We start from the raw sequence: 1,153,433 nt of genomic DNA, 5'->3' as shown, positions 1-1,153,433 counted from the left end.
AAGAATAAAATATTTAAAATATACTGTTCCATCTTATGAAGGGGTCTACTTAGGTTGACTGTTTATTGCTAAAATTGTAGAAACATGGAGTAAGGCTGAAAATTTCTATCTTTTACAAGATAGTTAGGCTGATATATATGTAGGTAGATAGGTAGAGAGAAACTATTGTTTCAGTTTCTGTAGCAGACTTTTGCATCATTTAAAGACATGTACTTAAACTGTGCATTCATTCCAAGACTGCTTAATATTTATTGGTTGAGAATAATAGGATGCATACAATATGAAAGAATCAAAAGGGATGCCCTCAAAATTTTTTTCAAAATGTTTAATATTGAATGTCTTGGTGATATAATGATAACTCACTCTTCCCATGGAGTTTAGAGTCCCAGTCTGTATGGTGCATAGGATATGTTTAACTGAAAGTTTAAATAAGCATTTAGGCAAATTGTCCTCAATAATTATCAAGATGTATTGAGTTTATGCTACTTTCAAGCATGTTTTGTTCCTCTGAACACTATAGTATACTAATCCAAGGTAGATATAAATTGATACTGAAAAATAAGATAGCATATAATTAATTTTTATATTTATAATAATCTAGTAATTTTGCAGCTTTTCCTCCATATTGCTTAATATTTATCACTATGGTAACAAACAAATTCATAAGCTGCTTGATAAAAGATGATAAATAATTTACTATTTATCATATTTTAAAATATTAAAGTGCTTAATATTTTTGAAATTCTATATATTATATTATTACAATTATTATTACTATTAAGCATTTGTATTTATATGAGCACCTCCAGTACTTAATCAAATCTATTTCTTATAATTCTCCAAAATACTGTTTGCCTCTTAGTTATATTACTAGAGCCCAATGCATGAATCCATGCACCAGTGTGATCCCTCGACTGGCCTGTGAGATCAGGCCAAAACTGGCTCTCCAACATCCCCCAAGAAGTCCAGGATTGTGAGAGGGTGCAGGCCAGGCCAAGGAACCCCACTGGTGCATGATCTGGGCTGGGGAGGGACGCGGGAGGTTGGCCAGCCAGCGAGGGCTCCTGGGTTTGTATAGCTCCTCTAGCTCAGTCCCCATTAGCCAGAACCCAGCAGCAAGCTAATCTACCAGTCAGAGTTTCTGACCCCTGGTGGTCAGTGCATGTCATAGTGAGTAGTTGAGTGGCCTTAGCATATCATTAGCATATTATGCTTTGATTGGTTGAATAGCTAACCAGACCACTGGACACTTAGCATATTAGGCTTTTATTGTATAGGATATTTTCATCTAAACCAGATTATTCTTTAGAAGTTAGTTGAACTTCTGAGAAGTTGAAAAAAGAGTGAAACAAGTTTTCTTATTAAACCATCCAATAAATTTATAGACACATTCTAATATGCAAATATCAAAGCAAAGCTGAGGAGTCCAAAAGAATATTGAGGAGTCACATACACTCCTTAAAAGCCTTGTTCTTGAGTGTACAGGTATCTTTAAGTCATATTCAACTAGCAAGAGTGTTGCATGGCCACATACAATTGCAAGGGAGGCTGGGAAACAGGTACTGTTGGCTCCTTTGACCAACAGAAGAGCTTATAGTATCCTTTCACAGAAGAGCACTCATCCTCCTCTTCAAGATAGACAATCCAAAATCAAACTCCAGGATCTCACATTGATGCAGTTTGATCTACTAAGTTCACAAGTGGCTCCTCATGTTCTAGTGACTAAAGCCAAGTTATCCTCTGCCTTTAAACACATATCCATGCACACCAGGCCTGTATATAGGATATATAATTTTTCTTACATTCCATCAAAGGCTATCAAATACTCATTTGACATGAAGAATGCAGGGAGTTGTTTAGTTGTTTGCATTGCATAACACTCAGGGGTTACAAAGTACTTATTTTTGCTATTATCTGACAAAACATCAAAATAATTTTGTTAATGAATTTCCTCTTATTTTAGACTTCTATAATTTTACCAGAGGCCTAATGCACAAAATTCATGCAACAATAGGCCTTCTTTCCCCCAGCTGCCAGCACCAGCTTTCCTCCAGCCACCAACAGGCACCTGGGACCAGGGCTTTCCTCACAGCCCTGGCTTCATCCAGAAGGTCATCTGGAAGGACAACCAAAAGAATGTCCAGTCAAGTTAGCATATTAAGTTTTTATTATAATTTTATAATTAACAACAAATAGCCATTGCTTTTTCTAATGGCCTCAAGCACTGCAATTTATACATAGGTACACTCACATGCATCCTTTTGAAAAATAACTATATTTAATCAGATTAAGCAAAATAATCATTTTCTGTGTCTATGCTCAGTGGCTAAAAGCTGTTATAGTTTTAAAATGCTAAAAGCAAGGGTGAAGCACTTAAAATAGTAAGGCTGTGTGTTCAAAAGCTTGATTATGTGGTGTGTACATTTTTTTTATAGTCCTCAGCGTCTTTTACTTTATCTTAATGTTGTTTTTTGTATGTTTTTGTTAATGCTCACCTGAGAATATTTTTTCATTGATTTTTAGAGACAGTGGAAGGGAGGAGAGAGACAAAGAAAAACATCCATGTGAGAGAGACACATTGATTGGGTGCCTCCTACAGGAGCCAGACCAGACCACGGCCTGGATCGAGACTTCAACATAGGTACGTGCCCTTTGATCAGAATAGATCCTGGGACCCTTCAGTCCACAGGCTGATGTTCTATTCACTGAGCCAAACTAGACATAACCACTTTATAATTATGTGATTAAAATAACAAAATAATTATTATAATCTAATTTTATATCTCATCAAATTTCCCTATGATATTTTTGTATTTTTCCCTCTTAGAAGGAAACTGTTACTTTTACAAAGAATATAAAATAAATATTACAATAACCTCACACATTTTCTAATAGAAATAAATTTAAGAAGGATTACTGCTTTAATAGATCCTTCTGTTCACAAAGTATTTATTTCAACTCCTAAGAAAGGAAAAATAGTTTCTTTTAAAAGAGGCTCTGCATATCTTTTCTGTCGCCCACCTTTCAAGAACCCCAGAAAAAGGAAAAGTCCTATCCAGACTAGGCATTGTTGAAATTCTGACTGAGACCCCCCATTCTATCACAGTGTAATAGAAAAGTGAGTCCTACCTCCCAACACAATGTCAAAACCAACATCTGCTAGGAACTTTGCATATCACTTATGTAGAGTCAAATTTTCTAATAAAATTGAGTCTTTGGTGCTCAATTATTGTTATCACTAAAATAAACCTGAATTAAAGACTCAATAGCTGCAGCAATCTTGAGAAAGAACAATGCTGGAGGGATCACAATACCAGATATCAAGCTATACTACAAAGCCACTATTCTCAAAACTGCCTGGTACTGGCACAAAAACAGACATATATAAAATGGAATAGAAGAGAGAACCCAGAAATTGACACAAGCCAGTATGCTCAATTAATATGTGACAAAGGAGGCATGAACATACAATGGAGTCAAAACAGTCACTTCAACATATGGTGTTGGGAAAATTGGACAGATACTTGCAAAAACTTGAAACTAGACCACCAATTTACACCATACACAAACATAAACCCAAAATGGATAAAGGACTTAAATGTAATATGGGAAACCATAAAAGTCTTAGAAGAAGCCATCGGAAGCAAAATAGCAGACACATGTAGCAATATCTTTACTGATACAGCTCCTAGGCAATGGAAACTAAAGAGAAAATAAACAAAAGGGGCTACATCAAAATAAAAAGTTTTTGCACAGCAAAAGAAACCTTCAACAAAACAAGAAAACCCACTGCATGGGAGAACATATTTGCCAATGTTATCTCCGATAAGGGTTTAATCTCCAATATTTACAGGGAACTCATACAACTTAACAAAAAGAAGATAAATAATCTAATAAAACAAAACAAAACAAAACAAAAAGAAAACGGGCAAAGGACCTAAATAGACACTTTTCAAAAGAGGACATTCAGAAAGCCAAGCGACATATGAAAACATGCTCAAAGTCTCTAATCATCCAAGATATGCAAAGCAAAACAACAGTGAGGTACCATCTCATACCTGTCAGAATGGCTATCATCAACAAATCAACAAACAAGTGCTGGAGAAGATGCAGAGAAAAAGGAACCCTTATGCCCTGCTGATGGGAATGCAGACTGGTGCCGCCACTGTGAAAAAATAGTTTGAAGTTTCCTCAAAAAACTAAAAATAGAACTCCCATTTGACCCTATAATATCACTTCTAGGAATATATCCCAAGAAAACAGAAACATCAACCAGAAAGAATATATGCACCCCTATATTCATAGCAGCACAATTTACAATAGCTAAGATTTGGAAACAGCTTAAGTGCCCATCAGAAGATGAGTGGATTAAAAAACTGTGGTACATCTACACAAATACTATGCTGCCATAAAAAAGAAGGAATTCTTACCATTTGCAACAGCATGATTGGAACTGGAAAGCATTATGCTAAGTGAAATAATCCAGTCAGTGACAGATAAATACCTCATGATCTCACTCATTTATGGAATACAAAGAACATTATAAACTGTTGAACAAAATAGATAGAGGCAAAGAAGCATCAAACAGACTGTCAAACTATAAGGGAAAGGTAGGGGACGGTTGTGGAGTGGGGGTAAGAGATCAACCTAAGGACTTGTATGCATGTATATAAGCACAACCAATAGACTTGACTCAAGACACTGAGGGTGAGGGAAGTGTTGTGGTGAGGGTACCAGGTGTTAGGGGTAGCTGGAAGGAGGTCAATGGGGGAAAAAAGGAGACATATGTACTACTATTTATAATACCTTAAACAATAAATTAAAAATAAATAAATAAATAAATAAATAAATAAATAAATAAATAAAATCAACCTGAACCAAACAAAACATAAAAAATCATCATGTATTTTCCCCTGCCTTTAAATACCTCCTCCACCCATATTTTGAGGTAGTTCCTTTCATGTTTAATCATTGTATTAAATTCATCTTCACTGGATAAAGAAGATATATATAGAAATAGATAGAAGTAATAGAACATAATTTAAGCATAAAAGAAAGAATTAAAGCCTGCTATTTATGATGACTTGAATGAAATTTGGGGGCATTATACTAAGTGAAATAAGTAAGACAGATAAAGACATACTGTATGATCTAACTCATATGTGGAATCAAAAAAAGTCATCTCAGAGAAATAAAAGTAGAGTGCAATGGTTACCAGGAATTGAGGGATCAGAGAAATGGAGAGATATTGGGATAATGGTATAAATTTTCAGTTAACTATCATATTAACAAATTTGGGGATCTAATATGCAGCATGGTGTATAGCTAATGGCACTGTGTTATACTAGTACTAGTGGACTGGTACACAAAATTCATGCATGGAGGGGGGTGTCTCTCAGCCCAGCCTGAACCTTGTCCAATCTGGGACCCTTGGGGATGTCCGACACTGGGACCACTCGGAGATGTCTGACACTCGATCCCTGTGGGATTGAGCCTAAACTGGCAGTTGAAAGTAGAGGTTGTCCCTAAACCAGCAGTTGGACATCCCTCTCACAATCTGGGACTGCTATATTCTAACTGCTTACCTGCCTGCCTGATAACCCTAACCACTTTGCCTTCTGGCCTGGTCACTTCCAACTGCCCCCCTTGCCGGCCTGGTAGCCCTTTATTGCCCCCACATAGGCCTGGTCACCCCTAAATGCCCCTCCTGCTGGCCTGATAACCCCTCACTGCCACCCCACACTGACCTGATTGCCCCATGCAGCCTGCTGTTCAGTCATTTAGTCATCCCTCACTAACACCCCTGCTGGCCTGGTCACCCCACGCAGTTTGGTCATTACTGTGAGGGCATCCTGACCAATTTGCATATTACCCTTTTATTAGTATAGACTAGAGGCCCAATACATTAAAATTGTGCACACTAGTGTGTGTGTCCCTCAGGCAGCCTGCACCCTCTCCAATATGGGACCCCTCAAGGGATGTCAGCCTGCACCCTCTCCATTATGGGACCCCTCAAGGAATGTCCAACTGCCCAGAGGCCGAGAAGGATCAGGCCTAAACTGGAAGTCAGACATCCCTCTCACAATCCAGAACTGCTGGCTCCCAACTGTTTGCCTGCCTGTCTTTCTGATTTCCCCTAACCACTTCTGCCTCCCAGCTTGATCACCCCTAACCACTCCCTTGCTAGCCTGATTGATGCCTAACTGCTCCCCTGCCAGTCTGATCACCCCTAACTGCCCTCTCCTATAGGACTGGTCATCCTGAACTGCCTTCCCCTGCAGGCCTGGTCTCCCCCAACTGCCCTCCCCTGCAAGCTTGATTGCCCCCAACTGCCCTCACCCAGTGGCCTGATCACCCACAACTTCCCTCCCTTGTAGGCCTGGTCCCTCACAACTGCTCTCCCCTGCTGGTCATCTTGTGGTGGCCATCTTGTGTCCACATGGGAGCAGCATCTTTGACCACATAGGGGCAGCCAAATTGTGTGTTGGAGTGATGGTCAATTTGCATATTACTCTTTCATTAGATAGGATAGAGGCCTGGTGCATGGGTGGGTTCCAATTGGTTTGCCCTGAAGGGTGTCCTGAATCAGGGTAAGGGTTCCCTTGGGGCCTGGGGTGGCCTGGGCTAGGGGCTTGTGGTGGTTTGCAGGCGGCCACGCCCCTAGCGACCCAAGTGGAGGCCCTGGTATCTGGGATTTATTTATCTTCTATAATTGAAACTTTGTAGCCTTGAGCAAAGCCAAGCCTCCAGCTTGCTCTGTGGCCACAGCAATTTTTGTTGGGATTTATTTATCTTCTATAATCAAAACTTTGTAGACTTAAGCAGAAGCCAAGGCAGGCCAGGGCTGCAGGAGCTTGGCTTCCTCCATTGCCAGGAACATCTCAAGCCTCCTGTTCTCTCCAGCTCTGTGGCTGCCACCATTTTGTTGGGATTTATTTATGTTCTAAAATTGAAACTTTGTAGCCTTGAGCAGAGGCCTGAGCCCACCAGGGAGTGCAGAAAGCTTGGCTTCCTCCATTGTTGGGAAAACCCAAGCCTCCTGCTGGCTCCATGGCTGAAGCCACCTTGGTTGGGTTCATTTGCATACTCTCTCCTGATTGGCTGGTAGGCGTGGCTTGTGGGTGAGGCAGAGTGATGGTTAATTTGCATATTACTCTTTTATTAGATAGGATTATTGTATTATTTTCCATACAAGCAACTGTAACCTACTTTTGCCCATCCCTACATATGCAAAATATCTCACATTTCTCCTTTTACTTTGAGCTGGTTTTAACCCTGAGTTACTTTTAAAATAATTGATTCCTTATACGATTATTTTGCATCATTAATGTCTCTCATGAATACTTTAAAAGAATTATTTAGCTCTTTGGCAATTTTAATGCCCTTGACTTTATAAGTTACCCTTGTCATTCCTCAGTAGGCCCATTTCTTTTCTTGTAAAGAGAATTATAATATTCTGTTCAGATAATGACCTTAAGTTTTAACTTTTAATAAAAAAGAAGTTAATTTTTAGAATAGAATTAATTTAATGATCACAAAGCCTCAAGAATTTATGAAGAAGTTTTCCTTGTTTTTATTTAATGGTCTGATTATTGAGAATATGTTTGGAGATATCTTTAATGAATATTTCAATTGATTTTTAATTGTTAATTTATTAAGTAAAATAAAATTTAAATATTATTGTCCTTATTCTAAAGTTCATAAATCTAAAATAATTATAGAATAAATGATTGATCATGTTTTGACTCTTTAAAAAAATATAGACTTATCTGAAAGAGAAAAATTTGTTATGAATTCTGATAATTTCTTAGTTACAATATCCTGTCTTTAACATGTGAGTAATGATTATGATAAATAACTAATTTATTTTATAGACTTAATATAATTTCATTGGTAGTATAGTAATTAATTACATAATATAGTTAGAGAATTTTCAGAACTAAAGGTACATTGAAAGTTAAAGATTTAATTCTTTATAATCAAGGAAGCCACAGAGAGTTTTTGAGTTATAATAAGGTCATAATTCTATGGAAAATGAGTCCAAGTATTTAACATCTGTCCTATGAAATAGTCATTATTAAATTAAAGTTCTAAGATATCATACTGTTGAGACATGAATTTGGATTTGATTGCTTTGAGCCTAATATGTTGAATCAAGTCGTTCGGACAGTGAATATGCCTGCTTGATTCCAGTTTGTGCATTTCAATGTGGTTATGATACTGTCAGTTGAATATATAATATTTTAGTAACATGGGAGAAAAAAAACACCAGTATTCATTTCCTATGATCCATTTGATCATTTGTAACAAATGATAAAAAATCTACGGCTTAAAAACAAAGCAAAACAAAACAAAACAAAACAAAACAAAACAAAACAAAACAAAATAAAACAGAGATGTATTCTGGCACAATTCAGGAGGCTGGGAATTTGAAATGAAGGGGTTGGGTGTGGCCCACTTCCTAAGCAGGCTCCAGGCAGGGATCCTTGCTTACATCATCCCAGCTTCTGGTGATTGCTAACAACCTTGGCATTCCTTGGCTTGTAATTACTCCACTCCAATCTGCCTCTCACGTCCATCTTTCTGTTCTGTGTGAATGAGTCTTCACATAGCCTTCTTAAAAGGACATGTGTCACTGGGTTTGGAGTCCACTCCAGTCCTCTATGACCTCATTTTAACTTGACTATATCTGCAAAGGCCCTGTTTCCAAATAAGGTCAACTTCACAGGTTCTAGGGGTTAGGCTGCCAATGTACAATATCTTTTTGGGGGACACAATTCAACTCACACCATCTCTAAACTTTGTTCCTGTGCAAATTAACCAGCTAAGTAATTCAAACACTGTGATGTGGTCTAAAATGGAGTAATGCTGCCAAAACTGGTTTGACTCAGTGGTAGAGCGTCAGCCTGCGGTCTGAAAGGTCCCAGGTTCGATTCCGGTCAACCTTGGTTGCGGGCACAACCTCAGTGGGGGGTGTGCAAGAGGTAGCTGGTTGATGTTTCTCTCTCTTTGACATTTCTAACTCTCTATCCCTCTCCCTTCCTCTCTGTAAAAAATCAATAAAATATATATATATTTTTTTTTTAAATAAAAAATAAAAAGGGGTAATGCTTAGCTATAAAATAGAGGTTTTGGATAATATAAATGTGCAATGTCAATCCATCTTTAACACACACCTGTAATACCCCCTTCCTGGTTATGGGCCTTAAGTTATTCTGCCACCAGAGTTTGGGTACAGTTTTATAGATTTGGTATGTGACTGCAAATGTCCATTTATATTTACCTGTATTATCAAACTTCCTTTTGTAGATAATCTCAAATTAATCAGACCAATGTAAAGTTCTCTTATGCTGGCTGTCATCTCTTTAAAATCTTTGTTATTCTAAAAATCACTTTTACAGGACAATGGGGGATTGGGAGGGGGCAGAGGATGGGGTGGGAACCTGGTGGAAGGGGGAAGAAATGAGGAACCTTTGTAATAATATGAACAATAAAGATTGATTTAAAAAAAAATAAAAATAAATAAAAAATCACTTTTACATTTTGTGAATGACAAATGATTGCAGTTATTGCACATTATTGATATGCATAATCACTGTCATATTTATAATAGGATTCCTTTTCTCATAATATTTGTTGCGAAATTTGGGAGTGCTCATGAAAGCATGCACTCACTGTGGCTATTTGTATAACATTGAGATGTAAGTGGTCAAACTTCTGTCACTTGGAAAATATTCTTCTATGGACTGAAAGTAAGAAAAGTAGAAATTTAATAACAAGCATTTTATTTTTGAGAGAAAGGTCAATGAACTAAAATAGCTTACAGTGACTTAGGAAGAATATTAAAAATAGATGTCAGCCAAATTGTTTAAAAATTTACTGTATGATTTCTAATAATGTGGAAAGATTAAACTACATTCAGCTTTTTCTATTCCCATGTGTTAAATAAAATTATTATTTTAGAGAACTGGATATCTCTAAAAGATAATGTAAATAGTAATTCTCTTACTTACTTATTTTAATTAAACATTTTTAAACAACATGTACTATTAAATGAAAACGTTTATTAATTATATTTATAGTCTTAAAAATCAGGTTGTAATAAACAGTTTTTGTGTGTGGGTGTGTATGTTTGTGTTTCTTTATATTTTGACCAGAATTTTACATTTTATTACTATAAGCATCTAAATAAAATAAACATTTTTACTATCTATCATCTTTCTAACTTTTGCAGAATCTACCATACTATTTGACATATGCTAGGAACACAAAAAAAATCTATTTCATGTTTTTATTAAAAAACAAAACATAGATTTTCTAGTTGTGATTTATGACTAAAACTTTTCAAAGAAAATTGGTGACATTTAAAAAAATATTATAATAATATTTTGGAGTATGTGTTTTTCTTTATCCCCTCCCTATTGAATCTAAAGAAGGGGCTATGATTTAGATTTGTTATTCTAAAAATCACTTTTACAGGACAATGGGAGGTTGGGAGGGGGCAGAGGATGGGGTGGGAACCTGGTGGAAGGGGGAAGAAATGAGGAACCTTTGTAATGATATGAACAATAAAGATTGATTTAAAAAAAATAAAAAAATAAAAATAAATCACTTTTACATTTTGTGAATGACAAATGATTGCAGTTATTGCACATTATTGATATGAATAATTACTATATATCCCATTTACCGGTTTATAAGAATATTTTGTATATAACCTTTATAACCTCTAGACTAGTATTACTCAAACCATGTTCCTCAGAATATCTCCATTGAAATCATTTCGGGTACTAATTAAAATGCAGATTACCAGGCCACATCCAAGTCCTCTAAAATCAGAATCTAGGAGAAATGTCCCCAAAATTGCATTTTTATTAACCTCCACTGATGTGTTTTATGTACTATTTTTTAAAAAAAGAAAAAAAAGAAAAAAAGAAAAGAAATCTTCTAATATGTTCTGTGCGTGTGTGGGAAGACATTGTTTTAGAAGTTTCTAAATCATTGTTTTTTGAAAGTGAGGATAATGGAGGAAGTCAGAACTAATATATCTAACCCAACTAAAGACTAGTTCTTTGAAGGTAGGCAAACAGTTCAATATATGATTGTTTAATATATATACTGCTCTCCAGGCACAGTAGGTTCAGGTGAATTCACTATAATTCCTGTAATTTTCTATGGGGAAGCCTACTTTAAAGACAGACATTGTAGTGGCAGCTTCAACGAAACATGGTAAAATTCTGAGTCAGCCAGACTTAGATATCAAGGGATGGAAGGTTAATCTATTTATTACAGGAATCACACAGTGGTTAGGGAATGTGGGGAGCTTCTGTTACACAGTGTACAGAAGCCAGGACAGAAGACCTATGGTTCAGATCTAGGACTTAGCACTTCTCTGTCATTAGAAGCAAGGCATGGAATGCTGAGGTCCACAAACCTAATAGCGCTCCCAATTTTGTCATAACTGACTCAGAAATATTGGCAAGTGTGGTATTTGTTTATGTTCATTATGTCATTATAGATCTCCACATTTTAAGAGAAAGAGAGAGAGAGAGAGACTGGCACCATTCTTGAACTGAGGCACTAACCCTAATCGGTTTGGCTCAGTGGATAGAGAGTTGGCCTGTGGACTCAAGGGTCCCAGGTTCAATTCTGATCAAGGGCATGTACATTGGTTGCAGGCACATCCCCAGTAGGGGATGTGCAGGAGGCAGCTGATTGATGTTTCTCTCTCATCAGTGTTTCCAACTTTCTATCCCTCTCCCTTCCTCTCTGTAAAAATCAATAAAATATATTAAATTTTTAAAAAATATCCGAGGCACTATTCTCTGTAGCAAGCCTCCACTGTGAAACCTGAACTCTTCCTCAGAAATAGTAACTGAGATATTGAGCCCACCTACATGCTGAATTTCTGTTGTCCCTACACAGGTTAATGGGCAAACGTTTTTTGCTTTGTGTTTGAATTTTCCTGGTTTCACAAGTTTTTCATACATCTTCATTATAACATTTTTCAAACCAGGGCTTCAAACACAAAGTAGGAGACTTTTGTGCCTGTGATATAGAAATTGAGTAGAACGAGGCTGCCAGGTGTATTTGATCATTTGGATCTTATTTGAGTAAAAATAACAAGAGATGGGAGATTTAGGGCCAAAGATCTGCACATCAAAGACCTTGTTTATTCCCCGATTCTACATTATCTATGTCACCTCAGAGAACTCACTTCAACTTTTACTTTTTTTCACCTGAATTTTCTTATCTAAACAGGAATAAGTTACCTTACAGAGTTATTTGGCTTCATCATTTCTGTAACTATGGCCAAAATAGAATTTATATATTAGAATTTTATAAATGAAAAAACTGAAGAGGCACCATTCTTTATACAAAAGACACTCTACATTCAAATGCAGTGTATTATCGTCCATTACATCCTAGATTAAAAATATATAAAAAAAACTTTTGGAGCATTTGAAAATAAACTATTAGGTGATACAATTATATCAATGTTAATACAACTTGGTTGTGTGCAAGTTGATATAAAAAGGAGACTTTTTGAAAATGAAGATGGAGCTGCTACTCCAGAGGAATTGCCTTTGGACTGTGAACTGGGCAGGCATCTGAACTGGGCTGGAACTGGAACAGTGAGTGTTCTGACCACAAGTGCTAATGATGATTGACTATCTGAGAGTGGAGTCAGTTATGAATCATGTCTAGTCAAAGAGTAACAACTTTACAGCACCAATATAAATTCTTCTCATGAAAATATTCCTTTCCCTTTCTCAAAAAAGACCCTTGCTTTTCCCTCTAATCAGGGCACTATTTGGGTTTCTGCCTGAAACTGTGGTCACTGAAATGCAATTATTTAATCCATCTCATTTGGGCTTTTAAATTTAAGTTATATGTGTGGTGATGGTATTATGTTTATATAGGAGAATGTCCATGTTATTAATTTATTCATGATGTAATATTTAGGAATGAATAATAATGATGGTTGCATTATACTTTAAAGTGGTTTAGAAATATGTTTTTTCTATATATAGAGAGTATAGAATATATGTAGCTATTTATATTCTACATATATATGTATATATGCATGCTAAGAAATTAGGTAATGTTGCAAAAATTAATAGGTTAGTTTTATACACATATTTTTAATTTTTTTCTATAAATTATAATAATTTTATATAAAAATTGATGTGGGAGAAGGGAAACAATATATTTCTTTTTTTTTATTGATTTTGTACAGAGAGGAAGGGAAGAGAGATAGAGAGCTAGAAACATCGATGAGAGAGAGTCATCGATCAGCTGCCTCTTGTACATCCCCTACCGGGGATATGCCCGCAACCAAGGTACATGCCCTTGACCGGAATCGAACCCGGGACCTCTCAGTCCCCAAGCCGACGCTCTATCCATTGAGCCAAACCGGTTTCGGCCAAGGGAAACAATATATTTCTATGATTTAAAAGATGGATCTAGCTATAATCCTATATAATCAAAAGGTAATATGCTAAATGACCTTCATACCCTCACAAGATAGCTGCCCCCATCTCATCACAAGGTGGCCACTTCATATTGTCACAAGATGGCCACCCCAAGATGGCTAACCTCACATTGTCACAAGATAGCCAGTAGGGGAGGGCAGTTGGAGGCAATTGGGCTGGCAAGGGAGGGCAGTTAGGAGTCAATCAGGCCAGCAGGAAAGCGGTTAGGGGCAACCAGGCAGGCAGGGAGGCAAGTGATTAGGAGCCAGCAGTATCAGCTTGTGAGATCCCTGTGGGATAGGGCCTAAATTGGCAGTTGAACATCCTCCAATGGGTCCCAGATTGAAAAGGTTACAGGCCGGGCTGAGGGACACCCCCCACACACCTAGTATATGAATTTTGTGTATTGGGCCTCTAGTGTTACAATAAAATTTTAGGAGGCAAAGACTAAAAGAGGGAGGCTAATTAGCTAACTATATTAATAATTCTAATGAAATGAGCAAGTAGCCTGGACCAGAGGGTAGAAGTTAGGGTTGTGAGAAGTTGCAGATTTGTGTTTACATGGAAGATAAACATTAGGGGAAAATTAAATTAAAAACAAAATTTTCCCCCAATCCAGAAATTCTCTCCACAAAGGTAGTAGAGAAAATTCACTGTATTATTATTGAAGAAAACATTAAATTAGAATGTGGTGCACATCATAAGTAATCTGCTAAGAGACTGCAGACAAAAATAAAACTCACTCATTTATATAGGAAGGCCAATAAAACCCATTTTCACCCTTCTCAAGACAAACAATAACAGTCCTCTAGTAAGAGGACTTGACCACACTATTTGCCATATCTGGCTCATTCTAGATTTACCCAGTAACTGAGGTAACCATTGGTGTTAACTAAGCAGCTGTATCCTAAGGGAAACAACATACTTATGACTTTATGTCAGGAATCAGATTTGCAATTTGAAGCAAATTGTAACTGCATAGAAACCCTATTTCTTTAATATGATCTTTTCCCTCTTTTTTCTCTTTTGATTTAGACTGTCCTCTTCCAGCATCCTGATTTACCCACCTTCTTTTACCTTGCACATCCATTCCCTTAATCATTAAGCCTTCAGGAAAATTAAGGTCTGACCAGCTTCAAATAATCTTAAGAACAAAGCCTCAAGTCTGATGACGCCAGCAGAGACCACAACCTTGACAACCCTAACTTCCTTAGTCACCATAATAAATGATTTCCCCCTATATAATCCATCCCTGGAAGCCAATAGGGAGCCAGGTCTTGGAGCAGTAAGCCACCTGTATGAGGTCCACTTCTTAAAAGTAAAACCCTTACTTTTTTGCTGCAAGCTCCTGTTCCTGACTTACTGGGTTGTGATGCATGCAGGCCAATGGACCTCTTTAGTCCTGTAACTGTGTCACTGAAGTCAGTCAGGCTCCTACTCTCCTACAGGAATGTTTACATTTCAAAGAGATGGCTCCTGAGTCCTTAAGAAAGGTATTCCTGTGTCATAAAAATAAAAATAGAGCTAAATAATTTTCAGTGTATATATACATTTTCTGGAAAGTACTTAAAATTACAGCTTTTCTAAAGTAAAGATCTAAGAAAAGGGTGGGAAGCTCCTCCTCCCTTATTTTCAATAGGAAGGGTGAGACTGCTTCTTTTTTAGTTTTCATAGGTGTTTATAACAGCTGCAGCTATATATTTGCTGATATATAAGATATATGAAGTGAGAGAATGAAGGCAGTAACATTTTATGACTGAGCATCAGAAAGTAAAGATTTAATTACATGGAGAAAGCTTGAGGAGGAACAAGGCAGAGGAGGCAATATCAAGATTTGAGGTTTTGGTGTTTTATGTAGGAGATGGGTTTTGTACTTTCTAATTCTTATGCTAATCAGCCAGATAACCATACAAGATTGAAATTCAGAGCAGAGGTCTAGTTTGGAGCTATACTTTCTGGGGTCTTCACTGTATTGCCAGTATTTATGAAACTAGACAACAAATGGTTCCGGCTGCCTGTCACTACTTGAGCCACTTAAGCACAGATAGGGTTGAATCTTATACAAGCGTTTTATTTTCCAATATTGCCAGCAACTGGGGAGAGCACCAGGTAATCCACCAAAATCTCTAAATCAGCTGCTTATACTGGGTAGAAGACAAAGGTTAAACGATTAAAGATTACAGGCAATGAGGGCATCTTTGGGATTCCACTGTTTTGGCAACAAAGTTGCTAATCTTTCTATGATGATAGGCGGTACTCCAATAAGAGATTGGACCTCATTTCAAGATAACTCCCAGGTCTGGGGCCAGGTCAGAATGTGCTTTTTTTAATCATAAAGAAACAATCACATTTAACAGAGCCTGATTAATATTTCTTTTTGGAAAAAAAATATATTTTATTGATTTTTTTACAGAGAGGAAGAGAAAGGGATAGAGAGTTAGAAACATCAATGAGAGAGAATCATCAATCAGCTGCCTCCTGCACATCCCCCACCGGGGATGTGCCCGCAACCAGGGTACATGCCCTTAACCGGAATCGAACCTGGGACCCTTCAGTCCACAGACCGATGCTCCATCCACTGAGCCAAACCGGTTTCGGCTGATTAATATTTCTTATAACTATAGCTAGTCCCCACTGTTCTAGTTCTCCCTCCCACCTCTAATGTTTGTAGTCATAGGACTAAAGCCAACCAACCACTTTCTCTATATTCATTAAAGATTCAAAGAGAAGATATTCAAAGTCTAAACCCTGAAGTATAACAAAAGAAAATGATTGGGGAAATAAGGAGGAATCAATAAGAGGGTTGTGAAGAAGTAGTTCATGAAATAAAACAAAAACACATAAAAGTGTCTGTTCTGTATAGGAAATGAAGAAAATATTTTAGGGAGTAGATTGATTATCTGTGTCAAATACTGATGAGGTCAAGTCAGACAAAGACTTGGAAATAACCTTAGGATTTATCAAATATGGAAGATATTGGTGACATCCAAAACAAAAAATTCTATGGCGTTCTGAGGATGAAAGCCTAACTGATATAAATTGAAGAGAGGAGACACAAACATTCAAGACAGTGAAATAGGAACACAGATGTGGAATTGTAGTAGTTAAATGGAAAATATGTTCTTTGTAAGATGAAATGTATATCTAATAATGCTGATGAAAATGATCCAGTGAAGAGAAGATGCAACATACTTGAAAAAAAGGAATTGCTGAACAATGTCCTTGGCTAGTGAGAGGGCACAGTGGAGGATTTGGTCTTACATAAAGACAATACTAGTTCATCCATGGTAAAGAAGGAAAGGGTACAGAGGTTTATGTAGGAGCAAAACTTTTCATTTTTGTCTTCTGGGTTCATTGGCTAACCTAATAATTAAATCAACAAAAGACAGTTTAACAGATGAAAAACAAATTTAATTTTTTATATACAGAAGTCCCAGAGACTCAAGGTCAAATCCAATAATTGAGGCTTATAAGCCCCCCTTTCCTAAGAAATTAGATAGGGGTCTGTGGTTTCAAAAGTGTGGGGGTGACACTGTTGTAATTAGCTAGTTATTAATAACTAGAGGCTCAGTACATGAAATTTTCCCCTGGCAGGGCAGGGGGGAGTGGCTAGCAACCCTCAGCCCAGCCTGCATCCCCTTGGGGGATGTACAACTGCCAGTTTAGGTCCCTATCCTGCCTAAATGGGCAGTTGAACATCCCTCACACAATCCGGGACTGCTGGCTCCTATCCGCTGGCCTGCCTGCTTAATTGCCCCTAACCACTCTGCCTGCCTGCCTGATTGCCCCTAACCGCCTCTGCTTCTGCCCTGGCCACCACGGCTTTGTCCGGAAGGATGTGTAGAATGATATCTGGAAGGTTGTTTGGCTGTCCGGTATAATTAGCATATTATACATTTATTATTATAGATAGGAAAGAGGGGGAAGCCAGACATTATAGACATGTTATTTAGGCAGCTTCACCAGGAAGCTACAATTTTGCATTCCCCAGGGAACCACCTGCCCATTTCCTGCAGAACACTTGTGGGAGAGGTCATAAAAAGGGGAGATAGGTGTATGCATAGTGAAGTTGAGGTGATTAGGGAAAGCACTTGCCTGTCAGTCAAGCCTGGAACACCATGGATTGGCCAAAATGGGTAGAGTCAATCCAAGACCATGAAAGTTTGGGACTATATAATCCCCTGAACAAATACTTTGATCTCTTGTGGCTCTTGGTTCTCTTGCATTTGCCTGTATGGCTTGTGGCCATGTGGACCCGACACACATGGACTGATGGACTGCAGCTAGCCTGATGCTGCGTTGAACTATGTAGGCATGGAAAGGAAGCTCTGGCACTGACTCTGATTCTAGTCTTGCTGAAGCCCCAGCTATACTTCCTCCTGAGGAGGCGGGGTGAAGGAAGTGGGACCTTGGAAACTCATGGATTTCTTTCCATGCAAATAAAAGTCACTCATTCTCCTGTGTTAGTTTCAGAAAATCCAAAAGAAGTCCATTCCCACCAGCAGCAGATGGGAATGAGGAGCTCTCCCGTTGATTAACAGGGTGCAGGTAATTCACAGGAGGATGGGAAAAGCTGAGGTTTGATAATTAGACATTTGTCCTGCCATTCAGATAGGTCTTTCAGATAAAAAGTTATCACTGTAATATCTCTCTTTCTAGTACAGGCTTCTATCTAAATTCTGGTAGGTAGTTAAGGGAGAGGTAAAAGTCTTTTCTGAGTCTGCTGGGTCTTAATTGCCATCAGCTCAAATAATCCACATGCTAGAGGGGCACATTTTGGGATGGCATATTCTGTTCTCCTTCACTGGTAATTTGGTAGCCATGATGGTGGGAGTTTAGAATACTCCCTGTTGCTTATGCTTTATTCTCAGAATAGTTTGAGGATTGTCAGAATGGGGTGGGGAGGTATGAATAGTTTAAAAACAGAACAGAAAGTTGATAGTTGTTTGCCCTTGAATTAAAGTGAAAATAATCAGTATGGCTGTGTGTGTTTCTGTGTGTGTGTGTGTGTGTGTGTGTGTGTGTGTGTGTGTGTGTGTGTAGCTTAGGTAGTGTAGGTACAAACCATAGATTATGTTTTGCCAAGAGATTGTGGCAAAGTGAGAGCAAGTCAAGGGAATCAAGATGTGTGAGGGATATGTTATAGTAATTGACCATGGAATTTAAATTGGCTTAGGAAGGAAGTGAAAAGGTGATAAAATCAATGAGTTGTAGTTATTGATGACTATGCCATCAGAGGGTGAAAAATTTAATATAGCTAGAGACAATTGAGATCATTTCAGTAAAGAACTCTGCAGGATAAATCACATAACTAGTCCATGCAGCAGGCACATTGAGCTCTGTAGAGAATCAAGAAATTTTCAGGGTTGGAACAGCATACAGTTCAATTTTTCTAAATTAAAAAACAAACAAACACAAAATATAAATTATATTTATTACAGTTTAAAAGATTATCATTCATTGTTTATAATTGAATAATGCATTCTGTGTTCATTAACAGTTTAATATAATGGAGAAACTTGTGCCTGTCAATTAAGACTTAGTCATAACTATATTTTATTATTTAAAAAATATATGTAAATAATTCAGAAAGTTTTCATGATAATCTGATTTATATTATGTCTATCTTATTTTCTGAATCAATAGAAACAAAGTCCTTTAAACCTTATGACCAAAATTACATTCATGAATTTTAAAATCTGTCTGTAGGAAGGACTATTTGCCAAATTTGCTATAGTAACAATTCGTCAGTAATAGGAGTCTTTTTCTCAAGTTAAATAAAAATAGAATAAAAAATTCTTCTTTGAAACTAATATCTGGTGTGTCTAACAATGAAATATTGATAGAAGCGTATTTGAAGATTCATGCTATTTAGAATGAATGTTTGGGTTTGCAGATGTGAAGTCAAAGAGATAACTCAAAATAGTGGAGATAAGCTGGTTTAAAATTCTTCACAAATTATGGCATATTTCTACAAACATCAGGCAAAACATGTCTTAGGGTTATATTCTTGCTTAAAAATATGATAAGACTATGAACTAAAACTTACATGGGTTTTAACTTTGTCTTGAATATCAACCTTCTTTTTCTGAAGATAGAACTAATACCTAAATATGTCACTATCTTCTGTAGGCTAGGATTAATATACAGACCTGCAGAAATGTAATGAAACCATATTAAGAAACTAATCTGAAGTCTATAATTTTAAAAATAATCACAACAACACTTGAAATATGGTGTCAGACTGCTGAGTGACATCAGAGGGAGATAAAGAACTGGGTGCGGCCAGATAGAGAGACAAAGAAAGATTCGGAAAGCCAGGTTGGAAGATAACCCTCAAAACCATGAAGGAGACTACAGATGAACCTATCTAAGGGCTTTGCTCTCTGGAATAGGTTTTATTGAGTATAAAGCAGGAAGCGGTCATAATTGTAATGTTATTACCTCACTGTGTCTTTTAAACATAGATAAAATCTAAGATTAAAGTTACCCAGTTAAGAATGTGCTACACACTAGCATAGTGATCATAGGAACTGGTGTCTATTCATGACTTTAGATGATGATGGTTCCCAAATTTAAATCCACAAGCCAGACATTGTAATAAAATAAAATATACATGAGTATTCAGATAAATATCAGAAAATAATTTATAGGGAGTTATTTTTGTTAATTCTGTAATGGTAGAGTAATATATTTTTAAAGTGTCATAAGTAGGCTTACAAATGCCTTCTTGCTCTCTCTTCCTCTCTCTTCCTCTCCCTAACATCAATAAAAAATATTGCCCTAGCCAGTTTGGCTCAGTAGATAGAGCATTGGCCTGTGGACTGAAGGGTCCCAGGTTTGATTCTGGTCAAGGACAAGTACCTTGGTAACAGACTTCTCCCTGGCCCTAACTGTAGTCAGGATCTATGCAGAAGGCACCAAATAATGTGTTTCTCTCTGTCTTTCTCCCTCTCTTCCACTCTCTCTAAAAATCTATGGAAAATATCCTCAGGTAAGGATTAAAAATAAAGTATTCTCTTCAAAATTAATTCCTTTTCTCAGGGCAATATATGTAGTAAGTCAATGTACTAGAGTCCAGTAATAAAATTCTCAAATCTGGCACCTTAACTTCATAAAAAATACAGAACTGTATATATATTAACTAAGGAGCCTTTCTTAAACATAGAAGGAAATAAGGAATGTGCTACACACTAGCCAGACATTGCCTCTGAAATTGAGACAATTTACTTGACATTTCACTGGACTATCTAATTGGGATCACAAACTCAATGTTTCCAAAATAAACTGTGATTTCATCCAGCAGACATGCCATTCTTCCTCGCCTTTATATTTCAGCAATTGGTCCTGAGTGCTTGTTTTCTCTCTGTCCTTACTTTCCATAACCAACAATTAACCATGACTTCCTCTCACATTTATCTTTCACCGAAGTGTTTCCTCCTTACTACTTCCATGTGTTTAAATCTCTTCTTGGACTATTGCATAATTGTCTTAACTGATTCTTATTTTCTATCCCTCAAAATTTCAAATGTCTTAAAGCAGCCAATTTTTCAGACTTGACCATTTTTTCTATATATTTTTCTATCTTACTATCTTTTCTCTATTGCACTGTTTTTTAGCTATAATACCATAATTTCTTACACAGCTTTTGTTCAAACAAAAATGCTCCCAGAGTTTATTTTTCATTATAGCCTATTCTGGATTATTTAATTTAACAAAATCTTGAAACACACAGAATGCTTCTCAACTTCTCCCTGCTCCTGAGAGGCGATTGGGGCAGCAGCCTTTGCTCACACCTGCTGACAGTGCCCCAATTGCTCTACACTGTCAGTGGGTGCAAGCGGGGCTGGTGCTGTCAGTGAGTGGGAGAGTCAGTGGCTAGGGCAGGGCTTCCAGAAGACAGGGGTTGGGGGCACTGGCAGGAGGATGGGCTGAGACCTGCCCCTGTGCCCACTGCAGCCTCGTGGCCCACAGTTCCTTTCAAGATGCACAAATTCATGCACTGGGCCCCTCGTCTACATAGTAAGAGCTTAAGTGACTGTTTCGGCAGAATGACCAGAATGGCTGGTCTCTATGATGTGCACTGACCACCAGAGGGCAGATGCTCAACACAGGAGCATCCCTCTGTTGGTCAGGGTGCTCCCATAGTGGGAGCACTGCTCAGCCAGAAGCCAGGCTCAGGGCTGGCAAGCACAGCAGCAGTGGCAGGAGCCTCTCCCACCTCCGCAACAGCACTAAGGAGCAGTGAGCCAAGTAGTAAGGAGTAGCAAGCAGGCAGATGGTAAGGATCCCAGACTGCAAGGGGGCACAGGTTGAAGGTTCCCACACACACACCAGTGCAAGAATTTTGTGCACCAGGCCTCTAGTACAAATGTATTTATATATACTTTTTACATTTGAATAACTGGAGATTCCAATATATTTATAACTATTTTCTTGTTTTTCTTTAATATTTGTTTTCATTATATTTTACTAGTGTCCTGGAGCATGAAATTCATGCACATTAAAAGGGAATTAATTAAAGGAAATATTTTAATATTGCTATTTGCTCTTTCTCTATAATAGAAGTGTCAGAGATGAAAGAAAATTAGTAAAATGTATATAAAAATCTTCCTCCTGTCAGAGTCTGGGGTGCACTGTAAGACCCAGAGTCAAGTCCCTGCCCACCCACATGTGCCTCAAAATTGTGTGAGACCCAGACCCTGCCTCCCCTTCTCTCCCCCTCATTGGGTTAGAACCAGACCTGGCCAGTCCCACCCTTGTAAAGCCCTGCTAGACTTGGGGGGTGAGGGTGCAGCCTCAAGTCCCCTGGCCTGTTGCTGGGGTGTGGGGAGCAACCTGAGGTCCCCCATCAAGCCCTGCTGGACAGGGGGGCAGTTAGGGGGGGCACAGCCTCAAATCCCCCAGCCCAGAGCCAGGAGGGGTTTGCAGCTTCAGGTCCCCCATCAAGCACCACTGGGCAGGGGGTGTGACCTGAGGTCCCCCCGCCCAGCACTGAGGTGAGGAGGAGCACCTTAAGGTCCTCCATCAAACCCTGCTGGGTGGGGGATGCAGCCTGAGGTCCCCTGTCAAGCCCTGCTAGGTGTGGGGTGCAGCCTCAGGTCCCCTGGCCCAGTGCTGGGTTGGGGGGTGCTACCTGAGGTCCCCTGTCCTGGCACCAGAGCAGGGGTCATGGCCTGAGGGCCCCTGTTAAGCCCTTCCTGGTAGGGGGCACGGCCTAAGGTCCCCTGTCAAGCCCCATGGGGGTTACAGCCTCTGGTCCCTGCTGATTGCTCATTAAAGCTCATTATGGGAACTCTGCCTCGCTGTGGGCACAGCCATTTTGTGGTGGAGTGATGGTCAATTGTATATTTCCTCCTTATTATATAGGATTGTATGTTTTATTAGAATATCATAATGTATAAGCATCCATCTGATTCATTTAAAATATGTATTTTCATTCAGCTACTATAAAATGCACTTTGATAAATTGTTTTTAACATATAAATTATATTAAAATAATGGGCCAGCTGGTGTGGCTCTGTAGTTGAGTGTCGACCTATGAACCAGGAGGTCACAGTTCGAATTCTGTTCAGCACACATGCCTAGCTTGTGGGCTTAATCCCCAGTGGGGAATGTGCAGGAGACAGCCAATCAATGATTCTCTCTCATCATTGATGTTTCCATCTCTCTCCCTCCCTTCCTCTCTGAAATCAAGAACAATATTTTTGACACATGGTATAAGAACTATTTTACACTGCTTTTATTTTATGTTTAATTATACTAATGCTGTCTTAATAAAACTCTCTTTCTCATCATAGATTTACTTTTAGTTCTTCATGTAATCTTAGTATCAAAGTTTGAATTAATTGTTTGAAACATTAGTTTTTGGAAAATATAAATTATCAATTTTCTATTTAAATATTGTACCACACATATAAGATAAGTCAAATTTATGTTACACTCTAAACTTTTGAAGGGCAAGTTTACTATCAACATCTTAAAAAAAAATGTTTTTTGGTCACTTTACCAGAAGTTTACTTTTCTTGAAAATTTTATGAAATATTTAACAGGATATTAACTAAAACACACTTGTATCCATCTAGGAATGAATGGATAAAGATGATGTGAAAAATACATATATAAATATTATTCAGCCACAAGAAAAAAGCAAATCCTGCTATTTTAAACAATGTGAGTCAAACTAGACTGCATATGGTAAATGAAATAAATAAGATAAAGATAAATATTGTATGATGTTACTTATATGTGGACAGTAAGAAACAGAGACTAGAATGGTGATACCAGGAGCTGGAATCAGATGAGGGGAAATTGGGAAGATGCTAAGTCATAAACAAGGAAACAGGGAAAAAAAATGTTTTAGAGATTTAATGCACAGCATGATTATAAGAAATAATGTTGTGTTATATACTTTGAAATTGCCAAGAGAGTAGATCTTAAATGTTATCACCACACAATCCTATCTAATAAAGAGGTAATATGCAAATTGACCATCACTCCAACACACAAGATGCTCATCTCCATGTGGACACAAGATGGTCACCAGAAGATGGCCAGCAGGAGAGGGCAGTTTTGGGTGATCAGGCCAGCAGAGGAGGGCAGTTAGGGGCAACCAGGCCTGCATGGGATGGCAGTTAGAGGTGACTAGGACAGCAGGGGAGGGCAGTTAAGGGCAACCAGGAAGGCAGGGGAGGGCAGTTAGGGGCGATCGGGCCTTCAGAAGAGCAGTTAGGCATTGATCAGGCTGGCAGGGGAGTTGTTAGGTAGTGATCTGGAAGGCAGGCAGAAGCAGTCAGGTAGGCAGTCACACGAGCGATTGGGAGCCAGCAATCCTGGATTGTGAGAGGAATCTGGTGGGATCAGGCCTAAACAGGCAGTCGGATATCCCTCAATGGGTCTGAGATTGGAGAGTGTGCAGGCTGGGCTGAGGGACACTCACCTACTCCATGAATGAATTTTTTGCACCTGGCCTCTAGAGATATAATAATTATGTTACATGATAGAGATATTAGCTAAAGCTATAATGATAATCATATTGCAATATAGTATAAATGCTGGAAGCAAATTCTAGCAGGTCATAATTATTCAAGAAGTTCAGTAGAAGGCTGATGGACCTTGGGGCTTCAGCAGGGCTGAAAATCTGCATATTATTACCTGCTGCTGGACAGCTGTAGGCATTTCCCCTAACCTGATAATCTTATCCTGATTATCAAACCTTATCTTTGATATGTATATCTGCTTTCCTAAAAAGCCAATGTGTTTCCCTGAAAATAAAAAGCCAGGGGTCTGGAAATTTGGGGAGCTTTGTCACTAGAACTAAGTTTCTATCTGGCCTCCCCAAAATGCCTTCCAAATTATATTTCTTGTCTAGTCTTTATTCATTTATGTTGCAGCTGCTTCTCCAGATTCCTGAACTCTAGCTGCAGAAAGACTTTAGCATATAAATATATCAAGTAAACATGTTGTACACCTTAACCAGGGTTGGCGACTGTCCAGCCAGCAGGTTGTATAAGGCCCAAGAAATCATTTGGTCTGGACCTCCCAAGACAGTAAGGGTGAGTTAACTAAATGTTTGACCAAATATATATAGCAGGCTAATTTTTAAGTTAATAATTTTGTGTGGTCCATGAATGATGTTATAAATATCCAAGTGGCCCTTGGCAGAAAAAAGGTTCCTCAGCCCTGCAACTTATACAGTGTAACATGTAAATTAAAACAAACAAACAAACAAACAAACACCAAAAGACATGTTCCCAATTATTATTTCAATATTTTCTCCCAGTGATACTATTGCACCTATTTTAAACTACAGTCAAATTTAACTACAGAAAGATCTTTTCTCTTCCAGAGAATTTGAACAAAGTAGTCTTTAAAGTTCCAGAACTGTTGATATTTTTTCCACCAGCATATTGATAAGCCTCAAATATCTTTGTTGTCAGCTTGCAGACTATTCTGTAGTAGGTGATCAATGAATGTCAAAGATATGTTGAAAGGCTAAGAATTATTCCCTTTTTTTATATTACTTTTAAAAGTAGCCCCACCATCCCTAGATTTTACCCATATGAGAACAATGTCATAGAAAGATATAATGTATGTACTACACAATAGCAGTGGGAATATTTCCTCTCTGAACAGGAGATAGGCAATTTTACAGTAAATAAATCCCAACCTATGACAGCATTTCATTAGATTCACATCTAGAAGAGCCTTGATTCTCTTTAAAAATACAAATTTATTATATAGGAGTATCCTAAACAGAAAATAGCAAGTATTATGACATCTGTTCTATACTTGGAATGAGTCTTTTCTTCAGGCTGTAATTCCTCCAAGAATGGTAGACTCTGAGCTGAGACACAGATTCTTTTTCTCAGGTGCATTTTGGTGTTTCAAAAAAAGAGGAGGAGAAATTTAAATCACTCATCTGAAACTTCCAGGCCTGGGAGGTATTAAGCCTATAGCAAAGGTGTGAGCCACTTCTTTCAATCCCTATATTTATGTCATGTGCCGGTTGTGGCATAGGAGCCAGAAAACAGGGTCACTGAATATGTCTCCTTGTTTCTTTCTCTGTTCTAGGCTTTAAACAGTGACAAGTGAGGTAGGTCATGGACTCACTTAATTTATCCTCAGAAAAGTTATTTACAGGGAGATAAGTTGGAACCAGAGTGAATCGTCTCAGTGAACAATGTGGGACCCTGGTACAGGGATTTCAATACATCAGAAAAACATACAGATAGAGGGATTTAAAGACAGCAAACAACTACTGAAGTAAGAGTAAAATGAACTAATTTTAGACATACCAACTCTCAACAAGATTAACCACATTCATGGTTTCTGAATATGTTACTAGAAAATATGTAGCATAATAAGGGAGTAAATAAAGACAGAAAAAACATGGAATTTAAGAAATAGTGAATGTTGCCAAAAGTCTTGTGAATAAATGGCCAGAGTCCAGTGTATTATAGAATAATTAAAATGTTCTTGATTACCATTATCATTAATCAACACTATTAAAACACAATAGCAAACTTATTGTCCACTTATTATATTCAAGGCACTATTTTCTATATTTTAACTAATTTAAATAAACACACATTCTCATAAGGTAAATACTATTGAGGATAAGGAGCTTGCCCTAAGTGAGGGTGTCAGGCTACCAATCTAGGCAGCTTGATACCAGAACCCACACTCTTTCTGCTGTTGTTACATTCATAGTTTTATTTCTTACCAGTACTTATTATAAGAAAGGATAAAAATGGAAAACCACAGTATGGTAAAACTAAATAAAAATTATATCATATGCTTCTCTTTTTGTGAATTTGGACCTTTATACAATTTGTAATATAGCGTTCTACAAAAATATTAATAAAGACCGTGTCATGCAGTGTATCCATCATAGGTAAATCAAATTGCATATATCTGATCAAAGGATATTTTAATTGATGCAGAAAATCCTCTACTTAAAAGTTGACAGTATGATGAGTCTTCTTTTGCTTTGTTTTATACAACTTTTAAAATAATTAAGTACATGCTGAAACCGGTTTGGCTCAGTGGATGGAGTGTTGGCCTGCGGACTGAAAGGTCTCGGGTTTGATTCCGGTCAAGGGCATGTACCTTGGTTGCGGGCACATCCCCAGTGGGGGGTGTGCAAGAGGCAGCTGATTGATGATTCTCTCTCATTTATATTTTTAACTCTCTATCCCTCTCTCTTCCTCTCTGTGAAAAATCAATAAAAATATATTTTTTAAAAAATAATTAAGTACAGCATTTAAGAAAAATTTTAAAACATTAAAATAAATTATTACATACTAGAGGTCTGGTACACGAAATTCATGCATACGGGTCTCCTCAGCCAAGCCTACACCCTCTCTAATACGGGAGCCTTCAGGGGATGTCCGACTGCTGTTTTTTTCTTTGTGAGAAGGAACCCAGCAGTCGGATATTTTTCTCACAATTCAGGACTGTTGGCTATTAACTGCTTACCTGCCTGCCTTCCTAATCACCCCTAACTACCTCCCCCCCCCCCCCCCAGCCAGCCTGACCACTCCTAACTGCCTCTGCCTGCTGGCTTAATAACCCCTAACTGCCCCTCCTGCCTGCCTGGATGCCTTGTACTGGTCCCCCTGCCATCCTGATAACTCTCAATTGCCCTCCATGCTGGCCTGGTCACCTCCAATAGCACCCCTCTGCTGGCCTTGTCACCCCTAACTGCCCCCCTGCCAGCCTGGTCTCCACTTACTGCCTCCCATGCCAGCCTGGTTACCCCCAACTGTCCCTTCTGTTGGCCTGGTTGCCCCACGCATCCTGCTGGTCAGTCGTTTGGTCATCCCTCACTAATACTCCTGCTGGCCTTCTCACCCCATGCAGCCTGCTGTTTGGTCATCCATCCAGTTGTTTCTGTCGTGATGACCCTGGCTTTTTATATATTAGGATAAAGAACATAATAGAAAGGACTTTGAGATTTTCAATTTCACATTTCTACAAACTAAGGGTCATTTAAATTTTATAACAAAATGTAAATAATTGGAAATTTTATTTATCCTTTGTTTTTACACATACATACAGATAGGACAAAAGTAGGTTTATAGCTGTGAGTATGCAAAACACAGTGCAGAACCTACACTCTTATCTGCTATGTTCCAGATCCCCTACATCAATATCATCCAATAGGAGGCACATTTTTTAAATAATCAATCCAATAGGAGGCACATTTTTTTAAATAATCAAGAGTCACCTGGAGTAAATAAGTAAACCCCCCCCCCAAAAAAAAAAGAATATTAAACAAAATTAACTTATCTGAATCTAGGATTAAAACTGTCTTATAACTCTGGTTTGGCTAACTATAAAAAGGGCATCACATTAAAATATTTTGCTTATTCAACCACTCAAATAACTTATCCCTGGGAAAAAATATTTTTCTCATTGCAGACTCAAGTTTCCTATTCTATGCTTGTTTGCTAGTACTTGAAGCTTCAACATTATGTAGGTGTACATTATGAGTTGTTTTCTTATCATCCAACCACTAAATAAACATTGTTTGCATTGAAGAAGAGACCTACCTTATGATCTACATGATGATTAATTTATATAATTATAATAAAATGTCGTATTTATAATAAAACATGTGAGTTTTACTTGTGGTACTTTATCTTCTTTTTTTAATATATTTTATTGATTTTTACAGAGTGGAAGGGAGAGAGATAGAGAGTTAGAAATATCGATGAGAGAGAAACATCGATCAGCTGCCTCCTGCACACCGCCTACTAGGGATGTGCCCTCAACCAAGGTACATGCCTTTGACCAGAACCGAACCTGGGACCTTTCAGTCCACAGGCTTACACTCTATCCACTGAGCCAAACCGGTTTCAGCTATCTTCTTTTAAAAAACATTTTTATTTATTTTTAGAGAAAGAGGAAAGGAGAGGGAGATGGAAAAAGAAACATCAATGTGAGACCAGAACATAGATCTACTGCCTCCTCCACATCCCCTATCAGGGTTGGATCCTGCATCCTGGGTATGTGCTGGACCAGAAAACCAACCAGAAATCTTTTGTGCATGTGGTGTTTTCTATTAATTTAAAGTTATTATCATAAAGAAAATAGTTGAGCCCTGGCTGGCTTGGCTCAGTGGATAGAGCGTCGGCCTGCAAACTGAGGAGTCCCGGGTTTGGTACATGTCTGGGTTGGAGACTCAGTCCCCAGTGGGGGTGTGCAGGGGGCAGCCAATCAATGATTCTCTCTCATCATTGATCTTTCTATCTTTCTCTCCTTCTCCTTTCTCTGAAATCAATAAATAAATATCTTTAAAAAAAGAAAACATATTCTATATAATTTACTCATCACATAATTTATTTGGCAAGTAAATTAAATGGTTTATGCAAATCATTGAAATACAGCATTAATACTAATTAATAATAAGTAGCTAAAATTCAACTAAATATAAAAAATGACAGTACAAATATGTAAATCAATGAATTACAGTAGTCTTGATAAAAGGGCGGACACTCAATTGTTTTTATTTATTTATTTGTTTATTTTAGAGAAAGGAAGGGAGAGATTGATTTGTTGTTCCACTTATTTATGCATTCACTGTTCGATTCTATTTTTCCGAAGGTTTTGAACGTACTTTATTTTCCCAATCATGCCATATTTTAATGGGTACATAGTGCCTTCACTTGGCATCAATTATGAATTGGTTTTGAAGCAATTCTTTATTACGACAGCTGGGGTGATTCCTTTGGGGTGACTCTGCCAATAGCGGACAGGTTCCACTGTGTTCCAATATGTGCTGCTGTATATGTCCGTGTAGCAATGCAGGAAGTGGCTCACTAGCTAATACAACATCACCATGCGTGTTCCCTGATCTGGTACCAAACCAGCAACCTTGGTATATCAGGAAGATGCTCTAACCAACGAGCTGCCTGGCCAGAGACTAAAGGAAACAGGCATTATGAAGCTACCTTTAATCAATCAACAAGGTTTCAAAATATATCTGAGATTCAGCTATGTCTTACTACCTTTATTTCCAGCAACCTGGAATATTGCCCTAGTATCCTAACTTTGTCCCATTATTCACCATTCATTGGTAAAATCTATTTTCTAAATAGCACTGATAATGATCCTTAGAAACATGACTCAAATGTAACACTCTACTGTTCAATACCATTTCAGTGATATTATTATATCCCTCTGAGGAAAGACCAAATTCTTCATAATGGCCTATAAATACATATGTAATCTGGTTATCTTTCTTCTATTACTGTCACCTACTTCACTTCATTCTGTCCACACTATCCTCTGTGCTTTTCTTGAATAAGCCAAGCATATTCCTCCAAATATTTAAAAGCTCCACTGAAGCCACATTATCAGAGAAGCCTTTCTGAAGTACCATGTGTTATAACCGCCCACACTCCAAGATCTATGAGGGGAAGGGATATTCTGCTTTGTTTACATCCCTAGCTGCAAGACCCACAAGAGGGCTTGGGATGGAAGAGGCTCCCAGCTTGTACTATTTGTTGAATGAATGGAGAGGGATGACAGTTCCAGTTCAGTCTACATCATTGCATTAACAAGCTACTAGGGAGGAGAGGAGATTCTTCTAGATGGAATCTGGAACATGAGTGATTTGGGTAATCAACTCAAAACAGTGTGCACAGAGCAGGGGCCTTCCTCCCACTGGGGTAAACCACAGCCCTTTACTATTTCCAGAACAGAGTTAGAAATGTGACACACACACACATACACACTACACTGTGTCAATGATGTCAAATAAATGAGAGCCTTATGAGAAGCACAATTAATTTTGGCTTTAAATGAAGAAATGTTTTACTCTGTGACCAAATAGAGAGGATATTATAGAGTCTAGTAAAGCATAGCTTGTGAATCTAATTATAAGAAACACAGCAGTACTTTTTTATGATTGTGTTTACAGCAAGAATGCAATGTTCTCACTGATTTCAATTTTGAAAGTATTTGGTGAATTTTTAAAATAAATGTATTCCTTATAATTCATAGAAATTAAAAAAATTGATCATTGGCAGAAAGATATTAAAGAGAAAACCCAATGGCTAGTGACAATGAAATGAACTGAAGAAAAAACATGACTTTCAAAAATTGTAATTTAAAAATAAATCTTTTTTTATTATATCTCTACATTCCCTAAGTCAAATGCTACAATCAACCTATTGGATCATTATGAAAACTGGATTAAAACCCATCCATCTATTTTATTAGAATTCAGCAATATTTCTCAAGTCAAGCAAAATTTAATAATTCATTGCAGGACTTAATAAAGGAATAGAAGATTTATATATCTAATAAGAATTCATTCAGTTCCAGTTGTTTTATTGAATTTGTTTCCATATGTCTTATCACCTATTAGATATCATTGTTTCTCAAAACACAAAGAATAGAAATTGCTTCTAAAGTAATTTTATAGAAAATTTTTCTGATTTCTCAAGCATTCCATATGTCTGTCCCTTTAAAGTGTGGTGGACTCAAGGGTACCTTCAAAACAGAAAACACCTGGGGAAGGACTTCTTGGCTGCTGGACTTCAGGTCAATTTGTGATTTCAATGGTCTTTTCTTCATAACTCACACAGGGATTTCTCTAAAGAGTTTCAGAGAACGAAGAAAGAGTTAAAGATAAGCATTTTTCAAATGTACTTGAAATGCATTTCTGTAGTTAAAGTATAGAATTCAAGCCTTAGCTTATTTTCATTTTTAGTAGCAAAGAGGCTACTTTACTGATGAATATTTCATAGCATGTCAAATTCTGTTATAATCTTTCTTTTGTCAAGGAAAAGTAAGTGCAGTCCTCATTTAAAAGCTCTTTTGAGTCCTTTTTGTAGCTCATCAATTAAGAATTAAGACCAATTAAAAATAGTCTGTAAGGTTAACCCATTTGCTGGCAATTGGATGTGCCTACTTTGATTATAGGAATCTGAGGATTTGAATAAAGGGAATAGCTTTGTTTTATAAAGATCATATTAGATGACAGTGGTAATATGAATTTCTCCCAACGAGGTATTCTCTTCCTTGAAGACAAAAATAGAAGTTTTAGAAGTGATATAAGGCACAAAATAAATTAGAAGTCAGCACTGTCCTAGACTTTCGTAAGAAATATGGGTACATACTCCAGCACTTAAGAGCTTTGCTCAACAACTGAACATTTGTAGTTTATAAATAAAACAATTGGGTTACTCATACTTTATAAGGTATTGAGTATTTTATTCTATATGTTAATACTACATTCTATATAATAAAATTCTAATAGGCAAGTCGACTGAACAGAGGAATGAATGGCAAAATGAACAGCAGAACTAGAGATCGCTATGACGTGCAGTGACCACCAGGGGGAAGATACTCAATGCAGGAGCTTCCCCTGGTCAGGTTGAGCATCTGCCTCCTCCCACTCACCCCCCATTGAGAGGGAGGCAAAGGCAGTGGTGATCTGGGTGGTGGGGCCAGCCAGTAGACAGCACCAGGCTGCCAGTCAAGACGGGTGCCAGCTGGGGAGCCTTAATCACCCTGCCCACTGGTCACCCTGCAGATGGCCCTGATCATCAGCCAGGCCTACGAGCCCTACCCTATACATTGGGAACAGTCTCCTACATTTAAAAATTAAAACCTGGCAAGGCTACTCTAACACTGAAAAAACAGGATGATGCAGCAATGACATGCATGGACTCTGGCTTGCACATTTTGAGGTCAGCCCTGATTCTGACACTTATAACTGCAAATAAATATTTGCAATGAACTTCATTTTGATCCAGTTTTTCTACCCATAAGATGGGGAAAATGGTTCTATTGCCTCAGAAGAATGATGTTATGTTTTATAATCAGGCAAAAAAAAATATAGTTGCTCATATAACAGCAAGATGCCTTTCACCTATATGAAAAGTATGGTCACTGGTGCATATAGCATCGTAGATTGCAAGAGGGATATCCAAATACCAGTTTAGGACCAAGATTCTCTGAGGGCTCCTAGACTGTGAGAGGGCACAGGCCAGACTGAGTCCCCCTTCCCCCAAATGCACGAATTTCATGCACTGGGCCATAATAATATTAGAGGCCTAGTACATGAAATTCATGCACTCAGGGGGTGTCCCTCAGCCCAGCCTGTGCCCTCTCACAGTCCAGAAACCCTCAGGGGATGTCCAACTGATGGCATAGGCCTGGGCAGTGGGCCTATGCCACCAAGTTGAACATCCCTGGTGCTGCCAGAGAGGCGGGAGAAGCTTCTGCCACCACTGCTGCTCTCACCAGCCATGAGCCTGGCTTCTGGCTGAGCGGCTTTCCTTGTGTGGGAGCCCACTGACCACTAGGGGGCAGCTCTTGCATTGAGCGTCTGCCTCCTGGTGGTCAGTGTGCAGCATAGCAACCAGTCATTCTGCCATTTGGTTTATTTGCATATTAGCCTTTTATTATATAGGATCAAGATAACAAGATAAAAATCTAAGCAAATCTAAATACCAAGATTGCAAAAGAAAATTTAAAATAGACCACAAAATACTTTATTTCTTGATAATTAAGTTTCCTTTTAATGTATCTTATTTGGTTTAGACATATTTTTGCTTCAGCAAACCATTTTGGGGCTTCATTTTTCAATCTTTTAAAATACCAAGAACTTTCACCAAAAAGCTTTGTTTCCATTTGATACTGCCAATTGTTTCAAAATTGTAATTCACATGTTTTCCTACCGGTAATTAATCTCTAAAATATCATATTAAATGTACAGTATTATTAATATGAATGCTTTTTACATGTTATTAGCTCAAATTATTATAGGACAGTTGGTGCTTGTCAACATAAATATTTGCAATGAACTTCAATTTGACCCAGTGATCCCACTTCTAGGAATATGTCCTATCATCAACAAATCAACAAATGACAAGTGTTGGTGAGGAAGTGGAGAAAATGGAACCCTCGTGCACTGCTGGTGGGAGTGTAGACTGGTGCAACCACTGTGGAAAACAGTATGGAGTTTCCACAAAATAATTAAAAATGGAACTACCATTTGACCAAGTTATCCCACTGCCAGAAATATATCCTAAGAATTCAGAAACTCCAATCTCTCTTATTTTTGATGTTTCTATCTCCTTCTTCTTCTCCCTCCTCTCTCTGAAATAAACAAAACATTTTTTTAAAAAAAGTTAAATATCCCACCATAGTTACCCTGTTTCTTGAAATAATATCATATGTTATATATGACTTGCAGATTAATAACTGAAATGAACCAAAAATGAACAGTTGCTTAACAAACCTGGGATCTCAGGTACTTTTGGAGCATATATTTGTGTTTGGGGTTTTTTTTTGTATTTTTTTTTATTGATTTTTTACAGAGAGGAAGAGAGAGGGATAGAGAGTTAGAAACATTAATGAGAATCATTGATCAGCTGCCTTTTGCACACCCCTTACTGGGGATGTGCCCGCAACCAAGGTACATGCCCTTGACCAGAATTGAACCCAGGACATTTCAGTCCGCAGGCCGACGCTCTATCCACTGAGCCAAACCGGTTTCGGCTTGGAGCATATATTTGTAGAACTCTGCTATCCCATAACTATAAATAAATAAAATTACTAGGAGAAACATATTTCTTATGCTCAGTGCTATAACTTCTATGCTTAAATATTGATACAAATGTCCTTATATAGAATGTCACTTTAATTGACCTAAATCAATTATGTTATTAAAAGGCTCATCTGACAAATTAATAAGCAGCATGCATATTTATTTTTGACAAATATACTGTATTTGTTATCTGTGCAGATACAGACTTACAGGTTATCTGAAAAGCCAAGTAATATATATATTTTTTTATTGTTTAATGTGTTACAAATAGTAGAACATATGTCTCCATTTTCCCCTATTGACCTCCCCTGGACTCTTTCCCACCCAAGCCCCCTGCACATATCCTTAATCCTTCCAGAGTCTGTGTCCATTGGTTAGGTTTATATGCATGTATCCAAGTAATATGGTTGATCACTTACTCCCCACCCCAAAACCCTCCCCTGCCTTCCCACTGAAGTTTTTCATGAAGCAAATTATTTGGATTCCATGGCTGAATTTAGGGCTTTGATCAATTTTTCAGGAGAGTTCAAGATGGCAATAAGTAACACCTGAACTTGCTGCCTCACACAACCACTTCAGAACTACAACTAAAAGACATGATGGACATCATCCAGAACCACAGAAAGGTTGGATAAGAGGAAATTCTACAACTGGAAGTGAAGAGAAAAGCACATTGAGACTCAGAGGAGCTATGAAAGTAAAGTCCAAAGGTACAGAGGCATGTGCGCAGAGGGCTGGCAACTGAGGATGTGGCTGTCTTTTTCAATCCGGAGGGAGACACAAGCTCCTAACAGCTCTGAACTCCAGTTCCTGCTGAGACTCTAGGGTCCCAAACTCATATGGGGAGAAGCTGGACTGTCTGGCAGTGGGCAGAATTCAAGGGGCAGCTTTCACTCAGAGGTGCGTACAGTGATTACCACAGGATACTGAAACACAGGGGCCTCTTAGGCCAGGGCTGACAGGAAGCTATTGCTGTTTGCTCCACCCTGAGACTCCACCCCATTCAAGTTGTGCACAGAGGCTTCTGCATATGAATGGCCTGGTCCTTTGAAATTTAAGCTTACCTAACAAACTGCAGCTGAGTCAGAGAGACCAAGAACATCCAAAAGAAGACACAAGGTCCCACAGTAGCTTACATTGCTTTGCAGCTGGGCCTCATCTGGGCACCTCCAAAACCCAAACAAAGAAGAGGAATCTGAAAATATCTCCATAGCTCCTGCTGGATAGCTTCAAGCAGAGGCTAAATTAACATCTCCTTGGAGATCCAAGAGCCAGTGTACCCAGGGGTCAGAGTAGGACCATCTAGATTACAACTCCTCAGATCCATAAGGGGGCAGATTCAGTGAACACCAAAACCCCACTGAAGCAAATCTTGCCTCAAGGATGTCTCCAACACAGAAGTTCTCCCATCATAGACACAGCTGATCCTCACAGACAATTGGCCTGGAGGTCAATTCCTCCCAGTGATACCTGACGGAAAGAGACTGGACAAAAAGCATACACCTATGGATGGAGGACAGTGGGGGTGGGGGTGAGAGTCAGGTGGAGGGTAGCTATGTGGGGGGGAAAGGAGAAACAATTGTAATAATCTAAGCAATAAAGACTTATTAAATAAAAAAATAATAAATAAATAAATATGAACAACAAATACATATCTATCAACAAGTGAATCTAAAAAACGAGTAAAAAATCTGATGACAGGATAATCTGATGAATATAATAGAATCAGGGGCATAGAAAAGTAGTGGACTGACAATTCTTGGAAAGAAATGGGTGTGGGGGGTACGAGAAGAGATTGGCAAAAATCATACACCTATAAATGAGGACAGTGGAGGGTGAGTAAGGGCATGGGGTGGGGTGGGAACTGAGTGGAAAGGAGGTATGAGGGGGGGAGAGGAACAACTGTAATAAACTGAACAATAATTTTTTTAAAAAAATTTTCAGATTTTTTCAATGAATAAAAACTTCATCTATTAAAACAAAACCAAATCCCATATAAATCAATTTATCATCTTAAAATATTATCATAATGGTTGGCTTTCAAAGAACAAAGTAAATTTCATCTGGAAATTTATAATTTCCCTACTTATTTTGTTTAATTTTTAATTACAAGGAAGGAAGAACATTCTCTATTAGATAGATTTTATCATCACCCATTTTGAAAATACTGCACTAGAACTACCTCATGGTAGTAGGCTCAGAATTACATACTCACTCATCATATCCACTGCAACATTTATGTTTGATTGCATTTGCATGTTTGATAATATGATAACTATTACACATCTGTCATGGTTTGTAGTTCCCTGAAATGATAGATATGTGATGGTACTAAGAGATTTAATGGCCGAAACCGGTTTGGCTCAGTGGATAGAGCGTTGGCTTGGGGACTGAAGGGTCCCGGGTTTGATTCCAGTCAAGGGCATGTACCTTGGTTGCGGGCACATCCCCAGTAGGGGGTGTGCAAGAGGCAGCTGATCGATGACTCTCTCTCATTGATGTTTCTAACTCTCTATCCCTCTCTCTTCCTCTCTGTGAAAAATCAATAAAATATATTTTTTTTAAAAAAGAGAGAGATTTAATGGTTCTTCAAAGAATCATAATTTATATTTGCACATAAATTCAAAACTAGAGACAAGGAAAACAAAGTTTAAGAAACATAAACAGCAGTAAGCTAAAGAAAATAAACTTTGTGGAATAGTGTATATGCATGTACATGTGTGTATGGGTTTAAATATGAGGAATTCTTAAGCTTTTCGTATGTCAGACAAGTTGTGGTAGAGAGTTAGAAGACACAGAAAGGAAGAGTGGATAAGAAATTAGGCCCAAATATGACTTCCATACTTATTTAACTTCTAATTTTCCTAAGCTTTAGTTTCCTTGTCTTTAAATTGGAAATGGAAATTTTATCTTTCACTTATTATTCTTTTGAATATTAATTGAGATGCTGCATATAAACTGCTTAGCATAGTATGTACTCAAAAACTATTTCATGCATTTCTTTACTAGCATAGAGGTTAAGAACATAGATTCTGGATTCATACTACCTGGATCAAATTCCTGGTCCTCCATTGACTAAATTTATGACCTTTGGGCAAATTGTTTAAAATTTCTATTCCTCTTTGGAGAAGTGTCTAGACATATCCTTAGCCCATCTTTTTAATTGAATTGTTTATCTTTCTGCTGTTGAGTAGTATATGTTTTTTATGTATTTTGGAACTTAATCTCTTATCAAATGTATCATTGGCAAATATGTTCTCCCATACAAAGGGCTCTCTTTTCATTGTGTTGATGGTCTTTTTGGATGTGCAGAAGCTTTTTAGCTTGATGTCATCTCATTTGTTTATATTTTCCTGATTGTCCCTTGCCCCAAGAGACATATTGGCAAAAATATTGCTTTGAGAGATGTCTGATATTTTACTGCCTATGTTTTCATTTGGAATTCTTATGGTTTTGTGATTTACATGTAAGTCTTTTATCCATTTTTAGTTTATTCTTGTGTATGTCATAAGGTGGTGGTCTAGTTTCATTTTTTGGCATGTATCTGTCCAATTTTTTTCAACACTATTTATTGAAGAGGCTGTCTTTACTCCATTGTATGCTATTGCCTCCTTTGTCAAATATTAATTGACCATAAAGGTGTGGGTTGATTTCTGGGCTCGCTAATCTGTTCCATTGATCTATATGCTTGTTGTTATGCCAGTTTCAGGCTGTTTTGATTACAATTACCTTGAGTATAGTTTCAGAGCTCACAATTCTGCTCCAGACAGAAGTGTAATTTTTATTATATGTTTGTCAAAAATAAATAAACCTTATTTAGTAGAGTTCCTTGGTACACTTTAACAAATACACTAATTATATACTATCCCTCCTATCTATGAATAATACATTAACTTTTACAAAGGGGTTGTTCACAGCATAGCAAAGGAAAAATATTTCAAGAGCTATATGTTAAGTGAAAATCAGCAATAGCAATCATTCAACCAATAGCTCAATGTAAAATTAGGTATACTTTAAAATAATTATTTGTTATTATTATTTAGGCTGTACATTTAAGAGAACTTCATGGAGAAGTTGCAAAGAAAATATATTGTACCAAAATAACTGCTATGAATTTATGGGTACATGAGAGATTAAAATACACATATATACTACTTGCTTTCTAGATTTATTATTTTTAAGGCCTTTGGGGCACTCAGACTAATATTTGCAAGTGTTTTTAGATTTTCAATTTTAGAACTCAAGATTCAGTTCTACAATCAATTAGCAAACACAACTGAGTGTCAGAACATGCCTGGGATGCTAAAGGGGGCGGTGCTACGCTGGTGAATTGAATAGACTACAACTCTCTATACTTTACAGGCTAGGTGGTAAAGACAGGAGAGTAAACATATAATTTGATAAAAGTACATCAATTTTAAAAAGTAATTCTAAATTATAAAATTTCTGAGAATTGTGAGGCTTACTTTGTCTGGTAAATATTCTGAAGTTCTACCGTTTGTAGCAGGACCAGAAAAAAGGGAGCTATGGACTAGTAGTGTCCATTTGTATGTTAGATATTGAAGCCCCAGGCATAGATGAGATTGCCCAGTCAGAATGTTCAGAATGGGGAAAAAGCAGAGGCTAATAACAGAATCTTTGATTAGTACTAATATTGTATATTGGAGAGAAAGTGAGTGCAGCCTAAATTTCTTATAATGTAGAAAGAACAAGCAGATATATAAAGGAAACTGGGAATGGAATAATTAAGGAGCAGTGTCACATAATCTAATTAAAATAAAAACTGTTAAGAGGTAATTGTGTTTAACAAAAAGGGGATGAAAAAGAACCCTAACAACTCTGAACAGTGACATATAGGAAGGGAGGGTGCTAAAGCCAAACAGTAGTGGGTTGAGTTGATGAGATAGAGATGGCAAGAACAACTATTCTTTTCACAATGTGATAAAGATGTTGGGGGCAGCAGCAGTGGCGATATGAGAGGAAGAAGACAGAGAAGACAAAATCTTATTAGGTCACTTTACATTAACAAACTCTTTAAGAAATTTATTGTATTAATTCTTCTATGAAGAAACTACATCTCTGAAGATTAAATAAAGATTTCATTAATTCACTAGAAATCTCTCCATGCTGTGTCTGCCCTTTGATGTAGAATTTGCTTTATCATGACTCTATGGAATTTTACATAGATAGTTTAAAGACATCTATTTCTAAGAGCTCATATGGCTTTTCCAGAGAGAATTTTTATTTTTATTATCATCACTGCATCTTTGTCAAAAGACAAAGTAAGGAACATTTGAATGGTTCACTGCTACACATTCAAAAACATGTAAAACATATACTTCCCCTGACATCTATGAGTAATGTGTTATTTTTAATAGAGGAATTATTCCTAGTGCAGCAAGGGCATAGAATTTCAATTCTCCAAGCTACATACATATAAAGCAACTATCAGTAATATCAATCATTCATTCAATACCCAGTGGGAAATTAGATTCATTCAAAAAATCTATTATTTATATTGTAATTACAAGAAGTTTCCTTGCACCCAAATAATTGGATAGGCAAACATCAAAATGAGGGGAAAATGTTTAATCACAATAACAGTTACTTTTAGGAACATAAAACCAAAGAAGCATCTAATAAATAAAATCCTTTTATTTAGGGTAAGTTTTCTCATTCACAAACCCCAATAACACATTCTCAACAAAGTGCTATAATGTGGAAATTAGACTGTCAACTTTATAGTAAGAGATAGCTTTGAATTCTCCCCACAGTTTCACTATTAGTCATGGCTATTTTTATTGTTATGAATAACCATATTTTGTTTATTTGTGCATGGTATTGTGTGTAGCTGGTATTTGTCATTGTATCCCTTCACCTTTAGACTGAAATGCATTTTGATTTAGGTTAAAATTTTTTCAGATTAGTCCAGTCTACATATTCTTTCAAATTTTAGGATTAAAGTTTTCATATTTACATTTATTGCTGTTAAACTTGCTCATTAAAAACCCAGAGCTGTGTTTCTTCACTCAGCTAAGTCTCTCTCAGAGCTCTCCTTCCTGCCAAGATCAGCATTTTTTTTAAAGCTATTAGCTTGCAAAGCTAAAGCATTTGGGATTACTGAAAAATAAAAATAGGCTTGAATTTGTTCATATTCACCTGCTGTTCTTAAGATGAAAACACACAGGAAAGCAATTCAGAACTCCATAAGACTTTTTTTTTTATTTAAGGCAATTATTATATTTAATGAATGTATATCAGCCCAGTTTTGCAGAGAGAACTACTTTAGCTTTAGACAATCTTGTCCTGATAAGAATTTAAAATCTTTTTTTTTTAAATTGTTTTACTCACAAGTTATATATAAACTTAAGAATAAAGTAACAATATAACAATATTTCATCTCATTTTTCTCTGTCCTACAACTTTACAGAAGTTTTGATGGATGGTGTCTAGGAATATACTCATTTCAAGTTCTGTGAAACACATACCACTCCCCTCAGAGTAATATGTAGCATGATTAGGAGAACAAATGTACTTACCACTAGCCACCAACAATACTTAGTCACCTTTTACTAGAGTTATTCTCATTTATAATTGGATTTTATTTTTGAGTGGCCTCGGAAGTCCATGTAAAACATGAACTTTCTATTCAGCAAATTCTGAGCTCAAATCTGGGTTCTGTTTCTTAGGAGCTGGGTGGAACCAATCAAGAGACTCTGCTGAGATTCAATGTCTTCATCTGTCAGATGGACACAATATTAGGGATCTCACAAAACTACTAATAGATGAAGATCAGATAGGGGAGCTGAGTTGAGGAGAATCTGGCAGAGAGTAGATGCATAGTAGATGTTTCTTCTCTTCTTTTTCTCACCAATGTTTGAATATGCATTAAACAAATATTATTTTTATAAAAGTTCCATTGTCTCCACTATTTGTATCTTAATAGTAATTGTTTTTTTCAAACCTGTTAAATTCCGCAGAAAGTTTGGTCTGGAGGGCAGCTATTGAGGTACTGGAGCAGTGGCATTAGAGTGATTACAACAGAGAATTCATCAACTTGGCATTTCCCTCTAGGATTGTTTGTATGATGCTCCTTCTAAAACCCCTCTTTAACACACCATCTCCATGACTCCTAGGTTGCCACTCTTTCCAAGAGTAGCTCTGCCTAATGAGTGAAGTGAAAAATAAAAAATACATGATGACCTTTTTGTTATCTAAAAGTTTTATGCCACATATTTACAAATATGTCTTAAATTACTAGTCACCATTCATGGGACCAAATATTTCTTTGAGTTTATCTTTCTCCCATTATCCTGCCACATATCTGCAGAAGTGCTCAAAAACAAAACAAAACAGAAGACTGAAAAACTGTATTATTTTTTAAAGACTGTGATCTTAAACTCTTCCTAGTTCCTCTTTCTGTCTTTCTGTCCTCCCCTCTCCTCTTCCCTTGCACAAGTTTCTGTGCCTCTGTATGTGTGTGTCTGTCTCCCTTTAACATCTATAATTGACACAGAGGAACAGGATGCTAAAATGTTCATGGAATAGAAACTGATAAGATTATGTTGCTTGTTTTGAGCAAGAAAACATTATTGAGTGCCTTAAGTTTATTTTTGTAACTCTGAATATCATTTTCTACTTTCAGGGGTAAGAAACTCTGGAGGTGAATAACAACTTTTTTCCTCTTCTGTACAAAGCTGTAAACATTTCAAAAGTAAAATATAATACAAGAATATCAGAAATGATTTTCCCCTGAGTCTCTTTGTTTCTCAAAAAAATCACAACCCCAGTTATGTAAAATGTAAACAGACTAGAAAATATTATATCTTTACATTTTAATATTTTGATTAGGTTTTCCAATGTTATGCTGTATAAACCAGTGCTCTCAACAAAAATAACACAACAAAAAAAAAAAAACTAGCCTCTGAAATCTTTCTTCAAACAAAATCTTTAGAAAAGTCAATACATAAAAGACATTAACTTGAGTTTCTTTGATTGAAGGATGAAGTGAGTGGTAGAATTTCATCTCTCCCCCTCACCCCGTCACCACACTACCTGTCATATCATTTCATAATTTGAAGGGAGTCCCAAAATATCTGTGATTTTCTTAGTAAACTTCCTCTAAAGTTGAAAATATATCCATCTCCTTTCAAGAAAAAAAGAAATTTTTGTACTTATTTTCTTGCATGAAGTCCATGTAAACTATATACAAATTATATTAAAATACTATGCAGGGTATTCTCCCACAAGAACTGGAAATACACTGTCATTGGAAACCACACAGCTATATGTATATACCTGTAAGTAAAATATTTAACTGAAGCAATCAATGTCAAATAGTGAGAACTACCTCTTTCAGCCATTCAGGCTTGGGTACTTTTTATTTATCTTACTCCCTATAATATATTCAATTCTCAATCAATTTTGCATTCTATAAAAGTTAGTTCTTTCCACGTTTAAGTACTATTGTTCTTATTATCTCTTTCTGAAACCATCATATCAACTTATTGTTAATCTTCTTCCACAAATAATTTGTCACCCCTCTAAAGGCATAACTGTGAGTCAAAAAGTTTTTCTATTATTTTTATGGCCAACAGAATAAAATATGTAACAAATAATAATCTAATCCCAATCACCTCCTCTTATTATGTCTGCATAACTGCAATAAACTCTTCACTAACATTTGCATACATGAACACTGGACTTCATCCCTTAGGTTCTGACCTGTGATATCTTGACTGTTTATCTTTAATTTGGAATACTCTTTCATTTATCACCAACACCAAAATGCAACTCATTCTTTACAACCCAACTCACATTCAACTTCATGCTTCAAGCTTTTCCTCTATTCCAACAAAAACAAAGCTGTTTTCTACACTGTACTAGAAATATAGAATTTGTCAAATGATGTCATGTATTCACTATCTGCATATATGTCTTATCTCCCCACAGTAAGCTATAAACTACTCAAGCATAGAAACCATGTTTCATTTATCTTTTCTGTCCTTGTCCAGTACAATTCTTATTACGTAGTCATGGAATGCTTGTTGAGTTGAATTATTTAATGACATGGAAAGTCCAAACTACCACAGCACCTAGAATAGTTCTTCTCACCCATGTCAACTCTACTGAATTAAAGGTGACTTAGCTCTCTCACCATACTTTCGGGAATCTTTCTTGGTTCTACATCCTATCTTTCCCCTGAACTCACTCACTGAAATTGGCTTCACATCTTTTACTTTAGCTATGCCCCACCACTTCATACTTTCTTTGAACTTGTTTCTTTGTATTTGCCTTTTGTTTCCAAAATTGCCACCGGAGCTTTATTCTTCATTCAAAAGCTCTGTGGTTTTTATCTTTGCTATTCTTTCTTTCTCATCTCTACACACACACACACACACACACACACACACACACTCACACACACACACAGACACACACACCACGCACACAAAGATGAGAGAGAGAGAGAGAGAGAGAGAGAGAGAGAGAGAGAGAGAGAGAGAGAGAGAGGAGAGGGCTATAGGACCTAAAGGAATTGGAAGTTAAAGCTAGTACATTTTATTACCTTTGTTATTGTGATACTGTGAAGCAAAAACTCTCAGGTTTTCCTTCCTTTGTAGGGAAAATCTCAATTCTTTCCTAGTATGTATTTCTTTATCTTATGTATCATCCTTAAAACACTTGACTGCTGACACTTCTGGTCACCAACTGTGTTCCCCTGACCGCAATCAATAAGCAATTCTCAAACAGCTGGGTGTCCTACAATTTAATATCATTCTGATATTTTACCTGGAGATAATGTCAGGTCCCTCAGGTTAAGGCTTCAGTCCCATACACTAATACTGACTGCCCATTCACACACACACACACACACACACACACACACACCTTTCAGATACCAGTTCCAAGCCCATGTTATCACCTGTGCTTTGGACTAAGTGGCTATAAATCAGAGGTTCCCACAGCTCCTTCTTCAAGTATGATTAATTTATTAAGACTCAATGTCAAAGGGAAACAACTACTTATATTTACCAGTTTATTAAATGACTAAAGGCCTGATGCACAAAATTTATGCAAGAGTAGGCGTTCCGTGTACTACTAAATGTAATACTTTAAACAGAGAGAGAGAGAGAGAGAGAGAGAGAGAAAGAGAGAGAGAGAGAGAGAGAGAGAGAGAGAGAGAGAGAGAGAGAGAGAGAGTAGGCCTTCCTTCTCTCTGGAACACAGGAACCAAGGCTGGTTTCCATTCATCCCCAGCTTCGTAGGGAAGGACATCCGGAAGATGTCCAGCCTAATTAGTATATTATCCTCTTATTATTATAGATATGATAAGGATACAGGTGAACAACCAGATAAAGAAATGTATAGGGCAAGGTCTGGGAGTGACCTTCTTTTCTGAGTTTAGGACCTTCTTTTCTCATGAAGTTAGGGTGCTTCACCCTTCCAGCAACCCAGTGCTCTTGGTATTTTATGGAGGCCTTCTCATGTAGGCATGATCAATTATTAACTTCATTTCTAACCATTCTCCCCTCTCTGAATGATGGGTGAGGAAAGGCTGAAAATTCTAAGTTTCTAATCATGAATTGGTCTTTTTGGGAGCCAGTCTCCATTGAGGAGCCACCCAGGAGACCATTTGGAGTCACCTAATTAGAACTAAAGATCTTCTGAGTGCTCCTATCATTTAGGAATTTTGAGGTTTAGGAGCAATGTGTAAGGAACTGGGTCAAAGACCAAATATTAGAACAAGAGATGCTTCTAGTATTCTTATTTCTTAGGGAATGATGAGTTCTAGAAATTCTATGCCAGGAACTGGAGCAGAGACCAATATATATTATTTTCTACTATCTCATAGGCACTGACTAATCTATTTTCCTGGCTGGGTATTTTAGATGCAAAATGTAGTTTTCTCAATGGCTAGCAATAAGGTTTAGGGGGGAAAATGTAATAATTTCGAATTATACTTAAAAGTAGTAGTCAAAATATATACTGTTTTGTGGGTTTTTTTTTAATGTTTTTATCAATTTTAAAGAAAGAAGAAGTGAGAGGGATAGAGAGGTACAAACATCGACTGGCTGCCTCCTCCTGCATGCCCCCTACTGGGTATAGAGCCCCAAACCCAGGCATGTGCCCTGACTGGGAATCAAACCAGTGACCTCTTGGTTCACTGGTTGATACTCAACCACTGAGCCACACCAGCTGGACATTGTTTCATTTTCTAACAACATGCATTACTCATTTTTTCCAATTTTCCCATGTTCAAATTCTTATATATCTTGCCTCTGTGATCTTTAATATCCTTGCTTAATTAAAAACATACTTTACTTTCTTTCTTTTTACAAATGTAAATATTTTTTCCAAAAGGCATACCTAGTTTGAAAGGTGTAGGGGATGTCAACTGTGCCTAACTTGATAACTTGCATTCTTCATATTCTGGCTCATTACTAGAAAAAAAGAAAAAGAAATAGAGGAAGTTGTAGGGAAGTTATAAATCAACTGTGAAACAAAGAAATCAGCTAATTTAAGAGAAAACCCCCAAGATTATGTACAAAGTGAATTTCTGAACATTAGATGAAATAATCTTCTGAAGTAATTGTGATAATCTCCAAGCCAAAGAGAAATAATATTTTGCATTCATGACATTTTCATTATTTTTGCCTCTATTTCTAGAGTTGACCGGATTATTAGATGAATGTCTTTTACAAACATGGAAGAAGAAATGGCCATGCCATTTCCACTGAAATATATAAATGTCTAAAAGGCATGTTTAGTAGTAACTATATCTGATTAAATATTTATGTACTGCATATAAGTATTAGAATGTGCACTAAAGAGGCATAAAAACTGCAAAATTAATTCAGGGTAGTAATTTGTGAAGTCTGATGTAGGCAGGTAAAAGAAAAGACAGAGAAACCAAAAGATATAACTAGTGGAAGATGACTAAAAAGGTCAAGGGTTTGAAACAAATATTAATTAAGAAACATTCAAATAAGAAATGAAATAGAGGGAGAAGAAGGAAGGAGGAAAAGAGGGAGGGATGATAAGAGAAGGAAGGAGGGAGAGAGAAAGACAGATCAGTGCTTAATTATGATAAATTTGAAGCCATGTCCAAATCAGAGGGTAAGAAAAGTAGAATGGAGTGAAAAATCAAAGAAAAGACTAAAGCAAAGTCAGGAAGCCTTAAATCAAAGCAAAAATTCATTTTATAGAGGAAATGTGGAGGCTATGAAAAGAGAATCAAAGAACAAAGGTAGAATGGAAAAACAATATTCACTAGAAGATGAAAAAAAAATATAAATGACAAAATATTTCCACTTTTAGTAAGATGTTGGGAAATATGGATTAGCTGTGTAGCTCATCAAATTAAGTGGGGAATATAATTTCTGTTAGTCACTTTTTGACATTCAATAATATCTGATAAGGCAATGTTAAAAGCAACAGTTGAGATTTAGAACATTGAAAAAATAAAAAGAATATATGTATAACTTATGGTAGCTTTTAATACATACTAACAAGAGCAATAAAATGAAAACAATTCCATTAAGTAAGAGGAAGAAAAAAGTATCATGGAAGAACACGAAGTTGCTCAAACTTTGAAACTGAAGACTAAGACTAGAAATAAAAGTTTGGAAAATTTTTATTTTCAGGAAGTGTTTTGCACAGATAATATCTGTTATGAGATTTTTAATAAATAGCACCACAGAGAGGCAAAACAAAAACAATAATTCCTGAGAATATTAGACTTAGTATTCTAAAGAGAAGAATAAAAGACTAAACAAACAGCTGAAAGAATTAGAAAAGAATGTGACAGGACACAATCGCAGTGAGTACTGTTTGTGCAGCCCAAAGACTCGGGATGTACACGGCATGCATTATTTGTTAACAGCTGATTTACGTTGTTCCATCTCAATAACTCTGTGAGTGGCAGCAATCTGAAAATACCATTGCTTCGGGATATTTTAATAAGGCACAGGAGTGTAAAAAACACTGGGGTTTGCAATTATAACTTATTTGTCTCAGACACTTAGACTTGAGTTTAGGGTGGATGGCACAGTAAGCATAACAGAAAGAAAAACAAGAGGATGTAGCAAAGAAAATCATAATTAAGCACATATAGGCTTAGCAAGCAAGAAAGAAGATAATTGAGAATTTTGTATCCTAGCCACTAAGTAATGGCTAAAATCTTCCATTGAAATTCTGCCCTCACCCCTTTCTTTATTGCAAGCAAAGCCATTCATCAGTCCTTTCATGCTGGTTCAATTAAATCCTATAGTGCTCCAAGGCAGTATAGCATCAGCTCCGGTGAAGAATTTCAGTTCTGTAAACAGGCCTGTAAATATGCTAGTGTGGGTAAATTGGCCATCCGGGTGAGAGAGAGTAGCAGACAAAAATGTCTGATTACAGCTGGTTTTAGTGTACTAGAAAGCTGCTGAGCCGTTACTGTGAGCAAGAACAATGTTCTGCTCTCCTCTGCTTGTTTAGCAGTTTCTTTCTTTCCATATTAACTATCTCCAGGCAAATACTGTGTCTGATTAATATTTCTCTCTTGGATACTTTCACAATAACCCTGACATACATTTTTTTAGAACTAAAATTTAACTCACCCCTCAAACCCATTTTTTCACTGTATACCATTTTCTTCATATTTCGTCCTTGTAAGCCTTCCAGTTTTCAGGGTTGAAGGAATATGAACAACAAACAAATCTATTTGGTATTTTGGGGGTTAGTTTAAAAATGTATTTATTGTTGACAGTATTACAGATGCTCCCTGTACCCCTTCCACCCAGCCCCACCCCACCCCAGACCTTCCCCACAGTATTGTCTCTGCCCCTGGGCTATGCCTACATGCATATACATTCTTTAGTTAATCTCTTCCTGTGCTCTCCACCCTCCTCCCCTCTGAGATCTGCTAACCTTCAGATTAACTACAAAATAAAGGACTCTTACCTATCTTCATTTTGTACTTTTTCTGCTTTTATTCCCTTGGCCTATATAATAAAAGCCTAGTATGCAATTGTCCCTTCAACCTGGAGTTTGACCAGGAGTTCGACCAGGCTCAGGGCCAGTGGCCAATCACTTACCTGCCCCTCTTTCCAGCCGGCCCCTCCCCAAGCCAGCAGCAGTGGTAGGCAGCTAGGAGAACTGAGACCCTGGCCAGCAGGCAGCAGCTGCTAGGGACCCTACCTATCCATGAATTTCCTGCATTGGACCTCTAGTTTTCATAGAATACTTGAATAACCAAACTTATACTATAAAGGAAAAAGTATTATTTAAAGTTTTTAGCTAAAATATATTACAGGAAGTCACACTGACCTTGTGAGCAAACATCTTCTTAAAAAGAGTAATAATATTTTAGAGAAAAAAGAATAGAATATTTTATTCTATTCTATCAAAAGCTCTCTCCTCTAATATGCTAGTGATTTCAAAAAAGTATATCCCTGGCTAGTGTGGCTCAGTTGGTTGGTGAAGGCCTGAGCAGAGCAGGAATTAGGTGAAAGGAGCAACAGGGGGAAAATAGGAGGACATCTGTAATACTCTCAACAATATTTAAAAAAATAATAATAATTGCCAAAACCAGTTTGGCTCAGTGGATAGAGTATCAATCTGTGGACTGAAAGGTCCCAGGTTCGATTCTAGTCAAGGAAATGAACCTTGGTTGCGGGCACAACCCAGTAGGGGGTGTGCAGGAGGCAGATGGTCGATGTTTCTCATTGATGTTTCTAGCTCTCTATCTCTCTCCCTTCCACTCTGTAAAAAAATCAATAAATATATTTAAAAACAATAATAACAACAATAATAATTAATCTTATTGATTTTTTTATCAGAATCTTCTATGAGCACTCCGAAATGTATATATTTTACATATAAACGCTAGTAAACACATATAATTTGTAGAACTAACTGACGAAGTTACCTTATAATACTGTCACACCCGATAATGTGATTGTGAAGTGATGGGGCTTAAATTTGGCAGATTAGAAGTAAAGTCACAGCTTTGCCATTATTCCCTATAAAAATGGTAACTTAAAAATTATTAAAAGATAATTTAATAAGTAACAGTGTTCTTTCTAAACTTTGGATATTCACTAATCCCTTGACGCTCAGAAACTTCATTTGTAAAATTAGGAAAATAGTAATACGTAACTTATTGGGTTTTGAGAAGCAGAAGTAACATAGTGTAGCCAGGGAAATCAGTGGGTCCAATTTCTCTGACATTAGTGGGGGTGGAGTGGCTCTTGCAATATCTTTAGAAGATGGATTTTCTAAGACTTGCATTGGAGAGTAACTAGATTTCATTGGCCTGGAACTATATTCCTCTGGTTGCCAAGTCCCCTGCACCTTAACCCCGTCCTGAAACAGGTGCAGCTGGGGGTCCAGCAGAGCCAAAAGCAGGGCCAGTGTCCAACATGTCTGTTCCATGGTGGGGCTGCAGCTGATGGGACATCCAGCCCGATTTAGTACATCAGCCCAACAATGGAATAAATCCATGGTAAGTTAACGTGGCCGTGAACCACGTGGGCGAAGGCAGGGGCATGTGTTCCCTGCAACGGGAGTCAGGCACAAGCAGCAAGAGAAAGAGGGGGCCTACTTTGTTCAGGAGCTTAAATATCAAATCTTTCCCTGCTTGCAGTGGCCACTCCTATCCTGGCCACTGGCTTGTTCCCAGGTGTGACTGGCAGGTAAGCATCTTCCAGAGTCACCATAGCTCACAGGGCATGTGTCTGCTGTCCAGTCACCTTCCATCAGCCATCTGCAGGGAACAGACTTGCAGAATGTTAACTGCAGCTTTCTGACAAAGCTGTATAATAGCATGTGTGTATTGTCTACTCTTTCCTTTACTCCTTTCCTGTTAAATAATAATCATATTATTATAACTATCAATAATATGTGAAAAAAATCTTACTACAGTAATTGTGCTTAAAAAACACACTACTGGTACTACTAACAACAGTGATAAATCACATCTATACTTCCTGATTTTACCTTGTAATGTCTTTCATAGTGAATGATTTTTTTTTTATCACTTTGTGATGTTAGTGCCATCTCTTAAAACAATATACAGGTTTTAAGAAAATGAAAAATTCCAAATAAATGACCTGATAGTCAATAGCAGAGATTCAGAAACTATAGACCATAGGCCAAACCTGGTTTGCAGCCTGATTTTTTTAAATCAATTTTTATTCTGACACAGTTATAACCATGGTTTTTCCCACTACCTATGGCCGCTCTCCCAATGTAGCAATAGTGCCCAGCAGTTGCAACAAGTGTCTGTTGCCTTCTGATCTTACTCTCCCAGCCACCAGTTAATCGCTCTGGATGCATCATATCCAACCTCCAAAGGATCCCAGGGGCAGGTCCAACATTCGTTCCCTAATTGAGGAAACTGGCCAATAAACACATGGGTCTCATGCCTCAGTGTCAACTCCCACGGAAATCTCCGGGTGATAACTCAGATTGTATATCTAAGGGTATATTTTCTTCTTTTTTTGTTTTTAATTCAACCCCAGGAATCAAATAATACAATAAAGAATAAAATTAGTTCAGAGGGCTCAGCATTGTATTCCAGGGCCCTTGGTCTCACACAAACTGCAGAGCCCAGTTATCCTGAGATGAAAGAAAAGGAAAGAGAAGCTGAAAGGTTTCCCAGCTCAGTCACAGGGACATCTCATGGCCACATACTATGGACACGGCATTAACCTAGGGGTGGAAAGGACACAAAAGGAATAGAAGATGAAGCCATTTCGCTCAGGTTCAAACCAAGTTAATGAGGCAGCAGAAACACTGGGTGTAGTGGAAGAATAAGATGAAACGGTCTGGTAGACAGTGCCACAGACCTCGGAGGGATAGCACCTGAGCTCCGGACATGACAGGAGGAGAAGGGAAGTGGGGTGAGAGGAAGTGCATGGGAAGGCCTGAAAGTTGGAACAAGAGGGTGATATGCGGAAAGTGGGCTCCACCAGTGATGATGGGGGCAAGCCTGCGGGAGGTGGCCAAGTGCCCCCACCTCTGCTGACTTCTTTGACACAGGGGTTGAGACAATGCTAGTATCCCCAGGAGCAGGGGTGAGGTGCATCAGTACAGAGCCACAGTGACAGTCACCTTGCAAGGAACGTGTGAAGCTTGCCAAACTTGTTCCCCCAGAGCATGGCCAGAAAAATGGCTCCACAGATGGCAGTGGCTACTTCCTTTGAGCACTTACTAGGTGTACCAGTTAATAAAGCAGATTTTGTAATCAAAGAAAACACGATAATTTCAAGAAAAACATCAAAAGGGCTTTATTCAAAGTAATGTCCATTGCTAGCTACACATTTCCCCCATCTTTCAGGTAATTTGTGGATACCATCCCAATAGAACCTTTCTTGTTTTGAGGCAAACCATTCAGAGACACAATTTTCCACTTCGTATGTTTTGCAGTGCTTCTCAGAAAGTGTGTGTGCCACTGATTGGAATAAGTGGTAATCTGAAGGAGCAAGATGGGTAGGTTAATATTTCTCAGGCAAGATCTTTTAAAGTGTCTTTAACTGGTTTTGAAGTGTGTGATGTGTGTCATCATGAAGCTAAATTATTTTTCTATGTCTTCTGGAACATTCTGGTCATTTCATGATCAAAGCATGGTTCAAATTGATTATTTGTCGGTATTGATCAGTATTAATGGTTTTACCTGGTTTTAGGAGTTCATAATACACTACACTTTCCTGATCCCATAAAACAAAGCTTTGTCTTCTTTCTGAAGTGATTTGGCCTTGCAGTTGATGTTGATGATTGACCTCAATCAACCCATGATTTTGTGCATTTGGGATTCTCTAAATAAATCCACTTTTCATCGCCAGTCACAATTTGATTCCAAAAAAGACTTTCTTTCATGCCGTTGAAACAACATTTTACTGATGACTTTACAGTTTTCCATTTGTTCTTTGTTCAGTTTATATGGCACTCTTTTCCTTCCTTTAAAATATTTCCCATTGTTAGTAAATGATCAGAAATTGTATACTGAGCAAAGTTTAATCTTTCTGCAAGTTGTTTTTGACTTTGGCATATATCTTCATCTAATAATGCTTGTAATTGTTGGTCTTCAAACTGTTTCCATTGATCTGGATGTTCTTTGTCTTTCACATTGAAATCTTCACTTTTAAAGCGTTTAAACCAGCGTTCACAAGTATCTTGAGATGGAGCATGTTCATCATAAGCATTCTGAAGTATTCAGCAGCACTTTTCTTCAAAATAAAGTAATGAATTAAAAGTTCCTGCAAATGCTTTTTTGGCACAAATTCAACATTTTCAAGTGTAAAAATATCTATGATGTTAACACCTTCAGAAAATTTGACATGAAGTTTTGAAGCTTGTTAATACAACAAAATAGCATACATATCAAATTGCATATATAACAGCATATGTGTAACTCCATCTATTGGGGAAAAAAATCTGCATTATTAACCAGTACACCTAGTAACACCTAGACCAACATGTCCATTGTAGTCCCCAGAGACAACAAATGCCTTGAACCGGGTCTTCTGGCCAGCATGTGTCTGCTTTTCCATGGGCATAATCTTAAACCTCATCCTTGAAGGATGCCCCCAAGAAAAAGTCAATGATTTCAGATTTCTTGATGGGCAAGGAGAATAGAGAGATTTCCTCCAGGGACTCGATCTTCATGTCCTTGATCTAGCAGCCCAGCTTGATCAGGATCGACTCCTTGTCCTCAGCTCCTGCCACCACCCCGGATGCAACCTTGGCCCTCGATGCCACTGTCAAATCCTCCACTGAAACCACTGCGGCCTCCAATTCCAGGGCCCTCCCATCAGAGACATTTGATGTTTGCTCAGAAAAGAAGCTACCTTCTAATTGTTGAGGGCAACAATCCAAACTGGCTTTCACAGGCTAACATCAAGCTTTGGCAGCTGGGTTCCCTTCTGGAAGCTGTAGGAAATAATGCATCTTCTTGACTTTCAGATTCTATAGGCCTCGATATTTCTTCAAAGCCAGCAACAGCCAGTAGAATCTTTCTCATGGAAGACCCATCTCTCTGGTCCTACATCCCTCTTCCTCATTTATGGACAATGTAAGGATCCTGGATAATCCAGGATAAACTCCTAGTCTTAAATTCAAATATTAGTAATCTTATTCTATCTGCAACCTTATTCTATCATCCTTTTCCCATTTAACAAAAAACATATGTTATACTATATATTTAAAAACTTGCTAAGAGGGTAGATCTTATGTTAATTGTTCTTACCATAAAAATAATAATAAATAAAAGAGTGGAGGAAAATTTTTGGAAGTGATGGATATTTTATGGCATAGATTATGATGGTAGTTTCATGGGTGTATACTTATCTATGAATCCATCAAGTCAAATATATTAGTTATGTATGTCAAAAACTTATAATAAAATAAAAAATAATTAAGATATGATCCGCCTATTTTACTCTTAGGTATATACCCAAAGGAAATAAAAATGTGTGTTCACTCAATCACTTGTACACAACAATTCATTGCATTATTAAACATAACAGCCATAAATCAAAACAACTCAAATGTTCAACTAATAAATGATTAAACAAAATGTGGTGTATACTTACATAGAATAATACTCAATAATAAAAAATAAATTACATCCTGATATATACTACAGTATCCACAGACTTAGAGAACATTATGCTAAGTAAAAGAAACCAGACACAAAGACCATATGTTATATGATTTCTTTTATATGAAACATCCAAAATAGACACATCTATGTATGGAGAGAGAGAGAGAGAAAGAAAGTAGATCAGTGGCTATCCAGGGCTTGGGGGTGTGAGTGATTATTGATGAGTATGAACTGTAATTTTGGAGTGAGAGATGAAATGTAGACTTGATTGTGATAATGGTGGAATAACTCTGGGTATATTAAAACCACTGAATTGTACTTTGCAGAGAAATGTAGAGTATGTGAACTACATCTCAAGTTGCTCTTTAAAAATACAAAATTACAAATAAAATGTTTTTCTTATGAGATGAAAATTTAGAGACAAATTAATTATTAATATGTTGAATTGTATACAGTGAATTATCATTAAATACCATCTATTATTATATTATTATTCTATTTTCCAATAATATGAGTTCTTTAATTTTGTATTCAAATATATAAAATTGTCCAAGAGTAAGGAGAAAACAGTGATTTATGATATAATAATAGCTAAAATTTAGCATTGATTATTGTATGACCACTGTATGAAACACTTTGCAGAGATTATCCCATTTTAGCTCTGTCACCAATTCTACATAAAAAGGAACTAACACTTCAGGAACTTATGTAGCTATGAAGTAGTGGAGATGGGAAACAAATCTATGCTCTTGATCCTGGCATTATTCCTGCCTATGAAAATTCATCAGCTCTGTATATATGAGCTCAATTGCCATGTAGAAAAAAAATGAGTTTTGAATTATCAAACATAAGCAAAAACAGTTAAATTATAAGGAAATAAATTAGAAGAGGGACGCACTACTCAACCCTTTTCTGGACCCTGCCATAAATTTGAAGAAGTGGCCTATACTTGATTAACCAAAAGCCTACCCATGAAATTAAGTTAAAATACCTTCCTGTAAAAAAAAAGTGGTGCTTTCAAATAACGATAAACAAAAGCAATCTTGAAACAGAAGGCCTGCAAAGCAGAAGGGGACTATGCTACCATTTAAAACACAATAACACCTCAATATGCCTAGACGTACAAATACACATAACAATCAGACAATAATTGATCTCATGTCTGTTCTTGAAGCACACCATTTGTCAAGCAAAGAGGGACTCGGGAAACTTATTTGGCTCTGAGTTACTGAACCACTACAAGTCTTCATTTATGTAAAGAAACTTCAAGTCGGAATAGATCTATGAGAAAGGGAAATGCAATGAGGTTGGACATGCTGCACAGTGAATGGAACATTAACTGTAATAGAAAAAGACTAATATAAGTGTTCCAATGATTTGAAAGAAAACATAATAACAAAAAGGAAAAATTAATATTGCAATGTTTATCACACATAGTCATCTATTGTGCAAAATGTGACAATATTGATCACCCAAGTGAATGTGACAGAAAGACTGATGTCACTATAGAGAGAAAGTTACTATTTCAATGAAACCTGCTCATTGTCTACAACACAACATCCAGCTTTATGAGATTTGCTTTTATAGTGAAAGGGCTAGCTTGCTAGCTTAATGGGAAGGCTTAGGGAATAGAGAGGGTCCATGGGAGAGGAATGCATAGATAGGGACTTGAAGATGCCAGAGCGCTTATCTTACTTGGACAGAGGATAGAGAAATGCCTTAGGAGAGAGGGGTTCAGGCAGATGGAAATATTTCTGGCCTGAGAAATTAAAACAGCCATAAACCAAGGACAGGGGTGTCACTGGCCTGAGCAATTAAAGTGACCATAAATTCGATAGACAGTAGCCCTGACCTGAGCAGCTGGGAGAGCTATAAGACATCCCCAGGCCAGCACAACTGGGAAAAAGCCATAAGATAAATTAAAAAGGGGCTCTAACCTAAACAGATAAGATGACCAAATGAGGAAAAGTGCAGACATGGGGTTCCTGGGAGCTGATTACAGGGCTAAGGTCCCGTGGTAGAGAAGAAGGGTTTCCAGCCTATTTAATGCCTCAAGACAAAGAAAGCAGCGGTCATCCTTCCTAGGGGCCCCTCTGTCCATCCGGGAGGGACAAAGTCTTAGAATTAGAAACTTAGAGGACACCTTTCTTAGGTGGCTCCTCTGCCCCTCTGTGCCAAGGGGGACAGGGTTTTAGGCTTAGAATTTAGAATTAAGGTTTTAGAGGTAGTATTTGCTTGCAATAAAGTTTTTATACTTTTCACCTACCACCTTTTGTCCTTGGCTTTATTCTTTGAATCCATCTGAACAAGGACCTGGACAAGAAATCACCCTATCAATAAAATAATAGGAGCTATTTTACAAATCTATAATTTGTAGAAAAAGGCAGAAAATATTTTCCTCAGGGATACAACTTGTCAGGTAGTGGGTTCAATTGACTTCCTGCTAATATTGTGGAAGAAGTTAGTTTTGCCTCCATTTATACATTCATTTTAGTATTTCTAAACTATAAAGATGTCTGTTCTTTAGATTCTATTTATAAAATTTTCCTCCTAAAAAATTAAATAATATAGCTAACTTGCATTCATATGTATATCTGTATGGGAATCATAATTTTAACTTTTTTGAAAATAATCTCTTAACATTGATATCACAATTAAACATACAAAGCCATCTCTGGTATATCTAAATCTACTGTATTTCTTGCTGAAAAAATTCATCTACCTTCTCATTCTTTAAGCTGTGTGTGTGTGTGTGTGTGTGTGTGTGTGTGTGTGTGTTGTGGAAGGCAAAATGCATTAAGGAGATGATTTGATCCAGGCTAGTGCAATAGGGAGAGCATTCTTTTCTCTTTTTTTTTTTATTGACTTCAGGAAGAAAGAGAGAAGGAAAGAGAGAAACATCATTGATGTTTGATCGGCTGCCTCCTGCATGCCCCACACTGGGAATCAAGCAAGCAACCCAGGCACATGCCCTGATCTGGAAATGAACTATGACCTCCTGGTTCATAGATTGATGCCCAATCACTGAGCCATGCAGGGAGTACATTCTTTAATGAGAAATTGGGGGGGAAAGGAAAGGAACCTCGGGTTTTACAGAGGTTAGTAAACAATGGAATAATTGAGATTTTGTTTATATAAAGTAAGAGTAGGCGAGACTATGTAAGATAATGATTATAGATACAAACATGAATAAAAAATTTTGCAAAAACAGCCAAAACCGGTTTGGCTCAGTGGATAGAGTGTTGGTCTATGGACTGAAAGGTCCAGGGTTCGATTCCGGTCAAGGGCATGTACCAAGGCAGCTGATTGAAGTTTCTCTCTCATTGATATTTTTAACTCTCTATTCCTCTCTTCTTTCTCTCTGTGAAAAATCAATAGAATATATATATTTTTTTAATTTTTGCAAAAACAATGCAATCATTCTCATAAAAATTAGGTCCCTTTATAGAGCAGGAAGGACATTTGGTCTGTAAATGATAAACAGACTATTTCTAACATTGGCAGTGTGTATTTCTTAATCTGGTGATGTTTTCAGCTTGTCATTAGTCTTTAATTCTATATAAATTTTTATAACCCTCTATGTATAAGTCACAATTCACGAAAGTTAACCTCATTTTAATCTATTGTTATCACAGCTTGTTCTAGCACCATGTTTGGAATCATTAACTCAATGATCTGTAATGCTACTTTGTAATATATCAAGTATTAATATGAGTGAAAATAGATGCTAAATTAAACTTGTGAACTTGATAGTAGATTACTATTTGGTATATTTGAAGAACTACCCCACATCAATAGACATATGACAATTCTATAGGAAAATGATAAAAGGCAGAAACAGTAATTTCACAGAAGAAAAATAAATGCCCTACATAATTAAGATAATTGAAGTCTGATAAAATCCAACTTAGAGTCTTTAAAAAAAAGACTATTTTTTAAAGCAGTTTTAAGCTCATATCAATATTGAACAAAAAGCATAGAGATTTTCCATTTACCTCCTGCCTCCATCATTGTCAATATCTCCCACCAGAGTAGTATATTTGCTACAATTGATGAACCCACACTGACATAGTACAATAATCTAAAGTCCATAGTTTTACACTATGGTTCACTATTCATACTGTACATTCTGTGGATTTGGGCAAATGTATAGTAGCATATCCATTTAAATAATCCCATACAGAGTATTTTTACTGCCCTTAAAATCTTGTGCTTCATCTATTATTCCTTCTCACATCCTCCACCCCAATGCCAGGCAAATAATAATAATTTTACTGTCTCCATAGTTTTGCCTTTTTCATAATGTCATATAGCATGCAATATGTAGAATTTTAATTTTGGCTTCTTTTACTTAATAATATACATTAAAGTTTACTCCATATGTTTTCATGGCTTGATAGCCAATTTTCTTTCAGCACTGAATAAAATTCCAGTTTATTTATCTATTCACCTACATAAGAATATCTTAGTTGCTTCCAAGTTTTAGAAATCCTATATATAAAGAAGGAATATGCTAAGTGACCCTCACACTGTCACAAAGATTGCAGCACCCACAGTCAACAAGGAGGGAATATGCTAATTGATGCCAAGTCCTCAAAGATGGCAGTGCCCACAGTCACAAGATGGTGGCTCCCAGTCTCCTCATCCCCCCAGCTGCTCAGGGCTGCCTGAGACTCAGGTAACCAGGGATGGCTAAAGCTTACACCACCAGCAGTGATAGCAGCTAAGGTGTGATGGGGACATCACCTTCTCCTGATCATTGGTTGCCTCTTGCCCCTGAGTGCTCCTAGACTGTGAGAGGGGGCAGGCCGGGCTGAAGGACACCCCCTCCAGTGCATGAATTTTCATGTACCAGGCCTCTAGTTATCAATAAAGCTGCTATATCTGCCTGTGGATTTTTGTGTAGACATGTTTTTAATTCCTTTGAGTATACACCAAGGAGCATGATTGCTGGATCTTAGGTAAGAGTATGTTTAGTTTTGTAAAAAAAAAAAAACACCACACAAACTGGAGAGACCAAGATGGCAGCATAGGTTAACACCTAAACTGCAGCCTCACACAAAAATTTCAAAAAATACAACTAAAAGACAAGTCAGACATCATCCAGAACCACAGGAAAGCTGATTGACTGGAAATTCTACAACTATAAGGAAAGAAAAAACCACAAGGAAAATCAGAGGAGCTGTAAAATCCTGAGGTACGGGGACATGAGTGTGCGAGTGTGGAGAGGACAGAGCTGGAGAGGAGGGGGAAGCTGAGTGCCTGGATGGTATTCTCTAGCAGAAAAGAGATAAAAGCTCCAGACTGCGCTGAACCCCAGTTCTGACTGCACTGAACCTCAGTTCTGGACAAGACCCTGGAGACCCAGGCTCATTAAGAGAGAATCTGGGCTGTAAGGCAAAAACTCAGGGGAGTTTCAAAAGGCAGAGCTCTGGAGGTGCACATGTGAATGTGCGCAGAGGACGAAATGTTGACTGTGCTACTAGATTGCCCTAGTGGGATGGAGACAAAAGCTCCAGACTGTGCTGAACCCCAGTTCTGACTGAACTGAACCCTAGTTCCAGGCTAGAATCTGGGAATCCAGATTTATTGGGGGAGAGACTAGACTGTCTGGCAGCAAGCAAAACTTGAGGGTGCCTTTCTCTCAGAGGTGCTTGGAACAAGTACTGAGGGACACTGAGACCCAGGAACCTCATAGGACGGGGCTGACAGGAAGCCAAGGCTGTAGGCTCTACCCTAAAACTCCAGCCCCATCTAAGCTGAGCACAGAATTGCTCAATTTTGCAAGTCTAATCAAATAAGGCTGTCTCCCAGCATAGACACAGCTGATCCTCACAGCCAATTGACCTGGAGGTCAACTCCTCCCACTGATACCAACAACAATCAAGACTTAACTACAACAGCCTGTACACACAGTCCACAAAGGGATGCAAGAGTGTCCATCTCAGGTAACTGGGGAGGCCAAGCCACTGGCCCATGTAGGACAACTAGCACACAAAGCTACCCTACTAACTCAGGGAAGCATCAAAAATGCGAAGACAAAGAAACAGATCACAAATGGAAAAAAAAAAAAAATGAAGGAAAACAAACAACTGGAGATAGAGTTCAAAATCATAGTTATAAGGTCTTTCAAGAATTTCCTAGAAAAGGCTGATAAATTTAGTGAGAACCTTGAGGATATGAGAGAGACCCTTGAGGATGTGGAAAAGGACCAACTAGAAATTGAACTTACACTGACTGAAATAAAAAAATATTATACAGACACTCAACAGCAAACTAGAAGAATGCAAGAATCAAGTCAAATATTTAAAATACAAAGAAGCAAAAATCACTCAACTATAAAAGCTAAAAGAAAAAGTAATAAAAAATTTGAAGATAGTGTAAGAAGCCTCTGGGACAACTTTAAGCATACCAAGATCAGAATTATGAAGGTGCCAGAGAAGAGAGAGAGCAAGATACTGAAAACCTATTAGAAGAAATAATGACTGAAAACTTCCCCCACCTGGTGAAATAAATAGACTTACAAGTTCAGGAAGCACACAGAACCCTCCCCGCCCCAAAAAAAAAGAATTCAAAGAGGACCACACCAATACACATCATAATTAAAATGCCAAGAGCAAAAGACAAAGAGAGGACATTAAAAGCAGCAAGAGGAAAGCAGTTAGTTACCTACAAGGGAGCACCCATATGATTTCCAGGTGATTTCTCAACAGAAACGATGAAGGCCAGACAAGAGTGGCAAGTAATAGTCAAAGTAATGAATAGCCAGAACCTACAACCAAGATTACTCTACCCAGCCAAGCTATCATTCAGAATTGAAGGTCAGATAAAGAGCTTCACAGATAAGAAAAAGCTAAAGAAGTTCATCAACACCAAACCAGTATTATATGAAATGCTGAAAGGTATTCTTTAAGAAGATGAAAAAGAAGAAAAAGGTAAAGATAAAAATTATGAACAACAAATATATATCTAGCAACAAGTGAATCTAAAAATCAAGTGAATTAAAAATCTGATGTACAGAATAAACTGGTGAATATAATTGAATCAGGGGCATAGAAAGGGAGTGGACTGACAACTCTCAGGGGGAAAGAAGTATGGGGGGTGGTGCAGGAAGAGACTGGACAAAAATTGTACACCTATGGATGAGGACAGTGGAGGGGAGGTAAGAGAAGAGAATGGGATGGGAACCAGGTGGAGGAAAGCTATGGGGGGAAAAAAGAGGAACAATTGTAATCTAAACAATAAAGATTTATTAAATTTAAAAAATTAAAAATAAAAGAAGAGAGAGGAAAAGTGAGAAACAAAACAAAACACTATCTGTCTTTTAAAATAGCAGTACTGCCGAAATCATTTTGGCTCAGTGGTAGAGCGTCGGTCTGTGGACTGAAAGGTCCCAGATTTGATTCCGGTCCAGGGCATGTACATTGGTTGCGGGCACATCCCAGGTAGGGGTTGTGCAAGAGGCAGCTGGTCGATGTTTCTGTCTTATCGACACTTCTAGCTCTCTAGCTCTCTCCCTTCCTCTCTGTAAAATATCAATAAAATATATTAAAAATAAAAAATAGCAGAACCATTTTGAGTTTCCACCAGCAATAAATGAGAATTCCTGTTTCTCAGCATCCTTTTCAGCATTCATTGCGAATGTTCTGGATTTTGGCCATTCTAAAGACGTGTGCAGTGGTTTCTTGTTTGAATTTGCACATCCCTGATGACATATAATGTGAAAAATCTCTTTGTATTCTTATTTGATATTTTCTGTAACATTCATTCTTGAGTTAAAAAGAGAAGAAAATTCTACCTTGGAATAGAAAGGAACTTTCTATTGAGTTATATAGCAAATACAGAGCCAAAGGTAAATATTAAAATCAGCCCATAAAATCAAGAACTAAGATGCTTGCTCTATTGGGTTATAAGCCTTGACTCTCTTCTTCCCTCTTGGTTATAGCACCTCTCCATTTTCTGACTTAGGCAAAATACCACACAGCATTGGATATGGGGTCTGGCTTCCAGAGTAATCACCAGATAACATCAATCAGAAGTTCAGTCATTAAGGGATCTTGGTCAATAAAAAATGAAGGATAGATAAATTCTCTCTCTTCTGTAAAGGTTCTGATGTGCTGTTTCTTCTTCTCTGGAACAGCCCACATGCCAAGTTAATACACCTAACAAGCAATCATCTCTTTTCAGTCCGCAGACCGATGCTCTATCCACTGAGCCAAACCAGTTTCGGCTAGGTCCATACATTTATGGAAAATGATGGACTATTCAGTAAACTAGAAGGATAATTGGTGATTCATAATTTAAAAAATTAAAATTAGGTTCTTTTCATATCACACACAAAAGTTAATTCCAAATTGAATACTTTAAAAATAAAGGCAAACTTGAAAAACATTAGAAGAAAAGTAGTGAATGTTTACAACCAGGGACCAGAAAGATAATTCTTAAAGAAAACATAAGAGATAAAACTAATAGAGAAAATACTGGTAAATTCAAACCCACTGAACTTTATTTTAGTTCATCTAAAATACCATTAAGTGATTGAAAAGATAAACCACAGAAAAATAGGAGATAAAGGAAGCACATAACATAAAGGCCTTGTATTAAAAAAAAAAGTCTAAATCTGAAGACAAATTACAAATAGCCCTGTAGAACACTGCAAAGTAAATACTATGTTTTTCACAGAAGACATCTGAATGATTAATAAGCATTTGAAGAGATGTAAAAGCTCCTCAGAAAAAATGCAAATTAAAATTACAATTAGATATCATTTCAAAATTATAAAATTGTTTTGTCTGAAAGTTTAAAAGGTTAAGAAGTGATGGTGAATATTTGGAAATGGGAACTCTCAGACATTGCTAGTAGGTGTATACAATGAGGTATTTTTGCAAAAGGATTTAACATTATCTGGTAAAATTGAACCAGACTATTCCCTGCAATTTCCCTTAGAGAGATTCTCACATTGTGTATCAGAAAACCTGTGCAATGTGTGATATCCTCTAAAGCATCTGGACTAAGGCAAGGGCATCTTTTTACACAAACTTACATCCCATGATAATGAACCTCATTTTGATCATTTATACCAAATCTGGTTAGTTCATTAATCTCTATATTGATAAAAATCTATACTTTTTCCAGACCAGTGGGTCTTTTCTGAAGTATTTCTTGATAATACTGCTATCAGGAGCTGAAATCCTATGGCTAAATCCAATTCTCAGGACTTGTATCCTAATATCTGTTGACATCTTTCTTATACTGAGAATACTAAAAATCATTAGTGTTGGAATTCCCATAGCTTTTGTCCATCAAATATACCTAAAGCTTTCTTAAAATGTTATTAGTTATAATCACTGCTTACCAAGTGTTACTTGTCTTCATATGTTATGGTGTTTACTTTTCATATGGAATTGGAACCCCATTCCAATGATTACAATTACAGATTTCATTCTGTCTCAGTCTGCTGCATTCCACTATGTGCATCAAAATGTGCAGGTTTACCTAATAAATAGAGCATATTTAATCTACCAACACGTTGTCTTTAAGACGAAATACTATTTACCTTCCACATAGCTACTTCATATTTGCATGAACAATGCATTTGATTTTGGTTAATAACAGTGAGTCTAATTACATTATTCAAACTACATTTTGCTTTAACACTCCTCAAAGGCATAATTGTAATTAGTCAGGAGTAAGCTTAACCAGGTCTTCTATAAAACAATTCTAATTTCTTATTAGTATAGTAACTCTTGTTCTCTTTGCAAAATTCAAAACATAATGTTTGAGTTATTTTTTTAAGACAAAAGAGTTTATTTCAGAAGTGATTTTTTTCTTTCTCTTTTAATTGATTGGCATGTGATTAGATTGGATGTCATATGAAACTATTAACTTATTAGACTACTGAATTACTAACAATCTCAAATATGTGTGTAAGTGTACTTCTTGAGATTGTCAGTAAGTCAGAGAAAGAGAGAATGTTTACAAATCAGATTCTAGCATGAAAACTTATTGCAATTATGTGTGAACTAGTTCCTTTGGTGGGATTAAGTCCAAAGTGAAAAGCAATGCCTAGACTAGTATCCTTTATGATCTTATGATTGGAGTCTATTTTTTATGGCTTTATTCTTATATTTTAATATACTTCTTAAAATGATGGTGAATAAAAATGCTTGTTCTAATTTAGTCATAACTTTTCATGGTCCATTAATTCTAGCATAATACATACCAATATGCCTCTGTAACTTATAAGTAGGAAATAGTAAGTTATTTTGGTATATTTTATACTGCAATAAAATAATTACTTTTTAGTATTTCTTTTCTAATACATACAAATAAGTACATTAATATAATTAAAATTATATGTAATACTTTAAATAATATATTGACATGTTGTAAAAAATTAAAATATAGGCAAATTTTACAAGTTTTAGTAGTTACTTCACAAAAAAATTTATGTATCTTCATTAGAAAATGAGAGTTAATATACCAGGAAATAGTGATTACGATGGCTATTACACATTTTCACATCTGAATGCAAATATTTTGTAACTGTTCCGTTTACAAAGGAAAAATAGTATACAATGTATACTTTAGGAATTAATTTTAAAAATAGCATCAATATTTTGAAATTCTGCAATTAAAAGTGTGTAAGATATGGATTTTACTTTATAGCCAGAGTAATTATATTAGTAAGCATAGTTAATACACAGTGAACTCTCTTCAAGTTCTAATCACTTAATAATAAATTATTAAAAGCATCATTTATTCAGAATGGACTATGTCACAGAAACTCTGCTAAGTGCATGTTCTCATAATTGTCATAATAATGTTTTGAAGTTTAGAAAATTAATCCTCTGAAAGTTTCAATAAATTTTTCAAGGTTACAGGGAAAGTAGAAGGCAGAACCAGGATCCAAACAAAAATCTATATGTTCCAAAGCATTTGCATTTTCAATAGCTACAATAAACCAAATTTTAATTATCATTCCTATATCTGCTAGAGTTTGTTCAAGGAAGCAGAAATACCAAGAGTAATATGGAATAATAAGTGTATTACAGGAATTATATTTTGCAGAATAACTGAAACAGCTGGGAAAGAAGTTCTAAAGAGGATAATGGGTGATAAAATAAAACTTAATAAAGACACAAACAAGGGACCATGAAGAAGTCTAGTGAATGCTGTTGCCTCTCTCTTTGTGGTGGGTCTGAAGTCATTATGACTCAGGAAGACAGACAACTGAAAGAAAAAATTAAATGCAAAGTGAAGTATGAATAAACTTAATCCCACAAATGGAGCCCATGAGGACAAACTGAACCCCATGAGGACAATCTGAAATCCAGGTCTGTCAGTGCTTTAAACTCTCCCTATGAGACCAAACAAAAGCCTGGCCCATCAGCACAGCTGCATGTATTCCTGGTCTGGGTCTCAGAGAAAATAAACGGTGAGATCCGGCATGGGTTGATGAGCTGATGTTGGGTTGCTTCCATTCTTCAATGACGTGTGTCAGCAAATCAATTACATTCATGAAATGCAGTGATACCTGTACTCTGCACCAACTTTGTGAGTATAATAGTTGTTCCATTTCCGTCTTCCAAATCTCATGCAAATTTCCTTTGTGATCAATCACCCTATGAAAGAGAGAATTCTGGGAAACATTTTCAGCTTCTGTAAGATAATGGGCAATGCAATTAGAAAGACTGTAATATTTATGATGTCTATATATACATTAATATGATTCAAGGTAAAACATTCCATGTTTTTTCTTTTAATTTATTGTTGACAGTATTACAGATGCAGCCTTTTATCCCCTCCTTTGCACACTAACACCCAGCCCCTGCCTTCCCCATATCATTGTCTGTGTCCATGGGCTATGCATATACATATATGTCCTTTAGTTAATCTCTGTCTGTCCTCTCCACCCCTTCCCTTCTATTATTCTACTCCATACATCCACATCTCTGGACGTATTTTGTCAGCTTATTTTGTCCATTAGATTCCACATATAAGTGAGATCATGTGATATTTGTCTTTCTCTAGCTGGCTTATTTACTTTAGCATAATAATATTCAGGTCCATGCTGTCCCAATGAGTAAGAGCTCCTTCTTTAAAAGGTGCCTACACCAGATTAAAAAATATCATGACTTTCACTTAGTAAGTAAGAGTATGGAGTTTAAGTGACCCTCCACTAAAATATAACTAGATTCTGTTTATATTTATTACCTTCAATTACATTTCTAGGTTCACTGGAAAGTTAATATATCTCCAAGGATCTAAAAACAGAAGCAAAGAAGAGCAGGTTAAAATTGAAGCAGAGAGGCACATACAAAGCAGGTGTATTTCCTAGAGACGCACATCCATACATAATCCTTACAGAACTGAACTGTACAGCAAAGTCAGAAAGCCCAGCTTGAGAATTCCACATTCTTAATCCCTCATGACAAGAGAAATTGGTTCCAGGATGGTAGCATCCCAGGGACCAGGCCAAATCCACAATAAATCCGGCCTGGTGGAAAAACACCTAACAGGCATTGGTGTACCAGAGAATGATTTCAGCAAAATATAAACTAACAATAAAAAGACTTTTGAAAAGAAAAACAAAGAAAAGGAAAGCCACTATGAAATAGGAATAAAATAAAGTATAACAAATAAATAAATTCAGATATAATTATAAAAAGCATAAAGAATATGGAGAAAATTGGAATAAAGAAAAACAGCAATAAGTGTCTATTTTTTAAGAAAAAAATAAGTATATCTTCTGAAAATGAAAAATGCAATTGACAAGTTAAAGTCCCCTTGAATGGGCTAAACAAAAGGCTAAAGTCAGGGAAAGAAACAATAATGCACAGGAAAATACACATGCAGAAATATACAAATGCCCTGCAAGGAGACAAAGAGATGGAGACATGAAAAAAATGTTAAGAGATATGGGGGTACAATGAGATCTAACATATTTACTCTGAGTTCCAGAAAAAGAGAATAGTGGTATTATAAGAACATTAATATCTGCAGCAATAATAAATGAGAATTTTCCAGAGCTGATAAAAGAGAGGAGTCTCTAGAATCATAGCTATAGAAAGAAGAGGTTATAGCAACAAAGGGAAAGTAAAAGAAACAAACAAATGATCAAGAGTAGCCCTGGAACTGTGAGAACAGAGCACCTGGGGCCAAAGACACCTGTAACTAATGCTATTTAGGCTTGAAAACTCCAAGTGGCTGTGAGCTGGTGGTGGGAGGAGAGCCTCAGAGTTGGGCAGAAGGATGCTTGCTGCCTCCTGTTTGCTGATTCTTTCATGCACATGGCATGAAGGTTTAGAAAAAGGCATTACACTATCTAGAGTCTTATTTTCCTTTTTCACTCAACATTCTGAGACTTGCTTGTTTTTTGCTATGGCTCTAGTTTGTTAATTTTTCATATTTTATAGTGTCTCCATTATGGATATTCTCCAATAGAAACACTTACCTTGGTACTTCCCACTTTATAAAAATTAGTTTTGTTTTTCTTAATTCCTTGCTATTATAAACAGTGGTATAAAGATTCTTGCATATGTCTTATCATTCAGATGGTTGAGTATTTCTAGGGTAGTTCTCTAAAAGTGGTACGACTGGATTCAAGGACAAAGGCCTCTTCAAATTTATTATATAACTAGAGGCCTGGTGCACAAATGTGCGCATGGGTAGGGTTCCTCTGCCTGGCCAGTGATTGGGGCCAATCAAGTCCGTGGAAGGTTGGCCAGGAAGGAGGGGCTGTGGGAGGTTGGCAGGCCAGGGGGAGAGGCTATGGGAAGTTGGCCAGCTGGCCGGGGAAGGGACCACAGGAGGTTGGTCAGCTATAGGAGATTGGCTGTGGGAGCACATTGACCACCAGGGAGCAGCTTCTGTGTTGAGCTCCGTCCCCCTGGTGGTCAGTGCATGTCATCGCAACCAGTTGACCAGTCATTTGGTCATTCAGTCAGACTTTTATATAGAAAGATTTTAAACGATTTTCTGAAGATGTAGGGTTTGTATACCTTAAATACACTAATTTAGTGACTAAGTACTCATGATATTTGCCACAAAATGTCCTTAGGTATAGGTAAGAATCAAATTTTTAAAACCTCAACTTTGATTTTAGATAAAGTAGGTCCTATAATTATAACTTTCAATTATTTTATAATAACTTGAAAATGTAAAAATGGCACTTTTATGAATAATCCAGTGTTGTTTCAAAAAATGGCTTGCAATGAACATGGGTGTCAGTGATGGAAATTTAGAGTATGCTCATATCTAAGGTGCTCCTATGAGGTAGAGAAGTAGAGCAGCCACAGTTAAATGATAAAGACATTTTTTGGAGGAAGTATAGAAGTCTCTTTATGTTCAAAGAGGTTTTACTTTAGTCTGATGAAATTTCAATGTCTCAGTAATTCAGGCATTTACTGGTACCATTTGTGGAATTTTTCATCAAAATGCTTATAAAACTGGTTTGACAGGAGAAACATTGAAGTGAACATAAAATTTTTATTTTCCATGAAAAGTTACCCGCTGTGCCCCATTGAAGTTCCTGCTTGTTCAGTAGCACCCATAACTTTCAATTATTAAAATTGTCACTGAACCTATTCAAACCTTCTGTCTATTTCATTAGAATAGCCTAAACTAGTAGTTTCAGCTTCTTAGAGCAGAAAGAGGAAATTGTCTGTTCTTATTTCCCCTTTCCCTCCCTCATCCTTTGGTACGTGGACAACAGAATGTCAACATAAACAGCATTCTCTACATTAGACTTCTATTCACAGGACACAGGTTCCCTTTCAGTTGTTGCTGCTTTATTGATAGTGCTGCCTCCTGGTTCTTCATGTATCTGGTGTCCGAATGCTGACTCTTATGCAATTCTTTTTTTTTTTTTTGCAGTTTCTTTAGAGGGCACGAGTTCCTCTTTATTTAATCCCCTTGAGAGAAATCTAAGGTATGGCTCTTCCTTTCCCTGCCTTCACCTACTGCCACAGAGGAAGCCCCTCCTCCTTTACCTCACCCCCCACCCACACACACACACTCCACACACAGCCCTTTGCTGCTATTGTTGTCTCCCAGTAAGCAATGCTCTTGGGAAAGGGGGCATAGAATCAACAATATTGCTTAAACATAAAGCACCAGATGGCCCCACACTTTGGGAAATTTATTTTTTCCTTGCTATGCCAGAGACTGGGAATGAGGGTCATCCCCTGACACTCTCTCAGTCCTGCCATCACTTTCCAGTCCCCATAACTTGCATAGGTTTTGTTTTTGTTTTTGTTTTGTTGTTGTTGTTTTTTTGTTGTTGTTGTTTTTGTCCAATGACTCCTAACATTTAAGCAAAAGAAAATCACCATTTCCTAACATTCTAATTCAATGTCTCTCACTACCCATCCAGACCGCATAAGGAATCTTGCTCTCTTAAGAACTCTGCATTTGCCCAAAAGATGCTATCCTTCCCCACAACCTCTTGTCTTTCTATCAGTGATTAGTCAGCCTGAAACAGGGAGTTTCATGAATAGGATCCTTGAAGAGTTTAATAACATAATTCTCAAAATACAATAAATTCTACTACAGATATGGCCCTACTCTTTAAATACACTGAGTGGCCAGATTATAATCTCTGAACACATAATAATATGGCCACTCAGTGTACTTTTCTTGAGTACCTAACTTATTTGCTCTCAAAGATACTATAAATTGTGCACCTGATCAGTTTCCCCCTTTGCACTGGCTGATAGAAAGCTCACGGCAAATAGGTGGTTGATCGCCAGCAAAAGTATAGAATACTTTTGGAACCCATTTGAGATACAAATGCAAGCAAACAGGACTGGATAGGAGTCAGATTTGGCTCAGGTCAACCCTCATTTACCAATTGCATAGAACTTAAATTTCTTAGAAAACCAGGAGTTTAAAAGAATTAGGTAAAACACTTCTTGCTGAAGAGCCCTTTCTATATATTTATACTAGTGGCCCAGTGCATGAAATTCATGCATGGAGGGGTGTCTCAGCCTGGCCTGCACCCTCTCTAATCTGGGACCCCTTGGGGTATGCCATACTCCCCTTTTAGGCCCGATCCCTGGGATCAGGCCTAAACCAGCAGAACATCCCTTTCACAATCCAGGGCAGCTGGCTCCTAGCCACTTGCCTGTCTGCCTGCCTGATGCCCCTAACCTCTTTGCCGCCAACCTGATTGCCCCCTAACTGCTCCCCTGCCAGCCTGATCACCCCCAACTTCCCTCCCCTGCCAGCCTGATCACCCCCAACTATCCTCCCCTGTAGGCCTAGTCACCCCTAATTGCCCTCCCTTGAAGGCCTGGTCACCCCTCACTGCCCTCCCCTGCAGTCCTGATTGCACCCAACTGCCCTTCCTGTAGGCCTGGTCCCTCCCAACTGCTCTCCTCTGCAGGGCTGGTCCTCCCCCCCCCCCCCCGCCCCCAACTGCCCTCCCCTGCCTGCAAGGTCAACCTCAACTGGCCTCCCCTGCAAGTCTGGTTGCCCTCAACTGCCCTCCCCTGCTGGTCAGTTTGCCTTCAACTGCCCTCCCAACCTGCATCTTGTGGAGATGTCACTTGTGGGCGTCATGCATGTGGCACCACCTAGGCTTTTATTATATGATTCTTTATATAATTGCATTTATCAAATTGCAATTTGTCATTTTATAGTATAGTAAAATATTATAGCTTAAAACAGAACCTTTACTTAAAAATACACAAATAGAATCTATCTTATAGCAAGAGCCTGATTTAAATATCAAGTGAGATAGAAAATTTTAGGATTGACAGTCATTTTTTTTAAGTAAATGGAAACAATTTTAGAAGTATGTTTCTATACTGTTTAGTATTGCTTTCTTTGCTTTCATATACTGATTCTGAAAATAAGTGGTTTAAGAAAACTGAAGGCATTGTTTGCAGAATTGAAATTTGAAAGACTAGCCTAACTGAAAATTTAAATGTAGTAAAGACCCAGAATTTTATCTTATTTTTAAAAATATAACAAACAAACAAACAAAAACCACAGCCTGTGTGATCAGTATACTAAAGGGCAAACACCAACAAACTGCAAAATTTCTCTACAATCTTTTTAGAGCATAAACTATAGTCCAAAAGATTGGACTGTGGTGTCCAGTTTGTGAGACAATGTAAGGCTTGTCTGGGAAACTTTTTTCAGTGATACCTAATTGTCTCAAGGCTGATAATTGAAGGTGAGAGGTAATTCAAAAACAATGTGTAGAAATTATAAGGAAAACATAAGCAACAAGATTGAGAATAAATTTTTTAAGTTTCAAAGGCATTGTAGTTGAAATATCTCTAAAGCATATCCTAATTTTCATCCCTACCATTTGTTTCCTATAAACAATAAAGATTTTTTTTCTCTGAATATCTTGAATTTTCTCTAGCCAAGTTTTATTCAAGATCATAATAGCATAATTATGACTTCACTACCAACAACTTTCTAAATATTTCCCCAGACTCTCCCAAGTTAAAAGTTTGTATTAAAATTTCAATAGCTTTCTCTATAAATCACATGCAAATTGTCTCATTCTCACTTAAAAGGAAAATATCACTTGCCATTAAAACTTTCTGGTGTTAATATAAATATTATTTTTCTAGTCATCTGAATTCTAAAAATTGGATAAACTTTTAAAAAATATTAAAAAGACAGTGTTTTTTTTTCCCCAGTAAATTTTAATGATAAGCTGACGTCAGGCAGACCAGCATGGCCAGAGGGGGGGGGCTGTCCCAGTCCTCAGGAGTGCAGAGCGCGCCACTTGTCCAGCGGGCCGCGACTGGGGACGTACTTGACTCCACAGCCATCAGGGATGAGGCGCTTCCTGGCCACTTTGTCTTCAAATTCATCTGCGTTAAACTTGGTGAAGCCCCACTTCTTGGAGATGTGGATCTTCTGGCGGCCCGGGAACTTGAACTTGGCCCTGCGCAGGGCTTCCACCACGTGCTCCTTGTTGTGCGCCTTGGTGCGGATGGACATGATGACCTGGCCGATGTGCACGCGGGCCACCGTGCCCTGGGGCTTCCCGAAGGCGCCCCGCATGCCCGTCTGCAGCCGGTCGGCGCCGGCACAGGACAGCATCTTGTTGATGCGGATGACGTGGAAGGGGTGCAGCCGCACGCGGATGTGAAAGCCGTCCTTCCCGCAGCTTTTCACCATGTACTTGTTGGCGCAGATGCGCGCGGCCTCCAGGGCTTCGGAGGAGAGCTGCTCGTACTCATCGGACACCATGTGGCCGCAGAGCGGGAACTCGTCCACCTTCGCCTTCTTGCGCCCCAGGTCGAAGATGCGGATCTTGGCATCCGGGACCCCGCGGCAGAAGCGGGACTTGGGGTACGGCTTGTTCTTGCAGTACCGGTAGCAGCGAGCGGGTCGGCGGCCCATGGCGGATCCACAACCGTTGCAGCCCAGAGAGGCCCCGCCCCACGCATGCGACGTAGGCGGACGCCCATCTGCCCCACGGACCATAGAGTTCCTGGAGGACCGGAAGGCCCTTTTTTAGGTCTTCCCGCCATAATGGCGGCAGCGCCCCTTCCCGCTGGTGGCCGCGCCTGGAGCCCACCGCGAGGCGCTGAGGCCATGTCTTTCTTGCTGTCCACTCTGGGGTGTAGAACATTTGCCCTGGGCTTTGTCATAGTAGGAAAGACACATTTTCCTAGAGATTAAATAAGAAAGCTCTCTCCAGCTGGTCAATATTCTCTATCAAAGTAATATGTTTTCCAGAGCTCGTGTCTCCCATCAGCGTTTGTATAATCAATGGCCGTCTGAGCAGCTGTGTGGTCACCTGCCCTGGGGAAAGTGGTTTCTGGGCGTGCGCTCGCTCTCCGGTGAGGCTCGGGAAGAGCTGAGAGAGTGGGGGCAGGGACAGGGACAAGATGTATTTTACACATATTGCTTGATTGCTTTAGAGATCCAAAACTTTGGTTTTATGCTTTTGGCCATTTGGAATGGTTTTATTATAAAAAATGGCATCTACAAAATTGAAATACCAACTGCGTTTTTTAATTTAAGGCTATTTACATTTTTATGCTTTATTAATCTTATATCTTACTGAGGATGAGTTTAATAGTTTTTTTCCCCTCTGATATTAGATTTTATTAAAAAAATATAAGGATCAGAGTGTGGGGAAGGAGAAAAATAAAAGATAAAATGAATTTGTAAATGGTCTATAATTCTTACTTGGAGTTTTCGGGCTTTTTTGATTTCCTGCTGTTTCAGACATCTATGACATCATGGAACAAAATCTTTCCAATGTGAGTATATTCTTCCAATGCTTTCTCTTTAACAGGGAAACAAATAAGTTGTCACAAAGTAACTTCTGTTCCTGAATTGAGTGGGATTTTACAAAATAATCATTAAAGTAAAAATATTAAAACTCTCAGTGTAGAGGACTTTTCCACCTTACAAAAAAGTTGCTTACTTCTCCATCCTTCATTTCTGCCTTCCTATTTTCCTCAAATAGTTTCTGTTTACTATGTAATCTTGAGTATGAAGATAACACAGCATATAATGTTGTTCTCACTGAACTTACAAGTCTAGGAGGGGATTTAGATGATACGCCAATAATATTTCATCATACTACAAAATACAAAATGTGCCCAAGAGGAAAAGCAGAGTGAGCCCTGAGAGCCTGGGGTAAGGCCCTGATTTAGACTGAGGAATGAACAGAGAAAACTTTATTAGGAAAGAGCTGTTTACATTGTGCATGTGGTGCATGGGGCCTGGCATATGCAAAGACCCTGAGCAGGCAAGAACATGGACCATTGAAGGAACAAGAAGGCCAGTGTGACTGGGTGAGGGGGTGAATGGCATAGTGTGAGTCCACATTGTGTAGAGAAGGTGGCTTGAATATCACATGGGGCCCATTTACCAACTTAGGGATCCTGATCTTTATTCAACCACTGAAGAGTTTTACATAGGTTTTAGCCTCTCATAATGTATAATTGGGTCAATAAATTGGAAAGGGTAAAAAATGGATGCTTTGCAACACTAAAGAAAAGAGGATAATTTGAACATGCTTTTAATGTATTTTAGTGTATAACACATTTGCATATTTTTATACTACTGCATGCCTAGAATCTATTATAGTTCCGAAGGAGAGGGGTCTATGAGGTCAAAGGAAGATACTCAGCCAGAGTTCATGTGCCATCATGCACTCATCCCCACTTGTCTAGGCCATGCTTTCAAAAAGCCTAGAATCCTCTGACCAGCAGAGAATTGGTCAGAGAATTGGTTGTGTTTCTGCTTGCATAATCCTCTTTCCTTAATTCAAAAGGTGACTAATTATGGTTTGCCTGGGACTGTACCCATTTTGTACCTGGAAGTCCTGCATCCTCCCAAACCACACAGTCACAGGCAAAATGGGAAGGATAATCACCCTACCACACTTGTACATGGGGACCTTCATAGTTGCAGGATGGAGTCAGAGGGTGTGAAGAGAGAGAACCAGACTGGGATTCTTTATTTATACTCCTTTCCTTAGCTGTACAATTATTAGGAAGAACTCTGTGGAAAATGTATAAGCCACACCATTATATTTAAAAGATTTTAAAAAACCATTCCACTCAATCATTTTCAAAATGTTAAGTGTTCCTCTATATTCCAACTCCTGCCACCTACAGTGTGCATCATACTAAGCAAACCTTGCAAAAACTATAAAACTCATCAGCTTTGAAAAGTAGCCTGAAATATTGTCAAGAAGATGATACATAGAAAATAACTTTTTTTCTTATTTACTAAATTTATTACTTTGGTAAATGCAATAAAAGTGTAGCAAAGGGAGACACTAGTGTTCTATAAAATAGAGATGATTTAAAGAATGAGGGGTACACATATAAGTGAAGATAAGAAATAAGTTAAGAAAGGAGCATAACAGCTACATAAAATTTAAGATCTGTGAGAACAAGGACTATATTTGGGTCACTGTTTTGTCATCTGTTTTTGGTGAATTGTGTGCACCATAGCACAATAAATATTTGAATGAGTACTCAACATCACTGTTGGAAATTTTTAACAACCTGCTCTTGGGGAGCAGGATTGAGGAGCTCTGATATGTAGTGTTTGCTGACTTTTGTGGTGTAAATATCCCATCATCAATTTCAGCCACAGTTGAGCCAGTGTTAGCTGGTTCCAGCATGCTGTGCTTACCAAAGAAAAATAGATAAAAACAAACATGGCCAAAGTTACTAACACAAAACTTGGAATAATAAATTTGGGGATGCATAGGGAGAGATCTTTTTCTAGGAGCCTCAAAAACCAGACAGACAAACATGCTTCAACCTGAAATTTCAGCTTGGAATGTGAAGAAGTCTTTCCTCCAATGTTACTCTCTTCCAGTCCACAACCCCTGAATAACAGATCTGTACTGTCCTGCACTTATTGATTAGTTATGCATCTAGGCAGCTTTTAAGTACTTGGAATTAGCACTGGGCAATGTTAGAAATGCAATCAAATTCTCAGCATCCTCTATCTTCATGCAAAGACTGAAAAAGAACAGTTCTGTGTATCAGATCAATGCAGCACTGCCTTTCCTTTGATATCACATTTGAACCATTTCACAAAGAACTGAACCTGAATTTGTTTCAAAATAAATAAATAAACAACAACAATATGCTCTGGAGTCTAATATATTGACTGATGTGCACCCTGCATTTCCTCTCCTGCTGCTGAACTGTCTGCATTGTTGATCACTGAGTCATTATGCAGCCTTCCATTTCTTGTTGTTTGACAATATTACAGAGATTATGTTCCCACTTGGCTCTCAGTGATGTGTGATGCCTCTGCTTGATGAGGAACAGTCATTTTCATTAGTGTTTCTTAGTAACTTCACACTAGCAGCTGTAAACTCAATATTTTTGAAAGCCCAGATGAGCGACTTGACTATATTTTCCTAAAGTTGAGTAGTGAATGTAAGAGTCATGGCTATGATTGGCCTTTTCTTCAGCCAATGGTATGTATTGTCATTACTAATAGGTGGTCATGATGCTGTTGCTCACTCATCTTATTCACAATGGTCCACGTATCTATTTTGACAAATGAACATTTTCCAAATAGATGTAGTGTCAGATGATTTTGTTTAGTTCCAGGAGCCTAATTCATTTTTAACTGATATTTTATACATTTTGATTATTCTTTCTTTGAGAGTTTTTTTTTTCTTTTTAAATACATTTTATTGATTTTTCACAGAGAGGAAGGGAGAGGGACAGATAGTTAGAAACACTGATGAGAGAGAAACATCGACTCAGCTGCCTCCTGCACAATCCCCACTGGGGATGTGCCTACAACCCATGTACATGCCCTTGACCTTGACTGGAATCAAGAGTACCCCTGCCTGCTGCTTCCAGAGAGAGGAGCGGAAGAGACCGAGGGCTGGGGTCCATGTCCTTTTAAGGGGAGGATAGGGGACGGGGTTTAGGGCACTCAGCACATGCTTATTGGTGGTTTCATGTAAGGCCTATGATTTAGGGACCTAGGGACTTAGGAATCGCGGGCTTAGGGTATTTGGCAGGTGCTGATTGGTGGTTCAATGCTCAGGATTGTCTGGCAGCAGGTGGAGTTTACTTCTGTCCATCAACTGGAGGAAGGGAGGATCCATCAGAATAATTTAAGTCTTCCTGAGGTCCTAGCAAAGGATTTAGTAGTCACACTCTCCTGGCTTTTTGTCTCTTGACTATGTTTTCTTGAGATTGCCCTGGATTTGCTCTTTACTAGCAAGCTTTTTTCAGAATTTGAAAACTGTTTGCCATTTGGAAAATCTAAAATGAGAAAGTTTTCTTCCAAAATCCATGAATTTTGGCTCCTTTTGATCTAACCGTTAAATGCACCTCTCACAGACAGCAGACAGGCCCCTGAGTCAGAGTAAGAGGGCTGTCCCCAACCTCAATTCCTGTCTGCTCATATATATGAATTTAAATGAGAAAACTCTAGATGATTGCACTGTTGAAGCCAATTTTATTAAAGCATGCACCATTATTAAAGAAGCAAGCCCATCTGGCTTAAGAAGCACAGAAGGGCTCTTGGTTAATCTGAAGAGGGAGGAGGGTGGGGGACCAGGCATTATATACCCTCCTGTCTATAGGTTTCAAAATTCCTCTGCTGACTATTTTGGAACAGATTAATTCTCAAGCTCCCTTGTTACTTTGTTGTGGCTTTCCCAGAACTCATGAGAGGCACCTGGCAACTTTATCTTGCCAAGCCTTGAGCTGCTGGATTCTTAAGGAGTAAAACTGCTCTTTTCATCTCCTCCCCTCCCCATCTCCCTCCGTTTTTTGCATTCTCTCCTTAGGGAGGCTTTTAACCATTTGCTCTCAAGTGTCCTTGATTTGGGAAAGATAATGGCTCCTTATTTACAAGTAAGCTGCAAATTGCCCACACTGTTTGGTCTTGTTTTAACTTTCCTGCCTCAGTTTCCCTATTACTCTTGCCCTGGAATTTTCCTAGTTTTTCCTGTAACATAACCATTTGTTCATTAAATAATCTCTCTTCTCATTTTATTATAGGCAAATAGAAGAAACCAGGTGGTACTTTCAACACTTTGCCTGGAAATACTTTTATCTACATACTTAATTCATTAAGAACATGTTTATTTTCCATGTTACCACAGCCAACAATGCTGCTAAGCTTTTTGCCAGACATAACAATGTACTCCTTTCCTCTAACTACCAATATCATTTTTCTCACTTTGTACCCACCAAAAGCTTTATCAAGGTCCTATGCTGGCCTATGCTACCAAAGGGGCCACATGCTGACCTGACAAACTCAGGGGAGCCTGCATGGCAGTCTTGCAAACTCAGAGACCTAAAGTAACCACAAAGGATGATCTGAAATTAAACTTTAACTAAAAGCAGTTAAGGTGGGCCGTTACATCCTAGCCTGGTATCTTCACAGACAAGGTCAACCTTTACCTTAACTGAGCCTGTCTTTTGGCATCTATGATCACATACCCTTGTAGTGTCTGGGTAACTTGTAACTTCCCTGTTTCTGGACCCCCTGGGGCTTCAAGACAGATACCACAAATCCATTATCATGTTAACTGTTCCTGCACCCCACCCCATCCCTTTGCTTTCTCCCACCAATTGATTTCATGTAATCCACCCATGTCCCTCCTTTGACTAATGTATAAATACAAATGTAACCCGCCATTTCTCTGAGCATTATCTCAATTTGTTGAAGTTCTGCTTCTTGGAATATCTCCACAGTTTGGCTCAAATAAACTTACAAAAATTCTTTACAGGTTTCAATGTTGTTGTTTTTTATGTTAATATATAGGGTTCCACTAATAGTTTTAAGGCCCTTCCAGCATTTTTCCTGCACCAGTTCTCAAAGCCCATGACATATTTATAATTTGATTTTATAGCATCCCTTTCCTAGTATGTAAATCTGTCCCAATAAACTGTAAACTTTGTAACCCTAAAACTCAGTGGCATAAAACAATTCTTTACTATTTTTTATATTACTGAAATTTCTGAAAGGTGACCTGGCTTAGCTAGAAGGTCCTGGACTGGTTTTTTTTATTCTGTTGGCAGAGAACAACTTGAAGGCTTTTCACACATAGTTGTAGCTACTGCTGGCCATTGGCTATTCCCTTGGAACCTGTGGTCAGATTTCTACACTTTTCTCTCCGTGTGTCCTGGGCTACTGCACAGCATTGTTTCTTGATTCCAAGGAAACCATCAAGAAAGGGTTCAGGCAGATCTTTTCGTGACCTAGCCTCAGAAAGCATGTAGCACCACTGCCACCACAGTTGACTAGTTAAATTAGTCACCAAGTTGACTTCTAGAATAGTAGAACAAAGTCCCATTAAAAGTTACCTCTTCTTAAAAGCTAAATAAATACTTGCAAAAGTTGGCAAAATAAAACTTTTTAGAACTAGAAATTAACCTAATATTTGGTAGAACAAGGGTCTCAAGGTCTAGGCTATTGCTAAATGCTATTCTTATTAAATGTTAAAATGTAATACAATATTTTGCAGCTGAAAACAGGATGGATGGTTTGACAAGATCTTAACTAAAAGATGAAATAAAGGGGCCGGAGACCAGGATTAACACACAGGCTTTATTGGAGAGAAGACCACTGCCGGCTGCCTTCCAGAGGGGAAAGAGGAAGAGGGCCGGGGTGCAGGCACCTTTTAAGGGGAGGAAAGAGAAGGGACAGGGCTTAGGGCACTCAGCACAAGCTGATTGGTGGTTTCATGTAAGGCACATGATTAGGGACCTAGGGACTTAGGAATCAGGGGCTTAGGGTATTTGGCAGGTGCTGATTGGTGGTTCAGCGCTCAGGAATGTCTGGGCTGCAGGTGGAGTTTACATCATTCTCTGTCCATCTGTTGGGGGAAGAGAGGATCTATCATTAACCAGGTAAGTATAGCTAACTGCAAAAACAAACAAACAAACATGTAATTGACTAGTTATATAAGCAATGGCTACACCTCCCTTTGGGGAGACAGAGCTTTGAATATGAATCCCCTGTCTCATTTACTTGCTGTAAGTTGCAAGTAAGTAAAACTACCTTGCAACTGAGAAGGCTAACCCCTATTTTGTAAAACTACTGTTTGGAATTCTCTGCTGTTTTTCTTAGATGGCCTCTTATTCTAAAAAAAATAACTTTGCTTTCTAGCCTGCTTTAGCCTGTTTGAATAATGAAGAATATAAACTTAGCTGTCTGACCTTGTAGACCAGAGACTAGATATGCCCATAATCACAATGCCATGCCAGGAGTATTTCTTAATTAGATAGAACTGTGTTGTTTTCAAGGCCAGCAGGGAGATAACCAATAAGTACATATAAGGTGGCTCTTTAATAAAAAAGGCAAGTTCTGCTTGTAGTTCTGCTTAGAATTTGAATTCATTTTCTCTAATCTTACCAGTGAATAAAGTGTGATTCCAAACTCTCTGAGCATTGCTTGATTTATTCCGGTTCTCTGGAACACATCAACTTTGTCTCACTCTTAAACAGAGCACCCCAAGTGACAAACTCCTTCAATTCTCTAACACTAAGACCCTCAACAATGCAAGGAGCATTCATTCCAAAACAAAACAAAACAAAACAAAACAAAACAACCCTACATCTCTTTAAGAACAGTGAGCTTTGTGGTGGTTAAACTTGTTCTAGTTTCATTCCCTTTTCCCTAGATTCATGGCAGCTTTGAAAGCCAATAGCCTTGCAACCATGCCAACTGTGAAAACCAGAGGCCACACAACCCCTGGAGGGGTATAGTAGTGTAAGAGCTCTTTCAGAAGCTCCATCTCTAGAGAATTGTCACTTGTCTGATGTCTCCCTGGTAAAACCTCATTCCTGGTTGCTGTTATTTCACCTGACTCAGAGCTAGCTCAGTTGGAAAAGCTCTTTCATTAAGTAGTTTGTTGGAATCAATCAGTAATAATTGTTTAACATTGCAGCTGCCCTCAGTATAATTACCCATTGTGAAAAACAAGAGGCTGGCCAAAAACTTAAAAGAATGTCCTTGGGAATGAGCTGTCCACAGGGAACTTTGAAAAACTCTAACATAATCCTGGGGAGTCTAGAATACTCACATTTATAGGGCTATGCACATACCTGCAAATTCATAAGAAGTCCCTAATTTCTTCCCTTTGGCTGGGCTTGAGGCCCTGTGCGCAAAGAAAATAAAGCCAGAGGCAGTTGTAAACTATTAGAGCTTTGAAGGAAAGGTCAAATATACACATGGAGTCCCTCAGCCAAAAATGGAAAACATTGGTTCAAAGCAATAAAGAACATTTTGTTTTTGGTCTAATCATTAGGAAACCACTAGGCTAACTGAGCATTTTTAAATGGGCACACAATAGTAAATAAAGACTTGGTGTTTGTCCCTAGAATGCAATGTTGATTTAATTTTAGTACTACACATAATATTAATAGGACAAAATATTTAAAAAACACACACTTGATTGTCCTAATACTCAAAGAAGAAACATGACAAAATTGATAACAAAAACATTTAAAGAATCAAAAGGGGACTAACAGAATTATTACGGGTGTCCTATACTTAATAGTGCAAGAATAAATGATTTTTCCCTAATAAGAACAAGATAAGGATGTTACACTTCTACTCAACATTAACCAGAGTAATAGGCAAAAATAAAACAAAACAAAGGCATACATATCAGAAGGGAAACTATAAACTATCTTTACGTTTACATGTTAAAGCAACTATCTCATATGAAAACTGCTGTTTGAAATTTTAACCCTTCTAATTGGCTTCTGTAAATTCTTGCTTGCTAAGACTACTCCCACTTCAGCAAGTCATTAAACCTTCCCCAGACAAGGTTGTCAGTGCTGGCACCAGGCTAGGTCTCTGGTTGATGTCTCAAGGCCCCAGCACATACAGGCTCTTTAAGAATTTGCAAAAGGGGCTGGAAACACTCCATATTTGGGAGACAAAGAAGGTAAAATCATACAAATAGGGAAAATTCCTGCATGTTGGAGCCCAGAATTGAGAGACATTTACCTCTGGACCCACGTGTAATAATTGTAACTCTATCTCTCCAAGTATTGCTTTGTTCTTCTTCAGTTTTCTGTAATAATGTCACCTCTTATATAGAAAATCATAGGAATCTTCAATTGTGTTTCTTTACACAGGAAGGAACACTCCAAAAAGTATGTATGTATGTGTATATATATATATATATATATATATATATATATATATATATATATATATATATTACATTAGCATTAAACTTTCTATAGCATGAGAAAAAAATAAAATAGGAATACATTTAACAAAAGATTAAAGTTTTGTGGGCTGAATATTATAAAACATTGTTGAAATAAATTTAAAATATAAATAAACAGAAAGACACTCAAGTTCATAGACTAGAAGACTTATTAATATTGTCAAGATGGCAATAGTCCCCAAGTTTATCTAAACATCCAGTGTCATTGCTATGAAAATCATGACTACCTTTTTTTTCTAGAAAATGTTAAGATATTCTAAAATTAATGTAGAAAATGTTTTGGCCCGAGACCAGTTTGGCTCAATGGATAGAGCGTTGGCTTGGAAACTGAAGGGTTCCGGGTTCGATTCTGGTCAAGGGCATGTATCTTGGTTGCGGGCATATCCCCAGTAGGGGGTGTGCAAGAGGCAGCTGATCGATGACTCTCTCTCATTGATGTTTCTAACTCTCTATCTCTCTCCCTTTCTCTCTGTACAAAATCAATAAAAATATATTTAAAAAAAAGAAAAGAAAATGTTTTGGGTTGATTTTGAAACAGGAATTTAGGGATAAAATCGGACAGGTTTAGGAAATATTAGAAATTTTGGGAATTAAGGTCAAACTCCCGTTCAAGGGAACAGTTTGCATATTAGGCTTTTATTATATAGGAAGATATAATTTTTTGTTAATTCTCACTTGAAGATATTTTTCCATTGATTTTTAGAGAGAGTGGAAGGGAGGAATCAAGGAAGGGGGAAGAAAGAAAGAGAAAGAAACAATGATGCGAGAGAAACAAATCAATTGGTTGCCTCTTGCATGTGCCCTGGGGCCCTGGGATTGAACCTGTAGCTCACTTAAATTCTCTTGACTGGGGATTGAACCTCTAACCACTTAGCCACACTGGCCAGGGCTAGAAAATATAATTCTTGATGTACTAGATATCATAACATTTATATATTGTATAAATTATTTCCATCACTGATAAAATCAATTGACATAATTAAACTTATATGAAATAGTTTATTGGCTCCTTAGGATGAACAGCATAAATATTTAGAGTTAAAATCTATCTATAAGAACATAAATATTATGGCATATTAATTTTTGGTTGTCATCATTGATTCCAACTCATTTTTATTGTGTGATGCTTATAGTTTCATTCTCCTGGAAAATGGCATATAGCAAGAATCTCACTGTCTGGAACATCAGTATTCACAGTCTTTCCTAATTAGAACAGTGGCAGTGCCTCATTCCATCAGTGAATCAGGCACTTTCATGAGTATAGCTGCATGGATCCATCAGCCTTAAACTTGTTAAATCTTAACATTCTGATTGGCATTTCTTTCACTATTTCTTAAACAAGGTCTCCTCTTTTAATTACAGTTTAAACTAAGGTAAAACTTAGGTTGTGAGTTACATGCTTTTCAACTAATTTAGTTATCTGACAGGCAAAATACCTTTTAAATTTTTTTAAAGAGCAGAGGGCTAGTGTTTTAAATTAATACTGTAGATAATAGCATCACAGAGAAATTATTTTCATAACCCTCAATTTGCAAATACATTTTTATTTAATTAACTCTGTCAAATTAAAATCAGTAAGGTTTTTTTTTTTTGCATAAAATTAAAGTGATCCAGTCAGTTAATCAACAAAGATCTATTGAATGCCAAATGCTCAATTCTATTCTACTCTATGCCTCTATGCCAGATGTGTAGGAGAACATAATAAAAATAGACATGGGGAAATCTAATTAGGCATATGAGATGTGTGCTAACATGAAAAGATAACCCAAAACTCAAAACACACTATGATAATTACAATATAGCTAATATAATATAGCATGCACAATTAGAGATGTGAAATTGAATGAAAGTAATATTAGTTCCTTAAGTTTAGATGGTGAAAAATGTCTTGTGAAAGACTTCCTCATTCTAAATCCAAATGTAGTCCTCCTTTGCTTATTTGAAAACTGGCAGCCTGGTACACAAAATTTGTTCACTCGGGGGGGAGGGGGGGGGGTAGTATCCCTCAGCCTAACCTGCGCCCTCTTGCAATCCGGGAGCCCTTGGGCGATGTCTGACTGATGGTATAGGCCTGCAGTCAGACATCCTTAGCACTGCCGGGGAGGTGGGAGAGGCTCCTGACACTGCCACTGCACTCTCCAGCCATGAACACGGCTTCTGGCTGAGCAGCACTTCCCATGTGGGAGTGCACTGACCACCAGGGGGCAGCCTGGTGGTCAGTGTGCATCATAGAGACTGGTTGTTCTGCAGTTTGGTCTATTTGCATATTAGCCTTTTATTATATGGGTTGAAACTTCTGAGTGGTATTGGAGAGGAAGCTTGCTTCTTAATCTTCTGTATTTCGAGAGTGTCCCTTGGTGTTTTCTTTCCCTGCCCTTTCCAGTATTCAGCTATCTGCTGGTTTGGATGAGACCAACTTCTACAATAGAAGTGCTCAAAATTCTTGATATCAGTCACCAGGGAGGCACAAAAAATGAGATTTTCAGCATATGTAATGATGAACAATTGTTCAGTCACACACATGTATTCACTTTTATATATTTAGATTCTGAAACATCAGGTTAGAGACTAACAGGGCCGAGCTCTAATAGGGAGAAAAGTGAAAGTCAGCTTTCTTATAGTTTATTTGCTCTCAGAGAGCATGTACCTGTGTGTGTGTGTGTGTGTGTGTGTGTGTGTGTGTGTGTGTTTTATGAGTCTTTTCTATAGTTTCTGGAACTACTTTAGCTAGACAAATATTTCTTCTTTGACTGACATGAAGATATGCAGACCATGCTAATATATATGTATGCTTTTTATTTCAGCGAATCATCTCTGGATGGAGGATTGTAAACTGCTTCTGTTGTAGGCCGAGGGAACAACACCAGGTATTAGAACCATGGGGTCAGATTTGACCAGGGTTCAGCAACCTTGGTACTTGACCAGATCGTCCCACTTTTGGCGGGACAGTCCCTATTTCTAGCAACTTTTTCCACGTTCTGCGGAATTTTTTTAAAAATCCCGATTTTTGGAAAGATTGGAAAGATTCTTTCCAAAAAATCAGGACTTTTTAAAATGCCATGGGACTCAGGAAAAATTGTTAGAAATTGGGACTGTTCCGCCAAAAATGAGACAATCTGGTCACCTTATACTTTGGTTCTGGCCAGGAATGAATTCAGAGCCAAGACCCAAACTATAAGAAAACATTTATATGATAAATCACAGAAGAATAAATGGGCTTAGGAAACAGGTTACAGAGGTAAAGGATAGGCCCTTGGAGCTTGGGAGTGAGTTAGCTAATGGTAATGAGCCCAGGGGTAAGAAGGGGAAAGGAGAAGGGAAAGGAAAGAAAAAGGTGAGGGCATGCTCCAGGGAGGGAAGGTGTGCTGGGTCCCCTGTGCTAAGGGTTTTCAGGGTGGAGATTTTCGGAGAGAACTCAACAGAATAGTCAGCAGCTTTCCAGGGGTGTCCTTTCAGGGTTGTGGTCTCGCTGATTGACTGGCTGGCACCATGGCAGTGAGTCCTGATTCAATACAGCTGGTTCTGAAGTTAGTGTGGCTGGTTTTATTGTTCTTCTGGATCTGGAGCTGAAATACAACTGAGGCCTCTATGTTATCTTAATGGAGTAAAGGTCAGGGGGTCCAAACTGTTCAATCAGAGAGATGGTAAGAAAGTGAGGTTCCACCCTACAATTGTCCTTTGCTAGGCACCTGAGGCTTTCCACCCTGGTGACCTTCTGTACCTGGACCATTGTCCTTGCTCTGCTCATGTCTGTCTAAATGCCTACCACACTTCTATTTGTTTCCCTGGGTCCTGCCTAACATACTCATGCCTTCAAGAAATTTGATTTCATGCGCAACTGAAGTCTTTCTGAGGAGGAACTGATTAGATAAACATCACACCAAATTATTATTATTTTTGTGTCAAATTAGTGTGTTATTAACAACTCATGGTGATTTTAAATACGTATCATCTATAATAATAAAAGCCTAATATGTTAATTAGGCTGGACATCCTTCCGGACGACCTTCCTGATGAAGTCGCTGTGGCAGGGGCCAAGGCAGAGGTGGCTGCCATCATCACCAGCAGGGGCTGGGCCCTTGCATGAATTTTGTGCACTAGGCCTCTAGTTACTACTAAATATATTCTACCCTGTTTCACCGAAAATAAGACAGTGTCTTATATTAATTTTTGCTCCCAAAGATGCACTAGGTCTTATTTTCAGGGGATGTCTTATTTTTCCATGAAGAAGAATATGGTACACATTTATTGTTAAATGAAAATAAAGGAAATTTATTACCTGTCTACGGTACGGTAGTACGGTAGTTGTCAACACAAACCAGACAAACTGTGAATCCTACAGTATCAAGAATTTACTCATTTATTCAATGACAATCATGTCATCATCTTCTGGAACATCATCATAACAATCTAGTTTCTGAATTTCCTGGTGAATTTCTTGTGACTCCATTTCTTTCAGAATCAATGGACCAAATCTCTCAAGTTTAGCCTAAGGGGCGGGGGGCTTATTTTCAGGGGGATGCCTTATATTTCACTCAGAAGGAAACGTAAGTAGATCTTATTTTCGGAGGATGTCTTATTTTCGGGGAAACACGGGTATGTGCCCTAATTGGTTGTGGAAGGAGTGAGTCATGTTTAGTTTGAGACTAATAAGATTATTTAGGCTCATGTAACTCAGATTAATGGAAAGGGGAGTTGGGGAAGAAAAATAATTTTTCTCCTACCCTTCTAAGTTTTTCTAGCTGGTCTAATAATCAAGACTACATGAAACAGATTAATAGGAGGAAGTGATCAAATTATTACATCTCTACGTATGGGGGTTTTCCTAAGAATAAGACCCAAGGACAAATCTGGCAGGTAAGGCTTATATGCCAATTTGGGCTAAGCAAAAAGGGGGTGAGGTGTAGTTTTGCATTTCAAAGGACAGGAAGGAAATTCACTTGAAAATGGAAAAGCAAATGTTTGATGAATAAATGTTTGCTGGGTCATGTTTAACAATGGGACATGGAGAGGACTTTGGTCAAAGGGGGTTTCTCCCTATTACACTAGTTCATATTATAGTTATTTATAATGCTGTCTCCCTTCTGGGGGTAAGACCTCTATCCACATGATTTTAGGCAGTTAGGGGGAAGGTCAAAGGTTTCTCCTCAGTCTTTTGTTCCTTAAAAGTAATCAACTTAAAATAATTTAATCCCTAAAAAGCATATTTTGGGGTGGCAAACTCTGTTTCCCCTTGACTTTGTGCTGGGCAACTAAAACGTATATCAGTAGGATTAAAATCAAATCAAGAGAAAAATAACTTTTAGCTTTGCTAGTGGGATGAGTTTTACTAACTGGGAAGATTCAAATGGGCATTTGGGAAATAGGAGAGGATGTGCCCACAACCAAGGAAAATGCCCTTGACTGGAATTGAACCTGGGACTTTTCAGTCCGCAGGCCCACGCTCTATCCACTGAGCCAAACCGGTTTCAGCACATGTGCTCATTTTTTATAGTGTGTGTGGAGGGACACATTTGTGACAAAATTAAAATATTCTGGCCAGAATGTATTAATGAATACTGATTATTTTTATCCATGTAACTTTTTCTACTTGAAACACAATTTCTGACCTGTTTTAAAAAGGGATACAAATAATTTATTTAAGTCCTCCATACACAGGTTGACACTTGTATCAAATTAATGTCTTTTATTTAAATCAAGCTCACATAATCAAAACAAAATTTCAAGGAAAAAATATTCTTTCTTTTTTTTTTTTCCCTCCAATGGACACACTGGATAGCAGGAAGGACCTGGTGCTTCTGGAACACAGTAGGTGGGTGTTAAATCATCCTTATTAAAGGAAGGTAGAACAGCAGGTGAAGCAAAGTGTCTGAGAAAGCTTCATTTTTAGTTAGAATCAAGAGCAGGGGAAGGAAAGGACTCTGCAGGCCATTTAGACCTCACCAACAGGGAGAGTGAGACTTTTTCTCAGTGGTGATAGTTATCAGTTACAAGTACTTATCACCCTGGAGTGGACAGCATTTATTGCTATTTGGCTGTTTAAGAAGTCCATTTAAAAATGTAACTTATCTGAAAAGCCTTCAGATACTGAACTAAAAAGAAAATGGAGAAAAGTCACTCTCTGAGCTAAGTTATATAATTAATAGGTAGTGCATTCTGACTTTTGAATTTAGAACTTATTTTGTACAGAAAACCCGCTAGCTCACTAAGATGAATATAGATATACTAGAGGCCTGGTGCACAAATCGTTGCATGGGTGGTGTCTTTTGGCCTGGCTGCTGATCTGGGTTGGCTGCCAGGGGTGGGAGAGGGGCTGCATAAAGTTCAGATGGGGGTGATTAAGGTTGGCTAGCTGGTGGGTGGGGCCATGGAGGTTGACCACTGACCTGGGGGAAGGGCTGTGGGAGGTTGGCCTGCTGGAGGGAAGGGCCATGGGAGGTTGGCTGTGGGAGCACACTGACCACCAGAGGGCAGCACCTGCATTGAGAATCTGACCCCTGGTGGTCAGTGCATATCATAGAGACTGGTTGACTGGTCATTCAGTCAAAATAGTCACTTAAGCTTTTATATATCAATATATATATATATATATATATATATATATATATATATATATATATAGAGAGAGAGAGAGAGAGAGAGAGAGAGAGAGAGAGAGAGAGAGAGATGTATCTACTAGAGGCCCACTGATGAAATTTGAAATTTGAACACTCAGGGGCAGGTCCCTCAGCCTGGCCTGTGCCCTCTCACAGTCTGAGAGCCCTTAGAGTATGTCCAACTGATGACTTAGGCCTAATTCTCATGGGGAGCAGGTGAAGCCAGCAGTGGACATCCTTAGTGCTGCCAGAGTCAGGAGAGGCTCCCACCACCATCACTGCACTTGCCAGCCGTGAGCCCGGCTTCTAGCTGAACGGTGCTCTCCTTGTGGGAGTGCACTGACCACCAGGGGGCAACTCTGCATTGAGCGTCTGCCCCCTGGTGCTGGTGGTCAGTGCATGTCATAGCAACTGGTCGACCAGTCAACTGTCTGCCCCCGGTAGTTAGTGCACATCATGGCAAGCAGTTGTGCAGCCTTAGCATATCATTAGCATATCATGCTTGGATTGGTTGAACAGCCAACCAGTTGACAAGACACTTAGCATATTAGGCTTTTATTATATAGGACAGATAGATATTAAAACATATCCCCAGATAAATATAGTGTTACAATGTTTCTTCTCAATTTAGTGACTTCTTACCTAAAAATTGTAAAAATAAAAGAAACCAAAACAAAACAAATAAAACTGATTCTCTTTAAAAGCTACATCTTCATCAACCGAAGCACTCATATACATGCATATAAGTACAATCAATGGACACAAAACACTGGGGAGGGAGGGCATTTATGGGAGGGGGAGGCAATGGTATATGTACACAGATAATAATTTAATAAAAAAATTAAAAAATAAAATAAAATAAAAGCTATATCTTCATCTAAAGTGTATCCATATCTATACATAAATATACCTATATATTTACATATATATATATATATATATATATATATATATATATATATTTTTTTTTTTTTTAGGGGTACATTACCTTGCTAGATTGTAAAAGTTTTGAAATATGAATTAACTCAGATCAATGATTTAACCTAATTTCCTAGCTGCAGTATCTAACTCAGCTACAATAGGCAGAGACACAAGTAGAACCTCATCTATCTCTAATGGCACCTGATGGATTTCAGGGTTATCACATGTCACAAACAGTTTAATATAATCTATGACTTTTTAAATAAATAGCAATAAAATATTTTGACAGAAAATGTCTTTATTGTTAGGATATTCTTGATTCTGCAACTCAAATTAATAAAATAGTTTATGGGATGTGAAGGATAGTTATAAAAACATATTCTCAGCTAAACATAGGAGTTACAATGTTTCTCCTTAAATTAGAGGCTTTCTACCTAGAAATGCTAAGAAAGCAGATTCTCTCTTTTATTTTTTTAATATATTTTATTGATTTTTTTACAGAGAGGAAGGGAGAGGGATAGAGAGTTAGAAACATCGATGAGAGAGAAACATCAATCCGCTGCCTCCTGTACACCCCCTACTGGGGATGTGTCTGCAACCAAGGTACATGCCCTTGACGGGAATCGAACCTGGGACCCCACAGTCTGCAGGCTGACACTATCCACTGAGCCAAACTGGTTTTGGCAAATTCTCTTTAAAATAACTGAATGTTCTTAAAGCTAAGGAGTGTGTTAGAGTTAAAATTTTTTTTAAATGGATAACTTGTTTATAGACATCACAGTAAAATCACATCATTGCACTAGCAAATTAGACATGTTTCTGCATTCTGCATTGTGCTTATGAGTAAAATCTTAAAGCAAAATTTTGGTCAGTGACTAAGAAAACACCTTCTGCATTGAGTCTTAAATTTATGCAATTAAAAGGGGTGCTCTTGTTTAAAACCCATATGACTTATAGGTACCAGTGTGTTTTGGGGATCATACCTGAGGATGACATCTAAGCTTTATCAATAAAGCCAGCTTCAGCAACTTGGGGAAGCTGGGACAGTGTGAAGTAAAAGTTTTGAAGGCCCTTCTGGGTTCTGCAAGAGAGAACAACTGTCAAGATCATTAATGTTTGCCTTGGAAAAGTCCAGTTGGAGAAAGCATGGCAATACTTTTTCAAATTATAGAAGATATTGAGTGTCAGAACATTAAATCCCTTTAATTTTACAAGACTCCATCAATGAAGACACCTGTGGTTTTTTTGGTTTACACAGAAGGCAAACCTGACATCCTGATATATAACCATGGTAAAGGAATAAATGAGTGATTGGCCTTTCACTGTATGAACAGTACAGATTTAAATGAAAAATGCAGGCAAAGTTTAAAAAGACTGATGAAACACAGCAATGGAAAAGATATGGGGAAGCAGACACTTAATTTTTCTATTGATGGGAGTATAAAATAGAACAACATTTAGGATGAATAATGAAGACATATTAGTCAAAACTGATAATATGCAAACTGACTCCAATATTCTACTTCAAAAATCTTATTCCAAAGAAACAATAAACAAATTGGTGCAGTGTTAATTAAAATAGCGAATTTATGGAAAACTTAAATATCCTACATAGGAAATAAATAGTATAGTAATATCCTATATAATAATGAGCTAATATGCTAATTAGACTGGATGGAAGAATGACCTTCCAGAATGACCAGTGGGTGGGGGGAGTGGAGGAAAGGGAGGGGGCACAGGACTGTGAGGCAGCCAGAGCTGCGGCTGAGGTGGCAGCTGAGGCTGATGGGAGGGTGAGCTCCTGCACTGGGAATTTTGTGCACTGGGCATCTAGTCCTCTAATAAAGCTGTTATATGAATAAGGATATTAAAATTATGTTTAAAAAGGTAAAGCTTCACTGACATAAAAACTATACCATTAGATTATAAATTAGCAAAGTAGGAAAAATGTGGGTTAAGCTATAGATGTAGGGGATGCCTCTGCCCCACCGCCTCCCAGACACTCTCAGCTGATTTTTCCAAGAGACTGAGGGCTTTCTCTGGCCTCGGGAATACACACAGCAAGCCAAGGTGTTTGTTCACAGCTTTGAAGGGAACAGACAGCCAATATTGGGTGGGAAATTGTGAATAAATACTCACCCTTCTTCATTCATTGGGTGGCACAATTCCAAAACATGTTTGCTGCAGGTTTCCTGATGTTCCCAATGGGACCTAGCCTAGGTCTCCCAGAGAGATCACATCTATTCATTTCCCACACGGGTCTCTTTCTAGCTGCATGTCCCTTCTCCTCCATGGGTGCTCCTGGTTTCACCTCCCAAATAAAGTTATTTCCTCTTCTATTTTATTCAGGGTCTGTTTATAAGAGAATCCAACCTAAAGCAGTATTTTTGTATGTACTACATGGTGTGTGTGAGGGAAAGTGGGGGGGGGGGGGAAGCAATATAAACACACACAAAAGTATTAACAAGGCAGTGCTATTTGTAGTTTTCTGTTATTTGATGTGTTTTCGAGGACAGTGTGTTTCTTGTGGAAGGAAGATGTGTGGACCAGCACATCTGGGGAAAGATATTTCAGATGTGGAAAGGACAAGATTTGCAGTTCCACATGCTGCCTTCCTCCAATAGATTGCTCTCTCAGTTCTGGAACTCAGCAGGATACAGGCTGAATGTGAGTCCTTCAGGAGCCTGTAAAGTGAGGAACTGGAGCAAGCTAAAAGAAGAGAAAAGAAGTGGTTTTGTCAGAGAGAGAGAGAGAGAGAGAGAGAGAGAGAGAGAGAGAGAGAGAGAGAGAGAGAGAAGTCAGAGACATAGAAGTGTGGAACAATGGAACAGACTGTGGAATCTCAGAGGGAGGGAAGATGGAGGAGACTGGGTGGGTGAGTGGGAAGAGATCAACCAAAGAACTTGATGCATATGTGCATAATCCATGGACAAAGACAATAGGGTGGTGAAGGCTTGTGGGAAGGCAGAATATGGCTAGAAAGGGTCAATGGGGGGGAGGGAGAAGGTGAGATATGTAATACTTTTAACAATAAAGATTTAAAGTAAAATAGGAAAATGACATTGAAGAGAGAGAGAGAGAGGGGGGGGGGGAGGGAGAAAGCCTCCTGGCTTTTCCTATAGCATATCAATTTAGCTCACAGTAAGAATGATTTGCTGGGCAAAAACTAAAACCATTCCCTCTAAGAACAGGAACAAGACAGGGATGCCCACTCTTACCACTCCTTTTCAACATAGTGCTGGAAGTACTAGCCATTGCAATTAGACAAGAAGAAGAAATAAAAGATATCCAAATTGGAAAAGAAGAAGTAAAATTGTCCTTATTTGCAGATGACATGATATTGTTCATAAAGAACCCAAAAGACTCCATAAAAAAAACTAATAGACTTGATAAATGAATTTGGCAATGTAGCAGGATACAAAATTAACACCAAGAAATCTATGGCATTTCTATACACCAATAGTGAACTTACAAAAACAGAGGCTAAAAAATCAATCCCATTTATCATCACACCAAAAAAAAAAAACACACAAAAACTAAGATACCTAGAAATAAACTTAACTAAGGAGGTAAAAGACCTATATGTGGAAAACTACACGACACTGAAAAAAGAGATAGAGGAAGATGTAAACACATGGAAGAACATAGCATGTTCATGGATTGGTAGAATCAACATCATCAAAATGTCCATACTTCCCAAAGCAATTTATAAGTTCAATACACTCCCCATTAAAATACCAATGGCATGCTTCACAGACTTAGAAAGAACTCTTCAAAAATTCATCTGGAACAAAAAAAAAAAGACTCCGAATAGTCACAGCAATCCTGAGAAATAAGAGTAAAGTAGGAGGGATCTCAATACCACATTTTAAGCTGTATTACAAAGCCACTGCTCTCAAAACAGCCTGGTATTGTCACAAGAACAGACATATAGATCAATGGAATAGAATAGAGAATCCAGATATCCACTCAAACTTCTAAACTCAATTAATATTTGACAAAGGAGGTATGAACATACAATGGAATTAAGACAGTCTCTTCAATAAATGGTGTTGGGAACATTGGACAGACACTTACAAAAAAATGAAACTAGATCAGCAACTTACACCATACGCAAAAATAAACTCAAATGAATACAGGACTTAAACATAAGATGGGAGACCATGAAAATACTAGAGGCATCCACAGGTAGCAAAATCTCTGACATATGCCGAAAGAGCTTCTTCACTGATACTGCCCCTAGAGCAATGGAAGCTAAAGAGAAAATAAACAAATGGGACTACATCAAAATAAAAAGCTTTTTTTTATACAGCAAAAGTAACCATCAACAAAACAAGAAAGCCCACTGTATCAAAGAACATATTTGCAAATGTTATCTCCGATAAAGGCTTAATCTCCAACATCTACAGACAGCTTATACAACTAAATAAAAGGAAGATAAATGATCCAATTAAAAAATGGGCAATGGACCTAAACAGAATATTTTAAAAAATAGACAGTAGAGAATCCAAGATGGCTGCACAGGTAAACACCTAGCCGCAGCCTCACACAACAATTTCAATAAAATACAACTAAAATATAAAATGGACATTACCCAGAACTACAGGAAAGTCGACTGACTGGAAATTCTACAACGAGAAGCAAGGAAAAAAAACAGAAGAAAGAGCAGAGGAGCTGTAAAAGCCTAAAGTACGGAGACACGCGGCATAATATCACAAGGTTGCAGGTTCAACCCCCAGTCAGGGCACATACAAGAATCAACCAATGAACACACAAATAGTGTAATAACAAATCCATCTCTTTCTTCTTTATTTCTTTCTCTCTCCCTACTTCTCTCTCTCTAAACATCAATAAATACATTTTTTTAAAAATTAGACATCTGGCTCAAAATTTGATTTTCATTCATTAAACTAATTAACTAAAAGATAAATAAAAATAATAAATTTCAATTGTGTTAATAATGTCACGATTGGCCGAAACCGGTTTGGCTCAGTAGATAGAGCATCGGCCTGCAGACTGAAGGGTCCCGGGTTCGATTCCAGTCAAGGGCATGTACCTTGGTTGCGGGCACATCCCCAGTAGGGGGTGTGCAAGAGGCAGCTGATGGATGTTTCTCTCTCATCAATGTTTCTAGCTCTCTATCCCTCTTTCTTTCTCTCTGTAAAAACTCAATAAAATATATTTTTAAAAAGTAAACAAACAAAAAAAAAATGTCAAGATTGATGCCTGAACCACTTTGGCTCAGTGGATGGAGCTTGGGCCTGTAGACATGAACCGTCCTGGGTTTGATTCCAATCAAGGGCACATGCCCAGGTTGTGGGCACAATCCCCACTAGGGGCATGCAAGAGGCAGTTGATAATCATTCTCTCTCACCATTGATATTTCTCTCTCTCTCTCCCTCTTCCTTCCTCTCTGAAATCAATAAAGATATGTTTTTAAAAAGTAATATCATGGATTGCTAATTTTACCTTATAAAGCATCAATGTGCTTTTCATTAGATTTTATTCTAAATTGAACAAAAATCGAGCAGAATTTTTCATTAACTAAAATTGCACATAATCCTAATATTTATATTTTTCTACTGTAAACCTAGGAAACAGGTGGTGAGCCATACTTTCAAATGTATTAACCTGTATATCATAAACACATCAACTAGACGGGACTTGGACATTTTTGTAAAAAATATAGCAATACACATTTTGGTGTTTTGATTATGGAACAGAAAAATAAGATTAACTGCTGAATAAAATTTTGTTACCTTGTTATTGTGATAGTGAAACCAAAATGTGGGATGTTTGAGTCTGAGTTCATTGTCTTAGGAAATCAAAGTACACAGTTGCGGACAAAACACGATGAATGGAATCAAAGTTTATTGAGAAAAGCCAGTTCTGAAAAAGGTGCAGCTGAGGTTCAGGCCAGTGTCCAGAGCCTCCGTTCCATGTTGTAGAGGGGTGTAGTTCACAACCCAAGCTGATTAAAGTCCATCAGTCCATGTGTAGAGTCCCACATGGCCATAAGCCACGTGGGGGCAGGGATGTGCTCCCCTGCCACAGGAACTGTGTGTTGGAGAGAGAGCAGAGAAAGGAGAGAGATGAGTTCAGGCTTTTTTTATGCATGTGTGCTAGCTTTTGATTGGTCTTTTCAAAGAACTCTGCCTTTGCAACATCCTTGGGATAGGGTTATATGTCTTACTGCCATGTGATTGATTACCTGCAAGCTGCTTGTCTTAGCAACATTATATATTATAAAGCTCATGTCTCCCAGGTGCACTCATCTTTCCCTACCCAGGCGGGATGCCCTAGCAATTCCACTTTAGTTGGGTTTCCTGATTCTATTTCCTCCCCCCACGGTCCCACCCCTATCTATTAACTTCCTTTTCTAACTCCTCAATACCTGCACTATTCTATTTAGTCAAAGGAAATTGAAAATTGTATCTATATCACTACCGAATAATTCTATGGACAAAATTTTGTTTAAAAGGCACATGATGTTTTTGGAATGCTTTGTTTTGTGTAGATTTACGTTATTTGCTGAAGTTTCAAATCATAATCTCAAAGATTTAGTCTAAACTTGAGCACCAAACATACGCTGGCATTAGCAACAGACTCAAAAAAATCATTTTGTGTTTCAAGAAAGTAAAAATGTAAAAGAGTGTTCATGAATGGCTTTGGCCACAATAGAGACTAAGCAGCGTTTACTATTAAGAATAAATTATTACAGTGTAAACAGGATTTGATGTACCAGTTACCGGTTTATATTTGAAATGACGTATGATATTTCACCAATGGGATTGAAAGGCAAAAAGATTGAAGCAAATATATTATAACTAGGGACCCAGTGCAAGAATTTGTGCATCTTGAAAGGAACTGTGGGCCCGCACGAGGCTGCGGTAGGCGCAGGGGCGGGTCTCAGCCCATCCTTTGCACCCCATCCTCTGCCCCTCTGGCCTCGGCCTCTGGTCCCCTGTCTGCTGGCAGCTCCAGTCCTGCTGCCACTGTTCCCACACACTGATGGGACCTGGCCCTTCAGGAGCAGGGGAAGGTGGAGAAGCCCTCAGGGGTGATCAGGGCCAGCAGTCGCTGCTTGCACCCACTCATGGCGCCAAGTTATCAGGACTGGGGCCAGGCACTGGCAGCAGGTGCAAGCAGTGGCTGTTGGCACCAGTCTCCCCTCAGGAGCAGGGGGGAGTGGAAAAACCCTCAGGGGCCATTCGAATCAGCAGTGGTTGTGAGCGGGCAGGCTCCGGAAGCAGGTGTGAGGGCTGGGAGGGACCTCAAACTGTGGGAGCAAAGAATTTTCAGTAATCAGCAGAGGCTTGTCCTGATGACAGCACATGCTCCCTGGTGGTCAGTGCATATCATAGCAACCAGTTGTTCTGTTGTTTTGGTTAGGTCTATTTGCATATTAGTATTTTATTATATAGGATATATGCTAGAGGGTATTTCCTCTAAGGCATTTTGATACAAAGTTGTTTTTTAAGCTAATATTTGTTAAAAGTTTAAGTATTTCATTTTAACAGAACTCAAAACAAAAATGTTTAGAGCCAAATAAAAATATGCTATTGGGTCAGTTATTTTTCAGCATGTACAGATGGAAATCTTTTAAATATACACCTATAAAGCAGAAAGATAAAACATTAGCTTGGGGAAATATTAACTGCCAATGAAGTCTGTTTATTCAAGTATGTGTTGTAGGACAACTTGTAGAATAATTTGACAAGGTCTAGTTACCTATTTTGTGAATCAAGATATACATTAAATGAAAAGTTAAATACTAAATTAAAAATTTTTTTTGGTATAAAAATTTCTTTGGTACAAATAATTTTCAAGTCTAAGAAAACCGATTTTTTTCACATATCAATAATATATTAACATTATCTCTTTCCCATTTGACTGTTTCATTATGTCAACCAACATGACTCTCAATTTAATGTAGAAAGATAAAATATTTTAATAAATTCTTTGCTTCATAAATACACCTCTTATTATGAACATTTGCATATTTGACTACAATGGGGGAAAAATAACCACTTATTTTATTGTTTGTTTTTAATAGTGATAGTTGTTTTAATTGCTTACTATTTGTCAGATGTATTGCTAAGCATTTAATATACAATAACTCATGCAGTTCTCAAAATAACATTGTTAATAGATTAACTTATTATTCCTTTTTTAAATATATTTTATTGATTTTTTACAGAGAGGAACAGAGAGGGATAGAGAGTTATTAACATCGATGAGAGAGAATCATCAATCAGCTGCCTCTTGCACACCCTCTACTTGGGGATGTGCCTGCAACCAAGGCACATGCCCTTGACCGGAATCTAACCCGGGACCTTTCAGTCCGCAGGCCGATGCTCTATCCACTGAGCCAAACCGGTTTTGGCTATTGTTCCTTTTAATAGATGATATCATTGAGTCTCTGTGCTCATCCAAGTTCATATATCTTTTAGGTGGTAAATTTAGAATTTGAGTAGGTTTAATTAAGAGTCTGGGGTCAGATTATTTAGTGTAACTAAGTTTCCTATCACTTCTTTGTTAAAATCATGATACTTGCCTTATGTTTCTAACTTTTTGTAAGAATTTAACATTCAAAAATGAATTTTTATTACTAATACAATATGCAGGATTTTTCTATATCCTTTGGAATGATACAAAAACACTACTTAAAACCTATCCTTAATGTACATCTTGTACTCAGGCGTCCTTCTTAACTTTCTTAGATTAGGCGAGAGTATATTTTTTTAGAATAAGTTTCAGGTGTGTATGGGCAGTGAGCAGGTCCATTTTGTAAAGTGGTAAAATAACATCTGTGCTGCCATTGGACTAGCATCACGTCCTTGTTCTGCTACTTACTGACCACATGCCACTGAGAAAGTTAATTATCTGCTCTTTGCCTCTGATTCCTTATTTGTAAAATGAACAAACCAATAAATAATACTTTGTGGTGATAATCAATTCCTATACAATGTTTGGAATGGTGACTAGTAATTTTAGATAGTAAAACAAAACTAATTATAGGTGATAAAATAGATGAGGTGCTCCTATCTTTCCCCTCTGTCACTAGTTTCTAATCCTGTTTATTTCTCACTTTATTTCTTTTTATAAACCTTGGTGACTTAAAAAGAAGATATTTTACTTTTCATTGCATTAAATATGTTTCCTTGATAAAAAGGAAAAAAAAAGAAAAGGAAAAAGAACTTGGTACTTTGTAGCAAGTTTATTATATTTCTGTTCTTTTGGCTAATTGCATAAAGTATAAATTCAGTTACTCCCTAATCAATCACTACATGTATGTTGGTTTGGCTTTGCATACTGGTTTGTTAATAGCTCTAATGATGTTTGTGTCAGCGGTAGGAAGACATTTTTAGCACAATTTTCAATCTTCACTGATATTCTTGTGCAACATTCTCTTTTATCATTTTGTCATTTTCCTGCATACACTGAGGTATTCATAAAATCCATCAAATGTCAATTTCAGGATTTCATTTTTGTTACAAAGAGTAAGCTTTTAAATGTTTCATTTTCATCTTACAAATGATCACTTCTTCCCCTTTTATGAGAATCACTAGAGGCCCAGTGTACAAAATTAGTGGACTGGGGGATAGAGTGGGGTGGGGTGGGGTCACCACAGCCTAGCCTGTACCCTCTCACAGTCCGGGACCCCTTGCTCTTTACCGCCTGCCTGCTTGCTGCTCCCTAGTGCTTGGTTCGCTGCATCTTAGTGCTGTCACGGAGGTTCCTGCGACCTCCGCTGCACTCACAAGCTGTGAGCCCAGCTTCTGGCTGAGTGGAGCTCCCCCTGTGGTAGCGCCCTCACCACCAGGGGGCAGCTCCTACTTTGAGTGTCTGCCCCCAGCAGTCAGTTCATAGTGACCAGTCATTCTACGGTTTGGTCTATTTGCATATTAGGGTTTTATTATATAGGACTTCATTCTCTTTATAAAACAACTTACAAAATCCAAATTCATCCTAAATTCTTTCACTGAGGTAGACAATAAAAGTGTCTCTTAGTAACTCTATGTTGGTATTTGTACATTATACATATTTATACATTATTCCAATAAATTAAAAAAACATCAAATAAACTTTGAAACTTGTTGAAGGAAAAGTCTTTAAAAAGTTCTTAGAATCAAATTAAGAAAATATATCTCCAGATAATTTCTATTACATTCCTTCTTATCTGGCGTTATTATAAACATAACTTATTTAAAATTAATGCTTTGGGTAATTAATATAATTAAAGAAAAACATAAAATTATTTTATTCAGATCCATTTTCAATAAAGTATATTTGGGTAGTTTCAGATCAAGTATGTCTACATATTGGGACCAAAATTAGGCTGCCCTAATAATGGCATACTGGGTGTTTTTAATTAAAATCACCTGAGCAGCAGGAAGGGCTCTCTGGCTCTCTGTCCCCCTAAAAGCAGGAAATAAGTCTCTGTGATAATGACGTCCCCACTCCTGAAAGACAGAGAAACAACATTATCATAAGAGTTATATATTCTAGAGTAGAAAATCCTTTATAAACAAGCAGTGTAACCCATTTACTAATTTGCTGCCCAAGTACAAACTTTGTTTAGATTCCTCACTAAAAGAGGACCCAAATCTGCTTGGGATCCTTCCTAATGAGAACTAATGTAACCATCACTTAACATTTCAATTAAGTGATAAAAGGATGTGTATTCGGCTTTTCCTTAAGGCTTAGGCCAATCCTCTGTTTTCTTGGAGTGTATAAACAAACCCTCGTGTTTTCAATCTTTATTTTATTTTATTTTATTTTATTTTATTTTGTTTTGTTTTGTTTTATTTTATTTTATTTTATTTTATTTTATTTTATTTTATTTTATTTTATTTTATTTTACAGGTTAGAGAAGCCTGTTTCTGGGAAGAAAGGGCTGCATGGTGCCAGCTGTGAGGGTTCACAACTGTCCAAGTGTCTGGCTATAAATCCACAAATTCCTGTTTGAAGACAGATAGTGCCAAAAAGAGGGAGGAATATCAAGAAACAGAAGCAGTAGATTTACACTCCCTCCGTCCCTTCTCTTTCCCATGTTCCCTTTTCCCAGGAGTAGCTGCCTTTCATATCCCTCTCCCCTGCTCTCTTTGTTCTGCTTTCCTTCTCCATCCTTATAAAAGCTTCTACCTGCATTGAGATTATAAAATGGGTTTTTGAGGACAAAAAGTCCCTCCATGTTCTAGAGATGCCAGCACTCGAATAAACCTCTTTCCTTTTCACTAGTTCCTGTCTCATGAATTTGGCTTTTGATGTACAGGCAGTCAACCATGGGTTTGGTTACAACCCCTTTCTTTGTCCTGTCAGTCTCTCACAAATGTATTGTTTATTTGCCTAAAAAGTATAAAAAGATGCTTACTTCAATTACTTCTTTGAGCTTCATTTTATGCTCTGAGCATCATATTGAGATTCTCCTGTGTGCACATATTAGTTTTTTCTCCTGTTAATCTAGTCTTATGTCAATTTTATTATTTTATAGTTTTCCAGCCAGAAAAACTAAAGAAGGTTAGAATGGGAGAATTCTCTTCTGTGCCACAATTTGCATAAATACATTTATTATTCATTGTATGTCCCATTAAAATTGAATGTTTCAAAAGAATATGATTTTTCTCTATCAAGTCTAAGGACATATTTTTAGATAAGTAAAATTGACTGTTGAGGAAAAAAACATCAACACAAAGAAAATACATTATTGATCCTGTTCAAAACTACTCTCTGAAGCCTGTTAAGGAGGTTTAATAAGTTAGAGAGATAATAAGTCACAGGGAATTAATAAGATATTTACAGCCCATATATTTAGAGAAACCACAAATAATTTGTTAATAACATTTTTATTAAATATAGATTCATCTTTTTATTAAATGTTGGATTCATCTAATAACCTAATTTGATCTTAACATTTTGGGGCTTACAAAGCCTTTGAAAACTTGATAGCTATGGACTCTCCCCCAAAAGTGCACAGCTTGGAGTGGAAGCGATCCTGATAGAACCCGAGATGGATTTAAAGGTGATAGATTTGAGTTGCTTTCAGAGTAGACATAAAGAAGTCTAAAATGGACAACATTGAGAGAGTGAGTAGGAAGAGTAATTTAAATGGTTAATAGTATTGGGCTCTAGAGAAGGGGATTTGGTGAAAAGAGGGATTAATGTAACAATGTGCAGGGTCAAGGGACTTAGGTCCTCTAGAACAACTGGATGGGAATGATAAAACTGCAGATAGAGGAGATACAGTTGTATTTTGCTAGGAAAATTTTGTACATTGCTAGGAAAAAAACATACTAAAAATATGTAGTTTATTTTCACCATAAATTTGTGGTAATACCAGTATCCTCTGAAATTCTTTTATTTATCCTAAGTAAATTCCATCCCCTATTCTTTCCACCAGTTTTTCAAATTACATGCTATTTTCTTTAAACCTTGTAACCCACCCTTACCTTATTCACCCACTGGCATAAACTCTTATACTTCAGAGAAGACAGATTCTATCAGATTGGAAATATCAAATGGTCTAAATTCAAATTGCCACCAGAATGACTTCAAAAAAGGGAAAAAATACAACTATTTTCATATTCTAGGAGGTGGTGGCAATAAGAAAAAGGGAACTTCAGTCCTATAATTGAAAAAAATTGATATGTTTTAACAAAAAATATAAATTATTTAATAAAAAATATTCAGGTTGAATGCAATAGTAAGTTGGATATTTAGATTCCTCAGCCTTTGATTATCCAGGTTGTAGCTCAACAGATAAATTTTATTCAATACATAAATCAGATTACCATACCTCAAAGCTATAGATCAGAAGCTTGAAATTGTCAAGGGAGTAGAATACAAAAGATGCCTGAGGACACCCTGTTCCAATAGGCAAGAAGAAGATGAAAGGTGCTGATGGCCAGTATCTTAGTCTAATCCATAAGGAAATGGGATCATCATAGAAAAAAGATAATAATAGTTTGCACTCAACTTCCCTCCTGCCTAGTGGGGCACACTGCAGGGGATTCTTGCTTGACTATTGTTTAATCGCTTTTAGAGTTTAGAATTTTGTTTGACCTGTTAAAATTTTGACTGACAGCATAGTGGATATTTGTCATGTTTTTAGCTAGAAGGCATCTGCACACTTTTCTTGTTTTGATTAGGTAAGCATATAATTCATCATCAAAATTAAGAATTTTAAGAGAAAAAATGACCTATTAATAATTTTATCAGGTTAGGACATATCTAGACAAACTTTAATTTGCAGTAACTTTAATTTTAAGTGAAATTTTATGAAAAATAAATAATACAATATAAAACAGATTAGACTGGGATCACTTCTCTTTAGTTTTTATATCTTGGAGACACTTAAAAGGCTCAGAAGTCGACCTTTAATGAGATCTTTCATCCTTGTCCATTTTTCCTAATCCTCTAGGATTCAACTCTAGGTTTTTCAACTTTTTAACAACTTCTGGAAACACAAAGAATACATTCTGCTCCTTCATGGTGGAGTTTGACTTAAAAAGGGCCTATTTCCTTACTGCAAAACAACAGCAATCACCAAAGAGCTTCTTCATTTTTTCAAAGGCCTGGTTACACTCCTATTGGGTCGGCAGCTAAGTAATTGTGGGTTTCACACATATATGGCTTCAGTTGAATTTTTAGGTTTGCAGACGTAGTAAAATGTAAAACACATTTTGTTATTTGATAGTTGGCTATTCAGCTGTTAATCAGTAAAAAAAGTTTTTTGATCTGTTTTGTAGTTTTCGTTTGGCGTTCGTTGAAAAATGGAAAATCAAAAGGAACATTTTCATCATATTTTGCTTTTTTATTTCCGCAAAGGGAAAACGCATCGCAAGCTCATAAAAAGTTATGTGCTGTTTATGGTGACGAAGCCTTAAAAGAACGGCAGTGTCAAAATTGGTTTGCCAAATTTCGTTCTGGTGATTTTTCACTCAAAGATGAAAGACGCTCTGGTCGTCCAGTTGAAGTTGATGACGCCCTAATCAAAGCAATAATCAATTCGGACTGTCACAGTACAACACGTGAGATTGCAGAGAAGCTTCATGTATCACATACATGCATTGAAAATCACTTAAAACAACTTGGCTATGTTCAAAAACTCGATACATGGGTTCCTCACGAACTGAAAGAATCACAGTTAACGCAACGCATTAGCAGCTGCGATTTGCTAAAGAAACGTAATGAAAATGATCCATTTTTAAAACGACTGATAACTGGCGATGAAAAATGGGTTGTTTACAACAATATCAAGCGGAAAAGATCGTGGAGCAGGCCAGGTGAACCAACTCAAACAACATCAAAAGCTGATATTCATCAAAAGAAGGTTTTGTTATCAGTTTGGTGGGATTACAAAGGAATTGTCTACTTTGAACTCTTACCACCCAACCGAACGATCAATTCTGATGTCTACATTGAACAACTAATGAAATTAAACAATGCAGTTGAAGAAAAGCGGCCCGAATTGACAAATCGAAAAGGTGTTGTATTCCATCATGACTATGCAAGGCCACACACAACTTTGGTCACTCGGCAAAAATTAATGGAGCTTGGTTGGGATGTTTTGCCACATCCACCATATAGTCCTGACCTTGCACCATCTGATTACTTTTTGTTTCGATCTTTACAAAACTCCTTGAATGGTAAAAATTTCAATAATGATGATGATGTAAAATCGTACCTGATGCAGTTTTTTGCTAATAAAAACCAGAAGTTTTTTGAACGTGGGATTATGATGCTGCCTGAAAGATGGCAAAAGGTCATTGATCAAAATGGGCAATACATTACAGAATAAAGTTATTTAGTTCCATGAAAAAATTGTCTTTGATTTTCTTTTAAAAATCCGCAATTACTTACTTGCCGACCCAATAGAATAATAGTTAACCCATTTATTCCCCCTTTTGTATTCACTCTTTTTCTCTATCTGCTTAAGCCAGCAAGGGGGGAATGAATTTTTTTTTTTTTTTTTTCCCTGCAACAGAAACTATAGACAGTGCCTGGAAAGGCACATGGGCATTTCTTTAATTATGGTCAGTTGAACTCAGGACAATAGGCAGAGCCATGCTCTGGGAACATGCTTCCCCAATGAGACTGGACATGTTATCAGAATTGACTTCTTACCTTGTCCAGGTGTCAGGAGCAGGGTTTGATATGTAAATCCAGGTAAGCACCATGAATGCTAGGGCCTACTCAAGAATGCAAATAAGCTCCTTTGACCCTAAGTTTTGGTGTAACTTCCTGGTATTTGGAGGTATAAAATAAATGCGCTGCGTGGGCTCAGGGTCCTGTCCCTCCATCAGAGTGGCAGTGTCCTACTCGGCTCCCAGCTTTATAAATCTATCTCTGTGTCTTCTTTCCATTTTTTCTTTCTTTTATTTTCTCAATCTCTGGCCGCCTCCACTTAGAACCAGTTCGTTCATCTTTCTTTCCATGCTGGACACGGAAAAGGGAGATCCCTGCCATATCTGGCTCCCACAGCATCTGGCCCCTGCAGAAACAAAATGAAATATGTATGAAGTCCTCATTGTCATTTTATCTCATTTTTCATAAGTGCTTTCATTCATTGTGGCAGCTACTCTGGTTGCAACACATTCTGCCATTATTCTTCCTCATTGGAAACATTAATTCAATTTGGGTAGTTTTGTGACATGCAATCAGAGTCTCAGAAGATATGGTTATAGGCCTCTCATACCCTGAGGTCCTGGAGTGAATGATGAATGGTTAAACCAATCATAATGTCTTATTACTTTAGTCACTGATTTGTTTATGCATGAATATGTGTCACAATCCTTATGAATGATATGAGATAGAAATCCTGACTCTTAGAGATTTTCCTTGCTAGATAAAAGGGTCAGATGAGAAAAAAATGCCCAATACTCCATTGGATGATGTTTCTTCTGTGTGTGATGCCTGGAATTATAGGAATCATCAACATTAATAGAGTGAGACATAATTGGCATGCTGAATATGGTATAAAAGAAAGATGGAGCCAAAACTGGTTTGGCTAAGTAGATAGAGTGTCGGCCTGCTGACTGAGAGGTCCTGGGTTCGATTCCAGTCAAGGGCATGTACTTTGGTTGTGGGCACATCCCCAGTAGGGGGTGTGGAAGAGGCAGCTGATTGATGTTTCTCTCTCATCGATGTTTCTAACTCTCTATCTTTCTCTGTTCCTCTCTGTAAAAAATCAATAAAATATATTTTTTTTAAAAAAAAAGGAGAAAGAAAATCATCCCCTGAAACATTAAAAAAAAAAAAAAAAGAAAGAAAGAAAGAAAGAAAAAGAAAAAAAAGATGGAAATGCTGGTATTCATTGAATGAATGAACTCATCTGGAATGACCTTTCCTCTGAACTTCTTATAACAGAAAACAAAGGCCTGTTATTTACTACTAGAGACCCAGTGCACAAATTCATGCACCTTGAATGGAACTGTAGGCCACAAAACTATGGTGGGCACTGGGGCAGGTCTTGGCCCATCCTCTACAACTCTGCCTGGCCCCTCCCACCATGCCCTCCAGTCTCCTGTCTGCTGGCAGCTCCATTCCTGCCCTGCTGCTCCCATGTGCTGCTAGCACCAGCCCACTTGCGCCCACTGATGGCACAGAGCGTTTGGGGCCTGTGTGAGCAAAGGGTACAAGTGGCTGCTGCCTTAATTGCCCCTCTGGAGCAGGGGGAGGTGGAAAAACCCTCAAGGGCGATCAGGGCCAGCAGCTGTGGCTCGAACCCATAGTGCTGGGCACCAGCAGTGGGTGTGAACAGTACTGGGCGGAACCAGGACATGTGGGAGCAAAGAATTTTCAGTAAACACCAGAGACTCTGATGACAGTGACAGGTACCCCGCCTTAGTGTGACACCCCCAGCTCACCTGCTCTACCATCCTGCTGTGGCTGACACCCACTATGTTCCACACATGCCCCCTGGTGCTCAGTGCACATCATAGCAACCAGTTGTTTAGTTGTTTGGTCGTTCCACCATTTGGTCTATTTGCATATTAGCCTTTAATATATAGGACTAGAGACCTGGTGCACGAATTTGTGCATAGGTGGGGTCCTGGTGGGAGGGACTGTGGGAGGTTGGTTGTGGGAGCACACTGTCCACCAGAAGGCTGCTCCTTCATTGAGTGACCATTCGTTTGGTCAACTGGTCGTAATGGTTGCTTAGACTTTTACATATGTAGATAGTTTTACTTGGTCTTCATTTACAATAGAAAGAAACTTAAGTGACACATCCAACTTTCTTGTACATGTAGTTTTGAAAATACACTTGTTTACTTACAATAAATATAAAAATGTTATAAACATAATAAATATTAGAAGTAAACACCAAACCCAGTCAATGGAGGCAGATATTACTACATTAATCAATCATCTATGTACAAAGCAAAGTGTGCAGTTTCTCATTCTGCCTGCCAGGAAATCAAATTAGTTCTTTTCTTTGAAAATATTGGTTCTCCCCCACTCCAAAAGGAAAAAAAAGTATAAAGAAAGAAAGAAAGAAAGAAAGAAAGAAAGAAAGAAAGAAAGAAAGAGAAAAAAAATAATGGAAATATTGGTCCTACTTATCTAAGTGTTTAGTTTTTCAAGGAATTTGTGACAACATTGTTAGCTGCTTTCCATGACAATTTTTTTTCCTTTATACAAAAACTGTCCTATTTATTTACTTATTTAGGGGCTACAAGTTTTTATTATACATAAAATCTCAGGGCCTCCTTTCTCCCCCGCCCCCCCCCTTTTTTTTACACAACTCTTCTCCAAATAAGGATGTCATCTTAAAATCTTTCTAAGCAGTGATAAGTCGTCCTTCTATACAGACACCATTTTTATTATACATCTCAATTTTCATAAGCTAATGCCAGTGTCATATTCTGCTCAGCTGTCTGGTGAGTCACTTAATCACACAGGAGAGTAATATTCCATTCTCTTGTCAGAGCTATCACCTCCAACCCATTGCAAGTTAACACTTGATTGAGAGAGTAAATGTTTATAAGATTGCCAAACATTATAAAAAATCATACTTAGAGATAGTTTTAAATTTAACCCTTGGATTGAATTAAGAATAACATTCTTGCTGATGTAGTTATTGCTACAATTTTGGTGAGAATGTTATTTGATGAATTATAAAGTGTTCTTATTTTATAGAAATGTATGGAGAAAATGTCCTTTGAATCTTGGTATCAGGAATTCGCTGTGGTGAAGGAGGAGACTTTATTTCGTGCACACAGCTCACTTTGACATATATAGCTATAAAACAATACATTGTGTAACAGCTCAGTAGTGCTGCAGCTTAATTATGAAGCAGCATGGCAGTAAGGTGGCCCTGGGATCAGGAATGCTTATGCTTCTTTTAAACAAATGATTAAGTTTTAATCTGTAAGGTCTATAAGAAATTATGTGATTCTTTCTATTAGTCCACATCTAGCAAATGTCATTGGCTATGCAGTATATGTGTAATTAATCTCACTCTTTTTCTTCTATTTGTTTTTTGCTTTGCTATTGTTTTTATCACTTTTCTGCTGAAATTTCTTCACTTAGTAATTTATCATTCTTATACCTCCACCCCATAGCCATCAAATTGTTAAAATTTTTACATTGAAATCTCTGTTAAACTATTTCATTTCCAATAAAATCATCATCTTGTAACCAAAAATTAACATTTCAATTAGGTGATAAAAAGGCTATGCATTCTGTCTGTTTTAATGCCAAAGCCCATCTTCTGGTATTTTAAGAACATTAAAATAGATCCCTGTGTTATCTTTTCTTATATGGCTGTTGGGTTTTTTTTTTTGTTTTTGTTTGTTTGTTTGTTTGTTTGTTTTGTTTTGTTTTGCTTTTTTTTGCAGTTTACAAGAAGGCCTTTCGGGAGAAGAAGGGAATGCTTGCCTAGCACCAGCCTGGAAAAATCCACAGGTGTCCACAGTGAAATTACAGATTTCTGTTTGAAATTCTCCTGCCGAAACCTGTGCAGGCGAATTCTTCCTTGCTTCTTCCTAATTTCTGATAGAGGCCATTGATTCTTAAAATTCCTTGATTTTAGTTCCAGCACTTCAATCTCTGCCTCTGTCATCACATGACGGTGTCCCTTTATGACTCCACATGACATTTTCTTCTCTGTGTCTCTTTTTTTAATAAGGATATGCTGGGACCCAGAGCAGGCTGCCCCAGCATATTCCTCAATGGCATTCAGATTATTTCAAACTAAAATCACAGGAGGAGCAGCAGCAGTAGGAAGGACTCTCCTCTTCCCCCCAAAAGCAGGTAAAAATAAAATATCCATGTCAGGTGCCCTGCCTGCTCTGGATGGGTGGAGAGACAGCCTTATCACAAGACTTACAAAACCTAGAATTGGAAAAGCCTGTATAAACAAACTTTGTAGCGCTTTTATTTACCATCTAAGCTCAAATCTTGCTTAGATTCATTTCTAATGAGCACAACTTTCCTTGTCTTGTCCGCTTCTTACAAACATATTGTTTCTTTGTCTGAAAAGTATAAAAATTTCCCTTGTTCCCTTATTTCTTTTAGCCTTATTTTATTATCTGAGCATCATATTATGATTTTTCCCCCATGTCCTTTTATTCAATTGAGTTTTTTTCTTCTGTTAATCTAGTCTTGTTTCAAATTTATTATTTATAACTGGTCCAGCAAAAAGAACTGAAGAAGGATAGAGTGGGGAAATTCTCTAACACTCCCACAGACAGCAGTGATACTGGATGAGGGGCCCATCCTATCCAGCATGAACTCATTTTAGCTAACTACATCTGCAATGACTCTATTTCCAAGAAAAAAAAGTTAATATTCTGAGGTACAAGTGGTTAGGACTTTCGCGTATATTTCTGGATGGCACTATTCAACTTATAATAAGTAGAAAGCTGTTTCTCAAGTTCTGTTCCCTGATTGTTTATTTAGTAATAAAATTAGTATTTTACTACTATCATACTTATGTGCATGTTTCTCAATTTTTAAAAAAATTTGAATGAAGGAGTATAATAAGCCCATCAGCAAGAACCCCAAAACAAGGCCCCAGAAGTGTGTTTGGTGCTAATCACTTGAAAATTATCCCAGAAAACTGTGTATCTTTTTTCTCTAATTGGCCTGCAGTGTTAATTTTCAAATGCATCTTGTTTCTCCTTGATAACTACTCCTTCAGTTCCCCACTCATCTCCCTCAGCAGTATAGGGCATGTGACACACTATATTATTTATTGAAATACTTTCCCCATCTCTTTTCACAGAATTAAATCCCACCCTTTCCCACATGTTAGTTTAAGTATTTCTTCCACAACGAAGCCAGTAATCCATGAATTTGGTAAAGGAAACAAGTGTCTGTTGCCTTCTGAGCTTACTCTCCCAGTCACCAGTTAATCGCTCTGGATGCATCATATCCAACCTCCAAAGGATCCCAGGGGCAGGTCCAACATTCGTTCCCTAATTGAGGAAACTGGCCAATAAACACATGGGTCTCATGCCTCAGTGTCAACTCCCACGGAAATCTCCGGGTGATAACTCAGATTGTATATCTAAGGGTATATTTTCTTCTTCTTTTTGTTTTTAATTCAACCCCAGGAATCAAATAATACAATAAAGAATAAAATTAGTTCAGAGGGCTCAGCATTGTATTCCAGGGCCCTTGGTCTCACACAAACCGCAGAGCCCAGTTATCCTGAGATGAAAGAAAAGGAAAGAGAAGCTGAAAGGTTTCCCAGCTCAGTCACAGGGACATCTCATGGCCACATACTATGGACACGGCATTAACCTAGGGGTGGAAAGGACACAAAAGGAATAGAAGATGGAGCCGTTTCGCTCAGGTTCAAACCAAGTTAATGAGGCAGCAGAAACACTGGGCGCAGTGGAAGAATAAGATGAAACGGTCTAGTAGACAGTGCCACAGACCTCGGAGGAACAGCACCTGAGCTCCGGACATGACAGGAGGAGAAGGGAAGTGGGGTGAGAGGAAGTGCATGGGAAGGCCTGAAAGTTGGAACAAGAGGGTGATATGCGGAAAGTGGGCCCCACCAGGTGATGATGGGGGCAAGCCTGCGGGAGGTGGCCAAGTGCCCCCACCTCTGCTGAGGGGTGCATGCGTCTGTCCTGGGAGCTGCAGCTGATGGAGAGGGAGGCTATGGCTCTCTGTGGATGAATTGCCAATGAGAGCCTCCCTGCAGCCACAGTGCTCAGTGTTCTCAACTCGGCAGGAGCACAGGATCATGTACACAATGTCACTGAGTGAAAGCATCCTATTCCCAACTTATTCACTGACTTCTATTTCTGGTATCTATATCCCCAATGTGTCCACAACAACATTTGGAAAAAGAAAAATGATTTGTACATGATATGACTGCATCTTTAGAAAACCTAGTGATCACAAGCAGAGCACTTTTAACACCTAATGAACCAAATACTCTGATGAATAAAAATAGACCCAGAGACACAGACAAATGAACAGACTGTGGAACCTCAGAGGGAAGGTGTGGGAGGGAAGGTGGGGGAGGCTGGGAAGAGATCAACCAATGGCCTGTGTGCATATACACATCACCCCTTGACACGGACAACGGGGTGTTGGCTGAAAAAGGTTAATGGGGGGAAAGGGGCCTATGTAAAGCTTTCAACATCAAAGATTTAATAAAAAGAGTAAAAATTAAATAAAAAAGTGAAATAAAATAAAATAAAATAAGATAAAATAAAATAAAAGCCAAGAATAACTGCTCTGGTGGTGTGGCTCCATTGGTTGGAACTTCATCCTGTACATTGAAATGTTGCAGGTTTGAACCCGTGTGGGTGTGTGTGTGTGGGAGGCCACTGAGGAAGTGATGCCTGGAAGAGAGAGGCTCCTTGGACCTAAACACAGTCCAGGCCACACCCATGATCCCAGGCCAGTCCTCTGCTGAGTGAGACCAGACCTCCCAGTTTCCTGTCAAATCCCTGGTCTCTGAGCCATAAAGCCGCTTCCTCATGTTCCCCAGAATGCACTGCTCAGTAACCATCTATACTAATACTAATAAAAGGGTAATATGCAAATCAGACTGGGTGACCAGACATCTTCTGGACATCCAACTTCCTTCCAGACAAAGCCACAGTGGTGGGGGCCAAGACAGAGGTGGTTAGAGGTGATCAGGCAGGCTGGGGAGGGAAGTTGGGGGCCATCAGGCTAGCAGGGGAGCAGTTAGGTAGTGATCGAGCAGGCAGGCAAGCAGTTAGGAGCCTGTGGTCCTATATTGCAAGAGGGATGTCCAATTGCTACCTCCCTGGGGGTTGGGGCCTAAACTGGCAGTCAGATATTCCCCAAGGGGTCCCAGATTGGAGAGGATGCCGGCCAGGCTGAGGGAGCCCCCACTGCCCCATGCCTGAATTTTGTGCACTGGGCCTCTAGTCAGATTTAATTCCATGACTCTTGAAAAAGCACACCCAGAATGCCTGCTTAATTTTAACTTTTACTGGATATGTCTAAAGATATATATATTTTGTTATCTAATTCAATTGTCCATTGTTTAAAATAAAATATAAGAATATTAAGAAAAACCCTATTTTAATAGTTAATGGGAATCTATTTTATATTTTAGGTGTTTTTTTTTTTTTTTAAAGGAAAATTAGCTGCAATTTTATTTATTATGTTATATCAACATTATTTTTTTCTCAAATTTAAACTCTATAGAACAAAATAACTTTTATATCCATCTTTGATCTTAGTAGATACTAAATAGTTTATTAATTAAAGTGATGTCTAAAAACCAACAATGCACCATTTTCTGGTCATAGCTCTTCCAAAATCCCAACGGGGATATGTTTGGCCAGTTCAACCCCATTTTAGTGAGAACAAATAACATATTATCTAATATCTTTCTAGTTCACACTTAGAAAATCCTCTTAAATGTCTGGGAAAATAGCAGGGATGTGTTTTCAAATATTCTGTATTGACTCAGTGAATAAACTTTGGTAATGTTATCAATTGCTCAATTCAAAAGCCAGGTTTTGGAACTGAAGGGCATAAAGTGATCTTGAAACCTGAGATACCTATGATGTCTTAGGTGAAGCCAGAGAATCACTCTACTGGGATGGTAAAGACCAGAAGGTTCTCTAATAAAATGGAAATGGTTATAAAGGATCATCTGCCTGGCGGATGCAAGGAGGATATACTCACAAGTAAAGACACTCTTTCCCCCCAGAATTGACTTTTGAACTACTCAAGGAGCAGCCTGAAACAATTGCCACAGGGATAGTGTTTACGCAAAGCTCTCTACTAAACAATAAAGAGCTGCTTGGTTTACCATGGCAGTTCCAAGATGAATGGACACCCTTCTGTTTGGAAAGCTACTAATCTGGTTGTAGAAGGTAAAAACAGGTCAACTTAGTGCATTAAGTTGCATGCTGTCTCCTAGCAAGGATAAAAGAATTGAACATGGCAAAAGCTTCTATGTTTGAGTTTTTACTAACTCATGAACACTGGCCAATGTCTTGCCATATGGTCAGTCAGGAGGGTAATGAAAACTTGACCTATTAAAGGGAGCCAATGTGGGCCATAGACCTGTGGAAATCACTATGGAAAATTGAAGAGTGCATTAAAGCAGCGTGGGAAGTTAGTAAGAAACTGGGAAAATTCCCTGGCAAGTGGAATGAGGAAACTGAGATGAATGGCCAGAAGAGCTGAGCAATTGACAACTAGCCAATAAATCACAAGACCCTATTCTCCCTAACTGAAGATACCTCAAAACAGGTGGTTTACATCACCATAGTCAAGGAGATAATAAAACCAGTCAGATCCTGACTAATCCACGATAGTGGTAAAACTGATCAGAAAATGCTGCCGGACCCCATTATATCCTCATTTTAATATATCAGCCTACTAAACAACACACTCAGAAATCTAATGGATATTCTGTTGAGATCTTCCCCTGGGACCTTCCCTACAATTCCTACCTAGCTTAATCAAAGAATTCATATGCATAACTCGTGGGCATAGACAATAGAGGGGTAGGCCTGAGAGAGGGGCAGGTTCTAAGTGGAGGGGGTCAAGTGGGGACAAACGGGAACATATGTAATATTTTGAACAAAAAAGATAAAATAAAAAAATGCTTAAATGAAAACAGATAAAACCTCTAAGGATGAAGAATGCACAATGTATTCTTTGGACATGCCCATTCTCCTTCCCTTAGGAGTGTACTTTTACTTTCTTTATCCTAAGCTCTAAGGTTTCCAAGCAAACATGAAACCTTGTTTACAGCTGCCTTCATAGCTTCAAGATGATTTTCATTACTCCATAGGTACCTATATCGATATTTAATAATAATAATAATAATAATAACAATAATAATAATATCAAGCACTTTTTAAGTGTACACACTGTGCACGGTTCTCTATATTATCTCATTTAAACTTCACAGCAACAATTTTATCATTTGGTACTTGCAGATATTTACAGATTAATCCTTATGTGAAGTTACACAATAGTAAATGGAAGAACTGTTTTCTGAACTCAGGACCACTTAATACCAGAGCCTGAGTTCCAAACCCTGACCCTAGGTTACTGCTTCTCGCTAGACCCTGTGGCCTCCGTTTCTTAGAGTGGAATGTACTTTTGAGTCCTCACATTATTTTGGAAGTGACATAGAATAAACATTTATCCTTTCCAATTTAAAATATTCAGATAAAGAGCATTCAGTTGTTATCAACAAATTGATGTGTCACCACACTTTTTCCACCTGTTTTTCCTTGTTTGTTTTCTTGAAATTATTAAAATATTAGGGATAAAATTACCTGTTGAAAATGACATTTTTCTTCTGGTTGTAAAGGACACCATAGTTTAGGTTTTGTCATTAACACTGTTTTAAAATGCAATTCGGGCATGTTGACAGTTGGTTTTCACATGTTTTATAGAAATACTAGTGGCTTGTTCATGGATGCATGCACATTGAAATGAAATTAATTAGAATAAATATTTTAATATCACTATTTGCCCTTTATAATAGAAGTGTCAAAGATGAAAGAAAATTAGTAAAATGTAAATGAAAATAATATATAAGTTGATTAATAAACAATAACAACGTGATATAATAACAACAAAGACATGATATAAAAACATTGATAAAAACAGTGACTGATAAATTGATTAAACTTATTCTAATATCTCCCTGTATACCACATTAAAAGTAAAAATACTTTCAGAGTGCTTGACCAATTTCCCTTGGGGTGAAGTATTTACAATTTGAACTTGAACTTTAATGTTACACGCTCTTTGAACTAAAAAAACAACAACATATAACTATGTCCAAAAATGGGTTCAGGTAGGAATATTCTCACTGTCTAGAGTATGTTCTTGTGACTTATTAATAGTTATCACAAGTAATCATTGTAAAACTGTCTTTGAATTAATTTAAATGTGTCAGACAGGGACAAATATCGTACATGCGCAAGTCAACATTTATTTTTAAACTGCCAGTGTGCATTATGGTAGGTCGGTTGCATGGTCAGATGTCCGAATGGTCAGTCACATAGTCATATATATATGACTGAATCAAACTCTATAGGAAAAAGGAAATCCTATATAATAAAGAGCTAATATGCTAATGATCATCATTCCATCACATCATAATGACCAATCAGCAGGAGGCTGCCTGCATGGCAAGGGAACATGGGTGGGCAGATTGCATGCTCTGCGAGGCCCATGTGGGTGGGCTGGGACTTGACTGTGTCCTTCTGGAAAAAGCCACAGTGATGCCTGAGGCTCAGGCAATGAGGGCTGGGCCAAGGCACAAGCAAGCCATAGAGGCTGCGAGGGCCGAGGTTCAGGCAGCCATGTGGCTGACAGTGGCAGCAGCAGAGCCATAATGGGGATGTCACCTTCCCCTGATCATCAGGTCACCTCCCAGAGGGAGGCCAGAGGCAGCATCAGCAATAGGGGTGGTGCCTTCCCCTGATCTGCTGCAGGGAGCTGCATAAGCCTTTAGTAGGATATCCCCTGAGGGTTCCCATACTGTGAGAGGGGGCAGGCCAGGCTGAGGAACCCCTCAATTGCATGAATTTTCATGCACTAGGCCTCTAGTAATTGATAAAATTTATATTTCCCTCCTATTTAGTTTAAGTAAGTGTATTCTTTGTTTTGATAGGACTCATATAACAGTTGCACGTTAATTCTTCAAGAAATAGTAAAGTCATGAACTCTACTAGTATATTGGGAAAATGCATGTCAGCTTGGTGCATTCAACATAAGGATATTGAGATGATCTCATGATTTACAAAACGATAACAATTTGGTTGATTTCCTTATTGCCCATGTCATTTTATCATTTGTCAGATGAAGGATTATTTTATTACTAGAGACCTGCTGCATGAAAATTCATGCATTGGCCGGGGGTTGGGGGTGGGGGGAAAAGGGGGTTCCCTAAGCCTGGCCTGCCTCCTCTCTCAATCCAGGACCCCTCAGGGGATGTCCACCTGCCAGCTTAGGCCCACTCCCCAGAGGATCAGGTCTAGACTGGCAGTCAGACATCTCTATGACAGCCTGGGAACCCTTGATGGTGTAGGCCCTGCTCCCCATATTAGTGCTGCTGAGGAGGCGGGAGAGGCTCCTGCCACCACCACTGCTCTTGTGGTTTGTGGTTGAATGGAGCTCCCCCTGAGGGATTACACTGACCACCATTGAACATCTACCCTCTAGTGATCAGTGCATGTCATAGTGACTTGTCGTTCACATTCATTCAGCTGTTAGAGTCGATTTGCATATTACTTTTTTATTGAATAGGATTGTTTAGTCTTCAGAAAACAACTTGCTTCTTTTTGTAAAACAACCCATTTCCTTCAAAAATGGTATTTTCTTCACAATATTTACTTATATATAAGGATTATGACACAAATATTGATTTCCCAATAGTTGATTACTTTTATCATAACAAACTAAAACTTATTTTTTTTCAGAGATATCATGTACTGCTACTAACAATGGGGAAGACATTGTTAGAATAATAAGTTTCTGTCTGAAAAGTTATATTCTTGTGAACAAAGTGCACAATGGATGTTATATATCAGATGTTTTTATTTGTACAACTTTATTATGTATGTGCAATGAATTTTAGTCTTTCATATAATTTATGGACATTTAAACCCATCAAATTCATTCTTCATATGAGAAAAGATAGACTCTTACTATGTTTTATTAAGGTAACTTAATTACTAATGGCTGAATAGGAACCAAAAATCCTTATTCATCTAGCATTCTTTTTTAATGTTCTGCATTGTCTAAAAAAGTTACAGATTAAACTGAAAAATGTGTTTTCAAGTTAATACATTTTCAAGTAAATAAAAAAAAAATTGACATTGAGATTCCTAAGGAGGGCAGGACTAGAATTCTCCAGACATTTAATGTCATTGGTACTTTAGTTCTGCTTCTAAGTAGCTAAATTAAATTGTACAAATTTTTGTAGCTAGGTTGTTCCTCATTTTTCTCATTTGTGAAAATGTAAGAAGTTAAAGTAAACTCTATGGTGTCATCTAGGTCTAAAATGAATCTATTCTATGATTAACCAGCCATTCTCTTCATATTTCAGAATCTCTACTAAATTAAACTTTATATGCCTCACCTATCTCTCTCTTGTCCTCTACAATTTTTCTATCTCTACCTTAGATTTAGTCTTTTAAAGCTTTTGTTTAGATTATCTTTCTGACTTCACTAGAGGCCCGGTGCACAAAATTTGTGCATGGGTAGAATCCCTAGGGCTGGCCGGCGATCAGGGCTGATGTGTGGGGCGACTAGCAGGGCACCCACTGACACCCACCTTGGCCAGCCTGGCAATGCCCACTCACTGGCCCCACTGCCCCACCACTGTCAATCACCTCTGGCAATGGTGGTGGGGTGGATGACTGGTGGGATGATGAGGGAAGCTCTTGCTGGCACCGCCTTGGTTTGCCTGGGGCCTGCAGGCTGGAGGAAACTCCTGTGTTGAGCGTCTGCCCCCTAGCTGTCAGTGCAGGTCATAGCGACCAGTCGTTCTGTCATTTGGTCAATTTGCATATTAGGATTCTTACTATTCCAATTCATATTTTCTACCATCATTGGAAAGCAGATCTCTGTGATAATTATGAATTAGTAAAGTATTTTAAAAGGGGCAAAAGAGTTGGTTATAGAATTAAATTTTATACTTTCCTAAGTAAGGCCATCAAAAATTACTATCTATTATCCTCAATTAATAATTGATCATATTCAATTATCATCAAGATTTTTGTTGTTGTTGTTGTTGATTCCCTACACTCCACCTACCCCCACATTCCTGGAAAGGGTTTGGACAACTGAAAGTGTAGTCCTGTTGTCAATAATGAATAGTGAAAATTAAATTCTGCAACATTATTAAAGTTTAAAAATATTTGCTAGAGTGTTACTTTTTGGATTTTGACCTATAATACTTTAAAATGTTATTAAGAAAATTGTGCTAATAAAGCTCTTGAAAATGGCTCCTTTAAGAAAATCATATGCCAATTCAAACAATTACTACTTCATGCTGCTTAAAATTACCTGACTTCATCTGGAAAGTGATAAGTGATACTTGAATTAATGTAAAATTAAATTATAGAGCAAGAGTTGATTCCAACTTCTTTCCTAGTGTCTGAGTGTGTATGTATATGAACTGCATTTACTATATGCAAATTATATCAATGTTCTGGTATTCTGTGATCTTCTGATAAATGGAAATTTTACATGAAATTTTTGTTATAAGTTTACAAATAATTCTGTTCCTTTTCAGTATCAGGTTTGTAATTAATCATGAGTTGAAGAATTAACCTGAATATAAAATTAATATACTACCATTAATGCATATTTATTAATGTTGTTCATACATTTATAAGGAGCAATAAATAGTTGAGAGCAATCATTCTTAAATTAGTGTTTTAGTAACATTAATTCAAAGACATGACACAAGTATTCAATCCTATAGAATAAAAATATAATATGCAAATCGATTGAGTGGCAGAATGACTGGTAGCTATGATGCACGCTGACCACCAGGGGACAGACGCTCAACATAGAAGCTGCCCCCTGGTGGTCAGTGCACACCCATAGGGGGAGTGCTGCTCAGCCAGAAGCCAGGTTCATGGCTGGTGAGTGCAATGGCAGTGGCAGGAGTCTCTCCTGCCTCTGTGGCAGTGCTAAGGACCCCTCAGGGGGTCTAGAACTGCAAGAGGGCACAGGCCTGGCTGAGGGACGCCCCCCCCCCCTCACCCCCAATACACAAATGTCATGCAGTAGGCCTCTAGTTACATCCTATATAATAAAAGCCTAATATACTAAGGGTCCAGTTGTCTGGTAGGTGGTTCAACCAATCAAAGCATAAAATTCTAATGATATGCTAAGGCTACTCAACCACTAGCTATGATGTGCACTGACCACCAGGGGGCAGACACTCTGACTGGTAGGTTTGCTTACTGCTGAGTTCCTGCTGATTGGGACTGAGTGAGATGGAACAGGTATGCCCTGAAGCCCTCTTGTGGTTCCTCCCCATCTGGCCAAACTCCCATGTCCCTCCCTGGCCCCAATCATGCACCAGTAATGTACCCCTGGCCTGGCCTGCACCCTCTTGAAATCCTGCACCCCTCAGGAGATATTGGAGAGCTGGTTTTGGCCTGATCTCACAGGCCAGGCCGAGGGACTCCAACTGGTCCAAGAATCTAGGCCTCTAGTTTATAATTACACTGATATAAGACTGCATATGCAAATTACAATTCACTTTCTAAAAGACCTTTCTTAATAGTTCTACAGAGGCTAAGATTAAGAAACTAACCCTTTGAATAAGTTCACTGATATCTAGTACTTTACTGCTGATAATAGGATATATATGGATTATTAGCTAATTTATGCCCATTTACTCAGATGATAAATTAATAGCAAGATTCAATAGATATCTGAATTTAATATATTCAGTTATGCAAATAACTCATTTTTAATAGTGGAAAACCATCTCCATTAAAACTGAAGTTATTAATCAACTGAAGTTAATTTTAAAATACTCAGAACTATAAGTCAATATTCTTTCAAAAAAGATACTAAGGATAATATATTGATTTGTTATGAGAATTTTTTCACATGACTTAAAAACTTTAGACTGTTTCTCAGGGGAAACTAATGTTAAAATTTATTTTCTAATCACACTTAAATTTGTTATTATGCAAGATGAAATTCATTCCTACCCTAAATCTTAGTTTCACTTTATTAATAAGAAAAGATATTATGTGAAAACACTCTTTACACACGTAATTTTTTTCTGACATGTGTAGCTGGGCAAATTTTTTTTCATTTTTAAAAATTAAGGTATTATATGTGTACATATCTTACCAATGCCTCCCCCCAAGCCCACGCCCATATATCCCCATGCCCCAGTGTTTTGTGTCCATTGGTTATGTTTATATGCATGCATACAAATCCTTCAGTTGATCTCTTATCTCCCCAACCTCTCCCTAACCTTCCTGCTGTAATTTGACAGTCTGTTTGATGCTTTACTGCCTCTGTATCTTTTTGTTCATCAGTTTATAATGTTCTTTATTATCCACAAATGAGTGTGATCATGTGGTATTTTTCTTTCATTGACTGGCTTATTTCACTTAACATAATGTTCCCCAATTCCATCCAGGTTGCTGCAAATGGCAAGAATTTCTTCTTTTTTATGGGAAGGTAGTATTCCATTGTGTAGATGTACCAAACTTTTCTGATCCGGTCATTTGATGACAGGCACCTAGGCTGTTTCCAAATATTAACTATGGTGAATTGTACTGCTATGAACATAGGGGTGCATATATTGTTTCTGATTGGTGCTTCTAGTTTCCTAGGATATATTTCTAGGAGTGGGATTATTGGGTCAAATGGGAGTTTTAATTTTAGTTTTTTGAAAAAAACTCCATAGTGTTCTCCACAGTGGCTGCACTAGTCTGCATTCCCACCAGCAGTGCAGGAGGGTTCCTTTTTCTCTGCATCCTCACCAACACTTGTAATTTGTTGATTTGTTGATTTGTTGATGATAGCCAATCTGACTGGTGTGAGGTGGTATGGCATAGTCGTTTTGATTTTCATCTCTTGGATAATTAGTGACTTTGAGCATGTTTTTATGTATCTCTTGGCCTTTCTACTGTCTTCTTTTGAAAATATTCTATTTAGGTCCATTGCCCATTTTTTTTTTTTAAATCAACCTTTATTGTTCATATTATTACAAAGGTTCCTCATTTCTTCCCCCCTCCACCAGGTTCCCACCCCACCCTCCGCCCCCTCCCCACCCCCATTGTCCTCATCCATAGGTGCACAGTTTAGGTTCAGTCTCTTCCTTCCTCCCTTTCCCTGAGAACAGTCAGTCCACTCCCCTCCCATATCAGCGACTCTACTACAATGAACAGATATTATTTTTCATCAGGTTTTTCAATCTCCTTTTTCTATTTTTTTTTATTTTATTTAATAAACTTTTACACTTCTAAGAATAAATTTTAAAATCTAATAATTTTAAATCTTATTTTTTTTTCTGCCCTAGGAATTGAGAGCAAACTTGTTTACATGTAAACTTGCCCTTAGGCTATCAAAAGGTGTTGCCATTCAAGTGTAAATGGACACATTGTTTAAACATAAGTGCTGGTTGGAATTGGATTACCTGTTCTGGGTGGGAAGGGCTTGTCATTCCCTTTCTCCATTAAAATTAAGGTGTTAGCTTTAAAACCTCTTTTTGGCAAGAGACCTTAAACTTTCAGTACTTTAAATTTTTCAGATAGTAAATCAGTTACTTAGCATTTTCTCAAATCAATAATGCCTCCACATGCCCAAGGATACATTTCACACAAAAGACATTTCCAAATTGATCAACCAACCTCATCCAGGCCCCACACAAGGCACTCACAGATCAACACCCCAGCACTATAATAACTCAACACATCCAGATCTAAGCCTTCATCACTTGATTCAGCAGACCCTCAAGTTCCCCCAAAAGTTTCCAGCCATGTCTGAGAGGCAGCCTTGGGGCGGAGGCAGGCGAGGAGTGAGCTGTTCCGGGCCTGGCTTCTGTTGCTCTGGTCCGTTCCACAGCCAGCTGCTCCAGGTCTGGCCACTGCCGCTTCTGACCTGGCTGCTCCCAGCCTGGCAGCTGCTTCTCCGGGCCTGGCCACACCCGACCCAGGTGCTCTGGGCCTGGCTGCTCCTGACCTGGCTGCTCCGGTATTGGTTGGTGCTTCTCCGGGCCTGGCCACACCCGACCCAGGTGCTCTGGGCCTGGCTGCTCCTGACCTGGCTGCTCCGGTATTGGTTGGTGCTGCTCCAGGCCTGGCAGCTCCTGACCCAGCTGCTCTGGGCCTGGAAGCTCCTGGCCTGGATGCTCCGGGCTTGGCTGCTGCTGTTCTGCCATTGCCCATTTTTTAATGGGATCATTCATCTTCCTTTTATTTAGTTGTATAAGCTGTTTGTAGATGTTGGAGATTAAACCTTTATCAGTGATAACATTTGCAAATATGTTCTTCCATACAGAGGACTTTCTTGTTGTTTTGTTGATGGTTTCTTTTGCTGTAAAAAAGTTTTTTATTTTGATGTAGTCCCATTTGTTTATTTTCTCTTTAGCTTCCATTGCCCTAGGGGCAAGTATCAGTGAAGAAGTTCTTTAGGCATATGTCAGAGATTTTGCTGCCTGTGGATGCTTCTAGTATTTTTATGGTTTCCGGTCTGATGTTTAAGTCCTGTATTCATTTTAAGTTTATTTTTGTATATGGTGTAAGTTGCTGATCTAGTTTCATTTTTTTGTGTCTGTCCAATGTTCCCAACACCATTTATTGAAGAGACTGTCTTGACTTTATTGTATGTTCATACCTCCTTTGTCAAATATTAATTGAGTTTAGAAGTGTAGATCAATATCTGGATTCTCTATTCTATTCCATTGATCTATATGTCTGCTCTTGTGCCAGTACCAGGCTATTTTGAGAACAGTGGCTTTGTAATACAGCTTGAAATCTGGTATTGAGATCCCTCCTACTTTATTCTTCTTTCTCGGGATTTCTGTGGCTACTAGAGGTCTTTTTTTGTTCCAGATGAATTTTTGGAGAATTTTTTCTAGGTCTGTGAAGTATGCCATTGGTATTTTAATGAGGAGTGCATTGAACCTATAGATTGCTTTGGGAAGTATGGACATTTTGATGATGTTGATTCTACCAATCCATAGACATGGTATGTTCTTCCATCTGTTTACGTCTTCCTCTATCTCTTTTTTAAGTGTCATGTAGTTTTGTGTGTATAGGTCTTTTAACTCCTTAGTTAAGTTTATTCCTAGGTATCTTAGTTTTTTTGGTGCGATGGTAAATGGGATTGCTTTCTTAGTCTCTGTTTCTGTAAGTTTACTGTTGGTATATAGAAATGCCATAGGATTCTTGGTATTAATTTTGTATCCTGCTACATTGCCAAATTCCTTTATTAAGTCTATTAGTTTTTTATGCAGTCTTTGGTTTTTTTATGTACAATATCATGTTATCTGCAAATAAGGACAACTGTACTTTTTTTTTTTTTTTTTTTTTTTTTTTTCCAATTTGGATGCCTTTTATTTCTTCTTCTTGTCTAATTGCAATGGCTAGTACTTCCAGTATTATGTCAAACAGAAATCTTGTTCCTGTTCTTAGAGGAAATGATTTTAGTTTTTGCTCATTGAGTATGATGTTGCCTGTGGGTTTAACATATATAGCTTTTATTACATTGAGGTATGATCCTTGTACTTCCACCATATTGAGAGTTTTTATCAGGAAAGGGTGTTGGATTTTATAAAAAGCTTTTTCTGGATCAATTGATATGACTATATGATTTTTATCTTTCAATTTGTTTATGTGATGTATCACATTTGATTAACGGATATTGTACCATCCTTGCATTCCCGGAATAAATCCTACTTGGTCATGATGTATGATCTTTCTGATGTGCTGCTGGAGCCAATTTGCTAGAATTTTGTTGAGGAGTTTGGCATCTATGTTCCTGAGGGATATTGGCCTGTAATTCTCTTTCATTGAGTTGTCTTTATCTGGTTTTGGTATGCTGGCTTCATAAAAGGAGCTTGGAAGTGTTCCTTCCTCTTGAATTTTTTGGAATAGTCTGAGGAGGATAGGTTTTAGTTCTTCCTTGAATGTTTGGTAAAACTCTCCTGTAAACCCATCTGGCCCTGGGCTTTTGTTTGCTGGAAGCTTTTTGATGACTGCTTCAATTTCTTCCCAAGTTACTGGCCTATCGAGATTTTTAGATTCTTCTTTATTGAGTTTTGGAAGGTTATATTTTTTTAGGAATATGTCCATTTCCTCCAGGTTGTCCAGTTTGTTGGAGTAGAGTTGTTCATAGTATTTTGTCACAATCCTTTGTATTTAATCAGTGTCTGTTGTTATTTCACCTTTTTCATTTCTGATTTTGTTTATTTGGTTCCTCTCTCTTTGTTTCTTGGTTAGCCTGTCTTGAGGTTCATCAATGTTGCTTATCCTTTCAAAGAACCAGCTCTTGGTTTTGTTGATCTTCTGTATTGTTTCTTTGGTCCCTATGTCATTTATCTCTGCTCTGATCTTTACTATAATTTTTTTAAATTTTATTTTGCTTACACCTGGCTTTTCTTGATGCTCTCTTTCTAACTCTTTGAGTTGTAGGATTAGGTAATTTATTACCATTGTTTCTTGTTTTTTTGCAGTAGGCTTGTGGTGCTATGAACATCCCTCTCAAGACTGTTTTCACTGTGTCCTATATATTTTGTATTGTGTTTTCAATGTCATTTGTTGCCATGATGTTTTTTTATTTCTTCCTTGATCTCTCTAATAACCCAGTCATTATTTAATAACATGCTGTTTACTTTCCATGTGTTAAATTTTTTTGGATCGTTTTTATTGTAGTTGATTTCCAGTTTTATGCAACTGTTATCTGAGAAGATGCTTGATATGAATTCTATCTTTTTGAATTTGAAGAGACTCTGCCTATGTCCCAACATATGGTCTATCTTTGAAAATGACCCATGTGCACTTGAGAAGAATGTATATTCTGTGGTTTTGGGGTGAAATGTTATGAAGATGTCAATTAATTCCATCTGTTCTAGTGAGTCATTTAGGATTTATGTTTCTTTGCTGATTTTGTTTAGATGATTTGTCCAAAGGTGATGATAGTGGGGTATTAAAGTCTCCTACTATGATTGTATTGCTGTCAATCTCTCCCTTGATATCCTCCAGGAGCTTTTTAATGTATTTGGGTGCTCCTGAATTGGGTGCATATATGTTTACCAGAGTTATTTCTTCTTGTTGGATTGTTCCCTTTAGTATTATGAAGTGGCCTTTTTATCTCTTGTTATATCCTTCACTTTAAGATCTAATTTTCAAGTATTTGTACCCCAGGTTTTTTTAATTTCTATTCACCTGAAAAACCTTTTTCCATCCCTTCATCCTCAGTCTGTTGAAGTGGGTTTCTTGTAGGTAGCAGATATATGGGTCTTGTTTTCTTATTCAATTTGTTACCCTATGTGCATGGAGGGGTGGAATGTCCCTCAGCCCACACTGCACCTTCTCCAGAACTGCTGGCTCCCAACTTCTCACCTGCTTGCCTTCCTGATTGCCCGTAATCACTTCTGCCTGTCAGCCTGATTACCCCCTAACCACTCCCCTGCCAGCCTGTTTGATGCCTAAGTGTTCCCCTGCCAGCCTGATTGCACCTAACTGCCCTCCCCTGTAGGCCTGGTCCCCCCAACTGCTCTCCCCTGCATGCCTGGTTGCCCTCCAACTGCCCTTCCCTGCAGGCCTGGTCATTCCCAACTTCCCTCCTCTGCTGGCTTAGTCACCCCTAACTGCCCTCCCCTGCAGGCCTGATTGCCCCCAATTTCCCTCCCTTTGCAGGCCTGGTCCCTCCAAACTATCCTCCCATACTGGCCATCTTGTGGTGGCCATCTTGTGTCCACATCTGGGCAGCCATCTTGGACCACATGGGAGCAGCCATCTTGTGTGTGGAATGAAGGTCAATTTGGATATTACTCTTTTATTAGATAGGATAGAGGTTTGGTGCATGGGTGGGGGCCAGCTGGTTTGCCCTAAAGGGTGTCCTGGATTAGGGTGGAGTTCCTTGGAGTGTGGGGCAGCCTGGGTGAGGGAACCTTTGGTGGTTTGCAGGCCGGCCACAACCTGTGGCTTCCCAAGCAGAGGCCCTGGTATCTAGGATTTATTTATCTTTTATAATAGAAACTTTGTAACCTTGAGCGGAGGCCAGTGTGGCCAGGGCAGGGCAGGAAGCTTGGCTTCCTCCATCCCTGGGGGCAACCCAATGTGCAGCACCAATACACCTAAAGGTTTGGCAAGTCTGAGTGAGGCATGATGAAGGATGAAGAAAAGACAGACAAAGACAATAAGTTGGGTCTAGGTGGATCTTCTGTGCCTGGCTGAGGCCACAGAAGAGATCCAGACTGCAAGCTGATGGATTATTTTATAGTCAAGGGTAAACAAGGTAATTTACAGTGTTCTTATAAGTTTCACTTGTTTTAGCAACACTTGCTGCACCTCCCATAGCCCATGAGCTACCCAGGAAAGATCTTGGGAGCAGTCAGAAGATCAAGCTTAATTATACTTATAGAGCTGTGCCCTCCAAGCTGGGACTTGCTTACGACTTTGCCAGCAGATCAGTCCGAGGCTTAACACTATAACTGCTCCCTACTATCCAAACCTCCTGCTCTCTCAAGATCCATGGCTGCCCTCATTTTTATTGGGATTTATTTATTTTCTATAATTGAAACTCTGTAGCCTTGAGCAGAGGCCAGGGCTGGCCAGTGCAAGGTGGAATGCTTGGCTTTCTCCAGCACCAGGGACAACCCAAGCCTCCTGCTCTTTTTGTGGCTGTAGCCATCTTGGTTGGATTAATTTGCATACTCACTCCTGATTGGCTGGTGTTTGTGGCTTGTGGATGTAGTGGAGGTATGGTCAATTAGCACGTTTCTCTTTTATTAGTGTAGACTAGAGGCCTGGTGCATGAGATTTGTACACTCAGGGTGTGGGGGAGAGTCCCTCAGCCTGGCCTGTGTTCTCTTGCAGTCTGGGAGTTCCCAGGGGAATGTCTGACTGACATCCATAGCACTGCCATGAAGGCAGGAGTGCCTCCCACCACCACCACTGCGCTTGCCAGCTATGAGCCCGGCTGCTGGCTGAGTGGTGCTCCCCTTATGGGAATGCACTGACCACCAGAGGGCAGCTCCTGCTTTGAGCCTCTGCCCCTGTGGTCAGTGCACAGCATAGCAAATGTTCGTTCCATCAGTCAGTTGATTGGCATATTACCCTTTTATTACATAGGCTATACCGTAAATATTAAAACAAGTTTAATTTGGTTTGTTATGAAACAAAATACTAAATTTATAAAAGCCAATCACCAACAAAAAGTAAAACAAAAAGATAGATATATGAAACACTTCTAGTGAATGGGTCAATACAAATAATTTCTAGACTTGAGCAGGACAGTCTAATTGTTTCCTGGTTATCATATCACATCTGTTGTGTCTTTGTCTGTTTATACTGGTCGCTATGGAGTCACGTCTGTTTCTTTAGCTTGTTGAAGCTTGTTTCATAGGCAATTACTTGTAGATAAGCTTGTTTGGATGGGCCAAAATAGCCTTTATTTTAGGGCTAATTCATGCTTTCTCCTGAAGCATGATATTCTCAGGTTTTTACTGATCACCCCAAGTATTCAGTTGTCTCTCCTCTGGCTGGTGAAAATGTGAACAGCTTCTAGGTCTATGTAAGCACAGGTAACTATTTAGTTTATATTTTTCTAGCAATTGTTATTTTCTTAGTCTCATGGAGTTTTACCTTATTTATGTACATAGTAGTATTACATAAAAGACTGAAAAGGGACAACATGCAAATTTCTGAAGCCATTTCTCAGTATAGGTCCTTGTCTCTGAGACCCTGTCCCACCACTCCATTGCCTGAATCTCCCCACTACACCAGGGCTTCCAGGCTCTTTGCAGTCTACCTTCCTGTCAGAATAAGAAACTTCTTCTCAGAAGGAAGTTGGCATTTGTAAGGTTCACCTTATGAGTTTCCTTTTTGTCATGGATCACAGTTGTGTATTGACTGTTGACCAATATCTGAGAACTGTTTTTCACATGTTTTTCTACTTTTGCAGTTGTATACAGTAAATAAATAAATAAATAAATAAATAAATAAATAAAATAGCCCAATACCACTTGCTTATTAATAAATAAAAGCAGAGCACAATTTTACAACTTATTATAAAAAGTCTAAATTTTTGTCAGACTTATATTGGAGATTTGACATTTTTGTTATGAAAATGTTATCTTGCTTATTTTTTCCTTCTTAGAGCAAATCATCTGAATTGTGTCCAAAAGTAGATATTTATGTCAGCAAAAATGACACATTTTTACTTCAAAACAGAATTATTTTTTTCAAATACATAAGTGAGTATATAAAATCAGTTCTCTGAACCCCACATTGTACAAGATATGGACTGAGGCTTAAGACATTATAAGATTTAATTTTATCAATCTACATGTCAGTCATAAAATAAAATATCTAAGACATTCTAAATTGTCTGACTTCCAATAGAAAAGATGTTAAAGAGCATTCAGGGTGAATTGGAGCTGGATCACCACATCATAACATTGCAGAATAAGTTGACTTATTGGATGGTACACTTTCTATTTGACTTTAGGAAATGTTAGTGTTAGTGATACTAAGGTATTCTTCCTTGATGAAATTAGCAAACACTACCAGGTGTTTCTTATAAGAAGTGCCTGAATCACACCAACAGTACAGAAGTGGATACTTTTATACTTCTTTGCTATTATAGATTGGTATGGATTTACTTACTAAAGTAACAGTAATAAATTATTTCAGTGAGAAATTTAAAACCAGGTTAAATTTTGTTAAAAGTATATTTTATTGATTTTTCACAGAGAGGAATGGAGAGGAATAGAGAGAAACATCGATGAGAGAGAAACATCAACCAGCTACCCCCTGCACACCCCCCCACTGGGGATGTGCCCACAACCAATGTATATGCCCTTGACTGGAATCTAACCTGGGACCTTCCAGTCTGCAGACCGACCCTCTATCCACTGAGCCAAACTGGTGTCAGCATAAAACCAGGTTAAAATTTGGTTATTTTATTTTCTACTCCATAAACTGGTTAGAATTTAGAATTGAAATTTTATCACTTAACAATTTTTCTTTACTCTGATAATGACTATATTTTGATTCTACCAACTTAGAAAAAATATTATTAGACTGAATACCATATAGTCACAACTTATCACATTGCCTCTTCTTGCCACACTTTAAAGAGCTTAAACAGAAAAGAAATGCATGTCACACACACATTGTGGTGGCAGAGAACAGCTGGTTGTTCAACAATCCAGTATCCCTTTTCTTTTGAATACACATAGACCAAATTCCCCAGCTTACTTTTCAATTAGATGTGTCTAGATGATCTTTAAAAATTGGAGTGTGCGAGTAGGTAACATAAGTATTATTTTCAGGTTGGTCCACAATAATTTCCTTCAGGATTTTCCCTTCTCTTTTCCCCCAACCATATTTTGCTCACTGTAGAAAACTTCAATAATATCGATGGGGAAGCTTCATAATAGGAAAGGAGCACTGGTCACACCCCCATTCACTCACTGACCCTGTAGCTCTATGGAGAGTGGTTGGAAATAGTCAAGAGGTGCTGTATGTGGCTTTTATCTTCTATATCCAACAATATACTTCATGAAAGGGATGCCCTTAGGTAAAAAGGGACTGGTTTTCAGAAAGTAAAGATATTAGTAATACTTGAGAAGCAATGGGCCACATGCCATTGGATCCTAAGTAGCTAAGTACTAAAAATCCTATATAATAAAAGGTTAATATGCAATCAACCAAACTGTGAAATGACCAGTCGCTATGATATGCACTGACCACCAGGGGCAGACACTTAATGCAGGAGTTGCCCCCTGGTGGTCAGGGCGCTCCCATAGGGGGAATGCTCTTCAGCCATTCCCCCTATGGGAGGAATAAGCTCCAGTAAGACTTTTTAAATAAATAAATAAACAACAATAAGGCAAAGATCAGTTTAGGGGCATTTCCCACAAATACTGTTCCAGATGACTTCAAATTAATCTACTAAGTGGAGAGAGATGTTTAAGTAAGAAATTAAAGAAATAAAGCGGGAACAAACTGGATTACGTAAAGGCACAAACTGGATATGGTTACTGGCACATGGAAATACATTGCAGTAAATCACAAGTTAAACTAAATAGTTGAGGGAATTGTCATGTGCATACAATGACCTGCACACACTATCTTAGTCTCTTCAGGGTGCTTCAAGAAAATACCATAGATTGGGTAGCTTATAAACAATGGAATTTACTTTTCATTGTTCTGGAGGCTGGACGTCTGAGAGCAGGTGCCAGCACTTGGTTGGATAGAGGCCCTTTCTGAGTTGCAGACTTTTCTTGTTGCTTTGCAATATAGCAGAAGGGGTAAGGGAGGTCTGTGGAATCTCTTTATTCATGAGTAGTTTATCCTCATGACCTAAACACCTCCCAAAGCTCTATTTCCCAATATTATCTCATTGGGCATTAGGATTTTAACATATGAAGTTTAGGGGGACATAAACATTTAAACTGTAGCATTCTTCTCTTTCCCCCATCTCCCAATTCATATTCTTTTTATATGCAAAATACATTTATTTTATCCTAACAACCCCCAAAGGAGGGCAGTAAGGGGTGTCCAGGCTGGCAGAGGAGATTGGGAGAGACCAACCAGCAGCAGAGGGCAGTTGTGGGGGTACCAGGCCTGCAGGGGAGGACAGTTGGGGGGAGGGGGACCAGGCCTACAAGGGAGGGCAGTTGGGGAGGAATCAAGCCTACAGGGGAAGGGAATTTGGGGGGGGGGGGGCAGGCCTGCAGAGGAAGGCAGTTGGGGTGACTGGGCCAGCAAGGGAGGGCAGTTAGGGCAATCAGGCCAGCCGGGGAGCAGTTAGGCATCAATCACAGTGACAATGGTGTGGTTAGGGGGTAATCAGGCTGGCAGGCAGAAGTGGTTAGGGGCAATTAGGCAGAGGCAGGGGCGTGGTTGAGAGTCAGTAGTCCTGGATTGTGAGAGGGATGTCTGACTGCCCATTTAAATAGACAGTTGGACATTCCTCAAGGGGTCCCAGATTGGAGAGGGTATAGGCTGGGCTGAGGGACACTCCTCCCCACCCCCCATGTATGCATTTCATGCACCAGGCCTCTAGTGTAATTATAATCTATATTAAATATGGAGAGATGATTCTTCCAAAAACAAATTGCTTTCTAGCTGTGAATCTGTGAAATCAAACATGTTATGGGCATCTAAAACAAAATGATGGAATAGACATACGACAAAAAACAATACCATTTCCAAGGGAGAGAAATAAGAAATGACAAAGATCTAAAGCTCCAAAGCAGGTCCAAAATCTTAAGAACCATTGGGGTAGGGAGTCCCATCTTCCAGACACACTGGGGAAGTTATTTGTTACATTAGCACCCCCAATTCTTGGTACTAATTTTCTGTCTTAGCCCATGTGGGCTGCTATCACAAAATATCACAGACTGGGTAGCTTATAAACAATATACATTTATTTTTCACAGCTGGAAGTCTAAGATCAGGGTGAGGGCCCAAACTCACAAAATTGGAAAATGGTTAAACCCACATCTCTTTTAAAATGTCTTCCTTCCTTCCTTACTTCTTCCTTCCTTCCTTCCTTCCTTCCTTCCTTCCTTCCTTCCTTCCTTCCTTCCCTCCTTCCCTCCCTCCCTCCCTCCCTCCCTCCCTCTCTCCTTCCTTCCTTCCTTCCTTCCTTCCTTCCTTCCTTCCTTCCTTCCTTCCTTCCTTCTTCCTTCCTTCCTTCCTTCCTTCCTTCCTTCCTTCCTTCCTTCCTTCCCTCCCTCCCTCCCTCCCTCCCTCCCTCCCTCTCTCCTTCCTTCCTTCCTTCCTTCCTTCCTTCCTTCCTTCCTTCCTTCCTTCCTTCCTTCCTTCCTTCCTTCCTTCCTTTCTTCCCTTCTTCTTCTTCTTCTTCTTCTTCTTCTTCTTCTTCTTCTTCTCCTCCTCCTCCTCCTCCTCCTCCTCCTCCTCCTCCTCCTCCTCCTCCCTCCCTCTCTCCCTCCCTCCCTCCCTCCTTTCTTTTCTTTTCTTTTCTTTTCTCTCTTTCTTTCTTTTCTTTTCTCTCTTTCTTTCTTTCTTTCTTTCTTTCTTTCTTTCTTTCTTTCTTTCTTTCTTTCTTTCTTTCTTTCTTTCTTTCTTTCTTTCTTTCTTTCAGAGAAACATATTGTAGATACATTGTCTCCTGTACAAACCCCGATCCAAGCCTGTATATGTGCCCTCACCGGAAATCCAACCAGTGACCTTTCATTGCACTGGATAAGAATCAAACAGAGCCACACTGTCCAGGGAAACCCACATCTCTTTGACTATGAAACATTCAGTAATTTCAGGTATCTGATCATTGCAAACTAAAATGTGGGGAAGTGAGCATGCCAGGCCTTACAAACTCAAAGACTGAAGTAACCACATAGAATGAGCTGAACATAAAAATTCCTCACTAAAACAAGTCATGGCAGTAGTCACCTCCTAGGCCTCTAGCTTCCTTGGAAAAAGTTAGTTTTCACCTGAAATGAGCCTTTGTATTGCCTTTTTACTTCTAAAATAATATACCTTTAAAATGTCAGAGTAATCTCCTTTTCCAGCCCCCAAGTCACAACCGCTGGCAGCAAAGCAGAAACCACAGAACCCCTCATTATTACCTTGTTCCCCTAATACTACCTCTGTGCGCTGCCAATGTTAATTGTTAACGATCCTGTACCATTAAAGTAAAAGAAGCATGTGTCTGCCCATTTTACCTTTGCTCTAATCCCAGGGATTTCCCTTGCTTTCCTTTTTCCCGCCTCCCTAATCTATCACCAATGAATTTCATGTAACCCTCCTTAAGTCTCCTGTAATATGAATGTATAAAATAAACTCTATCTGCCATTCTCCAGAACATTTTTATCAATCTGTTGAGACTTTGCTTCTCAGGAATTATCATCAATTTAAGCTCAAATAAATTCACAAAAATTCTCTACATATTTGAACATTTCTTACATTGACAAAAGTATATACTATTTCTTACTTGTCTAAAATTTGCCTCACCTATTATTTATATGTGAGTCCATGGTAAATTGTATAAGTCCAGTCTTTAACATTACTGCACTGTAACATTTGGTATAAATATTTTCCATATGAGCATGAACTCTGATCATAATTCAAGACCTAAAAATATTTTAATAAGAATTGGGAATATGTTTTGACTTATAAAATACCAACACAATTTGTGTAATATATCCAGGTTGATGGAAACTTTGACAAGTTGTGAATTGTCCAGATAATTTCTTCATTTTCCTGTTTTGCTTAATATATGATGAAAGTTTGGAACTTATTGCTGAGTTAAAGCATAACCTGCCCAGTTGGCATGGCTCAATGTTTGAATATCAACCTATGAACCAGGAGGTCAAGGTTGGATTCCTGATCAGGGCATATGCACAGGTTGCAGACTTGATCCCCAGTGTGGAGCATGCAGGAGGCAGCTGATCAATGATTCTTTCTTATCATTGATATTTCTATCTCTCTCTCCGTCTCCCTTCTTCTCTGAAATAAATAAAAAATTTTTTTAAAGAACAAAAATATAGCCAGGCTTAATACAGATACATTGCTAATCGCTGGAAAATTTTTGCCTTTACTGTTAACATACTTTGAAATTGGTTCCATGAATTACTATAGAATCTTTCATGAATATTGTCTCAGGTTGTATTACATATGGTTAAATTACATATGGCAAAAATTCTAACAATAAATTAGAAAATAAAATCTTAACAGATTTTTTTTTTCATTGTAATCCAAGTGTAAATATGAGCAAATTAAAATGATTTTATAGACTTTGGCTCCTTAACAGACTTGGTGAATGAATTTCCCTTTGCCTTTCAGCTCCGTGTGGAAGGCTGTTAGATTGATTTCATACCCTTATGTCAGATTTGATAAATGGTGCACTGAATGAAACACTCAAGAACAAATGAGAAACTATTATTCCAGGAGCAATTTGATGAGCTTAGAGAACATCACATACCACTTTCTGTTTGTATCTTCAGAGAAGGTAATTAGTGAAACAGTTGCTGGAATTACAATAATTCTTTAGTGTAGTTATTTTTAAAATAAAGCCTTGGTGATTTTAGTTTCACTTTGAGTGTAATTATTTTTCAATTAACAGATCAGAATGATGAACCTACAGTTTCAACACTACTCATTATAGTTCTTACCACAAAATGAGAATATTACAATAAAATGGCCTTCTAAAAGAAGGAAAGAAAATGCCACCTAGGGGGCATGGAAATAATCCTTGATACTTTACAATCTTGGTTTCGAGTTAAATGTTACTTAAGCAGAAGTACATACACAAAGAATGTGTATACTCTGGAGGCCATCTTAATTCACATTATTTTATGAACCCACAAAAGGAATATCTGTTCTCTAAAAGTTTTACTTTAGAACAATAATCACTTTGGTGGATTTCAAGGCAGCTATTATTCCATTCTGTATTAGTTTCCTATTGTTATTGGAACAAAGTACCACAGATTTAAAGGCCTAAAACACATATTTATTATCCTATAGTTCTGGAGGTCAGAAATCTGAACTGAGCCATAGAGTGTGTTTCTTCTGGGAAGAAACCATTAACTTGCCTTCCCTAGTTTCTAGAGGCTGCAAGCATTTTTGTTTTCTGAGCCTGAATAAATCTGGCCTCTGCTTTTATTTTCAGACTGCCTTCTCTCTGTTGTTATTATACTGAGCCTGCCTTGATAATCAAAATAACCACCTATTTACAATATGCTTAACTTAATCACTTCTGAAAACTTCCTTTTGCAACACAAGATAACATTTCATAGTTTCCAGGTATCAGAACATAGACATCTTGGGTAATGTTTTACAGCTTACCACACATTTGTTTCCTGATCATTATAGAGCACCATTTAAAAAAAATACACTGATGTTTTAGGGAGTACAAAGTTGAAAGGAACCTGGACTTTATATTAAGAAGTTTATTGAATAGGAAAAAAGAATTTACATATTAATGAATATAACTATAAGTAGAGGGAAAATGTTATGCAAGTTCAAGAGAATTACCTTGCACTTGTCAAGTCACAGAGTACTTAGTTCTATGAATCACATTAAAGTACAGAGAGTAGCATATTCAGATAAAATAAATTATTATTATTATTAGATAAATCAAAATAAATTCAAATGGAGCAAAATTTTAAAAGCTGAGAATATTTAATTCATAAAAGGGGTTATATCTTTTGAAAGTTATGGTAAGTTTGCTCTGGAACCAATGCATGTAAATTATGGAAGTAATACTGTATCAATCTATTCAGGCTGCTATTACAAAGTACCACAGACTGAGAAGCTTATAAAAAACAAAAATTTATTATTCACAAAAATCAGAGTAGTATGCCAGAAAGGTCAGGTGCAGACTTTTGAGTTGCAGACTTTTCACTACATCCTCACATGGTGGAAGAGAAGGGGATTTTGTGGGTTTTCTTTTATAAGAACACTAGAGGCCCAGTACACAAAATTCATGTGTGTGTGTGGGGGGGGATGTCCCTCAGCCCAACCTGCACCCTCTCCAATCTGGAACCCCTCGAGGGATGTCTGATGGGGCCTAAATGGGCAGTCAGACATCCCTCTGACAATTCAGGACTGCTTGTTCCCAACTGCTCACCTGCCTGCCTTCCTGATTGCCCCTAACCGCTTCTGTCTGCCAGCCTGATCACCCCCTAACCACTCCCATGCCAGCCTGATTTATGTATAACTGCTACCCTGCCATCCTGTTTGCCCCCAACTTCCCTCCTCTGCCAGCCTGGTGCCCCCAACAGCCCTCCCTTGCAGGCCTGGTCCCTCCCAACTGCCCTCCACTGCTGGCCATCTTGTGGTGGCCATCTTGTGTCCACATGGGGGCAGGATCTTTGACCACATGGGGGCAGCCATCTTGTGTGTTGGAGTGATGGTCAATCTACATATTACTCTATTATTAGATAGGATAGAGACCTGGTGCACGGGTGGGGGCCAGCTGGTTTTCCCTGAAGAGTGTCCTAGATCAGGGTGGAGGAGTACCCGTGGGGTGTGGGGCGGCCTGGGCAAGGGGCCTGTAGTGGTTTGCAGGCCAGCCACACCCCCCAGCAAACTAAGCAGAGGCCCTGGTATCTGGGATTTGTTTACCTTCTATAATTGGAATTTTGTACCCTTGAGTGGAGGCCTTGGCTGGCCAGGATGTGTGGAAAGCTTGGCTTCCTCCATTGCCTGGGAAACCCAAGCCTCCCTCCTGCTCTCCGTGGCTGTAGCCATCTTGGTTGGGGTTAATTTGCATACTCTCTCTGATTGGCTGGCAGGCATGGCAGGTGGGTGTAGTGGAGTGATAGTTAATTTGCATATTACCCTCTTATTAGGTAGGATTAATACTCATGAGGGCTCCACCTTCATGACATACACACTCTCAAAGCCTCACCTCCTCTGCCATCACATTTGGTGTTATAATTTCAACATAGACTGTGGGAGGACACAGTCATGCAGATGATAGCACATACTTCAATTGAAAATAAGAAACTTACTTTCTAATGCCACCTAGAAGAGGAATATATTTCATCAAGGAGAAGAAAATTATTTTGAAATGAAATAGGACAAGTATTTGGTCTATTATTATAGAGCAGCTTCAGACATTAGAATTAGATGACTTTGAGTTTTATTTTTTAAAATCTCCAGATATGTGATTCAAGGAAATCTTAAAGGAAGTTACAATTGGGATTCATATGAACAGACAAGTAGGTTTAGACATCTTCAACTTAGGAGGTGACTGACTAAAAAGCACTAGCTAAAACAGAGCCAGATGGAGTTTGCTCTATAGATTTTCCTGTCAGAGCATTCAGCTTGAGTTGAAGGTGTGTTACTGTCTTCAGGCATGTCTGGGAATGTCTGAACAATCACTGAGCTAAGTTGGCTAAGTGTCTATTATTTATTCACCTGAGAGACCAAGAAAGCTGGAGAAAGAATAAAAATATGGATGTTCTGGAGTAACTAAAGCAATTTGAAAAACATATGAATTACTCCTTCAGCTACCCCTCTTAGATGTGTTTCACAATAATCTGAAGGGATGTAGTATTCCTGACAGATTGAGGTTTGAAGAGGAGAAATTTCCTTTTCCTATGTTCTATATTTTTGTGAGGTACATCAATTACTGTAACATTTTTGGTCTTCATCTTTCTCCTTATGCTGCTTAGCAGATGGGGGAGACCAGAATGAAAAGAGTAGAAAGAAGAATGGAGCTATTGTTGAGTTGTATGAGTAATTAAGAAAGAAAACCTAGTTTCTTTCTTTCATTCTCTTCTCTTTGCCATGTAGCTCTCTTAGAAATCTGACATTCAGCATTCTTCATCAAATAAAATGTTTCACAAAGACAAATTCCCATATAGGGAGACCCATTTTCTACTGACCCAGGCAGTCTCAGGCTAAATAATTCTTCCTAATTCTGGTTCAACACTGAGAAATTTCTCATTTCCATATATTAATATATAAAAGCCAATTTCTTCACTTCCAGCTTTATCAGAAATTGGAATGTATTTTGAGTTTCCATTGTTCCTTACTTTCATCTCCTCCCTTGCTACAGATTTTGAAAGCAAGGAAAAAGGAGCTATTTATTAGGCCCCTTCAAATACCAATAGTAATGAACTTAAAGAAACATTGAATTGTAGTAGTTTAATGCTCTGACCAAGTTGTATGGTGTTATAACATTGCTCAGATTATCTTTTTCATTTTGTTCTTATCTGAAAACCAAAGGATAGTACTTGTTGCTTCTCTTGATGTTATTTTGAAATTATTGACATTTTTAAAATATTCTTACACATTATAAAAATATACAGATTATTTTATCAAAAGTTAATCCAGTACATAACTTAAATATCTTCAACTGTAGAATGAATAAATAGCAGTGCAAATGAACAATCTATAGCTATATTCAAATAACCTAAATGGATCTCAGAAAGGAAATGTTAAGATATGGAAGCAAGACACTTAAAATAGATATAGTGTATTTCAATTTATAAAACACACACACACACAAAACAGGCATAACTAAACTATATTACCTAGAGCTGTAGACATAGATATTAAAGCTATAAAGTAAACCAAGGACATTATTACCCTAAAATTCTCAAAGTAACAATTCTAGGGGCAAATGAAGATATTGCACCTGGGGAGAGGGATGCATATGGTAGGCATTAGGATTCTGGCAGTGTTCCATTTCTTGATTTAGGTGGTAGGTGCATGAGGTATGCTTTCTTCTGATACTGTTGCCTCATAATCCAGACCCATGTATTATTTCTTCTCATCTTCACTTACCTTTTATTCTCCTTCAGTTCTACTAGCCAACTATTCAGCTATATCTGAATAAGGACCTCAAGGTCTGGGTGGTTCTTACTAAATGCTAATTCTGCTAAATGTTAAAAATGTAATACAGTATTTTACAGAGGCCATTATAGCCAGGTGATCCTTATATGAACCCAACCATCTTCAAAGAAGAAATCAACATGTAATTTACCAAATAGTGTATACAGGGGTGGGCAAAAGTAGGGTTAAAAGGAGTGGGGAGATGTAAGTTTACAGTTGTTAACATGGAAAAAGACATGCAGGTTATGATTGTTGCAATAGCTTTATTAACTCAAAAGAATGCTGCTCACGATTATAAATTTACTTTTGCCCATAGCTCTGTAATCAATGGCTAAGCCTTCTTAATGGGAGATAGAGTTTTAGATATGAGTCCCCTATCTCCTTTACTTGCTACAAGTAGATAAAACTACCTAACAGAAATAATGTCATATATATATATATATATATATATATATATATATATATATACATTTTATTGATTTTTCACAGAGAGGAAGGGAGAGATATAGAGAGATAGAAACGTCGATGAGAGAGAAACATCGACCAGCTGCCTCTTGCACACCCTTGACCGGAATCGAACCTGGGACCTTTCAGTCCGCAGATCAACGCTCTACCATTGAGCCAAACTGGTTTTGGCAATAATATCTTATTTTTTAATAAAACAACTCAAGTAGTTAACCCCTTGAGTTCAGTAGCACCCTATCTTAAATTACAATTTTCTCCTTCCTTTTATGAGAAAGATACATTTATAGCCACAGTTTCTCCTTTTTAATAATGAACTTTATTTCTTCCTTTGTAATAACTGTATAAATTGAGGAGAAGATAAATGACTTAATGCTTTTAGTTTTATTTATTTCCCTTTCCTTTATCCATTCTTTTCTTGCTATCATACTGCATGATTTTCTTTCAATTCTGACTTATTTATTCCAGGAATTTACTCCCAGAATCCCTGAGTACTATTTAAAATTAAATCTATATGTTTGTAGTAGAATAGCTTTTTAAGGATTTATATAGTTTATGAGCTAAAGATAAAATATGTTTATAATATATAAAACTAAAATCAGATTTTATATTGTATAAAAAGTAACAAATCAAAAGTCCCAGTAGATAGAAGACAGCTAAGAAAAACAAAAGTGATAATAAAATTATGCAATATTTTTTCTTTTTACATATAGTTTTATGGACATGTTAACATGTTATAGGTATCTGGTTACATGAATTTTTATTGTCATAATATTAAATCAGTTCTTATAACAGAGATAAATTATACTAATTTTTATGACTCATCTTTTGGATTTGAAAAAGGTTGTGAGAGGATTTTCCCAAAAGGTCTTCATTAGGTGAGAAATGCTGGAAAAGTTTCTAGAAGTTTGTAAGGTGTGTGTGCGTGCATGTGTGTGTGTGTGTGTGTGTGTGTGCATGCGCATACACATATGCATGATATAAAGAGTGAAAACAAAGGAAGGGATAGCCATCAAGATTTGCCTTCTTGCTCTAAGTGATTTGGCTCAGTGGATAGAGTGTCAGCCTGTGGAATCAAGGGTCCCAGATTCCATTCCAGTCAAGGGCATGTACCTTGGTTGCAGGCACATCTTCAGTAGGGGGTGCAAAGGAGGTGGCTGATTGATGTTTCTCTCTCATTGATGTTTCTAACTCTCTATCTCTCTCCCTTCCTCTCTATAAAAAATAATAAAATATATTTTAAAAAAAGATTTGTAGTCAAAACTTTTTTGGCTCAGTGGATAGAGCGTTGGTCTGTGGACTGTAAGGTCCCAGTTCCATTCTGGTCAAGGGCATGTACATTGGTGCAGGCACATCCCAGGTAAGGGGTGTGAAGGAGGAAGCTGGTCAATGATTCTCTCTCATCAATGTTTCTAGCTCTCTATCCCTCTCCCTCCCTCTCTGTAAAAAATCTATACATTTTTTTTAAAAAAAAATGAAATAAAAAAAATTTGTGAAAAAAAGTATGGTGGCAGAGTTGAGGATGCTGCATGGACATGTTTCCAGGAACCAATTGGTATTACAACAAAAACAGAGGAAAACTTCCTGAGTAATCAACATAAAAGTCATAGGATAGAACTCTGATACTCTAGGACTGAAAATGGAGACCACATAGAGAGTGGTAGGAGGGGCAGAGGCATGAAAGGTCTGGCCAGGACTCCACAGACATCAGTGGAAGTCCTGGAGATACACCTCAGCTGTTGGGGGTTTTCCATTGAGAACTCTTGGATCTAATTTCCAAGCTGGGCCTCTCAGCATAGAGCACCAAAACTGAGGAAGTTTCCCAAATAACATCTGGCTGTGAAAAGTAGTGGGGTACTGTCTGCCAGAAAGTAACAGCTGAAAATTCAATCACCCTCTTAAAGTAAGGTGACCAGTCGTCCAGCTTTTGGTGGGACAGTCCAGATTTTTAACAATTTGTCCTGCATCCCGCTGCGTTTTAAAAAATGACTTTTTTTTAAAAAAAGCAGGGAGATGCGGAACAAATTGTTAAAAATCGGGACTGTCCCGCCAAAAGTTGGACGTCTGGTCACCTTATTAAAGGGCCAATGCACAAAATTTCCCGTGGAGCCATCTACCTTGTGCTCCAGCAGAGGGAGGGTGAAGTGGACTGGAGCTGTGAGATCAGAAGCCAGGACTGGGGACTCAGGGAATAGAGCTCAGAAGGCAGACACCCCCACGTTCCTGGCCTGAGTCATTCTCTCACACAGTGGAGGACATCTTTCCCACATAGACATCTGCCATGCCCGGGGGGAAGACAGCTGACACACCCTATTGGAAAACACCTTGCCCAAAGACCACTTAAGAGATAAAAATAACAATTAGTCTCCAGGCATAAGTAACTGTTCTACCCTGTTGAAAAATCTCTCACCACACCTGAGAATAATTGCCTGGGGGACCCGTCAAATCAGAATTCTATCAGTCTGTAGGCAGAGGCAGTCTCTGGAGGCTTTGAGTCTATGCCTGATTTAATTACTCAGAAACAATCTTTAACACTGTCCTGCAGTAGAGATTGAGAGGTATGGAGGATCAGCCTTATAGTCACAAACCCAAATAGTCAGCCAAAATGAGGAAACAAAGAAATAATCCCAAAATAAAACAATTAGAGAATTCTCCAGAAGAAGAGATAAGCAAAGTAAAGCTAAAAAAATTTATCTGAAACAAAGTTCAGAGTAATGATGGTAAAAATGCTCAACAATATGAAAAAATATATAGTAACTATAAAAAAAGAACAGTCTGAGATAAAGAATGAGATAACATAAATAAAGAACACATTGGAAGGAATACACAACAGATTAGAGAAAGCTGAGGATTGAATCTGTGAGTTAGAAGACAGAGTTGAAAATATCACTCAATCAGAAAAGAAAAAAGAAAAAAAAATTAAAAAAACAGAGGAAAGCTTAAGGGAGCTGTGGGACAGCATGAAATGTATAAATATTAGAATAGCCAGTGTGCCAGAAGAAGCAGAAAGGGAGAAAGCATAGAGAAGGAGTCTGAAAAAAAAATAATGGCAGAAAACTTCCCTAACATGTTAAAGAAAAAAAATCACACAAGTCTAGGAGGCACAGAGAACCCCAAATAAGAAGAACCCAAACAGGTCATGCCCAGACACATCATAATTAAAATGCCAAAAGTTAAAGACAAAGAGAGAATCTTAAGTGCAATAAGAGAAAGAAAATTCTTACCCACAAATGAATTCCCATAAGGGGAACACCTAATTTCTCATCAGAAACGCTACACACCAGAAGTGAATGGCATGATGTACTCAAGGTAATGGAAAGCAAGAATCTGAGACTAAGATTACTATATCCAGCAAGGCTATCATTCAAAAGAGTCGAATAAAGATTTTCCTGGACAAAAAAAAAAGGCTAAAGGAGTATGCCACAACTAAGCCAGCATTACAAGAAATGCTAAAGGGATTGCTCTAATGAGAAGAGGAAACAGAGAAAGAAACAGAATTAAAATGGAAATAAAAAAGTACCTATCAATAAAAACCTTAAATATAAGTGAATTAAATGCTCCAATCAAAAGGTGTAGGGTAGTTGAATGGATAAAAAACAAGACCCAACTATATGTTGTCAACAAGAGACCCATCTCAAAATAAAAGACACACAGGATGAGAGTGAAAGGATGGAAAATATTTTTCCATGCAAATGGAAAATAAAATAAAAGCTAGAGTAGCAAAACTCATATCTGACAAAAAACACTTCAAAATTAAGGCTATCACAAGATACAGAAAAAAGGTCACTACATAACTCTAAAGGGATTGATCCAACAAGAGGTAAACATATATGCATTCAACATAGCAGCACTACATATAAAAAATGCTCTAGAGATCAACAGCCACAGAGAGATTGACAATGACACAGTCATAGTAGGGGACTTTAATGCCCCACTGACTTCAATGGATAGATCTTTTGGACAAAAACTTAACAAGGAAACAGTAATTCAGGATGCACAGTATCAGATGGACTTAATTGACATTTAAAGAACATTTCATTCCAACACAGTAGAATATACATTCTTCTCAAATGCACATGGATCACAAAGATGGACCACATGTTAGGACACAAAACAAGTCTCTACAAGTTCAAGAAGACTGAAATTGTATCAAGCATCTTCTTAGAGCACAGTGGAATGAAATTAGAAATCAACTACAGTAAAAACACCCCAAAACATTCAAATACATGAAGACTAAATATCAGGTTAATAAACAATAAATGGGTTACAAATGAGATCATGAAAGAAATAAAAGACTTCCTGGAAATAAATGAAAATGCACACACAACCCAAAATCTCTAAGACACAGCAAAAGCAGTCCTGAAAGGAGAGTTCATAGCACTAAAGGCCTACCTCAAAAAATAAGAAAAATCAGCAATAAACTATTTAACCCTACTACTTAAATAACTAGAAAGAGAACAACAAGAAAAGTCCAAAGTAAGCACAAAGAAGGAAATAATAAACATTAGAACAGAAATAAATAACGTAGAGACTAAAATAACACAAAAAAATTAATGAACCTAAGAGCTAGTTCTTTGAAGAGATAAACAAAATTGATAAACCTTTAGCCAGACTCATCAAAAAACAAAGAGAGAGGACCCAAATAAATAAAATCAGAAACTAAAATGGAGGAGTGACCACTGACAATCACAGAAATAGAAAGAATTCTAAGAAAATACTATGAACAATTGTATGCCGACAAGATAGACAATGTGAATGAAATGGTAAATTCCTAGGAAAATCCAATATCCCAAAACTGAATCAGAAAGAATTAAAAAACCTGAATAGGCCAATAACAACTGAGGAAATAGAAGCAGTACTCAAAAAACTCTCAGCAAACAAAAGCCCAATTTTAAATGGCTTTAAAGAAGAGTTTTATCAATCATTCAAAGAACACCTATACTCCTCAAACTATTTCAGAAAACCCAAGAAGAAGAAACATACCCAAACTCTATGAGGCCAGCATTACCCTAATTCCAAAACCAGATAAAGACACTACAAATAAAGAGAATTATAAGCCAAAAACCCTAATGAATATAGATTCTAAAGTCCTCAAGAAAAATTTAGCAAATCATACCCAGCAATATTTTAAAAAGATAATACACCTTGGTCACATGGGATTTAGTCCATGGATGCAAGGATGGTACAACATTCACAAAACAATAGACACAATGCATCACATAAATACATTAAAATACAAAAATCACATAATCATAATAATAGATGCAGCAATAGTTCTTGACAAATTCCAACACCCATTTTTTATAAAAACTCTCAGCAAAGTAAGAATAAAGGGAGCATATCTCAACATGATAAAGCCATATAAGACAAACCCATAGCCAAAATTATACTCAAGGGACAAAAACTAAAACCATTTCTGCTAAGAATAGGAACAAGACAGGAATTCCCACTTTCACCACTCCTCTTTGACGTAGTATTGGAAGTGCTAGCTATAACAATCAGACAACAAGAAGAAATAAAAGGCATCCAAATTGGAAAAGAAGTAAAACTCTCATCATTCACAGATGACATGATATTATACATAAAAAAACAAAAAACAAATGCTCCATCAACAAACTACTAGACTCAATAAACAAATTTGATAATGTAGTAGGATACAAAATAAACACCCAAAATTCTATGGCTTTTTTTTATACGCCAATAATGAACTCACAGAAAGAGAAACTAAAAAAAAATCCCATTTACTATTGCACACACACAAAAAAATTAAGGTACCTAGGGATAAACCCAACTAAAGAGGTAAAATATCTGTACTCAGAAAACTATAGGACGTTGAAAAAAGAAATAGAACAAGACAAATAAATGGAAGAACATGCTCTATTTTGAAGAAGTACCATGTTCATGGACTGGTAGAGTCAATATCATTAAAATGTCTAAACTATCCAAAGCAATCTATAGATTCAATGCAATCCCCATTAAGATACCAATTACTCCCTTGTTTACTTACTCTATAAAACTCTAGGCCCTTTCTTTTCATCTGAGTTTCCCTTTCTTTTTCTATGAATTTTCCTTCCTTTTTCTCAGGAACACTCCCTACTGCAAAAGCCTCAATAAAACACTCTTTTAATTATCTGGTGCATTTTATCTTTAATTTTATGAACTCTCTTTGTAATATATAGAATTTAGCATAGAACTGAAATTTCCTAATGTGCCAATGGTCTTGATCTGGCATCTAGAAGGGTTCAGGAATGTGGAGAAGGTGCTGTGCATAAATTAATCAAGAGTCCAGAGATGAAACAATTTTGGAAGGCAATATAGGGAATCAGAGAAGACTTAGCTAGAAGAAATAAGTTCCCCTTGTCTCAGGACTCCTTGTTTTTTATTAACACAACTAGAGGCCCGATGCATGAAGATTCATGCAAGTATGGGCCTTCCTTCCTCTGGCTGCTAACACTACTTTCGCTCCAGCCAGAATCGCCTTTTTGCCTTCCCATGCTGCCCAGAGGCCCGAAGTGGCTGGGGTAGTGCAGAACGCCTGTGTTGTCACCATCGTGATGGTTATGACACAAGTATCCTACCCCATCCCTCCCTCGGCTTCTTGGCACCTGTGTATGCAAATTAACCAGCCATATTTGTTGGGTTAATTTACATACTCACTCCTAATTGGCTGGTGGGTATTGTGAAGGTACAGCAATTTGCATATTACTCTTTTATTAGTGTAGATTTGTCCTAACACAAGGTGGAGATATATAATACACATCAAAGGGTAGGGTTAGGAACAGAATCCATTGTCATATTGGAGAATTACCTCTGGCTGTTCAGGTATTTGGCCAGGAGGAGGCAATAACTTATAGATTAAGATGCCCTCAAATGTCTGGCAACAAGCAATTATCCTTTTCAGGTTTGGGGACATGCCTTTAACCATTCCCAACAGACGATAGCATATGTGACTCAGCCTTTGTTGACTCCCCAACTTCCATCAACATTTCGATAAAACTCTTGAAATTATGATATGCTGGAATTGGCTTCTTGCATCAAGCATGGCTTTTCTCTTTATAGATAAACATGTGAAAATAGAAGCTATATCTGTCATTTTCTTTGCATTTTACTCTGTAGTTTCTCCAGGACCTCGTGTAGTGCACATCATCATCAGCAACTCTCACTTTTATTTAGTGTTCTGTTAGTTTTGTCTTTATCAACTCAACTAGAGGCCCGATCACAAAATTCATACATGGGTTGGGGGGATGGTGTCCCTCAGACCGACCTGTACCCTCTCCAATCTGGGACCCCTTGAAAGATATCCGACTGCCTATTGAGGCCCATAGGTATTGGGCCTAAACAGGCAGTCAGACATCCCTCTCACAATCTTGGACTGCTGGCTCCTAACCTCTTGCCTGCTTGCCTGCATCATTGCCCCCTAACTGATCCTCTGCTGGCCTGATTGAAGCCTAATTTTTCCCCTGCTGCCCTGATTGCCCCCAAATGCCCTGCACTGCAGGCCTGGTCACCCCAACTGCCCTCCCCTATTAGCCTGGTCACCCCCAACTGCCCTTCCCTGCAGGCCTGGTCACTCCCAATTGCCCTTTTCTGGCCTGGTCACCCTTAAATGCTCTCTCCTGCTGTTGTCGCCATGGTGTAATAAATTCTGTATTTCCTTTGCAGGGGGTGGGGAGGTCTCAGATGATTAGTGACTTTGAGCATGTTTTCATATGTCTCTTGGCCTTCTGTCTGTCCTCTTTCAAAAAGTGTCTACTTAGGTCTTTGCTCATTTTTTTTATTGGATTATCTTCTTTTTGTTACGTTGTATAATATGAATTCCATATAAATAGTGAAGATTAAACCCTTATTTGAGATAGCTTCGGCTAATATGTTCTCCCATGCAGTGGGCTTTCTTGTTGTTTTGTTGATGGTTTCTTTTGCTGTGCAGAAGCTTTTTATTTTGATGTAGTCCCATTTGTTTATTTTCTCCCTAGTTTCCATTGCTTTAGGGGCTGTATCAGTAAAGATATTGCTATTACATATGTCTGATGGTTGCCCCTAACTGCCCTCCCTTACAGCCCTGGCCCCCAATTGTCTTCCCCTGCAGGCCTGGTCATCCCCAATTGCCCTCCCCTGCTGGCCTGATTGCCCACAACTACCCTCCCCTGTTGGCCATCTTATGGTGACCTTCTTGTGGTGGCCATGTTGTGGTGGCCATATTGTGATGACATGGGATGGCCATCTTGTGGTGGCCATCTTGTAAGGACATGGGAGGGGGGCGGCCATCTTTTGACGACATCGTGCGATACCATCTATGCTTTTATTATATAGTATAAATATTCAAAACCACATCTGATATTGATACCAACATAATTGCCACTTTCTATCTGGGGAAAATGAGATATAATGGAGGCTAAGTAACTTCCACAAGGTCATCTAGGTAACAAGTAAAGAACACTAAGGTAACTCCTGCTTCTGATAATACTCACCAATATTATCTCACCATATATTTATATTGATTTAAAATATAAACAGGAAAATTCTAGAAAGGTGGTGGCATCAGTTACAATATGGATTTTGAACCTCAAGTCTCTACATTAAAATTAAACAAAGTGTATAGCATTTAGATAGCAGTAATAAAATCATAAATAAAATTATTCTATGTACACAATAATATAAAGAAACTGATTAGTTATGAGCTACTCTAATTCTGTCATAATGTGTGTCCTTGAAACTTAGTGTCTGTAGAATAAAGGAGGTACAAATATGATGAAGTTAGGTAAAATCTTGTATCCTTGAATTTGAATTGATAATATTAGTATGAATTCACAGATATTTATATCTCTATACAGATGTATTATTCATGCATACATTTTAATGTATAACTTAAAGGGCTAGAAACATGATCAACCCAATATTCCAAGCATCCAGATTGCATTCTGAAAATATAATTTCCTATAGGAGAAACAATGGTTCATTGGAACAATGCTAATATCTGATCTGGTGTAACAACTGCATAATAGGAGGTAAGAATTGTACAGGATTTAACAAATCAGATCTGAAGGAGGCAATGGAAATCACTATAGTCATGTTAGCATGACTCTGGAGCCAAACTGAGGAGGTTCTTACAAACCAAAAATGGGACAATTTACTCTTCAACTAGTATATAAGCTATAAATGGATTGATACCTGTCAAATATGTTTATAATCTTCAGTTTATATTGACATTACAAATCCTAATAAATGAACTATCCACCTTTCCTTATACAATAAATAAAAACATGACAAAATTAGAATATCAAAGTTCTCTAAGCCTCAGTAAATTAATGCATCCAGGTAATGAACATTAAATATTACTAACATTACAAAAAGAAATAAAAGAATCAGACATTATGTGATCAATGTTGGAAAAGCCTAACAGCTTAGAGTTTTGCCAAAGGGAATGAATATGAGTAGAATGAAAACTCTGATTCCAGCTTCCAACTTCCTAGACATGCAGAGAACTGTCATCCCTATCCCCATCATGGTCCCTTCCTTCTCAGAAATAACCACTATCTTAACTGTATGGCAATCCCTTCCTGCTTTTCTTAATAGTTCTACCATCAAAGTATGCATATTTAGACACTATAGTTCCATCTTTTCTATGTCTTTTTCAACTTTATATGTCTTTTATATTTCTCTTTATAGCCCCCCATCGATGTTTTTTTATCCATTTAATTTGACATGTTAAAAAGCCCAAGACATACATTTATTTGTTTGTTTGTTTGTTTGTTTATTTATTTTATATTTTTATTGATTTTTTTACAGAGAGGAAGAGAGAGCAATAGAGAACTGGAAACATCGATGAGAGAGAATCATCTATCAGCTGCCCCCTGCATACTCCCTACTGGGAATGTGCCTGCAACCAAGGTACATGCCCTTGAACGGAATCGAGCCTGGGACCCTTCAGTCCGCAGTATGACACTCTACCCACTGAGCCAAACCAGTTTAGGCAAGAGCCCAGGACATTAATCTATAAGTTTCTCAAAACTGAACTTTGTTGATGACACACTTATGGTGAAGCAGTGAATATTCATCAGTTCTCTGTATGTCTAGGAAGTTAGAAGCTGGAGTCAGAGTTTTCATTCTACTCTTTCTTTAAGGAAAGTAATTAAATCACTGCCAGACTGTTGTTCTGGTAAATAAAGCTTCCAAATAAATTTTTTTCTATATCAGGAAAAAAAAAAATACTCTTATTTTTTCTAGTCAATCAATTAATGAATCAATCACATTTAGTATTTAGTGCCTAGATGCTTCAAAAACAAATAAGTTATAAAACTACAGTTATTTCAGAAGGCTGTGGTAACTTGCTAGGTTTCTTATTTGTTTTAAGCCCACAATTTCAAACTGGGACTCACTTTATAAATGTGGTCCTTCAATGATAAATGCTGATGAAAACATTTTTTAAAAGTAAAAAAATAAAAAAAGAACCTATACATTTCACTTACTTAGTCATTCTCTCTTGGGGTTAAAATGTTTTTCAATGAGACATCCATACTATCACTTACTTAAAGAATTAGAAGACATGGGGCATCTGTTCTCACACAGCAACATTGGCTTTAGTGAGACACAGTCCACAGCACTCTGTATTGCCCCATTCCCACTCAATTACCAGTCTTATCTTTCAAACAATTTTAAGCATAACTCTTAACGTAACTCCTTGTAAAAGTGGATTCTTCACCCACAATTTTTTGAGCCAAGTAGGGTGCTATTAATTATTTGTACATGATTTGATAAACATTAATCTTTTGATCAATAGAATATTCAGACTATAATTACTTTCAAATATGTATCTGAATCCGTCTTTTTCCAAATAAATGGGCAGCGAAGAAAACAATCTGTAATATCACTGATGAATGATTCTGCTCACAGCCCAGTTAAAAAATAATTTCATTCAAATCTATAAAATTTCATAGTTAAAAAAACATTTTCCTGGGAGTATCAGTGGAGCAGTCATATGAGTAGGCAGATCTTTCTTGCATTTCCTCCCATGGCCAGATTGGAAATGAAACTAAATTGAGGAATATTTATCCAGAATTACCAACTGAGGCTGAGCTGACAAAACTTATATCAAAGAAGGACAGAAAACACCTGGAGATTGGTAGAAGGGTGAGGTCCTCAGTGGGCTGACCCAGCTGCCATGGGTGGCAGGCCCAGAGTGAGGAGGGAGCTCTCCTTTAAGGGAAGGCTATTCCTCAGAAGATCAAAGCCTGGAGCCTGGCTGGGCTGCACTGCCAGGAGCAACAGGCAGAACAGTAGGCCAGGTAACATTGAACTATGAAAGGCTGCAGGGATTATGGCTACCTGGGAGATGGGAGACAGTAAGAGGTAAAGACTTAGTTTTGTTTTTTAAAACTCAAGAGCACAGGGTTTTCATTTGCAGCTACTCATCTGAGGCTTTGGTGGAGGGAAAGTGGGGTGGCAAAGAAAGGCTGAGGTGGCAAACATTAGGGGGAGATGTGGGAAAGAGGCAGCTGGGAGACCTGCATTTTGTCATAACCCCCAAAACGGAAATGGCCATTTTTCCTGAGAGAAGCTAGAAGCTCCCAGAAACCACATCTCCAGAAAAAGGAAAAAACTATCCAGCCTGACCCACCCTCAGGAGCTCTGCTGCCACACTCTGCATTTCTACCTTTGCAGAGGAGACAGCAGCGGAGGTCAAGCTTATGGATTTGAACAGTTTCAGGGAGCATCAGTCACTGGCTTGGGAGTAGGGTTGCCTGCCCCACTAATCCGGGAGCCTGACCGGTGCTTCTTCCTCATGGGAGAGCTGATAGAAACTCCAGGTTTCCAGCTGATCCCACTGGACTACATGTGAGGATCTCTGCCCAACCAGGGGCAGGGAAATATTCTGGGTCACTCTCAGATAAGTAGCTCTGAGACAGAAGCACAGCCACACTTTCATGGAAATCTGAACAGCACCTCCTCCTCACAGAGGCCTGGAGGTCTATACTCCTGATCCTATTTAAAGCTGGCTGGCAGAGGAAGGCAGGAAAGGCAGATCCTGGGGAACCTGGGGGAGTTTTCTGACCCATCCCTGGGCTCCGTGCTGCTAACAAACCTTTCCCAGAGTCCCAGAGTGCAGACTGGCTACTTTCCTTCATAACCAAGTCCACAAACTATGGCTCACTTGAAGCTTCAAACAGGTTGCTGAGAGCCAAAGGAAGAGGGTTTCTGACAGTGGCTAGCACCTAAGTACCTCCTGGAAAGCTCAGAACTGGCAGACACCACTGAACCTCAGCCATCAGAGGAGCAGGACCCAAAGGGAGCTCCCAAGGGGCACTAAACTCTGCTAGATGAATACCACTTCATTTTTTTTTCCTTTTTGCCCTTTATCTTTTTAAAACATTTTCCTTCTTTATTGATTTGTTATTATTTTAGTCTCTATCTTTTTCATATATTGAACTTTCTTTTCCCTTTGCTTACTCTATTTTTTCTTTTCTTTTTTGCCTGCTTTCACAACTATTTTCCTTTTCTTTTTTAAAGTATGTTTTTTATTTTATTTTTAAAAATATTTTTATTGATTTTTTTAAGAGAGAGGAGGAAAAGAGAGGAATAGATAGAAACATTTATGAGAAATATAATTTATCTGCTATCTCCTGCATGCCCTTTGCTGGGGATCAAGTCTGAAACACAAGCACATGCCCTGACTGAGAATCAAACCAGTGACCTCTTGGTTTATGGGTTGATGCTCAACCACTGAGCCATACCAGGCAGGTGTAAAATGGCAAACATCAAAGACAAAAAAAGCATCTTAAAGGCTGCAAGAAAGACAGACTGAAAGTTATTTACATAGTAGCTTTCATTGGACTGTCAGTTGACTTTTCAATATAAAGACTTCAGGCCAGATAGAGTGGCATGACATATACAAAGTAATGAAAAGCAAGGGGCTAAATCCAAGATTGCTCTATCCAGTAAGGCTATCATTCAAAATGGAAGGTGAAATCATTATTTTCATAGACAAAAATAGACTAAAGCACTTTATCACCACTAAACCAGCACTGCAAGAAATACTAAAAAATTTTGTAAGAAGAAATAGAAAGAGGAACACAGGCATAAAGAATATAAATGGCAACAAATAAGTACCTATCAATAATAGCCTTAAATTTAAGTGGCTTAAGTGTTCTAATAAAAAGACTTAGGATAGATGAATGGATAAAAAACATGAAACAAAGAGACCCATTTCAGAACAAAAGACACTAATGTGATGACAGTAAATGGTTGGGAGGGGGGGAATTTTCCATGCAAATGGAAATTTAAAAAAAAGGGGGGGTTAATAATACTCATATCTGGCAAAATAGACTTCAAAATAAAAGTGATAATAAGAGATAATGAAAGTCACTTCATAATACTAAAGGAATTGATACAACAAGAGAATATAATCGTGGTAAACATATATATACAAAATACAGAAACACCAAAATATACTAAAAAAAAAAAATACAACACTTCTGGAAGACTAAGGGAAAGACCTACAACAATATAATCATAGTAGGGAGCTTAAACAACCTACTGACATCAACTTATACATCGTCCAGATGAAAAATCAATAAGAAAACAGCAACCCTAAATGACACACTAGATTAAATGGATTTAATTGACATTTACAGAACATTTTACCATAAGTCAAATGAACATATATTCTTTTCAAGTGCACATGAGAAATTCTCAAAGATAAACCATAGGTTAAAACAAAAAAATAATTCTCTGCAAATTCAAGAGATTGAAATCATACCAAATATCTTCTTGGATCACAATGGCTTGAAACTAAAATCAACTATAATAAAAATACCAAAAACTATTCAAACACATGGAGGCTAAATAACATGTTATTAAAAAAAAAAATGAATGGGATACTGATGAGATCAAGGAAAGAAATAAAAAAAACTTTCTGAAAATGCAAATATAAAAATTAAAGAAGGGTCAGTTTCTCCCAGTGATACCAACAATCAAGACTTAACTACAGCTGAAACTGGTTTGGCTCAGTGGTAGAGCATCGATCTGCGGACTGAGAGGTCCCAGGTTCGATTCCGGTCAAAGGCATGTACATTGGTTGCGGGCACATCGCCGGTGGGGGGTGTGCAGGAGGCAGCTGGTCGATGTTTTTTTCTCATCAACGTTTCTGGCTCTCTGTCCCTCTCTCCTCCTCTCTGTAAAAAATCAATAAAATATATTAATTAAAAAAAAATAAGACTTAACTATAATACAATAAGGCTGTACACACAGTCCACAAAGGGGTGCACCAAGAGTGTCCACCTCAGGTAACTGGGAGGCTGATCCACTGAATCATAAAGGACACCTTAGCACACAAAGCCACCCTAATAACTCAGAGAAGCTGTGAAAATGCCGAGACAAGGAAACAGATCACAAATGAAAGAAATGGAGGACAACAGGCGACTGGATATAAAGTTCAAAACCACGGTTATAAGGATTTTCAAGAATTTCCTAGAAAAGGCTGATAAAATAAATGATACCTATGAGGATATGAAAAGGGATCAACTAGAAATTAAGAATACATTGTCTGAAAATAAATATTATACAGAGTCCTAAAAACAGAATGGAAGATCTCAAGAATCAAGTCAAAGATTTGGAACATGAAGAGCCAGAAGACACCCCTCTGCAAAAACAAGAAGACAAGAGAATCCAGAAAGTTGAAGATAGTGTAAGAAACCTCTGGGACAACTTCAAGTGAATCAACATCAGAATTATGGGGGTCCCAGAAGAAGAGAGAGAGCAAGATACCGAAAACATATTTGAAGAAATAGTGACAGAAAACTTCCCCCACCTGGTGAAAAAATTAGACTTACAAGTCCAGGAAGTGCACAGAACCCCGAACAAAAGGAATCCAAAGAGGACCACACCAAGACACATCATAATTAAAATTCCCAGAGCAAAAGACAAAGAGAGAATAGCAGCAAGAAACAAGCAGGTAGTTACCTATAAAGGAGCACCCATATGATTGTCAGCTGATTTCTCAACAGAAACCATGCAGGCCAGATGGGAATGGCAAGAAATATTCAAGGTGATGAATAGCAAGAACCTATAGCCAAAAATACTCTACCCAGAAAAGCTATCACTCAGATTCGAAGGCCAGATAAAGAGCTTCACAAATAAAAAAAAGTTAAGAGAGTTCATCACTACCAAACCAGAATTATATGAATTGCTGAAGGGGATTCTTTAAGAAGAGGAAGAAAATAAAGATAAAAATTATGAACAACAAATATGTAACTATCATCAAGTGAATCTATCTTTGAGAATGTCCCATGTGCAGTTGAGAAGAATGTATATTCTGTGGCTTTGGGGTGGAGTGTTCTGAAGATGTCAATTCATTCCATCTGGTCTAGTGAGTCATTTTGGATTGATATTTCTTTGCTGATTTTTTGTTTAGATGATTTGTCGAAGGATGACAGTGGGGTATTAAAATCTCCTACTATGATTGTATTGCTATTAATCTCTCCCTTAATGTCCTCCAGCAGTTTTTTTTATGTATTTGGGTGCTCCTGTATTGGGTGCATATATATTTACCAGGGTTATTTCTTCTTGTTGGATTGTTCCCTTTAGTATTATGAAGTGGCCTTCATTATCTCTTGTTATGTCCTTCACTCTGAGATCTAATTTGTCAGATATAAGTATTGCTACCCCAGCTTTTTTTTCATTTCCATTTGCCTGGAAAACTTTTTTCCATCCCTTCACCCTCAGTCTGTGTGCATCTTTTTTTCTGAGGTGGGTTTCTTGTAGACAACAGATGTATGGGTCTTATTTTCTTATCCAATCTGTTACCCTATGTCTTTTGATTGGAGCATTTAATCCATTTACATTTAAGGTTATTATTGATAGGTACTCATTTGACGCCATTTTTATTCTATACCCGTGTTCCTTCCCTGAGCGACTCAGACGCTGCTTTTATCTGTTCTGGGACCGGAGTCAGAACAAGTCCGTCTGTTCGGTCACCATCTTGTCTCTCCCCTGTCAACAAGTGAATCTAAAAACCAAGGGAATTAAAAAAATCTGATGAACAATATTAATTGGTGAATATAATAGAATCATAGGTATTGAGGGAAGTGAACTGTTGATTCTTGGAGAAAAGGGGAGTGGGGGGTGCTGGAAGAGACTGAACAGAAACTGTGCACCTGTGGGTAAGGACAATGGTGGGTGGGGAAAGGGCAGAGGGTGGGGTGGGAACCTGGTGGAGGGGAGCAATGGAGGGGAAAAAATGAGGAACATTTGTAATAATATGAACAATAAAGATTTATTTTTAAAAAATTAAAGAAGTATGGGACACAGGAAAAACAGTCCTAAGAGGGAAGTTCATAGCACCACAAGACTATCTCAAGAAACAAGAAAAATTCCTAATAAACTATCTAACCCTAAAACTCAAAGAATTAGAAAGAGAACAATAATAATCCACCAGAGTAAGTAGAAGGAATTACTTAGTAATGAAGATCAGAGTGTAAATAAATGACAAAGAGTCTAAAAAGAAATAAAAAAGTTGAGTGAAACCTAGAGCTGGTTCTTTGAAAAGATAAACAAGATTGATGAACCTTTAGCCAGATGCATCAAGAAACAAAGACAGAGTACCCAAGTACATAGAATTGAAAGAGGTGACACCACAGAAATACAAAGGATTGTAAGAAAATACTCTGAAGAACTATATGCTAACAAATTGGACATTATGGATGAAATGGACAAGTTCCTAGAAAAATTCAATCTTCCCAAATTGAATCAGTAAGAAGCAGAAAATCTGAATAGGCCAATAACAACTGATGAAATTGAAGCAGAAATAATAATAAAAAAAATCCCAGAAAACAAAAATCCTAGCCAGGATGGTGTCACAGGAGAGATTCACCAAATATACAAAAAAGAACTAACACCTATCTTCCTCAAACTATTCAAAAAAATTCAAGTGGAAGGAACACTTCAAGCTTTTTTATGAAGCCAGTTTTATCCTTATTCCAAAACTAGATAAAGACACTACAAAGAAAGAGAACTACAAGCCAATATCCCTGATGAACACAGAAGCTAAAATCCTGAACAAAACATTAGCAAATAGGATCCAGCAATATATGAAAAAGATCATACACCATTACCAAGTGGTATTTATTCCAGGGATACAAAGCTTGTACCAATAATCATATATATATTTATATATAAATTTTAGCAACTCTTAAAACCACTCGACCACTCGGCTGGTTGCTATGACATGCACTGACCACCAGGAGTCAGACACTCAATGCAGAAGCTGCCCTCTGATGATCAGTACATGGCTGGTGAGCTCACTGACAGTGGCTGGAGCCTCTCCTGCCTCTGCAGCAGTGCTGCCCAGCTGGTGGCAAGTGCAGCAGTAACAGCACCTGCCCTGGCTCGGGCTCCTCCCAACCAACTGCTGCTTCGCACACTGCTACACCCCTTAGGTGATCTCAGGCTGCCAGTTTTGGCCTAATCCCTGCAGGCCTCACAAGTCTGACATCCCCCAAGTGGTCCCAGATTGTGGGGGTTGCAGGCCAAGCTGAGGGACCCCACTGATGCACAAATTTGTGCACCATGCCTCTAGTAAATCAATAAACATGATACATCGCATAAACGAATTGAAAGACAAAAGTTATGATTATATTAATAGATGTAGAAAAACCATTTGACAAAATCCAATACTCAATTTTGATAAAAATCTCAGCAAAGCAGAAATAAAGAGATCATACCTCAATATAATAAAGGCCATATGTAACAAACCTTTAGCCAACATCATGCTTAATAGGCAAAAACTAAAATCACTTTCCCTAAGAATAGGAACAAAACAGGGTTTTTCATTTTCACCACTTCTATTCAATGTAGTATTGAAAGTCCTCACTACAGAGACCAGAGGAGAAGAAAAAATAAAATGTATCCAAATTGGAAAGGAGTTTGTAAAACTGTCTTTACTTGCAGATGACATGATATTATTATAGAAAACCCTAAAGACTACACCAAAAACTTACTTAAGTAAATGAATTTAGCAATGTAGCAGAATACAATATTAATACAAACAATCCAATTTAAAAATGGCTAAAGAACCTAAAAATTAAGATACTTGGGAATAAACTTAACCAATGAGGTAAAAGACCTGCACTCTGAAAACTACAGAATGTTGAAAAGAGAAATAGAAGATATAATCAAGTGGAAGATTACACATGTCCATAGATTTCTATTTAAAATTTCTGTACTACCCAATGCAATCCATGGATTCAAAACAATCTCTAATAAGATACAAATGGCATATTTCATAGAAAAATACTCCAAAAATTAATTTTGAACAATATAAGACCTGAAATGGCCATACCAATCTTGAGGAAGAAGAACAAAGTTTGAAGAATCACAATACCCAGATATCAACTTATATTTAAAAGCCATAGTAATCAAACAGGTTGGTACTAGCATAAGAACAGGCATATAGACCAATGGAACAGAACAGAGACCCCAGAAATTGACTCAGGTCATTATGCTCAATTAACACTGGACAAAGGAGGCAAGAATATACAGCGGAGTCAAGTCAGTCTCTTCAATAAATGGTGTTGGGAAAATTGGATGTACATACAAAAAAATGAAACCAGACCACCAACTTATACCATACATAGAATAAACTCAAAATAGCTAAAAAAAAAAAAAAAAAAAAAATTAAGTGTAAGTTATGAAACACTAAAAATCCTAGAAGACAACATAGGCAACAAAATATAAGATATTTCACATGGCAGATACAACGCCTCGTTCAAGATAAACAAAGGAAAAAAGTAAACAAATGGGACTATATCAAAATAAAAAAAGCTTTTGCACAGCAAAGGAAACCAGCATCAAAATTAAAAGGGAACCCACTATATGGGAGAACATAATTGCCAATTTATACATCTGATAAAGGATTAATTTCCAAAACATACAGAGAACTCATACAACTTAACAAAAGGAAGACAAACAATCCAATTTAAAAATGGTCAAAGAACCTAAACAGATACCTCTCTAAAGGAAACATACAGATGGCCAAGAGACACATGAAAAAACATGTTCAAGGTCACTAATCATCATAGAGATGCAAATTAAAACTACAATGAGGTATAACCTCACACCTGCCAGAATGGCTATCATTAATAAATCTCAAACAACAAGTGCTGGCAAGGAAGTGGAGAAAAAGGAATCATACTATACTTCTTATGGGAATGCAGACTGGTGCAACTATTATGGAAAACAGTGAGTAGTTTCCTCAAAAAATTAAAAATGGCACCGCCTTTAAACCCAGTGATCCCACTTCTAGGAATATATCCTAAGAAGCCTGAAACACCAATCAAAAAGAAATGTATGCACCCCTATTTACAATAGCTAAAATCTAGAAAGAGCAAAGATCAGTAGACTAGTGGATAAAAAAAAAGTTGTGGTACATCTATACAATAGAATACTATCACCTATAAAAAAAGGAGGATCTCTTACCCATTGAGACAGCATAGAGGGACCTGGAGAGTATTATGCTAAGTGAATTGAGCAGGTCGGAGAAGGACAAATATTATATATGTGGAATCTAAGGAACACAATAAAGTGACAAAATAGATCAAGAGACATGGAAGCATACAAATACTGATGATTCTCAAAGGGAAGAGGGTGAGTGGAAAGAAATTAACCAAAGAATTTATATGCATACTAGGTGTCCAGTTCATGAATTCATGCACCTTGAAAGGTGGGCCAAGAGGTGAGTGGGCACAGGGGCAGGTCTCAGCCCATCCTTTGTGCCCCCACCCAGCCTCTTCTGGCACAGCCCCTAGTCCCCTTTTCTGCCAGCAGCCCCAATCCTGCTGCAATTGCTCCCATGCATTGATGGCATCTGTTGATGAGCAATTGGGGCCAGCACCAGCAGCAGGTATGAGTGGCTGTTGCTGCCTCAATCACCTTTCAGAAGTAAGGGGATCTGGGGAAGCCTTCAGGAGCATTTGGGGCCAGTAGCTGCAACTTGCACCCGCTGATGGTGCTGAACGTTTGGGACCAGTGTTGGAAGCCAAAGCGAGCAGCAGCTCCAGTGCAGGCAGTGAGTGCGAGCGGGGCCATTGCTGACAGTGGGTGAGAGAAGTGGCTGTCAGCACCAATCACCCCTCAGGAGCAGGGGGAGGTAGAGCAGCCCTGAGGGCGATCAGGGCTGACAACAGCTGCTTACACCCACTGACAATGCTTAGTGATCAAGGCCAGCACTGGGTGCGGGCAGAGGTGTGAGCAGGGCTGGCGCTAGCAGCAGGTGTGAGCACCTGGCAGGACTGCAGTGTTCAGGAGCAAAGAATTTTCAGTAACCATCAGAGGCTTGCCCTGATGACAGTGACCAGCATTTGCCTTGATCTGGCGTCCCTGCTCACCTGCTCCACCATCCCGCTGCTGCTGACACCCATCATGTTCTGTCCATGCCCCCTGGTGGTCAGCGCACACCTTAGCGACTGGTTGTTCGGTTGTTTGGCTGTTTGGTCTACTTGCATATTAAGGTTTTATATATATATATATATATATATATATATATATATATATGCATTACCTATGGACACAGACAATAGTGAGGGAGCCTGTGGAAGGGGCAGGAGTTGGGAGGAGGTGAGAGGACATTTGTAATACTTTCAATAATAAAGTTAAATTTAAAACAAAACAATTTTTCTATACATCTTTTTCTAGACAGATGGCAATACGTCTAGTGCAGTCTTGGCATGGTGACTTGCACAAGGTATAAATTTAATAAATATCTGTTACATAACATATAAATAGCAGAAAAGTATATGGGGTTATACAATCGGCTTCCATCATTTACAAAATGACTTACCATCATGTCTGTAACTTTCCCATCATTATGAGCAGAACAAACTAATACTTATAAATGTTGAAAATTGATCACACTTACAAGATCTGCTGAAAAATGTTCTTGAACCATAATTTTCATTGTGAAAACACATTAAAGAAAAAAAGTGATTCTAGAAATTGCTTTCAAGAGTTAAACCTGATAATTGGGACTGATTGGCCAGTTGTGTTTTCAAATTTTCTCTTGAAAAGGCAATTATATTAAAAATAAAGGTACCTACTCTAGGTTGATAGAACAGGATCACTTTAGTTAAGAACTGGAAGCTGATTTAAGCAAGTACTTGAAGAAAAACAAGGGAAGGGGTATTTGAATAAAATTCCTGGAATTAATAATTGAAATTTTATCTGTAACTTGCCTACTTACAAATGGATTATTATGCAAATATCACTGCCTCTTTAAGTCCTTTATTTTATTGCAAATGTCCTGTGTTTGAAAGTAAATTTTATCCAGAAACAGAAGACCATGCATATATTTTTCCTCACCATGACACAGATTAATGTTTGCAAATTTAGTCAGGTGTGCTAATGTTCTCTTCCAATTGTTCTTAACCTTGGCTGTATAATAGAATCACCTGAGATATTATTTAAAATTTTTTTCTGATCAGTGAAAATTAAGATTTGATTGATCTGAAGTGTATCTTGGGCTAGGGATTTTTTTTCCCCTAACTGTTCCAGTTTATTTTAGTGTGCAGCCAAGTTTGAGAACCACTGTTCTAGTTCGTGATTCTAAAATTTTATTAACACCCCAGAATATCTTACCTTCTTTCACTTGTAGTGAAAACAAAAGACTTTTTCTTCATTGCATATTCCACAGATAAAAGTTGTAAACATGCAGTTTTATAGTAAGAATAGGTAAAGATTACTTTAAACCTAATGGTGGCAATGTCTGGTTCTATATATATATATTTTACTATCCCATTTCTTTCAATCTCTTGAGGGACAGGGAAAGAGAGGGACATAGATTGTTTTCATCCTGCCATTTGCAAATACCCATGGTTATATATCCTGAATATAATTATTATCTCTGGTCTTACATAGTATATGAAGTTATAGCTTTTTCCCCCTGTTCAAAAAATCCACATTAACAAAAGGCAAATGTTCTATTTTTTTTCATTGCTAAACTTTCAACAGCTCTGTCACAGATAAATTTTTGTATTTCACCTCAAAAATGCTTTTATAAGCTTCTATTGAATTAAAGAGCACTTTAAACAATGTGAGGCTCTCTTACCTACTGAGAAACAGGTGTCCCTGAATGATTACAGAAAATACAAATTAACCAACATGTCAATGACATTTCAGCCTCATGAATGGTGCCCCTTATGTGAGCAATGATAGCATGATAGCACTCCTATGACCATTTTTCAGATTTGAATATAATTTAACACAATTTGAACTATACCTCTGTGTCAAGAGGGCAAAGACCTATTTTACTTTTGGAATTCACTTTTATGAGGCAGAATATATTCTGATTATATTATTATTCAAGCTGAAGTGAGGTATCATTCTATAGCAGTGATTCTCCAAGTGAGAGATCCAACTGGAAACATCAGCATCAGCAGATAATATGATAGAAACCCCAATTCACAAGTCCCAACACACTTACTGCATCAGAACCTCTGGGAGTGTTGCTCAACAATCTGTGTTTTAACAAGTCCTTCAGGTGATTCTGTTATGTGTTAAACTTTTATAAAAACAATTCTAAGGAAAGAATGGTACATAGAACAACCTAATTCCATACATGTCATAATAAGGGAAAAGACTCAGCTGGATATTCATTTGTGCTCTTGGTATCTTCAGGGAAGTTTTGATATATGAAAGGAAACATTTACACAGTCAGTGTTTCCCAAAGTGTGGTACATATACCCCCAGGGGTACGGGAAGAGTTTGGTGGGGGTATGCGTTGCACCGGAGTTTGGTGGGGATATGCACTGCACCGTGCTTAGCTGTGCCTAATTCTACGTTCTCATGAGTATGAGGAGTACTCAGCATTACGAAAATTATAGAAGGGGTACACATATGTCAAAAGTTTGGAAAACCACTGGACTAAGTGAAAACAAGTCAATAAGACAGAGATTAAAGGTCAGATCCTAGGCTGCTACAGTTTGAGGGAATATTTAATAGTGTTACACAGAAGATAACATGGCATGGCATCCATGTGTTCATGCCTCTGTACCATGGAAGGATTCCTTAGAGATAGACCCAAATGTGGAATTTAATCTTTCTCACAAAATTAATTGAGATATAATTCAGCTCCATCAGAACAGACAAGAAGCTGGCCAGGGGCAAAAACATATCTCAGAGACACAGCGCTAGCTTAGTAGACATTTCCAAGAAATAATTTACTAAGAAGGTATTTCAGAGTGCTCAGGAGGAAAAAAGGTATGTGCAGGAGTTCTATGAAAATAAAAAGATAAATAGCTCAAACTCAAGAAATGTAGTCAACAAAGACCTTGCATTCATACCCATTCCTTTGTCAAAATAAATAAATAAATAATTTCTAGTGACTTCTCTTTTGTGTGTGGCTAAAGAAAAATATTAGTCTGAAATTTGAGTTTTACAGCATGACTGAATATTCCCTGAAAATAGGATGGACTGAGGTAAGTGGATTAGTAATGTCTGTCCACTGAAAGAGAGAGACAGAAGACATGGTGCAATGGTGAGAGTAAATTTCCAAATGTAACAAATTGCCTAGGTGTCCTTACTAAAGGCTTATACAGAGAAGACTGGTGTTCACAAAAGAGCGGGTGTAGATAGGCAGCTGCTTCTCCTACCTGGAGAGGTTTGGGGGGATTTAAAAATGCACTTCTTAGCCTCATTCATGTCTCCTATCAGGTCCCCTATGAAATGTGAATCATAAGAACCCACTCTTTCCCTTTTAGTTCCCTTACCTCAGTTTAAAGTTGAACACTTAATTTGTGTTGAAACTCTACAACTCTTTCAATCAAGACATGGACATAGAGGACCAAACTGGAATTATAACTAATATCCAAAGAGATATCTCAGCTGTGGAGGGTTGCCACTGAGAACAATCTGTTCCCCCCAGCAGAAAGCACCAGAACTGAGAAGGGTACCCACATAACACTGGTTGTGAAAAGCAGCAGGGTTGCTGTATGCTAGGGAGAGATGGCTGGAAATCATGCCCCTTAAAGGGCTAATGCACAAAATTCCTTGAGGAGCCATTCACTGTGTTCTCCAGCAGAGGGAGGGCAAAATGAACTGAAGTTATGTGAGAAGAAGCCAGGATTGGGGGTTCTGGGTTTAGACACCCTCATTTCCTGTTCTGAGTCATTCCTTCCTGCAGTGGAAGTAATCTTTCTTACCCAGACATTTTCTTTACATGCAGCCTTACCTGGGGGTGGGTGAGGGGAAGACAGTTGACTCACATTATTGGAGGACACCTTGTCCCCTGGTACCGAGTTGCTCAAGCCCATTAAGAGAGTAAGAATAATTAGCCTCCAGGCAGAGCAATTGTCCCACCATGTTGAAAAAAATATCTTGCCACACATGTGGATGGTTGCCTGAGGACACTTCAAGACAAAATCATATTAGTCTGTAGACAGAGGAATTCTCTGGAAGCTTTGAATCTTTGCCTGATCTAATTAGTCAGAAACAGTGTTTGACACTGGGTTATACAAGAGATTGAGAGGTACAGCAGATCTACCAAATACATAGTCACAAACCCAAAAAGTTAGACAAAATGAGATGACAATGAAATAACCCCCAAATGAAAGAACAAGAGAATTCTTGAGAAGAAGAGATAAATGAAAAGGAGATAAGAAATTCATCTAATACATTTCAGAATAAGGACAGTAAAGATGGTCAATAGCATGAGAAAAGATATAGTAACTATAAAAAGAGAAATAAAGAATGACATAACACAAATAAAGAACATATTGCAAGGAATACATAGTAGATTAGGGGAAGCTGAGAATCGAATCAGTTAATTAGTAAACAGGGTTGATAAATCTCTCAATCAGAGGACCAGAAAGAAAAGAAAAAACTATTAAAAAACAGGACAGCTTAAAGAAGCCGTGGGACAACATGAAACATAATATTTGAATAGCAGGTATGCCAGATGAGGCAGAGAGCGAGAAAGGGATAGAGAACATTTTTTAAGAAATAATGGCAGAAAACTTTCCTAACCTGGTAAAGGAAAAAGTCACATATGTCCAGGAGGCACAGAGAACCCCAAACAAGAGGAACCCAAACAGATACATGCCCAGACACATCATAATTAAAATGGCAAAAATTAAAGACAAACAGAGAACCTTACAGGCAGTAAGAGAAAATAAAACTGTTTTATTTTACAAAACAGTCCCCAATAAAAGTGACACCTGATTTCTCATCAGACACTCTACAGGCCATAAGGGAATGACACAAAGTACTCAAGGTAATGGAAAGCAAGGATCTGAGACCAATATTATATCCAGCAAGGCTATCATTCAAAATAGACTGTCAAATAAAGAATTTCCTGGGCAAAAAAAAGGCTAAAGGAGTACATCACCACCAAACTAGCATTACAAGAAATGCTAAAGGGACTGCTATAATGAGAAGAAATAGAGAGAGGCAGTAAATTAAAATGGCAGTACCTATCAATAATAACCCTAAATGTAAATGAACTCCAATCAAAAGGCTTAATGTAGCTGAATGGATACAAAAACATGACCCAACTATATGCTGTCTATAAGAGACCAACCTCAAACAAAAGACACACAGGATGAGAATGGAAAAAGGTTTTTTTTTTTCATGGAAATGGAAAAGAAAAGAAAAAAAAAAAAGCTGGATTAACAATACTCATAGCTGACAAAATAGACTTCAAAATGAAGGTCATTACAAGAGACAAGAAAGGTCACTGCATAATAATGAAGGAATTGATTTAATAAGAGGATATACCCTGGCAAACACATGTGCACCTAATATAGACGAGGACTTAAGGAAGACATAGAAAACAATACAATCATGGTAGGGGTCTTTAACACCTTGCTGACCTTACTGGATATATTTTTCAAACAAAAATTTAACAAGGAAACAGTGACTCTAAGGGCCACACTGGATTAGATTGTTTAAATTGATATTTATAGAACATTTCACTCCAAAGTTACAGAATATAATTTCTTCTCAAGTGCACATGGATAATTCATATAGACCACATGTTAGGACACACAAGAAGCTTGTACAAGTTTAAGAAGATTGAAATCATATCAAGAATGTAAAAAAAATAAAAATTAAAAAAAGAATCTCCTCAGATCACAGTGGAATGAAATTTGAAATCAACTACAGTAAAAACACCTAAAAAGATTCAAACACCTGGAAGCTAAGTAGCATGTTAATAAACAATGAATGGGTTACCAATGAAATCAAGAAATAAATGAAAAACTTTCTGGCTACAAATAAAAATGAACATTTTTATCAGACACAGCAAACAAAATCATGAAAGGGAAGTCCATAGCCCTATAGGGTTACCTCAAAAAATAAGAAAAATAAACAAGAAACTACTAAATCTTACAACTTAAAGAACTAAAAAGAGAATAAGGAAAACTCAGAGTAAGTGGAGGAAAGGAAATAACAAATATTAGAGCAGAAATAAATGACATAGGGACTAAAAAACAATAGAAAAAAATCAATGAATCTAAGAGCTGGTTATTTGAAAGGATAAACAAAATTGATGAACTGTTAGCCAGATTCGTCAAGAAACAAAGAAAGAAGACCCAAAAAATACAATCAGAACTGAAAGTGGAGAAGTAACCACTGACACCACAGAAATGCAAAGGATTGTAAGGAAATATGAATAACTATATGCCAACAAGCTGGACAATATGGATGAAACAGACAAATTCCTAGGAAAATCCAATATCCCAAAACCGAATCAGGAAGAATCAGAAAACCTGAATAGGCCAATAACTACTGAGGAAATAGAAGCAGTAATAAAAAAAAAAACTCCCACCAAACAAAAGTCGGGTTCCAGATGGCTTTCACAGGGTAATTTTATCAAACATTCAAAGAAGAACTAACACCTATGCTACTCAAACTATTCAAAAAATACAAGAGGGAGGTACACATCCAATCTCTTTTTGAGGCCAGCATTACTCTAATTCCAAAACCAGATACAGACTATAAAGAAAGATAATTACAGGCCAATATTACTAATGAACACAGATGATAAAATCCTCAACAAATTATTAGAAAATCAGATTCAGAAATATAATAATTTACTTTCTTATTTATGGTTACTAAATGCCCTACAGAACCTTTTCTTCCTTAAAGTTATTTAGAAATCTTTACACATTTTCTGAACAATTTTAAATATCAGTTTTAGATTTTTAGGTCTGTTTGTGTTAATCTCAGCAACTGATGTGTAATATTAGAGAAATCTGAGAAACCCCAAAGTTTTTCAATCAACATTTTTAAAATTTTTATAGTGAGAATTTTCCATGTCTTTATAACAACCATATGTGAAAAGTATTCTTAAAGTAAGAAAACAAAAATACCCAAATTAAATATAAATTAACTGTGATCTCTTAAAAATTAAAAGGTGCCTTATAATTATTTTTCTATATTATAAATATGACAACTATTTTATTTAATTTTTATTTTTTTCTCTTTTAGTTTTTTTTTTTTTATGACAACTAACTATTTTATTCACAGAACAAAGACAGATGTTTAGATGCATAAAAACATCTATTTTAAGATGGTGTGACATTTTGGGAATGGATATATTTCTTTTAACTGACCAAGTTGTGGATCATCTATAAGCTGAAAAACAAAGCCTATGTAGTCATAATAAAATATAGCCACGTTCTTTACATATGGTGACTCTAGAAACAGAAAGGAAAAATTAGTTTAAAAAAAACCCTTTACATCACAATAAAAGAAACCAAACACAATAATGGAACATATCTAAGATAAAAATATACATATTTCCACCAGCAATATTAGTGAAAGTATCTTTCATTTTTTTCCTTGTGATCTTTAAAAATAACATATTTGGAAGAGAAGAACATTTGTGGAAGAAATTACTTTTTCTTTTGTGGAGTAAGAATGGTGATACTTTAAAAGGAGCACATTGGAGAAAGGGAAAAAAGATATTATTCATTTACAGCCTACTGTTTTTCTATTGATATCTTTTCTCCTGAAACTGTATTTAAAGCAAAATGGCAGTAACTTGTTTTCTAAAAAAAATTCTATTCATTTATTGTCACTTAAGCAAAAATCTCTCATGTGGGTATAGTAGAGAGAATTCACCCAGAGTATATAAAAAATATTTCATTTTCCATATGAGGAACATAACTGAGTAGATTAGGTCTAGTTGTAACCACAGGAGTTTTCTATCTGGAAGCATATGGCTCTTTGTAACTAGAACATACATAAAATAGTTTCCCTCTTTGAAATCTCAGCAGTGATCTCATTTTTTTTCAGACTAGTTTTACAAGTAATATGTTTCTAAAATGTGAAACATTTTAGGATACACACACACACACACACACACACACACACACACACCTATTTTAAAGAATTGCTTCTTTTTATCCATGAGAGAAAAGTCATGTGTGATATTGACAGTCTTATTATGAGAATATCACAATTTAAAGTAATGATTTGGCTCATGTACTAAAATATCAAAACAAACCTACAGAATTATTCAGCTCAAGCATCTGAGAAAGCCTGTTGATAAAGTTTCTTTAAGCTTTTACTTATATACATTTTTAAAAAATCAGGATGAATATATTTATAACAAAAACAACAACAACAACATACACACACACACACACACGTTTGGTACCTTGGTTTAGAAATGGATATCTGGTTGGCTGTTGGATAAGAACTATTGTAGAATGTGTATAACTAAAGTAGCTCAAGAATTATTATCATAGTTTTCCTTATTTTCTAGTAAGTCATTTCACTCTTATAATAGATACAATCACATTTCAGATTTATTACAGCTTTTTCTTGGATTACTTCTTTCTTAATACAGAATTCAATAGACCAATTGCTTAGGTGGAAAGAAAATCAATACTATAAATACAATATTTTTTTCCCACAGAAATTCCCAAGAGAAATTATTCTATGATCCAATAAATGTCTTAGTGAAGAAATATCTTCTCTTAGTTAATATAAATATATACTTAGTTATTTTAACTCACAATAATAATATTGTAACCCACTTTTAGCAGTGTAAATAATTTTCTTTCTTCTCTGTAGAGCACATTTTTTGTTACCATATATTTTTTATGTATCCTTCCAATTTGGGTCCCAAAATATCAAGATAAAAATTTCCCTCTAAAACTGAAAACTATAAACATCCACACATAAATAAATTTACTCATCATGGCAGCATTATCAATTATAAAATATTATATATTTTTCTTAGACATTTTTTATTTTTATTGAATCTATTGATAATTAATTAATAATTTGTTTATTTTTTATTTTTATTGATTTTATTGAATGTTTTTATTGACCAGTTAATAAAAATTATATAGGGTTCAGGTGGAAATTCTATAATACATCATCTGTATATTGTATTGTGTGTTCACTACCCCAAATCAAGTCTCCTTCCATTAGCATTTATCCCTCCTTTACCCTCTTCCACCTCCCCCCACCTTTTTTCCCTCCTGTAATCACTGTACTGTGGTCTGTGTCTGTGAGGTGTTTTTTTATTTTTCTTTGCTTAATCTCCTCACCTTTTCATCTAGCCCCACTACTCCCATCCACTCTGATAACTAAGAGACAATCTTTAAAATTGATTTTTAATGAGAATATTTTGTTATCTCTATTGAATCTGGTGGTTTTTGCAAACAATGTGAGCAATTGAACTCTTGGCTGCATAAATTAGATACTAAGCAAAGGACAGCCAATCTGTATAAGAAAATCATAGTTAGTGGTATTAATATTTCTTCAGCAGGATTCAGGGTATAAAACACCTTGCCCAAATTACAGAAGCCAGTGTTCTTACACACTTGACAAATTTTACTAGGGAGTTTATCAGGCGCCTAGTATGATGATAGTATGATGACCAATTGTTTGTGATATCAATGCTTAGCAAACCATCTCTGGTTATAATTTTTTTTTATAGAGATACTTAAAAGTAAAGTTATGACAATGTTATGTGTAGTTTTTGTCCACTTGGCAGTTATATTTACCAGTGTAAACTAATATATTTTAAGAAAGAAAATCAGTCTTTCAGGATTTAATTTAGCATTTCTGTTGTCACAAATCTGTTATTTATAGATGAACTAATAAAACCAATTTAGTAAATTGAAATGTTTAATGACTACGTATTAGATATCTAAGGATCACATGAAAATACTCAAACCTTGGTAGGTCATGACTGAAGCAGCAATATGTCTTCCTAGTTTATAACTTTTGGTGCATTAATTCTTTCAGCAAAAATAGTTATGTTCCAGGCAGTAATATAGGCACTAAAAACACAAAAATGTACTCACAGACATGAACACAACTACAACAGGTAAAATGTTCCATAATATATTTGTTTCAGTTGAGATTAAAATGACATGTAGCATTATGTAAGTCTAATATACAGTGTATTGATATGATTCCATGCACATTTATATTAGAACTAGAGGCCTGGTGCACAAAATTCATGCACACCTGCACCCTCTCCAATCTGGGACCCCTTGAGGGATGTCCAACTGCCCGTATAGGCCCGATCCCAGTGGTCCACCCCAACTGCCCCCCCATGCAGGCCTGGTCCCCCCCTCCCCCAACTGTCCTTCCCTGCAGGCCTGGGTCTCCCACCCCCAATAGTTCTCCCCTGCAGGCCTGGTCCCCCCCAAATGTCCTCCCATGCAGGTCTGATCTCCCTCAACTGCCCTCCCCTGCAAGCCTGCCCCACCCCCAACTGTCCTCCACTGCTGTCCTGGTCCCCTCAACTGCCATCCCCTGCAGGCCTGGGTACCCCCCAACTTCCTTTCCCTGGAGGCCTGTGTCCCTCCCAACTGTCCTCCCTTGCTGTCATGGTCCCCCCACAACTGCCCTCCACTGCAGGCCTGGTCCCCCTCAACTGCCCTGTTCTGCTGTCCTGGTCTGCTCCAACTGCCCTCCTTTGCCGGCCTGGTCACCCTCCCATTGCCCTTCTTTGCTGGCCTGGTTAACCCTAACTGTCCACAACTGCCCTCCCCTGCAAGCCATCTCGTGGTGGCCATCTTTGACCACATGGGGGCAGCCATCTTATGTCTAGCGTGATAGTCTATTTGCATAGTACTCATTTATTAGATAGAATAGAGGCCTGGTGCATGAAATTTGTGCACTGGAGAAGTGTTTCTCAGCCCAGCCTGCAACCTATCCAATCTGGGACCAATTGGGGGATGTCCAACTGCTGGTTTAGGCCTGGCAGTTGGACATCCTTCTCACAATCTGGGACTGCTAATTCCTAACCACTTACCTGCCAGGCTCACTGATTGCCCCTAACTACTACCCTGCCAGCATGATTGACACCTAACTGCTCCCCTACAGGCCCAATTATCCCCAACTGCCCTCCTCTGCAAACCTGGTAGCCCCTGCTGGCCATCTTGTGAAAATGTGGGGGCAGCCATCTTGTGATGATGTGGGGGAATCCATCCTGTGGTAGCTATCTTGTGATGGCATGGGGGTGGCCATGTTGTGATGACATGAGAGTGCCCTTCTTGTGATGACATGGGGCGGCCACCTTGTGACATGAGGACATGAAGGCTAATTTTCATATTACCTCTTTATTACAAAGGATGTGATTACCACCATAGCATTAGCTAACACCTCAGCCAAGTCTGCCCCCTCAGCCAAGGGAGGGGGTGTCCCTCAGACAAACCTGCCCCCTCTCACAGACTGAGAGTCCTCAGGAGATGTCCTACTGACGGGAAGTGGGCCTGAGCCACAGTTTGGCCTTCCTCTGTGGGAGGTGACTGGGCTGATCAGAGGAAGGCACCAGCCCCATCACCTTGCTGCTGCTGCCACTGTCATAGCTGCCATGGTGGTCTCATTAACATGAGCTCCAGTCTCTTCACCATGAAAAAATAACAACTTTTTTTAGGCATTTTCAAGATGTATCTTCCATAGGATATGATATTTCTTTCTTTCTTTTTTATTCTCAGCTGAGGATATGTTTCCATTGATTTTTAGAGAGCTTAGAAGAGAGAGGGAAAGATAGAGAGAAACATCAATGTGAGAGGGATACTTCAATTGGTTGCCTCCTGCATGAGACCTGACCTGAGCCCTGGCCAGGGAGGAGCCTGCAACCTAGGTACATGCCCTTGATCAGAATCGAACCCAAACCCTGAGATAGGCAGGCTGAGGCTCTATCCACTGAACTAAACTGGCTAGGGCGGGATATGACATTTCTTAGCCCCTCCAGCAGCGCACCTTAGCTTTTTCCTCAAGAAGTGTGGTAGAAAAACTCTAGATCACCTTCTTGCATTCTTATTACTCAAGTTACCAAGAACACTGTGAGAGGCAGCTTACAGGAAGCTTAGCCAATGAGCCTTCAGAAAAGGTGTTTCTGCCCTAACCAATTTGGTTCAGTGGATAGAGCATTGACCTATGGACTGAAGGGTCCCAGGTTCGATTCTGGTTAAGGACACGTACCTTGGTTGTGGGCACATCCACAGTCAGAGGTGTGCAGGAGGCAGCTGATCAATGTTTTTCTCTCATTGATGTTTTGAGCTCTCTATCCCTCTTCCTTCCTCTCTGTGAAAACTCAATAAAGTATATAAAAAAAGAAAAGAAAAGAAAAGAAAAGAAAAGAAAAGAAAAGAAAAGAAAAGAAAAGAAAAGAAAAGAAAAGAAAAGAAAAGAAAAGAAAATTGTGTTTTCTCTGCAGCTCATGCACAGAGGACCCCCTGCATTGTGTCTGTAGGGTTTCTTTCAACTGGGCTGGGAGCATACCCCAAGTCACACTGCTGGGGTGCTGCTGGGAGCATGCCCCCAGCCCAGCACCCCGCTTTCTGTCTGCTGGAATTCTGTCTGTTGGGCCGGGGGCATGTCCCAAGCAGTGTAGCAGCTCTGAGCAGCCTCCAACCCGGAATCTGTCCACTTGGCATGGCCCAAGCCTCTCTGCAGCAGCTCAGAGTTCACCCTCGCCCAGAGCCCTCTGGGTTTCTGTCTGCTGGGCTGGGGGCGTGTCCCAAATCGTGTTGTGGTGGCTCAGAGCATGCGCCTGACCCAGCAACCCAGTGTTCTGTCTGCAGTCCTTCTTCCTTCTGAGGCCTGGGAGTGGAATGCTGACGTACTGCCCTGGTGCTATGTGTGCTGCCATCTTTGTAGTGGAGTGATGGTTAATTTGCATATCACTCTTTTATTAGATAGGATATTAATAAAAGCATAATATGTAAATTAGACTGGATAGCCAAACAACCTTCTGGATGAAGCTATGGCAGAAGGGGTTAAGGCAGAGGCAGTTAGGGGTGATCAGGCATGCAGGCAAGTGGTTAGGGGAAATCAGGCAGGTGAGTGGTTATGATTCAGATAAGTAGAAACAGTTAGGGGTGATCAGGCAGGCAGGTGAGCAGTTAGAAGTCAGTGGTCCCAGATTGGGAGAGGGATGCCTGACTGCCCCCAAGGGGTCCCCAATTGGAGAGTGTGCAGGCTGAGTTGAGGGAACAATCCCCTGTGCTTGAATTTTGTGCACCTGGCTACTAGTTTGTATATAAAAAGTCATAGATTTCTGGGTGTTAATTTTGTATCCTGCTACCTTGCCAAATTCATTTATGAATTCTAGTAGTTTTTTTTATGGAGTCTTTAACGGTTTCTATGGACAATATCATGTCACCTGAGAATAATGATAGTTTATTTCTTATTTTCCAATTTAGATGCCTTTTCTTTATTCTTCTTGTCTGATTGCTGCAGCTAGCACTTCCAATAGTATGTTGAATAGGAGTGGTGAGAGTGGGCATCCCTTACTTGTTACTGTTCTTAGGAGAAATGATTTTAGTTTTTGCCCATTGAGAATGATATTACCGTGTTTCCCCGAAAATAAGACATCCTCCGAAAATAAGACCTTAGCGTGTGGAAAGATAAGACATCCCCTGAAAATAAGACCTAGCACAACTTTGGGAGAAAAAATTAATATAAGACACTGTCTTATTTTCGTGGAACAGGGTGGCTGTAGGTTTGTCATATAAGGCCTTTATTATATTGAGATCTGATCCTTCTATTCCCACATTGTTGAGATTTTTTTTATCAAGAAAAGTGTTGGATTTTGTCAATTGCTTTTCTGCATCAACTGATATGACTATGTGATGATATACATTTATTAATTTGCATATATTGTTTCATACTTACATCACTGGAATAAACCCCACTTGGACATGGTGTATGACCTTTTCTAATGTAATGCTGAATCTGATTTGCTAGAATATTGTTGAGGATTTTAGCATCTGTGTTCATGAGGGATATATCCTGTAATTCTTTTTCTTTGTAGTGTCTTTATCTGGTTTGGGATTAGGGTAATGTTGGCATTAGAGAAAGAGCTTGGAAGTGTTCCTTCCTTTTGGGTTTTTCAGAATGTTCTGAGGAGGATAGGTTTTAGTTCTTTGAATGTTTGGTAAAACTCCCCTGTGAAGCCATCTGGCCCAAGGCTTTTGTTTTGCTGGAAGTTTTTTTAAATTACCATTTCTATTTCCTCCATAATTATAGGCCTATTCAGATATTTTTTTCTTCCTGATTGAGTTTTCAAAAATCATATTTCTCAAGGAATATGTTCATTTCTTCTAGGTTGTCCAGTTTGTTGAAATAGAGTTGTTCATGGAAATTTTTTTTTTTAATCATTTGTATTTTTGTGGGGTCTGTTGTTATTTTGCCTCTTTCATTTCTGATTTTGTTTATTTGGGTCCTCTCTCTTTGTTTTTGGTGAGCCTGGCTAGAGGTTCATCAATTTTGTTTATCCTTTCAAAGAACCAGCTCTTGGTTTATTGGTCTTTTATATTTTTTGTCTCTATGTCATTTATTTCTGCTCTGATGTTTCTCCTTCCTTCTACTCAATATGGGCTTTTCTTGTTGTTCTCTTTCTAATTCTTTAAGTTGTAAAGTTAGATAACTTATTACCAGTTTTTATTATTTGTTTGTTTTTTGTGGTAGGCCTGACATGCTATGAACTTCTCTCTCAGGACTGCTTTCACTGTGTCCCATAGATTTTGGATTGTTGTGTTTTCATTGTCATTTGTTTTTAGGATGTTTATAATTTTGTCTTTGATCTCTTTGGTAACCTAATCAATGTTTAACAGCATGCTATTTAGCCTCCAAGTATTTCATTTTTTTATTGTAGTTGATTTCTTTTTCTTTAAGATTTAAGAAACACACATTATTTTATTTCTTATGTCACTTGTTTACATAATAGTTACAGGAAAAGAGTGTTTATCAGTACACATTATATATGAGATAAATGTATTGTATCTATAAAGAAATTAATTTTGTGTTTTAATGTTGATCAATTTACCACTTTAAAATTTACAAACTAGAAAATAAATTTCCTTTTTAAAAAAATATATTTTTATTTCAGAGAGGAAGAGGGAGGGAGAGAGAGAGAGAAACATCAATGATGAGAGTGAATTATTAATCAACTGCCTCCTGCATGTCCCAAACTGGGGATTGAGCCCACAACCCAGGTATGTACGCTTTATTTTTTAAAGGTATTATGCTGAATTTTATTATAAAAATGTGTGTATATAAATACATAAACAAAAATGTTTTTAGAACAAATGTGATATTAGATAAATTTTTAGTTGTTAAATTAACTTTTTAGAGATAAAAACTTTTATACATTGTAAATGGTCAAAATAGAGTGGGGATACATTGCTAACAATAAATAATTCAAACTTCTAAGTTATGTATATTGAAAAAAAATCAGGCATTTCCGTTGACTAGCTATATTCTTTTTCTGATAGACAAACATCAGACATTTTATTGGTTCCTTATGTTTTTAGACTGAAAGTAATTATCTAGTTAGATAAACCAAAGCTCTTATCATAAAGCTATATTTTTAAAAACATACAAACAACACAAAAAACTGATTGGCAAAAGCAAATGAATTAAAGGCCACACAAGTTTATGGCTGTGGTATAAAAATGTTGAAATTGCATTCCTAAATGAATTCAAGATGAAGAATTTTGTAAAATCCATTAACTGAATGTTTTACCACATTTATTAGTTGTGAATTTCAAGAAAAATGATTTTACATATAATAATGTTACATGCAATAAACCTTAATATTTCAAGAAAAATGATCATAAATATAATAATTTTATATGAAATAAACATTAATATCTTCAGAGAAATAATTTTAAATATTATAATGTTACATGCAATAAATACAAATTTAATTAATAAATATTAAATATTAAAATAAATAAATTTTAATTTAATAAATTTATAAACATTACAATCTCAAGAGAAATAATTTTATACATAATATTTCATGCAATAAACATTAATATTTAAAGAATTAAAATATTTTAAGCATAATAATATTACCAAGACTCTACTTACATAGTATGATAACACAAAAGTTATAGGAAATATAAAATCTGTAAATATCAGGATTACATCTTTTATATTATAGTATTTTTTCCTGCTTTGACTCTATTTTTGTTCATCAGTTTATTGTGTTCATTATTCAATATTCCACAAATGAGTACCATCATATGATATTTATCTTTCTCCAATTGGGTTATTTCACTTAGCATGATTTTTTTAAAATTATTTTGTCAATTATGAGTATTATTACTCTACCTTTTCTTTTCTTTCCCATTTACATGGGAAATTTATTTCCATCCTTTAACTCTCATCCTGTGTGTATCTTTTGTTTTGAAGTGAGTCTCTTGTAGACAGCATATAGTTGGGTAATATTTTTGTACCCACTGAGCAACCCTATACCTTTGGATTGGATCATTTAATCCATTTACATTTAAAGTTACTATTGAGAGGTATTTATTTATAGCCATTTTAGTTCTGTATGGCTAGGTTTCTCTCTCCATTTCTTCTTCTCAGCAATCCCTTTAGCATTTCTTGTAATGTTGGCTTGGTGGTGATATACTCTATATACTCCTTTAGCCTTTTTTTTTTTTTTTTTCCTGTCTGGGAAACTATTTATTTGATGATTAATTTTGAATGATAGCCTTGCTGGATATAGTAATCTTTGTCCCAGATCTTTGTTTTCCATTTGCTTCATGCCATTGGCCTGTAGTTTCTGATGAGAAATAAGGTGTCAGATCCTTTGTAGATCCTTAAAAAAAAATTTTTTTTTTTTTTCCTCTTGCTGCCTGCAAGATTCTCTTTGTCTTTAATTTTTGGCATTTTAATTATGATTTGTCTGGGCATGGCCTGTTTGGGTTCTTCTTGTTTAGTGTTCTCTGTGCCTCCTGAACTTGTGTCTCTTTTTCCTCTACCAGGTTAGAGAAGTTTTTTGCCATTATTTCTTCAAATGCCTTCTCTATTCCTTTCACCATTTCTGTCTCTTCTGGCACAACTACTATTGTAATATTTTTACATTTCACATTTTCCCACAGATCCCTTAAGCTGTCCTCTTGTTTTCTAATTATTTTGTTGTTGTTGTTCTTTTTGGTTCTCTAATTGAGTGATATTTTCCACTCTGTCTTCTAATTCATTATTTTGATCCTCAGCTTTGCCTAATTTGCTGGGTAGTTCTTTGTTTGTGTTATGTTATTTTTTATCTTAGACTTCTTTTCTCATAGTTACTATAGTTTTTTTCATACTATTGAACATTTTTAACATCATTACTTTTGTTAACGAAAACAAAACAAAACAAAACAAAAAAACATTGACACCTGGAAAGAATTTTTTTGTGAATTTATTTGAGCCTTACTGTCCACAAATGCCGGGAAGCAGAATTTCAATGGCCAGCTACATTTCTCTATTTATATACTGAAATCAAAGGAGGGACATAGGTGGGTTACATGGAATTCATTGGTGATGGAGTAAGGAGGCAGGAGAAAGCAAAGTGGTGGGAAACTCCTGGGATTGGATAAAAGTAAAATGATGGAGTATACTCAGGTGAGTGCAGGAACAATTAACATGATAAGGAAGGAATTTGAGCCATCTATCCTGGCGCTCACCACAATTGGTTGTTCCCCAGGTGCTCCGGAAAAGGGAAGTTACATGTTACCCAGACATCTCATAGATATGTTATCTTAGATGCAGGAAGGCAGAGGGGCTCAGTAAAAGATCAAAGTTGATCTTTGACTGGGAAAATATCTGGGACATGACTACCTACTATAACCTGTTAGATATTTAATTTTCAAACCATCTTTTGTGGTTATCTTAGGTCTCTGGGTTTGCAAGACTGCCATGCAGGCCTTTCCTGAGCTTGTCAGGTTAGCATGTGGCTCTTTTCTTTCACACTTTGAATTCTGTTTCAGATAAATTTCTTATCTCTATTTCATTTATCTCTTCTGAAGAATTCTGTAGTTTGTTCATTTGGGGGTTGTTTCTTTGTTTCCTCATTTTAGTTGTCTGTTTGGGTTTGTGACTGTTTTTTAGGTAGATCCTTTATACCTCTCAATCTCTATTGCAGGACAGTGTTAAAGGCTGCTTCTGACTGATTGGATCAGGCTAAGAATCAAAGCCTCCAGATATTGCCTCCAACTACAGACCCATAGGATTCTGACTTGATTGCCTCCAGGCAATCATCCTCCAATTTGGCAAGGTTTTGTCAACAGGACAGGGCAGTTGCTTCTTCCTTGAGGCTAATCGTTACCTTTAATCTCTTAAGTAGCCTTAGGGTAAGGTGTTTTTCAATAGGTGTGGCTTCCCTCCAGGCAAGGCAAATGTCTATGTGGGAGGGCATGACTCAGCCCAGGAAGCATGGAGTGTCTGCCTTCTGAGTTCTCTTTCCCAGGTCTCCAGTTCTGGGTTCCGCTATCACAGCTCCAGTCCACTTCACCCTCCCTCTGCCATAGCACAAGATGGGTAGCACAGGGAATTTTTGTGCATTGGCCCTTTAAGAGGGCTCCTGAACTTTCAGCTACCACTTCCTGGTAATCAGTACCACACTGCTTTTGACAGCTAGATGTTATGTTAGTTTGGTGCTCTCTGCTTGGGAGGCAATCTTTGGGATTAGGCCCCAGAATTCTCAGTGGAATCCTTCTACAGCTGAGATATCTCTCTGGGATTTAAGTTGTTATGTGGAGTGCCTGGCCATCCCTTTCACTCCTACTAGTTTCTATGTGGTCTTCACCTTTGGTCCTTGGGTATTTGGCTTCTCTCCTGTGACTTTTCGCCTTTCCGTATTTCTGTTGTAATTTTAGCTCATTCCCAGAAGCATATCCATACAGTATTCTCCTACTCTGCCACCATTTTTAATTCTGTAGATGGTTTCTAATATTATGCCATTGTGGTCTGAAAAGATACTTGATATAATTTCAATCTTCTTGAATTTTGAGAGACTGCCTGTGAGTTAATATCTTTGAAATTGTCTCATGTACACTTGAGGAAAATGATTATTCCATTGCTTTGGGGTGAAATGTTCCAAAGATGTTGATTAAATCCATTTGGTTTAGTGAGTTGTTTAGGATTGTTCTTTCTTTGCCTGTAGGATTTATTTTGTCTGTAGGATTTATCCAGTGATGTCATTAGGGTATTAAAGCCCCCTACTATGATTGTACTGCTGTTGATCTCTCCTGAGAGTTTTGATATCTTCTGAGAGTTTTTTATGTATTTGGGTACACCTACGTTGGATGTATATATGTTTACCAGAGTTATATCCTTTTGTATTGATCCCTTTAGTATTATGATGTGGACTTCCTTATCTCTTGCTATATCCTTCACTCTGAAGTCTATTTTGTCAGATATAACTATTGCTACCCCAGTTTTTTTCATTTCCATTTGCCTGAAAGATATACCAAGTGGCCAGATTATTATGATCCCTGAACACATAATAATCTGGCCACTCAGTGTAATCCTATATAATAAAAGGCTAATATGCAAATTGTCTCCTCAACCAGGAGTTCGACCAGCAGGCGGTCTGGTTAACTTCCCATGTCCCCTCCCCCTGGCCAGGTGGCTGGACCCCACCCATGCATGAATTCATTCACCAGGCCTCTAATATATATACTAAGTGGTCAGATTATTATGCATTCAAAAATCATAACAATCTGGCCACTCAGTGCATTTTTCCATCCCTTCTCTTTGAGTCTGTGTTAATCCCTTGTTCTTAGGTAGATCTCTTGCAGACAACATATATATGGGTCATGTATTCCTATCTATTCAGTCACTTGATCTTTTTATTGGAGCATTTGATCCATTTACATTTAAGGTTAAAATTGATAGGTACTTGTTTGTAGCCATTTTTATTCTTTGTGCTTGTGTTCCTTCTTCCCTTTCTACTTATTCATTTTACAACAGTCAGTGTAGGATTTCTTGCATTACTGGCTTGGTAGTGACAAACTCCCTTAGCCTTTTTTTTTTTTTTTTTTTTTTTTTTTTGTCTGTGAACCTCCTTATTTCATTTTCAGTTTCCAATGATAACCTTGCTGGACAGAGCATTCTTAAATTCAGTCCCTTGCTTTGCATACTTTGTATACTTCATTCTATTTCCTTTGGCCTGATGTGTTTCTGTTGAGAAATAATTTGATAATCTAATGGGAGATCCCTTGTAGGTAACTTTCTGTCTCTCTCTTGCAGCCTTTAAGATCCTCTCTTTGTCATTACCTTTTGCCATTGTAATTATAATGTGTCTTGGTGTGTGTCTTTTTGGGTTCTTCTTATTTGTGACTCTGTGCTTGTGGAACTTTTTCCTTCCCCAAATCAAGGAAATTTTCTGTCATTATTTCTTCAAATGGGTTCTCTAATTCCCTTCTTCTTGTCATTCTGGCACCCCTATTATACATATGTTACTTCGTTACTTTGTTTCACGTTGTCCCAAAGCTCCCTTGGGCTCTTTCCTGCTTTTTTATTTTTTTCTCCAGTTATTGTCTGGATTGGGTGTGTTTTTCTGCCCTGTCTTCTAATTCACTAATTTGTTCCTCTGCATTTTCTGTTCTGTTAATCCTTCCACCCTGTTTTTTATTGTAGCTATATCATTCTTTATTTTCTCTTGATTCTTGCATTAGTTGTGATTTTCTCATCCAGCCAGTTTAGAAACTGTATGATGCTTGCACTAAATTATTTTTTCTGACATATTGCATGCCTCTGTTTCATTTAGTTCCTTTTCTGGTAACTTTTCTTTCCTTTGGGGCTTGTTTCTTCGTCTCTTCATTTTTGCTTTTACTGAAGGGTCTTGAGGCTGAGTTGTGTGGAGCTTATGGCTTCAACAGCAGGCTTGATAGTAGGGTCTCCCACTGAGGCTTCCGAGAGGGCTCAGGCACCAGGATGCATGGGGCTTGCAGTTAAAGCAGCGGGGTTGGTGGGGAGGGAGGGGCTCACTTTGAAGACTCATCAGATGGCCATTTGCTGGGATGCGTGGGGCCTGGGGCCAAAGCTGTGGTGTGGCATGAGGGGAGGATACTCTAGGTCTCACAGGAGCTTGTGGCCAGGGGGTTAGAGTCCTAGTATCCATGGGTCTGCATCTGAGGTACCAGAACTTTGGCTGGAATGGCTGGAAGGTATGGGGTGTTGTCTGAGGCTAGACTGGGTGGAGGTGAGGCTGGAATCCTAGTCACAGCTGCTCTCCCTATATTTTTTGTGTCAGATCTGGCCATCATGGAGTAATTGCAGCAGTAGCAAGTGTTCCCCATCTAGGAGAGCCCAGTCTGCTAGCCCACAAAATTCCTGCAGAATCTAACTGTCCCTCTCTCACACAAACACATACCAATGTCATACACTTCCCTTTTGCTCCCTCCCTCACCCACTCTCCTCCTCACTGCTGTCCTGCTATCTTCACATATTTTAAGTTAACTTTTGTGAATGGTGTAATTTATGGGTATAATTTAATATTCTACCTGTGGTTGTTTAGTTTTCACAACATTTGTTGAAGAGATTATCTTTTCTGTGCTTAGTCCCCTTTTCAAATAATAATAGTTATTTAAAAAAACATTAAAATTTTTGAGAAACAGTGCTTTATTTTTTTATGACAATGAAAAGAAGAGTTTGGTAGATAAGAATCTGAGAAAGCTTCCCAGAAAATTTTATTTTATCCAAGTTTTAAAAGATGAAGACAGAACGGCTGTGTAAAATGTCATGTAACATAATGTTATAATAAAAATGTTGGCTGAAGCCAACATAGGTGACTTGAAAAGGTCATCAGATGACTTGTAAGCCTCTAACTCCATTAATTTGAATTTCTTCAAGATAGCAGTGGACTATGAGTCACTCTTACTATCTATGTCCCAAAGAAGAAGTGTTTATTTTGACATTTATGAAATCAAGAATTACCTTAAAATCAATTATATATATATATATATATATATATATATATATATATATATATCAGGATATTGTCTTCCTCGTTAGTGAAATGTGAGTAGGAAAATCTTATAATTCACAGCTTCTCAGATATAATGAACCATAAGGCAGGCTTTGTGATTAGAATAAAATCTGCTTATTTGCAACCACCTTGCCTCATCTTTCAATCTCCACTCCCAGGCATTCTGAGGGGTCTGGTATTTCTCCTTTCACCTATATCTATAGAGAGGCTTTAAAGAAAACACTGAGGAACTCTGCTTTCTTTGAGGTGAGCAGACCTTTAAAACTAGGGTCTGATGCCCACAGAAAGGTAGATTGATAGGACTGATAGTCACTCTGAGAACAAATCAAGTGTAGCTGACATCTCCACAGCATTTTCTATGGATCTAGGTTGAACCATATACTCACACAGGATTATATCAAGTCCCATTCAAAGGCTGCCTTTGGAGGCTTGGTGAACTCAGAAAATGACTAATATTATAGTGTGACAGAATATAGGACTAATAAGAGAAAGGTGGAAGTAGACATTAGACAGGCAGTTGAACCTAAACTATAAAAATCATTAAACTTCATATATAAGAATTGGGTATTGATTATCCAGGCATTAGAGGGTCACCCTAGGAGCAAGGAATATGACCTAATCTCTTAAAAATAAATTTATAACAGCCTGAGTGGACAGGAGGAATGTGAACTTGAAGGCAGGAAATAAAGCAATAGTTATTTTAAAACCATGCCATTATCCAAGGCAAGAAATGATCAGGATCTGGAATACAACTGATGGTATGAAAAGGATCTTAGCAACATACTGGAGATGGACTCAGATAGCATTTGTAATTAATTTGGTATATATTTGGGGATCTTCAGCATATGTGGTGTGATTAAAACATAAGTTGAAAGGATAAGGCAGAGCATGTTGTACTAGAAAAGGATTTAGGTCAGGCTTTATAATTAGGAATAGAAAAATAGAATAGAATTAAAACTGAATTTTGAATAGTTATTGAATTAGACAAGAAAAGGAATAAAAGGCAATAAGACAGCAAAAGAAAAATTGGGGGAAGTAGTAAGAAAAGAGGAAAAAAGTGTCATATCAATTGTTTTTAGGTGCACAATTTATCTTATGATCACCAGTAATTTTAAAGTTTATAATAATAATAATACTTAAAATCATTATCCCTTTTTGATAATGAGAATTGTGCTTAATTAACATATACACACGTATACTGTAAAAATGTTACTTATTCTATATAGTTAATTGTATTGACTTTGTTAATTGTATTGACTTATAGCATCTTGGGATATGTTGTATTATTTACTCAGTTTATTTAGTTAGAAGCCCCATCTCTAAGGATTTACACTGGAGGGTTTATACTGGTTGTTTTAGTTTTTCAAAATCTCACTCATTTATGGAATATAATGAACAACATAAATGGATGAACAAAAATAGATCCAGAGACATAAAAGCATGGAACTGACCCTCAAACCACAGAGGCAAGGCAGGAGATAATGGGAGAGGATGAGAATAAGAGGTCAGCCAAAGAACATGTGTGTAAGCATAACCAATGAACACAGATAGTGGTGGGTGGGGTGGGCTGGGAGAGGACAATAAGGGGGAAATGGGACATATATAATACTTTCAACAATAAATAATTAAAAACAAACAAACAAACAATAAGAACCAGAAGCAGATGTCTTTTGTTAGAAGAAGCAGTGTTATTTTCCCCTGGATTCAGCAATTATCTGTGGTTGCTTATTATTTTTCTTTAATTCCCCTAATTTGGAAGTACACTCTAGCTATCTTCTACAGGAATGGAAAACAACTCGTCGTTCCATTTCTCTGGGCACAATACAGAGTATGGTTGAGGAATAATCACAATCTGATCTTTTAAAAAAATATATATATACTTCATTGATTTTTTACAGAATGGAAGGGAAAGGATAGAGAGCTAGAAACATCAATGAGAGAGAAACATTGATCAGCTGCCTCCTGCACACCCCCCACAGGGGATGTGCCCACAACCAAAGTACATGCCCTTGACTGGAATCTAACCCAGGACCTTTCCGTCTGCAGCCCAATGCTCTATCCACTGAGGCAAACCGGTTTCGGCCACAATCTGATATTGAGGTACACCACATGGTGGGCATGGGAGCATGCGCACATGTGCACACCTACACTCTGAAAAAAAGTTTTCTACTGGTGTTGACTGATACTGTTTAACACCAATTTTAACTATCATTTTTTATGGTTTAATGAAAAAGGAATGAGTCTAGACTCCTAGACCACCTTGTATGCTTTTGCAGGTTGTACACCACAGAACTTTAGGGGCTAGCATTCACACCCTAGTTTGTGTGAACTGTGTCTTCCAAAATTGTGCAGTGCATATCCTTTGAGGCCACATTGATGGGTTTGCTAACATATCCAGGGGGGATAAACAACGGAGAGTGATAATCTAGTTTCAAATGGATCCAGTTGGAAAAGTAGTTCCATTTTTGGCCTTTCTAAAGTTATGTCATTACATTCCTATGTTTTATTAGCATAAGCCACTTTGGACTAGTGTTACTGAAATAGAAATAGTCCCAAATCTTTACTACATCAAAGTGCATTTACCTAACATATGTATATTGAGTGCTTATTATATGTTAGACTCTGTTCTTAGTGCTGATTATAGAGCAGTTAACAAATATTCCAAAGCTCTGAGTTCATTTTAGTGGATGTATATTTCCAGAGTTTGAAAACAAAGAAATAGCTAATAAGTTTCAGGAATACTTATCACCAGAGCCTAGAAATTGAGAACTCAAACCTTACCTGAATTGATATTAAGCAAATGAGGGAAGTGTGTGACAGAGTCAAATTAGTTTGGATGTTGAGAGGAAACATAAAATGATAAAAATCAAGTTATTTGGGAAAAGGCAGCAGATAAGCTCTTTTAGACAAGGTTTTACATGTATGTGTTTTCACTTAAGGCTGGGTTTTTCTTATCTATTTTAAAATAGCCCTTTTAAATGGAATAGTTTTACAAAACTCAGTGACATATGTTTTTTCTATGGAGATATCAAGAATTCTTCATTTTATAATTCATATTTATATAATCATTTTCCCACAATTCAAATTCTTATCATTTTGTAGGCAGAGAGATATGTGTCCCTATCCCATAAGATATACTTTAAAAAAAAAAGTTTCAATGATATCTGAATCCTCAAATGTTTAAATTTGAATTAAATACATTATTTAATAAAAAAAAATGTGTTTTTTGAGATATGCAGTTCACTTAACATTTGCTGCAATTGTGGCTATCACTTTGACAGAAATAGAAAATTGCTTAAGAATGCAATAGCAGGGGAGAAACCAAGATGGCAGCATAGGTAAACACCTAAACTGCTGCCTTGCACAACAATTTCAGAACTACAACTAAAAGACAAAACGTCTATCACAGGAAAGCTGACTGAGTGAAAGTTCTACAACTAGAAGAAAGGAGAAAAGAGCATTGAGATGTGCACAAGCACTGAAAAGCTGAGGTATAGAGGCGCACAAATTGGGCTGGTGGTTGGTATCTGGGTGTGCTGCTTCTTTCAACCCGAAGGGAGACAAGCTCCCTATTACTCAGCGTTTCTGGGGAGATGCTGGGGACCCAAACTCCCACAGAGAGAACCTGGGCTGTCTGTCATCAGGTCGGAAAGTGAAGGTGACTTTTTTGAAGAGGTGCACCCAGCAATCATTGTTTACTGCGCTGGGATGTGGAGTGTGGGGACATGGAAACATGGAAATGCAGAGAATGCTGACTGGAAGCCATCACTGTTTTCTGCACCCTTGCCTAATGACTCCCTAAGACCCCACCCCACACAATCTACAAACCCACCCAAGCTCCACCCAGCACCTTTTGAATATAAATGGCCTGCCCTATCATAGCTTAACCAAAAAACCTGCAGCTCTGGTCAGACAGCTCTAAAACATCCAAACCCCAAGCAAAGAGGAGAAAACTGTAGTTCTTGCTGTAGCACCTGCTGGGTGGCCTCAGACAGTAGCTGACCTGCACCCCATGGGAGATCCAGAAGCTAGCATATCCAGTGGTCAGTGTGAGATGACACCAGATTTCAACCACTCACATCCATAAGTGACACATTCAAGAGGCAGACTCAATGAGCACCAAAGACCCTCTGAATCAAGCCCTGCCCCATAAGCATGTCTCTAGAGCAGCAGTTCTTTAATTATAGACACAGTGGTTCCTCACAGCCAATTGGCCTGGAGGTCAATTCCTCCCAGTGACACCACCAACAATCAAGACTTAACTACAACAAGGCTGTATATTCAGTCCAAAAAGGGGTGCACCAAGGGTGTCCACCTCAGGTAACTGGGAGGCCAACCCACTGGACCATATAGGACACCTAGCAGATAAAGCCACCCTATCAACTCAGGGAAGCAGTGAAAATGAGGAGACAAAGAAACAGATCACAAATGAAAGAAATGGAGGAAAACAAACAACTGCATATGGGGTTCAAAACCAGTTATAAGGGTCTTCAAGAATTTCCTAGAAAAGGCCAATAAATTCAATGAGACCCTGGATGATATGAAAAAGGACCAACTAGAAATTAAGCATAAACTGACTGAAATTAGAAATATTATACAGAGATTCAACAGCAGACTAAAGGAATGCAAGAATCAAGTCAAAGATTTGAAATACAAAGAAGTAAAAATCACTCAACCAGGAAAGCAAAAAGAAAAAAAGAATCCCAAAATTTGATGATAGTGTAAGAAGCTTCTGGGACAATTTCAAGCATACCAACATTAGAATTATGGGGGTGCCAGAAGAAGAGAGAGAGCAAGAGACTGAAAACCTATTTGAAGAAATATGATTGAAAACTCCCGCCACCTGGTGAAAGATATAGACTTACAAGTTCAGGAAGTGCACAGAACCCCAAACAAAAAGAATTCAAAGAGGACAACATCAAGACATCATAATTAAAATGCCAAGGGCAAAAGACAAAGCGAAATATTAAAAGCAGCAAGAGAAAAACAGTTTATTACCTACAATGGAGCACCCAATAGATTGTCAACTGATATCTCAACAGAAACTATGCAGGCCAGATGGAGTGGCAAGAAATATTCAAAGTGATGAATAACAAGAACCTACAGCCAAGATTACTCTACCCAGCAAAGTTATCATTCAAATTGAAGGTCAACTAAAGAGCTTCACAGATAATAAAAAGCTAAAGGCATTCATCACCACCAAACCAGTGTTATATGAAATGCTGAAAGGTATTCTTTAAGAAGAGGAAGAAGAAAAAAGTAAAGATAAAAGTTATGAACAACAAATACATATCTATCAACAAGTGAATCTAAAAATCAAGTGAATTAAAATCTGAGGAACAGAATATAATAGAATCAGGGGCATAGAATGGGAGTGGATTGATAATTCTCAGGGGGAAAAGTGTGTGGGGAGTATGGGAAAAGACTGGACAAAAATAATACACCTATGTATGAGGACAGTCAGTGAGGAGGTAAAGGCAGAGGGTGGAGTGGGAACCGGGTGAAGAGGAGCAATGGGGGGAAAAAGGAGAAACAATTGTAATAATCTGAACAATAAAGATTTATTAAATTTAAAAATAATAAAAAAGAATTCAATAGGTTATCAAATTATGTATCTTACTATGTACATTTTCTCATAGTCTCATAAGAATTCCAATAAAATATCACTAATAGTAAAAACACAGCAACTCCTCACCAAAAATTCAGTTAGCTTTTCCTGTAACTTTGATGCACTGATATACTATTAATTTATCATTTTATATATTTTTTAAACTAAAGATGCTTTTATTAAGCAGTAAAACACCACTCTTGGGGGTCAGGCATGAAATTATATATTTTATAAATTTGTAAGTGTCATATTCATGTTTGTAGCATTTTATGGTAAACAATTAAATACTTTACAATATTGTTGTATATGCACTATAGATAAGAATAGTTCTGTTTTATTCTCTAAGAAATAGAGCTCTGTAAATGGATTTTCTGTTAATGAAAGAGATCTACCTAGAATGATAGTGCATTTTATCCACTCTCTTTACTGATGAAATTACTCTTTTAGCTTGAAATAAACTATGAAATATTGATAATCTGAACTAAAGTTCAAATTTCATTCAAGTTTAGTAACCTTTACATGACTAATAAATTCTTGTTCTTGAAGAAACTGTGCATTGGTAATAGCTATGGCATTGAAGCTTAGCAGGATAAGTGAAGGAATTCTGACAAAGGCATGACTCAAACATAATTGATGATTGCAGAGTTTTTGATAGCCTTATACTAATCATAATGCTTTTAGGCTATAATCTTTATCTCATACTTTTGAGATATCTAGCTACATAAATACCTAATGACCATTATGACCAAATGACCAGAATGACTGGAACAGTCGATTAGTAGCTATGATGCTCACTGACCACCAGGGGGCAGATACTCAATGCAGAAACTTCTCTCTGGTTGTCAGTGCACTTCCACAGCCAACCTTCCCCAGTCCCTCCCCCGTTAACTCACCCCATCTGGCTGCGGCTGGCAGGCACCTAGGCCCAGGCCAGAAGCCAGCTGGTGCTAGGCAACCTGGCCCCAATCAGAACTGGGTGAGACAGCCCCAATAATCCCTGAATACCAGTCAGGTCTAGGTACCCCACCCATGCATGAATTTCATGCACCAGGCCTCTAGTATGAAATATTAGCCTGTTATTCATCCTGTGGTCAAGGCTCACTAAGAAATTCTACAAACATTTATCTTATTTGAAATAAATTGATCAGTCAGTCTTGAAGCCTCACCTGGCATACTTCATTCATTCATTCATGCATGCATGCATTCATCATTCAGAAACATATCAGAAAACTCGGTGTCAGGTATTCAGAAATGATTAAGACATGTGTCTGATCTCCATGGTTAATTGTTTAGGGCAAAGGATAGATGTAAATAATTAAATAAAACTAGTGCACAAAGTATCATTAGGAAAATTAAAATGACACACCTCAGAAGGAGAAGGTCATACACAAGGCTAAGAGTCAAGTGACATGCCTCCTCTTCAGAGTGTTTAACACAATGGTGTGGGGGATAGTATCCATTTGCTCATTGGCTGGTGGGGTTGGCAACAATCCTTTCTCTAAAAATAGTGCCTTTGAAAAATCAAAAACAACTTCTCACAGAACAAGTGGGAATCTCTGATCTACTGGTTACTCAGTATTAGATAAGGTGCTGTCACTTTAGATAATATGTTTTCAACATATGAATTTTGGGGGACACAAACACGTAGGCCATAGAATTCTATGTGTGGCACCCCCAGAATTCATATCCTTCTTTCATGTTATCAACTCAAAGTCCAAGTCCGAAGTATCATATAAATACCATCTAAATAAAATTTCACTTTAGCTGTGAAAGCATGAAACATAACATATTACATGTACTTTCAAAATACAATGTTAGAACAGGCATAGGATAAATATTCTCATTCCGAAAGGGAGAAATAGAAAAGATAAAATAAGTAACAGGTTCAAGGTAAGTCTAAAACTTAACAGGCAAATAACACTGAATCCAATTCTCCTTGGAAGTATGTCTCACCTTACAGACCCACACATTCTGGACACACTAAAGCAGGAATTGGTCACCCAAATCTCCAGTCACCCAATCTGCACTGTTTTGCTGAGTGGAGGAGCTCACTCTGCAACTCCCCCTAGCTGGAATTGCACTTTGCTGCACACAGGCAGCTCTTGGCTGGGAAGGTGTCCCCACTGCCACAGCCTGCTGGGCATTATCCTAGTGAAAACCCTGTGGCTGGCCCTGCTCCTGCAGCAGCCCTGCGTCTGGGTTACAAGCCCATGGCTCCAGGCTTCTTTATCCTTCAAAATCTAGATGGGAACAGCCAAAGTGCTGGAACAGCAAAAGCTGCACCTTGGCCTACTGGGATGGTGCAAAATGTGGACTGGAGCTCAAAATGTGAGGTGGCCCAGCAGCAGCATCTTCTGCCTAACAGACCCTTGAAATCTCTCCTTGAGAGGGTGAGGCAGCCCTGATGAATTTCCATTGTCAGGATGAATAGCTCGCAGCTTCTGTTGAGATGGTCAATCCATATGAATATCGTTATCAAATTTGGCTACTCTCTTCTTGTTCTCTCCCAAACATTTTTTTTATTCTTTTCAATATGAATGGGCTGAGAATTGTGTAAACCTTTAAGTTTTGTTTCCTTTTTTATTAACAATTATGTCCTTAAGTCATTTCATTCTTCTTGCATCTTACTGTAACCAGTCAGGAAGTAGCAGGGTACACTTTTAACACTTTGCTTAGATATTTCCTCAACCTAACGTCCAATATCATTGTTCACAAGTTCTACCTTCTGCGAAACACTTGCACATGAACACAATTCAGTCAGCTCTTTGCCACTTTATATCAATGATTGCCTTTCCTTTAGTTTCCAACATTTCCTCACATATGTGAGAGGCCTCACCAAAGAGTCCTTTACCATCCGTATTTCTACCACCATGCTGTTCGTGGCCACTTAGGTGTTCTTTAGGTAGACGGAAGCTTCCTTTCCAGCTTTTCTATTCTCTTTCTAAGTTCTTACCTCCAGACTCTTCCAGCTTCTATCCAGCACCCAGTTCCAAAACTGCTTCCACATTTTTCCATTTTTTAAATTAAGGTATTATATGTGGACATATCTTATCATTGCCCACCCAACACCACTCCCATACATGCCCTCAACCCCCAGTATTTTGCTTACATTGTTTATGCTTATACGCATGCAGATAAGTCCTTGGGTTGATGTCTTATCTCCCCCATCTCTCCCTAATCTTCCCACTGTATTTTGACAGTCTGTTTGATGCTTTACTTACTGCCTCTGTATCTATCCTTTTGTTCATCAGTTTATAATGTTCTTTATTATCCACAAATGAGTGAGATCACGTGGTATTTTTCTTTCATTGACTGGCTTATTTCATTTAGCATAATGTTCTCCAGTTCCATCCAGGTTGCTGTAAATGGCAAGAATTCCTTTTTTATGGCAGCATAGTATTCCATTGTGTAGATGTAACATAGTTTTCTGATCCAATCATCTGCTCACCGACACCTAGGCTGTTTCCAAATCTTAGCTATTGTAAATTGTGCTGCTAATGAACATAGGGGTGCATATATCCTTTCTGATTGGTGTTTCTAGTTTCTTAGGATATATTCCTAGGAGTGGGATTACTGGGTCAAATGGGAGTTCCATTTTCAGTTTTTTGAGGAAACTCCATAGTGTTCTCCAGAGTGGCTGCACCAGTCTGCATTCCCACCAGCGGTGCACGAGGGTTCCTTTTTCTCTGCATCCTCACCAACACTTGTCCTTTGTTGATTTGTTGATGATAGCCATTCTGACAGGTGTGAGATGGTATCTCATTGTCATTTTGATTTTCATATCTGGGATAATTAGTGATTTTGGGCTTGTTTTCATGTGCCTCTTGGCCTTCCTTCTCTCTTCTTTTGAAATTATTCTATTTAGGTCCATTGCCCATTTTTTAATTGGATCATTCATTTTCCTTTTATTTAGTTGTATAAGTTGCCTGTAGATCTTGGAGATTAAACCTTTATCAGTGATAACATTTGCAAATATGTTTCCCATACAAAGGGTTTTCTTGTTGTTTTGTTGATGGTTTCTTTTCCTGTGAAAAGGCTTTTTATTTTGATGTAGTCCCATTTGTTTATTTTCTCTTTAGCTTCCATTGCCATAGGAGCAGTATCAGTGAAGAAGTTCTTTCATCATATGTCTGAGATTTTGCTGCCTGAGGATGCCTCTAGTATTTTTATGGTTTCCCGTCTTATGTTTAAGTCCTGTATCCATTTTGAGTTTATTTTTGTATATGGTGTAAATTGGTGATCTAGTTTCATTTTTTTGCATGTATCTGTCCAGTTTTCTCAACATCATATATTGAAGAGACTGTCTTGACTCCATTGTATGTTCATGCTTCCTTTGTCAAATATTAATTAAGCATAGTGGTTTTGGTTGATAGTTGCATTTTATAATAAGTGAACTTGACAGTATATAAATTATACCTTATTAGAAGCCTGGTGCATGAAATTTATGCACGGTGGGGAGGGGGTCCCTGAGCCTGGCCTGCACCATCTCCAATCTGGTATCCTTCTCGCAATCCAGAACCACTGGCTCCTATCCACTCACCGGCCTGCCTGATGGCCCTAGCTACTCTCCCCCCCTGGCCTGATCCCCCAACTGCCTAACTGCTCTCCTCTCCTGGCCAGATCCTCCAAACTGCCTAACTGCCACTTTTTCCCTTCTGCCTTCTCCCATGGCTCTGGTCTTTTCACCTTCTTTCCTCTGCCTTCTCCCTTCTCCCTTCTGCCTTCTCACCTTCTCTCACAGCAGCACCTTCTTCCTTCTACCTTCTCTCAAGGCCTGCTAATCAGTTGGTCATTACTGTGACAGCGTCCTGACTAATTTGCATATTAGGACATTATAAGTATATATTTGAGTTATTGTAAATCAAAAATAAAATATTAAAGGACAGCAAAAAGTAGTGGGGGTACAGATGAGAAGATTTGTGATTAGTTGATAATTGTTAAAGCTAAAAATGAGTGTCTGTGTCTGGCTAGCATGGTTCAGTGGTTGAGCATCAACCTATGAACCAGAAAGTCATGGCTTGATTCTGGCCAGGCACATTCCTGGGTTGCTGGCATAATCCCCAGTAGGGTGCCTGCAGGAGGCAGCTGATCAGTGAATCTCTCTCATCATTGATGTTTCTTTCTCTTTCCCTTTCCCTTCCTTTCTGAAATTAATAATAAAAAATATTTTTTAAAAAAGAGTACAGTTGTTTAAAAAAATGAGACTATGGAATTTTATTTTACTCTTTTCTTGTTATCTAAAATTTCACAGTTGTGCTCTTGGCTTAGTTCTATTTTAGTTAATTTTCTTGAACCACAGCTCTGTCTATTAGGATTCTGAAAAACATTCTTCTTTTTTTAAAACTTCTATATCATATTTCAAATGTTTCCCTATGTTTCTCATTTCCTGAAACCCTATAATTTGGATAGTTGGCCTCCTAGGTTTGGCCTCTAATTGTCTCTTTGCTCATTTCAATGTTTAACCTCTTTCTTTTTTCCATGTTGCAGGAAATTTCATCAACTTTCTCTTTCTCCTTCTATGATGTACTTATTCTCTGAATTGTACACATTTAACTTTTAACAGGCTGTTTCTGCTGAAACCGGTTTGGCTCAGTGGATAGAGCATCAGCCTGTGGACTGAAAGGTCTCAGGTTCGATTCTGGTCAAGAGCATGTACCTTGGTTGGGGGCATATCCCCAGTAGGAGGTGTGCAAAAGGCAGCTGAACGATGATTCTCTCTCATTGATATTTCTAATTCTCTATCCCTCTGTCTTCCTCTCTGTAAAAAAAAAAAAAAAAATCAATAAAACATATTAAAAAAAATAAAATAATAATAAAAGGCTGTTTCCTATTCTCTGAATGTTCTTTTTCTCATAGCATCTGTTATTCTATTTTCTAAGAACATTGATGATAGTCTTAAGATTTTTTGTCTGTTTCTTACATTGTTATTTATCTCCTCTCATTTACTTTCATCCGTCTTCTGTATGTGTTGTTACTTAATGTTCATATTTTCTTTCATATTTCTCACTCATATAGAGTGAGACGAAAAATATGACTGAAATACATATGAATTCTTGTGCCTGTGTATGTGCGTGTGTGTGTGTGTGTGTGTGTGTGTGTGAGAGAGAGAGAGAGAGAAAGAGAGAGAGAGAGAGAGAGAGAGAGAGAGAGAGAGAGAGAGAGAGAGAGAGTTCAAATGTGCTCATGGTGGCTTACTAGGTTTTCATTGGAACATCATGAAGTTTTACTATATGCAGGCATTTTTCTCCCCAGGACCCTTCAGTTTTTCCTGAGATGAATTCTAAAGAGTTACATACTTAACAGCAAGATTGGTCAGAACTGAACCAGAGATATGCCTGTAGGGAGGATATCAACATTCAGGAGAGTGTACTGCCTTTAATTTGCTGCCATTAATTGCAGTAAAGTACCTCAACAGCTCACACTGCTGAGTCAGAGCCTCAATATATCATATAGAAGTAGGAGATTGAAGTTGCAGGGAAACTGGAAGTCTAATTGTCTTTTAAAAGTCTTAAAACATCATCCCCATTTTCAGCTTTTCTCTCTCGCTCACCTACTTTGGCTCCCTTGCAATGATTTCTGAATCAATGTTTCTACAGCGTGAAGCAGCTGGCTATTCATTGGCTTCTCCACTTGCCCTTCACTTTTCTTTGCTCAGCAGTGTCAATCATTACATCTCACCTCTGCTTTCCATCTTCCAAAGTACATTGACATCTCTTATCCTCTCTATTATTCTGGTCTCTTTGTGTTTATAGATTCATAATGTTTTTATTTTTGTATTTCTTTGCTGTTCCTGTTACGATTTTTTAGAGGGAACAGAAATATGCCCATGGATTTAAGTCTATCATGATTAAGTAGGAATCTAAATAATATATATTTTTTAAAGTTTTCTTGTTAGCCGAAACAGGTTTGGCTCAGCGGTAGAGCGTCGTTCTGCGGACTGAAAGGTCCCAGGTTCGATTCCGGTCAAGGGCATGTACGTTGGTTGCGGGCACATCCCCGGAAGGGGGCGTGCAACAGGCAGCTGGTTGATGTTTCTCTCTCATCGACATTTCTAGCTCTCTATCGCTCTCCCTTCCTCTCTGTAAAAAATCAATAAAATATATATTGAAAAAAAAGTTCTCTTATTAAAAAGTCCTACAGATTCTGTCAGGAAATGGTAACTATAAATGAGGAAGTGAGATTAATTCTTCTAAACAATTAAATCTTAATTAATAAGAGATAACTGTAACATAGGACTGCTCTTGAGACCAATGATTGAAACTCAAGAAACATGTATAACAGCTTATAAGAAGAACTGTAATATTAGTATTCTCACAAAGAAAGTAATCTTTTCAGTGTTAAATTAGGAACTACGGCAGCACTTTATTAACTTTGAAAATGAGATATAAATATCTGCAAGTGCACTAAGATGTCAGATACTGTAAACAGACACCCTGAGGGCTAACAGCAATTTCCATGTAGGTTTTATATGTTCTCCATAGATCACTATTTTTAAAAAATATAATGAGCCAACATTTGAAAATAATAATGGAAAAAATAAACCATTCTGCTTTCTTAAAATATCAAAAGATATGACAAATTCCTAGAAATGGTTAACTGAATCTGAAAAATGTGCTCCTGCAATATGCACAAATATTCTCTTATCTGCTCTTTCCTTACAACTCACATATTGATAACAATACATTGAAACAGTGCATGTAAAAAGCAATATCTTGGCCCACATGACTGTAGATAAAAAGCACCCAAATTCTCCAGCTGTGGTAAGGAGATGGAAATATAAGAAATTTTTAACTGAATATTTACAAAAAATCAACTGAATTTTAAATTTCAAGTTGTCGAATTTATTTAAAATAAAAAACCACTTTTATTTTTCAATGAGCAAAAATAGGGCATTAAAAACAAGGAAAAGTGGCTATAGACATATTAAGAAAGTTACATCTGCTCTACCCAGATTTGTACTCTACGTTTTATACTCATTACTAGAGGACTGGTGCACAAAATTTGTGCAAGGGCGGGGGGGGGGGGAGGGGAGGGGGAGTTGTCCCTCAGCCCAGCCTGCACCCACTCCAATCTGGAACCCCTCGAGGGATGTCCGTGCAGTTGGACATCCCTCGAGGGGTTCCAGATTGGAGCTCACAATCCAGGACTGCTGGCTCCCAACTGCTCTCCTGCCTGCCTTCCCAATTGGCCCTAACCACTTCTGCCTGCCAGTCTGATAACCCCCTAACCACTCCCTGCTAGCCTGATTGATGCCTAACTACTCCCCTACCAGTCTGTTTGTCCCCAACTCCCTCCTCCTCTCCACCTGCTTGGTCACCCCTAACTGCCCTCCCCTGCAGGCCTGGTCCCCCAAACTGCTCTCTCCTACAGACCTGGGTCCCTCCCAATTGCCCTTCCCTACAGGCCTGATCGTCCTTAATTTCCCTTCTCTGCTGGCTTGGTCACCTCTAACTGCCCTCCCTTGCAGGCCTGGTCCCTTCCAACTTCACTCCCTTGCTGGCTATCTTGTGGTGGCCAACTTGTGTCCACATGGGGGCAGGATCTTTGGCCACATGGGGGCAGCCATCTTGTGTGTTGGAGTGATGGTCAATTTGCATATTGCCTTTTTATTAAATAGGTTAGAGGCCTAGTGCACTGGTGGGTACTGTCTGGTTTGCCCTGAAGGATGTCCAAGATCAGGGTGGGGGTTCCCTTGGGGCATGGAGTGGCCTGGGTGAGGGCCCTGTAGTGGTTTGTAGGCTGCACCCGCAGGTGACCCAAGTGAAGGCCATGGTATCTGGGGTTTACTTATCTTCTACAATTGAAACTTTGTAGCCTGAAGAGGAGCCAAACATTCTTGCTTGCTCAGTGGCAGCAGCCATTTCTGTTGGGATTTATGTAGCTTCTATCATTGAAACTTTGTAGTCTTGAGTGGAGGCTTAGGCTAGTAAGGGCATGCAGAAAGCTTGGCTTCCTCCATTGCCTGGGAAATCGAAGTCTCACTCCTACTCTCTGTGGCTGGTAGCCATCTTGGTTGGGTTTATTTGCATATTTGCTCCTGATTGGCTAGTGGGTGTGGCCTATGGGTGTGGCCTGCTGGTATAACAGAGTGATGGTTAATTTGCATGTTATTTTTTTATTAGATAGGATAATCATATACAATTAGCTTGTTGGCCTTGGTGAAAAAGGTGAAGGGATTAAGCAAAACAAAGAAACACATAGACATAGACAACAAAATGGTGATCACCAGAGGGAAAAAGTGGGATGGGGAAATAAAGAAGGGTGGAGGAGGGCTAAATGCTGATGGAAGGAAACTTGACTTAGGGTGGTGAACATACAACCCAATATACAGGTGATGAGTTATAGAATGGTACACCTGAAACTTACATAATGTCACCCCCATAAATTCAATAAATAAATATAATCATATACAATTATAATCATGCTCTCTTTATATTTTCCTTATTTATGAAGTTTTTCCAAGTAGTGTTGTTTGTTTTCTTATTATTTAATACAGTATTTATTTTTTTAAATTAGTTTGCTCATGTAGACCCAATTTAATCTCCTGAAATCCTCTTTGCAAAGAACCAGCTTTCACAGCAGGATTTTGAATAAGATAATATTATCTTTCCCATAAAAGAAATGACAAAGAGTACTGCGTTAGTGGTTTTGCAACCTAGATCTACTAGGTTACAATGACGTTAAATAAGCTACTTTGATTGTTTCCATGACTCTCTTTTTCCACACTTATAATAGATTTTTTTTTTAAATCCTCACCTGAGGATATTTTTCAATTGCTTTTTTTAGAAAGAGAGGAAGAGAAGGAGTGGGGAGAGAGAAAGGGAGAGATAGGAAAACACATATGAGAGAGACACATTGATTTGTTGCCTCCCACATGCATCTTGACCAGGGCCAGGGATCAAACCTGCAACCTAGGTGCATGCCCTTAACTGGGAATGGAACCCGTGGCCCTTCGGTGAATGGGCCAATGCTTTAACTCCTTAGTAATACCAGATAGGGCCTTGGAATATATTTTATAGTAACTATTCCACATTTTTAAAAAAATTAATAGGGATGAGCACAAATTATAATTATGCAAAGGCACTTTAAAAATAATAAAATAATATATACTACAAGGTATTATTACATAATAATGATTGCTATTTTGAATGAATACCCAATAGTTTTCAACAAGGCTAACTCCATAAATTGATTTTTTTCAATTCAAGTTTTTGTCAATGAAGATAGTGCAGTTTCTTGAAATTAAAATAAAAGACATACTTTTATTTTCTTTATATTAAAGATATAGATAGATAGAGGTAGAGATAGACATAGATAGAGAGAGATAGATGATATATAAGTTGGCTTACTCAGTATTTTATTCTAGCACAGAGACACTGGAAAAATAAAATATTATATTTATTCAATGCCCTTTTGCAGTTTTGATCTCAGTCTATCAGTTAGATGCATCTATGAGATTTTAATATAGAATTAAGTCATATAGGAGAAAGAAATTGATTATAGGGCAAGTAGGTTTTGAAGGAGACGGTGATGTTCTAGAGACAGAAGCTATAGCAATGACTTTTTTCATCAGTTAGCTTCCCATTCATCAGGTTTTGAAACTTTCCCACTTCTGACAGAAACAAACTGGTTCTTACCCTCTCCTCTGCGTCTTTAAAGGACAGACCACGCACCTAATTTCCCATACTACCTACATTTTTTGCTAAAACTACCTAGAGTAGATTTGTAGATTGTAAAAGATATTCAAAGGTACTGTTGTATTTTGATATATTATACTCCATTGCTTGACTTTTCAGGATAGACCCATTTTATTTCAAATTTCTCTAATAGAAAAATGACATGGATTTTTATATGATTACAAAATAGACTGTCATCTCATGAACAAAATGAAATGAAACTTTGAGTAGATGGTTTCCAGCTCTCCAAAGAAATTTGATGACTATCCTTTTACTTCTCCTTGTGAAGACATAGCCAAAGAGTGAATAGTTATGATTTTTTAAATACCATATAAGTTTGTTTTCTTCAGAGTTTTAGAACTATTTTTTTTAGGTTTATGTAATAAGAATATTAAAGATAATCCTCAAAGATACAAGATTACTACTGAGTAGTATCCTCTGAATGTAACTGAAAATTCATAATCATGATCACAAGAAAATTATTTACTTTAAAAATACAATAATTTTGTTGGCAAACAGAAACAAATTACAGGGCAATTATCCTCACTTTCATTAAATAAAAATCAAAGATGAAAAAAGACTAAAAGGATATTCCACAAAATATTTGAGTTTGTCAAAGTACAATATTTCAGAAATCAGTTTCATGCAAAACAGTTTGGGTAACTGAATTTAATAAACAACAAAAAAGAGATTCATTGTTTCATTCTCTGGTCACTGTAGATTTGTTGCTATACTTATAAATATTATTGGTTTGGCTAATATGGTGGATACATTCCAAGGTAAATACACATTCCTGGAGCAATCCTCTCCCCTTAAGTGCAGGTAGCAATCAGTCTGACAGTCTGCAAGTAGTTAAATGCTACAAATAAACACATGAATAAGGTACCAGATCCCCAGTCAAGCATCCGATGATAGTGCAGTAAGGCTGACATCTCTGATTTCAACCTTGCAGACAAATCAGATAAACTGTGCCCAGATTCCTAACCCACAGAAACTGTGAGCTAACAAATATTTGTTTTAAACCATGAGGTTTATTGTTATACTGTTACACATCAACAGAAAACTAATGCAATTATTTTTATGTAATTATAACATATTGCACCCATAGAACTACACATCCTTTTGTATTCCAATTATTTATTTTATTATTTCTTAAAATTAAGTGTGGTATTTTTATTCCCACGAATAACACTTTTGGTTTCAGTGACATTCAGATTAATGTTCCTACTTTTTAAGCAGTTTTTCTCTTTGTCTTTAAAAATTGTATTTTCTCACACTAGTTTTTTAACCAACCCTTGGCGTAACTTTCATGCTCTCATAGTACATATTTGATTATTTCATTACGTAACATCAGAAGACAGTACGGCTACACCCAGTTCTACTTTGTATCCTGGAAAAAGTGCTCACCTTTCTAACTGGCTGCTGAAGCAGCGCTGCCAAGGTAAGAGCGGTTCTGACTTCACTCGGGTGTCGCTTCTTTGCCTTGGACAGCTTTCTTAGGCATTTCTTTGCTGTCATATTTCTTCTTTACAATAGATAACAGCTAAAAATAATGTTTCACTGTCTACTTCTCAAAATAAACAGATGGTATACAAATGGTATACATAATGAATAAAATGGTTTGCATTGTATAACACTCAACCATTTATATAGTTGTAAACAACTACCTTAACCAATCAAAAATTATATGCGGAAGTGATTCATTAGGAAGTTTATTATACAACTAGTAGCCCAGAGCACGAATCCATGCACTAATAGCTTGCTAGTAGCTGGCTGCTGCCCTCCAGTAGCTCTCCGCCTGCCACCCCCTCCTGCGTTCCCCCCATAGCTTGCTTGCCCACCCTCTTGCTGCTCCATAATCCAGTCGTGATGTGGTCGGCCATTACACTTCCCAGTGAAATGACCATTTGCATATTACATCTTTATTATATAGGACAATAGTGTTTTTTAAGATGCAGTTCTTACTCTTAAAAGGGTTTGGTTGTTTGTTAATGGATTGTATGGCATTACAGAATCACAATTGTTGTGTCCTTATGAAATGCTATCACCATGGCATTGTTTGGTCATATAAAGCCATTTATTAATTCACATTAAAAGTTATTGTACAATGTTAAATATATAGCAAAGAAAAAAATAACATAATAAGCTCTATGAACAAATCGCCCAGCTTCAATATTTACCAATTCATGCCAATCTTTTTCATTGAACATCTTGACTTATTTCCTTAGATTTCATACAACTCCATCGGTAAATATCTCAATAAATCTAAAAAAGTAATTTCAATATCTCTCTATAGCTACCAAAATTAATAATTTTATTAATTATTCTGCTAGTGTTCATATTTATAAATATCACACAAATGTCATTTTATTTACAGTTTTTTATTTGGATCATGATCAATATAAAGTATTCAGAGTATGTCTATTTTTAATCTATCATTTCCCATATGTCTTTTTCTTAAAAATTATTTAATGAAGAAATCATTTTTTTTTGTCAAGAACATTTTTACACTGCCTAGAATCAATTGATTGCATCCCTGAGATGTTATCTGATAGATTTCTTTCTGCATGCATATTTTCTATAAAATTTCTTCATAAACAGTGCTTATGAAGTGGTCTTCCATCAAGCAGACATGATATGTATTTGAACCTGATTTATGTTTTAAATAATAAAGTGATAAAATTTAATTAATAATTAAATTTTATCACTTTATTGAAAGATTTCTAACTTATGGGAGTGGGGGATGAGTTAGTTCTCTGTGTTTAATTCTCTAAGAAAGTTTGCAAACTCTACCTTTTTAAAGGAATTTTCATTCCTTTCAGCATGAGAAAAACAATGTGTGGCACTTATGTAAACTAATTTCAATTGTAGGTTTAAGCAAAATTATGATCAGTAAATCTCAACTGTACAGAAATTATGTAGTATTTTATTTCAGAATACTTGATGTATTATAAAAATAAACCCTCATAATATTGCAGAGATTCAAAAGTAAGATTGGAGTTTTATTCAAACTAGACTTTTTAAAAAAATATATTTTATTGATTTTTTACAGAGAGGAAGAGAGAGGGATAGAGAGTTAGAAACATCAATGAGAAAGAATCATCGACCAGCTGCCTCTTACTAGGGATGTGCCCGCAACCAAGGTACATGCCCTTGACCAGAATCGAACATGGGACCTTTCAGTCTGCAGGCTGACGCTCTATCCACTGAGCCAAACCAGTTTCGGCCAAACTAGACTTTTAATGCCAATTTTCATTAGCAGAATTCCAAGGGAATAAAAATGTATGCAAAAATGTGAATGCCTCTTCAACTTTTATTTATAATTACCTTTAATAACTAAAACCAGAAATACACAAAAGAAAATAAAGCAACTCGCTCTAGAGTTTCTAAAATACTGGATAATTGATGGAATGTTTTTAGTAATATCTATTTCCTTTAAAATTACCACTTGAGTAAGTACCTGAATATATGAAATGGAGCATGATTAATTTGTTAGTAGTCATCACTATTGTTTAATTTGAAAAGGGTAATTCATAACCCATTGCTCTTTATAATGCTATTGTGAACATGTTTTAAATGATAAACAGATTTCTACTGAGATTCCATAATAGTCATCACTATTGTTTAATTTGAAAAGGGTAATTCATAACCCATTGCTCTTTATAATGCTATTGTGAACATGTTTTAAATGATAAACAGATTTCTACTGAGATTCCATAAACAGAAAAGGCAATACTTATTTTATAAATTTTTTATCTTCAAATATATGGAAAAGTTTTGGAGCTTTCATTATGTTAAACTAGTTTTATGTCATATTATACACAACATATTTTTTCTTTTTTGTCCCTCTTAGGAATATTAAAGAATTTAAAAAAGCATTACACTGGTCTCTAAATGCAGAGTTAAAAAAAATAAACGTGCTAAGTATTGTCACTTAGAGACACATTTGTCTCCCACACCCAGGAAATGACAAAGACCTGGACACATAGGTTAATAAGCCAAACCACTACTTGATAAACGTATTCATAATGTATTTCCTTCAAGTTTTGCTAGAAAATTATTTTTAGTGAAACCTTTCCTGAACCTTTCTACTAAAAATTGCAATCCTTCCACCATTCCACCTTTCATCATAATTCTTTATTCTTTTTACCATATTTTTGTTTATCTGGAGCACTTATCACACCTTACCAGCTACTAGATACAGTATTTTATTTAACATCTTTAATATTCATCTTCTCCAACTAAAATGTAAGCTCCTTTGGACAGAGATTTTTTACTTATTTTCCATTTTAGTTGACATATGCCCCACACTGAAAACAACTTGTTCTTATCAGCTTTCAATAAAATAAATGAGTGAGTGAGTCCAATAAACAAAAGGAAGAAAATTTTATGGTAATTCAAGTTTCTACTTTGTTTCTTGATTCTTTGACCATAGATGACATGCTTGGTGTAACTGATGTCAATGGAGTCCAGAATGCACCTATCATTAAAATAATTTGCATGTTACTGACCAGATTATAAGTAATACCAGATTGGAGTCATTACTACAGATTCTATAGACATTAAACATTTCATAAAAATATTTAAGATATTTTCATTTCATCAATAAAAACTCTGTTCTTGAAATGTGTGGAAAAAAATGTTAGAATCATTGTTAAATGCCTATGATTTACTACATAATGACAATCATGTATATAAACTTGTATTTAAAAGTGGGCCCAGTATTTGAACACTTTCTTTACAAAAGAAGATACTAACTTTCTGGTAAAAATATGAAATTTAAGAATATTCATTAAGTAAAATTAAATTTCAAATACTTTACTGACGAAGATTCAAGGGACTTATAATTACTCTAATATTTTATTAACTAATGTATATTGACACCTTTTTGGAGGAAAAGTAAAAATATGTATAAAATTTTCAATATGAATATCCTTTTATCAAACAGCTCTACTTGCAAAGATTTAGCCTAAAGAAATAATAGACTATGAGTAAAAAGATGCATGTCCAAATACGTTTAGTAAGCATGCATCCTAACAGAGCATTATTTATTAAGGGTTTATTTCTAAAATAAATTATATTAAAGTGAAATAATATAAAATAATAAAAATAATGAAATATTATATTATCCTCCATAATAAAGGGGAAGGAAGATGATGACACACATATAGGGTATTATTAGTATGAGAGGCAGTAGGGATCACTGCTCTGCACAGTCCCAGAAGCACAATTCACACTGTAGTACAGAGTTAAAGGAAAAGCTCTAAGCCCATACTTGCTGGGATCATTTGTTTCCTATCCTTTTCTCTATGTCCAAGCTATGTAATTTAGGCAAGTTATTTTACCTCACAGTGTTGATGGGAAGATTAAATGAGCTAATTCAAGCAAATGTACATCAAAATCTCATGCTTCACATCATAAAATGAGATGAGGCATGGGAAAATGCTTCACAGACATTTGGTTAAAGTGTAAAGCGTTTGCACCTGGTCATAAAGCAAGCCATGTTCCTGGGCTGAAGAAATTCCAAGGAGGCTAGGGAGAGGAAGCCGGGTGTTGCTAGGTGATGTCATTACCCGGTGCCCACAGTGACTGTTTATGGGCTTGGCTGGGCTGTGGGCTGCATTTTGTGCCATGGGGTCTCTGAAGCATGGGCTACGATTTGGTGGGCTGTTGATCCAGGGTGTGGCGGAGCCTGTATCCCACTTGTTGCTTTGTTGGTGCCAGGTTCGTGGTGCTGTTTCTCTGTAAATGGCCAGTGTGCACTATGGCAGCTCCTGCAATGAGCATCTGCACCATGGTGGTCAGTGTATATCATAGAAACTGGTCGGAGGGTTGGACACTTAGCATATTAGCCTTTTATATATACAGATGCTATGATATCCTTTACATCAAAATTAATAACAAAATGAAAACAATCTGTCCTGAAAACAGAAAACAATGTTTGTTTCATGGAAACAGGGCAGGTTGTGCTAGGAAAGTTATAAGGACATTTCCTGGGGTATGATAAAGTTCTATATCATGATAGGTTTCTGGATTACATGGGAGTGTGCATTTTTTAATGCATACATGCATCAAATAGACACTTATGATTTGTGCTTTTCATTTTATGTAAATGTTACCACCAAAGAAAATATGAGTTGATATGCATGCTGACTTATTTAGCAGAAAGTACATGATGAACTGAATGATGAATAAATATATGGTAGATTTTTTTTTTTTTTTTTTTAAGAAACTAAGAGTAAAATGTTAGAATCTAGGTAGTGATGTGCCTTTTTATGAATTTCTTCACAGGTAATGGAGTCATGTGATCACAGACCTGGAATATACTTTTAAAGATAATTAAATAAATAATATCTTATAATCATTTTTAGTGGATCACTTTTGCATTCGGAATTCAATTAAGTTAATGTTTTTTTTTATTTATTTTTTTATTATTTTATTGATTTTTTACAGAGAGGAAGGGAGAGAGATAGAGAGCTAGAAACGTCGATGAGAGAGAATCATCGACCAGCTGCCTCTTGCACACCCCTCACCGGGGATGCGCCCGCAACCAATGTACATGCCCCCGACCGGAATCGAACCCAGGACCTTTCAGTCCGCAGACCGACGCTCTACCACTGAGCCAAACCGGTTTCGGCCAATTAAGTTAATGTTTTATTTTCATTACTCACAGAGAGAAACTTAGCACTTCTCAGCACCAAGTGGGGCTTGGTAAAGGAAATGAGTGATTGAATGACTAACAAAATCTTCCCTCCAAATTTCCCAGTATGGAGAAGAGGAAAACACATTAACAAAGATGGACACTGTATTATCCTACCTAATAAAATCACTTCAAGACACAAGATGGCTGCCACCACAAGATGGCCAGCAGGGGAGGATAGTTGGGAGGGACCAGGCCTGCAAGAGAGGGCAGTTAGAGGCTATCAAGCCTGCAGGAGAGGGCAGTTTGGGGTGACCAGGCTGGCAGAGGAAGGAAGTTGGAGGCAAACAGGCTGGCAGGGGAGCAGTTAGACATCAATCAGGCTGGCAGGGGAGTGGTTAGGGGGTGATCAGGCTGGCAGGCAGAAGTGGTTAGGGGCAATCAGGAAGGCAAGCAGGTGAGCAGTTGGGAGCCAGCAGTCCTGGATTGTGAGAGAGATCCCAGATTGGAGAAGGTGCAGGCTGAGCTCAGGGACACCACCCCTCCCCGTGCACAAATTTTGTTCACCGGGCCTCTAGTCTATAAAATAAAACCCAAAGCAACTGTTATGGCAGAATGACCAGAAAGACCAGTCACTATGATACGTACTGACCACCAGGGGGCAGTTACTTAATGCAGGAGCTGTTCCCTGATGGTCAATTTGCTCCCACAGTGGGAGCACCACTCAGCCAGAAGCTAGCTCCCAGCTGGCGAGCACAGCAGTGGTAGGTGGAGCCTCTCCCCTCTCTGCAGAAGCAGTGAACCTAGTGGTAAGGAGCAAAGGGTTCTGGATTGCGAGAGGGATGCCCAAGGGGTCCCAGACTGCAAGAGGTTGTAGGCTGGGCTGAGGAGACTCCCCCCGCACAGTGCATGAATTTCGTGCACCAGGCCTCTAGTGCAATTAAGTTCATAAGTTTATACCAAATCTCAACCACTTTCTTCCTTCCTCTCTTTTGCCATAAAGATTAGATAACATTACATTAGCCTCTTGGAAGTTAGTCTTGATCATGTGACTATTCTAGACAAAAAGTAAAAGTCTATGAGGATGTTTCTGGAGAAACGATTTTTCTTATATGTAATTAGGTGTTTTATTAATCTACCAGTAGCTCATTGCATGATATCACGTGCAGTAGGCTGCCTGTCACTTCCTCTGGAGCTGGCGGGAAGGTCAGTGTGCTGCCAGGAGCCGTGCTGCTTCCACAGGAGCTGTGCGGCTTCCACGGGAGCTGGGAGGGAGGGAGCTACACTGCTTCCGTGGGAGGGAGCCTGCCATCTCCTCCCCCAGACTGTGCTCGGCTGTGGAGTCTGCAGGCCGGCCCCTGTCCCTCAGAGACCCGCTGTGGCCACGGCGGGATGCTTGCATCATTGCCGCGGCAGACAAAGCAAGCATTCTGCCAGGCTGCTCATGCTGCCAGCTCTCAGCAGCCACCCCCACAGGACTGGGGAACTCCAGCGGGGCTGAGGGGACTGAGTGCCACCGTATTGTGGCTGTGGGCGCCGCCATATTTGTGATGGAGTGAGAGTTAACTTGCCTATTACCCTTTTATTAGATAGGATTGTTTTCTAAGGAACCAACCCCCCAAAAAATATTTTTGCTTAAAACAGAAATATGCAAACTAGAACCCTAGGATGTGTTATAAATAGTTTATTGCAATGCAGCAAATTGTTAATTTTAAACTTTTAAAATCAAACTGTTACATCAATTTTAAATGTATTTAATGCAATTTTAATACAAGAGCACTTTTATATTATGTCCATTATCTATATGTTTAAAAAAAATCATTAAAAATCACTTTTTAATCATTATAATTTTATAGCTAGTTTATTTTCACGCTTGAACTTGCATTTCAATTTTACTTCCCATAGTATTTTACTTAAATATAAAATACTAGAGGCCTGGTGCATGAATTCATGCATTAGTGGGGTCCCTTGGGTCGCCTGTGGAGATTGGGCTCCAGGTCCACAGTCCTACAACCCCACCTGGCACCCTGCCTTGGCCTGGCACCACCCCATCACCTGCTCCACCATCCCACCTGTGAGGCTATTGGTTGGGGGCCGGGCCCCTCACCTGGTTCCCTCAGCACCTGGGAGCCAGGTGGTGGCCCCGTGCCCCTCTGCCACCGCTGGTTGTGGTCTGCAGGGTGATTGGCAGGGTGATTGGCCCCTGCTCACACCTACCTTGGCCTGGCTCTGCCTGCTCACCAGCTTCACCATCCCACCATGGTTACGCTCTAATGGGCCCACTGGGGCCAGTAGTGCCTCCACTGCTTCCTGCTGTCAGCACCACTTTGTGATGCCCACCATGTTCCATGCTGCCCCCCCCTAGTGGTCAGCACACATCATAGCAAGTGATCAAACTCCCAGTTGAATGACGGCCCAAGGAGATAATTTGCATATTAGGCTTTTAGGATTTTTATTACTGAATGTCTTCAAATGATTATATTATTATACTAGAGGCCTGGTGCACAACATTTGTGCATGGGGTGGGGGGTGTCTCTCAGCCCAGCTTTTATCCTTTCCAATCTGGGACCCCTCGAGGGATGTTCAACTGCCCATTTAGGGATGTTAAATGGGAAGTTGGAGATCCCTCTCACAATACAGGACTGCTGGCTCCCAACTGCTCACCTGCCTGCCTTCCTGATTGCTCCTAACTGCTTCTTCTTGCCAGCCTGATCACCCCCTAACCACTCCCCTGCCAGCCTGATTGATGTCTAACTGCTCCCCTGCCAGCCTGTTTGCCCCCAGCTTCCCTCCTCTGCTGGCCTAGCCACCCCTAACTGCCCTCTCAACAGGGTTTATCTCCTCCAATTGCCCTCTCCTGCTGGCCATCTTATGTCCACATAGGGTGAGTGATATTTGACCACATGGGGCAGCCAGCTTGTGTGTTGGAGTGATGGTCAATCTGCATATTACTCTTTTATTAGATAGGATAGAGGCCTGGTGCATGTGTGGGGTCCAGCTGGTTTGCCCTGAAGGGTGTCCTAGATCAGGGTGGGGGTTCCCTTGGGGTGTGGGGAGGCCTGGGTGAGGGGCCTGTGGTGTTTTGTAGGCCAGCCACACCCCCTGGTGACCCAAGCAGAGGCCCTGGTATCTGGGATTTATTTACCTTTTACGATTAAAACTATAGCCTGGAGCAGAGCCAAGCCCCCTGCTCACTCTGTGGCTGCCGCCATTTCTGTTTGGTTTCATGTATCTTCTATAATTGAAACTTTGTATCCTTGAGTGGAGGCCGAGGCCTCCCAGGATGTGTGGAAAGCTTGGCTTCCTCTATTTTCAGGAAACCCACGCCTCTCAACTGCTCTCTGTGGCTACAGCCATCTTGGTTGGGGTTAATTTGCATATTTGCTCTGATTGGCTGGTGGGTATAGTGGAGTAATGGTTAAATTGCATATTACTCTTTTATTAGGTAGACTTTTTCTGCCATACATTTTGTGGAGAAATGTCTTATTACCATATGACTCTAGGAGTTACAAATGTTTCTCTAGATTATTTTAGCATTGCAGTTATAAGCCTAAATATCCAAACAATATAAGTATATTACCTTGTTTGATAGAAAATTATTAAACATAAAAAGTAAAATGATACCTGAAATGCATCTTTTAATAAAAAAGATGAGACTATGTTATGTTTCCCTTCATCCTTCATTATCCTTTTGTACAATCTTACTTAGTATTATTTCTCAAGACTTGGAAAGGCAAAAGAGATTACCAGGTATAGATTTGGGAAATACTGATTATCTGATTCTATTGTGGTCTACTGATTTGTGTAGCTTTCTTTTTTTAAAATATATTTTTATTGATTTCAGAGAACAAAAACTGCACCAAAATAAGGGGAAAGGAATACACCCAAACACAGAAGATAAGGGAAAGCCACGGGGGGGGGGGGGGGGGGGGGGGGGGCAGAGAAATGCTGACAGAAGGGGGAGAAAGAGGAAAACAGATTTTCACAGTAAATAGAGAATTCTACCACTGAAAAAGGAGAAAATGAGGGGGCCCATGTGGGGTTTGAGCTTTGAAGTTGCTATAGTGACCAATAAGAAGGAAATATCAGACCACAAAAAACTCAGCTTTCATAAACCTTACAAAGAGGGGCTAAGAGGGCTACCTCCTTTGGGACCCCCTCTCTATGTTGGAGTATGAACTTGTTCCCAATAAATTTCCACCTTTTCATATGCCACCTTTTAACCATGGCTTCATTCTTCAAATCCACCTGGACAAGAACCCAGGAAAGAAATCACCTTTGCTTCCTGCTCAGAAGAAACCACGCATTTCGGTGTGGTTCCGCGTTTCCCTTTGGTGTGCATTGGCTGGGAACCTTCAGAAGTCAAATGGTGAGTGTCTGACGGACCCATGGACTTGATCCCCTCCGCTATCCCTTTATAATTTTGGAGACATTGACAGACACCGCCAGCCACTTAAACCTGGCTGCCAACTTGTGCAGGCATTTCTCCCCCCGTCACTATTTCTTCTCAGACATACTCTCCACCATCAGGGCCAAATTATGCAAGTATAAGCTGGTAGTTGGACCGGGTTAGAGAGAGCAATAGGCCCCCTGTCAGCCAGAAGACAAAGTCTGACCAACGACAAAATGAGTGCTTGGGGCCCTGCCCAGCTCCGAAGATCAAAGAGGCAATTCCTCCCTCTGGTCCAAGATGCTCAGATGGGAGTAAGGGCCTCGAAGAGGTGCTTGGGGTTAAAGCTCCAGGGCATGAAGGTGGCCTCTGTCAGAGCTCTAACCACAAACATAATTGAATTCTGACCCATCCAGGGAGTGCAATAAGGGTTGGTCAGCCGGGTCTTCGCGGCTGTTTTATACAGCCAGAGAGAGAAAATGAGGCACGTAAAAGGATTGAGATGATCAGAAGTGTCACTTCCTCTTGGAGTTCTAAGCAGCACACTTTGACCCACAACACAAGTGGGAGAGTCGTCTGCCTTTTTCTTCTGCTTTCTATCTCAGTCAGCAACCTCACAGACCACCATCTCCGAGGTCTAGACCCCAGGTCCTGTGTGAGAAAGAACAGGAATAAAGAGTAACAGGACTTCTGAGCGCTCCCTCCGCCCAGACTCCGTGCGGGGAGAGGCAGGAGTGAGCGAGGGAGGGAGTAAGGGACTTAGGAAAGCTTCTAGACAAAGGTTACATATTAGCCAAGACACCAGGCCGCTTTACTGAGAACAGGACTAGAGGCATACAGCCCCTGAAAGGTTAAGCCCTCCTGGAGAGGACAACTTGATTCATTAGCATAATAAGGCACACGCCTTCTGAGGCTAATACCAGTTGCCTACCAGTGGGTGTTAGTTTAAACTTGGGAGGGCTCTGCTGACTCCTTGGAATTCTAGGTCCTCTATGTGGCACCAGGGGACAGGACATGTGTTCCCAGGGCTCCTGCCCAGGTGTCCTGCCCTAAATATTGGGTGTGAGGCGCTGGCGCAGAAACCTAAAGCAGTGGACTTGGCAGTGGGGAGGGGGCTGTCCCAAGGCTTGCCTTCAAGATCCCAGGTGCCCGTGATGTCACAAACCCATGCCACCTGAGTTACAAGATAGGTGGCTAAGAGTTCCTAAGTCTAGGCTTGATCCCACTCCTCCCCTGGGGCTAGAGTGCAAGCTGGCAGCTGGCCACCGCTGACCACAGCAACTGCTCCAGAGGTTAAGTGACCCTGTTAATTACTAGGTTGCCTGCCTCTTGCCTTTACTGTGATCTCTGTGAAATGAATTTAGAGCAGTGAAATATCTTTTTGCTCGGTTATTTTGAAACTAAAGTGTTTGGAATATAGCATAGGGTAAGAATTGTGGAGGTTGTGTAAGCAATTGGAAGAAAGTTTAAGTTGAAGGAAAGTGGAAGAAGGTGGTACTCCCAAGCATGCCTGAGTAAAATACGCAAATGTGCACTAGCCAGAAAAGAGTGATATTTGAAAGTAAATTTAAGCGTAGAAAGGAGAAATTTAAAAATTTCTTCCACTACTATGTAAAGAATAATTTGAATGTTTTTATTCAAGCATTAAATCTCACCATTAATAAGACACCACAACTAAAATGGTGTTGCTTTTACCTAAGGTGTGCCTTGCAAGGTCAACTAGTATGTCTCTCCCGATGCTTTTCTGGGGAGTAACTAAGTTGATTATGTTTGAAAGAAAGTAAAAGTCTTTAAGGTGGCATTTTAAGGTTTGGGAATAAAGATAGTAAGAATAGAGGTTCAATAAAAATAAAAAGTTAAGCCAGTGAACAGGAAGTTATAACCCTAGTAAGTTTAAAGTAGTAATTTTGGCTGGAAATAGATTTCATCTTTTCCATGTTGTTAATGGTTCAGAGAAATCAGGCGGCAGATAAATCCTTTAGTAGCAAGGGCTTACATAGGAATACGACTGGAGGTATTCTTCCCGGAGCTCCGGGTATTGGCCAAACTCCCCTGGGAAATTCAGTATGTACTTCAAAAACACTGTAACCATCTGAGGCACTTTTAATCCTGGGAAAGGGGCCTGAGGGCATCTCTGCTTGAGGACATACACCTTTGTCAGAGACCTTAGCATTACGGCAACCTCTTACTCCTGGCTCGGGAGTGAGAGCTCTCTGCACCCTTGGCTAGGAGGGGGGACACCCCCAAAAGCAAGGAAAAGTCACAAAGGATGCTGGACGTCCTTTCCTGTTTTTTTTGTTTTGTTTTGTTTTGTCTTGTTTTTCTTCTTCAGATGGGAAGCCTATCATCTACACTGTATAAAGATAGCCCCCTAGGGTGCATCCTTAAGAATTGGGATAATTTTGTCCCACAAACCTTAAAGAAAAAGCGCCTGATTTTTTTTCTGCACTCAGGCCTGGCCTCAGTATCAACTAGCGAATGGGGAGAGTTGGCCCTCAGAAGGAAGCCTGAACTATAACAGCATTCTGCATTTGGATCTTTTCTGTAGGAGGGAAGGAAAATGGCCAGAAGTCCCATATATCCAGGCTTTCTTTGCTCTAAGGGACAAGCCAGATCTATGCAAGAACTGAACACGTGATCCCTCTCTCCTGGCAATATTAACCCAAAATCTGCCGAAGGAGAGGGCTCCAGTACCACCAGAATCCTCTTGCCCTCCTTCTGAACCCTCAAGTGAATCATTTTGCCCCACTTACCCAGGAATTCCAGAAAAAGTGCTTCCACCAGCAGAAAAGAAGGCACCCAGGGCTGTCTCTACACTTAGGTGCCCAGAGGGTCTCTATCCCCTGATAGAACAGGTGGGCGAATTTGGGTGTATCAGAGTTCAGGCCCCTTTCAGTCTTAAGGAGCTGAGCCAGATAAAGAAAAACCTGGGTTAATTCTCAGATAATCCTGACAATTATACTGAGGCCTTTCGGAGCCTAAATCAAATATTTGACCTATCTTACCGGGACTTAATGCTTCTTCTGGAGCAAAAGAGAAGGTTTTGTTAGAGGCTCTAGACTTTGGCAATAATTATTATGTCTCATAATTAGTACTAGGCATTAAAAATCCTGAAAAGAAAGAAAGATACTTGACAGGGTCTCAGGCAGTTTCTAGTGCAGACCCCGCGTGGGACCCCGATGTGGAGATGTGGAAAATAAGACGTTGTCAGGCTTGTGTAATAGAAGGCATCAGGAGAAGCAAGTCTAAGCCTGATAATTACTCCAGACTAACTACCGCCAGCCAGGAGGCTAATGGAAACCCCTCCGCACTTTTAGAGAGGCTTGGGAGGCATTGGTGAAGCATGCCAATGCAACCCCAGACTCATTAGAGGGGCAGTTGATTTTAAATGATAAATTCATCATTCAATCAGTCCCAGACATCAGTAGAAAACTACAAAAATTGTCTATTGGAGCTCTTTAGATGATCTCCTGAAAGTCACCACCTCTGCGTTCTATAATAGAGACAAGGAGGAAGATAGGAAAGAAAGGAGAAGCATGGCCCAAACTAAGGCTCTTTGTGCTGTGCTTCAGGAGAACAAGGGCCCCTATGTTAGAGCCCAGAGGCAAATGGTCAGTCCCCATCACTTGTTACAACCGTGGCCAGGTTGGACATATGCGTCAGAATTGCCCACAGGGTGTGGTGGATCCCTGAAGCTCTGTCCCGTCTGTCAAAGAAACCACTGGAAGCCAGACTGCCACCAGAGATGGAGGCCCCTTGGGGTGGGGCCGGTGATCCAGCTAGCCCAACAAGACTGATGGGGCCTGGAGTCACCCATCCTGGGTCCTCATAGGACTGTCATTTCCACCCAGGAGCCCCAGGTAAGCCTGACACTGGAGGACAAGGAAATTAATTTCCTCCTTGATGCATGCTGGAGCCACTTTCTCTGTGCTCCCCTAAAACCCCGGTCAGTTATCTTCAGAGGCTATAGCCATTACAGGCTTGTCTGGGAAATGATAAAGAGATATTTTTCTCAGCCTTTAGGGTATGGCTAGGGTGAGTTGTTCCTTTCCCATGTCTTCCTGATCCTGCACAAAGCCTCATACTCACATGAAAAGCAATATCATTTGAAGCCTGAGATTTGAGAAGGACTCAAGATTACAATAGGCAAATCTATTTCAGAAGCACAAGGTTTATTGAACCCTGCTATACTCCCATCTCAGGGGTACAAAAGCCTAATAGGGAATGAAGACTAGTTCAGGATTTGTGACTAGTAAAGAAGAGGTGATTCTCATTCACCCCATTATCAGCTATCTTATATAATAAAAGCTTAATATGCTAAGTGTCCAGTCAACTGGTCAGCCATTTAATCAATCAAAATATAATATGCTAATGATATGCTAAGGCCACGCAACTGCTCGCTATGACATGCACTGATCACCATGGGGCAGATGCTCTGACCAGTAGGTAAGCTTGCTGCTGGGGTCTGGCTGTTTGGGACTGAGATAGGCCAGACATACCCTGGAGCCCTCCTGTGGTCCCTCCCTGGCTGGCCAACCTCCTGTGTCCCTCCCTGACCCCAATCATGCACTGGTGGGTCCCTTGGCCTGGCCTGCACCCTCTTACAATTTGGACCTCTTGGGGAATGTCGGAAAACCAGTTTTGGCCTGATCCTACAGTGGGAGCACTGTTCAGCCAGAAGCCCAGCTCATGGCTGGCAAGCACAGCAGCAGTGTCAGGAGCCTCTCCTACTTCTGCAGCAGCACCAAGGATGTCCGACTGATCTGGGTGGGAAGGGCCTAAGCCAGAAGTTGGTCATCCCCCAAGCACTTCCAGACAGCAAGAGGGTGCAGGCTGGGCTGAGGGATCAAACCCCCTCCCCACTGAGTACATGAATTTCATGCATAGAGCCTCTAGTGGAGAATAACCTAATCCAGGAGGCCCAAAAAAAGAGCCTCTCTGTTTTAGTGTGGGAACCTGAGACTGAACAAGCTTTTAAACCACTGAAAAGGGGTCTGTAAAGGACTAAACTTTGAGCCTCCCAACAGGTCAGCAGCATCGACTCCTGGATCCATCTGTCTCAAGTAAACCTTGAATGCCAGCACAGGAGGTGGATGAAGCTGTGTTGCCATCAACTGAATCACCAGACCCCTACATGTGGGAGCCTCTAAAGCAGTGGTTCTCGTCCTTTCTAATGCCACGACCCTTTAATACAGTTCCTCATGTTGTGGTGACCCCCAACCATAAAAGTATTTTCTTTGCTACTTCATAACTGTAATTTTGCTACTGTTATGAATCATAATGTAAATGTCTGTGTTTTCCAATGGTCTTAGCCTCTACAGCAGTGGTTCTCAACCTGTGGGTCGCGTCAGGGTCGCTTAAGACCATCAGAAAACACAGATATTTACATTATGATTCATTAACAGTAGCAAAATTATAGTTATGAAGTAGCAACGAAAATAATTTTATGGTTGGGCATCACCACAACATGAGGAACTTTATTAAAGGGTCTAGGCATTAGAAAGGTTGAGAACCACTGCTCTAGAGGACCTGAAACTTCTCTTTTTAAAAGATCCTCCTGGAGAGTCAATGAGTGCCAGATCAGTAACATCCTCTGGTATTTCTGGATAATCATTGTTTTCATCTTTCTAATAGTTCTTATTCTGTCTTTTTATTAGTGTTGCTGGAACCAGTAGGAGACCTTTTCTGCCCTTGCCTGTATCCAGAAATACCTTAGGATGCTCCTACTTATAGCCCTTTTCTGTAGTCCTGGTGTAGCAGGGGACTGAGAGACTAATGTCCTAATTAATTTCTCAGCCATACTGGCTCCCCAAATACCCAACTGCTGAGTGTGTTATGAGCAGCCCAATTCAGGGTCAAAGGATCTCAATTAAATATATATATATCTCCCTTTGATTATTCTAATTTTTTCAACAAAATTCAACACTTTCTTCTTTAAATTAGTGATTAGTATTTTCCTATATTTGCACATGAACAGACAAAAATTACTTTTTTCCCTAAACATTCATGCATTTTCTGTGGAAATTCTAGTTAAAAGCTAAGACTTTTCTGCCTCTGTTATTTTTAAAAAATATTTTAGGTTTTTCCATCAGGGTAATTAAGTTGACATTTTTTACCTTCCTGATGTTACTTGCAAATCTTGCTAATCTTTGGGAATTAGATGTCTTTCAAACAACTGTTTGAAGCTAACAGAAAAGCACATACCCTGATCACAAGAATTGTGATTATGGACTCTGTCTGATAATAGGATCAGTAAGCAGCCAGGTATTGCAAAAGAGTAACAGTGATTAGCACCAATAGAAATTTCTTCTATTCATGTAATTATTTCCCTTCCATTTCTCATAAAATCCCTTACCTTCACCCTGTAATTGGGATATTATTTGGGTTTCTGCTGAATCTGTGCTCCCAGAATTGCATTTATTTTTTTATCCTAAATAAACACTTGTTATCTCTCATTTTGGCTTTTCATTTTTAGGTTCATATCAGCACGTTAGCAACTTCATCAGTTCCAGAACCTGATGTTATTTGGGATTGATAAATATGCTACTGTGAAGTAAGGCCTGCTCCTGTGGGAAAGTGACTTGAGGGAGCATGAAGGTATTCAACTGATATAAATGTAAATGGGACCTTTTGCAATTAAACTGCTTATAACTTGGGGGCGGCGGGGGGGGGGGGGAACACACCCCTAAGTGCAGGTATGATTGGAATATAAACAAGCATTTGAAACTGTCTTCATTTCTGATGTCTTGGGCAGAGGAAAGATTGGTAATGTTTTCACCCATTATCATGGATGGAGTGAGCACTCAATAAATGTTTTCTAAAGTGAATTGAATTTTATCTAGATGATGTCTAGCTATTGTTTTATCAAAATCAATTTTGCCCAAGACGATTAGCCTTTTCTAATTCTAGCCTCAGTTCTTTATCCTCGATAGACATCAGTTATTCTCTGACTTAGCATTCTGTTTTGTTTGATTAGATAGTCCTTTGAAGTACTTCTATTGCTCACCATGTATATTTCCATGCTTTGTCTTGCATGCTTTTAGTGTGTCATACTGTAGCTGATTTTTTGTTCCTTTGCTAATACCCTTGTAAGAAACATGCCTCTGATTTATCTTAATAGAAAAGAAACAGCATGTGGGCAGGAGACTCTTGAATTAACCAGAGCAAACAGGATGTGGGGGTAGGGAGAGAGGATTAGAGCTGTACACGGGGCTGATAGCACATGTCCTAGGAAGATTCCTTTAGACAAAGGGAGGTGGAGGCAACTAGAAAATGCCCCAGACCATTTTTTTTTTAAATAACAATGGGAGACAGCATACCTAGGCAATCTAATAGGAAATAGGTGACCAAGTAGTACTGAGCCAATGAGGAACTGGAGGAGGGTGTAAATTGAAGCATGGTGGCCCCTCCTTTGGAAAACTGATGTTTGACCTTCTCTGTTATTTTTAGATAGTCTCTTATTCTGTAAAATAACTTTATTTTTTAGCTTAAATAACAGAAAAGATAAACCCAACTGTCTGACCTTGCAAGCTAGCCATCTAAAGGGACTGATACTCTAATAATGATAATAATTCCCATATTCTAATGCCACTTGTTTGTTCAAGGTTACAGGTGTGTATATAGATTGATATGTACTCAAGTTTACAAGTTATCTGCATAGATATGACAGATGTTTATTAGATAGATATGATATAGATATACTCAAGGGTACAAGCTGTCTGCAAAAATAACTTACACAAAGAACTAGGAGGATATAAAAACGGAATACTCTTTCCTGAGTTTGTTCAGAATTTGACAGAGGTATTTTGAACTGAACCTACATTCAATAAAACTGACTCCTAACTAATTGGCTCATTAAGGCGTCTTGTCTAGCTTGCTGATTTGAAATACAACAAAATAAATAGGCTATGTCCCCTGCCACACGTATGATCCTGTAAGATGGGCGCCCACTCTGGAAAGTGTTAAAGGTTTCATTTTTGCCATGCTTCTGTTCCCTAGTTCGTCATTTGAAATTTGGATAGGTGAGCCATTTTTCACATCTTTTATATTCTGAAAATATGTTTTCTTTCATAAGTCAAATTTTATGTAGTTTGAATTATTTTATTTGTTCGTTCCATTGGTTATTATAATTTTTTGCAACCAAATTCGACACTTTTTAAAATTCACTACTTTTTAAAATTTGTGATTGATATATTCCTATATTTGCACATGAACAGACAAAAGTTACTTTTTTCCCTAAACATTTATGTATTTTCTGTGGAAATTCTAGTTAAGGGCTGGGACTTTTCCGCTCTATTTTATTTTAAAAAAATATCTTAGGTGTTTCTATCAGGGTCATTAAATTGACATTTTTCACCTTCCTAATGTTAGCCAGAAAATCTTTCTAGTCTTTGGAAATTAGATGTAGTAGTAAAACATTAAACACCAATGCTAAGTAAACTATACAGATTATTTTATTATAATATCAAAAGAATTATATAAAATTAGTATTATTCTACTCAACTTTCAGTTGACAAAACTGAGAATAATATTTTAAGTAAATTGCCCAGACTGGTCTTTTTGTTAGTCAATGAAAGACCTTAATTTTAAATCCTGATTCTTTAACCCCAAAGCTTGTACTCTTTAATCATTTATTTATACAACTCACATTATCATTCAATTAAAAACTGACAGAGTGTCTGTTTTGTTCAGATACAATGGTGCCTATGGTCACCTCACTTAAAGGAAGAATTCTTTCAGCTGGAGAACAGATTGCAGGACAAGTGGCAGGGCTTTTCAAGAGCTTTCAGTGTAGAAATGATCCTACATTTGTAGAATGATTCTATATTTGTAGTATTACGTCATAACAGGGGTCTTTATTTGTGTTTGTCATTTAACTTTTCTGACACTTTCAGGAGTATTTTAATGAGGAAAAGAGAGGCAATCACAAGCAGGTGACCCAGCTAACAGCTTCTGGAAGCCCTGGCTTGTGTTCACTGATGCAGACATAATATCTGGACTTCAAAGAAACCTTTGAAGCCAGCATTTTCTCATCAGATATTAATTTAAGAATTTTTTGTTTTTCCCCCTGTTTCTTGGACCCTTTGTTTTCAGATAAATGCATTATACTGCACTATATACCGTATACACATCTAAAACATAAAAAGATGAATTATAGTACTTTGAGTTTTTTTAATGTTATATACAAACAACCTAAAAATAAAGAATAGGAAAATTGCATAAACATAAGTAACAATTCACTTAAAAAATAGCATGATACCTATACAATCAACTTGAAAATATTAATAAAAAAACTTGATTTATTTGCCCTTTGACCACATACTATTTCTATTCTCAAAAGTGCATCCTTTACTTCAAATCATATGAAAAACATAACTTCTTGTTCACAGATTATTCATATGGTTGCTGTTTTCCTAGTAATCTGCTTCCTCTCTTTTATACATAGGCTTGTTTTTCTACTTTTACTTCTCCCCTGAGATATTCACACAAAAAAATCTCTGCCCTTCTGATAGGGGCCCTCCTGGGTTTTCTAACAGTGTGCTTCCAGCCATCAGTCTAGGCTGCTCACCCCTATCGCCCTTTCTCTTTGCCTGGACTCCACACACAGCTTCTTTCCATTGCTTTTCTGATGCAGTTACCATTTTCTACCCCCCACCCCCCCCACCCCGGGTTTTTTATTTGTTTGTTTTGTTTTTGGTTTTTGTTTGTTTTTTCATTCCCCAAAGTCTGATAACAATACTCAGGCTCCAGTCCCAACCTCTGCTATTTTAAGCCAACTTCATCCTTTGTTGTTGTGTCCCTATTTAGGTTTATTTACATAAGATGCTTACTTCTTCCACGTGTAAGAAAGTTGATCTGACTATCAAGTGTGACTTTAGTGGGAGCTACCAACTGGAACAACTACAGGAAATTTCTTCATATGATCTGTGCTTTGCCACTCTAGTGACTGGATTCTAAGGACAGTAGTTCTGAAACAACGCTGAGGCTGAAAATGAATTGCTCTTTAAAAACCTGACCTAAGGTCACCTGCACTGCCTGCTATTCACTATAAGAAAGTCAGTCAGCCACATTTAAGGGGAGAACAATTGGACTTGTTGTGGGACAGTTAAAAAACTGTGGACATGTTTAGAAACCATTATGGTCATGGGTATACTTTGTAGCAGCATTCTGGCTTTTGAGGCAGTTGTGGGGAAAGGCTTGAAGAAAATGGATATTTGTAATGGAGAAAGCAAACATTTGACCATGTAAGAAATGGAATATATACTTTACAAAATAAATGATTTAGCTAAGGAAATTTCCAGCCCACTTGGAACTTGTAGCCTGGATAGTATCTTGCTGCTCACAATAATATGTAAGAGGAAAGAGATGAAGAAGGCAGAGACTGTTAGACATAAATAATCAGGAGTTTTATGTATGGAAGATTCTCAGATTTTCCAGGAGATAAACAATGTTGAAATTAAGCCACGAATTGTAAGGTAAGATAGAATAAAGGACACTGTAAGGAAAGCAATGCCTGAATCTGAAACAAAAGATATGAATGCAAAATCATCTTTTTAAAAAGGCCTCAGAAAGATCAATGGTGATATTGTTACCAGAGAATCAAATTCCTCCCTCACTTGTGGGGTGAGATCCTTCTGATATTTTAGAAAAAGAATTCTAAGATGTTCATGGGAGAACAAATGCTTTTTATTGGAGTTACATTCCTTGGGTTGCAAAGTCCCTTGCTCCTCAACCCAGACCCAACAAAGTGGCAGCTGGGCGCCCAGCAAGGCCAGTGTCCAGAGCTGTTCCGTGTTGCAGCTGGGTTCAGTCCAGCATCAAGTTTATTAAGCCCATTAGTTCACTGTGTGGCATGCACATGGGCCTGAGCCATGTCGGGGAACGAAGGGAGAGCACCCCTTGCAACAGGAGTCCTAAGAGGGCCAAGAGCTGTTCAGAAGTTTAAATATTCAGGTTTTGTGCCCTCACAATGGCCACACCTCTTCTGGCTAATTACCTGATGCCAGGTATGATCAACAGACAGGTAAGCACCTTCCCACATCACTCAGATCCTACTAGGCATGTGTCCAAACTGCCTTTGTCCAGTCCCTTTCCCAGAAGTCTGTGGGGAACAGACTTGGAGAACGTTTAATTAGCAAAGCTGTATAAATGCCTGCCTATATTATCTAGTCTTTCTTTTGCTATTTTCCTGTTATATAATCAGGTTATTACAGTGGTATTGGTACTTCAGACAGAGGGCCCACTGATGAATTTAATGGGTCATTTCATGGATCCTCTTGATAAAATAAAAAGTTCAATTTGTTGTTGTAGTGTTTTTAGACAAGTTTCAGATATATAACCTAATTATTAGATATCATATAACTTACTCTTATTGCATCGATAAATCTAGTACCCATGTGAAACCATACATTGTCATTTCTAGCTTTCTATCCCTCTCCCTTCCTCTATGTAAAAAATCAATAAAATATATTAAAAAAAATAGCATACATATCAAATTGGATATATATCAACAGATGTGTAACTCTATTGGAAAAAAATCTGCATTATTAACTGGTACATCTTACTAGATTTATTGGAATAATCATTTAGTAAGTTATATAATGCCTTACTACTCAGGTGAACACCTGAAACTAATATGTCAACTTTAATAAAAAATTCTAAAAAATGATTTTAAAAATTCTGAAATATTTGACAAAGCTATCTAATAAAGAGGGAATATGCAAATTGACTGTCATGCTGTCAACAAAGACGGCAGCACCCATATCCACAATATGGTGGCACCCAGTCCCCTCAGCCCTGCCGGCAGAACAGCAGGCAGACGATGCGGCTGGACCGCCCACAGGAGTCCTCCAGTCCTTTCAGTCCTCCCGGCGGTGAGCTGGCAAGTGGGCCCCACAGAGAGCAGACAGTAAGGCCTGCTTGTGGGTCACCATGGCATTGAGCAGGCAGGCCCTGCAGAGAGCAGATAACCATGGAAAGCTGCCCTAAGCCATCAGTAGGACACCCCCTGAGGGCTCCCGGATTGGAGAGGGTGCAGGTTGGGCTGAGGGAACCCCCCCTCCATGCACAAATTTAGTGCACCTGGCCTCTAGTCTAATTATATTATTAAAACTACTTTTAAAAGAACTGAAATGTTCCTCTTGTCACTAAACATTCTTTAAAACATGGTTTTTCTTTAAGAGAAGAGATTATATTTCATACTTTTATCTAATAAAATTGCAAAAATCAGTATTTTTAAATCTTACTCTTAAAAAAATAGAAAATAAATCCATTTATAGGAATTAAAGTAGTAATATTAGAAAAACCTCTTATGAAGAGGAATTATATTTTTAGGTTATTAATTTTAAATATAAACATTAATCCTTACTCAATTTCAACATAGAATTACCATATTAGAAATTTTTTTTAATGTTTATAACCAGATGGAAATAGCCATATTACTTCTCAACAAATTCTTTTTGGGAGGAGAACAAAATGAATTTTTTTGTTCTTTCTAGGTATTTCCTTAGCATCAGTGCACTTGCATGCACTTAAACACATTAGTATAAAAAAATATTTTATACATTTTTTGGTATCAGAATATTTCATGTTACCACCATGGGATTTCCAATCCTTTTCTTGAGCTTGCATTCAGTGCTAAGGATTAATTAAGGCAACTATTAAAATTTATGCACTTTGTCTTCCTTGTACAATTTCCAATATGAATCTAGCTCCAAATTGCAAAGTGTCACAAAGAATCTGAATCTGGCTTATTCAGTGAAAATAGCTGTGTACAAATGACATTAAAAATAATAAAACTTGTTGCAGTCTTATGAAGTTCAATTTATACTGATATATTATAGATAATATCAAACTAAAGATTATTAATTTAATTATATATAATAAAGAGGTAATATGCAAATTGACCATCACTCCAACACACAAGATGGCCACCACAAGATGGCTGGCAGGGGAGGGCAGTTGGGTGCAACCAGGTCGGCAGGGGAAGGCAGTTAGAGGTGACCAGGCCGGCAAGGGAGGGCATTTGGGGGTGACCAGGCCAGCAGGGGAGGATAATTAGGGGATATTGGCCCAGCAGGGGAGCAGTTAGGTGTTGACCAGGCTGGCAGGGGAGTGGTTAGGGGGTGATCACCTTGGCAGGAAGGCAAGCATTTTGGAGCCAGCAGTTCTGGGTTTTGAAAGGGATGTCCGACTGCCTGTTTAGGCCAGGATTGGGCCTAAACGGGTGGTTGGACATCCCTCAAGGATTCCCAGATTGGAGAGGGACCCAACCCTCACTCCCTTCCGCCCCATGCACGGATGTCATGCACCAGGCCTCTAATGAGAATATAAACCTCAATTTTGATCTCCTTTTAGCTATTATATGATACTAGAGGCCTGGTGGATGACCTTCATGCACTGGGGCAAAGGGTCCCTCAGCCCAGCTTGCACCCTTTTATAGTCTGGGAGCCCATGGGGAGCAGGCCTAAGTTGTCAGTCTGACATTCTTAGAGCTTCCAGTGGTGGGAGAGGCTCCTGCCACAGCTGCTGCACTAACCAGCTGTGAGCCTGGCTTCTGGCTGAGCTGTGCTATCCCTGTGGGAGTGCATTGGCCACCAGGGGGCAGCTCCTGCAATAAGCGTTTGTCTCCTGGTGGTCAGTGCGCATCCTACAGACCAGTTGTTCTGCTATTCAGTCGATTTGCATATTATACTTATATAGGATAGAATTAATGATTCATTGTCAAGATATGAGTATAGCCTCCAAAAGACAGTCACTAAAATCCTTATTCTGATATAAGTTGGGAGGGGTGATCATGTGCTAGAATTTTCAATCAGATATTATACACATATATATAAAAATACACATTTGTATACATTTATACACAACTATTTGTGTGTATACATAATATCAAATAACTGATACATTCTAATTATTGGCATTTTTTTCTTTTAATTTTTAAAAATTTTATTTTTCTTTTTTCCTTATTTTTTTAATACTAAAGAGTTTTTCTGGTTTCCCATCATCTTTCAAACATTCAGATGAATATATTCTATACATATTATAATTCTTTTTTTTAAAATATATTTTATTGATATTTTACAGAGAGGAAGGGAGAGAGATAGAGAGCTAGAAACGTCGATGAGAGAGAAACATCGACCAGCTGCCTCTTGCACACCCCCTACTGGGGATGTGCCCACAACCAAGGTACATGCCCTCTACTGGAATCGAACCCGGGACCTTTCAGTCCGCAGACCAATGCTCTACCACTGAGCCAAACCGGACTCGGCCATATTGTAATTCTTAATAAAATAGAATATAAATCATTAAATTCCATTAATATATCAATTCACTTTATATCTGTAAAATAATACTGAATTAGGAGACAGTATATTATGATCATAGATTTTGAAAGACCTTGATTATATTTTATGTTTTAAATTAAAAAAAATGTTTTAAAATAACCATTGACATTTCATATTATATTAGTTTAAAGTATACAGAATAATTATTAGATACATATATAACCTACAAAGTGATCCCCTTGATAAATCTAGTACCCAACCCACCCCATACATAGTTATTATAATTACATTGATTGTATTCCCTGTACTTTATATTTCCCATAACCAATATGTACTTTGTAATCCTTTCACCCTTTTCACCCAGCTCTCCAATCCTCTCCCATCAGGCAATCATTTATTTGTTCTCTGATTCTATTACTTTGTTTCTGTTTTGTTTGTTCATTTATTTTGTTTCTTAGATTCCACAAATAAGATAAATTATATAGTATTTGTTTTTCTCTGACTTATTTTACTTAGCATAATAACCTCTAGGTCTCTCTACAGTGTCTCAAATGGTAAGATTTTATTCTTTTTTATGGCAAGATAGTATTCTATTGTATATTTATACCACAACTTCTTTACCAATTGTCTACTGATGAACACTCAGCTTGCTTTAATATTTTGACTATTGTAAATAATACTGCAATGAACATAGGGATGTATATATACTTTTGAATGTGTGTTTTAGAAATAGGAATTCTGGGTTGTATGGTAGTTTTATTTTTTAATTTTTTGAGGAACCCTAATATTGGTTTCGATAGTGGCGTCATTAATCTGCCATCCCACCAAGGGTGCACAAGAGTTCCCTTTTCTCCAAATCTTCATCAAAACTGTTGCGTGTTTTATTGATGATAGCCATTGTGACAACTGTGAGGTGATATCTCATTGTGGTACTTGCATTTCTCTGATGATTAGTGATGATGATAATCTTTTTATGTCTTTTGTCATCTATATGTTCTCTTTGGAGAAATGTGAAAGACCCTAATTTTAATTCAGTGTTTATTAGCCATATAAACTTAAGTAGGTTATAAAACTTTTGTGCTGCAGTTTTGTGATCTATGAAATGTGTATGGTATTATTTTTTATGACTATTTCAAATGAGCATTTGGAAACACCACATTAATTTTTATTAGAAAATTTAAGGATAGCTAATATTATGAACATAAATATTATTAAATCTTGTAATAAAACAAATAATACAGCAGAAATAATAAATTCTTTATTCTATACATTCCATTGTATAAATTTCAGTGATTTTTTAAATATTTTTCTATGTAAATACATTTTTATTAGTTTGGTTTCCTATATATTTAGTTTAATTCAACAAATATTAATTGAGCACCTAATATATGCCAATTCCTGAAACTGACATAGCAGGGAACACAAAACTAATAAGAAATAATGCCTGCTCTTAGGGAGCTTACAGTCTTTAAGTCTTTAAGGAAACAAGACAAGGATGTAATAATTATGATATAAAGCAATATCTCTATTTTATAAAAGAGGTGTCCAAGGTATTAAGAATGTCAAGAAGGGTATCAAGTACAAAAATTATAAGTTGACATGAATGTTCAAAATGGATAGAACTTCTCTTGCTTCTCCCCCAAGATCATAATCTAGAAGTCACTCCAGTCAAGTGTAATAGCCACATAAGTCTCAAAGAATTGAAAAAGCCTGAATATGTTTTAGAAAAGGTATTCTTTTCAGAAAATTTGCAATTGCAGTGATCTGGTAAACTACACTAGAAATATTTAAGAAAATTTGTGGGTACACACTTTGGCACTTGTACCTCAATGAGTATGTAAAAAAGTAGGCAGTAAGAATCCCTGAGTTGGGCACTGATGTATTGACAATCCACAGTCTTATAAAGGAGTGGGACTATATTTAGAAAGACCAATCTCTGTCTAGACAAAAGACAATTTAAATCATTTTCTGTGAAAGCAGGATGGAGTTTAAAAAGGGTTAAAAATGACAGAAGTCAGGAGGCAGTGCTGATTAAAATTAGGACATAAAGGACATGGAGGCAATGATGATTCTACATCTTTTGAACATCACTGAAAATAGTTCACTAAAAAAATGGTAGCATAGTGGTGGCCAAATTAATGACATTGAGAACCCAGGAGAAGAATTTCAGACTTCAGAAGAACTTGATTTTCAGTGATTAAGAGGAAATCAATGACTTATTTGGATAATAGAGAGTAGTACTCAGCATAAATCTCAAATCTATCTAAAAGATGCAGGCCTGGCTGGCAATTTCTCTCTTTCAATAGCAGCCGCTATGAAAAACACTATCGTGGCTCCTCAAAAAAGTAAGAATGGAATTACCAAAGTAGCCAGCAATCACTCTTTTTCTTATCTACCCCCCCAAATTTGAAAACATTTATTCACAAAGATATATGCACCCCTGTGTTCATTGCAGCATTAATCATCATGGCCAAGACATGGAAACAAATGAAGTGTCCCTTGCTAGATGATTGGATAAAGAAGAAGTGGTACATATATGCAAAGGAATAGTACTCAGCCACAAGATATGGTGAAATACTGCCATTTGTGACAACATAGCTACATCTTGAGACTATCATGCTGAGTGAAATAAGTCAGAGAGAAAAAGTCAAAAACCATATAATTTCACTCAGATATGAGATATAAAACTGAAAACAACAAATGAACAAACAAAAATCAACAACAAACGAAGCTCATAGACACAAGCAGCAGTATGGTGGTTACCAAGGAAAGGAGGGTGGAAGATAATAAAGGATAAAGGGTCAAATATATGGTGACAGAAGAAGAGTTGATTGGGAATGGGCACAGAATGCAACATACAAATCATGTATTATAGAGTTGTACACTGGAAACATATATCTTCTTATTAACCAATGTCCCTACAATACATTTAATTTAAAAAAACAAACAAACTGATAAAGCAATCAATAAAAGATGCAGGCCTGAAGAATAAAGTCAATTTGGACATCATCCATTGAAAGATTATTTTGACAGTGGAAGGCAAGGGACTGATTAAAATAGACTATAGGAAAATATTTACAGTTAAATATGGAAGAAAGAATAGGTGACAGGCAGGCAGTAGATAGTATCCAAAATAATCAGGAAAAGCCAGCAAGCATAAAAACATATACCAACATTGGTAGTAAAAAAGTTGGTAATTTTGAAATTTCAAAAAATATGATGAACATTATAAAAAATAATAAAGTGGCCAAAGGAAGCAAATTTTGGGAAAATCAACTTTGGACTTGGCCTCAAAAAAATCAAAGTGGAGGATATACAGTCATTCAATTTTGCCTAACAAAGACCTGACTATCCAGTCTGAATAAAAAAAAAAAGGTCAGCAAAATAAGCCTATTTTCTCTGATTTCATAGAACATACAGTGCAGTGAGGGAAACTCAGAATAATAATAAAGAAATATTCAATAAACATTTGAGAAATGCTCTAAAAGAAAATAGAGGGAATATATAACAGAAGAAACTGATTTAGTATAAATAATGAAGAAAGGATTCTCAAAGGGAGACTTGTACAAACAGATCTGGAATGAACTAGGAACAAAGGGGAAAGAGGATATTGGTTATTTGAGACATAGAAAAGCAGGTACACAGGCCTTGCTATGGAAGCAGCATTGCAGAAACTGAAGAAAGCTCTGTGCTGAGTGCAGACTATAGGTTAGGTCACATGATTGGTAACGTGGTGGATCACTATCCAGCAAACAAAGGAGATGAGGCTAGCAGGGGTCCTCAAACTTTTTAAAGTGGGGGCCAGATCACGGTCCCTCAGAGAGCTGGAGGGCCGGACTATATGAACTACTAATTCCTACTGTAACACCTTGGCTGCGCTCACTGCCCAAAAAACCTGGTGGGCAGGATCAGACTCCCCTGGGGGCTGCATGTGGCCCGCGGGCCGTAGTTTGAAGACCCCTGGTAGCGGGTGAGAAGCCAGATCATGCAAGTTTTTATGCCACTTTAAGGAATTCAAAATTAAAAAAAAAAAGACTATTTTTTAAATACACATTTTTTAAATAGATTTCAGAAAGGAAGGGAGAGTGAGAGGTAGAAACATCAATGATGAGAAAGAATCATTGATTGGCTGCTTCCTGCACACCCCCTACTACGGATCAAGCCTGCAACCTGCATGTGCCCTTCCCCAGAATTGAACTTGAGACTCTTCAGTCCACAGGCCGACACTTTATCCACTGAGCCAAACTGGCTAGGGCAGGAATTCAACTTTTGTTTGGAAAGCAGTGGAAAGCCATTAAGAGGATTTAAGAAGGAGCGTGAACTTATATTTATATTTTAAGATAATCATATAAGCTAAAAGGTGAAGAATGACAGCACCAATGTAAAACAGGTTTTGAAATTTTTACTAAACAGCCATAATGAAAATCATTAATTTAGCCACACAATCAGTCTTATGCTGACCAATAACAAGCATTGGTCAGATGTTTGTCTGAGGTTATGTATGTGTGTCCATGGAATTTATCTCTCTATGCACAGCTAATTAGGATGAGGTTTGAATCTCCAGGACTGAACTCATTAGCACAGGCCTAACTCAACACAGCTAAATAGGCCAGAAAGATGAAAAGAAATGCACTCATTGTGATGGAGATTACTTTCACATACAGTGTACCACTTTCCAGACAAATAAATACAGTTGAGAGGCTCTAGTTGAGAACAAAAATTAATGTGTAGGAGGGAAAAGATGAAAGTGAAAAAATAGTCTTGAGGAACATGTACATTATATTGTAAAACAGAAATTCTGCATATTTCTCCTGGCAATGGGAACACTTCATTATTATTCATAATTAGTGTTCATATTATCATTTTCATTAACTTGCAAACAATATTTTCCTTTTTTCAATTAAATATTTTCAATCTAAAGTTTGCCTCATTAAGTAGAGTGTATTTTGACTCTATACTCTTACCTTACCGCCTCTGGCAATGCACAGCAAGTGGGGGTCTGCCTTTGATAATTATCCTGCTTTCACTCCCTGCACATCCCTAAGACCTCACCAGGCAGACATAGTGGCTCTCCTCACTGCCTATGTCTTCATGTAGAATGCCTAAAGATATACTCTCTAGGCCAGCAAAATCTAGAAAAAATTAGCCTTTGAGCAACAAAGTAAAACAAAGAAAGTTTAATTTTCTATACGCTGAACCTCTTCTTCCTTTTCAAGTCTCAATAATTCTTTTTCAGAATACAAAATTATTATATGCTTAGTCTAAAAAAATTCAGAATCCAGAAATAAAATAGAAAATGAAACTTTTCTAAATCACACCTTACAGATGGGAAGAATTATACATATTTTATAAATATATTATATTACAAGTAATGCTATGTATATTTTGAACCTAACAATATATTGTAGCAGGGGTCTTCAAACTACGGCCCGCGGGCCACATGCGGCCCGCGGGCCACATGCGGCCCGCAGAGGAGTCTGATCCGGCCTGCCAGGTTTTTTGGGCAGTGAGCGCAGCCGAGGTGTTACAGTAGGAATTAGTAGTTCATATAGTCCGGCCCTCCAGCTCTCTGAGGGACCTTGATCTGGCCCCCACTTTAAAAAATTTGAGGACCCCTGTGTAGACATATTTATATGTTGAATGAAGTTTGAGCCCATTTATGAAAGAGAGAGTTCATTCTCTCTTGCATAAATAAATCATTGTCATATTTGGTTTCTTAGAAGTAGTTATTTGAGACAAAGTTTCAGTGCAATAATTTATCTGGAAGGCAATTCCAGGAAATTCTAGTAGGGATACGAGGAAGTGATAAAAGGAAGAAAAGACTTGAATAACAAATCTCTCTTAATGTAAGGATCACTATGGATAATGAACTTGGCCTTACTGTTTGTAGAAGAGGCATCACAGTCTTCTCTGGTGAGAAAGCTGGGGCTTTATGCACTGATTAAAGGCTGCCAGTGCAGAGGGGCTGGTTGAGGTTGTATTAATGTCTGGCTCTTTTGAACTAGAGTGCATGGGTAGGCCTGGCTTCTGAAGAAATCCCTCATGCAATCAGCAGTCCTCAAGCTGTGTTTGCAGCATCAAAGCTGGAGTAGATGATGGAAAGAGCACACATATGCTTTATTTAATCCTTGCATTGGACATTTAGATTGTGTCCAATTTTTTCGTCATTATAAACCTCTATGATATTCAAATACAAGATTATTTGCATGGCTGTATGATTTTCCATGATAGAATCCCTGGAAGTAGCATTAAGTAATAATTTTAAAATTTAAAACAAGTATTCTTTAGGCATGTTTTAAGATGAAGAAAGGCAACTTTATCCTTACATAAAAGTTTGTATAGAGTGGTCATACCATATCATATAACTAATATTAAATGGACCATTCTAAATTTAGATTTAATATCTAAAATATCTAAATTGTTAGTTCCATTTACTTATTTTACACCTATCATTGCTATGATAAAATACCTAGATTTTTGAACTAAAATACATATAACTAACATAACCGGACTTAAAATTTGTCCAATTTTCCATCTTCAGATAAGGACAATATTGTTTTTAAAAGAACAACAGAGAGAAGATATTTATTACCTGGGGATAGACAGCAAGTTCTTAGATTTGACACTACACGTGAAATACCCTCATAAAAATAAAATAATAAATTGGACCTCACCAAAATGAAAACCTTTTGCTTAACAAAATATACATGAAGAGGATGACATGACAAGGTACAGACCTGGAAAAACTACTTAAAAGCCATCTATCATCTAAATGTCATGTATAGAATATAAAAAGAGCTCCTAAAACTTAACAGTAAAAAAAATTCAATTAGAAAACAGAAAAAGACATTGCTAGACATTTCACAGAAGAGGATATTCAGATGGCAAACTTCATTAGACAATAGGAAAATGCAAAACCACAATAAGAAATCACTACACACCTATCCGAATATTTGAATAAAAACAGTAGTGATGACACTATATGTTGGTGACTATGCATAGAAATTAGATCTCTCATGCAATGCTGGAGGAAATGTGGAATGATACAATCACTCTGGAAAACAACTTGTCATTTTTTTTTTTTTATGAAACTAAATATACATTACCTCACCACCCAGTAATTGCACTCCTGAACATTTATGGGAATGAAACTTACTTGCACACACAACGTGTACATTAATGTTTATAGTGGCTTTATCTTCCATAGCCTCATACTGCAAACATCTCAGATGTTCTTCCGTGGATATATGGAAGCATCCATATGGCACAATATTACTCCATATATATTGTGCATCCATATGGCACAATATTACTCTCCCCCCAAAATGTTACAAACTACTGATACATGTTACAACTTGGATATACCCCGAGTGGTCAGATTATTATGATCTCTGAGCCCATAATAATCTGGCCACTCGGTGTATATCCTATATAATAAATGGCTAATATGCGAAATTGTCCCCTAGACCAGGAGTTCGACCAGCAGGCAGGCCAGCCAACTGCCCATGTCCCTTCCTCCTGGCCAACCTGGTCGGACCCCACCCATGCATGAATTCATGCACAGGCCTCAAATACACACACACACACACACACACACACACACACACACACACACACACACACACTGAGTGGCCAGGTTATTATGCATTCAGAGATCATAATAATCTGGCCACTCAGTGTATCTCCAGGAAATTATGTTGAGTGTGGAAAGTCAATACCCAAAACTTACATAGTTGTATGGTAGTGTTTATATAATATTCTTGAAATGACAAAACTAAAGAAATGAAGAACAGATTAGTTGTTGCCAGGAGTATAGGATGGTTGGAGGAGGGAAAGCAGGGGAGAAGTGGATGTGGTTATAAAAAGGCAACACTAAAGGGGTTCTTGTGGAGATTGAACTGCGTCTTTACTGTGGTGGTAGATATATGAACCAACAGATGTAACCAATACATAGAACTAAATACACATACACACACAAGATAGATGTTATCACTGGGGGAACTGGGTAAAGTGTACATAGGATGTCTCCATATTCTCTTTTACTACATGCAAATCTATAATTATCTAAAAATAAAAGCTTAATTAAAAAATTAGCAGGACTTCTGTCTAGGATGTAAATACATATGCAAATCTTAATGATAACTTTTGAAGAATGCCAAACTTGTGCCCATTCACTAAAAAGTGTCTAAGTTTTTTAACTTATTTTTATAACCTAAAATAAAAAGTATTTTTATAAATATATGTATAAAATTTTTATATCCTAAAACTCAAAAAATAATTTACATTTTTAAGTAATTTCAGGGGGTTTACTTCATTTGGGGGCTAATGCTTTTCATGACAGATAAATAAAAATCACTAAAAATTATAGCAAATTCTTTCTTATCTATCTTCAAAGCAAAACAAGGAAAAGGAAATGAGTTAGCATTGAGATGAGTTATTTAAGAACTTATTGTGAAAGATGTTACCCTATTAAGTCAATATTAAAGAAATAACAAACAGCCGGTTTGGTTCAGTGGATAGAGCCTCAGCTTACGGACTGAAAGGTCCCAGGTTTGATTCTGGTTCAGGGGCAGGTACCTTGGTTGCAGGCACATCCCCAGTAGGGGGTGTGCAGGAGGCAGCTGATCAATGTTTCTCTCTCATCAATGTTTCTAACTTTCTATCCTTCTCCCTTCCTCTCTGTAAAAAATCAATAATATATATATATATTTAAAAAGAACAATCACTTCTCTCTTTACCAGATACTTGCTATGTACTGCTCCATAATCATGGCTTTATGATGTGGGTAGTATTATTAGCATCCATTTTTATAGATGAGTAAAGACTTATGCAATGCTTGTTTTATATATATATATATATATATATATATATATATATATATATATATATATATATATATATATATATATATATATATATAAATGACTGTTATGACCAGACAACTGGCCAGTAGCTATGATGTGCACTGACCACCTGCTTAATGTAGGAGCTTCCCCCATGATGGTCAGTGCACTCCCACACCCGCGGTCACCTTCCCTTGGCCAGCAAGCCTTGATCATTGGTCAGGCTGAGGGACCTCACCCATGTATGAATTCGTACACTGGGCCTCTAGTATGTCAATAATATTCTAAGTGTTTCACATATGTTAGCTTAGAAATTAAATAATACAATACCCCCTTTTACAGATAAGGGAACTGAGGGAGATAAGGGAACTGAGGGAGATTGTGTAGCACTTAACTCTGGAACTCTGATCCCAGACCTCACTGAGATGTCTGCAGGAGCACTGGACATAGGGACTTTAAATCATCAATTCAGGGTCACACAGGTACTAGTGGTATAAAATAGGATTATAATTTACATTCTTTCTACTACACCAATGTTTACTATAAGAAAAATTACTTAAGGGTTTTATTTAAAAATGCATGTCTTCTCAGTCCTCCCCAGGTCTATCAACTGAAAACCTCAGGAAACTGTTTTTAACAACCACTCTAGAAGATTTTAATGTTCATTAAAGTCAAAATCCAACTGCATCAAAATACATGAAGCAGCTTCCCTATGAAGTGTGCATAAAATATCTAGTATAATTTTAAATGATGTTACATTTCATTAATTTTAAGATCCATTTTTTTCCACAACTTAACATCTCTTGGATAGCATTGTCTGTTATAACTGATGGTATCTTGCAATTATAGTAAACTATGTTTTTTCTTTTTAGTAATCTGTAAAAGAGTGTTGTTTTATATTTGACACAGTACAGAAGTTCACCGGATAAAGAAATAAGACATTGCTCATTAAGCACTGTTCTTTTCAGTCCCGGGTCACACTGTGAAAAGGTGCCCATCCAGGTGCTGTGATGGGACACAATATTACAAATAACACCTGGATTCACATGTGCCATGGGAAAGTCATTATGGGTTAGAACAGATGAAGTGATATGTGTGAAGTCAATTTGAATAAAATAAATAGCTATTATATATGTTAGTATTAGTGTCATGTACTAGTATGAATGTGCATATGCATGGGCTTGAAGCAGCTTATTAGAGAACATGGAAATAATTTGAAAATGCTCATTTACAATTGTGGCACAATGCAGTGTAATAGACATTAAGATTCTCTACTGTTCTTTCTTGAAGAATAACAAGCCTATCAATAAGAAGTTAGTGCTCACTAATGCTTGCTCTGCCCTAGGAAAAATAAGTGTTTTACATAGTCTTTTTCATTTGAGCCTCTTAGAAATTCTGTGAAATACACCATATTTTTACTGTTGCAATTAACCCTGTTTTAAAGGAAACTGTGTTTGACACCTTAACTAAGATGACTGAATTGATCTAAAGAGACAATGTTATGGGAAGCATGTGAACAGAGGCAGTCTGAAACTGGAACTTGTGTGCTGAAGTACATCTCAAAGGAACATTTACTCCAGGTTAACCTACGTCAGCGAATCTACATAACCCGGAAGGAGAAAGTGAACAGAGAAGCCAGGCAACCACAGTCACTGCAAAGGAAAGAAGAGAAAGCAAGGGGAACACATGTTAAAATATATGTATAAATGTTCATTGCAGTTCTTCAAACTTACTTGATCTGGACATTTTCTTTTCATTTTTTAGGTGTCTCTAAAAAATACTTCCGGTTGTGTAATTTTTTTTCTCCCTTTTCTCCTAATGTGAACACTCTAGTTTGATACATTAACTTTTAAATACGTTATCCATATCGAATCCCATTCCCCCTCTCCCCCTTTCCCCAGAGACAACCTCATTGTCATTTATGTTTTTATTTAGGAAGCTCTATTATTTTTCTCTTTGAGCCTTTGTATGCATCTGGCAGCCTGATATTATTCTTTTCCTATTTTTGCTTTATGTAGTAGATATATATACTCTGTAATTGTCATCAGGAAAATTATGAAATTAATGTAGTCCTTGAAATACCACACCTCTCCTCTTTGCATTCTCTTCCTGTTCCTAAGCTCCTCCCAATAGGTCCAGTGATTCCTCAGTCTATTTTGTTAGATACTGGAAGTCTGAGAACTGATCAAATGTTGATCCCAAATATTATAGACTAACATGTTTCCCCTGTGGGCATATTTATAGCTTAAAAGAAGGCTAAATGGACAAAGCAACATAAGCATGAAGGATTGAAATGCTGAGTGAGGAATTGCAGACCCCAGTGTGCAATTAGATCAGAATGCACCTGCATTTTCATGCATCACATGTAGATTCAGAATGCACCTGCTTCCAATACCCTCGTTACTCCTGCATTGGAAAGACCATTTGTTTATATGCAAAATACTAGGTTTGTACATGATATTGTAGAAGACTAGATCAATGAAAAAGGAAAGATACATGTTTATTTTACTAAAATATTATAACAGACACTGTATTACTTATGTTAATTTACTTCTAAGTTAATTTTTGTGGAGTTGCTACATATTAGCACTATACAATCTCTTATTTGGGCTCATTGGCCTGCTGAATTATGTTAATTTTGAAAGCTAAAACATGAAATTCAAAGCAAAAACAAAATAAAATAATAAAAATATAGTCCTTTCTAATCAACATTGTTTCTAATTTTGAAAATTAATTTGCTTCACATCATTTTGTTATGTGTAAGAATATAACTTTGCTATTTAAAATATTACCCAGAACTAAATTAGTGTCTTATTATTTGTATAATGCATTTTATTTTAATAGCATTTTTTTTACAAGAACACTTTTCCTCTATCAAAAACTTTAGCAAATGAAGGGAATAAAAATAGAACTTTCCCTTGTTCATCATTGTTACAATTTCGGTGTATGTAAATCAAATTATTATACAATTTGAAAATATTTGCATATTTAAATATTCTTCATGTGTAGTTAATGATAGGATCCCAAGAAATATCTACTACAACAAACTCTAGAAAAGAGTTAAGTTTTTTAAAATTAAGCATAATATTTTATGTAGTATTATTCTCATATATAATGATGCCATCTAACACAAAACATGCCAAATTAATTTTGTTTTGATTAGTTTAATCATATAAGGATTGTTTGCAAAAACATTAACAATATTTTCCCTTTTATTAAGAAATTTAATTTTCTGTTAAGCTGGAAAGTTAGGTTGCAAATACTTAAACTGATGTTTCAATTGCATTGACTCCTCATTTTTTTTTTTTTTTTTTAGTACATAGGAGGTATCTTCTGTCCATGAAATTTCATTGGCATTATAACTGAAAGGTGACATTGCTGCTTGTTGCCTAGGTTCATTGAATAAGTCTGTTCTAAATATAGCTCTAAATCATGGATTAATTTAGCAGCCATTAATTCGATAATTTCTGTAGAATCTAGGTAATTTAAAAGTTCTTAAACTTGTAAAAAGTCATAGTCCTTGCATGGAGAAGGCTATGCTATCATCTGGGAAGCAGATAAGCAGACAACTAAAGGCAACTCCTTTGCCCTGCCAGTGGTGTGGCTTAGTGGTTGAGCATTGACCAATGAACCAAGAGGTCTCTGGCTTGATTCACCATGAAAAGACATGCCCAATCCCAGTAGAGGGCATGCAGGATGTAGCCAATGGATGATTCTCTCTCATCTATGTTTCTATCTCTCTATACTTCACCCTTTCTCTCTCTCTCAAATCATTAAAAAAAAAAAAAAAAGAAAGAAAGAAAAAAAGAGAAAGAAACAAGGGTATTTTAAAGGAATATAAGTACTGCAGGGAATCAAATATTGGTAAAGTCTTTAATATTACTATCAAACTAAACAGCTTATGGAGAACAAACAGTACTTTACCAGGTTGTCTATGGAGCAGCTGAGCTGACATTTAAACATGGCTAATAGGTCTGTTAATGTTGATTGCATCTGCATTTTTCACAATTTTGTGAATATGCTTAGAGATATAATGCCAAAGATCAAGAGAAAACTAAGCTAAATAGGCAATAGAAAAACAAGGCTAAGCAAAATAGTTTTCAGGATTCCATTTATACATTGGTTCACTCAAATCATTGTCAAGTAGTATTACTTATTTCCTTCAGAAAGCCACATTTGGCCTAGTGCCCCCAAGAAATATGTGATTAAAACTACCATCCTCAATTACATTGGAGCTTTTTATCTGCAGTCAATTATTTCACATATCATATACTAGTAGAAGACCAGATATGTTACACTGAGCCATAATTCTTAAAGCACAGTTCATTCAGGAATATTATAGTGCCTACTTGTTTAATACAATCTTATAAATGACCCCTCACAAAGGATGCAAAAGTCAACAAATATCTTTAATGGGCTAATTGTGTCTCACTGCAGTGTTCAGTCTATAAAGCTTTTTAATAATGAGAGAAATTATGAATTTTCATTTTAATTTGCAAATATAATTGCATTTATATATCTTTCTATTTCTATCTTAAGTTTTTATTGACAGCAGAAATGTCCCCCAAACACTAATAGAGTATATAACATAATTTTATTTATTGAAAGAAAATCCAAGGGGAAAAAAACCACATACAACTATCTGAAACTATTTAGTCAAAGGAAAATATCAAAGGAAAAGTAAGTTAAATCTAAACTTTGAGATCTGAAATGTATCTAATATTCAATATAAATTTAATACAATGTATATTTGATTAAATTTATACACTTAAATATACTGATGAGACTCAAGAAATAAAAATATCCTGGAAATCCAAGACAACAATTAAGAGCTTTAGGAAAACAAACTGAAACTAATGAGCTAACCTCTAGTTCATAAAATTTGCCATCATTTCATTAAAAACTATGAATACATTGTAGCTCAACTCATGGAAATTAGTACAATTGAAATCAAATTCAATCAGTTATAAATATTCTCTTGAGAAAACTTACTTCATTTTCTACACAGTTTAACCTCTGCCCTATACAAAATTTTGAATTCCAATTCTTTGTTTTTAATATACTCAATGTGGGTTCAGGGTAGTGTAATCACCACTCATAATTTGTTCAGTTTTATATTAATAACTTCAATTAAGTAGTCCATTTACAAATATATGGATTATTTATTTCCTCTTAACTTTCAATTCTGTTTCTAAGCAGACATAAACATATAATGGATTGATTCTGAATTGACATATTTCACATTAAAATTTCAAGTCTTTAAGTCTTACATTTTCTATGTAATAACATACATATTTATTTATAAATATTATGTATACTCAGGAAATAACTTTTTATATCAGATTTGCAAAAAGGTCTGATCAGTCTGTGGTAGCTTTGCTCCTAAGTTGAAGTAGAAAATGCCAGAGACATTGCTTTTTAAAAATAAGCACTAAGAAAACTAATTAAACTAGTTAGCTCAAAGGGAACATTGTAGGAAGGAAAATAGTTTGGGATTGAACCCTATGACTTTATTGTTTTCACAGAAAATGTAATAACTCCTCATTGACATCAACTACCCAGTTGCAAGAAGAGTATACCTTCTGCTTTGTTGAGACACAGATGAAGCAATTAGTAAGTAGCCATCAACCAAGAAAAAGATGAATTGAGAGTAAATTTTATCCAGTTTACATGTCTCTTGAAAGGCCTTGATAGTTGAAAGGCACATTAAAAAAACAAAACAAAACAAAAAAACCACAAGAGTTTTTTGATAAAGAACATGCCTTCAAAAGAATCCTTTGAAATAGCTTACTAAAATCAGATTAGCTTGTCACCATCTTTCAAAACACTAAAAAAAACAAAACAAAAACACAAACAAACCAACAACAAAAACAAAGAAAAGAGAGCAAGAAAATACCACAGCCCATTTCATACAATTTCAAGTACCAAACCAAATTAATTGTTCTCAAATTACACATTTTGACAAATAAGTTTATTATTGTCTTTAAAATAAAAATGCATGTTTGGTGAAAAGTTAGTACAGTTGTCACTCATATTTTGTCATATTTTAAAATATGAAAGTAATGAATGAGATTGTTTGTACTATCTATAACATGATATAAGTGACTAGCAGTTTTATGATTCTGATTATTCTGGTTATCATACTTTATTGCCATGCAAAATCAATTCTGTGATGTATGTGAAGTACCATTAGTTTAGCCTATTTCATGGTATTGTGCTATACCATGGATCTTTCAAGTCTCAAAGAAAATTTAAGCACATGAAACTGAAAAAAAGAACACATTTTAAACCAGGGATACATAGCATATTATAATTCGTGATGGAGCTAAAAAATATGTAGCAGAAAATAGAAAAACATATGACTGTATATTATTATATTCAATATAAATATATATTGAATATAAGAATATAATAGAAGACTCAGATTATAAAGCACAAAATAAAAGTTATGCTATTTTTAAATAATGCACAATGAGTATTTAATATAAATTCCACAAAAATGGGGCCACTATTACTAATGAAAAATAATAATATTGGGCATGATTTGGGACTTCTGAAAACTTTAGTGAATTTTGATATCTAAATGTCATCAGTTTTTGGATGCAGTACAATTTTATATGTCACTACATAGAAATGTCACCAATAGTAATTCAAATAGGCCAATTGCAGAGATGTTAAACCGTGGAGAAGCAAGTGTCTTTGAAATGATGAAACAAAGTAATGTTCTTAATTAATCAAGGGTCAATTATAGGCAGTAGGAGATTATGTAGACATCTTTCTCCTGGAAATTAAAGTCTCCACTGCCTGAAGCCTTCCTGAAAAAGAAAAAAAAGAGATTGACATCCATCACACTTAAAATATGTTATAAAAAAGAAAAGAGGGGATATGTCAGTAAGTTCAACTTATAATAAACACAAAAATATTAGGAAAAGGAAGGCAGTTGGTGAACAGTTAATTGTCATTATTATCACTAATATTAAAGAAGAGAGACTACTTAACACAATTTACATTTATTTCACTTATCCCAATTAAAAATTTTCTGCATTTTATCCATTGACTTTCAATTAAAGCAATGAAACATTTGATCTGGAGTGAAAAACAATGATTCTAATTCTGTTTATTGGTTTACATTAATGATCCAGAACCCACTTGAGATATATGCTTTGTTACCATATCAATAAATGTAATTGCTTTGCAGTTCTGATTGCCTTTTGTTGTTGGCACTCATCAGGAATTCCTTAAAACTTTAATCATTATTAATTTTGAAGTACCAGCCAGTTCTCATGAACTTCTGAAGCCTTGTGTATTTTTACAGTGTGAAAGGTAATAAAGTCTTAAGACCTTATTAATGTTTAATAGTAGGATTGAAACTTTTAGTTACAGCTATTTCTTTGTGTAGATTTACTTAGGAGAAAAACAGACTTGTTTTCCTGAAAATGACATATGTATATCCAAATATTTTTAATGTATTTTTTTGTAAAATCCTCACTCAAATAAAAGTTTAAGGAAAGAAGGCAGCAATGAGTTAAGCCTCTGTTTAGATCTAAAACCTTTTTATTGATATTACCAGCAATGAGTGAGCAGAAAATCAATAAAAAAGATGGTCTACTAATACGGGATAATGGAAAAAAGAAGATAGTTGCCACACAAGATGGAAGGCAAAATGAAGGAAAATTTAGTATACATTAAGCTAAGTGCCTCAAATGTTACTTATATCTTTGGCGAAACTGTAATTTTGAAAAAAAGCAACACAACAATATGCCTGATTTGTTCAAATAAGTCATGAAATTCTTTTTTTTGTTTATCTATTTTAATTTAAAGGGTTTGGCTTAGCTCAATTCTATCACTACTTTCAAACTAGTCCCTTCTTTAACTATGAAAATACACATTAAATTCCAAGTTCATATTTGTTTCATGTTTTACTTTCAAAGATTTGGCTTTTTTTAACATGTATGACAAAAGTGGGAAAGTGCATCAAGGAGTTCCTATTAAAATTTCTTCCTGTAAACATTAAGTTACATGAAGCACTGAAGGTTTATGCTATGGTGAAATAACAGATAAATGATATAGCTATTCTCATTTTGGTGATAAGTGAACATTGCTCAACAAACACACATACTGCTTTTCATACCTTACCTGGAAAGAGGCTTTATTGAACATAGCTGGAAAGTTATCTTTTAAGGTGAATTACTGAATTTGCACAAACATTTCTATAGACTTAAAAAAATCAAGCTGTGTCATTTCCCACTACATTTTGTTGTGCTTTTTATATTAATATTTGCAAATGTTATAATTTAATACTTATATCCCAATTACTTGCATAACCAGTTTTTTAAATCCTGGGGTGTTGATAGAACATAATAACAATAATACTATTCTTCTTTAGACAAAAGTCTTAAATGAAGTTAAAAGCTGAGATAATTTAAGGAAAGAGATCTTCAAATTTTCATACCAACAAGTTTAAGTGAAATTTACAATGCATTGGAAAACTGGCTGGTTAAAGGTATGATTTATCCTCAGGTAGCTCAAAATCATTTTTACAGGTTTTTGCTTTTTTTTCTGTAAAAGTGTTTTTTAATCTTTGTAAAATAATAAAATAATATTTCACAATTTGCACAGAGTCTGACTTAAGGGCAGAGGCATGTTACCCTCAGTGTTTAGAATAAAGCCAGATTTTTCAGGCCCAGTTCCGCTGTAGAGTTTGTATGCACTGAAATCACAAACATTTTCTTGTTCCCTCTAAAGCTAGGGCCAATTTCACTTCAAATGGAGGTTACAGTAAAAAAATCACTCTTGCGCTGAGTATTATCTTAACCTTTTGCTCTGGTTGACCCATTGAATAACCTGGAAGAAAAAAAGTTGCTCCCTTGTCTGGTCTCAGTGGACGGTACTTGCTAATGGACAGTAAGCTGGAAGGCCGTGGCTGTCTGGTCAGACAGGCGTCTCCTCGGCTCGGCTCGGCTCACGCAGCAGCTTCGGTCCTTTCTTCCTCAGAAGCGGCTTTGTTGTCTTGCCTGTAATTTGCACGTTTAGGCTCTGCAGTTTGTTTATAAAATAGTTTTACACAAACCACTCTTAGCAGTGCAAGCTTCTGAGCTGGAAATTATTCAGGCTTGTTTCATTGAAGGCACTTAGTTTCCATGGCAATTTATAAAAGATGGTGGTTTGGTTTCTTCACTGGAACAGATGACAGTTTGGGTGCTCAAGTGGCCGCGCAAACTGGATAAGCCTGTGTGTTTGTAAGCCCAGGTGGACCATCCTGGATAGCAGTGCATGCAAAAAGAGACAGCACACAGTTATCTAGCTTAGCCATGGGAGGAGAATGAGGAAAGAAAAGACAAATTATAAAGGTCATATGGGGGTAGGTGGGGAGGATGAATGTTTTAAATAATTCTGAGTTCAGGTTCTTTTCAAGGAAGGGTAACAACCGAAGGTAAAAGGGCCTACATTTATTGAATTCTCTACGTAAAAGCTTTTCCAAAGGAAAATAAACGCCAGCTCTTCACGTACCCTGTTTACAGTGAGGTTTTTGTTGGCAGGCCATTATGTTTCCATGGTAACAAGCAAACTATTCATTTGAAACAAAACCAGCCAAGACTTTGTGCTTTGACAAGAATTTCTATAGCTCTTTTTTTCCCCCCAGAGTTCAACCAGATGACCAGATGACATTGTAATCGTTTTAGCCACAAAAGCACCTGAAGGTCTCTTCTCTATTCAGGTCAACACTATCTTGTATATGCAGTTTGGAATAACTTATACTTCCATGACATCTTTTTATCCCCAGTGCTTAAAAAATTTGTTTTTATTATTTTATTTTTGAGTCAGTAGTCAGTGGAGGAATCTTTGGTAGTTTGTTTTTTCAATGTCCATTTACAAAGACTCTTCATGCCAGTGCCTGGTGAATCTTTTATAGCCTCTGCCAGAGTAAGGTCACCTTCGAGGACTCAGGATAGAGATGAGGACAATAACTGGAAAAAGCCATATATGTACTAAAATTCCAGCAGCACCATCAACGGAATCTAAAAACAAGGAAAATAAATGCCAAGAAACAACCAAACAAAAAATAAGTATTCCATGCAACAACCAACTCCACTTTGGTAAACTAATGAAACATTATTTTGTATATGAAAACAATTTGGGAAAACTTTTTTTCTTTTTGGTTTTATTTATCAGCTTCATTTCTAAGACAAGTGAAAAGGCTATCATTTTAATATATGACTAGGCACTGGATAAAATTGGTATAAAATGGTATAAAAATTGATTGTGTAGGTTTGTGGCTACATTCAACTTGAAAGCATGCACACATAGAAAATTCTCAGAAAGATAAATGGTCATCTTACCTTCCCCTCCCCCCCCCACCCAAGCTTTCAGAAATGTTTAAGCATAAAGACAGAGAAAAACTACACTTGATGAAAACTAGGGAGGAATTGCTATGGGTATTGAAATTAGCTACTGCAAATTAATTTACTTATTTCAGAAGTAAATTATGTTCTCTTGCTTTCATCATTTGGAAAGTTTAATTCACTTATTGATTTTAATTTATAATATTTTTCAGTGTAAATTTTCTTTGTAATATAGCAACTATCTTTGGTTAATATGTTATTGGCACTGATTCATGTAATGAAATCCAAAGGAAATCCGAGTCCCTCTGAGGAGAAAGCATGCTTTTCTGTGCATTTGACAAACCTACTTCATTTGAGCAATTAGTTTTCTAAAGCAAAATTAGCCAGACACAGGCTGAAATTTATAAATGTATTACTTGAAATGCTAAGTATAATGATAAGAAGGTAAATCTATGAGAAAAATGGCTCATTGTTTTATACAATTTTAGTTTCTGTCCTTTTACAATGTTTAAAAGTGTAATCAATTGAGTTCATATGAGTGAGTGATCACTGGGTAGCTGTACAAATATGACTTTCAACAATTGGACTGATATAATTTCTTATTAATTATACTCAATATAATTTGCTCTGATTTGCTCTAGACTTAATACAAAATTGACTTTCATGCTCCTTTTGTATATGAATAATTGATGAATTTATTTATTTTTAAAATATATTTTATTGACTTTCTTACAGAGAGGAAGGGAGAGGGATAGGAAGTTAGAAACATCGATGGGAGAGAAACATCGATCAGCTGCTTCCTGCACATCCCCACTGGTGATGTGAGTGAAACAAAGGTACATGCTCTTGACCGGAATCGAACCCGGGACCCTTCAGTCTTTGTTAATTGAGTATAATTAATAAGAAATTATATCAGTCCAGTTGTTTCGTCTGATGAATTTATTTCTATAAATTTAGTTTCACTGATATCTCTTGATGTGATCACAAAAGTAAAGATTCCAGATGGTCCTTTCAATTGAAAAAATTTGTAAAAGGAATTTTTTAAGTTTTCTCAACTTTAAATGAACAACATGCAGATGAAGTTTTTAAGAGGCAGCTCAATACAAAATTCTGATTTTTTTTTTTGCATTACTCATACCTCTTTTATATAAAAATTGATTTGTAGTGAAAAATCACATTTGAAGACATAATTAAACCATAGTATTCAAACCAGAATAAACCTGAAACCAAATTACCAAACCATTGATTGTGGTGCAGGTATGCGATTAATTATACCAGAAAAAGAAAAAAGGGAAAAAAAGAATAGAACTAGCTCTAGACAGTTTGGCTCAGTGGATAAAGCATCGGCCTTTGGACTGAGGGGTCCTGGGTTTGGTTCTGGTTGGGGGCATATCCCCAGGTTGTGGGCTTAGTCCCCAATGGGAGGTATACAGGAAGTAGCTGATCACTGATTCTCTCTCATTGATGTTTCTATCTCTCCTTCTCCCTTCTTCTCTGAAATCAATAAAAATATATTAAAAAATAGGGCTAATCATTACTTAATACAGGGTGTCCTCCAAAAATGTATATACATACTTTGAATAATTAGAAAGGAAGTGCTTATTAAAATACATTCCATTTTCAAAATTGATTATCAGCTGTTAAAGTGTGTATACATTTTTGGGAAAACCCTGTTAAGACTGTTTAAAATATTTAACTTGTTAAAATGTTTAACAAACGTGAAACCTAAGAAATATTTTTATAAACTGGGGGAATAAAAAGGAGTATGTATGTCTGTATAAATATATGCTGAATATGTAGATTAACTAAATATCTTAAGAAAAATTGAAAACCTCTGAAATTAATAATATCAACTAAAATATTTTAAAATCCCAATTAAAAATCATAAATCTGCATCAAAATTATATTCTTTCTTAGGATAAACAAGCATACAGCCAAATTTAATACTTTGCTTTTAAGTTATCCTCAAAAATTTAGCTTCTTAAATATAAGAAATTCTAAATAAAATTCTAAATTCTAAATAATAAAAATATATGTTAGATTAGAATATATTAATTTGTAATATTAATATTACATTACTTTAACATCTCATCAAACCAATTCACAAAGAGACACTTACTCTTAGTCGTTAGGTCTTGTTTTGCACATTCTCCTTCTGCAATTGACACATCATCAATGGCAATGTCACCTTCTATGCCCGGGCCTCGAATACCTTCAAAAATGAGCTGCAAATATAAATGAAACAAACCTAAATGTAGAGTTTTAATTAATTTCTATTAAGAAATTTATGAGCAAAACTTAAGATTGTCAACATTCCAAACATCTTTTATACTCAATAGTCTTCAAAATTCTTACTTACCAAAACCAAAATATCTTAATAAAAAAACCATAATGAGATATGTCTTGCATAGTATAAGTTTTTTTGTGTGTGTGTGTGTGTGTTTTTAACAGCAAAATCTATGCATTGGTTTTAAAACAATGCTACACTTAGTTGAATGATATAATAAAACACATACTACAAACCCTATTACTTTATATTTTCTGGGGTAAGGAAAAATTTTTGTTTGAACAGTATTTCTCCGAAAAATATTCCCTCCAAATTCCTCTATGTAACACATAACACAAGTTTTATTTCTTTAGAAAAGTTTCAAGGAATGAGTCTGATCTGGCTTCTGTACAACAGTATTATATTTTTTTAAGCCCAGAGCAAGGTTTATCATATCTAGTAGCCGGCCTTTGGATTTCCGGAATCTAGAACAGTGGTTTGCACTGAGGCTTAATTCAGGTGTTGAAAGAATAGAGGAGTAAAATAACCTTTCTTTATTGCTAAATTCTTGATACAATGTCAATATAAGGACAATTAGAAAAATTATTATAGCAATTATTTTATTTATAGAAACATAACTCAAAAATTTCTCTACAACCTATTATTATTTTTTGTTTCCAGTAAAACCTTTTAATCTGTTTGATACTAAAAGATAACCTATGCATTTTGTGATTATTTTCCTAGAAAAAATTTCTACATGTCAAAATAAAATACCTGTTTTGGTCTTTCCAGAGAATAATTAGCTCAATAAAGAGTGTTTTTTATTTTAAAAATATAATTTATTGATTTTTACATTGATGAGAGAGAAACATTGGGGATGTGCCTGCAACCAAGTTATATGCCCTTGACAGAAATCAAACCTGGGACCTTTAAGTCCACAAGGGGACACTCTATCCACTGAGCCAAACCGGTTAGGCAAGTGGTTGGCAATCTGCGGCTTTCGAGCATATTACCATATTACTACGTGAGCCTGTTTGCCGTTCTGCTGACTAATGAGTTTGCCAATTACTGTGTAAGGCATTATCCTTACCCAGAAGTTTTGACTTCAGGTTAAAGACATTAGTACATTATTAAAATTTTTAAAGTGTTTTTCCTTAAGGCAGTGGTCAGCAAACTCATTAGTCAATAGAGTGGCAAACTGAGGCTTGAGAGCCACATGTGTCTGAGGAGCCGCAGTTTGCCACCCACTTGGGAGGCTTTCCCTGCCGACCTCCTGCCTGTCTCTCGCTTGAAGCCTGAGACAAGAAACCCGAAACCAAGCAGCTCCAAAAAGGCATATGGATCCTAGAAAGCAGCTCATCTATGAGTGTCCGTGTAAATAAAACCCTACTTACATTTGTTAAATAAATAAATGCCCATAGTATACTAGTAAACATTCAAGAACACTGAATATGGAAAATAAGTAATTTTAATGACTGCACAATATTCCACCTTAGGAATATTTTTTTAACCAGTACCTATGGTAATTGTAATAGCCAAACCAGCTAGGGTAACCATGTTTTAAAATATTTTGGATTGATGCCATTTATCTGGTAGAGAATCAATGTTAGAATATGTGGTTATTCTTATCCCCTTTATAGTTTTAGTTATGGAATGTTGAGTCTTCTCTCCTGAAAATAACAGCATAGACGAATGTTATCTTGAAGAAAGTCAAAGCTTAGGTTCATGTTGATATGAGTCTTATTTCATAAAATCAAGCATTTCCATTTGGCCATAAGACTAATACTTTATTGAATGTGAGTAAAGAGATGTCATCACAGATTTTTCTTTTATGTGGGTATTTTAAGGGGTCAAACTGAATTAAGTGTAGATTTCTGACTTACACTCAAATTTTAATTCCTGAATGAATACGAATGCATTATTCAAGAAAATTTTGTCTGTAAAGAGGAAAGTACTTGAGTCACCAAGACTTTTCATTTTTAAAAAAAGATGGAGAGGGAAAGGAAGGGCAGTATACCCTACTTACAGAGTAAAATGCCGGGTTCACAATTCAGTCATGGCAAAGATAAAGGGATATGCTTTGTGTGTAAAGTGAGATGCTGGTGAAAAGGATAGTAAGGGTAGGTTAGAAAGTTCTGCACCTGCTCACACAGAATGTAAACAGAAGCTGAGGTCAGAATTCTTTTACTGAGCCATTCCTTGGACTGTAAATGCCTTACCTCCTTGTCACCTCCATGACTGTCTCCTCCTCTGAACCAGAATGGTCTCCTTTCCTGGGCTCGCTGGATACATTCGTCTCTGAGTTCCCAACTTTAGCCTTCTCCCACTGAGCAAAGGGACCACTCACTGAGCCTCCACATCCCCAGGCCAGCATTCTCATCCCTTTTATGCTCTGAAAACTGCTCCGAGCTCAGCGCCTTCTCACTTCCTCCCCCCCAACCCCATCATCCCCAAAGAACAGCTTTCTTTACTGCAAATGCATATTTAACAGTCCGGCTATTATCAGGAGCTGAGCTCCTTACCTCCCAAACCTTAGCAGGTTATCTCTAAGGAATGATCTGGCAGGTTTGAATCCAAGCGGCCAGAGGCCTGGGAACAGCTGCTGGGGCGGCTGCCTCCTCCCTGCCTTTTCTCCAGCCTCATATGCCTGCACACAATTTTCCAAAGTCTTTTGGTAACTTGAAGGCTTTGTAGCATTGCTGGGTTAAATGATTAACATCTAAACATTTTAAAATCGCATACAATACTGAAACATTGATTGCTAGGCATGTTTTAATTTGCTCTTAGTTTTTATTACAGAAGGTCTCTTATACTTTGTTGAAGATATATTTTCTTGAAAGTAAAAGTACATTTAATGTGTGTTCATAAATGTTAATCTAAGAAATGCTGGTTGTTTACTTTTTGGTAATCATTGGAAAATTAAGATTTCTAAGAGTGAAGAATTCTAATACATTTTTAAAGAAAAAAGGAAAAAAAGGTCTACACAAGTTGCTGAAGGTATGACAGAAAGAAAGAATACTAGAGTAGAAATACTTCATGGAAGGTCTGAGGCATGGCTGTGCATTTTTGAAGGACATAGAAAGAAGGTTTGAGGGCTAATTTGAAAGTGTCAAATTTGTGAAGGTTGCATATATGATGAGAAGGAAAAGAGAAAAGTTGAAAGAAATAAAAAAGTTCTAAAGTTAATTATTTAAAGTTTAAACAAAGGCCAGACCACTAGCTAATTTATAGCCTGCCTGTAATTAAAAAGCCCTTATCTCCACCCTGACAAGGGCTGAAAGGGAGGGGGAGAGGGGAAAATAAAGAAAAAAAGTGGGGGTTGGGAGAAGGCAAGGGCCATTTTACTCTGAGCAAGAAAGCCTGAGGTTTCAGTATCCAAGCTTGGCAGGATAAGGTTGCTAGATACTTCTTAAGCTAAATCAGAATATTCAGCAGCAGAATTTTAAAATAGAAGCATAATGCCTCAGACTCCCATCCAGCCTGCTCTTCTGATTGGTTGGGGGTTGACATACCATGTTTCCCTGAAAACAAAACATCCTCCGAAAATAAGACCTACTTACAGGTTTCCTTCTGAGTGAAATATAAGGCATCCCCCCAAAAATTAGGCCCCCCTCGGCTCTGACTTCTCTAAATACAATCTTTCCAACATGATTGCTATGGATGAAACTGCAGTGATTATGGACCAATCATCTCAAACAATAATTGAACAGCGGGGTGCCTCCTTAGTGTACATTTCCTCCACTGCTTACCAAAGTGCATGTGTTTCCTGTATTTTGGCAATTCATCTGGATGGCACTAAAATCCCACCTTGAATCATTTCTAAGGGCAAGAAGGAAACGATTGAATGTGTTTTGGGCGTTTTTATTCTTGAAACTGAAAAAGCCTGGGCCACACAAGCAGTTATAAGGAAGTGGGTCGATTTAATGCTGCCACTTGTTATGCGAGGGAGCCAAAGAGGTCTGATAGTCTGGGATGCAGCCAGCACTCACCACGCTAAAGACATGAAGACATTTCTTCACGAAAGAAAAATAGATCAGATATTGATTCCCGCAGAAATGATTGCCTATCTCCAGACTCTTAATATTGCAATAAACAAGCCATTCAAAGACAATTTGTGTATGGAAATTAATGATTACATTGAAAATAGAATGGAGAGAAATCAACGTGGAAACTTTGTGAAATCTAAACTGCAAGAAGTTGTGACCTGGGTGAAGAATTCATGGGAGTAAATCACTGACAGTTGCATTGCAAATGCACTGCGAGCAGGCTACCTTGACAAGAAGTACTCATTTAAAGACAATGCTATTGCTAAACGTGAGAAATTTGGTCCACTGATTCTGAAAGAAATGGAGTCACAAGAAATTCACCAGGAAATTCAGGAATTGGATTGTTATGATGATGTTCCAGAAGATGATGACATGATTGTCATTGAATAAATGAGTAAATTCTTGATACTGTAGGATTCACAGTTTGTCTGGTTTGGGTTGACAACTACCGTACTACCGTACTACCGTACTGTATAAGGTAATAAATTTCCTTTATTTTCATTTAACAATAAATGTGTACCGTATTCTTCTTCATGGAAAAATAAGACATCCCCTGAGAATAAGACCTAGCGCAACTTTGGGAGCAAAAATTAACATAAGACACTGTCTTATTTTCAGGGAAACAGGGTAGGTACTTCATATGGGTCATATGTATAAATTTTCTTACTTTGCCTTTTCAAAAAAGGAGCATACTGTAATTACTCGATAAGTTAGCTTTTCACAATATAATAAAGGTCTCATATAAACTTATTCATATGAGAAGCCAATATTTTATGAGCAACTGGTTCTAGTAAAGTTCAAAGTAAAATTTGCATATGTATGCAAATGAGAACTAGTCAAAAGAATACTGTTTAGAAGTAAATTTAAGCTTAAGAGGAAGAGATTTAAAAATCTCTTCCACTACTATTTACAGAATAAATTAAAAGTTATTATTCAATCATTAAATCTCACCATTAATGATATATCATAAGTAAAAATAAAGTTACATTTACTTGTGATGTATGTATTGCAATATTGGCCAGCATATTTCTCTCCTACCAGTTTTTCTGGGAAGCAACCAACTTGGTTGCTCTGTTTGAAAGAAAATAAAATTCTTTAGAGTACCAATATTAAGGTGTAAAAGTAAAGACAGCAAGGATTAAGGTTCAGTAAAAATAAGAAGTTAAGCCAATAAATGGGAGATTATAACCTCAGGAAATTTAAAGTACTAAATTTGGCTGGAAATAGATCCTACTTTTTCCCACATTGTTAACGAATCAGAAAAATCAGGCAGGAGAAAAACCCTTTTATAGCAAGGGGCAGAACTAGAAAAATAAAAACCTTGCCCCTAGTGTAACTAATTCTTCCCTAGCAAATAACTAGCCAGGCAACTAAGAACCCCTAATCTACAATAAGCCCCCTAATCTTTTCCTCCCTAAAGATAACATCTAGGTCTCAGTTGTATTTCAGCTTGTCACTGGGTGCTGGAGCTATCCGGGCTCAGCCACCTGGAGTGCGGATGATTGAATAAATTTGTAATCCCTCACCATTCTGGCCTCAAGCATTCCTCCTTTGGCGACCGAACAAAAACCATGTATCTTTCCTCTTCTATAATTACAAAGGCATTTGATTTAATTGCCATGAAAAAGGAAGGAACAACATCTGCATACTTGTGGAGAAAATGTTGAAGTTTAGGTCTCCTAAAACAGGGTTCAGATTATGGAAACCCCATAAACAATATGGCTGATACTGAACATGATTTCATTGAAATAACAAATTTAAAATGTAATGTTTTCACTGTATGTCTATGCATTTCAGCAAACTTGGTATGCAAGAAATACTGCATAATCAGAAAAGCTAACACTTGTTCTGTAAATTCAAGTGGAAATTATATATATATATATATATATATATATATATATATATATATATGTGTGTGTGTGTGTGTGTGTGTGTGTGTGTGTGTGTGTGTGAATTTATGTATTATAATTATACCACACAAAATAATTGTGGTTCATGAGATGACAGTTTCTTACGTACATATAATGCTTTAAAACATACACATCGCTATAGATGTCAATACAGAGACAGATATAGATGATGCTGTTAAAGCTTGTATTCAAATATAATTTCTCAGTAAAAGAAAGAAGAGCTACATGCATCACTAATGAGTGAAATTAGAGGGGGGTTAAATAATACAATGCACCTTTGATACACTGACTTCAGCAGTAATGGTGCCTTCTGCGAATGTTCACAAGATTATTTCTTCCTGAGGAGAGAGACATGTCTTCTGGTCAATGTTGCTAAAGCAAATACAAAGTCTAAAAATGCAGTTTGAAAACTGACAGAATGCATTATTAATTAAATGTAAATTAACATTAATACTTTTATCTTTCTGTCTTTATCTGTGTCAACAAGTAATCAAACTAGCCTCAGTCATTACAAAGGAGATTTGAAGAGAAGCAGCATTGTAAATCAAGTGGGTAGCCTCAGCTCCCTTCCTGGGGAAGCTCTACGGATACCAAAGTGCCTACGTCCGAAGATCCTGCCAGTCCAACTCGCTACATAAATGTCAGTTAGTTCTCAAAGCTTCTAATCTGAAATAGTATCATGAGAGTTTAATTGTTGGCAAAGACAAAGAAATAGATGGCACTGTGAACTGGAATGGGAAAATGTTTTCAGTAGTTGGGTCTGTTTATATTGTTGCCATGAAATTTGGCGTAGAATGCCAGATATGTATCTACATGAGTTTGTGATGTCTACTTAGGAGGACAATATTTTCCAGATTAATATTATCTTTAGTTAGATAAATATAAAGTCAGCATGATATAATAAGAGTGCTGTTTTTAAAATCTCCTTAATGTTAATTATCAATGTGGTATAAGACAAATGGTCTCAAACCTATTTCCAAATCTTGACATTCGGATATAAGAATAGAAGATCTCCAGAATTACTTTCACTTATAACTAAGAAAATGAAAAGACAGCATTTTATGTCTCACAGTATCTCTAGAAAAGATTTAGAATATATAATGAAATGAGGTACTAAAATAATCTTACCTAATAATAGACAAACATGTAAATTGACCATACCTTCGCTATGACCACAGCCAACCAGAATGAGATGCAAATTAACCCAACAAAGGTAGCGGTTAATTTGCATACATAGGCTCCCAGTGGCCTGGGTTCTGGGAACATCCTTGGCACCCAGGTTACTCTGAGGTAGGCCTGGCCTGGGCCCTGAGCAGCCTGGGAAGGGCCTGAGCCAGGGGCTCCTGGGCAGGGCTGAGCCTCTGATTGGAGCCGAAGGGGCCCCTACCCAAGTCTAAAGCTTTGAACAGAGGCTTTAGGCCTGGGCTGGAGCAGAGCTGGCAATCAGGAGGAGCTGGGGGCCCCTGCCCAGGCCCTAAGGCTTTAGGCCTGGGCAGGGCCCAGCCTGCAATTGGTGTGAACTATAGAGGAAACACCTTTTTTGACCGCTCATTACGCCACTGGTAATATTCTTAGTAACGTGGGTAATGAGAATCTAAAAAGGTGATCTATGGTTTTCCCACCACACTCCTGGGGGGAAAACGAAGGTCTGCTGCTAGAGGGCTAAGAAATATCATATCCTGCCCTAGCCAGTTTGACTCAGTGGATAATGCCTCGGCCTGCGGACCGCAGGGTCTGTGTTTAATTCTGATCAAGGGCATACGCCTAAGTTGCAGGCTCCCCCCCCAGGCTGGGGCCCAAGTCAGGGCTCATGCAGGAGGCAACCAATCAAAGTGTTCTTCTCACTTTGATGTTTTTCTCTGTCTTTCCCTTTCTCTTCACATTCTCTAAAAATCAGTGGAAACATATTCTCAGGAGAGGATAAATAAATAATAAAGAAAGAAATATCATATCCTATGAAAGAGACATCTTGAAAATGCCTAAAAAAAGTTGTCATTTTTTCATGGTGAAGGGACTGGAGTCTGTGTTGATGAAAACACCTTGGTGGTTGTGGTGACTGACAGTGGCTGCAGCAGTGTGGTGATGGGGCTGGCACCTTCCCCTGATTAGGCTGGTCACCTCCCACATAGAGAGGCCAGACTGCAGCTTAGGCCTGCTCCCAACAGAGGGTGGGCCTAAGCCATCAGTATGACATCCCCTAAGGGCTCCCAGTATGTGAAAGGGGGCAGGCTGGACTGAGGAATCCACCCACCCAATGTACGATTTTCATGCACCAAGCCCCTAGTCTTACCTAATAATAGACAAACATGTAAATTTATCATACCTCTGTTATGCCCACAGCTAATTAGATTGAGTATACAAATTAGAAGACCAAAGATGATGGCTGCCCAGCTGCTCCAGGCATGGAATGGCCAATGGGGCAGGATGCGTGCTATGAGAGGGAGAGTGGGGGGTGAAGGATCTATAGGAGTGGAGTGCTGCAGGAAAGACAAGACTGTAGACTTTGGAGTCTTCAGCAAAGAACAAGAAGGCAGACTCTTGCTGGAGTGAAGGCCTGGGTTCCATGTACCAGAGAAAAATCGGTGCTGGAAGCCAAGGTAAGGAGGGCCTATTGACAAATCTCTTCATGCAATGGGCCTCTAGTGGTTAAATATTTTCCTTAGTGTATGTAAAATTCTAAGACTGACACTATATTAATTTTACTTTTATTGGAAAATTTGCCCTAATTATTCCCAATCCAGCAAAATATATTTTCATTACACACTTTGGTCATGCTAAATTAATTCTAGAAAAAGAGACACAGAAGAAATTTCACTATGACAAAACATCTGTTTGCCCTGAAATGGACTACAGAAAATTTTTCAGATAAGCAACTAATTGGACACACTCAAAGGACTTTGTAAGTGGTTATTTTTTTTTTTGTAGGGTTTATGGACCAAACTAATTTAAAGGCATGCAATTCCAAGAAAATAAAATAAGTGTTAGTGAATCAGAGGTTCAAAGTCACCCATATGTCATTTAGAATTCTAAGAGGTAAGAGATATCCTTTCCACTTGAATTAAAGACATCTTAGTATGCCACAAAGCATTTGCGTAATTTTAAAACTTCTCAAAACTTAATTTATATGGTGATATATTCTATACAATTGTTACCATGCTTTCCTGATAGACATTACATATTAAAACAAGCATTTTTAAAAAAAAGCTTGATAAGTTATAAACAATTTTTGAGTAAAAATACTTTGTCTATAAAAGCTCAAAGCAAGAAATCCAAAAATAAAACAAGAAGAAACACAAAGAATAGGATGATGTCTTTGTGCTTCATGTTTCCTTCAACAATCAAGATTTATAAAATAAAAGAAGTCCTTAGCCGATGGACCTAGGAATATATTAGGAAACGAAAGACATAGACATTTAAAAAGGATTTTATATATATTTATTTCCACTGGTAATTTAAATAGCTCAGAAATACATTGGTTCAAAATCTTTACCTTTTAATTTTCTTCCAGCCAAGATAGAGTGCCAGGAGGCAGATGTATCCTCCCACATGAAACAACCAAATATCTGAACAGGATTTATGAAATGATGATGCTCAGGACACAGACATCAGGTAACAAAGAACAGTGATTCCTGAGAGATGGAAATCAAACAGCCTTACTCCTGCACTAGAACAAATGTGGAACCTGGTCGAAAATCTGAATTGAGAAGATGGAGCTCAAGTCTACTGCACCTGAAAAGTGAGGTGGAGTACCAGCAAAGAAAGTGTTGCACAGAAAGAGGGATCTGCAGAGGGGCTCCCTCACATATTCAGAGAAGTACTGATCAGACATTAATATGAAAAAATACCCAAAGCTTGAAAACAACCAAAAGGATGCATTTAAGGTAGCAGTACCAGCTCACACAGCACTTGGAAAACTACATAATCCATGGGGCATTGTCTAGAGTACTCAGAAGACTTCACTCATTTTGAAAAATAATTAGCCCTTTAACCAAACACTGCTCTGGTCTTACCTAAGAAATCTTTTTTGTTTGTTTTCTTTTTTTTTCAATTACACTTTAAAGCTCATATTATTTTGTATGTCATAGTGGTTAGACAATCATACACTGAGTGACCAGATTATTATGATCTCTGAAAGCATAATAAACTGGCCACTCAGTATATATATTAGAGGTCTGGTGAATGAATTCATGCATGGATGGTGTCTGGCCACCCTGGCCAGGGGGAGGGGATATGGGCGGTTGGCTGGCCTGCCTACTGGTCAAACTCCTGGTCTAGGGGACAATTTGCATATTAGCCTTTTATTATATAGGATATACACTGAGAGGACAGATTATTATGGGTTCAGAGATCATAATAATCTGGCCACTCAGTGTATACTTTACAAAGTATTACCCTGACATTTCCAGTACCCACCTGGCACCATACATAGTTATTACATCATTATTGACTATATTTTCTATGCTGTATTTTACCTCCCTATGTCTATTCTGTAACTTCTAATATGTAATTCTTAATCCCTTCAACACCCCATCTTTCTTTATTTCTACGAGTGTGTTTTGTTAGTTTATGCATATTGTTCTTTAGATTCCACATATGAGTGAAATCATATTGTATTTGTCTTTCTCGATTGAATTATTTTCTTTAGTATACTACCTTCTAAGTCTATCCATGTTGTCACAAATGATAAGATTTCCTTTTTTTTTTTTTAATAGTCAAACAATATTCCATTATATGTATGTTCCACATCTTCTTTTCCATTCACCTATTAATGGGCACTTGGGCTTCCTCCATATTGTGGCTATTTTGAATAACACTGTAATAGCTATGGGGGTGCATACATTCTTTTGAGTTTGAGTTTCTTTGTATATATACCCAGAAGGAGAAACTCTGTGCTGCCTAACAAATCTTAAAAGCAAGGCCAACAATGATAAAACTATTTCCAAGGAACTGAACTACATCTCCAAACAAACTCAAAAATACTGCCTGGCCAGTGTTCTCAGTGGATTGAGTGTTGGTCCTTGCACCAAGAGGTTGCTGCTTGGATTCCTGGTCAGGATATATGCCTGGGTTGTTGGCTTAACCCCCACTAAAGGGTGTGCAGGATAGGATGTTCCTATCTTCTCACCCTTTCTCTCTAAAAAACCAATAAAAACATATGTGTTTTTTTTTAAAAAAAGAATAATTATGGAAATACAAAAGTTTCCAGTACCTATCAAGATAAAATGCACAGTGTATGACATCTCACCACACTATCAGGCATGCAAAGGAGCAGACATATAATGATTTGTAATTAGGAGAAAAAACAACAGCAATAAATCAAAACCAACCGAGAACTGACATAGATGTTAACATTAGCAGGCAGTAGCATTAGAACAATTATTATAATACCAGAGATCCAGTGATTGAAATTTGTGCATGGGGAGGGGGGTCCCCTCAGCCCATCCTGCACTCTCTTCAATTCAGGACCCCCTCAGGGGATGTCCGAATATGCCGATGATCATGGGGATCAAGTATACACCTGCAGTTGGACATCCCTCTCACAATTCTGGACTTCTAGCTCCTAATTGCCTGCCTCCCTGGTTGCCCCCAACTGCCCCCCCCTTCCTGCTGGCCTGGTCACCCCATGCAAACTGCTATTCAGTTGTTTGGTGGTCCCTCACTAACTCCCCTGCCAGCCTGGTTGTAGGCAGTCATCTTGTGAGGGCATGAGGGTCAATTTGCATATTACCTCTTTATTATATGGGGTGATTTCATGTGCTCAAAACATTAATCAGAGACATGGGAAATTTTTTTAAGACTCAAATTGAGTTTATAAAGATGAAAAGTACAATGGCTGAGATGAAATATACATTGAGTGGTATTAAGGGCAAATTAGACATTTCAAAAGAAATAACTAGTGAATGTGAAGACAATAAAAACTATCCAAAATGGAACATAAAGAGAAAAAAAAAAATCTCAGAATTTAAGAGCCTTATGAGCTGTGTGACATCTTTAAGGGGCCTTTTATATGTGTAATTAGAGTCTTCAAAGAAGAGCAGGAGGAGCAAAACATTTTAAAAAACTTTAGCCAGAAAATCCTTACATTTTATCAGAACTATAAATCTACAGATCCAAGAAGTTCAATGAGCCCAACCACATGAAAAATGAATAAAACTAAGCAAAAGCACATCATAGACAATTGTTCAAAACTAGTGATCAGAAGAAAATCTTAAAAAACAACTCAAGGAAAATCACTATTTATAGAAGATTGCACAGAGTGTCAGCAAACGTATTGTTGGAAACAATGCAAACAAAGGCTGCAGAATGGCATCCTTGAAGTTTCTAAAGAAAAAAACCAGAACACTATACTCAGAGGAAATGTCTTTCAAAAAATAAAGGTGCTACAGACATTGTCAAAAGTAAACAGGTGAAAAGAATTCATGGTTAGCAAATCCACACTACAATATATGTTAAATGAAGTCCTTTAGGCAAAATAATTTTTTTTTTTTTTTGTAGATCCAGATGAAAATATGGAACAAAAAGCACCAGAAATAATAACTACTTTGGGCACCAACTCTGCAAACCCAGTGAGATTTCTCACTTGGAATGAGAAAAGCTAATTAGGTAAAGTTCTCCAAGGTCTGACTCATGGTGAATAAAGCTTTACTCATTTGAAGATTCTTGAACATCTGCTTTGAACATTCTTGTAAATCTCTTTTTATGAATTTAATATGTAAATTTCAGAAGCTGTGAAAAACTTGTCATTTTTAGTGAATAGCAAAATGTTTTGCTCTGAATTTACACTGACCACATACTTCCTGGTAACAAAAGACTAACTCACATTTACTTATTTGTTTGTTTGTTTGTTTATTTATTTAATTGTGGCCACAAAGTTGGCATAGTTTCTTGGTCTTTTAAAAAAATCTTTATTGTTGAGAGTATTAGAGATGTCTTCCGTTTTTTCTCCCCATTACCCCCCTCTACCTGGTTCCCACCCACTCTAGGCCTTCACCATTATTGTCAGCATTATGATAAGCAAAATGAGCCAGTCAGAGAAAAACAAATATCACCTAATCTCACCTTCAGGTGGAATTGAGTAAACAAAATAAGCTGCTGAATAAAATAAAACCAGAGGGATGGGAACATGGAACAGACTGAGGAATCTCAGAGAGAAGTATGGGTGGGTAGGGTGGGCAGGAAGAGATTAACCAAATAATATACATATATGCTAACTCACATCTTAAAACCTCCCTTTTAATCAATAATTCTGGGAACAGGATGCAGTGAACTAACATTGGTCAACTCACAAAGAAAAGCAATTTCTTTCTATAATATTGCAATCTCAAACTTGGAGCTGGCACTAGACATATGAAAATATTCAACCTCACTGGCAATTAAGTAAATGCAAATCAAAACTATGAGATACCACCTCACACCTGTTAGAGTGACCATTACCAACAAGACAAGCCAAACTATTTTTAATGGGAAAAATGATAGAATAAAATAATTATTTTTGCAAATCATATAATAATTTAATATCTGCCTATAGGCCATTCTATTAATTCTGAATAATGAATAATTTAATTTAGATAGTAGTCTTCCCTAATTTCTTTGCCATTTATGCAAATTTCTTGAGTGGACACTCTCTCTAATGACCAGTCCATTGAACTCAACTTGCTTATTTGGATACTATTGTCTTAAACTCTGTGGGTACCAAACTTTTTTGGATCTCCTTTCTTTCAACTCTTAAAAAATACTATAGGATCAAACTCCTCTTCCATAGTTCATGTTAATGATTGGTTAGTGTTTGGCATACTTCCATCCTTTAATCACTGTTCTCATAGGTCCACTTTTCCTAGGGACTATCAACCACTCCCAGAGCTTCAGGTAGCACATACAACCTGGAACCTCACAAACATGTATGTTCCCAGTGCTTCAGATAAACATGTCCAGCAACCTCCTGCACATACTTAAAAGGATTTTCCATGGTTATTTTATACTAACACTAGAGGCCCAGTGCATAAAATTTGTATATTCGGGGAAGAGTTCCTCACCCCAGCCTGCCCCTTCTCACAGTCTGGGAGCCCTCAGGGGATGTCTTACTGATGGCTTAGCTCCTCTGTAGGAGGCGACCAGCTGATCAGAGGAAGGGGGCACCTCTAGCATCTCCCAGCTGCTGCCACTGCAGGACACAGCAGCCACCAACGTGTTTTCATCAACACAGACTCCAGTCCTTTTACCATGAAAATATGACAACTTTATCATTATCAAGATGTCTCTTCATAGGATATGATATTTTCTTCTTTATTATTTTTTTATCCTCTCCTTAGAAAATGTTTTCATTGATTTTTAGAGTGTGGAAGAGAAAAGGAAAGACAGAAATATCAAAGTGAGAAGAACACTCATGCCTCCTGCATGAGCCCTGACCTGGGCCCCGGCCAGGGAGGAGACTGCAATTTAGGTACATGCCCTTGATCACAATCGAACACAGACCCTGCGGTAAGCAGGCTGAGGCTCTATCCACTGAGCCAAACCACCTAGAGCAGGATGTGACATTTCTTAGCCCCTCAAGCAGCAGACCTTCGTTTTTTTGTTTTTGTTTTTTTTCTCCAGGAGTGAGGTGGAAAAACCTTAGATCACCTTCTTGGATTCTTATTACCTAAGTTACCAAGAGCACTGTGAGTGGTATACAGAGAGCTTAGCCAATGAGCTGTAAGAAAAGGTGTTTCCTCCATAGCAGAGGCACAACTGCTGGCGCGCTGTCTCCCAGTCAGGGCAGGCCTTCCAGTGTGTTGTGTCTCTGCTCCAGGCCCATCTGCACACTCAGTCTCCTCCTGAGCTAGTTGTAACTGTTATGGCATCCTAGCTAATTTGCATATTACTTCTCTCTTTATGTATATATCCAAGGTAGACGTAGCCATGTTTCTCTGAAGTGTGTTTTTTTTCCTCTTTTTATTATTTAAGGTAATGTGTAATACAAGCATTTCCCAAAACCCCCTTGTTAGAAAGTTCTTAGTCATGGCTACTCCCCAAATTTCCAACCTAAAAATGTTCTGCTATTTTTTTATACTTATATATAATCTTAATGTTATCCACTTTTCTTTAAACCACTTCCCTAGTTGTTCCCTTCAGCATCTTTTTTTTGTGTGTTCTACCTGGTTTGCCAGCTTACTTTTACCTCCTTGAATCAATCTTCTATCTAACAATATGAGTGATATAGCATGTCATGCCCTAAGTAAAATCATTCAATGCTTCCCCATTGCCCAAGCTCCTTAGATTCCTTAACCTCTTATCACATTAGTCTTTGATTCATTTTTGGAGACCAAGTTCCAAAAAAACACATCTCTGTTTCTCTGGCATATGACCTTGATGTCTTTGTTCACTCTGAAATCTGCTGCAATCTTAATGCTAGCCCTTTCTCTGCTTTGCAATCTGTCTCTCCAGTTCATACTGTCAGCTTTTTTTGACTCTTCCTTATCATCTTTTTGGTGAGGTGTGCTCTTGGAAGCTTTTGCATGTTTCTGTTACTTCAATTATACATCATGTGATATACGTGTTTAGATGCATTTTTATTTCTATGATTCTGAGGTAAACAATAATTTTAAATCTTCATGCCTAGCAATGTTCTTGGCACACAGTAGTGGAGTAATCTATTGAAATGTTTTCAATGATAAATGATTGTCCTGATGGTGCTCAATAAAATTTATTATATTAATTTCTATGGCAATAAGAAATTATCCTGGAAAAACACACACACAATAATATAACTATTCTATTAAATAAATTACTTTATATAAATATATATATATTTTTTTATTTAATAATTTTGTGTTGGGAAGGCAGTCATGTGGGAAGCAAAAATATGACTAGAAGAATGAACTTTTAGAAAGAAGGATCTTTGATTCCAATAGAGGTATGCATGTTTTAATATTAAGGTTTCTTTTATTATCAATAATACTTTGGTGTTCTGTTTCCCCAGTTTAATTTGGTTTAATGACATATTGCCAGAGATTCAATTTTCACAGTTGTATTCTCTTCCATAGAAACAAAATTATTCCCAGGGTCTATGATTTCAATAGCTATTATGTGTTTGTAGATATTCAGCTAGTCTTACTCATTATTCTTTATCAATGTGAACAACTGGATGCATTTTTATCATCCTGGTTTGATTTAGATGTGCAATTTCCAAATAAAAGCCATTCGTGTTTTATAGATTATATGACAAGAAAAGAACATTCCACACACAAAAAAGCGTAATTGGAGCTGTCAGATTTGTCATATCCTTACTGTATATGCCATGGAATGCATCAAAGAATCACCAATAGTAAAAAACTTAATCTGAGTATATATAATATACATATATAGTTATATAATATTATTGAAATTACAATATTTTCTTCACTGAAACGGTTTCCTGAAATATTGTTTCTAGCTATCATGACCATTGCTATAGTCATTAAAATTTCATTATATATTTGCAGCTAACTCTCAATTTAATCTAAGCCTTATTTATTTTCTATATAAAAACAAATAAAAATAACATTAAATTTCTCTGACTTTGTGATAAATAACTGAAATGACAATACTTTATAGAGATACATTTTGCTAAAGTATATACAATTGCATCATATAAGATACAGATAGCTTAATTGAGAATTGATTATACAGCTTTCATTATTATAAGAGCCTATTTTATTTATCTTCAGGGAACAAAATACACAAGTGGAATTTTTTTAGAAATAGATTACATTTACTCCAGGCAAATTGTTTGATAGACTATTATTCAAACATACTCCTTCACAGATGTTAATCAATAAAGGAAAAGGGCATTTCCTCTTTATAAAACAGCTTTTACAACTAAAGAAAACCTTAATCATCTGATTTTGGGGGTAATAATATCAAATAATTTCTGAATATCAATATTCTAATGCTTTAACCCTATGTTTATGTGCCACAAGCAATCTATCTGCAGAAATGACTGTTTTCTCACCTGAAACGAAGTAATTGGATATATATTGACATGAGCCTCATTCCATCGTTGTCCTTTATTCCCACTTGAAGACCATAGTGGATTCTCCATTGTTGTCTGCCCTTTCAAACGTAGATAAACATTCAAAACACCTAAAAATAACAATGACATTTTATTTTATATATTTGTTTTTGCTCCAAATGTGTTTCTTCTTGATCAAATGCTTTAAAAATAAAATTTTGCGGAACATCCTAGTGTCTCCTCCTCTCTTCCACTCTCATTTCCAATCTCGCTCCTATAGGCATGTGTGTCAGGCCTCCAAAGATGACAGTACCCAAATCCCTAGGACCTGTGAATGTTACTTTATCTGACATTGCAGGTTTTGCAGGTGTGATTAAGTCAAGGATCTTGGATGGGAAGATTATTTTAGACCATCTGGTGGGTCCTAAGAGTAATCACATATATCTTGTAGGATGGAGGCAGAAGGAGATGTGATGCAAAGGAGAAGGTCACGTGAAAGGAGGAGAAGGTGCTCTGCAGCTTCATCTGAAGATGGAGAAGGATCCACAGCTGAGCACAGCAGCGTCTAGAAGTTAGAGAGGGCAAGGAAACCCATCCTTCCTGCAGCCTTTAGAAGGAACCAGCCCTGTGAACACTCTGATTTTAGCCCATCAGACTCATTTTAGATTTCTGTCCTCTGGAACTGTAAGATAACAAATTTGTGTTCTTTTCAGCCACAGAGTTTGGGGTAACGTATGTGTTTCAATAGCAATAGGAATAGAATAGCAATGTAGTCATGTACTGACTTGACTAACTTACCTGAAGTCTGACTGTAATCCTGTCTAATATTACCAGTTAGCAACTCTTTTTAAGTTTACTTTATCCAAGTCCCATTTTTCTTCTAAAAGATATTTGAAATAAAAAAAAAAAATAGCTTTGCCTCATGATTTGATATACTTCTTTTAACAGTGTCATGTCCTGCCGAAGCTGGTTTGGCTCAGTGGTAGAGCGTCGGTCTGCGGAATTAAGGGTTCCAGGTTTGATTCCAATCAAGGGCATGTACATTGGTTGCGGGCACATCCCCGGCGGGGAGTGTGCAAGAGGCAGCTGGTCGATGATTGTTTCTCTCTCATTGATGTTTCTAGCTCTCTATCTCTCTCCCTTCCTCCTCTCTGTGAAATATCAATAAAATATATTAAAAAAAAACAACAGTGTCATGTCCTGCTCATAGTAATAACAGTAATGATTATGATATATGTGTTGAATACTTGAGGTAAAAAATTAATCCTCTCAACATTCCTATGATGTTCTTACTATTACCTCCATTAAAGAGCATTACTCCAGGGCATCCTTCTAACTACTATGAAAGAGCCTTCTGATTTCCTTCATTTGCCAGGGATATTTATGAGGTCTCTTTAATATGGCTTAAGCTTCAATATTCCCTAATGCTCTTCGTAAGGACTCCTTGACCTCCCCATCTCTGTCCTGTTGTCAACTCCATAAGCTGCTATGCTGTAAGCATTGGCCTTTTCCTAACTTAATACAAGAACAGACTAGACTTCTGGCAAAGACTCATGGGGAACCCCATATAAACTTCTTGAGTCAACTCTGCAAATCTCCCTTCTTTCTGTTAATCAGACTCACTGATTCTAACTACTTCAGCTGCCGAGCACTTTGATCTCTGCCTCCTGGACACAATGGAGTCTCCACATTCTGCTCAAATTTCAGGTCCCTGTGCCAGGCACAGGGAACTGTTCTCAGGCAGAGAACTGGACTCCTGTAGAGATCTCCTCATTCCCATTATTTTGTACATCTCAGTCGTACCCTGCTTCTTTTCTAAGAAAATGTTTTTTGAAAACAGGTACTTAGTAGATTTCCCCCATTTTCGTGGTTGTTTAAGACAGTAGAACCTGTCTGGAAAAAGTTACTACTGTGTGGCTTCAGAGGCCCTAATTTTGATAACTTTTGTATTACTACTTATATGTTTATAGACATCTTCCTTAGTATATGTATTTGTTCATATAAATATTGCATATAAATAGTGAAAAGCAGAACATATAATATAAAAGTCACCATTAAATTGATAATTTAGAGGTAGCCTCCTTAATATTTTTATGTGTATTCCTTCAGTTATTTTTAAATGTGTGTATTTTACAGTTATATGGTATACAATAGTTTATCTTTTAGATTTTAATGCACTTTTGTATAATTGTTCTTACAGAATATCACACATTCATATTATACACATATACAGAAATATGATTACCCATTTTTGAAACGACAACAAAAAGTGCATTCTTCACATCATAGCTGCCACTTACTAACTAGGTGACCTTCACTTAGTCACTTAATCTTTCATCTCAGTTTTCTTTTCAGGTAAGTGATGGTGATAATCATAATCAACACAAGTGTCTTATAAGAATTAAACTGAGTTAAAGTATGTAATAATTATTGCTCATTCATAATCTTCATGATGTCTTAATATTAGCTATCAAGATATTAAATGACATTTCTCTCTATTGATGCAATATATTATATTAATACATTTCTTAATATTGAATGATGACTATTACAGAAATACATTTTATTAGGTAATGAACTGCCACTCTCTTATCATAGTTGATTCAAGTTGCTAGTATTCTATTTGGGAATAATGCATGCATATCTATAAAAATAAAAGTATAATATGCTAAATAGACCAGATGTCCTTCTGGACAACCTTCCGGACAAAGCTGAGACTGCGAGTGCCAAGGCAAGCTGCCTAGGCTGAAAGGGCTGAGCCCCTGGCATGAATTTTGTGCATCACGCCTCTAGTCTATATATATATAAACCTAAGCAACTGTTACAACCGAATGACCAGAATGATTGGAATGACAGGTTGACCAGTGACTCTGATGTGCACTGACCACCAGAAGGTAGACACTCAATGTAGGAGGTGCCCCATGGTGGTCAGTGCGCTCCCACAGCCAACCTGCTGTGGCTGGCCAACCATTTGTGGTCCTTCCCCTTGGCCAGCAGGCCCCAATTGGCCCACCTCTCACTCACTGTGGTGGTGGCACAGCAGCAAGGGAAGGAGAGGGGAGACAAGGAACCACACAGTGGTGGGGCACCAATGTTAACATTGGCTTCTGATCTCCGTTCCTTCTGCTCCTGGCCCAGCAACCATTGCCTCCTCTCCTGACCCCTCTGGAGCCTTTGGGTACCGGTCTGGAATAAGGAACTGGGGATATGTGGTGGTGGACGTGGCCCCTTTCCTGGGAGGGTCAAGGGCAGGATCCCTCCTTGGGGCCAGTGGCCAACCTCATGCACTCTGTTCCTCCCCCGATTGCTAGCCAGGGCTAGGGACTCTAGCCGTGCATGAATTCATGCTCTGGGGCCTCAAGTTCATAAATAAGTCTCCACTGTACTTTTTGTTTTGTCTTTCTATGTTACATGTTCACTTTTTGCCTCAGAATCTATTATTTTCTATCATTTTTTCCCTTTAATGTAAAAAATAATTTTTGGCTTATCTTCCATAGTACTGATTTTATTTTCCACAGTGTGGATTCTATTCTTTTGTCTCTAATTTATTTGGTTATTATATTATTTATGATGTTGTCTTTTTTCTGATTTCATCAAGCTCCCCTTTATTTTAGTCATTTGTCCAGTTTTTTCTTCTCTTCAGTCTATTTTTATATTATTCTTATCTTTTATTGTTTCATAAAGTTAACATTCATGTGTATTTTATTGAAAATATAAAGCATGTTCTATACAAATTTTCCTTTCACCTGAACAGTTAGTATGCCTTTTTCTTTTCCTTTATAAAATTAAATTTATTGGGGTGACATCAGTTCAGTATGCCTTTTTCAACATGTTTGCTTCCTTTACTATGGGCATATTAACCTTGTTTTGCATGTGGATTTTTTTAAATCCTCATCCAAGGATATATTCACTGAATTTAGAGAGAGGAGAGGAAAGAAAGAGAGAGATAAGAGAGAAATGTTGATCTATTGACTCTGCTTTTCACCCCAACTGGGGACTGAAACTGCAACCTATACATATGTGCCATGACTGGGAATTGAACCCATGACCTTTTGGTGTATGGGACAACACTCCAACCAACTGAGCCACGTTGATATGAGCTGAACTGTGGAATTACATTAGACCCTTACATTCTCTCTCTTTTACTCTCACTCTCATTTTCTTTTGCTTTATTTGTAAAGTAATGCTAAGTAGTCCTGTGGCATTTTTAAAAAATTACTCTTGGAACTTCTTTTTTATACACAAAATAAGTTAGATTTTGTTAGCTCTCCTCTAAGATCTAAAGCTGTAGGGCAAGTTAACTAAGGTTTCACTATTACTTCTATTCAAAAATCTGAGAGTAGTAGAAAAGCATTTATGCCTTTTGGCCCTTTAAGAGTTGAAATTCCTGGTATTTTCCCACTGTGTGGGTGAGTCATTGTGGCAGGGAACAGATTTCTGACACCATCTCTCTTCCCCTTTTTAGGAACTAAGTGTGGCTCAATTTTTCTTGCTTGTTGGTGCTGGTGCCTTGTGCATTAAAAAGGCAACCATGTGCCAAAAGGAAAAGCCACTGTAGAACTTATTTCTGGATAATGTAATTGCATTCTATTTTTGGAAATTAATCCATAACAGGGAGGAATTACAATAAAATCAAACTCAAATAAATAAAAAAAATGTGTTAAACTCTAAATAAAGTAATACTTTTTTATTGAACATATGTGCCATCAATGTGTTAGCATATTCTTTTCAGAAATTATTTGGAGAAATAGCCTATGCATTAAAAAGGAGAATTCCTCTATTCTATGGCCTCTGTCTCTTACAGTCTAGGTTGGATAAATGGAAACTGACTGGTTTAGACTGTGATATTCTCTACAGATTTCTCCTTAGCACTTTACTGCTTTCCAGAAGGGACATATTAGTTATCTTTTTTTTTCTTTTCTTTTTGGGGTTATTTCTTAAACATAATGCCTTATCTTCTCTACCTAGTATAAGTCCTATAATAGCTTGCATTTAATGAATGAAAGATGACCTCTCTAAACTATTAATGTAATACAAGTTGTTCCATATAAAAATCACCAATAGCTACTTTAACAAATGCGAGGTGCTAATGTAAATTGATATCAGTGAATTACTATTTTATGGAAGTTTTATTTCTCTTAGGTAGAATGAACTGTTGTTTTGATTGAAGTGACAAAAAAAATACTGTCATCAAATCAACACATGGAAATTTTTGTTAGTATTAATAAAATAATAATGTTTAGACCCATTAGTTGTAATTAAACTAAAAATATAATATGTATTATGTATTCCAGAATATACTTTAAAAATAAATACATGTTTTAATAAAAGTTTCAATGAAACATATTAACATATAATTTATCATTATACCCATAATATTAGATTATTATATCAATATTGAATATGTTTTTTCCTGAAAACTATGCTTTTCCTGTGAGCATGTATACATTTTTAAATTAACATTTTATTTTTATATAAGCAATGTAACTCAAAGTTTAATTATTTCCACTTATATTTATTAAATATATGCTATATAAAATATTTGTCCTAGGTCTAAAGAAGTCAGGTCTGAATTACCCCAGATGTTGAATTAGTTTTTAAATAAATTAAATTAACCATATTCAATTGTGTTCAGATTTTATTTTAAAAGGCAGGTATTCCATCAAATAAAACACTGGAACTGGTAAGTGAATTCAGTAAAGTAGCAGTAAATATCCAAAATCAGCTGCATTTTTATTTTATTTTTTTAACTAGAGGCGGTGTCCTTCAGCCCAGTCTGCATCCTCTCCAATCTGGGACCTCTAGGGGGATGTCCAAATGTCAGCTTAGGCCAGATCCTATAACCAGTAGTCCTAAATCCCTCTCACAATCTGGGACTGTTGGCTCCTAACTGCTTTTGCCTGCCAGCCTGATTACCCCCAACTGCCTTTACATGCCTGTCAGATCGCCTACAATTGCCCTCCCCTGTCGGACTGCTACCCCAAAACTGCCCTCCCCTACAGGCTCAGTTGCCCCAAACTTCCCTCTCTACTGGCCTGTTTAACCCCAACTTCCCTCACCTGTTGACCTGATCGCCCACAAATGCCATCCCCTGCCAGCCATCTTGTGGTGGCCATCTTGTGATGACATGGAGGCAGCCATCTAGTGATAACACAAGGATGAGATGCCACAGAGGCTTCTATTAGTATAGATATATTTTTATTGAATTCAGAGAGAAATGGAGAGGGAGAGAAAGGCAAAAACATCAATGATAAAAGAGAATCATTGATTGGCTGCCTCCTGCATGCCCTCTACTGGGGATTAAGCCTGCAACCTAAGCATGCACCCTTGACTGGAATCAAATCCAAGACCATTCAATCCACAGACCAATGCTCTATCCACTGAGCCAAACCAGCTAGGATTCAGTTGCATTTTTATGCATGAATAACGAACTATCAGAAAAGAAAACAATCCCATTCTCAATTGTTTTAAAAAGCAACATTAACCTAAGAATCAATTTAAGCAAGGATATGAAAGACCTGCTTTCGGCGAATTTAAGACACTGAAGAAAGAAATTGAAGGAGATATAAATAAGTGAAAGCATTATACTATGTTCATAGATATGATGAATTAACATAATCAAAATGTCCATACTACTCAGAAATCAATAGGTTCAACACAATTCCTATCAATATACCAATGGTGTATTTCTCAGAATGAAAACAAAAATTTATATGAAATCATGAAAGACCCTGTATAGCCACAGCAGTCTAGAGAAAGAAGAACAAAGTTGGAGTAAGCTGCTGTCAAACTATACTACAAGGCCACAGTAATCAAAACAGCATGGTACTGGCATAAAAACAAACATATAGAATAATGGATAAAAGGAGAAAGCCCAGAAATAAACTCACAATTTTTTAGTCAATTAATATTTTACAAATAAGGTAAAATCATACAATGGGATAATAATTGGTGCTGGAAAAATTGGATAGATATGTAGAAAAAATGAAAAGAACACCTTCTTACACCATACATAAGAATAAACTCAAAATGCATTAAAAACTTAAATGTCAGACTCAAAACCATAAAAATTCTAGAAGAAAACATAGGAAACATAAGCAGTAAAATCTCAGATATTTCTTATAGCAATTTTTTAAAAATTTATTTCCTGGAGCAAGGGAAACAAAATAAAAATAAAAAAATGGGCCTACATCAAACTAAAACCTTCTTTTTCAGCAAAGGAAACCATCAACAAAATGAAAAGACAACCCCTTGAACGGGAGAACATATTCACCAACATACCTGATAAGGACTTACTATTGAAAATTTATAAGGGACTTCTAAAACTCAATACCAAAAAAAAAAAAAAAAAAAAAATCAACCCAATTAAGAATTGAGCAAAGGACATGAACAGACACTTCACCAAAGTGGAGATACAGATGGCCAATAGACACATGAAATGATGTTCAACTTCACTAATCTATCAGAGAAATGCAAATTAAAGCCTTAACAAGGTATCATCTCACTTTTGTCAAAATAGCTATCATTAAATCAACAATTAAGTGTTGGTGAGGATGTGGAGAAAAGGGAACTCTTGTGCACTATTTGGTTCAGCTACTGTTGAAAGCAGTATGAAATTATCTCAAAAAATTAAAAACAGAACTGCCTTAGGACCCAGTTATATCTAAAGACACCCCAAACACTAATTCGAAAGAATATGTGCACCCCAAGTTCATTACAGTATTATTTACAACCAGAGGCCCGGTGTATGGATTCATGCACTGGTGGGGTATTTTGGCATGGCTTGCAGGGATCAGGACAAAACTGGCAATCCAACATGCCCTGAGGGATATGGTAGATCATGAAATGGCAGGCATCCAGGGAATAGGCTGAGCCCAGGCCAGGCACTATGCTGCTCCTGCTTATCCCAGCCCTGCTGCACCAGCTGCCGCTGACACTCAGTAGGCTCTCTGTCGCTCCACTGTGGTCTTCATGCACCCATCCTAGGGTGATACTGGCACACCCATGACTAAGAAGTGGCCACAAGCTTTCACCCAGTCAGTCCCAAGGCAGCCAATCCAAGTCCTAGTCCAGATGGAGAAGGGGTGCACAGTGGGAGTGTCTGAGGGAGAGGCTCATGTCACAAAGGCTGCACCTGCCAGCTGTGAGCCTGGCATCTAGCACCCGTAGTATGCTGAGCTACACTCCTGTTGTGGGAGCTCACTGACCAATAGGGGGCAGCTCGTGAGTTGAGTGTCTGCCCCCTGGTGGTCATGGAGAGTCATAGCAACCAGTTGAATGGTTGAATGATTGCTTAGGCTTTTATGTAACTACAGGCCCATTGCACGATATATGTGCAAGAATAGGCCTTCCTTCCCCTGGCGTTACTCCCAGCTGCCCAAGAGCTGGTAAGTCCCTGCTCCTGGGTCACCCAGAGCCAGCAAGTCCTCACTTCTGTCTGGATCACCACTCCAGTACTTCCCCCCACATCCACCCTTCCTCTCATAGCAGGCTTCACACTGCTCTGCACCTGCATATGCAAATTAACCTCCATCTTTGTTTGGTTAATTTGCATACTCACTCTGATTTGCTGTGGGCATAGCAGAGTGATGGTTAATTTGCATGTTTCTCTTTTATTAGGTAAGATACTAGAGGCTCTGTGTACAAAATTCATACACAGGGTGGGGAGGAATCCCCTCAGCCCAGACTGCACCCTCTAGGAATTTGGGACCCCTCAGGAGATGTCCAACTGATCCTAACCACTCACCTGCCTGCCTGATCACCCCCAACCACTCTGCCTAACTGCCTGATCACCCCTAATTGCTTGGCTTCCTGCCTGCCTGATCACCCCTAACTACCTCTGCCTCAGTCACTGCTGCTGCAGCTTTGTTTAGAAGGATGTTCAGAATGATGTCTGGAAGGTCATTTGGCTATCCAGTCTAATTAGCATATTATGCTTTTATTATTATACATATAGATGGTCATGATTTAGACGTAGCCCAAGTTTCCATCAGTAGATAAATGGATAAAAAGCAGTGGTACATTTACACAATGGAATACTACTCAGCTGTGAAAAAGAAGACAGATATCTTTCTAACAGCATGGATGGACTTGGAGAGTATTATATTAAGTGAAATAAAACAGGGAGAAAGACAAGTACATTTGATTTCACTTATATATGAGATCTAATGAACAAAATAAACTGTCAAACAAAGTGGAGAATCATGGATACAGAGAACAGACTGACAGATGTCAGAGGGGAGGGGATTATGAATTGGTTAAGAAGGGTTAAGGAATTAAGGAAAAAAAAGAAGATTTATGGAAACAGGCAACAGTATGGTGGTTACCAACTGTAAAGGGGTATAGGGAGAAGAAGAAGAAAAGAGAGGGAAAATAAATGATAATAAAAGGGGATGACTTGGGGGTAAATACACAATACAATATACAGATGAAGTATCATAGAATTGTATACATGAACCCTGTATACTTTTATTTACCAATGCAAATAAAAATCAATTACAAAAAGAGAGAGAGAGAAACAAAGGACAGATAAGTGAGAGATCAAGCTGGCTTTAAAGGAAGATGGGAGGGAGCACCACTTCTCTGAGTATGTCTCCCATGTAGTTTTGAGTTTGAAAAGTTCACCAATGTTCCATATATTAAAAAATAACATGAAATCAATAAGAAAGGAAAGAAAATACCCAAACTGAAACAAATAATATTTCACATGAATTTAATAATCACACTGGAGAAAAAGAAAGAGCAAGAGAAAAAGAAAGAAAAATATTTTTAAAAAGGAAAGGTGGAAGAAAAAAATAAAGGAAGGAAGGAGTATGGAAAGGGAATATAATCCAAGTAATTTATGAATATAGTACCTGATTATATATTTTCAGTATTAAATGATATGGGGCTACGGGGACAACTACAAATTAACATGAATTCTATTATGCTTGCTGATTAAAGTGATTATCGGTACAGTAATTCAGAAACTATTTTATACTATATAATAAAGAGGTAATATGCAAATTGACCATCACTCCAACACACAAGATAGCCATCTCCATATGCTCAAAGATGGCTGCCCCCATGTGGACACAAGATGGCTGCAACAATATGGCCAGCAGGGGAGGGCAATTGTGGGTGATCAGGCCAGCAGGGGAGGGCAGTTGGGAAGGACCAGGCCTGGAATGGAGGGCAGTTGGGAGGGAAAAGGCATTCAGGGGAGGACAGTTGGGAAAACCAGGCCTGCAGGGAATGGCAATTAGGGGCAACCAGGCTGATAAGAGAGAAAAGTTAGGGGTGATCAGGCCAGCAGGGGCAGGCAGTTGGGGGTGACCAGGCCTGCAGGAGAGGACGGTTAGGTTTGATCAGGCCAGCAGGTGAGGGAAGTTAGGGATGACCAGACCAGCAGGGGAGAGCAGTCAAGGGCAATTGGGCCAGCAGGGGAGCAGTTAGGCATCGATCAGGCTGGCAGGGGAGTGGTTAGGGAGTGATCAGAACAGCAGGCAGAAGTGGTTAGGGGCAGTCAGGCAGGCAGGAAGGCAAGCGTTTGTGAGCCAGCAGTGCTGGAGTCCTGGAGTCCCAGATTGTGAGAGGGATGTCTGACTTCCTTTTGGGATTGGGCATAATCAGGCAGTCAGACATACCTCGAGGTACCAGATTGGAGAGGGTGCAGGCTGGGCTGAGATACACACTCCCCTGTGCACGAATTTTATGCACTGGACCTCTAGTCTATAATAATAAAAAAGTAATATGCTAATTAGACCAAATGTCCTTCCTGTTGTCATTCTGGACGTCCTTCTGGACAAAGCCAGAGCTGAAGTGAAGCCCAGTTCCCAGGTGCCTGGTGCCAGCGGCTGGAGGGAATCCAGTGCCGGCAGCCGGGGAAGGAAGGCTTACTCTTGCACAAATTTTCGTGAATCAGACCTCTAGTAGGTACTTTAAAATTGAGTGAGTAAATGTGTTAGGATCCAGGGTTCTCACAGTGAAAGAAGGAGCATACAAATATGGAATGAGGAAAAATAAGCTATAACACTATGAGTATGGACTGAAATTTTAAGCATTTGGTGTAAATTCATGAGTTCTGAAATATAAGCTGTATATGTATGTGTACATCTGTTTTTGTGCACATGTATATGTGCATATGTGTATATCATATGTATGTGCACATGTGTTTGATATATATATATGTATGTATGCTTGTATATGTGTATATACATATATATTTTCCCCTATATATTGTGGCAATGCATACACGGGGCACCAAATGATATTTTGGTCTTTAATATCATTACTCACTAAAAGGTGCCTATCTCCACCATCTACTTATTGTCTGACTTCATAGCAAAGAATGAAGGTTTTAACAGAAACAGGCTGGTCTGGGAAGACATAATGGCAACAACCAAGGGACAAAAAGTATCCAATTTTAAAGTTCTGAGACCATGGTCCGCTTATGTTATGTATGTTACTATGTTCTTCTAAAACTGAAATAGTGACAACAATAAAAATAAAGTAGTCTTTATTCCTATAAATATCAAATAAAGTTTATCTAAAAGAATAAACACTTAAAATTATCTAAGAAAAAAATAATAAAAGGCAGGTATTATTTATAAGAAAAAAACAATAGAAGTATAGCTGATTGAAATAAATTCTTCCAAATACATTATAATTTAACTAGAGGCCTTGTGCATGAATTTCATGCATGGGGTGGTCCCTCAGCCCAGCCTGCGCCCTCTCCAATCTGGGACCGCTTGAGGGATGTTCAACTGCCCATGACGCCAGATTCCACCGGGCATCCCTCTCACAATCCAGGGCAGTCAGATATCCCTCTAACAATCCAGGACTGCTAGCTCCCAACTGCTTACCAGCCTGCCTTCCTGATTTGCCCTAACTACTTCTTTCTGCCAGCCTGATCACCACCTAACCACTCCCCTGTTAGCTTTATTTATGCCTAACTTCTCCCCCGACAGCCTGTTTGCCCCTAACTGTCCTCCCTGCGGGCCTGGTCACTCCTAACTGCTGTCCTCTGCAGGCCTGATTGCCCCAACTCCCCTCCCCTGCAGGCCTGGTCCCCGCAAATTGCCCTTCCCTTCAAGCCCGGTCACCCCCAACTTCCCTCTTTTGCAGACCTGGTCACTCCTAACTGCCCTTCCCTGCAGGCTTGATTGCCCCTAACTGCCCTCTCTTACAGGCCTGGTCCCTCCCAACTGTCCTCCCCTGCTAGCCTGATTGCCCACAACTGCCCTCCCTTGCAGGCCTGGTTTCTTCCAACTGCCCTCCCCTGCTGGCCATCTTGTGGTGGCCATCTTGTGTCCACATAGGGGCTGGATCTTTGACCACATGGGGACAGCCATCTTGTGTGTTGGAATGATGGTCAATCAGCACATTACTCTTTTATTATATAGGACAGAGGCCTGGTGCATGGGTGGAGGCCAGCTGGTTTGCTCTGAAGGGTGTCCCAGATCAGGGTGGGGGTTCTCTTGGGGTGTGGGGCAGCCTGAGTGAGAGGGAATCTCTGGTGGTTTGCAGGCAAACCATGCCCTTAGCGACCCAAGTGGAGGCCTTGGTATCTGGGATTTATTTATCTTCTATAATTGAAACTTTGTAGCCTGGAGGGGAGCCAAGCTTCCTGCTTGCTCTGTGGAGGCAGCCATTTCTGTTGGGACTTACGTGTTTTCTATAATTGAAACTTTGTAGCCTTAAGCATAGGACAAGTCAGGACAGGGTAGGAAGAAAGCTTGGCTTCCTCCATTGCTGGGGACAACCCTAGCCTCCTGCTCTTTTCAGCTCCGTGGCTCTTGCCATTTCTGTTGGGATTTATGTATCTTCTATCATTGAAACTTTGTAGCCTTGAGTGGAGACCTGAGCCCACCAGGGTATGTGGAAAGTTTGGCTTCTTCCATCACCAGGGAAAAACAAGCCTCCTTACTTCTTTGTGTGGCTGTGGCCATCTTGGTTGTGTTGATTTGCATACTCTCTCTTGATTGGCTGGTGGGCATGGCTTATGGGTGTAGTGGTGTGATGGTTAATTTGCATATTACCTTTTTATTAGATAGAATTATTATTCTAATGTGTATATGTTATTTCATTATCCTAATCAATGAATACATACTATTGATTCAATCGTTTGTTTTAGACATGATTTCACCAGCTATATCAATAGACAAAAGGTTTTGGAAGGCAAGTTTCCAGTTTTTAACTTTATAAAAGAGAATTCAGTCATAAAAGTTATAGAAACTTATACTCAGATCATCTTGGTCAACAAAATGCGATCTTGTGAAACAGAATAAAGTGATTCAAGAGAGGTTAGACTCAGCAAAGTTGATTCAGCACATTATTACAGTAAAAAAATTCCAAAGTGAATATGATGGATTGTGTTAATATCCTTTAAAAGTAATTTTAAAACCTTAGAGAAACTGTGTTTATGCTTTAGTAGGCACCAAATATCAATAGGTATAAATTTAATTATCCCCAAAGATTTTCAAATGCTATGTATTTCCATGGCACAACTTTGAAGTTGCTAAGCTAAACTTAACTTTTTCTTAACCTTTGTTTTCTAATCCTCTTTTGATCACCATCCTTAAGAGTCAGGTCCTAGCCGAAGCCGGTTTGGCTCTGTGGTAGAGCATCGGTCTGCAGACTGAGGGGTCCCAGGTTCGATTCCTGTCAGGGGCATGTACATTGGTTGCGGGCACATCCCCGGTAGGGGGTGTGCAAGAGGCAGCTGGTCGATGTTTCTCTCTCATTGACGTTTCTAGCTCTCTATCTCTCTCCCTTCCTCTCTATAAAAAATCAATAAAATATATATTTAAAAAAAAAAAAAAAGAGTCAGGTCCTAGAGCTAGAGAGTACTTTGCCCCTCTCATGCTTAGGGATTATAATAAAAAAGGTTAAATCATCTAAATATGGCATTATCTCTTGAGCAATGAGCAAAGGAGCATTATACAATATTATGATTTTTATTTTAATATTATTTTATATAAATTACTATATCAAATATAATGTGCATAATATCTATAATAATAAAAGCATAATATTCTAATTAGACTGGACACCCTTCCAGATGACCTTCCAGACAAAGCTGGGGCTGTGAGGGAAGCCCAGGTTCCAGGTACCTGCAGTTGGCCAGAGGGAAGCTTGGGTCCTGAGTGTCAGAGGGAAACCAGTGTCAGCAGCCTGGAGAGGAAGGCCTACTCTTGCATGAATTTCATGCATTGGGCCTCTAGTTACATATAATTACATTATATAGTGCTCCTCTTTCATTAAGTCCTTCATATAATGTTACTTTTAAATATTTTACCATAGATATTTATTTTACACTAGGGGCCCGGTGCACAAAATTCGTACACAGGAGGGGGTGTCCCTCAGCCCAGCCTGCATCTTCTCTAATCTGGGACCCTCGAGGGATGTCCAACTGCCCATTTAGGCTCAATCACGGTGGGATTGGGCCTAAACAGGTAGTCAGAGAGCTCTCTCACAATCCAGGATTGCTGGCTTCCAACTGCTCGCCTGCCTGCCTGCCTTCCTGATTGCCCCTAACTGCTTTTGCCTGACAGCCTGATCACCCTCTAACCACTCCCATGCCAGCTTGATTGATGCCTAACTGCTCTCCTGCCAACCAGTTTGCCCCCAACTTCCTTCCTCTTGCAGCCTGGTCACCTCTAACTGCCCTACCCTGCAGGCTTGATTGCCCCCAACTGCCCTCCCTTGCAGGCCTGGTCCCTCCCAACTGCACTCCCTTGCTGGCCATCTTGTGGTGGCCATCTTGTGTCCACATGGGGGCAGGATCTTGTGTGTTGGAGTGATGGTCAATCGGCTTATTACTCCTTTATTAGATAGGATAGAGGCCTGGTGCATGGGTTTGCCCTGAATGGTGTCCTGGGTCAGGGCGGGGTTTCTTCTGGATATGGGGCGGCCTGGGCAAGGGACCTGTGGTGGTTTGCAGGAGGCCATGCCCCCTCCCCTCCCTCCCCCTCCCCAGCAACCCAAACAGAGGCCCTGGTATCTGGGATTTATGTATCTTCTACAATTGAAACTTTGTAACCTAGAGCGGAGCCAAGTCTCCTGCTTGCTCTGTGGTGGCAGCCATTTCTGTTGGGACTAATGTATACTCTATATTTAAAATTTTGTATCCTTAAGCAGAGGCGTGGGACGGTCAGGGTGTGCAGAAAGCTTGGCTTCCTTCATCACCCAGGGAAACCCTAGCCTCCTGCTCTCTCCAGCTCCATGGCTGCCACCACTTACGTTTGTATCTATGTATCTTCTATCATTGAAACTTTGTAGCCTTGAGTGGAGGCCTAGGCAGGCAAGGGAAGGTGGAAAGCTCGGCTTCCTCCATTGCCTGGGAAACCCAAGTCTCCCTCCTGCTCTCTGTGGCCATAGCCATCTTGGTTGGGTTTATTTGCATATTTGATCCTGATTGGCTTATGGGTATAGTGGATGGATGGTTAAATTGCATATTACTCTTTTATTAGATAGGATATTTTTGATGAATAATTTAAATGTGTCCTAAAATATGCATATATGTTTCCTACATATACTTGAAATTAGCAAGTTCACATACATTAATTTGTAACTTATTTTACTCCAAAGCCTTAGGGTCACTTGCATATAAATCACATTTTTATTCTAATCAGTAATACAGACTCATTAATTTCAGTTTCACATTTAATAAAAGACGAGGACATGCCATAATGATTAGCCCCAGGCAAAAGCTATGCATATTGATAGATAATTGTTAGCATCATTTGTTTTGTACACATAGACTAAAGGAGAAATTTATAAAATAATTTTCTGCTTGAATAGAAAGGACTGCATACATACATTTTTTTCAATATATTATTGCAATTATATCTTAAATTTTAAAATGTTGGTTAATTTTCTGCAGCCAATAGCATGCCTTCTGGCATCAAGTTGAATCTCTACATTAGTGTCCAATAAATTTTCCTAAAATAGCTTTTCTCAGGCTATTTCTCTGATATGACTCAGACCCCTTATGTCACTGGTTCTACTATACTCCCTACTCTGCCATAAAAACAGTATTCCATATTCTCCCCCATATTATTTCTCACATTGTTTCACCTCTGTTTTCAGATTATTATTTACCTCTCTTGGAAGATGGTTTATATTTCTTCTCCTTTAGAGAAAGTTTAACTTTCTGTTCTCAGTGTTCTCTCCCTTTATCAACCATAGCATGAGCCCATTATTTATTCCTATGAACATTACTTTCTGACTTTTATTTTACTCCATAATTCATTACCCCAAAAGGATGATAAACTGTTAGATGACTAAGAACCTTTAATCATAGTTCTTTTATCCTCTATTGAACTCTAAATACCACTAGGCTCATAGCATGTGTATTTATCCTATTAAACAAAAATGAGTAAATTTTAAGAACTATAGGTAAAAATACACTTCACAATAGATTTATATTTTCAATGAAGTTAGTTTAAAACGTTTGATACATTTGGTAAGAAACACAACAGTGAATCCATTTTCTTTACTATTAATTCAATTAATGAAATAATATTTTTACTAATTACACTAAAATGAGACTTGCATATTTTGAAACGCTAACATTTTTCAGTCATAGAATTAATTTGGTTTAAACACCCTAGCTTCTACAATATATTGTCTAAGGGCCCATCAACAATGAATAGTTAAATATAAAGAGAACAAATTTGGGAGTAGTTAGTGGTTTAAAACCAGACACTTAAAAGGTAAATTAACTAGTTATTACATATGATCTTATTACAAGGTCTGTGACAGGTATCTATCATATTTAATAAATTAGTGGATAGAATCTATCTCTATTAGAATATATGTTAATTTAACAAATTAATTATAAATTGTTATAAATATCTTCTACTTAAAACATTATTTTTACACTAATGACATTGGTATTATTAACATTAAAATAAACACGACTTTACTGACAGTATTGACTAATTCTGAACATAAAGAGTGACTTAATATCAAATTCAAAAAGCCCATGGTTTGGCGGCTATTCTCTGATTTTTAAATTGGGAATACTAAATAGCATCGTCTATTCCCTCAGCCACTTAGGAGTTATCTTTTGTAAGACACTTAATTCTAAATATTTATCAGAATTTAAGTCTATCAAAGTTATGTGTTTTGGAGAGTAGCTACAGTGTTTGGACAGGTCCAAGCCTTGGACTAATGAAAGGGCATGGTCCTCTTGTGGAAAAGCCCTCCAAGCACAATTATGGTTGTAAGCTTGACCTTGTGGTCGAACCTGTGGTCCCAGGTGGCTGAATGATGTAGGCTTCTGGAGGTGCAGCAAGTGCTGCCAAAACAAAGCTTAATAGAATTCTCTGGTGCATGTAATTGAATATATTTAAACCTGTGAGAACATTGTAAACAGCTTGACCACTCCCTTACTTTGCCTTGTGGGATCTGACTATAAAATAAAGACTGGTGAATTGTGCCACTATAAACATATGGATGCATATTTCCTTTCTGATTGGTGTTTCTAGTTGCTTGGGAGATATTCCTAGAAGTGGAATCATAGACACAGACAACAGGGGGGTGAGGGCATGAGTGAGGGTGGGGGGAAAAGGACACATATATAATATCTTAATCAATAAAGAAAAAAATAAAATAAAGACTGGGCTTACAAGCTGTGGCATTCTCTCCATCTGAGAACAGTGTCCCACCTGGCCCCAACTGTATTCTCTTGTCTGTCTTCTTTAATCCTTCACTACCCCTCCTCAGGTTCACCACTGACCATGCTGGATGAGGTTCAATATATTGATTCTACTGGTATCTTTGTATAGTCAATGTAGTCAAGATTTTAAAATAATGACCCCTTATCTTAAGATTTTTTTAAGGCTTAAATTGTCTTTTATATGGTGTCTAAGCCCAAGAGAAAATATGTGAGAAAATTTCTTATTTGAAAGACATATTTGAGAAGTAAGCAAGGATCTCAATTTTCAAACTCTAATCAGAAAAAATATGGCCTTTGATCAAAATAAGAATAAAAATCAGACTTCTAAACCCATGCAAAAAGATTGTCACCTTTTTCTTTTCTATATCTTCTATAATAACACTTAAGTTCTCAGTTTAAAATTTTTTAATGCCAGCACTGGGAAAGCTTCAATGCAAAGGTAGCCTGTGATATCTTATTGAGACAAATTAAGTTAAAGGTTAATTACAGATTCATTAAATATTATTTTTACATTTCATTAGATCATAATAAAGTGACATTTGGACCATAATATTTCAGCACAAAACATATATTTTGTTCTCTAATATATTATGATCATTCAATTTATAAAATTTTTATTTCAATAAGTTTTATATTTTTCTAAAAGTACTAAGTAAATTATTGTCCATTATATTACCAAGAGTACTTTTATAAAGATAAATTTCCCTTTTTTATGAGACACTTTTGCTTTCCTCTGTGCTTTGGCTGCCAGAGCACTTGGCTTCAAATTCAAATTAAGTCAATGATTCACTTCAACTTTCCCTCTAAAAAACCTATCCATGGCTCTTGATAAAAACCTCTGTTTCCATACTTTTAATTCCTTACTTTGTTATTCTTTTAGCATTCAAAAATAAGCTGCTCAAGTAGCTTATAGTTGAGCAGGAATAATGGTAATAAACATAATAATCATGGTGTGCACTAGGTGTTATGGGAAAAGATGAATCAAGAGGATAGGAAAGAATATCAGATGTCCTGGACTTGGCTTTTGAAGGAACTATGGAAATTACCAAGACGACTAAAGAAGAGAAAAGGTACTTATTCTCTCACACAATTTAAAAAAGTATTTGTTTAATTTATAAATATTTATAGGGTGGGCAAATAAATATTTATATCTGAAAGGCACTGTATGATGGGGAGATACATTGTTCTCCCCTGTCCCAGCATACAGTTCAGCAGGACAAAGACAACCGATGAAGAGGTCCCAGATACAATCAGCTCAATTTGAGGAACTTCATATATGACTGGGATAAACTATGGAGCTGGAGGAGCAAACAACCTTGAGGTCTTTATGTTACTGGTTTTAGAAGATGATCTTTATCCCAGAGACAATGAGCCAGAGAGTAAGGACATCAATTAGCAGAGTAATTCAATAATATGTACCCAAAGTGATGGGAAGTTAAACTGAACATTATATCCCGAAATACATTCAAAATCCTAAAGATGGGTATCCCAACCTCCAACCTCTCCAACTCATTGCTCACCAGTTTCTGCTTCCATTTGCCAGCCCCCCAAAACAGTCTACTCTTTTAAGTGCAACCTTTGCATTATTTAACAAAGAAAATAGAGTCTCTTAGAAAGATAAATTTCATGTCTGTTTGCTGTTCTTGCATCTAGGAATATATTAAAAGGCACATCCTTATTTCCAATCCTAGTGGAAGTGACATTTACTCCCTTTTCACAGGTAATTCCCTTCTGAACACTTCTGAGCACTCATAATTCTCATCTCTTCAAAAAAAGTATCTCTAAACTTACCCTTTTCATTAATGAATTTCTCTTAATATAGGCCCTTCTACAACCCCATATATTTTACTTTCTCACATCTTCCTCACTCTCAACATTCATGGCAGTGGACTTCATTAACAAACTTCTTTTCCTTGCCTCCCTTTTGTTCCAAATTGAAATTAGCTTTCTGGAGCCACAACTTGATTGAAACTTTCTTATCAAGTTCAGTGAATGTATTCATAGTGTATTTTGTATCTTTATTTTTAATTTCTTGGTATAATATAATGCTTATATTTCACATTATTCTTTTTAGAAATAAATGAAGTACATATTTTACTGAGTTTTAATAAGCTTTTGTCATATCCTGTGGCCTAAATGAGGTTCAATTTCTTTGCAAGAACATTAGAAATTCAACTGGCTGATCAAGAAACAAAATGCCTACAGAATTGCTGAAATAATCTTATATTATCATCAAAAGCCAGCTATAATATCACATATCATATATAAAAAGTTAGTTTAAGGATAAAACATTATAGCTTTCATTTATTTTTTCTTCAATCAATAATGATAAAATATTTAACAATAAATTATAACAATGTGACATACAACCTCTAAATGCTGCATAATTATTTCACTTTGTATAAGTTCTTGCCCTTGAATGTGGGTTGGAATTATCAACTTAGTTATAATAAATATAACAAGGCAGAGTTATGGGATGTCAAGTCAGAGATGAGATTATAAAAAGTCTTGAGCATTCTCTCTGGTAGGTTTCTTGCTTTGGGGGAAGCCTGTCGCCATGCCATGAGACAGTATGGCGAAGAGGGGCCTCTGACCAATAGCCAGCAATAAGTTGATATCCTTATTGTAATCCTAGTAAGGGAGTGAGGCTGCTCAAAGCCAACAGAATGGGTATAGAAATGTATCTTCTCCAAGTCAAATATTCAAATTAGTCTGCCTTACACATTACTTGTCTGCAATCTTATGAAAGGCCTTGAGCTATAGGTATCCAGCTAAGACATACCCATGTTCCTGGTCCACAGAAACAGTGGGAGAATAAATGTCTATTGCCTCGACCACTGCTTGAAAGTACAAAATTTGAGGGAAATTTATCCTTCAGCAATAAATACATATATTTGACTTTATTTAAAAGAGGAATCTCTTTTCTAAGTAATGTATAACTGATTATGAATTTTTATATTATTAAAAATTTAAGACTTTTCTCAATGGTCTACTATCCATTAATTACAGTTAAAAAGCAAAGATTATTTATGGTTCCACAAGAAGTAATAACTTTGATTAGGCTATTAGAAATTCAGGACAAATTGTTTTACAATATGAATTTCCCAAAGAATCAATAAAACTGATAATTTTTTTTTATAAAACCAGTGACTATAAATGAACTAGGGCTTATAGATGCATTAAGTGTCTCAACACAATATTTGCAAAGAGAGAAGGTTTCAACTGCAGGCAGCATCTCCCTCATCTAGTCCTAATTGATTAGTCAATATATAGGACAAACACATTTGCCTAGATTTCAGTAAGAAGAATGACTGTGTCCTGCTGAGAGGGACCCAAGTGATCTGACACCTGCAACTTCCAACCTCCTGACACAGCACAGAAATGTCATAGGTAACAAAGTGGGAAATGTATGAGAGCAAAGGAGTAATGCACAACTGCCTTCTTTCTGAAACAATCAAAATAAAGCTAGCAGAAGTCAACTGAACATCCATTCACAATAAAAAAGGATAAGGAAAACAATTGTTAAATTAAAAGTATGTTAAAGTTATCTTAGGATTAAGCATAAATATGCAGAAATTTTGAGAGTATGTCAGCTCATAAATAAGGTAATTACATATTTTCTCATTTAAGTATTTTAAGATATTGATCTATGAATTATTTACTTAAAAGCAATTGAAAATATCCATATCTTAAGGTAAATTGGAAGAAAAAAAGTCCATGAAATACTATCTAATAAAAGAATAATATGCAAATTGACCATACCTCCACCACATCCACAAGCCATGCCCCCCAGCCAATCTGGAGCTAGTATGCAAATTAACCCAACCAAGATGGCTACAGCCACGGAGTGAGCAGGATGTTTGGGTTTCCCCAGAAATGGAGGAAGCCCAGCTTTCCTCATACCCTGGCAGGCCCAGGCCTTCACTCAAGGCTACAGAGTTTCAATTATAGAAGATAAATCCCAGATATTAGGCCTCTATCCTATCTAATAAAAGAATGATATGCAAATTGACCATCATTCCAACACATAAGATGGCTGCCCTCATGTGGTCAAAGATGGCTGCCCTCATTTGGACACAAGATGGCTGCCACAAGATGGCTAGCAAGGGAGAGCAATTAGGCGGGATCAGGCCTGCAAGAGAGGTAAGTTGGGGGTGACAGGGCCTGCAAGAGAGGGCTGTTGTGGGGGACCCAGGCCTGCAGGGGACAGCAGTCAGTGGTAAACAGACTGGCAGGGAAGCAGTTAGACATCAATCGGACTGGCAGGGGAGTGATTAGGGGGTGATCAGGCTGGCAGGCAGAAGCAGTTAGGGGCAATCAGGAAGGCAGGCAGGCGAGCAGTTGGGAGCCAGCAGTCCTGGATTGTGAGAGGGATATCCGACTGCCCATTTAGGCCCAAATAAATGGGCAGTTGGACATCCTTCAAGGAGTCCCAGATTGAAGTGGGTGCAGGCTGGGCTGAGGGACACCCCCCATGCACAAATTTTGTGCACTGGGCCTCTAGTATATTTATAATAGAGAGTAAATTAAATATACATGATCAACTAAAGGGAAAAAGTAGAGCCAACCCTACTTTTGTAATAAGATAGAAATCTCAAAATAAATAAAATGGCTTAGCAATTGTATATGGATTAATTTCCTGTTAAAGTTTAGGCTGAAGTGAATGCATGATTATTCTCATGGCTTTTTAACTGCTTTTTCATCTCATCTTCTGTCAATGATTTTACCATTCTTATAAGATTTTTTTTCCAAATCAAAGATCTCATCATGCTTATTGTCTGCACAAAACCTGTAATATCTCCCCTGACCACTAAATCAACTATGCTTCCGTGACACTCCATAAGTTTCCTGCAGAACGGAAGCAGGCAGATTTTGTGTCCAGCTTCCTAAACTGGTTTTATGGCTTCCATACTTATCAGTTCTAAGTTTAATTGGCATGGTACTTAAAGTTATCTGTGTTTCAGTTTTCTTATTAAAAAAACACACAGTAGTGATTTTAATGAGTACAATGTTTATTGCAAAAATTAAAAGAAATACTTCAGAACATGTTAGGACTCCTGTCTTACTCCATAAGATATGAGCTATTACTTTATTATTGATGTTATTGTTGCTATTTGAGATTCAAAGTAACATAAGATTGTCTACTATGAGATAGATGGTTTTACATATGTTGTCTATTTTACTTGAACAAAAAATTTCTGAAATAAGAATTAGTTTTCCTTGTTTACAAATAAGGAGACTAAGATCCAGACATGTTAAATAACTGCTGTACATTCTTACAGTGATTGAGTGCTATGGGCAACTCCCAGCACAGGTTCCCTGACTTCACGTGGAGGGTACTGTTTACTGAACAAGAGCTTCCCTTCCAGGTCTATACTGGTTTATAGTGCTGGCTATGAGTTTGAATCCCTGTTGCTTGCAATTCATACAAACTCTCTGAGGTTCAGTTTTCTTCACTGAAAAGATGGGCAGTGATACTAATTTTTATAAAATGATTAAGAAGATTATTTCATTTAGTACAGTAGATGTTGTATATAATTTGCATTATTTTATAAAATATACATATTTATTATTAGTTTTATTAATTTACATTGACACAATGCCATGCTATCCTAACCTCTCACACTTTATACCCAGGTTTCCAGTGCTTTAGTCCTCCTTGTGCTCATCTCTGTCTTTTGAAAATTACCCATCTTTTGTAGAGAAATGTTTTCCTTTTCCCAAAGCATTGACTTATTCATTAATTAGATGCAGATCCCCACTCCCTTGTCCAAGCTCTATGGGACTTGATATACTTTACCATTGAGAGTTTTCCTTATTAAGTGTGCATATCTTGTATATATTACATGACATCTCCTGGAAGAATCTAGAATGGAATCTATAATCACACAGCAATATTTTTGCTGCAAAGTGTACAAATGTTCACACTCATTAGGTTAAATAAGGACTATATAAACAGGCTCATATCAGTCCAGGTTATATTCTAACACATGTATAGTAGTACGCTAGCATGCACTGCCAAATAATTACATTAAAATCTTTCAAGGTTTTTTATTTTATTTTAAGATTGCACATAAATTATTATAGACTTATATAACTTTCTCGCTTTCCCTCTATGAATTGTAGGTTCTTTCTCAAGTTTCTGTGGTTTCTATCTAGCACAGTTGTGTATTTACTCATGTTATGCTCCATGACTGTGCAGGGTCTCTAAGAGCAGAGAGTGTATTTTCATCTTTGTATGTTCTTAAGGACTGAGGATATTCTTCTTTTTTAAAAAATATATTTTATTGATTTTACACATAGAGGAATTGAGAGGGACAGAGAGTTAGAAACGTCAATGAGAGAGAAACATTGACCAGCTGCCTCTTGCACACCCCCTACTGCGGAGATGTGCCCGCAACCAAGGTACATGTCCTTGACCAGAATCGAACCCGGGACCTTTCAGTCCGCAGGCCGACGCTCTATCCACTGAGCCAAACCGGTTTCGGCTGAGGATATTCTTAACTCACTAGTGTGTTAGGTATACTTTATAAACAAGAGAAAATTCACAGCAATATTCTGAATGTGTAGATGGTGGTAAAAGTACTGTCTTTCTTTTGCAAAATCATTAATATACATTGAGTGATAATTCAAGCAATTTTTTTAAAAGAAGCAGTCTAAATTGTACTGGTATTAAATTCCACAAGAAGATCTCATAAATAATTTAACGCATTTATGGTCTGCTTGAATTAGGATCCTAGAAAAGGTAGGCAATGGTCCAAAATTTCAAATTCTAATCTAAATTTGGGAAATTAAGACATGATGGGGGAAGGAACATTTTTAGCATCTTATTTTGCATTTTATAAGTAAGTTATATAAAAGTCAATTATTTTTTTACTAATATTGATTTAATGCTATGTGCTTATAAACATTTTTCATCTTAGTGATGATATACTTTAGAAGAAGAAACATAATAATTCATGCTCCTCACCTATATGTTGTCCGTACATGTGATAAAAGAAGCTGAAACAATACGCAGTGTTTGTAGGTCCGTACGGGTTTTTGGGAGCTATGCTGAAGACCGGGCTGAGGAGGCGAGCCTTTTCGCCTTCCAATCTTGGTCGCGATGTCTCAATATACATATAAAAACCTTTAAAAAGATGAAAGAAAATGTTTAAACATATTGTTATTAGGTAACATGAAATTTCAAATTGTTGATAAGTTTTAGAGTTTTTATACAAGTACAAAATTGATAAAAGGGTTGGCATCTCATTTATGAAATATGTAAATGTATATTATAAAAAGAATAAGAAATTTACATATTTAAAAACACTTTAAAATGTATAAAAAGTTAAGACAAAATTTGAATTATACACTTAATTTCAAAATAATAATCCTAATCTGTCAACTATATGTGTCTGAATCCTGAGAGAGAATTAATGTCTACAAACCTTTGAAATACCTGAATTATTGTACAAAAATGTTTAATATTTTATTTCACAATCTTTTAATCTATAGCTAAGTGTTCTCTTGCCTTTCATGTTAATGACATTTCTAACATCCAAAGGTTAGGGTATGTTTGTTATTAACACAATTCATCCCCTCATACCTTCTTTAGAGCCACTACGATCAGCATTAGGTCCTGTATTTGGAGTATATTTTGTATTTCTTGTTGCAGTACTTTGCTTTGTCCAGTCAAAATTATCTGTATCATCTTGTGTGAACAAACAAATGTTACCATCTTCAAATCCACAATGAAATTCTCCTGTTAACAAATTTTAATTAAAGTGATTATTAGTAATTAAATAGCAATATTCTTATAGGAGAAATTTAAATCTTTATACAGCAATAAAATAATGGAAAATTGCAGTAATGAAATCAGAGCCATAAGAGCCATAATTGTGTATAAGATTACAACTAGACATAAATAGATTTTATTTTAATGAAAAATAATATATAAGTCAGTCTCTTGTTTAATAATTTAAACCCAAACCATTTTCTTCTGAAATATTCAGATAACTAAAAGACTGTAAATCACCCTTGATTTATGGCTAAAGAGTTTTCCCAACTTTCATTTTTCAGTGTAGAAACAATTCAAGCTAAACTGTCAATTAGAAATCATATTTTAAACTTACCTGGAAGCATTTTAAAGCTGTGTACATTGAGGTTATAACACTGTGTCTGGAGATGCTTTCATGTTTACCCATTTGCACAAATGTAAGTGTATTTATGGGAAGCTAATGGCAAATACATTTAAATAATAGTTAAGTTTCATACTTTATATGAATATGGGTTTGCCAGATGCTTGAAATTCACTAGAAATGAGGTAATGAAAAGACCTTGTGAAGGCCAGTGGAAGGACTGAGATATTTTGAATGCCTACTGCACGCTGACTTTAGACCCAAGTTCAGAGAGAGCTTTCTTCAATTGCCCTGAAATGAGGGCAGTAGTAACAATCTAGGTATCACAAGGTTTTCTCACTGAGATGTATCCTGTTTGATATATAGAGGTGAATAAAGAAGATGATAATGTCCACTAGTCACAGATTAAAATTATCCTTAATTTATAAAAACTTAATGCAATTTATATTAATTTCTTCAAACTCAATACAACTCTATGAAATCACAATAACACTAATTTGTGAAGCTCACCTGGCCTAGTTCAACTAGAAAATTAAAGTCAAAACAGTACATATTCCTTGAAAGTCATAGAGATATAAACATCTAAAGAACAGGAGATTCCCATTGGTTTTGTTCTCTCCTCTCTACTATGGTGTAGACTTATCAGATATTGGTGGGAGTGGGACCTTTGCAATTGGGATCATGCCCCTGAATCAATCTTCATGTTTCTTTATATTAACAATGAACTATCTGAAATGGGGTTAAGAAAATTTAATCTTATTAAAATATTCATAGTACCCAAAGTGATCTATAGATACAATGCAAAAATTGTCCCTACAAAAATATCAATAGCATCTTTTTATATAGAAATACAAAAAATTTTTCTAAGCTTCATGTGAAACCACACATGAGATCTCAAGTTTCCAATACAATTATGAGCAAGAATAAAACTGGAGGCATTTTAAAATATATTACAGTAATCAAAAAACATGGTATTTGCACACCATTGGTGGGAAAGTAAATTGAGGTATCATGGAAAATAATATGGAGGTGCCTCAAAAAACTAAATATAAAACTACTATATGATCCAATAATCTGTCTTATGAGTCTACACCCAAAGGAAATTAAATCAGTACCTCAAAGAGATATGCACTCCATGTTCATTGCAGTATTATTCACAGTAACCAAGTTATAGAAAACAGCCTAAGTGTCCATTGATAAATTATAAGATAAAAATTGTGGCAGACATATTCCATGGGATATTTTTAAGCCTAAACAAATAAGTCTATCTTACCATTTGCAGTAAAATGGATGAAACTGGAGGACATTATACTAGGTGAAAAAGCCAAGCACAGAAAGAAAAAAATTGCATAATATCACTTATATGTAGAATCTAATAAAAGTCAAATACATAAAAGCAAAGAATAGAATGAAGGTTGTCAGGGGTCAGAGGAGATGGAAATGGAGAGATGTTGGACAAAGGTTAGTAACTTTGCAAGATAAATTTTGGAGATCTGCTGTACAACATTGTGCCTATAGCTAATAGTGCTGCATTGTACACATAAAATTTTGTGAAGAGGATAGATATCTTGTTAACTGTTCTTATTATAATAAAATGAGGACACAATTGACATTTATAAATAAAAGTAAAACTGAGGGTTTTCCCTTTAAATTTAAGGAATATTCTTTGTTTTGTTTTCAGATTTAAGAATCAGTGAATCTCTTTGTGTTTAATTATATTGTACCAGAGGCCCAGTGCATGAAAATTCATGCACTGGAAGGGGGGGGGGGTCCTCAGCCCAGTCTGCCCCCTCTCACAGTCCATGAACCCTCAGGGGCCGGAGCTGACTTGGCGATCAGGGGAAAGTGATGCCCCATCACCACACCTCTGCTGCTGCCACTGCTGGCACCACAAGCCTCGGCCAGCTCTGGTTACCTGAGCCTTGGGTAGCCCTGGGTGGTTGGGTAACTGCTATCTGAGTCTTGCCTGGCCTCAGGCTAGCCCTGGGCGGCTGGGGGACTCCCGAGGCAGGTGCATGGAGCCACCCCGGAGGGGCTGAGCGGACTGGGTACCACCATCTTGTTGCTGTGAGTGCCACCATATTTGAGGGCAAGGCAGTCAATTAACATATTCTCTCTTTATTAGATAGGATATTCTGATTAAAAAGATTTTCAGGGAGTAAAAGCATTTCAGTAATTCAATCTCAGCACGTTTCTGTATAAACAATATTCCACACAAAATACATACTAAAATATTTGTGCCACAAATATTACACTAAATAAAGAGGAAGGCTCAGGCCAGCCAAGCCATTTCACCCCAGCCTGTCGCCTGCAGAGGGAGGCTACTGGTGGCAGGGGAGGAGGGGCAGCATGCACAGATGGCAAGCAGTGGCAGTGGTAGGGGTGGGGCCAGCTGCCTGCAGCCTGGGGAAGGAAAGCCCTGATAGGTACTGATCTCAGGCCAGGCCTAGGGACCCTACCTGAGGGATCCTGGATTGTGAGAGTTGCAGGCTGGTCTGAGGGAACCCCTTGAGTGCACGAATCTTGGTGCACTGAGCCTCTAGTTGACAAACAAAAAGTGTATATATTTACGGTGTACAACTTGATGTTTGGATATGAATATACATTTTGAGATGATTACCACAATTAAGTGAATTAATATATCCATCACTTCACGTATCAGAGTATTGCAGTTATCATAATTTTTTTTTCTTTTTTAGTGAGAATGCTAACGGTCTTCCCTATTGTCAAATTTCAATTATACAATACAGTATTGTTAAGTATAGTCACCATGCTGTACATTAAATCCAGAGCTGACTCATCCTACATAACTGAAAGTGTAAACCCTTGGCCAATGTCTTCCTATTCCCCTTCCCTCTTCTTGGCAACAGCCATTCTGCTCCCTGAATCTGATTTTGAATATTTTAGACTCCACATAGAAGTGATATCTTGCAGTATTTGTCCTTCTCTGTCTGGTGTATTCACTTAGCTTAAGGAGCCAGGTTTATCCATGTAGTTTCAAATGATAGAATGAATTTTTTTTTAAGTTGAATAGTGTTCTCTTGTATGCATATTCTGCATTTGCTTTATCCATTTATCTTTATATGGATATTTAAATAGTTTAATGTCTTGGTTATTTTGAATACTTCTGCAATAAATTGGAATAACAGATGCCCCTTAAAGACTGAGATTTCATTTCCTTTGTATTTATAATAAAATTGGGATTATCGGATCATATGGGTGTTTTTGTTTTTGTTTTTAATATCTGGAGGCATCTCCATACTTTTTTCTCTAATGGCTGTTAAAGTTACATTGCTGCCAACTGTGCACAATGGTTAATTGAAGAGACTATTCTTTCTCCATTGTGTGTTCTTGGCAACTAATCAAAAATCAGTTGACCATAAATTCATGGATTTATTTCTGAGGTCTCTATTTTCTTCCATTGGTCTAAATACAATTTTTATGCTAGTACCATACTCCTTTGATTACTATGGCTTTGTAATATATAACTCAAAGGGGTAATTAAAATCAGAATGTGTGATGCCTCCAACTTTGTTCTTGTTGCTCACAATTGCATTGATTATTTAGGATCTCTTGTGGCTCCATATGTATTTTAGGTTTGTTTCATTATTTCTATAATGAATGCCATTGATTTTTTTTATAGGAATTGAATTGAATCTATTGATAATTTTGTTTGATATAAATATTTTAACAATATTAATTCTTCCATTCCATGAACACAGATGTCTTTCCATTTGGTTTTTTTTTTTTTTTTTTTTTTTTAATTTCCTTCAACACGTTTTTCATTTCTTTGGCTAAGTTTATTACTAAGTATTTTATTCCTTTTTTTGTTATTGTTAATGGGATTTTTTAAAGTTTCATTTTTAGAAAGTTCATGGTTAGTGTATAGAAAGTTACTGTTTATTGCGTGTTGATTTTGTATTATACCATTTTATTAAATTTGTTCATCAGCACTAACTTTGGACTGATATTATAGGTAATTAAAGTAACTATTCTTTTTAGTTTTAAGTGGTTTCTGAGAGATAGGCATATTTTCAAGTATACTATCTACAATAATAAAAGTGTAATATGCTAATTAGACTGGACAGCCAAATGAGCTTCCAGATGTCCTTCCGGATGGCCTTCCAGACCAAGCTGGGGCTGAGGAGAGCTGCCGTGCTGCGGGGCTGAGGCCCTGCATGGATTTTGTGCATTGGTCCCCTAGTATGAATATATTTATACATGCATTTTATATTGCATATATATTTATATGCACATATATTTCATATAATACATATCATCTAGTACTCATAACCTCTAATGTACAACAAAAATGTTCAAAAGATAATTTCTTCAAATTTTAAAATTTCAACAATTTTACAGAATGCAGAACCTAAATCAAACCAAACACACTTTGCAAAATAATAAAAACTTCTTTACAGTAGAAAATTCCAACTTCATACTTGAGAGGCCCAAAAATTCATTTCACTTTAATTTCATATATTTTCTGGTTGCCAGTCGTCGAGTCACAGGCTAAAGTTCAGGCTGGTCTGAAGGTCCCTTTCTGACAAAATGAGCAGTGTGTGAGGAGGTCAACGGAGGGCTGCTGGTGCGGATTGAAACCCGTAGAACATGGTTCTCTTCACCATTAACCCTCTTTCCTATCAGTTAACATTTTCAATAAAAAAAAAAAAATTCAAAAAATAGAAGGCCCTTATCATTTAAATTTGACAAATTTTTTTTTTTTTTTTTTTTTTTAGGTCTAATGAAGAATCAGACTGCGACAAATGTTATGAAATTATTTATTTTGGGAATGGATATTTTGGATAAATTCACTTAATTATTATGTAAGTTGATAAAATATAAAAGAACATTTAGTATGAGTATAATTTGTTGCCAATATATAAATCCTCATATCACATTTATTATTATTTAAACATAATACTTATTGTTATATAATTAATTTTTACTATTAAGAAGATGTTTCAGGCATACTATCATAATAATAAAACCCTAATAAGCAAATCGACCGAATGGCAGAAACACTGGTCTTTAAGATGTACACTGACCACCAGGGGGCAACCACTCAATGCAGGAGATGTCCCAGGTGGTCAGTGTTCTCCCACACGGGGAGCACTACTCAGCCAGAAGCTGGGCTCACAGCTGACGAGCACAGCAGTGGTGGCAGGAGCCTCTCTTGCCTCTGCAGTAGTACTAATGAATGCCAAAGGAAACAGGCCACACTGAGGTACCCCCGCCCCGTATTGCATGAATGTCGTGCACTGGGCCTTTAGTAATTTATAATTTAGCCAACATATATTCTAAATATTTTAAAATTTCATTATCAAGACAATGATCAATTTTTAAAGAAATATTGTTAAATAATATGATAAGAATTCATTAAAAATAATTATTAAGAACATATAAGATTTAGCAGCATTTTCTCATTTTCAGAAACAACTCATATTCAAAACAGAAGTACTTAATATTTTTAACTTTATTTTTTCTCATTTAGATGTTTTCCTGAACTATTTAATTTTCATTTTCCCTACAACTTCATTAACAATATAATTACTAGAAGGTGTGTTTTAATTAAATGTGAAGGATAAACAATAAATATATTGTAACTAACCAAAATATTAGAGTAAATTTATAGTAACAGAAAACAAGCTTGCTAGGAACTTGATGCATGAAGATTTAACTACAAAGGAGCAGAGGGAAATTTTAAGGATGATGAAACTTTGTGGTGCTGGGCCTAAACCAGAGATTGGACATCCCCAAGGGGTCTCCAACTGGAGAGGGTGCAGGCTGGCCTAAGGGACCCCCGCCCCCTCCCCCATGCAGGGATTTCATGCACTGAGCCCCTTGTGATACTTATATTATACTAGAGCCTCGGTGTACAAAATTCGTGCATGGGGGTGGTCCCCTCAGCTCAGCCTGCACCCTCTCCAATCTGGGCCCCCTCAGGAGATGTCCTACAGTGTTGGTTCCCCTAACTCCCCCACCCACCAGCCTGGTTGCCTCTCACTGCACCCTGCTGACCAGGCTGGTCACCCCTCACTGCCCCCTGTCAGCCTGGTCACCCCTCACTGCCCTCCACAGTGGGCTTGGTTACCCCACACAGCCTGCTTCGGTTGTTTGGCCACCCCTCACTAACCCCCCTGCCAGCCTGTTTGCCCCATGCAGCCTGCTCCTCAGTTGTTTGGTTAGCCCCCAATGCAACCCCCGCTCCTGCCAGCTTGGTCATCCCCAACTGCCCCCCATGTGGGCCAAGTCAACCCATGCAGCCTGCAGCTCAGTCGTTTGGCCACCCCTCACTGGCCCCCCTGCAGGCCTGGCCACCCCACACAGTCTGTTCGCTTGTGATGGTCACTTAGGCTTTTATTATTATAGATTGAGATCATCTGTGAGCAAACACTCCATCTGCTAGTAATTTACATATATCTATTGCTTAGTGCCTTAGTTGATAGACAATGTTTAACATTTTTTTCTTGAGTTGAAATAGTTGTAGAATTTATCCTGTATCTAGTTTTAATATTCCCATGATAACTCTTTTTAAACATTTCTACCTAGTGTGCAGTCAGAGAACTTACTTTGAAAGGAATTATAATCAATATAGTAATTAACTAGCAATAGTACCATGGGAAGAAACTAGAGAGGTTCTTATTTAAACAATTAATTCATCCTGAAACTGTCATGCAATGAACATTTGAACACCTGGTAAATATCAGGAGAAATTAGAAGCAGATATGGTTTTAAAATATTTTATAATTTAGTGGAGGATTATCTTATCATACAGGTGAAGATAAATTATGATGGGAAATAAAAAGAGGAAATACTTAGTGGAGCAAGATGTATTTGTACTAAACTATATATAAAAGTGAACAGCAAAGTGTTAATAATAGTACTCACTTCAAGGGGTCATTTTGATGACTAAAAAACTTTTATAACAGGAAAGAAATATGTAAACAATAGAAATCTACAAAATATTTAATATTAAACTTTGAATATGAAAAAATGGAGTTAAAGAGGATCTTCAGTAGAAAATATAACAAGAACAGATATTCCATAGTTTTGTCTTTATTATACTAGTAGAGGAAGTGAAAGACCATTGCAGAAAAGGAACTACAGTAAAGTGAGAAAATGGAGAATAGGAAATGGAGGATTTTGTATGGATGGAATTAAGAATGCAAAGGGGCTCTTCATTCTTTTATTAGCCAAGAACAATATATTCTAACACACAAAAGCATTCTTAATTTTAATGTGAAATATTATTAAAACAATGGTGACCAGTTTATAACCTTTTTTTTTTTTTAAGATAAGATTGGGATATAGAGTAGTAATCTATTAAATATCTTTAGATTTTACCCCAAATCCTCACCAAGGGATTTGTTTTTATTGATTTTTGAGAGAGGGATTAAGAGAGAAAAACACTGATTTGAGAGAGAAACATTGAATAGTTGCCACCAGTCAGCACCCTGACTGGGGATCAAACCTGCAACTTAGGTATGTGCTCTGACTGGGAATTGAACTCACACTGTTTTAGTGTATAGGATGGAATGACGTTCTAACCAACTGAGCCAATTAGTCAGGGCTCCATGAAAAATCTTGTTTAAATCATTCAAATACCAATTTTCTAAGTAACAATAGTCTTTATGAATGGAATGTAAAAATAAAAAATGAAAATTAAAGAAAAATAATAGCAATAAAAATGATATCTAATGCCACAATAGAAAAAAATCAGTTACACAAATAACAAATATTAAGAAGTTGAAGTAAATGACTCCATATTTAGAAAAATTATTAAAATCAATATTAATATTAAATAATCTGTCTTTATATCCATATCCTTGAACTTAAAATTTACATTTAATGCTCATTTTACTGATTCTTAGCCTATTTTAAATCAAATAAGAATAGTTGTTAAATAGTATTTGTATGCTTATGAATTTTCTATTTTTAAGTATAGAATACAATGTAATTTTTAAAGTAAAAATATACTTACTTAAATGAGGATTAACAGGAGCTACAGGAAAATTAAAACAAAAACAAAAAATAATGTTAGCAGAGCTAGAATGTCTTTTATCAATAAAGTCTAATCAGTGTCTCATAGTTCTTTACCAAAGCTTAACGATCTTCCCCACTGTGACCATGGAGAATTACATTTGCAATCCATTTTGTCCAAGGGGATTGACCCTACTTTGGAGCACAGCAATAACAGCCTGAAAGTACTCAAAGCTCAATGTTTAATAGCATGTGGAATTTGTCATCTTCCAAAGAGTGGAGTTGCCTACTTTTATATCTTAACCAGTTCTAAGCAAAATGCAGAAATCAAAACTGAAGGTGACAGTAGGACAATATATAATCCAGATATTTTAATAATGAAAGCAATTATCAACAGAGAGTACACCTCAGGTTTTGTTTTTTTTTTTGTGGTTTTTTTTTTTTTTGCTGCTATTTACTTCTGGTGAAAATAAAATGGTATATATGAAAGGAAAGCAATCTTCAGATCACATTATGTAAGCATCCTAAAACAAACTGCCACTTCAGTGCTACTTTGTTTCATTACATTTACACACAGGTGCTCTCTCACATAAACACACAGTTTTCAAATGTTAAGCAACACATTTGCATTTTTGTGCACCAGAAGAAATATTTATCTTAAAAAGACTGGTTGTGTTTGCAAAAACGTAACAATTGATTTTTTTAAAAGTATGTATTTTTATTGCTTTTTTTTAGACAGAGAAAGGGAGAGGGAGAGAGAAACATCAATTGACTGCCTCCTGCACACCCTCACGGATGAAGCCCAGAGTCTGAGTATGTGCCCTGACAGGTAACTGAACCAGCAATCTTTTGATGCATTCAACCAACTGAGCCACACCTCCCAAGGCACCAATTGCTTTCTGGTTGAAGAGTATTAAACACTTCACATTTTACTAAAACAATAAGAAAAATACATCTAATGTAAAAGACAAATGGTATCTGTATATACTGAGTAATGATTTATCACTTGGAGAGAAAGTTCCATTCTGTATGAAGGAAAGCATTATTGTAGTCTCCCAAGATTACAATGGGCAGCTATTCTAACCTCAAAAGTTTATGTGCTCTACGGTTAATTCCTAGTGTTAGATACTAACCACTTATCTTAAACTTGGGACTTTACTAGTGAAGTATAAAACTCAATAAATGTATACACATGCACAAAACATGTTCATATGTAATTGTTCATTAGTACATTGAGACCAATTTTAATAAAGTGAGTTCATTTTCAGAAGACAGACCATTCCAATTACTTTAGTTGTTTTTATTATTCTGTATTCCCCATTTAAAATGATGAAATAAGTAACATGGTGAAGGGACTTTACATTTACTAATTTCATTGAGGTGGAAAAAAATAATTGTTTTTCTTGCAAAATATCAATGCATTTTATTTGAAAGTTAATTTGTAAAAATAACAATTATTTTGTAATTAAAATGATATAGTGTTGTCTATCTTTCAAAGGAGTAAACATCTCTGAATTATAATTTAATTCTAAGAAATAATTCACAACTACAGGTAACCTAAATAGACTAGACTGACTATTTAATTTTTATTTTTCAATTACAGTTTACTTTCAATATTATTTTGTATTAGTTTCAGTTGTACAGCATAATGGTTACACAATCATATACTTTAAAAAGTGTTCTTCCCAATATTTCCAGTACCCAACTGGCATCTTACATAGTTATTGCAATATTATTGACTATATTCTCTATGCTGAACTTTACATCCCTGTGACTAATTTGTAACTAACAATTTTTACTTCTTAATCCCTTCACTCTGTCCTCCAACGTCCCCACTCCATCTGGAAACCAACAATCTGCTCTCTCTGTCTGAGTGACCATGCTGAATTTGTCTTCTCATCTGATGTTTTTAGTCACAAAACTCGCTAAAAATTGCACAACTACCCTTGTGAAAATTTGCCATTCTAAATTCTAAGTAATGAAATGAGTTTATTTTCTTATTTCAATGGAATTTGATGTCTAATTTCATATAAATACAAGAATATGGTTAAAGCATATTTTATTCCAACCTATATTCAATTAGTAATTTTAATGAAATGTTTACAATTTTAATAGGTATACTTAAGAATGTAAAGATAATTAAAGAAAATTAAAACTAAGCATAATATTTATTTTCCAGTTTTAATTTTATTTTTGTTAATCCTCACCCTAGGATATTTTTCCATTCATTGTTAAAGAGAGTGGATGGGAGGGGGGAGAGACACACAGAGAAACATTGATGTGAGAGACACATCTATTGGTTGCCTCCCTGCACCCATCTGACAGGGTCCAGGGACTGAACCTGTAATCAAGGTACATGTCCTTTACTGGAATTGAACCCTTCATTCTGCAGGCTGATGCTCTATCCAATGAGCCAAACAGGGGCTTCAGATTTTTTATTTTAGTTTGTTGCCTCATATCCTATATAATAAAAGCCTAATACGCTAACTGTCCAATTGTTCCTTCAGCCATTCGATCATTTGTTATGAGGGGCACTGATCATCAGAGGGCAGACGCTCTTACCAATAGGTTAGCTTGCTGCTGGGGTCTGGAAGATCAGGATTGGATAAGATGGGCGAGACATGCCCTGGAGCCTTCCTGTAGTCCCTCCCTGGCCCCAATAGTGCACCAGTGGGTCCCTTGGCCTGGCCTATGCCCTATTGCAATCCAGGACCCCGTGGGGGATGTCAGAGAGCTGGTTTTGGCCCGATCCCTGCAAACCAGGACTAGGAACCTCACAGGTGCAGTGATCTGTGCACTGGGCTTCTACAATAGTTCTTCAATAAGACCCACTGAATTCGGGAAGAATATTTTTCTATATCACTTTAAGATGGTCACAATAATTTCTAAACTTAGCAAAGAAGCATGGATACTCTGTCATTGAGTGATGAGCCCTAGTTCTATTGAGTTTATCCTATATAATAAAAAGGTAATATGCAAATTGACACTAATTGTGGAAATACCAGGGAATGACTAGTCGCTATGACATGCACTGACCACCAGAGGGCAGACACTCAATTCAGGAGCTGCCCTCTGGTGGTCAATGCACTTCCAAACAAGGAACATGGGTCAAGTCAGAAGCAGCTAATGGCTGGTCAGCACAGCAGCAGGCAGTAGCACTAAGGATATTAGACTAACGGCTTAGGCCCGCTCCTGGCTGCCTGGGAAGCAGGCCTAAGCCAGCAGGTGGACATCCCGAGAGGTCCTGGACTGTGAGAAGGCACAGGTCATGCTGAGGGACCCCCTGAGTGCATGAATTTTCATGCACCAAGCCTCTAGTAGTTTCATAATTGTTTAAATTTATAAGATACAAAAACTTTTTGAATCTGATACATTTAACTTTTAAAGAAATAAATGTTAATGCATAGTTTCTAATACCCCTTCATATTAAACAGTCCAGAGTTTTATAACTTGATGGTAAGGAAAATAAACATTAGATAAGAGGAGATATTGTATTATGTACCCACCACCCAAATCAAATCATCTGTCACCATATACTTGGCAACTTTTCCCTTTCCTACTCCTCACCCCGTCGGGGTGGTGGGCACACAAGGCAATAGACAGATCATGTGTCATTGAAATTAAACTTAAAACCTATATGATCTCCTTAACCAATATCACCCTAATAAATTTAATTAAAACTAAAAGACAAGAGGAGATAATAATTCATAGTTTAAAAACATATAAAAATAAAACTTTAGAAAAATATATTTGGATGCTTTCTAGTTTTCTGTCCAATGAAATAATGGTAGTGATTAAAGAATATCAGTTGTATTCTGCATACTATATAAATATCACTAAAATTAAAGATATATTTTCAAAGGACACATTTAAAAAAGATGCAGTGATTCTAATGCTTTTAATGAATATTCCACTCTACCATACACAAGATAACACAAAAGTAGGTTTACAATTGTATGTGAAACACAGTTTATTCTTATATTCTTATGTATTAATTATTATATTATTTTCCATACAAGCTACTGTAAATCTACTTTTTCCCTATTCTATATATCTTAATCTTTAATCAAAATTGAACATCAAACCCAATATACTCTAACTAATGAGAAAAGAGTGAAGAAAGGGAGTGGTTTAATATGAAAAATAAGTTTTAATGAATTATGAATTTCACTTTACTTTTTACTTATGATAGTATTCACTCTTTCTTACATGGGAAATATACTTAATGTAAAAAAGAATGGAGACTTTCAACTGCAAAAATATACATTGTATTATCTTTTTAAGTCAAACTCAGATGGCAAACAAAGAATAATATTTAACTGGATTAATGAAATAAATATGAAATATATTGACACTGATTCATTCAAGCCTGAACATACTTTGACAGTTCTGGAGCTAATCATTGCTATTGTTTATACTTTTTAGATAAAGTTTTTGATCAATTATTTTACAGTTTTATACTAGTCTTAATTTTTTTCTCAAGTAGGACATGTAAATAGTGAAGAAATATAAAATGCATGTAGTTTGTAAAGATACATTGTTTGATACAAACTCATAAACATTTAGATATTTTTAAGATTAGCAATATAAAGAAAATAATGACCCAAAGAGTCTACTAAGATGCTCTTCAACAATAGGTGAATGGATAAACAATAATAACTCTGCACATGGGACATGATTCTACAAGAAAATAAAATAATTATCAAGCCACAAACAACATGGAAAAACTTAAATGTGTATTGCTCAGTGAAATAAGCCAGTTTGAAAAAGCTGCATGCTGTATGATTCCAAAATTTTGGAAAAAGAAAAATTGTAAATAAAAAAGAATGAGATCAATGGTTCTGAGGGTTGGAAGATGAAGGGAGGGGCAAATAGATGGACTTTTTAGGGGAGTGAAACTATTCTGTGTGGTTTTGTAATGGCAGATAAATAACATCATACACTTCTCAAAATCTACAGAACTGTAAACACAAATCATAAATCCTAATGCAAACTATTTACTCTAATAATAAAATGTCAATATCAGTTAGCCAACTCTAACAATTATTCACTTAATGTTAGATGTTAATAATTGGGAAAACTGTGTTGGAGGAGAAGGCATATATAAGAGCTGTCTAGACTTCTGATTCCATTTTATGTAACCTTAAAGTTAATCTAAAAAAATTAAAAATAAAGCCCATTAATTTTTTAAACGCTTTTTGATCACTTTTGCTTACCTTTTAGTGATATAAATTTTTAAGCCATCAAGAACTTGAAAAAACTAAAATGCAGAAATATTGCATCATAACTATGGGGTAGAAAAAAGGAACATTGCTGACATCATTGAGTAGATTGAATGTTAACTAAAACATTATTCTATATCTCTACATTTATAATAAAATATTACCACCTATGATTAAATAGTATGGAAATTTTTTGGTCACTTAGCTGATGATCCAGTAAATCAATATGCTAAATTTTAGTTTGTATCTAAATTTGGTAGATAGTTGCAAGCTACATATTACAGATAGATTAATATAAAAATAAATACTTTTAAATAAAAGGTTTCTTACCACTGTACTTGATGACACGAATTGTTGAATCTCCTTCGCCAAATTTGGTGAGAGGTGTTAGTCGGACTTCATAAGCCTCTGGTTTAATTAGCTCAGTCAAATTATATGTAATTAATTCTCCCTTTTGAATATTTCCATTTATTTTAATCTCTTGTTCCCACCAACGCTGTTGTCCGGCCTGAAATCAAAATAATTATGCAATAATATTCCCAGTATTTCCTTCAGAGGTACTTAATTGTGTTGTAACCAAATAGAGGTAGGCATTCAGAAATTTTATTAAATAAGAAAGTACTAATGTTATTTATTAAAGTTGAAGTTTTATAATAAGCATCAAATTTTGCAGACATTTGTAGATAATCACCAAATTATCACAGAATAACCTGGCATATAAACAGATTTAAAGTCATCTAATTTAAGCGTCAGAGAGATATGAAACAAAAGTCTATTGAGGTCTCATTTGGAAAGTTGGAGATATATAACTTTACTTATTACTTAATATATTTATAGTCAACTGGTCTTTGGCATAGACAATGAAATGGATTAAAAGTTTCTCATCTACCAAAGACAATATCACGAGAATGAAAAACAAGCCATAGGTTGGGAGAAAATATTTGCAAAAGATAAGCTGATAAAGAACTGTTATAAAAAAATATATGGAGAATTCTTAAAATTCAACAATAAGAAAACAAACAGAAACAAAAATTAGTTTGGCTCAGTGGATAGAGCGTCGGCCTGCAGACTGAAAGGTCCCAGGTTCGATTCCAGTCAAGGGCATGTACATTGGTTGCAGACACATCCCCAGTAGGAGGTATGCAAGAGGCAGCTGGTCGATGTTTCTCTCTCATCGATTTTTCTAGCTCTCTATCCCTCTCTTTCTCGCTGTAAAAATTCAATAAAATATATTTTTTAAAAAGAAAACAAACAAAACACATTTAAAGAATGGGTCACAGATTTAATAAAAAAAAAAGATGCTTCCTAGGATATATCATAAGAGAAGTGCAAATTAAACAAAATTGAATTACCACTACACACCTATTAAAAGATTTAATATCCAGAAACTTACAACAGGGACTCTTGTTCACTGCTGGTTGGAATGTCAGACAGTACAGCCACTTTAGAGGATAGTTTGGTAGTTTTTTTTGTTGTTGTTTTTTTACAAAACTAAATATGCTTTTTTCATATGACCCAGCATCCGTGTTCCTTAGTATTTCCCCAAAGGAGGTGAAATATGCACTTGGACATTTATAGCAGCTTTATTTATAATTGCCAAAACTTTGAAGCAATCAAGATGTCCTTTAGCGAGTAAGTGCAAACATAAATAGTGCTACAATCAGACAGTGGGATATTATTTAGATCTATTATGAAATGAGCTGTCAAGCTATGAAAAGATAAGGAGGAAATGTAACTGTATTTTAAGTAAAATAAACCAATCTGAAAAGCCTACTCTATGATTCCAACTATATGACATTCTGGAAAAGGCACTAATATGGAGACTGTGCTTCCCAGGGGTTAGGGGAGAGGGAAGGGTGAACAAGCTGAGCACAGAAGATTTTTTGGACAATAAAATTACTCTGCATGATGATATAGTGGGGGATACATGTAATTATAAATTTTCCCAAGCCTATAGAATGTAAAACACCAAGAGTGAATCTTAATGTAAACTATGGACTTTGGCAGATAATGATGGGTCAACGTAGGTTCATCAATTATAACAAATATACCACTCTAGTAGAGGATGCTGATATTAGGGAAGACTATGCATGCTTTGGAATATGGAGTATATAGGGAATCATTGTACATTCTGCTCAATAATTGCTATGAACCTAAAACTACTCTAAAAATGTAAGTCTAAAAATCTTTGTTGTGCCACTTTTATAAATTTCTGTTCTTTGTATACATTTTCAGTTTTTTTAATGTAGCTATTATAGGTATAGTTGCATTATAATATGTATCTGATTTTTTTACATCTGATGTCTATAGTGTCAGCATAAACTGATAGCTAAGCTTCACAGTAGCATTGGCTTCCCTTGTCTCCCAAGTCCCACAGGGTGATGCCCGAGCGCATCGTGTGACTTGGGTTTGTATCACATTTGAGAAACCCTGGGCTTACCAAAGCTTAGTATTTTGTAATTGATAGTAACCAAACCTGCTCCTGCATTATCTAAAACGGAGACATTATGTTTATCACACCAGACATTAAACAGACCTTCCTTATGTTCCAGAGGGAGACACTATGCAAATGTCTGCTATGCAAATGAACTTGAAAAGAGAGGCTGGGATAAAAAAGACAGTGTCTCTGCACATGATATGCAAAAAAATAAAAAATAAAAAATCAAGAGATCCACAGAAAATTGTCGTCTAAAAATACAGTCTTGATGAATATGCAGAGTGGTATAGGTATGGAGAGCAATTTGGCAATAAAAACAATATTATAATAAGAACAGGTAAACTCTTGTACACAAGGAGACAGGAATATTCATGGCATAGAAAACATAAAGCAATCTAAATATCAGTAAGAGGTAGAATAATTAGATTATTTACTCTTCATAAAATGTAACACAGAATGAAGAATTAAAAGTGAACCCAAGATACACACATCATCATGAATACATTTTACAAAAGTAATATAAACTTAATTTTAAAGCAGGAATACTATTAAATTTAAGTTTAAAGCATTCATTTTGAAAAGGAATATATGAATGTATTATATATATGAGTGTGTGTATGAATGTATAAAGAAATACAGAAAATAGTAAATGCTAAGTATAAGATACTGGTCACATGGGTTAGGAGAGCCTCAGAAGGAGAAAATAGAATTGTGAGGGGTAAAGAGAGGACTTAACTCTATCTGGTGTTGGGGCGCAGGGAGAGTGCAAACGGTGACTGATCATAATGCCTGCAATGCTTCTCTTTATTTTTCAGAAAATTGTAGAATATGAGATAGGCAATAGTGGATTTTTTAAACTCTGTCTACCCTGAATTCTAAACAGTGCTCTCTTGCATTACTTCCTACATTTCCATCTGTGGCTGCGCCTCATCCTCTCCCAGAGGTGCTTTTCCTTTTCCTGAGTTTGAAATATGGATGGAATTTGAAATTTTATATGTGATGTTTTAGGTACTCTGTATTAGTGTTCTTATATTTAGTCATTCATGAGAGTCACAAGGCAAATTCTAACACCAATGCTTAACCACCAGCATTTCTGCTTCAAAGAGGTCTAGAAATATAATTTTTCAATTTGTTTAAAAATATAATTTAAAAAATGATCCTCTTCTTTATAAGACTATTGGATGCTGACGATCCAGGGCTACATTTGATGAGGTACAGTTCAGTGTTACTGCACCACCTCATTAATACCAACGGCTTCTTCTAATGCATCAGCACTGATTACTTCTTCACTTATATTCAGGCCAGATAGTTAAAAACAAGAAAATCCCAATCTATAGATAAGTCCTCTCTGTGTGCCAGCACTATATTAACTGTATTACACTTATTATTACATATAATTTACCATGGCTCCTAGCAGGTAGAAACTAACACTAGCCCTATTTTATAAATGAGAAAACTGTAGCAGAGGGAGGTTAATGTGAGTCTCCTAATGCTGTATAGATCAGGAATAGCATCTGAAAAATTTGTTTACAACCAAAATTACTCTTTCTGGCATCATTTTCTCCTTGCTTCCTTAAAACTTATCTCTCCTTTATTTATTTTTTTACCAGAGTCAATTTAGTTATAATACTGGTACAGTATTTTATGCATATAGATTACAAGGCAGAAAGAATTTCTTATTAATGTTTATACCTACAGTGTCTGTTCATTAATGTGGCAAAGTTGTGATGAGATTAAATTCCAAGTTAGTGTATATTTAACTGACCCCCAAGGAATGCAGCATGAAATGCAACTCAGTTAATAGTGACTGCATCCAATCACTGAATTTAAATACTGATGAAATGGACATACAACCTAGTTGAACAAGAGAGTACTTGACTCATGCATAGCTGATGTTGGATACTATAGAGTTTCTATGTTTTGGGGGCTACATATTCTACAAAATAACATAATGTAAATGACAAATTCACTGTGTTTAGCTTTTCAAATTATATGCATAAAATAAAGGCAAAATACTGTTATTTCAAAAGTTAGAAAAAAACATATACAGAATAATTTGACTTTTTATATTACCTCCAGGCACACAGGTTTAATCAAGGTGTGCTTTTCTGAATACGTGCAGTCCATCCCAAGGAGAGACTTTGGGTATAAGGAGATGCATTACAGAAGTAATTTTAGTTGGCAGACACATTGATGTCATTATACTTACTACAAACTTTGGAGTGCGTACCTTTATATGTCTATTAAAAAAACAATAACTTTCATTCCATCTTTAATTTAAAGCTCTAATGAAAGTATATACTTCAGCAGTTGAGGAATGAGCAATTAAATACTTCATATTATATCTCAGTGAGCTGTATAAATGTAAAAATGAAAAAACTTAATGCAATGTTTGCACACAGAAAAATGAAATATTAGTCCACTGTTTGAAGGTAATATGGCTAACCCCCCAAAGAACATAGGACTGAAAACATAATGGAATCATAGTCCCAGTCAGACCCATTAGAATGTTGATTTGAAAGTAATGTGTTGAACATTTTTTTATCATTTATATTTTTTAAAATTTTCAATTAACTTTTTATTTTTCTAGGAGATATATTCCTTTCATATGATTTAGGGGGTAACTTCAAAATTAAAATCAACTACAAGGAGGCATTTTTATGGAAAGCTGCTGTTTGCTGTTTTTGCCACTGAGAATACTTAAAAGGCAATTCTTGCAAAGGTTTCAGAAACACAAATCATATTTTAATTTTTTTTTAATTTTAAAAGGAACAATATTATCTCATGAAAGCAGAAGGTTGCGATAGATTCTAAAACGTGAAAGGAAAAAAAAAAAGCCATCTATTCCTTCCCTTCTGGGTTTCAAACCATTTTCAGAACTGCAAGTGAGAACCTAAAGGAGGAGATGAAAGAGTGCACCAGTGAATAGCAGACTTAGACACATGTGTGCTCCCTTTGCTGTGTGTGCAGTGACCCTGTAAGAGAGATATTGATTTGCTCAGAGGAAACTTCCACCTGTGCTTACCAGGTAATACATGACCTAATATATACTGTTATGATTATCCTAGAGTAAAAACTAGCTAAGATAACATTTTAATGGGTTAGAATGTAATTGCCTTATAACCTCCGATAAAAGTAATATGTGTTTTAAGATACACTGTTATTTTTATAACACATTAGGGGATAAAGAGATAATAAATAACATGACATTAAATGTAGCACATTTCTATTTCCCACTAACTAGCAAGAGCATGCACTTACCATTTAATTACATACCCTTTCTTCTGATATTGCTACAAATTTGAGTCTCATTTACTTCACATTCAGTATACATTTTTCTGAATTAGAGTCAATTTTTCAACATCTGGAAATATTTTGGTTTTTTTATACTTTGCTTATGATATAGTTGAGAGGGCAGGGCTGGGCGAGGATAAACTCCTGACTCCACTGTGGGGCAGGGCAGTTATCCTCCATTAACTGGACCCTAGCCCAATCAGGGTCAGCCAAAGCAGTGACATCACCACCAGAGTAAAACCCCAGGGCTTGGCGAAATTCGCTCTCCTTTCCGCCATGCTACCGGCGTGAGTGGAAAGAGCCCATGCTAGCATGGAAGAGGCTCTTTTGTTTATTGCATCGGACTCGGCTCCCTGGTGGTCCTTGGGGATCACAAAGTCTGGGCGTAACAATAGTAAAGTCTTTAGAAGTGGCATCATAGTTTTTAGATATACAGATATTTAATATTTTTTGTTTCCCATTCCTCTTTGGAGACAATATTTTTACTAGAGGTCCTGTGCATGAAATTCGTGCATGGGGGAGGGGGGTGTCCCTCAGCCCCACCTGCACCCTCTCCAATCTGGGACCCCTTGAGGGATCAGGCCTAAACAGGCAGTTAGACATCCCCTCTCACAATCCAGGACTGCTGGCTCCCAACTGTTCGCCTGACTTCCTTCCTCATTGCCCCTAACTGCTTCTGCCTGCCAGCCTGATCACCCCTAACACTCCCCTGACAGCCTGATTGATGTCTAACCGTTACCCTTCCAGCCTGTTTGCCCCTAACTGCCCTCCCCCTGCAGGCCTGCTCCCCTCCAACTGCCCTCCCCTGATAGCCATCTGTGGTGGCCATCTTGTGTCCACATGGGGGTAGCCATCTTGTGTGTAGGAGTGATGGCCAATCTGCATATTAATCTTTTATTTGATATAATAGAGGCCTGGTGCATGGGTGGGTGCCAGCTGGTTTGCCCTGAAGAGTGTCCTGGATCTGGGTGGGGGTTCCCTCAGGATGTGGGGTGGCCTGGGTGAGGGGCCTGTGGTGATTTGCAGGCCAGCCATGCCCCTTGCCCTGGTATTTGAGGTTTATTTATCTTCTACAACTGAAACTTAGTAGCCTGGAGTGGAGCCACGCCTTCTGCTTGCTCTGTGGTGGCAGCCATTTCTGTTGGGAATTATGTATCTTCTATAATTGAAACTTTGTAGCTTTAGGCAGAAGCCTGGGCAGACCAGGGTGTGTGGAAAGCTTGGCTTCCTCCATCGCCTGGAGCAACCCTAACCTCCTGCTCTTTCCAGCTCCATTGATGCAGCCATTTCTGTTTGTTTTTATGTATCTTCTATAATTGAAACTTTGTAGCCTTGAGTGGAGGCCTCGCCTGTCAAGGGCAGGTGGAAAGCTTGGGTTCCTCCATTGGTGGGGAAACCAAGCCTCCCTCCTGCTCTGTGTGGCCAGGGTTTATTTGCATATTTGTTTCTGAGTGGCTTGTGGGCATGGCTAGTGGGTGTGACTAGTAGGCGTGGTTTGTGGGTATAGTGGAGTGATGGTTAATTTTCATACTACTGTTTTATTAGATAGGATATCTAAGGTAAAGCTAAATAGCTTTTCTTGAAAATTACCTTGAAGCTTTTGACAGATTGATTTATGACTGATCCTTCAACAGATTATATCAATATCTCCTAACATTAAAAATGTTGTGCTATTTCCTGAGGTATGTGGGCGACATCTGTTTTTCATTGCATTTGCATTTTCACAAGCATGATAGGCCATTGTAAATTACAAAATATATTTTATCTCTCAGTGTAATCATAATGTAATATTAAGGTATGTAGAAAGCATTTCGGGATCTATGTTTAAATCAGAATTTAAGTAATGCAAATAATGCAACTGTGATAGTTAGATTGACAGATGTCTATATAGAGCAAATTTATATATACAGAGACAATAATATGTATCTGTTAAATAACTTACTCTATTGCCTAAATGCTGGCCAGTTCATTTGAATTACTAGCATATAATGTGCTGGAAGCAAATTCTAGTAGTTAGCATAACAAATGTGAGAAGTTCATCAGAGGGCTGATGGACAGCTTCAGCAGGGCTGAAAATCTGCATATATCCTTGCTTGCTGCTGGAGGCAGTTCCTCAAACCTGATAAACTTTATTGTTTAGCAAATTTTACCTTTGGTATGTAAAGCTGCTTTGCCATAGGGCAAGATGTGTGAATAAAAAGCCCTGGGTGGGAAGATTCAAAGATTGGGAGAATTTAATCACTAGAATTAAGTTTCTGTCTGGCCCTCCAAAATGCCTTCCTAATTCATATTTCTTCTCTAGCCTCTTTATTCATTTATGCACAGACCCCTTTCAGATACCTGAACCCTTATAGATGCTGAGAAAGACCCCGGGCAATAATGGATTCTAAATATGGAATATTAAAAAAGTGTACTGGGATTGAGGAATTCTAGCAGTTCTATCTTTCAGTACAAATGACTTGCTATTTTATTGTAATTTTATTTTGTAAAATTTAGTAACAGCCACCGTGTCACTAACATCATTTGACTTAAAAATATATCCTCATTATTGAACATATGTATTTATGTATATTTTAATTTTATACATCCATAAACATAATACTAAATGCTCCCTAATAGGGTTCTGAGTTAATAGTTGGGGCTATAAAGTACTGACAAAAGCAAAATGAGCTCTTTTTCCATCTTGAAGAAGAAACTATTTAAATACTATTTCCAATAGGGGAAAAAGAATAAACCATAACTTTTCCGAACATTAACTTAAATAGCTTGAAATATACATGATGTCTGAGAACTCTGATTTCAGAGGTGAGGCTCAGAATAATATTACAGCATGAAGTTGAGGAGTGTTAGCTATATTAAGTAGCAATTAGAAAAAGTGTGAATTTCATAATCACTATTTGCATCTCCTAAAAATAGAATATTCTTTCTTTTTCTGAAACTGAATTGGATTTATCTCATTTCTGATGATGGAAAACTATTTCTTGCCAATTCAAGTTAAACTCAGCGCGCTGATGAACTTGGGCTTAAACTCAAACACTTCAAGCATTGGGTGCTGCCTGGGGAAGTACTAAACCTGGGGCAGGGGTAGAGGAAGTCCATTTAGAGAGGAGTGAATCCTGACTGCTTCCCCTGCATCACAGAGAAGTAAGAGACCAACGGGTTCCAGGTCTGGAAATCAGCCTCAGTCGTGCTACTTTGCTAGTCAAGGGCTCCCCAGGCAGCACCGAGCTTCTGGGAAAGCTGTGCATCTTCTGAGCTGCATTGGGAAGTGAGCCCACACTCTTCCTACTCCAGTGGGTCGAGGTACCTTTCTCAGGGAACTTCTAGGGCTTGTTCTATTACTTTCCCCTCACTTTTACAAAAATATTCCCCCGCCTCGTGATTCTGTGCATTTGCATTATAACTTCTCCTGGTGATTTTATTCCTGACATAAAGACTTCTTTAATTCAATACTTGTTCTTTCTCAACAGCCTCCTGCCTACTCCTAATTCCACAGACTCCCATTTGATTTAAACCCTAGGCTCCCAAGGCTACTGTTTTGGCTTAGATATTATAAAATTGTTTCAAAGTTCATTTGCTGTGCTTTTAGTTTTGTGCTAGTGTGTGTTTGTGTGTCTTCACATTATTTGACCATGAATCTTGGCCTCTTCTACTATAATTTAAGTAATGATAGAGCAGTTATTAAAATAGAATTAGAAAAAAAATGTTAGAAATGCATATTTCAAATTCCCAACTGCTTTTTATAAAGTTTTTAATTTATATAGTACAGTAGTAATCTTCATTTAGCTTTGAATGCTTTGAATGTTATTCCCCATAGTTTTTCTATTTTATATTCCTAAAAACAAATAGTTACCTGATTACAAAACAAAACAAAATAGTCCTTAGGTGAAGACAGCAAGACAGCACGGCTTCCTTAGTTTTCTCACTTTTTTTTTCACACATTTTGGAAGTTTTCTTTCCTTGTCTACCTTAATGAACAGCCCTCAGTCTAGAGGGATGTGAACTCCATATTCAGGTGGAGACTCTGGTAAACATCATTGGTGTAAAAAATGAAACACCTTGCAACTATATTTCAAAAATGATTTTTAAAAATGAGAACTTAACAGGCACATAGAACAAAGTTTTGAATCATAACCAAATGAAATATTCTTTTGAGAGGGCAGGGCAGGGCGAGGATGGGCTCCTGACTCCACTGTGGGGCAGGGCGGAGTTATCCTCCATTCTGTGACTGAACCCCAGCCCTCACCCAACCAATCGGGGTTAGCTGAGGCAAGGACATCACCACCGACTGGAGTAAAACCCCTGGACTGGGCGAAATTCGCACTCTCTTCCGCCATGCTGCCGGCGTGAGTGGGACAGAGCCCATGCTAGCATGGAAAAGGCTCTTTTGTTTATTGCATTGGACTTGGCTCCCTGGTGGTCCTTGGGGATCACGAAGTCTGGGCGTAACACTTGTTTGCTGATTATAGAAATGGAAAAAGTAGAAGATGAAAAATGGAGGCTGAAACTGTCTAAATATATTAAGGTACTATAATTTTAAGTTAAAAAGGTAGTTCCAACCTCAGCCAGTATCCCTGAGTTTAGAGTACCTGTCTGCATACTGAAGGGTCACGGTTCTATTCCTTTTCAAGGGCAAGTACCTGTGTTGTGGATTTGATCCCAGGCGCCAGTCGGGAGCATGCGGGAGGCAACCAATAGATGTGTCCTTCTTACACTGAAGTCTGTCTGCATCTATATATCTCTCTCTGTATCTCTCCTCCTCCCTCCCTTTCACTCTCTCTAAGAATCCTTGGGTGAGGGTTAACAACAACAACAACAAAGATAGTTCCAAAAAAATTAAGACAAATATTAGAAGAGAGCTTTGTATAAGAGGAGCTCCTTTGACACTCTGAAAAAGTTTAATGCATATGCGATGGCTAAACATTAAAGGAATAGGTTAAAAACAAAAACTAGCATTATACCTAATTTTATCTATTTAGCACATAATTGTTATTTTTGTTGTTGTTCTTGTTTGTTTTTTTAATGTGACTTCATTTATAATCCCAAGTTGACTATTTAAAATATATTTGAAGAATTACATGAGAATATTGAAAAATATAGTTGTCAACCAATGATCTTTGGTGCCAATTCAAGGCCAAACAGTAATCCCCATCTTGGGGTGCAATAAAGAAGGAAACTTAACTCAGTGCAAAGCAGCTCACTTTGTGTTTTAGCTGAGGAGCAGAGCGCAGCTGCCTGGCCAGAGGTCTGCTCTGTGCTCCTCTGTTCTGGTCTGCCCCACTCCACAACCATTCCCTTGGCTTTCTCCACTCTTCAACACAGGCCTGCTTCATCTGCTCTGATGAGACATACTCTATTTTTCAGCTCAGGCAGGGAGATGAGTATCCAGTCCTGAGTGAAAAGGGAAAGTGCTGTTTCAGGGCCAGAGGGGAGCTGGCTTATATAATGTTTCTGCCCACAGGGTCCCTGATTGGTCTGTCCTCATGCAAATGAGAACTCCAAATCCTCACAATTTGATTAGCCACTAAAGCACTGCCCTGACTGAGCAGAATAGAGCCTTTCACAATGGCTGGAGCTGTGCAGCTCGGATGAGAAGAGGCCTATTGGTTGAAATAGGATTCCAGGAACACCTTTGTAAGGGCAGCAACACTGCAGGAAGGCAGCTCAGAGCGGAGGCTGGCAGTTTAGTACAGGCTTCCCAGGAAGAGCAGTTTCTGTGGGAGGCCCCTGTACAGAAGTGGCTGCTAGGCTCAGATTTTTGTTTTTTAGTTTGAGCCCAGGAGGAGCCCTTCTTAGTAGGTATCTTTTTTCTCAGATTCACATTTATTAACTAACAGTTATTAACTACTATATGCTGGGACCTATTCTAGCATTTTTGTCATTATTTACTTTAATCCCAAATAATTCAATGAGGTAGCTACATGATTAATTTTATGTTTTATCCAAATTATTATATTTTCACCTATTTTATTAATATGGGTAGGATTATAGTTGTTTTTTTAAAAAATAAAAATATCTGGAAAAGTAAACTAATAAAAGTGAAGAGCAAAGGTAAATCTTATATCTCCAAAGACATACAGAACAAATTAAATGTTCAAATGAATCTTGCTAGCCTTCTTTTCCTGTTCACTGCATGAACATTCTAGATCTTTTGTGACATACATGGAATTTCAAAGGTAATTGCTAAAATTTAGTATCAGAGATGCTTCAGAAAACATTTTTTAACTTTCCACTTACATTTTATGTATATAAGATAAAATATTTTATTTTATTTTATAGAATTACTTAGTAATAACTTTGCGATGATTTGTAATCATGAATTTATAAACATATTGAATAAAATACTGTATAGAATCATAATTTAGTAGAATTTAAAAGATTTGATGTGTAATTAATAAGGCACATGAGGTAAGTTTAAATAAATCTTAATGCAATAATTGAATGGTCTTTTTCACTTAATAAAATTTTGTTTCTTTTTACTTAAAGGATAGAACATGCATAAAATTATAACAATTTCAGCACACAAAACATTCTCTGATTATTAGACATTTTTAAAATAATGAGACTGCTTTCTTTTACACAGTAATTATAATAAAACATCTTAAGGTTTGAAAAGGAAACAAAATTTAAACATTTGAAAAAGTTCTCATCTAAGCTTACACAAGTCAATGTGTACTTGTGTGGTAGAAATGTAAGTGGATGGCTCTAGCTTAGAAAAATTGTCACTTTGGTTACAGCCAGGATAACAAACACCTCTCTACCTGTGGGGAACTGGTATCATGGAAAACATATATTTTCAAGAAACAAGTGACAACTATGCTGAAAATGAATTACAGCCTTCTTTTAAGAAACATAATATAACATTTATTTAAACAAATAAGAATTTAGTTACAGTACATTCATATTTCAATACTATAATTAAATTTCTGGGAACAAATTTGACTAATACAGTGTTCTTTACATGGGAATTAAAAAGCCAACCAAAAAACACAAAACCAAAAAGCACACACACTCACAAAAACTAAGCTTATATCAATACTAGGGGCCCAGTGCATGAATTCATGTATCTGTAAAGGAACTGTGGGCCACATGGCTATGGTAGGCACAAGAGCTGGTCTCGGCCCATCCTCCCTACCCCTGCATTTGTGGCCCCAGGTCCCCTGTCTGCCCACAGCCCTGCCCCTGCCACCATTGCTCCCACATGCTGAGGGCACCTGCCCTGCTGGCACATGATGATGCGGAGCATTTGGGGCCTGTGCCAGCAGCGATGCAAGCACCGGCTGCTACCCTGATCGCCCCACAGGAGGAGGAGGAGTTGTAGAAGCCCTCAAGGGCAATCAGGGCTGGCAGCTGGTGCTCATACCTGCTGATGACGCCACGTGATCTGGACTGGCGCTGGGCATGGGCAGCAGGTGTGAACGGCGGCTGCAGGTGTGACAGGGGCTGACATTGGCTGTGGGTGTGAACACTGGGCAGGACTGCAGTGTAAGGGAGCAAATAATATTCAGTAACTACTAGAGGCTCGCCCTATGACAGCAATTGGCACCCCACCTTGGTCTGGCACCCTTGCTCCACCATCCCACCACAGCCAACACCACCGTGTTCCACACACACTCCCTGGTGGTCAGAGCACGCCATCGTGACCAGTTGTTCTGGTTATTCCAGTTGTTCCACCATTTTGTCTATTTGCATAATAGCCTTTTTTCTATATGAATTCTCTGATGTGATTTTATTGCAAACCATAAGAACTCCAGCTCCCTCCGATTCACTGACCCCAGCCAGCAGGGTACCTAAAGAATGACTTCTGTATAGTATGTCCCTTTATTCAATCACCAAACATCAGAAAGGCCAATCCTTTAAAAGTACACTTAATTTGCTCAGTGGATAGAGCGTCGGCCTGTGGACTCAAGGGTCCCAGGTTTGATTCTGGTCAAGGGCATGTACCTTGGTTGTGGGCACATCCCTAGTAGGAGGTGTGCAGGAAGCAGCTGATCTGTGATTCTAACTCTCCATCTTTTTCCCTTCCTCTCTAAAAAATCAATAAAATATATTAAAAAAATTTTTTTTAAAGTACACTTAATTTCTCTTCTAAGAATTGCAGTTTGGGATGACAGTGGGAATACGCATTAAAGTATTTTTATTACTATGAAAACTTAAGATATCTACCAACTTTTTGCCAAACATTGTACTAAAGATTTTAGACATTACTTTTTATTTAATCCTTATAAAAATCCAATGAAGTAGATATTATTATCATTGTTTCTTCAGTTAAGGAAACTGACATTTAAGGAATTAATAAAATTTATCAAGTCATGTGGCAGGTAAGAAGCAAAAGAAATTATTTAAGACCGGATATTGTCCAATTTCAAGGCTACCTTCTCACTCTTAGTTGCTATCCTCCATTTTCTATTATTATAATACTTGCATTGCTTTCACAATTTTTTTCTGATAAGTGTGTACTTTATTCATGTTACATAAAGAAGTGATAAAGGATTTTTAAAATATAAAAGACCTGGTTATGTTGAACTGAATTACATAGCAATGGGTGATAAATTAAGATAATTAATATATCTTTAGAAGGAGGGTTATTGCTACAAAAAGCTTTTGATTTTGTGAGTTCTAACAATTTAAGAGAATTCTGATTCCATTTTAAAATTTTATTTCAGCACTCCTGTGAATGTATGCTCTGGTTATGTTGAGTTCTGTGCTCATAACTGTTATATAAATCATTAAGTGACAGTATATTTCAATATTGCCTTAGGAAGAGTTTAGGTGTCTTACTGGCATATCCCTTCAACTATGCATTTATTACTTTCATCTAGTAAAACAAAACAACAACATTGAAAACCAACCAAAAGACCATATATAACAAAAAATAATCATTCTTTAGCACGTATGATAAATTTCTATGGAAGACAAATTGGTTTCCTATCAAGTTTGGAAACAACACAGTCTAATTAGTTTCTTGTCATGCTCAAATCAGCAGGTGAAAGGATATCTCGATCTAAAGATTAATTCATTATATATTTCAAGCCTAATAAATTGGAATTAAGCAACTCATAAGCTTCTTTCTTTATAACTAGCTTTTCCAGAATATGCAAATAGATCAACATTCAGGGTTTTTATATTGCCAATTCATCTTGGCATTTTCTGATAAAAGGGGATCTTAATTGTTTCCTTCAATTATTTTTATGAATAACCTGGCTATTGCTTTACATCTCAAAGATGTTTTACTAATGCTATGTTCTGGAATAAATACTAACACTTTTACATTGTGATTCTTTAAATGCCACTTGACCCTCCTATTTTCCAACAATAATTTCCTCTAATAGCCTTGCAATCTTCTTACTTCTAGTGAATTCTGATTCCAACCATCCTACATTTGCCACCAAGTACAGAAATATATTGTATTGTTGTGTTCTACTTTACTGTGTTTCACAGGTATTAATTTTCTTTTCAAATGTAAGGTAAGACCTTTCACTGCAAAAAGACAACAACTTGCTTTATTGCAGTTCTCCCTTTATTATGGTGGTCTGAAACCAAACCCATAGTATTTCCCAGGCATGCTTGTAATTCAATTTATTGGGGGTGGTTTCAAACAAAACCCACAACTTCTCTGAGTTATGCCTATAATTGAATTTTAGTCTCCTCCTCAAATAATTGAATGGTTATTCTTTTGTAATATTATTTATAATAGCTAACATTATTGAACATCCACTATGTATTTTGTTGACTAATTCAATGTACCTAAGTTAAAATCTACAATGAAATCATGAATATTTTTGAAGTTCATTAGGCTACTTTAGCTTGATACTACTTAAATAGATAACTACTTGTGATATCAATTTTACACTCATAGGGAGAAGCCTCATAAAGTTTTCATAAACTTTGATATAAAGTAATGATATAATTCCTTCTGCAAGGAAAACAAAAGAGAAAAAAAAATAAGACTACATCAAACTAAGATTTCTTTGCACTGCAAAGGAAACCATCAACAAAATGAAAAAACAACTCACTGAATGGAAGGACATATTCACCAATGATACATCTGATAAGGGATTAATATAAAAACTTTAAAAGAATTTGTACAACCCAACATGAAAAAAACACACAAAACAATCCAAATAATAAATGGGCAGAGGACCTGAATAGATAATTCTTCAAAGAGGAAATACAGATATTTAATAGAAATATAAAAGTCAATAATCATAAGATAAATGCAAATTAAAACTATAATTATAGAGCACCTCATACCAAAAGGATATTATGCAAAAGTGAAATAAGTCAGAGAAATACAAATATCATAAGATTTCATTTATATGTGGAATCTAAAGAGCAAAATATATAAAATAGAAACAAAATCATAGATACAGAGAACAAACTGATTGTTACCAGAGAGGAGGAGTTTAAAGTCTGGGTGAAAAAGGTTAGGGGTTTAAGAAGTAAAAACTGGTAGTTACAAAATAATCACAGAGATTTAAAGTACACCGTAGTGAATACAGTGAATAATATTGTAATAACCATGTACTGTGCCAGGTAGGTACCTGAAACATTTTTTGGGGGGGGAGTAAAAGGAGGATCTATTTTGTATAATGTTGCCTAACCACTAAACTGTACACATGAAACTAATACAAATAATATTGAATGTAAACTGTAATTGAAAAAGAAAATTAAAAAAAGAAAATAATAAAATAAAAATTTAAATGTATTGCTATACTATTATTTTAATTCAATTGTGGATGATAGTAAAAGTTCTAATCTTCAAAGTGTTCTCAAATTATAGGGTTAGAAGTAAAATCAATAAGAAAATAAGCAATGTTTACACAAATGTATAAACAGAGTTTAGTATCTCTTCATTTTGGAAAAAAAAAAAGTCAATAATATATCATTTTCATGGAAAACATTGCACAAGAGGATTGACTAATACATTGCATTCGTTTATTCAAATACACCAAACCAAGTTCACATGAAAAAAAACCATAATGAGGAACCAAGCACTTTTTATATGATACTAGGGGCCCAGTGCACAAGATTCGTGCACAGTGGTGTCGTAGCGGGTTGGGGGAGGAGGCACTGTCCCTTAGCCCAACCTGCACCCTCATGTAGTCTGGAAGCCCTCTGGGGAAGCGGGCCTAAGACTCCTTAGCACTGCTGAGGAGGCAGCAGAGGCTCAGCCACCTCTGCTATGCTCACCAGCTTTGAGCCTGGCTTCTGGGCATCTGGCTGAGTGTACTGACCACCAGGGGGCAGCTCCTGCAATGAGTGTCTGCCCCTTGGTGGTCAGTGCACATCATAATGATCATCTTTCCCCGGTTCGGTAGATTTGCATTTTACCACTTTTTATTATATAGGATTATTGCTAAATTGAGAGTAGAAGGGAGAATGGATAAGAACATGAGAATATTATGAAAAACATATTCAATTGTTTTACAGTTGAAATGTTATTTCAAACTCTGTACATTTTTTCTGAGGCTTAGAAAATTTAGATTGTGAAATATCCTGAAATATAAAGTATGATTCTTTTCTGATTTTCATGGCTAATGAGATAAAATATATTTTCTTAGTGAAAAACCAGAGGAAGATCACTGGAACTGCTACTGCCAAACCCATTCCAGTCTCCTTAGTTTTTGTCAAAATAATCCAATATTTAGTTGTACTACATTTCTGAGCCTCCCTTTGAACAAGATGTGGTCACGTGACCTAATCTTGGCCTATGAGATGCAAGTAGAGTTGCTGCATGGCATTTCTATGGAGGCTAGAGAAGACAGCCTAATCAGCTAGGAAGAGTTTTTTCCCCAAAACTTCTTTTAAAAAATACTTTGTCTTTACTCTTGATTCTGGTGTGTGATTCATTTGTGAAGGCTTAACCTTCAGTTATCTTAGATCATCAGAGAACTTCAAGCATCAAGGTCATACTCTGATAGTAGGAAAAGAAGTTTAACTTTAGGTCTCTATGGTACTGTGGAACACATATCATATCACACTTGACTACTGATGTTTGAACTGATTGTGAGAGAAAAATAAACAGCTATCTCATCAAGCTCCTATTATTTTGCTATATTTAGTTATATGCAGCTATACATAATCTTAATCATTATAGGTCCAGCAATTTAATTTTTTTCTCAGACACCTTTACAGAAAATATGCTGTTGATTTAGTCAATGCAAAAGTGTAAAGTACATATTCTAGACATTTTAATAAATCAGGTTATGATTTTGTTAATATTGCTTCCAATCAAAGATTCATTTTGCAAAATTTCAATATACATTATGTCAAGATAAAGGCATCCAAATGGCAAATGAGGAAGTAAAATTGTCATCATTCACAGATGACATGATATTGCAAATAGAAAACTCTAAAAAATGCCACCAAAAAGCTGCTTAATTTATTATATGAATTTGACAAAGTAGCAGAATATAAAATTAACACCCAGAAATTGATGGCAATTTTATACACCAATAATGAATTTTCATTAAAAAAAGCTTAAAAAAATCCCATTTACTATTGCAATGAAAAATATAAGATACCTAGAAATAAACTTAAACAAGGTGGTAAAAGATTTGTACTGGAAAAATTATAGGACATTGAAAAAAAATAGAGGAAGATATAAACTAGTGGAAGTCTATGCCATGTTTATGGATTAGAAGAATTAACATTATTTGAATGTGTATACCACCCAAAATCCTCTATAGATTAATGCAATCCCTATTAAAATTCCATTAGCATACTTTCACAGATATAGAACAAAAAATTATATGGAATCAAAAAATATACCAAGTAGTCAAAGAAATCTTGAGAAAGAAGAATACAGTTGGAAGGATCACAGTACCAGATATCAAACTATACTACAAAGCCACTGTAAGCAAAACAGACTGGTACTGCACAAGAACAGGCATATAGATCAGTGGAACAGAACAGAGACTACAGAAATTGACCCACACCAAAATGGTCAGTTAATGTTTGAAAAAGGAGGCAAGAGCATATAATGGAGTGAAAACACACTCTTCAATAAATGATGTTCTGAAAATTGGACAGGTACATGCAAAAACATGAAATCAGACCATCAACTTACACCATCATAAGAATAAACTAAAAATTGATAAAATACTAAATTGTAAGTCGTGAAACCATAAAAATCCAAGAAGAAAACATAGACAGTAAAATTTCAGACATCAGAATTTACACTGATTAAATCCTTAGGGCAAGAGAAATAAAGGGAAAAATAAACAAATGGGAGTACATCAAACTGAAAAGCTCTGCACAGCAAAATAAAACATCCTCAAAATATAAAGAGAGCCCACTATATGTGGGAACATATTTGCCAATGATAGATCTGATAAGGGGTTAATTTTCAAAACATATAAAGAACTTATATAAGTCAACAAAAGGAAGACAATCCAATTAACACAGGGGCACAATACCTGAATAGACACTTCTCCAAAGAGGACATATAAATGGCCAAGAGACATATGAAAAAATGCTCAGTCACTAGTTATATGAGACATGCAAATAAAAATGACAATGAGGTATCACCTCACACCTGCCAGAATGGCTACCATCAATAACTCAATAAACAAGTGCTGGTGAGGATGTAGAGAAAGGGGAATCCTATAGCAATGCTGATGGGAATGCAGACTGGTGCAGCCCCTGTGGAAAACTGTATGGAGGTTTAAAAAAAATAAAAAATAGAGCTGCCATTTGACCCACATATTCCACTTTTAGGAATATATCATTAGAATCCTGAAACACCCATCAGAAAGAATATATGCACCCTTATGTTCACAGCAGCACTATTTACAATAGCCAATATCTGGAAACAGCCCAAGTGCTCATCAGTAGATGAGTGGATAAAAAAGCTGTGGAATACAATGCAGCTGTAAAAGAGAAGGATCTCTTATCCTTTGAACTTCATGGAAGGACCTGGAGATTATCACACTAAGCAAAATTAACCAATCAGAGAAAGGCACTTTCTTTGATACTTCACATGATCTCACTTATATGTGGAGTCTAAGGAACAAAATAAATTGATGAACAAATAGGTCCAGAGACATGGAAGCATGGAACAGACTGATAGATCTTAGATGGAAATAGGGGGATGGGTTTCAGGGAAAGATTAACCGAATAACTTACAGCCCCTGGGGAGAGATGATAGTGTGGTGAAGGCCTGGGGCGGGGTGGAAGGTGTGCCGAAGGTGATGAAGGGGGAGAAAGTGTGGCCACCTGTAATACCCTTGACGATAAAGTAAATTAAAATATAAAATATATTAAGGTAAAATAATAGTACTTTTTTTTTTTTCATTTAGCTATTGTCCAAATATTCTGTGTAACACAGAAAAATCTTAATGGAATAAAATAATGAATTTATTTCTTGCTTGTTTAACTGTAGGTTGGGTTGCAGTTTATTTACAGTAAAATTGACTGGGCTTGTCTCTAGTCATGTGTTGAACCCAGGTCAGCTCCAAATATCTTTTATTCTTTAGGACCAAGCTACCTAAATGAGGTTTGTCTCATTGATAAGGTCAGATGTCCTAGAGAGTGAGCTGAATCATGCAAGGCCTTTTAATACCTAGGCAGAAATAGCATTACCATTTCTATATATTCCTCAATGATAAGAGCATATCACATGACCAAGCTCATCATCTATGGGTATAGGATATATTCTTCCTAAGAAGACCAGGATCGGAAAAAAACAAATTTTAGATAAGCAGTAATCTAATATCCAAAATGTTGTATGAGAACTTTAAGTGTATCACACATTTCCAGCAGTCAAATCTTATTATTAAATGGAAAGTATAAAAATAGTTCAGTTCTTGGAACCAAACTAAAAGTGTATCATATTGTCAGATGATGATACTTTTTAAACTCCTTCATCACATATCACCAGTGAAAGCAATAACTTGAGAAGCCAAAATCTACCTTTTTCTAAGAAAATGACATCAACTATAGATGTTTAGATAAATATATGTGTTTTCTATATGACAAAATTAATCCCAATTTTGGGAAAGAGACTATGATTGAAATTATACTACAACTCAAACTTTTCATTAGTAAATATTGAAACAGTAATATATAAGAGTCTTTGTTTAAAGAAATGCTATGTACATTCCCCTCAAAATAGCATAAAATAAATTAATAATTAAAGCAACTAAAGTTTTATTATGGAATAAACATATTTAAATGTTTTTCAGAAAGTTCATTATTGTGATATCTATATTTATCCATATGTGAAACCCATATTTATGTTATTGCTATTCATTAACATATTTCATTTGTATTTATAAAGCATATAAAATAATATCACCCTCTACTAAAATACTATACCCATGCTTCAATATTACTTTAACTTGATATTATCCTCATATCTATACTTTGTGTTCCTTCCAGTTTCCATAAAAATGCCAAAATCATTTAAAATATTGCTTTTGAAAGCAGAGAAGTAAAAATATATTATGCAGAGGTATATATTAAAATCATTTGAAATTTTAAAACTACATTTTCAATAACAAATGTCCATTTTGTTTTATTTTAATGAAAAATTTTGTACATTATTATTGATTTATTATTTCATTTAAAACCATTTATTGGTTTTACCTAAACAAATTTATCTAAACCAATACAAAATAATCTTTGTTCTTCATGGAACTTAAAATCTAACCTACTAATTGTATAATTGAATTGTGTTGAGAATCAAAGTTAACATATGTATAGAGTCAAAACGATGTTTAGTTCAAAGTAAAGGTTACATAAATGTTAGCTAATGCAACAACAATTATATCTTCTAGTCCTATTACTAGTATACTATTACTGAGAGGCAATAGGTATGTATGTGGAAAGGGTACAGTGAGAGATATTAATTTAATTATCACTAAAATGTATAATTATAATGTAGAAAAGTATAACATTTTTAATATGGGCATCTGGCCTTATTTGGAGGATTCTAACCATCTTCATTTTCTTTTATTAGAAAAATTACCTAAATAACTACAAATATATTTTAAATTTAAAGTAAAAAATGAAACCATAAAAATATTAAAACTAATAATCTGAAATTTTCTTTAGATTTTTGACTGTGCTATTTTCCAAGAGGCCTTTTAATTTAGAAACCATAATATGGAAAAATTTAATTGAATGGGTTAATAATGAGATCAAAGAAAAAGTCAAAAGCTACCTTAAAACAAATAAAAATGAGAACACAACAACCCCAAATCTATGGGATATAGAAAAAGCAGTTCCAAGAGGGAAATTCATAGCATTACAAGCCTACCTCAAGAACCAAGAAAAAATTAAAATATACAATCTTACTTTGCTCTTAATGGAACTAGAAAAAGAACAACAAACATAAACTCCCAAATGAGTAGAGGTAAGGAAATAAAGATCAGAGCAGAACTAAATGAAAAAGAGTCTAAAAAAGATTAAAAGATCAATGAAACCAAGAACTGGTTCTTTGAAAACATAAACAAAATTGACAAACTTTTACTCATACTCATCCAGAAAAAAACAGAGACTCAAAATCAGAAATGAAAGAGGAGAAGTAATAACAGATACCAAAGAAATACAAAGGATTATAAGAAAATATTATGAATAAATACATGCCAATAAATTGGAAAATCTGGAAGAAATTGATAAATTCTTAGAGACATACAATATTCTACAATTGAATCAGGAAGAACCAGAGAATCTGGTTAGAAAGATTACAACTAGTGAAATTAAAGCAGTAATAAAAAAACTCCAAACAAGCATAAGTCTTGGGCTGGATGGCTTCACAGGTGAAATTTTGCTAAACATTCAAAGAACTAATACTTTATCTATGCCAAAAAATTCAAGAGGAGGGATGACTCCCAAGCTCATTTTAGGAAGGCAGCATTATTCTAATTACAAAATCAGATAAAGACACTACAAAGTAAGAAAATTATAGGCCTATATCCCTGATGAACATCCATGTTAAAATCCTCAACAAAATATCAAGAGATCCAGAAATACACCTCAGAGGTGATACACCATGATCAAGTGGGATTTATCACAGGGGTGCAAGGTTGGTACAATATTGGCAAACCAATAAAGGTGATGCACCACGTAAACAAAATGAAGGGTAAAAAACACATGATCATATTAATAGAGGCAATAAAAGCATTTGACAAAATCCAGCACCCATTTATGTTGAAAATGCTCAGCAATGTGGGAATAGAGGGACTATTCCTCAACAGAGGGAAGCCAAGGAAGGGTGGGCAGGTGGGAAGAGATCAACCAATGTACTTGTATGCATATATGCATAACCCATAGACACAGACAATAGAGTGGTGAAGGCCTGGGACTGGGGGGTGGTCTTCCAGAGAGGGCAGTCTGGGAGAGAATCATGGAGAAAATGGGGGACATATGTAATACTTTCAACAATAAATATTTTTAAAATTAAAAATATGCCCAATAAAAATAAAATAAAACAGATGAGAGTGTCAATAATTATTCTCAGTTTTTCTCTGGGTTAAGCCATGAGATAGATGATTGGTTGTATTCGGTGTAATGGGGACATTGGAGGAAGACTAGGCTTGAGACAGAATAGATTGGGATTTAGATATATTTGAGAGATAACTGTAGCATCCAAGTACAGATTTGTCAAGTGCATAAATCAAGAGAGATAACATTAAAAATTTGAGAACATTATTCATGAATATGTTTTTTGGTAATAAAAAATATAGGTAATGACAATCATAGATTGTATCACTCCATTAAAAAATTATAGAAGTTAGGAAAGAGATTAAAAGCAAATACTCCAGAACAAAAATGAAAAGCTGGATGGAGAGTCGATATTTGACATAAAAATGAAATACTATATCAAGGTCAACCAAGTTAGACAAAGGTGTCAATCAGTTTAATCAGATAATAACAAACAAAAGTATTGAAATACAATATAAATTTTAGCTTGTATTAAGCAAAGGTAGCATTTAATAATCAATGGTAAAGTTCTCAATAAAAGATAAATCTATAAGGAACTTTGTCCCTCTCCAAAACCAACCCTGGAGATACCATGAAAACAAGAGGGAGATTAATGGATTTAAGTAGAAAATTGCAGACCCCACATGAACCTTCTAAGTCTTGTGGGTGCTTTTTCATGGTTTTCTTCTACGTATTTCAAATGGGACTTTTTGTTGTTTGTTCATTTTATCTATATTAAAAGTTATGCTATAATGTTGCTCACACATTATTAGAATGTTATTACAAAATCCTAAGGGCATTACTTAACTAGGCTTATTAAACAGATTTAGGATAGAAAAGCCATACAATTGAGCTGAAATGTTTTAAAAGCAACAGGCTCCAGTGTGGTTACAGATTGAATACCACCAAAGTTTGGTCACAGAATTTGTATGTTTATTTTTATACTTATTAGCCCTATGTATTTTAGTTCATCAATAAATTTAAGGGCAGCTTTTTCCTCAGCAATAGCATAAGGATGATCTTTAAAAAATATTGTACCACTGAAGTTGATGAGCATTTAAACATTGTGGAATTTATAATTCTGTAAATGAGATGCACTATTAAAACTAAACTGAAAAGGATTTTAGAGACAAATTATACAGGTTTAGGGAGTCGTGGAAATAAAGAGAATCCAGGGGAGAGGAAGGTATAGATGGGGGCTTAGAGACCCAAAATGCTTATCTTACTTGTACAGAGGACAGAGAAATGCCACAGGATAAGGTGGGAGGAAAGTGTACATTCACAAAGGATAAAGAAAAGTCACAGGATATGGGGAAGAAGGAAACATTTTCACAGAGGATAGAGGAATGTTGCAAGATAAGGGGAGAGAAACAGGGGGGCACATGAGGGCTTTGGCCTTTGAAACTGATACTATGTAACAAAATGACCAATGAGGAATTAAGAAGGGTCCAATTAGAAAGGATCAGGTTCAAACAAAGAGCTACAGCATAAACCAGTATAAACTGGAGACAAAGCGGCACAAAATAGATTGTCTTAGATTACAGATTTTCAGATTTTTAGATTTAAAATTTTATTTATTTTCCCATTGGAGAACAGGCTTTTCCTATTTGGGGGCCCCTTCCAAGGATCCCCTTTGGGTACACTCCTGCCCACATGGAGTTTGTACAGACTTCCAATAAACTTCTACATTTTTACTAAAGAAATTTCTTAGTCCATGAATTTATTCTTCATCATCATCAGACAAGGACTCATGGAAAAAGTCTGAACCATGAACCCCGTATTTCAAAACCATAATTCACGTTTAGCTTTTCCTTTCTATTAATAACTGAACCAGCTGAATAGTTCAAAAGTGAATCAAAGTCTGTAATTGGATTGTGTTAAAACAAAACAAACATCCAAACCACAAAAATATGTAACTAAAACATTATTCTAAGCTATGAAAAGTGTTCACTTACAGAGATGTATTGACGATATATTAACAATTATCTGTGGATGTTTTATCAGATTTTTCTCAAATCTCTTAAAAAGATACAATTTTATAGATTTATGGAACCCCACATTTTTCCCATTTCCAGATACATTTCCTTTTTCCCTCGCTGCTTAGAGGAACTATATATAAGATGTACTTTTTTATTTTCCCCCAATTTTTTACACTTTTCCAACGTATGTTTAAATACATAAAAGTTATGTTATCTTGTATCTAAAACTATAGTAATCTAAAAAAAAATCAATCTCCTTCTAAAATACTAGCATTATTACTAATCTAAAAGCAACTGCACTAAAGTAACTAAAGTATGTATGACATTGTATTGATGTAAAATGTATATAACACAAAGGGTGTTTTTTTCCAAATATTTGTCTATATTTATTGTTTCAGATAAGGCCATAACATCCTCATGTTATCAATGAATAATGGTTAAGTATCTCACCTGGCCAGCATGGCTCAGTGCTTGATTGTCAGCTGATGAACCAGGAGGTCACAGTGTGATTCCCAGTCAGGGCACATGGCCGGTTCTGGGGAGGATTCCCAGTGTGGGGTGTGCAGGAGGCAGCCAGTCAATGAACCTCTCATCATTGATGTTTCTATCGCTCTCTTTCCCTTCCACTCTGAAATAAAAAAGGAATCTGCTTTATGTTCAAGGTAATGCTATCTAGTATTATATAGTAGAGAAAATATAAATTTTCTCAAGGTTTACACTACTTTGTATAGCAATACTTCTTGTGCTGTAATCTCTAAAGTAATGAGAATCCATAGATCTAGTTAAATACAAAGATTAATTATTTTCTCTTTTTGGTTATACAACCTAAAATCCCCTTTTTAATAAATTTTATCAGAAAATAAAGATTATGGTTTTTTTAATGTCACAAAATACATTATTTTATTTATTTATTTATTTATTTATTTATTTATTTATTTTTAAATGTTTTTATTGATTTTAGGAGAATGGAAGGGTGAGGGAGAGAGAGAGAAAACTCAATGTGTGAAAGAAACATCAATCAGCTGCTTCCTGCATGCACCCCATTCAGGACTGAGCCTGCAAGCCAGGCATGTGCCTTAATCGAGAATCAAACAAGGGAACTTTTGGTGCATGGGACAACACTCACCACCACCTAGGACACAAAATGCATTCTTTAATTTTTTTTAAATTTCAAATTTAATAAATCTTTATCGCTCAGATTATTATAATTGTTTCTTCTCTCCCCCCCACCCCCCAGCTACCTTCCACCAGGTTCCCAGGCCACCCTCTGCCCTTACCTCCCCCTGCCATTGTCCTTATCCATAGGTGTATGATTTTAATCCAGTCTCTTCCTGCACTCCCACACCCCTTTCCCTCTGATAATTATCAATCCACTCCCTTTCTTTTCCCCTGATTCTATTCACCAGTTTATTCTGTTCCTCAGATTTTTAATTCACTTGATTTTTAGATTCACTTGTTGATATATATGTGTTGGTCATTATTTTTTATCTTTTCTCTTCTTCCTTTTTTTAAAGAATACCTTTCAGCATTTCATATAATACTGGTTTGGTGGTGATGAACTCCTTTAGCTTTTTCTTATCTGTGAAGCTCTTTATCTGCCCTTCAATTCTGAATGATAACTTTGCTGGATACAGTAATCTTGGTTGTAGGTTCTCGCTATTCATCACTTTGGATATTTCTTGCCACTCACATCTGGCCTGCATAATTTCTGTTGAGAAATCAGCTGATAGTTGTATGGGTGCTCCTTTATAGGTAACTAACTGTTTTTCTCTTGTTGCTTGTAAGATTTTCTCTTTGTCTTTCTCCTTTGGCATTTTAATTATGATGTGTCTTGGTATGGTCCTCTTTGGATTCCTTTTGTTTGGTGTTCTGTGCTCTTCCTGTTCTTGTAAGTCTATTTCTTTCACTAGGTGGGGGAAGTTTTCTGTCATTATTTCTTCAATAGGTTTTCAGTATCTTGTTCTCTCTCTTCTTCTGGGACCCCCATAATTCTGATGTTGGTTTGCTTGAAGTTGTACCAGAGGTTCCTTACACTATCTTTAACTTTCTGGATTCTCTTCTTTTCTTGCTTCTTCAGAAGAGTGTCCTTTGCCTCTTTGTATGCCAAATCTTTGACTTGATTCTTGTGTGCCCCAAGTCTTCTGTTGGGACTCTGTATAATATTTTTTATTTAAGTCAATGTATGTTCATTTTCTAGTTGGTCCTTTTTTATATCCTCAAAGGTCTTGTTAAATTTATTGGCCTTTTCTATGAAATTCTTGAAAAACCTTATAACAGTGGTTTTGAATTCTATATCCAGTCTTAGGTTCTCCTCCATTTTTTTTTATTTTTTATTTTTATTTTTTGTTTGAGATCTATTTCCTTGTCTCAGCATTTTTGCTGCTTTCCTGAGTTGGTAGGGTGGCTTTGTGTGCTTGATGTCCTATATATGGCCTGGTGGATCCGCCTCCCCAGTTACCTGAGGTAGGCACTCTTGGTGCTCCCCTTTGTGGACTTTGATGTAGTTAAGTCTTGACTGTTGTTGGTATCACTGGGAGGAATTGACCTCCAGGACAATTGAATGTGAGTATCAGCTGTGTCTACTCCAGGATACCTTCTGTATTGGAGACAGTCTTATAGGATCAGACTTACAAAATTGCAAAAGACACTATGCTCAGCTTGGATCAGGTGGAGTCTCAGGGCTGAGCTGACAGTCTTGGCTTCCAGTCAGCCCTGCCCTTTTGAGCATGCCTCAGACCTCTGCCTTCTGCAGTTGCCCTGAGTTTCTGCCTGACATTCAAGATTCCCCGTGCAAGAGCGAGGGTGCCCCAGGAGCTAGCCCGGAACTGGGTTGGGTCTCTGTAGTCTGGAGCTTCCAACTCCTGTTATTGAGAGGCCACAGCAACCTCAGTGGTCAGCACTCACTCGAGTGTGACTGTAGACCCTGCCTGCTGCGGCTCCTGGCTCCCCTGATTCTCCCAGTCTCTGAGCTCCAGGTGCCTTTCTCTACAGTCTGGACTCCACCTGTGTGAGCCTGGGTCCACGGGGTTTTGGCCGGGGTTGGAGTTCAATGCAGTCAGAACTGAGATTCAGTGCATTCAGGGGCTTCCTTTCCCCTCCCACCAGCTAGGCACTCAGCCACCTTCTCTGTGCGCGAGCATCTCCCTACCTCAGCACTCTGCAGTTCCCCTGATCCATGAGCCTCTCTCCTTATTCCTAGTTGTAGATTTTTCACTCAGCCAGCTTTCCTGTGGTTTTGGATTATGTCCGTTCTGTCTTTTAGTTGTTGTTTTGAAATTGTTGTGCAAGGTGGCAGCTTAGGTGCTTACGTAGGCTGCCATCTTGGTTTCTCTCTCATTCTTTTAATTTTAATGTTAAGATAGAATTAGCTTAGTGTAGCTTTTATAGACAAAATTGTTGGTTATATGGCATACTTTTTACTGCCCTAAACAATAATTTTCAGTTGGATGCTTTGAACATTTTATTTTCTAATCTTGACCAAAATTTTCAATTCTATATTTGACTTAGGGGAACTTGATTCTGTTTCTAATCAAAGGAAGTATTTCAATTTTCCACAATCATTATAGAGCCACTGTGTCAAGTAGTCAATGTTTTGACCTAACTGAACTTATTGTTAATCTAATATATGTCTTGTTATATTATTTCAGCTACTAGAGGTCTGGTGCACAACATTCATGCACTGGTGGGAGGGGGTTCCCTCAGCCAGCCTGCACCCTCTTGCAGTCTGAGATGCTTCAGGGTTGTCCGTCTGCCAGGTTAAGCCCACTCCCCACTGACAGGTGGACATCCATGGAAGGGTCCTTATGCTGCTTGAGGAGGCAAGAGAAGCTCCAGCCACTGCTGTTGTGCTGGCCAGCTGTGAACTGGGCTTCTGGCTGAACAGTGCTCCCTCTGTGCTAGCGCACTGACAACCAGGGGTCAGCTCCTGCGTTGGGCATCTGCCCTCTGGTGGTCAGTGTGTGTCTTAGTGACTGGTTGTTCCAGTGTTCCCTGATTTGTATATTAGGGTTTTATTACATAGGATATGGCATATTGAAATGCTCCTCACTCGAACATAAAATTCTTATTTTATCTTGGGTTGTGGCTTTGTTCATCAGCTAAGTATTATTTATTATGATAGTCTGGTTTCCAAGCAACTGTGTTTTGAAGTTAAAATGATATTAAATACCTTTATAAACTCTCTCTCACCTGATTTGGGTATTAAATACCTACATATATAGCACCTGCTTGATTGCTGTTTTATTTTTGTTGTTGTTGTTATTGTTGTTGATCATCTAATTAGAATTATCAACTCTAAACCCTATTATAAAAAAATTTTATTAACCAAAACAAGAAAAATTTAAACAATATTACATCAATTAGAATAACTTTGAAAACAAGGGTGTGTTAAAAACAAAACAAAACAAAAACATGTGTTAAAAAGAAGGGAAAAAAAAGGAAAATTGAGCAAAGCCAGCCACATATGAGTGAGATCAGGTGATATTTATCATTCTCTGACTGGCTTATTTTGCTTAACATAATGCTCTCCAGGTACATCCATGCTGTTGCAAATGGTAATAATTCCTTCTTTTTTACTGCAGTTTGGTATTCCATTGTGTAGATGTACCACAGATTTTTGATCCACTCATATGTTGATGGGCACTTGGGCTATTTCCAAATCTGATCTTTGCTAAATTGTGCTGCTATGAACATAGGGGTGCATCTATCCTTTCTGATTGGTGTTTCTAGTTTCTTAGAATTTATTCCTAGGAGTGGGATTCCTAGGTCAAATGGAAGTTCCATTTTCAGTTTTTTGAGGAAACTCCATACTGTTCTCCACAGTGGCTGCATCGGTCTGCATTCCCACCAGCAGTGAAGGATGGTTCCTTTTTCTCTGCACCTTCTCTAGCACTAGTCATTTGTTGTTTTGTTAATGAAAGCCATTCTGACAGGTGTGAAGTGGTGCCTCATTGCTGTTTTGATTTGCATATCTTGGGTAATTAGTGACTTTGAGCATGTTTTCATATGACTCTTGGCCTTCTGTATGTCCTCTTTTGAAAAGTATCTATTTAGGTCCTCTGCCCATTTTTTTTTTATTGGGTTGTTTATCTTCCTTTTGTTAAGTTGTATGAGTTTCCTGTAAATGGTGGAAGTTAAATCCTTATCGGTGATAACATTGGCAAATAAGTTCTTCCATGCAATGGGCTTTCTTGTTGTTTTGTTGATGGTTTCTTATGCTGTGCAGAAGCTTTTTATTTTGATTCAGTCCCATATGTTTATTTTCTCCTTAGCTTCCATTGCCTTAGGAGCTGTATTGGTTGGTAAAGACATTGCCACAATATGTTGTGTCTGATTTTTTTGCTGCCTATGGATTCTTCTATGATTTTTTATGGTTTTCCATCTTGCGTTTAAGTTCTTTATCCATTTTGAGGTTTTATTGGTTTTTATTCTGTGTGTGTGTGTGTGTGTGTGTGTGTGTGTTGTATGTATGTGCATGGTGTAATTTGGTGGTCTAGTTTCATTTTTTCTGCGTCTATCTGACCTGTTTTCCCAACACCATTTTTTGAAGAGTCTGTCTTGACTATACTGTATTTTCTTGCTTCCTTTGTCAAATTGAGCATAATGGCAAGGGTCTATTTTTGGATTCTCTGTTCTGTTCCATCGGTCTATATGTCTGTTCTTGTTTCAGGCAGTTTTAAGAACAGTGGCTTTGTAATATAGCTTGATATCTGGTATTGTAATACCTCCAACTTTTTCTTCATTCTCAGGATCGCTGCAAATATTTGGGGCATTTTTTATTCCAGATAAATTTTTGGAGAGTTTGTTCTAGGTGTATGAAATATGCAGTTGTTATTTTAATGGTGATTTCATTGAACTATAAATTGTTTTGCATAGTATGGACATTTTAGTGATGTTAATTCTACCAATCCATGAATAGAGTATATTCTTCAAATTCTTTATGTCTTCCTTTATCTCTCTTTTTTTCAATGTCCTGTAGTTTTCTGGGTACAGGTCTTTTACCTCCTTAGTTGAGTTTGTCACCAGGTATCTTAATTTTTTTTTTTTTTGCAATGGTAAGTGGGATTGTTTGTTGTTGTTGTTGTTATTTAAAATCCCAGCGTGAGCGGAAGGAGGAAATAATAAAGATCAGAGTGGAGATAAATGACATAGATACCGAAAAAATAATACTAAAGATCAACAAAACCAAGAACTGGTTCTTTGAAAGGATAAACAAGATTGATGAACCTCTAGCCAGGCTCACTATGAAACAGAGAGAGGACCCAAATAAACAAAATCAGAATGAAAGAAGTGAAGTAATAGATCCCACAGAAATACAAAGAATTGTAAAAAAAAAAAAAAAAAAACTACAAAAACTCTACTCCAACAAACTGGACAACCTAGACAAAACGGACATATTCTTAGAAAAGTACAAACTTCCAAAACTCAAACAGGAATAATAAAAAAACAAACAAACATGAATTGGCCAATAAATACCCATGAAATTGAAGCAATAATAAAAAATCTTCCAGCAAAATCCTTGTCTAGATGGCTTTACAAGGGAGTTTTACCAAACATTCAAAGAAGAACTAGAACCTATCCTCCTCACACTATCCCAAAAAATTCAAGAGGAAGGCACATTTCCAAGCTTTTTCTATGAGTCCAGCATTACCCTAATTAAAAAAACAGATAAAGACACTACAAAGAATGAGAATTCCAGGCCAATATCCATGATGCACATAAATGCTAAATTCCTCAACAAAATTTTAGCAAATTGGATCCAGCAATATATTAGAAAGATCAGACACTATGATCAAGTGGGATTTATTCCAGGGGTTCAAGGTTGCTATAATATCCATAAGTCAATAAACATGATGCATCACATAAACAAATTGAGAGACAAAAATTGCATAATCATATTAATTGGTACAGAAAAAGTATTTGACAAAATCCGACACCCTTTCTTGATAAAAATTCTCTGCAAAGTTGGAATAGAGGGGTCATATCTCAACATAATAAAAGCCTTATATAACAGACTTACAGCCAACATCATACTAAATGGGCAAAAACTCAAACCATTTCCCCTAAGAAGAATTACAAGACTGGGGTGCCCATTTTCACCCCTCCTGTTCAGCATAGTATGGGAAGTGCTGGCCATAGCAATCAGACAACAACAATAAATTCTTCCCTTCTTAAATTTATCTTTTGTTACCTGTCTCCTAGCATCTTGACACACTATTTCCTGGTCAAATGTTTTTATTTTCTTTATTTATTAAGGTATTACATATGTGTCCTTATCCTCCCCCCCCCCCCCCCATTTCCTGGTCAAATTTTTGAAGCTATTTAGGATCATTCTATCTCATTAAAATTTTGTGATTTTTGGAGAACAAAATCCAAAATAATTATTTAAATAAGCAAGAAACTATAGTTATGATTAAAGTGTTAGGAGTATAAACCCTTTTGAAAAAAATTCTTGTCTTTCCAATAACTCTTAGAATCTCATAAGTTCCACTTAGTTGGCAATCTGTGTTTATGGAAGTTACTTGTTATACAAATTGCCAATAAGGTTTTATATCTAGTCATGATATGTCATATATATATGGTGTCCCAAAAATGTATACCCAATTTGAATGAATAGAAAGTAAATAAAGATAAAAATTATGAACAACCAATATGTAACTATCAACAAGTGAATCTAAAAACCAAGGAAATTAAAAAAAAATCTGATGAACAAAGTCAGTGTTTATTAACACACAATTCATTTTCAAAAGTTAAAAGATTCTACAAATATGAATAACTGTTTTTGTCAATGCTTGTTTTCAAACTGATGTCTAGTCTAGGCACTGCTGATAATGTGAAGCAATGGAATCACAGAATAAATTCATTTGGTATGTGTGTTCTCTCAATTCCTCAACTGTCGCCTGATTTGTACCATAAACTTCTATCTTTTTTGTATCCCCATTAAAAAAAAAATCTAGTGGCACATTAGGATAAATTTTATTTGTTCAAAGCTTAGTTTCTCTTCACTCATTATTTCAAAGCAGTTAAACTTGAAAAGGATTGAAAATTGAGTTATCAGCTGTTAAAATACATTTTGGGGGACAGATATATATATTTATTATATATCTATATCCCAACTCAGATTTGATTTCTTATTCCTAAATATAATTAAAGGTTATGAATGTAGTCACCAAGTTTTTGAGTCATTTCCCTTACTTTAGTTTTTAGGAATAAAGTGTCCTAGAGAAACTCTTGAATAAGTGCACCAGACCTCTACGTGATAGTATTGTTGGTCATTGCAAAAGACTGTAAATACCAATGTCTCTTAATTGGAGAATAGACAACATTGAGATATGTCATCCACACCTTTAAATAATATTTGAGGGTGAAAATAAATGAAAATACAGTTGCCTACAATAACATGGAGAAATCTTAGAGACATGGATGTGATTGAGAAAAAGCAGGTTGCAGAGCACTGTATGCCATATATGAATATATATTTTTGATAAAGTTCAAAATGTAAAAGAACTCAGGCAAAAACTAGCCCTCTGTTGCTTGGGGGTTATATTGAGGAGCTTTCTCATGCTCACTCCTATCCAGTTCTCCTCTCCTCCTGGGTAGCTGAAAGGATCCCAGTTGCAGTGGGTGAAGCTATATGACTAGGGTACTGGTTATTCATATTCATTAAAGCTAAATTTTTTATTGAGAGAACAAAGGAAAAAAGTAAGAAGCAAAAAGTGGGAGGCATTGAGTTTACATTTTGCAAAGGATGGTTCCGACATCCTATCAAATAAAAGGGTAATATGAAAATTAATCAAAAGTCTACTACTCCCACAAGCCACACCCACCACCTATGCCCACCAGCCAATCAGGAGTGGATATGCAAATAAACCCAACAAAGATGATTATAGCCACAGAGAGCAGGAGGGAGGCTTGGGTTTCCTCTGCAATGGAGGAAGCCAAGCTTTCCGCCTGCCCTTGCCTGCCTAGGCCTCCACTCAAGGCGACAAAGTTTCAATGATAGAAGATACATAAATTCAAACAGAAATGGTGGGAGCCACAGAGCTGGAGAGAGCAGGAGGGAAGCTTGAGTTTCCCCTGGTGATGGAGGAAGCCAACCTTTCTGCACACCCTGGCCAGCTCAGGCCTCTGCTTAAGGATACAAAGTTTTAATTATAGAGGATACATAAATCCCAACAGAAATAACTGCCACCACAAAGCAAGCAGAAGGCTTGGCTCTGCTCCAGGCTACAAAGTTTCAATTGTAGATAAAAAATAAACCCCAGATACTAGGGCCTCTGCTTGGGTCACCAGGGGTATGGCCGGCCTGCAAACCACCATAGCCCCTCACTGCCACATGCCCCAAGGGAACCCCCCTGGTCTGGGACATCCTTCAGGGCAAATAAGCTGACCCCCACCCATGCACCAGGCCTCTATCCTATTTATTAAAAGAGTAATATACAGATTGACCATCACTCCAACACACAAGATGGCTTCCCTCAAGTGGTCAAAGATCCTGTCCCCATGTGGACACAAGATGGCCACCATAAGATGGAAGCAGGAGAGGGCAGTTGAGAGGGACCAGGCCTGCAAAGGAGGGCAGTTGTAGGTGATCAACCCTGCCAGGGAGGGCAGTTAGGGGTGACCAGGCTGGCAGAGGAGGAAAGTTGGGGGCAAACGGGCTGGCAGAGGAACAGTTAGACATCAATCAGGCTGGAATGGGGATGGTTAGAAGGTGATCAAACCGGCAGGCAGAAGCAGTTAGGGGCAATCAGGTAGGCAGGCAAGTAAGCAGTTAGAAGCCATCAGTCCTGGATTGTGAGAGGGATGTCTGACTGCCCATTGGATCAGGCCTAAATGGGCCCATTGGATTGGGCCTAAATGGGCAGTCAGACATCCCTCATGGGGTCCCAGGTTGTAGAGGGTACAGGCTGGTCTGACGGACCCCACCCCCACCCCCTGCACAAATTTCATGCACTGGGCCTCTAGTATGATTATAAAAAGGAAAAGGCAATTAAAAGCTAGCAAATGCTAGGGTGCAGAAAGATCACAGATTTGTATACTATTCTTCAATCAGGCACAGGTTGAACTGAGGAAGTCAGAGATTAAACTTTTTTGCATAAAACTGCACATTTACAAAGAAGAACAAATGATAGACTCAAGCAGATGTTTCTTTCACATAATTTATGGTTTCTAAGGCAATGTTTCTCAATGCCACGATATAACCATTTAAGAAACAACCTAATTCTCAGATGATTTTAATGCAGCTAATTTTCATTTACTTCCATTTCAAAAATAAATAAATGTCATAATGTGAAAAAAATTTGGGAGAAGTTATTGTTACTTCATTTTAGTTAATGCTCTTGATTATTCAAAATTAGATTGCTTCTTTCCCCCAGATTAATCTGAGTCCAATTCCTATGAAAATGGTTCGAAAATAATGAACACGTAAAAAGAGTAAAGACAAGCTTTTTGCTTCTCACATTTTCATGAGGTCCTTTGGATACTGAATGAATTTTAATGATAACTTTATTGTTATTCATTGCTTTCTCAAAATATTCTATCTGTTCATTTATTTTTTCTGTCTGTTCTCCTGACCAGACTTAAGTTGCATAAGATCACAAACTTTTTCTGTCCAGTTTATTTCTATCCCATGTACATATAACAGTAAGTAACATTTATTTATAAAAGAAGAATCAAAGAACATTAAGGCTTTGGTTAATTATTTACATGAACATGTGTCATATTTTATTGTTCTTGTATATAGATCACATTTATACAGAATTTTAATCACTTATTTATTTACTAATTTAGTCACTCAAAACACATTTGTTGAGCCATTTTGGGTTCTTTATACATTTATAATATGAAATAAATTGTACAACTTAATAGTAAAATCTTTAATTTTACAGTTTTAAAATGTTATAATAAACTGAAGAAGTAGATCTTGCCAAGATTACAGAGTGAGCAAAAGTAGGTTTACAATTGTTCCTAAGGAAATAATATAATAAGTAATAAGTAATAATATAAGAATAAACTCTGTTTCATGTATTCACATTTATAGATCTACTTTTGTCCAACTTGTATATTTTTAGCAGAAAATAAAATAATATTATTAACATATTCAATAAATGATTGCTGAGCATAAAGGCAGATGTTGTCAGTAATTTCAACACTTAAGAAGTGTTTGATTATTTTATTCCTGGCAGGTTCATGAAGGGTAGCACTTATTTCCCCTATTGAGCTCAGATCAAGTCATAGGGTGTTATTTGGTCAAGGAAAATGAACAGAAGTCACATGAAGCCCTTCGAAGAGGAAGTTTTAAGAGCTAGTGTATGGGTCAATATGTTCCTTTAAAAAAAAGAGTAGTATTGTAGACATTTAAAAAAAAATGTATTTTTACTTATTTCAGAGAGGAAGTGAGAGGAAGAGAGAGACAGAAACATCAATGATGAGAGAGAATCATGAATCAGCTGCCTCTTGCATGTCCCCTACTAGAATCAAACCCTGGACCCTTCAGTCCGCAGGGTGATGCTCTATCCACTGAACCAGACCAGCTAGGGCTTGTAAAGACATTTTGTATCAATGCAGAGAAGCACTTCACCTAGTACACTGCCTAACAAAAAGATAATATAAAAACATACAGAGAAAATAATATAAAGAAAAAACACCAAAAATATGTTTTAAGTGAAGCAATTCATTAAAAAAATTCCTCTAGGATTTTTTTTTGTTAAATATAGAAATTATTATTATAAACATTATACCGTAATCATAAATACATGTATTTAAGAAAACTAGCATCTCCAAGTATTATTAAATAAGAAAATTTGCCATTAATTTTATATTGTGTCATTTTGTTAAGAGATGGATCTCTGTGAATAAATTTTAGCGTAAGAATTATGGACCATTAACAAAACATGTAATTTTATATTTCCTTGAAAATATTTCATTAACTATATGCCTAACATTCACCACAATAACAGGTTTCCTATTAATATAAAAAATCATATATTCAAGAATATTTTCTTAACATAAATATTAGAATATATATATTACTATGTTTTGATAGCTGATTATCTAAAGACAACAAGCATAAAGTAGTGAACATTTTCTTCAACTCGGTCTTCTTGATCTTTTCTTCCCTCAAATACATTTAGTCCAAATCCCTGTGATCTTGCCACATAAATCTCTTTCCAATCACCAATGCAGCAGAATTGATTCAGGTCATTATAGTTCATCTATCCTATTTAATAAATGCATAATATGCTAAGTGTCTGGTCATCTGGTTGTCCAGTCAACCAATCAAAGTGTAATATACTAATAATATGCTAAGGCAACTCAACTGCTCACTATGACCTGCATGACCACCAGGCAGAAGATAGTTGACCAGTCAACCAGTTGTTATGATGTGCACTGACCACCAGAAGCAGGCACTCCAACCAGTAGGTTAGCTTGCTGTTGGGGTCTGGCCAATTGAGAGTGAGTAAGATGGGCTGGACATGCCCTGGAGCCTTCCCGCCATGCCCCCCTGGCTGGCCAACCTCCAGTGTCCTCCTTCCACCTTGGGGCCTACATTCCTGACTGCAAAGTGCTCACCTACCTGGAGTCAATTAAGTCCTATACTTCGTCATAATTGATAATTTTTTTTTCAGAAATTTGAATATTTGCACAATCATGCCCTTTATAGATGTATTCAAATAAATATTTGACATTTTTAATCGATGTGCAGACTTCAAAGTTTATATGACAGTTATATTTAAGGCACAAATACAGGTTATAAGGGACAATCCAAGTGTTATTGACAACTTTATTTCCAAGAGACATGGTGCTACCAGATCTTCATTTGTATTTGTTATATCCATCAATATTTCCAATGGTCGCATTTTGAAGTTCTTTTGAATATCTCTTTGAACATTTTCCATATATGGAATATTTAGATTTTGTGTTTCACTTGGTCCATGTACCATATTTGATTTAACCCATTTTCCCACATGGACAGTTATATGTTGATTCTCTCGAGTTTGAAGAACGTATGATATTAAAATTGTAAATATTTCATCACAAGGGAAATCAGTGGAGCACTCTGAAAGTGTTTTTACTATTAATGTGGTATACAGGGAGATATTAGAATAAGTTTAATTAATTTATCAGTCATTGTTTGTATCAATGTTGCTTCTATATCATGTACTTGTTGTTATATCATGTTGTGATTTTTTATTTATTAATAAATTTATATATTAGTTTCAAATAAATTTTACTAATTTTCTTTCATCTCTGACACTTCTATTATAAAGGGCAAGTAACAATATTAAAATATTTCTTCTAATTAATTCACTTTTTAAAAATATATTTCATTGATTTTTTTTACAGAGAGGAAGAGAGATATTTGAAACAAGGTCAAGTCTATCATTAGAAGATGAAAAATAAAATAAAGGAGTAGAAAGAAGTGGAGAAGTAAGAGGAGCAGGAAAAAGATAAAGACACAAGGTTCAGATGGTATTAAGCCTAATTACACTTGTCAGACTCCAAGCTAGATTACTTGGGTTCAAATCCCAGCTTCATCTTTGATTTAACTCTGCGATCTTACATGAGTTACTGAACTCCATGATTTCTCAGTCCTTAAAATAGCAACAACAGTAGTATTTATCACATTGTATTAAGATTAAATATGTTAACATACGTAAAGCACCTAGCATAGGATCATATTATAATATATATACTTCAAGCACGGCTATTAAAAATAAATAAAGGCTGTCATATTCAATCTATCACCTTCAAATTTCTGTTCAACCTCTTGCTTCCATCTTTTCAGAAATGGTTTCCATTACTTGTGCAAATTAAAGCAAGTTAAACAGTTTTTGATATTTTGCATTTCTTGTTTTAACTTTTAAAACAGAGCACAAAACTTTCAAAACCTAGCAAGCCATTATTAAGTAACTGTACCTCAGTTTATGCAATTATATTGTTCCAGCCATTTTTGGTTGAAATATAATTTTAACTGCTAAAAACTAGTCAGGTTTTTGTATAAAAATAATTTTAAAATATGTATGACTCCACATTTAAGACATTTTAAGACTTTAAGAAATATAAATGAAAAAAATATAAAGCTAAACTAGTATAGTAATGTATAATTTAAAGAAGAAGCAATAGAAATTATTATCAATTTAAGACATATCTAACCATCATTTATTTTTGAAATTCAAAGAAAAATTCACTGAAGAGTTGTGTTTTAAAGTAGGCACACTCCTTTGCAAAGCTCCAAATTTGTAATAAAAAAAACTATAAAATACAAACATTTGTTGTATATACCACATTTAAGTAAATCTTAATCCCTCTTTAATAGGTTTCTTGTAAAAATGATTAGAACTATTTACAATTATAAGCCTAAGGTACTGTGTATATCTTGCCCAGAAGAGATAAAGAAAATATTTGCATTTAGGTTAGCTTCTCACACTGAGTAAATCCTGAAAGTCACAGTAAATCTTGAGTGGATCCAGGACAATATTTTATTAATCATTGATTTGAAAATGCTTCAATCTGGGCATCAGAAGAGAATGCAACTCTAAGTAGGACACAAAGCTTACCATTCTAAATTAGCCGCAAATTGCACCACAAGCCAAACACCATTTTTAAAGCAGTATTTAGAGTACTATTTTTTATGCTGAGATCATATAGAAATGTTTGTATAAGTCAAAGCCACAAGATTCAAATGGAATCTAATGTATTTCTCTTCATTATAGTATGACAATATAAAACATTGTGTAGCCCCAAATCAGCTCTAGCAAAATCACACTTGGTTAGAAATAGAAACTCTTGGGCTACAACCAGACCCACCAAACCAGAGACTCTGGGAGTGGGATCCAAGTGCTCTAACAAGCCCTGCAGATGGTTCTGATTCATAGACAGCTTTGAGAACCACTGCTGTAACAGCAAGAAGACCGTGTGTTCAGACCATTAAGAAATAAAGTGCAAAAAGTATAAATATAGACTATAACTGTGTAAGTAACTATATTCAAACAACTTAGCTGTGTTGAAGCATGAAAATTAGAAAGAGAATATAATCTAAACTCCATTCTACATTTCAGTTTTGATAATTATTTTCCCCTTAAGTTGAATGAATGTTTTTCATTGAACTCTATGCTTCTAGCCATTTAAGAACACACACCACACACATACACACACACAACACACCTGTCTATTGAAAAGTTTCTTTGATTTGCATCTATGTCTTAGAATCCATAATACTATAACCTATATTCAGAGATTGTAAAACATACAATTTAAACAATCAAGAAGTATTCTTTCATTCAAGGAAATACGGATATATCAGCCTTTACTTCTTCATAAAATACTTTCAAGTGGATAGCCAGGATAGCTCAGGGAAATGTAATTAGACTTATAATTAGTTGATCTTGGAATGTTAAACCTATCTGTCTTTTTTTCTCTATTTCCTTTTTAATTTAATTACTTACTTTAAATTTAAAAGCATACAAAAAACAAACAAACAAAACAACAGTGATTTATCAGCATCTGGTATTTTAAAAATTTATGGTTTTATAATCTTTAACATTTTTGTTTAAAAGTACAAATACAGCCTTCCCCCCCTCCACACACACACACACACACACACACACACACACACATTCACACACTTAGTTCCCATGACATTGGCAGATTTTTATTCCACCTTAATTCTTCCTTTTTTTTTTGGAACTTCTATTATTCAGAAATGGTTTCTATAACTCGTGCAAATTAAAGCAACTTAAACAGTTTTTGATATTTTGCATTTCTTGTTTGAACAATCTAAACAGAACACAAGCCAAAACCGGTTTGGCTCAGTGGATAGAGCGTCAGACTGCGGACTGAAAGGTCCCGGGTTCGATTCCAGTCAAGGGCATATACCTTGGTTGCGGGCACATCCCCAGGGGGCGGTGTGCAGGAGGTGGCTGGTCAATGTTTCTCTCTCATCGACGTTTCTAACTCTCTATCCCTCTCAATTCCTCTCTGTGTAAAATCAATAAAAATATATTTTAAAAAAACAGAGCAGAAAACTTTCAAAACCTAGGAAGCCATTATCAAGTAATTACACCTCAGTTTATATAATTATATTGTTCCAGCCATTTTAGCAGTAAATTTCTCTCTCTCTCTCTCTCTCTCTCTCTCTCTCTCTCTCTCTCTCTCTCTCTGATATTTTAATCCTCACCCCAGAATATTTTTCCCAGTGGAAAGGAGAAAGGGAGAAGGAGGACAGACAGAGAGACACACATTGATTGTCTCCTGCACTTGCCACCACCAGGGTCAGGTTTCGAACCTACAACCCAGACACATGGCTTTGTCAGGAATTGAATCTGAGATCCTTTGGTGTGTGGGCTGACAATCTAACCACTGAGAAACAGTGGCCAGGGCTATGTCTCTGTATTTTTACTAGTTCCAGGTCTCATGTCTAATGCTTCTAACCTAGAACTTACATATTCAAGGGGAAGTATTCATTCAAATTATTTTTTAAAATATATTTTATTGATTTTTTACAGAGAGGAAGGGAGAAGGATATAGTGTTAGAAACATCAATGAGAGAGAAACATCAATCAGCTGCCTCTTGCACATCTCCCACTGGGGATGTGCCCGCAACCAAGGTACATGCCCTTGACCTGAATCGAATCCAGGACCTTTCAGTCCCCAGACCGACGCTCTACCCACTGAGCCAAACCAGTTTCGCAATGTGATTAATTATTTAATAAAATACATATAAATGTTTTGAATGAAAGGAGAAATAAACTATAGCTCAGTAATTAAAGTCACATGTATGAAGATCAAAATGAAATGTGAAATAAATTAATCAATAATCAATTATACCAAAAGTGTATTTGGGAGTAGTAATTTTTTTATTAGTAATTATCAGTGGTTACTATTTATGAAGAAAATTTTAATATACACCTATAAAAAAACTAGCAAACAAACCAGTCTCTACCTTGGTGATCATGTCACTTAAGCCTACCACACCAATTTGCAGTATTAACTGCTCCCACACCTGTTTCTATTGCCTTTTGCACATATTCCTATTTCAATATAGCATTGAGGACAATATTTCTTTCTTAAATCCTGGTAATTACTATATAATTAACATACTCAAAGTTTGGTTGACTAGTGAGTAAATGAATATGAGAATTCTAAGCATTATAATATATATCAGGATTTAAGACCACAGTACAGGGAAAGTTAAGGCATTTTATTCAATAAAATATCCTACTTTCCAAAGATGATAGTAAAAACAATCACATCTATTCTGTCTCTATGGAAAAGTATAAAAATAAAACTGTATAAAATTCTAAAATACTTTATTATTATAAACTATACTTGTGTATGTTTAAAATGAAGTCAAATTATGTTTACATTGTTTGGTATATTCAGATAATTTAGAAATAGTTTTCTCTGGTTTCTTAATTCATTAGATACCAAGAAAAGTAGACATTCAAATAACCTTTTTCTCTTTCCTGTTAAGCAACAAATGATGCATATAATTGAGAGGCTAGTAGCTGTCTAAGGAGATTAAACAATTGCTTAGCTGAGCTCAAAATAATTAATTTACAGACATTATGATTTTGAGGAAACTTTTTTGACACATTAATTTTTTAACTTCACATAATATATTCATTCTTTTTAAGTTTCTTAAAGCAGTGATTCTAGAGCTCTAATGCTTTTTCCTAGATACACTGCAACAACTTTTAAGAAAAGTGTGTAAGCCAATACTCAAATTTTGAGACAATTTTCCTCATCATATTTAAATATCGACCATAAAGTTTTAACCAAGAGTCAGCTAAATTTAGTGGAAAGCTTAATAAATACTAGGTTTAGTTTACCAACTCCTCCAGCTGTGGGTTTAAAAACACAGCAGTGATTTTAATTAAGAATAGGTAATAAAGATCTTACAGTTTCTAGATTAAAAATAAAGTAGGATTATTTATTTATTTTAATATATTTTATTGTTGATAATATTACAGATATCTCCCATTCACCCTCCATTCCTCCCCCCAGCCCCTACTCATCCCTACAGGCCTTTACTATCCTATTGCCTGTGTCCAGGGGCTATGCATATATGTACATAAGTTTGTTGGTTTATCTCTTCTCATCACCCATACCCCACCCATATCAAGGTATGTCAGTCTGTTTAGAACTCACCCATTAGTCTTCAAGGATCAAATTTGTTTTTCAGACATCATGTAATAAAAAAAAATGTATAATTAATGCCATATTTTATATTAAAAGGAAAGGTACTTTGCACTAGATATCCTAAATATTTTGATGATAGAAAAACATTATTTAGACATATAGGCCCAAAATAAAAATATAGGCTGAAACACGACTTTAAAATGAAATGTGTAACATAAATTATTAATAATCCATTGAAGAAAACTTGGTTTCATAACCAAAGATAAAATATTATTAGGGAAAATATCCATTTTTTAAACATGTTGCTTAGATAACCTTTCAAACATTGTTTACTTAAACATCATCCAACATATGTTGGTTACATTCAAAAGCTCATTGATTCAAGATTCTGAGATAGCTTGGGAGATGATAAAGGCCATATGCATCCTATGTAATAAGGAGCTAATATGTTATCATGGCGTACGATCTCAGACACTCAACACTGGGGAAAGAGGAATGGGGACCAGCGAGGCTGTGGCCCAAGAAAGGGACAAGCTGCACGCCCTGTGGTCCTGGGCACCAGCAGCCGGGCCTACAGCCCGCGAGAGGGACAAGCTGCACGCCCCATGGTCCAGGGTGCCAGAGGTTGTGCCTGCACCTGTGGCCACGGATAGGGATAAGTCACCCACCCCAGTTCCAGGCACCAGCAGCTGTGCCTGCAGCTGCACCCAGGAGAGGGACAAGCTGCCTGCACCACTGTCCCCGGCGCCTGCGGCTGTGGCCCATGCGAAGCCATGTAGCCATGGGTGCCTGCAGCTGGCCAGAGTGAGGGAAGCCCTGGTCCTGGTGCAGGGCAAGGCAGAGGCTGTTAGGGGTGATCAGGCCACCAGGAAAGTAGTTAGGGGTGTTCAGGGAGGCAGACAGGCAAGTGGTTAGGAGCCAGCGGTCCCAGATTGCGAGAGGCATCGGACATCCCCCCAAGCGTCCCAGATTGGAGAGGGTTCAGGCCTAGCTGAGAGACCCCGCCCCCACTCCACACCCTGTGCATGAATTTCGTGCACTAGACCTCTAGTATAAAATAAAATCATTATTACAATGAACATCAGATCAGAATTTAAAAGTGATTGTGTCTTAAAACAATATTGATAGCTAAATGTACATACCTTAGAAAAAGAATCTAAATTTTTCAAAATAATATAGAAAATAACCTATTTTACATAAATACCTTCCCCCCCTATTATTATATGGAATATTCTTAAAGAACTATATCAGTTTCATTGTCTAAAATGTTTTTGTCCTATTATCACAAACTGATATATAGGGGGATCTTCAAAAGACATGTTTTGTACTGAAGGTATTTTGCTTATAAGATTTTCATGTGAGGGTTAAGTGTAAAGAATTTGTTAGTGGAGAAAAGAGAAGTGTGCAATGCTCTTTCTGTTCTTAGGCTACATTCACGAACAACACCTACCTGCCCAGAATATATTTTATAACACCAGAAATATTTTTCCTCTGGTGGATACATGAATCTCACAAACTTGAAAAGAACAGTATTATCAGCAGATATACAGATACAACTAATATGGTTTTACACTAAGTCTCAAAGTGGAAAAGAAAAATGTGAATCGGTAAAATGGATATTATGAAGGAAAATTGGTTTAAAGTAAAAATAAGAGTGTGAAAAAATATCTACAAATTATGTTTTTTTAATCATAGCTTGGAATAATACTTAGGCCTAGAATATATAGTGCACTAAATAAAACTGAAATGAAAATTGTAGACCTCTTAAATTCTTAAAATGCATTCTTTTCTTTAATCCATACACAACCTGGCAGGTGAGTACAAGGCTTTCAACAGAGGTTTATGCAAAGGGTGCCATGTAAAGGGAGCCTGGCCTATGGAAAAAGTAATGAATGTATTCCACTCTACTCTCCCATTGCCCAATAGGTATGATTTTTATCTCCAATTTACCAGGTAGGAAACTGGGTTTAGGCACATTTGAAAATCTGCTCAAGATTATATAGTTTACAAATGCTAAGAATAGATTAGCTAGAATTGGAGACCAGATGTGTCCAGAATTTAAAATTTTAACAAAACATAGGAAAGAGAAAATTATATACACATGAGCACACACATATAATTTATTCTAAAATAATAGAGCAATGGAAAATTATCTAATTTGTTCACCAGGAAGTACACAGCAATTGGAAAATTTGTGTCATTGCGTACATTATGATCAGACACATAAAAGACCAACATTAGAGATGCTTATGTTAGGGAAGAAAAAAATCAAAGAGAGAAACTGTTAATGAAAAATAACAGCAGTACTAGCAGCATACATTACAGAAGGTAGTTTATTAATAATGAATACAAGATATGGATGAGAAGGAAGAGATTGATTAGTTTGATTCTGCTTTGGAGATCTAATTCTCCTAATATCTGTCCATTTAATGGGGAAACTCTAACGGTAACTACTTTTCTGTTAAAATTGAATTACAGAGAAGGTAACTGGCATACACAATGGACACATTGGGAGCAAAAGCTTTGAGGGATGTTAAAGGAAGGGATCGATGCACAATTGTGCAAATTATGAAGACTTACATCAGGCAGCCCTTCAGCACACAGGGTGCCCTGGGCAGTTACCAGATATTCCAATGAATGTAAGTGAGGAAGAAAGTGATAAACTAATGATGAAATTACGACTCTGTCATCTTCTCTATCAAGGAAATTTATCAATAAATTAAAACACTTTTGATATGGATTTGGGACTTACTCAGATTTACTTAGGGGCTGAAGTAAATGAGGACTAACAGAAAGTTTCTGAAGACCCACTGCTCTCTGCTGTCAGTGACCTGGGAATACTTATACAAGGAAGCAGTGATGATCAAATGACAGATGTATTCACCAGGAAAAGATCTAGTTTCTGATTATCAGATATGTAAAATAAAAATACTCAACATAATATGTTGCTTAATTGGAATACAGTACATATTTTATACTGTCTTTTATTATGAATTTGAAACGGAAAAACATTGCTTTTATGACAGTGTACTTGAGTGGATTACTGATGGTTAATCAGTTTCTCTCCAAACAATATTTTTTCTTTCTACTGTCCAAACTCAAAATGCTATTTTGTTATTTCCATAATAAAGTATAAAGCATACCTTACAAATCTATGCATGATGCAAAGTTGTGAGATATAGCTAATAGATAAATCTTCAAAAATGTTTTGCTGTGCTAAAAGTAACCCTAAATAATACACTAAACAGAAAACATGGTAAAGATCTACATTTAAATTTCAAAAATAGTTATACCAACAAAGAATAACTGAATTTAATAGCAGTACACTTGAAAAAATATAATATTTTCTCATAAGCTATAATCTTAGACTGCTGAGGAAATCAATCATACTAGATTTTCATATTTCTTCATTATTTGTCATCTATCAGTTACATTGAGTATAAAATATAAGTTTTCTAGCTTCTTTCAAATAATACAAATAATTATACAGTATAAGTAAGGGATAGAACACCTTGCATGTTTATTTCATAGCAATTATAACATGCCATTTCTATAGCCTATCTAGTGATGAAGGATTTGAAGGCTCAAAAGATGTCATTTTAATATGTCTGCTATCATAGTAGAATATGCATAAATTAAATTCCAAGATTTGTAAATAAACTGTTATGAATAGAGTAATTTTATCTTTTATACAGGGGAATATATTTAGAAATTCATGAAAAATAATTAAAACTTTATGGCAGCTAACCATAGTAACAATGTCTTCACAAAGAAAAGAAAAAAAGAGCCACCAGTTAAATTTCTCACCTGCCTAATACCCAGCCGGTATGCCACAATCCGATCCACTGCATCAGGATTCATTTGTGTCCACTGTAGACTATAGGAATAAACACGGTGTCTGTTTTGCCACACAGGATTGTAGGTATCATAATAGAATTCTGGAGCATAGGCCTTTCCTGAAAACAGAAGGAATACATTTAAGTGATGACAGCTAAACATACTTATTCTTTTTGGCCCTTTTACCACATTCTGATGGAGTTCTATATGTAACTTGTATCTGAAAAGTCTTATTATTAAAATCTAATCAGTTTTCTGGATAACAGTTTTTACATTCCTTTATTGATTAAGGTATTATATATGTGTCCTTATCCCCCCATTACCCCACCATCTCCCCCACTCCTGCCTTCACCCCCCTATTGTCTGTGTCCATAGGTTAGGCTTATATGCATGCATACAAGTCCTGTGGAGAATTTTGAGTATAGATGCCAGAAGATTTTCTGGTTGATTGGATGAGCAGTCTCAGAGGGAAATAGGAATCAAGGATGATTATGAGTTTTGTCCTAAAACCTGGAAGATTAAAAATTCCATCAACTGCAATAAAAAGCTTTGTGAGGGACAAATTTTGGGGGAGAAGAAAATCAGGGAGTTATTATTTTTTTAATCCTCACTTCAAAATACATCATTTTAATATGTCTGCTGTTACAGTAGAATATGCATGAATTAATTTCCAAGATTTTTAAATAATTAGAAAGTTATGTATAATTTTATCTTTGATATAGAAAAATATATTTAGAAATCCATGCAAAATTAGAGAACATGTTCACTAATATTTATGGAGAGGGAAAGGGGGAAAAGAGAGAAGTAGAGAGAGTGAGATAGAATCATAGATTGGTCACCTCCAATCTGCTCCCTGATCAAGAGATCAAATCTGAAATCCAGATATGTGACCAGGAATCAAACCTGCTATCTTCCAAACAACTGACCCATACCAGCCAGGACAAAAATCAGGGAGTTAATTTTGAAAAATTTGAATGATCTAAATGCAGACATTAAGTGGAATATACTAGTCTAGAATTCAAGAAAGACCGGGATTGGCTGAAACCAGTTTGGCTCAGTGGATAGAGCATAGGCCTGCGGACTGAAGGGTCCCGGGTTCGATTCCGGTCAAGGGCATGTACCTTGGTTGCGGGCACATACCCATAGGGGGTGCACAGAAGGCAGCTGATCGATGTTTGGTATTTCTCTCTCATCTCACTGATGTTTCTAACTCTCTATCCCTCTCCCTTCCTCTTTGTAAATATATATATATAATGTTTTCCCCTTAAAAAAAGAAAGAAAAGGAATGTGGGGGCAGATAACACCCACAAAGAAAGGCCTGAGATGGAACAACCAGTGAATAAAAGAAAAATTTAAAAATGTGGCATTCAAGAAGCCAAAAGAAGTATATCAGCACTGAATGACCAACTCTGTAAAAAAAAAAAAAAAAAAAAAAAAAAAAAAAAAAAAAAAAAAAAAAAAAAATCAGTGAAAAAAAAATCTTGTTTATATTTTCATTGTTTTTAGTTAATAAATTCAAAATTATCCAAAAAGAACTCAACAATAGCACAAGAACTTAAATATCCATTCAGGTTTTAAAATAAAATAAAAAATCACACATACACACACATTTATTCTCTGGTTTTACAGACAATCATATTAAATGTTTTTTATGTTCATTTTGTAGGAAGCACAAAGTAGTACTAAGAAAATATCTTTATAATAATCCTAGATTTTTAAAACCAGACATGATACCTTATAGTTGAACAGGGAAATAATTTGTAATATTTCTTTTTCCTTTTGATCCTCCAAGCCTATGTTTTTCTTTTTGATCTTCCAGTAAACATGTCAAGGAAATATTATTTCTCTTTTATATTCATGTTATTTTTAATCAACATTATTCTACATTAAATGTTTTTAGTCTAACCTGGAATTACATCAATTTCCTAAACTAGCAAAATATATAAATATATAAATATATATATATATATATATATATATATATATATATATATATATATTGTTAGTTTAGGAAATTATATATCTTTATATAATCATACATAATATATATATTATGTATGATTATATAAAGATAATAGATTTAAAATATTCTTAAAATATGCATAAGGAAAATTGTCATTTAAAGTTTTATATAAAATTTGTGCAAAAGTATATTTACTCTATTTTGCAAGTAGCTTTCGAAACGTAATTAAATTAAGATTTCAAAAATGCTTTTATGGGTAAAGCTCAAAGTAAAAGATAAGAAGCTGTGACATGTCACTCTCCTGGTATAAAAATGCTAGCTTAAAATATAACAACTAATTTTTTAGGTGCAAACATAGGTTTACAAGAGAGAGAATTATTACTTAGGGATCAAAATACAAAGACCTGAAGACCAAGCAATGAAAAAAGCTTAGGGAGTAAAGAAGTGTTATTGCTTTGTACCCGTAGGAGCTAAATTTTATGGCCGTAAGGGATGAGGTTAATGGGCCAGCCTAAGATGAAAAGTTAGAAATTGGGTTACCACATTCAATCAAGATCAGTAAAAACAGCAATCTCAGTCACAGGGTATCCTAGAATAAAGCTGCCTTTCACTAGCATAGGAAGATGACAAAAATACTACATTAAGGGAAAAAATGATCCTTGGCTAGTGATACCACTGGAGTCCTTTAGTAGATCCAATATTAAGTTGTTCTTAAAGAACATGCTTTCAACTGAGGCTGCAGAGATTTCTTCAACTAACACCTCAATGATTATGTGTTAAAAATACAATATCAGCACAGGAGAAAATGTGTGAATAAGAAGGACAATAAACAGCAAGATTAGACTACAGATAATGGAACCATAAAATGGAACTTATAAATAAATGTGCATGAAACAATTAAAGAAATACAATTGCCCTGGCAGACATCAATCAGTGGTTAGAGCAATGGGCTGGGCACCAAAGAGTCATGGGTTCAATTCCCTGTCAAGGTATGTAACTGGGTGCAGGTTCAATTCCCAGCCCAAGTCAAGGTGTGTACAAGAGGCAACTCATTGATGTGTCTCCCTCAAATTGTTTCTCTGTCTGTCTCCTCGCTTTCTCCTCCTCTCCCCAGTCCCCCAACTTCCACTCTCTGAATATCAATGGGAAAAACAAAACACACACACACACACACACACACACAAACACACACACACACACTATGGAACGTTCTATAAAATAATAATATCATATTACCTGTTGAGACCAAAGGTAGGCTTTACCAGGGACATATCTAACAACATCTTTATTGATCTTAAAGAAGAAGAAATTCCTTACACATATAAGGTTGGCTCATAGAAGACTAAGAGAAGAAAAGTAAGGTATGGCCTTAGATGAAGAAAAATGAATATATGATAGACAATATTTTAGAACTACCACAGGATCTGGTATGGCTGTAACATGTTGTATCCATCTTTCCTACCAAATGGTGCCCTATTGAAGTACAGAAATGTTCTTATCAACTCCTACTGCAATGGCTGAGACAATGCATGTATTTAAATAACATAGGAAGTCAGATCAGTGCTAATTTATGAAGTATCTTGTTAGATATAAAAATTTTTATATTTACCCTACAGTTACATTATTCTCAAATTATATTTACCAGGGCTCACTTCACTGGAAGAAAACATTTTATAGTGAATATAGTGACTTATATTTCCCAGTGTGAAATAACTCATTGACATCAAAGAATTAAGTGAAAAATAAGTCAATATTAAAACTGGTAACAATGAAAAAATTAAAAACCACAGCTTCAAAATATCAAACATAATAGAAAAATTTAAATTTTTTCAAAGTTGTATTTATTGGTATAACGAAAATAGCTAAAGATATTCAGGGCATATGAAACACTGATGATGTGCTGATTTAAGAAAAAAAAAAAAAAGACTTCTAAAAATCATATGAATCAGAACCCTGTATGCATTTTTAATAGAAACTAACAACACTAGTCAAGTGCTTTTAGAGTCAGAATCATATTGAGTTTAGACACACAGACTAAGGCAATGAATTAGTCATTATAATTTTTTAGATACTAGAGACCCAATGCACAAAATTTGCGCATGGCAGTGTGTGTCCCTCAGCCCAGCCTGCACCCTCTCCAATCTGGGACTCCTTGAGGGCAGTCAGACATCCTTTTCACAATCTAGGACTGCTGGCTCCCAATTGCTTGCCTGCCTGCCTGACTGATTGCCTGTTACCGCTTCCGTCTGCCAGCCTGACTACCCCTAACCACTTCCCTGGCATCCGGATTGATGCCTAACTGCTCCCCTGCCAGCCTCTTTGCCCCTAATTATCCTCTTCTGCCAGCCTGGTCACTCCTAACTGCCCTTCCCTGCTGGCCATCTTGTGGTGGCCATTTTGTGTCCACATGTGGGCAGCCATCTTTGACCACAGGAGGGCAGCCATATTGTGTGTTGGAGTGACAGTCATTTTGTATATTATTCTTTTATTAGATAGGATAGAGGCCTGGTGCACGAGTGGGGATTGGCTGGTTTGCCTTGAAGGGTGTCCATGATCAGGGTAGGGGTTCCCTTGGGGCATGGGGTGGCCTGGGTTGTTTGCAGGCCGACCGTGTTCCCAGCACACCAAGCAGAGGCCCTGACATCTGGAATTTATTTATCTTCTATAATTGAAACTTTGTAGCCTTCAGTGTAGTCAACCCTCCTGTTCACTCTGTGGCCACAGCCATTTCTGTTGGGATTTATTTATCTTCTATAATTGAAACTTTTTAGTCTTGAGTGGAGGCCAAGGCAGGCCAGGGCTGCAGAAACTTGGCTTCCTCCATTGCCAGGGGAAACTCAAACCTTATGTTCTCTCCAGCTTTGTGGCTGCCGCCATTTTTTTGGATTTATTTATCTTCTGTATTTGAAACCTTGTTGCCTTGAGTGGAGGCCTGGTCCTGCCAGCATGTGTGGAAAGCTTGGCTTCTTTCATTGCCAGGAAACTCAAACCTCCTGCTTGCTCTGTAGCCACAGCCATCTTGGTTGGGTCAATTTGCATACTCACTCCTAATTGGCTTGTGGGAGTGGCTTGTGGGTATAGCAGAGTGATGGTTAATTTGCATATTACTCTTTTGTTAGGTAGGCTAATATACATACAAAGCTATGTAGCTCTCTCATTCCTTCATTGGACAGAAGTGAGAACATGCATTTGTTGGAACCATAATTACCTTTTCTAGAAATTAATGAATCTTGAATAATACTAAAAATGAAAAAAATGGTTCTACAGAAATTGGGATTTTTCTAAATTTAAATCAGGAATATGATATAAATCCATTTTGTATTTTATAACTATATCTGGTGAGTAAGAGGAGAAAAGATTAGATAAATTTAAAAAAACTAATGGCTGGAAGCCAATAAGAAGATACTATTTTTAAAATAAAAGGCATGATTTTGGAAATAAGAAAGATTAATAAATTTAATAATCATTGCATAAACAGATATTTAGTGCTGCTCCTGAGTGGACAACATAATAGATTCCTAATCTTTCCTTCTGCAGAGACTGGATGAGCACTAGAGCTTTTAAATAAGACAGAAAAGAACTGTACGCATCTTATTCTGGAAAAGGAGTGAAGAATTATATTACCTATTGCTTCCTAGTCTTCTGCAAGCTTATTGTTTTGATTTAAAGCCATTTAAAATGTTATGAAAGCAAGGCATAAAGAATACTTTGAGGACCAAAAGGTTTAATTTTTGAAATCAAAGGAAACTTTTAAAAAAGAATCAATGTATTTATTTGTTAACTATATTTGGTATTTAGTTATGTGATATTTAAAATTAGTTTTTATCTAATTAAGAGTAATAAATGAATTATTACTGAATTGTTGAATACTGAATATTCTCATTTAAATGGAAAGATAGAGAGCTAATATTAAAAAGAAATGAAAAAGAGGGAAAACATGTAATTTAACAGAAGACACTATTGCACATGACAAAGAACAATTTGTCCTAGAGTTAAGATGCGTGTCGTAGCAGTAATAAAATTGAATGTCATCAAGAGTTTGTTCAACAGGAATAACTTGTAAATGTGCATGCAGAAAACAAAAGCAAAGAACTAAATTATGCAGCTGTGAAATCAACAACAACATCTCTCAGTTAATGATTGGTTAGAGTTTACAAAAAAAAAAAAAAAAAAAAAAAAAAAAAAAAAAAAAAAAGGAAGAATAAAAAAAAGAAAAGAAAAGAAAAGAAAAATGCAAGAGTTGTAACAATTTAGAACCCAACTGAATCCTTTAGGTTAAATGCCTCAGAATATGAGGTGGAGAAGTGGTTATCTAAATGTGCTTTTCTCATTTAGTGACAGCTAATATATTTTTAAATGACTAGTCATTATTGTGTCATTATTTTAAAACTTGAGGCCCGGAGGATGAAAATCATGCAAGGGAGGGAGGTGTTGTCCCCTCAGGCTGCACCATCTCCAATTCAGGACTCCTCAGGGGACATCCCTTACACAATCTGGGACCACTGGCTCCTAATTAACTGCTCACCTTCCTGCCTGCTTGATCGCCCCTAACTTCCCCTGCTACTGGCCTGGTCACCCCCAACTGTCCCTCCTCCGCCAGCCTGTTCACCCCTTCTTGCCTCCCTCTCCCAGCCTGGTGGCCCCTCACTGCCCCCACCGCTGCCTGCTGGCCCGGTCGCCCCATGTAGCCTGCTGCTCAGTTGTTTGGTCACCCATCACTAATCCCCCTGCCAACCTGGACACCCCATGCAGCCTGTTCGGTTGTCAGTTCGGTTGCAATGGTCCTGTAGGCTTTTATATAGAAAGATTGTAATATAACTTCTTTTATTCATCCCTGATGTTGATCCATTTCTTTCTGCTGGAGTCAGACTGTGAAAACTACACTGAAGCAGACAGCGACTACACTTTAGCACTCAAGACTTTCCTTAAAATTCACAGCCCTAGAGAGCAAGTTTATTGATTGGCTAAATAATAAAAAATATTGACAATATTGTCAATCTCTACAAATCATTGGGATCTCTATAGATAGCTTTTCAATTTGCCCAAGTATAGTATAGTTACTTTGCTCTCGTTATGATTTCTGTCGTAGGTTATGCATTTCTCAATATAAAACTGCAAAAGAAAAAGATTTCTCACTCCCCCAAAATGACATTTTTAAAAGTAATCTGTATTAAGTTAGTCCTCTTATTTCACATCTGAATAACTTTAAAAAATAAATTTAGCATCATTTAAACAAAATCTATTAAATAAAAGAATATTTTCAACAAATATACATTCATTAATTTACTTTATGAACTAATAAATTCCTAATAACATGTGTAAAGCATTTTTTAAAAGTTAATTTAAAAAATTAACTTTTTTGTTGAAAGTATTATATATGCCTCCTTTTTTTCCCATTGACCCCCTCCACTCCACACCTGCACCCTGCAGATCCTCACCATATTATAATCTGGGTGCATGGATCATGAATATATGCACTTAAGTTCTTTGGTTAACCTCTCCCTATTCACCTCAACCCTGTCCTCCTTCTGAGATTTGTCAGTCTGTTCCATGCTTCTATGTCTCTGAATCTCTTTTGTTTGTCAGTTTATTTTGTTCATTAGATTCTAAATATGAGTGAGACGATGTGATACTTGTGTTTCTCTGACTGGTTTACTTCACTTAGCATAATACTTTCCAGGTCCCTCCATGCTGTCTCAACAGGTAAGATATCCTTCTTTTTCACTGCTGCATAGTATTCCATTGTGTAAATGTACCACAGCTTTTTTATCCACTCATCTGTTGATGGGCACTTGAGCTGTTTCCAGATCTTAGGTATTGTAAATTGTGCTGCTATGATCATAGGGGTGCATACTTTCTTTCAGATTAGTGTTTTGGGTCTCTTAGGATATATCCATGGAAGTAGGATCACTGGGTTAAATGGTGGTCCCACTTTTAATTTTTTGAGGAAACTGTTTACTGTTTTCCATAATGGCTGCACAAGTCTGCATTCCCACTAGCAGTGTATTAGGCATTTTTTTTATGAAGGAAATGCCAAAATAGAAACTGGCAACAAGCTTTTTGGGATTTATGGCTAAATTCCTTTCTGAAAGGAAACCTTTCTTTTTCTTTATGCTCAGGTCTCTTTCTTCTTCCTGCTGATACAATCACTATGTCAAGCAGTCTGATGACTTCTCAAATAATTAAGAGTAGAGCTACCATACATTCCAGTAATCCCTCTCCTGGGAAAACTTGAAAACATGTATTCGCAAAGATATATGTACCCCTATGTTCATTGCAGCATTATTTGAGGTGGCCAATACATGGAAGCAACCAAAGTGTCATGTGATAAAGAACTAGATAAATAAGATATGGTTCATATACACAATGGAATACTACACAGCATAAGAAAAGATGAAATACTGCTATTTACAACATGGATGGACCTTGAGAATGTTATGCTAAGTGAAATAAGTCAGTCAGAAAAAGCTAGGACCATATGATTTCACTCATATGTGGGATATAAAACTGAAACTCATGGCACAAACAACAGTATGGTGCTTGCCAGAGGGAAGAGGTGAGGGCGAAGAGTGTCCTAATATATCATGATAAGATAAGATTTGACTTTGAGTGGTAGACACATGGTTCAATATACAGATCTCGTAACATAGAAACCTACATCTGAAACCTACAATGATCATATTGACCGATATCACTCCAATAAATTTAATAATAATAAATAAATTACTCAAAAGAAAAGGAAACCTTGCCCACTTATCCCTATGAAATACTATATAGGATTCTAATGAATTACTTATGAAATAGCTTCTCTCTTGCATTTGCTGATCTATCTTTTAGACTGTCTATTGTTTGTAACTATTAGTTTATTTTAGCAACATCTAATTTCACTCTTCTCACTGCACACCAACAAAAGATTTCTAGCTCATGTTTAATAAATGAATCAGCAAGCTTTTCTCCTGATTGTGTTTTCCTGCCTACATTCTGACAACTCAGTGTGACAAAGGCTGAAATTTCCTAAAACTCTAGTAGTATCCTCACAAATCTTGACCCCTTAAGCAGAAATGCTTTGCTGTGTGATGTCTTTGTTTTTCAACTCTTATTCTTTTTTTGTGTACCTAAATCATAGCTAAATTACTTTGTTAAATTACTTTTCTTTGTTAAATTACTCTTTTTTCTAGCAGAATATTAATATACTGCAATTAATGAAACTATCTCCCCAGAACAGAATATTCAAAATATGTATCATCAATTTTAGTAGGACCTTGAAATTATTCATAATTTTCCAGTTGAAATAAAGAAAAAATATTTTAACCCAATTCCTGTTAGTTTATTTTTAGACTCTTATTTTTTTAGGCTAAATATAATCTTATGTTTAGTTGAAGACATACCAATAAAAACTTTTACATAAATTTTTCCTAAAATTTTATGTAAATAAACAAAAATTGCTAGATTTTCAATAAAGCTTCAAAATATTAATGGAATTTAAAAAATTATATACAACAAAATGGAATAATATATTTATTAGTATATAATAATTACTTGAGTTGACACATCTAAATTATTAATCATAAAGATTTCTTGCTTGATCTTCATGTGTATGAAATTGATCAGGATTACTAACATAATCTTATAATTTTATTTCCACTTGGAGAAAAATATCATATAGAATGCCTATAATATATTTATGAAATGGCTTCCTACAAATCACATTCTTTATTAAAATGTGTTAGCACAAAGTACAATATTAATTAAATAAAGAGGTAGCAATATTATTTCCTAATTAACAAAAAACATTGAAAGAATTACTTAGACTGGCTTGAAAACTTATAACTTAGCCTTTTAATAGTTTGCCTCATTAACTAACATTCATTTAAATATATTATCCTATCATGATTTAATTTTCCTTTATAGCTACTTCTTAAATGATTAGATATTTAGATTTTTTTCTTAGAAATGTCTACTTGTGAAATTATTCAACAATAATTAATTCACATTGCCAAAGTTAAAATAATTTTATTTTAATATTTGAAATATGTAATGAACACCAAGATTGAATTATATAAATTCTTAAGAATCATCTTCATGTATTAATAATTTAGCATTTTCCTTAACTTCTAGGAAGGTAAAATCATTAAATCAATACTCAGGAAGATAGCATCGAGGCCTATTTGCTCAGAGGCAAAAGATATAAAAATGATGATAAAATATAAAGACTAATTTACCAAGAATCCTGTCATTAGTTATTAGTAGACAAGTCACTCAGATTGAAGTAGGTGAGCAACCAAATAGGCTTTCACAACTAATATGGCTTAGTTATTATTTGTTGCAATAAAAGGGTTTGACCAAACATCTAACTATTCAAGCTGTACATATCCATATTAGTTGGAAACTAATGTGGTTTCCCATGTTAAAATTATCTCCCAATTTAAAATACTTCTTAAAAGAGTTCATTATTTTATTTGAATATATTAATATCATAAAGATAATTAATAATTATAGTTTAATCAGTAAATAATAATAATATATTTATTTTGTTACTGATAAGGACACTTTCAATTACTTTTTATTGTTGTTGTTCTCAAAAAATACAATTATTTCACAAAGTTAGCTGAGTTTAAACAATATCTATGGAGATTCAAATGGATAAAAATACAGGTTGGGGCAAAAATAGGTTTATAGTTCACATGGAAAATAAATATAATAATAAATAAATAATAATACAAGAATAACCTCTGTGTTTTGTGTACTCACAATTGTAAACCTACTTTTGCTCCACAAAACTTAGTATAGCATTGGATAAATAGTAAATATTTAATAATCATTAATAACCTACTATGCCCTTTCTTACAAAACAATTAAAAATAAAGAAAGTAAAATAATAAAATTTTCTATGAATAGTTTCACACTTGATTTCATTTTTATTATTCAGAAGCATAGGAACTTAAAGCAATTTTAAAATTAAGCTAGACAAATTTAAATGAGCTCCAATTTATTTCCTTTAAACTTTAATGAAACAACATTCCAATAAAAATGAGTCACCTCTGCCAAAACCATTTGGCTCAGTGGATAGAGCATCAGCCTGCAGACTGAAAGGTCCCAGGTTTGATTCCGGCAAGGGCATGTACCTGGGTTTCGGGCACATCCCCAGTAGGGGATGTGCAAGAGGCAGCTGATTGATGACTCTCTCATCAATGTTTCTAACTCTGTATCTCCCTCCCTTCCTCTCTGTGAAAAATCAATAAAATATATATTTTAAAAAAACGAGTCACCTCTTACTCTTTTAGGCATCCACCTAGAAAACAAAATGTTTATACAAAGTTTGTATTGTTTACACACCGAATATCTATAGTTGCCCTGGGTAATATCAAATAAGCACATACATTTACCTTATAAAATTTCAACTTAAATGAATTGCCCTTTTACTCTAAAAATCCTGAATGTACTTTGCTAAAAATAATGTAAAACATGTTTTTATTTATTTATTTATTTATTTTGTTTGTGTGTGTGTGTGTTTTCCAAAATAGGCTTAGATTATGATCTGGTCCAAAAATTTTAAAAAGATACTTCGGACTTGATGAAACAATTAGCTTTCACATTGGGCATGCAAATAATAAATTGTTAAGGGTTCAGAGAAAGCTTGTGAATAAAAACAATAAATCCACTGATATTATACTTAGAAATATCTAAGTAAGTCGATGTGAATAAAAACTGCATGTCCTAGCCGGGACTGGTTTGGCTCAGTGGATAAAAACTGCATGTCCTAAGGAAAACTAATCTAGAGAGCTCTTCCTGGAATACAGATGGTTGACTAATGGTGGAAGGAATACTTGTATTAAGAGAAAATTAAAGACAGCTGTTTATTTCTGTACTTCAATTACCTCTTTGTATTCCACAGTTCTTGCCTAAGGGCCTTTGCTCACCAATACCTTATCTATTATTTGAGACCCACACAAAAATTACATGTCTACTGTTGCTGTTTAAAAGTTATTAAATTTAATTTACCACAGCAATCATATGCTCATGGAGTAAGAAAAATCATGAGAGATGAAAACTGTATCTCAAATTTTTATACTTTTATTGATTTCAGAGGGAAGGGAGAGAAAGAGAGAAATAGAAACATCAATGATGAAAAAGAATTGTTGATTGGCTGCCTCCAGCACACCCCACACCAGAGATCAAGCTCAAAGCCTGGGAATGTGCCCTGAAAAGGAACTGAACCATGATGTCCTGGCTCATAGGTTGACATTTAACTACTGGGCCAGATCTCAAGTTTATATAGAAATTTATAAGTTTACAAAGTACTTTCAAAAATGTTAACTTATTTTAGTCTTTACAGAGGTTGGCAAGGTCAAACATGCAAAGTAATATTATTTGGCTTAAGTTGCAAGTCTTAAAGGTCAATAAGATAATAAATACAGGCAACTGATTTGTCTGGCCTGCAGATAATCCCTCAAAAATTCCAAACTAATATTTTGTGAGAAAGAAGAAAAATTAGACCTCTCACTTAAATGTACAAATAAAGCTGGCTTTCAAACTGAAATGGCCTGATCCTTAACTTCCTCAATGGATATTATTTCAGGAATGTCAAGATAAAATGAAATTATTAGCAGGAGCCAGGATTGGAATCTCTGGGTTTAGACACCCTGGTTCCTGTGCTAAGACATTTTCTTACACTTTGCAGGACACTTCTTTTCTGATGGCCTTTATTATTCAGGCAGTTTGCCTGGGGAAGGCAGTTGTCTAACCCTATTGGAAAACCATTTGCCCCATCCTGTGGAGTTTCTGAGGTCCAATAAGAGACTAAGAATAACCATTAGCCTGCTCGTACAAGTAATTATCCACCTTGTTGGAAAACTACTCACACTACCCTGTGGTTGATAGCCTAAGGCTTACAAAAACTGAATACAATAAGACTATATGAAGAGTTAGGTCTCTGGAAATATTGAGCCAATGCCTGATCTAATTTGGGACTTGGGTCTAGACCTTGGTGCACATTTCAGTCCTTTCCAAAAGCGCCCAACCACAGCAGAGGAAGCCACAAACGATGGATTGCCAAAGGCTCCAAACACAGTACTCAGGGCCCCTCAGAAACAGCATCTGATACTGTTCTGCATTAGAAATTGTGGTGTAGTGGGTCTACATAATATGTAGAAACAAGACCAAACAAGCAGCCAATATAGGAAGACAAAACTGCAAGCCCCAAATGAAAGAACAAGAAAATTCTCCAGAAAAAGAGCTAAATGAAATGGAGATAAGAAATTAATGAGACATGGAGTTCAGAATTATGATGGAAAAGATGCTCAACATCATAAAAAAATATATAGAGTAATTTATGAAGAATGTGCATAACACTAATAAAACATTGGGCAAGGAATACACAGAAAATAAGGGGAAACAGAGGAGCAGATCAGTGAATGAGAAGATGGGTAGAAAAAGAAAAATTACTCAGAGAACAAAAAAAGAAAAAAAAAATTAAAAAGAGGACAGCCATACCAAATTTTCTCAGTGATTAGAGCATCACCGGAAGACTGAAGGGTCCCAGATTTGATTCTGGTCAAGCGCCTGTACCTTGGTTGTGGGCACATCCCCAGGAGGGGTGTACAGGAGGCAGCTGATCGATGTTTCTTTCAGCAATGTTCTAACTTTCTCTCTCTCTCTCTCTCTCTCCCTTCTTCTCTATAAAATATCAATAAAATATATTAAAACAAAAACAAAGAAACACAATACAGGAGTACAGCTAAAGGAAGATGTGGGACAACATGAAACATAACATTATTCACATAAGAGGAGTACCAAAATAAGAAGAAAATGAGCAAAGGACAGAGAACTTGTTTAAAGAAATAATGGCAGAAAACTTCCCTAACCTGGTGAAGAAAAAAGTCCAGCATGTTCAGGAGACACACAGAGTCCCAAGCAAGAAAAACTCAAACATTTGCACATCCAGATACATCATAATTAAAATGCAAAAAATTAAAGACAAAGAGGGAATCTTAAAGGCAGCAAGAGAAAAGCAATTTATGACCTACAAAGGAGCTCCATAAGGCTGTTAACTGATTTTTTTTATTAGAAACTCTATAGGCTATAAGGGACTGTCATAAAGTATTCCAGGAAATGAAAATCAAGAATCTGAAACCAGGATTACTATATACAATAAGGCTATTGGTGAAATAAAGTTTCCCGGATTAAAAAAACATAAAATAAAAATAAAAATATAAGAGAGGGCTTCAGGAACTTTTCACCATAAAACCAGCATAGCAAAAAGGACTGCTGCAATGAGAAGAAGATTTATATATAGAGAGAAACATAAGCATAAAGAAGCAAAATTGTAATAAATAAGTCACTATCAATAACAACCTTAAATGTAAATGGATTAAATGCTATAGTCAAGAGACATAGGGTAGCTGAATTGATACAAAAATAGGACTCAAATTTATGCTGTCTACTGGAGACTCACCTCAGAGCTAAAAACTCACCCAGGATAAAATTGAAAGGATGGAAAAAAAATTCCCCAGGCAAATGGAAATGAAAAAAAAAAGAAAAAAAGAAAGAAATTAAAAAAAGCTGGGTAGCAATATTCATATCTGACAAAATAGACTTCAAAATGAAGGCCATCACAAGAGACAATAAAGATCACTACATAATAATACAGGGATCAATCCAATAAGAAGATAAAACCCTGGTAAATATAAATATACCCAATTTAGAGCATCTAAATATATGTAAAACTTTCGGAGGACTTTAAGGGAGAGATGAACAGCAACATATTCATAGTGAAAGACTTTACCTCCCTACTGATTTTACTACCAGACAAAAAATTAACAAGTAAATGGAACCTCTAAATGACACTTTGGATCAGATAGATTCAATTGACATTTATTGAACATTTCACTCCAGAGTTGCAGAATATACATTCTTCTCAAGTGCATGGATGTCATTCTAAAAGATAGACCACCTGTTAGGACACAAACCAAGTATTTACAAGTAAAAGAAGATTGAAATAATATCAAGCATCTTCTCAGATCATAATGGAATGATTAGAAATAAACTTCAGTAAAAATACTCAAAAATATTAAAACACATGGAAGCTAACTGAAATGTTATTAAACAATGAATGGGTTACCAATGAGATCAAGAGAGAAAGAAAAAAAATTCCTGGAAAGAAATGAAAACAAACATATGACAACCCCAAATCTAAGGGAAACAGCAAAAACATTCCAGAGAGGGAAGTTCATAGCACTACAGTCCTACCTCAAAAAATAAAAATTAATTACAAAGTATTTTTAACCATACAACTCAATGAATTAGAAAGAGCAATAAAAGCCCAGAGTAAATAGAAGGAAGGAAATAATAAAGATTAAAGCAGAAATAAATGACATAGAGACTATAAAAACATCACAAAAGATCAATGAAACCAAGATCTGCTCTTTGAAAAAATAAAAGAGTAATGAACTTTTAGCCAGGCTAATCAAGAAAGAAAAGAGAGAGGACCCAAATAATTAAAATCAGAAACAAAAGCAGTGAAGTAACAACTGACATCACAGAAATAGAAAGGATTGTAAGAAAATACTGTGTTTTCCCGAAAATAAAACATCCTCTGAAAATAAGACCTACTTACATGTTTCCTTCTGAGTGAAATATAAGGCATCCCCTGAAAATAAGGCCCCCCCTAGGCTCTGTCTCAGAATGCTATTGCTAAACATGAGAGATTTGGTCCACTGATTCTGAAAGAAATGGAGTCACAGAAATTCACCAGGAAATTTAGGAATTGGATTGTTATGATGATGTTCCAGGAGATGATGACATGATTGTCATTGAATAAATGAGTAAATTCTTGATACTGTAGGATTCACAGTTTGTCTGGTTTGTGTTGACAACTACCATACTACTGTACCGTATACAGGTAATAAATTTCCTTTATTTTCATTTAACAATAAATGTGTACCGTATTCTTCTTCATGGAAAAATAAGACATCCCCTGAAAATAAGACCTAGCGCATCTTTGGGAGCAACATTTAATATAAAACACTGTCTTATTTTAGGGGAAACAGGGTGTTTGTTTGTAACTATTTCTGTGCTTTAAGCCTGTGTTTATTCCTCCCCTTCTGTTTCTTCTTTATACAGCATTTGCTTTAGCATTTCTTACATTGGTGGCGTGGTAGTGATAAATTCCCTGAGCCTTTTTTTTTTTTTTTTTCTGTGAAGCTCTCGATTTCCTCTTCAATTTTGAATGATAGTCTTGCTGGATAGATTATTTTGGGATTCAGTCCTTTGTTTTGCATCACTTTGTATACTTCCTTCAATTTCTTTTTATCTTGTTGTGTTGCTGTTGAGAAATCATTTGATAATCTGTTGGGGGATCCTTTGTAGCCAACTCTCTGTCTCTCTCGCAGCCTTTAAGATTTTCTCATTGTTGTGAACATTTGCCATTGTAATTATGATGTGTCTTGGTGTGGGTCTTTTGGGATTCATCTTGGTTGGAACTCTCTGTACTTGTGTAACATTTTTTGTTCCCTTGTCAGGGAAGGTTTTTGTCATTATTTCTTCAAATAGATTTTCTAATCCTTGCTGCTCTTCTTGTCCTTCAGCAAGTGCTATTATATATATGCTACTTTATTTCATGTTGTCCCAAAGCTCCCCTAGGCTCTCCTCCTGCTTTTTAATTTTTTTCTCTAATTGCTATTCAGATTGGGCTTGTTTCACTACCTTATCTTCTAACTCATTAATTTGGTCCCCTGTTTCTTCGAATCTACTGTTGAAAACTTCCATGGCGTTTTTGATTGTAGCTATCCTCACCACCAGAATATATAGTCTTCTCTAGTGCACATGGGGCATTCTTTATTTCTTAATGATTTTTGCATAGGTTGTTGATTTTCTTATCCATCCAGTGTATGAACTATAAGATCATTACTCTGAATTATTTTTCTGTCACATTGCATGCCTCCATTTCACTTATTTTCTTTCTTACCAATTCCTCTTTTTCCCTCTTCTGGGGATTGTTTCATTGTCTCCCCATTCTAACTATCACCAGAAGGTTCAAATGCTGAGTTGCTGGGGCCTGGGCCATGTGCAGTGGGTGCTTCACACCACCCAGCTGTCACTGAAGAGCTCCAACACTAAGGCATATTTCCCAGAATAAGAGTCACTCAGTGTGACCTCGTGCAAGCGCCTAGAATCAGGAACTCCACCTGCTGGTGTGTGTCAAATCAGGGTCCCTAGCTCATGCCAGGAGTCAGAGTATCCTTGTGCCCACACCAAGAATCAAGTATCCTAGTCTCTGTTGCTTGGTGAGGCCTTGCACCAAGATTCAATATTCCCATGTGCACATGCACAGATAAATTGAGTAACTGGCTCTTACTGTGCATACACAGGGACTCAGGGTTCCCAGGTTAGTGTGATGAGAAATAGAGTCAAGGTACTGGGGCTCAGTGCTGCCTCTCACATGGAGATTCAGGGTCCTCAGTCTGCTTGGGGGACTGGGATACACAACTGCCCTGTGTTGGCAGGGGGTCCACTCCTGCACTGCAGAAAACAGACTTCCCTGTGCACTTGCCCAGAATTAATGGCAGGTGGCACTGCCACCCTATGTGGGCGGTGGTCTGGTCATGTGATTGTGCACTGTGGGGAACAGATTCCCAGTGTCTGCATGTGTGCCAAGGCTGAAATTCTGGCAGCAGAGCCACCCCGTATGGGTGTGGGATCTGTTGGCATGATTTCACATTGTGGGGGACAGATTCCCAGTGCCTGTGCATGCCCAGGCTCAAATTCCAGCAGCAGTGCTGCTCTGTGTGGGCATGGGGCTTGGTGGTGTAATTGCACACTGAGGGGAACTGATTCTCAGGTGAGCCCACACCCAGGCTCAAGTTCCGATAGTAGAGCTGCAGCCCTGTGTGACAGATGAGTCTAGCAGTTCCTATGGCACTGAAGCTAGCCTGCAGGGAGGGGGATGTGCTCTGTGACTCACAGAAATCTGGGATATCTGAATTCTTGGTGTCTGTGGTCTGCAGCTGTGATCACAGATCTTTGTCCCTAGTGTCTGTAGGGTCCTGGTTTGCTTCTGAGACCAGATTGGGTGGTGGAAGCTAGGATCCTAGTCTCAAGCAGTTTTGTTTTTCAAGATGGCGTGATCTCTGTGCCTGCAATGGCTGGACCTGAAGTGTCTATGGTGGCAGTGGGGTTTTGCTGTCTACGACTGCCCAGTTTGGCAGCCCTTTGGAAGACCTGCAGGATCTAACTGTCCCTATTTCACACACACACACACACACACACACACACACACACACACACACACACTCACATCCACACACTCCTCTATTGCTCCCTCACTCACACACTCTCCTTCCTTACCTTCTTGTCAGTCGCCATCTTTCTTCCTGTGAAGGACTAGCGATCTTGAACAATTTGCATTATAGTAAGCAACTAGTGAGCAACAAAGCTACATTCTGAACCCATGCTGTCAAAGCCCTTTTTATTCTCACATCCAGCATCTTTGGATATGGTTGCTCACTACAAAGTGTGCTTGGGTAAGAGTGTCTGGCATCTAGGCTCTATTCCATTTACAGCAATGTGTTCCCTGGTATAGGAGCTACATCTGCTTTAAGAAAGGGACATTGCTCTTCGAATTCACACACAAATACTGTACAGCAGGTGTATTTCCTAGTAAAATGCTACTTCCACAAATCTAACAAAGATGCCCACTCTCGTCATTGGGAATATAGAAACTTAAATTAAAATTTACCCCTGGAGTCAACCAGAATTGCCTTATTATATTGCTATCTAAAAGTATCATCAACCCAAGAGTTAATGAAGGTGAGGATTGACTAAATGTATAGAATGAGTACTACCTGTATCTTATTTAACTCAAATATAATGAATATATTATAAGCTGCAAATAAGCACATTCATTAAAGCTATATATTTTCTTAAATAACAGTTACAAAATATCTAAAAAACCTTGTGTTCATTCTAAGAAGCATTGGTTGTGATGTGTGCACGGTGGGGAACAGATGGATGAACTGACCCAGTGACTCTCAGGTTGAGAGAACTCACTGTTCAATGTTGTACTTATAGGCCACATTAACTTCTTGGCAAGTGCTGTTGCTGCACATGTGGGTGGTCCATTGCTGAATATGAATGTGCTGAATATCATTTAGGCAAGGAGCAAGAGTTGTTCAAGTGAGTTGGAAAGGAGCCCAGAAGTATGTTGTTTATCTTCTAGGAACATTTATTTTCTCCCAAACATATAACTTGAATTAATAAAGTGGATTTAGATGTGAATAAAGGAAACTAGTTATTGAAACTGAATCACTGTGACTCTCTAAAAATAACAAAAAAAAATCTATGAATAAGACTCCTAGCATAAGAAAAAGATTAGAGCATAAATTACAGTTCTTATCATATTGCTAAGAAGCACTGGCCTGGATCTGACTGCAAAGCAGGTTTCTGCCTGGAGTCATATACTGTCTGCTAGTAACCACTGTTTTGATGAGTTCTTTAGAAATAGATAAATCTCATTAGAATGATGAAAGAAGGAGATTTCTTAAGTAATGCGAAAGTCTCAGACTTTGATTATATACTCTGGTCTGATACCCTAAAAGAATTCATAATTTTTTATAAAAAGGAAACCTCTATAGACTTTATTAACTTGTGGCTTCATCACAAAATCTCCCTTGAGAAAAGGGGATGGGTCAGTTTATGGATAACCATCAGGGGAATCTCTCTACTGACCATTTTATCTGGTTTCTGGCATGTCTTTGGAACAAGTTTTGCATTATTCTCATCCATTAGTCATCTCTTCCAGATGCTTAAATAGATACTTGGAGGTTGGGGAGATGGCTTTGATTCCATGGAACTAAAAGCTTCTCTGATCCTTCCCTCGATTGGTTTTATTACCACCCAACATCTAGTGAAAAATTCAACTCTACTAAAAGTGCTAAACAAACTCTTAAAAAGAAATAGAAATACTAAACACATAATATTAATAATATATTCATAATATATATATATTCATTTCTGTATTAATTTCTTTGTTTTGTTCTTTCTTGGTGTTAGTAAATATTATGAAGCTTTGTTTTATTTCAGGGAAAACTATTTACGACTTCAGTCTGTTATCTTCTTATTCTCTACCCACTGGATCCAATTCCTGACCAAAATAATATGAGAAAGATGTGAGAAATAGTTTTGGAATCCTGTGGCTACTTTATTATGCTGGTATCTCTGTCTCCCCTTTATTCTACCCAGCAGTGGCAGTCTTGTTTACAGATTTAACCCTCCAAAACCTGTTTCATATCCTTCCAATTTAACTGTGTACATGGTCACTGCTACCAACACATTGGATTATTATATATTCTTAATGTAGCAGTCACTATTTCTTAAACTACAGGGTATAATTGAGAAAAGATGATAGTTTTCCTTGGGAGGGGAAATACTGTTTAGGTAAACAGGTTAGTGTCTTTGTCTAAAGGAAAGTAAGTTAGAAGTTAGGGGAAGAAAATGGAACAAAGGATTCTTGATGAACAAAACATTTTTAGTAATTATCTTGAATATATTTACACAATATGGATTAGAAAAATTATATACATTATAGCATTAAATAAACAAATGCCATTCATATTATGAAATTCCTCCAAATCCCAACTTTACTTTAGTTAAAAATATCACATATTTATTAAGTAACACTTTACTGAAGTATATAGTTTAAATATAATAAAATCCAAACATGTTAAGGGTTAATTTTGATACATTAAAAATATATTTAATTATGTAATCACTACCACCAATCCATATATATAGGAGATTTCCATCTGTACAGAAAGTTACCTCCTACTCCTTTGTAATCAATTAACTATAGCCAAATGAGAATCTAATTCCTATTACTAAATATTCCTCTTGCCTCTTCAGGAAATTCATAGAAATGGAATAAAAATTATGCATTTCAGTGTCAGGTTCTGTTCACTTAACATGTTGTTTTTTGATAAAGGAAACTAGTCTATCCACTTTTATGAATGAGTAGATCACAAGATGTTTACCCATTCACCTATTGATGGATATTTTTGCTTTTGTCCATCATCCTGAAGAGATGACTAATGGATGAGAATAATGCAAAATGGTTATTTCAAATAAAGCTGCTATATATTGGATTGTGTCCACCACCCAATGTAGCATAAGTCTATGTGTAGACATATGGTTTAAATTCTTTTGGGTAATCATCTACCAGTGAAAGTGAACATTTAAGATTATGAGAGACTAACGGCTATTTTCAAAAAAGTAACCCCATTTTACATTCCCAGAAGCAGTGTGTGATAATTGCAGTTACTCTTATCAACACTTAGTATTAACAGTCTTTTCAACTTCAGCCATTATAATGTGTGTGTATTGTTGTGGCTTAAATTTCATTTCTCTGGCAACCAGGTTTTTTTTTTTTTTTATATATATATATATACAATTACTGATTAACTAGAGGCCCAGTGCATGAAATTCGTGCTCAGGAGTGGGGGTTCCCTCAACTCAGCCTGTACCCTCTCCAATTCAGGACTCCTCCAGGGATGTCCAACCGCCAGTTTAGGCCTGATCCCACAGGGACATTCCTCTCACAATCCGGGCCCACTGGTTCCTAATTGCTCACCTGCCTGCCTACATGATCACCCCTAACTGCCCCACTGCCAGCCTGATTGCTCCTAACTCCCTCCCTCTCCCCCGCCAGCCTGGTCACACCCAAATGACCCCCTCTGCACACCTGGTTGCCCATAGGTGCCTCCTAGCTAGCCTGGTCACCCCTCACTTCTCCCCCTACCCCCTTGCTGCCTGGTCACACTCAATTGCTCCCTCGCCAGCATTTAGGACATCCATAATGATTACTTCTGATATGTTTTAGAAGAAGTAATGGCCTTTCAAAGTTTCTTCTAGTCTCTGTTTTTATGAAATTGCTTTTAAATATATTTCTTCAGATTATACTATATTTAGAATTCAATCATTTCCCTTCTTTCTTCAAAACTATTTTAGATTGTATGTGAAGATATTGAAATAATGAGGTTGATCTGAAGACTGAAAAGTAAAAACACACACTGGAAACCAATTAATAGAAGGGGCCATTTCCTCTCCTTCTGTAGGGCAACCCATAACAGATTTACTCCTTTCTGTAACTTTCAAAATCTACTTATTGCACCCTATTGTTCCGAATTGGGAACATGGAACTAGTTTTCCTTCTGGTCTCAGCGTGTTTTCTAGTTCAAAAAATAGGATTTGTATCACATAATAGAGAGCGAATGAAAATCCTGCAGTCAGCATCGTCTAAACTAGACTGAAGTTAAAAAACAGAGACATAGAGGAAAATTTGAATGTGTATATGCTCCCAAAGGTTAAGAAAGGGATGTGGTTAATTTTATAGAGCAGTTTTGTTTGGCAGGTTAAAAAAGGCTGATGCTCCGTATGTATCAATAACTAAAAAACAATTATCTTTGTGATTTATATTTCTTTGGGAAAATAATACATAGACATAGAATGAATGAAATTACATTATGTCACTTAAATTATGCTATAGAATAATCAATTACATTATTTTCCCTTTTAAATATTCCTAGGGATAAAGATTAGCATCACCATGTAAATAGTATTGTCTTAGGAACTTTAGGTTTGTTATAATAGTTTAAGAATCAATGTTGAAAATCTTTAACTTCAACAGAATGTTAATAAAAAGAGTTTGGAAACTAAAGGTAATAATACCCTGAAAATAGGATATCTTTGGTCAAGTAATTATATTTTATCTACCTAATATTACATTTCAGGAAGCAAAAATGTCTAAATTATTAAAATTTAGAGATTTTTCTTATAAGATCTTCTTAATAAAAATTGATATTACCAATGAAGAAGTTTTAATGAAGTCTGAAAAACTTTAATCATAATTTTTACAATTGCTTTTTAAATTACATACAATGTCTGTTTGACAAACATAAACACTTCAGCTATTGTAATTGTATTTACTAGGACAAAATAATAATGAAAAGGAATATATTCTTTTTTGTACTTCTCAACCCTATCTAAAAAATAACACAAATTGGTCCTGGCTGGATGGCTCAATTGTTTGGAGAATTATCCCATACATCAAAAAAAACTGTTGTGTGTTTTATTCCAGTCAGAGTACAAACCTAGATTGTTAGTTCCACCTCCAGTTGGGGCCCATTCTGGAGGCAACCGATCAATGTCTCTTTCACACATTGATGTTTCTCTCTCTCTCTAAAATGAATAAAAACATATTCTTAGGTGAGAATAAAAAGAAACTAACAAACAAAAAAACACTCAAATTTATTTCAGTATATAGATAATAAAAAATAATTTAAATATATAACTGAGCTTTAACACAGACTTGACATTTAATACATTAAAAAATAATAAAGGGGAGAGATCAACTAAAGGGTTGTATGCATGCATATAAGCCTAACCAATGGATACAGATACCAGGGGGGTGAGGGTATGAGTGGGGGTGGGGAGGCAATGTAATATCTTAATCAATAATGGAAAAAAAATAACAAAAATGTTGATACTTCTAATTCATTATACACAATACAACTTTACTGCTTTCCCTTTGAATGTTTGTAAATTTAAAGTAAGCCAAAGACAAAATAAAAATTTACCACAAATTAAGAGTAATAAATAATTAAGAACAAATTATAAAGAAGAAACTCTTCTGCTATTAAGAAATCAACCAGGTGTTTTTAGAATTGCAGAGTAAAATATGTATTCATGCTGAAACCGTTTTGGCTCAATGGATAGAGCGCCAGCCTGCAGATTGAAAGGTCCCAGGTTCGATTCCGGTCAAGGGCATGTACCTTGGTTGTGGGTAGTGGGTGTGCAAGAGGCAGCTGATCTATGATTCTCTCTCATTGATCTTTCTGGCTCTCTATCCCTCTCTCTTCCTCTCCGTAAAAAATCAATAAATATATATTTTTTAAATATGCATTCATTAACATCTGCAATTTTGTCTAAATAAAGCTAATTAACTAATCTTACAACCAACTCTACTTGAATTCACATAAACTTCTGTTTAATTTATAGACACATAAACTATCTTAACTTCTAAAATAAACTTTCCATCAAAACAAATGAATAGATTTCTAACCAGAACAGTTGAGCTGCTCATAGTATGCTTCATAAATTTTCAAAATTCTTTCATCCATATATTGGCATAAGCTTAAGATTCCTTGATCTAATATATATATATATATATATATATATATATATATATGCACAAAATATTTGAATCTTACCTGTAACAAGAAAGCTGCATCTCCCCGCTCCAGCTTCATTTATGATGCTACAGTTATAAACCCCATAGTTTTCATTGGAAAGACTCTTCACCGGATACTCTGTGTACTCTTGAGAGTCAAACTGACCTGTCCGCAATAATTTGTTGCCTAAGCGCCACTCATAGGTCAGTACCCGTATGGGATAGGCTCTCAGAACCCGGCAGCTCATAGTGACACTTCGCTCTTGTCCTTGACGGATTTCCAAAAACGCTGGTTCCACAGCAGGAGGATCTGCAGGAAAGAAATGTTAAAACAGATAAAATGTGTTGCAATAAGCCAATGTTATTTTTTTTAAGAATATGTTTTTATTGGAGAGAGAGAGGGAGAGAGAGAGAGAGAGAGAGAGAGAGAGAGAGAGAGAGAGAGAGAGAGAGAGAGAGAAGAGGGATAAGGAGAAAAGAGAGAAACATTGATGAGAGACATACATTGATTAGCTTCCTCTTGCACACCCTTAAGTGGGGATCTAGCTCATGATCTGGGCATGTGCCCTGACCAGGAATCGAATCTAATGCCTCTCAGTGCATAGTCAGTGCATGGGAGGAAGCTCAACCAACTGAGCCACACCAACCAGAGTAAGGCAATAGCTATTCTTATTGTGAAAAACTATTTTAAAATATATCCAGCAACAGGGAAGGAGTATAAGAGGTGAATTTAAACACAGGAGTTTCAGCTGGGGAAGGGTGGAGGCACAGGATAAGATGGTCCAACATCCACATGTGGCTTTTATTTTATTATTTATTTATTTATTTATTTATTTTTAATTTTTATTATTATTTTTTAATTTGGGAGGAATATTGGCTGTGGAGGTCCCAGTGAAGAGCAAGAAGTCCCAGCCCTTCATCAAGGGCTCCTTGCTGGGAAGGAAAGTCCTTGTAATTTTGGTCTGTAAAAATCAGAGGGAAATGAGGCTGAAGGAGACAGAAGGGTTGTAAGATTCCTAGGCAGTTCCTCTTAAAGGGCCTGTGCACAAAATTATTTGGATCCAGGGACATATAACGAGGAACCAAACTGTCTGGCATCAGGACAAGAACTAGGGGCAGCTTTCTCATAGACAAAAGTGCTCACATAGGTCATCCTTCCTCTGCTGAGATCTCCACCCCCAGATAAAAAGCTTCACAGACAATAAAAAGCTGAAGGAGTTCATCACAACCAAACCAGTATTACATGAAATGTTGAATGATATTCTCGAAGAAGAATTGAAGAAGAAGAAGAAGAAGAAGAAGAAGAAGAAGAAGAAGAAGAAGAAGAAGAAGGTAATAGCAATAAATACACACACACACACACACACACACACATATATATATATATGTTTAAATAAACGAATAAGGAATCTAATGAAGAAAATATACTGACTACTGGACCCTATAGGACACATAATACAAAAGGGAAGACATTTATGGTACTCACAACAATAAATAAATTTTTTTTAAGAGATGATTTAAAAAAAAGCATAAGCAGGCAAAACTAAGAGAGTTTAGTGTTTTTTGTTTTGTTTTGTATTTTGTTGTTTTTGTTTGTTTGTTTTGTTTTGTTTTGTTTTCTAGCTGCCTCCCAGAAAAGATAGCCATGACTATGTTTGGATTATACTGTTAGGAACCAAATGATGTTCTTATGAATATAAAATTCGGAGTCTCCAAACCAGTATGAAACCTTGCAGCAGATAAAGACATTGATGAATTATAATTATTTCCATGTGAGACTCAGTCCCCAGGCTTTGGATACCATTTTTAATAAATTAAGTAACAAGGTATCCACATTTATTTTCTAAATTATTTGTCCTGAACTTATTTGACTGCCAGTCACAATACCACAGGTAAACCTTAAGAAAACTTTACTCATTGTACTACCAATGAATGTGGTTTTGAACCCATGGCAACATGTTCATTTATCTGGCTTAACTGTGATCTTTTTTCCATGTAATTAAAACTTGTTACACTTCGTACCTACTATATTTGTTTTTGATAGGAAGATTTATAAAAGGTGTTACATACTTCTCTCATTATTTAGAGTAGTCAAATTATAGTCCTTTCTTAATTACTCTAAATGTTCATAATTAATGACAATTACTTCCTGGGTGCTAACAATGGACTTTATTTAATTAAAGAAATTGTATGTGACCACTCAAGATTGCACTGAAGAACACAATCATGTCCTTGATTAAGTATTTATAGCAACCTCTTGAGCTGTACAATACAAAACTGTACAGCTCTACCTGTTATCCCTTCCAGCAAGATACTAGAAGATTATACTAGAAGATACTAATATAGAGATCTAGAGGTGGAGAAGTATTCAGAGAAATAGATATGAGTTAGCATCTCTTTTCAACAACATGTGCTTATATTCTATTTTTCCCCATAAAGTCTGATAATTTTTCTATTTTACTCAGAACTTTTAGCACTTTATCCATTTTATTTCCCATAACAACTGGCATATTTGGATACAAATATACCTTTTTATTTTGTACTTTCTATTTATTTTGTTTTTTCTTTTTCTTATTTTAGATTGATGGATTACTTCTTTATTTCAGTTTTTTCCTGCTACTCGTTGTGAATTTAATTATTCTGTTTCTATAGTTTTATTTATTATCCAAATGCATGCAACATGCATCTTTTAAAAAAATATTTTTATTGATTTTTTTTTTAGAGAGAAAGGGAGAGAGACAGAGAGTTAGAAATATTGATGAGAGAGAAACATCAATCAGCTGCCTCCTGAACACCTCCCACTGGGGATGTGCCCGCAACCAAGGTACATGCCCTTGACCGGAATCGAAGCCAGGGCCCTCCAGTCGCGGGCCAACACTCTATACCAAGCCAAACCGGTTTAGGCAGCATGCATCTTAAGTTAGCTAAAAACATTGATTAGTACCTTTACCATCCTTCTGGGCAAAGTAAGTATCTTAGAAGAATTTTCTTATTTTATTCCCATTGTAACATTTGTTACCAAGCCATGAATTTTAATTCTCTCTTATTTTATTAAAAATCATTGGAAAGGAACCCTCATACACTGTTGGTGGGAATGCAGACTGGTGCAGCCATTATGGAGAACATTTTGGAGTTTCCTCAAAAAACTAAAGATGGAGCTCCCATTTGACCCAGTAATACCACTTCTGGGAATATATCCCAAGAAACTAGAAACTAGAAAGGATATATGTACCCTATGTTCATATTACTACAATTCACCATAGCTAAGATTTGGAAACAGCCTAAATGTGCATTAGCAGATTAGTAGATTAAAAACTAGTGGTACATCTACAACAATGGAATACTACACTGAGGTAAAAAAGAAGGAATTCTTACCATTTGCAGCAGCGTGAATGGAAATGGAGAGCATTATGCTAAATGAAATACACCAGGCAATGAAAAAAAAAGAAAAAAACACACCACATGATCTCACTTACTTATGGAAAATAAAGAACATTATAACCTGATGAACTAAAAGATAAGACATAGTAAGGTACCAAACAGACTGTCAAATTACAGTGAAAAGGCTGGGGAGTGTTGGGGAGGGGTGGAAAGAGATCAACCAAAGGACTTGTATGCATGCATATAAGCACAACCAATGGACACAAGACACTGGGGGGTGGGTTAGGATGAGGGCATGAAACAGGGGATAGGGGAGGCTGGGGGAAGGTCAATGGGGGTAAAAAAGAGATATATGTACTACTATGTGTAATATTTTATTTTATTTTTTTATTTTTTTTTATGTGTAATGTATTTTATTTTATTTTTATTTATTTATTTATTTATTTATTTATTTTTTACATATTTTCTTGATTTTTTTTTATTGCCCCCCTCCCTCCCTCCCACACATTATGTGTAATATTTTAAACAATAAAATAAAATTTATAAAATAAAAATAAAAAAGCAGAAATAAAAATTATTGGAAATTATAGTAATTTTATACTTGCATTTTTATTTAGAATATTTTATTCAGATATATGCTACCTTATTTGCCCTTACAGTACTTCCTTCTTTCATCATAGACCTTCCAAATTTGTGATCACTTTCCTTTTGCCTAAAGTACATCATTTAAAAATATTTTTAGTGAACTTTCTAATGTGATTTTATAAAAATATTTTAAGCTCATTCTTAAAGAATATTTTCCTTGTACATAGGACTGTAGTTTAGCAGTATTTTCTTTTAGCGCATAAGGATATTATTTCACTGTCCATTATTGCTGTAGAGAAGTAAGCTCAGTCTCACACTTTAAAGTGCATTTCTTTTTTCTACCAGCTACTTTTAAAATCTCTTTGTTTTTGGTTCTCCACAGCTTCAATATAATGTTTTCAGGTCTGGGTGTTTCTTTCACTTATAAGTTTGAGTTTTTCTTGGCTTCTTAAATCCATTGATTTAAGTTTGTAGTCTTTCATTTAAGTGATTTTTGAAAATTTCTAATCTGTGTTCTTTTCTTCCTATCTTTGTTTGAGGGGATTTTTTATTTTCTCTTCTATGTCTCTTAACATTTCATTCTTTGGAATGCACATTGAAGATACACTTTTGCAATTAGAATGAAATGTCTTAGTGTGTGTGTGTGTGTGTGTGTGTGTGTGTGTGTGTCCAGCAGTGCTCTAACCACTGAGTTTCACTATCCAGAGATGGAATCAATGATAGCATTTGATGTGACTATCATCTGAGACAGAAAATTGACAGAAAACTTTAGCAATTGAATAGATTTCTAGGCAGAGATTTATTTTTACGTACACAATCTGCAATACATGAAAACAAATTTATAATTAATTAATTAAAAATATAAGCAAGGTTGATAAAAGTCTCTATCATATCAGTTTGTAAATACAATGCCACTGATGTAGTATATTGTATTTAATGTTATCTTTAGTGTTTCTAAAACTTACTGTGATCTTTCATTAATTCACTAATTTTCTCAGCTGCCTAATAAAATTTCTCTTCTCATATCTTACTCAAAATAATTATTCTAGAATGGAAATTTTAAGGACATTACTTTATAATTAGCAAGGAATTATGCTGTTCTTACTCATCTGCTCTTTAAGATTATATATGCCATTATTAAAACTAATATGTATATAGTTGGAGATTGATTCTAATTTTAATAAATGTTGGTCTTATAATATGCACAATATATTGCTTTATGCATTTTTGACTTCATGATTTTGTTGAAATTTAAAATAGAAAATTATAGAATTACTAGTGGCCTGTTGCAAAAATTTGTGCACATTGAAAGGAAATCAATTAGAAGAAATATTTTATTTATTTATTTATTTTTTATTGATTTCAGAAAGGAAGGAAGAGGGAGAGAGAGATAGAAACATTCATGATGAGAGAGAATCATAGATCAGCTGCCTCCTGCAAGGCTCCCACTGGGGATTGAGCCCACAACCAAGGCATGTGCCCTTGACCAGAATTGAATCTGGGACCTTTCAGTTTGTTGGCCAATGTTTTATCCACTGAACCAAACTGACCAAGCCTAGAAGAAATATTTTATTTTATTTTATTATTTTAAAATATATTTTATTGATTTTTTTTCAGAGAGGAAGGAAGAGAGATAGAGAACTAGAAATATGGATGAGAGAGAAACGTTGACCAGCAGCCTCACACCTCCCACCGGGGATGTGCCTGCAACCTATGTACATGCCTTTAACTGGAATCGAACCTGGGACCTTTCAGTCCGCAGACTGATGCTCTATCCACTGAGCCAAACTGGTTTCCACGAGAAGAAATATTTTAATAGCGCTATTTGCCCTTTCTCTATAATAGAAGTGTCAACCAAACTCACAATCGACAATGACAGATGTAAACACACATGTGATTGGCACCAGTGAGAGGTTTATATGTATCATGTATGCACAAGTCAACTGATCCTTTTATAGATATAGAATAAACTTGCTTAATTAGATCTGCTTTCTGATTTAGCTAAACTTTTTCCAGCCCATTGAAGCTCCCCATCTTCTTTTTCTGGTAATTGTTAGCAACACAATGATAAATATCAACATAAAGCAGATTATTATTATAGATCACACAGGATCAATTATTATAGATCCCACCTGACTATAAAACAAGTTGATTCCCAGGCTAAAGAAATTGCAAGGAGACTAGTTGCTAGGGAGAGGAAGCTGAGCATTGCTACATGATGTCATTACCAGAAGGTCAGAAACAACATATTAGCCTTTTATACATATAGATCCTATTCGAATTCTGGGAACAAATTCTAAAATTTTTATAAGTTTCATTTAATAAAAAGAATGGTAAGATTAACATGACCTCATGCCATATTTATTATCAAGCTTTGAAAAAGTAAAAATTAACTCTAGAACTTTTATATCAGAAAAACAATTTTCATTTTCAAGTTCTATCCTCAGAAAGTATTAGAGTCCAAGAACCTCACATTTTCTTTGAAGGATAATGCCAATTGTCTTTGAAAATGTTAAATGGAAGGAGTTAAAATTAGAATAAGTTAATTTATAGTATTTTCTTCCTTTCACAAGAATAAACAATGACTAATAAAGAAAACCAGAAACACAGAGAAACTGCTCATTTTCAGTTCTCATTATAAGTGATTATAACTAGAAAATCAATTTATTTAATTTCTGCCAATATTTCTACATCCAAATATAAAAATGTTATTTGATAAAGCCCCAACTAGGTAAAACATAAAGCTAAACTGATTTACCAAAAATTATTTTATATGTTTTCTTTCTTTTTTTGTTTAAATATATTTTATTGATTTTTTACAGAGAAGAGTAGAGAGAGATAGAGAGCTAGAAATGTCGATGAGAGAGAAACATTGACCAGCTGCCTCTTGCACACCCCCCACCAGGATTGTGCCCACAACCAATGTACATGCCCCTGACTGGAATTGAACTCGGGACCCTTCAGTCCGCAGACCGACGCTCTACCACTGAGCCAAACCGGTTTCGGCTATATGTTTTCTTTTTATATCTAGAAGTCCATTCTGCATTGCCATTTTATATGTTTACTAGAGGCCCAGTGCATGAAATTTGTGCATGGGGGGGTGGGGTGTTGTCCCTCAGCCCAGTCTTCACACTCTCAAATCTGGGACCCCTCGAAGCATGTCCTATTGCCAGTTTACAGGGATTGGGCCTAAACTGGCAGTCAGACATCTCTCTCATAATCTGAGACTGCTGGCTCCTAACCACTCACCTACCTGCCTCCCTTCCTAATTGCCCCTAACCACTCTTCTTGCCCCCAACTGTCCCCCATTAGCAGCCTAATCACCCCAAACTGCCCCCTATGCCAGTGTACTCACCCCCAACTTTATGCCCTGGCAGCCTGTTCACCTCCATTTGCCCCCCCCCCCCTGCTTGTCTGCTTGCCCCATCTTCCCTCCCCACTGGCCTGCTTGCCCCCAACTGCCCCTTCTGGCCTGCTCACTCAAAACTGCCCCTTCCCTGCTATTCTGACCACCTCCAATTAACCCCCACTGACAGCCTGCTTGCCCCAACTGGTGCCCCTACTGGTCTGCTCACCCCTAACTGCCCCCCCCCCCATTGGCCTGATCACCCACAACTGCCATCCCATCCTGGCCTCTAACCGCCTTGCCTCTACCTTGGCCTTGCCACCATGGCTTTGTCCAGAAGAACATCCAGAAGGTCTACTGGAAGTTCTTTCAGTCTAATTAGTATATTAGCCTTTTATTAGTAAAGATAGAGGCCTGGGTGGGGCTGTCTGGTTTGCCCTGAATCCTGGCTCAGGGTGGGAGTTACCTTGGGCATGGGGCAACCTGGGTGAGGAGCCTGTGGTGGTTTGCAGGACAGCCATGCCCCCATGGGGTGAAGGTCCCCACTGGAGTGGGAATGGCCAGCCTGGGTGAAGGGCTAAAGGTTGATTTCAAGCTGGCCATAGGCCCACTGGGGTGCCTGGACAAACTGGGTGAGGGGCATGATGGCTGTTTGCAGGCTGGCCAAGCCTCCAGCGGGGGCCCTCACTCCATAGGGGTATAACCAACTTGGGTAAGGGACTATTTTTCTTTTCCTAAGTGCCTCCTTGAGTGGAGGCCAGGATGGGCTGGAAGCAGGTATCTGGGATTTATTTATCTTCTATAATTGAAACTTTGTAGCCTTGAACAGAGACCAGGGCCAGCCAGAACAGGCAGGTAGCTTGGTTTTCTCCATTGCCAGGGGCAACCCAAGCCTCCTGATCACTCCAGCTCTGTGGCTGCTGCCATCTTTGTTGGGTTAATTTGGCTGTGGGTGTCCTGGAATGATGGTTAATTTGCATGTTTCTCTTTTATTACTGTAAATTGTTCCAATTAAGTCATAGGATTTTACTTAAGAAAGCAGATCTCTACTTTTACTGATATGATATGAATTCATTAATCTTATATAAATCTGTTATAAGATAATAACAAGCAATAATCTAATAGCTAAGTTAGAAGATATAGAATTTTTTACAAAGAGGAAACTAAGCAAAAATATTATCCTTGAAATCTTGCTATGAAATTGGATAGCCAAATCTTAGGTCAAAAAAAAGTGGATGATGATGTAGTCTTGGTAGTAAGGAGATTAAAAATAAACCTTATTAGATCTCCTACCCACAACACTAAGATAAAAAAGAAAGAAAGAAATTCTATGTAATAAAAAGGTAATATGCAAATTGACCATTACTCCAACACACAAGATGGCTGCCCCCATATGGTCAATGATGGCCACCCCCATGTGGACACAAGATGGCCACCACAAGATGGACAGCAGTGCTGGGCAGTTGTGGGCGATCAGGCCAGCTGGGGAGGGCAGTTGGGAGGGACCAGGCCTGTAAGGGAGGGCAGTTGGGGAAATCAGGTCTTCAAGGGAGGGCAGTTAGGGGTGATCAGGCTTTTAGGGAGAATAGTTGGGAGGGACCAGGCCAGCAGGGGAGGGAAGTTGGGGGCAACCAGCTTGCAGGAGAGGGCAGTTGGGGCTACCAGGCCTACAGAGAAGAGCAGTTAGAAGTGACCATGCCAGTAGGGGAGAGCAATTAGGGGTAACTGGATCAGCAAGGAATTTCAGTTGGGGGAATCAGGCCTGCATGGGAGGACAGTTAGAGGTAACCAGGCTGGCAAGAGAGGGCAGTTAGGGGTGACTGGGCCAGCAGCAGAGGGCAGTTGGGGGTGACCTGCTGCTCTCTGGTCGGGCTGGCAGGGGAGCTGTTAGGTGATGATCAGGCTGGCAGGCAGAAGAAGTTAGGGGCAATTTGGCAGGCAGGTGATCTGTTGGGAGCTAGCAGTCCTGGATTGTGAGAGGGATGTCTGATTACCAGGTGTGATTGGGCCTAAATGAGCAGATGGACATCCTTTGAGTGGTCCCAGATTGGAGAAGGTGCAGTTTGGGCTTAGGGACAACGAATTTTGTGCACTGGGCCTCTAGTCTCTCTATATAAAGAGTCAGGGTCATAACATTCACAATGACCAAAGGCTTGACCATTCACCAGGCTGTACGCACAACAGGTGAGCGGCTGAACTGCTGACCTCTGGAAGAGAGACAGAGGTAGGGCTGATCAGCAGCAGCAGTGGCTGGTGGCAAGGCCTGGATAGAGAAACAAAGTGCTCATACCCTGCCTCTCTCTCCCTCACCAGCAGTCAAGCCTCTTTGTCTCTCAGAGGTCAGCAGTTCAGCTGCTACCAGCAGCCTGAGGAGGCTGCTGATCAGCCCTGCCTCTATGATCAAACCTGGAGATAGGTCCAGAGATACTGACTGTTATAGAAACCCATCAAATAAAACCAAATCTGGGTGAATTGCAAGGAGCCAATAGCCACCTAGGATGCAGGGCTTTTGACGCTGACTGGCATAGAAATAGACCAATCAAAACCAAATCTGGGTGAACTGTGAAGGCAGAAACTAAGTTGCGGGCTGAGGAAGAGTTTTAAGGGAAATAGCTGTTGGTGTAAGGTGTAAGAAGTGATTCAATTTTTTAATGACCAGTTTGGCAATATAGTACATATAGCTGGCTATCAGTCCAGATATAGGTATGTGTTTTTGTTTGCCAAGAGCATCTCCTCCTGCTGAAAAAGGCTTTCCCCCATTTAAATAATCCTATCCTTTATAACCTATCTATACTAATAAAAGGGTAATATGCTAATTATACCTGGTCAACTGGCCATCTTCCAGACATCCAACTTGCTTCCAGACAAAGTCATGGTGGTAGGCCTGAGGCAGAGGCCATTCGGGGTGATCAGGCCAGCAGGGGAGAGCAGTTGGGGGCAAGTTCAGGCCAGCAGAGAAGGGTAGTTGGAGGTAAGATCAGGCTGGCAGAGCAGGGTAGCTCGGGACAAAATCAGGCCAGCAGGGGAGGGCAGTTAGGGGTGATCTGACCAGCAAGGGAGTGCAGTTAGGAGCAATCAGGCAGGCAGGCAGAGGAATTTAGAGGCAATCATGCAGACAGGCAGAGAGGTAAAAAGTGATCAGGCTGACAGGGTTCAATGTAGGGATGATCAGGCCAGCAGGCAGAGGGCTTAGAGGTGATTAGGCAGGCAGGCACAGGGGTCAGTAGCCAGTTGTTCCGAATTGCTAGAGCGATGTCCGACTGCTGGTTTAGGCTGATCCCAGTCAGATATCCCCCAAAGGGGTTCCAGATTGGATAGGGTGCAGACTAGGCTGAGGAACCCCCTCCATGCATGAATTTTATGCTCTGGGCCTCTAGTAAAAAAATAAAAGGAATCCAAATTGGAAGGAAAGAAGTAAAACTGTCGTTATTTACAGGTGACATACTACATGTAGAGAACCTAAAGAGTCAACCAAAAGGTATTAAAATTGATAAATGAATTTAGTAAAGTAGAAAGGTGCACAATTATTATTCATAAATCAGTTTCATTTTTGTACACCAATAAAAATCATCAGAAAATAAGTTAAGAATACAATCCCATTACAACTGCATCAAAAATACATAGGAACAAATTTAATAAAGGAAGTAACCAATGTCAGAAAATTATATTACATGGAAGAAAGTAATTGAAGATGCAAGTAAATGGAAACATATGCCATGCTCGTTGATAGGATGGATTAACATCTTTAAAATGCATATGATCAAAAGCAATCTTAATTTTAATTCTATTCTAATCTAAATACCATTTTTTCCCACAAAAATAGAATATATAAGTATAAAATACATACAAAGCCACAAAAGATCCAAAATAGCCATAGACAAATTGAAAAGAAGACCAAAGATGGAGGTGTCATGCTATCTGATATCAAAGAATATCAAAGGCTATAGTAATCAAAATGGCATGGTAATGGCATAAAAGAGACAAAGAAACGAAAGAAAGAATAAACAAATGGGACTACATCAAGCTAACAAGTTTTGGAACAAAGAAAACAATCAACAAAATGAAAAGACAACCCACCAATTGGGAGAATATAATCCCCCAAAAGGGATTAATATCCAAAATTTATAAAGAACTCATACAACTTAAAACCATAAAACAAACAAACAAATGAGTTAAAATGGGCAGAGGACCTGGATAAACACATCTGTAAGAGAGCATATAGATGGCCAATAGACATATGAAAAGATGCTCAGCATCACTAATGGTCATCAAAAGAATGTGAATTAAAACACCAGTGAAATAACACCTCACATCTATCTGAATGGTTATCATCAATAAATCAACTAACAAGTGTTGGTAAAGATGTGAAGAATTGGGAACCTTGGGACATTGTGGATGGGACTACAAATTGGTGCAGCCATTATTGAAAACAGTAGAAGGTTCCTCTAAAATTAAAATTAAAAATTAGAACAAACTTATGACCCATGTTGTGATATTTATCCAAGGAAACACAAAAAATGAATTCAAAAATATATATGCACCCCTATGCTCATTAGCCAAACTATGGAAACAACACAAGTGCCCACCAATGGACAAGTAGATAAAGAAAATTGATACACCTATACAATGGAATATTACTTATCTATAAAAAAAAGAATAAAATCATAACATTTGTTACAACATGGATAGACCCAGAGGGTATAATACTAAGTGAAATAAGTCAGAAAAAGAAAGACAAATATACAATTTCACTTATAAGTGGAATTTTGGAATTTCCAAAATTTATAGGGAACTCATACAACTTAACAAAAGGAAGATAAACAATCCAATTTAAAAAAACGGGCAAAGGACCTAAATATACATTTTTTGAAAAAGACTATAAGGAAGGCAAGACACATGAAAACATGCTCAAAGTCACTAATTATCCAAGAGATGCAAATTAAAACAAAGAGGTACCATCTCACACCAGAATGGCTATCATGAACAAATAACAAGTAATGGCAAGGATGCGGAGAAAAAGGAACCCTTGTGCATTGCTGGTGGGAATGCAGGCTAGTACAGCCATTGTGGAAAACAGTATGGAGTTTCCTCAAAAAACTAAAAATAGAACTCCCATTTGACCCAGCAATCCCACTTCTAGAAATGTATCCCAAGAAACTAGAAACACCAATCAGAAAGGATATATGCACCTTTATGTCCATAGCAGCACAATTTACAAAAGCTAAGATTTGGAAACAGCCTAAGTGCCCATCAACAGATGAGTGCATTAGAAAACTGTGGTACATCTATGCAATCGAATACTATGTTGCTATAAAAAAGGAATTCTTACCATTTGCAATAGCATGGATGAAACTGGAGAACATTATGCTAAGTAAAATAAGCCAGTCAAAAAATAAAAATATCACATGACCTCACTCATTGGTGGAATATAATGAACATCATAAACTAATGAACAAAAATAGATAAGAGACAATGAAGCATAAAGCAGACTGTCAAACTTTAGTGGGAAGGCAGGGGAGGGTTTGAGGGGGTTAAGAGATCAACTAAAGGACGCGCATGCATGCATATATGCATAACCAATAGACACAGACACTAGGGGGATGAGGGCATGTGCTAAGAAATGGGGGAGTCCGGAGGGAGGTCAATGGGGGAAAAGGAGATATATGTATTAGTATTGATAATATTTTAAACAATAAAAAAGAAAAAAAGGAAATTAAAGAACAAAATAAACAAACAAACATAACAGAAATAGACTGTGATACAAAGAACAAACTTGTTTGTCAGATGGTAGGGGTTGCTGGGCTGAGTGAAAAGGTGAAGGGATTAAGAATAACAATTTGAAAGTTTCACAATAGTCACAGAGATGTAAACTACAACTTAGGGAATATAGTAAAAAAAATATTGAAATAACTCTGTATGGTGCCAGGTGGGAACTAGTCTTATCAAGGGAATAACTTCATAAATTATGTAAATGTCTAACTACTCTGCTGTACACCTGAAAATGATATAAAATTATATTGAATGTCATCTATAATTGAAAGAGAAAATGAATAAAACAAACTTCAAAACAACAACAATAATACACATAGAAAAAAAATTAACATCATCTCCAAAAATATAAAAGGGAAGCTGTATAATTTTCATTTTTTTGTTCTCTTGGCTTTTAATTTACTCCCCAAATTAATTCCTGTTTTAAATAGGAATATTACAAGATATCACTTATATGTGGAATATAATGAACAAAATAAACTGATTAACAAAATAAATCTAGAGACATGGAAGCATTGAACAGACTGACAGATCTCAGAGAGAAGGGTGTGATGGTGGGAAAGAGATTAACCAAAGAATTTATATGCATTTACTCAAAAACCATGGCCACAGATAATAGTATGGTAGGTCTGGGGGAGAGGGTTACAGGTAGAGGGAGTCAAAAGGGGAAATAGGGGGCTTCTGAAAATACTTTCAATAATAAAGATAAATGTTTGTTTTTTAATGTTTTTATACTTAGTAGCTATTTTAGTTATTTTCTTTGAAGGTTTAAGACATTCTTTAAATATTATGTATGTATACATGACATATTTTAAACTAAGACAACAAACTGAACTAAGCAAAAAAAAAACAAAACCAAAATGATTTACTTGTTTGCCTTATAAAAATGATAAACACTCTGATGAAAAATAGTGTTAGGAACAACTCATATACAGAAAATATTAAAATTAGGATATCACTCTAATTTAGTCAACAAAATGGCTCTCTACTGTAATTTAAGAAATAAATATTTAACACACATGCCAATAGTCAAGAAATACAACAAATATGTTTCTATGGATACTAGAGGCCCAATGCACAAAGATTCATGCAAGAACAGGCCTTCTTTACCCTGGCTGCTGGCACAGCCTTCGCTCTAGCCTGAGGCTGCCTTTTAGCCTTTGCTGTGGCTAGATCTGCCTTCTACCTCTTGCCTTGTCACATCAATTTTCATATTCCATCCTTATTGGCTGTGGGTGCTGCCATCTTTGCTGTGGAGTTATGTCAATTTGCATATTTCCTCTTTATTAGATAGGACTAAAGGCCCAGTGCATGAAAATTCATGCTCTCAAATGGGGATCCCTCAGCCCCGCTTGCCCCTTCTCACTGTCCTCAGGGGCGGGAGGTGACCTGGTGATCAGGGTAAGGCAATGCTCCATCACACCTCTGCTGCTGCCATTGCCAACAGCACAAGCCTTGGCCAGCCCTGGTTATCTGAGCCTCAGGCAGCCCTGGGCAGCTGGGTATCCCCCATCTGTGGCTTGCCTGCACCTCAGGCTGGTCCTGGGCTGAGGGGACTGGGCGCCATCATCTTGTGGCTCTGGGCATCGCCATGTTTGAGGACATGGCAGTCAATTAGAATATTCCTTCCTTATTGACTGTGGGCGTTGCCATCTTTGTGATGGCATGACAGTCAATTAGCATATTCCCTCCTTATTAGATAGGATAGGGGATATAGTTAGTAATCTATACACCCTCTTACTATAGTTAGTTAAATGTATAGTAAGTGGGTGTATAGATTACTAACTATGGTGTATAGATTACTAACTATATCCCCTATCCTATCTAATAAGTGAAATAATATGTTACCTGTCTTTCTCTGATTTGATTGATTATTGCCTTAGCATAATATTTTCGAGGCTCATTCATGATGTCAAAAAATATAAGATTCCTTTTGTTTAAAGGCCTATTAGTATTCCATTGTGTAAATGTACCACGTTTTTATCCACTAATCTTCTGATGGACACTTTCTCTGTTCCCAAATATTGGCTAATGTTGTAAATAACACTGCAATACACAGAAAAGTGCATATATTCTTTTGAATTCATGTTTTGGGTTTCTCAGATATATACCCAGAAGTGAAATCACTGGGTCCTAAGTCAGTTCTATTTTTAACATTTTGAGATAACTCCATACTGATTTCCACAGTGGCTGCACCAATCTGCATTCCCACAAACAAGGTTCCTTTTTCTTCACATCCTCCTTAACACTTGTTGTTTGTTGATTTACACATAAAAGCAGTAAAGGTGTGAGGTGATATCTCCTGGTTTTAATTTGCATTTATCTGATGATTAGTAACATTGCACATCTTTTCATATGTCTATTGGCCATCTGCATGTACTCTTTAAAGAACTGTCTATTCAGGTACCTTGCCAATTTTTTAATTGGATTTTTATTGGGGTTGTTGCTTTGTGTAAAGTATTTCTAAATTTTGGATATTAACCCTTTATCAGCTGTATCATTGGCAAATATGTTCTCCCATTCAGTGCATTGTTTTTTGTTTGTTTTTTGTTTTTGTCAATTCCCACTAGAGGATATTCCCCCCCCCCCCCCCATTGATTCCAGAGAGAATGGAATATAGGGGAGAGAAGGAGAAAAAGAGAGAGGGGGGGAAAGAGAGAAACACTGATGTGAGAGAGCCACATAAATTGGTTGCCTCCCATACCTCCCCAAGCAGAGCTGGGAATCTGCAACCCAGGTACGTGCCCTTCCATGAACAGGCTGACACTCCAACCAATGAGCCATGCCAGCCAGGGCATCAATGGGTTGTCTTTTCATTTTGTTGATTGTTTCTTTGCTGGGCAAAATCTTTTTAGTTTTATGTAGTCCCACTTGTTTATTGTTTCTTTTATTTCTCTTGCCCAAGGAGATATATCAGAAAAAAAATATTGCCATGAGAAACATCAGAGATTTTATTGCATATGTTTTTTTCTAGTATTTTTATGGTTTTGAATTTTATATTTAGTTCTTTAGTCTATTTTTTAATATATTCTTGCGTATGATGTATGAAAGTGGTCTAGTTTCATTTTTTTCATGTATGTGTCCAATTTTTTCCAACACCATTTATTGAATAGACTGTGTTCACCCATTGTAAGTCCTTGTCTCCTTTGTCTAAAATTAATTGACCATATAGGTGTGAATTTATTTCTTGTCTCTCTATTTTGTTTCATTGATCCATATGCCTGTTTTCCACATGCTATTTTGACTACTTTGTAGCCTAGTTTAATGTCAGGTAGCAGGATTCCTTCAGCTTTGTTCTTTATCAAGATTGCTGTGACTATTTGAAGTCTGTTGTGATTCCAAATAAATTTTTCATGTATTTGTTCTAGTTCTTTAAAATACACCATTGGTAGGAGTTCCTAGAATTTAAAGTTTTTTGGGGGGAGAATGGACATTTTAAAGATGTTCTCTTCCTATCCATGAACACAGTATATTTTCCAACTAAGGTTTATCTTCTATTTTTCTGTTCAGTGTCTTATAATTGTCCAAGTACATGCATTTTACATCCTTGGTTAAATGTATTCCTAGATGTTTTTATTTTTTATAATGCAATTGTAAATTTAGTTGTTTTCTTAGTTTCCTTTTCTGATAGTTAACTATTGGTGTATTCTAATTTGAATGCCTATTTTTTTTCCTTATGTGACCTCTCTGTTAGGAATTCCAGTACAAAACCCAGGGGACAAGAGCCTGGAAGAAACCTCCATGTGAAAACTGGCTATGAAAAGTATCAGGGTTTATGTCTGCCAAGGAATACCCCCTTAAAGAGCCAATGCACTATTTTTATACCCTTTGCTTTATTGAATCTTTGTAATACACCCCCTAATTAAAAACATTACACCAAGAAAGATCAAAAATACTTAAATACAATATATGCTTTCAGGGCCAAATGTCATATTTTATTAGGATTCTGGAGATTGGGTATTTGATATACTGGCTATAATACACTGTGGAGAAACAATAAAGGTGGCACCCCATTTGTCCCATGAAGAGTGACCCTTGAACAACATGTCAGTGAGGACTTTCTGCTGGTTATGCACCAAGAAAGCAGCAGCATCCCATCCTTGGATCACTACTACCATTTATTTTCATGGTAATTAAAATCCCGCTTACACAAGCATCACAAGATTCTCAAAACATGCCTTCTCCTGTGATTCCTTCAACTTCGTTTTAACTAGATGGCAGAAATCTTTTTCCCAGCCTAAGTTTCTGTAGTTTGCATATTGATTTTTACAAGGACTTCCACATTGTGTTGATGCCCTCAGGCCCCAAGTAATTTCCTAGGACCTTGGTTGGAAAAATATGGCTCAAGAACCACATGTGGCTCTTTGGCCCCTTGAGTGTGGCTCTTCCATAAAATACCACGGCCTGGGTGAGTCTATTTTGAAGAAGTGGTGTTAGAAGAAGTTTAAGTTTAAAAAATTTGGCTCTCAAAAGAAATTTCAATCACTGTGCTGTTGATATTTGGCTCTGTTGACTAATGAGTTTGCCGACCACTGTCCTAGAAGGCTCAGATTAGCCTTCTGAGACCTGAGGAGAAATGCTGGCAGCAAGCAGAAGTCAAACTGCATTTCTCCAAACCATGTGTTCAGAACCTCACACATCCACTTCCCTCCCTCATCCTGAACATGGTTTCTCCCAAAGTCCAGAACTTCCACATTGTGACTGTGCTCAAGGGCACCCCTCAGCAGCCAACACCCAATAGCCCTCTGCTGTGAACAAGCATCTGGCAAATCCAGGCTGTCTGAATGACACAGGGCCACACTAAGAAATGTCACCCCCGCATCGCCCAGGTGATTGTTCCTTAGATTCAGGTGAGTCAGGCTCTTGTTCTGGAAGGAAGCATCTCACAGGTACCTGCAGCTGGGTGCACTGAGCAGGCAGAAACAGATAACCAATCTCTCTACGGCAGTTAAGCCGACTCAGGGAAACACAGAACCACCTTAAAACTGTTGTCCTGGAGTTGATTAAATCCCAGGTGGAGGTGAGCTGTTCTCTGAGTACTGGTGAGCATCAAGACAGGCTGCTCCGAGCTGGCCATTGACAGGTTTAATTTCTCCAAGGAGACCACCTTCAGGGCACATGCTTCAGGTTTTCACCTCAATATAAGAGAGATCATTGTCCCACAGGCTGAGGAAACACTGATGGGGTACTTGCTGAGTTCCAAAAAGACACAGTGAAAAACTATGGAAGTGAGGCCATATAATGCAAACCATAGATACTTGGGATTCCATGCTTAGTGCCTCAAGGTCCTAAAAGTTATCATGGACAAAACAATTCAAGTTCAGATGGGTCAGCTGGTTGTTACCATGAAGGACCAGGACAAGCTCCTTTAGAATCCTCACAGGTGTTATTGATTTTCACATCCGGTTTTAAGTTTGTATCTTGGATTTCTCAGCTTATAGCTAAGTTTCTTCAGCTTGTTGTTATTCAGGTCCAGCTTACCCGTGTTCTGATTGTAGAACATGGAGTTTACATCCTGTCACTGGCATATCTTGGAATTGACAAGCCTTATGCCCAGCATTTCCTAGTAGCAAGTTATTACTGTTTGAGGGACAAAGCAGTGGACAGAAAGCCTCAGCTTAAGCTTTGATAGTGCTTTAGATAAAATAAAGTAACCTGGAGTTGCAGATCCATGATATCCAGGTCAACTTTAAGTATGTGACTAAGAATCTGCTTGACAAAGGTCTTCTTTTGCATCTCATAAGAGCACAAAATGGTAGAAATTCACATCTGCAGTAGGCCATGTCAGACGTGGATATCTCTTCTGCCCATTTTAATAACAGCTGCCAGGTTCCCTGTTTTCAGTTATTCTTCAATTCTAAAATTTATATTTTTCTTGGTTGGAGCACTTCCCACTAAGCAGCATTGGCCTGGGAGAAAATAACTGTACCAATCTCTGAATTCCCTGTTGCCCCACTTTGAAGAACTTAGGCCCTGCTGAGGAGTCAAATGCCTAAGCAAAAGCATAGACTTACGAATGGATTCAGAGGATGTCAATGACTGAGATGTCTGTTTAATCACCCTCCTGGCTTCCAGCAGACCCAACTTCTGGCTACAGAGGCCCCATTCATTTGATTGCTAGTTCTTCTGTTTTGATCTGGTCAGGGAAAAATCCAGGATAGACTGAGTTGTTTGGTTCTGAGGTGGGAACACACCTACCAATTTCTCTGAAGTCTGAATGGCACTGCCTTTCATGGGAGATCCACTAACCTTGTCCTCTCAACTCCACCAGTGTATCTTTCAGTGACTGAACCAAACAGGCAGCTAGCAGTGGAGACAGGTGGAGGTGATCTCTGGGTGCTTTGGATCTTTTGCTGACTCACCCTTGTGCCTGGGTCTGGGCCTTGTAAAAGTCAGCCTTGGAGGACAGCCTGGTCCTCCTAATGAGCATCCAAGCCCAGCAGAGGCATCCACAAACTCTGCACTATTTGTAGATCCAAACAGGTTATGGATGGCCAGGCACAGACAATGTCTGACATTTTCTGCACCAGAATCTCTCCAAGAGGCCCAGAACCAAACACCAAGTGGCCAGCTTCAAACAACATCAGGGCAGGTTTCAATAAGCTTCACAAATAGCTCATTCAAAGGGAGATTACAGCAGGCACTAAACTGCTGAGGAAAATTCCACTTTTTCCTTTTTTTTTTTTTTTTTTTTTTGTCAGCACCTGCACAGCAGCTTACATGCTGTGGTCCAGGTTGATCTTAGGCATGAATGGGCCAACAGCAATCAAGACTCAATTACAACAGGAGGGCCCACATTACCCACATAAGAGAAATGCCTGGAGCACCAAGATATCAAAGAAACTACACCATTGTGACCTACAGGGCACCTACTGCCTAAGGCAACCCCACAAAGATGGAGAGTCATAGCAGATCTATTTAATACACAAAAGCAAATGCAAAGAGGCAGATATATTGGGGAGTCAAACAAACAGGCCTCAAGTAAAAGAACAGGAGAACTCTCTAGGAAAAAAAAAGATGTATGAAATTGAGGTAAGCAATTTATCAAATATAGAGTTCAAAACAATGATTGTAAGGATGCTCATAATACTTAGTGGGTAACAGCATGAAAAAAAGATATAGAAACTATAAAATAAAAACCAGTTGGAAATGAAGAATACCATATCTAACATCAAAAATACACTAAAAGAAATAAAAAGTAAGTCATAAGAAATAGAGAATCAAAGCAATTTGGAAGACAAGGTAAAGAAAAAATTTCCAATCAGAACAACAACAAAATAAAGTATTAAAAAGAATGAAGTTTGACCAATGTGGCTTAGTGGTTGAGCATAGACCTATGAACCAAGTAGTCATGGTTTGATTCCCAGTTAGGGAACATACCCTGGTTGCTGGCTTGATCCCCAATGTGGGGTGTGATGGAGGCAGCTGATCAATGATTCTCTTTTATCATTGATGTTTCTATCTCTCTCTCTCTCTTTCTCTTTCTCTCTGAAATCAATAAAAAAAAGTATTTTTTTTTAAAAGAATGATACATTTGGAACAAAATAAAGCATAACAACATTTACATCATATGGAGTACCAGAAAGAAAAAAGAAGGATCAAGAAACTCTTTGAATAAATAATGATAAAAAACTTCCTTAATCTGGTGAAAGAAATAGAAACAAAAATTCAGAAAGTGCACAAAGTCCTAAACAATATGAATCCAAAGAAGTCCACAGCAAAACACATCATAATTAAAATGGCAAAGTTTAAAGACAAAGAAGTAATGTTAAAAGCAGCAAGAGAGAGTTACCTACAAGAGAGACCCAATAGACTGTCATCTAATTTCTCAGTAGAAACTTTTCAGGCCAGAGAGATTGATAAGAAATATACAAAGTAATGAAAAGCAAGGACTTACAACAAAGACTACTTTAACCAGCAAGACTATCATTTAAAATTGAAGGAAAAATAAAGAGCTTCCCAGAAAAAACAAAAAAAAGATAAAATTTGTTACCACCAAGTCAATATTATAAGAAATGCTAAAGGATCTTGTTAAGATGTAGAAGAAAAGAAGGAAAAACAAACAAACAAACAAAAAATACAAAAGAAAATAGAGGAACATAGTGAAAAGAATAAAATGGCAATAAAAATGCCTATCAATAATTATTTTAAATATAAATGGCTTAATGCCCCAATCCAGACATAGTGCAGCTAAATAAATAAATAAATAGACTGTCTGGCAATATAGACTTTAAAACAAAGGCTATAGTCAGACACAAAGAAAGATACTACATAATGATATAGGAAACAATCTCAGAAGAGGATATAACTTTTGTAAACAATTATGCACCCAACATAGGAATACCTAAAAAAATAAAGCAAATCTTGATGTGCATAAAGAGAGAAATTGACAATAGCATAGTCATAGTAGGGAGTTTTTAACACTCATTGACATCAATGGATAGATATTCCAGATAGAAAATAAAAGAGGAAACATTGACCTGTCAATATTTAATTGATATCTTCAGAGTATTTCACCCCAAGTGGTAGAAAATACATTGATTCAAGTGCACATAGAAAATTTTCTAATATAGACCCAAGTTAGGACACAAAATATGTCTCAATAAATTTAAGAAGATTTAAAAAAAAATCAAGTATATTCTCTGACCATAATAACATAAAACTAGAAATCTATCACAAAACCAAAACACACAATCATGGAATTTAAATAACTTGTTAATAAACAATAAATGGTTTAACAATAAGATCAAGGAAGAAACAAAAAAAGAATACTTTGAAAATAAGAACACAGCAAACCAAAATCTTTGGGACACATTGAAAGCAGTCCTAAGAATATAATTCATAACATTACAGGCCTATCTCAAGAAAGAAGAAAGATTTCAAATAAGCAATCTAATTTTACACTTAAATGAACTGGGGGGAAAACAAGAACGAACACAACCCAAAGTGAGTAGAAGGAAGAAAAAAATAAAGATAAGGGCACAAATAAGTATATAGAGTCTAAAAAATTAATTGAAAAGAACAATGAAATACCAAGAGCAGGTTCTTTAAAAAGATAAATAAGATTGAAAAACTTTTACCAGACTAAACAACAACAACTAAAATGAGAGAGAACACATAAATAAAAACAGAAGTGAAAGTTGAGAAGTAACAACTGACAACAAAGAAATAAATGATTGTAAAAAAAAAACAACCAAAAACTATTATGAACAACTTTATGTCAACAAATTTGACACTATGGAGGAAATGGATACATTCCTAAAAAACATATAATCTTCTAAAAATTGGATCAGGTAGAATCAGAGAATCTGAATAGATGACAACCGATGAAATTAAAGCAGTAAACACACACACACACACACACACACACACACACACACACACCAAAACTTCAACAAATAAAAGTGATGGATCACCAAAACTGGTTTGGCTCAGTGGATAGAGTATCGGCCTGCAGACTGAAAGGTACTGGGTTCAGTTCCGGGCAAGGGCATGTACCTTGGTTGTGGGCACATCCCCACTAGGGGTGGTGCAAGAGCTGATTGATGATTCTCTCTCATTGATGTTTCTAACTCTCTATCCCTCTCCCTTTCTGTAAAAAATCAATAAAATCGCAGGGTTTGGTTTGGCTCAGAGGATAGAGCGTCGACCTGCGGACTGAAATGTCCTTGGTCCTGGGTTTGATTCTGGTCAAGAGCATGTACCTTGGTTGCAGGCACCATCCCCAGTAGGGGGTGTGCAAGAGGCAGCTGATCGATGGTTCTCTCTCATCGATGTTTCTAACTCTCTATCCCTTTCTCTTCCTCTCTGTGAAAAATCAATAAAATATATTTTTAAAAATCAATAAAATATATTTAAAATAATAAATAAAAGTGATGGATCTAGTGGCTTCACAGGGGAATTTTAAAAAATATTCAAGGAAGAAGTAACACTTATTCTTCTCAAACTATTCTAAAATATTAAAGAGGAGGGATAACTTTCAAGCTCATTTTATGAAGCCACCATTTTCCTAATTTCAAAAGCACATAAATATACTATAAAGAATGAAAATTAAAGGCTAATATCTCTGATGAACATAGATGCTATAATCCTTATCAAAATATTAAGAAGCCAGATTCAGCAATACATTAAAAAGACAATACAACACGATCAAAGGAGATTTAATTTGGGGATACAGGATTGGTACAATATGCTCAAATTAATAAACATGACACACCACATTAAAAAATGAAGGATCAAACCACACAATCATATTAATAGATGCAGAAAAATAATTTGAAAAATCCAGCACCCATTTATGACAAAAACTCTTGCCAAAGTGGAAATAGATGGGACATACCTCAGCATAATACAGATCAAATATAACTAACCCGTAACCAACATCATATTCAATGAACAAAAACTAAAAGTGTTTACCTTAAGATTGGGAACAAGACAGGATGTCACTTTCACCACTCTTATTCAACAAAGTACTGGAAGTCTTAGCCACAGCAATCAGAGAAACAGAAGAAATTAAAGGGTTTCAAATTGGAAAGAAAGAAGTAAAACTGTCATTATTTGCAGACGAAATGATACTGTATATAGAAAACCCAAGAAAATATAAAAGAAAAAAAAAACTAGAACTGATAAATGAATTCAGTAAAATAGCAGAATACAAAATAAATATTCAAAAATCAGTTGCATTTTTACATACCAGTAATAAACTATCAGTAAAGGAATTTAAGAAAGCAAGCACAGTTGCTTTAAAAATAATACCTAGGAATCAGTATAATCGATAATGTAAAAAACCTGAATGCAGCAAATTATAAGACACTGAAGAATTGAAGAAGATAAAAATAAGTGGAAGCATATACGTGTTCATGGGTAGGAAGAATTAATATAATTAAAATATCCATACAACTCAAAGCAATCTATAGATTCAATGCAATTCCTATCAATACAACAATAACATATTACTCAGAATGAAAATAAATATTCCAAAAATTTATATGGAACTACAGAATAGCCACAGCAATCTTGAGAAAGAAGAACAAACTTGAAGAACCATGCTACCTGATATTAAACTATACTACAAGACCATAGTAATCAAAATAGCATGGTATTAGTATATAAAGAGATGTGTAGAAAAATGCAACCTAAGACAGAGCCCAGAAATAAATCCATGCCTTTAAGGTAAATTAATATTTGACAAAGGAGGAAAAAATACAATGGAATATAGTACATTCAATAAGTAGTTTTGGAAAAAATTGAGCAGATAGGTGTAAAAAAATGAAACTAGTTCAACTTCTTATCATTAAAGAATAATAACTCAGATTGGATTAAAGATGTAAATATTAGACTGGAAACCTTTATAAAAATCCTAGAAGGAAACAGATGCAGCAAAATCTCAGACAATTCTCATAAAAATATTTTTCTGATATATTGTATATAACAAGGGAAACAAAAGAAGACATAAACAAATGAGACTACATCAAACTAAATAATTTTTGCAGATCATAGGAAACTATAAACAAAATAAAAAGACAAGCCACTGAATGGGAGAAGATTTTTACCAATAGACTTTATAAGGGCTTTAATATCCCAAATTTATAAGCAACTTATAAAGTTCAACACCAAAAAAAAACAGAAAAAAGAAAACAAAACCCAAACAATCTAATCAAGGATGGGCAAAGGACCTGAAAAGACTCTTCTCCAAAGAGGGTACACAAATGGCCAATAGACATATGAAAGGATGTTAAACTTCACTGATCATTGGGGAAATGCAAATTAAAACCACAATGACATATCATCTTACACCTGCCAGAATTGCTATCATCAATAAATCAACAAATATCAAATGTTGGTGAGGATGTGGAGAAACGGAAACCCTGGTGCACTATGGTGGGAATGCAGATTGGTGCAATCATTATGGAAAGCAGTGTGGAGTTACTTCAAAAAATTAAAAATAGAACTGATTGATAACCCAGGGAATCCACTTCTGGGAATATATCCAAGGAAACATGAAACACTAATTCAAAAAAATATACACACCCCTATGTTCATTGTAGTGTTATTTACAATAGCCAAAATTTAGAAGCAGCCCAAGTATCCATCAATAGAAGAGCAGATAAAAAGCCATAGTACAGTCCTGGCAAGTGTGACTCAGCTGGTTGCCAGTTCTATTACTGGTCATCTATAGTAATAAAAGTGTAATATGCTAATTAGACCAGAAATCCCCCTGACCACCTTCTGGACAAAGCCGAGGTCCCAGGTGCCTGCCAGCGGCCTGAGGGAAGCCTAGGTCACAAGTGCCAGAGGGAATCTGGTGATGGTAGCCAGGGGAAGGAAGGCCTACTCTTGTGTAAATTTTGTGCATCAGGCCTCTAGTGAAGATTATATATATATATATATATATATATATATATATATATATATATATATATATGGTCTCAGTTCCCAGTATGGGGCATGCAGGAGCAGGAGGCAGCAGATCTATGTTACACTCTCTCACAATGATCTCTCTCTCTCTCTCTCTCTCTCTCTCTCTCTCTCTCTCTCTCTCTCTCCCTCCCTTTTTTTTCCTTTCCTCTGTCTCAAAAATTCAATAAACTATTCTTTTTAAAACACACACACACGTGATAAATTTACACACATGAATGGACATGGGTATTATTATGTTAAGTGAAATAAGCCAGTCAACAAAAGACAAGTGACATACGATTTCACTTATATGCAGAATCTAATGAACAAAGTAAACTAACAAAGTGGAGAGAGACTCTTGGATACAAAAAACAGACTGATAGCTGCCAGAGGGGTGGGTTTGGGGCCTGAGTGAGAAGGGTGAAGGGATTAAGCAAAGAAAAAAAAAAGTAAGACCCATGGACACAGTCAACAGTATGGTGATTATCAGAGATAAGGAGTGGGAGGCGGTAGAAGAGGGTAAATGGAGGATAAATGATGATTGAAGGAGACTTGAATTGAGGTTGTCAATACACAATACCATACCCTAACAATGTACTGTAGAATTATATACCTGAAATCTGTATAATTTTATTAACCAATGTCACCCTAGTAAATTCAATAAAAATTCCTCCAAAGTAACATTGGAGATTTATTGTATGGTTAGGCCAGATATTTTTTTGGATAATTTTAGGCGAGATAATTTTCTTGATTGTTCACTCATCCCTTCTCTGACATACTGCTTCTCAAAATAATGTGTACCAGCAATAAGAAAGTCAGGCACTTATAAAGAAAACTATACTATAGTGGAAAAATCCACTCTCAATTTTAAGCAAAGGAATATGGCATGTCAATTGACAACTGAGCAAATTTTTATTTGAATGGTTTACCTCAGAACCAGTATCAGCATCATTGAAGCTGTCTTCAATTTTTTTTTTTTTTTTTTTTTGGTGGTAGTAACACATACCGACTGTGAAGTAATGCAAGATGAAGGCAAGGAATGCTTTCAGGAACCTTATATTATTTCAATAATAAGGTATTGAAGTAAAAATAGAGACATCTGATTGCAAAAATCTCATATCAAATTACTCTACTGCATTAATTGTTGTTATTTACCTTATCAAGTCACCATTGGTTATCTGCAATTATGTCATTTTCCTAAAAAAATAAAATGACTTCAAAACTATCTGAGTTTCACAAATTTCTCTATAGATGTAATTAGTCAATAGATAACATTTTGAGTACTATGTTTGTCTACAATAAAGAAGCACTATATTTTGTTAGCTTTGACAACCTGAGGAAGTTTGCTGAAATATCATATTCCAACTGTGTATTAGTATACTGCAGTTCTCAGATACCACTATTTTTACCTTATGGTGTTAGAACTTATCACAGACACAAAATAACAGATGGCATAGAGATATCAATTGTTTTTCATTCAAGAACAGTGAGACATACAGAACCCAATTATACAAAAAAAATGAATACAGAAGTCCTTATATTCTACATCCATACCTTTATTATTTGAACTAAGAAAGCCTCTTCAGGGATTCTTTTTGAGATTAAATATTCCCTCTAATTATAAAACACAGGGTGCTTTTCTCAACACTAATGACCACATAAAATAAAAGAACATTATTGGAGGTTGAGCACATGCCAGCATGGATCCCAGAATATTCCAAACACATTCCTTAAAAATATTGGTGTAAGATTTTCTTTCTGATTTTAATCTAAAAAATTATTAAATTTATGATTAACTTTATTGGATATTAGATAGTGTTAAACAGGCTATTGACACAACTTCCAAAGAGAGTCTTCTTCAGAAAATTAAAGGTTCAACAGAGTCATCTAGCCCAGTAGTAGGCAAACTCATTAGTCAACAGAGCCAAGTATCAACAGTACAATTCTTTTGATAGCCATTTTTTTTAAACTTAGACTTATTCTAATGCCACTTCTTCAAAATAGACTCACCAAGGCCTTGGTCTTTTGTGGAACAGCCACACTCAAGGGGCCAAAAAGCCACATGTGGCTCGCAGGCCACAGTTTTTCGACCACTGATCTAGCCAAAAAACAACTATGAGTTTAGCATGCTATTTTAATTTCCTTACACATTGGCACTTTGTTATCCCAAAGCATCAGTTTAAGCTGTATCTGATTGCCTTTGATGAATTTAATTATTAAAATTGCTAGAATTGAGTGACTTACTTTGCACTTTTAGCATAAACTGTCAAGAGTGTCAGACTTTCTATCAGAGACTACTTAGAAGTCATGGTTAAGAATGCCCTTTGAATTTTCAGACCATCTGGGAGAACAGTATGTCTCTTAAAGTAACTTCTCACATTTACTCAAGTGGCCTTAGTTTGATTTCAAGCTACTACAATGATGCTCACAACTCTGTCTCAGTTTATCTATGTATCTATGTACCTATGTATCTATGTATCTATCTAAGTATCTAAGTATCTATCTATCTATCTATCTATCTATCTATCTATCTGTCTGTCTGTCTGTCTGTCTGTCTGTCTATCATCTATCTGTCATCTGCTTACCTATTTATCTATAGAAGGTTAATGATAGTAAAATACTAAGATAGTTGATATACAATTTTCATTTATTGCAACGTAATTTTAAAAATTTTTCCACAGAAAGCTTATTTGAACTATCATTCTCAATTAACATTTCTCTCAAGTAAATCATTAAAGTGTGGTATGTTTAAAGTTAATTTTTGGGAAAAGAAAACAGCTCTCAATTTCTCATTGATAAGCTGTTAGTCCATATGATGAGTGAGTCCCCTTATTACCCAGTGGGGCAATGTCACAAAATATTTTTGTGATCTGTTCTGTCAAGGTGCAATTGAGAACATAAAAATGTCTAAGGTAAAAAATGTTATTATCTATAATGTGTTCATAATATCTAAAAAAAATAGAACCCTTCTTTGTCGGGAATCATAGAGCTATTTAAGAGACCTGTCCTCTATGCCGATGGGCCAAAACCCGTGCTCTGAGTGTTCCAGATGCAACAATATGACACTCACCATATTCTTAGCTTGAGAAGAAATCTATTTGTAAACATAAAATCATTTTATAGTTCAATATTAGTGTATGTGACTACTTTTGTTTAATTAGTGTCCTCAATAAGATTCACAAAAAACAGTTAGAATAATACCCCTTCATAATTAAGAAAAATTAATCCAGTGACATTAACTAAATTTTTAATATGTTATAAGAATTTTAAATTGGATTGAGTGAAGTCAAAATACGATAATACGAGGGCTTGAAATTGAACTCATCCTAAATGATCAATTATTATGTATTTAAGATAAGAAAGATACGTCTCTAGGACTCAAAGTGTGTTGAGACAGAATACTCTGGGGCATGTATGTGGGTGTGCATGTGTTATAATTTATTGTAGAAGTATACTAGTTATTTAAGGAAGAGATTACAGTATGTAATGGTAAGAAGAATGATGAATAATAGTGCTTAAATTAATATCATTCACATAATATCATGCTATATTATAAAAGATAGTAATAGATAGTGCATAATACCTCTGAAAAGAAAAAAATGTAGAGACCAGAACAAGAAACTGGAAATTTTAAATTCCAATGTTATGTGGGAACTGAGGTAAGTCATAGAGATAGACTTGAAAAGTAGAAATCAGACTAATATGTTCAATAAACTACCTATTGGATTTCTTGAAGGTACTCACAAAATTCCAACCAACTCTCTGGAAAAATTAGTCTAAGAATACACTTCATAACCCTTCAAAAAAATACTGTTAACAAAGCATTATTGCCAAAGAGAAAATAATTATCAAGAATTTAAAACAAAAGTGAAGAGATTGTGATAACCACAAATAAAAGTCAAATCATATTTGTTCAAAACTAATTTTGAAAAGACAAACAAATATAAAAAGTTTTAAAACAAGAATTATAACATATCTATAAAAGCTAAAATTTGGAAACAGCCCAAGTGCCCATCAGTAAATGAGTGGATAAAAAAGCTGTGGTACATTTACACAATGAAATACTACTGTATGCAGCTGTAAAAAAAGAAGGTGCTCTTACCCTTTGTGACATTATGGATTGGATGGACCTGGACAGTATCATGCTAAGTGAAATAAGACAATTAGATAAAAACAAATATATTATCTCACTTATATGTAGAATGTGATGAGCAAAATAAACTGACAAAACAAAATAGGTCCAGAGGCATGGATGCATGGGATAGAATGACAGATATTAGAGGGGATGGGAAGAGATTAATCAAAGCACATATATGCATTAATGCATAACCTATAGACACAGACAGTGTGGGGAAGGCCTGGAGCAGGGCAGTGGTTCAGTGGAGGGAGGCAAAAGTGAGGGGATGGGGAACAATTGTAATACTGACATTAAATAAAAAAAATTAAAAGAATTATAAAAAGTGGCTATCAAACATTCAAAGAATGAAAGTTGAGAATCAATAAGCTCAAATCAATAAATTCATTCAAAAAGGATTCCAAGTCAAATTTATAGAAAAAATTCGTTTGTTAACTTTCGGTCGAGAATACATTTGTATATTTTCAGAAAGCAACTCTGAGACCATGTGGATTCCTGCAACAGAGAGGAATTGACAGGACTAACTACTCCAACCATGAAGACAGAAGAGAAACAGTCCAGAGATGGAAGATGCTGAAGATGCCTTGCCATACTAGCAATTAGCAGCTGTGTGTCACTGCAGGTTGCTCAGGACCGTACTAGAGAGGGTTGGATCTGCAATACCACCATCTGTCCACCATCCAGAACTGAAATATCATTGCTGACACATACACATAAGGAACTGTTTGACATTGAAATTGAGTCTCAAAAGAACTGGTGGCCCAGAAAGAAACTCACTACAGACTGATTCATTTGTCTCTCACCATAACCATTATTGCTTGTCTCATTTTCAGTTCTTATGAGTGTATTTCTAGTAGCACATTATCTCACTCATCTAGGGGAAATGATGAACAACATAGACTGATGAACAAGAACAGACCCAGAGTCAAGGAAGCATAGATCAGACTATTGGACCTCAAAGGGAAGGTAGGGGAGGGTGGGAATAAAAGGGAGAGATCAACCAAAGGACTTGTGTGCATGCATATAAGCCTAACCAGTGGTAACGGACAACAGGGGGGTGAGGTCATGCATGGGAAGGATTTTGGGATGAGAATGGGGGGATGAGGACAAATATGTGATACCTTAGTCATAAAGAAAAAAAAAAAGAAAGCAGAATTACAGAGAAGGATATGAGGGAGGACAGTAAGGGATCCTTCTCTGTAAACTGGTCACCACACACTGCTCATCCATGTCAACTTATACCCCTCTTTTTTTCCACAATCTTGAATTTTTTTCACACCTACTCATGCCATTCTTTTTTCATAATGTCTATTAGTTTTCTTTACTCTTATTATTTTACTCATAACCCCCACCTCCCGCTTTCTCAGTGAAATTCATAACTTTAGCATGAAGACAATATTAACATAAGAAAAAGGAGGAAATATTGAAGCTTAGTTCCTATTAAGCATAAAACTATGAATCTTAGAAATGCCATAAGAATGTTGCAATTCCATTGTAAATTATGTATACTGATTTATTATAGTTACAATAAATTTTTATCCTAAGTTGTACTATCTCTCTTCAAGATAGAGCTCATTTCAATTTTCATGAAATATTCTCACTATTGTCATTGTACAGATGGCTTTTTAACATGGTACTAGCTGAAAAAACTATTTAGGAATATGGAGGAAAGGTTGTCTTTTGTCCTTTTTTTTATAGGGTGTATTACTGTGTCCTCAGATTCATAATGGGAGAATTGTAAAAAATAAGATTGCAAAATTAGGGTCAAATAAAAGAAGTAGAATACTTGAGGATTTATATTTACCTTATGAAATGGATAAGAAAAAAAAAACCTGATGGGAAAAAAAAACAAGTAGCATAATTCTGTCACCACAACTCAGCTGCTGCCTTAAATTAAATTTGAACATGAGCAACTTAATAGAAACTGAGACACCAGGACAGCAAAGGTTAGATTGTGACATGCTGGCTGATAGAAAGCCTGCTGGTGCTGCCTGTGGTGACAGCAGGGTTTCAGCTCTCAAATGACCCCGTGTAGCAGTCTGGCACCAAGGTAGATGTTATAGATAGGAAGAAACTGAAAAGTAGCAGAAGGATCCACAGAAAACTAAATATTAATGAAGAGAATGAATAAGTACACACTTTATATATGCTAGCTTGAATGCCATATGTTAGCTGGAAAAGAATAGATGGAACAGAGTTTTAAAACATCTCAGAAAGAGGGGATGTATCTGTCTCTCTTCTCAGAATTGAAATTTATGTTCTATAATGATCGTGCCAGTAAAAATGAGATGCATTTCAGAACAGATCCATATAGAATAATGATTTTCGGTAGTTTCTCTACCATGACATTTGGATAATACTCGCATGCACAACATAATCCCATGTACTCTCTAATCAGGGCTATAAAACATTTTATGCTGCATATGGGTCCTGGGCTGATAGCATTAACTCCACTCCCCTGCCCCCATTTTAAAGAAAACATATCCAAGGCACAACCTGAAATTTGCTCTTATTTCTTTAAATATATATTTTAAAAACACAAGTAAAAATATTTCTATTTTATAATAATAGGACATTACTCATCACATGTATCTGTAATTCTCTGCCTGGTTTTTTTCCTTGTATCTGTCCATATAGCTCTCTGACTTCCATGTCATTACAAATCTTTAGGTTCTGTGTTCACATAGTTTTCCCTAATTCCACTAGCAGCTTTCAGTGGCTTGTTCTATCCCTATGGGTTAAGGATATTTACAGGAAAGTGACAGGAATAATGGAACTTTCCTGAAATATCAGGACAGGATAGTTGCAGTGAAATAAAAGCACAGTTGGATAGACAATAAAATTGATATGCTTAAGAAATATTCTTACTGGCGGCGAATAAACTAAAGGCAAATAAAAATATAAGATGGAAAGCGTATATACTTTTAAACCTTGACAATTGACAAAATGTGACTAATGTGTTTTCAACATGGCTAGAATTGCATAGTGTTAGCACTATGATTGGAGAGAGTAAATATAACATTATGTTAGTCTGCAGACAATAGCTATTCAAAACACATCCAGTTAACTCCTGAGTGACTGTTCCAATGGGAGAGTAAGGATATAGATAATGTGAATAATGGATTACTTCTTTCAAAACAGCTTCCATGTATATTGCATTTTATCAGAGATAGGACTACATACAGGCACTTACACATTGTCTATATGATTAGCTACATAGGACCACACCAGGTGGCAGAAACCTCAAACAGTGACTCTCCAACTGGATCATGAATATTTCATAAAATCACAGAAATCTCAGAGTTGGAAAAAACATTAAAGGTCAGCAGTTCAACAGCCCCTGTGTACCCAGATTCCCACTACTATTATATTTCCTAACATCCAATTTTTGTTTTATAAAACTAAAATTATAGCTCCAAACTTCATATATGACAAAATACTTACCTTGCTATGTCTTATGTAAAGTAAGCTATATAAAGGATCATTTTTTTCTCTCCCCCCCCCCCGTAATATACTATAGTTAAGAGCCCTTGGGTTTGAATCCAAGCTTTATCACTTGCTAGACATATGACCATGAAATATGTGAACTTAACTTCTATTAAGCTTCAATTTTCATACTTGTACAATGAGGATGATCATAGTCTTACCTCATTAGTTTGCTTTGAAAATAAATGAGATGACATATATTAAGCACTTAATGAAGTCCCTTGTTTTCATTTGTTAGCCATTGTAAATTCTATAGAGCACTAGTCCTGAGAGACTAATTTACTAGAATATAAACTCCAAGAGAACAAAGACTTGTTCAGGTTTGTCTACTATGGAAATTCATGTATTCATTAAATATATCTTGAATAAATTAAATTATATAAAAACATTTTCATAGCAAAATTTGTTTGGAACATGCTACAGATTATATTCTCCTCCTGGGGATCCATGCTATGCTTCAACAAACAAAGGGTGCTAAGTACTAAAAACAAGTACAGGCAACAAAACCTGTTGACATTTGTTAAGCATCTTTCACAAATTGTAGCTACTTTTATTTTTGATTTTCTGCTAATGTCAAGAATTGTGTATAGCACATATTGAAAAAATGATCTCTTTGAAATGTTATTATATCTTAAATGGTGATGGAAAGAGACATGACTTGAGATGGTAAGCACACAATACAATATATAGATGATGCACTATAGGAATGAACACCATGTCTTTGTATTAACCACAATAAGTTCAATTTAAAAACAAATAAAAAGATCAAATATTTAAAATAATTTATAGTAAAGATAATAGATACAGGTAGATATTAACCTACAGATTTTATTTGTAAGATACATCAAATTGTACTTTGTTATGTAGAGTAACATGGTTAATAATTCAATTAATTTAGGTAAAGTATAAAAAATTCAAACTTCTAGTATTGACTTATTCCATATATGGAATCAAACACACAAACACAGCTAGAGAATACAAGAACAGGAGATTCTTAATCATTTCCATGAAGGATTACGGGATTATGAATACAAGTATAAGATCACACAATTAATTAGGCTTTATTGTCAGTATTTTTTTTTTTTTTGGCTACCATCTGGCCTTTCAGTATAAAATAGGTAGTGTTAACATATTTAACATTTTTTATTTATTTTATTTTTTAAAAATATATTGTATTGATTTTGTACAGAGAGGAAGGGAGAGATAGAGTTAGAAACATCGATGAGAGAGAGTCATCGATCAGCTGCCTCTTGCTCACCCCCTACTGGGGATATGCCCGCAACCAAGGTACATGCCCTTGACCAGAATTGAACCTGGGACCCTTCAGTCCCCAAGCCTACGTTCTATCCATTGAGCCAAACTGGTTTGGCAACATATTTAACATTTTTTAATTGGGATCATATAACCAGAATTTTTTTTTTTTTTATAATGAATGTACTTCCTGTTCTGTTCTTTAATATATCTATTTAAAGTAATGTGGAAATGTCACATACTTCAGTAGAAATTTCAGGATATCGATATATATAAAGAACCAGGGTCATAACAACCAAAACAACCGAAGGCTCGACCAAATGCCAGGCTGTGCGCACCACAGGCAAGTGGGTTGAACTGCTGTCCTCTCAGAGAGACAGAGAAGCAGGTCTGATCAGCAGCCAAACCTCTCTATACTAAAAGGGTAATATGCTAATTAGGTCGGGTTGACCAGCCATATTCTAGATGTCTGCTTTCTTCTGGCCAAAGCCATGGTGGTGTGGGCCAAAGCTGGGGGCAAGATCAGGTTGGTAGGAGAGGGCAGTTGGGGTGACCAGGCAGGCAGGGGAGTGCCATTGGCTGCAAGATCAGGCCTGCAGGGGAGGGCAGTTTTGGGTGCTTTAGCTAGGTAGGTTGGCGAGTGGTTAGGAGCCAGTCATCCCAGATTGTGAAAGAGATGTCTGACTGCTGGTCAGGAATCAGGCTTAAACAGGGAAGTTGGACAGCCCTCATGAGGTCCCAGATTGGAGAGGCTGCAGGCCAGACTGAGGAACTCCACTCTGTGCAAAATTTCATGCATTGGGCCTCTAGTAGAATAATAATAGAGAAGATATCCTATTCTTTATAAAGGATATCTCTTCGGAATTACTTATATTCTTCATGGAAAGTAAAGAAGATCTTAACGTTTTTTGAAAGAAAAGAAACAGTTATTCTCATGTTGGTACTTAGACAACAATATTTTTAAGTATTATTTTGTCCAGACTATTTATCAAACTGAATATTGTCAAATTGCAACATCAACTGATAATTTACCTTAATGGTCCCTAATACCTCCTTTCTTTTTTTTATTTAGGTGCTAAGATTGAAATTGAAAGCAGCAAAGTTTAGTCATCTATGACTTTAATGTTTAAATTATTTGGCAATTTTACATCTGCTGCACATAAAAATAACTCTTTTTTTTCATGAAGAAAAGTAAATGTCATTTGTTAGACAATTTTCAAGCATATAACTTACAATAATAGTTAATAATATTTTACTCTGAAGGTTTATAAGGAAAAGGAGTGAAATTTCTTCATCAATTAAAACTAAAAGGTATTTATTTTTCTTTATTTCTACAAGAAGAACAACATAGTTAATTTAACTCAGTTTTATAATAAACTCTTAAAATAAAAAGTAAAGTTTCAAATATCTTTGTTCATTTTATACACTGGGACTCCACTAAATCACTGTGCATCATACCATACTGGTAGAGTTCAGTACTAGACTCTTGGATCCTATCAAAACTTTTTAATATAACATGAGATATTTTTCATCATGGACTCAGAAAATGCATAATTGTATGATGTATAAAAGAGGAATTTAGTCTTTAATATAATCTTTCTGTCAACAGCAAAACTAAGAGTTGCTATAGCAGTTGAGATATACACCATTATAGCAAAACGGCTTCTAGTGACCATGATTTAAAAAGTCTTACACAGTTCAAATCCCTGGCGTGCTTATAAGCAAAGAAGAGAAAGGGGATTGATACCCATGGCAATCACTAGGAGTTTGATATTAGGAGGTAACGAAAGTTAATAAAATGTCCACTGTGAAATTAAATCTTTATTTTTATTTAAAAAAATAGATAACAGGTAGATGAAAATCTACCAAAATTACCAGAGAAAATTCATGGCAATTTTCTGTTTAACTGTTTAATCAAGAGTCTTAAACACAATTAAAAAGCATCACAGTTGCTTCTTCCTATGAGTGAATAATTACTTAAAGCCTCATGTTCGTTAAAACAAACTTAACAGAACAACTTACTAATTATAAAAATAATTTATATACTATCATAGCTGGTAGCAATAATTTATGCTTGAGTTTATTACAACAGTGCTGTGTAGTGAGTTTCATTTGTACAATAACTTTCACTCTGGAAGAGAATATTCTGTCATAATATTCTCATAATTTATTGGTTCATTTCTCATAGTTGATAAAGAGACGAGTTCTCCAGCAATCATATACTTATTTGTACTTTGCTAAAAGCTACTATGTAATGAGCATAGATATATCAATTGTGTCATTTTTGATATGTCAGAGAAATTAAATTTTTAGCTTAACTCTAAGAAATGACTTATGGAGATAAAAATAGCTTCCAGAATTGTTCTGATGATTCCAAGTCATGAATGAAGTGATTAATGATATGGCAATATGCCTTGACTATTGTAATCACTTACATATTTAATATTGGCATAGAAATATGAATGATGTCCTAAAATTGCATACGTCTTTTACCAGTAACTGAATTACTCAACGTGAGCTCTATTTGTCCCTTTAGTTATTCATTGTAGATATATATATATATATATATATATATATATATATATATATATTCCCATTATACATTAGAAAAATTACCTCTGATGAAAATATGTTAACATCTTATTAAACGTATTTTGTATTTCCCTAGTGTTATGATGATATGATATATTCTTTTAAAATATGCATTGTTTATCAAGCATACTTTTCAATTTTTATCCAAGTTATCTACCGGTATATGAATATAAATTATTCAAAAACACCTAACAACTATTTATCCACTTTATGAACTTTTACTTCTAGAAAGTTCCTTCATTACCTACTTAGATTCTTATTCTAAAATACTTCATATTGAATAATCAATTCCAAATTTTATTCATTTAAATCAGAATTCATAAATAATACATATAATGAATTTTCACAACTATAACTTTTCCCCTAATTTGTTCTGATATACTAAGGTTCATATTGGTCCTTGTTGATTATTTCATTCATTTGAGTATTTTGCATATGTGTGTATGTGTTTTGCTGAATTCATGTCAGAAATAAACTCTTGCTAGTTTTTCCTGAATGATTTACTGTTTCATTTGTCAATATTTAAATCAGAATTTTTTAACAGAATCTTCTTTGATATAATTTTATGAATGTGAAAAATTAGTTTTTACATATTTTAAAATAAGGGAGGAATAAATATAAGAAAACTGCCATACAACATTTTAATGTAACAATGAATGTTTTTATTTGTTTTATTAATATAAAACTATCTCTTACACTCTTGTTACAATAATATAATAAGAATTGAAATAAGAAATTGGAATTAGTCCTTAAATTCTAACATTTTTTTTTATAAAAGTGAAGTGTTTAATTCGGTTGACTGGAAAAATATGGTAATGCCGTTTTATTTTTTCACATTGAAAATCTGTTTTATGGCTAGTATCTACTCACTTCTAACCCAGTGGTCATTATCTTAACCAAATGTGCCACTCAGGGTTAGAAAAATAGCATTATTTTGTAAAGTCCAGATGTGGTATTCTGAGAATGATGAGACAGTTATATTATTTTTAAAGGTTCAAGGAAAAGCTTTTTATTCTCTGAGTCCTGCCATTACTTTCAAAGAACATCAACTTTTTGTTTAAAGACAATTAAATTATTACATGATAGAATTATTGTTTTAAATCTTTAAACTTATTATTATCTATATTTAAAATGCAAATAAATTTAAAATATTTTCTGTACTCATGAATATTACTTGTGAAATTATATTATAATAGAAAGTAATAGGGAAGATAAGTGTGAAAATACAAATATAATCTAAAAAATCATTGTAGCTACAATTCAAAAATCTATGAATGCAAATACATTGTGTATATCTCTTTTTTATCAGGAAAATTATGTTTTTATTACTTGAAGATTATGAATAATCCCTATTAAATATCATCCAAAGAAATGAAAATCAAGAGTGAGAAATTTAGACAGTGGATGGCAAAGGAGGAAATAGAGTTATTTTAAAAGAGCCCTCAGTAAAAATATAGAAAAATGAAATGAAATATTATGAGGTTCAGAAAATAATTTCTCTGTACATGAGGAGTAAGAAAACCAAGATATTTGTAAGAATAGAAATATTCTATTTCTATCTGGAGTTATAGAAACATAAACATTGGAGATAGATTTAGAGATATATTGCTCCAAAAGTTTAATAATGCTGATAAGGTTGAATAAATGTTACATAAACCTTAAAACTGCAAGATCAACCTCTTCTGCATTTCTGACTCCAATAAGAGAATCAGAAGGTGGAAGTCATGTAATGAGAAATACTTTTTGAAAATCAGACACTGACACAAAATCCTTTTTGGCAAATATATTCTCTGAAAAATAAAAACAATTCAAATAGTTTTTAAGCTTCCCCAAAAAGAGTTTGAAATTTATTTGTAAATTATAAATAATGGACATTAATTACCTACTACTTATATCATTATGAATAGAATCCTATACAATAAAAGGGTAATATGCAAATTGACCCTAACGGTAGAATTACCTGGAATAATTGGTACTTATGATGCACACTGACCACTAGGGGGCAGATGGTCAATGTAGGAGCTGCCCCCTGGTGGTCAGTGTGCTTCCACAGGAGGAGCAAAGCTCAGCCAGAAGCCAGCATATGGCTGGCCCGCAGAGTGCTCCCGCCTCTACCGCAGCGCGAAGGATGCCCAGTGCGGGAAGTGGGTCTAAGCTGTTAGTTGGACATCCCCTGAAGGCTCTGGGGCTGCCAGAGAGATGTTTAACTGCCAGCTTAGGCCTGATTCCCTGGGGAGCGGGCCAAAGCTGGCAGGTGGACATCTCCCAAGGCTCCTGGACTGCTAGAGGGCATAGGCCGGGCTGAAGGACCCCTGGAGTGCATGAATTTTTCTTGTGCACTATACCTCTGGTATATGTATAACATCATTTACATGATTTTAATTTGTTAGTTTATTTTATAATATTTTATTTCAAGTTTTGTAAACTGTACAAAAGGTTTAATACCCTAATTCATAATCTTTATCTCCCTTGTTCTGTCTTTCCCATAAAAATATAAGTGGTGTACTATAAATTGTTCTACCATGGGAGATTTCAGGAACCTAACCTTCTAGTAGGAAACAGTTTTAGTAGGAAACAGTCTGCTAAATGATTAAGTAAATTTAATAAATCACCTGTCAGTAAAATAATAAAGTGAAATAGATATTTCTGAACTTTTGATGGAATTTTGAATTACCATGACAAATATATCAATTAATGACGAGAGACTAGAAGGGCACAAATATCTCACAAATTAAGACATGCAAGCTCATCTATTCTTTCTAAGTACAAATATGTCTAGTTGGTTTATATTATACTGCTACATGCTTATTAAATATACTAAATAACACTTAATTATGATAAAGTTTAAAGTGAGACACCTGGGTTGTAGTCCTAGTATTGGTCTTTGTTAGCTGCAAACATTTTATGAGTTACTTTCTCCTTTACTATTTTTAGGTTTTCTGCTTAGACATAACTGCATGGCAATAAGAATAGCAAAAAATGTTTTAGCTAAAATGTTATACTAATATTAATGACTGCCATTGATTTGATGCTTACCATATGCCAGGCAGATTAAATCCTCACAACAACACTGAGTTAGACATTATGAAATCTATTTAATAAACAAGAAAGCTGAAGGGTAAAAGCCTAACTTCCAAGCACATAACTGCTATTGAGGATAATAATAACCTTTTACCTAGGTTCTAGGCAGTGTGGATATATTATAAAAATATGTGCAGGATCATTGCAAATTAAATTGCTAACTGTGAAGTATTAGTTATTATAGTATTGTATTCAGATATAACCTATTCAAAGAAAAAGGAGTTGTTCTAATCACTCAATCATGAATAAATAGTATAGGAGGATTATAAAATTTTAGAATCAGAAATGAAACAACAGCTATGAAGTCCAATTATGCCTCTGTATCCTTTAACTTCTAAATTGAGACAGAGGTAGTTAAATGAATTGCCTAACAGCATGGAATCAGCAGCTGCTCATTTGGGATGAGAATTTAATTTCTTAAAGTCCTAAGTTTATGTTTTGTAGATCTCAAAGGAAGCTACACTTTGAATATCTGACTTTACATGGATAATCTTCCATCAATTATCAACAGATGGAAGAGAATAACATTCAAATCCTAAGTAATCCTTTGATTATTAAGGTAAACATAGTTTGATTTTAAAACTAGGTGCACTACATATTATTTCACTCTGACATCTAAAGGAAAAATAAGCTCATTTTTAAAAGTATTTGAGAATGAAGTATTATTGCATCAGTTCTGTTGTTTGTAATGTGGACATAACTTCAAATATTAGACGCAGAGGGGAGGCAGTGGCTATATAATTTGGAAGCCAATTACTTCGTAGCAAAAGACAAACATTGCCTTTTGGGAATTGCTAAATCCAGAGCAATACTGGGGGGGAAATCAAGTCAGTTATGGAACTATTGTAGGAGTACAAAATATAAACAAAGTTTGGAAAGAAAATGAACGTGATGGGCAAACATCGACAACACACTCAGATGAGTAAAACACATAATTCAGGAATAAAAGAACATTTATAAGTGCTTTGTGAAATAAGATAGCTTACTAGGAAATTAAATTCTGTCAAATAAGTGTTTATAGATGAGCAGTTAAAACAATAAAACAGGATGCAAAGAGAAATTGAATTCTACAGAAACAAAATTATTCACAAAACAACTCTATAATAAAATAAACAAACTGAAAACAAGAGAGGAAAAATACATGTGGCTGAAGTTGAGAAACTAACATATTAAGTGAAAAGAAAATAGAACCAGGGTACAGGTACATAGGAAAAAAAGTGACTTTACAAATTAAAAAGAAACTAAAAATAAAGCATTCCTGAGGCAGTAATCTGAACAAATGAACTAGAAATTACTCAAATTACAATAATTTTTTTTCTTAAAGAATGAACCATATTCCAAGAAAAGAAATTACGTGCAATGTTCAAACACTGGTTCATATCATGGCTAGGTTATTGCACTTTAAGGATAATGATGTAGTTCTTCAGCAAACCAGGGAGAAAATACATTTCCTAGAGTAAGTGTTGGCAGCAGCAATGCTGATAAGTTCATTCTAACCATTTCACAGTAACCATCAGTGGTGCAATGTTTACATATGGAGCAATATATCTGGTCAAAATGTCATTAAACTACAAAAGTGGGAATAAAGGATTCTCAAATATACATAATATTTAAAATTATAATTATAATACATTTTATCTCCATGTGGTGGGGTGGTGGCAAATTATAATAAAACCCAGCCAATTAGGGATGAATCAAAAAAGACACTGGGAATGGAGAGGCTAAGTAGAAAAGATGTCATATAGATATTAGATTAATACTAAATTTTAAAGTAATGATTATAAATCAGAATGTTAATTTGATAAACTTTTACAATATAAAAGTGACGATAAAATTTATAAAAATAAGGAGGTTAATGAAAGGGGACCGAAGTAAAAATAAGAAGTTTTAAATTCATGAATATATTAGTTTTGTATATTGTTAAACAGGTTTATAGCTTTTTATTTTTTCTTGTAATTAATTGCATTAATTAATTATTTTAACAGAAATATTTTATCAGAAAAAAACTATTATAGTTAAAAATAATTTAAAAAATTAAAAAAATTCAATGACTTGTTTTATGTTTACATTTAAAATTTAAAATTTAATAAATTAGCCGAAACCTGTTTGGCTCAGTGGTAGAGCGTCCATCTGCAGATTGAAAGGTCCCAGGTTCGATCCAGGTCAGGGGCATGTACGTTAGTTGCGGGCACATCCCGGGTAGATGGTGTGCAAGAGGCAGCTGGTCGGTGTTTCTCATTGACGTTTCTAGCTCTCTATCTCTCTCCCTTCCTCTCTGTAAAAAAATCAATAAAAATATATTTTAAAAATTTAATAAATTGTAATTTAATATACTTGATATAGCATGTGTAATATATTTTTTGAGATGAAAATATGTGTTGTGTTATCCTACCAGCTTTATTGAGGTATAACTAACAAAAAATAAACTGCATTTATTTAAAGTGTATATTTTATATGTTTTGATACTATTTTTACAAGCCTTTGAAACCATCACCAGAACCAAGGTAGAGAACATGTGCATCACCCACATGTTCCTCCACCTAAATATCTAGTTATAAATTATTATTGCTCTGAAATTTTTTCAGATCAATTCTATTTAATTGAAGGTTCAGATTTTATATTGTGTTTCTGCCATATTATTATATTTTCCATAGGATTTGATACATCTGATGAGTGAAGGTGATAAGAATGAGTATGATAGCTGGTACCATCATGACAGCAGAAAGTCTACTTGTTTCTCCTCTAAGATTGGAAAATGAAGAAAAAACAGGTAGGGAAATGGAATAGACTACTTTAGGGGCAATCAGGAAAGCAGGCAGGTGAGCAGTTGGAAGCCAGCAGTTCTGGAATGTGAGAGGGATGTCTGACTGCCCATTTAGGCCACCAGGATCAAGCCTAACCGGGCAGTTGGACAACCCTCGGGGATCCCAGATTGGAGAGGGTTCAGGCGGGGCTGAGGGACACTACCACCCCCTCCACCCCGTGCACAAATTTCATGCACTTGGCCGCTAGTGTTATATTAAGTTTAGATGAAGCAAATTCTAAAAATATTCAATTATGATTTAAGGAAATAAGGATAGGGTGAATTGTAATATGATGGAAATTAGTTTGGAAAGCATCTGATTTCCAATTATGTGTTTTATTTGGGATCTTTATTTGTGTATACAATTCAAATTTCAAGTTTACTTAGCATAATATTGAAAATGTTAAACAACTCCTATATCTACTGTATAACCATGTTTGGTTATAATAGATAAATGTACTGAGGTTTCATTCTACAAATACTTACGAGGGCAGGAGACCTATGTTTTAGACATCTGCATTCTTATGGAACAAATTTCAGAGATTCACTAGATAAATATGGAGATCAGAGGAATTATGAGAAAAATAAAAGGTGTAAATAAAAATTTCAAAGTTAAAGATAGATTTAAATATTTCTAACAGGAACCAGGAGAAGGTAGCAGAGCTTAGTTGTTTTTGTTCTTGTAGTTAGCTCATACTGGCAGCTAAACAAGAGCTCTCCTGTATATGTGGCATGAGGATGAAAGTCTTTGAAACCAAATAGTCCCTGGGCCACCTTAATAATCAAGCTCTAATTCCGGAGTTTGATTGAGCGTACTCATCTTCTCATCTTATCACATCCTTTGGGCTCTGAAATTAAAAAGCATGGTTTACTCTTTACAGACTTAAATATGGAAACCTACAGAACTTGGCAGCACAAAGTGAAAAATGACACTGAACTAGAAATTCTAGGCCCAGTTCTGCCACCAATCAGGTATGTGATTTAGTTAAGTTTCTCACCTCTCAAAACTACAATATCATTATCTATAAAATATCTTCTTTGTCCAAAACGGGTTTGGCTCAGTGGTAGAGCGTCGGTCTGGTCTGCGGACTGAAAGGTCCCAGGTTCGATTCCAGTCAAGGGCATGTATATCTGTTGCAGTCAAGGGCATGTACATTGGTTGCCTCTTGCACACCAGTAGGGGGTGTGCAAGAGGCAGCTGGTCGATGTTTCTCTTTCATCTATATTTCTAGCTCTCTATCTCTCTCCCTTCCTCTCTGTAAAAAATCAATAAAATATATTTTTAAAAAATCTTCTTTGGAAGTAAGGGTAAAGTAAAATAATGTACTTGAGTTTTTAAAAATTATTAAACTCCATAATTATAATTGTAATCATTCTATCAGAGCTCACAGTCTTCCAATAAAAATTTTAAAATTCCCTTTATTATTTTTCCAATGATATTTGCTATTTAAAAATATCTAACATTTTATTAAAATGTATTTCTCCCTGTGCATATATTGTTGAACAAAATAAACTAATAGCTATTCTTTGTTGTTTTTAATCTTGTAACATGAATCTATTAAAATTTTTCATTATTCAAGTCATAAATAAAATTTTCTAGCAAATATCATCAGGTTAACATTGCTTAATCAGATATTGAATTTAACCTTCATTTAATAGATAAATAAAATAGAATAGTAGAGCACTTTAGTAGTCCTATAGATCAGTTACACATTATCCATATAAATCAAGTTGGCACTACAACCATTTTGTTTTAATTTATACATAAGATTATTCTCTTTTCTGTAATAAGCATTAAAGCAATATTATATTTATTTTAGAAATGTACAAATAAAATGATTAGGTATCCTAAAAAATTGTGTTATTTTAATATGCTGTGGTTTTTTTAAGGTCACTATCATGAAAAACACATATAAATGCAGTCTATTTTATTTTAACCATTATTTACACACTAGAGGACCAGTGCATAAATTCATGCTCTCTGGGAGGGGGTCCCTCAGCCAGGCCTGTGCCCTCTCTCAGTCTGGAAGCCCTCAGGAGGTGTCCCCTTGAGGCAGGCCCAGGGGGAGCAGGCCTCAGTCATCAGTCGGACATCCTTAGTGCTGCCGCAGAGGCAGGAGAGGCTCCCACACACGGCTGCACTCGCCAGCTGTGATCCTGGCTTCTGGCTGAGAGACGCTCCTCCTGCGGGAGTACACTGACCACCAAGCGGCATTGCTGTGTTGAATGTCTGTTTCCTGGTGGTCAGTGCACATCATAGCGACCAGTCATTCTGCCATTCAGTCGATTTGCATATTAGCCTTTTATTATGTAGGACTAGAGGCCCAGTGCATAAAATCGCATGAGACCCAGAGTCCCACCAGTGCTGTGGGACCCAGAGCAGATCCTGCCTGCCTGCACCACGAGACCCATCAATGCACCTTCTGGTGAGTCTGGTCGTTGGTCGTTAGGGCATTATGGTGTTATGGCCACAGGCCTTTTATAATAAAGATGTGTCTTATAAATTAATTTATCTAAACCATTTCTACTTTCTTTGGTAATTATGAAATATTTTGACATATTAACTGATCTGTTTAGTCCTCAGATTTCCAATCTTAAATATTTATCAATATATAATTTTCCCTAACTAAACGCATATGAGCAAACTTTTAAGTTTTATCAGTAATGCAAACTTAAGAAAAGAATTCTAAAACTATGTTGACTACACTTCAGAATTATTTTGCTATGATAGATGTGATACAATGAGTACTAATTGTGTAACGTTAAATTCCATTTTTTCCTGCTAAGGCAGTGCATTCAGCTTTCCTTGTTGGATAAACTTGCGGAGTCCAGTTAGCCATGAATAGAATTTTGAACTCAGTCTCTCAGGGAAGAGGACAGCATTAGTAAGTGGCAGTCAGTCCACTCTTCAGCTAAGCCACGAGGGAGCATAGTGTAAATTGATTCCCACATATCTCTGTACTATAGCTGTGCCTTTTCTGTCTTCAATTTTTACTCTAGCCATATTGGGTTGGCCTCTTGTTATGTATATATTGCATGCCATTTCTGACTCTGAGTCTTTAATAATGCTGGTTTCTCTACACCCTATGCCTTCCCAACAAACTAATTTTTTGTTTTTTGTTTTTTTAAAATTCAGCTTAGACATCACCCTAAGGAGGATTTCTGATTCCCTCCTTCTAGTAGAGAAGATTTAATCTCCCTTCATTAATGTTAATTCTTCATTAATTATCAATCCCGTGTAGAATTTTTCCTCTGACTGATTATCAAAGAAATGATTCATGACTATTTCTGACTACTCAGCCAGACTGCAATTCTTAAGTATAGGGTATAGGTATCAGACCTCAATAACCTTTATATGGACCCTACATATGTAACTAGCAAGTATTGGAAAATAAATCCTACATAGATAGTTAGTGGATATTGGGGGAAAATTCATCTCTGGAACTCCCAACACACTGTTTTGAACATGTTTTGTTGGAATAATCTATAGGGAAGAAATCATTTTTAGGTTCAGTAAAACTACACAAGTGAAGTCAATTTCAGTTTTCTTCAGTAAAGAAGACCATAATGCCAAGTTACTAAATTGACTATATGCTGTTTTCATCAGTACTTTCCTGAATTATGTCATATGCATTAGCTCTTTAGGCATTTTTGTGTTTACTTTTTTAACATTAAGATGTCTTTGTTTTTCTTTAATCTCCATGTGTGCATGATTCTGTTCAATTAATGGTATATATGATAAAGTCAGAGAAAAAAATACAAATGTGAAATAGTGAAAAATCTAATCTCTATATATATAATAAAAGCCAAGTGACTGGAATGACAAAATAACCAGAATGACCATCACTATGACTCAAACTGTGGAAGCCAACTGGCCTGATTGGGATCCCTTTCAGCGCCCCAACTGCCCATGGCCCCACCCCCCCCAACTAGCCCCCCCCGCCCCCCCCCCCCCCCCCCCCCCCCCCCGCCAGCCAACCTCCCCACCCCCACCCCCAACGTTCTGGTCTGGCCCCAATAAGCCCCCATCAGGGAAGGCTGGCTGGACTCCACCTGTGCACACATTTGTGCACCAGACCTCTAGTATTGATATAAATAGTAGATATTCATTAAAATATCTCTCAACTTCTATTCATTATAACCTGAATACAGCTGTTTGTAAGAACAGGGAACTACATAAAAGAATTGATTTGTCATTAAAATGATCAATTGAGGGTCTGCTGAATCAAGTGAGGAAGGCTTAGATCTGGATGTGTTGAGTTAGTATAGCGCTGGGGTGTTGATCTGTGAGTGCCCTGTGTGGGGTCTGGATGAGCTTGGTTGATCTATTTGGAAATGTCTTTTGTGTGAAGTGTATCCTTGGGCATGTGGAGGTATTATTGATTTGAGAAAATGCTAAGTAACTGATTTACTATCTGAAAAATTTAAAGTTCTGAAAGTTTAAGGTCTCTTGCCAAAAAGAGGTTTTAAAGCTAACACCTTAATTTTAATGGAGAAAGAGAAAGACAAGCCCTTCCCACCCAGAACCTGTAATCCAATTCCAACCAGCAGCTACAGTTTAAACAATGTGTTCATTTACACTTGAATGGCTACACCTTTTGATAGCCTAAGGACAAGTTTACATGTTGCTCTCAATTCCCAGGGCAGAAAAAAACAAGGTTTAAAATTATTAGATTTTAAAATTTATTCTTAGAAGTGTAAAAGTTTATTAATTAAACAACAACAACAACAAAAAGGAGATTGAAAAACCTGATGAACAATAATAGCCGTTCATTGTAGTAGAGTAGGCTATATGGGAGGGGGAGTGGACTGACTGTTCTCAGGGAAAGGGAGGGAGGAAGAGACTGAACATAAAATGTGCACCTATGGATGAGGACAAGGGGGGTGGGGAGGGGGAGGAAGGTGGGGTGGGAACCTGGTGGAGGGGGGAAGAAATGAGGAACCTTTGTAATAATATGAACAATAAAGATTGATTCAAAAAATAAATAAATAAAATGATCAATTGAATTAACATTCATGATGTAAATAATAAATCTGTTCAAGCATGCACTTCAGAGTCTAAATTCTCAGGGTGAATATTATCCATTGATTTAACACATTATTTAATTCATGTTCCCACAACCAAAGTACATGCCCTTGACTGGAATTGAACCTGGGACCTTTCAGTCCACAGGCTGACATTCTATCCACTGAGCCAAACTGGTTAGGGCTAGTGAAGTAGACTTGAGGCAAACAACATGGGGTAAAAATAAATAAAAATAAATAAAAATAAATCCCAGGCTAATGGATATAGAATTAATTTATGAGTTCTTGAGAAACTGGACCCCAGGAGATTTAAAATGCCAGAAAATGAAGTAAGACTGAATTAAAAGAAGGCAAGAGGAGGAACATTTGAAGTAACACAAGTGAAAACAAGAATATAACATCCATGTTAGATATCAGGAGTCTGAGGGAAAAAAATGATAGGATTAGAGAGTGAAAGAATGAATTGCCAAAATGTAGGATTACAGAATCAAAGGATCCAGGATAAATAAGATGACCAAAAAAGGAAGAAGTCAGCAACTTGGGAGCAGGAGTCTCCTGGACTAACAGGTGGCACCAGTAAAGCATTAAATAGCCCTGACTGTTCATTTGGCAGACACACAACTTTGCTAGTAGGATGTTGGGAGAAACTTAACTAAGGAGGAAGTCAATTTGAAAATGTTTAACTTTACTACTTTATTTATATATTTAAAGTATCTGGATAGAAAGAGATAGTGGAAATAGTCTGAAAATAGTGCTTTGGATTCATCTCTCAATTGCTGTTTGCTAACTTAGTTAATAGAGGGAGTGGCTCTAGGGTCAAGCCTGGGGCTGACCTATGTTAGGGCCACAAACAAGTCCCAGCCAGGAGGGCAGAGCCCTCTTAGCATAATTAACCCTGACCTTGTAGCCCTCCTAATTTCTTCCTAAGTAGCCAATGGGCTGTGGGAGGTGCAGCAAGTGTTGCCAAAACAAGAACATTTGCATACATGTTAATCTACCTTTGTTTTAATCAGACTATAAAATAAAGCATCAGCTGCAGGCTGGGTCTTTTGTGTCCTCATCCAGGCACAGGAGATCCATGGAGCCCCAACTGTTTTATCTGTCATTTCTTCAATCCTTGACCACCCCTCCTCAGGTTCACCTTTGGCTGTGCTGGAGAGGCACAGTTAAAAATATCCTTTTCTCTGGTTTTCAATTCCCTCAGGAAGAATGAAAAAAGTGGTGTGTATATTCTGTACAGATTGTGCTGAAGCATAATAAAAAGTCTTGTATAAAAATGCAGTCTAAATTATATTCTCAAATTATATTAATAATACCTAAAATACTATTTTCTTAAATAATATAGAATCCACTTTGTGTAATGTCTTGAAATCTGTTAGATTCAAGGTTAACCTAGCATACTAGATGAGTTGATTTCTTCATCACTCAAATTTTATTCTCTACATTCCACTTTGTATTTATCATTTATATAAAAATTATAAATGTTAAATTAGAAAATAAATGCACTGGAGATGCTGTGATTATATGCATTTCAATGACTCACCCTGAATATATTTTTAAATTTTCATTGGGGAAAGAAAAAACGCCTAAAACTCATTATTATTCTATTAATTTGGAGTTTGCTACAATGCAACTTGATGGGGATTTTGGAGCAGTAAAAAATGTCTTATTAAACAAACTCAGATGAATATAGCTAATATGTATACTTTCTAAATGAAGTGTTTATCATAATTAATTTTTATATATGCTTCTAATTGAAAAATTATAGAAATAAAAGAAAGAATATAAAATTATGATATTTTTATATACCTAGGATATGTTTAAAATTAATAGCAAATCATTAAAATTGTACATGACTCAGGCAAATGCCTCTAAAACTCTTGTTTAACTTATTTTTATATTGTCACTTACAGTAGTTTTTATTGTTTTGTTTTCCTCTATCTTTTTTTGTTTGTTTCTTTTCATCTTGCAAAGTCCCTGTATTTTAGGTATAACTGTCTTTCTCATTTAGAAAAATTATATCACATTTTTCTCCCTTCATGCTCCATTGCTACTCATAGACAGATTTTATTTTAGATCAATCTAGGGGAACCTAGTTCCATTAATGACCTCTTCCCAAAGGTTAAAAGAGTCAATAATCAATATTTTAAATCAAGTAGGAAACATATATAATAAGAATTAAACTACATTCTAATTCTATATTATGTACAGAGAGAACTGAAGGGAACAGATAAACATGACAGTCTCAGAATTTCATTGAACCCTAAAATCAGAGCTCAAACATTTATATACATACTTGTAATCTTCAAAATTCAGGAGGGGAAAGGCAAGATATTAACATGATTTCTTCAGAATAGTTTTACAATTTCATATAAAGCTGAAATAAAATTTCTTTTATTAAGCCCAACCTTCTTGTTTTGATATATGGGAATTATAAATATAGTCTCTAAAGTTTTAAGGGACATATTAAAAATACATGGATTAACACTACCATCTTGTGTTCATTTACATTTGAATAGTGCTTCTAATGACCTTTGATATTGCACAAAATAGGACCTACATGACTTCAAGCTATTAATGAGGACCTCAAGCAAAATATCATCATTTGCTTTGGTATAACCTTTTTGTCACTATGTTGAATTTTAGAGTCAATACTTGTGGTATTTATTAATTTCTGTGTTTTTTTTGTTGTTGTTGTTGTGGTTTTGTTTTTTCCCCCCACTGCACTCTGCCTGCTTTAGCTTTGATATGGGTTCCTACAGACACAGTCACACATGCACAAATATAGACAAAGACACACCAGTACACACAGAAACAAAAAGTCACATAACACAGAGAAGAAGAGTGAAAAAAAAAATGCCCTGTTTGAAAACCAGATTAATTTTAATCTGTGGAAATGTCTTAATTTTTTGCTGGACTAATTTTTGCTTCCTTTCTTTGTTATATGTATATATTTTTTGTTAATCCTCACCTGAGGATATTTTTCCATTGATTTTTTGAGAGAGTGGAAGGCAGGGAAGGAGGGGAGACAGGGAGAGGGAGAGAGAGAGAACACTGATTGGTTCTACAATCAAAGATTGGGGACAATCTTTCTACACATATCTATCTATCTACCTATCTATCACTCTATCTCTCTATCATCTATCTCTATATATTGGTATGGTAAATGCAAATGTAAAAATATGACCCTCAGGGCAAAGCATAATTAGCTACCACCACCCTTTCTTCTATGCTTACAGGGTGCCTATTTTGTCGTTTATATTGTATTAAACGTTTTTGTCTGCTTTCACTTTATATTATAATATTCTCTAGAATATAAACTGCCTTTTTCTTTATTTAAAGTTTGTTTATTTAAAGCACAAAAATTGGTTGGCTCTCTAAATACTTGACTGAATTTCTTAAAACATTTTTGTATGAATGCTGATTAAAGTGAAAAAAATAATTTCATTACCTTAGAAAATAAAAGCATTTAGCAATAAATTAAATATAACTAAGCCAAGAATCAAAACAATGCCAATGTTTTGAATTTAAAATGTAGAAAAATAATGATTGTTTTGCCCAACTTAGAATAGAGAAGTGTACAAAACAATCATTTTGAGACATAAAAAAATACACTACAAGTAGATGTTCTTTTGTAATATGGCTGAATTTTTTTAAAGTTCATTGTTGTGTTTCATTGTTCTTTTAACAATGTGTAAAGGATTTGGAACAATCCACATCTTACTTGAAAAAATGAAGTCAAACTATTCTTTGCCTGGGAAAGAATATGAAATCCTCTAGAAAATAAGCAACATATCAAAACTGAATTTATCTAGCATTAATATTGCTAAAAAGGAAATAGTATGCATTTCTATTCCTATTAGTTTTAGTATATTTGGGTTAATGAAAAATTTTTATTTTAATTTTATGGGCAGGTTTATCCCAACTTTAAAGGACCCCACTCAACATTAAACCTGAAAATTTAAGCTATTGGTTGATATTTTGAGATGAAGGGTAAACAAAGAGAATGCATAAGCAGGTTATCAAATCTATTTTTCCATTTATAGAAATCTATCTAACAGTGATAAGAATAAACATATTAGTGTTAATAATTATGTAGCTGAACTAATTAAGATATAAAAATATTAAATTATTGGAGTCTAGAGTTGGGGCTGAGAGGTCAGCTATGATTTTTTAGAAACACTGATTTACTTAGTCATCAATGTCAAAACCCAAGAACCATTGTCAAGCTACAATAGAGACCAGTATATTCCATAACATGAGATGGCCTATGCTAATCTTTAGGAGTATGGGGAAGATAAATGATAAATAATTTCTCACATAGAGAAAACCAGTCTGATTGTTTAAATCAGACAAGAAGCAAGGTATGTTCTGCCTTGAAGCAAGGAGCATTAGATTCACATTATAATCACCTAAAAGTGTGTGTGTGTGTGTGTGTGTGTGTGTGTGTGTGTGTAGAGAGAGAAATAAAAGGAAAAGAGAGAAAATTTCTAAAGATTCTTGAAAAGCCACTCTAAGATGATAATCATATTATCCCAAGACTATAGTATGTAACCTAAAACACCTATTGTAGGATTGTCATGTGATTTATTAACTGTTACTTTGAATGTTGCCCAAGGTTAAAATGGTCATTTATATTTAAATATTTTTCAATTCAAGAAAATACTAATGTGTATGCTGAATAAATTAATTTTTCTTACCCAAATTAACTAATATATTTAAAACACTGGAATCAGAACTTCTTTTAAACAGATTGCTCTGAGGAAAACATGACTCAGAAATTTTTCAAAAAAGCACTTGCTAAAGCAAATGGGAAATCTAATTTTTAAATTAGACATTTGAGATAAAATAGCTTTTGAGAAAGAATTACTAATTTTCAAGCTACTGCGACTTTATATTGCTTTGTAAAAAATATCTCTTCATAGGTAAGCTGCAAAGGATATCTACATAAAAACAGATATATGGAAAAGAAAAAGAACTAATTTAAGTTGTTTTTAACCAAGTATTTTGACTTTTTTTTTTTTTCAAGGAAGAACCAGGCAGCAATATCCTTAATAAGATTGTAGATCTACGGTCTTAAAGAATAAGACTGTATTTGTATGCATGATATTTGGACTAGTATACCTAATGATCATTGCTATTTTAACTGAAATTATTCATAAACCAAAGGGAAAGCTTCACATAAAGCTCACAAGACAACTCCTTTAATAAACTTTCACAATTTATACTTTATCAGACAATGAATTGATATTATTCTATCCAATAAAAGCTGCCACTCGTATCCACTCACAACACTGGTCCCAATAGCGTCATGCCATCAGTGGGTGTGAGCAGGGCCTGTGCAGTCAGTGTGTGGAAGTGGCAACAGCAGGAGCGGGGCTGTTGGCAGACAGGGGACCGGGGGCCTTTGTGGCAAGGGCCATGCAGGTGTGCAGAGGATGGGCTGAGACCCACTCTTGTGCCCACAGCAGCCTCATGGGTCTCAGCCTATCCTTCGCATCCTTATCCGGCCTTTGAGCCCACAGTTTCTTTTAAGGTGCACAAATTTGTGCACTGGATCCCTAGTTGTAAATAACACTGCAATGGACATAGGGGTGCATATAGTCTTTTGAATTAGTGTTTTGGGTTTATTTGGATATGTATCCAGAAGTGGAATTGCTGGGTCAATAAGCTATTTTGAATTTTTTAATGTAATTTCATACTGCTTTCCATAGCAACTGTACCAATCTTCATTCTCACCACAGAGCATGAGGGTTCCTTTTCTCCACATCCTCACCAACACTTGTTGTTTGTTGATTTATTGACGATAGACATTCTGAGAGGTGTGAGATGATATCTCATTGTGTTTTTAATTTGCATTTTTCTAATGATTAATGATCTTGTGCATCTTTTCATATATCTATTGACCATCTTTATGTTCTCTTTGGAGAAGTGTCTATTCAGGTCCTTTGTCTATTTTTTAATTGGATTGTTTGTTTGTTTGGTGTGTGTGTGTATGTGTGTGTGTGTGTGTGTGTGTGTGTGTGTGTGTGTGTGTTGAGTTTTGTATTTGTTTACAGATTTGGATATTAAGCTCTTATTAGATGTATCAGGGCATATTTTCTCTCATTTAGTGGGCTGTATTTAATTTCGCTGGTTGTTTCCCTTGCTATGCAAAAGCTATTTAGTTTGATGTTTATTTTTTGTTTTGTTTTGTTTCCCTTGCCGGAAGTGATACAGTAGAAAAAAATATTGCTATGAGAAATGTCAATATTTAAATGTTAGACTCAAAACCAGTAACATTCTTAATTACATTTTCTTCAAGAATGTTTATGCTTTTGAGTCTAACATTTAAATCTTTAACCAATTTTGAATTTATTCCTGTACATGGTGTAAAAAAGGTGGTCTATTTTCAGTTTTTGTATATATCTTTATAATTTATTGAATAGATTATATTTATTGTATTTTTTGCCTCCTTTATCAAATATAAATTGACCATGAAGGTGTGGGATTATTTCTGAGCACTATTCTTTTTCATTGACTTATATGTCTGTTTTTATGCAAGTACCATGCTGTTTTTATTACTGTGGCCTTGTAGTATAATTTGAAGTTAGGTAGCATGATCCCTCCAACTTTTTTCTTCTTTCTCAAGATTGCTATGGCTATATGGGTTTCCATATGAAAATATGGAATATTTTATTTTGTTCTGTGAAATACATGATTGGTATCTTTATAGGAATTGCATTGAAACTATAGATACCTCTGGGTAGTATGAAATTTTAATGATGATAATTTTTCCTCTCAAGAACAGGTATATGCTTCTACTTATTTGTATCCTCTTCACTTCTTTCTTCAGTGTCTTATAATTTTCAGGCTACAGGTCTTTTATATCCTTGGTTAAACTGATTCCTGGGTATTTAAATTTTTTGAAGTAATTGTGAATGGAATTGCTTTCTTAGTTTCCCTTTCTGATAGTTCATTATTGGGGTACAAAAATACAAATGACTATTGTTTATTTATTTATTTATTTATTTGTATCCTGATACAGTACTGAATTGATTTATCCATTCTCACATTTTTCTTGTAGGTTCTTTAGGGTTTTATTTTTTATAGTATCACATCATCTGCAAATAATGACAGCTGTACTTCTTCTCTTCCAATGTGAATGGCATTTACATTCTTTATTTTGTCTAATTGCTATGGATAAGACTTCTAGTATTATGTTCAATAAGAGTGGCAAAAGCAGATATCCTTGTTTTTTCCCCCATCTTACGGGAAACATTTTTACTTTTTAAACATTGATACCTAGCTGTTTTACATCTCTTCTTCTCCTCGTCTTGATGTGGCTTCTTTATAACCTTAGTTTTAAGACATCTGTTCAGCTAGATTTAAGGCATGTCTGAATGATTATTGTTCTATAATTTAGTTGTAATTTTCATGTGGTTGTGGGAGAATGTGAGTATCACATTTATCTACTACGCCATCTTCAACATAAGCAACATTTTTATTTTTCTTCAATATTCTAATTTTAAATGCATTTGGGGAAAGGGAAAAGATAGGATGGTTACTCTAATCTTGGTAAAAGAGGGGATAAAAATATTTTTAACTGGTACAGAAAACTCAAACAGGGGAAAAATAATGAGAAAAATTATTAAGGAGAATTGCTTTAAGTTTAATTTTAGTTATATTAGATTTTATTATTCAGCAGGAAAATAAGTGGAAACTTCACAAAAGTCAGCTAAATGTCTCAGATACAAGTGTGAGGAAGATCTGCACAGCATTGATAGCTTAAGTCACTATATTGGCAAGCATTGAGAGTATTGAGTAAGAGAAAAGGACCAAAATATGATTTGGAGAAAGGAAGAATAAATAGTAATAAAGACGTGATTAGAAGATTAAAACAGAACTTGTATGCATGGCATCATAAATGACAAAAAAGAAACATGCATTAAGAAGAATGATTGTTCACTCAATAAACATGTCCTCTGCATGGAACCTATATTGAGAAAGACAAACAGATGGATAGATTAGATAGACACATAGACATGTAAATAAGTATAGACTCATAGATGGATATGCATGACACTCATTTATACTTTTCTAAATACTTGTATCATTGATATGTCTAAGTATGTGTGTGATTAATAGATTTTAAGTTGTTCCTTAGGGTTTAAAGACAGCACTTAAAATGAAAACTTCCCAAACTCATATAACTTGTTCCTTTTAACTGAATAACAATTTTACATTATCCAAAAAGCAGTTAAGAGCTATATTTTCAAACAGTGAAATGACCAATGAAAATGTTGACACAGACACAAAGAAACTAAGAATAACTGAAAGCAGATCAGATAACATCTGCTATTTCATCCATATATTTCAATGCAAAAAAAGATGCTATATCTCGTTTCTTAAAAAATACTTTTCAATGACTTACTTATTTTTTAATATTTTTCTCCCTTGATTAACTTTTGTATACTTATACCATCCTTACATTAAAAAAATAAACAAAAAACAATTGCTCTTCAAGGAAAACATTTCATTTAATTCACTGATAAATAATATTAAAAGAACAAAATGCACATATTGACTAATTTTCAAGAGTATTTGACATCTTTCTCTTTGAAAATAGTTTGGAATTAATTAAGGAGAAAGGAATTTCCACATTTTTAATAGGACTAATAATTGAAATAAAGGGGGGAATTTCTTTCAGTTTGTCAATACATGGTCTGCTTATCTTGATGTTTCCTTTTTGAAATCTTTGCTTTTGCCCACTATAATTTTTAAGGCTTCAAGGAAATACTCTTTTGTCAGAATAAAGGAATTCAAGAGGCTAATAAAAAATAATCTAATAGAATAGCATGAAATATGGTAACCCCCCATAAAACCCAGATACAAAGCCAGTCAGACAAAGACAAATACCATATGATCTCACTAATATGTGGGACCTAATAAAAAATAAACTGATGGACAAAATGGAACTGGAAGCATGGATACATGGAACAGACTGGTGGGTGTCAGGAGGGAGGGAGATGGAAGTTCTGGATAAAGAAGGTGAAGGTATTAGCTGAAGAACATATATGTATATCCCATGGCCAGGGACAATAGTTTGGTGAATGCCAAGGGGTGGGAAAGGGGTGTTGGTGGAAGTGGCAAAGGGTGGGGGGGAAGGGGCACCTGCAATTATGTCAACATTAAAATTTTCAATAAAATAGATTAAATTTTAAAATGATAATATAAAAATAAAATATGAGCATAGCAGTTCACATAACTCAACTTTCAAGTTTAAAAGTTGAAAACATACTTATTTAACACACACTGTAATGATTATGAGCAAATGAAGAAACTATTGTAGCAAAAGAATTACTAAGAGAGTTTTAAAGAGCAAAGAGAGTAGATACATTGAAAAGATAATTACATCTATTTTTCCCTCCTGCATGAGAATTAGACCTTTTAAAGCTCTGGCCCTGCTCTGAAGGGAAGAATGTCAACTCTGATTTTAGACAACTTTTCTATATTAAATTGCTTCTGGATTGAGAGGAGTGTTAATATGTGATAGGAAACCATAGCTTTGAGCTTAGTATAGTGACTCTTTAACTTTAATGAATCTGAAAGTTATACCTATATGCTGATTGCAAGAAACACTGGTTCTTCTGGGGCAGAAGTTTCCATCCCCAAGTTTTGTAGATCTTCTAAGCCATTATCTAGGCAGTGATTCTTAATTGGGTATAATTTTGCCTATTGGGGGACATTTGGCAGTGTCTTGAGACATTTTTATTGTTATGACATGGCAGAAGGGTCATCAATATTGATGTCTCAAAATTAAAGACCAAGGATGTCTCTAATACCCTAAAATTAGTAGGTCAAAACACCAAACACACACACACACACACACACACACACACACGCACACACACACACACAAAATATATATATATATATATATATATATATATATATATATATATATATTTATATATAAATAAAATTACATTTTTGGCAGAATAAGATTTGGGGGGAGTTTGTTCTATCCATTTGGGATATTTAGCAGCATCACTGTTATCTACACACTGGAAGCCAGTAGCGCCTCTCCTCCTCCCATTATGATAATCACAAATATTTTCAGAATTTTCAAGTGTCCCCAGGAGTGGGAGTGGGAGGCAAGCTGTCAATCTGTGGTTCCCGTCTCTTATATTTAAACGGATTTGATGCCACATGTGCCTATTGTAGGCCCATGAGTTTGAATGTAGTTGAACTTAGGAAGACCCTCCAGTAAGTTAGAGAGGAGTTCACTACCAGGTTAAAATGTATTAACACACTATAATATAATAAAATCTATAATAATATAGGAAAAACAAAAATCTATGGCTTGTATTAAATATAAAACAAAATCAATGAAGATGTAATTGCTAACAATAAGATAGAATTTTATATAATCAATGCTTGCAAGTAAATTAGACACTGGTAGATGTGTATATCCAGCCTGAGAAACAGGAAGTCAAGTGCTTCTTTCCCAACAGTGGTCTGATTTCTCACCTTGTGATTTGATTTTCTCAGACATTGACTGAAGTTCCTTTATGATATTTGATTTCTTACATTGCTATCTAACTTCTGAACTGCATTATTTTCTTAACCAGAGACCCACTCTTGTAAATATTTTGTATCTTCTTCTGTACTAAGCATTCTATTGGTAGTATATTTAACATAAATTGATAGAATTATAGGTGCATTCATGGGATAACTGAGTGGACAGATTATTATGGTCTCTGAATGCATAATAATCTGGCCACTCAGTGTGTGTGTGTGTGTGTGTGTGTGTGTGTGTGTGTGTTGCATGGGTGAGGTCTGGCCAGCCTGGCCAGGGGGAGAGGACATGGGCGGTTGGCCAGCCTGCCTGCTGGTCGAACTCCTGGTCATGGAGACAATTTGCATATTAGCCTTGTATTATATCGGATGTACACTGAGTGGCCAGATTATTATTCGTTCAGAGATCATAATAATCTGGCCACTCAGTGTATATAAAAGCCTAAGTGACCTTTAAGAAGGAATGGCCTGAACAACCAGACACTGTGACATGCACAGGCCACCAGGAGGCAGATGCTCAACACAAGAGTTGACCCCAGCCTGCAGGCCTCAATTGCCAGATGGGGCCTGCCGGCCAACCTCACAGTCCCTCCAGGCCCTTAGTGCCTGATTAGGGCCAGGCCCCAGGCTAGGATGGGGAACTGGGAGTTGGGGTGGTGGATGTGGCCCCTTTCCAAGGGGGATGCTGAGGGACAGCTCCCTACTCAGGGCCAGTGGCCAATCTCCTGAGTCTCTCCCCCTGGCCAGCAGGCTCTGATTGCTCAATCAGGGTCAGGTCCTGGGTTGAGATAGGAACAAGGGGTAGTGGGTGGGTGGTGGTGACCAACTTCCCACAGCATGTGGGTGGGGATTGTGACCTCTTGCAGGCTACCTAGAGATGGGGGTGATGGGAACAATGAGAATGCGGGGTGTCCACCAAGCTCAATCCCACTTTCCCTGCTACCCTCCTTTAGGACACTAAAGCTCACGAGCCAGAGAAAGCCCCATGCTCAGATGCCAGGTGCCCCCAAGGAGCCTGGCCCATACTAGCGCAGCCTTTACTGAGCGAGCCTGGCCACAGCCACCAGTACCTCAGGGGGCGGTCAGGTTCCCTGTCGGTTCACACAGGAGCCAGTCTGCAAGGCCAGCAGGGAGAGAGCAAGCCGCCTGCCTGGCTTCTGAGCTGGGCCGCTGGGTGGACCAAAGGCCCATGTTGCGCCCCCACTCCGCAGCATCCAGCAGAGCTCACCGCATCTCCGTGAGGAGACTCGGCACTGTGACTCAGGCGGAGGGGTTATGTGGGAGCCTGGTGGTCCAGGTGCTTTTCCATGCCAAACGCTTGTGCATTAATCACTCACCAGGTCTAGGGACCACACCCATGCATGAATTTTGAGCACTGTGCCTCTAGTAGTACTGTAAATCTCTATATGTGATTATTTTTAATTGTTTATTATTTTTTAATAGAAAAAGAGCACAGTATTCAGGAAATGATTCAATTCCATATATGAGAAGAATGCATTTATTTTTGATTTAGAGATAAATCCCTCTTTAACTAAAAAAGTTTAACAAGGCACAGAATTTTTATATTTTAAAAAATAATTTTTATATTTACATGTTTATGTTTACCTCTTTTAAAGAATGTTTTTCCATAAAGTGAGAAAGAAATTAGGAAAGAAAAACACCTTAGGAAAAGAGGCTGCATAAGCTTTCTTTTTTAAAATAAATATATTTTATTGATTTTTTTTACAGAGAGGAAGAGAGAGGGATAGAGAGTTAGAAACATCGATGAGAGAGAATCAGTGATCAGCTGCCTCCTGCACACCCCCTACTGGGTATGTGCCCGCAAACAAGGCACATGCCCTTGACTAGAATCCAACCCAGGACCTTCCAGTCTGCAGACCGATGCTCTATCCACTGAGCCAAACCGGTTTTGGCTGCATAAGCTTTCTTCATTCAAAATACATTTAATTTGATTATATAACTAAAGGTTTCAAGGGGAAATATTGTTTTTATTATTATAGAAATGCTATAATCATGCACTTGAATTTATTTATTTTTTTAATATATACTTTATTGATTTTTTACAGAGGAAGGGACAGGGATAAAGAGCCAGAAACATAAATGAGAAAAATTCTGATCAGCTGACTCCTGCACACCCCCTACTAGGGATGTGCCCGCAACCAGAGTACATGCCCTTGACCAGAATCAAACCTGAGACCCTTCAATCCTCAGGCTGATGCTCTATCCACTGAGCCAAATCCCCTAGGGCTGAATTTATTTCTGTACAACAGAGAGGGGCAGAAGTACTTAGATGACAACATCAATAAGCAGAGGATTGGCTGGGTTAAGTTTTCAACTCTTTTAATCATTTTGTTAAAACCAGCTGGCCCTCTCCCATTTCTCTGCATAGATGCTAAAAATAAAACTTTCAATGAATAATTTTTTTCGAAACATTAAACTATGTTTGTATCTGCATTATGAAAGCAACAGAGATAGAAGCAGGAAAAAACTACATTCATTTTCTTTACATGATCCATATATTTGATGAACAGATCTTTCAAGTCATTCTGGGTTCATTTGCTCAATAATGATATCCTGTCTGTGTTATACACCAGGAAGGTTTTTAGAAATGGAAATTTTCTATTTTCTTTGACAATTTTCTTAGATGGTTCTCTATCCTGCTATTGATATGTTCTCTGGGAGAGTGAAAAATCAGGGAGAAAGGACATTGCCCAGGGTAGCAGGAACAGCTTAGCTGTTGTAAATTTATCCCAAAGATGTTCTATAAAATAACAAATATAACTGGGAAGTTAAATTTTCAATTATTTCAGAAGAAATATAAAAGTTAAATGTTTAAACAGATCTGCTTTCAAGTGGCTTCATTATGTTTCCTCATTAAATTGCTGGAAAATGAGGTAAGACAATATTTATATGTCTGATTCACTTGAAATAAAAATTCCAAAGTTTATTTATAAAGCTCATAATATATACCATCTTATAAGAATAATTTTTTTAAGAAAAGATCTTAACTCTTTGGAGGAAGGGGAGGTCAGATGGGAGAAAATAATATTAATATTTTCAAAATATTAACACTGCTTCAGGGTTCAGTTGATTTATGTTCTAATAACTTCTGCAAACAACAAAATAATGGGGCTGGGCCATTTAATTTAAATAAAGAAACTGTGCAATAAATGCTGAATTCTAGTTAATATTCATTAATGTTAATATATGAACAGTGAATGCTTAAAATATTATTTTTGAGTGAACTTAACAGCTTTCATCAACCTACATTCTAGTCAAGTATATTACAAAGCTTTGCAATCCTATCTAATAAAAGCCTAATATGCAAATTGACTGAACTGCTGAATGACAGGTGGAATGACCAGTCACTATGATGCACACTGACCACCAGGGGAAAGACACCCAAAGCAGGAACTGCCCCCAGCCCACAGGCCTCAGGCCAGCCATGGTGGGTGCCAGTGGGGGCCCCTGATCTCCAGCACAAATTTCATGCACTGGGCCTCTAGTGATAAAATAAAATTACTAATTTCTTGCCAAGTAAATTTAAGCTTTAAGTTTCTCCTCAATGCTGAAACCCTGAAAATGGGTCAGTTAATTGAGAATCTATCAATCTGACAAACGTTGTGGTGCTAGAAATGTAATAGTAGCTTTGGCTCATAAAGAGTTTAAATTATAGTAGGAATGGATCAACAATCTTTACCAAACAAAACAAAACAAAAAAAAAAACAAACAAAAAAAACACACAAAAAAAAACAACAGTAAAGAGGGTATTGGAATAATGATTCACCAGTAAGAAGATGGGTTCCTTACATTAAAATATAGCAGAATCTATATAAATAAAATGATAATCATAATGATTTCCATTTTGCTTGATATGATAAACATAACATCTAGTGACTTTGTAAATGTATCTTATTTATTTATTTTAATATATATTTTATTGATTTCAGAGAGGAAGGGAGAGGGGAGAGAGATAGAAACATCGATGAGAGAGAATCATTGATCGGCTGCCTCCTGCAAGCTCCACACTGGGGATTGTGCCTGTATTCCAGGCATATGCCTTGGCCAAGAATTGAACCTTGACTTCTTGGTTCATAGGTAGATGCTCAACCACTGAGCTAAGCCAGTCTGGCACAAATTTATTTTAAATAAATACTATTTGAAAATAGGAAACAATTTTTTTTTTGAAACAGGAAAACTAAAGTTTAGAGATATTAAGATATTTGCCAAGGGCTACATACAGAGTATTAAATTAATTAAACAAGGAGGCCATTAAACTAAGGTGGCTATAGTACTGTTGGAGACTATCTAAGCAAACCAAACTCTAGACATGCAAATGCCTCAAAGTTATAAAATTAAAACCTAAGGACAACTAATCATAAATTGCCACTTAGACTTTAAATTATAGCCAATTCATAATCTCCTTCCTTTGCTTCTGCCTTTTCTCTATAAAAAACTCTCCCAAAGCTTCTATGGGTACACTTAAAAAATTTGGTGCTACCAATTAAAAAGGATTTTTTCTCTTAAAACTTTTAATATACCTAGTTTATCTTTTAACAATAGTAATGGATAACAAAAGCTAGGATACTCTGGGTTAAACAATATGCTTTAAATAAATGCTCTCTTCAAAATTATCATCCTGATAAAGGCATTGACTAAAAACTCATAATGCAGTCATTAACTTTTTATGTTAAAATAACCTTGAACTTAAACCATTTATGTATCTGAATTAGTCTTTTGAATAACCTCAAGTATAAGTTTCATAATTTTGAACATGAATTTTTGTTATGGGTGTAAACAAAAATCTGTCAGATTCAGATCATTTTGGAGAAAAAAGTAAATCCTATTAGATAAAAGCTTGGTATAAAACTATACAATTATTAAAAGTATTTGTACAACTTAAATGAACTTCATAGGCAAAATTTCAAGATAATTTTGAGGATGGCAACAGTGAAATAATAACCAATGATTTTGAAAGAAGTGTATCACCTAACATGAATATTCAAAATGAAGTCTCCTTTGAAGTTCTACAATGTGTAGTGTAGACTAAACACGAACACGGACAGAACTATCAAGAAGAGCACTTCTCAGCCACCAATAGATACCTGAAGAGGTGGAACTTAATCACAACTGAAGAGGAATTTGGCTTAAGAGGTAAAACCTAATTACCCTGATTGTGAGGTTGAGAAAGAATGGGCTGACTTACTATGGAGAATAGGAAGTACTTCTGCAAAGTAGGGCTTTCCAGGCTACTGACCTGAAAGTCATGTTATTGTTCTGCTAATAAATGAAATTCTTGTCCATTCGCTTATAAATTTCTTTGGATAGCCTTTAATATATTTTTGTATGAATATGACAAATTGTTCCCTTATTTCCTATTTTCTCAATAGCTGTCTTGTCTCTTTTATAACTTTTGATTAATCTCTAGCTACACTGATATTTTTAGAGCAATTTTCCTTCTTAAAAGTCCAAAAAGTAGTTATATTTGTTCAATACAGTCATTCTATATATCTGGACACTATGGAAAATTATTCAGTAATTTATCTAAAATAATGAGCATGTATGTTACCATTCATCCAAATCTGATTTTAATACTTTTTAAAAATAAGGCTTATGATAGTCTGCTTTGGTTGAACACTCATTTTGATTGAAATAAATTAGTGTGCATTCATCACTAGATTTCTTGAGACAGAGTAAGCAATAAAGTCCTGATGTACGGTTCCCTAATCTTCATCCAATTTGGTCTTGCTTTAGAAAAAAGTAAAGAACATGGGCTTATCAATAGCCTTGATTAGTTCTTTCATGAGAGTTCATTTGGAAAATAAAAGTTGTAAGTGGGGCATGAAATCTCATTTGGAGATGGCTGAAAGTATTTTACTTAATACAATTGAACACTATAATCTCTATTTGATTTTTAGTTTGTATTTTATATCTCATAACAGAAATATTTCATCTTTAATTGTAGGTGACAAAAATGTTCATATCCTATCTAATAAAAGAGTAATATGCAAATTGACCATACCTCTGCTACACTCACAAGCCACCCATCAGCCAATCAGGAGTGAGTATGCAAATCAATCCAACCAAGATAGTTGCTGCCATGGAGCTTCATCAAGCAGAAGGCTTGGATTTCCCTAGCAACTGAGGAAGCCAAGCTTCCCTGCCTCCCTGGCCCGCCCAGGTCTACACTCAAAGCTACAAAGTTTCAATTATAGAAGATAAATGAATTCCAACAAAAATGGCAGTAGCCATGGAACTGGAGAGAGCAGAAAGCTTGAGTTGCCTAGCTTTCTGCACACCCTGGTAAGCCCAGGCCTCCACTCAAAGCTACAGTTTTAATTATAGAAGATAAATAAATCCCAGATATCAGGGCCTCTGCTTGGGATGCTGGAGGGGCATGGCCAGCTGCAAGCCACCAAAGGCCCCTCACCTAGGCTGCCCCACATCCCAAGGGAACCCCCACTCTGATCTAGGACTCCCTTTAGGGCAAACCAGCTGGCCCTCACCCATGCAAAAGGCCTCTATCCTATCTAATAAAAGAATAAATGCAAATTGACCATCACTCCAACACATAAGATGGCTGCCCTCATGTGGTCAAAGATGGATGCCCCTATGTGTACACAAGATGGCGGTGACAAGATGGCTAATCGGGGCAGGTAGTTGGGAGGGACCAGGTCTGAAAAGGAGGGCAGTTGTGCGCAAACAGGCCTGCAGGGAAGGGAGGTTGGGGGGTGGGGGGACCCAGGCCTGCAGGGGAGAGCAGTTAAAGGCAAATAGGCTGTCAGGGGAGCAGTTAGGCATCAATCAGGCTGTCAGGGGAGTGTTTAGGGGGTGATCAGGCTGGCAGGCAGAAGCAGTTAGGGGCAATCAGGAAGGCAGGCAGGCGAGCAGTTGGAGCCAGCAGTCTTGGATTATGAGACGTATGTCCGACTGCCCGTTTAGGCCTGATCCTACTTGGATTCTGCCTAAATGGGCAGTTGGTCATCCCTCGAAAGGTACCTGACTGGAGATGGTGCAGGTTGGGCTGAGGGACACATACCCTGTGCACGAATTTCATGCACTTGGCCTCTAGTATATAATAAAGCTTTAACAATGAAAGTGACATTATGCCATATATATATATATATATATATATATATATATATATATATATATATATATCTTTTTCAACTGATTTTCAAAGAAAGTACTTTAAATTATACTCTTTATTAAAACATTTTACTAGTGCTTTGAGGTAAAATCCTGTAAAGGATAGATTTTATTAAAAATAAAATAATATAGTTTATGAAATTAAAATTATAGTATACATGACTATAAATAAATGTATATAATACAAATAGAAATATAAAAAATCAACAAGTATTAGGACAAAAAGCATATCTTCTGCTTTATAAAAATGAACAGTGTGAATAAGCATTTAATAATTTAAATTATTTCATTTTGGTGATAAAACTTTCTGAAGAGATTATAAAATGGTATAAAATACCTCTAGCCATTTTTCAATTGCTTCATTTTCTATACATTTTAAGAGGAGAATTAAGACAAAATATAATTTTTACAATTTTAATAAAATGATTGCTTTATAATTTTAATACAACATTAGCTAAGAACAAATCTCATTAGGAGATTTTGAACAGGAAAATAAATGGACTATTCCGTTATTTATATCATATCTATCATCTATGTATCTATCTATCTATCTATCTATCTACCTACCTACCTATCTATCATTTAGGATACAGATCCTATTACCTATATTAAATGAAATAGACTTTGTCTATTGATGCCTTTCAGTTAATTACATCTTTGTAATACTAGAGACAATTGTGCCAATATATATTGTCTTCTATTGAACTTTAAAATCTTGAGCTGAACTTAACATTTTCCATGGGACTTACTAAGAAGAAAAAGAGAAAAAGGGAATTTAACACTCCAATAGAATTTGGGATATTTGTATATTTTATGGAGATTAGAGATACTGGTTCTTGAATCTTTAATTCTAAATTCCCCCGAGCCACTAGGTTCCACAGCTTTTATTTCTGTCAGTGCTTTCAAAAAGAGGTGTGTGCAGAGTGAAAACTAATTTCCCTAATAGCTTTAGAAACACTGAAGTGTTCTTAATAACTCTGGAGGGAACACAAAATCCTGTGATTACCAAGAAGAGTAAAGTTTCCCAAATTCTATCCATTTCTCTATGGTCAGTTGAGGGTGTGACTTATTTTTAGATAATTGAGGCAAGGTTTCTGTTTTTATAATTCTTTTTCTCCATCCATGAACTTGTTGCATGAGTATTAAGGCCAGCCAGTGAGGCAAAAAGAAATAGTTATTTTGCAAAATGAAACCTGCCATTTAAAAGCCGCAATATTTGGATAAAAAAATAGCAATCAATTGGAAATCAGCCAAGGTACTTGACAAATAAGTTTGCTTATTTATAGGAGTTTCTACAAAATAGGAAAAGGGAATGGTTAGACAGCTTTAGAACCTTGCTCCTCATATGCCACTCACCTACCTCATACATAAATGCATTTGCTGTTATCAGTCCAAAACATATTTCAATTATTTTTTTTCAATTTTTTTATTGATTAAGGTATTACATGTGTCCATATCTCCCCATTGCCTCCCCACTCCACTCCCATACATGCTCTAGTCCCCCATTGTCTTGCGTCCATTGCTTGTGCTTATATGCATGCATGTAAGTCCTTTGGTTGATCTCTTACCTCCCCCTCCCTCCCAGACATCCTGCTATAATTTAATAGTCTGTTCGATGATTCTCTGCCTCTGTATATATCTTTTTATTCATCAGGTAATAATCTTATTTATTATCCATAAATGAGTGAGATCATGTGGTATTTAACTTTCACTGACTGGCTTATTACACTTAGCATAATGCTCTCCAGTTCCATCCATTCTGCTGCAAATGGTAAGAATTCCTTCTTTTTTAAAGCAGCATAGTATCTCATTGTGTAGATGTATCATAGTTTTCTTTTAAATTTAAAGCCAGTTAATTCAATCTGTCAATGTCCTTAAGTCTAATATAAAAATAGTCATAAATCCTTTTCTCTCTCTCCATTTTCTGAGTTACAGAAGAACCACAGAAAGAAACCAACATTGTTATTTATTGAAGTGCGCAATTTCATCTAATTCATTATTTTCATGAGGACTTTGCCACTATGTACTTAACAAATAGTTCATCAATTAAAATTTATAGCAGCACTACTGGAATTTGAACAGACTGGGTTCAGTTTGCTTTTTCTCTTTCAGCTTTATCCACACCACTTGCCACCAAAATTATTGGGGCATCCTCTAATAATCCATCAACAGTTGGACATCCTTATTCTTTTTAGGAACTTTAATACTAAAAACAAATGCAAAGCACATAAAGTCTATAATATTTTTGTTAGAACTATTAGAGTGATTTCAATAAAAAATAGTTAAAATCTATCTTCAAATCACACAATTAAATAATACCTGTTAAGAAAGGCAACCAAAATTTCAGCACAAAATATCTGCCTGAATGATCTCAATATTATTAGATAATTATGCAATCTACACTTACAACTTCAGATATGCAAATATAGCATTTCAATGATTAGGTCTGCACAATTTAAACAAAGGGATGCCTTGAAATAAGTGAATAATTTGGGCAAAGAGCACACAATTGCCTGAAGTAGAAACATGAACTGAGAAAACAAGAGTATTATAATTTGAATTAGCAATTACTGGTACTTCCAGTCTTCATTTCAGTATGCATGGCCAGTTTTTAACTATTAGGTTTGTTGATTTTTTGGCATTAACCAACCACATAAAATCATTATAATCACCACATACACACATACACACTAATACAATTCTTATCTATTAGTTGTAGTAACTGAGGTAATAGGTAGACTTAATAAAAATTATAGTTTAAATTTGGTAGCAATAATGTATAAATATTTTATTTTGAACCAATTCCAACAATCACTGAATTTTTACTAGTAGAAGATTACATTTGTTGCCTTGCCTCCCAATAGAAACACATAGAAAAATTGTACTTACACTGAACAATGAGCTGCACCAAAGCTTCTCTTGGTTTCACATTAAATCCATTGTATTGGCTGGTCTGACATCTGTACGTTCCTGACATTTCCCTAGATACATTCACAATCCTCAGTGTTCCATCATAACTCTCCATTTGCATTGACCCATCAGGCATTGCAACTTCTTTATCTGCTCTAGACCAAAGGATGATGGGTTTAGGTTTTCCAGTTACTTGACACTGTAGTTCTATTGTGTCTCCTTCTCTGGTGACCAAAGGTGATTTTTCCTGTGGAACAGTCAGATTGGGTGGAACTTGAAATGGGAAAAAGAAAATTTTTCAAGGTTAGTATAAACTGGTAAAGCATATTCAAACACAGAAAATCATAAGAAAACAATTTCTGCTGGTTGAAGATGTGTGACAATTCAGATGACAAACATTACAGAAATCTTTGGACTAGGTGGTAAACACCATCAGTTGAAATTATTCTGATTTGTTTTTATAGAACTCTCTTGAGTGAGGTCTTCCAACAGTAGCAAAATAAATAAAGCATTAAGTTATGCTTAAAATGGTCAACATAAGAAAAATCTATTCAATGACTTGTCATTATCAACCATTAATTGGGCACTTAACATTTGTATTTCACAAAAGAATGATCCTGCCTTCTGAGGGTTCACGTTTTCAGTTTTCCTATGATGTTATCTCTTACCCAAGGATGGTATAAGAAAGGGTATGGTATATTGTAGATTTAGCAGGCACAGTAAACACAAGTAGTAGGAAAGGGAAAAGAAGAACCTTTGTTATACAATTAGAAGTTTTGACTGGTTTAGAAAACCTTGCCAAATTGCTAAGGTTTAAGGTTTGCTTTTTCCCTTATGGACATGAGATGGAACAATTCACTACAATACCACACTGTAAATCCACTATATTTTTCTCTTTTGAATTTCTAATATTTTTGAGATTTGAATTTCCCCATATACTTTCATTTTAAGACACCTTAAGATCACTGTAGTTTGTCACACTGTTGCCACTATTTTGGTAATATTAATTTTAAGTATATTTTCAAAAGTAAATTTTAATAATATAAGAATTGCAATTTTTGAAGTTAAGCTAATTTCTGATTTTACTGAAGATATTTATGAGAAAATTAGGTTGATTCTTGTGGATCTTAACTTTATTGCACTAGGATAAATATGTTATGATTTAGGTTACAACATGAACTAAGAAGAGGCAAGTACTACCTACGGAGTTTACTCATAAATAAAATCACCTGTTCCATTGGAAGACTTTTGCAATGTATATGAATTCAAATGTATTCTTGCAATAAAACTTCTATCAAAAAGCATGGGATAAATTAAATGCCAGAATAAAAATAAACAGAAATATATGAATAATTCTATCCTTCTGATAAATGTAATATGCTTCCTTTGGAGAGAATTGCATTGGGGTAAAAAGGCAAAGATTTCATTTTCCCTTCTAGCATCACTGTGCTCCAACGCCAAAGAACAAAAGCAAACATAATTTAAAAATTATATTTCAACTAATGTGGAAATGTCTTTCTCACACAGAAAAATAAATTCACATCAAAGTGATATAATAATTTATTATCTTGCTACTTAAGTATCTTTGTGTATAATTTTTTCACTTACTTCCTTCATTTACTTCTTATCTTAAAAAAGAAGTAAAATAAAAAAGTAGTTAATAATGGAAATCAGAAAATATGGGACATTAAAACATTAATCATGATCTTCTTAGAATAGATATATACAGACTAAGAATTGTCATTAACAAAGCATATGTTTAAATATGGTTGCATTTAAAATAATATATGATTAAATAATTTAATTTAATAAATTATTCTTGTAAATATAAACAATTAAGTGATTTTGTTAAATTATTCCTTTAGTAAACCAAAAGAAATGATACAATTCTAGACAGCATCTTCTAACAATAGGATCAAAAAGAAACCTCAGTGTTTACACACCCTGCATGAGAAACCACAAAGGACAATAACAATATCTCAGCATTCAACATTAATGATGTTCCTACTTTGTAATAGACACATTAGGGATTTTACATTTTCAGCTAATTCCTTTGATAATTCTAAGAATCAAATATTTCATATGAACATTTAACAAATAAAAATACTGAATAGATGAGAAGATGAATACTTTGAAAAATATTCAAACTGAGGCCAACTTATAACAAGTGAAGCAGGTTCCAGTAAACCGTGGTGTCTGAAATGTAAAATCTGCGTTAGCACTGGACTCCTGTTCACAACTGCTCTGCTTCGATGGACAAATTGGACTAATTGCCCCTGCCCATCTCTTGATCATTAGTCCAGGATCAATAAAAAATGAGAAGGTAGAAATGTGAGAGTGATATTGACACATATTTTTCAAATTACCTTATCTATTTTATATTATACATCTATTTCTACCTTATATTTTTATGTCTAACTATAATAGAATGTTTCACAAAATATAAAGCCAAACTGCTTTTAAGATCTACCAAAGTCAATGGACAACTTTTGATAAATCTATGTGAAATAAATGAAAATAAGTGATAAATTAAGGGATTATTTAATGGAGTGTCATTTCTTCCAAAATCAAGCCAAATGACATAGGCCAAGTTTAACCACTCTGAGTACTAATTTCTTCACTTTTGAAACTAAAAATTTGCACTTTCTTAGCTCCAAAATTTTTAACTGTTGACAATAAAAACAAACAATAAAAATTTAAATATAGAAGTACTGCTAAATGAAAGTGTTTATTTTCTACCTTAATAAAATAGATATTCAAAGATCTTATTACATTAGGCCAGTGGTCAGCCAACAGAACCAAATATCAACAGTACAACGAATGAAATTTCTTTTGAGAGCCAAATTTTTAAAACTTAAACTTCTTCTAACGCCACTTCTTCAAAATAGACTCTTCCAGGCTGTGGTATTTTATGGAAGAGCCACACTCAATGGGCCAAAGAACTGCACGATTGTCTTAAAGGAGGGGGTATATTCTAATATGATTCATCTTTATATTGTTAGCATTCAGCACTCTAACTTACACATAGTAGGAACTCAGCAAAAATGTTTACAGCAAATGTACAATTAAAGACAGCAAGCAGTTGGCCCAGAGTCAGAGAAGAGGAAAAATCTAGAGGAAAAGGAAGCCCCGAAAAAAAAATACTCCAAAATACTAACAATGATTCTCTCTGAGTGTGAGATTATTGATAATTTAATTTTCTCTGAATATTTCCTATATTTTTCATTCTTTTATAATATGCACAATGCATATAACATATTTGCATTAAAATGTTAATGCAACCTGTTTTTCAATGCTCATCCGATGAAAACTTCACTTTTTAATAACACAAATGTATCACTTTGAACATGGTGTTCTAGACAACATTGTCTGAGAAACGCTCCTCTATAACACTCCTATAACACTCATTCACATGTGGTTTCACCAGCCAGTGAACTTCAGTGCTCTCCAATAAGCAGTTTTTTCTCCGTTCAGCACTCCCTGCCTGCCCAGGTGTTGAGATTTAGATCAAATATTACTAAGTTCAAAGATAAATTTGCCTACTCATGGGCTGAGGTGGTTGTTCACTCTGCTGGACCACGTAGGACATTGTAGACCCATTTAACCTGTATTTGTGGCTTTGCCCTATATTTTCTCCCATGTTTATATCTCTGACCAGATAGCTCCTTGAAATCACAAGTGTTTTATGCTATCTCTGAAATCTGATGCCTGCTTTCCTACTTGGCACAATCTAGGAAGCCACAAAATAATTGATGAAGGAAGTGGAGTAGAAGCAGAGAGAAAGGTAAGGAGGTAAGAAGATAAACAACTATAAATGTAATAGAAATAAACGTAATAGGTAAAAATCATAAACGTTTTATAACAGAAGTGATAAATAACAATAAATGTAGTAATTATACAATTATAAGCCCATTCAAATACCAGAATCTTCTGCAAAATATATTGTTAGTATAGATTTTGGATGCAGTAGACCTTGATATATGTGAGGGTGTATGTGAGAGCTAAGAGACTCATAAAAGGGATCTTTTTTTTTACAGTTTTCCTTTACTTTCTCTTTGCATTTAAAGATTTGGATAGATAAGCTGCAATAAAAAATAAATAAATAAATAAAAGTCAGAGATAAGAGCCAATTCAAGAACATGCCATTTCTTTTGTTATGTTTGGTATGCCTTTTCTCTCATTAATGAATTTTTAAATATTGAATCTCACAATAAAAACATCAAATTAAGTAGAACAATTTGAAATGTCTGCACCTTGTGAGAGTCACATTCATTCATCATGTACTGGCTAGAAACAGTTCCTCCTAATAAAACACAGGGACACAACTTCTGATATATATAAAACTACCCTTTGATTTCTCTTTTCTGCAATGCTACTGTTGGAGAAGTTATAATCAGATAAACTTCAAAAACATATGACACCAAAGTTTATTATTCCAAACATAAAGAAATAGACAAATAATTTAGGCAAACTGGTATTCTGTTAACTGTTCCATTGTATCATAAAATAAAGCAAATATAGAAAATGAAATTTTTCATTTTTTCATTGATAAGGAAATTTAACCTTTAGTCTTGACTAGGAAAATGACTGGCTTATTTTTCTTGCTTAAAAGAATGCAGGGAAAACTAGCTATCCTGAACTCTATGGAAAAATATCATGTTGTCTGAAGGAAAGACATCAGAGCACGCTTGTTAATGACTTACTTATTTAAAATATGTAAATATTTATAGAGTACTATAGTTTAAACAAAGTATATACTTACTTTAATATAAAATCATAATAAACTAAGTAATAAGTAGAGTTGTCTCTCCAAGGACAAGTAGACATACATTTTCTAGAATCCCCAAATAAGTATAACACTGAATTAATTATACTTTTTTCCCCTTTATTTTATTGAATTTTTACAGAGAGGAAGGGAGAGAGATAGAGAGTCAGTAACATCTATGAGAGAGAAACATCAATCAGCTGCCTCCTGCACATCCCCCACTTGAGGATGTGCTCACAACCAAGGTACCATGCCCTTTACCGGAAACGAACCAGGGACCCTTCAGTCCGCAGGCTGATGCTCTATCCACTGAGCCAAACCGGTTTTGGCATACTCTTTAATTTTGATAAATCTATAAGAATAAAAGTATAATATGCTAATTAGACTTGGTATCCTTCCTAATGACCTTCTGGACGAAGCCAGGGCTGCGAGGGAAGCCTGGGTCCCAGGTGCCAGAGGAAAGCTGGTGCTGGCAGGCAGGGGGAATTCTTGCACGAATTCCGTGCACTGGGCCTCTAGTAGTTATTAATACACATGGATGGTCTAGAATATAATGTATAAGCTGTATTTAAAGCATAAATTAACTAGACTTCAATAAAAACGTCTGTTTATGATAGATTTCCCTATGGGTTGGATTCAAGGATTCTCATGCTGACCAGATCTATAGATGTGAAGTGAGTTTTATTTCCGGTGATCTACTGCTTAAAACTCCAAGGTTAGCAACATGCTTATTTCAGATCACACATTATTAAAGAAAAAAATATTCTATCACACCTCAGTGCTTTTTCTGTGTCTGAGGCAATGCTTCTCAACCTCTGTTTTGCTAACTTCTTACACATTAGATTTGTAAGCATGAGACGTGCACATGAATACATTCAGAGTTTGAGGTTTTGAAAAAAATCACAAAACTTTACATGGAAGTTAAGAAATTAATAGTTTGTAATTTCCACAACTATTAATGGCACATGAGTAAAGACTTCTCATTAAGGACTATGAGATAAGCAAGGTAAGCCATTTGGTAAGTGGAATTGTCAACATGATTGTTGTAATGTCACTCATTTCTCTTCCTTTCAATATTCCTTTCAATATTGGAAAAATTCTAATCATCATGTACCTCACAGCTGATTTGAACACATCACTAAAATTGGGAATAATTGTGTTAAAACATGAAACTTATAAGAATGTAATACTTTGTGGCCTTTGAGAAATATTAATCTGATTTTTGACAAATATAAGACAAATCTGATCATTATTTTTAGTTTTAAATCAATTCCAATCCAAATTACCTAAATATTTTGAATCTCTTAATAGTTATGTGTCTAATGGTAAAGTGTCCTTAATTCAAGGTGACAAGGAAACCGAACTAGCTAAGTCTCCTCACTTATTGAGTTGCTGATATTTCTTTCTTTTTAGAAACCATGACTGGTAATGAGCAATGTTCGATAAAAGGCAACAGCATTCTACAGCTCCTTTCTCTGAAAATGGTTCCCAATGTTATTTTATAAAAAGCAGAACTTTCCTGAACCTGAGTTAATATAATAATATATTGCATTGCTATATCTCCTGCATTTCCTTCCTACTTATAAGTGGATTAATGAAATTTAATTCAGGAATGTCTTTTTCTCCTTCTAAAAAATCTGACCATTCCTGAATTATTATTTTTTTAAAAAACCTGCCTTACTAGCATTCAAATATTTTCAGTAACTCCCCAGTTTACAGGATGGTTTAAATCACTGAGTCTTTTTTTCCAGCTTAGCTATCACCTATTATTAAGGCATAGTGCTTCTGGAAAAGCTCTTTATTAATTTTGGCAGGCCGGTAGTCCACTTAACACACTGAACTCATACACAACTCCTCACCTCCCTCACTTCTGTCCAGGAGTAACTCTGTCCTCACAATGCCCACCCAATAATCCCCCAGTTTTAAGGCCCAACCTAAGTCTTCTCTTGTCTTAAGTCTGCCAGGTTTCTGTATCTTTTATTCATTTTCCAAGTCTTTGGATACAGCATATCTGATTTATTCTATACATGTCAAGATAAAATGTGCAATCTTCAACTGCCCTCTCCCAGGAGGTGTTGCTATGGCACATTTAGTGACATATGTAACTAACATGTCTTGAGGCCAGCACTGGGTTTTATCTATTTCCTCAGTAGGTCTCCAAATACTTAAAGTGTCAACTTAAGTATTTTAGAGGTGCTTAATAAAGTTTTGATTGATTTATGGGGCATCAATCAAGGTTTCTAAATAACCAAAGTAAGAAAAATATTGATGGCCAAAACCAGTTTTGCTCAGTGGATAGAGCCTCAGCCTGTGGACTGAAGGAGCCCAGGTTCGATTCCAGTCAAGGGCATGCACCTTGGTTGTGGGCACAGCCCCAGTAGGGAGCACGCTGGAGGCAGTTGATCAATGTTTCTAACTTTCTATCCCTCTCCTTCCTCTCTTGTAAAAAAATCAATAAAATATACTTAAAAGGAAAACTTGGTTAATAGTCACCTCTTGATTACTTAAAGCTTAATTATAAAATATATGAACTTCAAAATAATTTTTATACAAATTCTTTCTTTTTAATGTTTTTAAAAAACCACCCAACTAGATTTTTATAAGTTAGTATTTCTACCTGATTTTAATTTAGTCACAGGAATGATACAAGGAGGTAAAATATTGTGAAATGTTTAGTAGTCCTACATAATTTTCCCATGCTGTAGCTTTCTTTTATTTACAGTAAAGAAAAATCTCTACAACAGAATGTCCACATGGACCCACATTCCAAGGCTTATATTAACTACAGACTTGTGAATGAATTATATAGGAAACAAGCGCTTATTTTAAAACCTCCTCACACCAGATGATAAGCCTGATATTTTTGTCCATGATATGAACAAGCATAAAAAGATCTATTACATTCTGTAAATAAAAAGTGCCCCCCCTTTTTTTTGCACTGAAACACTTTTATTATTGTTTTTTACTGTTTCATCTACAATAAATCAGGAGGGGCTAATAAAACAAGGTCGACAATGTTTTACAAATCTAGGAAAAGAGCAGAAAGAAAGCAAGTTTAAAAACAAAGAAGTGTTTAAAATATGGCACTTGCCTTTGGAAATCCTCAGGGAAATGTACATGCAAGCGTGCATTACATACACAATGCTTATTTTTAAAGAGTTGTGGAAAATCTTATTACAAGGTACTGTTCCTTATCTGAACCATGTGGGGAGAGGCGGAGTCCTGGTGTGTGGCAACCCTGGAGGGTTCAGTGCAGAAGCTGGAGGACATGCAGTGCCGTGCAGCCAGGAGACCACGTGTGGCAGGTAGCAGTTGCAGCTGCTTCAACTGCCCTCTCCCAGCAGGTGTTGCTATGGCACAAGAATGGTCTCTGAGGGCTTCAACAGGACACAAAGTGTAAGATGACAGAACAAAATAGACACTCATTCTCCGGGTGGCATTCATAGTTTCCCTGCTGCACAAGCGGCAAAGCCAGCTGCAAATAAACATAGGTCGGAGCTTGCTGCCTCATAAGCAGATCAGTGAGGGGACCTTAGGCTAAGGCTGTGTGTGTAACACTTGGTTAAGTATACTTTTCAAGTATCTTGAATTGTTATGATCGTAACAGTAGTTACTTTTCTAACTGAAGCTTATCATAAGATGTTTTCTAAATTATTAAAATAAATTTGTATTAACAAGAGAATTTTCTACTAACCTCTTTGGGAAAAGATACGAAAGGATGCATTGTTCTGTTTTTAAACTCCCTTCCCTGACTTACTGTATATGTCTCCCATGCACTGAAATACATAAATGAATGATGGTCACTGATTAAGCATATAAAGCTTATATGTGGAAACATTTTTCTAAAGAATTAAATTAAAAAACAAAATAGCAAAAAACATGAGCAAGGTAGTTTAGTTTGCTAGTGATTAAAATTACATTAAAATTTTAGCAAGCTAGAAATCTGAATTGGACTGAGATTTCTGGAAGAAGTATAGATTGCAAAACAAGCACTTGCTTTTTTTCTACAATCAGAATGGAGGTATTACAATAGTTAATATTTTAAATAAGATGATAAGTTGCCAAAACCGGTTTGGCTCAGTGGTAGAGCGTCGGTCTGCGGACTGAAAGGTCCCAGGTTCGATTCTGGTCAAGGGCATGTACCTTGGTTGCGGGCACACCCCCGGTTGGGGGTGTGCAAGAGGCAGCTGGTCGATGTTTCTCTCTCATCGATGGTTCTAGCTCTCTATCACTCTCTCCTCCTCTCTGTAAAAAATTAATAAAATATATTTTAAAAAAAGATGATAAGTTATTTAATTACTAAGATATTAGAAGGTCATTTGAGAAAGAGATAGTATATAATCATTTTTGAAAAATAGGGTATTGATTCCTCAACTTTGCTGTTTAATCAAGTTCCATTTCATGTATGTTTTTTAAATAATGCAGGGTTAAGCTGGAAAACAATAGTTATTTGTGTATAAGCAATTGATTAAGAATTTTACTTTTAAAGGTAAATACTGTTTCCTAAACAGCAGAGTATATAAAATAAACGTTATAGGCAGGAAAGAGTCCCATAACCTAAAGTTAGCTCAAAGACTCCCAAATTCCTGCAATTCTTATATTCTATTGCATATTTGTGTCCTTGACTACTCACTCTAAAATATGGTGTCATGATTGATCTAAATACATTTTTATGTGTTATCAATGCACTATCCCTTGAAGTAATAGGAAAATCTGAAAGTAACAACTGGAGAACCACATATATGAAAACCTATGCCTGTGCTGCAGCTAATCCTTACTGATTTTAAGGCACATTTCTTGAGCCCCTTCATAATGAGAATGTTTAAAACTGGGGACAAGAGAGATAAATTAGGGCATTCACTACCTTCAGATATTATACTATACATTATGAAAACTGATAAACAGGAACAATTCTCAGTGAATGATCATGATTATTGTTAAATTAGTGGGATTTCTTTAAAAAATAGATAAGAAGAATTTGGAAAAGTTGTAGGTTTACAAGATTAGAAGCTTGACATGGGCTGAGGGCCCAACCTATTTATTAGCTGTGCAATCTTGGATTATCTTAATCTGGTTTCTCATCTGCCCTTATAAAGAATGAGCATTTAAAGACAAAACGGTACATGCACATTAGAATGTACTGTATATTGTTTAGTATTTTGAATTGGGTAATATACTTGTAAAAAAGCAGGACTCAGGTCAGGTAGCCTAGATTCAGATCCTAGCTCCACCGCCTACTGATGGTGTGACCATCCTATATCTCTCACTTTGAGTATAATTGTAACTACCTCAGATTTTTTTTAGGGTTAAATAGTATAATATACATAACATCTTGAGCATAAGGTCTAGCATGTAGTTATATGTTATTTATTATATTTTCTTCCTTATCAATGCTTTTTAGCAGCATATCAAGAACTGTATTTTTTGTTTCATATATATTTCTATATTGAGGTCAAAGATTTTGTTCAGTTCATACCTGTGATGTCTCAAGTACTAAGCATGGATACATATAGGTCAAAGAAATATTTTATAAATAACATAAATATATATTTACATATAGAAATAAATTTAATTGCCATTGTCTGTTGTCTTAGAGACACACAAGTATGTCAGTTGAGGCAAATATTCAAAGAATATAATATTGTGGAAAGGATAAGAATGAATCCTTTTAATCTAAGTAGTCTGAGGTATCCCTCAATGCCATGAAAGAAAAGAGGCTGCAGATTTCTGCCATAGAAATAATAATAGGGTTGGTGAGTTTTGGATATTATCATAAAATGGCACATAATACATGTATCTCAGCTCTCGTGCTACTTCTATGAAGTAGTAAGGCTTAGGCATTCCTAAATACATCTACTGCTCCTGCGTGAGGATGGCGAATGTCAATGCTATTCATTTTCACAAAGGTCAGGCATTGCCAGGAAAACCACGATTAGTAAGTTAAAAGGAGCTGTCAGATCATGTTAATTGTGTGATTGCTTTCTTGTAGATGAAGGGATTCTAAATTAAAAGGAAGATAAGTTATAAATTATATATCAAATGCATCATGAAAGCATAGCAAAAGAAAAGAGCTTTAAAGAAATGCATAAATTATTTTACTTTCTAGAGCAACTGTGGTCACAGTGATAAACTCTTCAATGCAGAATGACTAGAGAAATCAATTTACTTCTATAATAAAAAGGCCATTTGTCTCCTTGTACAATCTATGTGACATTGTTAGGCCTCTTACAAATGATCCCTGGACAATGTCTGTGGTTTACGAATTCCCTAATTACACCACTGATTATGTATCACTGTTGTGCCTTAGCCTGTGGGAACTGACACCACCACCATTTTAATAAACATTTTGACATAAAAGAAAGCTGGCTCTTTCATGCTTTGTCAAGAGCAAAATGAAACAACCAGTGAATACAATGTTCTATCAACAAGTCGGGGGCACATGTTCTTTAGAGTAAATGAGTTTCAATTAACAAATTTGTTAGTAGATAACTGGTCAATTAAAAAAAAAATAGGAGAAGGGTTTTCTTCTAACACATGAGGGCCTTGTTTAACAAATATTCTACCAATGTGTGACTGCATTTTATGATCCATTCCGCCAGTCTGCAGAAGTATAGAATGTATAAAAATATGGGCCTAATTTTAAAACACATAAACACTCACATGATGCCATTGATCGGAATGATGCATCGCTCATTCTGAGCTAATGTGTGACTGAATGGAGTTGGTAGAATTTTATTAATATGGTTTTACATTGCATTGTATTCCTAAGCAAGGATATATCTGTTTAAATGTCAACTAAATAGATTTTGTTTACAAGTATTATTTACACAGACTTGGCAAAAGTGGACTTATGTTTCATTTATAGTGGACTGTAATTCATATTAAATGCACTTTAGATGCAGACATTTGAACTGCTTGTCATTTTATCATTGCTACTTCACATATGTAAATTCCCAGTCTATTTCATATTGTGCATAGAACCTTCTTTTAAAGTACAATGATGTGTTTCTCCTTTCACAGTTTTGTAATCTAGTCATTTTACTGGTTTGTCATCTCTAGAATTTGGGAAATTCTGATATCTTTAGCTGTAATGTACTTGAGAGGAGTACCAGTTCTTTATATCCCTTCAAATCATTGCCATGTCCCCTCTTCTAAAGGTTTCACTGATCCTAAGCTGCCTCTTACTGACGTTTACCCAACAGAACTTCCCAACCTCCAACTCCTTAGTCAAAGAGGTAAGAAGGCAGCCACAATATGATTTTTGGTTTCTGAAATGGGTTTAGTCGTCAAATTACATTTCTCACAGTATATCTCAGGAGCCTGAAATCTCATTATTTGAGCTCATTCCATTGAGAGGTTGTGTTTATATAAGGAACCTGGGTTCTGCAGCCAGAATTGACTTATGTTCAACACTACCTTACTACTCAGAAACTGGGAGGCCTGCAAAAGTTACTTATGCTTTCTAAAGCTCAAGTTTTTCATCTGTGAAATGGGTATTATTACAAATGTTCCTACTTCAAATGGTGTCCTAAAGATTCAATGAAATACTAATTGTAAAGTGTTTAACTCAACCACTGGAATATAATAAACAATCAAAAATATTGATTATGAGCTTTTGTAAATAGGAATTTTACTTTATGTGGTGTGCAATTGACTTTGAAATGCTTCTTCATATGGTAATGCTTTGTTTCTTAAACTGAGTGTGGTTATATATGTGTATTCTGTAAGCTGTGGGCTTACAATTCATGTGCATGTCTATGTTTTTGGCATGCTATTATAAAAGTATTTTTTAAAATACTTCACCATAGACAATGTGATCTACATTTGTATGATGTAAGTTTTAATATATATTAGGAGTATATCCCTACACACACCCCTCGGATGTAGTTAGGTAGCATTTTTTTTTAAAATCCTCACCTGAGGACATGCTTTTCATTGATTTGAGAGAGGAAGAGAGAAAGAAAGAGAGAGAGAGAGAAAGAAAGAGAGAAAGAGAGGGAGGGAAAGAGAGAGAGAGAGAGAGAGAGAGAGAGAGAGAGAGAGAGAGAGAGAGAGAGAGATCCATAGCCCCACTCCCCCTCCCCAGACCAAATAGACCTGCAACTTAGGTAAGTACCCTGACCTGGAGTTGAACCAGTCACCTGCCAGTGTACAGGCGATGTGCCAACCAACTGCCACCCAGGCATCACTGATCAGGCAGCATTTTAAAGACTCAAACCGTGGGTCCACTCTGCCTCACTTTCATGAGTGGGCATGTGACTGGCAAAGGGGTCTGAACATACTAAGGCTCTTTGAAGTGCTGCTCTTGGAGTAGGAGAGAGTGTTGTGCCTGACATCGAGGGAGAATGTGGTCACTTGATTCAAACATAATTTTACCTGAATCCTTTTTAGAGTATTTTAACATCTGCTTATAGTGATTTTCCCCCCCCATTTAAGGCCATTGTTGAAACATATAACTGAATATCAGAATCACCCGAGATAGTAAAGGGAAATATCCATTTAATGCAAGATGATATAGCATTTTATAACATTCTGCAAAATCTTATATTAGATTTGAAATCTGAGATTCTAAGCTTAAATCAGGATGTAGCTATAGGAAATAACCAAGTATCTAAGCTTTTGGGTCCTACTTCCCTTTCTATAAAATAAAAGGTAGTGGGTAATCTATAAGTATCTTCAATACTTAAAAACTATGTCAATAATTGAGGCATTTACAAATCATTTAAAAATGTCTTACAAAGTAGGAATTTGGGGATTTGTCAAGTAATCTTTTATTTAAAACTAGATATTCAGAATTCATAAATATCCCAAACTATGCCAGAAAAAATCCTAAGTGTAATGATTTTCTAAATATACTTAATCTCTTTCTTAACCTCATTGAAATCCCACAATGAAGGATGAAAAATTGTCTATGAAAATTAATAAGGCCATTTTAAAATTAAGATGTATTCATTTAAAAGCAAAATTTGCACTGTAAATGTGCTTCTAATTTATATTTTAGAGCTCTTGAAAGAAATTGCTTTGCTTTAAGACATTCCAAACTGTAAGACTAAACTTATATATTACAAATAAATTAAATCCATATAACAACCATTCTACTTAATGCCAGAAAATCTAATACTCTAGAGATTTGGCTACTACATAGAGCAAAATGGTGTTCAAAATGTCAGTTTATGGCTCCAGTCTTCATGGCTACTTCTATGGATCTGTGTTTCTCAAATGAAATGGTAGACTAGTAGTTTTATCTGTGAACATAAGATTTGAAGAATTATCATAATTACTTAAGTAGTAAATGTAATAGCACCTTCCAAAACTCTGTTTTCTTCTATATCCAACAAACCCAGAATAGGTATTGGTATTATATGTTAAATAATAAATCCTAATTTATAGTCCATTCTTAACTATCCATATGATGGAAAACATTTATCCTTCATTTTACTGAATATATTTGTATGCGTTTTTCTTTAATTCTGGTAAACTATTGCTAGTTATAATAATTTTAAATGTAAGTTATGGAACCAATTTTACACTAAAGAAATCTGTATCAAGTCATTTATATTCAAATAGTTTCCCATATCCTCATTGTCTACATTTATAAAAGGACAAAGGGTATAGGAATCATAAATCAGGCATCCTTTCTTATTTCTCATTGATCTGTTCTAATCTTAATTTTATCTGGGAATTTCGAAAAGTGTTTAAGTGTAAAGTGAAGAAAATCCTCAAGACATGAATAGTAATTAGACAATAGCTAATTAACTACTGTTAAACTAAAGCTTGTAAGGTAGAAACTTTGTTCAGATTTTTTCTTTTTTGAAAAAGGTTTTTGAAGATGACAATTGAAGGAAAATTGAAAATCCAGTTATTTCCATAACTACATTGATTCAGTTTTATGTGAGAAAATTCTAATATATAGACATGATTAATATTTGAACTATTAATAGAAAATAGGGAATTAATGTAATGCAGCCAAACTTTGCATTTTTACTTTCCCCAAAAATAAATGGTGAAAATATTTATATCATTCTGCTTCCTAAAACAGCATAACTTACTGACAATACCAACCAACTAAACATGTTCCAAATATTCCCTCTCGCTCCTTCAAATAATCAATTTGAAAAGAAATTAGTATAATTGCTACTTTCTGTAAATCTTTCTCTTATTTTCTTTATTTTATTCTTTCTCCTTCCCTCCTACATTCCCTCCCACCACTTGAAGGAAACGAAGAACTCATGTCTATTATAAAAATCCATGCACCAATATTAAAATATGTAGGACAAATATAAACTTTCACATGCTTCTTTATGCTGATAAAAGGGCTCTGAAGGTCCTAACGACATTATAAACCCAGGAAATTTTCAACTGAATATCCCTCTTTTCCACAAAATTGAGGAGTTCTTTTTTAAATTTTCATTGAGCAATCTTTTATCATTTTTTCCATTGTATTTTCTTTTTTCCACCATCTCTCTCTCTCTCTCTCTCTCTCTCTCTCTCTCTCTCTATATATATATATATATATATATATATATATATATGAAATTTTGTTTCATATACATATAATTACCACAATTATTTATGAAGTCCATGAATTACTTTTGGCCTTTGGTGACAATTTTTTAATTAGTCACCAAAAATAAAAAAAGTTGTCCTACAAGCCCTCACCTATAACTAATGCCAAATCAATTTTTTCTCTCAAACCTCTTCCACAACCTAAAATCTCTCACTCAGAATGTTTCATCCCCATATTTTAGACAACAAAGATATATTTTGGAATGATAAAAGTACAGAATACTTTGAAAGAGATTAAACAATTCATCTACGCAAATGGTTTTTAACTATGCACTTTTAATACAGTGTGCACATATATATGTTTGTGAATTGAAGTCAGAATCTTTTGTCCAAATACAGAATATATAGAATATAACTTCAATTCTCTGATTTAAGTTGGAAGTGGGAAAAGAGGGTAAAAATCTCAACTATTTTTTCTCTTTACTCAGTAGTTCAAAGGCCCTTAAGAATATTAAACAAAAACAAAAACCAAACAAGACAAAAACAAAAAAAACACCCACAATAAAAAATCACTAGCTGTCATTGAAATAGTATTTGGAAACCAGTTACCCAGCTGATCCTTTATTCATAGATTAAAAGTTGTGAGGTCCAGCCAGATCCAAGGACTTAAAGCTTCTAAATGGCAATTTTGGGCCTGGACCCAAGTGCAGGGCTCTAGACCACATTAAGCTGCCTGGTGTCAGTGTGGCCCTCTCTTCAATTGACTTGAGAGCATTGGTCACTGACTTCATTGCCCCTTAATGGGAGAGGTTGTGAGAGCGGTTCAGCCCCTCATCTGATTCCTATCAATCTTCAGCTGAATAAATTGTTTCCATCCCTAACCACACACTCTATCTGCAGACTCTTTTTTTTAACTTAGGTTGCTTTTTTTTTTCATATTCTCTTTCCACAAACTCTTCCTTAAAAATATTCAAAATCTCTAGTGGGGAGATAAGGAATCTAAGATGTAAAGAGATGAACCAACTTCTCATATGAAGTTAATAAGTGAGTGTCATATTTTCTTATTCTTTTTTATAAAATATTTTTATTGATTTCAGAGAGGAAGGGAAAGTGAGAGAGATAGAAATATCAATGATGAGAGAGAATCATTGATCAGCTGCCTCTTGCATGTCCCCTACTGAGGATGGAGCCCACAACCCTGGCAAGTACCCTGATGGGAATTGAACAGTGACCTCATGGTTCATAGGTTAATGCTCAACCACTGAGCCATGCAAACCGGGCCTCATGTTTTTCTTATTCATTGAGCCTTCTGCATCTTTTCCTCTCTCACATTACACATCCATAAAAGATGGCTTACCCTCACTGCCTTATTACTTCCCAATACAACTTTTCTGCTTTCTCTCTCATATTATCTCTAAATGACTCACTGAACATCTCCTGACAATGCAAACAAAGGTAATCTATACTGTTGGGAACACAGAGGAAAAGTTTTCTTTGCCTAATTGATTGACTGTGAAAACTCTGGAATGCCTTTTGAAGCTCTTTTATTTCTTTTCCACTCTTCCCCTAATTGTCTTTTTGGAGCTCTGCAAATTCATCTAATAAATAGTCACTCTCCCCAATACACCAATCTGCAGATTCACAATAAGTATCTCCCTCTCCTCAATATACCAATCTTGGTAAAATTAATTGGTCATTCTTGATTATGTGAAAGAGATGTAACTACATTAATTTTTCTAATATCTAGTGAGATATAATTCCCACTGTAAATCCTAATTAGAAGCCATCTGCTCTATGGAACACTTGCTGAGTAAAATTAATAATTTCATCCTATATGCTTCCCCCAATCATTTATAGAGCAAATACTAGACTATCTATTACTAGTTTTTAAGTATATTTCAACAGGAATATAAAATCCATTATGAATTGGGCACTATGCATTTTTATTTATTTCTATAACCCCTTTCATGTAGTAGTTGTTGAATAAATATTTTCTGTGAATTGAATGTGTACTATATTTAATGAATTAATACCTGGATTTTGGGTGACAGCTATACTAATTTCTCTATGCTATATAAGAACTCTTGGCATTATTTTATTTGCACTATCAGTTAATCTTGTCCCTCAAATCTAAATTTCCAGATCTAAATCCAAATTTAAATTTAAATTAGGACTGTCAGCTTGTGAAATAAAGTCAGCTATACCAAATAATAAGAGACAAATAGTACCAATGATGTGTACTGCAAATACTATGTTTATTTTTTGTGGTGAATTTTCATTAAGAAAACTTTAGAAATGTCAGGTCTTTTTTAAACTGTTGCCATCTGGTCCATCACACCTTTATTTTGTGTAATTTTAGCAAGTTCTCTCTTAGTCATTTAGCACCTTCTAATATGGCACTTGATAAGCCTTCTGAAAGTACGTCTATCCTAAAAATATTCAAGCATGGATTTTTTGTTTTACTATTTTAATGGTTTATATTAAAGACAACATTAAATAGAACAAGTTCCAAACACCCAACTTCCATCAACACTACCTGAAGCTAACTGATAGAGATACTACAAGAATGATGCTTGTTATAAACAACGGACATTTTCTCAAACCTATATAAGTATGAGTAAAAACACCTTTAGGAAACTTTGCTATTTCTGTTATTTTTCTTTCATTACTTTAAACAACCTGAATAAAAACTACATTACTTATTCAAACACAGATTCCAGATAAGTTATCTATCCACTCCCAACATTTCCAGATGGTTGCATTTACTTGTCTCCTTTGTAGAAAATCTTCCTTGGCCAGAGCATTGCAAAAGTTACACAAGTGAGCAGAAGAAATAATTGTAAATTATTACATAATTAAAAAATTTAAAAAAACATAATTACATACTAAACCTATATTCAAACAATGTTAAGCATGAAATATTCCTGGTACGCTTTTATATAACTATGACTTTATATAACCATACATACTGTATAGGCTAATACTGACACCCTCCTTTACTGAAAGCACAAATAAAATGAATTAAGTATCTCTAAAAAAATATGCCTTCCCCAATAATTTTTAAGGAACATTCTGTCCATGGTCAATAAAAATAATATTTTCAGTTCAGTCCCTCTCTGGGAAGTTTACTAAGCATAGTAGCTATTAAAGACTCTAAGGGCCAAGGTGGAGATACCTGTCCACGCATTTAGTTCAGGGCCCAGAGCTGTAGCTGTAAGAGGAAAGGCTGTAGAAGAAATAACTCACTGTGTGACGTCTCCCTGCTGACACACTGCAAAGCCATTAAGCACCTTCCTGACCCAGATCAAGGACGATTATCGCACCCCTTCCAATAAGCTCCCAACTCAACTGAGAAGTCTCAGCACTTAGAGGAAACTCAGTCTGTATAAACTAGTCCTGCCTGAGGCCCGTGCACAAAAGTAGCCGTTCTGGCAGGAGGAAAACTACTCCATAATCAGGAGACTCTCAAGTTCAGAGTGTATCGCAATTTTTTTAAGTTGTATTTTTCATTGTCTCCTCATATATTAAATTTAAAATATATATAGAGTGGGCAAAAGTAAGCTTATAGTTGTGAATATAGGAAACACTTTATCATTTATCATTTATTAATTATTGTACTTTTTATTTATATTACAACTGAAAACTTACTTTACCCACCCCTTTATATAAAAACAGAGATAAAAGATAGATGAAAGTGTTCAAAGCAGAATAGAGATAGCAGTAGAAAATCTTGTATCTTAAAAATGAGACTTCAGCAATTGCAAAGTAATCACAAGAATCCTTGCAGCATAATCATACTTACAGACAATGGTCAACAAAAATACAAAGTTCCCCAAATTCATAAATAAATATGTATTATAATAAGGAAAACTTTAGAATGTTTACTCTATTTATAGAAAATATATTAATATACAAGTGACACTTATATGTGGGTTTATCTTAATTTCCCAGTAAGTCCATAGAGTTCAGATTTGTCATTAATTTATTTCTTAATAGGGTTTCACTATGGCCTGTGGGCAAAATATGGCCTATAAACTGTTTCAATAATTAAAATTTTATTGGACACAGCGATTCTTATTCATTTATTGTCTGTAGTAACTTTCCTACTATAATAACTAAGCAGAATAGTTTTGACAGAAAGCACATAACCTGCGATGCAAAAATATTTACTAACTGGCCCTTCATAGATTGCTGACCTCTGTTCTCCGTTAGATTGAAGGTGACGGATTTAACCTCACATTTTTGGAGTCAAGGGAGAAAAGTTTTTCTGTGTCCAGTTACTCAGGAATCCAATTACATGGCTTTTACTCCATGGAAGCTTCCTCTGATCAAAGTATTGTCAGGTCTTACCAGTACATGTGTTAGTCTCACTTATGACTTCCCCCTACATAAAATGACCTGTCATTCTCCATAGTCATCTATAGACTTAAATTTTAGCAGAATTTCATTAGTTTCTATTCTTCCTTAACAAGGAAAGAGTAAAGATGTAAATCCAATGGCATGGACATAAAAATTTTTCTTTTGCCCTCATGTTTTTTACATGTTCTTATTAGTTGTATGCCACATGCCCATGTTATCAAGAACTTTCATTTCACAGATGTGAATACTTGTACAGACATTTACTATCATAACAGTAATAACTAGCCAGGTAGTCAACAGCAAAGCTCAAATTTCAAACTAATTCTCTCCATTGGTCACCTCCATGCACCTATCCTTATGGTTATACCTCTGGTTTAATCCTTTAAATCTAGTTTAATTTTCTGCTATATAAAATGCTTGTGTACTCTAATAAAGTAGGAAGATATTATCACATGGGTATTGAGTCCTCTGGTACAGCTGCCCACCAGATGTCTGACCACAGGAATTCCACAGATCTCCATTCTCACTGTTTACATGTCTTAGACATGATACAGGTGCTTAGAAATAAGGAACGGTATATAGTGGTATGGAAGCCTGCCAGGTCACTCAGGAGCACATGCAAGCTGACAAGCACCCCTGAACTTGGCCATAAAAAGTCACTGGAAGAAGCAGTGGGATATTTTTCAGCAAGCCTTCTGAAAATTAAAAATCTGCTATAACATCTATATTTGTGTAAATGAATAACAACTGAGTGACACTATTTTAAGGGTTGATTTTTCACTTTTGTCAAAATTTTAAGCTAAAATTCACATGCCGGTTTCAACAAGTATGTGAAGAATTTTCATGTTACAAAATTGAATTGTAACAATTATACGTAATTTTAACTGATAAATTTACAATTACAACAAATGTGTTTTTTTAGTTATTTACAGTCTAGCCAGATAAAAATTTAGCTTTAGGAATGATAATGAAAACATTGAAGTAAATCAATATACCTTGCTTATATTCATATTAATATTAACCCTACAGTAAAAGCAAGAAATAAAGAATCATGTAAAATTCTGGAAAGTTTCCTCATACTATGTTTTGCCTAATGGGCCCTCCCTCCACTTCACTATCACAGTGCTATTTCTAACAAGATTTAACTCGAATGTCACTTTTCTGTGAAACTTTCCTGTGCCCTCATTGACAAAAGCATTCACAATTCCTACAAAAGTCTGACAAAACTTTAATAACAGCTTTCATCACACTATCTACTGTGCCTTATTTCCAAGTCATCTGAAATCTGACAACTTAGGTCATAAGCTCTTTAGGACAAGGCCCATTTTTCTGTCACCAAATCACAGAGCCAGGCACAGAGCAGTAACCTAATAAAATAATTACAGGGAACAAATTTAAAATTACAAGACAATAAATGCTCACAATAAACAATTTGAATGTTTACAGAATTATGAGGAAAATGTTTCTATTTTTGAATTAATGTGAAAATAAGATTTCATTTATCATCACATATATCATAGTTTTTATTATTCAATCAAATGCATGAGGCAAACTCCCATATAAGCTCTTTTTATAAAGTTTTTCTAAAATCAAATTGTTGTTTCTCAAATATACTAGCAATTATGTAAATTAGAATTTACCTCCTGATATATTATATTTCATATTTCAATTTTAAGAGTCCTCAAAAGCATATCTAGAACTGTGGTTCTTCATTTAAGAAAATTATTTTCAAACTTTATTAGGTAGGAGTCCTTCTGATATCTTATCCTCATTTTCATAAGTTTCATATATGTCTCTTAAACAGTAACAATTAGGATTCAATGTAAGATTTTATATGGAAAACAGTTGATAAAAATTTTTAATATTTAAAACATCAACCAAGAGTAGTTTACATTAGCTTACATTTACCATAAAGAAAATGTTTAACACATAAGGAAACCTCTGAACACTTATAAATTCTAAATTACCTAAAATAATAATAGTAAAATCACAACATCTGAAATTTAAGAGGCTCCACATATTTACTTATGTCTTAAAGTACACATCCTTCTCTTTGACTGCACTCACCCAATTTGTGGTAATTTCTTTTGAATCCTATATGGTTCATAGAATTTATATCATCCAAGATTTTTCTCCATGCTATATAGTTTGTTCATTCAAGCTCTGTCTCCAGGAATATATGTTATATTAAAGTACTACTTTAAGTGTAGCCTTCTATTATGTGAGTATAAAAATACTTTTATTGATTTCAATTGAATCAGTAAATCTCAGATCTATAGATCTTTAAACTATAATGTGATATTCCACTGTACTGTAAGCAAAATGGAACACCAAAGCCAGTTTCAGCATGAAATTAGAATATGTCACCATCTTCAATGACTCATCTAGGTAAACATTGTCTTCTTCAGGACTCCTCTATCAAAATACAAAATACAAAATACAATCCTGTGCAGGTCAGTCCCTGTGCAACCACTCTGAGAAGGGCCCTGTGCTTGGCTTAATGCTCTCATGTTGCCATCATGAAATTCTTAGCAAGTTCTGCACAAGGGACCCAATTTTTATTTTACCTGACACCACAAATAATGGAGCCACACTGCTGATGAGAGTGAGAACACATGAAACCATAATATTAATTTGTCAAGTGAATAATTTCTTTAAGTCAATAGGAAATTGCAGCAAGAGCATGAGAAGAGACATCAAATGCCTCTCTTTCAATAGGAGGAGGAAAGAAAACATAAAAGGAAAGTTATATTCACAAATTAGTTCAACTCTTCAGTTAATAATTATTTACTGAGTATCTACTAAGTACCATGTATTGTACCAGATGCTGAGATTACAATGAACAATGCTGTTAAGTCCCCACATTCATGGAGGATTTTACTCCCCACATTCATGGAGGATTTTACTCTAGAAAAGAAACAGATAATAACCAGGTCTGTTTGAGGGAGGGCAGAGTGTTGGAGGAGGACTTACATCTAATTTATCTCTAGCATTGCTACCTTTGGTAATGTGGCAAAATGATAACAGTTAAGAAATTTTAATTGTAACAAGAGACTTTTTTATTATCAAGAGGCAATTCTTGAGTATTTTCTGCCTTTATGATTATTTTTTGTCTTTTTCCTTTTAGAATTTTTGAAAATTTCATGAATCACTGCTGGTCATCTTCTCCACTTTGTAATTTACAACGCACAGTTTCAATACTAAATATTACATATATTTAGAAATTAATGTTAGGGCTCATTTTTTGTGAATAATTCCTGTGCTCACTCTTGTGATATCACCTAGGGCATTGATGTAGGCAAGTAATGGCTCTTTGCTGATTTAATGACTACAAACAAATAATGACTAACTGAACATATCAACAGCTTTCTATTCAATATCCTAAATTGAGTCCATCCCCTAGTGCTAGCACCACCTTTGAAAGATTAAAAAAAAGTTATTGTTGTTATTGTTTATATAGAAAAGGACATTTGCCCCCACCCAAAATTTTTTTCCCATCGCTCTGACTACCTTTTATATTAATTGTGACTGATAAAAATCAAATATTCCTTAGAAATAATGCACAGTGGTAAAAAGTAAGAATATTTGGTCAGCCTAAAGTATGGATGTATATTCATAATGGAGTAAAATCAATCCAGTGTACACTGCAATTTGGAACCATAAGAAAAACAAAACAAAATGAAAAACAAAACAAAACAATTTGGAACCATAAGGAAAACAAACAAACAAACAAACAAAACAAAAAAAACACTAGAAAAATCTGTTCAGATACAAGAGTCAAAAAGCTTCCTAACTAGAAAAGAAGACTATTTAAATTTCCTCAAGACAGAGTATGCCTGCTAACTATATTTGTGTTCCCTTTACAATACATATCATTCACCATGATTATATAAAAATCTTATAATTCCATCTGGTTACGGGCTGGCAAAACAAGCAAAGCTTCTTTGGAATTCTCCACACACACACTGACTGTAGTTCATGGGACCACAAGGCTGTCAAACATCCGACAGTTAAGTTACTGTGTCCTATACGTAAGCCTTTAATTTTCCTCATGTGCAGATGTGCATTTAATTGAGAGAAAATTGATAACATGTTTTCATTTTCAACCCCAAAAGAAGGACTTTCATTCCAGTATAATTTTATATTTAACCATTCTCACTGTGAAGAGATTCTATCATAAGGTTCTTTGGAAGTCACATCTGATTACAACTTTGTCTTTGGCTTATGTTGGTGGAAAATACATTTGTTATATACCTTGCATTTGAATACTCAAATTTCTCTGAGTATTTTCTTCCTAGGACTCAATAGTTTCCATTAGTTTAAAATTTATTTAAAATGTCTTAACTTTTTAGACATTTCTTGTTTACATTTATTAATGTGCTTTTAGAGTGCAATAAATGTTTCTCATTAATTAAATAAAAATAAAATGAAACAAATAAAAGGCTACTATTTAGCCTAGAAGCCAGTGCTATTAATTTTATTTGCACTATTTCTATAAAATTTATGTAAATTCCACATGAAATTAACATGATATATATTGGTAATTCAGAAGGTTAGAATTTGTTTTTAAGAAGCTTTAAAAAATAAGAATGTTTGTAGGCTGACTGAGGCGATTTCATCTGCTAAAGGTAAGAAAATCATTCTCAACATGAACATCTTTGGAATCATAAATATGCTTACCTGTGCTGCTGGATATATTAACATCAATACTGATATCAGCTATTCCTCCTCCCTTCAGAGACGCTACACATGTGTATGTCCCAAAATCCGTGAATTTTAAATCAATGATGTCCAAGTTTGTTGTTCCTGGAGACACATCTGGATCAGTCTGTGTAATAACCATCCGCTCAGAGCTTCTTAATGGACGACCATTTTTAAACCAACCAAATGTTAACTCCTCAGAAGGAACAGCTTCTACTTGGCAAGATATTTTCACCTCACGCCCAATCTGGATGTTGTCATCTTTGTGATAAGGATCCGGTGTGATCCAAAACCGTCCCTTTTTTAAGGCTAAAACATAAGAATTCCATAAGTAGTTAGTGTTACTTTCACAATGCTAGGGATTTCATTCACTCTAGCTAATCTCTGGGCTGAAATAAAGTAAATAAAATAAAGCAAATAAAATAATATATATTCTATCTATCTATCTATCTATCATCTATCCATCTATCTATATCTTAATTATTTCCAATTAATGTACATATCAATAAACCTTATATAATCTAGAAGTAATCTAAAAACCTAAGTCACTTAGAGACTGTAAACAATTCAATCTGGTAACTGGCTAGCAAAACAAGCGAAGCTACTTTGGAATTCTCCACATACACACTGACTGCAGTTCATGGGATCACAAGGGTCTTAAACATTAATTGGATAATATTTTCCAGTAATGTGAAAATGCTTTAAATCTATACATGATGCATAAACATTGTTGCTATTGAACTTATAACAAACAATATAACCTGTTTGGATAAAGTAATTATGAATTAGAGTATAAAATAATAATAATAAGTCAATTCATTACTTATCTCATCCCTCAATTATCACACTGCTTAAACAACTCAAATATTGCAGAAAAATTTTCTAAAGTTGAATCTACATGATGACCAAAATTAGATTTGTAAGAATTAAGTCAGTTCACACCATGAAGCATTTTCATATATTGAAATAACCTGAGTTTAAAAAGATGTTTCTTTTTTAAAAATATATTTTATTGACTTTTTACAGAGAGGAAGGGAGAAGGATAGAGAATTAGAAACATCGATGAGAGAGAATCATCGATCAGCTGCTTCCTGCACACACTCTACTGGGGATGTGCCCACATCCAAGGTACATGCCCTTGACCGGAATCCAACCTGGGACCCTTCGGTCTGCAGGCTGACGCTCTATCCACTGAACCAAACCGGTTAGGACCATAGATGTTTCTTGCTGAACCTGCTGAGTCTCTTGTGCGTATGACTAACAGAACCTCTTGGCAGGGGCTTGGAAAGCCGCTGTGTTTGTATTCCTACAGCTGGGGCTAACTTCAGTGCTGTTGTCATAGCCTGGCTCAGGAGGGATGACTACCAAGGGCTTCTTGGGGAGGAGCATCTATTGGTTTCCTGAGGGCTCTAGTTCTGAACTTTGAATTACACTAGGGACACAATAAGGAATAGAGCTTGTTCTTTATATGGCAGTGGTTTTCTTCTGCACACACTTTTCTCTTTTCCAGTATCCTACCCATTTCTTCTCTCTTAACATCATCATCTATATATTGTATGATGATATGAAGCACATGCAGTGAAACATTATTATCAGAATAATAATTGTTCACTTACTTTAACCAATAAACCTAACTATATAATGACAATGGTAAAAACTATGTGAATTTAGAGAACCTGTGGCTTTGGCTCAGTGGAAAGAGCATTGGCCTGTGAATTAAAGTGTCTTGGGTTTAGATTCCGGTCAAAAGCATGTACCTTGGTTGCAGGTCTATCCCCAGCCCTGGTCAGGGTGTGTGTGAAGGCAACCAATCAATGTATCTCTCTCACATTGATAGATATTTCTCTCTCTTTCCCTTCTGCTCTCTCTAAAAGTCAATGAAAAAATATCCTTAGGTAAGAATTAACAACAACCTGCAAATAATGGAGGCCTTCTAATTGTATTTTAGGTTACCTTTCCTGAATTTAACCATATTTTTCTCAGTTGGACTAATAAAGGCCTTGAAACACCATGGAAATATATAAAACTATGAAAGAATGCACTGAAGATTAATCCACTTTTTAAATCTTAGAGATATTTGCTTTTGACATTATTTACTCTAGAGTACCAAATATTTTATCTGCTTTCCTGTTTGAATCTTTATGAGGAGAAATAAACAAACATCAAAAAAATCTTTCTTTCTTTCTTTCTTTCTTTCTTTCTTTCTTTCTTTCTTTCTTTCTTTCTTTCTTCCTTCCTTCCTTCCTTCCTTCCTTCCTTCCTTCCTTCCTTCCTTCCTTCTTTCTTTCTTTCCCTTTTCTTTCATTCTTGCTTACTCTCTTTTTGTTCAAAAAATATTTATAGGTCTCCTGTTCAAAAATAGACATTAGGCAAGACCCTTATTACATGAGATAAAGAAAATAAATATAACCCTGTTCCTCACATATTTCAAAGTATTTACTCACAGATTATTAGTACCATTTATCTACCTAACATTTATGATACTTATGTCAAGAAAATCTACAAGCTGCATGATGTTAAATGTTTTATAAGTGTGAATAACTTTGAATCTCAGAGAGGAATCCATCAAAATATTCTTTACAAAATGCACAAAGCTTCAGTCTTAATTAAATATCAAAACAAATATTTAAATCATATTGTCGTATTGTTTGTTTCCACAATAAAATGCAATTTATGAACCTTAGTCATTCCTAATTACCAATTACCTATTTATTAATACATGGCACTAGGATAAAATTAGAAGAAAATATAGCATTATATTATATACAGTCATATATATATTTTTTAATAGGCACTAAAATATGAATTTTAGTAGAAAGAGAAATGTGCTAAAAATCTTTATCTGGTTACTATATTTGGTGTATAATATCGTGCATATATAATTAAAATCTAATTGAAATTCTATAGCATATAAAATATTATTTTTTTTAAAAATGATTTTAGGGAGAAGAAGGTTGAGAAAGAGAGAGAAACAGAAATGTGAGAGAGAAACATCAACAGTTGCCTCCCACAGGTGCCAGGACAATAGGGATCCAACCTGAAACCTGGACATGTGCCCTGACCAGGAATCAAAACTCGTCACCTTTTGGTGTAGGGGAGAGACTCCAACCAATGGAACCATCCAGCCAGGCAGATTATCTTTTTTATTTTATTTTTTATAAAGAGATCTAAAAATAGTATTTCAAGGAGCATTTACTTTGGTTAGCATTATAAAATTTCAATGAAGTTTCCTTTGATTTGGTAAGAATTTTTCCTATCCTGTTTCTAAGTGATAGACCTAAATAAAAAAAAATTTAAACAAACAATTCACTATTTTTAAAGTTAAAAAACACACACACACCAACATTATGCTAATTTAACAATTGCTTCATATGCCAGCGTACTTAGAATAAATTTAATTATAAAGTTATATGTCAGCTTCTATGTAACTACACAATAAAAACCGCTGAAATTTCCATTGTTGATTTACTAGGCAGTTATGTTTCCTAGCCCTACTTTAGGAATAGTGACGTATTAAGGTGATACTGACATTGAGAAACCTGGAAACTTATTACAGAAATTGGGTTGAAACTATTAAACAATTCAAAGCATAAGATTAATAAAAAACAAAATTAATATCTATATTTTGTGTTATTCATAAAAATAAGTGAAAATTCAAAGTAAAATATTAAAATTATATATCTGATAATCAAGTAATGAATAAAATTAAGTATGCTATAATTATATTTTAATAGAAAGCAATATAATCAAGTGAGCTTTAAAGAATAAACCTATTTGTTGATGTCAGAGTCAGATAGTTTTATAATTTGACCAAAGGCAATCATATTAGTCTTTCAAATGACAGATTCTAAAAGGGAAGAGGGACAAATGAGTCCTGCAAGTGATCAAGGAAGCTCAGAAGAAGCAGCACGGATCATTTGACTGGAGAATATCTATTCCAGCTTGCTTTATGTTATCTCATAATAAGCTATCCAATTTTGCATAGATAACAGTAACATTCTAAGGCAGGGGAGGGGGGAGAATGTGCTATGTGTGTTTGTGTACTTATCTATAGTAACAGAGGACAGTTAAATTATTTTCTAATTTACTTTGGCTCTTCAGAACACTGAGAGCATAGCTCTGTAAACTAGGCACAGATACATGAAGAACTTAAAACCTAATACTAGTCTTTCATTTCTATGTGGTCCAATATAAGCAATCTATTTTTTCTATCAAGTGCACCGATTATAAAAATAGGGGCTATAGTGTTAGGTGCCCTCTGTGACCATGGTGAGAAATAGCTCATTAGCAGCAGTGTAGAGCTTTGAAAACATAAAGTGTTTAATATAGTTAATCAACTAGGAAGCAGGTTCCTTCATTTATAATTAAACATTCTCTTTTTCAGTGAACAATTTATAGTAGTTCATGCAATGTTAATTTAAAGCCATTTCCTGCTACCAGTTAAGATTTCAAATGCTTAAAATCAATCTGCGATTAGTCCCAGAGTATAACAGAAGTACAATGGTACATAACAAGACTACAGAATTAAAGAAATTCTATGGCAAAGAGAGGAGAAATCCCTTTCCCCAAATGCAATTTCTTAGTTTGAATATTGTAAATCCCCATAACACCAGCCAGCGAGAACATTTGGCTTAATGTATCATAAATTGTGATAGATGGACCTCAAAAGGTACTTGTTTAGTCTGGCAATGTATGTAAAGAATTGGCATCACACTGAGCCTATGTTCTGGATAACCAGCTTAGAAAACATTGCAATATAATCCATAGCCCCCATTTTTTTGATAATGAGAAACTGAATGCAAATTGGCCCACATTCACTTTAGATAGGCTACTCTTGAGGGCCTGTAAATTGCACTTACTGAAGTCCCTCTGCTTTGAGATTTACAAAGGTGCTGTGTGAGAAGCATGAAACCTGCGCATAAAAGGAAGGCCACTGCAAAGATCCAGGTAGGGTTTACTGCTGACCTTCCCCTAGAGATAAAAGTAGATTTTTGCCTGTAAATGTCTACAGCTTGGATAAAAACTTCTTTATTTAAAGTGAGATTACTTCTTCAGTTTATGCCTGAAGGAGAGACCATTAGCTCTGGAGAAGCCTAGACTTATGGTTTCTAAGAATACAAACTCAATGCAGATAAAAACAAAAAGGCGACTGTGAGGTTACATGTTGCTTGTAGCTATAGACTTAAAAGTATAAAATTCACTGATTGTCAAATGCTCCCTAGAACACATAGTAGTTTCATAATAAAATAAAATGTGTAGATAAAATTTTTCTAAAATTTTAATGAGAAAGCATCTCTTTGGAGATCATGTATATCAGGTTTGAGCTTTTGAACCTCTGCCAAGAATCTATTTCAAAAAGAAGATGAGACCCAGAGTGAATGCTGAGTAGATAAATTTAAATCAATAATAGTTCAACCAGATAAATAAGAACTGATTTTCAACTCATTAGTTCTCTGTCAAAGGCAATAAAAATATTAGAGTGGAAGTATTTTTCTGTCCAATTGTATGTCAATTGAATAAACAGTTGGAAATACATTGTTTCAGTAAAATAACTTAAGAGATAGTAAAGGATCCTATATAATAAAGAGGAAATATGCAAATTAACCATCAATGCAACCCACAAGATGGCCACCTCCATGTGGACACAAGATGGCGACCACAAGTAGGCTGGCAGGGGAGGGCAGTTGTGAGTGATCAGGCCAGCAGGGGAGGGCAGTTATGTATGACCCGGCCAGCAGGGGAAGGAAGTTGGGACAACCAGGCTAGCAGGGGAGTGATTAGGGTGTGATCAGGCTAGCAGGGGAGTAGTTAGGGAGTGATCAGGCTGGCAGGGGATTGGTTAGGAAGTGATCAGGCTGGCAGGCAGAAGTTAGGGGCAATCAGGCTGACAGTCAGGTGAGCAGTTGGGAGCCAGCAGACCTGGATTGTGAGAAGGATGTCTAACTGTCCATTGGACATCCCTCGCAGGGTCCCAGATTAGAAAGGGTGTAAGCTGGGCTAAGGGATCCCCCCCCCCCCACACTAACCTGCATGAATTTTTGTGCACTGGGCCTCCAGTAATATATATAAATGGTCCAGTTATATTATTATAAGTGCCTGTTTTTCTTCTTAGAGAGATTGTGGATCCCTGGAGAGTTAGGCCATGCCTTAGTCTTCTTTGTAATTTCAAATCCTGAACCCAGTAATTTGTTGTAATTGATATTTAATAATTTTGGTTGAATTTAATAAAATTTGACATTTCAAAGCATTAACTCTATGGATTCCTGTTGATACCATTCAGTCTGATATGTCCTCTGTTTTTGCTTGGTTTGGTCATCTTATGTTCTGCATCCATGATAGAAAATAAGATAGCAAAAAGGAAATTTGATGTCCTCTAGGACTCATGGACTTTGTTGTGTGGGAGTAGAATGATACTTGGTGAACAAAGTATTACTATGGGGATATATGTGAAAAAGAAGATTCTGTAAAGAAAAAATCTCAGCTGTTATATGTCCTAGTCATATGATGTGCTAGGGACATCAGCTCTCAAATGTGTCCTGTAACTGGTACTCAGTACTGCTGTGTAAAGAAGACTGCATTTCTTGCAAAAGGAAAAAAAAATATTGAAGCACAGCTATCTGAAACAGTATTTACCAAAACCTGTTTCAGAAACAGATTATGAGTGTCATGCAAATAGCATAGAAAAGAAATACACAGTATTTGCAATTATTGATAGAGGCTATTAGTTGCTTGAATAAATAAGAATAATGTTTATTTATACCTTATGATATATGAAAGCACTTAAAGTGTTTTTATGAGAAGTTTCAAAGCTTCAGGATGGATAGGAGTAGAGGTCTCTTTTTTTCCTTATATATTATTAGCTATCTTATACACACTTCTTTTTTTTTTTTAAATATATTTTATTGATTTTTCACAGAGAGGAAGGGAGAGGGATAGAGAGTTAGAAACATTGATGAGAGAGAATCATCCATCAGCTGCCTCTTGCACATCCCCTACCGGGAATGTGCCCACAACCAATGTACATGCCCTTGACCTGAATCGAACCTGGGACCTTTCAGTCCACAGACCGATGCTCTATCCACTGAGCCAAACCGGTTTTGGCTACACACTTCTTTTAACAACTCCAATTGTCAATCTATAGTCTGAATGAAAGTTTGGTAAAAATTCAAGAGCAACAACAACAAAAAATCATTACACCCATTTCCTAAAACTAATTTAAAATAGTGCCCCTGATCATCTGAATGCAGAACTAGATGCTTAAAAGAAGTTGGGGTTCTATCTAATTATGAAGTATCAAGGCTTTATTTATGTTGTGAATATACTCAAAGATAATTACAACAATTCTAATTGTTTAAGCAGGGTATGGTTGAATTTCCAATTGTCTTAAATGTCCTTGCTTAATAGAATAGATAAGTATTTTGGCTTGAAATTAAAATAAAAAAATTCAGATAGGCACAAATTTTGCTTTTTATGTAATCCTGTCCTTGAAAAATTAGAAGAGTGGACTAAAATATTATTATCATCATCATTATTATTTTGCCATTATTGTCATTTCAGCCTTATTTTTAGTAAGGAGAAAATATTTTCTACTCGTGAATTATTAAAGAGTCTATGTAGTGTCATAAAAAGCATTTTTATAATGTGGCTACTATGTAAATGGTATTTGACATAGCATAATATCTTAGCAATAATTATTTAAATAGGAGAATATTAATCAGTACCACTTACTGGTCATATGAAATTAAAATTAATAAATATGTTAAGTTCACTTTTTCTATCAAATTTAATAATTCCATTCACTATGAGAAATGAGAATGTGTCCAGAGTAAATTATATTTCTTTATTCATTTTTAAATATCTAGTAGAAATTGGTATAACAGACCTGTGCTAAATATAGTTCTTTTGAAGTCCTTTTGAAAATAGCACACTCTTAATATTTATGGAATTGATTATGTAGCAGTGAAAATAATGACACTAACTGAAACTAAAAACTTTCTTTGCTTTTCTTGTTTTCCTTATTTTCTGCCTCAAAAGCTGTGGCCTTTCTCTTTTCCAAAATGATTCTGCCATCTGTCAGCCTCTCTCACTATATACTGATGTCTGTATTCTTTTGGTTACTCATTTTCTTTTGAAATTTAAATTTCTTCTCTTCCAAATAATATTTACTTTCAGAATAGAAAATTATTTGGGTTCCATCTAAACTTAGAACATTTTTATTTGTGGCATATATTTTAAAAAATATAGTGAAACACCAGTTGCCCCTGTTGTATCATGAACTCACTCATTTGGACAGTTTACACACTGGTTTTTCACTGGTGCTATTCTTGCATTGAAGTTTCAAAGGTTAGCAATGACTTCTTAACTAATGAACACAATGGTATTTCCAATTATTTTTCATTTTTATATCACTTAAAAATCTGCATTTTATATCACTTTATATATTCTCTCCTTGAAAATTTCTTCTCTACTGATTCTTATAATTGGTAAAATATGAGATCATATTTAAGAAAATAAATAAATCACTTGACTTTGCACATTTGCATCTCTGTTGTCATGACTTTTCCTAGTTCTCTAGTTCAGTGGTTGGCAAACTCATTAGTCAACAGAGACAAATATCAACAGTACAACAATTAAAATTTCTTTTGAGAGCCAAATTTTTTAAACTTAAACTTCTAATACCATTTCTTCCAAATAGACTCCCCCAGGCCGTGGTATTTTGTGGAAGAGCCACACTTAAGGGGCCAAAGAGCCGCATGTGGCTCACAAGTAGCAGTTTGTTGACCATGGCTCTAGTTCATTTGGATTCTGTCAAAAAGTTCAAAGTCAGTATTTGTTGATGAGGAAAATATTTTTATAAATTACTTTGTCATAATTGCAGAATGAGGGTTTTTTCCTTGCGCTTTTCCTTAATCTGCCTATTTTTGGGGAAATGAGAGCTTTGTCTGTTTCTATTTGTTTGTTTCTTAAAACAAAACATTATGACCAATTCCATGAACATTTAAATTTAAATAATAAATAGGATATATATATATATATATATATATATATATATATATATATGATCAAATTTAAATAATGGATAGAAAAATATATATATATATATATGCAAAGAAAATAATCTATGTATATTTACATAAAAATATCTTTATTTACTGAAAAATTATATAACTTATCATAACTATCTTACCTTATGAGAAGCTGAAGCATCAATATCACTAAGACTAACTAAACATTCCCCTCTGCATGACTCAGTGTTAGACAGGTTTCTTCCTAACTCTATGCCTCTGACCTTCCTTTTCTGATAGCATTTACTCTTAGAAAACTTGCATTTATAATGCTTTCTCTGTGCCTTTGAGATGTAAATCTTCTGAAGAAAGCCAGAATAACTTGATAAATGTCTTTCTGGAGAACCTGTGAGCCATCACTTTAGAAAGTAATCATTGAAGGAGATAGTGCATCCATCTATAAGAGAAAGAGCCTAACTTTGAAATGTGAAAAGATCACTTAGCAAGCACAGTTGTCTTCATCACATTGACTAACCTCTCCCATAAATATGTTCCAGTATGTTTTCATTACCGTGCCCAGCATTTCAAAATCCTTCTGCCTCTTGATTCAGTGGAGTTGCAGTTAATCTGCCACTTTATGGAAATGATCTTGATCCCTATTGCAAGTCCTTGCTGTTTTATAATGTCTAGTGTAATTTTCCTTTCACACAGTTACGTTTTGAATTGTGCATTATTGAAATAAGTGAAAGAAGGATCAATCTATGAAATGTGATGTTACAGTTTCAAAAGAAAATAATGCTTGTGATTACAGCATAAGACACACACATACCCAGAGACACACACACATACACAATAGTATGCTGCTCAAAGATGAAATGTCACACAAGTATTTGAGTTAAAAAGTTTAATTTAAACCCTTTATAAAACTATGCTTCCTCCAAAGTGCTAAACCTATTTAATATTTAATAGTCTTCTAGGTCTAGAATTTCTGATAATCTACCACAGGACAAGGATCTGGATTTGTGGGTTACCCAACAAAAGACAGGACAGCTAAATGAGGTATGAAAAAGACTGATTCTAAAACTATATAAAGTTAATACATTGTAAAAACAAATGTAGTATTTCCATTTATAAAAGTAAATTCCTACCTTACTCTAGGAGACTTTGAACACATTTTAGAAATACGTATTATAGCTTTTCCACCTTTTTTAAAGTGAAAAAATTGTGGCAGAAAAGCAAATGAGATAAGGTCAAAATGATGTGATACAAAAATGTTTTCACATCCTGTACAATTGGTAGTGAGGCCATAAATTGACTCTGATTTTTACAGAAGCAAAGGCAAAAAGAGAACAAATTTCATATGTCAGATTTAAGTTAAAAATACTCCAATCCTCAAACAAAACAAAATAATTATTCCTGGTTCAAAGATCTGAGTGGAATTTATCTTCTGAGTTTGCATAAATGAGACACACAATGAATAACACATTTAGCCACTTCCTTATGGTGATCAAAACAATGTAATTCACAAGACTAGTTGTCAATCTGTCCTTGATATAGGAATCAAAGGAACATGGTACCAGGGTGCAGGTGTTCAGGCTCAATTCAAAGGTAAATCCGAAGAAAGTGTCTTGGTAAGTATTTAGCAGGAGAAAAACTGAGTGTATATTCTATGAGAATGACCCAGGGAGGTCCTGCTGGTGGGGTGTGCAAAGTGTTCAGGGTTATGTGAAAATGTATACTCTAAGTAGTAAGTGACACAAAAATAAGAATGAAATACTCTTAGAAAGGAGGAAACCAACGCAGAACACACACTATATAAAGAAGGGAAGAGAGAAATACCTGTGGACAAGGATAAGATAAGGAGGTCTACATTGTACCAGCATTTGTGAAAACACTACTTTTGAATACTTTAAGAAAAAACATTTGGTTCTACAATTAACTGATCACATTATTTAGAGAGTTGTTGGATATAAGCCAAATAAGTGCTAGAACACACTTGAAGGAAACAATGACTTGTTTAGGAAGAGTTGATCTGAACTCCCTCTTAAAGGAAATGATTAGATGATAAGGTCAGTAATAGTTATAGATCCAGAGACTTGGGAGCATTAACAGAAGAAGAATCTCAGAGGGAAGGAGACAGAGGGGGAAAAGGGGAAGAAATTAACCAAAGCATTAACCATGGACTCTGACAATAGTGCAATGAAGGCCTGGGGGAGGGAGCAGAATTGAGAGGGTCAGTGTAAGGAAGAAAGGGACATCTATAGTACTTTGAACAACAAAAATAAATGTACACAAAACAAAAATTTAAATTAAAAAAATAACATATAGTTTAGAGCAGTAGTTTTCCAAGTGTGAACACTAGCTCAACAATAGCATAGCCTGGGAACATGTAAAAATTGCAAGCTCTTGGTAACACTTCACACTAAATATACAATTCCTGGGGTAGGTCTTAGCCATCTGCATTTTAACATCTCCCTTGGGTGATTCTGATGCAGCCTCAAGTCCAAGAGCCACTGTCTCAGAAAATGGTTAACCTTCCATCCTCTGGAAAAGAGGCAGAGGGAAGGAGACTGACTGACCATTAGCTCTCCTGGCAGGACTATTCAGTCATTAAAGAACATGTGGAAGAGAGGCCACAGGATATCTTTTATTTTGCAAGGCCTTCAGGAGATTTTTTTTTTATCCTGATTATAACACTTTATAACACTTGAAATATTATTAATAAATAGTTCATAAGTATCATAATAAAATAGTATAAATTGACCTCATACAGCTTAACCTTAATTATAGCCAGAGTCTGAAGGAAGTTCCACAAAACTTATTTCTAGATTTATTCACAAAATAATAAAGATGGTAAGAATGGTTAACATTAAGTGCCTTAAAGTAACCCTACTTACCTAAGAAATTCTAACTTGCAAAGTATTAATAATATAACCAACTCATTTAGGGAAAATCTAAAAAAATATGCTCATATTTTTATTGAGAGAGTTATAGCCCATCAACTTTCTTATGAATGACTTCTTGGAGAGTCACTATAGATAGCAGTGAAGCATAAGTTTTCTGGAGTCAGATCATCTGCATTCTAATATAATATAATTTGACCATTCATTAGCTGTGTGACCTTGTGCAATTTAATCAGCCTTCCAAATCGGCAAAATGAAGATGATAATAAAGTTGATCTATGAATTTCTGGGTATGCTGATGCCAACAGAGTGCAAGCACACAGTAGATGTCAGCAGTTTCTAAGCAATTTCTGAGCACTGACAACACGACCACCACTATGTTTGTGACCAAAGCTACCAGAATGAAGAGCCCAGTGGCGAGAAAAGCATAGAGATAAACAATTGTATTAACAGTGCAGTGAAGCATTAATGTACTAGCTATTATCAGAATACTTTAAAAACAATAAAACAAACAATAAAGATAAAAAGACTAGGGGCAGGAAAAGCCTAAAAACGAGGGGGAAAAGGATAGACAGAAGGTTGGAGATGGTGAAAGGTCACTCCAGAGAGTGGTAACATACATCACTGGATATGGAACATAGATTTTACTGTACCAATAATAGTTCCTACTTCAGCTTTCACTACCTCTATCAAATCCCTTCATGATTCCACAAAATGTACTTCTCTGTGGTTTAATCATTCATTTCTACTCCTCTCCTGTCTTTTTGTCAGGGCTAACCTCTTAAACTGTGTTCCTGATTTCTGTGTGGAATATTACACACCATCAATTTTCTCCTGTCTTTTTCTCCTAAATTTTTTTTAATTGATTTCATAGAGAAAGAGAAAGGGAGAGAAAGATAGAAACATCAATGATGAGAATCATTAATTAGTTGCCTCTTGCACACCCCACACTGGGGGTTGAGCCTGCAACCCTGGCTTGTGCCCTGACTGGGAATTGAACCATGACCGCCTGGTTCATAGGTCGATGCTCAACCACTGAGCAACACCAACCAGGATAAACATTTTTTATTCTCTAAACCTAGAGCACATGTGTCAAACACAAGGCCCGCGGGCCAAATCCAGCCAGCCAAGCCTTGCAATGTGGCCCGCACCGCGCTGTCATCACTGCACTCCGCTGTCAGTTTATGACATTGTCAGTTTATGACTGTTCAGTAAACCATTCAGCTCGCGATTTAGGCTGGATTTTAGATTTTGGCCCCTTCTCTGATTGAGTTCGACACCCCTAACCTAGAGCATCATAAAACATAGAGGTTCTCCATATTGCTCTCTTCCTGAGCATACTGTCTTCCATCTGGTATCTGTTAATACACTTAGATTGGTGACATGAAAGAACAAATAAGATGACAAACAAAATTTGTCATTCGTTCGGAACATATCTGAAGCTATTTTCAAGTAGTTATATTAATTGTTGCCTCTTAATCATCACTCAATACAAATGTAGTCAATTTTTTCAATTATATTTTTCTTATTTCAATTAGTTATTTAATAAATTAATTTTAAAAGTAAGTCGTTTTTGTTTCTTTACATTCATAGATTTAAATACCAGACTATCCCTAAGATAATGATGGAGTTTAGGTTTGAAATTTCTATATCATTGTCTTTGTATTAAACTAAACTGAATTATTATGGTCCTATTAAAATAATCAATTATAGGAAAATTATTATCAAAAACTAATATAAAATACAACAGAATTAACTTGCAACTGAAACTAAACAGAAAAACTGACTTTACTCATTAAAATATTTGCCAACAAATAGAGGGACCTTTCTTTCACAAGTGGGCACCAGTTAAGGATGCTGCCTGACAGATACCATATGCCTTTCCTGAACTTCTCTGCAAGTCTTATAAAATTTTGTTGTAGAGTATTGATTTATTATAAATAATCTGTCATTCTGAAACATAGTACAGGAAGGAAATAAAAAACATTAATTCTCTGTAATAGTAATTCTTAAGATATTTTGAATTTTTTAAAAATCTAAAATATGTAGTCATATAGTATGTGCCACATGTATATTTTCCATTGATATGCAAAGTTATTTATAATGTAAATTATAAGTTATTTCTTATGATACAGTTTTCTTACACTTTTGCTCATATATGTGGCCACATATAACTGTGTAACCTCAGTCAAATTACATGAAGATGTATACACGAGGGGCTGCTGGAAGTAGCATGCCATGCTTTATTAGAGTGGAACAGATTTCAACATGTGTATATGTACATGTGTGTGTATATATGTATATGTGTGTTTCAATTGAGTGTGTGTGCTAGGCAACTAGCGTTTATTATATGTGCATGTCTGTGGAGTGAAAATGCCTGATATTAACCTTTTGGTTGCCATTTCAAAAGCATCCATCTTGAAAAATCACATTCCCAGCTACAACTAGATAGAGTCAGATTGCCCCACCCATAGAGCACTTTTTGGAAAGCTTAGATTAACCTAAATAACTAACCCTCTGATTGACTGCTTTCCCTTCCCCTGCCTTAATTCTCACCCTTATGTTTTAAATCCATTGATAAAGAATGAACCAACGAAAGTGTATTTATTTGTGTTATAATTTTTATTGAGATTATTGACTGCTTAAACTACATGCATAAAGTTTTTTAATAGAATTTATTGGGTTGACATTAATTTATTTTTAAAAGTTGTTCAGTAGAGGCTAAAGCATCAGGTAAAGGGGAATTCAGAAAAGAGGACTTTAACATTTGAGCCATGAGGCAATACGGGATGATATGTCAATTAGGGACAGATCTTAGAGCACTGAGGCCAGTGGTTGTTAACCAAAAGTAAGCATCAGAATCTCAGTGACTTAGCCACATCTCCAGAGGTTCCAAATAAAGCACTTCATGGTAGACCCTGAGGATCTGCATTGTTAGGCTACTCCAAAGGTTCTGATTCATGCCTCAGGACAAGAACTGCACACTCAAAGGAATAGTTGAAAAACAGATTATACATGAACTCCTCCATATAGTTGAGATTCTAAATTAAGGTTCTGAAAGATATTGAACAGCAAAAACTTCAAGATCATAATCCCTGACAAGTAACCACAAAACAGCTAATCTACCAGTATATCTATAGTTATCTACACAGCAATATGCTTCAGCAGGCAGTCAATCGAAGACAGCCCCCCATGAGAGCTGTGGAGCTTTAACCTCCTGCTGATAGTAGCTTGCCCTACAGAAGCTAAGGGTATTGATGACACAAATACCTTAGGATGGCAACATATAAAAGAAGACATCTGAATCAAATATTTAAAATATAAATTTAATTTTCATGTTAGGATAGCACAGCCCACACTTATGTATCTATTAATCCCTCTCAAATGTTGAGGAAAATTGAGATAAAACCTTACATAACTTCATTGAGATATTTTCTCCTAAGGGAATGAAAATAATATTTAAAAGTAAGTGTTGGGGGAGAATGATGTTGACACTCAGTATGGCAAATATGAAACATTTGCATTCTTACTTCTTCATTTATCTATGTCTACTATCATACGTTAATCCCATCACTGCTATCCAGCCTGGGTAACACCTCACAATCAGAAAATAGTTGTAAAAGTGGTCACTAATATTCAATCAGCATTTGGCACCCAAGAAGAGACCTTTCTGAACTTTAAGAGTTACTTTATTTTTTCTTAATATTATTAATAATAATAATAGCCTCTGTAATTTATCAATTGTTTGGGTCAATTTAATGGCACACATTAGGATAATACATTATTTTTAAAAATATATTGAAATATATAATTAATAGATTAAGAGATGCACAACCTACTAACAACTCCAAAGAAATAAGATACACATTTAATTCTGACCTTGATTCCTGTTTGCTAAATTGAGAAAAATTCAAAGCATTAATGAAATTACACTACTTCTGCCTTTTAGATAACAGAGTAGGTCAGAATGAAAATATGTTTCTTATAAAGTATACCTTCATCTGAACATAACTTGAGAAGCTGGCACAGAATAATATTGAAATGCAAACAAATCAAATATGAAAAAAACAAATAGATAATTTCTGATAGCACTGTTTCCATGTTGGTAATGAAGTTTGGACAGCTAAATGATCTGTCCCTTTGCACTCAGTTTTACTATAGAAAACATTCACTGAATTTAAATTTCAGTAAGAATGCTGAGAAGAAGTAGTTTCAGGTTATTCTAACCAAAAATGAATGCTGTCAAATGTACTGTTACTTATATCAGCTATTGTTTCTCTCCAAATTGTATTTGCGGTTTACTTAGACTTCAATAAATTAGAGTGAAGAAACCTGGTCTCTGTATCACACATAGGGAAGAAAATCTGATTCTATAATAAAACAAAGCTGAACATGCTAGAGACTAAGAGTAGCAATAATTTATATTGCACTTAGTTTGATGATTTATCTTTGAAGAGATTACTGTTATGTTTATACAGCCACCAGAGTTTTGGGGACACAAGATCAGACTCTCTTTTTTTTTTTTTTTTTTTTTTTAACACAGGCTTTGGAATAGTTTTACTTCGAAGAGAAAATGGTTGTATCCCTTTAATATATACAGTACCCTTGCAAAGGCTTATTTTCAAATCTTATATACTACTAGAGGCCTGGTACATGAAATTTGTGCACTTGGGGGGGTGTTCCCCCAGCCTGGCCTGTGCCCTCTCACAGCGTAGGCACCCCTCAGTTGATCTCCCCAAAGGCAGGCCTCACTCACCCATCTGGGGCTCCTCAATCGATTGCCCCAACGAGGTAGGATGAAGCTGAGGAACCCCACACTGGGGGACCCCTAGCCTCGCTGTATGAAGGCAGAGCTGCCAGGATCTGCATTCGTGACTCCATGCAAACGCAGCCTTGGCCATCCATGCATGCCTGCTGCTCATGCAGCCTCCTGGTGATGGATTGCTACGGCTTGAGGGCATCATGATGTGAGGGCGTGATGACCACATAGGCTTTTATGAGTATAGATACTAGAGGCCCAATGCAAGAAATTCGTGCATTGGGGGCCTGGGGGTGCTCAGCCTGGCCTGTACCCTCACTCAGTGCAGGGTCCCTTGCTCCTTACCGCCCACTTGCTCATTGTTCCTTAGTGCTGCCGCTGAGGCAGGAGAGGCTCCTGCCACTGTTGTTGCACTGGCCAGCTGTGAGCCTGGCTTCTGGCTGAGAGGCACTCACCCTGTGAGTGCGCACTGACCACCAGGGGCAGCTCCTGTGTTGAGTGTCTGCCCCTGGTGGTCAGTGTGCATCATAGCAACTGGTCATTCTGGTCGTTTCGCCATAATGGCCACTTAGGTTTTTATTATATAGATTGTCTTAAATCTTTAGACAATAAAACAGAAGCATGTGACCACTTACTGTAAGTATAAAAACATAATATTTTCAAATCAAGTTATATTTTAAGTATTGTTCCACAAAAACATTTTATAAAAGTATATCACCCATGCATAATGCAATCTCTAAGCTTACACACTGTTTGCTCTTTTGGGTTATTTTGCTACAGGGTCAGGGAAAGTAGGCAAATAATTTGAACACAAAGTACTTTTAGAAAATTATAACATTCACACATATCAGAGTTTATTAGGTAAGGATCTACTATTTTGAGCTTATATTTATAAATGATGTGTTCCAGAAATAAAATGGTTGCATTACCCACAATGCTATATTCTATTAACTGGCAATTATGGACAGTTCCTAAATCATCATTGGAAAGATACAATCCATTAACATTTTTATTTCACAATGCCTGCAATTAAGACATAGCTAATAGTAAAGAGAAAAGTAATTTAAATTTTTAATTATTTGCTTTAATTAATTCTCATTATTTGCATGATTTAGCCACTTGCCAATTATTGTTTCCATGCTTTTGATCATTATGTGCAAAATTATGCTACTGTTAACAACTTTACCATATAAATATATCAGATTGGGAATCCTATCATATTCTATTACACTTTTTGCTCCTCAAAAAAAAAAAAAAGAGGTAACAAAAGTTTTCTTTAACTATAGGAACTTAAAGAACATCAAATTTATGGTGGGAAAATTAACAAAACTAAGCCACTCAGTTATCCTATTTTAATTACTTGTGATGTTTGAGTTTTCTGTGTTCTATTACATAGTTACTCAAATATTCAAGTATAAATTGAGTCTATATAGCTACAAATCCATTACTGTTAAAAGTCTATTAAATCAGATGTCTGTTTCTGACTTTTACTGAGTTGCTTGCAGCTGACCATCACTCCCACACACCCACACCCACACACACACACAAAAAAATACATTTCATAAGTCTTTGTGAAAGTATCAAGCTCAGGCCAACTAAACTTGAGGGTTCAAAATTCCAGAAGAAAAAAAAAAAGTGGATAAGGGTGAGCTAAGATATTACAACCATTTTTCTATCAAGTCATTTTCTTATAGCAGGAGGCTGAAGATCAAAGCAAAGAGAGCGCCAGTGAATCATCAGCACTGAGTTGGAAGCTTTGGGGAGCTACATGCTAGGGTGCTAGGAGTGGGGCAAGTAGGAGACAAGAGTTTTACCAAACCACCCTTGCCTCTGCTCAATCTTGGATAAAATGAAAGTTTTTGTCAGGCACTTTTTTTTCTTTTAGAAAATAAATATACATTTATTTAAAAAGATAACCCTCAGCTAATTTTTAATATAAAATAAAGTGATAGTAAATTAAAGAAAAAAAAACTTGTCAAAGAACAGGACAAAGGCCAAAACCGGTTTGGCTCAGTGGATAGAGCGTCGGCCTGCGGACTGAAAGGTCCCGGATTCGATTCCGGTCAAGGGCATGTACCTTGGTTGCGGGCACATCCCCAGTGCGGGGGGTGCAGGAGGCAGCTGATCAATGTTTCTAACTTTCTATCCCTCTTTCTTTCTCTCTGCAAAAAATCAATAAAATATATTCAAAAGAAAAAAAAAGAAACAGGACAAAGTAAACTTTATGAACACAGACAACAGTATGGTGGTTGCCAGAGGGAAGAAGGGGGAGGGAGAAGACAGTAGAGGGGGATAAATGGTGATGGAAGGAGACTTGACTTGGGGTGGTAAACACACCACTCAATGTACAGATGATACATTGTAGAATTTTATACCAGTAGAGTTCTGAAAGAAATGCTAAAATAGCTATAATTAAAATCTCAACAAAATAAGATAAAATACTGGAAGTAGCTAAATGAAAATATGGAAAATATGAGACATTTGCATTCTTCTTCATTTTTCTATGGCTATTAACGTACGTTAATCTCAAAACTCCTATCCAGGCTGGATAACACATTAAAGTCATTTAGTAAAAAGTTCTAAAGATGGTCACTAATATTTGATCAGCATTTGGCACCACAAAGAGACCTTTCTGAACTTTAAGTTACTTTATCTTTTCTTAATAACAATAGAAAAACCCTCTATAATTGTCACCAGGTAAATGCAATGTATAAAACTAAATCAAATGTAAACTTTATAATGAAAAACTACAATAAATGAAATTAAGAACACAGTCAATCTATTGAATAATAGATTATAGAAGTAACAGAATACAGAGTTGGTGTTCTAGAAGACAGGCCAGTAAGAAACAGTGTAGCACAAAAAAAAGGAGAAAAAGAGAAAATGACAGGGATAAGCGTAAAAGATATTTGAAACTCATAAAAGGTCTAACATATATAAAGGGAGTATAAATGGAGTCAATGAAGGAGAAGAAAAAAGGAATAGACAAAGAAAATAGACTAAAACCTACATATTCAAAAAGCTCTGAAAAATCCAAGTAGGACAAACACAAAGATAATCACACTTAAGCAAACTAGGAAAACTATGAAAACATCCAGAAATAAAAAGAAACTCTGGCCCTGGCCATTGAGGCTGTCTGGTGCATTGAGAGGTCCCCAGTTTAATTCCTGGTCAGGGCACATTCCAAGGTTGCAGGTGTGATCCCTGTTCAGGTTCCTTGTGGGAGGCAACTGATTGATGTTTCTCTCACCTCTCTCTCTCTCTCTCTATCTCTCTCTCTCTCTCTCTCAATCTCTCTCTCAATCTCTCTCTCAATCTCTCTCTCTCTCTCTCTCTCTCTCTCTCTCTCTCTCTCTCTCTCTCTTTCTCTTTCTCTCTCTCTCCTTTCTCTCTCTCTCTCTCTCTCTCTCTCTCTCTCTCTCTCTCTCTCTCTCTCTCTTTCTCTCCCTCTCTCTCTCTCCGTTCTCTCTCCTTTCTCTCACTCCTCTCTCTCTCTCCTTTCTCTCTCTCTCTTTTTCTCTAAAAAAAAAAAAAAATCAATAAAAACATTAAAAAAGAGATAAACTCTAAACTGCACAAAGTGGTATATGCAAAATCATTAAATCATTACAATTAAATAAAAATGGAAAGTTTGAAAATTTAGTTATATTTAGTGGGAGAAATAGGGAAAAGTACAGCTACTACATATTCCAAAAAGCCTATGTTTCTCATATTCATATCAGTCACAGAAGGCATGGGAGAAAAAGAAAACAGAGACATGAAAAACAAATGATAGAAAACAAAAGATAAGGGGCAGACTTAAGCTTTAACATTTCAATAATTTCATTCAATGTAAATATAGTTAATATATCAATTAAAACACAGATTAGATAGTGAATAAAATATAAAAACTATATATTTTCTATAAGAAATTTATTTCAAATGTAATATATACAAGTAATATATCTACACAATATTTTATAATACATCCTACCTTATAAAACAGAAATATGAAAATTAACCATCACTCCGCTCAAGCCACACCCAGCAGCCAATCAGTGAGTATTTAGATTAACCCCAGCCAAGATGGCTGCAGACACAGAGAGCAGGAGGGAGGCGTGGGTTTCCCCGGCAACAGAAGCCACGCTTTCCACACACCCTGGCCGGCCTAGGCCTCCCCTCAAGGATACAAAGTTTCAGTTATAGAAGATACATGAACCCCAACAGAAACGGCTGCTGGCCACAGAGTGAGCAGGGGGCTTGGCTCCTCTCCAGGCTATAAAGTTTCAATTGTAGAAGGTAAATAAAGCCCAGATACCAGGGCCTCAGCTTGGGTCACCAGGGGGCGTGACCAGTCTGCAAACCACCACAGGCCCCTCGCCTAGGCTGCCCCACGCCCCAAGGAACCCCCACCCTGATCCGGGACACCCTTCAGGGCAAACCAGCTGGCTCCCACCTGTGCACCATGTCTCTATCCTATCTAATAAAAGTAATATGCAGACTGACCATCACTCCAACACACAAGATGGCTGTCCCCATGTGGTCAAAGATCCTGCCCCCATGTGGACACAAGATGGCCATCACAAGATGCCCAGCAGGGAGGGCAGTTGGGAGGCACCAGGCCTGCAAGCGAGGGCATTTGGAGGCAATCAACCCTGCAGGGGAGGGCAGTTTGGGGTGGCCAGGCCAGCAGAGGAGGGAAGTTGGGGGGAAACAGTCTGGCAGGGGAGCAGTTAGACATCAATCAGGCTGGCAGGGGAGTGGTTAGGCGGTGATCAGGCTGGCAGGCAGAAGCAGTTAGGGGCAATCAGGAAGGCAGGTAGGTGAGAAGTTGGGAGCCAGCAGTCCTGGATGTGAGAGGGATGTCCGACTCCCCGTTTAGACCCAATCGGGTCTAAATGGGCAGTTTAACATCCCTCGAGGTGTCCCAGATTGGAGAGGGTGCAGGCTGGGCTGAGGGATACTCCTCTACCCCGTGCACAAATTTCATGCACTGGGCCTCCAGTGTGTATATATATTTATCATGCCAATTTAAATCAAAGAGAAGCAAGAAAGGGTATGTTAATATAAAAGAAAGAAATACATTAAATTGACATTTATAAACATTACACAATTAGCAGAATACACAAGTCTACAATAGAAATGTTTTTAAAAAAATAGATTTTATTGATTTTTTTACTGAGAGAGGAAGGGAGAAAGAATAGAGAGTTAGAAACATCGATGAGAGAGAATCATCGATCAGCTGCCTCTTGCACACCCCCTACTGGGTATGTGCTCACAACCAAGGTATATGCCCTTGACTGGAATTGAACCTGGGATCCTTGAGTTCGCAGGCTGATGCTCTATCCACTGAGCCAAACCGGTCAGGGTAACAATAGAAAGTTTTAAAAGTCTCAAGTAAATTATTTAAGCTCCCATCTCAAGAAATTTTTTTGAAAGAAAGAAAAATAAACTCTTGTCATAATAATATTATAAAATAAAGCTAAAAAAATATAATTTTAAAAATCACATGTGTTTGTTAGTGGAGCAATATAAGTCTAAATAATCCTTGAAAGACAAAACAAAAACAAACAAGAAACCCAAATGAAATTAGAAAATATTTTAAACTGAATGATAATAAAAATATTAAAAATCAAAATTTGTGGGAAACAATACTATGTTTAGAGGAAGATTTATAGCCTTTAAAGCTTATATAGAAAAAAGGGAAAAAATTAAAATCAATAACCCAATTGATGCTTTAAGAAATTTAGATAATAATTAGCATTTTAAATATGATAGAAAAAAAAAAGGTAATTGTTAAGGGGAAATTATTGTAATAGCCCAAACCTATATAACAGGGTAAAATTCAAAACAAAGTTTTAAATTTTATTATCCTAATATATAAAACCCTGGGTTCCTCACATCAACAAGGACCATGAGGCTCAACCAACCAGAAGTTAGTCCTTCAGTCGGAGATGGGTTGCCGTGGTGACCCAGCACTGACTGCTTTGGCTACAAATAGGATGACCCAGGAATGAATGCTGTGGGGGCTGAGAATCTGGCCCAGAGAGAGGCCTGAAGAGAGAAGCAGGGTCTGATCTGTAACCTTGGTGGCATCTGTTGATCAGCACTTGCCTCTCTCTTTCTTTCCAGGCATGGTCAGCAGCTGTGCCTCCATTTCTCTCCAGGCTTCCACCTGGGCTGCTGATCAGCCCCACCTTTCTGATCAGGCCCCTTTATAGGCCCAGAGGTGCTGACTGGAATAGAAACCAACCAATCAGAACAAAATTTGGGTGAAGTGTGATGAGCCAATGGCTGCCTAGGAAGCAGAGCTTTTGATACTGACTCGCATAGAAACTGACTGGCATTAAAACCAAATTGGCTGGCAGAGGAGAACATTTGGGGGAGAGATCAGGCCATCAGGGAAGGGATGTTGGGGTTGAGATCAGGCCAGCAGGGGAGGGCATTTGGAGGCAGGATCAGGCCTGCAGAGGAGGGCTATTGGGGGCTATCAGGCCAGCAGTGGAGCAGTTAGGTGTTAATCACTCCAGCAGGGATGTGGTTAGGGGGTGATCAGGCTGGAAGACAGAAGTGGTTAGGGGCAATCAGGCAGGCAGGCTGGTGAGCGGTTGGGAGCCAACAATCCTGGATTGTGAGAGGGATATTCAACTGCCTGTTTAGGCCCAATCCCACCAGACCTAAATGGCAGTTGGACATTCCTTGATGGGTCCTAGACTGGAGAGGATGCAGGCTGGCTGAGGGATACACCCACCATCCCCTGTGCACGACTTTCATGCACCAGACTTCTAGTCACTTAATAATGCCCCTAAAGCACAGGTTAGTGATGCTGGCAATTCAGATATGCCATGGAGAAGCCATAAAGGTTTTTCTTTAAGTGAAAAGTTAAGTAGAGTACAATAACATGTTTTGAGAGAGACCACATTCTCATAACTTTTATTACAGTAAATTTTTATAATTTATTATTAGATTTTTAAGTCTATTACTGTGTGTAATTCATAAATTCAAGTTTCTCATAGATCTGTATATATAGGAAAAACATAGTATACGTATGGTTCAGTACCACCCAATTTCAGCTCCCAGTTTCACGCATCCACTGGGAGCCTGGGAACCTATGTCCTGAAGATAAGGGGAGACTTTGTAATGGGAAGTGCTGGCCAATTCTGTAAGAGATTAATTAAAATTAAAATTGAAAAAAAATTACCTTTAGTCATACTTTAAACCAATTTCTTGTGAATTGAAAATCAATTTTAAATAAATTAAAATCACTTTCAAATGAATTAAAGATTAAATGTTGCAGGTAAAACGATAAAACTTTTAGCAAAATACACGAGTATATTTTTATTATCTGAGATTAGAAAAAAGATTGCCTTAATAGAGAATAAAAAGCATTAACCTTGACTTTTTAAAAATAGTTTAGGCTGCCTCAAAATGAAGAACTCTTATTCATTATAAAACTACAATAATATTGTAAGAAGGCAAGCCACAAAGTACAATAAACTATTTTCAATAAATATACTAATTAAATGACATATAAATTAATTGTACAAATAAAAAAAAAAGAAAAATACAACCCAAATGGGAGAAAAATGTGCAAAAACTTAAAATGTCCACTGTAAAAAAATGAAGAAAAAAAAGATAATAAAATGGTCAAAAGTATTTGAAAAATTGCTCAACTTATCCATCATAAAATAAATGCAATTTAAAACCATCTATGGCCGAGACCGGTTTGGCTCAGTGGATAGAGCGTTGGCCTGCGGACTAAAAGGTCACGGGTTCAATTCTGGTCAAGGGCATGTACCTTGGTTGCGGGCACATCCCCAGTAGGGGGTGTGCAAGAGGCAGCTGATCGATGTCTCTCGCTCATTGATGTTTCTAACTCTCTCTCTTCCTCTCTGTAAAACCATCTATGATTCATGACATCAGCTTGAGTGGTTAAAATAAAAAAAAATACAGATACAGACAGTATAAAATATTAACAATGATGTGAAACAAATGTAATTCTTGTAAAAGTGTAAATTGGAAAATTGTTTGGTAGTAGACATTAATATTCTCTTAACCTAAGATTCAATAAAATGCATCCATATCTTTACCAAAAGATTGGCACAAAAAATATTCAAAGAAGGATTCTTCACACAATAGTCTCAAGTTTGTAATAAACTCAAAAGTCATAAATAATAATTTTGTTATATTCATACAGTGGATTATTATACTCTCGCTATACAGTCTAACATATGAACTTTACAAACATAATATTGGGACAATAATCTAAACACAAATTGCAGTAATAGAAAGTTTAAAAGAACAAAACTAATGTAAGTTGGCAAAGTCAGAATAGGGTTACATTTCAGTGAGGTCATGAAAGAGGGTGAAGAGGAAGCTTCCTGAGGGCTGTTAATTCTTTACTTCTCCATCTGAGTGCTGGTGATACTGTGTTCACTCTGGAAAAGTTCATTAAGCTGTACACATAACTTCTGTAATTTCTGTTACATTTTAATATTAAAATAAAGTAATATATTGCACTGTGTTTTTTAAGATAGTGCTTTAATGTGCTCAGATTATATAACCATCAAGTAGGCTCTGTATGACAATAATCTATTAAAACTATAACAAAAGCACAAGGACATGGAATGTAGGTTTCCAACAGGAGGAAACAACCGCTCATTCCCTGTGAACATCATTTGTAAACAACTCTGAGCACTCCCACCAAATATACTTCAAAATAATAGACCACCTACAGTCTGTTACAAGCCTCCCTTTTTAAGTTTTTTACTTTAGTCAGAAGAAATTAATAGTCAATGTGATAAAAAAAAAATAACATGTGTCACACTAGAAATAATCCTTCAAAATGTTTTTGTCAAGTTAGCAATGTAAAGAAGAACTATAATATGGCATTTTAGTCCCTCTGTAGACACACACACACACACACACACACATACACACACACACACACACACCAGGATAATTAAGAGAAAGTTTAGGAAGGTAATTGATAAGACCATCAGAAATATCTTTTTGTACCTCCTTGGTTTTACACCTTGGACAACCTGGCAGGATATCCTACTGAAAACAAGGAGATTTTATAGGATAGGAAGGGGCATGAATGACAACATTGTGTACATCTGACTGTGACCTCTGACTCCGTGGGTTTCAATGGATGACCTGGGGAGGAGCACATTGCAGAAGACTGAAAAAGAGTTCTTGCTATTGTGAGAGTAAAAAAAAATAGGTTTCAAAATAAGGAAATATGCTGGAAAACTTGAACAAATGTGGTGAGATGTGTTAGTAAATGGAGAATCTAAGACATTGACCTGATGAGCAACTGAGATTCATGAGCAGAGTTTATTATAACCCAGAAACAGGTGCTCACAATCATAGGCCCCAGGGAACTAATAGATAATTTTTTAAGAATAGATTTCTGTTTTAAAATTCAATGTTCTCTAATAATTATATGTTAATATGTATAAATCTATATAGAGCCATGCTTTCATATTCATACATTTGTATGGGTCAGTTTGTAAACAAGAAAAGAGAGTAATTATGTCCAGAAACACATAGATGGACATAGATCAAGGGACGATTTGATAGTATAAAATTCAACATGATTAGAGCAAACATATCTTAGAGTTTGCGTGCTACTATTTCTGGGTTGTAGAGAAGAGTAAGCAGATGCCTATTTACACACTCATGATCTGAGAGCCAAGGAAGGTCAATGGAGGGGGGGAGGGAGATATATGTACTACTATATGTAATACTTTAAACCTTTAAACAACAACAGAGAGAGAGAGAGAGAGAAAGAGAGAGAGAGAGAGAGAGAGAGAGAGAGAGAGAGAGAGAGTCAGAGCAAATCACAATCCCCTTCCCTATACCTACAGCCCCAAAAACATTTAACCCTCCCATACTATGTATGATGAACAGTTGCCCTAGTAAATAAGCACCTGCAATAACTACAGGATAACATTTTTGAAGTAGATATTATTATTTTAATATTATTGTTAGTATCATTGCTTTGGCCCCATTTTACAACTGTGGGGTACAAAGAAACCAAAACCAAAAACAAAAACAAAGCAACAACAACAAAAAACAAGAAGAAGTTTAAAAAAATGTTAGTTGAACAAAATTCTTCTTTTCTGGAACAGGTATCAGCTTTTAAAGCACTACTACTGATTGGTGTTTCCCTTTTGGCTTAAGTAAACATGGCAAGGAATATATCTACCAAAAGGACCAATACAGGGGTTTTTTCTTTATTTTTTAGTAGGGATTTTTTAATAACTCTATGTTTGATACTATTGAAGATATTCTATTTCCTCTCTCTTTGCCTACCTCCACTCAACCCCCATCCCCAATCTAAGTTTTAATAAAACAAACACAAATAACTAAGCTGTCTGTATATCATTATGCAAAAGTGAGTATAAGATTATGTGATACCTACACAGTTTTTACTAGAAATCTCACTTATAAAAAGAAACTGAGAATTATTGAATTTGATAATTTTTAGGTTTTTGTATAGTCCTGATTTATTTTTAAAAGGATATAATGGAAACATTTCATAGCTACAAAACATAATATAATAAAATTGTCTCTGGTGGTTTGGGGAGATATAATTACTACAGAATATTAAATTGGGAAACCAGAAATAAAGCACTTAATCTACATGAATAATGGGGACACCTGCACACAGCAGACTCATGCTTTTGGAGAATGTTAAAGGATTGTTTTTCTACAATTTTAGCTATCAATACAGTTTTTGTTAATGGAAGATTACGAAAAAAAAGTTACTGATCACTAAATACTTAATTTGATGAATCTAAATGCCTGGAAAGAATTGCACTTACCCTCTAATTGGAAACTCACAAATAATTTCTATTTAGAAATGCACTGTAAGTTAAATTTGATCCTTTCTGGAAAATTGCCAATAAACTTGGATTGATATTCTAATTAATACCTTGAAGATACAAATGTTTCAGCCAAAAACAATGAACATACTTTTATTTTATTTATTTAATCTTTATTGTTAAACGTATTACATATGTGCCTCCCCCCACACCAGTGACTAGCCAGTCCCTGACCCCAGCCCCAGGCCTTCACCCCTCCTATTTTTTGTGTCCATGGGTTATGCATATATGCATACAAGTTCTTTGGTTGATCTCTTCCCACATACCCACCCACCCCCGCCTTCACTCTGAGATTCAACAATCTGAATAAACATACTTCTATAAATATAAGTACTAATTATATTCCTTTATACTTCCCTTTATTTCTGTAGTTAGTGTATATCTTTGTCTATTCGTCTCTTGTAATTAATCTATATAATAAGAGCATAATATGCAAATTGACCAAATGGCTGAATGACAGGTTGCTATGGTGTGCACTGACCACCAGGGGGAAGATGCTCAATGAAGGAGCTGTCCCCTGATGGTCACTGTGCTCCCACAGGGAGCTGCAGGTGGGTGGTTAGGAGGGAGGGGTCCTGGGCTGCAAGAGCCTGGACTGAGAGACAGAGGTCTGACTGCTGAGGATCAGGCCTAAGCCAGCAGGCAGATATTCCACAAAGGGTCCCAGACTGTCAGAGGGTGCAGGCAGGGCTGAGGGATCCCCTCAGTGCACGAATATAATTAGTATACAATAATCTGTAGGACAGCCAGGAAAAGTTTAACAGTCACGCCTTCAAAATGCAGTATTCTTTAAAAAATTATAAACTATAAACGCTATGTTGATTAGAACTTTAAATCAAAATATGCCCACCATAACTGGAGATAAAATGCTGATTAACCAAAACACAAAATTTCCTTCAATCAAAAGTGGCTGTATATTTGGGAGCAAAACAGTGTAATTAGAAGGACTGAACAACATTGGGGATGTTATTTTTTTTCTGTAAGTATAAAAATGTATTTGATTCAAAGCTCAGAAAGAATCCCTAGTAAATCTCTGTCAAGAAAAAGATAGAGGAAATAGGAAAGAATATTAGTCAATTCAATTTGATGGGATGAGAGGTGGACTACATATTTTTAAAAGCCAGGTTAAATTTTGAAAAACACTGTGGTACCCTGGGGAAGACAAAGGCCCTGGAACCATATTGTCTGGGTTTTGATTCCCAAGTCTGAGGCTAAAATAAGGCTTATTTAGGGGAAGTTATTTAATTATTCCTTCTTTAGCTTTATTTTTCTTTAAAATTGGAAGAATAATATTTTTACTTCCTATATATTTTGGAATAATTAAAAAGTTAAAGTTCATAGTGTTCCTGGTAGCCTGGTACATAGTGTTTACTCCATCAGTGAATAACACTTACTTTACCTAAGCAGGCTGGCACAAAAATACAGTCCTTTTTTCCCCCCTTTTTTGAATAAATCTTTATTGTTCTGATTATTACAGTTGTTCCTCCTTTCCCCCCCCATAACTCCCCTCCACCCAGTTCCCACCCCCACCCTATGCCATTAACCCTACCCATTGTCCTCATCCATAGGTGTAAGCTTTTTGTTTAATCTCTTCCCGCACCCCACACCCCTTTTTCCCCAAGAATTATCAATCCACTCCCTTTCTATGCCCCTGATTCTATTATATTCACCAGTTTATTCTGTTGATCAGATTTTTGTTCACTTGATTTTTAGATTCACTTGTTGATAGATATGTATTTGTTGTCACTTTGTTGTTCATAATTTTTTTATCTTTATCTTTTTATTCCTCTTCTTAGAGAATACCCTTCAGCATTTCATGTAATACTGGTTTGGTGGTTATGAACTCCTTTAGTTTTTTTCTGACCTTCAATTCTAAATGATATCTTTGCTAGGTAGAGTAATCTTGGTGGTAAGTTCTTGCTATTCATCACTTTATATATTTCTTGCCACTCCCTTCTGGCCTGCATAGTTTCTGTTGAGAAATCAGCTGAGAGTCATATGGGTACTCCCTTATAGGTAACTAACTATTTTTCTCTTGCTGCTTTTCAGATTCTCTTTTTGTCTTCTGCCTTTGGGATTTTAATTATGATGTGTCTTGGTGTGGTCCTCTTTAGATTCCTCTTGTTTGGTGTTCTCTGTGCTTCCTGAACTTGTAGGTCTATCTCCCCCCCCCCCCCCCCCCAAATAGGGGATATCTTCTATCATTATTTCTTCAAATATGTTTTCAATATCTTGCTCTCTCTCTTATTCTGGCACCCTCATAATTCAGATGTTGGTATACTTGAAATTGTCTCAGAGGCTCCTTGCACTATCTTCATACTTTTGGACTATTTTTTCTTTTTGCTTTTCTGGTTGGGTGTTTTTTGCTTCTTCATATTTCAAATCTTTGACTTGATTCTTGAGATCCTCTAGTCTGCTGTTGGATCTCTGTATATTAATCTTTATTTCAGTCAGTGTATGCTTAATTTCTGATTGATCCTTTATCATATCCTTGAGGGTCTCACTAATTTCTTTGAGATTTCTAGAAGATTCTTGAGTAATCTTATCTGTGGTTTTAAACTCTATATGTAGTAGTTTGCTTTCATCCATTTCTTTCATTTGTGACTTGTTTCTTTGTCTCTTCATTTTGGCTGCTTCCTTGTGTATGTTTCTATGTAGTGGGTGCTGCTAAGTCTCCTTGAGTTGATAGAGTGGCCTTGTGTGGTTGGTATTCTGGAGAGCCCAATGGCTCAGCCTCCCCAGTCACCTGAGGTGGATGCACTTGTTGCACCCATTTGTGGGCTGTGTGCATAGTCTTGTAGGTAAGCCTTGATTGCTGTTTGTATCACTGGGAGGAATTGACCTCCAGGCCAATTGGCTGTGATGACCAGCCGTGTCTATACTGGAAGTCTGTTGTGTAGGAGCCATCCTTATGGGGCAGGACTTCTTCAGTAGGGCTTTGGTGCTCAATGAGTCTGTCTCTTGAGTGAGTCTCTTATGGATGTGAAGAGTTGTAATCCAATGTAGCCTCATTCTGACCACTGAGCACACTGGCTCTTGGACCTCCAAGGAGGTGCAAGGTCAGCCACTGTTTGAGGCCGCCCATCAGGAGCCACAGAGACATCTGCAGATTCCTCCTCTTTGTATAGGGTTTGGAAGTGCCCAGATGAGGCCCAGCTGTGAAGCAAGGATGCTGCTATTGCTGCTGCTGCTGCCAGGCAGTTGGCCTTCTTTTGGAATCTTTGGAGCTCTCTGACCCAGCTGAAGTTTTTTTCTTTTATATGAAAGAACAGGCCATTCATATGCAAAAGCTATTGCTCTCAGCTTGGGTGTGGTTGTGGATTATCTGGGGTGGATTCTCTGGTTATCATCAGGCCTGAGCAAACAGCAATGGCTTCCCTTAACCAGAGAAGTCCCTGGTTCTCCACATCCACCCCCATGCAGGAACAATGGTCCTTGCGAGCATCTCTAAGAGTAAGCCAACCTCGCATTCCTGTCCTGATGCCAGACAGTGCAGTTTCTTCTTGTATGCGTCTGGATCCACCATAGCCATGCCTGGAACTGGAGTTCAGAGCAACTGGGAGCATGTAGCTCCTTCCTGGTTTAAAAAGCAGCACATCCAGGTACAGTACTTCCTATGCTTCTGTACCTCTGAAGAGTCTCAGCGAGCTTTCTTCTTTACCTCTCTAGTTGTGGGACTTCATCTCAGCCAGCTTTTCCAAGATTTTGGGTGGTAGTTGTCCTGCTGTTTAGTGGTGGTTTTGATGTGGTTGTGAGAGGCAGCAAGTATAGGTGATTATTATGCTGCCATCTTGATTTCTCCCTCAAAGGCTTTACTCAAAGAAATTTTAAATTATAAGGTGTTTGGTAATAAAGCCTAAATAAAGATAATTTTGAAATATTGGGAATGCTAATATTTTGTATATTTATATTAAATTAGTCCCAAACAAATATGTCTAATATTAAAATTCAGATTTTTAAGTCAATCAATATTTTCTTCTTTTTAAAAATATATTTTATTGGTTTTTTACAGAGAGGAAGGGAGAGGGATAGTTAGAAACATCTATGAGAGAGAAATATCAATCAGCTGCCTCCTGCACACCACCTACTGGGGATGTACCCTCAACCAAAGTACATGCCCTTGACCGGAATCAAACCTGGGGCCTTTCAGTCCACAGGCCAATGCTCTACCCATTCAGCCAAACTGGTTAGGACAAGTCAATCAATACTTTCAATCAAGATTTTCCCCTGAATAGAGTAAGGTAAATCAGCACTTTCAGAACAGAGAGTTATGATGTTCCTGGATGTTATAGCATATTTGTGTGTGTTTAAGAAAGTGTAAATTCATGCCCCACTGAATACATACTTTTGAATTCTTCTATAAAGGTTAAATCTGTTTCAATGTTGACTTATTTTTTATTTCTCCATGCTAGGAATCAGATCATAGCCAACCAAATAAAGAATGGAATCATACTAAAATTAAAATATAAACCTGTTTACAATGTCACTTTGTAGTGGTCATGGGTATAAGATATAGATTGATGAAATTAAGGAGAAAAGGAGGGAAGAGAGGTATAAATGAGAATTGAGGCAGCATGGAAGTCTGATGTGAATAATACAGTGTGTGCAGTGTGCTGCATAATGTGATGGCTTAAAGCATGTCTGAAGATAGCCTGACAGTCCTCCCTTCAGGAGGTGGAGATATTAGATTCCATCCAAGAACCAGGCTAGCCATTATCACTATCTTGATGAAGAGAATACAGTGATGACTGAATGACTTCAGAAGGTAGATTAGAACAGTGTTTCCTAACCTTCTCTCATGATGAGAATCACCTGGTGGAGTTGTTAAAACACAGATTCCTGAATCCCAACTAAGAAGTGCTAAACTAGAATTTTGGGGAACATATAGGTAAAATTGTATACTTAACTAGTGCTCTAAGACAGATTTTATATACAGAGCACTAAGTTAGGTATGCAATTTTACCTATATGTTCTCAAAAATTCTAGTTTAGCACTTCTTAGTTGGGATTCAGGAATCTGTGTTTTAACAACTCCACCAGGTGATTCTCATCATGAGAGAAGGTTGGGAAACACTGGATTAGAAGAACCCATACAACTCTTGAGATCCTGGACCCTGGAATCTGTAATAATCTGGCAATCTTGAGGCCATCATTTGGAGAAAACATGTAAAGAGACTACTGAGAGTGGTGATGGGGAGGAGGTGGGGAGGAAAGAGAAGAGAGAGAGGGAGAGAGAGGGAGAGAGAGGGAGAGAGAGAGAGAGAGAGAGAGAGGGAGAGAGAGAGAGAGAGAGAGAGAGAGAGAGAGAGAGAGAGAGAGAGAGAGAGAGAAGAGCATAGTTGTGTTTGAGCTATTTAGTCCTAGAACCAAATATTTACACGAAAAAACCATAAATATGACTCTAGTCCCAGCCACCTTCTAATGCAATTTATGTGATATCCTTAATAATTTTAGCTGGCCTTCTCACCTCCAGATTTGTGAGCACAATAAATTGTTTTATACTACTGCTTTGGGATGGCTTGTCACATAGCAATGAATAATCATAACAATGTCAGCTTTAAAATGAGCCAGTCACATTACACAAATACCTAATATGATCTCATAGATATATAGAGTTTCCTAATTTTGTTTCATATAAATAGGCACATACTTAGGCTATTAAAGAGAGATAGGTGTCCAGAAGAAATGTCTAATATAAGCCAGTGTACTTAAAAAAAGAAAAGATGTCATTCACTCAATATATATTTATTGAGTATCTACTGTGTGCCTAGTAGTTTTTTTTTTTATGTTCTAGCAATATACCACTAAGACAAAATATATATTATTTGTCCATAGGGTTTCAAGACATAAAGACATCAAATAAAGAAATATGTATAAAATAATTCCAGGCAGTTATGTGATAAGAAGAAAGAAAAAACCATGCAAGGGATTTAGGAGTGCACTATTTAAGATGGAGTAATCATAAAAGTCATTTCTCAGAAGATTGTATTTTAAAATTAACATTTCAGGATGAATAGCAAATGCATCTGTCCTGACCCATGAAAAAGAGCAATAGGGATAATATGTCTAAAGTAGAGTGAGCAAAGAGGAGGGAGATGTGAAATGATGATGACAAATTTGAATTCCGTTTTAGGTGAGATGGGAAGCTATGGGAGGATCAGGAGATGGAGATGATTTCAATCATATTCTCTTGCATGAATACAACAGAGAAGATTAGCAACCGACAACAACCCTTGTCCTATTATTCCTTGGCAAATAGTAAGAATACATGTCTCAGACTTCACATCATAGGATGTAAATGGGTGCCTATTATCTAGTTAATAAATGTGATTGGATCTAACACATACCTGACCCATAAAAATTTCCCCTGTCCCAGCTGATAGGAAAACAGGTAACACTCAGAGGACCCTTAGTAACCAAAGGGTGAGGGTGGAGAGGCATCATCAGCCCAGGTGCCTGAATAACTGCAAGGAATAGATTCTCTACGCCTACAGCTACCTTCCAACACACACTCCCCAATCATGCACACAACATCACCATTATCAACTAGGTAAAACCTTGCACTCTTTCATGTAGGAAATCTAGTCTGCTTCTAGGTTAACAGTGAAAAACAAACAAACAAAAAACAAAAAAAACAGCCCCTTTTATAAGAGCAGCTGGACTGAAAAGATAATGAAAATGCTTTTTAATCAAGAAGGAGAGATATATCATTAGTTTACACAGGTCAGTAACTGTGGATGTAACAAGGTGTGGTCAAAATTAGAGTGTAGTTTAAAGTTCAAAATTCAAAATATCAGTTAAAATTTTTGAAAATTATAATAATTTTTAAAATATTTTTGTGAAATTAGATAATATAATAGACTTTTCCTGACTCACTTTTCCTGAGAATAGATGACACAGAATTCTACAGTGAGTGCAAAATAGACACTTTCTTATGTAGAATTTTAAAAGGTAGCGAAAAACACAGATTCTATGATTTTTGGTCTATATAGACAAGTAATGAGTCAGAGACCAAATTTGATTAGAAGGATATCTTGAAGAAAATTGTGCGATGCACCTTTTTCCAAGCTTAAGTTGGCTGAGGGAGAACCTAGTTCACCATTTCAATCCTACTGAAGGGCTTCCCATAGGGTCAGGTCTCCATCCCAAAGAGGACCCAAGCTGGTCAGGGGAGAGCATTTTGAATTTTCAGGTTTGAAGTTTTAATAGTATTTTGGATTATGCATCCAAAACACTAATAAATGTGTGCTTGCTATTTAAATGTACTGTAGGAATCTTTATTTGTAAGAATGAGCAGGAGGATCACGGGGTGCCTGACTTTTCTTCCTGACGAAGGAAATATGAAAACACTGCATGAAAGTTGAAATGACCATAGGACACCAAAATAAAATAATGTCTTGATCATGTTAGGAAGCATGCTCTTTCAGCACTGGTTCAATTCACAACAGGAAAGAAATGAGGGAATTTCTAAATACAGTGAATCACAACAACAGGGAACTTCAGGTGGAATGGCATGCTATCTAACAGGACTTTGGGAAGCCCTGGGCTCAGGCTACCAATCATGTGACTAGGAAATCAACATATTTTCTTATCGAATTATTAAGCAACTACTTGGGAGAAATGCAATTATTTTAAAAAGTCTAAGAAAAAAAGCATCACTGCTATATTTATAAATATTCTAATAAAATATTAAAACATGAAATTTACCTTCAGTTCTGAGCTTGTTATCTACATGGAGTCTTACCTAAAATGTTTATTTTGAAGTGTTTTATATTAAAAAAAAATAAAATAATGAACTCAGAAACTTTCTGGATTTTTCCCTCCCTATGAAGCCTATACTTTCCTTTTATCCAAAGATATTCTCAAATGGCAATGAGAATTCTATGCACGATATATCCTGGTGCTTCCTCAGAAAACCTGGTCTGTGGGTCTTGATTTAATTACAGAAAAAGAATGGGGAGAAAATAAACCTAGGTTCTACTTCTACTGAATCATGACACAATGAATTGAAGACACTACAAAGATTTACAAATTCAGAGCACTTAAGGATAATTTCTTTGCTATAATAAAAATAAAACCATGTTTCTTTAACTGTATTTCTTGGCCTTTGTAGCAGAAAGTAGATGCCTCATGGTATTGTAGCAATTTTTCTCCCTGCAGTGTAATCTGGGACCCTTTGACAAGGTTATTTCAGTATTCAATAAGGTTATGGTCAAACTTGATTTTATAAATTATGTGAATGACACTGCTGAGAGCTTTCTGGTAATAATGACAATGAAAATATGTATTTCAGGTGAATTAAAGGGATAAAAATTATAAATTAGAGAAATACATTTTAGGTCCTTTGTAATAACACAAATAAAAACTGTTAGGATGAAAAAAAGCAAATTATTTCCTGAGCATATATATGCTGTGGATTAAGTTCATCCTTTACAAAAGGTGCCTGAGCAACACAGGCATTTTATGCTGGACACATTGCCCTTTGTACATGGATTCAATATAGCTGAGGATGATCCTGTGATCAAACTAGATTCAATGCATCATTTTTCTCTAGTGAGTTCCTGTCCTTGATAAAATAATGGAATAAAGGATTCTACATTGCATTCCTGACTTTTCAATGTCTTTCTCTAATCTCAGTCTGTTTAAACTCTACCCATTGTCTAAGACATAGTGCAAATGTCATTAGATATTCTCTAATAATCTGTTCAAGAAGTTACTATATATTTTAAATATTTCTATAACGTTTGCTTCTGCTTGCCAAACACTGTATCATGTGACTATTAATTTATTCATTTAATTTTTATTACCTGACAATAGAATCCTTGAATACAAGTTAATGTTTTATAGATATTTATATAATCTCACAATTTAAAGATCTGCTTCTAATAGGGTTTTAATAAATGTTTATTAACCATTAAGTTGATAAATCTGTGAAACTCCTAAAGTAATCACACAAACTATATAACAGTGATTAATGGTCCATGCTACAATTGCATTTTAAACTTGTTTTTCATTAAAAACATATGATTAGAACTATTGATTAGAAATTTTATGATTTCTATACTAATAGTATGTCATGAAAACTATTCAATGCAAATGTAAGGCATTGTGATTAAGATTTAGAAATTTTAAGTTTTATTTATAAATAGACATCATTATTTATAAACATTTTTTCTGTTTATGTATATATGCAAATTTGAGGAAATATTTTATATCAAATCTGTGTTATAATAATCTCTAAACTTACCTCTCACAATGATGTTGGTGGACTTTTTTGCAGGGTTTCCCACATTGTTATTGGCAACGCAGCTGTAAGTACCAGCATCTTCTGAAGTGATGGCAGGTATGGTCAAAGTTCCTCCATGCAGAATGGTCTTGTCAGACAGAGGCCCAAAGGACCTGGCCCAGCTGAGCGTCGGTGCAGGTTGTCCTCCTGTCGTAACACACACTAATGTTATAGCCTCTCCAGGATTTACAACTATAGGGTCATCCACCAAGAGTTTAATTGACGGAGATGCTAAAAGACATAAACAAAAAAACATGTACCTATTTAGATCTACTACAACCAGAATTCAACAGCATGCTTTGTATTTATTCAAACAATTAAAATAAAGTATGGTTCTCTTTAGTCAAAATCTTATTGTATTTATCAAATTAAAACCATATATAATTATTATATACTAGAGGCCCAGTGCATGGAAATTTATGTACTGGGGCGGGGGGGGGCAGGTATCCCTCAGCCTAGCCTGCGCCCTCTCGCAGTTTGGGTGTCCTCAGGGGAAGTCCTGCTTTTAACATAGCACATGTGTAAATACACATCATACCAGTTGTAAATATTCTGTACATTAACAGTGCTCACAATTAATTGTGTTTCCAGTCAGATTTTCAGATTGATAATCTTCCCAGTACTTAATGATAGAAGGCACGGGTCACCATAGCAGTTTCTCTAATGTTAAAGATCACTACCCAGTAGATGGAGCGTTGGCCAGCAGAGGGTCCTGGATTGGATTCTGGTCAAGGGCACATGTCCCTGTTCTATCCCCAGTAGGGGGCTTCAAGAAGCAGACAATTATTTCTATCTCCCCCTTCCTCTCTAAAATAAATAAAAATATAATAAAAAATAAGTATAAGGCTGATGATGAGGAGGAGAATGAGGGGTTGGGAAGATTAAAAGGAGGAGAAGAGGAAGAAAAAGAAGGGAAGAGAAAAGAAAGAAGAAATGCCAGTCTATTGTTTCTATTTTCCAAAATCCTAAACCCAGTAACTACAATCTGAACAATATATTTTAGGAAATATCTCTGAAAAGGGAATTCTTCCCTCCACTCTAAGGGGGAAAAAAATTGGGGTGGGGGGTGGCCTAAGCCACAGACACTTCAGTGCAAACAAAAAAGAGATAGAATTGGCCTCTTGATTCCCATATCCAAATCCCAAACATTTGGATGTTTAAGAGCAGAGAGGACCTATGTGCCCCTTCGGGTTTGAGATCACTGAGAGTGATTGGCTAGATATACTGTGAGTCTCACAGAAAAAGCTCCATACTTGATGGGAACAACCCTACAAATGTGGAATGGAAGGAGAAGAGAGACAAGCCAAGCTAATTGACCTCACACAATAGGAATGAGGGAGGTCTCAGGCCTATCAAAAAATTCAGCCCTCATGTCCCCCACTTTGGTAAGCATGGCACCCTCTTGAAATTATTATTTTTAATTAAATTTATTGGGATGACATCTGTTCTTTACACCATACGTTTCAAGTATACAACTCAATAAAACATCATCTACACACTACATTTGGTGACTATTGCTCCAAAGTCTCTTTCTGTCCCATCCTCCCCACCTTTGCCCACCTCCACCTAGCTCCACCTCCTTTCCCTCTATCTATCACCACACTTTCCTCTGTGCTTATATGTTATGTATATATGTTTTTTTGAATAATTCTTCACATTCTTTCATCCAATCCACTCTCCCTCCTCTGGCAGCTATCAGTCTGTTCCTTGTATCCATTTTTAAAAAAATCTGGCGGCTTGTTTCCAGATCTTGGCTATTGTAAATAATTCTGCTATTAATATAGGGGTGCATATATTGTTTCTGGTTGGTGTTTCAGTATTCTTAGGATATATTCCCAGAAGTGAAAATCAAAAGATAGTACAATTTTTAATTTTTTGAGGAAACTCCATACAGCTTTCCATAGTGGCTACACTATTCTACATTTTCACCAACAGTGCACAATAATTCCCTTTTCACCACATTCTCTCCAGCACTTGTTATTTGTTGATTTATTAATATTAGCCATTCTGACAAGTGTGAGGTGATACCTCATCATAATTTTTATTTGTATATCTCTAATGATTAGTGACCTTGAGCATCTTTTCATATGTCTAATGACCATCTACAATATATGTCCTCTTTGAAGAAGTGTCTATTCAAGTCCTTTGCCCATTTTTTAACCAGATAGTTCATCTTTCTGGTCTTGAGGTGCTTAAATGGTACATTTGCACAATGGAATGCTACAAAGCTGTAAAAAAGAAGGAACTCTCTTACCAAATGAGACAAGATGGATGACCTAGAGAATATTATGCTAAGTGAAATAAGCCAGTCAGAAAAAGACAAATGTCACATGGTCTCACTAATATGTGGAATCTAATGAACAAAATAAACTGATGAACAAATTGGAACCAGAAGCATAAATACATGGAACAAGCTGGCCATTGCCCCTGAGAAGGGAGGTGGGGGTGAAGGGAATAGCTAAAGAACATATATGCATACCCCATGGACAATAATTTGGTGAAAGCCAAGAGAGGAGTAAGCTGGGCAAGGTGAGGGGAACTAATAAGGGAAAGGTATATCTGAAATAATGTCAACATTAAAAATCTATAATAATAAAAGCATAATATGCAAATTGACCAAATGACTGAACAGCAGAACAACCATTTAGACAACCTTCTGGATGACTATGTTATCACATGTTCTGGCTCCAGACCAGCCAAGGCAGAGGCAATGTGATTGGTCAGGGTGGGGGCTGCCATCACCCCACAATCGCCCTGCAGAGGGAGGCCCAGGCCACCAGCCAGTGGGCCATCTATTGGTGGGCTCTGCTATCACCCCAAAGAGAGAGGCCCAGGCCACCCTCTGTGGGCGATTGATAAAGGGGCTCCACTGAACCAGGGAACCCTGGGTGTGTAGTGGATACAGCCAGCACCAGGCCAAGGGAGGTATAGGTAGGGAGTGGGGCCATGAGGCAGCTGGGGCTGTGATGGCCTACCCTTGCATGAACTTTGTACATCAGGCCTCTGATTTTTAATTTAAAAAATCTGGCAGACATGGCAAACCCACATTGATTTCTACAATTATGGCAGAATAGGTGGTTGAGATAAAAATATAATTAAAGTTTAGACGACTAAGAACATATACATTCAAACCTGAGTTTGTAAACTGAGATTCATGCCCACTACAATTTTAGTGAGTCAGTTCCTCATAAGATCCTCTGGATGTGTGATGGAAATATTTAGTTTGGGGTTAATTATGAATATATTCTGTAGGAAGAAAATATAATTTTAGCTGAGATCAATGACTTTTCGGGTATTTTATATTTACTGCTACCTGACATAATTGATTATTTAAGATAAAGATGGTTTTAAAAATTGAAAACAATGCATTGCTAATCATCTTAGACACTTTGGCCATCCATGGATTAGGACTTCTAATTTTTAAATAGGAGTGTAGTTTTCCACTCCAGACTTTTTGATTAGATATAAAGCTGTCAGTTGCCTTGAGTTAGAGATATTTTAAGATGTATTTCTTTGACTATAAGTAATTAGAAAGTGAGTCATAGAGAAAATCAAGAGTATTGTGAAACATAAAAAAACAAAACAAAACAGAATATGCTCCAATTAAAAAAATCCTCAGCTAAAATAGAATTTTTCTTGTTTTGAATTCCCCCCAAAGCAGTTCCTGATACAAGTAGTGTTTGAGTGGAGATTCCAAGATGCATATTCACAGAGCAGAGAAGGGAGAGAGGAATAGAAGAACAGTAAAAAAGCACTTATGAATGTGTTGTCACTGTAGGAAATTTGGCTCCCTGCTATTGGAAAATCTTTAAGAGACAGTTACATGAAACATACTCAGAACTCTCCTTCTGAAGAGCAAAGAGGCTGAGCAGGGTGTTTATCTACCAACTCTTGTCTCTAATTAGTTGAGGAATATTTTATGGTTTTTAACATCCCAGCCTTGTGCTTTGGCTGAGCACATTGCAGGGTCCAGAGAAATTCTTCAGACAGAGGACATTGAATGTGGAATCTGTGAAAAGAAACCACAGTAACCTCCAGAACATTCTATAAGAAGGCAGGATCCTATAGTGTCTGCTAGGACATCATTTTCATGTAAATTCAATGATCAGTAGTGGTGACTTGGACATAATGTGAAAAAGATTAAAAAAGAAGAACAAGGAACAATTTAGTGGTGATTAGGGGCACTTTTATTCATCAGCAGAGTAGCACAAAATGAAATTAATATGAGTACATCATGAGTTAAAGGAAGACAGGAGAAAAATACTATGAATAAACTTTTGCTTCTATTTCATGGCCCTACATTTTTAAAACTTGAAAGTTTGAACTTGGAAATTTGAAAGCCGAGTAAAGGTGTTTCTTAAAAATACATAAAAGTCTACTGAAAGTGACCTTGTTTACAGCACCATGGGTTCCAAACAAGGAGTTCTCTAAATGGGTTGTGTTTGGTTGGCAAAGCATCTTTTGTTAGGAATGAATGTCATTAGGTATTGCTTATTCTTCTTAGTACAACACATTTCAACACCTTCATTTACTAGTATTCATTCATTTAATATTTATTGAGCACATACCCTGTATTACTAGGATCTCTGATAGGCACCTGGGATATATCAGTAAACAAAGAGCCTAAGAATCCCTTCACTCAAGCTTACATACTAGTAGGAAGAGAACCAGCATTCTCCCCATAACTCCCATTGTGTTAGCTAACTTAACATACTTCCATCATCTGCCTGCTCTCTGAAGTCATGTGCAAGTATGATCTCTTACCAGGATGTTTGTGCCATTAGATCACAGTGAGTCAAAAAGTTTGCCAAGATATACTTCAATGAAGTAAGACTTTACAAAATAGAACAAGTGTCATTTATATTTTGAAATAGTCATTGGCCGAAACAAGTTTGGCTCAATGGACAGAGCATGGGCCTGCAGACTCAAGGGTCCTGGGTTCAATTCTGGTCAAGGGCATGTACCTTGGTTGCGGACACACATCCAGTAGGGGGCGTGCAGGAGGCAGCTGATTGATGTTCCTCTTTCATCAATGTTTCTAACTTTCTATCCCTCTCCCTTCCTCTCTGTAAAAAAATATCAATAAAATGTATTTTTTAAAAAATAAAATAGTCATTGGTCAAACTAGAAATGGAACTTAAGTTCCAAGTTGAACAAAAGATAATAAATTCAAAAATGTATTTCAGTTAATAAACTATGCTAGTAGATGAGTTATTAATACTTACCAGCCTGAAAAATTGTCTTAAACACTGGGAAAACATGATGAAGAACATTCATACCACATATATCCCTCTTCCTTGATAAACAGTCCCTTAATGTTTTCCAACAGATGAAATCTTAGAAAAATTTGGTCTATTCAAGTTTACAAGAAATTAAGCATCAATGTGCTATTGCTGCAGAATCCCATTTTTACTCATGGAGAAAAAAAAATATCCAAGCTAAGTACTTCCAACTAAGGAGTTGGTTGGCCATGAAATTTTCCTGTTCTTTTTAGATTTTAGATGATACTAGAATTTTAGAAATACTGTCAGCATGCAAAAATGTCCTCTTCATAAGATCAGTAGAGCATGAGCTTCCTATTCCTGCTGCCTGGAGTTCTCTTCCAGTGCTCACCCACTGGTAAACTAGTAGTCCAGTGCTTTACCATGCTCAAATGTCAATATTAATTAGTCACCAAATTCTTAGATTTTTTGTCAAGTAAAATGAGTTGCTTCCTCCTTTTTATAGGCATAGCTACTTATAATACCCATCTCCCACATTAGAACATTTACCCTTTCAATGTGAACTATTTAGGACTAGGACATCAGGATGAAAAGGATATTTCTTTTTTATATTTGTACCAACAAGACACAGAAAAGAATTTGTCAAAGAATTAGGAGTTCAATATATCTTATTGAATATAAGAATGTTGAATTTAAAGATTACAGAACAGAAACTCCACCTAAACCTTAACAATTCATCACAAATTTAATAAACAAATAAAAAAAAACAAATAAACAAAGAAAAACCAACATGAAATAATGTGACACATGCCTCAGGATTTCATGAGCCATTCATAAAAAAATACTACTTTCGACAATTTGACAGTTCTCTCACTGTTCAATCCATCTAAACATAACCATGCTTTATGTTACTAACAAGGTGATGACAAAAAAAATTATCTGTTGGCATTTATTACACCACTAAATGTAGCATATCATTTATCCATCTTTATACTTAATTATTTGCTCAGGTATAACACATAAATTACTACTAATAAACCATGCAATTAAGCCAGATTATGACCCTGAAACCAAAATAAATAATGCATGGCTTTTGTTATAAGAGAACTAGTATGCATATAATTCAGTATGGACTTAAAAAAACAGTCAATATTTAAGGCTCTTCTGTAAGTGTGATATTGTGCAGCAGCAGAACAGATAAAGACATCAGTTCTAAGACCATCTGCTGTTGATCTTGCAGCTATGCCCCTTAAAGCTTCACCAGAGCAACCAAGCAAATAGAGCAATAATTCTGATCTGGCCACCACAGCTGCTGACATGAATTGAAGCAGCTGGTAATTTTATCACCAGAATTATAACAGAGGGATTCATGTAAAACAGTACTCTTATCAACTACTCTCTTACTGGTCTGATAAAGATTATTATTTTTATATTATACCTTCTGAGGACACTGTATTATAGTGTTGCATTTTGACTCCTTTTATGATTCAATAATTTCATTTTATAGTAATTTTGATTAAACTTGACTCATAGCTAATCTTAAAAAGTAATGTTGAATAGGTTTAACTCAGAGAACCTCTCTTTGCTCCTCTAAACATCAAGGGAATTACATTAAATACTTTTTATTTTTTATTGCTTAATGTATTACATAACTCTCCTTTTTCCCCCATTGACCTCTCCCCAGCCCCCCACAAAGCCCAGCACATGCCCTGACCCTCCTCACCTGTCTGCATTCATTGGGTATGCTCACTTGCATACATACAAGTGCTTTGGTTGATCTCTTACCTCTTTACCCCCTGCCTTCCCTCATAGGTTTGACAGTCTATTTTATGTTTCTATGATTCTGTTTCTGTTTTTGTTCATCAGTTTATGCTGTTCATTATATTCCACAAATGAATGAGGTGAGGTAATATTTATTTTTCTCTGACTGGCTTACCATAATGCTCTCCAGGTCAATCCATGCTGTTGCATATATGGTAAGAATTTCTTCTTTTTATTGCAGCATATCTATGTCGTAAGTTGTCTCATGCATGATATGTATAAAACTTGCTGGTGCTTGTGTTTTGATTTGCCATTGTCAACCGTGGAGTTGGTTGACACTTATATAGACAGGGTGAATAGCGATATTAAAATATTTCTTCTAATTAATTTACTTTCAACATGACAAATTTGTGCACCAGGCCTCTAGTATAGATGTATAGATATTTAGATATATAGATATTCATAACTCATGAACATAGACAACAGTGTGGCAAAGGCTTTGGAGGGACAGATGAAGGGAGGAGGGGATCAATGGTAAAAAAAAAAAAAAAAAAAAAAAAAAAGCACAAAATAAAACAAATGGGACACATGTAATACTTTCAACAATGAAGATTAAATTTTCAAAAAATTAAACAAAATTGTAATGTTAGAGACCATGCAAATTGGGAAATAAAAAATATAAGAAAAATAGAATTTGCTTTTCACTTTTAAAAAGGACAGTTTTTTTTAAAGATTACTGGTCTTCTATTAATAAAAAAAAATTGTAAGCAAATATTTTTCTTTACATTTAAAAAACACTGCAATGAATATGTGGCTGCATGTAGTCTTTTGAATTAGTGTTTCGAGTCTCTTGCAATTCCAGAAGTTGAATGGCTGGGTCATAAGGCAGTTCTGTTTTTAACTTTTTTAGGTAGCTCCATACCACTTTCCACAGGGACTGCACCAATCTGCATTCCTATCAACTGTACAGGATGGTTCTCTTTTCTTTACATCCTAGCTAACACTTGTTGTTTGCTGATTTATTGAGGATGGCCGTTCTGACAGACATGAGGTGATATCTCATTGTGGTTTTAATTTGCATCTCTCTGATAATTAGTGAAACTGAACATGTTTTCATATATCTATTGACCAATCATCCATATTTTTTTTTTTTTGAGAAATGTCTACTCAGGTCCTTTGCCTTTTTTTTTTTTTAAGTCTTTATTGCTTAAAGTATTACATATGTCTCCTTTTTGACCCACTGACTTTTCCCCAGCCACTCCCTATATGCCCTCATCTCCCTAGTGTCTGTGTCCATTGATCACGCTTATATGCATGTATACCAGTCCTTTGGTTGATCTCTTACCCACACCCCTTCCTCTGCCTTCCCTCTGAAGTTTGATGGTCTGCTGGATGCTTCTCTGTCCCTGGATCTATTTTTGTTTATCAGTTTATGTTGTTCATTATATTCCAAAGTGAGTGAGATAATGTGATATTTGTCTTTCTCCAACTGGCTTATTCACTTAGCATAACGCTTTCCATGTCCATCCATGCTGTTGTCAATGGTAAGAACTCTTTAATTTTTTTTTACAGCATTGTAGTATTCCATTGGGTAGATATAGCACTGTTTTTTAATCCACTCATTTGCTGATGGGCACTTAGGCTATTTCCAAATCTTAGCTATGGTAAATTGTGCTGCTATTAACATAGAGGTGCATATTTCCTTTTTTATTGGTGTTTTTGATTTCTTGGAATGTATTCCTACAAATGGGGTTACTGGGTCAAATGAGAGTTCCATTTTTAATTTGTTGAGGAAACTCGATACTGTTTTCCACAGTGGCTGCACCAGTCTTCATTCCCACCAGCAGTGCACAGGGATTCCTTTTTCTCTGCATACTCGTTCATTGACTTATTGATGATAGCCATTCTGACAGGTGTGAGATAGTATCCTATTGTCATTCTGATTTGCATCTCTCAGGTAATTAATGAATTTGAGCATGTTTTCATATGTCTCTTGGCCTTCTGTATATCCACATTTTAAAGTGTCTATTTAGATCCTTAGCCCATTTTTTGACTGGATTGTTTTTTGTTTTTGTTTTTTGTTAAGCTGTATAAGTTCCTTATAAATTTTGGAGACTAGGCTGTTTTTGTATATAATATTGGCAAATATGTTCTCCCAGGAATAAACTTAACTAAGGAGGTGAAAAGACCTGTACTCAGAAAATTACAGGTCATTGAAAGAAGAGATAGAGGAAGTGATACAGTCAGTGTTTTATCTTTCATATTAAAATCGTATTTAAAATGTTTTATTGGCTTTTAATCTTTCCTTAAACAACATCTCATTTTGTACAACTTATTTAGTTTCTCTACATATGTTATATTACAGTATTATCTTACTAAAAAAAAGCTCACTTATCATGTAGAAACATTGTCCTAGAACATGGCAACAATATACTTAAGTGTTCTCTGAATGTCTGAAATCCCAAGATAAGAAATATAACTAGTTTAGAAGATAGACTTGAATTGACTTTTTTTTTTGAATTAGATATGTAATAGTAATGTTAAGTAATGTTAATATTCACAGTATGTCAACATGGTACTGTAGATTTACCTACTACAAGTGACACTACATTGTAATTTTTCCAGGGTAAACCAACGTTTTATGACTTTATAATTTAATCCAACCCACAATGCTTAACTACACACAATGCTTGGAATCAAATCCCTGTGCCGCCGAAACCAGTTTGGCTCAGTGGTAGAGCGTCTGTCTGCGGACTGAAAGGTCCCGGGTTCGATTGCGGGCACATCCCCGGTGCGGGGTGTGCAGGAGGCGGCTGGTCGATGTTTCTCTCTCATCGACGTTTCTGGCTCTCTATCTCTCTCCCTTCCTCTCTGTAAAATATCAATAAAATATATTTTTTAAAAATTCCTGTGCTGTAGCACATTTATTTTTAACATATTATGTTCTAACTCCTTTTCTGTCTCTCCTCTTTTTTATTTAATTAACCATAGGAAAGGAATATACATACAATAAATATAATGGTTAAAAGTACTTAATGTATCTGTATTTAGAAGGAAAACATCTCCCAAAAAGACACTTAGCCCTTTAAAGAAAAAAATTTATACATTTCTCGAGATTACATAAGGCAGGCTTTAATTTATTCTGGAATTAGACTCCTCATTCTAACATCGTCAAATCCACATTTGTCCAATGGAGGTGAGAACAGTAATCCCACCTCTGAGATTGAAAACAGATACTTGGTAAGGCTTGAAATACTCATGACACTGCACCTATCTGGGTTGTAACACAATTCAGGCAATCAGGATATGATATTTATATTCTGTTTTGTAAAACTACTTCTAGAACTCAAAGTAAATAACCACCATAATGTTCAATTGTGTTAAGAATTAATCTATAATAAAAAAGCATAATATGTTAATTAGACTGGACAGCCGAATGACCTTTCAGATGCCATTCTGGATGTTCTTCTGGACGATTTTCTGAATGAAGCCATGGTGGTGGGGCTGAGGCAGAGGTGGTTAGGGGCAATCAGGCAGGCAGGCAAACAGTTAGGGGTGATGAGGCAGGCAGGCAGAGGTGGTTATGGGTGATGAAGCAGGCAAGTGAGCAGTTAAGGGCAATCAGGCAGGTAGAGGAGCAGTTAGGGGCAATCAGGCAGGCAGACAGAGTGTTTAGGGGTGATCAGGCAGGCGGGAAAGCAGTTAAAAGTGATGAGGCAGGCAGGCAGATGGTTAGGAGCAATCAGGCAGTCAGGCAGAGGTGGTTAGGGCAATCAAGAAGGCAGATGAGTAGTTAGGAACTATGAGGCAGGGAGCAGAATGGTTAGCGAGGATCAGGCAGACAAGTGGAGAGTGGTTAGGGGTGATGAGGCAGGCAGGGAGAGTGGTAAGGGGCAATCAGGCAGACAGGCAGGTGAGGGGTGTGAGAGAGATGTCAGATTGCCAGTTTAGTCCAAGCATGTTAGAGTTCCCCTGAGGGGTCCCAGATTATGAGAGGGTGTAGGCCCCGCTGAGGGACCTCTTCCCGCCCTCCTTCCCCACCTCCCATGCAGGAATTTCATGCACTGGGCCTCTAGTTATGTATAATTTGAATGCTTGAATGCTTTTATTCTTTTATCTGACCTTTGGTCCAGGACTGTCTGTATTCAGAAAAATATAACCACTTTTGTTTTTCACATTGTAGTACTACTAGTATTTTACAGCATACTTTAAAACTATCAGCAATCTCTCTCTCTCTCTCTCTCTCTCTCTCTCTCCTCATTGCTAATGCCTAAAGTAAAATATATGAATACATTATTTCTTTTCTTGCCTTTAAAAATTGTACCTACCAAATATGACATTTTTGGAATAGTTGAAATAGATGGAGGCTTTCTTAATAGATTTTCTTTGAAATGACACTAGTCCATGTAATAACACATTAGTTTCTCTTACACTTCCCTTCCTGGTAGACTAACTGCCACTGTCTCAAGAGGCATTTCCATGTTTAAATCCCAACTCCTTAACTCCTAAAACCTGAGAATTTAAATAACTAAGCCTGTTATTGTTATGTATTGGCCCTCCATACCCATAAGTTCGGAATCCACAGACTTAATCAACCAGAGATTAAAAATATTGTTAAGTGTTACATTGTTGTTGAAAATGTATTTTGGAGCTAGGCCTATGATGGCTATGCCTGCACTGAACATGTATGGACATTTTTTTCCTTGTCATTATTCCTTATATAATACCATAAAATAATTGTGTACGAAGCATTTACACTGTATTAAGTAATCTAGAGATGACAAAGTATTTGGAGGATATACCTGGATTATACTATGACACTTTGTATGAAGGACTTTGGTCTCTGTTGGGTTCCTGGGACCAATCCCCTGCAAATACCAAGGTATAGTCAGGAGTAAACATACCCTGATCAATGGCCTATAAACCTCTTACAAAGGCACTTGAACACAGGTTTTATAATTATGACTTATGTGTTTCATATTTCATTCTGAAAGGTAGAGACTTCTGAATGTCTGACTATCCAATAATGTTTTGCCCTGGCCAGATTTTTATAATATAGTAAGAGATGCTAATGTTGTCCTTCCCCTCCTTCTTTTAGAGAGAAACACTAATTCTTCCTCTAGCATAAAGATCATCAGGAATTCCATTGGGACTTGGAATGATCTACTTTATTACTTTTGACTTTGGAGTGTATTGCCAATGTTTTATCTCAACACAGGTTGCTTAAATTAGAAACCCAGCTTTATGATTCATGAATAATGTGATCTTTGACAAGTTATATATATGTGTATATATATATATATATATATATATATATATATATATATATATAATTTTATATATAATTTCTCAGATTGGTAATAGGAAAATAGGTAATAATAGTACCTATCTCATACAATTAAATAAGTCAATAGATGTGAAGCTGTTTGAAGAGTATTTGGCACATATTAAGGGCTATAATTGCAAATAACACCAGGGTACAGCTTTTCTATTATCTCAAATGCCTAGAACATAGCCTAATGCACAGTTATAATAAATACACTTTGAATTAATAATTTGATTCTTACAATAAGACCTAGGTATATTCTTCTGTTTGAACTCAGTTTATTTTGTTGATTTCAATTACCTGGCTAATTAATCTGATGGGATTTCTAATCTTTGCTGTATTTTGGAATCGATTTAGACACTGGAATAACCTGAATAAAGTGTATAATTAAGTTAGGAGACTATATGTCCAGGTGTTTTCCCACATAAGTATAAATTTGGTGCAGATAATCCTTTAAAAAGTATAGAGGAAGACATAAACAAATGGAAGAATATCCATGTTCATGGATTGGTAGAATCAAGAAAATTAAAATGCCCATCCTACCCAAGCAATCTATAAATTCAATGCAATCCCTGTTAAAATACCAATGGCATACTTCAAAGAACTAGAATAAACTCTCCAAAAATTCATCTGGAACAATAATTTAAAAAAAAAGACTCCAAATAGCTGCAGCAATCTTGAGTAAGAAGAACAAAGTAGGAGAGATCTCAATACCATATATCAAGCTATAATACAAAGCCACTGTTCTCAAAACTGTCTGTTACTGGCACAAGAACAGACATACAGACCAATGTAACAGAACAGAGAACCCAGAAATAGAACCAAGCCATTATACTCAATAAATATATGACAAAGAGGCAAGAGTATGTGATGGAGTTAAGACAGTCTTTTTAATAAATGGTGTTGGGGAAATTGGATGTATACATGCAAGAGAGAGAGAGAGAGAGAGAGAGAGAGAGAGAGAGAGAGAGAGAGAGAGAGAGAGAAGGAGGGAGAGAGAGAGAGAGAGGGAGAGAGAGAGAGAGAGAAACTAGATCAACAACTCACACCATACACAAAAATAAACTTAAAATGGATAAAGGACTTAAAAGTAAGATAGGAAATCATAAAAATCTTAGAAGAATCCATAGGCAGCAAAATAGCAGATATTTGTTATAGCAATATCTTTATCAATACAGTTCCTAGGGCAATGAAAATTAAAGAAAAAATAAACAAATGGGACTACTTCCAAATAAAAAGCTTCTGTACAGCAAAGAAACCATCAACAAAACAACAAGAAAGCCCGGAAGAAATCATCAACAAAACAATTAAGCTGCATATAAAGGTTTAATCTTCAACATTTATAGGGAACTCATACAACTTAACAAAAGGAAGATAAACAACCAAATCAAAAAATGGACAAAAGACCTAAACATACACTTTCAAAAGAGGACATACAAAAGGCCATAAGACATGAAAACATGCTCAAAGTTACTAATCGTCTGAGAGATGCAAAGCAAAACAACAATGGGTACCATCTCACACCTGTCTGAATGGCTATCATCAACAAATGACAAGTGCTTGCAAGGATGCAGAAAAAAAGGAACCCTCGTTCACTGCTAGTGATAATGCACTCTGGTACAGCCACTGTGGAGAACAGTATGGAGTTTCCTCAGAAAGTTAAAAATGGAACTTCTATTTGACCAAGTAATTCCACTTCTAGGAATATATCCCAAGAAAACAGAAACACCAGTCAGAAACAATATATCCACCCTTGTGTTCATAGCATCACAATTTATAATAGCTAAATTTTGGAAACAGCCCAGATGCCCATCAGCAGATAATTAGATTAGAAAACTGTGGTACATCTACACAATAAATTTGTTTAATTAGACCTGCTTTCTGATTTAAATAAAAAAAGCACCCCAACTTCTCTTTCAGGTAATTGTCAGAAACACAGCAGTAAATATCAACACGAAGCAGATTATTATTATAGATCACACAGGGTAAAATATTTAACTGCAGCAGTGTTTGACAATATTACGCGCAGTGAGAAAACTTGAAGTCATTTTCAAGATCCACCATTTCTTCTTTTCAGTTGGGTCAAGTTTCTAAATCTCTGTTTTCTGGCTACAAGGATTCCACCAAGTCTCCTATCTACCTACTCCAGGACTTTTGGGAGGATCAAATGAGATGAGGCATGGGAAAATGCTTAACAGACATTTAAAGTGTAAAATGTTTGCACCTGGCTTTAAAGCAAATCATGTTCTGGGCTGAAGAAACTCCAAAGAGGCTAGTCATTAGGGAGAGGAAGCCAGGTGTTGCTACATGATTTCATTTCCCAGCACCCACAGCCACTGTTTCTGGGCTGGGCTGTGGGCCACATTTTGCACAGTGTTGGCTGCAATTTGATGGGCTGTTGCTCTGGGGTGGTGGTGGGGCCTGCTTTGTTGGTGCTAGGTCTATGATGCCATTTCTTTGTAAATTGCCAGTGTGCATCATGGCAGCTCCTACATTGAGCATGTGCGTGTCATAGCAACAGGTTGAAAGATCGGACACTTAGCATATTATAGATGATTGGTTGACTGGCCACCTGGCCGGTAGCTATGATGCACACTGACCACCAGGAGGCAGACACTCAGTGTAGAAGCTGCTGAGCTGCAGTGACTTGGCAGGGGCAGTTCTCAGGTGACACAACTGGAACCAGAGAGGAGGGAGCCAAATTCTGGGATGCATCACCCAAGACCCACCCTCTCTCAATCCGGGAACCCTTGGGGAAAGTCAGAGAGCAGGATTTTTGGCCTGATCCATACAGGCCAGGCCTCTAGTATGCATATAAGTTTCTCAATTAATCTCTCCCTCCTACCCCCTCACCTTCCCTCTGTATTTCATATGTCTGCTCATGGTTCTATGTGTCTGGATCTATGTTGCTCACCAGTTTACTTTGTTCATTTGATTCCTCATATGAGTGAGGTCATGTGATACTTATATTTCTCTGACTGGTTTATTTTGGTTAGCATAATACTCTTCAGGTCCATCTATGCTGTTGCAAATGGAAATGGAAGTAGCCCAAATGTACATTAGTTGGTGAGTAGGTAAAAAAGAAAAAAAAGCTGTGATACATTTACAGATTGGAATACTACTTGGCCATAAAAAATAAGGAACTCTTACCCTTTGAGACAGGATGGATGATCCTGGAGAGCATTATGATGAGTAAAATAAGCCAGTCAGAGAAAGACAAGTACCATATGGTTTCACTCTTATGTGAAATCTAATGAACAAAACTAGCAAGCAAAATAGAGGCAGATTCATAGATAGAACAGACTAATAGCTGCCAGGGATGTGTTGGGTGGCTGGATAGGAGGTATGAAGTGATTGAGCAGAAAAGGATAAAAAAAAGAAACAACAGTGGGGTGATTGCCAGGGGGAAGGGGAATCAGAGAGGTGTAAGATGGTAAGGTGGGGTTAAATAGTGATGGAAGGAGACTTGACTTGTGGTAGTAAACACACAATAAAATATACGGATGATATGTAGTGGAATTATGTATCTGAAACCTTTTGTTATCCAGTATAACCCAATAAATTCAATAAAAGGGAAAAAAATAAATGACAATATGCAAAGAGGCATGTCCTTAGTTATTAAATATTCCTGATTAAGATCAAGATAATTATGTAACCCATGGACACAGACATTAGTGTGGTGAAGGCCTAGAGTGGGGATAGGTGTTGGTGGAAGGGATCAATGGAGAAAAAGGAGGCACCTTTAATGCTTTCAACAATACATTTTAAAAAAAGAAAAGTTTAAGAATAGAAAGACTATAGCCATCAATGATATTGTCTTAGTGGATTCAATCCCAGAGAAATTCAACAAGAACCTATATTATGCCGCTCATTTTACCAACTTTGTTGTCTAGTTATTTCATGAAGTTTTCTTTCTTCACTTTGGAAATGTATATTTTAATTTATACTTAATATGTGGCAATCATTTTGAAAATTTTTTGTATCTATTGTTAATAGACCAAACTATATAAAATTGCCTGTATTTACCATTTTAGAAATACAAACTCTTTTCAGAAAAAATAAAGCAAACTAGTGTTGCTGGATTTTGCAAAAAAAAAAAAAAAAAAAAAAAAAAAAAAAAAAAAATCCAAACAACCACAAAACAGACAAAATACTACCTACTTCTAGCACTTTGCTAATCTGACTAAAACTCCTGGTTTGTTTTGAGAATAATGTTGCAATGCCAGTCCAAAGTGAAAACTTAAAGAGGAACTTTATACAACTGTCATGTCTATTGATGTCAAAAATGTTATAGCTGGATTCTTGATCATTTCCTTTCTTGTCAAATTAGAGTAATAGTTTCCATTAATAGAACAAAGGACAACATAATCATCATCACATTCCTAATACACGGGGCATCTATCAGAAGTCGATACTGCTGCAGGGGTCTTCAAACTACGGCCCGTGGGCCACATGCGGCCCGCAGAGGAGTCTGATCCGGCCCGCCAGGTTTTTTGGGCAGTGAGCGCAGCCGAGGTGTTACAGTAGGAATTAGTAGTTCATATAGTCCGGCCCTCCAGCTCTCTGAGGGACCGTGATCTGGCCCCCACTTTAAAAAGTTTGAGGACCCCTGGAAGGATGCAGTCAATAACATGCTCACGTAGTACAATAAACAGCTGTAGCAGAGTGACTGAAAAGAGATGGCAAAAAGAAATGCTGTTCAAAACATAAACTGAAGCGTATTATGAAACAATTGGATATTCCTACTTTCTATTGTGATAGAACAGTAGCAAGTAAGTCAAGAAGAGTATGTTGTTATCAAAAATAAAAGGGGGCTCTTAGAACAGATTTTCCATAAGATGGAAATTGAGGAAACTGGAATATTTGCGATACTTTGGAAATAGATAAGACAACAGCAAACTGAAAGTACACGCTGCTTCTGGATTTACATTAGGAAGGTTGCTGCATTTCTGATAACTGAGTCTGTCTATTATTTCACAGCCTACCAAATTCCTCAATTCCTCACTCCTCCCAGTCCTTGGAACAATACACTAGATACCCTAACCCTACTATATAGATCACACATGGGCTTTCTTTTCTTCAACCCTAATTAAAAGCCATCATGAACTAATGCAGATTCTTTATATTAAGGCTACTGGTAGCTCACAAGACTTATCTTAGCCACACTACAAGGTATTACATCCTATGAGTAGTGTGGCTAAGGCCAGAGGATTGCCTTAAAAACAGTAATATGTTATCATAAAGTTTTAACAATGTTTATTTTATCATATCAGAATATAAGGGGAAAACATACATTATGGCATACCCAAAAGAAAACTGTTTGCATTTTTGCCTGTATTTTAATTTGAAAAATCTACTGAACAAATGTTATTTGATGAACTAATAATGCATTTCTATTATCCTAATAATATTTTTTTAATTTACATTTACCTGGAACTGATAAGTATGCACAATTTTACAAACAAATAAGGGCACAAATTGTTGAGATTTCTTCATTATGGAAGTCAATACAAAATATAAAATAACTTTATAAAATACATCATAACTAGTGTTATATACATACTCACTATCAATATACATATCTATTATATATAGATAGATAGATAAGTTCATATGATAATTTGCTCTTAATGAGTATTCAATATTGATATTCACTTATTTCTTCAACTATTGAAAATTTGGGAATAGAGTTGTGATTTAATATTCCTGCTCAAAAGTTCAGACCAGCAGAGTCTATTATTTATGCTTTCAACTGAATAAAAATGAAAAAGGAAAATCAAAGGACTAAATGAGATTTTGGAAATCCTCATTGCTTTCTTCACAAAGGTTAATTTTTTATATCTAAAAAACACTGCTACCATAAACTAAGAGCCAACCATTTTCCATGACCTTTTAATATACTTTCATTTAATCTTCACAATAGGTATAATGAGGTAAGGTTCTTTAGGAAAATTAATATTTTTTAATGACTTAGAGCTTGGGGGAGAACATTGGCCAGATATGCATCTTCTCTTGAGAGAGATAACAGTCTCCCTGCCCATGACTTTGTGCATAGCCAATAGTGAAAGCACAATGTTTACAGTTTCCCCAAAATAGGCACATAGTACTTGGCTCCATTTTTTCTTTGAATACTAATATAAGTTCCTTGAGTAAAAGGACAAAAGCACAAGGTATTAATCTCAAATTCTGTACACCGAAACCTTGCTTGCATGGACCTTGGAGTTTAAGACTAGTGATATAGGTATAGACTGCATTTATTCTTGGTAGCCACCTAGTTTTAGTTAAATTGTTTTGTTGATGTTTTCTGGATAAATAAAATGAATCTTAGAGTGTTCTCTTGCCATCAATCTGAAAACTCTTTGGAACACATTACCAACATGACTTGGCAGAATAGCCATTTCACAGAGTTGAAAGAATTGGTCACACCACTGCACAGTGGGAAGAATCAAGATCCACACCCATGTCTTTCTCATAGATACTTTTTTATGCAGAGCTGCTGAAGGCTGTATATGTGCCAACATTAACTAATGACATTTATACTAGTACCTTATATGGAGCTATGCTGAATGGGGGTTAGATCATTGGACTACCAAATGTGCTGGCTTGCCTCATATTACAGGATTTCCCAGGATGTGGGATTTTCACAGAGTCCAGGGCATCCTGGGATTGCTGGTGATACTAATGCACAGGTAAAATATAATCCATCTGAGGATTTGGGGGTGAATAAACAATGGGAATATGGGTAGTTATGTAAATTTTTCTTCATTATGAGAGCCAGTAATCTATAAAATCAAATATGTCAGTGAATGATCATGGAGATATTCTATATCACAAGTTATGACAGCAAGCTTAAAAACCATGAAAGAAGTCTAAAATATTTTCTAGCAACTGAATTATCTATAGTAGCACAATACTCAACAGTTTTACCAGAACAATAGAATATTGAAAAATACTAAGTCATTGTCTAAAAATCCAATATCTAGAAGATTAAAATTAAAAAATCAAATAATATCAGGTGCATAAAAATGTTATTACTGTATTTTAACACACCCTCATTAACCCACAGGTAAAATATAAAACAAATAGTTTGCATTTTTGTATACTTATGAAATCTTTAAAAGTTTCAATTATAATTAGTCTAATAGCATATTAATAATAACATATAAAACACAAACTATTTGATATACTCTAAAATATTTGTGTTAAGTGTGAGATAGGATGGGATTTCAATAATTTAAACCCTTTCAATAAACATAATAGTGTTGACTTTCATTTGATTAAGTATTTTGTGTTTTTTTTCAGTGTTAACTATTTACTTGGTCTGGGTTATAATTTCTTCTGGGAGAGTTAATAGATTATGAGGGATATTTTATATAAAAAGTAATAATCCAAAACTAACCTTTGATATAATGAACCTAAAAAATTCATTGCTAGGTCAAGAAAATGCACATGTGTAGGGACATCCCAGCAACATGCAAACTTTCTGTTACTATGGTAATAGGATTCTGAAAAATCTGGGTCACCTTGTTGCTTTGGAAACAGTCTCAGGAAGACCGAAGTTGAAACCCATAATGACCATTGCTTCTGTCCCCAGATCACTGTATACTCGACATGTATATTTTCAAAGCCACATTAATGATAATAGGACATACATAGTTTGCTTTTTGTAGAAAATGACCAGCACTCAGATGAAGGATCTTTTGTATATCACAAAAGTGCAGCTTTCCTTAGTTTTCTTTATGTACCATTATTAATTTTATAAAGTAATACTGTATATTTATGTTTAATATTTCTGCCAATAATAGGATACATAAAAATCTGCCATAATACATATTCATTTCTATAGATTTTTCTGGGAAATATTAACATTTAATTTAAGCACTGATAAAAATAATTCATAAAATGATTATGAATTTATTTCAAGATTAACTCATCAGTGATTGAATCTATACATCATACCCTACAAAAAACCTAAGATTCTTGCATTTTCTCATCATTATTACTGATGATACCAATTTTATCACTTCTTTCTATTATCTAGGTTAATAATCCAACCCAATTATAACTATTATTTATTGTGTTTATTATGCACAAGTACTTTTTAAAAGTTCTTTATTAATAGCCTACAAACTTATAGCCTACAAAAGCAAATTATGTGGATCTTCTGTTATTCCCATTTTGAAAATAGGAAAACGTTAGGGAAGCTAATCAACATCTTCAAAATTCATGCAAAAGATTACAGGAAACATCTCATTATCTAACAATGGCATTGGAACAATATTCTAATAGTATTTGTTATGTTCTTTTTAAAAATACTAGAGGCCCAGTGCACAGATTCATGAACATCGAAAGGAAATTAATTAGAAGGTGGCCAGCGGTATTGGACTGGGCGACACAGGCTGGACATGCTTTGGAGCCAACCTCTTGTGGTCCTTCCCCAGCCAGTCACATCTGGGGGAGTAGCATGGCTCTCAGGGCATCAGCAGAGTGAGCAGGGTCTCTCTGGCAATGTGGGGTCCCTCAGCCTGGCCAGCAAGGATTGATCTGGCCAAAATTAGCTCTCCAATATCCCCTGAGGGGTCCCAGACTATGAGAAGGCACTCTGCAATCAAAGTTGCTGTCATAGAGGGTGTGGAACACAAACACAAGTGTGCAGTAAACCAGATTCAGGGCCAACAGTGCCCAAGCAACAACATAACCCACAGCTAAAGGTGGAATCAGGTGACCCTGCAAGGAATTGGGCTCTCTCCTCTCTGGATCTGGGGTGCATCACCCAAGAACTGCCGCTGCCAAGTCACTGCAGCTTGGCAGCTCCTGTGTTAATTGTCTTCCTCATGGTGGTCAGTGCATGTCATATCTACCGCCGGCCAGCCAATTGCTTAGCCTTTTATTTCCACTGGGGGTGGGGGGTCCTTCAGCCCAACTGTCCCCTCTCACATTCTGGGAGCCCTCAGGGGATGTCCTACTGACAGCGTAGGCCCGCTACCCATGGGGAACAGGCCTAAGCCACAGTCTGGCCTCCCTTTGTGGGAGGCAACCGGGCTGATCAAGGAAAGGCACCAGCACCATCACCCTGCTGCTGCAGCCACTGCCAGCCACCACAGCCACCAAGGTGTTTTCATCAATACCGACTCCAGTCCCTTCACCAAGAAAAAATGACAACTTTTTTAGGCATTTTCAAGATGTGTCTTTCATAGGATATGCATTTCTTTCTTTTTTTATCCTCACCTGAGGATATGTTTCCATTGATTTTTAGAGAATGTAGAAGAGAAAGGGAAAGACAGAGAGCAACATCAAAGTGAGAGGAATACTTTGGTTGCCTCCTGCATGAGCCCTGATCTGGGCCCTGGCCAGGAAGGAGCCTGAAACCTAGGTACATGCCCTTGATCAGATTCAAACCCAGACCCTGCCGTCTGCAGGCCGAGGCATTATCCACCGAGTCAAACTGGCCAGGGCAGGATATGACATTTCTTAGCCCTCCAGCAGCAGACCTTCATTTTTTCCTCCAGGAGTGTGGTGGAAAAGCCTAGATCACCTCTTTGGATTCCTATTACCAAAGTTACTAAGAATATTACCAGTGGCACACAGGAAGCTTAGCCAATGTGCAGTCAGAAAAGGTGTTTCCTCTCTAGTTCACACCAATTGCAGGCTGGGCCCTGCCCAGGCCTAAAGCCTCTGAACAAAGTTTTAGGCCTGGGCAGAGGCCCTCCAGCTCCCTCTGATCTCTGGCTTTGCCCCTGCCCAGGCCTGCCCAGGCTGAAAGCCTCTAGGGCAGCAGTGGAGCGCCAGCTCCCTGCAATTGACCACAGGGTGTCTGCTCCTGCCCAGGCCTAAAGCCTGTGGCAGAGGATTTCAGCCTTGAGTAGGAATAAACCCCCAGCTCCCTGCGATCAATCACTGGGGTCCGCTCCTGCTCCTTGCAATCGATCAAGGTGGTCTGCTCCCTCACAGTGACCTGGATGCCAGGATGTGCCTGGGACACAGGGGCTGGGAGCTTATAAATGCAAATTAACTGCCATTTTATTTGTGTTAATTTGCATAGTCACTCTGATTGGCTATGGGCATAGCAAAGGTATGGTCAATTTACATGTTTGTCTATTATTAGGTAAGATTAGTGTGCCGGTGCATGAAATTTGTGCAGGAAGGAGGGCGTTCCCTCAGCCTAGCCTGTACCTTCTGCAATCAGGGACCTCTAGGGAGATGTCCAGCTGCCAGTTTAGACCAGAGCCCAAGGAGTAAACTGGAAGTTGAACATCCCTCTCACAATCTGGGACCATTGGCTCCTAACTGCTCACCTGCTAGCCTACCTGATCTCCCCTAAATTCCTCTACCTGCCTGCCTGATCTCCCTTAAATGCCCTCCCCTGCTGGCCTGATCTTGCCCCCAAAGTTCCTCCCCTGCCAGCCTGATCTCTCCTACAACTTCCTTCTCCTGCCAGCCTGATCTTGTCCCCAAATGCTCTCCCCTGCCAACATAATTGCCCCTAACTGCCTCTTCCTGCCTGATCATCCCTAACTGCCCTCCCCTGCTGGCCTGATCTCACCTCCAAATAACCTACCCTGCTGCCAATTTTGTTCTGTTTGGTCAGTTTCTATGCCAGTCAGTGTCAAAATCTCCTCTTCCTAGGTAGCCATTGGCTCCTCTCACTTCACCCAGATTTGGTTCTGATTGGTAAATTTATATATTAGTCAGCATCTCCAGGCCTATCTCTAAGCCTGATCAGAGAGGTAGGGCTGATCAGCAGCCCTGTGGAGGCCTGGAGAGAAACAGAGGCGCCGCTGCTGGTGAAGCCTGAGGGAAAGAGAGAGGCAATGGCTGATCACCAGTTGCCATGGAGGCTGCAGATCAGCCTTGCCTCTCTCATCGGAAAGGAAGGGAGAAGAAAAGAGAGATATAAACATCAAGATGAAGGAAAATCATTGATTGTCTGCCTCCTGCATGCCCTGCACTGAGGATTTGGCCTGTAAACAGGGTATGTGCCTTGACCAGGAATAAAATAATGATTTCCTGGTTCATAGGTCAATGCTTAATGACTGAGCAATTCTGGCCAGGTGCTTGTTCTGTGTTCTGTTGGGTCCTTCAGCAGTAAATAATGTTGCTTAATAAACCTGAATTATCTGACAAAAAAAAAAAAATACTAGGCATATATTCATCTATAAAAATGAGATTTTTTTTCTTTTTTTTCACATTCTCTATCATCAAAAAATAAAATCAGAAAAACAGTATACATGTTCATTGATACATAATTTTGTCTGTATATTCAAATTTTTCCATACTTTTAAAAATGCACGATTATACTAGTACAAAAGTGATGATTGTCTCTGACTATAGTATTAGCTTATCTTCTTCCTCTATAGTTGCTTCCTTCCTGTTTCTCAAAATCTAAGAATAAATGGTCATAAATACTCTGAACAGAGTTCCCTCTTTAAGTTGAAAGTCTACTTGAATAATAGGCTCTTTTGTTTAAATGGCTGACTCATATGCTTGCTTAGATTTAACACCTATACTAATAAAAGCTTAGCTGACTCACGTGTGATGTCATCACAATATGGCCACCAAGGCTACCACAAGTTGGCCTCCACAAGATGGCCATGCGCACAGTGGAGGTGGGGCCAGATGGCTGCTCTGCACAGTGAGGCCTGGGGATTCCGTGACTGCACACGGCATGGAGATATCAGTCCCAGTGGAAGTGATGGGTCATGACAGGGGAGGGCAGTTGGGGGTGATTGGGCTGACAGGCAGGTAAGTGGTTAGGAGCTAGCAGTCCCAAATTATGAGAGGGATGTCTGAGGGGTCCCAGATTGGAGAGGGTGCAAGACAGGCAGAGAGACACCCTCCATGCATGAATTTTATGCACTGGGCCACTAGTATAATATAAACTTATGTATAAAATTTTAAAAGAAACCCTAAAGGCAAAGGACATTTTTCAGTTATTTGACAGTGTTAATGACTGAACTTTGTCTTCTCCAAATTCACATGTGGAACCGGTAATCCCCAGTGTGACTATATTAAAATATAGCACTTTTAGGAAATAAATAAGGTTCATTGAGTAGTGGGAATTTAATTGATATGGTTAGTGTCCTTATGAGCGTTGGGAAAAACACCAGAGTTTGCTCATCTCTCCTTCCAGGAAACACAGAGGAAAGGCACAGTGAAAAGCCACTGTCTACAAGCTCAGAGGGAGAGGCCTCACCATAAATTCACCCTGTCAGCACTTTAATCCTGGACTTCTAACCTCCAGATTGTGAGAAAATGAATCATGTTAAGTGACCCAGTTTGTGGTATTCCATCATGACAACCCAAGAAGACATAGGAAGTCATTGTATTTGCACTATGACTTTTTCATAAATGCATTCTTTCTCTAAAACTGTGATTGTTGGCTCAAAAACACATATAGATTCAAATAAATGGTGCTGCTGATTGCTAAAAATAGCTCAGATATACCAAATAGGTATGAAAAATGCTTCAGGTTACTACCGAGGTACAGATGACAGAAAAATCTCTACTGTGCTTTCTTCTGCACTTAAGCTGGCTATCTCTGACAATGGGCATACCATTATGCAAGAGGAAGTATCAATGTCCAAGTATTTATATTATACACAGCTATTCTATTAAAATTTTTATAATTAAAGTATTATTTTATTTGTCATAACATTAGATAACTAGGTGAGAGTTCTCTATACATAAAAGAGAACTGCCATGAATAGAACACAGCATGTAAAATTAAGGCTCACAGCTATTACTAGGTATTCTTCACAACTTCCCTATGGATTATATGAAACAGTAAGTACAGATAATAGTTATCTAACATGAGGAGTGGAAATGTTTTCTTAACTTCTATGATTTTTCATGGTAATTTACTAAAACAGGTTGGAGGTGAAAAAAGAAGAGAAGGAAGGGAGAAAGCAAGGAAGAGAAGGAGGGAGTGCAAGTTTCTCCTATAGCCAGAAATACTTTTGCAAACTTGGTTTCTAGATGTCATGCAATTAAAGGAAGACACATTAAGTTTTATAAGTGTTCAGTTTCTGCAGACTCAATCAAATAGCCTATATAATTAAGTAAAATTAGCTGACCTGTCCCAAAGCAAGTATAAAATATGTGTTTCATCTTAATATAAGTAATCTACTAAATTCTTATTTGCCTTGGAAATCATGAGACATCAATATATAAATGCTTTAAGTATGTTTATATAAATTAAATTTATTTTATCATAATTTTCTATCTTTCCTTATGTTAGAAATACACATAATTTGAGAAATTTAAAATAATTTATATCCAACATTACCATGATTATAATAAGTTTATAATATATATTTAACATTCTAAATGCATAAATTTAACAGGTTTATTTTCATAAATTATGAAAAATACTGCTACATTAAGAATTTATCACATTTCCCTAACTGGTTTGACTCAGTGGATATAGCATCGGCTTGCGAATCCCAGGTTCAATTCTGGTCAAGGGCATGTACCTTGATTGTGGGCACATCCCTAGTAGGGAGTGTGCAGGAGGTGGCTGATCAATGTTTCTAACTCTCTATCCCTCTCCCATCTTCTCTGTAAAAAAATCAATAAGACATACTTTAAAAAATTTTTAAAAAAAGAATTTATCACATGAGCACACTCATCTAGGGGAAATGATGAACAACATAGACTGATGAACAAGAGCAGCATCGATCAGATCAGACTGTTGGACCTCAGAGGGAAGGAAGAGGAGGCTGGGGAAAAGGGAGAGACTTATGTGCGTGCATAAGTGGTCATGGACAATGGGGAGGTGGGGGCATGTGTGGGGAGGGGTTTGGGATGGGAATGGGCAGATGAGGACAAATATGTGATACCTTAATCAATAAAGTAAATTTAAAAAAAAAAGAATTTACCAACCAAGAGCTAAAATTATTTGTCTCTCAAATTGGAATAGGAAAACAACTAAATCAACTTTTGGACACTGCTACAACATACATCAATTATTAATGCAGTGTGCATGACAAGAAATAAATTATCATGATAATTTATGTTTATAATAAATACTTTATGATAAAATTCTATGAATATAATAAGGTCTAGGATAGGTGGATTAAGTATAATAAATAATGGCATTTTTGTGGTGGGAAATTTTTTTTAGTATGCCAGTAATCAACAGAAGCCAGCAAATGATTAGATATTCCATGGCAGATATAAAATTATAAGTTTCACTATAATGCAAATTCAAAAAAGAAAATTTAAGAAAACACATTATTAGTAAGTCTACATATGATACTCATTTTAAAAAAAGAAACACCCAGATATTGCTCTTTAGATAGTTCTAAAAATTAATTATTAATGAAAATTTTATTCATAAAATGGCATGGGTCCACAAAAACTGCCTGGTAATAAAGACATTTGCTTTCTAAAGCATTTATTTATATTTATTTTACCTATATACAATAAGTCATTCCCCAGTAGGTATGTGATGAGCCAAGGGCATTGCACTCCATTTTGTAATTGTTCAGCTACAAAACTTTTAGAAATCCTTATCCATACAGCACATTGTTTCCATCTTTATATGCCATGTAATTAGGGCATTGGGCATATCCTATCTAATAAAATAATAATATGCAAATTGACCATCACACCAACACACAAGATGGCTGCCCCCATGTGGTCAAAGATGACTGTTCCCATGTGGCTGCCACAAGATGGCTGCCACAAGATGGCCAGCAGGGGAAGCCAGCTGTGAGGGACCAGGCCTGCAAGGGAGGGCAGTAGGGAAGATCAAGCCTGCAGGGAAGGTCAGGGGTGAGCAGGCTCACAGGGGAGGGGAGTTGGGGGCGACTGGGGCTGCAGGGGAGTGAAGTTAGGGATAAGCAAGTTGGAAGGGGAGCAGTTAGGCATCAATCAGGCTGGCAGGGGAGTGGTTAGGGGGTGATCAGGCTGGCAGGCAGAAGCAGTTAGGGGCAATCAGGAAGGTAGGCAGGCAAGCAGTTGGGAACCAGCAGTCCTGGATTGTAAGAGGGATGTCCAACTGCCCGTTTAGGCCCAATGGAGGGGTCCCAGATTGGAGAGAGTGCAGGCTAGGCTGAGGGACACACATCCCCGTGCACAAATTTTGTGTACTGTGCATCTAGTCAGTAATAAAATTATTGCAATTAAAAAGTTAATTGACTGTAGATATGTTAAAATGAAATGTTATGTACCAAATTCTATTTATTATTCTAATATCTGACCTCCATTACAAAATTATTTCCAAAGTTGTACTTTCATTAACATATTAACAGATTAATGAAACAAAATTTATAATTAACTATTCTCCCCTCAGTAAGTTATACATTTTCCTTACATTTTGCACATCAAAATTTAAAAACATGGGAATTTTATCCATGTCATTTAGAGATTCATAAGAATAAAAACTGTAAAGAGCAACCGACTCTCAACAATGATTATAACAATGATGACTTATGATCTCCTTCCAATGTTGGAAAAGCAATGAACTAGGCTGTATGTACGTATTTGTCAGTTTATAAGCTTGTTTACATGAAGATGCTGAAAGTTTAATTTATTCCTGGTGTACTTTGAGAGCTACCTCAATGATTTTACCTATTTGAAATGCATGAACTATCACAATTTTGAGCACAGCCAGATAGTAAAAGTGCTGAAGCACATCTGGTTTGAATATGTAAAGCACCAGGCCATGACATGCCTGCTTAGAGTACTAAAGAGTCAAACAAGGTACTAGCTTATATTTTTAAACCCAATTATTTACCATCATTCTGATGTTCATTTTGTCATGAACATCAATCTAAATTTTTGAGATAATTTACAGAAGTGAATAATAGGCTATTTTGTTTGCTTAGCCTACATATAAAATACTGTAGCCTAAAAAAATAAAGAATGAAACAGAAGCTGAGAGTGCCCTATGCTCTTGGACAGACAGGCAAGCTCTGCCTTTTGAGCTAGCAGACTCTTAAAATATTAAGTTCAATCTTGTTCTCACTCATTACCTGTGGGACATTGGGAACCAATAAAACTATACATTTATGTACCATAAAAATTTTACATATACTTTTATTGTTCATGTTAGTATTTAAGTAATTTGTGTATATATTGATTTGTTTCATTCTCAAACAACCAATTAAGGATATAAAACTAGTTATGATACAAATTTTCACCATAATTCACAAAATATTTTATATCAAAAGAACAATATAATAACACCAAGTTTTCATGTGTTAATAACTGATTTTTATTTCTGAATATCCTATTTATTCTTTTTCAAATGAAATATTTTTAAGATTTAAAAATCTTAGGATCACTAAGATTTTATATTTCTATTTTGTCTGAAATATAGTTTCTGTCATGTGCTTCTTATGCATCTTGATACAGTTTAATTTTTTTCTTACTTCCTTCTTTCACTTTCTTCTAATAACTTTTATCTGTTATTTAATAGAGTATTTCTCTATTTTGGTGGCAATTTATATTTTAGTCAATGTATATGCCTATCATTACTGACCTATAATAAACACCCAATATGTTACTGATTTATAAGTACATGAATAAATAAAAGAATGAATTTTTCAAAAGATTAACTCATTTGGAACATATATTGATGAATCAATATATGAGTATGCATTTTTTTATCTTTCAATAAAATCCAAGATTTAATCTTTTCTAGCTGAATAGAGCTGCTGACTAGCTTTGTGTTGGAAGAACTAATAAAGTGTGTCCCACATGCCTTATAAATATTAACTCATTAATTTCTTTTTACAACTTTATGCGTTTATGAGGAAGCTGAGGAAAAGAAGGTGAAGTGACTTGTTCAACAAGATCCAAGAACTATTACGTGGCAGAACCAGGAACTACAGCCAGGCATAACAGGGCCCATACTTCCCCAGGTTTTTGTTAATGGAAAAAGTGATTAACTTTCATCTCAGTATAAGGTAAAATTTTATCTTAATTGCACTGAAAGTTGTTCAAATCAGGTGAAATTCTAATTTAGTAAGTTGATTGTTTATACATAATCATAAAGATTGTTCATCGATATGCTCTCTCTTTGCTCTTTCATTTGGCAATTTCTTGATGCTTGCATTTATTCTGAGACTTATATTATTAAATGCAGACTAACTTAAGTATCAGTATTGCTAATGTTTTGACATTTTATAGAAAAATACTATTTAAAAGCATCTACTCAAATTACCAATTAACTTTCTTGATGTGAAATAGATTAAAAACAGAGGTTCTTATACATAGTTTTGGAATCACACACACACACACACACACACACACACACACACACACACACACATAGATCACACATTTTTAAATAAAGAATCTAGTACTTCTCAGAAATGTATTTGAACAGAATATAGGCTATCTTGTGATATCTATAAATTCAACCATAAGGATAAATAATTGTGTATGCTATATAAACAAACATTATATGGGAGCACATTGCAATTCAATGGTATGGTACCCATTTACCAAAAGATTTTCTGATATCACAGAATTTTCTGAGAAATAAAAAGATGATTTGTTTAAACATATATTATAGAAATGATTTGCACTATAATAAAGTTAAAGAACAATTAAACATTCATTTTGAATAATAAACATAAAACTTTCAAAGATACTTCCTTACCTGTTTTATTGGAAAGTCTAAATGATACCATCTTATCAGGAATATTACATACATTCCTCACTGATGCAATGCAGCTATAATTAGCATAGTCCTGAGGTCGAAGATTCTTTAATTTCAAGATCTTTGTTTCACCCTGAAAATGTGAAAAAGGGCATTAAAAAACTTAATAGTAATCAAAATGAATGAATCATGGCATTTTATTGTTCTAAATCATATTATTAGCAGAATTTTGAACATTATGTTTTTAAAGGAAAATGCAAACTTTGAAAGTATTGGTAGAACAAAAATAATGAAGTTATGTATAATTTAATTTATATACATAAATATTTTGTGAATATGAAGCAATGACAGAATATAAATCTAAAACTGAATAAATAAGTATTCGTGACTGTAGCTATATTATTATTGTTTTTGTTATTATTATTTATGTTCAAGAGTTCAAGGTCTAGGAGTCCCAGATAAATCTGCAAAATTGCAAATAGACTCAACTAAGGCAAATGACCAGAAATACCATATAAACTATTGATTAGCAAGAAAACCATGAAAAAAAAAGACTGAAATTATTTAAAGAGTAAACATAATTCACAAAGAACAACAATAAAAAAAACCCACAAATAAATAAATAAATAAATAAATAAAACACATACCCTCCTGCTCAATTCAAATAGGTTTCTTGGGAATTATTTACCTTCCAAAGTCTATGCATCTTCTCAAAATAGCAAGAGTTACTCTTATAAGTAACTGAATTGTGAAAATGATAAAACTGTATCTCAATGACATCAGATTTGGTATAGCAATTTTCAAAATATTAGTTTTTTTCTAGATGACATCTGTATGAAATCATGTGTTCTTTTATTTTCCTTCAGTAATATTTAAATTCAAAAACTGACAGCACTTGTATACATTCTTCAAAAGGATCAGAACACTTAGTGACAATACATAAAGACAGTACCTGTTCATTTTCAAAAAACAAAACGAAAAAACACAAGCTTGCTCATACATAGGCAGGTACACAGAGGTTTCCAAACTTATCAAATGAATGTCTCCTGTGTGCATACACTTTGGCCAAATGTCCTTTCATTCACTGTCAAAATCCACTCTTTTTTTTTAAATATACTTTATTGATTTTTTTTACAGAGAGGAAAGGAAAGAGATACAGAGAAACATCAATGAGAGAGAAATATTGACCAGCTGCCTCCTGTACACCTCCTACTGGGGATGTGTCCGCAACCAACATACATGCCCTTGACCGAAATCGAACCTGGGACCTTTCAGTTAAGGTCTATCCATTAAGCTAACCGGTTTGGGCTCAAAATTCACTCTTAACTCAGTCACATTTTTAGCATTTTCATCTGTGGTATAAGCAACAATCATCTCTCTTAATTTTTCTGTAAAAAAATATGTTGTATTTTTTTTCTCCACAAATATATATACACCACACAATTATACAGTCAATGTGTGTTTTTTTAGAACTTACATTTAAAACAAGTTATAACTGTATTATAGAGTTACTAGAGGCCCAGTGCATGGAATTTGTCCACAGAGGAGAATGTCCCTAAGCTTGGCCTGCACTCTCTCCAATCTGGGACCCCTCAAGGGATATCTGACTGGCAGTTTAGGCAGGTTCCTTTAGGGATCCCTCTTGCAATCTGGGACCGCTGGCTCCTAACCACTCACCTGCCTGCCTGCCTGATGGCCCCTAACCGCCTCTGCTTGCCAGCATGATCACCCCCTAACCACTTCCAGGTCAGCTTGATAGACACCTAACTGCTCCCCTGCTGACCCAATTGCCCTCAACTGCCCTCCCCTGCCAGCCTGATCGCCCCTAATAGCTCTCCCCTGTTGGCCTGATTGCCCCTAACTGCCCTCCCCTGCCAGCCTGATCGCCCTAACTGCTCTCCCCTGCTGGCCTAATCACCCTAACCACCTCTGCCTCGGCCCCTGCCACTGTGGCTTTGACCAGAAGGATGTCTGGAAGATATTTTATCTAATTAGCACATTAACCTTTTATTAGTATAGATAATTTATGTTAATTGGATATAATGCCTAGAAAAATATATTTAGTTATAAAGCACAGTTGAAAGAGAATATTATATGAGAACTAGTGGACTCAGGTAATTTTTAAATCCTATTCCTTCTACTTTTGTGACATTCTATTTATTTTATAGTTAATCTCACTATAAAATTCGCCTAGGTGATTTTAGACTTGCCAATGAATTTCTACTACAAGCCCTTACTCCCCCAATCACTCTATCAAGTCTGTACTCATATTCCAGGATTCTCCCTGTAGTTTCAGATACATATACCAATTTTTTTTTTTACTACAACAGGTTCATTCTGATGTCTCACAGACACTTAAAACTCAACATATTCTAAATTGAATTTCAAGACCACTTTCTATATGTACTGTTATTTTTTTAGTAAGATAAATCTTAGACTTTTGATTACTACTTCTTTATATAGTCAATATCTCCCTCTCAGATCCTTCTATTGATCTTTGTTTTGCTGTTGCTCTTGTTAATTCTCACTGTAGAGTATTGTCTCCAGTGATTTTTGAGAATGGAAGGGAGAGATTGGTTGCTTCTTGCACATGCCCTATGAAGTCTAGATACACAATTTCCCAGAGGTTCAGTTAACATGGGATTGGAGATTTGTTTTGTCTAAACATTATTCATATCTAGTATTCAGAAAAAAAAAGATGCCAAAATGTGTGACCCTACAGTACAGTCATCTTGGTTAATTAGTAAGATTAATCTGTGTAGCATGTCAAAGAGGCAGACTGGCCAATACAGCCACAATATATTGAAGCAATATAGAAAAAAGACAGAGTTATGAAAGAATTTAAGCCTTATCCACTTAATTAATTCACCACATTCAGATAATGATAAAGACATTCAAGATGACCCTCTTCCTCTCAACGAACAGCTCCCAAGTTAGTGTGTGTGTTCATGTAGAGGTATATTTACTATTTAGACTTTATAATTTAAAACTGTTATATCACTTAACATCAATTTTTATTTTGTTGATCATATAAATTTAATATTCTGTGATGTTGGAAGGCTTTTTGCATGTGAATTTTCAAGATTTGTAGAGGAAATTTTCAGTTGATTATTGCCTAATTATATAATTAGTAATTATAGCTAATTATGTAATTGATATAAATATGTAATTAGGTGTTTAATTATAAACACAATACGATGTCATCAACATATTTTTATAAGTTCTAGGAAAATAGCAACAGTACATATAATTTGTAAAATTTAAGTACATATTTATGTAAGAATCACAAAAATTAATTTCAACACCTATATTTAAATGTTTAAAACTACTTTTTTAAAATAAAAGAAATAAAGATATATATATTTTTAGTAGTCATTACCACTGGTGATAATTTCTAATAAAATAATAACCATAGCCATAAGTAGTATTTCTGTTTTACTTATGAATATGGAATTTTTAAAAATATGTATTTTCAGATATCAGTAAAGAAAACCTTCCAATTCACACTGATATTTTACAACTTCAATTGTAACTCATTACAAATTTATAGATAGTAATATATACTAGACTACATCTTTAGTATTGAGTGGAAGTATGAAAAGTATAGTTATGCTTCTTAGACTTATTACATAATATGCTTTTGAATTTACATCAGCCTTGGAAACATACACCAATTTCATTTCAGAAACACTTTCTAAAAAAAAGTATAAAGAGGATTTTGTCACTCATCAAAATGGTTAAATAAATATTTAATTCAAATGGACATAGTTATTAGTTTAGTATGAATGGGCATCTAGAATAGATAAATCTTACCTTAGAAATTTTATTTTTTCATTGTTATTGAATAGAAAATCTTGATTTAAAAAAAATTAAATTTCTAGCATTCATAAATAATCAGATGTATGATCTGTCATGTACATCTTCCACAATGTAATCCCAGTATACTTTCCCAGTTTTATAATCCACTTTTCCCCACATGTGCAAATAATTGTTCTAGTCAACCAGAAGGCATAGCCAATCCTTAGAGATGTTATCTTTCTTCTGTAGGTGCTGTTGATTTCCATCTTTAATGCTCTCTCCATAGCAGTATTGTGTGCCACGATTTTGACAATAATTTTTACTTCATATGATAATCACTATTTACCTTAACTTCTCCCATAAATATCAATAAAGTTAGAGAAGGAAACTTGCCCATAACCTCTATCACTGGCAAAAAGTTGCCAATATTAGTCACATAGAATATCTCAGCTATGTCAATTGGATCTTAATTACACTCTGGAAACATAAAGGCCATAGGATCTATAGAAATAAATTAAAATATTATTAAGTCTTTCAATACCAACAAGACTAACATGGAAAGTTCTTTCATTATGAAAGTACACATGGCTATTGGTGGCAAACAACAGTGCAAAAAATAACTAAGAATTAAAATATATCTATCTACATCTAATATATACTGAGTGGCCAGATTATTATATCCTATATAATAAAAGGCTAATATGCAAATTGTCTCCTCCACCAGGAGTTCAACCAGCAGGTAGGCCAGCCAACCACCCGTCATGTCCCCTCCCCCTAGACAGGCTAGCTGGACCCCACCCATGCACGAATTCATGCACTGGGCCTCTAATATATAATCTGGCCACTCAAAAGGAAATGTCAACACCATTCATATTTCATTACAAATAGCAAAGCCATTATAGTAAGTCACTCCCCCTACGCCCCCGAAAAAAGTCAATCCTGGGAAATAGTTCAAGGATACAACACAAAATTAATTTTAAATCTTAAACAAAGTTGACATGTAGACATAATAACTGATGCTGTTAATTCAACAAAACAATTCTGGTTTACTAAAAAATGTTTGAATTTATTTTTAATATAAGGAAAAACAACTGGATATGATAACTCTACATTAGAACCTATATGGAAATTATAATTTATCATTGTAAAAATAAAAACCACTGGCTAATTCCATTCTGTTGCTTTGTACAACCATACTTTACAGTTTTTCCAAATGTCCAAGGTTGTTAGAAGCTACAAATAGGGCATTGTTTTCTGTCAAGTAGATTCCTGAGTAAAAATGTTCTCTACATCACATTCATCTTAATTATTATAAAAATGGGTCCGTGAGACTGGAATCAGCCATAAAGTTTTCAATTTATTAATTCTAATTATTTCATTCAATGGAACTCTCATAGAAATTGCTTACTCTGTATTATCTCTCTGTATTTGCAATCATATAAAACTAGAAATATTATTGCAAGTACTAGTGTATCTCTCATGAGGAAACTCGATTCCAGCAGAGTTTCAAAATGGTAGCCCAAAAGGGCTAAAGGTTGAACTCTGGTAACAACAGGCAACTTATTTTTTCTGATAAGTCAGCATGTAAAGCATGGCTCAGCATTTCTTATTTTCATAACACCCGTCAGATTCACATATTTAAGTTACCAGATTAATCTCAATAGGCATTTGCATTTATAGTCCCTACACACAAATATACCTACCATGGTCCACTGAAAAAAGAAATCATTGGGTCTCCTGGCAGCTATACTGTATACTAACTATATAGACTGATTTGCTCCTGAGAGGTAATTTCTTTATAACTTACACTCCCGAATTTCTTAAGTAAATGACCAGTTTCTTATGCATCTCTGATAAACATACATGTATATATCTGTATATATATATATATATATATATATATATATATACACAAAGACTCAAAGCAATATCTCAAAAGGTGATCAATCTAAAGGAAGCTGGTTTTGTTAAATCTTACATGTGCTCTCAAATATTTCAATGGGCAATAAATATTACATATGTTAAATAATGAAAATAAAAATAAAATAGGAATGGGATTTTTCATTGATTAAATATAATATATTGCCAAAATCAATCATCCTCACTTCAATAACCTTAATATCAGTTTCCTCAAATTGATCTATAAATTCAACAAAACCTCATTCAAAATCTTACCAGACTTTTGTAGAAATTGACAAGAGGATAATAAAATTTAGGTGGAAATAGAAAGAAGCTAAAATATTCAAAACAATTTGAAAGAGATGAACACAGTTGAAGGACTTATTTTTCCTGATTCCAGGATTTCTTATAAGCTATAGTAATTAAGGCATGTGGTATTGACATAAAGATAGATATATATATAATCAATGTAACAGAATAAATAGTTCAGAAATAGACCTTAATACACAGGGCTAATTGATCTTCAATTTAAGTGCCAAAAAAAAATTTAGTTGTGAAAGAATGATCTTTGCAATAAATGGTACTAGAGCACATGCCTATCCTGTAAAAACAAAACAAAACAAAAACAAAAACAAAAAACCTCACCCTAGCCAGTTTGCCACAGTGGATAGAACATCGGCCTGTGGATTGAAAGGTCCTGGGTTTGATTCTGGTCAATGGCATATGCCCAAGTTGTGGGCTGGATCCCAGTGGAAGGTGTACAAGAGGCAGCTAATCAATGATTCTCTGTCATCATTGATGTTTCTATCTCTCTTACTTCCTCTTTAAAATCAATAAAAATATACATTTTTAATGAACCTCAAACATTCCGTCACACCATAAACAAAAATTAACTCAAAATGGAAAAAGGATAAGTTGGTAAATATAAGTGGATAACGATGGTTTAAAAAACAAAATAATGTCCTATTAATTTTTAAATATATGTAGAATTAAAATACTAGACTTAAATAAAATATAACAAATGTAAATATTATTAATGTATTCTATGTTTATCTCCTTATTGAGGAAGCAGTCAAGGGTGCAAGCTATAATTTTTAAGTTACCAATAAAGTGATAATAGAATAATTTAAAATTCTTAGTTAAATAAAAGAGATTAAATAATTACAAGTTTTTTATAAATACAAAAGCAAGGAAAGGGGGGTATAAAATAAAACAGGTGGGTCATGTACAAAAAAAAAATAGATACCAGCCATTGGATTAAATGCACTAAATACTGAGATTGCCCAACTGGATTAAAACAACGAAAACCTATATAATGGTTTCTAGTAACATGTTTTAAATATAAAGACAGAAAATTTTGAAAGTAAAAGAGATGACTTGCCATTCCTTTCCACAACTCCTGCCTCTAAAAATCGTAAAAACCACTAACTAAAATACAACTTGTGTAATTAATTAATGGCAGACAAAACAAACTTTAAGGCAAGAAACACTCCTAGAGATAAAGAAGGACATTTCTTAATGACAATCTACCAGAAGATATACCATGAAGAAGATAATATACTCAGTCTACAAGGAAGATATAATTAATCTAAATCTGTATGCACTACTAATATATTTTAAATATATAAATCCAGAGATAGTAACTACACTCTCTCAATAGCTTAGAATAACAGACATAACAATAAGAAAACATAGAGAAGGTCTGAATAACAAAATTAACAAATATGACCTAATTGGCATTCAACAATTTTGGAATGCACATTCTTATGGGTGCACATGGATCATTTATGAAAGTAGAACATAGGTTTAGCATAGTGCAAGTCTCAATTAATTTTTAAAGATTAAAATTATTCAGAATATGCTTTTTAATACAATGAGATTGAACTAGAAATTAATTAAAAATAAGTTGGACAATAGTGTGGCAAAGGCCAAAAGAAGGGAAGATGAGTAGGTGAAGGTAGGCAAAGGGGGAGGAGGAGATGAGAAAAGTCTGCAATAACGTCAATATTAAAAAGTTTTTAAGAAATAACACACAAAAAGATAGGCTTCAGAGAATGGTAACTTGAAGTCAAGAAATAGACTTCAGAGTCAAGAAATAATACATTTTAATAAAAAAAATTATAACTAGAAAATTATCATAGTCTGGAAATGAAGTGTATTAAAATAAGTTTTGTTATAGCATCATTCTAAATCACAATTCATTAAGTTTTCTTTAGTGAGTGGAGTTAAAGAATGATTCAGGAATTACTAGAAACTAAGTGTCAATTGTAACCATCCTTTGGCTAGTAATTCAGACATCTCCATAGGAGTATTGGCTCAATATTTAATATATATATTTATTGAGGACCTTCCATGTGAAAGACAATGTTCTTGCTGTTGAAAAGACAAAGCTTCTAAAATTAGTGAGTGTTATTCAAACAAGATAATTTGATAGTTTCAGTGCTATGAGAAAAAAACAATAACAAAAAAACGAGAGTAACTATCCAAAGGAAGGGATGTACCTCAGACAGATCTAGGAGGGAAGGCCTTCTGGAGGGGATGAGTCCTCAGGATTAAGGAGACCCTGCCATGATATCTAAGCAAATAATATTCTACATGGAGGAATCAACAGTATGCAAATGGTTGGCATGTCTAGGTATGGTGTGACTAGAACAGTATACGAGATATCAAAGATTAGGTAAGAGACAACAAAACAGCCCAGCCAGTGTGGCTCAGTGATTGAGCATCAACCTATGAACCAGGAGGTTATGGTTTGAGTCTGGGTCAGGGTACGTGTCCTAGTTGTGAGCTCAATCCCCAGTGTACAATGTGCAGGATGCAGCCGATCAATAATTCTCTTTCATCGTTGATGTTTCTATCTCTCCCTCTCCTTTTCTTTCTGAAATCAATAAAAAAATATTTTTTTTTAAAAGAAGAGGGAGATCAATGCCAAATATGGTCTCGTTGGCTACAATACACTGAACCATACAATCAGTTTTTATCCATCAATATTAGTATCCACTAGAGATATTAAATCAAAAATAAAGTTTACATTTTTAAAAATATATTTTATTGATTTTTCACAGAGGAAGGAAGATAGAGAGCTAGAAACATTGATCAGTTGCCTCCTGCACTCCCTCTACTGGGGATGTGCCAAGGTATGTGCCCCTAACTGGAATCGACCCTGGGACCTTTCAGTCCACAGGTTAACTGTCTATACACTGAGACAAACCGGTTTCAGCAAAAAAAAAAGTTTACATTTTTTAAAATATATTTTACTGATTTTTTACAGAGAGGAAGGGAGAGAGCTAGAGAGCTAGAAACGTCGATGAGAGAGAAACATCGACCAGCTGCCTCTTGCACACCCCCTACTGGGGATGTGCCCGCAACCCAGGTACATGCCCTTGACCGGAATCAAACCTGGGACCTTTCAGTCCGCAGACCGAAGATCTACCACTGAGCCAAACCGGTTTCGGCAAAAAGTTTACATTTTTAAATGCTCACTCAGATGTTTGAGTTTTCCATAATAAAGCATGAAGCCAGTTAGGAATGGATTGCCACATTCCATGGAGAAGTATGGAATCCCTGTGGTATGGTGGACTTGTCAGGCCCATGTACAAGTGATGTGAAGAAAAATCATTGATAACATTTCACCTATGAAAAAGCCAGTGTTTTCTTTGGATATATGGGCTAAATTCTCCATGTGTTGTTATTTAAATTTTTCTATTAGCCTGACCTATAAAATATGCTTAATATCAACAAGTTAAGTATATATATATAACGTAAAAGTATTGACATAATGTATTGCTCCTAATGATTGTTAGAGCAGACACAGATACACAGGCATTTCAGAAGGAGAGATAAGCAACATAATTAAGTCACCAAAGGCAGAAAAGACATTTTTTAAATAAAAGCTATAAAAAATAAAAAAATAAAAGCTATAAATGCATGTTGTAGGCAATTATCAACTGTGGTAGGTGAATCACAGAATTGGAAAAGCTTGTTTGTTTTGAAATATTTTTTAAGAGAATTAATGCAAATGGTCTAATAACAGAGGTACCAGCCCACACAAAGTTAGAGAAAGCATGTGATATTCATATAGAATGAAATATCAGTACTGATTTGGTCAAGTTAAAATGTTCTTTCTCAAAAGAATGGGAGGAAAAAAAGAAGAGAGAAATGAGTTATTTTAAAAGGCATAATCAATTGCTATTAGTTTGAGAGCTCTTATAAGGTGATATTTTGGAGTTGCTAATAGTAACAAATTCAAATAAATGAGTGAAAAGTTTTTTTGTGCTTCTTTAATAACTTCAAAACAAATTCCTAATTATTTTGAAAGTATAAACTTTCCCAGAGTTGGACAAGGCTCATGTGCTCATTTCCAAGTGATCAGACCCATCTGAAGATAAGAAATAGCTATGCAATAAATAGGGGTTTAGAATTACCTCGGTGCCTACAAATGTGATAATGTCTGTTGGCATAATAATGATTGTAGGCACTGAGGTAATTCTAAATTATATATTCTATAAATTTAAAAAATGCCCATATTTAAAAAATAAATTTATAAAAGTATAATTAGACATGATCATTGATCATTTATCTGAATTTCTAAACCCTAGAGGTATCTGAGCATTAATATACTAAGCATTTACTTAATAAATCTTTTGTTATATTTTTATTTATGAATTTTTATTTTAGTAAGAATTGAAGAATATAGTTCCATTGTGCAGAATATATATATGGAAATTGTGACAGAGAATGATTGATGAAAAAAGGGAAGGGGGATAGGGGGAACATCTGTAATAGTGTTAACAATTAAAAAAAATAAAAGTGGAAGGGTCAGATTAAAACAGCTTTCAATACTATATCATTGGCAATACATATGAACAATGATTTTTCAGACATTTATATTATGGCAAGTAATAGCTGTTCTGTATCTTTACGTAGCAATATATAGAAACATGTATACTAATATATTCATAGTATTTATATATGTTATTTTTTATAAAAATACAATATATGCAGATATTTTGATATATGCAGTTGTTTTGTATTTTTTCAGTTAATATATCAAAACTGGCAATTATATTAATGTGAAACTGGCCAGGCCTTGAACATTAAAGTAAATGGTTTACTATATATGAAAATATATTTAGTGGTATAAATGGGATGCTGAGAAATGTACAAACTCAGTATAACCTTATGCCATTAGAGAGTTAAGATATGAAACATGTAATAATCTATCTTTAAACTTTTGAAGGAATTTTTTAAAGAAATGTTTGTAATATTTGAAATTTAGTTGTATATTTCCCTAATTATGGATTTGCAATGTCTCAAAACTTAGAAAATGTGGTCAAGCATCTGTTTATTTTATTGTCTATATCAGGTTGTTTATTATTATTATTACTAGAGGCCTGGTCTACAAAATTCATACACTGGGGCGGGGGCAGGGGGTTGTCCCTCAGCTCAGCCTGCACCCTCTCCAATCTGTGACCCTTTGGGAGATGTCTGACTGCCGGTTTAGGTCCACAGGGATTGGGCCAAAACCTGCAGTCGGACAGACCTCTCAAAATCCAGGACTGCTGGCTCCCAACTGATTGCCTGCCTGCCTGATAAGTCCCTAATCATTTCTGCCTGCCAGCCTGATCACTCCCTAACCACTTCCCTGTCAGCTTGATAGATACCTAACTGCTTCCCTGCTGGCCCAAATGCCCTCAACTGCCTTCCCCTGCTGGCCTGGTTGCCCCTAACTGCCCTCCCCTGCTGGCCTGATCACCCATAACTGCCCTGTCAGCCATCTTGTGGTGGCCAGCTTGTGACCACATGGGGACAGGCTCTTGTGTGAAGACATGATGGTCAATTTGCATATTACCGCTTTATTATATGGAATTATTATTATTACTTTTATTATTATTCTCTAGACACATTAATTTGAATATGTTTCCAAATATATTTTTAAAAATCTTCTCTTTAGCCGAAGCCAGTTTGGTTCAGTGGTAGAGCGTTGGTCTGCGGACTGAAAGGTCCCAGGTTCGATTCCGGTCAGGGGCATGTACGTTGGTTGCGGGCACATCCCCGGTGGGGGGTGTGCAAGAGGCAGCTGGTCGATGTTTCTCTCTCATCGATGTTTCTAGCTCTCTATCTCTCTCCCTTCCCCTCTGTGAAAAATCAATAAAATATATTTTTTAAAAAATCTTCTCTTTATTAAATAGTTTTTGGCTCCTCTACAGTCATCACAAAAAAAAACATTCTGATTAAACAGCATTCAAATATATTCCTATAAACTTCAATGTCTTCTTCAGTAATTATTAATTCTCCACTCTCAGTATATTACAGAAACATATTTCATATAAAATCCACTCTATAAAAATGAATTCAATTTTTTTTCTTTTTCTAAAATAAGTTTTTAATGATGCATTATATGTTTTACTTTTTACATAATTAAGGCTCTACTCATAAATAACTGAAAACCAAAAATGAACAAACAAAATTAACAGTTTTTTTTCTAAAATCAAAGTGAAATAAATGTCAAGTATGTTGAGGAGTGAATGCGAGTGAATGACCACTGGAGTCCAGACGAAATTAAAATTTAGGGAGCCCTTATTGGCCGGCCCGCTAGCCAACCAGCCGGTGACTGCTCTGCCTTTCTCCACACAGGGAGTCCAGAGAAAAGTGGTGACCCTTTGTGTAGGACCACTTTTAAGCCCATTTACCAAATCCTGTTTTTGCAGAACAAGTAACCCAAGACAAAACAGTTTTCCTAAGCAACATCAGGATAATGCCACTGACAACTATGCTATTTACAGAGTCATCTTGTTCTTCAGAAAGCTGACAATGTTCTGTGAAAGAAGGCCTATGCGCTGGGAAGGGGCCATGAGACCATGTCTCAAAGCCTGGCTTGGTGTCAGCATTGACAATTCTATCTGGAAGCATGCTCAAAAATTTCCACTGTCCAACAAAGTACATTTCTTCATTTCTTTAAAACTTATTTATCAATGAAATGGGGAAACCCAAGTTTTTTAAAAATATTTCCTACAAAGAAAAGCAGTCAGCAAATGCATAATTATGTACTTTATAATGGAACCTAGGTGAACTTATGAAGATAGGAAAGTTAGGATAATTAATGTAATTTTTTCAAGCGTTAACATAAAACTTAATGAATTACCATGTGAAAATTAATTTTTTCTTCATTATTTGAGTCTTCTGATGGTTCAATCAAGAATATATTTTTTGAAGGCCAGGTTTGAAGAAAGTATCTTTTCAAATAAATATAATATTACATGCTGCTTGCATTAGGATAATATCCTAGCAGAATGGGGTGGATATACTATACCTTAATTCCTACCTGGGTAAAGAAGGGTTCATAAATCTCCACTCCTTTATCAGATCCTTGTAGTAACACCTCCTGGCCACGCCTCCAGCTGTACCGAACAGGTGGATTGGAATTGGCAACACACCTGAGGAATACTGTTCTTTCATAGTAAAACTGTTCTTTAGCTTCACCTATACTTTGATGAACAGTTACTATAGGGTCATCCAAATCTAGAACAAAATTAAGACAATTGCGTGAATATGTTGAGTTACATAGCTTTTGAAGTATTACTGTACATATAAAAACTAACCAAAGAGCATTTTTAATTGATTTTATTGCTTATCATTAGATTCATTTTTCCATTAAGTTATTAAACTCATTTACAGAAAAATTTCCAATGATGAACAGTAAAAACAAGTAATAACTACTTCTTAAGATCTTTGTTTGTTACGATAGTGCAAATAACCTCACATATTTATAACACTTGCCAACAGTTGAATAAAACAGAGCTCCAAGTAAAACATCAGAATTCAAAATCCTCAAATTCAAGAGCCTGGCTAAAACAATAAACCACAGTGACAGAAAAATAAATATCAGGCAGCACAATTGACACTTTCCCTTGACATACTTCTTCCAATTATATACAACTGATATATTTAAAATGATAAAAAATTATTATAATCTTTATAGCAAAAAAATTTGATATTATAGAGTTTAAGTTTCTCATTCATTTCATATTTTATAACTTAGATCATATCTGTTGATATGAAATATGTTAATAGAAGGTACTATTAAAAGTTATTAATGTTTTTTCTGAATATTGTAGTGAAATGTTTGACATTTTGCATGCATCCCAAAATAAGGATATATACCACAAGTTTTAGAGAACATTTTCTGAAAAATAAACAAAACAAAAACACAATATGTAAGTATCTTGGTCTTGGTGGGTCATATAGTCCGCTTTAGCACTGTAGTGTGAAAGTAGCCAAAGACAACAGGTAAAATGCATAAAAGATGAATGTTGCTGAGTACCAATAAAATTTTATTTACAATTGCAAGTGCCCTGGCCTGAATGGGCTAATGGGCAATTGTCTGCCACAGATTGCCAAACTCTAATATACTATAGGCAAGGTTCTTTTCTTAAAAGAAAAAGAAATTAAGAACTGTATTTGCTTTAAAACAACTATATTGCATATTTAAAAGTTGCTAAGAGAGTAAATATTAAAAATTCTCCTCACAAGGAAAATAAAATTGTAACTGTATGTGGTGATGGATGTTAACCAGACTTATTGTGGTATCATTTCATAATACATACAAATATTGAATCATTATGTTGTATATCTGAAATTAATATAATGTTATAAGTCCCTTATATATCAAAAAATGGGGAAACAGAAAAGAAAATCCCTAGGTTCCACATACTATACAATAAGAATTAATATGTAAATTGACAATCACCCCAACACAAGATGGCCACCCCCATGTGGACACAAGATGGCCAGCAGGGAAGAGCAGTTGTGGGTGATCAGGCCAACAGGGGAGGACAGTTAGGGGCAATCGGGCCAACAGGGGGAAGTTAAGCATGGATCAGGCTGGCAGGGGAGAGGTTAAGGGGTTAACAGTCTGGCAGGCAGAAGCAGTTAGGAACAATCAGGCAGGCAGGCAGACCAGCGGTTTGGAGCCAGCAATACTGGATTGTGAGAGGGATGTCCAACTGCACATTTAGGCCTGATCCCAAGCGTTCCCCGAATGGAGAGGGTGCAGGCTGGGCTGAGGAACATCCCCCCAACCCAGAGGGATTTTCATGTACCAGACCTCTACTTATAATATAAACTTAGTCTATGCTTATTAAGAGTGATGCAAAAAATTATTTATATTTAAAGATTAATTTCAATGAGCTTTACTCCTTTAGCTTTATAACTCTAAAAGGTAATAACTTTTGTGGTCTTAAATTTTCTCATCAATTAACTGGAATTAATCATGGTATATATTAATAAGGCTGTTGGAGGAGTAAATGAGATAATCCATAATGCCTTGGCACATGATAAATGCTCAATAAAAGTTGTTATTATTATTATTATTATTATTATTATTATTATTTAGATTCCCATTAATTCTATGTTGTTTTCACACCCTTATCTCACCAATTTAAAATTAACTCACTTTCATTTAAATAGGTAAATATGTCACTTTAACATTTGTTCTGGCTATCAAATGTTTATAAATAACACATATTTTTAAGTGAAATCTGAAAAGGAGCAACCATATATATAAACATAATGGAAAGGTTTGTGAACATATGCTATCTGAATATTTAAAAGACATTCCTCCCCAGAAAATATTCTTTTTGATATATTAAAATAATTTCAAGCCAGCAAAAGTTGTTAAGTAATAATTTTCCTAAGAAATCAAAATTACTGGTAAGTACAGAATCTCAAATTTCACCAGTTAAAAAACAGGGCGGAGGAGAATTAAAATGTGATTTACTTGACAGTCCTACTTCGATTTCTTGGTTTACAACATTCTGAGGTGTTCTCCTCCCTCTCCCAACATTAGAATATGTTCACAGCTACCTCCAGGACCTCTAATTTTTGGAGTTTAACTTTCCAGAACAACTGCTGCTTTTCAGAAAATCTTTAAGGAGCTTTCTGTTTATATTTACTCTATTAGCTATGCAAGGATATATACTTTTGGTTTAAATAAGTCAGAGTATGTATGGATTCTAGCATTATTATCCTGAAATATGTACATCATATTTCAATTTTAAACTTCATCAAATAAAAAAAATGAAAAAAATAAACTTCATCAAATCCTATAGGAGACTGATGAGCTTAATTTAGCCTTAGTTACTTGAAGAATAAGGTAAACAACTTGTGTTATGATTAATTGTTGAGTTTTTTTTCCCTTGTACAAAATGATTTTTTACTGTTAGAGTCTCATTTTTAGAAAATATGAAGTGTGTTATGTTGTAAATAAGAATTCTGAAGCCAGAAATTTTAAAAACAAAAAGTAAAATGTAATTGGATGGCAAACAGTATAACAATGGTGGGTCTCCTTGGGTTCCATATCCTATCTAATAAAAGAGTAATATGCTAATTGACCATAATTTTGCTGTGCCCACAGCCAATCAGGGGTGCTATGCAAACTAACCCAGCAAATATGGCGGCCATGCCCCCATTGCTGAGAGACCTGGCAGGACAGGGTGAGGCAGCGCCCGCCCTGGGCCACTGCTGCTCCTATCATTGAGGGACCTGGGCGGCAGCGGCGCCTGATCACGGATGGTGGAGCAGGGCTGGGCAGTGCCCACCCCACACCGCCACAGCCGGGGTCCAAGCCCCGACTGTGAAAGAAGGCAGAAGGCAATGGCCAGAGCCAAGGCCTGGGTCCCAGGTGCCAGAGGAAAACTGGTGCCAGCAGCCAGGTGAAGGAAGGTCTATTGCATGAATCTTTGTGCAATGGGCCTCTAGTAGTTTAATATTGTCCTTTACAACATTCATATATCAATTTATCTCTAGCTGTTTTCTTATTAGGTGGTGGTGTCTAAATGTTCAGTTAGAAATAGATGAAACTTGAATAATCAACTAAACATGCTTTTCCTTGACCTATATGATATTTGGTCACTGGCCATGAGAGAATCTGATCCTATGACAACCATATTTACTGAACGTTATATTGGCAGAATTATATGTTGAATTCACCCATACTTAGCAAAATTCTGCTTCATAAATCTCCTAAGTCATTTCTTCAGATTTAAAACTAAATATGCTAAAAAGAAGATTTATTTTAGACTTGTCTATATATACATCCTATCTAATAAAACAGTAATATGCAAATTGACCATACCGCCCCAGCATCCACAAAACACTCCCACCAGCCAATCAGAAGCGAGAATTCAAATTAGCCCAACCAACATGGCTATGGCCACGGAGCAAGCAGGAGTCTTGGGTTTCCCCAGCGATGAAGGAGGCCAAATTTCCTGGCCTGCCTAGTCTCTGCTCAAGGCTACAAAGTTTTAATTATAGAAGATAAATAAATACCAACGAAAATGTCTGTGGCCACAGAATGAGCTTGAGGCTTGGGTTTCCCTAGCAGTGGAGGAAACCAAGGTTCATGCACACCCTTGCCAGCCCAGGCCTCAGCTCAAAGCTACAAAGTTTCAATTATGGAAGATAAATAAATCCCAGATACCAGGGCCTCCACTTGGGTCATGGCCAGTTTGAAAACCACCACAGACTCCTTACCCAGGCCACCCTACACGCCAAGAAAACCCCCACCCTGATCCAGGACACCTTCAAGGCATATCAGCCGGCCCTCTCCCATGCAGCAGACCTCTATCTTATCTAATAAAAGAATAATATGCAAATTGGCCATCACTCCAATACATAAGATTGCTGCCACCATGTGGTCATAGATAGCTGCCCCCATGTCTACACAAGATGGTCACCATAAGATGACCAGCAGGGGAGGGAAGTTATGATGGATCAGGCCAGCAGGGGAGAGCAGTTGTGGGCAAACAGGCCAACAGGGGAGGGCATTTGGGAGGGACCAGGCCAGCAAGGAAAGGCAGTTAGGGGCAATCAGGCTGACAGGGGAGCAGTTAAGCATCAATCAGGCTGTCAGGAAAGTGGTTAGGGGTTATCAGGCTGTCAGGCAGAAGAGGTTAGGGGCAATCAGGAAAACAGACAGGCAAGCAGTTGGGAGCCAGTAGTTCTGAATTGTGAGAGGGATGTCCAACTTCCCATTTAGGCCAGATCTTACTGATCTAAACATATAAAAGTTATGTTGGACATCTCTCGAGGGTTCCCAGCCAGACCGGAGGATGCAGGCTGGGCTGAGGGACACCCCCCATGCACAAATTTTGTGCACAGGGCCTCTAATTTATATATATACTAGAATACATACTGGAGGGGTGTCCTTTAGCCCTGCTTGCACCTTCTCCAATCTGGGACTCCTTGGAGGATGTTCAACTGTGGTTTTCAGCAGTCAGGAATCCCTCTCCCAATCTGGGACTGCTGGTGCCTAACCACTCTCCTTCCTGCCTGTGTGATTGCCCCTAACCACTTCTGCCTGTAGGCCTGATCGCCCCATAATCACTCCCCTGCTGGCCTGATTGATGCCTAACTGCTCCCCTGCTGACCTGATCATCCCCAACTGCCCTTCCCTGCCTGCCTGTTTGCCTACAACTGCCCTCCCCTTCCGGCCATATTGTGAGAACCATCTTGTGACTATGTCACACAAGGGAATTACACAAGGGTGTGATATCACCCAGGCTTCTATTATATAGGGTATTCATATGATATGTTTAAGCAATACATACTAGTATGTTATTCAAATTATATGTTTAACATATATTCTACATATCATGGAATATATATACTGAGTATGTGCCTTTAGTCAGGTTTGTTAGGAAAGAGCTCCTCAGACAGAGATATCTGTACAGAAAGTGTACAGACATACCTCAGAGATATTGCATGTTCACCTAGTATAACACAATAGAGGAAGTATCATGATAAATAAGCTATCCTAATTTTTTGGTTTGCCATGGCATATAAAAGTTATGTTTATTATATTATACTGTAATTAAGTAATTTTCAACCTTTTTAATCTCATGACACACATTAACTAGTTACTAAAATCCTGTGGCACACCAAAAATATATTATTTGCTGATTTGACAAAAAATGGGTATGATTTTGATTAATTCACACCAGACAGCTATTGTATTGGATTTTGTCACTTTTTTTTTTTTTTTTTTTTTAGTAATCTAAAAGAAATAGGTCATTGCCTCTGACTAAATAGTTTTAAAAATTGTTGTGGCTCAACAGTTAAAAATTGCTACTATAGTCTATTACATGTACAATTAACATTATGTCTAAAATACAATGTAAAACAATTAAAAGTACTTTATTGCTAAAAAATGCTACCATCATCTAAGCATTCTGTGATTAATAATCTCTTTGCTGGTGGACATTCTTACCTCAATGTTGTTGGCTGCTGACTGGTTAGGATTTTGGTTGCATAAGACTGTTGTAATTTCTTAAAATAGGGCAATGAAGTTTGCCTCATTAATTGACTCTTCATGAATAATTTTTTTGTAGCATGTGATGCTCTTTGATATAATTTTATCCACAGTAGAGCTTTTTCAAAATTGGAGTCCTCTCAAATTCTGCACAGATGTATCAACTAAGTTTATTGTACTATCCTAAATCTGTTGTTGTCATTTTTGCAACCTTCACACCATCTTCAAGAAGAGTAGATTTCTTTTCAAGAAATTACTTTGTCTGCTCATCCATAAGAAGCAATACCTCATCCATTCAAGTTTTATTATGAAACTGCAACTCACATTTTCAGACTTCACTTTTAATTCTAGTTCTATTGCTATTTACACTACATCTGCACTTCCTTCCTACATTGAAATATTAAACCCCTCAAAGTCACAATGATTGTGGGAACCAATTTCTTCCATACTCCTGTTAATGTTGCTATCTGAGCTCTTCTCATGAATCAGGAATGCTCTTAATCACATTTAGAATGGTAATATTTTCCCCCAGAAAGCTTTCATTTTCCTTTGCCCAGATCCATAAATGAATCACTATCTATCACAACTAGAGCTTTATAAAATGTGCTTATTAAATAAGACTTGAAAATCAAAATTACTCCTTGCCCTATGGGCTGCGGAATGAATGCTGCTAGCAGGCATGAAAAAAACAAACAAAAAACATTACTCTCATATATCTCCATCAGAGCTCTTAGGTGACCAGGTGCACTGTCATTGAGCAGTACTATTTAAAAATAATCTTTTTTTAGTAGTAGGAATCAACAGTCAGCTTAAAATATTCAGTAAAGCATGTTGTAAATAGTTGTCCTGTCATCCAGCTTTTGTTGTTCCATGTATAGAATATAGGGAAAATAGGTTTAGCATAATTCTTAATAGCCCTGAGATTTTCAGAATATTAAATGGGATTGGATTCAACTCAAAGTGACCAATGATATTAGCCCGTAAGAAGAGTCACCCTGTCCTTTGAAGCTCTCAAGCCAGGTATTAACTTTTTCTCTCTGGCTATAAAACTCCCAGATAAAGCATCTTCTTCCAATGTAAGGCTGTTTTTATCTACATTAAAAATATTTTTTAAAAATATATAACCACCTTAATTAATTATCTTCTCTAGATTTCCTGGATAACTTCCTGTAGCTTCTCCATCAGCAGTTGCTGCTTCACCTTGCACTTTCGTGTTAAGGAAACAACTTCTTTCCTTAAACTCTATGACTGTACTTTGTTACATTCAAACTTCTTCTGCAGCTTCCTCACCTCTCTGTCTTCACAGAGTTGAGGAAGATTAAGATCTTGCTCTGGATTACACTTTGGTTTAAGAAAATGTTGTGGCTGATTTGGTCTTCTATTCAGACAACTACAACTTTTTCCATATCAGCTGTTTGGCTTCCTTTATTATCCATGTGTTAATTGGAGTAACAATTTTAATTTGTTTCAGGAATGTTTTATTTACATTCAGAACTTGGTTGTCTGACATAAGAGGCCTAACTTTTGGCCTATCTCAGGTTCTGATATGCCATCCTCACTAAGTTTAATCATTTCTAGGTTTTAACTGAAAGTGATGTGTGGGTCTTCCTTTAATTTGAACACTTAGAAGCAATTGTAGGGTTATTAATTGGCCTGATTTCAATATTGTTCTGTCTCAACTAATGGTAGAGAGAGGGGAAATGGCAGGTAGGTGGAGCAGTCACACACATATAACATTTACTGATAATAGGGACATGGTTTATGGCACCCCAAAATAATTACAATAAAACAGAGCACAATAAAATGATCTATGCCTGTACTGGAATGTACCTTCCAGATCAGCACCTATAGGGACTGAAGGAAATAGGATTGTTCGGGAGAAAAGTCGAACTAAAGTGAAATTGCAACATAGGTCTTAGTGGCTCTAGAGAAGTTTGAAAGCTGTGATGTTCCCTAAGAGCTGCCTTGACTTAAAAGCCTTTATACAACTACAACCTTCCCTATTAACTATTCCCAGTATGTGTGCTTTCCCCACCAAGGTGCATGACCTTGGGAGAAACACAGCTCCGTTTTGATTAGAGCAATTTCTAGAGAAATATTTGCTAATAGCCATCAGCTACTATAACTCTCAGCAGCTGGAGAAATGAGCCTTCAGTCCTGAGGAAGAGAAATGGCTTTTGTGCTATGGCAACCACTTAGAAAAGCTACAGGATGATTCTATTTAGTCAACTTTCTTGGGAAATTTTTCAAAAGAAACTATGCTGGGATGATAGTCATCATCTCCTTCTACTATCACCATTCTAGATTGCTTTTACCCTTAGTTAGTACACCTTTTGGTATATATGCATGGTGAGGTTACTGGACCTTTTTAACTGGGGATTTTGATTCTCTAGTCATAATGTCTTTCTCAAATTATTACTGATATACTCATCTGTTTAACACCAATATTAGACAATGGAATAAAAAAAATGACTCTGGATCAACTTGGTATCAAATATAGTCTTTACTGCCTCACTGTGTAAAACAGTCCCACCTCCAGCTGATCATTGGGCCAGTCACTTGTGCCAAGATGGTGACTCTTCTTATTTATACTGTTTCCTGGCACTGAAAGCCTAAAGTAACTGAGTCATATGGTTTAAAGATTAATGGGACTCTTGCTTTTTTTTATTAATAGCTTTTTTTTTTTCTTTTCTGAGAATTAGAACTTCTAAACTGGCAGAGTCCACAGATGCGGGAAGGGAAATAGAGATTCCCTAAGTGAATTATTGAATGTGATAGTAGTAAGTGGGGTCATTCCTTGATTCTTCAACCTTTGTATTCTATTAAAAAAATCCTCACATAATAATGGTCATTGATTTAAGATATATCTGCATTTTAGAGAACAACACACCCTTCTTACTGAATATTATCTCTCTAAGACTCAGCTACCCCATCCAAAGTACATTCTATCCCTCTAATAAGCTGGCATATTTTGGTGGTATAGAATATAATATAACCAGAGAATCTCAGGCCAATGATTCCACTGCTAAATTCTCACAGTATGTATGAAGGCTAAAGCATTCTAGAAGCTTTTTGATGGGGCTGCTGCTGGCAGAGGACAGCAGAAACATTCATACCAAGAATATATGTCAAATTCAGTCAATGTCACTTATGGAGTTAAAAAAAAAAAAGAGTATAATGCAATCAACAGGCGACCAAGGACATAGTTGGCATTCATGAGGGATAGTGTTTTATCAAGAGCTAAGTGTTTGTCTCTGTTGCTACAAGGTAGAATATTCAGCAGTGGCAGTGGACATATCAATCTTCACAATGATAATCCATGTTTCAAGCTTATACACAGCCTCTATCCTTATCATTATGATTAGTTTTTTTTCTGTTTTTTTCTTTTTTTAATATATTTTATTGATTTTTTACAGAGAGGAAGGGAGAGAGATAGAGAGCTAGAAACATCCATGAGAGAGAAACATCGACCAGCTGCCTTCTGCACACCCCCTACGATGTGCCCGCAACCAATGTACATGCCCTTGACCGGAATCGAACCCGGGACCTTTCAGTCTGCAGACCAACGCTCTACCACTGAGCCAAACCAGCTTCGACATGATTAGTTTTTTCATGAGCCTACTGTGCAGCTAAGGATGACCAAAGACAGAAACTAGTTGACATCTGTATTACTCTACTTAACTGTTTTGTGATTCTTCTGCTGCGCATCTTTTTGATGATCATTAATATACAATACAAATATTATCACACATTATGTCACTTCTGCAGATCCACCAAAATATTTTAACAGATCTGCTCTTTCCACAAAAAGTATTTGACCAGGTATAACACCAAAACTAGAGTTCTGCCCACTGGGAAAATTTATCCCTTTTTCTTATCTATAGGAACATATTAGAGTGGGTTCTTGTGAAGTAGCAGACTAATTTTTAGTACATATACTGAGTAGACCCATCATGAATGTAGCTGCGCCTTTTCCTCCACTATCTGCTCATAAGTGACTCTCTATGTGGGCAGGTATGAACTGAGGAAGAGGCACTGGTAAAACACTGATACATGTCTAGGCACCTGCTTGTACAGCTTACTTGGTTCTTTAGCCCTGGCCAGTCCTCTTCCTGGCTGTGCTATTTCCATCTAATAATGAACTACTGATGAGTCTATCCTATTTTATGGCTGGGTTTTGGTAAAATGACAAACTCCAACTTCTGATTGGCAGCTTAGGCCACATCATCATTAGATGTTGCATATTTAGGCATTCTACTTTTACCAATGTCCAGTAGCATACTTGGAGCTATTTTATGAAAGGTGTATAATTCTTGACTACAGAAAGCATGACCTTACTTATAATCCTAAAATTTTACTTTATGATTCTCCTCTGGGAATTTCTGTAAACCACACAGAATTTTTTTCTAGCACTGATATATCTAATATCATAGACTCTCCTGGGTTGTGTGACTTAAGGATCACTTGCATCACAGTGTGGGCCTACTATAGAACCTTTTCTATTTGACATTGAGTTGATACTTATACTCTTTCAAATCACCTGATAAATGAATTGAAATTGTATTTCCAAGGGTGGAAGATGACCTAGAACTCAAAAAGACCTAGTAGGCACTGTGTTTCCATCTGAAAGATGGAAATAGTGAGATGCGATAATTTGTACTTTACTTTGGAGAGAATATCCTGGCAAAATTAAAACTATTGAATTTCTAAAATTTTGCTAATATTGTGGATCACTGGATTTTCATAGGCTCATTTCAACCCTCTGGATTATGTGTATCTTACCAAGATATCCAATGTACCTGTCATTTTTTGTTCATCTGAACTGAGGAACATAATCTCATTGATATAGTAAATCAATCATGTATTTAATAATGGTCCAGCTGGCCTATTTACCTTTGGACTATATTATGGAAATCAGTGTAAGTTAGTTTAGCTTTAGGACAAGACTGCAAATGTATACTACTGTCTGTCCAAAATTAAGGTAAAATTACTTCTGATCTTTCCTAACAAAAATGAAAAAGAATATATTCTGGACACATACCAGATATTAAATCATGTTAATCTATTCTAGCAAAAACACCATATCTGGCATAGGCTGCAATAAGGACAGTCCGTGGATGATTTTTTATAGTTCACTATCATCCTCCAGGATCTCTGGTTTCATAAGGAGACAGCATAGTCAAAAAGTGGAATATGATAAGGACACCTCAGGACATCTTTTAAGATTTTAAGGGTGGCATTAATACTATTATTTGGTCTTGGATGTTATGTTATGTTTTACATATCTCAGTTGAAAGTGGGAGCATTGCAGAGGCTTCTACTTGGACTTCTAACTAGAATATCTTTCATCTCTGGGCCAAGTAATCAATGGAAGTTCTTACAAGTAATAAGCATGTACATTCCAATTGTACAATTAAAACTTAGTAAATGGCACTTGGTAAATGTGCACAACCTGGCATTTGGTCAAGCCTCCAGTCATTGTGATTGTTACAACCCTGGCTCTTTATATATATAGATACTCCTATGTACCTAATACCCCTATCTTAATCATATTTGTATCCTTAGACCCCAACATAAAGGACATAAGTACTCAATAATGATCTAAATAAATAATTTAAAGAAAGACTAATCTGTAACTAATATGATCAATGTTAAATTTCAGCCAGGTTACTCATACATACCACTATGATAACTCAAGGAAAATTACTTTTTCCTTATAAATGCATCTACTATCCATGCCACTTTGCTTGGCTGATTAAAGAAGCCAGGAACTGACAAATTAAAGTTATTTTAAGAAAATGAAAAAGTAATGATGATATAAGCTATCCTTCGCATGCCTAAGATAGACCTGTTTAAGATAAGTTTCACTAAATCATGAAAGCATTTGTTTAGTCTATTCTCCACTTAAACTGGGTTAATCTAGTGACATGAAAGAGTTAACCAACATTCTGCATGCATTTGAATAATTAATCTAAGTCCATATGGTTTATCAGTTATTAACTACAGCTGAAGTCATGGGTAGTAGTTACAAGTTAAAGAATCAATTAATCTCAAAGATAATCACAGCAGAAGCATGTTTTCCACTGGGGTTTATTCCACCATTTGGTCCAATTTTTCTGTCTTTAATCTTTGAATTAAACCAAATGAATCTGAAATCCAGATGGCAAGGATACACTAACTACTGTACTGGATGTAGTCTTTCCTACTGGGAAGTTCCAGAAATCTTAAAATTCCTATGCAAAGAAAACTCCAAATTTGCTTTCTTAAGGAAAACAACTCAATACACTGGAGGTACAAAAGCTAGTCAAGTATATTATTTTTTTCACTTTATGGGTAAAAATTTATGTTACTATTATAATTATGATATGAATGTAAATAATAATAGATAATGCAAACTAGCCTGAATAAAATTAAGTTATCTTGAAGTTCAACAAAAGAAAAACTAATTAAGTCATAGTTAGACATATCAATAATCAAGAACAAGGCACTTCATTGTAAACAAAGCATCAATGTAAATGCTTTATAGCACTTCCTGATTATAAGGATACAAAAGCACAGGTTATGAGATAAACCAATGAGAAATTTTGTGCAGTATGGATGACAAGAAGTGTTTTGTATTTGTCTCTGCATAACAATTTTTGAATAGTCATTAATTTGATCTGATAATCCATAAAAGAAGAGCCAAAATTATTAATTACAACCAAATTCTCAAAATGGGACATTTATAACAATGAAGTTATCTATAAGATTTAGACACATTGTCATTTAAAATTTATTCTTATTTACTCACACAAAATAGAATGCATTTTCTCTTCTATAATTTTTAAAAAAATATATAACCACACTTTTATAACTCTTAAGCCAATATTATCTTGATAATTCTGCATATCATTCTGGGAAAATCGTTTTTAAACTTTCAGATGGCCAGAAATACTCTCAGGATTTTCCTTTTTCTTTCTATTAATAATTTTCTATGAAAGTTAGGATAACAAAGAACCTGAACTTTTAAAATTTCTTTGTATATAAAGACACACAGAATGGTAATTTATGTGTATACATTATGTATATATTTATATACATGCTGTCTATAACATTATTACATCATATAATTTATACATTGTATATGTGTAAACATATATTATAATGTATATATAAATATTATGCATGTGTATATTTATTAATTTCAGTGTTTTTCTTCTTAATACTCACCTCCAATTCCATAATTTTAGATCCACATGTTAACATAATAATATTCTTCTATGTTTTTCTTCAAGGACACATGTTCATATTTATAAAGATACCAACACAAAGTGTGTGTGTGTGCATGAGTGTGTGCACAATAAATTTATCTTTCCATAAAAATTAATCATATAGCACTGTTTTATAAAATTTTGCTTTCCTCACACAAAATAGCTCATGGAAATGCCCCCAAGGCCGAGCACTAATCCTTTTTTTTATAGTTGTACCATATCCCTTGTCATGAATGTATATAATTTGTTCAGCCATTCCCTTATTATGGGTGCTAACTTTATTGTTTTTAATTCATCATCCACATTTTTTAATTTTTTATTGAATTTATTGGGACAAATTGTTAATACAATTATATAGGTTGCAAATGTACAATTTTATAATACACCACCTATATGTTTTATTGTGTACAGTGACTTTATTTTAAGGCTTATGCCTGCGGGAATAACACCATATTAATTAATGGACTCTGAACAGGTACTTTCAAAATGATGGCTTTAATTTGATGGGATGCATTTTTATAAGTGGAAGCAGGCTTGCAAGTAGTTGTAACTGATTTTGCCTGATGGTTTTTTTAAAAAGAAGTACATTTCACCACAAGCATATAATTACTATTTTCCTACATCTCAGGCATGATAGATTTTTTGTACACTTGGACTGTGTAATGTTGCTGCTCACTGTCATTTTGATTGCACTTGCATGACAAGTAATACATTTGAGTGTCTTAATTTGCTAAATGGTCACCTAGACTTTTGCTTCCTAGAAATGCCAACTCACATTCTTTATTTTTCTCAGGTTAGTTGTCTTTTCCTTTAAAAACATTAATATATCTTACTATATTATAGATTATAACCTTTTGATGACTATTTTTCTATTAATTTGCTTAAGTTATTTTTCTTAGATAAAATATTTTTGTCTTTACCCAAGGATATGGTTTTTATTAATTTTTAAAAGGGGGATGGAAAAAAGAGAGAGAAGGAGAAACATTGATGTGAGAGATATAATCATCTGTGGGTTACCTCCCATAGGTGCCCAACTAGGGATTAAACCCACAACGCAGGTATGTTCCCTGACCAGGAATTGAACCTGCAACTTGGTGTAAGCGATGACACTCCAACCAACTGAGCCATCCAGCCAGGGCCAAAATAATTTTATGTGATGGAATATAATTACCTTTTTTCATGAAGATTTGGTTGGTAAAGTATAGCAAAGTAGGCTATTTTCCCCCTATTGTACATGAAGTCTATACTTCATCAAGGACTAAACTTGGAATATCATGTATTTTGAAGGTGTAATTTATTTCTGATGGAGATGCAGTAATAGCAACACAATTTAATATTGCATTCTATCTACAATGAACTGCATACCAACTTTATGATATGTTTAATGCTCATAGGTATAGGATCTATATTTTGTGTTGCATGACTTTTCCTATTCCAAGGCTCTGTGGGAAAGGGCCTTGTAGCGTAGCAGGATGTGAGAAGCCTAACATAAGGATTTTAAGTAGGGTGTTATTTAAGTATATTTGACTTTATAAAAATTTCTCCTGCTGCAATGCCCAGAATAGATTGAAAAGCAACAATAGTTAATGTGGGGAGATGCGTTAAATGACTCTTACAGGTGTCAGGGTGGCTAGAATGGTGCCAATAGAAATAAAGGGGAGTGATTTTGTTTAAATGGTTGTATAAAAACCCATGATACTATTGTATATACAATAAAGTTGTCAAATAAATAAATAAAAACTTACAAGGAAATTATATTGAATTCATTTTGTACAAATAACATTTTGAAGTTGATTTCATAATATAAATAATCAAATTAATAGACAGTTTGGTGATTTAACCATTTGGCCTCATAAAGTTTGACTGTCCTAGCCAATATGCAGAGGCTCTATAAATAACAAATATGTATATTGTGCCAGCCAAGAGAGCTGAGATGGAGCTAAATAAAAAACAAGAGGGCACAGTTTTGATGAGTCAAAGATGACCTCAGAAATTGGACTTCTTATATTATGGTTCTCTGGTTTGGGATCTGTAAAAACTTGAAAAATGTGTAAATGGCTGGCTCCATCAAGTATGGGAACTAAAATTTGAACTCCATCCTGATATTTTTATATATCCCACCTTCCACCAAAAAAGATGAAAACACTAAGTACTTTATCTCTAGCCTCTTTTGTAGCCAGAGTGTGGACACCGGACCCAGATTCATCCAATTAAATGTATCTATTCTGACCTTTGAGTTGGAAGCTATTGATATCAATAAGTAGGGACCATGGAGGATCCATTCTAATGGCATGTGGTGAAAGTAGCAGCAACAAGTACATTGAGTTTGCTGGGATGCAGGGGCAATGGGCTAGTGAGAGAAACCTGTGTTTTATATGAGCAGCAGCGGTGTGGGGAATTCAGTGTGCCATGCTGCTGACATGGCAGCCCTGGCCTCACTGGTCTCTGGAAGGACACGCTATTTAGCTTTATTTGTCTCTCACTGTTTTCTATACTTCATTCTGCAGCCTGAAAACAAGTCTATAAGAACTTTAATTAATTAATTGATTAATTAATTTTTAATTTAAATTCACCAGAGTTGAAGTCTCCTGCTTTTGCGATGGTTTGTTGAATTATCAGACTTATAGGAGGTTGCTATAAATCAACTCTATTTCTCCTCCCACTGGCACCTAAAGCCTATGCGATAGGCTATTTTTTTCCTGTTATTAGATAAAATTGGGGGCATATTTTACAGGTTTTTTAATTGCCTGTGGTCAGAATAAAAAACAATCCCATTTCTACAATTAAAATGTCCAGTTCAATAATAACAATAATAATAATAAAACTTGTGAACTCTCTAATTTAGACATTCTCCATTTCCTTCAGCTGTGTACTAGTTCAGACTTGAAATCCTGAAACTCGGGAACATAGCTGGAGAGTGGGAGATTTAATTAGTCTCCTTTTCTCTTTTTGCTAACTTTGTTCTTTGACCCTCTTAACCCTTCAGGATTGTAGGGGTGATGACTGAAAGGAGGACAGGTAAGGAAAACATGGAACCTTGCTTTTATAGATGAAAACATCCTCAGATCTTAAGTCCGAACTGTTGAAGTTCTCCTCACTTGACTGGATGAAAGAAAGAAGTATAACACTCTATCCTCCTGTAGGAACAATCAAAGCCTCTCAACAAAGGAATCCTGACTTCATCCCCAGACCCCAGGCCCAACTGCTTATAACACTAATGCTGGTACAGATGGTCTAACAGCCACTTCACTGTAGATTTTGATCTCAGCCTTCAGGTCGCTGCCAAAATTGATATACAAAGTAGCATTTTGTTACTCTTGCAGCTATGAGCCCTGACAGAGTTTTGGGGCCTTTTAATAAACCTGTTCTAACCCTATCCCTTTATTTATTGATAGGCAGGATAAAAACTCACATTTTTGTCCTATCAAGAACAGCATCAGTGGTTAAGTGACAGCATAGTTTCATTTTTGTAAGTCAATATACACTTTCTGCTCCAAGTCCCAATTTCTTATTTTACAAGCAGCCCTATTTACAATTTTAATCTTTAATTCATCCTCAGAAACTTTAAAAAAGAAACTTTAAAAGATTTAAAAATAATAAAAACAAATATAGTACTTATTTCATCAGCCCATAATATGTATATTTACTTATTTTTTAGTCTTCTCAAAGAAATGTGACATGCACTTCCTTCCTTTAACAACATTGCTTATCTCAGATATAATACAAGCATCAACAACTTCCATATTGGGCAAGATACCAATTTTCAGTAACATATTTTTTTTTCAATAGAATAAAGATACCTGAGATTAGACAGAAGGAAGGGAACCTACCTCCCAGTTCAGACTACAAGACCTAAAGGAACAAAACTTAAAAGCAATAACTATTAAAATAAAAAGAATACAAAAGCAATAGCAAAAATATGAACTAGCTCAACAAAAACCTCACCTGCATCAAAGGGAATGTTTTATACACAATTCCAGTGCAGGCCTGATTGGTACAAAGGAAATAACTGGCTTGGTACCTCTCACTGATTGCCAAATGCTCCTCATTCTAATTAATTAAAAAAAAACAAAACTTATCTACAGGGACAGACAAGACAATTTGTGTCAGCTAGAACACACCAGGCAATCTAGCCAAGTATCCACACTCAGGATTCTGCTTTCATCTGCAATCTCCTAATGGTCTGAATATAGCTCTCTGAATTGGGGGATATTAGCAATACTCTCAAATGTAGATGCTGACCAGTCATTACTTGCATGCTTCACTTATGAGAATTCACCTGTTATTTCTGACGTTTGATATTTAACAAGTAATTGGACAAAACTAGTTCTAATTAAAGTTAACTTGCTGATTATAAGCTAAGACTTGTGCTCTGGTTTTTACTAATATTACAATTTAAAGCAATTACTTAACATCAACCTTTCTCTTTATATAGCCTTGTCTTCTCCTTATATAGCCTCTGCTACGGGAAGCACCTCTGAGCCAGCTGATCATGAAACCCAGAAAGGACTTTCTGACTGAGAGGGAGAAGAGCACTGGAGGTTCACCAGGAAGAGAAAATCAGTAGCAGTGAGCATTGAGAACTCAAGAGACAAAGTAGCAGAGGCCAATAGGAGCAGAAAGGCAAGGGGTAAGAGTAGCCAAGGGATTTCCAAGTTGCAGTCAGTGCTCTGATTAAGTCATTCCCTCTGGGACATTCCATTGGGGAGGTCACGACATCTAACCATCTCAGGAAGTTATTGGAAATCTTAGGATGGTCAATCCTAGAAAACTATTATAGATTTCCTCCTTCAAAAATAAGTAGTATATATGAACACAATGGGATTTTACTATAAATGAAATTGTTTTTATTTATATTCAAAATCCCATAAAACCTGAGAATCTTGGTAGAGAAGCTTGGAACAATGGGTTGTCTCTCTAATGTCCCAAGTGAGTTACTTAATTAAATTTCTAGCACAACTGTATCTATTTTTATTCTATATTTTAATTAGTCATAATAAACATCTCTACTGCTTTTAGCCATGTTCTTTGTTCAGAAATAAATATGTCTACTATTTCTCCATTCTCAACTGACCATTCTCAATATACTGCACACCCAGTAGGACTTGGGAAGCTGTGATTTGCCTGATGCTATGGGATTAGTTCTACAACTTTTTAACAGCTGTCTTTCTTCTATGCCATTTCAGCCTGCTTTTCCTCTGATGGAATTTCGAGGAAGTTAAAAAAAGGAGAGATATAGTAATATCTATCAAAATAATGGGAGTTTGAGCAAGAATATCATAAGCATCACAGAAATATTACCAGTTTAGGAGTGACTTCACTATGTCAGTTTCTTGCTTCATACCCTTTCCTTCTTTTATCTGCTGTGTAGCTGTCTATGCATCCCATGCAAATTTCAAAAACATGTAAGAAAAGGAAGTAAGGAACTTATGTTCGGTTGTTCAGAGTAATAAAATCTAAAATTTGTGATCAGGAGAACTTAAATAATTAATTTTGATCAGATTTGTTGTTTCTGCATAATAAGAGACAACAAATTAAAATGATTCATGGCCACTTATTTATGAATTCATCAAAATAGGCTGGAATCTCTCCATACTAGTTTATACATATAATTTCTAGCAATAAATCAAATATAAAGTCAGCTATTGGCAGGACTTCAGACAACAGGAAAAAAAATCTGAAATTTAACATTCATATCCAATATTGAGTGACATCATCAGATATAGAAGGTAAGACCTTTTCTACTTTACTAGAGGGTTGCCTTTTTCATTTGTTTGTTTTATCAAAGGAAAAATAACACAAGTAATTTAACAATTTTTTTCTTTTTTATGGCTATTCCACCATATATTCAAAATCCCATAAAACCTGAGAATCTTGGTAGAGAAGCTTGGAACAATGGGTTGCCTCTCTAATGTAACAAGTGAGTTACTTAATTAAATTTCTAGCACAACTGTATCTATTTTTATTCTATATTTTAATTAGTCAAAATAAAAGTGGTTTTAGATTCAGAGGATGAGATTTTCAAGCTGGTATATGTATTCATGTGCATCTGGGATATTCTAGGTATGGTAAAGAAGTCTTATAGATCACTATTTACATATATGTATGTTGGAGTAAAATCCCATTATAAAGCTTAACATTTGAGTATAATTAAATTTCCAATTAATTTTCAATAACTTTTCTACTCCATATAAATGTTCATCCTTTCTTTCACATAATTTGAGTAAAATAATACCAAATTAATGCATAATTCTTTAGATGATTTTAAATTGGGTATTCCACTCAACTGCTCTAAGAGATTTTTTTTCTTCTGCTTGACCTCTGTTCCTCAAACTACACGTTTTCTCATCAGGTAATTGATAAATAATTATTAATTAAAGTTATTACTGAAAAGGAATTTAAAATAAAATTATATCCTATAGTTCAGAATATAATGCAACTGAGTTTTAGAAAAGAAAATAAGTTTAATAAATATATGCTAAGTATTTTTATTATGGTTGACATACAATATTAAATGTGCTTCCTAAATTTTATAGTTTGACATTTAGCTATCAGTGAAGTTCAATGTTAGAGTATTGCCTTAAACTCAAAGTGATTCATTTTAAATTATATTTATACATTAATTTAAGAAGTACAGCAATGTAATTAAATGCTAATAAAGCTAAAGAAATAAATTCTGCCTTCAAGACAAAATTAAGTGCAAGTTATATATATTTCAGAAGAATTTCTCTTTGAGAACTAATTCTCCTAAAGTATTTCAATCAGTTAAACCTTATCAACATTTAGACCTAACTGGTGTTTATGGATGCAAGTAAAATAAGATGAGACTTAAACACTCCTATTCCTCTCTTATTCGTTATAAAATTAATTGATCGAACTTTGGCTCATTCAGAGAAATATTAAAGGAATGTTTAATTAATTAATTACCTACTTAATTTAAGTAGTTAAGGACATTAAAATTCTCAATTCAAAGTAGGTGTAGTAGGGTGATAGGAAACAATTTATAAGCTGCCTTACTTTATTTATATATTTCAAAGTAGGCATACTGAGCATATTGAGATTCAGCTTGTGAGTTCAACAATATGACAAAGAATACATGTGACCACTTTAATTTAACAATTAGTGTCCTATCAGAATATTTTTATATCATTTGTTCTTAAAACACCCACAGATATTTAAATAAATATTCACAATGCATCTATAATATTAAAATTTATTCTATTGCCTTTATCTCCCATAAATACTAATAAAATTCATATTTATCAGTAACCTGCAATTTTTGCTAAGGACTTGCAAATATTATGAACATGGAAATAAATTATATTTAAATATATGAACAAACTTTTTATATTACTGAGATTTGAACCTAAGAACCTAACTAGGAATAAAGTAAACTATATTATTTTAATAACTGACATATTTAATATTTACTATAATGAATCTTTATACTTACAGTTATGATGAAATGACATAATTATAATAGACATGTTTTCTGTAGCTTATTAAAACCAAATATTTCTACAGTTTTGCTTCTCAATTTAAATATATTTCATTTTGATTAAAGGATTTTAAAATGATTATTTCCATAAACAAATAATTATAAATTAAACATATTAAATAAAATATCATCCAGAAATTGAAAATAATAAATCATGAATGTTGATACAGAACTTTTCTCCCCTTTTTCTGTATTCACAATGTTTCAGCCAGGCCAAGGGAATGCAGTTTATTATTAAACAAGTAATAAATGGTAGATAAATATAATTCTTCAATTATCCTGCTTTAGGCTGTCAACCACCAGAATAAATCCTAGCATCCTATTTAATAAAAGAGTAATATGCAAGTTGACCGTACCTCTGTTATACCCACAAGCCATGCCATCCAATCAATCAGGAGCAAGTATACTAATTAACCCTAATAAGATGGCAGTGGCCACAGAGCAAACAGGAAGCTTTGGTTTCCCCAGCAATGGAGGAAGCCAAGCTTCATGCTGGCCTGGGCCTTCACTGAAGGCTACAAAATTTCAATTATGGAAGATCAAAAAGGTACCAGGGTGTTCACTTGGGTTGCCAGGGGGCATGGCCAGCCTGCAAACCACCACAGGCCCCTCTCCCAGGTTGCCCCACACACCAAGGGGACCCCCACCCTGATCCAGGGTACCCTTTAGGGCAAACCACCTGGCCCCCAGCCATGCATCAGGCCTCTATCCTATCTAATAAAGGAGTCATATGCAGATTGACCATCATTCCAATACACAATATGGCTGCCCCCATGTGGTCAAAGATTCTGTCCCCATATTGACACAAGATGGCCACCACAAGATGGCCAGCAGAGGAGGGCAATTGGGAGGCATCAGGCCTGCAAGGGAGGGCAGTTGAGAGGGACCAGGTCTGCAAGGAAGGGAAGCTGGAGGCAATCAACCCTGCAGGGGAGGGCTGTTAGGGGTGGCCAGGCCACAGAGAAGGGAAGTTGGGGGCAAACAGGCTGGCAGGGGAGCAGTTAGATATCAATGAGGCTGGCATGGGAGTTGTTAGGGGGTGATCAGGCTGGCAGGCAGAAGCGGTTAGGGGCAATCAGGAAGGCAGGCAGGTGAGCAGTTGGGAGCCAGCAGTCCTGATTGTGAGAGGGATGTCCGACTGCCCGTTTAGACCCAGGATCAGGTCTAAACAGGCAGTTTAACATCCATCGAGGGGTCCCAGATTGGAGAGGGTGCAGGCTGGGCTGAGAGACAAGCCCTCACCCTGTGCACGAATTTCATGCACCAGCCCTCTAGTACATACATAAAAGCCTAACATGCCAAGTATCCCTTCAGGAGTTCAACCAGAAGACTAGGAGTTTGATAGCTTGCTATGACATCCACTGACCACCGGAGGAAAGCATGGGACCAAGAGAGGCCCCAGGCAGCAGCCAAAAGGAAGGCCCCAGCCTGAAGCTAGAAGACCTAGATTGAACCTGATCACCACCCAGGCTTAGGGACCCTACCAGTGCATGAATTTCATGCACTGGGCCTCTAGTATGTGTGTGTGTCTCTCTGTGTGTGTGTATATATATATGGAGGAAGCCTAAGCTTCCTCCATATATATATATAAAGCCTAAGCAACCATTATGACTGATTGGACTGATTGAACCGAACAACCTCTTGACCAGTCACTATGATGCATTCGCACTGATCACCAGGGGGCAGGTGTTTAATGCAGGAGCTTCCTCCTGGCCATCAGAGTGCTCCCAAAGCAGGAGCTCCACTCAGCCAGAAGCTGGGTTCACAGTTGGCTGGTGAGTGCAGCTGTGATGACGGGAACCTCTCCCGTCTCTGGGGCAGCATTACTGAGGCATGGAGGTGGCAGGCACAGTTGGGACAGGATGACAGGAGCAGCAGAGCACCTGCTACATACCTCGGGCAATGACGGACTGCTGGTGTCAACCCAATTCAGCTTTGGGGATTGGGCATAAACCGGCAGTTCAACATCACCTGAGGTGTCCTGGATTGTGAGAGGATTCAGGCCAGGCTGAGGGACCATACCCATGAATGAACCTGTGCACAAGACCTCGGGGATATTTACAATGATTGACAGTAAGAAAAATAAATAATAAACCATAGCAAGTAACATTAAATTATTTGCTATAATTAATGAGCCTACTATGTGCCAGACAAGTAAGCATTATCATTGCCATTTTACATGTGAAAAACTATTCACTAATAGCTTCAGAGATGTTGAGTAATGAGAAAGATGATAGAAATTGATTTAAGAACAAGTCTATTAAGATCAAAGCTCTTTCCACAAGAATTCAAAACTATGGGTACCTTGTTTATGGAAAAAAAAATAGCCCTACATAATTCATACTTCATTAGAACATTAAAACAATATTATTACTTTGTACATTACAGTTTTATACAGTTATCACATTGTTTAATATGGCAAATAGATAAAGCATTCTGTGAAATAAATAAATAAATATATATATATATATAAATTTCTGACAAGTGTATATAAGATAAATATTTCTATAGACTAGTTTTAAAATAAAATTTTGTGCTATTGATTTTCATCTTTCTAGATGAAAGGTGAACAAAAGTCTATAGTCTTTTAACTGTCATAAACCTACATACATTTTGCTATATGGTTCAATGGAATTCTTCATATATATCTAAGTTGAAACACCAAAAAAACAAAAACAAAAAAACAAGCTGTAATGTCTGACATATTATATTCTGCCTCAATATATATAGCTTAATTTAATTTATGCATAAAAATCCATCCATATGTTTCTCATAAGTCATTGGCTTATGACCTCTTATGTAGTTAATTAAAGCAATTTTTAAAAATCATAACAGAGGCATGTCTAGATGGCTGTGATGTAACTGGAGGTTGAGTGCCCTTGTTCCAGCCATGGACTGAATTTGCAGCTCACACAATGCACAGTCAGCTTGAAAAAATAAGAGAAGTGTAGCTGATCGGACATATTTTGCCTAAGGAGCACTGAAGAAAGAGTACAGAGACTGGTAAGAGACGGGGAGTCATGGAAAGGGGAAGCCCCACAGGAGCTGTTGCTCATCTGAGACGCCCAAGTGATATTGGCTGCAAGCTCCCTCCACTTGGGGGTGTGGACTGACATTCCCCTGCAGGGACATCAAGCCCAAAGCAGCAGAGACTGGAAGGAGAGACCCCTTAGGATCAGGCAGAGGGATCCATTGGAACTCTGTCTCCCTGGATAGTAGGAGTCCTACTATCCCTAGCTACCCTAGTCTGGCTTCACCTTAAATACTTTCTTTAGAAGACACTGGAGGAAGACCAGGCAATCTCTGTGGAGAGGTAGAGTAGCTGACAGGTGGAGGCGGTCCTTAGAGAGCATTAGACCACAGCTAAAACAGACACAGAGAGCCAAACTCAGACAGATCTTGCCATTGGCTAAGTACTGGCTCTGTACTCTCCCAGTGAAAGAGCATGCCTAATGTCAGCAGCCACAGCAGCTGGAAGGGCTGCACTGTGGTGTGTGCCTACAGAATAGAAAAGGGCCCAAGGGCTGCAACCAGCATTGGCTTAGAGGAGCCCTCTGATTTCCTGAAAGGCTTTGGCAGAGCCCCAGATAGCAACACAGCTGTGTGGCTTGGGGAATGGGCAGAGGACTCTGAAATCCATGGTTGGACCATTCACCCTACTTGTGGAGCACTGGGACTGCTCCATCCTGTGAAGCTGGTGGCAGGGAAGATGGAGGATGTTTGACCTGCACCAGAAAGAGTTGGGTGTGTGAGAAGTGGGGATTCAGGGCCAGCTTTACTCACAGCAGCTGTGCTGTGAGATTGGAATCCTAGGCAGGGAAGACTAAACCACTTCTGCTTGGACCTGTGGCACAAGGGCTTGGGACCTTGCAAAGCAGGTTTTCTTTTGTTTTGGTGTGTGTGTGTGTGTGTGTGTGTGTGTGTGTGTGTGTGTGTGTGTGTGTTTTATTTGTTTGTTTGTTTGTTTGTTTTTTGCTTCCCATGACATTCCACAAGAAAGCTTATAGTTTGGAGACAGAAGAGTAAGAGATGGGTTTTGTAACTGCATTCTGAGTGAATGCTCTGTGAGTTCAGCCAGCCAGTTCTCAGAAGGAGTATGGAGCACATCTACACCTCCTGCAGGCTGGGAACATCGCCCCCAACAGGAAAGGGTTTGGGCCAGCTCTCTGAAGCCCCAGATATTCCTGCTGGCTGCAGTTTGGTAGGGGTCAAGAGAACAGCTCTGAGTAGGTCATTCCAATAGCCTCAGAGACTATAGTATAGGACTAGGAAGAAATGCTTACCTCCCTCCTCTAGGCAACATGTTCAACCAGAGACTCTTATGAGCAATGCCACTGAGCCAGGGCAGCTGAAATTTCTCTTGCAGAAAATGTGGCAGGCTATATCAAACCTGAACCTGCACCAGGCCACATTAGGGAGAACTAGAGTTGGAGAATACAGTAGAGAAGAGACTTTTGTCTTTGAAACAGAATAATATCCCCTCATTGAGTACCTGATGGTGAAATTTCTAAGCAGGGGTCCTACTATCCCTAGCTACCCTAGTCTGGCTTCACCTTAAATACTTTCTTTAGAAGACACTGGAGGAAGACCAGGCAATCTCTGTGGAGAGGTAGAGTAGCTGACAGGTGGAGGCGGTCCTTAGAGAGCATTAGACCACAGCTAAAACAGACACAGAGAGCCAAACTCAGACAGATCTTGACATTGGCTAACACAAAAGTACCCACTAGGAGGCTTGAAATCACCATACAAAGCAGTGAGCCTCATAAAATTGATATGCCTGGATGAACTTCACTTGGTTGGCTTTTCTTTTTGTTCATTTGCTTGCTCTTTTTTCAATATTTTCTTTGATTTGTTGCTTTGGTATTCATATTATTGATGTTAAGATTTTTGCTCTTTTCTTTCTTATTTCTTTCATATCTCTAATTGGCCTCCTTCATTTTCTTATTCTTTTCTTTTCCATCCTTTCTGTTTACCTTTCTCTTCTTTTTACCTTCATATAACATTTTTTCTTCCTCTTTATTCTTGTAAATTTTTTTACCATTTTTCTTTCATTATCCTCTACTATTATTTCTTCCCTCCCTTGTTTCCTTTCATAATCTTTTTATGTCTCTTTCCTATTACAGTATCCCTTTATTTTATTTATTTATTTTTGTTATTAATACTGATCCAAGGCTATTTTTCCATTAACTTTTTTTAAAAGGGTGGAGGGGAGAAGACAGAGAGAGAAAGAAACATCAATGTAAGGGAAACACATCAATTTGTTGCCTCCCACATGGGGATTGTGCCTACAACCAAGGCATCTGCCCTTGGCTGAACCCAGGACCCTTTAATCCATGGTCCAACACTCTATCCACTGAGCCAAATCACTTAGGGCTTAGTATTAACAACTTCATCTTTCTCTCTATTTATTTTTAATGTATTACTCATGTTCTCTTTCCTAATTATTTTTTCTTTTGTGGTTATTTTTGCTGTCTTTGTGGCCTGTTGTATGTTCCTCTTCGTTGGTTTTAGTTTGTTTTTCCCTGTTAGCAACAGTAAAACGGCCCACAAAATGTGGCTGTGGCTGAGCGTTACAGTTAGCCATCCTAAAAAGTGAACCCACCCATCTATAAGGCAGCAACAACCAAGACTCAATTACAACAGGAGATAATAACCCAAAAATGGTCACTCCTAAAGCATAGAGCTCAGTATTATAAGGAAACCACACCAATAGGTACCACAGGACCTTTACTAGAAAAGCCCACCCCATGAAGACTGGGAGTTACAGCAAGTATACCTAATACATAAATACAAACACAAAGATAACTAAAATGGGGAGACAGATAGACAACCTCCAAATTAAAGAAAAGGAGGAAACACTAGAAAAAGACCTAAATGAGATGAAGGTAAGCAAATTGTCAGACAGAGTTCAAATTAATGCTTGTAAAGTTCACAAGATACATAGGATAACTAATGAAAACTTTGAAGAACTCAGTAGGTGCTACAAAGAACTTAGTAGGAGCTACATCAGCATAAAACACACACACACACACACACACACACACACACACACACACAAACACATTACGATTAAGAACCAGACAGAAATGAAGAATGCTGTGTCTGACATTGAGAAAATGTTGGAAAGAATAAAAGCAGGCTCAATGAAGTACAAGATTGAATAAGTGAGTTAGAAGACAAGATAGGAAAAAAAAACCACTATCAAAGCCGAAAGAAAGGGGAAAACAACTTAAAAAGCATAAGGACAGTTCAGGGAACTTGAGACAACATAAAATGGAACAGCATCATAGGGGTACTAGAGGGAGATGAAAGTGAGCAAGAAATAGAGTACCTGTTTGAAGAAATAATGACAGAAAAATCTATGCTGGTGAAGGAAAAAACACACATGTTCAGGAAGCACAGAGGGTAACCATCAAGAAGAACCCAACAAGACTGATTCCAAAATACATCATAATTAAATTGACAAATGTTAAAGACAAAGAGCTAATCAAGAAGTAGGAGACAGTCAGTTACCTATAAAGAAGCTCCCATAAATCTGATAGCTGATTTCTCAACAAAAACACTCCAGGCAAGAAGGAATGACAGGAAGTATTCAAAGTAATTAAAATCAAATATCTAAAAGCAAGAATACTGTATCCAGCAAGGCTATCATTCAAAATCAAAAATGAAATAAAGACCTTCCCATCCCTAGCCAGTTTGGTTCATGGAGTGTCAGCCTGTATACTGGAGGGTCCCAGGTGCAATTCCAGTCAGGGGCGTGTACCTGATTACAGGCTTGATCCCAGTCCTTAGCTGAGGTGTGTGTGGGAGGCAACCAATCAATGTGTGTGTGTCTCTCTCTGTATTTCCCCTCCCTTCCATTCTGTAAATAGCAATAGAAAAATATCCTTGGGTGAGGATTAATAACAACAACAAAAAGAGCTTCCCAGACAAAAAAAAAAAAAAAAAAAAAAAAAAAAAAAGCTAAAGAGTTTATCACCACCAAATCTGCAATGCAAGACATGTTAAAGGGATAGCTGGAAGGAAAAAAAATAGAGAAAGAGAGTAGCAGATATAAAAATAAAAATGGCTTGAATAAATAACTTAATAATAACCTCAAATATAAAAGGATAAGGAGAGAGATCAAGATGGCGACCAACAGAAAGGTAGAGAGGGAGAGAGTGTGAGAGAGTGAGGAACCCACAGAGTAGAGTGTAGACATGTGTGGTGTGTGTATGAGCTAGGGACAGTTAGATTCTGCAGGTCCTCCAAGGGGCTGCCAAACCAGGAAGTCTTAGACTGCAGGTCCCACGCACAAAGTGGACACTTCTGGGTGGCCAGTATGGGCATGGAGAGCACGCCATCTTGAGAAACAGGGCTGCTTGAGACTAGAATCCTAGTCTCAGACACAAACTACGACCCTGCAGCCACTGGGGACAGAGAACTGCGACCACAGCTTCAGATCAACAGACAACAAAATCCAGACTTCCAGGCAGCAGAGTTCTGTGAGATAGAGCCTCTCCCCCTCCCGCAGGCTCTCGGATAGCACCATAGTAACTGATAGACCCACCCTCGCTCAAGCTGTAGCTCCCCTTCAGGGAATTTGAGCTTGCTTGAGACACAGCTCCCCTTTGGGGAAATTAAACCTGAGAGTGTGTGTGGGACACAGCTCCCCTACAAGAATCTGAGGTTGAGAGAGTGTGCACACAGATAGCAGCGTTGCTACTAGAATTTGAGAGACTAAAATCTGCTCCCCTCAATGTAATCAGGCGACCAAACCAGATGCTTATGCAGGGCGGCAGTGCCACCTGACTTTGATTTTGGGCAAGCACACACAGAAGTTAGTCTTCCGCAGCTCAGGCACGTCACAGAGCTATTGTGTAACCCAGTCCCCCATGGTGACCAGGATCCAAATTCTCCAGGCAAGAGGCAGCACTAAGCACAACTGACTTGTGCTTACCTTGTACTCCTGGGATTCCTAACTCACAGCACATTCACAATAAGATCCAGTGACTCCAATTCTTAGTGCATGCACACACAGGATATTTGATCCTCAATGAGAAGCTGCAGGAGGCAACAAAAACTCTGATACTTGATTCATGGTGAAGACACAGGGAAACTCTGATTCCTGGCATACACTAGGGGACTCATTTTCGGAACTTGCCAATAGTGACACTTAGATTGGTTGCCTCCTGCATGAGCCCTGACCTGGGCCCCAGCCAGAGCGAAGCCTATAATTTAGGTACATGCCCTTGATCAGAATTGAACCCAGACCTAGTGGTTGGTAAGCTGAGGCTCTATCCACTGAGCCAAACCAGCTAGGGCAGGATATGACATTTCTTAACCCCTACAGCAGCAGACCTTTGTTTTTCCTCCAGGAGTGTGGTGGAAAAACCCTAGATCACCTTCTTTGGTTCTTATTACCCAAGTTACCAAGAACACTGTGAGTGGCAGCATACAGGAAATTTAGCCAATGAGTGGTCAAAAAAAGGTGTTTATGCTCGAACTGGTTTAGCCCAGTGAATAGGGTGTCACCCTGCAGACTGAAGGGTCCCAGGTTTGATTCCTTTTAAGGGCATGCACCTTGGTTGGGGACACATCCCCAAAGGGAAGTGTGCATAAAGCAGCTGATCAATGTTTCTCTCTCATCCATGTTTCTGACTATTTTTCTCCCCTCTTATCTGTAAAAAATTATATATATATATATATATATATATATATATATATATATATATATATATATAATATTGTATATTATATTTTATTGAATTTTTACAGAGAGGAAGGGGGAGAGAGATAGAGTTAGAAACATCGATGAGAGAAATATCGATCAGTTGCCTCCTGCATACCTCCTACTGGGGATGTTCCCGCAACCCAGGTACATGCCCTTGACCGGAATTAAACCTGGGAATTTTCAGTCCACAGGCTGATGCTCTATCCACAGAGCCAAAACCGTCAGGGCTAAAATATATATATATATTTTTTAAAGGAAAGAAAAGGTGTTTCCTCTACAGCTTATGCACAGAGGATACCCTGTGTTGTGTCCACTGTACTAGGTGTGTGTCTTCGTGGCCCAGGAGGCACACCTCTAAGGCCAGTAGCCAGCCCCGTGTTGTGGGCCACAGCTTGGCACTGGCATACACACAAGCAGCCACAGGGTGGGAACATGGCGATGCAGCAGATGTTCCCAACCTGCCTCCAGACTCTTGGCGCCTGCACCTGCATGCTGGGAGTGGCTGGGGGTGTTCTGGGATATCAGTTGCTCAGCACCTACACAGGAGCCTACAGGCTAGAAGCAGCCTGGGTCCAGAGGATGTTCCGGGGACCCAGGCTGCTCGGCGCCTGCATATGCAATTCAACCCACCATCTTTGTTGGGTTAATTTGCACACTCACTCTTGGTTGGCTGGTGGGTGTTGTTGAGGTATGGTCAATTTGCATCTTTCTCTTATATTATTGTGGATAGCATATTTAATGACAACTTACATTTTGCTAGTAACTTCATAAACACTTATATACACAAACATATCAAATCTCCAATACATAATTTTGATGTAAATAATATTATAATTGGAATTTTGTTAGAGTCTTAGAAATTAAATGAACTCTATGGAATAGTTCAGCATCAGAATTCAAATCCAAGTCTTTGGGACACAAGTGTGTGAGTCTATATGGGCTCCCATGTATTCTCTTGCCTCTGCGTTGTCATGGTTCCCTCTACATAGAAATCTCCATCCCGTTTGCATCCTTAACTCTTTTTTAATTTTTAAGGACTCAGACATCTATTTCATTAACAACACATCAATGATAATGTTCCTTCCCAACAAATAATGACTTAAATTCTCTATAATTTGATTTAAAACGAAGACACTATATTTGTTATACATGTATTCTAAATATATTTATTATAAAAATAAAATTTAAATTATATGAATATATAAGGATATATGTGTGTGTGTGTGTGTGTGTGTGTGTGTGCGTGTGTGTGAAACAGATGCATTAATTCAAAGGTTTTTGAATTGCTTACTGTTGAAATGTCAACCTATTTCAGCACAGTTTATTTTGTTGATTTAAATTCTTCAGTTTCAATATTTCTTAATTAAAATGTATTAGTGGTGAATATGTTCTTGAAAGCTGGTCAGTCTTTACTTGTGTATAATTACTTTGCAGATAATAGTGAAAAACAAGCAAATAACTGCAAATTAGACCTCTACTAGGATATTTTAGAACATTTTTATCCATGTAGTTAATTAGAATTCCACCCCTATAATGACACATTTTACAAATTAATACAGTTATAAGTGGATTGTTTTAGTATTAAATAGCCATGTGGTCCAGGTACAGCACCTCTCTCTCTCTCTCTCTCTTTCTCTCTCTCTCTCTCTCTCTCTCTCTCTCTCACTCTCTCTCTTTTCCTCCCTCCCTTTCTTTGTTATTTTCTCTTAGCAGAGGAAACAATAGATTACAAATGGAAAAAAAGTATTTGCAAATCATAGATAAGGAGTCATTTTCTAAAATATATAAGAAATTCATACAACTCAATAGCAAAAGACATACAACTATAACTGAATTAAAAATAAATAAATAACTTAAATAGACATTTTCTCTGAAGAATATATATAAATGGCAAACATGCCATGAATAGATGCTCATCATAAGTAATAACCAGTAAAATTAAAACAAAACCACCATGAAATATCCCCTTATACCAGTTAGCACAGTTATTATATATAAAAAAAAAAAGTTAACATAATGTTGCTTAGGATGTGTAGAAATTTCTACCTTTGTACATTGCCAAACAGTGCTCCTCCTATGAAAAACAGCATGGAAATGTCTCAAAAAATTAAAAATACAACTATCACATGATACTGGAAGCCCATTTCTTGGAATTTATCTAAAAAAATTTAAATCCACAACTCCAAAAAGGAACAGCACTCAAATGTTCATTACAGCATTATTTTTTTATTTTTATTTTTTTTACAACTAGAGGCCCTGTGCATGAATTCATATACCAGTGGGATCCTTCAGCCTGGCCCACTGGATCAGGCTGAAACTGGCTCTCTGACATCCTTCAAGGAGTCCCAAATTGCTTGAGGGTGCAGGCCAGGCTGAAGGACCCCACCAATGCACAATCAAAGCCTGGGAGGAACTGCAGGAAGGCTTCAGGGTGTGTCTTGCTCATCTTATTCAGTCCCAATTGGCCGGACTCCAGCAGCAAGCTAACCTATCGGTTGGAGTGTCTGCCCTCTGGTGGTTAGTGTGGTCATAGCGATTGGTCAACCAGTTGACTGTCTGCCCCCTGGTGGTCAGTGCACATCATAGCAAGTGGTTGAGCGGCCTTAGCATATCACTACCGTGTTTCCCTGAAAATAACACATCCTCTGAAAATAACACCTACTTACAGGTTTCCTTCTGAGTGAAATATAAGGCACTCCCCCCAAAATAAGGCCCCCTCAGGCTCTGTCTCAGAATGAAAATTAATTTACTGTAAATTGGTCGCTAGGGCCGCCTCGACTGGAGATAAATCAGTGTGGAAACTTTGAGAAACCTAAACTGTAAGAAATTGTGACTTGGGTGAAGAATTCATGGGAGAAAAATCACTTGACACACTGACAGTTGCATTGCAAATGCACTGCGAGCAGCCTACCTTGACAAGAAGTACTCATTTAAAGACAGTGCTATTGCTAAACATGAGAGATTTGGTCCACTGATTCTGAAAGAAGTGGAGTCACAAGAAATTCACCAAAATTCAGGAATTGGATTGTTATGATGATGTTCCAGAAGATGATGACATGATTGTCACTGAATAAATGAGTAAATTCTTGATACTGTAGAATTCACAGTTTGTCTGGTTTATGTTGACAACTACCATACTACCGTATCATATACAGGTAATAAATTTCCTTTATTTTCATTTAACAATATATGTGTACTGTATTCTTCTTCATGGAAAAATAAGACATCCCCTGAAAATAAGACCTAGTGCATCTTTGGGAGCAAAAATTAATATAAGACACTGTCTTATTTTCGGGGAAACAGGGTAGCATATTACGCTTTGATTGATTGAACAGACTACTGGACAAGCAGACACTTAGCATATTAGACTTTTATTATATAGGATAGTCAAGATAAAGTTACAAATTAAATTTCCATCAACAGAAAAATGAATAAAGAAAATGTTATATATACATACTAGAGGCCCATTGCATGGAGAGATTCGTGCAATAGGCCTTCCTTCCCTTGGCTTCCAGCACTGATTTTCCTCTGGCGCCCAGGACCCAGGCATTCTTTTCGGCCAGGGTCTGCCTTCTTCATATTTGCTGCAGACTCTGGCCAGTTCATCTTTGCTGCTTTGCTGCAGACTCCGGCTAGAGTCTTTCATCTTCATTTTTGCTGCAGACTCCGGTCAGAGTCTGCCATCTTTGTCTTTGCCAAAGACTCTGCAGTCTGCAGTCTTATCTTCATTTCATTACTCTGCTCCTGTAGATCCCTTTGACCCCCACCCTTTCTCTCATAGCAGGCTTCCTGCCCTGCCTGGCCACTACACAACTGGACCAGCTGGGCGGCTGCCATCTTTGACCTTCTAATTTTCATACTCACTCTGATTGGCTATGGGCAAAGTGAAGGTACAGTCAATTTACATGTTTGACTGTTATTAGGTAAGGTAATAGGATATTATTCAATTTTTTAAAAAAGAGAAATCTCCAGTATACCACAATATGGATGAACCTGGAGGACATTATGCTAAGTAAAACAAGCCACTCTCAGAAGGACAAATATTGCATTACTTCATTTATATATCTTTAAATAGATAAATCATAGAATCTAACTTTAGAATAGTGGTTGTCAGGGTCTGAGGAAAAGGGGTTAGAGAGCTGTTAATAAGGGGCATAAAAATCTCATTATGTAAGGTTAATTAATTTTAGGGAACTGCTGTACAACATTAATCCTACATTAACAATACTGCATTATACACTTAAAATTAAGAGAATAGATCTCATATGAAGTGATCTTATCACTATAAAGTAAAAATAAGTTTGAAATTTCCCTTAAAGCACTATGTATGAGCTCGTCTACATTGTTAGGTAGAGATTTGGTTTGCATCTGGTTTAACTGATCATATTATTTGACTAAGACACAATATACATATTTTAACTGGTTCATAATCTGGAAAAAAAAAAAAAGAAGTATAACCTATTCAATCAAGTGATAACCCTGGAAGGCTGCACTTGGACATTTGTTAATCTCTGAATGGTTGCCTGTATCTTCTTTGTCCTGCATTATATATATACTAGAGGCCCAGTGCACAAAATTTGTGCACTGGGGGTGGGGGGTCCTTCAGCAGCCTAGCTTGCACCCTCTCCAATCTGAGACCCTCAAGGGATGTCTCACTAAATATGCAGTTGGACATCCTTCTCACAATCCAGGACTCCTGGCACCCAACTGCTTGCCTGCCTACCTGACTGATTGGTCCTAACTGCTTCTGCCTGCCAGCCTGATTACCCCCCTAACCACTCCCCTGCCAGCCTGATAGATGTCTAACTGCTCACCTGCCAGTCTGATTACCCTTAACTGCCCTCCCATGCCAACATGGTCGCCCCTAACGATCATCCCCTGCCAGCCTGATTGCCCCAACTACCCTCCTCTTCTGGCCCAGTAACCCCTTGCAAGCTTGGTCAGCCCCAACTGTCCTCCCCTGCAGGCCTGTTTCCCCAAAACTGCTCTCCCCAGCAGGCCTGGTTCCCCTCAACTGCCCTCCCATGCAGGCCTGGTCCTCCAAAACTGCCCTCCCCTGCAGGTCTGGTTGCTCACAACTGCTCTCCCCTGCCAGCCAACTTGTGGCAGCCATCTTATGTCCACATGGAGGTAGCCATCTTTGAACACATGGGGGCAGCCATTTTGTGTCTTAGAGTGACTATAAATTTTCATATCACTCTTTTATTTGGTAGGATTTTTTACTATTATTAAAGTTTTACGTGAATATACACTGGAGTCTTGTGATTCCATCAAATTATGAGATCCTAGATAATCATTGCAAGTGTTTATCTGACATCATACAAAATATAGATTCTTTTTTACTGTGTTGAAGACATGGGGTGTGGGTAGGTGCTGGGAGGATGGGGGTCAAGAGGAGAAAGGGGAGCTATCTGTCATACTATCAACAATGAAACATTTATTTTAAATAAGTAAATTAATTAAAAACGAACTGAGAACAAACAAAAATAGTCCTAACTGGTTTGGCTCAGTGAATAGAGCATTGGCCTGTGGACTGAAGGGTAAAAGATTTGATTTGGGTCAAGGGCATGTACTTTGGTTGTGGGTACATCCCAAATTGAGGGTGTGCAGGAGGCAGCTGATTAATGTTTCTCTTTCATTAATGTTTCTAACTCTATCCATTTCCCTTCCTCTCTGTAAAAAAATCAATAAAAAATATATTTTTTAAAAACAAAAAATATATAAATTCTTATATCAAAGTGGCCAAAATAATCAAAAGTTTAATGTCTCTAGAAAACATTTTTCTAGAGACTAATATTTTTATGAGCTCAAGGTAGATAAAATTTATTTCAGCTGAGCAAAAAATTCACAATTCACAAACCATTAAAAATGATTGATCAAGTTAACTATACGAAAAAACATTTTAAGTCTTTGAATCCAAAGACAAAAAATAAAGATCACAGACTAAGAAAAAATACTTGTAGCACATATAAAATGTTTAATATCAAGAAAATATTAAGTATTTCTTTAAAAAAAAAAAAAGGACAAAATATAGAAAGCCAATTTATCAGAAAAAAGGCCTGAATGCTAATAAATATGAAAAAGATGTGCATCTTTAATAGTAATTAAATGTATCAAGTAAAATTATGAAATACAATTTTAGATCATTTTGATTGGCAAAATTTGATTCACTAAAATAACAACTTCATGTTGAGAAATACAAAAACTCTAATAGGTTTCCTGAGTGAAATTTGTCACAACCACTTAAAAAAACATTTTAGCAATATTGAGTCAAATTAATAGTGCAATCTGAGAACAATTGATTCCAATTCTTGATACATGCTTTGAGAAAATATTACAGATGTGCACACAGAAATGGGTATGCATTTATTCAATTCTTTCCTAGTAGAAAATTCCAGAAAAGTTTCAGTATCACTTTTCATTCAGTAAAATATTTTATTGCAGTATAACAAATGAGCTAAATATTCATGTATTAACTAGTATAATCCCAAAATTTATGTAGAAAAAAAGTAAATAAAGTTACAAAATAATCTATATAGTTTTATAATATTTCTATATCTACTGAGATACAAAAATATTGTCTATGTTTTTGTGCAAAAAAATGTAACAAATGCATAAAAATATGCATAAGAAAAACTAAATTTTTATTTCATTGATATTCTAATGCTCTGTTTTAACAATGCAATAATTTTAATGGACTTGTTTAATATAATTACTAATTAGAAATTGAGTTTAATATTAACAGATATTGTAGATATTATATCCAATATGGATGGAACAAGGATTACTGGAATACTCTACTAGTAACTATTTTCATTAAAGACAATATATCAACTATTTCCAAATAATTAAAATTTACACATTCTTGTCTTCTAACTAATAATAAAAACTAATATTTATAGGATGCTTACTATAGGCTAATTACTATTCTACAAGCTTTATGAATACCAACTTAATACTGAGAAAATTTTTATGAGATATATGAGAATTACAACTGAAAAACCAATCTGGGGCATTTAGAAAACTTTTCAAGTTTGCATAACTAAGTGATTAAGTTGCTTTCAAAATCCAGATAGTCTAGCTCATGCTATTGACCATGTACTCTGATGAGTCTCAATGTACCTTAAACATGAGTTGACTTTCAATTATCATTGAGACCTCTAGTCACTCAATCTTCTCAAATTACTCAGAATTTGTAAATCAACAGATAGAAGCCAATTTTTTCTAAAATATACGTATATTCTGGATCACTTCAATTTTCTGTATTTATTATATATTGTTGATTATAATTATTACCACCTTATTTTGTAAATGTGTTCTTTTGTTTTGCTATGAGTTTATAATTATTTGTTTCATCTCATTCTAGACATGGTTCTGTTTCTGTAATGAGGCTACGCCAATATTCTCACTAATTTCTGTTAACAATAATGAAGAATTGGAAAGACCCTATTTAACCGTGTTATTATTTTCAATGTAAATAGCCACAGCTGCTTCAATTATCCCAATTGTATAAGAGAAAAATTAGGTGGGGAGAGGGGGGCACAATACATCTATCAACTCTCTAAGCATTCAGAATAAAATATGAAAAAAAGGAAAGAAATAATTTTTTTGCAGGTCACCAGACTTCAAATTAAATGTAAACTCTCTCAATACCTAGCATATATAATGGACATAATCACAAGACAGACTTGTAATTAGTAATCAAACAGTTTATACTTGCATATAATTTTTCAGAAATGTTTTGTTTAATTATCTCTCATAACCCATTGTTAAACTGAAGAACAATAGATACTGTCATTTTTTGTTATCTAATAGAAAGTTTTTACACACATTTCCAGTAAGTGACTTAGAATAACATTGGATTACAGTTGAGTGAAAATATATGCTATTAAAAATATTCTTGGGGCTTTCCAGGCAAGATGGCAGTGTAGGTAAACATGATACTCACATTGTCCGACAAGCATACCAAAATTACAACTACCTAACAACCATTGCCTGAAATCCTACAACTAAGGGTATAAAGAATTCACATCGAGTCTGTTAGGAGGGAAAGAAATTTGGAATGATCTGAATCCACACACATGTTTGATGGATAAAAATTAGGAAGGTTATCTTTACTGTGGAAGTCTCCCCTGAGGAGCAAGGGGACCAAGCCCCACACCAAACCTCCCAACCCAGGGATCCAGTCCCAGGAAGAGAAATCCTCAACACATCTGGCTATGAATATCCGTGAAGATTGTGGCTGTGTGACAGTGAGGCTTCTGTAGCCCCAGGAACTTCCTCTTAAAGGACCCATGTATGGACTTACTCAGACTCACACTGTCATAGCAGCTGGAAAAGCACTAGGAGAATATGGGAAAGGACTAAACTGTCTGGCATGGGTGCAAGAGTATGAGAGGCAGCTCTCTCTTAGAGAAAGGTGCTGGCAGAGGCCATAATACCTTCTCAGAGCCCACCACCCCACAGAGATTGTAGGCAGGGCTGTATCTAAGTATTCATCAATCTGACCATCACTGTTAGTGTGCTCTGGCTATTCTAGAAACCCAAGTTGTTTCCAGTGTCTTTTCTAAACATTTGGCCTCAGCATGTCCCATACTTGTCAATAAAGTTCCAGGTCCAGATATAACAATAGCTTTTGTAGCTTGGCCTCTCCTGGGCACCTGTAAGCCCAGTACAAATAGCAGCCATCTTCATAAGTTTATTAGCTCATGTTGGTAGCCCCAGGCAAGGCACAGGGTTAAGTGACCCTAAGCTGTATCTCTTGAGAGATCCCAGAGCCAGTGTTCCCAGTGAATAGCTTCAGATAATATCTAAGCACCACCCAAGCTTCTCCACAAGCATCATACCCAAGGGGTGGTCTTAGCGGGAACCATAGCCACACAGCAGCAAGTTTTGCTCAATGGAGTGGTACCTACTCAGCTGATTCTCCACTGTGATTGTGCCAGTTCTTGCAGCTGATTGACTTGTATGTGAATCCCTATTATTGACATGCCAACAGCAATCAGGGATCAACTAAAACAGGAAGGTGTACCCAGCTCCACATGGGAGTGGGAGATTAGTTTCCCAGCTTGCATGAACAGGGAACTGTGCCACTAGATCCTATAGGATAACTACTATATAGGTCCACTCTACAAGCCCAGGAGACTTAGCAGCTCTACCTAGCATAGAGAAACAAGCACAGGGTTACAAAGATGCTCCATTAACTTAGAGGAAGTATAGATGAACATAGTGAGAACTTCCACAAAGTGATATAAAAATAAAAAGAGATTGAAAACATAAAAAAGAACCAATCAGAAATGAAAAATACAATAACTGAAATAAAGAATACATTAAAGAGATCAACAGTAGAGTAAATGAAGGTGATGATCATTTTAGTGATTTAGAAGATAAGGAAGCAAGGAACACCTAATCAGTGCAACAAAAAGAAAAAAAGAACCCAAATTATTGAGGATAGTATAAGGAATCTCTGGGATAACTTCAACCCAATCAGCATTCACATCACGGCACACTGAAAGGAGAAGAATTTGAGCAAGGAATTGAAAACCTATTTGCAGAAATAATGATGAAAAACTCCCCTAGCCTGGTAAAGAATATAAACATACAAGTCCAGGAAGTGTGGAATCACAAATAAGATGAACCAGAGGGGCCCATACTAAGGCACACCAAAATTAAAATAGCAAAAGGTAATGACAAAGAGAATCTTAAAAGAAGCAAGAGGAAGCGAAGCAGTTATTGACAAGGAGTTTCCATAACGGTGTCAGCTGATTTCTCAACAGAAACTTTGCAGGCCAGAAGGGAGTGCCAAGAAAAAATTCAGTGATGGAAAGTTTTACTCTTCTCAGCAAAGCTATCATTTAGAGTCAAAGGACTTATAAAGATCTTCCTTACATTCTTCTGAGCATATTGATACATATAATAGAGATACCATTTATATGAAATTTTAAACAATCAAAATAATAATATATTGTTAATTAAGGCACATATATTGTAAAATTATAAATAACACATTAGGGAAAACCACCAAAGTCAGAAGAGCAATTATGCCTAGAAAAGAATGGATACATAGGGCCAAAACCGGTTTGGCTCAATGGATAGAGTGTCGGCTTGGGGACTGAAGGGTCCTGGGTTCGATTCCGGTTAAGGGCATGTACCTTGGTTGCAGGCATATCCCCAGTAGGGGGTGTGCAAGAGGCAGCTGATCAATGACTCTCTCTCATTGATGTTTCTCTGAATCTCTCTCCCTTCCTCTCTGTACAAAATCAATAAAATATATTTTAAAAGAATAAAATAGAATGGTTACATAGGGAAATTTAACTACACAGACCTTGCTTTGTTACTAAAATAGGATGTTCATGTGTGTGTTTGTTCTCCTATTATCTCTACATTCTTCATATTCTCAAACACTTAATCAAAATACAAAAAGGTGATCGCTTTAAGTAAAAATAATCTAAAAGGAAAAATAGTTTTCCCATTTGAGATTTTATAACAATGACATAGTAATCAACCTCTTTTTCTTTTTCCCACTAAAGCCATTGGTTACATTTCACCATTTGTGGTAAGTGGCTTCTAAAATGACCCCTTTGGGTATGAATGTCCTAGTGTAAGCTTCTCCCTTTGACTGTGGGCTGGACCTCATGATGCACTGCCAACAGAATATAACAAAAGCCATGGCATTCTCACCTCAAAGATTATGTCACAATATTCTGTGGCTTTTTTTCAGGTGCGGGAGTGCTCACTTTTGTTCTCTTGTTTGCTTGATCTAAGAAAAACTGGTTTCCATGTTGAGAGCTCTGTGTCAGGGAACTTATTTTTCTGGGGAACAGCCAATGAGGACATGAAGCTTGCCAACATTCACATGAGTAAGGTTGGAAATATCTCTTCTTCCCCCACTCATGCCTTGAATGACTGCAGTCCTGGCTGCCACTCACACATAGTCTTGTAAGAGACCCTGAAAACAAAGACTTAGGTAAGTCCTCAGGGATTCCTGACACACATAAACTGTGAGATAATATATATTTGTTATTTTAAGTCACTAAATTTTGGAGTAATTTGTTATATACAATAGTAATAAATAACACTCTATTCTTAGGAAAAGAACATAAACTGGACTACGGAAATATAAAAATATTTCTATCAGTAAAGTTAATAAAAGAGGGAATATGTAATATTATACTTTCTACAATAAAAATATATGTTAAAAAGAATAAAAAGGAAATATTTTAACATATTTAAAAATAATATTTGAGAAGATTAATTTCTAGCATGACACAGAAAGGAGATAAAAATTTCTACAAATCCTCTTCCAGAAGGCCACAGGCATTCTTCCAGAAGGCCATAGGTCTTTGACCTATGACATACAACTGAGGAACATTTATTCACAAAAATGACTGAGCTTCAGGTAAGAGCAGCACAAATCTGTGGTGTTTATGCTTGCAGCAACTCCCCTACCGCAGCACAACCAGGCTTTGTGTTCATGTAGTGCTGTAGAAACAAGTTTTGCTGCTCCTGCTAGAGAGAGTTTGCTTGATGGAGGTGTTTTCAGTTGATGACAAGAAAACAGGAGGGGCAGCAGCTCTGGTTTCCAGAGTTTGCAACTCTGATCTCACGATATCCTCCTATAACTCTCTCTCTCTCTCTCTCTCTCTCTCTCTCCCTCTCCCTCTCTCTTTCTCTCCATTCACACACAGTCACTCACTCACAAGCACAAATTAAATGTTATCAACTATTGATTATCGGTTGCTGCTGCTGTAACCTCTCCAGGAGCAGGAGTTTAAAGGGACATGTGGTTCCTTTGTGAGAGAATGTGCCCTGGAGTAACTGGATCAGAAAGCATGAAGTTATTGTCCCAGAGCCAGGGAATAGAGTTGGCTCAACTACTTCTTAAGATTCATCAGGACCACAAGATATAGGCAACAGATACTATTTCTGGCAATCACTGTGTTGGCATTGCATTAGCTGTCATTTTTATTCTTCATAGTAAGAATAGCATGAAGACAGTTTGCATTCATCCACTTTCCTCCTCCCAATCACCTAGTAAACAAACACACCATCATTGATATGCAGGTTTTATGATGACTGAAAACATGCCTGTTATTAGGCAAACATTTAATTTTAAGGCCAAATTGTTTCCTGAATCCTAAAAAAAAATATAGCTAGTGGATTTCAACATATTTAAATCTGTAATGTGAGAGGCAGAGCTCAGATACATGGTTTATGCAGAGTATGAACTTCAGCATACAATCACTATGTCAGGTAGGAGTTGAGCTTAATAGTCTGAAATCATTCCTGGTGATCTTTCTCACTAATGTGGTGACAGTTAACACCTAGAAAGCACCTCAGTGTAGCAATAAAAAGAAATAATGAGTCTGTGCTCTAGCACCCTGGTAAAATGTCACTGTTTCAATTACTACTTCCCCAGAATTTCACTTGCCTGCCAAGATCCATTGTTTCTCTCATTTCTACCTCAGTTTTGCTGTAGGGTAGTGGCAGCATCTTATGGAAGTGCTCAAGGTTGTGGCTTTCCTATTTACTCAGAAAACAGGCCAAGATAAACTCAAACCAGCTTGACCTATCACAACATCCAAAATGAGGGTAGAGTTGATCTTGTGCTAATTGAAATGTATAGCATCTTCCTTTTATTTCTATGTGGTGTCTGGAAATGGCCACTTTGCAGATCTCGGAGTTGGAACCTAATGACCCTTTGCAACATTGCTGTGGTAAAATAGCATGAATGTGAATGTGTAGCGAGTCTCACTAAAAGTAAAATACACAACCTCCCAGGACAGCAGGCCAAGTTGAAATCAAATGTGTGGGTGGGAAACCTGCCTATCCTCTGGGCTAAAACACTGGGCAATCAAGACATGTACTGCATTTAATGCATCTGTTTCAAAGCATGCATCCTATGAAAATTTTCTCATAATTTCTGGTGAAAATCTATAAATATCAGCAAATTCAATAAACTGCTTCACAGATCAACTTGAACATAAAGTCAAAGTTTCTCAGAAAGGACAAAATCCTTAAATATTATCTACACTAATAATAGACAAATATGTAAATTGGCCATACCTCCATGACACCCACAGCCAATCAAGAGTGAGTATGCAAATTAACTGGACAAAGCTGGAGGGCCTGTGGGCAGTGCACAAGTGCACAGGCACCAAGCGGCCAGGGGTGGGATAGGATGGAATGCCCAACCTCCCTCCATGTAGCCGGGAAGTCAGTTCATGTAGTTTTCTCCCCTTTATAACCTTAGTGTTTCAGGAGGTACTCATTCACACAACTGTTTCAAAGTACCTTAGTTTGAGACTTGCCATACAAACTGGTATATTAGCTTTATGAAAGGTAGATAGTTTTCAACAGAAATGTTAAAAAAAAATGTTTGATATTAAAAATATTTGTAGTATCTGAATTTAGCTAATGATTATATATAAATATATATATATAAAAATCTTATGTACATCCCAAAAATGTACATAGATACTCATGCATATAGACTCTTCTGTATCTGTGTGTGTATATATATGTCTCCCTTTAGGACTAGAATTCTATGTATATTAACACTTCAGAAATTTGAAAACAATGTGAAGACCTTAGAAAAAAACTATAATGTTCTTTCTTATATTTTTTATGAAAGTTTCACAAAGTGATCTTACAGCCCTCCTAAAAAATAAACTGAATTTATTTCAAGAGAACAAAGTTGCTTTTTATATAAAGCATTAATTTCTGAATTCTAAAAGAATAAGATTGAGAAAATACTAAAAATTTTTTATCACCCGTTCTTAATTATGGTGTCCATTAATATAAAAAGCTATCTTAGAGACATCTTTATCTTTTTAAAAGTTTCAGTTGTCACTTCCATGGTTTAACATACTGTATATTCATTTAATTGCTTCTATTTCATCCAAAACAACAGGTTACTAAACTAAGTAAATGTTTTTTGTTACCAAAGTAAATGTTTTCTGGCTTTTCCAGTAATGATGAGTTTCTACCTCTTTTTTCATCTGTTGGTCAACTTTGTAATGAGGGAACATGTCATGGCTAAATGGTGAATCTTATGTACTGCAGTCAGAAAATACTCAGTATTATCACAATTCCCTTTTAGCTTTCCTTCTCAGAGTCAGAGCACAGTAAAACGAATCCACCTGTGGAGCACATAGTGCGTGTTGAGAAAGGCAGAGTGATTAGATGCTAATTAAAGGTGCAGAATAGTAGGGTCAGATAAATAAAAAAGCCATCCAGATAATGAGTGCCTGCATCTTAATGTGAGTATCAAAGAAAGCAACCACCTTAGCTATGCAATTAATAAGGTCTCTTCATTTACAATATGAACTGTGCACAAATACATACATTGATAATTTTCAGCAATTAGTTAATAATAAATCAAGAAAATGAGAATACCAGTGCCAGGCATTAGTAATAGTAGATCTCCAGTATATATTATTCAGAATTCATTGTCTAAAATTACAGTATGTTGAACTTAGCTGTTGTAACTAATAGTAAACTAATATTATTTCATAGGATATGTTCAATCATTCACAGCTATTAAATGTTCAGTTGGAAAAAGAAAATGTGACTTGGACCCATCTTTCCTAGGGTAAAATATTTTAACCCTGTGACTATATATAGTTCTACATTATTCAAATTTCTTTTTATTAGAGGATGTAAAACATGTCTTCCTGCTAACCTTTGATCTGTCAATATGTAGGGTAAAAATGGGGCAGTGGTGTCAGGTACTGAAAGCCACTTATAAGTGCTGAAGAAACAATGAATGAAAGATAATTTAATGTGCCCATGTCTGTATTCACAGTAAACCTGCACTTCACAGAATGATAAAACTACATGCCTTTCTTTGGATGTTTCTTTGTGGCCTGAAAACATCATTTTAATAGTTTACCACACAAATTTTGTATATAAAATTTTATTAAACATAAAAATAGGAGACAGCGAGAAAATAGGTTTCTAAAATAGACTTTCTTTAAATTAGGTTTAGGATATATTTATCAAATGGTAATTTTAATTAGATTCATTTAGATGCAATACTTTGCTCATTAGTTACTAACATGAAGGACAGAATACATTTTTTAAGTCTCTTCAGAATAAGTAAACCAACATTCACTTGTCCAGCAAACTGTACTTCAAAGGGACATAGATATACTCCATATATTTGACATAAATGTATTTATATTTTAAAATATTGTATCCTGGAGAGAAAACTTGCATTCTTCATACAGAACTAAAATTTAACTGAAAGAGAAAGGTGAGACACAGCAACAATGATTTTCAACATTTTTGAGGCATTAGGTTAATTTAATAAAACAGTAACAGATTCAGAGGGTACAGGCAAGTTCATTCAGGAGAAGCTAGGTTATTAGTTTTCCATTTTCTTTGGCTGAATAACCAATAATAAAGTCTTCTACAAAAATGTTCAGGATAGCTTAATATATTTATATGCACACATATAAAACATAAAATTTAACCATCAGTTAAATTTTATATAAAACATAAAATTTAACCATCAGCTTTTTTTTATTAGGAATTTTAGTTAATTCACCCAATTTGGTGGCAGATACAGAAAGCCATTTGTAAGTGCTGATGAAACAATAAATGACACATGATGTGATGTGCCCAAATCTGCATTCACAGCAAACCTACACTTCAGAGAACAATAAAACTACATGCTTTTCTTTGGATGTTTCTTTGTGACTTGGAAACAGCATTTTAATAATATTTTTAGCTAAATGGTATATTTTTGCCTTTTTACAGTATTTGGGCATGAAGGTTGGCCTTTAAAAAAATACCTATCCTGGGACGATCCCTTTGCTAAAGAGGGAGTACTAGAATTCCTATTCAACCAGGTTAACTGGGCCCAAAGGCCCTCTCCAGGAAGCACAGTTTCAAGATAAGCACTTGGGTCTGATAAAGTAAAGCAGTCAGTCCATAAGCAAACAAACAAAAAACAAAAGAAAGAAAGAAGAAAAGCAAGCAACACTACAGTATTGAACTGAAAATTCAGATAAAGGAATAGCTCATACATAAAAATGTTTAAGCTACAACAAAATTGCAATTAACTAATAAGATGGATCTCTCTCCAGTTTCTCTCTCTCTCTGTGTTCCTTTCCCTTTCTCTCTCTCTCCTACCAACATTACTATCCCTCTTTTTTAGCAATAAAGAACCGGAGTAAAAACAAAAACAAAAAACTTGATTGCTTTCCCACAGCACTTACCTACTAAACATTTAGAAAGAAAAAAGAAAGGCATTGCCAGTGCTTTCTATTAGAGCATATCACTTATTAATTTTATGTATTCTGGAATGATTGTAATATCCGTATGCTTGGTGTAAGTCTCAAACACTCACTTTTTCTCTGCATTAAAATACAAACCCTGCATTACAGCACAAACTTCGATATATTGGTTAAAGATAGCATATATTATATTTAAAACGAATGGCGCGAAAATTTTCATTCTTTCAACTTTAAAGTATTCTTTTCATGCAAACATTATTTATATTTTGAGTTTTAGTGCTTCCATTTAATTCTTTCAATTCCCATCAATGTTGGCAATAGCTTTTACATTTATTGAACTACCATGAAAAGCATCTTATTTTCAACAAAATTATGTCTTAACAGTCTAAAGATGATAATATCTCAATTTAACTAGGAAATAGCGAAAATATTGTGTCCCCTAGGAACACTTTGAAATCTTTAAATTAATTTAAATCTGTCTTTGAAACATTTATTATTTAAATGTGAAGAAATTAAAGGCCCAGAATCTGTGCTGTATCTCCCTGCAGGGTGTTCTTGATGAACTGGTTTTATTGGACCACATAAAAATGATAAAAAATAATTAATACAGACTTACATCTACAAAGTTTAACCATCCTCACATTAAGGTTTCACTTGATATTCAGATCAGAAAATAAACTGTTGATTAAAAAATAAAAAAGCATAAAGATAGATAAGTTCACAGTTTATTGGCTTTCATTAAGTATCTTGGATAGGAATTTCAAATGCTATTGCAGCAAGGATTCAAAGCTTGCTTCAGTCTGTAACTGGCAATAGGAATTCAAGAAGATAGTTTAAAAAATAAGTAAATTGCATATTCTCTGCGGATGGCTCCTTAGGTGTCTGAGATCTAAAGCAAATAACTACAGATAGTCATCCAGCGACTATGCCTGGTGAAGGAAAATAATGAATTAATAGTAAAAACTGCATTTAAAAGAAAGTTAAAATCTACGCAAATTGAAAATCAGTAAATTATGCTTTTTTTTTTAGCCTTTTAATATCAAGACTAATATTGTCCTATATATCCTAAATTGGGACACTGCTGGCATTTAGACTTTATAACTACAGCTACATATAAAATGTTATACATAGTTAGTTAGTTGTAATTACATATACCTATAATAGTTTAAATAGTTATATATGTAGTTCATATATTTAACTTATAACTATATATAAAACAAGTTGAATATTTTGCTTATAAGAAGCTTTCAAAATAAGATCTTCATATAATATTTTAATTATTTAATTTCTAAGAATATTATATTTCTAAAAATCGTGTTTTCTCCTTTTTGCCAATACCTTTTCAGGGAAGACTGAACCAGAATACCTTAGCATATGAGGTGTAATAAGCAGTGCAGTAGTAATACTATAATGACAGTGGAAGCTGAAACTGCAATAGTAATGGTAGTAGATTTCTTACTTCATCTATTCAACCCAGAGAGACAGTCCTGACTACCTAAATACAAAGCATAGCATTAACTGATTACTTACTATATCTTACACTTCAGTAAAGGTGTGATTTTCATTTTCTTTTCTTTTTTACTGTTTTAAAAATTAAATTGTATTGGGGTGACATTGGTCAACATGAACATACAGGTTTCATGTTTGGATTTCTAAGTTACAAAAATCTGTGCATACCACCAGTGGCCACCACCCAGAGTGAAATCATCTCCTGTCACCTCATATTAGGACCCCTTTCTCTCCCCACCCCCTTCTCTCTGGAAGCCACCACGCTGCTGTTTGTGTTCACAAGTTTCAGTTTTATATCCCACATGGTGAAATGAGTGGTTCTTAGCTTTTTCTGTTTGACATTTCACTTACCATAATGTTCTCAAGGCCCATCCATGTTGTTGCAAATGATGTTATTTCATCCTTTCTTGTGGCTAAGTAGTATTCCATTGTGTATATGTACCACAGCTTTTTTATCCAGTCCTCTATAATAGGTCATTTTGGCTGTTTCCAAGTCTTGACTACCATGAATAATGATGCAATGAACATATGAGTGCATATGTCCTTGCAAATAAATTATTTTGAGTTTATATATACCCAAGAGTGGAGTTGCTGGGTCATATGGTAGCTCTATTTTGAATTTTGAGGAATTGCCAGATTGCTCTCCTTAGTGGTAGTAATAGTGTACATTCCCACCAGCAGTGAATGAGTGTTTCCACAACCTCTCCAACACTTGTTGTTCCTTGTCTTGATAATGGCCACTCTAACCAGTGAAAGAGTGGTATCTCATTGTAGTTTAATTTGCATTTCCATAATTGCCAGAGAGGTTGAACTTTTTTTATATATCTATTGGCTGTCTGTATGTCTTCTTGAGAGATGAGTATTTTGAGGTCTTCTGCCCACTTTTTTATTGGGTTGTTTGTTTGGTGTTGAGTTTTAAGAGTTATTTATATATTTTAGAAATTAAACCTTTGTTGGAGCTACTGTTTGCAAATATCATCTCCCATCTGGTTGGCTGCCTATTTGATTTGTTGTCTCTTTCTTTTGCTGTGCAGAAGCTCTTTAGTTTTGCATAATATGTAAAATTAATGCAATCTCCATCACAATTGCAATGTATTTTTTTGAGAAATAGAACAAGAAATCATCTGATTTGCATGGAATCAAAAAAGCCCCCAAATATCCAATGCAATCCTGAAAAGAAAGAATGAAGCTGGAAGTATCCTGCTACCTGACTTTAAATTATACTACAGAGATACAATTATCAAAACAGTATGGTATTGGCAGAGAAACAGACACACAGATCAATGGAGCAGAACAGAGAGCCCCATTATGAAACCACATGTATATGGACAGATAATTTTTGACAAAGGAGCCAGAAATGCACATTGGAGTAAAGATAGTCTCTTCAATAAATGGTGCTGGGAAAATTGAAAAGCCACATGCAAATGAATGGAACTAGATTACATTTTGTCCCCATGTACAAAAATGAACTCAAAATGGATCAAAGACCTAAACATAAGACCCAAAACTGTAAGTTACACAGAGGAAAATATAGGTACCAAACTTAGGGACCTGGGCCATAGAGAACATTTTATGGACTTGACTCCAAAGGCAAAGGAGGCAAAGGCAAAAAGAAATGAATGGAATTTTCATTTTCTTATTCAATCCTCACAAAAACCCTGAGATATAGGACTTTATTCAGGTTTTCCCACCATCCAAAAATATTGTGTTCCAGTGAAATCTTTTTTAAGTCAAAATGGCATTCAGGAAAAGGTATCTCCTGCTTTCCATTAGTTTATGTTAGGTCACTTGCTTTTATAAATGACCTACATTACTACCTGATTTTAACTAATAAAACAAAGAAACAAAAGAAGATGTTCTCTTTCATGAAAAAAGCCAATACTGTATTAATATAGATCTTTCATAAAAGCAAAATATCCTAATATAAATGTTCAGAAAATGGGTGACACCTGTATTCCACTTAATCATATAAGAGAACTGATGCTCCAAGTTTTATCTTTATTTTAAGATAAACAGTTTTGAAGTGTTGGAGCCAGAATTTTGAAACATACTTTTTGCTTCCTAAGCTTATATTCATGCAAGTATTTCACTGCACAGCAACTTTGCCACATAAAATATATAATATATATAATCAAAAGAATAAAATATAGTGACATACCCATAAAAAGCTAAATGAACTAAATATAGTGAAGCTTATAAGACCTTTATATTTAACAAATGAAAAATAAATTTTATTATTTAAAAATTATTTTCTCAACTTTGAGTCCATGTATCATAAGTCACATCTTTGGCATTTCTATAATGCATATTTATAACAGTTCACTACTGTTCTAGACTGTATTTTTGTGACCCCCTGAGGCCACCTCCAATGTTTATGTTAAAATCCTATCCCCTATGTGATGATACTTGAGACTTTTTAAGTTTTTTGTTTTTATCTTTTGAGAGTGATTAAAGGCTTTTTTAGTCCAATCTATTCATTTAGAAATAAAAAAACAAGCAAGACTCAGAGAAGTTGTTTCTTTATTGAGTTCACAATTTGGCAAGTCTCAGGGCTAGTAGCAGATAAAATAGGGCCATGATTACTCAATCTCAGCTAAGCATTTCAGCTATGACACCGAGTATCTTAAGTCTGCTATACAAGACCATATACTCTGATGATATAAACTGTGTTGGTTTTGTTTTTCCCAACAGTAAGTCACACAGAATTGCCACAAAGAAGTGATTTAATAATTATTTGTTGAATGAAAACTGATGTGTCACAATTTCACTCTTACAAAGGGTACACGATTCAAAGGCATTGTTTTTCAGATACCAGCCTCTCATTAAAAGCATGCACAGAAAAAAAAAGAAAAAAAAAGGAAGAATGAATGTTCTAATTCACTACTACAGCCTTTTCCCTCTCTCTGTGAAATGCCATTAAGACCACAAGCCACTTGCTGTCCCCCCCCCCCCCCCCCCCCCCGTGGACATATGCCATCAATTCCTGGCCTGAATCTTTGCTTTGGGGAAATTTATAAGAACACAATTTGTAAGCAATAAAATTAATGAATGTTGAATGTTATTATTTGGCATTTATGATTAGAACCAGGGAATCACAGACATTGATTTAAAATATATAGACAATTTCTAAGAATGCAGAGGTCATAAAAAAGGGGCAGCAAATCTAAGAAAGAGAGAAGTTAAAAATTCAGAGGCAGATTCTGAAAGAGAAAATATCAACAAGTTTCATTTTAGCTCAAGGTGTCCTTCAGTAATTAACCTATCCTCCTCAAGTACATGTTTCTTATACCTTACTATATAAGAAACATTCAGCACTGATATGGTCACTTGGATAGGTGTATATTAAATAATGACATAAAGTGACCTCTGCTCTCTAGGAGTTTACAAGACCTTTAGAAAAACAAATTTATGTATATAACACCTGCCAACATACACATTGTTAATATAAAATTCCATAATTCCTGCTACATGATTCTTAATCTACACTAATAAAGGAATAAAATGCAAATTGACGGTATTTTCACGATGGCCACCAACCTATCAGGAGTGAGTATGAAAGTTAACCCAACAAAGATGGTGCAGGTGTTCTGCTCTGCCTCAGCCGATTCGGCCTGGACAGCATGGGAAGGTAGAAGGGCAGCTTAAGCTGGAGCGAAAAGGCAGCTCCGGCTGGAGCGAAGGCAGTGCCAGCAGCCAGGGGAAGGAAGGCCCATTCTTGCACGAATCTCTGTGCATCAGGCCTCTAGTTATGAAAGATTTCAAAATAAGAAGGTTTTCCATAATTCATTTGGAAAATTTTATGTGATCGGTGCACCTCTGATGATAAACATTGCTTTTAAGTGATTCATGGCTGTTTTTCTTTTTTAACTTTTAAAAAATATATTTTATTGATTTTTTACAGAAAGAAAGAGAGCGGGATAGAGTTAGAAACATCAATGAGAGAGAATCATGGATCAGTTACCTCTTGCACACCCCCTACTGGGGATGTGGCCGCAACCAAGGTATATGCCCTTGACCAGAATCGAACCCAGGACCCTTCAGTCCCCAAGCCGACTATCTATCCACTGAGCCAAACTGGTTTCGGCTCATGGCTGTTTTTAAAGTTCATGTTTGAAATGACTTAGCATAAATAGAACTACAGGACTCAATAATTTTCATCATGGGCTAGGGCCGTAGATCTCATTAGTGATAATACAAAAAATATTGTTCATTCACCATGACCTTTCTAAATCTGAAAAACCCTGAAAGGGCCTTGAGGTTTCATAAATTATATTGTGGACAGGATACATAAAGGGATAGGCATAATCTAATCTCAAAGGAAGAAGGGAGGGGGGACGTTGAGAAATTAGCCAAAGGACTTGTATGCATCCATATAAACATAACCCATGAACACAGACAGTAGGGGGGTGAGGACATGTGCTAGGGTGGGTGGGAATGACCAGGGAGAGATCAATGGGGGAAAAGGGAGACATATGTAATCATATTTAATAAAAGAACAATATGCAAATTGACCATACCCACTCTACACCCACAAGCCACGCCCACCTGCCAATCAGAAGCAAGTATGCAAATTAAAACAATCAAGATGGCTGAGGCCACAGAACGAGCAGGAGGCTTAGGTTTCCCCAACAATGGAAGAAGCCAAGCTTCCCACACATCCTGGCTGGCCCAGGCCTCCAATCAAGGCCACAAAGTTTCAATTGTAGAAGGTAAATAAATTTTAGATACCATGTCCACTGCTTGGGTCATCAGGGATGTGGCTGGCTTGCAAATTACCACACGCTCCTCACCCAGGTCATTCCACGCCCCAAGATAACCCTCCGCCTGATCTGGGACACCCTTTAGGGAAAACCATAGCCCTCATCCATGAGGCAGGCCTCTATACTATCTAATAAAATATTAATATGCAAATTAACCATCATTCCAACACACAAAATAGCTGCCCCCATGTGATCAAAGATGGCTGCCCTCATGTGGACACAAACAGGCCATCACAAGATGACCAGCAGGGGGGAGAAGTTAGGAGGGACCAGTCTGCAAGGGAGGGCAGCTGGGGGCAATTAGGCCTGCAGCAAAGGACAGTTAGGGGTAACCAGGCCAGCAGGGTAGGGAAGTTGGGGGCAAACAGCCTGGCATGGGAGTGGTTAGGGGGTGATCAGGCTGGCAGGCAGAAGCAGTTAGGGACAATCAGGAAATCAGGTAGGCGAGCAGCTGAGAGCCGGCAGTTTTAGATTGTGAGAAGGATGTCCAATTGCCCGTTTAGACCTGATCCTACTGAGATTGGGCCTAAATGGGCTGTTGGACATCCCTCGAGGGGTTCCAGATTGGAGAGACTGCAGGCTGAGCTGAGGGACACCCACCACCCACCTATGCACAAATCCCATGCACCGGGCCTCTAGTACTTTAAATTATAAAGAATTTTTAAAAGAGAGAGGCACTAAATTTTAAGGCATGAAACTTAAGAATCAAAGTTATAATTCCCAGGAGAGATGATGAAGAAAGAGCTCAAAGAGCGGGCATGGAGTCTTGACTGGTAGGCAGGACTGGGAAGCTGGATTGAACAGAGGTGCCATGCATGCAGTAGAAGCTACAAGGTGATCCCAATGTGGAGGCAGATAAGCCAGGCTCTTTGGGCTGCAGAGCTGGAAAGGCCAGCTAGAATATGGGCAGAGGTGCAGGCAAGAGGAAAGGTTGTGAGGAGAGAGGGAAGCTGAGAGATAAGATGAGGAGGATGTTGGTTTGGGATAAAAAGGAATTGCATTTCTACAAAACAGGAAAAAACAGAAGCACAGGAAATTGAGTTATTAGTGAAATGTACGCAATGAAAGTAGAATTTTTAGTGACAAGTACTGTGATGAGCCCTGAATGTAAGCACGATTGATCTGGCAGAATGCATTCAAGGAGAGCAGTGTTACTGCAGGAAAGGTCTGCAGGGGCCTTCTGCAGGGACCAGGGGTGAGGTGATGAGGAACTGGAATAAAGGTGTGGAGTTGGGATTAATTACAAAGGGCATATATTACTCTGGCTCTAATTTAGTTCATTCTAAAAACTGAGAAAGATTTCTAAATGCATTCATTCCACATTTTGAAAGAATTTGTAGGGATGCACACCGAAAATGTTTGAAATGGAATAAATCCTTTCATTTACTTTATCAGAGCCATCTGGATGTCTTGTAAGCATAGCTGCTTCATTGTTGCCCCATAACCCACAGAATTTTATGTTCTAAGCCTGGTGGCTAACTCAAGTGACCATGAATAAAACAACAACAAAACAACAACACTGCACTGCTCTCTAGCTGAATTTAGATGCTTTCATTTCATTTTCAACTTAAGAGAGTGAAAGCACATTATTTTTTAGGTACAATATTTGAAGTCCCCTCACACAGGTATGGTTCAGATGCTAAAAATGTTAATTAAATTTATCCCTCTATCAAGAGACAATAGAGCTAAATTCCTGAAAATATGAAGTATCAAGGCAAGGTCAGATGTTTTCTCTCATATCCTACCTCCTCTTGCCTCTCTACTTTCTACATTCCAACCAGGCTAAAAAAATATTTCCAGTGATAGAAGAGTGAACAATTTTTCAAAATGCTACTTTATCCTACCAGTGAGACTGATAATTTTCTAGATTTAAAAATATGTGGGATAAATTTAATCCCTTCTTCACCTTTTTCCATCTGGTTCCACCACTCTCCCCACCCTGACTGCTATCAGTCTGTTCCATGTATCCATGCCTCCTATATTCATAACCATAGACACAGACAACAGTGTGGTGATGGCCAGAGGGAAGGGGGTGGGGCAAGGGCTGGGAGGAAGTGGGCAAAGGGTTGTGGGCTGGGAGAAAAGGGGCAAGTGATGGGGACTTCTATAATAGTGTCAACAATAAAAATTAAGTGTAAAACTGAAAAAAAAGATAAAAATAAAAAATAAATCATAAATTGTACACACACACACACACACACACACACACACACACGATGGTAAATCAAAAGCTGCAGCCTGGCTGAAAGCAAAACACTTTAAAATCTTGACCTGCTAGCTCCATGATGTTAAGAGAAGCCAGAGTCTATGAAACACTACAATGAAATTATAGAGGTATGAGTATTTAGTAAGTCTAGACAATGCACTATGATCTGTTGTTGAAAACATCCTATCTCATAAAAGATGTAATATGCAAATTGATTGTCACTCCAACACACAGGATGGCTGCCCCCATGATGGACACAGATGGCTGTCACAAGATAGCCTGCAGAGGAGGGCAATTGGGACCAGGACCAGGCCTGGAAGGGAGGGCAGTTGGTGGTGATCAAGCCTGCAGGGGAAGGCAATTAGGGGTGACCAGGCCAGCAGAGGAGGGAAGTTGGGGGCAACTGGGGCTGCAGGGGAGGGCAATTTGGGGGAACCCAGGCCTGCAGGGGAGGGCAGTTTCAGGGGTCCAGACCAGCAGGGGAGAGCAGTTAGGGGTGATGAGGCCTGCAGGGGAGGGCAGTTAGGAGTGACCAGGCTGGCAGGGGAGGGCATTCGGCCTGGTAGGGGAGCAGATAGGCATTAATCAGGCTGCATGGGAGTTGTTAGGGGGTGATCAGGCTGCCAGGCAGAAGCGGCTAGGGACAATCAGGAAGGTAGACACGCAAGCAGTTGGGAGCCAGCAGTCTTGGATTGTGAGAGGGATGTCCAACTGCCCATTTAGGCAGTTAGGTGCTAACAGTCCTGGATTGTGAGAGGGATGTCCGACTGCTCATTTAGGCCCAATCCAGTAGGTAGGATCAGGCCTAAATGAGCAGTCAGACATCCCTTGAGGGGTCCCAGATTGGAGAAGGTGCAGGCTGGGCTGAGGGACAGACACCCCCGTGCAAGAATTTCATGCACCAGCCTCCAGTGTAATTAATAAAATCCATTACTGAGCAGATAACATCTCCTTTTAAGATGTCAGACCAAAAAATCAAGACCAAAAATACAAGCAAATAAATTAATTAAAAATAATAAGATGTGCTGAATAATTCTAATTAAACATTCCTCCATATATTTTTAATATTTAAACAACTTTACTAGCTCATTTTATTTGTACAAATTATATTACTTCTTTCTTTTCTTTTTTTTAAAATGAAGTATATTGTCAATATAGTGTTAATAGAAGCAGGCTTTACCGTCATGAAGAAGCTATATTCAGAGGGTTCACGAACTGACTGGGAATCAGGACACTGACTGCCAATCCCTATTCTCTGGCTGACTCAGCGCTACCATCTGCCTGCCATTTAACTTTAGGTTAAGGCAATGATTTTCAACCTTTTTCATCTGTGGCATACATAAACGAATTATTAAAATTCTGTGGCATGCCAAATGATATATTTTTTTGCTGATTTGACTAAAGTGTATAATTTTTATTCATTCACACTGGAAAGCTATTATTGTGTTGACTCTTTTTAGTTTTTTTATTTGATAATCTAAGGAAAAAGAGGTCAGGGCACTTGACTAAATAGTCAGGATTTCATGTTTTAAAAATTCTTGTGGCACACCAGTTGAGGAACTATGGAATTCTACATAGCCAATAGTCTGTTTTTTAAAGGTCTTTCACTTACTATAATGAATGGGTTTACCACTTCATTTACCATTTAAATCGAATGGATTTAAAATGACAATATTTTAAAATAATTTTTAGATATGAGGGTGAATCTTACTAAATGTGATGCTATTTTTTTATTTGTTGTTAACAGTAAGCACAAAAATAACATAGTTGCACATTAAAATATTCATCATGTTTTTTTAAAAAAGATTGCTACTGTTCAGTTAATAAGTTTGCTTAGAATTTATAGTTTGTACCTAACAACATACAAATTAAATGTATATTGATATTTGAGGGTTTTCTAAGTTTAATATCATGTCATCTGGAAATACTGACTCTTCTACTTCCTCTTTTCTAATGTGGAGACCTTTTATTTCTTCTTGTTTTGTGGCTGTGGATAGGACTTCCAACAGTATGGTGCAAGAGGCATCCCTGTCTTTTTCCTGAACTTAAAGACTTTTAGTTTTTGTGCATTGAACATGCTGTTGCCTGTAAGTTTTTTTTACAGATGGCCTTTATTATGTTGAGGTATGATCCTTCTATTCTCACTTTGCTGAGAGGTTGTATCATAAATTGGTGATGGAATTTATCAAATGCTTTTTCTGCATCTATTGATAAGATTGTGGGATTTTTATCTTTCATTTTGAAACCATAAAAATCCTAGAAGAAAACATAGGCAGTAAAATTTCAGACATGTCCCAAAGTAATATTTTGCTGGTATATCTCCTTGGACAATATAAACATAGGGAAAAAATAAACAAATGAAACTACATCAAACTAAAAAGCATCTGCACAGCAAAGGAAAACAACAACAAAATGAAAAAGGATCTCAGTTTATGGGAGAACATAGTTGCCAATGATAAATTTCATAAGATGTTAATTTCCAAAATATATAAAGAACTTAATACAACTCAACACCAGAAAGACAAGAAATCCCATTAAAAATAATGGGCAAAGGATCTTGAGAGACTCTTCTCTAAATAGATCATACAGATGGACAATAGACACATGAAAAGATGCTCAATATCACTAATCATCAGAGAGATGCAAATTAAAACCACAATTATATGCCACCTCACAATGGCCAGAAATAAATCAATTTATTTAAAATAAATTTATATCAATAAATCAACAAACAAGTGCTGGCAAGGATGTGGAAAAAAAGGAACCATAGTGTATTATTGTTGGGAATGCAGACTGGTGCAGCCACTATGTAAAATAGTATGGAACACACTGACAGAGGTCAGAGGGGAAAGGCTGGAGGGGCTTCAATGAAAGAAGGTGAAAGGATTAGCTAAAGCCCATATATGCCTCACCCATAAACAAAGACAGTATGGTGAAAGCTAGAGGTGGGCTGCAGGAGTAAGCAACGGGGGTGGGGGAATGGAGGACATCTGTAATAGTCTCAACCATTAAAAAATATATAGAGCTAAATTAATTTAAAAGCAGTTCTTCCCTTGTGTCCTCTACATAAGAATTAGTGAATAGCTATGAAATAGGCAGTGTTTCTGTAGAGCAAAAAGCTAAGTCTTCTATAGACCTAAAGACATGCTACACAGCCTCTGCTCTATTAAATTTGACATTCCATTAAAGTGTAAAAGATAGTGGGACTCTCTGGTGGAAGAGAATAAAAACTGAATTCAAGACTTCCTCTTCTTTTAGATTAAATAAAAATTATATCTCAAAATTGATGTTGGACAAAAGCCTGAACTTTAAAACATATGCTTTGTGATTGTAAAACTTTTACTGTAAATTAAGTGAAGTCAAAATATGTATTAAGCAATATTTTAATACTTAATATGTACAAAATAACTTTTGATAAAGGTTATAAGAATACAGATAACTCAGATGTATGGCTTACTCTTAAAGCTAAAAACTACCTGTAAACACTCTATAATAACATACCAAGTTAACTATACTTTCCTTTATTGACACGAATCTCTTTGAGTTTTCCCAGAAGCAAACCCTGTTACAAAGGTTCAAATGTAAGCAATGCATTGAAAAGTCTTCCCAGAAACACCCATGCCCATGGGGTATGGGGAAAGAGAAGGGAAAAGTTTACAAAAGCTGTATTATTAAGCTAGTGACCACTGTGAGAAATTTGAAATTAATTTTCCTGGGAGACCAGGAAATGGTCTTTATGAAAGGGGCATGGAAATTGGTATTTATTTATTTATTTATTTAATATATATTTTATTGATTTCAGAGAGGAAAAGATAGGGAGAGAAATAGAGATAGAAACATTAATGATGAGAAAGAATCATTGATGGGGCTGCCGCTCACATATCCCTATTGGGGACTGAGCTCGCAACCTAGATATGTATCCTTGACCGGAATCCAACCTGAGACCCTTTAGTCTTCTGGCCAACATTCTATCTACTGAGCCAAAGCAGCTAGGCAGGGAGCTGGGCATTTATATACTATCTCCCACTAATCATTTTTGAAAGGCTATGGGGGTGGGCATTAATTTCCTAGAACTTCTGCCTGCTGAGAATATGGATAGAGTAGACTCTGGAAACCAACAAATTCCTCCAGAAAGAGAATTTCAAGTATATTTATTTAGAAGCACTGCAGTGTGCACAAAATATAGTGAAAACAAGAAATTAAAAAGTCATGCCGAAACCGGTTTGGCTCAGTGGTAGAGCATCGGTCTGCGGACTGAAAGGTCCCAGGTTCGATTCTGGTCAGGGGCATGTATGGTGGTTGCGGGCACATTCCTGGTAGGCGGTGTGCAAGAGGCAGCTTGTCGGGGTTTCTTTCTCGTCGACGTTTCTAGCTCTCTATCTCTCTCCCTTCTTCTCTGTAAAAAAATCAATAAAAAAAAATATATTTTTTTTTAAAAAAAGTCACAAACATCTGTGATTGTCGATCAAGGAAATTCTGTTATTTTGGAGCCTCTTGATGGAGTGAGATCTTTTACATTCTCCATTTCACATATGAAGAATCTGCTTTAAAAATATTATCTTGAGGTTAGAATTAAAAAAAATAATACTTCAGTGTTTTTGTAGAAACCATCCTTCAGAGATGAATATCTTTTCTCAATAAAAAACAAAAGTTACATTGATATTTAGCTTTAGAAATCTAATCTAATATGATCCACTGGATTAAAAATATTAATAGAATGTCAATTTAAATCTAGTTATTTTTTTAACCACAAACTAAATAACATTACTTAATTTTTTTAAAAGTCAAAGCAAATAATTTTAGTAAGAATTCAAATTTCTTGATTATAAGGAAAATTTTTCCAATTTAGACTGTATGGAACAGCTCATATCCACAATAAAGCTGTGGATCAGGTTTACTAAAGTTTTAAAGGAATATAATTAAAAGTAGGAAGGGTAAGAGATATAGGAGGTCAAGTATTTGGAAAATACTTCATATGAAGAATACTAAATTATGTGGAAAAATGGATGTGTGAAAGCAAGGCTTATGGTATCACAATAACTCTTCAAACATTTAAAATTAAAGAAAGAGCAGACATGTTTGCATACTGAAAACTATAGAAAAGCCATGCCTTCACAATTAAAAACAAATAAATAATAAAAAATAAACAATAAACTACAAACAAATTCACAAAAATTTAACAAGCACAGATAGCAAAGGACTTACCATTGGAAAAGTATTAGCAGAAGCTAACATACTTTTATGTAAGATTTCAACAGAGATTAGGTAGGTTTCAAGGAATATAATATTTATCTTTATCTACCTTCTCATATAAAAGATGACAGGAATTTGAGCACTCAGCTGAATATTGACCTGGACTTTGACTCAGTAGGAATCTCTACATGCTTCATATAGTTTTAATTGATCATAACAAAACATTTTTTAATCTTTAACCAAGGAGAGCAGTTGTGAGTGAACAGGCCAGCAGGGGAGTGCAGTTAGGGGTGACTGGGCTGGCAGAGGAGTGCAGTTGGAGGGTACCAGGTCTGTAGGGGAGGACAGTTGTGGGGGACCCAGGCCTGCAGGGGAAGACAGTTGCGGGGAGTGGGGGTGGGGTAACCAGATCTGCAGTGGAGGGCAGTTAGGGGTGACCAGACCTACAGGGGAGGGCAGTTTGAGGTGACCAGGCGGCAATGGAGGGAAGTTGGGAGTTACTGGGCCAGCAGGGGAAGGAAGTTGGGGGCAACCCAGACTGTAAGGGAAGACAGTTATGGATGACCTGGCTGGTAGGGAGGACAGTTAGGGGCAATTGGGCCAGCAAGTGAACAGTTAGGTGTCGATCAGGCTGGCAGGGGATGGTTTTGGGGTGATCAGGCTGTCAGTCAGAAGCTGTTAGGGGAAAGCAGGCAGGCAGGCTGGCAAGTGGTTGGAAGCTAGCAGTCCTATATTGTGAGAGGGTTGTCTGACTGCCTGTTTAGGCCCGACCTTGGTGGGCCTAAAAGGGCAGTCAGACATCTCTCAAGGAGTGCCAGATGGAGAGGGTGTAGGCTGGGCTGAGACACAACCCCACCCCGTGCACAACTTCCGTGCACCAGGCCTCTAGTTATTCATATGGCTTGAAAGCATCGGCAATACATTTCAACTCAATCTTACACTCCATCTTTAAAATTACACTTTCATTCTTCCTCTAAAACCACCATCTTAGCCACTAACGTGTTTCCCCGAAAATAAAACATCCTCCGAAAATAAGACCTAGCGCATGGAAAGATAAGACATCCCCTGAAAAATAAGACCTAGCGCAACTTTGGGAGAAAAAATTAATATAAGACACTGTCTTATTTTCGGGAAAACAGTGTATTATACCAAACACAGATCACGTAATCCCTTCTGTACCTTTAATTAAGCTGCTCACTCATTGTAGAATATATTTGACCTTCACTTTATTTATATCTAATACCCTATTATTTACATCCCACTGTGTCAAGAATTCTGAAGGGTCCATATTTTCCCTATTTGCTAGCTAACATATCCCCTTGCCACAGTTTCATGGATGCTGAGAGAAAACATGAGACTCCTGGGTCAGAAACAAATTATTTTATTATTCACTAGATTCCCAGTGCACAAATTTGTGCATGGGTGGCGTCTGGCCACCCTCCCTGCCCCCCACCCCCAAATTGGGGCCTATTCAGCTGTGGCAGCCAGGGGTAGGAGTTGTGGGAGATTGGCTGGCTGGCTCCACTCATGACCTGGGTTGAGGGAGCCAATTGGGGGTGGGGCAAGTTGGGGAGAGGAGCTGTGGGTGGTTGGCTGGCTGACTCAGGCCTTGATGGGGATGGGGGTGCTGATTGGGGTTGAGCCGGCTTGGGGGATGGGCCATGGTTGTTGGTGGGTGGGCCCAATCCCAGATTGGCATGAGGGGGTGATCAGGGGTGGGAACAGCTGGGGGAAGGGCAGAGGGCCTTTGGCCAGCTGGCCCTGCCCCCGATTGGGATGAGGAGGCCGATCAAGGGCAGGGCTGGCTGGGGGTGGGGCCACAGGTGGTTGACCAACCGACCCCACCCTCTGGTCAAACTCCTGGTTGAACTCCCGGTTGAGGGGACAATTTACATATTAGCTTTTTAATATATAGGATGTCTCATAAATATGAGTCTAATCTTATATAATGAATAGGTAATAAGCAAATTGACCCTCATGCCCTTATAAGATGGCTGCTTATGACCAGGGCAGCAGGGGAGTTAGTGAGGGACAGTCAAACAACTGATCATCAGGCTGCATAGGATGACCATTCTGGTGCAGGGGATGGGGGCAATTGGGGGTGACCAGGCCAGTGGGGGGAGGGGGCAGTAAGAGGCAACCAGGCTGGTGGTGGGGGAAGTTAGGGGTGACCAGGTTGATGGATGGGGGGTGCAATTGAGGGAGACCATGCTGGAAGGGGGAGCAGTTGGGGGCAACCAGGCCAGCAGGGGGAGGCAATTAGGGGTGATCAGGTCAGCACGCAGAGGCAGTGAGGGGCTATCAGGATGGCAGACAGGTGAGTGATTAGGAACCAGCGGTCAAGGATTGTGAGAAGGATCAGGCCTAAACTGGAAGTTGTACATCCCCTAGGAGTTTCAGATTGAAGAGGGTGCAGGCTGGGCTGAGGGGACCCCACCAGTCCACAAATTTTATGCACCAGGTCTCCAGGGTTTTCATAAGTTCTCATTCTCCCTCAGTTTCTAAGAGGACAATGTGGGAGAGGCCCAAGTAAATATTGTACATGCTATTTCTGAATATTGTACACACTATTTCTTACTTGGCTAAGGAATCCTGAGCCTAGGAAACTTGTATGAAAATGTTCTGCTACCTTATCTGACCAATCTTTTCCCCTTAGGAAGACATTATCTTTAATATTCTGATCAGGAAACAAATCTGCCTTCTGCCCTGGAGGCAAACACTATCTCTAATAACCCAGAGTGCTTGTTACACAGACACTCCTGAAAAAAAAGAAAGTTCAGGACAAAAACTGCCACCAAAAGACGTGTTGACATGCAACAAAGAATTGTATTTCAAATTTCATTTTTCAAACTACAGAGTAAACTTACTTCTTCTTGATAAGAGGACATGATACCCTATCACTCCTGACACTATGCTAGCACTATGTCTGTGCCACTTGACAAGTCATTCATGTTATGTGACATTATTTATATTATTTATTTTATTGCTTAATATTTGTATTCCATTTATATATATTATATATTCATTTTCTCTTTAAGTAGTTTAAATTCTATGGACGTACAAATAATATAACAAATTATAGGCCTGGTGCACGAATTCGTGCACTGGTGGGGTCCCTCAGCTGCTCTGCCTGGACTGAGGGGTTGGGCCAAAACCAGCTCTCCAACATCCCCCGACGGCTCCCGGATTGCAAAAGGGTGCAGGCCAGGCTAAGAGACCCCATCAGTGCACTATCAGGGCCGGGGAGGGATCGTGGGAGGGCTCCAGGGCATATCTGACCCATTTTGTCCTGTCCCCATCATCTGGACCCCAGCAGCAAGCTAACATACCAGCCAGAGTATCTGCCCCCTGGTGGTCAGTACACATCATAGCGACTAGTTGAACAGTTGAACAGTAAAACACTTAGCTTATTAGGCTTTTATTATGTAGAATTCCTGCTGGCCTAACAAAATTGAATGAAACTATATTTTAGTAGCCACTCAAATAGTTTTGAATGAATAAAAGAGAGTAAATACTTTTTAAATGATTCATCCCAAACAATGTATAAAAAATGCTAGTAGAGATGGAATGATTTTATTCTATCATTGGGGAAAATAATGATTTAGAATGTGTCAGCCACTTTTTCTATGCTGTTGTCTCTTCTTTAGTTATTAAATATATTTCTATTCATTTGTTGTAAAATATCAACAAATATCAATTCTTATGAAGAATTCAAGAAAGGTAAATTTAGAATTAAATTTTTGAATTGACGACAGTGATAGAATTTGGAATGAAATTAGTTTTTACTTTTAGGACCTTAAAATTAATAGAATAGAACTTGGAGGAAAAATATTTAAAACTATATTTTATGAATTTAAAAAATCAAATTATAATATATGCATATAATTTAGAAAGTCAAATAATTATAAAAAAAAAAACAAACAAAAAACACAACCTCAAGTATTTCTGAGACTCAGAGACTATCTTTTCAATGCATATTTAAATGCTCTTGGTTTTGCTTTTATAATCCTAAATGTTTAATTGATCTTTTTTCATTGTCACAATGTCTAATTTCTTCCTGTTGAAGACTTTAGCTTTCCCATACTAACCCTCTCCTATCATATTTTTATATCAAGTACTGTTGATATTATTGACCACATGTCCTTCACAGTTGAACCTAGAAGTACATTTATATTATATTTAATTTCATATAACTTTTTTGTCTTTTTTAATAATGTCAGCATTTTGTTTCCTCAATTTTATATGTACCTGCCCAACCATATTATTTTTTTAAATAAATTTTTATTGTTAATATTATTACAAATGTACCTCTTTCCCCCCCTTCCATTGCTCTCCTCCCACCCCACCCTCTGCTCTTTCCCCACCCCCCACTGTCCTCATCCATAGGTGCACAGTTTATGTTCTGTCTCTTCCCACCTCCTCCTCTCCCCTTTCCCCAAGAATCTTCAGTTCACTCCCCTTCCATACCTTTGATTCTATTATATTCAACAGTTAATATTGTTCATCAGATTTAAAAAAAATTTTTTTTGGTTTCTAGATTCACTTGTTGATAGTTACGTATTTGTTGTTCATAATTTTTATCTTTATTTACTTTCTCTTCCGAAAGAACCCCTTTCAGCAATTCATATAATTCTAGTTTGGTGATGATGAACTCCTTTAGCTTTTTTTATTGGTGAAGTTCTTTATCTGGCCTTCGATTCTGAGTGATAGATTTGCTGGGTAGATTATTTTTGGCTGTAGGTTCTTACTATTCATCACCTTGAATATTTCTTGCCATTCCAGTCTGGCCTGCATGGTTTCTGTTGAGAAATCAGTTGACAATCGTATAGTTATAAGTAACTACCTGCTTTGCTCTTGCTGCTTTTAATATTCTCTCCTTGTCTTTTGCTCTTGGAATTTTAATTATGATGTATCTTGGTTTGGTCCTCTTTGGATTCCTTTTGTTTGGAGTTCTGTTCACTTCCTGGACTTGTAAGTCTAATTCTTTCACCAGGTGGGGGAAGTTTTCTGTCACTATTTCTTTCAGTATGTTTTCGATATCTTGCTCTCTCTCATCTTCTGGGAACCCCATAATTCTGATGTTGGTTCTCTTGAAGTTGTCCCAGAGGTTTCTTACATTATCTTTAATTTTCTGGATTCTCTTGCTGTCTTGCTTCTGCAGAGGAGTGTCTTCTGGCTCTTTATGTTCCAAGTCTTGACTTGATTCTTGCAATCTTCCATTCTGTTTTTAGGACTCTGTATAATATTTTTTATTTTAGACAATGTATTCTTTATTTCTTGTTGATCCCTTATTATTTCTTGTTGATTCCTTATTAATTCTAATTGATCGCTTTTCATATCCTCATAGGTCTTATCGACCTTTTCTAGGAAATTCTTGAAAAACCTTATAAGCGTAGATTTGAACTCTATATCCAGTCACTTTTTGTCCTCCATTTCTTTCATTTGTGATCTATTTTCTCGTCTCAGCATTTTCGCAACTTCCTTGATGGGGCGGAGTTTCAGGGTGGAGCCTACAGCCTTGGCTTCTGCCAGCCCCGCCCTATGCGGCTCCTCAGTCTCAGTAATCCCCAGGGTCCTTCAGTACTTGTTGCAAGCGCCTCTGAGAGAAAGGTGCCCTCGATTTTCGCCTGCTACCAAACAGTCTAGGCTCTCCACCAATGAGCCCGGAACTGGGGTTCAGTTCAGTTAGAAGTGGAGTTGGAGGTGGTGTTCAGAGCAGACTGGGGCTTTTGTCTCCTTCCCGCCCAGGCAATCCTGATGCACAGCCAACCGTCCCTTCTCTGCATGCAATGTGCTCACTTCTGGGACCTCCTTTCACTGCTCCCCCGGGGTTCTGCCTTACAGCCCAGCTTCCTATGGATGAGCCTTGTTCTCTGGGGTCTGGCCTAGAACTGGGGTTCAGAGCAGTCGGAACTGGGGCCCAGCACAGTCCAGAGCCTTTGTCTCCTTCCCGCCAGGGCAATCTAGCAGCAGAGTCAACAGTCTGTCCTCTGCTCGTAATGCGTGTGCCTCCAGGGGCTCTGCCTTTCACCGCTCCCCTGGGATTCCGCCTCACATCCCAGGCTCCATCTGTTGGAGCCTGAGTCCCCAGGGTCTGGCCTAGAACTGGGGTTCAGCGCTGTAGGGTCTGGGGTTCAGCACAGTCAGAGCTTTTATCTCCTTCCCGCTAGGGAATGACAGCCAGGCACTCAGCCACCCCTCCTCTCTGGCTCTGTCCTCTCCGAGCGCACCGTGTGTCTCCATATCTTAGGCTTTTACAGCTCCTCAGCTCTTCCTTCTGGTTTTCTCCTTGCTTCTCGTTGTAGAATTTCCAGTCATTCAACTTTCCTGTAGTTCTGGGTAATGTCCATTTTATATTTTAGTTGTATTTTATTGAAATTGTTGTGTGCGGCTGCGGCTAGGTGTTTACCTGTGCAGCCATCTTGGATTCTCCCCTAACCATATTATTAAGCTTTCCATGAGAAGTGTAAAATTCCTCCCTAACACACTGGGTAACCCACCAGCTGCATCTTTTCGAGAAGACATCCTGCACAGAGCCTCAGTATTCCAGTTTCAGTCTGTCGTGGTTGCTTTTGGGTCCCAACACACAGCTATCATCTTGGTGTGTGGCTTCGTTATCATCCTGGAATTGCTGTCCATATTTTCCTATACATAATTCCAAATAATTGCAACTCCTTCTCTGTCTTGATTAATGACTAGTTTTGGTAAAACATACATGAGAGTAGCATCCCAAGAAAGAAAACACTGCAGAAAAATTTATAAATCTTATAGATCTAAAAATGTCTTCCATCTTCTTTGATATTTTAAAAAAAAGTCTGGCTGCATGTAAAAATCTATTTTAAAAATATTTTTCTACATAAGTCCAAAAGCTTTATTCAATTGTCTTCTCGCTTCTGGATTTCTATTGAGGACTGTGCCATTTTTATTTTAATTTTTATATGTAATCATTTTAGAAAAAACTAAAACTTTGGAAACTTTTAAGATCTTCCTTTCACTCTCACTGTTTTAAGTTGCAGATTGATGTGTTTTGATATGAACCATGTTTATTCTGTTATACCAGGCACTCAGTGGGCCCTTTCTAATGGAACACAGATGCCCAAATATTATAATGGGGAATTTTTTCTTAAAGCATAATTTCTTCTTCTTTTCTCTGTTTGGAATATTTATTCAAATATTAGTTCAGCCGCACTAATTCTGCAATTCTTATTCTCTCTCTCTTGTTCCAACCCTTTGATTGTTAAATTTTGTTTTACTCTTTGTAAGAGTTTTTCAAATTTATCTTTCATCCCTTTTAATGATGTTTGTTATCATTTTTAATATTCTAAGTGTTCTTTGATATTCTCTAAAAATTCCTTCTTTGTACTTTTGTCTTGTTATATGAATGCAATTTTTCTCTTTTGTTCTAAGAAAACTAATTTTTAAAAAATCAATAATTTTGTTTTGTCTTATATTTTAGCCCCCTGTATTATCCTTGTTTCCTGGATTATTTTCCCATTTATTTGCCTTGGTCTTTCTCTCTCACTCACTGTCACTCTCGCTCTCCCCATCTCTTTTTTTTATCAAAAGATTGTCTCAAGTGTCTATCTTCTGATATATTCACATTTAATAGTCAGTTTTAAAAGGGCTTATTGGTAGCTCTGTTGATCAATAGCAGCCTTAATTGTGAGTATATTTGTTTAGCAGTTTCAACAGGGCCCCTCGTTGTCAGAAAAAACCTAGTCTTTTCTCCAGTTCATCAGTTCCTAGACAAGAATTGTCTAATTTTCTAACTTCAAGGCGTTCTCTGGCTGATAGTGAGAAAAGACTGTGATGCATATGTAAACTTTCACTTCATAATCCTTAATTATTATAATATGTTGCCTCTTGTTTTTGATGATTCCAGAAATTTTAAAATATGTTTTTATTGATTTGAGAGAGAGAGGAAAAAAAGAGGAATACAGAGATATTTCTTTGAGAAGATGGATCAGTTGCCTCCTGCATGACCCCTATTGGGGATTGTGCCTGCAACCTGGCATGTGCACTGAAGAGAAATCTAACCAATGACCTCAACCACTGAACCACACTGGCTGAGTTGATTCCAGTTTTTTTTAAAGTTTCTCTGTACTCTATTGTTTTCTTCAAAACTTATAAATCTTTCCCTTTTTACAAAGTTCCTTTGGTTCAATATCTCACCAAACAAACAAAACATAGAATCCAACAAAAACACTACTCTTTTGTAGGGATTCATTGAGAAGTTGGCAGAAGATAGGAGGTGGTTAGGCATTGAACCAATTCTTCTGATTTTAGACTTAGTTATACTTTACTCTAAGAACTAAATGGTGGCTCCAATTCTTGAGCCTTTTAAAGGTTCTGCCACATAAGCATACCTAGTTCTACCCATTCTGACAGTTTTGATGTATGCTAAGCAGTGGCCATTTCTTGACCTGATTCTTTTCCTTCATAATTGTTTTTCTGCCATCTCCTTTCTCATTCTCTCTGCCCCTATTGCTATGTGTTTTGTTGTTGTGATTGATATTTTATCCTTTTACTATTGTTTTAGTATAGCTGCATAGGAAGAAGACATAAAGAATGCATATGTTTGCCGAAACTGGTCTGGCTCCGCAGTAGAGCGTCGGTCTGTGGACTGAAAGGCCCTGGGTTCGATTCCGGTCAAGGGCATGTACTGTACATTGGTTGCGGGCACATCCCCGGTGGGGCTGTGCAAGAGGCAGCTGGTTGATGTTTCTCTCTCATCGACATTTCTAGCTTTCTATCCCTCTCTCTTCCACTCTATAAAAAATCATTTAAATATATTTAAAAAAAAAAAAGAATGCATATGTTTAAAACAACAAGTTTAGCCCTGGCCATTTGGCTCAGTGGATAGAATATTGGCCTGTGGATTGAAGGGTCCTATGTTCTATTCCAGTCAAAGGCACATGCACAAGTTGTAGGTCGGATCCCAGTGGGGGACATACAGGAAACAGCCTATCAATGATTCTCTGTCATCATTGATGTTTCTATTTCTCTCTCACTCTCCCTTCTGCTCTAAAATCAATAAAAATATGTTTAAACAAAAAAAAAAAAAAAAAAAAACAAACAAAAAAACCAGCAGGTTTAAATAAAATTAATTCTACATGTTTCTCTTAAACATATAGCTATTAGTTTTCAGAATCTCATAAGAAAGTAGCTTCTCAGAATCTGACAACTGGATGCTCAGAGCCTAGTGTAATTAATTGGCTTTTGATAAAAAAAATATTGGTATACATGACTAGGCCAGATATGAAAAAAATTAATTCATTATGTGATTATAAAATCCACCTCTTTATAAATAAACTATTATTAAGGAATTACACTTCAGATAATTATAATGCATTTATAATTTTTAGAAAACAAAGAGATAGGTTATATTAAATTGAGGAACATAATTATATTATTTTTAAAAAATAATAATACAGAACGAATCATATTCTTGATTGAAATAGTAAACAAACAAAAATACATTTTGTAATTGCTTTATAAAATCAAAGTGAATTAATCTTTTTAACATAAGAAATTTTAGAAAATTAAATGGAGAGAATTACTAATTTACAGTATTTAATTTCCTCAAATTCATTAAAATATTGATATAGTGTCACAAATATTTCAAAATATTTGTCTAATAAAAATAACCTCATTCTATATTAATCAATTGTGACAGATTCCTCTTTTCTGAAAGTAAATTTCTTCATCAAAATAATAAGGGGTTATGCCCTAACTCAGTGGTCGGCAAACTCATTAGTCCACAGAGCCAAAAATCAATAGTACAACAACTGAAATTTATTTTGAGAGCCAAATTTTTTAAACTTAAACTTCTTCTAATGCCACTTCTTCAAAATAGACTTAACCAAGCCATGGTATTTTGTGGAAGAGCCACACTCAAGGGGCCAAAGAGCCGCATGTGGCTCCAGAGCCAGTTTACTGACCACGGTCATAACTGGTTTGGCTCACTAGATAGTGAGAATGGTGTCAGGTTTGATTACTGTCAAGGGTGTGTACCTTGGGTGTGGGCACATCTCCAGTAGGGGGTTTGTAGGAGGCAGCTGATCAATGTTTCTCTCTTATCGGTATTTCTGGCACTCTATCTTTCCCCTTTCTTTCTGTAAAAAATCAATAAAATATATTTTTAAAGAATTAAAAAAATATGGGGTTATAACTTTAGATAGGTATTAGCTCTCAAGTCTAGAAAGTAACTATCAGAACATGAAATTTAATGAGATATAATATTTTCACAATTTGGATAATGCTCCAGAACTAGAGATGGCCAGAAAATTAATATTTTATGGGGCAATTTTTATAGGCAACCTATCACAAGAAGTTAAAGGCTAAATTATAATATTAATCATTTAAAAATTGTTATATCCATTCCATAGTTTGCCTCAATTTGTCATTGCAAATATAATCTTTACCTGCAGATTTTTGGGTTTGTTTTGTTTGTTTGTTTGTTTTGGTAATTTTATTTTATGCCCATCTTGTGTTTTAAGTTCTCTTAAGATTGATGCAAGTTCCACTTGTGGAACCAATTTAGAAAATAAAATATAAATGCATCCAGTACAGGTGATTATTCTAAAACCACAACTCCAACAGGAAAATAGCTCCTATTTTTTAGAATTTTCTAAAAATACTTAAAGCAAAGGGCCTGAAGTAAAGTAGCTTACTTGTTTAAAAATATATTTTTAAACATTTTGTGCTTCGGGCCTCTGTCTACTTCATAAAAATGACTATCCAATCAAGTAGTTCCACATCAAATACTAAAAATCCCAGCACTGCTATATGTAACACTGTAATCTCATTTTAGGCACCAAGGCTGCCATATTTAAACATAGCATTAATAAGTTAGTTACCTTCTTAATAACAGTGATAGAACTTGTTTAAACTTGTGAAGTTTCATGTACAGAAAACATACTTACACCTAAAAACTGTCGTCTTCAAGTAGGTGATATTTGGAACAGGTGAATTTATCAAATAGGCCTAATTGTCTCTATTGTGAAGTGTTCTTATCAGTCAGAAATTTTTGCAAAATTACTATCTGAAGGAGTTCATCCAAACCTTTAAGAAACACATAACTCCTGAAAACACATGTCTTGATCCCATGAAGAAAGATTTCTGGCATTCCTTGGAAAATTTACATCCATAGATTCCATAATTGAATATAGTTTATTGTCTTATATAATATAGTATAATTAATATAATATAATATAATATAATATAATATAATATAATATAATAATTTTAGACAGCTTTCTAATAAATCCTGGCCAGCAAAAAAAAAAAAAAATACTGAAAATAGTGCTTCATCATGGTTTGCATCACAGTGATATTTCACTTAAACAATATAGAACAAATGTTAGCTCAGGTTAGTGGGAAACATCCAGAAGTAGGGAACAGAGCTAGCCTTCAGGAAGGTGACACAAGCCTTACACTATCAGGATCTGACAAAACTGGAAGGACCATTGCTACCGTTTCCACCAAAGTATGCAATGGGAACTAAGTCACTGAGGCACTACTGAGTCTGAACAGCCAGAGATATGAACAGATAGAAGAGTGGATGCAATGCAGAATAGTACTGAAAAGGTTTTGTAGGAAGAAGGGGAGAAAGGAATGTTTTTAAACATCCTTAAAAATGTCAGTTCCCTCTTTGTATTAGATTGTTAACCAAAATATATTTTTAAGTTGTTATTATTAAACCTATTGTGGCAATACAAGTCACAAACTCTTATTCATAACCTTTGGGGTGTGTTTTTCAGAATATTTCAGATTTAAGGAAGATAATATGATACATTTACCATGTATTATATGACACACTCAGTTGGACCTGGGGCAAAGTTGTGTAATCAAACGCATTTTTTTCCTGAGTAAAAAATATGATTATTCATACAAAGTACGGTAAATAAACTATATAAAATATCTTCTATTTTTTTTTTTCTATTACAGTTAGTTCAGGTCAGATGTTGCCATCTAACTAGATCATATCAAGTTTTGCTAAAAAAAAAAAAAGTCACCTATAAAATCAAACAATATATATATTGTTCAATTTTCAGAACATTTTAGATTTTAGAATTGTAATTAGGTATTAAAGTTGTGTATTTAAAAAATTACAATAACAAAATGCTTCTATAACTTCTAAGTAGTTATAGAAGCATTTAATTTATTTAAAGTAAATTTAGTTTAAAATTACATATGAATAGAAATACTTAAAAAATTTTAAAGTATATATAACAGGAGAAGGTGTGATACTGAGGTTGGGAAGTGTATGGTAAGGCCAAGCTGTGTGCCAGTGTGGATAGGAAGATGACATGCAGATGCCCAAGTTACTCCAAGAAATGCCTAAGCGGCTAAACAATGGGTTTATTCTCTCTCAGCCTTTCCAGAAAGGAAGCAAGCACCTGAATGTGGAAGGCTACTCACAAATAAAGCCCTGTCACCCAATGTTGAGTCACCTAAATATTAATGATATTCAATATGGGATCTGATAAACAGATCTAGTGTAGTTCTAATCACTTTTCTAACTATGCAAATCCTATCGTGTATTGAATGAAAAGGAAATAGAACAGAATGAAATATAGGTAGTAAACCCGGAATTCTTTACTTGTTACTTATGCCTGAATTACTTTAAGGCAAGAAAAAATCCTGTTATTCCAACACTAAGGAATTAATAAATGAAATTTAAGTTCTTCTAAAGAGACAATGGAATGGTGAATAAACCTGTTAAAAATATCAAAATGATTGCAGGACTTTAATTTGTTTTGGTGGGGAAGAAAGTAAGGAGACCAAAAGGGTTTTGAGTGTATTTGTTAACAGCAAAAAGTGGGAAAATGAGACTAAGAACTAAAGTAAATCAATAAACACTTTCCACGTGGCACATTTTTTGAGGTTCTGACTATTTTCAACAGAGCTGGATCAAAACCAGTCAACACAGAGATTATGGCATTTTACTATCAAATAGCTCTACATATATGATAAGCATTAAAAAAAACAAGGATAGCTAAAATTACACATGTATAAAATTAACAAGCATTCAACACTACTAATTCATTGGTGAAACATTCAATTTTATTTATTGTTTTATTCATTTGGATCTTAAATATTCTTTAAATAATATGTATTATTTTATCATAAAATTATGAAATTTTCTATAGGATATTTTTTTCTTTTGGAAATATATTAAATGAGATATTATCTTATATACCTCTCATTCTCAACTAAATAGTGCTTAATCAGTTTTCTAGAAAATTTACTTACAGTACACATCCACTCTGATTGACTTTATCGCTGGGGACCCCAAGCCATTTTCTGCTTTACAGTAATACCGGCCTCCTTGGTTTCGCTGAATATTTGTAATCCTTAAAGTCTCATTGAAGACACTTGAGTCTTGGAATCTGTCAGAGGCACTTCCTGCTGTTTTGGTCCACCTGATCTGAGCAAGCATCAACAAAGATTGTTACTTTAGGTTGGTTTTCTCAAAGAAATATTAAAAATGAAATCATTTGAAGAATTTTCTTTCAGATCTACTACACTGCCATCCTTGGAAAGTTACTAAAATTTAAAAAGAAAAATTTATACATATACATATACTGTAACTAACTTATAAAATGTTAAGTGCAATGTTATCGTATAGTGTATATAATTTTAATTCAATTGCATAGAATTTATCAATAGCTTAATCAGTGTGGAGGACAAATAAATATAATATAAAAAAGTTAAAAATATGTAGAGTAGTCACCCCTAATATGTAGTTTCACTTTCTCCCATTTCAGTTACTTGTGGTCAACCCCAGTCTGAAATATTTCATGGAAAATTCCAGAAATAAATAATTCCTACGGTTAAATTGCACACTGCTGTTCTGAGTTACATGATGAAATCTCACACCAACCCACTCTATCCTGCCCAGGATGTAAATCAACCCTATCACTTAGTAGCCTTCAGTTATCACATCTACTATTACAATATCACAGTGCTTGTGTTTAAATAAACCTTATGTTTTTAATAATGGTTCCTAGCCCACTCACATAACTTTTATTTTAGTATATTGGTATAATTGACATATCTTTATTATTAGTTTTTATTGTTAATCTCTTACTTTACCTAATTTATAAATTAAGGAGTGCATGTATAAGAAAAAACAGTATATATAGGGTTCCTTACTAGCCACAGTTTCAGGCATCCACTGAGGGTCTTATAAGTACTCCTGAGAGCAAGTAGGGATCTACTGAAGTCAGTTGTAAATACTAATTAGTTTCTCTTTTTTGTTGGGCAGTTAAATTTTTATTCTATATTTTCCCAAACCTGTAAGATTCTTTTAATTTATTAGCATAGGTACTACAAGTAGGCTCTCAATTTCTTTTTGAACAAGCTTCATTATTTTATTTTAATTTTTCTGTTTGATTTGGATAATCCTATATAATAAAAGGCTAATATGCAAGTATACCGAACAGTGGAACATCCAAACAGCTGAACAACCTGTTATTATGACATGTGCTGACCACCAGGGGCACACACAGAACATGGTGGGCATCAACAGCAGGCAACAGAGCACGGAACATGGCAGAGCAGATGAACAGGGGCTCCAGACCAAGGTGAGGCCGTCGCTGTCATAGGGGCGAGCCTCTGGAGGTCACTAAAAATTCTTTGCTGCTGTGCATTGCAGTCCCATCCAGCACTCGCACCTGCTGCTGATGCTAACACCGCTCACACCCACTGCCAGCTCTGGAGCTTTCTCTTGCATCTATTGCCAGCAACAGCCCTGCTCACACTCAGTGCTGGCCCCACTCACACCTGCAGCCAGTGCTGATGCTGCTGCTCACACCCACTTCCAGTGCCTGGTTCCAGTCCTAATCACTCAGGACCATCAGTAGGTGCAAGTGGTGGCTGCAGGCCCCAATTGCCCCTGAGGTCTTCACCACCTCCCCCTGCTCTGAGGGATGATTGGGGAAGCAGACACTGGTCAAACCCTCTGATGGCACTGTCCATGCTCATACCTGCTCATACCTGCAGGGGTGTAGAGAGTGGGCTTAGACCTGCCCCTATGCCCACTGCAGCCTCTCAGCCCACAGTTCCTTTGAAGATGCATGAATGTGTGCACTAGGCCCGTAGTTTAAGAATATTGCTGTAAAGGCTTATTGAGAGTACTAGAGACCCGGTGCATAAAATTTATGCACAGGGAGTGGGTCTCTCTGCCCAACCCTCACCCTCTCACAATCTAGACTTCTGGCTCCTAACCGCTCTCATGCCTGCTACCTGATATCCCCTAACCACTTTGCCTGCCTGCCTCATCACCCCTAACCAATCACCTATCTGTCTCTTGTCCCTAACTGTTTGCCTGATCACCACTAACCTGCCTGACTACCACTATCCATTCTGCCTGCCTTATTGCCCCTAACCATCTCTGCCTCAGCCCCCACGGCAATGGCTTCATCTGGAAGGACATCCAGATGATGTCTAGAAAGTAGTTTGGCTGTCCAGTTTAATTAGAATATTATGCTTTTATTATTATAGATATGTAATTCTTCACACCTGGTTGTTAAAAAAAATTATGGTTTTGCTTTAATAAGCCCACAAATGACTTATCAGTTTTGATAATTAAAATTCACTTTACATCAATAATTATTTCCATAAAATGTGCAAACTTTCCCAAAGAGAACACCTGTAATACACTGCCAAAGCATTTTGAATATATAAAACATTCCATTATAAACAATACTCTTCTTTTAAACACAGCTGTGTAGAGCAGACTTAGTTTTTGCTAGCAATAAAGACACATTTAACTCAAGTTTTGTGCTATTTTAATTTATAAAACCTGAACAAAAGCCACATTATAGTACTGTAAATGATAAGAAGTAAAAATAATTTTTTCTCTTTTTGTACTTGCTGTACAATATATATATTTGCATGTTTTTATTTCTAGATTGAGAAATGGCAGGTGGAAATCCCTGAAAACACAGATGCAGAGCCATGGAAAAAATAGTCTTCAAAATTGAATTCCTGTAATACTACCATTACTTAAGCTATTTTCATATAATATTAAAGTTTATGACCTAGTGACATTAAAAGTATCTTTTAAAAGTTATCCAAATAATTAAAATATCAATATAAATATAATCATATTGCCCTTAATTGTGAGTTAAATGAAAATATTACTTAGAGATGATGAAAACTCAATAATTCACAAAATTAAATATCAAACATTTATTCAACACCTACTCTATGCATGGAGTATACACAGAAGTAAGACATGATTTCTGATTTCAAGTAGTTTATAAGCTGATTACATATATATAAAAGCCTAGGCGACCATTAAACAGATGATCGAACAGGCTATGTGGGGCAATTAGGCTGGCAGGGGGGTTAGTGAGGAGCAACCAAACGGCCAAACAGCAGGCTGTTGGGGGCGACCAGGGTAGTGGGAGTGGGCAGTGAGGTGCAACCAGGTTGGCAGAGGGGGGCAGTTGTTAGGGGCAACCAACCCAGCTTGGGGGGCAATTAGGGGTAACCAGGCTGGCAGGGTGGGAAGTAAGAGGAGGCCAGGTCAGCAGGCGGGGAGCAGTTAGGGACCATCGGGCAGGCAGGCAGGTGGCAGTTAGGAGCCAGTGGTCCCCAATTGTGAGAGGAATGTCCTACTTCTGGTTTAGGCCCAAACCTGGAGATCAGACCTAAACCAGCAGTCACACATGCCCCAAGGAGTCCCAGATTGGTGCAGACTGGGTTGGGGGGACACCCCCTAGGCACAAATTTTGTGCACTGGGCCTCTAGTATGCTCATAAAAGCACAGGATATAATTAGGGCCCTGGTTCGATAAGTGTTAGTTATCTTTGATAACTAACATTTCCATAGTGAAATCTAGGATTCTATTTTTATTCAAATTTCAAAATCAGAAGCCAACCACGTAAGAAAAACTTAAATAAACAAATTATATATATATATTTCTCATAAAGAAATATGCCAATTGTAAGATAATAGATATTTCTAAGATAAAAATCCTACCTAATAAAAGAATGATATGCAAATTAACCACCACTCTGCTACACTCACAAGCCATGCCCACCAGCAACACCCATCAGCTAATCAGAGCAAGTATGCAAATAAACCCAACCAAGATGGCTATAGCCACAGAGAGCAGGAGGGAGACTTGGGTTTCCCAGGCAACGGGAACATCCTCCGGACCCAGGCTGCTCCTAGCCTGTAGGCCCATAGGCCCTGAGTGGCAGGGGTCCCAGAATGCCCCCTGGCCACACAGAGCCTATGAGTGCAGGCGCCAAGTGGCTGGGGGTGGGGCGGGGCAGGAACATTGCTGCCCCACCTGCAGCCACTTGGGAATGCTCAGCACCAAGTGGCAGTTTGGGTCCAAGCTCCCAGCCTGGGGTCTCAAAATGGCAGAAGCGTGTGGAACCATGCAGAGATCCCCTCCCGGCCCAGCCTGGGTTCTCAGCCACTGAATCACACCAGCCAGGTAGATATGGAGCTATCTGAAATGTTTCTTTTTTATATATATTTTATTGATGTTTTACAGAGAGGAAGGGGAAGGGATAGAGAGCTAGAAACATCTATGAGAGAGAAATAATAATCAGCTGCCTTCTGCTCAGTCTCCACTGGGTATGTGCCCCCAAGTACATGGCCTTGAATCAAATCTGGGACCCTTGAGTCTGCAGGCCGTTGTTCTATCCACTGATCCAAACAAGTTAGGGCTGTCCAATATGTTAAAGAAAAAACCCTATCTAATAAAGGGGAGGGCATTTGGGTGTGACCAGGCTGTCAGGGGAGGGCAATTGGGGATGATCAGGCAAGCAGGAGAGCAGTTAGGTGTCTATCAGGCTGGCAAGGGAGTGGTTAGGGGTGATCAGGCAGGCAGGCAGGTGAGCAGTTGGGAGCCAGCAGTCCTGGATTGTGAGAGGGATGTCAGACCGCCTGTTTAGGCCTGACAGTCGTACATCCCCTGAGAGGTCCCAGATTGGAGAGGATGCAGGTTGGACTGAGCCACACACACACCGCCATGCAGGAATTTCGTGCACCGGACTCTAGTAAAATATAATTTCAATTAAAATAGTTAGTGTCCTTTGACTATCATAATAAGCAAAATTGATTTTGAAAAATGAATATTTCATTAAATAAAAAGTAAGTTCAGGATAAAAACTTAGGGTGAAAAATAGCACTTTCAGATATTATAAATACATTATTAAGCTATGATGATTAAGTTGTATATTACTGGTACAATACTGGAAATTGTTTGGGAATAGGGGAAGGACCAAGACCATGAGTACACTTATGTGTGTTGGTGTGTGTGTGTGTGTGTGTGTCTGTGTGTGTGTGTGTGTGTGTGTGTGTGTGTGAGAGAGAGAGAGAGAGAGAGAGAGAGAGAGAAGAGAGAGAGAGAGAAGAGAGAGAGAGAGAGAGAGAGAGAGAGAGAGAGAGAGAGAGAGAGAGAGAGAGGTAAGAGAAAGGGAGGAGACAGGTATCAAACTTTTTGGTATTTAAAATTAAGGACTACAAATAGTTGTTGTTTTTTTATTTGTATATCCATTCATAATTATATTAGAAATAAAAACCCGAGACCATGTTAAAATACACATTAACTCATTTTAAATTATATTAATAAACTCACAAAATGTTGATATAAATAACATTTTAAATGAGAAAAACATATTTTCCAAAACAAAAAATAATTGAGTAAAAACAATCAAATTGTTTTATAAGTCTTCAAATCTCATTAATATTTAATTTCCTTGTAAAACACTCAGCTGAATAATCATATCAATTCTGTATGCAACCTGTTGCAGCATGTTGTTTTGTTTGAAACATTTGAAGAAAATCTGACATTTATTTGGTTGCTAAGGGAAAAAATATTTCAATAGCCTTTTCAGGTAATTGTGAATAGTCTTCTTTAATATCACACTAAAATTCTGTAAGTGGTAGTTTCCTAACTTTGAATGCAAAGTGGAATCTGTAACCATATCAATGACTTTTAGATACTTTGTTACATTAAAACCCATTGGTCTATCCTGAACTTTGTATACATTTTTTATTCATACATGATTTCATAACACTGTGCATTAGTCATTTGAATAATATAAATTCACTGAGTTATGCAGATCTTTCAAATATTGACATATTTCATTACACATTAGAAGTCATATTTATTAATATCATCATGAATCTCTTTAGAATAATCTTTAAAGCATTGAAAAGCTGCCAAACTTTTCCAAATTTTATCATTAGTAACAAACATTGCTTTGGTGTTTTCTTTGGAATGGCAGTTTTATTTCATTCATATTTGATATTTGCCAAATACCCATTATTGAATAACTGTACCTTGTATAACAATCACTCTTTTAAATTAAAAACACTAGTCTATAAAAAAAAGTGGCTAATTCACTGCAAAGCTTAAACACACTAGTCCTTACTTACTTAAGACAACAGGGTACTTTAATAAGTAGCATAAATATTTTATAGGAATTTCCATTTTGCCACTCAGAATATTAAAAATACAGTAGTCAAATTTCAAAATGTCAAACATTTTTCCTCTACTTATAAAAAGTAAGTACTAAAAGGAAATATTCTTGCATCACAGAAAGACATGTCTATTCATTGAGAGGGCTTAACAATTTATATGTCTAATTGATGAGAAAAGAAGCCCCAGACATATTCTGATAAAAGTTGTGACTTCAAAGTCTACAAAGAAAATTTTATGGGCTTCCAGGCAGAAAGGATGTCTGATCCTTTTCATTCCCTAAAGTTGACTCTACCCTTTCTTTATGTTAGAAACCCAAATTATTCATTGAGATCATGGCTGCCCAGGACAGAGAAAACATTTTCCAGTTGACCCATTAGATTAGGTTCTTGCCTGTGTGTTTCAAGCAAAAATGTCCTAATAGAAAAACAGGACGTAAAATTTTGCTCATTTCAGCACATTTTCACTGGTTCACATATTGGACCATGAGCTTATTTGGAATAAAAATAAAGCACAGAGGCAAAACCGGTTTGGCTCAGTGGATAGAGCGTCGGCCCCTGGACTGAAAGGTCCCAGGTTCGATTCTGGTCAAGGGCATGTACCTTGGTTGCTGGCACATCCCTAGCAGGGGGTGTGCAAGAGGCAACTGATTGATGATTCTCTCTTATCGATGTTTCTAACTCTCTATCCCTCTCTCTTCCTCTCTGTAAAAAATCAATAAAATATATTTTAAAAATAAAAAATAAAGCACAGAGAAGCAATTAAATAAAAATATGAATTTCTGACATCACAAAGTTGTACCTAAGTGCCATAAACTATTTATAGCTCTGTACTTCCACATGAGAAATAAGTCAAATTATACTTTATGTTATATTTTCTGGGGATTTTATATGACTCAGAGCCAAATAAATAAACTGAATCTGAAACCTTTAATTTTGAAAATATATTTTAAAAGCACTTAACATTAATACATCATCATTTGATAGATAAAGCATGGTTCACCTGGATAAAATACAACATACAATGTAAGTACTGAATAAAATTTCTTAAAATAAAAAAGACCTAGAATAAGATTTGTAATATCCTAGTAAAACCTGGTGATTTGGAGCCAGTAGAGGATACAAAAAAGGAGATAAAACTCCTAACGCCATGTGAGAAGGAAAAGGAAGGAGAGAAGTAAGTTGTCTAAAATCTTAAACTCCCAGAAAGTTAGAAGAGGGAAAAGTGTTTCTCTATAAGAGACACAATAGGTAATTTGTTTAGAAATACCAATAGAATCATAAATGTCCAATTAAAATAATTTTGAATGCACAATTCCAGTAATGGGAGGGAAAATGAGATAAAAGTGAAAAGAATAGAAATTTTATAAAATGACAAAATTAAATCAAAGGAAAAAGAGAAATTATATAATTCTATATAATAAAAGCCTAATATGCAAATTGATGGAATGGCAAAATGACCAGACAGAACAACTGGTCCCTTTAGCATCCACTAACCACCAGGGGGAAGGCACTCAACACAGCAGATGCCCACAGCCTACAGGCCCACTGCCAGCCAAGGTGGATGACAGTGGGGGGAGCCCAATGGCCCTGCTGGTCACCCCGCAGAGGAAGGCGATTGTGGAGGTGGCAGAGGGCAGAGCCGGTGAGTGGACAGCACCAGACCAGCCAAGTTGGGTGCCAGCAGGGACCCCCGGTTGTCCCCCAGATTGGCCCTGATCACTGGCCAGGGCTAGGGATGCTCCCTGTGCACAGAGTTCATGCACTGGGCCTCTAGTTTTAAATAAATAAGAACCATAGAGTACGAGAAAGATGGAAACAGTTGCATCGGTCATAGTTTAAATGTGAACAGATTGATTTGCACATTACAAGAGACTATTAAACTGGATTTAAAAGTAAAAAGTTTAATCGTATATGCTGTTTACCAAATATTTATGTCTCTATATAAATATAATTATATAAATTATAATATACTTATATAATTTAAATGTTTATAAAACATACTAGTATAATGTATGCATATAATTTGTATATTATATGATAATTAGACTTAAAAGTAAAAACAAGTTTTTATGCTATTTACCAAGTATATATAATTTAATATATATTAAAACAGGGTGGCAATAAAAGATTGGAAGCAAGATTGGGGGGGAAAAAGACGTGGACAAAGTGGTAACAGAAATATGTAAATTATAATCAATCAGTAAGCAGTGACAATATATACAATAAGATTAAATTAATAAGAAATTTGCAATTAAAAACATTAACAGGGAAAAAAGGCCATTATTTTATGTGATGTTAAAAGTCACAACTGATAGCAAAAATATTTTTATTAATTTGTATGCAATAAAGTACATAATAACTAAAGTTATAAGATAAATTAAAAACCAAAGTATCTGAGAAACACAAAGCTGCAGAGGGAAATTCCAATACTTATGTAAGAAGTAGACAATTCTATTGTAGAAGATACAGGTTTTTTTTAATTCAGCATAAAAATAAGTCAAACAGAGAATATAATTTGTAATATCCTAGTAAAATATATAATCAGCATAAAATATATAATCAGCATATAATTCAAATAGAAAATTAAAAGTTGCTAACTATCTAGATGTTAATGAATAGGAAGCAGTTCATGCTATAAAGTCTATGAATCCAGTGAAAGGAGCACAAAGAGGAAAACATAAACCTTAAATATCTCCTGTGATAAGGAATAAATAAATAAGAATAAAAAAAGCATTCATCTCATTTATTTTAATTTAATGTAGGTTGGTGAACTCTAAACTAAACTAATATTTGTTACGCAAGAACTGAAGAACTAATTCATCATTATTTTAATTTCTTCACCTGAAGTGTCCTATGAGCTAGCCTGGCATAGGTGCACAGAATATCATTGGAGAAGCAATAAAACACACAGGGAGTACCACCAGAAGACCTCATGGATAATTCAACTCTGGATTCCAGCAATTAATTTAGTAGATAATCCACATATATCTGTTGAATGAGTTTATAGCACTTAAACTGATATTTGGGGTGGTGGATATAGTCGTAAGATAGACAATGAACAGTGATTTATACAAGATGAAAGTTAGATTCAGTCCTGTACTTAAAAAGAAAAATCTGGAGTGAGGCAAATCAATGTGTATTTAATGGCTCTGCTCAGAGGCTCAAGCCACAAGATGCCAGCAGGGGAGGACTTATAACACTCAATGCAGAAGCTGCTCCCTGTTGGTCATTCTGCTCTCACCGGGGAGCACTGCTCATCCAGAAGCCAGGCTCATGGCTAGCAAACCCAGTGGCAGTGGTGGGAGCCTCTCCTGTCTCCGCTGCAGGCGAGCTCTAAGGAGTGAGGCATCCCAGACTGCGAGAGGGATGTCTGACTGAAGGGTCCCAGACTGCGAGAGGGTGCAGGCCTGGCTGAGGGACCACCCCTCCCACCCAGTGCATGAATCTATGAATTTTGTACACCAGGCCTCTAGTAATAAATATAACATAAATTAACTTAAATATATTTGTAAGATAAACAAGTAAACTTATACCATTTAAGGTATTAAAAAAACAAAACAAAAAACAGCAGCACATTTATAGAAAAATGAGAATTTTTAGCATTAGGCTTGACAATAATGTTTGTAATTATAGTAGTCTACTGTTCTAAGAGATAAATTGAACCAGGTTGTGCCAAATAAATACTTCAGTGCAATTCTGTGTTTTCTAGTAATTCATCTAAAATGTCAAAAAAGAGACTACCCATTCTTTGGGGAGGGAAGAGGGACTAGAGATGGAGCTAATAATCAATCACATCTACATGATGGAGTCTCGTGGAAATCCCTACACTGGACTTGGACAGTGTCCAAGGTGGTGAACGAGCCACCTGCCGAGAGAAGGTGGTGCATCTGTAGAGACAGGCTCCTGCATTGCATTTTACAGAGGAAGATCCTCTGGGCATGGCCTTCTGCTCTCTCCCTCTAATTGTTCACATACTTCCTTTATAATAACCTGGAAAAAGTTGGACTCTGGTTAGAAGTAGAGTGGAGCAATGCTGATAAAGGCAAGCATGATGCAAGCCATCTAGTAGGAGGATATTTTATTAGTCCAAAAAACAGTAAACTGTGGAGGAGACTATTTTACTGTAATTAAGAACCACTAAATGGTTTCAGGATTTAACAAGCATCAGGTTTCTTCTAAAAATAGCCAGTATTTATTAATGGCTTACTCTGGCAAATGCTTTATTAAGATATATCATTTAATCCTCATAGCTATCATATCAATCAGATACTATATTTCCATTTTAAAGATAAGCAACTGATGCTGAAAACATTAAAACGATTTTCCCACAACGAGCAGCGGCAGGAGCTGGAATTGAAATTTCATGCTATTTGAAATCATAGTCTGTTTTTGGCCTCACTCTGGTACCATTAACAGAGACACACAGGTGGATTCAATTCCAGTTATTTTGAAGAAACGTATTCCAATAACAAGAGAAAATGGATGGCTGCTTTTACTCTTGGTAAAGAGAGCACACATTATTCAACTTTACTGACCCACTGTAACATTTTCTACCATATTTATATTTCCATCTAATTGAAATGGAGAGATGAAAAATAAAGCACAAACTTAACCTGTATAGCCTCACCTGGGATTCTTAGGACTGAATGTTCCTGAGACAAAAAAAGAAATAAAAGGAATTTGAATTTGTATTCAGTGCAAAGAAGGGAGACGATGAGGAATTTATAGTGGAAAGAGAAGTCTATATGAGAAGCTTGTGCTATGACAGTGGTTTCCACAAACAACAGGAAATTGGTAGGATATATCTTCAACACTTCAGTAACTTAAAGACATGTTTTCAATAAGCGTTACAGATTTTCATTTTTGTCCAAATATAGTAAAAATCAAATGGATTATAAAAATAATATGGAAATTGTCCCAAATGACTATGGGATACAGTTCATTGGTTGCTGATCATCTCTTCCAACTTTTGAGTAGGATGCCTTCTTATAATTCAGAGACCAGAAAGATTAAAAACTACATTCACCAGACTCCTTTCTACTAAGGTTACAGACAGAATTTGGGTTTTATCAAGAACAATTCAGAAACATATTAAGTGGGAAGAGAGGTATTTTGTGAGGAATCAACTTTTATAGGTAAGAGTTATAGTCAGTGTGGTTATGAAGCAAAACCAACAGTTCTGGAGTGAACTTCTCAGGCCCTGAATCACAAATAAGACGTATTTTTCTTGAATCTGCTGGTTGGAAGAGTTACTTTGTAATTCTAACGGAAAAAAATCTTTATTGAGCAAAGGCTGCGATGTCATTTTGGGATTTTTCCTATAGGCCCAGCCTTAGGGCCTTTTGCAACTCTTACAATTAGTTTTGTAAGGAACTAATTATCTACATTAATCCATTTATGCTTAAACTAGCTAGAATAGATTTTGTTATCTGCAACTGAACCCTGACTGATAAATTCTTTTTCTCCTCATTCTCATCTGCCCTTCATAAGCTTCACCATCAAAGCCCAGGACCCACAGAGTAAAGAGAAGTTCCTCTAGAGCAGTGGTTCTCAACCTTTTTAATGCCGAGACCCTTTAATACAATTCCTCATGTTGTGGTGACCCCCAACCATAAAATTATTTTCGTTGCTACTTCATAACTGTAATTTTGCTACTGTTAATGGATCATAATGTAAATGTCTGTGTTTTCTGATGGTCTTAGGCTTTACAGCAGCTGTTTTCAGCCTGGGGGTTTTGACCCATAGGTTGAGAACAGCTAGCAGGGTTGCCATCAGAACCACTGCTCTTGAGGCCTCCATCCTCCAGATGCATGCTCCTCTTCTTGGAGTTATGTGTGTTTGTATTTGCTGGAGACTATTATATTCATACCACAAGTATAAATGACCATCATAAAATATAACTGACCACTAGAATTAGTATATTGACACAAACTCTTGGTTGCCTAAGTATTATCAATTCTCAAGTTTAATGATGTTTTCCAATCCTATAATTTTAATGAGAGGAAGAGAGAAGATGAAGAATATGTCTTTCCTGGTAAATGGAGAGAGAAGTGGCACCATTAAGAGAATGCAAACATAAGTCATATTCTGCTACATAGAAACATTTTAGGAGCTGCGTGAAATGTGTGGAAGCTGCTCTTGATGATGCATAAAGACTTTAATGTGTCTTAGATTGAAGGTAAATAAGCTCTATTATAAAAGAGATTCAGACTCAGTATTTAAGGCATCAGCATATTTAATTTCAATCACTTATTTTCTGAAATTTAAAGCTAACTGCTCTTTGATAATAAATTATGTTACAAGTTTATTTATCTGTGTAAAGATAAAAATCTACATAAAAACTTTGTTTCATCCAGACATCAATGAAGGTTTATTTCACAATATTTAGAATCAATTACATATGAAAAGCTAAAATATATATCAGGAAAAATGTAAATGAAATGCTTATTACAAAATTGTTATATCACAATGTATGTCAAAAATTCAATGCTTACCATACAGATTTTCTTATCTCCCCCCCACCCCCCAACAACAACCTGGTTTGTAAGCCAACAAATATGAAGAAATACATTTCATTTGTATTAGAGTATTGTCCTTAATTTTAAAGGGGAAAAAAGTCAGAATTTCCAGTTTTAAGCCTCAGTTGCCACTTCTTTAAATTTGTCTCATAGTTTGAATATTCTTCATGTGATATCTGATATGAGTGCATCTGGGATGTAGGATGTGAGGTGAAGCAATAAGTAAAGAAAGCAAATGAGAGATTGCCAATCTTAAATACAAATGAGAGACTGCTCTAGAAAGTGTGATATGAAGCACAGGGAAAGTACCTTTCTTTAGTTTTATAAAGGAACAATGTAATGATCACCCACAACTGCCCTCCCCTGCTGGCCATTTTGTGGCAGCCATCTTGTGTCTACATGGCAACAGCCATCTTTGACCACATGGGAGTGTCCATCCTGTGTGAAGGAGTTACAGTCCATTTGCATATTACTCTTTTATTGGATAGGATTCCTTAAGTAAACAAAATAATAAAGACTTTTGAGCTCATTACTCCAAATGTATATCCATTAGCACCACCTCTATGCATAACACTAAGTTAAGAAGTCCCAAGATATCAAGAATATCCAAACAGTCAATACCTTTTGGTTACAACACATTGAGAATACAAAACCAAAAAGGAAATAGATGTGCCCTGGCTAGTGTTGCTCAGTTGGTTGAGCATTCTCCCATGCATGGAAAGATTGCCTTTCAATTTCTGGTCAACACATATGCCCAGGCTGTAGGTTTTGTCCCTGGTAACAGGAAGCTACAGATTTATGTTTCTCTCTCTCTCTCTCTCCCTGCCCCTTCTTCTCTCTAAAATCAATAAATGCATAGTTTTTTAAAAAGAGGGCTAAATATATGTTGAATTTATCAAGTAATAGGATATGACATGATGCTACCATGAGACTTAGAGAAAAAAAATTTGTTTCTTCTAATAAATTCATTCAGACATTATTTCATGTAAAATGTAATCTTGTTACAAGTCTCACTGAAAAGTAAATATAATTCACATCAAACTCTATTATAATAGAGGTAAAATGCAAATTGACCCTCATGCCCTCACAAGATGGCTGCCTATGACCAGGTCAGCAGGGGGGTTATTGAGGGACGACCAAACAACTGAACAAGCAGGCTACATGGGGTGACCAGGCTGATGGGAGTGGGGGGAATGAATGGAGACCAGACCAGCAGGGGAGGCAGTTGGAGGTGACCAGGCCAGCAAGGGGGACAGTTGGGAGTGACCAGGCTGGCAGAGGGGGGCAATAAGGAGTGACCAAGCCTGCAGGGTGGGGCTGGGGGGGAGGCAGTTAGGAGCAATCAGGCTGGCATGGGGCCAGTTAGGGGAAATCAGGCAGGCAAGCAAGTGAGCAATTAGGAGCCAGCGGTACTGGGGATTGGGCTTAAACTGGCAGTGGGACATCCCCCAAGGGGTCCCCGATTGGACAGGGTTCAGGCTGAGCTGAGGGGACCCTCCATACATGAAATCCATGCATCAGGCCATGCATCAGAAAATGCTAACTTAGATCAAATAGTATTTTAAACAGATATATATTTTTATTTTTCTCTAACATTCATTTGATGAAAGTCATTTTATTTTGTGACTGCAGTCAATCTATAATAATAAAAGCGTAATATGCAAATCAACAAAATTGCCCAACAGTGGAACGACCATCCAGAACACCTTTTGGACAAAGCTGGGGTTGTGAGGGCTGAGGTAGCTGTGGCTGTGAAGGCCTACTCTTACATGAATTTCATGCATCAGGCCTCTAGTTATTATATATTTACATAGTTAGCTTAATTGTCTCTAACTAGGAAATGAGTGTTCATATATGTAATCATTTCAACATGTAATTATGATACCTAATTATATAAATATAGGGTATATTCAAATAATCAAAATCTTCATTATCTTATTGATTTCAAATGAGTGCTGAAAAGAAAAGGTTCAATTATCACTTAGAATCCCATTTTCATATTGCTTACTTTCCAAAGTTAACTTAAGATTTGAGAGAAAAATAGGCAGAAGATAAGGACATAAATCTTACATATCCTATCAGGCCACAGAATAACTTTCACTTTATTACATTCTATGACATGCCAAAATGCCTATTAGTGAAATCACACTATTACTTGACACTCACTTAATGTACTCATTTATAAGAAAAGGTTTGTATGCCTTCTGGATAAAGGACTTTTTATTCTGTTCTTTAGAACTAATCATAGAAAGAATACTGTGAACAACTAATACCATGTTTCCCCAAAAATAAGACACCCTCCGATAATAAGACCCCCTTACAAGTTTCCTTCTGAGTGAAATATAAGGCATCACCCCCAAAAATTAGGCCCCCCTAGGCTAAACATGAGAGATTGGTTCACTGATTCTGAAAGAAATGGAGTCACAAGAAATTCACCAGGAAATTCAGGAATTGGATTGTTATGATGATGTTCCAGAAGATGATGACATGATTGTCATTGAATAAATCAGTAAATTCTTGATTCTGTAGGATTCAGTTTGTCTGGTTTGTGTTGACAACTACCGTACTTCCGTACCGTATACAGGTAATAAATTTCCTTTATTTTCATTTAACAATAAATGTGTACCGTATTCTTCTTCGTGGAAAAATAAGACATCCCCTGAAAATAAGACCTAGCACATCTTTGGGAGCAAAAATTAATAAAAGACACTGTTTTATTTTCGGGGAAACAGGGTAGCAACTCAAATAATGTAGGCAGAAAGGAATCATAAAAATCTATTCTCCACAATCTTTGCTAAATGAATAGATTAATAACACAATCTATCTTAGTTATACCAGATCTTTTGAAAAGAGAAGGATTAAATGTTGACAATTTTTTTGGGAGGTGTAAAACCAGGGAAATAAAGATGAGGTAATGTGGTGGGAAGTGATAATTGAGGCCAGAAAAGATGTGAGGCAATACAAAGGATATGTTGCTTGTGATGTGCCTTTTTTTCTGTATGGCAGGATTATCTGGAAGCTTTGCAAAGGGGAAACATACTTTCATTGCAGTTCACTGAGGGGAGAAATAAAGACAAATTTATCTGCTTTATTTCTTCCTGTCTCCTGCTGCCTATTTGTCTTGATTAATGCCAAGAAGAACTAACATTTCTGAACCTCATCCCTGGTCTCAAGTCATATCTAAAGGCCTGGAAATGGCTTTGGATATCAAGGACTTTACTGATGCCAATGCTGAGGTCCAATAGTCAAGAAAAAGAAACTGAACAATCAATTGTTCAGTCAGTGAAAATGGGGTTATAAAACAAAAATCCATTATTGGGAGAAAGTGGTGTTATTACACCATAGACATTCCAAAGAACAAAGCTGAAGGATACAACGACTTTAGTAGGACATGTTTAGAAGTAATTGGTGTTTGAGAAAAGTCTTAAGTGGATTATATGGATGAAGATTGAGAGTCATAAGCTATTTCTGGGATAGCTAAAAAAGAAGGATTCCCCTCCCCCCCCCCACCCCCCCATGGATTTGTAAAACCAATGAATACTGACTTGGGTAATGATGTCTTCCCAAATGCCCTTCTAGGTGATGGGTAAGGATCGATGATGCAATGATTGCTGGCACATTATAGCACCCCATGGATGATGGTTATATGGATGAATAGCTCCTCAATGCTTTCCCGGAGGGGAATAACAGGGTAGCTAACATTGCCCACTTTAGCAAAGTATTAAAATAACCAACAATCAACTTATTTAAAAATATTAAAAACAAGTTAATATGCTGTATTTTTAGGGGGGAGGAGCTAATATTTCAAGAAACTTTTTTCCTGATCCAGGCTTTAAAGTATAAAGGAGAGCCTCTATGAAAATGCACTCTTGAACCCTGCTTGCAATACTTGCAATGGGCCAATTTAAAATTTCCTTCTCACCCAGTTCTTAGAAATTTGTTAGCAAGTTATCTTTTTTTTTAATTTCCCTAATTCTTTTTTATCTTTTTTATTGACTAAAGTTTTACATAAGTCTCCTTTTCCTTCAATTGACCCTCCACACCCCCCCCAAGCCATTTCTACCCTGGGCAAGCCCTTACCACCACCACCACCACCCCCCCGCCCCCCCAGTGTCTATGTCCATTGGTTATGCAAATATACATGCAAACAAGTCCTTTGGTTTCTCTCTAATGTAACGTAATAGTACAAAAACCCTGAATATGCAGTAGCTACAATATTCAGGTTCCCATAAAAGTAGCTATTACCTCCCCTAGAGTAAGTCTAGCTTTCCCTTTCCTACAACCCAAATGTAATTTAGACAGACTCATTATTAATTCAGAATGCTAAAGAATCTGGTGCATAAAAAGGAGAGCTTTGCAAAGGAAAAATCACACTTCTTGGCATGATCCAAAAAAGTAAATTCTAATATGTAAAACATCTTAGTTTTCTGATTTAAATAAAAGTTAAATTTAGGCAAATTGAAGACTAGTTTCTGACATAATTAACTTATGTGTAACACTTATTACACACATTTCTCATGTAGATTTTTCAGGCCTTACTTTAACACAACTTTTTCTTTATACCCCAAAACTTACCTGAAGCAATGTAGTACAAATTACTCTGAAGGAAGAGAATGGTTTATACATATATTTTTAAATATATTTTATTGATTTTTTACAGAGAAGAAGGTAGAAGGATAGAGAGTTAGAAACATTGATGAGAGAGAAACATTGACCAGTTGCCTCCTGCACCCCTCTCCTCCACTGGGGATGTGCCCGCAACCAAGGTACATGCCCTTGACAGGAATAGAACCTGGGACCTTTCAGTTCGGAGGCTGATGCTCTATCCACTGAGCCAAACCGGTTTTGGCGAGAATGGCTTATAAACATGATTTTATAGGATATGTTTCTCTTCGCTCATTAAAACTTAGAGTGAAATGAAAACAAGAATCAAGATAATATTTCTGAAATGAGTCACAGATTATCAAGTTGCACCACAAAATTATTAGAAACCAAAGATTTGTCATGGAAATCTTTGATTTCTAAATCTATTGATAATATAATAGATATAGATGTCACTGAAATTTACTGTCCAAAAAAATAGTAAAGCAAAACTCCCCTTTTTTGTGTATATGGTACTCTCTATTCACCCAGTTCCTCAGACCAAATTCTGAATTATCCTTGACTATGCTCACTCATTCTCTCACCCTCATGTTTAATCCACCAAAAAACTTTCACTCAAAATATGTGATCTATTCTCTTCCCACCTCTAAACCTCATTCCCTTAGCAAATATCCCTATCATCTCCCTGAACAGAGCACCCAGCTTCCTTTCTCAATCCCTCTCATTCATTTCCCAGGTGCAGGCAAAGTGATCCTGTTAGAACACAAGGTACATCCTGTACCTTCACTTAAAACCATCCTTTGACTTTCCATTGCAAGATGGAACCCAGCTCCTACACATCTGGCTTCATCTCCTTCACCTCCATTAATTACCCTGCAGTCACTGCACTCTAGCCTAGGAACCTCCTTCCTCAAATGCACCAAATGTTCCTCTTGCTTCAGCACCTTTGCCTTCGCTCTTCTCTTTCCTCCTTAACTTCACCCATGGTTCTGCTTAAAGGCAGTTTCATCTTTGTAGCCTTCACTGACCCTCCCATCCCCCCTGCCCATATAACACAATGGTTTCTGTTATTCTCAATCACCTTTCTAGTATAGTAGTTCCTTCAGGGCACTTAGTCAATACAAGAAATCTGAATATAGACTGATTTGCTTAGTGACTATTTTTTTCCTAAAAAAACATAACCTCTATGAGGCCTAGGATTTGGTAGGTTTTTTATTGTCTCAGAACCAAAATGGTGCCTCACTCTTAGTAAGTGCTAAATGTTCCTGTCCTTTCATATGGCATCCAGCTGCCTTTCTTTACAGATCCTGGGTAATCATTAGAACATATAAACAGCCTCATTAACACCCAGGTAATTCTGATAGAAATCTGCACTCTATTTAAGAAACTCAACTTCTTATATGCTTAGAAAAAAAACAGGTTACCCATTCAGCAATAATAATAACAAATCAACATTAATATTTAAAATGTTTGTGGTTTAAGTTACCCTACAGACCCTTCCTAATCAATTTAAAACACTGTGTTCCCAGAAGGACATTTTATTCACTGAAGAAGTTTTTTGTTTGTTTGTTTGTTTGTTTGTTTGATTTTTAAATATATTTAATTGATTTTTTACAGAGAGGAAGGGAGAGAGATAGAGAGTTAGAAACATAAATCAGCTGCCTCTTGCACACCCCCTACTGGGGATGTGCCCACAACCAAAGTACATGCCCTTGACCGGAATCGAACCTGGGACCCTTCAGTCCGCAGGCTGATGCTCTATCCATTGAGCCAAACCAGTTTTGGCTGACTGAAGAAGTTTTATAAAAATACTTTAAAGCTCAGCAGTTTTAGGAAGAAAATAAAGTGAAAGCTCAGTAACAAAAGGAAAATGTATTCCACTAGCTTCTCCATATCTAATAATGTAAAAATGAAAACAAACGTATAAAAAAAAACCCTCAATTTTTAGAAAAATATGAATAATCCATAGGACTACAAATAATACAGAATAACTTAGAAAAACATTTTCAAATCAATGGGATGTAAGATGAATTAAGAAATAGGGCAAAATGAAAAATAATATATATGTTTTTAGGGTGAATTAACTGTACCCAGCTCTGTAATTATTTGTTTATTCTTTACCAAAAACTTCAGTATCAGAATTTATATACCAGGTTTTTCTAGGAATCCTATCAAATAATTATCTGCCACAAATCTGAGTGCTCTTAACTATTGCCATCACTACTAACATTTTATCCAAGTCCTAATGTGGGCTGCATACTGGCTTGGTATAATAAAGCAAACTCTGTGATCCTGATGAACATAGTGTATAAGAAAGCCCAATTTTATATAAGAAAAAGGCTTTGTGAAGTACTCAGTTAAATTATGGACAAATTTTGTCATATAGCATTAGTTTTATGGACTAATATCACTGAGATGAGAAAAGTATCATTTTTTTAATCATAAATATTTCAGTAAGGCTTCTACCTTAATGTACATAATGTAAATTACTACACATTGTATAAAATGATTTATAAATTTTCTTAGATGAGAAAAAAATCAACCTTCTCAACAAGAAGTCTTTGCATAGAAAATGACAATCAATATGCTTTGATCAACTCAATGTGAAATATAAAAGACCTCTGTCATATAAAACAGATAATGGGCATGCAATTTTAATTAAGGAGTATATTTGTTCATTTTTAATATTTCAAGGGAACATGCACCATGAAGGATCTGTAAGTCAAATGGCTATTTTATTACCTTTGCAATAAAATAATTTATCTTCCTTGTGGGGGGGGGGGGAAAGATTTTCAATGCTTGACAAATTAAATCACTCTAAATTTTCTGCCTAAAAAGCCACCATTTTAATAAACATTTTTATGAATAAAGTTTTCACTTCATAAACATAATTTCTTTTATTGTTTTTTAATTTTTATTTTTAAAATTTTAATTGAATTTATTGCAGTAACAGGCTAATAAAATTATATAGGTTTCAAGTGTACAATAATATAACACTAGTGGCCCAGTGCTTAGATTCATACACATTGAAAGGAAATCAATTAGAAGAAATATTTTTTTTAATATATTTTATTGAATTTTCACAGAGAGGAAGGGAGAGGGATAGAGAGTTAGAAACATTGATGAGAAAGAATCATCAATCAGCTGCTTCCTGCACACCCCCTACTGGGGATGTGCCCGCAACCAAGGTACATGCCCCTGACCGGAATCGAACCCAGGACCTTTCAGTCCGCAGGCCGATGCTTTATCCATTGAGCCAAACCGGTTTCGGCTAGAAGAAATATTTTAATATTGTTATTTGCCCTTTCTCTATAATAGAAATGTCAGAGATGAAAGAAAATTAGTAAAATTTACATAAAAATAATATATAAATTAATTAATAAATAAACAATAAAAACATGATATAACAACAACAAAGACATTACATAAAAATAACAAAAACATGATATAACAACATTGATAAAAAATGATGACAAATAAAGTGATTAAACTTACTCTCATATCTCCCTGTATAGCACATTAAAACATTTTTCAGAAGTATGTTGTGCCAATAGTTGGTCTTCAGACATATTCTGTCTATGATGCTGCTTTCTCTTAGTTTCAAAATGTCAACAAAAAACCAAATTCATCATCAACAATGACAGATTGAAACACAGGCTAGCAATAGGCATCAGCGAGAGATTTATATGTAACATGCATACATATTCAGCTGACTGAACATGAGTCAATGTTTATTTTAAATTGCCAGTGTGTGAAATATGTACCAGCTGGTCAGTTGGCTATCAAAATTTTACATCATCTTTTTACTCTCTTCTGAAGTATAGCAGCAATCGTTTTCTCTAAACATTTTGGTTTTTGAAAAATCTTGGACTTGGACACACATTTGGTTGTTCTAATCTTTTTTTTTTTTTTTTTTTTTTTTTTTTTTTTTTTTTTTTTTTTAGAGAGAGAGAGAGAGAGGAAGGAAAAGAGAGAGAGAGAGAAATAAAAACATGATGAGAGAGAAGCATTGATTGGCTGCCTCTTGCACACCCCCCTACTGGGGATTGAGCCTAAAACCCAAGCATGCACCTTGATCAGAATTGAACCAGGGACCCTTCAGTCTGCAGGCTGATGTTCTATCCACTGAATCAAACCAGCCAGAGCAGTTGTTCTAATTTTGCCATTCTAGTATCTGACAAAACACAGTGATTTGACCAAAATTAATGAGAGGACAGACACCACTATTGGTAAGAAACATTTTCCAAGATAAATAATCTTGGGTTGGCAATGTTTGTTTGTTTTATATTTTAATAGGATTTCAGAAGTGTTGTTAGTGAACATTCTATAAAATAACCATCATTAAATAAAAGGTAACTCAGTAATTAGAGGGATTTAAGAAGCATAGTGCATTGCCAGAAGGAAGGAATGGACCATCATATGTGGCTGTAAATATCCCAAGTGTGAGCAAGTAAGTACAAATCAACGATGGAAAAGAGCATAATGTTGTAGTGGAGAGAAAAAAAATTGAAAATAAATCATGCACAAAAAAGAATAATTATTGCTATGGAAGGTAGTACATGTTTTAGATTACTAGTATACACAAGTGAGAGGTTTTAGATCAAAAGTACATTTCCCAGAAAGGAAAATGTAGAGCAAAAGCATCAAATTGAATTGCTGCTGTTTTCTTCCTGACGCACTAGGTAGGGAGGGCTTACCAATTCTCCTGAAAGCAAATGCCTCTGAGGAGGGTGGCGTCACTTAATTATTCATACTTTATCATTGCCTGCTTTAACCAGATACTTTCTTTATATCATTCAATGGAGTCAGCTGAAATGTATACATATAGCAAATATGAAGAGATGTGTGTGTGTGTGTGTGTGTGTGTGTGTGTGCATGTGTGTGTGTTCATTTGACAGTGGAAAATGGGTTATTTGGAGGAAGTCTGGCTTAAATACAGTTGCTGAATTATAGATTTTAAATTCTCTTTACCTAACCCTTATGACTGGATGCCCAATCTAGGAGATGGGCTTTTATGGATTTTGAGGTTTCATGGTTGAGCATTTAAAATGCTACTCCAATGCTCCCTTAAACATGTTTAACTCAATGGGTACAAAGTCAGCCCATAGACTGGAGAGTCCTAGCTCAATTCTGGTCAAGGGCAGGTACCTTGGTTGAAGGCTTGTGGGAGACAACCAATCGATGTGTTTCTCTCACATTGATGTTTCTCTCTCTCCTTTCTACTCTCTCTAAAAATCAATGGAAAACTATCCTCAGGTGAGGATTAACAACAACAATAAAAATTACCTGTGGAATTATAACAATTAGTTTAATGATAATCACATGCCCAGTATATTGAAGTAGAGAAAATAAAATGTCTAATAATTTTAATGATATATTTCTTATTTGCCTTAAAATAATGTATTTTTAGTAGAAGTTTTGCACCTTCTGGAAATTAATAAATAAAACTCTACATATTCAATTTTATGCTCTTGCTATTTTTGATTTACATATTAATGTTTTCTACTACTCTTTCTTATCTCTGAAGTCCTATCTCTGGCCTTTAGTATCTAAGATAATTTTGGTTATATATAATCCTAGCTAACAAAAAGGGAATATGCTACTTGACCATCACGCCCTCACAAAGATGTGGTGCCCACAGTCAATAAGGAGGGAATGTGGTAATTGACTGCCAAGCCCTCAAAGATAGCAGCAGCCACAGCCACAAGATGGCAGCACTGAGTCCCCTCAGCTCCACCAGAGTAGCAGGCACACAGCACTGCCAGGCCTGCCCCTAGGTGGGCAGCCACTCCGCGAGTCTGCCTCTGGAATCCCCCAGCCCCTCAGTCCCTCAGCTGCCTTCAGATGGTGGCTTCCCAGCTACCCAGGGCCAGCCTAAAGTGCAGGCAAGTCTCAGATATTGACGGCCCAACCGCCCAAGGTTGGCCTGAAGCACAGGTAACCAGGGCTGGTCGAGGTTTGGGCTGCGGGCAATGGTAGCAGCAGAGGTGTAATGGGGGTGTCTCCTGATCACTGGGTCACCTCCCTCTGCTGAAGGCTCCTGGACCGTGAGAGGGGGCAGGCCGGGCTGAGGGACTCACCCCCAGTGCATGTATTTTCATGCACTGGGCCTCTAGTACTAAATAAATGTTAATTAAAAGGATCTTATTTACATCTTTACAAATATAGTTGTCTAAATAGTTTAGAATTTTTCTTCTATTGTTTCAATTTGATTTTTGTATCAATGTCAATACTTATGAGTCTCTTATAAGTAGAGACAAACCTTCACGGAAAAAGTGCTGTTGTCTAGTTTGGAGCACATAGACCACCTAGCAATTCCCATTGACATGATGCATTGATTGCAGGTTAGAAGATGGTATCTTGTGAAAAGGTCATTGAAATTGTAGGTTCTGTGTCCTTATGTTTTTATGTACATTTATACAAATAGTGTTTGGTTCTTTTGGTCTCTTACAAATAATATTGTGCTATGAAGAAGCAGAATAAGCACAAATGGTTTCCTTGCCTTTAAGATAAGGAAAAAGAACAGAGGAAAACTGAATGAGAAATATAAGCTAATATTTTGTAACTAACTTTTATATAAAATTTTTCTGTTGACCATCACAGATTTAAAGATATATTTATATATTAATTCATTTTGTTTATTCAAACAAAAAGTAATATCAATATACATATTTTTCTGTCCACATGCCCCTTCGTGTGTTTGCATTTTAAAGTTAAGTTAGGCTGGCAGGTGAACTATGGCCACACTGGACATGCTGCATTCTGAATCTGCTCAGCAGCTGTAATCTCTGAATATCCCTGCACCACTGTCAACTTCCACTAGCTTCTGTCCTGTGTTCTCTCCTTACATTCTGGGAAAGTTTCTTATCCTAATTCTTTGATAATTAATTTTCTTTTTTCTTTTGTTTAAAATATATTTTATTGATTTTTTTACAGAGAGGAAGGGAGAGAGATAGAAAGCTAGAAACATCGATGACAGAGAAACATTGATCAGCCACCTCCTGCACACCCCCTACTGGGAATGTGCCCGCAACCAAGGTACATGCCCTGGACCGGAATCGAACCTGGGACCTCCCAGTCTCCAGACTAACGCTCTTCCACTGAGCCAAACCGGTTTCAGCGATAATTAAATTTTTTTTATTGTTACTCTTCACTTTTTTTTTCTGGGACTTATATTATTCAAATTACAAGCCTTTTGGAACAATTCTCTATTTTTCTCCTAATTTCCATTTCATAATCTCTTTGCTCTACTTCATGAGATATTTAATTTTATAACCTTCTATTGAGTTCCCCTCACAACTATCTGATTTTTAATTGTCAAAATCTCATTTATGCTTAATTATTTTTAACAGCAAACTATTCCTGGATGCCAGAGTATGTTTAACACTCTGAGATTAATAATAAACCGTTCAAAAAATAACTTTACTCCCTCTTTAGCATCTCTCTTCCCATATGATTTTCTGTATCTCCCCCTCCATCTTTTACCTCAGATGCCTTTCACTAGTATGTACTGGTCCATAGCTGTCTACTCATTTTAAGAGTAAAACACTAAAAACTGTTAGGAAATTCCATGCCCATAGATGGTAATTGTTAACTGTGGTCTTCCTTATATGATGTTCTCCTGGGTTCCCTTGGGGACCTCTGATGAAAGTAGTGGATTCTCTCCCCATCCACTCCATGTTCCCTGGGAAATTATCTTCCATTTTCATCCTGGAGGCAGTACAGGATGTTTTCAGCATCCTGGAGCTGTGGTGGCAGGAGAGTAGGGCTGGGTACTGAATGTTTCAACTTTATCAAATCAATGGCCATGTACTCACCCGTTTTAAATCACTATTCTCATTTACCTGAGCAGAGACACTATCATTTAACTTTTCCAGAATACAAAACTTACTTTTATCCTTTTGGAGTGAGAGGGGCTAACACTCAATTATGCAGAGTTGAGGAGAGAGAATCAGGGTCTAAATGCTTTTCAAACAAACGTTTCATCAATTCTCCCAGTTTTTTAATATTGCCTTCTCCTCTATAACCACAAACACTGGGCACAGTAATTCCTTAAGTCTTAGTGTTGGGAAGAGGGGTTAGAGGATTCTGTAATATAAATCACATTTCTTCTCTGCTTTAACGTTGGCTCAGCATTCAGCTTTATTTTCCTTCAGGTTATCATGAGTAGCAAGAGCTATTTTCTCTTTGGGGAGGAAAAGTCACTCTAAATAACAAAGGAACCAGATAATAACTATGACTCATTGTATAGGGTGAAAAATTACATATTGCAACAAGGTATCTAAAGAACTGTAGTTCTTCTAAGAAGTACAGTCAATCCATGATATGGTGAGAAAATGGCGGATTAACTATTTCAAACTCCACTCCTAATTCTAAACAACCATCCAAATGGTGAAAAATTTATGCCCTGACATGGAGAAATCCCCAAATAATTTAAGTGAAAAAAGAAAATTGTAAAACTGTAGCTATATAGTAATCATAGTTTTGTAAATATATAAAATGTTTAATTTATTCTTATTCCCAACATAAAAAATACTTCCACAATACAAAAAAAAAATAGCTCATTACCTTGTTAACAGTCTCATTGAATATTATCCTAACCCTTTAAAAAATATTTTATTTATTTATTTATTTATTTATTTATTTATTTATTTTTAGAAAAAATGAGAGAGAGGGAAACATGGATCAGTTGCAATCTGAGCATGTGCACTGCCAAGAAATTAAACTGATGATCTTTTAGTGCAGGGATGATGTTTAGCCAGCAACACTGGCCACGGCTATCCTACCCTTGTTTGCAACCATTTGTTTAAATAGAATAATAATAGCAATTTGTATATAACTCCAATGCTACAGAGTATTTTTAAAGTTTATAAAAATTAAATCATTTAACACTCATAACAGCACTATGAAGTATTTGCCATTACTACTCCTAATTTGCAGATGAGGAAATTGAGGTCAAGTGAGATCAAGTGTCTTATTCATATTCACACAGAGCTATTGATTTGATGAGTGGAGTTTGGCTTTAACCTGAGGCTCCCCCCACCCCCTACACTGAGCTGCTCAATGCTCTTCAATCTACTGCCTATTCAGAATGTTAGCTGATGCTCATGCTGATTGGCAATTTGATTTTATGTTTACTTTCTGCTCATTTACTTTACAATATACAAGTATGTACAAAGAGTTGCTTGATAGTCTTGTCCAGTTGTTCAATTTGCTCCCCTTAATAACTAGCCCAAAATTTATTAGTCTTCATTAATGTCCTGATCTGACCGTAATTACCACTGTTGGTAGAAAAGTAGAGGCATTAACAGACTACTCTAAGACATGCAGAAACACATTAATACATTCCAGGAAGCCACAATGTCCCAAACTTCCTTTATGCAACTCAAAATGTTCATGTGTCAGAACAGTACTGTAAACACATATCTATAGTTTAGTGTTATAATGAATTGCTAATAACAGTATGGTCATTACTAGAGGGAAAAGGAGGGTAGGGAAAGACAGGAGTGGGTAGAGGAAAGAAAAATGGTGATGGAAAGATACATGACTTGGGGTGGTGAATACAAAATACAATATACAGACAATGCCTTATAGAATTGTACACCTGAAACCTATATAATTTTTAACCAGTGTAACCACAATAAATTCAATTAAAGTGAATTAAAAACCTAAAAATAATAATAAATAAAAATTTTAAAAAAGAATTAAAATTAAAAAAAAGAATTGCTGATAAATATGGAATGCTAAACTAAATAACTTCTGACGTTCATTAAAATAATTGTGGAATGAGCCCATTACTTAATATCTCTTTGGCCATTAAATAATACTTTCCCCAGAAATGAGGTTTCATAATATGATCAGCAAAATGCATGGGTAGGATCCCCTTTTTTATTTCAAATTGTAGAAGGATTTCCAAGAGAAACAAAAAGAAAGGCAATAGGAAATAGCCAGAAACTGTGACTCTAGCAGTAGATGATGAAACAAAACAAAACAGCATTCCAATATATCAATGAAAAGCTAGAGGACTTCTGAGAATACAAAACCAGGTAAAAGGCAGATCCCCAGTCCTGAGTTTAGGGGACAAGAATCCCAGTCTTCCACTGTTGACTTGTGGGCAATACTAGCAGAGGTTATTGCTGCTGCTTTGTGGGATCCTTATTTAACAGATACGTAGTGCAGACTTTTTGTTGTTGATATATTTTTATTGATTAAAATTACTTTATTTTTCTAATATTGAGGCTTTTCTTCAGACTGTTTCTGAATTAGTTTGTTGGTTCCAGAACCATTTTGGTCACAAATAAAATAAAATCCTTGTGGACAAGAGGAGCTGAGTCTTTACTCCTTTGTCCTAAGGAAAAAGGGTAGTATTTAAGCAAAGAAGCCCGATGAAGAACTCCACCAGGAGCGAGAGGGACAGAAGTAAACAGTGTGCCTTGTAGGTAAAATTGATAGAGTCAATATCTATTAGATAGGTGAAAGCATAAACACATGCATGAAAGAATAAGCATATATAATGCAAAGAGTAGAAGAGAATATACTGATGAATTCATCTTAAAAAATACATTGTCATGAGGTGGACAGTATCAAGAATAAAGCCTAACATAAAAAGCATATCTCTTTCTGCATCTTACGTAAGTTTTACCAAAGAGATAGGGGTAATGTCACTTTAGAAAATTTAGAAAAATATAACTTTCTCTATGAATTTACAGAAAATCATTGCTAGACAGTAGCCACAAGAAGTGATTCAGATAGGATAGTTCTTAGAGACCAGAATAAAATTATATTTTAAGATATATAACAAATACCTAATGTCTTAATGAGGTTATACAGTTTTATAGCAATAAAATGAATAAAAATTGGTAGATGGTTGACATCAGTCAAATTCCAGTGTCTCAGTTTTTGTTAGTTTTGCTTTGCTTTTATAAGATATACAATTCCTGAGCATCATAATAATTGTAAATCTTAGTGATTGAAAGGCAAAATGGTTTGTTCAAGAGCAACATACTGTTAGGGTTGTCAAAGTAATAAAATGTCTTGGTTTATTTTCTCTAATACCTAGAAAATAGTTCAATTAACACAGGTAAAGTAAATTCAATTGACCCTGCTATAAGGACTTAGACAAAATTAGTACATTTAAAATCCAAAAGTTAAATTTATATTTAGATTCATCTTTTCTACCAAACTCTTATGCTCACTATGTTCTTCAGATTAATTGTTGTTAAATTAATCATAGATTATCTTATATTTTTTTTAGATTAACAGATTTATATATTCTTATTAAAAAAAAGTAGGACAGGTATAAATTCAAGGACTGAGGGGTAAGACACTCACTGAATAAATATATATATTAAAAAAATTATATATATATATATATATATATATATATATATATATATATATATATATATTGAAGTTGGTTCTTTTATTTCCCTTGTGTTGCAAATACTATTCCCAAAGAACTAATAACTAGAGAAAGTAATGAGAGACAACTTGGCTTTTGTGGAGCAGGGGAACATTCACACTGTAGGAAAAACAATCCAGGGGCCTCAGAAATGCCTTGAAAAGTCTCAAAAGGATGTGTCAGTGATACAGGACTTCCCTGGGAAATTCTGGGGCAGAAGGGGGGAATGTCTCAGTACCTGTGGTATTGGTCTATCACCATACTTTACATTAGAGTCAGAGTATTCCTACCCAATGACTGCAACAAAGAAGGCAACCTCAGCCTGGACCCATGCATGGGAAAACTTCACTGCTAAAGCAGAACAATTATCTGGAGTTCTAGAGAGCAGAATGCTCAGTATCTGCAACAGATAATGCTGTGTTCAGGAAGCAGGACTACCATTGGTAAATTTTGTATGGCAGTGATTTTAAGTTTTTTTTTTTATTTATTTACATACTTATCCTCCATTTAATAAATTAATACATCCTTCCATACAAATATGTGAGTATTATAAATAAATAAAAAATTAGGACTTAAGGTATTATTGCAATTTTAAAATTTTGAGGTTTTTGTTTGTTTGTTTTATCTTTATTATTGAGAATATTATAGATGTCCCTCTGATTTTCCTCAATAGCTCCCCTCCACCCATTTCCCACCCCACCCCAGGTCTTTGCCACCCTATTGCCACCCTAATGCATCCTATTGGTAATGCATGCATGCACATAAGAAAGATCTTTGCCTAATCTTTTTGTCCACACCCTCACACCCCCTTCCTTCCAAGAAATGTCAGTGTCAGGATTCCCATGCCCCTGTTTCTATTCCATTTACCAGTTTATTCTGTTCATCAAAATTTTTAAATTTGGCCGAAACCGGTTTGGCTCAGTGGTAGAGCATCGGTCTGCGGACTGAAGGGTCCTGGGTTCAATTCCAGTCAAGGGCATGTACCTTGGTTGTTGGCATATCCCCGGTAGGGGGTGTGCAGGAGGCAGCTGGTCGATGTTACTCTCTCATCGACGTTTCTAGCTCTCTATCTCTCTCCCTTCCTCTCTGTAAAAAAATCAATAAAATATATTTTAAAAAAAGAAAAAAAATTTAAATTTGATTTTTAGATTCACACTTGTTGTCAGATATGTATTTGTTGTCACTTTGTTGTTCATAATTTTTTATCTTTACCTTTTTCTTCTTCTTTCTCTTCTTAAAGAATACCCTTCAGCATTTCATATAATACTGATTTGGCAGTGATAAATTCCTTTAGCCTGTTCTTGTCTGTGAAGCTCTTTATCTGACCTTCAATTCTAAATGATAGCTTTGTTGGGTAGAGTGTTCTTGGTTGTAGGTTCTTGTTTTTCATCACTTTGAATATTTCTTGCCACTTTCTTTTGGCCTGCATTATTTCTTTTGAGAAATCAGCTGACAGTCATATGGGCACACCTTTGTAGGTAACTAACTGTTTTTCTCTTGCTGCTTTTAAGATTCTCTCTTTGTCTTTTGCCCTAGGCATTTTAATTATGATGTGTTGTGGTGCAGTCCTCTTTGGATTCCTTTTGTTTGGGATTCTCTATGTTTCCTGGACTTGTAAGTCTATGTTTTTCACCAGGTAGGAGAAGTTTTTGTCATTATTTTTTCAAATAGGTTTTCAGTATCTGCTCTCTCTCTTCTTTTGGCACCCCCATAATTCAGGTGTTGGTACCCTTGAAGTTGTCCCAGGGGATCCTTACACTATCTTCATATTTTGGTTTCTTTTTGCTCTTCTGGTTGGGTGTTTTCTGTTTCCTCATATTTCAAATCATTGATTTGATTCCCAGGATCCTTTACTGTTGTATACCTGTGTATTATTCTTTATTTCAGTCAATGTATGCTTAATTTCTGACTGTCCCTTTTCCTTTTTTTTTTTCTTTTTTCTTTTTCATTCTCACTAAGATCCTTGAAAGTCTCACTAAGTTATTTGGAGGTTTTCAGTAGATTCTTGAGTAACCTTATAGCTGTGGTTTCAACTTGATATCCAGTAGTTTGCTTTCTTCCTTTTTTTTTTTTCTTCTTCATTTGTGACATGTTTCTTTGTCTCCACATTTGACTGCTTTCTATGTATTGGGTAGCTGCTAAGTCTCCTTGAGTTGATAGAGTGGCCTTGTGTAGTAGGAGTCCTATAAAGCCTATCAGTTCAGCCTCCTCAACCACCCAAGGTGGACACTCCTGGGGCACCCCTTTGTGGGCTGGGTGCACAGTCTTGTAGTTGAGCCTTGATTGCTGTTGGTATCACTGGATGGAATTGACCTCCAGGCCAATTGGCTGTGGCGACCAGCTGGGACTGTAGTTGGAGAGCTGCTGTGCAGGAGACACCCCTATGGAGCAGGACTTGCTTCAGTGGGGCTTTGGTGCTCACTGAATTTGCCCCTTAAGTATGTCATTTATGGATGTAAAGAGTTGTAATCTGATGTGGTCTCACACTAACCCTTGGGTCTCCAGGGAGGCGCAAAGTCAGCCACTGCCGGAGGCCACCCAGCAGGATCTACAGAGAGAGCTGCAGATTCCTCCTCTTTGTATCTGGTTTGGAAGTGCCCAGACAAGGCTCAGCTGTGAAGCAAAGAGGCTGGTGCTGGTGCTGGCCTTAGGCCTTTTATTATTAGGGTTGAGGCTCCATGACCCAGCTTGTTTGACAGGTTTTAGGCTGAAAAAGGACAGGCCATCCATATACAAAAGCCACTGCACACAGCTTGGGTGGGGTTGTAAATTGGGTGGGGTGGGGTTTCAGGGAATCTCCAGGATGGAGTGAACAGAAATGTCTGCCAGTCATCCCTGCACCAGGGAGGTTCCAGTACAGGAACAATGACCTCTGAAAGCACCTCCACCTGGAAGAAAACCACCCCTGAGTTCCTGCCCCAATGCCAGACAGTCCAGTTTCTCCTTGTATCTGTCTGGGTCCCCCAGAGGCTCACCCGGCACTAGAGCTCAGAGAAAGAGGGAGCTTGTAAATTCAGTTCATGGTGAAGGCCTTTAAAGAGGAGCAGCTGGGTCTCTAGCAGCCTGTGTGTCACCCAGCCCCAATCCACACTGGTTTTTACAGTCTGTAGTTCTTACTACCCATAGGAACTTCTTTCCCCAGCTCTGAAACCCTGGGCCAGGAGTCTGGTATGGGGCTTGGATTTCTTGTTCTTCCAGGCAGCCTCCAAAAAGGCAATCTCCCACCTGATTAAAAAAGTGGCACACCTGGGTGCCGGACCAGCCCGTTCCATGCCTCCATACCTCCTACCAATCTCAATTTGCTTTCTTTGTTACCTCTCTAGTTGTAGTACTTCCCCTCAGCCAGGTTTCCCATGGTTCTGCATGATAGCTGTTCTGTATTTTAGTTGTAATTTTGATGTGGTAGTGGGAGGCAGCAAGCATAGGTGTTTACCTATGCTGCCATATTGTTTCATCCTCAAAACATTGTTATAAATTCCTTAATCCTCTTTGTCCTGAGCTTCCATCCCCCAATTGAAAGATGAGGGTTTTTTTGTGTGTGTTTTTCATTGTTTGTGGTGTTTTTTTGTTTGTTTGTTTGTTTGTTTGTTTTTTACCTGCTACAGGCCCAGCATACACCTAATTAATGTTGCAAACTAAATATGGTCCTAAATAATTTAAAATATATTTTTTAACATGTAAGATTTAAACATAAGCCAATAGACTGTTGCATATTATTTAAGGAAAACTATGGAGCACAGAAAGAGAGAACAAACCATCTTTATCAGAAAGTAAAGAATATCTATGAGGAAGGTCATGATTCACCTCAGAAAATTTTTGAATTTGTTTTAATGACCAAATAAAGGAGTGATTAAATCCCCCCCCCATTCTATTCCAATTATGTAAATTATTATAAATTATTTTGAGGATCACCTATAAGATATTTATGCATGAACAACAGGATCAAAAAGCATTTATATTTTCAACAAGAGTTATCTGATTGGCCTTAGTTGGATGCTTTATCCAAAATAATTTGTAGAAAATAAGTTATTCCCTTCATGTTATAACTTTCAAATATTTTGATCATTTTTTTATATTTCATCAATTTTTCTTGATTAATAATGTTGATTATGATGCTTATTGATTTCCCACTGTGCAGTTTATCATTGCATTGCCATGCAATACACAGTGATAACAGCAACAATGATTTATATATATAAAAAATTAATATGCAAAGTGTCCCTGCAGGAGTTGGACCAGGAGACCAGGAGTTCTATTGCTCACAATGATATATATTGACCACCAAGGGTCAACATGGAATGAAGGAAAGCTCCTGCCGGCAGCTGGCAGCCATCAGCTGGGAAAGGGAGGCCCTGGCTAGTAGCCAGAAGGCCCTGATCAGCCCTGATTGCTGGTCAGGCCTGTGGACCCTTCCCATGCAAGAATTTTGTACACCAGGCCTCTGGTGTTAATATAAATAATAGTATCATTTTTAACACTCTATCTGTAGTGTATGGAGAGGATTCACTGTATATTAAAAATTTATTGAACACAAAATATAGGCCAACTGTGCTAAATATTTTCAGAGAAGCATCAATCAGACCATCAAACCTCAGAGGAAAGGTAGGAGAGGGTGGGGGTAAGGGCAGAGATCAACCAAAGGATTTGTATGCATGCATATAAGCTTAACCAATGGACACAGACACCAGGGGGGTGGGGCCGAGGGAGGGGCAATGGGGCAATAAGGACACATAAGTAATACCTTAATCAATAAAGAAAATAATATGTTCATACATAATAGCTCATTTTATCATTATTAAAATTCTTTGTACTATTATTTCCTTCACTTGTATCTGAGGAAATACATATAAAGCAGAGTAAGTGACATTTTTAAAATCACAATAAACTAAACGGTAAAAGCTGGGATGAAAACTAAGATCTTCCGAAAAGTGTCCAGTCTTGCTTATTATTTTATTTTATAGCCCAAACATCCCATAAGTTACACAATTATAGGAGTCATTTTTTTTATCCTTCTCTAAATCTCTCAGCAATTCTGTTTATTCAACTTCTAAAACACATCTCAATTAATATCATCCCAATCTAGGCCATTATTATCATCATACCTGAAATATATCAATAGCCTCTTAAGTGTTGCTTTGTTTAAATATTTTTTCCTACTGTAGTCCATTTTTCTTAAAAGAAAAATAATAATATAATTAAACACAACAAAATATATTAATTATAACCTTGCTTAAAAGTCTTCCCATAACTCCTACCTATTTATTAAGCTTTAGGGTGCCTATAGCACATTTTGTTTTCATATATATTTACTTTTCTGTTCATAAATGAAAGAAATATTGGGCTGTGCCTATTATGACTCACTGGCCATGTAGTATATATACTATATCTTTGGTATTGTTACACTACACATTAAGAAACTACTCTACAAGTCATGGCTATAGTCTGTCAATAAAATAATGGCTACCATGAGTGAACATCACTCGTTCATTGTTTCCACACAAACTGCACCAAGATATTTCAGTTCCCATGAACCATAAAGACTTCCATACTTTCATATAAACTTTGCAGTTGTTTGGAAATAAAACAGTATCACTCAAGATAAGACAGCATATACTTATTTATAAAAACAACAATAGTTCAGGCTAAAAAACACAAAATTTAAAGCAGAAGGCCTGGGTTCAATTTTTTATCTACATCTATGTATTAGTAGGGTATCTTAAGAAGTATTTCGACTTTTACATTAGTTCCACTTAGAAAATAGAGAAAATAATAGTACCTGACTCATAGATCAAAGAGGTTTCCCTTATAATCACTATTATTAATTGCATTATTATTAATATTATTATTCTATTCATGATAATTGGGAGAAAATAAGTTATTAGAAATAGGAGAGGTGACTATAGTGCCCAGAGCCATGCCTCAGCACTGTCACTGCCAATCCAGATTTATAAAACGGTTAGATGGTGTCATGCCTTACTTGATCAGACACTTTTACACATAAAGAGAAAGATGAGAGATAGAGTACTTTGATAAAAAGTAAAGATAAATATTAGAAAATTTAGAATCCTACATATGAGGTTCATAAAGTATAGAAATATTGTTAAAATACAATATTTTTATAATAATATTTTTTTAAGTTTATTGAGGCAGATCACTTTCAGAATGGAGTAGAGTTGTAAAATATTTCATTGAGGAAAGTATCACTATTTTTACATAAAATACATGGACAATATAGATATGCGGGTACTGTCTCAAAAAATAACCATAAAACATTTCATTACAATTGTGCATATTTAAAAAAAATATTTTTATTTATTTCAGAGAGGAAGGTAGAAGGAGAGAGAGATAGAAACATCAGTGATTAGAAAGAAGCTTTGATCAGCTGCTTCCTGCATGCTCCCTGCTGGGGATAGAGCCCACAATCCAGCCATGTGCCCTGACTGGAAATTGAACCCTGACTTCCTGGTTCATAGGTCAACACTCAACCCTGAAGCCACAATGGCTGGGCTGTGCACATTTTTATTAATGTGGGTTAGCTACTCATTCTTTCATAACCTAATGAGCTAATGTGAGCACTAATGGACAAAAATTATCTATGGACAAAATATATAAAATGAAGAAAGTTTAACCTGGCAGACTGTGTATACATAGAAATGTGAACACACCAAATCACTCAGCCTCCAACTTAACTTATATTAATTAACTTACAGGTATTCTTATGATAACTGTCCTCAATTAGATAAGATATCAACTGGATCCAGGAACATATAATTTGCAGCGCTTATATTGGTGTAGAATATAAGACTTTAAGGTCTTCCAACACTGAATTAAAACATGTCATTAAAATTATACTACTTTCTTAAAAAAAAAAAAAAAAAAAGAAAGAAAGAAAATTTAATCTGTTAACCCACTGTGCTTTTCCTTCAAATTGAGACATAACATCATTATTCTATTTTAGTAATAAAACATCAGTGTTAACAAGAACACAATTTGGAAGTGTCAATCTGAATCCAAAACTAAATGGATATCACATGCTAAACATATATGTTAGGATACAGATATGTTTAGATTAGCAAACGGGTAAGAAGGACAAGGTGAAAGTGACATCTTAATAAAGGAAGAAAATAACATTTATATTATTTTTGCAAAGAAACACTTCTAACAAAAATATCTTATGAAAAACAGAAATGTCTGAAATAGGAAAAATCTAACATATAGTCAACATTTCACTCAATATTTCTTTAGCAGCTTTAGTTTAAGAAATTGAGAAAGTAACTTGCTATTCAATCTCAGCCACCTTTGAGTAATATTCATGAAAATTAAAGTTAAATGTCTTCTATTTATAAAATAATTAATGGGTTAAAAAACTCACATTGGCACAGAAAAACCCTACTGCCTAAGAAATATGATGTCTGTGTACTTCCAAGTGGTTTGACTGAGTTGTGTCTTGTTTCTCATAATATTGTTTATACTGGCATATTAACAGTCAAAGTTTTTAGTCTTTATTCATTTATGAGTAAGGTGTGCTAGGCAAGTGTTATGGTTCTTTCATTACCAAACTATTCAGATGCAAAAGAGACTAGGACTCCAATTCTGCTTTTATGGGGTATACATTCTTGTGGGAAAGACAAACATGTAAAGATAAAATCATTATTGTATAACTAGAGGCTCAATGCATGAAAATTTGTGCAGAGTATTCCTTCTTTCCTCTTGCTGCTGGCACCAGCTTCCCTCCAGCACCGGGGGCCTTGGCTCCCTCCTCCAGCCTCCCACAGGCACCAGGGACCTGGACTGCTTCCCTCCTTGGGCCACCTGCAGTTAGCCTGGACTGGGTTGGCTTCCCTCCGGCCTGGCTTTATCAGGAATGACGTCTGGAAGACATCTGGTCTAATTAGCATATTACCCTTTCATTAATATAGATGGGACAACTGCTACTAGAAATTGGAATAAATTAGAAAAGGTGTTTGGGATAAGGACAAGGTAAGTGTAAAGTCTCAGAAAAAGCAAAACTAACAACTGTATTTTCCATGACTTTTTAACCATCTTAAACAATTTTTAATTGTACACTTCAGTGATATTAAGCATATTCACATTGCTATACAACAGATTTCCTTAACTTCTACATCCTTCAAAAGTGAAATTCATACCAACTAAACAATTCTCCATTTCTACCTCTTCCTAGTCCTTGGCAATCATCATTCTATTTTCAGCTTCTATGAATTTGATTACTTTGGGAAACTCATATTGGTAGAATCACACATTATTCATCTTTGAGTGATTGCTTATTTTACTTAGCATAATATCTTTAATTTTCATCCATATTATAGCATCTGACAAGCTTTCCTTCCTTTTTTAGAACTAAATAATATTTTATTTTGTTTATCCATTCATCTGTTGATGGACATGATTTCTTTCACTTCTTATAAATAAGGCTATTATGAATATGGTGTGTAAATATATCTTTGAGATTTGGCTTTAAATTATTTTGGATATACCCCCAGATATGGAATTTCTGGATTACATAGTAATTCTATTTTAATTTTTTGAAGAATCTTCATGCTGTTTTTAATAGTACATGCATCATTTTATATTCAGACCTCTCAGGTATCATCTCTCACATTCTTAAAAGCTCACACCAGGTCAGCCACACTGATCTTTACTCATTAATTATTATTGTACTCTTGCAAATGGCCAAGACAAATACTAAAAAAAAATTTTCAAAGTCATTAATCATCAGAGAAATGCTAACTAAAACCACAATGAGATATCACCTCAGTTCTAACAGAATGGGTCTCATAAAAAAATCAACCAACAACAAGTGCTGATGAGGATGTGGAGAAAAGGGAACACTAGTTTCCTGCTGGTGGGAATGTAGACCAGTGCAGCCACTTGGAAAACTGTATGGAATTCCCTCAAAAAGATAAAAATGGAACTTCCATTGGATCCAGCAATCCCACTTTGGGAATATATCCTAAAAACCCCAAAATATCAATCAGAAAGAAAATATGCACCCCTATGTTCATAGAAACATTACTACAATAGCTAAGATTTGAAAAGAGCCCAAATACCCATCAGTAGATGAATGGATATAAAAGCTGTGGGACGTTCACACAAAGGAGTACTATGCAGTTGTAAAGAAGAGAGATTTCTTACACTTTAGGACAGCCTGGATGGACCTGGAAAATAAGTGAAATAAGCCATTCTGAGAAAGACAAATATCACATGACCTCACTTATTTGCAGCATCTAATGAATAAAATTAATTGACCAACAAAACAAGACCTGAAGCATGGAAGCATGGAACAGACTGACATAACTCAATGTGCAGTTGCGTGGACAAGAAGAGATAAACCAAAGAACTTATATACTTACTAGAGGCCCGATGCACAAAGATTTGTGCGATTATGGGCCTTCTTTCCCCTGGCTACAGGCACCAACTTTGCTCTGGCCAGAGTCTCCTTTCTGCCTTTCCACACTGCTCAGAAGCCTGGAGTGGCTGGGGTGGTGTGAAACACCCCACCCCCAGCCGCTTGACACCTGTGTATGCAAATTTCCCTGCTATCTTCACTGGGTTAATTTGCACACTCACTCCTGATTGGCTGGTAAGGTCATTTTGCATATTTCTCTTTTATTAGTGTAGACCAATGGTTAGAAAACTTTGGCTCACAAGTCACATGCAGCTCTTTGGCCCCTTGAATTTTTAGCAAAGGCCAGCTTACGAGTACCTTAATTAAGTTAATATCAATGTACCTACCTATATAGTTTAAGTTTAAAAAATTTGACTCTCAAAAGAAATTTCAGTCATTGTACTGTTGATATTTATCTCCATTGATTAATGAGTTTGCCGACCATTGGTATAGATTAGTGTTCCCTTTTCTCCACATCTTGTAGCGATCAGGCTGAAACCAGCAGTCCAATGTTGCTTGCTGCTCCTGCCTGCTGTTCCTGCTCATCCCAGCACTGCTGCATTTGCTACAGGCTCACTCCAAGTCAGTCCTGATAGGGAGCGGCTCATGCCGAGAGCCCTGACAGCAGTGCTCCCACTATGGGAGTACACTGACCACCAGGAAGCAGCTCCTGCTTTGAGCATCTGCCCCCTAGTGGTCATTATGATTCATAGTGATGGGTCAACCAGTTGTTAGGTCATTCAGTCACTTAGGCTTTTATATATATAGACTAGAGGCCTGATGCATGAAATTCATGCAAAGAACTCAGCCCTCGCAGCTGCTGCAGCTTGCCTCAGCCCTCACGGTCACAGCTTTGGCAAGAAAGTCATCCAGAAGGATATCCAGAAGGTTTTTCAACTGTCCAGTCTAATTAGCGTATTATGCTTTTATTATTATAGATATGCATAGCCCAAGTAATGGACAGTAGAGTAGTAAAGACCTGGGAGGGGGGTAGGAGTTGGGAGGTGTGGGGTAAAGGTGGGTGGGAAATGGGAAATATATCTCTAATATTTTTAACAATAAAAATATATTAACAAATAATTAGTGTGACCTTATCTCAGTGATCTTGTCCTTGCTGTTTCCTCTTCCAGAAATATTTGTCACACTCCTATACTTCTTTCATGTATTTATTCAAATACTAGAGGCCCAGTGCATGAAAATTCATGCACTGGAGGGGAGTTCCTTAGCTTGGCCTGCCCACTCTAACAGTCTGGGAGCCCTCAGGGGTGGGAGGTGACCCAGTGATAAGGAGAAGGTGATGTCCCATCACACCTCTGCTGCTGCCACTGCTGGCAGTGCAAGCCTCAGCTGACCCTGGTTACCTGAGCCTCAGGGGGCCCTGGATGACTGGGCACCCATCATCCAAGACTTGTCTGCACCTCAGGATGGCCCTGGGTGGCTGGGGGGCTAAAGGGACTGGGGGACACTGGAGGCAGGCACACATGGTCCTCACTGCCCCAGAGAGGCTGCAGGGTCTTGGCACCACCATATTGTGACTGTGGGCACTACCATCTTTGGGGGTGTGGTGGTCAATTAGCATATTGCCTCCTTATTGGCTGTGGGTGCCACCATCTTTTAAGGTGGGGCAGTCAATTAGTATATTCCCTCCTTAATGGCTGGGGGTGCTGCCATCTTTACAACAGGGTGAAGATCAATTAGCATATGCCTTCTTTATTAGATAGGATCAGCTTTTCATTGCAATTTTCCCAAAACATTTTATTGAAACTTAAATTATCTTGGACTACTTCTTTCAGCTCTCCCATCTACTACTCTTACATTTTACTTATGTATTTGTCCCTGGTCTGTGTCCCCTTTCCAGAATGTCCATGAGAACAGGGATTTTTTGTCTTCTCATTCACTTGCTGGTATGTCCAGTGCCTGAAATTGTGCCTGGTACATAGAGTTGCTCAATAAAATTTTTGTAATGATTGAATCCCAAGCTATTAGCAGTTTTCTAAACTAACTGCATAATAAATCCATTATAGTTCTTCAATCACTTCACTAAGAAACAGCTACAGAGCCTGAGAAGAGAGGAAGGACATGGAAACCTGAGAATTAGAGCAAGAACCTGAAGTCATGTCAGATCAATGTTTTCCAAAGAGTGTTACAGAGAACTGTGGCCTTTAAACATTTATTGCGCACATATCTCCTAAAATACTTATCAAAACAAGTAATTTTTGTTTAAAATCTAACATTATTTTCATAGTTTAATTGCAAAGCAGCATTGTAACTACTAACATTAGAAAATAACATGTTACACCATTTTTTAAAAATGAATCCATCGATTGTGAAGAATTAAAAGTGTACATTTTATAAGGGTGAGTTTTATGGTATATGAGTTATATCTTATTTCAAAATGTTTGACATAAAAAAGAAAAGAAAAGAAAGCAGGTATACTGGCCCTTTTTTAAAATCCCCCCCTTTCTAATAACTACTTTTCACAATAACATCTTTGATATTGTACCATAACAAGACCTATTATTTTAGAGTTGGAAAAATTTTGGTAACTTTTTTGTATTATTAAAAGATTGCAGCATTTTAAAAATTGGTTCATAGAATATACAATAATTTGATACTCAATATAATCTAGTAAAAATTTAAAAACATGCTCTTCTTTAATAGTCAAATTTTACGTCTTTTCTTTTTGTCCTTAAACCATGTTTCACTCCATTTTTCTCCACAAAATTTGATCTTAAAGTATTATGTTTAAATACTTAAAAGTCATTTATTGATCAATATTTTATAATACTATGTGAGTATATTTGAAATTGAGATTGAAGTTATTCTTTGAGTCATCACTAAAAGTATGTTATCATATAATTGATATAAACAATATAAATATGTCACTTTTTTAGAAAAGTACTTATAGGAAATTCATATTTTAATAAGATGGGTGGGACTATTTTTCCCCAATTAATTCATGTATACTGAATGATCATGACATTGCTAGAATAAAACTAAGATTTCACATAACTCATTTCTATTTTTAATTTTCCTAATTAAAACTGAGAAACTTGGTCACATAAATAAGAATATGGGAAGTATAATTCTGTGAAATTCTTCCAAGTTTTATGAAGACTATCTTATAGCGCTATGCTACATCATCACAAATTATTTTCAGTAGCCTGTGCACTGACAGCTCTATTAGGTCCCTCTTCAATTTTACTGAAAGCAAAACGAATTGAAAACCAACCTCATTGGAAAAGAATTTGCTACCCAAATATAAGTTATTCACTTTTTCAATAACAGAATAATTTCCATTTGTTTGGTGTCCTGGAATTTTTTTTCACCTTGAGGTAAAGCACCAATGAAAAAGATTAAAGTTGTTAACTATATCGTGGTATTATTTTTCCTTTCTTTCTTTCTTTCTTTCTTTCTTTCTTTCTTTCTTTCTTTCTTTCTTTCTTTCTTTCTTTCTTTCTTTCTTTCTTTCTTTCTTCCTTTCTTCCTTCCTTCCTTCCTTCCTTCCTTCCTTCCTTCCTTCCTTCCTTCCTTCCTTCCTTTCTTTTCTTTTGTCAAAAAGGGTAACAGTGATTATCATGGGTAGGGGAAGTAACTTAAATCCCACTGATCATTTCTCAAGCATATGAATTTTTGAAAAGTATAAACATAAAGATAAAAATATTAAGGTTAATTTCACATTACCCTTCTACTCACAGGCCTTCATTTGAAAATTGTCCCTTATAAAAACAAAGGTGGCTCCATAAATGAGGGTCTTAAAATATTTGACAAGGTATACATGTTTCCCAATGCTATTTTTTTCCTTCCACTCATAAGAGATTTACAATATTAATAGTTCTCTGCTGAGGAAACCTGTTTGCTTTGCATAAAGTCAGACTTCCTAAGTTACATTTGAACAAAGAACCCTTTCCTTTGTGGTACTATTTGACAAGTCACAGAATTAATAATCTGGTGGTAAAGTTTAACAGTATGATAAATGTTGCTACTAAAAGACATATTTACCAAGTATGAAGTTTGGGAAGAAAAATGGCATTAAAAATAAGGCTCTGGCATAAATAAGAAAGTGAATTCTGACAACTACAGAATCTGAGAGTATAGAGGGGTGCAGGAGATGAGCAGATACTGCATTTTCAGAACAGAAAAGGGCCTAGTTCAAGAGATATGGGGGAAGGGAGAGGACTCAATGTCATCACCAAGTTATATAAGTGAGTGACAAGATTTTCTAAATTCTAGGACACTTCATACATATTCATCAGATAAGCTGCCGCTGGTAATAGAGTGTTCTTTCTTTTGGAAAGTGGGGGTGGGAGCCTAGACAGAAAATAACTGCATCTCCAGAGATAAAGGGAGAAAATTATTTCAGCCTCAACTAGTGCGAGGTGGAAAAAGATAACTTAGGAAGAAAAGAATACCATGGCCCCAAATATAACCCTATGTGGACAGATGAACTACCTGAAGATAAAAATTTAAAAGTCCAGATGAGAGTAATGAATTATTTAAAGAAATGCAACATGAACTCACATCTAAGATGAGGAAAATTATTATATTAATTTTAATTAGTATAATACATCAGCTTTCTCTAAGAAATTGCGTAGAACTATAATTAAATTCTGTGTGTTCAATGCGGTGCACATATTTTTTGGAAAGACTGACAAAAGAGATGTAAAAGAGGACAGGCTTTAGGCAGAAGGTAGTATCTTTACTGAGACTCTAGGTAGCAGAAACAGAAGTCACCCAAGACATAGAGCATAGGATGTATCTAGGAGTCATCTCATAAAAAGCTTCCTTGAATATTTCTTTCTTCTCAATACTTAAGAGTATAGTTTTAAGAACAATTTAGAAATGTTATAGAAATCATTGCAAAGATAAGTAAAAGAGAAAAACAGCATAGAAAATACCTAGAGTGAAAAAGTACAAGTGAAAAAACTAAAACTTGTCAGGCCAGTCAGAGGCGCAGGGAAGATGAGATGCTATAGTTGCCTAGTGATCCTGAGGCCTGCTCTGTGGCACGGGCACCTTAAAGATAGCCACATGGATGAAAACACAGCTGCTCTGGAGGCCAATACCTGTCATAAAATTAAACATCATTTTGGTGATTTCAATTTGCCACAGGATAGATTTTTAAAGGGACAAATCAAACTGGATGAAAGCTGGGTACCTTTGAAACTAATGATAAAATGCAATAGGTTATACTATCTAACAACAGACTTTAATGTAAAAGCAATGAGCAAATCAAAGGCAGAACTCATGGGAATAAGTGAAGATAAGACTAAAATTAGAAAGTTTCAAAAGTTCCTCCCTGAAGTGACTGATGAGTATAAAAATCATGCAATAAACAGATCTGTTCATATTAAAGACTTCTTTGCTGATGCAAGCCTTGATGACATAAAAGAATGATTAGGCATGACTGGTGTGGCTCAGTGTTTGAGCATGATTGACCTATGAACCAAGAGGTCACCTGTTAGATTTCTGGTGAGGGCACATCCCTAGGTTGAGATCCCCAGTAGGGGGTGTGCAGGAGGTAGCCAATAGATGTTTCTCTTTCATGGATGTTTCTAGCTCTCTATCCTTCTCCCTTCCTCTTTCTCTAAAATCAATTGGAAAAAAAAAAAACAGCAAAAGAGAATGGTCAAAAGATAAAGGTCAAATACTAAATATTCAGATGAGAAGAACATTGCATAAAGCATTTAAGTCAAACATGTCACACTCAAAGGCTAACGTGGGCCAAACAAACAAGGATTAAGTTTATGTGGGCCACAAAAAAACAAGAGTTTCAATTTTTATAGAAACTTAGGTTTACTTTGATAGAGACACACTGAAATCAAAGGGCTGAAATAAATGAGCAATCATTAACATAAAATAACAGAACATTTTAATAAAAATTAATTTTTTCTTCAACATTAACTTACCAAAAACTGAATAACTGCACAAATTAATAAGCGTAATGCAAATAAACCCATTTTTCCTGTTCTCCAAAAGCAAAATATTTCCTGTTGCACACACCAAACAAGTCAGTCCAAGACGATGACTTGGCAATTGGCTATTAAATATTCGCTGCTACAATAGTATTAGTGGAGAGAAATGGTACACCTGAGTGTAAGGCAGGTAAGGGAAATGAATGCAACACGATTACAGTAATCAGTCAATGAATATTGGAGTTCGTTATTAGTAACTAGAGGTCCAGCGCGCATGAAATTGTGTGCAAGTAGCTCTCTTCTGCTTGCCTCAAACTGGCCACCCCACTCATCACTGCTTGTAACTCTCCACAGCGAGAGTCCTAGCTCCTTTGGTAGCGGCACTATTACAGCATCATGACCACAGGCCTTTTATGATATAGATTATGTATAATGAAATATTGTAAAAATTAAGTTACAAAATTTTGGTTAAAACACCTCTTACATACATTATATTGGCTGGGCTGCATGTGGCCAGCAGGCCGAGAGTTTGGCATGCTTAATTTAAGGGATCCATATTCACTGTGTCCTATAGTATTGAGTCTGCTAAAAAGTTTGTGGAAAACCCTTCACAAAAATATAAACAAACAGATCTGCTAATACTTTTTGAGGAAGATTACTTTGCAATAATAATAATTAATAATAATAATAAGAAAAACAGCAAAATAAAGTGGAAGCTAAATTGCAAGCTAAACAAGAGCAATGAGGAAAATAAAAGTTAGCAGAAAATGCTGAAATGAAATAGCTAAAAGAAAAGTTTGCCTGCTTGCTGAAATTTGGGAGGTACCTATATGATCAGACCTAAAGAGAAGATACATAGTACTTTGGTAAGCCATAGTGAAATATAATGGAAGATTTTTGCCAGGAAAAGAGGAAATAGTCCTACTTAAAGAAAAAGCTAAGGAAGCACTGGATACTGAAAATGCAATGGTAACTTACAATTAAGGAACAAATAAATGGCATAAGTATTAGATAAAGTTGTGGAAAAGAAGCATAGAAAAATATAAAGAATCACCAAGAATCCCTAAACAAATGGAAATTTCAGACTTAAAGGAAAAAGAAAAGGAAAGAAAGCTGCCCAGATTGGGTCTGCTAAAGGAAAAGGAAAGTTTCAGGGCAAGAAAACAAAAGTTAATAGTGATGATGAACAGAATGAAAATGGTACATTAGGAGCCATAAAAGGAGCAGAGAATCAGACAAAGAGGAACTTGCATCAAAACAGCAGAAAACAGATAATGGTGCCAGAGACCAGTAGTTTACTGAAAACAGTTTTTATTCATTTTAATTAGGTTTTTAGCTGCTTTTGTCTTTGGAAGCTTTGAAAAAAAGAAAACACACAAAAATGAATTTGGTCTGCTTCAATGTCCACTTATAAGAAAGAAAATTATTTTGTTGTTTAGCTTGTCTTTTTAGTTGCCTAAATGAGATTTTTTATGTGCAGTTCTGTGTTATTACAGAAGATTCAAAATATCATAAAAAATATTCTTATACTAAATTGCCTTTGTAATGTGAGAATGCATTAGTACATATTAATAAAATATGTATACTATATAAAAAAGTAAAACTTGATCTATTTAACCCCTGTTTAGATAGCATCATTTTGGGGGTTCTCTGAACAAACATTTGGACTGAGTCTGAACAAATCAACTGGGGATTGAAAATAAACCCCAATGAATCAGCTTCCATTCAAACCTAACTTTTTAAGATCCCTTTTGTACAAAGTCCTATGGTCAGTCCACAGAGTTCCTAAATGCCAGAAATGATTCAAATGTGAATCCAAGAGACAGACTTATATTTAACTTTAATGTCAGTTACTATGGCAACCAATGGGCTATTTAATGTTATTAGCATTCTGGCCCACCAAGTTAATAATATAGACAGAAAAAACATAAAAGTTGAGCAAAGCAAATTACTTTAGTCATATCACATAGCAATGACATTGAAAGCTGTGAAAGTTTAAGAAGGTTCAGAAGGTTTGGAGAAACACAGTTTATAGGACAAATAATTCAGCAATTCTAAAAATTTGCATCACAATATCATGTCTCCTCTCTATCCATGTTCTTCAACTTTTTAAAATTTCAAATGCAGGATTTAAACAACACATTAAGTCAAATTGGAATAGACAGATTGATCTTTAGTCAAAAACTTTTATAAATGCACAGTCTACATCTTATTAACTATTCCTTGTTTCATCTCAAGTACACAGTCAAGAATGGGATGCAAAGTTAACTCTGAGATACCCAGAAGATGTTAATGAAGTTAAAGGTAATGCAATAAGAAATAAAGGTTCAAGTTTCATGAACTAGCTGAAACCGGTTTGGCTCAGTGGATAGAGCACTGGCCTGCAGACTGAAAGGTCCCAGATTTGATTCCAGTCAGGGGCATGTACCTTGGTTGCAGGCACATCCCCAGTGGGGAGTGTGCAGGAGGCAGCTAATTGATGATTCTCTCTCATGGATTTTTCTAACTCTCTATCCCTCTCTCTTTCTCTCCATAAAAAAAGTCAATAAAATATATATTTTTTAAAAGTTTCATGAACTACTGTTTGATTCAACTGTTAAAAGCAGCAAAGAATGATATCTCATAAGCTGTTAAAACAGATGAGTTATGTTACTATCCTATCTAATGAGGAGTTAATATGCAAACTTACCATTATTCCAACACACAAGATGGCCACCCCCATGTGATCAAAGATGGCCACCCCCATTTGGACACAAGATGGCCACCATAAGATGGCTGGCAGGGGAGGGTAGTTGTGGGCAATCAGGCCAGCAGGGAAGGGCAGTTGGGAGAGACCAGGCCAGTAGTGGAAGGAAGTTGGGAGGGACCAGACCTGCAGGGATGGGCAGTTAGGGGTGACTAGGCTGGAAGGAGAGGGCAGTAGGGAGTGACCAAACCAGCAGGGGAGGACAATTAGGGGTGACCAGGCCTGCAGGGGAGGGCAGTTAGGGGGCAAACAGTCCTACAGGGGGTGGCAGTTGGGGGGAACAGGCCTGCAGGGGAGGGCAGTTGGGGTGACCAGGCTGGCAAGGGAGGGCAGTTATGGGGTGACCAACCCAGCAGGGGAAAGCAGTTGGAGGCAATCATACCAGCAGGGGAGCAGTTAGGCATCATTCCGGCTGATAGGGGAGTGGTTGGGGGGGGGGGGTGATCATTATGGCAGGAAGAAGCAGTTAGGGGCAACCAGGCAGTCAGGCAGGTAAGCAGTTGGGAGCCAGCAGTCCTGGATTGTAAGAGGGATGTCCAACTGCTTAGGGATTGGGCCTAAATGGCCAATAGGACATCACTTGAGAGGTCCAAGATTGAAGAGGGTGCAGGCTGGGCTGAGGGACACCTTTTCCCCTGCACGATTTTCATGCACTGGGCCTCTAGTATCACATAAGTATGGAGATTAGAACTAAAATATTACAAGTAATATTTTCATTAACAAAAAGCCAAAACAGCTTTGTAGCAAAAACACTTTTAGGAAGAATCTTACTTCAAAAAAATTGTTTTTCCTCCTTTCAGTTGGTGGTATTTTCTGAATTATTCTTGGTCTGTTGCATATGTTTAAGCACCTAGATGCCTGCCATGCTCAGGTGAAAGAAACTAACCTCTCTCCTCACATGAGGCCTCCTTGACTTATGAGCCTACCTATGACAGAGATAAAGGAGAGAAAACTGAACAAGAAACTTAGGAGGATAGTGTTGCACTGCATAATTATACAGATTTTTTTTCCTTCACATTAAACAAACTGACTGAAGAATTTTCTCATCTTTGAATTAGTTATAAAAAAGGGGACACTCATCAACTTTGGGGCCAGTAAATGTTGCCAGAGTGACCTTACAGTTTTTGAAGGTGATGTCAGAAAATTGCTTCAAGAATGTGTACACACGTGGTAGTGGATATCTGTGAGCTGTGATTACCCACAAACATTTCAACTGCCAAACCAACAGATCAAAGCACTGTGCTCAGACATTTGAAAGACTCTCCCAAAGTGGAAAGAACAAGCTGAGATTTGCAGAAGCACTTGCCTGTATGGCCTTTTCATTAAAACTGTTTACTGATGTAGGTGGATTCACTCATCTATAACTTATATTTAGAGACCGTCTTTAGAAAATAGCATTTTTAGTGGGTAAGAGCATAACATCTAGAGACAGCAACGTGGGTTGACTCTTAGCTCCTCTTTGGACAAATTATGTGACTAATCTGGGCTTCATCTATTTCTTTCTCATAAGGTTATTCTAAACATCAAGTGAGCCTATATATTTAAAGGACTTAGAACAATAACCAACATAAAATTTGCAATCCTATCTAATAAAAGAGTAATATGCAAATTGACCAAACCTCTGCTATACCCACAAGCCATGCCAAATAGCCAATCAGAAGCGAGTATGTAAATTAATCCAACCAAGATGGCTGCAGCCATGGAGAGAGCAGAAGGCTTGGATTTCCTTGGAAATTGGACTTTGTTAACATGAGGCAGCTTCCCAACTTCAATGAAAATTTAGAGGTTTTAGGCCTCCTAGACTGGGGACAGACCTTAGATGAAGGCAAATAAATCAAGATAATTCCTTTCTGTATGGCCTTTTCTTGCCAGCCAGATGCATCCTCCTGATGACATCCCAGCTACTCAGATATTATTGCTTTAAATTTATCTAAGTTGAATCATAGATAACTGACATTGCGTTGTATTAAATGTTGGAATGTAATCTGAAGAACCTAAATTTATTTTGGTATATAGATTCAATAGATTCAAATTACAAAGCCCCTACACACACACAAACACACACACACACAGTCTTATGATCTTAATGGGGCAATTACTGAAGAAAATACTCAGGCACAGCTAAGTAGTGGCATGGAGCAATATTTTCAAGCCTCTCTCAAAAATAATTGATTTGTATTTTCCTGTGAGAGGTTATTATTGTATCACAAAGATCTCTGATCTGCTACCAGTTTTTAGTGTTTCAGTGATGTTCTTTTTAAAAAACATATAAGATAGGATGACTGATTATGCTCTTTATTCTAGGACTATCCCTGTGATTGTCGTCACAGGCCAAAGAGCTAGAAAGCTTCAACAGGTTTACAGGATCCATATTACACTATCTGAGGCAGATTCTCAGACTCCATGTCATTGCAATGATCACACCTACACAGCAAAAACACTAACATTTGCCTTGCAGTTTCTGAAGATGATTTTCTGTGACAAATATCCACTTATAAACCAATGTTGTGAGCCACCCCTTACTTTCTGATTAACAATAAATTAACTCATCTTAACCCAATTTTCATGATTTGCCATTGCCATAATTTATTTTTTTCTCCTCCAGAAAGAAATATAACAATTCAAGCTTGAGTTCAAAATCCCCATTAAGCACTAACTCATGACTAAGTCTGATTATCTCTGTAGAGTAGTGTAAGCTCTCAATGTCATGTTCCATTTTGTAATAGATACATCTAAAATAGTGATACTCAACTCATTTTTTATTTCATGGAATTAACTATTATTACTATTCCTTGAACTCATGAAGAAAATCAAGAAGCAAGTTCTTTAAGTTAATGTGTCCTTGGGGAATAATACAATAAATGTAGTTGTTTTCAAGGTGCAGAGATGTTTTATTTCTGAATACTATATATTTGTACTTCTGAGCTTCATATCAATTGTACTCACTAAAATTTATGTCTTTATAAATATATCTTCAATGTTGCATAGTCCTTCACTTGCTTAATCAATAAAAACCTATAGGTTATACTCCAGGTGACCGTCACCTCTGGGGTAGGGAACCACAAGTCTTCCCTTGGTGACCTTTCCTTCCACCTTGCCACTATTCCCTCCTACCCCATGCTCAATCATTCTTTAGCATGTAGCTAAAATAATCTTTCTAACATTAAAGTCTGATTCAGTTAGTATCTTAACTAAAATATTTAAATGACGGCTCAAGGCAAGGCCAAAGTACTCAAAAAGATCTCCTGAGCACTTTATGATCTACTTCCTGTAATCTCTTCAGGAGCTGGCATTGCAAGAACCAAACTCTCACTAGCTGTTTTTTTTTTGTTTGTTTGTTTGTTTTGTTTTGTTTTGTTTTAAATCTTTATTGTTGAAAGTAGGCTTTTGAACAGGTACTTTCTTCTGCCTGAGATGCTTATATTCTGTTCTTATCCTTCTCCAACACTTCTGTTTTGTGCTGGTTAATTATCAACTATCTCTTGAAAGCCTCTCTCTCTCTCTCTCTCTCTCTCTCTCTCTCTCTCTCTCTCTCTCTCAGTCCAGGAAAATTTTTTACCTTTCTGCTATTCACAATTTCCCTATTCAAACACTTACCACACTATATCATAATAGTCCTGTTAAATCTTTGAGGTCAGAAACTATGTCTGTCTAATTTATCTCTATAAACCCAAACCTGAATACAGTGGCTTAAATAGTAAAGATAACCAATAAACATTGTTGAATGAATTGATGAGTTTGTTCTGAGGATTAAAATGTGATAATGCTATAAAGTACTTGGTCACAGTGTCCTTTATGGAAACCTAAACATGCAAGTGTAGAGACAAAGATGAGGGGAAGATGACAAAAAATATAGGATATTTTGACCTCTCCACTTTGAGCCTTAAGGTTTATCATTTTTGATGAATATAAATCTTTAAATAATAACTATACCAATCTGGATACATTTTAAGTGGGAAAATATTTTTTAAAATTAAAATCACAAAGGCAATTTAATTAATTGTAAAGAAAATTAAATACTTTTAAATTCCATTATTATTCATTTGGTTGAATAATTTCACTTGGATCTATCATTTCTAATGAAAAGGATTTGATACAGTAACTTGATTCTTTCTATATCAAATAAAAATCTTATTGATTGATTGATTGATTTTAGAGAGAGAAAACAAGAGGGAGATGAGAGAGGGAGAGATTTCTTGCTCTACTTATTGATGCATTCATTGGTTGATTCTTGTATGTACCCTGGAATCAAACCCACAAACTTGGCATATCACATATCAAATTTTAACTGTGATTTCTGTGATTTGGTTTGAGATTATTGTGTTTATTGATTCCAAATTTCTGAGATCAAATTCAGCAAACATAAATTTTTTCAGGACAATTTTATTTTTCTATTATTTTCTATAGGTAACATTTTTACTATATGCATATTGACTAATGCCAGTGTTTCATTAGTTATTTCTAACACATGCACACATAATTTTTAAGATAACATGATTTTTTCATTATTTTTTCCTGTAAAAATGTTTAACTGTTCCATTTTATCAATTTTTGGTTTTATTTTGTTTTTTATAAAACCATACTATTTATTATAAATGGTATAGATGACAAATAATTTAGTTTATTTATTTATTAAATATATCTTTATTGATTTTAGAGAGTTTATTTATTGAAGCAAAATTTAAAGCTCTTAAAATAATTTAGAGCCCTTCAGTAGGTCAAAGGCATACTTTCTGGATGTTCAGCATTAGGACCAAAATGTTATTGTCTGGTTTACAAATACTTATTGGATGTATTGAACAATTTTTCCTCATCTTCCTGAACTTTTAAAGATTATTTTATTTATGTGATTAAGTACCTAGTACAATATGATTAAGGCTTCTCCTACTCATGTGTCCTCAAACACATTTTATTTCCTTTTTATATATAAGCAACTCATCACGAAAGGAATTTTTATATAAAATATAACAAAATTAAAAGAACAATGGCTGGGATACTTGAGATATTTAATGAACAGTAAGAAAACACTGTAGCCACAGTCAAAATTAGAAATCAGAGATATTTTATCCTGTAACCTAGCAACCAATGAGATGGCAAAATGGCAAATACTTCCAAATACTCCATCTTAAAACTTAAACTATTTAATTGTCAAAGTCTAGATGCAATTCTGATCTTTTCAATGCAAAACTTAATAATTATTTATTCTTTAGAAACAGGGATGATCTAAGACTATGACTACTATAACTCTTTTTCAAACTATATCCAGAACATGCTCAGCACTCATGTTAACATGTTAACATAAAGCATAAACTCTAAGAGTAGACAAACTATTGGCAGAGTTAGTGGGAATCAGCACAGGCAATAGAAATAATAGAAAAATCTGATTTAAATTAGTAAGTCTTTTTTAAACTTAACAGTTTTGAGATTATATTGTTTTCAGAGAGGTTTTTGAAGCAAGGCTCACCTTTATAATCAAATACCTCTTCCTTAATAATACCTACGTAAAACCGAGGAAGAAAGAATTCCTTATCAGTCAAGGAAACACCCAATGGGAGGACAATTCCATGCAATTAAGTATTTGGAGTTGGCTGAATGACATAATTAAGTAAACTATGCTTAATCCTTAATATCACTGCCCAGTACTATAAATAGTAGTAGGATTTCATCAGCCTTGGACAACCATTTTCTTTGGATAGACTATGTCATTATAAGAGAGAAGCTATATATGATCCATTTTCATCACTAACCATTTTTTATTTGTATCACTGTGCAAGTAAAGGCCTTGGAGAAATTAATTTCCCAGGCACAAGTTTTCAGATACAAAAAAATATAAAGAATGACTGTATAATTGACATTTCTAAATTAGAAGATTTTGTACTTTCCTGAGACAATTCAAGGAACAACAATATAAGAAGCAGTAGTAACAACCCTTTCTAAGTAGCAAGAAATAATTTTATAAAAATTCCTTAAATATTATAATCAGTTTTTGAAAGAAATCAGATCATTGCAAGATATAGAATAGGAATGTTTCATTAATGCTTGATTCATACAATATCAGTTAAATATAGGAGGGACTCTAAGATTAGTAACGCTCTGGGCTCTTGCTCAGAGCATAATGCTTTTCTCAGATTTCAACATAAAATCCCCAAGTTTGTGACTTTGTGAGTACCCAGATGAGAAAAATTCAACAGGATTATGCAAGTGATGTAATCTTACCAGTGTAGGGTCTGTTTTTGAGGGTCTGTTTTTACCTATAAACTTAGATCTTTCAACATAAAACAAACCAAAAATAAAAGAAAAAAAGATTTATGAAATAAAGTCTGGAGAAACACTGATATTTTCCCCTTTGCAACCTATTACATCAGCCAGCTTTTCCCTGTGGCCGTGGTTATTACATTATGACTTGATTACTAGCTATTACTGCCACAGTTGGCAAAGTGAAAGCGCAGCATGGGGCCATTTCCATTAAGGAATATGAAATTCCATAACAAGCTCGGAGGCTGCATCGTCGCTGTGGGTTGAACTCAGAAGTGCATAAGTGTGTACTTGAGATGCTGTTTTGAAGAGGCAGCCTAACTTACATCATGATTTCATTTCTTTTGAACTGAACCATGGATTTTTCCAATAAGTAATATTAGACACTTAACACTACGGAGATTACTCATGCTCTAAAAATAAAGGCAATATTATTTTTTCTACTATCTTTCTAGAGGACCGGGATTTCTATCACATATATATTCAATGCTGACTTTGTCTAATAGAACAAGCTAAGTGGTTACATAAACTAGAGAGCACCAGGCATGTTCAAGTGCTATAACTAGGAGAGAAAATATGCATGCTGGCAACATAGGCACATACCACTTAGGAAATCGGAGAGAAAAGAGGTTTAGTTCCTATAACTTAACAGGCCCAGAAAATAGTCAGATATATTTAAAACATATAGATTAACGTTAATGAAGAAAGGGAATATGATACGATTCCCTTTGTGGTTTATATGTCATCCTAATGACAAGGTGGCCTGGGATGAGAAGTGAAGTATGACAAAGTCCTCTCAGTGCTTAGGATAAAATTTTGCGAAAGAGAAAACAGTAAATTACTTCAACATTTCACAAGAGAATGATCATTACTGCAAGAAAACTACAAATATATATATATATATATATATATATATATATATATATAATCAAAACTATAAATTATCATATACTTACATGTATTTAGGACAGATTGCGTGTGTGCGCATGTGTGTGTGTGTTTTGTGTATGTGTATGGCAATGTACATCCAAAATAACAGAAACATCTAATAAAGATATGATACTTGATTTGATTTTTACAACCACAGAGATCTCTTTACTCATGTGATTTCCTCTACAATGATCTTGTGGAGAAAATCTAAATACAGCAGGATTGAAGCTGTCCCTACAAGTTTTTTTGCGGTAAATGAGAAGTTATTCTTCCTCCTCTGTTCTATTTGGCCATTTTCTTTCCTGTAGGATTCCTCCCTTTAGATGTGAAGCATCTCCGCTGACAGTAGCCAGTGCAAGTTTTGGCATCCTCACTCTCAGAGAGATGAACTTAAAAATTATTCCAAACCTCAATGTCTGCACTACTAACCTCTTTGCCCCAGAGACTGGGCTCTCCCTCCCCCGGCCCCCATCAATCATTCCACTAATATTAGCAATAGCTTCACCTCTTAATTCTTTTCTTCATTTCACATCTTTTAAATACACTTAAAATATCTAGTGTAAGTCTGCTCCCATCTACCAATTTTGAAAAGGTTATTTTTAGAAAATACCAACAAAAACACTGGCAATTGCGTGATTAAGTTTGTTGGCTTACTATCTGAAAGCTTGTATAGTTTTTGTTTATAAAATGATATAAATATTGATTAAATTAAAAGTTTTATAATGTGGTTCTAGGCCCTCTTGTAAAGGATTGCTGTATGCAAGAGATTGAGCCATGAATATAAGTAAAACCTGGAGAATACAAAGACTGTGATTCAAAAATGCCCTGAAAACACTGCCCTGGAAAGAGTTATTCAGTGATAATGTTAATCAGCTTAACAATAACCCACAACCTTCGGACCAACTCATTCAGTGATAATGTAAAAGTTTCCATCTCAGCCCTGTGTCTGGCTCAGCACCTTCCGATTTTAATAAATTACTTAAGCAGAAGAGACCTTTACCTTTTCCCTTTAGATATATAGCAATGCCAATAAAGTAAGGACAGAATTCTTAAAGTTAACAAAATTCTAACTTTTAATTATTAATATAATTTTATTTACACATGATTACTCAAAAGCAAGTTTTAGTTTCATATTTTCCCCTGATTTCTAAAATAATTTTCTTTCTCCACTAAGGTGACTGACTCCTACAAAAACTGCTTAACTAAGACTCCAAAACATAAAGTCAAAGTGTACTGAAAATCATTGTTAATATGTGCTGACATTTCACTATTCCGTCCACCCAAATGTTTATTATATATATATATATATATATATATATATATATATATATATATATATATATATATATATAATGTTTTGTTATATTGTTACAATGCTTTGTTTTTCCCTTATAAACTATTATTTAATTAAAGCACACCCAAATCAATATGTTGAAAAGTAAAAAATCCTTAACATTTTTTCTTCAATAAGTAAAAATAAGAAACACAGTAAAATGTTAAAATGAAACTTGAGGCAGTAAGGAAAAAAGAAAAATAAAACAGCTAATTAAAAGACCGATAATTAATGTTCATTGAATTTTACTAGCCAGACACTCTGATAAGTGTTTTATGTGGGCTGTATCATTTAGTGATCACATGACCCCATGAGGAAGGAGGCATGGCTATCTTTATTACTAACATGAGGAAACTGAAGTGAAAGCTAAAGGTCTTATTGAAGAGTCCATTGTGAGTGAATAGCACAGCTATGACAGACACATTGGTATGTAATCCAGGAGAAAAAATAGAGATAGTAAGACAGAGAGATTGAGATGAAGATAAAAATAGGTTTATGATCACTGTTCATTTCTTTCATCCACTCCCAAAGTCATATTTACATTATAAGTAATCCTCGCGTCAGCTGTTACTCCACTCCTTTTACTGTTCATTCCTTTTTTTAAGTGAAATATTTGCAAAAATTGGCACTTTAAATATTACTAGTCAAAAAATTTTTGCAACTCATTTCATAATGTTTACCTCATGCCAGTATATCACTGAGTTAACCTAGAAAGTAGTCTAGTCCCAGCCAGATGACTCAGTTGCTTGGAGCATCATCTTATACACCTAAAGTTTCCTTAAGTGAGGATTAAAAAAAAATAATTAAGAAGTAGTCTATATAAAATATTATGCATACGAGGTAGGTTCCAGTGTTTGCTAATAAGTTAGCAAAATGCCATTAACTTAGCTGAGTTTAAGGTAATTGGTTACTATAAAAAATATAATTCCCAGGTGCAGGGAGAGGCATAGACCTACTTTCCACCAAGCTAAAGCAGTGATTTTTACTCTAAGGAGCCTTAAGCAATCTTTGCATGTGCCCTAGGGGACTACTGTGACTAGAGGTTGGGCCTCTTGACCCTCTTTTTCAATCGCTAATAAGCAGAGCTATTCTATTCTTATTTGATTTATATACTGGATTTTGAATAAAATTTTGGTTAAGAAAAATAGTTCAGTTAAAATATATTGCAAATTGATGAGGTAAGGGAATTCCTATTTTCTTCAAATATGATTTGGAATACAAAACCAACTTATAATTGCTACTTAAATCTGTTTTTAAAACTCATATCAAATTATAGTATGGCATTACTAATGAAAAATAGAATGACAGTGAAACACGTTAGTAAAACCATATAATACTAGTTGAATATCAAAGTTTTATGATTTCATCCACTTCTTTCACTCAATTATACTGATGTAAGAAAAAGACAGAACTAATTAGAAATGTTTAAAAAGTTTAATGGTGCTTTAAAAATATAAAATAATAATAAGGTGTTTTCTTTTAATTTATAGGGTCTATAGTATGAAAAGAAAGTAAAAGGATTTTCCCTTCATAAAACCTTATTAATGGCCCAGTATGTTCTGTTGTTTGGTATACACAAATATTGATTATCTGCTCTTGTAACTTGTTGTTATCATCCAAGGCAAAAACTTTCCCCCAATAAGCAAACAAAATGTTGCCCTCTGCAGTGTTTCTCAGTGGTTAGACTGTTGGCCCTAGCACGAAAGGGCTGGGATTTGATTCCAGGTCAAAGGCATGTTTGATCTCTGGCTCCCGCCAGGCACATGAGGGAAGTAACCAATCAATTGGTGTTTCTCACATCAGTCTCTCTCTCTCTCTCTCTCTCTCTCTCTCTCTCTCTCTCTCTCTCTCTCTCAAACAGATCTTACACATGGAATTTAATTATATTTTGGAAGGATTATTTTTCCATAAGTATTTCAAAATTTGTTTTAATACTATGAAATTTTGAAAACTCTTCAAAAGGCAGTATAAATATAAGAAATAATATACAGAGTGGATCAAAAGTAGGTTTACAGTCCTAAGTATGCAAACCAGAGTTAATTTTTGTATTATTATTTATGAACTAGAGGCTTGATGTATGAATTCATGCACAGCAGGGTCCCTAAGCCTGGCCGGGCAATCAGGGCTGATCAGGGCCATCTGGCTCAGTTCTGATTGAGGTGGGATCAGGTGGCTACATTGAGCATCTGCCCCTGGTGGTCATTGTGCATCATAGTGACTGGTTGACCAGTTGTTTGTCAACTGGTTGTAACAGTTTCTTAGGCATATATATATATATTTAGGCTAGAGGCCCCATGCATAAAATTTGTGCAGGAGGCTTGGCCCTTGCAGCTGCGGTGGCTTGCCTTGGCCCTTGCAGCCCTGGATTTGTCTGGAAGGTCGTTCAACTGTCCAGTCTAATTAGCATATTACCCTTTTATTATTTAGATTATTATAAAAATTCATGCAATGGAGTAGGGAATCCTCAGCCCAGCCTGCCCCCTCTCACAACCCCAAGAGCCCTCAGGAGTTGTAGGCAACCTGGCAAGCAGGAGAAGGTGATGCCCCATCACACCTCTGCCACTGCCACTGCCGGCAGTGCAAGCCTCAGCTGGCCCTAATTACCTGAGTCTCGGTCGGCCCTGGGCATCTGGGAAGCTGACATCTAAGGCTTGCCTGTGCCTTGGGCATCAGCTGGGCAGCTGCTATCAAAGGCTTACCTGTTCCTCAGGCCAGGCCTAGGTGACTGGGGGGCTGAGAGGACTGGGAGACTCAGGAGACAGGCATGGAGCCACCACTCCAGCAGGGCTGCGGGGACTGGGTGCCAACATCTTTTGGCTGTGGGCACCACCATCTTTGAGGGAGATGCCATATTTGATGGTGTGGCAGTCAATTAGCATATTCCCTCCTTATTGGCTATTGGTCCCACCATCTATGTGATGGTGTGAGGGTCAATTAGCATATCCCCTCTTTATTAGATAGGATTTTCCATACAAACAATTGTAAACCTATTTTGCCCCACTCTATTGTTAAGTTTTGCTTCCTATGCATAAGAAACTATGCTAGAGTCTAGAAAATAATAATAGGAAGAAGCAGAAAGAGAAAAAGAAGAAGGAGGAAGAGGAAAAGGAGAAGGTAAAAGATTAAAAGGAGGAGGAGGGGAGAGGAGGAGAGGGGATGAAGAGGAGGAGGAGAGGGGAGCCATCTCTGATTTTGAGGAACTTTATGTTTAAACTCTAATACAATATGAATATAACCAATAACACAAATATATGCATCAGCAAACTAAAGAAAAGGTAATGAACTCAAATTAATGTTAAAAAAAAAACTTTTGAAAGTCCATATTTAAGTTTAGGGCTTTTTATAAAATAACTTTATTGAGATACTAGTGGCCTGGTGCAGGAAATTCGTGCACGGGGTGGGGGGTTGTCCCTCAGCCCAGCCTGCGCCCTCTTCAATCTGGGACCCCTCGAGGGATGTGCAACTGCTCTTTTAGGCCAGATTCTGGTGGGATTGGGCCTAAAAGGGCAGTTGGACATCCCTCTCACAATCCAGGACTACTGGCTCCCAACAGCTCATCTCCCTGCCTTCCTAATTGCCCCATTCCCTTTTGCCTGCCAGCATGATCACCCCCTAACCACTCCATGCCAGCCTGATTGATGTCTAACTGCTCCCCTGCCAGCCCATTTGCCCCCAACTGCCCTCCATTGAAGGCCTGGTTCCTCTCAACTGCCCTCTCCTGCTTGCCTGATTGCCCACAACTGCCCTCCCTTGCAGGTCTGATCCCTCCCAACTATCCTCCTCGGCTGGCCATCTTGTGGGGGCCATCTTGTGTCCACATGGGGGCAGGATCTTTGACATGGGGGCAGCCATCTTGTGTGTTGGAGTGATGGTCAATCTGCATATTACTCTTTTATTAGATAGGATAGAGGCCTGGTGCATGGGTGGGGGCCTGCTGGTTTGCCCTGAAGGGTGTCCTGGATCAGGGTGGGGGTTCCCTTGGGGAGTAGGGTGACCTGGGCGAGGAGCCTGTGGTGGTTTGCAGGTCAGCCACAACCCATGTGACCCAAGCAGAGGCCTTGGTATCTGGAATTTATTTACCTTCTACAATTAAATCTTTGTAGCCTGGAGCAGAGCCAAGCCTTCTGCTGGCTCCATGGCTACAGCCATTTCTGTTTGGATTGTTTACCTTCTATAAATGAAACTTTGCATCCTTCAGTGGAGGCCTAGGCTGGCCAGGGTATATGGAAAGCTTGGCTTCTTCCATTGCAGGGGAAACCCAAGCCTCTTAACTGCCTTCTGTGGCTGCAGCAATCTTGGTTTGGGTTAATTTACATATTCTCTCTGATTGGCTGCTGGGCAAGGCTGGTGGGCATGGCTTGAGCAGGGTGATGCTTAATTTGCATATTACTCTTTTATAAGGTAGGATAATGAATTTCCGATAAACTTAATCAATTGCTTTTCATTTTTGCAGAATTAACATTTTTTAAGTCTCCATCATCAAAATAACTGTATGTGACAGACTAAGATAATTTTCTGTTTCTTTTTCTGCCCACTCACACTCTTTGATTATACCTTTGAGTTATGGTGCTTTTTCTTATGTACACTGTGCTTTCCTTTTGTTGAAAACATTATCTCTGTTTTATATATAAATTGTAAAATTTTAATATTCTTTCCAGCTTAACATTTGCTAGGATTTTTACTAAGACTTATTTTGTATTATTGGTATTATAATTATTAATTATTCTTTAGTGTACTTAAACATACACTATATAGTATTTTTAGTGTCAGCATTTCCTAGCATTTCTAATATGAAAGTTAAAACAAAAAAAACAAAAACAAAAACAAAAAAAACACCAACACATTTCCCTTTAGTATTTTTGTTTCATTTTTTGTTTAACTCTACATATGCATACGCACACTTTTTCTTCTTCACTTTTAAAAATTCAGATAATATGGTTTATATTGTGCTCTAGAAATAGCTTTACCAGATAACTACTCCTGGTATTGAAGTACTAGCAATAAAATGGACTAGAGAATATTTCTAAATTCAAAATTCTAGTTTATTTCTTAAACATATTTTATATGTTTAACTATCTAACTACCAAAATAAAAAAGCAAGTTAATTCTTGTGTATACTTCATTACATACTGTATAACACATTTTATGATGGATATAACAAAGTTATTATGTTTAAGGGTAAAAGTTTTGTTAATATTTAACTGAGATTAAAAATAATATTTTCTAAATATGATAACATAATTATATCTAAACACCCATGTTTATTGCAGCATTATTCACTGTAGCCAAGATATTGAAACATACTAAGTGTCTATCAAAGGATGAGTATATATAGAAGATGAGGCAAATATATATCATTCAGTGATGAGAAAGAAAAAAAACCTGCCATTTGTTACATCATGGATTTGCCTTGAGGGCATTATGCTAAGTGAGATAAGCTAAATAAAGATAAATATTTTATGATATCACTAATATGTGAAATATAAAATAGCCAAATTTCATAGAAACAAGATAATAGAATCTGGTTACCAGGGGATGGGAGTGGGGGAATTTTAGAGATGTAATTAAAAGTTGAAAAATTGCAATTACACAAATAAGTTCTGGAGATCTGGTGCACAGCAGTGTTTGAATTATATATTTCAAATTTGCTAAGTGACTAAATATTAAATGTTCTCACCAAAGAAAAAGAGAAATGATAATTATTTGACCTGATGAAGGTGTTAATTTATGTTATGAATGCATTCATTTGCAATATATAAATGTGTCAAATCAACAAGTTATTCACCTTAAATTTACAATGTTATGTGTCAACTAGAGGCCTGGTGCATAGAAATTTGTGCACTTGGGGGGAGGGTTCCCTCAGCCTGCTCCCTTTCGTGTTCTGGACCCCTTGGGGGATGTCTGAATAACGGCTTAGGCCCGTTACCCCCTGAGCCATTAGTCAGACATCCTTAGCACTGCAGCGGAGGCAGGAGAGCCTCCCACCACCACCATTGGGCAGGTCAGCCATGAACCGGCTTCTGGCTGAGCAGTGCTCCAACTGTAGGAGCACACTGACCATGGGGAGGCGGGGTAGCAGCTCCTGCGTTGAATGTAATAGCAACCAGTCGTTTTGCCATTAGGGTTAATTTGCATGTTACCCTTTTATTATATAGAATTATGTCACATTTTTAAAAAGTATTATTCTAGATTTTGAGCTTGATCTGCTTTCATGTTCCCCCGTATAAAACTGTGACTGCCAATCTCTGAGTCACAGGACTCTACAGACTCAGTCACCATCTGTGTGCTAGAGCCAATCTCATTTACTCTCAATGTTTATCATAATTTCCTGCAAAATATTACATCTACACAGAAGTAAAAAAAAAAAAAATGGTTTAAAAATCTATATATACCCATCACACAATTTCAAAAAACAACAGTTTGCCATTCATAATTACCCTATCCTTTCTCTCATCTTAAAAAACAAACCACAAAACTCACTTATCTTTGTTTTCTTAGTATAAGTAAATGTTATGGATGATTTGAACACACAAATGCTTTCTATGTGTGAACATTTTGGACAGGACCGAAACACAAGGTGGTGGTTGTTGTCTGTTTGTTTTTTAAATCTTTATTGTTGAAAGTATTACATATGCCCCCTTTTTTCTCCATTGACCTCCTCTCACCCAACCTGCCCCAGGCCTTCACAACCTTATTTTCTTTGTCCATAAGTTATACATATATGCATACAAGTTCTTTGGTTGATCTCTTCCCATCTATCTACTCCTGTCTTCTACTTTTTTTTGTTTTTATTTCAGAGAAGGAGAAAGAGAAAGAAATATCAGTTATGACAGAATTATTGACGGGCTACCTTCTGCATGGCCCACACTGGGGACTGAGCCTGCAACCCAGACATGTGCCTTAAACCAAGAATTGAACAGTGACCTTCTGGTTCACAGATGCTCAACCACTGAGCCATGGCTGAGTCGTGGATGTTTTTGATAGGACTGAAATTCCAGGACTTTTTGGCATTGTCCAAACGTCTCATAGACAGTTTTGACAGGATCAAATAGCCTGCAAGGATGGTACTTTTTAAAATTATTTTACATGGTATATGTAGGTGATTGCATCCTGGTGCCATTTGACATTGTTATCTAACTATATATTTTCTGGAAGCTTCATTGTACTTAGGATCATAAAAAAAAAAAAAAAATCAAGCACTGTGTACTTCCCAATGCTTCTTGTCAAGAAGCAAATACTATCAGATTGTCCCAAAATTAAGTTAAAACTGATCAAAGTGTGAGGTGTTGTCATACGGTTTCATCCAATTTAAATTTTCTCCACATATTTCTTTTTTTTAATATATATTTTTATTGATTTTTCACAGAAAGGAAGGGAGAGGGATAGAGAGCCAGAAACATGGATGAGAGAGATACAGCTGCCTCCTGCACCCTCCCCCCCCCCCCCCCCCCCCACTGGAGATGTGCCCGCAACCAATGTACATGCCCTTGACCGGAATCGAACCTGGAACCTTTCAGTCTGCAGGCAGAGGCTCTATCCACTGAGCCAAACCGGTTTCAGCTCTCCACAAATTTCATCTAATGATTTTAGCAGTCAAGTTGTGTTGGTTTAGTTGTTTGATTTGCTGTTGTTTTGGCATGGTGGTATCATTACATATTCATAGATTTTGATGTAGTTGACATTAATTTATCATTTTGAGTTTCAGTTTCTTTTTTGGCCAGTAGAAACCCTTGTCAGTTGGCTTTTGTGCCCTTTGAAAATGATCCTAAGTCACCTTTGATCATTTCCTTGGACCAAATAAAAATCTAGGCTCACCTTTTATGTTTCCTGTCCCAAGACAGGAATCAGCAATTCTTCCCAGGAGACCTGATCCCATTTATGAGGAAACTATACAGATAAAATCCAGGTTCTATGAGTGCCCTTTACTACATTGTTTATATAAACTTTCATTAGACTAAGCAAGGAACTTCATATATATTATAAAGATAAAATAATTTATACATTTATTTTTCCAGTTAAAATTAAAATGACATAGTTTTATTTTAAATTGTCTTAGTGTATACTTTACCTCTATTATTTAACTTCTTGTATTAATTTTCTATTGCTGATATAACAAAATGGATTAAGCTTAGAGGCTAAAAACCATTCATGTCTATCATCTTACATCTCTGGATTCTGGCCACCTTTTTCTCTTCAAAGCAGCATATCATTTCTGTTTTCTGAGCTCTTACTCCCCTCATGTAAAGACCCTGCGGTTACAGGGAGCCCCTTCAGATAATCCAGCGTAATCTTCTCTCTCAAGATTCTTAACTTAATTGCATCTGCAAGGTTACTTTTGCTGTGTAAGGTAGCATTTAAAGATTCCAGGGATAGAATTTAGACATTGTTGGGGACCATTGTTCAACCTACCACACCTATTATGTATATAAATAGTTTCAAAGCAACAACAAAGATAACAATATAATTTAAAAAACAAATGTTGAATGCAATTTAGTCTTTTTCAGTTTGTTTGTTTGTTTTTGGGTATTTTGTTTGTTTGTTCTCTCAACCCTGCCTCCATTTAGGATATATTCCACTAGATTATAACTAAATGATGGTGTTTTAAAATCACTTGAGATAATTCTCCTTTGAGCACTGTTTCTTTCAGCTTGATTCTGACTTTGATTAACTTCTTTCCATTTGTTTTCAATTTTTAGGAATTTACAAAGAATATATTTTGTTTTGGAGATATAAAATTACATCAAAAATACAAAATGAGGAAAATTCAGAGATGTCTAGCTTAATCTTTATCCCTTTATCCTTTTTCTTCTCTTTTCCCTAAAGTTAACTGTATTTATTAGTTTTTTCCCTTATATTATTTATTCCCCAAAATATCAAAAATTTGTATGACATAAATATATACAGAGACAGATGATAGATAAATAAATAAATAAATAAATACATAGATAGATAGATCTCAACCATTGAGATCATTCCATTGTAGTATATTTAAATCTTCCTAATTTCTCTGAGATGCTTAGAGTTCCATTGAATGGATATATATTTTATCCAATAGCATTAAAACTCATGTTAAAAAATCAAATGTACTTTCTTTTATCAAGACAACATTTTGTACCAAACTACTTTATTTTTTTATTTTTAAATAAATTTTTTTTGTTCAGATTATTACAATTGTTCCTCTTTTTACCTCCATAGCTTCCTTCCACTGCTTACCACCCAACCCTTTGCCCTTACTGCCCACCTGTCTTCATCCATAGGTGTACGATTTTTGTCCAATCTCTTCCTAGACCCCTCACACCCTTTTCCTCTCAAGAATTGTCAGTCCACTTTCTTTCTATGCCCTTGATCCTCTTATATTCACCAGTTTATTCTGTTCATCAGACTTTTTACTTACTTGATTTTTAGATTCACTTGTCAGATATGTATTTGTTATCACTTTGTTGTTCATAATTTTTATCTTTACCTTATTCTTCTTAAAGAATACCCTTCAGCATTTCATATAATAATGGTTTAGTGATTATGAATTCCTTTAACTTTTTCGTATCTGTGAACTCTTTATCTGACTTTCAATTCTAAATGATAGCTTTTCAAAATCTTGCTCCCTATCTCTTCTTCTGGCACCCCATAACTTGGATATTGGTAAGCTTGAAGTTGTCCCAGAGGATCCTTACACTATCTTCAGATTTTTGGATTCTTTTTTCTTTTTGCTTTTCCATTTGGGTGTTTTTTGCTTTTTTGTATTTTAAATATTTGACTTTATTCTTGGAATCCTCTAGTCTGCTGTTAGATTTCTGTATATTATTATTTATTTCAGTCAGTGTATGCTTAATTTCTAGTTGGTTCTTTTTCATATTCTCGAGGGTCTCACTAAATTTATCGCCTGTTTCTAGAAGATTCTTAAGTAATCTTATAACCGTGGTCCAGTAGTTGTTTCAGGTAGCAGTGTGCATGTCTGCAGTTTGTGTGGTATTAGTAATACTGGCTAATATCAGTAGTAATATTAGCACGGATATTACTGCCTTAAATTTGCTTGGAATTATGCTCAAATTTTCTACATGTCTTATTTAATTTAATTCTCATAAAAGCATTTTAAATGATAGAGTAAAACAATAACCTCAATCTACCTTTATCTAAATCCTCCAAAGGACCACTGTGTTCCACTATATTGAAGGAAGTATGTCTAGAACCATCTATCTATTAAAAATCACCCTACAGCAACTGTGCTCTGAAAAAAACTGCCTCCAAAGGAGCAATGTGTGTATTCAGTAGGAGGACTTCTGTGAAAGTGCTGGTCCTCAGCAGCCCAAGGACTGTACTGGCTTCAGGAGAAAGGCGAGTCTTTACAAATGAAAAAATGCTGGCAGTGACCATCCCATGGCTCATAAGTAAATATCTAGGAATCATATAGCCTGAGTCTAAGGGATATTCTGGTAACAAATAAAAGAATCTCGAAGAATGATCTGGAATGAATCACTATATAAATCAATTAAATGAATGACCCTCAAACCTTAAAAAGCATCAGAGTCATTTTGACTATTTATTAAAACATGTATTGCTGAGTCCTCCCCTTAGAGTTTCTAATTCAGTAAGTCTGGATTGGGACCCAAGAATTTGTGTTTCTAACAAGTTCCCAGGTGATGTTGATGATGTTGTATAAGAGACCACAATTTAACACAAAAGGACTATGTCTGAAATAGGTGGAAAAAATAAACTTAGATCAAAGTAATGATCAACTAAGATAATTTTCAGGCTTCCAGGATGAAAATTTATAATTCCTAAGAAAGGCTAGAGAATGGGTACAAAGGTTTGCAAACACAGAGTTGTAGACTGAAAGAAATATGAGGTTAGCAGTGACATAGCAATCTAGTCTTGGTGTCCAATAATCTGGGTGGTCTTAGCTTAGTCACCTAACTTCTCCAGTCTCAGTCTGCACATGTGTGAACCACATAAGAAAGGATATAAGATATATTCAAAGTTTCATCAGAGTTTTAAGAGTCTAATAAAATGTTATAAGGTGCACACATCCTGAAGATATGTGATGTATAGAAACTAAGATTATCCCCAAAGAGTGTGGTATAATTAAGCAAATAATTCAGAGTAGAACTATGCAAAGTCAGCACAATGAAAGAAAGTTGTTAATGCAACTCCGGGACTTGACTATAATGTTATTACATGCATCAATATTAATATACTTAAAGAAACAATGTGCCAATCAAAACCAGAATTGGTCACACTTGGAAATGGAAAAATAAATTTTCAGGAAAACAAATAGGCACATTTACCTATTTAGAAACTGTCCAAGACAGAGAAAATCTTTACTATTAGTCTCCAGCATCATGTTTTCCCACCCCAGAACAGATGAGAAGGCCTTCAGCTACCTCAGTTGATAGTCTTTATTCACCAATATGATTTTAGTTTAGCTTCTCAACTGACTTGCCTTCTGGGAGAGAGATCCAGTTAGACAAGAGTAGTTTTCTATTACAAGTTTAAAAAGTAGCTATTTTGATCATAATCTGTAGATAAAGGCAATTTATGATCAAAATAGCTATTTTTTTCTGATCAAAATAGCTTACCTACACTGATATACAAGTAGAATGTATTATCTGATGTAATCTAAATAACATTTCTCATTATAAATGCCTAACCTGATTTTTGCATTGCATGTGTATTAGTTTTTATGAAAAATGGAAAATCATTCCTAATCTGCTTTCATTATACTAACAAAACTGGTTCATGAACCTGAAAAATGAGTATTAAAATATGAAGTGACCTTATTTATCAAGGTAAATGCCCTTTTGTAGATGACTGCCTGGAAAATGAGAGCCAGGATTCCCCAGGTGGTACCTCTCTCCTTTCTGTGAGGGTGAGTTGTGACCATTTTGTGACTATATTTCCAAGACTCTCATTAGTTTCAACCAATGGATTGGTGCTGACATGAGACTGAATGGCAAAAGAAAGGAAAAGACAAGTATTTCTCCCTCTTCTTTGCCTCTTCTATAGCTCATTTCTTACATTAAATTTCTTCAGTTTTAAACTCACAGTTTTAAATAATCAAAACAATTTATCTCCTTTTTCCAAACCTAATTACTATATATATATATATATATATATATATATATATATATATATGCTTAAGTATCCATTAGACTTGTAGTTATTACAGGCACTGACCACCAGGGGAAAGATGTTCAATGCACAGGCATGAAAACATGGAACAAACTGGTGAATCTCAAAGGGAAGGGGTGGGTGTAGGGTGGGAAAGATTAAGCAATGATCTTATATGTATTAGAGGCCCAGTGCACAGGTTCATGCACCAGTGGGATCACTTGGCCTGGCCAAGAAGAGAAGTACCCATAATTCCTGCTTGTAAAAACCAGGTCAGATTGTGGCTGAGTGATACAGAGGCTGCTGGAGTCTCAAGCAGTTCCTCTTAAAGGGCTTGGACTTACTCTGACTCACTTCCTCTGAGTTCCAGTGCTTGGGCAGCAGCTTGAAAGACATTAGAGTCAAACAGGGATAACCTTAATTGTTTGGCATCAAGACAAAAACTAGAGGGACAGTTTTTCTCCCAAACAGAGGTGTTGGTAGAAGCCTCTATTCCTTTTCTGAGCCCTCCCCACACAGAGCCATTAGGTGGACACCATAGCTGAGGTTCCATCCACCTGGTAATTTCCTGAAACCGAACCCCACCCAACTTCTGGGCCCACCTATGCTAAATTCCAGTGGTTTTTCCATACAAATGGTCTCTCTTGGCTTATGCTTCAGATTTTCCTACATTCTCTCAAATAAGCAAAATCTAGCCTCAGTGAGCTCCATGTCTCTCATTAAGTGGCCCCAGGCCCAGCCTTCATTCACTTCTTGGCCTAATTTGGGTAACTCCAAACCCAGTCCAAGTGTTAGCCATCTGTAAATCACGTTTTAACTTATTCTGGGTGGCCCTGGGGCAGAACACAGATGGTTGCTGACCTTAGCCACACCTCCCAGGAGGCCTCGGAGTTCGAACACTCAGTGGACAGCTTCAGACCACATTGAAACACCACCATCCAGTCACCTCCACAAGTGATGCACAATCAAGAGGCAGACTCAGCAGGCCCCATTGAAGTATAATAAATCCTTATCTGTGGTGTGGGACCCTGCACAGCTGATCCTCCAAGGTAGTAGGTGGTCAATTGTCACAGTCAGGTTTTTTTTTTAAATGATTGACCTTTGTAAATCCCTCCTGTTGACATGCCAACAGCAATCAAGGCTCTACTACAAGAGGTGGTTATACAGCTCACATAAGAGTACCCAGCTTGGGTGATAGAGGAGGTTGTGCTACTGGACCCTACTAGACAACTACTATATTAGGCCATACCACCATTCCTAAGAGATGTATCAGCTTTACCTAATACTTAGAAGCAAACAGAGAGAGGCTGCCAAAATAAGAAGACAAAAAAATGAGACCCAAATGAAAGAACAGAACAAAACTTCAGAAAAAGAACTAAACAAAAAAGAAAAGCAGTCTACTAGATGCAAAGTTAAAAGCACTGGTCATAAGTATGCTCAATGAACTTAGTGAGGACTTCAACAGCATAAAACAAGATTCTGTCAGAAATGAATGATACACTAATTAAAATAAAGAACTTTAATTATTGTATCCTTCAGTAGAATCAACAGTAGAATAAAGCCAAAAATCCAATCAGCAATTTAAATATAAGGAAGCAAAATACACCCAATCAGAATAGCAAAAATAATCCCAGAAAATGAAGATAGTATAAGCAGCTTCTGGGACAACTTCAGGCACATCAACATTTGCATCAGGGGATTGCTGGAAGGACAAGAGAGAGAATAAGAATTTTTAAATCTATTTAAGAAAATAATGACAAAACTTTCCTAACTTGATGAAGGTAATAGACATACAAGCAGAGAGTTCCTAACAAGATGAACCTAAAGAGACCCACACCAAGACACATCATAATTAAAATGCAAGAAGTTAAATGCAAAGAGAGAATCTTAAAGCAGCAAGAGAGAAGCAGTTAGTTGCAAATAAAGGAGCTCCCATAGAACAATCAGCTGTTTCTCAACAGAAACTTTGCAAATTAGAAAGGAATGGCAAGAAATATTCAAAGTTTTGAAAAACAAGGCCCTACAACCAAGATTATGCTACTCAACAAAGCTATCATTTTGAATAAAAGGACATATAGTTTCCCAGACAATAAAAAGCTAAAGTCCATCACCACCAAACCAGTATTATATGACATATTAAAGGATCATCTTTAAAAAGATTAAAAAGAAATGTCAATAAATATATCTTTAACAATTGATTCTAATAAACAAAATAAATGAACAAGCAGAAGAGAAACAAAATCATAGATATAAAGACAATTTTGACAGTTGCCAAATGGGAGGGAGTTTGGGGAGATGGGTGAAAAAGTGAAGGGATTAAGAAATACAAATTTGTTATTACAGAATAGTCATGGGGATATAAAATACAGCAAAGGAAATATAGTCAATAATAATCTAATAACTATGTATGATGTCAGGTGGGTGCAAGATTTATCTGAATAATCACTTAATAAGTTATGTAAGATCTAATCACTGGATATACACCTAAAACTAAAATAATACTGCATGTTAACTGTAATTTAAAATAAAAAATGATTAAAATTAAAATAAAATCCTCATATCACAAAACAAAAACAAAGAATAGTCAGAGAGAATCAAAATCTTAAGTAGACAAATGGTTTGGAGGGCAATTGTAGACTTAGGTTGTGTATCTATCTAATAAACTAAATAGAGATCTTAGTTTATTCTATGAACATATCAAATCACTAGCAAGCTACCCTAGAATGTTTAGCAATATTCAGACTTATAAACATGATTAGTGGCCCAGTGCACAAAATTCGTGCATGGGAAGGTGTCCCTCAGTCAGACCTGCACCATCTCAAATCTGGGACCCCTCAATGGATATCCTACTGCCATTTTACAGGGATCATACCTAAACCAGCAGTCAGACATACCTCTCGCAATCCAGGACTGCTGGCTCCTAACCACTCACTTGTCTGCCTGCTTGATTACCCCTAAACACTCTGCCTGACCTCCCCATGAACAAATTTTGTTCACCATGGCCACCACCATCTTTGTTGGGTTAATTTGCATACTCACTCCTGATTGGCTGGTGGGCATAGCAGAGGAATGATCAATTTGCATGTTTCTCTTTTATTAGTGTAGATGTTACAAGATGTTATCACAAAATTAGAGCATTTACCAATATTGTTACTAACATATTGGTCAACATAGTATGCCTGGATCCAAAGATATGAGAAAAAGTACCAATGGATCATCCATCCTGTTTTATGCATCCAAATATACTATGCTTGTGAAGAAACTAACTATACTTCTGCGATTTCTGTTTTGCACTGTATAAAAAACAGAAGCTTCTATCAAAATTTACTAGGGATAGTTTTCTATATAAAATTGAATGTGTCTTAGCATGAACTTTTTCAAACTCTGTTCTACTTGTGATTCATAGTGATTATCTTTTTATCTTTTTAGGAGAAAACCAGGTTTCCATCATCTATATTATTTGGACTTGGAATTATGACTTTATAGTTTGATATTAAGCAACAAATTTTAAGCAATGAGTTACCAGGCTTTTGTCTGATACGTTATTAATATGCCCCAGTCACATAAATTCCCCTTGTTGCACTGTTACATTTATAATTAAAAATGTGAACCATTGTCAAAAGTGGCATGGAGGGTTTAGAATTGTATCTTCTCTGGCTGTAGGACTTTAATAACTTCATACTATTAGTCCAATTTTTTTAAATCCTTGCTGGGTAATAAAATAAGAAGACACATTATGTCTTTGAGATAGTCAAGGGAACATTCCTGCAGGCATTGAGGTATACTGCTCCCAACAGTGTCTACAAATGAGAAAGGTTTCCTTAAATGCTTAATTTTAAGATGAGAGATGGGCACAGGAAAAATGTTTAGTACTTTTAAATAGAAACAAAATTCATTAAAATTTTGAACAATTAGCATAAAGTGATAATGCCTGTTTCATTTACCCCTTTAATAAATAACTGAGATCCTATATGGCAAAGTTTTGTATTTATGGCCTCATACATTGATTCCTCCAAAGTAGGGCACTGTTGGAAATTGAGATAAGACATTTATAAGTATACCAGAACAATAGCCATAAGTCAGGATTGTCCCAGGCAGAGCATAACATATGTTCACTCTAATGTGATAGAAAATGAGAATGCAAGATCCATTCCTTTGTTTTCTATGAGTTTACAATGCACTGAGAGAGAGAAATGCAAAAAGAAAAAATAGATTGTTCTGCTTTATTATTTCTATATCATTAACATTATTCCAGATTTTTGTCTTAACTTGTACTATTTTATTTGATCACGAAAGAACCTTATCATTTAATTACAACTATTTCCACTTTACACATGAGAAAAACAAGTGAAAAGGATATTAAATAAATTACCCATACTAACAGGGCTAGAGAGTGGAGAAGGTTAAATCTGAAACCATGCTATTTGACTCTGAGGCCTAAAATCTCACTCACTCCCCCAAATAGACCCTATGATCTATTATGGTAAGAATTGGACAGGTATTCTGGGACCACATAGACAGGGCATATAAGCAGGCTTTCTGACCAAGCAAGCTTTCAGGAAGAGGTAACAAACTCAACCAAAGAAAAAGTGTGTGGACAAATAGAAGGAACAACAAATATAAAATCAGTAGGCAAAGCACTGTAACTTCTTTCAAGATTAAGTTACAGTGCTTTGCCTACTGATTTTATATTTGTTGTACTTTGGGGGTGTCAACATACAATCATACAATTCAGGCACTTTACTGTTGTGGAGTTAGTGAATCTTTAGTATAATATTAGACATTAGTTGATACAGAATTTTTGCATCTTATAGAATGTCATTACAAGCATTTTATACAACACATAATGCTTTTATACAATTATAGAAAACTCCAAAATTATAGTCCATCTTCTTGATGACACTAGAGAGGAAGGGAGAGGGAGGGAGAGATAGAACCATCAATGATGAGAGAGAATCATTGATCAGCTGCCTCCTGTATACCCCCTACTGGGGATTGAGACCACAACCTGGGCATCTGCCTTTGACCTGAATCAAACCCAAGACCCTTTAGTCCACTAAATGCTCTATCCACTGAGCCAAATTGAATAGGGCTAATTATTCATATTTTCAATGCAAAAGATCACTTAGATTTGGTACCATACTATAAAGATGGATGCTTATCAATTCATATTTAAAAATACAGAATTTCTATTAACACCCAACAGAGAAGTCACTAATTAGCTAAGGATTTTTTTCTGTTCAAGCTTCTCCACATCTTGTAATGACTATGCCAAAGGCAAGTAAGTAACAAGAAGGGACCAATTTGTATAGAATGATGATTCCTCATGTACCAGGAGAAGCAGAAAAATCAATGTTTACTGATGAAAGCAGTTAAAACTGTCAGGGAAATGAATGTTTATTTGAGTTTTTGTTAATACTATGTCACTAAAAGGAAAATCAAAATAAAATATTAACAATTCCTAAAAATGAATTGATTGTGTCATTCTCAATAGCTGTTTTGTTGTTTTTCAGCCCATTTTACAAACATTTTCTTTGTGTGGTAAAAGTCAACTTTTTCAGATCCTAGAATGATTTTTATTTGTTATTGATTTTGTTTGAAGCATCTCTGAGCATTTCAGGGGAAAGGCTGTGATGAGACTAATTTGAAACAAATAGGTTGTGTTTAAAGCAGCACTGGTATAGATTATGAATTACCACTGACAGAATACATTTAACATTGAAGTGGATATGTAGTATTTTCTATCATTGTAACTGAAATTACTAAATTTAAATTGCAAACTTCAATATTTTAAAGTCAATCTAAGGAATGTTCCATTAGATTGAAATTTGAAAACACAAATCTTTATTGTACTGGTCATTAGTGAAGAGGATAAATCTGAATCAACAGAATCACAATATATCACTACTCTATTTGTTTCCTTGTTTCACTTTCCATAGTTTCAGTTAAACATAGTCAACCATGGACTGAAAATATTAAATAAAAATCCAGAAATAAACACTTCATAAATTTAAATTACACACTTTCTGAGTAGTGTGATGAAATCTTGTGCCCTTCTGCTCTGTTTCAACTGGGACATGAATCATCCTTTTATTCAGTATATCCACACTGTATTACAGTACCTGCCCTAGTCACTTAGTAGCCATCTCAGTTGAGAGAGAGAGAGAGAGAGAGAGAGAGAGAGAGAGAGAATCACATTTTCACATAACTGTCATGATATATTATTATAATTGTTATATTTATTATTCATTATTACTATTAATCCCTTATTGTGCCTAATTTAAAAATTAAATTATATCATAAGTATACTTGTATAGAAAAAAAATACCTACTATATATAGGGATTTTTGCTATCTGTGGTTTCAGAGATCCACTATGGTTTTGGGAAATATCCTCCATGGATAAGGTGAGGCTCCTGTAGTAGAGATTAAATTAACTATATATGATCATTTATGACATATCAATATAGCTAAATTATTCATTATGGGTAATAACAAATTCGTTACTCTCTCTCTCTCTCTCTCTCTCTCTCTCTATATATATATATATATATATATATATATATATTTGTGTGTAAATGAATATATACATGTGTACATATGTGTATATACACACAACATATATGTAAGATATATTAAAAACATAAATTAATTTGATTATCAACCCGTCATGAAAAATTTCATATAAAACAATGTTAAGCTATGTGCATTTAGATTTTATTGAGAGTTCAATAACTACTAGAAAAAAAGATTGAAAAGCTGAGGGGGAAAAAACTATATTGCATAATATCTTCCACTTTGAGATCTCCCAAGTTAAATAATACATAAGTAAATCTATAGAAGCCTTCTTCTCATAATCAAAATCCAATACATCAATGTCTATGTAACTCTGTAGGGCCTGTACATTAAAAAAAAAACTGAAACTGTTTATCTTAAAAAGATACATTTAACTATGAACAATACAACCAAGAAATTCTCGATTGTATGTTGATAAGTAATACTGATTTCATTCTCTCCTTTTTTAATGTCCTGATCATTTTTAAACATTTATTTCATGTTAACTGCTATAATACAATGATGGTTATAATCTTATCACTCCTATATATATATTTCATTAATTAAAATATATAATTTCAAAAAAGGACATCTAATTTCAAAATTCCATGTGATTTATACACCTAATTATTTCAAATGTTTTGAGACCTGCTTTCTGATCTATATGAAGATCCAGTTTTGACCATGAGAGGCAAAGTGGTCATAACAGAACAAATGCTCAGTCTGTATTTATATCATAAAACTTCATCACACAAAATTTTCACATAAACTTGCAAACTTTTTTACTTAGATTTAACTCAAGTAAAATACATTTTTTAAAGATATAGGAAGAATACATTAGGAAAATATAGTCTATACCTCTGCTATTATATTACATAGAAGTCTTAAGAAATAAAAGCAAAATGTGATTGAACATCAGAACTTAGCTAATGATTTGGTTTTCCTTTATGAATATTCTGGAAAAGTAGAAGTAGAATAATTCCAAAACACAATTAAACAACATAAGGTGAACAGTAAGGAATAGAAAACTAGGGCTAGGTGTATAAATCCAGAAGACTGGTACAGTCTTATCCTAGAATTTCCCCAGGGAGGGGGAAAAAAAGGTGTGAAATAAGAGATTACAAGTAAATAACCCCAGAGACAGAGTGGGGGACTGTGAAATGTGACACAGAAAAGGAGAAAAAAACAAACAGCAAATTCTATTGTGCTATTCGCTGCTGAGAGTGACTGTGGCCCCATTCTACTGGGACCCTCTGAAGGGTCATGTTGTAGAATGTTTCACATAATTTCCCAACCTACTGGGCATGTATCCATAGCTTCCTATTCTCTATTGACCAAAGAGCTACTTTTCAAAGAGCAAATAATAAATACTCTGCAGTAAAAAGTTTAGTCTTCCTTCAGAATCTATAGTCTCTTCTTAGCACTTAACAAAGAATTCACACAGGAATTTTACCCAACCCCAAATATGCCAGATGCTACTGCCTAAGCAGGAAAGCAGTTTGAACTAAAATCTGGGTTACTGCAGAGCCCTCTCTTGCTCTAAGACCTACTTGAAAGTAACTTGGAACAATATTTCCAAATGTAGTACGGGAGCCCCTAAAATTCAAAACAGTTTACCATACACTGGCCCTCTTTCTTAGTGGTAGGGATTATAAACAGCAATTGTTTTTACGATCTTAGATGGAATATACTAGCATGCCCAAACCATTGGACTCCAGAAAATCTTTACCAATTTGACAGACCATTACAATTTGGGGTATGTTATTTCTCATCTCTGAAAAGTGTTTATCTCACTGTGGCATCCACAGTATGTGTTAATGATAGTTCAAAAGATCAAAATAATATGATGTGATCAATACAATGGACTGTTGATTACCAAGACTATCTGGGTCCCTGTTACATAGAATAAGGTAGTTAATCTTGACCCAAAATGGAATGGTACATATGGATTGCTGTCCATCCCCATATAAAAGCAAATTTTAAATTATTCTCTTTGATGAAAATTGAAAAACATTTGTCAAATGACTAGCTGCCTACCAATTAGTGTGAGAGATGTGTTGATTTGTTCCAGTGAAGACACCCCATCTGGCTCAGCAACAACAATCTGGCTAGATTATTTTCCAGAGTCTATAATCATCTGCCATAAATAACACACCTGGCTTTTTTGGGGGGAGGAAGGGAGGCATAATGGAGACTACAACTTCTTCATTGTCAAGTTTTTAATGGTATTACCTAATCTCAAAATTTCTCCTGAGATTCAGTATTACTTCTGATCTAGTATTTGAATTGAGAGGAACCGTTTTTTAGGATTCCACTGGGTCCTTCCTATCATAAGATTCTGACCGAATTCACAAGTCAGATAATCATTGTGAGGATCCTGCCAGCTGCTAATATATCCAATCCAATTATTTACTTGGGAATCTGGAGAAATAACCATTGCCCACTTACCTAGGCCAGGGCTCCATTTATCACATGACATTCATAACCCCAACTCTGTGTTAGCATTAGAAATCTATTGATTTCAGTGCCATCTCAGACTCTGTCCCTTCAATGACACTCAAAAAGTCTTGGTATTCCTCTTTCTCCATTGCAAATTACTGTGACAAACGCCCCAAATCCCTTTGGGAAAAGATTCAGATTGTATTTTTTGTGTAAGCTCTTAATAATATTACTAGGTCTTTCCTCAAAGAAACCTGGTTTCCCTTCCAAACAATGAGTGCTGGCTCTGTGAACTAGTTTAGATTATTAAACTGGATGAATGATTATGGTTTTGTATAACATTATAAAATGTCAACCTCTTCACTAGGTGTCATTTTTGTCCATTTATAGTAGTCAAGTACTAGGTTAGAAAGCTACCCCTATTTTTTATCCCTAAAGACACAATAATCTATAATTCATTACCACATAGCCCTATAGATAAAAGCCACCTGGTTGCTATTCTGATATTGCTGCTCCCATTATTTATATCTACACTGTATCTGCTGATGAAATGTTCCCACTCAATCCCTGTAATTTCAGAATCCTATCAACCTGTTGAGTTTAGAGATCCCAATTCATGGCAGCATCCTCTATTTCAACACCAGTACCCAGAGAACATTCACCCTTGACCTTCTCAAAGTTGCTAGTGCATTTACAGGATTGTCCCTGGGAAACCTTTAAAAATAGTCTGATCTAATAAATCGATGCTAACATTCCCACCCTTTAGAGTCTTCTGAGATCTTCTTTATTATTCTGCAAAGACAGTTTCAATACCTCTATCTAATTTTTTGAAAGTCATCATGGTAGGTTTTTAAATTCCAAAGGGCCATCAAAACAACATACTCCAGGTATTCTTCCAGATAATTAAACCCAAGTCATGGAAGAGTGCTTCCACCTCAAATTCTCCTTACTATCATAAATCAGACTCATACCTGTTTGAGCTAGCTTGAAATCTATTAGCTAAAGCCAGGTATATGACCAAGACCAACTTCAATGGGAGGGGCAGGAATACTCTACCTAGTGTATTGGGTTACCTGCAATTGTGTAGTGATGAAAGTAATAGCTTAAATGCATTAATTTGATAAAATATATTATTATTATTTATCAACAATTCAATCACAAATATGATGATGATGTACTCTGCAATTACTTTTTGCTAGGCATTCTGCTAAATTATCTACATGTATTATCTCATTCAGTACATTAATATTTTTTGAACAAGTGACTGATGTGGATATTAAATGTTCCTTCTAAATATATGACTTTCCATGTAATTAAATGAAAGATAAATTCTGAGAAAGTTGTAAATTAATTCAGATCTTCCAAGGAGCAAAAATGACTCTCTAAATTTATGAGGATTTTCATTAAATTTTTTTAAAAAATCTTTGGATATGCTGATGGACTGGGAATAAAAAGCAGCAATTTGAGTGTATATTAAAGTTTTGAACCAAAAAAGGCTTCCTATATTATATATAACATTCAGTGAAAACAAAACTATTTGAATGTATGACATCAATCAAAGTAGAACTGTTTTGATGGATGCACTTTTTTTATTTTAGTTTTTCATGTTAAATGAGCTTCCTCCTACAAGCTGTGGTGAATATATTTACCCAAGTAAACATGAACTTAATTAAATTGTATATTGCCAGGGGATGAGACAAGATGTGTATATGTATGTGCATGAAAGTGAGACTGTAAAGGTAGCTATGGATATAGAATTTGTGATTAATAAAATTTGTAATGTTTGGCTAAAACTCTTTCACATATCCTTTCCAAGGATTCACTGAAAAAATTATTAGTTTTTTTTTAGTTGGAAAGTCTCTTATTTAATATATCAGACAGATTAAAATAATAAATTATTTAATCCACGTGAAGGAATAAATGTAATATTATATGATCTCTGAATAGATAGCAGATCTCAATTCTGCCCACTTAATTGGACTTGAATCCAAAATCTAATGTCTGATTTCCATGTGCAAGCAGTTACATTATTTTAAGAAATTTAAGAGCTGAATTAGAAAAAATATGGCAATATAAACCAAGATATAGAAAATATTTGAAAAAGACAACACATAGGTACCATAATGGTTTCAAACTGAGGAACCTGTTACAAAGATTTGCTAAGAATTTCATTATAAGATTCTCACTTTGAAATCTACATAGAAAATGAATAAGAATAAAAATATCAACAACACTGAAACTGTCTTAACATCAAGAATGTATTTATATAGCAAACAAATGACTAAATGTCCTCCTATTATAAAATTGAAAAATTGTCTTGACCTATTTATTTTTGTTTTGTTTTTATCCACAAAGCCAAAACTCCCTATGGATGAATTGTAATAACCTAGTAGACAGTTTTAATGTTTTTTATGTTAGTCTTTGGATATACATTAAGTATTTTTAATGAGTAGTTTTAAAAATATTTTAGTGGTAAAATATTACTCAGATAAAATCTTATTCAGAAAGCCAACTCATGAAAGTAGAGCTGTTTCAATTGATGGATATTTTTCTTTTCAGTTTTTCATTTCAAATTTTTTTTTGGTTTGAATATGGAAGTCCTTATAGTCAGTGCTGTAGGTTGTTCTTAAAATTTATCTTTACTGTTGAGGTGGCAGGAATGGCAAGGAGGGGGTTAATTGTTGCACTTTCCTTTGTTTTATTTTTAGACATACAAGGTGAATATCTTCCAGCCTTCCAGATATGCATACCTATGTTTCTTATTAAACAAAATCAAAGAAACTCACAGTATGTTGATTACAATAAACTGTATGTATGTCTTAGAGCTATAAAATAAAATATTCAGCATCCTACTGAGAAGTTCTTTGTAAAAGTTTGCCATGCTTTCTACACACGATCTCACTATAAGAACGATACAATATAATTAAAATCTCAACATTACCCAGCAAGCATGGCTCATGGTTGAGTATGGACCTATGAAGGAGGAGGTTACGAGTCAACATTGTGGGTTCAATCCCTGGTGAGAGGCCTGCAGAAGCAACCAATCAATGATTCTCTCTCATCACTGGTGTTTCTATCTCTCTCTCTCCATTTCCCTTCCTCTCTGAAATCAATAATTCCAACATTTATTTGGTGGGAAACATGAAAATATCATTTTAAAATTCATAGAGATGAGTAGACTTAGACTGAGGCCAATCAAGGAAATATTGAAAAGCAGTGACAAAGAAGTGAATTGCTTTCCTATACATCAAAATATGTTGTAAACATTTGGAAATTGAAATACCATGACATGGCACAAAAAGGGATAATTAGAATGTTAAAATAGAATAATGCCACTTTTTAAATGATACCAATAGTATTTTTAACATCTTTTGAATGTTTTCATGCTTAATCTTAAACATTACCCAGTGTAAAAATGTTTTTAAAGTTATCATATCAAGAAAAAAATATAGAATCATTATGTTGTACACCTGAAACAAATAAAATATTATATGTCAAGTATAACTCAGTTTTTTAAAGAAAGAGAGAAAGAGAAAATAGCATTTTAAGGCTATTGGGCATAATGTTAACTATCCTATATAGATTAGGGCAGAGTGAGACCAAGAAAAAATAGAACACTAATATTTCATACTATGGAAAAAACTATTTCCTGGTGATTTAGTCATCAAATATGTAGATAAGTATAAGCTTTTAGAAAAAAAAAAAACCACAATGTAAGATGTATTAGCATGAGGAAATTTGCTAAAGTAGTTACAAAACTTCAGAGCCCAAAATAAAAAGATAAAATACTTCATCTTTTAAAAAACAAAAACCTCTGAATAAAAATAATATACACTATATTAAAGACAACACACCTGAAAGTGAAATTTGCAGCATATGTATCAGATATTAAACTTAAAGATGTAGTATACAAGAAGATAAGCAGCAAACTAGCAAGAAAATAGAAGTAAATAAGAATTATCAATAGACAAAGAAGATATACAAATGATTGATATATTTGGACTTTGTGGTAAAATGTTCAAACTGACTAGTGATTAAGAAAATACAAATTTAAACTTCATAAATTGTAATTTACTTTCACACATCAAATTAGGAAATTTTTAAATGATTCATTTGTGGTGAGGAAGTAAGTAAAATTCGCTTTCAAGTTTGGCCAAATAATTCAATTTTAATAAAGGAAAGTATCTTATAGAAATGTTGGCATAATGTAACAAAGATGTAAGCAAACATGTACATAATAGAAGTGTCCATCTGATTATTGCTTGTGATAATGAAAATATGTAAATAGTTTGATGTTAAATAAAATGGCCATAATTACAACGTGTAATGAACCCACACAGCAGAATGTAATGTACAATTCAGCCTCTGTGAAGTTAGTGCACTAATTCAATGGCTCTCAAACTTCAGTGGACATAAGAATTACGTGAAGACCTGCTCAAACACACACCTATTGCTGGTCCCAAAGTAGAGTTTCTGATGTGGTGGCCTGAGAATGTTCATTGTTAACACGTTACTTCCAGGCAGCACACATTGAGAATGAGTGGCTGGATCTACACTTGTTCATTTGATCACATGGACAACTGAAAAATTCTACTCATGGAATAATACTTTTCATTATTTAATTTTTAAAAAATGAATGAACATGTCCTAATGTATAAAAATATAGAGGCCAATACAACTGAAACAACCAGATGGATGACCAAACAGCAGGCTGTGTGGGGTGACAAGGCTTGGCAGGGATGTCAGTTGGGGGTGACCAGGCCAGCAGAGGGGGGCAGTTGGTGGTGACCAGGACCATGGGGGGGGCAGTTAGGGATGATTAGACTGGCAATGGGGAGAGCTAGGGGTTATCAGGCAGGTGATTGGGCCTAAACTGGCAGTCGGACATCCCCAGAGGGGTCCCATATTGGAGAGGGTGCAGAATCCCCCATGCACAAATTTTGTGCAGTGCGCCTCTAGTATAATTATACTTATGCAGATGCACTGAACAGGATGGAAAGGTATATACCAAACTCTAATATTTATCACTGAAATGGGTGGAAAAGTGAAAGGAAACATTCATGTTAAACATCCTATTGTTAAAATCTTTTACTATACCCACAATTAATTTATTGTTGGTATGATAATATCAAGTGAAAGAGAGAAAGATAGAGAAGGAAGGGAGGAAGGGAAAGAGGAAGAAAGGAAAGAAGGAAGGAAGGGAGGAAGGAAGGAAGGGAGGAAGGAAGGAAGGAAGGAAGGAAGGAAGGAAGGAAGGAAGGAAGGAAGGAAGGAAGAAAGGGAAAATGAAATGAGTAGATGAATCCTAAATTTATGGATGTCTAGAGGTAGCATTAGATTGGTAGATTTACTGGCAAATACCTCCTTTCTTTCTTAAACCTCATACAGCTTTATAATAAACTCTCATTAAAGCAGGTAATCTGAACATAATTCTAGTCCTTGCAAGGTAAAGAAAAAAAGTTAATAAAGAGAAATAAAAAGCTATCCAGAACATTAAAACACAAAATATTAAAATTTATTTAAATTAGTCTGATTTAAAGTGAACTCTAAAAATGCTAAGAAACATTTTTGATATCTTATTTTAGTACCTACATTCAACTCTAAGACTTAAAGCCTAATCATAAATTACTTTAAAATAATAAAGCCTAATCATAAATTACTTTAAAATAATAAAGCCAACATATGTTTTATTATGTGACAATATATTGCTATGTGCTAAATATACATATATATAAAACAATATATGTCCATATGTAGTTAAAATACATATTTAATTATCAAAAGGAGTCTATGATAAAGGTATTATTAATACCATCATACCATCATCTCTATCATGTAAATAAGAAAACTGAGGTGTAGAGAGCAGAAAGGTCAACTACCCATGCAGTCTGGTTCCCAAGGTCAACTACCCATGCAGTCTGGTTCCCAAGGTCAACTACCCATGCAGTCTGGTTCCAATATTGTGCTCTTAACTATTGTATTGCTTGTAGTGTATTTCCCTTGGATACATCAACATCCTCAGATCATACACATTGCCAACTATATGTTCTTAAAATTTTTTTTGAAAAATTTGGGGGAAACGTTTTTTTGGATATCTCTGAAAATGGAAATCATTGTGACTCTCACTGCCACAGGAATATGCAACAGACTACGAACTCTCCTGGAGAGTGAATGAGGAAATTCTCTCTTCTACTGCATTTCCAACTCTTATCATACGCAGATTAGACAAAGCAGCAAGAAAACCATTCCAGCTTCACAGTATCAGCCAACAAAAATCATCCTCAGGACCAGCTGCCAGCAGCATGCCCTTCAGTGTTTGGCCAGGCTGCCAAGGCCCAGCTGTTCTACCAGCCTTCCTTATAGTTTATTGACAAAGAAAAGGCCCAGTTAATTTTTCAAACCAGATGTGTGAGCTGAAACTGATTCACCTGCAAACACATGAATTACTTCTAGAATGCAGAAGTGATAATACTGAAACAATAAATTTTCATTAAGAACAGAGCAAAGTGAAATGTTTCCAAACATGGAATTGCTTAGGAAAAATAAATAAGGCAACATTTTAGTCCTTTATACCATAACTTATTTTGGGTTGGCTAGAGATCAAAGAATGCACTTCATCATGAAAGGGATGCTGTATGAATAAAATAAGAAATTTCTAATATTAAGGGAAGATAAGGATGGAGATAGAAAAAGCAGAACAGCTTGGATGACTTAAAAACAGATAATAAGTTGCATTTTTATGTAAAATTTGGAGTCTAGAAGGTACAGGATTTGGCACATTCAGTGTGGGAAGAATGGGAGCATAATAAATATTCTCTTGCCATAAGCTGCCTCTTACAAAGCTGGTTTTGATCCCAATTTTTTTTTATTCTGGAATTTTTGTTCTATGAATATAAGCACAAATATTATAATTAAATTATAAGTACACTAAATTTTATTTGAGATAATATTCTTGAGTTAATTCTATGTTTTTTTTTAATTTGAATCAGTTCATTTGTTACTATTTTAAGTATCATTTTTTCATACTCTCATTAAGAATATTAAGAATACTTATGCAAGCAACTATATTTAATAAATATATCTTTCCTGGACATTGGGGTAATCTACTTCGTACAATGCAACATTACAACTTACAATTTAGAATACTCAATAAATATAATGTGAGTAAACCTGATGTTTTTAAATGCATAATATTTGATATGTTACATTTGAAATATGTATATAAATGAATTATTTTACACCTATAATACTACCAATTTTATTGAGAAATTTCATGAACTTTGTTCACATTAATTTATAAAATGTTCAAACAAAAATATTAGAAAAGCTTCACTGAGAAATACAAATTTATGTCAAATGCTTATATGTAATATGAATTTGTTTTTATTGAAAACTATATATTTTTATTATTTTTTAAAAATTTAACTTTATTGTTGAAAGCATTATAGATGCCCTCCCTTTTCCCCATTGACTTCCTCCACCCTGCTCCCTACATTTTAATAAAAATGTTTCACTGGCCTCCATTGTTTTCTCTATTCATTTAAAAATAAGAATGCTTTGCATATCAGCTTCTTTGTCTATATCAACTTTTAATAATTATTACTTCAGTCCTTACATGTCCATGTTTGCAATATTTTTCTACCAAGTCTTATTATAATGGGTCAAATTTGCAGAAATCAATTTTATTAAGTCAATTTCAATCTTTAATCAATTTTCAGTTAATAGTAAATGTTATAATCTTCAATTTTAGCCATAATAAATTACAATATTTTTAATATTTTTAATTACTTCCTAGATTATTTTTATGGTTTTCCATATTACTAACAATATGAGTTTTATAAAACCTATTTTACCATTTTGGTTTTAAGAATAATGATCTCTATCAATCTGTTCATTCTTTGAAGTTCATATGCTTATTTTTATTTTTTCTTCAGGATCAAAAAGGTAGCATCATAGCATCATTGAGTATTAAGCATTAAGAAAGACAGGAGCTGTTGGATCTGCATCACCACCATTTGTCCACCAACCAGATCTGAAATATCATGGCTGATATGTACACATAAGGAACTATTTGACATTGAAATTGAGACTCAAAATAACTGTTGGCCCAGAAAGGAGCTCACTACAGACTGATTCATTTGCCTCTCAGCATAACCATTATGGCTTGTCGCAGTTTAGGTTCTTACAAGGGTATTTCTTGGATCACATAATCTCACACATCTAGAGGAAATAATGAACAACATAAACTGATGAACAAAAACAGACCCAGAGAAAGAAAAGCAGCGATCAGACTCTCAAACCTCAGAGGGAAAGTAGGGGAAGGTGGGGGTAAGGGGAAGAGAACAACCAAAGGGGGCATAAATGTGTGCATGCATATGGGCCTCGTCAGTGGCCATGGACAACAGGAGGGGGGGCGGGGGAATATGTAGGGAAGGGTTTGGGATGGGAATGGGGGGATGAGGACAATTATATGATACCATAATGAATAAATTAAAAATAATAATAATAAAATTAAATTAAAAAATAAAGAAAGACAGGAGCAAAAGACAAACTTAAAATGATTGGTCATGAAATCTCCACATTTCTCTTTTTTAATTGAATTTATTTGGAAAAACATTGGTCAATAAAACTATAGTTTTCAGAGTTGAAATTCTACAATACATCATCAGTATTAGAATACAACATATTGTATGTATATTCATCACCCCAAGTTCCAGTCTCCTTCCATCACTCTTTATTCCCCCTTTCCACATTGCTCTTTACTTTCCCTTATTTAGTTGTGTTAGCTGGTGTGTTTTTTCTCTGTAACACAAAAACTTAAAACATGTAACTTTTTCTACCAAATAAGAGGTTATATCATAGTGTTTGAGTTGATTACTAATGTACATTTTGTACTATGTCAGGTTAAATATATGACAATAAAAATTGGCAATTAATGAATAAAGCATCTGAATATTCTGTATCTGAGGTAAATTTTTACATTATAAATGCATAACCTACTATATTTTCTTATAGCTAACCTTTTTCTCACTCCTACAAGGCTTTCCTTTGCTCGTTATTTCTAATTTTAGTGCACTTTGAAAGTCCCAGTGTCTGTTTCTGCTATTAAATAGCTTACAAAAGCTGTAGGTGATGACTCTGAAAATATGAATGCATATAGCACCTGCCAAAACTTTTTTCCCAAAGTTTCTATGAATATAACAAATAAGGATAGTAAACATGACCTCATCCATCACAGGTTTTAGAACAAGTGCTTCCTCAGCAGCAATTATATCATCATGAAATCATGTTCCACATTCCAACATAACCAATTGCCATATGAATTATATTACTCAATTATATTACTGAAATATTTTTGTAGTTTTGTTTTCAATAGCTTCCTTAAAAGTCTTTTCCAAATGTTTCACAATGGAAAAACAAAAATTTCAATTTTTTATTTAATCCACATGAATACTTCAATGAATGTTTAGCAATCAATATATTACACCCCCATGCTTGAATTTAAAACAAACACAAACTTAGTTTTCCCCAATGTCACAGTTCAGGACTCACCTGTGGACGTGGGTGTCCAGTGACCAAACAGGTCAATTCTAGGGTTTCTCCTTCTCTTATAGTGTAGACTCTTTCAGAGTAGCGCTCCTCCTCAATATTACAGGCCAACCCTGAGTGCACAATACGAACCGTTGGGGGAGCTGTTGAGTCAGGAAGAGAGAGAAGATACATAAAAAGATAAGTATACTATCTTCCCATGAATCATCCTCATTATAAAAGCAATTCTGATTAGATTTTACCAAAGTAGAGTTTATCAAGTATACCACTCTTAGAATCCCCAAGGGATTAAAAACTTTGCTGGGCAAAAACTTTGGAATTTATTGAAAACTCACCAATACATTTTTAATGTGTCAAGGAAAAACAAAGTGGTGGACAGGAAACTGGTGACTCAGAAAATCACCATCATTACAAAACTACATAATCAAAATTGATTGTTAAAATGTAAGGAGTCCTTTCCTTTCTGAAATGCAGATTTTAATATAATAAAGGATGTTGCCCAAATACTAGTTAGTGCAAAGGAAAACTATTGGTAAGAAAAAATGAATTTGAAGTGAAGACACTTTCATTTTTCTATCAATTTTATAAGCCCTCTGGAAGCTAAAAAATGAGAAGATTTAGTTATCAGAAATTGCAAGCCACTTAGTTTTCTTCTTTTTAAAAAATATATTTTATTGATTTTTTACAGAGAGGGAGAGGTATAGAGAATTAGAAACATAGATGAGAAACATCTATCAACTGCCTCCTGCATACCCCCTACTGGTGAACCGAGGTACATGCCCTTGATTGGAATTGAACCTGGTACCCTTCAGTCCATAGGCCAATGCTCTATCCACTGAGCCAAACCGGTTAGTGCACCACTTAGTTTTCAATATTTATAGATTACTATACTAATATGATCAAAATATGGTCATTGAATTAAGCCACTGAAGAAGTCAATAAACCATTGATGCCTAAATATAAAATTCTGATTCAAAAGAGATGTAGTTCTCATAAAGTTGACCAATATAAATAATTTTTCTCCTAGTTCAGTGTCCCGCAAGTCAATAAAACTTGATGATCACTCATCGGTTCACATATCACTGGAAACGCACCATATATAAAAATGTGCACTTCACATCATGATAAACTTAAATATTTTCTGTCATCAAGGAGATTACCATCATTTGCTAGCTGCAAATTGGATATCATCCCTATTTGGGAATGCAGTATTTTTGTTTATAATATAGTTGGGAGTGAGAGAGAAAGAGTTATCTTAATTAAAGGCAAGTGGAAAGGCTATATATACCTACAGGTAAGAACAGTAGTAATCTCAAGAATGTCTTGATAGCAATCTCAATCTAAAGAGCAGTATTATTAGTAGAGGCTGTGGTTGCTTACAAATTAATGCAGGCATATTTGAAATTCTTATTTTAACTTTAAAAGTATCATAAATCCTACAGAATTAGATAATAAATAGTGATTTTATGAAAGACATAAAATGATTGTAAGTCCAATTTATGGGGTGGGGGGGAAACCTTCTGGGAAAATCCATATTCTGAAAATAAAAAGTATCCCCCGGCCCATATGGATGGATGGCTCAGTGCTTGAACCAGGAGGTCATAGTGTTATTCTGGTCAGAGCACATGACCAGGTTATAGGCTCAGTCTCCCAGTAGGGGGCATGCAGGAGGTAGCCATTCAATGATTCTGTCTCATCATTGATGTTTCTATTTCTTTCTCCCTCTCCCTTCATCTCTTAAATCTATAAAAACACAGTAAGAAAGATTTCACTATGTTAAACTTTATTTTATATGACACAAATGTATAGAATACTCAGAGATTTCAATAATAGAAAAGGCCATTTTTATTATCCCCTTCAATTTCAAACAGAATCTGAAAGATAGAAAGCTACTTATGGATAATAAAACAAGTGGTTTTTTCAGTTTCTTTCTGGATACCCAAGTAGAGTCCTATTCTTCAGCCTTCAAATTCAGGATTCCACTCTCCAATACCCAGCATCAAATGACATAAAAATTTCCAACAGTAGGATAAAATGTAGAGTATGTTTAGAAAGTAGGTTTTACATTCAGTATGCATAATATAATCCCCAGGAACTTGTTTAAAATACAGACTCAGAGATAGATACAGAAACCTGAGTTATATATGTAGAAAACCTCAGGAATCTGCATTTTTACTAAACAGCTGAGATGATGACAGAACTGTGCTATGTAGATCAGATTCTCAGACATAATTTCCTGGGTCTTCTAAATATTTGTGGACTAAAGAAAAATACTTGAAGGGATAAATAGTCTTTTCTTTTCAACTTTTTTCAAATAACTGAACTTCATGCTATGCATCATTGCACTGATTTAAAAATTTAAATGATGCTTAAATCAAATGCCTTTTTGGTCTATGGAACCAACTTATCAAAAATTGTCTGCCATGTCTTTGAATACATTTATTTAGTTTTATAACATTAGAAATCCTTATCTGTAGTGTTTCTCTAGGTATTCTGATATAGTACGTCATACAATGTTCCCTACAACTTATTCCCTAGATCACATTTAAACTTCAATTTAGACCAGTGATTCTAAGGAGTTACTTATTTAAAAAGATCTGTCCTATACAACTGTATACACACTATAGATAACAAACCGATGAAGTCAATAAACATTTGCAAAATATAAATAGAAAATTGTTTAATAGAAAATATAGGTCCTTTACCTTGAAATATATATCAGTGCCAGTTTTAACTTAATAAGTGATAGCCCACATGTTTATAAATAGATCTAATTATACAGTAACATGACATCCTTTCCAGACAAATTTATACTTGTTATTTTTGTTTTAATTTCAAGTCAATGAGTAGTATTGCTATTTTAAGATATATCTTTCCAAAATACCATTATGCAAATAAGTAGCTTATTTAAAATATTTAAATTATATAGTCTGCACATTGTGTTCATTTACAAGGGTTAATTTTCTGCTACTTTTTTCTAGATTTTAGCACATTCTTGGAAAAGGTATTATAGTATAATCATCATGAAGCTACCACCCATTTTATAGGAGGATGAAGTACTCTCCATATTATAAGTGTCAAAGATGAATGTTTGCTCCTATGAATTAAAATGTGTGCTAAGTAACTCATGTTGGGGAGATGGGGTAAAAAAGTTAAAGAAATTAAGAAGAAAAAAATTCCCAATTTTAAAAATAGTCAAAGGAATATAAAGTAAAGCATAAGGAATATAGTCAATAATCTATATATATATATAAAAGGGTAAAATGCCTTTTATATATACACTGAATGGCCAGATTATTATGATCTCTGAATACATAATAATCTGGCCACTCAGTGTATATCCTATGGAATAAAAGGTTAATATGCAAATTGTCCCCTTGACCAGGAGTTTGACCAGCAGTCAGGCCAGCCAACCACCCATGTCCCCACCCCCTGGCCAGGCTGGCCAGACCTCACCTATGAACAAATTCATGCACCAGGCCTCTAATACATATATACACTGAGTGGCCAGATTATTATACATTGAGAGATCATAATAATCTGGCCACTCAGTGTATATAAAAGCGAGACAGGAAGTTTGATTACTTGCTATGACATGTGATGACCACCAGGGGCAGCGTAGAACATAGCAGGTGACCAGTTGCCGCTGAGGGAGCAAGGGAAGGAGGAGATGAGGAGGTGAGGAGCAGGAGGATTGGGGGGGAGGGACCCTTGCAGTGTTCAGGTGCTGAGAGAAGGAGGAAGTGGAGAGGCTGGGAGGCAGGGAACCTAATGGCCCTGATCACTGGCCAGGTCTAGGGACCCTACCCATGCATGAATTTCATGCAACGGGCCTCTAGTATTGTAATAACTATTTATGGTGCCAGATGGGTACTAACATAATCAAGGTGATCACTTCATAAGGAATAAAAGTGTCTAATCACTATACTGTATACCTCAAACTAATATAATATTGCATGTCAACTGTAACTGAAAATAAACAAAATGTTTATTCAAAATGTTCACTACTTCAAATGCTCGATGATAAGGTGAATATTTTGGAAGCTTCCATTAACTACTTTGTTCTGCAGAAAATTCAACTTAAAAGTTCTTAGAACTCATCCAGGTACAATGCTGTTATTTTCAAATTAGAAGTAAAGTCTGAGAACATTGAGAGGAAACAGGACTTGCTATCCCAAAATGTGCCTTTGGGATAGTGATCGTTTTAAGCTGGTTATTTTTAAGAAACAAAGACACAGGGGGGAAAATTTGACCATCTCCCTATCTGCCTAAAGGAATTTAGATGGAGTACCAGCCCAGGGAAGGGGACTATCAGCATAGATATCTATTAGTGTAACTGGAGTCCCGGTGCATGAAAATTCATGCATTGGAGGGGAGCATCCCTCAGCATGGCCTGCCCCCTCTCACAGTCCAGGAGCCCTCAGGGTGGGAGGCGACCTGGCGATCAGGGGAAGGTGACACCCATCACACCTCTGCTGCTGCCACTGCCTGAACTGCAAGCCTCAGCCGGCCCTGGTAACCTGAGCCTTGAGCAACCCTGGGTGGCTGGGTAGCTGCCATCTGGGGCTTGCCTGCACCTTGGGCTGGCCCTGGGAAGCTGGGAGCTGAAGGGACTGGGGGACTCCAGAGACAGGCACACAGCTTTGCCTTGTGCCTGCCATCGCAGTGGGGATGAGGGAACTGTGGGCCACTGTCTTTGAGGGTATGGCAATCAATTAGCATATTCCCTCTTATTAGATAGGATATAATCTAGTCTCTCTGTGACCCATTATTAGAGATGGCCCAGAAAACAATTGTTAACCAAGCTTTTGCTTTTCAATCTCCATGTGAAGTGCCTTCCTCTCCTTTGAAGCCCTAAACTACAACAATCCCTTCTCCTTAGTTCAAAATGGCATATAAACCTTAACTCCTTATCTGTCCTAGGGTCTCACATTCTTATCAGACCCTTGTGTGTACATACTTAATAAATTTGGTTATGTTTTAGGATAATTAGGTTAATTAGGATAATCTGTTTTGGGATCATTTGATTACTAATCCAGCCAGAGAATTTAGAATGATAGAAGGAAAATAAATATTTTACCCTGACAACAAGTGACCTAGCTACAGGTCTGAAGCTAGTTGTGGCCTAAATGAGACAAGAATCAGTGGTCATTTGATCTTTTTGCTACTTTATGTTATTAAAAATCTAGCCTGATTATAATTAAATTAGGGTTCCAAATAAATCCCACATTAGATTTGGACTAGACTATGGCAATAAAAAAAGATTCAGAAACTGTTCATGAAAAAGTTACAACACCACAACTAGATCAACAATATAATCAGTGTAATTGCCCCAAACTTAACCAGTATAACATTGTCCCCATTCACCATCCTGCCTTCAATTTCTGCCAAATTCATGAAATCTTACAACGGACAAAATATTTTGAATTTTTTTATTCTCTTCATGATTTTTTCCTGCCTTAGAAATTATATAATATCTCCTGATGAATATAATATCTCCTGATGACATTTCACAGAGTTCCTATCCCACTACATGGCATTTAGGTGCTCTGACAAAAGGTCATCATATTCTCCGTGGGAGCTCTCCTCATCCCCACCAGTTGCTTGAGGAAGTGGGCTTCTCGGGATGTCATGAGAAAAATAATTTTTGATACTTGTACAGGAGGATGAGATACTATAGAAAACTTTATTTCCATGGAATTATACCTCTGAGTTTCCAAGTTCCCATTTCCTTTGGTCCTGTCAAGGATGAAGTCTAGATGTGCCTTTAGCAGGGCTTTGATTAAAGACGTTGCCCAGAGTTTTCATTCCATGTCTGCACAGTCCAACCCAGCATCAGCCTAGCTTGGTTTGTGTTCCCCACTGCAGCCCATCAGTCCATTACATGGGGGTCTGCAGGGTCATATGGCTACTACGGAGGGAACATGGGTAATTGCAAGAGGGACACAAGAGCCAAGAGGCAAGAGCTAAGAGAGAGAACTCTTTTGTTTGGGGAATTATGTACCCCAAAATTTTCACAGGCTTATAGTGGCTCCAGACCCTCTAGAGTCTAGCCAATGATCTCTGCTAACTACTGATAGACACCTTGCCTACATCAACCTGATTTCACTGCACATGCACTCATCTCCTTTTTGTTGACCACTCACCCCAGTGATCTATTGAGACTGGGCTCTGGGTACTTAAAATTTTAACAATCTTTGTTCATGATGTTCTCTCAGCTATAATTACCAGACTGATATATGGGCCAATGTTAATGATACCTTATTGAATTACTTAGCAATGATTTCTTTTATTTTTTTTTCCCAGGAGATATGTACTTCCAGTTATTCTCTTTCCTCTGAACGTTCTAACCTGATATTAATTAGTACCTTGCCAGGTGGAGCATCTTTTTGGCGTCTGTCCCATATGGCATAATTCAGATCACAGAGTAGGTATTTAGTAATTAATTTATAATTTGTTTTAAAAAATATCACTATAATGACATCAACCTTCTATTTTAGCACAAGATCAATTATTGTGGCAATGAATTTACTCCCTTTAAACATAAATGCAGTCTGCAATACTATATCTGAAGCAAGGCATTTTATCTTCTGCCTTTTTGGAAAAATCCTCAATTCATCATCCTAAAATTGGACTAAGGGCTATGACCCCCTTTGCCCTGTAGAGTCAGTAATAAATTAAAATGTTAAAATATTGCATGAGACTCTTATTCATCCAAATTCTCATGCAGTAAACCAAATCCCATTACATAAAATCTTTCCTAACACTAATTTTATCATCTCCTTTAATTTGAATAAGCTGGCTTTGGGTTCAAGAGTTCAGCTTAAAAGGGCAAAAGAGAGACATTCCCTTATCTTGTTAGAATATACTTTTGAAAGTTAAACCAAATTCTGTCTGTATTATGTTAGAGAAAGAACACAAATAAGTTATTCTCTAATGGCAAGAACCAGGAATATTTTCAGCCTTTTATCTCATATATTTTTGAGAGACTGCTATAGATCAGACTCAAGACTGTGTTCTGGGGACATGAAGATTAGTGCTACAAACTGTAGCTTCCAGCATAGAGCCTATCTGGTCTATCCAATCTATTTTAAAAAACAATTATAGTTGAACAGGATAGGTACTCTAACAGAAGAAAGTCAAAAGTATTGTAAGAGGACAAAGCAGAGCGTGACTAAATCTGCCTGGGGGATTCCAATATGTTTCACAAAGTCAGACATTTAATGTAGCTTGGAAGGTTGCATGTGGTGGGAACTAAAGGAAAAGGACATTCCAGAGAGAGGAAACAATGTGTTCAAAAGCATGTCTGTAAAAGGCTGCCTGCAGCATTTAGGAAATAACTACAGTAAATGGGGTTCATGCAGTTTATAGTTTATTTTGAACCTTGACACTAGTACCACTCTTTCACCTTGCCGTTATGTCTCTGTAACGGCAAGGTCCTGGGAATGGAAAGGAGGGGAGAGACCTATGTGAGAGACCTTGCTAGAAAGATTTGTAGATTAACTGAATGTGAAGGTGAGGGAGAAAATCTTAAGATACACTGAAGTTTATACTTTATTTAGGTGAAAGAAGATTATTTTAAAATAGAAGATACTCTCTTAACCTCCACGAACCCTACATTATTTGCAGGGGGGAGAGGCTTGAGATGAGTGGCTCTGAGATCAAATAATGGAAGGCTTGTGAGAGCAAGGACTTAAAAGCAAAATGTTTTTGAGGAAGAATCATTTTTCAGTAGCAGGCACTGTTACCAAAGAATGTACTGTTGTTACTTGCAAGTAATAAGTTTAGTATTATGAGTTTTCTTTCCTCTAAGAATCCTATATTATAAAAGCCTAATATGCAAATTGTCCCCTCAACCGGGGGATGGGGGTGTGTGTGTGTGGGGGGGGTTAGACCACTTGCTATAATGTGTGCTGATCACCAGGGGGCAGCGGGAACACATTGGGCATTGGCAGCAGGGGTGGGGGGCACCACTAGGCTCCCAGGCACTGAGGAGGCCGGGCAGGAGCCTGATGATTCAGGAAGAGGGGACAGGCAGAGGTCCACGGGACCTTCCCATTCACACCAGACACTCAGGCTTTGGTTGCCAGCCAGGCCTAGGGACCACACCCATGCACAAATTTCAGGCACCAGGCCTCTAGTCATAAATAAGAGTTTGGTGATTTGGTGAATCCCTCAAATATCTAATCCAACTATTATCTGGGAATTCAAGTTACCAGGCAAATTTTGTCATCTTCTACAGAAGTTCAAGATAACTTAAGTTCTTGGTGCAGATCACAGATCTCCTGGGATAGGTAATGTGGAGAGAGGGATTCTTATCAGACCCTTTTTAGAAGCCCTGGTGAGGGATCAGTAAACCACCCTGCACCAACATATCTTACATACTCTAGATTGTGTGGAGAGATAGACAGAGACGTACAGAGACTAAGGGATAGAAGACATCTCACATTTTACTTCTCTACCATTGCCAGATACAGATAATAGAGTTGACATTGTTGCTTAATAATATTCTCTTAGCAGTCATTCAGGTTTTTTTAAATTATTCTTTCATTCTTTTCTCAGTTTTGCTTGTAAAACAAACATAACAATAATTACATTTTCTTCCATTGTTCTATTATCTAATAGATTATATACTTTCATAGAACACTTCTTACTTTCCTACATCCTACATTAGCTAAAGGACATTGACAATAATTAGTCTCTTCTGCTTATTATTTTTACTCTCTTCTGCTTAATTTTTTAATATGGGTGTTTTTTATTGATGAGAGAGAGAGAGAGAGACATCAATGTGAGAGGGAAACATCCATCGGTTGCCTCCAGCACCCACCCTGACCAGCGATCATACCCACAATCCGGGCATGTGCCCTGACTGTGAATTGAACTGGTGATTTTTGGTGCACTACTGACACCCAACCAAGTGAGCCACAGTGCCCGGAGCTCATTTCCTTTTTTTAAAAAATATATTTTATTGATTTTTGTACAGAGAGGAAGGGAGAGAGATAGAGAGTTAGAAACATCAATGAGAGAGAGTCATCGATCAGCTGCCTCCTGCACACCCCCCACTGGGGATATGCCTGCAACCAAGGTACATGCCCTTGACCGGAATCGAACCCTGGACCCTTCAGTCCCCAAGCCAACGCTCTATCCATTGAGCTAAACCAGTCCCGGCCCGGAGCTCATTTCAAAATTATTGATATAACACTTGTGTATAGTACTTCTAAAAGATGATGTCTTCCATTCTTTTTACTTTCTCTTTCCTACCTGAGTTAGTACTTTAAGGTACTATGTGAATATTTCCCTTCCTTCCTTTTCCAGAATGATCCCCCAGTTTGACAGTTAAATTAAATATTCTATCTAAAGGCCTCACCCATAATTAATCCTCTAGTTGTTGATAACTCCTCTGCCTAATACCTCTGACCTTATAGCCATTATATTACATATAGTAATATCAGAAACTCAGATAGGAGAGAGGAAAATATAAAGATCTGAGAGATAAGATAAAGAATCCAGCTTTAGATGCTGATAGTGATTGGACCAACAATTCGAAAGCATAAAAATTTAGAACATTTAAATGGCAATTGATGAATGATAGCCCTAGAAGACAAAAATCTCAAAATAGAGCATTTAGAGCATAGAGTGAGAAGCTAAGAGGATAATAGAAACATGAGGAATATAAATTATCAATACATAGAGAGGCCAAAGAATGATAGTAGTATGATTATAAGTCTGATACCTAGAAGGAAAACAAAGAAAATGTAGTGCTTTAAAATATATATATATAAAGAACTGCTCAAGTATGGTGAAATGTCTAACAGTGTCACCGCAGAGCTGACAAGGAGCATTGACAAAAGGTCATTATCTTTGACAGTCAAGATGGCATTGGTGAATTTTGAATGAGGAATGGCTGTAGAGCAAAGGGGTCAAAAATGAATGAGGTGAGGTTTGACTGAAAGGAAGCAAAAAGATCTTAATATGTCAAACCAAATTAGGGTAAAAAATAAAGAGAAGTAGTAAGTATAAAATTGAACATTTTAGCAATATTAAACCATCATCTCAGGACTGCAAAGAATAATTACTTACATTGTAAAAAAAAACAAATAATATTTTTCAACAACTAGAGGAATAAGTATGGATGATGCTTTTAAATATAATATTTAATTTGTCTAACTGGGGAATCATTCTGGAAAAGGAAGGGAGGAGAAGAATCACACAGTATCTTAAACTACTAACTCAGGAAAGAGAAAGTAAAAAGAATGGAAGACATCATCTTTTAGAAGTACTATACACATGTGTTATGTCAAAAATTTTGAAATGAGCTCCAGGCACTGTGGCTCACTTGGTTGGGTGTCAGCAGTGCACCAAAGAGCACCAGTCCAATTCACAGTCAGGGCACATGCCCAGGTTATGGGTATGGTCCCTAGTGAGGGTGTGTGCTGAGGGCAACAGAGGGCAACCGATGGATGCTTTCCTCTCACATCTCTCTTCTCTTCTCTTCTCTTCTCTTCTCTTCTCTTCTCTTCTCTTCTCTTCTCTTCTCTTCTCTTCTCTTCTCTTCTCTTCTCTTCTCTTCTCTTCTCTTCTCTTCTCTTCTCTTCTCTCTTCTTCTTCTTCTTCTTCTTCTTCTTCTTCTTCTTCTTCTTCTTCTTCTCTCTCTCTCTCTCTCTCTCTCTCTCTCTCTCTCTCTCTCTCTCTCTCTCTCTCTCTCTCTCTCTCTCTCCCTTCCTCCCTCCCTCCCTCCCCATCAATCTTCCTCTCCCTAAAATAAATCAAAAAAACACACAGTATTTCCATCCTAACTGTAACTTTTTGCCAATACTATACTATTTTCCTAAATCATTTTTTATAAAATCGACTTCCCTAAAATCTCTCACTTTCTATTATTTCCTTTTTCTTCATTAGTTCACACTTTTACAAGTTTAATTTTGCCAATTTCTGTACCACATATGCAGGCATCTCTCAAACTGTCTAATCTCTTCTTTAAACAAAGTCAATCAAGGTTAATCCCCACAGCATGTAAACATGCTTAATCTCTCCCATATTAGAACATGGAAACAGAACAACAACAATTATCTTCCTATCTTTCCTTTACAGTCTGATGATTAGAAATAATGATGCACACTATGAGCCACACTTCTGCACTTGCTTCGTAATCCTCAGTCCACAGCAGTCTGATTTCTGCTCTATCATGGATATGATAAGAAAATAAGGCAGGAAATTTGATCATTTTCCTAAAATGCTATTTTTTGTAATTATTTTGACTTTCATTTCCAAGCAACTATAAGGATTTTTTAAAATCATACACTTACTTTGCACTTTAAAACAATACAGACTACTACCTCTGACCTTTGAACAACATGGGTTTGAACAGTGCACGTCCATTTATATTTTTTTTGGAAGAAATAATGTTGGCGCTTCATATCTTTAGGTTTCACATCAGATATTCAACCAATTTAAGTTTGAAAAACAGTATTTTCACATTTCAAACCGTTGATGGAAAATATTGTTTCCTTATGCAGTTGGTTGAATCTGAGGATGAGAAGGAACTATTGTAGATAAGTTCTGATGGAGTAAAGTTATACCCATATTTCCAGCTGGTGGGGGGGAGATGGCAGCTCCCCTAGCCCAATAATTCAAGAGTCAACTGTATTACATCCCAGTATTATACTCACAACAACCATGAAATATAAAAACATTTCCAAATATGCACATAAGTGAAATATTTTAATTCATATGTCTATTCCAATAATTTCCTCAAAAAGAAAATATAGTTAAAATCCTTCTGTCATTTTCATTTTAATTCCAAATAGGACAATGTTTTAATACACAAGTGATATATATATTTAAAATCAGCCTTTAATTTATTAGAATTATTTGCTTTCATTGTCTATTTTGAATTATCTATGATTTCAGTGTTAATGTGAACTTATCCCCCTATCCTTTTTTCCTCCATCCCTATACTTGGTTATTGCTGTATTCCTGTCCACTAGAAGGAAATACTATTTTATGTTTAAGTTGATTAACTGAAAAGTGAATGTACTAGCATTATTTTAAAATATATTTTATTGATCTTTTTACAGAGGGGAAGGGAGAGGGATAGAGAGTTAAAAACATCGATGAGAGAGAAACATCAATTAGCTGCATCCTGCACACTCTCCACTGGGGATGTGCCCACAACCAAGGTACATGCCCTTGACTGGAATCAAACCTGGGACCCTTGAGTCTGCAGGCTGATGCTCTATCCACTGAGCCAAACCGGCTAGGGCTGAACATACTAGCATTTTATTGATTACTCTGGATTTAATAAAAAGAAGATAATATCTACCTCATATGGGTTTTGATGAAAAGCTCTAAATATGAAAGGTTTTAACTATTTTTTATTATTTTTCAGCATATGTTGTCACATTATTATAATTTTATTGAGTCACCCAAAGACTCTCCAAAGCCTAAAGGAAGGTAAGAAAATTAAATCCTAAAGCTGCTAGCTTCAGAAAGCAGCTATTATTGTTTCCTAAATAGCAGGAATTTAGATAAGTATTAGTAAACAAGTTAAAGGAAAGAGTTTATTTTTTAATTTAAACTCAAGTTATCTGTTTATATGCGATAGATACTATTAAAATGGTAGAAAGTGTGTCATCAAAAGAAAATGACATTTATTATCAATGTAATTATGTTCATAAGAATTTAAAGTTAAATAAAGTGATAATGCAATTTAAATATTAATGTTAAAACAAAGATAAAATAAATTATTTTTGTAAAATAACTATCTTTAATGAAATTGTTTTCTATCATTTTCAAATCAAGGTGCTAAATTTACAGAAAATTGAATACATAAGAGCAAAATACTAATCTGACTTTTCTTACTTATTTTTAAGTGAGACCCTATATATTTTTTTCATTTTATGCATGAAAGTTTTCACATTTCTATCTTCAAATTTTATTAGGATACTTTTCATTGTTTTAATTTAGAAACATAACCTATTAGTATCTAAGTCTAAAACTTCAAAGACTGTTGATGGGGAAAAACACACACATTTCACTAAATCTAAAGTTCTCAACACTATTTTCAAAGAAAGCATTTGACAACGTCTGTCATGTGTGCCTGAGAGGATCCATGGGCCACCAAGTCTAAAACAGCCATCCAAGGCCATTGACACCTGTGTCCTGTCCATGTATGTTCCCCCCAATGCCCCCCACTATGTTCTACACAGTATCTTTCAAGACAAGTATTTGACCTATACCTGGAAAATATTTTACAGTCAATAAAATATTTTAGTAATATCATATTTTGTTCACAAAACACTTTTGTGAACTAATCTGGATACCCCAACTTAGTGAATACCAGGAGCTGCACTTACACCTTCTTGGATAGGAAAGTGACATCTTATACAGAAGTTGCTGGTTTTCTACTGGATCCTATACCATGTCCTGAACTGCCTCCAACTAAAGAATGAATCATGTCTCTACCTAATCAGTAAATTTTAGTGAAAAACTATTACTCCAGAAAATTTGGAGGCTAGGCCATAGACTATTTAAGAGAGAGAGAGAGAGAGAGAGAGAGAGAGAGAGAGAGAGAGAGAAGATAGACACATTTCCCAGGCATGCTTTTATGATACCATTTTTTATATACTACTTTAATGCTATGAAGAGGGGATAGCATTTAATTCTTAAACTCTTTGATTAGGTCTTCTTCCCCTCTAAAATAAAACTTGTGTCAGAAGCTACATATCATGTGGTCAGTGAACCCTGTAGGATTCTTTGAACCAAAACATACTAGTTTCTTATGAATTATCACAGTATCTCATAAGATCAGGACTCCTTAAGCTATAAGTGCTAATTACATCATTTTAACCCCTCTAGACCGAATGTATACTAAATAGACTCATCCTTCTATAAAATTAACAGCTTTTAAGTTTTTTGGAAAATAATTACAGAACCCTAGAAAATACTAAAATCAAATTAGTCTCATCATTGTGCTCCAAACTTAATCACAAATTGGGTATTTGGAGAGAGTCATTATTTCTTCTAGTCTAGCTCATAAAGAAAACAAATGGGATTCACTACAGAATATGACAAAAATGAAAACTTCAATTTGTTTCCCTAAGAGTAAGCAATGGCAGGCAGAGAATTTTGAGGATCTGGACTGCCAATTGCCTCATTGTTTTTCTGCATTGAGAAATCATTGCCACTGCCTGTGACTAGCCACATGAAAGACAAATTCCTCAGCATGTGACAGAAATGTCTTTCAGATCCAAGAATAGAGGAATCAATGGTGATGGTGACAACAAACCTTAAGTCTGCTTCTAGACTACCTAGAAGAACAATGATCACAAAGCAAAAATGATTCAGAGTCTACCAGGGCAAAATTCTTATGAACTAAGAATTTAGCAATGCCAGGAACCTATGCAATAGATGTTATTTTGACAATCTCTAGTTTTCTCTAACACCCTAAAAATATATCTTTAATTTAAATTTGAAAAAATGAGATACCAGTAATTGTTAGTAGTAAATTGACAAAGTTTAGTTTTAACTGTAGTTCTACCTTATACTAGAAACACATTTTGTTGTATAGATTACATATTATATTAAATATGTATATATTATGTTAAATATATTCATATAATATGTTAAATACATTTATTATACATAAATAAAATTACTTTTTCCTTTTCCTATGCTGCATCCCCATTATTTTAGGGCCAGGCATTCCTTTAGAATTTAAAATTTAAGGGAAAATAACAGAATACAGAAAGAGAATTACTATTAATTTATATTCTGTTAGTTAATAAAAATATTCAATTACTTGGTGCCCTAAGAGTTCAAATTAAAAATATTTTTCTGAATCATGCAATGTGAAACATAAGTAGGTATTCATAAATACTATTATTCAACTTCTAATTTTTTTTTAGATGTTAAGCTCTGGCAATTTTAAGGAATATATATAGGAGCTGAGAAATTGTTCAAAATTTCTACTCAAACAATCCAATTTCCATTCATTTGAGGATGACGTTATACGATTGGCCCTATAAGTATTTCAGTGGTTCAACTCTGGCAATATGGCATGGCATTCCTCAGGAAGATTCTTATAGCTGTCATCTTCCAGGTCAGGTATTAATTGAAGCCCCAGGGATTGGGTTTCCCACTTTCCTCCTCCTTAGTCACCTGTGTCCCTTGGCTTGCCATAGAGCAAGGCTCTGCTCTCAATTTTAAACATTTTCCTAAATAATTTCATAAATATCCTTTCTAAGTATTGTCATGATTATGATTATTATTAATGTTATTGTTTTTTAATAAACAAAAATACGGGAAATTTGCAATGTAACAAAATCTTAAAATCTTAACAGTAGTAGCAAGTCAAATGGGTGACCTACAACACTTAACAAGTATACAAGATTTTTTATTTTATTTTATATCTTTAACCTATCTTCTCCACTGCAAACTTCCAATTAATGGCTGGAGGAACCACGCCAGAGTCCCAGACAGTCAAAGCCAATTAGAGTGTGGAGACCTTGTTGAGAATATGACGGGATGTCCAAGGCCGCTCTGAATACAGCTGCAAGGCCACAGCAATCTCATGGTACACTGTGCCTTCGACAGACAAATGATTGATGCCATTGTTAGCCAGAGGCCTTTTGATCTAAGAAGTAATATACATGTGGTTAACCAGCCAGTAGGCTAGGGAAAAGGCTAGAGCGCAGAGATAGAGCTGAGAGCTGGTACTGCTATGATGTAAGGGTAAGAGCTCATAGAGAGCTCAGATATAGCTACCAGGTTAACCAGCCAGTGTGCTGAGAGAGAAGCTCGGAGGTGGTTACTGCGTGAGGCTACAAAGACCAGCCAGTGTGCTGGGCAGGGGAGACAGGAGAAGCTGCTGAGCCAGAGAGGCTGGAGAGGCTACTGAAGTTGTAGCTCTAAGGGAGAGCTCAGATGCTACTACTATGTAGCAGCTATAGGTCTAGAGGCAGCACACAGCTGCTCAGATAATAGCTGTGGGTACAGAGATTAATGCTCCTATGTGGGAAAGATGTGTATTTACCAGCCAGCGTGCAGCCACTTGTAAGAGCTTTGCTGTGAAGAGCTGTTTTGTCTGATGGCTTATGGCCACTGGTTTCTGCAATAAAGGTTCATTCTTATATACCCACACTTCTCATGGCTCCTTTGTCTAAGACCAGACATTCAAGAAGGTCCAGGCCCTAGGGGTGTCGAACTCAATCAGAGAAGGGGCCAAAATCTAAAATCCAGCCTAAATCGCGGGCCGAATGGTTTACTGAACAGTCATAAACTGACAATGTCATAAACTGACAGCGGAGTGCAGTGATGACAGCGCGGTGCGGGCCACATTGCAAGGCCTGGCGGGCTGGATTTGGCCCGCGGGCCTTGTGTTTGACACATGTGCCTAGGCAGAGGGGCTTGGACCCAACAGTTGTATAGTGGGTAGTGTTCGAGAAGGAAACTACTCTGGCATAATTGGGAAGAATTTATAAGACTGCTTGAGGTGTGGCATATGAAATTCGTGCACAGAGGCATGTGTCCCTCAGCCTAGCCTGCACCCTCTCCAGTCTGGGACCCCTTGAGGAATGTCCAACTGCCCGTTTACTCCCGATCCTGGTGGCAATTGGATATCCCTTTCACAATCTAGTACTGCTGGTTCCCAACCACTCGCCTGCCTGATTACCCCTAACTGCTTCTGTCTGCCAGCCTGATCACCCTCTAACCACTCCCCTGCCACCCTGATCGACACCTATCTACTCCCCTACTGACCTGATTGCCCCAAACTGCCCTCTCCTGCTGTCCTTTCTCCCCCAACTGCCCTCCCCTAATGACCTGATCACCCACAACTGCCCTCCCCTGCCAGCCATCTTGTGGTGGCCATCTTTGACCACATGGAAGTGGCCATCTTGTGTGTTAGAGTGATGGTCAATTTGCATATCACCTCTTTATTATATAGGATATGGATTCAGAGTAACTCAGAGCACCAGATCTCTGGCTAAGCTCTGGCTGCATCTGACATTCAAAGTACTCTGGCAGAAATCTAGCTATCTCTGACAATAGTATTTCCCTAAATGTTTTGAGCAAAAAAATACATAAAAAATAATTTTTGTAGTCCTAGCCCTTAGTGTTAAATATGAAACTGTTATGCTTAAATTCTCATAGCACCACTCACCTGACTTTAATTTCAAATGTTATGCTGGAAATTCTTCTAATTTTACCCTGAAGAATTGATTAGATTATATCCATTAGATTCTAGACAAAATAAGTTATTCAGACTTTAACTGGTCCTGGTTAAAACACAGTTGGGTTGTACTTTTCAAATCTACTTCCAAAAACAAATGGCCAGTACACATACTTGATGTTTTTCATCCTAAATACTTTTTAAATAAATTTGAACCAAGTAAAGTATCTAGTTTTGCCTAAGATGTGTATAAATATTTAAAAAATAAATCAATAAAACCTAATGTAGTAAGCATGAGGCAATATTTTTTTTTTAAATGGAAATCTATAATTTTTCTAAGGAAGCAGTTTCCCAATGGAGATTTAAATGTATAATACACAGATGTTCTCTGAATTTTTTTCTAAAAGGTAAATTTAAAGATAATTACAAAATAGGGAAAAAGTATGATCAAGTATAACCATTAACACAATCCTAAATTTTAAAATAACTGATAAAATTATAAAATAACCTAAGTATCAAGTAAAGTATTAATAAATAATTGGTGAAACATCCATAGATTATTATCAATATAAAATAATGCAAATTTATGCTTATTGACATTGGAGAAAAATCATGTTGCTAAAATACCCTGTTCATCTACTATTGCATATTTTGTACATAGAGACATGTCTAGCAGAATTTTGAATAGAATGTTAGCAATGTGATACCTTGGGGCAGTGAATTTCTCTATATCCTTGCTTTTTTCTTATTATGGTCTGTATTTTTCAAAAAACTTTTTACAATAAGTACTTTTTCCCCACTAGTAACAAAATGATCTTGTTTTTGAGACATGCTCTCCTCTTTGATTTTAATACCTTCTCTACTTCTACTTCAACTTGTACTAGTTCTCTTACTTTCAATGGATAAAGGAAACACTTGTCTAGCTGGACCCACCATGTTTTTCTCCAAGTATTTCAGACTTTTAAAAAAAATATTTTAGAACCTTCTGATTTTTCTTAAACTATATTTCTGAACTTCAAAACCATACCTTTTTCTTTGCGCTGCCAAGATTTTCTGAAGTATAACCACCACCTCTGTTTGTAACTTTGAAGAAGCTTTCACTTATTATGTAACTCTAAATCTCTAAATAGCTGTTTTATCAAAGTCTCAGTAAGCATTCTGGAGTATTGAAATCTGGTAGCATCATTGGAGAGTGACAAGTATTTCTTTTTGTCTCCAAGATGCTCTTCTTGCTCCTGAGTTCCTTTATGAAACTCTTAACAGCCTCTGACATTCTCCCACCCTCATTTTAACTTTTATTTTTTCCAACTCATTTGTATAGCAATTAAGACTGTACATAAAAATCCAGTGAATAATCAAGCTCATAATGGTTCAGATCACCTGCTCTGTCCACTTCCCCAAGCTCCCTGCAATGAATTATCACTCATGTATCACCTTACCCACCCCCACATTACTGGCCAACTCTCCCAGAGATCTATCCCACAAACATCAACATTACAACTTTGCATCATTAATGTAATTTAAAGCAACAACTAAAATAGTCAAAATTTTAAGCAAGAAAAAATTGAGTTTCTTTTTTCAATAATAATTTTCTTCCTCAAGTAATTTCTCCCACATCTGTTTAATGTTATTGGTAAATAATGAATAAATATCTTCTAATTTAAAAAGTTTCTAATGATAAAAATAATTGAATCTTTCTTACTTTGCTAATTTAAAGTGCTGGGTTTGGAATTTGATCTCCAGAGTGGGAAATACTAACAAATAGTCATGGATAATCTTACTTTCTTCATGCATGAACCGGGAATGATACAACTTTCTGCTTCATGTTGTAGCAATCTTATTTGATAATGGTAAGGGTTTAGTACAGTGCTTGGCTCACAGAACTAAGTATTCAAAATTATAATTTTAGTAGCTGTCTTAAACCACGATGTATGGGAGAAAACTGTGGAGCAATAATATTATTGCTGATTAATAATATTATTATTGATCAATCAAATCATTACATTTTCTTCCTAATAGTTTATATGAAAAAAAACACTAGAAACATTTGCAAAAATATCATCAACTTCATGTAAATTTTCCACATAATGAAATGATCAAATTTGTTAACAAATCTAAATTTCTCCTTCAGTTCAGGTAAATAAATAAAAATTATTTCTTAAAAATTTCAACTAAAATTGGGACTTTTCAAAAATATACATGGAAAATAACTCCTTAACAAGGTAAGTATTATTTCATTTACTTAATTATTTATAAACTATTTTAACTAAATTAAAATAAGGAAATACCTAAGGAATAAAAAGTAGGCTTATTGCTTCAACAGAGTATTGAGAGGTTTTTGTCTAATTAATCACTATAATCAGCATTCCTAGAAACAACATTTTAATACTCATTGTGCAAAGCATGTATTGCTTCCCTGCCATAATCTCAAAAGGAGCCAAATAATAGTAGAAATTGTAAATATGTATCTAAACAAATTATTAGAAAATGACATTTTCAATATTGACATTTCAATACTTAAAACGTACAGTGGACATATTCACTTTGGAAATAAGCTAAAAGTGTCATTATGCCTATGAATACTTTAATTTAATTATGGTCTGAGAATTAGAGACCTGATTGTTAATTCCAGAGCTATTTTAACATATATCAAATGTTCCTTAATTTCCAATGAAAGGCATTTTTGACAACTTTCCATATTGATATTGATATGTTCTCATTAGCCACTGGTACCTGTAGGTAGTGCTTTGTCACTCACCTATGTTAGTATATCAATTATTACAGCAAGTTAACTGCTGCACCCAATAACTCAGGTGATGGTCTCTAACCAAATATTTAGAAGAGTGATTTAATAGAAATGAAACATGAATATCTGTTTCTACTTTACTTATCTGATAAAGACACTAAAAATTCGACTATAATGATAACTAGGTTTCCAGGTCCTCAAAATCTTTCTTAGTTAGGATTTATTACAGGGGCTACATAATTCAGTTCTGAAATCAAACTTTGTTCTTAAATAAATCAGAGAAGAAATAATTAATTTTTATAAATTTAAGGATAAAGTCCTTGACATGATATATGCACGTATATGTTCATGAAAACCTCAAACTAAAAACTTTTAACTCATGTTAACATAATATTTGTTCTAATTTTTCCTTCATATAAGTAACAGGTTAAAATATGTGATTTTCTATCATTCTTGCAGTAAAGACTGCTAACAGTATGTTGCTGCGGTGTGCGGGGCTTTATACATTTTGGGAGAATTTGCTTAAAACTCATATTTTCTCAAATAGAGCTTCCTGTGGTGCTTTTCCACACTGAAGCAGTCTTCCCTCAGATGATCACATTTCCCCATATGCCATTTGTATGGGGAAGGACCTGTGGTTCACCCTTACCCCGATGTGTTATTGGGGGAAAGAGTTAAACACAGCAAGGCTGTAGCCTGTGCTACTCCAGCCTCTTCTCATCCATTTTCATTCTAGCGGACACATACATTAAGTTGTACAATGGTGCAGGTGCCATCTCTATGGTGATTCGCACATTCATATCATCCACATAGATCTTGAGCCCTCCAGGCCCCTGTATCCAGCTATTTACTTGACAGTTTCTTCTGAAAGTCATAACAAACCCAATATATCTAAAATTGAGTTCATGACTCAATACCTTTCTGTTCTTAATAAAATATGTCTTCTTTCAGCTTTTCCTACGTCATTGAATGACAATACCACACACACACACACACAAAATAAAATTGCTTATACCATACACCTAGAACTCAGCCTTGCATAACAACAAAACGCTATTTTTACCTTTAATTGGTCTGTCCTCTCCATCTTCTTCATTATCATGCCATCCTAAGCCACACTCAGACTTCTTAACTTGTTGACCTTTTCTAAATGTGCCTGTTTACAGTACACTTGTGATATTTTGAAATGGCCATGCAATCTCTTACTTAAGGATATTCAGTGGCTCCCTAATACTTTTAAAATAAATTAATATTATCAGGATTTTGAAAACCCTGAAGTTTCTTCCTCTGCTTCCACATGGCATTCAAACCCCTGTCATTCTCTCTTCCAGTCCCAATTTGCTTGGTTTCATCCTGGCCCAAAGCCTTTGCACATGTTCTTCCTGGTTCCACAAAGTCCTTTAATCTCATCTTAACCTGGTTGTCGCTCACTCAGAAGACAACTCCAGTGTGCCCTCCATAGGAACACATGCCTTGGTTCCCCTACATAACTCACATCACTCATTTATAACATTTATGGGCACTCAGAGCAACATGGTCTTCTTCACACCATTTATTACATATATACCTTTTTGGTTGTTGTTAATCTTCACCTGAGGATATGTTTCCTATTGATTTTTAAAGCGTGAAAGGAAAGGGAGATACAACAAGAAATATCAATGTGAGAGAGACATATCGATTGGTTGCCTTCTTATATGCTTCAACCAGGGGTTGGAATCAAGCCTGCTACCAAGGGATATGCTCTTGACCAGAATAGAACCCTGGATCCTGCAGTCCCATGGGCTGATGCTGGCTAGGGCCAAACTGGCTAGGGCCATACATACACTTTTGCAAGCACTTCTGTGATTAGAAAGTAAACTTCATAAGGATAGTGATTATGAAGTTTAATTTCTAAGGGGTCCCAGATTAGATTATTTATCTTCCTTTTGTTAAATTGTAAGAGTTCCCTATACATTTTGCAGAATAAACCCTTATAGGACGTAACATTGGCAAATGTGTTCTCCCATGCAGTGGGTTCTCTTGTTTTTGTTTATGGTTTCTTTTTCTGTGCAGAAACTTTTTTATTTTTATGTAGTCCTCTTTGTTTATTTTCTCCTTAGTGTCCATTGTCCTAGGAGATGTATGGGTAAAGATATCGTTATGAGATATGTCTGATATTTTGCTGCCTATGGATTCTTCAAAGTTTTTTTTATGGTTTCTCATCTTACATTTAATTCCTTTATCATTTTGAATTTATTTTTGTGCATGGTGTAAGTTGGTGAACTAGTTTCTTTCTCTCTCTCTCTCTCTCTCTCTCTCTCTCTCTCTCTCTCTCTCTCTTTTTAATGTATCTATCCAATTTTCCCAACACAATTTATTGAGGTGACTGTCTTGACTTCATCATATGCTCTTGCCTCCTTTGTCAAATATTAATTGAGCATAATGGCTTGAGTTCATTTCTGGGTTCTCTGTTCAGGTCCAGTAGTCTATAAGTCTGTTCTTCTGCCAGTACCAGGCAGTTTTGAAAAAAAGTGTAATATAGCTTTGTAATATAACTTGATATCTGGTATGATGGCTATTTGGGCTGGGTTTTTCTTGTTGATGTTCCATATAAATTTTTGGAGAGTTTGTTCTAGGTCTCTGAAATATGTGCTGGTATTTTAATGGGAATTACATTGAATGCATAGATACATTTTGGATAGTGTGGCCATTTTAATGATGTTGATTCTACCAATCTATGAACATGGACTATTCTTCCATTTGACTTTATCTTCCTCAATCTCTTTTTTCAATGTCCTTAAGTTTTCTGAGTACAGGTCTTTTGCCTCCTTAGTTAAGTTTATACCTAGGTATCTTAATTTTTTGTTGTTGTTGCAATGGTAAATGGAATTTATTTTATTTTAGTTTTTCTTTCTGTAAGTTCATTATTAGTGTATAAAAATTCCATAAATTTCTGGGTTTTAATTTTGTATCCTGCTATGTTGCCAAATTATTTTATTAAATCTAGTAGTTTTTTGATGGAGTCTTTAGGATTTTCTATGTATAATATCATGTAATCTGCAAATAATGAAAGCCTTACTTTTGTTTTTCCAATTTGGATACCTTTTATTTCTTTTTCAAAAATATATATTTTATTGATTTTTTACAGAGAGGAAGGGAAAAGGATAGAAAGTTAGAAACATCAATCAGCTGCCTCCTGCATATCCCCCAATAGGGATGTGCCCCCAACCAAGGTACATTCCCTTGATCAGAATCAAACCTGGGACCTTTCAGTCTGCAGACCAACGCTCTATCCACTGAACCAAACCAGTTTTGCCAGGATACCTTTTATTTCTTCTTCTTGTCTGATCACCATGGCTAGCACTTCCAGTACTATGTTGAATAAGAATGGTGAAAGTAGCCGAAACCGGTTTGGCTCAGTGGGTAGAGCATTGGCCTGCGGACTGAAAGGTCCCAGGTTAGATTCTGGTCAAGGGCATGAACCTTGGTGGCGGGCACATCCCCGGGGGAGGGAGTATGCAGGAGGCAGCTGATCGTGATCCTCTCTCATTGATGTTTCTAACTCTCTGTCCCTCTCTCTCCCTTTCTGTAAAAAAAATCAAAAAAAAAAAAAAAAAAAGAATGGTGAAAGTAGGCATCCCTGCCTTGTTCCTGTTCTTAGGGGAAATGGTTTTAGTTTTAGTTTTTGCCCTTTGAGTGTGATACTAGCTGAAGGTTTGTCATATAAGGCTTTTATTATGTTCAGGTATGATCCCTCTATTCCCACTTTGCTGAGAGTTTTTATCAAAAAAGGCTATTGGATTTTGTAAAATGCTTTTTCTGCATCAATGGATATGGTCATGAGGTTTTTGTCTTTCAATTTGTTTATGTGATGTATCACATTTATTGATTTGGGGATGTTGTGCCAGGCTTGAATCTCTGGAATAAACCCCACTTAGTACGATCTTTTTAAAGTATCACTGGACCCGATTTGCTAATATTTTGTTGAGGATTTTAGCATCTATGTTTGTCACGGATATTGGCCTGTAATTCTCTTTCTTTGTACTGTCTTTATCTGACTTTGGGATTAGAGTAAAGCTGGCTTCATAGAAAGAGCTGGGAAGTGCTCCTTCCTCTTGAATTTTTTGGAATAGTCTGAGGAGGATCAGTGTTAGTTCTTCTTTGAATGTTTGGTAAAACTATCATGTGAAGATATCTAAACCAGGGCTTTTGTTTGCTTGAAGCTTTGTTTGTTTGTTTGTTTTGTTTTTCTCTGCTTCAATTATGTTGGTAGTTATCAGCATATTTAAGTTTGCTGATTCTTCCTGAGTGAATTTTGGAAGATTGTATTTTTCTAGGAATATGTCCATTTCATCTAGGTTATCCAATTTGTTGGAGTAGAGTTGTTCATAGTATTGTTTTACAATCTTTTGTATTTCTGTGGAGTCAGTTGTTACTTCACCTCTTTCATTTCTGGTTGGTTTATTTGGGTCCCCACTCTTTGCTTCTTGGTGAGCCTGGCTAGAGGTTCATCAATTTTGTTTTTCCTTTCAAAGAACCAGCCTTTGGTTCTACTGATCTTTTGAATAGTTTCTTATATCTCTGACCTTTATTATTTCCTGCCTCCTACTTATTCTAGGCTTTTCTTTTGCACTCTTTCTAGTTCTTTATGTTGTAGGGTCAGATAACTTATTACCAGTTTTCTTGTTTCTTGAGGTAGGCCTGTAATGCTATGAATTTATCTAGTCATTTGAGCATCCTTATAGCCATTACTCTGAATTCTTTTTCTGAAAAATAACTTGCCTCCATTTCATTTATTTTTATTTTCTGGTGATTCCTCCTTTTATTTAATATGGGGGTGGGAGGGTGTTTCTTTGTCTACCCATTTTTGCTGTTCCTTTGATATTGTTTCTATGCATTAGACCAAACTGCTATGCTGTTCAGATTTTTTAAAATATGTCTTATGTAGTGGATGTTTTGTGGGACCAGTGGTGCAGTCTTTCAGGTCTTATATCCTGGATATCCTAGTGATTCCCCCTACTTGAGGTATTTGGGTTCTCTTGATGTAGTTGAATCTTGAATGTAATTGTTCCATTCATGGATGGAGTCTCCTCTCAAGGTGTCAGGTTATGTGGCTTACTCTCTACTACATCATGCCAACAATTGTGGAGGTGCTGACTGAACAGCACAAAATACAACATAATAAGACATGACACAAAAGGAACAGAACTGGAATGTATACAAGTCACCTATAACCCCAATAAAAGTTATCACCAGAGAAAATAGAATTAGGAGACAGAAAAGAGAGCAAAAAAAGTTATAGATAAAAGAAAAAAAGGAAATAAAAAGAAGAAAATAATATGGGGAGAAAACACCACAAGACAAAAATTGCAAAAATTGTATACTAAAAATTACAAAACCAAACAAACAAACAAAAAAATGAAGAAATTGGGGGCAGGATCTGTAGAGGCAGAGCTTATATACAGAAAGTAAGATTACAGAATTGGATGAATAGGGGAAGGCCCTGATTGAGTATAGAGGAGGTAGAAATAGAATGAGTGGATAAAAAAACCCAAAATTTTAAAATTTATTTATTTGAAAATGAAAATAGAGTAGAGAGCAGATAGACTTGAATTTGGGAAATAAAACTAGTTAAAAAAAAAATAGGAGAAGGAAAGAGCAAGAGAGGAGAGAAAAGAAAAAAAAAACAATTGAAAGAGAAAGGGAAGGGAACATGGAGTAGGAGTGAGCAAGAGGAAGTTAGATATGTGAATAAGCCATCAGAGACTACACTAATAATAACACATCATAAAGCAGATAAAAGTCAATTTTTAGCAAGTGGTAAAAAGAAAAGAAAGATAAAGCAGGGACAGGAGAAGAAAATACAGGATGAAAGAGGGAGAAATGAAGAAAAAGAAAGGTGAAAAAAAAGATGAAATAAAATAACAAAAATAAAAATATATAATATTAAAATTTTTTTAAATAGAAAAGTGAAATGTCATTCACTTCAGCCAAGTTTTAATATTCGATGGGGGCTGGTTTAGAACCCCACTTTTCTGTTCTGCCTGCCAATTCTGGGCTTCCTGTTAGGCAGTCAGAGGCTAACTACTGCCAGGCACTGCCTTTAGCATTTAGCATAGTGTTGAGGCTCCAAGTGATCCTCCACTCTCCTGTTTATGTCTGTTGTGAGCAATCAGTCTTAATCACTCAAATGTCTGCTGTTTCTGACTGGGCTTTAAGTGCAGGTGGTGCTTTGGGGCTGTCTGGGAATCAGGTAGATGTGTCTTTTCTGACCAAGAGCTATTGCTCCACAAATAGCCCAAAATATTACTCTGTCCTTAAGTTGGTCAGAGATCCTTATGTGGAAACCAATGGGGTTGCCTGGTTCCAGCAGACAAGCCCCTCTTCCAACCCAGTCACAGGGCTCTTTGGGGCCATTCAGAGCTTTTGTTTTATAGCTCAGAGTGCAGCAGGGTGTGGCAGGCTGGAATGCCAGCCTTGAGGCTACTGAGAGGGCCTGGCTGTTCAGGAGAGAAATGGCCACTTGGGTTTGGAAGTTTGGGAATGTCCCTGTGCCAGATTCCTGGTCATGTCTCCTTTCCCTGCTTCCCTCCCCAGCCTCTCCTCAGGCTTCATAAATCTGTGCCTATACCTGCATTGCAGTCTCTGGTGAGTGTTGGGAATTGAAAGGTCCCATGAACTGGGTTTAGTGAAAAAAAAGGAAAGACAAAACAAAGGAAAAACAACCTTGAAACTGCTGGTTTCTCTCCCTGGCACAGTGCTGCTCGGGCCACTTTTCAGGCCGCCTTTCTGAATGCAGCCTTTCACTGCTGTGGTCTGGAATCTAGACTCCACAGCCGCCAGGGGAAGGCTTTTTCTTTCCACAATTGGATGTTTCATTGTCCCCAAGAGACAGCTTTGGTGCAGTGCAGCTTTCTCCTCACCCTCTTGGCCTGATGGTCACTGTTCCTCTCCAGCCCAGATCCCCATTCCTACCTTCTCCAGGTGTCCTCTGCCCTTCCTTGTGAATTGTCTACTCAGCTGTGTCTAATTCATTAATTCTGGGTGGATGTTCTGTGATTTAGTCGGGCCCAGGGACAAGGTGCACAGCCTCTCTGCCTATGGGGCTGCCATTTACCTCCATCAGTGACAGTTTATATATACAAGTTAAAGATGCTTACAAAATGAGATATAATGATCTTTATAAGGATGTACTCACACTGATTACCAAAATAACTTCCACAGTCTTTTTTTTGTCTGGAAAATTGATATGCCTTTACTTTATCTTCCCTGTCATTAATAATTATTGATCACATATATTAAAAAAGGGGGAAGCAATTTTTAATAATTCATTCTGGATTAATTTATTTTAACAAGGCCCCCTTCAGTTCTGAAAGGCATAATTTTACAACTGCATGCAGCATATTTAGATAAAAAATATCCTGTTATTTGTTATTAAAAATAAAAATACTAAATTTCAAAAGATAATAAACTGAAGTGAAAGACAAGAGAGATTTCAAGCTTTTCCCTTCCATAGCATCCTGTTGGATTAATTCCCATGTCACTGGAAACACAGACTCCAGACATGCGCCATATGTCACAGAGCATATGTTTTTTAAAACTTATGCAGCAGGAATTGCCATAAACAGCAGAGTAACCAGTTGTAAGTGGGGAACTAAGGGTTTCTACATATACAATAATGTTTCCCCATCCTTAATAGGTATTCTGCTGACAAGTTTTGAAGTGTCAAAATTAGGTTACCCTCTGACAGCAATTGGCAAGCAGGCTTATTATACTTTGCTTAGTCCTTTATAATTTATCTATTATAAAATATATAATAATATTTTAATATTAGTGCTCTCTAGCAAGAAAATAACAAACTAAAAAAAAATGAAGTTTTCTGCTTAAATTTAATGAAATCAAACAATGTAACAAGAAGATCCAGATCATGGATAATGGACTTCAATCTGATTTTATCCTTGGGGAACGATGCTGAAGCAGAAGAGGCAGGCCTTTAATGCAACACTGCCCAGAACACATGGGCTGCACCTAACGAAAGTAACACCTATAGTGTTTCTACATCTCAGATTGTATTTATCATCTGTGGATACTCGAATTACCACTTTGGATTGAGAAAACAAAATAATTCTAGGCTCTATATGGAGTAGACCATTATTATTTTTAAAAGTCTTCATTTACCTAAAGTCTGAACAGTTTTTCAGAACCATGAGTCATACTGCGAATATAAAACAAACACACACACTTTATCATCATCAAATATTTCAGCTAGGTATTGCTATCCACCTTCTAACTACCAAACCCTAACACAAACATCTACATCTCCTCCCCACTTATGGAAGTTGCATGGTGTTAGTAACTTGCAGTTGCCATAAATAATAAAGAGAGAGGGGCACACATCTGTATCATAGAAGCAGAGAGACAAATTCTAGGATCTGCCACCTCTTTAAAGACTAACTTTATCCATTATCCTGTAATGAGCTTTGCCATGTATCTATCGCCACAGGAAAACTGGCGTGTACATATATGGTGTAGAGTACAAAATGACACTCTTGAGTTATATCTGAGGATTCAAAATAAAGGCCTCAACCATAATTTTCCTTTAAATAGAATCCTAGTGGCTAAACTTGATTAATAGATATTAATAGATGTAATAAAAATAAATGATTCATTTCCTACATAGGAGAAAAAAAAAAAAGAGAGAAAATAAAGCTGTCTCTAACTAACAGAGTTAGTAAACATTCTCAACTGCAATGACATCCTCAATTAGAATTAGTTTGTCACATAATTCAGAAATAAAGGCTGGCAAAGCACAAAAATGAAGAACTTAAACTAGAAAAGCTTGTAATAAGAATAAAGCAAAAAATGGGCATGAGAAAAACCTAATCTTGAATAATTCAATTCAATTCAATTGAGTAAATATTTCATTAAGTTGCTATTCTATACAAAAATTTTGTATTAATATTTGTGAATGACACAAAAATACATAATAAATTTTCTTTCAGAAGCTTAGGAGGATGGCTGGAGATTTTTGGGTACGTATATAGGAAGAGAGATACATGTCAGGCATAAAAGATGGCTATAACAAAGGCTCAGAGGCAAAATAAATAAGAACTATGCAGGATATTCAAGTTTTTAATAATGGAATACAGTGAGAAAATAAAGCAACATAACTGGTGAGCCAAACTAGTATTCTAGATAAAGGGGTTAAGACAATACACTCTAGAAAAAAACCTGACAGTCACAGAATGTTTCTGAGGAGACATGAGAATCCTCAGATAAAGCTAGAAAAAGGCCAATTTAGGTGAGATGAATTGGAAAAAAAAAAAGTGCACTAGGTCACTACCAAAGACTTTATGGGGTATAATGGGATCAATTTAAGACACAGTCACAGTGGAGGAAGGTAGTAGAATACACTTGGAATTCCAGGCAGAAGAATTTGGGTTTTATTTTACTATATTTAAGCATGACAATAACAGCATCAGATATTAATGTAAGACAGTAGCAATGCAAATTTAAAAAAAATAAATCTATGTGGAAGAGAACAACTATCAATAGAATATCTGAAATTTCTGCTAAATTGCCTATTTTAGTGAATGGCACACACACACAAAAAAAAAAAATCACATATTCCACCAAATCATATTTCTGTATGTCATTCCAGAAATATTCCCACCAGCCATATCCTTTCATATCCATCAAGATACTACTAATAATGTTAAACGTATATAGTATACAATGCTTAATATGTGCCAGGAACTATTCTACGTACTTTACACACCCCAATTAATCCTTACAATTCTCTGAGGTAGGTGCTAGTCTTCTTTTTCAAATGAAGAAGAAATTGAGACTCAGAAAGGTAAAATAACTTATCCAGATCCACAGAGCCAGTTGGAATCTAATGACTATGCTAAAGTGCCTGCTAAATAACTTTAAATTATTCCTTCCCAACATATTTCTTCCACTGATCTAGTCAAAGTCATATTTATGTCTTACCTAAACTACACACCAGTCTCTGAGTGAATGTGTCTGCCTTCAGTATTATCCATTATTTGTTACAGTGTCACATAATTTGCTCTAAAATAAAAGCATAGTATTATTCCACCCTTAGGTGATAAAATTCTCTCTCTCTCTTTCTCTCTCTCTCTCTCTCTCTCTCTCTCTCTCTCTCTCTCTCTCTCTCCACACACACACACACACACACACACACACACACACACACACACATTTTTATAAATTCCTAATCACAGAGAAAAAGAGAAATTAAGGATAATCAGTTACAGCTTGTCTTAGCTTTATAAATAGATATATATTTTTAAAATATATTTTTATTGATTTTTTACAGAGAAGAAGAGAGAGGGATAGAGTTAGAAACATCAATGAAAGAGAATCATCGATCAGCTGCCTCTTGCACACCCCCTACTGGGGATGTGCCCACAACCAAGGTACATGCCTTTGACTGGAATCAAACCTGGGACCTTCCAGTCCACAGGCTGACGCTCTATCCATGAAGCAAACAGGTTTCAGCTAAATAGATATATTAAATGTTATTGATCCCTGGAATTGAATAATCCATTATTCCTTCATTTCTACAGAGAAATCATTAATTTTGTTTTACGGAAGGCATTTTTTATCATTTTTTGATAAAAGGTCCTGTTAGGAATCAGATGTGATATTCAAAAAGTGTGATTGAAGAGATATTAATGAAGAGACTGCTTATCAAGAAACAAGTGGAATTAAGGAAAACAGCAAGGGCTGTGAAAGACACTGGGACTAGTGACAGCTGGAAGCTACTCTCCCACTTTGGCCTGATGGGACAAGAAGTATTAATCTGTCCAGAAACTATGGACAGAGAGGGTGACCAGACAGAAACCACTGTTTAGGCAGAGAAACACAGCCGTTGACAAACTGCGGCCCCCTAAAAAAGAAAACCTGGGAAATAGACCCCTCAGCCTCTTTTCTTACAAAGCAATCTCTCCTGCTTGGTCCCACTGGCTTAATCTAATCAGGACCTGGAAGATGAGAGCCCAGCTGAGTCCACCTCACAGCTCAGCTTGTCAGGGAAAAGCGAGGTAGACATTGCTAGAAAGTAAATATGGAAACATAAATGGGGAATATCTAGCACATTTGTTTTCTTTATATGTAAAACTTGTTTTTGACATAAAATTATTTAAATTAAAGTCTATCTGAATGTAAAGTCTATCTGACATTCATCAACAGGAAGCCTTGCTGGGCTTCCATTTCCCACTGTCTTATTGCTAGAACAGTATTGCCTCTCATCTACCAAAAAATCAAGAATTTTGGCAAGTAGATACATAATGTTTATTGCCAAACAAAATCCTAATGCAGAGCAAGACCAAAATAGTGTATTCATTTTCCAGAAATATCAATCTCTGTACTCCTCATGACTCTTAGAATTGCTGATAATTATCATTTTTTTCAGTGCATGAATTAAATTACTACAAAAAATATAACATATACACATATAGTATACACACATATATCTATGTTACACAATATTTAATGTTTTCAATATACCTGCCTCTGTATTATTATTATAAGATTACTAATTTAAAGTTTAAATATCCTGGCTAGTATGTATAGTCCTCATTAAGCACAGAAGAATCCTGAAGCTTGAAGGGGGTGAGCAAAAAGTTCACCCATTAAGGAAAAGATGGAAGCTAGGGGTACTGCCGATAATTGCAGAAACAGATAGAATAATGCATTATTATACGTTTGCTTTTGGAAATAAGCAAGCAAAAATACTACTAATAAATCCAACTGCTTCTTGAAGCTCTTTCTTTATCAAAGAATTAAACTGATTATGTAAACATCACTTTAAATATACACTTGACCCTTGAACTGCAAAGGTCCATTTACATGCTAATTTTTCTTTTTTTATACTTAATAAATCTTTATTGTTCAGATTATTACAATTGTTCCTCTTTTTACCCCCATAGATCCCCTCCACCTGGTTCCCACCCCACCCTCTGCCCCACTGTCATCATCCATAGGTGTACGATTTTTGTCCAGTTTCTTCCAGCACCCCCTTTCCTCCTGAGAATTTTCAGTCCACGCCCTTTCTATGCCCCTGATTCTATTATATTCACCAGTTTATTCTGTTCATCAGATTTTTAATTCACTTGATTTTTAGATTCACTTGTTGTAGATATGTATTAGTTGTTCTCCATTTTTATCTTTACCTTTTTATTCTTCATCTTCTTAAAGAATATCTTTTAGCATTTCATATAATACTGGTTTGGTGGTGATGAACTCCTTTAGCTTTTTCTTATCTGTGAAGCTCTTTGTCTGACCTTCAATTCCGAATGATAGCTTTGCTAGGTAGCATAATTTTGGCTGAAGGTTCTTGCTATTCATCACTTTGAATATTTCTTGCCACTCCGGTCTGGCCTGCACAGTTTCTGTTAAGAAATCAGCTGACAATCATATGTGTGCTCCTTTGTAGGTAATTAACTGTTTTTCTCTTGCTGCTTTTAATATTCTCTCTTTGTCTTTTGCTCTTGGCATTTTAATTATGATGTGTCTTGTTGTGGTCCTCTTTGGATTCCTTTTCTTTGGGGTTTTCTATGCTTCCTGGGCTTGTAAGTCTATTTCTTTCACCAGGTGGGGGAACTTTTCAGTCATTATTTCTTCAAATAGGTTCTCAGTATCTTGCTCTCTCTCTTCTTCTGGCACCCCATTATTCTGATGTTGGTATGCTTGAAATTGGCCCAGAGGCTTCTTATACTATCTTCAATTTTTTTTATTATTTTTTCATTTTGTTTTCCCAGTTGAGTGTTTTTTGCTTCTTTGTATTTCAAATCTTTGACTTTATTCTTGTGTTCCTCTAGTCTGCTGTTGTGTCTCTGTATAATTTTTTTTTTTTTCAGTCAGTGTATGTTTAATTTCTAGTTGGTCCTTTTCATATACTCGAGGATATGAAATGTATCAGCCTTTTCTAAGAAATTCTTGAAAAATCTTATAACCATGTTTTTGAACTATCCAGTCATTTGTTTTCCTCCATTTCTTTCATTTGTGATCTGTTTCTTTGTCTCCCCATTTTCATTGCTTCCCTGAGTTGTTAGGATAGCTTTGTGTGCTAGGTGTCCTACATGGCCCAGTGGCTCTGCATCCCCAGTTACCTGAGGTGGATACTCTTGGTGCACCCCTTTGTGGACTGTGTGTATAGCCTTGTTGTAGTTAATACTTGATTGTTGTTGGTGTCACTGGGAAAAATTGACCTCTAGGCCAATTGGCTGTGAGGATCGCTGTGTTTATGCCGGGAGAACTTCTGTGATGAAGACAGTCTTATGAGACAACACTTGCAAAATTGCAAAAGTTTGGATGGGGCTGCGTCTCAGGGCTGAGCAGACAGTCTGGGCTTCCCATCAGCCCTGCCCTAAGACAACCCTGGGTCTCAGTGTCCCTCAGTAATCACTGCAAGCACCTCTAAGTGTAAGCCACCCTCAAGTTTCCCTACTGCTAGACAGTCCAGTTTCTCCCCCAATAAATCTGGATTCTCATATGGGGGAGCTTCCATTTTCCACCCACTAGAGAATGCCAGCAGCATTCAGCAGTCAATCCTCTCTGCACACACTCACAAGCGTGCCTCCAGACCTCTACCTTTTGTGGCTCCCCTGAGTTTCTGCCTGACAGTCCAGATCCCCCCTCCCCATTTAAGCCTGGATCCCCAGGGTTTTGCCCGAAGATGGGGTTCAGTGCAATCAGAACTGGGGTTCAGCACAGTCAGAAGCTTTTGTCTCCTTCGAGCTAGAGAAAGCCAGCCAGGCACTCAGCTGCCTGAGTGTGTGTCTCTGTACTTCATCCTTTTGCAACTCCTCTGATTCTCCGTGTGCTTTCCTCTTTCCTTCTAGTTGAAGAATTTCCACTCAGCCAGCTTTCCTGTGGTTCTGAATCATGTTCATATTGTCTTTTATTTTTTTTAATATATTTTTATTTATTTTTTACAGAGAGGAAGAGAGAGGGATAGAGAGTTAGAAACATCAATGAGAGAGAATCATCAATCAGCTGCCTCTTGCATGCCCCCTACTGGGGACGTGCCCGCAACCAAGGTACATGCCCTTGACCGGAATCAAACCTGGGACCTTTCAGTCCGCAGACTGACGCTCTATCACTGAGCCAAACTGGTTTCGGCTCATTTTGTCTTTTAGTTGTAGTTTTGAAATTGTTGTGTGAGGCAGCAGTTTAGGTGTTTACCTATGCCACCATCTTGGATTCTCCCAACATGCTAATTTTTCAATAAGTACAACCAGCTCTTCAGATTCTTGGGTTTCCTGTCTGAAGATTCAATAATCAAAAATAGTATTTTCACACTCCCAACTGTCAATCCAAAATACTATTTTTCATTCTCAGGTGGTTTAATTTGTGTTATCTGAAGTGCCCATTGTAGAGTTAAAAGTTATATTGATACTTGGAAATCATGCAATATTTGTCTTTCTTTGACTGGCTTATTTCACTTAGCATAATAGTCTGCAGGTGATCTCACTTTTATGTGAAATCCAGTGAATAAAATAAACTGATGAATAAAATAGGTCCAGAGACATGGTTAGAAGGGACAGACTAACAGATCTCAGAGGTGAGGGGGTTGGAGTGACTGGAAGAGATTAACCAAAGAACTTGTATGCATATATGCATAACCATGGACTCAGACAATAGTGTGGGGGATCCTGGGGGAGGGTAGGAGTGAGAGGAGGGGGGCAAGGGGGAAAATTGGGTGACATTTCTAAAACTGTCAAAATGAAAAATATATTGATAAATAAATAAATAATTTTAAATAGTTACATGTGGAATTTTGACTGCACAGTATTGATGCCCCTCACTCCCATGTCAAATGTGCATAATTTTTTATCTGACCACTCCACAGTAACTTAGTCCACTGTGCAGGATTAAATTACTCTCTGAAAAACAATGTGGATTCAGACACAATTTCCTGAAGAAATCTAAAGAGAATTATTTTTTCCAAAGAGTGGTGGTTATCCACTGTGAAATCCTATATTTCTACCAACCCAGAGAAACACTAACTATCAGCTGGGGCCGTACAGAAAAGTGGTGTGCAATGGAGAAAACTATATATTATAGGACCTCTTGTTCTTTTAGTGAATACAACCAAAATTTATGCTAATAGCATGCTGCATTTTAAAGATTTTAAGTAATATAAGGTTACTTTTACAAGGTGCATATTTTATAGATTATTAGAAAAGCCTCATGCACACTGTGCATTCCCACTGCCTGTACACCTGGAAAAAACTGGCAAGTGTGAATTCATCATTCTGTCTGAAAGAACCCTGTCCCTGATGTATATGTATCTAGGTGGGTTTGATTTTTACTTATTTACTTTTGTTTTTATTATTTCAAGTACTGGATGGAATAGGTGAAAAAAACAACTGTTAAAGAAAAAAACTTTGCACAAAATATTTTCTTGAAGTAAGTTCACATTAAAAAATGTGACACAGCCCTAGCTGGTTTGGGTCAGTGGATAGAGTGTCAGCCTCTGGACTGAAGAGTCCTGGGTTCAGTTCTGGTCAAGGGCATATGCCAAGGTTGTGGACTCAATCCTAAGTAGGTGTGTGCAGGAGGCAGCTGATCAATGATTCTCTCTCATCATTGATGTTTTATCTCTCTCTCCCTCTCCTTTCCTCTCTGAAATCATTAAAAATATATTTAAGAAAAAACATGACACAAAAATATACAAGCAAATGGCCCCAGTGTTTTTGAAATATAAATTGTGGATTATTTTTAGAACCAGCTGCCTAACTAGCCAGCTAGGACTGTGGAGAATGTTATTTAGAGAGTGCTCCATGCAGGATGAACATCATGATAACATTTGGAGACATGCTTTGGATAAATTATACAAGGCAGGTGTTAGAAAAATTTTAACTGATTATTTTTATCTTAATTGCTTACTTGATAAACACAATATATTTGGTAGCTCATTAAATTAATCCATATTTTGAAATGGTATATTAGAAGCTATGAGGGAAATTCACATGCCTTAAAGGACACATCAAGTATTTGGATCATCCAAAGGGATAGAAACAATAGGGGAAAAGGTTTGATTCTGCTCAGAATCAGAAAAGATTGGCATAGTGAAGTATGGATTCGGGGAGAGGAGTGTGTCCTTTGTACATTTCACCTGATAGTTGCCAGGTGAGAATGTGATCTCATTGTTAATACAGTCCACCACTATCACCACCACCCCCTCCCCATACACATACACACACACACACACACACACACACACACACACATACCTTTTTATTAAGAAAAGAAGAACTATATATAGTGGAACCTCCCCATTTTAATGGTGGTGACTGATGCAAAAGTATTTGTGCATGCATTAGGTACTCCAATCACACATATCCGAAGGTGAATGGCAGTACAAATGCCAACAACTGTTCCTACAATTATAGGTAAAGGGCATTAATCTTATATTTGCAACTGTTTTTTCTATTATCATTTATTTTGGGATTATTTGTCTTGTTGAATTGTAAGGTAACATTCTAGGTTTCAAGTAATCATCCAGACACGTACCTCAATAATCTGTTTTATTTTGTTTTGTTTTTTTTACTCTGAATTTGAACATTATTTATTGGGTTTATTCATTTTTCACATATATTTATAATCTAAGCAAGGCAAGATTTTGTTGTTGTCACTGAAGTGACATAGTCACAACTAGAGGCCCTATGCCTTTCTCTCCCTGGCTGCTGGCACTGCCTTCACTCTGGCTGGAGCTGCCTTTCTGCCTTCCCATTCTGCTGCCCAGAGGTATGGAGCAGCTGGGGTAGTGTGGAATACCTGCATCCCACCCCACTCCTGGCCACTCAGTGCCTGCATATGCAAATTAACCCACCATATTTGTTGGGTTAATTTGCATACTCATTTCTGATTGGCTGGTGACTATCACAAAGGTATTGTCAATTAGCATGTTATTCTTTTATTATGTAGAAGGTAGATTATTTCTTGTACTCTGTTCTATTTAAAGCCAAAGTATATAGCTAACTTAGTTTGTTAAACCAGCATTTTTATGTCACATGGGTTTATTTTCTTAAATGGGTCTAATTAAAAACTAGACAATAAAAAAGGAAAGATAAAAGTAAGGGAGGGAGGAAAATAAAGGAGAGAGAGAGAGAGAGAGAGAGAGAGAGAGAAGAAAGGAAGGAAGGAAGGAAGGAAGGAAGGAAAGAAGGAAGGAAGGAAGGAAGGAAGGAAGGAAGGAAGGAAGGAAGGAAGGAAGGAAGGAAGGAAATGAAGGAGGGCAGAAATAGAGAAAGAGAAAGGACATGGGAAGAGAAGGGAAGAGAAGGAAAGGGAAGGGAGGGGAAAGGCGGGGAGGAGAATGGAGGTGAGGGAGAAAAAAGGGAAAAAAAGGAAAAAGAAAAGAAGGGAAGAGTAGAGATGGAAAGGGAAGTGGGGAGGGGAAGGGAGGGGAAGGGAGGGAAGAGAAGAGGAAGGGAGGGGAGGAAAGCAGAGGGGAGGGGAAGGAAGGAAAGGGATGGAAGGAGAAGGGAAAAAAAAGAAAGGAAAGTAAAAAAGAAAAGAAGAGAAGGGTAGAGATGAAAGGGAAGAATAGAATAGCACAGAGCAGAAGAGTGTTAGTTGGCTAAAAGAGGACTCAAGCAACCTTCATGGTTCCTGGCATAGAAAATAAGTGCTTCTGCCTGAGTTTCTCAAGATTGATAAGTCTTCTAAAGCATCTCACTAATTATCACAGTAGTTTTGTAAAAGATTCAAGTGTGGTTTCTTTCTTTCCACATACAAAAAGTAGAGTTGTCTATGATCACTTAATAGATTCTTTTATCCTTTATCTACTAATCTCTAAAACACTTGGTAAATCATAAATATGGGTTGTAAATCCCAAATTCACATAGTAAAAATACCAAGTGTTGATATGAACTAATTGTTGCAAGTGAATATGTAAATTCTTATATAAATGATAGTCAGAAATAAATATAAAATCAAGAATCAGAGAACTCTAGGTAATCTAGAAATCAGTTTACAATAATAAATTTAAGTAAATGAAAATTAAGTGATTGACTCTGAGTCAATCCTTTGAACTTCAAAGTGAGACTATAAAATTTAATCCTAAACACTAAATAGGGAGTGGGAAAATCCTCTGTATTTAAAAGGAGAAAAAGAAGAGCAAATAATTTTAATATATAACTCAAGTGTTACAATAATATTCACAGATGCATTTCTCTGTTTTATTTTCTTGAAATAGTTCCAGAAAAATCACTTGGGATAGAAATATTAAGGCATAGAAATTTAAAAGGAAGAATAGTAAAGTCAATGTATCTGCACCTATATGTATATTTCATAGACAGCAATTTTAAATGGGTTCAATTTCTCTCATATTCATTAGTGGGTTACAGATTATCTAGCAAAAATTTTTACTTCTATTAAAATATATGTCAATTTGATTTATATTTATAAACCTAGATGTAAAACTGATATACACATTGGAGATTATTATAATTCCTTTATACATGTGTAATTATTATTGTACAATACAGTTTTTACTTGAGTCAACTACTGCAATAATTTGGGGTATGTGTCTGTACTTTAATAACTGGGATATACAAAGAAATATGAGAAAAAAAGGCATATATTTTCAAACAGTGTTTATATGACATGTTTCATAATTCAAAACAACATTAAAGGGAATAATGGAAATTTTAAATTAGAAAAACAGAACTCTGTTATACATATAAAAATGATAGGATTACACATACTGTGTATCTTTCTTCATCTATGAAAAAGGTACAGCTGGAATAACTTGTATTCCCAAGTACATTTTAATATTTTTTATTGATTTTGTACAGAGAGGAAGGGAGAGAGATAGAGAGTTAGAAACATCGATGAGAGAGAGTCATTGATCAGCTGCCTCTTGCACACCCCCTACTGGAGATATGCCCACAACCAAGGTACATGCCCTTGACTGGAATCGAACCCGGGACCTTTCGGTCCCCAAGCCGACGCTCTATCCATTGAGCCAAACCGGTTTCGGCCCCAAGTACATTTTAATCATGACATTAGGTGGTAGACCACAGTGAATACTGTTATATCATAACTAGGGGGGGTGTCCTGCCTGCACCCTCTCCAATCTGTGACCCCTCGAGGGATGTCTGACTGCCCTAGGATCAGGCCTAAATGAACATTCAGACACCCCTCTCACAATCCAGGATTGTTGGCTCTCAACTGCTAACATGCCTGAATTCCTTATTGCTCCTAACTGCTTTTGCCTGCCAGCCTAATCACCCCCTAACCACTCCCCTGCCAACCTTATTGATGCCTAACTGCTCCCCTGTCAGCCTGTTTGCCCCTAACTGCCCTCCCTTGCAGGTCTGGTCATCTCTAACTGCCTTCCCTGAAGGCCTGTTCCCCCTCAACTGCCCTTCCCTGCAGGCCTGGTCGCCCACAACTTCCCTACTTTGCCGGCCTGGTCAGCCCTAACTTCCCTCTGTTGCAGGCTTGATCGCCCCCAACTGCCCTCCTTTGCAGGCCTGGTCCCTTTCAACTGCCCTCCCCTGCTGGCCATCTTGTGGTGGCCATCTTGTGTCCTCATGGGAGAAGCTGTTTTTGACCACATGAGGGCAGCCATCTTGTGTATTGGAGTGATGGTCAATCTGCATAATAATCCTTTATTAGATAGGATAGAGGCCTGGTGCACAGGTGTGGGCTAGATGGTTTTCCCTGAAGGGTGTCCTGGATCAGGGCAGGGGTTTCCTTGAAGCATGGGGCGGCCAGGGTGAGGGGTCTGTGGTGGTTTGCAGGCCAGCCACGCACCCCAGTAACCCAATCAAAGGCCCTGGTATCTGGAATTTATTTATTTTTTATAATTGTAACCTTGAGCAGAGCCAAGCTCCATGCTTGCTTCATGGCTGCAGCCATTTTTGTTGGGATTTATTTACCTTCTAAAATTAAAACTTTGTAGCCTGGAGAGGAGGAGGCCAAGACAGGCCAGGACTGCGGAAGCTTGGCTTCCTCCATCACTGGGGGCAAATGAAGCCTCCTGCTCTCTCCAGCTCTGTGGCTGCCACCATTTCTGTTGGGATTTATTTAACTTCTATAATTGAAACTTTGTAGCCTTGAGTGGAGGCCTGGGCCCAACAGGGTGTGTGGAAAGCTTGGCTTCTTCCATTGCCAGGGGAATTCAGACTCCTGCTAGCTCTATGGCTGTAGCCATACTGTTTGGGTTAATTTGCATACTCACTCCTGATTGGCTGATGGGCGTGGCTTGTGGGTATAATGGAATGGTGGTTAATTTGCATATTACTCTTTTATTAGATAGGATGATAAATAGAAAGCCACCAGCAAAAAGAAAAAAAAAAGTCAAAGGTATGTGACACATAGATCCCAAAATCCATGTAAATGATTTCTCAAAGAATCACATACAGAACATTTCCTTTTTGACATTAAAAATATTTAAGACTAAAATGAGAAAGCAATCTAAACAGTTGTATGGGACAACATATTTCAGATTCATTGACTATCTAAATTCACATGTTTCTGAAAAGTAAAGAAAGGCAGTTTCTATATAATAGCTACCTATTTCTTAACTATTTAATATCTCTGTTTGTTTATATGAGGTCTACAATGATAGGACTTACCCACTAATAATTAGCTTCAGATTGGGCTGACTTTGCTGTGCTTTTGTAAAAAATATATTTATTTTATTATTTTTAACACTTTTGTTGAGGTATAATTGATATACAAATAACTGTACATATTGAATGTGTACAATTGATAAGTTTGGACATATGCTAATACCTGTGATACTATCAAGGAAATTAATATACTTGATACCTCCCAGAATTTCTTTGCTTCCCTTCATTTTTTGTGTGTGTAGGAGTAAGATTGCTTAATATGATCTTTCCCTGTAACAAATTTTGCAGTATGCAATATCACATTATTAAATACAGTCACTATGTTATACATCAAAATTCTAGAACTTATTCATATAGTGGAACTGACACTGAATAACAATTCTTTATTTCTCCCACAGTACTTAATGCTCCAGCAATATCTTCACTCCAGGTTCACTGCAGCATTATTTACAACAGCCAAGATAAACAACCCAAGTATCCATCAACTAATGAACTGATAAAAAAAAAATGTGGTATATACATACACAGGAATATTATTCAGCTTTAAAAAAAAAAGGTAATCATCAGAAAGGATATGTGCTCTCCTATGTTCATAGGAGCACAATTTACCATAACTAAGATTTGGAAACAGCCTGAGTGCCCATCAGTAGATGAGTGAATTAAAAATCTGTGGTACATCTACACAATGGAATACTACACTGTGGTAAAAAAAAAAAAAAAAAGAAGAAATTCTCACCCTTTTCTACAGCATGGATAAAACTGGAGAATATTATGCTATGTGAAATAAGCCAGTCAGAGGAAGATAAATATCACATGAACTCATTCATTGGTGGAATATAATAAACAACATAAACTGATTAACAAAAACAGATCCAGAGACAGCGAAGCATTGATCAGATGGTCAAACCTCAGAGGGAAGGTAGAAGAAGGTGGGGGTAAGAGGAAGAGATCATTCAAAGGACTGGTATACCAGTACATGCATATTAGCCTAACCAATGGACACAGACACCAGGCGAGTGAGGGCATGAGTGGTGGGGGCAGGGGAAGGGCAATGGGGAGATAAGGTCACATGTGTAATACCTTAATCAATTTATAAAACCCCCACACACAGTAGAAATAAATAAATAAATAAATAAATAAATAAATAAATAAATATAAATAAAAATAAAAATAATGTAATCCTGCCATTTGCAACCTGGAGGACTTGCTAAAATAAGCCAATCATACCAGGGGAGATACTATGTGATTTCACTCATCTGAGTTATTTAATAACAAATCCACAGAAGCAGAGAATACAATAGTGACTTATGGGCTGGTGGATGAAAATAGTGGGCCATAGTTTTTTTTATTAGTGTTTAAAAATTTAGTTTTTCTTAATATAAGATAAGTTTCTTAACCAGGAAGTTTTTTTACAATGAAAATTTTCTGAAATATAGTACTACCGTTACCCCAAAAATAAGACAGTGTCTTATATTAATTTTTGCTCCCAAAGATGCGCTAGGTCTTATTTTCAGGGGATGTCTTTTTTTTTCCATGAAGAAGAATACAGTACACATTTATTGTTTAATGAAAATAAAGGAAATTTATTTCCTGTATACGGTACGGTAGTACGGTAGTTGTCAACACAAACCAGACAAACTGTGAATCCTACAGTATCAAGAATTTACTCATTTATTCAATGACAAGCATGTCATCATCTTCTGGAACATCATCATAACAATCCAATTCCTGAATTTCCTGGTGAATTTCTTGTGACTCCATTTCTTTCAGAATCAGTGGACCAAATCTCTCATGTTTAGCCTGGGGGGGTGCCTTATTTTCGGGGTATGCCTTATATTTCACTCAGAAGGAAACCTGTAAGTAGGTCTTATTTTTGGAGCATGTCTTATTTTCGGGGAAACATGGTAGTACATAAATGATTTGATTAATTATCAATTAACATTGGCATATTAATAAAAAGATGAACATATATAGCTACAAAAACATATATAATTTCTTCAAAAAATTCAAGACATCACTCCTTTTAATATTAGAGAGAGATCTTTTTATGAAAAATACTCCTCTTATATGATGGCACAATTCTTCAATCAAATGTTCATGTTAGGAAGAAAATGTTATCTTCTGTATTTAGCCCTGAGCAGTTTGATATGAAGCATGAAAGAAAAATCAGCAAAAAAATTACTATACATGTCATTTCTCCAAGTAATGAAAGGCGCTAAGATGAAATTTATACTGTAGAAAATAGTATTTTAACCTCTTCAAACTCTGTTTAGTTTATAAACACAGATATCTAAAAAAAGTTATTTCTCAAAAATGCGCAACACAAATGCCTTACAAATTATCTTACTCTCTATACTAGGGGTGTCGAACTCAATCAGAGAAGGGGCCAAAATCTAAAATCCAGCCTAAATCGCGGGCCAAATGGTTTACTGAACAGTCATAAACTGACAATGTTAACCAGAAATGTGAATTTAAAATGAGTGGAACAATCTTTTCCTTAACAGTGCTGTTAACCAACTCACATGCTATCAAGCAAAACAGTAATATTGGTATCAAGCAAAACAGTAATATTGGAATGTACCTAAAATGCTCATTGTTTTGTTTTCTGGCTAGATGTCTGACACCGTTTTCCCCGGATCAATGAGTCAATGTTCGGTTTTATTTCTTGGGCTGTAGCAACCCGCAAAACAGCATGGAGGTTGTCATCGGTAATGCGTGATCTGTGCTTGTTTTTGTTCAGATTCATTATTGAAAACATCTGTTCACAAAGATAGGTGCTCCTGAACATGGATAGAATACGGGCAGCATGAAGTCGGAGCTCTGGCATTGAGTCAGGGGGCAGTAGAGGGTAGAAGTCCTCAATTTCAACATCCTGAAACCTTGATTTCAGGCCACTGTCAGACTGAAGCTCGATTATCTCCATCTGAAGGTGATGGGGCACATTGTTGACATCAACTGTAAAAGGATTGGCAAAGATGTCAAAGCCTGAGTGCTGTGTTCTAAAGTCAGAGAAGCGCCACTCAAATTCACTTAGTAAATGGCTAACTTTGGTAGCCAGCCGACTGCAAGGAAAAGTACCAGAAATAGTGGTTGAGATACTCAAACAAACGGGAAAGTGGGCAAGATTGTCCTGTTCCAGTTGGGACTTCCATAGTTGAAGTTTACGCTGGAATGCTGTGATCATGTCAGACATCTTCGTGATGACTTGTTTGCGTCCCAGCAGCTTCAGATTCAGTTGGGCGAGATGCTCGCATATGTCACACATCATAGCAAAATCACATAGCCAGGCGGGATCCGACAGTTCAGGCAAGGGCTTTCCTTTACTTTCCATGAAAAGAGCAATTTGTTCTCTGAGCTCAAAAAATCTTTTGAGGACTGCGCTCTTGCTCAGCCATCTTACTTCTGTGTGGTATGGCACGTCTCCATGCTCTGCACCCACCTCCTGTAAAAACTGCTGGAACTGGCGATGATTCAGGCCACGTGCCCGTATAAAGTTAATAGTTTTAATGACTGTGGTCATTATGTCATTCATGTCCAGAACTTTTCCACACATAGCCTCTTGGTGGATAATGCAATGATAAGTAATCAAGGGTGTGTGGCAGTGACTTTTTTGCATTCTTTCCTTCATTAGTCCAACCAAGCCTTTCTTTTCTCCGCACATTGAAGGTGCGCCATCGGTAGTTAGCCCCACCAACTTTTCCCAGGGTAATTTAAAATTATTTATAGATTTCTCCACAGCCTCAAATATATCTCTACCAGTCGTTGTCCCATGCATGGCAGCTACATCCAAAAGTTCCTCAGTGACAGAGAGGTCGGTCTTCGTAGCACGTATAAAGATGGACAGCTGCGCTGTATCAGTGTTGTCTGCGCTTTCATCCATAGCAAGTGAAAAAGCGAGATAACTGCATGCCTGTTCGGCCAGCTGTGATGATAGATTTCCTGAGAGTTCTTGAACTCTACCTGCAATGGTGTTTCTTGACAAACTGACATTTTGAAAACTCTGTATCTGGTCTGGGCATACTTGCTCACACACTTTTAGCATGCATTGCTTCAAAAAGGCACCCTCTGAAAAACACCTTGAAGTACGGGCAATTTCTTCAGCCACTATAAAGCTTGCTTTCACTGCAGCATCATTTTTCGCTGTAGCCTTTGTAAACATTTGCTGCTGTGATTGTAGTTTGCCTTTTAGTTCTTTAACAATTTTATGCTTTTCTTCCAAAGTATATTTGCCATACTTAACATTATGTTTGGTGTCAAAATGACGACGTATATTGTACTCTTTCATCACCGACACTGTCTCATAACACAATATACACACTGGTTTGCCCTCTCTAAGCACAAACATGTATTCATTTTCCCATTTGTCATTAAATTGTCTGCCTTCACCGTCAACTTTTCTTTTCCTGGACATTTTGGGATCAATATTGGCAGTAAATGATGTAGTTTATTGGAAATCTGCGTTAGAAGGAAAAAGTTGAAAACTGCACAGGGATAGCTTGATTTGGCAGATGGAGTAGAGAAAAAAAAAGTCAGTCAATAAATGCCTGGCTGGGTACAGATAGCAGATTCTGTTGCGATTTTTATGCCTGCACTTTATGCCAGGAACTGGCAGCTTCTGCTGTGTATTTTTTATGCCAGCACACTCACTCTCTCCTCTGCTCTGCCACCCGCACAACCACATTGGATGCCGGACTATAGGTCATGCCTCCTGAATCTCCGTGACTTGTTATCTATGCGCATGCTTAATAGATAGCAAGTACAGCAGCCGGCGAGGCAGCCTGGGAGATCACAAGCCTCCTATGTCACTCCTATGTCACTCCTATGTCATTGTGATGGAACGCAGCAGAGTGCAGTGATGACAGCACGGTGCGGGCCACATTGCAAGGCCTGGCGGGCCGGATTTGGCCCATGGGCCTTGTGTTTGACATGTGTGCTCTATACCATACCTCATGTAAACATGCTTTCATTTTTTTTCCCAAATAACATTATTCTGGGTTATTTTTTCTAGAAAGCTACTTAGTGCGCCTTGATTAACCTATTAGGACTATATGAGGGAGAAGTTAATTGGATTACACAATAATGAGATTAAAGGACACTGGTTGTCCTATTTTGTATATGCTTAGTAATCTACGCTAGCTTCACCTTTGTCATTGATGATTAAATTTGTCTATAAGTGAACTTCCATTTTTAAATCTCAAACATTTTGAGAACAGTCTTTTCTTCATTACAATTGACCAAATCAAATAAATGGACCCTCATTTAGTACATAGGTATATTTCAGCATAAAGAAGTCAAACAAATGAACTAAGAAGGACACAAATACTCGAATAAGAGAAAATAAAATCTAGTTATTCTCATATCTGGCCATAATAATAATCTTCAAAGTGACTTGGACTATATATATGTATATGTATATGTATATGTATATGTATATGTATATGTATATGTATATGTATATTTACAGTATTATGTTTGACTGCATCATCATCATCATGTTCATCCCATAAATTCTGGAGTCGAGTCAAACCCTCCTCCCCCCATTAACTCTTTACATCATCCTGTGCAGGCTCGTCTTATTCACTAAGCATCAGCTTTCTCATCGGGAAAATTGAAGCACAGGCGTCTTTGAAGCTCTCAAATTCAATTAATCAAAGAATGGGTTGCATTCAGAAATTTGCCTGGTGGCCAAACTGGCCTTAATGCAGCCAGTGCCACACTACATTAGCAAAACTCAGACATGTTATTGAATCCAAACCGCATTAAAGCAATAACAAAAAGAATTTCAATAGCCAATTTGAGTTAATACACCAAACTATAACCCTGTCAAGAAAAAGGACAGCACATGTCTTTCTATAGAACTGAGAGGAAAATTTGGTCATCACCAAGTCCTAATCAAAGCAGTGTAAAGTCCTCTAAAATAATTTAAGCCTGAGCACAAAACTAGTTCATTATTATTGTAAAATATTTTCAACATACATTGCTAGTTTTAGATTTAAAATTCAAAATTAAAATGAACAACCAATTTGATTAGGTAAGATATGGTAAAGGCTATGCCACATAACTTAGATGTCTAGTAGGTGATACCATCCAGATTTATATCTTAAATGGATCACACAGTATGACAATAGTATAAAATTAATTTCCCCCAAAAAATTTGAATTCAGTTACACTTTAATATGCAGTCAATGCTAGCAGCTAAAAAAAAAATGGCACCAGGTTGTAACCTTGGTTCTGTAAGCTTCATTCTTGGCTAAGAAAAGAAGTTAGAACCAAGATTCAAATTATTAGTAAAAGTTTACTTAGAAAGTCACAGAGATAGAGGACATGGGCTTAGAAAACATGTTACAGTGCAGCAAGGGCCCTTGGAGTTTAGAGGGCTAAGGGGGTGAAGAGGCAGAGAGAGAAAGAGAGAGACAGAGATACCTGGTGGGAGGGGGCACCTGGAGAGAGAAAGGGTGGAGAAAGGCTTGGGCATGCTCCCTAGAGAGCAGTGTTGGATCCTCCAGAGGACTTTTATGTGAGGTTTCAGGAGAGGATCTCAGTAAAATATTGATCAACTTTCCGATTTTCCAGGTATGACCTCTTAAGGTCTCCATTGATTGGTGCCAGAGGTCAGGCCATTAGTCACTGCAGCTGGTCCTGATGTCAGCCATAGCCTTACTCCATGTAATTGTGCTGCTACTCTGGGCCTGGTGCTGATACACAGTGGAAGCCTCCATTTCATCTCCAAGGGATAACCTTAAAGGAGTGGTGGTGCAAGGGCTTATGGTTTTAGCTTTGGTGACCTTTGTACCTGGCCCATTATTCCTACTCTGCTCCTCCCAATCAAACTCCTTATTAGAGTTATAGTAAAAGTTGAACAGAATAAGATTTATTATTATCCCAACTTACAGCAAATAAAGTTTGGCTGGCAAATAAAGGGTAGCTAAGTTAGTTAAAGCAGCATCCTAATACACCAAGGCTGAGGACTCAATCCCCATTCAGGGTACATAGAAGAATCAACCAATGAATGCATAACTATGTGGGAGAACAAACCACTGTTTGTCTCCCTCCATCCTTTCCTCTCTCTAAAAAATAAATTAAAAATTAATTCAAGTACCACTTTGAATCATTGCCTTAGATTAGGGGTGTCGAACTCAATCAGAGAAGGGGCCAAAATCTAAAATCCAGCCTAAATCGCGGGCCGAATGGTTTACTGAACAGTCATAAACTGACAATGTCATAAACTGACAGCGGAGTGCAGTGATGACAGCGCGGTGCGGGCCACATTGTAAGGCCTGGCGGGCTGGATTTGGCCCGCGGGCCTTGTGTTTGACATATGTGCCTTAGATCAATTATTTAGGTTCTTAGCATCTAGGGTTTGAAAAAGAAATTTTGTCTTAATACAATGACTTAAAAATGGTAGGTGCTTAACTTCTCCACCACATCATAAAGTATGCTTCTTTAATGTAGTTATTAATAATGTAGTTATTGCATATATTTTTATTGTTTACTTATTTATGTTATGTTCCCTAAGTACAAAGAAATTTGAGCATATTTTCAGACTCGTTCACTACTTTTTCCACAGTACCCAGCACAGTACTCACACTATTATATGCTCAATAAATATTTGTTGAATAAATGATTATTTTTCTTTCATTAGTCCTTTACACAGTCATGTCAATATAGAGAAAAGAATTATACAGGGTAGGGAAAAAGTAAGTTTACAGTTATGATTATGCAAAACACAGTTTATTCTTGTATTATTATTTTAAATATATTTTTATTATTTATTTCAGAGAGGAAGGGAGAGAGAGACAGAGATAGAAGCATCAACGACGAGAAAGAATCATTGATCACCTGCCTCCTGAATGTCCCACAATAGGGATCAAGCCCACAACCGGGTGTGTACCCTGAATAGGAATCGAACTATGACCTCCTGGTTTATAGATCAACACTCCGTCACTGAGTCATGCTAACTAGGCATATTATTTATTAATGATTATTTATTTTTATTAATTATTGTACTATTTTCTATTAGAACAACTGTAAACTTACTTTTGCTATACCCTATATATCTATTTTCTTGGATAGTCTTCCTTTTCACCAGAAGCAAAACTATAAATATTCATTCTCATCACTCTATTGCCTGTGTCCAAGAGGTATGCATATATGCATATAAGTTCCCCAGTTAATCACACTCCCCCAGCTCCCACCTTTCCTCTGAAATTTGTCAGTCTGTTTCATGTTTCCATGTCTTTATATCTATTTTGTTCAACAGTTTCCATATATGAGGTTATGAAATTCTTATCTTTATCTGACTGGGTTATTTCTCTTAGCATAATACTCTTTATGTCCATTCATACTGTTGCAAATGGTAAGAGTTCTTTCTTTTTTATAGCTGGGTAGTATTCCATTGTGTAAATGTACCACTACTTTATCCACTCATCTGTTGATGTGCACTTGTGCTGTTTCTAAATCTTAGCTATTGTAAATTGTGTTATTATAAGCATAAGGGTACATATATTCTTTCTGATTGATGTTTCTTTTTTTAGGATATATTCTTAGAATTGGGATCACTGGGTCAAATGTAAGTTCCATATTTAATTCTTTGAGAACTCTCCATACTGTTTTCCACAGTGGCTGCACCAGTCTGCATTCCCACCAGCAATGGAAGAGGGTTCCCTTTTCTACATGTCCTTGCCAACACTTGTCATTTGCTAATTTGTTGATGATAACCATTCTGACAGGTGTGAAGCGGTACTTCATTTGTCATTTCAATTGGCAGCTCTCTGATTATTAATGACTTTGAGCATTTTTTCATATGTCTCTTAGCCTTCTGTATGTCCACTTTAGAAAAATGTCTATTTAGGTCCTTTGCCCAATTTTTATAATAATTGGAGTGTTTGTCATTTGTTAAGTTGTGTAAGTTCCTTATATAAGTTCCTTATGTCTTTTAGAAGTTAACACCTATTTTATGTATTATTGGCAATTATGTTCTCTCATTTAGTGAGCTCTTTTCATTTTGTTGGTGGTTTCTTTTGCTGTGCAGAAACTTTTTGTTTTGATGTAGATCAGTAAACATATTGCTGCTAGAGATATCTGAGATTTTACTTTCTGTGGTTTCTTCTAATATTTTTATGGTCTCACAACTTACACTTAAGTATTTTATACATTTTGAGTTTATTATTGTATATTGTGTAAATTGATGGTCTGTTTCATTTTTTTGTATGTATCTGTCCAATTTTTCCAACACCATTTACTGAAGAGACTATCTTTAGTCCATTGTATGCTCTTGCCTCCTTGTCAAATATTAATTGAGCATAATGGCTGTTTGCATTTCTGAGGTCTTTGTTCTGTCCCAGTGCCTCCTCTTAATGCCAGTACCAGGCTGTTTTGAGTACAGTGGCTTTGTATCATAACTTGATATCTGGTATTGTGATTCCTCCAACTTTGTTCTTCTTTATCAAGATTGTTGTAGCTATTCAGGGTCTTTTTTTTGTTCAATATAAAATTTTGGAGTGCTTGTTTAGATCTGTGAAATATGCCATTATTATTTTAACAGTAATTACTTTGAATTTATAGATTTATTTGGGTAGTATGGGCATTTTAATAATGTTGATTATATCAATCTATGTACATGGTGTATTTTTCCACTTGTTTATATCATCCTCTATCTCTTTTTTCAACCTCCAGTAGTTTTCTGAGTATAGGTCTTTTATATTCTTGGTCAAGTTTATTCTGAAGTATCTTACTTTCAACAATAAAGATAAATTTAAAAATAAAATAAAATGTTCTCACAAACAGCTCAATAGAGTATATTCGTGACAAAGGATAGATTGCTATACACTGTCCTCTGGTGAGAGGAAAGCATGGGACCTACTGGTAAGGAAGGGAGTGTCAAGGACTCCAACACTGTCTCTGACGTTTTCATTCGCAAACATGTTCTGAATCAAACAGGGAAAATAAATAAATAAATGCTAATTGTCTTCTGAAATCTGCTTCTGTTCACATTTTAAAACCCCAATACCAGTTATTAAAGTGAGATTAAATTATAGTGATAATGTTTCTAGATAAATTATATTATTCACTTAGTTACTCATAAAAATAAACAACAAAATAAAAGTAAAAAATTAAGGAAAGGTAAAAATGCTTGAATATCAATAGAAAGTATGTTAAATTAGGAAGTCCACATGTTCAAACTAATTATTTTTCTAGAACTTCAGTAATGACACACTGGAAAGTATATTATAGACATAGCCACAAAACATATTACTCTTGAACCATCTGCTTGAAGGATCTCATTAATTCCAAGCAATCCTTTGCTGTTTAGCATTCTCTTACCCAGAGTAACATTCTCTTCCTACAGTATTTGTAACCTAGAGAGACTTCAGCTACAACTTGACAGCTGAGAAGTGGTTTGGGCGCCACTAACAGGTTGAAAAACTCAGGTTCATTTCAGAAGAAAATGGAGAAAAGTTGACGCCAGCTTGCCTATTGGTCATTTTTCTTTGATCAATTTTGACACAAATCTACTTATAGATTAGAGTTTCCATCTACCTGGCTAATTTGGCAAGAATAACAAACTGTCATGCCAATTAATTTAAAAAAGAAAATAATAAAGAATGGGAGAGAGAAGAAATATTTTTGAATTTCTCAAAATATGAATACTGGCAACTGATAATATAGTACTATTTATTGTGAAAGAAGCAGCAACATTAAAATTGAGATAAATCAGGAAGGACTTTGGTGAAATAGAAGAAAATAAAAACAATTAAAGGACAAAATAAGTCATTCAGTTGGTATCCATTGTTTATTATTTTTAAATAATCTAGATTAGTACACTATTCAAAAGCACATGATCAAATTACTGTATCTTTATTATTGTATAATTACATTATAGAAGGTGTAAGAAAAAATTGTATGTCACTACATTCCCCACTTTGTTTTGGAATAAGTTACTCCATAAATACTCATTTTTAAAAGATCTCAGACCCTATTATGTGATTACTTATTTATATACACACGTACACCAGAATACTACACATAGTTTCTTAAAATATATATATATATTCATTTTTTGCACAGAGGAAAGGATAGGGATAGAGAGTTAGAAACATCTATGAAAGAGAAACATTGAGTCAGCTGTCTCTTGCACACTCCTACTGGGGATGTGCTTGTAACCAAGGTACATGCCCTTGACCGGGATCGAACCTGGAACCCTTCAGTCCACAGGCTGATGCTCTATCCACTGAGCCAAACCGGTTAGGGCTACTACACATAGTTTCTGTTACACAATCTGATTTTTCCTTTGAGAGTTTGTTAAATAATTGTACAGTGCAACAGAAAAATTTTGTTCTGGAGCTATCTTAAAATAACCTGTATGTTTACTTCACATTTTACTTGATTTTTATTTTTTACACTATTACAGATGTCCCTCATTCCTCCCCAGCTTGGCCACCTCCACCCAGCCCCCAAACTTCACTACACTGTTATCCGTGTCTATGGCTATCCATAGTTGTTGCACCCTAATTGTGCATTTGTTCTTTTTAATTATCATACCATAAAACTAAATCATGAAGATTACAGTGAATGAGATTTCATTGTATTTAATAGGGTCTGCTTTAAACAGTTTGTGTAAGTTTATAGAAATCATTTTGCTGTATAGGACATATTAAATATGTAGCTTCTGAAGAACTCTTAAGAGCTAGCTAGATGGTATCAGAAGAAGGAAGGTGTTGCTAAAATACATAAGGTGTATCTGAATAGACTCTCTTGCTTGCTAGTAACTTATAAGTAAGCTATAAAGTCTTTGTGTGTGTACCAAATATTAATCCTAAACATAAAAGAAGGATTATACCCTCACTGATTTATGCAAATTTACAGTGAAATTAAATAAGAATAAAATTTATTAAACATTTCATTGTTTGTAAAGCTTTCAAGCACTGCAAGAGAGATTTGACTTGTATACACATATATATTAGATTTGGGTTTTAAAAGACAACAGTAAAAATCTTGAATACATCCGAAATGGTTTATGTAAATCTATAGGCTCTGATACTAGTGTTGGCTTATCCTCAGAAATCCACTGACTTTGCTCAAAGCAGAAAAACAATGTGTGTCCTCTTAGAAATACCCAAGGCTTTACCCCACAGTAATGTGATATCAATGTCCCAGTTCATTGTTTCTGAGAGCCACTAATTTTAGCCTGTGTCTTTAAAAAGACACATTACTAACCCAGCTGTATGCTTGGAATTATAACCTAAAGCAATGTTCACATAGTATGTAAACAATCACATCTCAAAAATAGTTGCTCAATGCTGTTGATGAACAGGAGTGGCCATTTTAGTCAATCTGTCAAAAGTCATGTGGAGATATAGTTGTAGGGTCACACATACCTCAAAACTCTACCTACAACATAGCAGTTCCTTTGTTTAGAACTAAAAGGGATTTTTAAAAATATATATACTTTATTGATGTTTTACAGAGAGGAAGGGAGAGGGATAGAGAGCTAGAAACATCGATGAGAAAGAAACATCGACCAGCTGCCTCCTGCACACCCCCCACGAGGGATGTGCATGCAACCAATGTACATGCACTTGACCAGAATCGAATCTGGGACCTTCTAGTATGCAGGCCGACACTCTATCCACTGAGCCAATCCGGTTTTGGCTAAAAGGGATTTTTAGATTCAAATAAAGATATTTTGCAGAAGCCTTATAATTCAAAATATGCAGGGTTTTAATCTACAAGATAGTATGAATCATTTACAAATGTATAAAATTTAATAGTGGGTGGTTTTGTTCTTAAAACTAGTATTAAGTAATATGAAGGGTATGCATTATTGTTTTCCAAAATTCTAATTTAATTAGAAGAGTAAAATTAGTACCTTTATTAGGAGTTATATATTTTCAGAATGTGTATCAGTTTATTAAGCATTTAGGGAGAAAAATAATATGTATACTAGTATTTCATTCTGGCTGAAATTAATCACTGGTAATAAACACATCTTTTACCAGAGAAGCCCATTTAAAATGGGCTAAAATTACTTGTTTTGTCATCAGCCAATTTTCAGAGTTCACAGGTATGTGTATCACTTCAGGGTGTATAACAGAGTAAGAGACCTGGCATGAAAAGTTATAAAATAAAACACTATTTCTAATGCTTTAATTTTAATATTTTACTAGATATTTAATAATTTAATATTATTAAAGGAGACTTCATATTTCTCATGAAGAGGGGACACAATTAATAAAACTTTGAAAACAGTACACTATATAGTACACCTTAAAACTTTTATAACTAAGAAAGCATGATTTTTAGTGTAATTTGCATTTACATAAGCATATGTATATATACACCCTATATAATAAAAGGATAATATGCAAATTGACCCTAAGAGCAGAAAGACCAGAACACCCACTCAACCAGTCACCACCTCTCAGTGCCTTTCCCTGGCCTGCAGGCTCTGATTGCCCCATGGAAGAAGGGGAACTGGGTGTGTCTGATGGGGGACGTGGGTGGCACCAGGCCAAGGACCCCTGCTCCACCAGTTACCCTGCACACAAAGGGCAACCCGCAGCAGGGGTGGGGCCGGCGGGGATTCAGGGGTGGGTGGTGACAGGGAGTGGGACTGGCTGTGGGCAGCAGGGGAAGAAGGCCCTAATCTCAGGCCAGGCCTAGGGACCGTACCCATGCACAAATTTCATGTACTGGGCCTCTAGTATATAATAATGTGTTTGTATACACATTTGTATTTCTCCTACTGTTAACAATATTGTGAATTTTCAACAAATATTATGACACATGGTTTTGAAAAATAATAATAACATTTATCAAATATGTGCCTTCTAAAAATGCATATAGATGTAATGGAATACTTTGATTTTAGAATTTTATTGAAGGATAAAAGAAAGATATCATTGCAATGATGCTATCTGGCCACCTGGGGAAAGCCTCCAGAGACTATTTTGATTGCATAAGCATAGTTTAGGGTCCGCAGGTCCATAGGCAATCCTTTAATTTTATCAGCACAACCAGAGATTACAGCAAGGTATACTCAATTCGAAAGATTCTGGCTAACCGAACTCTCCAGACACCAATGTATAAATCAGCTTATAGATTGCTTAGTTAATTTATAATGAGAAATATGAGTGTCAAGCAAACTACTTACATATGCTTGCTCAGTGTGGTCTTTCCCAATGAATAAACCAATAAGAGAAATAAAAATATCCATAATACTGATTTTAATCATTATTTCAGGACTCAAGGTAATTAGATGACATTGATAGCTACTAAGTTCTAGTTGTGCCACCCTACAGAGTCCTTCTCAATAAGAGGGGTGTGTTTCCAGAGACATTTCTGATTGTCATGGTACTCTCACTTTCCTTTTTAGTACTAGAACCAAAGCAACAATTAATTTCAAAATTGCCTTAACAAAATCTTAGTGATCCCCTAGTGTTTTTTAATATAGCCTTTTATAAGACAGAGTACCAAGAGGATCAGCAAATGATTTATTTGACATTCTTTGGCATTATAGCATGGTAGATATCAATACAGACCCCTTTTCTGATAAATTTGGACCGAGTCTTAGACTTTCTCAGAGCAGCAAGCAGCCCTGGCAATCACCATTTGTTGATTATAGTTGTCATTTTACATGAAGTTTTCTTTGCTATCCTAGAGTTAGAATTAAGTTTCAGGCATGTCATTCAGGGATTTCCCCTGGCTGTGATATGTTGTTTCTGCGATTTCAAACAAATTATTTACAGAACATTGATTCAAGTGGGTTGTTTATACAGATGGTTGATTTCACCTTCTATATTTAATACTATATAATTTCATTTTCAGTTTATGTCTTATTTTCAAATTTTTGGGCAGCTAAGTATTGCTTTTGATATACTAATTGTACTTGGTTTCATTTGCTTTCACATAATTTTGCACTTTTTCCCACATTAATATTATTCTTAAAAAAATTTTAAGGAACATTGCAGTTTAAAAATAAGCACATGAACAGTTGTATTTCATAAAATAGGCTGGACTTGGGAACCATTTATTTTAGAAAATACAAGTGAAATTAATAGTATCTATCATCGCCGAAACCGGTTTGGCTCAGTGGATAGAGTGTTGGCCTTCAGACTAAGAGGTCCTGGGTTCAATTCCCGTCAAGGGCATGTACCTTGGTTGCGGGCACATCCCCAGTGGGAGGTGTGCAGGAGGCAGCTGGTTGATGTTTCTCTCTCATCGACATTTCTAAATCTCTATCCCTCTCAGTTCCTCTCTGTGTAAAATCAATAAAATATATTTGAAAAAATAGTAACTATCATAATAAAAGTCCAATAATACTGGGCTTTTAGATGAAATGATATACGGCCAAATAAACCTCTTTGATAAATGTCATAGAATGAAATGACTAAGGCTAGCTTATTTTTTTTCAACACTGATGATCATGAAATAGAATATAAATCATATCAAAGAAAGATCTGTTCATTGGTAGGTGATTTCTTTATTATCAGTGATTTCTTTTTTAATTTTTTATGTAATACAAAAACAAATACACTCATTTCCTAGGAAAGTTACCTCAATGTAAATGAGGTTAGGTTTGATAATATATTTTCCATTATCTAAGATTATAGCTGACTAATCAGCCTTATCTTAAGAGTTTTAAAATTTTGTCTAGACAAGTTTTACTGCTTCTTTGGGGGAAAGTATTACTTGCTCCCCTTTTTCTAGGAGTAACTGATTGTTCTTGTGTTTTTTTGGAGCAGCTGTTTGTAAAAGATGGAGAGCCAAGATGAGAAGAAGGCTATGGGACCCTGTGGGTGAGGCTGTGACTCTGACCTGGACCTGGTTCATCTGAAGATTCATAAACTGGTATGTGAGTTCCTACATAGAGATATTATTTGTTTCAATGTTCTAGCAGTTAAGGAAATGTATGCCATTTGGACAAAATGTTATATCTCTACAGTATATAACTGCATTTGCTTCTGGATGGAATGGATAATAATTACTCATGTTCTATAGATGAGGAGGCTCATAGCTAGTGAGCAATGGAGCTGAGATACTAACCTTTATATCCCTTCCTTCACATCCCAAGTTCTTATATTCTCTACTGCCTCCCAATGAATAATCTAGAACTGGTGAAATATACTCCTTCAGACTATTGTTCTCTTATATCTGTAGATAAAGGTTGTGTTGGTGATACATTTTCTCTGAAGAGAGTAGACAATACAGTTAAGTATTTTACTAGGAAGAACTCTACCATGGGACATATAATGTGGAGTCTTGTGAAGGTGCAGTCCTGAGAAAAGGGAGAAACTTTTTCAAGTGTACCTACAGTTTCAAGAATGGACAGTTGTGAGAAGATATTCTCCTTGTAGGAGGTGTACTTTCTAAGATCTAGGCATGAAGTGGCCTATGAGTGGCCTTAAGAGACTTCATGAGAAGGGGTCTGAATTTGTGTGGCCATAGAGGATCCACTAACAATAGTAGTAGTAAATTCTCTATATTGCAGTTAATCTTCTGTAATTCACAAAAAAAACTTCCTTAAAGGCTTAAAGGCTAGGTTCTCTGTGATGAAATAATAGAGTGACTCATTTCATGCTTGGAATAGACCAATGAAAACGATAATCTTTCCTCTGAAATCAGAAGAGTGGGACAAGGCAAGGCAGCTTTGCTTGGCAGAACACCACTTAAGGGAGCCGCCACAGAAAGGGAGAGCAGGCAGCATGACCAGAAGCCAGAGAAAGAGCCTAAGGATTTCCTACTTAGACAAGGAGACCAAAACCTTGGTGGACACATGCTCAAGATATTGTTGATGGATCAATGAAATGACTGAGGTTACTTTGAGATAATCCTTTTGATAAGTTCTGAAGCTACTAAAACGAAATATTGTCTAATTTTTAAGAAACAGATTATTTGAATCCTGAGCATTACCTCACATCAATAAGACAACATCACCTAAGATATAAATGTCAATAAGATATGAAGACTGTGAGATGAACTAAATGCTCTCACAGCTCAAAGGAAGGCATAACCTAGAATGAAAAAGCCTGATTTTGAACCCAAAACAAATGCATTAGTTCTATCAGCATCACTAAATTTCAATTGTCAGTTCCATCTAGAAAGAATAATGCTATTCCCTTTTTTCCTTCTTTTTGCCACTTCTCTCTAATGTTTTCAAGAGGCGGTTTTTAACCTTTATCTTGAATGTATATAGCATAATTAACTGTCACAGATTGAAAATATTTTACCTAAACAAAAAAGACAGACTGAAGGAACAAAAATACTATTTTTACTCATTATCTAAATATAATGGCATATAAGCACAACAGGAAAATTGTTTTCCCTCCTAAAAAATGTTTTACATTTAGGTTATGGTAATTTCATATCACTATGTCAATTAGTTTGTAAAACTTTCCATAATGCTTTATGTCTTTTTTTAAAAATATATTTTATTGATTTTTTACAGAGAGGAAGGGAGAGAGATAGAGAGCTAGAAACGTCGATGAGAGATGAGAGAGAAACATCGACCAGCTGTCTCCTGCACACCCCCCACCGGGAATGTGCCCGCAACCAGTATACATGCCCTTGACCGGAATCGAACCTGGGACCTTTCAGTCTGCAGACCGACGCTCTACCACTGAGCCAAACCGATTTTGGCATTTTTTTTTTTTTACTTTTCAAGTATATTAAAGTATTGAACAATTATATAGCTTATATGCATTTTAAAATATATTTAAAAAGAAAACAATTAATATGCAATAATTCAGAATAAAACAGCCATCTAAAACCCCAAAGTATTCAGAATCCAATGCAACAATGGAAATCACCACTTCACAGTTTATTCATTCATCCAGACTCTCAGAAAAATCAGAGAAGAGTGTATACTCTGCACATCAAGAATTAACTGAACTGTCATTGTCACCCCTTCTGAGTGCAAATAGCTGATCATTGTTTACCACACAATAGTGCTCAACTATAATTGTTTCTTTCATTTCTTTCCCGGTTTCCTTCTGCCTTCTTTATCCTTGGCATTTATCAAAAACATTTCTTCTGAGTGATTTCTTTATTTCATAAAGAGGAAAGTAATTTTAACTTCAGCAGGTGCATAAGCAAAGTATTTTTCACAATGCTATATTGTCAGAACAAACGTTTCGCCTCTCACCCTATTATTAAAGATTGTCCTGGGTGGGGCCTATTGACATTCCTTTGTGTGAAGACCCACCCCCAAATAATACAACAAAAATACAGTACAGATGCAATGTTTTGCCAGTCAAAAACAGAACCAATTATGAAACTAGCTTATTCTTCCCTTAAACACTGGTTTTCTGTTCCAGAAAGATGACTGAACTGAGCCACTGTGGCTCAGTGGTTGAGCATTGACTCATGTATCAAGAGGTCTTGGGTTCAATTCTCAGTCAGGGCACATGTCAGAGTTGCAGGTTCAATCCCCAGTGTGGGCAGTGCAGGAGACAGCCAATGAATGGTTCTCTCATTGATGTTTCTGTCTCTCTCTCCCATTTCCTTCCTCTCTAAAAATCAATGAAACATATTTAAAAAAAAAAAACAAAAAACAGAAAGATGATGGAAGAAATTGAACATTTTTTTAAATTTTGTGTCTTCAAAGCCCTAGTCAATATCAGAGAACTGTTTATAAGGTGTATGACATGTAATAATAATAAACTACATATAAAGTCTAGTATTTGAATAAAATTTAAAATGGAAAAGTATAAATATTTTATGGTTCTTTACCTTTTTTTTTTTTTTTAACAAATTGATCCCTGGGGTCCTTAAGGGCAGATCATTTCTATAAAACTTTTTAATATTTTATTCTTCACATAAGATTAAACCCTTTGGAGAAGAAATTTAATTAATGTTCATTAACCTATATAAAAATGTCTTTTTTCTGTTTGTCTTTTTTTCATGTGGAATACTTTTAAGTTGTTAGTTCTCACTCAAGGATATTTTCCATTGGTTTTTAGAGAGAGTGGAAAGGAGGGGGAGAGATAGAGAGAAACATTGAACATGCCCCTGAGATTGAGCTGGCAACTGAATGAAGTAAGAACCTGGAGAGCCTTCAGTCTAAGGGCTGACACTTTATTCACTGAACCAAACTGGCTAGGGTTCTAGTGGGATACTTTTAATAACAGAGCACTGTTTAATGCCTGATGATATCTATCAATGCTAGATGACAGCTAAGACACTGATCATGATCGAAATATGAAAAGTACTTTTCCAAGAGCCAGCAAAATGGATAACATGATTTGAAAATTGTATTACCTAACACTACATTGCAAATTAATATAGGACTGTGGGAAAATGTGCACATGCCTTTCTGGGGAAAGGATGTGATAGACACACACAAAATCAATAAATTGGTTTTAATTATTTCATAACAACTTATAAAAAACTCATAGGAGAGAGGAAAAATAAAAGTGTAATTGTCTTGGCATAGTTAATCTTAAAATGTTTTATGAATGAAAATGAAAGTTAAATACATACATTTATTTTTTCCACATTTATTTCCCTTGGGAATTTACAACTTTCTTCAAAGAAAATTCAAAACCAATGAAAAAATTAAATCAATTTCCATTTAATATTTATTTTTATCCAGAATTTTGGCAAAACCAGATGTCAGAAGTAGTTTTATTGCTCTGAATACTAAATATTCAACAGATGGCTCTCCTTAGATTTAATCCAATCTGGAAATGCTCCAAGAGAAAACAAAGATGGTCTTCAGACCGTCCCTGTTCTATTAAAATATACTTCCCACACACATGTGCTATGAATAGGAAGGTAAGAATTACCAGCTTGTTTTATAAAACAATGAGTTTAATGACTGCATCAATATTCATTATGCAATTAAATATCTCCCCAAACAACAGTTTATATGTCAGTTTCAAGTAGAATATCAAAAGGATAAAAGATGAAAATAAATCTCAAGGATGGGTTTGAATTCTTACTTCTAGTAGTTTCTGGGTGACAACTCTGAACTATACTTTTACAATTTGAAAATTTAAAGCCCCCCTCCCCCCAACTCTCAAATAATGTTATTTGGGTAAACAATGAAACCATAGAGATTTGGCCATTTCCACAGCATGAGGATTCATCTACTGTAAGACTGCAGATGAATTACAATGAGGCTCAAAGAATAGTTATAAATTAGCTAACCCAAATACTAGATGTTTTATATTCTGCGGAAGTGAAGTGTTGTGTTTTATTCTCATTATAAACACAAATACATTTGTGTATGGTATCTTAGTGAGTTCAGTCAAAAGTAGTTCTGTTGAAATAATCAAGCTAACATCAATTAAAGAAGAACTTGTTTTCTGTTAGTAGTAATAGTTGGCATTCTAGTTTTCTGTTTGTTTTTTTTAAATCATAAAATCTTGTCCAATGGAACAGTGTATTTAAATTTTATACTTTTAGCTCTTTTGAATTTCAGCCAAAGCAGTTACAGCACAAGCAACATTAAACCAGAAGGCAGGGGTTCTAATTCTATTTTTTAAATCCCCCCCCCCCCTTTTTTTTTTACCTTAGACAAGACACTAAACTTTTTCTGGTCTCAATCCTCTTGTGTGTAAAACAGCATTTCCTCCTTATCAGAAAGCTGTTTTAATGGTTGCATGTTATAATGTGTGTAAAATACCTTACATAACAGGTATTAATATTCCTTCTAACTGGAGTAAATGTTCCTATCAATTGTAATTTTATTATAGCACATAGTTTATTTTTATTAATTCATTAAACAAATATTTATTAAGCATGTATTGGCCCTGACACTGTTCTAAAAGCTTGGGATTGAATGATGAGCAAAACACATTTTCTATAATCACAAAACTTATAAACCATAAATAATATAATTCATATATGATAAAGATAAGTAATCCATATATTATAAAGCAATAAGAGTTTAGGTGGTGAAGTATACAAACTAGAAGCAGTTCTACAGGTATTAAAATTTAAGGAAGGCTGAGAAGGAATTGTGGCTAATCTGAGAATGGGAGGATGACTGGATAGAGAAAGAACTGGTTGGGAAGCACACTTCAAGCAAAAAGAGCAATTCATGAACAGGCACAGAGTCAGAGCAAAGTGTATTCTTTAAGAACCAAAACCTTTGTGTGGCTGGTTGGAAAGAATATGTGGGTAATGGAATAGTGAATGATTTACAGAAGTAGGGGCCATTTAAACAAAGTTTTGTAGCCACATTAAGGAGTTTGGGCTTTGATTTTTAAGCCTATAAGTGGCATGGACAGGTTTTGATTTTTAAAAAAATCATTTTAAGAGAAATTGTGGAACATGAGTGTAGAATAAAGGCAGGTTAAGAGTATACAATAGATCAGGACACTGTTTATGAGACTGTGATGATAATTCCAGTAAGAAATGAGAATTACACACAGGATAAAAGTGAAGGGATGGAAAAAATATTCCATGCACATAGAAATGAAAAAAAAAAAAAAAAAAAAAAAAAAAAAAAAAAAAAGCTGGAAAGCTGGAATAGCAATATCTATATCTGACAAAATAGACTACAAGACAAAGGCCATAATAGAAACAAAGAAGGACACTATGTAATAATAAAGGGATTGATCCTACAACCTTTATAAACATATAGGCACCTAAAATAGAAGATATATATATCAAGTGATCTGAATGACAGAACAACCAGAATGACCAGAAAGACCGGTCACTATGATGTGCAATGCTGTGGCCAACAAAACTGATCAGGGCCAGGATCAGTCACCCAACCTCCCATGGCCCCTTCCCCCAGCTGGTCTGCCCTCCAGCCCCCCACCCCAATTGAGAGTGGGGCCAATTGGCCAACTTGCTGCAACGCCCCCACTGGCCCTGCCCCTAATCGACCTCCCCACCTTGACTGGGGGCAGGGTCAGCTGACCTCCCAGGCCCCCTGCCCTGCCGCCAGCTGAGCCTGGTTGCGCCCTGATTGGGTGTGGGGCCAGCGGTCAACATCCCATGTCCCCTTTTCCCCACGGGCTCAGCCTGATTGGCCCCCATCCGGGTGGGCCCACTGGACCCCACCTGTGCATAAATCCATTCACTGGGTCTCTAGTAATATATTTTAAAAAATGGTGAATTTTAAGGAAGAGATCAACACGATAAAGTCATAGAAGACTTGAACAACCCACTGTCATCAATGGATAAATCTCACAGGCAAAATATCAACAAGGAAATAGTCACCTGAAAAAAAAAAAAAAAGATGGATTTAATTGGTAGCTATAGAACATTTCTTCCTAAAGCAGCAGAGTACACATTCTTCTCAATTGCACATGGAACATTCTCAAAGATTGATCCCACGTTAGGACACAAAAAAAGTCTCAATAAATTTAAGAATATTGAAATCAAGTCAAGCATCTTTTCTGACTATAACAGCACAAAAGAAGAAATAAACCATGATAATTAAACTCAAAAATATTCAAAAACATGTAGCCTAAATAGTATGTTATTAAACAATTAAATCATTACCAATAAGTGAGGGTAATATACACTAGAAAAAAAAAACAAACGGAAAAAGTAACAATAAGAATGATAAAATTAAACAACATGCCATTTTATTGGCTTACTAGAGGCCTGATGCACGAAATTCATGCAAGAGTAGGCCTTCCTTCCCCCCTGCTGGGCACCTGGAACCAGGGCTTCCCTCTGCCGCTGGCAGGCAGGCACCCGGGACCCAGGCTTCCCTCACAGCCCCAGCTGCATCCAGAAGGTCATTCAGTAGGACATCCAGTCTAATTAGCATATTATGTTTTATTATTGTAGCATATTATGTTTTATTATTATAGATGTATGAGAACAGGCATACATAAGGAAATGGAAAGAATTGGTTATGAGTCAAATGTACACATGTTTTCAAAATGTCTAATTTAGACCCCCAGGTGGGTGATGTTTTCAATCACTAGTTATGTGACACAAGAGAAAATACAGGTTTTGGAAGATTATGTAGTCAGATTGCATTGAGAGGTTTATATTACCTCAACATGAAGCACAGGATACTAATTTGGACTGAATAGAAATATTTAGGAGTCATTGCCATACAGTTGGAATTAGTGATGGGATATTGATAGTTCATTGGAAAACAAACAAACAAACAAACAAACAAACAAAAAAAACAAAAAAAACCCATGAAGCAGCCCAACTGGTGTGGCTCACTTGGCTGAGTATCATTGTCCCATGAACCAAAAGATCAGTTGGATTTCTGGTCAGGGCACATTCCCTGGTTGCAGGCTCAATCCCCAGTAAGGGTCATGCAGGAGGCAGCTGATTGATTTTTCTCTCATCCATGTTTCTATCTCATTCACTCTTCCCCTCTCTCTAAAATTAATAAAATATATTTTTAAAGATAAGGAATGTGAAGCAGAGAAGAACAGTGTGAAGGATGTCATTATGAATTACATCAAAATGTAAAGAATAGATAGAATACAGAGCCCACAAAAATGATTGAGAAGGAATGGTATGTAATGGGAAATGTGCAGTGTTATAGAATCCAAGATATAATGAAATGTTAACAGCATCACAACCTAGGAAGAGTTCAAGTAAAATGAAAATTGAGAAAAGCCCCTAGGAAGAAGGCAAGAGTGGAGTTTTAGGTGGAGAAGGCAGACTAATGAGGATTCAGTAGTGACTCAGAGGTGAGAAAATAAATTTAGAAATACAGTGTAAGCATCTTCTCAAGAAGCCTGACTGTAATCTGTAATGGAGAGAAAAGCACAGTTGCAGTAGTTAGAAGAATATTTTATTATTATTTTTTAAATATATTTTTATTGATTTTTACAGAGAGGAAAAGAGAGAGATAGAGAGTTACAAACATTGATAAGAGAGAGTCATCGATCAGCCGCCTCTTGCACACCCCCTACTGGAGATGTGCCCGCAACCGAGGTACATGCCCTTGACTGGAATCTAACCTAGGACCTTTTAGTCCGCAGGCAAATGCTCTATCCACTGAGCCAAACCAGTTTCGGCAGAAGAATATTTTAAAAATAGAGTGAATGAGATAGAAACATGGATGAGAGAAAGTTAATTCATTATTTGTGTGTCTTTAAGATGGCAATATCCTTAACATGTTTATAAGATTATTGAGAAGATAAGGTGAATAAGATTATTTAAAAGATAAGGTGAATGTTTATAAGATTATTTAGAAGATAAGGTGATTCTAAAAAAAATAAAACAACTGTGTGAGAGAGAGAATATCAAGGACATTTGATCACTAACTATTAAATTTTAGGCCACTATTGGTATTTTGGCAAAAAAGAAAACATGGCATTTTCTAGAGATCAATTCTGAAACATTTAGCGATGAAAACAATCAATAATAGAATCATTTCTTTGTGTTTTTCCCTGACCTTCAAATGAGCTATTGACCTTACCATGAATTATCTTTAAGGTCATGTATCAACCCAACCCTAGATCCCCTGTCCTCTGCTCTCCATTTAGGCTTAGTCAATGATAGGCACTGATGAAATGAGGAAAGCAGAAGGGACAAACAAGAGTATAGATTCTCTGACTTCCTCTCTACCAGGCTAAGGCTTGGGAGTAGCTGTATTTCTTTAACACAACTCAGAACCCCTGTTAGGCAGCATCCCCTCTAGTTATGGTGCTCAGAGTTATAGGAACCACTTTTCTTTCTTTGCCCATTCAGGGTCAATATTGGTGGCAGCTCTTCTGCACCCTTATATTTCTAATATTTTTATCAAGGGTTTTTAAAAATACCCTATATGAGTGCTCCATCTGTTTTCTGCTGGGATTCTTATCAATATGTTCTTTCTGTGTATCTATTTGATAACTAGTTATTAGCTATGATCTGAGGAATCCAGACTGTCAGAACATTGTAAGAGCACTAAAAGATGTTGGCACTAGAGAATAAACTTTGCTGTGACCCTACGTTGCCTTGGGGTAGTTTTACTCATTCTGATTCAGGGAATTCATTAGGTCACATCTGAAAATATGCGAAATATGTTGACCTTTTAACTAGACATATTGTAGGTTTTCTAGCAGAAAGCCTATTCTTAATATTTTTAATGAACAAAAAAAATAGAATTTAATGAGAAATTCTATTCAACAGATGTGGCTAGAGTGTTCAGTTCATTAGGATTTATTTGCCTAAAATGCACATTTATTAGGTTCTTAAGTATTCCTCCTCCAAGAGCTTTCCCTATTTCTGATGATCCCATACCCAGAGAAAGATCTTGAAAGTAATTTAATTGACTTCTTTCACAAAACTCTACTGTCCAGTTATAGATATTTGATCTCTGATTATAAATTCAGTATGTTTAAAACTCTGAGACCAGTATTTACATATTTGGAGAAATCTTAGGAACCTAGCTCAGAAAATGCCTCAGACTTAGGTCAGCTAGCCTTGTCTCAGTTCTAGAAAGATGACTTGTGCCTCATGCTTTATATCCATTTTCTCTAAGTTTTTATTTGTATTTTTTTAAACTTGGCACAGAGATGCTAGACTAAAGAGTCTAAAATACTTGCCTCTCTTTCCTTGGCTAATGTGGCTCAGTTGGTTGGAGCATTGTTCTGTACACTAGCAGGTGAAGGATTTGATTCCTCATCATAACACATACCCAGATTGTGCTGGATCCCCTGTTGGGGTCTGTGCAGGAGGCAACTGATGGATGTTCTTCTCTCACATTGATGTTTCCTTTTCTCTCTCTCCCTTCCTTTCTCTGAGATAAACAAAAAATAAATCATAAAAAATACTATCTTAAAAAAATTTAAAAAACACACTTGTATCTTTCTGCCCCCCTTAGAGCTAATTATAATCATATAACTAAGCTTTGTTCAATGGGATATAAGTAACAGTGATACAAATGTAAAACATCAAAAAAGTCTCTAAAAGGAGGAAACAGGCCCTTCTTCATGATTTCTTATAACTTGATGACTGAAAAATAGGCAATAATGGTGAAGATTCCCACAGCACTTCTGATATTATTTTGTTTAGCCATTGTTTAATCATAATTTAGTATATTAAAATATTAATATTATTAAGACTCATAATATTAAGATTACTGTTGAATTATGGTTTTGTAGTGCACTGTGGTTTGCTTGCTGCTTTGATACCATGTTAGATACTAGAGGCCGGGACCCAAAAATTCGTGCACTTGGGGCTCCCTTAGCTCTGTCTGCTCCTTGTCACAGTCCAGGACCCCTTGAGGGATGTGCGACGGCCATCTTAGGCCCATTCCCCTAGGGGAGCAGGTCAAAGCCGGCAGTTGGACATCCCTCTTGCTGCCCAGGAGCCCTCACTCCTTACCACCTGCCTGCCTGTTGCTCCTTAGCACTGCCTCACAGATGGAGGTGGGAGAGGCTCCTGCCACCACTGAGCAGCACTCCCCCAGTTGGAGCTCACTGACAACCAGGGGGCAGCTCTAGCATTGACCATCTTCCCCTGGGTGGTCAGTGAACGTCATAGTGAGCAGTTATTCCATTTGTATATTACCCTTTTATTATATAGGACTAGTGGCCCAGTGGATGAAATTTGAGCACTTTAAAAGGGAATTAATTAGATGAAATACTTTAATATTGCTATTTGCCCTTTTTCTATAATAAAAGTGTCACAGATGAAGGAAAATTAGTAAAATGTATACAAAAATCTCTCTCTTGTCAGAGTCTGGGTGTGTTGTGGGACCCAGTCAAGTCCCTGCCCACCTGCATGTATCTCGAAATCACAGGAGACCCAGACCTGGCCAGCTCTACCTTTGTTAAGCCCTGCTGGGCGAGAGGCACAGCCTCAGGTCCCCTGTCAAACCCCACCAGACAGGGAATACAATCTCAGGTCCCCAGACCCAGCCTCAGGTCCCCTGGTGCCTGGGCAGAGGGCACGGCCTCAGGACCCTGCATGTGCACAAGGGCATGAAGGCACAAGGGTGTGACAACCCTTTGCATATCAGCTCTTAATTATATTGGTTTCTAAAAGACTGGACCTGTGCTTATGTAATCTGTTTATAGGAAACTAGAGGCTCAGTGCACAAAATTCGTGCACGAGGCAGGGCAGGGGGGTGGGGGGTGTTGTCCCTCAGCCAGCCTGCACCCTCTCCAATTTGGGATCCCTAGAGGAATGTCCAACTGCCCCTTTAGGCCTGATACCAGTGGGAGGGACCAGACCTAAACGGGCTGTCAGACATCCCTCTCACAATCCAAGAGTGCTGGCTCTCAACTGCTCGCCTGCCTGCCTTCCTAATTGCCCCTAACCACTTCTGCCTGCCAGCCTGATCACCTTCTAACCACTTCACTGCCAGTCTGATTGATGCCTGTTTCTCCCCCAGCCTATTTGCTCCTAACTGCCCTCCCCTGCAGCCTTGATTGCTCCCAAATGCCCTCCCTTGCAGGCCTGGTCCCTCCCAACTGTCCTCCCCTTCTGGCCATCTTGTGGTGGCCATCTTGTGTCCACATGGGGGCAGGATTTTTGACCACATGGGGGCAGCCATCTTGTGTTTTGGAGTGATGACCAATTTGCATATTACTCTTTTATTAGATAGGATAGAGGCCTAGTGTATGCTTGGGGGCCAACTGGTTTGCCCTGAAGGTTGTCCTAGATCAGAGTTGGGGTTCCCTTGGGATATGGGGCGGCCTGGGTAAGGGGCCTGTGGTGGATTGCAGGCCAACTATGCCCCCCGGCGACCCAAGCATAGGCCCTGGTATCTGGGATTTATTTATCCTCTACAATTGAAACTTTGTAGCCTGGAGTAGAACCAAATCCTTCTGATCACCCCATGGTGGCAAACAGTTCTGTTGAAATTTGTTTATCTTCTCTAATTGAAACTTTGTAGCCTTAAGTGGAGGCCTGGGCCATCCAGGGTGTGTGGAAAGCTGGGCTTCCTCCATCTCCGGGGAAACCCTAGCCTCCCTCCTGCTCTCTGTGCTGCAGCCATCTTGGTTGGGTTAATTTGCTTACTTGTTCCTGATTGGATTATGGGTATGGTTTGTGGGTGTAGTGGAGTGATGGTTAATTTGTATATTACTATCTTATTATATAGGATGGGGCTTGGATGTTAATATCCTAAAGTCAGCATAGAGCTGCCTAGATGTCCATTTGGATCCCCACATTTTTGCTTACATTCAGGCTCACTATGTGTGCTCTGATATCACTTTGGAAACTTTTCTGATAACTTTATTACTACCCTATGATAGAATCTATCTTTCTTTAAGTAGTCACTTGTCAAGACCCTTCTAGTCTGGAATTGCAACTCCTTTTGTATGTAAATACACCCCAGAGCATTAGTGTGCTTTCTGACCTAGTATAAGAAAGAGAAATTCTAGTGTAAAATAGAATTTCTATCTGCTGCTCCTTCTTTTCTAAATAAGACTAACACTAAAGATAAACATTACAGGGCATTTTTAAGAAATTATAATTGTCCAGTTGGGGTGAAGCATAAGTAGGGATTTGAAAATAGGCGAAAAGTTTAGGACTCTAAGTTGGAGCCAGAACATTGATGGAATCTTTTAATTATGTTAACTTACATATTTAAAAGTATCTGTCATATATTAAAATTTAAACATACAAAGTACAGCATGACTTAAAAATGCATTGGTCATGTTCATAAGGTACCTATATACAGTATTATAGATATCGTATATATATTGTGTATATAAAGCCATCATTCAAAAAAAAATTTAAAGAACTTCTGAATTCTACAATCCCACCGGGAGTAGGTATCTTTGAGAAAGAGACACATAACCCTATCATTTTAATGAATTTCCATTTTAGTAACTACCAAGTACCTCACTGATTTCAATCACTGGGTCCAACGAACAGAAGAAAAAAAAGATTTAAATAAAGGGTTTCAATAGAAGGTGAGGTGGGAAAAAGAAAGTCAGAGGAAGAACAATGGTTTCCTGTGCATGTGGATTTCTATTACATGATTAGGTATATTGAATTTCATAATCTATACCAAGCCAACAGATATCAAAGAATAATCTATCATTACAACTGGATGGTTATTTTCCTTTAATTGGTATTTTGTGCTCTTGAAATAAATATATAATTCTATAAGAATTATAATTCACTATACAATATTATAGGAAATAAATTGTTTCATATCTTCTCCAAGTCTTGGTTTCTTTTGTGAAGTGAAGATGTTATAAGAATTAATTAAAATAATATATATAAAATACCCAGCATGATTGACACCTTGTGATATCACAAAATAATTGTTATACGTTCTTATATTTATTTTAACTTGGCTTACCTATCCCACAGAATTATTGCGAGAGATGAGGTAATATATGTAAAAGTCCTTTGTAAGTTATAAATGACTAAGTGTTAATGAGCATTTTTAATAAAGTAACTATATTGTCCCTTACATTTTAATATCACTTATTTTATCATTAAATTTTAATATTTTATGAATATTTAAAAGACCCTTTGGAGAAATGTTCTTTTACAATGCTTAATGTTTTAGCAAATAGTCACATAAACCATGCATTATGGGCTGAATCATTTTCCCAAAAAAATCTTTTCATTTAAAATTTTTTAATTGATTGATTTTAGAGAGAAAGAGAGGGAGGTATTGGCTTACTCATTTATACCTCCATTGGTTGATTCTTCTCTGTGTCCTGCCCCTAGAGCAATCCACAATATTGACATATGGAAATGATGCTCTAACCAACTTAGCTACCAAGTCAGGGCTCTCTCCCACCTCCAGATTTATATGTACCTGAGTACCTAAAACTATAAACATATCTGGAGATAGGTCAATAAGTCTTTAAAGAGGGCTCCTGGACTGCAAGAGGGATGTCAGACTGATTATTCCCTGGCAGGTGCAGCTCAGTTGGTTCTGTACACAGAAAAGTACTGGTATTGATAGATTTCTGATCAAGGCACATGTCCAGGTTTGGGTCTTAATTCCATTCCAAGTGCATTCAGGAGGCAAACAATCAATCTCTCTCTATCTCCTTTCCTCTCTCCCTCCCTTCCTCTCTCTAAAATCAATTTTAAAAATGTTAAAAAAATAAAGAAGTTAGAATGAGGCCATTATGGGTTATACAATAGTAGGTCCTTATTCAATCTGACTACTACCCTGATAAGAAAAGAAAGTTAAGACACAGAGATATCAGGGACTGAAGCACACAGAGATACACCATCTAAGGAGGCAGCAAGGTGGTAGCCATCTTCAAGCCAAGAAAAGAGCATCAAAAGAAATCAACTTGCCAGACTTCCAGACTCCAAAATTGTAAGAAAATAAATGTCTGTTTCCTAAGTCCCCCAGTTTGTGGTATTTTATTATGGCAGCCCTAGAAAACTAATACACCGTACCTGAATGCAGAGAAAATTGTGGGGTCATTTAAAATTCTTAATATCGCTTTTGAAATGTGTCCTTTCTTTGAAAGGAGATTGTATTGGGTTGTTTTTTGTTTGGTCTGGTTTTGGTTTCAGTTTTTATCTTAAAAAAATACAACAACAACTTTATGGTAGTAGTGTTTTGTTTTAACATCACATTTAGCACAGCTAAAAATTTGCAACCTTACACCAGACAGAATATGTATATCTGCTTATATGTCACTGTACCATTAAATTCAGCAGTCCTTAAATCTGAAACAACACGTGGCTTGGCCTTCTTTCCCAGGTGGCCTTAGATTTAATGAATTTTCACTCAAATACATTTGCACCACTAATTGAATCTCATAAAGGGAGTGCTGACTCTCCATGGATTTTGAAACAGCCTTAATTTATTTTCCCTTTTCTTCAAACAGAACTACTTTTCGCATACGTATTAGAGTGAAATTATAAATAACCAGACTTTTAAAAATCAGATACTTTTGAAATGTTGAAGTTCTGCATATACAGTACCACATTAATTCATTAATTTTTCAATTAATCTAATTATTGGTTAAGTACTGTTTATTATCTTTACCATGCATATATCAGATAATATGAAGTACATTATAAGAAAAAAAATGGCTATTGATATTCCTAATATGCTTAATATAATGAAACTACTCATTGCATTGGTTGCATTTATTTTTCATTTTTGTTTTTTGTTCTTCCTTACATAGATTCTCCCTCCATTATAGTTTTTTCTAAGAAGGTTTCTCTGAATGATATAAGTTTATACAATTATTAAATGAAACTAAAATTCTTCAACTGCTAGGTCTTCCCAATAATTTCAAAGAAATATGTCATCATATTTAAGAAAAATGCTTTTCATACTTTGCTATCTCCAATCAGTCTGACATTGTGTTTGTTATTATGATACTCAAAATGAAAGCTTTCTCAATGGTTTTCACAATATGTATTATTTTATTTTAGTTATCCAGAATTACTTAAAAACAAATGCAACAAAGATTATAGTACTAATGAACTGAACACTGTCAAAATATCATTCTGTAGAAGTACTTGACAGTTGTTATTTTTGCTAGACAGTTTTAATTTTGAAATTCAAATATATGCATTCCTGATGCTGAAAAAATAGTAAAGCTTTTGAAAATAGCTAATAATTTGGTCATACAGAAACAGGCTTTTTGTTTTTTTCTCTTAGGAAAAGCTCTGTAGAGCTTAAGATATTCTTTGTTTATCATCTTGTTAATATGACAAATTAAGTCAGAATGTTGTCTTTCAAGTGTATCCCTTATTTTCATATTTTCATATATTTTATATAGTCTTTCAGATTTTCAAATTTATTAAAAGCTAGAAGTCCATTGTATGAAGATTTGTGCAATAGGCCTTCCTTCCCCTGGCTGCCTGCACTGGTTTTCCTTCAGCACCCGGGACCCAGGCCTTCGCTCCAGCTGCAGTGGAGAACCCAAGCCTCTTCAATCTTTAGTCTTCCATCTTTAATCTTCAGTCATCTTCAGTCTTTAGTCTTCGTTCTGCACCTGCATATGCAAATTAATCATCCATCTTTGATGGGTTAATTTGAATACTCATTCCTGATTGGCTGGTAGTTGTCACAGAGGTACAGTCATTTTGCCTATTTCTCTTTTATTAGTATAAATGCTTGAATATCTGTGTTGCTTTTAATTTGTATGCTCACCAAATACTATCTACAAATTCAATTTTCAAACAGTTTTTGCTCACTAAATTATTATGGAAGTCACACAGCATGGTAAATGAATTGGTAAACATTTAAAATATTTTATATACAAGGGTCAAAAGAAGAAAGAGATAAAGAAGGAGGAGAAAGAGAATAAGGAAGGAAGGAAGAAAGGAAGGAAGGAAGGAAGGAAGGAAGGAAGGAAGGAAGGAAGGAAGGAAGGAGGGAAGGAAGGAAGGAGGGAAGGAAGGAAGGAAGGAAGGAAGGAAGGAAGGAAGGAAGGAAGGAAGGAAGGAAGAGAAAAAGAAGGAAGCAAAGAAGCAAGGGAGCAAAGAAGGAAGTTGGGAGGGAGAAAGTGAGAGGGGAAGAGATCTGAAGTCAAAATAGATGAGTTACAAAGAGTTCTAGATTGTAACAAATCCAATTTAGCATGAGAGTATATAATGTAATATTTAATGTATGTATACCATGTTCATTTTATTTGCTTAACACTTCTTTTAAATTTAGACTGTATTCCTAAAAACTCATACATTTCAAAACAATCGATGCTTGAATAAAAATGAAATTCTTGAAAATTCTTCATAAAAGGAAAAAAAATGAAAAACCACCTATACCAAATCACATAATGATAGATGAAACTTAAACAGAATCTGGGCGTTCCCAAATGTTCGACTTTGTCACTTTATTTCAGATGGTTTTTTCTGAATTTTATCAATTCTACTTTGACAATATAGATGTATCACCTCCAAAAACTGGTATATATGTGATTCTTCAACACTGAATCCACTAATTCCTAATCCTGTGTTATATTAGATGATAGAGTACAGTTCTTTTGAATGACAATCAAAACAGACCCTTCCTTAAAGCAAATGTGATAGATGCTGCCAAGGCCGGTTTGGTTCAGTGGATAGAATGTCAGCCTGTGGACTCAAGAGTCCCGGGTTCGATTCCGGTCGGGGTCATGTGCCTTGGTTGCGGGCACATCCCTGGTTGGGGGAGTGCAGGAGGCAGCTGGTTGATGTCTCTCTTTCATCGATGTTTCTAACTCTCTATCTTTCTCCCTTCCTCTCTGTAAAAAATCAATAAAATATATATATTTTTTTAAAAATGTGAGATACTTAATGTGAGCTGTATAAATCTTCACTGAGGCAAGTGGTCCACTAAAGAAATATCTTCTGGGTAGTCTATGTTGAGTCTTAGAGTTCATTTTCATAAGTAAATAGTGTGAGAAGAGTTACTTAGTAGAATCAGAATGGAGTTTTAATAGTTTGTGTGTAAAATAATATTTTATGGTCTCATCTAAAATTGAATCACCAGGTATAACACTCCTTTCATGACATAATATACAAGAATTCCAAGAAATGATTAAGAACATTTATCGGAATGTAAATAAAAAAATATATCGGAAAATACTATAAAATTATTTTGGGGAAATTTGTAGTCTGTTTCATAAACAATTCAATGAGATCTCAACTAAATAGTTGCTTAAGTACATTATCATAGCAATTAAATAAAATTCAATTTCATAATCTCCATTCATTTCTCAAAAGTGTATTATTTCTAAAAGAGTTTAGATGGTGTTGTTGTTGTGTTTTTGTTGTTGTTGTTCTTTTTCCTTCAGGATTAGAAGAAGACATGCTTTTCTGAGCACAGCTGGAAAATGTGCCTCTTGTGTCCCACCCCTGCCTTTCTCATCTGTTCAGGTGCACCCATGGAAGTTACAACTAGCAGTTCACACAGCTGCTGAGGTGGAGATAAGTTTGCCTATAATAAATGAGTGAAGCTCTTCACGCATGTAACAGGAAGAGCTAATTGTGCTAGAATGGGCAAAATCACCACAGCTATACTGCTGACAACACAAACATTTGCCCTCCTGAAACTTTTGGTGCCCTGACAATACTGGCAGACAAAAACTTGGGAAAGGCCAAGAAAGCTCAGAGATACCACACAGCATTTCTACTCAAATAATAATTTCCTTATTTTATTCTCTCTCTTTTTTATCCCATATCAAGCAGTATAAGCTGGTTGTTCTGGAAAGAGGATGTTAATTTAATCTGTTTCCAAATAGACATATGGTCAGAATATGTATCGAGGAAACCTGAAAGGAAGAACATTAAAAACATGGTCTAACCTCTTTCTTGCATAGCATTGCTTCACTAGACCACTGTAAAAAAAATTTCCTCCTTCTGTTTACAAATATTTATAGCTATGATGTACTACCACATTCTAATATGATGCCAAACCAAATCATTTCATTCTTTTAATCTTTCCATTTAAATCAATACTTCCAACTCTTTCATCACTTTTGTGTGTGTTTTTTCCTTAGAAGCTCTTTTAATTTATCTAAATCTTTTTTAGAGCTTAGGTGCCAAATCACAAGGATAATTTCAATAACCATGAATGAAGGGGAAAAGAGAAGGGTATGGGGATGAGGGCAGCAGCTCCATACCAGTTTTATAATTCATACTTTCAGCAACTGCAGTTCCTACAACAGGACTTATTCTTCCTACAGTACAGGAGCATTCACGGGTTTTCACGTAACCTGAAGATAGATTGAGAGGAAAAAGCACCAATCCCTCTCATATGAGTGTCTTTTCTGAAGAAAAGGTATAGGTAATTTTAAATGTGAGTGCCCAAGGATATCTGTGTCTGATTTATTAGACTGCAATAAATTGCAAAAAAATCAAGAAAAAAGAGTTTCCCTAGAGAGTGGTTCTGTCTAATCCTTTTAGCATTATCCAAGGTGAACCTGTTCCCTACAGGCTCTCTTAGCAAAGGCTAATTATAATAGCCAAATAGCCCTGGTCTTTTTTGCTCAGTAGATAGAGCATCAGCCTTTGGACTGAAGGGTCCAGAGTTTAATTCCATTCAAGGGCATGTACCTTGGTTACAGGGAGGCAATCAATCAATACATCTCTCTCACATTGATGTTTCTCTCTCCCAGTGCCTTCCACTCTCTAAGAGAGTCAATGGAAAAAGTATCCTCAGGTGAGGATTAACAACAATAAAAATAATAATAATAGCCAAATAGGGAGTTCTTCCTAATTTTTCTCTTCATCCTTCATCTGATTACTTTTATTGTAAGTGTTCCATTTATCAGCCAACAAAATGATCAATGTAACATGTTCACATGTTAAAAACAATATGTAATATATTTTTAAAATATGGTATAGTAGAGACCCAGTGCACAAAATTCATGCATTGGGGAGAAGGACGTCTCTCAGCCCAGCCTGCATCCTCTCCAATCTGGGGCTCCTCAAGGAATTCTGGCTGCCTGTTTAGGCCTGATCTCAGTGGATAGGGCAATCGGGCATCCCTCTCACAATCAAAGACTGCTTACTCCCAACTGCTTGCCTGCCTGCCTGATTCTGATTGCCCCTAACTGTTTCTGCCTGCCAGTCTGATCACCCACTACCCACTCCCTGCCAGCCTGATTAATGCCTACCTGGTCCCCTGCCAGCCCGATTGCCTCTAATTGCCCTCCCCTGCCAGCTTGGTCACCCCTAACTGTTCTCCCTTGCAAGCCTGGTCTTCCCCAACTGTCCTCCTCTGCTGGCCTGGTCACCCCTAACTGCCCTCCCCTGCAGGCCTGATTGCCCAAAACTGCTCTCCCCTGCTGGCCATTTTGTGGCAGCCATCTTTGACCACATGGGGGCAGTCATCTTATGTGTTGGAGTCAATTTGCATACTACTCTTTTATTAGATAGGATTACTTAAAAATTTCCTTCTGGTTCATTTATCATTAATAAATATAGGTTAAGTTCTTTAGTTTTATTATTATTATTATTATTATTATTATTAATAATAATTATCAGTCTTTATTCAAGTGAACACACTACTTCATTAGAAGCTTTTAAAAATAATATCTATACTCAATCTATATAATAATACTTGTATCAAAGCATAATTGAACTCCTTAAATATAGTGTGATACTAGGTTTTTCTAAAATTTAGACACAATACAATCATTTCAATTTGACTTTGGTTCACTAGTTTTGGTTCTAACAGAAGAAAAAAAATCTAATTTGTATGTAAAAGAACTTATGAACAGAAACCTTAATCTCTACAGTAAGAACTGCTACAAATAAATGTGTTCTATAGCCTAATCATCTGTCATCAAATAAAAGACTGACAGCTGTGAATAAGAAATCAGTTGGAGTTTATTAGCTAATTACTGTTAATGTGCACAGAGGAATACAAAACTATTCAGCTATCTTAATTGTTCTATATTTTACACTAAGTAGTTAAATTATTGCTGGATTAATTCATCCATTAACTCTTATAAGTAATTTCTCAGAAAGTTGTGTATTGTGTCTTTGCAATAACACCAATCCATCTTTATTTCAGAATATGATAAATTCCTAGAGTTTTCAAAATCTGAGATGTATATATTACAAAATGTCTGTCTTCAAGCCAGTAATATTATATTCAATGTTATCCAGTTTGCAACACACCTAATCTAAATCATAAATAACCTGCTTTTGACTCCCATTTAATTTAGATACACAGATGTCAATTACTGAAGCAATTATGTTTCTCTCTTTCTCTACTAGAAGCACTTACTACCTAATATTGTATAACCTCCAATCTTATCAACATTCAGAAAGGGAATAAAAATGTTTTAAGTTTCTCATTTTGGAAAAACAGATTTGGTTTTTCAATCTCTATTTATGAAAGCCAAGTGACCAGAATGACTGGTTGCTATGATGCACACTCTGGCAGCCAACTGGCCTGATCAGGGCCCTGATTGACCCCACACAACCGTCCATGGCCCCTGCTCCTGGCTGGTCTGGCCCTGATTGGTCCCAAAAGGGGCAGGAAAACTGGACCCCACACATGCATGAATTCATACATTGAGCCTCTAGTTAAGTATTAAGTATAAGAAACAAAACAAAAACATTTGAGAAATCTACAATTTCCCACTAAAGAATAGAAGATAGCTACTAGATGTGTGTTAATGTAATATGATTTCTAATCTTATAATTTCAATTGAGTGCTGATAATGTTGATTGTATTTGACGCTTCTCATTGGCTATATTCTAAAAGAATAAGAAATCTATTAAGAGTTCATGTAACCAAAATGTTCACAAAGCATAAATGTACAATATACTCTTTTTGTCAGCCAACAGGGTACCTTTCAATTAAAGTTATAATTAGTTTCTATCTTCATACATAATTAATTCTATTACTATCAAAAATACTCTTTCTCAGGGAGTCAAATGTCAGTTTTCTATTAAGTAACACCTTCCACAAATAAAGCTAGAGAATAATATACCATTAACTACTAGACTACTATGGAATCTATTCTAAAATTGTTTCTACTATTTTTCTTTCAGTTTATTAAACAAAAACAAATATTATCTAAAAAGAAAAAAAACAACACAAAAAACCAATTACAATCATGTAAATATTGATCTTTTACTTCTCTTCTAAAATTTAGTTTTCTATCTTTTAGTTAAGTCCCTTCCTTAGTCAATGTTTATTTTTATATTTCTCCAAACTTGACTTCAGGTTACTCTAAATAAGATTAATTACTAAAACAATGTTTTATTATTTAGGAAAGTTAAAATTGATGTTTTCAAAGATAAATATTCTTAAAATATATTTAAAATTTATAATTGTTCCCTAAAAGTAGCAAAGAAAAATATCCTATGTTAGCCATACACTTTGAAAAGTGTAGCATGGCTGACTTGGTTGTGGGGTCCTCCCTTACACCAAAAGTTTGTGGGTTTGATTCTGGTCTATACACATACCTGGGGTGTGGGTTCTATCTCTGGTCAGGGTAAAAATGGGAGGCAATCTAGCAATATTTTTTTTCATATTGATGTTTCTCTTTCACTCTCTCTCATCTTCTCTCTCTAAAAATCACTACAAAATCCTTGAATGAGGATTAAAAAAATGTTTTTAAAAACAAAGATATGCCACAGTTGTCACATAATAAATATTAACTTGAATAATATACATTAATAAATTAAATATTTTTCCATAGATAGAAATATAAAGGAAAATAGAATTGAAAATCATACAGTTCAATACAATTATAAACTTTGTTGTAAGTACATAGTTGAAAAATAGGAAAAGTGTTAAACATCTCTGAATTAGATCTGTACTATCAATGTTAGATATGAAGAATCATGAAATACTTCTGGTCAATGGCAATTTTATATTACTTCAGTTAGGACTGAAGATATGTAACTCCAAGTATTTTATCTCATTTTGATAAATAGTATCTATAATGACATCATCTACTAAAAAAAAACCATTATATCTTATATTTGCTCAGATTTACATTGTCTTAATGTAAAAAATTGAGCTCAGATGTAAAATGAGTTAAAGGTTTACTAGAAAGGACACAATTTAAAAAAGACATAATATACTGTAACATGTAAATATTAAAAAGTTATTTTCTTGCTTTCTGACTTTAATAAAATTAAGCTATATTTATGTAAAACACTGGAAATTGATCAACATCATTTTTATATCATATGAGCCCTCAAACATATTTCATAAATTTTATATATCATTTATTACATATTTTCTAGATTATAAACCTAACATGTACACAATATAGAACATTTTTGTACTACAAAAATTATAAAAATAAAGTTATAAAAGCATTATTCAGAGATAATCACTATTATACAACACAATGTTTTATATTATAAGATATATAATAGATTATTAGATAGATGATGGTGATAGATAGATAGATGATAGATAGATAGATAGATAGATAGATAGATAGATAATAGATAACCTGCTGGGTATATAATGTGGCAGTACAGTGTTGTTTTTTTTGTCACAAAGATAATCATGAAATTATTTTTAATTTTTATTTATTGATTTTAGAGAGAGATTGGAAGGGGAGAAAAAGAGTAAGAGTGTGAAAGAGAAAAAGAGAGTAAGAAACATTGATTTGTTGTTCCCTAAAATAAATTTATTTACTCATTTATTGGTTGATTCTTGTATGTGGGTTGACCAGGATCAAACCCTTGGCATGTTGGAACAATGCTCTAACCAACTGAGCTACCTGGCCAGGGCATAAAATATTTCTAATGATAGTAAAATTTTCCTGACCACTTTGTTTTAAACATCTGCATATTTACTAATGCCATCAATTATTTAATTCCTTCCTAATTCTGTACTTATTTTATAACCTTATAAACAAACAAACAAAAAAAGTGCTGTGATGAAGATCTTTGTACATAAATTTTAATCCAATTCCAATAATTTATTTTAAAAAATTATGGAAGTTGAAGTACATGGTCAAAGGGTAAGAAATTCTTTTTTTAAAGATTGACACCATTTCTGAATTAGTTGTCAAAGGATGGATAAAAAGTAAGCTTACTAGGGTTTTATTTTCCTTTTACCCAACTGCAAATAAGATATGGTATTTTCCTCACAAATATAATGGTTATTTGTATTTCTTAGAAATTTTAATGATTCTCTTTAGCTTTTAGATTATTCATTTACATAGGTTGAATATTTTTCATCATTATTTGGATAAATGTTACATGTTAAGAATATTATCTCATTTATATATTTATAGCAAATACTTTAATTAACAAGCCACTTAGTTTTTAATTTTTTTCAATATGTTTTTTTGTGTATACAGGCTTTAGACATGTAGGTAATCACATAAATAAAAATTTTCTGTGTGATGTTTCTTTTTTTAATACTTAAAAGATTGATTATTACTTATTTTATTTTGTGGTCATATTTAAAAAAAAGATTATTTAATCATTCTGACATTTACTCTGAAATATGAGGTAAAAGGCTTATTCCTTTTTGTTATCTTTTCCCAGATGGTAAACACACTTCTCAACATCATTCAATAAATAATGAATTTATCATTCAATAATGTAAGTGTATTCAACACTTATTTATTGAGATACCACAAGCTTAGTAACGTAGTAATTGGGATTCAGTGGTAAACCAAGTCTTTGTTTTCAAGTATTTACATTTTAGGGGAAGAAAAAAAACACACACAAATAATTATATAATACTAGAGACCCTGTGCATGAAATTCGTGCTTTGGGGGGTGTCCCTCAGAACAGCCTGCACTCTCTCCAATCTGGGACACCCGTTTAGGTAAATGGGCAGTTGGACATCCCTCTCACAACCCAGGACTGCTGGCTCCCAAGTGCTCGCCTGCCTGCTTTCCTGATTGTCTCTAATTGTTTCTGCCTGCCAGCCTAGTCACCCCTAACTGCCTTCCCCTGCAGGCCTGGTCACCTCCAACTTCTCTTCTCTGCCAGCCTAGTCACCCCTAACTGCCTCCCCTGCAGGCTTGATGGCCCCCAACTGCCCTCCCTTACAGGTGTGGTCACTTCCAGGTTCCCTTCCCTGCTGGCCTGATCACCCACAACTGCCCTCCCCGGCAGGCATGGTCCCTCCCTTCTGCCCTCTGTTGCTGGGCATCTTGTCACAGCCATATTGTGTCCACATATGGGCAGGATCTTTGACCACATGGGGGAAGCCATCTTGAGTGTTCTAGTGATGGTCAATCTGCATATTGCTTTTTTATTAGATAGGATAGAGGCCTGGTGCACGAGTGGGGGTGAGCTGGTTTGTCCTGAAGGGTGTCCCAGATCAGGGTGGGGGTCCTTTTGGGGTATGGGGCGACCTGGGTGAGGGGCCTGTGATGGTTTGCAGGACAGCCATGCCCCCAGCAACCCAAGTGGAGGCCCTGGTATCTGGGATTTAATTATATTCTACATTTGAAACTTTGTAGCCTGGAGCACAGCCAAGCTTCCTGCTCACTCCATGGTGGCAGCCATTTCTGTTGGGACTTATTCACCTTCTATAATTGAACTTTGTAGCCTAGGGTAAGGGCCTAGGCCAACCAGGGTTGCAGAACTTTGGCTTCCTCCATCGCTGGGGGAAACCCTAGCCTCCTGCTCTCTCCAACTCCATGGCTGCCACCATTTCTGTTGGGATTTATTTACTTTCTATTATTGAAGCTTTGTAGCATTGAGTAGAGGCCTAGGCAGGCAAGGGAAGGTAGAAAGCTTGGCTTCCTCCATTTCAGGGGAAACCCAAGCCTCCCTCCTTCTCTCGGTGGCCCTAGCCATCTTGGTTGGGTTTATTTGCATATTTATTCCTGATTGGCTGCTGGCTGTGGCTTGTGGGTGTGGTTTGTGGTTGTAGCGGAGGTACAGTCAATTTGCATATTACTCTTTTATTAGATAGGATAATCGCATGTGTTGAGACATGTTTTAAAGAAGAAAAACAAAAGGTGAGTAAAAAAATAGAAAGGCTGAACATGTGTATATGCAAGGATGATATTTAAGATAGGTAATAAAATGGCTCTTTTATGAAAAAACAGTTGATCAATGATCTGTATTTGAATGAATTATTTGCAAATATATTTACTGATTTTAAAAATTTTGTTTAGACATTGATAAAGAAGCTATGTAAAGTTATATTGGGTCGGCAACTAAGTAATTGCGGATTTTTTAAGGAAAATCAAAGACAATTTTTTCATGGAACTAAATAACTTTATTCTGTAATGTATTGCCCATTTTGATCAATGACCTTTTGCCATCTTCCAGGCAGCATCATAATCCCACGTTCAAAAAACTTCTGGTTTTTATTAGCAAAAAACTGAATCAGGTACAATTTGACATCATCATCATTATTGAAATTTTTACCATTCAAGGAGTTTTGTAAAGATCGAAACAAAAAGTAATCAGATGGTGCAAGGTCAGGACTATATGGTGGATGTGGCAAAACATCCCAACCAAGCTCCATTAATTTTTGCCGAGTGACCAAAGATGTGTGTGGCCTTGCAGTGTCATGATGGAATACAACACCTTTTCGATTTGTCAATTCGGGCCACTTTTCTTCAACTGCATTGTTTAATTTCGTTAGTTGTTCAATGTAGACATCAGAATTGATCATTCGGTTGGGTGGTAAGAGTTCAAAGTAGACAATTCCTTTGTAATCCCACCAAACCGATAACAAAACCTTCTTTTGATGAATATCAGCTTTTGATGTTGTTTGAGTTGGTTCACCTGGCCTGCTCCACGATCTTTTCCGCTTGATATTGTTGTAAACAACCCATTTTTCATCGCCAGTTATCAGTTGTTTTAAAAATGGGTCATTTTCATTACGTTTCTTTAGCAAATCGCAGCTGCTAATGCGTTGCGTTAACTGTGATTCTTTCAGTTCGTGAGGAACCCATGTATCGAGTTTTTGAACATAGCCAAGTTGTTTTAAGTGATTTTCAATGCATGTATGTGATACATGAAGCTTCTCTGCAATCTCACGTGTTGTACTGTGACAGTCTGAATTGATTATTGCTTTGATTAGGGCGTCATCAACTTCAACTGGACGACCAGAGCGTTTTTCATCTTTGAGTGAAAAATCACCAGAACGAAATTTGGCAAACCAATTTTGACACTGCCGTGCTTTTAAGGCTTCGTCACCATAAACAGCACATAACTTTTTATGAGCTTGCGATGCGTTTTCCCTTTGCGGAAATAAAAAAGCAAAATATGACGAAAATGTTCCTTTTGATTTTCCATTTTTCAACTAACGCCAAACGAAAACTACAAAACAGATCAAAAAACTTTTTTTACTGATTAACAGCTGAATAGCCAACTATCAAATAACAAAATGTGTTTTACATTTGTACTACGTCTGCAAACTAAAAATTCAACTGAAGCCATATATGTGTGAAACCCGCAATTACTTAGCTGCCGACCCAATAATATTCTAGTATATTAAATACTAGAGGCCTGATGCACAAAATTTGTGCACTTGAGGGTGGGGTTCCTTCAGCCTGCCCTGAGCCCTCTCACAGTCCAGGAGCCCACAGGTGATGCCCAACAGATTTTTTAGGCCAACCTAAGTGCTGCCATGGAGGCAAGAGAGGCTCTCTCCACTGTTGCAGCACTCCCCACCAATAAACCCAGCTTCTGGATGAGCAGCACTCCCCCTGAGGGAATGCAGTGACCACCAGGGGGCAGCTCCTTCATTGACAATCTGCCCCCTGGTGGTCAGTGTGCATCATAGCGACCGGTTGTTCTGCTATTTGGTCAATTTGCATATTAGCCTTTTTTATATAGGAGTCACCTCAAACTAATTTAAAGAATGTGCTATTCACTTAAATAGTTTTATTTATATTGTGTATTATTCAAACTAATTAAAGTCATTAAAATATTCACTATGTTGCTAAATTCATAGCCTTTCAGATTTTTGCAAAATATCAGTATAAAATATTCTACCCAAAATTCTTGCAAACATAGTACCTACTAATTTCTGCATTTCTTTTGTGCTCTATCAATCCCCATGGTGTAAATCAACTCAATTGATTTTAAACTACCTAAAAAAACGTTTATAGAATCTTGTCTCAAGTTTTTCTTATTAATATCTTTCTGAGTGTGCATGTTATATCTTCAATGTTATAATAAATTCACATATGTTGGGGATATATTTTATAACTAATATACAGAACAAAACTAACTTAAAAATACTAGTACCTTGACACACACACAAAACAAACAAACAAACAAACAACAAAAAAAAACAACCACTACTTAAGGAAACCTAATAAAATAAGAAGTGAAAAGGGAGTTTTATAAAATAATAATAATCTTAGTATTTGAAGTAAACTTGGAAAGTAAGACATTTAAGTTTCTCTCAAAATTATAAGCCAAAGTTTAGTGGTATGAAGGAAGTTTAGTAAAGAGATTTTATTAGTAACAATTGTGATCTTTTAAAAGTTATGCATGAGTCATTTTCAAATTCTGATCTTCCTAATTCAATGACAAAAAGAATTACTAAATTTTAGTATCAATTTATAAATTCTAAAGTCATCTCATAATATTTCAAATACATATCCAAGTTACCTATTTGGGCAAATCAATCATTCTTAGTCATAAAAATTAATGTACTGACTCTCTCAACCATAAATTGTATTCAAGATAAGATTTAATATATTTTCTCATAAAATATTAACATTATAGTAATTAATCATGTTAACTTCAGGCACATTTTTATATTCTGAATTCAACCAAGAGTAGCGCAGAACCAGATAAATAGCTTGAGGTTATAATGCAAAAAGTTGTTATTTCCATGGTAATATTGCTGCAATCAATTCCTCCACCTCTCAAATGTACTAATCAGGAGGTCTCATATGAATATTAAATTTTCCATAGCCTAAATAGTTTCCAAGTGTAAGAATAATAGATTTTCATTTACATTGAAAGATTACCAGATAAAAATATAAACCAAGAAAATTTCTATGTCTATAACAATATTTTACATTATAGCATCATATGAGTCAGTATTTGTCCTTTGTTGATAAACATATCCATTAGTATTATTTTTTTATTGTATATCTGAGAATATTTTAAGTAACCTGTGATTTTGAACATCTTATACTGCTATTTTTCATTAGTAATTTGTAACAATATTATGAGTTTTTATAAGGCACTTGATATTTTAAAAAGAAACATTGAAGAAAATGGCAGACATTACATTAACTGTAGTTGATTACTAAAAGGCTTAGAAACATTATATTTTTGCTTAAAGATAACATTGGTTGAAATGTACTAAAAAATGCATGAAAATGTTTTGATGTCTAGTGGATACTAGAAACCTTCCTGAGCAAACTACAATGAATACAATAAGAAAGAATAAATATATTTGAATTCATTAAAAAGACATAGGACATAAGACAACAAAATCAAAGTAAAAAAATATATTTACCACAGAAATAATAACCAAATGTTAATATCCCTAATATATATATAAAAAGCTGTAATGAATTGCAAGAAGAAAGCAAACAAACTTGATAGAAAAAAGACAATGGAAAATAATGAACAATTCACAGAAGAGAGAATATAAATTGCTAAACAACATAGGAAAAGTTGTTTTCTCTCATTTGCAGTCAGAGAAATGCCAATTAAATCAACAATAAAATACACATAAAATTGGAATTTTTTTTATTGATTTTGGTATCACATAATTGTCCTTATTCCCCCATTCCCATCCCAAACCCCTCCTTAGACATGCCCCCACCTCCCCAACCCCCGTTGTCCATGGCCACTGGCTAGATCCATATGTATGCACACAAGTCCTTTGGTTGATCTCTTCCCCTTACCCCCATCCACCCTTACTTTCCCTCTGTGGTTTGAGAGTCTGATTGCTGGTTCTCTTTCTCTGGGTCTGTTTATGTTGTTCATTATTTCTTCTAGATGTGTGAGATCATGTGATCCAAGAAATACCCTTGTAAGAACCTAAACTGCAACAAGCCATAATGGTTATGCTGAGAGGAAAATGAATCAGTCTGGAAAATTTTAAAAATCACAGAGGAATATGCAAATTAGCCAGGATGCCATAACATCACAACTGAATAGTAGGGTCCTGAGGCTGCATAGCACCTGGCTGGGGCAAGGGATCTCAGACTGCACCCCTGCCCCATGGGGCTTGACAGGGAGACCTCATGCCATGCTCCCTGACCCACGGGGCGTGATGGGCAACCCAGACTGTGCCCAACCCACCCCAGTGCCTGGTAAATTTGTATATATATGTTATATGTTGGTAAGCATGTAAGAACAATATGGATATAGAATGACATACTGTAGCTATTGACTTTGGTTACTTGAAAGGTCTGAAGAAATAAGAAAGAGTGGAGGAGATCAAAATTGTTTTGGACTTATATTCATTAACAATGATTCATTTAATTAATTTGGAAAAATGGTGATACTTTTTAAAAGTAAGACTGCTAAGAGATTAAAGTATATAAACAGCAGCATATCAGTTAAAAAAATACCTATGATTCTAGATATACTAGTATATCCGAGAAAACTAAAGTATATATCCTCCATCAAAATGTAAACAAACATTCATAGTACCATCTTATATAATAAAAGGCTAAAATGCAAATCAACCAGACAGTGGAACGACTGGACACTATAATGTGCACTGACCACCAGGGGGCAGATGCTCAACACAGAAGCTGACTCCTGGTGATCAGTGCACATCCACAGGGGGAGAGCTGCTCAGCCAGAAGCCAAGCTCATGACTGGAAAGTGCAGCAGCAGTGGTGGCAGCCTCTTTCTGTGGGGAATGGGCTTAGTCCTTCAGTCTGACATCCCCAGAGGGCTCCCAGACAAGAGAGGGTTATGAGATTCACTGGCCAAATAAATTCAAAATGGTTTAGCTTGACCTTTAAGTTCCTTCTTAAGCTAGCTTCATTTCCCTTCTATTTCAGTAAAATTAATGTATATTTGAAATTACTTGGTATCCTTAAATTTGCTATTTTCCTAATCTCAGTCTCTTTTAAATAAAAAACAAGGATATTAACTTTTAATGTTTTTCTCTGATTCTGTGATTATATGTATTTTACAATTTTCTTTTCCATTAAACAATATTTTGTTTAATGGAAAAGAAACATTTTCCTGTTCCAATTCTCATGATTATCCAGATCTCAATTTTATCCTAGTTTGTAATGCCTTTTCTCTTCTACCTATAAACCATATCTCCCTTTCTCTAATCTCTACAATGATAGTTTTTAGAATTTATATCTTTGTTTTTTATTAAATGTTCTGAAGTATCTGCTATGATTTATCTTCATGTTTGTGTGTCTGATGTGTGGTTCACACATGCGAAGAGCAGCTTCTGCTCTCTAAGACCATTTGGAAAGCTTTATTCGCTCTTCTTAAGTCAGTTTCTTCTCAGTTCAAGCAGCCAATGGAGTTCTGTCAATATTTACAAGACTGTTCAGGCAATGCATGCTTCTAAATCATCAAGAAAATAAAATTCCATTGTACTGATTTTATAGAACAGAACTATTTCTGTTAAATATCTTCAAAACAATAAAAAGATAGCCCTACTGGTGTGTCTCAGTGGTTAAGCATCAACCTATGAACCAGGAGGTCATGGTTTAATTCCCTGTCAAGGCACATGCCTGGCTTGCAGTGTGGGGCTTGTAGGAGGAAGCTGATCAATGATTCTCTCCCTTTTCCTTCCTCCCTAAATCAAATATATATATATATATATATATATATATATATATATATATATATATATATATATATATATATATATATATAAATAATAAAATAAAGAATAAAAAGGCAATTCACAGTATTTCACTTAAACAGGAAATGCAATGTATTCCAATGCCTCCATATAAATGCATACTCATCTATTTTACTCATCTATTTTGTTTTATGTCAATGGCATTTTAATTAGTTTGGGGTTTTTGAGCATTTGTTTTTGAAAACCTCTGTGCATAGTGCAAGAGTTATTAAAAACTGGTAGAAAGTCTCTATGTGTGGTGCACAAATTATTCTGGAGCTCACCTCTTGTGAATGAGCCAAAAATTTTACACTTGCTTATTCCACACATGTTTTCACATTATCGTCATCTATATTTACATGTCTATATTCTAACTGTACATAAAGGTCAATATAGATAACCAAATTTTTAAAAAAAATTATAATTGTGTAACCTAATTGGGGTTGGGTTATTGATCAAATTCAGACCTAGGTTTGTTCTCTTTTTCAAGTTGTAAAAAATATACAGGTCTCACCCCAAAATGAACGCATACTTTGAAAAATTTATAAAGTTAATGTTTATTAAAATACATTTCATTTTCAAAATGTAATAGAATCTACAAAGTGTCCATGTATTAACTCAGCATTTTATGTTATTTGTGATTTCTTAAGAAAACAAAATTGTTTGTGGAAAGTAATTGACACATCACATCTTTCTTTTGGACACAGATTTATAAAACATTTTATGTATGAGTCAGTCTGATTGGGAATATGTGCTCAGCTGATTGTGACTGTGCCTAAGACAAAAGGTTGCTATCTATATAGGATATCCAGTGCTTAAAGGAAGCCTGGTAGAAAGTCTCTATGTGTGGTGCTCCAAAGACAGATACAAGCTAATGATATGCTATACTGGTTAGTGACCAGTTAATCACATCAAATGGTCTCTCAGATATTTGAATATGATAAAAAAATATCCAGAGATTTCCAAAGTATTGTAAAACAGAAGTTGACAATCATGTAGACAAAACAAAGTCCCAGAAGCAGCGAGGAAAGTAGACATTCCATGCTTGGTAGAATTGATAAAGGAGGCAGAGGGACTGAATCATTAGGGGAGTTGCTGCTGAGCCATGAGAGGGGCTGTTACCCACACAACTCCAGGGTTCTACTGAAGCAAGGCTGTTACAAGGCTGAGAAAGTTTCCTGTACTGTCTTAGTAAGTTAATTCAAGCTAATATGACCTTAAACATCATCATAATCTTGAAACGTGGCAAAACCAAATGCACAAATCATTTTATTTTTCTTCGAAATTAACCATCTAGGGTCACTTGCCATAGAATTGTTTCACTATATCACTCTCCCTTCCATTCTTTATTCCTTCTGCTTTCTCTTTGGTATTGTATTGACTACCCTTGGACCTACTTCGCATCTATATCATTACTTGCATCCATCCTCTCTAATGTAGAATATTTCCTATTTTCATGTTCTGAAGTATGGCCAAGAAGCCATCATTGCCATCAAATCACTGCTCCTGATTGCCGGGGTGGGTGCCATAGAACTTCCACACAGCTCCCAGCAGTTCCATCCCACCTGAAATACCCACTTAGAAACTCTCCAGTGGAGAAGAAAACATTGCAAAAATATTAAGTCACCAAACAAATGATGGTGTTAAGCACAGTGGGATGGAACAAAGGAACAGAAAGAACACTGCAGAGCTAACCAGGAAACTACACAACCTGGAAACACAAAGATAGCTGAGCCTAGAGTAAGAGAGGAACTGTACAATGAATTCTTCTGAAGCCTTCAGCAATTTCAAATTGCTGAAGTCCTGCCAGGGTTTGCTAAAAGGAACAAACACTATTCTTGATGTGAGCAGACATGACTTAAAGCCCCAACTGTATTATTAGCTGTTTATGTAATCTTGGACAAAGCAATAGAATAGTCCCTAGAGTCCTAGTAGGGAATAATACTAACCCACTTTATATCTATCTATATCTATATCTATATCTATATCTATATCTATATCTATATCTATATCTATATCTATATCTATATCTATATCTACATCTATATCTATATCTATATCTATCTATATCTATCTATGCTGTACATAGAAAAATATATTTGAATCAACCCAGAACCATAAAATTATATTCTTCATTTCTAAGAGTTTTTATGTGTTTTTAATAAATGGTATATTAAAGCCTAAATATTTTAACTATATAGATATAAATATCTACAAATGTCCTTGGTAATTTCTGGATCCAAACAAATATTCCCTCAGACATAGTAAAATACTTACAGTAAAAATTTAAAAAAAGATTTTTAAATAAGTGATGTGTGATATATTACCAGTAACATTAGCCAGCATACATTTTGCATATGAAAGTATTTATGAGATAAGAATGGTTGTAGGACATTGTTTCAAAAATGGAGTCATAATATTGTTATTGAAGAGATGTATACTATTAATTAAATTGCTAATTTTCCTTCCATTGTTTTAGATAATTTCAATTAAAAAAAAAAGTGACCATCAATTACTCCTCCTCCCACTATCCGCCTCACTGTCTAGCAATGCCCTCACAGACTCTCTCTAAACATCCTAAGAAGAGATATTATACATTTACTTTCCGTTGAGGGAAAGAAAAGATAACTTTTATGTGACCACAATGACCAAGTATCCCTAAGATGTTCTAAAGAAGTCAGGTATGATAGCCACTGAGGCATCTGTTTACTAACCTTGTAATATAAATAAATCCAATGGCTGTTACCGTTACATGCATGACAGAGGAAAACTAAAAAATGCAGATTATCATTCAGAACAGTATAACAAGGGTACCCATATTATTATAATATCCATCATAGCCTTTTTTTAATTTAAAAAAAGTATAGATTTCCTTTATAATCTTTTCAATGATTCTGAGTTCACAGGAACTTATTATGGTGGATTTTAACAAAGTAAAAAATGCAAACATCGATTGATAATATGTATAATAGTTAAGAAAGCCATATTCATTGCCATTATTTTTATAATAAAATATCACGAATTCTCAAAGATGTGAATGTGGTAATCATTTTGGGAAAAAATAGCAACAAAGTGACAATTATAGAGTGAAAGAATCCTTAGGAAATGGCAATGTTAAAGGTGTGCCTTGTTGAGAGGGAGTGATTCGTTTAAAAAATAGAGGGAAAACACAAAGAGAAAAATAGAAAGTGGAGAGAAAGGAAGTACCAACACTATCAATACCTATTGAGCTTAGCCTCTGACAATTTTTCAAAAATAAATAACACTCCCACAAATATGGTGTCTGTATCACTCTGATTTTATATATGAGCTATCAAATGACTCAGTGTGAAGGAGTTGTTGTGAGCATGATCTCACAAGGAAGCCTTCCAATGCTGCTCCACCATTTACTCCACCAATAGGTCCTTCACTAGTTTCTGTTCGGATTAAATAAAAGATAATACCTAGGACACAGGCATAAAAGTTCCGTTTAAAGCCTGTGGCTAAAGCTGCCTTTAGGCCAAAACCATCTGTATCCCCCTGAGGCACAATTTGGGGTGACAACTGACAGTGCCACCTTATAGGAATTTTATCTCTTAAATATGAATTTTTTCTCAATGTAAACTCGCCTTGTCCATGACTTATGTGCCTCTTATCTTTTTTAATATATTTTTATTGATTTCAGAGAGGAAGGAAGAAGGAGAGACATAGAAATATCCATGATGAGAGAGAATCATAGATCGGTGCTTCCTGCAAGTTCCCCCACTGGGGATGGAGCCCACAAGCCAGGTTTGTTCCCTTGACTGGAAGCAAACCTGGGGCCTTTCAATTTGCAGACTGACACTTTATCCACTGAGCCAAATTGGCTAAGGTTCATTTGCCTCTTTTCAACCAGATACAGTGATGTCAGCTTGTTTCAGCCCACATCCATAAAAGTAGAATGTCTCTACCACACTCTCATAGCATCACAGGAGACCATGGCTGACAAGACCTGATAGAATAATCAACTATAATACTTCCTATCCAGTAGAGCCCACAACCCTAACTCCATTAGTCACCATGATTAATATGTTTTCCCCATGTAACCCATTTCCTAAAAGACATGGGGGAGCCAGAAACTAGAGTGTTGGTGCATCCGTGTCTCTGGGCATGGTGCATAAACCTTTATTTTCTTTGCTGAAAATTCCTGTTCCTGTTTTTTCGGGCTTTGATGCACACAGGTGAACAAGATCAGTAACAAAAAAGTATTTTGCTTGACATCCTTTCATTTTTCTTTCTTTAGCCAAGAGAACCATGAACCAATGATTTATTCATGTCATAGAGATTGTCTCTTGCTCTTGACAGAGACCACTTCAGAAGTTGCTTAAACCTGATCTGGATTCTGCCCCTTATGGAAAAAGGTCTACATGTGGGTTTCTGATTCCAGCAATCTTATATCCATTATTTTTGCACACTGACTGATTTGATTCATCCAATCCAATTCTTTCAAACCTTTTTAAAATTTTTTTTTAATTTGTCTGCTTGGAACCCTGACTTATTCACTGTTTTGTCTTGATAGTCAGGAGAGGCTTATTCCCAGACCACTGGTCTGTGGACTTGAGCTCAGCACAATCCAATATCCTCTGTATTGGATAGAACATGAGAGCAATGTTAAGATCCCCCCAGAAAAGAAAAAAATAGAGCAAGGATTTCTACTCCTTGTTCCTAATGACTTCGGTACTTGTCTCTCCAACTTGGAATGTTGTCAGATTCAACAGCCTTTTAATAAGATATTCTTCTGAAAATTAAATTTACCCTTCATAGAAAGGCACACCCAATTTTACAGTGTTTTCTTTCTCACACACCAATGCTCCCTCCTGCTGTGTACTCGTACATTCCCACAATTCCATCTCCACCGGAACACTCTGCATCCTGCCTATCTTACTCCTTTACTAAGATGTTCTTGGTAACCATCCAACCTATTGCAGTTCCATGACCAAGTCAGACTCTATTTTTCTTAGGATATTGAAATCAGAATTCTGAGATGGCAGTCAGCATTCAGAAAGCCCATAAACTGAGGATACAAATTTTTTAGGAGTTTGGATCAGTTGTAATTTTCCATCCTGTGCAGTAAAGTAAACAAAACTGATCCCAGGAAGAAAGAGAGTGGCACAGGTGCTCACAGAAGAATCCAGGTGGGGGAACCAGTGGGCCCAGAGAAAAAGAGAAAGTCAGAGCAAGACCACTTTTGGCTTTTGTGCTTAATGCCTAAATATAACTCTCGATAATACTATGGTGTAGTCTGCCTGCTCTCAATACTCTCTGCTGAAGCTGGCCAAGTGAATTTCTGTTACCAGCTTCCATGTGAAACCATTGAATTAGCTAGTTGTTAATAATAGAAAGGAGCAAATGGAAGGCCGGTTATTATAAGAATATCATTTGGACAGCTGTACTAGAAGCTGCAATTTCACACTCCCAGGGATCCATTCCTTACAGAGCATTGGGGGAAGGAGCTGGACAAAGGACAGATGGACAACATTGAAGGTGCCTGTCAGTCAAAACTGGGAACAGAGATAACTGCCCAGAGTGGGCAGAGCCATTGCAAGCCCACCCGGGTTTAGAAATATATAACCCATAAGGGAGCCTGCCTTTTTGGTCCTGGCTCTCAGTTCTTGACTCTCTGGTTCCTCTGTTTGCTCCCGCCTATGTTTCCTCCAATCCCTTCATACTCCTTATGCAATGAGCTATCCTGATTCTGTATAGGGCTGTGCCCTAACATGGAGTTAAAAATCTGGACACTGACTTTGATTTTAACTCAGCTGAAAGCAAAATGGGACTTCTTCTATGGGAAGACTGAGGGAAATGGGATTTTGGAAACTCAGAGATGTGATTCTACAGAAATAAAACATTCTACAATATCTCATACTCCCATACAAGTTTCAGAAAATTCCTTTCCTGGGGATATCAAAAGAAGCCCACTCCCATTAGCATAGACAATGAATTCTCCCCACCAAGTGCATATGTGTCCTAACCAAGACACTGACTGAAGGTCACATTTTACCTTGTGTGTGAAGTCTTCTGGATTATTCTTTATTGATTCCTAGCTCTCAGGATTCCCATTGCAAAGAGACTTTGAATCACAAAGGTCTGTACTAATAATATAGGATTATACATGTAACATTTCACCACCAAGATTGTAAGTTCTTATGATCAGCCTCAAATAATTGGTGTTTCATAATAGCTTTTAATTAGCACTATATATATTTTTATCTGTAAGATGGAAATGTAAGTTATATATAAATTTTGCATAGAGAAACACATATATAAGCATATAAACTCATTGACCCCTAACATAAAGGAGGTATTGTGCAAATAAATTTTTAATGTCCCCAAACTAACACATAATGACTAGAAAAATAATTAAAAATACACTGTTGCCTGGCTGCAGCAGCTCAGTGATTGAGTGTCGACCTATGAACCAGGATGTCACAGTTCAATTTCAGGTCAGGGCATATGCCTGGCTTGTGAGCTTGATCCCAGATTGTGCAAGAGGCAGCAGATCAATGATTCTCTCTCATCATTGATGTTTCTATCTCTCTCCCCCACTCCCTTGCTCTCTGAAATCAATAAACATATTTTTAAAAATATATTGTTTATGTTTCTTAGGATGACCTTCCCAATTTTTATGATTTAACATAGCATATAGAGATATTATTTAAACCAATAGAGATTATATTTTAGTCAGACTGTAATGGGTCTTTACAAAACTGCTGCCTAGTAATGTGTTCAAATAATGAAATTCAAAAAACAAACAACAACAACAACAAAAAAAACTGTGTGAATAATGACAAAGAACTTAACACATTTCCTTTGGGAGGGAAAAAAAGCTGTTGGAGAGCAAAACCACACTACCTGCCCCCTGGAGCTGTAAAAATGAGAAGGCAAAGCTCTGCCCTACTTAGCAGTCCTTGGGTCTCCGGGTAAAGAAAAGAAGAAGGTGGGGAGGATTTCCCAGAGAGCTGTGAATAGAATCTGTAACCACAGTCAAATACTTTAAAATGTGCAAAAATAGAAGATTTCAACATAATTCCCTCAAATACAAACAACAATTTAAGCATTAAGCCGAAGGACTCTAGAAAGATAATAAGAATGAAGCCATTAAACTCTGTAGTAGTAAATTTCCTTACTCAGACAGGAAAGCAAGGCTCCTTCAATAAGCTCCTGCAATAGAAAAGTCACCCACAGATTTGGAGGACTGGTCTCTTAGAGCTGGAAATAGAACTTCCTTTAGACCCTCTATTTTGCCCTTTCCCTTCCCTTTTTTTTTTATTCCTTAAACTTCAACCATTTAAGTAGTTGATCACCTAACTACTCTCAACTTAAAACTGTCTGTAAGAGTAATAACAAATGAAAAATGAGAGACTTAATTCTCACTATTGTAAATAGGGAAACAGGCTTCTAAATTCCTTTTCTTATAGTATTTTCTTAAAAAAAAACAAAACAAAAAAAACGTGTATTTTAAGATGTTTCTGTCTCTTTGAAATGTATGTACCCTTTTAAAAAACTAGATAAACCTCTTGCCAGCTTTACAACCCAGCAGTCTTTCTCAAGAATTGGGGGGATCACCCCAACCAGTTTGGCTCAGTGGATAGAGCATCGGCCTACAGACTAAAGAGTCCCAGGTTTGATTCTGGTCAAGGGCACATGCCTGGATTACGGGCTTGATCCTCAGTGAGAAGCATGTAGGAAGCAGCCGATCAATGATTCTCTCTCATCATTGATGTTTCTCTCTTTCTCTCCCTCTCCCTTCCTCTCTGAAATCAATAAAAATATTTTTTAAAAATAGGGGGATCAATTATTTGAAATGTAATCAAGGAAATTACATCTCCATCTCCTAGTTTCTGTGGGTGAGTAAGAGCTAAACATCAATGGGTTCCTAGTACCAAAACCACCTTCTGTCATAAAGACACATTTATTTGCCTTTGGATAAGCCAACTAGCTAATACAAATGGTCACTCCAATTACTAAATGAATATAGGAAGCACTATGTGGAGAAATGGTATTATCAAGTCCTCTTACTTATGGATTAGTTGTTTATCTTGAAAATATGTGCGGATGGTTATATATAAAAGTGGGAGACTGCTTTCTCTTTTCAATCACTTGGCACATTGCCTGTTATGCAGATCATATTCTGGATTAATGCTTATTCAGCAATAACACTGTTTGCTTTCCCTTCCACCTTTGTGAAGTTAAATTAATTAAAACAAGGAAATAATTAGACTAAGGTGGCTCTAATGCCTTGATAGCAACTGAAACCTAAACTTAGAAAAGGAAACTTGAGAAGAATCAATCACAAGCTGCCAACTAGGCTTCACCAAATAAAGCCATAGTCAATGAGCCAATTTCCTTCCTTGTTTCCATATCCTATATAAGGAGAAAAAAACCTAATATGCATATTTCTCCTTGACAGGGAGTTCTGCCTGGAGTTTGACCTTTTGCTATATAATGTGCACTGACCACGTGTGTGTGTGTGTGTGTGGGGGGGGGGGGTTGTGGAACATGGCAGTTGTTGTTGATATGGTACTGGAAGCCAGCAACAATGGAGGCACTGCAGACCATGATGGGCCCCAACTAGAGTGGGTGGTGCCAGGCCAAGGTAGGTGTGAGTCATTGGTTGCCTGGTGGGAGCCGATCGCCCCACCAATACAATTGGAGGACAACCAGTGGCAGTGGTGGTTGGTGGGGCTGCTGTCCAGCTCCCTCGGCGGCACCTGGGAGTCAGGCAGCAGCAGGGCAATCTGCAGGGCAGTCAGACCCCACAGACAGTGACCAACAGCAGCAGGGGGGAGGGCAGGCAGCTGGAGGAAGGGAGGGAGTACCAGGCCAGCAGCCTAGGGACAGCTCCTCACCATTTTTAGATTGACTCTGCCTGATGTAAATGGATGTACGCTAAACAGTAAAATGATGGAAACTCATAACCATCACACATCATAGTGCAAGACTTAATTTTTGCTGATATCTCATTCTGATTCACATCAGAATGTTTATCACAATACAGATCCACAAATCTATGTCTTTGAAAACAAATCTATGTTTTTGCCAGATTTCAGCAAAAACTTTGATCATTCAGCAAAGATCTTTGAGTAAAATAAAATGAAAATAAGCCTGAAGAATAAAGCAACTTCAGTTATTTTAATGGAAGAATCTAAAGTATTCTTTCTTTTTATATCCTTGAGAATCAGTGTGTGTGTGGCAGCAATGTAACTTCTAAATAACATTACTGTAACTTCCTGACCAGACTATCTATTATATTTTTCACGTTTTCCTTTGTTTTTTATTTTTATTTTGATTCTTTGACTTTTAAAAATATAATTACATATTTGATGCATGAATATATTTTCCATTTAAAAATTAAAACACCATAAATAATAGCTATTTCTCTTAAATTACGGATCTTTGAGTGGGGATGGAGAAAGATGGATTTATAATCAACAAGAACAAATTTCCCATGAAGCTTATGCTGGAGGCACCTTATTTGTTCAGGCCTATTCCCAGGCCCTGCCTCTGTTTTTTATTTATGTTATACAATAATGTCCTCATGTCTGAAGTCTTGCTTTCTAAAGTTTCAATTACCCATAGTCATCTGCAGTATGAAAATATTAAATTAAAGTTTCAGATATTTTGAAAGACAGAGAATGACCATATTCAAATGACTTTTATTATAGTATATTATTATAATTTTTTCAATTTTAATATTAGTTTTTCTTATTAATCTCTTACTAAGTTTAATTTATAAATTAAACTTTATCATAGGTACGTATGCATAGGGTTTAGTACTATCCCCACTTTCATCCACTAGAGAGTCTTGGAAAGTATCCACCATAGATGGTGGTGGGAGCAACTGTACTCTATTTGTAGGAGCTTTTCCCTTCTCCTTCTATGTTATACAAGCTCCAGGAACAAATAAAATCTGAATACAATACTGATAATCAATTATCATTATACTTCTATATAATCCTCAACTATCAATCCATTTTTTAATAGTGAAATTATGCTGTGATTTATGCCAGAACAGGAAATGAGAAAAAGTGCTTTCAATCTGATTAATTATACTGGTTTACTAAGGTTTTTCTAGGGAAATGAAACATTTGGTGCAAACACAGGTGAGTTGCTCACTAGAACTTTTGGTTAGACAGTTGTTTAGAAAAAAGTAGGAAGAAAAATAAGTCTGTTCAATCATGTTCTCCCAAATTGCTTATTTACGTGCCTTTATTTGACCATATCTTTTACCTCCATGAAACTAAAATACAAAGTTATAACTTCTTCCAAGGTGAAGATAATTAACATCACAAGGAAAAAAAGTTAAATGCAATAAAAATGCTATGGACAAGAGACAATGGAAAACATGCTCAAAGTCACTTAATCATCCCAGAGATGCAAATCAAAACGACAATGCCATACTATTTCACACTGTCAGAATGGCTATCATCAACAAATCAACAAATGACAAGTAATGGCGAGGATGCAGAAGAAAAGGAACCCTAGTGCACTACTGGTGGGAATGCAGACTGGTGCAGCCACTGTGGAGAACAGCATGGAGTTTCCTCTAAAAACTAGGAATGGAACTCCCATTTGACCCAGTATTCCCACTCCTAGGAATATATCCCAAGAAACTAGACACACCAATCAGAAAGGATATATGCACCCCTATTTTCATAGCAGCACAATTTACCATAGTTAAGATTTTTAAAAACTGATTTCAGAGAGAAAAGGAGGAGAGAGAGAGAGAGATAGAAACATCAATGATGAGAGAGAATCCTTAATTGGCTGCCTCCTGCACACTTGGCATGTACCCTTGACCTGAATCAAGCCTGGGACCCTTCAGTCTGCAGACTGACACTCTCTCCACTGAGCCAAACCAGCTAGGGCCATAGTTAAGATTTGGGAACAGCCTAAGCACCTATCAGCAGATGAGTGGTTGGTACATCTACACAATAGATTATTACACTGTGGTAAAAAAGAAGAAATTCTTATAATTTGCAACAGCATGGATGGACACGGAGAACATTATGCTAAGTTAAATAAGCCAGTCAGAGAAAGATAACTATCACATGATATCACTTAATTTGTGGAATATAATGAACAATATAAACTGATGAACAAAAACAGATCCAGAGACAGAGAAGCATCAATCAGATGGTCAAACCACAGAGGGAAAGTAGGGGAGGGCAGGGGCAAGGGAAAGAGATCAACCAAAAGATTTGTAAGAATGCACATAAGCCTAACCAATGGATACAGACACCAGGGGGGTGAGGAAGATGAGGGCATGAGTTTATGTGTGTGTGGGGGGGGGGGGGGGGAGAGAAGGACACATATCTAATACCTTAATAAAAATAAATAAAATTTGAAAAAATGTTCTATATTGGTGATACCTTAAATTACTTACCTAATTGCTTTCTTTTTTTTCTTTCACATCTGTTCATTTATTTGAGATTTTAAACATTTCATCATGGTAGGGACAAGATGTTTTACCTTTATTTTTAAGGCAACTAAGCTACTGCGGTTTATAATGACCAAGTAAAGGACAGTAGTTTGTTATAGCCTGGACCAGATTAGGAGGAGGCATCTGAAACATCTTTGAAAATGTCCCAACTCCATATATCTACTGATCAGAAACCATCTTTGAGCTTAATATCAACTGTGCTAACCATTTAACCAAATCAGAAAGTATATCACATATGAGTGATTAATTGATTATAACTGGAAAAATGTGTGATATGCTTAGATACTAATACATTTCAATATAAATTGTGGACTTAAACAAGTAAAAGTTCTAACCAAATAAACAGTGCAGAATTTCTAAAAATGTTTTGAATGATTTATAGCGGTTTTGAAAAGGAGTGCTTAAAGAATAGCTATAGTCCAATCTTTAGGTGACTATTTCTCCATATGTTCTGTACCAAATAAAAAATATTCCATCACATGACAATATGTATCTACATATAATATTTTATCCATAATGCATTTCAATTTCTGATTGTATGGCAAGTATAAAACATAACATCAAATGTGCTAGAAAGAAACAATTTTTGATGTCTTAGCATAAAGTAATAACAAGTTCTCAGAGGATAGTATTATTCCATATAAACATGATTCTTGGGGGTGACAAGGAAAACTGAAAAACAATTTGAAAATGTATATGATCTCGGTATAAGAAAAATGACCTAATTATGAACAATGTACCTATTAATAATTCACTTATATATCATGGGATGAACAATGCTCATTTAGTAGGTTTTTCTTGGTAAAGTATGAGAGCTGAGAATGAGTTCAACGCATTGGTTTGACAGATCTGGGTACTGGTCCAACTCTACTAACTCTTGCTTGTAAGAACTTAGGTAAGTGTTTGACCTCCTTCAGCTCATTTCAGTGATTTATACTATGTGAAAAAAGTGAACCCGTAGGAGCTTATAATGGAGATCATAGAAACTATATATGTTTCTGACACATAAGTACTTTATAAATTAGCTATTGTTAAACTATCATTTTTCCCACTTACAACTAAGAGCACAGGGGTATTAAATAGTAGAGGTGTGTCCTGAACTGAGGTTCTCTGTTATATTCCATGCAATTTGCATGACATCACACTGCTTCAAAATATCCCTTATATAATTCCATGTCACTTTTTCTTGACTTTGGTTCTTTATGTGGTAACAGTTTGTTAGATACAACTGAGTATTTTATTATCTAACTTTGTATATTGTCACATCTGCATAAAATTACAATGTTATTGAGGGAAAATAACTGACATCTATACACAACTGCATCTGTCTGCACCTGTGTACTAATAAAAGTAAGTTTACTGTATTTTATTATAGAAAAAAGTTATTCTTTCAACAAATAGGATCTACATGAATTGATGGTAATGTTAGTAATCTTGTTTTTGAAAATAATTCCAGAGCTCAGGAGCAACACATAAGGAAATTTGCAGAAGAAAAATTACCATCAAAGAAGAAAAATGCAGAGATAAGACAACGGAAAAAAGGAAGTCTCCATCTTTAAGAATGGCATAAAGCCTGGGCGCTGTGGCTCCGTGGTTGAGCTTCCACCCATGAGCCAGGAGGTCACTGGTTTAATTCCCTGTCAGGGCACATGTCTGGGTTGCAGACCCGATCCTCAGTAGGGGGCATGAAGGAAGCAGCCCACCAGTGTTCCTATCTCTTTATCCTTCTTCCTTCCTCTCTCTCTAAAATCAATAAAAACATATTTTTAAGAAAGAGTGGCATAAAAAAAGTCCAAAACAAACGGAGAAGGAGAGGTAGGAACGACAAGAGTTTTATTGAACACAACCATGTGGGAATAAAAAGATAAAGAGCCAACAGAGATTGCAAAATGAGAAAAGCAGGTAAGGAAACTTGAAATTGGGAATGTTTATTTACATAGCAGGAACAGGGAAGCTCAGGAATAATAAACAGTCTCTGATTCTTTGTTCTCAAAATAAGTAGCCACTACTTCGTTATCTTATAAACAGATTTATTTTCATCTGTTTTAACACCTTAAAACATTCTTTATATGATTGAATCAGATTCTAGAACACTTTAAAATACCATGGCAGACTAGAGTGTCCAGCTCTAGGGAAATACCTCTCTCTCCCACCGGGCATACGTAACACATTAATAGGTGCTAGAGCAGATTGATGAAGCATGTAACATATATAAAGAAGTGCTCAGCAAAGAATAGATGTTCAAAAATGTTTCTTTACTTCTATGAAGTGTTTACAAAAACTTCAGGAGACAAATGATGTCTGATTTAAAACAAAAAAAAATGGTATATGTCATAAAAATGACAATAAATACTGACTATAAAATTTGGAATGAATAAATAGCAAGATTGAAGATTTCAGAGGAAAGGAAAATCACTATGGGTCAGTTATGTGGTCAAAGAATGCATACATAAAGAATTAGGTCTGATCACCATCCAATTATCTTAGTGTGGTGCAGAGAAATATAATTAAGAAGTAACACCTAAAAGGCTGACTGACCCTTGGCACAAGAATAGCATGTATCTCCAATTTACTTCCTTTTTTTTCCTGAAAGTATTCTGCCTGTTTGAAAGCATAATGTTCTGGTAAAAATAATCTTGTTCACAGAACAATAATACAGAGAAAAAAATTCATTCTAAAACATTTTAAAATGGCTCTTTATCATGAAAGAAACCTATTAAAACACTCATATTTCTATACTATGCGATATTTTTGTTACCTTTACAATTTAATGTTAATATCCTTATTTTCCAGCATATACAGAGTTAAGGCAAAAGTAGGTTTACAGCTATTAGTACACAAAACACAATTTATTCTTGTGTTATTAGTTATTAGTTGTCATATTATTTTCCATACAAACAACTGTAAACCTACTCTTGCCCCATCCTGTATCCTCCTGGTTGCAAGCTACTAGAAGCACCATGTAATCTGAATCATCTCCCGAACTCACCCAACTTTATACTCATTGTTTAATTCTGTTCTCATGATTATCATTATTTAAAAATTACTTTATGTAACAACCTAAGACAGGCACAGTCGCAGAGGGGCTATCAGGGGAGAACATGGAGATCAACAGAGGTGGGGCACAGACCCTCACACGCCCAACCTTGCAGGGACCTGAACCCTCACCTCTTTGGAGGGAGATCTCCTGTCCCCATGACTGCTTCCCTTCTCATGCCCAGCTCAGATCAAGACCCAGGTAACAGACAGAAACTTGGCCCAGCTCAGATGGAGACCCAGGTAACAGAGGGAAACTTGGCCAACAGCAGCTGCCCTATATCTAAATCCAGCATAGCACCAGGAATACTCAGGGCCTACTCAAGAATGCAAATAATCCTTTCCACTAATATTTATAGGGTAAACTAAGGTTGTTGTTAGAGTATTAAATTTGACAGTAAAATAGTAATCAAGTTTTCAGGTTAATTTAAATTGGTTAATAGAAATAAGTGATCATCCAGGAAAATTTAAGTGTACTGGATAAAAAGCTGTTCCTAAAGTATTAACTAATTTTTTTATTGGTATTGCATCTCCTGGTAAAATTGCTTAACATGAAATGAACCTAAAGCAGTCTTTTTTTGTGCAAAAACTTAAAATTTGAAGTTATCAAGACTGTATTATAAAATTTACAAAAACATCCATAAAAAAGGAGAGGTAGTAGGATAATATCATGTAAGGAAAAATATCTTGTAAGCAAATTACATCTAGAAAATGTTTACTGTAGAAAATTAATTTTCATTTGTAATGCTAATAGTAAGACACCCATCAAAATCACACATGGTGTCTAAATAAGCCAAAGGAAAATTGTTTGGGCAAAAATAAAAAAGATCCCAAATCAATTTTATAGAAAAGATTCCTTTATTAAATTTTGGTCAAGAATATGTTTGTATATTTATAGACAACTACTACAAGACCATGGGGATTCCTGCAACAGAGAGGAGTTGTCAGGTCTGCTACAACCATGAAGACAAGAGGAGAGACAGTCCAAAGATGGAAGACACTGATGACGCCTGGCCACACTAGCAGTCAGCAGCTGTGTCTTGCTGCAGGTTGCCCAGGACCAAACCAGAGAGGGTCTGACCTACATTGCCACCATCTGTCCATCATCCAGATATCATTGCTGACATGTACACATAAGGAACTATTTGACATTGAAACTGGGTCTCAGAACTGTTGGACACTGAAATTGGGACTCAAACTTTTTTGTTATTATATGTTTATTTCTAGGCTGAAGTTGCAAGATTTTTAAAGAAAAGAAATGGGGTAAAATAGTTATAAAGATAAAGAACCATTGAACAAACTGTCAAACTATAGCAGGAAGGCAAGGGAGGTTGAGGGGGGGCTGTAAGCAATCAACTGAAGGACTTGTATGCACGCATATAAACATAAACAATGGATACAAGACACGGGGGGGTTGGGGGAGGCAGGTGAAGGCATATGCCGTGGGGAGTAGGGGAGGCTGGAGGGAAGTCAAGGGGGAAAAAGATACATATGTAGTACTATTTGTAATCCTTCAAACAATAAAAAAATAAAATAAACAGTAAAAATTTTTAAAAATTACTTTATGAAACTTATCTTTTTCCAATTGCCATTTCTGCAGAATAGATTGCCTTCTGTATTTGTACATTTATATCTGGCTATGACTGAAAATTTGTCAGTAAAATTTGTTTATCCAAAAATAAAATATGCTTTGTAGGGTTTTATATTGGTGACACCAACAATGAACAAAATTGGAAGGAAAACAACACATCAGTTTTAAAATCTTTGATGGTGAGACAATGTTTCCCTCAATGTTCCCAGTACTGTTTTAGGTGCTTTCCTTCCCTAATTAATAGTAGTAGAATATCAACAAAAACATTCCAAATAGCCCTAGCCACTTTGGCTCAGTGGATAGAGCATCTGCCTGTGGACTGAAAGGTCCCAGGTTCGATTCCAGTCAAGTGCACATGTGCTGGTTGGGGTTCAATCTCCAGTGGTGTTCAGGAGGCAAACAATCAATGATTCTCTCATCACTGATGTTTCTATCTCTCTCTCCCTTCTCCTCTGGAATCAATGAAAATATATTTTTTTAAATGCTATATAAATGAATAATATACGAAATACAATAACAAAACAATTGCCTATTTTTGTGGTTTACCTGTCCAATTAGCCATTAATTCTTTTATCTATTTATTCCAAAAGACACTGTTAATATAAAAGAATGGGATGCTACCCTTAGAAGCAGTAACAGTCTATTAGGAAATATGGCAAGAATATTTATGATTAACACAAACATTAGAAGCTTGGGGTGCTATAAAATAAGACTCAGTGCAATGAAATGATGGGAAGTAAGCATAGGGAGAGACCAAACCAAACTTTCTTCTGCTTACCAGAGGAAGGTGATAATATAGTCTATCTAAGTACAACCAGCACGATTAACCTCAGTGTTAGTTAATCATTAAATTGCTTGAATTTTTACCAACAAATTCCCATATAGTTTGGCTATGTTTATATATCAACATTTACTAATTAAACTGAATCAAACTTGTGAGTTTAAGTCATGATCATGCTGGTACCAGGCTATTTGGCAGCAAATGATTGCCCAGGCCTTAATCCACAGCTATGTGAATCCCTCTATACCTGCCATCATGTGGAACTCAGGCTCATCTTCTCCAGCCAGGAGCTAGACGTGTCAACTGAGACCTTTTCTGGAAACCCATGACAGCCAATATCAGGCCTGGCTGGGCCACTGATTGCATACCTTTTGGTGATTTAATTAAGTGATAAATTATAAAGTCTGCTGAAAAGCAAGTTGCCTTTATTATGAAGCAAACTTAATGCAATGGATCTCTAAGGAGTGTGTACCTTATAGGAGTTAGGAGAAGTGTGTCAGACTTGTTCACGGTTTGTTTCTCATTCATCAAATAAAATGTATTCTATGCCCATCTTTATAGATATGCTACAGGCAGCATCAGTGCACCTTTAAAAGGTATTCAAGACATTTCCAGACATCAGGGATCTTCCAATATATTTGGAAGGAAATGAGAAAATTAATGCACACACTAATTGGTGTTGTTGCCACTATGTTTCCACATGCAGCATAGTGACCTCCATATTGCATTAAAAAAAATGCTGTTTTAATTCTCTGCTATTGTTAGATAGTGCCTAGTCCTGTAAACTGTCATTATAAACTCTGTCACTTTAAGAGAGTCTGTTATTCTGTAAAATGACTTTGTTTTTAGTTCAAATAATAGCTAACCATCCAATGTAATAGACTAAAATAGACTAATACTATCTAATAAAAAAGTTATATGCTAATTGGCCATACCTCTGCTACATCAACAAGTCACACCCACCAACCATGCCCACCAGGCAATCAGGAGAGAGTATGCAAATTAACCCAACCAAGATGGCTGTGGCCATAGAGAGAGCAGGAGGGATGCTTGGGTTTCCCCGGGATGGAGGAAGCCAAGCTTTCTGCATACCCTGGCTGGCCGAGGCCTCCACTCCAGGCTACTAAATTTTAATTATCCTATATAATAAAACAGTAATGTGCAAATTGATTATCACTTTGCTACACCTGCAAGCCATGCCCACCAGCAATTCCCACCAGCCAATCAGGAGAGAGTATGCAAATTAACCCAACAAAAATGGAGGCAGCCATGGAGCTGGAGAAAGCAGGCTAGGGTTGTCCCTGGTGATGGAGGAAGAAAAGCTTTCCACCTGCCCTGGCTGGCTGAGGCCTCCATTCCAGGCTAAAAGTTTCATTTATAGAAGGTAAATAAATACCACATACCAGGACCTCCACTTGGGTTGCTAGGGTCGTGGCCACCTGCAAACCACCACAGGCTCCTGGCCCAGGCCGTCCCACACCCCAAAGGAACACCCACCTTGATCCGGGACACCAGCTGGTCCCCACCCATGCACCAGACCTCTGTCCTATCTAATAAAAGAGTAATATGCATATTGACCATCACTCCAACACATAAGATGGCTGCCCCTATGTGGTCAAAGATCCTGCCCCCATGTGGAACAAGATGGCCACCACAAGATGGCCAGCAGGGGAGAACAGAAGGGAAGGACCAGGCCTGCAAGGGAGGGCAGTTGTGGGTGATCAAGCTTGCAGGGGAGGGCAGTTAGGGGTGACCAGGCTGGCAGAGGAGGGAAGTTGGGGGTGACCAGGCCTGCAGGGAAGGACAATTAGGGGGGACCCAGGCCTGCAGGGGAGGGCAGTTGGGGGTGACCAGCCCTACAGAGGAGGGCAGTTAAGGGTGACCAGGCCCATAGAGGAGGGTAGTTAGGGGCAAACAGGCTGGTAGGGGAATAGTTAAGGATTAATCAGGCTTGCAGGGGAGTGGTTAGGGGGTGATCAGGATGGTATACAGAAGCAATTAGGGGAAATCAGGAAGGCAGGCAGGCAAGCACTTGGGAGCCAGCAGTCTGGATTGTGAGAGGGATGTCTGACTGCCTGTTTGGACATCCCTTTAAGGGTCCCAGAATGGAGAGGCTGCAGGCTGGGCTGAGGGACACCCCCCCTCCATGCACAAATTTCATGCACCAGGCCTCTAGTACTGATAATAATTATGCCAAGTACAAACTCATTATGTATTCAAGGTTACAACTGTCTGTAACAATAACTCACACAGAGCCCTTTGTAATATCTGCAAACAAAGAGACTCAAAAAGTATAAATACAAGACCTTCCTCTATGTTGGGGCTCAGAGATTTGGAAAAGACACCTGCCTCTGGGCCTCACGCAAATATATAACTCCTAATTAATTGGCTTATTAAGGCATCTTGTATCGCATTTGATGATTTACAATACAACACACAAACCTAATTTAGGTTTCCAAACCCAAAAACAGATGATTCATTTACACTAGAATACATACCCTACAGAAAAACAACCAAGCAAACAAAAAACAACACAACAAGCAAAAACACAACACAACAAAACAAAGCAGACAGACTATCTGAACAGAACCCTTTGGTTACAAGCTAGAGATATAAACTTGTCCTTAGGTGCCACATTAACATCTCACCAAAAAGTACATTACCCTGCCAATGCAATTCTATACATGGTGCAAAAGTTCTAGCTTTCTAAGTATGTTTACTCTGTAATGTTGCTAGAACAATATGAGAAAAGAAATAGCAGAGGAGAATGTAAAAAAAAAAAAAAAGAGAGAGAGAGAAAGAGAGAGAGAAAAAGTATGAATCATTTCCTTTAAAATAGTGTTTTTCTTTTGTATAGCATTATGTACACGTTTCATTTTGCCTTAAAGACTGTATATAATAAGAAAATTACAAATAAGAACATTGGAACAAAAAAAAATTTAAATATGTGTCCATTAAGAATAATAGCTAATTTTAAAGGTCGTTCCTTCCGGTTCGTTCACATATAATTTCTAATTCTGTGGGTGAATATTCTTCACTTTTTCATTTCTTTAGGTATTCAGCAGCAGCATTTAACTCTCTTCCATATATAATTTTTCCTCTTGGCTATCTTTTTCTTTTCTATAAAAAACCATCTGCAAGCTCTTTCCCATTTTAAAATATTATAGCTATTTTTTCAACATTGTCTCACTCTAGCTACCATTATATGCTCCATTCTTCTGTTCATAACTTTTTGAAATTCATCTCTAGTGACTAACACATTTGCCACCAACATAGTTTAATTCTCCCCAATTACATAAGAGCAAGCTTTCTAAGTCCTGAATGAAGATTCTCTAACTGCTAATTCAATTGGGCATTGCCATTACTTATACAAGTTGATATCTATTCTTTATTTAACATTGTCCTCTTCCTCCTTAAACCTCTTCTCATTTGCCATTCTAGAATCTGCACTCTTTTCACCTTTCAGTTTTGGGGATTCCCCATCAGTCTCTTTTGCAAATTCCCTGTTCGCCACTGTGATATATGAATGTTAGTTAATCACATTCACGGGCAATATTGCCTACTGCAACCAACTGATCACTTGAAATTCCAATTTTTCCACTGCTATAACCTTCAATCAATTCCACACTCTCTATTACTTGAACATATGTACTTTGCTAACAGTTCTTCCTAATTTTTCTCAACCATCTCTATCACCAGGAACATCACTAACCACTACCACCCCCAGTTACTCATTCTACAGATCCAAATAAAATGATCATTTCCCAACTTTACTTGGCAATCAACAAATAATTCTTCAAAATTGCAGGCACATTTTCTAAAGTATTATTCCTGATCTCCTTATGAGTTTAATCTTGTGTGAGTCTTCAACATGGATTCTTAGCTCCAGCCCAGACAAATGTCTTGCTTGTCTGTGTGGTTATGTTGCTCACTCACCTTCAATCCTGTGGAGACATCATTTATTCTACCTATTATAGAAAAGTTATCTCTATTGCTTATTTCAAGGACCTAAGCTTAGCCTTCGTTTTATTATCAAACCCTTTGCAACACTTCCTAAATTGAATATTGGTTTGGGGCCTTTAGTGTTCTTCTATACTTGGCATTTTTAAGCCATTATGTGATTGTTAGTTCCCTACAAATTGTAATGAAAACTATTATGACATCCTACAGGCCCAATGCACAAAGATTCATGCAATAATGAGCCTTCCTTTCCCTGGCTTCCAGCACTGCCTTTGTTCTGGCTGGAGCCACCTTTCCACTCTGGCTGGAGCCACCTTTCAGCCTTCCCATGATGCCCAGAGGACCACAGTGGCTGAGGCAGCGTGGAACTCCGGTATTATGCTCTGCCCCCAGCCTCTCTGTGCACGTGTATGCAAATTAACTTGCCATCTTTGTTGGGTTAATTTGCATACTCACTCATGCTTGTGAGCATCTTGAAGGTATGTCAGTTAGCATGTTACTCTTTTATTTGTGTAGATATCTTTTTAAAATGTTAAATTTATTATCTTAGCCCAAAATGAATTAATTGTATGATATCTGTTTATATAAAAAAGGCTTTAGTCAAGACAGCAATAATAGAAAAAAAAAAAAAAAAGAAAAACACTGCAACTCCGTCTTTGTACACATTAAAAATAATTTCTAAGTTTTGGAATCTGAAGCAATGAATGTTTACAACAACTATTAATTTAACCAGTGCTTTCTAAGAAATATCTCAAAAACATTTTCTTTTATATATTTCTTCTCTGATGGATACATAGGTTATGCATACATCAAAACATTAATAACAACTGTGCCTTAATTCACCTTAGTACAAAATAATTCATTAAACTGCCTTTTAAATCAAGGAACTGTAATATGTTCTTTATTTTGCAATTCTTAACTGAATTCCTAAATAAAATTTAAGTCATATCCTCATCTTGTGTTTTCCTCTTGACTCTATCCTGATGAATACGAAATATAATGCATTACTGCTAGAGTGTAATATTCTGTCATATCTATAAATTCCACAAAGGCGTAAGCCACGAAAAAGATGGTTACATGCTGTTTTTAAAAAATGTCTGAGAATTAATCATTTTATTTCCCTTTCCCTGCATGTCTTTCATGCTTTGCATGTTTTTCAAAGATAAGGGAGTAGTAACGTTAAGCAATATTACTGTCCTCACTGGTGGAAGAAAATGCAACTATCAATCCCCAAACAAAGCTACACACTTGACTTTGAAGGTGCAATAATTTGCCCAATTTCAGAGTTTCTTCCAAACACCTTTCTTGAATTATGAACTGCAAAATCACTTTGACAGTTACAAATTCTATTTTTGACATGTGTACCTTTTGTCACAGAATTTTGCATAATTTTATAAGCACTTGAAGCATGAAGAGAATAAGAGGGAGATTTAACTTGCCTGAATTGTAGACTATAAATGGCACATGAAACAATCACATAAACTCAATCAACAACTTTACCTCCACAAATAATACTTTGGAAAAAGTATCTATATTCATGCATGATTCAATATTATTACCAGCATCTGTAGAATCAATAGTTAAATAAAAAAGAAACAATTAAGAACATCAAACTTGGGTATAAGTATTTTCTTATAGTTTTTCAGTAGTTTTTAGTACAACTAACATTTATCTATTAAGTATAAATTTCCAAGCCTGGGTAATGATGCACAGAAACTGAAATTCATTGATCTCTTTTTGTAGAAATTCTATGCAAATGGTTTAAAACAAGACAAGGCAAAAGAGCAAGAAGGAATTTGATTCCAGTTATAAAAATTAACATATTTAAAAATGTTATATTCTCCCACTGCTGGGAGGAGAGCAAATTAGTATTTCAAATTTAGAAATAATTTTCAATAAACCTAAATAAATTTAACCATTAAGTCAGAAATCTACTCTCAGGAAATATTCAAAACTTATATAATAATTAAGTAGTTCATTGCTGCATTCATTTTTTAAATATATTTTATTGATTTTTTTACAGAGAGGAAGGGAGAGGGATAGAGATTTAGAAACATTGATGAGAGAGAAACATTAATCAGCTGCCTCCTTCACATCTCCTACTGTGGATGTGCCCACAACCAAGGTGCATACCCTTGACTGGGTTTGAACATGGAACCCATTAGTCTGCAGGGCGACTATTTATCCACTGAGCCAAACCAGTTAGGGCTGCATTCATTAATATAGCAAAATTATGAACACAATACAAAGTTCTGGAATTATGACAGTGTTTATTATACATATATGTTACAAATCCTATCTAATAAAGAGGGAATATGCTAATTGATGTCATGCCCTCACAATGATAGCAGAACCCAGAGCCAACAAAGAGGAAATATGCTAATTGATTGTCACACCCACAAAAATGGCGGTACCCAGGGTGGGCCCAAGGCACAGGCAAGCCTCAGATGGCGGGTGTCTAGCTGTCAAGGGCTGGCCCAAGGCACAAGCAAGTTGCCAATGGCAGCTGCCCACCTGCCCAGGGCCGCCTGAGGCTCAGGTAACCAGGACTGGCCGAGGCTTGTGCTGCCAGCAGTGGCAGCAGCCGAGGTGTGATGGAGCATCGCCTGCCCCTGATCTCTGGGTTGCCTCCTACCCTTGAAGACTCCTGGACTGTGAGAGGGGGCAGGGAGGGCTGAGGGATTCCCCCCTCCAGTGCATGAATTTTCATGCACCAGGCCTCTAGTAATTAACATAATAATAATGCTAAGTGTTTAAATAATTGTGGTACAAATTCAGGGTGGTTTATCTGGTGACCTCTAAAATGGATGGAAGTATAGAAACATAGAAAATAGATTAAAATATTTAGGAAATATTTCAGTTTAATAATTGGGTTATTTCATCTTCAATTTTTTACACTTAGTGGAGACTGATGAAACAGGTTTGGTTGAATGAATAGACTTTTCATTCTATGTTGAACATGAGATGTACTCTCTTGTAATATTTTAAATAATTTCCCCCTGATTACTAAGGCAATACTTACTGACCAAAGAGAACTATAAAGGTATAAAAACATAAGAATCATTCACAATTTTCTCACATCATGTTTGCCATTCTGATGTTTTCCCTTAATTACATAAGATGTTCAAATATAGGAACATATGCTATATTAGATGATAGATGATAAGTAGGTAGATGATAGATAGATAGACTGACTTTTAATTTTATTTTTAACTAACATTATGTTGTGAAAATTTTCTAAAGTAACTTAAAATTACTGTATTATTTGCAATATGCCATGCATTTTACATATTAGAACATTATGTAAGTTGTTTTTAATTTCTTATAACATTGCAATGAAGAGGTCTGCATATTAATTCTGGCCTAGTTACAGTTCCATCAGGAATAATTTCTCCATTGTGCATTACAGGTTAAAATTTAGGAGCACCTTAAAAGTTCACAATGCATTCATTTCTACCCCCACCCCCACTTTTTTTTTTTTTTTTTGGCTTTCTAGGATGCAGCAAGTTATACTTCTACTTGTAGTGTATATATCCATTTCATTGCACTCTAACCAACATTAAGTTTAATTATTTACAAGTTGTTTAGTATTGGTGGAGCTTAAAATTGATTCTTAAGTTTTACTTTCATTCATTTGATTAGTAATGCAGTTAATCATTTTGTTATTAAATACCTTACTTTTTATTCTGTGATTATATATTCATATATGTTGCTGTGTTTTTCAACTGAAATTTTTGTGAGTTCTTTATTACCAAATATATCCAAATATTACCAAAAATAGGCATTTTACCTTTAAAAATGTAGTTTCTAGGTTTCTTTTTGTTTGTGAGATTTTTTCTTTTACAATATTTTCTTATAGAATATATTCTTCAAGAAAATTATGAGAGTGCATTTTTGTAACCACATTTTAACTGAGGATATATGTATAAAAAGTAAGGTTAGATTTTCTATATGACTATTGAAATTTCCTTTTTATATTTATTTTTTATTTTATTTATTTTGTATTTTTGTTTTATTGTTTAAAGTATTACATATAATAGTACATATATCTCCTTTTTTTCCTCATTGACCATCTACCACCCTCTGTCCCATGCCCTCATCTCACACACCCTCCCCCCCGTATCTTGTGTCCATTGGCCATGCATATAAGTCCTTTGGTTGATCTCTTTCCTCCCCTCCCCAACACTCCCCAGCCTTCCCACTGTAATTTGATAGTCTGCTTGGTGCTTTACTGTCTCTGTATCTATCTTTTTGATTATCAGGTTATAATGTTCTTTATTTTCCATTAATGAGTAAGATCATGTGGTATTTTTTTTTTCATTGACTGGCTTATTTCACTTAACATAATGCACTCCAATTCCATCCATGCTGCTGCAAATGGTAAGAATTCCTTCTTTTTTATGGCAGCATAGTATTCCATTGTGTAGATGTACCATAGTTTTCTAATCCACTCATCTGCTGATGGGCATTTAGGCTGTTTCCAAATCTTAGCTATTATAAATTGTGCTGCTATGAACATAGGGGTGCATATATCCTTTCTGGTTCTTGTTTCTAATTTCTTGGGATATACTCTTAGAAGTGGGGTCACTGGGTCAAATTGGAGTTTCATTTTAGTTTTTTAAGGAAACTCCATACTGTTCTCCACAGTGGTTGCACCAGTCTGCATTCCCACCAGCAGTGAAATTTACTTTTAACAATCAATCTAATTCACCATTAAAAACTGAATAACAATTTAGAATTATAGTTAAAATGAGAGTTGTTAATTTATTTATGCAAGAATTGAATAATACAATATTTATTGAACAGTTACTAGCCAAAAGGCCTCCTTCTATGCATTTTTAATATATCAGTAAACAAAACAGATAGAGATACTTGCCTGCATGGATTTTTGCTTAATTCTAGTAGGGAGATATAGACAACAAAAAAACATGTGTGGTAGGCAGAATAATGGCTCCTCAGAGATGTCCATACTCTAATCCCAGAAGCTGTGAAAATATTATTTTACATGACAAAGGGAGAATGCAGATATAATTAAGGTTAAAATGGGGACTTTACCTTGATCTGTTTGGAGGACCTACATAATCAGATGAGCCTTTAAGAGAGAATTTTGGTTGGCTGGAAGTGGAAGAGAATTGAGTCAGAAGGGTTAATCAGAGATATTCCACTCCTTAGAAGAATTTGATGAGCTATTGCTGGCTCTGAGGTGAACAAAATGATATGCAATAACTGGAGAACGGGCTTTAGGAGCTAAGGGTGGTCCCCAGGTCATAGCCAGTGATGTCAAAGACACTCATTCATTCATCAACACATGGAATGGATTCTGCCAAGACATTGAATGAGCTAAGAAGTCTGCTTTTCCCAGAGCCTTCAGAGAAAAAACCAGGTCATGAACACTTTGATTTCAGCCTTGTAAAACACAGAACAGATAAACCAATGCCAACCTATACTTCTGACCTATAAAATAGTAATATAATCACTTTGTATTGGAAACCACCAGTGCATCTGTGGTAATTTTTCCTGACAGCAACTAACACAAAATTTATAATAAATAAGTTGTATATTAGATAATATATCTGGATTTTTTTTAATGCTCTAAGAACAATTAAAATGAATGCAAGGTCAGAGGGTTTAGGAATGGTTGTGTGAGGAAACTGGACAGCTGAAGCATCAAACAGATGACCATGTTGGCTCCTCAGAGATGTCCATACTCTAATTCCAGAACCTGTGAAAATATTATTTTACATGAGAAAGGGAGAATGCAGATATAATTAATGTTAAAATGGGGAAGCTAAGATTTGAGAAAAGATGGAAAGCGTGGATGGCAAGTGAGATCTGAGCGCAGTCTCTCCAGGCAAAGGAACCTGGTAGAGGAAAGACTCTAGCCCAGACCTGCAGTCTCTGAGGAGCAGCACAGGGTCTGTGTGATGGAGTCAGTGAGTCAAGGCAGGGCAGGGGAGGTAGAGATGAGATCAGAGGAGTATGCGGACCCAGAACATACACCATTACAGTCTTGGAAACTTGAGATATTACTCTGAATGAAATATGAACTCACTGAAACATTTTGAGTTGGTGAGTGATCTGATCTGATTTAAATGTTTCTAGACCAATCTGGTTGCTGTTCTGAAAATAAGCTTTTAGGGAAACAGGAATAGAAGCCAAGAGATTTGCTCAGATGTCATTTCACTAATCTATACAAAAGTTAATAATGGCTTAAACTAAGGTATCAAAAGTAGAGATGATGAGATGGGATCCCATTCAAGAAATAATACTTTAAATTTACACATAAAATTTAAGGGACTCTTTTTCCAGGAAACCGTAATGATACTCCTAGACAGCTGTACTTCACATCATACATGGCCCATTCCATTATTATCATAACAATTTTCACACTGGGCTGAAATGAGCTGTTTTTTCTTTCTCTCCTAAACTTCAAGTTGGAGCTTTAGAAATGTAAATATGTATTTTCAGGTAAGTCTAATAAAAAGGTACATGCTGCCATCCCAATTTCTAATCTGTGCTACAAGAACAGTGTAATCTTCTAAAAAGTTATCTTTTATGACAAACCAGAGATCCTCTAGGCAACTTCTCTCAGAAGCTATATAATTAACAACAACTTAGATGACACCTAGGTGTGAAAATCAGGTTCATATTATTTTTATTTGTTCTTTAATAGAAAGAAATAGTATATTCATCAGTAGAAAGACAGTCCACAAGGAATATAGCTTCTTGGATTTTAATTCACTGTTTGTTTCCACCCACCTCCTTAGATTGCAGTGTTCTACAGAAAAAAAGCCAGAGCAAACCAATAAAAAAGAAAAAAAAAAAAGAAAAAGTGGGCAGTGGGCACATGTTTACATATCACCGAGAAGTAAGGTGCAAAAACCTTCCAAATCTTGTTTAGTATGGGCAACAACTTGTTTCTGTTCAATAATAAGCAGCATAGTCATTACAGACAATGAGTTTCATTCTGTATAACAAACTTTATTTTTCCTGCCCACATTCCAACAACAACAAAGCCAATTAATAGTTTCTGTCTTCAAACAGGATTACTCTGTGAGCCAGAGCCACTTTGCATTCTGATCCCTTATTAGAAGACTCACCTATAAATTAATCTCTAGCAGTTTTAACCATCTATCACCCAGACAAACATAATTAATTTGGAGTGAGCTTTTGTGTTGTTGTTTTTTAAAACTTACTAAGGAAAAAGATAAAATAATAAATAAAGAGAAAATTAGTGCTACCTTTTATTCTTTAAATAAACTTTACAAACAAAAATATTAAAGTGTATTTAGATCCTTTCCTTTCATTCTTGTTGTACTAATTTGATACTGGAATTTACCCTTTTTATTTTGTTTTTATATATCTGTGGTTCATATCCTCAGTCTTCTTTAAAATATATATATATATATATTTTTTTTAATTATATATATATCAATTATATATATATATATATATATATGTATATATATAATTGATTTTTTACAGAGAGTAAGAGAGTTAGAAACATCCATGAGAGAGATTCATCGATCAGCTACCTCCTGCACCACCATCACCACCCCACCACCCCCGGGATGTGCCCGAAACCAAGGTACATGCCCTTGACCTGAATCGAACCTGGGACCTTTCAGTCCACAGCTCTATCCACTGAGCTAAACTGGTTTCAGCTCCTCAGTCTTCTTAATGTTTATCTTTGTAACCAGTTTATAAGAAGTGATTTCAGACAAAAAATGACATATCAACTATAACAATTTGCACAAAAGAGAAATTTGATACATACATATTTTTGAACATGTAAATAAATGTATGCATAGATAAAGAGAGGGAGAGAAAGTATTCCATTTCAGGAAGCAAGAATCTTCAAAAGCATATTATTCTAAAAATAATTGTAGTGCCCCTATTCCTAACTTTTCCATGTAAATCAACCAGAAATTCTCTCAGAAGTAAAACTGATAGTACTGTATGCTATACAGAATTAGTCTAATGATGAATTACTATTTTTTTTCATTGAACTAATAAGTATGCAATGGCTACCAGTCCCCCAGCACAATGCCAGTAATTATAAGTAAAAGATATCTAAGACACAGGTCTTGACTTTGAGGATCAGATCTCATTAACAATTCTAATTTTAATTATTGAATAGGCTTTCAACTCTGGGGGAAACCATGGTTTTGGGGGCTTGAAAGTTTAGTATGTTGCATTTTGCTGACCATTGACTTACTCAGTGTAGGGCTCTTAGATGTGTGGAATCAATTTGTTTCCTGTAGAAAGACATGTCACAGTTTCTGAGGGACATGAGGTGAATCTCTTTTGGGATGAGATTATCAGAAAAGGGACATTTGTTAGTTGCAAAGAGAAAGGTAAGATAATGTGAATGATCTCTATGTAATTATAATAAAAATAATGTAAAAATCTCTTTCTTCCCTTCCTACTGAGGGAAGAGTTAGTGGTCAGTCACAGTCAAAAAACACTCTGGAGCCTTTAAAGTACACTGCTGAATGAAATGCTGTTGGGAAAAGGAAAACTAAGCTAAATATAAATGTGGCTTGTGTGGTTAGATTGAAACATTCTACAATATCCTGAAACTTTGGGTGAAATCATCATGGAGAGAATTAAGATTATTTACTTCTAAGGCTGGATGAGAGATTGTGTCCAAATCTTGCATGCTCCAAAATAATTAAGTATAAGTTTATTTAAAGTTTTGATATCCATGATTTAATTTTAAGAACATCTCCAGGACTATAAGAGTTAGTCTTGGGAACTGAAAAGCAAGTATAATTTGATAAACATATGTAAGACCAGGAGATAGGAAAATAAAGGGTATGGAAATGAAGAATGTTAACTGGCAGTAGGCTCATGAAGGAGCAAATAAATTGATGAGCAAAAATAGATACAGAGACAAAGCAGCATGGAACAGACTTTCAAGCTACAGCCAGAAGGCAAGGGAAGGTTGTGGGGGTAAGAGATCAACCAAAGGACTTGTATGCATGCATATAAGGATAACTAGTGGACACAGACACTGGGGGTGGGGAGGAAGACATGTGCTGGGGGGTAGGGGAGGCCAAGGGGAGGTGATTGGGTAGTATTATTTGTAATTCTTTAAACAATAAAAAAATAATAAAATAAAATAAAATTTAGGATAAATTTCCTCATCATTATCTTTAAAAAAAAAAATGTGCTCACTATTTATAGTCTGTGTGGAAAGCAACAATATCTCAGCCATCTGCTCTATTGCTCTATTTCATGCATTTTGCATATTAATTCATATTCTAGGGTAGAACATAAAGCATATTTGCACCAGACCCCTGATCACAATCAGGCATTTGATAAGACTCTCAAGGTCTGGCAGGTTTCTATGGAGTGCCATGTGCCGGCTCTCTGCATGCATTAACTTTTCCTCACAATAACACTAAGAAGTGGGTACTCTTATTATTACCTTGTTATCTATTAGGGGACTGAAACTCAAAACTAAAGTATTAAACTTACTTAAAGTCCCACAGCTAGTAGCCCAATGCAGTCTAGTTCTTTTTGTTTGGTAATATTTTCTAGAAGGAAGAAGAAAAATACATCATTCAAAGACCTCACAACTGTCTCTGGTTTGTCTGCTTGAAAGTATCTGTCAATTTTTACAAGAAAGTTGAATGATAAATAATGCGAGGCAGGGAAAATCATGAGACAGGAAACTCTAAAGACAATTATTTAGAAGAATAACAAAATAAAAATGGAAATAGCTCAAGTTGTAAAAATATTTTTGAAATGTTATACATGCTGATAATGTATAAATTATGCAGTAAACTAAATTATTTTGACAGTAGAGACAGGTTGTTATGAATTTAGTGCTCTAGGTTGTCAAATCAGATTTCTAAATTTCCCTAGCAAAGAGGCCCCAAGGCTTTTAGATGCTATTGGTATGCACCTATAAAGCAAACCACATTTTGCCCATGCAATTTCAAGGTGAGATTTTGGGAAAAGGCCTTTTGAGCTTAGCAGTTTTGTATTCATCCTTAATCATGAGTCAAATATTTTAATCCATATGTTTTTTGAAAGATGAGTAAAAATAGAAGAAACTGATGTCTCTCAGAGATACTTTAACATGCGTCTGTAAACTATCAACATTTCATTATAATTTCATTTACCATTCTTCAGAACTATTTTTGCATTAGTCCAGAATATAGTATAATGCCAAAAGCTTTTTATTCTAAGTGAATCATATCATTCCAACAGGTTCAATAAGCATTTGTGAAATATTTCAGTGCTGCAAGCTGATAGTAAATGTGCCTATAAATAATAAACATCTGTAATTTTTCATGAGATTAAGAAAGAAACTTCTTAAATTCCTGATAATAGGCTAGAACTAGTGCGTAATGTCTGAGGTTGTACATATGTCCTTTAACAAAACTAACCTCAGGGGCTTATTATTAAGCCCTACTGTGTTAGATGCATTGGACTTGGTGTTTAAGCTTCTTAAGATGGAAAATACTTCATTTCCCCTTTTTAGAGAAACAGTAGTAAAAACAATAGAAATTACATGAAAGGGGGAAATGAAAAATCTAACTAAAGGCATTGTCTATGTACTCAATGAGAAAAAGACTACAAAAGTCTACAAACTAATTGGAAGAAATTAAACTCTCCAAGGAAAATAAACACAAGGTAATATAGATTGACCAGCCGGCTTGCTGGTATATTCATTATAAGTAATAATAAAAAATAAACAAAAATTGAGAAAGCAAAAAATCTTATTAATTTACTAGAGGCCCTGTGCACAAAATGTGTGTACTTGGGGGGGGGGAGGGGTCCCTCAGGCCAGCCTGTGCTCTCTTGCAGTCCAGAAGCACTTGGGGGTTGTTCAACTGATGGCTTAGTCCCACAGGGAACAGGCCTAAACCATCGGTCGAAATCCTTAGCACTGCCTCGGAGGCGGGAGAGGCTCCCACTACTGCCAGTGCATCCGCCAGCCATGAGCCTGGTTTCTGGCTAAGCATTGTTCCCCCTGTAGAAGCACACTGTCCACAAGGAGCCAGCTCCTGCATTGAGTGGGATCTGGTCGAAACCAGCTCTCTGACATCCCCAGAGGGGTCCCAGATTGCAAGAGGGTATAGGCTAGGCCGAGGGACCCACTGGTGCACAATCAGGGCCTGGGAAGGACGCAGGAGTTCAGCCTGCCGGGGAGGGACATAGGAGGGGCCCAGGGCATGTCCGGCTCATCTCAGTCCCCAGAAGTAAGTTAATCTACTGGTCGGAGTGACTGCCCCTTTGTGGTCAGTGCAGGTCATTGTGAGTGGTTGAGAGGCCTTAGCATATCATTAGCATATTAAGCTTTGATTAGTTGAATGGATGACAGGATGATCAGACCATTAGCATATTAGGTTTTTATTATATAGGATAGGGATTGGAATAAAAATAAAATGACCTGTTCTATGTGAAAAGATACATATGTTGCAGAAGGGCATGAGCAAATAAGAGAAAGAGTGGTAATGAGTGAATTGGTTGTGGCAACATAAAGTTTAGACATATATTAAAATTTGGGGAACAGAAAGAAATTAAGCTTTAGTTCTCTCATCCATGTCACTAATACTGCATAGTTCTAGATTCATTTAAGTTCTAAGAAGAGAAGAATAATATATGCAGCTAGTTAGGCTATCTATTCAGGAAAGAGTATTTATAAGATAATAAGGAGCACTTATTAAAGGCCAAAAGAATAAAAATTATAAATTGCCCTACAAGAATAAAGAAAAGAGTAAAATCCAAGAGGAATAAAGTAGTGTGAAAAGACTGCTGTGGAATGGAGTTAGAATTTTATGGAATTATTCAGATGCTTATCCGGAATCAAATTTCTTCATCTCCATAAACTCCATGGACACAGTAGTCAAAATGTTGATTAGAAACAAACAGTATCTGGTTGTATAACCCAAGATCCATTCTTTTTTTATGAGAACATATAAGTTAACCATTCTAAGACTAAGTATCTCCCACACAATAGAGAATAATGAAATGTTTACTTCATAGGTTAGTTTTTATAATTAAACTAGAGGCACAGTACACAAATCGTGCATGGTGGGAGGGTGGGGGGGAGGCTCACCCCAGCCTGCACCCTCTCACAATTAAGGATGGGACCTAAATTGGCAGTCAGACATCCCTCTCACAATCTGGGACCACTTGCCCCTAACCACTCACCTGCCTGCCTGCTCAGTGCACATCATAGCAACTAGTCATTCCAGTTGTTCAAGTTGTTATGCCATAATGGTTGCATATATATATATATATATATATATATATATATATATATATATATATATTGCATTAAAAATCCCTAGCAGATGCCAATATATTTGATAAATTTTAGCTACTAATGGCAAGAATAATCTCTTTTTTTTAACATGTTTTTATTGATTTTTTTTTAGAGAGAGAGGAAGGAAGAGGGATAAATAGATACATCAATGAGAAAAAAACTTGATTCATCGGCTGCCTCCTGCATGTCCTCCACTGGGGATCGAGCCTGCAACCAAGGCATGTGACCTCACCAGGAATTGAACAGGTGACCTCTTGGTTCAAGGGTTGATGCTCAACCAGTGAGCCACACTAGCCAGGCTAAATGACAAGAATATACTTTGTTAAATTACAAATAAATACCCAGAAAAAAAAAAAAAAACTATAGTTACACACACACACACACACACACAAGCACCAATACAAGAAAATGGAACTAGATAGATTCATAATAAATACTTGCTGATTCATTAATTTAAGTAAAAACTAAAAAATAGCATTGAGTTGGTAGAACTCTACAAAAATGCTAATGCACATAGTGCTTGTGAATATAAAACCTGCTGAGCTTGGGGTTTTCAAAATTACTTTATTTGATTCATATTTCATCGTTTACATCACTATTATGTTAAACCTTTGACCATTATTAAGATTTAGCAAGTTCTGTCCTGATTTAAATTCACTTCATGTAACCAAAAACTCAACAAAAATTTAAACACAACAAAACAGATGTTGAAAAAGAGATAAAAGCAAGTAGAATGAATAATTACTAAGATTAACACTATTGTTAGTTTTACTAACATTGTAAGAATTCAGATTTAATTCTATGGCAAATAAAAAAACATAAAAATTTTTTTTTTGTTCAAAGAATCTTTAGCTAAAATGCAAATGTTTGTATATATTTACATGTAAATGTATTGATTTTGTTTAGGATGACAGTTATCTCACACGTTCCCTTTAAAACCAGTGAACTGTTTTTAAATCACTATTCTGATAGGTGAAGTCTATTTTGGAAAATCTTGATTAGATAAACCTAAGTGAGCCCAGTGCCAAGCAAGCTCCACATCAAAAACACTTTTGAAGAATATATAATTTTGGTATTAACATATTAAACAGAAACCTGGATTAATGGATATAGTTGTTTTCTGAGTGACAAACTCAATGATGTATGTTTTCTTAATAGTCACGGATAGTAAAATAAATCTAATTTATTCTATAATTTAAACAATTTTAGTCATTATCCCTTATTTAAAATATATTTCATATACATATTATATATAATTGTAATATCTACATATTACATCTATGCATAGTCAACAGATAGAGTAAATTTAAATATTTCATTTTTCAGGATTCATTTTCAACTTTTATTCCAATCCAGTGAGCCTCCTCTTTCATTGCATAAGTGTCAGAGATGGTAATCCCATAGAATTATTATTTAAATCTTGATATAATTCAATCAAGGCATTGTATAATACAACTTGAACTTCCTTCATAAATTGAAGGTCCAAAAACCACTGTGTGTAAGGAAGTGAGCAGTCCCTGCCATGCTTGAACTGGATGAAATGAAAGGGCTGAAAGACTCATTTAATTAAAATATTTTCTTGGCCAGTTTATCAGACTATCTTAAATTTCACCAGCAAAGATTTATTTCCATGTAATTATTAAACCCAGTTTCTATGTAACTCATTAAAAATAAAACAAACAAACATGTTTTTAATAAAAAAAATATCCATATATCACTTATTAACATGTTTACCTTCTTACCTTGCTTTCTACACATTATATCTATTGGTATAAGAGGAATGAAACCTAAGTCTGTGGGAACAGGAAGTACATTAGAGATGAAGTGCTATCACAGAAATTAGCTTGCTGAGGAGGACTTATTTGTCCAATAAACATTATGCTACTGTGGTCTATGAATTCTGATGAAAAAAGTTGAATAATATGCACTTACTGCTCTATAGATTGTAGATAAAAATATTAAAAAGGCATATAACTAAATAATTCCAATTTATTTTTAAGAAGTATAACTTTGAACAAGTCATTCACTTCCTATAGGTATAGTAATTACCTACCCCCCAGTGTTGGAATTGGTTTTTATGTTGATACTCACATGTTATGAAAGACTTGGGGAGTTGGCAACAGGGTGTTAGTAGGGAAAGAAGATTCAGGCTGAGGTGTATTAAATACAGAGGCACAGACACATAAATGCATTGCCCCATGTTATCAACACTGCTCACTTGAGAAAATAATTTAGCAATAGGAAGCTTTCCCTTGGTTATATCAAGGATTTAGATGTTAAAATACGAAAAATAAGAAGTCAGAGGCCATGTATGACACAAAGAATGTAAGATAGTCAAGGTTCTTACATGTTTCTAGTAATCATAAAAATATATACATAATCTTTCTTTAAAGCAGCTTTCTTCTAAGCAGCAGGCCTGGGGACAGAAGAGTGAATTTCATTACTTGGATTCAGTACTATTATATTCTTGTAGCCACTAATCATGGCCTTTTCTTATACATTCCTTACACAAGTTGGCTTCTTATTTACAAATGCTTAGTATAATTATTAATTTGTTTAATTCAATTTTTTTGAAATGATGTAAAAAATGTATGACATATCTCTGAATATACACAAAAGATCAAGAATATAATTCAGCAAAATATATGAATATATAAATTTAAAGTGATAAGTATCGCGTTGGGTTGATAATTCAATAGGGATAAGAAATACTTTTCTGTAAGAACCATTTTTGAGAGTTCGGGGCCTTTCCTATTAGGTTGGTGTACTCTCCAGAAGCTGAGGCTGCTTTAAAGGAGTGAATGGACTATCAAAATGTGAGGAAGGATAATCCAAATTTACACAAAGCTCAAAAGACATAACCTTCTAGTGTGAATAAAAGCTAGTATAAGGAATGATCCAAATATGAAAAGGATAATGGACTCTGATTATAAGAAAGATTACTGGGCAAATTATTAAGTGTTGGGAATGTATGGGAGAAAGAAAAATAAAAGGGTACCAGATACGGATAACACACTTGCATGCAACAAAACTAGTAACAATATTAAAATTTTACTTTCAGAATAATTATTTATATTAGAAATCACATAAATAATTTAAGTTAGATAACTGATATGATTCACATGAATCTTTTCAAAAATAATTCTGTTAATATAATATGCCCATGGAACAATATAAAGATGAATGATAAAGAGTTCAAGTATAAAAGCAAAGAAACAAACTAGGTCTAGGACAGCTCTTAGTAGTCTGTTATTTTAAGCATGTCAGTATCTATTGTGATTCCAAGAAATTATACATTTGGGAAAATTATATAATGAATTAGAATGAAGGATGCTTTTGTAGACATGAGAAAAAAAGAGGAGAGGAGATGGGAAGGTAGAGGACTGGGGAAGAGTTATCTAAATGTATGTCCACATTTTCTTGATGATGTAAAACACATACCATATTTTCCGGTGTATAAGATGACTTTTGAAACGAAAAAAAGTCAACCGAAAATCAGGGGTCTTCTTATACGCCGAGAATATCCCAAAAAACGTCTCGATATGCCGCTAAACGAATTTTCCAACTCGATCCCGCACCAATCACTGCAAGGCTGCTCGGACCGCCTCTCTAACTCAGCCAATCCAACCGGGCTTTTTATGCATGCAAATTATACATGTTCTGTACCCGAAGCTACACTGTGTTCTAGTAAAAAGCCTGCTCAGATTGGCCAGAGTCAGAGAGGTGGACTATTAAAAAAAGAACTGGTGTTGCTTCGGAAGTGGGGGGTTGTCTTATACAGCGAATATAGGCCTAAACCTATGTTTTAACTATAAAATTAGGGGGTCATCTTATACGCCAGAAAATACAGTATGCTAAATATATATATATGATTTTGTTGATTTTAGAGAGAAGGGAGGGTAGAGGGAGAGAAGGAGAAGGGGAGGGAGGGAGGGGGAGAGAGAGAGAGAGAGAGAGAGAGAGAGAGAGAGAGAGAGAGAGAGAGAGAGAGATTGGTTGCCTCTCTTACACATCCTGACAGTGGGGTTGAATGACCAATTTAAGTATGTGCCCTGACTGGGAATCGACCAGCGACCTTTAGGTGTCTGGGATGATGCACAACCAACCAAGCAACACTGGCCATGCCACATTAAATTTTAAAGCAGATGAAAAGGTAAACATTTGACTAGATAGGTTTAATTACATGTTAAATTCTGAACATCATGTTAAATTCTGAACATCAATTATATGTTAAATTATGAACATCATAGGTTTTTTCCATTGCCATTTGTTTGAAGGTATGGGTATCATAGGCTTTGAGAGGTAAAAAGGGCCCTTACTTTTAATACCAGGCATTAATTTTATTAAAAATTCCATTTTTGCCAAGACCGGTTTGGCTCAATGGATAGAGCGTTGGCTTGGGGACTGAAGGGACCAGGGTTCGATTCCAGTCAAGGGCATGTACCTTGGTTGCGGGCATATCCCCAGTAGGGGGTGTGCAAGAGGCAGCTGATCGATGACTCTCTCTCATCGATCTTTCTAGCTTTCTATCTCTCTCCCTTCCTCTCTGTACAAAATCAATAAAATATATTAAAAAAAAATTCCATTTTTTTGACATGAAATATATATACTTAACTAACTTTAAAAATGAAATATGCATGGAACTTCTTTTTTAGAGACCATTTTGGTTACTGTTATTTTATATGTACCTATGTTCAAGGGAAACATATTAAATAAATAAAGCCTGATTGAGAAATGCAGTGAAGCAAACAGATTGCAGAGCTGAGAACATGATAGAAAGATCCTCTGTTCTTTCCAGAGAAATCGCATTATATAAAAACACTAGAGGCCCTATGCATTAAATTCATGCATGGGGGGCAGGGGGAATTTGTCCCTCAGCCCAACCTGTACCATCTCCAACCTGGGACATCCTCTCACAATCCAGGACTGCTAGCTCCTAACTGCTTGCCTGCCTGCCTTCCTGACTGCACCTAACTGCTTCTGCCTGCTAGCCTGATCACCCCCTAATTAATCCGCTGCCAGCCTGATTTATGCATAACTGCTCCCTGCCAGCCTATTTGCCCCTAATTGCTGTCCCCTGCAGGCCTGGTCATCCCTAACTGCTGTTCCTGCAGGCCAGCCCCTCACCCCCAACTGCTCTTCACTACAAGCCTGAGTCATCCCCAACTTCTCTCCTCTGCCAGCCTGGTCCTTCTCAACTGCCCTCCCCTGCTGGCCATCTTGTTGTGGCCAGCTTGTGTCCACATGGGGGCAGGATCTTTGACCACATGGGGGGAGCCATAATTTGTGTTGGAGTGATGGTCAATCTGCATATTACTCTTTTATTAGATAGGATAGAAGCCTGGTGCATGGATGGGGGCTAGCTGGTTCACTCTGAACGGTGTCCCAGATCAAGGTGGGGTTTCTCTTGGGGTGTGGGGCAGCCTGAGCGAGGGGCCTGTGGTGGTTTGCAGGATGGCCATGTGCCTTGGTGACCCAAGTGGAGGCCCTGGTATCTGGGGTTTATTTATCTTCTACAATGAAATCTTTGTAGCCTGGATTGGAGGCTTGGGTGGGCCAGGATGTGTGGAAAGCTTGGTTTCCTCCATTGCCGGGGCAACCCTAGCCTCCTGATCTTTCCACTCTGGCTGCTGCCATTTCTATTTGGATTTATGTATTATTCTATCATTGAAACTTTGTAGCCTTGAGTGGAGGATTAGGCAGGCAAGGGCAAGTGGAACTCTTGGCTTCTTCCATTGCCTGGGAAACCCTCCTGCTTTCTGTGGCTGTAGCCATCTTGGTTGGGTTTATTTGCATATTTGTACCTGATTGGCTGGTGGGCATGGCTGGTGGGTTTAGTGAAGTGATGGTTAATTTTCATATTACTCTTTTATTAGATAGGATTATATTACACCCAGATAGCCAATAACCCCTTGTGCAATCAGAACACCTATATTCTGTATTAGTTTAATGTTACAGACCTGGAGAATTTTATTCTTAAAATCTGTATTCTTGTGTTTTTGAATATTTACATTCCCAAATTCTGTTATTCAGAGGGATTAAGGAATTAAAAACTGAGTCTTCAGAGGCATTTTAAATTAGGTTAAAGAGTCAGGAAATAAAACTGCAAACTATGTGGAAGAATTCTGCCTTTACTGGTTGGCTTAAAGAATCCTACCTAATAAAAGAGTAATATGCAAATTAACCATTACTCTGCTCACAAAGCCATGCCCACAAGCCATGTACACAAGCCAATCAGAACACATACACAAATTAACCCCAACCAAAATGGCTGTGGCCACAGATGCTTGGGTTTCTCTGGCAACAGAAGAAGCCAAGCTTTCCTGCCTAATCCTCCACCTGCCCTAGCATGCCTTAGGCTCCATTCCAGGCTACAAAGTTTCAATTATAGAAGGTAAACAAGACACGGCTGGCTGCTGCCATGGAGGGAACAAGGGGTTTTGCTCCAGTCCAGGCTACAAAGTTTCAACTGTAGAAGGTAAATAAATTCCAGATACCAGGGCCTCCACTTGGGTCTCTGGGGGGCATGGCCGGCCTGCAAACCACCACAGGCCCCTTGCTCAGGCCACCCCACACCCCAAGGGAACCCTTACCCTGATCTGGGACACCGTTCAGGGCAAACCAGCTGCCCCCCATCCATGCACCAGGCTTCTATCCTATCTAATAAAAGAGTAATATGCAGATTGACCATCACTCCAACACACAAGATGGCTGCCCCCATGTGGACAAAGATCCTGCCCCCATGTGGACACAAGATGGCCACCACAAGATGGCCAGCAGGGGAGGGCAGTTGGAAGGGACCAGGCCTACAAGCGAGGGCAATTAGGGGTGACCAGGCTGGCAGAGGAGGAAAGTTGGGGGCAAACAGGCTGGCAGGGAGCAGTTAGGCATCAATCAGGCTGGCATGGGAGTAGATAGGGGTGATAATACTGACAGGCAGAATAAGTTAGGGGCAATCAGGAAGGCAGGCAGGCAAGCAGTTGGGAGCCAGCAGTCCTGGATTGTGAGAGGGATGTCCAACTGCCTGTTTAGGACTGATCCCTCAAGGAGTTCCAGATTGGAGAGGATGCAGGCTGGGCTGAGGGACAACTCCCACCCCCATGCATGAATTTCATGTACTGGGCCTTTAGTAGTCAAATAAAACAAACAACTTTGAACATTATGATCTGTGTTTTCAGAAAAAGATGGACAGCATATTTCATTAACTTTTATCCTTTAATATGTGTCCAAGCTACAAAGTAAGAAAACAAAACTACATTGGGCAGCAAATTCTTTGTTTGTTTGATATCTGTTTTTAAGGATAGAATGTGTATAATTATATTGTATTGATATTTACAGAAAATATTTATTTTATATAATTGAATATAAATAGAGTGGTAAATAGTACCCCTTATATATAATTATACTACAACTAGTGGATACCAAATATATACTAACTGAAGCTTGTGAGAAAAAATATCACATTTTATGAGAAGTCTCTCTTTGATGATGGCTAAAACTATTTATTGACTGGCAAATCTAAATAGAATTAGACAATGCTTATTGCAATAACCAGATTATAATTCCTAAATGTTCTAAATTTTTCAAATATTTAAATGTAAATTTTTTTCTTTGTTTTGGTGTTAAATTGTCTGCTAATAGTATCTATTTCTAAATTTATTTTTTTCAAAGTTTAATAAATCATGCAATTGGCAATTTGGAAGGTGTGATGTCTCTAATAAAGTATTTTATAACTTTTACATTACCCTTTATAGTTGTAGTGTCACTAAGCAGAATATTAATCTCTTATGAAACCTTGAAGTTGCCCTCCATAAACTATGGTACAGATATTCACCCTCTCTTCTGTTTACCAATTTGCCAGACTTGCATTTTCTGATTTTCATCTTTAAACTCGTAAATTTTCTACTCTGTCCCTCAGTAAAGCACTCTCAGCATTTTGAAATAGAATAAATTACACATTTGCGTTCATTTGTGAGCAAAATTTCTACAGATATAAAGGAAATACCAGAACCAATGTTGACCTTCCAGTTAGTTTAAAGCCTGAGTTTTTGTTAGTTTTGATTAGCAAGGCAAATGTGGCAGGCCTTTTCTGTCTCCCAGCCACTCCACCTCCCTTCTTCAGACTCCAATTTAAAAAAGTAATATGATTTAACAAAACATGTCTCCCAAAGAATGAGAGAACTGCTGGGATATTTCTGAAGTTCATTTTGACTTTCACATGATAACCTCTGCCTGGTGCAGAAAATTGGTGCACTGGAGAGGGGGGAGATCCCTCAGCCTGGCCTGAGCCCTCTCACAGTCCACTACCCCTCACTTCATACCACCCACCTGTTTGCTGCTCCTTACCACTTGGCCCGCTGCTCCTTAGAGCTGCCTGGAGGTGGGAAAGGTTCCCTCCACTGCCACTGTGCTCACCAGCTGTTAGCCTGGCTTCTGGCTTCTGGCTTCTGGCTGAATGGTGCTCCTCCTGTGGGAGCACACTTATCACCAGGGGCAGCTCCTGCTTTGAGCATCTGCCCCCTGGTGGTCAGTGCACATCATAGTGACTGGTTGTTCTGTCATAACAGTCACTTATGCTCTTATTATTTAGACTAGTGGCCTGGTGCACAAAATTTGTGCATGGGGAGCATGTTCCTCAGCCTGGCCTGCATCCTCTCCAATCTGGGACATCCCTCTGGCAATCCAGGGCTGCTGGCTCCTAACCACTCTATCTGGTCTCCTGCTCTCCCCCAACTTCCCTCATTCACCAACCTTTCTCCCCTAACTGCCCCCCACTGCTGGTCTATTTGCCCCCAACTGCCTCCCCTCTGTCAGCCTGATCACCCCCAACTGCTCTCTCCTCCTGTCTGATCACCCCTAACTGCCTCTGCCTCAGCCCCACCAACATGGCTTTGTCTGGAAGGACTTTTGGAAGGTCTCCTAGTCTAATTAGCATATTACCCTTTTATTAGTATAGATTTTTTTTGTCCATCCCTCTCTGTCTATTCTTTTCTTATTGCTAGATATCCATTCAGCTGGTCACAACACAAAGTTAAAACACAAACACACACACACACACACACACACACACACACACACAACACACACACACTTGGCTAAACATTTACATAAAAAAGAAGTTTGATATTTTTTCCAAGATCCACTAACATGAAAGCCACAGTGCACATCTACTCTATATGTTGGGTCATTTATAGGACTGAATTTGAATAGATGCGAGGAAAAGATCAACAAAAATACCACCAGCACATTCAGCACAATAGCTGTGTTTCCATTCCTTGTATATTTTTGTGGTATGTTCAAAATCCTTGCCATCCTTAGGCCACCCTTTCATTACCTTGAAATCTATTTTTCAAGCAATGAATATAAAAATATCGATGGGAACACTGAGAATACATACTACCTTCTTTAAATTCACAGATATAGTCTAGAATTAGTACAACTATTTGATCAAAGCATAGAACATATATTAATTTAGCAACTGAAAAGTCAATTGATAAACTCTGAACTCAAAAGACAGTTTCATAAATCTACAAATATTCTAAGTTTTATGAAATGTAGTGTTTGCAGTCTATTTTTGAAACAAATTAGAGGGTAACAATGATAGTCCTAGTGGCATAAAATATCTACAACCAATAAGTCATTTTCAAAACAGTCTATTTTCTGAGTACTATTTGACAATTGAACTTTGGTCAAAATTATCACACAAAAAAACAAAACTGGAGTCCTTTATCAAGAATAACAAAGGTCATTATTTAATAATTAATAGGTTGTTATTAAATGATTATTTCCAAAGGTCTAGTTTATTTTGCCAGGGAAGTGGCTTTTTAATGTTATGATTTCTCTTCAGATGTGAAAGACTTTTTTTAAATCCTTCAAGAGATATTTTATCTAAATGTTGTTTTTTATTTAGCAAAGGTACAATATTAATTTGAGAATAATGATGATGAATGTGTACACTAATTTCAGATATTCCCACCACAATTCTCAAACACAGAAAATTTCACCACTCTCTGATAATTATTTCATTGACCCTATCTTAGGCTATGTTCTGTAAGGCTTCAACACATTCCTGAATTAGCACATGCATTTGTTTCTGGGCGACTAGATGAGCATCTTAAATAGCAGAGAATGCTCTGTCTGCTTTGAATAACAAAAAGATAATTTCATTTTTCTCAGTGTGCTTACAATTCAAATCTACTTTACTCCATTTTCATGGAATAACAATGTAAATGGCAGCATCAGTCCCACAACTCTTTAATTCTCTGGTGTCCTCAATTCAGAATGTCTATTTGTCCCCAGAATGAAATGCCTCTTCAGTCCTGAGTTAGGTTTTATAAAGCTTTAGAGAATTAAGATGAATACCTCAGGTTTTACTTTAAAACTGGTAATAGTCAAGTTGATTATTATATAACTAGAGGTCTGGTGCACAGAATTCACACACTCGTCTGCCGGGGGGGGGGGGCGGGGGGGATATGTGTCTCTAAGCCTGGCCTGTGCCCTCGCACAGTCTGGGAGCCATTGGGGGATATCTGACTGATGGCTTAGAGTGAGCCTGAGCTGGCTATAGGACATCCTTAGCACTGCTGCGGAGGAGGGAGAGGCTCCCACCACTGCCTCTTTGCTCAGCAACCATGACCCTGGCTTCTGGCAGAGCAGTGCTCCCTCCCACCCCCAGGGGACTATACTGACCACCAGGGGGAAGCTCCTGCATTGAGTGTATTTCCCCTGGTGGTCAGTGCACATCATAGCAAGTGGTTGAGCAGCCTTATTATATCATTAGCATGTTACACTTTTTAAAAATATATATATATTTCATTGCTTTTTTACAGAGAGGAATGGAGAGGGATAGATAGTTAGAAACATAAATGAGAGAGAAACCAATCAGCTGCCTCCTGCACGCCCCTCCACTGAGGGTATGCTCACAACCAAGGCACATGCCCTTGACTGTAATCGAACCCTGGACCCTTGAGTCCACAGGCCGACGCTCTATCCACTGAGACAAACCAGTTTCAGCAGCATGTTACACTTTGATTGGTTGAATGGACCACAGGACGCTTAGCATATTAGGCCTTTATTATATATGATAGTGCTTATAATTGCAATAGCAAGCTATATCATCTAGGTTTGTATTGGTACACCCTATAATGTTTGCATAATGCAAAATCACCTAATGACACTTTTTCTCAGAAAGTACCTCTATCTGATGGGCAGCACATGACTGTATACATTATACTGACTTCCAAATCAAAGCAGATAACATAAAAACAATAGTAACATCAAATGTTTGGTGAGTTTCTACTATATCAACAATTATAAGTTCTTCACATTTTCACACTCATTCAACCAACAAAACTACCAAATGAGACAAACATCACTTTACAGGTGATAAAAATGAAACAGAATTAACTTATCCAGGGTCAGTTAGAAAGGTACTACTAGCTTTTGAACTTAGATAATCTTACACTTGATTACTTTGTCTGCTGCCATGACTTGAATAAATGGGATGAAATCATTTTAATATGATTTTAAACTGTAATGAGGAATGCAATTCACAGTGATTATGTGATATAGACTCTTATATGTTGAAAGTATTACAGATGTCCCCTTTTTCCCTACTAACCCTCTCCACCCTGATCCTATCCCCTCTTTAGACCTCCTTGAACAAATTTTTTGTCCATAGGCCATGCATTCATATATGTATATAACTGCATTGGTTAATTTTTTCACCTCATCCTTCTCTCACTTTCCTCTGAAATATGTCAGTCTGTTGCATGTTTCAATGTTTCTGGATCTATTTTGGTCATCGATTTATTTTGTTCATTAGGTACTCACTGAATCTGCCCCCTGAATGTGTCTCTTATGGATATGAAGAGTTATAATCTGCCGAAACCCGTTTGGCTCAGTGGATAGAGTGTCGGTCTGTGGACCGAAAGGTCCTGGGTTTGATTCCGGTCAAGGGCATGTACATTGGTTGCGGGCACATCCCCAGTGGGGGAGTGTGCAAGAGGCAGCTGATCGATGATTCTCTCTCATCGATGTTTCTAACTCTCTATCCCTCTCTCTTCCTCTCTGTAAAAAATCAATAAAATATATATTTTTTAAAAAGAGTTATAATCTGGGTGGTCTCTCTCTGACCACTGACTCTTGGTTCTCCAAGGAGAGAGGCCACCCAGGAGGAGCTATAGAGTGGTTTTCAGATTCCTTCTCTTTGTTTGGGGTTTGGAGGTGCCCAGATGAGGTCCAGCTGTTAAGCAATGCAAACTGCTGTGGAGCCTTGGGTCTTCTTTTAGAGGATCTTGGGCTCTTTGACCCAATTGCAGTATTTTAGGTTTCAGATTGCAAAGGGCCAGGCCATTCATATGTAAAAGACTCTGTGCACAGCTTAGGTAGGGTTGTAAATTGGGTGGAGTGGGGTCTCAGGGAATCACCAGGGTGGAGCAAATAGCAATGGCTGACTTTCAGTCCTGCCTGGAAGAGGTCCTGTGTCTCTGTGTCCCACAGCACCATGCAGGAACAATGATCGCTGCAAGCACCTCTGAGAGAAAGCCGCCCTCGAGTTTCACCCAATGCCAGATAGTTCATTTTCTCTTGGTATGAGTCTGGGTCCCCAAAGTCTCCCCTGGAACTGGAGTTCAGAGCAGTCGGGAGCTTGTATCTCCCTCCTGATTGAAAAAGACAACAGTGTATTCAGTTGCCAGTCCTTTCTGCTGTATAATTTCCACTCAGCCAGTCTTCCCTTGATTCAGGATGATACCTATTTTGTCTTTTAATTGTAGTTTTAAAGTGGTTATGCAAGGCAGCAAGTTCAGGTGTTTACCTATGCCACCATCTTGGTTTCTCCCATACATTTTTTTCCAATTGGCATTTTTGGCTTCTTAAGATATATTCCTAGAAGTGAGTAGATTGGAATAGAAATCCCTATCATGATTCCATCAAATAATGATACCCTCTTTTTTTCTTCTTCTTCTCCACATAACAAATATTTTTATTTAGATGTTTTAAATTTCTAACACCAATAAAATATTTATTTTCCTAAAAATTAATTAAATATGCACTTTATTCAATCTAGCATAAAAAACGCATCATGGCAGAGAGTTCTTAAGAAGACAAAACTGGTCACAGAAAGCTACTTGGATAAGGTCGAAGATGTAAGCTTGATACTTTGCCTACACCACCTCAGTAAGTGGCCATCTTTACTCATTTACTCAGACAAAATGAAAAGGTATTAGAAATTATACTCAACTCCTCTTATTTTATGATAAGTTTATCAGTGAATCAACATGTTTTAACTTTACTTCCAAATATATTCTGTGTCCATTCTATATTTTTGAATTATCTACCAAACTATTACAACAGTATAATAACTGCTTTTCACTTTAAATTGTCCTTTTTGAATATATCTCAGAAAATGCTATTGCCTTCCTTAAAACTCTCACTAAAAAGTAGTGATTTAGAATTAAATCACTACTTTTTAGTAGATTCAACAAGAAACTACAGAATGAATACTCTGCTCACTTCTCTGGTTCAATTCCATTCACTACACTCTAGAAACACTATCATGTCATTTTTCCATATCAGGGACTTTCACTTGCTTTCTTGTCATTGTCAATGCCTTTTTAATCTTCAGATTGCATAGTGCTGTTGTATTTCCACTTTTTGTTTTCTGATTCCATAATCATTCTATCTCATTATTTCATTTTCTTTCTAGAATTCATCACTATATGAAATTACTTGCTAATGCTCCATGTTTACCATTATATGTAGATATTATTTATTTTTTAAAATATATTTTTTTGAATTTTAGAGAGAGAGAACAACCAATATGAGAGAAAAACATGGATCGGTTGCCTTGTACACACCCTTTACCATGGAAGTGTTGAGCCTTCAACCTGGACATGTGCCCTGATCAGGAGCCAAACCAGCAACTTTTTGGTGAATAGTATGACACCCAACCAATGGAGCCACATTGAGCAGGTCATAAATATTATTTATTTTATTTACTGACTTATCCTTGGTATCGAGAATATTGCCTGGGATATTGTAAAACCCAATAAAAATTCTTAACAATGAATGAATATAACATGTTGTGAGTAATAAAGGAAACCAGCTTTAAGCATTTTGAATGGAAAAGCAAGTATGCATAAACTAAGTTAAAAGGTTGTACTAAGAGATAAGTTTGACCAATAATGCACAATGCATAAATGCAGATGATGGTTCATACTTTATAACAAGAGCAAGATGATCCTAAAACAGAGTGCTACAAAATAAAAACACTGTAGCAGAGTCTATGATAAAAAAAATGAAAGAGAATCTAGATGAAGTCAGACCATAGTTGCCAGATTATTATTATCTCTGAACACATTATAATCTGGCCACTTAGTATAAATTAGAGGCCTGGTGCATGATTTAGTGCATGGACGGGGTCCTGCAAGCCTGGCCTGGGGAAGGGACATGGGCGGTTGGCCAGCCTTCCTGCTAGTCGAACTCCTGGTCAAGAAGACAATTTGCATATTAGCTTTTTATTATATAGGATACACACTGAGTAGCCAGATTATTATGCATTCAGAGATCATAATAATCTGACCACTCAGTGTGTGTGTGTGCATGTGCGTGTGTGTGCATGTGTGTGTGTGTGTGTGTGTGTGTGTGTATCCTTATATTTTATTTATATGGTTTCTTCTATTTTCTTGTACAATAATATATGGATGGTTCTATTTAAGTTTGTGATTTTAAATTTACAAAAATATATTTTATTATATTTTATAAATATTCATTCAAAAAATGTTATTAAGATCTAGAATTTAGTATATATAGAGAGAGAAAAAATAGGGAAAAACTTAGAAAAGCTATCCCAGCAGGATCTATTATTTGGTTTTGACTGGGGATCAGAATGCAAACATGTATATATGAGAATTTTTTACGAAGATTCTTGAAAACTATATTATTTCTAAAGTGAAAAATTTTCAATTTAAAATACCGATAGCATGGTCCAAATATTAAGAACTAAATACAAACTTGATTCTATAAATTAATCTTTATATAGACTAACCAAGCTGCCCTTATTTTCTGATAAAACTGAATGATAACTCATCATGAAAAGGTCTGTGCTTTGTTAATCTAGAAAATAGCACATTGAAACCTTGAAAAAAATCCCTAACAACAATCTCAGTGAAATGCAATTAAACAGTTGAGTTGCACATTTATCTTTTTAACTGTGAGAATGATTGAATGGCACTGCTATGAAATTCTCCAAATTAATATCCCTTACTCATAATAATACAGACAACAAAGTGAGAAAAAAAAGTTTTTTTTAATGTTCTCCTCAGTTTTTAGCTATGCATTGAGTTTGGATTGGCATACAAAGAGAATAATATATTAACTATGTAGTGCGTCCCTGGAAAAGCTTCTTGGTGAATTACTCATCAAATTAAAATAACGATTCAAAAAAAGGAAAGAAAATATGGCAAGATCAATAAAAGTACTTTAGAGGGAAACCAAGGAATAATTTATCTTTCTTAGGAGTTTAGCACCAGTTTATTTCTTTTGTAGGTGCAGCTAATCCATAGATCTAGACTAACTGCATGATAAATTTTAATCCTGGGATGTTCTAGCAATAGATCTCTTAATAATGAGAAGCACATCTCTCATACGATCTGCACTGAATCAAATGCTTAGCAGGACTGTGTGAAGCTTCCCCTAACTCACTGCTCATTGGCATTTTCTAAGAGAGAAAGAATTACTAGATAAATGAAACAAATTCACCACTTGAGGAAGTATCTGGCATCACATAAAGTCCCAGGAGAGAAAAATGGTTCTGCCTTTCTGACCCTGTCTCTTGGCTCCACTACCTTGCCTAGTGACAATTACTCAGGTGAAGTTAACTCTTCCGTCCTCTGTGAATGTTGCAAAAAAAGGACATCAGAGAATGAGACTGTGTGTTTGTATTTGTATTTGGATGAATAATACTAAAATGACAGGAAAAATCTGGTTCAAGGAACTTTTTTTTTCTTAATACCTGAACAAAAATTGGTGAGTGCTAGGATTTTTTAGAATAGTATGAAAGCATGGCGCTTGCAAACACTAACATCTGAAAATTATGGTTATGCCTCACCTCCCTTTACCTACCAAACTCTCATTTCTCTCTTGCTATTTTATAATTAAAAATCATATTGCTGGGCTGGCCTGGCTCAGTGGTAAAGCATTGACTTATAGACCAGGATGTCATTGTTTGATTCCAGGTCAGGTGGGGCACATACCCAGGCTGTGGGTTCAATCACCCATATGGAGCATGCCATAGGCAGCCAATCAATGATTCTCTCTCATCAATAATGTGTCTATTTCTCTCTCCCTCTCCCTCTGAAATCAATAAAATATATTAAACAAACAAACAAAAAAAATCATTTTCGTGAGAATCTTCTCTGTAGTCTAATTGGTTCCAGGTTTGGGAGGGAGGAGGGGAAGTAGAAGTCATATCTTTCCTTGTCTTCAAGAACACATTCCAGCCATTTTTTAAAGTGCAAAAAAGAGTGGCCTTTCATTCCAGTTTTATGTTGCCAAATGTGCCATGATGGCAACTATGGAAAGTATATGTCTGTTAAGATTGAGCAAATTTATTTAAATACTGCCAATCTGGAAAAAAATCAAATTTAGTATTTTTATTGAAATGTTATAGAGCTTTAAAGACACCTGAAATTCACTAACCATTGTCTACTATTATTGGATGCTTTCTCAAAGAATTATTTTTTTTCCCAAAACATAAATGTATTGCTTTTATAGAAAATAATTTTAGGTTCTATATTTTAATTATAAAAATGTTCATATTGCATAATTCAAGGGTTACTATAATTCTGTTAAAAGGACTTCATTATTAGATCATTTTGTGGTACCCAGAAAGTAAGAAATTGGTCTATAAAAACAAAACAAAACAAATACATGCTCAGAAGAAAAAGTGGGGGTATATCCAAAGGTCATAGTAGCCAATCTGAAATAAATCCCAAAGACCAAATTTACACCATTTTTATCAACAAAATAATTTATAATAGTATTAGATTATAAACTAATGAGTTTAATTAATACCCATGATTACATATATATGTGAATAAATAAATAAGTGGGGAGAAATAACACTTTTTAAATTAAAAAAAATTGTAAAATGTAGAAAACATGAGAAAATTCAAAATCAGTATAATATCACCATAAGCCAGGATCTTTGATGGAAGTTAAATTATTGAGAAAATCTTTAGTGTGTAGAATTAATAGAAGAAACAGGATATCTCAAAAATATTTTATTCAACAGGCAGAATAATGTCCTACAAAAATTATCCAAGTCCTAGTCCCCAATACCTATGGATCTGTTATTTTACATGGAAAAAGAGAACTACGAATGCAGATGAAATAAAAGTTGCTAATCAGCTGACCTTAAAATAGTGAAATTTTTAATTTAGAAAATTAACTTTCATTTGTAATACAAACAACAAGACATCCATGAAAAACCCACATGGTGTCAAAACAAGCCAAAGGAAAATTGTTTGGGCAAAAAATAAAAAAGGAACTCAAGTCAAATTTATAGAAAAGATTCCTTTATTAACTTTTGGTCAAGAATATGTTTGTACATTTTCAGAAAACAACCCCTAGGCTATGTGGATTCCTGCAACAGAGAGGAATTGACAGGACTGCTCCAGCCATGAAGACAGAAGAGAAGCAGTCCAGAGATGGAAGATGCTGACGTCGCCTTGCCATACTAGCAGACAGGAGCTGCGTGTTGCTGAAGGATGCCCAGGACCAAACCAGAGAGGTCAGACCTGCATTACCATCATTTGTCTACCATTCAGAACTCAAATATCATTGTTGACATGTACACATAAGGAACTGTTTGACATTGAAATTGGGACTCAAAAGAATTGTTGGCCCAGAAAGAAACTCACTACAGACTGATTCATTTGCCTCTCAGCATAACCATTATTGTTTGTCTCATTTTCAGTTCTTATAAGTGTATTTCTAGTATCACATGGTCTCACTTATCTAGGGGAAATAATGAAAAACATTAACTGATGAAGAAAAACAGACCTGAAGACAGGGAAGCATTGATCAGACTATCAAACCTCAAAGGGAAGGTGAGGAGGGTGGAGGTAAGGGGGAGAGATCAACCAAAGGACTTGTATGGATGCATATAAGCCTAACCAGTGGTCATGGAAAACAAGGGGGTGAAGGCATGTGTGGGGAAAGGTTTGGGATGGGAATGGGGGCATAAGGACAAATATGTGATACCTTAATCAATAAAAAAATTAAAAAAAATAAAAACAAACCACCTGGGTAATTAGCACAGCTGATTCCATATCACCACAAGGGTTAAACCAGAAGGTAATATTCAATATTTTTCTCTCCCCCACAAAACCAAATATCATCACCCACTTTCTCTTGGGAATGCATGATGTGTTTAAACGAAACATATTATTATGTAATACTTTGATGTCAGAATGTGTTTTTTATTAAACATAGTACAGAAATACCTGTACCTTCTCAAGATTGGCAGTGTTACTTAGATGTAAATTAACTTACAAATGTTACTTATAAAATAAAAAAATAGGGAAATTATCTTGGATTATCTGGGTAGGCCCCAGTGTAGTCATAAAGGTCCTTAAAAATTGTAGAAGAGGTTAGTGTGATGCAATGTGAAAAGGATGGGTCCACCATTGTCAGCTTTGAAGATAAAAGATGCAGTAGGCAGCCAATCAATGATTCTCTCTCATCAATGATGTGTCTATTTCTCTCTCTCATGGAATGAGAGTATAGCCGATAGAAAGCAAACAGTGTTGCCAGCAGTTTGCAAAAAAGGAATTCAGCCCTACTGACACCTTGATTTCATTTGAACCTCATGTCCAATAATACAGACCATAGGATAATAAATGTATTAAATATAAATAAATTTATTGTTTTATTTTTTTTCCTATATCAGGCAGAATGTTTATTTTACATTTACTGAAATGGAGCTTTTCAAGTTAGATTTGTATCACAGTCTTGTGCATGCATAACTGTTATGAAATAAGTTGGTTAATTTATAACTATAACTTCACATTCCCAGTGCAACTCTTCTGAATCACTTCTTACATCAGTTCAGCAATGCCTGCATTCTCTACACAGTGATACCTTTGCTGTCATCAAGAACACTTCTGGAAAGAGTGCTCTACCATTGCCTTCTTTCGCGTCAGCAGGAAGCTTTGGACAAGCATGTCTGATATCCTAACTGCAGTCCTGCTGGACACAGGAACCGATCGCACCAGTCTCATTGCTTTGAGTCCTGTTTCAGCTATTCAAAGGTTTTGATGATTTTTCCCACTTTCACTGCATCTCTTAAATTGTGATAGGCAGTTATTTTGCATGTGTCTCAGTGACACATGTACAGCTTTATCTGCTTGTAGGTATCTTCCCTTCTCAGGGCCTATAATGCTTTTTGTTGTTCCTTTACAAGAAAATATAGAATTACTAGAAGGGGGGTCCTTCAGCCCGGCCTGCCCCCTCTCACAGTCTGGGAGGCCTCAGGGTTGGGAGGTGTCCCAGCAATCAGGGGAAGATGATGCCTCATCACACCTCTGCTATTGCCACTGCTGGCAGCACAAGGCTCAGCTGGCCCTGGTTACTTAAGCCTCAGGTGGCTCTGAGCAGCTGGCAAGCTGCCATCCAAGGCTTGCCTGCACCTCAGACTGGCCATGGGCAGCTAGGGAGCTGAGGGGACTGGGCACTGCCATCTTGTGTTTGTGAGTGCTGCCATCTTTGAAGGTGGGGCAGTCAATTAGCATATTCCCTCCTTGTTGGTTGTGGGCACTGCCATCTTTGCAACAGCATGAGGGCCAATTAACATATTCCCTCTTTATCAGATAGGATGGTCATTCCTCCAGTGAGGGATATTTGCTTTGCTAGTATCAGATGTTTTCCCTCCCTCCTGCTCTGCTCATGCTTTTCTGCATACACAATGACTTAGTTTCAGTGCTGAATCATAGCGTAATCCTTAGAAGACATTTTTAAATGTCAATTAAATATGACACATTTAATAGCAATGACACAGTGATGATATGACAAGCTGTGAGCTCACACGCACAGGCTAGAATAATTACATCAACTATTAGCCTGGTTGACAGTAATGGTGAGATATAGCCCAATTTCAGAAAAGTTAAAATGTGAGAACTAATATAGTTTATAAGCCTGTAATGTTCAATAGATTTACACAAGTGCAAAAGAAAAAAATCCAAGGATTAAGTATGTAAGTAAAAGCTATTAAAGCAAAAGTTTATCTGCAAGATAAAATTTGCAATGCTTCGATTTGATTTAAATTCCTTTGATTTTCATATGTAAATCTTTTTTTTAATTGGACATGAAATCCAAGTACAAATACTCTTCAATATTTTAGCAATTGCAAAGCCAAATGATTAAAGAGAGAGATCCCACTTTTTTCATCACCCACCAACAAAGGATGACAGCTGGGGTCAGAGGCATTGTTTTAAATGGCTTGTGCTAATCTGTTATGACACAATATAAAACCAGTGTGGGGTTCTGGATTGAATCCTAGGACAGAAAAAGATAATTATTTTTTTAAATGGTGATATCTTTAAAACTTCTATATTTTTGTTAATTTAATATTGCACAATAGTTAATGTCTTAGTTTTGATAACTATTTTGTGATTGTGTAACATGTTTGCTTAAGGGGAAGCTGGGTGTAGGTGATATGGAGAATCACTATACTATTTTCAACTCTTCTCTAAGTCAAACATTATGTCAAAACATATTCACACACACACACACACACACACACACACTCTATATATATATATATATATATATATATATATATATATATATATATATATATATATATATATATATAGTGGCTCAGAATAGCATATAAAATTTGCCCTAAAATGAACAATTTTCTTTCTTAAACTTGGGCTTTTAAATTACACATTAGGGAAAATGTTTAACAACCCTCAGCAGAAAACAGTTTTTACTTCGCATGCATAGAGGTTTCTAGCTTATATAAGTTCTCTCTCTCTCTCTCTCTCTCTCTCTCTCTCTCTCTCTCTCTCTCTCATATTTGCCATATTCCTATATATTTTATTGGCATAATATTGACTAGTTCTTAAGGGTTTCCATTAGAAAGTCTTCTTAGGGTTTTACAGTATTGTATATTTTGTACATTTAGGTGAGTTTTCCTACATTTATGTCCTACTGATACCAAATAAGGGTTTATTTATCTGGTTTTATTTTATTGTCTATATGGATTTGTGCATTATTATTTGTAATCAGTTTTGCCAGTTGTACTAAAACTGATATCCCAAATCTGAAGTTTGCAATGTCAATATCAATGTTGGTGTAATCGCTCCCAATAAGGCAGAGCTTCTCAACCTTTTTCATCTTATGGCACACATAAAACACTAACTAAAACTCTGTGGCACACCAGAAATATTATATTTTGTTGGTCTGACTAAAAAATATAATTTTGATTCATTCCCACCAAACTGCTATTGTGCTATTGCTGTGTTGGCTGCTGATTTTATTTATATATATATATATATATATATATATATATATATATATATATATATATATATTTTTTTTTTTATTTTTTTTTTACAATCTAAGGAAAAAGAGGTCAGTATCCCTGACTAAAGGGCCAGGTATTGGATGTTTTAGAAATTCTTGTGGCACAACAGTGTGTTTTAACACACAAGTTGAAAATCGCTGCAATTATGCATTAATATTGAACCATATTTTTCAAGGACAAGGATTTTGCAAAATGAAAATACACAGGGATCTAGAGATTTATCAGAAAAGCTAAATTTAAATTGCCTGAAAACTCTAAATGAGAATTTCTGTTTGAAGGCCTAACTTGGGAAAATGCTGTAATTCCCATCCTAGTTAGGCTATTTCTTTGCTGGATTCTCTGAACTGTCTTTATTCATATACCCAATCTCTCTCTCTTCACACTCCAGATTGACTTATTCTGGAATTTACCAACATAAGATGCCGTTTCTCATCTGTTTCCTTTAAAGTTACAAAAACTAAAATTATCATTGTCAATTTTAGAGAAATGTGAAAAGGGAAACCTATTATTGTGAATAATAGAGAAATGTGAAAAGGGAATCTGGAAGGCTGGTCAACCTTAATTGCTCTGAATGGTCGGAGCCAATCATTCATTGTTTAGTTGAAGCATTGGTACCATAGTTAAAGCAACCTACACCTGTTAATCATATGTAAATTCGTGCTGATTGTCTATTATTGGAATTTCTTGCCTAAAGGATATGGGTGTATCTCATAATCTTGATAAAAGGGATACCAAAGCCAGTTCAGTGGTAGTCATCTCTTCATTTGTGTGTTGCCTTCTACAGAAACTGAACCCTGAACAGAAACCCTGAACCATGTGGGACATGGAAGGGGCTCCCACAATAAGGTTAATAGTTGCTGTTTGCTTTGAATTATTGTTAACTGGGTGATAGGAGGACAGGTGGAGGATGTTAGCTTATACACTGTGAAATCATGAAATGAATAAAATGAAGTTACAAAAATGGAAATACAGTTACCTAAGTCACATAGATATGTATTACTCCTGTGTAAGAGTCAATAGGTCTACACTACACTGTAATAGTAAAAGTGATTAATTTCAAATACAGTTCATGGCTTTATTGAAGAGGGTAAATTGTATTTAATATATAAATACAGACAAATATATGTGTAAGTCATTTGAAAGGAAAAAAAAAAGTAGAGAACACAAGGATCTTGTATATCTAAACACTTAAATAAAAATTGCCGAATCATAAAAATATACTTCCCATACATAAAAGAGAGAACTAGCTATTTAATTATGAATAGTAAAAAGAAGACAAAGTAATCACCAGGTTTTAATTACAGTTAAAAATCTATCATCTATCAATCTATCTACCTATCTACTTTTCTATGACATATACAGAGACATATATTTGAAGAGTAACAGCTGAGTGGGGGGGACATAAATGTTTCTATGATTACTCTAAACCCCAATACTTCAAGAGCCAGTGGGGATACAATGCTTTATTTAAAACCCATCCCACAAAATAAAACTGTACTCTATGTGATCAATCCAATCAGTTAATATGTATAACTCTAATGAAAGAGCCACTCATGAGAAAAAGTGGCTGTACCTTCCTAAAAGTATCAGATTCTCTTGATTTTTATATAAGGCAAGATTTTCTTTGAGTTGTGCAAGACATTTCTTGAATGCATTTCTGTAATGCAAGTATTTTTGTCTGCTGTATATTTTTTCCTAGATCTTCCATCATTTCCTGAATGTGGAATTATGCATATTTTTACCTCATTGGACCCACATGTTTGTGAAAGTTTGCACTCTCAAGTGTGCACCAGACCAGGATATTTTAGCAAAATATGGAAATCAGTTTTCTCGAGCATCAAGTTGTTTTCACTCACAAAACCCTTTACTCGCAGCTTAACCATCTGACTTTGCACTTTCTGACCTATAAATGCAGCTGCTGTTGCCTTCATAACAACCTTTGAGTTGTTTAGTAAATCTTTGTAAGGTAAGCATGGATTGTTCTCTTCTTGCATTGTAACAACTGAAAAATATTAAATATTTATGGAAAAATACTTGTCCTCTAAAGGTTTCTTGTGTTGAGGAGTGAATGGCTTTATGTCCCTGCCACCAATGTGGTGATGGAGGACCAAGTTCCCTCATGGCAAAAGTCCTTAAAAACCTCCTGGAGTTTCTGCTTGGGACTGACTCCTCTCAAATCCATTCCTTATGAATTTGGAAGAACAAGGCACATCAAACATTATTTGCATCATTCAATTTGCATCTTCTAGAAAACCTACAGTGTGCCCACCTGACGTATCTAAAACCTTCAGCCTTTTCCTAGGACTCTTTTCCTTTTTTTGAAGAAAGGAGTTTCCAGGAAAGCCCATCCTAGTTAGAAAAGCTTAAGTCTGCATTCTGTGCACTCAGGTCTCTCATAGTTAATGATCAAGGTTTTCTTCAAACTGGGCCATATCTTAGAAAACTCATTCATGGTTACATGAAGACGTCGTTAATACTCCACACCTTCTCTTCTTCTGAGAGAGATAAATGGAAACTGTAAGAAGTTTAGCTTTAAAAAATGGCAGACTTTTTAGTCATGAACAAATCCCTCAGGCAAAGGCAATGGGTTAGAAATAGGTTTACTGTTAAGCTTCACACTTGTGTGTAAACTGAAATACATATGCGATGGAGAAGCATTTGTCACCCCCAAAATATGCCTCTTTAGGATATTATCTTTTATTAATAAGAAATAAAAGACTCCAAAAGAATCTTTGACCTTCTTTCTACATGTGCAATAGAATTAGAAAGAGGACCTGCTCCAGAGAGGGAGTAGGTAACTGGAGTGTAATTGGAACAGGGTGGTAGAGAGCAGCAAGCAGAGCCTTTTTAAAAAAAAAAAATATTTGATTGATGTTGTACAGAGAGGAAGGGAGAGAGATAGAGAGTTAGAAACATCAATGAGAGAGAGTCATCGATCAGCTGCCTCTTGCACACCCCCTACTGGGGATATGCCTGCAACCAAGGTACATGCCCTTGACCGGAATCGAACCCGGGACCCTTCAGTCCCCAAGCCGACGCTCTATCCATTGAGCCAAACCAGTCCCTGCAAGCAGAGCCTTTTTGACCAAAGTCCTCTCTGTGTCCCATTGTTAAAAGGACCCGGCAAACATCTGTTAAAGGAACATTCTCTTTTCCATCTGCACGTGAACTGTCTTCCTCCCCTTTGAAGTCCCAAACCACAACCCTCCTCCACTTTCCTCAAAATGCCATTTATGCTTCACCTCAGGATTCCTAGGGCCCTGCATTCTTATGGAACTCCATATGTACATATGCAATGAAGCTCCTTTATTTTCTCCTGTTACTTTGTCTCATATCAATTTGATTATTAGACCAGCCAGAAAAATTAAGAGTAAAAAAGGAAGAAATGTCCCCTCCCTGACACGTACATGTCTCAGCCCATTTCTAGCAGCCCAGACAAGTGCAGCAGGTGGAATATTCTTTTTACATGAAGTATATATAATTCTATCTATAGTATACTATATATTGCTGTATACAATATCTATACTAATAAAAGGGAAATATGCTAATTAGACCCGATAGACCAGATGTCTTCCAGACATCCAGAACTCCTTCCAGACAAAACTGCAAAGACTGTGAGGGCCAAGGGAGAGCAGGCAGCCAAGGGGGCCGACAGTGGCAGCAGCAGCAGCGGGGTGATGGGGGGGCATCTTCCTCTGATAGGCCTGTTTGTCTCCTTCAGACGCAGCAGGAGAGGCTGTGGCTTGGTTCCAGGGTGGTCCAGGTGCCATGGCCCCTCCTTCCACAGAGGTGGTGGGAGAGGGAGCTGTGCAGTCCAGGAGCCAGCCTCCGCAGTGCCTCAACCTCCCCTCCCACAGCCCCCTGGCCCCAGTCTGCCTTCCCCCCAACCAGTGGGTGGGGGGACGGGGCCAGTGCTAAGAAGCAGTGTACCCTGCTTCTGCCTGAGCCACACTAACACCTCTCCCATTCCTGCTCAGCCAGAAGCCAGCTCACAGCTGAGGAACACAGTGGAGGTGGCGTGAGCTTCTCCCTCCTCCAAGGCAGGTGGGCAGTAAGGAGCAAAGGGTCCTGGACTGCAAGAGCCACGGACTGAGAGACCAAGGTCTGAGTTCCAGCGTAGGCCTGAACCCTGGGGAGTACTGGGCTTAGTGCACTGGGCCTCTATTATACTATATATAAGGTGTGGCAAAAATAAGATTGCAGTTATATGTGAAACAGTTTATTCTTGTATGATTATTTATTAATTGTTGTATTATTTTCCATATGAACAATTGTAAATCTTCTTTTGCTCCACCCTGTATAATCATATAATAAAAGGCTAACATGCAAATTGTCCCCTCCACCGAGAGTTCCATGGGGAGTTTGACCAGAGGGCAGTGCTGGCTGGCCAACCACCTGTGGCCCCTCCCCTGACTGACCCCCTATCCCGATCGGGAGCAGGGCTGGCCCGCCAACTGCCCACGGCCCCTTCCCCCACTTGGCCCAGCATAATTGGCCTTGATTGGGGCAAGCCGGGCCCCAGGCCTCTAGTACTATATAAACTAATTCTACAAATACATATAATCTTTCTATATAAAAGCCTACACAACTGAAAGACTGAAAGACTGGTTGACCGGTCACTATGATGGGCACTGACCATCAGGAGGCAGACACTCAACGCAGGAGCTCCCCCTGGTGGTCAGTGTGCTCCCACAGCAGGAGTGCTGCTCAACTGACCAACAGGCACCAGATACAGGGCTCACGGCTGGCCGCTGCAGCCCATAGACCACAGTGGCAGGAGCAGCAGGGCCAGGATGAGCAGGAGCGGCAGGCAGAAGCGGCAGGCGGAATTGGACTGCCAGTTTCAGCCTATCCCCACAGGCCATGCCGAGGGACCACACTGGTGCATGAATCTGGGCACCAGGCCTCTAGTTCTATATATAATTATCTCTATAGTATCTATAAAGAAGAGAGCCTAAGTGGAGTTCATCGGTAGAGGGAAAAGGAGAAAGTCAGGGAAATGAACACATTCACTTGCTACAGTGCACCATACTCTCGGGTCAAACAAATGTGTTTTCTTATGATATCTCCAGTTTCCAGGGAAACCACAAAATGACTCCTCTAGCCAAAGTAAGTTTCCTCATTTATTGAGAAAAACACAGGCTTGGGATCTGAGTCCTTGATCCAATATCACTGCATCTGCACCTGCTGGCAGAAGCGCAGGACCTGCCCTGGGTTTCGTGTGCTGTCTGTGTTTACTGTGCTCATGCACATAGACCTGCCTCTCATTTCCAATGGGAGTCACAGGGGCAGTGACGGGTGATTTGTGTGCATGCCCCACCACTTGGAAGACCGCTCACAGAGGGCACACATCACTGAATCATTTTTCTATCTTTAGGGGCTAGAAGTATGCCTTTTCCCAGTTCCTGGAATCTTACCTGTATGAGCAATAGCATCAGATTAACTCCTCTTTATTCCAAAGTAATTAAATAGGGACATAACCTCACTGGAGAGGGGATAAGTTTCTGGACCACCAAAGCAACACATTTAGTCCCTTTGTGCTTCAAATATCTCAGCTGGCTTAGAGCAGTGATTTTCAACCCTTTCCATCTCTTGGCACATATAAAGTAATTACTAAAAATCTGATAAAAATATGTTTAATTTTGATCCACACTGGATGGCCATTGTGTCAGCTGTTGTCATTTTTTTTTTTTTAATTTGACAGTTAGTGCCCCTAACTAAACAGTCAGGTACTGCATGTTTTAAAAATTCTTATGGCACACAGGTTGAAAAGCACTGGGGTAGATGATTAAATGTGATAATGCACTTAACCATAGCCTCGTCTAGAACATATGATAATATAAACATTAGCTACTATTTGTATTCTTTTTCATATTTATGACATGCTTCCAACTTTTCAAACCATATTATACATATTATATGTTGCCACTCTAGAAAAATTACAAGTTTCTCAAAGACAATTGGGAAAAGAAAAAAAAAAACACAATGACTCTGCTTCCATTTCTTTAGTGCCCACTGTATTTCCTTAGGCCATGTACTTAAATCCGCCCATGGTTTGTACATAGAATGGGTTCACCAAATCTCAAAATGGAGACTGGGCAAACTGGAGACAGCAAAGAAAGCCACTGTGTGAAACAAATCAGCCTTCAAATGTTATCAGCGAACTGTGTCCATTCACATAATTTAAGAATATGATCAGCATTTCTTTTGCAGCTGATCTTTTAAATTAAACAAACAAGCACAGCTGGAAAAACACATGTATACTTTGGTATTTAGTCCAACAGTATCAAACATATCCACAGTAGGTGTAATTTGATGAAGAAGCCTCATTAATGAGATCTAGCAATGATTTATTCTGAGAAGCCATGCTATGCTCTAATAAAGGCAACATTTTTCTGAGTATTACATTAGGTCATGTCTTAAGTACAGTGCCTTTCTCCAAAAAATACCAGTCTCTTAGTCAATAACCTTCTCTCACTGTAGAGGGTTTGTCATATTCACACCGGGCCTTGTATTTCTCAGCTCATCATCCTGAAGCATGCTAGAATGAATTGTTACATTTTATTCTACCTTAGGATGGGCTTGGGAATCACCAGCAGATGGGTCAGTTACAACCTATCCATTTATTACTTGCATTCTGTTAATAGCTATTTGTGCATTGATTTAACTTCCTACTGCATTGCAAACACTTTAGCTCATTTCCAAGACAGTGGAAGGTCAGATTTTTGCAGTGATACAATGGGAGGTTAGCTAAGAGCATAAAAGCAAATGTCTCTCTCCAGGAAGAATGGTTCACAAGTACGTCCATCAAGTTTCAGATTCACCCCACAATCCTGAAGAAATGGCATTGCATATGCCCAACAAGGGGACCCTGTGTTCCAACCTTATAGTCCAACGCATTACATTTTTACAAAATATTTCAAGTATTTCTAATCAGACTCTAAACTGCTTCCACTCCTCATACTGTAAGCTGGTGTGGCTACTTCACTCCTCTAGCTCCATGATACTGTTTTCAAGAGACAAGAGCCAAAGATATGCCTCGGCTCTATCCCTGCAGCTGCAACTCCCAAGCTGGAAGGAGGAAATGTCAGCGATGCAAAAAGCAAAGGAAGAACCAGGCCAATTGGTGCTGCTAGTGCCTGACTCATTAGCATGGGCCACAGTTTATTTTCCAGTGAAGAAAAAAGCTGGCAGAAATGCTTGGCAATGTGCTCCAAGCTCTATCAGGGAAAGGAACTGATCATTTGGAGAAGTAAAAAAAAAAAACCTCTCTCCCTGCCTCACTGTGTCTCTAATGTGTGGCGCTACTGTACTGCTTAGGAACAAGCATAGTGTGTCTATTTTTAGGGCAAATGTGCCTACTCTTTCTTTGCCAACTAAATCTTTCTACATGACTAATTTGCAAGTTGAATTATCTTGGTAAATAGGCTGACTCACTAGCAAATAATCTGCAGAATTTAACTCTGCATCAGCTTCTGTAGTGAATTAGGTCCCTTTGTCTTGATCAGGATGCTGAAATGAACTGCAGTATTGCTCTGGTTAATAAAAAAGGAAGAAAAGTTGTTCCAAAGGCGAGAACAGTCATTCTTTAGCAGAGTTCAGTATGATGGAGATAAATATAGCAGTCTATACTGAAAGGCATGGCAGTGACTTCACTCAAACAAGGGTATGAACTACAGTTCAGATAGGTATGTGCACAGTCAGTGTGTGCATATAAGTGTGCATTCTACACCTATTGATACAATAGATTATGCTTACATAACCCTTTATAATAGAATGTGCCCTCAGCAGTTCTTCAGGTAACATTTGCGAAATGGATGAGTTGAAATGCTAGGTGAACATTCCCCCTTTGTCCCATGTCTTCCCCCTCTGCTGCCCCACCTCCTAAATGTGTGATTGTTCAGTAGTGGAAAGACACAAACATACTTCATAGATACAGAAATGTATTTTCTTGTTTTTTGGTGGGGAGTAAAAATGCAGTTTAAAAAGCACACCAAATAATTTGTAACTATAGGGATAACGGTTGGCATTTTTACAAAGATCTATCTTGTCCAAATAGTGTGAATAAATGTTATTTACTTGAATACCTAAGCCTGGGCCAGGAAGTGGCACATGAAGAGAATGAGGGGAGGATGGAGAAGAGAGTAGATCTGGAGTATTTTATGAGTGACAATATTAAGAATCACTGGTGCATGGGGGTAATAAAGAGTAGAGTGGCTTTTAGCTGGTTTTATTTTATTTTTGTTTGTATCTTCCTATTGCTTGCACTTGAAACGCACTGCTGGGCCAGGCCTTTCAGCAAAAACCTACAGCAGGAGTGTGGTCTGAGCATCACAGGCAATACCACTGCTTCCCAACACACCTACTACCCCCTTCCCCATCTGTTCACTGGCTGCTAGGGGCTCTCACTCCCAACAAGCAGCTCCCTGGAGGAGGGTTGCCCTCAAGCTGCTGGTCTGGGCTTTGCTTGAAACAGGAAGAAGGCTCACTTGGGAGCAGACCTTAATGAGGACTATACCACCCCCTGGTGGGGCAACTCTGAAGGTGACCTTCACTATCTCCAGAGCCCACTGAGGCCTGAGCTCAAGGTACTTTTCATGAGATTCTGACTTCACATCCTTATTCCTTTCTTCTTCTTCTTCTCCTTCTTCTTCTTCTTCTTCTTCGTCGTCGTCGTCTTCTTTTTAATATATTTTATTGACTTTTTACAGAGAGGAAGGTAGAGGGATAGAGAGTTAGAAACATCTATGAAAGACAAACATCGATCAGCTGCCTCTTGCATACCTCCTACTGGGGATTTGCCTGCAACCAGGGTACAAGCCCTTATTTCTTATCCTTCCCTTCCCTTCCTGGAGCCATTTCCTCACTCCTGAGGACATGCTCTAATGAACCACATTCTTGGGAATTTTGTCTTAGGGTCTGTTTCTAGAGAGAGTGAGGGCAACCTTCGATACAAGTGACTGCTAAACCTAGAACTGGGAGAAGTGAAAATCACTGGCATTTTTGTACCCCCTCTCTTCTAGGGAAGAGTTAAAAAAAAAAAAAAAAAAAAAAAAAAGACTATTCTAGTTTGTATCTTGGTAGCTCCAAATTCATAAAAATAAAGCTCATATAAACCCCATGTTCTAACTCACCATGATTCTATCCATTCTTTAAGTTTCCAAAGATTCCCTGGAAAAAGAAATGTAAAAAAAACAAAACAAAACAAAAAAAAAACAACACAAAAAGACTTTCCTTGTACCCTTTGCCTCCATATGTATGCATTGCTGAGGGAAATATGTGATTGTTTTGTCTGGATTCAAGGTTTTATACTATATAATAAAACCCTAATATGCAAATTGACCCAATGGCAGAATGATCACAGGGGCAATGCCAGCCACTCAGCCAGAAGCCGGGCCCATGGCTGGCGAGTGCAGTGGCAGTGGCAGGAGGAGAGAGGGGTCCCAGACTGCGAGAGGGTACAGACCAAGCTGAGGGACCACCCCTGCCACCACCCCATGCACATATTTCATGCACTGGGCCTCTGGTTATAAGGGAAATATTCACTTCTTCTTATCTCATCCAGGTCCTTATCCCTTCTAAAGGCAGAACTAAATTCAAAGTGACAGCTAATAACTGGATATATGGCAAGTCCTGATTCTACTTGAGGCCTGGACATTCACATCCTAAAACATTCCCTTCCTTCTGCATTGCAGCATAATAGGACAAACAGATCTGTGCACAGCGACCATAAAGTCATGAAGAAAGCGTATGCCTCAGAGAGAGCCATAAATAGAGGTTTAAGGGAGCTGAAAGGGAGTGGTGAACTCTGAGCTGGGTGGTCAGGCAAAGCACCATGGGAGGCATGCTGCTGATAGATCCTTAAATGGGAAGGATTTGTTCAAGTGCAGTCAAAAAGCAGGCCTTTCAAGTTGACAACACCATGACCCCATGATGCCCTCAGACTAGGGTCAGTCAGAAATACAAACCGGAGAGCAGAGACAGAATAGGCACAGCATGTGGACAGCATTAGTTGAACGTGTGTTTAAGCAACATTGGAGTAGGCAGGAAGCACACTAACCTTTGGGGGATGCATTGAAACATCGATGGCTGAATTTCACTGTTATTGAAACGCCACTGACCTTAGGTTGTTAAAAATGCAAATTTGCAAAGAAGTGTAATTTTAGCATAGCTGTCATTTTTTATGTTAAAGTAAAATATTCCTGAAATATTTTGATTCACAGCTGCTTTCATAAAGAGAAGGTAGAATGAAGTTCCTGCTTCCTTAGGCAGAGGAAGCAGTAAACAGGTAAGAAGAATCTAAAACAACCTTTGCCCACTTAAAACTTTGAAAGTATTATCCAAGCAGTTGCAATAGTCACAAACTGCAATTGAATAGCAAAACAAAACATATGAATAAAACAAATATTACAAATTTATATTAATAATTATCAGACTGAAAACTTTTGGATATAAAAAAATAATTTATTATTTATGAATTATGACAATTTTAAACAATTGAAATTTGGTGAGAAATTATTATTAGAAACAATGCTATAATAACTGGATACATGGCAAGTTAATGAACCCCAGTTTAATAGCTAATCTAGACATGAGAAAAATAAAGTTGTATAAATTCCACAATATCATTTGATAATGTAAGTTTTTTAAAAATTCAAGTAAGTAAATGAAGAAAGGCAAACTTTTTGAGGCCATATTGAAAGACCTGTTAGAAAAAATTAAGGGATAATCTAATTTTAACTACCAAATATTTTTTCAACAAACATATATCAGCCTGGCCAGTGTGGCTCCGTGGTTGAATGGTGACCTATGAACTAGGAGGTCATGGTTTGATTCCTGGTCAGGGCACATGCCCAGGTTGTAAGCTTGATCCCCAGTGGGGGGCATACAGGAAGCAGCCAATCAATGATTCTCTCTTATCAATGATGTTTCTATCTCCTTCTCTCTTCCTCTCTCTGAAATTATTAAAATACTAGAGGCCTGGTTTACAAATTCATGCATGGGTGGGGTCCAAGGGGGGACGGGGAGGGCTTATCAGGGGTTGGGGCCAGCCAGTGAAAGGGGCCACAGGTGGTTGGTGGACCGGACCTGCCCTTGATCAGGGTAGGAAGGGCAATCGGGAGTGAGGCTGGTCAGGGGAGGGGCCAAGAGCAGTTGGCCAGATGGAGCCCATCATCAAACTCCCAGTCAAACTCTTTGTTGAGGGGACAATTGCATATTAGCCTTTTATTATATAGAATATTAAAAAAAAGCATAAACATATATCAAACATCTGTAAGCACTAGATTGGCAGTGTTGAAACAGACTCTCTTTTATCATGGAAATAACAGTTTTATGAAAATTAGGTTAATGATGGGTACAACACAGGACAATTAGCACAGCAGCAAAATAAATCATTGGTGGATAAACTATATAAGTGGACATAGGTTATTATGCCAATAGGTAGCATAATGTTAACAGAGTACAATTGAGTACCTGAAGTTTAAATAAAGCTTGTTAATTAAAAACAATGCCATGGGTATGAAACTGAGAATGATCAGAAAACCACTGCCACAATATACCCTGGGATAGAAGAACTGTGTCAGATGCACCATTCTGTGCAACAGAACAAATATTGTCCTATTTGATTTCAGAAAATATATAAACCAATCAAATATATTGATTGAATGTTTTATTTAGAAAAAAACAACATTCAGTATAACGCAGAAAAAATAAACAGGACTATGGTATAGAAATAGCTGAGAATCAACCACACACGATTCGTTATGATTTATCATAGGATGGCATCAATTTGCAACACTCACACTGATAGTAAAAGTAATGGGTAACATATTTTGAGGTCTTATTATAAGAAAAGCTGTCTGTTATGGGATTCATAAGCACTAACAGTAATAACAAGCAGAACTAAGAGGAGAATGAGTCAACAGTTAGCCAATCTGCCAAGAAGAGCCTCTCCGATGATCTGAGGAGATACCTGAATGAGAAAAGAGAGAGGCAGCTCTGGAGGCTCAGAGTTTGTGGCAGCAAGAACAGGAAGAGGTCATCCCAGAATAAGGGGCACACTTGATCTGGCAAAGACCCCCGTGAAGGCCAGTGCACAAGAATGGTGTGAGCAATAAGTGAAGACGGGAGCTGAGAATCTAACATTTATCCTCACAATGATTGCACACAGTAGGTATTATTATATTATATCCTTCATCTTCCACTTGGGCAAATAAAAACTTAAAGGCATTAAATGATTGAGACAGTGAATGGCATGCAGAACATGGGCCCTAACTTCACACTTACCATCTCCCTGCAGATACCACATATGTGTATAAAGCACTAGGAGATTTCTAGCCTCCAAATAGATTAGGAGGCTCATAAAATTGCATTTGTCTCTTCCTCTCTCTCAAAATATATATATAATATATATGTTCCACATTAAACATTATATATAACTAGGGGCCCAGAACATGAATTCATGCACCTTGAAAGGAACTGTGGGCCCTGAGGCTGGAGTAGGGAACAGGGGTGGGTCTCAGCCCATCTTCTGCACCCTCGCCCAGCCCCTCCCACCACAATCCATGTCCCCTCTCAGCCCTGCTTCTACTGCCAACACTCCCACAAACTGATGACATTGGACCCACTCACATCTGCTGACAGCACCAGCAGCAGATGCCAGCAGGGCCGGCACTTGTCAGTAGGTGCGAGCAGAAACTGCTGCCCTGATTGGCCCTCAGGAGCATCGGGAGGTGGAGAAGCCCCCAGGATTGATCAGTCCATTAACCACCACTCACACCCATTGACAACACTGAGCAATCAAGACCGGTGCCAGGTGCTGGCAGCAGGTGCAAGAGGCAGCTGTTGGCCCAGATGTCCCTAAGGAGCAGGGGAAAGTGGAGAAGCCTTGAGGGGTAGTTGGGGCCAGCAATCACTGCTCACATCTGTTGATGGTGCTGAGTGATCAGGGTCAGCTTTGGGTGCCAGAAGCGGGTGTGAGTGATGGCTCCACTGTCGCAGTTGGTGCGAGCTCCAGGACCGAGGCACGCAGGAGCAAAGAAATTTCAGTAATCACCAGAGACTCACCCTGATGACAGCAACCAGCACCCCACCTTGATCCCGTGCCCCCACTCACCTGCTCCACCATCCTGCCATGGCCAACACCCACCATATTCCACACTCTGCTGCCTGCTGCTGATGCTCACCATGTTCCACACACACACCCTGATGGCCAGTGCACATCATAGCAACTGGTTGTTTGGTTGTTCCGCTGTTCAATCTATTTGCATATTAGGGTTTTATATATATACTAGAGGCCCAGTGCACAAAATTCATGTACGGGGGGGGGGGGGGGGTGAGGGGTGTACCTCAGACCAGTCTGTACCCTCTCCAATCTGGGACCCCTAGAGGAATGTCAGACATCCCTCTCACAATCCAGGACTGCTGGCTCTCAATTGCTCTCCTGCCTGCCTTCCTGATTGCCCCTAACCACTTCTGCCTGCCAGCCTGATCACCCCCTAACCACTCCCCTGCCATGCTGATTGATGCCTCACTGCTCCCCTGCCAGCCTGTTTGCCCCTAACTGCCCTCCCCTGCAGGCCTGGTTCCCCCTAACTGCCCTCCTCTATAGGCTTGATTGCCCCCAACTGCCCTCCCTTGCAGGCCTGGTCCCTCCTTACTGCCCTCCCCTGCTGGCCATCTTGTATCCACATAAGGGCAGTCATCTTGTCTGTTGAGTGATGGTCATTTTGCATATTATTCTTTTATTAGATAGGATTAGATAGGAGAGAGGCCTGGTGCATGAGTAGAGGACAGCTGGTTTGCCCTGAAGGGTGTCCCAGATCAGGGTAGGGGTTCCCTTGGGGCATGGGGTGGCCTGGGTGAGGAGCCTGTGGTGGTTTGCAGGCTGGCCTTGCCCCACAGCACCCCGAGCAGAGGCCCCGGTATCTGGAATTTATTTACCTCCTACAATTGAAACTTTGTAGCCTGGAGTGGAGCAAAGATTCTGCTCCCTCCATGGAGGCAGTCATTTCTGTTGGGATTTATTTACCTTCTATAATTGAAACTTTGTACACTTGAGTGGAGGCCTAGGCCCTCCAGGGCGGCAGAAGCTTGGCTTCCTCCATTACAGGGGGAAACCCTAGCTTCCTGCTCTCTCCAGCAATGTGGCTGCCGCCATATTTTGGGGATTTATTTATCTTCTATCATTAAAACTTTGTAGCATTGATTCGAGGCCTGGGCCAGCAAGGGCAGGTGGAAAGCTTGGCTTCCTTCATTGCCAGGGAAACCCAAGCCTCCATCCTGCCCTCCCTGTGGCTGTAGCCATGTTGGTTGGGTTTACTTGCATATCCCTGATTGGCTGGTGGGTGTGGCTTGTGGGCATGGCTTTTGGGTGTAGTAGAGGTACAGTCAATTTGCATATTACCCATTTATCAGATAGGATAGATAACATTTAATATATTATATATAATATTCATTATTCTGAATTTTACTATTTCATGGTTTTGCAACTATATATAAATTATCAACTTGTTCAACAATGAAGAATAAATACAGAATCAAAAATGAGATGCCAGGAAACTACTCCCACAAGGGAAGACACCTTTCACCTGCAAACTGACTAAGGATGCCCCCAATGATGGTCTCCAGGAAGATATGAGTATTGGAGTTCAGATATCCACATGGTAAGAGAGAAAGTCCAAGACCTGCTGCTGTGGAAGCTCCTGAGAATATTCTTCATTACCAGGCCATCCCTGACAGTCTTACTTTTATTTATGCCACAGCTTCACCTGGGATTACCTTTTGTGCTCAGTTTATATTACATATTAACTAGATTATAATCTCACTGGGAGCTACTCTTTCCCCCCCCCATAACAAAAGCTCTAGCACACAGGACACTTGCTAAATGACAGATTACCTTGCATCTGGTGATTATTTCTCCTCCTATAGGCTCCCTGATGAAGATAAAAACTTCTTGGCTATTGCGCATAAAGCCTGCATGTAAGATTTCTTGGGTTTTCTAAAATTTCATCTTGTGGAGCCTTGGTTATTTACCAGCCTGGTTAGGGGAAGGGAAGGGCAAATTTAGTGCAATAGGTGTTTAGATACATGGGACACTTAGCTGCCATAATCTTAGCTTGAAACAGCAGTGCAATCATGCATTGCACAAAGGGTAAATGAAACTAGATTTATTAGCTAAACCTCAGTTTTCTTATATTTAAAGTCTGGGTCATACACTGAAATTACTATACATTATTATTATTATTAAATATTGTCATAATGCTTTTTTTGCCTACTAGAAGATGAATACTTCAAAAATAAAAATAACCTCCATCACAGTGCGGGCCCTATGGGGTAGGCATGGAGAAAGAAAGTGGGAAAGATGGTAAATACTGAATCTGGGGTACAGATGGACAAAATTAAGAGGAAAAGGCATAGAGCTGGCTACCTCTTCACTCTCCTGCTATGCTTTTTCCCTTTAGACATCAGGTGAAGTTCAGAACTGGGGCAGTTAGTACCTACCCAATATCAGTACTGATGATAAGAAGGACAAAGAAAGAAAAAGAAGGAATAAAACACTTGAAACAGCAGCAAGGTCTTGGAAGAATAGCTGTCTTTGGTTACATCCATAACTAAACTGTAGCTACCTTTTATGTTTACACATGTTGTTCAGAGAATAAACATCCATGTTTCCTGGAAATAATTTTTTTCCTCTCATATGTCTACCAAAATTCAAAAGAATAGCAAGAGTAACTATTAAAGTTGGAAATCACACCTAGCATATTCTAATTATACTAGAGGCTCAGTGCATAAATTAGTGCACCAGTGCCGTCCCTCAGCCTGGCCTGCAGAATTTGGCCGAAACTGGCTCTTCAACATCTCCCAAGGGGTCCCAGAATGTGAAAGAGTGAAGGCCAGGCTGAGGGACCCCACTGGTGCATGATCAGGGCTGGGGAGGGACAGAGGAGGTTAGCCACCGGGGAGGGATCATGGAAGGCTCCAGGATGTGTCCAGCCCATCTTGCTCAGGCCCAATCAGCCGGACCCCAGCAGCAAGCTAACCTAACAGTTGGAGTGTCTGCCCCATGGTGATCAGTGCATGTCATAGTGAGTGGTTGAGTGGCCTTAACATATCATTAGCATATTACACTTTCATTGGTTGAACAAATGACAGATCAACTGAACACTTAGCATATTAGACTTTCATTATATAGGATTAAAATTGTAACACCAGGGGTTTTTATTTTTAATTAACTGAGTTCATTTTCACCAACTTTATTTTTTAATTATTAATTGGTAAGGAAAGACATCATGGAAAAATATTTTAGAAAGAACTTTATCTCAATCTATTTTTGTTCATCAGTTTATGCTAATCATTATATCCCACATATGAGTGAGATCATGTGATATTTATCTTTCCCTGACTGGCTTATTTCACTTAGCATATGCTCTCCAGTCAGAGACAAATGACAGGGGAGCTAGGAAGTTAAAGAGCAACCAAAGGACTTGTATGCATGCATATTATAATAGCATAACCAATAGACACAGACACTGGGGCAGTAGGGGGGCTTGGCCAGGGTGGGAATGGCTGGGGTGAGTGGGTCAATCAGATAAAAAGGAAACATATGTAAAACTTTAGACAATAATAATAATAATAAAGGAACTTAATTTCTCAGTTTGCATTCTAAGCCATTCATTCACAACCTCTGAGATCACAAAACATAAGGGAAAAAAATCTATCTGTAGATGGCACTAAGAAATAGAAAAAATAAGAAAATATCGGGGGAGGGGAAAAGACCAAAATCACTACACACCAGCTTTATTGGGTGCCACTTGGTTCCTTTTTAAATGGACTGGGACAATGATAAGCACAAATAGGAAAAGCAAAGCAATGAGTCAGAAATGAAATTCAATTTCTTGATACCACAATAGTAGAAGGTATGGTGGCTGAAAAATAGAAAAGCAAAGAACACAATGGAATGAAATATAATTTATTTCCATAACTCTTGTAAGGACACAGAAAGCAATCTGGGTCAATACTTTGTTCATCTGAAAAGTGAATATCTTTGTAGTGTTAGCCTGAAAATCATTTAACAATTTTTTTCAAGAAATGCTCACAATCCTATTCACCCTAGAACTTGTCTCTACATGTTAACAAAAGGGGAAATAATTAGTTACCTAAGTAGTTTTTAAAAACTTTTATTAGTAACATATAAAAATAATTGTAAATAATTTTATACATATTGCTGAGAGAGAGAGAGAGAGGAGAGAGAGAGAGAACTTGTACCACAGAGTCAGCTCAATGCGGAATTTTTAAGAGAAACAATTTGCCAATAGAAATGTTACATGAAGATATGTATAAACACTTGGTTTGTTGTAACAAAGCAAATAGACTTAAGTAAATATGTGCGAGCAGGTTATACAAGAAATCTGAGTGGAATATTGTGCAATCATGGCTATTAGCAAAAACAATAATGTGTCTGCAATCCAGGATTTATGCTAGTTCTATATGTCTTAAAATGCATGAAGAAAGCTGTGGCTGAAGCAGAAATTATCTATCATTTCCCCCTCCCTTTCAGGTGTGGCTCCTTGCGGAAGATATAGAATTAGGAGTCTTTTTAGTTGATTTTTCTTTTTTTCTATATAATAATTCTTTGTAAAATGAAAAATAGGGAGTGTGATTGGGGGTTGGAAAAAAGAAAGAGAATATTCTAGCTTCAGGTTTATTTCAAAGATTGAAGTGAATGAAGTTAATATAACATTCAAAAATAATTTGTCCCCACTTGTTAATATGAGCACCCACTCTCTGCTTTTGTATCTCCTTAGCTTTGTCACACTAAAAAAGTTAAATTAAAAAGCCTAGGCCATAGTATTTGGGTGTACAAAAGAAAAAAAGTAAAAGAAGGTATGGGTGTCAGATTGGAGGGTAGCCATTTTCCGAAGTCAAATTTAAATAGGTGATGTTAATATTTATCATGTTTACTCTCTATTATAAAGTGAAGAGTGACTGGTCAGAATTCTACTCATATACTGCAAATGAATTTCAGGCATTTTTGTATGAAATTCAGGCATTTTTGTAGTGACATTAGAAATTTTAGTGAGTGAAGTAAACTCCATGGCATATAATCAGAAAACAATTTATTTTTTCACATTGGTCTCTTAAACTTGACCCACAGACTCATGTTTCCCTTGCTCCTGTATTAATAGTTAGTGATAAGTGTCTAGTCCAGAGAACTCCTCGCTTTAAATAATGTAAACTTTTCCCATACTTTAGCTCAGCTTGGTACTTCTGAGCTTGGGAAGTTTTTTTGTTGAGGATAAAGGAAAGGCCAGAATATTATCTTGTACTTACCCCACTACCTCCCTGTGCTCCCTGCTCAGTTTCTAAATCCATTTGGGGAGTTAGATCAGGGGAAGGATGGGGGCAAGGGAAGTGACAGGAGAGACCTTTTTTTGATTGCCATGTGGCTATGGGGTTCCTGCTAAGGTGAGGAACTAGTTCCCCACTGAAATACATGGAAATCCCCCACAGTGACAGAGATATGGCAAGGCTCTCCTCCAGCTGGCCATTTGTAATGTCAATCCTCACTCTACCAGGGACTACAGCAGTCTACTCCGCAGTCTCTGTGCCTTCCGTTAGAACTCCTAGAAAGATTCTCTACAGATTCGCCTGGTTGGGCTTCCTTCCAATGTTAAATTATGGTTCAAGTGGAATGGGGTTTTTCTCCCACCAACAAGAGCAGCGATTTTATTTTCAATGCACTAACTAACCTCTCTGGTAGACAGTCAAGCCAACAGCTTCATTCAAAATCTATTGCCCATAAATTTCTCAGGCAGCAATAGAATGTCAGAGCTTTGGACTCTTCTAAACTCCAGGTAACCTAAGACAAGAACTGTGGATGATATCTTTAAAATCTTCTCATTGAACGTGGGTAAAAATAAAGCATTGCCCCAGTTTTCCTAGAGGAATCTTAACTCTGATTTAAAAAAAAAATATATATATATATATATATATATAGTAATTTCCATTCAAATACTCAATTAGAGCCACAAAAGAGTATTTCTTATTTTAAATGCAGGTTGTACTAGGTATATGGTCTCAAGCAGAAACAAATGAGGCCTTTGCTATAAAACAAAGTTAGACTTATCCCTATTAGGAAATACTTTATGACAGGTTCTTAACTAATTTTTTGTGCCTTGCAGTCTTTTCATAGAGTAGAAACAAATTAGTGGAGACCCATGGTGGGCATGTTATCTTAAAGGAACATAACTTTTTTGTTTAGAAATAAAAGGGAACTAAAATCATCTAGTTAATCTTTTTTTTAAAAAAATATATATATTTTATTGATTTTGTACAGAGAAGAAGGGAGAGAAATAGAGAGTTAGAAACATCGATGAAAGAGAGTCATCGATCAGCTGCCTCTTGCAAATCCCCTACTGGGGATGTGCCTGCAACCAAGGTACATGTCCTTGACCGGAATCGAACCCGGGACCCTTCAGTCCCCAAGCCGACGCTCTATCCATTGAGCCAAACCAGTTTTGGCTAGTTAATCTATTTTAATAATTTAAGTTTAGCTGAGAGAATTAAACATACTTGAAAGGTCATCAACATTACTATGTAATTAACAATCACCCAGAAAATAGATAACAAGAAATATGAAAGTATTTTTATGGTTTCAGAATTTCTAAATACACATCACTATGCAGAGCAGAAGAAGCAAAGCTACCAGGGCCGATTCTGACACCAACTCCTCTGTTTTTTTGTGAAGATTGCAGTCAGAACTTTCTCTTTTGTTTTCCTTATGAAGAAAACAAGCAAACAAACAAAAAGTGAATATCTAAAATGTGAAAAATTACCTAGCCTAAAGAGGATTTCATAAATTCAAATTGTCTCATTATTTTGCTGTCCTCATGACAGACAATCATGTCAATTCATATCTTCCTTTGAAGATCTGAGAATAAATAGCTTTTTTAAGGTTTACACACACCTTATTTAAATATGAGCTTCTTAATATTTGGTAGCAAATATTAGATTTCCAATGTGTTCAAACACAGCATTGTGAATCTATCAGTTTTCTCATTTTACCTTTGCTGAGCAAAGTTTTTAACACAACTGCCTTAACCCAAGGCAGTTGGAGGAAAGGTTTATCTTACAAATGAGACTTAAGGGCCATCTCTATTTACAGCCTAACGTAAATTGCACAGGGGAGCTACTGGGTCAAAGATTGGGAAGTAACTTCCCAACTGGACTCTTTCTGCACTGACATATTTACTACCATTAAAACAGTAAGAGAATCTATGGAACAAAAGTCAGGGCAAAATTAAAAAGAATAGTAACATTGAGTTATACCACCTGTTTTTTTAATATCTCCTGTCCTTTTTTACTACCCTTATTTTACCTTTCAGCGTTTATTAAGACACCAGAGGCCCAGTGCATGAAATTCTTGCACGGGTAGGGTCCATCAGGTTCTACACTTCCCCTCCTTATTGGACCTCCATCTAACTCTATCCCTCATCTATGGGCCAAATAAAAGCACAGGGTTTGAAATCCCATACAATTTCAAGTAGCCAAAAAAGTAAAGATCTTCAAAATATTAGTCAACTAAATTTTAAAAAGCAATTCTGATGAGTGGTTTTACTCATAGAATTATAGTATACTTGAAATACTGTAGTAGATACTAAATTACTGGCTAATGCCAATTTATGAAAGAAGCCAAACAGCTGACAAAAGTTGAAAATACTGTCATCATCCGACTCAGGTGAGAATTGATGTAGCTCAGGTGCAGTGAGTTCCAGAAACTGGTGCACTGGCTGATGATAAAGTTGAGTCTCTGCTTCTGCAAGTCTTCTAATCCCACAGAAAATTCAAGCCACACAGACATACATTTACAAAGACGAAGAAACAGATGCTAAATGTCATGCTAAATTTATAGCATACAGTACACGGAAATATTTGATTTGCCCTATTATAGGCTATGTAATCCCTCTGCTACTAGAATTCTGAAATTGGCCCCAATAGGGGGTTTTGCTTAATAAATGAGGCTGCTTTGTTCCTCAGATTGCTGATTCACTGATGGAAGCTTCTGTTTCACCCAGGGAACTCAGAGAGTGTCATAGGCAGCACTCTGTAAATGATGATGTCTGAGAGAACAATGGAAATTCTTGTGTCAGACTTTTTTCTACTCCTAATTGCATCAACATTTATTTATGATGAAGAGGAAGTTGGGTGAAAAAAGGCTTGATTATCATAAATCATGAAATTTTATATTCTGCTTTTTATAGAGAGAAATGACTGGTCTGTGGTATATTTATAATACCAGCATTTCTTTGGTACATAAAATACATATAATGTAGGACCAAAATAATCTTTAAAAGGTAACTCTGTAATATTTAAATTCCTTAAGAGATAATTAAAAATGATCATTTTCCCATTTTTAATAATCTCTCTATTACCTTCACATTCAGTTAGAATAAGTTTTTACTTATGTAGCTGGTCCTCTGAGCTCTACAGTAATTTCCCAGTTTCCATAATGGTATCTATATATAAATAATCCAACTGAGAGGCTAGTTAGTGAGCAACTATTATGATGCCTGGAATTAGAGGATCTGAAAGTGTGTTGAATGCCTGCCTGAAGAAATGATTAAAAATTTTTCAAGATCTCCTCAAATCCAGAATTAACTCTTCTGAGTAAGATAATTTTGCACTCTCCAAGCAAAGATGATTTTGAGAAAAAATAATATAAGAGGAATCAGAAAATATCCCCTGAAAATGGGGACAGTTAGGAAGATATATATAAAAACATTTATTTCAGTTATATTCCATAATCTAAAAGATGAACAAATAATATATTGTAACACCTTTTCAAAAATATAAACATTAGATTATATACAGCATGTACAAGAATGATAAAGCAAGTTGTAACATATCCATCTATACTAATAAAAGGGTAATATGCAAACTGGTCATGATGCCCTCACAGTAACAACCGAACTACTGTGCCCAATGCAGCGAACAACAGGCTGCATTGGGCAACAAGGTCGGCAGGGGGGTTAGCCAGGGATGACCAAATGACTGACCAGCAGGCTGCATGGGGCAACCAGGCCAGCAGTGGGGAACAGTGAGGGATGACTAGGCTAGCAGAGGGGAGCAGTGAAGGGCAACCAGGTGGGCAGGAGAGGAAGTTGAGGGTGACCAGGCCAGCAGAGGGGGGCAGTTAGGGGTAACCAGGCTGGCAGGGGGCAGTTGGACATCCCTCAAGGAGTCCCACATTAAAGAGGGTGCAGGCTGGGCTGAGGGACACACACACACACACACACACACACACACACACACACACACACACCTACCTATGCATGAATTTCATGCACCAGGCCTCTAGTATACATATAAAAACCTAAGTGACCATTTGACCTTTATACTGATAGCTATCACATGCACTCACCTTTGGGGGAAGACGTGCCCACCAGTAAATTATCTTGCTGCTGGGACCTGGCCTATCAGGACTGGGTGACATTGGCCAGACCCACTCTGGAGCACCCCGGTGGTCTAACCCAGCCCCAGTTTTGCACCAGTGGGGTCCCTTGGCTTGACCTGCAATCTCTCACACTCCAGGAACTCTTGGGGGATGTCGGAGAGCTGCAGGCCAGGCCAAAGAACCCCACTAGTGCATGAATGAATGCACCGGGCCTCAAGTCTGTTATATAAAATTAGCAGCCTGGTGCATGAAAATTCATGCCCTGGAGGGAGCATCCCTCAGCCTGTCCTGCCCGCTCTCACAGTTTGGGAGCCCTCAGGGACTGGAGGCAATCTGGCAATCAGGGGAGGGGGACATCCCATCACACCTCTGCTGCTGACACTGCCAGCAGTACAAGCCTAGGCTGGCCCTGTTTATGTGAGCCTCGGGTGGCCCTGGATGGCCTTGGGTGGCTGGGCAGCCATCTTCCTGTGCCTCAGGCTGGCCCCTGGCAGCGAGGAAGCTGACATCTAAGACTTGCCTGTACCTCGGGCGTTGGCTAGGCAGCCACCATCCAAGGCTTGCCTGCATCTCAGGCTGGCCCTGTGTGGCTGGGGGTCTGAGGGAGCAGGGGGACTCCAGAGGCAGGCACATGAAGCAGCTGGCTCTGCCTGTGGGTGTGCCCAACCTTGTCGTTCGCCTGCTGCCCCAGCGGGACTGAGATGACTGGGCACCGCCATCTTGTGGCTGTGAGTGCTGCCATCTTTGAGGGTAGGGCAGTCAATTAGTATTTTCCCTCTTTATTGACTGTGGGTGCTGCCATGTTTGCAACAGTGTGAGTATCAATTAGCATATTCCATCTTTATTAGATAGGATGTTGAACCAAAAAAATAATACATATTAAGATGTTTCTAAATATATATTCTTTTGATAATGCATAAAAATAGAAGTATGTTAAAGAAGGGTAAATATATAGATTAATCTAGAAAGGTGTGAGGGTCCTGGCTGGGTTGCCCAGTTGATTAAAGAGTCATTCTGTACACCAAAAAGTTTCAGGTTCAACTCACAGGGCACATGCTTAGATTGGAGGTTCAGTTCCTGGTCAGACACATAGGGGAGGCAACCATTTAATGATTCTCACATTGCTGTCTGTCTGTCTCTCTCTCTCTCTCTCCCTCTCTCTTCTTCTCTCTCCCTACTTCCTCCTATCTCTCTTTAAAAATCAATTTAAAAAATATCCTCGTTAGGATTAATAAAAAAAAAAGGTCTGAGGAAACATTAAATAATATAATATACAGTGACTTATTGAAGAACTTTGATGCTCAAAATCTTGAATATAAACCACAGAAACACAACAGTTTTTGTTTTGTTTTGCTTTTAAAATTTATGGGTGAAGATGAACTACTGGTAAAAATACTAGAATATAAATGAGAACGGGCTGTTGAAAATAAAGTGTTAAATTGCTAGAATGAATTTGTACTAGATGTTGTAACTGAAAGGAAGGTGAGGAAGGAAGAAAACTTTTTATAAGCTTTTAAAAGATATGACATTTTAGAATATTAAGAGATCATAGAAAAGTTTTCAAGAACAGATTATGATGTATACTAAAATAGATAATTGAATCAGTGCTAGCAAGAAAGTTGTGTACATTTTAAAAAAAGACAAATGTGAAACCACAGGGTGAGGGATGAATCAGAAGACAAATACAAGTCAGAATGTCCTCTGTAAGAGATAAATACATTCAAATAATTAAATGGAGTAACCTCTTTTAAGAAAGAAATATGATGTCTGAAAAGTTCAAAGGTGTTCTTTCACTAATGCTTTATGAAGGAGGAATAAAAATATAGTGGCTCTCAGTTTGTGACTGTGTTCTGGCTAAAAGCAGCACTAGACTTTACTGAGAAGTACAGCTAAAAAAAGTAGTTATATCATATTTTAAAATTTCATGCAATATGTATACTCTGGATAACAACACTTCAGCTTACAGATGTTCTAGATTAGTGAGTATAAAGAGATATTTAAGACTAAAGCTGACATACAGCAATGATGGGCTGTATACAATGATTGGAGGGATGAATTAAGGAATATTCTGATAAAGCATATGTGAATTAACAAAGGGTTGTACAGTCAAAGGGACTGGGTTACTTAGTGGAGTTAGATGAATTATACTAATTATAAATGTTTTAACTTATATATTACCAGTTTGGAGTGAAAAGATTTTGTATTTCTTGTTGGCATGTGGTTTCCCTGTGGAGGTTATATCAATCAGACATGAGCAATCAGCATGCATTTAGAGGGTATGTTTTCTACAAACATTTGATAAATGCAATGAGAACTACAATAATGAAAACTCACTATCCCCAATATACTAAGATACAATTGAGAATTAATACATGAAGACAACTCCAGTTGTCATGTGATAAGTGGTTTGGAGTGGTATAAATAATAAATGAGAAAAAAATTCAAGAGAGAGGAGAGAATTTTGTCTAAGGAAGACTGAGATAGTGTCTAACAATATGCCTCAGTATTTCTTATTTGACTTTTACACTGTTAACTCTACTGTTCATCACTCCATTTGGAGCTAGTTATCCTATTTTATTTTTATTTTTCTGCTACTAAAAAAAAAGTTAATTTATTTTCTTTTTGCATCTTAGCTTGATTCAGTCTACGCTTTTTAAGAATAATTTTGATCTTTTATTGTGGCTTCCTAGTCTCAGGTCATATGATCATTTTTATTGATTTGTTTTTTCTTTAATTTTCATTTTTTATCTAAATAACAATTGTAGATATTTTCTAAATTGATCTACTGTTACCATAGTAAATTATTTTTACAAGTAAATTATATCTTCTAAATGGTTGAGAAGATATTACCAATTTTTATTCAGTTACGTTATTAAATTTCTTATATTTTCCATAAGACCTTCCTTCCACCCTGCTCTTTTGTTATCCTGCTCTGAGATCCAGGGTTAATGACATATTCAGGAAAGCTTTCTAACAGGAGAGGATTGTGAATTAATCTTTGCACTCCCATTGTCCCCCAGGTTTGAAAGAATATTCCAATCTCTGGCAGGGTTGATATGCAGAGCTTCCAGTTCAATTTCCACTAATGGCCCGGAATTTATCTAGTATAGTTTTGTAAGAAGAAAATATTTTTATTCTTCCCTCCAATGGTTCTTTATCTAAGAGAAAAAATATTTATGTACTGGTGAATGTGAAGCAGTCTATATTCTTTGACCAGAAAAATCTCTAAATCATCATGGCTCAGGCAACTTCCACTGTTCTGCAGAATATTATGTGCTAGAAATATACCCCCAAATGGCAATGTGATGCGATCAATTCCCTTTTCTTGATATTCTTTGATATCATTGAATTGTTGACTGACTGCTGAAGGGGTATAATGGAAATGACTCTGGCTTTTCCAAGAAGAATTGCCTACAGAGAGCTGCAGGTGTTTGGAGTTAGGGATGCTACACAGTGGCCTGGTTTACTCCATAGCACAGGTCATGCATCCTCAAGAATAAATGTGGCTGGGCTGGGTCATTTAAAAAGGTGATAGTTCCATCTGAATTGTCCTATTGTTTAATGGTTAATTTCATATTTTTTAAATAATCGTGATGTGTTCATAGGAAGATGTGGAGAAAAAGGAACACTCATGCACTTTTGGTGGGAATGCAGATTGGTGCAGTAACTGTGGAAAACCATATGGAATTTCCTCAAAAAGTTAAAAATGGAACTCCCATTCCACTCAGTAATCCCACTTTTGGAATATATCCCAAGAACTCAGAAATACCAATCAGAAAGGACATATGCACCCCCTGTGTTCATAACAGCACAATTTACAATAGCTAAGATTTGGAAACAACCTAAGTACCCATTAGCAGATAATTGGATTAAAAACTGAGGTATATCTACACAATGGATTACTATGCTGCTGTAAGAAAAAAGAGACTTTTACCATTGCAACAGGACCGATGGACCTGGAGAGCATTATGCTAAGTGAAATAAGCCAGTGAGAGAAAGATAAATATCACATAATCTCACTCACAAGTGGGATATAATGAACAACATAAACTGATGAACAGAAACAGATCCAGAGACAGATAAACACTGAATGGACTGTCAAACCTCAGAGGGAAGGTAGGGGAGGGTGGGGGGTTGGGAGTATAGGTGAGGTGAGGTGTAAGAGATCAACCAAAGGACTTGTATGCATCCATATTAGCATAACCAATGGGACTTGTCCTGGGGGGGGGGGGGGGAGTGGCCAGATAGGAGTCAATGGAGGAAAAAGGAGACATATGTAATATTTTAAACAATATTTTTTTTAAAAAAAGAATAATGAACAAATTAAAATAAATAAATAAAAGAAAGTCACTGGTTGCTGGAGGCAAATAGAGAGCTGTCTTTCTGTGACCTCAGTGGGAAGTTGTGTGTGAGCCATTCCTCTGAAGTCCACCTCCTTGCCATTTTGATGTCTATCTGTGTCTTTACATAACTTGGCTTTCAGTTAGGGTTCAGCATTTATTTTAAGGAGGCACAAGTTAGTTAAGGCCCACTGGTCTGTCTTTCTGTTTTCTAAGCCCAACTATAAATCTAGTTTATTTGGAAACCACAGCATGATTGTTGTATTTCTTGTCATATTTGCTGAGGAATTAACTGCCCTTTTCTAACTTAAAAATTATTTATTAAACACTCTGTGACCTTGTCAAAAAAAAAAAAAAAAAGAACCATGATGTCTATCCATCTAATTATCTAGTGACCTATCCCTTCTTTTCCTCTTTTCTTTCTTTTTCAGTGTGTGTGCGTGTGTTTGTTTCAATAGGAGAAAGTTGTTAGAAAAGAAACATCAAACTAAAAAGTAAAAGATGTATTTTTAATAATTCCAAGAAATCTAAATCTATATTATTTCATATTTTTATAAGTCTCAAACATTATTGCTCTTACCAACTGTTGATGAGATAATACCAAAATTAATAATTTAAGTATTATGGTAGGTATTTCAGCTAAGTTCTGTTAAAGTTGCTAAAGCAGAATTATTTTAATAGTGAGAAAGAAGTGTATGTTCATAATTTACAAACCTGGTAATTTATTATTATATGATTTAAAGTGTAGTTTTAATTATAGTAGTGATTATGTACATTAAATTTAATATATTACTTTGAACTTCAAAGTCATGAAATAAATATTTTCACTTGATCCAATTCTTATCTTTTATGAAAAAAAATAAGGTAATACAATTTCCTTCATTCTCACCCACAGTCAGTAGTAAATGGACTCTAAAATATTTAATATTAATACAGAACATGTTCTAAAAGTGTGTTACTCCCATTTTAGGTATTATAACCTTTAATATTTTAAGTGATCATAAATCATATGCAATACATATATTTTCCTGCTTTGCCTGAAAATGTGCCTAGAAAATACAAAGAGTAATTGAAAGGTTAAAAACAATATTTAAATACTTTGAAAATGAAAGAGGAATAATCAAAATACACTAAAATAAAAAGGAGATGTGTAACTGAACAAACACTGCATTACAAAGTTTACATTTTGCTATACTTTTCTATTTTTAGGAACAAATAGAGTTTTTGAGATGAGATACAAAAAGAAAAAACAGGAAAGGATTACTGTACAAGAGGAAAGATCTATATACCCTGAAAATTTCATAATAAAAGACAAAAAAGAAAATTGTGTAAAAGTAATGGATAATAAATAAAATTTTATACAGCAAAATTTTGGCAACCTAGGACTCATCATGCAGCTCATCCAAGGATGCGCACCTCAGAAAACGAGCTGTTACATAGTGGCACACGCAGTGCACAGAAGACACCACCCAGGAGGCTCCTGATCCTCCCTGGGGCCAGAACGAAGGGTAACACAAGTATTCCTGCGTTTATATCTAACCTCCAAACATCTCTCAAGCTAAGTGCAGGGGTCCCCAAGTCCCATCATTAGAAATGTAGACAGCCCGGAAATATATTAGTAAGAGCATGTAATCATTCTATACAGTTATGTAAACACTAGAGGCACAATGCACGAAATTCGTGCAAGAGCAGGCCTTCCTCCACCAGGCTGCCTGCATTGGCTTCCCTCTGGCCCCCGGGACCCGGGCTTCTCTCACAGCCCCAATTTCATCTGGAAGGACATCCAGTGTAATTAGCATATTGCACTTTTATTATTATAGGTTAGTTATAAACATTTAAATAAGAAGAATGTTATTTTTTTTTAAGCTTCACATTGTACAAGGGAACTGATTCTAATTTGAATTTTTAAAAGAAAAGGAAAACCTTGGAATCCTGTTTTCCTTAGGGAATAAGCTTAAGTCATGCAAATGCAAAGCTGCTGATCAGTTTCAACTTTCTGTGAGGAACTCTTCCTGCAGAGATGGCTGTGACATGCCAGATTCCAGCTGGAAGGATGGTGGGAGGGGCGAACTATGGATTCTGCTCAGCATCCCCCAGATTTTCCTAATTCTTTCATGAAAGAGTCAGAATTAATTACTTCTATAGTTTCATGCAGTTAAGATAAAAATATACATATACACTGTGAAATGGAAGCACTAAACCAGCAGGGTCCAGGAAGAACATTTGGCCAAACCTTTTACTCAAAGAAGAATAAGAAAGAGAATTGTGAAGATCTTAGAACAGAGGAAATTCAGACCTGGAAATAACAATGGAGAGTATGTTTTAATTTATAAACAGAATAGCAGTGTAAAAAAAAGAAGTGATTTAAATTTTCTGTGGTACATTTATTTCTCAGGAAAGTGGCTTCCCACTGTGAACACTTGCTCCTTCACAGACTCTGTGGTCAGTGGCTCAGATATATTCAAGCCCCAGAAAAACTGGTACTTATTGCAAACTAAGAATAAATCACAATAAGACATAAAAAAAAAAAGAAAAGAAAAAAAAAGAAAAGACCAAAGATAGATGCATAATGAAAAAGATTTGAATAACATATGATCCCGGTTTCCTTATTTCCATTTGAAGTGAATGATATTACTGAAATTCAAAGCTATTCACTTTCCCTGCAAACCCAATTTCAAGTTATTTCAAAGAGAAACTTTGAAAGGCCAGAAACACCAACAAGAACAACAGAAATTTGCTTTGGCCCGGTGGCTCAGTTGGTTGGAGTGTTGAGTTTGATTCCTGGTCAAGTCACATACCTAGATTTTTGGTTCAATCCACAACCCCCACCCCCCCAATGAGGGCATGAATGGGAAGCACTCTATCAATGTTTCTCTTTCATGTAGATGTTTCTCTCTCTCTCTCTCTCTCTCTCTCTCTCTCTCTCTCTCTCTCTCTCTCTCTCTCATAATATTCTTCTCAGGTGAAGATTGAAAAGAAAACACAGAAATTCATAGATGAGTAATGTGCTTTCTGTAAGTCTCCAAATTCAAGTCTGTGGGACTCCTACCTATTTAACTAAGGTCTACAAATTGCTCTAATTAAAAATATCTTATATGTGATAAAGTTCACCAGCTAAAAGCATTTGTAGGTCTTTGCCAGTAAAAGAAGCTTACTAAACTCTAATCACTTTGCCAGCTTTAAATCCAATTCACGGGATAGGTTCCCAATAAAACAAGTGATTGAGGTAGGTTATATCCCAAATATTTGTAAATAGGGATGAGGGGAGCAGACAAGTAGAATAGCTTTTTCATACAGATGTTTTCCAAACTTCTGGATGTTAAGAATTGTCTGAGGTAATTTTTTAAATACATAAAATTCTGCCAGAAAAGACATTATGGTTAAAAATACAAATTTCTGTGAAAATCCAACTTCTACTTATGAGATACTAACTCAGAGTTCCCCAAGAGGGGACAGGAAGCTACAGTGCTGCACACAATTATTCTCAATGTATAAGCTTTGGAAATACCTGAAACGAATATGGCGCATTTATAAAATGGAAATATTTGACTGAGGTAAGTTACAATTTTGCCTAGAAGATATCAATACTAAATTTATTAGCTCACAGAGCAAAGTTTCTAACCTGGACTTCACTAGAGAAAGTATTTATGTATAGTTCTGGTTTGCTACAAAAGAATTCATTATTTTTTTATTAAATGTAATTTATTTCCATCACAATTAATCCCCCCTATATTCTCTTCCACCTCCATCTCCCTCCTCACCACCACATCACTATACTGTGGTCCCTGTCCATGAGTTATTTCTCTTTTATAGGAGTTAATGATAGTTTTAGAAAGTAAATCTGTGAATCTCTGTGTGTGTGTTTGTGTGTGTGTGTGTGTGTGTGTGTGTGTATGAAAGAGAGAGAAATTAAATTCTAAGACATAGGAAATAACATGAATATTCAGTAATTCCATAATTCCCAAGAAACTAAATATAGAACTAAGGTAAAATATCATTATGTCATAAACATCCATTTTCAGGAAAATTTCATCTTAATATGAACTTCTATTAAAATACTTTCATATTTGCCGAAACCGGTTTGGCTCAATGGATAGAGCCCAGCAAGAGGCAGCTGATCGATGACTCTCTCTCATTGATGTTTCTAACTATCTCTCTTCCTTCCTCTCTGTACAAAATCAATAACATATATTAAAAATATATATATATTTTCATATTTCTGCCAAAACCGGTTTGGCTCAGTGGATATAGTGTCGGCCTGAGGAATGAAAGGTCCCGGGTTCGATTCTGGTCAAGGGCTTGTACCTTGGTTGCGGGCACATCCCCAGTGGGGGGTGTGCAAGAGGCAGCTGGTCTATGTGTCTCTCTCATCGATGTTTCTAACTTTCTGTCCCTCTCAATTCCTCTCTGTGTAAAATCAATAACATATTTTCTTTTAAATTTCATATTTCATTGTATCATTTCACAGAAAAATCATTTCTTTGAGGATTATGTATGCAAAAATTCTTAAAGGAAATCATATGAATGCTTGTCCCAAGCATGCAGTGTAATTAATGGTAGATCTTGTATGAATTATATGTTTTAGCTCTTGTTTTCAGAATGTTTGTAATTGATGTGAAGAAAAAAGGGACACAAACATTCCAGAAGGAAAATAACAGTAATTGAGAGATAGCAGATGAGAGAAAGAAGAGAGAGAGAGAGAGAGAGAGAGAGAGAGAGAGAGAGAGAGAGAGAGAGAGAGAGAGAGAATATTATCCTTGAGAAGTAGTAATGAGTCCACTTTTTTAGTTTTCCCGTGTCACAGCCTCTCTGTAAAAAGGCTGTGCCTCACTTACAGGACTTGGATGTCCATGAAATAACTTGGGTCACCTTTCAACTTATGTTAGAATGAGTAGATTCCTGTTCTTTGAAGAATGGGGATACCTTTCAAGAGGAATGTTACTTCAAAGTGAAGTCTTCACAATTCTCCTGAGAAGTGTGTGTGTGTGTGTGTTGATGCCTTTATTTTCTAGGTGTCTTCACTTCGATTTTGGAGCTTGTGCTTTAGTGTGCACAACATAAGTTAGAAGGGGAACTGCAGGGAAGGAGGGGGCAATTGAATCTCTTCTAGAAGGACCAAGGCCAATGTTTTGAGACACAACAGCAACTCAAAGTGTGAAATGAAGCAATTTTAACTGAAAAGGGATAGTGAAGGTGCCACTAAGAAACTAACTCTATTCTTTAAAATGACACAAAGATCATAAATTACTACTTTCTCAACAAAAAGCTTCAAAGATTTATGATAAATGCCTGCCAACATGGTAAAAAATAGAAGCCAAAATAAGGCTGCCAGTTAGAGAGGGAAAAAAGGAGCTTCTTAGTATGTGAGAACGGTTTCCTTTACTTTCCTCAAAGACTAAGCATTAGTATATATCAATGGCTAACTGGTTGAAATAATGACATACAGAGTGCATGTGTTGCAGGAATGCAGAAGCAACACAATAGAGTTTCCTGCAATAGGAAATCCGGGCATGAGTCTTCCAGTGTGAGATGCAACAGGGTTGTGGAGAGGGTTCTAGGGAAGGAGGCTGACAGCTTTCATTCCCCGCCCACTCCCCACCCCCCACCACCCCAAGGGCCTTCCAATGGCAGGAACCAGGAACGGGGCATCCTTTAAGATTTGGTAGCTTGAAGTCACTGTGAATGTTCTGAAGCAGTAAGAATAGCACAGTGTAATGGGCCAAAGGATAGTCTCAATGCCACACCACGTGCGTATATGACCCTTCATTCTCCTGCTCTTTTACCTTGGACAAGTCATTTAGCCCCTGCTGCCTCAGTTTTCTTATAACCCAGATAAAATAAACTTTAACTCCACACCTAAAACATTAGTAAAGTTAACTGTATTAAAACAGTGCCACACGTAATAAAATCTTTGTATAGTGGGAAGCACTGGATAATAGGCTAAGGAAACTGGAGCAGTTCCTCTAATTTTGGGGATCCAGGGAGGGTAGTAACTAATAGCAGTGACACGGAGAAAGCAGTGTTGGCTTGGTATTGTGATCAGGTAAGAACGGGAGAGAAAAATAGCTGAGGAGTGAGGGCAATTGGGAGAGAACGCCGCAAAAGCTCCCAAATCCAAGCATTTCCAGGCAGGTGACAGGGACAAAAGCAGTCTTCGGGTGGCCTCAAAGTAACCTTATGAGTTCAATTTTCTAAAATGCTGCCTCTCAGTAATCTTCCAAAGATGTCTCAAAGAAGGGAGACAGAAGAGATGAGAAGAATTTGTTCTTTACGGGAATTACAAACTGAATATAATTATGGCAGATTCAAAGCAAATGGACACTCTGTTGATTTTTTTGCCCTACGTTTTATATCTAAGGTGAAAAGCTTGAAACCAATTATTGGGTCAGCAGCTAAGTAATTGCGGATTTTTTAAAGAAAATCAAAGACAATTTTTTCATGGAACTAAATAACTTTATTCTGTAATGTATTGCCCATTTTGATCAATGACCTTTTGCCATCTTTCAGGCAGCATCATAATCCCACGTTCAAAAAAATTCTGGTTTTTATTAGCAAAAAACTGAATCAGGTACGATTTGACATCATCATCATTATTGAAATTTTTACCATTCAAGGAGTTTTGTAAAGATCGAAACAAAAAGTAATCAGATGGTGCAAGGTCAGGACTATATGGTGGATGTGGCAAAACATCCCAACCAAGCTCCATTAATTTTTGCCGAGTGACCAAAGATGTGTGTGGCCTTGCATTGTCATGATGGACTACAACACCTTTTCGATTTGTCAATTCGGGCCGCTTTTCTTCAACTGCATTGTTTAATTTCGTTAGTTGTTCAATGTAGACATCAGAATTGATCGTTCGGTTGGGTGGTAAGAGTTCAAAGTAGACAATTCCTTTGTAATCCCACCAAACTGATAACAAAACCTTCTTTTGATGAATATCAGCTTTTGATGTTGTTTGAGTTGGTTCACCTGGCCTGCTCCATAATCTTTTCCGCTTGATATTGTTGTAAACAACCCATTTTTCATTGCCAGTTATCAGTCGTTTTAAAAATGGATCATTTTCATTACGTTTCTTTAGCAAATCGCAGCTGCTAATGCGTTGCGTTAACTGTGATTCTTTCAGTTCGTGAGGAACCCATGTATCAAGTTTTTGAACATAGCCAAGTTTTTTTAAGTGATTTTCAATGCATGTATGTGATACATGAAGCTTCTCTGCAATCTCACGTGTTGTACTGTGACAGTCCGAATTGCTTATTGCTTTGATTAGGGCGTCATCAACTTCAACTGGACGACCAGAGCGTTTTTCATCTTTGAGTGAAAAATCACCAGAACGAAATTTGGCAAACCAATTTTGACACTGCCGTTCTTTTAAGGCTTCGTCACCATAAACAGCACATAACTTTTTATGAGCTTGCGATGCGTTTTTCCCTTTGAGGAAATAAAAAAGCAAAATATGACGAAAATGTTCCTTTTGATTTTCCATTTTTTAACGAACGCCAAACGAAAACTACAAAACAGATCAAAAAACTTTTTTTACTGATTAACAGCTGAATAGCCAACTATCAAATAACAAAATGTGTTTTACATTTGTACTACGTCTGCAAACCTAAAAATTCAACTGAAGCCATATATGTGTGAAACCCGCAATTACTTAGTTTCCGACCCAATATTTGTCACTATACACTAGAAAACTCTTAATCAGAGCTGAGTGGAATAAGTAGTTTTTCTTTCTGAAGCTCATTCAAGGAAAGACTTATGTGGATAGCAACTCTGATTGTGTGAGGGTTGGCAGCTGAGGCCAAAATTAATCCAATTCCAAGTGGTACTTAATATATCAGCTAAAACAAAGGTGGACTGGAACCTTGGCTGTGCCCAGCAGAGTTTCTCCTGACCTCATAAATGTAACTGCTCAGAATTAGTTTCCCCTTAACTAAAGAGTTAAAATAGTATGAAAACCTAGATTAAACCAATGGAGAAATTTTAAAAGTATATTTTAGTTGAATTTGACACCTGCTTCAATATACTGCCAGGTGCATTTCTATTCAAATGTTTCAGCTCATTGCAAAGTGTGTGAGCAAAGAAGGAATATTGAGAATTTATGATGTAAGTAATAATCACTTAAAATTGCCTTTGAAATCTCAAATCTTCTTTACACTAAGGACTGGAAATTTGAAAAAGAAACCAGGTTTCACATCCATAAGAAGGCACTGGAAATAAATATGATTGTATTCTGTTTGATTGCTATTTCTATATAAAATACCCCAGAGAAATATGAAATTTACATACATATGAAATTTACAAATTTACATATTTGATAACATGATATAAATACTTAAAAACTGCTTCCTCAAGTGGGCCTATTTAACATTATTTGAATTAGATTTAGGAAGAAATTGGCAACTTATTATATGAGAAGGGCAACTTGAAAGCCAATGTCTATACAGGTATATAAAGTACGGTCTTCCCTCCTACTCCCATTGTCTTTCCTATGTGGAAAAGAAATTAAAACAGCCAGTGACACTTCAGCCGGGCTCACTGTGCAGGGTCAGCGGGCAGGTATGACAAAGCTTACCAAGGGATTGTTTTCTCCAGTTTAATGGGACTTTTACTAAAGAATCACCATCAGTTCTGTGAAGATTAAGAATGAAAATTTCTCCCAGGAGTAGCTTGCTACTAGTGGCCAAGTTGGCATCACTTAATGAAAGCATGGAAACGAGGTTGACTTTATACTCTATTAAGAAGATAGCATTTTTTCCTGTAATTTATAATGGAAATTTTTAAAGAGTCAATTCATAAATTATACTTACCAGCAACAGTGGGTTTGTCTAAATAAGTCTCATATCAAAGTTGGCAAGTTGAGTGGGTGAAGGAAGATGGTTGTCCTTCTCTAACTGGGGTGGTATTGGGGAGCAGATTCTAAATCACTCTTGTCATTGTATTAGTATCCCAAAATATTATAGATGGTAGTGCAAGAAATAAGAGAATTTTCTCTTCTTTTATATCTTGCCAGGTAAAAGACAGATGACCCTGAGAATAGAGCTAGAGAGAAAGGAGATATATTCTTTTTTTTTTAAATATATGTTATTAATTTTTTTACAGAGAGGAAGGGAGAGGAATAGGAGAAACATCAATGAGAGAGAAACATCCATCAGCTGCCTCCTGCACACCCTCTATAGGGGATGTACCCACAACCAAGGTATATGCCCTTGTCTGGAATTGAACCTGGGATCCTTGAGTCCACAGACTGATGCTCTGAGCCAAACTGGTTAAGGCAGGAGAAATATTCTTGATCGTTCTTCTATTTCTTGAAACTAATGGCATTGATGGTGGGTTTTTTTGTTTGTTTTATTCTTTTTAGTGACAAATTCTACATGTTGTCACATTATCATTTTAACAAAGTCTTTGCTATATCACTTAGTAGTGAAAAAGGTGCAAAATTATTATCTTGTCATTAAAAAATGTAACACCTTATTTCAGCTCCAGATTAAAACAAATGATCTTAAAATCAACTAAAGCAAAATAATGATGAAAAATTATTCTATGAGCAAGTCTAAGGAATATAATTTAGCAAAATGCTTATTTATTTAAAAACACAATTATATCATGGAAGCTTTGTTCTTCTTTTTAGCATTGATCTTCTCTGGCAAAATGCTTTCTGTTTTTCATTTAGAAACACCTAATCTTGATTAAATTGTTTTATTCAAGTCAAATAAAATAACTAATAATAGATAACTTTTCTCAGTTAATTTTCACATGATTTCAAGTTTGAAAGTCACCTCAATCATTTTAGTGACACATTTACTCCTTTGAAACAAACTTAGTAATAAATTGTATAAATGCAGAAAACATAAAAAGCTTGGCAAGTACAATAGTTAATTATTACATAAGTGTTCTAACTTTGTTTTTTATTGATTTTTTTTTTTTTTAGAGAATGGAGAGAAAAAGAGAAACATCCATGTGAGAGTGAAAGTTTAATATTGACCAGCTGCTTCTTGCATGCCCCGCTCCCAGGGATTGAGCTTACAATCCTAGCATGTTCCCTAACCAGGAATCCAACAATTAACTTCCAGATGCACACAGCAATGCCCAACCAACTGAGGCTAACCTTGTATTAGGACATTAATTTACTAAATTGAAAGATTATAGCTAAAAAGTTATTCATACATTTATCCAACAAAATTTTAGCCTGTCACGAGACCAGACTTCTAGAAATAAAATATTTTCTTTCTTTTTGAAATCTATAGCAGCTTTATTCATAAATTTCAAAATGTGTAAGCAACCAAGTTGTCCTTCAATAGGTGAATGGATAAACTTTGGAACATCAGACAATGGAACATTGTTCAGCACTACTCAGAAATGAGCTATCAAGCCATGAAAAACGTGGAGGAACCTGAAATGCATATCACTATGTGAAAAAAGCCTATCTGGAAAGGTTACATGTACTATATGATTCTAAATACATGAAATTCTTAAATATTTTCAGTGAATATTGAGTATACTTTTTATTCAAGATAAGACAACAAATTATATTGAGAAACAGAAAATAGGTTAAAAATGTGATCCATTTTTTCTTTTAAATTGTGAAATATATCAAAATTAATAGTAATACAGAAAACAGGAGAAAAAAAAGCCTATGCTTCCATTATACCAGCACAGTGAACTCATTGTTGCTTTCTCAGTTTTGAGCTGTACCTATATGAATACTAGTATTTTAGCTGTAAAATATGTAATCATAATAATAGTATATGTGCAATTTAGATTTGCATTCTTTTTCACCTACCATTTATCTCACCAGCTATGTTCTAATGCCATTAGTAATGACGACATCAAAAACTAGTCTATACTTTTTTTAGATTTTTAAAAAGTAGAATAATGATTTATAGTAGTTAAGTATGCAACTGAAGTCCCTTGAAATTTATAACTATAAATCACAATATGGTATCATTCTTTTGTATGGCTGTCATTTGCTCAGATTTTCATATTTTTATCTTGATACATATATTATGCATATACTTGATTTTAGGGATAATAAAATCACTGATCTTAAATTATTTCTTATATTTTCCAGAAAATAAGAAGTAGAGCTAAATTTTAGAACACAGAATGCTTAATTCGAATCATGCTATGTGTGCCATTTTTGTCATATAGGTATGAAGTGGTCACCTTTTGAGACTTAGTGTGTTATTCACTGTATGTCAAAATGACTTGTAAAACAAAAACTCTTCTCATTATATATAAGTAATTTGTTCTACAAAAATAAAGGAGTGGACCATTAGTTCTGCAGCCATGATAAGACAGGCTAGGTTCAAGTTGGGGATGGGGTGGTTAGGGTAGTTAGTACATTAGTAGGCCATGGCCTAGAAATGGTAGCAGCAAAGGGCAAGGCATGGCTCAGGGAGCTTGATCATCATGGAGAAATACGAAGAAAGGGGTTGAAGATGTTCAGGGCAAGAATCTGGAGAGAAGGTGCCTTATTTACCAGCTGGGCAATTTTAAAAGACTGAGACTCCATTTCCTCAGCTGGTAATATTTGAGATAAAACACCTCAAAATGGTCATTATTATATTGCTGATAATATTATTTAGGCAATTTAAGAGTCAAGTCTGGGGTTGTACACTAACCATCAGAAACCAGGAGTTCCTTTGAAGGACGTGTGAGGAGAAGCACAGGGATGCCCCAAGAGAGAAAAATGCCACCCATGATAGAGGGCACCTGGAAGCAGGCGTGATGACAAAGCAGTAACAAGAAGGAGAGTGAGGAACATGTCACAAGAGCAGAGGCACAATCAGTTCTGCCAGTTGGTAGCATGATTTATGCTTCCAAATCTGCTCATTTTGAGTTAAGGCACCAGAAGGAATTCTCCAAATCATGGAGTAGGACAGTTCCAACAATATACCATGTATGTAACAAGTCTCTCTAGTTTTGTAAACACTAATGTTTAAAAAAATCTTTGAATTTATAACAGCCTTATTGGTACCTACACAAAATATATACATACACTATAAAAATTTTTGAGAGCAAGACCTTTCATATAAAAAATAAAATAAAAAAATTTAAAAAACACCTCTTTGAAGCCAAATGCAGAGATAAAAAAGAAAAGCATAAATAGACTTGATTACATTAATATTAACTTCTTTTAAATATGGAAAAACATCATGAAAAATTTAAAAGGCAAAGGACAAACTGGGGGACAGTAACCTATATAATAAAAGCCTAATATGTTAAGTGTCTGGTCATCAAGTGACTGGTCCACTGTTCAACCAATCAAAGTGCAATATGCTAATGATTTGCTAAGGCCACACAACTACTTGCTATGACATGCACTGACCATCAGGGGGCAGAAAGTTGACTGGTTGACCAGTCATTATGATGTGCAGTGACCACCAGAGGGCAGATGCTCCAACCAGTAGGTTAGCTTGCCTGTGGGGTCAGGTAGATCAGGTAGATTGGGACTGAGCAAGATGGGCCAGACACACCCTGGAGCACTGGTGTGGTTCCTCTGCCTGGCCTGCACAATCTCACAATCCGGGACCTGTAGGGTGATGTCAGAGAGCCGATTTCAGCCCAATCCCACAGGCCACTCCCCTCAGGAGGGTTCCAGATGCAAGGCTCATGGCTGGCAAGCACTGCTGCAGCAGCACAAGACTCTCCCAATCGGGACTGACTGGGTGTGAGCCTGCAGCAGGTGCAGTAGGGCTGGGATGAATGGGAGAGGCAGGTAGGAGCTGCAGGCGGTGTTGGACTGCATGTTGTTGCCTGATCCTTGCAGGCCACCCAGAGGGAGCCCACCTGTGCATGAATTCATGCACCGGGCCTCTAGTTGTAATATAAATGGTTAATTTCATATGTAAATAGACTTATAAAAAGTTTTCTAAGATAAGTAATCCAATAGAAAATTGATAAACTTCAAGGAAAAAATTATTTTTTAAAAAATGAGTGGCTAAAAAGCATAGACAAAAATGTTCAACCTGAGCAACTGTCAAAGATCCATCAATATAAATAATTTCAAATTATCAAAAGTATAGAAATATGCATGTGTATATAAAATCTAGTGTTGGACATGGGGAAATGGAAAGTAATACTTGCTAGGAGAGTAAATATTAAATAATATTTTAGAGTACAATTTTTTTAATAAATTTTTATTGTTCACATTATTACAAATGTTGCTTCCCCCCCCTCCATTGCTCTCCTCCACCAGGTTCCCATCCCACCCTCTGCCCTTTCCCCACCCCCCATTGTCCTCATCCATAGGTGCACAGTTTATGTTCAGTCTCTTCCCACATCCCTCTCTCCCCTTTTCCCCAGGAATCGTCAGTTCACTCCCCTTCCATACCTATGATTCTATTATATTCAACAGTTAATATTGTTCATCAGTTTTTTTTTATTTCCTTGGTTTTTAGATTCACTTGTTGATAGTTACGTAATTGTTGTTCATAATTTTATCTTTATTTACTTTCTCTTCCGAAAGAACCCCCTTCAGCAATTCATATAATTCTGGTTTGGTGGTGATGAACTCCTTTAGCTTTTTTTTTTTTTTTATTAGTGAAGCTCTTTATCTGGCCTTCGATTCTGAGTGATAGCTTTGCTGGATAGATTATCTTTGGCTGTAGGTTCTTACTATTCATCACCTTGAATATTTCTTGCCATTCCTGTCTGGCCTGCATGGTTTCTGTTGAGAAATCAGTTGACAATTGTATAGGTGCTCCTTTATAGGTAACTACCTTCTTTGCTCTTGCTGCTTTTAATATTCTCTCTTTGTCTTTTGCTCTTGGAATTTTAATTATGACTTGTCTTGGTGTGGTCCTCTTTGGATTCCTTTTGTTTGGAGTTCTGTGCGCTTCCTGGACTTGTAAGTCTAATTCTTTCACCAGGTGGGGGAAGTTTTCTGTCACTATATCTTTCAGTATGTTTTCGATATCTTGCTCTCTCTCATCTTCTGGGACCCCCATAATTCTGATGTTGGTTTGCTTGAAGTTGTCCCAGAGGTTTCTTACATTATCTTCAATTTTCTGGATTCTCTTGTCTTCTTGCTTCTGTGGAGGAGTGTCTTCTGGCTCTTTATGTTCCAAATCTTTGATCTTCCATTCTGTTTTTAGGACTCTGTATAATATTTTTTTATTTCAGAAAATGTATTCTTTATTTCTTGTTGATCTCTTATCATTTCTCTTTGATTCCTTATTAATTCTAGTTGGTCCCTTTTCATATCCTCATAGGATTTATTGACCTTTTTTAGGAAATTCTTGAAAAACCTTATAAGCGTAGATTTGAACTCTATATCCAGTCGCTTTTTGTCCTCCATTTCTTTCGTTTGTAACCTATTTCGTTGTCGCATTTTCGTATCTTCCCTGATGGGGCGGAGTTTCAGGGTGGAGCCTACAGCCTTGGCTTCCATCAGCCCCACTCTATGCCCGCCCTATGCGGTTCCTGGGTCTCAGGGTCCTTCAGTACTCGCTGCAAGCACCTCTGAGAGAAAGGTGCCCTCGATTTTCGCCTGCTACCAAACAGTCTAGGCTCTCCCCAAATGAGCCCAGAACTGGGGTTCAGTTCAGTTGGAAGTGGAGTTGGAGGTGGTGTTCAGAGCAGTCTGGAGCCCCTGTCTCCTTCCCACCAGGGCAATCCCACGGCACAGCCAACCGTCCCTTCTCTGCATGCAATGTGCACACCTTCAGGACTTCCTTTCGCCGCTCCCCCGGGGTTCCGCCTTACAGCCCAGCTCCCTCTGTTTGAGCCTGGGTACCCGGGGTCTGGCCTAGAACTGGGGTTCAGAGCAGTCGGAACTGGGGCCCAGCACAGTCGGAGCTTTTATCTCCTTCCCGCTAGGGAACGCCAGCCAGGCACTCAGTCGCCCTCCTCTCTGGCTCTATCCTCTCCGCGTGTGCCGTGTGTCTCTGTACCTTAGGCTTTTACAGCTCCTCCGCTCTTCCTTCTGGTTTTCTCCTTGCTTCTCGTTGTAGAATTTCCAGTCAGTTGACTTTCCTGTAGTTCTGGGTAATGTCCATTTTATATTTTAGTTGTATTTTATTGAAATTATTGTGTGCGGCTGCGGCTAGGTATTTACCTGAGCAGCCATCTTGGATCTAATCTGCCTCTTCGTTTTGAATTCTGTTTTCCTCATGGGCCATTTCGAACATCTAGAGTACAATTTGATAAAATGTAACAAAGCTCTGAAAATATCTATAAAGCTTAATCTAGGATATATTAAATAATAAATAAGGATAGTCTGGAAGATTTAAGTACAAAGGTAATCTCAGATTTTTTCACACTGGAAAAATATAAATATGTAAATGCTTACTGAAAAGGGATTAATTAACAAAGCAGTATATACAATCATTAGATTTGATCTTATAAGTATTTATTGACATATAAAGATATAAAATATCCTCATGTGAAGAAAAAAAATTAAAGACCCAAAAAAGTAGGACTTGTTTTTATGGATAAATTCCGTGTAAATGAGTGCCTAGAAAAATCTGAAAGACATATTTAGCATGAGATTATATATTTTAAAGTTAACCTTTTTCTTAATTCACATTTTGTACTCAATGACAAAGATTATATATATATATATATATATATATATATATATATGATCTCCAGTGCATGAAATCCGTGCACTCGGTGGGTCAGACATCCTTAGTGCTACCATGGAGGCAGTAGAGGCTCCCACCACCACCACTGCACTCACCAGTCATGAGCCTGGCTTCTGGGAGCCCACTGACCACCAGGAGGCAGCTCCTGTGTTGAGCGTCTGCTTCCTGGTGGTCAATGCACAACATAGGAACCTGTCATTCCACCATTCAGTCTATTTTCGTATTAGCCTTTTATTATATAGAATGGAGAGAATATAATTAAGGTGCAATAGCATTACATTTGGGCACAGTAAAATAAGGCATGAGAACTAATTCAACCATTAAGAATCTTCTTAATCTCTTTAATTCTCAGTGTTTTAATATCTAATAGCATTCACATTATAGGATAATATATATCAAATGAGATAATGCATGTAAAGTGCTTGAGACAATGATTGGCACATGGTGAATATTCAATAAAACATTTGATGGTTGACTTTGTAGAGATTTGATTTGTAAGAGCTTTAAATTTCTGAATATTAGAAAACTTGTTTTTAATCTTAATATTCCTAGAACCAAAAGTAGTATCAAGTACAGAGTAATTGATTGTGAAATTGAAAGAAGCATGAGTGCATGATCTGAAAAATATGCTCTTGATAATTTAACATCTTACAAAAAGTCCTTATGCAGATCTTTTAGTTTTGCAGGCCCTTACCCAAGTTTTCATTTAAGACTCTAACTCTTACTTTTACTCCATGGTACTTTTGTCTTTATCTGATTCAAATAATTATTGGTTCTCAACTTTGATTTCTACCTTGTACTTTGTTTTTTGTCAAATTATATGTGACTAGTGGCCTGGTGCACAAAATTTATGCACGTTAAAAAGTCCCTGCCCACCCACATGAGCCTCAAAATCACATAAGACCCAGACCCAGCCACCCCCCCTCCCCAATTGGGCTAGATCCAGACCCGGCCAGTCCCACCTTTGTCAAGCCCCTCCAGTCAGGGGGTGTGGCCTCAGGTCCCCTGGCCTGGTTCTGGGGCAGGGAACAAGGCCTCAGGGCCCTGTCAAGCTCCACCGGGTGAGGGATGTGGCCTGACACCAGGGCAGGGGGCATGGCCTGAGGTCCCCTGTCAAGCCACAGGGGCAATGGAGGGTGTAGCCTCAGGTCCCTGCTGATTGCTCATTAAGGTTCCTTAAGGGAACTTGGCCTCAGCTGTGAATGCATCCATCTTTGTGACAGAATGATGGTCAATTAGCATATTCCCTCTTTATTAGATAGGATATTTGACTAATGTCCCTCTATTATTACAACTTTTATTTTTTTCTGTCAGAGATGAGAAAAAATGTATTCATTCATAGGAGAGAGAAATGCTAATAGACTATATGTCAGAAGGATCCTACCTAACACTAATTAACATAAAAAATCCATGATATTCCATAGATAGTCATGCATACAAGCAGCACCAAGAACCTGACACACCATCCAGCACAACCGCTTTCTTCCACAGAGAATAAAACATTGCCCTTGAATGTTAACATCTATCTATCCTTGGTTAAATAGCTAATTAATAAGAGAACTGCATTCAGGCCTTCTTATTCTCAAGTCATTGCCCTTCTCACAATATCTTGCTGATTTTGAGGAATTTAAAAATAGATTCAATGATGCTGAAACATCATTGGTTTTTAAAATGGACAAGATTTGCCAAAACCAGTTTGGCTCAGTGGATAGAGCGTCGGCCTGCGGACTGAAGGGTCCTGGGTTCGATTCCGGTCAAGGGCATGTACCTTGGTTGTGGGCACATTCCCAGTAGGGGATGTGCAAGAGATAGCTGATTGATGATTCTCTCTCATCAAAGTTTCTAACTCTCTATCCCTCTCTTTTCCTCTCTGTAAAAAAATCAATAAAATATATTAATAAATAAATAAATAAATAAATAATAAAATAAAATGGACAAGACTTCTGGTATTCCAGATCACAATGCCTAAGGCAAAATCCAACCCTACATATTTCTTCTGAAGAAAATAAAACTTAGTTCAGGTTTAAAAACTTGAAGTTGACTGAGTAAAAATTTTATCTACCATATGCTAAATAAAACAAACTTCAGTGTTGAACTTCTTGTAGGAAGCATGTCATTCAAGAAAAGATAAAACACATGTATTCTACATGGACACATTGATGTTCAAAACAAAAATAATTATGCTATCTCAGTGATACATTTACTGAAATCCAGTTATATTTACAAATATTATTTTATATATGTGTTCATATCCAAAATAGTATGTCTCCAGCAACAATGACCTCAAATGGCCTTTCTTTGATAAAGAAGAATACATTGGGAGAAAAAAAAACAACTCTTATAGGTTAGAAATTCAGTAGAGATTATTTCACCAGTGAATGACAAATCGTGCTAAATATATGAGGGCATGACATAACTTTGAAATGTAGATCTTTTGACATCTTGAAGCATTTGAAATGGCAGTTAATTTTTATAGAGCTTCCTCTTTGGCTCTTTATAGGCAACTCAAATTCGGCAAGAGTACAATTTTACTGTACTCAGCTCCATCTAAAGAAAATATCTACAATGCTCAAATTTTATTATTTATTTATTTACTTATTTTTGTTAATCTTCATCTGAGGATATTATTTCATTGCTTTTTCAGAGAGAATGAAAAGGAGGGAGGGAGTAGGAGAAAGAAATATTGACATGAGAGAGATTCATTGAATGGCTGCCTGCTGCACATGCCCCAACTGGGGCAGGGAGCAAACCTGCAATCCAGGTACATGCCCTTGACCAAGAATCTAACCCACAGCCCTTTAGTACATGGGCTGACAATAACCACAGAGAACACCATCCAGAGCAAAACACGATGCTCACTTTTAAACCATTATTTTTGAGAATAAAAGTAATGGCTTTTTTATAGTAAAAATCCTATAAATATGATAATATTTTTTTCTCAATTAAACTGAGTTTTCAAGGAATACTACATATAGTCATAATAATTATCTATCTGAATTATGAGTCAAATAGATGAATACTAGATCTTAAGATAAATTCAGGAATAACTTGAAATCAATAACATCTTCTATGTTGACATATATAGTAGAATGATGTCATTTCAAATGATAATATGTAAGGCTGAACATAATTATTTTATTTGCAAATGAGTTTTAAATCAATTTGAAAACTATCCTATATAATAAAGAGGTAATATGCAAATTGCCCATCACTCCAACACACAAGATGGCCACCCCTATGTGGACACAAAATGGCCACCACAAGATGGTCAGTAGGGGAGGGAAGTTGTGGGCAATCAGGCCATCAGGGAAGGATAGTTGAGGGGGATCAGGATAGCAGGGGAGGACAGTTAGGGGCAAACAGGCTGGCAGGGGAGCAGTTAGGCATCAATAAGGCTGGCAGGAGAGTGGTTAGGGGGTGAATAGGTTGGCAGGCAGAATTGGTAGGGGCAATCAGGAAGGCAGGCAGGTGAACAGTTGGGAGCCAGCAGTCCTGGATTGTGAGAGGGATGTTTGACTGGGGTCAGGCCTCACTGGGCAGTCGGACATTCTTTGAGGGGTCCCAGATTGGAAAGGTTGCAGGCTGGGCTTAGGGATACTCCCCCCCCCCCCCCAGTGCAAGAATTTCATGTGCCATGCCTCTAGTATAGTATAAAAACAAAGTTATTCCAGAGAGTATATATAGCATGTCCTATATTCCTCAACTCAGTGATTGTGTCACACCACAAGCTAGCCATACAAAAATCTCAGAGTCATTCTTACACTACCAGTTCATTTTGTAGTTTCTACAAAATCTCTTAAATCAAATCATGTCTTATTCATTTCTACTGTCCTTTCCAATGTTCAGGTTCACATCTTATCTCCCAAAGGTTACACAATAACACCCTTTCTGTTCGCTCTTCCTCTAGGTTCATCCCTTTCAAGTTGCTAATGATAAACTAGACATGAAAATGGTAAGTAATGTGGTTTCCTTATAGAAAAAGGTGGCTAAATATTTTACTTATTTAGAAACTACTTCATGCCTAATGTATTTCCATTCTTTTTTAAAAATAGATTTTATTGATTTTTTTACAGAGAGGAAGAGAGAGAGATAGAGAGTTAGAAACATCGATGCAAGATAATCATTGATCAGAGGATCAAATCAGCAATTTGAAAGACAAAGTAGCAGAAAATATCCAATCAGAGAAGCAAAATTAAACAAGAAGTTAAAAATATGAGGATAGTTTAAGGAACATTTGGGACAGAATAAAAGATAACAACATTCCCAATATAGGTATACCAGTAGGAGATGAAAAAGACCAAAGGATCAAGAACTTATCTAGATATATATAAAAAGCCAGCAACCAGAACACCAAAATGACTGGAACAACCAGTCACCATGATGTCCACTGTGGCCAGTGAACTGGCTCAATCTGGGGCAGGATCAGCCAACCAACCTCCCATGGCCCCATTTGGGGGTGGGGCCAGCCAGCCTGATTGCCCACAACCCCTCCCCTAGCTGGCCCAGCCCTGAATGGCCCTGTCTCCTCCTCCCAACAGGCCTTGCCCCAATCTTCCTTGATTTGTGCACTGGGCCTCTACTTTGAAATAATGATCGAAAATTCCTTCCAAATTTGTGCACTGGGCCTCTATTTTGAAATAATGATCGAAAATTCCCTAACATAGGGAAGGGAAAAGACATAAAAGTCCAGGAAGCATAGAGTCTCAAGCAAGAGGAACACAAAAATTCCCACATCAAGACACATCATAATTAAAATGGTAAAAGTTAAAGACAAAGATAGAATCTTAAAAGCAGCAAGATAAGGACAGTTACCTAAAAGGGAGCTCCCATAAGAATGTCAGCTGACTTCTCAACAGGAGCATTTTAGGACAGTAAGGATTGGCATGAAATATTTAAAGTGATGAGAAGTAAGGACATGCAACCAAGACTACTTTACCCAGCATTTAAAATTGAGGGAGAAATAAAGAGCTCCACAGATAAATAAAAGCTAAAGGCATTTATTACCACAAAACCACTATTATAAAGAATTGTTAAAGCATTTTCTTGAATAAGAAGAAGAAGAAAGAGGAGGAGGAGAAGGAAGAGGAGGAGGAGAAAGAGGAGAAGGAGGAGGAGAGAAAAAAAAAACACAGAGAGAAACATAGTTAAAACAATGAAATGGCAATGAATATGTGCTATCAATAATCACTTTAAATGTAAATGGCTTAAATGCTCTAATCTAAAACATAGAGTAATGGAATAGATAAGAAACAATATATTTATACTGTCTACAAGAAACCCTCTTCAAAATGAAAGATATACATAGACCAAAAGTAAAGAGATGAAAAAAAATATTTAATGCAAATTGAAGTGGGGAAAAAAAGCTTTGGTAGTAATACTTACATCTGACAAAACAGACTTAAAAACAAGGCCTATAGTAAGAGACAAAGGACATTACATAATGATAAAGGGACTAATCCAACAAGAGGATATAACCCTCATTAACATTTGACGATATAACCCTTGTAATCATTTATGCACCCAACATAAATATAAATAGCAAATCTTGATAAACATAAAAGAAGAGATCAATAATAATACAGTCATTATAGGAGATTTTAGTACCCCATTGATATGAAAATATAAATATTCCAGAAAGAAAATTAATAAGAAAACAATGGCCTTAAATTATACATTAGATCAGATTTAACTGATATCTTCAGAGCATTTCACTACAAAATAGCAGAATATATATTCTTTTCAAGTGTACATGGAACATTTTCTAGGAAAAACAACATGCTATAACACAAAATAAGTTTCAATAAATTTGAGAAGATTGAAGTCCTATCAAATATCTTCTCTGATCATAAAGGTATAAAACCAGAAATCAATTACAAGAAAAAAATCTGAACAACACACAAAGACATTGTGGCTAAATAACATGTTACTCAACAGTGAATGGGTTAAAAATAAGATCAAGAAAGAAATCAAAAGATACCTTGAAACAAATTCAAATGGTAATACCAAATCCCAAAATGTATGGCATTCAGTAAAAGAAAGCAGTCCTAAGAGGGAAATACAGGGTGTCCCAAAAAATATACACACATTGAATGATTATAAAATCAATGTTCATTTACATACAGTTCATTTCCAAAATTTATAAGAATCTACATTTATGAATACTTTTTTTTTTTTTGTCAATACCTGTTTTCAAACTGATGGCTGTTCTGGTCCAAACACAGCTAACAATGCAAAGCATTGGAGTCACAATATCATGTAATATTTCATTTGGTATTTGCATAGCCCCAATTCCTTGACTGTTGCTGGTTTTATAGAGTAAAATGTATCTTGTATGTATCCCCATAAAAAAGTCTAGTGGAACTTTAGGATAAATTTTCTTTGTTCAAAGCTTAATCTTAGTCTGGCTTCACCCATTATTTCAAATCAGTTAAACCTGAAAAGGGGTGAAAATTAAGTGATTTATCAACTGTTAAAGTGTGTATACCTTTTGTGGGACACCCTGTATATATACTTTAACAGTTGGTAATTCAATTCATTTTAAAAATGAACTGTATGTTAATAAATAATGACTTTATAATCATTCAGAGTGTGTACATCTTTGAGGGACTCCCTGTACAAAGTATAACTGGCCTACCTTTAGAAACAAGGCAAATCTAAAAAAAAAAAAAATTGAACTTTACACTTAATGGAACTAGTAAAACAATAAAAAAATTGCCCTAAATCAGTATAAAAATAAATAATAAAGATCAGAGCATTAATAAATGACATAGAGAATGAAAAATAATACAGAAGACCAGTAAAAGCAACAGCTAGACCTTTGGAACTATAAGCAAGATTGACAAACTTGTAACTTTAAAAAATGGACCTAAGTTAAAAAAGAAAAAAAGAAAGAGAAGTAAAAATGGACACTATAGAAATACAAGGTATTGCATAGAAATGTTATGAATGACTTTGTACCAATAGATCGGAGAATCTAGACAAAATGGACGAATTCCTAGAAATATATAATCTTCCAAAATTGAATTAGGAAGAATAGACCAAATATAGTTAATGAAATTGAAGTATTAATAAACAAACAACAACAACTACCCAAAATACAGAAGTTCTGGACCAATGGTTCATAGGCAAATATTTCCAAACATTTAAAAAAGAACTAACCCTAACCTTCTCAAACTATTTCAAAATATTTGAAAAGAGAGAATACTGCAAATATTTTTTTATGAAACCAGCATTATCTTAATTTCAAAACCAGATAAGAACAGTACAAAGAAATAAAATTATAGGCCAATATCAGCATTTAATGCTAAAATTCTCATTAAAATATTAGCAAACCAGAACCTGCAATAGACTAAAAATATCATACACGTAATCAAGTGGGCTTTATTCCAGGGATGCAAGGTTGCTACCATATCTGCAAATCAATAAACATGATATATCACATAAACAAAATGAAGGATAAAAATCACATGATTAAGTCAATAGATGCAGAAAAATCATTTAATAAGATCTAGCACCCACTTATAATTTAAAAAATAAAATAAAAACAAAAACAAAAAAACTTCTCAGCAAAGTGGGAATAGAGACAACGTATCTCAACATAACAAAACCAATATATAACAAACACACAGACAACATCATAAACAACAAGCAAAAACTATTAGCATTTCCCTTAAGGTCAATAACAAGACAGGGGTATCTGCTTTCACCACTCTTATTCAACACTAGTGGCCTGGTGCACAAAATTTGTGCACAGGAGGGAAGGCCTGGCCTGCACCCTTTCCAATCTGGGATCCCTCACACAATCCAGCATTGTTGGCTCCTAACCACTCACCTGCCTGCCTGTCTAATCGCCCCTAACAATTATGCCTACCAGCCAGATTACCCCTTAAATCCTCCCCCCCCTGCCAGGCTACTTGCCCCCAACTGACCCCCCTGCCAGCCTGATAGCCCCTAATCACCTCTGCCTCAGCCCCACCACCATGGCTTTGACCGGAAGGTCTCCCAGAAGGTGTCCTGGTCTAATTAGCGTTAGTTACAATAGTCATGGTTTAGAAGCAGCCCAAGCATCCATCAATAGATGAGTCGGTAAAAAAATATGAATTAAATCTGGGTGGTACATTTACTCAATAGAATACTACTTGGATGTAAAAAGAAGAATATTTTGCCTGGATAGACCTGAAAAGTATTATGCTCAGTGAAATAAGCCAGTCAGAGAAAGACAAATAATACCTAGTTTCACTTTTATGTTGAATCTAAATAAACAAAATAAAATAACAAATGAAATTGAAAAAGATTCATAGATACAGAAAACTGACAGTTGTTAGATTGGGGGTTGAGGGGTTGGGGGTTGGATGAAAAAGTGAAGGGATTAAGCAAAAAATAAAATTCACAGACACAGCCAACAATGTGGTGATTACTAGAGGGCAGGGAGGATCAGGGAGTGAGAAGAGGTGATGAATGATGACAGAACATATGTGACTATGTGTGAACACACAACACAACATAGAGATAATGTATTATAGAATTATACACCTGAAACCTATGTAATTTTATTAACCAACTAGAGTTTTTTGCACTGGAGTTGGGGGGAGGGATGTCCCTCAGCCCAGCCTGCACCCTCCCCAATCTGGGACCCCCTCAGGGGCTGTCCGACTGCCAGTTTAGGCCCAATCCCACCCTTCAGTCAGACATCCCTCTCACAATCTGGGACTGCTGGCTCCTAACCACTCACCTGCCTGCCTGGTTATCTCTAACCACTTCTGTCTGCCAGCCTGATCGCCCCCTAACAGCTTCCAACCCAGCATGATTGACACCTAACTGCTCCCCTGCTGGCCTGATCGCCCCCAGCTCCCTTTCCCTACAAGCCTGGTAGCCCCCAACTGTCCTCCCATGATGGCAATCTTGTGACAATGTGAAGGTGGCTATCTTGTGATGACATGGGGAGACCATCTTGTGATGACATGGATGCAGCCATCTTGTGACAATGCATGGGCAGCCATCTTGTGATCACATGGGGGAGCCCATCTTGTGACAACATGGGGCGGCCATCCTATGTGGGGGTGGCCAACTTGTGACATGAGGGTCAATTTGCATATTGCCTTTTAATTATATAGGATACCACCCCAATAAAATCAATAAAAATTTTAAAATACATAAATAATGCATCCACTCTAAAAATATTAGCCAAACTTTAGCACATATATGATTAATTCATAAATACACATACAACACCAAATATTTCCAGAGAGCAGAACTGTACATTCTATGGTTTGCATTAAGTACTATATGAATTTAACTAATTTCTAGTGGTATTTAACTGAAATTTGGGTGACTAACTTAATATATCAAATAAATTGTTCTTGGCACACATCTTTTAAGCCTAAGCAGCAAGAATTTTAAGAAATTAACATTTAACATTTATCTGCAATAATATGATTTTTGTCAATAGCGGTAACATTGATCCTCAATCAATCAACTGATTGTTTGATCGATTGATTGATTGATTTTTGTTAATCCTCATCTGAGGATATTTTCTCCATTGTTTTTCAGAGATAGTGGAAGGGAGGGAGAGAAGGGGAGAGAGAGAAAAAGAGAAAAATACTGATGTGAGAGAGATATATCGACTGGTGGCCTACTGGTTGCCCCCTGCAGACACCCGACAGGGGTGGGGAGTGAGGGGCAACTCAGGCACATGCCTTTGACTGGGAATAAAATCAGTGACCCTTCAATATGCAGGCCAATGCTCTAACAACTCAGAAACACTGGCCAGGGCTAATCACTTGATAAAATGATTTTAATAATTAACATTTCAAGCAGCAAGTATAATAATCTAACATATTTTATTAAAATATAATTTGAATTGTTTATCTTTATATTTATATTATCTAAAAGAAAAATATTTCTTTCTCACTCTTTTTTTCACAAGTGATGAAGACACAGCTCATTTTTAAACATGGTTCTTATAACAGGATACATTTAGTCCACCAAAATAGGCCTCTCAAAACACCTATCATGGTTTCTGAAACCCACTATATATTGAAGACAACCTAGGTAAAGAAAGCTTTTTATTTCCTTAAAAGGAATCTTTAAAAAAAAAATAAGATATTCCAAATTCTTCTTTAGTAATTTGGACAATGTGTTACTGTAAAAATTCTTACACAATAGAATGGTTATATGGTTCATTTATATACTAACTAGAGGCCCGGTGCATGACATTTGTGCATGAGGGCAGGGGGAAGGGCAGGTGTCCCTCAGCCCAGCCTGCACTCTCTCCAATCTGGTACCCCCCAGGGGATGTCTGATTGACTGTTTAGACCCAGTCCCACTGGCAGTTGGACATCCCTCTCACAATCCCAACCGCTCACCTGCCTGCCAGCCTGATAACCCCCTATCCACTCCCCTGCCAGCCTGATCAATGCCTAAATGCTCCCCTCCTGGTCGGATTGCCCCTAATTGCCCTCTCCTGCTGGCCTGATTGCTCACAACTGCCCTCTCCTGCTGGCCATCTTGTGGTGGCCATCTTGTGTCCACATGGGGGTAGCCATCTTGTTTTGGAGTGACAGTCAATTTGCATATTACTCTTTTATTAGATAGGACTAGAGGCGCAGTGCATGAAACTCATGAACAGTGGGGGTGTCCTCTCAGCCCAGCCTGCACCCTCTCACAATCCAGGACCACTGGCTCCTAACTTTTCACCTGCCTGCCTGCCTGATTGGCCCTAACTGCTTTCCCATCCCCCAGTAACCTGATGGCCCCCAACTGCCCTGCCCATTGGCCTGGTTGCCCCTAACTACCCCCCACCATCTTGATCACCCCTTACTGACCCCCCCCCCTGCCAGCTTGGTTTCCCCTACTAGTCACCCCCGCTGGCCTGGTCACCCCTCAGCTCCCCCTCCCAGCCTGGTAGGCCCACACGCCTGTTCAATTGTCCGTTCAGTTGTTTTGAATGCAACAATCGCTTAGCCTTTTATATATATAAATAGGGAGATGCACCCTAGAAATTGTTCTTATAGTATAATTATATTGCTATTATAATGTGCGTGTTTTTTCATATTGTATGAGTAGACATGGATAAAGAAGGGAGAAAAACCCTGATATATTACAAATCTTTGTAATAAGAACACCCTAAAACATGAGAACAATTAATATCCTTGAAAGGTACATTGCTATTGTGAATGTATAATAGTGAAAGAGGTCCAAGCCCTTGTCCGAATTAATGTGATGGCAAGAGACAAGACTCATTCCTCCCTCTTTTACTTCCTTTGTGACAGATAAAGTGATAAGTGGAGAAAGGGATCTGACTTGGCAAAGAAACAGTACAATTTCCAGGATGCAGAAAAACAGTTTAATTTAGAAATTTTAAAGACTTTAATTGAATAGACTATCAGAGTTTTGTTTGACAAGGTTTATGTGATGCACCAGTTTACAGGAAATGGAATTTGCTAATGGCTACCCATAACGCAAAATAAGATTTACAGATGTAAGGTATTTCATCCAACATATTAATAGCAAAGAAATAGATTCTAACAGACACTAATATCCTGAAATGCCAGTATAATGTTTCCTCTGTGAGTTGATAGTGAGTGTATGCATAATAACTCTTCTTCAAAATTGCCCAGTCTTTACCTACAGACAAAAGTAATTGAATTATCCCAAAGTCAAATAATCACTTACTAGAGACCAAATGGCTAAGTCCTTTGATTGTCAGATAAATTAAAGCACATGAGATGAATTATGCCTTGTTTAGCTTCTCCATCCTAAGTAGAAAGTCTTCAAAGATAGAGAAATGTTTATGCTTCAGAAATGATTTATTTTGGCTTGGTAATTCTGCAACAAACATATCACATTAGGCTTACTTTTTCATTGGTGAAAATTAAAATTGTACAAAAAGTTCAGAGCTTTCATGAGAAGCACCATAAATTATTTCTGAAAAAATAAGAGAAAAAATAACCAGTGTGTACTTCATTTGAGAGATAATATAAGTTATTAGAAATAAACCATTTAAAATTATGACGATGGTATTGTTACTCCACATTTTCATAATTTTAAAGTTATTCAGAGACTGTAATATAGAAGTGGGTCTTCTATGGCATAATTTCAGTAATATATTATAATTATCAGATTCTATAGATTGAACCTAGATTTTTTAGCCATAATTTATTTTCAGTTTATAATAGTGAGTGAGGTGTAGTTTCACAGTTAATTCTTAAAAAACATTATTATTTCTAGGCGAAAAACACACACACATACATACACACACACACACACACACACACACACACGAAAAGAAGCCTTTAGCTCTGGAAGTTTTGAACCTAGATATGTAAGATAATTATAGGGTTTTAGGATAAGGGGAATAGAGGGAAGTTTCCCTAAGATAGTAAAAGCTACACAGAACTACCAGGTTTTTGCTATAAGACAGTTCATGGAACAGCATTTTGCATGACACGTGACATCTATTTTTTGCCAACAGTTTTCATTTTTATATTGAGACTGGTATGGTATGTTTAGATGGAATACTGAACCGGAAAATAGTCCCAGGTCTAAATAAAATTATGACACAGGGCATATTATCTATATCTTTCATTGGGCCTCAACTTCCTCATGTGACACAGAGTGCATTGGTTTAGAGTTCATTCCAACTTTTTAAAAAATCAACACATCTCTAATTTTTAAATGTAAAGTAATGCTCATTTGTTTTACAAACCTTAATTTGAACCTAAGTTTTTAAGTTGAAAACTTATTATATCATATTATATCATATTATATCATATTAAAACATATTATATCATATCCCCCTTCACTCTCCTTTCATTTATTCATTAATTTAATATTATCGACCACCTATTAATGATCATGTTGATTTCTGTGTTGATAAACTATAGGATGCAAAGTGGAATCACAGAGACTAGTAAGGAGGCTGTAGCTATCCTCTTGGCTTGTACCAGGATGTTGGTAAATAGAGGTGGTGTAAAGTGGTCAGATTCTAGATTAATTCTAAAGGTACAGCTAAGAAAATTGACTGAAGGATTGAATATAGTGTAATAAGAAAGAAAAACAGGAAAGAAGGAAGAAAAGAAAAAGGAAGGATGGAAGGAAAAGAGGCAGGAAAGGAGAGGAAAGAGGGAGGGAAGGAAGGAAAAAAGGAATAAGAAGGAAAAGGATATTAGCATAATTTCCCTTTCTACAATCCCTCCCCTCCCCCTTCTAAATACATATTTATTTTTCCTTTATAGGATTACAGTATAACGACAGTTTGTCATGTTTTTTCCTTCCTTCCTTCCTTCCTTCCTTCCTTCCTTCCTTCCTTCCTTCCTTCCTTCTTTCCTTCCTTCCTTCCTTCCCTCCTTCCCTCCTTCTATTTACTTATCTTTTTAATATTAAACTGATGTCACATAGTTTAAAAAATTTTAAACAATGCTTCCCTTATATAATTTTGATCATGACATTCCTAACTATGAACATGATTTTGTGTGGCTTTAATTGATTCCATCTTTCCCTCTCAATTTTAAACATTTCAAGTCATTTTAAACTTGGTAACTTGTATTGATGCTATTCCATGTTACATTTACTGTCAGTGACCACATTCCATTATACCCATTATACTCCTTCCTTTATACCCCTTGTCCTGCCTTTGTCAAACTTTCAATCAGCAACCTTGGTCAATAAGAGCCTGCCTCACACAGATACTAACAACCATCATAATTATGATCAGAACTGCTTTTTTCATTTCTTTTCACTCTTTCTGTCCCATCATTCTCATATCCAAAGCTGACCTTCAGCTTTTAGAGGCTTCAATTTGAAGAATTGTCCTAATTATCTGAGACCCCACATTTCAAACATTCACAACAGAGGTGCTCTAAAACTTATCTCACAGAGCACCAAGCCATTCAGCTAGTGACAGACAAAGCTGAAAGCTTGTGAGTATATCAATGGAGCCAAAATAACTGTGGCTTCCCATCTGTTAACATGTTCGTATTTACCTCATTTTCCCACAAGTACTTCTCTTTACTTTCCACTCACACTGGCAAATCTCAGCAGGCAGTGAGTGGTTGGCATCCATTTTCATCTTGTATTAGCTCTTGAGTCTCCATTTTCTAAACAGCATGATGTTACAACGACAATTGCCAAGGGCAGATTCGAGCCCCCAAGAAGCTTTTGAGTCTTCCCATCCTCAGCAATTTTTTGTTTAACTGCTCATATCGGTGACAAGTGTCTGCTGGTGTCAAAACCCTTGAGATACAATATTTTTTCTAACCAGCAGCTTATTATCCTTGTTTTCATAGTTTAAAAAATAATTTTGTCTAATTATTTTAACAAAACACATACAAGGATTGATAAATGGGGGGGGGAGGGGGCTCAAAATGAAGTATGTAAGGATACGTAGATGCATAGCTCTACAATACCTTATTTTTTAATTTATTGTATAAAGTTTTACATATGTTTCCTTCCCTTCCCCTGGTTGACCTTCCCTCCTCCCCCTCCTACCATTCCCACCCTGAGGAAGCCCCCACTGACCCAGTGTCTGTGTCCATTGGTTATGCTAATATGAATGCATACAAGTCCTTTGGTTGCTCTCTAACCGCCCCCCCCACCCTTGCCATTTGTCTCTAAATCTATTCTTGTTCATCAAATTATGTTGATCATTATATCCCACGTAAGAGTGAGAACATGTGATATTTATTTTTCTCCAACCAGCTTATTTTGCTTAGCATAATGCTCACCAGTTCCCATAATATCTTTTGAATTAACTATTGTTTAATAAAATTTCAGCTTTATCATATCAAATCATAGCATAATTTAATACAAAAATATAGACCAGAAATTAAAAATACAAAAAAATAATCTACTTTCAAAATCACAATTAGATGTGAACAATGCATGCTGGTTTTCAGTATTCATGCACTAAGGAGTATATTTCATATACTTGCAAAATAAAGTGCACTATTTTAGTCTATCCAATAGAGCAGCTTTTGATGGCAACTGGTTAATAAAAAGGAATAATTCCTAAATTGATGTGCAATGAGCAGAGGAGAGAGTCTTCAAAAACTTGCAGAGATACTTTTAAGAAATATTTAATTACAAAGTTTTCCTCATATTGCCAATGGATGCAATACTATTTGTTAATTTTTATCCTCTGCTTGTATTAAATTCATGGAGATTTTGTAGTCCAACAGCTTTTCAGATTTTACATGAGGATATCAACTGTACACTGATGGTTATTTTTATCCTTTATCTCTCTATGTGTTAAAGTGTTTGAGAAGGTTTATACACTCGCCAATTTACATTAAAAACACAAAACTCTCTGTGTTTACAATCCTCCAAGAAATATAATTTCCTACTTTGAATGATTGTTAATTTCATCTCAATCATCTCTTCCCAAAGCAAACCTTGAGAAAGCAAACAGCAAAACTGTGTGTTCAATACAAGAGATAGAGGTGCCACATGTAACACCGCTTCATTCAAATTCTCATGAGGGATGTTCACACATGGCAACTACTCTGGGTGACTTGGTAGATTATATTCAATCAGTTACAAGGCTAGACCATCCAGGTAAGACTTTCAGGAGATTTAATATTTTTCCAAAATGAAGAATATGGGCAATGTATTATCAAAACTTACCCCTGGAGTAGGTTACTAAATATTTCTGAGCCTTAGTTTCCTCATCCATGAAACAAGATTATAAAATAAAATTGACAGAGTTGCATGGGTTAACTAGGAAAAATAAAGAAAAAATGGGACGTGAGAAACAATTGTCATAACTAGCTACAATCAACTAATGACAGTAGTGTTTCCTTTTGGCTAATAAGAGGTGTCCTTCATCTAGGGTAGGACAAAGCTATGGTCTGGTAATTGGACAGACGGTTCTTCTCATGCATCATTCTGAATACCCTCTGTTATGCTCTCCAGTCCTGGTATTCATTCTGATGTAGGTTTAGCTAAAATTATATCTAGAGTTGTGGACAATTGGAGTTCCTTGTTGTGTTATAGTGATTTTGAGAACTGATAGAACTTAACAATATAAATGGTTTAAGAGGAAATAATACTGCTGAAAACAAACAAACAGGATGAAAACCATAACAAGAACTAGCATTTAGAAACCTTAACACATGTTAAATGTTTTTTCTCTCCAAATTATAAATGGAGTTCATAAAATAATAATTTTATATTACTTTATAATTATTTTTTCTTGGCATATTTAATAAATTGAACAAGCCTTTTAGATTATGCTTTATTCCTGAACATCTTATCCCCAAAACTGATGGTAACCAAATTAATAAGAATTTTCCTAGGGTGTTTTTGGTTGTTTGTTTGTTTTTACAATTTTTACTTTCTGCTGCCCTGTATCTGGTGAAAGTCAGAATGGTCAGTTAAATGCCTAAACAGGTGGAAAAAGAAAGACAAAATCACTGTTAATCCAAACAGCATTTTCCATATATAACATCTGCATAATATAATTTTAATTTTTAAAGTTTTATTAATGTTATTTATACAATAAAAATTCTTTAAGAATTCAAACAGCTACCATCTCCATTTTATAAAGAAAAAAACAGAGGCAACAAATAAAATACTGCCAAAGTCATTCAAATATTCAATGAAGGATCTGGCCAGCACTGGTTCTGTCCACATTTCCTCAAGTTTCAATATATCTTCAGCTCTCTTTTTTTTTCTCTCTTATAGGTTTTCCTTTCTTACATAAGCTAATAATCAGCATTCCTGGACAATTTAGTGGGTTATTTTAGAAAACTACACTTTGTTTCAAGCTCAGAAATTGTTTAGCAGTTTTCACACCCATATACTTTTGTGAAAGGTTTTTTTGTTTTGCTTTTTCTACAGGGATCTAACAAAGAATGATTATATGCACCACTTTTATTTGGAAAATAAAAACGAGCCACTGCTGGCTGCTTTAATGAGAGATAATATTGTCAACAGCAGGATAAAATCTATTCCCAAATGAATGCCTACAATGAGAATAGAGTGTCCTTTTGCTCAAAGACTATGTAGAAATTGTAACTCTTGGGGTTAGCTAGTATGAAATGTTTTTGAATTTAGTTTTCTGTGCTTGGTACTGTTATTTATACAAAATTATTTTCTTAGTGATTTTTCTACAAAATCACTTTTATAGAAAACTTGAACTCTGCTGACTATACTAACAATAATGTGCATACAAAGAGGAAGCAGGACTGTTAAAACATTTGATTTGTAGCAAATACCATCAGGAAAGTTAAAGAAATGGAAGCACTGCAGAAATGAATATTATTTTGAATACATTAAAAAAAAAAAAAGCTGCTGTTTGCCCTAGCCAGATTGGCTTAGTGGATAGAGCATCAGCCTGTGCACTGAAGGGTCCAGGGTTCGATTCCAGCCAAGGGCATATGCTCAGATTGTGGGCTCCATCCCCAGTAGGAGGTGTGCAGGAGGCAGCCAATCAATGACTCTCTCTCATCATTGATCTCTCTCTTTCTCTCTCTCTCTCTCTCTGTCTCTCTCTCCCTTCCTCTCTGAAATCAATAAAAATATATTTTTTACAAAAGCTGCTGTTCACTAATTGGTGACTGACAGCATCATACATTACCTCTTTGAGAACTAAATGAAGTTTTATCATGAAACCCAGATGTTGTAGTCTGTCTCCACTACACATTAACTCAATAATTGTCAAATCTCACTTTCACATTACATGTATTTTTGGGATAAAAAAGTACTAAAAGGCTATTTTAGAAGCAACATTGGAAATGTTAAATTGTAGAATTCTAAGTAAAAGAAAATGTTGAATAAGAATTTATAAAGGAGAAAACTTAGAAAATCTAAAAACATGAGGTAAGTGATAATGAAGAATATTAGATTAGATATAATAAGCAAACATCACCTTGTTACTGGGGACTCTGGAGAATCCTGTCCAAGGTTCCCATGATTCATTGCTAGTCTTATAGACCCTTCTTATGGGAATCAGGTGGTTAGGCCTAGGGCAGGTGCTACTTCCAGAGCTATGCCACACATGTGCAATATGGAAGAACATTTCACAGAACCTGTAACAAGATTCCTGTTAAAAGACCCTATTTAGAACATAAATACCTGTCTTATTTATCCATTAAAGAACTGGGATATTTGGCTCTTGATATGCTGGTAGCAAGTAGATGTATAGATAGATGGATAGTGAAGAAGAGAAGAATATGCCACCCTGAAATATGTCAGTCTGGCATGTGGATTATTGTGACCCAGCAGACTTAAGAAGAACGTTTATCTCTCCCAGAACTTCCTGAAATAATTTGGATAGGGGCCTGTACCAGAAAGAGCTATTACCAGTGATAACTTTTTTATATGAAAGACCTATTGACATGGCAGGAGAAACTTCAAGTTACCAAACAACAGTTCCTTTCGCTGTCTGGTGAATTACCCTCCCCTGCCCTTTATAGCCAGGCCCCTCTTCCATGCCTTACTTCAGGATGGCACATAAGCCTCAATTGCACAACTCGCCCTTGAATCTTTGGGCTCCCATATGTACAACATTAAATTTGTTTTCTCCTGTTAATCTTACATCAATTTCACTATTAGAGCAGCCAAAGAACATAGAAGAAAAGCATGAGATACCCCCCCCCACCCTACAATAGCTAACCAAATTCAATCACTTTTTAAAGATAAATTAATTTTAGGCAATAATTATAACAGGGTGTTAAGTAGATTTTTTTTCTGTTATGACTAAGATCCATAGCTGAAAATAAAATCCAAATACTAGCCTATATTCTAAAGAGATGTGCATGAATTCAGAGTCAGGACCAACATTTACTAAGCAGGGCACAGCTGGCCCCACTGGCACCTAATATCAACACCAGGACTCCTTCCAGAATTACTCAATTAGGTCCATTTTATGTAAACATGGTATCAAACTGTACAGTTCTGATTGGATGGGGCTGCTCTCAGTCTGTTGTTAGAAAGACAAAAGTAGAGTTTTCCTGCAGTGTTTGACTCCAACAGCATAAATACGTGGGGCATGGTGAGAGAAGCTGAGGGTTCAGTGTGAGGTTTTTCCTGGTCTACAGAGCACAGGAGAAGCTCCTATAAGTGAATGATCGCTAGATTCTTATCAATTATGAAACTTGGCCATGGGGAGTCTGTCTCAGCTGATAAATTTCTTCTCAGGGTTCACATCAAATGAATCTTTCTTCCTGGGTTCTGAGAAATGCAGATTTCACAGTGAGAAGGATGCTCTCTTCTCTCAGGGAAGTAAGAGATAGAGGTCAACAATTAATCAACCATGATGATTAAAGGTGCTTACAGGAAGAAGAAGCTACTGTTCTGCACCCATAATCTCTGCAAGACTTGATGATTAGCCTAAATACACAGACTTAGCCAGGAACAACATAGAGCTCAAACCAGGTCTTAAAAAGGTGCAGTTGTTTTGTTTGTTTTTTTAAGTTGAACTGGTGACTTGGTTATATAGCTATGGTTTTTTTAAAAAATGATGTATTTTCTTCCCAGGAATACTACCAGGTTGATAAATTTCTATTGTCAATAAATAATAACTTTAAGCAATTATTATTTTATGTGTTATAATTGCTATGGAAGTCATCTGATTTAAAGAGAAATATCATTTTATAAAAATTATCTTTATTGTTGAAAGTAATACAGATGTGCCCCTTTATTCTCCATTGACCCCCTCCATCCCACACCTGCCCCTCCCACTATTCCCAGTGTCCACAGGCTCTGCATATATGCACATAAGTTCCCAGGATAATCTCTCTCCTCCCCCAATCCCTCCCCACCTTCCTTCTGAATTTCATCAGTTGTTCTATGCTTCTATGTTTCTGAATCTATTTTGTGCACCAGTTTTATTTTGTTCTTTAGATTACACACATGATTGGAAGTTTTATTTATTTATTTATTTTTTGATCCTCAGCCTTTTTATTTTTTATTTATTTATTTATTATTTTTTTAAAATATATTTTATTGATTTTTTTTGACCCCCTCCCTCCCCAGAGTTTTGTGTCCATTGGTTGTACTTATATGCATGTATACAAGTCCTTTGGTTGATCTATTATCTCCCCCAGATCTTCCTCCCCTCCCCATAGCAGCACAATCTACAATAGCCAGAATTTGGAAACAGCCTAGGTGTCAGTCAGCAGATGATTGGATCCAAAAACTATGGTACATCTACACAATGGAATACTATGCTGCCATAAAAAAGAAGGAATTCTCATCATTTGCAGCAACCTGGATGGAATTGGAGAACATCATGCTGAGTGAAATAAGCCAATCAATGAAAGAGAAACACCACATGACCTCACTCATTTGTGAAAGTTTTATTTTGTTCATTAGATTCCATACATGAGAGATATATATCTTTCTCTGACTGGCTTATTTCATTTAGCATAATACTCTCCAGGTCCTCCCATACTGTCTCAAAGGATAACAGATCCTTCATTTTTACAGCTGCATAATATTCCAAGGTGAATATGTAGTGTTTTTCCCTATTAAAGCTATTATTAAATTTTAAAGTACACAGTAGTCTTTCTTAAAAAAATTATCAAAAACAAAATCATCACATTGAGGATAGTTTGATATTTTCATATATCCATTTTTCATTCAATAAATAAATTGCTCTTCCACTTATGACAATGATATTGTTTATAAGCTAAGTTAGACCAGCAAGCATATTTACAATAGAGTCTACAGTGATCTGTAACCATTCAAGAACATTTATCTCTTTGAACCAGGAACCATAAACATGTTTATCTTTTCTCCCAATGCCAAGAAGCCCTAAATAAATCTGAGTAATTGCACACCTATTTCCAACTTAAATTTATTCTTTAACATTCCAGTAATAACATAGTAATAATATTGATTTTATTGTAATGAACCAAAGATGCCAATAAGTTTTGCTATAGTTTCTGGTCTCAAAGCTAGCACATTAGTGATTAACAGATAAGTGGTAAAGATCATTTATTAATTAATTTAATTCTTTAAAAATTGTTATTAAATCTCTGAAATATTGTGATACATGAAATATATGAATATATGAAATATATATAATGTATATATTATATATTATATATTATATATTATATAATATATTATAATTATATATAATATATTATATATTATATATATTATTATTATAAATTGTTATTAAATTTCTGAAATATTGTGATACATGAAATATATGAATATATGAAATATATTTCATATATTCATATATCTTTAATAATATTTTATTACCAGATAAATATAATACAGTGATAGGTCTCATAAATATGGCTTACTAACATTTGTTAATTGAAAATTTAAACTTTCTATGAAGTATCTCTATATATAAAAGCCTAAGTGACTGTTAACCAGACAGCCAGCCAGTACTATGACATGCTCTGACCACCAGGTGGCAGAAGCTTGATGCAGGAGCTGCCTCCTAGTGGTCAGTGTGCTCCTACATCCAACCTCCTGTGGCTGGCCAACCTCCCACAGTCCCTTCCTTGTTTGGCCTGCCTGGGTTGCCAGCCAGGCTGAGGGACCCCACCCATGCATGAACTCGTGCGCTGGGCCTCCAGTTTAGCATAATTGCCTCAATATTTGCACGTAAGACTTCTACTGGAAAGCCAACTATAGAATTCTTATGACTTATCCCATTACTTCTCCATCTCAAAAAATGTTAATAAATGTTTCTCTGAGTTCTCTGAGTACAATATTTTTACATTAAAATGTATCTTGAACTCTAATATATTTTAAAAATCTATAGTAGATTTTAAGTATACAGTTGTTTAATATTATATCTAAACAAGTAACTCTCAAATATTTTTAAAATTCTACTTGCGAATATTTTCCTATCCCATAGCTAATTAATGATAACTATTAAAGTACTTTGTGGTTATTTTTTAATAAATACATATGATATATACAATGACACTTATAATTTAAACATGTTAACTATAATCTACAAGGCTCTGGAAAGAAGACACCAAGCAGCCACTTAAGAAAAAGATATAGATCACTGTATAAGATATGTAATTCAGTTTCCTAGAAATCTATGTAAGGGTGTTATAATAAATTTAGATTTGTGTGTAACTTATTCCATAATGACCATGTAGTTGGGTGATTATCCTACTATTTTGAAACTGTAGTTAATGACCAATGCTATATTCCCTCAGAGGATCCAGAATAAAGCTTTGAGAAAAACATTTGGCAATATTGCTATAGTAAATAGCAGCTTCGACTTTAAATATCCTCCACAGATTATTGCCTAGTAAAAGGTTGAAGCCAGACAGCCCTATTTTCAAGTCCCCTGTTTACCATCTTCATGGTTTTGAGTAATTTTATTTTCCTTCATGGCTTTCATTTTCTATCTCCAAAATGGAATAGAACTACTACCTCAATTGTCATGGAATGGTATTTGTAATGATTAAATGTTATTTTTATGTTTAATGTAGGAGTATAACCATTTGAGTAGTCCTTAAGCACATGTAATGAGTATGGTGATCATTCACTAGGAGAAATAAAAATTATCATTGCTTCAGATCCATATCTCCAGGTTACTTTTCAAAGAATAGACAAATTTGCATTTTCAGTGGCAGTATCTATATAAATGTCCATTTTATTGTGTCCATTTTGAAATCATTGAGCAACATAATTTTCAAAACATTTTTTGCCTGGCCAATTGCTCAGTGAACCTGGAGGTCACAGTCTGATTCCTCAGGGCACATCCCCAGTAGTGGGTGTGCAGGAGGCAGCAGATTCATAATTATCTCTCATCATTGATGTTTCTCTCTCTTTCTTCCACCCCTCTCTTTTTCTTTTCCTCTCTAAAATCAATAAAAATATTTTTTATAAAGCATTTGTTGATTTGGTGGTTAAATTTTTTCTTTCAAAATTAGTGAGCTAGCCTAATTTTTCAAAGGCTCATTAAGTATTTGCTTTTGAAGTAAATTGTTTCTTCACATATTTGGTATATTTTCTAACTGTAATACATTTTTTATATTTATGTATTCAATATATTAATAGCTTGTTTGCCAATTTTTTATAATTGGGTCAAAAGTTTTGAAACAGATAAATGAATAAATGAATTTTAACATCAAAAATGGTTGGACAGCCGAAACCAGTTTGGCTCAATGGATAGAGCGTCGGCTTGGGGACTGAAAGGTCCCGGGTTCGATTCCGGTCAAGGGCATGTAGCTTGGTTGCGGGCACATCCCCAGTAGAGGCAGCTGATCGATGACTCTCTCTCATCGATGTTTCTAACTCTCTATCTCTCTCCCTTCCTCTCTGTACAAAATCAATAAAATATATTAAAAAAAAAAAAAAAAGGTTGGACAAAGCCTATCCATATTATATACTTAGTTTTTACAAAATTTTAAAATTTAGTTCTAAAAAACTAAAGATAGAAAATTTATATAAGACATTTTAAAAGGACATGTGATCTGCATTTTAATTTAAAATTAAATACATTGATTATAATAATTTCAGTAACATGAAGGGCTTGAAGTTTACATCAAAACTTTTTCCATAGGTCTTTTTTGTCTTATAAATTCAGCAGCCCTAAAAACTGTTCAATAAAAATGAAATTTGACTAATTGTAAGTTTTAAAATGTCAAGTCTTCAAATACACAAATTCAGTTATAAACCAAGTCACTCATTATGGCTCATTGGGTTGGTGAGGAATTTTGGATTAGTCATTGAATCTGCCCATGCTTCTGTTTAACAGAGAGTTAAAATTGACTTTATGTTCTACAAATAAGATATACTCAAATTAAAACAACAGAATATTAAAATTCAAATTACTAGTAAAAACAATGATATTAATCCAAAATTACTAGTGTTTTTTGCATTAGTGTTTGTTAGAACGCTTTTCCTTTTGTGATTACTTTATTAAATCTTTCACAATTTAAATTGTGATTATTTATAAAGTAAGAAGTATTTTTTATCACTAATTCTGATGTATGCAATTTTGAGGTAGCTATAAATGTTACAGAACCAGGAGCATTGAAACAAGATAAACCACAACTACTGACAAGTATGCTTAATCTGATGGTATATATCAATAGAAAAAAAAACAAAAACAAGGTTAACACAATGATTAATTTTGTATGTTATTTTTATAGTAAACATTCCTTTAAGAAAGAATCCACTACAATATTCTCTTTTAGGTACTATTTGCAAAAGTTAAGTAATTATCCAACAAGCTCCCCTTGGGACACAGAGCAAACAAATGGAGCACAGAATGAAGGAAACCTAATAGAGTAATTATTTGTTGTTTGCTTCCTTAATATGCTTTTGTTGATTTTAGAGAGAGAAGAAGGGAGAGAGAGAGAAACATTGATCAGTTTTCTCCTATATGTACCCCGACCAGGGACCAAACCCTCAACCTGGGCATATGCCCTGACTGGGAATCAAACTGATGGACGACCTTTTGGTACACCTGAGTACTATGCTCAACTAACTGAGCCACACCTGACAGGACTTTTTTTTTCCCCTCAATGTTTTTGTTTGGTTCTTTGTTTGATTTTTAGAGAGAGAGTGAAACATTCATTTATTGTTCCACTTATTTATGGATTTATTAGTTGCAACTTGTATGTACCTGACCAGGGAACAAACCCACAACCTTGGCATATTAGAACAATGCTCCAACCACTGGATATCTAACCACAACCTGATAGAGTAATTGTTAACAACTGACTTTTCTATCAACAACCAGCTACCAGCATCTCCTGCAAGTACTTTCCTTCCAGCCAGCCCCACCCCAATTGCCCCCTCACCATGATTGGGGGCAGGGCAAGCTTGCAAACCACCTATGGCCCCACCCCCTGGCTGGTCCCACCCCCAGTAGCCCCTGTCTCCCCTGTGTGGGCTGACCAGACCCCAAAGGTGCATGGGCCTCTAGTTTTAATATATAACAGTTTGGCATTATTTCCTTTTTGTAGGATTTTTTTTTTTTCATTGTAACATGTGCTAATATGTTCATATTTCTCCAGGACAGCTAACCCTAGTCAATTTTAAAACTAACAGTGTATTTTCATTAGTTAGGCATATTTCTCCCTAATCATTCCAGCTGGAGCTGATCCATAATGTAATGGGACAAAGTTGCATACAATGTGACTGACTCTCCTCCTACGGACTGGTCTTTGCAAGATAGAGATACCTGAGGTCTATAGAAAATCCTGGAGTATTGGAGATATCAAGAGGGAGGCCAGATAGAGTCTTAGTCCTACTCCCACCAGGGATCGGGCCTAAACCATCAATAGGACATCCCCTGAGGGCTCCCAGACTGTAAAAGGGGGCAAGCCGGGCTGAGGGATCCCCTCCCATCCCAGTGCACAAATTTTTATGCACTGGGCCTATAGTACATGCATAAAGGATGAGCCTGGAAAATGTTCTAGCAAGCATGTAAGTTGCCAGAACCAGGGAGATAGGACTGCATCTGGTCCAAGGTGGGGTAATTATAGCTTCAAAAGGAATCATGACTACAATTGATCAAAATGCAACAAATACTTAACATCCATATATTCACAATGATATTAACATAAGTTACTAAAACCAACTAAAATTTAAGTTAGTTAGAACTAACTTTTTACATTGAAAGTTACTAAATAGAGGAAATATGTTATGCTATTCTGCATAATGAGGCAGAGTTCTTTAGTCAGGATTCCTGCTAAAAATATAAAAAAAAGAAATAGAATTAGAATATTGCTATTTTGCAATCCTTATAGATTTAGGTAATGATTATCAGTGAATTTTATTGGATTAAAGATTTATGGGAAATTTATAATACATAAATAAGTGTGAATTCGAGCATCATTAGAAGTGGCTTCCTGATATGATCCAGAATAAAAAATCTGAACTAGAATATAATCAATCCTCTGGCTATAATGTCAGTTTATCCATAATAAGTGACAGCAGAATAAGTTACATGACTCCAAGAGAAATGACTCAGTCATCCAAGATGTGCAACATTCTATAACACAAATGAATCACTTGACAAATCAATGACATTCACAAACACGCGCACACACACACACACACACACACACAGGCACGCACGCACGCGTGCGCAGATGGATGTGGTCAATTACAGAATAAAAGAGTCAACATAAATAAAAATAATTTGTGAACATTAGCTCTTGATTTGGACAAATCCACTCTACAAAGATAATTTAGATTTAAACAGGAAAACCTGAATAGGAAACCGGTATTAAACACTATTAAGGATTTTGTTAGTGTAATAATGGTGTTAAATGAATTACTGCTCATTATGGTTGAATTGTGTCCCCTCAGTTCCCAAAAGATAAGTTGGAGTCTAAATCCAAATAACTCACAATGTCATCTTATTTTGAGAGATTATTTACAAAGAAAATCAAATTAAAATAAGATTATTGCATAGGCCTTAATCCAAAAAGACTAATGTCATAAAAAGGGGAATTTGGAGACAGAGACTGACACCCATAGAGAAAAGTGATGTAAAAGACACATGAAGAAGATGGTCATCTATAAGCCAGGAGAGACTTGGAACAGTTCCTTCCCTAATGCCTTCCTTAGGAGCATGGACCTGCTGGGACCTTGATTGCAACTATTCACTCTCAGAAATTATGACACAATAAATTTCTGTTAAGTCACCCAATTCATCAGACTTTGTTATGGCAGCTCTAGAAAACTAATATACCATGGAAATTTCTTTATTAGTTTGAAATACATTATGAAATATTTACACGAAAAGGCATAACGTGTGAGATTTTTATTAAAATTTCCCAAAACTGTGTGTTTATAGAAAAACACATAGGATATAAGATTAGAAAATTTATGAACTATCAAAACTGACTTAAGGGTGCATAGGGTTAATCATACTATATTGCTTTATTTGGTTTGATTTAAAAGTCTAGAAGAAAGATTTTAAAAGGAGGAAAAAAGTATAAAGTCAATGTTAGGATTACACATGAACATAGAGTTGAAATTAAGGCTGCTTCCCATAACTCCATTTGAACTTGTGTATACAGCCTCAAAGAGCAAAACCAAAGAATCTAGCCAGAAAAAAATAATGACAATTTATATCCAAATCCAAGTCTTTTATAATGTTGATAAGCTTTATTTAATAATGTTTTGAAAAATTGTACAAAAGCAGTGTAAAAATTTAAACACCCATATACTTTACAAAATGACCCTCTGATATTTCAAGCTCCCAACTGACACCTACATACCTATTACAATAGTATAGACTATGTCCTCTATGCCGTACTTTCACCCATGTGACTATTCTGTAACTACCAATTTTTGTAAAAGATATTTTTATTGATTTCAGAGAGGAAGGGAGAGGGAGAGAGAGATAGAAACATCAATGATGAGAGAGAATCATTGTTTAGCTGTCTCTTGCTGAGGATCAAGCCCACAACCTTGGCATGTGCCCTTGGTTGGATTTGAACCTGGGTCCCTTCAATCCGCAGGCCTATGTTCTATCCACTGAGCCAAACTGGCTAGGGCTGTAACTCCCAATTTGTACTTCTTAGTCCCTTCAACTTTTTCAGCCAGCCCCCCAATCTCTTTTCTTCTGTTCTCTGAATATATGAGTGTCTATCCACTGTACTGTATAACTAAAACTAATACAAAATAATAGTGTAATAATGGTGTTAAATGGATTACTGCTTATTGTGGTTGAGTTGTACAAAGTATAATTTTTAAGAAATTAAAAAGATGGCAGAGAAACTTCAGCTGCCTGATTGTAGGCTCTATATTCTCATGGAATCCTAGTACATACATATATAATTAAGTTTGGTTATTTTTTCCTATTTAAAAATCTATGACCCATAAAAAATTAAATATATTATGTATCGATTATAAAATATTAAATATAAAAGACAATTTTGTATATACATGTTATTTTATTATAAGCATTCCAGAGTGCTTCAGGGAGGAAAAAGAAACATAAGCCCCATTTAAAATATAGAGATTCTTATTCATCCTCCAAAGTAACACTTAGCTATTTATCCACATTATGACAAAGGGCTACAGTGAGAACAGGTAGACTAGTCCTTTCTTTATATGTGAAATATAAAGTTGTTTTAAAATTTATTGATAATCATAATAGTGTATAGGTGGGTTCCTTATCCAAAATTAGTTTCAGGAAAAACCAATGGATCAAAGAGAAAGGTAAGCCTTAGATATGTGCTTTTTTTTAAAAAAGCCACAGTTAGGAAACGTATTAAAAATAGTCCTATATAAAGAATGTTATTAATAAAATTGTCATCACTTCCTACTATACTATCTCAACCTGATCCTAAATTCATATTCCTTTATTTTGTCTCTTATTGCCTGTGTTCTGAAAAATAGCTATTACTGCTATTTAATGCTCTATTTACCTTCTTTTTCACTACTTACCTGTGATTCTTTCTTAGAATGCACTGAGCTTGTACCCAGTTTGTGAATACTTAGTTCTAGATTGTTTCCAAGTAAGGCTTCTTAATATGTTAGTGTACATGGCAAATGTATGATATTTGGGTGGTATGATGTTTAATGATTATTCTATAATAAAACTAACATATCTGAAGTTAAAAATTAAGAGAGACAAAGGACCACATTACTCTGAAAAAAAATCTAAAGAACCTCTTTCAAGAGTTTGGTGTGTTAACTGGTTAGTTGTTCATTATTTTCCAATCTCAACCTGAAATTTCTTTTTGAAATATGTCCCAAAATTATTTGTTGGAGATATAAATTGTTTTTGAGTACTGAATTATTGATTAGGAAATTTTTACTGCTCATTGGTTATAGTAACATTCACAACATAAGGTAGTGAAATATACATGGTCGAGCAAAATTAAGTTTATAGTTATTCATATGGAAAATAATTCAATAATTAATAAATAATAAAAAATAAACTGTTTCACATACTCACGACTATAAACTTTCTTTTGGTCTACTCCACTATATATATATATCTCCAATGCACATCATCTTCACCCTCCATCATATTATACCACATATATCACATATTGTAAGTTTTGGCATTTGAACAAGCTTCAACAGCACATCTGAGCCTAAATGGGCAGTCTGATATCCCTCTCACAATCCAAGTCTGCTGGCTCCCAACCGCTTGCCTGTTTGCCTGCCTGATTGCCTATAACTGCTTCTGCCTGCCAGCCTGATAACCCCTTAACCATTCCCCTGCCAGCCTGATGAATGCCTAACTGCTCCCCTCCCAGCCCAATTGCCCCTAACTGCCCTCCCTTGCCAACCTGGTCACCCCCAACTGCCCTCCCTTGCAGGCCTGGTTCCTCCCAACTGCCCACCCCTGCTAGCCTGATCGCCCACAACTGCCCTTCCCTGTTGTCCATCTTGTGTCCACATAGGGGTGGCCATCTTGTGTGTTGGAGTGATGGTAAATTTTCAGATTACTTCTTTATTATATAGGATTATGTATTTGTAAAGACAAAATGAAATTTAAACCAGAGATTGGGATACTTTTGAATTAGATATCTCAGAATAAAGAAAATATAATAATTTAGAGAGAAAATTATGAAAACAGTTTGTGAAAAAATATATTCATAATGAGTTAAACATTCAGAAGAGGTACTAGCAAGAAAGCCAGAATTAAACTTCAATTTAGAAAGAAATTGCATAAAAATAAATTGAGAAAAATAAGCTCAGCGTGACACCAATTGTAAAGAGTGTACAAAACAGGCTAGATCAGTAAAGGAAGAGGACAGAATTTCACATATCCATGTTTGATCCTAAATAAAAAAGAGTTGATATACCTCTCACTTGAAGTTTCTTTCAAGTTTCTATAACATGTTAGCTATATATATTATCAGACAGTAGAAGAAAGGTTTGAATAGTGACTTCAACTTTTCCCTAGTGTTAAGATATTCTCTTAGTGTTTTTCTCTATGCCTAAAGGATTTTTTTCCAGATAAAACTCACATGAGTCTTATCTTCAGTGTCATAATTGTGTAAATATTTCATACCAAAATTTTGTTGCTGTAGGAATTCCATCAATGTCTGAAGAAAATTAAATTTAGGCTTAAGCTCTCTAAGTTTATTGCCTAGGTCGCTCTTTACTCCATTACAACACAGAATCAGAAGACTGAAACAGTGATCTTAAGTCTGTGTAATCCAACTCATCATCATGCTTGAATGCTTTTGCACCTCTCTTGACAAGACTTGCCTCTATCTAAATAACACCAGGTACTACTCGATATCAGTGAAACATATTCCTATTTTTTAATGGCTCTATGAGAAAGTGATATATTTGTGTAATCATTGAGGCTCCCAATAAAAAGATGATTCCTTACAATATGACTACAAATAGCCAGCTGTGTCTTGTATAAGTCTTCTTTTCAAACTAAAAATTTCCATCCTTAAGCCATCCCTTGTATAACTGCTTGTCCAATTTTTATCATTGATTATGAAACATTCTTCTGGATGCTGATGTTTTGCACACACTGAGGTTTACAAAATTCAAAGAGAGTTTGATCAGTGCAGAAGAGTTAAGAACTGTTGTTTTATCTATTATTATCAAGTCACTATGTTAAAACTAGTTAATACTTTGATGTCCTCATAGCTTACTATGGACCCTTCCTTTATAACAAGGCACAATGAAAACACAAGAAAAATAGTAATTTAAAATTATAAGGTCTTTAACAACACAATGCTAGTAGGTATGTATGCAGTTAAATTTTTATCTAAGCAAGACATTTCATATTAATTTTTGTTCAATTTCACCTTAATTGATTCATTCTATTATTCCAACCTGAGAAAATAAGTACATCACAATCCTATACCAAGATTATTATTGCTTTATCTGTAAATTTTATTTATGCTACCAATCTCCTTTTAAAATAATAAATAAGAATTTATAAAAAGACAAAATGGAATTTAAATCAGGAGAAGGCTAGTAAAGGCCTCCCTCAAGGGTGAAGTGTATCAGTTAATAACATCTCATGTACAGTCATTTAACCTTTTATAAGATTAACATATATTTTGACATTATTTCTCCATGTTAGTCAAAATTATTTAAAAAGTCATTTTGTTATATAATGTTCTTATATATAAATATATCATATATAAAATTATTGGGGAGGAAACTAGCATTTCAAGTCTAGTTAAAATAAAAATACAAAGAAACAAAATAAAATAATAACAACATAAGAAATTGAGTTATTGATGGATGACCTATTCTTAGTGCATATACAATGAGTGACCAGTTTATTATGCTCTCTGAATGTATAATAATCTTGCCACTCAGTATATATATCCTGGTGCATGAATTCATGCATGGGTGGGGTCCAGCCAGATTGGCCGGGGGGAGGGGACATGGGTGGTTAGCTGGCCTGCCTGCTGGTCGAACTCCTAGTTGAGGGGACAATTTGCATATTAGTCTTTTATTATATAGGATATACACTGAGTGGTCAGATTATTATGTATTCAGAGATCATAATAATCTGACCACTCAGTGTATGCTGCTCCAGGTGTGAGTCTCTTTTAAAGTAAAATTAATCACCTAATTCTTAAGCAATAATAACAACAACTCTAATATCAATGATGATATCTAACATCATAAGTATCATTATTGTTGGACTACACTTTTTGTGGTTTGAATACAAATACAAAATTTTCTAGTGTATCTCCAGTGGTTTACTAACTCCCTAAAAATACCTCAGTAATGTAAAGTTAATTACTGCCAGCTAAGTATATCCTGATTTATCAATTACCTAAATTTTCTTTTATACCAGTAAATTTTCTGATTTTTTTTTTTTAGTATGAATGAGGAATAGAATGGTAAATAAAAGGAAAGACACCGATTCTTTATGTCTGTTTGTATAAAAACAAAGTCTCTAAGTATGAGTGAGTTAAGAAAGGTTATTTTGTTGTTTCATTGTTTTTGGTAATAATTTTTATTTGAATTTTTGAATTCTGGTGGGTAACAGATATTGTGATGGCACAATAGAGGTGGAAATAAGATAAATATGTTTATATATATAAAAATCATATATATATATATATAAATTACATATATATATATATATATATATATATATATATATATATATATATATAAAATCTTGAGCTTAAAAGGACATGGCTTTCTTCAGGACTCTGGGGAAGCAGTTAAGATGATTATATAATTAGATAGGTTTCTATAACAGAAGCTGAGTTATTGAGGGCAAGACAAAAAACAAGAGAGAGAGAGAAAATAAAAGAGTGGTTGCCATTTGTACACGAGGGCAGAAAAAAAAGAAGTGTCTAGATGAGAAAGAATTCAGTCTATATTGAATAACTGGGTAGACTATCATACAGGAAAGGTAGACTAGGCTCTGCTGGGCAGGGTGGGACTGGGTGTGAATATATCCAGTAAAACCCTTAGAATATTTATTCTAGAACTAAGGAGAATGAGTTACAGATACCAGTTTTGGGATCATAAACATAGTGGTGACTGCTGAGAGTGGACAAGGAGAGCCGTGTTTCACACAGAGAAGGGACATTCAGGGAACATCTGTATTTTAACAACTGGAGGCAATGAAACATGGCAGTGCTTGGCAGACAGTGACAAAGCAGAAGAGGCAGAGTGCTCCTTGTTTAACTCTGGCTCTAAGTAAGAACCCCAAAAGGCTCTCTGGTTAATAATTTTACAAACTTCACCTACTTTTGGTCTTTTTCTTCTTTGATATTAGCTTGACAGTTTTGTGCATTGTTATTTATTTCTTTCTCTAACTCAATATTTCTTTTATAAATCTGACAGTATCAGTATTGCCTCAACTAGTCATATTTTCTTTAATTATTCCTCCTCCCCCTTTGCCTTTTTGAGCAAAAGAGTAAAGTCATCATCTAAGAATTCAGTGTTTCCCAAAGTGTGGTACGCGAACCCCCCGGGGTATGGGAAGAGTTTGGTGGGGGTAAGCGTTGCACAGGAGTTTGGTGGGATATGCACTGCACCGTGCTTAGCTATGCCTAATTCTACATTCTCATGAGTACGAGGGGTACTCAGCGTTACGAAAATTATAGAAGGGGTGCACATGTGTCAGAAGTTTGGGAAACACTGAGAGTGATGTGAGGACAAACGGGAGGCCTCTGACTTCCCGCCGCTATTGCCATGAAATCCCAACTCCTTGCCATCGTAGTAAGCCTTTACCTGATCTGGCTCCTGACTCTCTGCCCTCATCACATTTAATGTCTGTCAAGTATGGTTTCCTTCATCTCTGACATGCTCCAATACATTCCTACCTGAGGGATTTGCACTTCAGCTCAACTGTTATTTTTTTGGAACAGATGTCCCTTTCTTAGCTAAAGCAAACAGCCAGCCACCTACAAGTTATCATTCTCTATCCCATTGCCCGGTCTGAGAATCTTTATGACAGGTATCATTATCTATAGTTTTCCTACTTTTATTGGTTAGCTTTGCCTCTACCAATCTAGCTACACACATTAACTCCTTGAAGCAAAGACCATGTATCACTCAGTGCATCTTTAGATCTTGACCAAGCAAGAAGAAAACCGTCAGTAAACAAAATCATTACCACAAATTAATGAGTGGATTTTGAAAGACTATACTATAAAATGAGTGTCAAATATGTTTATAGAAAATATATGACCATTTACAATATGAAAATCTATAATAATAAAAGTGTAATATGCTAATTAGACTGGGCAGCTGAATGACCTTCCAGATGTCCTTCCAGATGACCTTCTGGACTAAGCTGTGGCTATGAGGGCCGAGCCCCTCGAGTGAATTTCGGGCATCCGGCCTCTAGTTATGATTTTTTTAAAATACCATTATGTGCAGTTAATAGGTAAAAGGTTTTTGTTTTTCTCATTTATGTTTGTCATTTATGTTTTGTCATTAATGTTTCAATTCCAATAGACCTAAACATGACATATGTTTTTTTAAGAATAAAAATATTTACACTGACTTATTATATAAAATTGTTTATTACTACACAGGTGAAAGAGATAGAGGAAATAAATACAGACCAGATACACAAACATGCTTTTACACTGGAAATGTCATTGCTATTGATAGAGCAACCAGTTTAAGCATGAAGTCTATGTAGGGAGAGCATGAAAGTAGTAAATATGAAAGTAGTAAAAAAAAAAAAAAAAAAAAAAAAAAAAAAGCATGAAAGTAGTAAAAAAAAGCATGAAAGTAGAAAAAAAAAAAAAAAGAATGAAGAACGACTCTGCAGCTAAGCAAGATATGACCACGCATAATCAGGCCTAGCCCTCAAAGAAATAGTCTCTTCTATATTTTATGATGAACACTTGCAGGTCTATATACCCCTAATTGTTATAACATCTTGAATATATAATAAGAACAACAATTCACAAATAATGAAACTTTGGTTCAGTAAAATGAAGTCCTCGACAAGGTTTGTAGTGTGTTACCATTTCATGGGACATCATGAGAGCTACTGAAAATTGCCCCATGAACACAGGCATACTGATTGATTTAATATTTGTTTTCTTTCAAAGTTCAGATAACATACTTATATAACTAAAAATATTAAGTTGTAAAATATTTTTTTTATAAATGAGTTTGACCTCCAACAACAAATAAAATTCAGATTTTTTAAAAAAGTAGACCTGTAAATTTAACCAGTGTAAATATTTTCTTCTGATTTTCCTGCAATAGAAAAGTCACTAAAAATTTTGGTGTGTGTAGTAATTCAAACAACATCTAATATGATCTCAATCTAACTGTAGTTCAAAATCACTCATAAAGATTCAAAGATATCCCCAAATTGGAGGACTATAAAATCATAAATCAAATTCTCCACTTACTTACTGAAATGGTATCAACCTTTCAAGTGCCAAATATTTGAATGACTTATGAAGAGATGCCTTGTTCTACACACATAATAAATCTGTCGGATCTATGCCAAGGACCATACTTAACTGCACTTCAACTGTGAAATGCTAATTTAAATCCATAGTACAATGATTTTGTTAAGGGATGACAGCATAATGTTGAAATTATTGATGTCAGTCTCTTACATAGCAGATTCCCTGGCTTTTCCCGTGAGAGGCGGCCATCTTTGAGTTAGATAAAAGAATGAGAAGAAAATAGGATTCATATTATTATACTCACTTAGCATATCTTCTTTTCTAAATTTCACAGTTCAGAGCTGAACTTTGAAATGCTGCTATACTTCTGTACAATGCAATAAAAATAAATGTGTAAATGGCATTCAAGGAAAAAAATTTAAAATATTGTATATTCCTCCAAAATTATTATATAATTTATTTCATGTATATTTTATAAGAACTGTGTTATCTTGTCCAATTGTGTCCAGTCACTTAATATTTACAGTATATGCAATTCTTTTAAACAAATCTATTAGAATGTAAGAATTTTACAAAAACAATATTGCTTAAATAGCTGTGTTACTGAAGTAAAGCATGTGATGAGAGAATATGCTAGCTAGTTGAAAACATAACATAATATGAATAGTATTTGCTCAAATTCTTCAAATATTTATTGAGAACTTTCTATATGCCCAATAGAGCAATGAACAAAACAGTTATAGTATGGTTTATGTCCTATATGGAAATTACAATGAAGAAAATAGCCTAAAACAATTATTATAATAAACTCATGGGATAATTTAATATTTTTGTGATAGAGGTTTTGATATAAGAATATATAATTATAACCTTTCCTGTGTAGTATTATCAGGGATCCTTTATCTCCTCACATTGAGAAATAATTTGGGGTCAAAAACATGAATGGGAAAAGGAGCATTTCATCAGTAATACAGAATAGAATCAATTACAACATAAACACTTTCTAGCATGTAAAGTATGATACATATTATCCCTAAGGCTAATAAACACATAGGTGATAGCTTCAGAATGTTTGAAATTCAAAGAAGTAAAAAGAAAATTAAGTTAGTATTCTCTGTGTTCTAATTTACAAATTAATTGACCTTTGTGTTTAATGATTTGTCCAAATTAAGACAGTAACTCATAAATCAATTGCCATGCATTGGTTATGCACTTTCTTCTTCTTTTTAAGCATTCTGAGATGCTAATGAGGAGTACTGAAATCATGTGAAATACATGAAATATAATAAATGCTCAACAAATCTTGTTGATTTCTAGGAACAGCCTACTGTGCTAGAACACCATGCAAAATATATTGACACTGGAGTGGGGAGTTCTACTCAGAAGACAACACAAAGCACCAAGCACACTTAAGGAGTTCCGATTTTAGCTGTGACACCTTAAAAGACTTTTCCCAATTGTTCATTTTATTTGTTTGGTCTTTCCAAAAGGCTGAGGGCTACTTGTTACAATTACTAACCCTGGGTTAACAGAATATTCCACCTGACACTACCTCCCTGTTCCCAAGCGCCCCATTCCCCTTCCCCCCAAACACACACCTCTTTAAATGCTGAGCCTCCTTGTTCAGAGTCTAAAGAATGTGATACAGCTGAAACCGGTTTAGCTCAGTGGATAGAGCGTAGGTCTGCGGAGTGAAAGGTCCCAGGTTCCATTCCGGTAAAGGCATGTACATTGGTTGCGGGCACATCCCCGGCAGGGGGTGTGCAGGAGACAGCTGGTCGATGTATCTCTCTCATCAATGTTTCTAGCTCTCTATTCCCTCTCTCTTCCTCTCTGTAAAAAATCAATAAAATATATTTAAAAAAAAAAAAAGAATGTGATACATACAAACCATCCTTCATTTGAGAGCTACTAGTGGCCTTATGAAAGAGGTGCAATTAGATCAAAAAGCCTTCCTAGGCTAAAATTAACTTCTGGAATTCTGTCTTCCTGCTAGGCTTTCCAGGATGACTGTAAAGGAGGGATCTTTGGATGCCTCTACAATTGTTTTATAAATGAGAACACTGAAAACGATATATATTAGAGACCCGGTGCATGAATTCATACATGGATGAGGTCCGGCCAGCCTGGCCAGGGGAAGGGACGTAGGCAGTTGGCTGGGCTGCCTGCTGGTTGAACTCCTGGTCCAAGGAACAATTTGCATATTAGCCTTTTATTATATAAGATATACACAGAATGGCCAGATTATTATGTGTTCAGAGATCTGGCCACTCAGTGTAGATTATCTATATTTTATCTCTTCACATTTGCCAAGTTTTACCTTTGTATCTGGGTTCATTTTCTATTTCCTTAAAAAAAATGTATTGAATAAATAGTTTAGTTGAAGAATAGGGATTAGAAAAAAGTGGTTTTGCCAGTCAGAAAGGAATAATGCCAAAGGGAAGAGGGTGAGTAGTTCAATAAACAGATCAATACATAGATTTTGTAGCATAGAAATTTACATTTGAATCCTATATGATTCTATTATCCAATGTCAGCCCAATAAATTTTAATTTTAAAAAAGAAAGTAATAGTGAAGAGTTTAAAAAGAAAAGTATTTTAGGATTTAGGGTGGTTTATAGATGTGTGTACAAGACTAAAGAATGAGACCAGAATGAGGGGCTAGGTAGATGATCACATACAGAAAGACGATGCCATAAGGATAGATATCTATTATATCTATGATGCCATAAGGATAGATATCTATTAAACCCTAACATCACCAGTAGTTTTCAGCAGAACTTCTAGACTCTAAATTTGGTTAGCACTACTGTGGGCAACTGTGAATGCCCTGCACACATTGAGATGTAAATTTCACATCTGATGGGCCAAGTGTGCACCATAGGACAATGAACAGGGAGATGAAACATTTGCTGTCTTCATTTGCATGGAGCTCAGTGGGGCATTGCTTCCTGACTCTTTTGGAATCCCCATGCACTGAGAAAGGTTAGGATGAATATTCAGCAGCTGGATGCCAAACATGAGCAAGGACTTAAGACAGAGAAATACATCTATTTTTGAAAGGTTAATTTCAAATCTTATAACACTATGCTTCAGCAGCTAGAGAGGAAAACAAGCCATGGTGGGCTAGTCTGGAAACATGCATCATCTGGTGCCATGTTTGTTTTAGGACTAAAGTGCACCAAGTGTAAGGGCAGGGACTGCAGTGATTCAAAGCACAGACTGCAGAGCTATTAAAACTCATTCTGCCACTTATTTGCTGTGTGACTCTGGACAAATTCACAAAGTTTTCTGCACTTCAGTCTTATCATCTAAAAACAGTACATTATCAATATCCATGTGTTTGTTCCAAGTTTTGAACCATCAAATAAATTTTGGAATTATAGCCAGTTACTAAGTTGAAGACTGTATGAATTCCAATGTTAGGAACTTAAAGATAATTCTCTGACATGCAGATAGAGACCCTTAATTCTTAGAGTTAGTGGAATATAAGCCATAAGTCAATCAATTAACCCCAATTCAAAACACTCAGTACATTTTCTTACCCATTAACTGCATTTATGCTTACTTTTCTGGCAATGAGCCCTGTTTTGCAGATGCTGCTTGTGTATGTAGTAGATCTCCATTTGTATAGTCACCAATTCTTTATAATGCCTACACCAAAATTATACCCTCCCTCTGTGTTACCGAGTAAAATCAAGAGCACACATATATATAGACTTGTAACTGACATTGTTAGTTGCCTCCTCAATATTTCATGCCTACATTTCTCACCAACAATACCCACTTTCCTTTGGACAATTCCCTTGATCTCATTCCCAGTCTTTCCAGTCTCTGGTTCAGGAGGCTACATACCTTAAAGCAGATAGCAAAGCCCACACTCTGAGCTGCAGACTGCAGTTCAGGAATAGATACTCTCTCTTCTTTTGGACTTCGTGATGTGAAGTTGTAAGGTTTTACCCTCCATGGTCACATGTGGGAAGCTGACCTGAGACTTATGCCTACCCACAGCTAGAGAATTACAGATAAACAAAACCAAAATCTGGATGACATCATCAACATGTAGATCAAACTGTGCCTGAAGTCAGTAAAATTTCTCATTTTGTTTGTACATAACTCAAATTATTTTGTATTCTTAAGCCAATTTGGGTTGGGTTTTCTACCATATGCCTCCAAAAGATTCTTAATTCAAAAGCAAACTAGAACATGAATAGAAACATAAAAACAAAAAAAGCCATTTTAGTAATAAAAAATGCCTAGTGTAGTACATTCATTAGAGAAATATTCAGAATTCGAATCAAAAAGGATCGCAGAGACTCAGAACTTGTGATATTAACAAATAGTTTATAAATATCAACAAATATTTTCATTTCATATGATTACTTAATCTTCTTTTCATATTGAAAATGCCAGTGAGACAAAAGGCATTTTAGGTTGATATTTCCCCCCACTACCACCACAAGCATGTAGAGAAAAAATTAAGCTTGCCTCCAATGCCTACACCTGACTCTTTTAGTTTAACTCTGACTACAAGTGGGAGTCTTGCAAGAAAAAAATAATGGTAGTCAAGCTTAAAACAGGTTGAGCTTTGTATGGCAATTATGATGCCAAAATATATCCTTCAGCAAAAGTTAATGCAGAGATATCAGGGTCATAATGTGTACACTCATTCTGAAAGTACAAGAGAGAAAAGAAAACAGAATATTTAGATAAAAATATTTTGAAAACAGGATATTTAGAGCAAAAATATGAACTTTTATTAACTTAATTTTAAAATGCAGTATGCATATTATCGAGAATAAAAATTATGTAAATTTATATTATATCCAAAACATATGTTAGATGAGTCAGTATAAAATTAGCTCGTTCTGGGCATACCCGTAGACCTTGCTAGTCTGTGGTTATGACCAGGCAGGGGGGACAGTGTATGCAAGAGTAATTTGTAGTTTGTGACAGATCTAGCCAGCCTATTCAGTGGCTGGATAAGTTGCATTACTTCAACATTTTCAATAAATAAATAAACAAACAAACAAACAAAATAAAATTAGCCCATTCCAGCCTGGCCAGTATGGCTCAATGGTTGAGTGGTTGAGCCAGGAGGTCATGGTTCGATTTCTGGTCAGGGCACATGCCAGGATTGTGGGCTCAATCGCCAATGGGGGGCGTGCAGAAGGCAGCTCATCAATGATTCTCTCTCTCATCACTGATGTTTTTATCTCTCTTTCCCTCTCCCTTTCTCCTGAAATTAATTTAAAAATATTTTAAAAATTAGATATATGCACAGATATGTTTATATATGTATAAAATTGGTAAAAACTATAATATTATGCTAATTGTTACAAAAACACTATTTTGGTTTTCATATTGATCTTCTCATCACACATTAAAAGAGATAACAATATGTACATAATTTGTAACAGTGCAATTGCCAAGAGAAAATATTTTTATTTTATGCTTTGTTTTCTTTGAAAAATTAGGGATAAAATAAATTACAGAAATGACAATGGTTAAGTCCTCCTAAAATTTCATTTGATGTTTTTGTGAGAAGAGGAGTAGATGCATTCTAACCTCATTATTCTTCCTAATTACTTTACAAAACCCTTGGTCTCAATCTTCTTCCAGAGTCATCCAGTCAGCTGGATACAAATCCATATACTGGTATTCTTATACCATATACTGGTATTCTTACCTTTGGAGCTAATCAGCTATACTTTGTGAGATAGTGATTTCCAACTCATTTAGAACCATTTCCCCCTGTTTTCTAAATTAAAGGAGAAACAAGAGTACATTTGGTCCCCTTAATCTCTAGTCTCCTCCCCCCAGGTAAATCAGTGCATTGAGTTTGAAGATCATCAGTAATTTTGATAATAAACCCTCACTCTCCATAAAGCCAGTTACTAATAAATCAGTTGAGCTTATTGCTTAAGAACAATTAAAACTATAATGGAACTAACACCCGTATACATATTGTTTGTTTTTTGTTAGTTTATTGATCCTCACCCATGGATATTTTTCCATTTTATTTTTAGGGAGAGTGGAAAAGAGAGGGAAAGACAGAGAGAAACATTAATGTGAGAAAAACATATTGATTGTTTGCCTCCTGCCAGTGCCCCAGTGAGGGCCTGCACCCAAAGTACATGCCCTTGACTGAAATCAAACCCAGGACCTTTTGTTCACCAGGCTGACACTCTATCCACTGAGCCAAACTGGCTAGGGTAACTCATTTATGTTTTTAATTCATTTCTGATTTGGAAAATGCTGTCTCCATGTCTATGTACTTGCCTTAGTAGCTAAACTCTTTTAGGATCTCAAATTCTATAAAGTGTAGACCTCTAAGCCATGCTCTCTGAGAGGCTCCACCCCATTAAATCACCCTATTTCACTTATTCTTGGCAGTAACTGAGGGCTCCCTATAGGTTTGCATTCATTGTAGACTATTTAATGATATTTTCCTTTCTTTTTTAAGTTACCACGTTTCAGACAAATGAGTTTAATCTTTCAAAAACCAGCTAGGCATAGGCACACAAAGGTATGTGCACAAACAAACACATTGCCTAAAATCTTAAAACACTGAAAATGATTGTACAAAAACACTGTGGCTATTAGAACACTAGACTCAACTCATGGGATTAATTTCCCAGAAGAAACTGATGTCAATGACAAGTAAAGCTGCATATTAAAAATCCATGTAAATTTGTAATGTAAAAATCCATAAGATGGACATTAAAGTGTAAGTAGTTTTCAAGACCCAATAAATTACATTAGTGAATTTTTTTCTATGACAGATATTAAGTAAGTGTAGTCAGAAAAAAGAAACAGAGCACAGAACAGGAGAAAGTTGACATTTTATTAACAGCTATATTAGAATAAATGAGCTCACAACCAAGAAAAAAAATCAAGAATCAATAAGTGTTTTAAATTAAGCACTTGACATGTTCAAAATGAATGTATACTTCAGAATACTGAAGAAATCAGTGACCATTCCTTGGAATATGATTCGGAACTATTGAATTCATTATATGACAAGTTCAAATACTTTTCTCTCAAGTTAAAATGAAACCAAATTAAAATTAATATTGACCCATTCCTGAAGTATAGGAATGGTGTCATCCAGAATTAAGGGAAAATAACTTATAAAACAGGTTTAATACAAAATGAATTTCAACACTGGAACTTTACTTCTTTTCTAATGCTTATTGACGAACATTGATACTTTGTCACTGATTTAAATTCAAGGATAGCAAAACCTGTCATGAGTATAATAATTAACAAAAACAACTTCCACTTTGCAGGCACATACATATACAGAAACTATAATTGATGTCTCATCTCCCTCAAATCTAGTCTAAATGTTTTCATGAAAACACTGCTTGCTCCTTCCAGGGCATCTTAATCATTGGTTCAATAACTGTCATTCTTAATATGCAATTATTGAATAAAGCTATAGAAACTGGATTGGAAGAATCATTTTTTGCAGGCTCTCACATGTCCTCTTTTCAACCTTACTCAGTATACTTTGCAAAGTTCCCTGACATTACTCATGCATTAAGGGCAGATATAAAATATCTAGAAAAAGTACCTTGCTAAATTCTTTGCAAATATTGTATTAAGTCCTGATCCTGCCACTACCCTTTCTCTTAAAAAAGAAAATAAAAACACAAAATAAAACAAAATGACTAAACATAAGCTGTAATTGGTTTTGTTTTCCAGATGAAACAGATGAGGTAAGTTTGAATGAGATCCTAGGCCCTTCCAAATGCTATAATCTCTCTTCAGAATATCTCAATGTTTAAAAAAAAAAACAAAAAAAAACCTAGAAATTTGCCAGGAGTTTCTCAATAGTTTGAACATTGGCCCACATATAGAAGGATCTTAGGTTTGAATCTTGGTCAAGAGAACGTACTTGGGTTGCAGGTTGGGGGCCTTCAGGAGGCAACCAATTGATGTGTCTATCTCAGATGGATATTTCTCTCTTTCCCTCTCTCTCTATCCCCTCTCCCTCCCTTTCTCACTCCTTTCTACTCTCTCTAAATATTAATGGGGGGAAAATATCCTCTAGTGAGGATTAACAACAACAAAATTGGGAATTTATCTCCCTATGCATGTTCCACTTTTTAATGTCTTAGCACTATAATGAATCTTTGGTGGGAACACAGTTTCCCTTCCTATTCCTCTTTTCTTTTAAAAACTCCACTGAACTAAATAAACAGAGAAACTGGTTAGAATCCTTTGCATTTATTTGTTTCTTTCTATAAGCAAGCCAATCAGTTTATCTCCCAGTATAAATGTCTGCCTTTAATAAAAATAGTATAATGTTGTCCTACCATATTTGATTTCGAAAATATGTTAATGTATTTGTTTATATAAGTAGATAAGCAGGAAGATAAAATAGATACGTTTAATAATAGATAACTAGAAATGCTATATTCAGTTGGATATTTTCAATAAAGAAATTGTCTTCTCTTTTTGCTTTAAATTTTAACTTTCAGTTTTGAACAGTGTCATTGCCATTTGATCAGGAACAATATATAAAATTGTCAAGTTTGAACAGTCCAGAAGTGAATAAGGTAACAATATGATATTTCTAAATTTCGAATGTTATCAATTAGAGGGTTTACAATAATACCACAGGGATTTCATCCAACTGGAATGAAATTGATACAATAGTTATGGTGTTAAATTAATTTAAAAGTAACTATTATGTTCATAAATTTTAACTAGCTTATAGTATTTCCAAAATCCATTATTTTTAAACAGTACTTCCATAACTAGGTTGTATTCATTAAGATGCCAGAATTTCAATTTCCCAAAAAGATTGACACATTCAGGAAATCTTCACAATTTTAGTGGCAATTCAATCTATTTTGATTTAAAATTGATTAGTATCTTTGGAAATAATGTGTAATGAATTGCTGAGCTAATCAAGGTAAATGGAGCCCTGCATTAAATATTCAAGAATGTTACTCAATCACAAAATAACCTACATTTTTCAAGCTCTGAATCAGCAAATTAAGGCTGCCCTTTGTAAAACTTAACTTCATTGGCTCATCAGTATTGTTGTATTTATATAGTTATCAAACACTAATAACATGCTCCTGAAATAGGAAACAGCCTGTCCTCCTATCTGGACATGCCAATTAAGCAAAGTCCAAGAAGGACAAAAAAAATAATGAAAATACAATCGAGTCCATTTATCTTGCTCCTTCAGTTTTTCAAATGATAAAGCACTCCGTAGTACAGTATTGTATTAGCTTAAAGCCTACATTAATCAAAACCAACAAGATAGTTTTGGATATACAATACCAGTTTAACCAAACAATATGGGTTAAAAATAATTTGATCCATACTGACCTAAAATTATTGGCTTTCATTTAAGTTTAAAAATAAAAATAAAACAGTTAGGGAAAGCCCTTAGATCAGTACACTTTGAGCATCATCTCTTGTTTGAGGGGGATAAAAAAAGAGACAAGACTGAAATGTGGAATACCTGGAGGTTACATCTGTAATGGACCCTGGGAATCTTCAGATCCCCTGGACCTACCAGGTAAGTTCACATGAAGGTGGGGGATGTCTACAAGGAAGCACCACCTCAGGGAGATAGGAAAGACAAAGGCTCCTGAGCTCTGCTCTCCAGGTGCCCTGTCAGTGGGAAGCTGACCCACAGCGATGTCAGACTTGTAGCTTGACTGTGCCTAAGTTCATCAAGCCTCCAGTATATGAGCCCAACAAAGGGCATCTCCTTATTTTGCTATTCATCATATTAAAAACTGCTTTGCCTTCATATGGGACTGAAACAAAATACCCCTATTCTTTCTTCAGCATCTTATGAACTGTAAGGCATATCAAATGGGAACACAAGTCACAGTTGAAACATTTATTTTCCCAGGAAAATAACCTTCAAGCAGTGGAATTGACACAATTTTTCAGTAATGCTTGAGGCCAAATCAAGGACAGAAAAAAAGACGTGAGATATGTAGTATTTCTTTTTCCCTCCTCCAGGTAAAAAGATGTTTCAAAACTAAAACATCTTTGCTACTATTAAGATGGTTTTTAAAAATAGTATTTGACATAAAAAGTATGTGTCATTATCATTTCAGACTAGTGTGGGTCAACCCCTCAAAGTGGGTTATTAAAATAATGGGAGCAAAAACTCTTAATCCTATTAAATTTAGTTAGAGAATATGTTTATGGTAAAAAATAATTAGAGGATTTTTATTTAATGGCATAGAAAAGGCATTTAAAAATTACCTTTAATAACATCTTTTTTGCTACATGAAGACACATTTGATAATTTCCTGATATAACTTGGAATCATTACATTAAATAAAAACAAACAGAAACTAGAGATTGTTAAAGAAACATAAATTGTTTAACTAAAACACCGAGGCTTGAAGCATGCCTTCTAAAGCACTGAAGCAATAGCATCTAGGATCATCCGTTGGTCCTGAAAAGGATTATATTTATAGCAGTTACTATGTTCAATTTGACAGCAGTGTATAACTCCTCTGTGAAAAGGAATGATACCTATGCAATGGAGATGAATTATTCTTCTACATTATTCAACTCATTTTGGTAATATATGCCTGTTTCTCCTTGTACTTACTATGTTATAGTGACCCGAATAAGTTATAGATTCTCCAAAACAAGCTTTTCTCATGTGCACCATCCAGATGATGTCAGGGGCTGTGTCTTATGTCCTCTGGTAGTCCACCTGCCTGTACTGGGGCCTTCCCTGAAGTGGAACTCAATACCATTTGCTGAGTTAATCATCAAGTGCATGGCTTCTAAGTCAGTTGTGCTCATGAAAAGACAACCATCATTCACTCGAATGCACATTGTAGAATTATCTAACCTTGGAGTTACAAAGAGTCTTACAAGAGAGCTCGTTAAATTCATATTCAATTTGAGAATAACTTCTACCTATCTGCAACTTAGTCATCTAAATCCCAGTTTAAAAATCACAGTGATTGGAAGTTCACTCTTCCATTTTATTTAGGTTCATTTATTAAACTTTCCTATGTTGATTTATAAATTGCTTCTTTTCTATTTGCATATTAGCTCTGTCTCCTGGCTAACAAGAAAATCAAATTGCCTTTTCATCCTGACAAAATTTCAAAAATTTTAAGGTTATTATAATTATCTCTCTTTTCTGGCTTAATATTTCAACTTAACTCACCTTTTAATATTTCTGGTCTCTAGGTCTTTTATGATCTCTGAACTCTTTCCACTGGATAGGCTCTGGTTTTCAATCACCTTCTATAAATATAAACAGTTAAAATGCAGTTTCACTGTGTTTGAGATTTTCTCTTCAACTTGTGCTTGTAGTATTTTTATGGTGATGTGCCCAGATGTGGTTTTTTCATTCTATTTTCTTCCCTGGTGTCTAAAGATTTTGAGATCTATGGCTTAATTGCTAGTTTTTTAAATTTTTAATTGATTCTGTCCTATTTTTTTGCTCCTCACTTTATAGAACATTAAATTATATCTATGTCAGGCTTGTTTATTATACTCTTCATTTTCTAGCCTTTCCCTTCATTGATCTTTAGCTTAGTTCAGCAATTTTCAATCTTTTTAATCTCTTGGTTCACATAAACTAATTACCAAAATTCTGTAGCACACAAAAAAACTATATTATATTTTTTCCAATCTGATAAAAACGGTTATAATTTTGATTGATTTTAAAAAAATAATTACCTATGCTCCAGAGTGACTTTTTTTTTTTAAGCAGGTGCCTATACTTGTATAAGGATTTTTGGTACCAAGAATTAACCAATCAGACACAACCTTATTATGACACATGACAAGCAAGATGTTTATAGTTCAGTCATTTTTTATTTGACAATCTAAGGAAAAATAGGTCAGTGCACCTGGCTAAATAGTCAAGTATTGAATGTTTTAAAACTTCTTGGTGGCACACAGGCTGAAAATCACTTGATCCAGATATTTCTAGTGGTTTATCTTCCATTTCACTAATCATCTCTTCTGGCATGTCAAGTCTGTTATTAATCTATCCATTGAATCTTTATTTCTCAGTCACTAAATTTTTCAGATTCCATTTCTCTGGAACAATTCTCCATTTCCCCCTCTATTGTCTTAAAAATATTAATCACAGTCTTTTAACTCTAATATCTATTCTAAATCATCCCTTGAGTCTCTGTGCATAAAATTTTGTTTTAATTTTTAGTCATTTGAATTGTTTTGTACATGCCAGGTGATTTTAAATAAAATATTGTAAAGAATCTTGTTGATATTACTTTCAAATGACATTTTATTTTATTCTGAAAGGCAGATAGAATCTGACCAATTAAGTTTAGGATCTGTGTTTCCTTAGGGCTGGTCTTTTTTCCAGTTTTCCCTAATTCCTAGGACATAGAGCTTCTGGAATCAAGACTGAAAGACTGTGAAATTCACAAGGGCCACTACACTTTGCGGGCTATAAACTCCAACTTATCTCTCCATTTAACCACTAGACTGTTAATATCTTTGCTAAACTCTTTGGTCTCCTGGGAACAGCTTTCTACTTGACTTTAGAAGTTTCATCCTGCATACGTGTAGTTTAAAAATTGGCAGATACAGCCAAAACTGTTTTGGCTCAATGGATAGAGTGTCAGCCTGTGGACTGAGGGGTCCCAGGTTCAATTCTGGTCAAGGGCATGTACCTTGGTTGTGGGCACATCCCCAGAGGGGGTTGTGCAGGAGGCAGCTGATCAATGATTCTCTCTCATCAATGTTTCTGACTCTCTATCCCTCTCTCTTCCTTTCTGTAAAAAATCAATAAAATATATTTTAAAAAATCGGCAGATACTTTTAGAGGAAATGACATGTACCATTTCTGGTTCAGTTCTTGGACACTGCTTTCTAACTCTTACATCCTGATCTACAACTTGGAAGCCCTGAATGATAAACTCTCTCTCCCCAGTCCAGCAACTCTGTTCCAAGCCTCTGGCAGATACTTTCCCTCAGTCACTCTTAACTTTGCTAAAAATTGACAGGTTCTCAGAAGGGAAAGTAGAACAATTGTTGAAATCATCACAGCGATCTCTTTTCTTCAGAATATTGGTCCAAATCCTATCTGCTTTGGGTTTTCACATATGTCTTCAAGATTTTAACATGTGATTTTAATTCTGCAGAGTGTAGTGAAAGTATTATAGTTCAAAAATGTTTATTGAATATATACTAAGTCTTAAGCACTGCAGTAAACAATGTATAGTGATGATTAAGATATGATCTGCACTCTGTTTAACACAGAGAGTAAGGTTAAATGTGTGAAGAGATGAATCAAGGAAAGCATTTATTCTTAAATAGATTTACTGTTTTGTTTGTTACTAATTGGAATTCTCTTTTACTTTTGATTGAAACAGTATTCACACTCATTATAATAAATCAGAAAATGAACAAAATTATGAAGAAGAAACTAGAAACTACCTCTTGATTCCCACAAAGAGTTAGTTACTGTTCTATTATCTACCCATCAAAACAATTATGGATGAGCTAGAGGCCTGATGCACAAATTCATGCATGGATGGGGTCTGGTCAGCCAGGCCAGCCAGAGGAAGGGGCCATGGCCGGCCAGGGAGAGGGGCCGTTGGCAGTTGGCAAGCCAGCCCCCGCCCCCAGTTGAACTCCTGGTCAAACACCTGGTCAAACATATTAGCCTTTTATTATATAGGATGAGTAGAAGGGAGAAAAGAATGAAGGATAGAAGAAATAGAGAAAGGAAGGGTAGGATGTAGAAAAGAAAGGAAAGGATAGTCTACAGTATGCAGGCTGTATTAAAAATACCAACAGTTAAAAGGGGTAACTGTGAAGCATGTGTGATTGAGAAAAGAGTGGACTAAAGGCTGAAGGAAAAGCCTTGGAGAAAGATAAGGCATAAAACTATGGAGAAATGAGATTGTGGTAACTAGGAAAATAAAAGACCCTCCAAGAACAAGAGAAAAGGATTTCAAGAAGAAAGACATGAGCAAAAGACTGAAGCACAGCAAATATTTCTTATAAATATACTCTGCATTTGACACTATACCAGAGTAAGTGGTTTAAATGAAAATATTTTGAGCAGAGTAGTGGTGACCAAGCCAGAGTGTAGAGAGAGGTAAGAAGAAATGAAACAGAAGTGGCAGATATCAACTATCAATTACTTAACTCAATAATTTGGACACAAGAGAAAGGAAAGAAATAAAAAATGGGTAAAAGCCAAAGCAGCTCTTTAGATTTAACTCTGGAGAGATTTGACAAGGTTTAGAGACTAAAAACAAGGAATGATCAGAAGATAGAAGTTAAAAATTTAGGCTAGAGACTATGTAGCTAACAAAACAATACCCTGTTATTGGATGTTATAATATAGAATAAGATTATCCATGAACTTTTTCTCTTCTCTTTTGTGTTCATTTCTTACTTTTTTTCTTCTCCTTCTCCTCCTCCTTTGTTTTGGTATCCACACTTCAGACAGAGCAGATGCACATTAAATTTCAGGCCAAATAACCCACCATATCTTTCTCACAAGTTTGGCTGCTGACTCAGCCCTATTTTTAAGCTGGTGCCCAAGTGGGCTGTGCCCAGACATAGCACTGCTAAATTCTGTCTGTGCCCACCAATGCTTTCATTCAATAAATATGTGATTAGTGCTTACAAATGATGGTTAGCATCAGACTATAGTAGTGAACAGAAAGACCCTGCTCCTGTCCACCTGGAGCTTACACACTAGCTGTTTATAGGATGATGTATGGTCACATCCAGCAACCATATTGATAAAGGTCCAAAATATGGCAGTTCTTTGGTCAGTGGCTAGGGAACCTCATCTTTCAACTAAAGACAGAAGTCATTCCGAAACCGGTTTGGCTCAGTGGATAGAGCTTCAGCCAGCGAACTGTAATATTCCAGGTTAGATTCCCATCAAGGGCATGTACCTTGGTTGCGGGCACATCCCCAATAGGGGGTGTGCAGGAGGCGGCTGATTGATGTTTCTCTCTCATCGATGTTTCTAACTCTCTATCTCTCTCTCCCTTCCTCTCTGTAAAGAATCAATTATATATATATATATATATATATATATATATATATATATATATATTTTTTTTTTTTTAAAGACAGAAGTCATGCTCTCTTTTGTCACTTCTGAAGAGTAGTTTTACAGCAGATTTCCAGATAAGATTAGAAACTAAACATTTACTAAAATCATAGCTACATTATGGTTAAAAAATTATTAAAGCAAATGTAAATGTTACATTTAACCATTTTTTAAATAATCTATGTATTAGAAATAATCAATTAGATTTAATATTTATTTTCTCTCCAATGCATTAAATTTTAAAATTGACCAAATAATATAATTATCCTATAATTTTACCCAGACTGAAATAAATGCTCTTTTTGCATTTAATTGGGAAACTCCTGGATAAGGGTTATCCCTTTTTACTTTGTAAAAAAATATATATATATATCTATTTCAGATCTATTACAATACACAAGCAATAATCTATCTAAACATCAAGTCTTAGATACAAACAATATAGATTATATGGAACAGTTTCAGAAAGTGTTCTGGGCGAGGGGCAAATATCAATGAGAAATATTTTAACTTTTTCATAAGCTACATATACAATATGTATGGCCTTTGTGAATCCCTTTCTGGATAAGCTTCCTGAAAAAACTTCTATAATACATTAACCTTATCCTTTCTTAGGAAATTTACCATTTTTTTATTATTTACATTTTATAGAGATTTCATTAATAAAAAATATTTTTGTAAACTTTAAATGGAAAATTCTCTTTTAAAATAATTTCTGACCTTTAATAATATCATTCTGAACTATTACCTGAATTTCTGAATACTACTCTTTCATGAAAAATGTAATGAATAATAACGTAGAATTATGCTTGGAAGGACAGTCTGTTTTGGTGGGTAGAATATCATATGTTTAAATAATGTAATTATGCATGTCACAGTTGCAGACTTTTCTATCTTGGAAATCTTGTCATTCAAAGCTATAGTACAGATGCACAGAATAAGTTACAGGGTATGTAAGGCTGACATCTAGATAATACCAAGCATTTTTAAAACATATTTTTTATTGATTTTTTACAGAGAGGAAGGGAGAGGGATAGAGAGCCAGAAACATTGATGAGAGAGAAACATCGACCAGCTGCCTCCTGCACACCCCCCACCACGGATGTGCCCGCAATCAATGTACATGCCCTTGACCTGAATAGAACCTGGGACCTATCAGTCCGCAGATTGACTATCTATCCACTGAGCCAAACCAGTTTTGGCAATCCCAAGAATTTTTTATAGATGTTACATGAATCATATGTTCCTTGGTTTGAATTTTTGTTATGTGGAAACATGAGGGAGCAGCAGTCAAAGTGATAGGTAAAATAAAATGAAAATAATTTTCTTCTGGCATTCCCCTTAATGTTTCCAATTAATGTTAGCAATTTAGAAGACAGGTAGTAGAAAATTCCCAATCAAACAGCAAAAAGAAGGGGAAAAAATTTAGGATAGTTTAAGGAACCTCTTGTATGACATCAATCAGGTGTCAGAGGGAAAAGAGAGAGAATAAGGGATTAAAAACTTACTTGAAGAAATAATGATTGAAAGGTATCCTAACCTGGTGAAGGAATAGACATATAAGACCAAGAAGTACAGCGTCCCAAAGAGGCCCACACCCAGACACATCATAACTAAAATGCCAAGGTTAAAGACAAAGAATCCTAGAAGCAGCAATAAAAAAGCAGTTAGCTACAAAGAGCTCCCATAAGGTTGTCAGCTGATTTTTCTTTTCTTTTTTAAAAATATTTTGTTGATGTTTTATAAAGAGGAAGGGAAAAGGATAATTAGAAACATTGATGAGAGAGAAACATCAATCAGCTGCCTCTTGCAGCTGCCTACTGGGGATGTGCCCACAATCAAGGTATCAATACATGCCCTTGACTGGAATCAAACCTGGGACCTTTCAGTGCCCAAGCCAACACTCTATCCACTGAGCCAAATTGGTCAGGGCTGTCAGCTGATTTTTCAACAAAACCTTTGCAGGCCAGAAGGGATTGGCACCAATATTTAAAGCAAGCATGTCAAACTCACAGCCATAGGGCTGCATGAAACCCACAATGAATATTTTTGCAGCCCAGGCAATATAACAGCATGTAAAAAATGTTTTAATAAAAATTGCATAACTTAATTTTTACAATATCCTGTTATACATAATCATTAACAACTAGAGGTCCGATACATGAAATTTGTGCAAGGACTTTGCACCCCTGCTACCTTGGCCCTCACAACCCTGGCTTCATCCGGAAGGTGGTCCGAATAGTCATTCTGCTGTTTGGCCTTTCGGTTTATTTGCATATTATGTTTTTATTATTATAGATGAACTACAACATTCATTAATGACTGATTACTATAATCATGTTGCATTCAATTCCCTTACATGCCTTATGAGCAGGCACACATACCATTTCTCTTCACTAACACTACCAGCCAATATTTTAGCAGCCGATTGCCAAGTCATTAGTCTTGGACTGACTAGTTTGGTGTGTGCAACAGGAAATATTTCTCTTTCGGAGAACAAGAAAAATAGGTTTATTTGCATTATGCTTATTAATTTGTGCAGTTATTCAGTGTCTGGTAAGCTAATGTTCAAGAGAAAATATTAACTTTTATTAAAATCTTCTATTATTTTATGTTAAGGATTACTCACTTATTTCAGCCCTTTCTATTCATCATGTTTCTATCAAAATACATCTTCATTTCTATGAACTTTTGTTTTTTTGTGGCCCACATAAACTTAAACCTCATTTATTTGGCTTGTGTTAGCCTTTGAGTTTAACATGCTTGAGTTAAAATAATAAAATATAAGTTCCTACAATGAAAATTACTTTACTCAGCAAGACTATTACTCAGAATAGAAGGAGAGATAAATAACTTTCCAGACAACAAAAAGCTAGAGTTTTTCACCACCAAACCAGTATTATAAGGAATTTTAAAGGTACTTCTTTAAGAAAAATAAAAAAATATGAATAAAAATATTGCAAGGAAAGATATTCTTACTGACAAAGCCAAACACATAATTAAAGCAGTAGATCACCTGGCTGGCAATGCTCAGTGGTTGAGTGTCGGCCTATGAATCAGGAGGTAACAGTTCAATTCATGGTCAGGGCACATGCCCAGGTTGCAGGCTCCATCCCCAGTGTGGGGTGTGCAGGAGGCAGCTGATCAATCACTCTCTCTCATCATTGACATTTCTCTCTCTCTCTCTCTCTCTCTCTCTCTCTCTCTCTCTCTTTCTCTCTCTCTCTCTCTCTCTCTGTCTCCCTCCCTCCCTTCAGTCTAAATTCCATAAAAATATAATTTTTAAAAAGCAGTTGATCAACCAACACTAAAGTTAATACAATTGTTGACCAGCAAAAGTAGGAAGTTCATGGTAATTACAAGGGTAAATTAAGGAATACAATTAGCGTGCACACACACACAGAGAAGGAGTGAACAATAATGACAAAAACATAATCCAAATAAAAGCTTTCAATGCTTAAAATTAAGTACCGTATTTTCCGGCGTATAAGACGACCCCCTAATTTTACAGTTAAAACATATAGGTTTAGGCCTATATTCGCTGTATAAGACTACCCCCCACTTCCGAGGCAACACCAGTTCTTTTTTTAAAAGACCGCCTCTCTGACTATGGCCGATCTGAGCAGGCTTTTTACTAGAACACAGTGTTGTCTTATGCGCTGGAAAATACGGTATACTATCAGGTTCAAAAAACTTGTATGCATATATATTCAGAAGTCTGCAAAATCAAGCAAGATATATCCTAAAAATTATTTAAAGAAGAAAAGGTCAACAAATGTATTAAAAATGTAGAAATTTAGCATCTTATGGGTTATTTAATACAGATCGCCATTTTAGGAGTTTCTAGCATAGGGGGTTGGACAAAGTGGGGCTGGTGGTTGCAAGGATGCAGAGCCTTCCAGGTAATTTGAGGCTAATTGTGCCCAATGCTTTGAGAAGAGCTCTAGGCGCATATAACAGCATTAGGCAATAGTCTTTGACACCTATAAACTTATGATTCATTGACAAGCCTTTGTGCTAATTTAAAAGGAGAGAAAAATCTCCAGTTTTTAACTCACAAGTTAATACTATTATAATTAACTAGGGGCCCGGTGCACAAAATTTGTGCACTGTGGAGAGGACCCTCAGCCCAGACTGCCCCCTCTCACATACTGGGAGCCCTCAGGGGATGTCCTATGGATGGCTTAGGCCCACTCCCCATTAGGAGTCCACTTAAGCTGCAGTCTGGCCTCCCTTTACTTGAGGCTACCTGGCTGATCTGGGGAAGGAGCCAGCCCCATCACCCCACTGCTGCAGCCACTGCCAGTCACCGCAGCCACCAAGGTATTTTCATCAACACGAACTCCAGTTCCTTCACCATGAAAAAAGGACAACTTTCTTTAAGCATTTGCAAGGTATGTCTTCCATAGGATATGCCATTTCTTTATTTTTCTTTTTATCCTCACCTGAGGTTATGTTTCCATTGATTTTTTTTCTTTTTTAATATATTTTATTGTTTTTTTACAGAGAAGAAGGGAAAGGAATAGAGAGTTAGAAACATCTATGAGAGAGAGACATCGATCAGCTGCCTCCTGCACACCCCCTACCAGGGATGTGCCCACAAACAAAGTACATGCCCTTGACCAGAATCGAACCTGTGACCTTTCAGTCCACAGACCGATGCTCTATTCACTGATTTCAGCTCCATTGATTTTTTCCCCCCTCCCCTCCAATCCCAGGCTCAGCCCCTTCCCAAACCTAAAACCTCTGCCTGATGGCCAGCTGGGATTGACCTGGGTGCTGAGGAGGTTCCCTAGACCCAGGTATGTATGCAAATTAAGCGCCATCTTTGTTGGGTTAATTTGCATACTCACTCTGATTGGCTGTGGGCATAGCAAAGGAACAGTCAATTTACATGTTTATCTATTATTAGGTAAGATAATAAAGAAATGAATTGGCATTATAGGTATTTGATTTTACCATGAAATGAAAACCTCCTTCCTTGTATTTTACTAGAGGCCAGGTACATGAAAATCCGTGCACTCAGGTGGGTCCCTCAGCCTGGCCTGCATCCTCTCGCAGTGCGGGGGCCCTTGGGGGATATCCAATTAACAGCTCCCAGAGGGGAGCATGCCAAAGCCACAATCTGGCCTCCCTTAGTGGGAGGCAACCTGCAGGCTGTCAGCCTCATCCTCTGATCACCATTCCACTGCTGCCAGTTGCCACAGCCCCCTGGTTGCTGTACCCTCCCTCTGCCCACTGGCACCTCCCTTGGCTGGCCTAGAGCTGCCCCAGCCCCCACCAACTCATGGTTCTGCTGTTCGGTCAATTTGCATATTAGGCTTTTATTATATAGGATAATCTTGACAGTTCTGGACCTTCTTATTTCCTACTTTCTTATTGCTTTCATGGTCTTCTCATTCTCCTATTTTGCCTTAGCAATGGAGTTTCCTCTCTAAATACACTGAATATTACTCTATTTATTTTCTATGAGCTCATTTCTAATTAATTTAGGCAGCATTCTAATTTCTAGCTCTGCCATCACCCTATTCTAGTTGTGTATTCCCAGAGACTGACAAAGCAGATTTATTCCAGTATGTATCCATCACACACCTCTCATTAAACTTAATTTATGCATTTTAGTGATACTACTTTTAAAAGCTATTAAGATGAAAGAAGGTAATGGGTAGGTAGCTACACACACATACAAGTAGGTTTACAGTTGTAATACAAATACATACAATAATTAATAGATCACAATAAAATAAGAAAGTCTGTGTTTCACAAACTCACAACTGAAAACTTAATTTTTCTAACCCCTGTACATATCTGAGAAAACTTCTGAGGGTTGGGGGGGGGTGGGCGGGGAGAGTCTATGGATAAGATGTGAGGCTCAATAGAGTTGTAAAGGGCAGTGTGCCAGTGCTAAAGAAGTAAGAGTGCTTTTAAAGTGGGGCGAACACCTGTCACTCTGGTTGATCTAGTCCAATCTTCATTAATTCAAACATAAACACCAGAATGGACATGAAGGTGAGTGGGAGGCTGGTGGCTTCAATAAAAAAGCCAGTAACAAAAACAAAGAAACAAGCAAACAAACAAAAAAGTGCTGCCTTTGAATTTTACAGCTTTGACGCCAACAAATAGAGCAGCATCGTAAGCTCAGGTTGTCTTGATGAGAACACTGGCTCTCTCAAGCAGGTGTGGGGACTTTTGGACAATGTATTGGCACCACCAGCAGGAATCAGACAACATGTGACAGATTAGAGGAGTACACTGAAGTACATACAATGTAGAATCTCCCTAGGAGCTCCCAGACTATCTGGAAAGAAACCCAGAATGTCTGGTCTCACCAACCAATCTGGACAGAGCTCAAGGAACACAATATTGCTATTCTTGCTGCAGCCTTTTGTGGATGTCACTCAGGTTAGGCCTAGGAAAACAGATTGTGTCTCAAAATTAGAAATAGAGTTGTGAAAAGTTATGTGGCAGATAACCATATTAATATGCCAACATGGTTTTCATTTTTGTTTCTTCAGAATCTATTAGTCCTCATTAGGATTACCAGGTGTTGAGTATTGATTCAGATTGTGTTTTAGTTCCTGTCTAGCAAAGTGAAACAATTAAAAAGCAGTCACATAATTTCTATTTATATCACTTTCACAATTCTTTCTTGTAATACATTGCATGAAAATAGTTCTTACTCCTTAAAGACTTGACAACTAGTATATTATTTGTATATTTTTAAAATGTTCTGTATATTGTGATATTTTAACATCTTTAAAAAGCTTTCTGGATGGGAAGAGAATGCTCCTTCCTGAGCTAGCCAATTCTTAAAAGCCAGTGAAGGGCCCAGCCAGGAGCATGTCTTTGAATATGCAAGTTTAGCAACCCAGGACCATTTGTCTAGTAGCTAGCTTTTGAGGCAAGATTCCTCTGCCTCGATCATCTCAGGGCTGGTCCCAATAAACTAGAATCAGTCTTACAATGCCAAGGCACTCAATACTCAAACTAGCCCAGCTCTAAGCTGTTCATCCCGACCCACTGATCTCTGTAGAAAGCCCATGAATGGCTGTGGCCAAAGAACGCTCAGTCCCATCTTCTCGCTTCTGACCACCTGGGTATTTTTTCAGGAGGCCTTGCATGGCAGCCTTTTCTGCAGGACCTGTGAGTACAACACACTTTTATTCTTTTCAGAGCCTCTCCTCTGTCTCCTTTAGTGGCAACACATGCCGGACCAACCCATAAAAGGATACACAACAATAGAAACAAAGATAAACCTTCTATGTCTAACACTGATGGTTATTTGCTTTTAGAGGTTCTAATAGTAGGAACATAATTTCCTTTGCAGGGAAGACTCTTGGTTCTGGAAGGAGTCTTTCCCCCCACCCCTTGAATATGCTGATGTAAGTTTCCTATTTATGAGTTTCTATAGGTTAACTCCTAACTTTGTTAACTTAAGTCAAACAGAAATCGTTTAACTGAAATGGACATGATGCCAGGTTTTACCTTAGCAGGCAGAGAAAGTACTATTCTGCAGTGAGGAAACTGACAGTCATGGTAAGGAGTTTGCAGCTTTCCTTGAGAATATATTTAAAAAAAAAAAATTAGGGCCAATAATTTAACATACCACAAAGACACAGTCAAGCAAATGAAAATTACCTAAACCAATATATACAAATGCATTATTAATACAACCACACACACACACACACACACACACACACACACACACACACACACACCTTAAAAATTGCTATCTACTGAATACTTAAGTTCCCTGAAAATTTCATGTTAAAACTTAATCTCCAGTGGCATGGTGTTTGGAGGTAGGGTCTTTGGGAGGGGATTAGGAAATAAATGTGTGGAGTTTTCATACATGTGATGGGTGCTCTTATAATAAAGACTCCAGAGAGCAACCTTGCCGCTTCTGCCCTATGAGGACACAGTAACAGATGGCTGTGTGTCTGGACATAGGCTTGCCCCTTGAGTTTGGACTTTCCAACCTCCAACACTGTAGGAAATAAATTTCTATTGTTTATAATTAATCCAATCTATGGCATTTTGTTATAGTAGCCTAAATGGACTAAAACATATTTCCCCTCCAACTGGGGGTCCGATGTTTATTCCAGACTGCAGCTGGGAACACAAGCTAAGTTAGCTAGAACCTTAGACATTTTGTGTACAAAAGTGATGTAAGCATTAGCCCACACAAAAAGTAATAATTTCCTACATTATGTGTGGTATGAACTGTGAAGGTTCTTGTGAGCCTTGATTGCTAAAGCCTAAGGGAGTTTCCTATTACATAGAGTGAGAGTTCACAACTACTCCGTTTATTGGTTAATCATACTAGTCACTAACCATACATGTAGAAAGAGAGAAGAGTAAATACCAGGATATATCCATACCCAGTGTGGGACATATTTGAGTTTAGAATAAAGTAAAAATTTTCCAGCAAGACAATTTAAAACTACTAGTAATTTCTTTGCAATTAGTAAAAGGCTTGCTATGAAACTAATATGAAATAATATTGAATGTTCAACTGTAATTAAATAAACAAACAAAGCCAGTAGTAAAAGGCTTTTCTTTAAATCACTAATATTGACAAATTAGCACATATGGTCCATATAGCTTGGTCTTCAAGATACTTTAATGGTCTAATTTCCCTAAAAATGTGATCTTCCCCCAAAGTTAATTACATAAAAGAAGTACACACCTTCTTGTGTCTATTCAAATGTTAAATATGAGACTAACTCCAAGCTTGTAATTAAAGCTCACAGACAACTCCATGAAAGAATTAAGTGGTTAATCCAGGAAGAAAAAGACTTTGAAAAGAGGTTGTTTCTGTGAAAGAATTTAAGAATTATGGGATCCAGAAATGGAGGTTTCCTCAAATGTGTAACCATAGCAAATTGCACCAGCTATTGACATGGAAGAGAGATACTACTATGCAATTCAAGATTAATCTGAAGAGGAAGCCTAAGCCCTGTTCTTATTCACTAATACCTCCTCTCTGTAAAAACTTAAAAAGAAGCAAAAGCTGTTACATCAGTAAAATGTGCCACATTACTATTTAAATTATCACAGACAGATGGCTAATTTGACTAAATCAACCTTTGTTTACAATGGAACAAATCCATTGGTCCTGTGCCAAAGAATTATGGTTTCTACTTCCCCCCCTATTTCAGCTACTACATTAACTTCAGGGTTCACTAAATCTCCAAAGAACAGAATTAAAACTCAAAGAGATTAACCAAAGATCATATATGCATGTATGCATAACCCATGAACACAGACAATAGCCTGGGATGGGTGGAGGGTGGCAGAAAGGGAGAAAATGGAAGTCATCTTGTGAAAGAAAAGAGCCAAGTGCTAACCTGTCAGGCTCAGGGAAGCCTGTGTGGCAGTCTTGCAAACTTAGAGACCTAAAATAACCACAGAAGATGGTTTGAAAATATGTAACTACGAACAGGTTATAGTGGGTGGTCATGTCCTAGACAGATATTTCACCTGACAAAGATCAACTTAGATCTTCTTTACTGAGCCCATTTGCCTTTTTCCTTCTAAGACAACTTATCTGTGAGATGTCTGGGTAACTTGTAACTCCCTTTTTTACCCTGGACCCCTCAGGGCACAACAAATGGCCTCCAGACATTACCTCATTGTTATTGTTATCAAGTTAATTGTCGACTGTTAATTTCCTTAAAGTATCCTGTATCCATCTCTGTAAAAGAAGCTCATGTTCATCATTTCACCTTTTACCCTACCCCAGAGGTTTCCCCTCTTTGCTCTGTCCCACCTCCCTAATCTGTCACCAATGAATTTCATGTAACCCACCCACCTCCCTTTCCTTTGGTTGCGATGTATAAATATAGATGTAACCCTGCATTCTCCGGAGCATTATCTCAATCCCTTGAGGTACTGCTTCCTGGCATATGTAGACAGTTTGGCTCAAATAATCTCACAAAAATTATTTACAGATTTTTAATGTGCTTTTTTTGTTTTGTTTTGTTTTTCCCCATTAACACTCTGTAATATTGTCAACAATAAAATTAAAAATTTTTTTCAACATACTCTTCAAAGATGAAAACAACTCTGTGAGTTCATGCTAATAAATACTGTAGAATCAGACTTCCCACGGACAACATAATGAATAATAACCATGTACATACAGTACAGGTGGACAGTTTTATATCCTCATGTATTATTTATGATAGGAAAAATATTGTTAAATAAGAAGCACTGTTACCACCACTGATTTTAAGACAATATAGATTCAGATAAATTGGTTCTGTGTTTTTCTATTTGCCAATTAGATTCCATTAGACTGTTTTAAGTCTTAATTATTTTTCAAAGGCAGCAGTTAAATAAAAGTGTGGTATTTTGAACCTGTGTTAGCATATTTTAACAATATAAAAGTTTATTCCCTGGATATATATGGTTTATTAATGAAATAAAATTATTCGGAGCTTTTCTTGCACTAATGTTCTATTAAAATAGGACTTATTGATTGGCACGGAATTTTGAATTTGTGACTTAAATTTTTTCCCAATTAGAAGAATCTGGTCAGTAAATTGTCCCATGAACATTTAGTAGCATCTAAGAAGATGGCTTTATCATTCAATTGCCAAGTAATTCAGTAAATTATTTTTCTAGAGCAGTAATGGTAGGTCAAAGTGTCTAAATCTTGTAATAAGACTAAGTGATCTCAGAAACTACCTTTCTTATTGAGGCTTACTGTTATACATAAAGATAACAATTCAGTATCTCTAGACCAGATCCTTAATGAAAGGGGTGCTCATTCTCAGACATAGCCACCTCTCCATGGCAGGCATACTTGAACTTTCTATTACATTTCTACTCTGTCACCTCCATCATAGGTCTTTTCCAATCATGATATGATTGTGTGTATGTTTCTTTTCCTCTCTCTCTCCCTCTCTTTCTCTCTCTCTCCCTCTTCCCTCCTGCTACCCTAAAAGTCTAAGGTATTTGAAAGGTTAAAAATTATCTGTCTAATCTGTGATGATTATAGAAATTAACCATTATTTATCTGGTGCTAGCACTGAATTTGTGAAACGGATGAACATAAATTTCAGAGCAAGTGACACAGTTACTTTGCATGCATGAAAAAATTGCTCAATAAATATGCATGGCCCTAAATGAAATCATGTCTTTCTATTCATTATTAAGTACACTTTTACTAGTCAAGAGTGCTTTGCATGTACTATGTCAGTTACCTCTCTTACTTTACCTATCATCCTAGTCCACTCTTAAGTTCTCGAAAAACATCAACTCAATGCTTTGGCTGCATTCTTCAACTTGATGTGTCCTCGAGAATAATAAAAAAAATAATAACCATGTGCTATTGAGTTTCAAAATTATTTATTTGCTCTTACTTCCTATTGCACTCAGGATACAGCTAGGAACCCAAAACCACACCATAATTTGAACAGGTAAAATTTAAGACCAATAATTATTATGCAGAACAAAGAAAAAATATAACATTTTAATGATTAAATAAAAAAATATTATAGCCAAAACCGGTTTGGCTCAGTGGATAGAGCATCAGCCTAGAGTAGGGGTGTCGAACTCAATCAGAGAAGGGGCCAAAATCTAAAATCCAGCCTAAATCGCGGGCCGAATGGTTTACTGAACAGTCATAAACTGACAAGGTTAACCAGAAATGTGAATTTAAAATGAGTGGAACAATCTTTTCCTTAACAGTGCTGTTAACCAACTCACATGCTATCAAGCAAAACAGTAATATTGGTATCAAGCAAAACAGTAATATTGGAATGTACCTAAAATGCTCATTGTTTTGTTTTCTGGCTAGATGTCTGACACCGTTTTCCCCGGATCAATGAGTCAATGTTCGGTTTTATTTTTTGGGCTTTAGCAACCCGCAAAACAGCATGGAGGTTGTCATCGGTAATGTGTGATCTGTGCTTGTTTTTGTTCAGATTCATTATTGAAAACATCTGTTCACAAAGATAGGTGCTCCCGAACATGGATAGAATACGGGCAGCATGAAGTCGGAGATCTGGCATTGAGTCAGGGGGCAGTAGAGGGTAGAAGTCCTCAATTTCAACATCCTGAAACCTTGAGTTCAGGCCACTGTCAGACTGAAGCTCGATTATCTCCATCTGAAGGTGATGGGGCACATTGTTGACATCAACTGTAAAAGGATTGGCAAAGATGTCAAAGCCTGAGTGCTGTGTTCTAAAGTCAGAGAAGCGCCGCTCAAATTCACTTAGTAAACGGCTAACTTTGGTAGCCAGCCGACTGCAAGGAAAAGTAGCAGAAATAGTGGTTGAGATACTCAAACAAACGGGAAAGTGGGCAAGATTGTCCTGTTCCAGTTGGGACTTCCATAGTTGAAGTTTACGCTGGAATGCTGTGATCATGTCAGACATCTTCGTGATGACTTGTTTGCGTCCCTGCAGCTTCAGATTCAGTTGGGCAAGATGCTCGCATATGTCACACATCATAGCAAAATCACATAGCCAGGCGGGATCCGACAGTTCAGGCAAGGGCTTTCCTTTACTTTCCATGAAAAGAGCAATTTGTTCTCTGAGCTCAAAAAATCTTTTGAGGACTGTGATCTTGCTCAGACATCTTACTTCTGTGTGGTATGGCACGTCTTTATGCTCTGCACCCACCTCCTGTAAAAACTTCTGGAACTGGCGATGATTCAGGCCACGTGCCCGTATAAAGTTAATAGTTTTAATGACTGTGGTCATTATGTCATTCATGTCCAGAACTTTTCCACACATAGCCTCTTGGTGGATAATGCAATGATAAGTAATCAAGGGTGTGTGGCAGTGACTTTTTTGCATTCTTTCCTTCATTAGTCCAACCAAGCCTTTCTTTTCTCCGCACATTGAAGGTGCGGCATCGGTAGTTAGCCCCACCAACTTTTCCCAGGGTAATTTAAAATTATTTATAGATTTCTCCACAGCCTCAAATATATCTCTACCAGTCGTTGTCCCATGCATGGCAGCTACATCCAAAAGTTCCTCAGTGACAGAGAGATCGGTCTTCGTAGCACGTATAAAGATGGACAGCTGCGCTGTATCAGTGTTGTCTGCGCTTTCATCCATAGCAAGTGAAAAAGCAAGATAACTGCATGCCTGTTCAGCCAGCTGTGATGATAGATTTCCTGAGAGTTCTTGAACTCTATCTGCAATGGTGTTTCTTGACAAACTGACATTTTGAAAACTCTGTATCTGGTCTGGGCATACTTGCTCACACACTTTTAGCATGCATTGCTTCAAAAAGGCACCCTCTGAAAAACACCTTGAAGTACGGGCAATTTCTTCAGCCACTATAAAGCTTGCTTTCACTGCAGCATCATTTTTTGCTGTAGCCTTTGTAAACATTTGCTGCTGTGATTGTAGTTTGCCTTTTAGTTCTTTAACAATTTTATGCTTTTCTTCCAAAGTATATTTGCCATACTTAACATTATGTTTGGTGTCAAAATGACGACGTATATTGTACTCTTTCATCACCGACACTGTCTCATAACACAATATACACACTGGTTTGCCCTCTCTAAGCACAAACATGTATTCATTTTCCCATTTGTCATTAAATTGTCTGCCTTCACCGTCAACTTTTCTTTTCCTGGACATTTTGGGATCAATATTGGCAGTAAAGGATGTAGTTTATTGGAAATCTGCGTTAGAAGGAAAAAGTTGAAAACTGCACAGGGATAGCTTGATTTGGCAGATGGAGTGGAGAAAAAAAAAAGTCAGTCAATAAATGCCTGGCTGAGTACAGATAGCAGATTCTGTTGCGATTTTTATGCCTGCACTTTATGCCAGGAACTGGCAGCTTCTGTTGTGTATTTTTTATGCCCGCACACTCACTCTCTCCTCTGCTCTGCCACCCGCACAACCACATCGGATGCCGGACTATAGGTCACGCCTCCTGAATCTCGCGTGACTTGTTATCTATGCGCATGCGTAATAGATAGCAAGTTCGGTGGCCGGCTAGGCGGCCGGCGAGATCACAAGCCTCCTATGTCACCGCGTGTCATTGTGATGGAACGCAGCGGAGTGCAGTGATGACAGCGCGGTGCGGGCCACATTGCAAGGCCTGGCGGGCCGGATTTGGCCCTCGGGCCTTGTGTTTGACATGTGTGGCCTAGAGACTGAAAGGTCCCAGGTTTGATTCCGGTCAAAGGCATGTACCTTGGTAGTGGGCACATCCTCAGTAGGGGGTGTGCAAGAGGCAGCTAATTGATGTTTCTCATCAATGTTTCTAGCTTTCTATTCCTCTCCCTTTCTCTCTGTAAAAATTCAATAAAATATATTTTAAAAAGTATTATAAAATATAAATTAACTGCAAAAATATAGAAAGAACTCTAGAGAAAACTCTAAAACTGAAAAAGAGTACCCAAGGAAGCCATAACTTAGGTAAGAAGACCTCTCCAAGTCTGGAACTCAGGTCTCACTGTAAAAGTTCATTAAGTTGCCCAGACCAGAACTGGTCCACAGCTGCTAGGCAAGCAGGAAATATGATTTGGGTTGTAGGCAGGCCAAGGCTGGCAGGTAAGCACACAATGAAGTCAAGGCATTAGAGCTTGCTTACCAGCATTGCAGCAGGAAACCTGCTGTACACGGTAACCACTGGGAGAGCAGCAGCAAGGTGGTACGTCAGACTACATGCTCTGGGTACGTGGCTGAAGCAGGGTACCCCTGGGTATTCCCACACACCCATCGACATTCTTGTAATAGAAGCAAAGCAGTTTCACAATGGAACCAGTAAGGGAAATACTCTTCCTCTGGCAATGTTACTTGAGAGCCCTCTACTGACAAAGCTTAATTTTGAGATTATTGCAAGGGGGAAGTGCTTAAAGGGTCTAATTTCACTATGGTAGAGCAGGTAATGAAAGGTAGATTTGGAGTCAAGAAGCAATGAATCAATAACCTGAGTGTAACGCAACAATCTAAAGAGGAATTATTCTCTATAAGGACCTCAGATTAACATCTGATCATTCTGATTTGTTTAACTTTTGGTCCTAGCTGCATCCTTTCTTCCAACCAATCCCATTGCAATGGGATATCTAGTTCGTTTAAGTGGCATGAGTTATTCTGACTTTTACTTCAGAGAATTGGGAGATAGTTGGATAAGGTAAATTGCATCCAGTTTCATGGTGAAGCTTAGAGCACTACTTTTAAGGCCTAATACAGTTAATCATACAGTTAATACTCAAAAAGTTGGGGTGCTAATAATGTATAAGGCATTTCAGATTCAAACCCTTGTTACCTTTTCTCTAGATCCCACTCCATGTGACTCAAACCCCCCACCTCCTGCCTCTTTAAGGATCCTTCAACCTATCAGCAAGTCCATCCAGGTAGGGCATCTGCTCTGATTTTTCCTTCTGTCTGGAACACTCTTTCTTCAAAGAGCCATAGGATTGTCCAATCATTTTCTCCATGTTGTTATTTAAATTTCACCTTCTCAATAAAACTCTATCCTATTTAAAATAGCAATCCAGTGATACTTCCTGTCCCCTTCCCTGCTTTATTTTTCTCCAAAGCCTTTATCACCAAAGCACTGTGTGTTTTGCCTGTCATCCATATAAGAGTGCAATCTCCAGGAAGAAACTTTTCTGGTTTATTCACTGCAGGATATTTTGGGTCTGCAACCAGTACCTGGCACATGCTTGATTATCAACATATATATGTGGAATGACTTTTATTCCATAATCTAAGGTCAGATTATTTGTTATTCTTTAGAAGTTGAAACCTCAAAAGCCTACACATATGCCAAGCAGGTAATATAAATGACTGAAGTGAGGTGAGTACCTCGGTAGTGAAGAATGCTTGTCCTGTTGAAGGTAATGGCTAGTCATCATCTTTGAAAAACTGTAGCTATACCGTGAAGTAAAAACTGAACTTGCTATTTTCAGACTTTCCAAAAGAGGTAGGAAAAAAATTGAAGGTTATAATCTTCTAGTTTATAAATGTAAAAACTAATTCAATCTAAGAACAATAAATCAGTTTGCAAAACAAATAAGATATTCTGGAGAAAGAAAGTGGCTACAGTTGCCAGGAGTCCACATGATATTCCCTCAGTGGTATAAAATAGAAATTCCATGTTTTATTTCTAAATTTGTGCTTCCTGTAGTTAATGCTCAAACTCTTCATGTTTCAAACCTCTTATATCAAATAAACTTTGAACCCATAAAGTCTTAATTTTCTCTGATCTTTGTCCTCTTGCTATCTTGTGTTCTTTCAGTCTTTTCTGCCAATAGCCTACATATAGTAAAATTTCAGAAGGAACATCTGCCATGGAATTTTTTAAAAGTTGAATTATAGTTCTACTTCTTGTTTGGTATGAGAACTTGAAAAAAAGTTCTACATCTCCAGTCCCTAATTTTCTTATAATGTTTGAGTCCCTTGGCAACCATACTATTTTGTTCTCAAGCTTTCCAACACTTCCTAATACTATTCCTGAGTTATTCCCCAGGCTCTGGCTGCTCTTTGCCTGAGGAGTCTGAATCCATCTCTGGTTAATAGGGAGAATAACATAAGGCTTGTCTTCCTCAAAAATTAAAATAATGCATAGTATAACTTCATTTTACCACATAATATTACTGGGCTATTATCTCATACTCAGGGCCCAGTGGGCGAATTTGTGCATCTTGAAAGGAAGTGTTGGCTGCAAGATTGTGCTAGGCAAAGGGGTGGGTCTTGGCCCATCCACCGTGCCCCACCCTGCCCTTTCCACCATGGCCCCCAATCTGGCAGCAGCCCTGCTCCTGCCACCACTGCTCCCACATGCTGACGGCACTAGTCCCACTCACACCTACTGATGGCATGAGCCACTGGGGCCAGCGCCATCAGCAGTTGCAAGCAGGGCTGGCACTATCAGCAGATGCAAGTGGTGGCTGCTGCCCTGATCACCCCTCAGTAGCAGGGGGAGATGGAGAAGCTCTTAAGGGCAATTAGGCCAGCAGCTGCTGTTTGCACCTGCTAATGGCTCCGAGTGATCGAGGTCCAGTGATGGGCATTGGCAGTGGGTGTGAGCACTGGCAGGACTGTGGCACATAGAAGCAAAGAATTTTCAGTGACCACCAGAGGGTCATCTCGATGAGAGCACCCCGCCTTAGTCTGGCACCCCTGCTCATCTGTTTCACCATCCCACCATGGCCAATGCCCACCATTTTCCACAAATGCCCCCAGGTGGTCAGCACAAGTCATAACAACTGGTTGTTTGGATGTTCTGCTGTTCAGTCTATTTGCATATTAGCCTTTTATTATATAGGATCATTATCATCCACACTTCTCAGCCTAAGGGGAGAGGTGAAGAGAGAGAAGGTAAGGAGAGGAAGGGAGAAAGAAAGAGAGGGGGAAGAAGGAGGAGGAGAAGAACTAAGGACCAAATAATTATTTTGTTATAAAGTGTCTTTCAAAAAATGGATTTGTTGGTCTTATGGCACTACTTGAGATTCATGGTTCTGTGATTACATGATCTAAATAATTAAAAGGAAAGAGTATTTTATAGATTTAACATATTTATTAGTAACAAAGTAGTTACTTCTCCTTAAAAGTTAATAAAAATGATGGTCTACTCACAATCTCTTTATACGAGGCCTTTACATGTTTAAAAACTCATGTTTATTTCTAAAACAATGTTCAGGTAGCAATCTTTGCATGGCTTTTGTAAAAACATCTGGGAAGGAAATCTGATTAGTCCCTAGCACACAAGGGAAGCCAGAGTTTGATTACAACTGTTCTAGTTGACATTCTTTAACCATTCCTTTAACCTTGACCATATGTCATGTTCTCACTGGTAAAGCCACAAAGAAACTTCATTTCTTCAATATGACCTTTTCTCCTTTCTTTATTTTTTATTCAACCTGGCCTCATCCAGCACCCTGACTAACCTGCCTCCTCCTCCTTTGCAGGTCCATGTCATAATGATGAAAATAATTAAGTTCTCAAGATAATGAGGCTCTTGTCAGCATCAAATAATCTTAGGAACAAGCCTTGGGTCTATTGACTGCAAAGACAGTTTTGTCAAACTAAAGATAGCATTTAGGCATAATTGTGTTTCATCTCCAGATCCAGAAAAGTAGAATGAGCCCACCAACCACACCCTTGGGAAACCTGATAGCACTATGCCAAGGCTGACATCAGGACCAGATGCTCTGATCAACTGCTGGCTAACCTGGCTCTGACCAAGCCGGAGAGACCAAAACCCTTACCATGACTCTAACTCCCCTAGTCTCCTATACAATCCATCCCCTAGAAACCACCAGAGAGCCAGGTCTTTGATCACATGTGATACCCTACATGATACCATTTCTTAATTAAACCTTTACATTCTTGGCTGCAAATTTCTGTTCACATTTGATTGGGTTTTGATGTGTACATGCAAATGAACCCCTTTAGTTCAATAACACTGGTAAATTCTGAGTCAACACTTATTTTAGCTTTTAGACTATAGAATAGTTTAAAGAGAGACAGCACTTAAAATTATCTTTAGATAGACATAATAAAATCATTTGGTTTTTAAAACAGTAAATTTGTGTTGAGAAAAAAAGTTTAAGAAAAATTCTTATGTATCCACACATCACCTGGAATAAAAATAAATAAATTAGATTAGATTAAAAATAATTCCTAGACAAAATTTCTGAGATGCTATTATAAAATTGCTACTTTTTCCCTTATATTTCATATTACCAACTAATTTTTAAATATTGATAACTAGCTAATGCAAAGATGTGGCTTGCTTTGCACTGAATCAGAAAATAGATGAAATTATTTTATTTTCAGATTAAAATATAATGCATACATATTTTTAAAACCACATTCAAATTTATTAAAAAATACAGAAAATTATATAAATAATAATTTTAATTATGAAACTATGAAAAATAACTTCAGACACAAAATTTATTATGTCATGGGTGATTATAATTAACTTTTAACTATGCCTTTTGATGGTCAGGTAGAAATTATCACTAACCCTTACATAAGGAGAAAGTTGGTTCAGGTATTAATAATCTGCTTTAAATGAGTTAAGGACATAGGCATGGCCCAAAACAGTGAATGGAATATAACTTCTGAGCAAGTGACACCATCAATTTTCCAGTTTTTCCCCATGGTTAATAAGTTAATGACCCTTATTCTTGCCACCTCATATGAATTTACTCAGATAATTCAAAAAATATCTTGAGTTCACTCATGTGCTCTGCCAGAGTTATAGTCACAAATCATTTAATCTAGCCACCAGACTCCATAAAAATCTATAATCATCAAGAGAGATGTGTTTGAAAGATGCAAGATATTAAGCTCTAAAATATCATTTGGCAAAGTGAATACTCCATAGCACTAGTCCAGTGAGATTTTCTCAGAGAAAAAGGGGAAGTTGGTTAACCCTCTCTTCAAATCTCAAATTACATTAATATACAAGATTCTGAGAAGACTTGTGGTAAAGAAATCAATTAATTAACTTTGTTGAATCCAGAGTCTTTTAATTATATTTACCATGAAACATTAAGCCAAATTTCTTTACTACTCTTCAGGAATAGCTTCAAGTTTGAGATCAGGTTACATAAAGGTATAATATCAAAAATATTCAAAAGAACTAATGATAATGTCCACACATTTGAAATATAAAATTATAGAAAGTATGGCATGGACTAAATGATGAATAGGGTTAATACCACCAGTGAGAAAACTAGTTATAAGACTATGAGTTTAAACACCTTCAATTTTTCCAAAACTATTAACAGTTTAGAGTGGCCTTTATTGATTTCTATCCAGATGTAAAATGTATAATTTGCATATTTCAAATGTGTAGTCATTGGCTAACTACTGTAATAAAAACTATGTTTCATAAATGTCATGTTTTTTAATTGTCCAAAAGATCAATGTGAAATAATCGCTTCCACTTTCAAATCCAATTAGGATTGAATGGATCACAGGATATGTCAATCATGTGTGCCAAGTAATATCTCTGGAACTAAGATGCCTCTTGGTACATCTAGTGCTAAGCTATTTGTTTGCATTGTGTTTGCTTTGTTGTTCATGTTGTTGGTTTGTTTGTTGTACAGAAAGATGGTCACTGATTGGTCCAGAGGTGTACACCATAATCGTAAATCAGCCAATAAGAATAATTCTCCCACCAAATCTATGCTAAATAATATAAGTTTATCTAATAGGATCAAACATCTTCAGATAAATAAAAATACCATGAGAATGACATCATAAGGACAGTGTGAAAAACTGGTTCCTATAACTACTTTAGATCACCAGAGCTATCTGCAGGTTCAGGCTGGATTTATTTATTTATTTATTTATTTATTTATTCACTCTTTATTGTATAAAGTATTAGAGATGTCCCTTTTTTCCCCCCATTGATCCCTTTGCCTGCACCCATCCCCCACTCCAGGCCTTCACCACCTTATCGTCTGTGTCCATGGTTATGTATGTGTGGACATATAAATTCTTTGGTTAATCTCTTCCCACTTATACATCCACCCCCACTTTCCCTCTAAAATGCATCAGCCTGTTTGATACTTCCATGTTTCTGGGTCTATTTGTTCATCAGTTTATTTTGTTCATTGGATTCCACATATGAGTGAAATGATGTGATACTTATATTGCTCTGGCTGATTTATTTTATTCACTTAGCAAAATGGTCTCCAGGTCCAACCATGCTGTCTCAAAAGATAAGAGGCCCTTATTTTTCATAGCTGCACAGTATTCCATTATGTAAATGTACCACAGCTTTTTTATCTATGCATCTACAAATGGGCACTTGGGTTGTTTCCAAGTCTTAGCTATTTCAAATTGTGCTACTGTGAATTCTTTCTGATTGATGTTTAAGGTTTCTTAGGATATATTCATAGAAATGGGGTCACTGGGTTAAATGGAAATTTGATTTTTAATTTTTTTAGGAAACTTCATACTGCTTTCCACAGTGGTTACACCATTCTTCATTCCCACCAGCAGTGCACTAGGGTTCCCTTTTCTCCACATCCTCAGCAATACTTGCATTTGTTGGCAGTAGCATTCTGACAGGTATGAGGTGATACCTGATTGTCATCTTAATTTGCATCTCCTTGATGATCAGTGACTTTGAACATTTTTTCATATGTCTCTTGGTCATCTGTATGCCCACTTTGGAGAATTCTCTATTTAGGTCCTTTGCCCATTTTTATACTGGATTGCTTGTCTTCCTTTTGTTAAGTTGTATGAGTTCCTTATATATTTTGGATATTAACCTCCTATCATATGTATTATTGGCAAATATGTTCACCTATATAGGGATCTCCTTTTTCATTTTATTGATGGTTTCTCCTGGTGTACAGAAGTTTCCAGTTGGATTTATTTTTAACGATAAAGAATCCTTTTTTAGATTTAATATATCTTACCAACAAAATGGTACTAAGAGAGGTGTGTATAAAATATTATTTATCTGGTCTCTGTCAACTAAAATATATTTTCACTTTTTTCCCCAGAAAATAAGAATCATTTCTAAATGAAAAATTTTGACCTTGTACTGATGTTGTAAAAATCTTTCACTGACAATTGTGTTTCATATCCATTAATTAGGTCTAAGTTATCTTTGGCTCTGTTTAATAATACTTGTGCAAATTAAAGAACAAAATAGAACAATTGATGCCAGAAAAACTAATTGTTAAGTTCTAAGTATATTTGAGTATCTACATTTAATGGTTGAAGAACAGTTTAAACAGCATACCATAAAGTCCATCAGCACACACTTTTATTTAAAGGGGAGATCTCCATTTTGTGGTCAGATAAGCATCTAATGTTTTTATGGATTAAAAAAGATTAGAGAGAAGGGCAAGGATCATGTGTTGGGCACATTTTATCTTTCAAAAATGATTATGTTTGCAATTGGTATACATCGTAACCAAAAATAAAAGTCATAGATTAAAGGTTTGTATACAGTTAAATCCAACCAAAACTATGCTGGGTGCTTCTCATGAAGCATTATTTACACAGGCAACTTTCTTCCAACAATTTCTTCCCTAAAATGCATTTCAAATCAGTGGTGTCAACCAACGATGTTTAACAACTTTTTCATGGTCAAAGATAAAAAGAAAACCTGCTTGAATTCTTACATTGACTATCTAATATTGACACACACACACACACACACACACACACACACACAAAAAAAAAAAAAAAAAAAAGTAGTCCCAGGTACAGCAGTAAACTACAAAGAAAAAGAAAAAGAAGTATAGAGTATAGAGAGAGGATTCGAAAGCCACGTTTATCAAGTAAACTGTGAATGATTTAAAAATCTGAGTTTACTGAGATGTTTTTCCAGAATTAATGTAACCTAGAGTTCACCTAAAATTGCAGTGTTCTGCAAGGCACTTTTTTTTTCTTGGGGGGAGGGGGGAGTGATATTTAGATGCTTCAAACACAATGTCTGATTTTTTAATGAACAGTATGATGGTTAAATGGAGAAGATACTGGGTTTAGGAAACAACTAAACTATCACTCCAAATGGTATATTAGAGCACAGACATAAATGCAATAGAATTTTATAAGTATTTGAAAAGAAAAGAGAGATTACAGACATTGGAAGAAAACACTTATATAGAAAATTCCTTTTAATATGAACTTGGAAAACATGGTTCATACAAAATGATAAGAACTTAACAGTGAGAACAGTCTGACAAAAACAAGAAAGGGAAACTAACAAGGTACAGTCTGAGAGCAGCAGGTAACTGAGTAAGCTGCGAAGAGTCCTGGCAGAAAGCAAGGGTATTAGGTGGTCACAATGGTGAAGGTTTGGAAAATGGGATTACTCAGCAATCAATGATGTGGACTCTTTTATGTAATATTTGTTTCTTAAGAGATGATCCTAATAATATATAAGCTTAATGTGCATATAAAAGTTTGTGGTTATAGCTAGATATGAGAGAGAGAGAGAGAGAGAGAGAGAGAGAGAGAGAGAGAGAGAGAGAGAGAAAGAAAGAGAGAGAGGGAGAGAGAGAGAGGGATATTGTGTCTGTGTTGGTAGATTTAGATACACACATATCAGTTTACTCACAGAATCTACTTAATCTACAACTCTATTGAAGCACATAGCAATATTCATTGAATATTAAATAAGAAGAGAACCATCATATTTCTATGGAAAAACAAATTCAAGGCCCTTAGTTAGACCATCAAGAATTTATTCCATACTAATGAAGAACTTTTCCTCTGCTGCAATTCCACCTAAAAACACTAGACATAGGAAAGGAAGCCACATAGGAAAACATCTTCAGTGTTTACAAAGGATCTGAACATCCCAGATAATGGGAGTGGGGAGAGCTCCAGGACGGGGCTGAGTGGCTGAGTTCATATTCCTTTACATTACAACCTAAAACGTATTCCTTGGTCCCTGCAGTTCCTGGGTTATCCCTTCCGTGTCCCCAGTAGGCCTCTACATAATCAGGGCCTTTAGTTTTTTTTTGCTTTTTTTTTTGACATTTCAATACATTTGACATATCATATTACATGAGTTTCAGGTGAACAACATAATGATTAGACATTTAAATAACTTATGAAGTGATTCCACCTAGTAATTCTAGTACCCATAGGACACCATACATGGTGATTACATTACTAGAGGCCCGACACACGGAATTCGTGCAAGGGTAGGCCTTCCTGCCCCCGGCTGCTAGCACCGGCTTTCTCTGGCACCCGGGACCCAGGCTTCCCTTGCAGCCCTGGTTTTGTCCGGAAGGAACAGAAGAACAACTGGTCTAATTAGCATATTATACTTTTATCACCATAGATTGATTATTAACTATATCCCCTATACTGTTACTTTAAATTGGGGCCTTTAACCTTGTTCACTTTAAGGCCTAGTGTCAAGAACAGTACCTAATTCATTACATTTAATAAATTACTGATAAAGTCCTGTTTCACTTCAAACTTTCATGTCAAACAAGACTATTTATCTTCCATGACTCACAAGAAACTGCATAGGTTGGTTTTGCAAATTATCCCCAAGTTATATCTTTCTGAAATACATACTTGGGCCCTTAAGTTTTAATGAATTGCAAACAGGAAAGCTAGCATAAAACAGCTCTATTTTATTCCTTGCTGATTTTTTCTTTATTGACAAGATAGCGAAAGCTACTAGTAAATGATACGTAGATTCTTACAGTGGGCCTTTGTACAATAGAGAATAAATTGACACCGCCATATTTTAGAGGAAAGTTGGCTTCAGTACGCTCTAGGCGTGTTAGGGAAGAAGAGGGGCAGGACTGCACCAACGGGCATCCCTAACGGGGACAGAGCTGCAGCCAACAATCGCTGCCTGCCTTGACGACAGACTGTGGAGCCTTTGAATACCAGCCTCTCTTTTCAGCCTTCTACCACCACTTGGATTCACTTTATTGGTGCTCAGAAGAATCAACAGCTGAACGAGGAGACTCCAGGAATGTTCTCCCTTCAACTTCCTCCTCTTCCTCTCCTTTTCCCAGATCTGAGTTTCCACAGAGAATATGAAGGAGAGCAGAGCTTGGGAAGGATAACATTAGCAGGTGCCCTGGCTGTAGCTGAGAGAGAAATGGTCTTTCCATAACTTGTTGACATTTCCAAGTTTATGCAATTTTACATAAAAGCATGAAAGTCAGTGACTACTTTATGAAATCCTTTAAAAGTTCAAAATAGGCAAAACACAGAGGTCCTGGAGTAAGAAGTCCTTAGTTTAAAATATAGCGCTGTGTTTGCTTCGTTGTGACCATGAGCAAGTTCCTTAAATTCCATAAGCATCAGTTGAGTATTTGTAAATGGATATAAACTATATCTCTAATTTACATACAGTTGTCATTGTTAAAATTATTAATCAAAAATTACCAAGGAAAGAATGCACTAACCACTGAATTCTACATATTGTTTCCATTAATATCAAGTTATAGAAATATATAATTATTCCATGGTTTTAAATGAGAAAACACATTAACTTAGTTCTTTTTTTTATTATTCAATAATTGGTTATAACCATATCCCTAGGTCCAAGCTTGGAAAATGTTATTTGTCATAGAGCAAATGTGACCAGAGCAAAAGCACTAGGGTTAAAAACAAACAAACACAGGGAGGTAAGATGGCGGAAGAATAGATGGGCGGATTCTGAGCCCGCTCCCGAAGCAGAAAGAGAGAGCAACTGATGGTCTTGTGCTGTGAGTGTTTATCGGCAAGCTGGGAGACAGCGAACACCAGAAGAAACTGCTGGGGGGCTGCTGACGGAGGTGCCCCTCACAGGGAAGCACCCACGCGGGCTGTGTCCCTGCCCGGAGCTACCTACCGGCTTGCACGGGGAAACCTCACCATCTTGAGAGGAAGATAGGATCGTGTCAGAGGCCTGAATATCCACAGCCACAGCGACCACCAAGCAGCGGTGCCCCTCAGAACGCGGATCCCAGGCGGTGCGAACACCTGACTGCATTGGAATACCCCACTGCTCGGCGAAAAGGTCAGATTTTGCGGGGAGAGGGTGGAGAGTGCTCGCGGCGAAGATAAAAAGCCTGCGCGCCCGCGCTCGCGGAAGCTGGAGGACAAAGGCAGTGATTACAAGTAGAAGCCCCCGCTGTTGGGCGGGTGTCACCCGTGAGAGTGGACGGGGCTCCTAACAGGGGAGATATCTAAAGAGCAACACATTTGGATCTGGCTCGGAGGGATATCGGAGAGTTGCGGGAGATTGCAGTTGCTCGGGCCTGCCCCCTCCCCCCTCCATAGTTCCTGCTGCAGAGAGGGCGGAGAGAAAAAAAAAAAAAAAAGCTGGAGAGGCTCTAGACTAGAGTCTGGAAACTCAACCTAGAAACGCTGCCCCCAGAGGCTAATTCACAAATTGACTCTAGTGTAATAAAAACAAAGCAAAACCTGCCTAAAAATCAGGACTGGATCATAACAATAGAGGAAGCGAATGACCTTCATTACTGCAAATTTTACTTAAATTTTTTAAATTTTATTATTATTTTTTTAATTTTTAAATTTTTGTTTTTTATTTTTGTTTTCATTATTTGCAACGTTTACTCAAGAAACTATTTTTTTTCTTTTTCCTCACTTGATTTTATCTTTATAATTATTACATTGTATATGTAATCAACATTATTACTACTATTAATTTACCTTTTTCATCTTATTTTCTTTTGTTTCTTTTTATTATTTTTATTTCATTTGATTATATAGATTTTTTTTTTTATCTCAGGATTACTGTTCTACAGTCTTTATCTATCTTTCCTTCTCCAACGCTTTATTCTATCTCAACCCTACCTTTATGCCTTCACCCTCTTTCCGATCTTTTCCTTTGGTACCCCGTTTATCTTAACCCTTTCCTGCTCTAGATTTTCCCCATTCCTTCTGTCTACCCCCTCCTAAAATTTCACCCTACTTGTATATATCTAATTTCCAACTACCTGCTCCAAGCCCATTCACACCTCCCTCGTAGTTGTCCTAACAACAAAACAAAACAAAACAAAACAAAAAAACAGTCTATCTCTCTAACTCTTTGAAGTTGTATGTTGAATGTTAACTATACTGAAGTTTTGTATGCTTTTTTTTTTTATATAAGATTGATTTGCCTATGCTTTTTGTTTGATTGTATGTTTTTGTTAGCCGGGTTCTAGTCACCATTATTGGTGGTTATTAATATTGCAAACACATTTCTATTCAGTGCCTGTGTGTAGTACCTGGTTGTGTTGTATTTTGTGCCCTTAAATCAAAGTAGGAGAGAGAGAGAACTACACAACCAGACATCCTAGATAATGGGCAGACCAAAAAACAGTCCGCAAATGAAAGAAAAGCAGGCTTCACCAGAAAAGGAAGTAAACGAGATAGACTCAAGCAACCTACCAGAGCAAGAATTCAGAGTAATGATCATAAGATGGCTAAAAAGAATGGAAGACAAATTTGACAATATGAGTAAGACCCAAGAGGAAATGAAGAAGAACCAAGAAGAAATGAAAAATGACATTGCTACTGTAAAGAACTCAATAGAAAGCATCAAGAGTAGATTAGAAGAAGCAGAGGACCGCATCAGTGAGCTAGAAGACAAGATGGAAAAAAATACCCAATTAGAACAGCTTCTGGGAAAAAAAATTAAAAAACAGGAGGAAAGTCTAAGGGAACTTTGGGACAATACAAAACAAAACAATATTAGAATAATAGGGGTTCCAGAAGGAAAGGGAATTGAGGAAGACATGGAAAACGTATTTCAAGAAATAATGACAGAAAACTTTCCTGAGATAGAGAAGAAAAAACCCACACAAATCCAAGATGCTCGCAGAGTCCCAAGCAAAATGAACCCCAGAAAATCCACCCCTAGGCACATTATAATTAAGCTGGCAAATACCAACGACAAAAAAAGAATTTTAAAAGCAGCCAGAGAGAGACAGACAGTTACATATAAAGGAGCCCCCATCAGACTAGCAACTGATTTCTCCACAGAAACTTATCAGGCCAGAAGGGAATGGGATGAAATATACAACATCATACAAAGGAAGGGTCTGAATCCAAGAATACTGTACCCAGCAAGGCTATCAATCAAAAGTGAAGGTGAAATCAGGAGCTTCACAGACAAAAACAGACTAAGGGAATTTATCTCCACCAAACCAGCAATGCAAGAAATGCTAAAGGGTCTACTGTAAAATTAAAGAAATTGAAAGCAAAGAAGGAACACAGGGGTATAGAATAAAAATGGCGTCAAATCAGTATCTATCAATAATAACTTTAAATGTAAATGGACTAAATGCTCCAATCAAAAGACATAGGGTAACGGATTGGATAAGAAAACAAGACCCATGTATCTGTTGTCTACAAGAAACCCACCTCAGAAAAAAGGATGCACACAGACTGAGGGTGAAGGGATGGAAAAAGGTTTTCCAGGCGAATGGAAATGAAAAAAAAGCTGGGGTAGCAATACTTATATCTGACAAATTAGATCTCAGAGTGAAGGACATAACAAGAGATAATGAAGGCCACTTCATAATACTAAAGGGAGCAATCCAACAAGAAGAAATAACCCTGGTAAATATATATGCACCCAATACGGGAGCACCCCAATATATAAAAAAATTGCTGGAGGACATTAAGGGAGAGATTAATAGCAATACAATCATAGTAGGAGATTTTAATACCCCACTGTCACCCTTTGACAAATCATCTAAACAAAAAATCAGCAAAGAAATATCAATCCTAAATGACTCGCTAGACCAGATGGAATTAATCGACATTTTCAGAACATTCCACCCCAAAGCCACAGAATATACATTCTTCTCAAGCGCACATGGGACATTCTCAAAGATAGACCACATTTTGGGACATAGGCAAAGTCTCTTCAAATTCAAAAAGATAGAAATCATATCAAGCATCTTCTCAGATCATAGTGCCATAAAACTGGAAATTAACTACAATGAAAAAAATCCAAAGAAATCAAACACATGGAGACTAAACAGCATGCTATTAAACAAGGACTGGGTTACCAAAGAAATCAAGGAAGAAATTAAAAACATCCTAGAAACAAATGACAATGAAAACACAACTATCCAAAATCTATGGGACACAGCAAAGGCAGTTTTGAGAGGGAAGTTCATATCCCTACAAGCCTATTGCAAAAAACTGGAAAAAAGGGTAACAAATGATCTAACTCTACAACTCAAAGAGTTAGAAAAAGAGCAACAAGAAAAGCCCAGAGTAAGCAGAAGGAAGGAAATAACAAAAATCAGAGCACAGATAAACGACATAGAGACCAAAGAAACAATACATAAGATCAACAAAACCAAGAGCTGGTTCTTTGAAAGAATAAACAAGATAGATGGACCTCTAGCCAGACTAACCAAGAAACAAAGAGAGAGGACTCAAATAAACAAAATCAGAAACGAAAGAGGTGAAATAACAACAGACCCTGCCGAAATACAAAGGATTGTTACAAAATACTACGAACAACTCTATTCCAACAAACTGGACAACCTGGAGGAAATGGACATATTCCTAGAAAAATACAACCTTCCAAAACTCAATCAGGAAGAATCTAAAAATCTCAATAGAGCAGTGACTTGGGAAGAAATTGAAACAGTCATCAAAAAGCTTCCAGCAAACAAAAGCCCAGGGCCAGATGGCTTCACAGGAGAGTTTTATCAAACATTCAAGGAAGAACTAAAACCTATCCTCCTCAGACTATTCCAAAAAATTCAAGAGGAAGGAACACTTCCAAACTCCTTCTATGAAGACAGCATCACCCTAATACCAAAACCAGATAAAGACAACTCAATGAAAGAGAATTACAGGCCAATATCCCTAATGAACATAGATGCCAAAATCCTCAACAAAATTCTAGCAAATCGGCTCCAGCAGAGCATCACAAAGATCATACACCATGACCAAGTAGGATTTATTCCAGGAATGCAAGGTTGGTACAACATCCGCAAATCAATAAACGTGATTCATCACATAAACAAGTTGAAAGATAAAAATCATATAGTCATATCAATTGATGCAGAAAAAGCATTTGATAAAATCCAAAACCCTTTCCTGATAAAAACTCTCAACAAGGTGGGAGTACAAGGATCATATCTCAACATAATAAAAGCTATATATGATAAACCCACAGCCAACATCATACTCAATGGCCAAAAACTAAAACCATTCCCTCTAAGATCAGGAACAAGACAGGGATGCCCACTATCGCCACTCCTCTTTGACATAGTACTGGAAGTACTAGCCATTGCAATTAGACAAGAGGAGGAAATAAAAGGCATCCAAATTGGAAAAGAAGAAGTAAAGTTATCCTTATTTGCAGACGACATGATATTGTATATAAAAAACCCAAAAGACTCCATTAAAAAACTAATTGGCTTAATAAATGAATTTGGCAATGTAGCAGGATACAAAATTAACGCCAAGAAATCTATGGCATTTCTATACACCAACAGCGAATTTATAGAAACAGAGACTAAAAAAGCAATTCCATTTACCATCGCACCAAAAAAATTAAGATACCTGGGAATAAACTTACCTAAGGAAGTAAAGGACCTATATGCGGAAAACTACACGACACTGAAAAAAGAGATAGAGGAAGATGTAAACAGATGGAAGAACATACCATGTTCATGGATTGGTAGAATCAACATCATCAAAATGTCCATACTTCCTAAAGCAATCTATAGGTTCAATGCACTCTCCATTAAAATACCAACGGCAGAATCGAGAACCCAGATATCAACCCAAATCACTATGCTCAATTAATATTTGACAAAGGAGGCACAAATATACAATGGAGTCAAGACAGTCTCTTCAATAAATGGTGTTGGGAAAATTGGACAGATACATGCAAAAGAATGAAACTAGATCACCAACTTACACCATACACAAAAATAAACTCAAAATGGATACAGGACTTAAACATCAGACGGGAAACCATAAAAATACTAGAAGCATCCACAGGCAACAAAATCTCAGACATATGCCTAAAGAACTTCTTCACTGATACTGCCCCTAGGGCAATGGAAGCTAAAGAGAAAATAAACAAATGGGACTACATCAAAATAAAAAGCTTTTTTACAGCAAAAGAAACCATCAACAAAACAACAAGAAAGCCCACTGTGTGGGAGAACATATTTGCAAATGTTACCACTGATAAAGGTTTAATCTCCAACATCTACAAACAGCTTATACAACTAAATAAAAGGAAGATTAATGATCCAATTAAAAAATGGGCAATGGACCTAAATAGAATATTTTCAAAAGAAGACAGAAGGAAGGCCAAAAGGCACATGAAAACATGCTCAAAGTCACTAATTATCCGAGAGATGCAAATCAAAACAACAATGTGGTACCATCTCACACCTGTCAGAATGGCCAACATCAACAAATCAACAAACGACAAGTGTTGGCGAGGTTGCGGAGAAAAAGGAACCCTCGTGCACTGCTGGTGGGAATGTAGACTGGTGCAACCACTGTGGAGAACAGTATGGTGTTTCCTCAAAAAACTGAAAATGGAACTCCCATTTGACCCAGTAATCCCACTCCTAGGAATATATCCCAAGAAACTAGAAACACCAATCAGAAAGGATATATGCACCCCTATGTTCATAGCAGCACAGTCTACAATAGCTAGAATCTGGAAATAGCCTAGGTGCCCGTCAGCAGATGATTGGATCAAAAAACTTTGGTACATCTACACAATGGAATACTATGCTGCCATAAAAAAGAAGGAATTCTCATCATTTGCAGCAACCTGGATAGAACTAGAGAACATCATGCTGAGTGAAATAAGCCTGTCAATGAAAGAGAAATACCACATGGCCTCACTCATTTATGGATATTAAAAAACATTATAAACTGACAAACCAAAAGATAGATATAGAGACAGTAAAGCAAAAAGTAGACTGTAAAATTACAGCGGGGAGAGTAGGGAGATCTGGGGGAGATAAGAGATCAACCAAAGGACTTGTATACATGCATATAAGTACAACCAATGGACACAAAACTCTGGGGAGGGAGGGTATGTATGGGGGGGGCAATGTTAAAATATGTACACAGATAATAATTTAATAAAAAAAAAAAAAAAACAAACAAACAAACACAAACTAACCTCTATTCACATTTATGGTACAGAGGACATGGAAAGACATTTCTCCAAAGAAGAAACACAGATGGCCTATAGACATATGAAAAGATGTTTAACATCACTAATCATTAAAACCACAATGATGTGAAACCGTTTTTTGGCTCAGTGGATAGAGCGTTGGTCTGCAGACTGAAGGGTCCCAGGTTTGATTCCAGTCAAGGGCATTGGTTGCGGGGACATCCCCAGTAAGGTGTGTGCAAGAGGCAGCTGATCGATGTTTCTCTTTCATCAGTGTTTCTAGCTCTCCATCCCTCTCCCTTCCTCTCTGTAAAAAAATCAATAAAATGCATATTTTTAAAAAAAACACAAAACAACACAATGACTTTTTAAAAAATAGCGGCCGGCAGGACTGCAGTGAGGATTGGAGTGTGAGTGATGAGGGAGTGAAAGGGGAGAGTGTGGACGTGTGGTGTGTTGAGAGACAAAAATCACATAATTATATCAATTGATGCAGAAAAGGCATTTGACAAAATCCAACACCCTTTCATGATAAAAACTCTCAGCAAAGTGGGACTAGAGGGATCATACCTCAACATAATAAAAGCCTTATATGAGAAACCTACAGCCAACATCATACTCAATGGGCAAGAAATAAAACCATTTCCTCTAAGAACAGGAATAAGACAGGGATGCCCACTCTCACCACTCCTATTCGACATAGTCCTGAAAGTGCTAGCCATAGCAATCAGAGAAGAAGAAGAAATAAAAGGCATCCAAATTGGAACAGAAGTAAAATTGTCATTATTTGTAGATGACTTGATATTGTACATAGAAAACTTTAAAGACCCCATCAGAAAACTACTAGAAGAAGTGAATTCAGCAATGTAGAAGGATACAAAATTAACACACATAAATCTATGGCTTTTCTATACACCAATAATAAACTCACAGAAAAAGAAAGTTAAAAAAGTAATCAAATTTATCATTGCAACAAAAAATTAAGATACATAGGGTTAATTTTAACTAAGGAGATAAAGCAATTGTACTTAAAAAATTATAGGACATTTGACAAAAGTGGCAAGAACATACAATGGAATCAAGATAGTCTCTTCAATAAATGGGAAAATTCAACAGATACATGCAAAAAAATGAAACTACACCACCAACTCACACAATACACAAAAATAAACTCAATATAGATATTATTATTATTAAATGTTAAGACAGGAAACCATAAAAATCTGAGAAGAAGCCATAGGCAACAAAATAGCACACATTTGTTGTAGCAATATCTTTACTGATACAGCTCCTAGGGCAATGGAAACTAAGGAGAGAATAAATAAATGAGACTATATCAAAATAAAAATCTTCTGCACAGTGAAAGAAACCCTCAACCAAACAACAAGAAAGCCCATTGCATGGGAGAACATATTTGCCAATGTTATCTCCAATAAGGGTTTAATCTCCAAAATTTTTAGGGAACTCATACAACTTAACAAAATGAATATAAACAATCCAGTTAAAAAATGGGCAAAGGACCTAAATAGAGACTTTTTGAAAGAAGAGATACAGAAGGCCATGAGACATATGAAAAAATGTTCAAAGTCACTAATCATTGGAGAGATGAAAATCAAACAAGAATGAGGTACCATCTCACACCTGTCAGAATGGCTATCATCACAAATCAACCAACATCAAGTGCTGGAGAGGACGTGGAGAAAAAGGAAGCCTCTTACACTGCTGGTAGGAATGCAAACTGGTGCAGCCACTGTGTAAAACAGTATGGTGTTTCTTTAAAAAATTAAAAATAGGACTCCCATTTGACTCAGTAATCCCACATCTAGGAATATATCCCAGGAAGACAGAAATAAGAATCAGAAATAATATATGCACCCATATATTCATAGCAGCACAATCTATAATAGCTAAGATTTGGAAACAGCCTAAGTGGCCATCATCAGATGAGTAGATTAGAAAACTGTTGATACATCTATACAATGGAATACTACACTGCTATAAAAAAGAAGGAATCCTTACCATTTGCAACATGATCTCACTCATTTGTGGAATATAATGAACAACATCAACTGATGAATAAAAATAGAACCAGAGTTACAGAAGCATTGAACAAACTGTCCAACCTATGAGGGAAGGTGTGATGGTGAAGGGGTAAGAGATCAAGCAAAGAACTTGTATGCATGCATATGAGTATAACCAATGGACACAGACTAGGGTAGAAGGGTGAGGGCATGTGCTGGTGGTTAGGGGCAGCCAGGGAGTGATCATGGGGGAGAAGGGGGATGGATACTTATTTAATACTTTAAAAAATAAATAATTTAAATTAAAAAAAAAACACCACACCACACAATGAGATACTACTTCACACTAGACAAAATGGCTACCATCAATATATCAATGAATAACAAGTTCTGGCGAGGATATGCAGAAAGGGTACCCTTCCTTGTGCACAGTTGGTGGGTGTGAAAATTGGTGCAGTATGGAAAACAGTATGGATATTCCTCAAAAAAACTAAAAATATATCTACTATGCAACCCAGAAATCCAACTTCTGGTCATTTATCCCAAGAAAAACAAACAAATAAATAAATATATATATAGTTTTAAAAGATACATGTACCCTTATGTTCACTGAAGCATTATTTACAATAACCAAATATGGAAGTAAACTAGGTGTCCATCAGTAGATGAATGGAAAAAGATGATATGGTATACATACACAGTTATGCAGCAATAAAAAAGAATAAAATATTGCCATTTGTAACAATATGGGTGGAACTAGAGGGTATTATGCTAAGTAAAATATGTCTGACAGGGAAAGACAAATACCATATGGTTTTATTTATATGTGGAATCTGGGAAAACTGGATCTATATTAAAAGTTGCAATTTTTTCAAATGATGAAAAATGAGCAAATTATGCCCCCTCACTCAGACTTCTCATTTCTCTCCATTTCTTCCCTTCTGTTTGCCAACATCTCAGCCTTTACAGCACTTATCAGTGATTTCTTCATTCTTCTAAATTTTACTATCCCTTGTATTTTTCATAGATTTTTCTCAACTTCAATCTCACCCTTTGTGCCATTTTCCTTTTCTTTCTTTATTTTTATTATAAGTCTAATGATAAGATTTTTAAAAATGAAAGCTTTAATATATAATTTATATATCATGAATTATACCCCTTCATAATCTTTTTTAATATCTAAAGTAGATATGTCTTTTTTCACTTCTTGCTTTATTCATTTTAATATTCTTCTCCCTTGGTAATCTTACTAAAGGTTTGCAAAATTTGTTGATCTTTACAAAGAAACAACTTGATTTTGGGGATGTTGCATATGGTTTTTTTATTCTTTATTTCATTTCTCAATTCTTCCATTATTTCTTTCTTTTGTGTTAATATTATCTAGTCTACCATTTTAGGTGCCTTGATATTCTTTAACAATGTATTTTAAAATATATAATTTTATTGATTTCAGAGAGGAAGGAAGAGAAAAAGAGATAGAAACATCAATGATGAGAGAGAATCATATGCCCTTGACCAGAACCAAACCTGGGATCTTTCAGTAAAAGTCTGAGCCAAAACGGCAAGAGCAACTATATTTTTTTAAATAATTTTTTCAGTGGTCACTTTGGAGTTTTTAAATGACATCTCCACATAAAACCAGCTGGTTAGAATACCAACTCTATTTCACAGTATGCAAAATCTTTCCTCTAATACATCACTGTTTGCCCATCCCTTCTATGAATTATTATTATAATATTAGAGGCCTGGTGCACAAAATTCATGCGTGGAGGGGGGTGTCCCTCAGTCCAGCCTGCACCCTCTCCAATCTGGGACCCCTCGAGGGATGTCCGATTGCCGGTTTAGGCCCAATCCCACTGAGATCGAGCCAAAAGGAGCAGTCGAACATCCCTCTCATAATCCAGGACTACTGGCTCCCAACTGCTCACCTGCCTACCAGCCTGGTCACCCCCTAATTACTCCCCTGCCAGCCTATTTGCCCCTAACTGCCATCCCCTACAGGCCTGGTCACCCCAAGCTGCTCTTCCCTGCAGGCCTGGTCCCCCCAACTGCCTTCCTCTGCAGGCCTGGTCACCCCTAACTGCTCTCCCCTCAAGGCCTGGTCACCCCTAACTGCCCTTCCCTGTAGGCCTGGTCCCCCCAACTGCTCTCCACTGCAGGCCTAGGTCCCCCACAACTGCCCTTCCCTGTAGGCCCAGTCACCCCCAACTTCCCTCCTCTGCAGGCCTGGTCACCCCTAACTGCCCTCCCCTGCAGGATTGATCACCCCCAACTGCCCTCCTTCTAGGCTTTGTCCCTCCCAACTGCCGTCCCCTGCTGGCCATCTTTTGTCCACATGGGGGCAGCCATCTTGTTGTGTTGGAGTGATAGACAATTTGTATATTACTCTTTTATTAGATAGGACAGATGCCTGGTACATGGGTGGGGATTGGCTGGTTTACCCTAAAGGGTGCCCTGGATCAGGGTGGGGGTTCCCTTGGGATGTGGGTCGGCCTAGGCAAGAGGCCTGTGGTGGTTTACAGACTACCATGCCCCCTGGTGACCCAAGTGGAGGCCATGGGATCTGAGATTTATTTGTCTTCTATAATTGAAACTTTGTAGCCTATTTATCTTCTATAATTGAAACTTTGTAGCCTTGAGCAGAGGCCAGAGCTGGCCAGGAAGCTTGGCTTCTCCATCACTGAGGAAATCCAAGCCACAGGCATCTTGGTTAGGTGAATTTTCATACTTGCTCCTGATTGGCTTGTGGGCATGGCTCATGGGTAGAGCAGAGGTATGGTCAATTTGCTTCTCTTTTATTAGTATAGAAAAATTATATCTCTATACATTACAAACTAATCAATAGTCTTGAAACTATTGTTTTATACATTTCTCTTTTAAATAAAATAGAAAGGAGTCACAAACAAAATATATTTGTATTATCTTTTATATGTATACATATAGTTACCTTTATTCTGTGCTCTTTCTTCATGTGCATGTTGGTTACAGTACAGTATACTTTAAGCCTAGAAGACTCCAATTTGTATTTCTTGTAGCAAATGCCTACTATTGATAAATGCTACCCATTTGTTTACCTGGATAAACAAATTTCTTTATTTTAAAGAATATTTGTCTGGGTTTAGAATTCTTGATGGACAATATTTTTTTCAGTCATTTGAATATCTCATGCCTCTCTCTTCTGGCCTCAGTAGTTTCTGTTCAATCAGCTGTTAATTTATTAAGGGGCCCTGTATATGATATGAGATGCTTTCTGCTGGTCCATTTAAGATTCCTTCTTTGTCAATAGCTCTTGACTATTTATGATGTGTCTAGATAAAATTTTCTTTGTTTCTCCGACTAGGAGTTGTGTTAATTAATGTTTTTCATCAAATTGGGGGTGGGGGGTTGTGGCCATTTATTTCTGTCCCTTACTTGTCTCCATATAGGACTCTCATTATGTGTATCTTAAAACTTGATGGTATCTCACAGGTTTCTGAGACTCTGTTCATTTTTATTTCTTCTCTATATATACTTCCAACTGTATAACCTAAATACACATATTGTTACAAATATACAATATTTCTTCTGCTAGCTCAAATCTGTTCTTAAGTACCCTAGTGAATTTTTATTTTAGTTATACTTCCAAGTTAGAATTTCTAGTTTGTTATTTTTATCATTGTTCTCTTAACTAGAGGCCCATTGCATGAAGATTCATGCAAGAATAAGACTTCCTTCCCCTGGCTTCACTCCCAGCTGCCCTGGAGCCTGCAAGTCCTCGCTCCTGGCAGCCTGGAGCTGTAAGTCTTCACTCCCGGCCGAAGCACTGATCCTGTAGCTCCCTCCAACCCCAGCCCTGCCCCTCATAGTAGGCATCCCACCCCTTGGCCACTCTGCACCTATATATGCAAATAAACCTGCAATCTTTGTTGGGTTAATTTGCATATTCACTCATGATTGGCTGGTGGGTGTTATGGAAGTATGGTCAATTTGGATTATTATTCCTTTATTTAGTGACACACTATTCTCAAACTTTCCTTCAGTTTATTAGACATGATTTCTTTTAGTTTGATGGATTTATGCATAATTACTTACATAAAGTCTTTTTCTAGTGCGCTTCCTCAGGGACAGTTTCATTTGACTGAGTCTGTGTGTGTGTGTGTGTGTGTGTGTGTGTGTGTGTGTGTTTAACTTGTGTATGAGCCACACCTCCCTGTTTCCTTCTGTGTATCACATTTTTAATTGAAACTTTGCAAAATTTATAAAATTAAAATTATAAAATTAAATCTCTATCCTCACAGTTTGTGTTGATGCTATTTGTTTAATGAATCTCCTGGACTAATTCTTTAAAGTCACCCATAGCTATTTAAGTTTCTAACTAGTTAGCTTTGGGAGCACCTAGTGATAAGTCAGAGATTTCCTTCCAGTGCATTGAACAGTAAGCTTTTAAATCTTTAATTGGAGGTCTATGTGTATGTGTTACTTCCTAGGTATGCACACAATCCTACAAATGGATGTGTCCTTCTAGATCACCAGGAATATGGTAGAACTTTATGAATTTCTCATTTCTCAGTTTTTTTTTTTTTTGTTTATAAGATTTTGGTCAGCCTCATATTTTGCCCAACTGATATCACCATCTCAATTTTCAACAAGAACAGCTGAATTTTTTTTCAATGAATTCATTGATGATAGGGCTTTCTTCATTGAATGAGCGCTGAGTCAGGTGAAATACAGAGAAGCCTATGAATGGGCTTTGCCACGGATTTGGGAATAAGGTGAAATAATGACAAGTAAGCAGTACAAAGCTTAGGACTTTATTTTTTAGAGCAGTTATAGGTTCACATCAAAATTGAAAGAAATGTACACAGATTTATCACACCTGTTGCTCCCACACAGGCATTTCCTTCCCATTTGCATCCCTCATTGACACATCACAATCACCCCGAATCTATAGTTTACCTTCAGACTCACTCTTGGTACTGTGCACTCTATAGATTTCCACAAAAAAATCCTCTGTGCTCTATTCATTGCTCTTTTTTTTTTTTTTTTTTTTTTTTAAGTGTCAGTGATTCCACCTACTGCTTGGCTTCAGCTACTGGTATAAACTAAATTGTATCCTCACAAAAGTTCTTATGTTGGAACCCTATCTCCCAATGTGACTGTATTGGAGAGAGGGCCTATACGGATGTAGTTAAGGTGAAATGAGGACATATGGGTGGAGCTCTGATCCAATAGTGTCCTTATAGGAAGGGACACCAGAGAGCTCTTTCTCTCCACACATCAAGTATTGAGGAAATACCATGTGAGCACACAGTGAGAAGGAAGCCATCTACAAACTAGGAAAAGAGCTCACCCAGACACAAACAATGCTGGCACTCTGATCTCAGAACTCCAGACTGTGTGATAAAAGAAGTCACCCAATCTGTGCACCCAGTCTGTGGTATTTTGTTATAGCAGTCCAACCTGATGAATATAACTACCATCTCCCAAATCTATTTCTCGACTCCTAAACTTAAGTGTAAATTATCAGCATATATTTTTAACTTCTTGTTGGGTATCATTTCATTGATTTCTTTCCAGCCTCATAATCTCAAGATGTTCTAATTAGAGCCAATAAGTGTGAATCAAAAACTCTTCCTGCCTTCCTAATTTAACTAATGTTTCCCACTTCCAGCTGCCCAGACTCATAGTGTAATAGAGTTGAACTTATTAAATGTTTTCAAATCTATTTAGTGATCATTTATAAACAAGGAAATAAGGCTGCATGGAATTTTATTTTCTTTCTTTGTGACTGCTTAATAAAGAAAATGATTTTACTGTCCCCATGTTGGTGGCTATGGCTATAAAATATGCTACATTGTACTTGGCAAACCACCTCAATATGTTGATATTTCCATCACTTCAGAATGAAGAGCATGAAACACACAAAGGTCATGTGCTATAAATAGAAAAACTGCTATCACAGCCACTGATATTTCAGGGAGGGGGACTTGACATTAAATATGTGACATAGCACCTCCAAAGAGCCCACAAGTGAAAGCCACAATTTGGTATAAGAAAAAACAAAATCACAGAAATTCTTAGATGTCACAAAGGGAATACATGATTCATTCACTGATTCTGTTCTGAAAACAAACAAATATGACCAAATTCCTGCCTCACCTTACTCTTGTAAACAGACACTGGCCCTGCATTTAGGAGGGAAGCAGAATTCCTGGAATTATGTGAGCATAACCAGAAAGGGCAATGATTTTTCTCTGTTATAAGTTATATCCAATTTTTCCTAGGATGATCTCATTTTTGATATCCAGATAACAACCTATGAAGAATTTAAATCCCAGAAATTGAGCCACCACTGAGAGTGGTAGATTCTCTCTCAGCATCCTTACCCTTTCCAAGCCAAGTCCTGGCCTCTCTGCTGAACAGTTCCCTATGGAGTATCAAGGCAGCAAACCAACCTGTTTTATTAAAGCACAGGTACAGTCTCAATTTTAAGTAAAGATACAAATCAAAACCAGTTTATAAAGAAATTAGGCACACTATAACATTTTTTGAAACTGAACTAAAACTATATATGTAATTGATAATTATTTAATATAATTCAAAGTTAATATTTGGTTTCCATTTAAAAACTCTTTAAAAATATACATAGTTCCCAATTCTGCCTCCAGACAGCTTAGGTAGGCACTTTTACCTTTTGTCTTTTATCACAGATCAGCCTTCAACTTATTTCACTGTTTTCTGATTGCTAGCTCAGAAATCACCAAGCCTTCTCTTTGCCCGAGGATAAACATTTTTGCTTTCTATGCTTTTCTGTTTCTCTCAAAACATCTCTATTGCAGGAAACTGCAGCTCTAGCTAAATGAAGTGATCTTCTTTTTCACTTGGTCACATCCACTTAAATACATACAAACTGTTCCTCTGCATTTTCATGAAACACCTGGAAGGCATTGTATTTACAAAGACAGAGTTCTTGGCATCCTATTGTAATAGTTCTAATCCTTCCCCTAATCTTATCTCTTATTAATCCCCAATAAAGAGGCTTCTGATATTAGATGTTTTCTAAATTTATCAAAATATTGAGATACAGAATTGAGACATAAAATAAAAATAGAATCAAATCAAAGTTTCCTAAGACCTTAACATCACATATTTACATGTACTCCTTGACATACTGTAAAACAAAACAAACAGCTTAAAAGAAGTTGTAAGCATATTTCTAAAAGTTTCTACATTTTTATGGAAAGCTTATGAGGCACACATTAATTTCCATTCGCAGTTGCCCACTATAGTCTATCTTTACTATTATAAGAAAGATTATTTCATTTTTAAAAGATTTAAGGTAGTTTGGATTATATTTTTAAATTATGCTAAAAATAATATTTCAAGACTTTAATTCTCCTAGCTGTCTTCCTTCCTACCTGGTCATTTTATCTTAGTCAACTTTGCTTTTGTCTCATTTCAATGACCCTATATATGGTCAGTGCTGCCAGGATTAGCCCTTGACCTTTTCCACTGGAGAAGCATTTATTCTACCAGAGATCTTTTCTAGATCCAAAGCCTTAAATACCATCTCTGGCTGATTGTTCCTAAATGTATTTCTCTGCCATGGACCTCTCCCTTGAATAGACTTGACTATCCATCTACTAAACCACTCCACCTGGATAGTGAAAGTAATTTCCAAATCAATATTTCTAAAACTGGGTTCTTTATATATATCCCTCAAAAGTTTTTTTTTTAAAGCAATAAACTTCCCACCTCTGCCAGCCTGGTCACCCCTAACTACCCTCCCTGCAGGGTTGATCGCTCCCAACTTCCCTCCCCTGCTTGCCTGATCATCCACAATTGCCCTCCCTTGGAGGCCTTGTCCCACTCAACTGCCCTCCCCTGCTGGCCATCTTGTGGTGGCCATTTTGTGTCCACATGGAGGCAGGATCTTTGACCATGGGGGCAGCTATTGTGTGTTGGAGTGATGGTCAATCTGCATATTACTCTTTTATTAAATAGGATAGAGGGCATAGTGCATGGGTGGGGGCCGGGTGGTTTGCCCTGAAGGGTGTCCTGGATCAGGGTGAGGGTTCCCTTGGGGTGTTGGGCAGCCTAGGCGAGGGGCCTGTGGTGGTTTGCAGGGCAGCCAGCCGCTGCCCCCCCCCCCCCCCCCCCCCCCCCCCCCCGAAGCGATCTAAGCAGAGGCCCTGGTTCTGGAACTTATTTACCTTCTACAATTGAAACTTTGTAGCCTGGAACAGAGCCAAGCCTCCTGTTCTCTCTGTGGTGGCAGCCATTTTAGTTGGAATTTATGTATCTTCTATAATTGAAACTTTGTAGCCTGGACTGGAGGCCTAGGCCAGTCAGGGCTGCAGAAGCTTGGCTTCTTCAATCTCTGGGGGCAACCCTAACCTCCCTCCTGCTCTCTGTGGCAGCAGCCATCTTGGTTGGGGGTTAATTTGAATACTCACTCTGATTGGCTGGAGGGCATGGCTGGTGGGTATAGGGGAGTGATGGTTAATTTTCATATTATTCTTTTATTAGGTAGAAAGATTCCCAGATTGTTATTTATTTCTTCATGGCATATAAGGATTCAAGCTTTCTTACATTTTATTGCATTTATAAAACTTTCCAATGTTTTCTACAGGTATTTGATAAATATTTATTAATAGTAAAGATAATACACAAATATCCTGTACTTTCCTAATATCAAAGCACAGATGATATGAAGTCAAGCATTTTGTTCATTTTCATGTGGGGATATGGCAGTTGTATACACTTTAGTTTGGGTCTTGCTATTTTAACCTTCCTCCTATTGTTTTTTATTTTCTGTTATCGCTTAAGAAATCCATTTACTTTTGATGAGTGTTCAGTTGCTGAAATCACTCTCCATTATAGAAGAGCATTTGATACCTGGATGCCTGTGTCCTGGTTTCAGCGTGGGAGTTCCATTACAGTTGGTATTGATTTGGGCCAAGTTCCTTTCTCTGAGCTGCTCTCTACAATTGCCATCTGACTGATGATGAGTATATTGCACACCTAGTAGTTTGTATTTTATTTCACAACAGAGATATAGATGGAAATTTTGCTGCTAGGAAAAAATAACTTTGAAGACTATTTTTTGAAATGTATGTGCTACCCCCCGTCCCCAATGTTTGTGAAGGACAGAAACATACCTTTCAAAGAAATAGGGGGGAAACCTTGAAAACTCATATGTCTTTATGAACCATCTCAGCAACATAAAAACTAAACTACCTAAGATGAATACAGATGTGCATATACAGGTAGGTGTACCAGATGGCTCAGGGGTTAATAATGATGCTGTAGAAAATTTTCCAAGGAACAGGCAAATTCTGTTACTAGTATTTTTTTAAATAGATCTTTGTTTCTCTAATTGTATTCATGATAAATATTTTTAAACTTTATTTTGTTTTCAGTGTTGCCACTATTACAGGTGCCCCCATTTCCTACCTCCACCCAGCCTCTGCCCTACCTTCCCTCTGGCCATCACCTCACTGCTGTCTGTGTCCATGACTTATGCCTATATGTTCTTTGGCTAATCTATTCAGCTTCTTTCAGCTGGTCTTCCCTCTCCCCTCTCCTCTGACAGTTGGCAGTCTGTTCCATGTATTCATGCCTCTGGTCCTATTTTGCTCCTCACATTATTTTGTTCATTAGATTACATATATGTGAGATCATATGGTATATGTCTTCCTCAGACTGTTTTTACTTCATTTAGCATAATAATCTCCAGGTCCATCCATGCTGTCACAAAAAGTAAGAGGCCCTTCTTTTGGATGGCCCTGAAGTATTCAATTGTCACAGCTTTTTCACCCACTCATCTACTGATTGGTACTTGGACTGCCTCCAGATATTGGCTATTGTAAACAATGCTGCTGTGAACACAGGGGGGCACATATTATTTCTGATTTGTGTCTTGGATTCTTAGAATATATTCTCAGAAGAGAACCAATGGGTCAAAAGGCAGTTCATTTTTTAATTTTTTTGAGGTAAGTGCATCCTGTTTTCTATGGTGCACCAGTCTGCATTCCCATCAACACTGCACAAGAGTTCCCATTTCTTCACATCCTCGCCAGCATTTGTTGTTTATTTATTGATGATAGCCATTATGACAGGTGTGAGGTGATATCACATGTGGTTTTAATTTGCATCACTCTGATGATTAGTGATATTAGACATTTTTTCATCTGTATGTCCTCTTTGGAGAAGTGTTTTTTCAGGTCCTTTGTCCATTTTTTAATTGCATTGTTTGTCTTCCTGGTGTTGAGTTGCATGAATACCTTACTTATTTTGGAAATTAAACACTTATAAGATGTATCACTGGCAAATATGTCCTCCTATATAGTGGTGGTGTTAATAAAGAGCTCATCCTATCTTTTAATATTAAAGTTAAAAAATGTATCCATTTCACCTACAAGTTATTTGTTAAAATTGGACTCTTTCTAACCTAATCCACTACCTCAGGACACTTTGATTATAATCAAATATATAATTTTAGAAGTTTACATTTAGAAGTGACATTGGCAATCACTTACTTCAGTTCCTTTTGTTTATTGATGTAGAAACTGAGGCCAAAACTTATCTGCTACCAGTTACTATGGCAGCAGAATTAAATCTATTTAATTCTACTTCCTTTGTTCTCATATTTCTCTTCTCTAATTTCCTCCACTAAAATTTATGAAAAAAGCCAAATCTACATAAATAGGCTCAACATTCTGAAGGCAGAGTAATGTCCTAAGAATATTATAGGCAGCAGATTATTACAACAGAACTGTTGCCTTTGTTAAAGTACAGGCTGGCACTAGGAGATAGGCTTAATATTGTGTATGCTCTCACTTACTTAAAAGAAAGGATGGACAATGCTTTACCTGGCTTAAATTGGAAAACTGAAGGCAAATATCCCCCTTATATTTTTAACCAAAAACACAGAGCTAAGCACTAACCCCTGAAAAAGAATACAGAAACATTGACTTCCCAATGTTTTTCATTCATCAATGTTACAACATTGTCACTGAAGTCTCAGGCTCATAAAAACTGGGGATGTGGGGTTGTGGAGAGTTTGTGAGTTGTGTGTAAGAAACTGATGGAACTGGGCATGAAATGAAGATAGATTATGTGCCTCATATTATGGGAAAGAAATAGCATTTTTCTTCTGACCAATATGTCAGACATTTGATATTGATATTATCCTCAGAAAAAAAGACTTGGAAGTCAGAGGGTAAGTAATAATCTATCATAAGAATGTTTTAAGAAATTTTTAAGTTATTATTTCTACATTGTAAGAGACTTTTTTCTGAAAGGAAAATAGAACAATAGTGAGCCAGTAAGATGAGATAAGTCAGTTGCCAAAACATGGCTAGATTTCTTCTTAAATGAATCCTTCTAACCACAATTCTTCTATCCATCTCATATCCTATGTTCATATTAATTTTTCTAAACACACAACTCTAGGATTTGCCCCCTTCCATGTCAGCACCATTTTTAAATCCCAGAAACCATGTCCCACCCCTTCCTGAGAGCAAGCAGTAATTCTACAGACTACAAATGTTGGAGGTTTGAGTTTGATGTTTTTCTTTGCTTGGCATCTTGATATTTCTGAATTTAGAAATATGAGGTTCTTAACAATAACTCTTATTGAGTGATTTCTTTGCAAATGCCTGCACCCTAACTCCCAACTCTGCTTTCCCACTGGCTGCATCCAGAGAGCCAGGCTCACACATGTTTGCCAGGATTGGTCCTTAGGTTGTGCCCTATCTCTGGCTTTGAAGTTGGTTCTCTCATTGCAAGTGACACATAGCACAGATTATAGGACTCTATGGCCCACGAAATCAAACACAAACTCTATTCACTGTTATTTAAGACTAAAATCTGATCAATTCCACTATCAGAACCTATAATTTGTTCCCTTTCCACTTCTCACCAGACAACTGAAACAGTTATTTCAAACCCTGCCCAATTCTTTCCCACCTCTGAAGCTCCCTTCATAGAACTCCCAGAGTCAGAAAAGCCCTTGTCAGAATTCCATCTCCACTGTTAGAATTCTACACATTTTCCAACGCTGGACTTTAAAAGGCCACATTTCCAGAGTACAGCCAGATGTCAACTCTCATTTTTCAAAATCCTGTCAGCTTGAACAGAACTGCAGTGAATCCAGACTACCTGGGTTTGAATTCTCATTCTCCACCAGAACTTCAGCTGGAATCCCCTAATTAAGCTGTTGCAGTCTCTGGTTCTAATCTTCAGGGTACAGATAACCACAGTCCCAACTTTACAGAGTTTTGAAATTGTTTTCTAAATTGAAAAATGAAAAGCGCCTGGCATGTAATACATGCCCAATAAATAATTGCTATTTGTGATAACTGCATCTCGAAGATACTTTTACAATAACAAGAACTAAAGCACTTTATGAGTATATAATGACTTATTTCCTTTTATAAGCTTTTCTAGGACATTTAATATCTTTATGTGGTATTTTATAGGTTTGAAAATTTCCATATAAAAAAAAAGTTTTATGCACATAACAACTTTGATCTTAAAATTATCCCCATTTTACCAACAAGAAAAACTAAGACTGAGAGATCAAGTGGTTGATCCAAAGACACATATGCCCAGTAAATGCCTAACACAAGCCTCAACAAACTGCACAGGGGCACAGCTTCCTTGGGAAGGGAAGTCCGTGTCTTCCCAATCTTGTATGTTACCAGTCATACCTTCCTGCACCGCTAGCAAACAAGACTTATGGTTGGGTGAAGAGTCTGACTATTCCTATTCATGCCTGAGGATGAAAGTGTAATGCTTCCTAAAAATAACATTATTCACCAAAGGACTTCCAATAAGTCCACTTTGATATCCTTAATATGTAGGCCTAGACTAGTATAATGCCAGTTTTTATTTGAACCAAGCATCTGGAGAAAGCTATATTTTCAATAGAAAAGTAATGTTTACTGAAAATGACTCACTCTTCATGCATTTTCTGGGGGAGTACATTATTGGTTCCTAAATCAAATGAAGAACAACTGCCAAGATTCCAAAAATAATGAGTAAATATTTCTGTATTTCAGGAATAAATTATGTGAGAAAGCAGGCACTAAGTAGTGAATTGTATAATTAGCCTCTGTCTTCAGGGAGAACATATATATGCACACCCTCTTTGTCCATTTTGGTAATTTTCCTGCCTCTGTTACAGTAAGTGCTGCCTGCCAGTCAATTATAATTATAAGGGCATATAAATTTAACTCTTTCCCTAAGGGCAGATAGAAAATGTATATTGTGTAACTGTTATAATAAAACATAGGGGTGAACTTATGCTGATAAATGGTTATTTTTAATAGTAGAACTTTTCAAAGAACCCTAATTAACAAATTTCATGCTTGGAGATATCCTTTTCAAGAGAGTAAAATAGGCAGTTATAATCCGTAAATTTTATTTGATTTTCTTAAAACACACACACACACACAGACACACACACACACAGACACACACACACACGGTTTTGCAAAACAGTTTTCCATAAAATTATTCAAATTTCTATGCAGATTTCTCAAATAATAAGCACTTTAAATGTTAATAAGATAATGAAAGTTTAAAATAAAATATCATTTTAATATATATATTTTTAAATTTTAGACACCCATCACATTCAAGTATTTGCAAAGGATTCTTAATAGAGAACCTGTTCCAAACAAGTATCTGTAATCAAATGGAGATAGAGAGCCTTACCATTCTTTTACTACAAGCTAAAATGAGGTTCATATCAACTGAAGGACAAATGTGTGTCATACATTATCATAGAGATGCCAAATGGTGTGATATAAACTTAAACAACCCCTCAACATTTGCTTGTCCAATTTATTTGCCCTTAGAAGCTCAATCTCATGATTTTTTACCTCATCCCCACCGCTTCAGGGAATGTCTTTATGGGCAAAGCCTGGTAGGTAAGGTAAGGTTAAGAGTTTCCTTTATGAGATCCAGTGCCCCAAGCATTTGCATTAGTGGATGGTCCGGTGTCCCCCAGCCCCTTCAGGCAGCAGCTACCATCTTCATTTGCTTACCTAGAGGATGCCTAAGATTCTGATTTCACATCCAACACCTTGCATCCATGAGGCCTGATTTGAGAGCAGCCACTTAACACTCTGTTGTGTGTGTGTGTGTGTGTGTGTGTGTGTGTGTGTGTGTGTAATATATACATACACAAATAAAATCTCATCTCTTTTGTTGGTGAAGAATATTTTTTGTATTACTCCCAGGCCTGGCTAAAATTCTGTTAAAAATTCAGATACTCTAAAAACCTCCATCCCTCTGCTTGCTGGCATGCTCCAAATACCTGGCTACTAGTTTTGTACTTTCCTGGGTACTCCCATACTAGCTCCCCAATAAGGAGCCAGCCCTACAGTTTTCCTGAGCTTGCTCCCTTGCTCCCTCAAGTATCTTATCTTCCTTATTTTCTTTACCCATCAGTACAGATTATGTTCCAGCCTGCCTGAGTTACAACACAGGAAGGTCATTAAAGTTAAAAGTTTTAAATTCACATGTGGATTTTATGGACTTCATGCTGTCTATATAGACTCAAGTCATCAACCAACTGCTGTTCCGGGAATTTTGCCCTTGTACTTCAAGTCAGGGTGTTAAGGCTATTCAGCTTTCTTTATTTCTGTCCGTCATTCTTTTTTTCTTTTCTTTTTTTTTATTTTAAATTAAATGTAAAACTGAAAGGAAAAAAAACCAATTTCAATTAAGAATATGCAGCCAAAACTGGTTTGACTCAGTGAATAGAGTGTAAGCCTGCAGACTGAAAGATCCCAGGTTTGATTCCGGGCAAGGGCATGTACCTTGGTTGTGGGTACATCCCCAGTAGGGGGTGTGCAAGAGACAGCTGATCTCTTTCATCGATGTTTCTAACTCTCTATCCCTCTCTCTTCCTTTCTGTAAAAAATCAATAAAATATATATATTTTTAAAAAGAATATGCAGTTATTTGTGGATTCTTTTTGCAACAACCACATGTAAATACTGAATATGACATTATGGGATATGGAATAATAACACATTTTAGCAAAAGCAAGTCACCAACAAAACAAACAAGCAAAACAGTTTATTCACATTTTTTAAAATCTCCAAAATATGTATTTGGAGAAGGTAGCATAGATTACTCAGGCTACTGAAAGTCTATTTATATGATCACTTATTCCAGTTTCTATGTTATGGAAAACTATTCAACTTGGTTTATCTGGGGATAATAAAGATGAAGGTTTAGATAACTGCTGTTAAGAAATCTTTTAGATTGGTAAAATTATCTTTCTATCAATGGGTACAGAAAATATTTGAAATTGTTGCTGGAATTAAAATTATTTGTTTTAAATGCAGAATTTTTGTGTGATCAATTTTAGAATATGATCTTTCAGTTTTTTAAAAAGTTATAACTGATGTTCTTGAACTAAGTAACTATTTGGAGATTATTACTTTCTTTGATACCATAAATTTCTTTAACACTAGAACATACAGCTACTGTTGTTCTTGACATAAATGTGGCTGATGACTGAAATAAGTCATAGCTAGGACTGAGGCTTTCAACTGGTTGTTTCCTTTCACAACAAAAAATAAAATAAATGCCCAACTGGCGTGGCTGAGCAGCTGAGAGTCAGCTTATGAGCCAGGAGGTCACAGTTCAATTCCAGGTCAGGCACATGTCTGGGTTACAGGCCCAGAGGGCGAGGAAGGGCCATGCAGGAGGTAGCCGATCAAAGAATTTCTCATCATTGATGTTTCTATCTCTCTCTCTCCCTCTCTGAAATTAATAAAAATAAAATAAAATATAAACCTCGCCTTTGTTCCTTTCATCATTAATGCCCTTATGTGCTTTTTAATGTAATTCCCTCTCATACTCAAAGATCCTATAGAAAATCTAGAATTGCTATCAGAGTAACAATGATCCTAGATTTTTTTTAAATGCATTTATGCTTACAGACAAAATCTAATAGTTTTCCTCTTTTCAACACACAGTTTGTTCATATGTTCATCCCATCACTCCTTCCAGGGGACAGATCTTGATTACTCTGAGCTATCCAGTGTATGGCATTTATAACAGGGCTCCTGCTATTAATCTGGCCCAGTTCAATAACAGACAGGGTTTATATTTCATCATTGTGAAATAGGTCTACCTGTCTGTCACTGGATATGTACAAAACAAAACACATAGCCTTAGGTCACACTGTCAGCCTTCCTGCAACCATGATGGAAAACAACCTCAGAGAAAAGCTAATACACCAGAAATGGCAGAGCAAAGAGGTAGAAAGGTATCTGGGATACGGTTCAATCAACAATCAATTTGTAAGTTGCATAATTTATTTTTGTTCTCTTTTTATAATTTAATTCACTGGGGTGACATTAATAAAACCATACAGGTTTCAAGTGTACAACTCAATAATACATCACCGGCATACTGCATTGTCTGTTCACCACCTAAAGTAAAGTCTCTTTCTGCCCCAATTTATCCCCTTGCCTTCTTATACCTTCCCTACTCCTCATGCTATTGTCTTGTCTATGTGTGTGTGTGTTTTAATCCCTTCAACTTTTCCACCCAACCTCCCAACTCCCCACCCCTCTGACAGCTGTCAGTCTATTCTATGTACCTATGATTCTGTTTTCTTTTGTGTGTATGTATGGTTTATTTTGTTCATTAAATTCCAATATAAGTGAAATCATGTAATACAGTACTTGTATTTCTCTGACTGAGGTTTATTTCATTTAGTATAATTCTTTCCAGGTCCCTCCTTGCTGTCCCAAAAGTTAACATTTCCTTCTTTTGTATGGCTGATTAGTATTCCATTGTGTAAATCTAACACACTTTTTTATCCACTCCTCTGCTGATATGCACTTGGGATGCTTCCAGATCTTGGCTCTTGTAAATATCTAACACCAGCGATTCCACTTCTGGGAATATATCCGAAGTAATCCAAAACACTAATCTGAAAAAATATATGCACCCCTGTGTTCAATACAGTGTTATTTAACAATCGATTTTGAGCAGTGAAAAATTCTTGAGTTAAGACATATTCTCACTGCTTCTGCCATTTTTATCAGAATTTCCTTTACTAACAGTTCACAGCATCCTAACTGATTCAATATATCTTAAGAATAATCCAGTTGAGAATTCAAACTTTAGTATATTTCAGATACCAATCTTGCTCTTGTGGCTTACTGTCCCACTGAAGCACAAGTAATGACTTGTAATGCTTTAATTTCAAAAAGATCATTTTAAATAAAAGATTTATTGTAAACATGGGAAACTAAAGGTGGATTTCAAAGATTTATGGCTATATTCACAAAGCAAGGACTTTAATAAAGTGTTGAATAAACTGCTTGGGTAAAATAAATCACATTATTGATAAAGATGGAGAATGTTTAAAATGGAATTAGTTTAACTCTGTACACTGATGGTATTTAATAAAAGAGGGAAAAGTTTGTTTTATCTCTACGTATTATTAGAAAGCATCCTGTTGTTAAGTTGTTTTAAAATATTAACCTTAAAATTTTTTTCTGTCTCAAACTTGCCCCCCGGTTAATAGAAAAATTAAAATTAAAAAGGGGAATACTTTTTAAGGAAACAAGGGATACTAGCACATACTAAATCTTCTGAATAATATTTCTTTTATGGAGCTTTTAGAAGATTAAATCATATATCACACTGTAAGGGACAAAGTGTACTTTTCTGCATTTCTATTTCAAACTTCCAAATGAAGACTGGTCTCTTAAAAATGCACAGCATGAATCAGCACTTACATAGCCACACAGCACATTCTATGCACATGCGTACACACTTTTCTTATGTGCCAAATTTTAAAAAATAATGGAACAATAATTCAGAATCTGTTTTTTAACTTCCACCATGTATTGTCCATATTCCCTCTGCATAACACATCTTTCACTTTTAACCTACTTTCTAAAGTTTTCACAGAATCCTCCGCTAGCCAATCCAAGCTTGCTCCTCCAAACTCTTGCACTGCCTTTGATATTTATGACTTGTTGATTAACTCATTTTCTTCTTTAAAGAATATAAGGCATGTGTATGGGCAGAAACCACTTGAACAATAGTTCTGACATCTTTTTTTTTACTCTCATTACTTTACAAAAATCACATTATATATATCCCCATATAAACTTTAAACTATATTAATCCTAAGCCATATTTTATGCATTGAAATCCTCATAATCCCTAACCATATAATATCTTGCTAGAATTAGAAATATTTGTGATCATGTTTTAATCATAACAATGACTTTTAAAAAAAAAAATCTGACTTGATGAAAACATTGAACTCAGTCACTAAAGATGTCCACCTAATGAACTGGTAGTATTCCTCAGTTAATGCTTAGCTTTTTGTTTAATTGGCTTAGAAAATGATCCGATATCAAATCCTTAACATAGAAATTCCACCAATACATCTAACAGGCACCATATCACCTCATTAAATTTCTTAGTGGGGAGATCTTACCACCTCCATACAAGATAGCCAGTCTAATTCCTGGAAAGATGACTAACTGGCCCTGGAGATACAGACTACATAAGCAGAAAATGTTTTGGATTTCCCCCCAGGGAAATTAACCAGCCCATATATAAATGGAACATGGAATTCTGGCCTTGCAACACCACTCAACAGTTTAAATCAACCAGACCAGCAGGATCCTTTAAATTTCATATAAGAAACAAGTTTACTCTAGTTTGATAAGTATTTTGATTCAAATGCTCTTTCTCTTCTGATTATTCCCATAATTTTTCAATGTGAAGCTATAATTAAGGGCAGAAATTATGCTAAAAGTCAAATATTTATGTATTTACCATGGCCTTGTGATTACTTCAGTTCCCCTGAAAAGTGATCAGTGACCAATCCCTCTGCAGCTGATTATTTCTCTAATCTAACACATAATTCTGTAATGAAATATATCTATTAAAGAATTTGCTTCTCTGCCTATTTTATATCTCTGGAAACATTAATAAGACATAAATTCCATCAAATTTTCAATTTCAAAATATGAAATACAATGAGACTTGATTAAGATAATGACACTGAACAACTAACTATCATTATTCTTTTGGGGAGTGTTTTCCAAGCAGTTGAGCATGAACTGTTGGGTAGAGAACCCTGTACATAATAGACACCGCCTGTTTCTAACCCTGAAAAAGTAGCATGTTTTTTGTCATATTATGATCCTTGGATAATACAGGCAGATATGCTATTGCCAGATATCTTATTGCCAGAGCCCTCCGGAGTTACCATCTCACCAGATAGCACATTGTTCACAAGCCCAATGTTAGCTTATACACACCTTCATTCACCATTACATTCCAGTAGAAAATCATCCTCACGCTCACTTTCCTTTTCTGTGAAATGGGGGGAGAAAGTAATAATTATCTGATGTGCTTGGGTGTTCTGTGGTTTAACTAATAAGAGGTTGGAAAGCCCAATAAAGCACTTAGGGGTATTAAATATCTACATTGCATGCATTTACTGGCCAACTTGTGCTCCAGCTGCTTATACACAGCTGCTCTTAATAAGTACTAGAAAATCAGCTAAAAGCATATGAAGAGCTGAATGGAGGAAATGACATGGAAGGAATGATTATGACTTATGAATGTGTTAAATTGTTTTAAAAATTAAAAAGTGGTTTCATTTCAGGATCTTGCTGTCTTTAAAAGAAAGTCCAGAAAGGTATACTTTGAGTTTCACGTACTGTTCCAAAAGGGTTTATGAACCCAAATTGACATTGTTCGCCTTTTTTTCACCATTCTCCTTTCTCTCTGTTCTGCTGGCAATAAAATTCAGATGATGTACACTGAATTTTAAAGCAAAACACTGGCTTATCAGTAGCAAGATTAGAAGGAAATGGTTCCATGCACTGTGGTTTTTGAGCAGACTGAGGGAGAGAGTGGATTAGACATAAGCACATATTAGGGGGCTCAGGGACTACTGTTGTTCATACTGAAGATCAGTATCTGTGGCCTTACAAATACCCAGAGCTTAAAGATGCTTCCCTATTGCTTCTTACTCTCGCTTCCCAGGTTCCTTGCTATGTTATGCCTGCATCCCATCCATAAACCAGCTTTGTAAGTGCCTCTTCACTCCCGGGGTCCTGTCCTTAGCTTGGTAAAGGGTCTTATATCTGTTTTGTGTCTGAACTCTCTGCCTACTTCACCCCCATCCCACCCCCAATCCCAACTGTATTTCTTACTCCAATTTGATGACCTGATGACAATTTACAATTATTTTTATTAAATAATTTATTTTATTAACCTTGAATTGTAATCCAACCCAAGTTAATCTAGCCATAACAATTTAACTGTAATATCTAAATTCTTCCCTTAAAATAGGGATGATATTTTCCTTCATTTCTAGTACTACTGCTATTACTGCTACTACTACCATAAATATTTGCTAACATTTGAGGAGTGTTCACTATGGATCAAACATTTTTAAGTAGTTTACATACACCAAATATTTAATCTGGACATTCATTCTTAAGGTAGCTGCTATTGATATTGCCTTTTACAGGTGAGGAAACAGAAGCACTGAAGAGTAAAAATATCTGCCAAAATGACACAACCAAAAGGTAGAGATGATTTTGAACATCACAAGTCTGGCTCTCGATTCCTTGCATTTCGCCACCCTTCCAGCTGCTATTTGCACTAGCTACCCACACCTCTTTGCCAATACTGCAGTTGGGGTATGCCACTTCACTGTAAGGCACAGGTGAGTAAGTGTATGTGTGTCTGTGTGTAAGGCTAAAAATCTTCTATTGTTAGAACACCATAGCTATTTACTTCAGTAAGAGTAGCTTCAGAGTTTACCATTCCAAGTATCTTTATGAGTAAACTAGAAGCCCAGTGCATAAAATTACTGCACAGGGGTTGGGGGGGTCCCTCAGCCCACTCTGTACTCTCCCTAATCTGGGACCCCTCAAGGGATATTCAACTTCCCATTAAATTGGGCCTAAACGGGCAGCTGGACATCCCTTTCACAATCCAGGACTGCTGGCTCCCAACCACTCATCTGCCTACCTACCTGATTGCCTCTAACTACATCTGCCTGCTAGCCTGATCACACCCTAACCACTCCCCTGCCAGCCTGATTGCCCCTAACTGTCCTCTCCTTCAGGCCTGGTTGCCCCAATTGCCCTGTCCTGCAGGCCTGGTCCCCCCAAGATGCCTTCCCCTGCTGGTCTGATCCCCCACAACTGTCCTTCCCTGCAGGCTTAGTCCCCCCCAAATGATCTTCCCTGCAGGCCTGCCCCCCCCAACTGTGCTCCTCTGCAAGCCTGGTCACCCCTAACTGCCCTCCCCTGCTGGCCTGATCACCCACAACTGCCCTCTTCTGCTGGCCATCTTGTGTCCACATGGGGGCAGCCATCTTTGACCACATGGGGGTGACCATTTTGTGTTGGAGTCATGGTCAATTTGCATATTACTATTTTATTAGATAGGATAGATTAAGATAAATATTATTCATCATATCCACTGTGCAAAATGCAACCAATATATTAACTTTGTACAGGACACCACTGTAGTACTGTATTTTCCGGCGTATAAGACGACCCCTTAATTTTACAGTTAAAACATAGGTTTAGGCCTATATTCGCTGTATAAGACTACCCCCCACTTCCGAGGCAACACCAGTTCTTTTTTTAATAGACCACCTCTCTGACTCTGGCCAATCTGAGCAGGGTTTTTACTAGAACACAGTGTAGCTTCGGGTACAGAACATGTATAATTTGCATGCATAAAAAGCCTGCTTGGATTGGCTGAGTTAGAGAGGCGGTCTACTAAAAAAAGAACTGCTGTTGCCTCGGAAGTGGGGGGTAGTCTTATACAGGGAATATAGGCCTAAACCTATCTTTTAACTGTAAAATTAGGAGGTCATCTTATATGCCGGAAAAATACGATATATAAAAGGATGCAGAGAACATTTTAATAGAAAACTGAAAAAAAAAATTATAATTTTAAATACTTGATAATATGATTTTTACTATCATAATGGATACATTTCAAATAAAATGGGAAAAACCAACATGGTCCTAATATCTAAATAATTAAAAAAATAAATAAATAAGAGCTCAACATTAATTCCATGAAAAACAAAAGCATTATTTTGGGAAAATAATTAAAATCATTTGTCTACATTAAACATCACATAGACTCCCAGAGAAAGTCCACCATGTCACCTAGAACCACTGACCAACTGGCTGAAGATGGTGACTATTAATTAGGCTTTTAAATATCTCCAGGTACAAATTAACTTCTGTCATGCCAATACCACAGGTCATCAGAAAAGAAAACCGTGGATGTTCTGCCGTCCTAATGGTCAAAGACAAGGACAAGAAGTGTGTTTAGGGAAAACATATACATCTTCATGCTCTCAGTACTTTACCTTTCATTAGAGATCAAAATCATCAACTATAAGCATATGCATTTGAATTACAACCATTTGCCTCTCACAGAATCAACTTTGCTGAAAGACATTTTAATATTGTGTGTCATATAAAAGTACTTATGAAATTTAATACTGAATATTATGTAAAAATTGTAATTTAGGACTTTTTCTAGTATATAAATTAATACCCAATACATAAAATCCCACATGATACATTTTGGAATTTAGGGCTAAAGAAATCTGTATTTCATCTAAAAACTGGTATATGTATATGTCACTTCAGTATTATGAACTATACTGTATAGTGATAGCACATTTGCTTTTTCCAGAACCTCAATACCAGTTTTCTGGAACTGAGCACCAAACTGAAGTGTCAGTCACAATTTGTTTAGGTATATGCTTATAATTTGGCATTTTTATATTTGAAACAGATTTTCTAATTCAACTTCATTTTTTCTACTTCATGACAGATTCCTATCTTTTTAAATCAGCCCCAAAGCTATCATAAAACAGTAATGCTATATATACAAATAGTAAATGCAAAAAGCAACTTACCCTAAAATAGTTTATCTTCCTGAAGTGCAGATCAGTATTTTTAAAACTCCTGTTATAGTGCATTCTAATGAGGATAGCACACTAATTTAACTTAAGAATTATACTTCCCAATCTTCAATTGTTTCCAGTCATAAATACTTTTCCTTTTCTTATAAATGAAGTTCCACAAATACACTCCCAACCCCCAATACAAGGTCAGTTTTATTGTGATTGGTTTCTTGGGGGTGCAGACTGTACAAATACTAACACAGCCCCACGGCATGCTATACCTTTTCCAGATTAAAACAGAATAAGAAAAATAAAGCCCTGAAATATTTGTCATAGTAACCTAGTTGAAACTTTATTTTCATTCCCACTTACTTGAACTTTATCACAGAGTGACATATGCTCATAGAACTGCTAAATCCAGCCAAACAGCTTCAATAATAACAAGGTGGTTCGCTGTAAAGACATCACACGTGGAGTGTGTGTGTGTGTGTGTGTAATAAAGCCAAATAGACTATTTTTTTAAATTTCAACTGTGAATATTTTTTCCATTGATTTTTAGAGAAAGAGTGGAAGGAAGGGAAGAGGGGAAGGAAGAGAGAGAGAAAGAGAGACAGAGACAGAGAGAGAGAGAGAGAGAGAGAGAGAGAGAGAGAGAGAGAGAGAGAGAGAGAGGTGAGAGACACATCGATTGGTGATTAGCTGCCTCCCACATGCTCCCAAACAGGACCAGAGATGGAAACTGCTGAGGTACATGCCCATGACAAGGAATCAAACTTGTGACCCTTTGGTCCACAGGCTAGAACTCGAACAACTAAGCCAAACCAACCAGGACAAACAGACAGACTATTTTATTTTATTTTATTTTATTTTATAGGGCCCCAAACTGGAGATTAAAACCTGCTCAGAGATCAACCAAAGGACTTATATGCATGCATATAAGCATAACCAATGGACATAGACACCAGGCGGGTGAGGGCATGAGCTGGGGGAGGGGGGGGCGCTTGGGGGGGGCAAGAGTGGTAAGGATATGTAATACTTTAATCAATGAAGAAAATAATAACAATAAACCTTCCTCGGAGCTCATTCCTTTTTTACCCAATGGCCTGTTGTACAAAATTGGACTAGTCAAATAATTTCATATTTTTAGACTTTATAATTAGTAAAAATGGCAGCCAACTAAACATATTTATATGTGTCCCAATTCTTAGAGGAAAGCTTTCTTAGTAGAATATATTTTTCTGTTTCTTTATTACTTCACAGTATGAAGTAGTGAATTGAATGCACACTTTGTGTGGAGCATGTAGCCAACTATAAGAATTTTGTCTCAGAAACTTACCAAAACTAAGATCTTGAGCTTATAACATTTTTGAGACTAAATTTTATCATATATTAAAAATATGGAAAACAATACATATTTTATAAATCTTAGTTGAAATTGCAATAAGAATAGATGTGAAATTTTAACATTTCAGCTACTCAATATATCTGTTTCCCTCAATCACTTCCCTTTTCTCAAGATGTATAGTTTTCTCACTGTACTTGGTTTATTTTCACAGAAGCATTTAAATTCATTTAATCTAAGAAAGATTTTCCATATTTTTATCATAGGTCATATATAAATAGAAAACTCATCTCTGCCTTCAGAAAGCTTATAATCTAGTTAAGAAGGGAAAAATAGGCCAGAATATAAAACGAACCTTCAAATGAAATTTTTGGGGTTCTCAAACTTACTTATTTTAAAAGAAAATATAACTCGCTATACTTTATTTTATTTATTTTTAAATATGTTTTATTTATTTATTTTAGAAAGAGGAAGGGACGAAAAACAGAAACAGCAATGAGAGAGACATTGACCGGCTGCCTCATACATGCCCCCTATTGGGGATTGAACATGCAACCCAGGCATGTGTCCTGTCTTGAAATTGAACATGTGACCTCCTGGTACATGGGACTAAGCTCAACCAACTGACTCATACTGGCCGGGTGGGGTTCTCAAATTTAGAACTAATATTTTGGCCTTCTTTTAAAAGTATATTTTCCCTGCTTACCCATATTATTATTAAAGAAAAATTGTGTAGTTAGTTACTCGTGTTACTGAGCATATTTCTGGAAAGGAGGTAGTTAAATGAAACAAGACAAAAATGGAGAGTAGAAATAATAAGTTCAAGCAAAGTAATTTCATGAAGCCCCCAAAACCTGGTGAATTTCCACCTTACTTTGTGGAAATTATTAAAATCTGAGTGTAGCTCTCCAACCAAGCAATAATAAGCCATAACAAAGGTGGGGCAAAATTAAGCTTAGCTAATTTTGATAATTTGCTTTTTTTCTTATAATTAAATGAAAGTACAGTTAATAATTTTGTTTTTCATTTATTTATAATCATTATGTATTCATTAATATAATGTTGTTTTAATTCAGCACATTAATAAATCTTTTGTAATAACTTCTACTTATTTGTGGTTTCATAACTGTCATTGTTAGAAGCTACATTATACCACACCCTTGTTGATACACCATAATTTATTCAATTATTTTGCAAGGTGGGGCAAAAATAGGTTTCCAGTCTTTCAAATGGAATAAGATAATTAATAAATAATACTACTAGACTAAACTGTATTTCACATCCTCATAACTGTAAAACTACTTTTGCCCCAACCTCTTCTATATTTTATTAATGTAGCTTGTTCACTTTTGTGCTACAATGAATTTCTTTTGGCTTGGGTTGAAAAAATTTAAGACATATTTCTAGGAGTACAATATTAGGTCATAGTGTATAAAAATTTAAACTCATGATACCAGAAAAAAATAATTATCACCATTTACCAACTGTATCAAATTTTAAAAATATAAATATTTTAATATACATATATTTTATGGATAATTTACAGTAGTGTAAGAGCTAAAAAATATTTATTAGATGTAATAAGAAATTAAATATATTAACCTCTTATTTGAATGAATTTTGGCTACAAATATTATAAAAGATAAACTTTATCAAAATAGAATAAATCAGGTTTTTATAGTAAAGTATTACATGATTAAGTCCTTGTAGTTGAATGACAAATGGGGTGAGAATGTGATATTTATTTTTATCCTTAAGAATGTATTATTCATCTACTTATTCTTGATTTTGGTAAAATTAATCTAAAATAATCTGAAAACTTATGGTCTGAGATTTCACTTACATAATAAACTTTAGCAACATCATTAAAATTTAGAGCACTGCTATCTTTTTATCCATTTTCTGATTCATTTAATAATTGTGAAACATCTTCCCTTTTAATTTGAATTATTTTAAGTCTTTTTTTAGATACTGCAGAAAAATATGAAAAATAAATTAATTCTAGGATGATGAAATAGAAAAACATTTCAAGATATGGGAAAATAACATCACTAAAGCCCCACAATATAACTTAGATTTATAAAAGGGCCCACTGGGCCCATATAATTACAAAATAGGATGAGTAATAATCAGATTTTTTAAAAAGAAATCTTCTCTTTTTCCTTTGGAAGACCTCTAAGAAACAATGAAATTTATTATATATCTTTCTTTATACAAAGTTAGAATTGCTCTCAAAAAACACTAAAAATCTAAAATTGGATCCAATGACCCTGGTGATACAAAGAGAGTAGTAATTTTCTACATGTCCATTTTTTAGTTAAAACATTTTTTTTTAAAGAAACAGAAATCGCTGGAAAATAATGGGCATGTTACTACAAATAAGCCATTACACTAATATCTAATTTATAAGGCAGATCCAAGAGGGAGGAGCAATAATTTTCATAATACAAATGAGAAAACAGTTCCAAAGAGTTTGCTTTTCTCTGTTAAATTCACATCACAATTAGAAAATACAGCAAGTATTTAAATGCACCTCTATTTTATTTTTATTTACTTTATTTTCATTTAGGTTTATTTTGTTACTCCATCTTATTTGTATTCATATTTATTTATTTTATATATTTATTTTCTTTTATTCTGCAAAGTTCAAGCTTTCACATGTGTCTTTACAAAATGTAATCATATAAATAGGATTCCACTCAATTTACTACTCAATTTTATTATCAGGAGATAATAAAAAATTGTGGAAAGGAATGTATTCACCTCACAAGGATGCCTAAAACGAAAATAATATATGGGATTTAGACATATATAAAAGCTCAATGAAAAAAAAAATGCCAGCATGTCTCTTGAAAGTAATTATTTTTCTTTGAAAAATATGGACTTACATGTCCCTGTGATTTTACCTCAGAAGAAGGCACTGGTTTTCCTACTCCACCCTTTGCAATAATGTGAAACTAGAGGCCCACTGCACGAAGTTCAAAATCATGGACAGCTGGCTCCTAACCACTCACCTGCCTGCCTGATTGCCCCAACCACTCTGCTTTCCTACCTGATCATCCCTACCACTGGCCTGCCTGCCTGATTGCCTCTTACTGCCTCTGCCTCAGCCCTTGCCACCACGGCTACATCCAAAAAGACATCCGGAATGAGGTCCAGAAGGTCATTCAGCTGTCCAGACTAATTAGCATATTATGATTTTATTATTATAGATAACTAGAGGCCCAGTGCACGAAATTCATTCATGGAGGGGGGGTGTCCCTAATCCCAGCCTGCAACCTCTCCAATCTGGGACTCCCTGAGGGATGTCCAACTGCCTGTTTAGGCCCTATCCTGGTGGGATTGGGCCTAAACGGGCAGTTGGACATCCATCTCACAATCCAGGACTGCTGGCTCCCAACTGCTCGCCACCTGCCTTCCTGAATCCCCCTAACCGCTTCTGCCTGCCAACTTGATTGATGCGTAACTGCTCCCCTGCTAGCCTATTTGCCCCTAAATGTTCTCCCCTGCAGGCCCAGTCACCCCCAACTTTCCTCCTCTTCTGGCCTGATCACCCCTAACTGCCCTCTCCTGCAGGCTTGATTGCTCCCAACTGTCCTCCCTTGCAGGCCTGGTCCCTTCCAATTGCCCTCCCCTGCTTGCCTGATCATCCACAACTGCCCTCCCTTGCAGGCCATCCTGTGAGGGCGGCTATCTTGTTTCCACATTGGGGACAGGATCTTTGACCACATAGGGGCAGCCATCTTGTGTGTTGGAGTGATGGCAATTCTGTATATTACTAATTTATTAGATAGGATAGAGGCCTGGTGCATGGGTGAGGGTCTGTTGGTTTGCCCTGAAGGGTGTTCCGGATCAAGGTGGGGGTTCCCTTGGGGTGTGGCATGGCATGGGTGAGGGGTCTGTGGTGGTTTGCAAGCCAGCCATGTCCCCTGGTGACCCAAGCAGGGGCCTTGGTATCTGGGATTTATTTACCTTCTACAATTGAAACTTAGTAGCCTGGAGTGGAGCCAACCCTCCTGCTTGCTCCGTGGCTGCAGCCATTTCTGTTTGGATTTGTTTACCTTCTATAATTGAAACTTTGTAGCCTTGAGTGGAGGCCTAGGCTTGCAAGGGCAGGCGGAAAGCTTGGCTTCCTCCGTTGCCAGGGAAACCCAAACCTCCCTCCTGCTCTCTGTGGCTGTAGCCATCTTGGTTGGGTTTATTTGCATACTCGCTCTGATTGGCTGGTGGGCATGGTTGGTGGGAGTGGCTTGTGGGTATAGTGGAGGTGTGGTAAATTCGCATATTACTCTTTTATTAGAAAGGATGCTTCTGCTACATAATAGGCAGACTGTCTGTTGCCTGTCAGCCAACTTGGTGACAATGGCTCTCACACATCAAAGAGGCACATCAACAGTGGATGCCTAGCTTAGCAGACTTCTCTAACTTGTCCTGTTTTAGAAAAGAAAAAAAAATATGACTCCTCATAAATGTAAAGCCATCACTAGATAAAAGGTTTTAATCCTCTGAAATCAGGAAGCACTTACAAGTTATCACAATATCTTACCTTTTGTCAGCAGTTTCCATTTAAAAGCCATGGTCCCTTAAATCAGCTTTTAAGCTAATGAAAACCCTAAAACATATATCTTCATAAACAGACTGGGAAAGGGAATTCTCTCTGCAGCCTATCCTACGTTACTTTCTTCTCTGATGCCAACTTCCTGGAAGGAAGACATTTTCAGAGCAGTAGTTCTCGGCAGCATTTGGGGTTGGGAGCTGGATGTGGAGGCGGCATTTCCTCATGATACCTGCCTCCTAATTTTACCCAAACCTCAAGTTTCCAGTAAGCCAGCCCCTGGTTGAGGACCACTGTTTTGATTATTTGAGGGTATGAGAATTGAGGATTGTGAAAAATCAAGTTTTTAATGGTAATGTGTTCAAATAGAGTCTTTTCAAAAGAATCAGCAAGTCTATGGGATCCACTTAGCTTAGCTGAGTAATGAGGGAAGAACACAGTGTATTACATATGTTCCACCATATGTAACACATACACTCCCAAATCTCACTCTGTAGGGGGAGAGCACTTTCTTCTCTCATTGATCTTCATGCTTGATCACATGACGTATTGATCACTGGAATATGAGCAGAAGTGACAGTTTGTCTAGGCTTATCTTATATAATAAAAGGCTAATATGCAAATTGACTAAACTGCAGAATGACTAGTCCCTATGATGCACCAGGGGGCAGACGCTCAATGCAGGAGCTGCCCCCTGGTGATCAGTGCACTCCCACAGGGGGAGTGCCGCTCAGCCAGAAGGTGGGCTCAGGGCTAGCAAGTGCAGTGACAGCAGAAGTCTCTCCCGCCTCTGTGGCAGCGTTAAGCCATCAGTTGGACATCCCCCAAGGGCTCCTGACTGTTAGAGGGCACAGACCAGGCTGAGGGATGCCCCCCACCCAAGTGTATGGATTTCATGCACCGGGCCTCTAGTAATTGGTACAAAATTATTATGCTCTTTTACTTCTCCATGGGAAGAGTATGCCCTAGGAGCCACTGGTCCCAAAATGGAAATAGGGAATGACTTGAACCTAAGAGTGAAAATAAATGTTTGCTATTATAAGTCCCTGAAAATAGAAATTGTTAGTTAGGGCCCATTATCATATACAGTAAATCTGACAGATACATTGCGTTTCAAAAATTATTTTTCATATTGATTCCCCTCATTCTGCCTAGAGGTGTATTCACTGCTGTAGGCAAACAATGGCAGTTAAGCATGTAAGCTCTGAAATAAGATATACCTTCATTCACTAAGCTAACTTCATCAAACTAGTTGTTCAATTATAAAATTGCCATAACAACAGTATTCTCATATTGTTACTCTGAAGACTAAAAAAAAAAAAATAATAATAATAGACTTGAAGTCCTAGTAACAGGGCTTATATACATAAGTATCTACTAAATGTTAGCTATAGTATTATTATATTTTCATTATTTATGTCTTAATTATTGATACAGTATCATGCTGTTATCGGTGGGGTGCTCTCTGTTGCAGCACTTCCATCAGCAACAGGGTCCCCACCTGTTGCTGATGGCAGTGGAGCTCTTGGTGTGGCACAGGAACAAGAAGTTCCTGAGGCCCAAATGGGAGGATGCAGATTCATAAAGACCTTTATTTCTGTGGAATTAAACCCCTAGGCTTCCAAGGTCCTATCTCCTTCCATCCTGCCTTGGAAAAACTCCCATTTTGTCTTTAGCAGGGCTAAAATCAAAGCTGTTGTTTAGAGTTTCTGCTCTGTATTTACACAGTCCTGACTAGGTTCGCTTGTGTTCTCAGCTGTAGCCCATTGCATGTGGGGTCTACATGGCCCTGGACCATGCAGCTTCTAGAGCCACGTGTCAGGTTAGCTTGGCTGCAAGGAAAAAGGAGAAAAGCAAGGGGAACAAGGGAGAGAGAATGATTTGTCTTGTAGATTTTACCCTTCAGGCACTTGCATTGGCTCCACCCCCTAGCCAGGTTAAATTGACAGGTAAGTACCTTCCCTACATCACCATGACTTCACTGGGCATGCACCCATGTTACCTTTGTTGGACGCCCTGACCCAACGCCTGCACCGGATCTGAGAGAAATCTGGTGCAGGCGTTAAAGTTACACTCCCCGGTGGGGAGTGTAAAGTTAGTTGCAGCTTCCGGGTGAAGCTGCCCAGATGACCATGCTTACAATGTCTGGCCTTCCCTTTGCTTTCTTCCTGCTATTAATATTAATAACATGCTCTAGCTGTTTATCTCAATGGGAAGAACATCCACTGGGGTTTGATTCGGTCAAGGACACATACCTGGGTTCCGGGCTCAGTCCCCAGTAGGGGGTGGGCAGGAGGCAGCAGATCAATGATTCTCTCTCATCATTGATATTTCTTTCTCCCTCTCCCTTCCTCTCTGAAATCAATAAAAATGTTTTTAAAAATATTAAGAACTATCTAGTTGCATGGTAACAATGCCACAGGCTGCCACTGAAGACCTAGGTAGAAAATGCTTATGACAGTAGGAGAGAGAAAGAGATGGGGGCATCCTTCCAACGGCCATTCTTCCATGTTAGTGTAGAGAAAATTAACCCCAGTACTTCATTTAAAAAATTCCATTAAAAAATGCAACAGCAAAATGGGAATCTTAAAAAATCTGTGTTTTAGAAATGGGACTTTGATTACTTTTACATGTGACCAAATATAAAATAATTCCCATTGATATTATTTTAAATCCTGTTGATGGAAATGTTTTTAAATTGTATACTAAACCTCCCCTCCTCTGTAAGTGGGTTCTGAGTTTTTAATCATTTTCCATGACTCTGTTTGGTTTCTTGATGTTTAGTAATGATAATACTCTGTATTTTTAATATAAATTGGAGGTATTAATACCAATTATAGGACAAACACTACAACCTAAAGGTAATATATATATATATATATATATACACATACATACATACATATGGCATATTTTCCTTTGTTTTGTTTAAATTAGAGTGCATAGTTGCTAGGTTTATGCTACATGACCAGTGCTCTTATCCAAACAAAGTAGTAAATCAATAGGTGAAAAAAAAAAAATTCTTCTCTGAAGTTCTTTTATATTCTTAACTAGAGACCCAGTGCACAAAATTCATGCACAGGGGGAGGGGGGATCTCTCAGCCCAGCCTGCACCGTCTCAGAGTCTGGGAGCCCTCAAGGGATATCTGACTGGCCTAAGCTGGCAGTAGCTAAGGAATCGCTCCCCCCACCACCATTGCACTCGCCAGTCATGAGCCCGGCTAAGGGCTTCTGGCTGAGTTCAGCTCCCCCTGTGGGAACACACTGACCACCAGGGGGCAGCTCCTGCGTTAAGCGTATGCCCCCTGGTGGTCAGTGCGCATCATTCTATCATTCAGTTGATTTGCATATTAGCCTTTTATTATATAGGATAAGATCATATTTGGTTATCAGTACCCTTTAATGTTATAACATTGTTCAAAACATTTCAGGATTGGTTACCACTTCGACCCTCTCTGTTATGTTCAACTAGGTCTCTCACTCATAAACTTCTAACTCTGGTGAGTGAGCAAATGTGCTCACGTCACTCTTTGACAGGTAAATGACACCACCTTGTGAAAATTTAAGATATTTATTTTAAAGAAAACAATCCAAATTGTGGTTTTTATTCATAACTCATTCATTCAATAAACCTTCAGTGAGAAACCACAATGTGCTGTGTTGAGTACTAGAGAGAGAGGGGGTGGTAAGGAAGACAGACAAGATCTCCAGTCTCAGAGCCTGAGGGAAAATAGATAATGTGCAAGTAAATAAATGAGTAAATGTAGTGTGATGCAGACTTTAGAAAGAACTATGTGAGAAAGGGAAGTTAGATTAGATTGGTGGCCAGTAGAAACATCTCTCTCAGGAGGTAAGAGTTACACTGAGCTCTAAATGACAAGAAGCAGCTTTCCAGTTCATCTCTTCACTTTAATGTGAATTCCAGCCTTTGATTTTCCTTGACAATTCTCTTTAAAACTATGTAACTGATTTCTAATTCATTTTCAGAAACTTTAGGGTAGCAGACATTGGAGTGTTGAATAATCAAGATTTTGAAAATACATTAATATTTCAAATACACAAATTGTGTTCTCTTTAGCTTGGAAAATTAATAAAAATTTTAGGTCTCAGCAACTAAAACATCTGCCTTTAATGCTTAGGAGTAGAAGAGAATAAATGTGCCTGCTTATTAATCATTACCTGTTCTTTATTTAAATCCCTGTATTTGGAACTTGGATTAAAATGATATAAAACAGCATCTGTCTTCAAGCCAAAATATAATCCCTAGATAACATGTGATTAGTTTCCAAGACAAATTCTTTCTTAGCCACCTTTAGAAGTTGGAATGATTACCTTGTGTATAAATAGCATATTCTCTGAAAAGCTTCCTGTTCCATTCAGATTTATTTTTAATTACTTTAATCCCACATAATCCTCAACACATTTTAGTAATGTAGAGGGAAGACAACCTTATCACCTACTATGCTAATTAGTAAACTGAGGCACTTGCCAATTAAGTTACTTATTCTTGATTATTCTGTAGTCTATATTTTCAGGACTTAAAGTGTCTGGATAAAAAGTAACAATCTTAGCTAGTTATCTTCCTGATGTTAAGAGCTTGGGAATTTGAGAAACATACAGATGTTTATTTAAATAATAAATAATTATTTTTTAAATAAAAGTTTCCACATTTTTCTTATCCAGCAATTCCATGAAATTTGTTCATCTCTCACTCATTGAATAAGCATTTATTGTGCAGCTTGTATTTTCCAGAGAAGATGCTGGCACTGAGGGCACAAATGTGAAATGATAACAGAACAGATCACACCCACAGTTGCTTTAAGGATTAAATGAGAATATAGATACAGCACTTAGGACAGAGTCTGACATGTACTAAGTGCTCAGAAAAGATCGCTCTTTGATAGACCCAATGCAAGCCAACGGAAGCCCCCGAAAGTGATTGATCATGATTTTCCATAACTAAGAAGTATAGAGTACCTAGGTTTTCATAATTCATTAATTCCTTTTCTTTTTCAGATTCAGTTTCTCTCTCCCTATCCCAATTTACCCTTCACTCTTTATTATATCCTTATGTATATTGTTCTATTTTTTTTTTCCACTGTTATATGACCTTTGTCCATCCCTAGCTCCAGACTTGCATCATTCAATTTTGGCAAACCACTCAGAAAAACAAGAGGCAAGAAACATTCTCTTTCTTAACCTCAGTTTATACAGTTCCTGGGAGGCTTTCATTAATCAATGCAATAAACTGTGTCCTCACTGTTCATGAGAACAGGACTCTTTGAATTATAGCATCCTTAATTAGAGCTCCCAGAAATTTCCTTTGCCATCTCTGCCATGTGAGGACACAGTGAAAAGATGGCCATCCATGAGCCAGGAAAGGAGCTCTCATCAGACACCAAATCTGCTAGCACCTTCATCTTGGACTTCCCATCTTCCAGAATATGGCTGGTATATAGGCCACCATAGTTTAGATATTTTGTTATAGCAGCCTGAAGAGACTAAGACAGTCAACTTAGAACCAACTGTTGAAGGTGGAGAGGAAGTTATTAGATCTGGTCCAGCCTATGCCACATGTTCACTCCTGTGCTCTGGAGGCGGAGGAAGGGGGGAGTGAGGGAGAAATGTAAACTCTTTTTCTGAAAATGTGGAAGGGGTAGATTGACAGATGAAAACCATAGCTATTATATTATCTCTTTTAATAATATTTCCATCTTCTACTTGATCTTATAAATTTTAAACTTACTTTTTTCTGTTGAGTTTAGATTTTTTTAATTATTCTATATATGCAAATCAACTGAACAGTGAAAAGATCACCGAATGATGTGTCATTATGATGTGCACTGACCACCAGGGGACAGACGCTCAATGCAGCGGTATCTGCCTCCAGAGAGATAGGTGATTGAAGGCAGAGGGGGGGCAGGGCCAGCAAGCAGGTGGCGCCAGGATGGGTGAGGCAAGTGCCAGTGGGGACCCCAATCACCCTGCTAGTCATTCCAAAGATCAGCCCTGATCACCAGTCAGACCTAGGGACCCCACCCATGCATGAATTCTGTGCACGGGACCTCTAGTGGTTGATATAAAATTTTATATTAGTTTCAAGAATACAACACAGTGATTAGACATATATGCATTTTATGAAGTGATCGCACCTATAAGTGATCCATCTGAAATCATGCATAGTTATTACTGACTATATTCCCTATGCTGTACTTCAGATCCCCATGACTATTTTTATAACTACTAGTAAATGACACATCTTAATCCCTTCACCCTTTTTACCCTTTCTCTAGCTCACTTCCCCTCTGAAAACTATCAGTCTATTCTTTGTATCGATGATTCTGTTTCAGGTCTGCTTGTTTCTGTATTTTGTTTTTTAGATTCTCTATATAAAGGAAATCATATTATATTTGTCTTTCTCTGTCTGACTTATTTCATTTAGCATAATATCCTCTAGGTCCATTCATGTTGTCTCAAATGGATAGCAAGATTTCATTCTTTTATATGACTGAGGAATATCCCATTGTATATGTACCACATCTTTTTTTATCTATTTGTCTATCAATGGACATTGATGTTGCTTCCATATCTTGGCTATATAAATAATGCTGTAATGCACCCAAGGAAAAAATGAAAAGACAGTCCACTATAAGGGAATATATATTTTCTAATGATACATCTGATAAAGGATAATACCCAAAATGTATGAGAAACTCATTCAATTTAATACTAAAAGCAAAAACAAACAGATTAAAAAATTAGCAGAGGACTTGAATAGATATTTCTCCAAAGAAGACAAGCAGATGGTTAATAGACATATGAAAAGATTCTCAATATCACTAATCATCAAAGAAATGAAAGTTAAAACCATAATGAGATATTACCTCACACCTGTCAGAATGGCTACCATCAATAAATCAACAAACAACAAATGTTGTTCAGGATGTGGAGAAAAGGGAACACTAGTTCACTCCTGGTGGAATTGAAAATTGGTGCAGCTACTATGGAAAACAGTATGGAGCTTTCTCAAAAAAAGTTAAAAATAGAACTACCATATTATCCAGCACTCTCACTCTGGTTAATTCAAAAAATTAAGCTTGTTTTAACTTTCCCTTTTAATTGACTACTTCCTAAAGAGGCAGCATCAGACTATACTTAGCACTTTTTGCCACAACTCTGATAAAAAAAAAAATGTCTCCATGCTCACCCTAGCCACCTATGTTAATCAACAATATTGAATGTACCATTCTCATTATTCCCTAATGTCTTAACTTACAGCTCCTGCTTTAGTGGCATCTGAAATGGTTTTTCCAGGTGACAAAATATAAGGATTTGAGTATAACTACGTTTTCTGTAAGATGACCCTAGAAAGCATCAGTATGAAATACGTAAAAAACAAAGGCAAGGAATGGAAGCAAGTAAGTATAGTACATGTGTTAATGAACAGGTTATTTCTACAGAGATCAGAGATTCAGCTCCACTGAATACCTCTGGGATATGGTCTTAGATACTTCTCATGATTCTCAAAGTTCTTTCTCCCAAGGAATGAGAAATTTAGAATATTTATCTTCCAATATCCATTTGTTAGTAGCTGAGGTCAGCTCCAGAATATATCTATCCTCGGGTATTTTCTGACACGCGCACACACACACACACACACACACACACACTCACTCACTCACACACCATGAGGGCTGAAACAAAGTTCTTTAATGCAAATCACAGTGGCTTGAGGAAGGATATCAATATGAGGATGGTAAATGCTGAAGGGACCTGGGCTGGGCATTGCACAGAGTATTCTAAAAGTGGCCTTCAATGTACTTTATAGGGTGGCAACCTGATTTGCTCTGCCCAATAACACCTACTCAATGTGTCTTGTCCCTGATCTCTAATCATGTTCCAACTTCCTTGGTAGTCATTGTCTACACTACAATGTAAGATGAGTAAGCAAATTACTTTATTTTCCAACTTAAACATCTCCTCAATAAAGAAGCTTTCCATAGCACTATGAGTCATGTTGGAATGGCACTCCTAGGTTCTTTCAGCACCTTGCATGTTATCTCTCAGAGCACTTACTGCACTTAATTTTATTTTTCATAATTTAGTAACAGCTTTATTGAGATGTAATTCACACACCATAAACTTCACCTTTTTATTGTTCACAATTCAGTAATTTTCAGTATATTCATAGAGTTCTGCTTCCATAACCACTGATTCTAGAACATTTTCATTACTTCCAAAAGAAAGCCTATGCTTAGTAATGGTCACTCCCTATTCCCTATCACAGACTCCCTGGAGCTGGCATTCCTAATCTACTTTCTCTTTCTTTGGATTCATCTGGTCATGACATTTCTTATAAATGGAATCATAAAGTATGGCCTTTTGTGCCTGGCTTCTTTCACTTTGGTTCATCCATATTGTAGCATGTGCCATTATTTCATTTCTTATTATTACTGAATGAAATTCCATTAATAGTTATCCCACATTTTTTTTATCCATTCACAAGTTGATAGACATGTGGGTTGTTTCCACTTTGGGAGTATTATAAATGATGGTATTGTGAATAATTCTAACATTCATGTACAAGTTTTTGTGTAAAAATCTTTTAAATGTTCTTGAGTATATACCAAATGGATTTGGTGGAATATAAAGTAATTCCATGTTTAACATTCTGAGTAACCATCAACTGTTTTCCAAAATAGCTGACTCATTTTTCATTTCCACCAACAATGTATGAGGGTTCTAATATCTTACATGCTTCTCAACACTTGTTACTGTCCACCTTTTTTAACACAGTCATGGTAGTGGTTGTGAAGTGTTACTGTCGCTCATTGTAGTTTGCCTTTGCATTTACTTAACTATGATGTTAAGAAGCCTTTCATGTGGTTATTGACCATTTTTATATTTTCCTTGGAGAAATGTGCATTCAAATTATTTTCTCATTTTGGTTGTCTTTTTGGCATTACTGTTGAATGTAAAGTTGTTCATGGACATCAAAGGACCAAAATGGGTCTCACTGGGCAAAAATCAAGGTGTTGGCCGGGCTGCTTTGCTTCTGGAGGTTCGAGGAGAGAACTTGTCTCTTCCCTATCCCAGCTTCTGCAGACTGCATGCCCTTATTGCATCATGGCTCCACTGTACTCTGAACTTAGTTTCTGTCACATTTCCTCCGCTGACTGACATTCCTGTTATCTTTTTTCCCTTACCAGGACCCTTGTAAAACGTCTGGGCCATCCAGATAATCAAAATAACCTTCACATGTTGAGGTTCTTAACTTAATCACATGTGCAGAATCTCTTTTGCTTGTAAGGTAACACAGGTTTGAATGTGGACATCTCTGAGGAGTTTTTATTCTGTCTACCACAATTTATTTTATTTGTCACTGGGCTCTTGGTGTAATTTGTGAGAAATAATTTGCTAACCCAAGGTCATGAACATTTAGGCCTAGGTTTTCTCCTAAGACATTTATAGTTTAAAATCTTACCTTTAAGTATATAATTAATTTGGTGTTAGTTTTTCTATATTAATTTGGAATAAAGAAGTTTTAATATCATTCTTTTGCATGCAGATATAAAATAGTTCCAGCATCATTATTTCAAAAGACTATTCTTTTCTCATAGAATTGTCTTTGCAACCGTGTAAAAAATCAATTTACCAAAAATATAAGTTATTGCAGACTCTATTCCACTCTATGGCAATAAATCATACCACTCTGTCTTGATTACTAAAATTTAATAGTGAGTTTTGATATGACTATTGAGTCTTCCAACTTTGTTCTCCAATTTTAGGATTGTTTTGTCTATTATGGGTCCTTTTGAGGTTTGAATTGGCTTACCAATTTTTTAAAAATGATAGTGTGGGTTTTGATATGGATTGTGATAAATATGTAAATCATGCTGGCAATTATTTTCCCATTAACGATAAATATTCTACTTCAAGAATATGAGACATTTTTTCCATCTATTTAGATTTTCTTTAATATTTACATAATATTTTGTCACTTTCAGTGTACAAGTTTTGTGCTTCTTTGGTTAGTATTTTACTCTTTTTAATGGTATGTAAATGGAATTGTTTTCCTAATTTCATTCTCAGACCATTCATTGTCAGTGCATAGAAATACAATGAATTTTTTTTTTTAATTTCCTATTTTGAACATTGGTGAATTCAATTTTAATAGGTTTTATGTATGGATTCCTTAGTTTCCTATAAACAAAATCAAATTATTCGCAAATAGACATAACTTTACTCTTTCATCTGCAATCTGGGTGCCTTTTATTTCTTTCTCTGCCTAATTGCTTTAGCTAGATCATACTGTTGAACAGAACTGGTGAGAGCAGGTATCACCTTTTAATAGTATGCTAAATTATCTCTCTTCTCTATCACACTAGAAGCTCGGCAGTGCCTGATTCATAGTACAGTATGTAGTTGATGTTCAATACAAATATCCTATATAATAAAAGCCTAATATGCTAAATGTCCAGTTGTCCAGTCGTCCATTCAACCAATCAAAGAGTAATATGTTAATGATATGCTAATGCCGCTCAACAGCTCATTATAACACACACTGACCACCAGAGGGCAGGCAGTCGACTGGTCAACCAGTCACTGATGTGCACTGACCACCAGGGGGCATATGCTCCAACATGCCTTGGAGGCCTCCTTCAGTCCTCTCCAACTGGCCAACTTCCTAAATCCCTTCTCAGCCCCAATCATGCAACAGAGGGGACAGAGGAGTCCCTTGGCCTGACCTGTGCCCTCTTGCAATCCGTGACCCCTCAGGGGATGTTGGAGAGCTGGTTTCAGGCCAATCTCACAGGTCAGACTGAGGGACCCCACTGGTGCACAAATTCATGCACTGGGCCTCTAGTTTTAAATAAAAACATAAGCTTCAGAAAATGTAAGCATTTGTTAGTAGAAAAGAAGGAATATGAACTTGATCTTGAATGAGGAGTTATATTTTAAGAAGGTAATATATTTTATAGGCAGAGGAAAAATATGTAAACAAAGACAGAGAGAAAAAGGCATGGGGCATGATTATAAGCAGTAGGTATAAACTGAATTTTTACAGAACACAGAAAATGAAAGTCAATCCTCATTTTTGTGAATTTAGTTATTAAAATACCAAGAGATAATACAGATCAGCTCAACTAAGAAATTTTCATATTTAGTATCTTAGGAAAATTATACTAATATTGCATTGATTGTTATCTTACAATATGTTCATAGGTAAAACAGGGATATTCTCCATTGAGTTTACAAAGTAATATTTTACATTAAAGATTAATCAACAATTGATGATAAGCAGTGGGAAAATGTCAATTTAATCCAATTTCAGCCTAATTTTGAACAGGACGGGACATTTCATCTTTATACTGGCAATAAATAGAACTCTGATATGTCATAAGAAATTACTGCTTTTTATGGAATCTTATCAGTTTTACAATCTTGCCTGTTTTACAAAAGAAAATTTCTGCCTCTGCTCAACTTATGAAAAAGAAAAACTGTTAATCTCTGATGTGAAAATTCACAGGTCTGACTGCTGGGACTGGATATCTGTCATTCACTAGCTCAGTTATTTGTTAAAGTTTGGCACCGATTCAGACAATTTGAAAAGCTCAGTGCCATGTAAAAAGCAGCCTTTCAGTTAAGACCCTGCTTGATTATCTGTGTTTAGTTATTCCAAATAGTTTATTAGGAAGAAATTTTATTAGTGACATGCACATTTTAAATGATATTTAAAATGTAATTACGAACAATAGTGAATTATAAAACCGCCAAGAGTTTTTATTTTTTAACAAAACAAATTTTTCAAAATATATTAATCATTGCACTTCTCTCCCTCAATAAGGAATTCAGATTCAGTGGTACAGGGAACAATAATTCTTGTATAATAATATAATTAACTCCTAAATTAAGGCTTGCTCCTTTTCAAGGAATTCATGGTTTTGACTAAGATCAGCATTATATTAAGAGGTCATACTTTTAAAGTGCCAGTTTGTTGAGACATGCTGAGGACATGGATATAGATATCTTTCTCTATTTTACCTTATTTCCTTCCATATCTCTACAATAGCTTACTGGTTTTGATGACTTACATTATTCTTTTTTTTAAATATATTTTATTGATTTTTTTACAGAGAGGAAGGGAGAGTGAAAGAGAGTTAGAAACGTCGATGATGGAGAAACATCGACCAGCTGCATCTTGCACACCCCCCACCAGGGATGTGCCCGCAACCAATGTACATGCCCTTGACCGGAATCAAACCTGGGACCCTTCAGTCCGCAGACCGATGCTCTATCACTGAGCCAAACTGGTTTCGGCATGACTTACATTATTCTTATTTTTAACTTAAAATGTTAGAAAGTAAAATGTTTTGAAAGTTTGTAAGTAAATTCATCTTTCCCCTAAGAGGATGAATTGATCCAGAGCCCATAAAGTTTCAATTGAAAAGAACAAATTAATAAAAACAATAAATTTCAAATTGAGCAAAAGTGAATCTCTGTCAATTTTTTCAAATAAGGTTTTAGGTTCAGTGTTTCCAGCAGCTTAGAGCAGGAAGTACTGCTTCTTAAGTGGTCTTTGTGTTCTCTAGAGTCAAACACAGTTGTATTCCTTTCTTAAATGAGTACTTGGTCTTGGTTCTTCACAGTGCAGGTACAGCAGAGACAGAGCACTCGTCACTAGGCCCAGGGCTTGCCATGAAGGTCCATGCACCCTTCATTTTGCAATTAATATTTATCATGTACTTCATACCTAGCACTGTGTTTGGTGTTAAGAATAGGGTGGCTCAAGGCAGCATCTCAGTTCTCAAATTGTTTCTGGTACAAGGGATACAAGACATTATATGGTATGCTACATGCCTGGTGCATGAAAATTCATGCACTCAGAGGGGTGCCTCAGCCGGACTTGTACCCTCTCACAATCTGGGACCCCTCAGGTAGAGTCCCTAGGCCTGGCCTGAGATCAGGACCTATCAGAGCTTTCCTTTCCCGGGCTGTAGGCACCTGGCCCCACCCTTGCCACTGCCACTGCTTGCCATCTGTGCAGCACTGTTCCCCTTTCCCTGACACCAGTGGCCTCCCTCTGCGGGCAACAGGCTGGGGTGCAATAGCTTGGCTGGCCTGGGCCTCCCTCTTTCTTTCCTGGGGGGCGGGGCCAGCCCAGCAAGGGGCTGTCTGCCTATCTGACCACCTCTAACCACCTGCCTACCTACCTGATCACCCCTAACTGCTGATCTTCCTACCTTATCACTCCTAACCCCTCTGCTTGCCTGCCTGATTGTCCCTAACCACTTGGTTGGGGGCGAGGCCAGCACTGGCTTCGGGTTGGTCAGCCTCTGGTCGTTACAGGTCATTACAACCCAGGGTTTTTATATATTATCGATAGGATTATGTTACTTGTTTCGATAGTTACCTCTGTATCCTTCCAAACTTTTGGCCTTTATTGATATTTTTCCTCCTTATAATTAAAACATTACCCATTTTCAAGGTCTAACTAAATCCTTAATTTTAGACATAACCTAATTGGGAAGTTCAAAAGAAGATTTATTAGAGATTATGGATCTTTGCTGATTTCTCAACACTGAAGGAAAATTTTAAAACGGATAAACCGTAAGAAATAAAAACAAAATGAAGCAACCCACAAAAACTCATCCTACTAAGCTTTGAGTTGAATTCAAGTGAAAAATTCACTCAAGGACATTACAGCATAATGGAGTGAGAGGCATTACTTATGTTCTCTGACAGATCCACCCTCAGCCATGCATCTTAAATGCTCATCATCTGGAATGAGTCACCAAGGCTGCTTCCAAGCTAGGCAGAAGCAAGTAGGCATATAGGGATCTCTATCCCTTAATTCTATTTTCCTATATGGTTTGGTAGTTTCCAAAGTCCTAACTAAAGAAAATAACAGTCTGCATAAGATATAAAGCCTTTTCTATAGAAACAAACCTTCTTTAAAGGACCCATATGCTGAATGAAATAAGCCAAATATAAGAGTATATTCTATTTTATTCCAAAATGTACATAAAATTCTAGAAAAACAACAAAAACCATCCTAATCTATAATTCAAAAAAGAACATCAGTTGCTGTTTGAAACTATAGTGGGGAAATAGCTGCAAAGGAAAATCAGACAATTTGGGAAGGGAATAATGAAAGTATTCCACATCTCGATTTTAGCAGTGGTTGCACAGGTATGCATTGAGATGTATACTTAAGATGAGTACATTTTAATGAGTACATGTTAATAATTATATACCTTAATAAAATTTGTTTAACTAAGAAACCCAAAGGGCCTCCAGTTTTTTCCTAGTAATTCTTGAGTCAATAAGTAAGGTTTGATATGAATTAAATTAATTATTCACCCTAAAAACTGAAATCTAAAAATGTGTGCACTCAACAATTCATGATCATTAAAAGTATTTCTGACTCATTCTTGGCAGTCATTTTGTGTGGCTTTTTCCCTAATTATATTTTTTGTTGATGTTTTATATGTTCAGGACCATAGTAAAATTATTAAGCTGGTGAAGTCTGCTTTTGGCCACTAGCCAGTTCAACTTTCCCCACTCTGTCTCCTCCCAGGAGGCCAATTCTGTCCTCTGGCAGACTGGAAGGCTGTATCTAGGAATAGCAAATGCCTAGAGCTTGCACTTTTCTCTTTTTTCTTCTCCTTATTCTCTTACCAAAATCATTTACATTATTAACAGCTAATACTTCCTTAAGACATAATGTTTACCAGGCAGGCATTCTGCTACTTGGATTCATCACTTCATCTTCAGAATATTTCTCTGAAACTAGTATTTTTTTATACCCATGTTTACAGATGAAGAAATTAGTTCCATAGAGATTATACAACTTTCCAAACTTCCTGCAAAAGTTGTGGAGCCTTGATTGAAATCCAAATCAAGTGCCTGTATTCATAACCAATATGTTCTTGTGCCTAAGTCCATTGTATAAGAACCCTGTTCTGCATTAAGTGGTATTTACATCAAATAAAACATTCACACTAATATGCTGGTGACACGTTTAAAATCCCATCAAGGTCTTCTTCCTATAGAAGACTGGAATGGTCTGTGGAAGATGGATGTGCTCAAGTAATCAAGAGGCATTTTCATTAAAAAACTGAGATCATGGAAATTTACTAGGTAGGCAGTTAAGAAAAAATCTAAAGAAATCATCAAAATATATTCACTAAGACTTACAGATTTGCCAAGATTATCTGTTTCCACATCAAGAAATGTAGTAGTAGTAGTAGCAATAGTCTGTCAATTTTTTAAAGAAACTAAATATTTTAATTAAATAAAATATTTTTCTCTCCAATAAAACCCAAATCAATAGAAAAAAATCCTAGATAACACTTGCCCACATTCTGTTTTTCTAGAAAATTCACCAACACTCTGTTGCAATAATAAATTAAAAATAATAATGTTGATTAAATATTCCAAGTAATATAATAATTTTAGGGATTTCTTATAATTCATTATGCCCCATAACCTTAAATTTTTATATCTCAGACACTGAAAAATTTACAATATAACTTTATAATTTCCCTTTCAAATAGATATTTTATAAGCATATATGTAAAATGTTCAACTTTTTCTCAACACTCTCCTCCCTAATCATCTACAACAACTTTCAAAACACTTTAGCTGGGTTCAACAGCTACAACAATGCCTTCTTTAAAAAAAAAAAAAAGTAGACTACAAAGAGAAAGATAAATATATGGAATCTTCCTTAAAAAGAAAAATATATAGATTTTGTACTTGCTACCTCCAGATATTATTGCCCAAGCCCTGGGAAAAGGCAGAGATTGGTTGATTAGGGAATTATGGGTGAACATCAAAACTTATCCGATAATGTATCTACAAGATAAAGACACATAATATGTTTTAGTATAATAGAATGTTATGTATATTTTACAACAACAATTTTAAAAATACTGCAATCATCTCTAGACTCTCCTCCACCCAAATGTGGTTCTCCTCCACCCAAAATTCTTCATGGAACTAATTAACAGAATTATATGCTGTTGGATACTTGATAAGGTATCTAGACAGAATATAGTTTAGTAGAAGGAATCTGAGTTCAAATCACAAAACAGGTGCTACATCAATAGTGTGACATTTTCTACTTGTTTCCCATCAGTTGATTTACTCTCTTAAACTAGATAATAAGGTCATTTTGAAAAGACATCATGTCTGTCCTTCTCTAGGATGCTTCATAATATCATCATGTACCAGGAAAATACTCCATAACTGCATCAATGATTTTAACTTAAAAGGAATCTGTCAAGTCATTCCACCTGAAATATAAGTTGACAAAGAAACTGCTAGCAGGAAAAAATGAAGTAATTTGGAAATTAAACATTTTATTCAAATGACAACAAATCAAATTAAAATTATTACTGATGTATACTTAGGTGTTAAAAGTAAAGGCAATGCATGAAATTCAAACATTTAAACACAGGTGTTTAAAATATTTCCTCGAAGTAGTGGAAAGTGGCAAGTGCTTGGAAAAAGCAGTCATAAGTTTTTCATTTGGCTCCATCAATACATACAATACCAAACAACAGAATAGGAATAACTGATTGTGTTTGTCTCAATTTCCCCATATGGAGAGTACAATTAATACCTCCTTCCTATACTTTGAAAGCTTGTGTTCTAAAATTATATTAATTTATGATTACAACATTTGTTATGAGTAAGCTATCTCTCAATCCCCTCTTTCACAGATAAATCAGGCCAGGAGAGGGTTAATTACCTTCTGAAAATGACTTAGTCGTTTAAGGACAGAGCCAGGTCTAGATAGCACATTCACCAGAGATGTTGTGTCATTATACACCTACATGAGTGTATTTTCAAATAAAGATGAAAGCTTTTTGAAATTTATAAGATATATAAAAATGAAAGTAAAGATTTACTATAGATTTAGGTGGATAAGCTATTATATGTTCTATATATCCTTAGTAATATCACTACAAGAGAGGGAAAATAAGAACTGATTTGGTTTTTAGTTCATATCACAGAGAATAAAGAACTGTAATTGAAATTTACAAGGAAATGAGGTATATTTGATTTGTAGCCATATAGGCTACATGACCACAGTGAGCTTTCTCCTCTTTAATACTGTATTCAGGCGTCCCAAGAGGACAGTTTAATAGTTTAACTCTTCTTGAATTAATGAGTTCATGACAGCTTTGGGATGTAACAGGAATTTGTCTACACCTTCCTTAGGGCTCTCAGGAGTCTTGATTCATTAGAGACTCAGGCTGTTGAGACAAAAGAAATGCACTGAAATCTGTAGGTGGAGATGCTTCTGGTCCACAGCCAAAGCCTTGGCCATCCTTGTCCTTGTAAACTGCATTAGAGATGCATGTCTGTGTCAGATCTCAAAAAGGAGCAGAAAGAGTGCACTTACATTCGTGTAAATCCATTACTGTTGCTAAAAGGCAGCTTTAAATTGAGTGTCTGTCTGATGGCTGAATAAAAGCCATTAATAAATATTCAAAAAACTCATATTAGCCAGTAAATTTTCTATGACTTGATGGGCAACTTTAATATGAAATTTTAAATTAGTGATACCCAAATTATATGCTATTAGTACTAGCGCTTCCTCACAACATGCAGACAGATGTGCCACAAAATATCTACCCTCTAGAGTAACAGTACAAGCTGTCTTCACAAGATTTTCAGAGAGAGTACAGTTTGACATAATATTTGATGTCAACTCAGCATTTAATTCAATAGGTATTTTTGAGCCCCAACCATGTTGTGCAGAATAATCACTATTCAATGCCATGCACTAGATCTGAGGAGTCTGACAGAGGCATGAAGAAAGCAGTGAAGGGCTCTCATACCTGCACAAAGTAATCTGGAAGGGCTGTTTGGAAAAGCTTTGGTTACAGAGCAAGATCAAGAATCCATCACGGTGATAGGCCATGTGTCTATGGCACTAGAGACTTTCTCCAACACTGCTCTGCAGCCTGAATACAGAAGCAAAAATCAAACCAAAAAACCACACACAAACAGTTTTGATCCAGGGCAGCTATTTTTCTGGGAGATTATTAAAGGTTAGAGAGCATAGCCCTTAAACTATAAAGAATGCTTACATGTAATATATTTTCTATTTCTAGTCTACTAGTCTAGGATAAAAATTTTCTTTTTTTTCATTATTTAACATTGAAACTAAATTATTTTATAGAAATTATTTCTTTAAAACATAAAAAGACTACTCTGTCAATGTTACATTCATAATTGAGATGAAACTCAAATTCTGTTCTTAAGAAATATTAGGTGTGGCTCTTCCACAAAATTCCATGGCCTGGGTGAGTCTATTTTGAAGAAGTGGCATTAGAAGTTTAACTTTAAAAATTTTGGCTCTCAAAAGAAATTTCAATTGTTGTGCTGTTGATATTTAGCTCTGTTGACTAATGAGTTTGCCGACCACTGATCCAAACCATCCGAGTACAATAGTCCCCCCATATGCAGTTTTACTTTCTGCAGTTTTAGTTACCTGTGGTCACCCATGGACCAAATTTTTAAAAGGATAATTTCAGAAATAATTCACAAGTTTTAAATTGTGTATTATTCTGGGTAGCATGATAAAATCTTATGCCATCCTGCTCAGTCCTGCCCAGGATGTAAACTGTCCCTTGTCCAGCTTACCAACCCTGTGTACACTGGCCACCCATTAGTCACTCAGAAGCTGTCCCCGATATCAGGTTGACTGTTGAGCTATCTCGGTGCTTGTGTTCAAATAACCCTTATTTTACTTAATAATGGCCCCTAACTTCAAGAGTAGTGATGGTGGCAATTCAGAAATGCCAAACAGAAGCCCCAAAGTGCTTCCTTTAAGTGAAAAATGAAAGTTCTCGACTCAATCAGGAAAGAAAAAAAAAAAATCATGTGCTAAATTTGCTAAGATCTACGGAAGAACAAATCTTTGAAACTATGAAGGAAGAAAAATAACATTGCGCTAGTTCTGTTGTGGCACCTTTAAACTGCAAAAGTTACAGCCACGGTGCATGATAAGAGCTTAGTTAACATGGAAAAAGCAAAATAAAAAAACGTTTAAAAGCCCTGGCCAGTAAGCCAAAAAGATGCCAGTTAGATTCTAGTCAGGACACATGCCAAGGTTACATGCTCGATCCCTGGGCTCAGGAGGCAGCCGATCAGTGTTTCATTCTCACATAGGTGTCTTTCCCTCTCTCTTTCCCTTCCTTTCTCTCTGAAAATCAATTTTAGAAAATCTAAGAAAAACAGTTGGAAAAGCAAAATTTGTGGGTAGAAGATAGAAAAAGAAAATCTGTTCCAAATGATGGTCATTAATTACACAAGAAAGCATTAAGTCTATATAAAGATTTCAGAAAGGGATCCCCTGAAATGAGTGACATCAAACCATTTGCTACAAGTAAGAGGTGGTTCACAGATTCAGAAATAGGTTTAGACTGAAAAATACAAAAATTACTGGAATGAGAAAGAGACTGCATTCACATGACTTTTATTATTAGTAGTAGATTGTTATGATTGTTCTACTTATTATTAGTTACTAGAGACCCAGTGCGCTTGGGGGTGCCCCTCAACTTGGCCTGCGCCCTCTCGCTATCTCAGGGGATGGGGAGCAGACCTAAGCTGACAGTGGGACATCCTTAGCACTGTCACAGAGGCAGGAGAGGCTCCCGCCACCACTGCGGTGCTTGCTAGCCGTGAGCCCAGCTTCTGGCTGATAGGTGCTTCCCTGTGGGATCAGGCCAAAACTGGCTCTCCAACATCCCTCGAGGGGACCGGGATTGCGAGAAGGTGCAGGCCTGGCTGAGGGACTCCACTGGTGCATGATCAGGGCGAGGGAGAGACAGGGGAGTTTGGCCAGCCGGAGAGGGATTGTGGGAAGGCTCCAGGGTGTGTCCAGCCTGTCTCACTCAGTCCCAAATCCGCTGAACCCCAGGAGCAAGCTAACCTTCATGTCAGAGTGTCTGCCCCCTAGTGGTCAGTGCACATAACAGGGAGTAGTTGAGCGGCCTTAGCATATCATTATCATATTACACTTTGGTTGGATGACCAACTGGTCAACCAGACACTTAGCATATTAGGCTTTTATTATATAGAATTGTTGTTACACTTGACTGTGCCCAATTTATAAATTAAACTTTAGCACAGGTATGAAAGTATAGGATAAAGGCATAGTATATGTAGGTTTAGTACTATCTGCTGTTTCAGGCATCTACTAGGGGTCTCAGAATATATCCCCAATAGATACTGTACATCCTCAAATTATGTGGAAAGACATATCATAGAAGCTCAAAGAAATGGTGCTTCAAAAAGGCACTATTTGCTGTCACACTGAAAAATGCTGCATGTATTAACAAGGTTACTCCTCTGAATCCACAAGAACCCTATATTTGCAATATGCCGGTCAGGAAAAAAAAATTGAAAAATTAAATGACTGAGCTAAAATAGATATGGGTTTATGTCCAGTTCCACCACTCATCTCTCAGTCACTCTGCCTCCCTGTATTCCCCCTCTCTGCCCTTCTCTCTGCTCCACACTCATTGTCTCCAAAACTTTGGAAAACTGTGATGAACATATTGTATTGATTGACAGTCCCTGAGCAAATCAGCATAAAATGTGGAAGGAATACATGTAACTTTCCCTTTGCTATTTCAGATGTTACTTTTCTCAGTTTTTTTTCTCACTTTCTTCTTCCCTTTGCCATCTCACCTCCACCACTCTCACCCCTGCTCCTTCTTTAATGTTGATCTCATGCTGCCTCTCTCTGATTTAAAAAATGGCCACACGTTATTTGTAGCTTCTTCCATCAAGCAGTGGAGTCTATTGGCCTAACCCCTGAATTTGGACCAGTCTTGTGATTTTCATGAAAATACAATAATATCCTGCAATCCCCAAGAAAGCCTTAATCACACACTCTTAAAACCCTGAGATCCTTGTCTGGCTTCCTTGAGGCCGAATGACCACAAGCAGAGAGCCCCAGCCATCTCAAGGGACCCACTAGTGCAGAATATACATGACAGTGTGCAGACAAGACCAGTAGAACCATCACACTATCCACAAAGTCATTAGTGATAACAGGTTGTTTTTATTGGGGGGTGGTTTGTTATGGAGAAATGCACAACTGATAATACTCTGATTTCAGTCTCTTATTTTCTTTCACTCTTCCTATTTTTTCCCTTACAATTTAAAATATCTTATGTTACCAATGTTATTGCTTTTGACATTAGTCTAGTGACAAGAGTTTCCTTAGGTTTCTTTCTTTGTATTTGAGAAATCATTTTTTTAATGATTAACATGGCTTTCAACCATAAACCCAGTAATTAATTTAAATTTACTGAGACAAAAGAAAGTCAACCACTTTCAGATAAAAGGCAAAATAGTTGAAGGTAATACATGCATGTTTGTGTTTGTCTACAAACACTTTTGATTACAGTTACAGAGATTTTATGTACTAAAATATAGAAAAATTAATTACAGGAAGGGCATATGGACCCAGAGATGGATAACTCATCTGATAGACAAGGATGAAATGAGAAACTTCTGTGTCTTTCATATATTTCTGTAAGACATTTCAGATAGAACATCGTTTACAAAAAAAGGGGGGGAAATGGTATCAAATAGGCCCAGCAAATATTCAAGGGAACAAAATTAAGATACTACTCAATGTTCACATACTCCTATAGGTAAGCTTTGCAATGATTACAATGAAAGAAATGAATCTCAGATTTCCCTAAAATAAATTAAACATAACTGAGGGTTGTGAAATTCCTTCTCACAGATTGAGGATTAACTACCCCTTACAAAAGGAAAAATTGATTTTACAGTAGGTTCCCATACCCCTATTGTTATTATGTGGTATATATGCAGTTTATAATGTAATACCCTAAGCAATCTAGCTCCCCATCTTTCCTCATCTCCTTCAACTTTCACATTTAAGAGGCCTTGGTTTTTCTCAAATATGCCCAGACCACTCACAAGACTACTTCCTAATCACATCCAAGTCTCTTCCTTCATGTGGCTGTCTCAGAGAGGCTGTCTCTCATCTAATGGTGCCCCTTCCCCAGTTCATCCTATATAATAAAAGGCTAATATGCAAATAAACTGAACAGCGGAAAAACTGGAACAATAGAACAACTGGTCGCTATGATGTGCACTGACCACCAGGGGGCAAGTGTGGAAGATGGTGGGATCAGCCACAGCCGGATGGTGGAGCAGATGAGCAGGGGTGCCAGACCAAGGCGGGGCATCAGTCACTGTCATTGGGGCAAGCCTCTGGTGGTTACTGAAAATTCTTTGCTCCCATGCACTGTGCTCCTGCCCAGCACTCACACCTTCTGCTGGCGCCAGCCATACTCACACCGATAGCCAGCACTGGAGCCGCTCCTCACACCCGCTCCCAATGCCCAATTCTGTTCCCATTGCTTGGTGCCATCAGCAGGTGCGAGGTCCCATTGCTTGGTGCCATCAGCAGGTGCGAGCAGTGGCTGCTGGCCCCAATTGCCCCTGAGAACTTTTCCACCTCCCCCTGCTCCTGCGGGGTGATTAGGGCAGAAGCTGCCATTTACACCTGCTGCTGGCACCAGCCTCAATTGCTCTGTGCCCTCAGTGGGTGCAAGCAGGACCAATGCTGTCAGTGCAAGGGAGCAGTGGCGATGGTAGTGGTGGTGGGAGTGAGGCTGCCAGCAGACAGAGGACTGGGGACCATGGAGGAAGGGACCAGGCAGGGGTGTGGAGGATGGGCCAAGACCCATCCATGTACCTACCATAGCCTTGCTGCCCACAGTTCCTTTCAAGGTGCACAAATTTGTGCACTGGGCTACTAATTTTATATATTAATCTGGTTATAAAATTTTACATACCACAACTACCTAAAATTATTTTATGTTTTTGTCATTTTATTTATTTACCCAAATAAGGTATACAGTCTATGAAATTCTTGCTCATTTCTATGTTCTTAGCACCCAGAATACATGAATTTATTGAATGAATGGAAAAATTAATTAGGTAGAAAATACAGTTAACAAACTGCCCAGCCAGGCTACAATTAACTCATAGTAGTTTCTTCCTGCCACAAACCTAATTCAGAATCACTCCCTTTTCTATGAAAACCAGTACCCAGAAAAGAAAGTAAAATTTTGATATGACCATGAAATTATTTTAAAATAGTATCTATGAAAGAAACATAATTTAATCCAAAATCCAAATACATATTCTATATATTTGAAATATAGTTTAGTAATGAGCATGTCAGAGCAGGGGACACCTGCCCTCTCCATTAGGAGAGGGATTGACCTAAATGTGTATAATAATGCTAGAATCCCGGCTTCCAACTCAAACCTAATCCTGAGACTCAGCACTAACGGTACTGTTTGCCTTGCGTCAGCAGATCCACTCACACCACTTTGAAAATGCACCATCCTTCCCTACAGCACACAGTACACTTCTAAAGATGGATATTTGTTTCTCACTGAGAAGAAATGATTTATAGGACAAAAAGAGCTGCTGTGAGTGAATCAGAAAGCATGAATTTTTTGCAAAATGGAAATGTTTCACTTCATGAACCACAGGGAATTGAATTTTAGAGTTTTTGTAAAATTTTAATGAATAAAAATTATATCATGTATTGGGAAAAGTTATAACACTAGGAAGTCTGAATTTAAAAAAAAAAATACATGCACTAGTATAACCAAATTGTCTTAAATTTTAATTGGCATAGGAAGAATAGAATAATTTCAGTTTTTTTGTTCTTATTGTTATCTAAATATTATTTCATTCATTATAAGAATAAAATCACTTTTAAATATAAAGTTTCCTATAAGAATGCATGCCAAAGAGAAATTTTATATATATATATATATATATATATATATATATATATATATTGTATATATATATATATATATATCTACTTAATGCATATTTCAGTAGAGAACAAATTGCTTGACATTTGTCTCCAAATATATGTTGCCTCTAAATTTGAGTAGCTTCTTTACTATCCTATCTAATTAAGAGAATATGCTAATTGATCATCACTCCATCACAAAAGTGACTGCACCCATAGCTGAAGGCCAATTTCCCATAAGAAGCCTAAGGAGCTATACCCTCCCTTCCCCCAGTGGAGCTTGACAGGGGATCTCAGGCCATGTCCCCCACCCAGCAGGGCTTGATAGGGGACCTCAGGCCAAATCTCCCACCTGGCAGGGCTTGACCAGAGACCTCAAGGTGCGCTTCCTGTCCTGGTGCTGGGCTAGGGGATCTCAGACTTCTTCCCCCCCCCCCCCCCCCCCCCCGGCCACACACACACACATCTCAGGCCACGCCCTCCACCTGGTGGGGCTTGACAGGGGACTTCAGGCCATGCCACTGGGCCAGGGGACCTGAGGCTCGTTCCCTGCCCAGCAGAGTTTGACAAGGTCGGGATGGCCAGGTCAGGATCTAGCCATGGTGGGTAGGCGGCCAGGTCTGGGTCTCACACGATTTTGAGGCACATGTGGGTGGGCAGGGACTTGACTCTGGATCCCATGGTGAGCCACAGACTCTGACAGGAGGAAGGTTTTCATATACATTTTACTAATTTTCTTTCATCTCTAACACTTCTATTATAGAGAAGGGGCAAATAGCAATGTTAAAATATTTCCTCTAATTCCCTTTTAATGTGCATCAGGTCACTAGTCCTATAATAAATATGAGAGTGGGGAAAATAAAGCACATATATAATAGATAGATAATTTTCGTTGTTAATCCTCACCTGAGGCTATTTTTCCATTGATTTTTAGAGACAGAGGAAAGGAGAGGGAGAGAGAGAGAAAAAAATATGGATGTGAGAGATATAGATCAATTGGTTGCCTCCAGCATGTACCCTGACCTGAATTAAGCTGATTCTTTATCCACTGAGCCAAATAAACTGTCCTCCCCTGCAGGCCTGGTGACCCCTGACTGCCCTCCCCTGCTGGCCCAATCACCCCCAACTGCTCTTCACCCCCAAATGCCATCCCTTGCCAGCCTGGTAGCCCCCAACAGCCCTTCCCTGCCAGCCTGGTCACTTCTAACTGCCCTCCCCTGTTGGCCATCCTGTGGTGGCCATTTTTGACCACATGGGGGAGGCCACTTTGTGTGTTGGAGTGCTGGTCAATTTGCATATTATAATTTTATTAGATATGATACCCAGTCTTCCTCCCTAGGATTTTCCATTTCCAGAACTTCTCTGATGGTATTCTGAGATGACTTACAGCAATTAAAATGGAAGGCTATAGAAGAGGTGAGAAGAGGAAATAATACAGTTAATTCAGAATAAACAAAAAAGGAGGGAAAAGCACGAGGAAGGGTAATCCCAGAGGTGCTTCCTGCTCTGGCATTGCAGGGAGAAGGCATTGCCAGGACTCAGGAAAAGGCCACTTGATCTATATCACCTCTGATTTATTGACTTAAGCTAAAGATTCCAGACTTGGTAGACACTAAACTCTCGAAGGTTCACTTTCTCTTGATACAAACCAAATGGCTACCTGGGATAATTTTTCCAAGCAACAATTATTTTCTTATATGCAGGGTTAAAATATATAAAATATGTTATGTGTAATCCTTTATAATAAAAGGCTAATATGTAAATGAACTGAATGGCGGAACAACTGGTCACTATGATGTGCACTGACCACCAGGGAACAGATGATCAATGCAGAAGCTGCCGCCATCGTGGTCAGCCTGAAGCCAGGCTCATGGCTGGCGAGCACTGCACCAATGGCAGGAGCCTCTCCTGCCTCTGCTGCAGTGCTAAGAAAAACATTATTTCAAATAAGGGTTTAGATATACATCCTGTACATAGTAGGTGTTTCATAAGTTTAGCATTATTATTATCATTATTAGTATTATTTGGCAGGCATAACTAGTTTCTCCAATTGGTGGGCTGATTAACTTATTCACCTTTGGAAAAGTGACATTTGCATTTTTTATTTCCTTTTTATTAAATTTATTGAGGTGACAATTATTTAAAAAATTACACAGGTTTCTGGTACACAATTCTACAGCACATTATATGTACTCTGTATTGTGTGTTCACCACCTCAAGTAAAGTCTCTGTCCATCACCTTTATTCCCCCATACCCTCTTCCACCTCCCTCTTCCCTTCCATACCCCATAATCATCACACTGTTGGTCCTGTCCATGAATTTTTTCTCTTTTTTATTATTTTTTGCTCAATCGCTCCAGTGACGCTGATCCATCTTCCTGGTTCATTGTTGGATGTTTTTGTTACCTTTTATTAGATTCTCTTTCATAGATGCATGGCCATTAAAAAAACAAACACTTTTATTTTATTTGTCTTGATCTCTTTAGGAATAGATGCTGAATTCCTACAAAATAGGATTCATCATATTAAAAAATAATTTTGAGTTACCGTTGTTTTTAATACCTACCAAAATAACAATTTAACCATTTTGTAGTACTGTGTATTTTTTAAAAATTAATATAGCATTTTAAATTCACAAACATTTTAAGAATAATTCCAGTTATTAGGATCAATGGCTACATTAAACATTGAAGGACTTCCCAAGATAACTGTAAAGTGTATCACACAAGCCTAAGCCAACAAATAGGACATTTCATGGAATAGTAGCCTGTGCAAGTCTACACTAAGCAAAATCATTGCTGGGCCTTTCTAATACCAGGCCAGTTCTCAGTGAGGGAGATTCACAGGGGGTTAGGTGGAGTGAGGTCAGTTGGAGAGAGGAAATGGACAAATGCATTTGGAAAAAACTACTTCAGTGATTCTAATGGACAATCTCAAACCATCAACCTCATTTATCCCTCCAGTTTCAAAAAAGTCTAATAAACATCTCCCCTTTCCTTTACCTGAACTGGTAAAAAAAAAAAAAAAAAAAAAAAAAAAAAAAAAAAAACAAGCCTCAGCTTTACAATATATTAAACGAAAAGTGTAATGTGGCTGGTATCTCTGACCAAGTAGGCTTCCTGCTCTGACCCCGGAAATGAATGGACTGACCATCTCTGAAATGAAAGCATTGGAACCATCTGAGCTCTGCCCTGTGAGGGGTTGCTGGCTCTACCGTGACTGAGGCTAAAACACTGAAGAGTTGCCCTTATTTCTTCTTCCAGTCTCATCAAGCAGAAAAGCTACTCTGCCTCCCGGGGAGGAGTGACAGGGAGTGAGGAGGAGTGATCAGGACCTCTAAAACCTAGCATAAAACCAATACGGACTATGAGTTTAAATGTTATAAATAAAATATATTTGACTCTGACTTGAAACAGACAGTAACATATGATGGGGCATTACTGTCAAATACGACAGAAGAATCTAAGTGATTGTCTGTACATTGTCTGATTCTCCTTTGATATACTGCTAAAATTCCCAGATTACTTTGTTCCTGGCAGTAAACTCTGAATTAACCAGAGAGCTATTTTAAAAGTGTGTGCTTATGCATTTATGCCACTCATATAACTTGTAAGAAAACAGGTGATTTATTATTGCTCTACATTTAGCGCTAACCTGACAAAAAAAACAAATCTAAGTTTTATGATGAGGTTAACTCTTCCTTACTCATTCTCCACCTAACAATGCAGTTTTGAGACAAGTACTTCTTTTGCTCAGAAACTTTTGCTTGAGGCATATTTAGTTTCCAAAATATTTCTCTGCTAATTACCGGGTTGTCTTAAAGCAGAATATAATATTTCTCCCCATATCTCTCCTGCTAATTACTGGGTCTTCTTTAAGCATAATGTAATGGGCCAAACAGTGACTTCTGTTACTTTTGAAGTGGTCACACAACTACATTGATTTCTGAAATATGTACCTATGTAACCATAACATAAAAACTTTTATTTTTTCATTTTTTAAAATATATTTCTATTGATTTCAGAGAGAGGAATGGAGGAGAGAGAAATAGAAACATCAATGATGAGAGAGAATCATTGATCGATTGCCTCCTGCATGCCCCCTACAGGGGATCAAACCCGAAACACAGGCATGTGCCCTGACAGAGAATTGAACCATGACTTCTTGGTTCATGGGTCAATGCTCAATGAGTGAGCAGGCTAAAACAGCAACTTTTTTTTTTTTAATTGACCCTATCTTTTATCATTTGTTCACATGCTCAGGTCCTTCTTTTTTAATATATTTTATTGATATTTTATAGAGAGGAGGAAAGGAGAGAGATAGAGAGCTAGAAACGTCGATGAGAGAGAAACATCGACCAGCTGCCTCTTGCACACCCCCTACAGGGGATGTGCCCGCAACCAATGTACATGCCCTTGACCAGAATCGAACCTGGGACCTTTCAGACCGCAGACTGATGCTCTACCACTGAGCCAAACCGGTTTTGGCCTAAAACAGCAACTTTTAAAGAGAATAAATAGGCTTCCAATGTAGGTTTGTGTCTATATTTATATGAGCTCATATATGGAATATACATATAATACAACTGTCTTAAAACACCAGAAATATGACCTGACCTCTCATATAAAGATGTGCTATCCACTAGGTAGTCACCAAGTATATGAGATAATTTAAGTTAATGAAAATTAAACAAAATTAAAAAGTTACTTTATCAGCAGTAGCCTCATTTATCTTTATTATTGAAAGTGTTACAGATATCCTCTTTTTCCTCCCATTGACCACTAGCCTCATTTTAAGTGCCCAAAAGCCAAATGTGGTTAGCAACTACCCCACTGGATAGCACAAATGTAGAACATATCCATCATCAAAGTCAGAGTTGGAATAACCTCATTGCTAAATGACAGATTTGAAGAAATTCAACTCATATACTTCCAAATGATCTAAGATTCTTATATATAGTGAAGAGTAGATAAAATATGGTAATATAGGTGAGTAATATCGCACTTTTTAAATTGATTTTTATTGATTTTAGAGAGGCAGTGAGAGAGAGAGAGAGAGAGAGAGAGAGAGAGAGAGAGAGAGAGAGGAGAGAAAGAGAGAGATAAAAACATCGATGAAAAAGAATTATTGATTGGCTGCCTCCTGAACACCCCATACTGGGGATCGAGTCCAAAATCCTGCTAAGTGCCCTTGACGGGAATTGCACCCACAATTCAGTCCACAGGTGATGCTCTATCTGATAGATCCTCCCTTCCCCCAGCTGATGGATGGAGTATGACTGTACCTGTGGCCTGGACATTCCTGAGCACCTAACCAGGCACCTTATATGGACTGTACATTGAACCACCAATCAGTACCTGCCAAATACCTCAAGCCCCGATTCCTAAGTCCCTAAGTGCCTAATCATGTGCCTTATATGAAACCACCAATCAGCGCGTGCCGAGTGCCTTATGCCCCATCCCTTCCCTTTCCTCCCCGCAAAAGGCGTGTTCACTCCTGCATGTGGCTCTCTTCCTTTGCAAGGCAGCCTGGCAGGGTCCTTCTCCTCCAATAAAGCCTGTAGCCCTCCCTGGTCTTCGGCTCTGTCTCATCTTTCACTATACACTGAGCTAAACCAGCTAGGGCTATAATATAGCACTTTTAAGATTAAATGTTATCTTATAACATTTTTATAAACAAGGAAATGGTGAATTTCCATGCTGCTATCAATAATCACTAGTCTTAAAATTGATTTTTGCACTAAATTTACAGATGTACTACATTTCTTAGATCTTATAAAATATAAAGACCATACATATATTTAGTTTATTTGTTGACTCTCTCCTAAAATGCTTTCTTATAGGTAAATTGTAAACATGTAAATGTTACTGGATTGCTTGGTGCAAATTTGTAATTATTGTTTTCTTAGGTCAAATATATATTATTTCTATATTTTCATTCAACATATTATGTCACACCAAATACTAAACATAGACAAACATGAAGATTGTGTGGACAGCATAGAGAGGAACAATGTAATTGGAGGATGGTAGGTCATTTTATATTCATTGTACACAAATGAGTGAATGGCACAAGATTTAAATTAAAACAATGCCAGCATTTGGAGAGGCCAATGGCATTATATATAAAAAGTTTCTAATATAAGCCAAATCTTATATTTGAATTCAACTTAGAACATTCATAAGTTTTTAATATTTTTTTTCTAAATCCAGTCTTCAATAAGTGTGAAAATGGTAAAACCATGAGTAATTTTGAGAAAAAAATAAGCTAATTATTAATGTTGTGGTCAAAAGAAGACAAGGAGAAACATATAAAAGCACCAGGTTCAGATGTTGCTTCAAACCAATGAAAATGCTCTTTTCATAAACATTATCACAGTAATTCTTAAATATCATCATTATGCCTATAAAACAGTAAAAAATATTTTGTGTGTTTTTTTGCAGACAAAGTTCAAAATGCAAGATAAGTGGATTCCACCAAAGTTAAGAGGCACTCCCAGCTCTGTACCTCTATTTGTGCTGCTCCAATCCTTTTCCAACTGTCCACAGGAATTCCCTCCTCTATCAATAGCCTACCCATTCATCCATTCATGTGTAGATATCTATCATAGGTTTCCATCAATCAGCCCCTCCCTGAAAGTGATACATCCCTTCTCAAGACTCTCTAAAAATCTCATTTTATACCTTTCTTGCTGTGATATCTGCTATATTAAAGACTCAGAGTACACTACCTTGTTGCTTTTTGGAACCTCTCTAAATGCCTGGAACAGTATTCTATTTTATTTACTTGTGGTTTCCTCTTTTCATTTGCTTTGATGCAATTGCTATCTGCTCTTCCAGTACTTTTAACCAGCCACACAACTAAAAAGAGCCTTGCCCTAGCTGGTTTGGCTCAGTGGATAGAACATTGGCACATGGACTGAAGGGTCTTGGGTTCAATTCCAGGCAAGGGTATTTACCTCAGTTGCAGCCTCATTCCTGGCTCTGGTTGGGGGCACATGTGGGAGGTAATCAATCAATGTGTCTCTCTAACATCAATTTGTCTCTCCATCTCCTTCCCACTCTCTATAAAAATCACTGTAAAAAACATTTTCAGGTGAGGATTAACACAAAAGAAAGAAAGAGCCTTAAATTCAGAGCACGAACAAAGTTAGCTTGATTTAAAAAACAAAGTCAGCCATCGCGAGGTAAAAGAACACAGCTTTGAATTCCGGCAGGCTTGTGTTGAAAGTGCACATAATTTAGTAGGCTTTGGAGCTTTCCCACCTTTCTATTGATGGCACTCATAAAAGGAACATGTCTGTAAAACACACTGGAAGGAACAAAAATTCCTTTCATGGTGGTCTGATGAGACCAACCAGGGGCTTAGCTGCTCTAGGTTCCTCTTTGTAGGACCAAAAGCTCAAAGCATCAAAATCCTGGCACACAATACTACAGAGGAAATCTCTGGGTCATGTTACTTTGTTTGTTTTTCTTTAATGCCTTTTTTTTTAATTTATTTATTTATTTATTTATTTACATATTTTATTGATTTTTTTTTTGCCCCCCTCCCTCCCTCCCACACATCCCCTCCCTCCCCAGAGTTTTATGTCCATTGGTTGTACTTATATGCATGTATACAAGTCCTTCGGTTGATCTATTAGCTCCCCCAGATTCTCCTCCCCTCCCCACTGTAATTTGACAAACTGCTTGTTGCTTTACTGTCTCTATATCTATCTTATGGTTCATCAGTTTATATTGATCTTTATTATCCACAAATGAGTGAGGTCATGTGGTGTTTCTCTTTCATTGATTGGCTTATTTCACTCAGCATGATGTTCTCCAATTCCATCCAGGTTGCTGCAAATGATGAGAATTCCTTCTTTTTTATGGCAGCATAGTATTCCATTGTGTAGATGTACCATGGTTTTTTGATCCAATCATCTGCTGACGGGCACCTAGGCTGTTTCCAAATTCTGGCTATTGTAGATTGTGCTGCTATGAACATAGGGGTGCATATATCCTTTCTGATTGGTGTTTCTAGTTTCTTGGGATATATTCCTAGGAGTGGGATTACTGGGTCAAATGGGAGTTCCATTTTCAGTTTTTTGAGGAAACTCCACACTGTTCTCCACAGTGGTTGCACCAGTCTGCATTCCCACCAGCAGTGCACGAGGGTTCCTTTTTCTCCGCAACCTCGCCAACACTTGTCGTTTGTTGATTTGTTGATGTTGGCCATTCTGACAGGTGTGAGATGGTACCGCATTGTTGTTTTGATTTGCATCTCTCGGACAATTAGTGACTTTGAGCATGTTTTCATGTGCTTTTTGGCCTTCCTTCTGTCTTCTTTTGAAAATGTTCTATTTAGGTCCATTGCCCATTTTTTAATTGGATTATTCATCTTCCTTTTATTTAGTTGTATAAGCTGTTTGTAGATGTTGGAGATTAAACCTTTATCAGTGGTATCATTTGCAAATATGTTCTCCCACACAGTGGGCTTTCTTGTTGTTTTGTTGATGGTTTCTTTTGCTGTAAAAAAGCTTTTTATTTTGATGTAGTCCCATTTGTTTATTTTCTCTTTAGCTTCCATTGCCCTAGGGGTAGTATCAGTGAAGAAGTTCTTTTGGCATACGTCTGAGATTTTGCTGCCTGTGGATGCTTCTAGTATTTTTATGGTTTCCCGTCTGATGTTTAAGTCCTGTAACCATTTTGAGTTTATTTTTGTGAATGGTGTAAGTTGGTGATCTAGTTTCATTCTTTTGCATGTGTCTGTCCAATTTTCCCAACACCATTTATTGAAGAGGCTGTCTTGACTCCATTGTATATTCGTGCCTTCTTTGTCAAATATTAATTGAGCATAGTGATTTGGGTTGATATCTGGGTTCTCGATTCGATTCCATTGATCTATATGTCTGTTCTTGTGCCAGTACCAGGCTGTTTTGAGAACAGTGGCTTTGTAATATAGTTTGAAGTCTGGTATTGAGATCCCTCCTACTTTACTCTTCTTTCTCAGGATTGCTGTGGCTATTCGGGGTCTTTTATTGTTCCAAATGAACTTTTGGAGAATTCTTTCTAGGTCGGTGAAATATGTCGTTGGTATTTTAATGGGGAGTGCATTGAACCTATAGATTGCTTTTGGAAGTATGGACATTTTGATGATGTTGATCCTACCAATCCATGAACATGGTATGTTCTTCCATCTCCTTACATCTTCCTCTATCTCTTTTTTCAGTGTCGTGTAGTTTTCCGCATATAGGTCCTTTAGGGGTCATGTTACTTTGGATACAATGAAATAATAGCATCTTTAAACCTGTTTCTTATTTTTTAAATATATGTAGCAGACAACAGTATGGTGATTGTCAAAGTGAAATGGGATTAGGGGAAGATTAAAGAAGGTAAAGGGGGCAATAAATGGTGATATAAGACATGATTTGGGTTGATAAACACACAATCTTACATAATAATAGAAAACATGTAAATTGACTGTACCTTCGCTATGCCCACAGCCAATCAGAGTGAGTATGCAAATTAACCCAACAAAGGTGTAGGGTTAATTTGCTTACGCAGGTGCAGAGCATCCAGGAGGAGCAGGATACCTGCTATGAGGGGTGGGGGAGTGGCAGAGGGAGCTACAGGAGCAATGCTCCCATCAGGACTTGCCAGCTCCCTGGTGACTGGGAGTGAAGCCAGGGGAAGGAAGGCCTATTCTTAAACAAATATCAAGCAACAGGCCTCTAGTACAATATACAGATGATGTATTATAGAATTGTATACCTGAATTCTGTATAATTTTATTAACCAATGTCATTCCAATAACCTAATAGTAGCATAATATGCAAATTTGTCAGGATGTGATCACATAATGACTAAACAGCCTAGGCCAGGAATCTCAGGCCATGCCCTCTATCCAGCAGGGCTTGACGGGGGACCTCAGGCTGTACTGCCCACCCTGGTGCTGGGCTGCAGGACATGAGGCTGTGCCAAGGGCCCTGAGGCTGCACCCTCCCCCAGGGGGGCTTGACAGGGGAGGGGGCAGCTGGGTCTGGGTCTCCTGCGATTTCAAAGTGCTTGTGGGTGGGAGCTTGACTCTGGGTCCTGCGGCATGCCCCAGACTCTGACACAAGAGAGATTTTCATATACAATATTAAAATATTTTCTCTAATTAATTCCCTTTTAATATGCACAAATTTTATGCACCGGGTCACTAATTATACATATACTAGAGGCTCAGTGCACGAAATTCATGCAATGGTGGGGAAGCTTTCCTCAGCCCAGCCTGCCCCTCTCACAGTCTGAGACCCTTCAGGGGAGGTCCTACTGAGAGTCCTACAGGCTACAGTCTGGCCTCCTTCTGTGGGAGGTGACTGGGCTGATCAGGCCACCTCCATTACACTGATGCTGCTGCCACTGCTGGCCACCACAGCCACCAAGGTGTTTTCATCAGCACAGACTCCAGTCCCTTCACCATGAAAAATGACAACTTTCTTTAGGTATTTTCAAGATGTCTCTTTCATAGGATATGACATTTCTTTCTTTTTTTTTAATCCTCACATGAGGGTATTTTTCCATTGACTTTTAGAGAGCATGGAAGAGAGAAGGAAAGACAGAGTGAAACATCAATGTGAGAGGGACACTTGGATTGGTTGCTTCCTGCATAAGCCCTGATTTGGGCCCCGGCCAGGGAGAAGCCTACACCTAGGTACATGTCCTTGATCAGAATTGAACCTGGACCCTGTGGTCTGCCAAGGCTCTATCTACTGAGCCAAACCAGTTAGGGAGGATATGACATTCCTTAGCCCCTCCAGCAGCAGACCTTAGTTTTTCCTCCATGAGGGAGGTAGAAAAACCCTAGATCACCTTTTTGGATTCTTATTACCCAAGTTACCAAGAACACTGCAAGTGGCAGCTTACAGGGAGCTTAGCCAATGAGCGGTCAGAAAAGGTGTTTCCTCTGCAGCTCACTTGCAGAGGCTGGACTGCTGGTGCACCGTGGCTGGCAGGTCCCCTGTCTCCGAGCCTGCACCATCCATGGCTTGCCTCACCTCGCATGCAGTCCCCTCTCACCCATCTGTGCACACAGCCTCCTCCTGAGTGGTCGTGATGTTACAGCATCTCAGACAGTTTGCATATTACATATATACCAATACCTTCTCTGCTAACCTGTTGAGATGGTTGGAAATAATGTAAGCAAAATACCTAGCTTGCATTGGGTTAGACATTAGGTAGACACTCATAAATAGTACCTAGTAATTGTAGTGATTAATAGTAAGAATCAAAATATGTCAAATGAATAAAAACTGTACTCTTCACAGAATAGTGAGCAGGTACAACATCATTACTCTGAAAGAAGCTGCTATTAGAGGACTAATCAATATTTTTTGAATGAGTAAGCAAGAGCTTTAACTGCATTGGTTCTAATACTGTACTAATAATTTCAGAGGTAATTCAAAAGCTTTCCTAAAACCACACATCAAGTGAAGGTGGAAGTAGCATGAGTCAGGACTGTGTGTTCAGTCTGATTGTATAGGACGAGGTGGGTAAAGAGCACGGTGAAACACCATTCTAGCTTTCAGCTAGCAGAGATGGAATCTCAGAATGGCAGGGCTGGAAAGGGTCTCAGAGACCACATAGGACAATTCACAGCCCAGCAGGTACTTTCCTGTGCTCACAGGTCAAGCATAAGAAGCAATACTGCCTTTTTCAAGCCTGGTCCTGACATTTAAAAATGCTGTCGATTTTGTTTTGTTTCTTTTGACAGGTTCAGTCATCTGATTGGACACTTTCCTCCACATAGTCAATATGTGAATAGGTTTTTCACAATGCTCATAAATTCACATTTATGATTGAAATTTAACCTATTACTTTTTTTTTTTTTTTTGCCACAGCTGTTCCACTCTCAACAGTGGAATACAAGTGACCCAGAGATTGATTTATTGCTATCCCCAGCACAATCACAGCCATGTATTTGGTCCTGCTGGTGAAAACCTTTCTTCATATCTTGACTATGAATGACTCACAGAGAGCCCAGACTGGATATCCATACAACCACAAGCTTACTGCTGATTTGAGATCAATAGTTAAGTATTGAAGAATACAATGAAGCTAGATCTAACAGAAAATGAAACCACCAATTAGATGTCAATTTTAGAAATAAACTGCTTATCAAGCTATTATTATTTCTGATTCTATAAACCAATATTAATAAAACTGAATTTTAAAGTTAGAACAATAACTAGCAGTCAAGATACTGTGATCTATTCAAGAGCAAGTGAAACAAAATAATATGCAGCTTTACCCAGCTATCATAAAGTAGACCATTGCTATGAAACCTTTTGTAAACAGAAATTGTAAAGCAAAAAAGGCAATTACTATTAATTTATACTATTAAATTTTTTTGAGAGATCCCAGACCCAAAATTCAGCTTAAGCACAGTGACTTTATTATTTTCACCATGATCACAACTTTTAATTACACTAAGCATAACACACTTATGAGTTCCTTAGGCCTTGCTGATACCTGAAGACACCTATTGCTAAGAGATGCACAAAGCAAATTGATAAAATACAGATACTCCCAGATACCTTAAAAGCTCTGGAAGCTTGATGCAGAGATGCTGAGTGTAGTTACTGGGGTAGGAGCTTGGAGGTGCCATTCACTGCTCAGGTGCATGTTCATTCTTTAACAATTTGGGGTAAAAAAAAAAAAATGCTCAATCCTATTTTCTCTTTTTGAATAAAAGCAAAAATTCCCTTCAGATTTCTTTCAGTTAGCAAACACAGGTACTGATGCAGATCTTTTATAAAAACAAAATGACATAACTCAAACTTTTGAAAATCAGGAGATACCTGTCTAGTGGACTGCACTGTGATGTTGTTAACACATAGAAAGATCCCATAAGAAAACCATTTATTTCAGGAAAATGTTTGGCAAATGCAACTTAAATTATTCTATGAAGTTAATGTCTCTAAATTTTAAAGTTAACACATTTAGTTCTTATTTTCTCAATATGTACATACATAAAAGCCTAAGCAACCAAATGACCAATCACTATGACACACACTGATGACCAGGGGGTAGATGCTCAACACAGGAGCTGCCCCCTGGTGGTCAGTGTGCCCCACAGTAGGAGTGCCACTCAGCTGAACAAAGAGTGCCAGATGCTGGACTCAAGGCTGGAGAGTGCAGCTGCAGCAGTACAAGCCTCTCCTGCCTCTGCGGCAGTGCTACCTGGCTGTGGTGGCAGGTGCAGTGGGGACAGGATGAGCAAGGGCATGGCAGTGCCTGGCGCAGGCTCAGGCTCCTCCACAGCAGCTTCACACACTATTCCATCTCTCAAGGGATGTCAGTCTGCCCAACATCCCCCAAGTGATCCCTGATTACAGAAGGGCACAAGCCAGGCTGAGGGACCCCACCGGAGCATGAATCCATGCACCGGGCCTCTAGTATCATAATAAATCAACATGGTATATTTCTTTCCCAAAAGAAATAGATTCTACATGAATAGATTCCATATTCTATTTATAACTTTTAAATCTCTCAATTGACTTCTAAATTCTTAAATCATAAAGAACCAATTACATGTAAGTACATTACATTTAAATATAGGTATATGCTTATAAATTATTTTTCTCCTTCAAATAATGATGAGATGGCAGAATGTAAATGCCATCCTGCCCAAATGTGCCATAAACTTTCACAACAATTTTATATATTCTTATTTCTAAATGGTAAGATTAGTATACACATTTGACTCTTCAAAATGTCAAAGAAAATCTGATAAGGAAATAAGAATTTTATTGCCATGTTATGAGTTGCATGCAGTAAAAATCTTTGAGGGGAGAATGAAACAATTAAAGGCAGTGGCTTTCAATCTTTTAGAAAAACAACTGTGAACTTCTCCTAGAATACATGACTGATTCAGGCTGTCTGAGGTGAATCTTCATTCTAATCAAGACACTGTGTTAGGCAGGATAAATAGCTGCTCATATAGGAGAAGGGGAAGGAGAGAATAGGGGAGTTTATCTCCTCCAATGAACAAAGAAATCAGCAATCGTGGAACTTGCCAAGATAAAAATCATTAGATGTTCTTATAAATTCTGGGAAAAGCCAGCCTATCTAATACAAGAGTGTATGCAAATTAACCATCACTCCACTATACCCAGTAGCCAATGAGGAGTGAGTATGCAAATTAACCCAACCAAGATGGATGAGGCCGCGGAGCCAGCAAGAGGCTTGGGTTTCTCCAGCAATGGAGGAAGCCAAGCTTTCCCCACACCCTGATTGGTCCAGGCCTCCACTCCAGGCTACAAAGTTTCATTTGTAGAAGATAAATAAATCCCAGATCCCAGGGCCTCTGCTTGGGTTGCCAGGGAGTGTGGCCAGCCTGCAAACCACCACAGTCCTAACACCCAGGCTGCCCCATACCTCAAGGGAACCTCATCCTGATCCGGGACACCCTTCAGGGCAAACCAGCTGGCTCCCACCCATGAACCAGGCCTCTATCCTATCTAATAAATGAATAATATGCAAATTGACTATCACTCCAGCACACAAGATGACTGCCCCAATTGGTCAAAGATGGCTACCCCATTGTGGACATAGATGACCACCATAAAATGGTCAGCAAGGGAAGGCATTTGGGAGGGACCAGGCCTGCAAGGGATGGCAGTTAGGGGTGATCAAGCCTTCAGGGGAGGGCAGTTATGGGTGACTAGGCCAGCAGAGAAGGAAGTTGGGGGAAACCAGCCTGCAGAGAAGGGCAGTTAGGGGGGACCCAGGCCTGCAGGGGAGAGCAGTTGGGGGGACCAGGTCTATAGGGGAGGGCAGTTAGGGGTGACCAGGCCTGCAGGGGATGGCAGTTAGGGGCAAACAGGCTGGCAGGAGAGCAGTTAGGCATCAATCAGGCTGGCAGGGATGTGGTTAGGGGATGATCAGGCTGGTAGGCAGAAGTGGTTAGGATCAATCAGGAAGGCAGGCAGGGAAACAGTTGAGAGCCAGCAGTCCTGGATTGTGAGATGGATATCCAAGTAGGATCAGGCCTAAATGGGCAGTTGGAGAGAGGTCCCTCAAGGGTCCCCTCAATGGGTCCCAGATTGGAGAGAGTGCAGACTGGGCTGGGGGACACACCCACATGCATGAATTTCCTACACCAGGCCTCTAGTAAAAATATAAAAGGGTGGCCTTAAAATCTAATCTGTTGTTCAAAATACCTGGCAGGGCTACCTTAAAACATATAGTGGGGAAAGTATAAAACCCTTGAACCTCCATCAGGAGGGAAGATCAGACTAGCTGAGTTATCTGCTTGTGCTTTATGCCAAGTATATTCTTAATAAATTAGCTTGTTTTGCTTCAATACTGCTTTCTGTCACTCATGAATTCTTTCATGAGAGTGACAAGAGCTAAAGAGAGGAGAGCCCCCTCCAACTCGGGTGCTCTCCAGTAACATCTTTCTGATACTGTGACTCAGACTGCTGAGTTGCCTGCTTACTTTGATAGTGATGTAGGAATGCAGTAATGTAGGAATGCAGTGTTCCCAGCCAGGAAATTGATTATGTATGAGTATTAGTTTTCTTGGGGAAAAGGGGGGAGTAGTGGCACAAGTAATTAGGCAATTGGGATAAAGTTATGTCTATTGATAAATGTAAAGGAGAAAGGCTTACTTAGGGTCCAAAGGAAAGAGGCAATTCCTTCCTCCAGTTTGAGTCTTGAATATCCTTATGCAAGTAAGGGCCTTGTGGAGATGCCTGGGATTGAATGCTAAAATGTGCAGAGGTCTCATAAGGACTTCCATTTCACTTGTAATTAAATAACTAACTGGTTAGCGGATGCACACTTTAGGATTGGTCACCCAGCATTCCAACCCCTCCCAGTTGTTTTAGATTGCTGGGGAGAGAAACTGAGAAACATAAGAGAGTGTGGGATGACCAGAAGTATAACAGCTTCTGAGAGCCCAGCTCACGCATAGCACACAGATACCCACTATATATAATCACCAGCCCATCTGTTTGAGAACATGACTACTAAAAAAAATAAGTTTAAGCCACTGTTTGGCTGCTAACCTTCTGCACTTCTCTGCCCCATCAGGGTTTTGGCCTCTATCTGGATTTATACTCTCTCTGTAGAGTTTGCAGGGGATGACCTTGCTCTGTGTGCAGGGCTGCATGTATAGACTTAATTGGGGTCCCACAAGTTTGCAAGATATTGCCCTAGATTGGAGAGGAGGTTCCTTTCCTTGATGGTTTATATGAACATTGTAAGGAAAGACTGGCCAGAAGCTATTAACTGAAAACTATTGTTATGTGAGCAGAGGCACAGGCAAGACACACCAGTTGAACAGATTGAAGTTAAGCTCTTAAGGTTATTTGCAAGGCTGATAAGGGCCCTCATTAAGTGGGGAACTGGTTCTGTGTCAATTATGGAATAAATGGGATAAGGGACCTTTTTTGTGTACATGCTCTGGGTTCTAATACTTAACTTTAAGACTCAAAGACAATTTGTTAAATAGCTTGAGAAGAATGATAGGCACAACAGGGAATGTTGGTTTTGTCCTACTGAAATTAACCAAAATTTAGGGAATATCAGTAATTCACCTGCTTGAATAAGGCCAAAGAAAGGGTTACCCACTCTATTTAGGCATCTGTTATACATGGTTCCATAGGACCCATGAGGCTAGGACAGTAGGCAGAAATGGCAGAAATTCAGTCGACAAATATATTGGATAGCAAATATTTTGAGGGAATGAAAATATTGCAAGAACCTGGAAGGGTCTCATCTTTACAATGGCTGGCAGGACTAGCAATACTGCAATTCTTGCTCTAGTAGAGTTTTTGACAGGAAAAACAGGCCAATAACTGGTGGCATTGTCACTTAAATATAATAGGAGTGCTCCCAAAAGGTATAAGACCTCCTCATGGTACAGGAAAGAAGGTGCCAGAGGCAAAGGAGGTTTTAAGTTAAATGAGAAGAGATATCGGAGAGTCTCAGGAGACAAATATGAAGTTGAGTCCCTTGTCTGAGTGGGGTAAAATCCTTCCCCAAGGTATCTGGCTAGTGCCATAGTCACTGGTAAGGCCACCCACAGGACAACAGGTAAAGAAATACATGGGTAACTGGGCCAGGAATTGGATTACACAGTAATCCTAGTAAATTCTGGAAGCCCATGCCTGAGAAGGGATGTCTTCTCTAGGTGGTGGAAAGCAACACAGGTCTGGGGACACCATTCTCTCCTATGATTTCCTCTATTCTCTTTCAGATGGGAAACAAAAATTCATTAGCACAAGATTCACCTCTGGGATGTATTCCAAAGAATTGGAAAATTTTTGAACCTTAGACCTTAAAAAGAAAAAGATTCTCCCAATATAAATTAGGAGATGGAGAAGTTTGGCCTGGAAATGGAAGCCTAAATTATAATACAGTCTTGCATGGCTTAGACTTATTTTGTTGAAGACAGGGCAAGTGGCCTGAAATACATATATGCAGGTCTTCAGGGCCCTGAGGAGTAACTCCAAAATGTACTAAAACTGTAAGATAAATCATGCATTCTTATTAGTAGCAGCTATGGCAAAGAAAGAACTTGAAGGTGAATGCCTGTATCCACCAATGGATGGCACTTCAACAACCACAGTCCCCAAACTAGCAAAATCCTATATAAAATCAAACAGGGGAAGGAGGAAGGGGGCGATAAAACAATAAATACCAAAGAAAAACAAAGAATGCCACCTCAACTGTTCCCTTTAAAGAAAGCCCCAGAACAAGGGAGGAGGGTGGGAGGGAGGATAATAATAATTCGGGTTTTACTTATCATACAAGGCTTAACTAATTGGCATCAAGGACAGGTTGGAGAGTTCTACAGATGACCCCAGTAAAATTATCCAAGAATGGAAAAAGCTTACCTTAAAGTATGATTTGTCTTAGGGGAATGTTAACTTAATCCTCCAAAAAGCCCTGATCAGCACAGATAATGATAGCATTAATATGAAAGGTAATTACCTATGCAAATGAGGTCCATATGCAAAATAATAACTATCCATCAGGAACAGAGGCCATCCCCTATTCTAATCCTAATAGTGGGAGATGGGATAGAGATCACATGCTTTCTCACCTCTTGCAGGGAATGAAAGCTTTTCAGAAGAAACCTGCTAATTATAACAAACTGGCTGCCATTGACCATGGTTCCCAAAAAAAATCCCACCTCCGTCATAGGAAGGCTAAGGGAAGCTTCAATTAAGTAGACTAATCTGGATCCTATTGAGACAACTGAAGCAGATGTGCTGAAAGACAAATTCATTACCTAATTGGCCCCAGATATTAGGAGGAACTGCAAAATTAGGAATGGGACCATCTACCTCCATGGAAGAGATGTTGAAAGTAACATATTTGGTATTTTACAATGGATCAAGAGGAGAGAGGTTTTTAGAAAAGGGAAAATGCAAAAAAAAAGAAAAGGTATGCCCAGCTTCTTGCCACCCAACAAGGCCAATAACTCCACAGAAAGAGAAGCCCAAAAGTGCTCCTTTGGCAAATGCCAAGAATGCAGGCCGGCCAGACACTAGAAAAGATGTGCCCTAGAAAAGAGCTTCCTCAAAAACCATGCCCCCTCTGCTGCATGTTTGGCCACTGGAAAAGGAATTGTCCCTGAGGCTGAGGGTCTCTGGACTAGAATTTACCCACACAATGGCCTTGAACTGAAGGGGCCCAATGCTCCAGTAAACTCACAGAGAACATCATCATTAAAGGGACAGAGCCAAGAATAACCCTTAAAGTGGCAGGAAGACTCCTTTTGGGCACAGAAGCTGGCTTCTCTGTGCAGACCTCTTACCTGGGACCTCTCTCTTCCATAGGCAGCATCATAGAAGAGGTGGTAGAAAGACAACCCAAGGGAAGTAATTTGCAGTACCTTTAAATTGCCACTGGGGAGTAGCAACTTTTGTACAGCAGTTCCCAGCTACAACAGAATGTCCTACTCCATTAACAGGGAAAGATATTTTAAGCAAAGTTAAAACCTTAGTGATTTTTTTTCAACAGACACCAAGAGTCCCATTCCAATTATGACCTTAATTGTCAAATGAGGAGCAGCTAAAATAAATAGACATAGACAGGGAGCTTAACCACCATGTCTGGGCCATGGAACACCAGGCTGAGCCCATAGGTCAAAGCTGGCCATAAGGCTGAAGGATCTTAACAAATTTCCAAATAGAGGGCAATAGCCTATAAATCCCAAAGCAAGGGTAGACCTACAAAAGCTTATGACAATATTCCTTACTCATGAGCTGCTGGTTCCTTGTATTTCCCCTGGCAACACCCCTAGCCTACTTATTAGGTAAAAATGATGAAACATATAAGTTGGTCCAAGATTTATGAGCTATCAATGGGTTATAATTCCTATATATTCTGTAGTACCAAATCCATATATAATTTTAAGAAAATTTATCTCTCAAGCTCAATGCTTCTCAATATTGGACTTGAAAGATACTTTCTTTTGTATACCATTTGACTCAAATTGCCAATTCTTGCTTGCCTTTGAATGGACAGAAGACCAGAGACACAAACAACAGCTTACATGGACAGTTATTCTCCAAAGGTTTAGAGATGGCCCACACTTATTTGGACAACCATTGGCAGGGAATTTAAGAGACCTATCAGTTGGTGGGGAGGCAGACAGGTCATCCAATATGTGGATGTCTTACTAATCTGTTCTACTGAAGAATTGGGATACAAACATGTAATATAAGCCCTAAGTTTCCTGGATGAAAAAGGATATGTCTCTAAAAATAAAGCTAAAAATAAAGCTAAAATCCATCAAGTGTAGAATATCTGGACCTTGTACTAACTCCTGGGAAAAGAATGCTATTTTCAGAATGAATCCAGGCTATCTTGCATATTCTAGAGCCCACCACCCAAAGACAACTATGAACCTTTCTAGGGCTAATTTGATTCTTTAGACCAGTGTTTCCCAAACTTCTCTCATGATGAGAATCACCTGGTGGGGTTGTTAAAACACAGTTGTTAAAAGTGCTAAATTAGAATTTTTGGGAACATATGTATACAATTTTACCTATATGTTCCCAAAAATTCTAGTTTAGCACTTCTTAGTTGGGATTCAGAAATCTGTAGTTTAACAACTCCACCAGGTGATTCTCATCATGAGAGTTTGGGAAATACTGCTTTAGACTATGGATCCCAAGATATGGAGAAAAAAAAAAAACAACAGATCCCTATGAGACCTTAAAAGAAAGCAATGGGCAGAAACACCTAATTTACAATGGCAGAAAGATCAACAAAGGGCCTCAGAAGGCCTTTGAAGGTCTTGACTCAAGCTCCTGCTTTGAGTTTGCCAGACTTTGAAAGACCCTTGCAATTATATGTCACTAAATTACAGGGGATCGTATTAGGGGTTTTAGAAAAGCCTTGAAACCTACCAAGATATTAATTGGGTACTTCTCAAAAGAATTGGATACAGTAGCCCCAGGTCTAGCCCCACTGTCTCAGAGTGGTCACAGCAGCTGCTCTCTCTTAGAGGAAGATTTTGAAATACACATAGGATAAGAAATTACTCTATATTCCTCTCAAAAATAGGACCCTTATTAAATACCCAATAGCCCCATTGGCTTACTAACAATCATATATTATATTAGGTCATCCAGATAAAAAATTCTCAAGTGAAAATAGAGAATTACACTGTCCTGAATCCAGCTACCCTAATGCCTGCATCCAATTCAAAAATAGAATACAACTGCTGTGAGGTCATAGATCAAGTCTATGTAAGCAGATCAGAGCTCAAAGACCAACCTCTTCTCAATCAAGATGAGGTTGATTGATATGCCATTGTCTCCTCACACAAAATAATAGCGGTCCAAGCTTTACCACCCATAACCTCAGCACAACTGGCAGAATTAATAGGTTTCACAAGAGCCTTAGAATTAGGGAAAGAAAAAAAGACTGAAAATATATGCTAACTCTAAATATGCATTCTTTGTACTACCTTCCAATGAAGCTACTTGGGAGGAAAATGGATATTTAAATGCCAAACAAAGCCACATAAAATATGGGAGATACATCCTGAAGCTCCTTAAAGGAAGGAAATAGCAGTAATACACTGTTGGGGGCTTCAAATAGCCGCAGATGAGATTAACATAGGAAATAAGTTTGCTAATCACACTGCTAAGACTGCAGCCACAACAAAAATCCCCTTATTGGGAGCCTAGATAACCTCTATAAACTTGTATAACCTTCTATTCAATACACAAGGGAGGAGACAGACTGGGCTGACGACGTGAATATACCAAAAACAAAAGGGGGTGGCTCATACACCTGCCTGAAATATTTGATGGAAATTTATTAAAGTATTACATGATTCCTGCCATTTTGGTAGAAACAATGCAATTCTGTTCGTAACTATTTACTGGGAAAAGGATACAGAAAACTGTCAAACATGTAAGTGGAGACTGTCTTCTTTGTGCTATAAATAATCCTCAGGGGTCAAGACAACCTCTTCCCTTAGTTGAATTCATACAAAGAAGAAGGGCTTATCCAGGGAAGGACTGGCAGCTGGACTTCTCTCAAATACCTTTATGTCAATATCTATTGGTCTTTATAGGCACCTTTATAGGATCGGTTGAAGTGTTTGCCACTAGAACAGAAAAGGCTCAGGAAGTAGCTAAAATATTGTTAAAAGAGCTTTTACCATGATTTAGGCTTCCTTGATCTTTGCAAGTGACAATGGTCCCACTTTCACTTGGTTTATAAACCAAAGGGTCAGTTAGTCTCTAGGCATCACCTAACATTTCTGCTCCACTTAGAGGCTTCAGTCATCAGGCAAAATTAAAAGAGTGAAGCAGACTCTAAAGAGAGCAATAACAAAACTGTGCCAGGAGACCCCTCAAAACTGGCTTCAAATGCTCCCATCTGTGCTGTTAGGAATAAGTCCATACACGACCATATATGGAAGGCCTTTCTTAGTGCTGATCTCTTGTTAGATGAAGAACTGAATCATAATGTAAAATGTGTCACCTCCTTGGCTAATTTCCAATCAGCTATTCAAAAATGTGGATTAGAATCGGTACCTCCAATTACCACAACCCCTTTGTGCCAGGAACCTTAGTTCTGATAAAAACTGTAGCCCAGCTCAATCCTATCAGGAAAAGGATCCTATCTAGTTTTATTCTCCATTCCCATGGCAGTTAAAGTTCCAGGAATCATCAGTTGTATTCGTTATTCTAGTGTAAAACATTACTATCCAATGAACATAAACAAACAAATCCAGGGACAACAACTGGATCTGCAAACCCATAGAAGACCTTTGGCTACTCTTTAAGAAATCTAGATATGTAACAATTGCTAATAGAGTCTGAAAACTATCTTATTATCCTCCTTTGGACCTTTGCATGAGGTCTTGTTCACTTTTTCCTGGTGGAAGTAGTTATTTTTTAAACCTTGATTACATAATCTGAATAATGACAGGACTCCTCACTAAGACAATTCCATGAACTATCTTCTCCCTGTTACGCTGTCTGAAACGCACAACCAATACCTCACATTTTATTAAAACTCTTCAGGCCACTGTCAAGTTACTAGCTAATAATCCCTCCAATCATGCTTGTTGGATATGAGTGCAGGTCCTAGGCCAGTCAGGAGAGGCCTGGCCAATTTCTCTAGAAGCTTGGGCTCAAACTGAGGGATTCATATACTCCTTCTGGATATGAGGGCTCACATGTATCCACTACCAAAAATGGTCGCACAGGGCATTACCAATAACTCTAACACACAACTCATTCTCCTGCTATGCATACCCTCACATTAGAATTTTATTTTCCTTTTTTTCACAGTCCCTAATCTGTTCATTTATCTTTCAACTCTTCATTAAATAAATTAAAACTCTAATACTTGAGAATTAGTTGTATCCCTTCTACCTTCCATCTTGATTTTCTCAATACTCAAACATTAAGCAGAGCTCCTGCCCATCCCTAATTAACCACAAATTTTTGCCTCTTTAAATGTTATTTTCTTGATTGTGTAACCTTAGCAAACAGTATTTATTTATATGTAGAACACATCAAAACCTGGCTATCAGGCTTGGCTATTTGACATGCATTGACTAACAAAATGTAAGTTTAAGAGTAGTGTGTCCCACCCTGGCTGGTTGCTCAGTGATTAGAGCAAACTGAAGGGTCAAGGTTTTAACTCAAAGTCCAGGCCATGTACCTTGGTTGCAGGCTGGATCCCCAGCCCTGGATGCAAACAGGAGGCAACCAGACATATGGATAAACACCCTCAGGTGAGGATTGTTAAAAAAAAAAAAAAAAAAAAAAGTATTGTGTCTCAAATAAGGGTTGCTCCTTTTGCTTAAATTCCAAAATGAGGACACAATTGAACAATAGTCGACATGTATTATGAGAAATAAGCTAGTATTGTTGTAAACCACTGAAATTCTGGGGTTATCTGTTACCACAGCATAACCCAGAGAAAACTAGTACATTATTTTATAGGTTTATAGTGATAACTAAATAAGATAATATGAATGGTGAAAAGGGAATTATTCAGTACATGTAAGCTATTGTCTATTCAGCATCATTTCACAGATTTCTCTTTTACTTCTTGGATTCTTCAAAGAACAGAACTATGTGTTTTTTAACTTGTAATTCCTGATATGCCTAAAAGAGTGATCAGCAAACTCATTAGTCAACAGAACCAAATATCAACAGTACAACGATTGAAATTTCTTTTGAGAGCCAAATTTTTTAAACTTAAACTTCTTCTAATGCCACTTCTTCAAAATAGACTCGCCCAGGCCACGGTATTTTGTGGAAGAGCCACACTCAAGGGGCCGAAGAGCCCCATGTGGCTCGCAAGCTGCAGTTTGCCGACCACAGGCCTAGAAGAGTGACAGGTAGCTAATAAAGATGCATTAAATGAAGTCAAAGGAAAAGGCAACAAAAAGATAGCCTGAAGAGAGCCAGAGTAGGGAAAAGAATAAAGATTTGGAAGAAGGGAGGAAAGAATGATGACATCACTTTTTATTCAATATCTATTGAACACTTAACTATGAGTCAGATACAGTGATAAGCATTAAGCAGACAACTATTAATGAGGCAATTCTGCCTGTACTGAAATGGAGAAATAATGAAAAGTAAGCAACAATGATATGTGTCCTTCCATGTGGAAAAGCACGGTGACTTACTGGTAAAAACACACAGAAGAGGTCAAGGAAGTTTTCTACAGGTTGTGGCCTCAAGAATAAATGTGGAAGGGGGACATCTGTAACAATGTCAAAAATAAAATGTAATTTTAAAAAAGAACAATTGGATGGCAGGTATCTTAGGCAGAGCAAAGAACTAATGATTATTTCTCAGGGAAAACAGAACCCGCTATCTGTTGTCACTGAAAGGGGTGGAGGAAGTAAACTGTTCTTTAGGAAGTTTTTTAAGATCTGCTGTCCCATTACAGACCAGTGAGGAAGCTGCTCGGAGATGGGGAAAGTTTTCTAGGCACTGGTGCTGGCTTACTGGAAAGCACAGCCGCAGGGTGGCATCGACCTCTGGGCAGGCTGCTTTTCTACACTGGCACTCAGACTGGTTATAGTCACAGGGAAGTAGGCAGGTGCTTGAGGCAGAGTAGCTTCTGATGCCAGATGGCTGCACTAAAACCAACCAGCACCTGGAACTGTGACTATTGGCTGGGCTGCAGCTGCTGCTGTGGTCTCTGATGTTTACATTGGGAAAATAAAGGGTGGTAGTAGGAGCTTCTTCTGACAGATATGAGGAAAGCAAAAGTTTCAAGGCACTCACTGGGGGATCTCGGTGAAATTAAAACATGTGTTTAGTGTTGTGGTTTCTTGTTGTTATTTTTGGGTTCCATACAATATCTGATGGCATTGCTGTTTACCAGTGTCAGAGTATATGTTAAACACTTCTCTTTGTAAATCACCAAATACAGGCATGACTTAACTGACCTAAGACTCTATTATTAATTTTGCAAGCACTTCCCTTAATCTCAAATGTTTTCACATTCATTAAAAACATCCCACTTGACTGCCATTACAATGTTGTAGGTAATGAAAACCAGTATTCATATTTATTACTGGGGGGAAAAGTTGAGGTTTGAGCAATCTTTGGAACTTGCCTGTGTTCCCAAAGGGAGTTTTCCAATGGATTATAATAAAACCCAGCTTATTACTCCTCTGTACATACCTCATAGGCAATCTATGTAGAAAACCCAGAAGTAAAAGTAAATTATCCACATGGCAAAACCCTAGTATATATTTAAATTTCCTTATCACCTCAAACAAATTCATTTGTGTGATTCCCAAACTCATAGGCTAAAGTTTGCCTATGCTGGTCATTCCAGGGAGAAATATATTCTATTCACATTATATCTTCAGGAAGTTATTAATCTATGTCAGCCTTTATTCCTCCTTTTGAGATACTGATTTTGCTTTAATGTCTACTGTTATGATGTATTGTCTTAATTTTATCATTGTAAACCTTTTTTAATACATTTTTTATTGAATTCAGAGAGGACGGGAGAGAGAAAGAGATAGAAACATCAATGAAGAGAGAGAATCATTGATGGGCTGCTTCCTACACGCCCCCTACTGTGGATCAAGCCCTCAACCCAGGCATGTGCCCTGACCAGGATCATAGGTCTATGCTCAATGACTGAGCCTCGCTGGCCAAGCTATCATTGTAAACTTTAAGGATGTGTCTATAACCTAGTAAGGTTGACAGTCCTTATTCCTTTTGTTTGGAAAATCTTTTTCGTCGCCCTTAAGAAAAAAAAAAGAATCTATACATTTCATCATATTATAACTATATAAATAGAACCAATGGGTTGGTTCCAGGACATGAAAATAAATGAATATTCTTATGTACAATCAGTTGAAAAGGCTCAGATTATGAAATAGATGGTAAGCAATTTTTCAATATGATTCTAATTCTAAATTAAAACCAAGGTCGCCGAAACCGGTTTGGCTCAGTGGATAGAGTGTCGGTCTGTGGACTGAAAGGTCCCAGGTTCAATTCCAGTCAAGGGCATTTACTTTGGTTGCAGGCATATGCAAGAGGCAGCTGATCGATGATTCTCTCTCATCGATGTTTCTAACTCTGTCCCTCTCTCTTTCTCTCTGTAAAAAATCAATAAAATAAAATTAAAAATTAAAACCAAGGTCACCCTGAACTGGTGGAAGTCAAAACCAATTCAATTCTATTGATCTCAAACTGGGAAATGTAAAGTTATGCTCATCTTCTTTATACTAAACTAGAGGACCAATGCATGGAAGTTGTACATGGGTAGGGTCCCTAGGCCTGGCTGGCAATCAAGGCCAATCTGTGGGGCAACTGGCAGGATAATGGGGGTTGGGCCTGCTGGTACCCACCTTGGCTGGCCTGGGGCCTGCAGGCTGGGGCAGCTCCTGTGTTGAGTGTCTTCCCCCTGGTGGTCAGTGTGCATCATAGCAATCGGTCATTCCGCCTTTCGGTTGATTTGCATATTAGGGTTTTCTTATATAGAATAAATACTTTTCAGGTAAAACAAAGACTGTACCTCATAGAAACTAGAGAGATAGTATGGCAGGCACCATATAAAACTTTTCAAATGCTGCTCTAAGTTGATTTTGTATAGATTTACTTTTCCTTTGCCTATATAGGCATTTCTATTAGAGTCATAATTAAATAGAACCTTCATTTAAACCTGGGTCAAATATATGTAGAGTAAGTGTAATTTCATTGTTCTGACAAACTCGTAAGTCTTAAAAATTAAATAATTTACCAAGATTTTGTTGCTAGTAAGTGACAGATAAAAACTTTATCCCATATCTCTTCAAATCTATGGCTCCTATTTCAAAAAAGGTAGAGGTTTTCAGTATAGTTGTTTCTGCAACCATTTTTTGTCCATTTGGAATGATTTATTTTAGAGCACAACGATAGTCTCGATTAATATTTGGTCTCTATTAACACCCTGGCCGGGTGGCTTAGTTTATTGGAGTGACATCCATATACAGAAAGATTGCAGGTTTGATTCCTAATCAAGGCACATACCTAGCATGTGGGTTTGATCCCAGTTGGGATGTGTAAGGGAGGCTACTGATCGATGTGTTTCTCACATCAATGTCTCTCTCTCCTCTCTCTTTGTTTCTCTGTCTTTCTCTCTCTCTTCCTTCCTCTCTCTAAACATATCTTCGGCTGATAATTAAGAAAATAGAAAGAAATTTGGTCAAACTTTTTATATTAGCAGCTACAATAGAGACAAAAAGCACAGGTACTTCTAAACAATGTATAAGTGTTAAAAAATAATTTAATTTCAGAATACAAAATTCTCTGCTCCACAGAAAGACTTGTATAACAAGGTTTTACTTAGTCTCCTACTAAAACATATATCAGCTTAGTCTTTATTAAAACTTAGGTTACATTGTACCTCCTAATCACATACTAGTGCCAATATTCATAATATGCCCCTAAGAGAAATGTTATGCAAAATTTATATTGTATTTTCAGAGCTCAAAGAGAGTAACTGTCATTTCCAACTATCAAAATTGCTCAATGATTTCTAATATTAAATCAAAATGATAATTGAAAAGTGATATACTAGTATATACATTCATACTTAATATTTCTAGGTTGTGTTCCTTCCTCTTGAGATCCAATGCCTTAAAATAAGCCTTCTTCATTTATTATCTCTATCACTAACCTTACCACTCTCAAATCTTTACTCCACATGCTATCAGAGTTATATTTTTAATATCCTCCCTAGACTGTCATTTTTTCTGCTTTATAGCCTTTACTGGTGCTTCACAGTTTTCTAAATAAAGAAAAAACTCCTCAGCCTCAACTTCTAAGCCTCTGTACTTTCTTTAACCCCAGCTTCATCTGCTATATTTTTAAAACTAATTTTAGGAACCAAGGACCAGCAACAGAGTTTCAAGTCTGTGTAAAATCCAACATACTGTTTGCTCGCCCTAGGAACCACTCCTATCCCTTACTGGTACAACTGAGCACACTTATATTTAAAGCTTTGCTCAAGCATTACTCTGTCCCTCATCTGATTAGATGCTGTCCTGTGTGTTCTCTCAATCATTATCTATGCTGAAATCCATATTCTGCATGGCACCTGGGGATAAAAACAGTCCATGCTTGCCCCTGAGTTCTGGACTCAACCTGAGCTTGTCTAGATCAAGTCTGCAGCCTTATCTACCTGGCAACATTCTTCTTCCTGCCCACTATGATGCCTGCCATAATTTGGGGGCAAAGACAGAAAACCTGAGCTCTTTCTCAGCTTTAACATATTCTCTCCCTTGTGTCTCAAGTACCCTTGTCCCCACCTGGTTCACCTCCAGGTCTCATCTAATGACACTTCCTCAGAGTCGTACCCCTCACCTATTTTTAAGAAATTTCACCTCTGATCCCCTCTCACAACATAGTATTTTGCTTTTCTTTCATAACATTTATCACAATTTATAATCATGTACTTATTTGCATGACTATTTGTTTAATGTCTGTTTCTACATGCTCCATAAATTCCATAGGATCCAAGAGTATGTTGGTTTTGTCCAGCACTGTAGACATGCACAGTGAATGATAGAGAGCAGAATTCAGAAATAATTTTTGAGTGAATTTAGAGCCTCTTTTACTAAGTATCACTAACCTTGAGGAATCAAGATTTTAATCTGACTTTGTACCACTAAAGAATTGTACAGTTCAGAACGGCTGATGGTGGTTTCTCACTAAATATTATCAACGAATGTGGCACTTTTTAAAGATGAATCAAAAACAACAGTATTAAATTATGATGAACAGCATTACCTTTCTTTGATTACCTACGCATCCTGAAGGACTTTGTAAGTCTTTAGACTCACTAGCACATTGTAAAGAGAAATAGGATCATGATGTCATATTCCCTTCAGGAATGAAGACTTATCCCCCCTACTGGTGGAGTGTTGCAAGAAGATGACCATCCTCATGAGCTCCCTTTGGGGATTGCCTCAGCTGAAGAAAACCACTGTGTTCAGGGCTCACCTCTTTCCACGCATATTTAGCATTCATCTGTCTAAAGGTGCATCCACTTCACCCCAGCTTGGGACAACGTTGAAGATCCATCCTACTTCCAGAGCTCTCCATAGGGTTCACAGAGTCTGGATAATCACTCAACTTCTCCCTCTACCCAATCCTTCACTTCTACATGCCCAAGAGCCATCTCTAACAAATGCCCTACATGTTGAACTCCATCTCAGAGTCTGCTTCACAGTAAACCCATCTGAGACAAGGAAAAGCATCAGTGATCTCTGTGAATAAAAGTGGTATGATAAAGAACGTGTGGAACATCTGTGTTATGGAAATGTATATATAATATTATTATTAAAGAATTCTAGAAGAATACCAAATGATTCTTTTTTAAAAAAAAATATTTTTTATTGATTTTTTAGAGAGAGGAAGAGAGAGGGACAGAGAGTTAGAAACATCGATGAAAGAGAATCTTCAACCAGCTGCCTCTTGCACACCCCCTACTGGGGATATGCCTGCAACCAAGGTACATGCCCTTGACCGAAATCGAACCTGGGACCTTTCAGTCTGCAGGCCGACGCTCTATCCACTGAGCCAAACCGGTTTCAGCACAGATGATTCTTTTAATAGCATTATATTAATACCATTCTTGATTAGTTTGAGCTGAGTGAATGTTAACAGATATATTGGTATTATTGTCAATGTTTCTTTTTATTTAATACTAGAGGCACAGTACATGAAATTCATGCACAGATAGGGTCCCTAGGTCTGGTCAGTGATCAGAACCAATTGGGGCCTTCCTTCTGGCTGCTAGCCAGTGCTTTCCTTATTCCAGGCCGCCTCCCGGTGGTCAGCCGATGTCATAGCGAGCAATCAAACTCCCAGTCTCCTGGTTGAACTCCTCAAGGGACACTATGCATATTAGCCTTTTATATATATAGATTAAGCATATGGTCTGTATTTGCTTGGAGAACAAATACATTGTTGAAAATTACTTTATGTCAAGGGAAGAAATGACAGAGAGTAAATATGCCATATTTGTGCCAAACCAAAGTGATTTGTGTTTACCTTCCCAAAAAACGAAAGGTCATCCTTATAAAGTCATTGCTTCAGATAGTAAATGTTGTAGGATAAACATGTAACTAGTTTCAAAATAAGGAAGGGTAGATAAAAAGCAAGATGAAATAGAATTATAGATAAAACACATATACTTTCTATAAAGAAATCTATACTGTCAGATGTCTGAATATTAAAAAAGAGAGACAAACATCAAAACAAGTCGTATGCACATCTGCTCTGTGTAAGTTTGAAAATAAAATACTGTGATAGCAATAAAGGAATTAGGGACATCCAAAACATCTGTCTTCTTTATTGCAGTGAAATCAATGTGGCTATCCTCATGTCCTAAGTACTAGTACAAGGGACAGCCAAGTATTAGAAGTAAAACATGTTTCTAAGATTATTTTCTATTTGAATACAAAGGACAAAACCAATATTTACTCAGAATTTACCATGTTCTAGGGACTAGGCTAGTTGCTTTATCCCTTTGTTCATCTATTTCACAGAGCACCTTGCCAGGTAGGTTTTATTATCCCCATTTGACAAACGAAACAGAAATATTAAGTAACTGTTTCTGGTCACAGAGCAGGTAGGTAAAAATCCTTTTAATAGTTTGATAGGTAAAAATCCTTTTAATAGTTCCCAACCAAGAGAATACAATATAATGACCTCAAGATCTTTTAAAAATGATACCTATTGGACCTCACCTCTTAAAGATTCTAACTAAAACAGTGTTGGATCGTCATATACAGATTTTAAAAGTTCTGTAGGTATTTCTAATGTGTGACTGCTCTAGAGCATCTCAGTAGCTGTTCTCATATACTCTCCCTCAGTCAGAGCAGATGACCTTTCTCACTTCACAAGGAAGTGAAGCCATCAATAGGCACTTCCTGAACCTGTCGCCATGATAACCTAGATACTTAGGTCTCTCCATATGTCCACTGTCAGTGATGCAAGAAACAGAGAATTTTTATTAGTTTACTTGAGCCAAACTGATAACAGCTTCTAGGAAGCAAAATCTCAACAGATTAAGATTTTGCTCTTGGAGGATGGCAGTCTTGCAGCTTATTTTATACATTAGAATCAAAGCAGGAGATATAAGGAGGAAGCCTAAGCCAGCCAAAGCCAAAGGGAGCGGGCCTAAGCCAGCAGGCGGACATCCCCTGAGCAGTCCTTAGAGCTGCAGTGGAGGTAGAACAGGCTCTTGCCACCACTACTGTGCTTGCCAGCCTTGAGCTCAGCTTCTGGCTGAGCAGCACTCCCCATGTGGGAGCACACTGACCACCAGGGGGCAGCTCCTGCATTGAGCTTCTGCCTCTGGTGGTCAGCTTCTGCCTCTGGTGGTCAAAACCAGGTATTCCACCATTCAGTCAATTTGCATATTACCCTTTTCTTATATAGGATATCATCATCTCTTTATTCCCTAATTTCCACCTGTCAACTCATTCCCATTAACACATTTAAATGCTCAAATTTCTCCCACCTTTTAAAACAAAACCAAAAAAAACCTTTTCTTTGATCCACATATCCCCTTAGTCCATCTGTCTATACCCATCACAGCCAAACTTCTTCACTAAGTTAACCATAATGGATGGTGACATTTTCTCCCATTCATGTCTTAGTCTGATTTCTACCCCATCACTCAATGAAAGCTACTCTCACCCAAATCATAAATGTCACTTTCCATTCAATGCTGCACAACTCTTACCAGCATTTGACCCTTAATATCTTTTTCTCCAATTAATTTCCTTCCTTCTCTGCAGCACTGCACCTTTGTGGGATTGCCTCCTCTAATTGCAGGGTCCTTTTCAGTCACGTTGCAGGCTCTCGGTCTCACACATTGCTGTTCCTCTGGTGCTGTTCAGGGCCTTGTGCTTCTCTCACTCTGTGTATTACATGGACGTGAATCCCTCATAAACACCATCCTGGGAAGTAAATCACAAATTTTGATGCTGAGGGGAGAAGAATCTTGCCATCCTAAAATACCTCTTTGGTATAAGGATTATCTTGAGATGGTTATTTTGAAGAAACTGCAGACACAGAAGAAGCTCTGAAAACCAGAAGTCATCCTTTTACTTTTATAGGATGTTTCATCATTTGAGAGTGTGTCTTCCTGACTATTTTGGGAAGTGAATAATGACTAAGTTTCTAGAAACTTTTATCAATGGAGGAAGCAGTGACTTAAGGCTGTATGACAACTTTACCTTTGTACTGTGCTTTTTCTGGTTACCTCCCATAACTGGCTCCCCACCCCAGCATCTTCTTTTGTCTTTGGCTAAAGATGGTACTGAAGGCAAAGATGGTATTTAAGGTGATGACTTCAGTTATTTGGGGGAGTTACATGTTGTTCATATGTTTGTTGTTCTCCTGTTAATCTGTCTTTATATTACTTGAGTGTCTCAGCCATGAATCTAGAAGGGTAGAGGGCAAATAATTTTCCTACCACATAATGCCCTGTTTTAATTTCTCTGAACTGTGGATTTATATATCCTATCATATATTACATAACCCCAAGCTATCTAAACTTGTCTCCAAAAATGAACTCATAATTTTCCTCACGAACTTTATCATTCATTGTTCCCTATGGCAATAAAAGGTGTCATCCTTTAGCTCCATATCAGAAACATAACTAGATCCGTGAAGCCTTTCTACCCCTATAAGAAAAAAAAGCCAAATATTAAATCCTTTTAATTCTGAAGTAGTCCCTCTAGGCATCGTCCTCATTGTCACTCCTCTAGATTTGCTACCATTATCTGGGATCTAGATTACCACTCCTAGCTGTTCTCTCTGGTTCTAATTTTGTTCCTCTACACCAGTTTACACATGGCCGTCCTGGCAATTTTCCTTAATAAAATCCTCCAATAACTCCACTCTGCCTCAGAATAAAGTTCAAAGTTACTTATTTAGCTTAAAATGTTTTTCATGGACTGATCACCCCCTTCTAGAATCATTTCATGTAATTTTCTTCTTTACATTCAAAGAAACTTTCATAATAAACTTCTTAAAGTTCCTTGAACTTATGCTTTATTTTTTTCTAGCTTATATAGCTTGGCCCAGGATATTTTCTCTGCCTAGAATGCTCTCTCTTTCCTCCTTCCCCAAACCCTTTCCCCATATGGACAACACTCATCTTTCAGGTGATAGTGCCACAGCAGGTGCTCAGACTTTGGACTCATCCCGTTTGAATCAGGTCTCCATCATTTCTTAGTGTAAACCTTATACAGTTAAACCTCGCTAATTCAGCTCATATTTGAAATGAGGATGACAGAAATTTTCATCTTATAATCTATGTAAACATTAAATAGAACAATGCCTGTAAAGTGGTTGGCACACTGCCTGGCACATCCTATATTATAAAAGGCTAATGTTCAAACAGACCAAGTGGTGGAACAACCAAACAACCAAACAACCAGTCACTATGAGGTATGCTGACTTCCAGAAGGTGCAAGCGAAACATGGTTAGCGTCGGCAGCAGGTGGAAGAGCATGGAACATGGCAGGCGTCAGCCGTGGTGGAGCAGGTGAGCGGGGAGCATCATACCAAGGTCCCACTGGTCATTGTCATTGGGGCAAGCCTCTGGTGGTTACTGAAAATTCTTTGCTCCCACACTCTGCAATCTGCCCAGCACTTGCACCTGCTGCTGGCACCCAGTGCCAGCTCCAATTGCCCCTGAGGGTTTCTCCACCTCTCCCCTGCAACTGAGGGGTGATCAGGGCAGACAGCTACCTCTAGCCCCCACTGCCAGTGATGGCCCCGATCCTACCCACAGCCAGCCCCGGAGGTGCTGCTCGCACCCACTGCTGGTGCCCAGCACTGGTCCCAGTCAGTTGGCACTGTCAGTGGGTGCAAGTGGCGGATCCTGGCCCTGATAGCTCCTGAGAGCTTCTCCACCTCCCCCTGTTCCTGAGGGGTGATTGGCGCAGCCACCACCACTTGCACCTGCTGATGGTGCTGGTCCTGCTTGCACCCGCTGTTCGTGCCAGCCCCAATCACTCCGCACCATCAGTAGGTGCAAGTGGGGCCAGCACTGTCAGCACGTGGGAAAGGTGGTAGCAGGGGCGAGGCTGCTGGCAGACAGGGGACTGAGAACCACGGTGGGAGGGGCAGGGCAGGGACATGGAGGATGGGCCAAGACCCACCCCTGTGCCCACCACCGTCTCGCAGCCCACAATTCCTTTCAAGATGTACAAGTTCATGCATTGGGCCTCTAGTATTAATCATAATAGCATAATTCACATGCTCCTAGAAGGCTTCACTAACCCCAGAAATATTTTTATTCATATGCCCTCTACTGTCCTTGTCATTGTCCCCATTGCATGGAATGACTAAGTTTTTTATCTTTTTTTTTTATCTCCCACTATATGGAAGTTCATTGAGGGTCAAAACCATGTCCATTTTATTTAACATTGAATTTCTGACATCTGGCCCTGAGATCAGCCTCTCAATAGCACCAGTTAGTTCAATAAAGGAGCAAGGTCTTCGGAATTAGAAAGAAAGCCTTCCAACTGCATGAGCTATGTGCTTTCCAAAGCACCATGCGACTTCCTGCAAAAATTATAACCATGATGTGTGAGTGTAAATTAACCACTTAGGAGTAATCTTTAAAATTAATTTTTAATTTTATTTTTAATTTGAGATGCTAGCAAATATCATAAACATTTTAGAAAATGTGAAGGATAAATAGTTCTATAGATAAATCTTTTACAAAACACTAAATATTTTATTTGAAGAATTCTGATATATTCTCAAATATTGGTCTCATATTGATAATTTCAACAGTAATCTATACTGCCCACTTTGCTTTGTGAAAATTGCAAAAACCTATTGACACAACTATAAAGTCATCACAAACTTTGGTTTGCAATCCACCTTAGATATAACACAGATCATTTTACTTAAATCTACTTTTTTTTGGCCTTTTCATCTTTACTGCACTTTTTCAATTACAGTTGACATTAAATATCCTATCTAATCAAAGAGTAATATGCAAATTGATCATCACACCAACCAAGATGGCTGCCCCCATATGGTCAAAGATGGCTGCCCCCATGTGGACACAAGATGGCCGTGACAAGATGGCCAGCAGGGGAGGATAGTTGGGAGGGACCAGGACTGCAAGGGAGGGCAGTTAGGGGAGACAGCCTGAAGGGGACAGCAAGCAGTTAAGGGCAAACAGTCTGGCAGGGAAACAGTTAGGCATCAATCAGGCTGGCAGAGGAGTGGTTAGGGGGTGATCAGGCTGGCAGGCAGAAGCAGTTAGGGGCAATCAGGAAAGCAGACAGGTGAGCACTTGGGAGCCAGCAGCCTGGATTGTAAGAGGGAAGTCTGACTGCCCAGTAGGATCGGGCCTAAACAGGCAGTCGGACATTCCTTGAGGGGTCCCAGATTGGAGAGGGTGCAGGCTGGGCTGAGGGATACCACCCCCATGCACGAATTTTGTGCACCGGGTCTCTAATCTATAGATAGATAGATAGATAGATAGATAGATAGATAGATAGATAGATAAAGATAGATAGATAGATAGATAGATAAAGATAAAGATAGATAGATAGATAGATAGATAGGTAGATAGATAAAGATAGATAGATAGATAGATAGATAAAGATAGATAGATAGATAGATAGATAGATAGATAGATAGATAGATAGATAGATGCCTAAGTGATGGTTACAATCAAACAACTGGAATGACTGGTTGACCAGTCACTATGATGTGCACTGACCTCCAGGGGGCAGATGCACAATGCAGGAACTGCCCCCTGGTGGTCAGTGCGCTCCCACAGCCAACATCCCCTGGTCTCTCCCCTTGGCTGGCTGGCCCCCAATGGGCCTCGATCACTGGCCATACTGAGGGACCTCACCCATGCACAAATTTGTGTACCGGGCTTCTAGTCATTTTATTAGTTTCAGGTGAACAGCATAGATGTTACCCTTTTATGTAATTTTAAAAGTGATTTCCCCTGATAAGTCTAGTGCCCTTCTGGCACCATAAATAGTTAATACAATAGTATTAACTATATTCCTATTACTCTTTGATTAGATAGGATATTTAATTTCCTTGTAACTATTTAGTAACTTCCAATTTGTACTTCTTAATCTCTTAACCTCTTTCACCCAGTCCCCAACCCCCTTCCCCTCTGTCAACCACCAGTCTATTCTCTGTATCTATGAGTCGGTTTTCTTTTGTTTCTTCATTTTTTTGTACTTTAGATTCCAAATATAAATATCCTACATTTATCTCTTAACCAAATCACCCTCAAAAGTGCATCCTGTCAGTTGGCTACAAAATCATCAGGAAGTTTTTGTAATTTGAGGGTTGATGCCAACTGTATTAACAGGATAAAAGTTGTTTAAATAAAAAAGTATGTATCTTGAAATACTGTAAAGGTTAGAGATTTGAAAAACAGATTGCACTTTTCTCAGATGAAATAGAGAGCACTCTGTATCTAAACAGTCAACAGATCCTATAACAAATAAAATAAGCTACCTGTCTTTTGGATAGTAATTTGGAAAACGTTTGTATAGTTTGACATTGTATTCATACCTCTGAGAATTCACTTTAAGAAATATTCTCAAAAAGAAAAAAAGTCAAACACATCAAGAAATTCATTGTAGTAGTTCTAAAAATAGATTGAAAATAGAGGAGAAAAACTAGAAAGTGCATTCAAAATGAAAAAGCAGCTGAGTATATTATGGCAGATCATGCATAGCCCTTAAAATTAACATTATGCCTAGATAAGCATTTTTATGTTCCTAAAAATATCAAAAGCATATTTTAGATATACTGATTTCAATTATGTGGAAGCAAAAAATTCACATCAAGAAATAGATGAGAATATGGATAAGCAATAATTTATTAGAGTTGCATAATTATAAATAGTAACTTTTTAATAAATCCTGTGAAATACACATTTTTGTTATATACATCCATTTTTTAAGTTCCCCAAATATTAAAAAAAATTTAGTCTTACAAGTTTTTCTGTCCCCCCCAAAAAAGATTGCTTGTAAACCTGGTCTCAGGTACGGAAAAAAAAAAAAAAAGAAAAAAAATTTGGGGGGATTTTATAAACCACATTTTGAACTATTTTTAAATAAAATAATCATCTCTGCATCTCATGTTTAAATCATAGACTTTACTTAAAAAGACTGATTTCAATTCCAGTTCACTTTATCTTGTGAATTATTCAACCACAGTTTTTATAGGACTTGAGAACTATTTTTGTTTTTTGATTTTGTGAAAAAGGAAGAATCTGTAGGCTGGTAGGTAAAAGTCACAGTGTTCTTAGTATCTTCCATCTCAATCATTATTATATACAGTTCCTTTAATTGAATCATTTTCAAAAGAGGCCATTAATATGAATGAAACTTGAATTTAAGGACAGATTCTGAAGCCATATCACAGCTCCTTATTTACTAAACCGTGTGACCCTGGGCAAGTTACTTAATTTCTCTGTGCTCAAAATTGCTCTTTTGGATTATTATTATGGGTTATAATAATGTCTACTCAATAGATTGGTTGTATTAAATATGTTTAGAGGTGAAAAACATTTTGAACAGTAACAGACACATAGCAAATAACATGTAAATATTATTTTTGTTATGTCTTAAATTTAATCACAGCCTGGATTTATACAAATCTTTTTTATTGTTATTATTCAAAATATTATAACAGCCCAGCCAGCATGGCTAAGTGGTTGAGCTTGACCTGTGAATCAGGAAGTCAAGGTTTGATTCCCAGTCAGGGCATACTAAGTCTGGGTTGAAAGTTCAGTCCCCAATGTGGGGAGTGCAGGGGTTAGCTAACCAATCAAAGATTCTCTCTCCTTCTCCCTCTTTCTCTGAAATCAATACACACACACACACACACACACACACACACACACACACTAGTGGCCCAGTGCATGAAATTCATGCATGGGGGGCAGGGAGTGTCCCTCAGCCCAGCCTGCACCCTCTCCAATCTGGGACCCCTCAAAGGATGTTCTACTGCCAGTTTACATGTAATGGGACTAAATCGGCAGTTGGACATCTCTCAATCCAGGACTGCTGGCTCCTAACCGCTTACCTGCCTGCCTGATTGCCTCTAACCACTTTGCCTGCTGGCCTGCTCACCCCCAACTGCCCCCCTGCTGGCCTGCTCACTCCAAACTGCACCCCCACTGTCCTAATCATTCCCAATTGACCACCATTGATGACATGCTCACCCACAACTGGCCCCCTGGCTGGACTTCTCACCCCCAACTGCCCCCCCCCCCCCCCCCGCAACGACCTGACCACCCCCAACTGCCATCCCATCCTGGCCTAATCACCCACAACTGCCCTCCTTTCTTGGCATCTAACCACCTCTACCTCGGCCCCATCACCATGGCTTTGTCTCTAGAAGATTGTCTGGAAGGTCTCCTGGAAGGTCTCCTAGTCTAATTAGCATATTACCCTTTTATTAATATAGAAAGAGGCCTGGTACAGGGTGGGGGCAACCTGGTTTGCCCTGAAGGGTGTCCCAGATCAGGGTGAGGGTTCCCTTGGGACATGGGATGGCCTGGGCAAGGGGTCCATGGTGGTTTGCAGGCTGGCCAGGCACCCATGGGGTGAGGGACCCTGCTAGGGGGAGAGGGGGGATGTGGCCAGCCTGGGTGAGGTGCTGAGGTCTGTTTTCAAGCTGGCCATACCCCCTTCAGGGTGGGGGTTTCTTCTGGGGTGCCTGGCCAGCCTGGGTGAGGTGATGGTTGTTTGCAGGCTGACCATGCCCCTAGTAACCCAGGCTCCCAGCCTCTCCTTTTTTGTTGCCAGAGCAAGTGGGAAGCTTGGCTTCCTCTGTTGCCAGGGGCAACCCAAGCCTCCTGCCTGCTCCAGCTCTGTGGCTGCCGCCATCTTTGTTGGGTTAATTTGCATATTCACTCCTGATTGGCTGATGGGCATAGTGGAGGGAAAGTCAATTTGGATGTTTCTCTTTTATTAGTGTAAATATATATACCGTATTTTCAAGCTTATAAGACGACTTTTGAAACGAAAAAAAGTCAACTGAAAATCGGGGGCAAAAGACCAAAATTGCACAAAAATTACCTGCAGATCTTGAAGGCAAAGTAAGTCTTTTCTTTGAAGTGGGGGGTAGTCTTATACAGCGAATATAGGCCTAAACCTATGTTTTAACTGTAAAATTAGGGGGTCGTCTTACACGCCGGAAAATAAGGTATATAAACATACATGCATACATACATATATATATATATGTGTGTGTGTGTGTGTGTGTGTGTGTGTGTGCGTGTGTGTGTGTATGTGTGTGTGTGAGAGAGAGAGAGAGAGAGAGAGAGAGTAATATATATATTACATAAAAAGAGATAAATTCTATGCTGTTTTCCTAATAAATTCTAGGACATTTTATTAGGAAAACAGCATATAATTTACCATGATGCCAAAACATGGAAACCTGTGTCCATCAATAGATGATTGGATAAAGAAGATGTGAGATATATATATCAGCCATGATAAAAGATAAAATATGACCTTAAGAATATCATACTAAGCCAAATACGTAAGTCAGACAAAAAAAGTTAAGAACTATATGATTTCACTCATATGTGAAAACATAGCAACAAATGAACAAACAAGAAAACAAAAACTCATAGATACAGACAACAGAATGGTGGTTACCAGAAGGAAAAGCTACAGGGGATAGTCAAGTATGTGGTGATGGAAGAAGATTTAACTTTGGGTGGTGGGCACACAACGAAATATACAGATAATGTATCATAAAATTATATACTTGAAACCTATATACTGTAATCTTATCAACCAATATAATATCAGTAAATGTAGTTTAAAAAATGAAATGGAGCTCTGGCTGGGTGGCTCTGTTGGTACAAGTGTAGTCCCATAGAATAAAAAGATTGCATGTTCAATTTGTGGTGCTGGTCCCATCCCCTGTTGGGGTGCATCCAGAAGGCAACCTATTGATGGTTCTCTCTCACATAAATGTTTCTGTCTCTCTCCCTTCCTCTCTCTAAAATCAATAAACATAACTTTCTTAAAAAGCGGTATGGTTACCTACTGGTACATTATAAATTTTAGATAGAACTAAATGATATACAGAACAGAATTCAATGCAATATAATCAATTTATTATCACCTGAAGTTTGTTTTATATATATTTTTAAAAATTATCTTTATTGTTGAAAGTATTCCAGATGTCCCCCTTTATTTCCCATTGACTAGCTTCACCCCTCTCCCCCCAGGCCTTCACCACACTATTGTCTGTGTCCATGGACTATGCATATCCATAATAATAAAAGGGTAACATGCTAATTAGACCAGACCAAACATCATTCTGTACATCCTTCCTAATGAAGCTGCGGCTGGAGGGAAACCAGCTGGGGTCCCAAGTGCCAGAGGGAAGCCAGTTCCGGCAGTCAGGCAAAGGAAGGCCTGCTCTTGCACGGATTTTCATGTATCAGGCCTCTAGTATGCATATATAAGTTCCCTGGGTAAACTTTTCCCCACCCCTGCCTTCCTTCATGGATTCATCAGTCTGCTCCATGCTTCTGTATCTCTGAATTTATTTTGTTTATTAGATTCCACACATAAGTGAAATCATGTGATACTTGTCTTTCTCTGACTGGTTTATTTCACTTAGCATAATACTCTCCAGGTCCCTCCATGTTCTCTCAGCTGCATAGCATTCCATGGTGTAAAAAAAAAAAAAAAAACCAGCATTTTTATCTACTCACCTACTTATGGGCACATGGGCGTTAGCCCATACATCCAATAAGGGATTAGCATGCAAAATATATAAGGAACTCATACAACTTAACAAAAGGAAGACAGATAATCCAATTAATAAATAGGCAAGGGCCCTAAATAGACACTTCTCCAAAGAAGTGTCTATACAGAAGGCCAAGAAATATGAAAAAATGCTCAAAGTTACTAATCTTTGAGAAATGCAAATTAAGACAACAATGAGGTACCATCTCATACCTGTCAGAATTGCTACCATCAACAAATCAACAAATGACCATTGCTAGTGAGGATGTGGAGAAAAAGGAACCCTTGTGCACTGCTGATGGGAATGCAGACTGGTGCAGCCAGTACTGTAGAAAACAGTATTGAGTATCCTTAAAAAAAGTAACAATGGAACTTTCATTTAAACCAGTGACACCACTTCTAAGAATATATCCTAAGAAGCCTGAAATACCAATCAGAAATAATATATGTATCCCTATGTTCATAGCAGCACAATTTACAATAGCTAAGATCTCACCTAAATTTTATATGACTTGGCACAGTAACACAGAACAGATAATAAAAAAATTTTAAAGCAGGTCTAATTATGCAAAACATAGTTTCTGAAGGGGACAGGAATTTAATTTCTAAAAATAACCTCAACAGACCAAATTTCATGAGCTGTCATTATCCTATATAATAAAAGCCTAATATGCTAAGTGTCTGACCATTCATTTCGTTTTTCGACCACTAGCTATGACAAACACTGACCACCAGGGGGCAGATGCTCCGGCCAGTAGGTTAGCTTGCTGCTGAGTCTGGCCAATCTGGACTGAGTTAGATGTGCTGGACATTCCCTGAACCCCTCCCACAATCCCTCCCCAGCCAGCCAATTTCCTGCAGTCCCAAGCCTCTAAAATATTTCTTCTAATTAATTTCTTTTCAATGTGCATGAGTCTGTGCACCGGGCCTCTAGTCCTTTACATATTAAATCTATTGTGATGCCAGAGTGAAAACACCTTTCTACAAGAATATAAAAAATATCCTAGAGAACATTATGGCCATTAACTGAAATCTGTCTTCACAGAAAACAATTAACTCCCAAAAATAATGGTCCATGAAATCAGAAGTGTTAATTTTTACAACCCTGCAACTCAAAATTTCAGAAACAAAAATGTCTGTAAGTGCTGATTTTCTGTCAAGAAAATAGCCATGTCTGTTATTACCTTCAAAAGGGTAGATTTTATCTAATGCAGTAGGGGTAATATCCAATACATGGAAAGTATTCGTTTTTAAAAGATAAAGAATAAACACCTTATTCAAGACATAACCTAAGAGAATAAAGTGCCAACACTAAACCTACTGACATAAACTTACAGACGATAGCAAATCTTCATTTAAAAAGTTGGCTATTTTTAAATTCTCACTGAGCAACTAAGAGGAAGCAGGATAAATGGGAGCATTTTCAACAAGCTGCTGAAGGAATAAGGCTTGTGAGTAAAGGAGGATTATTTCTTACAACATGGTGTCTTACTACTACTACATCTGATATTTTCATGGTAATATCATATTTTCAAGTACTTTGTTCCCCCCAGACTCAAAAACTCCTGAAACAAAAATGTCCTCCTAATGTTATAACTTGAATTTTAGCAAAAAAATAACAAAACATTAAACATATTATTAAAATCAGCAATATATTAGCATAACTGGAAGGAAAATATATGAAACCACAAAGCAGTCTAATTTGACCTCACTGAATACAATTAAAAAAAGATAGCTGGTGTGGATTTCAGGGTTTGTAGCAATCATCAAAGCAAAACCTGCTAAAACTGTTATAAGTTTAGAGATAGCTACATCAATTAAAGGTATCTAATGTCCAGGAATAAACATTAATAAATAAATATATACATGTTTAAACCCAACAACTTCAAACAATTTTTATAAATTTAAGTACTTACAAGGTACAAAGCATCCTATATATTGCCCATGCATTTTCTTATTTCAATCTACAAAACAACTTCATGAAATCTGCTATTACATCTGCACTTTATACCTAAGTGAACAGTGCCTCATTAAACATGCCTACCCATATAAATATGTATAAAGCAGGTCCTTGAATAACACTATTTGATTCCAAGTCCTTTCATCATAACATAAATGAGGGGAAAAGCATTGATTCCCAGCAGATGCCAACTGTCTGTGAGATGCATCTTTTCCCTCTGTGTGGGTTTCCTCCAGGTTCTCCAGCTTCCTCCGCATCACAAAGACGTGCGCTCGAGATGAACTGGCAAGTGTCCCTGTGATGGAAGGGCATCCTGTCCAGGGTGAGTTCTCACCTTGAGCCTGAGCTGCTGGGACAGGCCTGGGCCACCGAGACCCTGAACTGGAATAAGGGAGTTGAAAAATAATTTTTCTACCAATACTTCCTAAATGTATGTATAGTTCATTTCATTTTAATGTTCAATATGAGAAGTCTTCGCGGTCTTTATTCAGAAGTTTGGCAATATTTTTGTTACCGGAAATATGTCATAGGAAGTTAACCCTTTACTTTATAGGCCAATTTTCAACTAGCCTACAGTAAAGTTGGTTTTCATTATACGTCTTTTTGCTTAAAGTCTCAGTTTCAAAGAATGTATAGATGACATTAAATGAGGACTTACTGTGCTGAGTTGAATGATTTGCCCAGGGTCAGCCAGCTGGGTAGGGGTACAAACAGGATTCAAATCCAAGTAAAATTAATCTAAAACTTCTAACTCCATCCACTTATGTCTGCTATTAAGGTGCCTGTAGTTTAAAATTTGGTATATAGAATTTTAATTTTATAAATACACAATTTAAATTTGGCAATAAATTATTTAAAATAACTAATTCTCATAAATGTAAATAAAAGTAATTTGAAATATCAAAATATTTTTGTTGATCCTCAACTCAAGATTATGTTGTAATTGATTTTTAGAGAAAATGGAACGGAAGGAGGAAGAGGGAAGGAGAAAGAGAGACACCGCCCCCCCAAAAAAAAAAACACACACAAAAAAAACTCCATGTTAGAGAGACACCCCAAAAAACAAACAAAACAAAACAAAACAAACAAAACAAAACTGGGGCATGAATGGAACCTGCAACCCAGTTATGTTTGACAGGGAATCAAACCTGTACTCTTCAGTGCTGGGCTGGCACTCTCATAACTGAACAACACAGGCCAGGGCATTGAAATATTTTCAGAGCTGCCTTAGCCAGTGGATCAGTTGGCTGGAGTATCCTGTATGCCAAAAGGTTGTGGGTTCAATCCTGTTCAGGGAGTGTATGGGAGATGACTAATGGATGTCTTTCTCTCACATGACTGTTTTTTTTTTTTTCTCTCTCTCTCTTAATTAAAAAAAAGAAAAGTGTCCTTATGCATATATGAATGAGAGGGAGAGAAAAGTAACTCTGGAATAATTCAGACAAATGGTCACCTAAAATAACTAGTATAAAGCATAATTTTAAACAATATTAATATCCCTGTAAAGACCTTAAAAGAAGAACGTTTGAAGGTTAAAAATTCCCAAGAATGATCACACCACTCTTACCTCTAAGAAAGTAAAATTCTGTATATTTTAAATGTCTGTAGCACTGCACAAAAATTCCCCCCTGTAGTATACTATGTGAAATATAAACCCGTGTGAAGTCATCACAAAAAAAAAAAAGCTATCCAAATTTTTGACTGGGAGAGTTTTGGATAGGGCAGAATGTCAGAGTTCTGATGTGATACACATAGTAATAAATACTAGCTGGTCTCATTTCATCGTTCTTCCTGAGTGAAACATCATGCTAATTGCAAAGCTCTGTTCCTTCCCTGCCTTTGGCGAGGCAAACAGGAACGTGCTCAGATTAAATGTCCATGTGGTTACCCAAGGAGATGGAATGACACAACTCTGCTTCTTTGCTTACTATCTCTTTTGTCATCATTATTCTCAATCAAATCTTGCCAGGCTCTGAACATGTGATTACGGTCTTGAAAGCTACAACACAGTTAAAGAACCTGGCCTAATGATGCCTAACACAAAGAATTCAAATGAAGCCCCTGGCATCCAGACAGAAATATTCTGTAGTGAAGAAGTTAGTGCCAATAGATCTGTTTATACACACAAAGTATGCCTCTGCTTACGGATATGTGTGCAGACACATAATTTACAGACATTAAAACAGAATCCATTTAACAGATAACATAATTCAAAATATATTTAAATTGAGCAATAGGAGTGAAGAGCAGAGAGGATTCATAGGAAGATAATTAGAAATCCAATTGTGGTCTGAGAGAGCTTAGCAACAAAAAGTACCTAAAATGATTCTTAGCACCTTAAACAAAATTTTCTGTGCTTCCTTGAAGATGGAATTGAGTTTAAGGCAAACATTTATCAAGTGCCTACCATGTGTGGCACTCTTTGGTACCTGCATGCCCAATGCTGGATAACGGTGTAGGAATAAAAGATCTCCCAAATTATTTTACCCTCAGATTTAGTCAGCCTAATACTGCAAAATCGCTCAGGCTAAAATTACTAAGGTGAACTTGGTCTCCATTTTTTCTCTCACAACTAAAACCAGCCCAATAACCAATCCTGATAGCCCATACTTTCAAAACAGATAGTAGAATCATGAATTTTCTCATCATCTTTATTCTAGTCCAAACCATACCATCTTGAACTGTGGCAATGCCTTCCAATGAACCTCTGCCAGTCAACTTCAATCCTTTCTAGTCTACTCTACACCCAGCAAGTAGACTGATCCTTTTAAAACCTAGGACAGATGCCACAGCTGGTTTTGCTCAGTGGTTACAGTGTCAACCCACGGACTGAAGAGTTGATTTCGGTGAAGGGCACAGACCTTGATTGCAGGCTTGATCCCCTGGTGCCAGAAGGAGCACATGTGGGAGGTAACCAATCAATGTCTCTCTCACGTTGATGTTTCTCTCTCTGTCTCTCCCCCTCCCTTCCACTTTCTTTAAAAGTCTGTGGAAAAATATCCTCTGGTGATGATTAACAAAAATAAACAAACAAATAAATAAAGTCTATGACAGACAATCTCACATCTCTATTCAGACCCTCTGGTCCCCACTACATTCAGTCAGAAGTATTTAACTATATTTAATGGCCTTTACTAACAACTCTTTAGTATGTATTTAGTGCCTTTAATAATCTTCAATACTTACTTGATCGGTGCCTGGTTAACTCTCTGTTCTTACCTTCTACTACTTTCTTCATTACCTTGAAGTTCCTTGGTATTCCTTGAACATACTAGGGACAGTTCCACATCTGGGCCTTGGCACCCAGATTTCCCTCAGCCTGAAATGCTATGACTTAGCTTCCTGATATAATTGAGGATTCAGATGAAATGTCACCATAGGAAGTCTTCTCATGTTATTGTACTTTAGATAGTATCCCCATGCCATTGTTCTCTATCTTCGAATCTTAATTTATATTCTTTGTAGCACTACTACCACCAAATATAATACATACAGCCATATGCCTCTTCAGTCAACAACAGACGACATAAAACTTGGTGTTCCCATAAGTTTGTGGAGCTGAAAAATTCTTTTTGCCTGTGACATCCTAGCCATCATGACAATTTGCTGCAAAACAATGTATCAAACCAAGCAGGCTGCAGCCTCATTAGCCTTTTGTCTACTTAGCCTATGTGTCTTGATTGCATCACTTTCTCTTGTGCTTGATTTAATCTGGGCTGCTTATAAATTTGGTGCAGCCTAAGTGTTTATAAAGTCCACAGTAATGTACAATAATGTCCTAAGCCTTTGCATTCATTCACCACTCATCCAAAGCAACTCCCAAGCCCTATACATGTGTATCCTTTTTCTTTTCTTTTTTTCTTTGTCCCCCGACCCCTCACTCATGCCCTCACCCCCCTGTTGTCTGTGTCCATTGGTTAGGCTTATATGCATACATACAAGCCCTTTGGTTGATCTTTCCCCCTTACCCCTACTCTCCCCTACCTTCCCTCTGAGGTTTGATGGTCTGATCAATGCTTCTCTGTCTCTGGATCTGTATCCTTTTTTATCTTTTTCTTTTTCTTTAGAGGGAGAAACATCCATGGAAGAGAAAACATTAATCAGTTTCCCTTCCTCCCCTAAACAAGCCCCAACCAGGGATTGAACCCACAACCTAAGTATGTGCCCTGACCAGGAATAGAACCTGCCACTTCTTCATGCATGGGACAATGTTCCAACCCACTGAGTCCCACTGGCCAGGGGTCCTTTTTTATCTTTAATACCATATTTTTATTGTATCATTTCTCTCTGTAGAAATGTTTAGACACAAATAATGACCATTGTAGAACACTTGCCCACAGCATTCAGTACAGTAACATGCTGTTAAGATTGTAGGTTAGGAGCAATAGTCTATACCATGCAGCCTGGATGTGTAATAGGCTTTACCATCTAGGTTTATGTAAATGCATTTTATAATTTTAACAGAATAACAAAATCACTTAAAGATTTCCTTTTACAATTATTCATGGTCTCCAGTTTATTTTGTATTTTCACCTCAAACCACTGCAAACTTGAATTCCACTCAACTATATTGTGCCTCCTCTCATTAGGGTCAAACATAACCTCTTTTATTTTGAATAAAAATTTCATTTTTGTTCTTCTATTTAAAACTGTTATGGTATTTTGCATTGCATACTGTTTTGTTTTCTTATGCCTTTTCCAGTTTAACTCCAACCAGTGCGACTGCTATTTCTCAGTCCCATTCAAGGACCCCTCCTCCTTCACAATCCATTAAGACTCCATGTGACTTTTTCTCAGTAGAAACACTGTGCTTAGACAAGCTGATACCTACATAGCTTTGATTCCCAAGCACCCTTCATTGACTCTTCCATTCTGACTCCTTGAGAAGTGAAACCCCAGAAGTCAACTACTTGGTAGTCACTTCCTCCTAACCATGCATACCTAGTTTTCAACTTCTATAGATCCTTTCTTCTCATTGCCTCTTCAATGAGTCCTCCCAATTTTAACATTGGCACAAATATGTCAATTCATGTTCTTGTTATTTCTTACCAGGCTTATGTAAATTTGTGTCCTTCTTGCCTCCAGTTATATCCTAAAAGTCTTCCATATGGCTGCCTTCTATGATGTTGTAGCTGCTATCGTGTTTTTAAGATAAAACTGTCATATTACTTGCTAAAAATCTGGAAAGGACTTCCCATGTCCTTCCAGAATGCTTGTAGATCAATTTTCAGCATATCATATAAATCCCCATATCATATAAGCCCCACCCGAATTTTATACCCCTTGCCCACCTATGTCTATCTACTCTCCAGTAATTATTCCAGTTATAGTCCTCTAAGGACTGACTTATTGCACATGCTGGTCTCCCCCCTCATACAGACACTCTCCCCCCTCAGTACTTCTGATGCTTTTATGAAGACTTGCTCAAACATCATTTCTTCTAAGAAGCCTTTCTGTCTTGTGCTATCATTAAGCCCTTAGTGTGTTTCTTCCACTGCACATATCACATGAGATCACAGCATACCCCCAACAGAGGCAGGAGCACTACCTCTCTGGTTTACAAGTACATATACAGAACTGAATATAAACTGTGTCTAGAAAGTACATATCACATATCCTATCTAATGAAGAGGTAATATGCAAATTGACCATCACTCCAACACACAAGATGGTCACCCCCTTGTGGACACGAGATGGCCACCACAAAATGAGTTGGCAGGGGAGGGCAGTTGAGATAGACCAGGCCTACAAGGAAGGACAGTTGGGGGCGACCAAGCCAGCAGGGAATGGTAGTTAGGGATAATCATACCTCCAGGGGAGTGTAGTTGGAGGTGACCAGGTCTGCAGGGGGAAGGCAGTTGGGGGCAACCAGGCCTGCAGGGAAGGCAGCTAGGGGCAACCACGCTGGCAGGGTATGGCAGTTAGGGGTGACCAAGCTGGCAAGGTAGGGCAGTTAGGGGTGACCAGGTCAGCAGGGAAGGACAGTTGGAGGCAACCAGGCCAGCAGTTGGGGGTGACCAGGCCAGCAGGGGAAGGCAGTTAGGGGCAATCGAGCCAGCCAGGGAGCAGTTAGGCATCAATTGGGCTGGCAGGGAAGTGGTTAGGGGGTGATCAGGCTGGCAGCCAAAAGTGGTTAGAGGCAATCAGGAAGGCAGGCAGGAGAGCAGTTGGGAGCCAGCAGTTCTGGATTGTGAGAGGGATCCCAGATTGGAGAGGGTGCAGGCTGAGCTGCAGCAACCCTTCCCCGCCCCCCCCCCATGCATGAATTTCATGCACCAAGTCTCTAGTTTATTAAATAAACAAGTTTGCAATTATTTCTTTACTTTCCTGTCTCTCTTACTCAAGTTATCTTATGATTCCACAGGAATGAAACATAGCAGGCATTCCTTTTTGTTTGTTTGCTTTAATTCAACAAAAAAATACAAATATATTTAGCACCTATACATATATACTTATCCAATGCAAATTAAATATGTCTAATCTTGAAATACTTGGGACTCAAGTCAAGAAATCCATAATTTAATCAGAAATACAAATGATTACCTGGTCTAAAGAATAAAACAAGCCCCTTCACCAAATATATGCCAAATCTGATACTAAAGCATGATCAATTACTTCCTTACTTATATTATCAACTTAGACAACTCTGGGGGTTTGAAATCCCTGATTCAATTAATGCTTCTAAAGATATGTCGCCATTTCTACTTCCTTGATTCTAAATGCAAGGATGAATATGAAAAGTAGCCTAATGAAAATACTACAATGAGGGGCCAAGCATTATAGAAAAAGGGAAGAGAAAGTGGAGTGGAGGAAAGCAATACCAAAATAAAGTAGTATTTGAATATAGAGCTGAATGATGACTAAGAGTTCAAAGGTTCAGACCACAGATAATAATAGTTCAATCAGAAGACTGATAAGCAATGGCAATCCTCTAAAGAGTTGTTATTTGTCATCATAAGGATTTAAACTTCTTGCAAAACAAGGTAGGCTGAGCATTATGATAACCTTACAAACTTATATGAATTAATTAGAAAGCTTTACTATAATACTTCATTCTCATGTAACAACTATAGCTAAGGCTTACAAATGTCTTACACAAAATGCCATTTCATAACTATATAAATTAATTTACCACTCCATTAGTCTACCCAAATTATTTAAAAGAAAGAAGGATATGCAAGGAAAGAAGAAAGAGAAAACAATCAGTACAAATTGTGTTTGAGAACAAGCCAAAGGGTAAAGAGTGGAGAAAGGGTGTCACACATTTAATTCTTATTCCAACTGTGACTGGAAAGTAGGAAAAACTGGTAACTGGGAGAAAATCAAGAGGGTCCTGGCTCCTCTCCTAGGAGGAACTTGTTCTCACAAATTTGAACTACTTTATGAACAGAGAATGGACTCTGGAGACAGAACCTTGGGTCTGCTACTTAATATCTCAGAGACCTTAGGCAGTTTGTTTATTTCTCCCTACTCAGTTCCCTCACCAGTGAAGGGGGATTATCGTGGCACTTATCTCATTGGAATACTATTAAATAAATCAATAAGCATGGTAAAACTATGTGTGTTAAATAAACATGTATGCATTTTTATATGAGAACTAGAGGCCCAGTGCACAAAATTCATGCATGGGTGGGGTCCCTAGGCCTGGCTGGTGCTCTGGGCCAACCAGGGCAAGGCCGACCAGGGCAGGTGGAGCCTGGTGCAGAAGGAACAGACTCCATTTGCTAACGCCACCATCATCAGCCCCCTGCCACCTTGTGGTTCCCCACCTTCTCCCCTCCTCCTTCCCTCAAGGCAGCCCCACCACCAGCTGGGCAGGCAGTGGGCCAATTGTTGCCTACGGGCTTGGGGGACAGAACACAGGAGATTGGCCAGTGAAGCCAGCCCTCGGCCCCCTGGGAAAGGGGCCGTGTCTGCTGCCACCCACTCCCAGTTCCTCCCAGCCTGGGGCCCGGCCCCAATCAGACCCTTTCAAGCCTGCCAGGCAGAGGGAGGGATAACAGGAGGTTGGCTGGCCAGGGAAGGTTGGCTGTGGGAGCTCACTGATCACCAGGGGGAAGTTCCTGCATTGAGTGTCTGTCCCCTGGTGGTCAGTAGGTGTCACAGTGACTGGTCATTCCAACTTTACGGTTGGTTGCTTACGCTTTTATATGAGCACAAAAGCACAACTTTCCAACAGATGAGAAATAGATAACCTACATCCAGCAGCCATTCCAAAGGAGGGCTTGGAGAGAACTTTAGCTCCCATACATCTGAGTAAAAATCAGCATATTCTCAATGACCTACACATTGCCAGGAAAACACAGCTTCATATCCTTCTTTCCAAAAAATGGTGTTCCTAAACCCACATCATACAAAAGTCCTAGAGTCCTTAACATCACAATTCCTAAATATCTACATTATATCATAGACATTGTATTCCATACTCCCAATTCTGTTAACTAAAATAGCTTTGTAAATCTAACCAGAAGACTTACATTTGGGGTAAATTACTTGCATATTCATCAGATTACTTCTTAATAATATATTTTAAAATTCAACAATGGTTTATTCTGTTATGAGTTCAGACTCTTGAGACACATTGGTTTCAAAGCCCAGATATTATTTACTAGTTATAGAAATTGGACTTAACCTGTCTTTCCCTCATTCCCTCATATATAAAACAAGGATAACAATATGTTCCTTGGAATTGTCCTGGCAAATAGTCAGCACTAAGTGAACTTTTGCTATATTCAGATGAAGTACAATGCCTATATTCCTTCCCTTTGCTGATGAGAAATCGTATTCTACTCTTAAAGGAATAACCAAATATATAGTGAATTCTCTGAATGTTTATTTTAAATTCTGTTCATGAAGAAAAACAGGAAAATATTTGAAAGTACTACATTATATCATTTTAATCAAATGTCTATCAAAGTTAAAAAGATATTTAATGAGCAGACTGTTTTAGCATCTCGGGTACTTCTTGTCAATCATAAAAATGATGCGGAAATCACTAACATTCACCACTTTTAGATATGCATATGCAAACCACTGATTTAGCTATGCTGTAAGGAGACTGATGATGTAAATATGAAATGGCAATTTCTTCCCAATAATTCCTCAATACTCACCTTTTAGAAGTAATTTATTATCCAAGGGATTAGAATCATAGTTATTGAAATAAAACCTTGCATCTCTTTATCAGCAGTTATTCCAAATAGGGGAAAGCAAACAGTTACCAACTGCTACCATACCTGATGGAAGCTCTTAATCTCTCTTTAAAAGCTCTGCTGTGTACATAAAAAATCAGGAATTCACAATTTGACTGGCAGTTTCTTTATAAAAGAATAATATTTTTTATTAGGATAACAGAAATGTTTTTACTTTCTGTTTTACCCACAAAGATAAACTTAAGGAGAAGCAGTACTAAAATGAAAATAAAGTGGTTTAGATTCTCTACTTTTCATTATTTAAATGGGAAAAAAAAGAAGTTGTGAGGGAAACTGATTAAATGAGTCTTTTTTTTAAAGAGTAATTGCTAAAAGTTCATCACCAGACACTGTCCTTGTTGGGTATAATTTCTGTAGTGAAAAGGAGAAAATAAGCCATTAAAAGGTTATTCAGTGGATCATAGTATAAAGCAGGCCAGTTTTCTCATAGTCAATTTTAAATAAGTTTATTAGAGCATCTATACACATTCAATAAAAATTATAATGATGTTTGCAGATGAAAAACAATCATTTTAGTCTCTATACTATAGAATCTGGCTGCGGGGGGCACAAAATGCCTCTCCCCAAAGATGTCCACATTCTAACCCCTTAAACTTGTAAATCTTACTTTACATAACAAAAGGAGCTTTTGCCCATAAAAAATAAAGATCTTGAGATATAAAGAATATCCTAGATTATCTTCCATTGGAGGGGTCCCATGAAATCACAAGGGCTCTGATAAGATTGAAGCAGGAGACTGAGTAGAAGATGACTGGAGGATGTACTGTCCTGATTTCAAAGGTGGTGGGAGGGACCATGAGCCAAAGAACATAGGTCGCCTCTAGGAGCTGGAAAAGCAAGGCAACAGATTCTCCCCTACAGGCTCCAGAAAGAATGCTGATCCTTAAATTGATTTTAGCCCATTGATTGTGCAGACTTGATCCCCAGTGTGGGGCATGCAGGAGGCAGTCGTTCAATGATTCTCTTTCATCATTGATGTTCCTATCTCTTTCTCCCTCTCCCTTCCACTCTGAAATCAATAAAAATATTTTTTAAAGTAGATAGGTAATATCATCCAATTTATGTTTTTATTTTTTTTAATTTCTTTATTGATTAAGGTATTACATGTGTGTCCTCAATTTATGTTTTTAAAAATCATGTAAGCTTGCCTAGAAGGCATGGCTCAGAGGATGAGCATGGACCAATGAACCAGGAGATCAGGATCAATCCCAGGTCAGGGCACAGGCCCGGGTTTCAGGATTGATCCTTAGTGAAGGGCATGCAGGAGGCAACCAATCAATGATTCTCTTTCATCACTGATTTTTCTATCTCTCTCTCTCTCCCTTCCTCTCTGAAATAAATTAAAATATATTTTAAAAATAAAACAACCATGCAGGCTTAATCTGAGAAAAACAGATATCACATGATCTCATTTATTTGTGGAGTCTAATGACCAGAAGGAATTGACCAATAAAATAAGACCTGAAGCAAGGATATATGGAACAGACTGGCATACCTCAATGTGGGGTTGGGGGCATGAAAAGAGATAAACCAAAGAACTTATATACTTAATAGAGGCCCAGTGCATGAAATTCATGCACTCGGGGAGACCCTCAGCCTGGCCTGTGCCCTCTCACAGTCTGGGAGCCCTCGGGGGATGTCCAACCGATGGCTTAGGCCTGCTCGCTGGGACATCCTTAGCACTGCAGTGGAGGCGGGAGAGGTTCCCACCACTGCTGCTGCACTCGCCAGCCATGTGCCCAGAGACTGGCTAAGCAGTGCTCCCCCTGTGGGAGCATACTGACCACCAGGGGGCAGATCCTACATTGAGCATCTGCCCCCAGTGGTCAGTGCACATCATAGAGACCAGTCATTCTGCCATGGGGCCGAAACCAGCTCTCCGACATCCCCCAAGGGACCTCAGATTGCAAAAGGGCACAGGCCAGGCAAAGGGACCCCACTCACGCACGATCAGAGCTGGGGAGAGACGTGGGAGGTTGGCCAGTGGGGAGGGACCATGGGAGGGCTCCAGAGTATGTCCAGCCAATCTTGCTCAGTCCTGATCGGTTGGACCCCAGAAGCAAGCTAACCTACCAGTCAGAGTATCTGCCTCTGGTGGTGAATCCATGTCATAGCAACTGGTCAACCAGTCAGTTGTCTGGCCCTGGTGGTCAGTGCACATCATAGCGAGCAGTTGAATGGCCTTAGCCTATTATTAGCATATTACACTTTGATTGGTTGAACGGCCAACTGGACCACCAGAACTTAGCATATTAGGCTTTTATTATATAGGACTAGAGGACCAGTGCACAAAACTCATACACTGGAGGTGAGGGCGGTCCTTCAGCCTGGCCTGTGCCCTCTCGCATTCCTGGACCCCTCAGGGGATGCCCACCTGCTGGCTTAGGCCCGCTCCCAAAAAAGTGGGCCTAAGCCAGCAGGTGAACATCCCTCTCGCAGAACAGAACCCCTCGCTCCTTACCACCTGCTTACTTGTTGCTCCCCTAACGCTCAGCTTGCTGCTCCTTAGTGCTGCTGCGGAGGCTCCTGCAACAGCCATTGCACTGGCCAGCTGTGAGTCCAGGTTCTGGCTGCATGGTGCTCCCCTTGTGGGAGAGCACTGACCACAGTGGGGGGAGGGGGTTTGTTACTCCTGCATTGAGCGCCTGCCCCCTGGTAGTCATTTAGTGACCAGTCATTCTGTGATTAAGTCAATTTGCATATTAGGGCTTTATTATATAGGATAGGATATTGAATGTGAACTGTAAATGAAAAATAACATTTAAAAAAGAACCAAATAAAATTTTAGATCTGAAAATTTTTTATATATATTTTTAATTCTCACCTGAGAATATTTTTAAAATTGATTTTTAGAGAGAAACATCCATGTGACAGAGAAATACCAGTAGGCTGCCTCTGCACCTGCTGACCCACCAGAATCTAACCTAAACCTTAAGTATGTACCCTAACCTGGAACCCAACAGGAAATCCTTTGGTGTACAGGTTGAGACTCCAACCAATTGAACCACCTGGCCAGGGCAGATCTGAAAAAAAAAGTTTTAATGTACCTTCAGGCCCAAGTCATTAGAGTGTCCTCCTACACACCAAAGGGTCATAGGTTCGATTCCAGGTTGTGGGTCCCATCCCTGTCGTATTTCTTGGACAACTGATAAATGTTTCTCTTTCTCTCCCCCTCTCCTTTCCTCTCTCTTTAGAATCAATGGGGGGAAAAACCAGATCCTTAGAGGAGGACTTAAAAAAAAAAAATGCTGGTTTGGTTCAGTGGATAGTGCTCTGCAGGTGGACTGAAGGGTTCCAGGTTGGATTCTGATCAAGGGCATGTACCTGGGTTGCAGGTAAAATTGGGAGCCCTGGTCAGGGTTTCAGCAAGAGGCAACCAATTGAAGTCTCTCACATTAGTTTCTGTATTTCTCCATCCCTTCTACTCTCTCATAAATAAATAAATAAATAAATAGAAAAATGTCCTCAGGTGAGGATTAACCAAAACAAACAAATAGACACCCATCCCCAGTGTGATTATTGAAGGAGCATATGAAGTATTTGTTGAATGAATGGGAAGGGATGGGACCTCCCTTTCTGTTTTAGCAACGCTGCAAGCCAGAGAATTTATTTTAATTTTTATTGATTGATTATTTTAGAGAGGAAGGGAGCGAGAGAAACACCAGTGTGTTGTCCACTTACTGTGCTCTCTTTGGTTGCTTCTTGCCTGTGCCCTGACCAGGGATCCAGCCCACAGCCTGCTGTATCGGGAGGAGGTTCTAACGCCCTGCGATGGGGGCTGCCTGTCAGGGCCCCTCAACAACCCTCTGGGTGCCCTGGCCCCTGTGGGCCGAGCGCCTCTGCCACAGCAAAGGTTTGGGATCCATTGGGTCAGGGCTCCTATTCGATACTTAGGTTTTGGGTTTGATCCCCGGTCGGGCTGCCTGCTGCTCAGGAAGTGACCGAGGACCTTTGAGGTCCCTGTGCTCTAGTCATTGGGGGAAGCTGGGGTTCCATTGCCGACTTGGCCGACTCTGATCCCCATCCCCCCAATCCTCCATCCGGGACACTTCACCTATGGCAGCTGAGTGGCCTCCGTCAGCTACACATCCGCATGGGTGGTTCACCCTCTCCATGGCTCGCCAGGCCTGGCTGCTGCGCAGTCACCCCGGGAGGCGGATTTATGGGTTCCCAGGGAGAGTCCTTCCACGCCGGACTCCCAGGGAGAGGGGGTCCCAGAGGGAAAGCACTTTGCTCCACCTCTCCTCGGGCTCCTGGGCGGGAGCGCCCATCCTGCACCAGGGCTCTGAGGGCAGAGCCACCCCAGGGAGCTGGATGCTGAGAAAACAAAACCGAAGCCCTTCCTCCTTGAACCCTGTAGTCTTCGGTGTAGAAAGGAACAGATGAAAGCCTCTGCAGACTTACTGGTACAGGCTGTGTGCACAACCTGCTAATTGGTCATTACTGTGACGGTGTCCTGGACAATTTGCATATTCCTCTATCATTAGATAGATAGGCACAGTCCATGGACACGGACAATGGTATAATGAAGAAAGGGGAAGGTATAGGGGTTGGGATGATGGGAGTAAAGGGGGGAAGGGAGATATCTGTAATACTATCAACAATAAAAAGTATATTTTAAAAGTTATGCAGGCGTGATGTATGGATGTGTGTATGGAGGGATATGAAGTAGGTCAGAGAGGAAGTGGAGAAACTAGTTAAGCAACTACAGCAACTATAGAGACAACATATAAAAATGGCATGGACCAGGTGGTGGCAGTAGTAGTACACGTGAGACATGCTTTTCACGACTGATCCACAATAATCGTGGTAGACAGGTTATAGGGGCATAAAAGAGAAAGCTGGGTCAAATATGACTTCCAGGTGGATGACATAAAAGTCCCCCCTTAAAGAGAAGGGGAAGGCAAGGAGAAAGATTTAGGCAATGGTCAAGACCAGCTTTTGACATATTAATTTTGATACCTTTGAGCAATCTAAGGGGAAACATGAGAGAGAAAGTTACATATGTTATTTTGGAGCTTAGTACAAAGATCTGGTTAAAAGCAAAAGTTTGAAAGTCATCAGACAGAGATGGTACTTAAACCGCCTAAGGCCAGAGGGTTCAGAGCAAGAAAAAAAAAAAAAAAAAAAGAGGGACAAGGACAGAACCTGAGAATCTCTACTATCTGGTGATTAAGAAGAAAACAGAGAACTAGCCAAAGATACAGAGAAGTGTTATCTATGGAACAGATTTCTTTGTTATTTTCCTTTACAATAAGGTACTATTGGAACATCTCAATTTCTTTTGGAACAAGGAAAATCATAAACTGAAAACTTAAATATGGCCAATATTTTTCTCATATATTATTCCTGAGAACAAAAGTTCTATATAAACATAATAAATTATTCACAGAAAACCTGAGCTTTAATATATATATACACTAATAAAAGTATCAGATGACACATAAATGTTCTTAAATTTTACATAAACAAGATGAACTCCCAATGGTAGGAAACTCACAAAGTGATTTTGCTTTATCTGCAATTATTAATTTATTCAATGTTTAAAATATTTATATATTTTTAAAATAACTATAATTTTATTTATGTGTAATAAACTTATAAAATGACATTAAAATTTTTAAGATCATACAAGTATTTCTTAGGGGAAAATAAGTCCATGTAAAACATCAGCAAACTAGGCTAATGGAGGATGGGTTAGAAAATAGTACCTTATATACACCTGACACTATTACAAAATAATATTGAATGTAAACTGCAATTTTTTTAAAAAAGGGAAGAAAATATTGGGTCGGCAGCTAAGTAATTGCGGGTTTCACACATATATGGCTTCAGTTGAATTTTTAGGTTTGCAGACGTAGTACAAATGTAAAACACATTTTGTTATTTGATAGTTGGCTATTCAGCTGTTAATCAGTAAAAAAAGTTTTTTGATCTGTTTTGTAGTTTTCGTTTGGCGTTCGTTGAAAAAATGGAAAATCAAAAGGAACATTTTCGTCATATTTTGCTTTTTTATTTCCGCAAAGGGAAAAACGCATCGCAAGCTCATAAAAAGTTATGTGCTGTTTATGGTGACGAAGCCTTAAAAGAACGGCAGTGTCAAAATTGGTTTGCCAAATTTCGTTCTGGTGATTTTTCACTCAAAGATGAAAAACGCTCTGGTCGTCCAGTTGAAGTTGATGACGCCCTAATCAAAGCAATAATCAATTCAGACTGTCACAGTACAACACGTGAGATTGCAGAGAAGCTTCATGTATCACATACATGCATTGAAAATCACTTAAAACAACCTGGCTATGTTCAAAAACTCGATACATGGGTTCCTCACGAACTGAAAGAATCACAGTTAACGCAACGCATTAGCAGCTGCGATTTGCTAAGGAAACGTAATGAAAATGATCCATTTTTAAAACGACTGATAACTGGCGATGAAAAATGGGTTGTTTACAACAATATCAAGCGGAAAAGATCGTGGAGCAGGCCAGGTGAACCAACTCAAACAACATCAAAAGCTGATATTCATCAAAAGAAGGTTTTGTTATCAGTTTGGTGGGATTACAAAGGAATTGTCTACTTTGAACTCTTACCACCCAACCGAACGATCAATTCTGATGTCTACATTGAACAACTAACGAAATTAAACAATGCAGTTGAAGAAAAGCGGCCCGAATTGACAAATCAAAAAGGTGTTGTATTCCATCATGACAATGCAAGGCCACACACATCTTTGGTCACTCAAGCAAAAATTAATGGAGCTTGGTTGGGATGTTTTGCCACATCCACCATATAGTCCTGACCTTGCACCATCTGATTACTTTTTGTTTCGATCTTTACAAAACTCCTTGAATGGTAAAAATTTCAATAATGATGATGATGTCAAATCGTACCTGATTCAGTTTTTTGCTAATAAAAACCAGAAGTTTTTTGAACGTGGGATTATGATGCTGCCTGAAAGATGGCAAAAGGTCATTGATCAAAATGGGCAATACATTACAGAATAAAGTTATTTAGTTCCATGAAAAAATTGTCTTTTTCTTTTAAAAATCCGCAATTACTTAGTTGCCGACCCAATAGTACCATATAATTCTTTGATGATTTTTAAAACTGCAAATATCTTTCCAGTACTCTCTCCACACACACACATTTCTCCATTAATTGATCACTGATAGTAGAAACATAACACCTTTAATTTTTTTTTTTCAAAAAAGGAAAAATGAATAAGGACTATAACTCAGACTCAGAAATCAGGATCGCCAAATCCCCAAAGGTATGTCATGTGTGGCAAAAAAAAATCTTAACATACAACACGGAGTAATTGGAAGTCTGAGCCAGATTTAGCCTGCAGGAGGTACTGCCTCACAAATCATCTTCCCCCCATTTTCTTTCTATAACCAATTTATGGAGCCACTGGTGGGTATAAGCCATATCCTGGCAGATCTTCAATATTTAACAAGAATCTTAGATGGACAAAAACAGACAAACAAACAACAACAACAACAAACCTTTCATTTCTAGGAGATCGAAATTACCACAGTTAAGTTTCTTTAGAATAAAAAAAAATCATTTTGTATAGAACATGAGTAATACAATAAATACAACAAGAGAGTAGCAATGTATTTCCAAGGATAATAGACTTTATTTATCAAAGGAATGCTCTGGAGGCAACAGTTCTTTGCTTAGATTTGTTGAGATGAGTGTGCCTGATACTGCTTGAGCTTCACATAATTTTATCTGTCTTCCCCAGGTGAACTGAAATGATATACCAGAGGAAGCTGTATGCAGTGCCTCACATGCTTGAGAGCTTGGATAATGATTACAAGTACTATAGAATTAGATGATTATTTCTAGGGACTACCCATGCATTACAGAAAGACAATGGAAGGCTGACATTAATTTATTACTGTAATTGGCAGAATAGTAACCCCCCCACCCCCACAGATGTCCACATCCTAGTCACCAGAAACTGTGAATATATTAGGATGCATGGCAAAGAGGAATTAAGTTTGCAGATGTAACTAAGGTTGTTAATTAGCTGACCTTAAAGAAGAGAATATCCTGAGTTATCAGGATATGTCCATGTATCCATAAAGTCCTTGAGGGTGGAAGAGGGCAGCAAGAGAGGAGAGTCAGAGGGAGACGTGAGTGCAGAATGCACAGAGGAATGCAGCCTTGCTTGCCTTGGAGATGAAAAAAAATGGGCCAATCTATGTGGGGAGTCTCTAGTAGCTAAGAACAAGGAAATGGACTCCCCCTTAGAGCCTGCAGAAATTAACACAGCCCTGCTAACCCCTGATTGTAGCCTAGTGAGTCCCACATCATGCTTCTGAACTACAGGGATGTAAGAGAATATTTTAATGTATCTTTACTGTTGAAAGTATCACAGATGCCCCCTCTTCTTACTATTGACTCCCATCTAACCCACACCTGCCTCTCCGTCCTTCACCCCACTATTGTCTCTGTCCATGGGCTACACATATATGCATTTAAATTATTTGGTTAGCCCTGACTGGTTTGTCGCAGTGGATAGAGCGTCGGCCTGCAGACTGAAGGATCCCAGGTTCGATTCCAGTCAAGGGCATGTACCTTGGTTGCGGGAACATCCCCAATAGGGGGTGTGCAGGAGGCAGCTGATCGATGTTTCTCTCTCATCAATGTTTTTAATTCTCTATCCCTCTTCCTTCCTCTGTGTAAACAATCAATAAAATATTTTTTTAATTATTTGATTAATCTCTCTCCACCTATCCCACAACCCTTACCTGCCTTCTGAAATTCCTCAGTCTGTTCCATGCTTCTATGTCTCTGGATCTATTTTGTTTATAAATTTATTTTAGATTCCACACATGAGTGAGATCATGCAATATTTGTCTTTCTCTGACTGGCTTATTTTGCTTAGCATAATACTCTCCAGGACCCTCCATGCTATTTCAAATGGTAAGAGAACCCATACAACTTAACAAAAGGGAGACAATCAAATTTAAAAATGGGCAAATACCCAGAAGGCTTGGCTCAGTGGTTGAGCATCAATCTATGAACCAGGAGGACATAGTTTGATTCCCAGTCCGGGCACATGCCCAGGTTGAGGGCTGGAGCCCCAGTGTGGGGTATACAGGAAGCAGCCAACCAATGATTCTCTCTCATCATTGATGTTTCTATCTCCAATCCACCCCCTCCACAACCACTCCTGCTTCTTCTCTGAAATCAATAAAAATATATTTGTATAGGCTAAGGACCTAAACAGACACTTCTCCAAAGCAGACATACAGAAGGCCAAGAGACAAAAGAAAAAGTGCTCAAAGTCACTAATCATCAGAGATGCAAATCAAAATGACAATGAGGTATCACCACACACCTATCAGTATGGCTGATTACAGAAGGGGCATCTGTAATACTTTCAACAAGCCAACAAAGGACAAGTGTTGGTTAGAATGTGGTGAAAGGAGAACCCTCGTGCACTGCTGGTGGAAAAGTAGACTGGTGCAGCCACTGTGGAGAACAGTATAAAGTTTCCTTATAAAATTAAAACTGGGACTGCCATTTGGCCCAGTGATCCCACTTCTATAAGATAATTTTTATTGCTTTAAACCAGTGCTCGAGGTAATTCATTACAACAGCAATAAAAACTAATATAATTACCAAATTTAAAGTGAAGTGTGAAACCCAGAAAGCCTTCTTGTCAAGAACTTAAAACAATTTCATCTCCTAGAAAACAGAAAGTAAAAACATCCTGAGGATCAGGTCCAGAGATTAATTACAAGGTTAGGAGTTCTGGGGACAATTGAATTTATCCTAAAAGTTTGCTACGTAAAAGTAAGGGGCCCCACTGGGAAAATGTGGAGCTCTGGAGATTAGGGAAATGAACATCGGTCACTTAACAATGTTGATCATCAAGTTCCCCTGACTCTATAGACCTACAGAAGTGACAAATGATCCATTAGAGATTAGTACTTCTGCTTCTTCCTTGCTTGAGGACAATTCAGATGACAATTCTTTGCAAGAGGACAAGAGGCCCACTCAGGATTTGCCACCATATTCTCTTGCCTAAGAGACCAATAACTAGGTATAAGTCATAACTGCTAAGCCTAACAAGAGAAGAAGGCCACAATGGCCCATAGGATGTAACTAACATTGCCAGCAAGGTCAGTACAGTAGCTTTGGGACCCAGTCCAAGGATGCTAGGTCAACAGGAAATGAGACATAAAGTTAGGTAACTGAGAATTCATTGACACAGAGATCTCTGCATGGCAGAATATCACTTTCCTCCCTTAAAATCTATCCCGAAACTCCTTACTAATAGCCAATCGAATAATCATGGTTAAGGTGTTAAAATTACCAAGAAAGAAAAAAAAAAAAAAGACACTACTCTCTGAAGGAAGTGGATTTAGCCAATGATACCTAGCAAGAGTTGGAAGAGCATGTAGGGGAATAGATTACAAGGGTGCTGGATTAGGATGGCCAAGGAAATAAAGTTGCTTAAGGGATGGGGTTTTTATATGGGCACACCCTTTGTGATAAAGGAGTTATCATGCTAGGACTAACTTGCAAACTTGGCATGCCTATAACACCCCTTACTAGGTGATATAGAACTGCCAGAAATGTGGCATGTAGTAGAAAAGGATACAAGACAAGCTGTGTTTTATTCCTAGTAAAGGGGGAGAAGGGCAGATTTGTGCTTTTGTATTCATTTCCATTCATGGACACCTGTATTAGTTGGCTAGAGCTGCCATAACAAAATTTCACAGACTGGGAAGCTTAAACAACCAAAATTTATTTTCTCGCAGTTAGAGAAGCTGGAAGTCCATGATCAAGGTGCTGGAGGACTGGTTCCTCCAGAGGCCTCTCTCCTTGGCCTGCAATAGCCACCTACTCGCTGTGTCGTCACTTTTGTGGGCATGTTCTCCTAGTGCAGGGGTCCTCAAACTTTTAAAAGTGGGGGCCAGATCACGGTCCCTCAGAGAGCTGGAGGGCCGGACTATATGAACTACTAATTCCTACTGTAACACCTCGGCTGCGCTCACTGCCCAAAAAACCTGGCGGGCCGGATCAGACTCCTCTGCGGGCCGCATGTGGCCCGCGGGCCGTAGTTTGAAGACCCCTGTCCTAGTGTCTCTTCCTCTTCTCATAAGGGCATCAACCCTATTGGATTAGAGTCCCACCCCAATAACCTCATGCAGATTTACCTCCTTAAAGGGCCATCTTACAATACAGTTACACTGGGGGTCAGGGCCACAACATGGATTTTGGGGACACAATTTCATCCATAATTCCCTGAAACCAAATACATGATTAGTCAAATATATAAAGTCAGTGTAAGATAATGAGAGATTTTAAAATTTTACCGAAACAACTGGTTACTTGGAGGAGGAAAAGACAGGTGTAAATACTGCCTCATTACCTCTGGGCTCTGGAAAATAGGGCTCACCAGACTGCCTGGAGTCTCAGAAGGTCCACCTCAGCTTCACAGTAGCCCAGCCTCAGCATGGAACTCTGTCACAACTGAGTCGCAGATCAACTCCTCCCTCTGCTCAATCCAGGCTCCCTTCCTCCTGTCCGGGGGTTATTATTCCCAAGAGCACTCCCTAGCACACCCTATCTCTGTTGCAATTTCCTGAAGCCAACATCTGACATGCAGATACTTCATCCTGCCTTGATGCAGCCTAATTCCCACGATGAGACCCAACTGTCTGCCTGTAATCACAATAAATCTATTCCAGCTGATTTTGCATAGTTCTAACTAACCCAATGCTATGACCAGGCTAACTCACCTGCTCCTCCCCAAGTACCTGCAAATACAATCCTCCAGAGCAGAGCATGCTGAAATGTGCTTTACTGATGTTTATTTATTTGCTTTATCAATAACTTCCATCTGTAAAAAGGCTGTCTTTCATTAATAACAAGAAAACTCTGTAATGTCATAATAATTATTAGGAAGATGACAGCTATATACCATGAGTGAGAAGCAGTCAATAATTAAGCCACCAGAAAATATCCTTCAAGCTATTTTTGAATAGTCTTTAAAAATATGCAACTTAATTTTTGTCACAACTAAGGATATTTAAGTGATATTTTTGTATTCATAAGATATTACACCCTTTATTTTGAGTAAGGATCTCTATTTCAGCTTTTCTAGTCATTCCATTGAATTATTATTGTTAATACTAGAGGCCTGAATTCATACATGGGTGAAGTCCCTGGGGTGGCCTGCAGGGTGGCCTGGCGCTGCCCACTCGCCTGCTCCACCATCCCGCTGCCTTCCTGCTGTCATCGGGGCCCATAGCGGCTGGCAGCACCTCCACTGCCGCCTATTGCCAGTGCCCACCAAGCTCTGTGCTGCCTCCTGGTTGTCAGTGCTGTCTTAGTGAGCAGTCCAACTCCCAGTCCAACTCTGGTTGAGGGGATAATTTGCATATTAGGCTTTTATTATATAGAATTACACAATATTCAGTTAAATGATAAACCATAAAATACATAGGCACAAAAATCTTAAGTATATAATTGTAATTATTCCTCGAGTATTAAAACATCATCCAAAATAAGAGTATGCATCTAAGGTATCATAAAATACAAAAACTGGAAGTGGAGAAAAACAAAACCCAGGTTTACTATATTCTGTAAGTACTCCCAAATATAGCTTTCAGTGTATGAGGTAGTAAAAACATAAAATTTATAATTAAACACTTTTAAACTTTGATTTCACTCATCATTTTTCCTATTCCTTTACAAAGCCTTGCAATTTGAAATTCCAAAATTGCAAAATATATTATGACCCACTTCACTTGGCAAAATTATCACAATTTTCAGTGTGCAAACTCATATCCCACCAGTTTCAAGTAACTGGCTTGGGTATGAAGAAGTCCCTGTTTAGAGAAAAATTCACAAATCAAATGTATCTCCATGTTCTTAGAATAAAAAGCATGACTTTCAAATACAACAACACAGTTATACTAAAAAATTAGTGAATTCTCAATTTTGAAATGTGAATATGTAATGAATTTTAGGGCACTGATTTTTCAGCCAGGCAAAATCAAGAGTTAAATTTCAAAAGGCTAGATTGCCTCTGACACTTGGGGGTAGGGGGAAGGGAAAACATCAGCTGCTTAGAAATGCAGGGCACTACAGCTGAAAATAATACCTTTCCTGTTCTCTCTTGAAATGGTTTCCTATCGAAGCAGTTTCTGCATCAATCACACAATAGCCAGAATGGTACAGGCTTATACTTTATAATACAGTAACTGCATTCAAAAAGCATAGGAAAAATGACTTTTATAGTAGACAATGCTGTAGCTAAAGTTTAAAACAAATCACTAACCTAAACTAATTTGTAAGCTTTGCATTTTGAGGAACTCACTGACAGCTAACAGCAGAGCTTGCAATCAACTCTTCTCTTGAGCACAAGATTTTCAAGAAAAGAAACCTGCAGAAATAGTCTCCTCAATAAACTCTGTGCGAGAAATGCCCAAGCAATGCCCTGAGGGAACCAAAGACAAAATCAGGCCAAATATGGCATTCAACTATCAATCTTACCACCACGGCCAGTGATTGTTAATCAGCCTGGGGGAAATCGGTAGTACACATGATAGTGGTGATTTTTTATAAGCACAGCCTCCTATTTTAGATGGAGGAATATAACTACTTTGCAGAATATCTAGAAGAGCTATGTCTTCATTTTTTACAGGTCACTAATTATGAACAAGCTTAAAATATCCTATCAGTCCAAAAATAAATTATACTAAAGAGAGCCCTCAGTAAGGGCAACAATTAAAACTACAAATTATAAACTATTGTACATATTATAACTTTTTTCCTAAGAAAGAAAATCCTATATAACACAAGTCTAAAATTTTTACTAAAATTTATCACTCAATTTGCATTTCAAGTATACACTGTTTAAGATAAGTTTCATTGATGGCACAATGTGAGCTAGCTAACTTGCATGTTTTAATCACAATATAATTGTATAATTATAATTAATAATACAAATAGGAATGTATACAAATATTTATTTTTACATACATTTCACATTTGACTCCAAATTCAGCCATCAGTAACTATATGGTAGTTATTTAAACTTCATGAGTTTCAGATTTATTATCTACCTCATTGAAAGATTAGACTATGGTATAATGTATTTAAAACTCCTGTTATACCCTAACCAATTTTGCTCAGTGGATATAACATCAGCCCATGGACTAAAGCTGTGGTCGGCAAACTGCAGCTTGCGAGCCTGATGCTGCTGTTTGGCCCCTTGAGTGTGGTTCTTCCACAAAATACCACAGCCTGGGCAAGTTGATTTTGAAGTAGTGGCATTAGAAGAAGTTTAATTTAAAAAAATTTGGCTCTCAAAAGAAATTTCAGTCCTTGTACTATTGATATTTGGCTCTATTGCCTAAGGATCCCAGATTTGATTCTAGTCAAGGGCATGTAACTAGGCTCAATTCCAGTCCTGGTTGGGGCACATTGAGAAGGCAAACAATTGATGTTTCTCTCTCACATCAATGTTTCTCTCTTTCTGTCTCTCCCCTTCTTTCCATTTCTCTAAAAATCAATGGGGAAAAGCGCACTCATATGTGGAATCTAAGTAAAAAAATAAAATGATGAACTGAGTGCATCCAGAGACATGGAAGCATGGAACAGAGTGCAGAAACTCAGAGGAAAGGTGGGGGAGGGTGGGTGGGTGGGAGGTGATCAACCAAAGACTTTGTATGCATATATGCATAACCCATGGACACAGACAATGGGGTGGTGAAAGCCTGGGGCAGGGGAGTGGGGCAGGAACAGGAGGTGTGGGGGATAGAGGGGTTCAATGGGGTTAAAAAGGAACATATGCAATAATTTTAATAATAAAGAATTATAAAAATTAGTTAATTAATTAAAAATCAATGAGAATATTATTTGGGTGAAGATTAACAAAAATAAATAAACTCCTAATACAAGGTGTGACATATAGTAAGCACATGACATACGGCAATTATTTTATGAAAAAACATAGAAGCCCAGTGCACAAATTTTGTGAGGGGTGTCCCTCAGCCCAGCCTGCACCCTCTCCAATCTGGGACCCCATTTAGGACAGTTGGACATCCCTCTCACAATCCAGGACTGCTGGCTCCCAACTGCTCACCTGCTTGCCTTCCTGATTGATCCTAACCATTTCTGCTGCCAGCCTGATCACCCCTAAACGCTCCCCTGCCACACTGATTAATGCCTAACAGCTCCCCTGCCAGCCTCTTTACCCCTAACAGCCCTCCTTTACAGGTCTGGTCACCCTAACTACCCTCCCCTGAAGCCTGGTCACCCCTAACTGCCCTTCACTGAAGGCCTGGTCCCCCCCCCCCCAAACTGCTCTCCACTGCAGGCCTGGGTCCCCCCCAACTGCCTTTCCCTGCAGGCCCAGTCACTCCCAACTTCCCTCCTCTTCCAGCCTGGTCACCCTTAACTGCCCTCCCTTGCAGGCCTGGTCCCTCCCAACTGCCCTCCCCTGATGGTCATCTTGTGATGGTCATCTTGTATCCACATGGGGGCAGCTATCTATGACCAGGTGGGACAGCCATATTGTGTGTTGGGGTGATGGTCAATCTGCATATTACTCTTTTATTAGATAGGATAGAGGCTTGGTGCATGGTTAGGGGCCAGCCAGTTTGCCCTGAAGGGTGTCCCTGATCAGAGGGGGTGTTCACTTGGGGAGTGGGGCAGCCTGGGCAAGGGGCCTGTGGTGGTTTGCCGGCCGGCCATGGCGCCCCCCCCCCCCCCCTCGTGACCCAAGCAGAGGCCCTGGTATCTGGAATTTATTTATCTTCTACAATTGAAACCCTGTAGCCTGGAGTGGAGCCAAGCCTTCTACTTGCTCTGTGGCAGCATCCATTTCTGTTGGAATTTATGTATCTTCTATAATTGAAACTTTGCAGCCTTAAATGGAGGCCAAGGCAGGCCTGGGCTTCAGAAGCTTGGCTTCCTCCATCGCTGAGGGAAACCCATGCCTCCCTCTTGCTCTCTGTGGCTGCAGCCATCTTGGGTGGGTTTATTTGCATATTAGCTCTTGATTGGCTGGTGGGAGTGGGTGTAGTGGAGATGTTGTCAATTTGCATATTATTCTTTTATTAGATAGAATACTATATTCAAATATATGTACACATCTTATTTTTGTATCAAAAAGCAAGAGTAGTCTCAATACCCTGCCATTTTGAGACTAACTGAAAAACAGTAAAATATCCATCCAAATTAAATAACTTAGAGATATATTTGTAAGAATACTTTTATAATATTGACTTTGCTAAGCAAGTCTCCTTGGGCATACACACACAGTAACCTGGGAAAGGACTTAACTGACACGTGGTTTTGGAGTTATCAGTCTTACCTCAGTATCTCAGATTTAGTGAAGTTATTATCAAGATTCTGAATTTAAAAAAAGTATTTATCCTGATTCTGAACATGTTCCTTGTTTTCATGATTTATTATGTACCATTATTGTAATTCTCCCCTTGTCCTATTACTCACTGACATTTTTAAAAATACATTTTTATTGATTTTAGAGAGGAACAGATAGGGAGGGAAACATCAATGATGAGGGAGAATCATTGATTGGCTGCCTCCTGCATGGCCCTATACTGGGGATCAAGCCCACAATCCCAGGCATGTGCCCTGACCTGGAATTGAACCGTGACCTCCTTATTTATAGAGGGATTAAGGAAGAAAGTGGAGAAGTGGTTAAGAATAAAGGGTTTTGTATAACTAAGCCTAGAGAGTTAAAGGATCAACAAACGAGTTGTCAATTATGTTAAAAAATGAACAATTTAAATGTGTATTTTTTTGTTTTGTTTGTTTGTTTTACATTAGCCTGTCCTGCATGGCTCAGTGGTTGAGGTAGACCTAAAAACCAAGAGGTCAGGGCTCGATTTCCCATCAGGGCACATGCCCAGGTTTCTTATTCCATCCCCAGTTGGGGGTGGGGGGGCGTGCTGGAGGCAGCCAATCAATGATTCTCTCTCATCATTGATGTTTCCCTCCCTATCTGTTCCTCTCTAAAATCAATAAAAATGTATTTTTTAAAAATGTAAGTGAGTAATAGGACAAGGGGAGAATTACAATAATGGTACATAATAAATCATGAAAACAAGGAACATGTTCAGAATCAGGATAAATATTTTTTTTTAAATTCAGAATCTTGATAATAACTTCACTAAATCTGAGATACTGAGGTAAGACTGATAACTCCAAAACCACATGTCAGTTAAGTCCTTTTCCAGGTTACTGTGTGTGTATGCCCGAGGAGACTTGCTTAGCAAAGTCAATATTATAAAAGTATTCTTACAAATATATCTCTAAGTTATTTAATTTGGATGGATATTTTACATGCTGCTGTTTTTCAGTTAGTCTCAAAATGGCAGGGTATTGAGACTACTCTTGCTTTTTGATACAAAAATAAGATGTGTACATATATTTGAATATACACATATTTAAATATACTAATGACCATTCAGTTTAGTGTACCCTAATATTTTTTTGGAGCATTTAAGTGAGGGTGTTCCAGCTCCCCACCACTACCCCCATCATTAAGAAGCAAATGGAGAAACTCCAGGATTCTGTGGATTGAGAGGAGGCTAGCCTGAGAACAAGATCAGTTAACCGTGCATACAAGATGCAGTATCAAATAACATTTTCATGCACATATTAATATTACAAATACTGTTCAAAAATACACCACTGGAGTTATTTTCTGCTAGACTAACAAACTGGAATATTTGCCCCAGAAAAAAAAAAAAAAAAAGACTTGCTTTCTTTTACTTCCTAGCCCCTTACTCTGTTCTAAGACTTAATTTCATTTTTATTATGGCATACAATTGCTAGAGCATCTGCAATGCTAAAGAAAAAAAAAAAAGAAGAAGCTAGACATTTTTAAGAAGATAAAAGAAACACTCCGTGAACTCTCCCTCTACTCCAGGTATAAAAATGCAGCCATACTTTTTTCATTCCTGGTGTTACTTACATTTACTCTACGTAACAGCTCACTTTCCCAAGAGTTTATTAGATGTAGATATTAAGGGGGTGAGGGGTTGACATTTCTGCCTGTGGTCACAGCAGAACAAGAAGAAAACCCAAACTTTCCCAATAGTTTCAGCCATATTCTGCTGCCTTGCCCAAGAATAAAAACATTGATAAAAGCACAGTTCTAAGTGGATGGCTCAGTTGGTTGAAGTGTCAGCCCATACCCCGAAGGTTGCAGGTTGGATTCCTGGCCAGGGCATATTCAGTTTATGGTCCGATCCTCAGTCTGGAAGCCTAAAGGAAGCAACTGATCAAAGTTTCTCTCTCACATCAATGTTTCTCTCTTTCTCCCTTCCCCTCTCTCTAAAATCAATAAACATATCCTCGTGTGAGGATTAAAAATGATAACATTGAAATAATGAAAGCACATACTCTCTTTTCACACAGCAGTTCATTCATCTCACTATCTGTACATGTGCAAAAAGCAACATGATGTTTTAAGTTACCTTAGACCTGAGGTCCACTGCTTTGAAGTCATACGCACTCTAAAAAGGCCTTGAAAGTACCTGACTAACTCCAAAATCAGCTGCGATGAAAGTTCAAAGTTTCCCAAGTTTGCCAAGAATCAGGGAGGGCTCAGTAATCCCTAGGTATGTTACAGACAACAGTCTTATCTTCTGGTGAGCAGGTCAGTTGGATTCACATTGAACACACACAAACCCAGAACTTTGGTGGACATAAATATCTGGGCAAGTTCCAGATATCACGGTGAAATCTATTTTTCAGACTTACAGACTTTTGGAGGGGTTTGCATAAGGACATTATACACCTTTCTTGTTACAGTAAACTTTGGAGAAACTGCTAAGACTGCTAAACACACATTCCAGCATTATTGTTCTTTCTGTGGCAACATTCCCACAGCTGGGATCCATTCGGTAGGTAGCAATATCCTTTCCTCCTTCTTTACCTAAGTTATGCCAACCCTCTCTCAAGGATCAACCCATGATATACCAGTTTTTTTCAAGTTTCCTCCAACTTGACACCAAATATAATTGTTCTCTTTTGTCTAGGCCCAAACATTTGTAGATTTCTCAGAGCCTTATTTTCTTTGTTTTTACATTTGGTTTTATCTCCTCAATTAACTTGTAAAACTCTTGAGTTCATAGCCTTGCTACACAGCTATCACAGGTGTTATCCACAACAGTTACACATTAATATGTTGACTGAAGTTATCAGAATTCAACCTAACTGTCCAGATCTGTGTAGTATTCTCACTGGTCATAATTCCTGAAAAGTAGCATACCTTTTACAGATCTTTCTATCTGTCCTAGGATATTATAAGAGCCTCTTCTATAGTAGGAGTCTACCTGAGGTGAGGCAGGGACCCAATTCTCAGCTCCACTTAGAAATAACAGAGAGAATGCCATGAAGCTTATTCTGTGACTGTCTCTCCTAATGTACCTAAGCCACACAATTAATTAGCAGGAAGGATTAGCTGGTCCGCAGGGATAACATGCTCTACTTAAGAGAGTTCCCATATCCCCTCATCTTTTCTTTCCAAGAGAAAGAAAAATCTCCCTGAAGATGTCCCTCAGTCAAACAGCGTTTTTCTTTCTTCCTCAGTTTGAGGCACAGGAGAAAGTTCTAATTACAGCAGAAAAATAATTTTCAGCTTTGCCATTATTTAAAGTGCAGATACATATCTCCAGTAGCATTTTCAGTCTAGCATCTTATTTCTAACTCCTCTGAGCTATCAGCTGCTTTCTGTGCTGTCCTTAAGGACTCTGGGAAGCCTAGCTATAAACCTGCCTGTCTCTTTCAGATAGTTACCGGTATGTATTCCTTTCCACAGTATCACTCAATATTTTAATTCCTCCCATTCTCCTTTTAACAAATAAGTAATGAAATATGCTACTTGCAGCTATAGTAGCATGTCACATACTTGAATCCATCTGTCAACCACAAAACAGTCCTTAGTATAGTTTTGACTACGAATGGCAAGAAACTGTGTCTCCTATCTTATAAGAGGTTGTAGATGTAGCGCACAAAAGAAAAAAAAGAGTAAGTTATATTATAAAGTCTAATATCATTGCTCCTACAAAAATATCTTTAACTGATAAATTTATAGTAAATGTCCAATAGATAAAAATTGTTCCTAATATTTAAATCTTTTTCTATGGTTGTAAATTCCTATAAACTGTATGATTTGGATTATAAAATCTAAATCATCTTTAAAGTGTTATTAAAACTAAAAATTAGAAATGTCACAATATCTTGGAAAAGTAGTAGTAAACAAAAGAGCTTAACTGGGATCAATACCAGGTAGTATAGTTAAGAAAGAAAATAAAATCATACTGGTATAAAATAGAAAGTAACTTGGTACATACCCCAATAATGCAACATGAAGGAATTTATTATGTTGGCAAAACATATCCACCCAATGAAAGTGCCTAGACTTTGGGAAAAGGTGTGAAATTTCTTTCTGTAAAGAAATCGCACAAACAGCATAGGGCCACCATCTGACTGGCATGAAATAAAACCATTATGTCTTAAATTAGTGGGATGATTTACTGACACTTTAAAGTCTCTTCTCATTTATAACTTCAGGATTTTACAGGATCAAACGTTTATTAATTGGATCTGGAAATAAAAATAGGATACAGTTTTCTATGAATGAAATCACCTATTCAGTCTGCTGTAAGTAATATATTTATATTGACAGTCATTGAAGAAAAGAAATGAAACTTCATTTTGTGAGACTCCAGTTATTAGCAATTACAATGAAGGTAAAAATGTTCACCTATTCATACCTAAAGTACACTAAATATAACACTTTGCATGTCCTTCCAAAATTGCCAAAGAGAAGGGTAAGGTCCCCCTCGATTTAATTGGGAACTTACAGCATATTCTGTTAGTTTACGGCAGCTTGGAAGAGCACCAACTCTACAGCTCAGCTCCAGGACTAGGCAGCTATGTCTATCTAGCTGTTTGTCTTTGAGGTTGCAAGGCTGCAAAGCCCAACTCTTTCAAGACTCTTCTCAGAACATGAGGACCAGCGCAGACAACGTGAGTGACAAATCACTTCTATAGCTGGAAGGCAAACTAAGACAGTTCCTAACACTGTCTTAATCACATAAAATGACCCCATAGCGTTCATGCTGTTAGTCACATGCCCATGAGTCTATCCCAATCACATTAAAATAGTAAGTTTTAAAAGAATACAGATCACTTTTTTTTTTTCACATACCCTGCTTCCTCAAAAGGCTTAAGGTGATTCCCCCTATAAAATAAACACTAAAATAATTTGCCCTGGCCAGTGTGGCTCTGCTGGTTGAATGTCATACTATGCACTAAAAGGTCGTCAGTTCGATTCCTGGTAAGGGCATATACCTGGTTGTGCGTGTGATCTCTTGTCTGGTGGAGAGTTTGATTCCCAAAGGCCCTTATCTGGATTGAAGGTTTGATCCCTGCCCTGTGGGTGCCTGTGGGAGGCAGCCAATGGATGTGTCTCTCTCACATCATGTTTCTCCCTCCCTCACTTCCACTTTCTCTGTAAATCAATGGAAAAATAAATGAATAAATATATATATATATTTGGATAAGGATTAACAAAAATAAAAAAATATAATAAAATACCTAATAGCTTTCCCCATGTAAGACATACAGGTCATAAGCAAGTAATAATGTATAAAATAATCTTCCCAGTTGGCATATGAATTCTCAGTCATATGACCAGCAAGGACAACCGTGGATGGATAAAAAGAATCCCAAGATACAAAGGACTGCCCACTGTTCCTAGTGATGGTAGTTTAAGGTGGCAATGATATAAGAGTTTGTGTGTTTGTGTGTGTGTGGTGGCGGAGCGAGGGAGCATGTACATGCAGGGTCAGATGGATGAGGAGTGGTAAGAGAGAAGATTAGAACTGATTGTATTGGATAAAGATTCAGATCAATGGTTTTTAGCAACATTTATTAAAGTCATCTCCTGCTCTCCTTCCACAGGCTAACACCCTAAATATGTGTTCAATCAAAAGCAATATCTGACCACATCAACTCTCCAAACTCAACCTGGGCAAAAATCACAACTCAGTGCACTTGCAATACCTTTGCTGTGAGGATGGCAACATTCTGAGACTGAAGTAATATTCAACTGACCTTCCAGAATATTCCTATCTTTTTAGGTCAATCTGTCCATCTACATTCAATCAGCTGACAGTCTGAAATATCTTTCAGATACTTCCTTTTTCCAACTTATCTCTGGTTCTCAATTCCACTAAGCCTTTTTCTAACCAGCTACTGCCTGGGTGCCAGTTGTATGATATTGATATAACTTGAACTGAGTGAATATAGCTTGCTAATTTGTCATACACAAGTGTTTGATAAATTTATTTATTGCTTCCAGTGCATCCTGGAAGTTATTTAGGAAGAATGCATTAACTATTTCAAAACACCACATCACAGGTTGATTTAGCTCCCATAAAAACTATTAAGATATCTGTCCTGGCTGGGTGACTCAGTTGGTTGGCGCATCATCCCATACACCAGAAGGTAGAAGGTTTGATTCCCAGTCAGCACACATACCTACATTGTGGGCCCAATACCTGGTTGGGGAACAAAGGAAGGCAACCAATTGATGTTTCTTTCTTTCTCTTTCTCTCTCTTCTCTCTCCCGCCACTCTTCCTTTCTCTCTAAAATCAATAAATATATCCTCTGGTGAGTATTTTTTTTTTAATCTAAATTATTCAGACATAAGCTGTATTTTTTTTTCATTTGCAGTCAGGATTTGTCCTGTGTTAATACAGTTATAATATTTTTAAAATATATTTTATTGATTTTTTTTTTTACAGAGAGGAAGGGAGAGGGATAGAAAGCAAGAAACATCAATGAGAGAGAAACATTGAACCAGCTGCCTCTTGCATACCCCCTACTGGGGATGTGCCCGCAACCAATGTACATGCCCTTGACCGGAATTGAACCTGGCACCTTTCAGTCTGCAGACCGACTCTCTATCCACTGAGCCAAATCAGTTTCGGCACAGTTATATTTTTAATAGCATCCTTGGAAACTAAGGTTATGATGGGCCAAATGTAAAAATACAGTTTGTTACAATGAGGCAATTTTTCCTGTTTTAACAAGACAACTGAGAAATTTACAGGAGATATGAAACTCAATATTGTCATTATCAATAGTATCTCTAGAAAACACCGTTAAACAGCCCAATTTACTATCACAGAATGACTTACAAATAAAATCCCCCAAACTAGGAAAATGCTTTGGATTGATCACTCAGCTCCCGGTATTGACATAAGTCTATACATTAACTGGGGTTTGCTAGTACATTGTGATCCTTGATGCTACGTTTAATCAGTTAGCCGAAACCTTATGGAATGGGAGTGCAACAAAATTAATAATGCCACAAATGGATACCAGTTGATGTACATCTACTGACTTTTGGTTTTCAATGATGCTTAATTGAGTAAAAATAAATTTAAGATAAAATTTTAAAATTCCAAGAGTATTTTGAGGAAAAAGTGTGAATACAGATAAGTTTTTAAAACTCAATAACAAAGTTGACTTTAAAACTTCACAAATATAAATATCTCCAAGTGTATATTATCCATCAAAATAGGTGATGTAGTTGTTTGAGGAAGTATGCATTTTTAATTTTTTGATGCTGCTCTGTTATGAATAACTTTTTCACAGTCGTTCTTTCAGAAGTGTTTATATTACTGTAATGCCATTTCTGAAATGAAATATGTAAGGGACATAAAGGGAAATTTTCATTTTTAAAATATTTTAATGACATTAGAATTACTGACAGAGGGTAGACAGGCAGATATAAATGAAAGGCTAATCTCCCTTACTCAATTCCCACACATACACAAATCTCAGCAATTATGGATTTAGTTTGTGGAGCAATATCCCAAGATAAATGGTAATTAGTTCCTAGGTCTATATCAGAAACTTACACTTAAGTACTGCACATGGGTGAAAGCCTGATTAAACACAACAGGAAGGAGATTATAGTAACTCAAAACAACATAATCCATACACTAAAACAAATTTTCTCAACTACAAAAAGAAATCTCAATTTCATACTCAATTTTCCAGCCAAGAAGTAGAAGAGTGAATGGGTTGACTAGCTACTTCAACAAAGGAAGGTTTCAATGATGTATGTCTAAATCATGTAAATAATATTAGGCTGCAATGAAGTGATTTCCTGAGTTACCTATAATACAATTTTTAGTTCCTATTGAACCTAGCTAAGAAAATAATATTAATAAAGAATACTAACTTGTGTGCAGAATGAATGGTTTTACACCTGGAAATATAGGCAAATAAAGGGATATAGACTTCTATGCTAGCAAAGTTCCCATTTGGTCTTTGAAGTCTCCATTTATAATTGTCCCACCATATATATATGGTGTGTGTGTGTGTGTGTGTGTGTGTGTATGGTGAGAAGAGAATTGGAAATTATATATAATTCTCTTCATGTAAAATGTTCAAAACACACTTCATAATCTTACACTAACTCTTATGTCTATCTCTTTTACAACTTATCAATGTTTTATAACTAAATAAAAATAAAGTGTTCTTTTCCCCATAAATCCTTCTACAAATGAAAATAAAACTATTTTAGGCTAAGAAAAGTCATGATTTACAAAGTCAAAGCAATGAAATTTGAAGTATACACTTGTGGTTCTCAGATTTGAGCAGGTACCAGAATCATGGCCTGAGTAAAGAACACAGATTGCTGGGTCACACCCTCTGTATTTCTGATTTACAAAGCCCAGGACACTGAGATTTCACAGGTGAGGATGATGCTGAAGTTTAGGGGTTTCCACTTTGAGAACCTAATTTCTGTACTATGTAAGACATATTTGAAAAGTTACAATAAGTATATATTTTTTTGCCCACCTCATAACTGTAACATTTATAACCAGGGATACTGATTACTCTTCACACAAAGCTGATTCTATTCTTAGCTAAATTACTAATAACCACATCAAAATTAAAATAAGACAAACCCCCCAAAAAATCACCACAGCATCCATCACAAGAACCAGTTCAGCAGCAGAACTACCTTCTTCCTTATTGTTAAGCAACATGGGCATAAGATTTCTCTAATGCAATTTTCTTATTGTCTCTATTCCTATATCTTATCCTTTTCCACTACCCAACATGAGACTTTCCAGAACAAATAATCCGAATTACAAAAAGTAACAGGGAATTGGAGCTATGTCTTTCTAATCCAGACAGTTCCAGCCATACTACTCGCCCCCCATCCCACCCCCTGCCGGCCCCAATCTTTCTCACTATTCTCTACACACACACACACACACACACACACACACAATTAAAAAATAAAAACTCCTTTTGTTGGGATGATCTGAACCAATGAAAGAGAAGTAAAGACTTGGACATGGTATAAAAGGAATTCAAACTCTCCCACACTAAGGAACAGCTTCCTGAGAAGGCTCTAACTCCAGCATTCCTCCAACCCTAGAATCCTGGACACTCAGCTGCTCCAGACACCAGAGTGTGGTTGAAGGCAAAAGAGCTTTCAATGAACTGCTGCTCTGCTTGAGGCCACACCTCCTACCATAAGCCAAGAGGTAAGATGTGCTGTAGTTCCAGCATCTCTCTCACACATACACACACATAATTACCACCAAGCAAGCTCTCTTCCATTTGGGAAAGAGGGAGTGGGAAGAGAGGGGAGATTAAGAGGCTTAGAGTTGGGGAGGGCGGTTCCGGCCACCTCCCAGCACTGCTTAGCCCTGGGCAGTGCACAATGAAGAAGGTAAAGGTCTGATCTCCCTCATACTTTCCCAAACACCCACCCATGGCAGTTTGAAGACCCAACATCCCCTTGTGCCCATACCCACTCCGCAGTCCTCAGTCAGGTCTAGGGTCTGCAGGGAAAGGTCTGACACAGCCAGGGACCGAGCACTGCAGTGCTAGAATCCAGACCCCAGAGTGAGGCAGTGGGCACTGGGCTGGATTCCCAGCACACATCTCTGGATATTGGCTGGAGGGGAACTGTCGGTGAGATTTGGCCTGCTGTCCCTGAGGGGCTGTTCTCCCAACCTCCTCCTCCCCCACCCCCCCATCTGGAGATCACAAAAGTTATTTTTCCTTTGTGGCACGGCCTGCCTGTCCCAGGAGATGACCACTTCAGCCAGAGCGAGAGGCTGTGTGTGAGTGTATCTTTCTGTCCTGAAAGCAAAGGGTGCCAACTGCTGACAGGCAAGGGAACCTGGATTTGCTCTTGAGGACTTAAAAACCTCCCCATTAACAAGCTCGCCCTCCTCCCGTCCTTTTCCGCCCAGATCTGGGTTTTTCAGAGAACTGAGACTGTGTTCTAGTTGCAGTGAACTGGTGTCCTGCCCCGGAGCTCAGAGGCGCGGACTTGGCGGTCCATTCATTCATGCGTTTGCTCATCCATTCACACAAACACGTCCCTTAATTGTGTCTGGCACCTAGAATCTTGCCTGCTATTTCCTCCTCCCCAAGTCAGTGCTCCAGGCCATGGCTGGTGCATAATGCAACTCAACTGTCACCCACTTCCTAAGCTGGAAAATCAAGTCTTATGGGCACATTCTCAATCTCTCTCTCTCTCTCTCTCTCTCTCTCCCTCCCTCCCTCTCCCTCTCCCTCTCCCTCTCCCTCTCCCTCTCCCTCTCCCTCTCCCTCTCCCTCTCCCTCTCTCTCATACACACACACACACACACACACACACACACACACACGTGGGGAGGAGAAGGGGGGCAGAAAGGAATGGGGCGCTCTCTGGGGTCACATTCGAAGCCTCCATTTGGGGGAAATCGCGGCACTGCCGGGGCGGCAAACGAGGTCAAATCTTTATTAAATCAAAGAACGCTACCGCGCGGTCCCCAGCGGCGATACATCCAGCGCACAGCCCCTGTTCTCAGGAGTGCGATGCCGCGGGCTCCCCTCAACTCGGAGCCGGAGCTGCGGTGCGGGGCCGCGGCTCGCAGCCCAATCCGCAGCGCTCCTGCCTCCGCGCCCAGTAACGTGATGGAGAGGAACCCGAATGCCGCGCCGGGAGGGGCCCCGGGACGCGCGAGTCGTGCCTTCTCCTCACGAGCCTGGCTGCCTAAGAATCACAAGGTCACGATAACGCCGCGATCGCACTCACCGTACACTCCTTGGCCGGAGATCCCCTCCAGGACGACTGTCAGCAGCCACACGAGACCGTACACCAAATCCATCTTCACGTGAACATGAACATGTCCAGCCCGGGGGGGACGCGGCGGGACCTTCCGGGGGCCGGCGGCCGGGCGGGCGCGCTCCTCTGGCTCCCGGGCTGCGCCGACGTGCCCGCCGCCCGGCCGCCCGAGGCGGCGCCGTCCGTCCGTCCTTCCCCGGCGGCGGCCGGGAGCGGAGCGCGGCAGCCCCGCACGCCCCGCACTCATGCACGCACACACAAACACACCCCCACACAACACCTGGCACACTCACATGCAGCCGCTCACACGGGCGCCTGGGAAGATCGCAGACGCTGGGGGCCGGGGCGGCGGGAAGGGGAGCGGAGGGAAGTGTTCGGGGCGCGGGCGCAGCTCCGCGGCGTCGGCGGCGCGCTGGGCGGCGGGCGGGCGCGGGCCGGGGCCGGTGCGGAGCGGCGAGCCGGGCGCGGGCGGCCGAGGAACAGGAAGTGGCTTCTGGCTCGGGGCACGGAGCAAAGGGTTCCTCGCCGGGGTTCGTCTTTACAAAGTAACTCGCGAAGGTTCCCGGAGGAGCATCAGGCAGCGGCAGCGGCCCGCCCGCCCGCAGTCCGGAGCCCCCAGCCCTGCTGTCTTGCCTTCCCCCATTCCATCAGTTGCCATTGCAACGCCAATCCGCTTACACGACACAGGCTGGCATAGCGGAGCTGGGCGAGGAGGAAGAGGAGGGGGAGGAGGAGGGAGAGGAGGGAGAGGAGGAGGGAGAGGAGGAGTGGGACCGGGGGCAGGGGTGGGGAAGAGAGGGAAGGCGGAGGGAGAGGAAGAGAGGGACGGTCAGGAGCAGAGCGCGTCCGGGGCTCTCTCTCCTGGGCACCAGCCTCAGCCGCCGCCGATCTCCAGAATAGCCTCAGTCCCCGCCCGCGACGAGGGGCCTCCGCCGGCAGCGCCGATGCCCGGAGCCGCGAGCAGGGTCCAGCCGCCGCCACTTGCGAGGGAGAAGCAGGACCGGGTCCGCACACTCGTCCCCGCGTGCTCCCCGCGCCGCGCGCCCCCTCCGCGCCGCCAGGTGGAGGGTGGGGGCGGCGGGACCCGCGGGAGCTGAGCGGAGGGAGCCGCCGCCGCAGGGCTTCCCCGCCGGGGCTGCCGCGGTGCCGGCGGCCGCGGTGAGCGCGGGGGCGGCGCGCGGAGGACACCCCGCTCCGCGGCCGCTGCGCGGGCCCCGCTGCGGCGCAGGCTCCCGGGCCGGGCGGCGGGCGCCCTGGGCTGGACGCCGGCTGGAACCCGCGGTGGACGTGGTGCTGAGCGCCCGGGAGGCGGAGAGGAGGAGGAGGTGCAGCCACGAGCCGGCGGCGGCTGCGGTGCGGGAGGCTGTGCGGTCGGTCACGTTGTGCGCTACGTGCCGGGAGCGCGAGCCGCCCGCCGCCCGCCGCAGCCGCGACGTCAAAGCCCGGGCGCGCCGCTCGGTCCGGCCCCGCCGCTCCGCTCCCCTGCGCCCAGCCTCCGGGTCAGCGGCTCGTCCGCGGGACAGCGCCCGGGGCTCCGCGGCCGGCGGCGGCCGGCCTCCCGCCGGGCCTCCCCGCTCTCCGCGAGCCTCGCTGCGGCGGAGCCCGGGCTGGTTTCTGCTGGCGGTGCCCGCGGTGGGCCAGCGGCCCCGGCCCGGGGTGATCGCGGGGCACCCTATCGCTTCCCGCCGCCCGAGGTCTTCCAGGACCGCTCTGCTTGACTAGAGAGCAGAACAGGCCACAGCACTAGGTAGCGGCTTGGTTTCTTTCCCATTTCAGTCATTTTTAAATGAAAATACGGTCATCACAGCATTGAAGGCTCCAGGGCAGAAAAACTGAGAATGCTGAGCTTAGTTTAATATGCACTGTCTCCTACTAAAGTTAACTGCTTTGAAAATCTTTTCTTTTGTGAAAAACCTTCTCATTGGAGCAGGGGAGCTTAAGAAACTCATAGTTACAAAGGGACTAGGAAATGTAACGTATCTTTAATTTTAAAATGAAGTAATGTAGAAATACTTCACCAAAAATTAATAGGGATAAACTGGAAATAGAGTAGTGGTTTGTGATTTGTTTCAGTAGCCACAGTAATTTAGTGCTACTTGTGCGCAATCCACTTTGTTGAATATACGCCATTCTTTACTAATTCAGACAGAACTGGATAGGGAGGTGATTAAAATAGCTGAAAACGTGTATTTATACATGTGTTACTAAAGTAGTTGCTATGGAAAATCTGGCTTATGATATTCATTTTTCTGCTTCCATATTGACATACGCTGCAGGTCCCTCTCCTCCTCTTACTTTTGCTGGGGGGAGGGGACTCCAAGCACTAGAAAATGAATAGCCCCCACCTTCCCTCTAAGGCTCCTCACTTAGGCTTATTATTGTTATTGGGTATAATCTGGTGCTTACCCTCTGCGTTTACAAGATAAAGGAAGAAAAAATGGTGAGGGTTTCAAAGGACAGATCGCATGGTGTTGAGAACCCAACCCCTTCTTTATGAAATGCCACTCTCAAGCAGATGGAATTCCAGGAGCAGTGTCATTCTAGGAGCAAAACCCAAAGTGTGGCTTTCTGAAGGGGAATGATAAAGCTCACTCATTAGCCACCTGTGGTGGGAGAGGAGCGGGGAATTGTCATGTTTCTGGAAATCTGTCTTTTAAAAGCAGATCATCCCTGAATACTGCAGCACAGCAGCTTCAAGGGGCAGTAAACTGCAACTTTGCTCTCAGCTCACAGCTCAGAATCTATCTTGTCCACCAGACCCTTACGTCCAGATTTATTTTAGCTGCTGAAGTTCTGCAATAATACTTCACCTACATGAGTGTACTGTGGTTTTTTTTGTTGTTGTTGTTTTGTTGTTTTTTTTGTTTTTTGTTTTTTTTGTGTGTGTGTGTTTTGCATTCTTATTTATGGAATTAAGTGTGTGTGTGTTTCAAGACTCTAAATTAAAATATTTTATTATTTAAAAAGTCAATGTATTATTTTGGCAAAGGAAACCCTTTATTTTCCATGTAATGCACATCTCTGTCTTGGAAAAGACCATACACCCTTGATGTTCTCAGCAGTTCCTGAGTGAGCTATTTAGAGCTGTATAGAACTCAACCCAATCATTTTAAAATTTATTTCAGTGATAAAACAGCCAGGTGTATCACTCTGGATCAGACCTTAGCCTAGATATTAGACATTTAAAGACATATATAGGATAGAATCCCTTCTTTTAGTAAACCCACAATCTAGAATATGTTGGTCAATACATGCACCCCTACATATATTGACACTATAATTGCTATATAAATAAAATATTAGGCACAGGAGGCAACGTTTTCATGCAATCGTTAATTGGGTTATATGGCAGTAAGAATAAAAATTGCACTGCTTTCAATATCTATTTTTTTCTTCCTATAAAAATACTGGTAGATTACTTACAGAAACAATTGGCCAGTTTAGTCTTCCAAATGTTTTTGTTTTATTTAGTTTGCCTTGAAATTCAACAATTGTAAGGCTATCCTGACCAAAAATCATTGTATATACAGCCACACCTTAGCACTAGCTATTGAGAGCCTCCAGGTGGTGAGCCTGAGCTAAGGCTTAAGGAGAAGCAGAGATAGTTTGGTAGAGAGAAGGGAAAGAGCTCTAGAAAGCAGGTCCAAGTGCTGTAATGCACTCAGACCCAGGACAGTCTGTGTGGTCCAATTAGAGCAGTTTCCCACAGGAGCAATGTAAATAACTGTGAGGATCACCAGCTTCTTGGATTTTGTACAGGGAATATGGATATTGTATGGAATCCAAAGGAACTCTGCGTTCCATTTCTGTCAGGGTCCACTCAAGAGTATTCTATCTCTGATGAAAGCAGCAATGAACATTTTACACTAGGAATGTTAAAAGTTAGGTGCTCTCCTCTGACAGCCATAATTACCTTAATAATCTGTGATGGTTATATTGACTGTAGTTTCACTTTAGATTTCTATCTGAATATGAGCATGATGTTCCATCCTAGATATCATGCAAGAGATAATATCATGGAGGGAATCATGGCTAGCACACGATACCCCCGAAGTGGCAAGATAGTAACTCTGGAGATAAAATTGAGTAAGCAAAATCAGAATATAGGTGGCAAATCTGTCCTTTCTTTCCAATCTAGCCTCTTCCCATAAAGCAATACCAGGTCTTATGTTTACTTATGGCTACTGCCTGTTCCCCTGATGGCCCTTTAAATCACACTGACTCCCATACACACTACTGGCTTTCCAGTTTATAAAATCAAACAAGAATGTAAAAATCATCAGCGGTAAACAAGAGATGTCTCGGGAATTGTACACCCTGATGGTTGCCACATACTTCTTTTGCTTGCTTTATTCTTGGTCCTAGATTTCTAGCTCACATCACAGCTTTCTGGGACTACATATGAGCCACCCTGAATGCTTAGCTGGCTCCACATCTGGACCCCTGGCAAACCTCTTTTATCCTGAGAAAAACTCTACTTCTGATATTTCCAAAATCTGTTAAGGTAAGTTCCATTATTTTATGGCTCAGACATGCACCTGAGATCCCAAACTATTACTCCCTTAACCTCTGACCAATGGACCAGATCTCTTTAAAGCTTACCAAGATTATAATAAGGTTTAATTAAATTCTAAATGGAGTCATTCCTGTTAGGTACACAATCTCCTGTCACGGTAAATTTTCTCTAGCCAAATACCTGTCACCTAGTTTTATTTCCTACCACTTAGTAATAGCTTCCAGCATGCAAGCTTAGAAATCTAAACAGGATCACACAGAACTAGCTATTTCAGAGGATAAAGAGACATACCGGTAATTTCCAATCAGAGAAACAGAGCATAGCACAGTGGTCAGCAAAGTCATTAGTCAACAGAGCCAAATATCAACAGTACAATGATTGAAATTACTTTTGAGAGCCAAATTTTTTAAACTTAAACTTCTTCTAAAGCCACTTCTTCAAAATAGACTTGCTCAAGCTGTGGTATTTTGTTGAAGAATCACACTCAAGGGGCCAAAGAGCGACATGTGGCTCGAGAGCCGCAGTCTGCCAATCAAAGCACCAGGGAATTCCAGGTGCTGGTCATTTCTAGGATGCTGGTAGACAAGGGTAACAGCTCTGAGGCAGCAAAGCCCAGACACTGGTAAGTAAGAGACAAAGGAAATAGGATTTTCCCTCAACAGGGCTTTGGGAGGGAAGAAAAAGGACAATGAGAAAGGCAACTGCTAATAATATAAATAAGGAAGCACATCACATCCCCGTTGCATGGACTGAGGGACGTCAACAAGAGACAGAAGACTTGAGGATGCAACAAAATACCCAAAGAATAATGCCCGGAGGTAGCAAATCCAGCTACCTCCAAATACAGGAGGGTCTCACAAGAGGCTTCATCTATGGATATGCATGAAAGGAAGGAAAGATAATTAATTCCAGATGATGGAATTGTTACCAGATGATGGGGCTAAGGTCTCAGACATAATGTTGCTGCCAGTGAGGAGTACCTGAAAAACCGAGAAAAGTAGAGGAAAAGGCAGAAAACTGAGACAGGCTTTGTTATTCTTGAAACTCTATCTTCAGTTTAAAAACAGCAAATTTCTGAGTCTTTCCTCTGTGCTAAAGAATGTTTCCTCTCATAGTTCCTCCTTTCAAGACAGGCATGCTATTCTGTAGTTCTAGACTTCCAGGATTTCATGAACTGCTTATATTCTCTACAGTTTGTATCTAGAACACATGATAATTTTTAAAAGGCTATGCTTATATGCTATAGCCTTGGTAATTTTAGTAGGCCTGCCCTACATTTATTCTTATTTCGCATGTCTCCCTTGAACTCTTGTTATAATTCTGACACTATTTCAGGAACAAGCCCAAAACTGAATAGTTGGAGCATAGAAGATGTTCAGGGCAGGACAGTGTAACACAGTAGGTGAGTGTCTGAGCTTTGACCACAGACTGCCTTGGGCTTGAATTGCTGATGTCAGTGTGGCCTTGATGTTTCCCGTATCCCATAAAATGAAAAGAGCAAGAGGTTGCTGGCAGTTTCATATAAAGTAATGCACATAAAATACATAGCTCAGCACCTGGCACATAGTGCTCAATAATTATTTTTATTCGGTGTTTTTCTTGTTAGTTGTTGGAGAGCATTAGTTTACCGGGCTAAGCTCAAATGATTTCCATTCTGAGGTTAGCTGACAGCTCAGAACCTTTAGTTTTATAAGTAAGATGAAGTGTTTTTCTCTGAACTCATTACTGCACTTGCTTTCAATCAAAATTCGTCTGCCCCATTTCTGTCCAGTCACATTGAATTCTGAATTGTTCAGTTTATCTGCAATGGGTTGGCATTTCAGTACTTAGGAATAGCTTAATATCTTCTGAAAACGTAAAAATACGAGTGAGAGTATAGATATGCTGCAAGATTATTTTTGAAGGTGCTACATCCCCAGATGCAACCTGGAGAAGGCCAGAGCTTAACTATTAACAGAGAAGTTTCTGCTTATCACTCTGCTGGTTTACTATCTTTTAAAACCTGAGGAGTATGAAGGGATTCTTACACTTCTAAGGTCATCCATAGAATAGATTAAAAAGATCCACCTCAAAGTTGGAATAGAAATCTTGTGGTGGAAATATAAAAAAACTCTGTTTCTGACAAAAGAGTGATTTGATTAAGCCACAGATAATATATAGGTAAAGGGCCAGAAGAGAGTGCAACAAAAATTTTCCTCAAGATTCTATATTTGGAGTAATTACATGTAATAGGAAATAAAGGAAAGGAAATTTTGGTCATAATCATTTGGTTGGTGCAAAAATCTATCATTATAACACTAAATATAATATAATAATATAATATAATATAATATAATATAATATAATATAATATATAATAATAAAAGTGTAATATGCTAATTAGACCAGAGGTCCTTCCAGATAACCTTCTGGACGAGGCTGGGGCTGAGAGGGAAGCCCAGGTCCCAGGTGCCAGAGAGAAGCTGGTGCTGGCAGCTGGAGGAAGGAAGGCCTATTCTTGCATGAATTTCATGCATTGGGCCTCTACTATAATATAACATAATGATATAATGTAATTTAATAATAAAAAGGCAATATGCTAATTAGACTGGATGTCATTCTGGACATCCTTCCTGATAAAGCTGGGACCAGAGGGAAGCCAGCCGAATCCCAGGTGCTGCAAGTGGCTCAGGGGAAGCCTGTTGCCTGTGAGTAGCCTGGAGGAAGCCAGCCCAGGTCCTGGCTGCCGGAGAGAAGCTGGTGCCGGCAGCCAGGGGAAGGAAGGCCTACTTTTGCAGAAGTTTTTGTGCATCAGGCCTCTAATATAGTACAATATAATATAAATATGAAATGATATAACATAATATAATGTAATATAATAATATAATATAATTAATATATAATCAATGTAATCCTAATATATAAAAAGCCACAGGCCATCACTACTAGATGACCAGGAGGATGACAAAACAGGAGGCAGCGTGGGGTGACCAGGCTGGCAGGGGGGACAGTTGGGGGTGAGCAGGCCAGCAAGGGTACAGTTCGGGTGACCAGGCCAGTGGGGGTTATTGGGGGTAACCAGGCTGGCAGGGGGGCAGTAAGGAGTGACCAGGCCAGTAGGGGGGTAGTTGGGGATTACCAGGCCTGTAGGGAAGGGCAATTGGGAGTGATTAGGCTAGCAAGGAGGGGGCAGTAAGGGGCAACAAGGCTGGCAGGGGTGCAGTAATGGGCAAGCAGGCAGGAAGGCAGGTGAACAGTTAGGATCCAGTGGTCCTGGACTGTAGGAGAGATGTCCAACTGTTAGTTGATGTCCAACTGCCAGTTTAGGCCTGTTCCCTGGGATGGGCCTAAACTGGCAGTCTGACATCCCCCAAGGGGTCTCACATTAGAGAGGTTGCAGGCTGGACTGAGGGGACCCCCCCCCCCCATGAACATATTTCATGCCCTGCACCTTTCATCCTACCTAATAATAGACAAACATGTAAATTGATCATAACTTCACTTCACCCATAGCCAATCAGAGTGACTATGCAAATTAACCCCCAAAAATATGGCAGTTAATTTGCATACATAGGCGCTCAGCACCTGTGTCCCAGGAACATCCTGGCACCCAGGTCACTGTGAGGTAAGGCTACGTGGGCCCAGAACAACCTAGGAAGGGCCTGAACCAGGGGGCTCTTGCATAGGGCCAAGCCTGCAATCAGAACTAGGGGCCCAGAGCGGAGCCTGCAATCCATCAAAGGAAGCTGGGGGTCCACTCCTGCCTTAGGATAAAGCCTCCTCCACACAGGGAGCTGGGGGGCTGCTTCTGCCCAAGGACGAAAGCCTCCAGTGGAGGCTTTTGACCTTGAGCGGAGCAGAGCCTGCGATCGATAGTGGAGGCTTTTGGCCTTGGGCAGGAGAGGAGCCTGTGATCTATCGCAGGGAGCTGGGAGTCCGCTCTTATGATGGATTGCAGGGAGCTGGGGGTGCCCTGCCCAAGGCCAAAAGCCTCTGCCAGAGGCTTTAGGTCTGGGCAGGCATAGGCAGGGTCGGAGCTGGCGATCAGAAGAAACTGGAGGGTCCCTGCCCAGGACTAAAGGTTCGGCCAGAGTATTAAGGCCTGGGCAGGGCCCAGCCCACGATTGGTGTGAACTACAGAGGAAACACCTTTTCTGACAGCTCATTAGCTAAGCTCCCTGTATTCCACTGGTAATATTCTTAGTTTAGTAACTTGGGTGATAAGAATCCAAAGAGGTGATTTTGGGTTTTTCCACCACACTCCTGGAGAAAAAAAACGAAGATCTGCTACTGGAGGGCTAAGAAATGTCATATCCTGCCCTAGCCAGTTTGGCTCAGTGGATAATGCCTCGGCCTGCCGACCGCAGGGTCTGGGTTGATTCTGACCAAGGGCATGTGCCTAGGTTGTAGGCTCCTCCCTGGCTGGGGCCCAGGTCAGGGCTCATGTAAGAGACAACTAATCAAAAAGTTCCTCTCACTTTGATGTTTCTCTCTGTCTTTCCCTTTCTCTTCCACATTCTCTAAAAGTCAATGGAAACATATCCTCAGGTGAGGATTAAAAAAAGTAAAAAAAAAGAAGAAAAAAAAAGAAATGCATATCCTATGAAATACACATCTTGAAAATGCCTAAAAAAGTTGTCATTTTTTCTTGGTGAGAGACTGGATGAAAACACCTTGGTGGCTGTGGTGACAACAGGGTGATGGGGCTGGCACCTTCCCCTGATCAGCACTGTTGCCTCCCACAAAGGGAGGCCAGACTGTGGCTTAGGATTGGGCCTGAGCTGGCAGTAGGACATCTCCTGAGGGCTCCAAGAATGTGAGAGGGGGCAGGTTGGGCTGAGGGACCCCCCCATCCCCAGTGCACGAATTTCGTGCACCAGGCCCCTAGTCATAATAATAAAAGGCCAAGAGGCATCACTACCAAAATGACCAAACCACCAGTCACCAGGAGCATCTCTCAGCCTGGCACCCTGCAGGGTGCCTCTTTGTGGAGGTGGGAGGCAGAGGCTGGAGGTGGGGCACCTCCTCACATGGTTTTGCTCACTGGGTTCCTAGTCTACACTAATAAAAGAAAAAAATGCTAATTAACCATACCTTCACTATATATGAGTGAGTATGCAAATTAACCCAACAAAGATGATGGTTAATTTGCATATGCAGGCGCTGAGTGGCCTGGGTCCCAGGAACGTCCTCTGGACCCAAGCTGCTCCTAGCCTGTAGGCCAGTGTTAGGCCCTGAGGGGCAGGGGTCCCAGAATGCCCCCTGGCCACTTGGAGCCTGTGAATGCAGGCACCAAGCGGCTGGGGATGGGACAGGAACATCTCTACATCACTATAGTGACACAGGGATGTTCCTGCCCTGCCTGCAGCCACTTGCAAATGCTCCAGCCCCAAGGGACAGTTTGGGTCCACACCCCTAGCCTGGGTCTCAGTCTGGCAGTGGCGCGCAGACCCACACAGAGATCCCCTTCCTGCCCAGCCTGGATTCTTGGCCACTAAGTCACACCAGCCAGGCAGATATGAAGGAATCTTAAATGTTTCTTTTTTATATATATATTTTATTGATGCTTTATAGAGAGGAAGGAAAAGGTATAGAGAGCTACAAACATCTATAAAAGAGAAACATTGATAAGCTGCCTTCTGCACAGTTCCCCCTGGGTATGTGCCCCAACCAAGGTACATGCCCTTGACTGGAATCGAACCTGGGACCCTTGAGTCTGCAGGCAATTGCTCCATCCACTGAGCCAACCAGTTAGGGCTGTTCAATATGTTAAAGAAAAAAAACCCTATCTAATAAAGAAGGAATATGTAGGTGAGGGCATTTGGGGGTGACCAAGTTGTCAGTGGAGGGCAGTTGGGAATGATCAGGCTGGCAGGGGAGCAGTTAGGCATTGATCAGGCTGGCAAGGGAGTGGTTAGGGGGTGATCAGGCTGGCAGGCAGAAGCAGTTAGGGGCAAACAGGCAGGCAGGTGAGCAGTTAGGAGCCGGCATTCCTGGATTGTGAGAGGGATGTTTGACTGCCTGTTTAGGCCCAGCAGTTGGACATCCCCTAGGGGTCCCAGATTGGAGAGGGTGCAGGTTGGGCTGAGGGACACACACCCCCGTACATGAATTTTGTGCACCAGGCCTCTAGTATAATATAAACAAAACATAATGCAATACAACTGGAACTTTTAACATTCTCTATAATTAAACTCAACCTACTAATAAGCTAGTAATATTAGCTAGCATTTGGGAAAACTCAAGAAAGCAGTTTCTTTTTGGTTTAATACTTAGTTTTCTTTATGCAATTAACCAGGGTTTCTCTCATATGTTTTCTTTGTCCCCACCCCACTTGTGTTTGGTTTATGTTTTGTCCTGATAATGGAGAGAGAGGTATCTTCTTCTTCCATCCAGCATTGCTATCCTCCAGTTGATTTTTGGTGTCTGCCACATACCCTGTTGAACCCATTACGCACATCTTCAACCATTGGCTTCAAGTTATAAGGATTCAGATCCTCTCCCATTCCAATCATGGGCTTTTTCCAGACTTTTAGCCATTGAAACTCTTTCCCATTCTCAAGGGCCACCAGGAAAGTCTGAATCTCCTATACACCATGTACTTGGAAAAACAAATAGCAATATTTTTCATTCTACCTTTATCTGAATATATCATGTGTTGATATTTCTACTCCTTTGTAGAATCCCTGATCCACACTCAAAGAGATACTTTTTCCCAAGACTTAAGGCAAGATTCAAAAACAAACTTTCTATACCACAGAATTCTTAAAGTTTAAGAAGGCTGCTATTCCCCATGCAACCACAGACAGGACAGGGGAGTCCTCCTGCAGGACATGCATAACCCTATCTTCCAACTCTGCCGTCTCTTTTTCCTTCTCCTCTCCCGCTCTGCAGGTTTCACCTGTCTACTTTACAACAAATCTCCTACCAGGCCAGGGGTGGGTTTGTGTGTGGAGGAAGTCACCTTCCTTCTAAAGAAAAAATGAAATTCATTCCAATTTGAATGCTCCCTCTCTCTGGATTTAGAAAGACTGCTGTGGTTTGACTCTTCCAAGCTAAAGCTTGAGAATTTTAAGCCTGGGTCTGGGAATTCCCCCCAAAACCTTTATTTTCACAAATGCCTGACACCTCTCCCCCTCTGCCCCCATTTTCTGCCCTTTCCCAAAAGAGATGTTCAATTTTCATTTCTGTAGAACCCTAAAGCAGCAAGAATTACAGGAAATCAGAAACACTGAATATAGATCATATTTAAAATATAAGTTAGAGCTGCAGAGCTCAACCCTCTATAAATAAGTAGCAAGAGGGAAGGTTCTGCTTTTTAGGGAATAATACTGATTGCAAAACATTCTATGGATATTGAAAGCTCCAAACAAATGCTTGGTTCAATGGGATGCGGGTCAGTTGTGTGAGATGGGGGTTCAGAGGGAATAGATGAGAAACACCTTAAAAGAGAGAGAGAACAGTCTTGTAAACAGGAAATTATGAAGAGGCAAGTATCCCAGTGTGCCATCAAATTGGCAGGTAAAATAAGAGCAGCCACACAAAAATATGCTGTGTGGCTAAGTTGTCTGATGTGGGCTAACAGCAAAATCATTATAACATGACATACGAGGGAAGAGGAGAGAAATACAGGGAGCTGTACTGGGTTGGGTAATGTCCCTCGGCCCCTTCCCAATTCATGTCCTTCTCTGAATCTCAGAAATTGGCCTTATTTGGAACTAGCTGATGTTATTAGTGAAGAAGAGGTTATAGTGGAGTAAGGTGGGCCCTTAATTTGATATGACTGATGTCCTCAGAAGAAAAGGAGAAGGCACCCTGTGCCAACAGGCAGAGAATGGAAAGATGCCTCTATAAGTTAAGGAACACCAGGGATTGCTGCCAATACCAAGGGCCAAGAGAAAGGCAAGGAACAGATTCTCTCTTAATGCCTTCAGAGAGAGCACGGCTCTGCTGACAACTTCATTTCCGACCTCTAGTTTCCATAAGCATAAGAGAATAAATTTATCTTGTTATAAAAGCCACCCTGTTGTGGTACTTTATTACAGCAGCCCTAGGAAACAAATGGAGGAACTCACACTTGTCCCTTGGGCAAACATCTCTACAAAGGCCATTTGGCTGAGACCTCTGAAACCCCTATCCATTAGCCTTTAGGAAGTTTTCTAAATCATATGATATCACACTTTCTGAGAGTTTGTGACTGTCCACATCTGTGAAATATATTACTTACTCAGAAGATACTGTGAAAGTTAAATAAAATATTGTTTGTTAAAATATAGGTGATGGTGCCCTTTCTCAGGAAACCAGAAAGAATCAGGAAAACTAAACTTGAAGCAGTGAATCCTCATGCTCATGTACTGTAGACATTGGAAGCCTGTGATGTCCAAGAGAAGAATCAAAGAAGTTTTCTGTCCTCAGTGTTCTCCTGCCTGCATCTAATGAGCAGGCCTCTATGTAGCACAAGCCTGGAAAAAGAAAAAAAGAAAACTTCTCACTTTTTTCTCTTGCCTTTTCTTTCTTTTTCTTTTTTTTTTCTTTTTCTTTTAACTCTCCTATGATCAGAAGAAGGGAATTTGCCTCTTTTTCCTGTGTATCCCCTTTAAGTAGAGCAACAGTTTTCAAGCTTTATTTTCAAAGCACTTCTTTTTTTTTATAAATGAACATCTTTACACTCATAAATTTTTGATGTATTCTTTTCTATTCCATTCCATTATCATCCACATTAATATTTTTTTAAAAATATTTTTATTGATTTCAGAGAGGAAAACAGAGAAGGACAGAAAAACAGAAACACCAATGATGATAGAGAAGCATCAATCAACTGCCTCCTGCTTGCCCCACAATGGGCATGGAGCCTGACATATGCCCTGACCAGGAATTGAACCATGACTTCTTGGTTCATAGGTCGACACTCAACCACTGAGCCATGCCACCAGGCTCTTTTATATTATTTGGCTTGCAAAAATTATGGTCTGCCTATAGTAAATTTATTCCATAACTCTTTAATGAGTCAAGCATCATATTAAGTGCAAATTAATATGGCTTTTGACATGAAGAAGTATTGCTAAAAATAATAATAAGCAAATATTTTCTCTATCTAAAAAGCCTAAAGCAAGCATGTACCCTAACTCTCTTGCCTTGAGACAATACCTGGTAAACCTCTTGGTTAGGCCTAGAGATAACTATTCAATATTTAAAAATTTTTGAATGGCATGCTTCTTTACCTGTTTTGTATTCCCCTTTATTTCATTCAATATAGTGTGCCATCTTTCCATTGATATTGAGTGATCATCTTCAGCAACATTTTAAAATAATTGAATAGCACCCCACTGTGTTGATTCAATATAATTATTTAACCAAGCTCCCTTTTAGGAGCACTGGCTTTATTTCAAAAGTTTACATTATATTGGGAAGAGACAGAATAATGAAAAATAAACACATAAGCAAAAAAACACTAAAGATGATATCAAATTGCAATAAGTTCCTTAAAATAGTGATATGATAGACTATAAAAAGCTTGGTAATTAGATCAGATAATATCATCACAAAAGTGATTTTCAGATAGACTTGAAGGATAAAAGGTCCAGCAGGTAAAGAGGTGAGAAGAGATCTACAGGCAAAGGGAAAAACAAGGGTTCTTGAAATGTAATGCATTAAAGGAACTGGAAGAAGGATTTATGAGATGTACAATAGTTAGAGACCAACTCATGAGAAAACCCTATGTAGGCCACTATTTTATGCTCAGTGCAAGTGGAAAACCCTAGAAAACTCAGAGTAATAGAGAAATCATATCTAATAAAAGAATAATATGCAAATTGACTGTACCTCTGCTATACCTACAAGCCATGCCTACCAGCCAATCAGGAGCAAGTATGCAAATTAACCAAAAAATATGGCTGTAGCCACAGAATGAACAAGAGGCTTGGGTTTCCCTGGCAATGAGTTTCCTACACACTCTGGCCAGCCTTGGATTTCACTCAAGGCTACAAAGTTTCAATTATAGAAGATAAATAAATCCCAGATACCAGGGCCTCCACTTGGGTCACTATAGGGTGTGGCCAGCCTGCAAACCACCACAGGCCCCTCATCCAAGCAGCCCTACGCCCCAAGGGAACCCCCACCCTGATCTGGGACACCCTTAAGGTCAACCTGCTGGCCCCCACCTATGCACCAGGCCTCTATCCTCCTATCTAATAAAAGCCTGCAAGGGATGCAAACATCCCTCTCACAATCCAGGAATGACGGCTCCTAACTGCTCACCTGCCTGCCTGTTTGCCCCTAACTGCTTCTGCCTGCCAGCCTGATCACCCCCTAACCACTCCCTTGCCAGCCTGATATGCAAATTGACCATCGTTCCAACACACAAGATGGCTACCCCCATGTGGTCAAAGATAGCTACCCCTGTGTGGACACAAGATGGTCGCCACAAGATGGCCAGCAGGGGAAGGCTGTTGGGAGGGACCAGGCTTGCAAGGAAGGGCAGTTGGTGGCGATCAAGCCTGCAGGGAAGGGCTGTTAGGGGTGACCAGGCTGGCAGAGGAGGGAAGTTGGGGTCAACCGGGCCTGCAGGAAAGAACAGTTGGGGGGACCCAGGCCTGCAGGGGAGGGCAGTTAGGGGCAAATACGCTGGCAGGGGAGCAGTTAGGCATCAATCAGGCTGGCAGAGGAGTGGTGAGGGGGTGATCAGGCTGGCAGGCAGAAGTGGTTAGGGGCAATCAGGAAGGCAGGCAGGCAAGCAGTTGGGAGCCAGCAGTCCTGGATTGTGAGAGGGATGTCCGACTGCCTGTTTAGGCCTGATCCTACCTGGCAGTCACACATCCCTCCAGGGGTCCCAGATTGAAGCAAGTGCAGACTGAGCTAAGGGATGCACACCCCCATGCATGATTTTTTGCATCAGTCCTCTAGTATTATATAAAGGGAGAAAGAAAGAAAAAGAGACAGAAAGAGAATGACTACCCCAAGAGAGGAAAGAGGCTATAGTCAGCAGGTCTATTGGGTATGCCAATGAATTCAGTTAAAAAGCAGTTTACATATGCTAAGGAACTTGATTGTTTTTGAATTTATTTAGTTTTTTTTTCAAGTTTATTTCATAGTTGTTTGTGTATATCGGTACACTTTTGTAAAATTATACCTCATTACTAGAAATGAGACATTTTGAAAAATTATATTTTTAATTGATTTTTGTTGTTATGTAGGAAAGTGAACTCATTCATAAGCAAAAGAAGAAATTGCATAATAGATCTGTTTTTCTCTTTGTTTGATTGTCTTGAGATTATCAGTGAGTGAGCAATCATATAATCTGCTAGTGATGATAATTTTGATTGCTTCTTTCCAGTACTATGAGTCTCCACTTCTCCCTTTTTGTGAGATTTCAATGGCAGGAACTTCCATTATAATTGGAAGATTTAAATTGGAAAGTTTTTAGTATTTCACAGTTCAAAATGCTATTGTGTGCTGTTTTTAAGTGAATATTCAATTCCTAGTTTAATAAAAGGTTTGTTTGTGTCATTTGTGATTTTTGATGTTGTTTTTCTTGGTTATCCTCCCCCCTAATTCATAAAATCTGCATGACTAATGAGTTTAGCAAAATGCCTTTAGGGCATAAATTATACTAATTTTATAATTATTTTTAAACTTAGTTTAATTTTTAAAATATATTAGGGTTCTCCAGAGAAACAGAATCACTAAAATATATACGGACATACTTGAGAAGAGGCTTATTTTAGGCATTGGTTCATATGATTATGCAGATCAAGAAGTCTCACAATCTACTAACTACAAGCTGGAGAACCAGGAATGACAGTGGCATACTTCATTCCAAGTCTGAAGACCTAAGATCCAGGGAAGTTGATGGTGTAAGTCTCAGTACAAATTCTAAGGCCCCAGAACCAGGAGCTGTAGTGTCCAACGACAGGAAAAGATGGATGTACCAGCTCAAAGAAAGAAAGCAAATGAACCCCTCCTCTACCTTTGTTCTGTCTAGGCCCTCAGTGGATTGGATGATGCCCACCTGCATGGGTGAGGGCACCTTCTTTACTCAGTTGCAGATTCAAATATTAGTCTCTTCCACAAGCATCCTGACTGACACACTCAGAAATAATGCTTTACCAACTCTTTTGATAAATAGCAGGGATTTATGTGATTATCATAGTCCAGTCGAATTGATACATAAAATTAACCATCACAAATGACAATGACCATGAAAACGTATAATGTACTAGGCAACATGCTAAGTATTAGGTTATTTAATTATCACAATAAAGCTAGAAGAAAGGTATCAGTATGCCTTTGCATTTGGAAAAAGCTGAGATCTATAGAGGTTAAGCTTATCAGTAGCCACAAGTTTCTAAATATAAATCTATCCTAACCAAGACTATTTTGATGGATTTTGAGATATTTGGTCATTTAATTTCTATTAATATTAGTATAGTAGATTGCTGATGTTTATTGAGAAACTATATAACAAAATATCTAAGCCATTGAAAGTTATTAACACAATCAACCTTCAAAATAATCATGAGGTAGAACCTGTCATTATTCATTTTGTTTATGAGAAAACTGAGACCCAGAGGGCTTATTATGGTGAAATATCTTTGTATTTCACAAAATTTTAATAATTTGTTATGGCTTTAATAAAGTACTCAATTTAATAATAATTTTATTTAGAATAAATACACATTCTTATTTACAACTAGTCTGAATTTTATTTTTTTGTACCATAATCATTAGGTTAACCGGAAAGCTTGTAATGTTTGTGCACTCCAGAGTATAATAGAAGTTATTACACAAAAGTTCAAAAGAGCTCACCTGATAGTTATCTGGACCTGTATGTTTTTGAAGGGCAATCCTGCTAACCTGTTCAATCTATGTTATCATGGTGAATCATGTAATCTTAATGTTGTGTTAGTGAGTAGTAGTGGTTGCACCCTTAATGTTGCCCTAGTGGCCTATTAGCCATCTGCTATTTAAATAGGGGTTATCACATTTTATATTCTAAACTTATTTCAGTTTTAAGTTCTCTCTACTTCTATTTTGTAAGCCACCCAAATGAGTGGCATGGTAGCTAGTAGTCAGAAAAAATTTTTCTTGGCTGTATTTAGTTATTTCTTATTGCTTACAAGAGACCTGTAAAGAGAATAATGGAATCACAAATAAAATATTTTATAATACAAATTTCACCCGAGAGCAACAGAAATGAAACTGAGATGAATTCAACACATTGTAAAAATTTTAAAGTAGGATAATTCTTGTTTCAAACTTTGGAGAAAATACTCAGAACCAAAAATAGCAAAATGAATTTTCTCAAGCTGAACACACTATGTAACTAGCAAAAGAAATAGAACATTACAAGCACTTCTAAATCCTCTTACTACAGTCCTTTTCTGCTACTATTCAGTCTAGCTTGCATGAGTCTTTAACAGAAATAATACGCATTCCTATCACTTTATTCCTACATATATCCTCTTTTATTGAATGTTATTAAGTCTAATCTAAAGACAAAACCATTTCCTAACCTCACCATACATTACATACAAATACATATAAAACGTTTCCAGAGTGCTCAGCGAGCCTTCGAGGCGGGCGACTTCCCAGCAATCAGATCCTCGGACTTGCCTCACAGCGTGGCCCCCAAATGCCAGTCCTTGCTCCCACCTCAAACGAAGAAACCAAAACAGGCTGCAGCCCCCAAGCCGGAGAAGAAGCGGACCCCTCCGGACGTGCAAAGGGAGAAAAAGAACAGCAAGAAGCCATTAACATATTGATGAAATACAAAATGAAAGAGACTTAATGAACAAGCCAGTGAGGAGATTTTGAAAGTAAAACAGAAATATAACAAACTCCGCCAACCATTTTTTTCAGAAGAGGTCAGAATTGATAGCCAGAATCCCAAATTTTGGGATAACAACATTTGTCAGCCATCCACAAATGTCTGCACTGCTTGGGGAAAAAGATGAAGAGGCGCTGCATTGTTTGGCAAGAGTTGAAGTGACAGAATTTGAAGATATTAAATCAGGTTACAGAATAGATTTTTATTTTTATGAAAATCCCTACTTCCAAAATAAAGTTCTCTCCAAAGACTTTCATCTGAATGAGAGTGGTGATCCATCTTCAAAGTCCACTGAAATCAAATGGAAATCTGGAAAGGATTTGATGAAACGTTCAAGTCAAACGCAGAATAAAGCCAGCAGGAAGAGACAGCCTAAGGAACCAGAGAGCTTCTTCACCTGGTTTACTGACCATTCCGATGCAGGTGCGGATGAGTTAGGAGACGTCATCAAAGATGGCATTTGGCCAAATCCTTTACAGTGCTAGTTGGTTCCTGACATGGATGATGAAGGGGAAGGAGAAGAAGAACATGATAATGATGATGATGAAGAGGAAGGGCTGGAAGATATTGATGAAGAAGGGGATGAGGATGAAGGCGAAGAAGATGAAGTTGATGATGAGGGGGAAGAAGGAGAAGAAGATGGAGATAACTGACTAATGAACACAAGGATTCCAACCTTTTTTAATTTTCTCCATTTCTCCAGCCCCTGGGAGCAAGTTGCAGTCTTTTTTTTTTTTTTTCCTTTTTCTTTTATTCCCCCCTCTTGTGCTCAGTTGCCCTGTTTTGAGTCTAATTTTCTCTCCTTTATACCATGCTTCTCACCTTATTTAGGAGGGAATGTATCTTGAGCAGAATACAGTGGGAAAAGAATCTTTGCCCCTTTCCATTCCAAATTCATTTTTATCCCTTCCTATCTCAAGAAAAACTTAATGGAATTACCACAGTGTTCTGTGGGGAAAAAGAAAAGCCTTCTGCTGCCTTAGCTCTGCTGGGAGCCGGAGGTTGCTAGGCACCTGTGTGGTAATGCATAAAATTCTAGCTTTTTTCCTCCTTTCTCTGTATATTGGGCTCAGAGATTATACTGTGTCTCTATGTGAATATGGACAGTTAGCATTTACCAACATGTATTTGTCTACTTTTTCTTGTTTCTGTCTACTTTCTCTTGTTTAAAAAAAGAAAAAGAAAAAAACCTTAAAAAAAAAAAGGGGGGGGGGAGTTATAGAAGGTGAGCAAAGGGTGGGTTTGAGATGTCTGGGTGGGTTAAGTGGGCATTTTGACAACATGGCTTCTCCTTTGTCATGTTTAATTGTGATGTTTAACGGGCATCCTTGCAGTCTAAGATAACACTTTTAAAATAAAATTATCTCCTAATGATGACTTGAGCCCTGTCAAGTAGGATCTTACTAGGCATTGACATTCTCTATTGTAATTTTTTTCCTGTTTATTTTAAACTTTCTTTTTCTTTTACTGGGAAGAAAAGATGATTCTCAGTTTTAAACGTTAAAAGTGTACAAGCTGCTTTGTTACAATAAAACTAAATGTATACACAAAGGACTTGATGCTTTTCTCTCAGAACAAATTTCAAGTTTGACTTGTATAACATATTGCCAAACTTTGTCAACTAAACTTTATATTTTTTGATATGCACTTTGCAGATGATCTCAGGGCTATGTGGACTGAAAAAAAGAATTTGAATCAGTATATTAATGTCTCCATAGCTGGGAAACATCATGAGTACGGTTTGCTGTCAGTGTCTGAAAATTTTCAAATCATTTGGAATACCAGATTTCTCAAACTTAGTTCTGAGTATGTCGTGCCTTTAATTTTGTATATCAAATTGGTATTTTAAAAATGGGTCTATATTTACCTGGATATAATAACAGTGCCTGCCACCACCACCAAACAGACCTGGTGCTCTAATGCCGAGATACACATGGGGCTATTGCTGGCATGTCTGCACTGGCACTGTAAAGGTGGCCCAGAAGACAGGCTGGCAGAGTAAGAAGTGCGGATTGGTGGCTAAGAAACTCAGGTTAGGAGTACTTGTCTCTTAAGTACCTAAAAAACTATTTAGCTTATTGTTCTCAGTGAGAACAGTGTGTGTGAATCTGGGTGAGATGATGAACTCTGCTCTGCTAGATGCCATTGTGCATAGAGCAACATTTTTAGAAGCTACCTAATAAGGCCTAAGCTTTTTAATGCTGTAAAATATAGTAGTTGAAATTAAATGGCAGTTAATTTTTTCAGAGATGAGTTAATGGACAGCCTGGTCAAATTCAAAGCTATTTGATGTATAAAACTTTATAGTGGAACTATTCCATCAATAGGCAAAGTGTAATAAAACCTATCTATATGGATAGTATGCAATTTCTGCTCAAGTCTCTGTTTAGTGAATACATCACTGTATACTGGTCAGGAATCTTGCTCCAATAAAGGAACATAAAGATTAAAAAATAATAATTTAAAAAATAAAATTTTCCCAAAAATTTTGTTAGAAAATTCTTCCCTCAAGTAAATATGAACTAAAACATAGGTTTAGTCAATTGAACATAATTGTATATACTAAAGGAGTAAAAGGCATATTTTTCATGATACTGATTAAAACTAAGTGGAAAAATAGTATCCTATGTTCAAAGATCACATAAGTAGCATACTGAATTTTTAGAGTCACTACCCCTTACTCACATTAATTGGTTTATTTTGCTAAAAAAACACTACAAGTCCATTAATAATACCACTATATTAAAATATTACATTCTATTTAATCTAAGTTTACAAGTAATTGTTTTATTTCAATTTAAGTCATAATCTATGTTGAAAGTTTTATTTTCAGATGAATAGAATAATTTTCTTTTTATTATGTACATCTTTTGATTTAAAAAACTAGTTTTGAATTCATAAAATGCTCAAAGTAATTTTAAGGTGACATAATGTAATGTATTTCTGGAACAGTCTTTGCCTACAATACAGAGCAATTCCATATTCATTAGATACTTCCTTATATGACAGACAAATGCCTGAAGGAACAATTATTGCAGTGTCTGAGTCAGTGCACTATCTATTCAGCTAAAATGCAGCTCTCTTCTTGTTAAAACGGAAATAAAGAGCTGATAGTGAACTTCATCGAGCTACTTATTTGCATTTCAGAATAATGCCTGGCTTTTATGTTCATTTTCCATCTTGAGTTAATATTTTTTTAAATTAAATAGTAAATAGGAAATTAATAAAATATATATCTTCTTAATCATCAGTTTTTAATAAATTTGAGGCCCATAATAAAATTTTCATGTTCTTCATCCTTTAATGATATGAAGTAAATGTATACTTTGACAATTCAAATAATAACCTAATCACATTTGATTAATAAAATATTCAAGTAATCAAGTAATATTGATTTATCACCAATTGTTAAAAAATATTAAGTACAAAATAAAATTACAGACAAGAATCCTAAAGTTGTTTTAAATTATTGAATATAATTGACAGTGTTTATCATTAAATTTCAAGCTACCAAAGACTATTCTCAGAAACACTGACTTTGAGCATGCAGAATTGAAAATTCTCTTGCCTACCTTATTTATTCTACAGACAGCATATACTTGTCACTTATTTTTCTAACTTATAAAGCATTTAAAATATATGCACTTAAAAATTTGCTTAGTTCTTAAATCTGTCAAAATCAATCTTTGAAAAAGACATTTCCAGGGATGTTACAAAAAGTGGTAATATAATAAAAGTGTGTTGAATTAATCTTCTAGCTCTCAAGTAATAATTTCATTGAATTATATATCAATGAAAAATTAAAACTGAGAAAAATGTTTTTTCCCCCTCATGTATCATTGCTGGATGGCCAGTTTGAGGCTGTTAAGAAATAGGAATGTTGTAGAGATTTGTTCCTGGTAATGGCAGTGTAGGTAGTTTTGAGCATCACTTCCGGTGAAAACACAATCAGGATGTTCAAATATGAATTTAGGCATATCTAGACTGTTGTCTTTCAGACAACAGAAATAATAGAGAAGTGAGGATTTCTGGGTCAAGGTCTCAGAGAAGATGGAAACTCATGGCAGCAGGCCAGGCATTTGTAGCCACTTTTCTTCAAGAAAAATTAGCATATTCCTGTAGAAGTGGCTGAGGATCTAAAAAACAAAGCATTTTTTTTTTTTTTTTTTTTTTTTTTTTTTTTACATATTTAAGGACTTAGAGGGACAGAATTTGTGATATAGGGCTCCACAAAAATAGAATCTGGTAAAGTAGCAAGTTTCAGCTGGAACCCAAAAGGAATGCAAATTAGAAGTAAGGATGAAATTCAAATTGACCAGCCCTCAGTGGCTCTGAATTACAGCTTTGAATCAGTTCCAGCACATATTGGATTAAAGAGATCTAAAATTGCTAATGTACAGGCCATATGCCGGAAGCAACTGTAAATCCTCTCTAGAGAAAGGCAATATAATCTTAGGTTTCCAATATGTCCTACACTTATTATGAACATTATTGATCACTCAATTCAAAAACCAAAAATATGAAAAATAAGACAAAGTGATTGCTATGTACTGAACTGTGTCTTCCACAAATTTATATGTTGAAGACTTAATCTTCAGTACTTTAGTATATTTGGAGATGGGACTTGTAAAGAGGTAATTAAGGTAAAATGAGGTCATATAGATTGACCCTATTCTAATATGATTAATGTCCTTATAAGAAGTGGAGATTAGGACAAAGGCATATACAGAGGGAAGACCATGTGAAAACACAAGGAAAAGATGGTCATTGACAAATCAAGGAGAAATGCTTTAAAAGAAACTAAACCTGCCAACACTTTGATCTTGGACTTCTAGACTCCATGACTATGAAATGATAAATTTCTGTACTTTAAGCCACCCAGTCTATGAGACTTTGTTATGGCAGACCTAGCACACTAATACAGAGATTAAAGTCCAAGAGAAACAACATAAAATAGAAATATCTACAGGGAATCCAGAAAATAGAGGTGTCAACAATTGATCTAAATAAACAAATAAATAAAACAAAGCTTATGGTTAATATGTGCAAGGAAATAAAGGATAGACTTGATACAGAAATAAAAAGTATTATAATAAACCAAATGGAATTTCTACAACTGAAAAATTCAGAACTGAAATAAAAAAGTCAAAATGAATTTAATAATATATTTTATAGACTGTCTAAACACTATGTTATACACCTGAAATTAATACAAAATAAAAATAAATGTAAGGTGTAATTTAAAAATTAAATTTAAAAATAATATATTTGATGGAGATGAAGAAAGAATATTGAACTAGATGAAAATACAGAAGAGAATTGCCACAATTGAAGTGTGAAAATTTAAAAGGATGAAAAACACAAGACAGAGTATATGAGACAAGAGATTTCTTTTAAAAAAACAAACAAACAAAAAAAAAGTCTATGCAAATATTTGGATTACAAAGAGAAAAAAAAAGAAAAATATTAAAGATTTAAAAATATAATAGCTGACAATTTTAAAAACTGGTGATGATATAAAGCCTCAGATTAAGAAGCAAATAAAAGAGATAAACCAAGATGGAGGTATAGGTAAGCACCTAAACTGATGACTCAAAAATAATTTCAAAACTACAACTAAAAGACAGAATGGACATCATCCAGAGCCACAGGAAAGCTGGCTTAGTGGAAATTCTACAACTAGAAAGAAAGAGAAAAGCTCATGGAGAATCAGAGGAGCTCCAAAGGGCTGAGGTATATAGACATGCACACAGAGAGGAAGGGCAGCTGAGTGCCTGGCTGGCTTTCTCTGGAGGGAGGGAGAAAGCCATCTGCACTGAATCCTGGTTCCAGCTGCACTGAACCCCAGTTCTGGGCAAGTCCCTGGGAACCCAGGTTCTTATGGAGGGAATCTGGACTTTCAGGCGGAAACTCAGGGGAGCTGCGAAAGGCAGAAGTCTGGAGGTATGTGCGCAAGTGCACACAGAGAGGACTGACTGCTGAGTGTGCCACTGGTTTCCTCTAGCTGAAGAGAAACAGAAGTTCCCAACTGTGCTGAACTCCAGTTCAGGTAAGAATCTGGGAATTCACATTCATTGGGGGAGAAAATGGACTGTGTGGCAGCGGGCAAAACTTGAGGGCAGCTTTCTCTCAGAAGTGGTTGCAGCAATTACCGAGGGACCCTGAGCCCCTGGAGCCTCATAGGGCAGGGCTGATGGGAAGCCAAGATTGTCTGCTCAGCCCTGAGACTCTGTCCCATCCAAGCTGAGCACAGAGGCTTTAGCAATTTTGCAAGTCCTGTCTATAAGGCTGTCTCCAGCACAGAAGTTCTCCCGGCTTAGACATGACTGATCCTCACAGCCAACTGGTCTGGGCGTCAATTCCTCCCAGTGATACCAACAACATTCAAGACTTAACTACAAAAAGGCTGTACACACAGGCCACAAAGTAGTGCACCAAGAGTGCCCACCTCAGGTAATTGGCGAGGCTGACCCACTGGGCCATATAGGACACCTAGCACACAAAGCTATCCTACCAACTCAGGGAAGCAGCGAAAATGCGGAGTCAAAGAAACAGATCACAAACAAAAGAAATGGAGGTAAACAAATGACTAGATATAGAGATCAAAACCACGGTTATAAGGTTTTTCAAGAATTTCTTAGAAAAGGCCGATAAATTTAGCAAGACCTTAGACTCTAAGGCTTAGAGGATAGGAAAAAGGACCAACTAGAAATTAAACATACACTGACTAAAATAAAAAATATTATACAGAGACCCAACAGCAGAGGAGAGGAACACAAGGATCAAGTCAAAGATTTGAAATACAAAGAATTTGAAATACAAAGAAGAAGAAAAGAAAGAAAGAAAGAAAGAAAGAAAGAAAGAAAGAAAGAAAGAAAGAAAGAAGAAAGAAAGAAAGAAAGAAAGAAAGAAAGAAAGAAAGAAAGAAAGAAAGGAAAAAAGGAAGGAAGGAAGAAAGAAAGAAAGAAAGAAAGAAAGAAAGAAAGAAAGAAAGAAAGAAAGAAAGAAAGAAAGAAAGAAAGAAAAAAACTCAGCCAGGAAAGCAAAATGAAAAAAGTATCCAAAAAGTTAAAGATAGTGTGAGAAGTCTCTGGGACAACTTCAAGCATACCAACATCAGAATTATGGGGGTGCCAGAAGAAAAAGAAAGCGAGCAAGATACTGAAAACATATTTGAAGAAATATTGACTGAAAACTTCGCCCACCTGGTGAAAGAAATAGACTTACAAGTTTAGGAAGCACACAGAACCCCCAAACAAATGGAATCTAAAGAGGACCACACCAAGACACATCATAATTAAAATGCCAAGAGCAAAAGACAAAGAGAGAATATTAAAAGCAGCAAGAAAAACACAGTTAATTATTTACAAGGGAGCACCCATATGATTGTTAGGTGATTTCTCAACAGAGACTATGCAGGCATGATGAGAGTGGCAAGAAATATTCAAAATAATGAATAGCAAGAACCTACAACCAAGATTATTCTACCCAGCAAAGTTATCATTCAGAATTTAAGGACAGATAGACAGCTTTACAGATAAGGAAAAGCTAAAGGAGCTCATCACCACCAAACCAGTATTATATGAAATGCTGAAAAGTATTCTTTAAGAAGAGGAAGAAGAAAATAAACATAAAAATTATGAACAACAAATACATATCTATCAACAAGTGAATCTAAAAATCAAGTGAATTAAAAATCTGATGAACAGAATAAACTGGTGAATATAATAGAATCAGGGGCATAGAAAGAAAGTGGACTGATAATTCTCAGGGGGGGGGAAGGGGTGTGGGGTGCGGGAAGAGCCTGGACAAAAATCATACACCTATGGATGAGGACAGTGGGAGTGGGGGGAGGTAAGAACAGAGGGTGGGGTGGGGAACCAGGTGAAGGGGAACTATGGGGGGAAAAGGAGAAACAATTGTAATAATCTGAGCAATAAAGATTTATTAAATTAAAAAAAGAAGCAAATGAAGGAAATATATCTAAACATAACAAGATAAATGTGCTAAAAAGAAGAAAAGGAGTGGCAAAGAGATATAACAAAAGCATCTAAGGAAAAAGGAAGAATTTCTTATAAAGAAGTCGCAGAAGGATTGAGGTCTGATTCTTAAAACAGAAAAACAAGTTTGAAGTCATATGACAATGGAATAATACCCTCAAGGTATTAAAGGGAGTAAAACACTTTATTCCCAGAGAAAATATTCTTCTAAAATGAAACGAAAAAAGTCTTGACAATAAGGAAAAATGTTTGCTCTTACAAAAACTGCGAAATAAAAAACTGCATTAAAATGCCACTTTTCATTGATCAGAGTGGCAAACTCTGAAGTTTGAAAATGTTATGTTAGCAAGACATAGGAAATAAGCTCTCATGTAGTACAAAAATCATTTTAAAACTATGGAGAGAAATTGGAAATTTTGGAAAAATTAAATATTCATTTCCTCTTTTATCCAGCAATTTTTCTAGGAATTTATCTTAAATACATACTGACAAAATATATAAAAACAAAATCTATAGCAGTGCTGTTTGTAGTAGTGGAAGAATAAACTACAACAAACATGCCTAAATAGGGACTGATTAAATATACTATGGGCATGATATATGAATTTCAACAATATGGACCTCCTTTTATCAAGATTGACACTGATAATGCTACTGCTGAATGCCCAATCTGACAATAGCATAGGGCAACCCTGAGTTCTCTATGTGGCACCATTCCTCATGGGGAGCCTGCCATTTGAAAGCAGATTGATTGCATTGAACCTTTGCCATGAGGAAGCAGTTGGAGATAGAACTTCATTGAAATAGAAATATATTCAGAATATGGATTTTTCTTCAAGGCCCATGATGCTTCTTTTCTAGCACCATCATCTGTAGGCACATAGAGTACTTTAATCACTCTCATGTGATTTTACCCAGCATTGATTCTGATCAAGAAACTAATTTCTCTGCTGAAGCCGGTTTGGCTCAGTGGTAGAGCGTCAGTCTGCGGACTGAAAGGTCCCAGGTTCAATTCCGGTCGAGGGCATGTACATTGGTTGCGGGTGCATCCCCGGTAGGGGGTGTGCAAGAGGCAGCTGGTCGATGTTTCTCTCTCATCGATGTTTCTGGCTCTCTATTTCTCTCCCTTTCTCTCTGTTAAAAATCAATAAAATATATATTTTTTTTAAAAAGAAACTAATTTCTCAGCATGAGCTGCAATTGTGTTGTGGAGTTCATTGGTCTTACTACTTACTCTTTTACCCAGAAGCAGTTGGCCTAACACAAAGTTGGGATGTCTTACTGAAGAGTCATTTATGATGGCAGTTGTGAGGGCACACTGAAATAATGTGCTCTCCCAAGATGCAGTATGCACTTTGAATTAGAAATTATATTACACTGGAGGCCCAATGCATGAAATTCATGCAGGAACAGGCCTTCCTTCCCTTGGCTGCCGGCACCGGCTACCCTCCAACACCTGGGACCTGGGCTTCCCTTGCAGCCCTGCCTTCATCTGAAAGGTCATCTGATCTAATTAGCATATTACCCTTTTATTATTATACATATTTGTGTTTCCCTTCTAGTCAGAATATATGGGTCTGAGAATCAAGGGTAGGCAGGGCCTTCTCTCACTATTTTACCTGTTAATCCAATCACAGAGTGTTTGCTTCAAATCCTGAAAACATTTAGGACTTGTGGTCTGGAGTCTTAGTTCCGAAGGAAAAAAAGGTTTCCACTAGTGAACACAATAATGCTTCTATTCACTTTGAAGAGAAGAATGTTATTTTGGGGTCACCAAGAGAAGTGATTCAATTGATGTTAACTATTAAGGAGAAATTGATTTGCTGCTCACAATAGGGCCAAGAGGATCATATCTGGAACTCAGGAAATTCACTAAGGTTCCATTAAGAACTTCTATGACCTCAAAAATGAGAATGACAAAAAAGTCAAACCATTAAGGAAAGGACTCAGACCCTTCAAAAATGATGATTTGATTTACCCTACTATGTAAAGTACCACAATGACCTGAGCTTACAAAGAAAATTTAAAATATAAAATAGTATCAGGAGAAGGAAATTATGGATATTTCTTCCATGACAGAAATAATCTGCACCTTAAAAATTAGAAAAGTTAATTTTCAACAAAATTGTATAGACTGACAAGGAATGTAATGGGAAAATATATATATATATATATATATATATGGATATTTCATATATTAAGGAAAGACAATATGTATATATGTATATACTAGAGGCCCGATGTACGAAGGTTCGTGTAAGAATGTGCTTTCCTTCCCCTGGCTTCCAGCACTGCCTTCGCTCCCGCCAGAGCCACCTTTCCGCCTGCACTCTGCAGAGCCGCCTTCTGTGTCAATTTGCATATTCCCTCTTTATTGGCTATGGGTGCTGCCATCTTTGTTGTGAAGTTACTGTCAATTTGTACATTGTCTTTATTAGATAGGAGATATATATATATATATATATATATATATATATATATATATATATATATATATTTAAGGTAAATCCAATGGGATTGTGAATGAATCTGAGAATTAATTCATATAACCAACAATAGATACAAGGACTGTCCCCTCAGTTTGGAAAGAGAGAATGAGAAGTTTTTACTTGCACGAAAAAGTTAGTGGAAACATTGTTAGTGGAAATATTGAGTCCTTTTATTCACCCTTCCTCAGTCCTAGCATTGGGAGAAGCTTTCTGTAGTTCTTTGAGTTTAAGTTTAATTTTTGTCAGTTAACCACTTTTTAGTAGTTAACAGATCTTTACATTATTTTTTTTTCCTGCTCGACTTGCTGTTGAGATTTCCATCTCCTACTGCATCCTGATTAATACAACATTTCTTTCAAGTAAATATTGCTATATAACAATACATCTCAACATGTAATACCTCTTTTAAATTTGCATTTATAAATTTATTGAAAGTTTGCCTATTTTAAAAATTATATGCTTTGTCAAACATTTTACACATTTCCTTTCAGGGTTTACTTGTACATATTTGTTTATTTTTAAATTAAATTTATTAGGGTGACAGTGGTTGATATGATCATATCGGTTTCAGGAGTGGATTTCTATATTATAAGATCTGTACATTGTACTGTGTGCCCACCACCTAAAGTCAATTCTTCTCCTGTCACCATATATTAGGACACTCTTCACCCCCCCCACACACACACACACACACCCCTTTCCCTTTGGCAAACACCACACTGCTGTTTGAGTTCATGAGTTTCAGTTTTATGTCCCACATATGAGGGAAATCATATTGTTTTTAGCTTTTTCTGTCTGATTTATTTCACTTAGCATAATATTCTCAAGGTCCATGTTATTGCAAATGGCAGTATTTCATCCTTTCTTATAGTTGAATAGTATTCCATTGTGTATATATTTCACATCTTCTTTATCCAGTCCTCTATTGATTGTTTTCATATATTGACCACCCTAAATAATGCTGCAATGAATATAAGGGTGCATGTATCTTGTCAAATATATGGTTTGCTCTGAATAACAATTGCTGGGTTGCATGGTAGCTGTAGTCTTAATTTTTTGAAGAATCTCCAGGCTGTTTTCCATAGTGGTTGTGCCAGTCTACATTCCCACCAGCAGTGAATGAAGGTTCCCTTTGTTCTACTACCTCCCCAACATTTGTTATTGCTTGTCTTGTTGATAATAGCCTGACAGGTGTGCGGTGGTATATCATTGTAGTTTTGATTTGCATTTCCATAATTGCTAGTGAGGTTGAACATTTTTTAAATATATCTATTGGCTGTTGCTATGTCTTTCTGGGAGAGGTGTATTTTCAGCCCCTCTACCCACTTTTTGATTGGGTTGTTTGGTGTTGTCACAAACTATCCCTGTTTATGCTGTAAGCTTTTTGGTGATCTTACTCATAGTGTTGTGACCTTATATTCTTTGTTTCAGGTAGAATGAGTCCCTTGAGTATTTCCTGCAATTGAGGTTTTCTGGTAATAAAATCCCTCAGCTTCTGTATTTCAGTAACATCTTTATTTCTCCTTCATATTTAAATGATAATTTTGCTGGATGTATTATTTGTAGCTGGTAATTTCTCTCTTATAGTTGTTTGAATATTTGGTTTTACTCTTTTTTTGGCTTGTAGAGTTTCTGCTGAGAAGTCAGATGAAATTCTTATGGGTTTTCCTTGTAGGTCACTTCCTTCTTTTCCCTGTTTTGAGAATTTTTTCTTTGTCATTAATTTTTGACAGTTTTAATACAATATATGTCTCTGGATTGAGGTAAGTAAGTGTTCTGTTTGCTTCTTAGATTTGAGGATCTACTTCTTTCCATAGATTTGGGAAGTTCTCATCCACTATTTGCTCAAATAGACTTCTGTTTCTTTCTCCCTTTCTTCTCCTTCTGGAATGCCTAAAGTCTAAGTGGCTTTTTCTGATGGAGTCAAATAGCTCCCATAGTGCTCATTTCTTTTCTTTATGCTCGTGTCTCTCTCTTCTCTGTGTGTCATTTCTATGTTCAATATCATTAATTCTTTCCCCCATCTAATTGTCTGTTTCCTGTGCTCATGAGTTCACTCTTAATCTCCTTAACTGCATGCTTCATTTTCAGGATTTCTGACTGGGTTTTGTTTTTAAAGCTCTGTCTCTTTGGTAAAGTAGTTATTTTTGTTCATTAATTTGTTTTCTGAGAGCATTTAATTTCCTGTCTATATTTTCTCTCATCTCATTGAGTATTTTCAGAACTGCAATCTTAACATCTCTGTCAATTATATCACATATTTCTATGTGTTTGCTTTCTATTGCTTTTTTATTTTCTTTTTGATCATCTTCATTACCATGGTTATTCATGTATTTGCTGTTCTCATTTGGCTAGGCATGTATACTTGTCTATATTAATGACCTTCTAAATAGAAGCTTGTTGTGGAGGTCTTTCTACTATTTTCTAGTAGATGTCACTGAATTGCAAGATTTCTTAGCTCTGTGATCTCTGTCTTAACTTCCAAGGCTTCCATAAGAGAGTATAGCTGTGCTGCTTGAGGGTGAGGTTTGTTTGCCCTTACTGTAATGGTTCCCCCTGCCCTCCTTGGGGGTCCTGCTGCAGGAACCCCATCTGGGGATTAGTGGATATACTACAATAGCTCTTGGTTTTCAGATAGCATGTTCCTTGCCCCTATTTCAAGGGCAATGGGAGACCAAGCAGCAGCAGGGCTCTGTGCTTCAGTATCTTTGCCTAAAACATTTCCACTCATCCCAACAGTGGAGAGCCACATGGCAGAACCCCCATGCTCTGTCAGACATATGCTGGCTTAGTCACTGCTCACTTAGCTGGCCTTGATAGTCTGCCCCTGCCCCTCCCCCGCCCCCCAGTTTTCTGTTCTTCCTGGACAAAGGAACCACCTATTACTGCGGGCTTCCTCGCCCTTCAGACCAAGCTATGTGCTCCTCCTGGCTGCAGGGCTGCATCTGCAGGCCCATCTACTCTTTCCTCCATTCTTGTCTCCCTGTTTATTCCTAGTTGCCTATCTTTAGATGTTTCAATGTGTGGGTCTCTCAGGTGTGCCTCTGAATTGAGCAGGAAATTCTTTGTTGAATTATAGTTGGTTTACTTATTGAAGTTTCAGGGTGAGAGGCCAAGGGCCTCTCTTATGTCATCATTCCTCTGATGTCACTCTAAAACTTAATACCTTAAAACAAAAATGTATAACTATCTGTCATGCTTCAGTTGTTTGAAGGGATCAATTGGATTTGGTAGCAATATGTCAGGTGGGGCTGCAGTTAAGTGAAGGCTTTACTGTGGCTGAACATTCATTCCATGGCTGATAGTTGATACATAGGGCTCTCAAATGCACCATCGAATTAGACCATCTGATGGGTCTTCATTTTCTCCCAGCATGGAAGGCGGGTTACTATGGGAAATATCCTAAAAGTTCCAGAGGAAAAGAAATAAAGATACCAAGTCAGTTTATCTAAGAACTATGCCTGAAAAAGTCATTTCTATCATATTTTACTATTGTCCTGCTAAATAATTATTTCTATATGCTATCATTTTCCTGGAGTTCTGTTGCCAATTTAGGTAGTAATTTAATGGTTAGTTTCTCTATGTAGCACTATCATAGTCTGATATTGGCATTTTAAACAAAAAATAACTTTATTGATATCAATTTTCTTACAGAAATACCAAGAAAGGGGTGGCCTACACTCCTAAAATATGTAGGAAAGAAGAGAAGCAACACCCATACTCTAAATTCTTTCCTAACAAAATTACAACTCTTACTGGTTAATAACACCAGTCTGCAATTCATGTTTTTATGAGAGAAACATTGAAAACTGTGGTCCTTAGTAACTTAGATTAGCTGCCTGTGTTATAAAGAATTCTCCCCTAGTCTCATGTTCTTGTGTTATTAGTTCAAAACTCATACACTAAGGAGCTTCATAAACTTGGCCAAATATATATCATAGACCTGAATCCAAGCTATCAGAAGAAATTTATAAGTTGGATGCACTCAACATCCATAAAATTGGAGTAAGAATTTACTCCCAGTTGAGATTCATAAAGTGGAGAATTATCCAAAAAAAGAAAGAGGATTCAGATACAAAGCAGCTCTCCAAATACTGAAATGTCTGCTATGCACCTAATATACAGGGTGGGGCAAAGTAAGTTTATAGCTATTTATATGGAAAATAATATGATAATTAATAAATAATGATACAAGAATAAACTCTTTGTTTCATCTACTCACAACTGTAAACCTACATTTGCCCCACCCTGTATTTGCTTTGAAAAGTTTTTACTTTACACCTTGAAAGGAACTGTGGGTCTCAAGGCGCCGTGGGCATGGGCAGGTCCTTGCCCATTCTCTGTGCGCCCCTCTCGCCCCTCCCCCCGTGGTCTCCAGTCCCCTGTCTGCTGGTGACCCAGCTTTTGCTGCCACCACTCCCACATGCTGATGGCACTGTCCCAGCTCGCACCCATGGACAGCATGAAGCAATTGGGGCCAGCACCAGCAGCAGTGTAAGAGGGGCCATTGTGATCAGTGGGTTTGAGCAGTGATTGCTGCCCTGATTGCCCCTCGGGAGCAGGGGGAAGTGGAGAAGCTCTCAGGGGCTATTGGGGCCAGCACCCTGCCATGGTCTGGCACCTCTGCTCACATGCTCCACAATCTCACTGTGGCTCATGCCCACCATGTTACATGCTCTGCCATTTGCTGCCAATGCATGACATGTTCTGTGTACGCCCTCTGATGGTCAGCGCACATCATAGTGACCTGTCATTGGATTTTTTTGGTTGTTTGGTTGTTTTGCCATTTAGTTTATTTGCATATTATCAGATAGGAAATCTATATATATAAAACTAGGGTTTTATATATATAGATTTCCTATCTGATAATCTGTGAAAAAACGATGAAATATCACTTTTTTTTTCACATATATTAAATCTAAGCAGGAAAGAAAACAATACAAATTCAATAAGTGACCACAGAAATAAAACTACATACATGGATATAAATAAGGATTACATGTAGGTATTATATGGTGTAATACTATTTTTTTTTAATGCTGGTTACACAGATTTAATCATTTTGTGAAAATTTACTCACCTAGTCATTCATAATTGGTGTGCTCTTAAGTAAATCTTGCAAACAGCCAAAACCGATTTGGCTCAGTGGATAGAGTGTTGGCCTGTGGATTGAAAGATCCCAGGTTTGATTTCGGTCAAGGCCATGTACCTTGGTTGTGGGCACATCCCCAGAGGAGGTGTGCAGGAGGCAGCTAATCAATGTTTCTAAGTTTCTATCTCTCTCTCTTCCTCTCTGCGAAAAATCAATAAAATATATTTTTAAAAACTTGCAAACAAATAATAATAATAAAATAATATTTTTTGCTTTTGAAAGGATGAGTACTCAGCTTTGTAGAAATTACTATTTATTTGAACAATTTCCTAGATATTTAAATAAATGAGGTTTTAAAAATTGTTTTTGAATATATATGACTTGTCAAAGGATAGCTTCTACTTTGAATCCTATTCTTGATCAATAGTTTATACAAACAATTGAGGTCTTTTCATCCAAGAGCACTGTAAAATAAATATCACTAAGATCCGTAAAAATTTTTTTATCAGAGTTTAGCAATCATTCTGCTGATGCAATATGCCCCTATTGAAGATCATATTAACAATATTTGGAGAACAATATGTAGGAACATAATATCTTGGGTATACTCTGGTTATGTATTAATATAAAAAAATTGGTTATGTTGTGATTAACCATGTGTATTAGGCTTCTTGGTTATAAGCTAAAATGTCTGATCTGTTGTAACTCAAGAAGAAAAATCTTTTTATTGAAAGAATATTGGGTATTTTAGCAAAATTGAAGAAAAAAATACTTGAAGAATGTCAACCAATGTTCACTGATGCCAGTTAAAAGCCCCAATTTGAGATACAGTGAAGAAGGAAACTTTATTCAGTGCAAACAGCTTAATTGTGATACAGCAACACTGTGAAATAGCTCAATAGTGCTAAGGCTCAATTATGAAAGAGCATAGCTGTGGAATAGCACGCCTGTGAAGCAGCTCTGGGGTGAAGCACCTCTCTAGCTAGATAGCTCTAGTCTGTTCCACCTGCTCAGTTCTGCTCCACAGGCTCTGGTTCACCCCAGTGTGATCCTGTACCAGCTGAACATCTTAGGTGATTCAGCAGGAAGCACAGTGTTCAGTGGAAAGGAAAATGTTTTCTCTGGATCTGACTTATATAGAGAGATGAACCCAACCCCATTCCTGATTGGTCCACCTCATGCAAATGAAGACTCCAAATTCTTACAGTTCAATTGGTCCCACGGACACTGTTCTGATTGGTCAGAATTTGGCCATTTTGATTGGTCAGTGAAGTTACTGATGGGTTATAGCTGTGCAGTTTTAATTGGATGAGGAAAATCTCAGTCTTATTGCTTAAAGTAAGATTCCAGGAACTCCTTTATGAGGGCTGGCTTAGATGGTTGGAATACAGTTCATGCAGGCAGTTCAGAGCAGGAGGGAGGCAGTTGTGTATAGTCTTCTCCCTTAACCCTGGCTTGTATGACAGTGCTCTTTGTCAGAATAGCTGCTAAGCACTGTTTTTATACAAATTTGGGCCTAGTTTGCCACCAAGAGCCCTTGTTAGTAGGTATCTTCTTTCTCAGAGTCCACAAGAGTTAAATTCAGAAATTAAGTCAAGACCAAAGAATACTACTCACAGCAGAGATCATGCTTAATGCATTTTCACAGAAATAATTTGGTTAAAACATTGCTCCTGCACTGATTCCATTAAATCCATCATGCTGTCCTTGAAATTACCATCATAATGGCCACCAGTTGAGAATTTATCTTTACCATTTTTGAGATTATGGTTTACAATTTCAAGACTAAAACACCCAGATGGAAATTTCTGACTGGTCATAGTCCCCATTTCTCATGAAAACTCACCCAAAATAGATGACAGTCAAATGTTGCTTAACTTTTTAAAAATCAAAAACTCAAATTACAGGGGAAAAAAATCTCAGGCCCAGACCGGTTTGGCTCAATGGATAGAGCGTCGGCTTGGGGACTGAAGGGTCCCGGGTTCGATTCCAGTCAAGGGCATGTACCTTGGTTGCGGGCATATCCCCAGTAGGGGGTGTGCAAGAGGCAGCTGATCGATGACTCTCTCTCATCGATGTTTCTAGCTCTCTATCTCTCTCCCTTCCTTTCTGTACAAAATCAATAAAATATATTAAAAAACAAAAACAAAAACAAAACAAAACAAACAAAAAAAAACCACTATAATTTAGCCGAAACCGGTTTGGCTCAATGGATAGAGCGTCGGCTTGGGGACTGAAGGGTCCCGGGTTCGATTCCGGTCAAGGGCATGTACCTTGGTTGTGGGCATATCCCCAGTAGGGGGTGTGCAAGAGGCAGCTGATCGGTGACTCTCTCTCATCGATGTTTCTAACTATCTCTATCTCTCTCCGTTCTTCTCTGTACAAAATCAATAATAAAATATATTTTTTTAAAAAAAAGAAAAAAATCTCAGATTTGTTTTCAACATCTGTGCTCTATTCACTCCAGGACACTAGCTAGATTTTTTTTTTTTTTTTAATGCCACCTGGCAGCTATTAAAGTGATTCTCTTAATAAATTATGTGAAATAGCATGATGACAAATGTTATTTTCCTTAAAACAACTTTGTCACCATTAGTGGATTGGATTTTAAGGTTAATTCTCTCTTTGATTTTGGTCATATAGCATATATTTTTTCTTTTTTCCCCCCTTTTTTAAAAATGTATTTTTTGTTTAAAGTACATACAGTAGTACATATATCCTCCTTTTCCCCCCATTGATATTCCCCCAGCCTCCCCTACCCCCTGTCACATGCCCTCATCATTACCCCCCCCCCCCCCGCAGTGTCTTGTGTCCATTGGTTGTGCTTATATGCATGCATACAAGTCCTTCGGTTGATCTCTTTCCCCCCTCCCCAACACTCCCCATCCTTCTCACTGTAATTTGACAATCTGTTTGGTGCTTTACTGCCTCTGATTTTATCTTTTTGTTCATCAGGTTATAATGTTCTTTATTTCCCATAAATGAGTGAGATCATGTGGAATTTTTCTTTTATTGCCTGGTTTATTTCACTTAACATAATGTTCTCCAGGTCCATCCATGCTGCTGCAAATGGTAAGAATTCCTTCTTTTTTATAGCAGCATAGTATTCCATTGTGTAGATGAACCATAGTTTTCTGATCCAGTCATCTGCTGGTGGGCATTTAGGCTGTTTCCAAATCTTAGTTATAGTGAATTGTGCTGCTCTGAACATGGGGGTGCATATATCCTTTCTGATTGGTTTTTCTAGTTTCTTGGGATATATTCCTATAAGTGGGATTACTGGATTAACTGGGAGTTCCATTTTTAATTTTTTGAGGAAATTACATAGTGTTCTCCACAGTGGCTATATCAGTCTGCATTCCCACTAGCAGTGCATGAGGGTTTCTTTTTCTCCGCATCCTCACCAGAACTTGTCATTTGTTGATGATTGCCATTCTGACAGGTATGAGATGGTACCACATTGTCATTTTAATTTGCTTCTCTCAGATGATGAGTGAGTTTGAGCATGTTTTCAAAGTCTTTTGGTCTTCCTTCTGTCTTCTTTCGAAAAGATTCTATTTAACTCCGTTGCCCGTTTTTTTATTAGATTATTTATCATCCTTCTATTAAGTTATATAAATTCCTTGTAGATGTTGGAGATTAAAACTTTATCAGTAATAACATTTGTGAATATGTTCTCCCATACAGTGAGCTTTCTTGTTGTTTTGTTGATGGTTTCTTTTGCTGTGCAAAAAGCTTTTGATGTAGTCCCATTTGTTTATTTTCTCTTTAGTTTCCATTGCCCTAGGAGCAGTATCGGTGAAGAAATTGCTTTGGCATATGTCTGAGATTTCTCTGCCTATGGATTCCTCTAGTATTTTTATGGTTTTCCATCTTATGTTTAAGTCCTTTATCCATTTTGAGTTTCTTTTTGTGTATGGTATAAGTTGGTGATCAGGTTTCATTTTTTTGCATGTATCTGTCCAATTTTCCCAACACCATTTATTGAAGAGACTGTCTTGGCTCCATTGTATATTCATGCATCTTTTGTCAAATATTAATTGAGCATAGTGGTTTGGGTCGATATCTGGATTCTCTATTCTATTCCATTGGTCTATATGTCTGTTCTTATGCCAGTACCAGGCTGTTTTGAGAACAGTGGCCTTGTAATTGAGCTTGAAATCTGGTATTGAGATTCCACCTATTTGTTCTTCTTTCTCAGGATTGCTGTGGCTATTCGGGGTCTTTTTGTTGTTGTTGTTTTTTTTTATCTCAGATGAATTTTTGGAGAGTTATTTCTAGGTCTGTGAAATATGCCATTGGTATTTTAATGGGGTGTGCAGTGAATCTATAGATTGCTTTGGGTAGTATTTTAATGATATTGATTCTACCAATACATGAACATGGTATGTTCTTCCATCTGTTTATGTCTTCCTCTATCTCTTTTTTCAGTGTCCTGTAGTTTTCTGCATATAGGTCTTTTTCCTCCTTAGTTAAGTTTATTCCTAGCTATCTTAATTTTTTTGGTACAACGGTAAAGGAGATTGTTTTTTTAGTCTCTGTTTTTGTAAGTTAACTATTGGTGTATAGAAATGCAATAGATTTCTGAGCATTAATTTTGTATCCCGCTACATCGCCAAATTCATTTATTAAGTCTAATGTTTTTTGATGGAGTCTTTCGGTTTTTTTATGTACAATATCATGTCATCTGCAAATAAGGATAGCTTCACTTCTTCTTTTCCAATTTGGATGCCTTTTATTTCCTCTTCTTGTCTAATTGCAATGGCTAGTATTCCAGTACTATGTCAAACAGGAGTGGTGAGAGTGGGCATCCCTGTCTTGTTCCTGTTCTTAGAGGAAACGGTTTTAGTTTCTGCCCATTGAGTATGATGTTGGCTGTGGGTTTATCAAATATGGTTTTTATTATGTTGAGTTATGATCCTTCTATTCCCACCTTACTGAGAGTTTTTATCAAGATAGGGTGTTGGATTTTGTCAAATGCTTTTTCAGCATCAATTGATATGACTATGTGATTTTTATCTCTCAGTTTGTTTATCTGATATATCACAATTACTGATTTGCAGATATTGTACCATCCTTGCATTCCTGGTATAAATCCTGCTTGGTCATGTTGTATAATCTTTCTGATGTACTGCTGGATCCGATTTGCTAGAATTTTGTGGGGATTTTGGCATCTATTTCCATGAGGGATATTGGCCTGTAATTCTTTTTCTTTGTGTTGTCTTTATCTGGTTTTGGTATTAGGGTGATGCTGACTTCATAGAATAAGCTTAGAAGTGTTGCTTCCTCTTGAATTTTTTTGAGGAGAATAGGTTTTAGGTCTTCCTTGAGTGTTTGGTAATGTTTGGTAAAACTTTCCTATGAAGTTATCTGACCCTGAGTTTTTGGATGCCTGCTTCCATTTCTTCCATAGTTATTGGCCTATTGAGATGTTTAGTTTCTTCCTGACTGAGTTTTGGAAGATTTTATTTTTCTGGGAATATGTCCATTTTCTCCATGTTGTCCAGTTTGTTGGAATAGAGTTGTTCATAGTATTTTATAACAATCCTTTGTATTTCTGTGGGGACTGCTGTTATTTCACCTCTCTGATTTCTGATTTTGGTTATTTGGGTCCTTTCTCTTTGCTTGGTGGTGAGCCTGGCTAGAGGTTCATCAATCTTGTTTATCATTTCAAAGAACCAGGTCTTGGTTTTGTTGATCTTTTGTTTTTTTTGTGTGTGTTTTGTTTGTTTGCTTTTTAGGTCTCTATTTCATTTATCTCTGCTCTGGTCTTTATAATTTCCTTCCTTCTGCTTACACTGGGCTTTTCTTGTTGCTCCCTTTCTAACTCTTTGTGTTGTAGGGTTAGGTAATTTATTAACATTGTTTCTTGTTTTTTGCAGTAGGCTTGTAGAGCTATGAACTTCCCTCTCAAGACTGCTTTTGCTGTGTCCAATAGATTTTGTCTTGTTGTGTTTTCATTGTTGCCAGAATGTTTTTTACTTCTTCTTTGATATCTCTGGTAACCCAATCATTATTTAATGACATGCTATTTAGTCTCCCTGTGTTTTATTTTTTTGGATTGTTATTATTGTTTTTTATTTTCAGTTTTATGCCACTATGATCTGAGAAGATGCTTGATATGATTTCTATCTTCTTGAACTTGAAGAGACTTTGCCTGTGACCCAATATATGGTCTATATCTGAAAATGACGCAGTGCACTTGAGAAAAATGTATATTTTGTGGCATTTGAGTGAAATATTCTAAAGATGTCAATTAATTCCATCTGGTCTAGTGTGTCATTTAGGATTGATGTTTGTTTGCTGATTTTTTGTTTAGAAGATTTGTCCAATTGTGATAATGGGTGTTAAAATCTTCTATTATCATTGTATTGCTATCAATCTTTCCCTTGATATCTTCCAGGAGGTTTTTGTTTTTTTTTAATCTATTTGGGTGCTCCTGTATTAGTTGCAAATATGTTTACCAGAATTATTTCTTCTTGTTGGATTGCTCCCTTTAGTGTTATGAAGTGGCCTTCCTTATCTCTTTTTATGTCTTTCATTTTGAGAGCTAATTTGTTAGATATAAGTATTGCTACCCCAGCTTTTTTTTTTTTTTTCATTTTCATTTGCCTGAAAAACCTTTTCCCATCCCTTCACACTCAGTCTGTGTGCGTCTTTTTTTCTGAGGTCATTTTCCTGTAGACAACAGATATATGGGTCATGTTTTCTTATCTAATCCATTACCCTATTTTGATTGGGGCATTTAATCCATTTACATTTAAAGTTATTATATATATATATATATATATATATATATATATATATATATATATATATATAATTTTTTTTATTATTTAATTTAATTTTTTTTTTTTTTTTTTTTTTTTTTACAGCAGACCTTTTAGCATTTCTTGCATTGCTGGTTTGGTGGTAATAAACTCCCTTAGTCCTTTCTTGTATGTAAAGCTCCTGATTTCACCTTCAATTTTGATTGATAGCCTTGCTTGGTACAGTATTATTGGATTCAGGTCCTTTCTTTGCATGACTTTGTATATTTCATTCCATTCCCTTTTGTCCTGATGTATTTCTGTTGAGAAATCAGTCACTAGTCTGATGAGGGATCCTTTGTAGGTACCGTATTTTTCGGACCATAAGACGCACTTTTTTTCCCCCAGAAGTGGGGGGAAAAAGTCCCTGCGTCTTATGGTCCAAATATAGCCTACACATATACTTTTTAAAAAAAGTTTTTTTACTTGCCCGGCTCTGTGTGGTCTCTGTGTGCTTGCCCGGCTCTAAAATGGTTCTAAATGCTGCTGTTTACTTTACAGGGTTGATTACATGTGTTTATGACTGTGATGTTGGGTTTTAATGCACATAAAATATTTTAGGACACTATTTGTTTCAGAATCTTTTTTTCTTCATTTCCCTTCTCTAAAAACTGGTGCGTCTTATGGTCCGGTGCGTCTTATGGTCCGAAAAATACAGTAACTTTTTTCTCTCTCTCTCTGGCCACTTTTAAGATTCTTACTTTGTCATTGGTGTTTGCTAATTTAATTATAATGTGCCTTGGCATCAGTCTTTTAGAGTTATATATTTTTTTCTTAAATAACGTCTAAGGAAGTTGGAAGCTAAAGAAGCTATAGGATCACATATTCTAGGTCCAGATAAAATAAAGGTTATTTACTAAAGTAATAATTTAAAATGTATTTTGTATAATTTGATTTTATATGGTTTATTACAATTTTAGGATCTAATAACTAGCCTAAAGAAGCTTTTTATAGCCCAATATTTTTAGATTTAAATTATAGCTTCAAGGTTTTGAACACTGAAAAAATTACTCCTATTGAACAGAAAAAATATTTAGGATAGTAAAACTACTCAGTGTGATACTAAAATGGTGGATATATATCATTAAGAATTTATCCAAATCTACAGAATATATAACACTGAAAGTGAACTCTAATGCACACTATGGATTTTGGGTAATTAAGATCTATGTAAGTTAATAATTGGTAAAAAAAAAAAAAAAAAAAAAAAAAAAAAAAAAGGCTACCACTCTAGATGTTGATAATGGGAGAGGCTATGCATGTTTGGGGACATGGGATATATGGGAAATCACTGTACTTTCTGCTCACTATTTCTTTACATCTAAAATTGCTCTAAAAAATTAAGCCTACAGTCCTGGCTGGTGTGGCTTAGTTGGTTGGATGGTATTCTCATGCACTGAAAGTTTGCTGGTTGCTTTACCAGTCAGGGCACATGCACGTATTGTACGCTTGATCCCCAAGTAGGAGCCATGCAGGAGGCAGCTGATTCATGTTTCTCTCTCCCATTGATGACTCTCTCTCTCTCTCTCTCTCTCAAATCAACAAAAAATAAAAACAATAAAGTCTATAAAATTATTGCCATGATTTGAAGTTGTGATGACTTTAAGTGTTTTTCCATTATGAAATTACAATGCTAACAGGCAAAATGAAAATGAATATGCTAGTTTCCAAAGATGGCAATCATAAATTCTTTCCTTCTCCCATATATGCATGTTAGACCTCAAACCAAATAATGATTGAGTCTACTTTCCTTCTTCTTGAATCTAAGCTGCCCTTTGACTCTTTTGAGAAATCAAATGAAATGAAAGTGACACTGTACCAGTTCTGGGTCTACTCTTTAAAAATATTGGATGCTTCAATTTCTGCAGTATATGAAGTCAACCACCATGTGAGAGGTTTGATATCAACATACTGTAAGGAAGACTAAACTAGCCATGTGAGAGCTCAGGTGGAAAGAGAAAGATGACTGATCAACTATAGACTGTTTCATCTTTTCTAGTTGCATCACCATACTTTGGAATGAAGAAGCCATCTTGTTGACCCAGCCCCAGACAGTATCATATAGAACAGACCAGCTGCACACCTGAGCCTATCTCAGATTGTAGAATCATGAAAAATAATAACTTTGATTTTTTAAAAAGTTTTTGGTTTGTTTCTCACTTGTAAGTCTCATATTTTAAGTTGTTTCTCTTGTAATAAATAATTGGGATAGGAACTAGTACCTAGAAGTAAGATACTTCAAAGACAAAAAACAAAACAAACAAAAAAAACCCTAAAAAATACTAAAATGTATAAGTTTTGGAACCAGACTGAGACCTGAAAAGCAGCAAAGGAGACTATATGTGGAGAATGGGAGGGAATAAATTAATGAAGCACAGGTAACCTGTGCTACATCTTTTTGAAATAGTTGGTGTGACTGCCACTTTCAGTGACATGGAAAACAAAAATTGGACCTAATGAAACTGTGAATCTGGACACATGTTTCCAGGCAAAATTTAGTTGCATTTAACAGCCTATAATAACGTATTGCAGAAGAAAGATGAAATTAAGAAGAAATATTACAGTATTCAGGGACACTAAACAGGAATTTTCTGGGTTATATTGTCAACTCCTCCAGATAACAAAAGAAGTTTCAAAATAAAAATGACCTCAGGGCAAAGATCAAATCCAGGCTACTGCTAGTAAAACATGGACCCAGAGTATTTCCAAATTGAGAATAAGATCTCAGAAAAATGTATTGCAGTGCCTAGAATTAGAGCCCTTTATTTTGGCAAAACTATTTCTAACCATTTAAAGCAATAGTCTCACAGAACCCTATCTCACAAAATAAAATATAAGGGGTTTTTCCTCAAAAGGATTTGTAAATGTGGTTATGATCTGGTAAAATAAAACCCAATAAGATTCATAGAAAACCCACAATGTTTTCAAAAGAATTTTAATTGCATAATTACAATAAATGTGGAATAAAAAAAAGATAGCTACAGAAAAAAAGGAAAAGAGGTCTTTGGAAATGAAAACTTTTGTGGCAGGAAGCAGATTGAGTAAGCTACTCAGCTGAAAATACTAGCTATTTCTTATGGAAAAAGAAGGAATAACTCAGATGGTAGGGAGATGAGCCTGCAGTAAAAACTCAAGAGCCAGAGAGCATACATATATCCTAGCCAAGGTACATTTCTTGTGCCTTGTCTCTGGAGCAGGAAAGACTTGGGCAATATTCTCTGATAGATTTCAGAATTGTCATGGACTAATAATTGATATGTCACATATTTTCCCTTTCTTAATTGGAAGTTATTCTATCCACCATGTGTTCCTTTACATGGTAAAAGGTACTTTGCAGACGTGATGAAGTTAAGAATTTTTAGAGGGAAGATTAGCTTGAATTATCCAGATGAGCTCAATGTAATTCTGAGGGTCTTTCTAAGAGATAAGCAAGCTGTTAAGATTCAAAGGAAAATAAATGTCATAAGAAGTATGTTGGGGAGAGAGAGAGAGAGAGAGAGAGAGAGAGAGAGAGAGAGAGAGAGAGAGAGAGAGAGAGAGAAGGGAAAGGAAGGGAAGGGAAGGGAAGGGAAGGGAAGGGAAGGGAAGGGAAGGGAAGGGAAGGGAAGGGAAGGGAAGGGAAGGGAAGAGAAGAGAGAGATGGGAAGGGGGTCTGTCTAAATATGTCACATTGCTGGGTTAAGGATGGAAAAAAAACACCAATAGCCAATAAATTCAAGTTGACCCTTGATGCTGAAAAAGGCAATGAAACAGAATCTTATCTACAGCTCACAAAAGGAATATAGGCTTGCCAACCTTGGTTTTAGACCAGTGAAACTGACTTTGGACTTTTGATCTCCAAAATGATAAATTTGTGCTAATTTTTACAACAGAGATTAGAAAATAATATACTGACATTACTGTGCATTGGGTATATGGAGGAAGATAATTTGTCTTATTTCACAGGCCATCAATCCTGATTAATTTCATACATGTATCTCTGGAATAGATAATGTTACACATGCATCTCTGGAATAGATAATGTTATACTTGATTTCACATGTGAGCTGGATACCACAATGGGCTGAGGCATTGGAGTATATAGAAGGTACTCTACATGTACATACAAAGAATGTATTTGTATGACTGAGAATCATTAATTGTGTGGCCAGAGGATGAACAGGAGTACATATCTTTTCAAAATAGTTATCTATTTCTTCCCTCCTTCCATGCACATCCTGCTCCTCACATCAGGAGGTGAAGTTCATTACCCTCGTCCCTGAATCTGGTCTGACTCTGTAGCTTCCTTGCCCAGTAGAATTCAGGGAAAATGAAGCTATCAGTTTTCGATCTAGCCTTTAAGAGGATTGACAGCTTCTACTTTCATTCCCTGGAAGTAAGCCATCATGTAAAAAAAAAAAAAAGTCTGTGTGAAGACCATCTTTGTGTGAAGAAATTAGGCACGGTCAGAAGCTTCACGTTAAAAGAGAAACACTCCTGCCTGGATGGTATGATTTAATAGTTGAGCATTGACCCATGAACCGGGAGATTGTGATTCAGTTCTTTATCAGGACATATGCCCATGTTGTGAGCTCAATCTCCAGGAGGGAGCATGCAGAAGGCAGTTGATTGATGATTCTCTCTTATCATTGACTAGAAGCCTGGTACATGAAATTCATGCTTGGGGTTTGGAGGGGTCCCCTCAGCTAGGCCTTCAACTTCTCCAATCCAGAACCCCTTGGGGGATATCCGGCTGCTGGTTTAGGCCCAATCCCTGCAGACATCCCTCTCACAATCTGGTACCACTGGCTTCTAACTGCTTACTTGCTTGCCTACCTAATCAGCCCTAACCACTCTGCCTGCCAGCCTCATCGCCCCTAACTACTTCTGCCTGCCTGCCGAATTACCTCTAACCACCATACCTGCCTGCCTAATTACCCCTAATTGCCCCTCTGTTGGCCTGGTTGCCCCCTAACTGCCCACCCTGCCACGCTGGTTGCCCCCTTACTGCTCCTCTGCCGACCTGCCTTATCACCCCCTAATTGGTTCCCTTGCCAGCCTGGTTGGCCCATGCAGCCTGCTGCTTGGTCATTTGGTCGCCCCTCACTAACCCCCTGCCAGCCTGGTCACCCCACACAGCCTGTTTGGTGGTCCATTCAGTTGTGATGGTCGATTAGGCTTTTATATAGATAGATACTTCTGTCTCTCCCCTTCCTTTCTCTAAAAATTTAAAAAAAAAATTAAAGAGATGCCCATCAATTCCCTGTTTTTCCTACCATCATAAATTATAAAATCATCATTGAAGACTATATGGATCAAAACCAAGCTAACTAACTAGTGAAATAGCTAATAAAAACATTCAGATGTGTCCAGCCTTAATTTCAGAACCATGAAAAATCTCTCTCTCTCTCTCTCTCTCTCTCTCTCTCTCTCTATATATATATATATATATATATATATATATATATATATATATATAAGCCTAAGTGATCAAACAACTGAATGACTGGTCAAGTAGTTGCTCTGATGTGCACTGACCATCAGGGGACAGACACTCAATGCAGGAGCTATCCCCTAGTGATTAGTGCGCTCCCACAGCCAACTTCCCTCAGCCACAAATCTCCCTTGGTCCCTCCCCCTGGCCACCGCCCCCCAACCCCCACATCAGCTCTGATAGGGAGGGCTGGCTGGCCAATCTCCAGCGGTCCCGCACCCTGGCTGACCAGCCCCCAAGTTGGCCCTTTTCACCAGCCAGGATGAAGGACCCCACCCATGCACAAATTCATGCACTGGGCTTCTAGTAATATATACATTGCTATTAATTTTTGGGTTAGTTTACTGTGCAACAATATCTAATAGAAAGAGTTAATACTAAAAAAAATTATTTCGGGATTTGTTTGCACTTTTAATGTTAATAAATTTAAAATTATCATTTTACATTGTCCAAACAGGGAAAGTTTTAATAATATACGATTTGGTTGAACTAAAACCTCCTGTTTTAGCAAAAAAGTCTCTCAGTATACCTGCCTCAATAGAGATTGATTAAATTGTATTGCCATGTTTTTATTCTTAGATTTTTTTTTCTGCTTTCAACTGTATTTTGTTTTTCATTTTCTCTGCCTAAGATTGTATGTTATAACTTCACCACTTAACACCATAAAGTAGCATTATACAATGAATAGCACATTAAGAAAAAAATTAAATTCTTGAAGATAAAATCAGTCATGCAAAAAGATTTTGCACTCTATAAACCCAATAATCTTGACTGCTCATATTCAGGTAGAGTGTGCTTGATCTAAATTCCTAGAGAGAAAATAAGTCAATGTATGTAAATAGACAGACAACTAATTAGATGGATAAGCCAACAGATCAGGCTTCATTAGCTTGAAAAAATCTTGCACAAAGACAAAAAAAAAAACAAAACAACAACAACCCATATATTCATAATGATAAAACCTAAAGTATGAAATCAGCACTTTTTGACAATACCCATGGACCATGAATAGCAAATACTACAATCTGCTTACAGTTTTCAAGTCCTTTTTTTTTTTTTTTTAATTTACCCTTAGCTAGTATGTCCAATAAAATAGTTCTTATTCATTCTATATCTGTTTAAGTTACTTACTGCTTGTAACAAATTCCTCAAAATTTAGCAGGTTGAATATTTTATTTTCTAACATACTTTCTAACGTTCCAGGATCCTTGAGCAATGCAGCTAAGTGATTCCAGCTCAGGGTCTGTCAGCAGTGAAGCTGTCAACTAGATCTGCAGTCATCTCAAAGCTTGACTGGGGCTGATGGATCAGCTTTCAAGTTCACTCATGTATTAATTGGCAGGTTCAGTTCCCTCAAATTACCATCTAGCATTGCCATCATTAACATAAAAAAGACTATGTTTGAATACATAGTAGGAAAATATAATAGACTAAAGAAAAATTTCTCCTGATAAAGTTGTGAAATTTAAAGAGATATACAAAGTTATTTCCTAAATGCCTAAAACAGCTATGTAGACTGATTAACACATGATATTTTATTTTATATTACACACATTACCTATTTTCAAGGACATTACAGTACACCATTGGTATGTTTTATGAAGGGATTGAGAGGAAAGAAGAAATCTACCATTTTAAAAAGTGATAAATCGTGCAGATTCTCATGGATATCTAGTCTATGCTAATTGCTTACATTAAATAGCAACTGTTTACTTAGTTTGTAGTACAGGTAACACCAGATCTTTGATGCATTTCAGAGCTTAAGAATCTGCATATATACCTAGTTTTGCTTGATTATCTTGTGATACAAACCTCTTAGGAGAAAAAGAGTGTCTTTTTTTGGCTTCTGAATGTTTTTTCTAGGTTTTTTTTTGTTGTTGTTTTTTTTGGGGTTTTTTTGCACTTAAAAAAGAAATACCAATGATGGTACAGATGACTGTAAGCCATGGAGATGAGTGATTCTTGTGATGTTAGCTTGAAAACTTCAGAAACTGCTTCAAGAATAAAAAGTACCAGAGAGAGGATCAGCAACAGAATTATATATAGTTCACAGGCAACCAAGTTTCCAAATTTTGAATAGTCTACATTGAAAATTTATTGTGTGGCAATTTATTTATTGTGTGGCAGAAACATAGAATGAATTCTTATATTATTTAGGAAATTGATTACACAAAATGCAAATAAACTTATTTTAAATTATGGTTAGAAGCATTCTTTGTTTTGTATATTTTTAGCATAATATTGATCTGAAAATTGAAAATTACAATTGCTTTATGGGCAATCTTATATAATAAAAGTAATATGCAAATTAACCATCACTCCGCTACACCCACCAGCCAATCAGGAATGAGTGTGTAAATTAATCCCAACCAAGTTAGCTGCAGCCACTGAGCGAGCAAGAGTAAGGCTTGGGTTTCCTTAGCAATGGAGAAAACCAAGCTTTCCACACACCCTGGCCGGCCAAGGCTTCCACTTCAGACTACAAAGTTTCAATTATAGAAGATAAATAAATCTCAACAGAAATGGGGGCAGCTAGGACCTGGAGAAAGCAGGAGGCTTGGGTTGCCCTCAGCGATGGAGGAAGTCAAGCTTTCCACATACTCTGGCTGGCCCAGGCCTCCAGTTAAGGCTTCAAAGTTTCAATTATAGAAGATAAGTAAATCCCAACAGAAATGGCTGCCATCATGGAGCAAGCAGGAGGCTTGGTTTCACTCCAGGTTACAAAGTTTCAATTGTAGGAGATAAATAAATCCCAGATACCAAAGCCTCCATTTGGGTCATCAGGGAGTGTGGTCAGCCTGCAAACCACCACAGGCCACCCCACGCAACAAGGGAACCCCTATCCTGATGCAGGACATTCTTCAGGGCAAACCAGCTGAACCCTATCCATGCACCAGGTCTTTATCCTGTCTAATAAAAGAGTAATATGCAAATTGACCATCACTCTAACACACAAGATGGATGCCCCCATGTAGTCAAAGATCCTGCCCTCATGTGGACATAAGATAGCCAGCAAGGGAGGGAAGATGGGAGGGACCAGGCCTGCATGGGAGGGCAGTTAGGAGTGACCAGGCCTGCAGGGAAGGGCAGTTTTGGGGGGAGGGAGCCAGGCCTGCAAGGGAGAGCAGTTGTGGGGGTACCAGGCCTGCAGGGGAGGGCAGTTAGGGGCAAACAGGTTGGCAGGGGAACAGTTAGGCATCAATCAGGCTGGCAGAGGAGTGGTCAGGGGAGTGATCAGGCTGGCAGGCAGAAGCGGTTAGGGGCAATCAGGAAGGCAGGCAGGCAAGCATTTGGAATTCAGCAGTCCTGGATTATGAGAGGAATGTCGGACTGCCCATATAGGCCTAATCAGGCAGTCGGACATCCCTCAAAGGGTTCCAGATTGGAGAGGGTGCAGGCTGGGCTAAGGGACATCCCTCTCCCATGCATGAATTTTGTGTCCCGGGCCTCTAGTATAATCATAATTAGAGCTGCATTGAAAATTTTCACATCATTTGTGAAATTATTTTTAGCTGGACATTTTCATTTTTTGCTTAAGGCCTTTTTGTTAATTTACACATACATAAAAATATTTTTGTATAAGAACAACTTTTCATATTCTCTATTCTAAAATTCTGATCTGTTTTTGTGTGTGTGTTTTTCATCAGGAAGGAATATAGCAACTTGTATATGGACTGGAAATAACAATGAATATAGAGAGTTATCCCAGTTAATTCATATTTGATTTTTCAAGATTTTTGCACAGAGAAGCAAGCTTAGATCATTTAGAGAGGCTGTCAGTTCTCTGTAAGAGAAAGTTCAAATAATGTGGCTTAAATAATAAGAACAATAAATTCAAGAATTATAATAAGAAGCTTTACTCTCTGGGACTCTATAGTTGTTAAATTCAACATTGCTAAGAGGCTCTTGGCTTTATTGTCATAGTTACCAGATCAATCATGCGGCTCTAGGCACCCTGTCTTTCCACATCAGTGACAAAGGCAAGAAGAAAGGGCAGAGGTTTCCTTCAATGAACTATCTTTATCAGTGAAAGGTTTCTCTTCAAGGATAACAGCAAAGAAATTACTCTGGAAGGATTGTCCCATGGTCCACACCAATTAAGTCAAAAGACTTATAGATTAGTTACGTTCCTTAGTAGATATCCAAAGTGAACTTCTCTACTTGGCAGTTACGTCTTCTTTATAAAATCTACTTGAGGCCCAGTACATGAAAATTCATCCATTGGAGGGGGCATCCCTCAGTCCAGCCTGCTCTCTCTTATAGTCCAGGAGCCCTTCGGGGTGGGAGGTGACCCAACAATCAGGGGAAGGTGATACTTCATCACATCTCTACTGCTGCCACTGCCAGCATTGCAAGCCATGGCTGACTCTGGTTACCTGAGCCTTGAGCAGTCCTGGTGGCTGGGGAGCTGCCATCTGAGGCTTGCCTGGGCCTTGGATATTCCATGGCTTTGGGGTGAAATGCTCTGAAGATGTCAATTAGGTCCATTTGATCTGGTGTGTCATTTAGAATTGCTGTTTCTTTGCTGATTTTTTGTCCAGAGGATTTATCCATTGATGTCAGTGTTGTATTAAAGTCTCCTAGTAAGATTATATTGATGTCCAAAATACTTCCCCTTTAGCCCCAGTTAATATTACTGTCTTGCTGATGACTGCTAGCATGACAGGAAAGACATTCTCAGGTGTTCTCGTGGTTCCTGTTATCTCACACTTTTTTTATTTTATTTTTATATTATTATTATTATTATTATTATTATTATTATTATTATTTTACATATGTGTTCTTATCCCCCTATTACCCCCAAACCACCACCCCCCTTGTGCCCTGCACCCCTGTTATATGTGTCCATTGATTAGGCTCATATGTATGCACACAAGGTTGATCTCTCCCCCTTACTCCCACCAACCTCCTTCCTTTTCTGAGGTTTGAGGTTCTGATTGACATTACTCAGTCTCTGGGTCTGTTCTTGTTTATCAGTCTATGCCATTCATTATATTCCACAAATGAGTGAGATCATGTGGTATATATCTTTCTCTGCCTGGCTTATTTCACTTAACATAATGCTCTCCATCTCCATCCATGTTGTTGCAAATGGTAGGAACTCATTCTTTTTTATTGCAGAGTAGTATTCCATTGTGTAGATGTACCACAGTTATTTAATCCACTCAAGTGCTGAAGGGCATTTAGGGTGTTTACAAATATTAGCTATGGTGAATTATGCTGCTATGAACATAGGGATGCATATATCCTTTATGATTCCTGTTTCTATTTTCTTGGGATATATGCCTAGAAGAGGGATCACTGGGTCAAATGTGAGTTCCATTTTTAGTTTTTTAAGGAAATTCCATAGTGTTCCCCACAGTGGCTGCACCAGTCTGCATTCCCACTAGCAGTGTAAAAGAGTTCCTTTTTGTAATACAGCTTTAAATCTGCTATTGAAATCCCTCCTACGTTATTCTTCTTTCTCAGGATTGCTATAGTTATTCGGGGTCTTTTTTTATTCCAGATGAATTTTTGGAGAGTTCTTTCTAGGTCTGTGAAATACCATTGGTATTTTA

At 36.9% G+C, this 1,153,433-nt stretch overlaps 2 protein-coding genes and 2 pseudogenes across 5 annotated transcripts; 2 read left to right on the top strand and 2 right to left on the bottom strand.

Moving 5' to 3' along the window:
- Nucleotides 1-71,863: 71,863 nt before the first annotated feature.
- Nucleotides 71,864-72,508, bottom strand: RPL10L (ribosomal protein L10 like; the record flags this gene model as incomplete). The annotated part of the gene is made up of 1 exon (XM_084861104.1): nucleotides 71,864-72,508. One exon carries the CDS (start codon nucleotides 72,506-72,508, stop codon nucleotides 71,864-71,866), a length of 645 nt encoding a protein of 214 aa, XP_084717230.1.
- A 165,412-nt stretch (nucleotides 72,509-237,920) lies between these two features.
- On the bottom strand, nucleotides 237,921-1,103,032 carry MDGA2 (MAM domain containing glycosylphosphatidylinositol anchor 2). Of its 2 annotated transcripts, none has more exons than XM_084885031.1 (17): nucleotides 1,101,663-1,103,032; nucleotides 701,890-702,029; nucleotides 615,933-616,107; nucleotides 543,321-543,517; nucleotides 530,300-530,432; nucleotides 500,341-500,610; nucleotides 463,536-463,865; nucleotides 439,205-439,498; nucleotides 370,794-371,063; nucleotides 346,542-346,690; nucleotides 299,781-299,958; nucleotides 294,230-294,250; nucleotides 285,714-285,869; nucleotides 285,096-285,254; nucleotides 260,461-260,591; nucleotides 243,389-243,494; nucleotides 237,921-240,945 (listed from the first exon to the last, which is right to left on the bottom strand). In XM_084885031.1, exons 1-17 carry the CDS (start codon nucleotides 1,101,937-1,101,939, stop codon nucleotides 240,857-240,859), a joined length of 3,075 nt encoding a protein of 1,024 aa, XP_084741157.1. In that variant the 5' UTR covers nucleotides 1,101,940-1,103,032; the 3' UTR covers nucleotides 237,921-240,856. The 2 variants fall into 2 exon arrangements, with proteins under 2 accessions (XP_084741157.1, XP_084741158.1); XM_084885032.1 differs by having other exon boundaries at nucleotides 500,341-500,526.
- Nucleotides 659,092-661,269, top strand: LOC311612384 (lupus La protein homolog; annotated as a pseudogene). The gene is made up of 3 exons: nucleotides 659,092-659,453; nucleotides 659,677-659,752; nucleotides 660,524-661,269. The product of its transcript is annotated as a lupus La protein homolog (transcript).
- A 14,896-nt stretch (nucleotides 1,103,033-1,117,928) lies between the features above and the next one.
- Nucleotides 1,117,929-1,120,665, top strand: LOC311620760 (protein SET-like; annotated as a pseudogene). The gene is made up of 2 exons: nucleotides 1,117,929-1,118,039; nucleotides 1,119,741-1,120,665. The product of its transcript is annotated as a protein SET-like (transcript).
- Nucleotides 1,120,666-1,153,433: the final 32,768 nt, after the last annotated feature.

This window comes from Pipistrellus hanaki, assembly GCF_964339955.1.
Source record: "Pipistrellus hanaki genome assembly, chromosome: 1".
NCBI classification, from domain to species: Eukaryota; Metazoa; Chordata; class Mammalia; order Chiroptera; family Vespertilionidae; genus Pipistrellus; species Pipistrellus hanaki.
This window is presented reverse-complemented; position numbering and strand designations above follow the sequence as displayed.

Excerpts from the sequence above, each read along its gene's own strand:
- MDGA2 (XM_084885031.1), bottom strand. The coding sequence starts at position 1,101,939 with ATGAGTGCGGGGCGTGCGGGGCTGCCGCGCTCCGCTCCCGGCCGCCGC. Across the intron at positions 299,959-346,541 it reads ACCGGCTGGGTATTAGGCAG|GCCGGACAACAGCGTTGGTG; the intron begins GTGAGAAATTTA and ends TTTTGATTTCAG. Across the intron at positions 285,255-285,713 it reads TCGTAGTGGCTCTAAAGAAG|GTTTTTATATGTATATTGAG; the intron begins GTATGAGGGGAT and ends ATCTTTTTAAAG.